Source organism: Triturus cristatus, chromosome 2_2 (genome assembly GCF_964204655.1).
Source record: "Triturus cristatus chromosome 2_2, aTriCri1.1, whole genome shotgun sequence".
Classification (NCBI taxonomy): domain Eukaryota; kingdom Metazoa; phylum Chordata; class Amphibia; order Caudata; family Salamandridae; genus Triturus; species Triturus cristatus.
The window spans coordinates 913,753,155-914,742,602 of record NC_140582.1 but is presented as its reverse complement, the minus strand read 5'-3'; the positions used below and the strand labels follow the sequence as shown (position 1 = coordinate 914,742,602).

The 989,448-nt window shown below is 46.5% G+C and overlaps 1 protein-coding gene across 1 annotated transcript; it reads left to right on the top strand.

Moving 5' to 3' along the window:
• Positions 1–246,757: 246,757 nt before the first annotated feature.
• STIM2 (stromal interaction molecule 2) lies at positions 246,758–813,943 on the top strand. Its single transcript, XM_085642305.1, has 12 exons — positions 246,758–247,305; positions 485,778–485,908; positions 626,154–626,268; positions 689,461–689,572; positions 739,377–739,492; positions 762,343–762,520; positions 779,801–779,978; positions 798,157–798,324; positions 799,729–799,829; positions 800,883–801,121; positions 806,946–807,147; positions 812,550–813,943. Exons 1-12 carry the CDS (start codon positions 247,080–247,082, stop codon positions 813,025–813,027), a joined length of 2,244 nt encoding a protein of 747 aa, XP_085498431.1. The 5' UTR covers positions 246,758–247,079; the 3' UTR covers positions 813,028–813,943.
• The last annotated feature ends 175,505 nt before the right edge of the window (positions 813,944–989,448 follow it).

Genomic DNA, 989,448 nt, shown 5'->3' with positions numbered 1-989,448 from the left:
GGTTCAGTGGAGTGTGAAGACTGCGCCTGGCTGTCACCACAGACAGCTGAAGCAGCACTCTAGGAAAGATGAAATAGCAGGCCTGCCAAGAAACCACGGTACCTCTAACAACAGAGTCTGCTGACTCACCTGCATCCACCTACCATCAACCAAATGTCAGTGCTTGTGAAAGACTAAGCAACAATCCCCTGCTATAAAGTTCTCAAGGAATTTGTAAAGGTAGTCCTGTCTCCATCTTCCCACACTTCAGTGTCCAGTTTGCTCCCTTTAGCTCAATGAATGCAGGCAGTACACGCCCACTGTTTGGGCAAACTGTACTCCCATCTTTAGTATGTGGCATGTCAATCCAGGGGCAATACAAAAGGGATCCCACTGGTCCATGCAACCATACTCTCACCACAACACGGATTGTTACTACCATCCAACACACACACACACAAACACACCCACACACACACACACACACACTCTCTCTCTCTCTCTCTCTCTCTCTCTCTCTCTCTCTCTCTCTCGTCCCATGTCAAGATATGTAGGGCATACTTGGCGCTTGTCCACATCACAGAATGTGTTCTGGATCTGGGATTCTTCATGAAAAGGCCAAGGCCCGAGCACACATGCTAGCTTAGTGTGTTCGCTGGCTCAAAGAAAAAATTGGGATACCAGTTTCACATGCAGTCAGGTCACTCAGGGAAGTTTACACACAGTGGGCACTCTCATTTCTGGTTAAGCCCCTTCTCTTTAATTAAAAATGAAGGCAAAATAAACATATTCCTTTGAATGAATTCTTCTAACTTCAGTTTCCTTTATTTCTGAAAAACTCCAGGCACTACGCTGAATCTGGAGAATTCTGTGCTCCAGTACATGGCTCCGCAATGACTCTGTACCCACCCGAAGTTACAGAGCCAAGTTGTATGTAAGTGCCACCCCTGCTTGCTAATGTCAGTTATTTTCTTTCCACACCCTTCCATCCAGAGCTCTACTCCTAAACTAGTCACTTTGTCAATGTCTACAAAACATTTCACTGTGCGATGTCCCCAACAAAAAAGATGAGATTCAGACCTTTGCAAGACAGTAGGAAGAAGATATTGCTCACAGACCCGCATGGAGAGTGCCTGTGGTGCATGGGCTCAGGCACGATTCGAAGTCATGCGACAAATGTGCCTTTATGCATCCCAAGACGATTTGGGGCTATGAGGTGAAACTCTACAGCAGTGACCGTAAGAAGAGACGTGGTTGAAGCATAGGTCCTGTACCAGCTTTAAATCACTGTCTTGGTCCTGTTCTCAAGGCCAGTCCCCCAAAAACTTCACTTCCTTGTCGAAATCTTCCAGTAAGTCCACGACAAAGACACAAGCACAGTAAAAACAAGCAGGACTCAATCTCATCCCATCACACAAAGGCACAAGGGCATCTTGTAGGAAGCTGGCCCTGTATATACTATACCAAGGTAAGGTATAGTGTGCACAGAGTCCAGTGGAACCCCAAAGGTAGGCAGAGGTAAAAGTAGATAGCACCTTACTCTCTATTTGTGGTAGTGTGGTCGAGCAGTAAGGCTGTATCAGAGGGTAGTGTTAAGCATTTGTTGTAAACACTCAATCAGCTAAAGATATCATTCTTTTAGTTATTTTACTTTCTAGAACCAAGCAAGCCTGGCACAGGTAAGCAATAAATACTTTACAGTATTTTTTTTTTTTTTTTTTTTTTAAACCTTTATTCGCATAAATCAGGTACACAGCTATTCAGCCGACATCCCGGAGGTTCGGCAGCTAAACAGTCAACACGTGAAGTCCTCCATAGCTCTAATGCAGGAGAATGACAAAGGTCTCATTTTTGAAAACTACCTACAATAAACACAACAAGCAAGGCAGTATACACTACAAATTCGTGCCAGTTTCCAGCGGGGGCGCGGCCCCATTTCCAAACATCAAATCAAAGCCACCGGTCGGGAGGATGAGGGAGAGCAGAGGCACTAACATTCTAACGGAGGTGCATCAGAAGAACCCAAGTCGGAAGTGAGGCTAGGGGGAGAGCTGCTCTTCTGGCGGTTCAATGGCAGGAGGCAGACATATGCCTCCCCTATATTGGTTCCAACTTCCCCATACCTTATGCCATTTCTTAGGCCTCCCCCGTGCACTATACACCGTTTTCTCCCTAAACATGCTCCAGTCCATGTTGTCCTTCCATGCATCCAGGGTGGGCGGGTTATGGGATCCCCACAGTCGTGCTATATCTCGCTTAGCCACCATATTGCCTAGTGTCACCCATTGAGTCTGCGCTGCGTCATAGTCCGTAGGACCCCACACATTCAAAAGACAGCGCCGCGCCTCTGGGTGCAGTACTATGCCCGTGACCTCCTGCATCACCACATGAATCCGCTTCCAAAAGTCCGCAATCACACCACACTCCCATATGATATGTAGAAAAGTGCCCACCATCCCGCAGCCCCTCTTGCATAACCCATCCTCGGAAAAGCCCATATGAACCAGCCGGGGCCCAGTGACGTAGACTCTGTGCAGTATCTTAAGCTGGACCAGCCGTAGTCTGGCGGGGATCGCGACCTCCTTAGGAGAGGAGACGGCGTATTGCCAATCTTCATCGTCCAGCTCAAGGCCGTCCCTCGTCCACTGATCCCGAACCCCCATGAGGAGGTCGGTCCGGACATTCACAAGCTTTTTGTAAATTAAGGAGATTGTGCTCTCCGGCATATGGCCGTCCAGGACCCGGTCCTCCAAGGGAGAGGACTCGGGCACCCTTTCCCCCTCAACGAGCACCGACCGCAGCGCATGGCGCACCTGCGCGTACCGGAAATATTCCGTGCCCTCCAGCGCATATTCCGTCCGTAGTTCGTCAAACGACTTAATCCGCCCCTTGGCCAGCAGGTCGCCCACCCTGGAGATGCCAATCAGATCCCATTTCTCGAATCCCTTAGAGTGCCAAAGTTTCCCCAGCATATCTGAGTCATACAACGGAGTGGCGAGGGTGAGCCTATCTTTCCAGCCCAACGAGTTCGTGACTGTCTTCCACACATTCACCGCCACCCCGGTCGGCCCTGTGAGGGACCCAGCCGGGGGCCTCGAGTAAAGTGCTCTATAATAGCCACCCCCACGCAGCAACCACCGGTCCATAGCAAAGCCAGGGCTAAGCGCCGGGCCGTAGACTCCATGGTTGATCGCACTCAGCTGGGAGGCCCAATAGTATCTTCTGATGTCGGGAAGCGCGATACCCCCATCGTACCAAGGAAGAGTTAGTTTTGCTATCGCTATACGCGGACGGCCGTCCCACAGCAGCGAGCGCTGGAGACTCTCGACCTCCCGAAAGTAGCTGGCCGGAACCAGCTCCTGGGTGTTCTGCAGGACATAGAGAAAGCGGGGAAGAGACATCATTTTAAATAGCACAGCGCGGCCAAGGAGGGAGAGCGGCAGCCGCCGCCAGCCCGCTACATCTCGCCGCAAGCGCGTCAGCGGAGGGACCAGGTTCCTCTCATACCGTACCTTTGGGTCGGTGGAGATATAAATCCCAAGATACATGAAACCCTCCCGGGCGATCTGTATCGGGCAATTCCGCGGGGGAACCGGGACGTCTCCACACAAGGCATACAGATATGACTTCCCCCAGTTAATGGTTAGTCCCGAGTTCCTCCCGAAGGAAGTCAAAATGTCGCAGACAACTATGAGGGACTTCCGGGGTGAAGCGAGATAAAGCAGGATATCGTCGGCATAGAGGGAGATGCGGTCCTCGTGGTCAGGTGACCAGCGAAGCCCCCTCACCTCCGGGTGCCATCGTATCCAGGCCGCCAGCGGCTCGAGAGCAAGGGCAAACAACAGCGGCGACAGAGGACAGCCCTGCCTGGTACCTCTCCCCAACCCGAAAGGGCGGGACGCCCTACCGTTGACAGCGACTTTAGCGAGAGGCTCTTCATATAATAGTCTCACCCAGCCCATAAATCCGGGTCCAAAGCCGAATTTCGCAAGCGCAGCCCACAGGTATTCCCACTCTACCGTATCGAAAGCCATCGTTGCGTCGAGCGCTGCCACAATGGCCGGCTCCCGCATCGTCCCCACCCTTGCGATCACTCCGTGGATGCGCCTAAGGTTCAACGCGGTGTTACGATGCGGGATGAATCCGGATTGGTCAGGGTGGATCAGATCACCGATCACCCTGACCAAACGGTTAGCGAGGATTTTAGCGAGGATCTTCGGCTCGGCATTAAGGAGCGAGATCGGCCTATATGAGCTGCACCTGTTCCTGGGCTTACCATCTTTATGTATGACCACGATTGTTGCCAGGCGCTGGTCGCGTGGGAGGCATCCCGTCTCCCGCGCCTCCACGAACATAGCTCGCAAATGCGGGGCGATCTTATCTGGCCGAAGTTTGTAGAACTCAATTGGCAGGCCATTCGGGCCCGAGGCCTTGCCAGAACGCAACGAACGGATAGCCCCCGCGATTTCGTCGACTGTGATATCGCCATCAAGATCGTCCCTATCTATGTCGGAAAGGCAAGGCAGAGCAAGATCACGCAGGAGTTCACACGAATCCCCCACCGGCCTGTCCGACACGGAGGTATAGACCGTGTGGAAGTAATCCGCAAAGCACTGGACTATGCCATCCGGCTCCGCGACAACGACGCCATCCTCCGTCACGAGGTCCGGCACAACACGATTGACCCGCTCCTTTTTATCCAGCCACGCGATTAATTTCCCGGCCTTGTCCCCGACATCGTACAGACGGCCCCGCTGTTCCCTACTCAAGGCTTTGGCCGCGTCCGTCACAAGGGCCTTGTACTCCGACTGCTTAAGGGTCAAATTGTGCAGCGCCGCCGCCGTAACCTCCCCCTCCAATGACAGCTCCAATTCCGCGATCTCCGCCTCAATCTGGGCGACCTCCGCGTCTCGCCGACGCTTGGCCGCTACTATCAAGGAGAGGGCCTCTCCCCTAAGCACTGTTTTGAACGCTTCCCACAGAGACACAGCCGACGCGACCGAGCCGAGATTCTCCTGGAAGTAACGATCGACCGCCTTCAGCACCGCACTACGAGTCATAGGGTCCCTGAGATACCACGGGTTAATTGGGGCCACCCTACCCCCCATTCCTCTACCAACATCCATACAGATCCACACCGGCGAATGGTCAGAAATACCCCGTGCCATGTGCCTGGCCTCAGAGACAAAGGAGGCGTGTGCAGCTAGGGTAAGCACATAATCAATTCTGGAGAGACTGCCATGCGCCCCGGAATGGAAAGTGTATTGCCGCTGTGTGGGATGCAGTAGTCTCCAGCAATCAACCAGTCCAAGGGTATCTACAAAGTCTGGAAGCCATTTCTGAGCCCCCCCCCGAGCTCCTTGGCGGGTGTCTGTCAAGCAATCCGGAGCCTACCGCATTAAAGTCGCCACCCACCACCAACATTCCCTCTGGGAGATCCAACAAAGTCCTCTCTAAGTCCGCAAGTGTGGAAGGTTGCAGTGCAGGAGGGACATAAACCGACACCAGGACCAGCGTCCTGCCCTCCCATCTCCCCGCTACAGCCGCAAAGCGTCCCCTATCGTCAACAGTAGTGGAGTCAACCTCGAAGGGCAGGGAGGACCTGATGAGTATTCCAGCGCCTCTAGACCCCGAGGAAAACCCGGAGTGTGCAACAAACTTGTAGCCTTTCCTATTGAGTGCATAGCACATGTTACCAATCAAGTGCGTCTCTTGCAATAAGACAATATCAGGGGCACATCGCTTCAGGAATTGCAGGACAATCCCATGCTTAATACGATCCCCCAAGCCATTTACATTCCAACTGAGTATTTTTAAGCCCCTACCCCCCATCCCAACATGTAAGGAGACCACCCCCCTCCGCGTGGAACCGCACTAGAGTCACAGAAGCTTGCATCCTTACGCCTTGCATAACCAAAAACAACAACAACCCCAACAACAACCCCAATCCACCCCCCCACCCTGCACCCCTGCGTAAGCTCTAAAATGCCCCCCAACTTGCAGTGTGCCTGTCGCCCCATACAAAGACTAATCTACAAAAAGAAACCCAGAGGAGGAAAAAGCTCCCATACTGCCCCCGCCACCCCCCGGACTGTCACCCTCCCGGGGGAACCGGAGATCTGGTACTTAAGTCCAGGCTCATTGTTCATCGCCGCCACCGTCTGCCCCACCGGAGCATTCCACGTTAGTCCGTCTTTGGGGCAATGTGTCCAGCCAATCTCCGACCATGTCTGGTGATTCAAAAAAGAAAGTCCGCTCTTCGAACACCACACGCAACCTGGCCGGGAAGAGCATGGCATATTTCAGTCCCATCTCTCGTAGCCTTCTCTTGACCGCCAGGAAGCCTTGTCGTTGCTTCTGTACCATCTGGGTAAAGTCCGGATAGAAACTTACAGTGGTGTTCTGGAATAGCGTTGGGCCGGACACACGTGATGCTTGCAGAATGGCATCCCGGTCCCTGAAGTTAAAGATCCTGGCGACAATTGGCCTCGGAGGGGCCCCCACCTTGGGCCTCCCGCCAGGAACTCTGTGGGCCCTTTCAACAGTAAAGAACTTACTAAGGCCTTTGGGCGCCAGATGGTTCACCACCAGGTCCTCCACAAACAGGTCCACAGACTGTTCCTCCGAATTTTCCGGGACCCCAATAATGCGCACGTTATTGCGCCTTGCGCGGCCCTCGAACTCTTCCAACCGTCGGGCAAAGTGATCATTTGCAGTCCGCAAGGTACGGACTTCCAGCTGAAGGCCGGAGACGTCGCCCAGGAGGTCTGCAGTCTTGAGGTCCAAGGACTGAACCCGCTCATTAGTTTTCCCCAGGTCTGCCCGAATCAGATTGACGTCGATCGATATGGCATCCACTTTATGCGCCAGGGTCTCGAATTGTTGTCCGATAGAGGACTTCATCCCCTCGATGGCCCCCATGATATCTTGCAGGGTTGGTTCCGCGGGGGGGGGGGCGACACGTCCTTCAAGGCCTCCAGTGTCTGTCCCGATCCGCCCGGTGACCCCTTCTGGTGGGCATAGCGGTCCATGTTGTTAGTCTGGGTGTAGCCTCCCCGCCTGGTACTTTTGGGCTTCTGTTTTTCGGCGTCCGATTTAGTCGACATCGCTATCTGCCGCGGGGACAATCTCTTTGCCCATACAGAGTAGACAACCATGCAGCCAGTGACTGGCGCTACCCACGTCCAGACCGGGAGCGGTGGAGACAGGAAAGCGAAAGCGAAAGGGAAAGTGAGAACACCTTCCTTCCGACGACTCGCCCCTCGCGTGGCCGCTGTTGTTCAATTAGCGCACGGGCACTGTGCCAACGCAAGTCCCGGGCACCTTCCGGGGAGTAGGCCACAAACTTCCAGGCAGTACAACTTCGGTCTCCGGTGGGCGATTTCGATCCGGACAACGGCTCTCGCCTCAGCAACGGCTCCTCTCCAATATTCCGGGCATCAAAAGCAGGATAATAGACAGGATAGCTGCCGGAGGGAGCGAGGGTCTCGGGAGCTCTAGGCTCACGCGGCCATCTTGATCACGCGCTAAGCTCCTCCAATACTTTACAGTATTAATGTAGTTTGCAAACAGTTCGAATCGCAATTGTATATGCACTTTGGTTTGATTACAGTAGAGCTACTAGTAATGCAATGCTTTTGATATACTGTACATATACTTTGTATTGGCTTTTTAGTAGAATGTCAAGTAGATTACTTTACATATTACTTTTCTTACACAGTGCAGTAAACCTGGATACTGCACTGGGACATTTCCTGTAAACAGGTAAGTAAAAGTGTTTTTGTTATTTAGTTACAGTTTAAAAGGGTGCAGTGGTGGTTCCAGGCTTTGGGTTTCTTTGTCCTCAGCAGGCTTGGAGTCTTTCTAGGCAGTTTCTTTTGAGCAGAGTTGCTGTTCGCAGGAGATCCAGTCTTTGTTGAAGGCAGCTAGTCTTCCCAGGGTTCTGGAGGTCGCTGACTGCAGGACAGGGCAACTTCTGGTGCAGGATCTGTGGAAACTGCAGACTGGCCGGTAGGGCTGGAGCCAAGTCAATTGTTCTCTGCAGTCTCCTCTGCTGGGCGTCTTCTTTTGTCCTTCGTAGGTTGCGGGAATCTGCCTTCATGATTCAGGGCTGCCCCCTAAATACTGTATTTAGAGGGCTTTTTAGGGGTCTTGAGGTTAGTAGCCAAAGGGTGACAATACCTTTTGTGTGCTCACCCCACGTGGGGGAGTGGGCCCTAGTCCTGATTGGAGAGTGCCTGCCATCTGCAAGAAGGCGGGCACTGAAGAGTGGGCTTCAACTCGCCTCCCCCACCTGAGAGGTGGGGTTGGCAGAAGGGGACACACCTTCTGGGCTGTGCTAATTTTTCCTGCCTGTCTTCCAGCTGAAAAGGAGGGGAGACAAGAAAGGGGCCGTCTCCTGATAGCAGGAGAAGCTGGGGGTCGCATTACAAAGCCGCAAGGCCTTTGGAGCTCCCCTGCCACAGATGGCTCTTCTTGCCCTGGGGGAGGTGTGAACACCTCCACCCAGGAAAGGCTTTGTTTCTGGGCTCAGGGAGTGAAGGCTCCCACCCCAGGGGCTTAAAAACATGTCTCATGGTGGCAGGCTGATGTTTACCAGTCAGGGAACCCACCAGAGACTGGTCGTTTTTCAGGGGTATCTCTAAGATGTCCTCTGAGTGCATTTTTCATTAAATCCCACACTGGCATCAGTGTGGGTTTTAATATGCTGAGAAGTTTGATACCAAACATCTGAGTTTTCAGTAAAGGCATGTGAGAAGTTGGCCTGGCATATGCTGGTCACTAGTTATTGGGGTCTCCTTGCACCAGTCCAATTCGACTCTTATGGTAGATAGGTTTAAGACAACCTTTTAAAGAAAGCTATCCTAATGGTAGTTGTGGAGAGCAGCCTTCAGGCTAAGTCTCAGAGGAATGTAAAGCATTTTATTTTACCTTATAATCTCTTGAATTACCAAATGAAAGGACACCACACAGGTATATATATCAAATATATATGTATTTATTACTAGATACACTCTACTAATCTCTTTATGAGATTAGAAGTCAGGAAAACATTCAAATATCAACATTTCACAATAAGTTAAGCACAAATATGGCTGGGGCCCTAGGGGCGTACCAGACCATATACTAAAAAAGAGGTTTAGGAAAGTCGACTTGCAGAATGACAAGGCCTAGGGCCTGTAGAGTCGCTGGGGCTTCACTACTGTAGTGAAAGCAGGTAAGTAACAGACCCACGGGAGACGCATGCAGTGTGTGAACACAGCCGCGGGTTCCCTATTGATTATAATGGAGCAAGTCGCGGTTTGATTTTTAAAGTTTTAGGGTACTTCGAGGAAGTCTACAAGCAAGCCACTTACAAGGTAAGTAATTCGAGGGCCAACACACACTAGGGCACTGGAGTGCACGAATTTCCTCACCCAGGGAAGCCGGGTGCATAGGTGTCTTTTGGTGTCGGGTCGCGTCGCTGTTTTCTATGGAGACCAAAGAAGACTTGCTGCTTGCGTCGACTGAAGAAGTGTCCGGTGGAATCCAAGGGTGGATTCGAGGTACAGATGACCTGAAAATTGAAGGGACAGTGTTCACAGTCACTTGCCAGTGACCGGGGGTCAGGAAGGTGGATGCCCACGGATGTCAGGTGATTTCAGGTGATCAAGGGTGTTTTGATTCTTTGCTCACGAGGTCCAGGAAAGATCGACGATGACCAGCAGCTGGATTCGGAGTGTCCCACGATGTCTGCAGCTGACTGCGGTGTCGGCAACCGGAATGGAGCCAACAAGCCTTGGCAACAGCAAGTCTCGTGTAGAGTGAAGAAAGTTGATGGTGCAGACCAGCAAGGTCTGAGGGTCTCACCCAGCGAGGGTGAGTGAGGGCAGGCCTGGAGCAACCAGGGGAGCCCTTTGAGTTGATCAGAAAGTCTTCGGGGGACCCACAAGCCAACGGAAAAGGGATCGCGAAGAAGCCTCTTGAGGAAATGCTTCACTGGTGCCCACGGTCACTCGGGACGGGGTAGGCCTCTGATTTTCGCTGCAAAATCTGCTGGAGTCTTGGGCCACAAGTGGTCCAAAGCACAAGTTCGTAGAACGTCGTGAAGGGTTTGCACTTGACAATAGTGCCTGGTACCCGGGTATTGCTGTTCCTCGTCACTCGTGGGGACTCACAATGGCCGTCGAGAAGTCAGGAAATCCACTTACGGGGCTGCAGGGACTTCGGACTCCAGCGGGAAAGTTTGCGACCGTTGATTAGAGTTTCTGGTGCCTGCCAAGCAGGGGAGTCACTCCTTGACTCCAAGGGAGATTCTTCTGTCTTCCAAAGGTAGTGGAACGTCGAAGGGCCAGGATTCTTCTTTGTAGAGCGTCGTCCAGGGTTATCTGTTTTGCAATGGCAAAGTTTGCTATCTTATACTGAAGATAGGGGAGGGACTAGCTCTATGACCACTCCTCTGGGAGGGTCAGGGTAGGGAGTGGTTACACCCACTTCCCTTTGTCCAGTTTCGCGCCAGAGCAGGGACAGGTAGCCCCTGAACCGGTTTGAGCTTGCATATGCACAGAGGAGCCTACTGCTCCCCCAGTGCAGGACTTCAAGGATGTCTATTGTTGGGCCTCCTCCACTGCGAGTTTCAGTCAGCAGCAGGAGGGCAGCCCAGTGTCTGTGCTGGTGGCGTCCATTTTGTGATGCCAGGGCTCTTTCAGATTTCTACCGTGTTACCACAGTAGGTACATGTCGTCCCCTCTAGAAGGGTGGGCTCATACTCCCACACCAGTTACTGGTGTGGGGGTAAGATTCTAAGTTGTTTTACACCAAACACGACATGTTTTGATCCAGTCATTCCAAAGTTAGCATTAACCGGGAGGTTATAATGCACTTAAGAGTATATGGTTTAACCGCATCCACAAACAGCCACAAGGAATAGACCCTGCCAGCTGCAGAGGGGTTCTGCTCATGCAAAGGCACCCCCTCACATTGTAAACCAAGCACCCTGCCCTCAGGATTGATAGGGCCTGCCATAGGGGTGGCTGATATGTTTATATGTGTGTGTATGGTGAGATATAGGAACCTATACCTCAGTGAAGAGTGTTAACACTACCTCATCCAGGTTGCAGTAGCAGGCCTGTGGTGTCAGATTGAGTCTGTTTCCCAGGGGTGGCATAATACATGCTGCAGCCCCTGGTAGGCCTGTGAAGGGCCTATGCCCTAGGTACCTAAGGTACCATATACTAGGGGCTCATAAGGTACCACAGTATCCAATCACTAGTGCATCTAATATGCACACCAAGTCGTTTAGAGAGAACAGAGAGACTGGGGCCCTGATTAGCAGGGACCCAGCCTGACTATAGCCAGAAACCAGTGTATACATCAGAAAAAAAGTGGGGGCAACATAAGTGCAGATCCTACTCTCATACAAGGCATTATAGTACTGTGGAGTTCGCAATGACAAACTCCCAGCACCATATACTCTTAATGGCAGTACTGCACTTACAATGTCTATGAATTGACGTAGACACTGTAGGGGTACAGGGCTCATGCACTTGTACTCTCACCACTGGTATAGTGCACCCAGCTAGAGGGGTGGCTGATCTATGCCAGGGCAGTGGGTTGTAGGCATGGCACACAGGGATGTGTGCCATGTCGACTCTTCACTTTTCTCTGCACCCAAACACGCAGCCTGCAAAGGCAGTGTGTGAGTGTAAAGGTACAGGACCTCTAAGGGTGGCATAATAAGTGCTGCAGCCCTTAAAGGCCTTCCCTGGTCAGACTGCCCTGGGTACCTGTGGTACCATTTACCAGGGGCTGACCTGTGGCCAGAGAGTGCCAATTGGGGGTTCAAGGTACAGTTTGTGGGAAAGAGCACAGTCCATGGGAGCCTGGTTGGCAGGGATCCAGGCCACATTAAGTCAAAGTGCATCAGTAGTCTGGCAAAAAGTGGGGGGGTTACTGTTACAGAAACCCAGCTTCCTACACAAACCCAAAGGCTAGGAGACTCAGCCAAACCTGGGAGAGTCTTTTTAGTCTTTCAGGAGAGGAAGAGTATAGGAAGTGGTTTGAAAGTTGCAGGGCCTACTCTGCCTTACATCCGTCTGTCCACGTCAGTTCCTTTGGGAAGCTGGCCTACCTCAACAGTTTTAGGACCTAATTCCCAATGCTCCTTTTAGTGTTATTACCCCATCTTTTTAGTTTGGGTTCAGAGGTGCCTACCTCTGCAAATGTTAACTTTTCTAGGGCAAAACCCAGCTTACCCACAGATGTTACCCACAGGTTGAGTAACCCCACCATGACTAATAGGGTCAGGGGTCCTATCTTGTTATTTGGCAGGGGCTAGGCCACCATGCCAAGAACAGTGCTGCCATGAAGGCTAATACCCAGCAGAGGCCACTGACAGCTGTCAGTGCCCAGAACCACACCCATAGCTCTTCACTGGTAGGTGACGGGGCTAACTTACAGGTTTCTTGGGGTCCTGGTTGCCTGTCTGCTGTGTTAGGGTGGGGGGGTTCTCTACTCCTTGTAGTGAACTTCCGTCTTCCACCCTCTGTTGTATCAGCTGAGGAGCCACTAACTCAGGCGGGCCAGTTGCCTGTCTAGTCAGGTCTTTTTGTGGTTTAGGGAGGACATTACCAGTGCCAACTTTGGAGTTCTCCCTTATTGGGATATAATCTCCCTAGCCTACTGGAACTGTGGCTAGCAGTTGCCCCCCTTTCCTACACTTTCTTTTCTTTCCATTTTTGGGCTTACCAACACTAGCTGTAGGTTCAGCCCTCCCAGGGTCCTTGGGTAAAGACTGGACCTGGGCCGGTACCTCAATTTGGTTCAGACCAACCTCTGAGTGGTCATTCCCAAGGAGACAATCAAGGGGGGGTCTTTACTGACAACCACCTTTCTCCAACTAAGGGTCCCAGCTACTTCTAGGGGAACTAAAGCCACAGGTCTGACAGTGACCTCCCCTGGGATAGTCCTTACTCTCTTTGTCTCCCCTGGGACATACTGGTTTGAGAGTACCAGCCTGTCATGCACCACAGTGCGACTGGCATAGGTATCCTTCAGGGCAGTGGCGGGAATTCCATTCACCATGAGGTGGTGGAAGTGTCTACTCCCCCCTGGAATCTCCAACTCACCTTTTGGCCCCATGTTCCAGTTGAAGGCTATGAAGACTCCCTCATCTGAGGAACCACCCTCCAAAGCTACACTGGCAACCCCTGGTGCTACACCAGGGGCCTTGATTTTAGGACAGCTAGGGTGCTTAGTGTGGTGTCCTGTCTTTTGACAGTTGTGACACCATACCTTGTTGGGATCCCAACTTTTACCTTGGTACCCAGTTTTAGTTTGTGAGGAGAATTTGGGCCTCCCTCCTGGACAGGGTTTGGGGGGCTATCTTGGACTCCTTACATTTATCTATTGGATGCTCACTGTCTTTCTTCTGGGGAGGTTTTGTAACTCCTTTCTTTTGGTCCCCCCCAGTGGTTGTTTTGGTTATCCCTCTTCTGACCCAGTGGCCTGCCTTTTTTCCCAATTCTTGGGAAGAAATTGGACCTTGGTCTACCAGATACTGATGCAACTTTTCATCAATGCCATTTCTTAATATGTGTCACTTCATAAATAAATTGTAAAGTCCACTAAAGTCATGCACCTTATTTCAAGGTAACCAGCCACCTAGTGTCTTTACTGAGTAGTCTACAAATTCCAGCAAGGGCTGACTCGGGGGTTTCTGAGCACCCTGAATCTAATTCTATACTCCTCAGTAGTGAGTCCGAATCCCTCAATCAGGGTGCCCTTCATGAGTTCATAGGACTCTGCTTATGCCCCACTAAGGGTCAGAAATCTGTCTCTGCACTTACCAGAGAACAGTTCCCAAAGTAGTGCTCCCCAGTGAGTTTTCTTCACTTTTCTGGTCTCACAAGCTCTCTCAAAGACTGTGAACCACCATCCTCAAATTTAGGAACAATCCCTTTCGGGGATTTTAGGATCATATGACCCTTCTTTTTCTAAACGTTTTAAATTGCTACCACCATTGATGGGTCCTAGGCCCATCTCTGCTTTTTATATACAATACCAAAGTGAGGTATAGTGTGCACAGAGTCCACTGGAACCCCAAAGGTAGGCAGAGGTAAAAGTAGATATCACCTTACTCTCTATTTGTGGTAGTGTGGTCGAGCAGTAAGGCTGTATCAGAGAGTAGTGTTAAGCATTTGTTGTACACACTCAATCACTGAACTTCAGACCAATTGGTTTTGTATAAAAATATTCTTTTAGTTATTTCATTTTCTAGAACCTAGTACGCCTGGCACAGGTAAGCAATAAATACTTTACAGTAGCAATGCAGTTTGTAAACAGTTTGAATTGCAATTGGATATGCACTTTGATTTGATTACAGTAGAGCTACTAGTAATGCAATGCTTTTGATATACTGTACATATACTTTGTATTGGCTTTTTAGTAGAATGCCAAGTAGATTACTTTACAGATAGCTTTTCTTACACAGTGGAGTATATCTGGATACTGCACCGTGACATTTCCTGTAAACTGGTATGTAAAATAATTTTTGTTATTTAGTTACAGTTTTAAAGGGCTTCTTAGATTTTCTATCTTCACACTTAAAAACTTTTCACAGAAAAACAGTAAGTGTTATCCTATATAGAAAATAGGGGTATCGGTTCAAAGGTAAGTATTCGGTTGTGGGAGTTGGTATTCTGGTGGTAGACTCAGGGGTCCCCCAGGGTCAAGGATGCACTCTTGGTACACCCTCAGCTGCACTAGGGCGGCCAGGTGCAGAGTGCTGAGGCCCAATGTTATCCAATGGGGGATAGGGGGACTCCGGTTGGTGGCTGCTGACGAGCAGGCCACAAGGTTGTGGGAGCTAAGCTACTGGTGTTAGGCTCAGGGCAAGGGGGATCCAGTTTTGCACACAAAGTTCACGCGCAGCGGCGCAGGGGCGGCTGGGTGCAGGGTGCTGTTTTGGCATCGGCTGCCCTTTTGTTTTCATTGGGGATTTTCGGTTTTAGTTTTTAGCTGCAGACTTGGTCCAGGAAGACATCTGGAAGGAACCAACAGCTGGGCAGGTAAGTTGGAGGGCTCGGGGACATAGGTGCACCTCGGGTTTTTTATCTCCAGGGTGCAGGGCGGCTGGATACAGGGGTGTCTTTTGAGGTCGTATTTCACCTTACCGAGGAAACTCGGGGTTGGGGGGAATCTCCGTGCAGAGGCTGCAGGCGATGTCGGTGAGTCCTGGAGGGGTCAACCAATGGTGGACTCGAACTCTGGATCGCTGGGGGACCTCTCTGGGACCGGTGGGCCTCTCAAACTCGGGCCATAGGCGTGGGGTGCAGTGGTGGTTCCAGGTGTCGGGTTTCTTTGTCCTCAGCAGGCTCGGAGTCTTTCTTGGCTGTTTCTTTTGAACAAAGCTGCTGTTCACAGGAGATCCGGTCTTTGTTAAGGGCAGTCAGTCATCCCAGTGTTCTGGAGGTCGCTGACTGCAGGACAGGGTGACTTCTGGCGCAGGATCTCTGGAAAATGCAGACAGCCCTGTAGGGCTGGGACCAAGTCAGGTGTTCTCTGCAGTCTCCTCTGCTGGGCGTCTTCTTTTGTCCTCCTTCGTAGGGTGCGGGAATCTACCTTCTTGGTTCAAGGCTGTCCCCTAAATACTGTAATATGAAAGAGACAATTAGTTATAGATTTCTTACCTTAGAATTCATGCGTCAGACTAGATTCAGAGAATTTTTTCTTCAGCAGTACCCCTGCGCGTTGGTAGGTGGCGTCGGTCGACTGCATTCGCTGTTGGCATTGTGGTCACGGTATCTACTTAGATGCCGCCCCTGCATGCTGACGTCAGTTCTTTCTTTTTCCGTGCCAGCCAGCGCAGATCGGGAGAGAGCGGTACCTCGAGTCACTTTTTGACTTCTTCTTTTTGCTACTTTTTGTCGACATCTTTTCGAGTCGTTTGTGTCATGATTCCGAGAGCCGTACCGCTACCCGAGGGGATTCGGGTTAGCGGTCTAGACCCCAAGAGACGGAAGCGGAAGTCTGATTGACTCACTTCCGGGCGGACGCGCTTAACAGCCGGGAACTCCGGCTGCCCCAGCGCTTTGGATTCTCGCCAACGCCACCGACGAGGAGACGCTGCTCCGGACTACTGCCTAAACACCACTGACGAGGAGACGCTGTTCCGAACTACTGCCCACACAGGTACCGTTTCCTGCATAAGGTGCTCAGGGGCCATTGGGACGACCGTCTCTGCCGTCTCGCACCAGGGGTGCCCCCGTTACTCATTGTCCAGTACTCCAGCCACTGCACACCGGCGTGTGTACGGTGGGCTGGGTTCCTCACCGGTTTCTTTATTATTTGCGCAGGACCGCTAGTTTGATGATTTTGGTTCTCATCCTAAACTGGCCGGATTAGTAACCCGGTGCAGGCGTTTTGCAAGCCTGTAATACTTTAGGGGAAGTCCCATTTTTCCCTTTCTTAGCCCCGACACAAAGGAGTGTGTGGGGTAGCTGCACAGGAGGCCTACATTATTATTTGCGCAGGAGCGCTGGTTTTGTTTTACTAATTTTGGTTCTCACCAGCTGAAGTGCTTAACGTACGCCTAACCGGGGGCCCACTTGTAGCCCTGGAACTGGGAACTGGAGCCACGTTCCACGGATATCGCCACGCGACACCGCATAAGGTAATCCCGTGGCCAGTGGGCTGGCACTACACAGAGTGGTGGAGAGGTGGGGATTGCAGCAAGGTAATCGTGTTCCCTTCTTTCCCCACACAGCCCGGTGTCAAGGACGCCTTCTTGACTCGCTCCTATCTGGCTTCTACCCCTGGTACCCCCTCTGTCCTAGTCAGTATTCACCCCCTGCTAGGGTGAGGTGGGAAACGGGGGTGGTGGTTCTTGTTGCCTCTGCAGGATCACCTCTCAAGCGGAAGGTAAGACTTGGGGGGCTCTGACAGTTTGACTACTGGTGCAGGTACGGATGTTCCGTCTTAGAATCGGCTTCAAGGCTTGCGACCCTTGTCGCAACTTGATGTTGGTTACGGACCCGTACCTCTTGTGCCTTTGGTGTTTGGCACGCGACCACGACCCGAAGTCGTGCTCCGACTGCCGGGCCATGAACACGAAGTCTTTGCGGGTGCGGTCCCAAAAGCTTCTCAATCCCGGCAGTCTGCTCCGCGCCGCTCCAGGTCCCGGTTGAGGGAGGTCTGAGGACCGGTCGCGGAGCTTTCGCCACCACTCATCGTCGTCGGATAAATCAAAGCACAAAATAAACGTAAAGAAGCACCGTCGCTCTTCGGGTTCTCCCCGTCCGTCGGCCAACGCGACCTGGGTTGCGGAAGGAAGTCATCCGGCTCTGCCCACGAAGCCTGTTTGGTCGACCCCAAGCCTCCATCCCTTCCAGGGAGCCGGGGCAACCCCTTCCCAACTTCAAAGTTTTTATGAAGCCCTCCACTCGATCTTTGGGCAGCCCGACTCCGCTGGCGTGCCTGCGCCCCACAGACTCGGTTTGGGGCTCTAGGCCTTCGATGCCAGTGGCTTCGGCTCCCCCAGGGATCCAGGCCTGGATCTGGATCGACGCAGGTGGACCTTGTGACACCTCCTCCGGCACTGAATCCAGTGGCGACACCTCCACCCCCTCAGATGCCGGTTGTTTTCCACAGCCAATGTCGACCCCAGCCTCCCCCTCGATGTGTACATGGAGCTGGACCGGCGTTGACCGACGTCGGGACCGGCGCTGACCGGTAATTTTGTACCACTGTTCTCCCCTGGTGTTCCCTATCGCCCTGAGGGGCTACCAGAGGAGGGTGAGGAGGACTGGAAAGGGTCTGTGGACCCTCTGGCAGACCAGTTAGAAGAACCGGACTGGAGAGAGGAGTTGGGTGAGGCCAGTGGTCTGGACACCCCCCCCAGACCTTGGCATGCTATCTCTTCCTACCGTGGCTACGTAGGAGGGTGCATAATACACAGTGGTGTCGCACAGGGCGGCTGAGGCCTTAAACCTTGAGCTTCCTACGGTGGCACTCAGGCCTAACCTCCTGACCGAGGTGCTTCAACCGGCAGCGGCCTCTTTGGAGCCCCTGCTGCCATTCAATGAGGCCCACAAGCAATCAATCAATCACATGTTTGTTAAGTGTGCCTACTCACCTGTAAGGGTCTCAAGGCGCTGGGGGGGGAGGAAAGGTGCAGGTTCCAGTCCATCAAGGAGGGGGTCTGTCGAAGAGCCAAGTTTTGAGGTTTCTCGTGAAGATGGAGAGTGATGTTGTCTGTCTGAGGTGGAGTGGTTGGGCGTTCCAGGCTCTGGCCACGTGGAAGGAGAAGGAGAGGCCTCCTGACCTGGTCTTTCTGGCGCAGGGGACCACGGCGTAGGAGAGCTGGGCTGATCGTAGGGTCCTTTGGGGTGCGTGGAATTTGAGTCGGCTGTTCAGGTATGCTGGTCTGGTGTTGTGGAGGGCTTTGCGTGCATGGGTGAGGATCTTGAAGGTGATTCTAGTCTCGATGGTGAGCTAGTGGAGTGTGCGTAGGTGCTGGGAGATGTGGCAGTGTCTTCATAGGTTGAGGACCAGTCTTACGGCGGTGTTCTGGATGTTTTGTTGCTGGCGGGTGAGGTTTTTGTTTATTCCGGTGTAGAGTGAATTGCCGTAGGCTAGTCTGCTGGTGACGAGGGCATGAGTGCTGGTATTTCTGTGCTCGAGGGGGATCCATTTGAAGGTCTTGCCTAGGAGGCGGAGGGTGTGGAAGCAGGAGGATGCGACAGAGTTGATCTGGCGCTCCATTTTGAGCTCAGAGTCCAGTATGATTCCAAGGTTGCGTGCGTGGTCCGTGGGGGTGGGTGGGCTTCCGAGGGCGGGGGGCCACCAAGTGTCGTTCCAGGCTTCGGGGTGTGAGCCCATGATTAGTACTTCTGTTTTGTCAGTGTTGAGTTGTAGGCAGCTGCTTTTCATCCATTTGGCGACAGCTTCCATGCCTTCTTAAAAGTTGTGTTTGGCTGCGTTGGGTTCGCTGGATAGGGAGAGGATGAGTTGGGTGTCGTCTGCGTATGAAACAATGTTGAGTCCGTGGGTTCTGGCGATGGGGGCGAGCGGAGCCATGTAGACGTTGAAGAGTGTGGGGCTGAGGGAGGCCCCCTGGGGGATTCAGCAGGTGGGTGGTGTAGGGTCCGAGAGGAAAGGAGGGACTCTGACCTGCTACGTTCTGCCGGAGAGGAAAGAGTGTATCCAGTCGAGGGCCTTGTCCCGTATCCCTGCGTCGTGGAGTTTGAGTGTTAGGGTGCGGTGGGAGACTGTGTTGAAGGCTGCTGAGAGGTCGAGGAGGATGAGAGCTACTGTTTCTCCTTTGTGCAATAGGGAGCGGATGTCGTCTGTTACGGCGAGGAGGGCGGTTTCTGTGCTGTGTTGTTTTTCTAAAGCCGGATTGGGAGGAGTCAAGGATGTTGTGCTCTTTGATGAAGGTGGCAAGTTGGCTGTTGATGGCTTTCTCGATGACTTTCGCTGGGAACAGGAGCAGGGAGATGGGTCTGTAGTTTTTGAGGTCTTTGGGGTCCGCCGATGGCTTCTTCAGGAGGGGATTGACCATGGCGTGTTTCCAGTCATCGGGGAAGGACGCGGTTGCCAGGGAGAATTTGATGGTGTGGCAAAGCATGGATGCGATGGTGTTGGCGGCTCTGTTGAAGATGTGGTGGGGACAGGGGTCCATGGGGTCCCCAGTGTGGATTGACTTCATAGTCTTCAGTGTGTCTTCGGTGGGGAGGGCTGTCCAGCTGCCAATCGTTGGTTTCGGGGTGTCAGGGGTGGCTGGTGAGGGTTCAGTGTGTTGGTTGTCTTCGTTGAAGTTGTCGTAGATGTTCTTGATTTTGTGAACATCCTTTTGTGGCTCCTGTGGATAGGATGATTGCCTTAGGCCACCGTCCGGCCCCGGGCAGCCCCATTTTCCTCTCTCAACACCCCACCCCTGAGAGCTTGGTGGTCTAATCCTCGACTTCTAAGGGCACATTCCCTACTACACCCCCTGATAGGGAATCCAAGAAGCTAGACAACCTTGGGAAGAAGATGTTTTCTTTCTCCGGCTTAGGACTGTGGTCGGGGTACACCACCTGTCTCTTGGGCCGTTACTCCCACTCTGTGTGAGACACAGTCGCGTAGGTGCTGCCACAATGCCGGGAGGAGGCCCGGGCCGTGCTCTCCCATGCTTTCCCATGCCTAAGGGAGAGACACAGCGAACTGCCCCATGAGATGTGGGCTGGACACCGCTGACTCGCTAGGCAGGACGATTTCAATGTCAGTAGCACTGTGACACTACGCCTGCCTGAGGTCCATTGGCTTTTCGGGTGATGTCCAAGCTACACTTTTGGACATGCCCTTTGATGGCTGTCGCTCGAGTGCTTTAAGGACTCCAGGGCTTCGGCCAGATCCTTGGGCCTCGCTTCCACTTCCCGCCCCACACAGTCTGCTTTCGTGGCTATGGAAAGGGTGCCCCACCACATTCCGCCCAGAGCCACAGGCCTGCTGTTCAGCCTCTGCGCGGCTGGGGATGTGGGACCCTCCGTGGTGAGTCTGGCAGCCAGCGGGTAGGCCAGTCCACCAGCGCCCCCTCTGCAGCATACTCCAAGCCCTCCTAGTACTACCTTTTCAGGGCCACCATTCGCCAGTGGGCGGCAGGATTCGCCATGACCTTCCCACTGGCTCAACATCACGTCAGACATGTGGGTTTTGCAGATAGCTCGAAGGGGCTATTCCCTCCCCTTCGAGACTACCCCTCCGTCCATGCCACCTCGATTCCATCACATGTCAGAGCATCACTAGGCCATTCGCCAACAGGAATGTTACGGCTCTCTTTGCAAGGGAGACATCGAGTGAGTTCCATGCCCCAGAAGTTGGTTGTGGTTGTTATTCTCACTACTTTCTGGTGCCCAAGAAGGACAAGGGCCTGTGTTCTATCTTGGATCTCAGTAACGTCAACCGCTTCCTCCCGAAGGAGAAGTTCAAAATGTTGACACTGGCTCAGGTCCTGTCTGCCCTCGACCCTGGAGACTGGATGGTAGTGTTGGACTTGCAGGACACTTATTTTTACATCCTCGACCTACCGGCCCATCGGTGTTACCTACAGTTCACGGTAGGCCACGAGCACTTTCAGTTTACTGTGCTCCAATTTGGTCTTACAAGTTCCCATCGGGTGTTCACGAAAGTGATGGCGGTGGTCGCAGCTCATCTGCGCAGATCAGGGATTCCAGTCTTCCTCTATCTTGATGACTGGCAGTTGAAGGTCACCATCAACATGCCGAAGTCACACCTGATTCTCTCTCAGAAGCTCCTTTTCATTCGAGCGGTTCTGGACACACCACAGTTTCGGGCTTATCCTCCCGAGTCCGGGATATTCGGGCTGTGATACCGATCTTTCAGCCTCTATCCTGAGTTTTGGTCAGAATGACCCAGAGGCTACTGGGCCTCATGGCCTCCTGCATCCTGCTGGTGGGTTATGCCAGGTGGCATATGCGGGCTCTGTAGTGGGACCTGAAGTTCCAGTGGGGACAGCATCAGGGGAATCTTTCCGATTGCGCCCAGATCTCGGAGGGCACTGCACATCAATTGCAGTGATGACTAACGAACCAGGATTGGGTCAACGGCAGGTCCCTCTCCCAGTCACGGCTCGCCAAGGGAGTGCTGCGGGGCGGTGGGGCGGGGGAGGGGCAGGGTGGTGGTAGTAAACTACGGCATTAGGCGCGACAGGAGTTAAGTAAATAAATAAATAAATAATTTTTATTGTGCACGCTGCATCGCCAATTCGCGATGCAGCGCACGCAATGTAAATTGTTTTATTTATTTATTTACTTAACTCCATTGTGCCTAATGCTCGAGTTTACTACCCCCCACACTGCCTCTTCCAGCCCCGCAGCACTACATCGGCGAGCCGCGACTGCCCTCTCCCTTCCCCAGCCAGAGTTCACAGTGGTGACAGATGAATCACCTCTGGGGTGGGGCAGCCACATGGGAGAGGCGGAGATCAGATGCCTCTGGTCTCCGGTGGAGTCTGGGCTCCGCATCAACCTTCTGGAGCTTCGAGCGATCCTTCTTGTACTGAAGGCATTCCTTCCTTCTGTTAAAGGGAGAATAGTGCAGGTGTTCACGGACAGCACCACCGCCATGTGGTACTGCAACAAACAGTAAACAGGGCAGGGTGGGGCCATGGACCCTATGTCAGGAGGCACTTCGTTTTTGGAAGTGGGTGGAACATCAGGTCTTGTCCCTGATTGTTCTCTGAACGCCAGGCCAGACTAACTCAGCCGCTGGTGCATGATGGATCACGAATGGCGTCTTCACTCAGAGGTGGTGCAAGGTCTCTTTCAGCGGTGGGGAGAGCCTTGGTTAGATCTATTCACCACCGAAGAGAACGCTCAAAGTCAGCAGTTCTTCGCGTTGGAATTTCCAAGGCGATATTCGCTCTTCGATGCTTTTTGTCACAAGTGGAGTTGTGGTCTTGTATTTGCCTTTCCGCCTATACCACTTCTACCCAGAGTGCTGAAGAAGATCAAGCACGACCGGCTCAAGTCATTCTTGTGGCCCCGCACTGGGCACGAAGATTCTGGTATTCCGAGCTCTTGCACATGGGCATCGATCCTCCTATCAGATTTCCCCTTCGGCAGGATCTTCTGTCGCAACAGCAGGGGACGGTCCTCCACCCGAACCTGTCCATCCTCCACCTCCTTGCGTGGAGATTGAGCAGCGACAGTTGACAGCTTTCGACCTTCCTCCCGAAGTCTGTAACGTTATCTTGGCAGCCAGGCGTCCCTCCACCAAAACGGTATACGTCTGTAGATGGAATAAGTTTGTGGCATGGAGCGCAGCAAAGGTTGTGGATCCCTTTCTGCCCCCCTTTCAGAGTTTCTCCTCTTCATTCTTTCCTGGCCCAGCAGGGCTTTGCTGTGGGCACTCTAAAAGGCTATCTATCGGCCGTTTCGACCTTTCTTCGGCTTCCTGACCAGCCTTCTCCTTTCCAGTCCCCTATTGTAAATCGCTTCCTTAAGGGCATTATTCACTTGTTTTCTCCAATTTCCTTCGTAATACCCCAGTGGAACTTGAACCTGTTTCCTTCCTACCTTATGTGCATTCCTTTTGAGCCGCTACATAACTATCCTCTCAGACTTCTGACACTTAAAACTGCCTTTCTGGTTGCCATCACCTCTGCTCGCAGGCTGAGTGAGCTTCAGGATCTTTCTTCCAAACCTCCTTTCCTGGCTGTTCATCCAGTCAAAGTTGTCCTTCACACCAGGCCTTCTTTCCTTCCCAAAGTGTTTACCTCTTTCCACATAGGACAGACCATCACTTTGCCCACCTTCTTCCCGCCCTGCACCCTTCTAAAGAGGAGGAGAGGCTCCACTGTCTGGATCCAAAACGTGCACTTTCATTCTATCTGGATCGCCCTAACCAATTCCGAGTGGATGACCAGCTCTTTGTTGGCTATGTGAGCGCCAAGAAAGGTTTGGCAGTGCAAAAACAGACCATCCCACGATGGGTCGTTCTTTGCATCAAAATCTGCTATTCCTTAGCGAAAAAGGACCTCCAGTGGGGTTGTGTGCCCATTCCACCAGGGCGACGGTAGCCACTGCGTTGGGATGTGGAGCCCCCTTCATTACATCTATCAGGCAGCTACGTGGGCTTCATTGCCCACATTTACCATACACTACTGTTTGGACAGCCAAGTCCAGAGAGACAGCTTCTTTTGCCGTTCAGTTCTCCAGGACTTTCTGGTGTGAACTTAGTTCGCAGACCCACCTCCAGGGTTGGTATTGCTGGGGTATCTATTCTAAGGTGAGGAATTCATAACTAATTGTCTCTTTCAGATGAACAAGTTACTTTCCTTCGGTAACAAAATATCTGTAAGAGACATAGGGCCCGATTCACAGAACTAACTTAAGACAAAATCCTAAACTTACAACCATTTTGGTATTCACAGAAGGCACTTACTCATTTTGGTATTCACAGAAGTTAGGTGTCCTAACTTTAGGACTCCTAAATGCCTTCTGTGAATACCGAAAGTCTTAAAGTTAGGATTTATCTCAGTTTAGGAGTCGTAAAGTTAGGAGTCCTAACTTTACCACTCCTAAACTGAGAAAAATCCTAACTTTAAGACTTTCGGTATTCACAGAAGGCATTTAGGAGTCGTAAAGTTAGGAGTCCTAACTTTACTACTCGTAAACTGAGAAAAATCCTAACTTTAAGACTTTAGGTATTCACAGAAGGCATTTAGGAGTCCTAAAGTTAGGAGTCCTAACTTTACTACTCCTAAACTGAGAAAAATCCTAACTTTAAGACTTTCGGTATTCACAGAAGGCATTTAGGAGTCCTAAAGTTAGGACTCCTAACTTCTGTGAATACCGAAATTAGTAAGTGCCTTCTGTGAATACCAAAATCGTAGTAAGTTTAGGATTTTGTCTTAAGTTTTTTCTGTGAATCGGGCCCATAGATTCGTTATGGATTCCTCACCGCCCCTCCAATCCTCCCCGTTCTGCAAACTGTCTTCTAGGGTAAGGGACTCCCCTTCAGGACCCTTGTTTTGTGCACCAGTGGTCAGTGTCTTGCATGACACTGCGCTTCAGGCGTTGAATGTAGTGTAAAGAACTGACGTCAGTGCGCAGGGGTGGCGTCTAAGTAGATACCGTGATGTCATTCAGTTAACCACAATGCCAACGACAAACCGAGGAGTCGACCGAGGCCACCTACCAATGCACAGGGGTACTGCTGAAGAAAAAATTCTCCGGATCCAGTCTGACGCCTGGGGGTAATTCGAAGGTGAGAAATCCATAACTAATCTAGGTCTCTTGCAGATATATAGTCACCGAAGGTAAGTAACTTGTTCTTTAGGGGGTGTTTTAGGGGTCTCGAGGTTAGTAGACAATGGGCTACTGACCTTAGGGTGACTACACCCTTTGTGTGCTCACCCCACGTGGGGGTGTGGGCACAATCCCTAGTCCTGATTGGAGCGCGCCTGCCATCTGCAAGATGGCAGGCAATGAAGAGTGGGCTTCACCTCGCCTCCCCCACCTGAGGGCTGGGGTTGGCAGAGGTGGGCACACATTCTGGGCTGTGCTAATTTTTCCCGCCTGTCTTCCCGCCTAAAAGGAGGGGAGACGGGAAGCTCCTGATAGAAGGCGAGGCTGGGGGTGGCAATACAAAGGTGCAAGATCTTTTAAGCTCCTCTGCCAAAGATGGCTCTTCCTGCCCTGAGTGTAAAGGTACAAGGCCTCGAAGGGTGGCACAATATGTGCTGCAGCCCTTAGAGGCCTTCCTTGGTCACAGTGCTCTGGGTTCCTGTTGTACCATTTACCACGGGCTGACCTGTGGCCAGAGAGTGCCAATTGTGGGTATAAGGTACAGTTTTGGGGAAAGAAAACAGGCCCTGGGAATCTGATTGGCAGGGACCCAGGGCACATCAAGTCAAAGTGCATCAGTAGTCTGGCAAAAAGTGGGGGGGTTACTGCAACAGATACCCAGCTTCCTACACATCTAGATGCTGATCTTCCTCCTCCAATTTCTCCTGAATCTGATCCAATCCTGAACCAATCCTGCAATTGGTCCTGGTGCACCCTAATCCCTATGGGGTCATGGTCAACCCCGCAGAAAATAGCAGTCTTTAAAGAGGCCCTGTTACAGATTTTTGGTGCATCTTTGGACCCAACAGAGCCACAAGTGTCTCCAGTCGGATGCAATCTGCCCCCCGCCAGGCCTACTACTGGGCCCATGTCAACTCTGGCACTGGCTTCTACACCAAGCGCAAGGTCCACGCTGGTTCTTTCCGCGCCGGTGTCAACGCAGACTCTGTCAGTGCCGGTCAATGACTCGATCCAGAAGCTAATCTTGGACACAGAACTGACATCCTGATTCAAGCCTGTGGTGTTATGAAATTACTAGCAACTAGTGGTTACCATAGAGCCTAATATTTCCAACTTTAACATGCAAGGTTAATCCAAATTCCTTTCCGACGAACCCTGTGGTTATGGAGTTAAAAGGAATTGAGGCCTTTGGCCCAGCACTCAGATCTATTAATGCGGTTTGTGTTCTGAGTAGATATATACACGCACTTTGAGAGATAAACAGCAGCGTTTTGCCTTCCATCCTCGAGGAGCTTAGTGTCTCACTAGCTTAGTAGTACATGATGTTCAGCATGCAGCCAAGTATGTGCTCTGATGTGGCCTGAACACTACAGACTGCATCGTCAGAGTTATTGGCACCAGTGTTGTGCTCAAAAGGCATTTCTGGATGCGATCACGTGGGTTTCCTGCAGATTTGCAAGCATTCTTAATGGACATGCTTTTCGATGGCTTCACACTATTTGGGGAAAAGGCTGATTTGGCGCCAGAAAGATTCAAATAATACTTGCACCACAACCCAATCTTTGGGGCTGTTGCCCCAGTTATACAATTTACCCATCAATGCAGAAAACTCAGAAGCTATTTCAGGGGGCTAGCCTATAGACAATGCCAGCCTGCTCACCCTGTATCCCAACAACCAGCCCTGTCTGGTCAAGGCTGCGGACGTGGCAAGGGCAGAAACTGTCGAAACTAACAGAGACTGATCCTCCAATTCCTCCTTCCCTGCTGCAGCAGCAATCAAGCTGGTGAAGGAAAGCTACTCGCTTTTCTTACTCGATGCAAAAAAGGATGAGAGCTTCAGGCCTATTATGGACCTCTGCCCACTGAACAACTTTCTGAGGAAGGAGAGGTTCTATATACCCACTCTGGCTCAGATTAAGAAGGCATTGCCTGGCCCTGCCTGCATAACATACCTGTGCTTGGTCCTCCAAATAGACCTGGCCCTTGTCGACCCAGCTCCTTCGCTGTCATGAGGCTCAAAACCTCACAATCCTGCTGATTTCCTCCTCCTGTGTTTCTCTCTTTTTCTTTTCTTCAGCACTCTACCTGCCTCTTGCACATTTTGTCATCTCACTCATGCTTCCTTGCTTTCTCACCTGTTCTCTGCTTCTTGCTCCTTTGACTTCTTTTCCTCTTATCGTTTTGCTCTCCCTTTCTCTTTTAGTGCCTTTTTACTTCCTTACTCATTTCTGTGCCTTTCTGTTCTCCCACTTGCATTTTGTGCTCTTTTGCTTCCCAACTCCTCTGCCTCCTGCTCTCTCATTCGATCTCAGTCACTTTGCTGTAACTCTGTTTTAGCTCATATGCAACCGTACATGATCTGACCACGCCCAGAACTAAGACCCCTGTTCCTTCTTCCACTTATCACACCGTTAGACGTTACACCATCGTAGCCCTTCTCACCCCTATCCCCTGACCTGCCGCCCTTTGTTGCTACCAGGCATATCCTGCTGACACTGAAATTGAAGTTGCATTCTCCTGCACACTTGCCTCTTCTCCTGCACTACATCCCTTTCTGTTTACCCCAACCCTCCCTTCCCTGTCCCTCACCACCCAACACACACCGCCATGCACCCCAAACCACACCTCCACACAACTCCCAACTTCTCATTCCTCCCTATTCTCCAACACCTATTCACTTAACAGACATGACACTGAAATCTTAGGCATCCTGCATGACCTATCACTGGACTTGCTATTCCTGACCGTAACCTATATGACCCCAACGTTAGCCCCTAACATTGCCACAGTGTTTCCCTGGACACAAGATCAGAAGGCAGGAAAGAGCCACCAGATGCAGAGGATGACTTGCCATCCTTTTCAAAGAGAACGCCCACTGTTTTGCCATGCCTGCAGGCACCTGCAATAGTATGGAACACTTGGCTTTTAAACTTTACATCTTCAGCAACTCCAACCTGGGCAGCACCCTCATCTGTCGACCTCCTGGACCACAGACCAACTTTAGTAACACAGTTGCACACTTTGGGGCCCCTCTGGTACTCAATTCCACCTCCTTCATCCTACTCAGCGACTCAGCAAACTCAACTACCACCTTGAGCACCTCACCAACCCCAACACAAACAACCTTCTGGAGGACCTGTTCATGCTCAGACTCAACCATCAAGTGAACAAATCTAGCCACACTTCTAGATATCTCCTGGGCCCCAACTTCACTGACATAAACTACATTACTGTAGACAAGCCTGCCCCACTCACCTGGACCAACTATGCCTTCACCCATTTCATCCTGACAATACCACACCATTACCAAACTGCACCTTCCAAATCTACCAGTCAAAACTGAAATAGTATCCTGGAAGAAACATGGACCTTGGATCTTCTAGTATGCCAACCACAACACCATAACAACCTCTCACGATCTATCACCAGTTTTGGTGCCTGGATCACCCCCTGCACAGAAGGACCACCACAGTCACCAGGCTGCATGCAAGTTGATTTACAGAAGATCATAGACTCACCAAACCCACTGCAAGAAACTTTAACAAAGATGGAGACAGACCCATTACAGCACCAACAAAAGCACTTCAAGTCAGCCTTCTTATTCTATCATCAGCAAATCAGATCCACCAAGCAATCAGTACTCACTAAACTCATTAAAACGGCACAAACAGTGCCAAAGAAATCCTTGCCATCACAAAGGATTTCAACACATCTGCTGCAGGTTCCACAACCATCACCTCCCTCGGAAAACACCTATGCATCCAGCTCTCCGGCTCATTTAGCAGAAAGATCAGCAACATCTACAGCAACTTTGAGCCCCAGCTGGAGCCTCACATTCTTGCAGCCCTCCTTACGAACAACACAAACCCTCAGGAACCCACCATGACCAACTGGCTTTCCATCACCACTTCAGAAACTGCAATGGCCTTGCGGTCCTTCCATTCTGGGGCACCATCATATCCCTGCCCTCAACACATCTTCACCAAAGGATTGGACCCCGTCAGCTCGGTTTTAACCCCAATACTGAACAAGCAATTAGATGATCACCTTAACAACAACTTCCTCCACGACCCCATTCAGTCCAAATTCAGTTCCAACATCAAGATCTGCCTCTTTGCCTCCACAGACGACACCGGACAGATCATGGACCGAACAGACACTGCAGCCCCTATCATACTCGACTTATACACAGCTTCAGCACTGTGGGACTTGGCCCTTTTTAGCTAAAGTTCCCTAAACTTTTTGCTTTTCCCCAAGACCTTTTTTCTGACATGTGTTGCCAACTTAGATGCTTTAGACACTTTGCCACTGCTAAACAGTGTCAAAGTGCAAGTGCTCCCTATGTAAAGTGTAGTGGGGATTGGTTGTCCATTACTGGTATGTTTGCTTTACTAGTAAAGTCCCTAGTGAGATGCACTATGTGTGCCAGGGCTAGTAATGCAAATGCTACTGGTGGGCCTGCAGCACTTATTGTGCCACCCACTTACGTAGCCTTGGAAGGGGAATACAGGCCTGCCATTCTAGGGCCTGCGTGCAGTTTCCTAAACTGCCATGTTGTTTTGGTAAGTGCACGCACTTACCAGACTCTGCCCTTCCCTTTCCATACACATCAGGCACCCCTATGGTAGGTCTAGGGTACCCCCTGGACAGGGTGCAGTGCATGTGAAAGGTGGGACATGTATCAAGGTGGGTACCATGTCCTGGCATTGAAATAATCTCCATTTCATTTTCACTGCTGAAAGGCCATTTTGCCCATTAGAATAGAATGGGAAGGCTGTGTAATTTGTTTTCCAGCCTGTCTTCCCAAAGGGCTTAAGATGGAGAGCTGAAGTTTAGTATGCCTGAACTCACCCTGCAATAACACATCTTTTTATAAACATGGTTTTTGCATTATGTGTTTGTAAGCCACTCTTTTAGAAGTGCCTGAGTTTTTGTCCTTCAAAAATTTCTATGTGTCTCTGCCTGGTTGTGGATTGACTGGCTGGATTTGAAAGCGATAGGATCTGGGTAATGTCTTGACCCAGGGGAGGAGGTGAGACAGCACTAGCTGACCTGCAGCTGGAGTGTCAGAGGAGGAGTAGGCCTAGAGGTGAAGAGGCCTGGGCTGGTGCTATAAAACATTTGTCCCATCTCCTGCTGAGTGATCGAGAATTAAGACCCCCCACTAATCAAAGGAAGAAGGTGTCACTGGGAGAGAGGAACCCAGAACTGGTTTGACCAGGGGTCAGTGCCCCCTGTAACACAAAGACTTTAAAACCATTGTGGGGTATAACTATGCGACCTGAAGCCTCTGAACTTTGGAGAATGGCTTGATCAAGTGTGAACAAGACTGGAGCTACATCGTGGATCAAGAGGAATCTTTGCCAAGGAAGAAATAACTGAAGAGACTGCTGGATAGGACTGCTCTTGCTGTGTGATCTGGGGCTGGCCTGCAGTTTGCTGTTTCAACTAAGGAAAGGCTGTAGGGACTTTGCTGTGCGCTGTGTCCCCCTGCTTGAAGGACTTTGCTGTGTGCTGTGTCCTGAAGTAACTATCCCCAAGGGCCCGAGGTGAGCTGGCTCCCTGTTTGGAAACACAGGAACACAAACATTTTCAGAGAAGACTCTCAGATACGCCGTGGGTGCATGTGCTCTGTCTAGCCTAAGACCTCAGCAAGTTGTGCCCTGTGATCTTGGGCACCGGGAGTTCCAACCGAGACTCTGATATGCAGTGTGCATGTGCTCTGTCTAGCCTGAGTCCTACGAGAGGATCGTCCTGTGAACGTGTGTACCGGGGAGCCAAGTAAGTCTCAGCAACGCAGTGTGTGTGTGTGCTTGGGGGCAGCCTGAGACTTTCGTGTGGATTGGCTGTCATCGTGCACACCAGAAGAGCAAGTGTGTCTCAGCGACGCAGCATGAGACCCTCGCTGGAGGTGCCCTGTGTTCGGAGGCACCGGAAGATAAAGTGTGTCTCAGCGGCACTGAGTGCGTGTCCTTTCTACTGCCTGAGACCTGTGCAAGGGGTGCCCTGTGATCGGGGGCACCAGAGGATAAAGTGTGTCTCAAGCGACGCGGAGTGCAAGTCTTTTCTACGGCTTGAGATCTGCGCAAGGAGTGCCGTGTGATCGTGGGCACCAGATGATCAAGTGTGTCTCAGCGACGCGGAGTGCGTGTGCCGTGCGCAGCCTGAGACCATCGTGAGGAGTTGTGTAGTTATCGTGCACCCGGAGGTTCCGTGAGACTAATTGACTCTGTGTGCAGGTGTAGTGTGCAGCCTGGGATTTTCCCATTGCCCGGAAAGTCAGAGAGTGCATCGGAGACCCAAATCGCGGGACGAGGAGAGGAGAGTGGGTTCTCACCCCCAGGTAACGTTTGTCGATTCCTAGGGCAAGGCGCGGGCTCGGAGGGGGACACTCTTGGCCTCTCTCTCTGTCCTGCAGCACGTGCCTCTACTTCTGTTCGGATCGAGGCCTGTGTGCCAAGGAAGTGGCGCACCGGGGCCTGAGTTCGAAGCTGCATTTACTGTGTTCTATCTTACCTGTGGGGGAGTAGCAACTGTGGCCGGAAACTAACCGCAAACCGGTACAGTGGCGAAGAGACCTCCGGAGGCACCGTGAACGGTGCTGGAGTAACTTAAATATTGTATTACTCCTGCATAGCTGAGTATCTGATGATTGTATGACGCATTGCTTTATTTCTGCACAACGGACTGCCTGTTTTGTCGTATTGCCCATTGCATTAGTTTGCCTAATGAACTGCCTGATAGGTGTGTTATGCTGTGTCTTAAGTCCTGCATCACGATCTGATGGATTGTCGTATTCCACATGGTATTAGTGTTGTATACCGAACTGCCGGATATATGTGTTTCACATTGCATTAGTTTCGCATAACGAGCTGCTTGATAACTGTTTTACACGTTGAATTGCTTTTTCCCAGCAGAGTACCTGAAAGGGGACCATACGCATTGCATTACGGGGGCATAACAGTTTACTACGTTGTTGCGCTACGCATTGCATTGCATTACAGTGACAGTAAATATTGCCAGATAACCGTGTTACGATCTGCATTATTCTTGTGTTGTGAAGTACCTGACTGTTGCATAACAAACTGCAAATTACGACATTAGGATTAAGTAGGATTGTTTAGTTTAGCTAAAAAATAATAGGCCAGGGGGAACATCACCCCGACGCATATGTTGGTTTAGTATTGTGTGGTCGCATCGTATATCTTTTATAAACATATACTTGTTTTATATGAAACTGATGCGGAGTCGATTTGTGGTATCATCATTGGGTTGCTGTGAGCGCAATTGCAAGTACTTTACACATTAGCCTTGAAGATAAGCCTGGCTGCTCGTGCCAAGCTACCAAGGGGGTGGAGCGGGGACTATCTCTAGAGGCGACTTGTCTTTTCCCTAACGTTGGTGCTCGCGGTTCCCTGTTTGGCCTACGGTAACTACCTCAGTCAACCAGGGATCCTGGGGATTCTAACAAGCACCATCTCCCACCCATCATTATCAAGCTTCTCCATGAAGAGGGCATACAAGGTACAGAGCTCCAATGGATCTGCTCCTTCCTCAAAGACACACCTTGTCAATGAGACTGACTTCATACATCTAGTCCACCCTCAACCTCATCTGCGGGGTAACACAAGGATCATCTCTGAGCCACACAATGCTCAGTGCCTAATGCTTACATGGCCCCACTCACAAATATCATTTAGACCCACAGAATAAACATCGCCTCTTATGCTAAGGCTACTCAGCTCCTCTTCTCCCTCTCCAGTGAAACACTTGTACCCAGACCAGCTTCACCTCCTGCATGTCTAAATTAGCCAGATGGATGAAGACCAACTGTCTGAAACTAAATACAGTTGAAATGGAAGTGCTACTCTTTGGCAGTGACACCTTGCTATGGAACTTCTCCTGGTGTCCAGTAGATCTTAGACCCACCCCCTGCCTGGCCTCCTAAGCCAAGAACCTAGGTATAATAGTTGGCAACCAGCTCGTAATGAATAGTCACAACAGTGCAGTCACCATCTCTTGTTTCCACTCCTTCAAAAATCCTCAGGAAAATCTTCAAATGGCTCCCAATCAAAAACATATTCTATGTTGGTATCACCATCCAATTGACCTGAAGACTTCAGATCATCCAAAACGTAGCGAACAGACTCACACTCAGGCTGCCTCCTTGCACGCACATCACGCAGCACCTCAAAGACCATCACTGGCTCCCCATTCACAAATACACATTCTTTAAGCTACTTAAACACACATACAATGTTGTATATAACCTAGGTCCTGCCTACCTCAACAGATGCACTTACACACACCGACCAGACACCCTTGCTTTGTCGGACTCCTGCTCACACACATCCCAATGCATTTACATCCCTGGCACATGCAGATCAAAAAACCTAAAGGCTTGGCTCTTTTCCTAGGCCCCAGTACCGGCAAGCTCTGCCTTCGCTTTTCAACACCAGGGCACTAACTGGGATATATTGTGCAGTGTTCAAGTATTCATAGACTAACAGATACTAACAGCTCTAGACCCAGGTGGCTGATTAGTATCCTTTTAATTGCAGTACACATATTTTCATGTACCCGTTCTGCAGTTCCATAAGGTGTTACCTGCAGTTCAAGGTGCGCCACAAATACTTTCAATTTACCTTGGCCACTTGGGTGTTCACAAAAGTGATGATATCATGAGTACATGTATTCCTGCACCTCAATGACTGGCTGCTAAATGCAGGCTTGTCACAGTCAGTCAAAGACCACCTCCAGAAGACGACCATACTCTTGACAAAATTTGATTTCTCCCACCGGAGCTTTGCACAAAGAGCTCCATTCATTGGGTCAATTCTGGACATGGAGGTGTGCATGGCTTTTATCCTGCCACTGTGAGTCCAGTACTTTCAGTGTTTAAGGATCAGTGCTGGATTTTGTTGAGGATGGCTCTGAGGCTTCAGTCAACCTCCCCATCCCAAATGTCAGGTGGCACAAGCAGACCTTGTAGTATAACCACCGATCCTAGTTGCCCACCATCTGGGGTGCCTCTCCATTCAGATTTCAAGTTACACAGCAGGGTATGCTGTGGTGGCAAGGGGACCCCACCCTGGCCTGCGGCAGGCTCCTCTCTCTCCCCCAACGAGAGTACACAGTGGTGACAGATGCGCCACTGCTGGGTTGGGGGTGCATTTAAGAGAGGTGGAGAGCAGAGGTGAGGATCAGAGGGCTTTGGTCCCCAGTGTTGAGCCAGCTTCATATCAGTATTCTGGAGTGTTGGAGGATCTATCTGTTTCTGAAAGCCATACTGCCATCCAACAAAGCAAGGCTGATACAGTTCCTCCTGAACAACATAACGTCCTTGTGACACATTAACTACAGGGTGGAGTGAGGTCTTGGATACTGTTTCAAGAGGCACTATGCCTCTGTTGGTGGCTGGACCAGCTTAACGTTTTAGTCGCCAACCACCTTGTGGGGTACTTGAATGCCAGAGCAGACAAACTGAGCAAGTGTTGGTTGGCAGACCATGAATGGCATCTTCATCTCAAGAGTTTGCAGGGTTTAGTCGAGCAGAGTTGTATGCTCTGGTTAAATCTATTTGCCACTGTTGAGAACGCCCTGTGTCAATTATTCTGCACATTGGATTTTCTGCCAAGGCACTCAATAGGTGATGCATGCTGCCTGGAAAGCCTCCATTAAACATTTCCACAGCTACATCTCCATCGAAGTCTGAAGAAGATCAAGACAAGATTAAGACAGACCAAGCCCAAATCATTCTTATCAAACGGACGTGGTCAGGAGAATGTGGTACCCTTAGACGGAACATTTGTCCTCCGATAAAGCTCCCACTTCGGTAGGACATCCTGTTTCAGGAACAGAACATGATCCTACATCCAAGTTTCTACAACCTACACCTCAATGCATGGATGTTGAGCATGGCAGCTAAATGCATTCACTTTCTGACTGAGGTAGGTGATGCATCCTTGCACCCACATGCCAGTCCATGAAGTTGATCTGTGCTTGGTGGTGGGCCACATTTGTTTCCTTGTGTGGTGCTCAAAATACAGACCCCTTACAAGCCAAACTTTCAGAAGTTCTTTTATTTTTTGTTTCGTTACCCAGCAAAACCTTGCTGTGGTTTTTTTTTGTGTTGTTTTGTTAACCAACAACACCTTGCTGCGGTGCAAGGGTCTGCATCGTCGTCGAGGATACCATTGATGGGGTCTGTGATGCAAAGTCCATTGCCGAGGAAGAAAGTGCGGTCTGGGTGAGGCAACAGTTCCGAGCAGCTGCTATGTTGTGATTCGGAGTCCGGTGTCATTGTTAATGCTGACGTCAACAAGAGGTGCGAGGACCTGCACCAAGGATGCATCGTATTGTGGCAGATCCGAAGGTGATGCAGGCTGCGGCGGCCATGGAGGTCTTTGCGATGGGTTCAATCCATGCAGCAGCGGAGATGCGACAGTTCCACTGGATCCGCAGAGGCTAGCAGCGCACCTTTGCCCAGTTCCAAGGGTCCAGAACTAGGGTGACCCACTTGGTAGGGTAGGCTCCCGTATGGCAGGGTCAGGTGTACATGCAAGGTTGTTAGAATCCTCTTATGTCATTGAGGCTTTAAATCAGGTGGCCAGCCAAATAGCCCTTGGAATCACTCTGGGTTCAAGGGATGCAGGTCCAGTCCTTCTCACCCAGTCTAGAGGGCATCATGCTAGCACAGCAGGGCAGCAGTTCTTTCAGAGCAACAGTCCAGTAGAGTAGCAGTCCTTGTAGCAGCAGAGCAGTCCTTCTTCCTGGTAGAATATCCACGTGTTCAGAAGTGTACTGAAGTGGTAGTTTCTGAGGTCCAGTATATATACCCAGTTGTGCCTTTGAAGCGCAGAGAAGCTTCTAGAGTCATGCCTTTGAAGTGCACAGGAGCCCCGCATTCCTGCCCCTGGCTCCAGACTAACTACATGGGTTATGCAACCTTTTGGGTGGAGACAGGACACAGCCTATTCAAGTGTAAGTGGAGCTGGGTCCAGCTCCTTCCTCCCATCCTGCCAGTAATGGCCAATCCAGTCACATCTAAGCTCCCCATTGTGTGTGGCTGTCTAGGAGTAATACACAAAGCCCAACTGACCCAGAGACAGGCTGCTGGCACCAAATGTGTAAGGAAAGCAAATGTCAACTTTCTAAAAGTGGTATTTTCAGAATTGTATTTTAAAATCTGACTTCACCATGAGTTAGGATTTGAAATTACAACCCCAGAGATACCAAACATGATATGTTTACCAGGTTCCATTTGAATATTACACTTATAAAATATAATAAGGTAACACCAATATTATCCTATGGAAGAGGCAGGCCATGCAATGGAAAAAAACAACATCAGGAGATTTTCACTATCAAGCCATGTAAAACTTAAAAGTACATGTCCCACTTTTTAAATACATTGCACCGTGCCCTCTGGGCTGTCCAGGGCGTACCCTAGAGGTGACTTATATGTATTCAAAAGAAAGGTTCTGTCTTGGCAAAAGAGTTATTTTGCCAGGTCGAAATGGCACTTTAAAACTACACAGGCACATACACACACACTCTGCAATGTCAGACCTTAGACATGTTTAAAGTGCTACTTAAGGGGTTGGCACAATCAGTGGTGCAGGCCCAATAGTAAAAGAAACAAATGATGGACGAAATGCTGAACAAATCAAGCATTCACCTCACTCACAGATCTGGGTTTAATCCATACATTTTTTTGCTCACCATGTCACCCCAGTTTGGACCCATCCATATGCAAATCAGTCTTGACCCTACTCCAAATGGGAACAGTCCAGCCCCAACTGCCAGGCCAGGTCCTCCCAGGTTTGGATACAAGCATCCTGGGACCGGTTTCGGGGTATCACCCCTCATCAGTCAGACTAGCTTCAATCCAGTGGCACAGTAAGCACGGGACCCACATCTTGGTATATCCTTCCCACTTAAGGCGACAAAAACAAAAAGAACAGATGATGGGCGGTGTAGAGAACTGGCTTAGTATATGGTGCACACTTATGTTATGTTATTAAGTTTATAAGGCGCACAGCTTACTCCTACTGGAGCATCCGGGTGCTAGGATTGTTCACATGACAAGATTGCAGGAGATCTAGAAGTGATCAGAAATAGAGATGAAAGGAAGAAGAATATCCTATGAAGAAAAAAATATCCTATGGAAAGCGATATGCTGAGTGAAAAGCTTTCATAAGACTAGGAAAGGTAACTTTGCTTGTACTGCTAGGTCTTCAGATTTTTCGTAAAGGGGGCTTCGGCTGGATCTCATCTTAAATGCGCGGGAAGAGTGTTCCAAAGTCTGGCTGCGCAGACACTAAAAGAGCAACCACCCACCCAGGATGTTTCCCGCCCTCGTAATGATCACAAGTGTAGAGTCCTAGATCTCAGGTGGCAGCCAGGTAGGTCTTTGATACCCATAGAAAGCTTTCAAACAAACTGGTAGTCGTGGAGAGCTGCCTTCAGGTTTATTTTGAAAGAGTGTTAATCAGCTTGTTTTACCAGTTAAATCTGTAGTGTAGGCTAGATGAAAGGAAACCACACAGTGTTTAGCAAAAATAAGTCTATTTATTACAGCACAATAACACTACCAAATTCGTATATCTCCTACCTGGAGATATCAACACAATACACAAGAATACTTCAAAAGCAATCAGGTAAATAGCACACAAATAAAGTGGTCTCCAGGGGGAGACCAAACCATATACTAAGAAAGTGGAATGCGGACTGCAAAGGAGAATGGGACTTGGACCAGAAAACCCAGAGGAGCTGGAGACACAAAGAACCACTGAAGGTAAGTACCCGGGAACCCCACGGAGGTCGTGTACATAGGGGAAACACAGCCAGCGGAGTTCCTATTGGAAGTCAATGGAGAAGTCACGGTTGCAGTTTTGAAGAACAATGACCCTTCCCAGAGGACCCTAAAGAAACCCTTTGGAAGACTGAAGGTTGGAGAACCACCCCACCTGTGGATGCCTGGGGAAGCGAGTTACATACACCAGGGAAGCCGGGTGCATAGGAGTGTAGTGATGTTGGAATCTGCCATAGACAGCAATGAATGACTTCAAAGAAGATGCCTCTGGAGAAGACTGTGAAAGAGTCCTGTGGAATGCAAGGGTGGTTTCTGGAAGTGAAGAACCTACAAGCAGAGGGGATAGAGTCAATTGGAAAATAGGGAGGTAAAAGAGAAGATGTTTAAAAACAGCACGGTGTGTAACCACTATTGAACTTAAGCACTGCCTACCAGCCAGTACCTAACAACTACGCTAGCATGCATGTGATTACGCCATACGGACTCGAGTGACTAAGTAGCCAGCATCACACAATAGCCATCCATCATGCATATGAGTGAACCTTTGCGCGCCATGTCAGTTAATCAGCCATTTCACCAACTAATGGGCACACACTGTTAACCCTATATCATAATGAATATTTGAGCCATCCTTTCGTCAGAACCGTGACTATACCAGTACTACATCTTCTCTTTTACCTCCCTATTTTCCAATTGTGTCTAGGACAATTTCCTTTGACCCTTCACCTGGGACTACATTACTTCCCTCTTCCTACTGCTTTATTGCGCAAAATGCCTTTGAAAGTTTGTATTGAAAGTTTGTGTTATGTTTTATTTACTTTAGTTGCAGGTACCACGGACCTGTTACTAAGAAGAAGGGTGAGTGGAATAACTACCCTTTTTGGGTGCTTACAACTCTAGCGACCCTATATCTTTACGTAGATCCTGAAGAAAGCCCTCCGACCCCCCCTTGGCAAGATACGGGGCTGAAACATGTCGACTTTTGACCTTCACAAGAATTACACGGTGCTATAGAACAGTAACATTTCTATAGAAGCACCACCTTGTTTTTAACTTTGCCACTTCTCATCCTGAATAAAGTTTGTTTAGGAGGGCAAGTGAAGCAATTTTAACCCACTTCAGCCTTTCTGTTCACCTTACCTTTTCTACTTTATTACTGGTCACTACTGTCAAAACTAGTGGTCCATTCTCCAGGTGGAGAAAAGCATTTTATCAAAAAACCCTATAATGATGCTTTCACGTCTTTGAAGCGGAGAACCAAGATATACCGCTCTTCGTTCCTGTAAGTGATTGAGGGTTTTTATGTTGGTTACCACACCTGACCCTGGGATTACTGATACAAGTGATCCATTCCCCCTATAATTGTTGAAGTCGATGCGGTGCACAGGGGTTTGGTCCCAACGGTTCCGACAAGGGATACTGACCTCAAAATTGCAGTGAGGCCTCGAGGGAGTTGCAGAACCACTACCTGTGTTTCTGGTCCTCAAGAAGTCCGAAGCTCAACAGGAACAGCAGAACGGTCAGCTTTGTCGTGGTGCCTGCAGATGCAGGAGAGTGACTCCTTCATGCCAAGGGAGATTTCTTTGGGTGTCCTTGATGCCCACAGGTCTGTTGAAGAACCTGGATGAAGCCCAGACACATACGATGAAGAAGATTTGAAAAACAGCGAGACCAGGAGCAACATGAGTCTTCCTTGGTGCAGTCTCGGTTCCAGTTGAAGTCCAAATGTCAGATGATTAAAAAGCGATGTAGTTTCAGGGTTGAGTCTTATCCCATATTGAATCTGAAGACTTACCCACAGGGGAGCCCTTAAATACCATTAGGATGACTGCGGAGGGTCTGGATAGAGGAGAGGATATTCCCACGTCATTAAGAGCCAAGGGCTCCCTGAACTGGTTTAAACTGGCGTGTGGTAGGAGGGCACCAAATGTGCCCTTCAAAGCAGTCTGGTGGAGCTGGAAAGCATCCACACCCCAGCCCAAGACACTAATTCCTGTCTGGGAGGTGGTCACACCTTCTTGTGACAGGAAACCTTACCTCGAGCCTGGCTCAGCAGCGGTATGGCAGAATCATGTCTGTTGTCGGCAGCAGCGCTAGCTTGCTTGCAGGCCCTGAAAGCCTGTTACCGGGAGTACGGGGGTCCCCTAAGGAAAGTACATGGGATTATACTTCCAACACTGAAATTGGTGTTGGGGTATGACTCCAACAATTTATTCCATTCAAGAGGTTTAGAGAAGCATAGACTCATTCAGCTTCCATAGATTTGCAATTTTAAGATCGAAGGAAAATTAATCACTTGTGTCAGTAAACCAGAGTCTCACAGGGATTGTATTGGAGACCCTCAACCTCAGTACCACTTTGTGCGGTATATCCTGATTCTCCGACAATGTGGGTAAGTGGATAGTATCATCATAGGGCCTATCACTTGAGTGTTCCGTTCTGCATGTGATCTACTGTCCTCCACCTGGAGGGAGACTGGCTGGTTATCGAAGGTCATGAACAGAGGTTAAATCTATTTTTCTGTGTATGGTGATTTATTGAACAGGGATAGGATAAGGTTAAAAAGATGGTGGTGTTGAAGTGGGTAAGTTAGTGATCCACAACACCTAGTGAGCTGTCAACATGTTTCGGCCCACCAGTGTTGCCCCTACGGGCTGTGTGGCCTTCATCAGGACCAATGAGGACAAGGTCTGAAGTTTCAGAGCTCCCCAAGCATGAGTGAGGTAAATAATCTCATTTACCACTCTTCATTATGTGGGTGCAGGCTAAATAAACGGGAAATGTCCTCCGTGAGGCGCAGGAAGAAAAGACGTTCCTTTGTGTAGAGCGTCTCTGTCAGCACGCTGTGGTCCTCCTCGCCTCAAAAGCTTTAGCAGAGGTCTAAACTGGGGTGGCACGATGAGCAAAAAAACAATGGGTTAAACCCAGATCTGTGACTGGGGGTGAATGTTTGATTTGTTCAGCATTCCGTCCATCATCTGTTCTTTTTGCTTTTGCAGGCCCACTAGTAGCATTTAATTTACAGGCCCTGGGCACAGGTAATGTGTTATTTTACTAGGGACTTACAAGTAAATTAAATATGCCAATTGGGTATAAGCCAGTTTAACATGATGTAAGGACCGAGCACAAGCACTTTAGCACTGGTGAGCAGTGGTAAAGTGCACAGAGTCCTAAGGCCAACAAAAACGAATTCAGCAAAAATGGAGGAGTGAAGGCACAAAAGTTTGAGGATAACCCTGCAGAAAGGGCCCAGTCCAGCACAATTCCCCTCCAGCCAAAAGCCATGATATACCTTGATGGGATGCACTGCTTAGGCCACAGAACATGGATAAAGGTCCTGTTATGCAGGGGCACATGTCAGTTCTGTGCCTCTCAGAACTCAGTCGGATCCCTCCTCAAAAACTCGCCTAAGCTTCTGAACTGACCCATTTATTTTATTTACTTTTTTAGTTTTATATTGTGCTTGCTGAACCCGAGGGTATCAAAGCGCTTTACAGGTTATGAGAATACATAAATACGTTTACAAGAGGTACACGAGGGAATTCGTAATGTGAAAGTCAGAAGAAGTACAGCACTAAGGGGCCGATTCCGATAGCCGGTCGGACAGCTGTGCGACCGACACGTCCCCGGAGCCGGTCCGTCCTGTAGAGTAAGTACGATGCACATAACTGCCAAAAACCCGACCGACACATAGGCTGTGATTCAAGCTCCATTCTCCGTCCGAGCCGTAACTCCTAACGATGAACCGAGTCGCCCGGAAGCAGTATCCATAGCAGTTTCCGGCATGACAAGTACGATACGTACTTCCTACGCGCCGGACGGGTCGCCACGTACGGCACGTCACAGCATCCGGAAAACAAGCATATCAGCTACGATTCGCGCCACAACTCAATACACGGCTACGAGACGGACCAGCTTGCAGCGGGTACGTGACGGAGCAACAAGCAGCGTGTATGACACAAACACATCATGAATCCCATCGTGCAGGTCATACATCTATGACCAGATCAGGAACCAACGGCGCAGGCGGTAAGTCAGACACCTACCACATAAACAAACGACACGTACCTGCAAAATGGCACACACACACACAGGGGATCCACATCCTGGCCACTAACAACAGCCCACCATAGGGGTTGCATGGCCAGCACCACTAACACCCCCACCCATAGGGCTCATGTTGCCCATCACCCCTGCCACCCCCACTCACAGGGGACCTGTTGCCCATCACCCCTGCCACCCCCACCCATAGGGCTGATGTTGCCCATCACCCCTGCCACTGCCAGCCATAGGGCTTATGTTGCCCATCACTACTGCCACCCCCAGCTATAGGGCTCATGTTGCCCATCACTACTGCCACCCCCACCCATAGAGGACCTGTTGCCCATCACCCCTGCCACCCCCAATCAGAGGGGACCAGTTGCCCATCACCCCTGCCACCCCCACCCATAAGGCTGATGTTGCCCATCACCCCTGCCACCCCCACCGATATGGCTGATGTTGCCCATCACCCCTGCCACCCCCACTCACAGGGGACCTGTTGCCCATCACCCCTGCCACCCCCACCCATAGGGCTGATATTGCCCATCACCCCTGCCACCCCCAGCCATAGGGCTGATGTTGCCCATCACCCGTGCCACCTCCAGCCACAGGGCTTATGTTGCCCATCACCCCTGCCAACCCCCAGCCATAGGGCTTATGTCGTCCATCACTACTGCCACCCCCACCCATAGGAGACCTGTTGCCCATCACCCCTCCCACCCCCACCCATATGGCTGATGTTGCCCATCACCCCTGCCACCCCCACTCACAGGGGACCTGTTGCCCATCACCCCTGCCACCCCCACCCATAGGGCTTATGTTGCCCATCACTCCTGCCAACCCCACTCATAGGGCACCTGTTGCCCATCACTCCTGCCACCCCCACCCATAGGGGACCTGTTGCCCATCACTACTGTCATCCCCACCCATAGGGCTCATGTTGCCCAGCACTCCTGCCACCCCCAGCCATAGGGCTAATGTTGCCCATCACCCCTGCCCCCCCCCCCCCCAGCCATAGGATCGGTGATGCGCAGCACATCCAGCATACTCCAACATCAGGTATGTCCGCAAAATACATCCCCCCTAACATCATTACAACAGTGTGTAGTCTGTGACAAATGCCCACAACATTGATTATGGCTACGAACATACAATGTAACTAACAGCACATGTGTGACCAACACATGAGTGTGACATACACAAGGCAAGCATCACCATAGCACTGTGGCAATGTAAAAAGAACACCCCCTCACTGTGTAGAACAGAAGTTAAGTGTGGGCTTCCAAAATACAGCAGATGTTGAGCATTGTGGTGATGGGGACCAAACCCCCCTCAACACAGTGACCAAAAGGTAAGTGTCATCATGGTCAAAGCTGCAAATAACAAACAGCATGTATGATCCCTGCTCCCAACACATCAAACACTACTGGGGCAAACTAGTGGTTGTGTCCCATACACACAGAGATGTGGTGAGGCTAACAGTGCTGTGAAAACATAACACACTCTCAGCCATGTGCAGACAAGCACCACACATGGGGGCTGACAATGCATACAGTGTACAATGACACGAGCAGAAGTGACTATCACTAAGCATGCACACATCTCGAAAATAGACACACCAATCAAAACAACATGTGTAGACTGTAGGTGTCAGCTCACAAACTCACATTCCATGCCAGCAATGGCACCTAACAACCAGGATGAATGTGCACAATGATGTGATATGACTCACAGGGACAGCATGCAAAATCAGAGAAACAGCATCCAGACAAAGGCCCACAACAGCAATACCAATGCACTGGTGCAGATGCACAAACACAAACAGGTAAACTCACACTGCACATTTGACACAGCATGTGTGTGTGTGTGTCACAGTATCCCCAGGCAGCTACAGAACACATGAGGGGGGCTGAACCACAGTGACACAGATGTGGACACAGTGCCATACAAAAGTAAACCATCATTGGGACACCCTCAGTGGGCAATCAGGCTTTGGGAGATGAGAGGTAGCACAACAGACACATGTGACACAAGCTGGCATGAACACCGACTAACAGAGCAAGAGACTGACGCACAACAGCACTACCCCCAGGGAACAGACATTGAGGTGACACAAGCATGCATGACACCTCCACTGTGATGACAAAGGCAGATGTCGTACAAACTGGGAAACCCAGACGTGTGTCCTGTGCCTCAAACCTACATCACACATACACAAACACAAATCACTCAGCATGGCCCCTCATCCATGGACAAATGGGAGCTAGAGGATCATCCATGCAAACATTCACATCAGTCCACCCTCAACACCACACACCCTGAACTGCAACAATGTGTATCTGTGAAGCCCACATGGACAGGTGACATTGCACATGCACCCATGACAAACACAGGAATGTTGTGAGGAACTAAGGTGCACAGACACATCACACAAGGACAGTTTACAACCCTGGGGAATGACAGACATACTGCACAGTATGCGGTACACGGCCATGACCTCAAAGCTCATGTAGCCTTCAGAATCCCTGCCACAGTCCCAGGACAATTCAGATGCCAAGGAGAACCACAAGGCACACATGCTGACACCTGCCAGCATCGCATCCATGAACCCGACAAGTGGGAGCAGTCACACACACATACAAATGTCTCAATCACTGAAAACTACCACCTAGGGACAACTACATGATTTAGCAAATAAACAGGTGCCTTGAGGAACCCTGACTGTCCCATCTGTGTCTGACAACATCATCGCCACTCAGAACTGATAAATCCCAATGATGATACACCAATTAACAGTAGTGTGTCATGCACCCACACATCTGGTAGCCCATTGGAAAAGTAGTTGGATGAACCCAATACCACTCAGCAAGCATCAACAACAGGAACATATCAAGGGAACACTGTCTGTGTATGAACAGGGATATGGACACACACACACATGCTCATACAACACACACCATGGGCCCAGGCCATGTCACTGGACAACACACTTACTTGAGGGGACCCAACTCCTGTGGGAGCCCAGCTGTGCCAAACATATTCACCGCAAGTCCCACTCATGTCTGCAGAACACTTAGTCAGTCAGCCATCAGTTACCACACAATGAAGGCTCTGGTCACAACAGCTTGGGTACGGGAGTCTGCCCTTAGTCATCTGCACATACCCAAAACATATGTCTAGCAACTTGCACAGAGGACCCAGTTGCTACTATTACAATGATGCACACACCTGTAGGTCCGTGTTGATGAGCACAAAGTATGTGGAAGTGACAAATTGGACAATGGGAAACCCATCATATGTGCAGAGGTGCAAGCCAGAGATGTGACCATGCAAATGAAATGCTCCCAGAGAGATGTCCACAAATAGTTGATCCTGACACACCCAGGTAGCTGCGAAGGATGACATGGATACCCACCAGAATAGGATACATATCTCATGTACCACAGGGAGTACCTCACAGCAACACATCAGTATTCAACATTGTAAACAAAGAATCACAGGTGCAAGGGCATGTTAAACATCATCAACATAATGTACAGCTAAATCTAGTTCACAGGGATAAAGAAAAAAGCTTTATTCAGCATTTTAAAAGTTAAACTTCTGTGCAAACAAAAGGCCAATGGCCAGTCCATGTCCAAATGACAAGGAGTGAATTAGAGTGACAACTGTCACACCTTGCTTGCCTGCACTGCTAAGGAGCGGGGTCATCCCCTCGGAGGGGCATACATGGGGGCAGGCCAGGTACCGCAGGGACAGGATCAGGGCGCTGCAGAAGGAGGCAGTGAAGAGGTGGGGGATGCAGGCAAGACACTTGCAACTGCAGTGGAGCTGACTGAAGTGGTGGGTGCTGTCACAACTGTGGGGCACAAGTCAGATGGTGTGGGTGCCGGCACAACTCCAGTGGGCAGGTCAGATGGAGTGGATTGGCTCACCACTGCAGTGCCCAAGTCAGACGGGGTGGTCGTGGACTCCAAAGCAGTGCCTACATCCATGGGAGCGGAATGGGGGACAGGTGAGGTCGGCAGGGCAGGGGGGGACACGGTCCCCACATCAGTGGCACTAACTGTCTGACCAGGTGTGGAGAAGCAAGTGCTAGGGGGATGGCCTTAGCATTTTGGGGATGGTGTATCTGTGGGTGGGGAAACCCGGGGCAGGGAGTGGCGGGGGAACCTCTGGAGTGGTGGCCTGGGGGATGGAGGACAGAGACTTTGCCTCGGAGCTGTGTGGTGGCGGGGGGGTCTTGCTCTTCTGGCACCGGGGGGACTTGCGGGTGGGGGTCTCTGTTTGACTGCACCTGGGGGAGGGTGTCTGGGTGTGAGGGGCACTCCCCTCTGTATGTGGGGACTTCCTCTTCCCCTTGTAATCAGGATCTGCAGGGTCGGTGGGGAAGAGGCCAAGGTCATAGAGGAAGAGTTTCTGGGGGGATGGGGTTGCAGGTGAGGCAAGGGAAGGGGGCTGGGAGGGAGAGGTCTCGGAGGACTGCAGAGTGGTTGTGGATGACTGTGTGTGTGTCTGCAAACCAGCCCCTGTGAGTGTGGAATCAGTCCCCTGCGCTTGCTTGTGTGCACGTCTAGACCTTGGTTTGGGGGTTTCTGTGCTTGGGACAGGTAGGGTGCTAGGAATCGTGGGTGGTGCAGGGGTAGAAGGGGTGCGGGCTGTTGGAGGAGGGACACTGCTGCCATCAGGGAGGAGGCCACGGACTGATTGGTCCTCTATAGGGCAGACATGCCCGAGGAAATGCCCTCCATGAATGACACCAGTTGTGTCAACAGACCTGTGTGTGCATGGAGGACCTTCAGCATCGACATCTGCCCTACATGCATCTGTCGAAGTAAGTCCACAGACTCCTCACTCAGGGCAGCAGGGGACACAGGGGCAGGGGGTGCGGTGCCTGGCACAAAGGAGACATGCTCACGAACACGGGAGCCCACAGGGACCTCTGAGATGGGAGCCGATGGGAGGAGGGGGGTGGTGGTGGTGGTGGTGGTGGCGGGGACAGCCTCACTAGCTGGGGTTTGGTGGCTGCTGACACCCGCCTCCACAAGGGAGTCATCCTCAGAGCTGCTGTGGCTCTCAGCTGGGGTTGATGGTGCTGACGACTCCTCTGTGTGGCTCCACTCGCCCTCCATGCCACTGGGTCCACCCGACTCCTCTCATTCTGTCCCTGTAAGGCTCTGTGGCTCCTCCTGGTCCATGGAGCTCTCCCCTCCTGTGGCCGTGGATGTATCTGGATAGAAATAGGAAGTAAGAAAACAACATCAGTCACCTGCACCAACTGCACACACCACAGTGAGTACATCACATCACAGGGCAAGCCCTGGCATCATCAGCTGAACACAGCTCAAAGTGCCAACACTGTTTAGGATAAGACAATTGTCATTCTCAACATCAACCATGGCACACATATCCCTCCTTGACTTTCACACATATGTCTGTTGCATGTTGGATGCTAACACCCCAATGTGCCAACATGCACCACCCACACATTAGTTGTACATGCAAGTGAACATGTAGGAGTATGTCACTATACACACAGCACATCTCTTGCTACTGACTCAGTACAGGTGTCCGGATGAAGGGATGGGCAGAGACTCATTTCACATGCTTGGGATGCACGCCAGCAACACACACTATGATGTACTCATGTCCTGATGGGCAATACCACAATGGGGTGCACGGTGCACACTTGAACACAATGCAGGCTCACTCATAGCAAGTTAAATGCCACGGTGGTGGGCGCTAGGTGGCGCCGGACCAAGATGGCCGCGCATCTGTGAGGCTCTGGCTGCCCGACCTCGCAATATTTTAATTATTTGCTTCAATATCCCTGGCCCTTCGCCCTGAGGCGTGCGGACCTGACCCTGAACTGCTGGGGAAGACTCGCTGTGAATTTGGCAGCATTCCTGACCTCCGCTCTGTGCGAGATCGGCGCTGAGACCTGCTCGGCTGTGCACGCCCGCTCCTGCTGGAGGCCGGCGGCAGGCGCGCGACCTGCGCGAGTGCCGGTGCGGCCACGAGGAGAAAGGCCCATCCTTCCTGTGGCGGTGTCGCGGCGCCCCGATGCGGCTGATCTGCGTCCTGGGGCTGGGATGGACTGCCTGACGCCCTATGAACGGGGCGGACTGTCCCTGCCCGGGCGCGGCGGCGCTGGTGGGAATCTTGATCCGAGCGGGGAGCCTGAATGAAGGACGGAGGCTGGAGAGGTGAATCGGAGGATGCGGTGAAGACCCGGCTGGGCTGCGGGGCTCGCGCCTGACTGCTGGGCTTTGGCGGTGTGTCCCGCCTGCGCTGCCGATCAACGGCCGGGACGGCTGGCGGGGGCTGAGTGGCGTTCGAACTGGCTGCAGACGCCGTGGAAAGACCAACCTGCCACCTCATGCCAGAAAGGTACACAAATTGGCCTGTGACCTGTGACTGAATGTAGCCCCGTGGGCTCGTGCTGGCTGGGCGGCGTTGCTGTGCTGGCGCTGAGACACGCTGTGACTGATGTGGTATGCTGGTGGTGACGAAATAGCGCACTGAGAGACCGACTGGCTCTTGAAACCCTGCACGTCTCGCCTGGGAGCCGCTGCCTGTGATGACCCCCTGATGTGGCGCCTGGCGATGAGCTTGCCCGACTGCAGCACAGGTGGATGTGTCGGTGACTGGCGGGGGGTGCTGCCGCTGGCTGGATGACTCTGATTTGCCGGACGCACGCGGCCGGCCGAGAATAACGCGATGGGGAAGGCCGAGGCGCGACAGTCCCGATTGCCTTTCGAGCAAAAAAAGACGAATGCACGCACGGTCGCTGCGGACCAGGACGATGCCGCTGCGGAGTTGCCAAGTCCCCCTGAAGCCTCCGCTTCCGGAGAACTCAAGGCCATGCTTACAGTGATACAGCACAGTTTAAATGCCCTATCGGGCAAAATGGACACTATGAACACCCGCCTGGACTTTTTGGTACTAAAGGTCGATAAGCACGACGAACAAATCAAAGAGGCGGAGAAGCGGATCTCGGACATAGAGGACAGCGCCGCTGGCGCCGCCGGACAGATGTCGCAGATGGACAAGCTGCTGAAGGTAATAGCCGCCAAGAATGAGGATTTAGAGGCTCGTAGTCGCCGGAACAACATCCGCATCATTGGGATTCCAGAGACCACTGCCATGGGCAGAATGGAGTACTACGTGGAGCGGCTTCTCACCTCTGCGCTTGGGGCGGACTCCTTCTCAGCGCACCTAATCGTCGAGAGAGCGCACAGGTCGCTGGGTCAGCGTCCCCCGGCGGGGGCTCCACCGTGGCCCATAGTGGCTCGACTGCTAAACTATCGAGACCGCGATACCGCCTTGCGGAAAGCCCGAGATATCCCGACGCTGCAGTTCGAGGGGAACCGCTTCTCCCTATATCCTGACTTTACGCTGGCTGTCCATGACGCGAGATGAAAATTTGCAGCAGTGAAGCAGAAATTGCGCGGGGCCAACGTGGAATATGCCCTGCTTTACCCGGCCAAGCTACGCATCCGCCACCAGGACCGCACGATCATCTGCACCAGCCCACAGCAGGCGGAGGACTTCATCAGATCCCTGCGACGGACTTCTCCTGCACAGGCCCGGGGGCGGATCTCTCCGGCTCCCGTTCACCCGGGGGCGATGACTGAGCCTGGCACATCGCGCTTATACCTACTCGGCCGGGCCTCCCCTGAGGAGACGTGAGCATTACCGGCACGCATGAAGTGCCACATTTTGAAGCTTCTCTGAGATATGGCTGGCTCCTGAGACACTGCTAGATGAGGTTTTCAAGACTAAGCTGGGAGAAGCGATAGATGACTTTTTCGAGCGGAACAGGGGGTCGGTCGAGCAGGTCGGGACACTGTGGGAGGCATTCAAGGTGATAATGAGAGGGATCTGCATGTCCAAAAGTTTTGGGGTGCTGAAGGACATTCGGCAGCGGCTGAGACGGCTGGAAGGGGAACTCAAAGTCCTAGAGACCAATATTTGGCAGGTGGAATCTGGAGAGGAACGGGCTCGGATGCGAGAGTTACTGTCGGACTACTCTGACACAGCAGAGAGGGATGTGCGGTTCCGTGGGAAATACGCTCAGGCACGCCGGTATGGGGAGGGCGGCAGACCCGGACGAGCCTTGGCTCAGGAGATCCGTCTGCCCAGACATGCTAACTGCATCCTGGAGATTGAGGACGCGGAAGGGGACTGCCACTACGGCAGTGACCGGATCCTGCAGACCTTTACTGATTTCTACGCAGAGCTTTACAGCTCTAAAGGGGTCAACGCTACCGACTACCCGGATTTTTTCGGGGGCATTACGCTGGGGTACCTAGAGGATAACCAGAGGGAGTTTCTCTGCGCGCCGTTCTCAAATGATGAACTCCGAGAGGCGGTTATGCAGCTCCGGTCTGGGAAAGCGCCAGGACCGGACGGATTACCGAGCGACTTCTATAAGGCTTACCTTGATCAGCTGGTCCCTGTTCTGCAGGCGGTGTATTCTGAGGCACTCGAGACGCAATCACTGACCCCCACAATGAGGGAGGCTCTTATCATCTTGATCCTTAAGCCAGGGAAACCGGCCAACCGGTGCGATTCCTATCGTCCTTTGTCCCTCATCACGTTGACAGTAAAATTCTCACCAAGCTGCTGGCCAACCGCCTGAACTTACTGATGGACAAATTGGTCCTGCCGGACCAGGCGGGATTCATTCCCGGGAGATCCACCTCCCACAATCTTCGCACCCTTTTTTCGATCATCCGCCAGGTGGATCCACAGCTGCCGCTGGCGGCTGTCTTTTTGGATGCCACCAAGGCGTTCGATTCTGTGGAATGGGAATACCTACATGCGGTACTCCGCTGTATGGGGTTTCCGGTGGGATTCTCTGCCTGGATCAAACTGATTTATGCTGACCCGGTTGCCCGAGTGCACGTTAACGGCCACACGTCTGCGAGTATACCATTGTCTCGGGGCACCAGGCAGGGCTGCCCGCTGTCGCCACTGCTTTTTGCCCTGGCGATGGAGCCTCTGGCTGCTAGGGTGCGACAATATCATCAGGAGAAGGCCCTTAGATGCTTGCTGCGCCCTGTTCTGATCTCGTTGTATGCTGATGATGTCACTCTGTATGTCAAAGACCCGATACACAACTTGGGTCCACTCCTGCGGGAGTTTGTGAGGTTCGGGGGACTGTCTGGTGTGCAGATTAATTGGGCAAAATCGCAGATCCTTCCGCTTACGCCGGCTGTCACCCCCTTTGCACCCGACTACCCGCTTGAATGGTGCGATGCATCTGTTCGCTACCTGGGTGTGGCCGTTACGCTGGATCGTGATGAGCTGCTCCGCGAGAATTATGGACGTGCTATCGTCAAGCTACGCGACACCATAACGAGAGGGATAGCCATGCCCCTCTCTATTGCTGATCGGATCTCTCTGATCAAGATGATAGTACTACCCAGGTTTCTGTACTATTTTCTGTGTATCCCTACTATCCGGGACGCCCTTTTTTCGCCACTTTACGGACGGAACTACTGCGCTTGGTCTGGAGAGGGAAGCAACCGAGAATTAAATGGGAGACGCTGGCCAGTCCATACGAATTGGGCGGATTCGAGGTACCCAACTTCGAATTATATTATATGTGTGCGCAGGCACATTATGCGCATTACTGGTTTAAGGGCCCTAAATATACTGCCCACTTCGCGACTGAACACTGGCCGGCGGACCCCGTCCCGATTGAGGGAGCGCTTTTGTTACCGACTTCACGTCGCGAGCGGGATCCTACGTCTGTTGACTGCACGATGCGTGCTTGGCAATGGATTGCGCACATGATGAGTGCCCCGGCACTCTACTCCCCTCGGCTGACCCTCATCTTCCACCCCCAGTTGTCCCTCCTGCAGGAGGGCATCTTCAAAAAATTCCAGCAACAACGGGGTCTCCATACTTGGGGGGACGTATACCCTGGAGGACGGTTTGCCACGCTGCAACAGATCTGCGATGACCCCCCCTGTCTGGTATGGATACTTTCCTTTATGTGCGCCTCAGAGAGGGGATTCGTGGCTGCATCCCAGGTTACCCTCAGGAGCCCCCGGTGCTCCCTCAGCTGCACACATTGCTGGGATCGGGAAGCGCATCTCATTTGGTGGCCACCCTTTACAGATCCATTTATGCTGATTTGGGCACTGCGCAGAGCGATGCCAGGGCCAAATGGGCTCAAGAACTGGGACATGATATCTCAGATCGGGAATGGCATTATTGTTGCGCGCAGACGGGCAAAGTGTCTGCTAGTAGCAGATTGCGGATCACCCATTTCAAATACCTGCAGCGCTATTATTATACGCCTGCTCGCCTGCACAGGTATGGGTTGCGACATGACGCCAGGTGTGCTAGATGTCGATCAGAAGATGCTGGTCTGCTGCATCTGGCTTGGAGCTGCCCTGCCGTCCACGACTATTGGTAACGAGTATTCAACGCGGTCGGGAAGATGTTGGGCACCACGCTGCCGCCGTCCCCACTCATGGGCATACTGGGATACACTGAACGGTTACCGATGGCGCACAGGAAATTCGCTTCACTATGCTTCCTTCTTGCTAAATGGAGGGTGGCCTGCAGATGGGGCAGGGGCAGAGCTCCTAAGTTTAAGGACTGGTTGGAGACTATGATTTTCTGGCAGGACCAACTTGCATTATTATCCGACCTTTTGCCTTCGGCGTCTCGGCCTCGAGATATATGGGGCCCTTTGAAGGGATACATGCTGCAGACCCCGTCGGCGGTCGTGGATGCCTCACCTGCCCCCTCCCCCGAATAGCTGACTGGACTGTTTGCGCGACTGTGGGAGAGATCCTGCGCCTTACCTGGACAATGAGCGGAGACTATATATATCGGCCCTGGAAGATTGGGCGGCCTGTGCCTTGGTCCCTGTGGACGTGTAGACTGGCGCTCAGGGCCATTGGAGACGGGACATGACTGAATTCTGATGTGGGTGGCTCTGCTAGGGCGGTCTGAGACATCTGGGCAGTCTGCCGGGACTCCCCCCCCCCCTTCTGGACCTGCGTGCTTGACTTGTAGACATGGAGCATTGGCCGATTTTTTATTTTTTCTTCTTCTCTTTCTCTCTCCCTTTTGGTTTTTTTGAGCCTGATGCGATGGTTGAGGTTTATGTACCACTCTCACCACGAGACTTGCCGAGGCATATCCCAATTATTTGTCCCATGTTGTTTGTTTGTTATTACCTTTAGCGTTAACTCCCCGATTCCAGGAGGAAGTGACTACCTTTGTTCCAGTTACCTGGCACAGCTTATAAAAGATGCTTTGCTTTACTGTTGACGCTGCCGGCCCTCTTGGGTTGTTGGCAACACGCTGTGTATACCTGTGGATTTGCATAATGCTGCACGCTGCCGGCACAGGCGGGTTGTAGGCATCAATGCTGTGTTAATCTCTTATACGCTCAATAAAGGTTTTTGAAAAAAAAAGAGAAAAAAAAAGTTAAATGCCATGGCACTGGGATGCCCTGAAAGTCAGTCAACACTGTCTCCTGTCACAGGGGCAGGGCATCCAGACAACAACAATATGCACTGACTCACACTCCTAGCTCAGAGGTAAAGCTAACTCTGCAGATGATCGGCACACTTGTCCATCCCTTGCAAACAACATATCCAGGACCCAGAAGACCCCACATCATGCAAATCATACATATGAGTCTCTGCAAACACAAATCCCTGTACATTAACACATCACAGTCTGCAATGCATGTAACCCAGCTGAAGGACACAGTTGCATACACCATTGTGTGCTGTCAGATGATCACACACGTATATGTCACACAGGTCTTATCTCTCACAGTCACATCGCAGATGTCATGCTAGCCCTCTGAATCATGGACACCCCAGTTGTGCGTAACAACAAGCCACACCCTAATGACACAGAGGCAGACACCTGAGGGCACATGTCACTAAGCACAACCTGCAATTTCATACACAGGAGTGGGATTACAGAGTGTTTCTAAATGCCCTTGAGGAGGCATGACTGGCCAGGTCTACGTGAAACAGTGTTTGGCCCTGGACAGTAGTCAGGTGGCTAAGCAAGTGTGACATACTTGATATACATACTCCTGAGGCCCAAACATTGGAGTCCCCTGCTGCATGGGTTTGTTTCGAATACCCCAGACACATGTTGCGAGTCAGACCAGCAATTGGTACACATCTCAAGGGCACACACAGATCACATGTCAGATCTCAGGCATTGTGTAAACAATTGACCCACCCATGAAACACACAACAGAGTCACGGGAACTGATGCTGACCGGTAGCTGAAGCATAGCTGACTGCAGGGACACAGTGCCCTAGTGACACAAGCAACAAACTGGAGGGGCCACACCAGTGGAACAGATGAGGCAGGTGCATCACACAATTGAGAGACCTGAGTTTTGGACTACAAGACCTACGTAATGTGGAAGTGTGACCAGGCCAAAAGACTGCTATTAGCATGTCAGACATAGTACACAGATCAGGCATGGACTCACCCCCTTCCTGCTGCTGTCTGGCCTTCAGCTGCCTATCCAGGTCCGGGAAGACCACCGCCAGGATACGGAGCATGTGGGGAGTCAGGGTCCGGTGTCCGCCCCTCCTGCGTGGAGGTGACACTAGCTATCCTCCGGGTCCAGCCCCGAAGGACCTGCCACCTCTTCTGGCAGTTGCGGATCCGGCGCTTGTAGACCCCCACAGAACGAACAGCACGGGCGATGGTCAGCCAGATCTCCTGCTTCTGGTGGGCATCAACCTGTGAGGAGGACAAAGTGAAAAGTACATTAACCCACATGCCCCAGATTTGTGCAGCACACATTTGGATATACATGTGATCATCACAAAGGGAAATGAATTACACAGGTAGTGCAACCATGGGGAAGGAAAAATCACCTGCATGTCTGACATGTTAACAATGCCTGGATAGTTTAAGCTTGAAATAATGCACTTTAGCAGCAGGAAAACTATTCATTACATGTACCTACACACTTTGGGGGATGAAAGTAGTCAGTGAGAATGCTTGCCACTGGTGTACACACTGCTAGTACTGCTAGTCAGACAACATGCATAATTAGGAAGGCAGTGGACTGCACACTCACTTGCTCCCCTGGTTTCCCATAGAGCTTGCTGTACTCTGGAAGGAGCCCATACAGCATGGCCTGGTTCTCCTCCTCTGTGAAGGCTGGGGCCCTCTCCAGAGTACGTGCCATAGCAGGAGCCAGAGGATGCATAGACAGCAGCAGTGGTTGCAGGGATGTGGTCCAGTAGCATGTAGTACAGGCAAGTGAGCTCCCTGGGGGCCAGCCAGCCTTATATCTGTGCTGAGAGGCAGACTCTGTGCCATGTGTCCCAAGTGATAGGTCCAACACGGTTGCATTTTATGAATCTGGCCAATCCATTTAAAAATACGAGTCGTACAACGCCTTCCGCATCGTTCAAATCTTCACCTTCATGGAACACTTGAAATTGCAACATTGTTGTAGGCATCCAACTGAATTTCCAGTGCACAACTCGTACAAGTTTTGAATCCGCATCCGTCTCCAAGACAGTCCGGAGCCAATGGGTGCGCCCGGCTCTTTCAACTGACTGTACAACGCGTATGTTGAATATACACATGCACCCGTCTCCATACGATTCAATGGCCAAGGCGTACGCCTGTCTCGGACCATGCCTGTCCGAAGCATATGCATGATAATCACCCACGTCGGACCTCATTGCATTCAATGACAAAGCGTACGCACGGCTTGGACGTGACCCTTGCAATGCGTACGCATTGTCACCCGCGTCGGACCAGATTGCATTCATTGACAAAGCATACGCACAGCTCGGACATGACCCGTGCAATGCGTACGCATTGTCACCCGCGTCGGACCCCATTGCATTCAATAACAAAGCGTACGCATGGCTCGGACATGACCCGTGCAATGCGTACGCATTGTCACCCGCGTCGGACCCCGTTGCATTGAATGACAAAGCGTATGCACGGCTCGGACATGTACCATGCAATGCGTACCCATTGTCACCCGCGTCGGACCCCGATGCATTCAATGACAAAGCATACGCACGGCTCGGATATGACCCGTGCAATGCGTACGCATTGTCACCCGCGTGGGAGCCCATTGCATTCAATGACAAAGCGTACGCACGGCTCGGACATGACCCGTGCAATGCGTACTCAGTGTCACCCGTGTCGGACCTCCTTGCATTCAATGACAAAGCGTACGCACGGCTCGGACATGACCCGTGCAATGCGTACTCAGTGTCACCCGTGTCGGACCTCATTAGTGTGACTATTATACGGATGCAACACACATATACTGGCCAGGGACACCTGTGCACACCTACCACACTACAGCATTGGCCACACAGTGTCCCATGGCATGTAAGGCTGCATTCCCTGGGTGTTTGGGGTGGGCCACATCTGGTTTATTGGCTGGCACATTGTGCAGCCACTCCCAGGCTGTGCACGTGGACATGGGGGCAGAATCCTTTGTGGGTTGTGCACATTACCACTGTGATGTGCAGTTAGACAGTAATGGGCATGAGTCACGGCCACAGTGTCAGGTTGGATATGTTTAGGACAGGTCACATACAGCCTGAGTCCTGGGGGTGATGGCATTTACGCCACAGTGAGACCTGTAGCCACAATACTGATGTGCACACACAGTCTGTGTGCATGTTGTGTCTCAGATGTGTCTGATCAAATGTTCCCAATGGGTGACAGTCTCCACATCCATGTTGCATATGCATCAACCTTGATGGGGTGTGTGTCTAAGAGACGTACATGTAGGGCCGGCAGGAAAAACAGTGGCCACTACCTGTGGGACTTACGCTTGCCTTGTGGTGTGTACGTGCTACGCCATGTCCATTGCTGTGTTGATGTGGCAATACAGGGAGCCTGGGTTTCTGCATGGCAAAGATCTGTGATGCCTGGGAGACCTGAGGCTTCAATTGTCACTGTGGTGTGTGTTTGGAACGTTGCAGCAGCACATAGGTTGGGTGACACAGCCAGATGATTGGCCATTGCACTACATGGGACTCATGTGGACATGTGGAATTGAGATGTGAGGTGGTGGTCTTGAAGGTGACATATGTGTCCATGACCAACAGCATACACCTCAGTACATTGTGTAATGTCATGAACTAGCATGTGTTATTGATCGTGGTCATGGCCACATGGGTGGATGTATTGACAATCTTCCTTTGTGCATCTCTGTACTGCAGGGCACCAGCTGTCCATCAGACCTTGCAACCATGCAGGAACGCGACTGCATCAGACGGTACCGCTTCACCAGGCCACTGATTGCGGAGTTGGTGGAGCAGTTGGCACCACATCTGCTACCTGGCCGGACATACCCTACAGCACTGACCCCAGAGGTGAAGGTGATGGTAGCCCTGCACTTCTTTGCTACTGGTACCTTCCAGTACACTATGGCTACTGCTTGTGGGATGTCGAAAACGATGTTTAGTCGGGTTCTACGCGATGTCTTGGAGGGGATGTTGCAATTCCTAGACCTGTATATCAAGTTCCCGAGCCCAGCTGAACTCCCTGAAATAAAGGAAGCCTTTTACACACTGGGGAGGATGCCGAACATCTTCGGATCTATTGATGGGACACATGTTGCCCTGATACCACCACAGGCACATGAGCAAGCATACCGTAACAGGATGCACTACCATTCGATCAATGCTCTGGTGGTCTGTCTTGCTGACATGTCGATCACACATGTGTGTGCACGGTTCCCTGGTTCTGCGCACAATGCCTACATTATGAGGAGTAGTCGCATTGCAACGCTGATGTCACAGATGCCAGCTCAGCATGCTTGGCTTGTCGGTGTGTACTGACTGTTTCTAATTGTGTGTGTTTGTCAATGTTGTATTCCGCACACCTACAAATCTCAGCTACTTGTTCATTTTTGTGTGTGTAGATGACTCCGGATACCCCAACATGCCGTGGTTGCTGACCCCACTCAGTAACCCTGTGACACCAGCCGAGCTGCGCTACAATCAGGCACATGGTCGGAGCAGGAGGGTGATTGAGCGGACATTCGGCCTCCTGAAAAGCCGCTTTCGCTGCTTGGACAAGACCGGAGGGGCCCTCCCATATAAGCCTGCAAAGGTGTGCAAAATAATTCTTGTCTGCTGCATGCTACGCAACATGGCGGTGCGGAAGGAGGTGCCTCTCATCCAGGATGACGATGATCAACGTCCGGCACCTGTGGAGGATGCCGGCCTGGGCCAAAATGCCAGTGATGATGAAGATGATGGTGACGTCCGCTCACAGCTGATCAACAACTTCTTCAACAGAATGTGAGTTTCCAGCGTTGTTATGTGAATGTATGGAGGTAGCCTGGAATGTGTTGTGCCAGCTCTGTTGCTGTCTGAGTGTGTCTGTGTGCCACTTGACTGGATGCGTGCTGTGATGTGTCCATTCAGGTGGTGTGTACTCCACAATAGGGTAGTACTGCTAACTGTGCCTCCCACCCCTCTCCACACGGGCAGGACCAGCGGCAGGATGCACAGGTGACACTGGGACTCCTTGGGTGGTGTTGCTGGTGGTGTTTGCTGTAGCTTCCGGGGGGTCCTGTGTCCCTGTGCTGTGGGTGTTGATTGGCCTTGGTCTGTCTGTGTTGGCGGGGGTGCCCTGTCGGTGTACAGATGCTGGAGGCGTGGGTACAGGGGGGGCAGATGTTGATGCTTCTGGTGCTGCATGATGGCTCACACCGGAGGGGCCAGGTTGGTCGTCGTCATCCGAAGAGGAGAGTGAGAGAGTCAGACCAGAGAGCTCAGTGTCCACCAGAGTCTGGGACTGGATATCCTCATCATTTGGTACTGGGTGCCCAGCACCACCTGTGTTTGGAAGAGACACACAATGTGATTTATGTTTCTACATTCATCGTTGGTTCACAATGATGATATTTTCTACTTTTCGAACAGGTGCCTGCCTGTACACTGCTTTTTCCCAGCTTGTCACGGACAGACTTTGATATTGTTGTTGGCCATTTCCCAGCATGGCCTAGAGCTCCCCACAACAGAGCCCAGTGTCAGACATCTTGTCAGTCCCTTCCCACTCCCTGTGAGGCAAGTATGGTTCAGTTTGATCTTGCTGGGCCATGTGGGTGGGTGTAGGTTGTCTGTGACTGCGAGTCCCATCATACTCTTGGCTACACCCCCCTTCCCAGCATGCACATACCTCCTCCCTCTTGACTCTGCTTCCCTGTGAGGGGGTGTGACAGCAATGGCAAGATGGCTGACTGTGAAGTCCTGATGTTTGTTGTTGGCCATTTCCCAGCATGGCCTTGGGCTCCCCACAACAGAGCCCAGTGTCAGACATCTTGTCAGTCCCTTCCCACTCCCTGTGAGGCAAGTATGGTTCAGTTTGATCTTGCTGGGCCATGTGGGTGGGTGTAGGTTGTCTGTGACTGCGAGTCCCATCATACTCTTGGCTACACCCCCATTCCCAGCATGCACATACTCCCTCCCTCTTGACTCTGCTTCCCTGTGATGGGGTGTGACAGCAATGGCAAGACGGCTGACTGTGAAATCCTGGTGTTTGTTTGGCTACAAGTCCAAAGTGAGCCCCTGTGCTCCACACAGCAGCACCCAGAATGGTGTATCTTTTGCTGATATTTCAATGAGGTGTGTATCAATGCATTGTCCCCGGTGAGTTGCGTGGAGTTTGTGTTGAGGGGGGGGGGGGGGGGGTCTCCCCATGCTGATAATTATGGTCAGGGCTGTCAGTCCTCCTTCCCATCATGAAACGTGCCTCCATTGTAGGGCGTGCAATTTATCTTTCAGGTTGTCAGTCAGTGGTGTTCTGCTTCTGATTTGCACACAAGCCCTAGCAGGGTCTTGTGCTCCCCACAGCAGGAGCCAGTGTCAGCCATCTTGTCAGTCATTTTCCACTCCCTGTGATGTGGGCATGTTTCAGGGAGGTCTTGATGGGCCAATCAGGAGGGGGAGCATTATCTGTGACTACAGGCCCCATCATGCTTTTGGCTACACTCACTTCACCTGCATCCCCACTATTCCTTCCTGACAGTCAGCTGCACTGTGAGGTGGTGTGTTTGTGGTGGCAAACTGTCTGGCAGGGTCTATTTGGCTTTGTGCCACTGGCTTGCTCTATTTGTTGGTAGGTTGGTGCATGTCATGACACAGTTCCCAGTCACTATGAGATGGCAGGTATTGTGTTTGTGTGACTGGCATACACATCTTGGGCTGATTATCTATTGGTTAGTGTAGCTTTGCTTGCGGTGCATGGTTTCACTGTCCCCTTGCCACACAATCTTGGGTATGTTGTTTGTGTACTCACCAGGCTCTGGGATGTCTGTTAGGCCATTGACGCTCTCTGGTGGTAGGATGTCCCGCACCTTCTCCTCCCAGGTCCTGAAGTAGACTGGTTTGGAAGGAGGGCCACCGCCGGTGCACTGACTCAGGGCGTGATCTTTTTTGATGAGTTTCTTGACCCTCCTGCGCACATCATACCACCTGTTCTGGATATCGTCCTTAGTGCGCCTTGCTGGTGCTTGGGTGTTCACCTTGTCCACAATCCTCGCCCACATCTTGATTTTCTGTGAGATGGGGGTCCTTTGGACCAATGTACCAAACAAATGTGGCTCTACTCTGATGATCTCGTCTACCAGCACTTCTAACTCACTATCTGTGAACTTTGGATTCTTCTTTGGGGGCATGGTGATGGGTGGTGGTGGTGAGGGATGTGTGTGTGAGGGTGCAAGTGATGGTGGGTTGGTGTTGGTTTAGCTGGGTGTATCTGTGTGTGCTTTTGTATGAGGTGCTGATGGTGTGTGAGTTGTGTGATGGGTGAGTTGTGAGTGTGTCTGTGGTTGCTGTGTACTGGTGTTTGCGGATGGCTGTGTCTCCTGTTTGCAAGGGATGATGGTAGTGATTGTAGTCCTTTATATAGTTGGAGTGGTGGGTGTGTCTTTGTCCCATCTTTTTTTTTTGGTATTTATTGGCTTTGTCATTGCTTGTTTGGTCCTTTTTTTGTCTTTTTTCCTTTGTGTTTTGTAGGCATGAAGGAGACGTTCATGTGACGGAAACGGACGCTGCTGTTGTCTCGTGCGGGCTTCTCCGCCTCGTTCACGCTGCCTTTGTTCTGTGTTTGTTACGCATCGGTCGCTGCGGTCTCTATTGCTTGTGTGCCGGGTTGTCTGTGCGTGTCGGTCGTGCGGCTTGGTCTCCGTGCGAGTCGGTCTGGTTTTACACGCATTGCATCGTACTGCGCAAATCGTACATCGCGGGTACGGGTCGGTCGGCTTCATTCCGGGTTCGTGTCGGTCGGTGATAATCGTGTCAGTTTTCCAGCCGGATCACTATTTTCCCTACGGCTCAGTCGTACGGCTTGTATTCCGTACATGTCGGTTGTAATTCACACGCGTTGCATCGTACTGCACAGGTCGTACGGCGCTGGTCCGTGTCGGTCGGTATTCGGTCCGGGTCGGTGTCGGTCGGTTCGTTTTACGGCCGGAATTGGAATCGCCCCCTCTGTGGTTATAGACTCACAAAGTATAAAGCAGGGCACATGGAGGAGAAAGGCATCAGGGACAAAAAGGCGATTTAGCATGTTTTGTGACCATCTAGAAGGCGTTAATCAATGAAGGAAAGGAAGAACAGTTTGTGTGCCTGTTGAGGTAGCTGTTTAGGAGTAGAGATTTGAGGTCCCGTTTGAAGGAGGGTAAGGAGAAGTCGCTGTGTAGATCTTTGGGCCCTTAGGAGCATTACCTGAGAAGGAGCGGGACTGAGATAATTTTTACTTGAAGTTGGGAGGAATGAGAAGAAGAACGTTGGAGCTTCTCAGTGTTTGGGCTCTACCAGCTCTTGAAGTTCTGGTTGCTAAGAATTCAGGGGGTTTTGTATGAAGCACTTTGTGGATGATGCAGGCTGTCGTGAAAAAGCATCTTCCTTCGATAAGAAGCCATTCAAGACTACTGAGGGCAGGAGACATGTGGTCCAATGTTTTAGTACCTGTGAGGAGTCTGGCAGCTGCATTGAGAGCAGGTTTAAGGGGTGCCATGTGACATTTAGGAGTTCCATTAAGGAGGGAATTGCCACAGTGGAGTTTTGAGATAACGCTACCATTTTAAGACAAAACAATTATTATATTAATTTCGGATTAGGTTGTACTCTATTTGGAGCTGATGAAGGGAAATTTATAAAATGTTTAATGTAAATGTGAGATGTGCTAGCGAGTAAAATAACCACTGTCAACCTAGTTTAGGACCAAGTGAGTGTTCTATCTGAAGGCCTTTAAGAAAATAGTGCTCTGAGGCTGCAATTAAAACCTAGGGCGTAACAACACATGTAATGGAATGTCCTCATGGGAGGTTACAAGAAGGGACAAGGCGTTACTAAGGAGGGACTACAAAGCCTAATGATCAATGAAAAGCCACCATTTACAAAGGGCAGGCACAGGAGCCAATGAAAAAGATGGGTGGGAAGTAGGCGTTGCTTTATACATATATTCTGAATACAGCATGCCTCGAAGAGACAGCGCAAGCGCTGGCTAGGCGAGACCTAAAACTGGGGGTATTTTTCTGGTTCCATGGCTCGTATGTCAATGCCCCATGGCGCGAAAGTATGAATTTCACTAAGAACTTGGGTTGCAATTGATCAGGATCTCCAAGTTACAATCATAGATTATATATTTGGTAATAACACCTGTCAAAATTGAACTCTAAGAATGTCATGAGTTTGGTATTGGGTCAGAGACAGACATATTGGCAAAGACAAAAGATGTTTGCCCTGTTCAAACTGTCATTCTGTCCTCTCGATATGTATGTTGAAGTGAAAATTGCTTTCAGTGATGTTTTTGGATCATCCCACGTCAGAATAAGTGCTGCCTTTGTAGATGGTTCTAGTTGTAGGTTGCCTGCACTTGTAGGATCATTTAAAGGATTGCTGCAGGAGCTATTCAGGTCGTTGCTATTTGGGAGGTCTCTACTAGTGTACATATCTAATATTTCTTGAGGACTGTGTGAGTGGTCTGTGTCAGCTGGATCATTCACTGGCCAGTTTGCCCAGGTCAGCATGAGCTGATATAAATGTCTGTTGACCCTGATCTTGTCAGAGTGGATGTCTGATGATTGCAAATGTCCACCCGGGGGATCCTATTTCCTGGCTGGATGGATGACAAAGGTTCGACCTTAGCATTACTTGAGATGGAACCATTGTGAATCTGGTTGTTTTTATTACCCCTAGGTGCAAGATTTGGGTGAACAGCTGGATGTAAGTCCGCGTGTGTCTGGGGAGTAGGGTACCCCAGCTAGGATGATGGAGTTGTCTGAGCCTGTCGGAAGATTGGAAAAAGTTTAAGAGGCAGGTTTGACTGAGAGAAAACGGTGGTGTGGGTCACTCATGCTGAGTTAAAGGCAGGTTCTAGGCCTGCTAAAATAACTGGCTTTTTCTCATGTTTCTTGATCTTTTTCTTCTGCTTCTTAGTTAGAAGGATGATGGACAATTTAGCTGCCTCTAAGGGACTTGAAAGAGTGACAGGGCCCTTTGCTGGTTTCTTCATGCTGCTGTTCTTGGCTTCTTCCTGTAAAGTTACAGTGTTGCTACAGCCAGCAGGATCCTATTGAGATATAGGCCGTCTGGGTTTTTGCCCTTCTCTACTGAGGATGAACCTCTGGCTTGGTCTGATGCTTTAGGTTCTCCCTTAGTGGTATGATTGATTTAGAGATTGTGTACAAGAATAGTGAATAACTGAAGGAGTGTGCAAAGCTTGTCCATGCTACTTATTGCATTTGCGAGAGCTTGTATCAGATCGACATGGAATTCTAATTTGTGGGACTTCTAGGTTAAGGTGTTTGTAGCTGCAAGAAGGGTAGAGTTAATTGATAGCAGAGTGGCCTCAATGGGTGGGTGCCCAGTTGCTCCTGTTTCTTTCCCTGATACATTTGTGTGCAGCGCTTGTTGATCGAACGCCAGGTAAATCTTGCTGAGAGTTTTGAGAGCACAACCGGTTCATTAGTTCATGGATCACGTGGCTCATGAGATTACATGGTGATGAGACACAATATCCAGTTGTAAATATCGACTGGCAGGAATATCGAGTCACAAATATCATGAGTGAGAAATATCGACAGCAAGAATATTGTGGTCAGGAATATCAACTTAAGGTAAGTAATATTGATTTAAAAAATATCAAAGTGTTTAATATCGTTTGCAAAAATATAGTTGTTAAAAATATCTATTTTTTAAAATTAATGTTATGGATTTTAGTATATATTTTAATTGTATGTGATTTTTTTTGTATAAGAATTGTTTATATTTTTTAATCTGTGTTAAATTTTTAGCAGTTATTAATTGTTTTTATTCGTATTTTTTTTTTTTTAGTTTCATAGTGGGTTGTGGGTTTATAGGGGAATAGGGTGAGAAGTAATTTAATTATATTAAATCAATGATTATGCTTTATTTATTCATATTTATTTAATTGAGATGTTATAGTGTTAAATGTGTAAATTAATTTATTATTAATTAACTATTAATTGGTTGTTAATTAATAATAATTAATTAATTGGTAATCAATGATGGTAATTGTGTAATTAATTTTAGGTGTGCGTTTTAGTGTTTATAGGTGTAAAAGGTGGGAAGTAATGGTTTTTATTGATTAATTATTAGTTGTTAATTAAGAATATTTGATTAATTGATCATTAATTATGGTAATTGTGTAGTTAAATTTAGGTGTGTCATTTGGAGTTTATAGGTGTAAAGGGTGGCAAGTAATTTATTTTTTTATTAATAATTATTTGTTGATTGTCATTAATTAATTTAATTTAACATGAATTATGGTAATTGTGTAATAATTTTAAGGGTGTGTTGTGGTGTTTCTAGGGGTAAAGGGTGGGAAGGAATTTGTGTTTAAATAATTAATATACAGTTGTTAATTAATGTTAATTATTGGATATTTATTTTGGGTAATTGTTTATTTTTGTGTGTGTTGTTTTTACTTTTAAAGGGGTAAAGGGTGGGTATTAAATACATTTTACTTACTTTATAATTAGTTGTTTAATAGGAATGGTTTGTAATTTTAAAATAAGTTTTAATTGTGTAATTTATTATTTTATAGTTTAATGTAGGTGTGTGTGTGGGGATTATAGGGTTACATTTAGAAGTGTGTTGTGATTTGTGTGGTGTTATAGTGTAGGAAATAATATAAATACACTTATGTAATAATTAATGTTTTGTTTGTAAATATTTTCTAGTTTGAAATATTTATTTTTTAGAAATGTATTTTTTTATGTTATATAATATTTGTAGGTATTTGTTATATGTAATTATTATTATAATATGTTTTCTATTTATATATTAAATATATTGGTATTTTACTTTTTAACATATTTATACATTTATTTATTAATTTTTATAATCTTATTTTCTGATTTTTAAATATTTATTTTGTATTTATTTTTTAACTGACTGGAGTGTGAATAGCAATGTTATCCCTTCGCTATCCAACACTTTCCCTACTGTTGCACTCACTGAAGTGGGAATAGTAATTTTTACCCCTCTGCTAGCCAAAACTTTCCCTACTGTTGCACTCACTGGAATGGGAATAATGATGTTTACCCCTCCGCTATCCAACACTTTCCATACTGTTGAACTCACTGGAGTTGGAATAGTAAATGTAATCCCTCTGCTATCCAACACTTGCCCTACTGTTGCTCTCATTGGAGTTGGGATAGTAATTTTTACCCTTTCGCTATCCAACACTTTCCCTACTTTTGCATTGACTGTATTGGGAAATTTAAATGTTAATATTTTTTATGAGTTTAATATTTTAATTTATTATTAAAAAAAATCTTATATTGTAAAATATTGACATATATATATATATATATATACATATATATATATATATATATATATTTTTTTAACATAATTTCAACTTTTTAAAATAAATTAAAAATAATAGTTTAATAATTGTTCTAAAGTAAATATATATGTATACATTATTGTTTGTGTGTTTATCTTTTTTTAAATTATGTTTACTTGTTATATTTTGTTAAAATGGATAATCCATTTATTTTATTTTGTTAGAATTATTTTAATATTTAATTTAATTAATATATCTTATTTTATTTATATATATATTTAATATCAATATTTTGTACATGATAAATTTAATAAATGGATTGAGTCGTCACTTGATATTGTTCTTCCAAAGAAATGGACCTACAATAAAGTAGGAGTCTACCAAAATTCTTGGTATTCGCCCAAACAGGAGATTAGACAGTTCGGTAAAAGGCTGGAAAGAAACTGGAGGAAGGATCTCTCAGTAATTACCAAACTTAAATATAGAGAGGCTGCTAAAACCTACAAAACTGAAATAAAAGCTGCCAAAGCTCTCTATTATGAAGAGAGAATCACATTAGCTGCAAATTGCCCACGCAAAATCTTCCGGATTGCAAAATCACTCCTTACTCGTCCTGCACACCCCATCGCTTTTGTCGATATCCCTCTACGCTGCAATCAAATTGCAGAGTTTTTCTTTGACAATATACAAAGGGCATCATTAGGATGGCGGGCGGACTTTGTCTGCCCGACATCCTGACGGAAAACGGGACCACCCGCCATATGTGCGGCAGCCGCGTGGGGGAGATTAGGATGCGCCCGCCAGTGTATAGCGGGCGGTGCTGCAAGCAGCACCCGCCGCAAGGTAAGAAATGCATGTTGTGCATTTATATGCACAAAGTGGCAGGTACTGCGCGGTGCCTGCTGCATTGTGCATGCAATGTGCACCCCCAACATCCTGGGGGCCAGCTACGGACCCCCAACAGCAAGGAACGTGAGCCTTTCCATGGCGGCAATGCCACCATGGAAAGGCTCATAGCCACACCTTTCATAATATGGATGGCGGTGTCTAACAGACACCGCCACCATGTTATGCTCTTTTTCCGCCCGGTTGACGTGTCGACCAGCGGAAAAGCGGCAGACAGTCTTTCCATCCCCCGCGGACCTCCCAGCCATCATAATATGGCAGGGGGTCTTTGATGTGTGGATGGCGGGCGGATCGCCCCCGCCGGCCCGGCCATCCTAATGGGGCCCAAAGTATCTACACGTCCTTTCCTCTGGTCACAGCCCCACAAACTGTACCATCTTCGGATTGGATAGCCCAAAACGGAGAATGTCTGCTGGAGGCAATTCCCCCCTTGAATGTGATCTCCCTTCTTGGGATTCTCAGTCAACTTAAATCGGGAGCACCCACAGACACCGCCCCCCAAACATTTTAAACGTAGTCACTGAGATTATTTCTCCACTGATTTTGGAGGTGATCAATGCCTCGTTTGTGACGGGACTTGTGCCCCCTGCTGGAAACAGGCAATGGTCAGAGCTCTTTTAAAAAAGCCCAACCTAGATCCAGACGTGTTGGCAAATTACTCCCATAGCTCATTGTTACCGGGAATTGGTAAAATAGCTGAGAAACACGTAAACCATACCCTCTCAACTTTTCTCGAAAATAATAACTGTCTCCATCCTTCACAGACAGGGTTCAGACCGCAGCAAAGGACAGAGAAGGCGCTTCTGACAGTGGTGGAGGAATCAAGAAAAATCCTGGATGGCGGGGGCTGCGCTGCACTTATTTTATTAGATCTCAGCGCAGCCTTCGACACAGTGAACCATCAGTTGTTAATTCAAAGACTTAGGAACGCTTGAGTGGCTTGAACAACATTAAAATGGCTACAGTCCTTCCTGGAGGACAGATCTTTTGTAGTCTTTGAAAATGAAATTAGTTCAAAGCGAATGTCCCTTAGATGTGGGGTTCCTCAGTGATCCTTCCTGAGCCCCACTCTATTTAATATCTATATGAGTTCCCTGGCAGAAGTAGTAACTTCTTTTGGTATTCAGATCATCACTTGTGCTGATGACACTCAGCTGGTGGTCTCTCTCAATCAACTGGATAACTCAGGCCCTGGACTTGCCTTATGCCTTGAAAAGGTATCTAGATGGATGGGCAGCTCATGTTTAAAACATAATGGAGCTAAGACAGAGCTGATGCTCTTGGGTAACGCCACCACACTGAGCATAGGCTCTTTTGGGCCTAGCTGTCTGGTTCCAGCACCTTCCCTGAAAGAACAAATCAAGAGCCTGGGTGTTTGGCTGGACCGCAGTCTTGACTTCAAGGAGCAAGCGCGTAAGGTTGCAGCCTGCTGTTAAGGGATTTTAAGAATGTTAAGAAAGATCCTCACCCTGCTACCTTTTTCCACCAGAAGACTGCTGGTCCAAGCATTGATCTTATCACGCCTTGATTATTCTAACTGCCTATATTTGAGAGCCCCACACAATACCACTAAATATTTGCAGATCGTGCAAAATTGTGCAGCACGTCTGCACACGAATACCCCCAAATGCCTTTCAGCTAAGCCTGCGCTCGCCTCGCTCCACTGGCTTCCTATCGAGGAGAGAATCCAGTTTAAGGCTCTTTGTATTACACATAAAGCACTGTCAGACAAGGGCCCGCCAATTATCAGGTCCATCATTCGACCCTATCGCTCTAATTGGTCCTTGAGGTCGGATAATAAATGATTGTCAGTAGTCCCAAAAGTAAGAAAAACTCGAAGTGGAGGGCGTCGCTTCTCGTACAATGCCGCAAAGTTGTGGAACCTCCATCCCCTTCGTATCCCCCTTGAGCCAAATTACCTGACTTTTCGTAAACAATTAAAAACGTATCTGTTTTCCTAAAAAAAAATGTTCTGAGCTGAAGCTGCACCACGGTTAGCGCTGGGATGCCCTAGGGTAGCCATGTGCTTTAGAAATGCCTTTTCGTTCATTCATACATCTATATTTTTTACAACAATATTTTTAAGTCGATATTGTTGTACTTACCTGTTTAAGTATAGGGAGTCGATATTTTTGTAGTCTATATTTTTTCATCTATATTTTTTACATCGATATTTGTGACATTGATGTTGTGTCAGTGAACCAAACTGCATATAGCTGGGCCTGGGGCATGGCTCAGCCTAGTCGGCCGAGGAGCTTGATGAACTTGTGCTGTCACTTCTATTGAGTAAGCAATTAAAATAAGCAGAAGGTTATACGTTTTTGCTGGTTCCGGGAAGATGGAGGCGGATGAGGTTGAGTTTGGTAAAAGTTTGATAGTATAGGTGGTACAAATTTCCTGTCTGAAAAGCTGGCTCCTTACCGGGTACAAAGTAGATAGGGATGAGGGGATCACTTTGAGTGCAGAGGAGCATTCTGCAGAATAGACTGAAGAAGGCGATGATAGATTATTACTGTGAAGAAAGTAATGCTTAATTGAAAATGAGATTTCATTAACCTTCGCTTGGATGTTAGGAGAAATCGCCACCTGTTGAGCTGCCTCCTTTGTACTCCTTCTGCCTTAATTTGTATCACTTTGTGTCTGTCACCTACTGGCGTTTGCTGTAATACCAACTTTGTGTGCTACGTTTTTGTGCCCCATACTAAAAGTGCGGTTGAAAGTCTGTATGCCAGTTTCCCCTCTTATAAAAGTGTGTGAAAGAGCTTCTAAGGGCACTTGTGATACCAGTTGGCTCGAAGAAGTCTTGTGTCCCTTGTATGCTTTAGGGCCTGGCTGGTTGTGGCTCGCATCAATAATAAGTGAGGCACTTAAGTGATGTATCAATATCTACCTCTGTTTTAGAGCTGCTGCCTTCCCTCGGACCTCAGAGTCTCTAACCTTCTGAAGTTTCCTTGAGCTCACTATGCTCTACAGTCTTGGTTATTGTTTGGGGGGGCACAAGTATGGCGATGACAGTATCCTACTGAGGCCAATGAAAATACAGAGATGGGCCGAGCAAAGGCCACTGTAGACATGCTGCTACCATCACTGCTGGAATCTGCCTGCCTGATCTTGATTACCAGCTCCTTTAGACTCGGTTCATGAACAGTAACAACTTTATTTCCTCCAATGCTGTTTCTGCCTCAGCCTTTTACTCCTCCATGGCCATTTTCCTTTCCTCCATTCTTAACTGGGCCATCTGCAGGCTTGGATTATCTCTCCTCCCTCCTCTCTGCCATCACCTCTCAGGACAGGCTGCAGGAAGAGAAACTGCTCCCTGCCCTGATAGGGTGCTCCACTAAAGGGGGTCAAGTCATCCTCCTCAACTGCGGCGGTACCATAAGAAGACCTTCTTCAGGCTCTTCCATCTCATTATCCTCTCCTGTGACCCCAACCAGTGATTGATGGACCTCTGCCCAGGACCTCAGTGCCTATTAGAGCACCACTTTCTCGGCGGTGCTTTTAGCTGGAAGCCCTCTCTCCTTGCAGAATTCCTTGAGCTGGGCCACAGTGTAGGACTGCATGTTAGCCAGCTCAAACTTCACATTTTAATTAGCCAGGACTGGTGGCTTAGTGGACTAACACGTCCACTATAGGGGCTGTGTTTGACCTCATGGTTCAAATGCCGGCAGGTCCACTCAGCCTTTGATCCTTCTGGGGTCAATAAATTGAGTACCATTGAGTAGAGTAACAATAAAAATCTGTTATTCAGCACCAAGATACCTGTAGTAGTGAACTTGCGCTTACAAATACACATTTATGTTTATGTTATTTGAAGAGGTGTATTTAGGCACAACAGTCAGGGAGAGAATTTAGGAAAGCAAAACGTCCGATCGGGGAGAAACAAAACTCGAATTGGTCTTAGCTATGGGAAGGTAGTGTACACAGATTCACTGTATGGCACCACAGAAGTCCAAATCCTCATCGATAATGACAAATGTAAGAAATGTGGTTGTTGGCTGACTGGGGTGTGAGCCCTGGTTAAGCAGCACGCACAATCCTTGTCAGGGTGCGCAACAAGCCAACCCTAAATTAATCTGTGCTCAGCTCTCTGGTAGCTTGGCACAAAGCAGTCAGGTTTAACTTAGAGACAATGTAATGTGAAAAGTATTTGTGCAACACTTCAAACAGTAATAAAGTGAATTCACCACACAAAAAGTTCAAGACAACACTGATGAAGCGCGGGCTGGCTACAGTGACCCAGTTAGGCCGGCTGAATACAGTACCCTAAATCCTGGTTTGCGGAGCGGTTTGAGGATCCATGTCAAAAATGTGTCGCGTAGCCAAGCAATGCGTTGGTTTAGGAATGCAGTGAGGCTTCGATGCAAAGTCTGGTGTCATCATCGATGCTGCTATTGACAAGAGATGAGAGGGCCTGTGGCGAGGATGCATCTCGCAGCGGTTCCAAAGGCGATGCGAGCTGCAGCAGTGGTGCAGGTCTTTGTGACTGGTCTAATCCATGTAGCAGCAGATATGCGCCGGTTCTGCTTGGGGTTGCACTGCGCAGCAGGGGAGATGTGCCGTTTCCGAGATGCGGCAAGGCTGCAATGCGTCATCGAGGATCCCATTGCTAGGGCTTGCAATGCGAAGTCTGGCGTCTAGGATGTGGTGCACAGTCGGGGCAATACGTCAGTTCCAAGGAGCAGCGAGGCTGCAATGCAGAGTTAGGTATCGTTGTTGACGCTGCTATTGACAAGAGATGTGAGAACCTGCACTGAGGATGCGCCATACAGCGGTGCTTCCATAGGCAATGCGGGCTGCAGTGGTGATGCAGGTCTTTGTGATGGGTGCAATCCATGCATCAGCAGAGATGCGTCAGTTCTGCTCAGGCTGGTGCAGCAAAGGAGATGCATCAGTTCAGCAGGATCCACAGAGGCTGGCAGACCCCTTTAAGCCCACTTCCAAACGTTCAGGACTGAGGTGGCACGACTTGACAGGGTAGACTCACAGATGGCAGAGTCTAGGTGCAAATGCAAGGTTGTTGGAAGCCTATCATGCCCCTGGGGCTTCAAACCAGGAGGCCAGCCAATGAACCCTTATAGTAATTCTGGGTACTGGGTTCAAGGGATGCAGGTCCAGTCTTTTTCACCCAGGCAAAAGAGCAGCACGCACCTAACTGTTCATGTTATTAATAACAGTAGAGCAAGGGGGCTGAAGCTGTGGAGAAGTGCATGGGCCACATGGGGTTCGAGTGGCCGGTGTCGGATATTGTGCATTACTGATATCCGAATACAGTGATAGAAATGATGGCTTTGTAATGATGGAATGTGGCCGATAAAAGAAGAACACAGATAGCAATTGTTCCCTATGGCATCATTAGCATTAGTCATACTCAATTTGACAGGTCAGATTTCCCTCAATGTCATAGAGGAAGAATTCCTAAATAGATTTTAGATGATAACATGCACAGGAGTGAGTATGTCAGAGAATGAGAAGACGTATGTACCAGGAGTTTCATATGGTGATAGCAGGTCGAGCAAAAGCACAGAACGGGGAACAGAAATTACAGTTTTGGAACATGACGTATTAGGAAACAGAATTCAGATGTAGTCTCACACAGAATAGATCTTTGGGGTGGAAGTTGAACAGCTTCAAACAGGACAGGGGGAAATGGTATCCGATGACAATTTCGCACAAGTGAGGAATTACTAAGATTAAGGAGATAAGGAAAAGTTGAAAAAGTGAATAACAATCCAGTCTGAACACAGAAAATATCCCACATAGGATCCAAATAAGAAAACTAAAAATATGAACCAGAATAAGGAGGAGCAGGACAAGAACAAAATGGGTACACTGCGATGAGGATTAGACTGTTAGAGCAAAGAAGTAGACAAGGTGGAAGGGCTCTACAAGTGGAAAGGCAAATGAGAGGCTTGGAATCAAGGTTTAGGAGGGATTAAAAAGGGATATTTAATGATTGAGAGCCATACAAGTGTTTTTAATTATTACTTAACATGACCCTCATCCATTTTTAAAATGGGTCTACGGAATGTGTTCGAAAGTGACTCTCATTTAGCATGCATGTATACTCTTATGTGCATGTTTCCCTTAACTTGGCATGACCGACAAGATGGCCACCACCTGTCACATCCTGCTTGTAGACCTTCAGCCACCTCTGCAAGACTTTGTGCTGGTGAGTGAAAAGAAAGAGGGCATCCCAGATGTGTCCTGTAAGAGCTGTGCCATCTTACAGTGCATGATTCAAATGCTGTCCCCAGCTTGCCTTTTTCCATTGCAGCCCACCCCATTTTGGACTAGTTACATTTGCAGTCAGGCTTTTGAACCCAACCCCGTCGATCCCAAGTGGTCTCTGTTTCCGTTAGGGCCCTGAACCATGACAACCAGAAAGCCAGCAAGAGCAATGCAGATAAAAGTCATTGACAAGACCTATTTGCAGCCTACGCCACAGAGCCTCCAAGGGGTAGCAGTAGGCTACCAGACCACTGATGAAACTTGAAATACGCCCCAGACGTTTACTCCTCACAATAAGGGCCCAACACAGATGGGATCTACAGAGAAGCAGATAGCCACTAGAGTTTATGGAATAAATCCATCTGATATTGAAATCTCCTGCAAAGAGGAAAAAAACACAGATTAGAACTAAGCATTGCTAGAGCTTTCAGGAACAAAGCCTCTGATGCTAAAGCAAATTCTCAAATGGTGAAAATGTGAAAGCCAAAGGTGAGATCCATGTCACAGATAAAACACAAAGTTTATGCTTTTACTGTAAAACTGATTGAACAGGCTCTGAAAGTTCAAGAAGTTGATGAGAAAGTTGATGGGTTTTAATGGATCCTTACAAAGGACAGCAACAGAACTGACAACTGTGTAACTCTTAATTTACACAGTAAGACTAGAGATTTAACCTCACAGATTGAGTTTACTCATGCTGATCATTCCAGAAGGAGTTGAAACAGAATTCTCTCTGCAGACTTTCATCAGGTAGCTATTGTGTATGTCTCTTTTGATAGCAATATCCAGACATCTGCCATTTTGTTAGACGTGGCCCCCTCTGCAGGGTCACCCCCAAACCTTTTGCTTTACCTCTCCTGTTTTCTGAATTTAGTTTTTGTTGGCATTAGGACTCTGTGCTAACTAGTGCTAAAATGCTTGTGCTCTCTCCTTTAAACCTGGTAACATTGTCGTGCACCCAATTGGCACATTTCATTTACTTTTAAGTCCCTAGTAGAGTGATACTATATGCACACAGGGCCTGTAAATTAAATGAAACTAGAGTGCCTGCAGCACGTATTGTGCAACATACTTAAATAGCGCATCAAAACATGTCTCAGGCCTGCTATTGCAGCCCGTGTGCAGTTTTAAGCTGCCAATTCAACTTGCCACAATAACCCCTTTTCCAGGCCTAAACCTTTTTTTTAATACATATAAGTCACCACTTAGGTAGGCCCTAGACAGCCCATGGGACAGGGCGCAGTGTATTTGAAAAATTGAACATGTAGTTTTAGGTTTTACATGTCCTTGTAGTGAAAAACTCTTTTTTTAATACTACAAGGCCTACCTGTTCCATAGGATGACATTGGGTTACCTTATTACATTCAATATATGAAAACATTTGTTTAGGAACCGGTAGAAAAATCATGGTTGGTCTCTAACGAATTGTAATTTGAAATCCTGTTTAATGGTAATGTCGGATTTAAGCCACAATTCTGAAAATGCCACCTTTAAAATGTTGGGATTTTCTTGTCCTAACCATCTGGTGCCTGCAGTCTGTGTCACATGAGAGTGACCAGTTGGAAGTTAGCCTTTTGCGTGTCCCTCCCAGACATTCAGACAAAAGGGGATTACTTTTTGGCAGGATGGGCCATCCTGCCAGGATGTGTTGGGTGAAGCTGTTCCCTGCCCCAATTGCATTTTTAAAAAATTGCCTCAGCACGCCCGCAAAGACCTTTATAGTAGCTTTATGTCACCTCAGACCCCTTGGAGCTTGGTTAGGGAGTAAATAAATTCAAGAGCCATCTGTGAGGGGAACTGGACCCATTCTTCAGTTCACTCCTGGATATGTGGCGAACCCCCAGAAGGACTGCCTTATGCTCCAGAGGACTGGCCTGCTGCTTGAGGCTTGCTTTGTACTTCAGAGAACTGCCCTGCTTCTTTAAGCTTGCCTTGTACCTTCAGAGGGCTGCCCTGCTGCTTGAGGCATGCCTCGCTGCTTAATTCCAGGTTTACCAGAGTGACTCCAAGGGCTAATTGGCTGGTCTCATGTCCTGAGCTACAGTGAAATATAAAGCTTCAATAACATTTAACTGTGCACCCGGACCAGCCTGTAGTGAGTCCTGCCCTCCAAGTGGAGCCCACCCAATCCTTGACCCATGGAAGGGGTGCTTATGGTACCTAAACAGCCTAAAACCATAACTTGGATCTTAGTAAAGTTTAAGCCAAAAAAGTGCTCCGAGAACCAACAGAAGACCCGAGACCAATCTATCCACCGATCCATCCGAGGTGAAATGCAAATCAGCCTGTCTTCGCATTAGCTTCCACTATGTTTTTCTTTGCAGCAGCAAGTCCTCCTGAGCAGCCCCTTGTAGTAGTGGTATCTGACCTTGTGAAGTCCTCATCAGCTACAGTCTGCAGTCTTGTCCAGCTGCACATTTTCAACTTCCAAAAAGTGACAAATTCCAAAGGTAGAAAGCTTCACCGCCATTTCATCCAGCTGCACCCAGACGACAACACCTCCTATGTTGACACTGCTGGCTGCCTTGCCCTGCTGAACTTTACCTTCTCAGACATTTTTCTTCCAAAAATCTTCCAAATCCAAAGGTAAGCAGAGACCAGGCTCAATCCACCTTGGTGATCCAAACTGCGCTCCATTGCTGTCAGCCATAACTTTCGACTTTGTCTCGGTCTCATGTGACTATATGTCCGCGTTTAGTGCTTTGATCTTGTAGGCACTAGTTTTCACATACAACATTTTGTACTTATTGCTATTTGAGTGCTGCATAAATATTTACTACATTGTCTCTAAGTTAAGCTTGACTGCTTTAGTGCCAAGCTACCAGAGTGTTAAGCACAGGATAATTTAGGGACTTTTGTGACTCACCCAGACATGGATTGTGGTTTCTGCTTGAGAAAGGTTCTCACCCCCCTCAGCCAAACACCCAGTTTTCTACATAAATACTCATGCCATTCACAAAACCACAGTGGGAGCCTAGCCTAATAAAACTTTAACTTGTCCCCAAGATTTCCAAACAAAGAACAACAAAAGGGTGAGATTCAAGATTTATTTTCTCTAATAAAGTATACAGACACTGTTTGTTACAGTGTTTACTGCTATGGCGCATCTCACAGATCCCAGCAGATGTGGAAAAAAACCATCACTGAGATAAGAGCACAGATAGTGCAAACATCCAGAGTCTCAGCTTCATGTAATGGGCACTTTACAAACCTACAAACCTTCAAAGAAGTAGAAACTTTCTTTAAAAGCTATAAAGCCTGGCATTAATTAAGCTGCAAAATGTAAGGGATCATGGATGGATGGATCTGTGAAGAAATGTGGTTCGAATATGCGGCTCTAGAGGGACTGGTAACTATCTTGAACACTAGAAAATGTCTGTGGAAGGGGTAAGATGAAAAAAGGGTGCAGGATGAATGAAAGTAAAAGGAAGCAAGCTTATTCTTCACATTTAGGAAAAACATGAAATAAGAAAAGACAAATTTGCAGCAACAACCCGGGCATGACCAATCCCCAGGAATTAAAATGTGCGTATTCAAGAGGCATGCTGGTTCCTCGTACAATTGGCTGAAAAAGGCCACCTCAAGAATGATAGAAGGGGGAAAGAAATGGGAGCTGGAGTGTCAAGGAAAAAATATGATCAGCAGAATAACAAAAGAAGATGCCAATGGATCAAGAGAGGTGTTCTCAAGGGGAATACAGAAGAGTAAAATCCTTATACTAGTTAGAAATGGTAGAGAAATGTGAGAGGTTTGTACTTAATGTGAATGATCTGAATAACAAATGGAAATCAGGGGCTTCCGTGGCTATTTTGAATTATTGTAAATATAATGTTTGCAAGAGATTCATATTGCATGCGAGAGGGGTGGAGGTACGCCACAAGCGAAAAGGGTGGCTCCTGCGTGAAGCTCCCGAGCCTCCCGTTCCTTACGGTGGCTAATCTCGGGCCAGGGATGTCTTCCGGCTTCTTTTCTACCCCAAAGTGTCCGCCCATTCTCCTGACTACCAACAACCCCGCCGTGAAACCAGGCAGCTGGTGCGCATGGCGGATAACTCCTCACGACCTACGGGGCCTCGACCATACCGTGCTCCCATATGCCAGTGGACTGCATCTTGCCGACTGGGACTTCTCCTGCCTGATGTCATAAGTGGTGCTGGTGCTGATGGTGGCCTACTTCTGGCAAGCCTCCACCTGGGCATGCTTGCCCACTGCCTCCTTACCATCGGTGCGTTGCTGGTGCTGCTGGTTACTACAGCCGGCAAGCTGCCGCTCCTCAGCCTCTCCTGCCGGCTCTCTGCCTCCTCCTCCAGCCCTGCTTTGGTGGTGCTTGGACTCTGGCCTGCCTCTGTGGTGTGCCACAACCCCAGGGCAGCCTATTTGACACTTTCGTCCAGGGCCCATGGCCCCGAGAACCTCTTCTCGATCCTTGTTCTTCCTGGTCTCCTTTCCTCCAGCAGTGCTGGTGCAGCCAGCGTGACAGCCTAGCTAGCCACCACTAGAGGCCTCTTTGAGATGCCACAGCTGTCCTCTGAGGTGCTCTGCAGGTGCTGCTGTGGTGTGGGGCCCGCAAGTTGCTGCCTGATAATTTCTGAGCTCTGCATGCCTGGGCATACTGATATCTTTGGAGCCCTGCTATTCTCCTGGGCACCTTTCTACTGCTGTGCCCAGCCATCTGTGTGGCTCTCCCTGCAACGACTCAGCTTGGGTGCTCTAGTTGGGTGCTAATACTTACTGCTGGTGACCTTCCTAATGACAAGTCACCCCTCAGGGGTCTCTCCCTTGGGTTCCCTATCTTCTGGTCTTGCTTTGTCCTCTACTCCTGCTCTACGAAGCCTACCTTTTGGGATCTACCTGTGCTTCCACTGCCCCGGTAGCCAATTGTGGATTATCTCAGCAAGGCTCCTAGCAGAAGTTCTAGTAACTCTCTCCCTTCCAGCCTCCTTGGGACAGCCAGGGCTTCCAGCAAAGCGACATGTCAACTAACCTTTGTGGAGCCTACCCAGACCACCAAACATCTTTTGGCCCTGTATCCTCCAGCCCCGTCGGATATTATCATGGAGTCGGTTATGAGCACCCTTAAGGCTATGCAGACCTCCCTTGCTATAGTTGAATCTGCCACTTTGGAAACGAATACTGAACTCAAGCTTTTGAAAGGTGATATGGTGCATTTATGGCACCGCGTTTATACTATAAAACACAAGGTGGATGATCTCGACGTGTCAGTAACAGAGACCATGACTTGAAGCACTGACCTCTGGAACACCCAGAAAAAGCTAACAGACTTGGAGGATTGCAGCTGTAGCAACAATGCCCACAATTTTGGGGTCCTTGAGCCAGCTGAATTGCAGGATGTCCCTCAATTTCTCTAGTCTTTCCACCCGCAGGTGATACGTTTGTCCTTCACCTTCCCGCTGAGGTTAGAATAGGCCCATCGCACTGCCTCCCGTTCCATCTCTTCTCATCAGGGGTTGTCCCAATCTTAGCCTGTTTTCTCCACCATAAAAAGGTGCGGATAGTCCTTTCCAAAGCTTGCAAACATGGCCCGTATCCCTACAAGGGCACCACATTACTTCTACACAGACTATTCTTACAAGACTCACATTTCACAGAAAAAGTGGTTGGCCCTGCAGCCAACGCTTCGGAAACTGGACAATTTAGGCTGCTGGAACCAGCTGTCACACTTATGACATCCAATGGCACGGATAAAGAATTTGGAGACCCCTCTGACCTGGAGCTCTGGCTAGAGGATACGGAAACCCAAAGGCCCTTATCAATGGATACCTCCCCTCTTTCCTCTTTCCCTTCACTGCCACAGAAGGAGGTGAGATAACGACCAGAGACTTGGACAAAGTTTCCCAGCTGGATCATCGCCACAACAGCGATAAATCCAGTACCCCCATAAGTCACAACATTTACTTGTCTCAATCCGGCAACTGACTGTCTCACCTCTTGGCCCCATTGGTTCTTCTCCCTGCCACAGCGGATGTACTTACCTTTCTCCAGCCTACAGATCAGAATCACGGCTCTACCTATACTTGGTGTCCACCGCGGCCTTCCCTCTGACCCACATGTGCCAAATCACTATCAGGGTGGTTTCGGGTCATGCGGCTATTGTCCTCACTCTGGGCCTTTAATTGATGCACCCTATGTCCCCACCTGGCAACTGAATAGACTTGCTTGCAGTGGAGAAGGTGTTGTCCCGCAAACCGCAGACCACATACGAGCATGGTCAGAAGGCTGAGCACCTCCTGGCGATGTAACTGAAGAAATAAGAGGCACAGACGATGATTCCAGTGTTACGGATGGATAGTAGGACTTTCCTGACACTGCCGCTGGACATTGTGCAGGAATTCTCTACTTTTTACACAACACTTTACACAACTGACTGGCCAGCTAATACCACGTGGGAACAGACTTTCATATTGGCTTTCCGACTCCCCACCCACCCTAGGGAAACTCTCTCATATCGGAGGAGGAGGGTTGCCAAAGCCATCAAGTCTCTGAACATGGCTAAAGCCCCCCGGGAGGATAGTTTTCCCCTAGAATTCTACAGGGCTACACAAAAACTGATCATCCCACTTCTTCTTGCCATGTTCTAGGAAGGTACGTCCACGGGCCCCTTTATGAACTGAATTCAATAGGGCCCACATCTTCCTCATTCCACAACCAAGGAAAGACCACCTCCACTGTGCTACGTAATGTCCCATATCACTGCTGAACTGCAATGTACAAATACTCGCCAAGGTCTTGGCCACCCGATTGGGCCAAGTGATGAGGTCGCCGATACATGATAACCAGATTGGTTTTGTCCCCTACCGCTCATCCTGCAATCACTTGCGTACAGTGGCGCATGTCATCTGGTCTACCAAGTCATCCCAGGATGAGCATCTGCATCTCTGCCCTGGTGCAAAGAAGGCCTTTGACAGGGTTGAATGGCCCTATCTCTTCCAGATGTGGGTCCCGTGCTCTCCATGCCACTGGAGTCAAGCTATCCTAGCTGATGAGGGGTGAACCCCCGAAACCGGTCCTAGGATACTTGTTTCCAGTCCAAGGAGGACCTTGTCTGGCAGTTCGAGCTGGACTGTTCCCATTGGGTCCAGGGTCAAGACTGATTTGCATATGGCTGGGTCCAAACTGGATTGGCATGGGGAGCAAAAAACCAATGGATTTAGGCCTAGATCTTTGTAAAGGGGTGAATGTATGACATTGTTCTGCATTCTGTCCATCAATTGTTCTTTTTGCATTTGACTGTACTAGTGGGACGGGTATGCCCAGACGTAGGTCCCTTGCTCTCCATGCCACTAGAGTCAAGCTATCCTAGCTTATGAGGGGTGAAATGCTTGGTCACACCACCCCTCTCCATGCCCCCCTGGCACATCCTAGTACTTACTTCCCACAAAGTTCATTGGATGGCTTCTCTATTGACTGCACCTAAACTGTACATCCTCTGCCGGTGGTCCACTGCGACTGTTCCCTCCCAGGAGGACAGGCTTGAAAGTGTGGCGACCGCGTCAGCACATGAACAGCTGCTTTACCGACCGAGTGACCAGGAGCATTTTTTATGGATATGTGGGGCCCCTCCTCTGTGAGGCACCAAGATGGGCTGTTGTCCCCTCCGACCCTAGACTATTGGGTGGCTTTTATCATTATTTCTCTCCCCCTTGTGTTTGTCCTTTGGCGTTTGGTTGTTAGTTTGCATGTTTGGGGGTTTGCATGAATACCGTCCTACCTGCCCCCTCCGTCCCGTTGGCTGCTCTCTTGATCCTGCACTTTTTTAGACTTTCCTTGGATGTTGTCGATGACATTTCGACCCTACTTGAAATGGGAGGGTCTCTTTAGGACCGGAATACCCTGGGGACGATGTTGGAACGGTGCTTCAATTACACTGCACAGAACTATGGGCAGATTATCCTCCTGTTTGTCAATTTCCGGAAAATGTCTTATATAAAAAGTCTTCTAGACGTGAGCCATATTCTTTGTACTGGTCACGTTAGGGTACGTGGTGGCATCACGATTCAGAACCCGGATTTGTGATGGATTGTTTATGCTCTCGGTGATTGTTTCCAATTAGATGGCTCCAAGGTTTGTTCGTGGATTGTTTTATCGTCCGTAAACAAAGTTACAGAAAAAACAGTCAACAAGGAACTAACGCGATTTATCGAAGACAACGCCGACCTCGACCCGTCTCAATCCGGATTCCGGAGCAACCACAGTACTGAGACTGCCCTGCTCGCCGCCACAGATGACATCCGCACCCTACTGGACCAAGGACACTCCACCACCCTCATCCTACTTGATCTATCAGCAGCCTTCGACACTGTCTCCCACCATATACTCATCGCCAGACTATATGATGCCAGCATACAAGTAACAAGAAATGGATCCGAGCATTCCTCACCGGAAGAAGCCAAAGAATCAGACGTCTACATGGCCACCCGCGCAGCCATCATCCAACAACACGGCCACAACATCATATCCTGTTCCGACGACACCCAGCTCATCCTCTCCCTCACCACAGACCCCGCCACCGATAGACTCAACTTCCAGAAAGGGATGCAGGAAGTAGCAATCTGGATGACCAACAGCTGCCTTAAGCTCAAGGCCGAGAAGACTGAAGTCCTCGTCCTTGGAACCACCCCCTCAGCATGAAACAACACCTGGTGACCGTCCACCCTCGGAAGCCCACTGACCCCCTCAGACCACGCCAAAAACCTCAGCATCATACTCGACTCAACCCTCACCATGAAGCAACAGGTCAACGCCGTCACATCCAGCTGCTTCAACACCCTCCGAATCCTCCGCAAGACTTTCAAGTGGATCCCCCCTGAGTCAAGAAAGACAGTCACTCACGCACTCATCACCAGTAGACTAGACTATGGAAACGCACTCTATACCCTACTCCACAAACTCCAGATGATACAGAACACCGCTACCAGACTCGTCCTCGACATCCCCTGGCACGAACACATCAGCCCACACCTATGTAGGCTCCACTGTCTCCCCGTGGAGAAAAGAGTCACTTTCAAAATCCTAACCCACGCCTACAAATGCCTTCGAAACACCGGACCAAAATAACTCAACGACAGAATCAACTTCCACGTACCCAAAAGGAACCTCCTATCTTTCAATCTCGCACTGGCTGAAACCCCGCGCATCCACAGAGCAAGAGCAGGAGGTAGATCTTTCTCCCACATTGCGGCCAAAACATGGAACTAACTCCCGGCAGACATCAGGCATGCCCCCTCCCCGAACACCTTCAGAAAGACTCTCAAGACCTGGCTCTTTGGCTGAACAGATCTGCTGCACCCCCTCCCCCCTCAGAGCCTTGAGACCCTCACGGGTGAGTAGCGCGCTCTACAAATCCTGATTGATTGATGAGGGGGTGACTTTAATTACACCTTAGAAGAAATTGATATAGCTTCACTAAGATCTGTAAAAGGATGGGAAACTTCTTGTATGCTTTTACATTTTTGATTTTTTAGAGACTGACTTGTTCAACGCATTGCACAAGGAATATTACACCCTTTAAATGGCACTTACCTGAGTCCTAAGTACCAAAGTAAAACACACTTTGAGCTTCTGGTAGTTTCTCGCTAAGTACAGCAGATAGGACCAGCAATCGTCCACTACTTTTTAAGATCGCTCGTCAATTAAAGTGGTCTGTGATAAAGATGGTTTAATACATATGATACTACCTACAAGATGGCAAATGCATAATTCCTTGTTTACATGCTTAGATTTCTTGCTGCTGATAAGGGATTGGACACAGTACTATTTTATTATATATACAGGTACTGCCAGAGAAAGGATGATTTGTGATTGCTGTAAGGCCACGATTAGCTGGTATGGTGGAACACACCAGCGCACGAGAGGAGAGATATGTTTTGTATTGTGTCTTTGTACAACTAACAGGTGGGTAATAAAGTCACCAAGGCAGAGACAAGTTAGCTGTCAATGCTCTCAAGAGAAATCACTAGAGAGGTGTGTTTGCTTAATCCTTTTATTTTTGTAACTACTTTTTGATTCTACTTTTCAGTTTAATGTCCTTGACAGTTTCTTTTAGACTCCTGGTGCCGTCCTTTATATGGCGTTACTCTTAGTCCAGGTAAGGGTAGAATTCTGGACCCCGTGGAAGAAAGCAAAGGGACATCTTGAGCACATTATTCTTATGGGTTTTTCCCATCTCCTACAACACCGAATGGAATAACAAACACCCCTCCTGCACTTGTCTGGGGGAGACAGAAAAGGGAGATCTTCAGAAAATCCTGGCCTCCTTATGGTTCCCCACTGCCCGTTTTTCCAATCTGCCTTAAACTGTTTTACTTTATTATAGGATGATAGTGCATGAGTTGTTCAAATGTATTAATGTGACTTATAATGTGTAGTGTATTCTAGTAAATGTGCAACAAGATTCACATTCTAATTCTTGCACGTTGCATCATTTATCACAGGTCTGATCTTTTCATAATAATCAGAAAGGGGTATTTGAGTATAGTAGGTATTTAGACATATTATTAGAGAGTCAACTGTATGCTGCATACATCTTCATTGAAAGCCATTGGCTCCACAGACCCTTACCTGCACATTTCTTGGCTTGAAAAATGCCACAACAGAGACAGAGCTTGACCTTCTCAAAGAATAGGGGCTAACGGAAAACAATTCTGTTATTCAGGCTGGAGGCCACCTAAGAAACTCAAATGGGCACTTTAACGCTGAGAGCATTTATCTATGGGCTAGAAGAGTAGGGATGGTTACCAAAGACTAATTTCATCAAATGATGCAATGATTTATTGAATACAATCATCAAATTTGAATTTATCTGTACTATGTTGTTTATTGATCACATTCATTACCACTTTCCTGTTTATTTTTATAGATGCATCTGTTCATGTACTTTGCACTAGATTAGGGCATGCATTCTTTTTTTAAAAAAACATATTTTATTTGTCAATTTGCATATATTGTGCAGGACTCTGCACTCCAGAGTCACCTGCCAAAGCAAACCAAAGGCAACCATTCCAGCAAACGACTCCTCCCCCATCCAGACCTTGGCAATGTCTTGTTTCGCCAGAGTCAGGCTTAGGAGCATGAGGTGTTGTTTATAAACATTGCCTCCCACCCCCTCCATAGCACGTAACAGTGCCAGCTTTGGTTTGCGGATAAGCTCCCAATCCAGGACCTCTGAGAGACAGGCAAAGACCCCCCTCCAGAAGCGGTCTAACGATGTGCAGTGCCAAACCGTGTGTATAAACGTACCCTCCGCCCGACCACAGCGAAGACATTCCGGGGAGGCTATCATCCCCGCCCGCCAAAATCATGTCCTGGTAAAGTAGACTCTGTGAAGGTATTTGAATTGGACTAGGCGTAATCGTATCGCTATGGCCGCCCCCCCGCGGGGCTGCCAGGGCCTCCATCCAATCCTCTTCTTCCAGCCCGCCCAGCCCGCCCACATCTGCCTCCCAGTCCCCTCGGATCTTCTGTAGTGTAGGGGAGCAATGCGTGACCAGGGACCAATAAATACGCTAAATCTTTTTGTCTTGTAGGTCCTCCATAAAGACTTTCGCTTCAATGGGACTAAATTCAGGTATGGACTCCAGGCCCTGCAGACTAGGGGACAACGCGTGGCGTAGCTGCAGATAGCGATAGAATTGAGCCTGAGGCATATGGAACTCCTCTTGGAGATCGCAAAAGGATTTTAGTGTTGTGCCCCTCAGGACATCACCCAGGGTGGAGATACCGATGGTGTCCCATCCCCGAAACCCCGGAAGGGCCGCCAATTGGGGCAGACGCCCATTATCCCACAAAGGAGTCTCCCAGGTCAGGATGTTCCACCAGCCCATGCGCCGCAACGCCTGCCTCCAAACCATGAGCACCACCCGTGTAGCCGGTGGCAACGCGCTCCTCAACCGTGCCGAGTATAAGAGTGTATGCAGTGTGTGATTCCCCATAAGATATTGTTCCAGTGCGTACGCCGGGTCCCTCCTCTCCCCATACCACCACTCATTAAGGACCAGCAGGTGCGAGGCCTGATAGTACGAGAGGAGATCCGGTAATGCCAGTCCCCCACAATAAGTAGATAAAAAGCATGTTCGTATGGCCACTTGCACCTTCCCTCCTTCCCACAGAAACTGCCCCAATATAGAGTTTACCAGTCGGAACCATCTAGGCAGGATCGGATATGGGTGATTCTGTAGCTGATAGAGAAGTCGGGGGAGCGCCACCATCTTGAAAATCGTCGATCTGCCAAACAGTGTCAGGGGCATGAGGGACCAGGACTTAAGGTCTGCCCGAACCCGATCCCACACAGGTGTCAGGTTACGCTCCCAGGCCACAGCCGGTACATCCGAAAGCACCACCCCCAGATATTTCAAGCCACCTGCAGCCGACTGGACCTCGGTCGCCCACGAGCCCACCCCCGTCTGACCTCCCAACACCCACAATGTGGATTTGCGTGGATTCATGTACAGACCCGATGTTTCCCCGAAGATCCGCATTATCCGCAGAAGCCGTGGCCCCATCCTGTCGACTGCCGTCAGGAAAAAGAGGATGTCGTCCGCATACAGCGCGATTCTATCGGACAGGCCCGTGGCCCATTCAAATCCCCGTACCTGGGCGTCTACACGCACCCAGGCCGCCAAGGGCTCCATGGCAAGGGCAAACAGATACGGCAAAAGGGGGCATCCCTGCTGCGTTCCCCTCTGAATAGCAAAAGTGGAGGAGGTGGCGCCCGCTACCCGCACTGACGCCGTCAACCCCGTGTACAGGAGTTTCACGTAGGAAAGAAAGTGTGGACCCAGATTGAGTCCAGGAAGCAGAGCAAACAGGTAGACCCAGATCAAGGAATCAAATGCCCTGTCCATGTCCACTAAAAGTAGTGTCGCCGGTTCCCCCAACTGCTGGATCGCCGCAATCGCCACCTGCGCCCTTCTGATATTGTGCCGGGTGGCCCGCTGAGGCATGAACCTTGCCTGATCGGGGTGCACGAGTGTCGTGATATTCCTCGTCTGACAAGGGGGCCTCCAACTGATCCCGTAGCTCGTCCAACAGTGCCCTGGGAGGCAGATCTGTAATAAATTTCTCAACTGTAGCGGCCGACAGACACTCCCGGGGGGCATAAAGGTCCGCAAAATATGTAGCAAAGCTCTCTGCAATAACTGGAGGATCGGTAATCGGAGTCCCTGCGGAGTCCAATATTCCCGGCAGGACTTGAGTATGAAAGGTGCCCTGACAAAGGCGATGCAACATCTTACTCAACTTGTCCCCCAATTGGTACACTCTGCTGCGCAATGCCAGCCATACTTGTTGTGCCTCATCCATGAGCAGGGCTGCGCACTCCTGTTGGGCCAGCAGCAACTGTCGTACTCCCAGAGCACTCCCCGACTCTCGGTTCTGTCGCTCGAGTATCTCTATGTTCGCCTCAGCACGTGTCAGTTTCTCCCTACGCTGCCTGCGAGCCGCTGCGCACCAAGAAATGTCCACCCCTCGCAGCATGGGCTTCAACGCCTCCCACAGAGTGGCCGCACTGGAGATGGATCTCACATTCGCTGTCAGGTACTGAGCTATGGATTCACCCATATGAGCTGTATATTCCGCCTTCTAGAGATTCCACACCGCCAGGCGCCACCGAAATGGCTGCCTTCCCCTGCCTACGTCTAGTTTTATGAGCACTGGAGAGTGATCCGAGAGCCCCCGAGGCAAAATCTCTGCTGTCACCACCCTACCAGCCATCACCCGGGGAACAAAAATGTAGTCCGATCTAGAGAAGGATTTGTGGACTGCTGATAGGTACGTGTACTCCCAAACCACGCCATGAGTGGGACCTGAAGTTCCACTGGGCGCAGCATCAGGGGACTCTCTCTGATGTGGTCCAGATCTCAGAGGTTTACTGCAAGGGACCTGCAGAGGTGGGCAACAAAGCACCATTGGGTTACAGACAGACCCCTATCCCTTCCCCACATGCGTCATTTTGACATATGCGTCACTCCTGGAATGGAGTGGCCATCTGGGAGAGGTGGATATCAGAGGACTCTGATCTCCAGCGGAATCTGGATCCTACATCAACCTGTTGGAGCTCCGGCGAACCGACAAGCATTGAAAGTATTTCTTCTCTCAGTCAAGGGAAAGTTAGTGCAGGTGTACACAGACAACACCGCCTCCATGTGGTCCTGCAACAAGCAGGGCAGGGTGGGGTCGTGGACCCTTTGTCAAGAGGCTCTGCATCTCTAAACATGGCTGGAACAGCAGGACATAGCCCTGGTGGTTCAACACCTGGTGAGTTCTTTGAACGCCAGGGCAGACGAAGTCAGCCAACAATGCCAAGCGGATTACAAATGGTCTCTGCTCTCTTAGGTGGCGCAAGGTCTCTGTCAGCAGGGGAGAGAGCCTTGTTTAGATCTGTTCACCTCAGAACAGAACACACAATGTCAGCAGTTCTGCACGTTGGAGTTTTCCAAGGTGGCTATCAGTCTGCAACGCTTTTCGTCGTAAGTGGCGCTCAGGCTTCCTTTATTACTTTCCGCCCATACCACTTCTACCCAGAGTTCTCAAGAAGATCCAGAATGAGGGGGCCCAAATCATTCTTGTGGCTCCAGACTGGGCATGAATAGTTTGTTATCCTGAGTTTCTGAAAAGGAGCTTCAATCCTCCGATAATGCTGCCCCTTTAGGAGGATCTTCTGTTGCAGCAGCAGGGGAGGGTCCTCAACCAGAACCTGTAAACTCTCTGCTTAATAGCATGGAAATTGAGCAACAACAGTTGATAGCTTTTGAGCTTTCTCCTGAAGTTTGCAGAGTTATATTGGCGGCCAGACAGCTCTCCACCAAAATGGTTTACGCCTGGCGTTGGCAAAGATTTGTGAAACATTGTGCAGAAATATCTATTTACCCTCTTTCTGCCTCTCTTTCCCAGATTTTTCTTACCCTTGCCCAGCAGGGCTCTCTTTCTGCTCTGTCCGCTTTCCAGTGGCTGCCTGACCCACCCTCTTTATTCAAGTCCCCCATTGTAAATAGGTTTCTGAAATGGCTTGTACATATGTTTCCCCTTCGCCTTTCATCATGTAATGTAATGTAAGGTAATTTACAAATGAAACAAGCTTTGACAGTGAACCCTGCAAAAGGCTAGCACATGACCCGCTATCCCTAGTTAATATGCATATAGTGGTAGTCCCCCACCAATTGTGTGTGCACACTGTTGATGCACCCACTGCCACGGTGCAATCCAAACGCTCTACCATCGCTACGCCACTGGAGGTTTTTCCTGGTCGGATCCGAGCCACATCTAGGCTGGATCAGGTGATGGTCCTTTGTACTTCAGGCGCTCCTTGTTGTGGTGAGACTGCTGGACCAATTCATGCTAGTGTTATTATAAGGCTGGCTGTCTTTGTTCCTAAAAGGGAATCATATATGGCCGTTTCATAAACTCCTGTTGAAACGCACTCCTGCTATCGTGCTTGAAGTTGTCATTTATTATGGACACCCTGATGTTGATATTTCTCAGGAGTGCCCTTAATTGCTTTTATGCCCTGAAGAAGTCCATCTGTCTGGGCGAAACGCATCGGCTGTTCTTTCCAATTATGAGTGGTTTTAATATATTTTGAATAAAAGAAGAATACTTGATACAAACTATGGATACGGAACTGATAATTTGTGATGTGTCTGTTCTGTTATTTTGCTAAGTGGTGCACCGTTGCGACTTTTTGATAAAGTAATGTAATGTAAATAGGTACTTATAAAGCACACGGCTACGCCACAGAGTGTCCCGGTGCTGAAAGACCTCAAGACAGACAGGGTTGCACTATATCAGGATGGGGTAAGGGACAAAAACTATTACTGGAATAGCCAAGTTTTTAGCTGCTTCCTGAAGCATGCCTCAGTGGGATCTGAACATAGTTCTCACGTACCTCATGGGTGCTCCCTTTGAGCAATTACACAATTGTACCCTCCGGTTGCTTACATCAAGACAGCCTTTCGAATTGGTGATATGATCTGCCCGAGAGTGAGTGACCTGCAGTCTTTATCATCCAACCCTCCCTATTTTATGGTATTCGCACCTGGGCCTCATTCCTACCCAAGGTGGTGACCCCCATTCCATTTGGGACAGTCCGTCACCCTGCCCACCTTATATGCTCTTCCACATCCCTCTAAAGAGGAGGAACAACTCCACCATCTGGACCCAGAAAGAGCATTGTTGTTCTACCTTGACCGCACAAACAAGTTGGGGGTAGATGACCAACTCTTCATGGGCTATGCAAGGGCTAAAAGAATCTGCTATGCCCTGGCTAAAAAGCTTACTCATGAGGGCTTACAAGTCTATTCCACCAGGAGAATAGCTGCGACCACAGCGTTGGCTCATGGTGTTCCAGCCCTAGACATCTGCAAGGCAGCAATGTGGCTGTCTCTGCACACGTGTGCCAAACATTACTGCCTGGACAATCAGATCCGCAGGGATGGGCCTTTTGCCTGTTCGGTCGTGCAGAACATCTTAGTTTAGGAAGCAAGGATACATTCCCTCTAGACCTAAATTTCTTTTATATCGGCTCTGTTGAGCTCAAATATGGGGCACAGAAAATATTCTTCTCCACACAAATTGATTAAATACTATTACATATTTTATTATATATTTTTTTCTTTTTGTATATCACAATTTAAATAGCATACTTTCATTTAGTTTCACAATGTTTTACATAAATATAACTGTCATTATTGTTAGAATAGTGATACTGTACATACAATGCAAATAATCTCAGCACCTGTATGATATCAGCTACTGGAATATAATAAAATCAATTCACACAGAACCGCCACACAAACTCACACCTCTCTCAACTCTCCAATCATTTCTCTTGCACACTATCCACTCTCACCCTGCACCCTAGAACAACACTGCATGCACATAGATGGATGTATCCGGGTGATAAAATCAACCCTCGGTTGCTGTGCTGGTAGCTGGGGTGTCACACTCGCTCTCTGGCCGACGTACGTTTCAATGGAATGAATAATTGTTCTCCATCTTCTTCAGGACCTATTCTTTTATAATTTATAAGGGGCGAAGGGAAGGGGGGCAAAGATCTGTAACAATAATGGAGAAGAATATTAGTCTGACTTTTTCTGCATAGACCCCTGGAGATATGTTACATTTCTCCTATTTTCTGTTAGCAAAACAAGCGAATGGGCCTCTTCAAAATGCATATCATAGAGTATTTCCCTCTTATGTGTGAGGTTAATGAACATTATGTTATTGTTCATGCTATAGAAAATCACTGGTTCTCTGTTACTTACCATACAAAAAAAACATATTGGCTTCTACCCCTAAAGGATATGGGGCAGAGATGGTATAGTGAAAAAAAGAGAATAGAAGAAAAAGAAGTCCACAGTGCTCTCATACAATCGAGTGCTGCTATCCCAAATCTATACAGAGTAGGCCTATATAAAAGTATTTATATAGCATGAAACGGAAAAAAAGAAAGAAAGAGAGAAGAAAAGGAAACAAAGGAAAAGAGAAAGAAAGGAGAAAGGCCAAGAGGAGAAAGGAAATGGAAAGACAAAAAGACAAGAAGAAAGAGAGAAAGACGTAAGAAAGAAACGGGGCATGCTGCTACCCGGTAATCAGATATATGGAGCTCTCGCTATCTGTGTTGTGTCATACATCTATTATAGAGCCATTTTTCTAAATTAGAAAATTCTATTCCGATTGCTAGCTCTGATAATAGAGATTACCTGTGACTGCTGTATATGTCACTTGTTGTAAGGGCACTGGTTTCAAAGTGTCTAGGAAGGCAACTTGTTATGATGGTGCCGGTACCGAACCTAGCTTCACGGTATGGATTCCTTTCAAATATCTAGGGAAAATACAATAGAACAAACAGTCCTCTCTATTATGTCTCCATTGTCAAACACGTATCTCTAGTATAGTGATTATATCAACAAAGGGAATTTAATATATAATTTACCTGTACAGCAAATCCTCTAAAGTGTTGTTGAAGTACTCGTGGGGACAGACCAATACTTTATTTGCTATTCTTGATTTTTTTATAAAACCAGATTTTTTGTCAATATCCTGTCTGGATCATCCTACGAACATAGAGGAAACAGTGTTATTATATTTAATGCCCAATTCTACTCGGCATCTCAACCTTGTTTTTGAAACAACAAAAGAAAAAAAAAGGTCACCAGAGGGCAAAATGCAAAGTAATGAGAAATGTTTGAATATCGCGTACCTCACTGTCTTATTTCTCCATATAGCACGTGGTTGGCTCTACTGCCACTCGCTGTTTTTGTAACGACCCTCTTTTCTTATTGCGGTTCTCAGATTCTCATGATTCCTTTTTCTTCCGATTTTCCGCAAAGCGTATTTCTTCTAAAATTCTATGCGCTGCACGTTCTGGGCGAGGGAAAGAAGGGATTAGACTGCATAGTGCTGATATTACCCTCAAACTGATTTATAGGGCAATATTGCCTGTAGGACCCTATTGTTCACGGAGGCGCTAGTTAATATATCCCATACAGACTGTCTGTGGATTTGCTGGTAATCTCACAGGTATAACTATATCCTAATCTGAGGATATAAATATCAATGGGACTCCCTTGTAATATTAGTAACTGCCTGTGCTTATTGATTGCAGTCTTAGCTTCTGGTGTGGTTCTTATAACCATTCCAGAGTCACAAAAATGTAAGTGCCGATATGGCTCCCCCCTACGTGCAAATCGCTGCCTTCAACTTACTCGAGCTAAGAGCTCGTACTAGAAGGACATTTAGCTTTTACGGGTCTATGCTTCGCCATAGTGCTTACCCGCCAGTGGTTACCGCCTGCCGTTCGTCCTTCTTCTCACTTGAGCCAAATATGTTTGTTCTGCTGCCGCTCCCATTATATGTCCTGACTTATGTCCTTCCGCCATCCTAGTATGTGCCTCAACGGCGTTGGGAGTGACGTCACTTCTGGGACTGACATAACCACGTATTTTGTGTATACGTGTGCTTCTAATTCTAGTAATACAGAGCGCCATATTGAACTGGTGTTTAGTATGGTGATCGGCATGCAAAATTGCCGTGTCTATGAGGCTCTGTTATTTGCCATCAAGTCTGTTATCCACAGACTAATGTCTAAGGCACATGCATATTAATGGCTACTAAGTACTACCATTTAGCATTATAGACGAAGTATTTTCGAAAAACCTTTGTGCATCAAATCGTCGGGGCAATTTTAGAATGGAATTATAATTGAATGGCCCATCTTATGTCTTTGATCATAATCTTAATTTAAAGGTACTACAATGCACAGGAATTCGACAACATTAACGCAATGGATGTTTGGCTCTATAACCCAAAAAGAACAAAAGTATATCAAAGCATGTCTGTTTTACATGGGCGGTGATGGTATTGTGATCCGTCTGAAGAAGTGGGAAAACGATTTTTTTTATATACAATTAGGACACTGTTATAGTGTTCTTAATGTCTGTAGATGCTCCCAAATCCCCCTAAGATCTCTTGTATCATGGAAGTATCCTGTCATGTCCTCTAAAGTGTCACACGATATTCACAATGTGTGTGTCACAAAGGTGAAAAATAAGGCAGACAAGATTTGGACAGTAATGATATTAGAAATCATTATAAATACTGGAGAGGGCACACTTATTACATGCTAATATAGTACTCATAATTTCAAAAGATTTCCTAAACTCCTAGGAATCTCTTGTGCCTCGAAACTTGGAAATAATTTCAAAAATGCAAGAAGAAGTGCATGCTAGAACCTAGTCTAGTGCCTGTGATTTCAATGGCTTTCAAGAACACCTTAAGATCTTGTGTTCCAAAGGTGTCCCAAGTGTCCTCCATTGTGGGACCTACCCCACGTAGTGTGTATCTGATGTCCTTGCGGATCATTTGGACAACAGTATCAAGTTGCTTGCCAGACTATCTCCTCATTCAAGCCTCCTTTGACTAAATTAAGAGTGAAAATCCAAAAGGTTTCTCGACATTTGCGAACTTCATAGATGTTTTTTCCAGGGATACCTTTGATTTTTTCCAATATGAGCCATCTAAGCTCACTTTCTTTGTGATTGAATTCCATGCAATGTTGGACGATAGGAGATGATATTTTGCGAGTTTTATTAGCCTATCTATGTTCACTGTACCGGATTCTGAATTCTCGACTTTTTTCGCCCACATACCCTTTGTTGCAGGGGCAAATGATAAGATAGACCAAATTGTTGCTTCTGCAATTGGTAACATCTTTTAATCTGCCTTGCTTGCCTCCATATTCCCAAAATTGGGTCACAACAGCAGTGTCACATGCCATACATGTGCCACATCTGTGGTTTCCCATAATGGGCGGACCTATGATGGTTGTTTGTCTCTCTTGTGGGGTCTGTCTTTCCCTCGTATGCACCAAGTTGTCTTTGAGAGTACTATTTCTCCGGTAGGCTACGATGGGTTTTTGTATGATTTCTTGATCTTCATTGGTGTTTAAAATATGCCAATTTTTGTCCAACACCTTTTTGACTTTGAAGTTCAAAGGTGAATGGTTTATGACACAAACTAGATTGTCCTTTTTTAGACGAGTATTGCCTTATTTGCAAGCTTCACGATTATAATAACTCGCTCTTTTCCTAATTCATCGTTTGGGGTATCCCCTCTGTAATAGTCTTTGTTTTCGTTCTTCTCCATTTTTGTCGTAATCTTGTATGTTTGAACAATTACGTCTGATCCTTAAGATTTCCCTAAAGGGGATTGAATCTTTTTGACAGTTCGGATGATAACTGTCGTGTCTTAAGAGCGTGTTCTTAGCTGTTGGCTTACGGAAAAAGTTTACAGGAATTTTATCCGCTTGCCCACTGATCATAATGTCTAAGAATTCCCCTGACTTGGTGCTCTGATGTGGTGTAAACCTCACATTTTCGTCACTGGCGTTCAGCCATTCAATAAACACTGACAAGGTAGTTTCATCTCCTCGCCAAATGAAGAAAATGTTATCAATGAACCCATGCCATCTATGGACATTCTCGGAAAACGGGGCCACTTCGTTGAAAATATGTTTCAATTCATATCCTCCCATGTATATATTGGCCACACTAGGTGCGCAAGATGCCCCCATACTGGTCCCCTTAAGTTGGTGGTACAGCTTGCCTTTAAAATCAAAGTAGTTGTTCTTTAACACAATTTCCTAGCATTCTAGCATGAATTGGTCAGGCCTATCACCAGGTGTTCTACATAGGAGGGCTGCTACTGCCTCTATGGCCTGTTGTTGGGGTATGCTAGCATATAACGCCTCGATATCTAGTGTCACCAAGATTTTACGGTCAGGATCAAACGAAGCATGTTCTAATTTTCTGATTATGTCGCCTGTGTCTCTGATATATGACTGGTACTTAGTGGTGAGAGGGCACAAACATGTGTCAATTTATTGAGACAGAGATTCTGTGGAAGAATTTATGGAGGATACTATCGGACGCAATGGTGGGTCAGTGGCATTTTTATGTGTTTTTGGTACCCCATACATTTCTTATCTGGTCATATAATTTGGTGACAGCCCCTGATCTGATAGGTCTATAGTGGTCTGGCACCGCCAGCATTTGAGACAAATTAGGTCAACTACTATAGGTATATTTTGTAATTTTCTGAATCTCATTCTGCACAGATTTTTCAAAAATAGCCATCTCTGAGCCTCTCATCTCCAGAGTAGGTGTGAAAGTTGATTTAGGTTTACAACCTGAGTGGTTGTCATCTTCTGTTGGTTCCTCTCTTTGTGAGAAGAATTTTTTCAGACGTATCTTCCTGAAGAAAGCAAAGATGTCTTGATTTAGCCTAAATTTGTCGCAATGGGTACTCGGCACAAAGGATAACCCTTTGCTAAGAAATAATGGCTCATCATGGCTCAAGTTGTATTTGGACAAGTTAAAGATAGTTATAGTGTCAGGCCTTGATCCACCATTTACGATCTCCAATACTGTTGATTTCGGGTCCTCATATACATTTGTGGAGGTTGTGGGTCCATCTGTTGGTAGCCTCTCCTGTCTTGTTTTGGAAAACGGGTTCTGCTCTGTCCCCGGCCTCTCCCTAAAAAAGGAGGTGGCGCTTGATAGTATTGCTGATAGTTCCTGCCTCTACCCCTCTGGGGTCGGTGTCCTGAGAATTGTCCTTCATAGTTGTTTGGGGCATCTCCATCGGAATCCGACGAGTTTGTATCCGAAAATGTGAGGACCTTTCTTTTATTGTCATAGCCATACAATTGGGCTTCAGGCTCGTTTTGCCACTCTTGATAATAATTAGTCTTCAAGTATGGGCACGCCTTTTCCTGCATAAACCATTTAATATCTTTCTTTAGTTTTTCCGTCTATAGAAACAGCCAGAGAACTAGTAGCTGCCCTCAATTTGGAAATCCAAGAATTAGAAGACAAGCTAAAAGTTGGAACAGCAGTATGTTACACATTAATCTCCTTTATTGCACTTACCCCATTAACCTTCCTTTTAAACCCGTTCCCGATCACGTTTCCGATCCAGTTTTCAGTAGTACACTACAAGTCCCAGAAGGTAGTGGGGCAGGGCGGGGTTGTGTGCACTCGCAGCGGTCACCTGATGGTCAAGGCGGTTAAATCCCGTCTCGATACGTTACGGCGGTGCTTGACAATCCTTCCTTGTGTTGGACCACGCCTCCCGCAGCTGTGCCGTGTATAGTTGGTTGCTGTTGCGCTTCGTGCTGTACGTTTGCTGCTATTTTCCTTGTTTGAACCCGTTGGTGTTCCCGCGGTGGTGTTCCCTTTCCTGGGTTCTGCTTCACTGCAGTCTCGCTCCATTCCTTACCCCTCCTTCAGATCCCTTGCTTGTCTGGAGGCATTTTGAACTTTTCCGAGAGAACCATTGCACGGATGCATTTCCGCCTCCCCAGTTGGTTCGTCGGTAGCATTCCTCACGCATCAGGCGGGCGTCTCAAGACTGGCTGGAATTTAAAACCCCCTGCTGCAGTTCACGTCGTGGGACTCTCCGCTGTTATTCTACCCTCTTCCCCACGCCTATGGCAGACTCCCCTACTTTCTCCTTGTGATATTCTGTGCTGGGACTCATATAACGCTCGTTGGCAGGACGTAGTGTGCTGCGCCAATTTCCACACGGATTTCAGGACTACTACTTCCTGATTGATCAACACTCCGCACCAGCAAAGGAATTACCTCATTTACATTGTGGCTTCCGCCCCTGTGGATAGACCTTCATTTTACGGACTGTTACCTGGCACCTGCTGTGTTCAGCTTGGAGTCTCTGCTTATGGCATCATGGTGAGTCTGAGGGAGCACACAACCTAGGGTGGAGGGGAGGTAGTTACGATAGGACTTAGTGTAAACAGGTGGGTGCGGGGATAGGTAACCAGGCCTTAGCATTCCACTTACAGGTTGTTTTCTTTTCTCTTTCCCTAGACATCGTTCCCTTCCTGACCGCCCCATACCCATCCCTGGGAGTTGAGACTTCTGCATTTTCAACCTTGACGCCTGGTGGTCCTTCCTTGTCTCCTCCCTCCCCTTGGGGCTGGCGCTCGGTTCTTGATTTTAGTCGAGACGGGGCTAGCTCTGGGGAGAGTGGTGAGAATCTTCTTCGCTCCTGAGGTTTTGTATCATTTACCTAAGCTCGTACCCTAACAGATTGTCAAGCCCACGTTCTTTTCAAAACCCCCGAGCGAAGATGGAAAAGGACATGATAGGTATGGCTGGGGCCATGGATGACCCCAGTCATCATGGCAATATCGCAGAGTTAGTAGTGTTAGTCACTTCTTTACGACAGGAGCTCCAACAAGTAAAAAACGAAAATACTCGTCTCCACCTGGGATTGGACGCGGTAAAAAGTCAATCCTTGCCCCATGCCCGGGACCCTGAGGGGGTAGTCAGGCAAAAAAAGACGTATATCCAGCCTGCCCGGTTTCAAATGCCTGCTCCGGCGGTAGACCCTGCCCGAGGGGTCAATCCAGCGCCAGTGAATGTTACGGTCTTGACTCCACCACAGACACCTCTTGCTATGCCCGAACGGTTCTCGGGAGAAAGTAATAAATATGCCGTTTTTATGAACCAATGCCACTTACAGTTTCTATGTCGGTCGGCATCTTTCCCAGATGATGCGTCTAAAGTGGCGTTTATCATACATTTTTTATTTGGCCTTATGGGCAGTACCACTAATCGAAAATGATGACCCTGTTTTGTATAATTTACATCTTTTTCAAGAGAAGATGAAAAGTCTTTTTGCTCGGCACGCATATATGTAGGCGAGTGATAACGAGTTATTAGGGCTAAAACAAGGCTCCAAAGATCTGGTGACGTATATCACTACATTCAATCGGCTGGTGGCCGAGACTCAATGGCCTGAAGAAAAACGGACATCTTTATTTTATAGAGGACTTAGAGATGAATTGAAGGACACACTCTCGCAGATTGTAGATCCGCCAGAAGATTGTCCTTCTTTCATTGATTTGGTAGTGAAGCTGGACCATCGACTTAGCGAGAGGAAGGGAGAACGCTCGAAAGGTGACTTTTCTCGCCAACTGGTCACCAGAGAGAGAAAAGACACAAAAGATGGAGTGGAACCGATGCAAATCGGAGGCATCCGGGGACCATTGAGTAAAGAAGAAAAAGAAAAACGCAGAAAATTAGATCTGTGCTTATATTGTGGGAAAGGAGGACATTACGCCAAGGAGTGTTCGGTTAAACCCAAGACTAGCGCTAAGACAGGAATGGGTAAACTGGGAACCCCGGTGCAATCGGAAAACTAGTTGACTTGGAGAAATATGAGACCAGTTCTTCAAGTCCGCTCATCTCTTTGGTCTCTAGTTGTTTGGCCAATACCTATTCTTCTATGCCCAAGCATTTGACCTTAACAGTAGTGTTGTTTTTGTCCTCTACTGATAAGACCACGCTGGCACTCATGTTGGATTCCGGGGCTACTGGAAATTTTCTAGACATTACGTTAGCCCACAGATTAGGGATAAAATTCCTACCCAAGCCACATCCTGAAACGGTCAGAGCAGTGGATGGTACTGAGTTAGCGTCAGGCAAGATCGCATATCAGACACCTTTGATGGTGATGGTGTGTGAAAACGGACATACTGAACAGATCCAGTTTGACTTAATTGCAGCTCCAAACTTCGGTGCTATAGTGGGAGTGCCTTGGCTTCAGACTCATAACCCTCACATTGATTGGGTCACACGGAAGGTTACTTTTAGATCTCCCTATTGCTTACAACATTGTTACCAGGATACTACACCTTCCACCACCTCTGTTACCTGTGCCCTAACAGAGGATATTTCCACCACTCTACCTGTAGAGTATCAAGAATATGCTACGGTATTCGATGAAGTCAAAGCAGTGGCGCTGCCACCACATAGAACATTCGATTGTCGCATCGATTTAATACCCGGTGCTGACTTACCTGTGAGTCGAATCTATGCGCTGACAGAACCTGAGAGCAAATATTTGCAAGAATATTTGGATGATATGTTAATGAAGGGGTTCATCCGCCATTCCACCTCACCAGTCTCTTCCCCACTTTTCTTTATACCAAAACGTGATGGGGATTTGAGAGCTTGCCTAGATTATAGAGCACTTAACAAGGTGACGGTAAAGAATAAATACCCTCTCCCTTTGATTCCTGGACTATTAGATCAAGTCAGAAAAGCGAAGATCTTCACTAAGTTAGACTTACGCGGAGCGTATCATCTCATTCGCATGAAAGAGGGAGATGAATGGAAAACGGCATTCCGCACAAAGTTCGGACTCTATGAATACTGCGTAATGCCGTTTGGCCTCTGTAATGCTCCTGCAGCATTCCAGTACTTTATCAACGAAATCCTGAGAGAGCATTTGGATGTATGTGTCATCGTATATATCGATGACATTTTAGTCTATTCCCAAGACATACACGAACACGTTTCTCATGTAAAAAAAATTCTCCAGATACTCCAAGACAATCATTTGTTTGCTAAACTGGAGAAATGCCTATTTCACGTGGAAAAAGTAAATTTTTTAGGATTCGTGATTTCCCCTGATAGCATTTATATGGATCCAGCTAAAATCTCCGCTATCACACAATGGGCCAGTCCTTCATCTGTCAAGGAGGTACAATCCTTCCTTGGCTTCGCCAATTTTTATAGGCGCTTTATAGATCATTTCTCGGATCTCATCTCCCCCATCACCAGGCTACTTAAAAAGGGAGTAGTCTTCAAGTGGGATGATATGGCTGAAAACTCTTTCCAAACCTTAAAAGACAAATTTGTGTCAGCCCCTATACTGAGACATGCAGATGAAACTCAACCCTATTATGTGGAAGCAGGTGCTTCCCAATACGCAGCAGGTGGTGTACTATTGCAGAGAGACCAGTTGACAGGCACCCTCCATCCTGTGGCCTATTTTTCAAAAACTCTCGCCCCCGCTGAGCGAAATTATACTATAGGGGAGAGGGAACTCTTAGCAATAAAATTGGCTTTTCAAGAGTGGAGGCACTATTTATTGGGTTCCCCTCATGTAATCACCATCTATTCAGATCACAAGAACCTGCAGTTCTTTAGATCAGCAAAGGTACTCACACCACGCCAGATGCGATGGGTGTCTTTTTTTTGTGAGTACGACTTTGTCATAAATTTCCAACCTGGGGCAAGACATGGCAGAGCTGACGCCTTGTCTCGGTTAGATAAAGACACCACACAAACTCCTGAAGAACCTGTACCATTGATACCCCCCACCAAGATTCTAGCAGTGGGTGTCTAATCAGAAGAAACAGAATCTCCTTTTTTGGAGAGATTGATTCTGGCATATCAAGGCCTGAAAGAAGAGGACTGGTTAATAGACCCTTTAAATAAGATCCAGGATTCCCTATACTTTCATGATGGAGTACTGTATATTCCTTCTACACAGTTACAAAAGGAAATAACCCAGTGGTGCCATGCTCTTCCCCTTGCAGGACATCCAGGGGGTGAGAAGACTCTCTTATTGTGTAAAAGATGGTTTTGGTGGCCTAACATGTCTCAGAGTATTCAGAACTTTGTGAAAGCCTGTCCTGTTTGTGCACGACAGAAATCTCTTCACACTGTTCCCTCAGGGTTGCTTTGTCCCTTACCTATACCCTCACGCCCATGGTTAGCCATCAGTATGGATTTCATCACTGACTTACCGTACTGTCAGGGTTATACCACGATACTAGTAGTCGTGGATATGCTAACAAAGATGGCGCATTTTATACCACTTAAGAAACTTCCTTCATCCAAGGAATTAATAGAGGCATTTATCATGCATGTTGGAAAGGCGTTCGCCGGAGGGGGGTTCGATACACGTCTTGCCCACCCCTTTGACCCACCTCTCCCAAGTAAGCCGAACCAGGCGCGCACACCCTGAGATGCACTACGAACAGAGTGACACCACACGTATTCTTTGTAGGACGATAGGTTCTTTTATCGATGATTTCAAGGGATCTTTATGATCCGAAAGGCAAGTAGTACAGCAGTGGCACAACGTACCACAAATCAGTCGGGGGGTAGCGGGACAGTCTTTCAAGATAGTGTCTCTGCGAAATACCCTGCGGAAGCTCACAATCCTCGAGCTGGAGGGTGTCGTGTCTCTGGGCGACCTCTTACCGAGTCGTCCTCAAGGGGAGCGCCGCGAGTCTCTCAGCAGGCACAGGTGGTCGGCGTTCGGGAGCCGCGATTCCGTCAGCAGGGCTCAGATGGTTCAATAGCTGGGGGCCGCGAGTCACTCAGCAGGCCTAGGTGGTTCAGTGTTCGGGAGCCGCGACCTCGTCCGCAGGGCTCAGATGGTTCAATAGCAAGAGGCCGCGAGTCACTCAGCAGGCCCAGGTGATTTCAGCGCTCAGGAGCCGCGACAGCGTCAGCAGGCTCAGATGGTTCCAGGTCTTCTCTGTCCTTGTTTCTCCGGCACCCCTTGTTATACTCCGCTGGTTCTTTGAAGTCCGGAGTGCTCGCAAAGGGGGGACTGGGGTGACGGAGGGGGTTCGGCGGGATTTCCTGCCGCTCACTTCTTTGGTCTTTTCAGGTGGGTCTGGGAGGGACACCAGACGCTCGGTAGGGGAGGCGCCTGCTCCCCAGGGGCCTGGTGGCCGATTGAGTCCTCCCGGGGAAGGCGACCCGAGGTGTGACTGGGCTGGCGCCTCTGGGTCTGGCTCGAGGGTTCCCGCTCCCTCGGTTGGGCATGCGTGGTAGGGTGTTGAGTCTGTCAGGCCTCTGGCCGGCCCGCGGATCGGGGGTGGCTGGGGCGGCCGGAGTCGGAGATGTCGTGTCTTGAGGGTGGTTGCAGGTTGGCTGGATGATGGAGAGGGCAACGCCGTGAGGCCGGTCTCACACGCGTCCCCCCCAGCTGAAAGGCGTGGAGAACTACCCATCCACTGGGGGGTTCTCCTCGCCGAAGCGGAAGAACCGGGACAGGCCGTCGGCGTTGGCATGATCCGTCCCGGGGCGATGTTCGACAGTGAAATCCATCCCTTGGAGAGAGATGGACCATCGTAGTAGCTTGGGGTTCTCCCCCCTCATCCGCATTAGCCACTGCAAGGGCCGGTGGTCCGTCTGTACTCGAAAATGGGTTCCGAACAAGTAGGGCCGCAGTTTCTTGAGGGCCCAGACTACGGCAAAGGTCTCTCGCTCTATAGTACTCCAACGCTTCTCTCTCGGCAGCAGCCTTCGGCTGATGAAGGCTATGGGCTGATCAATGCCCTTGTCGTCGAACTGCGAGAGCACGGCCCCGGTGCCGTGTTCGGATGCGTCGGTCTGGACCACAAACTCTTGGGAGTAGTCGGGGGCCTTGAGTACGGGAGCGGTGCAGATGGCGGTTTTCAAGGCGTCGAACGCCTGCTGGCACGGGGTGGTCCACTGCACCTTCTGCTGAAGCTTTTTGGAGGTCAACTCTGTGAGGGGCCCTGCAATGCTACCATAATTTTTAATGAACCTCCGGTAGTACCCCGTAAGGCCCAGGAAGGCCCGAACCTCTGTCTGCGTGGTGGGGGGCTCCCAGGACTTGATGGCGTCGATCTTCGGCTGCAGAGGGGCGACCTGGCCGCTGCCCACCTGATGCCCCAGGTAGACCACGGAGCCTTGCCCGAGCTGGCATTTGCTGGCCTTCACGGTTAGTCCGGCTTGGCGCAGGGCCATTAGTACTTGTCGGAGGTGCTGGAGATGCTCGTGCCATTGAGAGCTGAATACAGCGATGTCGTCAAGGTACGCTGCGCTGAACTCCTCGAGTCCGGCCAGGACCTTGTTCACCAACCGCTGGAACGTGGCTGGGGCGTTTTTCATCCCAAACGGCATGACCCTGAAGCGGTAGTGGCCATCTGGCGTGGAGAAGGCAGAGCGCTCTTTCGCTCCTTCCGTGAGAGCAATCTGCCAGTATCCGCAGGTCAGGTCGAAAGTGCTGAGGAACCGGGCGGCCCCCAGGCGGTCGATGAGCTCGTCGGCTCGGGGAATAGGGTGAGCGTCTGCGCGGGTGACCGCATTGAGCCCCCGATAGTCCACACAGAATCTTAGTTCGGGGGCGACCCCTGGGGAAGCCGCCTTCGGGACCAGAACCACCGGGCTGGCCCAGGGGCTGTCGGAGGGTTCGATTACTCCCAGGGTGAGCATCTTCTGTACCTCGGTCTTGATGCAGGTGCGGACCCGGTCAGGCACCCGGTAGGCTCGGTGTCTCACAGGCGGGCTGTCGCCGGTGTCCACGTTGTGGACACACCAGTCGGTAACCCTTGGAATGAGAGAGAAGAGGTCTGCGAATTGTCTGAGCAGCTGGCGGCAGTCGTCGGCCTGCAGGGGAGTGAGGGTGGTCAACAGTTTCACTCCCTCCACGGAACCGTCCAGTTCTTTCGTGCACAGGAGATCGGGCAGGGGTTCGGTGTCTTCTTCCGCCCCATCACCGGTGGCCAGTAGCAAACTTAATTCCGTCCTTAGAAAGTGGGGCTTGAGACGGTTCACGTGGAGGACCCGGAGGGGGTTCCGTGGGGACTGTACGTCGACCAGATACGTGACCTGGCTCTTCCGCTCGACCACCTTGAAGGGACCAGTCCATTTGTCTTGTAGGGCGCAGGGTTTCACCGGAGCCATGACCCAAACCTGCTGGCCCGGCTGGAACTCGACCAGGGTTGCGTTCTGGTCATACCAGCGCTTCATTTCTTCTTGGCTGGCCTCAAGGTTAGCCTCTGCAAGTTCTCTAAACTTCCTCGTCTGGTTGCGGAGCGCCAGGATGTAGCGGAACACATCAGGGGGTGTCCCCCGGGGGCTTGTCTCCCAGCCCTCTTTGACCAGGCTCAGGGGCCCTCGGACGGGATGTCCGTACAGCAGTTCGAAGGGGCTGACCCCCAGAGACTTTTGGGGGACTTCTCGGTATGCGAACAGGAGGCAAGGGAGGAGGACGTCCCATTTCCGGCGCAGGGGCTCTTCGAGGCCCAGGATCATTCCCTTCAGGGTTCGGTTGAAGCGTTCCACTAGGCCGTTGCCCTGGGGGTGGTAGGGGGTCGTGAACTTATACGTGACTCCGCACTGCTGCCACAGGGACTTCATGTAGCGGGATATAAAGTTAGTGCCGCGATCACTCACAACCTCGCGGGGAAATCCGACACGGGAGAAGATCCCCATGAGAGCCCGGCCCACCACGGGAGCCGTCACGGTGCGGAGGGGGATGGCCTCGGGGTAGCAGGTGGCATGGTCCACCAGGACAAGGATGAATCTGTGGCCCTGGGCGGTCTTCGGATCCAGGGGTCCCACGATGTCGATGCCGACCCGCTCGAACGGGGTACTCACAACGGGGAACGGTTGTAAGGGAGCTTTGCATTTTCCGCCACTCTTCCCACTGCCCTGGCACGTGAGGCAGGACTTGCAGTGTGCTTCTACATTCGCTCGCATCTTGGGCCAATAGAGGTGGGTCACCAATCGCTGGTATGTCTTGTCTTGGCCTAATTGTCCTGCCAAGGGTACATCGTGGGCCAGGCCCAGGAGGAGGCTCCGGAACCGCAGGGGTACCACCAGTACTCGTGCTGCGCCTAGCTCGGCGGACTTTTGCTCGCTGTATAGGAGGCCATTGTCCCAATAGATCCAATGGGTTCCGGTTCGGTCACCGGCGGCCTGGGCTTTGGCTTGTTGTCTAAGTCCCTCGAGGGAGGGGCAGGTGGTCTGTTCCTGGCAGAACTCTTCGCGGGAGGGCCCCCCTTCGCAGCGCCCCTGGGCCAACTCGGGCAGTTCTTCGAGTTCCGTCGGGGCCTCTGGGGCGGAAGGTTCCGGTCCGTCCCCTGGGTTAGTGTCTCCTTCTCCCTCGGAAGGAGGGTTGTCTGCTTCTGGGAGGGGGTCCCGGCTCTCGGGGATAGTGTTCGGTAAGAGGGCTTCACCGCCCTTGGAGGGAGGCACTCGTGCGGTCATGGAGCGCGTGGTGGCGCAGACCCATTCTGGTAGGCCCATCATCTCCAGGTGGGCTCTTCGTTCTACTTGCCCCCACGGGGAACTCTCCAGGTCGTTGCCCAGGAGGCAGTCTACGGGCTGCGAGGTCCGGACCGCTACCTTCAGTTCTCCGGAGACCCCTCCCCACTCGAAGGGCACCAGCGCCATCTGGCAGAGGCTCTCAGAATTGTCGGAGGATACGACCGGACAGAGGGCCCCGGTTAGGATCTGGTCTTCTGAAATTAGGCTGCGGTGGACCGCGGTGACACTCGCCCCGGTGTCGCGAAGGCCCTCGACTCGGTGGCCGTTGATGGTCACCCGCTGTCGGTATTTTTCTGTGTTGGCGGGCAAGGGTGTCCCGGGGACCATTTCTCGATCACCAAGGGAGACCAGGGCCATGGCCGCCGCTTCCCATTCCTCGGAGTCTTCCATCTCTTCCCCCAGAGCCACGGAGGCCATCTGCCGGGCCGTGGGGTTGGTCGTTGTGGTTCGCTGATACTGGGGACACTGTGGGTCATTGGCGTAGTGTCCGGGCTGCTGGCAGCGGAAGCAGGTGATCCTAGCTCGTGGACCTGGTCGTCCTGGGGCTCCGGTGCTTGCTGGGGACTGTGCCGAACCCGCCGCTGGCGGGCTGCTGGGGGGGCTGGTTGAGGACCCCCCGGGGAAGTCTCTTGGTCGGCCGTGGTTCCCCCCGCCCCTCTGGCGGGGGGGACCCTGACTGTGGCGGCCGTAGTCCCCCACGGGGCCCCGGGTGGCCCGGGTGTTCACCCAACGATCAGCCTCAGCGGCCAGCTTCCGAGGGTCGGTGAGTTTACTGTCCAGGAGATGCTGGCGCAGTTCTATAAAGCAATTGGCCGCTAAATGTTCCCAGGCAATCAGATCGAACAGTTCTTCGAAGGTGGAGACCTTGCTGCCCTTGATCCACCCGTCCAAGGCTCGGCTGTAAAAGTTCACGTATTCTACCCACGTGGTGCCCGGTATCTTCTTGCAATCTCGGAACCGTTGTCGGTACATTTCGGGGGTGAGTCCGTACCGGCCCACGAGGGCTTCCTTCATGTGGCTGTAGGAGTTCATGACCGTGGAGGGCAGATCTAGCAGAGTGTCTCTTCCTTCGCTTAAGAACCGGCCCCATAGGCCAGCCCCCCAATCCTTTTGCGGGACTCGGTGAGAGGTCATGGCGACTTCGTAGGCCTTAAACCACTGCTGGATATCATCGTTCTTATAACACTCCTTTACCACATCCTTGGGGATGTAAACTTTGGTTTCCCCGGTGGGAGCGGACGGTGGATTCCCGGGTGGCTGTGACTTTTCGTTTCTAGCCCGCCACTCAATCTCCTTCAGGCCGCGTTCATGTTCTAGCTGGAGTTTCTTTTCGTCGTGCTCCCTTTGGAGTCTCTTCTCTTCGAGTTCCCCTTGTAGCCGTAACTGCTCGACGGCTAACTTCTTCTCTGCCAGTTTTATCTCTCCCTCGATTTTTAGTTTCGCCAGTTCAAGTTCGTGGTTGCGGCTTCTCTCTCGGTCCGCTAGTTCCTCGGGGGACAGGTTCCCCTCTGGCCCATTGTTTCTCGCCGGGATGCTTGGTGGTTCATGGGTAGAATCCCCTTCCGTTTGGGTCGGGGGCGCCCCCGTCTCGACCCAGGCTTTCAGTACTTTCTGGAAGTCTTCCTTTGTGCTTAGTCCGGTGGTAGCGATGCCAAGGTCTTTGCAAAACTGTTTTAATTCTCTATGCGTGTAATAGTCCAATTGATCCTCTCGGAACGGTGAGCTTACTTCGCTACCTGCGGCACCCAGGGAGGTTTCTCCTTCCATCTCTGTTTGGTAGTGCGTCAGTCGTTCACTGCACGCTCTCTTTCGGTGTCGGCTCGGATCCCGTCGTCTGCCACCAAATGTTGGAAAGGCGTTCGCCGGAGGGGGGTTCGATACACGTCTTGCCCACCCCTTTGACCCACCTCTCCCAAGTAAGCCGAACCAGGCGCGCACACCCTGAGATGCACTACGAACAGAGTGACACCACACGTATTCTTTGTAGGACGATAGGTTCTTTTATCGATGATTTCAAGGGATCTTTATGATCCGAAAGGCAAGTAGTACAGCAGTGGCACAACGTACCACAAATCAGTCGTGGGGAATGGGGGTAGCGGGACAGTCTTTCAAGATAGTGTCTCTGCGAAATACCCTGCGGAAGCTCACAATCCTCGAGCTGGAGGGTGTCGTGTCTCTGGGCGACCTCTTACCGAGTCGTCCTCAAGGGGAGCGCCGCGAGTCTCTCAGCAGGCACAGGTGGTCGGCGTTCGGGAGCCGCGATTCCGTCAGCAGGGCTCAGATGGTTCAATAGCTGGGGGCCGCGAGTCACTCAGCAGGCCTAGGTGGTTCAGTGTTCGGGAGCCGCGACCTCGTCCGCAGGGCTCAGATGGTTCAATAGCAAGAGGCCGCGAGTCACTCAGCAGGCCCAGGTGATTTCAGCGTTCAGGAGCCGCGACAGCGTCAGCAGGCTCCGATGGTTCCAGGTCTTCTCTGTCCTTGTTTCTCCGGCACCCCTTGTTATACTCCGCTGGTTCTTTGAAGTCCGGAGTGCTCGCAGAGGGGGGACTGGGGTGACGGAGGGGGTTCGGCGGGATTTCCTGCCGCTCACTTCTTTGGTCTTTTCAGGTGGGTCTGGGAGGGACCCCAGACGATCGGTAGGGGAGGCGCCTGCTCCCCAGGGGCCTGGTGGCCGATTGAGTCCTCCCGGGGAAGGCGACCCGAGGTGTGACTGGGCTGGCGCCTCTGGGTCTGGCTCGAGGGTTCCCGCTCCCTCGGTTGGGCATGCGTGGTAGGGTGTTGAGTCTGTCAGGCCTCTGGCCGGCCCGCGGATCGGGGGTGGCTGGGGCGGCCGGAGTCGGAGATGTCGTGTCTTGAGGGTGGTTGCAGGTTGGCTGGATGATGGAGAGGGCAACGCCGTGAGGCCGGTCTCACAATGCATGTAATAAGGTTGCATGGATTGCCTTCAGTCATTGTGTCCGATAGAGGACCCCAGTTTGTTTCCAAATTCTGGCAGGGAGTATGTACAGCCCTTCAGATAGATCACCGCTTATCTTCAGCTTACCACCCACAAACTGACGGGCAAACGGAACGTACTAATCAGACATTAGAACAGTATCTACGGTGTCTGTTGAGTACGGTCACAGAGAATTGGGTACAAGCACTTCCATTGGCTGAATTTGCCTACAACAGTGCAAACCACTCTGCCTCTAAGATCTCACCCTTTTTCTTTGCATATGGTTATCATCCAAGGTTCCTGCCCCTGTCTCTTCCCCCCAGTGTGGCTAAGTTCCCGGCAGTAACAGAACATCATGAGTTACTAACTCAGATATGGGAGCAAGCGATACATGAGCTCGAAGAAGCTAAAGACAGAATGAAGAGACAGGCTGATACACACAGAAAACCGGCTCCTGAGTACCAAGAAGGGGATCAGGTTTGGTTAGCCACAAAAAATCTGAGAATGTCTGGCCCACGTAAGTTGCAACCTCGATATACTGGTCCTTTTAAGGTAAAACAGATCATCAATCCTGTCGCCATCAAGTTAGACCTCCCTGAGGACATGAAGATTCATCCTGTTTTTCACACTTCCTTGCTTAAACCTTATTTAGTGCCTTCCTGTACAGAACCACCTCCTCCACCACTTATCATTAATGGGGAAGAAGAGTATGAAGTCAGACGTATTGTAGACTCTAGAAGAGTACAGGGTAAGCTACAATACTTAGTCGACTGGGTAGGCTATAGCCCCGATGACCGAACATGGGAACCTGCGGCACATGTACATGCACCTACTCTGATTCGGCGATTTCACCTCCAAAACCCTGACAAACCCAGACCGGTGAGGAGATCTTTACGGAGGGGAACTGTTACACATTAATCTCCTTTATTGCACTTACCCCATTAACCTTCCTTTTAAACCCGTTCCCGATCACGTTTCCGATCCAGTTTTCAGTAGTACACTACAGGTCCCAGAAGGTAGTGGGGCAGGGCGGGGTTGTGTGCACTCGCAGCGGTCACCTGATGGACAAGGCGGTTAAATCCCGTCTCGATACGTTACGGCGGTGCTTGACAATCCTTCCTTGTGTTGGACCACGCCTCCCGCAGCTGTGCCGTGTATAGTTGGTTGCTGTTGCGCTTCGTGCTGTACGTTTGCTGCTATTTTCCTTGTTTGAACCCGTTGGTGTTCCCGCGGTGGTGTTCCCTTTCCTGGGTTCTGCTTCACTGCAGTCTCGCTCCATTCCTTACCCCTCCTTCAGATCCCTTGCTTGTCTGGAGGCATTTTGAACTTTTCCGAGAGAACCATTGCACGGATTCATTTCCGCCTCCCCAGTTGGTCCGTCGGTAGCATTCCTCACGCATCAGGCGGGCGTCTCAAGACTGGCTGGAATTTAAAACCCCCTGCTGCAGTTCACGTCGTGGGACTCTCCGCTGTTATTCTACCCTCTTCCCCACGCCTATGGCAGACTCCCCTACTTTCTCCTTGTGATATTCTGTGCTGGGACTCATATAACGCTCGTTGGCAGGACGTAGTGTGCTGCGCCAATTTCCACACGGATTTCGGGACTACTACTTCCTGATTGATCAACACTCCGCACCAGCAAAGGAATTACCTCATTTACATTGTGGCTTCCGCCCCTGTGGATAGACCTTCATTTTACGGACTGTTACCTGGCACCTGCTGTGTTCAGCTTGGAGTCTCTGCTTATGGCATCATGGTGAGTCTGAGGGAGCACACAACCTAGGGTGGAGGGGAGGTAGTTACGATAGGACTTAGTGTAAACAGGTGGGTGCGGGGATAGGTATCCAGGCCTTAGCATTCCACTTACAGGTTGTTTTCTCTTCTCTTTCCCTAGACATCGTTCCCTTCCTGACCGCCCCATACCCATCCCTGGGAGTTGAGACTTCTGCATTTTTAACCTTGACGCCTGGTGGTCCTTCCTTGTCTCCTCCCTCCCCTTGGGGCTGGCGCTCGGTTCTTGATTTTAGTCGAGACGGGGCTAGCTCTGGGGAGAGTGGTGAGAATCTTCTTCGCTCCTGAGGTTTTGTATCCTTTACCTAAACTCGTACCCTAACACAGTACAAGAGGCCAAACTCAAATTAGAAAGCCTCAATGGCAAACTGCATGATTTTGAAGAATATCTGATCAAAAAAAAGATGGACAAGCGAAAGAAAGATATTAAATGGTTTACACAGGAAAAGGCGTACCCATACTTGAAGACTAATTATTATCAAGAGTGGCAAAACGAGCCTGAAGCCCAATTGTATGGATATAACAATAAAAGAAAGGTCTTCACATTTTCGGATACAAACTCGTTGGATTCCGATGGAGATGCCCCAAACAACAATGAAGGACAATTCTCAGGATACCGACCCCAGAGAGGTAGAGGCAGGGACTATCAGCAATACTATCAAGTGCCATCTCCTTTTTTAGGGAGAGGCCGGGGCCAGAGTAGAACCCGTTTTCCGAAACAAGACAGGAGAGGGTACCAACAGATGGACCCACAACCTCCACAAATGTATATGAGGACCCAAAATCAACAGTATTGGAGATCGTAAATGGTGGATCAAGGCCCGACACTCTACCTATCTTTAACTTGCCCAAATACAACTTGAGCCATGATGAGTCATCAGTTCTTAGCAAACGGTTATCCTTTGTGCCGAGTAGCCATTGCGACAAATTTAGGCTCAATGAAGACATCTTTGCTTTTTTCAGGAAGATACATCTGAATAAATTCTTCTCACAAAGAGATGAACCAATAGAAGATGACACCCACTCAGGTTGTAAACCTAAATCAACTTTCACACCTACTCTGGAGATAGTAGGCCCAGTGATGGCTATTTTTGAAAAATCTGTACTGAATGAGATTCAAAAAATTACAAAATATACCTATAGTAATAGACCTAATTTGTCACAGTCTGAGAAAGCTGCATTGTTGAAACTCCAAAATATGCCTGACCTTATGATAAAACCCTGTGATAAGGGAGGTGGCATAGTCCTTATGGAAGCGAAAAAATATGATGGAAAAATGACTCAAATGCTGGCGGTGCCAGACCACTATAGACCTATCAGATCAGGGGCTGTCACTAAATTATATGACCAGATAAGTACCATTACGAAAAAAGCTTGTGAGGATAATGTTATCTGTGACAAAGAGTATCAGTTTTTAAACAAAACTAATCCAGTTATACCGGCAATGTATGGGGTACCGAAAACTCATAAAAATACCACTGACCCACCATTGCGTCCTATAGTATCCTCCATAAATTCTTCCACAGAATCTCTGTTTAAATATATTGACACAGTTTTGTGCCCTCTCACCACTAAGTACCAGTCATATATCAGCGAAACGGGCGATATCATCTGAAAATTAGAACATACTTCGTTTGATCTTGACTGCAAAATCTTGGTGACACTAGATATCGAGGCGTTATATACTAACATACCACAACAGCAGGCCATAGAGACAGTAGCGACCCTCCTAGGTGGAACACCTGGTGATAGGCCTGACCAATTCATAATATAATGCTTGGAAAGTGTGTTAAAGAACAACTGCTTTGATTTTAAAGGCAAGCTGTACCACCAACTTAAGGGGACCAGTATGGGGGCATCTTGCGCCCCTAGTGTGGCCAATAGATATCTGGGAAAATATGAATTGAAACATATTTTCAACTAAGTGGCCCTGTTTTACGAGAATGTCCATAGATTGCACAGGTTCATTAATGACAATTTCTTCATTTGGCGAGGAGATGAAACTACCTTGTCAGTGTTTATTGAATGGCTGAATGCCAGTGACGAAAATTTTAGGTTTACAGCCCATCGGAGCACCAAGTCAGTGGAATTCTTAGACATTATGATCAGTGGGCAAGCGGGTAAAATTCATGTAAACTTTTTCTGTAAGCCAACAGCTAAGAACACGCTCTTAAGACACGACAGTTATCATCCGAACTATCAAAAAGATTCAATCCCCTTTGGGGAATTTTTAAGGATCAGACGTAATTGTTCAAACATACGATTACGACAAAAACTGAGAAAAACTAAAACAAAGACTATTACAGAGGGGATAACCCAAACGTTTAAAAAGGACGGCTTACAAAAGAGCGCGTTATTATAATCGTGAAGCTTTGCTGTCAGGCAATACTCGTCCTAAAAAGGACAATCTAGTCTGTGTCGTAAACCATTCACCTTTGAACTTCAAAGTCATAAAGGTGTTGGACAAAAATTGGCATATTTTAAACACCAATAAAGACCAAGAAATCATACAAAAACCCATTGTAGCCTACCGGAGAAATAGGAATCTCAAAGACAACTTGGTGCATACGAGGGAAAGACAGACCCCACAAGAGAGACAAACAACCATCATAGGTCCGCCCATTATGGGAAACCACAGATGTGGCACATGTATGGCATGTGACACTGCTGTTGTGACCCAATTTTGGGAATATGGAGGCAAGCAAGGCAGATTAAAAGATTTTACCAATTGCAGAAGCAACAATTTGGTCTATCTTATCCTTTGCCCCGCAACAAAGAGTATGTGGGCGAAACAAGTCGAGAATTCAGAATCCGGTACAGTGAACATAGATCGGCTATTAAAACTCGCAACTTATCATCTCCTATGGTCCAACTTTGCATGGAATTCAATCACAAAGAAAGTGAGCTTAGATGGCTCATATTGGAAAAAATCAAAGGTATCCCTGGAAAAAACATCAATGAAGTTCGCAAATGTCGAGAAACCTTTTGGATTTTCACTCCTAATTCAGTCAAAGAAGGCTTGAATGAGGAGATAGTCTGGCAAGTAACTTGATACTGTTGTCCAAATGATCAGCAAGCGCGTCAGATACACACTACGAGGGGTAGGTCCCACAATGGAGGACACTTGGGACACCTTTGGAACACAAGATCTTAAGGTGTTCTCGAAACCCATTGAAATCACAGGCACTAGACTAGGTTCTAGCGTGCTCTTCTTCTTGCCTCTTTTGAAATTATTTCCAAGTTTCGAGGCACAAGAGATTCCTATTCGTTTAGGAAATCTTTTGATATTATGATTACTATATTAGCACGTAATAAGTGTGCCCTCTGCAGTATTTATAATGATTTCTAATATCATTACTGTCCAAATCTTGTCTGCTTTATTTGTCACCTTTGTGACACGCACATTGTGAATATCGTGTTGACACTTTAGAGGACATGACAGGATACTTCCATAATACAAGAGATCTTAGGGGGATTTGGGAGCATCTACAGACATTAGGAACACTATAACAGTGTCCTAATTGTATATTAAAAAATCTTTTTCCCACTTCTTCAGACGGATCACAATACTATCACCGCCCATATAAAATAGACTTGCTTTGATATACTTTTGTTCTTTTTGAGCTATAGAGCCAAACATCCATTGCGTTAATATTGTCGAATTCCTGTGCATTGTAGTACCTTTAAAATTAAGACTATGCTCAAAGACATAAGATGGACTTCACAATATATTTCCATTCTAAAATGGCCCGACGATTTGATGCACACAGTGTTTTGGAAAATACTTCGTCTATAGTGCTATATTGTAGTACTTAGTAGCTATTAATATGCATGTGCCTTAGACATGAGCCTGTGGATACCAGACATGATGGCAACTAACAGAGTCTCGTAGACATGCCAATTTTGCATACCGATCACCATACTAAACACCAGTTCAATATGGTGCTCTGTATTACTAGAATTAGACGCACACGTATACACAAAATACGTAACTAGTTACATCAGTCCCGGAAGTGACGTCACTCCCAACAACGTTGAGGCGCGTACTAGGGTGGCGGAAGGACATAAGTCAGGACATATAATGGGTGCAGCAGCAGAACAAACATATTTGGCTCAACAGAGAAGAAGGGCGAACGACAGGCGGTAACCACTGGCGGGTAAGCACTATGGCGAAACTTAGACCCGTAAAAGCTAAATGTCCTTCTAGTACGAGCTCTTATCTCGAGTAAGTTGAAGGCAGCGATTTGCACGTAGGGGAGAGCCATATTCGCACTTACATTTTTGTGACTCGAGAATGGTCATAAGAACCCCACCTGAAGATAAGACTGCAATCAATAAGCACAGGCAGTTACTAATATTACAAGGGAGTCCCATTGATACTTATATCATCACATTAGGATATAGTTATACCTGTGAGATTACCAGCAAATCCACAGACAGTCAGTATGGGATATATTAACTAGCGCCTCCGTGAACAATAGGGTCTACGAGGCAATATTGCCCTATAAATCCGTTTAAGGGTAATATCAGCACTATGCAGTCTAACCCCTTCTTTCCCTCACCCAGAACACACAGCGCATAGAATTTGAGAATAAATATGCTTTGCGGAAAATCAGAAGAAAAAGGAATCGCGAGAATCTGAGAACCGGGATAAGAAAAGAGGGTCGTTACACAAACAGCGGGATGCAGTAGAGCCAACCATGTGCTATATGGAGAAATAAAACAATGAGGTACGCAATATTCAAACATTTCTCATTACTTTGCATTTTGCCCTTTGGTGACCTTTTTTTGGGTGGTTCAAAAACAAGGTTGAGATGCCGAGTAGAATTGGGCATTAAATATAATAACACGGTTTCCTCTATGTTCGTAGGATGATCCCGACAGGATATTTACAAAAATCTGTTTTTATTTAAAAAAATCAAGAATAGCAAATAAAGTAGCTGTCTGTCTCCACAAGTACTCCAACAACATTTTAGAGGATTTGCTGTGCAGGTAAATTATGTATTAAATTCCCTTTGTCGATATTATCACTATACTAGAGATATGTGTTTGACAATGGAGACGTAATAGAGAGGACTGTTTGTCCTAATGTATTTTCCCTGGATATGTGAACGGATTCCATACCGTGACGTAACAAAAAGAGCTAAAGAAAATTAAAGCATGAATCAGAAGTCACAGTTCGTGTCTGACCCGGGTGGAGTGGAGGTTGCTACCCAAATTAGGTCATCCCGATAAAAGATTTTACCTTCAGACTTAGACAATGGTTGTGGAGAAGTGTTGTGCAGGAAACTTAATTTTGATCCCGCTGAAGTCAACTCATTGGCTGGATTCTCTTCACACCTTCACCCCGTCAAGATTTCTAACTTTGAACTTTTGGGCAAGATTTAAAGTTTGGCGGACAGGGTGTCCTGTCCTCCAAACTCTCAGTATGCCCTTTTCACTTAGAGATGGGCAAACTGTAAGCTTTCTGTCAGCAGAGCCTATTGGCTCAGTTGGTGGAATACCTACTCCAACAACCCATCAAAGTAAAACCATTAAACTGTGTGCTCTATTTAGAGCAGGTGACATAATGGGTTTCTTTCCTGACCTTTATTGCCAGGAAATGCCTGGCTTTGAGGGACAGAAAGAAAGAAATAATAATAACCCCCAAACCCTCTGACAAAACTCCCAGGGTTTGGGGGTCATTCGTTTTTAGTTTTTCAAAAACAAACACCCGCTTTGGGAGTTTGCTTCTGAAAATACAAAAAAAGTTCAATCTTAAAGCTGTCAAAGTCAACGGTGGCTGTCCACCAATTATTTTGTACCTTGAAGTGTACCGTGGTTCAAGGTACAGAAATGACCATTGGGCGTGACGGTCATCTCTAAATTTGACGGATAGAACACCCTAGAAATGGTGGATTTCAGGTTCTCTTCTATCCCAAAGGATACTACTCCATCCATCAAACTCTAAATTAGGCCCCTAGTCTTTTTATGGAGCTCTTGAGCCGCTGTCCATCATCTCATTCTGTTTGCTTTGTTCGACCTAAGATGGCAGGGTATGCCCAGACGTGGTTCCCTTGCTCACTTTGCCACTGGATTCAAGCTAGCCTGGCTGATGAGGGGTGTTACCCCAAAACTGGCCCCAGGATGCTTGTTTCTGGTCCAGGGAAGACCTAGCTTTGCAGTTCGGGCCGGACTGATCCCATGAGGAACAAAGTCAAGACTGATTTGCATATGGCTGGGCCTGAACTGGGGTAGCAAAGTGAGCTAAACAACAATGATGGATTCAACCCAGATCTGTGACTAGGGGTGAGTGTCTGAAAAGGTTCAGCACTCCGTCCAACATCTCATTGTGTTTGCTTTGTTCGTCCTAAGTTTGCAGGGTATGCCCAGATGGGTTCCTTGCTCAATTTGCCACTGGATTCAAGCTAGCCTGGCTGATGAGGGGTGTTACCCCAAAACCGGTCCCAGGATGCTTGTTTCCAGTCCAGTGAAGACCTGTCTTGGCAGGCCAGGCTGGACTGTTCCCATGAGGAACAGAGTCAAGAGTGATTTGCATATGGCTGGGCCTGAACTGGGGTGGCAAAATGAGATAAAGAACAATGATGGATTCAACTCAGATCTGTGACTGGGGGTGAGTGTTTGAAAGGTTTCAGCACTCCGTCCATCATCTCATTGTGTTTGCTCATGAGCCTCCCACAAGACAGGCCTGCAGCTATATCCAATGAAGTCCTCTTGAAATCAGGCACCTTTTCTGTGATGACCTGCTGCTGCTCGGGAGGTCTTAGGAGCTGAAATATTTTCTAAGTCCCAGTTTTTCAGGCTGTCTGAAACAGTGCCTCGTGGTCTATTCTCAAGTTCCCAGGAACTCAGAAACAGCACATAGAGGCCATGATTCAATCCAACTAAGGCCACCATCTTGGTTTATAGTGTGCCAGTCATAAGTGAGTTTAGGGAAATGAACAGTCCCCTCCTCTCAACCTCACAAAACTGGTTATGGCACCCCGCAATGCTGGCTACAGATGGCCCAGGGAACAAAGGTTTATCTTTGACAGATCTCCCACAACAATTACTTATGAATAGGCAGGCCTTGCCCTTGCCTCTTTCAAGTTAATGAAGTTCCTGAACTTCCCAGCAGCCCTTCCTAAGCTGAGAGGAGTCACATACCCCACAATCAGGTCTTCCTTTCAAAAGGTCTAAGCCATTTTTTTCTGCTCTGGGAGCAGTTTTGAGATCTCATTAAGGTAAAGTACTGTCAGAGCTCAGCTGCTGGCAGGCTAATGCTAATTAGCCACCGGAGAATCAGGCAGATGAAGTCTACCTTTCTAAAAGTTACTTTTCCTAAATTTATATCAAACTGTCGACTTTACCAGTGAATTGGATTTTAAATAAATATTAAAAAACAATAGTTAAATCCTTTCTGTAGCTTACACCAAACCAGAATTGGCAGATACAGTATTTTATTATGAACTTTAGTTTTCTCATAGGACAGCTACAGCCCTTTACAGTGAAAGTAGCTTTTGGGGGGCTAGTCAGGTACATGGCAACACCAAATTCTTTCATGTACCACTTTCAAATACCAGGTCCTCTATCATGTGGGCTACAAGTCTTACTTAGGGCATTCTTATATAATATTTAAAAGAAGGGTTCTTTCCTGTCAAAAAAAGGTTATTTAGACAGGTTTGCCTGCAGATTTAAAAGTTACAGTAGTCAGGCTATACAGACACTTGCCGCCATGTTTTGTTTTTCAGTCTAGTAAACAGCGCAATATGTGATGATTTCTTTGTCAGTCTAGTGGGTGGCACAACACGTGCTGCAGTCCACTGATGACTTTTAGCTTTCCATGCCATTGATGTATTTTTCTGCATCATATATTATGGCTACAGTGGAAAGTTAAATATGTCAATTGGTGATTAGCGCATTTTATCATGTTTTAGAGATCAGAGCACATACGCTGGAGACTAAATAGAAGTGCCCCAGTGTGCAGAGGTTAAAACAAGCAATATCAGTCAGCAAACATTGGGGGTAATCATGCAAAAAGAGGGTTTTTCTCTCAAGTACCATAATTCTTGGTGCAAAAAGCCCAATTGTTCTCATACCATTGGGAAAATCTCATAAAGGCATATAAAATCCATTGAATAGGAAAGTGTTTTCATACAGTGCTTCAGGTGCTATATTTTGACTTAAGAACTCACTTGAGATGTCCAATGTCATTTTGGATTTTACCTAACTACATTCATCATCAGTACATTATTATATGTTTTTTGCACTGACTGCATGTGTGAATGTGCATAATTTACATCTCTAAAAACCCAATAAATTCTATATGAGTTGTCTGCTTTCCGCACCGTAAACCAGAGAGCGTTCAAGATTGGGTGACAAGGCATTATTACACCTTAACACTGTAATTGATCTAGAATGGCCCTTAAATCATGCTTTGCTTTTGGCTTTAATGGATATTGGGCCTCCAGCTATTGCTCACTCTGGACGGGAATCACATGTGGCACAGAGTCTTTACCCCTCCCCGCTTGGATTTTATGCATCCCCAGAACCTGCTTCAAAGCCCACTCACATGCACATTTTTCCCTTAGCCCATCAAGTAGTAAAGAGCAACATTTTTCTAGTATTACCTTCTCCCCATGAGGTGTATCCCTAATAAAGGATGGAGGCTAATTATCCTCAGCAAGAATGGTGTCTTTAAATAAATGTGAGCAGAAGACAACTTTTATTTTCAGCAATAGTTCCCCCTCTATACACTAATCTCTATCAAGAGAGTTTATGTGTCCATCTGGTGTTTCTACATAATTCAGCAGGCATCGGGCAGCTTTAAAGGTATGAAAATGCCTAGTGTTTGGAACGACAGCTTCAAACTCCACCCATGAGTAGAACATTTCAAAGGGATATGCATGCTGCATGTGCTGTAACTGCTAAGTTTAGTTTTCCCCATGTAACGTTATGTTATGTTGGTCTGTAAGGTGCGTTCATCACCTAGGGGTTATCCAGGCATACCTGCCGCAGAGTACCCTTGTCTTTTATGATTTTCTGTCAATAGAACCCTAACATGTGCTTTATCACAACCATTGCAGCCCCCGCTGTAAAATAGATTCCATAGTGATATAAAAAAATGCAGCTGAATGGGAAAAATATTTTACTAGTCAAGCGCCTGACAGACCCTTTGGCAGAGAGGGAGCGCCTGTCTGAGCTTATGGAGGAAACCAATATCACAACAGATATGTCAGCATTAGTCATCATTAGTGCAATCTTGTGTGTGTCTCCCTGAGGTACTCAAAGTTGTACTCTGAGATGGGCACCAAGATAGGTTTTGCTACTTTATAAGCAAACTATCAGGAATCATCATGGGATGAGGAGTTTGAGACCTGTTATCAGAGGCTCATTGAGGCATTTTCTTTCAGGCTGTAGAGGACTGGCCTTTGGAAGCTGAGGCATCGTGATACGCAAACACTAAGGTTAAGGAGTTGGACTTTCAAGTTGAGGCAGGCAGCAGAACTATTTAAACCCCATCTAAGCAAATAGGCAGTGCCCGGCAATTTTCCGTATTGCATTGGCTCCCTGCTTGCCAAAGAGTTCATTCACTGTTTCATCCCTCACCTTTATTATTTTCCTCCAGTTCAGCCCCCTTGGTATTCCTGCCCTTTGCCTGCTTAGCTGACCTTTGCTCTTGGTTCTTGATTTGGCTTTGTTGCATTGCTGTGTTCTCTTGCCCTTTTCCGTTTCCATGGTAGTGTTTCCTTGGCTTGTTTCCTGCTTTATTAACAGCTTCCTTCAGTTTGACTTAGGTACATAGTCACCCATCTTCTTGAAGCCAGTTAAGTGTTTGTCGCTTTCTAACATCCTAGCAAGTTGTGATGTTAATCTCTGTTATTAATGATTTACATGCTCTTTACTTGGCAATGGCCACAGTTTTTTATCAGAGAGTATTGGTCGATAAGAACAAGTTACTAACCTTCGGTAACGCATTATATGTTAGAGACAATATCTAGCTACGGATTCCTTACCTTTGAATTTCCCAGGCATCAGACTGGATATGCAAACTTTTGCATGAGCAATACCCCTGCGCACCGTTGAGTGGCTTCATTCGGCTTCGCATGGTGTTGTCGGGCGACGAGGGGGCCAGATGTGACGTAACAGCCACCTATATAGCCACTACCCAGGTGCACGGATGTCAGTTACTATTCATGCTTTCCACGCCAAAAGCGTAGAGCCATGAAGTGAACTTACTAGTGTGTCAAAACTAGGGCCCATTAAAGGGAGCAGCCCTAACCCTATAAATGTGTCCACAGAGCAGGGAGCATGGGTGAGTCTGTAGGTAATCTGCAGATAGATATTGTCTCTACCAGACAATACTTTACCGAAGGTAAGTAACTTGTTCATCTGATAAAGCATTCTAGCTGCAGATTCCCTAGGTAAGGAATCTGCAGCTCGAAGTCTTTATCAAATGAACAAGTTACTTACATTTGGTAACAGATTATCTGGTAAAGACAAAATCTAGCTGCAGGTTCCTTACATTTGAATAGATACCCAAGCCATAGCATCCAGGCAGTGGGCTGCGGACAGATTGACTAAACTAGGAAGTCCTTGAATTAACAAGACAACCCCCTAGAAAAAATTACTTGAAAGGTCAGGGAAAAGGGGGAAAACAACCAGGTAAGCAAGGATACATTATTTTGAGAGTTTTATATAGCGCTGGCTAGACCCGGAGGTATCAGAGCGCTTTACATAAGGTTCCACAGAAACATTCCTTCTAGACTTAAATTTCTTTTATATCGGCTCTGTTGAGCTCAAATATGGGGCAAAGAAAATATTCTTCTCCACACAAATTGATTAAATACTATTACATACATTATATATTTTTTCTTTTTGTATATCACAATTTTAACAACATACTTTCATTTTTCCCCACAATGTTTTACATAAATATAACTGTCATCATTGTTAGAATAGTGATACTGTACATACAATGCAATTCATCTCAGCACCTGTATGATATCAGCTAATGGAATATAATAAAATCAATTCACACAGAACCCCACGCAAACTCACACCTCTCTCAACTCTCCAAAGATATCTCTTGCACACTTTCCACTCTCACTCTGCACCCCAGAACAACACTGCATGCACAGATGGAAGTATCCGGGTGATAAAATCAACCCTCGGTTGCTGTGCTCGTAGCTGGGGTGTCTCACTCTCTCTCTGGCTGACGTACGTTTCAATGGAATGAATAATTGTTCTCCATCTTCTTCATGACCTATTATTTTATTATTTACAATGGGCGAAGGGGAGGGGGGTAAAGATCTGTAACAATAATGGAGAAGAATATTAGTCTGACTTTTTCTGCATATTCCCCTGGAGATATGTTACATTTCTCCTATTTTCTGTTAGCAAAATAAGTGAATGTGCCTCTACAAAACACATACCATAGAGTATTTCCCTCTTATGTGTGAGGTTAATGAACATTATGTTAGTGTTCATTCTATAGAAAAGATTTGAAAAAGAAAATAATCACTGGTTCTCTCTTACCTACCATACAAAAAAACCATATAGGCTTCTACCCCGAAAGGATATGGGGCAGAGATGGTATAGTGAAAAAAAAGAGAATAGAAGAAAAAGAAGTCCACAGTGCTCTCATACAATCTAGTGCTTCTATCCCAAATCTATACAGAGTAGGCCTATTTAAAAGTATTTATATAGCATGAAACGGAAAAAAAGAATGAAAGAGAGAAGAAAAGGAAGAAATGGAAAGAAAGGAAAAAAGGAAAAGAGAAAGAAAGGAAAAAGGCCACGAGGAGGAAAAGGAAAGACAAAAAGACAAGAAGAAAGAGAGTAAGACTAAAGAGATAAACATGGCATGCTGCTATCCGTTAATCAGATATATGGAGCTCTCTCTATCTGTATTCTGTCATACATCTATTAAAGAGCCATTTTTCAAAATTTGAAAATTCTATTCCGATTGCTAGCTCTGATAATAGAGATTACCTGTGACTGCTGTATATGTCACTTGTTGTAAGGGCACTGGTTTCAAAGTGTCTAAGAAGGCAACTTGTTATGATGGTGGTGGTAAATGTAAATGTAAATGTACAGATATTTATATAGCGCAAATCACCAACCGGTCTCTAAGCGCTTGCTTAGGGAACCCGTCCTGGTATTCCCCTGTGAGATAACCCAGCAGGGCATACACAAGGTGAAAGCCAGGCATCCCGCCGCGAGGGGCCATTGTGGAGATTAAGCAAGCTATTGCCCAGAGTCGCAGAGTGTGAACCCATGAATCGAGTATGCACTGGAGCGAGAATTATCGAGTCCATGGACAATTTATGGACTCAAGACCCAGCTGAGCCGGGAATTGAACCCTGGTCCCGGGCTGACCTCTGCTTCCAGGTCTGCCTACTCTAACCAGTGAGCCACACTTCTCCACTGGAATTGGACTTTAGTATCATTTTTCTTGCTTTATGTTGCCCTATTTTTAAAAACTGGTTTGGAATTTTCACTGTACTGTGTTTTGACTTTTTAATTGTTTCTGTACGGCAAATTACCTTACACACTTTTCTTTAAGTGAAGCCTGTATGCTCTATGCCATAGCTACCATGAACTGAGCCCAGATGTACTTATTGAACCCATTAATAATCCGTTTTCTTACAGAGATCTTACATGAAGATCTTGAAGTGTTATTGTATATTGATGACATGCACATTACAAATGATGATTTAATAGAGTACCTAGGTATGGTGGACCGAATAGCGGCTCTCTTAGCCTGACACAGATATAATATAAAAATTTGCAAATCTAAGATTGCATATATTAATGTGACTTCCTTGGATATAAATTATCCAATAAGAGTAAAGGATTGGCATAAGATGTCCTACAGAAGTATGCTACTGTACAACTTCTACATACACTGAGAAAGTTAAAAACTCTGATGGGGTTCTTGAACTTTGGGAGAACTTAAGTATTACACTATGCTGAGTGAGTAAAGGTACCAAAACCTGGTGTTTACAAAGCGGAAAATCTGGGCGGACTAAATAGGTGCAACCTATTTTGCTACAATTGTCAATGAACGTATCTCCAAGACCTTAGGAAGCCGGTACTCTGATATATTAGGACAAGCCAATATGTAGCAAAAAATATTCTTTCCACAGGAGAACAAGCAGACATTACAGTAGTATCACCAACGCTATTTCCTAATTTTCCATTCCAAGAAAAGACAAAGGCATAGTCAACATGTTCCAACTCTAGATTAATCTTTTCGCAAAACGTAATATTTCATAATGTGAAGATATTGCGGTTATCTTTTTTTTTTTAAACAAAAACAACTTTGCGGTTTGCACATTCCTAGTTTTTTGGGGGTTGGAGGTGTGATTGATGAGGAGCAGTCAGAGCAATGGAAACATGTATGGTTTCTACCATCACGAATGGAGATAAGATATTAGGTACATATGTCTACATTAGGGCTCCTTAGTAGAGATGCGAGTGACACAATTGAGCATTTGTATGGTTGCCCTTGAAATTAGGAAGGTGCCACAGGTACTATATCTGTGGCAAATCTACTTTGTGGAGGTGCCACTGGCACAGTTAGGCATGGATCTGATTACATGGGATTAAAAAGCAGTTGGCACAGTTGCTGGCATGCATTTAGTTATTCCATTGTTTAGATGGAAGCAATGCTTGAAATGCAAAAGTTGATATTCAGATACCCTATCTCTTACCACCTGTTTGCCCCTGAAAAGTGCTGGTTCTCCAACTAAAAGTATTGCTCATCTTCTGAGAAGTGATGGTATTCTCCAAATCAAAATATGGAAATGTAGGCCTTCATTATGACAATACTTGTCCACTGGGTGGCAGGTGAGCTCATGTGTGGCTATTCACAAGTTTACAAGGGAAGTTGCTCCGGGTAGTGTTAGACCTATCAGGCTTAGGGTGGTCTTCCCCCAAAGTCTTTGCAAGTTTGCTTCCAAATTGGGGGCGCTAGAGGGCGCACGGCAAGATGGCCGCACTGCTGTGAGGCTCTGCCCGGCCGAGCCATAATCCGCCCATTATCTGCTGCATCAGATGATTTTTATGCCCGCTGAATACCTGTTTGGCGTCCTGAATCCCGGCTGTGTCCATTGGTGGTGATTGCGGCCCTGGACCCTTGCTGAATGAAGGCGGCTGAGTCTATCACAAGCTGACACCGCGGCATAGAAAATGGCGGCATAGAACTTCACGCAACACCCTCTGCTCTTCTTGGGGCTGCGCCCCGCTGCTGCCGCTGACTACCCTGCGGCGATACTGCGGGACCTGCGACAGAGGTGTGCAGAACCGCCTGCCGGTTCTGGGCGAGCTGTGAAGCCCGGGCTGAGTGCGGTGAACGGACCCCGGTGACTGCGGAGGCCCCCCTCGACGTGAACGTTGGCTGTGGCTTCCTGAGAGTCCGGACGCCCGCCGGCACCGGTTGCGGTGAGTGGGGCTGTGGCCCGGCCGAGGCTCGGGCTGCGGAGGCAGGTGCGGGTCTCGGGCCGCAGCCTGCGAGCTGCGGCTGGTGCGGGGCGCACCGGCTGCGGCCTATTCTGGGCAGTGTGGCAGCAGCCGTGCGAGGAGATATCATTGGGCCTTCTGCCGACGGCTTCACTGGGGGCGCCTGCCCTTCGGCCTCCCTGGACGGTACCACCACCTGCTGCAGTACTGCCTGATCTGAAGGCGGACAGTGATCTATGCGCATTATAAACTCCTGCATTATGCTATGACTGGACTGGCCTAGTCAGAGGGGCACGCCTTGGACATATTACGAGTTGGCTGGTGTCGGCGCCTTGGGGAGCAGTATCATAGCGTCCACCAGTTTGCGCCTATCTCCTGTTGGGCCCACTAAGCTGTTCAGCTTTATCAGGGGTACAACATAAGGTTCCTGGAGTTAGCTGCAGAGACTAAGACGCTATCGGTCAGGGCCTGGGGAGCTGTATACTATCATCTGTGTTTATTACCCCAGAATCGTTATCCGCCACCGGGGGTCCCTAGTCGGGAGTCATGGGGAGAACTGACAAGTCACAACCACGCCTAAATTTTGATCCGCCCAAGCCTACTAGGTACCTACAGAAAGCTGCATCGTACTCGGAGGCTGATGCCCAAGCAGACAGCCCCCCACGCTGGAATCCACGTTACTGGCCATGCAGCAAACCGTGCAGTCCATTGAGGGCACGAAGGCTGCTGTTAATCATCGCCTTGACCACATGTCATCCCAGCTTGAAAAACAGAATGCGCGCGTGGGGGAGGTGGAACAGAGGTTATCGGCTACGGAAGATGGCCTGAGTTCAGTTGCTGACAAGACTTTAAATATGGAGAAAGTTTTAGCCCTTATCCAGGCCAAAAACGAGGATTTAGAAGTGCGGTCCCGGCGCAATAATATTCGCATTACCGGGCTGCCGGAGTCCACAAATGTGGGTAAAATGGAAACCAATATCGAAAACCTTGGTTCTGATATTTTTGGTACGGATCAATTATCTAGCAAGTTCATAGTGGAGCGTGCCCACCACTCTTTCGCTGCCCGGCTGGTCCCAGGGGCGCCACCTCGCCCCATTATAGCTAGGATCTTAAACTATAGGGATCGTTACACTATATTACGGTTGGCAAGAGAGAAGGGCCCTATAATTCATCAGGGCAACTCACTGGCCTTCTTCTCAGATTTTACGGTGGCTGTTCAAACGGCCCGAAGAGAATTTGGTACTGTAAAAAAGTTTCTACAAACTGAGGGGGTCTCGTGTGCTATGCTATATCCGGCCCGCCTGCGTATTGGCGAAGACGGCGACAGTAAGATATTCTCATCCCCGAAGGCCGCGATGGAGCACGCCAAGCAGTTGAAGCGCAGGAGACGTGAGTCCTGTACTGCATCTGAGGAGGAGTAGTGGTGGGATATATCAAATGACTCAAACTCGTATATGCACTTGATTTTTTTGGACTGCACCCACTATGCTGTATGCTCAATTCACCTGCGCCAACTGATTTCACGTAACCTGCTGTGTCGCACATGAAAACTGTTTATATTTAATACTGGTGCTGTTGCCTTACGAGTTCTAAAGTCTTTATGGTCTTAAAATTGTTAGGAAGCTAGGCCGCTTATTTTTTTTTGGGGGGGGGCCTATATAGAGATCACCTCATGAACGCAGTTGAGGTCATGTTTTTTAGGTTCCTCCTTAGCGCTCTCGCCGCCCAGGAGGCTGTGGCACTTTGCTTAAGATGGGCATGTTGATATAGGCAAATTTCTGCTTTGACGCTTATTGGACCTGCTCGGCCACCTCCTACCCTGTGGGAGGCTAGTAGCACTCTGTGCCCCCCGCAAATGGGTGTACCCCATATCTGTACTGCTGTTGTTGGGACGTGGTAGGGTAGGGTATTGGGATGGCTTTGGCATGTTGGGGCAGCTGAAGTGGGTGGGGGGGATCTGGTCCAGGGAAAGGCAGAATGATGATTATAATAGCTCGGACAACCACTATGTGGGTATGCAATTGTGCTCTGGGTGTCACCTACCCGTTAAATTTTTCCTATGTCCACCCATGGCTGGCCCTACACACTGAATAATGCTATTAAGTTCCTTACCTGGAATGTGCGTGGTCTTAACACGCCTACGAAGATCAGATCGGTGTTTGCATATTTAGACCGCATGGGAGTGCAGATTGCCTTCTTGCAAGAAACACATTTAACAGTGGAATCAGCAGGCAAAGTAGGTACATGCTGGGCGAGTGCGAGGGCTGCGTCTTCCTGTTCTAACCCTGGTAAAAAAGGGTGTACCCTTCACTGTGCTTAGATCTGAAGCAGATGATTGCGGGCGAGTTGTGATAGTACATGGGCGCTTAGGTGGAGAGAGTGTACTAATTGTGAATGTTTATCGTCCGAATGTGGATGACCCTTCATTTTATTTGGATGTGTGGCGTAGAATATCGTTGTTTCCTCCAGCAGCAATCATATGGGGGGGATTTTAACTTATGCTTAGATGTTACCATGGATAGAACTGGCAGCAGCGAGACACGACCCAAACGTGCTGCGGACCTGTTACTGGGACTTTCGACACTGGCCACTTGCACGACGTTTGGTGCAAACGTCACCCCGCTGGTCGGGAGAGCACATTTACTTCCTCAGTGCACGGGTCCTGGTCCCGCATTGATTTTTGGCTAGTCTCGGAGATGGTTTGCACTTGGACATTTGCAGTGTCGCATGAGGCTTGCACTCTGTCTGACCACTCACCTGTCCTCCTCGCGCTGCAGCTCCCTGCATATCAGACACAGCCCTTTGCGTGGAGGCTTCAACCTTCAGAACTCAAAGATCCTGTATTTAAGCAGACTATAGCCGAGGCCATAAAAATTATTTTAGGGAAAATTAGGGGACAGTAGACAGCGCGGGAATGCTATGGGAAGCATTTAAAGTTACCATAAGGGGATCTTGTATAGGGGCCCAATCCGGAGTCTTGCGCGACATCAGACGCAGGATACAAATATTAGCATCTGATATCTCCCAACTAGAACGTGAATTCGAGTCTGACCCCTCCACTGCAAAATTAGCTGCAATAAGGGAGCTTGTCACAGAACATAATGAGACAGTTGACCAAGAACTGCTGCACTGCTCCCGGCGTAGAATAGCACGGTATTATGGCGAGGGTGGCCGCCCTGGCCGCTCACTTGCGCAGAAGCTATCGGAACCACGAAGCCAGGAAAATATCACTGAACTCATTGACGAAAATGGGGTAGCCCGCCACTCGACAGCAGAACTCTGCGATACTGTCTTACAGTTCTGATGGATACATCTGCCAGTGGATTCCTCACCTTGTGAATATCCCCTGCGCCAGCATTCCACTGAATTTTTCTTCCCCAGCACTCCACGTCGACGTGGGCGACTCCGTATGACGTCACCGGAGCCATAAGAGGCCCACGTCGGCGTGATGACGTCAGTTCCCTTTTTTCCGCACCGTCGACGCGCAACGTTTTTTTCCAGTACTCCTGCTACTTTGTAGTTGTAAGGTGTTTCTGTTGCAAATTTCTGTAATGTCTTCGACGAGGAAGTCGGGCTTTAAGCCCTGTAGGGAATGTGGCGGACATATGTCCATGATGGACCCACATGAGGACTGCTTGTGGTGCCTTTCGTCGGACCACGATGTCGAAGATTGTGCATGCTGTAGGAGGATGAATCCAAAGGCATTAAAGGAAAGAAAGGCAAAGCTGTTTATGGCTAAGATCGGTAAGGAGAAGCGAGGGAGAAAGAAAGAGAAGTCGAGGCCGGAGTCGTCGACTTCGAGGTCGTCGAAGTCAATGAGACATCATAAGAAAAGAAAACACTCTTCTCGACGCCGGTCCTCGAAGAGCAGGAAGTCGAGGTCGACTTCGCCTCAGCGTCATCGAAGTAAGGACATTTCACCTTCTCCTTCTCCCTCTAAGACTCCGGGAGGTTCTCCGTCGCCGAAGCGGGCTCCAGCGCGTTCACCGGTGCAGTCCCCGGCGCAGTCCCCAGCGCCGTCTCTGGCGTCTTCTCCGGATCGGGTGGAGTCGCCTGTTTCAGATGGAGGACAGGAACGAGAGGGAGAGCCTACTCCGGCGCTTGAAGAATCTACGGCTCCGGTGGAGGACACTACGGCGGCGCAGCCAAGTACTCCGCAGAGGGATACAGGTTCAGTACCTTATCCTCAGTTTCCTGCTCCAGGTACTGATTCTACTCAATTCTTAAATGCCATGTATGGTATTTTTAATAGGGCGGCCTTCCCATCCGGAGCACCAATTGGTCCCGTGGGTCCTATGGCGTATTCGTTAGGGATGCCGCAGCATTACGCTCAGGCCCCCTTTACGCCCTTTCTGCCGATGGCGCCTTCGTGGCAGTTTCCGGCGCCGTCTGGGGATCCGTCACGACTTCGGATGGATCGTGCTGCTTCGTAGCCTTCCTCGACGCCGTTGCCTACTCCATCGTCGCCGCGTCCGGCGCCGCCGACTCAGTCCATGGCGCCGCTGACTCCAACACCTCTGGCTCCGCCGACGCCGCGTACGACGTCGACGACGCCGGCTCCCCGAGTTCGATCAAGAAGGGAGGCCCAAAGGGTATTGGAAGAAGGAAGGTATAGAGCAGAGGTAGAGGAAGGTGAGGTGGACACATCCTCTGATGAATTTGAGGGGATACAAGAGGCTAGTGGCCTGGATACAACCCCAGAGTGGGAGCACACCTCAGCAAGATCCTCTCCACCACAAGAACTGGCACCCTACCACACAGTTATCAAAAAGGCCGCAGAGCTGTTAGATTTACAGTTGCCTTCAGCAGAGTATAAGTCGAACTTGCTGACAGAGGTTCTGCACTCTCCTACTTCCACTTCAGAGCCTTTACTGCCCTTTAATGAGGCCATCTTGGAGCCTGTTTTGGAGGTATGGCGGAAACCACTTTCTTCTCTGGCGGTTTCCAGACAGGTGGCAAGAAGGTACAGGGTGGCGCCTGGGGATCCGGACTTTCTATCTACACACCCGTCTCCAGAGAGCCTAGTTGTGCAGGCATCCTGCTCAAAGCATGCTTCGGGGGCTTTCCCTCAGTCTCCCGTAGATATGGAGTCCAAGAAGGTGGACCAGGCGGCTAAAAAGACTTTCTCTTCAGGGAGTATGGCACTGAAGTCTTCCAATGCCACATGCTTGCTGGGTCGTTACGTACATGCCTTAATGGACTCAATGAAGTCTTTAGCCCCTAAGCTGCCTGAGGGCGATAAGGCGTCCTTCATGGAGGTGGTTACGGACACACAGGCTGCTGCCAGGCAGGTGATCCAATCAGGGCTGGATATGGCGGATTCGGTGGCGAGGATAATGGGCTCATCCATAGCCACAAGAAGGCAGGCATGGCTCCGTTCGTCGGGATTCTCCGCGGATGTTCATGCCACTTTATTGGATTTGCCGTTTGATGGGCAGAAATTGTTTGGGGAGAAGGCGGATTCTGCCCTACAAAGATTTAAAGACAGCAGATTAACGGCTAAGTCTTTGGGTCTGCAAGCTCCTGCAAAAGGTTCTGGTTTTAAAAAATTTAGGGGTTTTGGAAGGTCATCCTTTCGCTCCTACCGTCAGCCTCAGCAGCAACAGCAGCAGCAGCAACAGCAGAATCCCCTCTATAGATCTTATAGAGGGAGACAAAGGGGTAGGAGAGGTTCTGGACGCAACCCTTCTTCTTCCTCCTCCTCTGCTCCCAATGAGGCTTCAGGGAAGCAGCCCTAGATCCCCCATCCCGGATCATGTAAGACCTGTGGGGGGTCGGGTGTCCTACTTTCTACGGGGTTGGAAATCTGTTACGACAGATCTTTGGGTTTTGAACCTCGTAGAGACTGGGTACGCCCTTCCCTTTCGGGAGTTTCCTCCCCCTTACCCTCCTTGCCAAGGTTACTGCTCAGAGGACCATCTGCTTCTCCTGCAGAAAGAGGTTCTAGCTTTGCTTCAAAAGAGTGCGATAGAGGTGGTTCCGGAGCAGGAAAGGGGTCAGGGATGCTACTCCCGGTATTTCCTGATTCCCAAAAAGGACGGCAGATTGCGTCCGATACTGGACCTCAGAATCTTGAACTTTTACCTGAAACAGGAGAAATTCAAGATGCTGACCCTTGCGCAGGTTCTTCAAGCGTTGCAGCAAGGAGACTGGATGGTGTCGCTCGACTTGCAGGACGCATACTTTCATGTCCCAATCCTGAAGGCGCACAGGAAGTATCTCCGTTTTACGGTTGGGTCGCAACACTACCAGTTTGCGGTCCTCCCGTTTGGTCTTACTACCGCACCTCGAGTCTTCACAAAGGTGATTACAGTGGTGGCTGCTCATCTCAGGAGGTCGGGGATTCCGGTTTTCCCCTACCTGGACGACTGGCTTCTGAAGGCAGAGTCCCCAGAGATGGTGCAGCGTCATTTGCAGGTAACATCTCAGCTGTTATTCGACTTGGGTTTCTCGATCAATGTGCCCAAATCTCACCTGGTGCCCTCGCAACGCAACCTGTTCATAGGGGCGGTACTGGACACTACTGTGTGTCGAGCATTTCCTCCTCCACAGAGAATTCTCGACATTCAGGAGATGGTCCCTTTATTCCACAATGGAGCGGTTGTTCCAGTTCTGAAGGTCCTTCGCCTGCTCAGTCTGTTCGCTTCCTGCATTCTGTTGGTCAACCATGCACGCTGGCACATGAGGGCGCTCCAGTGGTGCCTCCGCAAGCAGTGGTATCAGCAAAACGGGGATCTCACGGAGTCGATCAAGGTCTCCAGAGAAGCTGGTGGCCACAGTGATAACGGATGCCTCCACTTTAGGGTGGGTTGCTCATCTGGGGGATCTGGAGATCAAGGGTCTTTGGTCTCCAGAGGAAAGGTTGCTTCACATCAACCTTCTGGAATTGCGGGCGATTCGTTTGGCGCTCAAGGCCTTCCTCCCTTCCCTTCGCGGTCAGTCGGTTCAAGTCCTGACAGACAACACTACCGCGATGTGGTATGTCAACAAGCAGGGAGGGGTGGGGTCTCTTTGTCTGTGCAGAGAGGCCCTGCGTCTATGGTCCTGGGCTCAGGACCATCAGATTTGTCTGATGGCAAATCATCTGGCCGGGGTGTTGAACGTACGTGCGGACAGTCTCAGTCGGCAGTTCTCCGCCGACCACGAGTGGAGGCTCCATCCGGAGGTGGTTCGTCACGTCTTTCGGACATGGGGGACACCTCGGGTGGACCTGTTTGCCACCCGCGAGAACGCGCACTGCCCGTCATTCTGCAGTCTCCAGTTTCCGATGCAGGGGGCGTTGGGGGACGCGTTTCAGTTGAATTGGGGCTCACAGCTCATTTACGCGTTTCCTCCCATACCCTTGATTCCTCGGGTTCTGAGGAAGATTCCCCAAGACCGGGCCCAAGTCATATTGGTCGCCCCGGATTGGCCAAGAAGGGTGTGGTATACAGATCTTCTCCACCTCTCCTCGTGCCCTCCGCTCCGTCTCCCTCTGAGGGTAGACCTCCTCTCGCAGTCGGAGGGGCAGGTTCTACACCCCCACCTCCAGAGCTTACACCTTCAGGCCTGGAGATTGAACGGGGCAACCTGAGTTCTTTCTCTCTCCCACCCGATGTGGTGGACGTTATTTTATCGGCCAAGCGACCCTCCACCAAGTCCATTTACTCTTACAGGTGGTCTAAATTTGTAAAATGGTGTGGAGAGACGTCCATTGACCCTTTAAAAGCCCATCTTTCTAATGCGCTCCAGTTTGCTCTTTCCTTGGCTCAGCAGGGCTGTGCTGTGGCCACGGTTAAGGGCTATTTATCTGCCTTATCGGCTTTTCTATGCCTTCCAGATCAACCGTCGCTATTTAAATCTCCGGTTGTTCTGAGGTTTATCAAGGGCCTTCCAAACATGTTTCCTCCCACTCCCTTTGTAATGCCGCAGTGGAACCTTAATCTTGTTTTAGCCTTTCTAATGGGGTCCCCATTTGAGCCTCTACATAGTTGTCCTTTGAGGCTGTTGTCCTTTAAGATGGTCTTTCTTGTAGCCATAACCTCGGCAAGGAGGGTGAGTGAGCTTCAAGCTCTAAGTTCCAAACCTCCTTTTCTTACATTACATGCTGAAAGGATGGTTCTCAGGACCAGGGCTGGTTTCCTGCCAAAAGTTGTTACTCCATTTCATTTGGGGCAGTCTATTACTCTCCCTGTTTTTTATCCACCTCCTCATCTCTCCAAGGAGGAAGAAAGACTCCATCGCCTGGATCCAAAGAGGGCTGTGAGTTTTTATCTGGACAGGACTAAAGACTTTCGTCTAGATGATCAACTCTTCATTGGCTATGTTGGTCATTCAAAAGAAAGAGCAGTGCACAAGCACACTTTGTCGAGATGGATTATTCTTGCCATCAAGATCTGCTACGCCCTGGCTGGTAAGACCCCTCCTGAGGGTATTAGAGCTCATTCGACTAGAGCGAAATCGTCTACATCTGCTTTGGCCCGGGGTGTTCCTGTGGCAGATATTTGTAAAGCCGCGACTTGGGCCTCCCTCCATACTTTCGCAAAGCATTATTGCTTGGACACGGAGATGAGGAGGGAGGGCCACTTCGCGCGCTCTGTGTTGCAAGACTTTCTGGTGTAGGAAGGTGGACACCCTCCTCCGGGAGTGGGGACTGCTGTGGGAATCTATTCACAAGGTGAGGAATCCACTGGAAGATGTATCCATCAGAAGAACAAGTTACTTACCTTCGGTAACGCTTTTTCTGGTGGATACAGTATCTGCCTGTGGATTCCTCACTGGCCCACCCGCCTCCCCGTGGTCCACCTTTGTATACCATGGAAAAGGTCTTGTTGATATGTTTTTATACTTTCTTGTACATTTGTAGGAAATGCTTGTTTATTTAGCATTCCTTTCCTTTGTATACTATGCATATGTGTTGGTATATTGTATACTGTGTATACTTTGAGTCTGTCGTTGGTCCACCTGTTCGCCTCGAAGGCACAGACAAAATGGGTGGAACTGACGTCATCACGCCGACATGGGCCTCTTATGGCTCCAGTGACGTCATACGGAGTCGCGAGCGGAGCCGATGTATTATGACGTCGCCCACGTCGACGTGGAGTGCTGGGGAAGAAAAATTCCGTGGAATGCTGGCGCAGGGGATATTCACAAGGTGAGGAATCCACAGGCAGATACTGTATCCACCAGAAAAAGCGTTACCGAAGGTAAGTAACTTGTTCTTCTATACCAGTCTCTATGCCTCCAGAGAGTCTCCACCGACTGTGGAGATAGATGTATACCTTGATGACGTCGCACTTGAATGGCTGTCCAATGCTCATTGGGAGTATCTCGTACAACCGTTCGACGAGGAGGATGTTAAAGAGGCCATAATGTCCCTACCAACCTGTAAAGCTGCAGGGCCAGACGGGCTGCCCAGTGAATTTTATAAAGCATATGCATCAGACCTGGCTCCTCGGTTGCTGGAAATTTATGCAGAAGCCTATGAGAAAGGGACACTGCCGCCATCTCTCCGGGAAGCTCTACTCGTTACACTATTAAAACCAGATAAGCCCTCAAATCAATGTGGGTCGTATCGACCTCTCTCGATTATTAACATCGATGCAAAGATCTTAGCAAAAATGATTGCTATTAGGATACAACCCCTGGTTCCCCTACTGGTGTTGCCGGATCAGTCTGGGTTTGTCACGGAACGCTCCACAACTCACAACTTGTGCACGCTTTTCTCCACTTTGCATTATTTTGAATCAGATTTTCAAGCGGTGGCTGTGTTGCTTGATGCAGCAAAGGCCTTTGACTCTCTGCAGTGGCCTTTTATGTTTACCGTATTGAGTAGAATGGGCTTTCCTCCTTTTTTTTTACAGTGGCTCAGGGTGCTGTACAGTGGTCTGGTTGCCCGCGTTCGAGTTAACGGGTGGGTGTCATCATTGTTCCACATCAAAAGAGGCGCATGGCAAGGGTGCCCCCTGTCACCCATGCTCTTCTCTCTAGCCCTGGAGCCCCTCGCATGTAACTGTGCCAAAAACACGCTGCAGCTGCCCTGCGGTTCAGGCAGCGGCCGTTGATTGTCTCCCTTTACGCGGATGACATGCTGCTCTATGTCCACGAGCCCGCTGTGCACCTATCTGCGCTATTCAGGGAGTATGTACAGTTTGAGAGATTTTCTGGCCTAGGGATAAATTGGTCCAAATCTGTAGTGTTTCCTCTAACTGCGCTTACGAAAGAAGTGGAGATGGACTTCCCACTGTCCTGGACTTTCGACCGTGTGAAGTTTCTTGGGGTTTGGGTACATAGGGATCCTGATATAGTCATTTCTGAGAATTACGGCCGCATGGTTACACGCATTTCTGAACAAGCTGCGAGATGGACGCACCTACCCCTCTCTTTGGTGGATAGGATTGCGGTAGTAAAAATTGTCTTTTAGCCTAAATTATTGTATTTCTTTGTCAACATCCCCATAGTATTGAACATAGCGCTGTTCCGCACTCTCCAATCTACGCTTTTAACATTTGTGTGTGGTGGTAAGAAGCCCAGATGCAGGTGGGATCTGTTGGTGCAGCCTTTCGACCGAGGTGGCTTTGAGGCTCCTGATTTTCGCCTCTACTACCTATGCGTGCAAGAGCAATTTGTGCACTATTGGCATTTCCCACAGCGTTTTCAGCCCCATGTGGCTATTGAATCAGATGCTGTTCTTCCTGTCTCGTTGCAGGCTGTGGTCCTCTCGGGGGGATCAGGAGGCCCACGGACCGAGATCAACTTTACACAGTGCACGGCGTAGGCATGGCGAATGCTTGCGTCACGGGCTCAGCTATCCTATTTATATGCCCCACTACTGCCACTAGCTTCCCATCCTGATATCTCTGCGGCACGGGAGGCGCCCGCCCTACGAGAGCTGGCCGCAGCAGGCATCTCTCGGTTGGGCGACTTATACAAGGTTGAACAATTTAAAACACTACAAGAAGCACAGAATGGTACAGACCGTAGTTTTATGCTCAACTTCACATACGTCCGGGTTCGCAAGCTGTCCGCGCTGCATATCCAGAATACCCTGCTGAGCCCACTACCCTACGCACGTTGCAGGCGATGCTGACAGGAGAGGGTCGCAAGGGGCTCATCACAAAACTCTATAATGCCTATTTACGTGAACAGGACCAGGAGGAGCATCCCTCTTTTACGTTGGCAAGCAGCGTTGGGCATCCCTATTGCACCGGAGGTCTGGACGGCGTGCTGCCAACTTACGGGCTGCCTTACAGCCAACTGTAATCTTTGTAATCTTAGAATTATTCATTTCAAATTCCTGCATCAGGTATATTCTTCCCCATTACAGCTACACAAGTATGGTCTGAGAGAGACTGCTAACTGTGTGAGATGTGGAGCAGCGGATGCAGATTTTCTCCATGTTGCCTGGATGTGTACGGGTGTGTTTGCGTTTTGGACTGCAGTGGCGACCATTCTCACTGATATGGTGTTGGAGCCTGTGTGCTGTACTCCTGAGATATGCTTGCTTGGCTACGTTAAATGTCTTAAGCCATGTAACAGGCGTATCGTTGAAGTTTCTACCCTTTTCGCAAAAAGGGCGATTGCACAGTGCGGTGGAGCTAACACAAGACCCACTGTAAAAAAATGGCTCCGTGACTTGATTTACTGTAGGGATCAGCTACAGCTATATGAGGAGGAGCTACCTGTGTCATCCTGCCCCAAAGACTTTTGGGCCCCCCTAACAGCATATTTGGTGTCCCACTCTGACCTATTGTGAATGTTATGTGCAACAACCCCTATCTCTCCTTCTACAGCTTGATGGCCCTGTGAAGGTGCTTGCTCTGCACTAGGAAATTTGTAGCTCCCAAATAGATACCCTGGACTTGGTGTGTACACATTCCCGGCCCATATTGGTGGACTATATGTAAGAACTTTCCTCATAATTGTCCTTGCCATCGCCTTACTTAAGAGGATGTATTGCTGTGTCCAAAATGTGCTGTAATTATGATATTGCTCTGCCTGGGAGGAAGGGGGGGGGGGGGTTGTGAGGTTTGTATGACCTGCTCGCTCTTTATCACTTTGTACTATTGAATGTTTTTCCTCAGTTTGAAATCAATAAATAAATCTAAGAAAATAAAAAAAAGTTTGCTTCCAATTTTGCTGATCTCATTTTTGTTGGACCTAGGACTCTGTGCACTTTGCCACTGCTGCAGTGTTAATGTGCTTGTGACCCCCCCCTAAAAATGGTTTGATTGGATTATCTACAATTGGCATATTTAATTTACTTATAAGTCCCTTGTAAAGTGCCCTACATGTGCCCAGGGCCAGCAAATTAAATGCTACCACTTAAGTAGCTCTTAAAATATGTCGCAGGCCTGCCACTGCAGAGCCTGTGTGTGCAGTGTGCACTGCCAAGTGGACTTGGCATTTAAAGCCCCTTGCCAAGCCTTAAACTCCACTTTTATTACATAAACTTCACCCCTACAGTAGGCCCTAGGTAGCCCATAGGACAGGGTGCTATTTAACTAAAATGTATGACAAATACTTTTACGTTTTACTTGTCCTGGTTGTGCAAAACTCTCAAATTCGTTTTTCACTACTATGAGGCCTACCCCTCCCATAGGTTAACAGTGGGGATTCCTTATTACACTTAATACGCTGTAATTCCCAATTGGAAGGAAGTAGAGCTATCACATCTAATACCTATGGAGTTGTAATGATAAATCCTCTTTGATGGTAAAGCCACATTTTTTATTACAATGTTATTAATGCCACTTTTAGAAAGATGGCTTTTTCTGCTCTTAGCCCTGTGTGCCTGCAGCTTGTCTCTTATACACATCTGGGGAGGGTGACAGCTGGTCTTTGTGTATTCCATCCAGACAGCCACACACAATGGGAGCTCAGGTGTGACTTAATGGGCCATCCTGGGAGGATGGGAGGGAGGAGCTGGGAATAGCCTCATACTTATGCCTGAATGGGCTGTGTCCTGCCCCCCACACAAAGGGCTACATACCCCCGTATGGTGAGTCTGGAGCCAGAGCAGGAAGGGAGGACCTGTGTGCACATCAAAGCCCTTCTTTTGAAGTCCCCCCCACCCCCACTTCAAAGGCACCACTGAGTATAATAACTGGACGTCTGACCCTACAAGTTCAGTATACTTCTGGACCTGTAAATACTCTGCCAGGAAGAAGAAATGATGTGCTCATGAAGGACTGCCACTCTGCCGGACTGCAGCTCTGAAAGAACTGCATTTTTGCTGTGCTGATCTGCTGCCTGCTGTCCCTCTGGCGCGACTGAGAAGGACTGGACCTAGTTCACTTGAACCCAGAGTGACTCCAAGGGCTTGCTAGCGTGTCTCCTGACTGAAGTCTCAGAGACTTAAAAGACTTTCAACTCACCTGTCTCAGCATCTTCACTCTGCCATCTGTGATCCTGCCTTGCCAAGTGGTGCCATCCCAGTCCTAGGCCCTTGGGAGTGGGTCTCAGTTCTGCTTCAGCAGAATCCATGCATCACTGTTGACTCATGGCTCGGAACCAGCGCAACTCCTCCACTGCTGATGAATTGCTGCCAGTGTGAGGTATGGCAGCAACACATTGAAGCCGTTGCGAGGATCGACATTGACGCATCATCTCCACTGTGGACACATCGTCACCTTTGCAAGGCTTTGAACCGACGAATCGCCTTTTCTTTGTGGACCATCTTGGATGCATTTCTTCCCCTGCACTTCGCATCTCATCTTCGATTATGACTCAATGGGACTCAGCGGAACAAGCCTGGTCCCTGTACCCGACCTGCGCTCCATCGCGGTTGGCCTGTACTTTTGGATTTGACCCAGTCAAACGTCACCAGATAGCCCGGTTGCCTCTTTATGCTTTTAAGTACTACATTTCACTTTATTCTTTAAAAATTCAGAACTCAAGTTCTACTTATTGGATGTTTGTCATTTTGATCTTATTTTGTTAATTAAAATAGGCTATATTTTTCTAACCAAGTGTGATATCTTTTGTGTGGTGTTTTCACTGTTTTACTGTTTGAAGTGATGCACAGATACTTTACACATTGCCTCTTAAGTTAACCTGACTGCTCTATGCCAAGCTACCAGGCGGTGAGCACAGGTTAATGTAGGGTATGTCTGTGACATACCCTGACTAGGATTGTGGTTCCTGCTTGGACACAGTGCATACCTCTTCCAACCAGAAACCCAATTTCTAATATTGGTGATCAGAAGTGAGGATAGGACTTACAGTGACTTGGTGTACACTTCTGTCCACATCTAAAGGCCATTACAAGTTTTTTAATTCTTCCTTAGGTTTTAATTCATGTTTTCCCCCTTTTCTAAATTTACGTACCCTAAAACTCTTTTTTGTACCATGGATATGACAGCCTGCAACTTTCACACCCTCAGCAGGCCTGAGCTGTTGAAATTCTGCAAGCAGAAGGAGCTCAAAGCAGACAAAAAGGCTACCTAGCAGGATCTCCATGTGGCCTTGAGGGCTTTTGAGGTAGTGCAGACAAGGCAGGCCACCTCAGAGGAGGATGAAGTGGATGACAATGTGGAGGAAGAGGAGGTATCATTATCAGAGGAGGAGTAGGGGGAGGACCCAGACCGGGGTCCTGAGTTCCAAGGAGAACCCAACTCAACCCCAGCATAAGACATGGATGTCTCTGATGCTCAAGATGGAGCAGTGTCTGTCAGAGGTCTGTCCCCACAGGAGCTGGATGACAGGAAAGAGGAGAGGAAACTTAAATTGGAGATGGCCAAACTGAGGGTGGAGGAGAAAAAGTTGTCACATGAGCTCTTACGTAAGGAGCTGGAAATCAAAGCAAAACAGGCACAGTCCAGCAGTAGTGTTGGCAGCATTCATGCAGTGTTCCATGGAGAGGGAAGGGTCCACATATCAAAGGAATTGCTGCCCAACTATATGGTGGGGATGACATTAACAAGTGGTTATCAGCTTATGAAGTGCCTCTAAGGGTGCACAAGGTTCCTGAAGAATACTTGGGGGGTAGCTTCTAGAGGTACATGCCCACGGTGGAGAGGGACACACTCCTTACACTAGAGGTAGAGGACCAGACACAGTTCACTCGTATGAAGACCATTCTTGTCAGGAAATTTGGGCTGATGTCAGAGTGTCAGTGGCGCAAGAGAGAGAGAACAAGCCACTAACCTTGCACAGCAGCCAGCGGGGACGACAGCAAGCAGAAAGGCCCCCCTATTCTCCAGGACACTCTCCCCCACAGCGTAGAGGACACAACTCTGGGAAAGAGCACCCACGAGAACAGGGAAGTGAAAGCACTCAGGTGGTAGTGCGGAGGGTCTTGATCTCGGGCAGGGGAACGCAGCTGTATAGGCGCCTCCTAACGACGTCCTGCACAAATGACAAAGGACAGGGTTCGGTTCAACTACCAGTGTAAGCGGTATTACACAATGCGAACCCCCCTACGCTAAACCCTTCAGATACTCACAGGTTTAGGTAGGAGTAGATGTCCCTTCCTTGGTACTGTTTTCACCCCTCCCTCCTTAGGATACAAGTCATAAGCAATAGTAGTTCTGGAAGTAATCCGCCTGGCTGTTAACTTCACAGACAGCGGTTCGGAAATGTTTCCCTGCGAAAATAAGAGTGTGGATTCAGGGTGACAAGATACTTGTTACCTGTCACGACGGGGTCTCGTATCTTCGACCTTGAGGCGGGTAGGAAAGCGTCCGCCCTCAAGGCACCAAACTCACTCCAAGGCGGGAAGGAAAGCGTCCGCCCTCGGAGCTCCTCTTTGTAGTCTCGGGATCCGCGGAGTCAGGAATGGCGCACCACGGCGCCCGGCGGGTAGGAAAGCGTCCGCCCTTAAAGCAGAACACTTACTCCGAGGCGGGAAGGAAAGCGTCCGCCCTCGGAGCTCCACTTTGTAGTCTCGGGTTCTTCGGGGTCTGGAAGGGTGCGCTACGGCGCCCGGCGGGTTGATTGCAGGAACGGAAACTCCAAGCGGGAAGGCAAGCGTCCGCGAGTTTCCAGCTTGACGGGATATTCAGGTGTAGATTACGCGAGGGGGACTGGAAGTGTTCCCTCGCCGTCGGCTTCCATGAAGGATTGTCAAGCACCGTCTCATCACTGAGGCGGTGCTTATATAGGGTAGGCCTCTCCCCCCCCCCCCGTGAGCTGAGTTTACGTAAGTCCTGCCCCGTTGCCTCCTGGGAGTTGTAGTCCTTTCGGTTCTCGGACTGCCTACCTCGTCTCCCACAGCTGCCTGAGGACTCGCGGGGGTGTGTGCGGACAGGCCCATGCCCGCTACAGCCTATGACCGTCACAGAGCCCCCCCCGTAAGGACCGTCGTCTCGGCGGCTGGCCTGGTTTCCCTGGATTGTTCTTATGAAAGAGGTCTAGTAGGTCTGGGCAGTGGAGATTTTGCAATGGTTCCCAGGTTCTATCTTCCACTCCATACCCTTTCCACTCAACTAAGTACTGAACCCTTCCCCTGACCAGTCTAGAATCTAACAGTTGCTGGACCTCATATTCTTCCTGACCTTCTAGATCTATGGGAAGGGGCCGATCAGGTAATCTCATGTACGCTGGACATGGTTGGAGCAGGGATACGTGGAATACAGGGTGTATGCGCCATGCCGGGGGTAAGGTCAGTTTCATGGTGACGGGGTTGATAATCCTCTCGATACTGTACGGACCTATGTACCTGGGTTTCAACTTTCCCGCCCCTTTGAGATGTAAATGTTTTGTGGCTAACCAAACTTTGTCTCCAACCTGATAATCGGGTTCTTTGGTTCTTTTTTCATCAGCGCACCTTTTTTGTGCTGCCTGGGCTGTCAGCAAGTGTTGTTTTGCATCCAATAGGACCGCCCTAAGATGAGCATGATGCTCCTGTATGCTTGGAAGTTTAGTTACTACTGGCCACTCAAACGGGAGCATGTTGGGATGGTGTCCGTTTAGACAATAGAAGGGGGAGCATCCCAAGGTGGCATGGTCTGCGTTATTATAGACAAATTCTGCCATCCACAACAACGTGACCCAATCCGTGGTGTTTTGGATAGCAAAGCATCGTAGGTACTGCTCCAACGTCTGGTTCAGCCTTTCGGTTTTTCCATCCGTTTGTGGGTGATAGCTGGATGATAGGCGAGCGTCGATCCCCATTGCCTTGCATAAGGCCTTCCAGAAGTGGGAGGTGAACTGTGTTCCCCGGTCCGTAATAAAAACACTGGGTATTCCGTGGGCTCTCACTACGTGTTGTAAGACTAGCTGGGCTAGTTCAGAGGATGAGGGAAGCCCTTTCACTGGTATAAAGTGACCCATTTTTGTTAAGTGATCCACTATCACCATGTTTGTTGTGTATTCCTGATAGGGGGGCATCTCTACTATAAAATCCATGGACACTGTATGCCAAGGTCTAGGAGGGATAGGTATTGGCCGAAGTAGTCCAGTGGGTTTGGAGTGTTTAGCTTTCCCTTGTGCACATACACTACAACTTGTCACGTAGTTCCGGACGTCTTCTTTCACTGATGGCCACCAGAACGAACGTTCGACGCAGGCCGTCGTTTTGTGAACCCCCAAGTGCCCTCCTAAGAAAGAATCGTGGGCCCATCTCAGGACTTGTACTTGCAGGTCAGGGAGGGGCACGTACATTGCTTGGTAATGGTATAACAAACCATTCTCCAAGGTTCTATGGTCAGGGCCCTCATCTAGCCAGGTTTGCACGTCCATTCCTTCTGTGGCTGTCTTGACTTCTGCCACGAAGTCTCGTGAGGTCAGGAGAGCTATGGATTTGTCCTGAAACACCGTTTCTTCAAGAATAAACGGACTGTCTGTCGGTGGTTCCTCTTCTGTGGTCAGACTGCGGGAGAGTGCATCAGCTTTCCCATTCTGGGGTCCCGGGCGGTACTTTATTACGAAGTCGTATTCTGCGAAGAAAAGGGTCCATCGTAATTGGCGAGGTGTAAGGGCCTTAGCAGTCTTTAGAAATAGGAGATTGCGATGATCCGTGTAAATTTCAACGGTATGTTGGGCTCCCATAAGATAGTGTCTCCATTCTTCGCAAGCCCTTTTTATGGCCAGCAGTTCCTTATCAGTTACTGAGTAATTTATTTCACTGGGTGTAAGTTTCTTGGAGAAGTATGCCACGGGGTGTATTTGTCCTGTTGTTGGATGTCTTTGTGACAGTACTCCTCCCAAAGCGTACTGTGAGGCATCTGTCTCCACTATGAAAGGGAGGTGTGTGTCCGGGTGTCGAAGGATGGGAGCTCGTGTAAATTTGGATTTTAACAACTGGGAGGCACTTTCGGCTTCTTCTCCCCATACAAACGGAACGCCTTTTCTCAATAGAGAGGAGATGGGATGTATTATCTTTGAAAAGTCCTTGATAAACCTCCTATAGTAGTTTGCGAAACCTAAAAAACTCTGGATGGATTTCACATGTTGCGGGGTTTTCCAATGAGTGATGGCCTCAATCTTTCCGGTTTCCATCTGAAATCCCTGAGCGGTGATTACGTATCCCAAAAATGCTACCTCCTGGACATTGAAGAGACACTTCTCCAGTTTTGCATATAGATTATGTTGTTGGAGTCTACTTAGGACCTCTTTAACGTGCTTGACATGCTCTCGGGGACAGGAAGAATAGACGAGGATGTCGTCTATATACACTACGCAGGTAGTGTCAAGCAACCCCCCTTAGTACTTCATCCATGAAGTATTGTAATGCCGCCGGGGCGTTGCATAGCCCAAAGGGCATCACTCGGTACTCAAAAAGTCCGAATTTAGTCCGGAATGCGGTTTTCCACTCATCCCCGCTTTTGACCCGTACCAGATGATATGCTCCTCTGAGGTCTAATTTCGTGAAGTAACGGGCTCCTTTTAGTTGGTCCAGAAGAACGGGTATCAATGGTAGAGGATACCTATTCTTTACGGTGATGCTGTTTATCGCTCTATAGTCAATGCAGGGTCTGAGTTCGTCACAATCTTTCTTCGGTATGAAGAAAAGAGGCGACGACGCCGGTGACGAGGAGGGAGTGATAAATCCGGAAGCCAGGTTTTCTTCAATATAATTCTTTAGGTACAAGGTCTCGGTTTACGTTAAAGCGTAAACCCTACTGCAGGGGATGTTGGCTCCAGGTGTTAATTCGATACAACAATCATACTCACGATGCGGAGGTAGTCGCGTAGCTTTTTGCTTATCAAATAGAGGTCTATACTCTTCGTACTCCTCAGGTAAGAAGCTGTTACTGCTGCGGTTTTCTTGTGCACATGCAACCGCCAAGAGACTGGCTTGCGTGTCCATGGGATTTATTGAAGGTGCTGTCTGTTGATAGCACGTCTGTTGACAGTAGTCGGAGGTCAAAGACACTGTACGTGTCGCCCAGCTAATAACAGGATCGTGGAGCGTAAGCCATGGCATGCCAAGGATGAGTCTGAATTGTGGTGCATCTATGAGATCGAATTGAATATACTCATAGTGCTCTGTGTTGACTCTCATTAATAACGGAAGTGTATGTGAGGTGACAGGTCCTGAGGTTAAAGCTGATCCATCCACAGCATTCACATACTCGGGTTTTGTCTTAGTTTCATACTGAACACCGATGGTAGATGCATACCCCAGGTCCATAAAATTCCCGATAGCACCCGAATCCAACAGTGCTGCTGTGTCCAGGGGTTTGTTTTGAGTTACCCACAACTCCACTCCTATACATAAATGAGCCACCGCCGGTTGTAGCGTGTTTGCGATGACATTAGAGACCTGTGAATGTTGACCGCCCGACCCATCGATCTCTTTCTGGTTCGGGCTACTCAGTTTTCCGCCGCTTCTTGGGTTCCCACCACTGCTTGTGTCCGTGTTGTGACCCCACGTTCCGGGAGTTGGGCTCTGGCTCTGCATTCCCTAATGAAATGCCCTCCTTTCCCGCAATATAGGCATAGCTTCAGTTTACGCCGTTTTTCCTTTTCTTCAGTGGTGAGGAGACCTCGGATACCCCCGAGTTGCATGGGCTCTGTTCCCTCCATTGTCTTGGGGTGTTCGTCTATGGTTTGTTTTGGTTTGGGGTATGTTATACTCTACACCTGTATGTATCACCTGTTCACAGCTGTTAATCTTTGCCTGTACTAAATGCTGTGGAATGTTAGGTTGCCTAGTTACGAAGGATAGAACTGTGGGGGGTTGAGAAGACTGGAGAGCGGTTGGTGTGGGAGGCTGATGTCCTGGCTCTTGTCTGCTGTGCAGTTTGTCAAATAAACTTGAATTCAACTCCACTCACCTTGATCGTGATTACTACAATTTATTGGCGACGATCGTCTCTGACTGCACAGCAACACGCTCTACCCTGCGTGCAACCATCTTCTATCACGGAAGGCCATGAACTCTCGTTTTCAACCTGCCAGGCGGTAAGACTGTTCAAGTTCAGGTTTTTCCGTTTTCTCAAAGCGGAAGTCGGCCGCCCTACGCGTCCTGCTTTTGAAAGGACTCTTCCTTGTGGTGTTTCGCGTCTCGTCGTGGGAGCACCGTTTTTCTCTTTTGTATGTGCTCCTCTCACTCTCGGGGGCATCGGCAGTCCCATCGTTGCAGCTAAAGGATTTCCATTGTTGAGTTTTCTTTTGGAGATTTGTCGCGCAAGTGGAAAGTTTTGTCATCGCGCGCTTGCGCATGCGCAGCATAACTCTCGTTGGTTGCCTGGCAACGCGCTCTCCTAAAGAAATTATTCCCAGTGCGTACATTCGTCACCGCTGCTGCTCTTTCTCCCACCTGGTTCTGCGTGCCGGGAGCCACCCGGTACGACGTGCAAAACGTGCTGCCATTTTGTCTTTTGTGACATTTGCCAACCAACCTCACGAAGGATTTGCCAACCACGTCATTACTGTTCAATAAAGAGCGAACAACAACTGGACAACGCTGCGCTCAGCTCTATCTACGTTTCTACGTTTGTGAGAATTTGTCTGCTGTCATAAAACACTTCGTTGTGGATGAGTCGATCTACGGTGATTCACACACCTTGCTTATTCCATCTAAAAACGATAGCTCACATATAGTGTGATAGTGCTCAAGGTTATCCACACACCATTTCGCGCTGAATCCTGTGCCTTCTTTACTCCTTTTTAAGCATTCGTTTTAGCAAGGCTCTTCACACTCGTTTACATTGGTTGTGTTGTTTCAGATGAGCATTTAGTTACAAAGTCATTTATTAATATTTTATTTTGTATTTTTTTATTTTTTCAAAGTTTTCATTATGCAATCTGTTGCTCCTCCTCCCTCTTTCCTTGAATCTCCAGGAGAACCACCAGTAAGATGGGAGATATGGTTTGATGCGTTTGAAACGTATTTGGGAGCAATAGGTGCTCAAAGATTTAGCAGTGAACGTAAAAAATGGCTTTTGCTTCATTCACTTGGCTTTGAGGGGCGCTCCATCTTCAAACACTTGCCAGAAATTGTTCATGTGCCTGATGAACCGGTCGACGTTTATCAAGACGCAATAGCACAGCTGAAGACCAGGTTCGACAAACAACCCAGTTTAATGGTTCTACGTCATAAATTTCTGAAAAGGTACCAAAGTGAAAATGAAGATGTCGACTCTTATATCTCTGCATTACGCAGACTTGCTTCCTTTTGCCAATTTGAAGCATTCACTGATCAACTCATACGTGATCAATTCGTCTGCCACTGTAGAGACAAGCAAATTCGTCAAAAGCTACTCTTGTTAGCCAATCCTTCTCTGGATGAGACGGTGAAGATTGCGAAGAGCATTGAAACTTCACAAACATCCTTGAAGGAGCTAGAAGATAAACCCACTGATTCTGTAAATGTAGTTTCTTCTAACAGTAAAGTCAAAACTATTGAGAATAAGCCCAAGGGCAGTGCACAAAAACTTCCAAACTCTGGTAAAAGTAATGTAGATTTTCAAAGTCAAAGACAAATGTGCTTTCGTTGTGGTAATCCGCCCCACATTAAAGGTGCTAAGTGTCCTGGAGCTAATGTAACTTGCAATTATTGCAAGAAGATTGGACACTTTGCAAAAGTTTGCATGAAGCGTAAGTTTAGCAGAAGGTCTGTTGCTTGTGTTATGGAGTCAGATCAAGACTCAGATCCTGAAGTTGTATCTGTTGTATCCGTCATGAATGAATTTGTGGGCACCATTGATGAATCAAAGGAATGTGTAGATCCTATTGCTGAAATCATTGTGGGGGGAAAACACTCAATCTCTTAGTCGATTCTGGTGCAAAAATTACTATGATTAGGCAAGATCTTTTTTTTTAAACTTGGGGAGAAAGACCTCTTCAACCTCCAGACCGTTCACCTGTCTCCTATGAGGGACGGAAAATAGATCTTTTGGGGTTCTTTGAGGATGAGCTGGTATTCAAAGATAGGTCAATTACCGGGAAGGTGTATGTGGCAGTAAAAGGACTCAATATTTTGGGGTGGTACCATCAGGGTCTTTTTAAGATGATGCTTAGGCCCGGTGCTTCTGAGCAGGTGCTCCTGGTGTCTGAAGATTCACAATTGTGTCAATGGAGTAAACGTTTTCCCTCGGTTTTTAGTGGGGGATTAGGTACTATCAAAGGGTTCAGACACAAGATTTTAGTAAAAGATGGCGCACTACCTGTCAAACATAAATTAAGAGGTGTACCCTTCAGTGTGAGAGAAGATCTAGAGAGGGAAATTAAGTCATTGTGCGATCAAGGAATCATTGAACCCACTGAATCGTCTCTTTGGCTTTCGCCTTTGGTCGTAGCACGCAAGAGATGTGGGAAACTGCGTGTTTGCATTGACTTAAGATCCCTTAATAAAGAAATATGGGTTGATTCCCACCCATTACCTAAGATCTCTGATCTATTTGCTAGTGTTAGAGGGTCTATGATGTTCTCCAAACTAGATCTGGCTAGTGCATACCACCAGGTTGAATTGGAACCTGAGTCTCGTTCACTTACTGCGTTTGTATCTCCACTAGGTACTTTTCAGTACAAACGGATGCCCTTTGGTCTGGCCTCTGCGGCTTCAGTTTTTCAGCGAGTCATGCAAAACATGTTGGGAGGGATATCTGGTGTACTCGTTTTCCAGGACGATGTTCTGATACATTCTAAAGACAGTGTAACTCACAATTCTATTCTTGAGAAGGTACTATTGACTTTCCAAAATCATGGTGTTGTTGTCAAACCAGAAAAGTGCATGTTCCTTACTGAGGAAATTGAATATCTAGGTCATCTTATTTCAGGTGAGGGGATCAAACCAAGACAAGGATTGCTTGAGGCTATTAGTAATGCTCCAACGCCGTGCGATAAAAGTGGTGTAAAGTCGCTTCTGGGCTTATTGGAATTTTATTCTAAGTTTATACCAAATTATGCGACCATTGTTAAGCCCATCAGTTCTTTACTTAGCAAAGGTTCTTCATTCGAGTGGTCGTCTCAATGTGAAACGGCTTTACAGTTTGTAAAGGACTCTCTCGTTAAAAGCAATGCTTTAAAGCCTTTTGATCCGGCTTTATCCTCTTGTATCACGGTTGACGCCAGTCAGGTAGGGCTAGGCGCTGTGCTCACTCAGAATAGTTTGAAAGGGGAGAACACTATCGCTTTTGCTTCAAGGATTTTAAGAGATGGCGAGCTCCAGTATTCAGTTATTGAGAAAGAACTCTTAGCTTGTTTGTGGGCTATTGAAAAATTTCGAGCCTACATTTGGGGAAAGCGGTTTTTATTGAAAACTGACCATAAACCTCTTATTTCTATTCTTGGGGGTGGAAGTAACAAATGTTGTTCCCCGAGAATCCTCCGTATGGTCTCACGTCTTATGCAGTACCATTTTGATGTGGTACATATCGCTGGAGGTAGGAATCTCAGGGCGGATTTTCTTTCTCGTTTTCCTGTTAAGGATGACGTTTATGAGAAGTCTTCTAATGAAATTGGTGAGGAAGATTCCAACGATTGCTTAGAAGCCTCACTTGATTTAGTGGAACATGGGGTTCAATCTGCTGAAAGTTGGATTAGAGCTCTTTCAGATGATGTTATTCTCCAACGTGTGTGTGGTTTTGTTAAGTCAGGGTGGCCAAAGGAACGGTCTCTTCCCTATTCTCTACAGCCTTTTTGGAAAATTGAAACAGAGATCTCTCTTGAAGATGGTATTCTGTTAAGGGGGGAGAAACTCATCGCTCCTCAAAGTCTTAGGAATGACATTGTTCTTAAGGCTCATGAGGGACATTTGGGTTCCACACTCACAAAAAGACGTGTTCGTGAATTTTTTTGGTGGCCCGCTATGGATAGCGATATTGATAGTGTTGTCAACCACTGCCACATTTGTAGGTCTGCTGACAAAGGTTTAAAAACCTTCACTCCTCCTCTCCTGCCTATTGAATGTCCATCAGAACCTTGGTCCAAAGTTGGCTTAGACGTCATGGGACCTCTAGAGATTCTGCCTGGTGGATGTCGTTTTATCCTGGTCCTTGTTGATTATGCTTCAAAATGGCCTGAAATAAAACTGGTTAAAGAAGCATCCACCAAGAATATTATCCTGTTTTTGAAGGACTTGTTTTTGAGGGAGGGTTTTCCTGGGACTATGGTCACTGATAATGGTTCACAGTTTACTAGCAGTGAATTTGATTCTTTTCTAAAAACGTGTAACATTCAACATACCAGGAGTTCACTTTATCATCCCCAGTCGAATGGTTTGGTTGAGAGACTGAACAGGGTGTTGGGTGATTGCATCAAATGGGCTAAGTCAAGTAACTGTGATATTGTGAACTCCCTTAATAGTATGTTGTGGTTCTACAGGACCACTCCGCACTCAACAACTAAAGTGTCTCCTTTCGACCTACTGAGAGGAAGGAAGCCTAATACAAGTTTTAAGCCAGCTTGGATGAACAAGTGGATTAAAACTGTGCCGGATATTGACAGTCTTATGCTGTTAGTCAAAGAGAATGTTTCCAACTCTCAGTCCAAACAAAAATCTTGGTTTGACAACAAGAGAGGTGTGAAAAGTGTGCCTCTAAAAGTAGGAGATCTTGTTCGAGTTAGATCGCCTTTGCACGTAAGAAAGGGTGAAAGCAAGTTTGGTTCTCCAATTTCTGTCACTAGGTTGGGTAGGAACTCTGTGCAAGTTGAAGGTGGTAAATGGTGGAATGCCAGCAAAATTGTAAAAGTTAGGAGTACTCATGATGTCTCCTCTACTGGTACATATTCGTACAGCAGTTGTGGGAGTATTACTCCTACTGGGTTAGGTAATGGCAAGAGTGCTGTTCCTTCTTCTTTTATTCTAAGGAAAAGTTCAAGACCTAGAGTTATTCCCATGAGATACCGTATTGCTGTGTAATGTTTTGTTTTCCTTTTTCTTACAGAGGCTCTACCAATGGTTTAAGTGTAATATTTTTGAAATCGTCTGTTTTTTTCTATGGATAGATTTATAGTTTTTTTGTTAATAAGGAAGGGAAAGCAGTGCTAATTGTGTCATTTTTTATGTCTGTTTTTTTGTTAATTTTCTTTTGTTTACTGTTTTGATTTTGGAATGTCTATTTTAAGTACAAAGGTATATTTTGTTATTTTTGAGAAAGGAGGATATGTTATACTCTACACCTGTATGTATCACCTGTTCACAGCTGTTAATCTTTGCCTGTACTAAATGCTGTGGAATGTTAGGTTGCCTAGTTACGAAGGATAGAACTGTGGGGGGTTGAGAAGACTGGAGAGCGGTTGGTGTGGGAGGCTGATGTCCTGGCTCTTGTCTGCTGTGCAGTTTGTCAAATAAACTTGAATTCAACTCCACTCACCTTGATCGTGATTACTACAGGGTACCATCCTCGAGCTTCTCCTCTGGCCTTGTCTCCCTTTCGGTCCAACAAGCGATGGTCTAATTGCACTGTAAGATCTATCAATTCCTCACAGGTTTGCGGCAATTGCACCACTTGAGAGAGGACGTCTTTCAATTCCCCTCTCAACCCTTGGTAAAACAATGAGGTTCTTTTCTCCTGGGGCCAGTCGGTTTCTACCACTAACCTGTTAAAGGTGGTTATGTATGTCAGCAGGTCTTGAGATCCCTGACGAATGGTTAGTAGTTCTCGGTCCAGAGTTAGCATATGCGACTTTCGGTCAAACAATTTCCTCATGGCGGTACAAAAGTCAGGAAAGGCATGCAGCATGGGGTCATTTCTCTCCATCAGCGGTATGGTCCAACTGGCCGCGTTTCCCCCCATATAAGACATCATAAATGCGGTTTTCGCAGCATCGTTCTGGAAGACTACGGGCTTGCATAAGAAATGGAGTCTGCATTGGTTTAGAAATGTCTCGAATTTCTTCGGGTCTCCGTAGAAACGCTCGGGTGGTGCCAGAGGGATACCTGTGTTTTGAATGACATGAACCATAGGGGTAGGGTCAGAAGCCATGGCAGGGTCAGGAGGGACGGAAAAGAACCCACCCACTGGAGGGTTGGCTGTAACAGGGGGAGATGCCGTGTGTCCCGGAGGTGGTAAAGTGGCTTCTCTGATATATGAGCCCGCACCCGTACCCTTGCGGGACAATCCCGCCACCTCTCTACGCAGGGTACCCATTTCCCTTCTGAGGTCCTGATTTTCAAATCGGGAGGTCTGAACCTCCTGCTGGAGAGCTGTGAGGCTATCCAGTAGGGAAGATATAATCACATTGGTGTCCATCGTCCAGGCTAGTCGTCTAACTTGGGCTTGACAATCTGTCAGAGTGTCAGTGGCGCAAGAGAGAGAGAACAAGCCACTAACCTTGCACAGCAGCCAGCGGGGACGACAGCAAGCAGAAAGGCCCCCCTATTCTCCAGGACACTCTCCCCCACAGCGTAGAGGACACAACTCTGGGAAAGAGCACCCACGAGAACAGGGAAGTGAAAGCACTCAGGTGGTAGTGCGGAGGGTCTTGATCTCGGGCAGGGGAACGCAGCTGTATAGGCGCCTCCTAACGACGTCCTGCACAAATGACAAAGGACAGGGTTCGGTTCAACTACCAGTGTAAGCGGTATTACACAATGCGAACCCCCCTACGCTAAACCCTTCAGATACTCACAGGTTTAGGTAGGAGTAGATGTCCCTTCCTTGGTACTGTTTTCACCCCTCCCTCCTTAGGATACAAGTCATAAGCAATAGTAGTTCTGGAAGTAATCCGCCTGGCTGTTAACTTCACAGACAGCGGTTCGGAAATGTTTCCCTGCGAAAATAAGAGTGTGGATTCAGGGTGACAAGATACTTGTTACCTGTCACGACGGGGTCTCGTATCTTCGACCTTGAGGCGGGTAGGAAAGCGTCCGCCCTCAAGGCACCAAACTCACTCCAAGGCGGGAAGGAAAGCGTCCGCCCTCGGAGCTCCTCTTTGTAGTCTCGGGATCCGCGGAGTCAGGAATGGCGCACCACGGCGCCCGGCGGGTAGGAAAGCGTCCGCCCTTAAAGCAGAACACTTACTCCGAGGCGGGAAGGAAAGCGTCCGCCCTCGGAGCTCCACTTTGTAGTCTCGGGTTCTTCGGGGTCTGGAAGGGTGCGCTACGGCGCCCGGCGGGTTGATTGCAGGAACGGAAACTCCAAGCGGGAAGGCAAGCGTCCGCGAGTTTCCAGCTTGACGGGATATTCAGGTGTAGATTACGCGAGGGGGACTGGAAGTGTTCCCTCGCCGTCGGCTTCCATGAAGGATTGTCAAGCACCGTCTCATCACTGAGGCGGTGCTTATAAAGGGTAGGCCTCTCCCCCCCCCCGTGAGCTGAGTTTACGTAAGTCCTGCCCCGTTGCCTCCTGGGAGTTGTAGTCCTTTCGGTTCTCGGACTGCCTACCTCGTCTCCCACAGCTGCCTGAGGACTCGCGGGGGTGTGTGCGGCCAGGCCCATGCCCGCTACAGCCGATGACCGTCGCAGCTGATCCCTGAGAGATATAGGCAGAAGTTCAGGGGTAGCCACAAATTCTCTATACAGACTTGGGTGGATTTCCTAGAGTACTCCAACAAGGCACTGAATGCCTGGGTGAGGCACAGCAAGGTAGAAGATTATACTGGGCTGTACAACCTGATCTTGATATTTGTTTTACATCGCTACGCCAGCACCTGGTCGATAGCAGGCTGACTGACCCCAGGAAGCTTTCTGAGGAGGGGGAACCCTGGGTCAGCACCAGAGTGCCCAAGAAGACATCTGGGAGGGGGGATTCCCAAAAGGGTGAACAGGGTTTCCAACAGGAGGAGAGGAAGATAAAAATAAGTTTTCTCAAGACCTCCAAAACAGTTCTCATGGGAAAGAATTCCATTAACAATTTGGCCACCAGAAAAGGAGCTTCCCTGATAAGAAACAGAACAATACCCCCAAGTGGTATAGGCGCATTGACTATGGGCACTACAAGGGTAATCCCAAATGTCCCAAAAGCACAGCCTCCCACTGGAGGTAAGACACCAGTATTGTCAAGTGGAGTGCTTGGAGAGGAGTGTGTCCCAGTCATTGGGAGGAGGAGTCAGTGAGGTTACCCTAGTGTCCCTGGGTGACATGAAGATGGTGCCTAAAGCCCATATGCCTTCCAATCCTGCAAAGTATAGGCAGTGGTTCACCATTTATGGGTAAGATGTTGATGCTCTATGGGACACAGTAGCCAGCATGACTACGGTCAGAAGTCAGCTGGTGGCCCCACAGCAGATTTTACCTAATACATTCCACCAGGGTATAGTAGCTGACAACCATGAGGGTCACTATCCAGTATCCAGTGGCTATTGTTCCATTTGAGTGTGGAGTGGTGTCAGGTCTTCTGAAAGTTGCTGTGAGCCCTGGCGTGCCTATGGATTGTTTGTTATGGAATGATCTTCAACAACTACCTGGAAGGAAGTGGAGCTCAGGTCACACCTGGAAATGTTGGGGTTGCCTGATTGGATTTGTGCAGCCACCAGGTCAATGGTTTCCCAGGAAGGGACTCAAGGAAGATTGGAGCCTGAAAAATGGCCCAGACAGCTGCCAAAAGAGGGAAGGGCAAAGGGAGTAGGAAACCAGCCCCTGAATGTCTTCCAGTTTCAGGGGGATGGGGCACCAAAGGAGATTTCCCCTGAGCCCACTGAGGAGGACATGCCTCCGTTGGTGACCTACCTGAACTTGCTGGATGGCAAGTAGAGAGGGTACCTACCAGGGAGGAGTTCTGCAGGGCACAGAGGGAGCGCCCAACCCTGGAGGGCATGAGGCAACAGGCCAAAGCCCAAGCAGCTGGTGATCCTTCTGGTAATTACCGCATTTACTGGGAGGGAAACCTCCTATATAGTGAGCCTAAGGCACCTATGCATGTGGCAACAAGGGCACTGGTCATTCTCCAGTCCTAAAGGACATTACTACTAGAGCTGGCTCATGAGATGCCACTGGCTTGACATCTGGGGCAGGACAAGAGCTTTGCCAGGCTTGTCCCCCCACTTCTATTGGCCCAGGATGAAGATTTCCTCAGATACATTCTGTAGGACTTGCTTGACCTTCCAGGCCAGCGGGAAGACTGGGCAGAATCTGGAAGCTCCCCTGAATCCCTTACCTGTAATTGGCAACCCTTTTGAAAGGGTGAGCATTGACATTGTAGGGCTCATAGATCCCCATAGAGCCTCTGGCAACAGGCTACCCTGGTACTGGTGGATCATGGCACAAGATACCCAGAGGCCATACCTCTAAGGACTGCAACCCCAGGGTGTAGCTAAATGCTAGCCCTCTAGAGTTAAATGGCCAAGTTTTGGAAGCAAGATTCTGAAAACTTAGAGGCCAGCCAGGAGATGATGAAGCAGTGGTATGACCAGGCGGCTACCACTGTGGAGCTTCAGTCTGAGCAGAAAGTGTGGGTGATGGAACCCAGAGACCAGGGCCCTCCAAGACCACTGGAGTGGGCCCTATGAGATTGTTGAGGGTTCTCCATCTCAATCGTCTCAAACCATACTTTGAGAGGTCTGAGGTCACCATATTGTTGCTGATAGATGGTAAGGAGAGTGAACCTGACTTCCTAGCCTCCAAAGAGAAGGATGGATCAGTGGAAGGTGTACACCTGTCTCCTTGACTGCGGAACAGCAGAGGGACTGTCACAAGTTCCTGGGACAATTCTTCTCTCTGTTTTCCATCATTCATGGGTGATGTCCAGTATGTGGACACAGGGGACAGCTTCCTTGTCAAGAATGAAATCAAGGAGGTATCCAAGATGTTGGAGATAGGGGTGATTGAACCCTCCAGTACATCCCAGTGGTGCTGGTACCAATAACTGCCCCGAGGTTACTACACCAGAACTCAGGTTCTGTGTTGATTACAGGGTCTCAATTCAGTCAACAAGACTGACTATCATCCCATTCCCTGGGCTGATGAGCTGATTGACAGGTTAGAGTCTGCCCGGCTTCTGGAGTACCTTTGATCTTACTTCAGGTTACTGCCAGATTCCCCTAACAGAAGGAGCCAAGGAGAGAGCAGCCTTCTCCACTCCAGAGGGCATCTACCAATTTAAAGTGATACCCGTTGGACTCAAGAACGCCCCTGCCACCTTCCAGAGGCTGGTGAACCAGGTTTGGCTGGTATGGAGCCCTTCAGTGCTACTTACTTGGCTGACATAGGTGTCTTCAGTAGCAGCTGGAAGGACCACCTTTTTCACCTGCAGGAAGTGCTGTAGGCCCTCCGAAATGTAGGCCTAATTATCAAGATCAGTAATTGCCAGATCGGGCAGGGGTCAGTGGTTTACTTAAGACACCTGGTGGGTGGGGGTAAGGAGTAGCCCCTCCAAGCCAAGATAGAAACCATCATGGCCTGGGAGCGCCCAAAGACTCACACTGAGATTAGAGCCTTCCTAGGTCTCACAGGTTATTCAGGAGGTTTGTCAGGGGATATGCCACCATTGTTGCCCCTTTGACTTCGAAGAAGCAGCCCAGTATGGTGATCTGGACAGAGGCATGGAAGGGCCTTTGGATGAACTGATTACATATATAACAAGCATTGCAAAGCCAAGAGCTCTGGAGTTTGCTATCAGCCTTTTTTATTTGCCAATGCTTGTTTTGTTTTCTTATGGTATGACTGTGTGGATGTTCCCCTTGTCATTGAGAAGATTGCCATTAATCACAATGATTTCGGCCAAATGTTTTAGTGCACTGGCCAATTGTCCTATGCTGTGTGCTGTAGTGGAAGGAAGAAAAATGTGAATGACACAATAAAAAACCAATTGAGGAAGAGAGCTGGCTGTAAGCCTCTGTTGGGTTCCACAAATATGAACTTTAAAGACTACCTAACCTTCTTTCCAAGTGCATCCCATTCTAGATTCCTTTCATGTCTTGTTCTCTTTGAGCAGTTGCTGAGAAGGCTGTGATAGAGAAGCACCTCTGCCACGGCTGATAACAAAAAAGCTTTAGATTTCTTCCATTTGTGTGTTTGTAGTATGGGTAAATGTTCATGTTAAAATAGACTTTATTTGGCCCAAGGCCAGAAAAGACAAGTCATACAAAATCAAAATAGATACAGTTATAAATCACTTTATGAAAGCACAAGCATACAATATTAAAACAGTATTCCAATGTGATACAAACTATGAAAATATCATAACTTGTCATGTGCATAGGAACAAAGAAGGCCATATAGTTCTGATATAAACCCAACTATGGGGGCGCCATAAAGTGTTGTGCTCATAAAATAATAAGAAGTGTGACATATCACAATCATAGAGGCTCATCAAGAGGACAGTTCCAATTAGAGGCAAATTCAAAATATCAGAACTTGAAAATTACTACTTTTTAGGGAAAAGCATAATAATTACTTGGCAGGCCGTATCTCCTATGCTTAAAAAGATGCTGAATGTATGTCACAATAATCAGGCAGACACTTAAAGATGGAAGGGATTGTAGATAATGCATATCTGTTTTATGATCTCTAATATTAATGTCCTTCTTAAAGTTATCACATGTACACGGAACAAGAGTCATAGGATGTTTACCAGGATCAGGAAAGGCCACCATATGTTGCAGGGTACTAAGTCTCAACCCGGTTAACAAAACCTGCTGAAAGTTGTTAACTATCCATATATGGTACAGTTCCATGCTGGGTCTAGAGCAGTTGCAGCCGGCATGGATCAGGGAGGGAGAGGGGTGTAAAAAAAAGAAGAAAAAAAAACATACCTCCCCGCCGCGTCTCTCCTCCTTCGTTACCGTGTCTCTGCTCCAGCTTCTTGCCGCGTCTCTCCCAGCCATGAACAGGAAGCACCCTGCCTCCTTTGACCAGTCAATACAGCGTTGTGATTGGTCTGAGCACCGTGGTTCGGCACTCAGCCAGGGAATGGAAGCCTGGACATGTTTTCCACCTAGGCTGCAATACAGCCTGGGTGGAGAACATGCTAAGAACGCATGACTGTTTGGCCGGAATGAGAGGGCGGGCTGAACTGTCATTGCTCACTTACAGAGTGTGCTCACTACTCCCCTGCTCTTCTGTCATCGGAGCAGCCCCGCACCGCTCTTCAAAGCTGCTGAAGCCGGAACAAATAAAATGCTAATGACGGGGAGGAGCCTAGCGCTTGACCAAGATGGCCGCGTGAGCTTTGAGCTCCCGAGACCCACGCGCCCTCCGTCGACTATCCTGTCTTCAATCCTGTTTTATATGCACGACATCTTGCAGATGACTCGTTATGGAGGCGATTGATGCTGCCCGAGTTCGGATCGCCCACCGGGAACCGGAGTTGTGCACGGCGGAAGATTGAGGCCTATCTCCGAGGGATGCCAGGGGCTGGCGTTGGCAGGATGCCCGACCTCTAATTGAACAACAGCGGCCAGGCGAGGTGTGAACTGTCGGACGGAGGACCCCGTCCTTTCACTTTCACTTTCTCGCCCTTTGTCTGCCTTGGCCCGGGAGTGCTTTCGGCTGCTTTATTATCCTCTGGACGCTCTGCGCCCTACCCTGGCTGGCTATTGCAGATCTGACTTCTCCTGCTCCCTCTACCTGAGAGAGGGCCATCTTTTTGCACCGGACTGCTTGGTGCCAGACATGTCGGGTAAAGCAGAGGTGGATCGGCTGAAACCCAAGGCTACCAGGCGGGGAGCCTATACTCAAGCCAATAATATGGATCGGTATGGCCGGCAGAAGGGGTCGCCTGGTGGATCGAGCCAGTCGCTGGATGGACAGAAGACTGCCTCACCCCCGGCCTCGGAGCTCTCGTTGCAGGATGTCATGGGCGCGCTCGAAGGGATGCAGGCTTCGATTGGGAGACAGTTTGATGCCCTGGCGCACAAAGTGGATACCATCTTGGTGGACGTTAACCTGATCCGCGCGGATTTGGGCAAAACTAATGAACGGGTTAAAACCCTTGATCTCAAGACCACGGGCCTCGCTGATGATGTCTCGGAACTTCAGACTGAGGTTCGTAAGCTGCGGGCCGAGAGTAACCTCTCCGCCCGTAGGCTTGAGGACTTTGAGAGCCGGGCCAGGCGCAACAACGTGCGCATTATCGGGGTCCCGGAGTCCTCGGACGAGATTTCTGTAGACCTGCTCGTGGAGGACTTGGTGCTTAACCATCTGAAGCCTAAGGGCCTTGGGAAGTTTTTCGCAGTTGAGCGAGCTCACAGAGTGCCGGGTGGGAGGCCCAAGGTGGGAGCTCCACCGAGACCGATTGTCGCCAGGCTCTTTCACTTCCGAGATCGGGACGCTATCCTGCAAGCATCGCGGGTGACGGGCCCGGTCCCTTTTCAGAACGCGTCGGTGAGTTTCTATCCTGACTTCACCCAGCTGGTGCAAAAGCAAAGGCAGAGTTTCCTGGGGGTGAAGAGACGGCTTCGGGAGAGGGACCTGAAGTATGCCATGCTTTTCCCTGCCAGATTACGTGTGGTGTATGAAGACCGAACTTTCTTCTTTGAGTCGCCTGCTATGGCCGGTGAATGGCTGGACGCTTTGCCCCGACGACGGACTGGCGAGGATGCTGCCGCAGACGGGGACAGTGGCCGGGATGGGCAGGGTTGATGCCTTTGGAGCCGGACTGACTTGATTCGGTTCCGGATGATGACTTGAACTGATTGCAGTACAATACGGAGGGTTGCGGGAGGACGATGGGAGCTCTTTCCTCCCTCAGGGTACTTTTTGTAGATTTGGGTTTTGGTAGGGCGACAGGCACACTGCAAGTTGGGGGGGCTTTGTAAGCTGCAGCAGGGGTGCAGGGTGGGGGGGATAGTTGGGATGTTGGGTTTGTTGTTGGGGGGTTTGTTTTTGCAAGGCGTAGTAATCATTGTCAGGATTGTTCCATGGTGGCTCTTCGGGTGTGGGGTGGGCCTCTTGGTGTGTGGGGATGGGGGGTAGGGGTTTAAATGTTCTTAGCTGGAATGTTAATGGTTTGGGGGATCGCATTAAGCGGGGGATAGTCTTGCAGTTCTTGAAACGGTCTTTGCCGGATGTCGTCCTACTGCAGGAGACACACCTTATAGGTAATACTTGCCATGCTCTTAATAGGAAAGGTTACAAATTCATAGCTCACTCGGGATTCTCCTCCGGCTCCAGGGGTGTGGGCATCCTAGTTAGAGCTTCACTACCGTTCGAGGTGAACTCCACCATTGTTGATGACAGGGGGAGGTTTGTGGCGGTGGCGGGGAGGTGGGAAGGAAGAACTCTGGTTTTGGTTTCGGTCTATGTCCCTCCTGCCCTGCAGGCCTCCACGTTTACAGATCTGGGTAGGGCCTTGTTGGACCTCCCGGAGGGTATGCTAGTGGTGGGGGGTGACTTCAATGCTGCCGGCTCTGGGCTGCTGGATAGGTACCCGCCCAGGGACACCGGGGGGGCTCAGAAGTGGCTTCCAGACTTTCTAGACACACTCGGCCTGGTAGACTGCTGGAGGCTCCGGCACCCCACACAGAGCCAATACACCTTCCACTCCGGGGCGCATGGTAGCCTCTCTAGGATTGATTACCTGCTCACTCTGGCTGCGCACGCCTCATTGGTATCTGAGGCCAGGCATATGGCGCGGGGCATATCGGATCATTCGCCAGTGTGGGTCCGGCTGGATGTCGGCCGCGAGGGAGGGGGCAGGGTTGCTCCTATTAACCCCTGGTACTTTCGTGACCCCAAGATGCGCAGTGCGCTGTTGAAGACAGTTGATCACTTTTTTAAGGACAACCAGGGGTCCGTTGACTCGGCCGTGTCGTTGTGGGAAGCATTTAAGACCGTGCTGAGAGGAGAGGCCCTCTCCTTGGTAGTGGCAGCCAAGCGGCGGAGAGATGGCGAGGTTATGCAGGTTGAGGAGGAGATCGCGGCTTTAGAGGTGGCCCTGGAGGGGGAGGTTACAGAGGCCTCACTGCATGAGCTGAGCTTGAAGCAAGCCGAATATAAGGACCTGGTGACGAATGCCGCCAAGACCCTCAGTAGGGAACAGCAGGGCCGCTTGTATGATGTTGGTGATAAGGCCGGGAAGCTCCTAGCTTGGCTGGACAAAAAAGAACGGGTTAATAGAGTGGTGCCGGAGCTGACGAGAGAGGGGGGAGAGGTGGTTGTTGACCCTGAGGGGATAGTACAGTGTTTTTCGGATTATTTCCGTATGGTTTATGCCTCAGTTTCGGATAGGCCGACCGAGGACTCGCTTGATCTCCTGCGGGACATCGCTCTGCCCTGCCTTTCTGACGTAGATAGAGATGACCTCGATGGAGACATAACGGTCGATGAGGTGGCGGGTGCCATCCGTGCGCTGAACTCGGGTAAGGCCTCAGGCCCTAATGGTTTGCCGATTGACTTGTATAAGCTGGTCCTGGATAGGGTTGCCCCTCACCTGCGCGCCATGTTTGTGGAGGCGCGGGGGGCGGGTCCCTTCCGTTGGATCAGAGACTGGCGACGATTGTTGTAATACACAAGGAGGGTAAACCCCGAGATAAGTGTGCCTCCTATCGGCCAATATCACTCCTTAATGCTGAGCCGAAAATTCTGGCTAAAATTCTGGCAGGCCGCTTGGTCAGGGTGCTCGGAGACTTGATCCATCCGGATCAATCCGGCTTTATCCCGCACAGTAACACTGCGTTGAACCTTCAGCGCCTCCATGGAGTGATTGCCAGGGCGGGCACGCTCCGAGAACCAGCTATTGTGGCATCTCTTGATGCCACGATGGCTTTTGATACGGTGGAATGGGCATATCTGTGGGCTGTGCTTGCCAAGTTCGGCTTTGGCCCTGGTTTTTTGAGCTGGGTGAGGTTGCTTTATGAGGGCCCCCTTGCGAGTGTTGTGGTAAACGGGCGGGCGTCGACTCCGTTCCAGCTTGGGAGGGGAACTCGGCAGGGGTGCCCCCTGTCGCCTTTGTTGTTCGCCCTTGCCCTCGAGCCGCTGGCGGCGTGGATACGCTGGCATCCGGATATACGTGGACTTAGGTGGTCGCCCGAGCACGAGGACCGTATATCGCTCTATGCCGATGACATCCTGTTATATCTCGCCTCGCCCAAGAACTCGCTTATAGTGGTTTGTGACGTTCTGACGTCCTTTGGCAGGAACTCGGGTCTCGTCATCAATTGGAGTAAATCGTATTTGTATGTTCTGAGCGGCGAGGTTCCGCCTGTCCCGCGAACGTGTTCGATCCGGATCGCCCAGCAGGGCTTTGTGTACCTGGGGATTTTTATCTCCACTGACTCCACCCTGCGGTATGAGAGAAACCTGCTCCCCCCACTGGCGCGTTTGCGGCGGGATGTTGCGGGCTTGCGGAAGCTGCCGCTCTCCCTCGTTGGGCGCGCCGCCTTGTTTAAAATGATGTCTCTCCCCCGGTTCCTCTACGCCTTGCAGAATACCCTTGATTGGGTACCGGCCAGTTACTTCCGGGAGGTTGAAAGCCTCCAACGATCGTTGTTGTGGGATGGACGGCCGCGCATAGCGATTGCTAAGTTGACGCTTCCGTGGTACGACGGGGGTATTGCGCTTCCGGACATTCGACGCTATTATTGGGCCACCCAGTTGAGCGCGATTAATCATGGTTTCTATGGTCCGGCTCTAAGCCCCGGCTATGCAATGGACCGATGGTTGCTGCGCGGCGGTAATTATCATAGAGCGTTGTACTCTCGGGCGCTGGATTCGTCCCTCACGGGGCCCACTGGGGTGGCGGTGCGCGTGTGGAGGTTGGCGACTGACTCGCTGGGCTGGAAGGATAGGCTCACCCTAGCTACCCCGTTGTTTGAATCTGAAAAATTGGGGAGGCTCTGGCATACGAAAGGTTTTGATAAATGGGACTTGATTGGAATCTCCAGGGTTGGAGATTTGCTGATTAAGGGGAGGGTGAAGTCCTTTGAAGAGCTGCAGCAGGAGTATGAGTTGGGGAAATCCGAGTTCTTCCGCTATGTTCAAGTGCGTCATGCCCTGCGGTCAGTCCTCGTAGACGGTGAGAAGGTGCCTGAGTCCTCTCCATTGGAGGATCGGATCCTCGACGGCCATATGCCAGAGAGTACGATTTCTCTCATATATAAGAAATTGATAAATGTTCGGGCGGACCTGCTATTGGGGCTGAGAGACCAGTGGACTAGGGACGGACTCGAACTGGATGACGAGGATTGGCAGTCTGCGGTCTCCTCTCCTAAGGAGGTCGCGATCCCATCACGTCTGAGGCTGGTGCAGCTCAAAATACTCCACAGAACCTATGTTACGGGGCCAAGGCTGGTTCATATGGGATTTTCTGAGGAGGGTTTATGCAGGAGGGGCTGAGGTATGGTGGGTACCTTTATGCATATCATTTGGGAATGTGGCGTTATCATGGAATTCTGGAGGAGAGTCCATACGGTGATGGGGGAGGTGACGGGCATTGTTATGCAGCCGGAGGCGCGGTGCTGTCTCCTGAATGTTTGGGGGCCTACCGATCACGATGAGGCACAGACCCTGTGGGTGACTCTGGGTAATATGGTGGCTAAGCGAGACATCGCGCGCCTGTGGGGCTCTGCGGGTCCCCCCACATTGACTGCGTGGAAAGAAAATATGGACTGGAGTATGCTAAGGGAAAAGACAGTATATTGTGCTAGAGGGCGCCCCCGGAAGTGGCACGCCATTTGGGGGCGGTGGAACCAGTATAGGGGGGGCATATGTCTTGCCCCTGATTTGGATCCCCCCGATGAACAGCTCTCTCCTTAACATTCTTTCCAGCTTTTGTATATGTAACTGATTGTTAGTTGACTTTTTGGGCCTCTCCTTTTCCCCCTTTTTCCTCTTAACACAGTATTGTGACTGTTAGACGAGGGGGGTCTGCTCTCCCCTGAGGGGCAATCACCAGTGGTATTCAGTGTCCTTCGCCTTGCTGGGGTTTTGTGTGAGTTTGTGTTTATTTAAAACAGAACCTTTTCTGCTTCTCCTTCTATGCACTGTGGACGTTTCTTTGTTCTGCTTTCTCAAAGCTGCCGAACCTCCGGGATGTCGGCTGAATAGCTGTGTCCATGTTTTTGAAGAAAAAAGGTTTTCCAAAAAAAAAAAAAAAAATGCTAATGACATCAATTTATTATCATTTAATTTTTCCTTTATTTCACTGCTGCAAAGCAGTGGGTCAAAGCTCCTCTGCCTTAGCAGAGGAGCCGCCACTGGTCCAGAGTTCAAAAGTCTGTAGAGGCACACCAAGCTTTTAACTGATTCAGTGCAATCTATAGTAAACCTAGTCTAATTCCAAAATTGATCTTTAGCGGTCTGGAGAAAAGCTGTGGAAAGAGCCTCTGGACAATTATAAAAATCAGGAAAACCCCAAGTATTACTCATGTTTTTTTATATACTTTAGCCAGGGGATACATGCAGCTTTGTCTAATTGCATGCAATCCCCGATCACTTTACGGCTAAAATTGGCTTCAGGATTTGTCCAGATTGCTAGCCACAAAAGGAGTGGGCAAATTCTAAATAGTTCAGTGACATCATCAAGGCCAAGTTCTGCATGGCTTATATGGTTGGCTATACTGCGGGGATCCCCCAGCAGCCTCTTCAGGCAACTATTCTCAACTCTCTGTATGGTTTTAAAATCTTTTATACCCCATACTCCAGAGCCATAGGTAGCAACTGACAGGCAATTATCTTTATAAACTGTCAGACACTCCTTGGGGTGTTTAAAAGATACTTTTTTAGTAAACTTAAAAAGACCTTCCACAGTGTGAGAAAACGTAGCTGCAGTTACTGTGCCTAGTTGATTCCAAGTGCTTCGATCATCGGAAAGTATGCCCAAACAGGTTCTACTTTGGTGGCATTAATGAAGAAGGTGTTACGCTATTAGTTTTCAGCCCATAGATCATGATGTAGGTTTTGGAGCAATTCAAGGTCAGCTCAAGCTCGTTCATGAACCTCACATAACTATCCAGTAGCTTCTGCAGATCAAGTGTTTTCCTGGCAATAAAGACTGTGTCTTCCATATGCAGTAGTACGGGGACCAAGCGAGTACCTTTAGATAGCACATCAGCGTTTAAATTAACTAAGCAAAGTTGCAAACAATTGGCATAAAGCATGAATAAAAAAGGGTGCTAGTACACATCCCTGCCATACACCCAGAGAAAGTAAGAAACTATCAGTAGTTTCTGCTGCGGGCCAAACCTAAAAGAAGCAGATACTTCACTTTGTAGTTCTCTAAGAAAATTAACAATAGTAACCTTGACTCCCAATTCCAACATGATCCTCCAAAGTTTGCCATGATTCACATGATCGAAGGCAGACTTTAAGTCCATGAAAGCTAAATAAACTTATATTTGTTAATCATTAGGTGTAGGTTTAGACATTGTTCCACACAATGCCCTGAATCCAAATTGTAGGTCAGACATTATCTTATTAGCCTGAGCCCAGACCTCTAACCAGTCTAAAATGATTCTACTAATGTTCTTTGCTGTTGAATTGATCAGGGAGATAGGCTGGTAACATTGTGGACTACCTCTATCCCCTTTCTTGAATATTGGTACTATGACTGAATGTGACCAAGATTTTGGCTGGCCAACCATAGATATACCATTCAGGACAATTGTTAAAAGAGGAGCCCGAGAATGTTTATTATCTTTAAAGAGATCAACGGAAATCTCGTCAGGGCCTGGTGCCTTACCTTCAGGGCACCTGTTAATGACTGCTGTGACTGTATCCAACTCAATTGCCACTACTACATCTAGGGCCACTGAGTCGCCAGTCAAAGTGCACCCACATAAAAAAGATGAGTGGGTAGAGCCATAAACTTCTTTAAAATGCTTGACCCAACTGATGGGGCTAATAACCAAGTCAGTATCCCAAAATTAGTTGTTGATCACTTCCTTATAAGATCACCGTCTTGGGGGACCTGTTTTATAGCTGTAAGTAGAGCTGAGTGCACTGTGGTGCAATTAGAGTCAAACCACCTAGCTGGTTTTTAAGGGTGATTCATGACCTGAATAGTAAGCAACTCCTTAACCGAAGTGCAAAATACTTCAAAGAATGTTACAGTGTCAGAAGGGGCCCCATTACGATCTGAGCATGAAAACAATACATCTCTGCTGTTCTTCACTAGGTTAGAAAACAACTTAACTTTATTGATTTTGGCCCATAGGTAAGTGTATTTGTGAAAGGCAGGTGGAATGGAAGATTGTTCTGTGGCAGTTCTGATCTCGTTGTTCTGTTTGTTGCAGTTACTGAGATCATGAGATTCTGCTGGACGCAGCCTTGCTTTGGTCTCCTTGTGGGTCCTGTACCCTCACTTCTGGAGTAACCCGAATGTGGTGAACTTACCAACAAAGTGTACACTTGTGTCCATCCATCACCACTTGACATATTTGGCAATGAGGAGATGTTTGGTAAGGACCCACTGATGACCGACCACCCTTCCCTGTAGTTTCAGGAACCTTCATGGTCGGACTCAGAGGGGCATATTTACGAGGAGCTATCACCACCGCAGCGTCATTTTTTTTAAACTGTGGCAGCTTTTTTTGCACCATATTTACAAAGTCTCATGTAATAGTGCCTACAAGGGATGTATTTAGGAGAATGTTTATACAGAAATTTACTAGACGTCTAAACATAAAATCAAGAAACAAATTCCAGGCACAATAGTCTGTATTATTTAAAGCAAAACATAAATCAGTACAACTGGGTGTATTTCTTAAATCATTATATTTTACTCATAGAATGATTATTTCATTAGGGGTTCAAAATTAGAAAGTACTTAAACAGCATTGATAACAGAAGTGAGGAATCTTTGACAGTTAGGATTCGCTAGTTATAAATGCGCAACGGCCCATAGTGCCAATATCGGCAACAGTTATCACAACACACATAAGTACATAAATAAAACACACGACACTGAATGTAAGTGGAGAAATATTGCTGCAGGTTTATTAGCATAATAAATATGCAAACACGGTGGGTTATCTTACGGGCGATCCCAGGGCAGGCCAGCCCCATGCCGCCTGCCCGTCTGATAAGCCTAGAGTCACCATGGCAACGCCACTTGGTGTCTACCAAATGTTGGGAGGGTCCCCCCCCTCCCATCCGTGGACCTCCAGTCCACATGCTTCACACGCCCCCCCGTGATGGGTGGGCGGAGCATACATGGCAGCCCCCGGTTGCTCAGACCCACAACCGCCTGTCGGTTAGCGGGGCGCCGTAGGTCTTCCAGTGGACACGCTAAAGATCCCTGGGTATCCTGGCTTAGCACCACACGGTGCTGCTGCATGCTATACCCCTTGGTATGTGCAGACCCTGGATCGCCCTGTAACTCCTCCTGCAACACAAAGTGAAAATTGTTAGCAAAAAACCTGCCCCCCCCTTTGTCCCTCCGGATGCCGGGTAAGCGGATGGGCGGGCAAGGCGAACGAGCGGACAAGAGGGCGAGGAGGGGGCGGGGACAGCATATGTACCCCCCTTTGCTCCTCCCCGCCGGAAGCAGCTACCTGTCCGGGGTCTCCCTTGGTCAAACCCAGGGACACGACCTCCCACCCCTGTGCCTTCCTGTGGCACTAAGGCGGCCGCCCTCAAGGGGGCGGGCCGCTGCGCAACCCCCCCCCCGGGCAGCCTTACATAGTGCCAATATCGGCAACAGTTATCACAACACACATAAGTACATAAATAAAACACACGACACTGAATGTAAGTGGAGAAATATTGCTGCAGGTTTATTAGCATAATAAATATGCAAACACGGTGGGTTATCTTACGGGCGATCCCAGGGCAGGCCAGCCCCATGCCGCCTGCCCGTCTGATAAGCCTAGAGTCACCATGGCAACGCCACTTGGTGTCTACCAAATGTTGGGAGGGTCCCCCCCCTCCCATCCGTGGACCTCCAGTCCACATGCTTCACACGCCCCCCCGTGATGGGTGGGCGGAGCATACATGGCAGCCCCCGGTTGCTCAGACCCACAACCGCCTGTCGGTTAGCGGGGCGCCGTAGGTCTTCCAGTGGACACGCTAAAGATCCCTGGGTATCCTGGCTTAGCACCACACGGTGCTGCTGCATGCTATACCCCTTGGTATGTGCAGACCCTGGATCGCCCTGTAACTCCTCCACAGCCTTGGGAGTGGCCACCGTCACTACCAGGGCCCCCCACCAAGGTAGACCTATGTACTTAAAACCTGCTGCAGCCAAAGTTTCCCCTAGGTCTAGTCGGAGAACATCCATACCTAAACTAGGGGGGTGCCCTTCAATTCCCTCCAGGCACCCTGTGGACTTGGCGTGTATAAGACCATGCCTGATGAAGCCAAGACCTCTTTGCTCTGCGCCACTGCGCATGGCTCCCGGTAGGCCTTTATACCTATAGCATACCGGTACCGGGCTTCTCCCAGGTCCAGCCAAACAAGACTACGCTCAACCGGACCGGCGGCCAGCGTGTACCAACAGGACGAATTCCCCCGTCCTTTTAAACTCTTCCATGGATTTGACTGTAATGACCTACACCAACATGAGCGATGGTCCAAGGTTCCCATTGCATGGCTACAGAACAGTCCCTTTGACAAGACACTCCTGCCTGGCAGTGCCCATGCGGGAGGTGGTAAGAGATGACAAGCCCGCCTTGCTTCCTCTTTCGCTCCGTTGGAGTACGCCCATCGCATTCCATCAGTCACCCTCAACTGTAAGCCTTGCCCTCCCGAAAATTGCTAGTATACCAGGGAGGGACAGGTCAGGGTGACCACAGAGGAGAAAAACTTGTAAAATGCTTCTCTAATTGACTACTGGGAAAGCCAAATGTTCTCCTGCGGAATAGAGCCCAAAGGTGTTACCCCGGTGTTTCCCTCGATCATATGGACCACACGCCCCTGTTGGAAGGCCACTTCCACAACCTGCATAGCTGCCAGCCAGTGCCGGAGGGCGGGAGAAGTTAACCGGAAACGATACTCGCATCACGGTGCATGTTTCGTCAAACTCAAGGGCGGGCTGCTAAGTGAGCAACCATGCTCCGCCCTAGTATCCGGTGCTATAGACGGTCCCCGTACCCTGATGGAACAAAATGCAATTCCCTTGCTCCTGTTGAGCACGAACCCAGAATCAATTGTTCACCATGGTTCAATACCTTCCTGCTGCTAATCATTTCCTGGCTGAATGTTGGCAAATCCATGTTCTGTAATGGCACTACTTCGCTGCCTGCACCCTTCTGCCAGTGCCTAAAAGACCTTTGACATGCTGCCTGGCCTAATCCATCTTGCCCTGTTCTAGAAGCACCCGCTTCCGCCGTAGAGCAAACAACTCGCCAGAAACCCCAAACTGGCCCTGAACGAGACAAACCGAGCCAAGGCACGACGCCTACATCCCTAGCTGCCAAGGTTTCATATTGCTATGTATGACATTTTCATAATGACCGCGCCCCTGTGGGTGACATTCCCAGACTATAAATGACACTACAGTGGGAGCGAAATCCGTCAATGATATGGCGCATGTCCAACCTACCCATGGACATTACTGAAACATGTTAGGGCGGCGGGACCTGTGATGCTGACTGCCGGTATAGTTCAATTGTCTCGCTGGCTCCAGAAGTCAACCCCATCATGGGAAAGAACTCTCCCCCAGTCTGTGCCCCTAACTGTATTTGCATTGAGTGGTCCTATAATGAAATTAATCAAATTGTGTGCTTGTGTGAGGCGTTTGCGAAGCATGGCTCCTGTCGTGACTGCTCAAACACGTGACATATCCTGTGCTGACCTCGACACTGTGGGACTGTTGTTCAATGGACATGCTCATCTATGGCCTAATATTGGTCAAACAGTGCAGCACACGACAACGGAAATAAATTCCACTGTATCACACCACACTTACGTTAGGCATTGCATAATTTTAAAATAACTGTCAGGCCAGGGCACCCGTCAAGAACCACTCCAGCTTCCTTCACCTATTCCCAGTGCCAACGCTGCCAAGTACCTGTGTGTAAGTGCGACTATTCGAGGTCTTCAGAAACCCCCAATTAATACAAACATCCTGGGCAGTGGTCAGCCCGGTAGCCACTGGACCAGTATGTGGTACCTTCAGTGAGCCAGAGCTATTATCTATCTTCAGCAACGAACCGTGACCTGCAGCGCAGAGTGGTTGAGGTTCTGCTCAGTTACTCGTTGTCAACTGTGGAAGTCTGACCTGATGAATTCAGAAATTGGTGAACTCAGCTTGGAGCAAAGCATTACGACAGAATTGGGACCTCTGTAACATCCTGGGCAGGAAGGGAAGGGGACGTGAGAACAAACATTTGCTCTAACACTAATGCATCCCGCCTATCAACAGCACACCACCTAATGCACCTACCGTCTGTGCGTTATTAAATATAGCAGTAAAGCAGAGGTACGTGTGGCTACTGTACCCAAGGCCGTAATGTGCCCTTAAATAAGAAACCCTCAACGTGATTAATGGCCCACCCATGTCCCGGGGACCGGTTCCCGAACCTGACCTCCCTCACCATTTCTGCAAAACTTCAGACAGTCCCCACAGACTGCTGCAGATAGAACAATTATACTGCTGTGTGACCAGTGGGCAAAGATTGGGTGCTATGCAATAGCCGCATCAGCCCGACCTACACAGAGGATCTGGGTTCAAACCCATTTGCACAAAGCAGCCAAAGTTTAGACTGCTATGTGTGACCGTTTCCGAAGTCAGTGTAATTCGTGAGAATGCACCTATGAGTGACACTTTATCGCGAGCGTAATCCAAACAAGACTACGGCGAAAAATTCTCAGCACTTGCATCAGTTTGAGAAACAAAAACCCCTAGAGGATCGCACCCCTGCCGCAAGACACCAGGAGCAGGAGGGCCCTTGGTGCGAAAAGTTTGCTGTTTGAAAGGGCAGACTGACTGTGGTATGTGATCAGCCGCATGGCACGACATTCCTTTTAGATACCATATTAATCACACCTATAAAGAAGCTGCAACTGTAAGTGGAATAGCAGGTCTAACAGCGTCGACAGGCATCCTCAGCTTACAATAGGCGTGATGGAGTAAGGGTATCCAGTGAGAATCAAAATGGCAGCTGCCCACCTGACCGACCGTGGTGGGAACCACTCCGTATATTCTAGTCAGGTGGTCCCAGTTCACCTGTCACTGCCTGGTGTACGTGACCTAGGTACATAGTCCCCTTGCCTGGCGGCATGCCATTGAGACCAACATCCGCTGAGTACCACTATCTGCCTACGCTACCATCTTGCCTGTCGTTCCTTCATGCCCAGATATACCATGCGATAATTGCTCTCCTCCGCACTTGACCCGACCACACCTAGTAGAACGATCACAGCGGGAGGAGGCGGCATGTGACCTGCCCCAAGACTCTATGAAATCCTCCTACCGAATGAAGTGGGAGCTCCACCAACCTCTTGGCCAAGCCTGCCAACCCCCACAAGAAAATGTCCCCCTAAGCTCCCAGAATTGAAGGAGGGGGGGGGGGAGGGGCTGACTGTGTGGAGATGTGCGAATGGAGGACATGCGTCCTGGAGTACCTATTGTTTGGGTGCAAATATCAGACCCACGAGAACCTAATGTGTTTGGTACCAATAACCGTGGTGACAACTCAATCAGCGCAGGGCTGGTTGCCCCCCCCCGTCATACAACCGTGTGTGACAAGCCGGGAGATCAGGGAGGCTAACCCCAGTCAGACACAGAAGGACCCACCACATGGCTGTGCCCAAAAAACATGAACCCGCAACAAAAACGACCCGCTGGAAGGACAACAAGAGCCTAACGCTCTACACCCGCGGATGGCCCCGGAAGTGACCAATCGGTTAACAATCGAGTAACTAACAACGGACATCCTTTCAGTATCTGAAGGGCTGGACATTTCAGAAGTACCCGGGACCCCTATGCCAGGCAACAGGGCAGGCCTCGGCACCAGTGGTGTGTGTGATCTTAGCCCACATCCGTGTGAGCCAGGGTCCGCGATGCATACTTATTTCATGATTAAAGCACTCTACTAGCTAAACATGGTGACGTTTACACTCCCAATATGCCCTACAGGGTGGATAGCTACACCTGGCATGGTAGTATCAATTGCTGGAGTGAAAAGTGCAATTGGAAAATATGCATCAGCCACTAGTACATGCATACAATCGACTCTGGAAGTAATCCATAATACAAATAAATCACAAGTCCAGGGAGAACATTCCTGCGAGCCAATGCCACCCAGTGACCGCAACATGGAGCACTTACATAAGGACCATATACATTACACACGTTTTATTTATTGGACAGGGGGAGGTCGAAGGATTTTGCCCCGATTCACTGATTTGTTTGCCCCCGCCGAGACTGGGACCAGGGCTGAGCAGCCCAGGGCCGAGAACGAGCGGGCTCCCACAGGAGCAAGCCGGGGGGGGGGAACCCAAGTGACTCACTTTGCGACCCCAAACACACTTACTTATTGATGCTCTTAGTATTAGTGGACTCCTGTGTCTCTCTCTCTCTAATGGGACCCGGCCCAAACCAGATGTGCGGCCACAACAATACAGCTACCCAGGGGTTACCGGGAGGGCTGTCAGAACACCAATAAAACTACAAAGAGACCGGAGGAACCTAAAAGCACTGCACCAAAGCCAGTGCTGTGCCTGAAAACGTACAATACGTTTTTAAAACAGATGCTAACCTCCCTGCTTACGAAAACATAACAGAGGGGCCTAACAACAAATTCACCAGCCACTCGCTACAGGCCTGGTATTACCCCTGGCAGCACTTTTCAAGCAGTAATCATACTGTAATTTACAGTGGCGCGCCAACACCCCACCCAGATGGGTTTGGTGAACAATGCTTGCCACTGCAAGATTGTGTTACCCAAAGTGCGTACAGCCTCATTTCACAAGAGCATCTGCAATTGTATTCCTAGCTGAAAATAACTGACAGCAAGGGACTCGGACCATATGACATATTCAGGCACGGCGATATTGAATGTTGTGCCCCAGTAATGCAGTCTCCCTCACCTCAACACCCTGTCAGGAAGCTACCCTACACCTGCGCCCCCTGAAGCGTGTGGAGATGCGTGCTACCCACTCCTCAAAGCGCTTCTTCAGATGATGAATAAATACATGACTGCAGTTGCAAGTCAGTGCATAGGTGCCTTGCTTATTTGTAGATTACACGGGACAACCCGCCTCCTGTCCCCCAACTGCGTATGCAAGGATACCCTGCCAAAGGCCCCTCCGGGACTCGCACAGACACTCTGTGCTGCTCTAGCCACGCCCACTGCCCTCGCCCCCGCGCCACGCCATCATGACGCGGTGGCGACCCGAGGGAATGGCGCGCCTGGCAGGGCACTTGTTTTAGTACATACAAGCACAGGATGCCACGGCAACTTCAATATGCCGCTCATATAGATGCATATGATGTGGGCGCGAGCGCGACCCAGAGGTAAGGAACGCTCGAACGAGAGGCTCGAACCCCGGTTTAAGCACTACACGGGCCAACAAGCTGTCGCGCACGGGACCCGAAGAAGTTGGAGCGCAGGCCGGGCCCCAATAAGCAGTGCACCTCCCGGCCGAGGGTAAACGATAGAGAAGCACGATGTCCGATACGAATAATTATATGGCGCGAAACAACCCGATGAGTGTAGCGCTTAAGAAGCCTCAATACGCTACGCATACAGGTGAGGGGCGATAACTAACGTAAAGACCCAACCGGCCCGAAATACGCAAAGTCACAGACCGGTGTAGTCCTTATCTACGTACTTGGAACCGCGACACAAGTAATGTAACAATAAATACCTGAGGAAGTATACCTAATTCTGGCCCGTACGGGGTCCAACCACGACCTTGGCGTTATTAGCCCCCGATCAAACCAACTAAGCTCACCGACCAAGATGAAAGCAGCGCGGGTTTTCCAACATTCAATGAGGGTCCGAGGTACTCTGAAAGAGCGTAGCTTGACAATGCAGCGTCGGCGAACATAACACTGAAATGCGGAATGACTCCTACAACTCATCAACTTCAATACGAGATATGAACCATATACCGGTGTAAATCACTCATTAACAATCTAAACCGGTAGGCAAATGCACCCATAGCAATTGGTAGTGTGCAGCGTAGGTCGTTCCTAAAATAAAACAACAACTGTAGGCTACCGCAAACCCGCACGTCGGCGGTTTTATCCAGGCGCCAAGAGGGGGTAAAATGTATAACTTGCCCAGGGACCCTATCTGCTGAGACCACCCCCAGTCTGGTCGCCTGCAACCTGCACCCCCGGCAGCCGACTGCCCACTCCTGCCGGGCCAAGCGACGTAAAATTAAGCGAGGGAACTCCCGGACCGCTGGCCCCATATGCCCGGACGCGAATCAGGCCGTAGCCGGATACGCGAGAGGCCCCTTGCATCCGCTGCGTAGGTGCGGGGCGGATGTCTGCGGCCTGTGGCCCCGGACCTGATTTTCCACGGCGCCAACGAAATATCGGGTGCCCACCCCGCGATAGGTAAATTACGCGGGAGCCTGCCCCGTACTTTCAATGGCCGCCGGGAGCCCTGTTCCGCCGCGCTGCCCACGGCGACCCGGAAGGGGCTCCCAGCCGCCTCGTGTGACCGAGCCACCCCCAAAGATGAACGACACGGTAGCTGCCATTGACCTGTGGGTTTTGCAGTTTAACTTAGCTTGAACTTGCCCCGCGGACATCAGAGCGCTTTGAACCCGTTACACATTTTTAGGCCCGGAGAGATCCAACAATATGCTCACCCGAGGCCGGAACTCAAATCTGGTTCGTAGGTTGTCTAGTGAGCAGTAGCCTCTAGCCGCTAGGCCGCATCGCTTCCCGGATTCCTGCCCCCCGCCGGTGAACGTGGTAGGAAGAATAAACTTAATGACGGGTAATTTCGGTCGATCCGGGGATCGAACCCGTGACCTTCAGGCTATTAGCAGAAAGCTCTAACCAACTGAGCTAACTGGTCGACAGCACCGAACACCCCCGCTCCGACGGGCGCGTAGGTAAGAGACGAGCCCCGAGAAGGCTCCAGCCTTCCCTTGACACCTGTAAGCGCGGGGGAAACCGAGCCCATCGCCGGAGGCGAGCGCGATCCCCCCCCCCAAGACAAGACTTGTTTCCCTGCTCCAAGCCATCACGACGGGATAGTGGTGGGGGGTGAGGTTTGCCTATGAACACAGCCGAAGTCCCGACTCCCCGTACCAAACCCGTGTCCCGTGTACTGCAGTCGATGCCGAGCTGCGAGTATTCTGTTCACTCATTCCCCCACCGTACACGTTAAAACGCGACCCCGACCTCGTACCCCCCCCCCCCACGCCTCGGCAATAACTGGCCTCAGCTCAGGGCACGACCACCCCCCGCCCGTGGTACGCCTACCACAGGGCCCCGTCGCCTGGCACTGCCCAGGGACAGGGCCGGGGCGAGGAATGCAACCGGCCAACTCACCGAAATCAGAAGGAGCAGGCGCAACGGTACGACGACTCACGACGACGATCTAACCCAAGGCGAACGAGCGGACAAGAGGGCGAGGAGGGGGCGGGGACAGCATATGTACCCCCCTTTGCTCCTCCCCGCCGGAAGCAGCTACCTGTCCGGGGTCTCCCTTGGTCAAACCCAGGGACACGACCTCCCACCCCTGTGCCTTCCTGTGGCACTAAGGCGGCCGCCCTCAAGGGGGCGGGCCGCTGCGCAACCCCCCCCCCGGCAGCCTTACATTTCCAATGAATTAAGAAATACACCCGGTTGGGGTGCTAGGTGGCGCACAAGCGTAATGACCGCACAAGTGGAGGCTCCCGCAGCTCGGCGCATTTATCCTGCCATTTATCCTCACCAGAAGGTCCGATCCTGCAGCCGATGGCACCGATGAGGAGTGTATGGCTCGCTGAGCCCGCGGTGCAGCTATGAAGTCTCCTGCACGCCGCTGCCCGCCAACGCAGCTCCCTTCCTGAGGCGCCGCCGGAGACACTCGGCAGGTCTGGAGCTCCCACTGGGCAGGGCACGCTACGGTACCACCACGGCGCCCACGTGGCGTCCAGGCCTCGTTTCTGCCACCACCGGGATTCGCGGCATGCTGGCTGGGAGGTGAGTGAGCGCTGACTGGGGTCCTGCGAGCGCTTGCCACTCCCCGGCCCGCCGCAGCAAAGATAAACAGCTGGTGGAAGCAGCTCTCCACACCCCGCTGCATCTTCGCTCCTCTGTAGCTCCGGAGCGTATGGGGCTGGCTGTATCGGGTGCTTATACGCGGCCCACAAGACGTGGTATGTGCTCTCTGGCGGTGCTTTGAACTCTGGACCGCGCCTTTGATAACACTGCCAGATTGAGAGTGAGGAGTTGCTGTATTGGCCCTTTCTGAGACTTGCAGGCGCTGCGGCTGGAGTGAAACGCCATCAGTGCCCCACTATTCCAAACCTGTCTCTGGCGCCTGCGGTGTTGGTGCGCGGTGGGCACATCCGGCAGCACCCGGCCTATCTCCTTGCCGCCTCACGCTGTGCATTCCATAGGGGCCAGGTGCACCTGCTGCCATCTCCTGTTTGTTGTCTAGATAGCTCTGGTGGAGCCTGCAGGTCCACGCGACCTCATCTGAAGAAGGTCCTTGTTTGGCTGCCCCCTTGCCGGTGAGGTAGCCCTTGGCACGTGTTTCTCGTTCTTTCGTCCATCTCTTCTCTAGATGAGGACATACTGTTCCGGGCTGGACATCTCTCCCCTAACAGCACTACATCCGTGTTGGCCACTGCGCCTTTTTCTCCCAGCCTCCACTGTTCCCTCACTACTTACCTGATTGCCTGGACCATTCCCATAACCTCTATTGCTCTGCGCGCTTCCCTCCAGGCAGGCGGGGTTGCGCCGATGGTGCTGGGTCACACAACGTACTGTGGTCCCCTCCAGACTTACCTGCAGTGGTGCGCACACCCGTAGCCCCCGCAAATCTCAGGACTTCGCAATACCAGGTGCGCCCTTACAACGTCTGCAATAACAATTGCCTACCATTGAGGGAGGCTGCGCCTGCTACTGATCCCCCAACGTCACCTGTTTCCACTCATCTGGATCGCCTGGCCCTCCTTATTAGTCATCTACACTACTTCCCCCTGTGCGGAGGCTCATCACTGCGTCCTGTGAAGGAACCAACTTCGTAAAAGACTGATACCAAGCAAACCTGCCTGCCATTCGAAGCTAAAAGGGGCACTCATGCACAGCAAGAGGCTGGCGAAGATAACAATGAAAAGCCCATGCCGAGGTCGGCTTCTCTGCAGGATGATGATATAAAATCTCTCCTCCTTGAAATGCGACAAATTCTAATTTTATTAGCAGACAAGATGAACGCCATGAATAACCGCCATGAATAACCGTATGGACGCCATAGTACATAAGCTTGATGGTCATGACGAGCGTATCAAAGAAACTGAACGCCGCATCTCGGAGGCTGAGGATACTATGACGCACATCCAGACGCAAGTGGCGCAAATGGACAAATTAGTCAAAATCATTGCTGCCAAAAATGAAGACATTGAAGCTCGCAGCAGGAGGAACAACATCCGAGTTCTTGGGGTCCCGGAGAGTACCAATACCCTCCGTATGGAGGAATACATTGGGTGATTGCTGCGCGAAACAATCGGTGCAGACTCCTTCTTCCCACAATTTATAGTGGAAAGAGCGCATCACTCCCTTGGGCCCCGAACCCCTCCAGGCAGCACGCCGCGCCCCATCATCGTGCGGCTGCTAAATTACCGGGATGTGGCCCTCAGAACGGCGCGTAGTAAGAGGCAGCTCACCTTCTAAGGGATTACGTTTTCGATTTATACCGACTTCACGGTGGCTGTGCAAGAAGAGCGGCGCAAGTTCCTTCCCGTCAAACAAAACTCTGCCAGGCGCACATCGATCATGCCCTCTTGTACCCGGCCCACCTGCAGGTCATGCACCAAGGCAGGCAGCACTTCTTTAATAATCCCCAGCAAGCAGAAGACTACCTGAAGCGCATCAAACAACATAACAGTTCCCGCTCTTCGCAGGAGCCATCGTCGAGACACACTTCTTCGGCTGGAGAATAACCGGACGCCCTGGTGGGTCGTCGTCGCGCTCCGGAGATGGAGAGACTCTTTCTCGTTGCTGCACCGCTTGATTGTCGCTGAGTGGGCTCACTTGCCTGGGACACCTGAAAACTGTAACACAGATAAGTGACCTTCTGGGACTATGCACACTTAGTACCAAGCACCCCCGCCCTTCACGAGTTCCGCTACCCTATCACCTAGCAGCTCTGAAGGCAGGGAGTAATTGTGCACGCCCCGAGAAGTTTCCCCCGAGAGAGCTCCCCCTATGTTGCTGCAGTCAAGACAGCACTTTGTCTTAGTTTTGTTAGGGGGTTGGGGTGGGGGGAGGGAGGGAGTGTTTTTCCTGGCATGATTAGGATGCTACAGTGGGTGGGGGAGGGATTGGGATTGTTCACACAGTTTGACCCGGCACCAGCTGTACACTATGACAGGCAGTCATGTCTCCGCTATCATACCAGCTCCGCATTCGAAGTGAGATCATAATGTACCACGTTCAACACTCTTTGATTCCATGACAAACCCAGGGCCCAGCCAACATTTACACATTCTTACATGGAATGTTAGAGGGTTAGGGGACCCACGCAATCGTAAGCGGATTTTAGCTTATCTAGATAGGCACAAGGTCCACATTGCACTGCTTCAAGAGACCCACCTCAATACCAGGCATGACAGCACCTTCGCGCTCAGGTGGGCAGAACATAGAATATTTTCCTCCTACTCCTCCTGCTCTAGAGGGACAGCCATTCCTGTTAAAAGATGTTTGTTACCCACATGGGCGATTCTGCATGATCTGGGGCAGGCTAGGAGCAGAGACCATCACTATAGTGTGCTGTTACGGTCCCAATATTGATACCCCTGAGTTCTTTACCACGTTATGGGGGAACATTTTGGAGACTATATGGGGGGGAGACTTCAACACCACTCTTAATCCCGTAATGGACAGATCTAATCCCTCGCCCCATCACTACACCAGATCCCACAGGGCGCTGCAGGGCATAGTTGAAGACTATGGCTTAATCGACACTTGGCCTCATGCTCATCCACTATCCACTGAAGGCACACATTACACAGCTTTGCATGCATCTTGGGCTTGCCTTGATTATTGTCTAGTATCATGGGGGTTGGGCCCGTCGATGGTCGAGGTAACCAACCTTGCAAGAACTTACTGAGATCACTCCCCGGTCCGACTGATCCTCACCCCTTTGGGATTTGGCACTCCACGCAGGGCCTGGAGGCTGTCACCTCTCACGCTTCTAGACGCAGCATTTCATGCCGAATTAGGTGAGGAAATCACAGAATTTTTCCAAAAGAAATAAGGGTTCTGTAGATAGTGTGGAAGTGGTCTAGGAGGCCTTTAAGGCCACAATCCGTGGATTTTGCATCTCGAAAAGGTCTGGTATTCTCGGGGATATCCAAAGAACATTACGGGGGCTAGAGGCTGAACTCAAGCAACTGGAGAGTCTGCTCTCTATAGATCCAGACAGGAAGACCCAATGTGAGTTTTGTGAGAAACTTTCAAAATACACGGCCACTGCTGACTGATAGACTAAATTCTGAAGCAAATACTGGGTGGCCCGGCGATACGGGGAGGGGGAACGCTCCGGCAGAGCACTAGCGGAAACTATAAGGAAACCCCGCTTCTCAAATCATATTTTAGAGATTGTGAGTCCTGAGGGAGTGTGGCACAGGAGCTCCACAGACATTTTAGATGCCTTCATTGCCAATTATTCGGGGCTGTACACCTCTGGCAGATGTGACTCTTTCGACCTGGAGGGTTTCCTGGGGGATGTGGCCTTGGGATGGCTGGCTGACTCCCAAAGAGAATTTTTATGTGCCCCCTTTGCACTAGATGAGATACGGGAGGCTATTATGCATATACAGTCCGGCAAGGACCCTGGAAAATGACGGGCTCCCAATCGACTTCTATATGGCATACATCGACCAGTTAGCTCCCAACCTCAAAGAGGTGTATGAAGATGCCCTCGAGTCTGGGACACTCCCGCCCTCCATGAGAGAGGCGGTCATATCCTCCCTACTCAAACCTGGGAATCCACCATCTCAATGCGATTCCTATAGACCATTGTCACTCATTAACGACGATGCTAAAATTCTCGCTATGGTCCTAGCGAATTGATTGAACTTGCTGATGGAGAAGCTTATCCTTCTCGATCAAGCTGGGTTATCCCGGGGTGCGCGACCACTCACAACCTGTGCATCTTTTTCTCCATATTACACATAATGTAGATCCCAATCTCGTGCTAGTCGAATGGTATTATCTCATGGGCGTGCTGCGTAGAATGGGCTTCCCCTCACTGTTTCTCTCTTGGATAGGCTTACTGTACCGGCTCCCTACGGCCAGAGTCGTGATTAATGAGCAGGTGTCCTCGCCTTTCCCTATCACTCGAGGCACCAGGCAGGGGTGCCCACTCTCCCCCCTGCTTTTCACCCTAGCGTTTGAGTCCTTGGCGGCCAAGCTGCAGCAGCACGGTTCTGACAAACCACTGCGCTGTAACCTGCGTCAGGTACTTCTATCACTCTCTGCAGATGACATTTCCTTTTATGTTCGGGACCCACAACAAAACCGTAACCCACTGCTGCGTGAATTCATTGTTTTTGGAAACTTATTTGGGTAGAATCGCAAATATTTCCCATCACTGCGGCAGCTGTACAATTTCCTCTGGACTACCCACTAGATTGGTGTGACACTGATCTGAGGTATCTGGGTATCCGTATATCTAGGGATCGGGAGGAGCGAATACGCCTTAACTATGGCAAAGCACTAGACCACATTACTAACTGTGTGACACGCTGGCTTACACTCCCACTTTCCATGGCGGGCAGAACCTCGTTAATCAAAATTGTCGTTCTTCCACAGCTACTCTATTTGTTCCTGAATGTCCTGTATCACTCTTGTGGGCATTTGTTTAAGGCACAACGGTCCAAAATGATCAGATTAATATGGGGGGGGACACGAGTCCTGATTGCAATGGCAAATCCTTACCAGGCCGTACTTTGCTGGCGGCTTTGAAGTTCCTGACTTTGAATTATACTACACATGTGCTCAGGCACACTATGCCTTCTATTGGTTCTACCCACCCAGGTACATGCCACAGGTAGCGGTAGAGCACTGACTGGCTGACCCGATTCTTCTAGCGAGTGTGCTATGTGATATTCCTCGACCCCCAGATAAGTAGCCTACGTCAGTCGCATGAACGATTAACGCTTGGAGATACATCATGACCCTTTTGAAAGCTCCAATGCTCTACTCCCCGCTGCTTCCATTATTGTACCATCCCCAGATACAAATACTCCAGGAAACAGGGTTTCACAAGCTCATGGAGCGGATGGGAATCACGACCGGGGGAGATCTATACCTTAATGGGACGTTCCGCTCTTTGGAGCAATTCTTCCGGGAACTCCCATCTACTCCACTAGATGTGTTTCTCTATGTTCGACTCCAGCAAGACCTACGCCACAACACTCCAGCATTCCCTTCAGAACCACCCACACTGGCCCCCCTGCACCAGATGTTGCAGTACTCTACCTCTCCGGGGCATGCAGTCTCTCTACTGTATCATACAATACACTCTCACCAGGAGGCTACTCCCTGCCCCGCCCGCACAAACTGGGAACTAGAATTAGGTCACGAGATATCAGATGAACAATGGGCATACTGTTGTCTCCAAACAGAACAATCCCGGCGAGTAGTAGATTCCGTATCACACACTTCAAATTTTTACATCGCTTATACTATACTCCGGCCAAAATGCACAATTACAAGCTGAAGGATTCCAACAGGTGTGATAGGCGTGGTATAGAAGGCGCAGACTTTCTGCACTTGGCTTGGGGATGCCCAAGAATATATGCTTATTGGGAATAGATATTCGATGCTCTGGAACAGATGACCTCGGTAACACTAGACCGCACGCCTTTAGAGGCCCTATTCGGCTACACTGCATTGATGGCCAAGCCCTACCGACGGTACCTGGCCATTGCTCTATTGATGGCCAAACGTCGCATTGCATGCAGATGGGGCAGAGGGAGGGCACCGAAATTATTATTATTTTATTTTTTTTAAACCGTTTATTACAGAATCCAAAAAATATACAAAGATGGGCCTACAACCTTCAGGCCGGCCGCTAGTCAAGCAGAAGGAGCATGTGATACAGACAATAGCACGCATGCTGCGGCAGAGGGAAAGTCACAGGAGTTGGAAAGCATTGGCAGCCACACCATCCGGACCCCACATAACGGTTTCTTTTTAATATAAATAACAGCAAAAAACAAACCCACAAGGCAACCCACAATCAAAAACAGCAGCATGTGCTCCCCAAGGAGGGGGACCCCACTAGTCAATAGGAGTATAGAGGGGGGGAAAGGTCAGGACGGGGACTAAGTAAACTCATTGCCCAGAACCGGAAGGACAAACTGGCTAAGGAGACGGGGCCGGTGACGGATCGGGCAATAACGGCGGGGTACAAATTCCCCCACAGTAGGCGTTCCAGGGGCCCCACACTTTCACCCATTTCCCAGGCTTACCTCTCGCAACATACACCACCTTTTCCCGGAACATGCACCAATCCATGTTATCCTTCCACGCCGAGACAGTCGGCGACCTCTGGGAACCCCACAGTTGAGCAATGTCACGTTTGGCCACCATATATCCCAGAGTCACCCACCACGTCTGCGGCACCGAGTAGTCGGTCGGCTCCCACACATTCAGAAGACATCTCCTCGCCTCGGGCAGCAGCGGCACACGCGTAACTACCCGTAAAACCTCATGCACTCCACTCCAGAATCGCGCCACATCCGGGCACTCCCACAAAATATGGAGAAAGGTCCCCAAAGAGCCACACCCACGCTTACACAGCCCGTCCACAGCATAGCCCATACGCATCAGCCTCGGCCCCGTAACATAGACCCTATGGAGTATCTTGAGCTGGACGAAGCGAAGGCGGGCCGGTATGGCCACCTCTTTCGGGGAGGCCACTGCAGACACCCAGTCCTCGTCATCCAGCTCCAGTCCATCGGCAACCCATGCCTCACGAAGGCTAGTCAGCAGTCCCGAACGGTCATTGATAAGTTTTTTATAAATTAATGAAATCGTGCCGTCCGGTACATGCCCATCCAGCACTCTATCTTCTAGCGGGGAGGACTCCGGGATGGAGGCGACGTCCGGAAAAACGGAGCACAACGCATGACGAATCTGCAGATATCGAAAATACTCCCTGTCCTGCAGCTGGAATTCTGTCTGCAGCACATCGAACGTCTTGAATCCCCCCCTCGTCCAGAGGTCGCCCACCCTGCTGATGCCTATCATATCCCATTTCTCAAAGCCCTTCGAGGTCCACAGAGAGCCCAGCCGCTCAGATGCGTACAATGGCGTCGCCCGGGTCAAGCGATCCTTCCACCCCATCGCCACGTTAGCCGTGTGCCACACCCGTACCATGACCCCCGTGGGGCCCGTCAGCCGTGCGTCATGCGAGCTAGAAAAAAGCGCCCGATTATAGTCGCCGCCCGGCAGTAACATTTTATCCATCTCAAAGGCCGGGTTCAGGGCGGGACCGTAAAGTCCGTGATTGATCGCAGCCAGCTGGGAGGCTGTGACCGGGAGACCGAGGGGTGCTCACAACCAACCCCTCCACTCAGTACGGGTCACATAAACTGGTGGAACCCCCACCCGGACTACATTGACTTGTCTTCCCTTTCCCAGGCGGACCCACCGCGGAACGATGGAGTAGAGTGGGGACCAGAGGACGACGCCGGGAGTAACTTCTCCTTTAACTGGAATCAACCTGGGTCGAGCCACGCCCCCTACTCAAGGGAAAGGGAGCGAACACCTATCACCGAAGAGGACGTCAGAAGAAAAGACGGGGACGCACACTACGCCGAGGGAAACCCGGAAGAAGAGGAGCGAGAACGCGTAGCGAAAAAGCCCGGAGAAGCAGACGAGGAAGACGAGCGGACGGAAACCTGCAGACCACAGCCCAAGGAAGGAGCGCCAGGAGGCCAACGTTCCTGTGAATCGCCCAGCCACCCCTCAGGAGAGGAGTGGCTAGCGCAGGTACGGAGACGCGCAGCGGGCTTCGTTGGGAGGTCTGGGTGGTCTGCCAAAGGGAAACGCTAGAAGCAGGCGCGTAAGCAGCCCCCCCCAGCACCCACACATATAGCACTGAAGGCACCGATACCTTGTGTAAATAACTCACGAGCACAACGGGTGAAATCCTTCCCCCTCACTCCTACCCCGGGAACCCCCTGAAGTACCCCAACTAAACCCTGGCCTAACGCGGGACTCTTTTTCTGTTTGCCCCGAGGGGAAACCGCCATCACAAGAAGGGAACAGCCCAGGGAAAGGAACGTGACGAAACGTAGAGGAGAATCAGGAAGGACCTACAAACTCCCAACCGGACCCTGAGAAGAAGCGATTACAGCATACCACGGAACTGTATACCTTTGGGGAATCTAACACAGACAAGAAATATGTAAATAAATAAACACCCATACAGCGCAACCCTCTAGCCTCCGTTGATTATTCCTCAGAGAGGCCTACCAGGTCACAAGTGGTGCCAAAACCGGGATCTCTCCGTCGATAAAGATGGAAGCACTGATACAATACTTAGTACAAGCGCAAGATAAACTGGGATGGGCCCTAGAGAGACAACTCACATCGGCCCAAGCCGACCGCGAGGTCTTTTCCAATTCCATGAATGCGCAAATGGCAGGACTGCATAAATTGGTTGCGGATCAAACCGTGGGACCACATCCCCTACCCCGTACCTCGCAACATGGCCCAGCGGGAGTGGCCCTACAAAAGTTCGTGCAGGGGGATGACCCGGACGCCTACCTAACAAATTTCGAACGGGCAGCAAGAGCCTGCGGGTGGCCCCCGGAAAAATGGCCTTTTTTTCTCGCCCCGTTGCTAACGGGGGAGGCCCAGGCGGCCTATCAGGTCGCCAATCCGACCGGTACTACTCCTTACGGGGAGATCAAGAAGATCATTTTAGACCATCTTGGGTTAGACGAGGAGGCATACCGACTACGGTTTCGGAAGGATAAAGGACAGACGGGGGAAAACCCCAAGACTTTGTTTTATAGATTAAAGTTTGCAGCAGACAAGTGGCTCAAACCGGAGGAATGCACCAAAGAGGACATATTAGACAAAATATACCTTGAGCAATTTCTAGACGATCTACCATATCCCACCCAACGGTGGCTGCGTCAACATGCGAACCTGACTACAAAGGAGGCCATGGAAATGGCCACAACTTTTGCCCGAGCTCAGGCCAAATCAGGAACAGGAGAGCCCGAGAAGAGCTACAAACCCCTACCGGGAAAATTCGTGAAGCCTGGATATCAACGACCCGTGGAACTCCCCAGACCCAGAAGCAAACCGCCCGACGTATTCACCCCTAAGGGGCCACAATGTTTCGACTGTGGAGGGTGGGGACACATAGCAAGAGCGTGTCCCCAACATAAAACACACGACGAACCTATGGACGTTGGATATGCGCCAAGAACCGTCCTGTATACCGCGGAGATGGGGCCAGCTTTCTACGTAAGAGTAAAAATTAACGAACATGTCATAAAGGCCTTGTTAGACTCGGGCTGTAAACAGTCGGTGGTCATGAGGGAATACACACGTCCCCGAGACTTACTACCCGGGGCGGTGGTCCATATCCGATGTGTCCATGGGGACGTTAAATCCTACCCTGTAGCCATGGTAACAGCAACAATAGAGGGAGGAACACCAGAGATACTCAGAGTGGGGGTGGTGGAGAACCTGCCAGAGGAATTGATTATAGGGACAGATAACCCCCACTTCCTGAAAATATTTACCATGTTAACGAAACACCAACAGAAACAGTCACCCACAGCAGGAAGGGAAGAGGCGGATGCAGCTCTAGCGAAGTCGGATCCTTGGGTAATAGATAAGAACTTCAAGTTTGCCCAGGAAAACGATAACACACTGAAACATGCATGGGAGGCCGGTATAACTCCCCATGACGCTCCTCCCCTCCAAGCCCACTTCTTGATTAGGGATGGCTTGCTGTACCGCGTAAAAGACCCTGAATCTGAACCACAACTGTTAGTCCCACGGGAGTTCCGTGAACAGATCTTGTTCTACGCCCATTCACACTTAACAGCGGGACATCAGGGGGCAGAGAAAGCAACGCAGGCGGTCCTCAGGCACTTCTATTGGCCAGGGGTTTATTCCGATTTAAAGAGGTACTGTCAACAGTGTGAAACCTGTCAGAGACAGAGCTCTTATAAACCCCCAGACGTTCCATTACAGCCCCTCCCGATCATCGGGACCCCCTTCTCCCGGGTAGGAATGGACATAATAGGTCCCCTCACGAGGACAAAGAACGGACACATCTATGCCCTGGTGGTCGTAGACTATGCCACCAGATTCCCTGAAGCCTTTCCATTGAGAGCCCCGAATGCCCCCGCAATAGCATCGTGTTTAATTGAACTGTTCTCGCGAGTGGGATTCCCCAAGGAAATCTTAACGGATCAGGGCTCCCCGTTCGTATCAAAACTAATGAAAGAGGTGTGTAAAACCCTTGATATTAAACATCTGAAGACCTCAGTGTACCATCCACAGACCGACGGTTTAGTCGAGAGGTACAACGGGTCCCTCAAACGCCTCCTTAGGAAGATGTTGATCATGGAAGGAAGAGAGTGGGACCGACTCCTGCCATTGGCCCTCTATGTACTCCGGAGTCAGGTCCAGGGTAGTCTGGGTTGTTCTTCCTTCCAGATGTTATACGGAAGGCAACCCAGATCTCTCTTGGAGATGACGAAAGAGGCGTGGGAGAGACAAGAGAGAGAGGAAACCTCACACTTTCTCGATTATACCCGCAACCTCCAAGCAAAAATAGGGAAACTCAGGGATTTGGCATATTCAAACCTGGAGAAGAACCAACAAAAACAAAAGACCTTCTATGATAAAGGGAGGAAATGGAGGTTTTTACAACAGGGTGACTGGGCCTTGGTGAAACTACCTTCCTCTATGGGTAAATACAAATCAGAATGGTCTGGTCCTTTCCTTGTAGCTGACACACTGGGGAGAACGACTTATCGTCTACAGATAACACCAAGGAAAACCCAGTGTTACCACATAAATCTCTTAAAGAAGTGGATCGGGCCACCGCCGCCTTCCATACGATTCGCCTCCCCTATCACTGAGGAGTCGACTACCATAAGAGAGTTAGTGGTCAGTCAGGAACTTAACAGCACTCAGCGGAGGGAACTAGAAGCCGTATGTGGTCGGTTTAAACCCACCTTCTCCGATCTGCCTGGCAAAACAACCCTCGCGGAACATACCATAGAGACTGAACCAGGAAAGGTAATAAAACAACGACCCTACCGAATCCCTGCATCCCGAAGGGAGGCCATACGGAAAGAGGTGCAGGACATGTTAAAACTGGGGGTAATACGGGAGTCCAACAGCGAATGGTGTTCCCCCATTGTCCTTGTGCCCAAACCCGATGGCTCCTTGAGGTTTTGCATGGACTTTCGCGCCCTGAACAGCATCTCCTCCTTCGATGCATATCCGATACCCAGGGTAGATGACCTAATCGAACGATTGGGAAACGCACAATTTATCAGTACTCTAGACCTAACAAAAGGGTACTGGCAGGTTCCTTTGAGAGAAAAAGACCGAAAAAAGACAGCCTTCGCCACACCCGATGGACTATATGAGTTCACGGTGTTGCCCTTTGGCCTGCATGGAGCACCCGCCACGTTCCAACGGCTCATGAACACTGTTCTGCAAAACCATCAAGGCTGTGCTGCAGCGTACCTAGATGACATAGTCATATACAGCAACACCTGGGAACAACACCTCCAAGACCTGAGTAACATACTAGGGTGCCTCACCAGGGCAGGGCTCCATGTCAACTCCCGCAAGTCCAAGGTAGGGTTTGACAGGGTGAAATACCTAGGCTACGTACTAGGCCACGGGGTAATTGCACCCCAAGAGGAGAAAGTGAAAGCAATCAAGAACACCCCATTCCCATCAACCCAGAAAGACATACGAGCTTTTCTCGGTCTAGTTGGGTATTACAGGAGATTCATACCCAACTTTTCGGATGTAGCAGCTCCCCTAACAGATCTACTTAAAAAACAGAAGGCAGGTACCCCGTTGCCAGATCCCTCCTCAGACGCAGTAAAAGCATTCCAAACACTAAAAGACATCGTTACCTCCTCACCAGTGTTAATATCACCAGATTTCTCCCTCCCGTTCCTATTGCAAACTGATGCCTCCGGCCGAGGGATAGGAGCGGTTCTCTCCCAAAAGTCCACGGAGGGAACCGAACACCCGATTCTATTCATTAGTAGAAAACTATTTCCCCGGGAGATTCACTACTCCACCATAGAGAAGGAGTGTTTAGCGATCAAGTGGGCCGTGGACAAACTGCGTTATTATCTGGAAGGCACACAATTTACTCTTTACACCGACCACGAGCCCCTGACGTGGATGTATCGCAACATGGGGAATAACCCTAGAATAATGCGTTGGTTCTTGACCCTCCAACCGTTCACCTTTAGTATCAAACACCGTAAAGGCAGTGACAATGGTAACGCAGACTTCCTATCCCGGGTCATTCCGCTCCCCGAACGGGAGCAGCTTAGGGGGGAGGTGTGTGACCGGGAGACCGAGGGGTGCTCACAACCAACCCCTCCACTCAGTACGGGTCACATAAACTGGTGGAACCCCCACCCGGACTACATTGACTTGTCTTCCCTTTCCCAGGCGGACCCACCGCGGAACGATGGAGTAGAGTGGGGACCAGAGGACGACGCCGGGAGTAACTTCTCCTTTAACTGGAATCAACCTGGGTCGAGCCACGCCCCCTACTCAAGGGAAAGGGAGCGAACACCTATCACCGAAGAGGACGTCAGAAGAAAAGACGGGGACGCACACTACGCCGAGGGAAACCCGGAAGAAGAGGAGCGAGAACGCGTAGCGAAAAAGCCCGGAGAAGCAGACGAGGAAGACGAGCGGACGGAAACCTGCAGACCACAGCCCAAGGAAGGAGCGCCAGGAGGCCAACGTTCCTGTGAATCGCCCAGCCACCCCTCAGGAGAGGAGTGGCTAGCGCAGGTACGGAGACGCGTAGCGGGCTTCGTTGGGAGGTCTGGGTGGTCTGCCAAAGGGAAACGCTAGAAGCAGGCGCGTAAGCAGCCCCCCCCAGCACCCACACATATAGCACTGAAGGCACCGATACCTTGTGTAAAGAACTCACGAGCACAACGGGTGAAATCCTTCCCCCTCACTCCTACCCCGGGAACCCCCTGAAGTACCCCAACTAAACCCTGGCCTAACGCGGGACTCTTTTTCTGTTTGCCCCGAGGGGAAACCACCATCACAAGAAGGGAACAGCCCAGGGAAAGGAACGTGACGAAACGTAGAGGAGAATCAGGAAGGACCTACAAACTCCCAACCGGACCCTGAGAAGAAGCGATTACAGCATACCACGGAACTGTATACCTTTGGGGAATCTAACACAGACAAGAAATATGTAAATAAATAAACACCCATACAGCGCAACCCTCTAGCCTCCGTTGATTATTCCTCAGAGAGGCCTACCAGGTCACAGAGGCCCAGTAATATCGCTTGATATCTGGGAGGGCAACCCCCCCGTCGTACCACGGGAGCGTCAGCTTCGCCAGGGCGATACGCGGCCGACCCTCCCAAAACAGTCGGCGCTGCAAACTCTCCACCTCGCGAAAGTAGCGCACCGGGACAACGTCCATGGTATTCTGCAAAGCATACAGGAAACGTGGCAGCGACATCATCTTAAACAATGCCGCCCGGCCGAGCGGCGAGAGCGGCAAGCGCTTCCAACGCGCGACGTCCTCCTTCAGGCGCTGGAGGGGGGGAAGCAAGTTCTGGCTATATCGGGCCTCCGCGTCCAGGGTAATGAAGACACCCAGGTACCTAAATCCCCGCGGGGCGATCTGAATAGGACAACCCCGCGGAAGGATAGGATCCTCCCCAGAGAGGACATATACACACGATTTAGCCCTGTTGATGACCAGGCCGGAGTTGAGGCCAAATGAGTGCAATACATCAACCAGTACTATCAGTGATTTACGTGGGGAAGCCAGGTACAGAAGAATATCATCAGCGTAAAGAGATACGCGGTCCTCATACTCGGGGGTCCATCGGAGACCACGAATAGAAGGTTCCCACCGCAGCCACTCCGCCAGGGGCTCCAGGGCAAGCGCGAAGAGGAGCGGTGATAATGGGCAGCCCTGCCGCGTGCCCCTGCCCAGCTCAAACGGAGCCGACACTCTACCGTTCACAACCACCTGCGCTAGCGGTCCCGAGTACAAAAATTTCACCCAACCGATGAATCCCGGGCCAAACCCAAACTTCGCCAGTGTCGCCCAAATATATGGCCACTCAAGTGTGTCAAACGCCATAGTGGCGTCCAGGGATGCCAAAATGGCCGGTTCCCGTATAAACGGGACACGTGCGAGCACCCCATGCAAGCGCCGCAGGTTAAGCGCAGTGTTGCGATGAGGGATAAAGCCGGACTGATCCTGGTGAATCAAGTCGCACACCACGCCAACCAGCCGAGTAGCCAACACCTTGGCGAGAATTTTGGGCTCCGCATTCAACAGCGAGATAGGCCGATAGGATGTGACCCGGTCCCGCGGTCTCCCCTCCTTATGAATAACCACAATAGTAGCCAGACGCTGGTCTAGCGGGAGGGAACCCGCCGAGTGGGCCGCGAGGAACATAGCACGGAGATGCGGCGCCAGCGTATCCGGTCGCAGCTTGTACAACTCGATGGGAAGACCATTAGGACCCATGGCCTTGCCGGAAGCGACCGAACGTATGGCGAGGGCAATTTCCTCAGATGTTGGAAGGGCACCGAAATTTAAGGAGTGGCTCACTGACCTAATATACCGTCAGGAGCAGCTCAACAACTATGCAGAGCTGCTTCCTCTGGCTTCCAGACCGAAAGATATTTGGGACCCAATGTAAACAATATGTCAATTGATGTAGCTGTGTCTGAAAATGATGGATTTCTCTTGCACTGCAATTTCGTTTTTTTTAAAACTCAATAAATACAGTTTACATTTTTTTTATTTTTATTATTGATTATCCCACTGTGGCAAGTATTAGGCCTTGGGTCAGCACCGAAGACACAACCCGCACGATGAACACCATCCACTCCGGATCACCGGCTGACCCCTGCCCCCACCACGTCTTCAACAAGGCCGACTCCATCGTCGCACCCCAACTGCGGGACATCATCAACACCTCCTTCCACACAGCCAACTTCCCGGAGAGCTGTAAGCACGCCGAGCTCAGCGCCCTCCTGAAGAAACCCACAGCGGATCCCACCGACCTCAAGAACTTCCGCCCCATCTCGCTCCTCCCCTTCCCTGCCAAAGTCATCGAGAAGACCGTCAACAGACAGCTCGCCGCCTTCCTCGAGACAAACGGCTCCCTCGACCCCTCGCAGTCCGGTTTTCGAGCCAACCACAGCACCGAGACCGCACTGATCGCAGCCACCGACGACATCAGATCCCTGCTCGACAACGGGGAAACAGCAGCCCTCATCCTCCTGGACCTCTCCGCAGCGTTTGACACTGTCTGCCACCGCACCCTAGTACAGCGCCTCAGCAACATCGGGATCCAAGAGAAGGCACTGGAGTGGATCCTCGCCGGAAGAACTCAGAGAGTCCGCCTCCCCCCTTTCAGATCCGAGGCCACTGAAGTCATCTGCGGCGTACCTCAAGGATCATCACTCAGCATAACCCTCTTCAACGTCTACATGAGCCCCCTCGCAGCCATCTCACGACAACACAACCTCAACATCATCTGGACTACGGGAACACTCTCTACGCCGGAACCACAGCCAAACTCCAAAAAAGACTCCAACGCATCCAGAACACCTCCGCTCGACTCATCCTGGACACCCCCCAACACAGCCACATCTCTGGCCACCTGAAAGACCTGCACTGGCTCCCCGTCAGCAAGAGGATCACGTTCAGACTCCTCACCCACGCACACAAGGCTCTCCCCGACCTGGGCCCCAAGTACCTCAACAACCGCCTGACCTTCTGCACGCCCACCCGCCGCCGTACCACGCATCCGCAGAGCCACCACCAGAGGAAGATCCTTCTCCTACCTGGCAGCCAAGACCTGGAACTCCCTCCCCATCCACCTTCGGCTGACCAAGGACCATCTCTCCTTCAGGAGGCAACTCAAGACCTGGCTGTTCGAGCAGTAATGGACCCCTCTCCCCAGCGCCTTGAGACCCTCCGGGTGAGTAGCGCGCTATACAAGTGCTGTGATTGATTGATTGATTGGGACACCAGAAATAGCTCTTAGGAGCATGAAATCTCACACTAGAGAATGGACTGTGGTTGGCATGTCCAAATTCTAAGGTGCCGCTTGGCTTATCCGTAAGCAACAGGGAGAATAAACTCTGTCCCTGCTCGAGTCTTGGAAAGCAGGACCATGTATTTGTGGGATGTGCTTCTTTTATTCTTCTGTCACTGGATATAACCTTAGTGTGTTACAATCTTAAATATTGGATAAGGGATTATTAGGAAAATGAACTGAAAACCCCTGAATATAATAAGAAATGAGTCTTATTGTTGCTTTTATGGTGTTACTGTTTTTAATAAATTAAGTCATTTGATTGTTCTTTGTTTCTTAGATGTCTAGTAAGTAATTCGAAATTTCTATTTAAATATTCCTCTAAATACATCCCTTGTAGGCACTATTACCTGAGACTTATTTACCCAAGCCCACAATGGTATACTGGGTTGCCCAATTCTACATATTCATTAACAAAGTGACCCTAGAAGAGTTAAGGATCACTTTTTCACTTGTGCTTTTATTTAGCACCAGATTCTGTTGCGGCAGTTATCGCTAAGAGGGTGCAAGGTAGGTGTACACGCTGAAGAAGCCTCGCAAAACTGCTGCAGCCGTATTTTTTAAAAAAATGGGAAACTGTGCTATTTTGGAAAAAAAGTCAAAGAGTCCTAATAGCAGCAGATTTTGACTGCTACAGAAAAGCTGGCTTACAAATGACGCAAGGACTCTGGTATAAAAGCAGAAGATACCCAAATCACTCTGACTAGCTCTATGGCAACATGGACTTACGCCTACTGCAGCTTGGAGCACCAAGAAGACAACTACCACCACCTCCACCATCACCACGGAGGTAGTGCAGGACAAGGGAGCGGACATACCGCCAGAGTCTCACTCTCATTGGCTTCAGGGAGGAGGATGTCATTGCCCATTATAGGCTCATAAGAGAGTCCATGGTCCACCTCCTGCACCAGATTCCACCAAAGCTGCAGACATCGCAGGCAGCACCAACATTCCTCCACAAGCATCCAGTGACCGGTTTTGGGGCTCACTGTGCTCACTGTGCCACTGGATTCAAGCTAGCCTGGCTGATATGGGGTGATGCCCCGAAACCAGCCCCAGGATGCTTATTTCCAGTCCCTGGAGGGCCTGGCTTGGCAGTTCAGGCTGGACTGTTCCCATGATGAACAGGGTCAAGACTGATTTGCATATGGCTGGGTCCAAACTGGGGTAGCATGGTGAGCATAAGAACAATGGATTAAACCCAGATCTTTGTGACTGGGGGGGAATTTGTGCATTCTTCAACATTCCGTCTGTCATCTGTTCATTTTGCTTTTGTCACCCTAAGTGGTAAGGGAATGCCCAGACGTGGGTCCCATGCTCACTGCACCACTGGATACAAGCTAGCCTGGCTGATCAAGGGTGATGCCCCCAAACCGGTCCCAGGATGCTTGTTTCTAGTCCAGGGAGGGCCTGGCTTGGCAATTCGGGCTGCACTGGTCCCAGGAGGAACATGGTCAAGACTGATTTGCATATGGCTGGGTCCTTACTGGGGTGGCGTTGTGAGCAAAAGAAGATTGGATTAAACTCAGATCTTTGTGACTGGGGGTGAATATTTGGATTGTTCAGTATTCTGTTCATCATCTGTTCCTTTTGTCGCCCTAATTGGGAAGGATATGCCCAGACGTGGGTCCAGTGCTCACTGCGCCACTGGATTCAAGCTAGCCTGGATGATTAGGGGTAATGCCCCCAAAACCAGTTACAGGATGCTTGTTTCCGGTCCAGAGAGGGCCCGTCTTGGCAGTTTGGGCTGGACTGTTCCCATGAGGAACAGGGTCAAGACTGATTTACATACGGCTAGGTCCAAACTAGGGTGGCGTGGTGAGCAAAAGAACGATGGATTAAACCCAAATTGTTGTGACTTGGGGTGAATGTTTGCATTCCATCCATCATCTGTTCTTTTTGCGCATGTTGGGAATATGGCACATTCCATTCCACCCCTTCATTTTGGATGCTGGTCAGTGCAGCCAGGTGACATCCAGTGCTGCCCAGTGGCAACAACTGCGAAATGGGGCCCTGTGTGTGCATTCAATAGTTTACAGAGCCTCACTAATTCAACACCACCTTGCTGAAGTAAGGGACTCCCTGTCTCTAGTCAGGATGTACACATGTAAATCCCATGGTCATGAGGCACGTGATGTATCCCAGACCTGTGAAACTGAGAAATATAGTCAAATATGAACCGTGCAAGATCATGTCTAACATGCTACATTACATCACTCATCATATACACACATCACATCCTATGTCACACGGTTTTGTAGTGCATAAACCACTCTATCACTCCTCCAAGGCTCCAGACTGTGCACCAAGGTGCAGCCTCAAGCACAAACTACATCTCCCATGACAGCCAACAACACAGTCTTCTTGAGAATAACGTGCCTGTCTTGGAGCAATGCTGCACAGTTTCTGCAAGCACAAGCACCAAACCCTAGACACAGAATCATGTGGAAAATATGGCCTACACTCTCCATAAGCAGTGTAGCACTGTGGTATACCCAGTCTACCAGTTGCACTGTACAGCGCAAGTTTAACACATATCTCAAACCCCTTGGTTACTGTCAACACAGTGGACACTGTGCACTGCCATATCATGTCCCACAATGACATCCACTCTCTATCCTTCCCAAGGCAGTACACAATGAACAACATTGATGCCAACTCCCACAGCCAAATGTGTGACTGAAGTACCCCACATCACCTGCTCCACCTACAGGTTGTAAAATCAAACATGTATCACTTCAGGAGTGCAATAGTGGCCGATAGGCACAATAGATGAATTTGAGAAATGTGTCTACTCAATGACTATTTGACTGTCCTTACTAGTGACAAATCATCACCTACATGGCCTTAGCACTACCAAGTATGACAAATAGTAAGTGAATAACAGAAGACAGCACACTTGTATGTGTAGCACAGGGTCAGTCATTACCAATTCCTATTTGTGTGTATGCCACACAATGTCGTAGCATGTCTCTTACAGTAGGCAAGGTATATGAGTCATTCAGGACACATAACTGAATGAACATGAATATGCGGCCATCCCTTTTCATGACACTTAACTAATTGTACCCCTCCTTTCATTTTCAGCTGACCAAAGATACGCTCTTCAGCTGTGGGTCATAACTCTTCTTAATAACCGGAAGCCCAGCAGAGGTACAATCATGCCCTAAGCAGGACCCGGTCCATAGTCGAACGGACATTCAGTATGCTAAAATCCCGCTTCAGGTACCCTGACATATTTGGGGGCTGATAGTTGTTCTCCCCATCAGTGGTGTGCAAAATCATACTTGTGTGATGAATATTGCACAATATTTGACTACAGACAAATGTACTTTGGGCTGATGGCAATGAAGAGCAGGAAACTCCGGATGATGAAGATGAGGAGCCTCATCAAACAGTACCATCAGTAGCCGCAACATGGCCGACGGACCAAAGCATCAACAATTTCTTCACAGAAGCATGAATGATGTACATGACGTCTCAAAACGATGACGGGTATGAATGTGTACATATTTGTAAGTAAATGTATGAGAACTACCACTGTGTATGCATTTTGATTCCATAGTCACATGTAACAATCAAAACATTCACATTAGAACTGCTACTAATTTGCACACAAAAAAGGTATATAGCTTTGTGTAACAAACAGCATTGAACAACATCTATTACAAACAATAGTGTGCATGCCAACTATTTGTAGGAAATAGTCCTCCATTGGCAGCCACAATTCGCATGGTGTGGTAACGGAGATAGTGTGCTATGACTGTGTGTGTCTCATCTACAGATAGTCATTTGTATGGCCTCATACTTGGGGTCGATAGTAGAGTCCACTCATAGTATGATGACTGTGAAGTGTTCCACATAGTATGTGCCTGGGAACACAGTCCCAAACCTACAGTCTACATATGCAACATCAAAAACTGTATCCACATATGAAATCTATTATGTGATCTCATATCGCACATTCAGATTCTACATACTATACTTTGCCAGTGCAACAGTTTTGCTTATGAACACTCAATGCTATGCACAAACAATACCGCCTTGATGCAGAGTGTAGTTATGGTGTGATTTACGCAGCCTGACTGTCAGCAATATGTAGGAGGTCATGCCAAGGCATGAATGAGGATCTAGGATAGCACCATCAGCATGTGTGACAATCATGTTGGCCACCAATGATGACACTGCCACTTTCCTGTGGAATATGACACTGGAAAATGAATGGCCTATACTCAAACACCATATATTGCCATCCATACATCCCCTTCCAGGTGGGTGCAGCCAATTGCTGCACTCACCTGCAAGGTAAAATTTAACCTTCCCAAGTTTCCCCACAGCCTGATGTCTCCACTGTGGGACACAGCGCTGTTTTGTAGGAGGCTGCCCTGTTGTAGATGTGGGTGCACTGACCCCATGGCAGTGCTATTTTGTGGCATACCTGGGGGAAGCTAATGTAATGTCAATGGGTGCTAAGACTAATTTAGCTCACTGGGCAACTGTTCTACGGTGTTCCCTTGTGCTACCAGTGTATTTAGGAACTATGCATAGTGTGATCCCTGAACATTATTAACTCACAGATATGTTTACTGTAAGCACATGGAAAGAGAGTAAAGAGGTCTACTCCGCTATTCACACCCAACACCGCAATCCCTGTACAATATTACATGCATTGCACATCCCAAAACACCCCAAAACACACATTTACCCTATGGCGTAAAAAAAAGAAAAACACATGAGTCAAAAGCTAGATTTTTGAAGCCACTGAGTCAGCCGAAAATGACTCTTCCCAACTTACATGCAAAATAACCGCATGGTGTATTGCCAGCCCTTGTTTGAAATCGACGCATCAGCGGGAAAAGTGATGCATCCACTCAGGAAGTGATGTTATGGATAAAGGGAAGTGATATCATGGATCCTGCATGGTGCAAACCAAGAACTGTGAAGTGACTTTCATATTTACATTAAGTCACAGTTTTACTGTCTGAGCTTGGGAGTGGTTGTGTTTTGGCTGTGCTTGAGAGTGTTTCAGTGTGTCTGAAGCAGGTTTGTTGTGTCTGCTGTCCATGTCGAGTCCCTCAAATCCTTTTTGTGCTTTATTGTTGTAAATTGTTATGTATTGTCCTGTGTGCTGTCGGGTGTTCATCTTCAGGGTGTATTTGTCATAGGGGTATCAGTGTCTTTTTGGGGTGTTTGGGTGTTCATATTTGGGTGGGATAATGCCTGGGAAGAGTGGGGCTCACCCCAGACGTGACCAGGAGTTTGGCAGCTTTCTGTGGCTGGTCACCCATTACCTGCCTGCCATGGGAGCCAGTTAGGGATGTGTCATCTAGGGCTACCCCATGAAGTTGCGCAAGCAACAGTGGGAGAGGGTATGCCTCCAGATGCTGAGTCTGTTTGGAATGGTCTGCAACATCCATCATCTGAAACATTGCTGGGCTGATGTGGTTGACAGGGAGCCTGTCCTCCTCAACTATGTTGGCATCGAAGTTGGTGTAGCAATGGGTAAGTACGCATGATATGTGTGCTTTCCTATGTGTCTCGTTTACCCATTGATTATTTGTGTTAAAATTCAAAATGGCTCACATGACTTTTGGCTTAAAATAGCCATACCCCATGCAAAAGAGGGAAATGCTGTGGCAATAGCGCTGGCACGATATGTGCACCAGTGCTATCTGTGACACTGAGCAGGCCACACTATTGTTAGTATCCCTGTAGGTGATACAATGAGTCCCAAGGAAGTATTGAGCTGATGTACATACCCATAACCCATCCAGACAACTCATATGATGACAGACCAGGTAATGCAGATCAGCTCAGAGGTGCTGATTTCAGACAAAGCTTTTGTCAGGTACAGTTGTGATGGACCATTACAGAACATATGTTACACACAAAGGGGCTTATTTACAAGCCCCCTGCACTGTTGGGATGTCACTTCTTACATTATCAAAAGTGATACACCGGACACGCAAGGACGTTGTAAATAAGCTCCATAGTGATGTGCAGATGATCCGTCTTGGTATACCTCCCCTGGGTAGTCGGGCATTGATGAGGCCTCCCATGGCTTACACAGCTTAGCTTGTGTCAAAACAAATATCACTGGTCTTGAACAGCATTTCCTGTCTAAAAGGTATGGCTCCTTAATGTCAACTATGGCTACACTATGCTTGTCACTGGCTTGCCTAACTCCATACTTCTGAATGCATTAGCAAATCCGCATGCTGCCTTTGCATGGCCTCATTGAGATGTTTTTGAGGCCACAGCCACTGGAGATGTCCTTACGTATGAGACTCCCATTGTACATGCCTCTTGTATGAGAGGCACAATGTATGTCAAAGGGGAGCACACTCACATGGTACTGTATCCAAGGGTATGTCAGCCTGAATATAACACATCTCAACTTATCCCATACGTGTTATTTTTCAATTTTGCTATGAAAAACTTAGGGATGCAAGGAACACGTCGTAACAATATCTGGTTCTCTGCAGCATTGCCAGGTACACAACTCACCTAACACATGGAACACATACACATGATGTGTAATGTATGTAACATACTCAATTCCTGGTGTCTAAGTTTAAGATGTCCTTGGTATTGCAATGGTTTGCTGAGTATGGTATGTGAGTTATGTAGGTGCAGAGACTCTTCAAAGTCATCTGACAGTGAAACGTAGTAGTAATGATGTTGATGAACAGTTTCTGCAAATCAGCCAACAGGTGCATGTTTTGGCTCATCATATGTATGTACACATCAGCCTGCCTTACTGATGTGTATCATTCAGGCATGTCAACTGTGTCATATGATTGCTTACAACCTAAAGGGTTACATAGCCAATATTTATGCATATGCTTCTGTTGCATATCAAATGTGTGTTCTATGTTTACTGATGTGTTTTACATGTTATGTCTTGTAGCTGGACCCCCAGCATACACCATTGGTAAGGTGGATAATTTCAAGGACCCTAACTTCACCGACCAGTGCCTTCATCAATGCTAATTGTGTAGTGCAAGGATTGCTGTGTGACTTGCCAGATTCAATGTGCATCCCTATCACAAATAAATGTTTGAATGATGATTAATAGGTCAGAAAACGTGGATGTTAAGTGTTGCATGTGTATCAGCCTATGACTATTGTCGAGGAGAATACATTGCCAAACTGTGATGAACCACATGATAGAGGCTTGACAGGGGAGCCATGATCACACTGGCAGACTATATGAAAATATGTGGTATTGGATACACATCTGAACATGGCCATGGTTGCGAAGAATAAGGAATGCATGTCAGTTGCACATGCTTTGATATTGGGAGCATGTAATGAGTGGTGGCATAGTCCACCATGGATTTACAACAGTTCAGATAGGAGAGGTTTCATATGCCTCTGTGTAATGTGAGTTGCTTATCCAGGGTCCTTTGTTACATATAATACCTGCCACATGTTCAGTCTAGTTAACAACATGTCCTGATATGGTTCCTTGCCATATCAGTTACACTACATTGTGAGACAATATATGTACTTTGCAGACATTGCACATCTTACTGGTCAAATGCCAATGGCAAAAAAGGCCAGTGCAGGATGCAAAAGGTACACTAATGTTCAGTAAATATGACATGTGTACTATTCCAAGGGTACCAAACAGCATTGTACTGACATGGTCATACCAAGATATGCCAAGTTGTTGCAATTGCATTGTGCAACAATTGCCCTGCCTTCGTAATTTGGCCTTAGTAAATGTGATATGATAGATAATAGGCATGCGTGTGCCTACTCTAAGCTGAAAGATTAATTTAGGCTGTAGGTGGCTGCTACCTTAGATGTTGTGAAAATAATATTGTTTTGTGATGTCTGTATCTGTTCCTAGTCACCCTTTGACTGACAGTTATCCTTATTGCTTAAACAGACAACATGACCTGAGCTGAGGATGCATAACCTACAAAAGGAGCGCTACTTCCACCTAAGAAGAGTCGCTAATGCACACAGGGCCATGAGAAAGCATTACAAGGAAGAGAAGGCTCTGTGCAAGTGGACAAGCTTTCCTCTAGGACCACCAACTATTGACTAGAGGAGCTCTGGCAGAAATGGGAATTCTGGCCAAGCTACCTCCAAGGCACCAGTACCCAGCACCTCCACCAGCAGACCATCCCAACCACCTGACCCCAAACCTCAGGCCACAGGAGGGCCTAGCTCTTTTGAACTTGACATTAAGAAGGACCTTTCAGAGTTAAAGTTGCGGGTGGCTGTTTTGGAAAATAAAATGGAGCAGGCCCTGGCACTCCTCCATGAACTGAAGCAGGCAGTGGGAAAAGCTAAGCGACACTAGCCGCAGGGATCCTTAATGGCATTCCCACTGTATATAGTTTTAAGGTTGTACATAATGATTTTATAGCTTAGTTTAAGTTAGTTTGTGTAGTGATAGTGTAGGGGTAGTGATTTTAGGGGTTTGTAGGGGTGGGTTACAATTTTGTGGGTAGGGGTACTTTGGGTATTTTGGGGGGTGGGGGTTAATGTATTTTATATCTGTTAAAGATATAAACAAAACAAAAAAAATACATTTAAAAAAATACAAAAAATATATGATCATTTAGGATTCTATGTGTAGGTTATTGATGTTTAGGTGTAGTTTCTGTTGTCCTTGTGTGAAGGCGTATCTTAAGTGAGGTGACGGGGTTGATGTTTATCATGTCATGCTAAATGTGTAGAGTGAGGTAGGTGCATGCATGCCTGCGTTGGCGCACAGCTATTCTTTTTGCACTAGCGCAGGTGTCAACACAGGGGTGGCACGCATTCCTGTAAATACAGCCCATCCCTACATTTTATAAATGAGTCAGTGCAGCACAGCAGATTTGTTTGCATCAACGTGCTGCGCCATTTCACGGTTAATATGCCCCATGGTCCTCTGGTGTACATCACATGCATTCACCCCCACATCCAGTCATATTTAGTAGGTGAGAGGAGTTCAGTTGGTCCCTACCAGGGCATCAGACACCTGTGTGCTCTGACCCTGCATGCCAGGACAGCTGCGTACAATGCAGTTTAATCTAGGCTACTATGGACGTAGCTCTACAAATATTTTGATATGTGTAGGTACTACCCATGGCCCCCATTCCTTCTGTGTTGTTTCTCCTCTGATAAACCAATTGTATGCTATGGATTTGCAAGCTAGGTTGATCTACATGGCCCCCAGGTGAGATATAGTGACACATTTCATAGACATGAGGTGCAGCACAGCACCACAAACCATCTTGCTGCGCCGAGCTGAGTGATTAGGAAAGCGCAGGGTTGCGCTCTGGTTACAACACTACAGCATATCCCTGTGCTTTCCTCTATGGTGGTGCATGATTGGCTGGCTAACACCAACGCAGGTACCCTTGCACCATGGTGAAAGAGTGCCTTGTTGGACTTAGCCCTTTTTGCAGGGTCATCCCAGAACTTTTTGCATTCCTCCTGTATTTTTTCTGACCTGTTGTTGGTGGTTTTATGGCTCTGGGCACTTTTTCACTGCGGACGAGTGCTAAAGTGCATGTTCTCTCTATTGTAAACTTGGTAAGTACACCTATTTGGCATAATTAATTTACCTGTCAGTCCCTTGTACAGTGGTATCCCATATACCCAGGGTCAGCAAATTAAGTGCTACTGGTGGGCTTGCAGTGCTACTTGCACCACCCACCTAAGTAGCCTTTCAAACCTGTCTCAGGACTCTGCCACTGCAGGGCCTGCGCACACAGTTTACTGCTGCTGTCACGTGGCATATAAAGTGGTTGCCATGTTTACAAATCCCCTTTTACTACATATCGGTCACCCCTTGGTAGACCCTAGCTAGCCCTCTGGGCAGGGTTCTGTGTAGGTAAAAGGTAGGACAGGTGCCTTAACTGTGTGGCATGTCCTGATAGTGACAAATAGCGTATTTGGTTTCTCACTGCTGGGAGGCTCCTCTCTCATAGGGATGCATTAAGGATTCCCTAATATGCTCTTCAGTGGAAATTCCTGATCTGAGAGGAATAGCGTGACCTGGTGAAAGGTTGCCTCCTTTGGTGGACGTCTGCTGTTTGTGTGCTGGCGCTGGCAGGAAGGACAGGAATGAGCCGTATCTTTTCGATATGGTGCATTCCGGCCCTTTTCTTTTGACATAGGGTAGCACAGCTAGAAGGCTTGCGGTGCTGCTCTACGCTAATATATTATCAAAATGCTCATGAGCCCTCCAGTAATGTTATGTTTCACCATAGATAGACAGCATTCTACCCTTTTGCCTGCAGACAGTGCTGCAGAGAGCTGGGACCTAGCTGCGTGCAATGCACTACATGACATAGTTAGCCACATTGCCCCTTGTTGCAACTTACCCTCTTGCTGTTGTAGTTTGTCATAGCCAGCAATGCCACCTTGAAATCGGTGGCCAGTTTCTCCTTCGTCTTGTGCTTGCAATCATGCCAGTACTTTTTACAGTCACTCACTGTCCTCTTGACTTCGGCAATGCTGTTCACCTTGTCCACTATGGTCTGCCATATGGCCTTTTTCCTTCCCAGTGACATTTTGGAGCTGATGAAGAGATAGCGTTGGTGCTGTATCACCTCTGTGATCAAGATCTGAATCTCCTCCTCACTGAACTTGCACTTCCTCTTCTTCTTTCCCTGGGACTCTGGCTGGTCATCCTGGCTGGTAGTGGGGTTGCTGAGGTTGTTGTCCAGAGCTGTGTTCTCTCCTGGTTGCTCCATTGCTGCTTTCAGGTAAGTGTAACTTTGTTCCGCTCATAGGAGCATTTTTATATTTTCTTTCCCCGCTAGGTGCATAAAAAAAGTGATGCTAGTACGGCTAGCATCTATTTTCTAGATGCTAATTGTCAGAATGTCACTTTTGCAGCAGTAGCGTCAGATTTGTTAATGACAGGGCGCACACAACAGAATCAGTTTTTATGACGCCGGCCTCTTCCGAACACCATGGAGCGCCGTATTGTAAGTACGATGCTAACATGGCGTTAGGACCTGTTGTACTGTAGCGGTTATTTTTTGGGAGCACCGCTGCGGCAAAACAACGGTGCGCCAGTTCTTGTAAATATATCCCATCATGTATCCTTCTATCAGCCCAGAAAAAATGCATGCTATGTCTTCGTTTGAGGTATTCTTCAAGGCCCAGCAGTATTGGAGTCAATGGCCCTTCAACGTTTGGCACCCTGTACAAGTGCGGCACTCAAGCGTGGTTTACACGGCACTCTAACTCTTCAGTGTTTCTTTTGGAGCTGATTTTCTCATTGTGTTGACAGCATTACCTTAGTTTAACATTGTGTGTGAACATGCCAAAGAGAAAGAACAAGGTAAACCAGGGATTGAAAGTGTGTTAGATACATTTCCAGAAGTGTTTAAGGAATCTGTAGGAAATGTTTTTGGGCTCTAGCATTTTATAAAGTTTTAAAAAATGCCAAACCATTAGTTCACAAAGTTAGATCTGTTCTATTGAGCGTGAGAGATGATTTTAAAGTGATGTTAAACACATTATGTCGAAAGAAAATAATAGATCCTGCAGATTCTGCAGAGTGGGTTTCCCCCGTTGTCATAACACGCAAGAAATCAGGTGAAATTTGGCTTTGTGCCGATTTGCACACACACATATTGGTTGATTGCCATCCTTTGCCCAAAATATGCCATCCTTTGCCCAAAATACAAGATCTGCTGGCTAACATCTGCGGGGGCTGTATACTTTTTTATCACAGATCTCTGATCGGTTTACCATCAGGTTCAACTAGTCAGATTCTTAAGAATTACCCACATTTGTTAATCCTTTTGAAGTTTTTAAGTACTTTGCCTGCCTTTCGGATGGGTTTCCGCAGCGAGTGTGTTTCAAAAGCGTATGGATTATTTATTTTTGAATGGGCTTGGTGTCCAAGCCTTCAAAGATTACATTTGTTTTTGCAAAATCTGTGCGGGCACACTGTGTCATCCTGGTAAAAGGCATTAGGAATTCTAGGAGATAGAGGAATGACTGTAAAAAAGGGAAATGTAAATTTCTTGTTAAAGAAGTTTATTATCTGGTACACAATATTTTGATAAAGGTATAGAGCCAAAATGGTATCTTATTTAGGCAATCCATGATGTTAAAGTTCCTCCAAACAAAGATGCATTCATAAGTTTTCTAGGACTTCATAAATACTGTGCACCTTTTGTGCATGATTATGCTTATGCAGTCTAACCATTAAGATCCTTTGTAAAAACAAATTTGTTAAATTAATTTGGTCTAAAAAAGCACAAGAAGTATTTGACATATTTTTTGAAGCACCTTCTTTAAATACCTTTGTTTCAGGCCAAACTTTGTAATTACAGTAGGCACCAGTATGTTAGGTAGTGGTGCAGTGCTGAACCAAGTGATTGATGGTCAGGTTTGTACTATTGAATTTGCATCTAGATCATTGAATCATTCTGAAACCAATTGCATTGAACAAATAAACAAGAGGCTTTGGCCTGCTAATCGCCTGTAGAGAAGTTCAGAAATAGATCACAAATTATTATTGTTTTTATTCAATGGCAATGGTTTATATAAAAGTACTACTAGGTTGATTAGACTACTGTCCAGTTTAGAAGAATATGATTTTGAAGTCAAAAATATACATGGTGGAAAGAATTACAAGGTGAATTGTTTATCAAGAATGAGTTTTCCAGTAAATGGCACTGAGAATATTTTTGAAGATTTGGAGTGTGTGGTCGCTACCCTTGATGCTATTTAAGAAGGTAGTGGAAGTATAAATGAGAACAAATTAAGGAAGGCTTATAAAGAAGATGAAACTTTGAAAAATGTCATACGTTTCATTAAAAAAATAGTGTGGTCTAAAGATAGATCTCCATCATAATTCTTAAATTGTATGCACATGTAGTTCAAGAGTTGAATGTGGTTAACAGCATGCTTATGAGGCAGGATCTTTTTGTTTGATCTGTTTGTTTAAGAGACCCTTTGATTAAAATTGCCCATGAAGTTATTTTAGGGATTACAGCTACCTGTAAGAAACAGACAGTTTTATTGGTGTCCTCTTTACACAAGCATGTGTGTATCTGGGTAAATAAATGTCTTAAATGTCTTCTAATAAACATTGAAAGACTAGAGAAAATCCTCTACATCCAACAGTATTTCCAGAACCTCCATGGGATTAGGTTCTCTTCAAGTGGCCCATTTAATGTCTTGCAAGCTCATTTAATATCGTGATAATGTTAATTGATTATTATTCTAAGTAGCTATATTTTTTGTCTATGGTGTCTTCTATTGAAAGAGCACCTAAAGCACTTGTTACACCACATAATCTTTCTGGAGAAGCACTGTTTGTTCTACTGAGAGGCAGGGTGCCAAAAGCAAATGCATACCTAGAATGGTGAAGTGATCTGGACGTGTCAAGAATGTTAACAAAGGGCTGACGTAATCGAAAAACAAAGGAGATGTAATACCAACTTTGATAATAAAAGATGTGTAAAGCAAAGAAAACATCAGTCCTAGAGATTGGGTACTGATCAAGTCATCCACAAAAGTTACTATTGGCTTGCCAAAATTTTCTAAACCAGTAAAGGTTATTAAAGTAAGTAAAGCTTCTGTGTTACTAGCTGGTAAGGGTTGGTGGAACAAATGTATGACGAACAAGCTCAGATTATTTCAAATCATAAGCATAGGTCTAGATCAGATGAAACACTTGGCGTCATAGGTACAAAACTTTTGCGATGTGGTAATCAGTTACCAACTTGTTCCCGGTGTCAAAAACAAGTACATTTTTGTGTATATGTAATCCATTTACAGTCGTAAAATTAGAGATATAAATGATTAATGACTCCAAATAGCGATTTGCTATTATGAAATCATTGATAGCGAATCACTATTCCTATGTTCATCGCATTCGCAAATAGCGACTAGTCGCATAATCACCATTTTGCACATTAACTCAATCCAGGTACCACCCCAAACCAGGTGGAAACTGTGTGCAAACTATAAAAGCTAACCCAGAATGCATCAGTGTGTTTCCAAAATAGCTGCTCTTTATGTGATAGCAAAAACAATGCGTAGCCTGGCTGGTTTGCAGAGAAGAAAGAGTAGACAGGTGAAGATCTTCACACTGAGGATTACATTAATTGAACAAACTGAGGAAGAAATGTTTGCCAAGTACAGGGTAAGTAGCACTGTTATCCTGGAGCTCATACCTCATTTAAATCCTCAGTTTGAGAGACACACCTTGTGCAGTAAGTCCATCCCCACCCATGTTAAGGTGTTATATACTTTGCGTCTCTTAGCCTCTGGTATGTGTGATTGAAGTAGCTGGCGGTGTGTTACAGAGTTCCCCTTCTCATTTTGTTTGTGCATTTGTAGATGCCATGTTAATGAGCATTGAGACCTATAAATATTTGCCCAGAAATGCACAGCAATTGCACACCACCAAAATAGATCTGTATAGGATAGCTAACCTTCCTCATGCCATGGGATGTATAGATAGGCCTCATGTGCCTATATGCCCTCCATCTGACATTGAGGGCCCGATTCACAGAATTAATTTAAGACTAAATCCTAAACTTACTACTTTGTGGTATTCACAGAATGCACTTACTACTTTTGGTATTCACAGACTGCACTTACTACTTTTGGTATTCACAGAATGGATTTACGACTACTAACTTTACGTCCGCACTTGGGCCGGAAATTCCGTCCCGGAGGCGGAGCTTCCGTCCCGGAGGCGGGGCTTCCGGGCCGGTGGCGGAGATTTAGCCATGGCCGAAATCTCCATCTCCGGGCCGGAAGCTCTGCCTCCAGCCCGGAAGCCCCGCCTCTGGCCCAGAAGCTCCACCTCCTGGGCCGGAAGCTCCGCCTCCGGGCCGGAATTTACGGCCCGAGTGCGGACGTAAAATTAGTAGTCGTAAATCCATTCTGTGAATACCAAAAGTAGTAAGTGCAGTCTGTGAATACCAAAAGTAGTAAGTGCATTCTGTGAATACCACAAAGTAGTAAGTTTAGGATTTAGTCTTAAGTTAATTCTGTGAATCGGGCCCAGTGTATTTATTCAGGAATTGCAAAAATACTCACTACTTGAACAGTCAAGTGGTGTGTAATGCCAAACATGTCATAATAGATATTGGTGCCTGATTTACAGGGAGCACTCACTATGCTTTCTTATTCTGACATAGTGGAGTTTATCGAAGACTACAAAGAGGACATTTTGATGATGGATATTTATTGATTCAAAACACATATAACTCCAATACATAGGGATTAAATATCAAGTTAATCCCATAGCTAAATATATTTTATTTGTTTATAGGTGATAGCAAGTATGTGCTACGGTCAAGGATAATGACACCATATCTGTTCCCCACAACTCCCAACGAAGGTCTTTACAATATGGTAGCAGCAGAGGCGTCATAGAATGTACTTTTGGAATACTTAAAAGGTGCTTTAGATGTCTGCATGAGAGTGGTGGTGCCCTGCAATACTCTTCAGAGATAAGTTGCAAAATTAGTAACATGTGTAATACTGCACAATATTGCAACAAATAAATGAAAGATTGTTACTGTGTCAGAATCTGACTCAGATGAGGCAGAAGAATCAATCCCACCAGCTCCCACACATGAAGAAACTTAAGCTGCAGAAGGGCGTTTGAGACATGATAATATAACCAATCATTATTTTTCATGGTAAGTATGTAAATGCATTCAATATTACATAAAGAATTAGAAAGAGCCATTGAAGGTTGTATAGCTAAATATACCTTCATTTTCAGGTAATGTAGCGTATACCTGAAAAGATGCTTCTCTTTCCAGGTGATTGTTTTGAGAAACAAAATGATAGGCTGTTTTTATGGAATGTTATGATGTACCAATTTGTCCTCTCTAAGGCTTGTTTTTGTTGTAAGCTGATGTTTTTGCTCCAGCAATTTCAACAGCACTTCTATGACTCATGCTTTGCCACAGATTCAAACTCTATGTAGCTCAGATGCTGCTGACACTTCATTGGTCCTCACTTTCTCCCACTCCAACCTGTGTGCCACTTGCAATGCTAGTTGTTTATTTTGTCTCTATTGCATTGGTCACCTGTATTCGTCCTCTTGCGACATCTGCACCGTAATGTGTAATTTCCACCTGCAAACTAATGGTGCAGTGAGATAAGGTGGTTGTGGCTTGTGCTAGGCGATTGATGGCATGAGTTAACGCATCAATGCGGGATGATGTACGCCTCTCCTTAAATCTTTGCTGGATGCGTTTCTAATCCTCAGAGTTGTTAGTTTTCAGGACTTTTTACATTTGCAACAGGGGACTGTTATTGATTGTGTGGAGGATGAGGAGTGCCAAGTTGAAATTTTCTTCCCCGAGTTGGCCTGGCCACACAATAGGCTCCTGTGCAATAGCTGGTGTGATTTCCTCACTCCCTTCTTCTCTAGATTTGCAGCATGTGTTGGACTGGCCTGACAGCCACTATCATTGGGCCCAGCTGCATGCATGTCTCTATCTATAGGACATTCCCCTTCTGAGTGGTCATTGTCTTGGGTTCTATTTCCTGTGTAAAAATGGATTGAGAATATTTTAATGATTTGTACTTGGATGTACTTTGACTACATTCGCAACATTTACCATTAAATCTTTTTGTTCTTTTATTTGTTGGTCAATTTTTGTTATATTATATGTCCCATAATGCACTTTGAAAGTGCATAGACGACTACTACTATTGAATAAGCGGAGATTTGGACTTTACGTTTTTGAATTCACTACATTACTATGGGTTAACAATGTATTTACTTGTCTGACATTCTTCACATACATTGTTTAGTATTACAATTCTGTATTTGACTTACCTTGTGAGGTTCCAGGAAGGTCTGAGGTGTCAATTGCATCCAAACCACTAATATCTTTTGGCTCCAGCCTGCTTTGAACAAGTACAGCTATGGTAATTGGTGGTAGGGCCTCCTCCTTTTCCTTTTGCCTCACGCAGATGGTTTGCCACCTTCTACTTGGTACAAGATCTGAGATAGTACCTTATCTTTCTAATCTCCTAAATTGATATCTGCACTCCAACTGCATTGATCTTCTCCTGCATCCCCTTCCAGATCTCTTTGTTCTGGGCCTCAGGCACTATCAAAGATGACTTGCTCAACAGTTGGTCATGGTGCCCAACACATTAATCTATGAGAATTTAGAGTTCCTTTTCTGAGAACATTAGCTTGTTACCAGCATCCTTCTCCCTGTCCTTATGTGACATATTGATGTGAAAAAAGGTTGGATGGTAATCACACACTGGGATCCAGAATGGATTCTCCTAGTGGGCTACATCACCAATTCTCTCCAGCTTTAAACTGAGTGTAGTATGGGACTTTCAGTATCGCGCGCCGGGTAGAGTGTTAGGCGCGCGATGCTGCTAGGTGATGTGGATAATGTATTAAGTGTACTTTTGAATACGGCTCGGGGCATGGCGTTCGGCTCACGGGCGTTCCGATGGTGTTAGGTCAGTTGCCGTCTGGACGTCTATGTGAGCGGGCGCTCATGTCACGGGTGGAGTGTTTTCTGTAAACTAAATAAACCTTTGAGGACTTACCACGATACCGAGTGGCTTATTTCATCTGGCGACGAGGATGGGATTTGCTCCACCCGTCGGACCACGCAGACTTTGAGGGCGTTTCATGAAAGTCAACACGACTTCGGAAGTTGGAGGAACGTTGAAACCTCGTCCATCACTTGATTTCGACGTCTGCTGTTCCTTCGACATTGCCGTTTCTTCAAGGATTCCTGTGGTGAGGTGCAGGCATACGGAGGTTCTGGCTTTCAGAGGAGGTAAAGTGTTTGAGCGCTCCTCGCGCATGACGAAGTGGGAGTATCGAAGTCTCCACGCATGCGCATAGCTTTTCGCCGGACTTCGTCTGGGTGACGTCAGCGCGTGATTAGCGCGGCGCCATTTTGGATTGGGATCGAAAAGTTGCAACTCCGCCGGTGCAAAAGGGGAAACCGGCCATTTACTGCCTCTGTGTGTGTCGGATTCGACGATACACACGTCATAACTGGGGATTTTGCTTTAAATCCACCATACATTCAAGGAGACTGTACTATTTTATTTTTCAACGTGCTTGAGGATATTGGAGAGGCATAAATTTATTTTTCTTGGCATTTATTCATTTATTTATTTTTAAAGTTTAAAAAAAAAGGGGAAAGAATGGCTACAAGCAACCAACAAAGTAACCTCAGTTTTACTCAACCACCACCTTTTCTAAGCAAACCTGGTAGCCCACCCATCATCTGGTTGGAATGGTTTAGACTGTTCGAGAACCATTTGGTGGCCATAGATGCTGACAGTTATTCTCCCGCACGAAAGTTCGCTATTCTTTTTGGTTGCCTGGGTCAAGCGGCACAGAGAATTTTCCATAGTATTGTTCCTATTCCTCCACCAGCCGCTCAGTCTGGGGATAACCGATGGAATGTGTATGTGGAGGCTGTCGCTAGACTCAAAAAGCAATTTGATGACGAGCCTAATATTATGTTGGAGCGGCATAACTTTTATGCTCGTAAGCAAAAGGAGGAAGAAAAGGTGGAGGAGTACGTCTCCGCTCTTAGAGTCTTGGCTACCACCTGTGGTTTTGGTCCCCTTTCCGATGACTATATTAGAGATCAATTTGTTTTTAATTGTGTATCTTATAAAATTAGACAAAGGATTTTGAGTTGTAAAAATCCTCCTTTGTCTGAGGTTATTGAGCTGGCTCTTAGCATTGAGCGGTCAACAATCACAAGTAAGGTTATGCAAGCTGACGCAAAACCAGGTATTAACGCTATGGACTCGATTGAACCTGATCAAGAAAGTTCTTTAGCGTTAGTTAATGTTAAGCCTAAGGGAGCAAAATTTGTACAGAAAAAACAAAACATATTTTGTTACAGGTGTGGATCTAGAAATCACATCGGTAATTTTCCAGGATGTCCAGCAATTTCAAGGCGTTGTGTAATTTGCAAAAAAGTGGGCCATTTTCAAGGGGTCTGCAGAAACGTTAAGAAGCCAATGAGCATTCGGTACTTACAGTCTGAAGTTGATGAGTGTACAAGTTCGTTAAACAATGTTATTGTAACTTTAGAATGTGGAGCGTGTTGTATAAAAGGTCCGTTATGTTCAGCGGACATTGATAATGTTTCTTTACAGGTTATGGCGGATTCAGGGTCGCCCATAACAACTTTGAGAGACACAACTTTTTATGAATGTTGGAAGAACAAAGAACTACTTGTATCTGATGTACACCCCAAAGCCTTCGGGGAAAAGGACATAGATATGTTGGGGTATTTCACGGGCATGGTAAAATGTCTAGGTAGAGAAACCATCACAAAAATTTATGTGGCAATAAAGGGCAAGAACCTAATCGGGTGGAAGGATTTAGCCCGAATGGGGTTGTATTTGGTTCCGGGTGATGAGAACCCGATTAAAGTGGGAAAGATGCCCATGTCGGATATCAAGATGATAGAGACTGATTGTAACAATGAGGTACAAGAGTTGCTCAAGGAATTTAAACTGGTTTTTAGAGAGGTAGTTGGGAAAGTTAAGGGGGTGGTGCACCACATTAAGCTTGTTCCGGGGGCACAACCCGTTTCTCACAAGGTTCGCTCGGTTCCTATGAGCGTTCGTGAGGACCTTAAACTTATGCTGAAAAACTTATGTGAGCAGAATATTATAGCTCCTACGGATTCTTCCCAGTGGGTGGCTCCCATCGTGGTCGCTCGGAAAAAGTCGGGCGAGATTAGGCTTTGCGCTGACTTGCGCACCCTCAATAAAAATATTGTGGTGGACTGCCACCCACTGCCCAGAATTCATGAGTTACTAGCGAATCTAGGTGGCGCAAAGTGGTTTTCATTAATCGATCTTAGATCTGCGTACCACCAAGTGCCATTGTCAGAGGAATCTCAAGAGCTTACCACCTTTGTGACACCATTTGGGGCGTATAAGTTTCTTCGGCTTCCGTTTGGATTGGCATCTGCAGGGAGCGTGTTTCAAAAGTTAATGGATACCCTGTTCGGGGGGATTGTGGGGGTCCAGGCGTACTTGGATGATATTTTAATTTATGCCAAGTCTCGCGTAGAACACGATAAAATATTGAGGGAAGTCCTGACCGTTCTTGAGTCCAGGGAAATGACTGTAAGGGCAGACAAATGCAAGTTCGCAGTACAAGAGGTGGAATATTTAGGACACTTAGTATCTGAGAATGGAATTAAACCCAAGTTCTCTGTGATTAGAGCGATAGAGGAAGCTAGAGCTCCAAGCGACAAGGACGCTTTGCGTTCATTTCTGGGGTTGGCAGAATACTATGCTAGGTTTGTGCCTAATTACGCGCAGTCGGTTGAGCCAATGCGTGAGTTGCTTAAAAAGGGACGCAGTTTCAAATGGAACGATGACTTGGAATCGGCGTTTAAAAATGTTAAAAAGCTGATTGTATCTGCTCAGGCTTTGTTTGCCTTTAGGGACGATTGCGTGTCCCTTATAACCGTAGATGCCAGTATGTCCGGGTTAGGAGCGGTGTTGAGTCAGAGGGTAAACGGACATGAACAGACTGTGGCATTTGCTTCCCGGTCGTTGAAACAGTGCGAAAGGTTGTACAGCACGATTGAGAGGGAAGCGCTTGCGTGTGCGTGGGCCATTCATAAGTTCAGAATGTATATTTGGGGACGGAAGTTTGAATTGATTACGGACCATAAGCCTTTGGTGTATATTTTTAACAATATCAATTCGTCCAGCATGTCAGCTAGGTTGATGCGGTTAGTTTCCAAAGTCCAAGAATTTAATTTTTCGGTTAGACATATTCCAGGTGGGAAGAATTTTAGAGCGGACTGTTTGTCTAGGCTGTCTATGGAGAAGGACGATGTAGATGATGTTATGTTGGATGATGTGGAATGTGTGGCGGTGGTGGATGCGATTCAGGTGTGTGATTCGGTTTTGTCTGAGAGTGCGTGGAAAGACGCGTGTGACTCGGATGCTACCCTTAGGAAGGTGGTTGAGTATTCATCTAGTACATGGCCTGACTCAAGAAATCTAGCCGGAGATCTTAGGGTTTTCGCCCAGGTGGCAAGTGAATTGTCAGTTGAAAACGGGGTTGTTCTGCGGGGGGACAAGTTTGTCCCTCCGTGTGGCTTGCGTCCTACGATTATTAATAATGCCCATGCTGGTCATTTAGGGTCCACTAAAACTGCTATGAAGATTAAGCAGCATTATTGGTGGCCTGCTATTGACGCACAGGTGAAATCCGCTATTGACAACTGCCCTGAGTGCTTATTGTCAGATAAACATTGGCGTACGTTGAAAACCCCGCTCCATCCTACTGAATTCCCGGGTGCTCCTTGGGAAAAAATTGGTCTGGATTTTTCTGGGCCCTATTCTGTGCTTAATCAGGATAAAAAATTCATTTTATTGGCAGTGGATTATTTTTCGAAATGGATGTACTATAGTTTCATTGAGTCTCCTGATACGGAGTCAACTTTGACGTTTTTAAGGGACATTTTTTCAATCGAGGGTGCCCCAAAGGTTATTGTCACTGATAATGGTACACATTTTGTGTCGGAAAAAATGTGTGAATTTTTGAAACAGCTTGATGTGAAACATCTTAGGGTGGCACTGTATTCCCCAACTTCCAACGGATTGGTTGAAAGGGGGAATAAGATTGTGAAAGAGGGCATTCAGACTGCTTTGGCGGCAGGGTTGGATGTTAATGCATTTTTAGTGGAAAAATTATGGAGCTATAATACCTCTCCTCACTGTACGACCGGAGTTTCACCTTTTTCGTTGTTAAGGGGTAGAGAAGCTCACACGTCTCTGTTTCCGTCTTGGTTAAAGGAAAGGTCTGTTGAAAAAAGAATAGATATTGAGGAGGTTGCAAAGAGGGTTTACTCTAAGCAGTTACTGATGAAGGAAAATTTTGAAAAAAGGGAACACCCTATAGCGGAAGACGTAGTTGTGGGAGATTGGGTCCTGATCAGGAAACCAACTAGAGTGAGGAAAGGGGAATCAAAATTTTTGAGACCTGAAAGAGTGTGCAATGTAAGTAAGGGGGCCGCTTTTGTGGGAAATAAAGGGTGGTGGAACAAAAGGCAGCTCGTAAAAATTTCTGATGTACAAGCCAATATCTTGTTGAAGAGACAGGATAACGAGGGTGATGAACTCCATTGGGAGCATTGGTTAGAGCCGGGTAAGCCCCAGTCTGGTGCATGTGCCTCGTCTGATGTTGTTCATAATTCTCACAACACGGCTTCGGGGTCCATTGGGCAGGATTTGCGCTCTAGTGGCTATAAGAGTTCAACGCAGTCTTATGGGGGCATGAGCAGTGTCCATACTTCTAGGGGTCGCGTTTCTAGGATTCCCAGGAGACTTATGGATTTTGTTAAATAATATGTGTGTTAGATATGAGTTGCCAAGTTTTTTTGTTTTAAAAAAAAAAGGGAAAATAGGATGTTTGAAATGTTATTTGTACTGTAGAGATTTAGTTTTTGTATGTTTTACTTTCTTTGTTTTGTAAAAGGGGGAAGGTGATGTAGTATGGGACTTTCAGTATCGCGCGCCGGGTAGAGTGTTAGGCGCGCGATGCTGCTAGGTGATGTGGATAATGTATTAAGTGTACTTTTGAATACGGCTCGGGGCATGGCGTTCGGCTCACGGGCGTTCCGATGGTGTTAGGTCAGTTGCCGTCTGGACGTCTATGTGAGCGGGCGCTCATGTCACGGGTGGAGTGTTTTCTGTAAACTAAATAAACCTTTGAGGACTTACCACGATACCGAGTGGCTTATTTCACTGAGGCTTACTTCCTGCTGCTGGTGTAATCACTGTTTGTTATTTGCGACTCTGTTCGCTATTAGGAAATAAGCAAATGCAATTTCAAAAATACCAAACTAATAAAATAATGAATCGCTTAGTTTTTAGTGACTCATTACATACATGGCGTTTAGCTATTACCAAATTGGGATTTGTAAGGATTTCCTTTTTGTTAATCGCTATTTAGTCATTTTGTACATATGCCCTGGGTTTTGATTATTGTGCTGAGGATTATGCAGAAGAAAAGAGTGCAAGAAGCTGATGAATCAAATGTTTTAACTTCAGATTACATACATGTTGGTTCTTCTTCAGCTGATTCTTTGTCTTTATCAGAGGACGTTTGTGAGTGTGTTGTGAATTTAGTGGTCGAAGTTAAGGGGTCAGCAGCGTACGGCGTACTCCTACTTTTTCAATTTAATAGAATTTGTTCCCCTACTTTTTTATTTAAAAAATGTGTCCCAGGACAGCAGAAATAGCCATGGCCCATAGACCAGGCTCATCCATTCATGGCCATTCAGGGATGGCGTGGAGGGCAGAGAAGGAAAAGGACTCTGTCTTTTCCTTCTAGCCCAGAGAAGACAAAGACAGCGACCACTTCTCCTGCTCTGTGGTTGTCAGCTGCTCGTCCTCACTGCTCGCCCTCTCTCTCCTTCTGTCTCCTCACTTGCTGAATGAAAACCGTGACTTCAAGAAATGTCTCATATCCTCTCTTTCCTCTCCCTTTCTTCATTTGTTCCCCTGTGAAATAGATCCAAAAAAGAAAGGAACACTTTTGCTTAAAATTTCTTATTTTTTTGACATTTTTTCTATTCCAAAGTGCAGGGACTGGGAGAAAAAAAGGTTAATAATATGAAAAATAACTAAATAAAGCAAGACAGAGTGGTCGCAAAGTGGCCCAATTGGTTTTATTCACACCAGTGGTCGAAGAGGGGGAAAAATAAGTAGGGAACTGCGGGCAGAGAATCAGAGGGTGCTAATAACCAGAGAATTGGACCAGTGGGCGGAGTCAGAGGTATGGCCAGAAAGAGCAAAACATCCCATTTTTAGTATTTGTTTGGCATTTCAATGACATGATAAAGCTGAATACTTTATTTAATTCAACCAATGGATACACATGTTGATTTAAGGTTTAATATGAGTTATTGACATTAGAATACATTCATGTTGCATTGTGCAAGTAGCAAATTGAGAACCATGCGGTTCTGTAAAACCACAGAGCGCATAGCAGTCAACTCTACCGTTATATTATCAAATGCTGATGGTGTTTCATTTATTGTGTCCTCCATTAACCATCCCAATCTCCTAAAACGACGGACATTGATAGCTAGCCCTAGTATGGGTAGCAATCCTAATTCAAAGTCATAAGCCTCCTGTCCAGCAGTATCTGTTTGATCTATCGAAAACATATTTGATGTATCCATTTTGTGACGACCAAGAGAATTTTGTAGGTTGGCAAACTCAAGGCCAGAGCAAATTTCTCGAATGTGGGGAAGAAAGAGCCAATCCCAAATAGTAGGACCCCCACCCATCCTGGGGGTAGCCATGGGTATACTTTGGAACCACACATAATTTATATACCTTCACCTGGTGGGAGGTGGGAGGGCACGATGACTATGCGAGAAAGATTTACCTTCTAAACACTATTTCCCAGAAACAGGGAACCATTACTAGAAGACATATTTGCCCAGGTGATATAGTTACCTGGAGAGATGTCGGGGAGGAAATGGCTGAATCAGTGGGTAGAACAGTATTGTTCATTCTCGTCAGGAATTCAACATATCAATAGGACAGAAAAGAGTTATTAAAAAGGCTTTTAAAAGGTGCATTTTTCCCTCTAATATTACAAGATGCAGAGACCTTGATGTTATCCCTAGAATTATGCATGACATCTATTCCGTCTGCAATGTACCACTTCACTACTGTCTGAAAAAGGATAAAGCAGGAATCAATATAAGCTAATGACAGAGACAGAAATGGTATACCTGTTGCAGTGTGTGCTGGAAGTTTCATACATACCCAACATTTTTGGAAGATATTTATTTGTTTGTTATAGATGTGAGCCATTGGAACAATTACATTGTTATGATATTCTGCAAAATGATGTTGGTGATCCAACGGGGGGCTAGTAGGTTCAGAAGTGGCTTTAGTCATTCTCACTTTTACAGGGTGGTAAACACCAAGGTACCAGGTCAAGGCAAATATAAAAACACATATAGTAAATCCTATAAAAAAACAATTACCAATTTCTTTTAATTCTTTATATTTCCATGTACAACATTTCTTTTTATGTTTTCTTTTTCCAGGTCAGCCTCAGTGACGGGTTGGCCAAAGGGATGCATCTCCAAGGGAAACAAAGTTTACAGTGTCCTTATTTTACTAACTTTATTGTACAAGTTAGTCTCTTAAAGATGGCACCCTTGAGCGCCTGGCAGTTGGTGCTTGTTCCGTCCATAGCACATTCCTATCTAATGCGTCAGTTTTCTTGGGCGCAGATTGTAGCAGGGTGCAGTAGGGTGTTCTGTTATTTCAGGAATGGGCAATTTCTTGTGACTTGAACCACCTCCTTCAGAAAGCTGCTCTTGCCAGAATGGTGGTGCCCTTTTGACATGGGAAAGATTAATCCAGTTTTTATGTCCATCGCACCGTACTGCAGTCTGGGTTGTCAGCAAGACCTGGATGGGGCCTTTCTACCGTGGTTGCAAACTGTTCTTTCGCAAGAAGTTCCTAGTCAGCACCTAGCCCCCAGGCTTGATACCATGCACTTGTCCTTCCAGAAGTAGGGACCAGGTGTCTCTGACCTGTTGCAAATTTCGGATAGCCTGCCAGATGCATCAAGCATTTTTTTCCTCGCAAACGGGCGAAATTGCAGAATCAACCCGCTTGCGATCGCAAAAAAAGCTTTTCCGATACAGCAAACACAATTTTGCCATTCAGTAACCTGTTACCGAATGGCAAAATGGGTTTGCGATTCAGTATTTGGAAGGGGCGTGTTTACGGCGACCCTTCCAAATAATGAAACCTAATGGTATGCATGAATGTTTTGTGACCATGTATGCGGTCGCAAAACATTTGCATTTTACCACCTACTTCAAGTAGGTGGTAATCCACTTGCAAATAGGAAGGAGTCCCCAAGGGACACCTTCCCCTTTGTGAATGTTTGTAAAATCAATTTTACGAGCAGGCAGTGGTCCCACGGACCACTGCCTGCTCTTAAAAAATGAAAAGCAAACTTTTTATTTTTGTTTTTGAAACGCATCCTATTTTCCTTTAAGCCCGGCAGGCCACCGTCCATGTGATTTTTGAGATTCCTAGGGGGTCGCAAATTGAGACCTACCGCATTAATATTCATGAGGTAGGTCATTTGCAATCCCCTAGGAATCAATAAAAGTGTTCCACACACTTTCATGCACTCCGTTTTGCAATTTCCTAATTGCGCAAAGATTCACAATTAGGAAAACGCAAAACGGTTTCTTTATACTTCTGGCCCTTAGTTCTTTACAATAATCCAACAACACAGGATGTGGCATGTCACGCAGTCTTGATGGAGATGCAAACCCATGGACATTGGCCGGCCTACCCTTCAATAATTCATTAACGATTATCTAGTTTTTGCTGTTACGGTCGTTCTTGTGGAGAACAAGGCTAAGGGCAAGGCATCCACCCAACTCAATTCAATAGATGCACATATTTTTGACAACTTGTTCTTCAGGGTTCCGTTACACCGTTAGACTAACCATGCAACTGTAGGGTTATTAACTGAATGGAATTTCTGTCATTTACCTAAACCTTTGCACACCAAATCCAATATTACATTTGACAACTGTACTCCATTGTCACTTCAAGCCGAACCTTGGAAAATATTCCCTCAATAGTACCTTTGCCATACTTAAATCTGTGCTGTCTTTCAAAGGAAAGGCCTCAACCTAATTGCTAAAACTGCATATCAAAACCAGCACGTAGCACTTCCCATTGCTTGGAGGCATCTGGATAAAATCCATCTGCAAGCATTCAAACGAATACTCTATTATGTGAAAAGGACCTGTATGTACTGCAATTCCCTTTCCCACATTATGCTGGGCACAAATAATACAGTTTTTACAAAAATGTATAGCCACCTTTCTGAACATATTGTTTTACCATATTCAGGAAATTGTGTTCACTATACCGTCCCCTCCAACATGAGCTGGTCCATGTATCATTTGGACCATAGGCAAAACAAAACTGTCTGTTAGAATCTATCTATTTCCATTTGGACCTTCTATCCATGCCTGATAGGGTAATTCAAACACATATCCCGTTTCCTGTCACTTTTTCTTCTCTTCCTCATCTGCAAGATTTTGTCCTTCTTTCACCTCTGCATATGCGGCATACAGCTCTTCTTCATCATCAGTCTTTCCTACCACATACATCAGTGACTGTTCAGTCAATGCTGTAGTCTGCGCTATCTCATCTGCAAAAGCATTTCCTTGCCCCACCTTATCTGTTAATTGCTTGTGTGCGCTGCATTTAATGATAGCTAATCTTTCCGGGAGGTTGATGGCATTTAAAAGCCTAGAAATTAGATGTCCATGCTGTATCTTAGCTTCACTAAAGGTAATAAATCCTTTTTCACCCCAAAGGCCATAGTTATGGGCCACGCCAAATGCATACTGACCGTCAGTGTATATGTTAACTTTTAATCCGTCTGACAATTCACATGCTCTGGTCAGGGCTCTCAACTCTGCAGCCTGTGCTGATGTTTGGTCTATTCTACATGCTGCTGCGGCTGGTCCATTAGGGGCGCCGGGGTGGCGCCCCACAAAAGAAACTGCTCACTGCAGTTCGGGCAACAGGAATGTAAGCAGACGAATTGACAGCTTTCACACAATTCATCTGTTTACATTTCCGGGCCGGCCTGTGCTTCACGGGTGAAAGTGTGCATGACAACAGACAGTGCACGCAGGCAAGAGCTAGAGTCTAAGATGGTCTGACGGCGCATGTGAGAGAGGAGCGTTGCTCCTCACTCACATTCACAAACCATTAGGTATGCTGCACATGCCTAGTGTAGTACAGGCGTCTGAAGATAGGCTCCTGCTCGGGTGGTGATGCGTTTTTCGCAAAGTCACCCCATGCCCTATCAAATGCTAGGATACACAGTAAATAAGGGTCAGCCGGCCGGCCCCGTCGCATCTAGTCTCCTGATTTGGCAGTATTTCCTGTTGAGCGGAAAAAGAAAAGAGCGGGGAGAAGTTAGTTCCACGGTGCAGAGGAGACGTGATGCAATGCAGGACTGCAGGAGATGCCTGGTAAGTTTTAGCCATTAAATTAACCCCCACCCCTCCTCCCCGCACATACCCCCCCAGTCATGCCAGCCGCGACTGCTCTGATGAAACTTAAAGCACTAGAGCGGGCATTAAAACTCTGATGACACTTGAAGCACACCAGAGCGGGCATTAATAGTCCGTGAGCAGCACCTTCAAGCTGGACTCTTAAAGGATGGCATGCCTTTAAACACGGCAAACAAATCGGTACACGTAGACATGAGGCGTGTGTGTGTGTGGGAAGCTGTCAGGCGTCTGTTCAAAGTGGCATGTCCTCGCTCGATCACACGGTGGGATCCTGGGCCTCCGTGCACTGATCAACCAGCAACAGCTGGGAGTGCTTAGATCCAAGCACAACGCTACTGGTGTGCAGCGCTATTTATTTCACAAGTTGCAAATCCCTATTCTGCAGTGCACCACTGTTCTCGTGCCATGTACTGGGCGTGTGGTGTGCACTGATCCCACACTTCAACCCACATGCGGTGTACCTGCACGCAAGTTATGTGACTCAGTCTGGCCAGCTGCAGGCTTGTTTTGATATTCATTATGCTCGTGCTAATGCTGGAGGTCATTAACAGAGAGGCATCGGGGAGAACGTGGAGATTTTGCAAAGATCTTTATTTACTTCATTTGAGCTGATAAGCGCAGACTCTCGCATAGTGGCAGCCTCATTCACTGTGACCAGGAGGGCTATTTGTACATCCAGGAGCGACAACTGCTCCTCACCTGCCCTCAATAAACACCATTTCTAGACAGAAACTGTAAATGCTAGACTTTAGATAACAGCAAATCCGAATAACCTCTGCTAGCACGGTCATCGATTCAACACGTTAAAGAGGTAGACAAGACAGAAAGGACGTTCTGACGGACATGACAATTGGAGACAAGTATCCCCCTCTTTAATGTGTGTGTCACCGATGATGGTGATAGAGCCCCCTGGTCACAGTGAAAGAGGCTGCTACTGTGGGAAGCGCAATGCTTAACTGGAGCTGTGTTTGCAGGTGGGACCCACCGGCACTCTTTCGGGGGATCGAGACTTATTTTTAATCATCAGACTTTATCTGAGAGCGAGAGTGAGTGAGAAAAGCAGCAATATGTAAAAGCAGGAGGAAGTCAAAGATAGCAAAATAGTGAAAAATGGAGAATGCAGGGATGAAAAGTACATCTACAAGGATGGCAGGGTCAGAAAGAATACATTGGTGGATGGAAAGTGGCATGAGGTGAAAAAAGTATAGACAGCCTTAGTATTCAGCACCTTGGCTGTCAGTGTGTGGGTCACAGATGCAGGTGAAGGTTAGTGAGTGCACTTCTGAAGCACACCCCCATTAGTGCAGGTTAGTAGGCCGTGTCCTGAGCTCACTGTGGAAGCTCACACCATGTCTTTGTGGTGTGTCCCCTGGCTGACAGTATATGGGTCACAGAGTGTATGTGAGGGCTTAGTGAGTGAACTTCACAAGCACCACCGGCATAAGTGCAGGTTATTAGGCCGTGTCCTGACCTCACTGTGGCAGTGTCTTTGTGGTGAGCTCCCTGGCTGATAGTGTGTACGCCTCTGTACCACTCTCTGCTTCAAAAACATAACAATAGAAATGTTTCTGTCGCTAGGCCCTGCTGGCACACAGCGTGTATATTGCTCAGAGGTGCCTGGCACTGGCAGGGCCTAGTTTCAGAAAAATTTCTATCTACATGTTGTTATAGGACATCCCTTTATTAATGTAATAACTGCACTTTCACAATTGCTTTACTAACCTTCCTGTTTCTCAAATTTGTTTGAAAATGCACCATTTACCCTTCATAAGATGTTCGGGCTCGATCGCTGCGCTCCCTGGCCACTGTGCACTCCGACAGAAGAATTACGCCTCACCACTTTCAAATCTCACCAGCCACCTCTGTCTACATGTCTCAACTACAGTGTAATTGGTTGTAATCTCATAGACACCTGAGATAGGCCCATCTGGTTTCTTTAGACAAGAACCATCTACAAATAAAGTACCATCAACAATTGACATTGTTACATTTTGTCTCAGTTTCAGTAACAATCATACAGTTATGTTGTACTTCATCCTGTTTCAAAGGAAGAGGCATCCGAGTGGCTGTGTTTATTGTGTTACATCGTTCCAGAGTGACATTTGGGGCCATCAGTGTCAGTTCATATTGCATCAATCTTGCATTTGTTAAATGTTGAGTTTTTGTTTTTATTTAATAGTATGTCAATTGAATGGGGTACATATATTGTGACCTTGTGTCCCAAAATAATTTAATCTGCCTGTTTTAAAGCTGCTGCTGTCACAGCAATATTTTGGAGGCAGTTTGGTAGGCCTCTTGCTACCGGATCCAATGTTGAGGAAAAATAGGCACATACTTTATTGTTCTCTCCTTGTTTTTGTGTTAGTAAAGCCAAAGCACAAACATATTTTCATGCAAAAATAAAGAAAAGCATTTAGTATAATCAGGGGTACCCAAAGCAGGTGTATTACAAAGAGCTTCTTTCAAGGTGATAAAACTATGTTGATGTTCAGCATGCCATGGAACTGGGTTGGATATGTCTCTATCCTTCAAGGACAGTAAAGGCAACTTTTACTGTCCCAAGTATCTATTAGAAACTTATGCACTTCACCATCAACTGCCATTTTGACATATGGACCAATCTGGTCTACAGGTAGTTGCACTCGCTCCTCTCTCTTTCGGGCCTCCCTATTCAACATACTCAGCACAATCCTCATTATCCCAATAATCTTGCACGTGAAAAACATTATTATGTCCTTCAAACTAATTAGCGCTGGTAGCATGCCCTATATTTTCCTTCCCTGCCTGCCCTCGGCCTCTACCTCTGCCCCTGCCTCTCATTAAAATCATCTGCAGTCCTTGTCCACTTCCTTGAAGAGAAAAACAGTCACTCTTCCAGTGCCCCTCTAGAAAATAGCAGCTGCATGTATTATATCCTATCTCAGTCCTCTGTGGCGGTAGAGCTGATTGCGCCCGTCCCCTCCATCTACTACTTCCTCTTGTCCTCATATTGTGTCCATATAACTGCAATATACTTCTTTCTGGATATGCCTGCTGCACCTGTGCTTTAGTTTGTAACTCTTTAATTTTCTTATCTGTTTTCCCTTTCTCAGCATTTCTTTTATTTTTGTAATAACAAGCCATTGTTAACAATTCTGCTGGACCCTTTGCTGTCCACATACCCTGATATGTTTTTATACTGTCTCCTAAATCAGTGAATAAATTGTTAACAAACTGAATGGCAAATATGCATTGCCCTGCCACTGTTGCCATATTTTGTCCACTGTGAGCCTTGAATGTTTCTTCAAGTTTACTAAAGGAGTCAGTAACTTCCGTGCACTCTTTTTGTTTACATGCCATCTATCTATCCCAATCAACCTTTTCTGGAGGCAAAATCAATTGCAAACTCCTAATCAATAGTTGAGGCAAGTGTAAAATATTCTGCGGGGGCAAATCTCCTGCATGTCTAGTTCTGTCATCGCATTCTAAGTTAGCCCAAACTATGTTTAGTTGTGCGTTGTCATTCTGTCTCACCTCATCCCATATTTCCTAAGTGACGACATAGCCAAACAACATATCAATGTATGTAAGAGTCATGGGGAAAAATGTGTGTCTTGTTTCAAATTATCAAAACATTCTTTGGGTCTTTTCTAGGATCAGAGAGGTCATTTTTTTTTGCCATTAATTTTGTCTTTGTCCATGCGGTATGAACAAACTGTGGGGCAGGGTTCACTTGTCCAGCTGGTGGGAGAAAGGATGTATTTCCCCCCTTGGCAGCATTTTATCCATATTAATATCATCCTCCCCACTATTATAATCTAACTCTGAATTTTCCAAAAGTTGATGGGAGGCATGTGCGTGCCGCGCTCAACACTGCTCAAACCAATTTTCACATTTGTGTGAAGACAAAGTAGAAACATCGCTATTTCTCCATAGCGGTCTCAGTTCTTGTGGGAGTATTTTACTACCTTCTGTTCTTCTTTCTATTTCTCTAAATAAATCAATTAGGCGATGTGCCATACATTGAAGGACATCATTTGTAGTCCTTGGGGGCATGGGGTGAAATGTATTAGGTGTATTTTCCTTTGTTACTTCCTCTTTTTCCATCCATTCATAAGCCATTGCCCTAATTATTTTCTTTTTGTGTTTATCTAATTGTGTATGCATATTGATTGGTGTGCCTGTATTCAAAGAGGAACGTCTCATGGGTGTTTTATTTTTTCTCGATGACCTTTGTAAACGGGGTGCCCATTGAGTATAATCGTTAAACTGGGAGGGGACAGACCCGCCACCTTCCTGCAATACGGGGGTAATAACAATATTGGACCCCATCTGTGGACTCGCTGATGCCCAAGTACTAGGCATGTTCTGTATAACATGTGGCACTATGGGAATATCACAAGAACACCAAGAGGGTGAGGGACTATCACTCTTGTTCCCCCTGATTAAATCAATTAAACAACAAAAGAGTGACAAGGGGATAGGGAGCAAAAAGGCACGGGCAAAAACCAAAAATATTTGTTAAAAGAACCCTCACTCACCAACCTAGTTGGTGACATGCTTCATCATCGGGTTCCCACCAGAGAGGCCGAATGCCTCTCTGGTGTGCTACGACGCCTGTGTTACAGCGGAGCTGGTTTCTGGTTGTGAAGGGAAGTGAGATTAAAAGGTAAATGATTTTAACCAATGACAAGTTTATTCTTGGCAAATCAAAGACCAATAAAAACGTGAGTTGGGCAAGATCTGGTTAGTAATGTTAACCAGGGCTTGACCAATTTTTAGGTCGACATGTTTCTGCTTTTTGCGCCCAGTCGGCTAAGCTTTCATCAGGACCAAAGAGGGTCTCCACGGCGGTATGCACACGCTAAGGCGCACCCTAACCTGTGGTGATCAAATGGTAAAACTCACGGTTTTACCTAGGAGCCTCCTATTTATCCGGGGCTAAGAATGTCTGAAAAAGAAAATAAGACAGACAAACCACATATAAAGAGACATACAAAGACAAAACATTGTTTGATTGCAATTTTAAACGTGCTTGTGTGAACAAACAATTTTTTGGAACCGTGCTGTGGAGCGAAAGTGGGTGTCCTGGTAGCGATAATAGCTAACAACACCTCGATACGAGTGATTATTCTTCGTACATAAACTTGTGAAAATGTGGACTATTATTCACAAGACCATAAACACTACTTGTGTCTACATTCGATTACATCAAGTGATGTCAGAACTACTGGCAAGGTGCAATCGTAGTGGCTAATTGGCCGGAGTGGATGTCGAACATATAGCGAACTCGTGAAGTGGCAGGCATGCTAAAAACAAGCGTCTGAGGTGTTTGCCAGGCGCCGTTGCTCCAAAGCATGTCTAACATTTTAAAAATAGCTGCATGGAAAAACCAAATGGCCCTCTTACTTATGTTGTAGTTGTTACTAACATCATGGGTCCGGGAGGGGGGTAGTGAGCTATAGTATCTGGCGAGATAAAAAAGCAAATCACAACTGTTATCATCTGCTTTTAGAATGGAAGTTGGAAGGAACCTAATGCGGTGTCAGAAAAGCGGTTCGTCAACTTACTTCCATGCTCGCACACTCCCGCGATCAACCTCGATCTGTCCTCCTCGGCCCGGATCTTGGTGAGTGAATGGGGAACACGGAAGTAAATACTTCCTGGTTCCTATCACGTGATAATTTCAACGTGCGTATGCGTGTGATGCAACCCAAAGGGGCGGATGATGACAAATATAGAGGTTGTATTCTTATTGGTTCTCCCCTCGTAAATGATGCAAACCAGAGGGGCGTGTGATGACAAATGTTGGGGTTGTATTCCTATTGGTTCTCCCCTCGTGAATGGGAGATTGTAAGCTGGGGCGTATTTATGTCAAATACTAACACTAGAAAAACGTCAATTTCCAGCGTCTGATCTTAAATTGTGATAATTCTTACGTGCATATGCGTGTACTGCAGTTTGAAGGGGCTGGTGATGACAAAGTTCGAGATTATAATCTATTGGTTGGTTCTCCCCTCGTGATTGGGAGGTTGTAAACGTTATCAAGACGTAAATTTCAACGTCTAATCTCAAATTATAGACTATATTCCTGGATGTTAATCAATATACCAGGGTTGGCATGTACCACATCATAGGGACTATCAATGGGCAGCTTTGATTGAATCTGTCAACATGGTAATTTCGTGCTGGCAAGAAAAGAGAAGGCAGTGTGCGGTTCCAAGAACTACACGGAGGCTACTAAGGTGTTGATATCAGGCATGGTGGGATCAGGTTTTCAATATGGAACCCCAAGGGATATTATCATTGAGACCTTTGAGATGAGTAGATAAACGATAGACCCAACGTTGTTCTTTCTCAAATAGCAATTGTTGGTTATTTCTTCCAGGCCTGAGTTTTTCGATGATCGTCCATCTCATGTCATTTGTGGTATGGTTCAACTGCAAGAAATGTTCAGCCAATTTCGTGCTCAGCTTGCGACATCGGATGGTGCTGCGATGTTCGCAAATGCGCTGTTTTATTTTTCTACTCGTCATGCCGACGTATCTCAGTCCACATGGGCATGTGATCAAGTAGACCACGTCGGTGGAGTTGCAATTGGTGTGCATTCTCTGCATCCATTGTTGTCCTGGTTCCAGTACTAGGTACTTAGAGGGGGAGGTCAAATGACAGACACTGCATGAGCCGCAAGGGTAGTGGCCAACAATGCGCAGGAAGCCCCACGTACTGACAACGGACTGTTCTTGATTTCTTTCTTGAACTTTCGGACGAGTATGCACAAGGGAGTCCTTAATACTCCTTGCTCTTTTATAAGAGAATAAGGGTTTTTCCCAATCATGTTTATTGCTCGTCAGAATATTCCAATGTTTCCTTACGGACAGGAAACATTGGAATATTCTGACGAGCAATAAACATGATTGGGAAAAAATCAAAGAACAGGCTTCCCGCCCATTGTTGGCCACTACCCTTGCGGCTCATGCAGTGTCTGTCATTTGACCTCCCCCTCTAAGTACCTAGTACTGGAACCAGGACAACAATGGATGCAGAGAATGCACACCAATTGCAACTCCACCGACGTGGTCTACTTGATCACATGCCCATGTGGACTGAGATACGTCGGCATGACGAGTAGAAAAATAAAACAGCGCATTTGCGAACATCGCAGCACCATCCGATGTCGCAAGCTGAGCACGAAATTGGCTGAACATTTCTTGCAGTTGAACCATACCACAAATGACATGAGATGGACGATCATCGAAAAACTCAGGCCTGGAAGAAATAACCAACAATTGCTATTTGAGAAAGAACAACGTTGGGTCTATCGTTTATCTACTCATCTCAAAGGTCTCAATGATAATATCCCTTGGGGTTCCATATTGAAAACCTGATCCCACCATGCCTGATATCAACACCTTAGTAGCCTCCGTGTAGTTCTTGGAACCGCACACTGCCTTCTCTTTTCTTGCCAGCACGAAATTACCATGTTGACAGATTCAATCAAAGCTGCCCATTGATAGTCCCTATGATGTGGTACATGCCAACCCTGGTATATTGATTAACATCCAGGAATATAGTCTATAATTTGAGATTAGACGTTGAAATTTACGTCTTGATAACGTTTACAACCTCCCAATCACGAGGGGAGAACCAACCAATAGATTATAATCTCGAACTTTGTCATCACCAGCCCCTTCAGACTGCAGTACACGCATATGCACGTAAGAATTATCACAATTTAAGATCAGACGCTGGAAATTGACGTTTTTCTAGTGTTAGTATTTGACATAAATACGCCCCAGCTTACAATCTCCCATTCACGAGGGGAGAACCAATAGGAATACAACCCCAACATTTGTCATCACACGCCCCTCTGGCTTGCATCATTTACGAGGGGAGAACCAATAAGAATACAACCTCTATATTTGTCATCATCCGCCCCTTTGGGTTGCATCACACGCATACGCACGTTGAAATTATCACGTGATAGGAACCAGGAAGTATTTACTTCCGTGTTCCCCATTCACTCACCAAGATCCGGGCCGAGGAGGACAGATCGAGGTTGATCGCGGGAGTGTGCGAGCATGGAAGTAAGTTGACGAACCGCTTTTCTGACACCGCATTAGGTTCCTTCCAACTTCCATTCTAAAAGCAGATGATAACAGTTGTGATTTGCTTTTTTATCTCGCCAGATACTATAGCTCACTACCCCCCTCCCGGACCCATGATGTTAGTAACAACTACAACATAAGTAAGAGGGCCATTTGGTTTTTCCATGCAGCTATTTTTAAAATGTTAGACATGCTTTGGAGCAACGGCGCCTGGCAAACACCTCAGACGCTTGTTTTTAGCATGCCTGCCACTTCACGAGTTCGCTATATGTTCGACATCCACTCCGGCCAATTAGCCACTACGATTGCACCTTGCCAGTAGTTCTGACATCACTTGATGTAATCGAATGTAGACACAAGTAGTGTTTATGGTCTTGTGAATAATAGTCCACATTTTCACAAGTTTATGTACGAAGAATAATCACTCGTATCGAGGTGTTGTTAGCTATTATCGCTACCAGGACACCCACTTTCGCTCCACAGCACGGTTCCAAAAAATTGTTTGTTCACACAAGCACGTTTAAAATTGCAATCAAACAATGTTTTGTCTTTGTATGTCTCTTTATATGTGGTTTGTCTGTCTTATTTTCTTTTTCAGACATTCTTAGCCCCGGATAAATAGGAGGCTCTTAGGTAAAACCGTGAGTTTTACCATTTGATCACCACAGGTTAGGGTGCGCCTTAGCGTGTGCATACCGCCGTGGAGACCCTCTTTGGTCCTGATGAAAGCTTAGCCGACTGGGCGCAAAAAGCAGAAACATGTCGACCTAAAAATTGGTCAAGCCCTGGTTAACATTACTAACCAGATCTTGCCCAACTCACGTTTTTATTGGTCTTTGATTTGCCAAGAATAAACTTGTCATTGGTTAAAATCATTTACCTTTTAATCTCACTTCCCTTCACAACCAGAAACCAGCTCCGCTGTAACACAGGCGTCGTAGCACACCAGAGAGGCATTCGGCCTCTCTGGTGGGAACCCGATGATGAAGCATGTCACCAACTAGGTTGGTGAGTGAGGGTTCTTTTAACAAATATTTTTGGTTTTTGCCCGTGCCTTTTTGCTCCCTATCCCCTTGTCACTCTTTTGTTGTTTAATTGCACTATGGGAATAGGCAGAGGAGGTGCTGGAGGTGCGTTCAGAGTGATCCACACCAGAGGGGGTTTTCGTTACTGGGGCAATGGGGGTGCAGGCTGTGGGGGCCATATTATACGGGGTGGTTTATCCAAAAGGTCTGTGAGGAAAGGATCCTCTTACAAAACATTTTTCTGTCTTCATTTTAAGTTCCCTATTTGGTATAGTTTTCCTGTTTTCTCCTTGCATCATATTCAGAGGCTTAGTTTGCTCTAACAATTACTGTTGTTTCTCCCAATCTAGTTTTTTAGGTTTCGCCTAGCTATTGCGTAGCAATCGCTATGCAAGACTCTAGTGAGAGGGGCTCCCAAAAGTGCTCCCAAAAGTGGACTGCATGGCGAGCACGCGCACAATCACGTGCATCGTGCCGCCATGCAATCCGGGAAGCGCTTCAGCCCACTGGCGCCCTCGGCATCAAACTTCAAAGGGTCCGCTCCCCCGCCTGGAATGCGCTCCCCCGCTCCCGCCAAGCACGCGCGCCACGCTCCGCCGCGTTACAAATTTGCTTTCACTTTCGCGGCGGGTGCTATCTTTATGCTGCTTTCTTTCTATAAGTGATTCAAGGAAATGAAAATAATATGTTTTACATGTTTCCATCAACAATTCTTGTCCTATCTTGATGGTGGCCCCATACATCTCTTCCTCTCACCCCTGGCCTCTCACTCGTTAAGATACTCGTCTTGGTCTCTCTCTCGCACCACCTTCCTCTCTCTCTGTGCCTCTCTCGTCCTCTGTCTACTCCTCTTCAGGCATCTGTCTTGATCTGTGTTCCTCTTCTCTCCTCCCACCTTATGTTACTCGTCTTTAACGTCTGCCCACCTGCACCCCCTTCCCCGAGCTCTCACTGCCTCTTTCTGTCAGGTCTCCGTGTTTTTTGCTCCTCTCACCCCTGGCCTCTCACTCGTTAAGATACTCGTCTTGGTCTCTCTCTCGCACCACCTTCCTCTCTCTCTGTGCCTCTGTCGGCCTCTGTCTACTCCTCTTCAGGCATCTGTCTTGATCTGTGTTCCTCTTCTCTCCTCCCACCTTATGTTACTCGTCTTTAACGTCTGCCCACCTGCACCCCCTTCCCCGAGCTCTCACTGCCTCTTTCTGTCAGGTCCCAGTGTTTTTTGCTCCTAATGAAGTGTGGAAGACGGAGGGCGCTGGCACGGAGGAGTGGGGTGGGGTGCCTCGCTGTAGACCCTGGGGGTGAGGTGGTGTCGAGCGGGTGGGGTGCGGTTGGGGGGAGGATTGGCTGTCACAGTTCCTGCCCTCCTGCATCTTTGGTAATTGGAATTTGTAATTCCGAAGGCAGTGAAGGTTGATCAGCAGCCGCTACCAGGATGCACTGCGAGCGCTGGCTCGGGACTCCAGGCATGCTTCAAGAGAGGAGGGGGCAGGGTTTCGCCAGAGTGGAACGCACTATCATCATCACACACCCTGGTTTCCCTGTCATCCTTTCTTTGATCTTTAAAGGTCCCTGGATGTCGACGGGTCCTTGGGCAGTGTGAACCGTGGTTTGCAGGCAGACAAGGACTTGCAATTGTTCACCACCACCATGAAAGATCCTCACTGCTTCCTCTTCTCGCATGTTGAACAGCAGCATGGGACAGGTCCCAAAAGCGAGACCTATTGGCTATGCCAATGCTTGTCTTTCGTTGCTAGGATGAGCACATAATTTTCCCATATTTTGAAACCTTCCAACATTGCAGGAGGTACTTTTCTTTGCATCAAACACTCTTGTACATACTGAACTTTTGCAAGATCAAAAGTTTCATTATGAGGGAACTGTAATTCCTCATTCTCCTCAGTATACTTGGCCCATAATTTGTTGTAAACATTCACGCACATTCCTTCCTTTACCATTAGGATCCAACCTGGGCTATCTTCAAATGAAGTGGGGACTTCTTTGTCTAATCAATTCCCTAAATTCATACAACAACAACACTTTGACACGCATTTCTTCATTTTGGTACAACTAGTACCCATATTTGTCAACATTCCAAACCAATACTAATACCAATACCAATACCAATATAATCGGTCAATAACAATATCAAATATTCCAATAACAATACCAAAATTTCAATACCAATAAAACAGAACAATCTCACCAATTTTTTTCAATCTGTTGATGAGGTCTGGCCACTGGTCTTTAGACAAATGCCTAATCCAAAAGATCAGGCGGGGAACCTCAGCCGGGGAAATCCTGATGTCAGGAGGCCTGTTTGGGACTTCAGATGGCAGCTGCTTGAGATACTTGGTCCCTTTAAATTGCAGAGCGTCCCACGATCAGTCAGTCTCAGGTCACACCTCCATGACCACAGTGTTTAAAACCTGTTGGATGTCTTTCAGTGAGGTCCCTTCATAGTCGCCATTTGCGGAAAACTGAACTCTTTTCTTCTTCCACCACACAAAAAAGGCCTGTAGTCAGAGGTCTGTCAAAGAGCTCATATTTAATATAATTTGCGTGGGTGCACATAATCACAGCACTAGGATGGTAACGACAAGAGTGGACATTGCACACAGATCAGCGAGGTTATTTATACATGTGGCATGAGCTGTGAATATGCAAAATATTGACAGAAGTAACAATCCCTGACTAGGTAACAAGGTTAGGGTTTGTTTAAGATTCTCAAATACTGATATACAATTGAACAAACAAGCAAAAACATTATCAGTGGACATTGCTGTTTTCTTCATACATTGGCAAACAATTGGACAAACTGGTATGAACATTATAAGTGGACATTGCTTGCTCCTTCTCATACAACTGCAGACAATGGAACAATCAAGTATTAACATTACTAGATTAGACTAAGACGTCAGAAAACAGGTATGTCAACACCAGGTGTGTAGAGTAACAAGTAAAAACAAGTATGTGCTCACTTGAAACACGTCAGAAAGGACCAAAGTTTGGAATTCAATATCTCAGGAGAAGGAAAATGGAGCTATGGATGCTTACAATAACAAAGAAAAATATGTTTTTCACAACTGTTAGTATGTGTAAAAATATCAAAATAATAAGGTATGAGAAAATGTACTGCATTACGCTGCAGCCTTTTTTTTTGTGCTGCATAATTTAGTCAAAACTGCAACATAATTTTGTCCGCCATTGCTGCAAAATTCCAGTGGCTCCAAAGCAGGCTGTAACACACCAGAAAGGCCTGAGGAGGTTTAACGACCTGCAGGGGGCGACTCCCCTCGTATCAAATATGGCAACACAGCAAAGCCACCCTGGGTTGGGCTAGTGACAGTGCAGTGCAGGGGGTCCCTTTTTAAAGGACGAATTCCCTCACCCAACCGTAGGTGGCATGCTTCATCATTGGGAATATCCTCACACTGCGAACCTGGTCACAGAGCGGGCTACAACCTCCTCATTGTGAGGGAGGAGCTCAGGGATGTTTTGTTTGTGATGGTAGGGAGGCATACTAAAACTTTCAGATGAGCTGGGCGAGGTGGGAGTATGTGAGGCGAGTGACAGTGAAAATAAAACTGAGTACCTGGTGTGTTAAAGATTAGTTTTAATGGAACACCCAGGGGTCCGGATTAAAAACTATATATGTGGGCCATGGCAGGAAAATTCAACCTAACATGGTCTCAAAAGTGGCCAATAGGTCGACATGTTTCAGCCTAGATGCCCTCCGTAGAGGCGCTGTGGCTTTCTTCAGCTCCAGGTGAAATGTGAGACGGTGTGGGTGTGTGAATCATACCACCATACCGATTGTGGCTGTGGAGGAAAAGATATAACCAACTAATAGGTTGATGCATCCATTGAAGAATTCTGCTGTTCAGTGTCGTCCCTGTGAAGAGACAAGTGTTATAAGCAAAGATTTAGTACACATGTCCACTGGCACTCCTTTGACTTAGTGCCACATGTGATTGTAATATTTTAATACTATGGTAAGGCTACATGGATTGACAAAAGAATCGTCATTTAGGTGCTTACCCTTATTGTCGGGAGTGCAAATTTGCTAACTCACCCTCAGCACACGCACTTGAGGTGTCTTCCAAAACATACGTGAAAAGGGGCACAGAGAAGGGGGAGCTGACTATTATGTACAGTCATACTAACACTTATCAAACAGCTGACTTGGAATGTTCAGGGTGGACTACTGATATCCGTTCCTGTGGTGTATAAAAAGAGGTATCAGCTCCGAAATGGTGGGGGTAGAAGGCTAATGTGCATATCCACAAAGTCAGGTCTGCATGGTTGACCATGGAAAATAAAAGTATTCAAGTGCCTGGATGGCTGTCCAACTAGACCTTTTGGGCATATTTATTCAAAGTATGGGAATACCCAAGGACAGATGGTTGTATAGTACCCTTGAACTTGGACTGTCCCAGATGATGGGCAAACAAACATTTAAAATTATTTAGACGGTATCAGGGATGACACACTCGTCCCCAGGTGAAGCATGATGAGAAGGAACTCAACATCTGTTTAGATGGTCCCAGTATGAACATTGAAGTGAGGAATAAGCGGCCGTGAACCCATGGAGCATCTCCGCCCCCTGGCGGAAGGGAGTGTCTAGTGACAGAAGCAACGAGGAGAGAAAATGGCTAGGCAGAGCACCGTAAGCCAAAAAGAATGGGAGCAAGGAGCTACCCCTGCAGTGCTGCATATGGTGGGGCACACGGCAGATCGTGGGGAAACCTAGGAGGTGGTGCTAGGTAGGGAGGAGCATACAGTTGGTTATCAGATCCAAGTAAGAGTGGGGTACCTGGTGGTCAGTACCTCCCAGCCGGCCTCAGGTTGTGTGCACGGCAGGTAAATGAACACCCGGCATGGAAAACAGGGAGTGCAGCCTAAAATGATTATGGCCAGGCTGCCATAAGCTGACCACTCCCGGAACTGGCATGTACAAAGCGCCATGAACTGGGGTGGAGGAAAGTGGAGGAAACACTTTGGAGAAGCAGGGGAACAAGGAAGAGGGTAGAGCGGCCCCCCGGCCAATGGAAACGGGGCATGCGCCGAACGAGAGCCTCAGGGGAAGGGACCACATAACTTCAAAAGGAATCCTCATCGCCGGTTCAAGCAACTGGGGCAGTTAGACGAGCACTAGTGAAAGTGCGAAGATATTGCGTAGAAGCAACGTGAGGCTCCCCCTTCCAGAAGTGGAGGTGGAAAGAGTCAATGGAAGGCTCAATCAGGTGAAGACACAAACGAAGGGCTCTGAACTCTTTCAACTGTGAAGTGAACTTGGCAGCCATGTTGGCATGGTGTTTAGAGCCATAAGGGTGGTCTGAGTGGAAGGGACCGAAATAACCCCTCAAATGGAAAAGGGGTCCGAATGGGAAAAGAGGGAGAGAAAGAAAAGGCCATGTGGAGGCGCATTGGTAGAATCGCATTAAATGCTAAGGTGCTTAAGTGGGAAGGCTGAGCACATAAAAGGTGGGTAACCATAGGTATCGTGAAGGAACAACCAGGTAGCTGGTGTCACAGGGATGCTGGAACCGGGTCCCAAAAGGGGGGTCATTGCGATCACTTGGAGGACAGAGTGCTTAAAGCTGACAACATTTTCCTGCGGTGGTCAACAGGAGAGAAGCCAACTAGCATGTACACATACATATAAGCATCCTCTGTAGAGTGTCCAGGGATATCAATAGCTAGTGCACATCCTGCCGCATTAGGCCAATTATGTGTGTGTAGGATAAACCCAAGGAGCCTCATCATTCAGGCCATGTGTATCGGTGCGCAACTCGCTAGTGCAGAACCTAACACTATAGGCCAATTATGTGTGTGTTCTAAATAGGAACTGAGTCGTGTTGGTGATGGGCTGGGTGATGTTGGGTTATCTAAAATGAACCATTTAAAATCGTTGGCATTATGTCTTACCTCCAGAAAGTGTGTGGTGACCGTGCTAATCTGTTTCCTACAGCGTATCGAGCTCTTGTGTTCGAGCATCCGTCTTCTGAAGTTGTGTGTGGTCATACCCACATACTAGTCCACAGGGACAGGCAATGAGATAGATTAAGCCCTCTGAATTGCAGTTGGTTTGTTGTCTCAACTCCTAGGGGCGACCAGTGCCTATGTCAATGGAGGTTGTGTGCACATACGCTACAACTGCCACAGGGGAAATGCTCCTTGATCAGTGGGAGATTCCAGAGTGTATTTTGTTGGTGCAGCTGTTTCGTCCGTGGTCTTGGACTAACTGGTCCTGAGGTTGGCACTACATTTAAAGGCAAACATAGGTTTGGTCAGATTGCAGGGTTCCTTTGTTCAGAATGTTCCAGTTCTTGTTGATAGTTCTTTGCAAGAGGCTTGACTTCCTACTAAAGGTGCTGACACAGATTAATCTCTCCTAGGTTCTTTAGGGGGAGGAGGCTCAAGAAGAGCTCCACTGTGATTATTGCACGCTCTCTTCATAGATTTGTGTATCAGTAAGTGAGGGTATTGTCGGTCTAGGAGTTGCCCTACCGAAGTGGATGCATGCTTTTTGTATTTAGCCACATTGTTGCAATTGCGCCGAATCCTCAAGAATTGGCCAAAAGGTAAGTTATCCCGTAGGGATTTGGAATAATGGCTGGAATTAGCAGAAGCTCGTTTTTTGCCATGGATTTAGTAAACAATTCTGTACTCAAACTGCCATCCGTGTTGTAAATCAGCAGGTCTAGGAATGGGAGTTTCTCTTTGATGAATTCACAGGTAAACTTGAGGAATTCATTGCAGGATTTCAGCCAGATGTGGAAACCCTTAATGTCTTCAACGGTCACTCGCCATATAACGATGATGTCGTCGTTATACCATTTCCATAGACGAATATTAGATTGGAAAGGGTTGCTGGATGTCAGGATGGTGTCAGCTTCTATTGAATGGACGTACAGATTTGCCAGACTGAGGGGCGAACGTACTGCCCATCGAAGTGCCTCAGATCTGGAAGAATGAAGTATCCTCAAACTGAAAAAAGTTTTCCTTCATAGCCAGGGCGGCACAGGTCATGATAAAAGACAAAGGAGTGATGGTGTCCAGGTCTGTGTCATTGAGTAGCGTCTGTACTGTACGTAATGTTTGGTCCTGTGGTATAAAGGTATACAAAGATTTTACATGTTAGAAATGGGATTTCTGTTCGGCTAGGGCATGTGCCAAAGTCGAGCAGAATCCACCACTCTAGTCAGGATAAGGGAGTTACACTCCTAAAATAACCCCTGCTCACCCCCTTGGTAGCTTGGCACGAGCAGTGAGGCTTATCTTAGAGACAGTGTGTAAAGCATTTGCACATAACCAACAGTAATACAGTGCAAGCACTACAAAAGGACACCACACCAGTTTAGAAAAACATCCAATATTTTTATATATTTAAGACGACCGAAAACGATACAAAATCCAGAATACAGTACTTAAAAATCTTCAATTATCAAAATATGCTTGAAAAATAGTTCCTTGATGTCGATAGCTCCATCCGGGGCTATCACGGCGTCGTAAGCAAACAAATCCAAACAGTTTTGGCTGACCACGGCGTCGGGGGCCAGCTACGGTGTCGGGAAGACCCGCAAACAGTACCTGTTAGAAATGCAGAGTGTTGGCGACCTTTCGTTGAGCTTCCGAAAGCACGGCGTCCGCAGACGTCGGTTCCAGAGGTCGGTGCTGGAGTCGTCGGGGCCCTCAAAGTCACACTAGTTGCAGATCAAACTCCTCTCTGTTGAAGTCAGGAGCGCTGGCGTCGGTAGGCGGCGGGTGCTGCGGTGCAAAGTGCAGTGGTGCGGCATGCGGTGCGAGCAGCGGCTCAGTGGCAGTGTCAGATGGCGGCGTCGGTGAGACCAGGGTCGTGGTGCGAAGTGAATGCGGTGCTCGTCGCGGTTCTGGCAGGTCACGGTGCGAGCAGTGGCGGCATTGTTGCTAAAGCGCTGTTGTCGGCTAACGAACGGGAGTCGATGGTGTCGGCGTCGGTAGGCCAAGGCTGCTGTGTGGGATGATGGCGGTGCGCCATGTAACTTTACGAGCGGTGCCTCCGAAGCAGACTCAGGTGCTCCAGTGACTATTATTTGTGATGTTCTCTCTAATGGTCATTGGACATCACACATTTCTTTAAAAGCCACTGACATAATTCCAAAAGCATATGGTGATAGTGTAATTGATATGCTTGGCTTCTTTTATGAAAATATAACTTGTTTAGGAAGATAAATGTTTACAAAAATGTATGTTGCGTTAAAAGGCAAAACATAGTTGGCTGGCAAGACCTTGCTAGAATGGATCTAAAATTAGTTCCAGGTTCTGACAATCCAGTTCAAATCAATAAGGATGTCTCCATTGAGATGGTATCAGAGAGTTGTGAGTCTGATGTTCAAAAAATTACATTGGAGTTTCCCGAAGTCTTTAGTTCATCAATAGGTAGAATTTCTAAATTTGAACATCTTATTAAGTTAAAGCCTAATGCCATTCCTATAGCACACAAATTCAGATCAATGCCTTTAAGTGTTAGAGATGACCTTAAAAAGTTACTTGATACTATGGTTTCTCAAGAGATTATTGCTCCCACAGATTGCTTTCAATTGGTCAGTCCGATTGTCATAGTGAGAAAAATGGATGTGAGTATCCGTTTATGTGCTGACCTTCGCTCTCCTAACAAATATATTTTAGTGGACTGCTATCCCCTGCCTAAGATGCAAGACCTTTTAACTGGCATCTGTGGTTCCAAGTTTTTCACCTTGCTTGATCTTCGCACGGCTTACCACCAAATTCCCCTTTCATCTTCTTTCACTGATTTGACTACCTTCTTAACTCCTTTTGGAGCTTTTACATATTTAAGATCACCTTTTGGGCTGGCCTCAGCGGCCGGTGTTTTTCAAAACTTTATGGAGCATATTGTGAAAGGAATTGAAGCTGTGCAAGCTTATCAAGATGATGTATTAATTTTCTCTAAAGACAAGGAAGAGCACATTGTCACATTAAAAAAGTTCTCAACAAGTTTAAAGAAGTTGGAATCACCTTAGGCAAAGACAAATGCAGATTTTTTACTAACTCAATAGATTATTTGGGTCATTCCATATCCTCTTTTGGGATCAAACCTAAACTATCTCTTACTCAGGCCATTTCCAAAGTTACCATTCCCAAGGATAAAGATTCATTGAAATCATTCTTGGGCATGACAGAGTACTATTCAAGATTTATTGCAGGTTATTCACAAAATGTACAACCTTTATGTGCTCTGTTGAAAGAGAACTCAAAGTGTATTTGGTCTCAGGAGGTTAATCATGCTTTTGATTCTATAAAAGCATTGATTACAGAAGCACCTGCTTTTTCTTCTCACCAGGTCAAAGATGTTCAATTTCAGTAGATGCAAGTCAGCTTGGTCTAGGGGCAGTTCTTTGTCAGTGGACTTATGGGAAAGAACACAAAATTGGTTTTGCCTCAAGAGCACTTTCTCTTTCAGAATCCAAATACAGTACCATAGAGAGAGAAGCTCTTGCTTGTTACTGGGCTGTCGAAAAATTCAAGACTTTCATTTGGGGCACTGAATTTGATTTGTATTCTGATCACAAACCCCTACTACACTTATTGAATGGAAATGGCACTGAGAAAGCTTCGGCTAGGTTAGTTTGTATTCTTTCAAGGTTACATGAGTACTATTTTTCTATAAAGTACATTCCTGGAGGACACAACATCAGGGCTGATTGCCTATCAAGATTACCTTTGAAAGACAGTTGTTCTGATACTAAGTTTGATGACTTTGAATGTGTTGTTGCTTCAGTTGAAAATACGCTCAATTCTTCATTCAATTTCATTCACAATGATTGGATTCAGGCCTCTAAAGAGGATTCCACTCTTCAAGCTGCTAAAAATATGGTTGTTTCAGGTTGGCCAAAAGAACGTTCTTTACCCGCCTCACTTAAATCGTTTGCACAAGTTTCAGATGAACTCTCTATTGTTAATGATATTCTTATTTGAGGGGATCAATGTGTTCCACCTGTTTCCCTTCGTTTCAAAATATTTGAGAATGCTCATGAAGGTCATTTAGGTGTTGGAGCCACTTCGAGAATACTGAAAGAGCATTTTTGGTGGCCAGGTTTAGATAGAGATGTTTCACAATGGATAGACAAATGTCAAACTTGTCTCCTTTCAGACAAACACTGGAAAACAACCAAACTTCCTTTACTTTGTGTTCCTGTTCCCGAAGATGCTTGGTGCAAGCTTGCCCTTGACTTTGCTGGCACATTTGATTTACTTCCTTACGATAAACGTTATATCATTGTATTAATTGATTACTACTCAAAATGGGTTGAATTTGAATTCTGTAACACACCCAATACCTCATCAGTGATTAGGTTGTTGAGCAGAGTTTTTAAGTCTGTAGGTTCTCCAAAAGAGATTGTCACTGACAATGGTACACATTTCACTTCTTTGTCAATGCAAGAATTCCTGAATTCACATGACATAAAACATTTAAAAGTTGTTTTGTATGCTCCTTCCTCAAATGGCCTTGTTGAAAGGATGAATAGGTTTATAAAAGAAGGTATTCAATCCGCTTTGGCTTGTAATCTCCCAGTAGATGATTTTCTCAAAAAGAAAATTTGGTCATATATTATTACCCCTCACTCAACTACTGACATATGTCCTTTCAGACTTCTTAAGAAAAGGGATCCAAATGGTAAATTGTGTCCTGATTGGATAAAAATGTTGAAGAAAGATGAGAAGTTTTGTCTGGCATTTCAAGATAAACTTAATATGCAGAAAAATGTTTTAATTCAACAACATACTCAAAAGAAAAGATTTGATCAGTCTTCTCATCATGTTTTGCATGATTTTGAGATTGGTGATTGGGTCATTGTGAAAAATTCAAACAGAGTCAAAAAAGGTGCTTCGAAATTTTAATTGCCAGTTCAAGTTTCTCAAAACTGCCAAGGGTTCTCTCTTTTTATGGTTTAATTCTTTTTATTAAGAGCTGCAAAAGATAAGTGCACATTATGAGGGTCACGCAGGACCCGGCTGGAGCGGAATGCAACATAACAGTATCTCGAGGTAAACATTTAACGCACGCCCCACACCCACCACTCGGAGAAGTGAAAGGAGGAAAGTAAAAGAAAACGTCTAAGCCACCCCCCACCCACCCACGGTCCAGATTGGCGAGAGCGCCCTAGGCCAAGTAATGTGCCAGTCCTGGTGTTTGTGCATTTTAGGAGGTGGATTCTGGTGCTGTTAAGCGCAAGAGCCGTAGATATCTCGGGCATGTCAGCTCCCGGAATTCTTGTGCGAGCAGAGTGAGTGTTAGAAATGGGGATCTCTAGTTGCCAGCGGCTGGTGCCGATGTCCAAATAGGAATCCTTCTTCCTAAGTCAGAGTAAGGGGCTACACCCTTTGAAATCCCCTGCTCAACCCTGTGGTAACGTAGCACGAGCAGACAGGCCTATCTCAGAGGCAGTGTGTGAAGCATTTATGACTATACACAATAACGCAGCGAAGACACTACAAAGGGACACTACACAAGAAGCTATAGGAAAATAAGTATCTTTATATAGGCTTAACACAAGGCTCAAAAGCGATCAAGAAACCACAATGCACATAGTTACAGATTCACTTCAAAAGCAATAGAGGCACTCAAAAAGCGTGTGGAACGAACTTAGTTCGAGGACGGGGTCCACGCGACCTGGTGATGCACAATGTATCTGTGATTTAAAGGGGCACGGCACGCAGCCTCACAAGGAAGCCGCCGTGGTGACAGGCAGACTCGCTGCGGCCACAGCTCTCCGCTGCATCGGTCCGCGGCGTGCACTCACGATAATCCTGGGACGGGGCTTAAAGGCGGGCACCCAGCAGCACCCGCAAGTGATAACAAAATCCTCGAAGTGGTGACTAGTGCGGGCACTCAGCGGCACAGCTCCTCAGCTGCAGCAGCCCGCGATAGCGATGATTCTTGTAGGACGGCAAATGCGGGCACTCGGCGGCACAGCTCCTCAGCTGCAGCGGCCCGCGATAGCGATAGCGATGATTCTCGTAGGACGGCAAATGCGGGCACTCAGCGGCACAGCTCCTCAGCTGCAGCGGCCCACAATAGGTATAGCGATGATTCTCGTAGGACGGCCAAGGCGGGCTCTCAGCGGCAACAGCTCCTCAGCTGCGGCAGCCCACAATAGCGATCACAATGACTTTGGTAACACAGGCATATGCGGGCTCTCAGCGGCAACAGCTTCTCAGCTGCGCCGGCCCACAATAGCGATGCGTTGACTGTGGTAACACAGGCAAATGCGGGCTCTCAGCGGCAACAGCTCCTCAGCTGCGGCGGCCCACAATAGCGATCACGATGACTTTGGTAACACAGACAAATGCGGGCTCTCAGCGGCAACAGCTCCTCAGCTGTGGCGGCCCACAATAGCGATCACAATGACTTTGGTAACACAGGCTAATGCGGGCTCTCAGCGGCAACAGCTCCTCAGCTGCGGCGGCCCACAATAGCGATGCGATGACTTTCAGCCCGCTTTCCCCGCAGTAGAACCAGAGGCTCTGGAATTCTCAACAGAGGCCTCACCTGCGAGTAGAATCCCTCTCAAATAGCAATCCGGACGGCTGATGGGTGAAGTCTACTATCCCTGAGACTTCAGCAGGAAGCAAGCTCAAATCAGGCCCTTGGGTAGTTGCTTCAACAAGATGGATAAAAGTTTCAAAGTCCTTTCCCTCTCGTTACATAGACAGAGGGTCGTCTTGACGCCCAGAAGTAACACACCGTGTAGGGGTTTTTGCACAGATCTTTATACCCCAAAAGTCTTTGTTCTCAAAAAGTCACAAATCACTGAACCCAGCCAGAACCAGTTTGGTGTCACCCTGGAGCAGTTTATTTAGGAGGCCACAACCTGCCTTTCAGGGAGAGGGGGTCTGCTATGAGACGCACAGTGGGAGGTGGAGCCATCATTCACCTTGCCAGGCACAGCCCTGCTCGGATCAAAGGGTCACCCCTCCCCATACTCCAACTGCAGATCTCTCTATTTAATCCAGGTCGTTCTCAGCCTGCCCTGACCCTCCAAAACCAGACAGCCAATACACATAACAGCAGAGCACACGGGAATGCTTAGTCAAGAAAATACCTACTTCCCAAAAGTGGTAGTTTTAAACACAGAATATAGAAATAATCATCACTAAAAGATGCACTTTAATATTTGGAGAGCAGGCATACTAAATTCGACTTTCCTATCATGTTCCTTTGGTCAATTAGGATTATACCAATTCATACAGTCAATTTACAATAGGGAGCATTCGCGCTGTGGTACTGAATGGCAGTGGCACAGCACCCAGAGCATCTAACACCACCAAACACAGAGGAGACAAAAGCGAAAAATGGAAGGGAGACCCACACCAATGGTGCCAGGTATAACAGTGAGAAAGGGCTGCCACAGATCGCTGAAGGAGGAGCCTTTCCCGGCCAGAGTAAGAGAGATCTTTTCCATTCCCAAGACATGCCATAGTCGTTGATACCATCCCGTGTGTGCAGGAGTGCGGGAGGTCTTCCAGTAAATCAGTATATTTTGGACGGCTGTGCCTAGAGCTATAGCTATCTGTTTCCCTCGTCTAGATTTTAGGGGATGGGTAAGGGGGTTGGGCACCCCTAGGAGCACATATGCGGGGAGTCTAGAGAGTTCTGTATCCCAAGGTGTTTGTCCACTTCGTCCAGTATGTGTGTTCAGTAGGTCCGCAGGTGTGCACAATCCCAAAGCAGGTGGACCAGTGTGCCCCTCTCACCACATCCCCTCCAGCAGTCAGGACTCTGTGTCGCGTCAGCTTGGTGGAGTCTCTCTGGGGTGTAGTACCAGTGATAGACTAATTTGGTGAATGTTTCGGTGAGACCTACGTGTGTTGCTGTGTGGTGTGCCCTATAGCATGCCCCTTCCCATTTCTCAGGAGTTAGGTTGCGCCCTAATTTCCATTCCCAACGGGCCCGCCCCGCATGGTAAGTGTGGGTGTCTCTGGATTGTAGCATCATATAGAGATCCGAAATCAGTTTCTTGCCCGAGGACCGCGTGCTGAGCCAACGCTCGTTTGGCGTAAGGAGTCTCGCCGGTTGTGCACGGTTGTCGGGGTGCATGGCCCAGTGTCGGACCTGGAGATAGCGCATGCGTTCCGTCTCTGGGAGACAATAGTTGGCCCGGAGCTGCGGAAAGGAGATGATGTCTCCCTTGGCAAATAAGAGACCTAACGCGCGACATCTGGCCTCTCGCCACAAGTGAAAGGATTGGGAGGCTGTTCCGGGGCTAAAATCGGGGTTATCCAAAAAAGATGTAAGTGGCGAGGGGAAGGTCGTGAGGTCGTAGCGTATGTTCGTCTGGTCCCAGACCGTTAGGACTCTGTGTGTCACCTGCGAGGCATAGAGATTGGGGGGGTGGTGAGCCTTCAAGAGAAAGGGAACCTTCATGAGAGAGGTACCTGCAACGGCTCGGTCCTGGAAAAGCCAATTTTTCTCAGATTCGGCCCTGCTCCATTCGACCAGATATCTAAGCTGTGTAGCCTTGTAAGAGCGTGAGGTCCGGGATCCCGAGTGCCCCTTCGTGGGGTGGGAGAAAGCTGACTGCTCATTTAAGTCGTGGTTTACGTCCTTGCCAGATGAAAAGGGAGAGGTCCGATTGTACCTTCTGGAACCAGCCAGTGGGGGGTGGCAGGGGAAGTGTTTGAAATAAATAGAGGATTTTAGGAAGCACTGTCATCTTTATCGCAGCGATGCGCCCCAGCCAGGAGGTCTGGTGATGCCTCCACCTCTGGAGCTCAGAGCAGATGTGAGTGTGGGGGAGCGAGAAATTAGCTAGTCTCATGTCCTGTAGGGTTGGGGCCAGATATATACCCAGATATGGGACGGTGTCATCAGACCACCGCAGGGGAAAGCAGGCCTGCAAATCAGCCCTCTCCTGTGGTAGTAGTGAGAGGATCATCGCTATAGATTTAGTCAGATTGACCTTGAACCCAGAGGCTCTGGCGAAGGTAGCTAGTTCCTCCAGGAAAGCGCCCAGTGCTCTCTCAGGATTCGCTAGAGTGACAAGTACATTGTCCGCGTACAAGCTGATGGTATGGGTATCTCCCCCAAAGCGGATGCCTGTGATCTGAGTGTGGTCTCTGACCCTCTGCGCCATGGGCTCCATATAAAGAGCGAAGAGTAGGGGTGACAGAGGGCAACCCTTTCTCGTACCCCTATGAATTGGGAAGGGAGCGGAGGTGTGCCCGTTAATCCTTACTGTCGCCGTGGGGGACCGGTAGCAATTAAAAATGTGGGTCTGCACTTTCTCCCCAAAGCCTTTGCGGGCCAGTACCTGCTTGAGATATGGCCAATAGACCAGATCGAAGGACTTCTCTGCGTCGATCGTGAGAAGCATGTACTTCCCCGGTATGCGGGAGGCTTTTCAATGAGGTGTGTGACCCGTTTCGTGTTGTCGCTTGTCTGCCTTTGCGGTATAAACCCGGCTTGGTCAGGGTCCACTAGCCCCTGCATGTAGGGGGCGAGCCGGCTCGCCAGAATGCTGGTGTAAAGTTTCAAGTCAATGTTCAGGAGTGAGATAGGGCGATATGAGCCGCATTCTGCCTGATCTTTCCCGGGCTTGGGGAGGACGACTATCGCCGCTTCCAGCATGGAGTGAGGGATGGCCGCCGACGCCGCGAAAGAATTAAAAAGCCGGGTGAGCAAGGGAGCAAGTATCGCGCAATATTGTTTATAGAAGGCCGCTGTGTAGCCATCAGGGCCAGGAGATTTACCCAGTTTCAGGCGGGCGATGACGGAGATAACCTCCTCTGGCCTGATCTCTCTTTCGATATTGGCTGCCTGGTCAGCTGTCAAGGTGGGGAGGTGGGCCTCAGTTAGGTAAGAATCGATGTCCGCCTCGTCCAGAGGCTGGTCATCGTAGAATTGAGCATAAAACTTGTGGAAGGCGTCGACAATAGCCACGTCATCGGAGCATGCATTGATTTCATGGATGTCCTCGCGTAAGCGGACCTCACGGAGCCTGTGCGCAAGGAGGCGACCACTTTATCCCCGCCTGTGTAGAAGGAGTGTCGTAGTCGCATTGCAGTATATTCTGCCTTATCCCGGTTTAAAGCCGTCAGCTGTTTCCGAGCGGCCGTGAGTTGGCGCCATATACAAGGGGCTCCGGTTCGCTGGTGCATCTGCTCCAGTTCCCGCACCTTCTGTGTCAGCTCCTCCCGTTTTCCCTTGCGATCTGCATTATCCGCGGAAGAGATAGCCATGACCTCCCTCATGATGACCGCTTTAAAGGCCTCCCAGCGCGTGGAGAGAGCGGTGTCTGGGGTGTCATTGTGTGAGAGGTAATCCTCAATTGCGCGTTTGATCTGGGTGACCGTGGCTGGTCTGTGCAAGAGAGCGTCACGAAAGCGCCAGTGTCTGGCCGGTCGTCGGATCTGTGGGAGCGCCAGCGGGATTTCCACCGGGTTGTGATCAGACAGGGAAGCCGTTAGTATGTCGATTGAAAGTGTGTCCTCGCGGAGAGTTTTAGTACCAAGAAAATAATCGAGTCTCGCGCAGGTTTTATGGGTGTTGGAGTAGTACGAGAATGCCCGCGAGTGAGGGTGTTGGTGTCTGTAAGGTCCAGGTCTTGCAGTCTTGTGAGCCCTGTGGAGGAAAGAGCACCCACCTGGCTGTGCGCTGTGCCGACCTGTCAAGGTCATTGTCAAATACTATGTTGAGGTCCCCTCCTAGTAATATGTGGCAGCTTTAAGAGCATCGTGCAGAAGGCATTCCTGTCCTTCATTAGGGGTGTAAACCGAACCCACAACCACAGTGTGACCCCCTATAGTAAAGTTATAGGTGAGAAGTCTGCCCTTGATCTCGAATCCCTTCTGGGGAACCTTCCCCTGGAAAGCCCTGGGAACTAGAATAGCTACCCCTGCCGTTTTAGAAGACGTGGAAGAGAAGAATTGGATCGGGAAAGCGTGGGACTGAAGCCGGTGGCAGTCCTTGGAGAGGAGGTGGGTCTCCTGAAGTAGGCAGCTGTCTTCCCGCGTGCTCTCTAGGTATGAGAGAAGTGCCCTACGCTTGATGGGATTGTTAAGTCCTCTCACATTGAAAAGGAGAACCTTAAGTGAAGGCGGCGGCATCGTACACCGAGATATGGGTTAACGCCAAGCAGGAGCAGCAGAACTACCAGGGCTCCTTAAATAAAGGCCTTGTGGCGCGCTCTGAAGCGGGCCCCCACAAGAAGCAAAGGACAGCTGAGAGGGATAGGTAAAGTGAAAAAAGGAATAAAGACCCATGAGAATTGAAAGAGAAAAAATAAGGCACAACTGGCTCCAAAAGGGAAAAATAAAGTGTCCGTGAGTTCAATCGTAAGTCCGTCATTCCAGGATGAACAGGAAAAAAGTCTTTGGGGTCGAATGGTGGCCTATGGGAACTCCCTCCTCCGCCCCCCCGAACATCAGTGAAAGACCACATCATGGCAGCTGGAGTCAGTTACTTGCTGTTTGTGTTGGCCAGGACTCCCGGCAATGCCGCTTGGGTAGCCTGCTGTTCCTTCTTGGCCTCCTGCGAGTCCGGGCTCCTGGCGCGGCGCCGCGAAGCTGCTGCCCCCACCTTGGGCTGCCGTCACTGGATTCCCTATCCGAGCGCTCTCCATCATCAGCATCCTCTGGAAGAGGGATCCCCAGAAGTTTACTCGCCTCGGACAGTGAGCGTAGCTGGAACAACTTCCCCTCGTGGCGAAATACAAGGTGGAACAGATGCCCCCAGGAATAGGAGATGTGTCTTTGGCGCAGGGCCTCTGTGATAGGCCAGAAGGTCTGGCGTTTTCAGAGAGTGATGGCGGCAAGGTCGTGATAGAGGGCCAGCGGTTGGTTACGGAAAGTGATCGGTTGCAGCAAGCGGGCTTTACGGAGGATATCTTCCTTGGTGCGGTAGTCTTGAACGCAAACTAGAATGTCCGCTGGAGGAGCTGTCGGTGCCCTGGGGGACCTACTCTGTCCGCCCTGTCCAGTTTAAGATCAAAGTCTAGAGGATTACCCAGGACAAAGTTGAAGAGGTCTCGGACATAACCGAAAATGTCGCCTGCCTCCTCGTTGGTGCTCACTCCCATAATACGAATGTTGTGTCGGCGGGAGCAGTTCTCAAGGTCCTCCAAGTGAGATTGGACATCCACTTGTTGCTCATGGATCCGCAGGACCTCATGTTGCATGGTAGCAAGTTCGGTGTCTCAGGTGTCGCTTTTGGCCTCCAGAGACACCACCCTTTCCCCTATATCGTCCACATCCTTGCGGATGTCCTTGATCTCCGCCGTGAGATTGGTTCTCTCTTTTTAGACAAAAAAGGGTGGTGGAACAAAAGGGCTGTGGTCAGGTTGACTCCTGCATAAGCTTCAAAAATCTTGATGTCTAAAAACAGTGTTATTGAGGATAATTTGGATGTAACACATTTCCCTCTAGGTACTTCATCTTTTGAAGTGTCAAATACATCCTGTAGTTCCCAACTTGTTCATAACTCAGTTCCAGTTTTGTCTCAAACCAATTCATTTTATTCTGATGATTCTAACTGTCAAAGAGTTACATCTTCTCAACAAAGTAATTTTAATGGAGTTACTTTTGCTAATGATGTAACTTGCAAGAACAACTCACAATTGTTCTGTTCCTACAAAATTTAGAGATTATTACATGTATTAATTTTTCATTATTTTCTTATGGGAGGGAGATGATGTAGATGTGCTTAAGTTTCATTGTTGATATGTTTCATGACATGTACATGTTCTTAATTCGTTTGCATGCGCACTTCAAGCATGTTTATGTTTGAAGGTGCATTTCTTGTGCACTCTTTCATCAAAGAAGTATGTTGATGTTGAACTGTTACTAACAGCCTGTACTTTGTGGAGGAAGGACGCACTCCAGTGATCTGCTGTTCTATTCAAATAAACTTACTTGGAAGACACTTTGCCTGTCGGCTTCTTCTATACAACCGGACTATTTCACTTACTTTACACAAACAAATACTAAAAACTGGGGTGTTTTGTTCTTTCTGGTCGCACCTCTGACACCGCCCACTGACCAAATCGTCAGGTTATTCCCGCCCTCTGATTCTCTGTGCACAGTTCCCCTACTTTTTTTTCTACACTTCGACCACTGTATGCATTGAATGTTAGCAATAATTTCAAAAGTGAATCTTGTGATAACGTTTCCCTGTTGTAACACTTAAGTTCAAAACGTTCAAGGGTATTTCCATGAATGGATGACGATTTCAGATTGTTAGAAGTACTATCTTTTTTTATTGTTATCCTCTTAGCATGATTTTTTTTAAAAGATGGTAGTATGGGTAAGTGTATTAATTGCCCCACGGAATGTGAAGTGTTAGATTCTCAGGTGGCAGTGTTCTGATCTCAGTGTTCTGCTTGTGGCAGTTACGGAGATCCTGTTGTACACAGCCTTGATCTGGTGTCATTGAGGGGTCAGTAACGTCACTACTGGAATAAAGTAGTCCAACAAAGTGGGAGCTTATGTTCTTCCCTCACTACGCGTCAGTGCTACTAGGTGTACCAACACGACACCTATAGGTAGTATACGTCAATTCATAGTAAAAGAAAAAGGTCTTGGCTAACATCAAACTTAATAATTCTGTGTAGATCGAGAGCTACCACTGATGTGTGTGCATATGTTTATTGGTATGCGGCTGAGTGTAAGGCATCCTCGGCAGATGAGTGGTTGGCACAGGTGTGCATGGGTTCTGTGGCTCCCACGATTACAGGGGCTGTTTGCGCAGGTGGGCCTGTGTTGGCTATTCCCGTACTCAGAAGGACGGTTAGCTCTCTGACTGGCACAGGTGGGCATGCCCCTAATTGTTGAGTCACCGGCCAGGATGAGTCACGGGCGACAGGCCCGATCGTGTCTCCCCTCCCTGGTGCCGCAGGAGCCCCTGCGCTGGTAGCTTCCTCGCCCTCCCCGCCCGCCCGCCCGCAGTGACGCGGCCTGGCTGTGCGCGGTGACGTTGCAGTTGCTGGAGCCGAGCCGCGCGCCCGGGCTGAGCGGAGGGCGAAGCATGCACTGAGCTTCGGAGCTGGAGGCGCTGGGATTCCAGGGTCGCTGCTGACCAGGCGAGGAGGACGCGGCGCCCATGAGCTACAGCGGGCCAGGCGGCAGAAGCCCGGCGTCCGGGAGCCGGCGTGGAGAGCGGGGCTGGGCCGCCCGGGCGCCGCTGCTAATGATGCTGTGCCTGGCCGCCGCCGCAGGGACAGCCGGAGCGGCAGTCCAGGCATGCGAACCCGATATCCCTACAGCCGACGCTTGCAGCTCCGAGAGGAGAGAAGATTCGGGGGCCGCCACAGCACCTACGGCCGCAGGTGAGAGCTGCAGGCAGGGAGGAGTGAGCACTGGTGCCTGCATCCCCCAAAACCAAGGACGCATCACCACACCACACACACATTACAGGCGAGCTGTGGGTAGATCTGGTGATAAGAGGAGTCAGTGTTTGGGAAGAGTGGCGGCTAAAACCCTGGTTGAGTGTGGGGGAGAAAGGGCAGTACAGATAAAGTGGGAATCACCTCATGAAATGTTGTCACTGCGTGTGGGAATGCCCCCCCCCCCCAGCCAGTCGCAGTGAGTTGTCTGCCTATAGTTGTGGGGGTTTAAGACTTGGTACTTGGCGGGGAGGGTCTTCCAATAACAGTGGTATGGGCATAAATCTCGTTAAAGGGGGGGAATGTTGTATTATACACTGCAGGGGCTTCTGGCCTTAGAGATTGTATGGGTGAGAGATGGGGCGGCCATGGACTGTCAGTTTTTGTGCGTGTCTTGGGGTTTCCCCATAGTACATTTGGTTAGTGCCTATGAACAGTATACGAGGCTGTTACTTACACAACGGAGGCAGTGTGGGGTTCAAACCCAGGCACTGTGGTAGGTAGCCCGTGGGTAATGGTAGTGTGATCGACTTTCTCAGAGGGGGGCGGGATTCCTAGGTAAAGTGGGCGTTTTATACCCGGGGCAATGTGCCAGTACCGCCCCACGTCATGCTAGTTTTCGCAGTGTGGGAAGGGATGGAGACCAGGACTTCGTATTGTTGTCCGTGCACAGGGGCACGAGTGGTAGAACCCAGGACAGCAAGCTCTCTTGTGGAATCGGAAGGCCTTGGCCTTTCGGTACAGGCTCCTCTTAGTGCTTCGCTTTCCACAGGTGCCCTGTCCTTTCTTTGTACTACACCACCCTGTGTGCCCCCCCGAATTAAGTCTTGGATGTGAGGCATTCAGGAATGTCGCCGAGGCCTGAAGCTGCTGTGAGGGGTGCTCCTTCCCTCCTTTGCATTGGGAAAAGTAGCTTCTTCCCGGCATGCCCGGGATGTGGTGTGTGTGTCCGGTTTGGCTGTGTGCGCAGCTCTCTGCAGGTACAGTAACTCGCCATCTGTCCTAACAATTAATCATGTGCTGCCTCCTGCTCAGAGCTCCGGCTGCTTTTCTTCGTTCAGAATGCAGCGCCTGCCCACAGACATGTCTGTCATTCCTACGCACATGTACAAAACATAACACCGACCTGTTTACCTACATGCAATTAGTCTAGACGGAACATAACTACAGCACACGAGATAATTATTCAGAGCTTCCTAATTTGAAGGCTTTTGTTGCAGGAAATATAATGTGTTTAAGATTAAAATTAATTTCCTCGTGTTTTCCATAATTTAGACTCCCCTTTGTGCTTACTCGAGTACCACAAACGCGTTTCAATAAATCAGTGGACTGTATTCTTTTAACTGCCCATAGGAATGTATACAGCTTCTGCTGAATGCGTGAGTCGTGTGATGCATGCATGGTTGTGGCTGCCACCACAACACATGCACGGATTCAAAGGCACCCGAAACTCGTGAAATATGCCCAGTCGATGTATTGTTGAACATGCTATTTTGCCCGTGCCTCCTTTGCTTGCAAATGCACGGTATGCAAAGGCACCCAAATGTCTTTTCAACAACCATCCCAAGTGACAGCGGCCCATAAGCATTCCTCTGCAGCCCGCTAGCTGTATGCACAGTGCTGTCCAGGGTCCAGATATGGAGATGTAGAAGGTAGCCTTACGAAATGTGGGTATAGTGACAAATTCATTTGGATGCTTGAAAACGGCAGCTCATGGCACCGTAGATTATCATCAGTAGCTGTGGTGCCAAGGGAGACACAAGAGGCCGGCGATAGGACCCAAAGGGCAGCAGACAAATACAGTTTTTTATTTCCTTGAGTAATTTGCGCCACGTTTGAATGACGGACGAAAGAACTTTAGTATGTTATTGTTGGAATTTTGCTAGTGGGCCATGCACATTTTTGTAGATATGAATCAGTAGTTTTTTTTTTTTTTCATACGGACTGTCGTGGAAAAATGGACATCTCACACCGGTAAAATAGTGTATTAAATCACTAGCTAATAACAGAAGACTTGTAGGAGGAACTGTGCCCAATACGTGGCTTCATAGTTTTTGTGTATGTAATTAGACAGTACTTGTGTCCTGTTTGGACAATAACATATAACATATTTCCCTTTAATACGGATACAGTGCACTTTGCTATTTTATAAACATCTAAGCTGCTGGCGCTCAGTTTCAGTATGCTGCATGATAGAAGCCAACGCTCGTTCTGCTTGAGATCAGTTTGGTACCTAACTTAGTTTACAATCAAGTTTTACATGCATGGACCACCCAGCCTTTTATCCTTGTAGTGTCGATAACGTTATCACCTGCTTTAGGTGATTAATACTTTATGCGCTGAAAAGAGACATGGTTAAAACTTAACTCAGTGCCATTGTGCAGTGCCACTCAGTGATTTATCTTTATTTTGCTTATATGCTTTAAAACTACAGCACCAATACAGTTCATAAAAGCACAAGTAGTTCACATAAGAATTCTCTAAATACAACAAGGTTTACCGTAAACGCACAATTTCGGTACAAAATGCACAGCAGATTACGTTAACAGCCAAATAGCATTAAAACTTAAAAAGAGTGGTTAAAAGAATGACATAAACACATTAAAATATAATTAATTCCTCTTATATTCGAATACATAGCGTTATCTAATCTTGAGGGCACTTCTGATAAAATTGATTACAGCATAATAGATACAGGGCAATCCTAAGTGCTGTAAAAAAGAAGCCATCCCAATCTGATATTGTTTACTATTGGCTTTATGTAAAATTGGGAGCAAGAAAGTGGCCAGCAGGACAAAACATAAATTGCAAAAGTGCATATAGTGGTTTGTTTGAATGCATTATAACATGGGCATTTAGTGAGGTCCGCAAACCAAATTCCCTGTAACAGAAAAGATATCACGAAGTGCACTGTGCTGAGTGGTAGATGGGAAAGGTAATGTCTATATGTGGTGTTGGGTATTAGACCCAAATAAACCTCCATCCCCATTGTAGTGTCACAAACAAATTGTCTGCAGTCAATATGGACTGTGGTTTTTCCATCCGAATCCTGGTGCAATAGCGATAGATAACGTTCTCTTTCCAACTTCGGAATAAACATGTCTGGTTCGAAAAAAGTTCTGGGGTGCCCAACAAATGAAATACTTTCGTCATATAGGCTAGCCAGGGAATCTGATCCATTTTTATCAAGGGCTAAGCAATCCTTTAAAAATAATATCACCTGGCCCACCTCAGGCTTGAACCAGCTATTTATTATCAACCGCATCAAAGGGGCCAGACCAATAGCGTCTTCCAAATGGCTTAATTCTACCACAGCATGAGAAATACACGAGGCAGTGCTCCAAGGGTCTGTTAAAAGTCTACAAAGAAAACAATTATTGGTTTGTTGTGGAATATCCGGATTACTATACTCTTGAATGCCGTCTCCATAAAGCCTCACTAATACGCATTTGCTGTTATGGGAGACCGCGTTTACAACGCTGTCAGTACCACGCGCGTTGATAATGCGGATGTTACCAGGCATGGCTTTACATCGCAAGTCGTTACAATGACTTGCGCTATATGGCGTGCAACACCAGGGAATGTGTTGGATTTTAAGTCCAACACATTCCCTGCTGTTGCGCTATCTGGAGTAGGAATAGTAATTTACACTATTCCTAAATCCAGCGCGCCATCTAGTGCAAGTCGTAGAAACGACTTGCGATGTAATGCCATGCGTGGTAACAACGCGTACGATGTAACGTCCGCGTTGTAAGCTACCGCGTGGTATTTGCAAGCGGTGTAACGTCATATATTCGCTGTTGCAGATCTGGATTATTTGTCTCACTGGTTTATGGCCTAGCCTATGGGAAAACCGAAGTTCGGCCTCAATTGCTCTGCTAAATTGTGATGATCTTGAAGTTAATGGGGGGGCCCAGTTTAATGCTGCTTTAAAAGGGATTGCCAGGTAATTGAAAGTCTTAACCATGATTAGCTGGGGTGCCTGAAGAATTTGTTATGAATCCTATTTGACAATTGTTACAATTTTTGTTTTTCTCATGATTTTGATATGTTTTTGTACGTTGTGTATGAAGTTGATGCCATACTTTTGAAAATAAATGCGGACAAGTAACAACACCTTATTTGTAACAGGTGTAACAATAAGCACAGAATCGCACATTTATTATTATAGTGCACACAGCTTATTTGAGAAAACACTGATTAATTCCTAACAGATTCCATTCTAGAAGGAGACTCATGAAGAAACTAACTGGGGCCATATTCCAAGCCATTATTAATGATGTACTGATTTACCCTCTTGAATTGTAGTTGAGGTAAAAACACCTTTGTGTACAGCTGTTGCACATGATGAAAAAAAAAAAATGCTTTTTTTGTACGTTTCTCGGATCAGGACGGACAACATGACCCACTTCGAGACTTGATCTCTTGCAAGTCATGGTTATTCCCTCCACAATCAAATATGGTCATAAATAGTATTTTACACTCTAATATTACACATGCCGTATGAGGGGGAAGTCCATAGGACTTTAAAAGCTTATGCACAGTCCAGTAAAAGTGAAACACATCTAAGTGTTTGGCAAATATGATTGTTGTCAGTCCGCGTTTGGATAGTTACATTTTCTTGGAAACACTTGGAAAAAAAAAAAGTTGCATCAGTATTATAGTAATTTAGTAAAGTACTTAAATGTATATCCAAATACTGATTGGTATTTGAGGCCTGAAGATTGTGTTATGAGCTTTATGAAGCGCATCATGAGTTCATCCTTCTGTTGAAACCTCCCTCCCCGCACACATGGTATTGCGATTGCCCACATACACCCATTTAACACACAATTCGGTAGACGAAGCCAGTATTGCCTGTTGACATAGCTGCTGCGGGCCACTGAGTGCTTTGCTCTCAACACAGATCAGCTGGAGGGCCTTTTTTTATCATTCATGCTTCATAACACACAAGGAGCCTTGGCTAGCATTGACAAGCAGTCCGGAGCCAATTGTGGCTCACTTGGAGATATTGAGGAGTTGGTCTACTACAGACATATAGCAACTTGTTGCCTTTTGGCCCACACTTGACCAGTTTTATTCCCGTAAATACATATGCAGTTGTGACATTGTACCAAGTTGGGTTTTATTTTCCGTGTCTTCAGAAAAGAGTTTGAAACATTTATGTTCACTGCACTTGTAAAGATAAGACGTAGCTGACCGATAAGGAAGATTGGAAGCAGAGTGGGCGTGGTAATGTGCCCTGGTATGTGAAGCTGCCTGCTGGTGGTGTAGATTCAGTGTGTGTTATATCTGGTATCTCAAAGTAGTGAAAGAGGCGCCAACGCTGCCATAACCACAGCTTTCTATTTCTTGTGACTTGCTGGTACAATAGAGAGCGAGAATCTGCAAATCTTACTCGCAGGACGGGGTGGATGCGCTTCTCTGTGCTAGAATCACTCTACATTCATTTATTGTAGTAGAGGACCACACACCACTCCTGACGTTGAGGGGAGTGACTGCTTGGTGCAGTCTACTATTAAACACTGCTGAAGATAAACTCGGTAGCTAAGCTCAGAATTCTGGGATTGGTGTGGGAGGCAGAAGATGTGTCCTCACTGCTGGAGTTCCTTCCTGCCTTTGGAACCTAGCGCGCCAGGTTCGAATCCTGGCCGACTCTGGATATAATATCGCGAGATTCTGGGAAAATCGCCCTGTGTATAAACTGTATTTGTGTAATTTCGACTTAATGTGTACACGAATTTTATCCTCCGATCCCCACACACAATGAATGGTACAGTGCTTCTTATCAGCTAGGTAGTTTCGCGCTATAAAACACGCACACACACACACGGCCGTGAGAAAGCAGGGTCTATAGAGTTTAGCAGCAAACTCCAGAGAACCCAGCAGCCGCCAGTATACGCCCCTTATCGCCATTTGAGTCTGAAAGACCAAATTAATGTTTGTACCTGAGCGCTCACAAAATCCAAATGTGCAAGCATTTTAGGAGTACCGTCTTGTTAAGGAATGCTACATTTGTATAGTAAGAAGCTTCGAAAACCAGCTCAGGTTTTTGTTGAATTTTACGCTTAAAGCAACATTTTCACATATGGCTGCACGCAGCAGTTCGTGGGCGCAGTTTGTGAGCGATTAAGGAAGCTGCTGCGTGGCTGGAAGGGGGAAGCGAAACCGTCTGTGGTTAACTCGGAAGGAAAGTAGAATTGAACGTCATTTAAGTAGGCCGAGCCTGGCCACAGGGTCAGGTCCCTTTGGAGACGCTCCCAGTTTTTTTTTTACCTCCGTTTATTTAACTCTTTTGTCCGACACGCACCAAGGGATGGCTAGATCCCTTTTGTACCAAGCTCTGGATTGTGTATTGTCGTGGAACCCTTTCAGTAAATGAATGTTAAGACGAACCTTCAAACAAGTGTGTTGACAGATTTTGGCGTAATCTGGATCTAGCTGTTCTTTTCCTTCCTACTCTACGGAGGCAAGGATTTATTTGATCTCTCTTTGCTAACCCCAAAACAGCACGGCTCCTCAGTGGATGGGATTCTGTGTGTTTCCTTAAAGCTCATTGAGCAAACCTGGCTGCTGCACCTGCTCTCCATCGAAGTAGGGACGTCAAAGAATATCCGGTTGTTCACTGAACAGCCTGTACTTGTGTTGTACTTTTGTGGCTCTGAGTTAACACCTTAAAAGGAACATTCTTATTCTTTGCAGAGGTCTGAAGCCTGAATCCTAGTTCACTACATCTGTGGTTCTCTGCATATTGTGTGAGCCACATTCCGTCCACTCTAAATTCTGGGCTAGGATCTTGAGGTATCTAGGGTCGTGCTATAGTACTGAGTTGCTTTTATTTTTGTTCTAAGCGGCAGAGATGGTTTCGTTGTCCTGTGTTTCTCTGCATTTGCAAAGTTCAGTTTTTCTCTCAACTTGCTGACACCTTTTTGTATTTAAAATTATTTCCCTATTGGCATAAGAGTTTCAATGGCTTCTTTTCAGTGGAACCCTGAACCGAATGTGGTACAGTTGACGTGCATCAGACACACAAAAGGTGATGGGAGGAATGCTTGCAAATAGTCTAACCACTGGCAATCTCTCGGGTACCATTCCAACCCATCAGTTTTTCTTTTTTTTTTTTTTTTTTTTTTTTTTTGAAACCGTTTATTGCAGTTTATAGAAGTTACAGGTATGGGCCTACAACCACACGGCCGGCCGCTAGAGCATCAAAAGCATATTACATACATACAGCAAAAAGCTTTCTCAGCGGTGCACAGTAGGAAGACAGGAGTGATCAATGGTGCAGTCCTCACAGCTCCATGCCCACAGTACGGTTCCATTTTCTTAACGCAAAACAACGTAAACAAACCACAACCGCAAGGCAACCCTCGATCCAAAGTGACAACACGTGCTCCATAAGTGGGGGATCCAAACCAGCAGCAAAATTCTGAAGAGGGGGACGGGAGTAGATCAGGGACTGGGGGACCGCGCGCCCGCGGCCGAGGGAGGGGCGCCATCTAGGGAGACGGAGCCGGCGAGGCCGCCGGTAGCAGCGGCGGCTCACAAATACCCCCGCGGTAGGCGTTCCAGGGGCCCCAGAGTTTCATCCACGCCCCAGGCTTACCCCTCGCCACATACACCACCTTTTCACGAAACATACACCAATCCATATGCTCTTTCCAGGCCGACACCGCAGGGGGCCTCTGGGATCCCCACAATTGGGCGATATCACGCTTGGCTATCATGTATCCCAGAGTCACCCACCGCGCCTGCGGGACCGAGTAGTCATTTGGTTCCCAGACATTCAGCAAGCATCTCCTCGCTTCAGGCAGCAGCGCGACACGCGTAACCATTCGTAGAACCTCATGCACACCACGCCAGAATCGCTCCACCTTCGGGCACTCCCACAGTATATGCATGAAAGTCGCCAACGCACCACAGCCACGCTTACACATTCCATCACCGGCAAAACCCATACGTAAAAGCCTTGGTCCCGTCACGTAGACCCGGTGAAGGATCTTGAGCTGGACGAAACGAAGGCGAGCCGGGATGGCCACCTCTTTCGGAGAGGCCACCGCGGAGATCCAATCCTCGTCGTCCAGCTCCAGCCCGTCGGCAACCCAAGCCTCGCGGAGACTAGTCAGCAGACACGATCTATCGTTAATCAATTTTTTGTATATGAGGGAGATCAACCCATCAGTTTTTCACTCGCTGTGCCACTCTAGACAAAGGCCCTTCTTACGCAAATGAGCAGTGGCCCGGCTCCTCTTGGGAGCAGTCCATTCTGAACTTTAAGGTGAGGCCCACCTCCCTCTCCCGGGCTCCAGAAGGGAACACAAACAACCACAGACCGGTTTCTGCCGTATTAGGCTTTGTCAGTGTTGTGCAGCCTGGATCCTATAGAACAGTGAGCAAGGGGCCTCCGTCTTGGCATACCTTTGGCCATTTAGGGCATTACATCAGTCACACAAAAGATGATGAAAGGAAGGCTTTCAAATAGTCTATCCACTGGCAGTCGCTCTGGGTAGCATTCAAACCCACCGTTGATAGCTTGCTCACTGTGCCATAGGAACCAGGGTAAAACTGCCTGATGAGGTCAAACAAGGCCGAAACTGGTTTGGGGGCTTGTATACCCTCCTGAAGGTGGCTTTACCTGAAAGTTCGGGATAGACTCTTCCTGCGAGTTCATATTTGCATAAATTCAGCCTTTGTCTGTAGGCACAGTGGATGAAAAACACTGGTTTAGAATGGTACACCGATCGATTGGCAGTGATTAGACTTTATGCACAACGTTGTGTGACTGATTTGCAGTTGAAGCTAAACAAGCATTATACAGCCGCCTCCTGGGTGAATCTTCTAGCTCACAGATTCCATGATTGGGTTATAGTAAATCCTTCAAAGTCAAATAGCAATTATGAGTGCTACTGATTCATCTAAATAATGAAGGCTCAGTATTGGCCCTTTCCACCACGCAATCTTAGAACATGGGGAAAGTGCAGCAAAAATGAGTATACCTATACTTGGTGCTACCATTGAACATAGCTGTTTGGTTTAGGTTTTAAAATCAGTTATTGCTGCTCACTCTGGGCTCTATGCACATATGTTGTTGAATACGTCTGAAATCTGCTCTGCATATACATATCCTACTGTCCACGGAAAATTGGCACGCATGCACTTTCTCCTCACATAGTTAATGTTTTTCTCACCTAAGTTATACTATGAACCACAATAAAAGGTTGTGAATCTGGCCATCTGTCTTCATGTCGGAGTGCTTTGTAAAGTAAATATCCCTCATAGAAAATGTTACTTTATCAGTGTTATATTTGGCTCCCACATACCTCTTCTGTGAAGGCGTACTTCGGCCTTGAATTAGAATTACCTTCAATGGTACATTCCTATAAACTGTCTGGTCCTGATTCACATAGATCTTTCCGTGACTAGATGTGACTTACTCTAGTAGTACTCCTGACTCATTTCTGCATATGTGGAATGTATGAGTAAGTCGGGAGCACAGTGTATGAGTAAGTCGGGAATACTCCACGAGTCAGTTACATGTAAATCTTGGTAAATTGGGCCCTCCCTAAGCAGACCATCAGAATGAAGTGTGATATAGCCCTATCTTAGTTTGATTCATTTCGATTTTTAGTATTGTTTTGTTTTAGACGCATGTGTTTGATTTGATAGTTTATTGTTAAGTGTTTGTGTTGTCCCCTTTGTCTTGGTGGTCGTGCTCTCAGTGTGCCTTTGGCTGCAGTATAACGAGTATTCAGTGATGTTTTAAAAGAACGAGGCAGTATGAGGCGGCTCTTGACTGCAGTAAGTGGTAAGATTGTAATTGAGATGTGGTGAGTCCTTAGTTCAATGGCATTGAGAGAATGGCTGCAAGATTTGTTATAAATAGAGGAGGGCAAATAAACAGTTTCTCAATAAACACAGAAGCACAAGTTCGGGAGTAGTACCAGTCACTGGGGGGCTTACATATAGGATATTATGGAAAAATAAGTGTGGGATGGAGATTGAGAGAGATCCACAATCATACACAGATTGCTGCCTTGATTGGAGCTGAAGAGAAATGACATCCATATATGTAGCAAACCAAAGAAGGAGAAATTGTTGTGAGGAAAGGTGTTACTGACTGTATGTGTCAAGAGAGAATACTGATGCAGTCCTCAGATAGGTAAAGAAGGAGAAGCAATAGGTAGGAGGATAAAAAAGATAACAAATGTATTGAAGAGAGAAAGATGTTATAACAAGTGTTCCGTCCAAACCGTTTCAGGAAAAACCTCTCCCTTTGTGCCCTAGTTTGGAAGGAGCTTGAACGAGGCCCATTTGTTTACATGAAGGACTGATGATACACAATTCCAAGCCTATCGTTGGTGAGGGGAACAATGAGCTCTAACCCTCGGAGTGCCCAGGCTTGTGCGGTATATTTGCCAGTGCAACCTGCATAAATACCTCCAATTCAATGTCTCCAATTATCGTAGTAACGTTTTATCTTCTCTTGACAAAATGGTTAAATTGCAAGTTGAAATTCTCCCCTAACCAGTATTTAAAGTTGTGTAACTGTGAACTTGCTGGGTACAGTTTTCCTCCCACTTCTATATGTTGCATGTAGCTATTTGCCTAGAGGCAAAGGTGGCAGGATTGATTTGCAGGAGTCTGCCATTTTTGACATACAATAAACAGATACATTGGTATTTATACCCTTTGTGAACTCCTTTTCACTCAGTTTTCGAGTCCTTGGATTGGTTGGTCTTTTTTGCTCAAACCTGGGAGGTCTGGTCCTCCTATAGATGTCCAATACACAAATTAATAAAATCATTATTAGATAATTTTCAAAGGTGAGGAATACAATGCGTTTAGTTAAATATCGTATTTGTTACCTGGAGAACCACATACCATACATTGTTGATCAATACATCAGTGCTAAGATGGAAACCTTTGAAAATGATCATCATTACAAGTGAAAAGGGTTCTGTTGACCTGAAGGTAAAGTTTTCCTTTTAGGCCCTGAGTATGCTAGCTAATGTCACTTTGGCTATTTATGTGTGACTGGTGTAAGTGGCACACTTGTTTTCTCATAATTTCTGCACACCTGGGGGCCGTATTACAATAAGTGCCCCAGGGGCGCTACAGGCATTGGCTCGTGCTCTGCGCACCCCCGGGGCACTTGGGTATTATAGAAGGGGATGCAGACGCTTGTGGTTCCCCTTCTATGATACCTGATAGCGCTGGCACACTTAAAGTGCCAGCGCTACCTTCAGAGGGTGTTCCCTCATTTGCATAGGGGCGTGCCCTGTGCAAATGAAGGAATTCCTTTGACTCTGCTCCCGCACCATATTACAGACGCGGTGCAGAGTCAAAGAAGCCCTCCGGAGGCGCACTGACAGTACGCGATTTATAAGGTAGCGCACTGTCAGTACACCCCCTGACAGCAGCTCTCTGCAGGGCGGTAAAGGGGGCCCCATGGACCCCCCCCCCCCCCCCTACATCCCCTTGCAGGCGCGCGTAGGCACTGGCTGAACCCTCCTGCAGGGGGATCTCTATTATCCTGTAAAAGTGCAGGCGGGTGCCCCCTGCACTGTGAAAACACAGAGCAGCGCCTCCATCATAATAGGGCGCATTGCGCCCGGTGCACCTTTTTAAAAAGTGTGCCGGGCGCAAACTATCACAATGCATAATACGGCCTGGTGCAGACAGGAATTCTGCTGTCTCGTTTTATAGTAGTCTTGCTATGACACTGTACAGGCACAAAGTACTGCTCCTGTTGCTTTTTTTTCTTGATTATTTGTGTGACCTGCACTATTTGCACTACTGGTGCATAGGTTTGTGCAGTTGTTGCAGAGTTTCACTGCATGTTGTTGTTAGAACAGGTCTGTAGCTTTTTATGTACACTTTTGGCATGCATTGCTGACTAGGTCAGTTTATCTTTGTTTCTTGCAGAACATACTTTCGCCTTCACACGGTTTCGGTGCTGCCAGCACACTCTTTCAGTACACGTACTGCAGGCATTACATTTACTACCACACTGTGCCACTATAGATGGGAACCATCCAAATGGAAATTGGCATCTGGCGCGGCCCTCCTAGTGTGGACAGTCCAGGGTGAAGTGATAGTCTCTGTCTCATAACATAAGGAACCTAGTCATGTTTATTTGCACAGTGAGCTACGGGATCCATATTTGGGCATATACATTGAAATTGGAGCTCTCAGTGTGTGTCTGAGTTCAGTACGCCTCCCAACAGTCCTGTAATCTGCACACGAGGTGCAATTGTTATTGCTGCTATTGCACTTTCTGTAATCCTGATGCATGTAGTAGTGCATCTTCTGCCATACATCTCGTATACACCTGGTGCATGCAGTACTGATGCGTCAGGCTATAGGTAACTGTTAGACCTGGCATCATTGGCATGAGTCTCTCCTCCATTTTTTTCTGTTTGCCTCCTCTGTTTACGATGTTTTTGCTGGATTATTGCTTTGGGCACTGTGCCACTGCTGATCAGTGCCACAGTGCAAGTGCTCCCTATGTTAAATTGTTACATTGATTGGTGTTACCATGATTGGCTTGGTTGACTTACTGTTCAGACCCTAGTCTAGTGCACTGCGTGTGCCAAGGGCGTGTAAGTTAACTGCTGCTGGTGGGCTTGCAGCACTGGTTGTGCCACCCACAGAAGCAGCGTGTAAAATGTGTCTCAGGCCTGCCACCGCAGCGCCTGCGTGCAGTCCCTGACTGCCATGTCGACTTGGTAAGGAAACCTACTTACCAGTCTCTAAACCTTCACTTTGCCACATTTCAGACACCTCTACGGTAGGCCCTAGGGCAGGGTGCATTGTTGGTAAAAGGTAGGTCATGCCCTGATGTGTGTGGCATGACCTAATAGTGAATTACAGCCATTTTCGTTGTTCACTATTGAAGGGCTACCTGCCTCCAAACCAGACTGGGCAGACTGATTATTAACTCCATTATAATCTATCTGACTCAGGGAGCATGGTAGCAAGTCGAGTTTAGTATCCCTGAACTCAGAATTTAATAACACACCCTTTAGGATGGATGGTTTTTAAATTCTATGTTTGAAAATAGCACTTTTAGAAAGTGGCTATTTTCTTGTCCAACTATCTACCGGTCTCTGCTGGTTTGGTGTGTGTGTCAGGGGCTGGGTGGCTCCAGAGGTCTGAATGAGTCAGTGTGGGGTGAATGGGGCGTTTACACATAGAGTGAGGGAAGAGTAGCCTGCCCTGCCTGACACAATACTGGCTCCGCCTCCTGCTGGGCGACTGATAGCCCTGCTCCTGCCAGTGACAATACTGGCTCCGCCTCCTGCTGGGCGGCTGAGGACCCTGCCCTGCTCAGTGAATAGGCCAGGTGCCTCTGCCTGGCAACACCCACAACAAACCTGAGATGGTGGGAATTTCCCTGCTTGGACAAAGGGAACAAAGGAGAAATGGGGTATAAGAGAAGGACCCCTGAACCAAGAACTCAGATCACTTCTGACAAGGAAACCTGTACCAAGGACAAGAAGCCTGCTGATCTAAGGACTTGCCTCCCCTTTCTGCCAGAGTGCTGTTTTGCTGTGGAGTAACCTGAAAGCTGCTTCTTTATTTTTTGCCAAGGAACAAGGAGAGAGGAACTTGGTGTGTACTCTCTGAACACTTGCTAGGAAATCTCCAAGGGCTGGAAGAGTGCCAGTCTCCTGCTGAAGTCACAGGGCCAAAGGACTTCACCATTTGCTGAATTACTGGAAAGTGTTGTTTCCAGTACACAAGGGAAAATCTGCAGTCTCGACGCCGCCGACGCCGCCGAATCCAGCTCGACATCGTGAGTAACGGCTCCAGTGTCCCGAGCCTTCGACGCCGGTCACCGGGCCCGATCGACGCCAGCAGCAACGCCAGTGAGCAGTGGGTATCGGCCCCAGCTCCAAGTGACCCCGTCTCGACGCCGGTATCGACGCCAGTGAGGAGTGAGTATCGGCTCCACCTCCAAGCGACCCCGTCCCGACGCCGCTGCTGATCGCATCGACTCGACGCCGTGAGCGCTGCTCCGGCCCGACATCCCTCGACGCCGCTGCGGATTGACCCGACTCCGAGGCACGATCGACGCCGACCTCGACGCCGACATCTCGACGCCGTGGATCATCGTTTTCTTCGTTTCTCAAGGTACTGTACTTGTGGGGTCTGTTGCAACTCCAGGCTCGACGTAGCGCACCTCGCGGTCGACGCCGAACCTTGGGAATCTTGTAGACTCGACGTCGTGTGACTCCTGTGGGGGTTACATTGTTGCCAAAGAACTGTGCTCAGAAGAATACTTTGCTAAAGAACTATTTGCCAAGAAGAAACCTTACTTGAACTATTACTTTTCCTTCCAAAGAGTATTTATTAAGACTGTGGTATATTTTTGTCGTTATTTGGTCTTGTGCTAAGCCTTATATAAAAATACTATTTTTATAATAACTTCTGTGTCGTGTCCATCTGTAGTGTATTCACTTTATTACTGTATGTGGTCATAAATGCTTAACACACTGCCTCTGAGATAAGCCTGTCTGCTCTGCCAAGCTACCAAGGGGGTAGCAGGGGTTATCTGAGTGTGTAATCCCCTTTCCCTGACTAGAGTTGGTTGGTCCCTATTTGTCAGAAGTGTATACCTCTGCCAACTAGAGACCGCCGGTTCTAACAGTAACCTTGGTGGATGCAGTTAGTCTGCTGACATCCTCTTTCATAACACAGCATAAATAGAGTACTGCTGCCATCACACTATATGTACACCTAGTGGATGTAGTGCATCTGCTGCCATGCTGTTTTTCTACACTTGGTGTATGCAGTATTGCTGCTTAATGCTATGGTGGCTGTAGTTAGTTTACTGACATCCTCTTTTTGGACACCTGCTGCATGTAGTACTGCTACTGTAACACCATTTTGAACAGTTGTTGCACAGATGGACTAATAGGATTTATGTTGAAGTGTGTTTTTTCCGATAATCGAAAGACACACAGATGGTGGACAAAAAGCAGAGCAAATCAAACATTCACCCCCAGTCAAGAGATCTGGGTTAAATCTATCGTTCTTTTGCTCACCATGCTACTCAGTTTATACTCGGCCACATGCAAATCAGTCTTGACCCTGTGCCTCATGGGAACAGTCCAGCCCGAACTGCCAAGACAGGTCCTCCCTGGACCGGAAACAAGCATCCTGGGACTGCTTTCGGAGCTTCATTCAGTGGCGCAGTGAGCACGGGACGACCCAAAACTGGTCCCAGGGTGCTTGTTTCCGGTCCAGGGAGGACCTGGCTTGGCAGTTCGGGATGGACTGTTCCCATGAGGCACAGGCTCAAGACTGATTGTTAAGCATTCTGTCCATCAATTGTTCTTTTTGCATTTTTCCGATAATCGGGCATAGCGAATGTACGCAAATATCCACATCATTAACAGTTTTATTATAACTTTAGCATCAGAGCCTTTTGGATCTCTGAAGCAAAATACATCAACATTCTTTATTCTCCGATTGTGGTGCGTATATTTCCAGAAATTCAGTTTCAGCAATAATGAAGTCTGTTATTTCTATACATGCATAATTTTTATAGTGCTGCATGCTGCCGCGAGGCTGCAGGTGAAAGATGCGTAGTACAGAAAAACATGTACATATTGCAGGATGGGAAAAAGGATCATTGATGAACTAGATCAAGAGTAAAATGGCAGGTTTTTCATACTATTCTGTACCTGAATGCTGGTAATACGTTTTGAGCGGGAGAGGAATGCTGGCCTATATTTCTTAGGTTTTATCAGTTTACCATTTAAAACAAAGAAATGCTCCAACCAGTGCCGTAACAAAGGGGGGGGGGGCTTGCACAGGGACACTCTACCTCATTACTAACAAGGTTATAGGATGTTTTCAAACCTGCTTTCATTTAATACGTTCACCCAGCTGCTGCCACATGCAAAGATAATAGGAAGTGGACCACATGCCACAGGTGTCATTTGCAAATGTTCTTGTGACGAGACATCTTTGCTTTCTGAGACACCTGTAGGAAAATTTGCAGCTTAAATACGCAGCTGCAGGCAAATGTCTCTCCTCCCTTTATACCTTTAAGTTTTGGCTAATGTTGTTATTGTTAATGTGCCTAGAAATACATCAGAAAAAATAATTTGTGGGAGAGGGGTGGTTTTTGTGGGTATAGGCCCTCCATCCCATCGTGGCTAAATGTAGTCTTCGACTCCTACAAAGCTTCCACCAGTGTTACTCAGGGCTTTAAGTGGGATGAAAAAAGGGGGGGGGGGTCTCAAAAGAGCGGCCATTGTAAATAAGGGCGTGGCTAAAAAACAAGTAAGCTAAAAATCTGTGCTTAGCATAGTGTGCTGCCCGACTTGTATTTTGCTGTTTCTGTCGTTGCATCCAGATATACGATACAACAAATAAATAAGCTGCAACTTTGGCTTGTATATAATATTGAAAAAGCTTCCACTTAAAACCCTGGTGACACCGGGAGAATGTTGTTGCTCCTGAGTTTCAAAAAGAGAAGGGAAATCCAGAGAGAAAATTACTCTCTTTAAAGGATTTCCATACCCCTACAACGCTCACCTAGCATGGCGTCATGCCATAACTTCTCCACTAGTGAGTAGTGTGAGCACGTGCATATTGATGTGCCTGCTGTCACTACAGTCCGGAAAAAAACGGACCGCCTGTGCCAGGGCACGAAACAGAGCCCGATAGAGACCTGTTTCGAAGCCCTCTTAAAAAAAACTGCCAACCCACCTCTTGTTTACATCATTCAGTAATCCGTCAGACTTTATGGATCTTGACCACCTAATGGAAATATTAACACCAAACTACTGGGGCCTTCAAGGGAATGCCAAATGCCTGATATTCGCCCCTAAGCTCGGTTTTAATTTTAGGCACAAATGCGTGGATTTGTCTCTACATTTGGAAGTTGGAGTAATGTGGATTGTCTGCGCACCATAGTTTGCTATATCTTGATGGGGTGCCAGTGTCTAGGCCGTAGAAGCATAAAAGATTAGGAATGATTACAAGTTGACCAATGTCAGAAAGAGGAAGCCAAGGAGAAGTGGGTACGTTTTTGCTGAAACACAGCCTTGTGAAGTCCAACTTCTCGGAAGCCCCTAGTCACCTTCCGCCATTCGACTCCGTGTAGGAATAAGATGGTGTTATATTGGTGCCACATTTGTGCAACCTATTTGTGTGTCCAACCTGCCAGGTTTGTGGTATTATAGCTCCATGAATCCTGAGTCAAGGCGTCTTTTAAGAGTGTACCACATTTGAATAGGGCTCCTCATGATGGTCTCCTTTGCTGTATTGAGGATATCAGAAACGAGAAGGGAGAAGAACAAGCATCAACCATTTTGTGGTCTAATACCCAAGGCCAGGCTTGCCTTCTGGTATATGCAGTGTTACGGTGAGCTGGACATGTATGATTCTGATGGAAAGATGACTAGGTGTATTTGTTTTTGGGCTGTAACTTCCTTTAGTGACACTTATCCACACAGTGGTGGTGCTATGCCTCAGCCCACTGCCCAGTGAAAAACTTAGCGACTTGAGCACATTGCATATTGTGGCTTCACTGATCTAAGAGTGAGGGACTAATGATGCTGGTCTTGTATGGAGAGAGCTACTACAGAGGGTTAGCTAAAAATATTAAAGATGTATTCTGGAAGTCTGTATGTTTGACTAAGGGCCCACGGACACACATGATGGGTCCTACAATGCAACCTTTCGGTATTCGTCATGGATTTTACCGCAGGGTATACAGGGTGCTGTGCTCCAGTTCAGCTTGTCTTGTTGAACACAGTTATCCTTTGCAACCGAAGGACTTTAGGGTATTCTAATTCCAGTATCAGAGCAAAACATTATACGCCTTTGCCCAGACTGCTTTCAGGTGATTTAAGAAGGTACTGTCTACCACTCCCTGTCTGCACTCATCTATTGCACAGGGACGTGCTAATCCAGGCTACCCTAACCGAATCTGCTGTTTCACCCCAGACACACTGTGTTTATTCTTGCAATGTTGCTTTACAATCCAATGATTTCCAAGAGTAGTTTTTGGTAATGACCAAGTTATTTTATGTCAAAATGTGTTAGATTTCCTTGAATCAAAATATATTTTTGTAGTTTATTTATGAAGTTTAAACCAAATATTGGCAGCAGTCAGAGGGTGCTGCAGTTCCTTTTAGGCAGTGTAATATAAGCCTTCTGTGTTGATAAAAAAAAAAAACACCTTATCAACTTTATAATCGTACAACCTTTTACGTCATATTCCTTCAAATCATGTGCTGCCCCCAAAATCTGCCTTTTCTCTTATTCACTCAAGTCATTCATTGTGGGGTTTTAGCCAGTGTATCAGCAAGGCTCCAAGCTCAGCCAGCATCGTCTTCTCAGCCAGTTCTGTAATAATTCCTAATAGCCGAAAGCCAGAATATCTGAATTGCTGCACACCACTACAAGTATATCAATTCAGCCTTGTTTGGTGCACTTTCTGGCTTCCTTAGATTGTACCTGGATTTTTCTTATGCACAACCCCTCTTATGAGATATGAGTTGGTTTAATTTTAGTCTGTCACTTCTGGATACATTTTTGTTTTGGTTCATATCTTGCACAATTTAGAATCTATAATTTCAGAGATCTTTTACCACGCTCCCTGTCCATTAGTTGGCCTATCTCCTTGCCATTCAGCAGTCCTCTGTAAATGAAAAGAATGTTTCATAATTCACTTAATATACATTAAGAATTTAAGGGTCTATATTTTTTTTTGTTCCAGTAGAGCTGGACCCTAGCTCTTGTAATTTCCACCAGTCTTTCTCTATTGTAGGAAATGATCCCTGCAAGCATTTGAAATTATTCTATTCTTTAACCAGTGGTCCCTGTACCTTTAGGGGTTTCGATGGTGCATACTTGGGGGGGTTAACGACTGCTTACAAAACTAAATAAAAACATTAATAAAGTGTGTATATATATCGATATATGTATGTGTGTATATATATATATATATATATATATATATATATATATATATAGATATAAAAATAAAGTGTTCTTTAAATATGGAGGATTTTGAAATTGGTGGCTGAAAGTTACCTTCGCATGAATTTTGGGAGCAGTACAGTAAACAGAACCTATTATGGTTAATTTGGTTCTCTCATTTGAAGCACTGGTGTGGTTGGACTAAAAGAGAGCATGCATTAAGAGCAAAAAAGAGCTATAGTCTAGCATACGGCTTTTAGAAATAAAACCACATTTTGAAAAGGTCCAACCTTCCCATGTTTTCTTTTTGTATATTTTTTATTTGTGAATTAAAATAATTTCTGAATGTTTGTATTTGTTCTATATGTTTGTGTATTGTTTGAGGCTTGAATCAGAGAAACTGCTATGGCTGGGGTCTCCCACTTCCAGCAGTGATTCAGGAGGGGTACCCAGAAGCCCAAAGGCTAAGAACCGCGGATCTATTGTTTAAACACCGAACTCTTAAGAACTTTTATGGGTTACATAATTTTACTGCCCCGTTAATGCTACAATGTTGTATGTATTTTTCCTTCTGCTTGTGCAGACTGCCCAATCTAAATAGCTTTGCTGCTTGCAAATACACATTCATTTGTGTTAGGCACCAACGGTGGATTAACTGGTATTTGGATTTAGCTGTCATCAGGAAACCTTTCATATTAATTGGGGCAGCTCTAGTAATCAGCAGGATTTTCTTGCCCATTTTAATGAACATTTTTATTAAGCAGATTACAGACGCTGTAACAACAAAGCAAAGAACGTGTAAGCAGCTATACAAAGTTACTAGGTTCAGAGTTCATACGAAGGATAGGAATAATAAATAAGTATTGCTCATCTCAGTGCGCCAGGGCACAGTAACTTGCCATTGGAGGCCCAGTGATATGACTTGGTTTCGTAAAAGCCAGTGGCGTTCTGGTTTTTAAAACCTTTTTACATTTGACCAGAGCAATACAGCTCCAGCCAAAACATCATAACAATCTACACAGATATGTAAAAAAATAGCTCTTTTCCAAACAGGGGGTAACAGAAAAATAAATTGGCAATGTTGCGTCGGAGCGGGAGTCATGTACGTCGGTGACACAGGGCTCGAGATTCATGCTGTGGCGATTCTTCTGACCTGCTGCGACGGCAAGCTGGGGTTTGCGGTAAAAGCTGTGGTTGATGCTTCCGGGAACCACGCTTCAGTGCAGGCAGCGGCAATGCGTTTATCTTTTGCAGCGGTGCGTCGAGAAAACAGGCGCTGGGTGTCTATACTTTGATTTTCTCCTTAAGATCACCAGGCTCCCTTTGTGTGACTGTCCAGAGTGAATGTACAAGAACCCAACTGTCAGCCAACCCAGACGTGTATTCTACAGATAGAGGCGAAGAATGGTTAAGCAAGAAAATGCCCACTTTCTAAAAGGGGCTTTTTCGAACTCGCAATTTAAAAACCAACTTCACCAAAAGATGTACTTTTAAATTGTGAGTTCAGAAACCTCAAACTCCAAATCTCTATCTGGTCCCAATGGGAAATTACACCTCAAAGATATTTCAAGGCAATCCCCATGTTACCCTATTGCAGAGATGGTCCTTGCAATAGTGAAAAACAAAATTAGCAGTATTTCACTATCGGGACATGTAAAACACAGCAGTACATGTCCTACCATTTAAATTCACTGCGCCCTGCCCAGTACATGTACATGTACTAAAAGGGTTGGTTTGGGCCAGGCAAGTGGGTGCACTTGGCAGGTCGACAAGGCATTTTAAAACCTCTCGCACTCTCTCGCACTCACTCTCACCTAAAAAAATGAAAAACTAAAAGGCTGGCCCAACCTTGGTATTGGCAATGCCTATGACATCTGACATAACGTATCTGACTGAACTCATTAGGCATATAGTCTTTATCAGTGGTTTGTCACCATAAGCCTCTTGTGCCTACTGTATTGTGAGTACATATTGCCGCAAGCTAAACACAAGGCATGTAGTCCTAAAATTAAAAATATGGACAGAATTGCAACTGGCAAAATATATAACCCATTCGAAGGGCAGATTACCAAAGCGCAAATCTTCAACTCCCGAAGTTTGCCAGAGGGTGTACCCAGTACTAAAATCCTTGGCAACTACAGTAATTTGTGCGATTCCATGTAATTAAATATATTTCTGTACCCTTTGCCATTAACGATTGCCCCATCTTAAAGGTCCTTAGAATTTGACATAGAAATGTGACAGTGAATATATTAGGCCTATGCGTTTGTCATAACTTTTCCTAATAAATAGACTAGTCCTACAAGCTTGATCATTGGCTTATCACCATAACCATCTCCTGCCGTATTGAGCATATTCTTTCCCACAAAGCAAAAAGCACAAAGCAAGCAGTATTTTTCATTGTAAGGGTAACCCCCCCCCCCAACACCCGTCCATTCAAATGCTGTTCTTAATCAAATCAACATGTGGGTGGGGCCAAAACACCTCTTTACCACTGCTTCTTTCGGTTCTTTTTCTGTTGCTTACATGAGGTAGGACGCTACGCTGCCATGCCATGCCAAACCTAAATATGTAGGTTTCTTGGTGAGGGAACCATTTTGCCACTCTTTCCATTGCTTACAACAAGTCGAAAATTCCACTGGCTTTTTCTTTGCTCGCACTGTATTACATATTGTGGGTTACCAAATCTTTCATTATCACAACTTGGAATTTCATATAAAAGTAGTCATCTAGGAGGAAGCGACATGATTTATCTAAATAACTACTAAGATAAAAGTCCTGTTACTACTTCCCCACATCTTCAGACATATTGGGGATCACCTCAGTAGTGTTTTTCACAGTTAGATATTGCATACGTGATACGAGAATGCTCCAAAACCCATCTGCAAATTGCCCCTTTAACAAGGATGCTAACGGGTATGTCCCTATTGTAAACCATCTCATTTTCCGGGTGTCTGCCAGATGCCCATCTCCACTTCTGTGTTACCTGTTAACACTCACCACTCGGTCTCTTACACTGATTTGGTAAAATAGTACACCCTAATAACCTAGTTCCAGCGTATCAAAAGGTATTCCCACGCCAGCAGATTAAAGACACTTTAATGTTCTAGGAATGCACTGCAGATTCAGTAAACCAATCCTACACCTTGTTCATAAAATGGAAGAGTCTTTTGAAATCGCTAATTATACCTCTCCCTGTTGCAAGCCCATCTGCGTTCCCATGTGGAAAAGGTATGGGCACTGTTTAAATCAGTGGTCTTCAAACGTTGTTATGCCCACAGCAAAATAAGAATAATTCCCCCTCAAACACCATCACCCTCTTCCTCAATACATGCAGACTGCAGCTGTCAGTACATTAACACAGTGGCACAGTCCCAAAAATGGCACAGTGTATGTGTAAGTACTGGAAATCAGACTGATAAGTCTGTGGAACAGCTACAAAAGTATTAGAAAGTGATTTCGAAGGATAATGGTTCAGCCTACTTGACCACTTTCCCTGCAGAGCTTCCATTGATCTTCTGCAACAAGCCTTCGAGAGCGAGCCAAATGCAGAACAAGCGCCACTTTCTTTTAAAAATGACTCAAAATGAAAACAGTTGGATAAAAAAACGCATCATTGAAATCCGCGGGTACATTTTAGTGTTGTGAGACTCAAATGCCATTTGGGGCATGGACTCGTGTCCCCCTTCAGATGACTTCACGCCCCCCTGGCAGGCCCCACAGTTTGAAGACCTCTGATATAAATTCTAATAACGACAATATTACTGAGGCCTTTCGAAAGTTACAATTTTGGGCTCGTTTTCAAAGTTCTTACAACTTCTGCAAGGACAGCTGATGCCCTGCCTTTGCTTTTCATGAGCCAGTACATATTAAGTTGTGGTGGAATTGTTCCCTCTATGAGAAAAATAGATTTTGACTGGCGGTTCTTCAGTTTCCGGCTTGTTCCCTTTTCATTTTGACTCCATGATGGGTATTGTTTCACCCGATGAGATTTCCTTCTCTAACGCATTCTTCTCACGACTCTAGGGAGCTTCAAGTTCTTCACAATTCTCTAGTCTGTTACCTTCGAAGGACTGGTGGGTTTATATATAGTGTGCTCACTAGTATTTCATAAACATTTGACTTCCTGCATGTCCAATAAGCATTTGCAATGCAAAAGGTCTCGCGTTTATGCGAATTTGACCTATTGGCTGCTCTAAAATGTTGCCATGTATGTCTTTATGTAGCTGATAAACACGACGCCGCTTACCTAACACTGGTAGAGCGCTCCTTCGCTCCGGCTGTTGGCGGGGGCTCCCATGCTACTGCGAGAGCAGACTTCTCCTCGGCAGATGACTGGCACCTACCGAAAATGTTATTCCTCTGCTTTGCGCTAACTTAGGAACTCAACCTTACTGTCTGCACTTTGAAGAGGCGAAACTTGGCTTTGTCGCGAGATGAACAGACAGAACCAGCTAAGCCATGAGCACCGTCCCTTTAACCAGGGTCCCTGGAAAGGGCCGAAAGGGGTCACTTATGTTACAGGTAAAGGCGCATAGCATTCAAGTAAAAAAAATATATATATATCTCTAAATTACAGTCTACATTCCGATATTAAGGATTCTAAATGTTTATACATTAAAATCTACTGCACAATTTTGCACCAAAACCACAGAAGAACAGGCACGAATTTTATGCAGAGCTTGGTATAAATCTATTGAGTAATTTTTGCTAACAGGCATCTGGAAATATTTTTATGCCCCAGAACAAGCCATACACTTCCATCACCCGCTACTCTGACCTGGCCTGAGCTTGCTGCTCTAAATCTGACAAAAAGCTATCGACGCGTTTTGAGCAAAATTTCCTGTAGACTGGTCAAACGTGGACATATTAGCGATCGACTAACACTTTGCCTGTATAATGCCATTTGAGAATCAAGTACAGCGGATAAAACCCTCATCTGTGTTATTGTGTGCATTCGTGCGTTAAATGCAGTTACCGAACACATTAAAATAAATATATATAAAATATGAACCTCTGCTGCAGAACGAGCTCTAAACTTGAAGTTTTGACCTCTCAAAAGGCAGATGAGAACTGGTTTGCTGCAGACGTTGCTCCTGCCCACCTATGGTAACAAGCACACAGGAACTCTAGCCCATAACAACTATTCAGCAGGGGGTAAATACCACCGCGCCAGCGCGTTGACCCTTGTCGTCGCCTCGTGACCTGCCATATCAAAAATAATACAATCATTTACAATGCAATAGGTCTTGCAATTGCTTGATTATGCTACAGCGATACTTATTGCTGTGCGGTGTCCGTTAAGCAGGCGCTGCGCTCACTATTAAAGTAAAAAAAAATAATTAGACAAAGCGCCGTGTCCCTGAAGCGGGCGCCGCTCTCAGTTTTAAAGTAGAAAAAATAAATAAACAAACAGAGCGTGTTTTCCCTGAAGCGGGCACCGTGCTCAGTATGAAAGTTAAAAAAGAAAAAAATTAAAAAGGAGCACGGTGTCCCTGAAGCAGGTGCAGCACTCTGTATTAAAGTAAAAAAATAAAATAAAGAACCAAAGCACGGTGTCCCTAAAGCAGGCGCCACGCTCCGCATGCAAATATAACAAAAAATGCAGCCGCCATTGTCCCCATGAATGTCAATAAACAAAATAGTGCTCACCCACTAGATAAATAAGACCGTGTAACGAGCACAGTAAAAGGTCCAGCCCTTATGGACGATAACAAATGGAGACCAGGTGGGACCAAGGAGGGACTAACAAGCCTCATAATGAATCATAGGTCAGCCTTTACGAAAGGCAATGACGCAAGCCAATTAAAAATATGGGCGGAGAGTGGGCGGGGCTTATACTGCATACTCTATTACAGCATGCCTCGCAGAGCATGCGCGCTGCCGCTAGGCTCGTCCTAAAAACTCATGTCTGATTTAGCTAAGGAGGTAATCTCTTTCTTAGTGGCTCCCTCGTTTCCAGCCATACCAAAAGTTCCACTACTTACAGCATGGCTAGGTATTCACAATAGTTTAAGCTACCTACGTCATGCAGCAGAATTTGTCGTTTTACTTTCTAAGAGTCTTGTCTTCACTTTACATGCCCTGTGGAATTACATTTTCAGTTGGTTAGTATCGTTTGAGGCTGGAAAGCCAATGGTTTTAAGTCCAAGATGTCCTTACTTCACGTAAAGTGTCTGTGCATTCTCTGTTAAGAATCAGTGACGTTTCAGACCTGTAACTCTAGGACACCCTTTATTTCCTTTCAAATACTTTATCCTCTTTTCCCTTATTGTCCTGTTAGGTGCAGTATGTTGAAGGTCTCTACGTTGAGCCTTCTAGTTGGGATCCTTAACATTTTGGATGCCAAATTTCAAGTTGGTTTTCTCACCCGCCTGTCTTGCCTAGTGTGTACCTAATGTAGTATCAGTAGCCCCTTAAGTCTCCATTCCAGGCATCAATTGTCCATACCCAGCATGCATCTAAGGTGCCCCTTCCCTCACCCAACACCCACCCTTTTCATAGCATTATGTTGTCCTTTTATTGTTAATGTTTCTTCATCACCTTTCAGAACAAACAGCTGTTAAAATATTTGACACATCATGTTATTCAGGCACATTGTTCTGTCCCTGAGAATTTCCTATACAAATTCAGTGCCTGGTTAGGTCTAAAATTAGCTTCCAGACATTAAATGACACACTTTTTGCTCTATATTGCCACCATATATGTTGTGTATATCTATTAATGATTGAAGTAATGCTCACTGTCAAGTATTGCAAGAATGGTCTCTACTTGATATTCCCCTATCGGTGATCACATTGTGTGGACCACACTATATCCAAAGCCTTTATAATCATTAGCCTTTCCTTGGGGACTCTGGCTCTTCCCTTTTTGTTGCTACCTGCTTATAATGTGCTTTCAGATCTTCTGATCTCGGTGCCTCCACTCCAGCCCAAACACACCTGATTCCAGTTACTTTGCTTCTCAGATGACCCAATAAAAAAGGGACCCTGTATCATTCTCCAGCACTTCCAAGCTTCTCGGAATAGAAGAGCATATATTTTATCTTCATAGTGCAGAACTTTCCCGTGACCTGCCCCGCAGAGGACATTTTTCCCTTGGGATTATTGAGTGTTATCTGGAAATTAAATACTTTGGATCTGACCTAAAACGTTAGGCCTTTTTCTCCAGTTAATTGCAAAATGTCGTACACCGCATGAAAGTTCAATATTATCGCTCTGGAATGCACACCTGATGATGATCTAGGTACCAGAGGTCTTTGAGCCATTTCTGCAAAAACGTATTTAAAAACTCTTAAATGTTCCTTTCCCAGTCTTCCAGAAGTAGTTCCACACTATGTGTGGCCTGTAGTATTTTCAGGTAATACCAGTATGTGCATTTTATTTTTCCTTGAACATTCTACAGTGATCTGTTCTGACCCTTTCTTCTGTCTACCTTTCCCTGATGCAGTAACTCTAGTACTTGTGGTAGAGCTCATCTGATTAGGTTGACTTCTATTCCTACCTTTTCAATATTCTTTTGAGGCAATTATGTGTGTCCTGCATTGCTTTCAAAATTGTGAAAATTGTAGCCTTCTGTTAGGTTGTGCAGGGATCACACTTTCAGGTGTGTTAGCTAAATGGATTTATTGCGTTTCATAAATCCGGAAACAACAAACGAATAGTTCCTCTCTTTGTTGGGGAATTCTCTTTCCTTCTTTTCGAGGCACCGTGTCTTCTCCACCGGTTCTCAAGTGGCCCAGTCAGGAAGGGAAGCGGCAAAAGACAAAGAAATAAACAGAAGGCCAGCGCGATGCGCTCGTACGTACGTGAGGGAGAGGGAGTGAGGAAGACAACACACCCGTTTACATCACTTGACAGGGTGTAGGAGAGCAAGAGATCGCCACCATGATTGTAGAGGTAACAAAAACGCTGTGTCATTTTAAGGGGTTCCCTTGGGGTTTCCCTTCTCACTACCCCGGGGCGATACTCCCTCCAGCTTCCCAGGAATCTTGCACGTACCTGTGCAAGCCACGTCCCTCCGGGAACGCAGCTGGGCGATTCGCGATATCGTTGGCCTTAGCTCTCCTCCGTGTTGTTCACTGCCGGAGTCCTGGTTTGTCAGGTCACTTTCACTCCTAGTCCGCCCTCAGAGTCGTTCGGTGCTCTCTCCTGTCCCAGACGGGTTGATTTCTTTCTTCCGCCTCGCTGCTCTCTCTACTCCTTCCCCGGCGTTCACCTTTTCTTCCGGCGTTGCGGGTCCCCAGCTCCAGGGGGCCTGGCTTGTCTCTCCCTCCGATTCCGGGGATGTGAAATTAAAGGGCCCGTAATACTAATCGGCAGGACCAGCGCCAGTCATTGTTCCTCGCAAAGCGATCCCACCGGCTGGAAAAAAAACCAAAGGTGTGGGCCAGTGAGGCAGACACTCATCTTCCTCTTTAGGATCAGGGTCAATGGGAGCCTTCTCTTTTGGCATATCAGCTTTCCCTGCTTGTTGGCACCAACTGCTATCACAGTCCCCCTTTTTTTGTCGGGTACATGTGTCCTTGGCCTTTTTAAATATTTTTGCTTTCTTTGATGGCATATCGCTTACCATCTTCATGTAACCATTCATGGAGATCATCTACCGGTCTCTGTCCGTAGCACATTGTGCCGCTATACAGCGCTTGTCATAATTGAGTTCGACAGGATGTATTCATGCCTTTTTTCAATTAACTGTTTGTGTTTACACTTTGTTTCGTAGATCAAAATGTTATCTCCGCCTCATGCCACTGGCAAATACACAGTAACTGCACAGAAAACCCTTCAATCTTGCCCGAAAGCACACCTTTATGGATTGATAGCAGTGTAATCCCATGACTGACTTTGGTGCTCACAACTGGACTCGTTTCAACTTTATGAAGTCACAGGTGGCAATTTGAAATAACAGAAATGTAGAACATATTACTCCCTCAAGAATGACAGTCAATGAAGTCCCATCCTTAAAGGTTTTATGTAAGTATTTTAGACATACAGAACTTTATTCAGAATAGTCAAAATCAATAAGTCAATATATCAGAGTGCAAAGCTCATTTAAAGTACAGAATCAATCGAACTCAGTAAAGGTTAGGTCAGCAAAATACAGAGTATAAAATGTGGGAGAAATCTGGCAGGGAATTTGCCTTCTAAATAAGGGGCAAGGACTCTCCACCACGTCAAGAAATCACACTCTTTAATAGGGTTCTAAACAAGAGATTTCATTCATTCACTACAGTAGTACATTGTTCACAGGCTCTAAATCAATCCGAGTACAGCAAAAGAGAAACAATTCAACTAAATACATTCAGCAAGATTCTACTACATGGGTTTTCTCAGGAGCTATCATCTACACGTGGAACAGAAAAGGTTACATGACGTGTGATTTTCCCTGGGACATCTAGGTTTAACCCTGAATGTGTTTACTTTATTCAGAACGGTAGGTGAAATTCTTTGTCATTCTCTGTGGAACACACTTTCATTTTTGTTCTAGTGAGACATGAAACTGCAAGTTGTTTTGCGTGTGAAATATGGAGTGTATTGTCTAGTTTGTTTGCGTTAAGCTAGCTCAAGTATGAATTGTCATTACTGTAGAATATTCAATTCAGTAAAACATTTATATTAACAGCGACCCCTGCTCCTAATAGCCTGTTACTCACTTTATGACCAGATGTCTGCCTTCCTCTGCAGTTGCTTGCAAAAGGTATGCAGCTTTCTTCCTATAAATGTTTTTCTTAATATTGTATGACATTTCACTTAAATATTATTTTTAGGTTTACCATGACAGCTCAGCTGTTGCCAAACGTTATGTGATACGCAAAAAAGAGCTTTCAGAGTACGACCGAGGTTCAGGCTCCCTGAGCACAGGATGTGATTGGAGCAAAGTTAAGTCCTTCTACTGAAATAGTGCATGCATTGCACTTTGTTCCTTACAGCAAGGCATATACTCAAATACAGCAGTACTGAGTTGGTTATGGTGGCAAGCCAGTGCCTGATCTGTTTATTATGAAATGTTAAGGTGATTGCAGTAGGTCAGACATATTTATTTTGGAAAGCATATGTTTTTGTGTTAGTTACCACCTGTGACAAACCGTAGCTATAGAAGATAGAGAATTTTAATTGGTTAACTGTAAATTTGTTGATCATTGTAATTTTATAACTGCATGCCTGGAGGTTACTTTGTGCAAAAACCTGCTCTCACAACAGTTGACCTGATTTGGCTATGGTGGCAAGATATAGGCCTGATCAGTGCACTTGGAAACGTTACGTGGAGATAACCCTTGGGGGGTGATTCAGGCGCTATATAAATCTCAAATCAAATATACCAGATGCCATAATTCTGGTCTGTTTCTTATGAGCAAGTATGACAAAGTTGGCAGAAGGCCTGGCTTATTTATTGTAGACCTATCTATCAGGTGGATTGTTATCACATTAGGTTGCTGATCATAGATATGTATTTTATTACATGTGAACTCGCAGACAATTGTAGCAGGAAATTCTTTTGGTGTTGGCCACTAACGCTGAAAAAACCTGGGAGTAGGAAATGTTCACTGTCATGATTCTTTGTGGGGCCCTATTGAGAGGCGTTGTAAATTGGGCCCTATTGACAGGCATTGTACATTGTTTTGTTAAGTGTAGTTTTGCACATATCTGTAATTTTGTAGCTGTGTGCATGATGGCTGGCAATGTATACAACCTTCAGTAGGCATGTGTTGGTTATAATGTCATGCCAATGGTAAAGGCTCATCTGTTTGCTGTGAAAAAGTTATGTCAGGTTCCTTGGGTATAATCTGTTTATAATGAAAAATTGTGACAAAGCAGGTTGGCCACAATAATTGTGAAAATTATGTGTTAACAGCAATACGCTTTTGATGGCAGAATATTTCACTGTGCTAAAAACTATAGGCAGGCATCGTGTTACACTAAATATTGCAGATTTAGCAAAGAAGGCAAATATTATGGTGGTGATGTACCACCAGAACAACCCATGGGGATAAAAGATTTGCACCATTGTAACTTTAATAGGCTCGATTAAGAGGGATTTTATATTATTTTTACAACTGTACTTTTGTACACATTTGTAATTTTATTATGGTATACCTCATGGCTGCCTTGTGGGGAAACTCATGCCCAGCACAATAGGTTAGAGTAGGCTAAGGGGACAAGGAACTGCTAAAAGTTATGTAGGCCTGATTAGTTATTTGGAAATGCTGCAATAAAAGCAATAGGCTTCACATGCTATTTGTGAAAAACATAGGTTAAAGTCAATAGGCATTTAAGCATGGATTGTTATTACTTTGGATTGAAGTCTATAGAGAGGCATTTTGTTATATGGAATCCCACCGATTACTATGGTAGGCAAGGGTTTTGGAGTTGGTTATCCCCTCAGACAACCCGTGGGTGTGGACGATTTGCACTGTAAGAATCCTTGTTAGACCCTCTTAGGAGAGAATTTTGTTTTGCCACCTGTAGCTCTGTATACTTTGGTAATTTTATGACAATATGAGTGATAGTTGCCTTTTGGAAAAGCTTAAACTCCATTCAGTAGGTCTGAGTTGGAAAAGCCACTGATAACAGCTGTAGGCCGAACTGCTTCACCAGGAAAAAGGTACTTCAGATTCCATAGGTCTGACCTGTTTATGTGAAAAGGAAGTAGGCCTGATTTCTTACTATGTACCACATATTCCAAAGAAAATAGGCATTGAAGGGTCGATTGTTTTTGCACTACATTCAAAACTGTAGTCGGGTATTTTTTTCCATAAACTCTCACATATTCTTTGTAGGATTTTGGTGTTGGTTACCCCCTTTGACAAACTCTATTGGTTTCAGATTTGCACTATAATAGTTCTTGCTAGAATCTCTTTGGAAAGCCTTATAGGCATAGCTGTCAGCAAGAAACGTGTAACAAAAAATATTGATATATGTATATATATAATTACAGGGAACAAAAGCAGATAACTCTGGTTAGCTCCCAAGTTTAGGTGTAGAGCAGCTCATATGTAGAGTACCCTACAACACCAGCAACACTTCTCTGTCAATGGTTTTAAGCATAGGATTAGCACAATGCCATTCACACTGAGATAGAAAGGGACCATTTTTTTCCCCATTCCTACAGCAAAGTCTTAAAGAATAGGATTAGCACAGTGCTATGCATGCCAGGCTGCAAAATGACAAAATCCTTTTACCACTCCAGGCACAGCATTACAACTTTGGATTAGTAAAACACCATCCAAGCCAACCTGAAATGAATAAAAGCAACCCCCGACACGTGTTTTGCTATTATTTTAGGCCTTCAGAGAGGTTTAGCTTTGTCCAGACACAAGGGAGCAAGGAGCACCCATTATAAGTCAAAACAATACACTTCAGGCATAGAGTGCTGCATAAATTATGCAGAAAAGAAGCAGAGAACTCTGGGTAGCTCCCAATATATGTTGGCCAAGAAGGGTATGCTCCACATGGCATTCATAGATTTAAGAAGTGTTCTGGCACATTATGTAAAACATGGGGGTGGATCCTGAACTGGTAGATTTAATAAAGCAGCTTCATCAGAATTTAACAATTTCTATGCACTATGGTCCATTGCGGGGAAAAAACAGCACAAATCAGCTCATTAAGGTACACGAGACAGGTGCATCCTCGCACCCTTCCTGTTTATTTTGTATATTAACTGGGAAAATAAGCATCTGATAGGCTAACGCAGAGAGGGACATGCCTAGGATGGGGAATTGCTACATACCCATTTTGCTGTACACGGATGATACGGTTAACATGTCGTACACAGCATATGATTTACATGAATTGATGGACTCTTTTCCTACTTGTAAGTCTCCTTAAATTTATACGTTTATTATGCTAAATCACGTCCTGTGGGAGATCGAATATGAAATCGATGTTCTTTTACGATAGGTACTCGCCTGGAGATGATAAATACCTTCAATTATTTGGGCATTATCTTAAGTTCCACCTTTGGCTTGAATGCCCTCCTTGACATTAAAGCTCAGCATTTGGAGGCAATATTTAGGTTATGCCAGAAAACTGAATAATAAACCCACTAAACAAATGCTCAAATTGTACAGAAGTAAAGGAGTGTCAGTCGCCTTATATGTTGCATGGTTGAGTAGAGCCCATCCAGCAATTATACAATGCTTTTGCTAATAGATTGCTGGTAGTTCCGAAAAGTACAGCAACGTTTATCGTACATGAGGAAGTGGGCCTTCCATACACTGAGGATCAAATTGAACTAGCACCGCTTTGACTATAGATCAAGTGATGGGAGAATCCAGAAGCAAGTCTAGTCAGAGGATGCTTGGCAGACTGCCTGACATTAGATGTATATGTAAGGTATAAATGCAATAAACTGGGCTTGGTAGTGGTTTTTTACAAACCCACAAGAATGCAAACTAGATCATAAAGAAACAATTAAAAATATATATCTAGAGAGGCATATGACCAGAATGGAAGGGGCATTGGAGTTACCAACAGTTATGGGAAATGCCCTGGTCTCAACCACGGGATGTCTAGCTATATATGAGCTGGATAGAAAATCCAACCCAGGGTCACTTTTTAACTCTTTTCAGGCTTAATATTATACATTTTGAGGTGGCTTTGCCAATACATAAAACATGGTGCAGTGACTTACCTCATGTAAATGTAACAATATTGCAAAACAAGATAGGAGCCATTTCATTACATTTTCCCCCTTATACCGAAGTCCACACAAATCCTCCTTGATCCCTGTCTGGCGTAGCCAAAAAATAAGAAAATATCAATTAGGACTAGAGATGCTGCAAATACTCCCTACGGTGGAAATAACTTATGCTGTTTTAAACTTTTTCTCCTTGTTTTTGCTTCAAACATTTTTTTAGACAGTTTTCTGCAATTAGAAAAATATATAAAGAGATATTATTTGAATAATGTATTTATGAGGACTATCTAATATTTTTAGGATTTTCACATTACTTTTCTGAATGTAATTTAGAGATTTTATTTTGGTCAGTATTTTTATACATTTTAATATGGGTTTTAAATTATTATGGTAACTATAAGGATAAATGCATGTTTCTAATTTGTGTATTTGCACTGTTGCTTTTATGGCATAACACTGAATAAAGTATTCTGAACCGAAACCGATTGGAGCACAATCTGTAGTGACTGTGACGAGTGGGTTCTTTCTTGTCCTCTCCTGGTGAGAGCAGAGTCCATTGCTCTCTTTTTAAATTACTACGAGTATGCAAATGTGCAAATCACTTGGAAGCTTTGCCTGTTTGGCCCTTCTCACCTTAGTAGTATGCAAAGGTTTTCCTGTTTTTTGCCAGGATGATGGACAGCTCAACAAGCGGCATCCCAGTGCGTTTCCCGCCGATTTTGCTGTGGAGTTCTTGATGCAGAGGAATATGAGGACATCTCCACCAAACAAAGAAGCATTTACTTCAAATAGATAAAAGGAAAGATCCTTGTTTAGTGGAGATTTACCTCTTTGTAATTTCGCCAAGAGAATTGGTAGCAGTGGTATACAATATTCCACACCTCCAAATAAACAGGATGTGTAGGGGTGATTGTACTTCAGGTGTGCTGAATAGGCTAGATACAATGCCAACATAACAATGATATACATGAAAAGTAACCTCCTTCATATAATACAATTGTATAAATACACCTAGAGCACTACAAAAGTATTTTGATGGTCTGCTGCTAGAGCAGGTCCGATTTTTATTGATGAAGATTCAGTGATCCAGTATTGCTTGCGCTTGTATTTTTACATTGGTAAACAGCCGGTACGTGTTTCGTCTTAGGCAACATTTTCAAGGCTGTAAGTTCAATAAGTACTTACATCAGCATATTGTTCAGTGGTAAAGGTACATAAAGTGCTACCCACATGCTTGTCATGCCAAGATAGTTGTGTTGTGGGAAACATTATGTAGTTATTCAAGACCAATTAAGTACCTAGAATGGACCATAGCTACATCAGATGACCGCCATGAGACCAAAGTATATAGTGTAAGTGATCACCCAAGAATTATTAGTGCAAACATGCCGAACTCTATCTAATTACCAGACACTTAATAACACATGCTTGGTAGAGGAAAAGGAAGAAGAAATTGAAAAGGGAATGGAGAAACTGATATTATCAATTTGGTAACTATAAGAGGTAAGCGTCTCAATTGTGTCTTACTCGGGTGCCTCCAACCAGTCGATCGCAAGCTACCAGTAGCTCGCAGAAACCTTCAGAGTAGCTCCCAGTCTTGAGTTCATTTTTAAATGAAAACTGCAATAAACAAGTGTTGCGTTCTCCTTTTAAAGTTAAGGAAAAAATATTTGTATTTTGTATTTTATTAGGTTGCAGATAGCAGAGCTTGATAATGAGCTGTGCTCAGTCAGATTTATGACCCATATGGGTCACAGAGGTTTGAACTGAAGCACTGAGGTATTTAAATTTTAAATAAAAGTTGTTTTCAACTCCGTATTGGAGTATGAGAATGATATGATATTTCTGGGTGTATTCATATTCTTTGTAATCTCATCTTCTCTATAGGAGGATTCATGTTATCACATATTTCTGGATAAAGACACACCAGGAACAATAACATTGCCAATACACACACAAGGTCACTGGTGGCATTTTATTGTGCTCCATTACGCAGCTGTAGTGTAGACTACGTACTGGACATTTACCCAAGGAGGTAGCAATTATTAATTAACCAGAAGAAAAGTACTCCATTTGGGTAGATATTTTGTGCAAAACTTTGGAATCTTGTTGCATAAAATGGCAGGTGCGGTTCCTTTGTGGCCGAACCACTCAAACAGCTACTCACACATCCACTGACAGATCCACTCGTACACTCACACATCCACTCACAGACCCACCCATGCCCACTCACAGACCCACCCATGCCCACTCACAGACCCACTCATGCCCACTCACAGACCCACTCACAGATGCACTCAGACACGTACATCCACTTACAGATCCACCCAGACACTCCTGCATTCACTTATAGACTGACTCACACACTCATGGAGGCACTCGCAAACCCACTCACACTCGCTCACTCAGACACTCACTCACACACACACTGAGACATGGACACACACACACTGAGACATGCACACCCACACACGCTGAGACATGCACACACATCCACTGAGACATGCACACACATCCACTGAGACATGCACACACATCCACTGAGACATGCACACACATCCACTGAGACATGCACACACACCCACTGAGACATGCGCACACACCCACTGAGACATGCGCACACACCCACTGAGACATGCGCACACACCCACTGAGACATGCGCACACACCCACTGAGACATGCGCAGACACCCACTGAGACATGCGCACACACCCACTGAGACATGCACACACACCCACTGCTACATGCACACACACCCACTGCTACATGCACACACACCCACTGCTACATGCACACACACCCACTGCTACATGCACACACACCCACTGCGACATGCACACACACCCACTGCGACATGCACACACACCCACTGCGACATGCACACACCCCCACTGCGACATGCACACACCCCCACTGCGACATGCACACACCCCCACTGCGACATGCACACACCCCCACTGCGACATGCACACACACCCACTGAGACATGCACACACACCCACTGAGACATGCACACAAACCCACTGAGACATGCACACAAACCCACTGAGACATGCACACACACCCACTGAGACATGCACTCACTCTCACACCCGCTGAGACACTCAGTCACACACCCGCTGAGACACTCAGTCACACACCCGCTGAGACACTCAGTCACACACCCGCTGAGACACTCAGTCACACACCCGCTGAGACACTCAGTCACACACCCGCTGAGACACTCAGTCACACACCCGCTGAGACACTCAGTCACACACCCGCTGAGACACTCAGTCACACACCCGCTGAGACACTCAGTCACACACCCGCTGAGACACTCAGTCACACACCCGCTGAGACACTCAGTCACACACCCGCTGAGACACTCAGTCACACACCCACTGAGACACTCACTCCCACCCACCCACCGAGACACTCGCTCACACCCACCCACTGAGACACTCGCTCACACCCACCCACGGAGACACTCGCTCACACCCACCCACGGAGACACTCGCTCACACCCACCCACGGAGACACTCACTCACACCCACCCACTGAGACACTCACTCACACCCACCCACTGAGACACTCACTCACTGAGACACTCAGTAACACCCACCCACTGAGACACTCATGCACTCGCTCTCAAAGGTTACAGTTAGGAAATAAAATTTAAAAGAACCTATGAAATTTACTTTGAAAAAAACTAAAGGTTTTAGTTATTGTTAGGAACCAACATAAAAAAACATAGCCATTAACTGAAAAAACCCCAAAGCTTACAGGAACATTTTAGTTAGGAAATCGAATAAATAAAACTTAGGAAATTAACTTTAAAAACCCAAAGGTTACAGGGAAGTTCTAGTTCGGCTCAGATTTCACACTTACAAAACCAATGAAATTCAGCAGTTATGACCATGTCATGAGTGATGTAAAATGTGAGGTCATAAAAAGCGCATTATGGGGGCGTAAGTTATAGTTGTTTCAGCTAACAATAACTGCTGAATTTCACTGGTTTTGTAAGAGTGAAATCTGAGCCTAACTAGAACATCCCTGGAACCTTTTTTTCTCAGTGTTTTTCAGTGGAAAAAAATCAAAAGATTTACTTATCTACACAACACACCACACCTCACCACCACCACACACCCCACCCCCCTGCCACCTCTGGGTAGTTCCCAAGTTTAGGTGGAGAGCAGCTCTTGTATAGAGCACCTAACAATACCAGCAACGCACTCAAATGTCTGTTTTTCTAGCAAAGTTTTTAAGCATAGGATTAGCACAGTGCCATCCATGCTGAGCTAGAAAGGGACAAAGTCTTTTGCCATTCTACAGCAAAGCCTTTAAGCATAGGATTAGCATGGTGCCATCCACGCTGAGCTGTAAAATGGCAAAATCCATTTACCACTCCAGGCACAGTATTCTAGCTTTGGATTGGTATAATGCCATCCAAGCCAACCTGGAATGAATAAAAGCAACCCCTGACCATTTTTTTGCTATCAGTATAGCTCTTCAGAGCTATTTTGCTTTGGGGAGCAACCAGTGGAAGACAAAACAATGCCCTTTCATGGTTATAGTGCGACATAAATTATGCAAAAAAGAAGCAGAGAACTCTGGGTAATTCCCAAGTTTAGATGGAGAGCAGCTTCTGTGTAGAGCATCCTACAACACCGGCGGCACTTTGAATCTGCTCACCTCATATGTCTGTGTTTCCAGCAAAGTTTTAAGCATGGGATTTACTACAGTGCCATCCATGCCGAGCTAGAAAGGGTCAAAGTATTTTGCCATTTCTACAGCAAAGTCTTTAAGCATAAGAATAGCACCGTGCCATCCACACGAGCTGTAAAATGGCACGTTGAGTGAGCTAATTTGTGCAGATCTGTTGTAGAACTGGCCCCTAAAAGCTGGCCCCGTGCTTATGTCTAATCCAGATGGGGTTGGAGACTGTCCGATGATGCTGAGAGATCCAGGAGGTATAGGGCCTCATTTTCTCCTCTCTCTAGGATCATCCAGATGACGTCTGTTGCTGCGATGAGAGCTTCCTTTGTGCTGTGGTTGTGCCTGAGTCCAGACTATGTGGAGTGGAGGAGCTGGTGGTTGACAAGGTGATTGGTCTGTTGATGGTTTTCTTCAGGACCTTGGCTGGGTATTGTAGAAGGGAGATTGGTGGGTAGTTAGAGCACTTTTCTGGGTCTGCTGAGGGCTTCTTTAGTAGAGCATTTACAGCTGCATGCTTCTGGGAATATGGCTGTATCGATGGAGGTGTTGAGAATGCGGGCAAGTGTTTTGCTGATAGAGGTGAGTCCTTTGTTGAAGGCATAGTGGCGCAAGGGTCTCGTAGAGCTCCGGAGTGGATGGACATCATGATTGTGTCAGGTTGGCGGTCGATGTTGTCTTATATGGCCGTGGTTTTGTTGCTGAAAATGACAGAGCGGTCATTGAAATGTACTCAAAATGGGGTGATGTTGCTGACATTGGTTGTGGGCGTGATGAAGTCCTCGATAATGGAGAAGATTTTTTTTTTGCTGCAGTTGGATCTGCTAGAGCCTTCCGCTTCGTGTTATGGATTTGCTGGTGGTAGAGTTTCACCAGGTTTTTGAGGGTGTCTCTGTGTCTGGCTTCTTAGCTCCATCCCTACCTGTGTTCTAGTTGCTTACAGTGCCACTTGGTCATCCTGCAATCTCCTGTGTAACAGCTGTCCTGAGTTTGAGTTCTTGCTGTTTAGCTTTGTCTGCAAGGGACCAGGATGTTGGCACTGACGATGATCCAGTCGTTGAAGTTCTTGATGTCTACTGGCAGGTTGCCTGTATGTTTGGGGTAGTTTGTGAAGAAAGCCATGCCTCCTCTACTATGTTCTTCCAGCAGTGGTGGGCCAGGCCTGTAAGCAAGTGGAAGTGGGGGTGGAAGCTAGTCCACCCACAAGTGACAATGCCTCTATTCTTGTTCGGGCCAGTAAAGGTTTTGGCAATTTGAACCTGAGCTCAGCCCCTCGTATCTTTGGCAGCGAGCAGACAGGCTAAACTTAAGGAAATATGTAAAGCATTTAGAAATGCAGAAGAAGTTGAAAATACACTTCAATCTATAAAAAGCGTGAATAATTTAGTGAGCAAAATGACACCAAAACAACAAAAATCTAATAACCTGAGGTATGGATTTGTAGAGTTTATATGAAAATAACAAAAAACCGTTAACCATGGTCATCTGGTTATGCTTGACTGAAGTGCGGTGTGAATACAGAAATCCGGTTTGTCCCGGTTAGAAGTTTTAGCATCCCTGAAATGGAAGTCAAAAATCCGTAGTGGGGCGAGGCTGCAGGGTGTTGCCGACAAGAGCTCAACAAGGCTGCAAAGGGCTCTACGAAGCCGAATAACTGTATGATGTCGTCCTGGTGAAGCAGTTGGCTTTTGGTGAGGAAGCTCAGAGCAAGAGAATTTCTAAATTCAAACCCAAGGAAGGTGTTTCGCCAGTCACATAGTTTTGACGCCTTTGCCAAGTGAAAATTTCTCACTTCGGATGTAGTCCTGTTTTTTGGAGCTCCGATTCCTCCAGCGGAGCAAAGGTACAACCTAACAGGGTTTCACCAGGCCAAATACGCCACCCCGCACAAATGTCCTGTTGATATGTATGTGCAGCTGTGGAAAACCTCAGAGCGGTAGTAACCTGAATCTTTCGCTTAGCAACAACGCACCGGTGTTGGATTGGCAAATTTGTCCTGACCCTTCGTAGGTCTTTCAGAGCCAAAGCGTCTGTTAGAAATTGGATTTTTGGTCAGCTATGGCATGTGCCTAAGTCGGGCAGAAATCACCACTCTAGTCAGGATAAGGGAGTCACACTCCTAAAATAACCCCTGCTCACTCTCTTGGTAGCTTGGCACGAACAGTCGGGCTTATCTTAAAGGCAGTGTGTAAAGCATTTGCACATGACCCATTTGCACATAACCAACAGTAATACAGTGTAAGCACTACAAAAGGACACCACACCAGTTTAGAAAAATATCCAATATTTGTATATATTTAAGACAAGACCAGAAACGATAAAAATCCATAATACAGTACTTAAAAATCTTCAATTATCAAAATATGCTTGAAACATAGTTACTTGATGTCGATAGCTCCATCCGGGGCGATCACGGCGTCGTAAGCAAACAAATTCAAACAGTTCTGGCTGACCGCGGCGTCGCGGGCCATCTACCGTGTCGGAAAGACCCACAAACAGTATCTTTTAGAAATGCAGGGTGTCAGCGACCTCTTGTTGAGCTTCCGAAAGCATGGCGTCCGCAGGCGTCGGTTCCGGAGGTTGGTGCAGGAGTCGTTTGGGCCCTTGAAGTCACACCCGTTGCAGGTCACACTCCCCTCTGTTGAAGTCAGGAGCGCAGGCGTCAGGTGCTGCGGTGCGAAGTGCAGCGGTGCGGTGCCCTCAGGTCACGGTCTGAGCAGCGGCTTGGTGGCGGCGTCAGATGTCATCGGTGAGACCAGGGTCACAGTGCGAGGTGAAGGCGGTGCTCGTCGCGGTGCTGGCAGGTCAATGTGCAAGCAGCGGTGTCGTCGTAGCTGAAGCACTGTCGTCGGCTGACGAACTGGAGTTGATGGTGCCGACGTTGGTAGGCCAAGGTTTCGGTCCAGGATGTGTACGGTACATTGTGTAACTTTATGAGCGGTGCCCTTGAACCACGATGCAAGCAGTGGCGTAGATTTCGGCATGGAGCTTCGTCGTCTGGGATACCAAGGCGTCGTTGTGAAGCGAGGTAGTGCGGTGGCCACAGGTTGCGGTGCGAGCAGCGGCTCGGTGGCGGCGTCAGCAGGCGTCATCGGTGAGACCAGGGTCGCGTTGTGGGGGTGCCCTCTGCAGTGCCTTCAGAACACGGAGTCAACAGCGGCATCGTAGATGGCGTTGGGTTGCTTTTTCCTTTGTTGTTGCACAAAACACACAGTCCCCAGTGCTGAGGGCAGAAAAGCTTGAAGTCTTTGCTGTTCCTGAGACTTCTTGACATGGGGGCAAGCTCTACCCCAAGCCGTTGAAGAAACTCACAAAAGTAGATTGCAGAAAGTTCAGTCCAGTCCTTTCACTGCCCAAGACAGAAGCAGCCACTGCAGACCAACACAGCAAAGCACACAGCAAAGTGTTAGTTCCTCCTCACAGCTTCTCCAGCTCTTCTGCTTGGCAGTCTTCTTGATCCAAAAGAGTTCTAAAAGTCAGGGGTCTGGGCCCCGATATTTATATCCCAAAATCCTTTGATCTCTTAGGCAGAGAGTGTCTGTGCCCAGCCAGAACCAGTTCTGCCTTCTCTGGCGTGACTTCCTGGCAGGAGGTGGAGACTGCATGGTCAGAGGCAGACCAGGCCCTTTGAGGTGCATGGACATCTCCCCCTTCCCCAATTGCAGCCCAGGTCTATTCAGCCCTTTCCTGACCTACCTAGACTATCCGGAGCCACTCCTGCTCCCCAGCTTTCTGTCATCCGAAACCCAGACAGGCAATCCACATTCTAGCAGAGGCACACGGGATGACTGAGCAAGAAAATACCTACTTTCTAAAAGTGCTATTTTCAATTACCTTCACTAAAAGATGCATCTTTAGATTCTGAGTTTAGGTATACTAAACTTATTTTCCTACCTAATTCCCCGGGCCTAGTTATGTTTAGAAGATATTATCAAACTCCCCATTCTGTCCTATGGGGAACAGGTAGCCTTGCAATAGTGAAAAACAAAATTGGCCATGGTTCACTATCAGGACATGCCACACACACCAGGGAGTGTCCTACCTTTCACATACACTGCACCTTGCCGACAGGGGTACCTTGGGCCTACATTAGGGGTGGCTGACATGTAAGAGAAGGGAAGCTGAGGGACTGGCAAGTGTGTGCACTGGCCAAGTCGACATGGCATTTACAAACTGCGCGCAGACTCCGCAATGGCGGGTCTGAGTTACCTTTTACGGACCATTTGTGTGGGTGGCACGATCCCGTGCTACAGCCCACCAACGACATTTGATTCACAGGCCCTGGCACACGCAGTGCACTTTACTAGGGACTGACACATAAATCAAACAGGCCAATCATGGAAACACCAATCCATAACACATTTTACCACAGGAACACTTACACTTTACCACTGATTAGCAGTGATAAAATTACGCAGAAACACTAAGCTGGCACAAACCGAGTCGGAACCGGGAGATCAGAAAGCAAAGACCTCAGGGCAAACCTGCCAAAAGATGCCAAGTCGAACAGCGTACAAGTCCCAGGCCTTTCAGAAGATCATCATGCCAGAGTAACAGAGCACCTCCCCACACTGCACCCCTTCACCCTGCTCTGGGAGCAGTTTTCACAACACATCAAAGGAGCTATTCAGCTGCCTGTGACCGTTTGAACTCATGCAAATGGGCCCCCACAAGCTTTAGTCAGGGAAAGGGTAACCTTTTAAACTTACCTTTTCCAAAACAGCTGTTACAAATCTGACTTCACCAGTTAATTGAGCTTGTAATACATATTCCAAAAATGTCAAAAGTATATTTGTTGGTGTTTCCTAGGCAAAGATAACATTATTAAATGTAATCATGTATCCCAATGCTTATCTATAGAACAGCCAACTCTGCCACAGTAAAAATAGCGTTTGGGGATTTGCGCTGTAAGGGCATGGTTAACATTACACATTTACATGTGTTACTTTTAAATGCAATGCACGCTGCCTTATGGACGATAAGGCCTGTCTAGGGGTGACTAAGGTATATTTGAAAGGAAGGTTTAGGTCTGTCAAAAGGGGATATTTTGATAGATGGAATTATCAGTTTTAAACTTCACGGTCGGGTACAATGGTTGGCCTGCAGTCATGTTTGCACTGTCACTGCAGTCCACTAGTGACATTTAACTTGCAAGTCCTGTGTACACTTTGTGACATATACTAGGGACTTATAGGTAAGTTAAATTTGCCAAATAGGAGTATAGCCAATTTTGACACATTTTATAAGCTACAGCGCATGCACTGTGTGTGGCCTAGTTATCCGAGTCCCAGTAGAGTAAAAAACACAGCATCATCAGTCCAAAAAGACAAATGAACATGATCATGCAAAAAAATAGGTATTTTCCTGCTGTTCCTCTTCCGTTTAATTGCTACTTCTCTTTTTATGTAAATTTCCCTTAAGAGGATACTAAAGCTTCCCAGGCAGTGCTATCGGGCTGCTTGCTTGCCACTCATTTCCTCTGTAGTGTTCCCTATCCCATTCAATGACTTCCTCTCAACCAGGCACCCATCATGGAATTATATTGTCCATAATGTATCATTGTTTTAATATTACCAAGTGGCCAATGCATTTGTTCTAAATGTGGGGGCCATGCTGGAAATTTAAAGCAATGATATAATATGTACAGTACCACTGCAATACAGATGCCTACTGCTATATTTACTTTAGTGCCTAAACCTAGCATGTGCCCGCTGTGTTTAGGCGGCAGCATGTTTTCTTTTTTCCACTTTATTTATTTATCTCGAATATGTTGGTGAATTTGTGTGTCTTTTATTGTGGTTGTGTGGGAAGGTGAATGGAAAATGAGTCAGTGGATGGATAAATGGCTACATGAGTGCAAAGATGAGTGACACTTCACATATGACGACTTATTGAGGGCCTAAGCTGATCAGTGATACAAAAGGCATTTTTGTTCATATAGACCTATTGGCATATCCAGAGCTTGTTGAAAGTCTTGTGGTTTCATTTTATGAATTTGCTTATGTAGGTATGTTATTTTTCTACGAATTGAACCTAACCAAAAGGCAGTGGAGCGTCGTGCACAGTCCATCTATTCATACCGCAGTTATGTTTTTTACCTAAGAAACTGTTAGGTGCAAACTTCAGCAGCATGACTGTGAGAGTTAAACAGCTGTGTTTTCCTTTTCAAGATAGGCAGCAATAACCAACACGCCAGTTCAACGCAAATTGATGTGGTTAAACAGTGAAATACCTTTGATAGCAGCAGCTTAACATCACATCAATAAACCATAATAATAATGATGGATGACTAAGGGCCTGATTAAGAGTTTGTGGACCGGTACTTAGTCCCAGGCATGATGATTATCCCGTGCACCATATTACAAGTGCCATAGGATATGGCACTTGTAATAAGGTGGGTGGGATATCAGTTACGTTTGAGATATAGTACTCGTCTGTCCAACTCGAAGTCTTAACCCTAAATAGCACTGGACACAAACTCAAATGCGCTCAGAAAAAAATAGACGTGCCAAACTTAAGTATTTAGACTGTGGAAGTGATGCCGGCTCTGCTACCCAACCCTTGCTGGCACCTGGAGTTCTCGAAGACCCAGCATTTCCTGAGAGATTTTCTGATTGCGTTCCTAGGTTGCATTATCAGGAGTGAAATAAATAATGCATGTAACACTAGAAAGGTTTATTTATAAATGCATCAGTCTACAGTGGAATGGGACTTCTTTTTAATGTAATGCTCAAAGTTGCACCACTTACCATGAAACCCCTACTTGGATATCCCATGCACCCTCTGTTTACCTGACTGAAATGCATGTAACTTTCAGATGATCACAGATGTGGTCAATGATGTTGATTCAGCAAAATGACAGGGGTAGCAGAAACAACACCACAGAGTCATTGGCTCCCTAATAACCATACATTTATACCGCCATTCTTAGCTCAACACAATATCCTATATTACTACAGCTGGCCTACAAAAAATACAAGGAATTACATTTTTCTTAAGGTAAATGGAGCTGTTTTGTGGTTTTGAGGACAATACCAAGAGGACCAAAAGGCTGGACAGGGACAACTTGGTAGCCTCGATACTCCAATGCTCACCTTAAGCTGTGGGGCGAATAGTAATAGTGACCCTAAAGAGTCCCTCCAGTGTATCCAAGTTCAGAACATTGCATTATTTTTATTCCAAATACTGGTCTGATTTGATCCTGGACCTTCTATCACTGGTTGATGGTACACCAGGTTCTGAAGAGGTTCCGATTTGCTTTACAATTTCACTGGTTTATTAGAGTTTTACTAGCAATGAAAATAAACTGTTAAAAGATGCCTGCATCACAACGCAGAGGTCAGGAAGCCCATGTTCCAAATTAGTTCCACTGCATTTTTAAAGAGTAAACGTACCCTACTACTATTTTTTCCCTCTTAAAGGCCGTTTAGTTATGAATTTGAAAGCTTTTCACCAGCTTCATGTAGTAATAAAAAATTAAAAAACAGGAATTAGTGGGCTAACTACGTTCCAGGGACTGCCTCTACAGAAGCAGTCATAAATAAGTAGTATATTTCTAAGGAGTAATGGCCGCTCAAAACTGAGCGCCCTGGTGCTGAAATTAGTAAATAACTAGGTGGGAACAGAGGAGCAGCGTAGTTATAGAGAAAAGAGACAACGTTTATGTTCACGAAATGCAGTTTCGGAAGTCACTTAGCAGATATGCAAAAGGTAATGAGTTCCAGAGTTTAGCTGTGGCAAGGGACTGACCACCAACACGCCATCTGTGGACTCAAGGAATGAGAAACAGCCTATGTCCCGATGGTTTAATGGTTCTGGTAGGAACATCTGAGGAATGTCTTTGCTGGAGATACGTAGAACCCTTGCCCTGAAAGTCACAGTGAGAACCTTAAATTGGATTCGCCTGGGAATAGGAAGCCAGTGAAGCAATTTCTAACGAAGGAAGAGACTTTAAAGTACTATTTTTTGGCCTTGACATGCCTAACTTGACACTTCCTACATAATAGGGCTTTGAGACAGCCCTCTACATCTATTGGTCAATTCAGCTGTCATTCACATTTTTGCATCTGCCTACTATGGATGCAGCAATGAGTTTTTTTAAATTTTTTTACTGACATGGATTGAACTGTTTCTAACAAATAACTAGCAGGTGTTTGAAGTGTTTAATTGTGCACTAGAGGCTTTATGTATGTTCATGTTTGCAAACATGCTCGCTCTCTCATGTGCAAGAGCTGCGCACAAAAGTTTTAAGTGGTTTGTGGGAAAGGTGATGATGACCTGACCATGTATTATATGGGATAACATGCCCCCTGGCGTGTATAAGGATATTGTAGGCTACCTCACAGTTCCATAACCTTATAAAGGAACTTAGAATTCGGCCTCATAGATTTAAATGGTTGTGGAACTCCTCTGTGACTTGCAATATCCTTATAATATTCAGAAGGGGGTATTTTATCCCTTAGATGAAATCAGTGACCGAAATGTAAATTTCCGGTGACCGAAATGTAAATTTCCGATGTCAGCGGAAAAGGACTACAATCTTGCCCACACTCTGTTACAATATTCAGTTTATTTATATACTTAATCCTATTGCCCTTTTCATGGTGGTTTCTTAAGGTTCATGTAAATGAAGAATGTGCTGACTGGCACTCTGTAGTTGATTCTAAACAAGTCTGATCTTTGTGGTGGCAAAGAGGTGGTGGAGGACTATGTAAATCTACATTTGCAGTTTTCAGTCTTCACCCTGTTTTCAGGTCTTTACTAGGCAGTTAAGCACTACACAGACTATTTTTTGGTACTTTACCAAGCTGGTAAATATTTTTTTTATGTCATAATTATGTAATTTAAGCTATTGTTAAGCGTTCAGGGTGGTAAGGGTTTTAAAGGAGTTTTTAAGGTTCTGGGGTGAGTAAGGGTATGTAGTGTTAAGGTTTTAAAGGGGTTTTTAGAGTTACAGATGCAAGGATCTAGAAATGATAAAGATTCGCTGATATAGCCAATTATTTATTGTAGAAGGGTTAAAGTGATTAATAACGTCATTGCATAACAATCTGCAGCCCAATAGAATGTATTGTCCATTAACGCTCCGACATGCATTTGTTTTTGATAGTAGCTTACTTCGGCTAGATGAAAATACATTTTTTATTTACCTTTTACATATTGACGGTATTCACAAATCAGGATTCCTATTGTATAATGACACATGGAACTATACACAATTATTTTGACTCTCACAAGTATTATTACTTATTTTGTTTCAGTTATTGGCAGGCGGCCATCATACTGGAGACTAATGATGGAATAGGAACAACTGTTTGTATAGGGTTTCTTATCTATATTGAAATTGTATGCATTTATTTATATCCCATTTGAGTAAGAGTATTTTAGTGTTTTACTGACAATCAATGGCCCTTCTATAATAAGTGGTGTGTATATAGCGGATAAGTTGGAGAAGCGGATATTAGATATTTGGCACACAGCTTTGTACAAAGCTTGATATAAATTATATAACTAGCTTTATATATATGTATATACATATACACACACACATACATACATACCCCAAAGGTTACAGGGACTTTAAAGTTAGGAAATCAAATAAAAAAACTTCAAAAATTCACAGAAAAAGCCAAAGATTACTTGTGTTATAGTTGGGCACTGATTTCACACATGCAAAACCATAGATATTCAGCAGGTATAGTTTACCTGAGATAACTATAACTTATGCCCCCTCAATGCACTGTTTATGACCTCACATATTACATCACTCATGACATGGTCAGTGTCCCCTCCTTTCTTCTTTTAGGGCCAGCCCCGGGAGGGTGGTGGTTCACGGGGGTGAGAACGGCCTGGGTGGAGGGGCCATTCACCCCCTCCCATTTTAGAGTTTGGCCCCATGGAGGTGGTTATCCCTGGGCCCAGGGGGTCCGTGAGGCCTCCCCATGCCAAATACACAATGCCCCGGGGAGGTGGTGGTCCCTGGGGCGAGGGGATTACGTAGCACCCCAATATTGTAGCAGTTACCCCATTGAGGTGGTGGTGGCCTGCCCGCATACATAATGAAAAGTGCCCCAGGGAGGTGGGGGTTCCCCGAGGCTTTGATAAGCCCTAGGGTGGGGGCCTCGTGCACCCCCTCCTATATTTTTGATATGACCTGAGTATGATTAAAAGGATTTAAATGCAGAAGCAGTCACAGTCTCAAGAGAGTTTATGCCTTGCTGCTGCCCGTAAACAAGGAAATGAAATTCTGAAAGCGTTGGGCAGAGAAATATCACGAAGAAGCGTGCTTACCTTTGCCTTGCTGAGCTATTATTATTGTCCCGGTGAGGAGTGTGCTTGTTTGGGGACAAACTGGAAATGTGTTCTATCTATCTATCTATCTATCTATCTATCTATCTATCTATCTATCTATCTATCTATCTATCTATCTATCTATCTATCTATCTATCTATCTATCTATCTATCTATCTATCTATCTATCTATCTATCTATCTATCTATCTATCTATCTATCTATCTATCTATCTATCTATTCCATAGGAATAATGTTTTTTCATTTGCTAATAACTTTGGAACCCTCACAAAATTTTCAAAACAAATTCTCCACTCATTTCAAGTGCTGTCTTGAACGTTTCGGGGGATCTGTCATGCAGGGGCAGAAAAAAGGGGGGGGTCCCAAAACGCGTTTCCCCCATAGGAAATTTAGACACGGCTACAGCATGAACTGCTGAACAGAATTACTCCAAATTTGGCAGGAAGGTAGATGTTGGTTTAAGGAAGTGCCTTTTTGTGATTTGGAGAAACTCCATCAAATAGTTGTGGAGAAATTTAATGAAATTTCGAGTTGTATATCTAGGGAGGCGAAGGGTTTGCGACTCCTGCACGTTGCTACACGAAGCCACGTGACAGGAGGAGAGCTGTCATTAGAGGGATGCAAGCTTTGGAAAGTGTTGTGGCTGCCATTTCGTGAAGCAAGCTGGTCCCGGGGTATTGTTTAGAGGGTAAAAAAAACATAGAAGGGGTCGGGTTAGGAGTAATTGTACCCCATTGGTGTATTGTATTGGAGATCTATTTTGTGTTTTAGAATAGTGAGATACATTTTATTTTTGTACGTCGGTGAGGACGCGGCTCTCAGTGCGGCCCCCTTGTAACATTGCAGTGGAGTCTTGCACCCCACCGAAACGGCTGCCATTTCATGTAGCGGTGCTGGTCCAAAGGAATATATATGAGAGTACTAAAAAGTCTATAAGAGGTCAGGGAGGGAGTACCCTTACTCCAATATTGTATTGTAGAGGTTTGTAAAGCATACTGCACAAATTTGTAAAATGTGGTAATTCTTCTTCCATGCTCGTGGAGTTGCAAACCAATCACGGTGCTCAGCGTGGCCCCCCACGTAACATCGCGGTTGAGTTGCGAATCTCGCCAAAATTACTTTAAAGAAAAAAAATTCAAATCAAACACTCAATCACACACTGTCTTACATCCACTCACAGAGGCATTCACATATGCATACACCCACTGAGAAACTCACTCAAAGACTCACACACCCACTTAGAGGAGCACTGAAACAGTCACTCATTCACTCAAAGACTCATTCAGTGTCATGCACTCACTTGACCGACTCACTCAGAAACCCACGCAATCACTCACAGAACCACTGAGAAACTCATGCACCCAGTTACACTCTGACTCACATACGAAATGAGATCTACTCACACACGCACTTTCACAGACCTACTTAGAGATTCATGCACCCACTCACAGACCCACTCAGATTCACGCACCCAGTCACTCACCCACTCAGAGACGTATGCACCTACCCACTCATGGATCCAATTAGAGACCTTTACACCCACTCACAGAACCACTCAGACAGCTAAGCACCCAGTCACTCACCCACTCGGAGATGTATGCACCCACTAAGACTCATTCAGAGACTCACATACCCACTCGCAGATCAACTCGGAGACTCCCAAAACCACTCACAGAGCCACTCAGACTCATCCACCCACTTACAGACCTACTCTGACACTTATGCACCCACTCATAGATCCAGAGAATGTTGCATCCACTGTCAGACCCATTGAGACAGTCATGCATCCGTTTAGAGACTCATGCACCCATTAACAAACACTCAGATTCATGCATTCACTTACAAACCTACTCACTCATGCACCCACTCATGGACTCACTCACAAACCCCCTTACAAGCCCAGTGAGTGACTCTCACACCCAGCAACAGACCCACTGAGACACTCATGCATTCACTGACAGATCAACTGAGAGACTCATGCACTTGCTTACAGAATCACTCAAACTTATGCACCTACTCACACACCCACTCATTCTCACGCACTTGCTCATGGACCCACTCACTCACACATCCACTCACGTACCCACAGATACTCGTGAACCAGTCCGACAATCCTGCATCTACTAACATACCCACTTACAGAATCTTCTCCTTAGGCACACTTTCACTTAGAAATTGACATATGTACTTGCAGAATTACTCAGACTTATCTATCCAGTTATTCACATAGTGAGACACTTGGAAAATCACTTGCATAGTGTTTGTAATTTGTATACTATTAAAATAAGATCTATGAATTTTAAATGTGTTGTGCATTAAAATTCATGCTTTCATTTGCGGAGTCGGGACTTCAAAAATATATATATATTTTTTTTTTTAATGATTTATAATAAGTATTATTGAGTATTAGGCAATAGGGTGGCTCTGAAGATAAACTTTGTGTTTATTGAAAGTATGTGTCATCTACAGATAAGAGTGGATGCAGTTTTAGGTTGCTGAGAAACACCTTGATTCCTTCATCTGTAAAGTGAACTCCATCACTTATATAGATTGCTTATATATCGAAATGCAGGTTGTTGTTGTAGATAGAGCCCATGCTATGGTCTCTGACTATGCAGAAATAGCTTTATTAACATGTTTCCTGGCTTTGCCTATCAGTGGACAGACTTGATTTGACCACTTCCATTCTTGTCTTTGGCATATGTTGGAGTACACCAAGACAGAGCGAGGCAAAAGTGCCATCAATTGGCTAAAGGTCTCCTTCATTGCAATTTCCACCTCCATATCCGTAATCGTGCCTAGATCATTGCACCACAGTGTACTATTAAGAGGTCTAGATGTTGGGAATTTGCAGGACTCAACCATAGGCAGCAATTGCTTCCACTTTAAACCTTTGTGACCAAACCCTTTAATATCCACATATGCAAAAAAAACAAAGGTTACAGGGACATTATAGTTGGGAAATATAATTTGAGTTTGAGTTTGAGTTTGAGTTTGAAAGTATTTTTAGAGCGCACGTATACCAGCGGTTTCTTGGCGCTAAGGCTGACGGGGACTGAGGTTATAGGCGGGGAGGGAAGGGGGGGCGTTTATTCAAAGGACTTTGTAAATAAGTGGGTTTTAAGGCATTTCCGGAACTGTGAATAGAGGGTGATGGAGCGAAGTTCAAGAGGAAGGGAATTCCAGAGAGTAGGGGCAAGAATAGCAAATTTGGATCCTCCCCACTTCTTTCTCCGGAAGCGTGGGATGGTGAGGAGGGACTGGGAGGAGGAACGTAGAACCCTGGTGGGGGTGTATGAGACAATCTCAGAGGAAATGAAGGCTGGCGCCAAACCCGATCTGGCTAGAAAAGTGATGGATGCGAGCTTGAATTGGATTCTTGCTCGCACGGGGAGCCAATGTAGTGAATTCAGAAGTGGGGTGGAATGATGAAATTTAGGGAGATTGAAAACCAGGCGGGCCGCCTGGTTTTGTATCTGTTGTAGGCGACGCAAACTGTATGCAGGGATGCCGGCATACAGGGCGTTCCCGTAGTCCAGGCGGGACACCACCATGGCCAAGATAATGAGTTTGAGGGCAGAGAAAGTGAAGAAGCGGGACACCCTGCGTATGGTGCGCAGTGAGAGAAAGGAGGAAGATACCACAGAGCTAACCTGGGAGTGAAGGGTGAGTTGAGAATTAAGTTTTATGCCTAATGTTTTAACTGAGGAAGAAGGAGCAGGAGAGGGACCGAGGGAGGGGGGCCAGAAAAGAGGGGACCAGGGGCTGGATGAGCCGCCCGTCAACACCAACTCGGTTTTATCAGGGTTGAGTTTAAGGTGGTTGTGGTTCATCCAGTCCCTGATATGGAGCATGACAGTTTGGAAATTAAGAATAGCAGAGGGAGAAGAAAGATTAAAGACCAGCTGGAGGTCATCCGCATAATTAAATACGGTGACCTCCATCTGTTGAAGTGAAAAAATCAAAGGGGCAATATACAAATTAAACAAAAGGGGAGAAAGAGAGGAACCTTGGGGGACCCCGCACTGAACTTTCCGGATGTCCGCTGTAAAATCACCTAGGCGGACAGCCTGGGTGCGGTTACTCAGGAAGGAGGATAACCAGACCAGGGCAGTCCCCCCGATCCCCGCCGCCCTGATACGGGAGAGTAAGATGTTGTAATCCACTGTATCAAAGGCGGCTGAGAGATCGAGGAGCACAAGGGCCTGGTGCTGATTGGTATCCATGCCCTCCCTGAGGGTGTCTAGGACCGACATGACCACGGACTCCGTAGAGTGTGCGGGGCGGAAGCCAGCTTGGCGGGGGGCAAGGGCTCCATGCTTCTCCACAAAGGAACTCAGGGCGCAGGTGACGTGGCGCTCGAGCACTTTAGCCAGAAATGGTAAAAGGGAGATGGGGCGGAAATTGGCTGGGACAGAAGGACCTGCCCCCGGTTTCTTCAGAATGGGCACGATTACCGCGGATTTCAGGGAGCTAGGAACTATGCCTTGAGAAAGGGAGCTGTTTAGGAGGTGAAGGGGAGGGTCTGGGCAAGAAACGAAGATGTGACGGAGGATGTGGGATGACTCCCTTCCTGCCCTTCTATCCACCTTACCGACCTCCTATTATGCCCTTAGGGCGGATCGTTCTTCAGGCAGAGCCGGGGGCGGCGTGGCGGTCATCGCACGTACCGATCTCCCTTTTCAAGTTCTATCCTTACCCATTATTGCCACCACCGAATTCTTGGTGATTCGCACAGTTTCCACCTCTCCCCCTCTAACCTGCTTCCTCACCTACCGTCCCCCCCAGTCCCCCCTTCAGTTTCTCTCTGACTTTTTGGAGGTCCTGGCCACCATTACAGTCAATAATTCCTCCATCTTGCTCCTCGGCGACTTTAATTTCTGGCCCTCTGATCCCGCCGAATGTCCGTCATCAAAGGAATTTTCCGAAACCCTTCACTCTCTCAACTTCATATCTCATGTTCACTCCCCCACCCACATTAAAGATCATCGGCTTGACCAGATCTGGTCCCTGAACTGCCCCGTGGAATCACTCTCTATTTCCCCCTGCCCTTGGTCTGACCACCACCTGATTTCCTTTCTCCTTCCTATTCTCCCTCCAGCTAAGCCCCCCCGCCCCAAAAACATCTGGGTCCGATCATGGGGCCGTGTCAATCTTGAGAATCTCTCTTCTCTCCTTACCCGTTCTCTCCCCTCTCTTCAGGGCCTTACCACCGCCTCCCAGGTTGATGCCATAGATCAATGGCTATCCCTCAGCCGCGACTCCGTTGCCCCGCTCAAGCGCATCTCTTCCAAACGCGACAAAGACGCGAATCGGTGGTTTAATAAAGAGCTTAAAACCACCAAACTAACAGTCCGCCGCGCAGAGCGGGCTTGGAGGAGAAACTATTGCCCCACTCTGAAACTGGAATACACCAACATCCTGAACCAGTACAAAAAAGGTATCTTGGAGGCTAAAACATCTTATTTCTCCTCCAAGATTTTAGCAGCAGAGAACCAGTCCAAGGAGATATTTACCATCGTTCATAACCTGGCTTTTTCGGACAGAACCACTTTAAAACCAGTCCCGTCTGAAAAGCTCTGCCTCTCTCTCAATGATTATTTCATCCAGAAAATTGCAACCATCAAGTCTAACATCCCTCCTCCTTCCCCATCTTTTGATGATCCCCGATGTCCTCCCCCCAAAGGCGCACTGACCATCTTTCCTCCTATCACTCAGGAAAGTCTGATCTCTCTGGTGCCTTTGATCAAATCTGGCTCCCCGCACGATCCCTGTCCTGCCCAATTTGAAAACCCATAGAAATTCACTGAAAAAACCAAAGGTTACAGGGATGTTATAGTTAGGCTCAGTTTTCACTCGTACAAAACTCACTTGCTGGGAGAGGAGTTAGTGTTTGCTTATGCTTGGTAGGAGCTGTCATAGCTCCTAGAAGCGAAAGCAAATTGATTGCAGGAGCCGTTCCTTGGGGGTGGCGATCCCTTGGGCCATTAATGGCTCTAGGAGGAGGGTCGCGCTGCACCCCTTCTTTAATTTTCAAAGGCCTTCCCCAGTAGGTGTTGGTTCCCGGGGCCGAGAACGTCCCAGGAGGGGGACCATGCAGCCCCCCTCCTTGTAAAAAATAAAATAAAGAAAGCCCCAGGGAGGTGATGGTCCCCGGAGCCGTACATTGCCTGGGAGGTGGGCCATGCAGCTCCCCCCTCCCTCTTTTATATACATGGTTCCGGGGAGGTAGTGGTCCCCGGGGCATTTTCGGGCAATGGAGGAGGGTCCGCCCAGCCCCCTCCTGTTTTTTTCATAAAGCCCCGTGGAGGTAGTAGTCTCAGAGGCTCTTACAGCCTTAGGATAAGGACCGTGCAGTCCTCCTCCTCTCTTGGTCACGTGGAGGTGGCGGTCCCCGGGGCCAAGATTGGCAATGGGGAGGGGGAGCGTGTGCGCGCCCTCCCCAGAATATAATATCAGACATTAATGCACAAACTGTTGAAAGATCAGAGCGGTACTATTTTTTTCAAGATAACATTTTGATCACAGGAAAAGTGAGGAGATACATGGGTAGAAAAGGTAATCAACATATTACAAGAGAGTGGATTGACTGTAAATTCAAACTGAAAAGTTTTTAATTACTTGAGGCTTGTTGTCTCAAGTGAAGGTATTAGGCCAAAGGAAGAGTTATTGTGTGCAGTGAAGGAAGCTCCTACACCCACTTGGAAGGATGAGTTAAGATTCCTAGATTTGATTGAATGTTATGCCTAATTTGTATGTAATTTTTCAGAAACAACTTACAATTTATGACAAATTATGAAGAATGGTGTAAAATGTGTTTGAATTAGTGTGTTACAGTATGATTTTGAATGTATTATGAAGTGCATTTGCAAGGCTGAAAACTTGCATGGGTTTGAGCCCAATTTGAAATGCATTCTTAACACTGATGCAAGTATGAAAGGCATAGGTTGCGGTTTTTAGTCAGAAAGATGACTTGTGGGGGGAATTTACTGTGGCATTTGCCTCTACCACTTTCGCCTTCAGGGGAGCGTTACTCAGTCATTGAGAAGGAGACTTTAGCTATTATTTGGGGTTTGGAACACTTTAGTAGTTGCCTCTGGTGTTATGAAGTAGAAATCAGAACTGACCACAAAACCTTATTGGGAATTTTGACTCCGGAGGGTTTGTTGAATGCCACACCCTTGACGGCTAGGGTGTCTGTGAGGTTAATGAATTAGTGGTATTAGCTATGCTTACTTACCTGGTGTAAAGAATAGCGTGGCTGACTGCCTTAGCAGGCTGCCGTTGCCTTCAAAGAGGTTTCCAGAGATGGTGTTGAAGATTTAAACATTGCACGGACGAATGCGGAGAAATTAGATGCTATCACCAGGATGGAATGGGAAGAACTCTTCAAGGAGGACACTACATTGGGAGAAGTAAGCAAGTTTGTAGTGAAAGGTTTGCCAGTGAAAGGTGCCATGAAAGAAGGATGTAAGGTGTTTTGGGTGGTGCGTAATTAACTTTCTGCGATGAGCGACAATGTCTTGCGGGATGATAGGTTAATTCCTTCCATGTCCTTGCGTAGTGCTATTGTAAAATTGTGTCATGAAGGAGATTTTGGCATCATGAAGAGTAAAAAGAAAGTGAAGGAAGCTTACTGGTGGCTGGGCATTGATATTGATGTGGAGAGGGTAGCTAGAGAAGATGACCTGTGTGAGGGTGCGGACAAGTCGCAGGTGACGATGGAGCCATGTCTTATTCGGGTTCCTTGACCTGACATGGCTTAGGAAAACAATGGAGTAGACATAATAGGTCCTGTGAAAGAGGCAGATGGTAGTAATTGATATGTGCTCGTGGCTATGGATTGCTTTTCCAAGTGGTCAGAGACTGAATTTGTTCTCAGTTCCAATGCTGATTCTGTAGTTGCGTTTTTGGATGGTGTTTTCCAAAGAGAATGTCTTTTCAAGAGAGTCATAACTGACACTGGAGTGCAGTTCAGGGGTGAGTTTTTAAAGAAGTTCATGAAATTTAATGGTGGTGAGCACAATTTTACTTCTTGCTGTCATCCCAGTGGTAATGGCAAAGTTGAAAGGTTTTAACAGTTATAAAAGACTCCTTGGAAATAGCTAGGAGTAAAAACTTGGACTGGAAAGGGAGCATCAAAAAAACGGTGTGGCTGTATCGTACTATGCTCACTGTTACTAGTTTGAGCTATTAGCCATTATGCGAGGTAGGGTGCCTTTTATGAAGGATAACCAAGGTTGGTTGGTGAAGTCTAGCTTATTACAATGGTCTCCTGAAGAAGTTCAAAATAATATTGTGGAGGCTCAAGACAAATATAAAACATATCATGATTCTAGGAAGGGCTCTAGAGAATGTTAGGTCAAAGTGGGGGATCTGGTGAGAGTTAAGTTGCCCTTCAAAGTAGGTAAGGGGCAAAGCAGATTATCCAAACCGTGTTTAGTGAAAGCGGTCTTTACGAACTCTGCTAGGTTGAGTGATGGTAAGGTGTGGCATATGAGCAGGTTTGCTAAGTTTACTAAGAACAATTCTGAGTTTGGGGTGGACAAAGGTTTGAAGTCTTGGTTTGATGATTTGGTGAGTGACAAGAGGGATGATCTGTGTGAATTGATGAAAGGAAGTTATTTGTATGGCGCTGAAGGGAGTGATGTGAATGGGAGTGAGAGTGTTGAGAGGATTCAACTACCTAACAATGATGTCAATGGTAAAACTCAAGATGTGCAGTTGAGTAGTAGATTGGGTAGAGAAATGAAGCGTCCTGTGTATTTGCAGGATTAAGGGTCTTAACATTACTGTTTTTCTGTTTCACGTTGTTTCTTCACTTTTAGTTCTTCCTATTGTTGTTTCCTTGTTCTCGCGTTATTCTATGTTTCATAGGCGAAAGATTTGTTATGTTAAAACTTGTATGTGTTTGGGCACAAGGGAATACGCAAGCTTGTTGATTAACAATGTACTTTATTATATAAGAACTTTGTGAAGGTTCCATTGGTGTAATTTGCATGGTCTGCTGTCTTGATAGGATGCTGTTGTTATGTTTTTCCTATGTATTCTATGGCACAGGAGCCTGTGTGTATCTCCTTGTTTATTTGTGATCCTTGCTTCCCATTCCACCTTCTCTTCAGTGAGTGTTCTGGAAACCTTTTCCAGTTCAGCTGGAGCAGTTAGAGTGGAAAAAGGTCACCCCTACTGTGATTGTGAAGGTGTTCCAATTCTGCGAATAAAGAAACTTAATGAACCATACGACGCCATAATTTTGGTGACGATTTGCTGGAGCACCTGAACTCCATGGAGCCACTTCTCCCTTTTGGGATTATTCTCCATTTTCAGCCACCTACGTTTCATCTACCTTGGGATTACAGTGAATCTTGAAACCTCTTTTGGTTTGTTCTATCACCACAGGAGACCTTGCCATTTACTCGGTAAGCACAATTATTTTGCTTATTGATTTGTTTACATTTATGGAGGATGTCAGCGCATCCCTATCGGAACATCATTTAAAAAAAGAATACTCCTTACCCGTGAATGAGCAAACAAGAATCTTTGATATTCAGCATTAAAAAACTGAGCATTTATTCGCCGAACCCGCTGCGCGTAGCTGCTCTGACTCTACATTGTGCCTACCTTGCAAATTACGTGTTGACGTTAACACGTCATCATCACTGGTGCCATCTTGAAACATCAAAAATGGGTTTTTGAACACGAGAAGGATGAAGGAAACTCCGGATGGGATCCTAATTACCTTCTTTCCTTTGTGATAAGGTTGTGGAAGATTAGGGCATATTTCCAGTAATTTTACAATTTTTTTCCACATTTATGGTTTGGTATTCTACATATTTGTTCAATTATTTATTTTTTGTATTTGTATTTGTGGGAACTCTTTCATTTTAAAGTCGCATTTCCTTCTAGCAATAATCTTATCCCGCAGTGAACTAGCCACTTTTCTTGGGTGAAGAGTGGACACTGTTTATCAACCATGACCAACCAAACTGTTGCCATCCAACCACCACAAACTTGTTGGCATGCTCGAGCTAAGACTTGTATGAAATGGAGTGAATGGAAGTCATATTTTCTTAATTTCCTTGACACCATTGATGAAGATGGAAAAATGAAACCGGAAAGGAAAAATAAACTTTTCTTATATTCTGTAGGGCCAGAAGGGTTGAAAGTTTAGGAACAAATGAAAAAATGTACAGGGACTGGGGATTCTAATGTTTTTCAAGATGCTTCACGTGATTTCGATAACCATTTTGCTCCTAAAGTGTGCATTGTTATAGTCTAATTTTAGTTTTTTCAAAGGAAACAGTAGCCTAGTGAGAACCTTGATGAGTATGTAGCTGTGCTCAAAGTTAGCCGATGATTGTAAATTTGATTATTTGAAAGAGCAATTCATACGTGATCAGATTGTGATGCATGCTTGTGACCCAGCAATAAAGGAGAGATTGTGTATTAATGGGGAATGCAGCTTTAGATGATATTTCAGCTAATGTAAGAAAAGCAGAACTCTCCAGTCGTAGTGCCAACGTCTTGAAAGCAGAAAGTAAAGTTTTAAATGATGAAGTTATTTTTAAAGTAAAAAACGGAAATTCTGAGAAATTTAGGAAAGAGTGTTCTAAAGCACAAGATAGCAACAGAAAAGTACAGAGTAAATCTTTTGACAGCAAGAAAAAAGGATTCATATGTTAACGCTGTGGCAGGGCTGCACATTTAGCTTCTTATAGGTTTTGTCCAGCACTTAAACAACTGTGTTCAATTTGTAATATGGTTGGACATTTTCAAAAAAGTTTTCAGAAAAGGAAAAGATGTTAAGGTCAAGTGTGTTGGTGAAGGTACATCTAGTGAGGAGGATGACATGGTTAAGAAAATTATGCATTGCCACATCCATAACAAAGTTCAATACGAGTCTTTTGAACATCAACAATAAGTTGGTTGATGAGAAAAAGAAAACCATGTGCATGATGAATATTGGTGGTGTGGAAGTGCAAATGTATAGCGACTCCGGTTCACCTTTCACCATAGTTGATGAAACAGTTTGGAACTCAAAGTTTGTAGAAAAGTTAGGTGGTAACATTTTTTCTTGTGGAAAAATCTTTTTATTCAAAAATAATGCGTAAACCATACAAATCATATTAAGACGGTACATTGCTATAATCTCACCATACAGAAGGCTCAAGACACGGCAAATATATACATTTAGGCATTGGGGAACACTACAAAAGAGCATACATTGTTGTTCCATATTCAAAGCACCTAAATGTCTTCATCGTCTACCACTAGGGAGGGAGGGAGGACAACAGGGGTGCACAACAGACCTCTACTTTCGTTCCATGGATCCCATATTCTGGACAATTTTTGTGGGCAACCCCATCTTTCATAAACCACCCTCTCAACCTGCATGCACCAATCCTTATCTTACTCCCAATCTTGATAACACAGCTGGACTCCACCCCTCCATGTTCTAGCAATGTTACGCTTCGCCACCATACATCCCAGCGTAACCCACAACTTTTCGGTATGTGACAAATCCGTGGCATCCCAAATATTAAGGAGACGCATCCGGGAGGAGTCGTCTATTTTAGAATTACGAACGCAAGTCATACCAGCATTAACATTTTCCCACTACTCTCGTAGGACAGGGCAGTACCACCATTGGTGCATATAAGTACCATCTAGGCCACAACCACGTGGGCAAGCAGTGGATCCTAGCACACCCATCTTAACCAATACAGAGCTGGTGTAATACGTCCGATGCAACAATTTAAGTTGTATTAGTCTGAATCGTGATCGGATCGTTACTTCGCGAGGGGATGCCAGCGCCTCTCTCCAACCGTTGTCATCCAGATCGCCAACATCGTCAGCCCATTTAGCCCGCAGTTTATCCTGAGCTTCTGGATTTTCCAGTAAGTCTGAGAGATAGCTTTCTCCGGGAGAAAGCATCCAACAACCTATCCTCCAGAGGCGAGGAAACTGGTAGCAGGGTCCAAAACAGGTCTATGAACCCATCGATTTAGAACAACGAGTTGGGAGGCCCAGTAATAAGACCTGATGTCAGGCAGGGCGATACCACCATCGTACCAGCTCTTTGTCCATTTAGTACGAACGATACGGGGGCCACCTCGATCCCAGAGCAAAGCCCTAACTTCGGGGTCAATTAATTGAAAATACCGCGGAGGAACTGGGTATGGCGCGTTCTGTAAAGCGCACAGAAAACGGGGTAGGGCCATAATCTTGTAAAGAGCCGCTCTACCTAACAATGTAAGGGGTAATGTTTTCCAGTGACGGATATCTGCTTTGAGACGAAGCGGGGGTGGGGGGGTAACATAGATTCCTAAATATTGAAAGCCATCAGTCACTATGTGGGCCTCACAGCCCATTGGTAAAACTGGAGGAACCCCACTCAACACATACACCACGGACTTGTCCCAGTTGATAGTATACCCGGAAATTTTTTTTAAATAAAGGTGGTAACGTATTTGAACCAGATATGACTCCTGAAGAATTTTCTGGTGAAAAAATTGATGTAATAGGTTTTAGAACTTTAGTTTTCAGATTTAATAATAGAGAATCCATAGGCAAACTCTACATTGCTAAAAAAGGGTCTTTCTATTCTTGGTTGGAAGGACCAACATGATCTACACATTAGTCTCAACCCGAACAGTTTTGAGCCTGTTCTGGTTATTGACGAAGGAGAAAATGTAGGAACAATAATACTCAAATTTCCAGAAATTTTCAATTGGAAAATTGGAATGTTAAACTTTGAGCATGAACTAATTCTAAAGGATGGTTTTCTCCTAAAACTCACAAAGTAAGAAATATTCCTGAACTACTCAGGGGTGAAGTGCAAAAAGAATTTGAAAAATGAGTTGAGGCTGATATCATTAAACCAATTGAATCTTTGGAGTGGATTTCTCCAGTTATTGCAAGATGCAGTAATGGCAAAATTAGGATTTGCATTGGTTTACGCCATGTTAATAACAACATTGTAGTTGATAAGTTTCCACTACCTAGGATATCAGAAATGCTAAGCTTAGTGAAAGGAGCAAATTGGTTTGCCACAATTGACCTTTCAGCGGTGTACCACCATATTCGCCTAAAGGAAGAAAGCAAATATATCACTGCATTCATAACGCCTATAGTTTGCTTTCAGTACAAAAGATTACCCTTCGGATTTATTTCAGCAGCAGCATTTTTTTCAGAGAATCATGAATCAGCTTTTTGGCAAACATTCTAGAGTTCGGTGTATTCAAGACAATATTTTTTGTTTTTGGTAAAGATAAATCAGAACTTGACAAGGCTTTAGAAGATATTTTTGATGTGTTGGAAAAGAACAGACTTACAATAGAACACTAAAAGTGTAGGTCTGCAGTTAAGTCAGTGACCTATTTATGACATGTTTTGTGTGGTGAAGGTGTAGCTACTAAACCCAAATTGGCTCAGGCTATACTTAATGCACCTCATCCTTCAAGTAAGGATGAACTCCGATCCTTTTTAGGTCTCGTAGAATTTTACAATAAGTTTGTGAAATGTTTTTTCAGCAGAGTGTATAACATCATGCAGTTACTCAAAAACAAAGTCAAGTTTGTTTGGTCTGATAAATGCAAAGAAAATGTTCTTGATGTTAAGGCCATTGCCGAAGCTCCTGTACTTAAGGGATTTGACCCAGATCTTGAAAATGTCATTACCGTGGATGCGAGTAATAAGGGACTTGGTGTGTTGTCTCAGATCGATTGCAGTGGGAATGAAAGCATGATAGCGTATGCTTCACGTGCCTTATCCCCTACAGAAGAGACATTTTCTGTTAGAGATAAAAAAACATTAGCTTGTGTGTGCGGTCTGAAACATTTCCGCTCTTGTGTGGGGTAAACATTGTACAGTCCGAACAGATCATAAACCCCTAGTGAGACTTTTAACCACTGAAGAACTTTTCAATGCTTCAGTTAGAATTGCGAGAATGTCTATGCACCTCCAATATTTCATTTACAGCATGGTGTATGTTCCTGGGAAAAGTAATGTATTAGCAGATTTTCTTTCTCGCAAGCCTACTGAAATGCAGGAGTGTGAGAAAAATTAGTGGGACGATTTAAGTGTGGCACTTGTACATGATCAAGGAGCCCCCAGGGTGTCAGAAGATGTTTGGAGAAAAGAAAATCTTCAGGATAAAGTGGGGTAACAAACTATTGAGTGGATTAGAACGGGTTGGTCAAATAAATCCGGTTTGAAAGACCAGATGAGAAGTTTTTCGAGGAGATACAGAAATTCCTCCTTTGTCCCTCAGAAGCGATATTTTGTCTCTTTGTCACGATGGATATTTCGGTGTGGTAAAAACCAAGTTAGGAGTCAAAAAATGCTATTGGTGGTCAGGTATTGAGATGGACGTGGAGAGACTGGTGAGAACCTGCATGTTATGCACTAATTCGAAAAAATCTCTAAAACATTAAGACCAAACCTGTCAAGCCAATATTCCAGAAAAACCTAGGCATACGTTAGCCATAGACATTATGGGACCTGTTGGGTCAACTCCCAGGTACATAATAGCTATGATTGATGTTTTTCCAAGATGGCCCATCATTAAGTTAGTGGAAAATATTAATTCCACTGAACTGCTAAAGTTTATGGACAATGTCTTTGTTAATGAAGGTTTACCAGTACAAGTCATTAGCGATAATGGGGTGCAATTCAAATCCAACCTCGCAAGGACTTATTTTGACAAATTGGGTATCAAACACAAAACCACTTCTCTTTACAGTCCCAGTGGTAATGGAATGATTGAGAGGTTTAACAGAGTGTTAAAAGGAAGCCTTTCGATGGCTATCAAGAATGGTTTGGTTTGGTAGTATCAACTTCACAAACCTGTTTAGTTTACAGGACCACTGTCCATGATGCGTAGGGGGTGAAACCTTTTGAAATAATGTATGGTAGAGATGCAATAACTAAATGCAACCCAGAGTGGTTAATTCGAAGTGATAATTCAAATGTTTCTGTAGAAAGTGTAAGAAACTGGATTTTCGACAAACACTTCAAATACAAAAGCTCCCTTGATGGAAAAAGAGGGTCAATAGGTCCAAAAATAAATGTAGGTATGTGGGTAAAAGTGAAACTTCCGTGGACGATTAAGAAAGGGGAAAGCCAATTTTCAGGAACCCTTCAAATTAATGAAGTATTATTCAATTCTGTCTGTCTTAATGATGGGAAAATTTGGAATTTGAAAAGTATTGCCATTTTGAAAGGGGAACATGGTGTGTACACTAGACTATCTGGTGTGAATTGTTCTTCTACACACTCTGAGTGCTTTCCAGATTTTGTTTCTGGGAGCTCGGGAGAGAAAATATATGATCAATTTGATTGAAGTAATCAAACAGAAAATATGAAGAGTGAAGACATAAGTGACGTGGTTGCTGGAAATAGTCTAGTTCTACTTTAGTAGAAGTCAGGAAGTGCTCAGAGGAAAACGACTTTTGTGATAACATTGACATTGATCCTAACAGAATTCCTAATAGTGGAAATGGAAGAGGTTCATGAGGATCGTGTGAGTGAGGATAATTCTGTAAACACAAGATCTTTGGTTAGACATTCTAGAGTACAAACCACACCAAAATGGATGGATGATTTTGTGTGCAATACGGAAGAACCATATCATTAAGTTTAAAACAAATATATTTTAGAGAGGAGGATGTGTTCTGTTCTAATGTTTTTCCTATATATTCTATGGCATGCAACCCTGCGTGTATCTCTTGTTTATTTGTGAACCATGCTTCCAATCCACCTTCTCTTCAGTGAGTGTTCTGGAGCCATTGTCCAGTTCAGCTGGAGCAGTTGGAGTGGAAGGAAGGTCGTGTTGGCCCTAACCTCCCTTATACCTAATAAAGAAGTCAACTCATTCAGCCTCCGTGTTGACATAACACACATTACTCTCCTCCCACAGAGCCTTTTCACCGCCGCCATCTTGGCAGCGCGGCTTTACAGCCAGCTAGCCCTCTAGCTCTGGTGCCTCCAACAATGCCAGGGGGGCGTAAAACAGGCCCCACCAGGCAGCCTACACTGCAGCAAAGCCTCCCACACTGTCCGGCAGCTCCCTCGGCCCAGGATCACTTGAGGATGTTCTGGGGTGGGAGCGCTCGGCCGGAGTGCGAGAGCTCTGACCTCTCTCCATTGGTGTCAGTTCCCCCCCCCCCCCCCCCCCCCCCAAGTACTTAGTAGATTTTAACATCCGGTGGTTTACCATGAGTTAGTGGACCGCATATGTGTGCTATATAAGGACAGATAACACGGAAGATCTTTCAGTAGCAAAGTATAACTGTTTATTCATATCGAAGTTGAAACCTCCTAAAATCGTAATGGAGGTAGAAGAGAATAAGTAGTGGACTCAAGGTGATTATAGAAGTTGTTAGTGGCACCTGTCTACTGTCTTTGTGTGTGTTGCTAACTGAACCAATATTGTGATACCAATCTGTTCCAACAAGGACCAGGAACGTAGATGAGAGTTTTGAAGCATTCTGTCTCCACCTCAGTGCGCTTGCTTCTCGTCGTGAGTGGTTAAAGAATAACATAAGCGGCGTGAAAGGCTGTTGGGTGGCTGAAGTGACCTGGTTCCATAGGTTGATGTGACACAGCAGACGTAGCCAGGATAGATCTTAAGCGTATTTATTAAGTTAGTAAAGTCCATAGAATAGCCCCACCAGGAGCAGCATGCTAGCTGCTCAGCCCATCCTCTCAACTGTCGCACACCACACCTAACATTCCAGTCACGTCATCATTCCACATGGAACACTCACACTGACTGAGCAGCTAGTTACAAGATACAGGAGAACAGTTAACCTTATATGAAGATACTACAATATCTCCCTTCTTTCCAATTGACAATAAAACAAGGAATACTAAAAGTACATAGCAACTAGACACAAAATATAAACAAGAGATAAATAGTCCAAATCCCAAGGGTAAAATGAATAAAATATACCACAAAAGGGAACCAGACTATAAAACGGAAGGAAAAGGATAAGAAAAGGATGAAAAATAAGAATGAACTATCACCATCCTCCTCTTATATTAAGACACAAAAGAGAACATTAAACTCACACACTCACCAACCTCCTCCTTCAATGAGACACAAAAACAATAAACTACCCAACGGTGATTGCAAAGACACCACATAAGATACATGTGAAAGAAAACACAGAGAATCACAATAGAGAACGACAAAAGATACTCTAGAAATTGTAGAAACATACAGGAAGAATCACTCCCAAACAAATGCACAATGGGTGGATGTCACCCATCACTAAAACGTAGGTGGGACTAACACCCCGTAAACTCTGAGTATGAGGGACTAACACCCACATGTACAGAATACAGAAATGGGACTAAAACCCACAGACCAGTGCAGCAAGCATAACAGAATTGCAGCACAGTGAGGCATCACAAGACAGATACCCACACACACAACAGCTAGTATTTAAATGAAGGGACTAAAACCCAACACAAACATGAAAAAGGTGGGACTCACACCCCCTTAAAATTTAGTAAAAAGACAAATACCCATTACCAATAACATAGGAGGGACTAGGACCCCCTGTACACAGGGTAGATGGGACTAACACCCATTACCAATAACGTAGGTGGGACTAACACCCCCTAAACTCTAAGTATATGGGACTTAAACCATAAACCATGACCTAGGTGGGACTAACACCCCCTAAACACTATAGGATTAACACCCATAACTAATTAATAAGTGGAACACTCACCCCCCAGTAAAAGGGACTGACACCCAACTTCAAAAGTCACACCTGAGTAACTGAACAGTGACTTGCGACATGGAAATAGGGCTAAAACCCATTCCAAATAACTAAATTTGGAGCACAACCTTCAGAATGACCAATGTGCAGCATAACGTGACAAAACAAATACACTAGTGAACCAAAATGCAGCACAAAACAGAACGACAACACAAACTAGAGTGATTATACTAGCGCTTAAAAAACTCTAGCACATAGCTATTGTGAAACAAGCGCCGGTGAGCGACCTCTCACCCGAGCAGTAGGTACGCTCCCAACTAGTGTGCACCATATAACTCCAATGAAGGACAGCATGGTCCGTAGACATAACTTCACCGTGTGTTCAGTAACTGTAAATAAATATGTGCATGTGTACCAAAATCGCGTCACCATAATGCACATGTACCTCCTGTGTATCACCAGCTTCCACGTGTGTATTTACTGCAGAGCGTCTGACCTGAAATCGTCCTTTACAGACATATTGTAGATCAACCAGTGCTGTAACAACAGTCCGGTGCTATTAATGCTGGTCCTGCTGCATTACTCTTCGAGACAAAAGACTTGTCTCCACACACCGCGTTCCTGAAGACGATGTGACACAACCCCAAGAAACTTTATTGAAAATGCCACGCACGTAAGGAAAAAAAACGTGGTTGGCACAATGACAATGAGCCCGTTATGGCTTGTGAATCGATACCATCCTGTAAAGAAAGTGCAAACCGCAAGATGGCGGCACGTACAGAAGACGCAATGCTGAGTGGTTCACGGCGCACTCCTGCACCAAAACGTCCTTAAGCAGCATGGAAGACCGGGACGGAAAGAAAACGTCATGGGAGACTCCTGAGCTACTCCGCGTGACTCCACTAACCAGGTAAGGTGCGAGCAGTATTTCAAATTCAAATTAGAAAGTAACTGTTGCTCTAGCGGCCACAACTTAGGAAATACAAACCATCAAATAGTTTACAATGAACACAAAAAGAGTCTCACCTAGTTGACTCACAAGTGCGACAAACAGATTTTCGAGCAATTTCCTAGAGCAAATAGCAGATGAACAAACGATAAGTCCGTTTTTCTCTGTAATCAGGCAAAAATGGGGTGAGCAAGCACTAGTTGAAGTCTTCAAGTCCTGCACCCACACGGAGGCAAATTAATTTTAAAATGTCACAAAAACGAGGGAAAATGCAAAACGGCAACATGACACAGTGCTCTCAAGAGGCATCGCTATCCAAATAACACGGTTCGCTTGTAGCGCTTAACAGAGGAGCGCTAAAAAACATGACACACGTCCACATCCAAAACCAAAGCAAGGGAAGACTTGAACTGACACGCTCGCTTCCTTAAAACTTGGCAGCTTGCATTTAAAACTTGGCAGCTTGCATTTTACCGCATCCCTTAGACTGTCACTTGTTACTTTTTGAACAAACCACTTTGGTTGTGGCCCAATAAACGTTATTGTGGTACTGCAAAACACCATAGTTTAACACCGGGGCCCGATTTTTGCCCCCGAACATATTTTCCCAACACAACATCAAGCACTCTGTGATAAGCGATTTCAGTTGTGGGTCCACTGGGGAACTCCTCTTGATGGAGACACTCTCCCAAGACAGCAAGACAGCACAGGCTGTTACCAATTACCTTGATTACAGAGGCACGTTGTCCTTTAGTACTGGAGTTGGTTGTTGTACTGACCCTCCACAGACCAGCAGGTACACCTACACGACTGTCACTGGGGCCAGCAGCGATCATAAAACACCCAACTTGGTCGCGAAGACATCCAGAATACGGCTCAGGGAGACAACCCCTTGTAGTTGAAACAGAACTGAGGCAAACTTCTGTGCTGCACTAATAAACAACTTGTAGCTCCACTCCTCACACAACTGGCACACAGAGGTTTGGGCGACCGATGTTGTGGTCACTGGTGGGGCTCACTGTTCCAGGTAGTTCCGCCAAATGAGGAGTTTCTTGTCTTTAAGTCCAGTTTCTTCAAGTTACACTAGATCAGTTACACACCAGACTATTCAAGTTCACGCATGGTTTCTTTAGTCCAACTCGTCGCCAATTGAAGTGACCTGGTTCCATAGGTTGATGTGACACAGCAGACGTAGCCAGGATAGATCTTAAGCGTATTTATTAAGTTAGTAAAGTCCATAGAATAGCCCCACCAGGAGCAGCATGCTAGCTGCTCAGCCCATCCTCTCAACTGTCACACACTACACCCAACATTCCAGTCACGTCATCATTCCACATGGAACACTCACACTGGCTGAGCAGCTAGTTACAAGATACAGGAGAACAGTTAACCTTATATGAAGATACTACAGTGGCTTTTTTATCTTATTGTCAATTTATGTCCTTGTTATGAATAGCAAAGGAAAATAAGGGGTGAGATCAAAGTCGAAATGTCAAAATGACCGGCAATATAAGGTTATGTTGCACGAGTAATATGCAAGCCACACACTGTGAGATAATGGGGGTTTGGTGTTGAGTTTTTTTAGGCTATGTTGGATGTTTAGCTGTAGTGGTACAATGAGTTTGCGGGACAGGGGTACTTGTGATAATCAGCAAGGCTGGTGGTGATGGTAAAGTGACCAGGACAGGCGCCTGTGTTATTTTACGCTATGGATGCATTTTAGCAGTGCGCGGACTGTTAGGAGCGTGCACAATTTCAGTTGTGCTCACATAAGTGTAAAAACATTCCAGGAATTTGGTGTAACCTGAAAAACTTTTAATTCCAAGAAATGTGCACGTGCGAATTTTCGTACACGGTTTACTGCTAGTCAGGATTTTGAGTAGAAAATGTATTGCAGGCGACTAGGTCGACCAAAAAGTGTATCACAGTAGACATTTTCTCCTAGATCTAGTCCCCTTTCCTTTATCTCCAGTACCTTTTGAAAGAGGTATGCTGTTGCATTTAATTTTCATTCGCGATGCCTCAAAAATACATTTGTGAGCTTTACAGACATTTGTGTAATTTTCCTAAACTTTTCAAGAAAAAAATTACTTGATTTTACACACCCTTATTAAAGCTGTACATGAGCATCAGTGCACAGACGCACAAATCACTCCAGTTTTATTAGTAAATCAATCACTGAAGGTGCAGTCTGTTGTAGTCTTTCTTTTAATCGGATACACACACGGATCTATGGAGCACGCAGGTGTGTGTGTGTGTGTTAGTGTGTGTGTGTTAGTGTGTGTGTGTGTTAGTGTGTTAGTTATGACTATGGAGTTTTAGTGCCAGTACATGGTACTGACCGCTGGTGTTGTCTTTTGCGATTTTACCTGTATGACACTGAAATATAACTTGATATGGTAGTGTCAAACCTACAGATTTCAGATCAGGGATTATGTGTGTGGGCGTCTTTGTGATACAGTTTACAGCTTAAACCAGAATTTTCTGTTGGTGTTTAAAAAGTTATCATACAGTTCAGTGCCATTTATGTTGTCGACCTTGAAAAGACTAGTTGTATTTTAACCAGAATCGCAAGTGTAGTGGAATTGACATGAATATACGGTTTCACTCCATAAGGGCACCATAGGAAATAGCAACAGATGCTCTTTCACCTAATAATTTTACAAAATGTTGTATATCATACATTTTCCATCTGATTAAATCAAAGGAGTTGGGCTCAATATACCTACTGTTAGTGTGATACATTTGCAGTCATCCAAGAAGAGGAGAAAAACCATTATAGAAGTTGCAATGGATAGCATTGTGGTCACGGTTAGTGGTATGCCGCTGGTGCTAGTTAATATGCCACAGTAGTCTAACCATCAGGAAACCCAAAAGGTGTCAATATCGACCACGGTCCATCCTTTAAAGTGTAAAAAGGCTCAGTCGGCCTTGTCATGATTTAAGCCTTTGACGAGCAGGGATATTAAGTACTTTGACCAATTAAATGAAATAAATCCTCGGGAGCATTCCTGACGTTTATCCCTGCTTTGTATTTTAAAGAGAGAAGTAGCTGAGTATGTTTGTGAATTAGGGTGAATACCGGCAGTTTTGGGTTTGTGGGCAAGGGACGTGGTTTAAAAGATATGGTATCTCACCTAATTGTCTGAACATGACTACAACTAAAGCCCCCCGCATCACACAGTATAATTTTGGTTCTAGGATGAGTGGGTGGGTAGTACAGCTAGTGAAAGGAGAGTATTTTCCCCATGGCTCGTGCCTAACGTGTACGTACCTAGATGGGTTCCGGGTTCTTCCTGGTGTGATGCACATGCTTATAAAATGTCAACAAACCTTCACTGACCTGATAAGTGCTTCCCACAAGAAATTATACCTTATGGTTATAAAGAAACTTTGCATGTTCTCTTTGAAGTAACGTGTGCGCAGTGCTGTTTAGAAATGAAGGTCTTTACTAGTTTATATTAGAGACGTGGCTATTTTCCCCACTTAGTGGATACAGGGTGTCTCTTTTGTTAGTGTTTTAGATTCCATTATTCTCTCAAGTAGGTTGATGCTCGTTTTGGCTGCATAAAGCCATCTTGCACAATGTCGAAAGTGCTTGCGTTGATTTACGCGTAAAAAGACTGACCGGTGGGTGCCCGCCTCGGATTCATAACTGTTTCCCGTTGGCACGGCTGGTCTGAGACTCCGGTGTCTGAGTAGATTTACTGAAGTGTAAACGGGCCGTGCTCTCCGCTATCTATCTCTGCGCAAGGCGCGGTGCACTGTAACACAAGAACGTCTCTGCTGCACCATTCCCGCTATAGGCACGTGTTACTCCGCCGACATTCTGAGAATGTGGAACAGGTGTTCGCGGGCATTCTCGCAATTCTTTCAGTGAATAATACTTATTTCGCTTTTGCCATACCAATATTGGGGTTTTCGGTATTAAGCGCTATAAATCCCCTTGCCACTTAATATTTAACAGTACAGTAATTAGTAAATCAGGATAATTTATTTTAGTAATACAGATTACTTATGAAACTCCAGTAGCTGTGTCATCCTTTTCATTGGCATCCACACGTGACATTGAGGTTAGGTTCACATCAGTTGAGGAACTTTTTTGTATTCATACGTGTTTGTGCCAGTCAGGCATTGTGTCACAATATGAATCGTTCTCAAAATGGTGTATGGGCTGTCGTGAAAATATATTTAAAGATTGCAAACTTTAATTCAGGCATTTTGTAAATTGGAGTTTTTGAGATAAAGCGGTGCACTCTTTTCTGCTCGTCTAGATTTACAAGAATAACATCTTATCTTGCGTCTTAGCAAAACCATGTCATGGATCGCCTATTTATAACACGCTCTTTATAACTTGCTGCAGCTTGTTGCTTGGGCCGCAGGGAAAGCAGCTCAGCTTTTCAAACTACGGTGCTCGTTGACGGCACGTTGACATCCCGGCCCTATTAAATAACCTCTACTCGATTAACTAATGTTTAGTAAAAGGACCTATTAAATAACCTCCACGAGATTCACTAATGTTTAGTAAAAGGACGGAAATCTATTGCACTTTATTTCTTTCCACGATATCATTTTACAACTTGACGGGCTTTGCAAGCGTCTTCGAGTTCGTGCAAGAAAATGTATTCAAATGTTGTATTTTCCATCATACTCCGCAGCTAAATCCTACCTACTGCCTTCTCGGCGGACTCTTTGCAAGGTTTGGCAATTTATGCATCTGTGTTAAAAATAAGTGTTTTTTCCTTATATGGAGAAGCCCAATATTATATACAATAACTTTGGGGTGGTCCATACAATTTACCAAATAATAAAATAAAAAAAACACTTCTGAAGGGGTTTCCATGGTGGGAAACATCGTGCAAAATGTTTGAATAACGTCAAACCGATGAGTGTGTGGGTATTGAATCATTTTGCCTGGCCATGGCACGGACACCCTCCCTTTGGGAGGGAGGGGTGGGGGGGGGAAGCAGGCCACTGACAACCGGCTTTGTGTGAAAAAGGCCGCTTTATTGGAACAGGTGCACATTACAATTTTAAAACCTTGGCAAACAGCCTTCCAAAACTAAACCTCACTAAATACAACATATACCTAACCCCACCCCCCTCCCCTAAATTTTCTTCAAACCCGCCCCCGCCCGTACATTACATCAATATCAACATTACATTCCTGTATAACCCATCAACAATCTCTAAATCCAAACCTTCCGATAACCAAACTCCCCTGCCTGCCCCTTTACAGCTATCGATCAACCAAACTGTGGAACCGAGCTAAACTTACCCAACCTATCCTTTCCCTGCCGATAACCCAACTCAACAAATAAATCAACCAACCTCCGGCAAAAATGTCAAAATTCGCATAACCCCCGCCACCCAGAAAGACGGGGTGGTATATCCCCTAACCACCCCATCTTTCTGCCCCCCAACAAAGAAAACTTTTAGACCCCTAAAACCATGACTCTGCACGTGCACGCACCAAGACAGAACCTCCCTAATTGCAAGCAAATAAAGGTCCATGCCCAACCTAGACAAATGTACACCATCACCCCCCAAAAAACTCCACCGCCTGAAAACGAATATCCCTGTGAGTCCCTCTCCCACCACCCAGATTGCGGCAAAATCTGGAAATCTCTGCCTACAACTTCTTCCGAGACCTGTCAATGGCTCCGGGGTTCAACGCCCCACTCCAAACCCTCCGCGGGACCAATTCCGTCCAAAGTACAAGACAGCCCGACCAATGCTCCTACAGCAGAACCAAATCCCTCTGCATTGCCCGCAACAAGACCACCCCTTAACGCCACAAATATCATTCTCGCCCCAGTGTATCCACAGAATATCCGAACATTGACCTCTCACCATGGCATTGTTCAAACACGGGCAAAACTCCCTCCAAAGCATTCCCCCTTTACCTTTCCCTATCATCCTGAAAAAGCGCTCATTAAATCCCAACATTCCCCCAAAATAACTTTTGCACGCTTGTACATGTGCCCATTTGATGAAGGAATGCCCCACTGTCCACACCGTCAATTCCCTCGCGTGGGGCCCAGCCACAGAACCTGAAAAGAGAAACAAGAATGAGACTCACAAAAAAGGGGGTTGACGCATGCTCTTCCGCTGCCTTAGCTCTCACATATTTATGGAAACAGTCTGATGACCAACGCCCTAGCCGCATGGCGTCACCCTGGGACCCACCCCGGATATGCGCTGCAGATGCCGCCCTGATTCTAAAAGAATGAATCCCAAACCGAGCCCCATCCAAACCAATCCTCAGCAATCCTTTGCGAAAAACCATACGCAGCTGATAATCCGTGACACGAGCCATTCATATGCTTGAAAACCAGATCCCTCCCATCCCCCCCCACCGCTAGGAACTTCCATTGCTTTGCCAAACGCAGCGGACAAGTACAACTGGGGGTTCCTGCCTCTAACCACACCCCCTTACCAACACCCCACTGATCCGTTTTTGCACCGGACAACCAAATGTTCAAACCTGTGTCCATAAAGAACACCTCCTGCCAACAAAGCCCCGCTTTACTTGGGTCCCAAGGAGCTCTAAAACCCGGAAAGGCCCAAAAACATGAAAACCATAAAGGTAGCAAACACGATGCCTCAAAATCATCCCTGCAGACTACAGGCAAGACTTCCAACAAACATATTAACGTCTGCCAAGAACTAGGTGAACGAGACATACGAGCCCCTCCCCGCTCCCTAGCCCACCCTCAAGCATCTTCCTTCCTAATTCCCCAGCAGAAAAGGAATATCCCCAAAACAACTTACCCATAAAGGAAATACCCGCCAACTTCCCAGCAATAGTAAATCTAGACCAACCTTTCTAAATGAGGTCCAAGATAAACTGCACAACATCTTCTGAACTGCACCAAAAATCCCCCCTCTTATAAGCTCCCGACGCCAAAAATTCCCACCACGCCAAAGAATAAGCAACACGAGTGGAAACAGACAGAGAACCTACCACCAGTTGAAATACCCTGCGTTGCTGACATGCCAAAGGTGCTCCTGCGTCGGGGTCGGTGACTTGTCCGCCCCCTCAGCCAGCCCATGGAATTTCCCCCACTGTGAACGCGACAAAGTATCCACACTGTCATTGTCCATACCTGGTACGTGCAAAGCCCCGTATGAAATGTCGTAGCACAAACGGCCCAGCACAAACACTCTCAGCAATTTCAAAATCTGCTCATCCCTTGCTGACTGCCTGTTGACTATATGCCCCACTGCCATATTGTCTACACGGAAAAGCACCTTCTCGTGCTCCAGCTCTGCGCCCCCAAATGGTCAATGCCACCAAGAGCGGAAAAAGCTCCAAAAAAGTAATGCTCCGCCCTCCATTCTTCCAATTCTGCGGCCACTTCTCTGCACACCACCGCCCTAGCCAATAAATACCAAAACCAACCCTGCCTGCCGCATCCGAAAACTTTTGCACATCCCACCGTACACCCTCGTCCCTAGCCAGTGATACTCCGTTAAGGGAGTGCAAGAAAACAGACCACCTGCGCAGGTCCTACTTCACCCCTGCTGACAAGCGCACGTGATGGTGAGGCAAATGCTGACCCGCCAAAGCCCGGCCCAGGAGCCTGCAGAACATCCTACCTGCCCCGACCACCCTACAGGCAAAATTCAGATGACCTAACCACACTTGAATGTCTTGCACTGTCACTTTCCGCTTAGATAACATCCCGACCAATAAAGCCAACATTCTGCATTTTCCATCCTCAGGCAGACTGGCCTGCATTGCCATTGAGTCAAGCTCAATTCCCAAAAAAGGATATAACAGTATCGGGCCCTCTTGTCTTTTCCGGTGCTAGCGGCACCCCAGGCTCTTCCATAAGCTCATGAAAAGTGTCCAGCGCATGCTGGCACTCCGAGGAGCCCGGGAAACCCACAAAAAGAAATCATCCAAGTAGTGCCCATTGGTAAAGCCTTGTCCACATACCATTTGCCTTCAAAATGCATCCCCAGCAAATGCCCATCATCCGGATGAACCGGGAGCAGCTTAAAAGCCGACTTGATATCACACTTTTGCCATGCCTGCAGCTGCGCCCGCGGTCACTACAAGTGACATGGGTACATCAACTGAGGAATATGACACGATGCAGCACCGTCATCAATAAAATCGTTGACTGATGACCCTTCAGGCCATGACAAATGTATCAGCCGAAAATGCCCTTCCTCCTTTTTAGGCACCACACCAATATGTGAAATGATTAAATTGCGAACTGGCCACACATCAAAAGGGGGCCTGCCATCCTCCCCTCCCGCACTTCCTCATTCGATTTCTCACGCACAACCAATTCATGCTCTGATGCAGATTTCAAATTATCCGCCAACTTCCAGAGCGGAGGCCCGTGGTACCCCAAATGAAAACCCCCACCGAGAACATCCAAAGCGTCTGTCTTGCCTCCACATTCCCGTAACTGCTGCCCTTGCTGTCCGCCGGACGGTCTGATGCCCCAACAGTTAACGAGAGGATATCTTTCCTGCCCTAGAGCACTCGTGTCGGTATTTGCAAAACTCCCGTGTGCATAAACCCTTATAAAAATCCCAACATGCCCCAAATCCAGTTTGTGACGCGGCTGAGCCTCCCCCCCCCACCCTGGGTGGGCTTTCCCTGAAAGGGCCGATAAACTAGAGGCAGCCCACTAGCTGTAAAGAAGGTCTTACCCCCTGGCGCCGCCCCCATAGTATGTTGCCACAAATCCTTATCCAACTCACCCCATTTTGCCTCTGAGTCCCAAGCCATCTGAGCCCTGAACTCTCCGGCATACTGTGCCCATGCAAGACACTACCTGTAATTTGGGCCTTCCATAAAACATCCATATACTTAAATATAGCCACGCAGCGCCCAGGGAACTTCTCGCAGTAAACACTGGTAGAAAAGAAAATTGCCGCTGTCCAATTCTCAATTGCCAGCGGTACTTTAGGGCGCTCGGCCAATTCATATTCCTCCTCTTTAGGGCCCTCTTAAATCTCACCTCCCTGTGCAGACGCTTCAAAATCTCAACATATTCCCCTTTCCATATGCGCCCCTTCGTTACGAGCCTTAGGTGTGCGCCTAAGGGCTTAGTCACCCCCATATAAAGGAGCTTTTTTTTTTTTTTTTTTTTTTTTTAATTGTCAGTTCTTTACTTACCAACGGCTCCTTGCCACCCACAGCCACTGTGTTAGACCCACTCTCCACTTTAGCGTCCCAAAAACACTCCCCCATCCTCTGTGCCTACTCCTGTGTCCCTTACGTACCTACCCTTATGTAATCCCCCTTCCGTCCCGCCCCCACTCCCCCCCCCGACCCCACAGACACCATAATAGGTTTGGCCCGTGTTAATACGCTCTCACCTGGCTCTAAAGAGGACGCTCGGACCGACTCCGATCTCCGCGCCGGTCTCTCATAAGATTCCCTTACAGGAAGAGCCCTCGCCGATGGGCCGCGCTTTCCTTTGCCTGTCACCACCACCGGCTGCTTTAGGGGTACCGCTCCCTTGGAATCCTGCAAACAAACTACAAGAAACATGAGAGGGCCCCCCCCTCCTCATAATCCCGCACTTCCCCTTCCACAGGGGTATCCTCATCATCATCAAGCAAGAGTGGCTCTTCCACCTGCAACACCTCATCAAAATCCACCGTGCGGGCCTTACCAGACCCCACATGACCCGTATGACCACTTTGCGGGGGAGCCGACTGTACACGCCGGTCCTCCCCCCTCCGATGACTGGCATCACAAACCATTATATCTAAAAAAGCTGTCCACTTTGACTGTAGTGACGTTGGGGCCAGCGAGGTCGCGCCGGACCTTCGTGCGCTAGCCGCGACGGGATCCACCGTGCGGGCCTTACCAGACCCCACATGACCTGTATGACCACTTTACGGGGGAGCCGACTGTACACGCCGGTCCTCCCCCCTCCGATGACTGGCATCACAAACCATTATATCTCAAAAAGCTGTCCACCTTGACTGTAGTGACGTTGGGGCCAGCGAGGTCGCGCCGGACCTTCGTGCGCTAGCCGCGACGGGATCCACCGCTGGTACGGATGTGCCGCGCCAGGCCTCACCCTCCCTTCTCCTCTGCGCAAATGGGCCGCACCTCGCCCTACCGAGTCTGCTGCGCTGCTACGCTTTTTGTCCTGTAAAGAAAATAGTGGACTGGTGTGCTGGGGCCCTGCGAGCTAACCAAACCACTTGCCCTACGACCACTCGGAAAAACCTCCCTATTCTGCCAACTTCCATAACCCCCTGCGTAAAACACACCGCCCGAACACGGCGAAGCCCCACCTTCCTCATCCCCACTCCAAACTAAACATCGCCCGCACCACCCCCGACGCAGAGCCCATGTCCTTCGGAACCCCACGAACCCGCGAGCCTCCTACCCCAACGCGATCCTGACCTCTAACACCAACCCCTGCCCGCACCCCTATATCCAAACCCTCGCCGCGCCCCTGAACGTGAGAAAAGCCCAATGCCACCTCCCCGCCAAGGCTCAGAACACCTACAGACCAAAAATGAAAATATGTCCAACCTTCCCAAGCCCTGTCCCCCCCAGCCGGCTCCAACTCGCCAAAACCACACCCTCATCCCCACTACCGCCCCCACCTGCCCCTGCCCGACCCTCCCCAAATACCGTAGAATGCAAACCCCCCCACCCAAAGACACCGAAACTTTAGAACCCCCGAGTTCCCTGGAAGAAAGTAAAACCTGCTGAGAACCCAACCCCCCTACCTGAGCCCACTCCCCCCCCGCCCAAAGAGCTCGCTCCCACAGGCCCCAACCCTCCCCTCATAGATAGAGGGGAAGAAAACAATAAAGGACTCTCACAGCCCACCACCCCCTCCTCACCAGCTCTGTCAGCCATGCCTAAAACCCCAAAATCCTGCTCCTCTCCCAAGTGCCCTGAGAAAATCCCCTGCACCAGACCAATACTGGACAGCTGGCGTCTTACACCCCCCACGCGGCCGGTCCTGCCACCTGCCTCACTAAAAACAAACGCGCGAGGGGAAACTTCCCCCCGCTCCACAAAACTGCCGTCATGACACGCTCCACTGGCACCCTGCATCGTGACACCTCCCGCCTCCTTTTTAACGCGCAGAGGAGCCTCCGTGTAGTAAGCGTCTTCCAGAAGTAAGGCAACCACATACAATATAAAGGAATTACATTAAATACACACTTACTACACTCCGGCAAAGAAACGAAACGCCTCTTTGACACACGCCCTCCCCCGCGCCTGCCTCTCGCCGCGGGAGAGGAATACAATCGCACCGCTGAAGCCGGCTCAGACGCCACCACTCCTCACCGCGCCAGACCTCCCGACCCTCCCCTCTCACTCCTCCCACCTCAACCACCGTCGCCCGCAACCGTGGCTGCATTACAAAAGCTGGAGCCGCCTTTTTAAAACGCTGGCGGCCCCTCTCACTCACCGGGACAAAAAACACCCAGCTAAATCCCAGCCACCAGGTCACCACTAACTAAAATGGTGGCTGGGGAAAGGCGCCAAACTCCTTTATAAATTGGGCTATATTTGGGCTATATTTAGGCTACTAAAAAGTAGCCCAAACGCAAAATGGCCGGCGCAAGGCCAGCCACGCCCCCCCACACACCCCCTCCCAAACCGCCCGGGGGGGGGGGAACTCCCTGCGGTCGTCTACCCCCCCCCCCAAGCCCCCCTTCCCACTTCTAACAATAAACGAATAATTTTTTGGGTGCATCTTGTGTGTAAACTGTTTTTAATCTGATCTGATTAACGTACCTCGCAAAAAATGCATATTTAGTGACTAACGTCTAAAGGGGAAAAAAAATATGCGCGGACTGTCCGTGCAGCTGCAAGCCTGTGTTTTTTATTTACAGGTACGGTGTTGGATAGATTGCATGCTATCAGTGCCAAACGTGTACACATTGAACATCCTATTTTTCGGGTTCCACTTCACACAAAAAGGTAGACAGTATACGCTCATGAGTTCAATAGCAACGCTGTCAAAATAATCATGTAATGTATAATCTTTATTAATGATTAATACAAATCTTTACAATATAGGTAAAAACATTAATGGTTAAAATCCTTAAAACGCCTATAATTAAGTTAAACGAGAAAAACTGTCTCAGTGTGTTAAATACTGGGTAGACAGCTAAGATCAAAGTGTATTAGCAGCATCTAAGTTTAGCAGAAATTAATAAGTGAAAAAAGTGACTGAGAAAGAACAAGCTGCATGACATCTTGAATTTTCGGATTTTTGGCCTCTTAGAGCAGTTCATTATAAGCTGAGCCGGTATCTCGGGCGAAGAGATCTGACCCGATCTTTAGGGGATACCGTCCTCTAATCTCTGTTTTATAATATCAATGCATTTGCTGAATTTTACCAAGTTCACTGGCCCTGTCATGCCGAACACCAGGTTTACTGCCTCGTTGCAAATTCGGGTGCCATGAGCAATAAAAAGTGGTTTTAACCAGGGCCAGACTGGCCATAGTGAGCACCAGGTGTTTTCCCAGTTGGCCGGAAGGGCGGGGGCTGGTTTTGGTACCAGGGGGCAGTTTTACAGCAGTGCTGCAATATCGGCCCCCTGTAACAAAAGCAGGACTGATGCTTCTCACTAGCACCCGCCCACCCCTGCTACTGTGGCCGGTCGAGTAGAATGCCAGGGCTAGTACTGTTCCGGTCCGGCAGTGGTTTGAACAGCCTGTGGCATGGTGTAAGAAGTACAGGGCAACAACAAAGCAGGTGGTTGAAAGATTAGTTTTTATTGTGGGAAAGTCGGCTGTTTTCTATTCCCCTGAGAGATCGCCATCTTGGGTCAAGTTCCTTCATTTGTAGGCTCTTTAAGCTGGCTAAAAGGATTTGTTTCAAGTGGTCTTTGCGGAGTGCTCTTGACAGATAGGGCTGTGGTCTGAGGAAATCTGATTGTGCCCTGGAATACGACCAAAGCGCAGCTAACAGAGCTCTCGAGTTTTTAAGCTGGTTCATGTTTGAGCATGGCTCATGAGATCTGCGGACCATTTTAACCCCTTCTGGTCAATTTGAAGGGTGTCAATTGAGAGTTGTAAGTGTTGTGACCAAGAGTTCCAACTTTGGCTGAAAATTGTCCAAAGGGCTGTTTTCATTGCATTACCTAACACCTTGGTTATCCTGTGGTAGTAACTTAGTAACTTAGAAAGGTGGCCATGCTCGTCCACAATTGAGCCACCAGACTGAATTTCCAGCTTTACAAGGCAGTTCCGTAGATACCAAGGAAGACTAAAGACTCTTTTGTACTCCAGGATACAAACTAGCTCTCCACGGCAAGCCTCGTAATCGTAGATAGTTGTTGGGAGCAAAGTGGCTGCCAGGACCCGTCTTATTGGACCAGTGGATGAGCTTTCTAGAGATGTATTCAATTTTCTCACATTTATGACAATTGTGAGAAGTTGGCCTGATGTATGATGTCACTAGTTCTAGTGTACACCTTATATCAGTCCAAATACCCTTATGGTGATTGGTTGTAAAGTCAACCTTATAGACCAGCTATCCTAGTGGTAGCATGGACAAGAGCAGTCTTAGGCTAAACTCTGAATGGCATGTGAAGCCAGCTGTGATACCATATATAATCCCTTGAATACCAAATGAAAGGACACCACAACAGATATATATATAAAATAAAGTGTATTTATTCTAGTCAAACCCTCAGCACTCTTTATGAGATTAGAGGTAAGTACAACACAGTCTTATTTAAGCATACATTAAGTCACACAGGTAAGTAATACAGTTAGGCCCTAGGGGCCACGCAAACCATATACTAAGTAAGTGGTATAAGGACCACTGTCACGGAAATAGAATAGGCCTAGGCCTAGGGAATCGCTGGGGCTACACTACACTAGCGTTAGTTAGGAAGTGGGAGGCCCACGAGATTCGTGTGCAGAGTGGAAACACTCACGCGTAATGCGTAAAAGTCATTCGCAATAGTACAGTTTAGAAAACGGTAGATTTAGGACACTTCCGGAGTAGCTAGGAAGTTGAGACTTGAAAACTAGACACTAGGATAGTCACTATCCTGATGGGCACCGGAGTACCCAAGTTACCTAGCCCACAGGCTGCGGGTGCATAGGGGTGAAGATGCGTCGGTTTTCGTCGTCGACTCCTATGGATGCCTGAAGAAAGATGCTGACAGGCAGTCAGTGAAGAGTGTCCGGTGGATCCCAAGGCTGGGATCAAGAAGAGAGGAAACCTGCAAGCAGAAGGGACAGAGTCAAGGTCACTAGCCAGTGACCACGTGGAACCAGGAAGCAACCAGGCGATGTCGTGAAGATTGCAGGTGAAGGTGAAGCTTGTCGCTGCAGCCAGGAGGACCAGGAAGCGTCGAGGACGACCAGGACCAGGAGGCGAGCTGTCCCACGAAGGCTCTTGCTGTCGGCGGCGTCGAAGTTGGACTTGGACTCACAAAGCCTTGGCAAGCGGAACCCACAAAGAACGGAGGACTTGCTTCTGGTGAAGACCAGGAAGGTCTGGGGTGCTTCTTCTTTGCAGAGAAGCGGGAGCCAGTCTGGAGGAGCCAAACCAGCGCAGAAGATTTCAGGGTGCGTCGTCACAAAGGCCACTAGCCAGCGGGCCAGCAACCGGACAGACGCGGCAAGCAGGAAAATGCAGAAGGGCCCCACGCAGGACTCGTGGAGTGTGGGGGGCTGGTCTTCGGTGCAGATGGTGCTTGGGGTTGGGGCTTCTCAATCCCCGGTGCACAACTTCGAGGGTGCCTCAGAAGCTGCGCTTTAAGTTACTAGCCACTTTTCCCAGGTAGCCGGTCCCACGTCGCTCGTCGCCTCCACGGATCTCAGCTTTGCTGTGGATGTGGATCAGGGTCGGAGAAGTCTGGAAGTCAAGGCTCTGGTCGGGCTCTGCAGTCGGTTCCTCGTAGAACGTGGGCAAAGCAAAGGGCAGTCTCTTGATGGTGCCTGTTTGCACAGGGTAGCCACTCCTTGGCTACAAGGGAGATTCTTCAGTCTTCTTCTTTCGTCGAATGTCGAAGGTCCAGAGTTTCTGTTCAAGTTGCAGGTTCAGGATAATCTAAAGTCTTGAGGCCCAACTCCCACTCTTATACTAATCTGGGGGGCTGGGATACCTGCTAGGTCACGCCTTATGGGTGGGACCTGGGAGGGGGTGGTTACACCCACTTCCCTTTGTCCAGTTTCGCGCCAGAGCTGGGGCTGGAGTGCCCCAGCGCCGGTTTGAACTGGACTATGCAAGGAACACCTTGTGTGCCCCAGGCATGTCTCATTCCTTTCAGCCCACCCTGCCCCAATACACAAAAGGCTGTCTGGGGAGGTGCTAGCACCTCCCCAAGCAGGAAACCTATTGTCCAGGCCTCCCTGGCTGGGATCACTCCCAGCAGCAGGAGGTCAGACTTGTGTCTGTGGCAGCAGCATCCATTTTGTGATGCTGAGGCTTTGGTTAGAGATAAACAGCAAAGTAGGATTTTAACATGTCTCTCCCTCTAGAAGGGAGGGATAATATCCTCATCACCAGAAATGGTATGGGGGTATTATTCCAAAGTGTTAGACACCTTACACGACATGTTTTGATAAAGCCAAACCATAGTTACCATAACCGTTTAAGATTATAAGGCACTTTAAGAGTATATGGTAGGCTATATCATAGAACAGCTATAAGGACATGGTTCCGAAAGCTGCAGACAGGCTCAGCTCATGCTAGAGCACCATCTCACATGTTACCAAGCACTCTGCCTCCAGGATTGTTAAGGCCTGCCATAGGAGTGACTGATAGGTACACATGTGTCTATATATAAGGGTAGATATAGGCATACTATATCTAAGCAAGGGGTGATTACACGACCTTGCCCCAGCTGAGTGATCAGCCAGTTGTGTCTGATTGGAAGGCCAGACCAGGGGTGGCATAATACATGCTGCAGCCCCTGGGAGGCCTAGGGTACACCTATGCCTTGGGTACCTAGGGTACACTGTACAGGGTCCAATAAGGTGATCCTTACCAATTGGGAATGTACCTAGGGTACATGGAGTCCATTTTAAAGAGAGAGCAGACAGCCTGAGACCCTGAATGGCAGGATCTCAGGCCAACTAAGTCGAAAAACCAGCTAGACACTAGGCAAAAAGTTGGGGGTAACCATAGTCAGATATCCACCTTCCTACAACAATTGCTTCAGCTTTCATGATGGCATGTCTCATTTGCTTATTATGTTATTTAAGGGGTTTGGGATGCCCATCCTTGTAGCTTTTTTCATGGAATGCTCCTGTCTATCTGGTCGAAGGCTGCATAGTCCACAAAACGGGCGAAGAGTAGGAGTTGCTTCTTAATCTTTGCCGTGTGAGACAGACCGGAAAGGGTCTCTATGCTATCCAACGTTGAGGAGTTTGCACTAAAACCTGGTTGTGTGAATGAGATTAGGCTGTTAACTTCTGCCCAGCCTTCGAGTTCTTTAAGTAGGATGGATGCTGTAGGAAGGTGGCTTGAAAAATGTTGCACACTTAAAGTGAAGCACCTTGAACTAATCCAGGCAACCCTTGTTGCGATTTTAGTGGTCGTAGACAACCTTAAGAAAGCTCTCTAAGTTATAGCTGTGGAGAGCAGCCTTCAGGCTTATCCAGGAGGAGTGTTAAGCAGCTTGTTTTACCAGATCTAATCCTGTAGTGTAGGTTAAACGAAAAAGAACCACACAGTGTATATATAAAAATGTCTATTTATTACACAACTCTCAATAACACATCGGTATATCTCCTACCTAGGCATATAAAAACAAATACCCACAATACTTCAATTACAAATAGATAAGTAAGCACAATACACAGTGCTCACCAGGTAGAGGCCAAACCATATACTAAAAAAGTGGAATGCGAACTGCAATCGTAGTTGGGACTTGGACCAGGAGTCTCAGAAGAGTTGGGAATACAAGGAACCACCCAAGATGAGTACCCAGGAACCCCACGGAGGCTGTGTGCAGAGTGGACACACAGCCCAGTACTCAATAGAAGTCAACGGGAAAGTTGCAGTTGCAGTTTTGAAGAAGGACATTTCCCAGTGGACCCTGAAGAAACCCAGTGGAAGGCAGAAGGTTGGAGAGTCATCCCACCCGTGGGTACCCCAGGAACCAGGATAACTACACCAGGGAAGCTGGGTGCATAGGTGCGAAGTAAAGTGAGGAACCGCCGTAGACCACAATGGAGGACTTCAGTAAAGATGCCGCTGGCGAAGACTGTGTAAGAGTCTGGTGGAATCCAAGGGTGGATTCTTGAAGAGAAGAACTTGCGAGGAGAGGGGACAGAGTCTATGCCACTCTGAGGTGACCAGGAGGTACGGAAGAGCAATGCCAACTGATGTCGCACGATGCAGGAGTGATGATGGTGACCTTGTTGCTGCAGCTGTGAGGACCAGGCGATGCTGAGGAAGACCAGGAGCCGTACACAAGCTGTTCCACATCGAAAGTCGAGAATCAGGGGGTCGGTGTCTGGCGGAAGCACCAACCAGCCTTGGAGGCCGCAACAGGCGTGGAAGGTGAAGAATAAGCAACGTTTGGACCAGCAGGGTCCAAGGGACTCACCACGTGCAGGAGAATCAGAGCCCACTGAAGCAGGAGAAGACCCTCAAGAGGACCCCCAGTCCGAAAGCACAGGAGTCGGAAGAGGACCTCCAGCAGCTCACCAAGAAGGAAGGCCTCCAGTACAGAGTATGCAGTGAAGACACCGTAGTTGGCAGGAAGGGAGGCTGGAGCTTCTTATAGCTAGAAGATTTCTGGAGTGCAGAGCCAACAAGCCTCGGCAACGGCAAGTCGATGTTGTGCATAGGGGTACGGTCCCAGCGTTTCAGACGAGTGATACTAGCCTCAGTATTGCAAAGAGGACATGTCAGACCTTCGAGGGAGTTGCAGAACTACCACCTGTGTTGCTGACCCTATCGAAGTCCGTGGGATTTCAGGAGCAGCAGGCCGTTCAGCTTCGTTATGGTGCCTGCAGTAGCAGGGCAGTGACTCCTTCACTCCAAGGGAGATTGTCCTTGATGCCAACAGGTCTGTTGAAGATCCTGGAAGAAGCACTGACACAGACGACGAAGAAGACTTCCAGAACAGCGAGACCAGGAACAGCAGGAGTCTTCCTTGATGCAGTCTCGGATCCAGGCAAAGCCCATCGAACTCCAAGTGTCCAGACGGTCGAGGAGTGACGTGGTTTCAGGCAGGAGTCTTGTCCCACGACGAATGTGAGGACCCACCCACAGTTAAGTCTTTTTATACCCTAAGAAAGGGGTTAGCATGACTCCGGGGTCCCTCCCAGAGGAGGGTCTGGACAGAGGGTAGGATACAACCATGTCCTTTGTCCTGTTTCACTCCAGAGCGGAAGCCAAGGGCTCCCAGAACTGGTTCCAACTGGAGTATGCAGGTGGGCACCAATTGTGCCCTTCAAAGCAGTCTGGTGGCACTTGCAAGTGCCCCCAACCCGGCCCAATTAACTAAGTCGTATCTGGGAGGAGGTCACATCTTCCTGTGATAGGATACCTAGTTTTCTGCCTTCCCTTGCTCAAGCTCAGCTCAGCAGCAGAAGGCGGAATAGTGTGTGGTGTCAGCAGCAGCACTAGCTTGCTGGCAGTCCCTAAAAGGCTGTTACTGGGAGTACTGGGGGCTTCCCGGAGGAGCCCCCAGTGCATGGATTCATGCCTCTAACACCGGTAACTGAGAGGTATGATTGCAACATGTTTGATACCAAACATGCCAGGTTCATATAGTGACGGATGGCCACGATGTGTATATAAATGGCTGACTGCACTTACAAAGCCTGGAGAATCGATTCTGGGTTTTGTAGGGGTGTCCTGCTCATGCAGGGGCACCCTGGCACTTATATCCCAGCATCCTGCCTTCAGGATTGAAAGGTCTGTCTCAGGGGTGACTTATTGGTTTTAAGTGTAGTGACCTCAGATATAGGAAAGTATCTGTTGTAAGTGGTGCTAGCACCAGCTTACACAGGCTGAATGGCAGGCCTGTAGTCACAGTTTGAGTGGTCTCTCATGGGTGGCAGAATACATGCTGCAGCCCATCGGACACCACTGGTGTACCTATGTCCTGGGTACCTTAGAACCATATACTAGTGAGTTATAGGGGTACACCAGTAGCCAATTGTGGAGGTGCCAAAGTACTTACATAGTCAAATTTAGGGAGGAAGCACAGTGACTGGGGTCCTGATTAGCAGGATCCCAGTCAAACTGTCAAAAAAAACATACAGACACGCGCAAAAAGTGGGGGTAACCATGACAGCAGATCCTACTTTCCTACAGACGGATAGGCCTTCGCTTCGAAGTCTAGGAGGGCGATCAGACGATAGTTGGCGTGTCCGCCTTGTTATACTTCTTGTAAATGGGATTCAGAATAGATCCCCTCCAGTTCTCTGGAACCTGTGTGGTCAATTTGCAGGTTTGAAAACCGGGAAGCGGTTTAACGGTCCACAGCTCGAGATCCCCTTTAAAGACTGCTGCTTGTATCCCATTTGGGCCGGTAGCCTCTGTGGATCTGATCATTTGTAAAGTTCTGGAAATGTCAGGCCGCAAAAATCAATGACTGCTGATTGCTGATACCCTGAATTAGGATGTCAAGTCCACATCTTGTGGATTTGCTGCAGCATATAGATTTTGGATAAGAGCAGTCCGCTTGAATTCGGGGACGGCGTTCACTCTTGTCCTTAGAGGACCTGTTTTTGTCTTTAAATACCTGTCCTGGTGTGCTCATCAGCAAGTACACATGCAGCCATTCTGCCTCTGTTTGCACGTGCTTGACTGCCAAACCATCAGTTTATGCTGTTTTTGAAGCCTGCAGTATTGTCAGCAAATCTGTTTTGGCTGTTACTATATATTCTTTTTGGCAGGTTTCATGGAGCCTACATAGCCTCAATTTGTTTGCAGTGATGTGGGGGTTGGTTACTTTCCAAGGGGATGTGGGCGCATTGAATTGATGGGGAGAGTGGCAACCGATCACACTGTGTATTTCACTGACCATTGGTTCCTAGTTGGCCAAAACAGTTACACCACTTAGTGTCTTGAGGTGTGTGCCTCTTGACGATTTCCAGATTTTGAGTTAATCATGCGATGTGTTACAGCAGCCTCCGACAATTAGAAGTGGATCTGCTTCTTGCTTGAAAACAGGTTTCTCCCCAGAAAGAATAGTAAGAACAAGGACTTCTGCATGGCTGGACCACCAAATTGAACCATACTGACTTCCTGTTGCATGGTCCAGAACCATTTAAAATTGCAATTAAATAGATGTAGTGTGTGCCACAGCCTTCCCCTATATCTGCTTTTCCAGTCCTAGACCAGTCGGGATTTTCGAGGATGAGTTACCAGAAGATTTTGGATGATTTATGCACAAGCTGCTCTCCTCCAGGTGTAACCATTGGATAGACCTGTTAATTACCTCACTGCCCTTATATGGCATTGCCTCGACAATCTCTAGAGCAACAAACATTTACATCAGCAAAACAATGATAGTGCCTTAACAATGGCCTGTCTGACTCGTATAATTCTGACGCCAGACTGCTAATGTTTTACTCACACAACATTCTGCGGATGGTCTTAGACGCGTATGTCGACTTAAAGATCCATCAGATACGCTGGGTTCCATTGTAGCTTTGCACCGGGACCTGTTTCTTAATTTCTTGTCAGTAGCCTCTGGGAGCGCCGTGTTACCTCATTATGATGCATTAACTCAGCCTGTTAAAAATTTCTCTCTAAACCTATGCGACCAGATAAGGGGAACCCCGGGGGTTTGACTAGCATTGTTTAGTTGCAAATTGATGTTTAAGGCTAGCCTTGACTGCTTCCCCAAGAATCCCCTCTGATGTCCGGTCAGCACGCCAAGCGTATAAACTTACCCTTAAAGCTAGAAAGGACGCTCTGTATAAATTGGACTGGGAAGCTCTGGAATCGGCTGCGGTTGGTAACAACAGCAAAGCGTTCTGGGACACCCTTAACAAAATTAGATCGTGAAATGCCCCAGATAAGTCTCTTTTGCAATGTAACGTCTTAGGTCCAGACTGGGAGGCCAATTTCTCCGCTATATACTATCTTTAGTAGGTGGTTGGTCGTTTACAAGGTAAATTAAATAATCCTTCTCCCATGAGTTTATCCTTACCAGAAGTGGAAGCGGCCGGCTATAGACGATTGTAGGCAGCAAGGCACCAGACCCAGATGGGACCCAGATCGATTTATTAAAATGTAATGTCGCTCTTTGGGGTCCCTTGATCCCCAATGTTTTTAAAAGCTCATTGAACACTTCTATTCCTCACTCGTGGAAACTTGCGACTATTGTACCAATTATCTAAAAAGATCGGATGTCCCCAAAGTGGTATCAACCGATCTCCTTATTAGATAGTACCGTAAAACTCATTGGTAAGGTCATATATATTTGCATCGCGGCATAGAGACGAGCAGCAGATCTTGTCCCCCCCCCCCTCTTCAATTTGTGTTTTGCCCAGGATTGGGGACTATTGAGCAAGGTCTGAATTTGATTTTAATAGTCAATAAGTATATTTTAGTCAAGCGCTGTCCATTATTATTGGCTTTTACGGATCTCTCAACAGTGTTTAACTCTTAACAGAGCTGAGCTGTGGCTGAGATTATTGGATTTGGGTGTCGATGTGAGTTTGATGAATTTCTTGTATGACCTGCACACCGACCGAGCAGCTAGGGTGCGTTTGACCCCATTCACCCTAAAGCGCCGCTTGCATCAAGCATGTATTTTTGCACCCATACTTTTTATATTTTATATCGGTGATCTTTGTCCACACCTTACCCAGGTTGACACCCCTAGAGATGCTGCTACGCAGGTACGTGAACTGTTCTATGCAAACGACGCGGTGCTACTAGCATGGACGCCCAACGCTCTACGAGTAATGGTGGACCGCTTCGTCTAGTTTATGGATGGCCTTGATTTGTCTACTAATTACAGCAAAACTCATATTATGGCTTGTGGCCCACGCAGGATTGAAGATTTGTAAGATCTGAATCAATTGCCAGCCTTTGTATCTTGTAAAAAATGTTAGCTATTTGGGTGTTAATTTTAATTCCTTGGGTTCCTGGCAGCCCAACGTACCAATATATGCCAAAAACTAAGTATGTCAGCCAGAGCTATTTTTAATATATTAAAATCTAGGAGGAAGGGGGCTATTTTACCTCATTTAAAAATGCATAACGCTCAATGCATTCCAGCTGCCACGTATGGGGCAGGAGTATGGGGCCAACATAAGTGCTCTCCCATTCTAATAGAAGAAAACGTATATGTAGAAGATTTTTACAATTTCCCCTGGGCACTTCTTGTATCATCCTTGACGCAGAGTTAAATCAGTGTTATATTGAGGACTTCATGCGATTGGCTCCTTTGCTTTTGTGGGTTAGCATATGGACTTACCCCTTAGCAAAGTTTTGCAGAGATGTTATTCCAGACTGCACCATCTGGTGAATTACATCGCTACATCTTTTCAGGTGTTGGGGCGACCCCCCTTGTTTTTGTCCCCAACGGAAATAATCAAAGGAGATAAATCACAGCACTTCTTTTTGGAAAATTGTGCTGAAAATTGAATGCCAGTAGAGCTGGGGAAAACCTCTGTGATGATTTATTCGCGGACCCTTGCTAGCGGGGAGCTGTTTTTTTAAAACTTTTTTTTTTATTGGTACGTATGCAATGAGTTGTACATTCAAGGAACAGTCATATTATATCATCATTCCTTTTAGTTATACATTTGCTAAGTTCTGCTATACAATGTTGTAAGTTACAGCATTATTGAGTAATAATGACAGTTTTAATTTACATTGACTTCTCTATAAACTTATGTATGTCTGCAAGGCCCCCATATCTTCTCCCATTTCTTGGGGCATCCTCTACTCTTGTATATTGTGCATTCTGTTTGCCAGCACCAATCTAAATCATTTTCCCATTCTTCTACTGTCGGAATGGCAGTTACCCACCCATTTCTTTGCAACATTCCGTTTCGCAACTACTACTGCTGCTAATGCCAGCCACTGTTGTCTTGCATGTCTCGGCCTTTCATCTTCTCCTGCGGTCAGCAATAGGAACCGTTTTGACCCCACCGGTACCTCTAAGCCTATCCCTGCTGCCATCTCCTCTGCTATTAGATGCCAATATGTCTGCAGGATAATAAGCGATAAAAGGACCCTTCTGAACCGCACCAACTGTGGCAAAGTATGTTTACACTACGTCCCATTAGGTGCAGCACTGATCTAGGGTAATACACTCTGTGTAGAACTTTCAGTTGTATCAATCTGAACCTTGCTCGTATTGTGGTAAATATTCTTTTTTACCTTGACTGAATTTCATGCGGAATCTAAAATAAAGTAAAATAGCTCAGAATAACAAGAGGCAGAATCCGTGGTATAAGAGATTTTCTGAATGGGCTTTATTCCAAAATGGCCGACTCGAGTGGCGGCCTTCAGGTTCCGTCACCACGAGGGTTCAGGAAGTGAAGTACAATACTTTATTGACAAGAAGTAACTTTTATAGTTCATACATTACAATGAAATGAATGCAAAAGGCGTAACAATTGATAAGAGAGATGACATAGTGGTACGTAATCGAAACTAGGCGTAATAAGGAGCAGAAAGAAACATGATTGGCTCTGATTATCATGCATAGGTGGATCTATAAGATAATACTTAACATAGATGCGCGCGCAGCAGCATGACGTGTGATTGACGTGCAACTAGGGGGTGAAGGGGACTTGACATTTAGCTCTACATGTGGAGACGAGAAGTCTGGGGGGTCAAGTCAACCTAATCCCAAATCATATCTAACATCCTATGTTTAGAGAACTATGTTATCCACAAGAAAAGACTCTCGGACAGAATCTATTCTATACTGACTGTGTGTGCGTGTACAAGCGTCTAAGTGTCTATATGAGATGCGAGGGGCAGAAAACTTTCCATGGCAACAGGGCTATGAATTACTTGCAGGAGGACGGAAAGGCCGAGTCCTTTGCTTGTGAGCTTAGAGGAAATGTTTACCTAAATCACTGGACAGGAATGCATCGGCCGAAGAGCAAAGTAGATAATTCGAAGGTGAAATACAGCTTCTTGTCAGGCAGGCAAAACTGGCCGAGGCAGGCACCGTTAGCTGCACAGGGAGTAGGACAAAGTTCATGGATACAGATGCGAGCTCAAGCTGAAGCTGTCAGAGGCAGAGAGCAGGGAAAGGCTTGAGGACAGAATCGGGCCTACTCGCCTGAACTGTAAAAATGGAGTAACTGAGCCATATAAAGTCGGTGGCCTTTCATACTTAGGAAGCGAATATCCAGCCCATTGATGGCGGATCTGACAGAGAACATGTTGACGGTGGACGCACATATGTTTGCGTTTTGGAAACTGGAACTGGAGGGGACATACATGTACTTGTGACATGCACATAGAACCGTTGGGGTCCAAGATAGGGGACATAACTGATCAGGAAAATCCACACTTCCACATTCCCTCCTTGTCCCCTACTTGCCCTTCAAGAGATATCAATCTTCATCATTCCATCGATTTGCTCATGGAGCATCATTTCTTCTTCCTTCTTCTTCCGGCATTTTGAACGAGAACCTTGATATGGAATGCATGATGTGGCACACAGACCACAAATCGCTGGTCCATATTGCAGGCATAAACAACAACTGAAGAGCATAAGAAGGCCAATACCTAGGAAGGATAGAACTCTCCATCCCCAGGCTGATATCACACTCCAAAACCACCCGGACCACGTCCAAGTGCCTGGATTTTCGTGTATCTGGCTCACAATCTTATGAAGGCGTGTTATAGCTTTATATACAGATGGCGAATTTTCTGGTATGAATATGCAGCAGCTGGATCCGATGACCCTGCAAGCTCCGCCCCTATCGGCCAGGATGACGTCAAGGACAAGACGATTCTGGAGAACAACAATTCTCATTACTGATTGTTCCTCTGTCAGATTGCCTAGGGCGGCTATAGTCTCGTTTACTACAGCTTCGAGAGTCTTGGTTAGTTTACGTATCAGCTTACTATTAGATATTGTACCTATATAGGGAAAGATACCTTTATTGAAATCTACATACTTGTCCCATGCCGTCTCAGTATAATCGACAACTGGGAGATCTCTTCGCTCTCTATTGTGTACTAAATGAACATTCCGATAATAATCAGGTGGAGCTAGGAAAACAGGTGGCAGAAGGAATGCTATGTAACAGGTACCATCCCAATCTAGAGGCAGACGCATATATGCCGTCTGACCACATATAAAGTAAGAATGGCGAGAAGCTCTAAATGAAGATTTACCTTGATCACTATATTCTACTGTAGTAACGCATTGGCTATGGCCCATATGTATGGAACCAACTTTTCTTACACATAATTCACCCTTAACTGAAAATACTGCCATAGTGGGCAGAATTAGTTCAACTTCGGATTTGACATTCAGAATCATAAGATTAGGTGTAAAATTACCTAATTTATACACTTCATTTTCTAGATCAGTTCCTGTTCTACTGGGGCGACCCTCCTTATTAGGATGACAGACTTGGAATAAAACTAGATTCAGATTTCCCCATATCCAATGTTGTTGATAAACTGCTGTGTCTGGGTCTATGGAATTTAGTAAACTAAACCATGCTCCACAGGAGCCATTGTGTGTGAACGGATGTGGAAAGAAAGGCAGAACTCCTTTGTTATTCTGATAGGGAGGGAGTCGGCCACACACCCAACAATTGGTGGCATTACTAGTCTGATGGGAATGATGTAACATACTAATGAAAGTGTTATTGCGCAGCGCAAGTCTATAAGATAATTCATGTGGCGGTAGGTCGCTAAAAGAATGTTCAGCAGCAACATTATAAACATGTCTAGAAATAGGATGATATATGTGCAAAATCACACTCGTAATAATTATTAAAACACTCAATAAAAACAAAATTAATAATGTCCTTATACAGTAGCTACGCAGTGATTTACAATACGCCTGTCGTTTCAACATTTCTCGGGTATTTTCTCTACTCAGGTCCAAGGGATACATGTCGGAGACAATTCAACCGCTTCACCTTGGAGAGGACTTAAACAATCAAATTGCTCGACTGCTTGGGCCTAAGCTTTAATTTATAGCACTGAGAGTCATTCTGTTCAACAAAAGGAAGTTTTGAATCAGTCTGTGAGGGAGTGCAGGGCACAGTGTCTATATCCGAGGATAGTCCATGAAATTTCTTAATATGGCTGGAGTGTATCCAGCCCTTGCGGCCCTCAACTTTCACGGCTGTTCTTGTGGTCAGCAGGACTAGCTTCGGTGCTTTCCACCTGGGCTCCAACTGGGTCTTCCGATCAAAATTTCTCACAAACACCAGATCCCCCGGAGCAACGTCATGGGGTTTCACCTCAGTGTTGTCAGGAAAAGCTGCAGTTACCTGTGAACGACAAGATTGTAGTGCAGACATCAAGGAAGCCAAGTAATCTGTCAGCATATTACAATTAACATCAGTTATTTTACGTGGTATAGGCGTCCCCCACATATTTGGTGGTCTTCCGAAGATCACCTCATACGGGGATAGCCCTGTTCGAGAGTGTGCTACCATTCTTATGTAAAATAGTGCAACTGGTAATGCTACTATCCAGTCAACACCTTTTTCCTTACATATTTTAGACAATCTGATTTTCAAAATTTGATTATGTCGTTCCACGAGACCTGCTGCCTCGGGGTGTCGGACACAGTGGAATTTCCACTGATATCCCAACAAAAGTGAGACATGTTTCATTAATTCGGATGAGAAAGGCTGGCCGTTATCTGAATATATAACACGTGGTAAACCGTACCGCGGGAAGAATTCTCGAACTAACTGTTTGGCAGTAGTCGGGGCCGTGTAATCTGATACTGGGTACGCCTCAGTCCATCGGGAGAGAGCGCAGACAACTACCAGAACATATTTGAATCCTCGACATCGTTCCATCTGGATATAATCCATTTGGAGCACTTCAAAAGGATGATCAGGAGTCTGGAATCCACCCTGTTCTACGGGAACACTTTTTCCTGGGTTGAACTGACAACATATCATACAGGTACGGACTTTTTGTTTAGCTGCTGCTCGTAAATGTTTGTTGAACCAAATGTGTTGAATGCTATCTAGCATAGCTTTCTCTCCTAAATGCGCTGGGCTGTGAATTGTAGCTATAATGGCCTGGACCATAGAGTCAGGAAGAAACCATACAGATTTCTCCTTCGTCATCCATCCCTGATCTGTCTGGATCCCTCCTAGTTCAGTCCATTTCTTTAATTCCTCTGCAGTAGCATGTGTCTGTATGTCAATTACGTCAAGTGCGGGATCCTTAATTGTCATACACTGTGTTGGTGTCTGAACTATTGGCTTTGTCATGTCTAATGTGCGATTCTGAGCAGTCTGTTTAGCTGTTCTGTCAGCTAAATCATTGCCTTGAGAAATGATATCAGTAACCTTCGTGTGTGCTTTACATTTCATAATCGATATGGCAGTTGGTAGATGTATTGCGTCTAACAAGGTATGAATGAGGGTTCCGTGCTGAATGTGGGCACCATGGGAGGTTAAATAACCTCTCTCTCGCCACAGCACGCCGAAGTCGTGTACAACTCCGAATGCATAACGTGAGTCAGTGTATACATTAACTTTCTTATTTGTGGCTTGAATACAGGCTTGTGTTAGAGCAATAAGTTCTGCTGCTTGGGCTGACAAAGTATCTATACAATTTGTCTCAATAACTTCAGTGTCTGTTGTGACTGCATACGCGGCCACTAAGTCTCCTGTACTTGCTCTCATGCACGATCCATCTACATACAACGTCAGGTCTGGATCTAACAATGGAACGTCTGTCAAGTCTTGTCTAGGTTTCGTCTTTATTTCAATAATTTCAACACAATCATGAGCTAGTGGGTCTGTTCCAATTACAGGTAATAGTGTAGCAGGATTCAATGTATTACACCGTCGGATCTCTATGTGTGGCTGAAACAATGTCAGTTCATAACCGGTAAGTCTTGCTATGGTCAAGTGTTGTGTTTGTGTTCGGTTCACAAGAACTTCTACTGCATGTGGTACTTGTACTGTCAATGGATGTCCTAACACTATGGCATCGCTTTGTCTGATTGCTAAAGCTGTTGCTGCCACTGATTTCAGGCATGCGGGCAAAGCCTGAGCTACGGGATCTAATGTACTGGAAAAATAAGCACATGGCTTGCGTGATCCTGCTTGTTCCTGTGTGAGTACTGACAAAGCAGTACCTTCGCGTTCTGTGACAAAGAGTGTAAAATGTTTGCTATAACATGGTGTTGCTAAAACAGGTGCTTGACATAAAGCTTCCTTTAGGCTTTCAAAAGCTTGTGTATGTTCCTGAGTCCAAGGGAGAACAGTCGATGTGGCTGCCTCCTGTGTGGTTAACTGAATGAGTGGTTTTGCTAGAAATGCGTACTGAGGGATCCACTGCCTACAATATGAAGTGAGGCCTATGAAAGCCCGTACCTCTTTTTGTGTTTGGGGTATTGACATGTTAACTGGATGCGATCTGGTGTAAGCTGCCTTCCCTCCTTGGACAGCGAGTGACCAAGATAAATAACTCGCTGGGCACAGAATTGCAGCTTAGAGGGAGACACTTTGTGCCCCTTGTCGGCTAGAAAATGTAAAACTGTCAGAGAAGCCTTTTCACATTCAGGTTCGCTTCTCGCGGTGATCAGCAGATCATCGACATATTGAAGCAGTGCAGTATTGACTGGCATGTGGATACTGTCAAGTTCTCGTTTCAGTGCTTGGCTGTAGATGCTGGGGCTTTCTGTGAATCCTTGGGGAGCGCGTGAGAATTTAAAGCTGCGCCCATTTAAACTGAATCCGAACAAATATTGGCTTTCCGGATCTATTGGGACGCTAAAAAAGGCATTCTTGAGATCAATTACAGTAAAGAATGTTGCTTCGGAATCAATTGCTGTCAATAATGATGATATATCGGGGACCACAGGAAATTGTGGCACAATGCACTTGTTTAGTTCCCGCAAATCAATAACCAATCGGTATACTGGCGGAGCAGTAGGGTCAGTTCGTTTAAGAATCGGAATTATCGGTGAATTACATACATTGGAGTCTGTTTCTACAACTACTCCTTGGGCAATTAACTCATCAATGATTTTCAGCAAAGCCACTACAGCATCTTGCGGTAACTTGTATTGTCGCATTCGTGGTAATACCACTCCTGCCTTGAGTGTAACTCGGTATGGCGTAATGTTCATGCAACCAACATCAGTAGGGCCTTGTGCCCATAGATGTGCTGGTAAAGTCTGTAGTCGGGGATCCATGTCTCTAGACACATAGTGACCTTTAAAATCACGTAAAAACAACCTTATTCCTCCCGGAGAACAACATATTATGGCTCCTAGGGCTTTCAGAGTTTTAATTCCTAACAAATTTTCTGGGCATGATTTAGTAAGCAATAAATCTGTAGTTCGTGTCAAAGGTCCTATCGTAAGTGGAAGAGGCTGTGATACTTCGTTAACAATAGGTTTTCCTGAAAAACCAAGGGAAACATTTTGAGAGCCTGAGAGGGGTGCCCCTGGAACTTCACTACGTTTTATAGTTGTACGACTTGCCCCTGTATCGAGTAAGAATTTTCTATCTTGACCTAATAATTCACTATGTACATAAGGTCCTTCTTGATCTACAGGAATCTCGATAAGCGGTAAGTCAACTTCCCTCTCTAGGCTGGTTCATGCGTAACGCTGATACTCAGGATATTCATACTGTGCAGTCTGATACATTTGTCGTGTGGTGGTTTGTGTGGCAGTAACAGGCAACGGTGGTGCAGCTGGCACAAACTGTATTGGCTGTTGTGCGGCTGGCATGGCCTGGGAATGTGGCATAGCTCCTTGTTCATCTCTAATTCTATTGTGATGATACTGTAACATTTGTAGCATTTGTGACGGAGTGTTACTTTGCCAGGTACTCTCGAATTTCAATATTCTATTCTTTACTGGAGGTAATGCATTTTCTACTAATTTTGTCACAAATAAATGTGGATACGACTCACTACTTGTTTTTATACCACTATTTATTCCAAAACATTTTTCAAATCGGGCATAATAGTCACTTGTGTCTTCATCATGCTTTTGTTTACAGGCCGTGATTGCACCCCAATCTTCCTTTTTTGTAGTTAATAAACGTGGCAGTACCTGTACTAGTAAACCTGGTAATGCTTTGACTTTATCCCCGAGCCCTGAACCTGCAGCTCGGGCCTTTTCTTCCGTTTCTAATGCTGTCCAATCTATCTTTTGGTCTCCCACTTCCCACTCTTTTTCTTTCAGTTTTTCATAAATACCAGCAGGTAAGAGCACCTTTAATATCGTCATAATATCAGGATAGGTATACTCTCCCATCAGCAACATGTCCTTAATTTCTCGGTGGAAACCCGCTGGGTCTTTGTCATGACTTGGTACTATTTTCTTCATTTCTAACAATTCAATTTTTGATATGGGTGTGTATACAAATACACGGTGAAACTCATTGTCTTCGCCTTTTATTGGGTGCACTTCTCGTAAGGGATTTTGTCTATCCATATAATACGGCGTTCTGTCTCTGCGGGGCAGCGGGAAAGAATCCGGATTTACAAAAAGGACATACTGTTTACGTGACACTAATATTCCTTTAATCAACTTGTTACTAGAACCTCTCCATCTGTTCGTGAGTAGTTCCGTTAATATATCAGGTAAAGGACCAGGGTCAGCATGTTGGCTCTTATATAATATAAGGAGTTGCTGAATCATATAGATTCCAGCTAAACGTTGTTCATCTGTACTAAGGTTAAAAAACGTGTGTGCTACGGTCTCATCACCGTATTTTTCAGGACTGTCAATCCAGTGAACGGCTGATCTGGCCAATTCTTGCTCATCCATGGAATCGAGGAGGTGGTAACCCCTTCGTTCTCGTAGTAGTTTATCTGCGGCTTGGAACAGATGTTCAGGAGATTTTAAATTTATTACAGGCGTCGGATACGTTCTGCTATTATTTGGACATACAGAGTGTATGGGATCAGAAAAGCATCTAGTATTATCACAGGATCTTCCTCTGCCTACGTATGCTATGGTTTCTGACTGTCTTGCGGAATTCCCTGATTCGGAGACTTCATCTTGCTCGAACTCGTCTGTTTCCAATCTTTCTTCGTGAATGCGTTCTATTTCTCTACGGATTTTTCGGCACATGGCTATTATACAGTTTTTCTTATCGTGTCTCCCTTCTGATATATTCTGGCTCCATCTTGTAAGAATAAGCATTGTATTCGGGTCTACCCCCGGACGGTCTTGATTTCTGATCACGCAGTTTATGAGGAAACGTAACAGTTCCCCCTGTATCTCTACTTTCTGGAATTCCATAGCTCTGTTAATACATTCTGGGTCTCGCCCTGTTTGGACAAAATGATATATGTTATCTAGATGCGTAGTCATTCCTGGTAACCTCGCTAAATACTCTGCAGCTCGTCTGATACGTAATGATGCCAGGACCATTTCGTCCTCTTTACCGACCACCGGGTCATATCTACAATCTATAAGGAGTTCCTTAAGCGTACGTTCACTTACGAATTTGGGTGTACGTGAATGCGCTGATTCTTGAAAAATAAGTTTATTTATTCTAGGTGGCGTAAAAGTATTGCTTGCACCTCCCGTGGCCCCTTCAGGGGCGTCGGGTGTGAATGGATTCGTCGAACGTGACACAGCAACTATAGGTGTCGATACCACTGTAGAATCGACTGCGGGGACAGATGCGGAAACAGACGTGCTTGCCGGAGCTCGCGTCGGGACTTGCTGTTGCACGGGGACAGATACCTGATCCTGACGTTGAACCCCTCCGCCAGACGGTCTATGTGGTGTGGGGTTAGCATACTCGGGAGCTGCGTCATCTAGATATGAGGAAAGAAAAACATCTTCTGCGGTTCTGGGATGCCCTTTTGGATGTACCTTAATTGGAAATAATGGGGGTGGCAAGTCTTTTGGCATCTCTGGAACAGCCTTAGGTAGTCCTTCGGCTAGGAGGGGATACATACCACTCATAAGAGCGTTTCTTTGTCTATCTACTTGTTCTGATTTTACTCGGATACCTTCCTCAATTAATATATTTTCTTGAACTTCCTTTGAACTCTCTTTACTCCTCTCTTCCTGTCTACGTGCTTTTTCTGTACGTCTATGAGATTCTTTACGCCATAACTCAACAGCGTCTTTCTGTGACTGTCTGACTTTTCTTTTCCATAACTCTTCCTCCACTTTCATGATGCACTCTGCATCCCAGGTTCCCGCTGCGGGCCACCTTTGACTTTCCGGCGATCCCTTGGTATAATCTACCCATAGATCAAGAAACAATATGGCATCTAAGCCATGCTTGTGATACATAAAATGCCCTGGGGTGTCCCTAGGAGGAATAGGAACTGCTTCTTCGAGCACCCCTTTTCTGGTAGTAATCTGTCTTAACTTCGAGAAGAGCGGCATCTCGACAACTGATCTGATACTTACTCTTGAATTCACTTAATACGGAAAACACAATAATGAACGGTGAACAATGAACAATCATTCATACCACAATATGCAAGACATTTGAACACTTTAAACATTTAAACATTAAACATTTTTTAAAAAAATGACCGACGATGATGACAGTCTGCATGACTAATCACCACGCTGAATTCTTGACAATAACTGAATACTTCGGAATACTTGATATACTGCTAAACAGTACATATACACTGCTAAACAGTGCAGACCGGATTTGTGTACCCAAATCCGTCTTGACCGGCACAACCTATGTGCTGTCAACACGCCTCCCCGGCGATGGTACTCACCGAGTAGCTCCTTGAAACGGAAGGCCTCAGAGAATGAACGGGACTCGATGACTGCGGACAGCGGACCCTCTGGACATCGGGATTTCGAAAACCTGGTGGGCCTCTGTATACCTCGGATCTTGCTCTCTCAGCTAGGCTCTGGTCGGGATACTTCGCACTTCTCACCGCCTCGTCTGGGTTGATCGCAGCCTCAGTCGCCCCCGCTTGACCGGAGGGAGCTTACAGGAAATCCTGCTGGTACGCGTTTATGGTCCGTCCAGCTGTGGCAGGAGACCGGGCCTGCAACGCACCGCCGGCGCGTGAGATGAGAAAGTGTCCCTGTTCGGGCGCCATTATGTGGTAAATATTCTTTTTTACCTTGACTGAATTTCATGCGGAATCTAAAATAAAGTAAAATAGCTCAGAATAACAAGAGGCAGAATCCGTGGTATAAGAGATTTTCTGAATGGGCTTTATTCCAAAATGGCCGACTCGAGTGGCGGCCTTCAGGTTCCGTCACCACGAGGGTTCAGGAAGTGAAGTACAATACTTTATTGACAAGAAGTAACTTTTATAGTTCATACATTACAATGAAATGAATGCAAAAGGCGTAACAATTGATAAGAGAGATGACATAGTGGTACGTAATCGAAACTAGGCGTAATAAGGAGCAGAAAGAAACATGATTGGCTCTGATTATCATGCATAGGTGGATCTATAAGATAATACTTAACATAGATGCGCGCGCAGCAGCATGACGTGTGATTGACGTGCAACTAGGGGGTGAAGGGGACTTGACATTTAGCTCTACATGTGGAGACGAGAAGTCTGGGGGGTCAAGTCAACCTAATCCCAAATCATATCTAACATCCTATGTTTAGAGAACTATGTTATCCACAAGAAAAGACTCTCGGACAGAATCTATTCTATACTGACTGTGTGTGCGTGTACAAGCGTCTATATGAGATGCGAGGGGCAGAAAACTTTCCATGGCAACAGGGCTATGAATTACTTGCAGGAGGACGGAAAGGCCGAGTCCTTTGCTTGTGAGCTTAGAGGAAATGTTTACCTAAATCACTGGACAGGAATGCATCGGCCGAAGAGCAAAGTAGATAATTCGAAGGTGAAATACAGCTTCTTGGCAGGCAGGCAAAACTGGCCGAGGCAGGCACCGTTAGCTGCACAGGGAGTAGGACAAAGTTCATGGATACAGATGCGAGCTCAAGCTGAAGCTGTCAGAGGCAGAGAGCAGGGAAAGGCTTGAGGACAGAATCGGGCCTACTCGCCTGAACTGTAAAAATGGAGTAACTGAGCCATATAAAGTCGGTGGCCTTTCATACTTAGGAAGCGAATATCCAGCCCATTGATGGCGGATCTGACAGAGAACATGTTGACGGTGGACGCACATATGTTTGCGTTTTGGAAACTGGAACTGGAGGGGACATACATGTACTTGTGACATGCACATAGAACCGTTGGGGTCCAAGATAGGGGACATAACTGATCAGGAAAATCCACACTTCCACAGTATTGCCACCTCTCTTAGGCCTTGGAGCACCTCCGCCTATTTCTCTTACTCCAGGGGGTCCATTTCTTGTTCCCAGGTAATTCTCAATGTGTCCAGGGTGTCTGGGGAATTATTGGTTATCTTTTTGTACAGTAAGAAAAAGGCTTTGTCCTGTAGTTGTTCTGTCAGTATCCTGTCTTCTAATGAAGAGGCTTCATCCTGAGTCTCCCCTTAACTGATATATTTCCGCAGGGCATGTCCTAACTGAGTGTATCTAAGCCATTCCACATTTTGTATTCCGTTTGTAGGGTCGTGAACGTGGTGTAAGCCTGTCCTCTCCACAAGTGCCTCAGAGTCTCCAAGCCCAGTAGCTCCCACTTGAAGCCCCCCAGGTCACGTATTCCTTTCAGGCGATTGCCCGCCTTCAGGGGTGTCATCACTGTAAGTTTGCCTTCCCAACCCAAGGATTTTGTGTCTGCATGCCATGCTTTTATCACTGTTCTAGTATGACCCTATATGCAGGTTCGGCCCTTTCGCCGAACATACATCCATTTATTGTGACCAACTGGGCTTCCCAGTACTAGCCACAACTGTCGGGTACTGCTAGACCTCCATCATAAATACTTTCTCTGAAGTTTTCCCAATGCTATCCGTGGGGCAGATCTGCATCACATTAGAGCCCGGAGATCCAAATTCACCTTTTGAAAGCAGGAGGGGGCACCTCATATGGCGTGTTTTGTATTGTATATAGTAGTCGGGGAAGAGCCATCATTTTAAACATTGCTGCGCGGCCCATCATGGTTAAGGGCAAGGTACGTCAGTGTTTAGCATCTATTATAAGTCCGTCTATTTGTTGGCCTAGATTCTTCCGCTAGAACTCTTGGGCATCCTGTGTTACGCAAATGCCGAGGTATTTAAAGCCTTGTTCTACGATTGGCACTACACACCTGGATGTCAGCATAGGTATTTCCCCCCGCCAAGGGGAAGGGCAGCGATTTGTCCGAGTTATTTCGGTATCCCGAGTACTCTCTGTATATGCAAAATATATGTAATATTCGGTCTACCGATTGTTTCTGTTTTCTAACATATGGAAGGATATCGTCCACATATAACGATATCCGTTCTTCCCACTCCTCCCCAATCTTTACTCCCCAGATCAATGGGTCTTGACATTTGTCTTGATGTACCCATGCCGCCAGTGGCTCCAGAGCCAAGGCAAATAAAATTGGGGACAGTGGGCAGCCTTGTCTTGTCCCCCTCTGTAAGGCGAACGCTCGAGATGCTGTGGCATTAACACATACTCTGGCCAGTGGTTGCTTGGAGAGAAGGTTAACCCCTCATATGAATTGGAGGCCCATACCCAACCGATCCAAGACCGCAAAAAGGTAGTTCCATTCCACACTATCAAATGGTATTCTGGCATCTAGGGACGGAAGAGCTGATTGTTCTCCTGGACTTTCTTCGGTTAAATGGAGTACTCCAAACAACCTCTGGGGATTTAACCTAGTTCCTCTGTGAGGCAAAAACCCTGTTTGGTCTGGGTGTATAAGGGAGGTAATCACTCCAGCTGTATGCATGGACAGGAGTTTTGCCAGGACCTTTACCTCATAGTTAAGCAGACAAATTGGTCTATATGACCAGCACTCCATTGGTGGTTTAACTATTTTTGGTATTACCATTATTACGGCGGTCCTTTGACCCGAAGGCAGTATACCATCTTGTTTTGCCTGTTCCAACATACCCAGTAAATGCTCTGCTGTTTTATTCAGCATGGACTTGAACATTTCTACTGGTAGGCCGTTCGGCCCTGCTGCTTTGCCTGACTGTATGGCTCTGAAGGCTGCTTTTATTTCGTCAATTGTCAGATCACCCTCTAACATGTCTCTGTCTTCCCCTGTGAGTCTTTGCAAAGTAATGTCTTGCAAGAAGTCGCTAGAGTCCTTCTCTGTCTTTGCTGAGCAGTATGTATAAATCCCTTCATAATATGTGGCAAATTTCTCTGCCACTTCTTCCCCTGTTTTGTATTTGCCCTCCTCCTCATCTACCTGTCCTGGGACCCATACTTTATTTGTCTTCCTCTTATCTAACCAGGCCTACAGCTTGTTCGCCTTGTCATTCCACATCATAGAGCTTATGTTGCGTGGCTTGTGCCTTTGCCCTAGCACTATCCTATAATAGGTCCCGTAATTCCTTTTGGTGCAGACTTAAGCGCTGTCGATATCCGACTGCTTGGGAGTCACACCCTGTTGCTTGGGCTTCCAGGTTTGTTATTTTGTTTTCGAGGGTGAGGCATTTAAGACGTCTCTCCTTTCTAATAGCCCCTATTTTTGCCTCATCTCTACCTTTGAGGACTGTTTTAAAGACCTCCCAGAGGGTCACCTTGAAGTCAACCGATTTCACATTGTCCCCAAAGATATGGTCCGCTCCTTGCCGCATGTCCTCTCTAAATTTCTCATCTTTAAAGTACCATGGGTCTACACGCGGGGGCATTGTGTGGTCCCTTCCAGGACCTGACCGCTTTAGTTCCATCGGAGAATGGTCAGATACTCCCTGTGTTGTGTGTGGCTTCTGTAAATTCCCCCAACCCTGGGCCCTGTGTGATGAGGTAATCAAGCCTAGAGAGGCTTCCGGTCGCTACCGACAAGTGGCTATATTGCTTCCTTGTTGGGTGTTGGTGTCTCCATATGTCCCGTAGGCCCATGGCTTCGAGGAAACCGCCAAGCTGACCTCCCTGTCTCCCCGTGCTTGTCTCTGGGGTTCCATTCCTAGCCACATCAAACTCTGCTGACAGAATGTTGTTCATATTGCCTCCTAAGACCAGCCGGCGCTCTGCAAGTTGCAATAACAGAGGATCCAATGCCACAAATATAGCAGTATGAAGTCTTGAGGGGGGAGTACACTGAACACAGATTGAGTCTCTTCCCCTACCCTGTCCCACTAACCACCGCATATCGCCCCGTGCGTCTGTCCATATTGTGCCTTGGATAAAGGGGAATGCCCTTCTAATCAGCACCCAACCCCTCTAGATCGTGAGTTATACCCTGCATCTGCTAACAAGGTGTAACCATATCTATCTAGTGCTTTGCAGTAGTTGCCTTTTCAATGTGTTTCCTGTTGGAGCACCACATCTGGTGCATCTCTTTTAATGTATTGCAGGACGGTTGACCATGTAATTTTCCCCTAGGTCCATTTACATTCCAGGACCACACTTTCGCTGACTTCATCTTCGGTTTATGTTCCACCATCTGTGAGTAGGTTCTGAGTCAAGTGTCACATCCTTTTATGTTGGTCACTCTCCCACTGTCAAACTTTTGTTTGCTCCCACTGTACAGACCTTTGGTACCGCACCTAACTAACAACTAGACCCCAACCTCACCCTACTTTTAAGGTTGTGAAATCCCCAACTCTCCAACCCACAGAGCCCCTTTTGCCCCAAAATCTGCATAGCAGCTGTATCTATTCAACTGGGGGGTGCTCGACCCAATATGACCGTTAATTAACAGACACAGTCTTACTCCCTCCATTCTGATAGTCTCTGAGAGCCCCATAGGAGTGTTCTCGGCCGGCTGTCTCAATCAGGGCCGCCCCAAAGTCTCCGTGTTCCTGCCTGCAGCTCTGATCTGCCTCCGGGATAGTTCTCAGATCCCACCAATCTTACCTCTGCCATGGTCTCACCTGCTTATATTTCTTGTGTCCCCTCCTCTCCGGGTGGATTTCCGGATCTTGACGTGGGTTGTTGACCTCGCCCGGCTCCAGTCTCCTTACCTCCTTTATTTGGACCATGCTTGCAATTGGGATCTTTGTCTCTGTCTCGGCCAACTGTGCACCAGCCCTACAGCCACTCCCAGGCTTCCTATGGAGATGTGGAGTGCCAGGTTTTCCTGTTGGCCATTACCCTCAACCTAGCTTGGAAGAACATCATGTACTTCAAGTCTCTGGTTCGGAGTTCTTTTTTCACAGGTTCGAAACTTCTCCTTTGTCACTGCACTTGCAGAGTAAAGTCTGGGAAAAATCTGGCCAGGTTATTTTCATAGTGTATGTTTCCTTTCCCTCTGGTTGCTTGTAGGATAGTGTCCCTGTCACGGTGGTTGAATATTCTGGGACAAATCATGCGAGGCGGGCCTCCAGGTTTAGGAGGAGGTACCGGAGCCATGTGCGCCCTCTCAATGGAGAAAAACTTTGTTAGTCTTGGGGGCTGTAGCTTATTTATGATGACATCTTCTAAGAATCGGTTGCCACTGGGTCCCTCTGCCCCTATATTGTTTCTTCTCCCCCTCCCTTCCTGATACTCCAGCCTTGTGGCCAGATGCCTGGCCTGTTGTGTGAGTGCGTACACCTGGTATTACAGGCGTTTCGTCTTAGGCTGGAGTTGGGCAAAGTGAGTCTCGGCGTTTGCAACCTTTTCACACACTTTGGGGAGATCCGCCCTGATCAAGGTAACCTCAGTCGACACAGAGTCTATTTTCGGATCTAGGGAGCCCTTTACATCTTGGATCGCCGCCATTATGGCTGCATGTGAAGGTTCTTCGGCACCTGCTCCCCTCCTCCGTGGTCTTAGCGGGCTTCGAGATGGAGTTATTATCCATCTTGCTGCTAGATGATTACGGTGGAGCGGGGTTACTCATCCAGGTTGATGGAGCCCTTTTCTTTTGGGCAAAGTTCGTATGCAACCTGCATCGTTCTGGCCTCCACTGAGCAGACCCTGCACCACTGCTCACAGACTGGCTGTTGCCCGGCGGTCCCGCTGTTGCTCAGGCCCCGACCCAGTCTCCGAATTCCGCTGCGGGCCACCCCTGTACAGGCCCTGCCCCACCACTTGTAAGCGGGCCGCGCAGTCTTCCCGGTAGTCCCGCTGAAGTTCAGGCCCAAGCTTGGATTATAGCCGTAGGCCCCCCCCGCGGTCAGGCGCCGGGCTGATAATTGTGATGGCTGGCACGGCCGCCTCGCCTGGACTCCACTACGGCTCCGAGCTGCACCAGTTTGTCCCATCACCTCCGTCTGCCGGCCCACTGCTCACCGCTGCAGCGCATCCGCTGGATGTCAGATCTGCATGCCTTGGCCACCTTCGTTAAGGCCAAGTCGGAGTGTTGCTTCAGTGTTGCGAGGCAGTCGTCTGGGGCCTCTGGCAATCTTCTGTGCCGCTCCTCGCGGCGGGACTGGAGTTAAGAAGGAAGGGTGCAGTGGAGACGTCTCACCACCTCTCACAGCTTCCCGGTAAGCAATATGTCCCCCAGGGACCAGGATTTGGACGGATGTTCTGGGCTCGGAGCAGAGCTCCGCTACTCTGCAGCCATCTTGGTTCGTGGACAAAGCCACTCCCCGGAGCTGGTTTTTAATCTCACACTAGACCTAACGCAGTGGGAAAGGTCTCTTCTCTTCCGCTTTAAGTCTGGTTCAGTTTGGCGATTTATGAGCACTGGATTGCCCACCGAACAGGTATTTTCCTTTAACGGAGTCTCTTCACAATCGCTCTTACATTATATGATTTGTTGTAATCATTTTGATTATTCACGTAGAGTTTTTCTTAAACCCCTATAGAAATTGTTGGGGTCCCCAAGATGTTCAGAGGCCCTGCATGATTTGCAATTATTAAACGCCCCAATTAGCTGCTGCCGGGAGAGTTCCTTTCATAAGGAATACTATGGTTGGATTAGCATGTATGTTGCATTTTATGATGGTAACGTATTTTAACTGTAATTTATTGCTTTTTGCGGGGAGGATATTTTATTATAGCCGATTGTGTGATATAGTTTTATTACACACTACATATATTATCTTCATGTTGATTATCATTTGACCTATGCGCCGTTGCTGGCATCCGTATACAGGTTGAGGCTATTGTACCATTTTTATCTTGCTTGCTTTGTATTGTATTGGTATGTTTCTTTGATGGCCAGGATTGACCGAAAAAAGATTTCTTGAACTGAACTGACTCTAGTTCATAGTAGGCAAGGTAATGGTTTTATGAGTGCAATGCTATTTTAAAGTTGGTTGGTGTTACGGGGTCGTACCTCCTAATATATGAAAGTGGATTCAGCACGCAAGTTCTGCAAAACTGTTTTTTTCCTTTTAATTTGGGTCTTTGTTACGGTGGCATAACCACTAACCTGGCTTTTTACTCACTAATCCTGGTCTCCTGTTTTGTTCTCAGAGAATTAGTGGTTCAGCGCCAGGACACCTCCGAGTAATTGTTGCGCTTTATAAATAGTGATAACATAACATAACATAACTCCTTAATATGTCCTATCAGTGATAAAGTGGTTAAGAGCTCCATGTATAACACCTGTCTGTTGTGTGGTTATTTGTACAAAGGTTCATAGTTGGATACCTTGACAGCAATAACAGCCCCACCTTCCATACCTGTTCTTCTGGTGATGGTACCAGCACCTTTAGCATGATGGATGGAGGCAATGTAGTGCCCGTGAAAGCATCCTGTAATATATGCATAATCTGTATCAGTGTTTAAAGTGAGTCATGCACACAAAACCGCAATCCATCCCTATCAGTTATGCATGGGGTTTGCCAAAAAGAGTGCCATACACTACATACCTCACTGCAGCCAAGGCTGATAATGGTCAAGCAAGCAGGGTACTTCAATTTAAGAAGTGAAATAGTAGATGGAAGCCCTCCTTTTCAGTGCAAGCTGATTGGTTTACACCAGGTACATGTATGTTTGTGTTATCAGCCTCCTAGAATATTGAGAAATAATGGGAGATATAGCCACTCTCAGGCTAGCCTGCTTTATTAACAACTAGTTTTGCGCTGTGACGTCCTGCAGAGACATGATCCAGTAAACCACTGTTCTCATATTCTATTTACATTTTTGGACTGCCAGCATTATCGCAGTAAGTCCAAAAAGGTAAAAGAGGCTGTTTTCAAACATTGCACATTTTGTAAAATTTAAAAAGTTATTTTCTTGAAGTAATGAAAACACTATGCTTGTTTTCTAGATAACACAGTATATCGGGTATCAGAGCACTTTACATAGCACCTGTTGCTTTACATGAAGACACATTCATTTTTGTTAGGCACCGTGAGATTAAGTGATTTGCCCAGAATCACAGGATGTTCAGCGACATTGCCGAGACTCGAACCCAGTTCCCCAGATTAGAGGTCGACCGCCTTCTCTCCCCAAATGATGGATATTGAATGTTAAATATTGGCCTCAACACCTCTTAAATCAATGTATTAACTTAACTAAAGCATACCATATATTGTATGTTCTCTTTCACCTGAACTTGGACAAAATGTTAATCCCTGTCTAATGCCATCACCAGGTTGTAGGTTCTACAGATAATTATTTCATATCTAATCAAATTGCTGCTGCTCTGAGCTTGTCACATTCATCAGGGTTAAGTATGATTCGTGACTAGAATGAATTTTTGTGGGCAGTTTATCTCTTCAGAGTGTAGATTAAGCTTGAAGTAATACCAGTCTTTTGTTAGTCCAGAATAAAGTAGATGGTGTATATTTAGCTTTCTCAGTAATCCCAGTCTATTAATTAAATTATCATTTACTACATTTCCTGAAAATCAGTTTTATTGCATTAGGCCAGTTTTAGTGATTATGCTAGGCATATAAAGGGGTATTGTAACTAGATTCATCATAACCTTAACAGAGGCATCTGCTAAGCACTTACCTTTTGAAGAGTCCTTCAGCACGTGTGCCCAGAAGCAGAGGGTGGAAGTGAATTTGTGGTAAGGGGTCGTCACCAAATCAACTTTAGCCTCCTTGATGACTTGTAGTATTGTTATAATTTACAACAGTGGGGATACCTCATCCAAGGCCTCTTTGAGATGATACAAAATCGTTTTAATGCTACTGATTGTTATCACAAGTATTTTTCTGCATGTTACCTTCATACCGGACTGACTGGATTACCATACATGATGACATCCTGTTCTTAATGTACCGGAACACAATATCCTCCAAATCCTGACTTCTGCAAGAGAACGGAGGTGGCTTGTCATACTCGCGCCCTATCTTGCATTGTTGAGGTGTTCCAGGTCATTGCCCTTTTTGCTCCATCGAGCTTTGAGCCATTCAAGCACTGCGTGCCGACACAACAATGAAGAGTACTTTCAGATCGTTATATGCTAAAATATACAATGGAGCAGGAAATGCAGAGACTCCAAGCACATTTATCCAAGTAAATGCATTAACTACCAGAATTATCTTACAACTATCTTACCCTAGAATTTGTTGGGCACACTAAGATCTGTGCAGCAGGTGAGATCACTCATCAGATATTTTAAAATGCTGATTGTGAACAATTGAGTAAGCCAGAACCAATTTAGCACCCTATTGCTGCTTGTTGTCTATTTCTTTGGGTCTCACAGTTTTAGGGTGCCTGTTAGATTCCGCCTATTGTGAATCCACTCCTTTTCTGCTCCCATCTCTTAACCACAATTTGTTATCCCAGAGTAAAGTTTTTCCATTTCCAGCACTACATCAGAGAGGGATTTTGTTATGTTCTGTGCCAAGACTTGGTAAAGTCACCGACTCTTAGAAGGTCATGATGTGTTGCCGAGCTGCACTCTTGCTGTTGGGTTTGACTGGTGCCTGTTGGTGGACCTCCAGGCGACAGCACGGCGGTGGCTCCTGTTTGCACTACAACTGTGAATAAACCTTTAATCACTACGAAGTACCGTCTACGTTCTGTTTTGATCGCAACAGATTTCTAAACTTAATTAAAAATGTTAATACTTGAACTAAACCATGGAAATAAATCCATGCGCACCAGATTGTCCAGTGGGAATACAACTTTTCCTCTCATCCCTTATAGATATTTTTGTCCTTTGCAATTATATTTTTTCAAGCATTTTTTTTAATAGTTTGGAATGAAAGCACTCTGCCTTTTCATGCTATTGTTCGCCGAGGAAACGCCTTAGTGAACCTCTCTTTCAAGGGATGACACTTGGCCTTTTCGGATGCCTGTGGGTCCAGTGCCTTTGTCGAGGTGTGTAATGTCCGGTCACACATTCGAGGAGTCGGGTGCCAATCATTGTTGCATCCAGCGGCCGGTGAAGTGTTGATTTTGCACTGACAGTGTGGGAAAAGTTTCCAGACACTAGTGCGATATTTTGAAGCAGCGGTGTAAAACGTCTAGATATTGTTGAACAATGTCCCCTATACCTGTAGAAAATTGTGCTTTCCAGCACAGTTTATGTCATCTGGCCGAAGAATGTTGTGTGCGTCGCATGGAACTTGCTGTTCACAGAAGAATGCACGGAGTCGAAGCAGTGCTCCATCTGCCAATGAGGCCAAACATTTGCCCATATTTGTTGAAAATCGACTGAAAGGACATTGCTGCTGGTTGTGCTCAGTTTATATGGGGGTCCTGCTGAGATTTATTTATTCTGTACTCTCGTGGTACCTACGGAGGCATTCAAATTGAACACCCTCACTGACGCTGAAGTACGAGAAAGCAATAAAATGTGTGTATCTTCTGTACTGCTGCTATTACTTACCCATGCTGGTGATACTGGGGAGCCTGAGACCCAAACGTTGTTAAAATACCAAGGAAAAAAAAGCTGATTGTTGAGTGTGGTCTCCAGCAGCCCAAGACACAAAATCTTTATCGAACAAGTGCCATTGGGACCGTCTCTGAGCACTTACCTTCCAGTGACGCACAAGATAGTTTGTTATTTTACGCATAACCATATATGTATCCATTTGACATGGACACGATTCCTATACTGAACTTGCATGGGGAAACTTTAAAATGTGTCACTTTTTATTTCAGTGTGTTCTTTTTTGCTCATCACTGTACCTGTACATTTCGCTTTTTGTTTCTTAAATGTCAAGAGTGTTAGAGACGTTCTCTTTGTAATATTTTCGGTTTGGTTGTCTGGTCATTGTGCCCTACACCTGTTGTTTCTGGCGGGCGCCCACTCTGCTTGCCTTTTGCATGCTAACGGACTTGTGAATTTAGTTTAGGTCTCACCTCAGAGAGTGCATGCGCAGTCAGTTTTGAGACATTTTATTAACTTATAGTGGGCTTAGAGCAGATCCATTGATTTCCATTGGCCGGCTTCATTGTCATTAGTTTGCTTTATATATGTTAGCACGTGTAGGCCTCACTTTTTCTTCTTGGGTTTGTCCCTCCTCTGCAGCATGGACCCATTACTTGTGTCCTTGTGTTTCTTCTGTTGTCTCCTTTGTTCACATCCTTTGTACATGTCTCCTCCGTTTGCTGTGCTTGCTACCCATGTGCTTTCCCTTTGCCGACCCCCGCGCTACTTTTTCGACTGCATTCGCCTCCACCTCTGTGTTGCGCTCTTGTTGGTTTGCTCCCTCCATGTACCTGCTTCTCCATTTGCCCCCCTCCATGTACCTTTCATACCTCCTTTGTGTTCCTTCCCCGCCCATGACCCTCCTTCTGTTTTTCCCCCATTCTTCACCCTTGCGGCCTCCCCTTACCTCAGCATTGTTTCGCCCTTCCCCTACTGTTTCTTATCGAGCAATGCTTTCCTTCACGCTGTGTTCCATCCTCCTCATTGTTTCCGCTAACCCCGTGTTGCTTCCCCCCGCCTTTGCTACATTTGCTTCTTTTTTCCCTACTAATCCAGCTTGACAAACAGAAAAAAAAGTGCTTAGTTCATTTTGTGGGTTCTCGCATGCTTGGTACGCATGTCTACAAAATCGTGCAGCCAGCCTTGTATGTTTGTTTTCTTCTTTAAAAACCACGCTGCACATCATTGGTGAGGATGTACTACATGGCTAAAACCATTGACAAAGCCAATGGGTCCAAAAGACGAGACTTGTAGACCTTGACAATACTTATTATGTTTTGGCTTCTACCGTTAATCCCACGGAACAGTGATGTATGATGAAGAATGGTTCTAGGCACCAAAGGGAGAAGCAGTGATTCATTTGTAAAAATCATGATGATGATAAAGACAACCGGACCAAAGATTTTCTTAAGAAACTGACGTCACTTCTGCTACTGCCCACTCCTTCCACTAGCAAGGTCAAAAGAAGGACTTACTAGGAATGGACTTGGTAACATAACTGCAAACCTTGTGATTCAGTGGAGGAGGTTTATAGGAAAGGGTGGGCTCACAGTCCAGAGGAAGGGAGGGACCAGAGAGCATTGCTGCCAAACATAGAAAATTAAGACTTGAAGGGACATGAAGCATAGCTGTTACCCTAGAATATCGGCACATATTGTGTTATTGAATGGCAGCATTGTTGATTGAGAATACAGGTATATCCATTTTGGGGTCTGCTTATAGAGGTTGGGTCAGTGGCTCTGGTGGAAAAGCTCGGTAAGACTTGGTTTAGGAAGTCAAGTGGAATAGGACAGAAGGAGACATGGACTGACCAGGCTGCTCAGGAGTTGAACCATCACTGAAAATAAGAAAGGCAGGAGCTCTTCACTCTGCTACATGGCTTTTTATTACTATTCTGCTAGGGTGACAGACATTGACACAGGACATGTATGGATGGAAGTTGCTGCTGCTCTGTCCTCTCTCCACCACTCCCTTGCTTCCTGACAGTTTCCAGAGTTTGACTTCTTTTCACCTGATCTGCCCCATTGGGTTCACTGTCTGCCCGCAGAGTGTCCTGTTCTGGTCCCTTGTCTTCATGGTATCCATCACCATGCTGCTCATTAATTACCTGCCTGTATCTCATTCTGCCCCCAAGATGTTCCCTTCCTGTTTACCTTTCCTCTACTCCCTGCTTTTATCCAGTTGCCGCCTCAACTCATATCCTGGTCTTACCCCATCACGTCACTTGATGCCTGGAAAATCTCCTCCTCTCACTTGATTTCTACCCTCGCCAGGTTCTGCCCTAAGGGGCTCACTGCCATCCCACTGCTTCCTGCCTTTGTCCTCATCTCATCTTCTTCTTGTGCTGCCTTTTGCCCCATGATGCCTGACACCTTTCGTCCTGCCTGGCCCTTACTTGTGCCAACTCTGGTACCGGGAAGCTTGCCGCCTGCCCTTCTCTCGTCTGCCACCTACACTTATGTTGCCATTACCATACCAGTTCCTTCACTGGGTTTAGCTCCCAAGATGTCCTCTTTCTGCTCGAGTTTGCTATGATAAAGGCGCCCTCTTAAAACGTGGTAGAAGCATCTCCCCATGAAACTCAGTCACCAGCAGTTACTGTCTAATTGTGCGTATCCTGCATTGCAGTTTGCAATGAAATCCATTTATATAGAGCTTCATATCATTGATGACGTGCGTTATGAGGACTCTCAACTTTGTTATTATATGGATCATTATGCTGTGTCAGTGCATAATGAATTCAAAGATTTTTGGTTTCAAGGCAGTGTCACTGGGTGGCAGTGGTGGAATCGAATTGCCAGTCTGCATGTTGTGGTTTTTTTTGTGGTTTTTTTTGTATGCCAGACACAGGTTTTGCTGGATGACACTAGTATGCAATATAAACCATTGGGCTGGGAGGATGGCTCGGTGAGTTATGTGCTTGCTACTAAGAACATGTTGTCACCTGCAGGTCATGAGTTCAAAACCCAGGTGTGCAAATGCAACCTTTTTATCCTTCTAAGATTTTGTCAATTGAGTACATTACATTTCATAGAAATAAGATATTATTACTATGCTAATCACATTCTGCTATTCTAGCAATGCCTAGGCTGGTATAGCTTTTATTATAAGAGCCACACCATGCTGTAATCTATGCTTTTTGTGCTGTAACATTGCAACTGCTGCTGGCCATGTTGAACCAGTCCATGCTTTTGCTGGAAAACTTGATTTTCTGCTGTTAAAACTGTACCAGCCATGTATGGTTGTTGATGCTTGTGAAGACCTTCTCACCATATAAAAGCCAAGAGTTGTGCTGCGTCTGTGCCTGCTTATTACTTCGTGAAGGCTCGTCTTTAAGTCTGTATACATCAAGTGAGTCCCCTCATGCTTCATTATAGTAATCCTAGGTGGGTGGTTTTCTCAGTTGTAGGCAGGCAGTGTACATTGTGCTCTCATAATGATACAATCCTTGGAGACACTGGAGATGGCGAGGGCAGTAGGAGGAGCTTTTCTTTACACTAGGAAGGCACTCCCGTATGTTCTCTGTTGTTGTGCCTGGTAACATTTGTAGTACAATTAACCACACTAGGCACAATGGAGAATCAGTGATCATCCTGCCAGATCTAGCAGTAGGCAGTCTACCCATGAGTCCAGAAGCAGTCCCCCATAGGTAGCAGGTACGAAGCAACACCCTCACCCAGTATTTTTCTTTTTAAGATCCATATGAATTTTTGCTCTTTGCTGCAGCAAAATCTGCTGAACTTAATATCTTTCCTCTTTGTTTGAAGACCAACCTTTAGTCATGACATGTCTTATTTTTAGTTATTTGTAGTATTGCACATCTATCTATTCATTAGCATTCCAATCTTTTGCTGTGCAAGAATGTTGTTAATGCTACAAAGGGATAATTGTATTTGTTTGGACCGCCAATTGGAAGATTCTGATCAAAGGATGAACATTTTTTAAACCGTTTATTTTGGATGATAGAGCAGTTTCACTCAAGTTGAACTTAAGGATACACAGATCTAAAGATTCTGATTGGCTGGCGTTTACAACAAACGTTTGTTGCAGCAGCCAGCAAGACGTGTTTAAATCTGTGGAGTATCCCTTGACCTTGAGCATCAAAATAATTTGTGGGTGATCGGAAATAAGCTGCGAGTGTCATTTGTGATCAGCAGATGTAAAACATTTAAAAAAACATTTCTAATATAATCAATGATGCCCAAAAGCATCCTGCGCAGCCCGTGCGCTTGGGAACGTTGAGGCTGTGTGCAGGTCATGGCTCAAAGCCACATCAGGGGGCCAAATTCTACACACCAGTAGTGCAGGATTATGGGGGGTGTTCAGGACATGGGCAGAAGTAACTCTGTGCCCACAGCATTCTATGCTGCACTAAAAGCAGCACACCGTATGCCTGTTGAGCACAGTGACTGACTAGGTTCTTTGTTGACTCTAGTGTATAGGTTCTCGGCACAGAATGGCTGAAGGCCATCCATGCACCCAGGGCTCACTGCCCATAGCTGAATTCTGTGTGCAGGAAACTCTTACTTTGCCTAGAGTTGAAAGCACGTCATAAAAAAATGAGGTGTGACTTGGTACTCAGAGGAGAGAATAACATTTTCCATTACAAAATTAAAAAGTTCCCTAAAAATCATTTGAAGGGTGATTATAGTTTTGCACTAAAACCTAAACAATATCGAAATTTGCCATGTGTGGTGAGCAATCTGTCCATAACTCCCCAAGTTGCACTGTTCATGCCACCATACTTGATGTCTCATGTGACATTACAAATAATACCAAAGAAATCACTGAAGCCACTAACGGTTCATATGTCACAGAATAGAGGAGGCCAAAGTTCGAGACCAGTCTAAGTGGCTCTGGAGACCAGGATTGCCTCCTCACAAGCTCCGTGTTGAGTGTGGAATGGTGCAAAGCTCAGACTAAAAAAATTTGGACAGTTTGCCGCTTGTGCATTAGGTAGGTTCATTAGTAAACAGATATTGAATAAATATGACAAAGAAAAAAAACAGCTGAAACAACGATTGAAAGAAAACTAGAGAGGGTGGATTAAAAGATTTGAGATGGTGACTCTTGTAAAGAAACCATGGACAGAAGGTCAAAAGGAAGAGAGTGAGGTTACAGATGCTGTGAAATAAGATCTTGAAAGATTGTGCCATGAGGGATTGCAGACACAGCCTTAGTTGTGGTCTTTCTGGGTTTCATAGTTTTCCAGTTAGTGAAATTCATGGTGAGTACTTTAATCTCTTATGTCCTTGGGCAAGATACCTGAGGGACAACTTCCAGATATTTTTCCCAGCTCCTTACTGTGCCCACTTGTCTGTGGCAAGCTACTCTCCACCCCGTATACTGATGTAGACATTTGGCAGGACCTCTTCAGCAATATGAATGAAAAATGTCATATAATTAGAGCTTTCGTAATGGAAAGTTTCAGTTCTATGGCGAGGCAGCCGTTTTAAACTTGATACTAAAACTACCTTCCCCATGAGTACTAGGGGAAGGGAACATAAAACATTAACCAATAAGAACAGAGTCAGTCCAATAAAAGTCCTTCTATCGTCATGATTTCAGGACCAGAGGTGAGGATTATGCATTTTCAAAGCTTTCTGACTTCTATAGATGCCACATCTCCCACAGGTTTTGTCCTCCAGACGAGCCCTCACAGTAAAAGCTTTTGATTTCATGGCGCCTCTTGTAGAGTGTGCACCAAACTTGGAGATATCAATACCAGCCTCTTGCATCACCCATGAAACCCATCTAGCAGTGGTCGGAGAGGATACTGCATGGCAAGGTTTCCTCAAGGCGTTGGTGTTCTCCTGGGGTCTGAATTCACCAGTCATAGTTTCATATGCTTTAATGCATCTCACTACACCTAGCTTGGAATGGTCATCAAATGCTGGGTAGGATCCATCGAGAATTAAATTTTGTACGACTAGACAAATGGAAGATAACCCTATCCGGGGTAAAAACACTACTTGTAATATGTAGGCTTTAATGTCAGATACTCTACATGAGATGAGGCACAACAACATTGGCAATTTACCAGAGAGTTCTTTCCGAGAAAGGTATTTATTGCTCTTACAGGGCAAGAAGAGGTTAAGGACGTCGTTTACATCCCAGAGAACTGAATACCTTGGTCCTGGAGGAAGGGAAAGACAGATACCTCCTCATCAAGTTCGGCACCAATTGGAGCATGTCGTGCCGAAAGAGCTGAGCGAAAGGTATGCACCGAACTCATGCCCCTTGACGCCAGTTATTAAAAAAAATTAAAAGTTGAGACCACTTCGGACACCATGGGGTCCAGATCCCTCTGGAGGCACCAACCTAGTCTTTTTGACCAGGCGGACTAGTATCTCTTCATTGTACTGTCTGCCCATGCTTTTGATAGGAGATATTGAGCTTCCTGCAAAATCCTTAGACTTTCCATCATTCCCTGTAATCTTACATGCTATGAGAGACAGTTTTTCTTCTGAAACCAGGTGATGCAGGTTCCCATGAGAATCTAGGAGAAGATCTGGGACTACGGCGAGAAGGGTTGTAGAATCCTAAGAAAGTTCCATCAGAACTGGATACCAGGCTTGCGTCCTCCAATTTGGGGTTATAACCACTAAGTCCACAACTTGTCTCTGTACCTGGGCCGATAGCCTCATGAGAACGGGAGAAATGAGTAACCGCTCTCCTGACTCCACTCTTGGAGAAAGGTGTCAGTCACACCTGCCAGAGGTTCTGGTCTTCAGATGAAGAACCTTTCTAATTGGTGATCCTGTCTCGATGTGAAAATATCCACTGGGAAGGGGACCCATCGCGCTTCGATGGCTCTAAAGATCGAGGGATGTAGTTTCCAAATGCTTGAGCCTCAAAGTTGCCTAGAATTCCAATCTGCCACTTCGTTTGCCTAGCCAGGGAGATGTTTTGCAATCAGCAAGATGTTTCGATCTAGGCAAAAGTGTCAGGAAATTTTCAGCCAGCTCTGCTAGTGCTTTTGACCATGTTCACCGATTGATATATCGCACTGCAGAGACATTGTCCATCTTCAACAACACACAGCATTGTGCTTTCTCTTTGTTCCAGCAACGTACGGCAAAGGAACCTGCTAAGAGTTCGTGACAAGTGATATGTATTTGTTGTTCTTGAGTGGACCATTTTCCTCCCATGGATAAATTGCCGCAGTGAGCTCCCCAACCTTCTCTGCTGGGACCCATTTCTATAATCTGGTCCGGTCTGGATTGTATCCAAAGATTGCTAGTCTGTTCCACGCCTCCATTTGTGACAGCCACCATCTCATCTCTTCCTTTGCCTCTTCTATCGGAGGCACTTTTGACGAATATGTCCACCTCTGTAAAGTCTGTGTGCCTTCATGCGTTGAGCATGATAATGGAGAGGGCCTGGAAAGATGGCCTGAATTCACGAGGAGAAGAGTCCTACTAGGTGGGTTACCTGTCTCGAAGAGGATTATTCCTTTGGCAGAGTCTTGCAGAGCTTTCGCCTGATTTTTGCCAGCTTCTTTGTTGGAAGACTCAGTGTGGACTGGCGGGAGTCTGACAAACCCCAGAAATGTTGTTTTTTATGACGACGTCAACATTGAAGATGAAACCCAAGCTTTCCAAAAGATGAACTGTTGTATGAAAATCTTCCCGAAGTTTTTTCAGACATTGGACCAGAAGGAGGATATCGTCGAAATAGACTATCAGATGTATTCCTTGAGCCCATAGGTGTTCCATGACTGGCTTCATTACCTTGGTGAAACATCAAGAAGTTGAGGAGAGCCCAAATGGTAGGGAGGATAATTTGTATGGTTGCTCTGCCTATGTAAACTGTAAAAAATCGCCGTTGAGGTGGAAAGTTGGGGATTGTGAGATACGTAAACTGTAAAAAAATCGCCGTTGAGGTGGAAAGTTGGGGATTGTGAGATGCGCGTCCTTCAAGTCCAGACGGGTCATCCAGTCTGGAAAACATAGGATATCTCGCAGGAGATGGATTCCCTCCATTTTGAAGTGGTGGTAAACCAGTCACTTGTTGAATTCCTGTAGGTTGACAACCTGACGTTGACCTCTGTCCCTTTTGGCTGCAAACTGAGCCAAGCACTCTCCCACTTTTATTTGGGAAGAAGGGAGACCAATTAACAGAGCCTTTGCAATGGAAGATTCCTTGCGGTCCACCTCTGTGCCCTGGTGGTGAGGTCCTCTGGAGGGATTGAACTTCGCAAACTTGGATTGGTCTTGCCATTGACCACGTCAAGAGCCTTGGCTCCTGGAGGAGATAATTGTGTGAGTATGACCGGCAGCGCCCTCTACTTTGACAGCCCCCTGAGAAAACCTGCGAGTTAAAAATGCGCTTCATGGATACCTGCACTTTCTCCAAGGAAGTAAAAGTAGAAGCACATTTTTCAGTTCTTTAACAAACGGGTCTTCTAACAGCCCCCCTAGAGGAACCTGGTCCGCTTCTGAAGATGCAAGGTCTCCTAGCTTGGGAGCCACCTTAATTAGGAGAGATCTCTTGCGCTCGGTAAACAGGGCGCAGTTGATGTTGATTAAGAAGATGACGTCCGTTGAGCCCAATCAGATAAAACGTTTCGGGCGAGGAGGGAGCCCAATTGCTTGGCCTCTTTTCCAGGGATCTTTGTGAGAGGTCCTGGAATGTCAAGTAATTTATCTACCAGGAGCGGCATGTGCCCCTTTTAGGATCTCTTGTATACTTCCCTAAGAAGGTAGCAATTTTGGCAGTTATGTCTGGGGATACGGCCACTTTGGCTTCGAACAAGGACATGCCACCATTAGGCGAGCTTGAGTCTCTTTTTCCAACGTTTCCTCAATCTGCCTACAACGTAGGTGCTGCTTTCACCGTTGTGGTCCATTCAGCTGAGTGGGGATGTATCAAATCAGGGTCCACCATATCCGATGTATCGGAGGAAGATTCGGAGGTGGGAATAGCTCCAGGGTCCGGAGAGGGATGCCATGGCCTTGAAGCGTCGGAGTCACCGTCAGAATCCCTGAGGGAGTCATCTGCCTGGGAGTCGTCAGCTTCCAGGTTCAATGTATGTAACATGGTGGACTGAGGTGAAGCTCCTCTTTGGGTACCCCCTAGTGACAGGAGGGATTGAGACTCTGATCTCAGAGGTGAGTGAGTGAGACAGAAACGCCTGTATGAGGCGTTTGACGCCTTGGACATGCTTACTTTTGGCCCCTACATTTTGGGGGTTCTCTGACTGGTAAACCTGCATGATGCAGTGGATGTGGTATCCCATAGATTAGGCAGTTCAGACTTGCAGGAGGTTTAGTTTGCGCCCTAATGGAGCAATTGTTGAGGCGACTGCTTGGTATACCGATGCATCCACTGCGTCACAGAACTCCTCGTCAAATGGAGAGTAGGACGGGTAAGGGGGTTTCCCTCTTCCTCCATATAATCTATCTATCTGGTGCATCTGGAAGACCCTGGAAGTTTCCTGCACAATTCTACTGCCAGCCAGGGGCTGTAGTGTGGTGCTGTGGAATAGCTTGTAATGAGCTCTAAAGGGAAGAATGGCCCCAGGACAGTCGCACCCGATAATATCAGCAGGTAACGCATCTAGGATGTCCTTGTGGTGTGTGGCAGGTGGGAGACCTGCTTATCATGTACAGACAGCAAGAGGGTTGTCACTGGTGTTAACTGCCGCTGAGAGCCCTTAAATAAAAATACTGACACACAGTTGTCTGGCTGTGAGCAACAGCCTGTACAGACCCTTATTGGGGCGTCACTCTCCAGGTGCAGCGGGCAGAGGCTCTCGAGGTGGTGGTAACTCAAACGGAGCTGCACTGTCACTGAGTCTTTCAGTGCGCCTCTATGGTTTAAATCGTGCAAAAAGTGCCCTCTTGTGTGCAGAGGCCTGCATCGCATCCAAATATTCTCACATTGACAACAACAATCTGACTCCCCGTGAGGAGCGTTGGGATGCATTTTTGCGGCACCCCTATTCTCATTGGGGGTAAAATCAACAGAGAGTACTAAAACAGTTGCCCCAAAAACTGAGAGACAATGAAACACTTCTAAAGGCTGAAGTGGCAACAGATGTGGAGGGTTTAGGGGGAAAATGCTATAACACGGCCAGCACAGGCCACATTATAGCACTTCTTTGGGTAATTTTGGGTGGGGATTTGGGAGGCAAAGCAGGGAGGGGGAGGAAAAAAAGATAACTAAGGGAGATGCAGAGGGCAAGCTGGGTGGAGGGGCTAGGAACAAGTTGATGACGGTGGATGTAAGTGAAGTGCTGAGGGTAAGCTGATGACAACACATGATGAGAGGCAGAGACTGGGATAAGCCGATGACAATGGGGTAAGAGGGAGGAACTTGGGGACAAGCTGACTACGTAGCGTGGGTGGAAGAGACTGGGGGCAAGCAGACAGACAGTGGAGGATTGATGAAAGGCAAGTACATGAGGGAGACGGCACAAAAAGAGGCACTCTGACAGAGTGCTTAAACACAAAAATAAAGCGCCTAAAAAAATGCGCAGTGGAACAATCCTTGCTTTGGGGAGGGGGAGGCACAAAGAGAAAGGAAACCTATGGTAGCTGACCAATTACAAGCACAGAAATGAGAGACTATGAAGCAAACGTATGTGAAGTGATGGGCGGCCACTGTTGGAAATCAGTATGTCTCAAAGAGAAGGTATATGCGCTGTGTAGGTGAGATCTAAAAATGCTTATATGCACTCAAAACCATTGACACAGGGGATTAAAACCAAGCTGTATTTTCCCGAGAGCACTGTGAATGAATGTTGCCTACGTACGTTAAAAAAAAACTGTGGGGAACCCCTACTGTGCTTAGCCCATCTCTCTGTACCCACCCAAGGGGATTACCCTATGGTGTTAAAAGGACTATAACTCACTGGGGTTTCAAGTAGCATGCTTCACCATAGAGTCCTCATCCATATACCTAGTGTATCTGAACCGGCTCAACCTTGATATTCAAGGGGACTCTTTAGTTATTGGGTGGGATCCTAAATTTAAAACAGTCTAGTGTGTCCTGAGGGTTAATTTTGATTTCAATGTAGCCCTTACAAAGTTAAAAACAAGCATTGGCATAGCCAATAGGTCTCGCCTTCGGGACCTTATAAGTGTTTAGCGATGCAACAGTTGCATAACTAAATACTTATAAGGTCCCAAAAGCGAGACCTATTGACTATGCCAAGCGGCCGTGGGGCCGCGAAACTGAAGATCAAACATCAAAGCGGCCCTGCGGCCGCTAAAGTGAAAGTAAATCGCGGTAAAGCGCGGCGCGCGCGCCCACGTACATGCACTGTAGCTCTAGGCTGGCCTGGTAGCACTTTTTGGAGCCCTCTCAATAAGTCTCGCCAGACCAGCGCATGCGCTGGGTCAGGCGAGACCTAACAAGTGGGGGATGCACTAACGAAATGAGTATCCTTTGTATCCCTGGGTCAACATGTTTCAGCCATCACCCCAATGCCTCCCCAGGCTAGTTTTATACCAGAGTAAAAGTGAGCTAAATCACAGCGCGAATATAATGAAACACAACTGTACAACAAAAAACTCCAAGTTTGTTTGCAAAAATTATTATTTGATATTTTTGAGTTTTTCACAAAACATATTGAAAATAATTTTTTTTAGGTCTGTCAAGGTGAGGCATAACTGTAAAGTGACAAGTGTTTCAAAGTGACAATATGTGCCCAGTGCTGATGGTGCAGTGCATTTATACAAGAGTGAAGCTATATACAAATATGTACAAGTTGAAGAATGGTCAGAACAACGAGATTTGTATATCCTCATCTTATTGTCCTACTCTCCCTCCTGCTTTTCATATATTTGAATCTAAAGAACATAGTGTGTGCCTAAATAGTCATCCTTGCACACTTTAGGCACTGAGTAGTACTGGGCAGAACATGAGTTTACTGGGCAAAACGTGTTGGCTGAACATCATATGGAAGCTAATAATGTATGAAATTAAATGGTCATTTCTATCGTGTTTGTTTTCGAACTGTTAGGTTTCTCATCAGAATATGATGCTGACTAAAATAAATTATATGCATTATAACAATTGATGTCTTACACCATTTGGTGTGTGCATCCACTTGTTCTAAATACAAATGCTAGACCATCAAATTCAGAAATTAGAGGCCTAGGAGGATTAGTTACCTGATCTTTAAGGCAGGCCAGGTCGCTAAAATTGTCCTACTGACCCCTTAGACAACTATAATTGTTCCCATACATACAGAAAGTGGTCTAGGCAGTTTAGATGAGTAACTGCCTACTTTTGCGAGAAATGTCAATTTTCTGAAAGAATAATTTTATCATCCGTGTTTGAAATATTCAAACCTGTTGCACACAGGTTTTCTGATCTCTTTACCTTACTAAAAATCGACAACATAATGAAATACGCTGCCAGTAATTTTTGTGGTACAGAAAGAAGTATTCTAAAAAATAGTAGGGATCCCGGCCCTGCATTCCAGCTTTTCCCTACTTAACAACGCATAGACAGAAAGTTGTCTGCTCAAGATATCCTAGACGTTTAGCTACTTATAAGTAACTCCCTGTTCCGTAAAGGACAATAATGAGACATCAGAGCTGCTTTGTTGAATAAGCCTTGTTTGGTAAAATTCCATGAAATGAGAATAAGAGGTGCCCGTTGACAACGTCTGCCAAATTCAACTTGATTAAATTTCATGGTATGCATTGCCAGAGCTGGGAAGGTCAGCTTTTGCTAAGTCAAGTGAGCTCTTTTTCTGAAGCAATGAAGGGTGCCTTTATGAGTTATCAGCCTAATTTCTCCCCAGCTCATATTTAATTGCAGTTACGTGCAGAATCCATGCTCCCTAGACTTGACATCCGAAACTTTTCTGTGCCTGGGTTATTTGCATGTAAATGTCCAACTTTTTTTTTAGCAAGTTTAAGTTGTCTGATTTGTGGTATTTAACTGCTTACACGTTTTAATAGCTTCAGGTAGTTTCTCTATGCGTTTTTGGTTATCTGATTTTCGTTTTGTATATCACTTAGAACTTCGCAAGAACCGAAGTCGTAGTTGTAAGAAATCTCTATCCTAGCCTGCCTTATGCACCAGATGATGGATTGTGTGGCAAATGCGTTAAATCTATAATGTGGAAAACGCTTCACTTGCTTAATCTCATAGTTCCAGTGTCCCTGTTAATAGCTAAAATGATGAAAAAAAGGAACATGCCAGTACGTTTATGGAAGAACAACCTCATTTCCTATAAATAAACATAGTTGGTGAATGGGTATGAATGCGAAAATACTGCAATGCCAGCACCATAGGGCGGGCAAGATATGTTACCATAACAATCTAAAGGCTGAGAAAAAGACAGGAGGACTGGGGCTTAAGTGAGGACTTTCCAGACTTTAAACAAAAATAACATCAATACACTTAAGAACTAAGAGGTGAAGGCAGGACCAGAAGGGTACACGAGGGGAGGAGGAAAGAGAAAATGTTACAAGAGGGAGGGAGGCATGATTAAATTAAGGAATGAACAAAAAGGGGCCCCAGGTGATAGGAGATAGTACGAGCTGGATACATTTAAACAAGCTTTGGGAAAACCAATAGGTCTCGCCTATGCAAGACACATTAGCGTTGTCATTGTCTCTCAGATGCTGCTGTTCAGCATGGCTAAAAGTTAGTGGCATGGCGCAGACGGGAGCATCTCTCTCCCCCCCCCCCTCCTCCCGCCCCCCCTTTTTTTAAATTTAAGCAGCACAGCCGCCTCAGGATAATGGCGGACGTGCATTTCTTTTAGCTGAACATGGGTGCGCTTGTTTTGTTATAGTGGATCGTCAGCTGTCCATTGATGTCACCACAGCCGTACGACTTTAAACATAATTGCTCTTATTTCAAGCAGCTGTGTACTTTTTCGCTTAGGTAATTTACGATGCTCACTAGGGTCCTCAAGGAGCCGTTGCGGAACTGAACCTAGACGTGTAGTGCTGGTGCCTTGCTCACTAGGGACCTCTAGGAGCAGCTTGCGGTACTGAACCTAGACATGCAGTGCTGGTGCCTTGCTCACTAGGGACCTCTAGGAGCAGCTTGTGGTACTGCACTGAGACATACAATGCTGGTTCCGGGCTCACTACGCAAGCATTTCCAATGCACTAGGTCTCGCATTACTGAAAGTATGAGCTATTGTCGTTCATTATTATTACCACAGACCTCAGTGAAGGCATGTGGGGGATCGAGCAGCACATGGGGGAAGAAAAGGAGGGGGGAGAAATACAGGAGCAAGCCTGCTGAGAAAGCTGCACTCTTGTAGAGTGCTTAAGCCCAAATAATAAAATAGCGCCTATAAAATGTGTAGTGGAAAGGTGCAAGTAAAGTACCCATGCTCCAGGGGATGCATGAAGAGGAAGGGAGCCTACTCAGCCGACCTATAAGAAGCAAGTAAATGAGTGACAATGGAGCCAACCAATGAGAAGTAATGGATGAACTCCAAGCCCACTGATAGAAAATAAATTGTCTCAAAGGGACAGCGCATGCAAGACCTAATAAAAGGGCAATGGACAGAGCAGATGTCAATGAGAAGTCTGTTTAACAATATTTTTCACCACAAAAAGGATTCTCTAGGTTGAGTAGATCAGCCTCATGATGCTGTTCATTGTGGAAAGGTTGAGTTAATCTGCACAAGGGTTTCCTCCAGCATTCCAAAACTGTTTAATCATATTACACTATTTTTCTGATTCACATGCAACTGATATACCGAGTTGAGCATCTCTGGGTGTCCTAATTGACCAAATCAAATGGCAGAAGCTGATTCCCATGATTGACACACAGTTGCAAATTCTTATTGGCAGAGCTTATATCTTGGGAACTCGAATTAAAAAAGTGGTTAAACAGTACTTCAAGTTGACTACCTTGCACCTTTTAAGCAGACCTTGAGGGAAGAATTAATGCCTCCGTTGACGTAGTGCGGTAGGATGTTGAAAGAATGCCTTGGGATATATGCAGGGAAGGTAGGCTCTGTCACTTTTTTAGAAAGGGTATACATTATTGTTTGCCATTATCACACATACATGCATCAGCCAGTCTGACTTAACATATGTTCCATTGTGTTCAGCTATGTTTTTTAGCTCTTCAAAGGTGTATGGCCCAAAAGTGTCATTAGCGGAGGTAAGCAATGGGTTCCACTTTCATTTAACCCCCCTGTACTTTTAAATTTTAGAATACCTAGGTTATGGACTTCTGCCATGAGTCTCACTCACCGTAAGCTCTGCTACAATGGATTCGGGGTGATAACCGTCAGTTTCCACCCTCTGAGATAAGTTCAGCAGCTTGACAGCTCAGGTAAGAGGTTCTGGGGTGGGCTGCATTTCAACATGTGATTACACGTGTGCACACTTGAACAGGCTGAGGGTATGAAACCTAGTCTTCCTCAGCCTGGTATCTGCACACAAGTAGGCTGTAGAAAAGGGAAAGCTTCAAGGATTGGTGCTGACCTGTTATAGGCCTTATAATGTAAGTGGGCGTTCTTATTGTAAGCCTGTAATGCTTAATTGGAAAGAGTGTGTGCTTACTTTATTATACATTAAGGGCGAACTCTGCATCAAAGTACAGTTGCACCATAGTTAGGCCTAGAGAATAATGTGACACACCAATACCATGGTCAGTCAGGCTACTGAATGCTTATCTAATATTGTATACACATCCGTACTCCTTGTGGCACTTCAAGATTTATCATTTTCCCTGACTTGTCTCCTAATTAGCTGTTTGCATCACTCTGCTCGACCATCGAATGTTCCTCCACACAATAGGGCCATTTGCCAGTATTTAGGCCAGCTCCTGGGATAGGAGAAGATGGGAACAGAATCTATATGTGCTAGTTACGTTTTACACTGCACCTGGCCTTGGAATATTCAACCTCACAGAAACAAAAGAGGGCAGCCAGTCCCCTGTAGAAAGTCACAAGAGGGAGACCAAAGAAGGAGTTTGGAGGCTCCCAGAAGCCTGGGAGCAGATGTGGGTACTTCCCTCGTGTTATCCCCCAATGTCCAAAATGGTGCAGGCTCCCCCGAATAGCTGTTCCCACCCGCGGTCCCTGCAGGCATTAGAGAAGAGGAAAGCCGGCTCCCATGCTGGCGCATCAACTGTTGTGCAGGCGTGGGGTGCCAGCATGGGCCACGGGGGCTCTGGACGATGGGTTCTCCCTTGCAGACCCTAGTGTAGCCACATCCAGGTGCCCAATCAAGCTAATAAAAGAAAAGAGCTAGGCACATCTACATGGGAGAAAAAGGTAAAAGGAAAGCATTTCTGGAACACAAGGTTTCCACAAAGTACGCATGGCCTCAGTCTAAAGGAGCACTCAAGAAATCTCTGAGGTGCTTAAAAAAATAACATATTTGTTTCGGTGGTGCCCTAGGGATGCAGGTTCACAACCAACATGTGATGCGTTCTGGGAGGCGCCAAGAGCACAGCAGTTCCCAGAGCTGTGACCCACAAAGATTTTTAGGAGGTGTCCAAGTCTCCTGTGGTGTCCAATTTGTGACCCTGTGAGAGGTTTGTTCAGTTGGCAAGCACTCCTGTAGCGTGAACTTCGGCCAAAGGGTTCCTAGGTGTAGGGACCTCAGTCAGGGTGTCCTAAGGCTGCATAGCAGTATGTCAAAAGTAGAAGAAAGTCACTTTCACACAGTTTATTGAAATGTGAAATGTTTTATTGATAATGACAAGTTAACAATAAATAATTGTGTATTAATGAAGGTCATTGAAGTGCTTTATTGACAAGCACAAAGTTAACATTGAGTCATTACATGTACTAATGATTGTCATTGTAAGATGGTACCATCCTTAGTGATTATAATGGTGATGTCTTGGTTTATTGTAACATAAATTTGCTTTTATCAATGTGGTGACCCCTGACAAAGCCAGTAGGGCTATTGGCTGATAATACCCCATTGTACTGTGTGTGGTATATATGGGGGTGTTGTAGTTTTAGGGTTCTAGACTTGCTAAGGGTTACTTGTAGGCCGGTGTCAACTGAAATTTCCACCATTATTTACATATTTGTGAATTAATCTGTACTATTGAGTAGGAAAAACGCTGTCTGGACAAAAATGCATTGGTTGGTGTTTGTTGCGTTACTGCTAATGGGTACTAGCCCATGCCACCTCCCCTGAGTCAATCAATCAATCAGTCATTTGTAAAGCGCACTACATACCCGCAAGGGTCTCAAGGCGCTGGGGGGGGTGGAGGGGGGTGCGACTGATCGAACAGCCAGGTCTTGAGCATCCTCCTGAAGGTCAGCAGGTCTTGGGTCTGTCGTAGGCTCAGTGGTAGGGTGTTCCATGTCTTGGCGGCTCAGTGGGAGAAGGATCTCCCGCCGGTGGTTGTTCTTCGGATGTGCGGGACAGTGGCGAGTGAGAGGTCGGCGGCGCGTAGCTGGCGCTTGGGGGATGTAGAAGGAGAGCTGTCTGTTGAGGTAGGCTGGGCCGGTCTTGTGGAGTGCCTTGTGTGCGTGGGTGAGGAGCTTGAAGGATATCCTCTTGCTGATGGGGAGCCAGTGCAGGTCCCTCAGGTGGGGGGTGATGTGGCCGCGGCGTGGTACGTCGAGGATCAGTCGTGCCGAGGCGTTTTGGATGCGTTGTAGTCGTTTGATGAGCTTGGTCAGGGCTCCCGCGTAGAGGGCGTTTCCGTAGTCGAGTCTGCTGCTGACGAGGGCCTGGGTGACTGTCTTTCTTGTATCTGTCGGGATCCATCTGTAGATCTTGCGGAGCATGCGGAGGGTGTTGAAGCAGGAGGAGGAGACGGCGTTGACCTGCTTGGTCATTGAGAGCGTTGAGTCGAGGATGATCCACAGGTTGCGTGCGTGGTTGGTGGGTGTCGGGGCTGGTCCCAGTGCCGTCGGCCACCAGGAGTCGTCCCAGGCTGAAGGGTTGGGGCCGAGGATGAGGACCTCCGTCTTGTCAGAGTTCAGCTTCAGACGGCTGGTCTTCATCCTGTCGGCGACGGCCTTCATTCCTTCGTGGAGGTTGGCTTTGGCGGTGATGGGGTCCTTGGTGAGGGAGAGGATCAGTTGAGTGTCTTCGGCGTAGGAGATTATGTTGAGGTCGTGCTGTCGGGCGACGCGTGGATCAGACTAAAGTGCTGAGTTCATCCGAAGATGAGGTAGGGGAAGGACATTACTCAGGTTCTTGCTCAGTCAGTAAGGCCTCTGGAGCCAATGTTGCAAGGCCCGGAGTTCTCTAACCCCAAGCTTTACGGAGTTAAAGAGTGGTTGCTATGCGACCAGTGTAAACCAAGTGAAATGTTCATGTGGAAGGCTTTAGGCCTTACATGTGTATGATGAACAGATTATGAAAAAGCCACTAGGCATGATTTTATGAATGCTTAAAATCTCATTATTTTTCATTTTGTATCAAAGACAATACATGTTTATGGTTTTTATTGGCAAAACATTTATAGAAGCTACAGGCCAGATATATTGATTTTGGATTCCGTGACAAAGCCAGTAAGCATGCCTTAATAAAAGTGAAAACTCATGCACGCATTGTGTAATAGATTTGTTCAGGGGTATTGCTCTTTTTAAGGATAATGCCAATCTCTGAACACGTTGCCACATGGCACCTTGCAGCTAATGGATGAGAGCAGATTTAGGGGTTAGTTGTCCCTTGTGACAACTCTTTAGGGTACTTGATTTGCACTGTAGTTATTCAATGAAGCGCCTTTGGATGGGATTCCAATTTGTAACTTCACTTGTGAACTGGAAAATATTTGTAATTTTGTGCATAGCATTAAGTTGTGTAAGTATGAACGTACTTCTCCTTTTTAGGTCCAGCCTTGCATTGCAGCACATGCGCTGCTCGCTCGGCGATACATAAAGTTAGAGAGGAGATTTGAGAAGGGAGCTCGAAGCCACCCCCCTCATTTTCTTTAGCTAGCGTCACTGTTTATGCTAAACGGTGGCCTGCCATTGGAAATGGGGTTTTATAGCCGCTGACCTTTCTCCTTTTCGCCCTGCCCATCCGGACTGGATCGTCTGCTTTGCGGCTGTCGCAAAGCTATTTCTTATGTACAGTGGGCGTGTAGTGAGGATCATGTTTCCCAAGTCTTGTTTTTCCAGCTTTTTTCACTCGCGTGCTTATTTATTTAATGAATTTGCCGCGCATGCTTTCACCGCGCTTGTTTTCTTTCGGCTTTCGCAATGATGACAGCCTGTTCTGGTAGGCACGGGGAGATTAAGTGATTCGCCCAGAATCACAGCATGTTGATACGACGCCCAGACTCGAACCTGGTTCCCCAGCAACGTTTTATTGTGTAACTTAAACATTGAAAGCTCACAGCTTCCAGTTCCCGGGGCAGCTCTGGGAAACTAGCGAACGGGTAGCTAAGCCTGGTCAAAATGAAATGTATCACCAACTTTTTAACGTCCGCCCGGTGTTTCCTGCTCCAATAAACGGAGCCCTCACAGCCCTGAGATGGAGGTGCTCGCTCTATATTTAGCCATCTGCATGGCTGATCCCTCAATGGCTTTCCAGCAGCTCGCCACATTAGCCTCTGCTAAAAAGACTGTGCTTCATTGTGGGGTCGGGATTGAGGGACGCTAGGCTAGGATTAACATGCAGTCCATTAATTCAAATTGAGTGCGCACGTCGGTGTTTCTCCCCTCATGGATTTCAGGATTCTGCCAGGATTACACCCGCACTCTGCTGGGGCCACTTGCTTAGAGATAAATCTGCGGCTGTCAGGTACGTAGAGCAGCGGGGACAGGGTGGTGCTTCTGGAAATGTCCTTGGGTCCCCAGCGGCGCTGTGTGCTGTGCAGGCAGCATCCAAGTTCCACAGAGCATCTGATTCGCTACTACTACCGAAGGGGCACACTATGAATATGTCTGAAAATGTATATGGTGCAACACATGACAGCTTCACCTTTCCACAGTCCGATTTTGTTGCATAACTTCCAGCTTTGTGGTGTGCAGGTGGCACGGCAGGGCTCACGTTCCACTGCATGAGGCTCGAGGCACAGCAGGAGTCACACAGTGCTATGTGTGTGCTGGCAGCACCACACAGGCTCACGCAGCGCTATGTGTGTGCTAGCGGCACCACACAGGCTCACACAGAGCTGTATGTGTGCTGGCAGCACCACACAGGATCACGCAGCGCTATGGGTGTGCTGGCGGCACCACACATGCTCATGCAGCACTGTGTGTGTGCTGGCAGCACCACACAGGCTTACACAGCATGGTATATGTGCAGACTGTACTACACAGGCTCATGCAGCGCTGTGTGTGTGTGCTGGCAGCACCACATAGGCTCACGCAGCGCTATGTGTGTGCTGGCGGCACCACACATGCTCACGCAGCGCTGTGTGTGCGCTGGCGGCACCACATAGGCTCACGCAGCGCTGTGTGTGTGCTTGCAGCACCACACGGGCTCACACGGCACGGTATGTGGGCTGACTGTACCATACAGGCTCATGCAGCACCACACAGGCTCACGCAACGCTATGTGTGTGCTGGCGGCACCACACAGGCTCACGCAGTGCTATGTGTGTGCTGGCAGCACCACACAGGCTCATGCAACGCTATGTGTGTGCTGACTGTACCACAGAGGCTCACGCAGCCCTGTGTGGTGTACTAGGGGCATGTCCAGGTTTACGTGGCTCTGTGTGGTGTGCCGGCGGCACCCCACAGGCTCACGCTGCGCGGTGTGAGTGCTGGCTCCACCATATAGGTTCACACAGCGCTGTATGGTGTGCTGGAGGCACTGCTGGGCTCACCCTGCGCTTTCTAGTGTACATGTGGCACTGGTGCAAAGCTGGCAGCGCCTTTTCCCTTGTGCAGGGAGATTTTGAGCGAACTCCTGCACTAACAACAGGAAGGTATTGGGTGTAAAGATCGCAGCCTGGAGACGCAGGCTCTATTCTCCCGGGAGCTGAACGTAACGTGATGTATTTGTAGCTGTGTTATTTTGTTGGTCAGTTTTTGCTTTTGCAAGTACTTTCCGTTTCAGAATATGATCATGGTAGACGGCCTATGTAGAGCCCGGATGTATATGAAAACGTCGGCTATTCACCGGCGTATTGGGCCGCGTTTATTACGGATCCGGTTTTAACTATGAAATGTTCCCATTAAAATATGGACGTAGAGCGTGTAATGAATTGTGACGTGTCGTTAGTTTATTATTTGAAACTGCTCAGATATTTAATGTGGAAAACCACAGTTAATACCTCAGGCAGACAGTGAGAGAAGGGTTGCTGTGAATGTGAGAGTTCACTTTTTTGTGTGTCTAACTGTGAGAAGATCCGTGAGAAGAGTATGTGTGAGGCAACGACAGAGGGAGGTATATTGCAGGTAATTGGGGGCTGTGCGTGGATTTCAATGGGTATAATAGTGTGCGTGATTACGATCAATTGTCCGCGTGGTGCAGTGTACCTGTGCGTTTGGGTCGCAGCATTGAGCAGTGTGTGGGTTTTCAGTGGATAAGCGACAGTGAGCGCGAACTTGGGTGCCAGTGTTTTATGCACATCTTTGGATCTATCTGCGATTATATTTCTGAGCGTTTTATTTGTATTATTTAGTAACATGGTGAACAAAATACACCAGCTTTGTAAACCGAAGATTGCTTAGGACTCGGGTAAACCTTTAAGACAAAACCCGCCCTGACATTAAAAGCAGAAGAGATTATTTCGCTGTGATTTTTTTTTTCAGATACACGTTATTTATTTATTTAGAATAAAAAGTGTATGCATTGTCTGTCAAAATGACAGGCTTAATTTTTCTCATCGCGCAAAAATTGTGAACATTTGCAATGTTCCGTGCATGAATGAATGAATGAATGAAACGACATTTATAAAGCGCATGGCTACCCGGGAGTATCCCAGCGCTGTGGAACCAACCATGAACGGAGAGCAGACTAGGGAAACAACAGGGTCTTAAGTTGTTTTCTGAAGGTCAGGTGATTGGGGATCAGGCGTAGATGAAGTGGCAAGGAGTTCCAGAGTTTGGAAGCATTGTAGGAAACAAGTCGTCCACCACTTCTGGCTCTTTTTATTCTAGGCACCTTGGCCAGACGCAGATCATCTGCCCGGGGTTTTCTGTTAGCTTTGTAGGGGAGAATCAGGGCTGAGTTAATGGCGGGGCCTGTTCCTGACAGTGTTTTATGGGCAATGCACAACAATTTAAATTTGATGCGTTCGTGCACGGGAAGCCAGTGGAGGGAGTGTATTGCTGGTTTGGCTGATTGTCTGTTTGAGGTGCCTGTCAGAATTCTGGCTGCGCTGTTTTGGACTAGCTGGAGTTTGGCAATTACTGAGGGTGAGCCTCGGTATAATGCATTCCCATAAGCAAGCCTGGAGAGTATAAGGGATTGTATCAGTACCTTTTTTGCTGGAGGTGGGAGAAGAGGGAGGACTTTCCGGGCCATTCTGAACATGCTGAAACAGGTAGCTGTTGTCTTCCTAGCCTGTGTTCTAAAATACAAATCCTGGTCTAACCAGATGCCCAGACTTTTGATTTCGGTCTTATGGATAGGGGGGGGGGGGGGGGGGGCACATTGAGTAGGGGTGAAAGCTGCTGTGGTTGCCTAAGACCATAATCTCGGTCTTTCCACCGTTAAGCTTGAGCTGGGAACTATCCATCCATTCTGAGATGTCTTCTAGGCAGGAGTGGAGGGTGTTGGTGTTATTTTCTGCCTGATTGAATGCTACCACCAGTTGCGTGTCGTCCGCGTAGGTCACTATGCGGATTCCATAGGGGGCAACTATGGTTGCTAGGGGGGACATATAAACGTTAAAAAGGGTCGGGCTGAGAGAGGAGCCCTGTGGGACCCTACTCGTTAAGTTGGCTGGTTCAGAAATAACTTTCTCCTGAAAAACGTGAAAGGTTCTTCCTTCTAAGAAGGACCGCATCCATTGAAGCACGGTGCCTGTGACTCCTATATTCCTCAGACGGTTGATTAGGGTCACATGGTTCACCGTGTCGAATGCTGCGCTTAGGTCGAGGAGGATGATGGCCGTGGAACCTCCTGAGTCGAGGATTTTTCTGCTTTCCTCTACTACTGCTAGCAGGGCTGTTTCCGTGCTCTGACGAGGCCGGAATCCTGTCTGGGAGGAGTGAAGCAGATTGTGTGTTTCAAGAAAACCTGAGAGGGTCTGGTTGACAAACTTTTCTGTAACTTTGCTTATTCCTGGTAGAAGAGATATTGGGCGGTAGTTTCCCAGTTCAACTGGATCTAGGTTAGGTTTCTGAAGTAGAGCCTTAACCATAGCCTGTTTCCAGCTGGAAGGTACCAATCCTGTGTTAAGTGAGGCGTTAATCAGATTCAGTATGTTGGGGGCTAAGGTGGCTGTTGCTTTCTTCAGGATGTAGAGTGGAGCTGGGTCCTTTGGTGATCCGCTCTTAACGGTAGATAGCAAAGTGAGAAGAGTTTCTAGGGGCATAGGGGGAAAGGTCTCCAGAGTGGGTTTGGTGGTGTAAGGGTCTGAATTGATCGGTGTTTCCAGAGCTTCATTCCTCCGTGGAAGAGATTTGAGGATGGTTTGTACCTTGTGGTTAAAGAAATTAGCTAATTTGTTGCACCGTTGGCCAGAGGAATCTGGGGCAATACGAGGGACGGGTGTTTTAAGTAGTTTTTTAATAATGGTGAAAGTTTCCCTGGGCTGATAGGATCTTTTCTTCATAGTAGGATGATTGGGCTTTTTTTATTTGAGATTTATATGTATTCAGCTTTTTTTGAAGGGAGGAATTCTTTTCTCCATTGCCTTTCCTTGGTTTTGCATTGCTATTTAAATGCTCGCAACTCTGGGGAGAACCAAGGGGCATTGTAAGACCTTTCAGACTTTTTTATTTTGACTTTGGAGAGGACGGAGTCCAGTGATTGATCTATCCAGCCTGAAAAATCTTTGTTAGCAACTGTTGGGCAGGGGTTGGCTTTGCGTTTGGTTCTTTCTAAGGTTTGGATCCATTTCTCCAAAGGAAGTTTGGACCAAAGACGGTCAAAGGTCCAGGTGGGTTGGGGGGGGAAGATTTGTGTGTTGAAGGCTCCAGGAAAGGTTGATCAGGAAATGATCAGTCCATGGGAGGGGGATAGGGTCAACTCCTTTGAGGTCCTCTAGATTTGAGAAAACCTGATCTAATAGGTGACCTTTCACATGGTTGGCTTGTAGAATCTTTTCCGTCAAATGTAGCACTGAGAGGTCCTTAGTCAGCTCATTAGCGTTAGCAGCCGAAATATCGTCAAAGTGGAGGTTATAGTCTCCGAGGAGAGTAAAATTAGGTGCTGAACTTGCTAGGTTAGCTGTGGCCTCCAGTAGCGAGTGATGGAGCGAGTGATGGAGTGAGCCCAATGCTTCGGGGGGGGCGATAGATAAGGACGCCTCTTCCTGCCCTCTGACCTTCTAGAGCTGGGAATTGCAATGCTTTATGCTTGTTTATTTTCATCAATGCAACATAACAGATTTTTTAATTAATATGTATCGTCACGACGCTGCTGTCATTGTTGTTTAATCGATAACGACAAACTGTATTGAACTGCTTTTGCCTATGTATTGTGTGCTTCGACTCTCACTAAATGAAGTCTAATCTGCTGAATAAACGACGACGTGGTATTAATACACAGTGCGTCTCGTGACCAGGTGCTCCTTTGATTCCCAGCAGAGACGGGGCCTGCTCGCATTCGCCGTCTTTGGTAGCTGTACAATGGGATTTATATTCTAGTCCGTTCTCTGCCGCTCCAAGACCATTCTGTGCCGAACAGCAGGAAGGTGACCAGCTAATGGGACAAGCTCGGAGTGCTAACACTCGCATTTGCCCCCTGGATGTGCTGAAATATATTGATCGCTTGTACAGCCATATACCATCCAGTTCACGACTGTGCCAAGGGGGACATGGAGTCCTAGAGAGAAAAAAAAAGCGTTTGTACTTTATGAGCTGCAGGGAATAACTCTAAAACGCCTGTTTATGTCTCTCCAGACAATCGTAAATTGATATGATAAAGCACAGGTCCTGCGGCGGTCTGGCCCTGCTGATACCGGTATTGTCAGGCTACAGCTCACCGCCTGAGAGTTAGGGTGGACAGGCCGCAGGGGGCCCTGGTGGCATCACTTGAACGGGTCCACACTGGCATAGGGCCTGCCCCAGTGCTGGCTGTGCAGGCTCTCGGCAGCAACCCCTCGAGCAGCGGCTGCTGGAACAGTGTGTCCCCGTGGTGCCCTGGTTGACAGGCCGCAGGGGACCCAGGTGTCATCAGTTCAACAGATCCATACTGACATACAGAGGCATGGGTCTGCCCCAGTGCCAGCTGTGCAGGCTCTCAGTGCAGACCCTCATGCAGCCGCTGGTTGAACACTATGAACCTATGGGGCCCAGGTGGACAGACTGCAGGGGGTCTGGGTAGCATCACTTCAACAGATCTAGACTGGCATACAGAGGCATGGGTCTGCCCCAGTGCCAGCTGTGCAGGCTCTCAGCAGCAGCCCCTCGTGCACTGCTGCTGGAACACTGTCCCTGTGGGTCCTAAGAGGACAGGTAGCCGTGCACGGACAGGTCCTCGCAAGTACCTCAAGGGCCCACCAGAGTCCTGCCTGGCGCACAATACTGGCTGTGCCACCTCTATTCCAGTGCAGAGACTGGTCGTGCAGGGTCCCTGCTGAAGTGGCAGTCTCTCCCGATGCGGGTCAGGACGGAGGGGCCGCAGCACCCCTAGCCACAGTACCCATACAGGACAGGACGTTCGTGCCTGCTCCGTTCTTGCTCTAGCATTAACCAACCCCTCGTTCTATGACTGGCGGTTCTGCCATTACGAGCTGTTTCGTCAGTACCCATTTTAAGGAACACAAACTTGACCATTTTGCATTCCAGGCCCGTGACTTACTTCAACATGTCGCTTTTGTCATCAAGTGATTACGTCATACCAAGTATTTTGTTCTAATGCTGAGTTTTAAAATTACTGGTAACCTCATATAATATGTCTCCAGTTTAGATATCTCTGTATTCTGTGAAATTTTGAGCATTCGTGTGTTTGCGAAGCAGAGAGGGGATCCCCTGGCAGGGCGGCATTGGTACTGCTGGGCGCAGCACTCAAGGCGCTCTCCAGGGAGTCACCACAGGGCTCTCCCCCTCCCCCCAACACACACTTTTTTTTTTTTAACTTTAATAAGCGCGGCACCGTCTTCACTGACACCGCGCTATGCAATGCAATTGGTGTTGCTTTTGGTATTGTAAATAACAATGCCTTGTATTTTTTTTAAAGACCTTGCCATTTACAATGTCAATAGCTCAAAATAATGTTATTGCGAGACCTATTGCATTGGAAATGCTTGTTAAACAAAAGTACTGAGTAGACACTGATGTATTGAGCATGGCTGAGCCCCGAGTTTATAGCTGTCTACACATGCCTGGGCCCGATTTGAACTGCTGGGTCTCTTTACCCAGGTAGATCATATTCTAGTGCGGGTACTTGGTCCCCATTTTGAGAGGCTGAATTACGGCGGCTAAGCGCAACAGTGGTGAAAGACCAATTGACACAATTGGGGCCCAGTAACGTCTGACGACCATGGGATCCCCCAAACCGAATTTCCCATAACTTGTCCATATTGTACTGCAGAAATAGTATCCCTATACATAATTCATATAAAAGATAAAAGTGGTATGACCAGGTAACATCAGTGAGGGTAAAGAGATGGCGTTTAGATTAAATTAGAGCTAATGATTATTGCTGGAGCATCCTATAGGTGAATCCATTCATGTCCGAACCTGTAACTTTCCTAATGCAAAACTTGAATTATGCAGAGTGAAAACAATGAATGCAGAGTATATATATATTTTTTTTAACTCTTTTTATTAACAAACTTCGACCACAAATATGCATAGCAGTGATATTATCTTTCTGGTCAGGCACATTCAAATTCGACAGTAAAAGTAATGCACATTATACACATTTGGAACAAATAAGGGAGAAGGTAAGTCATCGTAGGCAAGATGTTGTGGTGGGGCACAAATGTTCCCTCTGTAGGAGTTCCAGGGCCCCCATATCCGGGACCACTTCTTAGGGCAGCCTCGAGTTACATATACAGATTTTTCACGGAACATGCACCAATCCATGCTCGTCCTCCATGCACCCAAAGCCGGAGGGGCAGCTGCTCCCCAGGTCTGGGCTATGTTCCTTTTTATCACCATAAACCCAAGTGTGGCCCACTGTGTTTGGTGTGTGTTTAGGTTGGTTGGTTCCCATATATTCAATAAGCACCTACGCGCCTCCAAGAGTGGAGGCACTCCCAGGACTGTCCCCATAACTCCATGTATCTCCCTCCAGTATGACTGGACGAGAGGACATTCCCAAATGATATGCAGGAATGTGCCGAGCTGTCCTCGTCACCTTCGGCAGTCCCCAGTAGTTGCCCTTCCCATTTGTACTAGTCTAGGCCCTGTCATGTATATCCTATGGAGAATTTTAAGTTGGACCACTCGTAGCCTTGCTGGGATAGCTACCACCCTGGGAGATGACACAGCCTCCTGCCAGTCTTCGTCGTCAAATTCGATACCATCCGCCTCCCATCTGTGTCGTAGCTGTGTAAGAGGGCCGTCCATGTTATGAATTAACTTATTGTAAATCAAGGAAATAGTCTTTTCTGGGAGGTGCCCATCCAATATCCTACTTTCCAGTGGAGAGGACTTGGGGTGGTGGGGTAGTGGGGGGGGCCCAGAGTAGCCCGTGGGGAAGACCGAGCGCAGGGCATGTCGTATTTGCATGTAGCGGCAGTGTTCCGTGTCAGTCAGTTCATGTTGTTCCTGGAGAGACAAGCAGAGTATATTATTAAGGTGGGGCACCAACTTGCTGTCACTAGTGCTATTAAGATGTGTGTGCTGATTGCCAGTTGGTTCGATCTCCAATACACTGTATCTTGATAAGCCTGTGGAGATGCAAAACGGCAGTAGATCCCTCCTTTCTCAAGACTCCACCATTTGAAACTCTTTACATCTATCTTCATGTCTTGGGCAGACTCGGAAATCACCGTATAATCATGAGTAGCCACTTCCTCCTCTCAAGTTTATTTGTTACACCAGCCTTTTAATACAACTGTTTACTTCTACCATTGTATAATAAAACAATGCACAAAGTAAAGAATACCTCGCGTAGTATAAAAACCGTCCCTGGTTCTTTCCTACTGTGCAAATGTTTTACCTGCCCATCATGCAAATATGCATACTGCCTTATCTGCCTTATGAAATAGAATGATCTGCCTTATGCAATAGCCTATTCTATATTAGTAAAATGATTCCCCTGGAAAAACGTTCCCTTTAAGTCAAGGAGGATTAGCGAGTAGGGGAGCAAAGGCTTTTTGCTACATAGTAACCATCACTGGGGTGCTGCTCTAATCATACGTGAACTGACATATGTTGTCCAGAGAATGTGAGAGTATTCGGACATGCAACATTTGGGGTCATCAAATAAACCAGAGTAACACATTTTAGGTGTAAAGACTGCACTTAGCAGCCTATTACGTTTCTGTATGTCCTCCGCAAGATGAATTATTATGTTGTTGTATTTTATCTTATTTTGTACGATGGATATGTCATTTATAATTCCTTTACAGACAAAAGTACACTAAAATGAAGCCTGGAGCTTCGAGAACGTAGGGAACTGTTAGCATTGTAAAGGGCCCTGTTTAGCTTGTTGGCTTTCTTCAGTGTTTTGCCGAAACGTTTTCCAGAATTGCTCTGCATTTTGTGCGTTTGCTGCAGTGGCAGATAGTAATCAGCGGAGGCATATGGAAATAAGCAAGTGTACAAAATTCACATTGATTCACTGAGGTAAGGAGCATAATGTAAACCTCAAATGTTCCATTTAGTGAATTGGACAGCTTGACACACGTGGTCATGCTTTATTCAGAAATGGGTTGAAAGGATGCCCAGTTTCAAAGCTCTTCCTCGGCTTCCTGTAAAATGTACTCCATGACAGCTATAATTCGAGTTGAGATCTAGCAAGACCCTGATAAATGGTATATCAATAAACCTGGCCAGCCCACTACGTCCAAACAAGCATTTGCAATGCAATAGGTCTTGCATTTACGCAAGACCTATTGCATTGCAGATGTTTGTTTACCTTTAAAATTGAGCGCGGCTCTGCTTTAAGGACACTGCGCTCGGTGCCTATTTTTTTTTTTTACTTTAACACTGAGCACGGTTTCTTTGAAGCGGGCGGCATGCTCAGTTTTAATAGTAAAAAAAAAAAAAGCAGAGTGCGGTGTCCCTGAAATGGGCACCAAGCTCACTATGAAAGTAAAAAAAAAAAGTAAACAGAGCGCTGTGTCCCGGAAGTGGACACCTCACTCAACATGAAAAATACAATTAAAATTGAAAATGATCATGGTGTCCCTACAGAGGGCGCTGCAATCATTATGCAAATTCCCCAAAAAGCAGCAGCCATTGTCCCCATCAGTGACAATAACAACAAACATTGGCATAGCCAATAGGTCTCGCCTTTGGGACCTTATAAGTGTTTAGCCAAAATCCCAAAAGCGAGACCTATTGACTATGCAAAGCGGCAGTGAAAGTAATCGCAGTAAAGCGCGGTGCGCGCGCCCACGCACATGCACTGTAGCTCCAGGCTGGCCTGGTAGCACTTTTTGGAGCCCTCTCAATAAGTCTCGCCAGACCAGCGCATGCGCTGGGTCAGGCGAGACCTAAAAATAGTGCTCACCCCCTAGATAAAGCAGGCCGTGTAACGAGCCATGTAAAAGGTCCAGTCGTTATGGGCCGTAACAAATGGACACAAGGCGGTACCACCAAGCCCATTTACGAATCAGAAGCCACCATTTAAGAAGGACAATGACACAAAGCCAATGGCAAATGTGGGCGAAGAGTGGGCAGGGCTGCTAGTGCATACCCTAATATAGCATGCCTTGCAGAGTGGGCAGTGTATGCACGCTGCCGCTAGGCTCGACCCTATAGTAAGTCCAAAATACAGGTGTATGATTATATAACAGTTCAGGCCAGAGAATTCCACCTTCCTAGTGCTCATGTCCACCTGCAAGTCTGGTTTGATGACTCTACTATCAGGGAGAGTTTAAGGGCGTCTTGAAAGTCCATTCTGATATGAGCTAATGAGACCAGTCCAGGTAATAGGGTGGAGTGGAGGAACAATCCTGGGATATACCACAAGGGACCACTCCGAAGTAACAGTAACAACTGAGTAGGATATTGCCTTACTGATGAAATGGGAGGAGGACTGAAATGGCTTTCCTACAGATATATTGGTTATAATGACTGCCACACAAGTAAGATGGGACCAGGTTGAAGGGCATGTTCAGTCAGATTACGGTCCAAGAGCATTTGTTGGAAATTGGCCCCAGGGTGTAAACTACCAATAGAAAACCGTGTATATGTTTGTGCGAACATGCAGCCTGCTTGGTCCAGGGCCTTAGGCAGTCAGTCTAAGTGAAATTTTAGGAGCCCTCCTTTTATTATTATCTGAACAATTTTAAGTAGCCTTGATGGACGTATAGCTATGTAACAAATTCCGAATGATCAACATATTTTTATAGAATAACAGTTTAGCATTGGATTAATAGCTCCATTATATATATTATTGACTTGGACACACACATTTTTTGAGACAAACATCTTTAGGGCAGTGCCCTATTTGTAGGTAAAGGAACATACAGTTCTGTAACTTACATATTGACATCTGAGTGCATTACTTATCATTATGGTCTTTCAGGTTTGAGTGGATCTTCTTTAACTGATATTTTTAACTGTAGTAGAGAGTGGGTGGTGCAAATTTTGAGTAGTTGCCATTTCCATTGTGAGAGGTCTAGCAGGTACAAGGCAGAGAACTTTAGAGGCCTTATACCCGTTAACCAACTTTTGCAAGAGCACACCATCATGTGTGACACCACTAAACAGCGCAGCTGCCCGGTTAATGAAGCTCCGAATAGTCATCTTATTGTCCAGAAGTCGGAAGAGGAAAGAATGTGTTAAAGTAAATAATGTGTATTGTTTAAATCTATTTTCTAACGTGAGAGGATTGGGGTAGTGGGTGTACTGCTATATGGAGTGAAGTTCTAGAGAGGTGTGGTGGGAGGCAACTTACACAGCATATTTCTGACAGTGATCTTTTTGACAAATTCTTGTAAGGTTTAGACCTGGATGCAGCATAGAAACCACCCTGCGTCCGGCAGCAAAACACTATTTTACATCCTTGACTATGGTAACTCTTGGCTCCTTGTCTTTTTAGATCTCTTAGCGACCTTTGATACTCAGTCATTCCTTGCTAATTAGGCCACATAAACCACATGGGCATTGAACAACGCCCTGTCCTCATATATGCAACAGATCCAAGTCAACAACTCATTTTCCATTTCGGGTGCCCTGCCACGAGGTTCTATACTCACTGTCACTTTCTTTTCATCTATTCATAAAGCCTCTTCATCTCCTACTCAGGAACTCCGAGATGCGCTATCATCAGTATGAGGCTGATGCACAATTTCTTCTAGAATAATTTCACAGTCTTTGCCAAAACTCTCAAAAAAGGTTCAAGACTGGTTCATCTCATGTTACTTGAAACCTGAAAGTTTCTTCTCATCTGGTTCTCCCACTCAACATTATTTTTCCAGTCCTGACTTCCTTTCTGTAATGCTTTGAGATGCAAACAAGCAATTGTCCATAGTGTGAAATCTCTTAACACTCATCCTGGATAAAAAAAAAAAAAAAAATCCACGATCTTCAAGTTAATGTAGTGATCAAAAGCACTTTTTTAACTGAGGCTTCCATGGGGGATTTTGCAAGTTTATTCCATATCAGGACATCAAAACTCTTGTTCAGTTTTTCATGCTGTCAAGAATAGAAAACAGGAACTTTTTATTGACTTATCTCCCGAAAGCACACCTCGCTGCTCTCCTTTTCAGGCAGCAGCTCAATTTGGCAATGTAACAGCATATCTCCTGTTTTTTTTTTAGCACTTTATTGGCTTCCCTTGGAACTGGAGCAGTCGACACAATGGCCTGCATTAAAAGGTTGCTCATACTTTCACTCCTCAGTACTTGGCATTAAAACTAAAAATATCGCTGGTCTCAGATTTCTATTCAGTTAAGAAGCGTTTCACTTGAAACCTACTGCTTTCAAAAGAGAACGCGCTATAGCACAGTCTTTTTCGGGCAGTGCTTCAGGAATCTGGAACTGTTTTTCTCTTAGCCTGAGCACGAACACTTCGCCTGAAGCCGTCAAGACTGAGCTGAAACTTCTCCTTTTCTAAAGATACTGCTCACCCTCAATTCTTTCTATTCGCTCGTTCACTATTTTCCTCGTAGAGCTTCATGTATATGGTCTCCTTAACCTCTCAAATGTACGATCCCACATTAAGTATTTTACCTCGAGCCCTTTGTTACAATGAAAAACGTGGTTCGCTTTATGCTATACTTTTTTCAAAATGTAAGTTTTAAAGTTTTTTTTAATTAGGTCTCAAACGTTCACCCATACTTTACATACCTTACATAGCACATTCCAACTTATAATGTATCTTGGGTCCTACACAGAGATTGTAAAGCCTAAGGTATCTTAAGGATGTTGTATGTAGCAGTGCATAGTGGGCAGTAAATACACTTCGACTTGGCATGTTGTTTGCAGACAATGTGTGTGTTGCATGTACATAGTTAGATGCAGTGCATTCCTTAATGGGTCCTGGCAACCGTCCGAGCAGCACAGTGGGAGATTTGTGGTGCTCGACCAATTAACTGCACAGTGGGTGCGTGTTGTGGAGGTGTCTGGTCAACATGGTCCAATGTCCCATTTGGCGTCCGTGGTGGAGGGGGTCCTTGTCCCCAACTAAGGTGTCTCCCGCAGCCCAGCCAGGTACATGCACAGTGGACCCCATATGTCTCTGGAGGGGGATGGCGGGGTTGCAGTAAGGCAAATACTACAAATTTAGTATTACAAGAAGCGAAGTCATTTGGCCAGTCTTGTGCCAGTTGAGCGCTTTCCCAATACATAGCAATTAGTCTCTGAGCCAGTGGGATTCCAAGGGCAGCCAGTCAACACACTCCCGGCAGTATAGCTGATGTAGTTTGAGAGGGCCGCGAGGGGGCTTAAGTCTATGCAATAGTCTAGTATGATCGACAATATGTCTGCTTCTGCCCCCAAAAGCCTCAATGGCTGGGCCTTAATTAAGGCGAACAGTTGTTTCCCTATCCTTATGGAACACAACCTCCAGAGTCTGTCATCCATCGAATAGGGAACTCCAGGTCCTCTTGCAGTGTGGAATCTGTAAGAGGAAATAATTCAGACTTGGACCAATTATTAGTCAAACCATATCTAATGATTTGATGGACTATGGGGGTGACGTTTTTTCTCTGTTTTTTGACAAATAATATATTGGCCACGTACATCAACAGCAGGAGGCAAGAGAAATGCAAGCCCTTGGTGTATGTCTCTCTCCAGTAGTCCATTGCGAGAACAAATAGGAGAGGCGAGAGATGGCAGCCTTGTTGGTTGCCCCTGTGTATAGGGAAGGGATCACATGTGAAGCCATTGACCTGAACTTTGGCCACAAGTTGCACGTACAGACCCCGTGGCATGCCAGCTCTGACCAACATCCCCATGCGAAATAGCCATTTCAACAAAACGTATACCTTTTTGGCATCGAGAAGTACTGCCGCCAGCATGGGGTTCCGTTGATGCAGGACCGTAAAAACGATGCAGAGGATAACAACCGTCCATCAGTGGGTCACGAAGCAATATTGACCTGGGGAAATCAACTGCTCCATCAATACTGACAACCTGAAGCTATCACCTTGGCAAGTATCTTGTTGTCCATGTTAACCATTGATAAAGGCCTATATGAAGAACATACTCCAGGATCTTTGCTGGGTTTTACAGTAATGTGATCACCTCTTCCAGAAGCGACTGCGGCAAAACCCCCAGCTCAGCTATTCATCTTTGCCTGACCTCATTCCTTTTATCAGCAGTCTTCATTCAACAGCTCACAATGTATCTACTGTTCTTATCTGGATTATCACTAGGCATTCTTCGGTTTTGTTTTACTGCACCTGATTCTCTTTGTTCCAATGCGTTTATAGGTCTCGCCTGAGCCAGCGCATGCGCTGCTCTGCAAGACATATAGTGAGTGGGTTTTCAAAGTGCTACCACACGCTTTTGCTGGCCTCAAGCTTGCGATTACGCGTGCAGCCGCTATCTGGCTTTCCATCGTCATGGGTCATTAAGTGCATCGCTTGCGGGCACCCCTACAGCCCGCGATCACTTTCACGGCCGCGCGGCCAATGCTTATTTGAACTGCTATTTGAAGTTACTTATTCTGCATTAGCAGTTCACGAGGTGGCAACGATATAGGTTTCTTTTCTGTTGCTCTCATTACAGAATCTGTACACATTCCAAAATACTCCTATTTCACCTCAGAATCATTAGTGGAACTACAACCATCATTTCTGGTCAGTCGACGGGTTGGTTTGTCGAATCATGTGATTTGTAGTTCATATCAAAGCTTTTATTATGGTTAGAACAGTTTGTATATAAACCCTGTGCTTACATCAAATTCTGGCCATATTGTACGAACATATTTTCTGCTCACTTTGGTAGCACATTTGAAGTGCTTAGTAACAGCTTGGACTGCCCCTACCAAGCACGTAAACAGGACTACAGCTCACAGAGCCTTTGGGCTTCTTAGCCTGAGTAGGACAGGCCATCGAATCAGCTGGTGTAGGTCGACAGTTTTTTCTCCCACCCTAGAATCCGCAACTCGATGTAGTGATTTTTGGGAAATCTCGTTGGACACAAGTGATTTCCCCAACCAAATTACTTCTCGGATCACCTTTAAAAAAATATATATTTTTGTCCGTTTCAGGGAGATATAATCCCTGTTTTTGTGATTACTATGCCATCGTCCGCTTCTGGGCACCGTACCTCCTGCTTGTCTGGTCATCAGCTGCACGTTTGGAATGTTGGGCAGATGACAGCTGATGGCTGAGACGAACGGACGCAGCTCCTAGTTGTTCCCCTCTGACGTGAGCTGTAACGTGTGTTGGGATTTATAATCAATAAATTCATTATTTACACGTCTCCTGCGTGGGTATTGGACAGAGTAATAACAGCCATATTCCCAGATTGCAGTTGAGCTCACACATACATACTCAGAAGAAAGTCGGACTTTTGTACTCGAGCAAAAAAAAAAATCACAGCATTCCGACAACTGCACCGATGCACCACCAGGCTGCCCAAATACAAAGGAACCAGAAGCCTTACAAAAGCCCTAAGCTTGCATGCCAAGACAGGGCAAAACATGTTGGCTGATTTTTAAACATATGTAGTACATTATTTCGAATTTTTGCAAATTATTTCGAGTGTCTAAGTTTGGATCAACAATTCGGTGCTTTTTTCTAGAGGACATTAACCACAAAAAATAATCTATAACTTTCAGTCACATCGGTGATGTGTCAAATTGCAGTTTATTTTTGGTAGCACCAAGAAACCCAGTAAGGTCAGCGTTAAACTATCTAAATATAATATTGATGATAATAATAAAAACAAAGTTCTCCCCTTCCTTTCAGTTTGGTCTTTAGCAGTAGTCTTCACGTTTTTTTCCTGGTCAATAAATGGCTGTCCTAGATTGCAGGGCTGCTGCATGTGGCCTAATTTTGTGGTGCAGCAAATGCAGTGGCTCCCAGTTTTGGAACAGACTACCTTATCCTTGGGAAAGACATTTAAGGCTTTTCAAAATAAATTCTTATTCTTTTTTTATTTTTTTAGAAACCCTACTAGGCAGCAACTACCACTGAACTGCAACTGAGAATCCGTGTTACAAGCGATAAATTTGTTCATATATGTGAATTTGAATGTTTTTTTAATGTTACTTATGTGTTGAATCATTGTTGGTTTGTGTCAATAGCCATGAAGCTGACATCGGGCCACCTGTGGTACTTCAGCAACAAATATAATGGAAGCTAAAATAAAAGCCTTTGCAGAATTCAGTTTACAAACCACCTTTCTCCCGAGTGGAGATGAAAAATAGAGCTTTGAACTATAACAATAATCAGACTAAATTACTGGTTTACTTTCTAGTAGTATTGTGTACAAACAGTATGTAGTAACACTTACTTTCCTTAATTTGTCTCCTTCCATATAGATTTCCTTAAGTACATTTGTGCTTTTAAGAAGCCTGTAGTAAAATACACTGAGTTGTGAGACTTGCATTGGCAAAACACATTATAACTGCATGGTTCACATTACTCTCTCTGAGCAGATGCATACAGTGTTGTTACCTCAACTGCTTTATTTGTTCATTTGGTGGGTACTGACACTCATTTGTGGGCATAGGACTCATACTTTGAACCACAGTGAAAGAGAGGAAAAGAAACGAGCATTGGCGTAGCCAATGGGTCTCGCCTTTGGGACCTTATAAGTGTTTAGTTATCCAGCACAATATCCTTGGTGCAACAACATCAAGTGTTGCATGGCTAAACACTTATAAGGTCCCAAAGGCGAGACCTATTGGCTATGCCAATGCTGGTTTGTTTTACACTCCAGTTTTGTGAGCTGTGAATGTCTTATCTTTAAATGTAATTTAATATTTTTGTAAGGTGCTCCATCACCCTGCATCATGTTTGTGGTATATAAAACTGCATATATAAACAAGTACCTTGATGCAAGTTAACAGCACTATAACATTCTGTGTGCGACTACTTCATGAGTGTATTGAACAGCCTATGAAAAAAAGCAGTTAAGTAATTTCCTATGGCGGAGACGTCACATCTTCCCTTCCCAGGCCTCTATTCAGAAGGCGCCCTTCTCCAGAGTTTTCCATTCAAGACAATGATGGCACCTTCTTTTTACCAGCAAACCTCCTGTCCCACCCTCTGTCCCAGCTCCCTGGGTACAAGAGCACTAGATATAGCAACAACCAAAAAATGTTCCCATCTGTTAGTTAGAGGGGAAATAATGAATAAACCGGGATGGCGTCGGCATCACTAAATCTCCGTGCACCTAAAACAACCAAAAATAACCTAACCTATGTAATGTAACTGCCGCTTTTGTAAAGAGCTTCAATACCTGTGGTCAGTCGAGTTTGCGCTCTATAAAAATGCTCCCTAATATTAATAGTGGAATGTAACTAGCACTTATGTAAAGCTTTCCAACACTTTCAGGTTGCTCGAGTTCACATTATATAAACTTAACACCAGAGAAAATACGACGGGAGTTTCCCAGGCCATGTCCATTAACTGTGCTGCAAGGTTGGGCTGCTGAAGGTAAGGTGACGGAGGCTCTCTAAAGCAACAAGCAGCGGTGCAGGAGGCGTTTGGAAGAAATACTCGCACTTGGAAGTCATCGAATATCAAAGAGGATCCCTTGAAAAATGTGTCTGACATTTAAACTCTGTATTTGAACGGGATGGGAGATTAAGTAATGGGCTCCGAAGCTGAACCACCGAAGACGGGCAAACAGTGACATGAGCAGGAATCAAAGTAAAAAATAGTCCCCCAAATGAACACACAAATACAGAAGCGTGGTTTTAACAGTAATTGAGCTGTGCTCTGAGGGTTGAAACCAAGCACAAAAAGGAGGACAAAGAGGAAGGATTAACCTCTAGCAAGGAAGCATTTTTGAACGACAATTGATGAGACGAATAAAAAGGCAACAGGCAGGTCTCTTGAGACACAGCGTATGCGCCGCTTCTCTTCCAGGGGATCCTCATCAATAGTCATAAGCACTGAATATTCCCACCCATGTGCGGGGACCCCGGAAATAATAAAATTATATATGAAGACCATATATATATATATATAGCTCTGTATATCTATACACATATATTATTTTTTCCAAGCAAATGCAGCCCCCATAGAAGCCTAAACAATGTAGATACAATTATCCAATAATCCACCATAGGTATAAAAATACACCTAAATCTCTCTTTTTTTTTTTAATGCGGTAACACACTCATAATAAAGAAAAAAAGAACACTGTGCAAAACACAGATCCATCAAACATTGTTAGCCTGCAGGCTGCATTGCAATACAATACCATAGAGACTGAAAAGCCTTGTACAGGTAAAAACTGGCACCGTGCCTTTCAGGCAGCCCTGACTCCAATATCCCATCATGCCTCAGGGGTGACAGTTGGGTCAGTTGTTCTTTCCGGCTCCTTCTGTCAGGAACCTGGAACTCAGCTCTCTTCTTTTTTGACTTTTCAGTCAAGGATTGTTACTTTTCTAGTAATTGTTTGGGCTTCCTCTGGTTAAACTCTGTCAGGGAAGCGTATATCTGTGTTTTCTGACTAAATTTAACAACTTTTTCTGTCAGAAAAATGCCTTCTTTATTCATGCCGTGTCCATCCTGTGGCAAAAAGAAGGCCTCTTCAGACACACACGAGGTGTGTATCGTCTGTCTACCAGATTCTCACTCTCCTGCATCCTGCCGTCACTGCAAGGACCTTTCAAAGAGGACTTTGAAAGAGAGAGAGAGAATTAGGCTTAATGGCCTTTCGGAGCGGTCGACGTCAAAGCCGCTGGTCTCTGTCTGTTCTCCATCGGCGTCGGGCTCGGCGTCGAAGACTCCAGCGGCGGGATCGTCGCTGAGAGGTGAGGAGTCCAGGGGGAGTCATGCTTCCAAATGAAAGTCCACGTCGACGCTCGATCCGGCGGCGAAGCGCATTTGTTCGTCGTCGCCTACTTCGACGTCAAGAAAACATCCTTCAACGTCGAAGGAGGCTCATCACCGATCAACGTCGAGAAAACACCGTTCGACGTCAAGACATCGCTCAACGCCAAGAGAGAAGTCGACGTCGCAGGAAGAGCACAGGCGTTCGACGTCGAAATCAACATTGACGCCGAGGCAAAGATCGGTGTCAAAAGATCCTGCAAGATCTTCGACGTCGAGACATGATTCGCCGTCAAGAGAAAGACGATCCTCTTCGAAGGAGCTGTCGACGCCGAGACAAAGATCATCGTCGCAACATTCGACGTCGAGGCGGGTGCCTCCGTTGGAGTCGACGTCGAGGCGGCTGCCTCCGTCTGAGTTGACGTCGAGGCGGGTGCCTCCGTCGGAGTCGACGTCGAGGCAGGAGCCTAAGTCGTCTAAGTTCTCCAGATCTTCGGAGAAGATGGTGACGTCGAGGCGAGATTCCCCTTTGGGTTCTAGACCTCCGTCCAGGACAAGCCCTCCATTGACGACAAGGCTCTCGACGTCGAGGCAGGACACATCGCCGGTGATCCATTCGGCGTCCAGGTCTCCGGTGATAGGCCTATCGCCGTCGAGACGGTCCCCCCGAGGTGGGATACCAGGAGACGTCACACATTCTCCTCATAGGGTGATATATACCACATCGGAGCACGATTCATCGCGTCCGATCTCCATTTCACCTTCAGCCTTTCAAGATCAAGATCCGGATCACCGGAACTGTTGGGTGTCTCTCCAGTTCCTCCGGTGGAGCATACATCTCAAGACGAGGGCCATGCTCTACCTCAGAGCCCCGTCAGGGAAATGCCTCAGAACTCTTCCATGATTCAGGCAGTTAAGGAGTCCTTAACAAGACTAAGGACTCTGGATCAAACATTACGACCTGCAAGATCCCATTCTCGAGGAAGAGAATTGCGAGGGCGCTCACGCTCGCCCAGAAGGCGATCCAGGTCGCCCTCTCAGAGGAGAGAATCAATCAGATCGGGGAGAAGGCGACGGAGGTCTCCTTCATCTTCCTTGTCAAGCCGTTCGTCCAGAAGGGATTACTCACCCACACTCACAGATACTCCACCATCTAGAGTGTCGCCAGTGGACGATATCACCACTTTTCAAGATGTCCTGTGCAGAGGGGCGACTAAGTTGAACATTCCCATGCCTGTTCAAGAAACCACCTCTTCTGTCATCTTCGAGACCCTTCATGAGAGAGCGGTGTCTCGTCCATTGTTGCCTTTAGTCCCTGGGTTGCTTAAACCAGTAATGGACATCTTCCTAACGCCAGCATCTATCAAATCCGCGCCGGCGCGGATTCTTAAAAAATACCGTCCAGCCCCCGAGGATCCTCTGTTTCTCAAGGCGGACCCTCCACCGGACTCGGTGATTACAGCTGCTGCCAGAAAAACGCATTCAGTGGTGTCATCATCCACAGTGCCGCCGGATAAGGACAGTAAATCGCAAGACTCTTGGGGCAGAAGAGTATGTGGCTCGGCGGCCTCGAGTCTGAAAGTGGCTAGTGCCTCAGCGCTTCTGGGGCGCTACGACAGATCACTATGGGATTCCCTGCAGCGATTTATAGAAAAAGTGCCTTCCGAAGACAGAAAGGACTTCGAAGAGATCCTGCACGAGGGCAGTCTAGTTTCAAACCAAGTGATCAGCGCAGCAGCGGATGGAGCAACGTTGGCAGCGCACTCATATGCTCACGGGATTTCCGCCAGAAGGTCCTCTTGGCTGAGGCTGGAAGGCGGAAGCACAGGCAAGAATTCGAAATCTGCCTTTCTCTGGTAGTTCGCTTCTCGGTTCTCATGCGGACGACGAGATGGCTCGGATGAAGTCAGAACTCGACACCATGAAAGCTGTGGGCCTAGAGAAACAGAAAGAATTCCGTCGCCGTAGGGGAACCGACAGGCGTAGCTACCAGCAGAGGGTTCAAACCCCTCACTGGCAGAAAAACCAAGATCAAAAAGGGCAAAAGAAACAGCAATTTCAGTCCCGTAGATCATCCAGGGGACGTGGAAATAACCGCCAGGCCGGCGGTGGAAACAAGGCTCAAGGAAAGCAATGAGAGCCTGCTTCCTCCAATGCCGTCCACCGCTCCAGTGGGAGGAAGTATTGCACACCATCTCCCAGAGTGGCAATCCATCGCAAAGGACAAATGGGTTCTGAATATACTGCGACATGGATACTCGCTTCGTTTCCGGAGCCCTCCTCCCTCGATCCACCCTGTGCAATCATCTCAACACCTCAAGATGTTAAGAGAAGAAGTAGCGACCCTGCTGCTCAAATCAGCAATAGAAAAAGTTCCCAGGGCGCAGAGAGGAAGAGGAGTCTACTCCAGATATTTTCTGATCCAAAAAAGAAATGCAAAAGCAGAGTTCAGACCCATCTTGGACTTACGGACACTAAACAAGCATATCAAAAGGGAAAAGTTTCGCATGCTTGCGCTTCACCAGATATATCCGCATCTCCGGCAAGGCGATTGGATGTGCTCGCTGGATCTGCAAGACGCGTATTTTCATTTTCCCATCGTACAGACTCATCGGAAATTCCTAAGGTTCGTGGAGGGGACCACTCACTATCAATTCAAGGTCCTACCATTTGGCCTGAAATCGGCCCCTCGAGTATTTACAAAATGCATGGCAGTAGTAGCGGCTGCACTGAGGCGCGCAGGAGTCTTCGTCTATCCCTATCTAGACGATTGGCTGATAAAAGGACCATCGCCTCAGAGTGTGCACTCACAGCTGGAACGCTGCCTGAACCTGTGTCACAGATTGGGGCTCAGGGTGAACTTCAAGAAATCCAACTTCACACCAACCCAAAGGATACACTACCTCGGTGCAACTATAGACTCCGCAGTAGGAAAAGTGTTTCCTTCGGAGGAGAGACTGTCATCCCTGATCCACAAAGGAAAGCAGATTATGACCAACAAGCGCTCTACAGCGCGACCGATTTCGTCTCTGCTGGGGGCCATGGCATCCTGCATATTCCTGGTGCCCAATGCCAGGTTGAGGATGCGTCCTCTCCAACAAGACCTGGAGGACAAATGGGACCAAAGGAATTCCCTGTGGGAGGAACCAGTCTGTCTTTCCTCAGCGGCCAGACAATCAATCAAGTGGTGTTTGAAGCCACTCAATCTACAGGTGGGGCTTCCGTTTCATCAGGAACCCCCATCTCAGACTTTGATCACCGACGCATCCCTGCAGGGTTGGGGTGCGCATCTGGGATCCCTACAGACTCAAGGACGGTGGTCAAGCAGCAAAAAGTTGTACCACATCAACATGCTAGAACTCAGGGCAGTCCACCTAGCCCTCAAAGCATTCCTGCCCGCTATCAGGACGAGTCCCATTCTAGTACAAACGGACAATACCACCACAATGTACTACCTGAAGAAACAGGGGGGTACTCGATCCAGGACGCTCTCGCTGGAGGCTCAGTCCCTGTGGCACTGGAGCCTAGCAAGGAACATTTCAATAAAGGCGGTGCACCTGCCAGGAGAGCTCAACGTAAAAGCGGACTTGCTCAGTCGTCATTTTCAAGATCCAGACGACTGGGTACTCAACGACGAGGTACTAGAGGGCATCTTCAAGGAGTGGGGACGTCCGCAAATAGATCTCTTCGAGGACGAACACAACGTGAAATGCCGAGGCTTCGCCTCAAGATACCATCGACCAGGATCCATAGGGAATGCCCTTTTGATCGATTAGTCAATGACATTTGTGTATGCCTTTCCGCCGCTCCCGCTGATCCCCCAAGGTGGTGACCAAGCTGCAACACTCGTCTGCCAAGATGATCCTCATAGCACCGGACTGGCAGAGGCAGTGTTGGTACACGGATCTCCTCCACATGTCGATCCGACCTCACAAGCGCCTGCCGTGCAGACCGGACTTGTTAACCAAGATGCAGGGGAAGATTTACCATCCCAGTCTTCCCTCGCTGAGCTTAACAGCATGGCTCCTGAAGTCCTCCAGTATGGCCATTTAAACCTTCCTCAGGAGTGTATGACCATACTGAAGGAGGCTAGGAGGCCTTCTACAAGACCCTCTTATTTCTGTAAGTGGAAGAGGTTTTATGTATGGTGTATGCAGCATCAGTATAACCCTACAAAATGTCAGGAGGAAGTGATTTTGCCTGATCTCCTTCACTTAGCCAGACTGGGGTTGAAATTTTCATCCATTAAAGTTCACCTAGCGGCCATTACAGCATATAGGCGCTCCCCTACACAGCAATCATTCTTCAAGCTGCAGGTGGTTAAGGATTTTTTGCAGGGGCTCAAAAAGGTTTACCCCCCAGTAAGGCCTCCCTCCCCTTCTTGGGAGCTGAACCTGGTTCTATCAAAACTTATGAGTTCACCTTTCGAGCCCATACATAAAGCTACTTTGCAGCACCTTACGTGGAAAACAGCTTTTTTAATAGCTATCACTTCAGCACGTAGGGTGAGCGAAATACAGGCCCTCTGTTCTAAAGAGCCCTACACTATTTTTCATCTGAATAGGGTAGTGATGAGAACTCATCCATCTTTTTTACCAAAGGTGGTGTCAGATTTTCATGTTGACCAGACTATCTCCTTACCTACCTTTTTTCCCAACCCCTCATCGGCAGCTGAGAGGGCGTTGCACTCTTTAGATGTCAAGCACGTTCTAAAGTTCTACCTAGATAGGGCTGAGGCTGTCAGGAAGGCTGACCACTTATTTGTTAACTATGGTGCTGTCCGCACAGGTTTTGCTGCATCTAAGCGTTCCATTGCTAGGTGGATTGTGTCAGCCATTAAATTGGCTTATCATCTGGCGCAGAAGTCACTGGCCGCTCGACCTAAAGCGCACTCCACAAGAGGGAAGGCGGCTACTGCTGCTTTTCTCAATAATGTCCCACTCTCTGAGATCTGCAAGGCAGCCACTTGGAGATCTGTCCACACATTTACGAGGCATTATTGTCTGGATTCGGACACCAGAGCAGACACTCAAGTAGGACATGCCTCTTTGAGGAATCTGTTCAATAACTGAATTTGTCAATGGTTTATTACTCCATGTATAGTGCAGTTCTCAGTTGCCTGCAGGTGGAAGGTGGGCTTGCTATTCTATTCAGTGCTTATGACTATTGATGAGGATCCCCTGGAAGAGAAGGATAAGTTACTTACCTGTAATCCTAGTTCTCTTCCAGGGGTATCCTCATCAAAGTCATAAGCAACCCACCCGCCTCCCCAGGCAATTATGAGGTTTGTATTATTTAACATGGAGGAAATATATCTTTGTATGTAGGACTACAGTCCCACAAAGAACTGACCCAACTGTCACCCCTGAGGCATGATGAGATATTGGAGTCAGGGCTGCCTTAAAGGCACGGTGCCAGTTTTTACCTGTACAAGGCTTTTCAGTCTCTATGGTATTGTATTGCAATGCAGCCTGCAGGCTAACAATGTTTGATGGATCTGTGTTTTGCACAGTGTTCTTTTTTCCTTTATTATGAGTGTGTTACCTCATTAAAAAAAATAAAAAAATTTAGGTGTATTTTTATACCTATGGTGCATTATTGGATAATTGTATCTACATTGTTTAGCCTTCTATGGGGGCTGCATTTGCTTGGAAAAAATAATATATGTGTATACATATACAGAGCTGTATATATATGGTCTTCATATATAATTTGATTATTTCCGGGGTCCCCGCACATGGGCGGGAATATTCAGTGCTTATGACTTTGATGAGGATACCCCTGGAAGAGAACTAGGATTACAGGTAAGTAACTTATCCTTAGGCTCGACCTAAAAACTACATAGACTTAAGAGATGCTTCTGCAGGGGGCAAAACCATTATTTTATTTAGCAAATTATTAAGTTTAGACTGGCCCAAAGAGCATCCTACTTCTTGCATTCTGACAGTCAACAAGAAGAAACGCTACTTACTATTTTGCAGCGGTAAGAGTATTTTATTTCCACAATTAATTAAAATCATTGCAATTCGTACAAAAACGAGTTAAAAACACTATCCATGTTCTATTTAAAAAGAGGAATTCATGAGAGCAAAGGGGATCATAGCTGGCAGGGCAAAGATTCTTGGCGGTCGTCTACTGGTAAAACAGAATTGATCTCAAACATGAATTTTACAAAATGGGCGGCCATCTGAGCTGAGTTGCCCCTCATATACTCCTCTAGAGCTTCTTGGCATGTCTGGACATTCAGGGTCCGCCAAATTGGATGCAGCCAAAAAGTTTGCATAGGGAGTAAGGTTCTGCAGATGCACAAGATGTGGATTAAATTCTCTTCCCCATTGTTACAAAAACAGCACTGTGTAGGCCCATCTTTTTTGTACCGCCGGCCATACTTGTATGCCATCAACGGGATTAGGCCAAAACGTAATCTCATTAGGTGGTGTTTCACACGTGGTTTCATGGATGATGACAAGTAGTATGGCAGGGTTTTAGGGCCATAGAGAGTTGACACTTAACTGCGATGGGAACGTTCTTTCACGGCTAGCGCATCATGTTAAAGTGACAAGATCTTTGCTTGTTGGGTCAGGATTTGTGCAATCGACCTTATGGGCAGCGAGCTTTCCCATATAGCTTGAGCCTCTAGTGCGTCCAGGCAGAATGTTAAGAATTGGCTCCAGGAAGTCCTAGGGTTGTTTCACAGAGACCATATGCAACTCTTTAATGTAAAGTCGCGAGCAGTTTTGTTTTTTAAACAGTAGGCGATAAATCTTGCTTTCATAACCCAGTGTTGAGATGACAAGGAGAACTCCATGTGGATTTGGGCGTGAGAGGTCGAGTTGGGTAGGTGGAACACTCTGCGAAAACACACTGACTGCGCTCTGTCAAGCCAGGTGAACATTTTGTCTTTAAAGGTTATGGCACCAAAAGCTATTGTCGGCAAAAATTTGGCACCTATCACTCAGATTAGCGGCAAAAAATCTGGAGAGTGAAGGGCTTTGTTGGTTCTTACGAAAGCCCCCTCCAAGATGTGGGCCACACCCTGCATTGCGGTGATATGCTGCGCCGGTCTCCCTTTGTGATCCATCCAGACACCCAGATACTTGTATGCAGTCACTATCTCTATTGACTTCCCTTCAATGTAGCAAGAGCGCCTTCTAGCTCGTGAGTGCGAGACTATCATCACCTTAGTTTTGGTGATGTTGATCTCCAAAGCGTTTGTTATGCAGTACAGGGCCAGATAATCCAAGAGTCTTTGAAGGCCCACCTGGGTTTGATCGAGAAGGATCGCGTCGTCAGCATATTGCATCGATTGAATTTTTGTGGATTCGATGTGGAAATGCTCAGGAGAGGGCCAGCCACTCGGGCAGGTCTGCTAGATACAGATTAAAGAGTAGAGGAGCCAATATGCATCCCTGCTTTAAGCCTGTATTCGTGATTTTATTGGTGGTTGACCATCTCGATGAAACTCTTATTTTTACCCAGGTGTCAGTATATAGGCCTATGAGAGCATTCAGTAGGGGCTGCGGGATGCGCCATTTTGTTAATTTTTCCCAAAGTTTGGGGCGAGCAACGCTGTCCAAGGCTTTTCGGAAATCAATGAATCCCAAATATAACGATTTTCCTTTGGTAGCCAGCGTACTCTCAATCATGTGAACTAGACAGATCAAATTATCTTCGATGTGGCAGCCCTTTTGGAATCTGGTTTGTGTGAAGGGTATTAATTTGCGGTCTTCCACCCAGGTAGTCAGTTCTTGTAGTAGGACACTTGCATATGCCTTCCCTTCCACATCCAGGGGGCAATCATCCGGTAATTGTCGGGGTTGGACCGCAAGCCTTTTTTGTGGATGGGGACGAGAAGAGATCCTTGCCAGGAGGCCGGAATGGGCCCACCCATTCTGGTTGCCTCAAATAAGGTGGCCTGCATTGTGGCCCATTTATGAGTAGATGCTTTGTATATCTGTGTCGGTATGCCATTTGGGCCTGGTGCCCCCCAGGCGCATTTTGTAAGTCCAATTTGCTTTGGAGTTATCTTAATAGCGGGCGCCAATCCGAGGAGAGAGTTAGTGTGGTTGGGACTAAAGAGGCTGGGCCAGTTGGTTCTGGGTGGCTCTACATAGTGCTTCAATGTAGGCCTCCCAATCAGCAGGAGAGATGTTTGTTACAGTGGGGGGTTGGGCAGATCTAACACCCTTATTTACCCAGCTCCAGAATTGTCTTTGATCCTTTGATTTTATAATTTCGTGGGCAGTTGCACAATGATGTTCTTCTTTCATTCTCTGAGAGGTGAACGTTGCCTTCCTGTATTCCAAGAAAAAACACTACTTGCTATTTTGCACATTAGTTACCATTGGAAAATTACTTGAAGTTGAAAGGCGAGGGTCAATTAGCGGGCTGTTCTTAAAATGTGTCATGTTTTACCTTTTCAATGTATTTATAGTTTTCAAATATTTTCCACACACAGTAACCCCACTTTAAATGTTGCCTAAACGTTTTTCTAGTGGTTACTCCCTTTTAAGGTTTACTTACAATGTTGTGATGTTGACTCATAGCTATTGAGCACACACTGAAAGTAAATAAATATCAGTTATCTAGAGACACTACCTACTCCTCATGATTTTTTGTAACTCTAAGGTGAGCATCCCTGTACCTTTTGGGCAGTCCATTTTAGAATATTGTACTACGCAGAACTTTGAGGTTCAAGGTTCCAAGTCAGTTGCCGTTGGGTGGCCTAGGGCTACACTATTTATAGTATCTGCTTTCAATAAAAGAAATACCTTGAAGACTGACTGAACTTGTTTTCCTACACGATTACATAAAAGGGCAGCAACCTTATTTTTCAACGTATGATTATTGAATATTTAGGAACTTGCGAAGCACAATTTAGAGACTTTTACTAGTGCATGCGGTTCAGATGACCTGTACCTCTGGTAAGCTGCCCTTTTATCTGCCTTTACTACTTACAACTCAAATAATGCACCCCTCTGCCTTATTATGACTTATTCATTGAGCTGTGGGTTTATAGTTTTGCTATTTAAGTGTTCATGTCTACGGGCCTTTGCTGATTGTGTAGACATCTTTTAGATGGTTAGTCATGTCGGTTGCCCAGCAGTTGGATTTGATGCCTGTTTTTTTGGGCAAATGCGGTTTGGTACAGTGATGATTAATATATGGTGTGTCTGCATTGTGTTGGATGATTGTTAGAAGTTCTCTATTCTGTAATGTTTGTTTGTGAGTTTCTTCTTATTAATAGGCAGTGGTGTGAGCATGAGAATAGCTATATGGCATAGCTGCACTGTATTCGACGTATGGAAAGTTGTCTTGTGATTGTGTGTATGTTAGGACCTTTCCTGTAGCATTCATACAATACTATTTTGTGGTAGGCTGTTGGTTTCTTGCTTGCTTCTAAGCTTCTGCATAGCACAAGCTTCTTTAGATGTGCAAGACAGCGCTCTGTGTATTTACATATAAACTGTGTAATCAATGTGCCACGTAATGAAGATGGTGACATGAGCAAAAACAAGCATTCGCATAGCCAATAGGTCTCCCCTTTGGGACCTTATGATTGTTTAGCAATGCAGTACATTATCCCCCACTGGCATCCCCACACTCTGCACGCGTTAAATAATATAGTGACACATACCTCGTAAGAGCGCTGAGAAGTATGTTTTTTGCCTCCCTCTGCTCCAATTATCCAACTGCCAGCATCGGAGGACTCAGGATGCAAAATAAGTAACTATGAAATGTACGTAGAAAGAAAAGCGCGTGTAACGCAGACAAGCGCCTAGAAGCGAGTTGAGAGCCATCCAAGTGTCAAATGCATTCCCTATGGACTGCTGTGGTAGTACTGGGCCCTTCAGAGGAGTACCGTAACTACGATTCTATGTGCCATAGCTGGCGCAAGGGGAAAGGCAATAATAAAATAAGTCTGGGTAAAAAAATGTGCATTAAGTACCTGCGTTGGTAAAACAAACTGCTGGTGACCCGCTCCCTCCCCCAAGAAAGTCCTCATAAACAATCCAAGAGCCCCCCGCCATTCATCGGGGAGGCTGCGGTTTTATTGTGAACCCCAGACAGCCCCTCAGTTTTCTTTGTGAAGCCGCTCATGCGTGCATGGAAATAGGATGGGCTGAAGGCGAGTTTAGAGCTCCCTACTGAGAAGTGGTGTGATCTGCAGTTCGTAGGTTTTAATCTTGGCAGAAGAGATTTAAGTCTTCATCGTTTCAAAGTTGTTAAATGGAGTACCGCCAAATCGGGCACTCGACTGTGTCATTTACAATTCTAAGCCAGAACAATACTCTGGTATGAAGGGGTATGGAGAAAAGCAATAATAACGATTATAAGTAAAAGGTAGCACACATGACAAGGGGACACTTGGCAAGTACAGAACAAATGGACACTTTGCAAGTACAGAATAAAGGGACACTTGACAAGTACAGGACGAATAGAGAAAGTGCTGGTAAATAATTACATTTCTTCACCTCAACAAATGCCCGCCGTTCAAAGATGTAAATTATTTAATATGACTGCCATGTTCATGGAATTCCCCTTCATGAATCAATTGCACTGAGATGAACATGTTAGTTTTAACAAATGGTTAGTGGCAGGTATTAGTAATGCTGCAGCGCAGCGGCAGTCAGATGTTTAGTGTCTGCTGTTCACAGGCCCTTGTGCCAGACACAAAGCGCACCCAGCCAGCCGCCTGCAGCGGTATTACTTTTTTCAGCCACTGCCCAATAAAATCCACGATAAAGACTGCCCTGGCGTGGCCTGTAGCCCCGTGCTGCTACAAGTCACTGAACGGCATCTGGAAGGATGGTTTTATGACCACATCGCCATTTCGGGGGAATAAAATGAACCCATGCAATACGTGCAGGCCGGTGGAACAGCAGGCCTACTTGTGGGCCTTCAGAAAGGTGGCAAAGTCTGCCAGCTGACGCGGCTCCGGGAAAGCCATTTCGAGCCTCTGAAATGGCTTCAAAGCCCGCAGCTGCATGTTACAAGGAGCTAAGGCTGCTTATTAAAAGCTCCAAATCATTAGCCGAAGTCCCCATGGGACAAAAGTCTTGTTAGAGGCGCGGCAATGTTTTTAACAGTACCGCGCTCTCATGACACATGCTACACGCAAGCTAAACTCAGATTAGGGAAAAATACTTTAAGCAACCGGTGTGATTAATTTTGAACCACTGAAGTCCCCAGATTTATAGAAGGCGGTTTGACAGGATGACTGAAACAAACGCGGCTGCAAAGTGAAAGTGACCGCCTTGTGTTTCATTAGTAACTTGATCCACAACAACAATGGAAGAATGCAGCTGCCACAATGCGCGCCGCTGCTCGCGCCCGACACCAAAACGCTATGGAAGTGAACATTTAGAGAAAAGGCGCGACATACACCCGCCTTTGGCCATTTGCGTGCTTTCATTATTGAAAGCCACACGCAAAGGCCAATGGAATGTGTGGGAGTTGCCAAAGCCACACGGAGAAGTTTTGGGGAAGTTTGGAGTGCTCGCAAGACACCTCCCATAAGGCAGCGCATGCGTGCTGCGCTAGGCTCGACATAACTATGCAACCTCTCAAAGTTGGGGAACTTGTTGCCTGCTGCTGTACAGATATGCCAAATGAGTGAGATAGTATAAACAGCAATCACAGTTGGTGACCGAAACAGTGTCTTGATGGCCCTAAGATTTATCTGTTCCTATACAAATGCCAGTTATGACTAGCTGTGCTTGCCCAAACCACTTTATTAATCAAGAAATTCGACATCTCGAATTTGGGCAGCAGCAGTAATTTCTCAATCCTTAGCTATACCAGTAATCTGCAGGCTAAGCACTGCTGGCCCAAGGAAGAGACTCATGCAGTCTAACTCTTTGGCAGCTGAATGGTCTCATGGAAGTGCAGGCTCGTAGTGGGCCTTTCTTGGGTACTCCTCATTAGCATCGGAGAGCCCATCTAGTACTACTGTCACACACGTTTGGTGATATGACTGCTCATGCAGTCTGTGGATCTTAATGACTGCCTAATCTGCTAGTCTGGTTTCCTTTTCCTCTGACACTTCTGCAGTATTAACTTCGTCCATGGGGCGTTATTTGAGTTCACTATAGCTTTGTTTTTTTGGATAAATTGCTAAAGTCTCTGCACCTTTTAATTATGATTTTCTTTACCACAATAGTATTTACAAAGTTTTCACAAGGATTGATGATTACGTTGCCAGATGCCTTCATGCTCAGATCTCCATGATTTTAAAATCTCTCTAACTTTGCCTTTCTTATCTATAGAAAAAGGTGGGGACATTCCTATATGTGTCCAGTGATATTTGAAATGTTCCTTAATAGCGCAGCGGGGTTGGACAAAATAGACTTAACTGTTCTAAGGCAACTGTCAAGTGAGTTGTGATTTATGTCTGGTCGCTCCATGTACTTGGTTCCTCCAAACGTTATATGTGAAGTGCGTTTGTCTTTAAAGTTTCTCACTGCATAAAAAATACTTTTCAAGTTTTGCTCTATCTTATATTGAGAACATGGTATTGCTTGGAATGCTCTCTTCATTTCTCAAATAAGAAAAATACTTGTATAGGTCCTAAGGGTAATATTTTTTTTAAAGATATTCTGACTGATTATTAAGGGTAATGTTTTTTCAAATTTTATTCTGGCTTCATAATTTTTGCGAGACTTGCCACCTTTCTATTACTACTTATGCATGATTCTTTGTGTACGTGTGAAAGATCATGCTGCCTTTTCAGACCATTCAAACATTTCCTCCTCTTCTGTGAGACTCAGGATTTCACTGTTTCCCCTTCCTCTCCTCCAAGAAGATACGAAACTGACTTCATATCCTTTGTATATGACACAAACAAATTCATACCCCACTTCAGTATACCATTTCAGGTCTAACGTTCTTTTTCACATATATAATGATTGCTCAGCTGATAGCAACAGCGTTTCTTCTGCAGACAACAAGCCTTGGCAAAGCCAGTAGGTCTTTTCTTTGGGACTTTTTGGCTTTGACAATATTTTAGCTTTTCTGTATAGAATCCCTAATGCCTTATTGCATGATAAAAAAAAAAACCAAAGGAAAAAAAATTGCATGCCTGCTAAATTTTTTTAAATGTTTAAAAAAAAAAGATTTTACCTATTTGGATCAGTAAATAAAAAAAAGAAATTAATGCAAAAGCATTTTTTTAAAGCATAGGTGGGGGAGCAACACAGAGGGTGGGGTGTAGGAGAGGCAACATGGAGGGCCGGGTTGGTGGAAAGCAGAACGAAGGTTTCCGGTGGGAGGAAGTTAGACCGAGGGCTGAAGTGCAGAGGATATGCAATGTGTGAGAGACAAAGCATTGATGAGGGAGAACCAAAACAGGGGTGGGGAATAGAAGCTATAGACGAGAGGAGAAGGGTGCTTGTTGTGGAAAAGCAACATGGAGGGTAGGGAAGAGAAGCAGCGGGCAAAAGAGAAGACCGCAGGTGAGGGCAGGCAACATTGCAGGCAGGAGTGGGGAGGAGATGCAACGGGTGAGGAGACAACATGGAGTTGTGGGAAGAAGCACACAGATGGGAAAGCAAAAGGCCAAAGTACACATGGGCGAATTCAAGATGTTCGGGGCGTGAAAAGCACTCAGATGGCCAACAAACACAGAATGCAGAGTGAGAGAAGTACATGATTGAGACAGCTGGAAAACAAATGCTTGAAGACAAAAGTAGTGCTTGAAAAGCAAACAATAGAAGCCAGCCAATTAAAATAGATTGTAAAATGGCTTTGCTTCATGGGAGGGGCTAGTAGATGAATAGGAAGCAGGCAAATGAGTGTGAGAGAAAAGCCAGCGAATGGTAGGTAATGAGCCGGCTCTAAGCCCCCTACATGTTGTCTCACAACAAACAGTACATGTGCTGTCTAGTAGGCTTGACCTAAAATTTGTACTTATTATTAAAGCTTGCTGAAGCCTTACTAACTAATTGCAGTATAACAATCTGTTTGTTTAAAAGATTTTTTTTTTTTTTTAAACTCCAGTAATATCATCTTTAAAAATGTACAGAAAATCAGAGTCATTACTTCTTTTCAAATATAGCTTATAGTGAATGCTAGTATTACATAAGTTGACATAGCCCTTCGGTGAGTCGATCAGGGAGTACCCACTTACGCCCTTAACTTAGCTGAGTCTCCATTTAAGTCTTCCAAAAAATGTCAGGCAATCCCCATCTAAAATTTATCAAACAGGGGTCGAACTATTCCCTGAAGTCCAACCTGGTTAAGAATGGTCCAAGTAACATACTCCATGTGAATACATGTTCTTTCAAACATGATCTAAATGATCAAATTCCGTAGCTTGTCTAATGGAAATTTAGGGTGACAATAATTAAGAAAATGCCTTCATAGTAGCTACCTCTGAGATGGAAAATTAGCCCCCAAAACTAGAGAAGGTTGGATTATGTTAGAGTAGCACTTGCAAACTCCACGGCTGACTTTCATACTAAAATCTGTCACTGAAACCTGTTGTATCGCCTGCAAGGCGGTAACCTCAAACATAAAATTCTCTTTCCTGTTTTTAGAAACAATCCACATCTCTAGTGGTTGACTCTGCACACGCAGTTTTACCATCACTAGATTGGAAAACAGGAGGTTCAAGAATGGAGAAAATAAACCTTCTCAAATTATGCACATAGGATCTGGAATAACCGTCCTCGGCAGTCATGTCATTTCACTCCTTGAAATTAGTAAGTCCACCTCTAATGGGAACATGCTATCCACCTTCGAAATAACTTAAATAACTACCTGCAGCCTCTCCTAGGAGAGGCTGCTATTTTTCTTTTCTTTTCAACAACTTGTGCAGGAGTCTGTTGTGCCAGATTGATTTGCGCTATTAATTATTTGACAAAACATGTCACTAGGTCGGTCAGTGATGTGGGACCAGGTGACCACTATTCCTTGTATTAACCGCAGCCTAGATATCCTAGCCACATCACAGTTTCCTCTGGACCATTACCAACATGCTATAATTCGTAGCCCTTTGATGAACATCGCTAAACAACGGAGGACAACGGAGGACACTGACATATAATGTCAAAAATAGAAAAATGGCCAACATTGTGTTGTGGGAACTGAGTTTTTACCTCTGCTCTACAAGGTTTGTTTTCACACCCATGGGTGACACAAGTGAACTTAGTTCAGTGCACCTGCGCTGAATGTGAAACGCTGGTTATTGTAGCCCCACAAAACCCCGCCCAATACATAGCTTAAGTGTTATTGCTTTTGGGTTACTAACAGAGAGCAGTGGTAATCCAAACATATGTTCATTGTTGATTTACATACTCAAGAACACTCGAAACAAAATATGCATTTCAGCATATTTATTTTTAAAAAGTTATTTTAAAGTGCCAGGATCTGCTGCATACACTATTGGTAATATCACTGAAGATAAAAAGCAGCTAAGCTTTTCATTAACAGTGAAAACATGGAAATAAATTGTAACATCACAATTAAAAGCCCTTAACACCCTCACTGTTTTATCTGTAAGTGCTATGCTAGTTTCAGCAGATGAATAAATAATAAGCCTTTGTTTCGGAATTGGTGCGCCTTTGCTGGACAAGAAGATTTGTTGTCAGTCTGCAATAGCTTGTCCGCTACTTCAGGCACAAGGCCAAGAGCTAGGAGGTTGCATCTGCGTGTAAGCACAATCCTGGTACTAGTTAGTGAAGGCAGCATGGAATGCTTTGCAAAGCCTCAACGTCTTGCTGGAGGCATCTTCAGTCGAGATGGAATATGGTGCTGTGCTTCTCTATATCTTTTTTACCTGGGTGAAGTTTCTCCCCTGACAAGTGGTCAAGTGGCTGCCCTTTTTATACTGAGTCTTAACTAAGGTAGAAATTCCAACATAACATTTTGAATTTCTTGACATAATCATATACATCAGTGGATGTGCTAAAAGGCAATAGAGACTACATTGTTTGGATTATGGTTGTTATTTGACCTTGAAAAAAGTACCTGTTCAGGACAGATGTCGCACCTGTGTTTTTTGTTTATATCATTGACTGGAGCATATGACCTATTTACAGTTCCTCAGACAGATAAAGGCCACCATGTTTTAGACCTCGGAAGTTAAGACTGCAACTTGCAAAACAGTCCTATGGCAAAATGGAGTCTTGGTCTGCACAAAATGGTGTCTGCTTTTATGTGTTCAATGACATCAAACTAAAAGAAGCCTAAAAGCAAGTGATTATAATAAAATATTACAATTATGGAGGGAAACAGAAGATTCGTAACATTCCTGGAATAATTTCAAAACTAAAAAATTACTAAATGATGAATGAATGTGTTTTTGATCTTCTTATCAGACATATCCATTAAACATTTACAAAATAAAAGCACATGCCTGGTTCAATAACACCTATTCAAACTGAAATTAGAACGGGGCCTCTGCGTTAGAAGATCCTTACATCAACTGCAGTTAATGTACTCGTAGTGTTTAATACAACCTTCAATTTGTGAAGTCATAGATCTGGCATAGTATTTTTGCATGACATTGTATGTGTATATATGTGAAAAGATGTATAGCAGATGTAGATCTGAGCTCATGAGTTGCAAAGTAACCATTGAGCCCTACACACAAACAATACGGCTTCATAGATGAACATTATGGGGATAACGTCTGATACTATTGAGGCAAAGCGCTGTGCCTGGGACCTACTTCACTTGTGGTGTGCGTCGCCTTCTGGCAGTCGGGATTGTCTTTCCATCTGCTCCTTCTGCCGGCTCTCAATGTTCTGCATGCAGATTGTAAGCCGTCATTCCCTAAACGAAGGTTGGTTGGCGTCAGGTTTGTGAACAAACTTGCTGCCAAATCAACCAGTAATCCTTCGTTTTCTTGCAGTGCGTCAAAAACACAAGCATGGTATTCTGAATTAAGAACGCTGCAATAAGCAGGCCATTTTTTTCATAATTGCCCTAAAATTTACATGAGGGATGGCTACTTTTAAAGCAAACTAAGCGCTCGCTCTGTTTCTGCTTTACACTTTTTGCATGTATGACTTAGTTTTACACTTGTGACTCGCCCAATGCAAACATTTGTTTTAAGCTAATGTCACTGCAGTAGCTCTTTTCCTCAGAGAAAATATGTATTCAGGCGTTATCTAATCGCTCCCCCTCAGAGCTATTACGGTGTGTACTGTTGTAGCATTCCTTGTGCTTGACACCTGGCCCGGAACTGCTGTGGTCTCCTCGCTTCCTTCTCTGGAGCTGACCTCGGTACAGCACGCTGTTCAGCTAGTCTGTGGCTCGAATCGAAATGCATACATTTCTTGCCCTTTAGAACTGGAGAACCTACAACAAATATTTGTCAGCATAGTTTTAGCAAAGTATCTGAATTATTCTTTGCCCGTATTAGCCAGTTGTTAATCTTTTTAACTTTTTATGTAGAGCCCTGTAAATAGTTTACGAATTTTCATTAAACAATTGAAATATTTGTCGATTGCCTTACTAATCGCAAATTAGATGCTAAATAGCAAGATTCTATTTCACTTATTCATAGTCTTTGTTGCATGCCTTTATTTATGAGAACGGTCTTGTGTGTAAAGTTACTAAAGCCATTTTCCCATTACCTGCATCTTCGGTTAGGTGATCCTTGCAACCCAATCACTAGTAATTTGGTGGACCTAGAATATGCACATTCACAATTACAATGTCACTATAGAGCCGAGTCACAAAAGCATTTGGGTACAGGAAATAGTACTATAGAAATTCTCCGCTAGGCGCTCATACAGGCCTTTGTGAATCTGCCCCAAACCATCAATGTAAAGGTGGCGCAGTTCGTTCCATTTGTACTAATTGTATATAAATATTCCCATTTTAGATGTTTTGAGGACAATTTACCAAGAAGTGTAAGAGTACGTAAAATAGTCCAGCACTGCTCTGCCTTTTGGCTAGATTTGAACTATAGAAATGCCATATTCATACATACAGGAGTGCCACTAGATGTATGCCAGAATGCCTATGTGAGTAGTCCCCTATATGCTTTTACCAATATATTTTGAATACTAACGGTAGTAGATTATTATTATTAATTAATCCTGTACTTGGTTAACTGTCTTACATTCCTAGTTAGGAGAGAGGATGCTCAGCCGAATTCTCTTTTTTGCATGTCATTCCTGTGACTCCATCAAGCTTTAAAATATACCCTCCTGCCCCATACTCCTGATGGGAGGTGTGGGGCTTCAATAGACTGATAAATGATGAACAATAGCCTTTTGGTACCCTTTGAGAGTAGAAATGTACACAAGCTATAATATGGTTGCAACTAAATAAATCTTTTGTTGACTTGCAGACTGGCTTTATAATACATTGAGGTTTTCACATATATTTGTTTTGTGTTCCCATTCAAATTGTAGCCAATCAGATCTAAAATTTTGGAGAGCATCAGCTAGCATATTTTGTTCAATCAGACCAAAAAATTAAGCTTTATTGAAGGAGCGCCATGTTGTCGCAATTTTTTACTAGTCATTTTAACCAAGCTTGATCACTTTCTGGGAATTAATCATTGAAAGCAAACTTGCACTGTGCAGGGCGTGTGAATTTTGCTCACTTCTTCCAATGGGCGTAGGTGGCAAGTTACTGTGGATTGTTTATCTAAGCCCTACTGCTAGCTATAAAACGTTTGCCAGATTAATTGTAGATTTTCCTCATTGCCCAGTGACTTTGTTATAGAGTAAACCCAAAAATAGCAGAATGCTGCTCAAATGTCCTCCTCATGAGTACTGGTCACTCCTCTATTGCTATTTAATTGTTTATGACCGTCTGAATGCCCGCGTACTCGGTTGTGATCTGTCAAGTTCCTGTGTGTCTATGCAAGGTTTGTGGCTACTAAGCTCCTTCAGCATCTACGCAGAGCACAATAAGGAGTTCTGAAAAACTTAAGCCCATGTCTTACACAGATAAAATCATAACTTCGCTGCAACAAGAGTGATGTAGCTACTTTGAGAAAGGGTTTTCCCCCATTTACCCCACTGGAGTTTTCGCTTTTTAGACTACTTTGTTTATGGACTTCTGTCATCAGTGAATCTCTGTAATAGAAAGTATCTTCCATGACGCAGTGGATTGGTATCAGTTATTTCGTGGCAGAACAGGGCTATTATTTTGTAATCTCGCAATTGTAGTGAAGTGCATCTGTTTGCCTTTCACGTAGTTGAAGTGGTAGTTCTCAATGCATGGGTTAGGGTCTTCTTGGGAGTCATTTGGTTTAAGTGCACCCTCAGAGCAGGAATGACAGAAAGGATCCAGAGCAGCAGATTAACGGAGTGTAAAACAGAATTCAGAAAGTTAAGCTGGAACACCAGTCTGTGATCCCATGATGTCTGTGTTTTCATCTTTTACACCCATCTTAATGCTCACACCAGGGTGTCTGCAGACCACTGTTGGATTTATTTTGTGATAGGTGTTGTGCTATGTTCCCTGTGGAGCCTTGGAATGAGTTATTTAGAATGTTGTGTGGTGTAGATTCCATATGCGGATTTTGCTACCAGTGCAAGGAATCCTGTGGACACTTAATACTTTTTAATTGAATGAAGAACCTGTTTCTTTAAAGTGGTGACCTCCAGGGCGCCCAGCAGTGTTCATAACACTGATATGCCTTCAGCATATCAGTTGATAGAGCTCCATGAAGAATCACAACGTTTGACATTCGATGAAAGAAGGTGCCTTACGGCGTGGCATCAGCATCTGCTGTCTTTTAGGGAAGTGTATGTCCATCTTGTTTAAGGACGTGGAGGTGTCTCAGATTTTCAGGACAACACCCTTGTGTTTGTGGTTGGTGTAACATTCAACTTTCAAACAGATTGCTAGAAAGATGTATGACACTAAGAAAAGATAAATGTAAAGTTTCTGGATTGGGTGGATTGCCTATGCCACCGTGTGTTGAACAGAGGTGTAGATACTAAGGAAAGCTTAATACATACCAAAAGGATGCACCCAGTACAGCTACCAAAGATCAGTTGAGAAAGTTTTTAGATTGTCAAGTTTTAAGACAAATTGGTGTCCTGCTTTGTTGATAAACCTTATGTTTCCTTCATTGACATTAACCTGAATATGGATTAGACACTTAGCTTTTTGTAAATTCACCACAGTTACCAGCATATTCCTAGTCTCTTGTGTCAAAAGTTCCATTCATTTCTGTATCTTTGAGAATACTTTTCCTTTTGTGTTTCTTTTCATTAAATTGCAATTGTATTTATATGGCGCTTACTACTCCTGACGAGGTATTGAAGCCCTTTTAGATGAGTAGCAAGCTACTCCGGAACCCAAAGTTGATTAGTGTTGGAATAATATAGGGAAACAAAAGTTGTTAGTTTGAGCGGTGGACATATTAGTCTTTTAGTTGGACTGAATAGAATAAGAGATGGATAGAAAAAGGAAGGGTCTAGAAAGAGTTAGTTGGGATATCATATTAGTAAAATAAGGTGTGGGATGAGTTAAAGAAAGGATAAGTGGGGTAAGAGTCTAGAATGTTTGATTTGTGCGATATCTAGTAAAATGAGGTTTGGGATGATTCAAAGGCGGGATCGAGGAGGGCAGTCTAGAAAGGGTTATTAGGGAGATCATAGTAACAGAATGAGTTTTGGGATGACTCAGAGTGGTGGTAGAGGATATAATAAAAGAGGTATAGGATGAGACAGAGAAGTGAACTGGAGAGAGTTGGTGTTTTTTTTACCCTGTGTATAGAAAATAATAGAGCTATAAAGGTGCGAGGCATGTGGGCTGCTGAATTCATATCAGTGCATAGATCGCCGCCTAGTGTTGGGTCCGGATGTTTGCACATTGTTGTCCTGGAAGAGTCTTCGAAGTATCACGAGATAGGTGACTCCTCCCCTGGACCACAGTGCGCATGGGCATCCTCTCCATCCTTAGATTGTTTTTTTCCGCCATTGGGTTCGGATGTGCTTATCTTAGCTCAAGTTACGAAATTTCAGTTTAAGGCCAAAAGGCCTTTAGTTATCGTCGGTACTGTTCCCGTTCGGTATCGAATAGTTTCTTTAGTGCTTTAGCACCTTCTTCCAGCTTTTCGGATCCGCTTGGTCCGAACATCGAACTTCGATCGACGATGGAATCGAGGACTCCGTTCAAAAGGTGTCCTTTATGCCACGCGAAATACCCACACATCGACGTCCGCCCGGTATGCAACAAATGTCTCTCACCGGATCACAATGAGTCGAAATGTATGGCCTGTGCCCGATTCCGCTCAAAGAAGACTCTCCGGAATCGACGGGCAGCGAGATTGGAGGCGCAGCAATCGGCGCCTGCCCCGGCCAACATCTTTAGCACCGAAGACGAGGACGCCGAGAGCGTGGAAGACGTAGACTCCAGCCCGGCTTCCGAACACGATTCCAGATCGGAAGATGACGATGAGGTGATCTTTCAGAGAGAAGAAGTCATCGACGAGGTAGGAGACTACGATGAGGCCTTTGGGGCCGAGGAAGATAGCTCCAGCGAGGAGCTAGGCCAACCCGTCGATACGGAGGCCGACAAAATACGTCGTCATGAGGCTCAGGTCGAGGGATCGCCTTCGGGCCTTACCCGAGATCAATCTCACGGTTCTTCGGCCCCGCCTTCAGGCCCGGCCTCGAACATTTATTTCGTAAGAGCCATTATTGTCGAAGACGACTGGATTCCCTTCAGCGAAACCGAAACCATCCATCGCACCAGTTCCATCGAAACCGAAAGTGAAACTGGTTGTGATCGGCTCGAAGCCCTCCACTCCTTCGACGCCGGCAAAGGTCATCGGCTCCGACCGCGCAAAAAGGGATTTCGGTGCCGAGCTCACCGCAGCGGATACGGTTGGCGAGCCAAAGAAGAAGGCCCTCGGACCCCACAAGGCGCCTCGGCCTCTGGCACCGAAGACATCGGCCCCAACCACCAAAGTCAAGGTGGCCACCCCGTCTACGTCGACGCCTAAGACGGCGGCGCCTGCCAAGTCATCGACTCCAACGAGCGTCGATGCCTCCCTTCGGATCGATGACCCCATGACTGCAAAGAAGTCAGGGGCCGCTTCGACGCCTACCTCCAAGGTGCCGACCGGTTCCAAAGAGCCATCTGCGTTCACCGTGCAACAGGTCTCGGCATCGTTGCAACGCATCAGAGAACGGGCAGCCCTCCACTCTACGTCGGGTCCCGACACGCACAAGGCTTCCAAAGCACCCTCGGCGCCGACCAACATCACGCTTGGGTTGCCACCGCCCACGGCGCCGAAACTGTTCGAGATTCGGACACGTGTCCGCCAGACACAGTCCCCATCCACTGGACAAACAGTTCTGTAGTAGGGGATCTCTGTGTATAGTCATAATCTAGTGAATAGTCCCGCCCATGTGCGTGGACCCCGGAGCAATAAAAAATAATCTCTAAAGGTGACAAATCATGCAGACCTGCATACACCTTTAAGAGAGAATTTAATTTAAAGACAGATAATGCAGCCTATACCCACAGGCTACACTGTCCAGTACTTCAACTAGAATTCCACCAACATCCACAAACAGCACTGCCTGTCCAGCTTTTCTCCACATAGGAAAAAACCCTGCCTCTACCAGCAAAAGCCTCTGGAATGATAGAGAGGAAGGAGTAGGCAGACAAGCCCCATAGGCTGCCATTATGTGGCTTAGAACAGGATACTGTGCCTTTAAGAAAACTTTCCAGATTTCCAGAACTGTCCCCAGTATCCCAGAATGCCCAGCAGGTCCCATTTACTTTCAGTTCTTTTTTCCGGCTCCTGCTAGCAGGACCCTGGAGCATTGAGCTCTCCCCTTTTCAAGGGTTTATTGTAGTTTTTTGTCAATTTTTGTCACTTTTTCAAGTGCTTAGTGGCTGGTACTGTCAACATGCCTGGCTTGTTCGACAAGTGCCCGGAATGTGGTAGAAAGAAGGCTAAAACTGATCCACACGAGGTGTGTATAGGTTGCCTTCCCCAATCCCACGTGCCTGAAGACTGTGATATCTGCCACTCGTTCTCAGCCAGGACCCTGAGGGACAGAATGAAAATCAGGCTTCAAGTCCTGGAGGAGAGAAGGCTGAAGGCATCAGGTGGGTCTGGAGGGGCTGAATTGGCCCATACTGAGGCCTCTGGGGGGCTCCCCAGGGGCAGGAAGACCAGTAAGCGTTCCCACTCCCCGTCGAGGGCGTCGACGGCGGCGTCGAGGAGGATGACTACCATCTGTTCGCCGTCTCCCCAGGGCCCGGCTAGACCGGCGGGCAGACCGAAGCCGAAGAGGTCGCGCTCCCGCTCTCTCAGGAGGAGAAGATCACGGAGCCATGGACGGTCATCGTCGGACTCAGGACGACGCCGTAGGAGGCACAGGTCCAGGTCGCACACGCGATCCTCGACCAGAGATTTTTCCCCGACGCTGTCGGACTCGCCGGGGACTAGGTTGTCTCCGGTGGACGATTTGGTCTCTTTCCAAGAGGTGCTGTTGAGAGGGGCAGCAAAGTTGGGTATCACGGTGACGGTTCCAACACCCACGACGTCCGTGATATTCGAGACACTTCATAAGAAACATCTGTCTCGCCCTCTACTGCCCCTTGTACCAGGACTGGTGGAACCCGCGTTGGAGCTGTTCCTCACTCCCGCGGTGACGAAGGCCGCCCCCTCCAGGCTCATGAAAAAGTATAGGGCCCCGGAGTCGGACCCTACCTTTTTGAGGGTGGACCCGAAGCCGGATTCGGTCATCGTGACGGCGGCGAGGAAACATGCGACCGCCCCTTCATCGACGGTCCCGCCTGACAAAGAGAGCCGCTGGCTGGATTCTGCGGGCAGGAAGGTGTGTGGGACCGCCGCCACCACCATGAAGGCGGCGAGTGCAGGGGCTTTGTTGGGCCGTTACGACCGGGCCCTGTGGGAGTCCCTGCAGCAGTATGCGGACCTGCTGCCCCGGGACAGGAAGGAGGACTTCTTGGAAACAGTGCGCGAAGGCATGCTGGTTTCTAATCAGGTGATCGGCGCGGCGGCGGATGTATCCTTGTTGGCCGCCCACGCCTACTGTCATGGCGTCCACCAGAGGCGGCATTCGTGGCTGCGCCTGACGTCCCTCAAACCAAAGGCGCAGCACAGAGTGGCCAACCTGCCCTTCTCGGGGGAAACCCTGTTCGGGAAACATGCGGATGATGAGATGGCCCGCATGAAGGCGGAGGCGGAAACCCTGACGGCCGTCGGGTTGGAGAAGGCCGAGAAGAAGAAGCGCCCGTTCCAGAGGCGGTTCGGGTCTTCGGGCAGAGGGCGTGGGCAGGGTTCGGGACAGCAGCAGCAACAACAGCAGCAGTTCCGGAAGCCCTTCCAGAAGCGCCAGAGGGGTAGAGGAGGCCAGCAGGCGACTACCACTACCAAGGGCCCGGCCGGGTCTCGGCCCTGAGCAGCTACTTCCCCCTCAACCGTTACCCACTCCAGTGGGGGGGAAGCATTCAACTTTTTCTGGCAGAGTGGAGAAAAATTACTCAGGACAAGTGGGTGCTGAATATTGTTTGCAATGGATACAGTCTTCGGTTTATCAGCCCGCCTCCAGCGATTCCGCCGGTCAGCTCTCGGTTCCAGCTGAGAGAGCTCCAGGCGGAGGCAGACATCTTGTTGAGAAAAAAGGCGGTAGAAGAGGTACCTCTGTCTCAAAGGGGAAGAGGTCTGTACTCTCGGTTTTTCCTCGTTCGCAAGAAGGACAAGAACGAGTTGAGGCCCATTCTGGATTTGCGACAGGCAAACAAATGGATTCGCAGAGAGAAGTTTCGCATGCTATCGTTGCACCAGATTTACCCTCAGCTGCAACGGGGAGACTGGCTCTGTGCCATAGATCTACAGGATGCGTACTTCCATGTGCCCATAGCACGGAAGCACAGGAAGTTCCTGCGATTCCAAGTCGGCGCCAATCACTATCAATACACAGTACTGCCATTCGGGCTAAAGTCTGCGCCCAGGACCTTCTCGAAGTGCATGGCGGTGGTGGCGGCACATCTGCGAAGGAACAAGTTGTTTGTCTACCCGTATCTGGACGATTGGCTGATCAAGGCTTCATCCTTCTCGGAAGCGCAAGATCACTTCCGATGGACGTGCGCTCTCTTGCACAAGCTGGAGTTACACGTCAACATGTCCAAATCGGTCCCGACTCCGGTCCAGTGCATTCAGTACCTGGGAGCCTCCATCGATACGCGGTCAGCAAGCGTGTCTCCTTCGGAGGAGAGACGGTTATCACTCCTTCGGAAGGCTCAGGACCTCAGGACTGCTCCATCGACGACAGTGAGGAAGGTGTCTTCTCTACTGGGATCGATGGCCTCCTGTATCTTCCTCACGCACGGCTACACATGAGACCACTGCAGGAGTGCTTGGAGGATCAGTGGGATCAGAGGACAGGCTCTTGGGACGACAAGATACGACTGTCGCTGCATGCTCTTCAGTCTCTGAAGTGGTGGTGTTCGGCGGAAAACCTCCTCAAGGGGGTTCCCTTCCACAAGGACATTCCCACGACGAGTGTCGTGACGGATGCGTCTCTCCAGGGCTGGGGAGCGCATTCCGGGGACTTGCAGATTCAAGGAAAGTGGTCTGCTTTGGAATCGACGTACCACATCAATTTCCTGGAACTCAGATCTGTCTTCCTGGCACCGAAGGCCTTCCTTCCGTCCTTCCAGACCAACTCGCTGCTGATACAGACGGACAATACAACCACGATGTATTACCTCAACAAGCAGGGGGGGTCGAGATCGCGCACTCTGTCGCAGGAGGCGCAGGCGATCTGGCGCTGGCTGCTGGCCCGAGGACTGACGATTACGGCCACGCATCTGCTAGGGGTGCAGAATGCCCAGGCGGACGCCTTGAGCAGGCTGATTCAGGAAAACCACGAATGGGTCATAAACGACGAAGTACTAGGAGAAGTCTTCGCAAGGTGGGGGACTCCAGACGTAGATCTGTGCGCCACCGCCGAAAACAGCAAATGCCGAGACTTCGCATCCAGGTACTACCAGCGGGGGACGCTGGGGAATGCGCTATGGATCGATTGGTCGAACAGCTTTCTGTACGCTTTTCCACCCATTCCCCGGATTCCGGCAGTGCTCATCAAGCTGTCCCAGTCCAGGGCGCGGATGATCCTGATCTCCCCGGAGTGGCCCAGGCAGTGGTGGTTCACGGACCTACTTCACCGGTCTCTCCTTCCTCACATGCGGTTGCCGTGCAGGCCGGACCTTCTCACGAAGTTCGGGGGGCGGATGGTGCACCCCAACCTCTCGTCTTTGAGTTTGGCGGCATGGCTCCTGAAATAGTGCAATATGGCCATCTGAATCTACCAGACGATTGTATGGACATACTGAAGGAGTCTAAACGACATTCCACTAGGACATCCTATGCTTACAAGTGGAAGAGGTTCTGGGTCTGGTGTAAGTCCAAGAACTTTGATCCGACGACATGTAAGGAAGATGTCATCCTTCCGTACCTTTTACATCTGGCGCAGTCTGGCCTTAATTTCCATTCCATTAAGGTTCATCTGGCTGCTTTGACTGCTTACAGGAAATGCCCTTCACAGACTTCCTTCTTTCAGATCCCTGTGGTCAAGGATTTTTTGGAAGGCTTGAAGAAAGTGTTTCCTCCCGTCAGACTTCCCTCGCCTTCCTGGGACTTGAATGTGGTGCTGTCCAGACTGATGAAGGAGCCTTTTGAACCCATTCACAAGGCTTCATTGCAGCACCTATCCTGGAAGGCGGCGTTCCTAGTGGCCATTACATCAGCCCGCAGGGTGAGTGAACTTCAGGCATTATGTTGTCAAGAACCTTATACTGTATTTCATGCTGCTAAGGTTGTGATGCGTACTCACCCTAAATTTCTTCCTAAGGTTATCTCTGACTTTCATGTCAACCAGACCATAACTTTACCTACGTTTGTTCAGAATCCCTCTTCGCCAGCGGAAAGGTCTCTCCATTCCCTGGATATTCGGAGACTGGTCTTGCGACCTCGAAGCAGTCCATTTCTCGGTGGATTGTGTCCTGCATACAATTGTGTTATTAAAAGGCTAATAAGACCTTAGGGGGTAAGCCTAAGGCTCATTCCACCAGGGGCAAAGCTGCCACGACGGCTTTGCTGCGTAATGTTCCTATTGCAGAAATCTGCAAGGCGGCCACTTGGAAGTCGGTCCATACCTTTGCTGCGCATTACTGTCTGGACTCGGATGCCAGGGCAGATGCTCAGGTTGGGCAGGCTTCGCTGCGAAATTTGTTCGCACAGTAGTGGTTTTTTTTCTTGTTGTTCTCCACCGCTGTTGTTGTGTGGGGATGGGCTTGCCATTCTATTCACTAGATTATGACTATACACAGAGATCCCCTACTACAGAAGGAGTAGTTTCTTTTCTGTAACTCCAGTTCTGTAGTAGGGGTATCTCTGTTATAGTCATAAGCGCCCGCCCTCCTCCCCGGTGGAGAGATAATTATTCATATGAAGAATGCTACAGGTCTGGCGTGCTACGCCTTCAAAAAGAACTGAAAGTAAATGGGACCTGCTGGGCATTCTGGGATACTGGGGAAAGTTCTGGAAATCTGGAAAGTTTTCTTAAAGGCACAGTATCCTGTTCTAAGCCACATAATGGCAGCCTATGGGGCTTGTCTGTCCACTCCTTCCTCTCTATCATTCCAGAGGCTTTTGCTGGTAGAGGCAGGGTTTTTTCCTATGTGGAGAAAAGCTGGACAGGCAGTGCTGTTTGTGGATGTTGGTGGAATTCTAGTTGAAGTACTGGACAGTGTAGCCTGTGGGTATAGGCTGCATTATCTGTCTTTAAATTAAATTCTCTCTTAAAGGTGTATGCAGGTCTGCATGATTTGTCACCTTTAGAGATTATTTTTTATTGCTCCGGGGTCCACGCACATGGGCGGGACTATTCACTAGATTATGACTATAACAGAGATACCCCTACTACAGAACTGGAGTTACAGAAAAGAAACTACTCCATCTCGAGCCTTCACAGCCACAATTTATCGACGCCAACACTGGCAGGTTGATGCTCCGCAAGCGGAAAATCACGCCAGAGAGGGGATTGGACTCCTATAAAATTCCTCTCAAACACAAATTGCCGGCAGGGTCAGAGCCAGTGCTTCATGAACACTTTCAACCCTTCCATCAGGATCCACCGTCCTTTTCTCCGACGCCTTCAGAGGCAGACGCAGTAGAGGACTATGTAGGGGATGATACCACCTACCCTGGGGATATCGATCCTGATGATCACCTGCAAGACCCAGATCAGGCATGGGATGACCCCACAGACCAGGGTACCGCACCAGATACCCATGACACGCAGCTTTATAACATAAAGACATCTCCCACAGAGGACACTGCTGCCTTTAATGCCCTCATAGAACGGGCTGCTGCCAATCATGGAGTAGAACTCCATTCTGACACTGTCGAAGAAGACTTCTTGGTGGACACTTTCGCCTCTTCCGAAAGAACTGTCAAGACTCTGGCCATGTTAAAAGGGGTTCTCAAACCTGCCAAAGACATTTTTAAGGAAACAACCAGGGCACGGGTGCTAAACCCCAGGAGTGAAAAAAAAGTACAAGCCTGCACCCGGAGACCCTATGTACATTAGGGGTCAGTTACCTTTGGACTCCATGGTGGTTGCTAATGCTCGCAAGAGAGCCCACTCACAAACAGGTGATGCTCCTCCCCCAGACAAGGAGTCCAGAGTGCTGGAGACATCAGGCAAACGGATTGCAGCGCAAGCAGCGAACATCTGGCGAATTGCCAACACACAGGCACTCCTGGCCCGTTATGATAGGTCCCACTACGACACACTCGAGTCACTACTCCAACATTTGCCAGATGAATATAAAGAGGCAGCGGAGATCCTCATTAGAGAGGGACAACTCCTTACCAATGCATCCATCAAGTGCGCACTGGATGCAGCCGACACAGCGGCGAGGGCAATCAACACAAGCGTCATGTTGAGACGGCATGCATGGTTGAGAATCTCAGGCTTCAAGCCAGAGATTCAGAACAATATCCTGAATCAACCGGTCAACCCAGACTATTTATTTGGCCCTGAAGTTGACACTACCCTCGAGAAAATTAAAAAAGACACTGACACTGCGAAATCAATGGGGGCTCTGCAGACGCAGCAGTTTCGTAGTGGCTCCTTTCGTCGCCCCGGGAATAGAGGAGCAGCTAGAGGTCAGGGGTCACAGCAGCAGTACACTAAAGGGGGCACACAAAGCACCTATGATAAAACCAACAGAGGTGGATATCGTGGCTCCAGCACCAAGGGCAGAGGACGTGGTTACGGCAACACCAGGTCCTCCCCCAAAAACAAACAGTGACGCCCTCTCCCTGCCCCCCGACCACATAACACCTGTCGGGGGGAGACTCCAACAGTTCCTGTCAGCGTGGAAAACCATCACCACAGACAGGTGGGTCAGGGACATTATCCAGCACGGTTACTGTCTCGAATTAACGTCCACTCCACCCAACATACCGCCAAAGCACCGTCCTATGTCCGTAGAGCACTTGGCGTTATTGCAGCAGGGAGTGCTAAGTATGCTGCAAAAAGGTGCAATAGAGGTCGTGCCCGTCAACCAGCAGGGGACAGGGGTGTACTCTCTGTACTTCTTAATCCCAAAAAAGGACGGGTCGCTCAGACCTATACTAGACCTGAGACCCCTCAACCAATACATTCTCTCAGAGCATTTCCATATGCTCACCCTACAGCAGGTTCTCCCGCTACTCAGTCAGGGAGACTTCCTAGCCACACTGGACCTAAAAGATGCGTATTTCCACATACCCATACTCCCTTCACACAGGAAATATCTCAGGTTCACTATTCAAGGCCATCACTATCAGTTCAAAGTTCTCCCCTTCGGTGTAACAACAGCACCCAGGGTCTTTACCAAGTGCCTAGCAACAGTGGCGGCACATCTACGGAGACAAGACATTCACGTCTTCCCTTACCTGGACGACTGGCTTGTTCAGGCAAAGTCAGCCCAGCAATGTGCCAGCCACATGTCCCTCACCATTCACCTTCTTCACAGTCTGGGATTCTCACTAAATTACCCAAAATCACATCTCCAACCTGCACACGTACGACAGTACCTGGGCGCGACCATAAACACTCTGGCAGCCACAGCTCAGCCAAATTTAGTGAGGATCAACAGCATACAACTGCTGATCTCAAAGTTCAAACCTCAGCACTCCCTTCCTGTGCGAGTGTTCATGCAGTTGATCGGCATGATGGCCTCCTGCATTTTCATAGTCCCGCACGCGAGACTACATATGCGCCCGCTTCAGGAGTGCTTGGCACGTCAATGGAATCAGGCTCACGGGCAATTAAAAGACCTAGTGTTGGTGAGCGGTCGGGCATACAACTCTCTGCATTGGTGGAATCCACAAAACCTTTGCAAGGGCCGACCGTTCCAAGAGCCTGTTCCACAAATAATACTGACAGCGGACGCCTCTCTCCAGGGTTGGGGAGCTCATGTACTCACTTACACAGTGCAGGGACTATGGACAACTCAACAAAAGAAGATGCACATCAACGTTCTGGAACTGATGGCAATCTTCCTAGCCATGAAGGCATTCAAAGTACACTTGTGCAACAAAGTCGTGTTGATCCGGACGGACAACATGACTGCCATGTACTACATACAGAAGCAGGGAGGAACACACTCTCCACAGTTATCTCATCTGGCTCAGAGCATGTGGAAGTGGGCCATTCAGAGGAACATATTCCTCATGGCGGAACACCTCCCCGGCAAGGACAACCAGATGGCGGATCTGCTCAGCAGACACAGCCACCAGATGCACGAGTGGGAGCTACATCCGTCAGTTCTCCAACCGTACTTCCAACAGTGGGGTCATCCAGAGATAGACCTATTCGCCACAAACGAAAACGCAAAATGCCAAAGCTTTGCCGCCAGGTTCCCACATCCACAGTCACAGGGCAATGCGATATGGATGAACTGGTCCGGCAGATTTGCGTACGCTTTTCCCCCAGCGCCATTAATACCTCTAGTGGCACGCAAACTGCGACAACACTCACTGACACTCATCCTAGTTGCTCCCACATGGGCGTGCCAACCATGGTACACCACCTTTCTAGAACTTTCCGTGGTGCCGCATCAAAGGCTGCGGATCAAACCCGCACTTTTAACGCAGAACCATGGCGAGATTCAGCACCCAGATCCGCAACAGCTGAACCTGTCAATCTGGCTCCTGAAGTCTTAGAGTTTGGCTACCTAAACCTGCCACCTGACTGTATGGATATCATCAAGGAGGCCAGGAGACCCACTACCAGAGCTTGCTATGCGGCTAAATGGAAAAGGTTTGTCATTTACTGCAACAACAATGACATTAACCCGCTGGACGCATCCATTCAAAACATCATCTGTTACCTCCTACACCTATACCGATGCAATCTGGCATACAACTCAATACGTATCCATTTAACCGCGATAGCAGCCTATCTCCAAAACAGGCAGCACCTCTCTTTATTCAGAGTGCCTGCCATCAAAGCCTTCTTGGAGGGACTCAAACGAGTAATTCCCCCAAGACACCCACCAGCACCGGTGTGGAACCTCAATTTGGTCCTCACCAGATTAATGGGTCCACCCTTTGAACCTATCCATTCATGTGAGATTCAATTCCTCACCTGGAAAGTAGCTTTCTTAGTGGCAATCACTTCATTAAGAAGAGTTAGTGAGCTCCAGGCACTAACCATTCAAGAGCCATTCATACAGGTTCACGCAAACAGGGTTGTACTACGTACCAACCCCAAATTCATGCCCAAAGTGATATCGCAGTTCCACATGAATCAAACTATTGAACTGCCTGTTTTCTTTCAAAATCCACAAAATGTCGCAGAGAGAATGCTCCATACACTAGATGTAAAAAGGGCCCTCATGTACTATATAGACAGAACTAAGGACTTTAGGAAAACAAAACAACTTTTCGTTGCCTTTTCTCCACAACACAAGGGCAACGCCATTTCCAAAGCAGGGATAGCCAGATGGATCGTTAAATGTATTCAAATTTGCTATCAAAAAGCTAAACGCACATTAACGATTCCCCCACTAGCCCACTCAACACGAAAGTTAGGGGCGTCCATGGCTTTCCTAGGAAACATTCCTTTACAGGAAATATGTAGAGCAGCCACATGGTCCACTATACATACATTTACCAAACACTACTGTGTAGATGTACACTCAAAACAGCAGGCAGCTGTAGGACAGGCTGTTCTCAAAACTCTTTTTCAGACTGCTGCAGCTGGCACGGGTAGCCGCCGCTAATGGAGGAACTGCTATGTATTCTATGCACAGATATGAATTCAGCAGCCCACATGCCTCGAACTGAATATGCTACTTACCAGTATGCATCTGTTCTTGGCATGTAGGGCTGCTGACATTCATATCGCCCACCCTCCTCCCCGGCGCCTGTAGCGGCTGCAGCACTCAGAATTACTGTATAGCATGGTCATCACTTACTGTATCTACTCCATCACTGCCACAATGGCGAAAAACAATCTGGGGATGGAGGGGATGCCCATGCGCACTGTGGTCCAGGGGAGGAGTCACCTATCTCGTGATACTTCGAAGACTCTTCCAGGACAACAATGTGCAAACATCCGGACCCAACACTAGGCGGCGATCTATGCACAGATATGAATGTCCGCAGCCCTACATGCCAAGAACAGATGAATTCTGGTAAGTAGCATATTCATTTTATTATATAAAGTTTCATATGTTTATGTATGGATAACTAATTAAAATTCAGACTCTCAGATGTTGCTGTACATAAAGCTGATTTATTTATGTATTTTTTCTATTTTAATTTTCTCTTTTTAATTTATATTTATTTATTTTATATTTCTCCAATAGTGAAGCACTTATAGATACAAGTGTTATGATCATATTTATACATTGTGATAGAAAAAATAAATAAAACATAGACCCATATGCATATATTCAAATAACATATATGTCAACTATGCAGTGTCTTATGTACTTATTAGGCAGAAAATAATATATATTCTAACCATACCATATGTAATAGATATATTGTTAAGCAGACCTATAAGATTTATATAGTCTCACGGAGGAGATCTGTAGAATCCATCTTGGTATTAGGTTCAGTTCTCCAGTATTGAATCATTCATAGTCACATGCTTGAATTTTCCTATCGTAATGGTGGGAGCCCTACAGAATTTAAAATAAGCAGTGCTATTTAAGTACATTAAAAGACGTAGAGAAAGCAAGTAACCTTGTTGACCAATTCACCTTGTTTGATTAGACCCAAACTTAAACGAATCAGAGTCAAGACCCTGAACCACTTCTTCCTTGCAGAGCCACCATACCTCAGATTTCTAACCACGTCATGTGCTAGGGAGTCTCCCTGAGCTCTGCTCAGTTGTTACATTTGGTGAATTTTTTACACTTTCTTCCTCAAGGAAAGATTACATTGGACTGCTACAGCTCAAATGTACTGTGTTTTACCAACAATATGCCAGAAGGATCTAAGAAAAAGCTTTTCATGACAGGCATGTCTTGTGGAAAGGCAGGACTAGTTTCTGAAAATCCCCATAAGGAGTGCCTATACTGTTTACATCCTAACCATAAGCCAAAGGAATGCAAACACTGCAGAATTGTTTCTGAAAAACCTCTTAGACAGGGAAGCCAGACTACTACTATGGCTCCAGAAGAAAAAGACCAGATCACAATCTGGCTCGGAGGAGGGTCCTAGTTGATCTCTACCTAAGCAAAAATGCAAAAATGAGGGCTCTACCTCACCTGTGAAAGACCCTAAAAGAATGAAGGCTGTTGAAAAATCTGCAAACTGTGAAAAACCAGCTTCTTAAGACTCTTCTACAGGCTCTGTACAGAATAAATCGTCCACTTCATTTTCTTCTGTGCCTGACACTCCTCAGAAAAATGCCCCGTCGACAAAAGTGAGACCGTTGATGGGCCCAGCGTCGATGAGAACTTTGTCGACAGCTACTTATATAACAACGGTGAGGACAGTTACTCCGACGACGACAGCTTCTTCGACAATGGACGCAACGACGCCCACTACCTCAATGACCACGTATATGGTCATCCTATCGACAACCACTCCGTCGATGAGTATTTTCAAGTCCGCGTCAACAAGACCAGTGCCAGTGACCATAACTATTATAAAGAAGATCTCTTTGTCAATTACCTCGTCGACAAGCCTGTCAGCGAGGCACAAAAAAAGCTTGCTTTTTTGCTGAAAATGTTTCTGCTCAGCTAAGGCCAGACCTGACATCACCCACCAAGGTATCCCCGCTGCCTCCGTCCCAGCTTCTTGACACAGAAGAATCAGGAGACAAAGGGCTTTTCGGTCCTGCTTACAGTCCTTCACAATTGAGAGTAAAGTGCCAGGATTTGGAGGATGAGGTAGATCCTGACAAGGACACTTCCAATTACTTGGAAGGGGACTATCCCTTCACAACTTGCCAGCAGCCCATATCCCATCGTTTTCACTCTTTCCAAGAGCACCATCCTTATGAAGAGCCTGATGAAGAACCACAGGGCTCAAAGGGAGATATCAGTGCAGTGCCCATCTCTTTGGTCACTGACCTAAGGCACATGAGTCATCCAGGATGATCTCTAGATTTCCAACGTGGTTGGTGGGTGTCTGTGCTGATCCTAGTTCTGTCGGCCACCAGCGGGCATTCAACAGAGAGTTCCTGTTTCCGAAGACCAGTACTTCTGTTTTGTTAGATTTGAGTTTCAAGCAGTTGGTTCTCATACATTCTGTTACTGAGGTCATGCAGTTGATGAGGTTGTTTTTGGTGGTCGGTGTCTTAGGTGTCAGGGATAGTATCAGCCAGGGAATAAGATGAGTTGGGTGTCGTCTGCGTAGGAGATGATGTTGAAGCCTTGGGTTCTACTGACATTTGCTATCAGGGCCATGTATACATTGGACAGGGTGTGGCTGAGGGATGATTTCTGGGGAACTCCGCATGTTATGTTCTTAGACTTTGATGTGAAAGGTGGCAGTCTTACTCTTCGGATTCTCTGTGTGAGGAAGGAGCCAATCCATTTGAGCGTTGATTTTTGAATGCCAAACTCGTAGAGCCTTCTTCTCCTCAGTATCTCTTTATTGCATTTTCATGGCATGGAAACAAACGTGGCAAAGCTACCAAATGCATAATGTTGTGACATAACATCATGATATACACAGTGCAGGGGCTAGTCACTCAAGTCAAAGCCAATCAGAATCCTACACAAATAGCGGCGAAGTAACTCATTGCACGAGGATTCATAGTACAGTATGTCACAGTGCATAAGTAAGAGAATAGAAATCCGGTAAAATAACAAAAACATCATCTACAAGTCAACATCTAGAGTTGCAGAGGTAAGTACAGGGTCATTGTTGTGACATGGCACAAAGTATGCACCCCTCCTGATAAGGTAACGGTGAATTAGGCAGTGAGGTAAACACCGATGAGATTCAGTCAAAGAACTGGAGCTCTCTTAGCTTTGGTGGGTTAAAACATGTAAATTCTATACGAGTGAGGTAGTGGATCAGTGGGTGCCAAACAGATTGAAACCTAGACTCTGTCGTAGTTGAGCTGTGGGAAAGCTACTCCATCACCAGTATTTTCCACAGACGAAAAAAAACATTAAGCCATGGGGTGGGGGTGGAGGGAGCTGCAGAGGTGTTGTTTTCTTCCTTGCTAATGCTGCAAGTTGCCATGCGGCTATTAAAATTCCAGTCAGCATGGGCCATCACCTCCAACGCAGGATACCAAGGATAACCATGAGGTAGAAGAAAGGGAACAGGTACACCACAATGCCTTTGATGTGGCCCAGGACTTCTTCTAGTAAGTGGTGATGAGGCTGTAGGACCACCATATTTGGCAAAAATCTCTGGCTACCAGCTTGCATCCCCATCAAAGTGGGGAGGTACCTGGATAGATGGTGGAGAGGCAGGTTGATGTATAATACCATTGACACATGCGTTTGTAAACCGTTTCCCTAAGAGATCAACTGTGATAGGTTTTGGGTATATCCCACCACAATGTCTCCCATTGGTTGGGAGAAATGTCCTACTGGGTGTTGGTGTGCCAGGCAGACTGGTAGGTGTGGGTACGAGTGGGTGTAGAGTGTTGAAGCATGTGGTATGTGTTTGATAAAAGACCTTGTGAGCCGTTATCGCCCTGTACTAGCTTTTCAAAAAGAGTGTAGGGGCAGGTAACCTCAGGGTAGACACAGGGGTGCAGCTCCCAATGTCGCAGTTGGTAGTACTTGAGCCACGCTACCTACAGGAGGTGGTAGTCCCCCCTGCGCTAGTCATAGCACTTCATGGTATCCCCAACAAGTAGATCCTGGAGCATTCTACATTCACTGTCGCTCCAGCTACGGAAGGAGAGGAGCGACAGTGCTGGAACAAAGTTCAGATTATGGGCAACAGGTGTGTTGGGGGCAGGGAAATGTAGTGTACCCCCCTTTTAATCTCCACTCTATCCCATATGCCGAGCACCATCTTTGTGGGATCTCGTCTGGTTACCCAAACATGCCAGGCCATGCATCGCATACATTGCTACCCCACCGAGGCCGACAAGCTGCTGCCCTCTCCGTGTGGAACCAGTGTTTCTAGACTTTCCTGCACTACCCCATTCAGAGATGCAGCGCAAGTGAGCAGCCCAGTAATATTCAAGAAGGTTGGTACATGCTATACTGCCCTGTCTTGGAGCTGCATCATTAGGGTGTTAGCAATCCTAGTCTGTTTCCCATTCCATATGAAGGAACGGATGTCACATTGCAAGCCCAGTATTTCATCTTGTGGAATTGGGGTGGGCAAGCTTTGGAAGAAATACAGGGACTTTGAGAGCACATTCCTTTTTATGACATTAATGCGCCCCGGCTGACAGATGTGATGCTGTTTACGCTGCCGAAGTAGAGTCTTCTGATGAGCATGTTGTGGGAGACTGTATCCAATGCTGCTGAGACGTGGAGGGCAGCTGTTTCTCCTCCATCTAGGATGGTCCTAATGTCGTCTGTGGATGCGATGAGTGTCGTTTCTGTTCTGTAGTAATTTCTGATGCCTCATTGTGTGTCGTCCAGTAGGTGGTGGAGCTTGAAATGGCTCTTCAGTTGTTTTTAGATGCCCTTCTTGATTACTTTTGCTGGGTAAGGAAGCAGCTAGATAGGGTGGTAGTTGGCTAGTTGAGTTAGGTTGGTTGATGGTTTCTTGAGGAGGGCGTTGACTGCTGCATGTTTCCAGGCTTCTGGGAAGGTGGCGGAGGAATAAGTCCTTAAGTAAAATAGAAAAATGGCCTGAGCCAGAAAAAGCGTAATATGGCTGAAAGAAGTGTGAAAGAGAGAAAGAGAGAGGCTGACCAGGAGATGAGAGGGAGATACATGTGTAGATGTGAGAGAAAGACTAAGGAATGAGGTCGGAGCCTAATCCGAAAGGGCCTTTGAATGTTCAGATGACGGGTCACAGGATGGGAACTTGTTTTTGGTACCTGTTTTCCACATAATTTGTTTTTACCAACCTGTCCATCTTAACTCTGTCAAAGAAGATAGGCAAGTTCTCGAGAAATAGGCTAGTTGAAATATGTTCTCGACAACCATTGGATCTGGTTATGAAAATGAGTTCTTGTTATTTATGTTCATCGACAACTATTGGATCTTGTGATGAAAATTAGTTCTTGTGATTTATGTTCATGTGGTGGGAATAGTTGTTTCAGGCAACAGGTGCATATACTGTCATGGGCGCTTATAGGACGTGCCTGCCCTACTTTTTGTGTCACAACAGGAGTAAAGCAGCGAAAGAGAGGAGGAAATGAGAAGAAAAAGAATAATCACACGGACTTTAGTAAGCTTAGATGAATGTACACTGTTAGGCACTGTTAAACAAACAAAAAAAATGCTGGCATCACGCTGTCCCATGTCAGTGGATTCAATACAACTGGGATGCTATTCCCAATTTTTAGAAATGCAACCGGTGGCTGGTGTATTTGATTTGCTGAAATAATTTTTTTATAAAGTTCTCAGTAGTGAACTCGTCAGTGGGATGATCGTCCTACAATGTGCTGAAGTGTGGTGTTTTCTTTCTCCTATTGGCCATGCGTCTGTAATGGAAAAACTTCAAATGCAGCAGGTTTTAACACATTATCATGTTTTGACCAGCGCGTTCTTATTTCTCAAAGTTATTTTAGTTGGGGTGTACAAAAGGCTTCTCGTTGGTTGTTCAAGCGATAGCGAACAGGCTGCACTTGATTGTTTTGAATTTGAAGACTAGTGCGCGTTACACAGTTGATGCAATACCTTCAAGCCACTATCCGATTTTACATTTGCTACAATATTGTCCTCTATAGCAGATAAAATTTACCGAGGAGAAAGGGCTATTCTCCATTCTGCAACACTCTATTCTACTATATGCCACTGCACCCTGCAGCACTTTGCTCTGGAAGACTGCAGTCTTCTACGCTTTTCTCTGCAAGACTGCACTCCGCGCCGCTTTGTGCTGGAAAACTGCACTCCAGAACACATTTTTCTGCAAGACTGCACTCAGCTACGCTTTGCTCTGCAAGACTGCACTCCACTACGCTCTGCAAGACTGCACTCCGCCACGCCTTGCTCTGCAAGACTGCACTCAGCCACGCCTTGCTCTGCAAGACTGCGCTCCGCCACGTCTTGCTCTGCAAGACTGCGCTCCGCCACGCTTTGCTCTGCCAGACTGCACTCTGCCACGCTTTGCTCTGCCAGACTGCCCTCCGCCACGCTTTGCTCTGCCAGACTGCCCCAAACTGCCCTCCGCCACGCTTTGCTCTGCCAGACTGCCCTCCGCCACGCTTTGCTCTGCCAGACTGCACTCCGCCACGCTTTGCTCTGCCAGGCTGCACTCCGCCACGCTTTGCTCTGCCAGGCTGCACTCCGCCACGCTTTGCTCTGCCAGGCTGCACTCCGCCACGCTTTGGTCTGCCAGACTGCACTCCGCCACGCTTTGCTCTGCCAGACTGAATAATAATAATAATAAGTGAGCTTGTAAAGCGCCTGGTTACACTCACTAGTGCGTCCCCGAGCTGCAGCTAATCTTCCCTATCTGTAGCAGTGAAAACTGGGTATCCTAAGTGGTGGATCTATATCTGGAAGAGCCATGTTTTTAATTATTTCCGGAAGGAGTTTTCTGATGATTCCATCCGGAGAGCGGGCCGGAGAGTGTTCCAGTGCTTCGCGGCCAGGTAGCGAAAAAACCTACCACCCATTCTCACTCATTTGATTACTGGGATCTTCACTTGCCCCATCCCCCGGGACCGTAAGGCCCGCGTTGGAATGTAGGGGGTCAATAGATTATGTAAGTAGTTAGGTCCCTTTCTTTGTACGATGCTTTGACTAACACACATGGCCTTAGAAAGGATTCTCTCCCTCACCGGAAGCCAGTGTAGGGCAGCTAGGGCATTCTTGGAGGAAGCTCTCTTGGGGAGCATCAGAACAAGGTGGGCCGCCGCGTTCTGAATGCATTGTAATCTCTGAACACTCTTACCACTGGCTCCTAGATATAGAGCGTTCCCATAGTCCAGACGGGAGGTCCCCAACGCGTGGACTAGAGTTTTCCTGGTGGCTAGGGGGAGCACATCTAAGATCTTCCAAAGGCCATTCATTATTCCGAAACACTTCCCGGCCACCGTCCTGGTGTGGTGATCAAATGAGAGCTTAGAATCCACCCACATCGCCAAGTTATTCATCACTGTACTCTACGCCACTCTACTCTGCATCACTGTACTCTATGCCACTCTACTCTGCATCATTGTATGCCCCTCTACTCTGCATCACTGTACTCTACGCCACTCTACTCTGCATCACTGTACTCTACGCCACTCTACTTTGCATCACTGTACTCTACGCCACTCTACTCTGCAAAACTGTATGCCTCTCTACATCACTGCACTCTAAGCCACTCTATTCCACATCACTGCACTCTATGCCACTCTATTCCACATCACTGCACTCTATGCCACTCTATTCCACTCCACTGCACTCTATGCCACTCTATTCCACATCACTGCACTCTATGCCACTCTATTCCACATCACTGCACTCTGTGCCACTCTAATCTACGCTGCTCCACTCCACGCCACTGCACTCTAGGTTACTCTACATCACTGCACTCTATGCCACTGCACTTTATGCCATTCTACTCTGAACGCTGTACTTTACGCTGCTTCACTCTAGGCAGGGTCCTCCAAAGTCGGTCCTGGAGGGCCGGATCCATGATCGATTTTTAAGATAACTTCATTTGTTTAAATGGGGATATGCTAATAATCTGGCATGGATAAGGCTCTCCAGGACCGACTTTGGAGAACACTGCTCTAGGCCACTCTTCTCTGCACCACTGTACTTTATGCCACTTCATTCCAGGCCAATCTATGACTCTAATCCATTAAACTCTACTCTACTGTACAACCCTCTGCTCCATGCCACTCTACATCACTACCACATGCTGCACAACTCCCTCTACTCAACTCCATGCCACTTTACTCCACTCTATTCTATGACCCACTACTCCATACCACTCCATGGTAACACTCTGCCACTCCACCCTAACACACACTACTATCCACACCACTCCCCTGTACAACCCTCTATGCCATTCCACTCTGCTCTGTGCCACTCCACAACACTCTGCCACTCCACTCTGCAACACTCTCTCTACTTCACTCTGCCACTACTTCACTCTGACACTCTACTTCACTCTGACACTCTACTTCACTCTGACACTCTACTTCACACCACTCTACTCCCTCCACGCAACTCTCCCATACCCCACTAACTTTTTCCCATGCTGAACAGCAGCCACGCTGGTGTACCGCATGGCTAAAACATATTGGAAAAGCCAATAACGCATGCATAAGCAAGACCTTTTGGCTTTGCCAATGCTCGTTTCTGGGAGCAGCGATTTTTAAAAAAAAAAAAGAAAAGGAAAAAAAAAAACCTTGACAGCCCACCTTAGGTATTTGATCGAGTTATTATTGGCTGAGGTATTTCCATGCCAATTCTGTACCTAGCTTGGCGTAATTACATTATAGTAAATGCTAAGGTATTAAATGTATACTTTTCTTTACTCTGTTTTTTGTACTTTTTGTGCTATTTGACCTCAAGGCAATGATATTTTTGCTTTGTAGCTCATGAGGTAGTGTATGTTTGGACTCTTGTCCTAGTCTTGGATGCCAAAGTACTTAACAGCCGCCAGACATACATGGTTGATTTTTTTCAATATTAGACTTGCCTTTGCTTGAGCTGATGTCGTCTCGAGTTTCTTTACAAGCGGATATAATGACGTAAACATAACCTTTACTTGCTTACATGAGGCGTATTGTAGACTTTCTTAGAGACTGAATAGATCTGTTGGGTGAAGTTTCGTTGAGATTGTTTACACCATTGTGTTGTGTTTTTTAAAAAAAAGCTTTTTAAGAGAAAGTAAGAATGTGAAGGTGTGGTGTACGATTTTGATGTAGTGAATATCACATAAACTAGAAAAAGAAACAAATGAACGTCTAATACAAATGCTCCTCAGCAACCGTTGCTCTCCGGTGTACACCTCGTTTCATCCATAAATTGGATAATAATTGAATATCTAGTTTTGTTGATGGGAACCCCAAGCACAGCTGTTGTCATAGCTTACAATCCGGCATCCCATTTTAAGTAGATCTATGTGGTGCTCAACTCCCTCTGTTATAGACGGCTCTAACCGAGAGACAAATCCACCGACTTCCGGCTGCGGTTTGAAAACATAGGCAGCCCCTACAGTTTGTGAACGCACATTATTAATGGTGAGATGATCACTGCTGTTAAACTTAGCAAAGAGTTTTCGTAAAAACAACACCTGCGTGTGTAGAGGCAAACAATACATAATGTATAAGGGAATAAGCAGTGATCTTTCCGTGAACTGGCGTCCTCTGTTGTAATAACCTCACTTAGGACTCTTGGGTCTCCAGCAACGTCAACTCTTTTTCTTAAGTGCTCTTCGCCACCCTACCAATGTCCTTTCCTTATCTGGAACTAATATGGAGTATTAAGCTAACTTGAAAAGCCATATGACAATATTTCTTTAAACTTTTGTTTGAGTTTTTTAAATAATGAACAATTATTAGTACAAGGTCTTAGCCATGCGGCAATATGTAGAGGCATCCTCAGTACAGTACAAACAACTTTACTAGTGCTATTACTCATAGCACTAATGGAGGAGTAAATAAATCATCTTGGACGAAGATCTGGTAAAGTAGGGTCAGAGACCAAGTCGGTTTTAGGTCTATTTAACTTCTCTTGCCACCCAAAAGGAAGCCCATGCACAAGTTAGGCTTGTTTTACTACTTGACATCCATCTCATCTTTATCTGTAAAGGCTTGGTTTATTTTTGACGGTGTCCTGGAAAGCAAAACAACATGAATTTCTCCTATAAAAGCCATTCTCTATCTCCTGAAGTTGAAGCCAGCTGTTTTTAGTGTTTCGCCTGCAAAATCTCTTAAACGGGGCTTAGAGAGCCTCCTGCAAGGAAGACCATGCACAAGTTAGGTTTGTTTTTCTACTTGACATCAATCTTCGTTTTATTTGTAAAGGCTTGGTTTGTTTTTGATGGTGTCCTGGAAAGGAAGGTATTATGTCTTCCCACTACTTACCTTTGGTTGACTCCCATGTCACTCTTGATCCTATTGGTTGGAACCTCCTTCTCAACTCTGACTTCCTCCTGGACTTCAGCCTTTATCCTTACCGCAGAGCATATACAAGGTAGTGCTGTCTGTGTCCTTCCACTGGCCAAAGGTTCTTTCAGGTAATCTTTTTTACTTGTTGGCACCGTCCTGCCCTCTTTCTCTTTCTCTTTAACCCATCCACCCCACCGCTTCTTGCTACACGTTCCCATCCTCTTCTTTTTCCTTTCTTTGTTTTACAAAAAATGTATATAGGGCAAACTCTACCCAAAGGTATTTGAGCGCTTAACAAGAGCGCCAGTTACATTGCACAATGACGCCCTCATTTTGTTTTTTATTCACACGGGTAGATAGTGTTTTGCACAGAATCCAAGGATGATGAGTCGACGCCAAGACTCAAACCTGGTTTCCCAGTTGACAGATCAGGTAGTTAAGCCACATCCTCACTCCAGAGGAGAGGTTTGCTTGCTACCTCAAACCCTGACGATGTTTTAAGGCACATTGCACGAACGAACGGGCTGCTGCGCAGTATGTCTTAAAGAAAATAAAGTAAAAGTGCTACGACTCGATCAAGGGTGGCCGAGTATAGCACTTTGTTTTATTTGCTTTGAGCTATGTTGCCCAGCAGCACACACTGCTGTACAACATCTTTTAAAAAAAAAAACATTGACAACGCTTTGCCAATGCTTGTTATAGTTGTGTCTTCGTAGTGTAATTGTATGGAATTCTGACAGGGCTCTGCTGGTTTGTGTCAGATTTCAGCCTTCTCATTGCATATTTGTGGGTACAAATGACATCCTGACTTTGTGAAAGAAACGCTGGTTTCTGAAAATACATCTGCAATGTGTTGTGGTTGAACAGTAATTGATAGGATAGTTATCACTGCTTTTTCTGCATACTGATAGTAACAAAAGTCTTAATATAACTAAATACATGTCGTGGCAGGTACACCAAGCATCCTCCGTGCATCTACAACCTTGAATTTAGTGTCCTCCTGTGGAAGGGCTATCAGACCTCCTGTAAAAATGTACCAACGAGAACAAGCACTGGCAAAGCCAATAGGTCTCGCCTACAAAACACAGGGATTTTTACTGTTAACTCTCACATGTATGCATTGTGTTAACCAGGTAGTCCGTCTCTACAAATGCACTATGGAGCTTCCAGGCCTACTGGCTGTGACAGTGATTGTTAGTGGTTAGTGACATTCGTAGCAGCAAGCGGGAGCCTACCTGGTGTTCTCAATGCTAACATGAAGTCTGGAGATATGGTGAGGAGGGGGTAATTTGGTTTCCTGTCCATGTGCAATGCCCCTTTTGAGCAGCTTGGGTCAGATTTCAATTCATTGTTGGAATATGAGCCAATATCTCACCTACCGAAGGACTGTTGACAGCAGGCGGGATTAACTGTTTCAAAGTGAAACATGCGGACGTTCAAATGGTAACATATTTGTGGCTAGATTGGTAGCCAAGTCCGCCCACCCGTCCCCCTGTAGGGCCATGGTAGTAGCACTCCATCTCGCTCGCCCTACCGCCCGTCGAGGGGAGGAGGGGGCAGGGGCATTGTATCCTCTTTTCACCCCTTCCTTTCCTGCTTCTTTCTATCATCCTTTGCCTAATTTTCAGCAAGTCAAGTCAGAGGGGATTAGCTAAACATGTATTTCAAAGTGCCTTTAATCACTGCTCTACAAACTACGTTTGTCTAACTGTGTAGCAGAAATGCTAATGTATTTGCTTATAAAATTAATAAAAATACTTAGAAAAAAAAAAAATGGTAACATAGTTTAATAAGTTTGACATGCCAAACAGATACGTCTTTCGCCACGTTTCCTAGGGAAGGATGAAAAATGCCAACAAGTGCACAATAAACTTTTTCAGCTATATTTCTGGAGATCAACTGGCGGTGTGTAATCTGGTAACTAGTGGTGCTCCGCCTCCTTGAACCAGATTTCTTCGCCTATAGATGGCATACTGGCTTTCCAGGCACTGCCCTAGAACGAATTGTCTGCTGCTCATATCCAGCTGAAATTACGTTTTAGGATTAACATCCTCTGAAGGTAGCATTTTAAAATAACAAGTATTCTGTTACATGCCTCTGTAAAAGTCATTTGAATAGAACATAAATGCTTCCCTTTTTCCTTACAGCACCCCCCTTCCAACCCCCCCCCTCACACTCTCCCCCCCCCCCCCCCAAACAAAAAAATCTGTGGAAAAGCATTTCTCGTCCGTCAACTTTAGCAGAAGTACTGACCCGTTACTGGGTCTGGAGGGGGGCGCAAGCCACGAAACCACGTTTATTGATGGGAAACGTTTTATGTGAAATACTGCACTGTATTTCGGTAGTTAGCAAAAGCCTTTTGAATCTGGGGCTGCTAAAAAAAGCTGCAGGGCAGTTCATCGAGCAGAAAAGGCTCGGCGTCAGCTAAGGGGCTTCACAAATTCTCGCTAACAGGACAATCCGCTCCGAAAGTCAAACAATATTTTCGGCACACTGCTTAAGGCTTGCTACCGATAGCTGTGCATCCATGCCCCCCGCAAGCGTCACAACTATTCTTGAAAAGTAAAGAAACAAGAAACACGAGAGACAGAGTAAGAGGGCAAGCATAACATAACGTGCATTTGTAAGCGCACATTCACCCAGAAGGGTATCTTGGCGCTGAATAACAGATGTTTATTGTTACCTAACTCAATGGTACTCATTTTATCGACCTCTAATGGATGAAAGGCTAGTGGACCCGCTGGGATCTGAACCTGTGACCATGCGTTCGAACACGGCCCCTACATTGGATGCATTAGTCCACTGAGCCACCAGACCCGGCTGGGCCAAGCAAGGCGATGGGCAGCAGGAGGGGAGGTAAGGACCTAGCAACACCCCATGACAGTGGAAGAGGTACGGGAAGGAGCAAGCGACAGGGGGATGAGGGTGATTGGGAGGCGGGACAAGCAAGAATGCCAAGTGGGAAGAGTGATTTGAAACGCTTGCAAGCGCTGTGGACAGAGCAGCAGGGATGTAAAGGGGACAAGACATAGTACCTTCATCATGTCCGGCGCAGCCGATGGTCATGGATTAACGTTAATCTGTGCTTGGTCTCTGCTCCACAGCAAGCACTAGAAGCGCCTTTTCGGCTGCACTGGCAATTACAGAGCCGGTTAAGAAGAGTGACGTGAAGACAACAAATAGTAAGCAATGGGGGGGCTTCAGACCCTTTTTTGTATACAATAGTGTCTCGCAAGTGAGACACGTGCACTAGCGAATGCACTTGCAGGCTCCACCCTAGAAATGGCACAGACCATATCTGCATCCTCGGTACATACCACTGTGGTGTATTACACACTTTTCTGGCCAAATTGACTGAATTTAAATCAATGGTAGGACCCAACACACAAAGCACAACACCTGTTGGTCATGATTTTCATGATTTTGCTGTTCCAGTCCTCTCTCAGGTCCTCCTACACAGTTTGACCCATTGTCCTATTTACATTATGACTAACTATCCAGCGTTGGGTCTAAAAGGAGATAGCAAGGTTTCACAATATATCCCTGGAATTTGCAACCCTCATACACCGCTAGCCCTGTTGATAATATTTTTGTAAAAGCACAAAAAATACAGGACGTAAATTAAATTAATATACTCTTCTCCATATAACTTAAACCCTAAAGACACGCATTAACCTGTTTCATGTGTGCTTTTCTAATAATGTGACCATAGGTTTCAAAACCAAACTGGTCATCACCAAACAAATGGGTGTTCTTTTGCATTCTTGTTAGTAATGCATGGTTATGTAAATGCAATGGATGTTTAGGTCAAGCCTACTAGACAGCACACAGTCTGTTGTGAGGCATATTGTGGCTTACGATGAACACGGAGGGGCTTGGAGCCCGTCCATTGCTTTCCCTGGGTTGGCTTTCTTTGTTGATCTCATTTGCCGCTTCTCAATTGTGTCCCAGCTTTGTAACCTTGTGTTTGTACCTCCGGTGGAGCATTGCACCTTTATCGGATGTGTATTTGCTTGATGTCTATCTTCGAAGTTGGGGAAATGTGTCTTTAGTTTTGTTTAAGCACTCAGAGTGTATGTGTTTTCAAGCTGTCTCCCTCGTGTACTTCTTTCCCCCTTGTGCTTCTGCCTGTCCCCATGTGCTTCTCCCTGCTCACCCGTCTGCTTCTCCATGTTGCATCCATTACCCACCCTCCCCTGTGTTGCTTCCATATCCCTTGACCTCTCCACGTTGCTTCTGTGTCCCCCCAGCCCTCCCCTGTATTGCTTCCATGTCCCCCTGCCCTTTCCCGTAATGCTTTCATGTCCCCTGCCTTTCCTTCCATGCCTCCCATACTACCCTGTGATGCTTCCAACCCCCTGATGCTTCACCCCCACTGCTTCCGTCCCCTGCTTCTGCTCCACCCATCCTCTACAAATAATGTTAAAAAAATAAAGAAAACACTGTTGCTTTGTTTGTTAGCTACTGATCCTACTCAGATGTTTTAAAAAAAGCAACACTCTGCATGCTGCTACAAAATAACGCGGGCGACCATTTAAAATATTTTTTTTGTTTTACTTTTAGACACGTTACACAATAAAAACATTGGCAAAGCCAATAGCTCACAAAGGCAGGACCAATTGGCTTTGCCAATGTTGTTTTTCTTTTTCTGTAAGGTTAATTGAAAAATAAGTAACTCACTGAATATTGAAATTTAAAGCCAGTTTAGTCGCTCATAATGATGACCTTACTTAAAAGTAGAACTCTCTAGCACCTCCGTTTCTCAATGGGCAGTTCTAGTCCCCAGATGTTTATATCGGAGCCCTTGTGTCTTTAATGCTTACAGAGGTTAGTGTGGAGCAGCAAAATATCTGGGTATCCATTAGTTCCAGTGGCTCTATCTAAACATTAATAAGCTCTTGTACTGTTGGCTAAAATCTGAGAAATTCGGAACAAATCTCTTGGTTCACATTCAATGGCTGTAAAACTGAATCTAACGATTATCACTCCCTTCATCCAAAAAACTTTTTTTTACCTGTATATCTAATGCGGTTACTGACTGGTGATAAACCTGCCAAATGCAGTACCATACATGGGGTCAGCAACAACCACCGTTGGGATGTCCCAGGCTGCTGGATGCAATAAAAACATGCTTCAGAACTTGGCACATGAAGTCTTTGTTTCTTCCTATATTGGATAAGCTGAGAAGGGAACTGCGCAAGAGCCTGTGTTCGCGATTAGAAACTCTTAGATCGATCAACTGTTTGAGCGCAGTCCTCCTGCAGCACATACCAATCACAAACTGACATGGATCAATAGCTTCAGATCTGATACAATCTAGGAGGCTGAATTGCCACCATCTACATAACTACTTATATGCTACTTGTATAGGTTCCTCGGTGGATCGAAACTCTTGTCATATATTATTTAACGTGCAACTCTAACCATTACCACAGATCACATGCAGCTTTGGCTCGACCATGTATGACTAGGCTGAAAATGCACATTTTATGCTTGAATTAGAAGCTAATTCAGTAGATTTACAACCTTATAAGGACACATTTGTCTTTTGTCCTCAAGAAATCGCACACAAGGTTCATGTTATTTCCTTAACTATAGTTTACCTATTCCAATAGTGCTTTAGTGCTGATCCTGCAAGATGGAAAGAAGGCAACAGTTTGGGAATGATGGAAATCTCTTTCCAGTAATCCCAGTATAAAAAAGAATGTTCCAGATGATGACATTTATGCCCTAAATCACAAAGTGACCCAAACTTGTTGGCTGTGTGTGCTGGTACAGAGGAGGATTTTCTTGATTCGTCATTCCATCCAGATTCTCTCTATCAATGGAATTGGTTGCATCAAGTTTGAATGTTGCTATCAGTCATTTCCTGAGCTCCCGAAATATGTGGTCTTTAGACTTTAGTGGGGTAATGTTACCCCAGACTAACTTAAAGACTGAAATGCAGTGGTTAGTGTGCTACTTGTAAAGGAGAACTCTTTGATGATACAATCTGCTAATAGGAAGCACGTAATGGTATGCTGTTTACTGAAATGGAGATCATTTGCTGTACAGCCTTCTGTTCTCCACAACAAAATTCCTCTTCGCTAAAACATCAGGATGACATCCAGGGGTCAGGAGAGGCCTGAAAACAGTGTTGTGGATTTCTCCCTCGGTTTTCAGAGCAAATGAGTTGGTTAACAGAAGTGCCAAGATGCCAATAAAAATATTTAATTCACAAAGAAGAAGGAAGGGTCAGTGAAATGTGCTTGATGCCCTCATATTGACTTGCTCAGTCTCTCAGGAAAAAAGTGTGTAGGTCCAAACCAATCACTACACTAGCCCGTAGAATAACTCAGTAGGTTGAGGTCCTGCCCAGAGACATGCAGGTCATAGGTTTAGATCCAGAGAGCCAAACCCATTGTTTTACTCTGCAGAGTTTGATAACATAAATACTGATGAGTTGATGAATGATAATACCTGTTCAGTGAGTGTCTAGAGATAATAGAGTTTGTGATTTATTGATATTACTGCGCCATAGGCTAGCAACTTATGGTAGAGCCAATGCAGAGAAACAAGTTGATCCCGGTGAGGCTACTGCCCTAATTGGGTCTCATTCACAAATTGTGAGAAGAAGGAAATGTATGCGATTCATGAACTGTTGTCCCTTAAGTTTCAGAAATTATTTTTGTGATTGTTTTTCCATTTATCTAGCACTTTATTCTTTTGAGGAGACATCAGAGTACTTTTGGTAGACCAGTATCGCACTGCTATCTACTCCATACATATTGGACTCTGGGTAACAGCCCAGTGGCATTAGTATAGACTTTGATTCTCTGTCCCAGCTGGATAAAAAAAATGCCACTTCAGGCTCCTCCTTGCCCATTAGCAATTAGAAATGGACTGCCCCGCTGCAATGTTACCAGTCAGCTAGCTCAGGTATTGTCCCATCAGTTGCTTCTTAGATGAAGAATTGTGTGTTCTTGTTTACAACAAAAGAAAACTAAGAGGAGGAAAAGGAAAGGGAAAGGGGGGGGGGGGTTGTTTCTATAAATATGATCCTAAAAACATCTGTCCCCCTGGATATGAACAGTCTCTAAAGAACTCTATACCAAGAAAAAGCTAGTTTTTAACTGTCAGTTCGATATTTTCAAATGAGCTTCATTAACTAAACGGTGACCATGCTTGTAAACAATTCTTCTTTAGTTGTTTCTTTCTCACAAAGTATCAATATAATATCAATTTATTTATCTAATAAGTGTAGTGTGTGCTCCTAATTCAAACTTTTGAGGTGGTTCAAAAATGAATTGTGCCTTTGCATGCAATGCATTATGGGTAGGGCGGATTTACCTCCTCTTCTGCAGGGTGCAGTACTGTATGTAACCAAAAGAGAGCTCTTTTTGCCACATATGGTACGGCACGCTGCAACATGGCTAGGAATAAAACATTGGCATTTATAATGCCAATAATTCCAACTCCAACAAATGCGAGTCCGATTGCATTTCTAATGCAATCGGTGTCGCATTTGTTAAAGTTAGAGCTGTTGGCATTGAAAATGGCAATGTTTTTTACTTTTGCTTTTTTATACCATTGGCAATAGTGCTATGCAAATATAATAACTCCACATCAAATTAAAAAAAGTAAAAAACATTATTTTTAACACCTAGCAACTGCGAGATCTATTGCTGTGAAAATTCTTGTTTTTAGATAACTGCAGGTTAAGAGAAGCTTTCAAATACAAATATGTTTGTGTGGGACAGAAGAAATGTATTTGTGATATGTATAATGAATATCCCTATCCTACAACTGTGTAATTTCCAAATTGCGGATAATTTACAGTCTTCAGGTCAGAAGAAAAGTAAGGCTCCAGGAGAGGTCTGAACATCGTAACCCTGCATGTTGTATGTCCGAGGCCCAATGGGGGTCTACCTCTTGACATGAGTATGCATCTCAGCATGCCTTAGTGAATGGGCCCCTTCGAGTCAAACTGTTGTTTTCTGTCCTAGTGTGTGGAGGTAGATCCTAGTTTCCAGTAGAGCTTGGTGGTCTGGGCGTGCCACGGAGGTGCATTGTGGAACAAGTTGGTTGCGTTTTGCTCCAAGTGCCTGTCGTGGTGATCTGTCGCCAGCTCTTGACTTAACTTGGCGTATTTACAAAGGGTGACCGGTGACTGCGTGTACGTGGAGCATGTCAAACGCTCATTGTTTGTTCTTCCTCTTTGAAGTGGCGGAGAGTAAGGGCGGAGTCTTTACACCGATTGTATAAATGAGGGCTAAATACTTTTGAACACACTGATGACTCACAATATAAATATTAGCTGCGTAATTGGATAACTTAGTGAAGTCGAAGAACATTTTTTATTACTGTTATACTTTAAACCATGTCAATTCCTGAATCGGGAATCTACTTTTGGGAACTTGTTGAAAATGCGGTGAAGCTTCGGTTTGAAAGAAGGTTTGGAAGGTAGATGAAATGAAACGTTGGTAAGATGGAAAGGGCGGCTTTGAATTTCTGATTTGAGTGAAATGAAATCCCAAAACAACTGTGAAGGAATAAAAAATAATGTGTGATAAGAGTTCAGAGAGCTGGTGCAGGTAAGTACGTACGTAGCAAAAAGGGGGAAGTGTATTTTACTGGTTCAGAAAAAGACAAACTCTTGAAAGAAAACAATTGGAATTTGTTTTTTTGCCACTGCTCAAAACAAAATGTTGTGTGAGGTGTGCGTGCGTGTTACAGAGGAGTCTAATAGTAATTACTATTGGAATTTCCAGAATTGCATTATCAATGTTTTTAGGCCTGACTTTAGCCAATGCCTTTGAGTTTACAAAATTATATGTATAATATACGTATTTATGGAGGCTTCCGGCCAGCCCTCTTCATCCTGTTTTGTCATTCACATGTTTTCCTTTTTCAAAGTTTTAACTTGGATTAAGAGAGATGTTTATGGTCTCTGTGTGTTGCTGTTTCTCGCTCAGGCAGAATGTCCTGTTTAATGAATATTAATTAGGTAGGTTACAATTTACGACCCCCTGTGATTAGCTGCCAACACATGTATGATGGCCTGCCATGGGAAGCTGAACACCAACCCTTGTTTCCTTAAAGGAACTGATGCTGCTTAAAAGAGAAAATCAGTAGGTTTCCCCCTTGGCAAAACAACAAGGAGAACAGGCAGTGTTCTACCACTATTTACTTCCCTTCAGGTTGCAAACGTTATTCCAAACGTTATTCCTTCCCTTTAAGAATACATTTCCACCTCCTTTTAGGAGTTGGTAGCAGGTCTTTGGCCGGAATTGTAGTCACAAACCATTGACACATACCATTCCAAATTGACATTTGGAAGGAGCATCCCTTTCGTGTCTCTTTCAAATTGCAATTCAGTATTGGTCGCAAAGCCCATTTTGCGGGTTGGAAAAAAAGTTTCTGACTCGTAAAGTCGGTTTTCTACATTACAAAATGAATTTTGAGGTCACAAACAGTGATTTTGCAAATTGCATGGTTTGCGATTGTACGGCCATTTAGCGCATCTGTCACATGTTTTATAAAGTAATAAAAACATTTAACCGAATGCTGATATGTTTGGTTGAATATCTACTCACTCCAGTGCCACATGCTGATCCCTAAGATTAGTACAAATAGTTTTGCTGACTTATGCTGACTTATGCTTCATGTCTCTTGGTTAAAATGAGTAAGACTTTCTGTTTTTAGGTCGATCCTACAACTGTATAATTTCCAAATTGCAGACAATTTACAGTCTTCAGGTCAGAAGAAAAGTAAGGCGCCAGCAGAGGTCTGAACGTCGCATGCGCTGCTCTAGGAGATGGCCTCTTGGAATCACTTCAGACTTTCTGCAAACTCGTGCATGTGGTGTTCGATTTTGCACACATGCTATTGGCCTTTGTGTGTGGCTTTCAAAAATGAAAGCACGCAATTGGCCAAAGCCGGGTGCATGTCTCACCTTTTCTGAAAATGTTTACTCCCACAACGTTTAGCTGTCGGGAGCGCGCAGCGGCGGCATTATGCCAACTGCATTCCTTGTTTTAATTAGCAGTTTCTTATCGCTCGAATCTGTCTCCCTTCACTGGCTCTTTCCCTTCACTCTTCCCCTCCCCTCCTCCCACTCTCTCCTCCCCTTTCACCCTGTAATTTTCCCAAGCTGCACTCCTTGTGGGTTATTTAAGTAATGCACTCTGGGAGTCAATACTTACAATGGCGCCTATTACATTTTTTTTATTTTAAACTTTACATCAGCTGGTTTGTGTTGTAATAGATCACAAAGAGAATTGTCTCTTGGAGACGCACGCTTTTTATGAAGGAGTTGCATAGAGTCAACAGCAACTCCCTATTGAGGCACAAACTGGCATTTGAGCCCAAAATGGTATTGTGAGCAATGCGGTGTTACTTTGGCCAGTAGTTCTGAGGACATCTTCAGTGCTACTGAAGGAGCCGCATGGAATAAACATTAACTCCCAAATAATGTACAAACTTGCATTTTTACACAAAATGGTATTCTAAGCAATGCAGAGTTACTTTTAGCCTGTAGTTCTAAGGTACACTTTTCGCAAAAAAATCAGCATAAAACTGGCCGTCAGTTGTCAACCATCAGTGGACATGAGTGCGCAAACACCGATTGGAAGTAAAAATATATAATTCCACAGCAAAAAAGTTTGAATGCTTTTGGTAATTTGACTTCCAGAGAATTACTAATAAAGTCTGGATAAACTGGCATTTGAGCCCAAAATGGTATTGTGAGCAATGCGGTGTTACTTTGGCCGGTAGTTCTGAGGCCATCTTTAGCAAATATGTGAGTAGTAGGTCACGGAGGTGTTTATGAAGGAGTTGCATGGAGTAAACAGCAACTCCCTATTGTGGTATATACTGGCATTTGAACACAAAATGGTATAGTGAGGAATGCGGTATTAATTTGGCCGGTATTTGTAATGTTCTAAGCGCACTTCATAAGCATGAACGCCTAATGGGCCCCGTTTTAAAATAAATTGTAATTGCTGTTGAAGGAGTTGCATGGAGTAAACAGCAACTCCCTATTGTGGCACATAAAGCTGAAGCTGAGAGAACTTTTGCTACTGATGCTTAGTTCTGGTTTTGAAGCCGCGTAGGTCACGGAGGTGTTTATGAAGGAGTTGCATGGAGTATTTCATTACTTTTATTGATATATTTCTGTTTTATTAACATGTACTTCAAATGCGTTCAGCCCCTTGACAGAGCCAATAAACTTGCTTTCTATTCTAATGTGGTAAGCCCTTAAAAAAGCCAATAGGCTTGCCTCACATGTTGTTGTGATAACACTTTGTCAAAGTAAATACATGTAGATTACATTTTAATACATTAATCCCTTGACAAAAACAATAGACATGCTTTATTCACATGCCCCCTCCTATATAGTGATGTTCTACATGGTAAGGTGCCAGGGGTATGAGTTTTGGGGGTGGGAGGGGCATATTTAAATGGGGGTCAAATAACATTTGAAAATGTTAACAGAAGTAATTCCATTTGCCTTATGTAAATGTTTCTAAATTACACCATAGTATTTAGTAGTGTGTGTATAATAAAAGTATGTTTACTTTCTTTAAAAAAAAAAAAAATTACATACGGAAAAAAATATTTACGCATTATTAATCCATACTAGTGGATGGTAAGTACTAACCGACACAAACTCACCCGAATACGCCTTCAACAACAATATACTACAAAAATCAACTGCTAAAATTCGATGCGTTTCCCATTTATCAGGCATTTTTTACCAGATTACTTAAGGAGGCCTTATATTCTGCAAAACTAATAACCCCTCCCAAAGGCGAGACCTATTGGCTATGCCAATGCTTGTTTAACAGTGAGGCCCTTTGCGCCAGCTGCCTGTGCCATCACAGTATGTGCAGCATGGTTGGAGTTGGCTTCCCATCTGCTTGTTTAATTAAGTCTCCGCCAATCACCGGCCAAGTGTCACACTACCTGATATCTCCAACAGTTGCCTGATTCTAAAGAGTTTGACTTTAAGTGCATCAGCCTGTCTGTACTCGTTTTTTCTAGCATGTTTACGTAAATATAGGCTGCCCAGCACCATGGCGTTCCCACGTAGCAAACCTCAAGCTCCCCTCGTGTAGTTGTTATGGTGTGTGACAGATTTAGCAGTTAAGAGTTGTGCAGCAGCCTTTTCTTAATGTTGTAATATATGCTCTAAAAGTCTAAGTAAATCTTCTCCACTTTGACATTTAGGATTTTTGCAAACGCATGCATAACAGCTGAGATTAATATTAAATAATGAATCCCCAATGGACTGCAACACGAAAAGTGTTGCACTTGGGGAAAAACGTGACAAATCCATGTGCACCCCTCTTACTGCTTTTAAAGGAAGGAATGTGATGGGCGGAGCTCTCTCTACAATAACGTACTACACCTGGGCTAAAAATGCAGAAATCTGTCATCACACAAGTTTTGCTTTATTTACATATTAAGAAATGGAGAAAATTAATTTTCTTCACTTTACCATTGTGAATGGACGGGGCTGTTTTTTTAGGCAAAATGCATTTTTAATCAATTGTTATATTTAAAAAAAAATAATAATAATCTTTGTGGGCTAGTATTTAATTACATTTGTTAACTGTATACAAGGAATGCATGTGCTTTCGGGTATTAGCAATCCGTTCTTTTCCTTGTGCAATCAATTTTGTGCACAATGACTAAAGCAAAACGACTCTGTACCATTTCTTCATCGCACAGCCAGCAAACTTGGATAAAATGGCTTTCTTTGATATGGCCCTACTTGTATAAAAAACCAAGTGATGACTTGAATGTGTAAGTGGCGTAAGTATAAGCAATCTGAAAACCAGATGCTATTAGTTGACAGCTCTCTTCAAGTCTGTACTTTCGTTTGGGTGCCAGCAGAACAAGAATGTGTAAAAGCGTGAGAAGCTGTGAAAACGATTATGCAGGTGTTTGCTTTGCAGGGAGACTTTGAAAGAGCTTTGGGAGTTGCTATCTATATAGTGAAGCCTTTCAGGCTATACAGAATTTGAAACTACATCTCTTGCTTGCAAAGAGAATACCGTAACACTTGTGCGATTTTTTTTTTCTTCTCAACTAATTTTGAGTTTAACCAGACTCCATGACAATAAATCGCTTCGTACAATTCTATTCCTTCCGTTTGGGATGCTGCTCACTTCAGATCTGCTTTTCTGGAGCATCTCCAGCCCGCCAACCTAAAGATGGTGACCATTTGTTATGACAGAAAAACTCTAGCATTGTCCCCAGTTTTTGTTTTGCTGTTTCACGGGCATCCTCCGGCCCTGAAGATCGGTTCCTCTATTTTTGCGCACAAGTCCTTTGCGGAATTCCATTTAGAGATGCTGGGGGCTGTGGGTTTGGTCTCGTTTTGAGCTAGGTCTCTTTCAGCCAGAATTGTGATGATTCTAACCAAGGTCCGCTCCGCTTGGGCGAAACCCAGATCTTCCAATATGACCCGCAGAGTGACTCTGGGTAAGCTCCACAGGCTTCAACAAGACGTCTGTCAAAGTGTCCCCAATGGCTCTCCAGTATGACAATATACTGGGGCAGGCCCATACCAAGTGGAAGGAATTGGTGATAGAGGAGTGGCACTAGGGGCAGTTTGGTGTAGTATGTTTACCCGCCCTCCAGAGCTGACTTGGTGTAAGGTAGGTGATATGTAGGTAGTTTCGTTGAATGCGCATAAGAGGGGCTTGGATGGCTGTAACAGGGGGAGCCATTCAGGCACCTTGCCTGTTTGAATCATCTGGTGTGCCAACCCACTGTTCACATTTTTTCTTCAGTTCATCTAACTTAGTGGGTGAGTTGTATATCAGTATTTTGTGAAACTTAGAGATTCCCCCTTTTTCCAACAGGCCTTGAAGGAAGCTGGCTTCAAGGGAATTGAATACCGGAAGGTTCGATATGTCCTCTCAGTGGCAGGCTAGTGCATGTCGTAATTGTATGTATTTGTGAAACTGGGTGGGGGCTAGCAAGAATGAGGACTGTAGCTCCTGGAACGTTTCGACAGAGGATCCCTGCCAGACATCACCAAGCAGCGTGATGCCTACCTCATCTAACTTGTTGATGAAGCCCTCCAGTCGCGACACCTGGCTTAGCTTAGGACCTGCATCATAGAGCGGCCTGCTGCGTGATTAGTTTGTTCCAGCCCATCATCCATAAGGCTACACGCCATGTCTGAAACACTACCCGGGTGGGCTTAGGGAGGCCCGGAGCAATGTTCCTTCATATAGAATGTGTAGGATGCTGTCAACATCCATTTGGGTTAGCTCAAATCTATTGGTGGGGACTCCCCAGCCTCCCAAGATCCAGTTGTTGATTACCAGGAGTTAGGATGCCCAGTTATAAAGTCATACGTCTGCCATTCCCATTCCTCCATCATATGGCGGTTGGCAATATGCAATGAAGGCTATGTGCCTGGGGTCTTCCTGTCCAGAGGAAGGAGCGAATGGGGAAGTTCAAGGTTTGGAACCACCACGTCGTTATCGGAAATGGGTAGTTCTGACGGATATGCAGGAAGCAGGAGGGTCATCATTTTGAACCGTGCTACTTTGTCCAAGATGTAGAGTGGAAGTCAGGACCAAGTTTTAAAGTTTTGTTTCATGTAGGCTTCCAAGTTTGCCAGGTTGAGGGTCCAGGAGAGGTCTGGTAGGGTCAAAATATGTATGTGCAGATATTTGAAGCTGAGTCGAGAATCAGGAATTGATGTTGCCACGCACTGGGGTCTAGGAGCCCTGATAAAGGCACCAGGATAAACTTTGTCCAGTGGGTGCAGAGACCGTATTCCTTCATATAAGGAGATGATCCTTTATCCTAGGTCCGACTCGGTTGGGTTACTGACATATAGGAGGATGTCGTCCACATATAAGGAGATGGTCTACCTTGCTGTTGGACGGCCTCCAGCCCTGCAACTGGACATCGCGGTGAATATGATGGGCCAGTTATTCCACTGCCTGGACGAAGAGCAGTCGAGATAGTAGACAGCCCTGTCTTATCCTTGGTGGATTGGAAAGGGCTTTGAAAGTGTTCAGTTGATCTGTAGATGTGCTTCCAGGTAGGAATACAGGAGGCTGATTTATTTGTATAATGTGTGCCCATAGTCCATGTGTGTTAGCACTGCTTCCAGGAAGGGCGACTTGTGGGAGTCGAAAGCTTTTTCATAGTCGACCAGAAGCAGTATGAGCATTTAAATTTCGGCCTATAGGCAAGCGCATGGTGGAGGAGCTTAATACAGTGTCCGGTATTACGACAGGGTATAAAGCTACATTGGTCGGTGATTATCCATATAAGTTGTCAAACCAGGGCTTTAGCAAATATTTTAAGTTTAGCACTGATTAGCGAAATTGCCCGGTAGGAGGAGCAGTGGTCAGGTGGGCATCTGGTTCTGTGTATGACCACTATGGTTGCTGGGTCCAGGCCCTTTGGAAAAATCCCAATGGTTTCTGCCTCTAAATACAGATCCAGTAGTCGGGGCGTGAGCTACTCCCGATACTTTTGATAATATTCGATCGGGTACCTGTCCGAGCCGGGTGTCTTAGCAGCATTTAACTCGGTTAAGGCAACTCCAATTACTGTTAGTGTAAGTTGGGTCTCAAGGTCAAGTTGTTGAGAGAGCGAGGAGAGGGATGCCTGGCATTATCAGATTGTTTAGGCCTAACAGGGGTTGAGGGTGAGGAGCATACAGGGATCAATAATATGTGGCATAGTATTCTGCAATGGCTGGGATCATTCGGTGTAATGCACCCGTGTGGTCTAGTATCTCGGGGACTACTCTTGACGCCAGATTTCCAGTAGCCAGATAGTATAGTAATTTGCCTGCTTTGTCACTCTCTACATAGGCTTGTTGCGTGGAGGCCCGCCAGGGTTTCCTAGCTTCCTCCATTGCAAGTTTGTTGACATCGAGCAGGGGTTGCTTATATATTGTCTTTCAAGCCGTAGGATCTTCGCTTCAAGGTTGATCATGTGGGATTATTTTTGTTTTTCGGCCCGTCAGGTGAGAGCTTAGGCGCCTTGCGACCCTCACGGGTGATTTGCTGTGCTTTACAAGTCTGTGATTGATTGATTGATATCTCTAATTGTGGCCATGCCTGCAGCCCAAAGTGTGTTAGCCGAGGCCACGAAACCCTGTTGATCTTGAAGTGAGTGCTAATTTCTGTCTCTAGACTATAAGAGTATTGGGGGGGTCAGGTACCAGGTATTAAGTTGCCAGGTTGGCCGCAGTGTGCTCTCAGGGTCCTCCAGGTGCAGTAGAATAGGAGAGTGGTCCGAAATGACACGTGTGAGAATGTCTGACTATGGTATGTAGTGCGTCTGTTGCCGGAAGGAGGAAAAGGTAGATTGGGGAGGGTCTTGTATGCAGCGGTGGTGTGTGTGAATTCCTGTCCCCGCGGATGCCAGACCCTCCATATGTCACATAGGTCTAGAGAGGACATCGAGGAAGTAATGGACGCCGATTGTTGTGTATGGTGAGCTGTGATGGGTTGGTGGAGACTAGTTTAGTAGCTTAGGGTCCAGGACAGCATTAAAGCCACCCCCTATAACAGTAATACCAGGGAAAAAGGCCAAAGTGATCGGGCTACAGGCATCCAGGGTGATCTGTGTAGATTGGGGGCGTGAAATACATGCTGAGGAGGTTGTAGTGAGTTCCTTTATAGTGTCCCCCCCCAGTCCAACGTATCTGCTCATAGGGACTATGTAGAGGAAGTTTCTGTGTTGCAGTATTGCAACTCCCCTCATCCTCTGAACATGCCTGCATGGAATACTTTACGGTATCCAGAGGGGCCCAGGAAGAGGAATCTAATGGCCAGTAGGTGGGTCTCTTTCAGCCTGAGGAACGAGGAAAGTTTCTGTTTGGCATACTGCAAGCCCGCAGCCCTATTAATACGATCCAGCAGGCCTTTAACGTTCATGGTAAGTATTGTGAAGTTAGGCATGGTGAGCGGGGGAAATAATGGTTAGTTGTGGGGGTTCATAGGACCATCCTCCGAGCGGCTTGGCTTGGTGTCAAGGTGCAGTGAGTGAAGCTCTCACGATATGCAAGAGCATGATGCATTGTGTGTGGTTGGTTAATGTGAACCGAACAAGAACTGTAAAACGAAACCAAGTAATGCATTCCCCTTGCCCCCCCCCTCCCACCCTCCCCCAGCTCCACCTATTCATACTTCCCTCATGGAAGCATCTGTCGGCTAATAATCTCCTAGAACTAAACAAAGACAGCCAGTGTATGTTATGGGGGTTGCAGAGAGTAAGAAACTCCACTAAACAGGAATACCTGTGAGAGCGTCGATCACTGCATGGTGTAGGCTCCCCAAGTCCGCCAGTCCTGGAAACTATAAGGGATGGATGAGATCTGAATCCTGAACTTCAATACTCCTAGCGCTTGGTGATGGGGTGCTCCATATTGCCCTTGTTTGGCAGGGCTGGCAGAGGAGAGGTCAGGGGTGCCAGGATCAGTAGACCAGCATCGGAGTCAGAGGAGTCTGATAAGTAAATATCGGTGCCTTGTTTCCTGTTGGTTCTCATTCTTTGGCGTGGGGGTTTTGGGCGAAGGTCAGGCTACTTGTCTTCGCTCACAGACAGGGGATCCCACAGCAAGGCGTAGACTCTTCAACTCGGCCGCCCTATCGCAGGCTAATTCGGGGGTCTCAAAGAAGTGTGAACAAGAGGTATGGATCACCTTTATCATGGCCGGAAACATCATCATATATTGTAGGTTCATTGCTCTAAGTTTGTTTGACTTCATGAAAGGCAGTGAATTTCTGTTGCATAGCAGGTGAAAAATCACTGAAGATCATGGTGCGTGTAAATTCGAAGTGGAGGATTTAAAGTAGAGAGTTCATCTTGCAGTTTGGAGACTATATCTTCAGCCTCTGTGACCCTGGATACAACGTTGTTGAGGTCTTGCCTTAGAAGAGTCATGTTAACTCGTACTTTCCTGATATTTGATTCCAAAGCTTTGTGTGAGGCGTGTATGACCTTGAGAATAGTGTCAATATCAGTGGGGGGTCTGTCACCCTTTGTCTCGAGGGGCCCTCCTAGTGGGTGACTGGTGCAGTGGCCCACAATGTTGCAAATTTATATTTAATTTTGGGCTTGTGGTGGAGTGCCCTTGTCATCCTGAGCGTAGTGCCGCAGTGTGTCAGGAGGGGCCTTAATGGGTGCCCCAATGCTGTTGCTCTTGGGTGGGGTTGGGCCTTTCACTGTTTGTGGGTGGTGGTCCACGCGCTTTCCCCAGGGCTAGGCACATCAGCCATGTGAGAGTGGGGCAGCACGAGTAGTTGACAGCCGTTCATGTATGATGGCTTGCTCCCAGTTGGTGCTTGATGCGATGCGGTTTCCCAGTGCCTTTCAGCGAAGCGGGCCACGGAAGATGGGTACCCCCAAGCATCGACCCAGTGGGAACGCAGGCCCAGACGTTGATGAGCAGGAGCCGCCGACAGCTGATATCCCTCTGAAGGTGGGGGGCGCCCTCCGACCTCTGTGCCCACAGTGCAGGTCCTGGCCAGGCTAAGTGGGGTACAGGCTGCAGTGGCAAAAGATGGGGGCTTTCCAGTGCCCCACTCTCTGACCCAGGATGCTCAAACTCAGAATCAGGCCGCAGGCCTCCACCTCCTGCTAAGTGGCCCCTCCGCTGGGGCCCACCAACAGAGCTCAGACACCGGTGACAGCCAAGTCACTTGCTCCAGATCTAGTCCTCCGCTCAGTCGGACAGTGCACAGGCTACAGGCCCCGTGGGAAGTGGAGGCGACGCGGATGAGTGTGAGTGTGAGTGAGCACACGACACACAATTGATGGACGCAATGCAAAACAAATCAAAATATTTACCCCCAATCAAGAGATCTGGGTTAAATCTATTGTTGTTCTGCTCACCATGCCACCCCAGTTTAGACCCATCCATATGCAAATCAGTCTTCACCCTGTTCCTCATGGGAACAGTCCAGCCCGAACTGCCAAGCCAGGTCCTTCTTGGACCAGAAACAAGCATCTCCGGACCGGTTTCGGGGTTTCACCCCTCATTTGCCGGGCTAGCTTGAATCCAGACACTGTAATAATAAAAGGTGTGTATCTGTACAAGAAAGGGGATGGTCACCAGTGGAACCAATCCAGAATGGAGTGACTCAGTTTGGCTGTAAATGCAGAGTCACACCTACTTTCCTTATCAGAGTGCTCTTAACCGCCTACGGTGACGTTTCATAACCTAATCACTATACATAATTGAGGCTAGGTAAATAGTATTTGCCATTATGTGTGTGGAATAAATGGACTGCATGAGTAGATTTATGGGTTTATGCAGTCTCCGTTTTTTTGGGAACAAACTCATGTATAGTTACTTTGTTTATACTCTGTTTTGACTTCACGACCTCGGAAAAATCTGTGATGTCTCTGGGTATATTAGGCGTCAGCAGAATCCCCCATGATCTTGTTATTCAGACCTAAGCTCCGCTCACAGGCTTCTGATACCAAACAACTTGCATGGTTACAAGGCATCAGTCAGATCCCTCAAAGTCTTCCTGTCCATCATGTTGCTCAAAGCACAATGGTTCCTTAACCCAGTGCAAAAGGGGAACAAGGGTGTCCATACACATAGGCCGCTGGGCATCTGTGGTACTGGACTCACCTGAAATCAATCACTATTTCAGAATCATATAGGTTCCTGGAGAAACTTGCAACGTTTATACCAAGAACTTTTATAAATACACTTTCAGAATTTATTTTTTGGCATGACCTCCATTTATGATCCAAGCAATCAACCCTTCCAGTTTTTACATTCGGAACAGTTGCCTTCTTCACCCAGGTCACTGTTTTGTAAGAGTAGACCCCAACTTTTACTTAGCTGCAGTTTCCTATAATGTTTATTTTTTTTTAAAAATCCATAACTTAAGGCTCCAGTTGTTGAGTCCATCCTGCCCTGCGTTCTCTTGAATGTTCTTCTCCAGAAGGCGTACTCATCTGCAGTTGACATTCTTGCATAGATCATTGACACAGTAACAGGAGGGAACTTTGCAGATGTTTGGAAGCTTCATCTGGTGTGTCTCCTGGTCAAGAGAGTCTGTTTTATCAGTCTGTTCCTAGACTGAACCACTAAGCATCTGCATTTTGATTGAATCCTTGGTAGATACTCAGTATCGGCTGCAGTCTACCTGTATTAGCTTCGGCTCTACCACCTTTGCTCACCTCCCATCAGGGGTCTAAGTTAGTGCCTGATGATGACAATGCAGCGATATGCCCTAAAGAGGTGAATGTTTTCAGTTTCCGTAAATGGTATTGTGCTGTATTGGCCAAAGTAGTAGATACTGTTCAGCTTACTCTACTTGAGAAACATCCCCTCTCTTTTCTGCATTCCATAATGCCCCAAAATACATTTCAGAGATTGTCAGGAGTGATATTAAAAACCCGCACTCTGCAGTCAGTTCCAGTGCAATTTTATGTTCCCCAACGTTTTTGTGAACCTGTTTCTTCTCCGATATGACTGATGCACAACACTTTCTACTAACCCTGGAGTGTGAATGTACTAAAGGCACTTTGTAGGAGATCAGCTACCAGCAAGCCTTGTGAATGAACTGTAAACCCAGTTTAAAATCTTAACCACATTCTAGAACTGTGTTAAGATGTGAAGTCTGCATACTACAAAGTACCACAATAATTTGCACATTTTGTTGCACAACGTTGTGCGACCTACGTTTTAGTGTTAAAAATCCAAAACTAGAAATAGATTGTTTATGAAATGTTGCGTCTTTTTAGCAGCAGTTTGTACATCTTTCTTGGCAATAATAGCCTGCTAGTGTTTCGGTCATTCCTAAACATTTAATGACTGGGCAGGCTGCCTTTGTTCTGACTGGTCCACCCTAAACTCCCTCTTTTACTTCCTCTCACCCAGGCAAGCTCAGCCAGTTGGCTGTAAAGTGGCCATTTTGCATATGTAAATTTAATTTATTTGTGCATAGGTACTCTGTGAATCGGTTCCTAAGTCGGGGAGTTGTATGAATTGCTCCTCAAACTGCATATCTTTAGTTGGCGATTGTGGGAAGTATATAGGATGGGCGATCAAGTTTGTGATAGGAGATTGTAGAGACGTCCAAGTTGTATTACATTTGATAAAACCTGAAAAACATTTGGGACTGACTACTAGTGGAAGACTTTAAAGTTAAACACCGAATCGGCATCTCCCTTTCACAGAGAATCTTAAGCACGAGTTTCATGTTTTTGTGTTGTCTGCCTGTTGTCCAGAATTGGAGGTTAATTTTATAACCAATTATTGTAGAATTTATATATTTTTTTTAATGGGGCTGTGACTGCAGCAATAGTTCAGTTTAGAGATAATCAGTGGTACTTTATGTATACATTGGTATGAGGATGCAAAAGTAACGTGTGCCTCTTTCTGACTTCAAGTGTGTTCAAGAAAAGCAAGGAGGGAGAAAGATGGTGGCCGCCAAGTGTTAATCTTCAGCAGCTCAGGTTGAAAAAAGTGCTAGGTTGAAATTTCTCTTCAAAGTTTGCATGCAAGCACTATATTCAGTCCCCTTCAGTGATTACTTTGGCCCTTGGAATATACAGCTACCTTCTATTCATGTGATAATGGGGTTAAAGTTGGTGAATTATCCATAGGATGCTAGTGACGGCATTTGTGTCATTCAGCAGATACAGAGTGCTTGAAAATAAGAGCATCTTAAAGAATATGTTAATGATCCTTCTGGGGGGGGTTCAAGATTACTTATCCAATTTAAAAAATACATTTAGTGTTCGTGTTCCTCAAATGGCACCGTAAACTTCCAAGTCTAAGGAAGGTGCAGTTTTTAATGGGCAAAGACTGCACCAGATAACACTGTGCTTTCTGGACTGAATATTATGTTTTTCTCTTATTGTGCTTTTAACCATGAAATGTTATCTCCGAGTAACATTTGTGCATAGCAGAATTACCTTTCCGTGACACCACAGATAAATTGAGTTCACATGACTGTTGGCAAGGAGATGGCTACTAAAACTACAGGAAGAGGAAATGGCTTTGCTACAGAGTGGTTTTATGTTTGATAATATTGGATCAGTGAATGCAAATATCCTTATGACCTAGGCTGGCTGCATGCTAGAGATAGCCGGGGTTCTACTCGCATTATATGCATGAGTCATACTTTCTTCTGTCCAGGACGGTTTGAGATTTTACTTTCATCTACCCAGTTTTACTACTAAATGATCTTGAACATGTTCCAAAATGTTTGTCACTCAAAATTGCCAGAATGGTTTACTTGTGGAAAATTAGTAATGTTCATTCTGTTGTCGGTACATTATCATGTTTCTGGTTTTTATGTTACCTTTGTTTACATTCATCATTTTCAAAATGATTAAACTTTTTGTTTGCGTTTACAATTTATTTTTTGCTAAGCTAAAAACATCTTTGTAGCATCTTGCTCATTTGATTGGACTTATGACACCAAAACAATCCTACGTTTTCTAGGAAAGTGTGTAATTTCGAAATGTGTTTACGTTTTAGGACAACTGGAAGACAATATTTTCACATACTTTACAACACAAATCTGCTTCATTTGAAGGTCAAAGAGATTGTTTGAACTTCCGTAATTTGTCAGTGTATTTCTCGGGACTGTTTTTATAATAATGTACGTTCTCAACAAAAAAGTAAATTTTATTTTATTGCTTTCTTAATTTTGTAAACTAATATATTGTTGGTTTATTATGAATAGATTGGATTCATTTAACAGATTAGAGAGCTGTAGAATGCCTTTGAGTCTAATGAAAGAGAAGTGATTTTCATGCCTGGGGACTACTGACAAGCAGAATACCTCAGCTTTCAAGAAATTGTTTTGGTTCTCACATTAGTAGGCTAGATAAACTGCTTCACCCAATACCTTGCTAGTGCCTAACCAAACTAGAAATGTAACCGGTTTCTGAAACATCTTCAAATTATGTAATTTAATTGAGTGATGTAAGGAATTGGGGTCATCCAGGGCTCCGCATTCAAGCCTACAGCCACCGAACAAAAGTCATACATGCATATTCACCTGAAAATCTTTCAAGATATACACATTTTTATGTACTCACTGAATAGCTGGGAGTAATTTACAACGTTATTCACTACAAGGAGAGACAGACAACCAACTTAAACCGTTTTCGGATGAAGTATTTTTTGGGTCATGCATTTAACTCTAGTAGACACAACTCCTCCTCTCCAACAGGCCCCACAGTGACTGCCTGTATGAGGTAGGTGGACCCCAGTATACAATATTTAAAGCACTCCCCAAACTCAGTAGGCTTTGAACGAGGTAGCAGGACACAGATCTCTTAGTTGCTAGTATTAGTCTTCAGGTATGCAGGTGACAACTTTTTTTAAGGTGGCTGCCTGTTGAAGGTACTAATTTAGCATATTAAGCTATGAGACATGCACTAGTTTACTTGATCGTCTGTTTTAGGCTCTGGTTATGAGTGGCCCTATTCCACCTGGAGCGGTAACTCTGGATGAAGTTTCACCACTCACCATTCTGAGTGGTCTGGTGTCTCCGGGCCAGTTATTCCCTGGTAGATAAACTTCAGACCTGAAATTTCCAGGTCCGGAGACATCGGGTTCAGTTTCATCAAGTATTGGTGTGCACCTGGAAACACCTTTGCATGGGTTGAGAGCAGAAGCACAGCCCAGCTCTTGATCGGTCCATGTAGTACAATGGCAGGAGCCTACAACCCTCCACCTAAAAAGGCCCCATATCCTGTCCCACCCTTCTCTTCATGTTTCTCAGGAGAATTGCAGATTCTGGTCAATTGCAGAGACCAGGGCGGAGAGTCCCCACTCACCACACCAGAGCTAAACACTTAGGAGCAGACAGTGCACCCCATGTACTGCCCTTTCTCTTCCTGACCTTCCTCCCCAACAGGTTACTTGCCCCAACCCCAACCAGATAACTCACTGACATTTACAGCATGCTCTGAACAGGCAGAACATTTAAACTTTTTTAAGTTGAGATGCACACATCAAAACAGCATTAAACAGAGAATTGTCCTGGTTTAGGTGATCTTTGTAAGCATTTGAAACATAACCCAAGCAATTTCAAATAATATATTGTGGTATTAATCCTCTGTTTAATCGACAAAGCTCTAAATACATTTGTACAGGTTATTTGAAATTCCAGCCAACAGGTGTATTAGCCGTCATTGTGCGCAGGCCAGGGCTTTCTGAAGGCTCTCTAGACTCAGCGACCTGCATTAGAGTCCTGGTGGATGTGCACATTGAGGTCATTTCCATGATTTCTTGAGGGCTTCATTGAGGTTTGCAATGTCTTATGCCTTATTCTCTGCAAATTTCTGTTACTGTGGCTCCGTTAAGTCTAAAGTATATTGGAGACCATCTGGCAATCCTTAATGAGTTCGGTCTTGTTTTTGTATGGATACAATTTGAGTGGCTAGTTCCAAATTAAGCTCGGGTCCGATGACACGTTGCTGACAGAACGCGTTGCTGGGAAGAAGTGGTATTTCTGAGCGTGACCTGATCCAAATCTGCAAAGGTCTCATATTGCGTGGAAACAATCGATTGTCAGTAACTCGTCATCCGATCTGAAAACAAGAGCTAACTTGTGGCGCGCATGCGTCAACTGTTTCGGTTTTGAATATGTAAGCGAGTGTAAAATTGATGCATGTTGACCAACTTTAAGAATAAGTGGTGTCATCTACAGAGGAACAAGATGTGCATTTGCAAGGTCTGTAAAACATGTTGCACTCTTTAGTTGTAGCCTTGTTTTAAATTAAAACAAGCAGAAACTAATTCAGGGCACACAGGTGAACTGGTGCGCTTAAGCTTTGTGGCTGCTGTACATTTTGGACAGACAGGTCTCTTTACCCGCTCTGACCCTCTCATCCAGAAGGCACTCGTCGCCGTAGTGTCTCAATAATTATCTCACATTTTGTAATCTGATTTTAGCAGATCTCCATCGAATACTGCCACAGTGGAAAGGAGAACCGGGTTTGCACAATCCCACGGTGGCTAAAAAGTAGATAACTGTGGCTATGTGCCAAGAAGCGGTATGTGTTGCTGAATGATTCGATTGCTAGGACATGTTGATTGTCACATTAACCGCCATTCATTAAAGTGTGTGAGAAAGGGGTGTCTGACGTATCACTGTTTGCAGGGCCTCTAATTCAAGCACACAAAATATCCATCCCATGCACTGGTTGGGTACTGAAATACAACCATTTTTAGAGTGCGGGTGGCACCTGAAACCCATGGGGCTGGTGTGATCGCACCTACACTTCTGGCCAGGGTGTGTGGACGTAAGAACAATTGGGACACTACACGAACTAGGACAGGACACGCATTTTTCGAAATGAAGACTACGGAATGCTAAACTGCATTAATGGAAAACAGTAGCGAACTATAGTTTAGGTTCTGAAAAGTTTTAAGCACGAAAATCCCCCTAATATAGAATACCTCATACCTAATCATCCCACCCCATTTCAGGCGGCACTAGGGAATCCGTATCGAAATATTAAATGTCACCCTTTCTTCCCCGTATACAAATTCCTATCTAACTGACCTGGGCGCAGCTTTGCCTCGAATGGCAGACACCAAAGACTGTGAAATTTAGTGTTCAGAAGTAGAAGGAAGTAACGTTTCGGCCGACCCAGAAATAAAACGTCGTACATCTGGAATTTAAAGCCGGCGGCCTCTTTCAAAATGCCGATTTGCCATTCGACCGCCGAGAGACGAGTGGTGCAGGCCCGCCTTGCCAAAGAAGTCAACGGCAACCAAGCTGACAATATAAGGCGCGATCCCCGAATCCTAAGCCTGAGAGCAACCAAACACCGCCGAGGCTGAGATGCGCGCGCACATTCTTCACACTTGTGTGCTCAGACGCCCACACACTCTCACGGACGGAAACATAACCATATTTGCATGTTTTGAGATGCTGTGCCTTCAGGAAATGACATCCTCTTCCTGCAAACAAGTTCTTGTTTGTCCAGTTGCGCTTTCAGTCACGGATATTTGTCCAAGTCTTTACTAGCTATCTACTTACAATTTTCATTCAGAACTTAAGGTCCTTTGTAGAGTCGAACACCCTGCATCCTACATTCAGTGAACGTAGTTACTATGCTCACAATTACATGTCTTTGAGCTGCAAACAAGTATGACCTGTGTTTGGGTTTCAGTTTCAGTGCGTGATCATACTGCAATGAAAATCTACAGTGCCTGTCATTGCGGAAACGTTGAGTTGCTTTTACTCGCTGTCTCGTATATCTACATTTGAGATGTTGGGTTTATTCGCCATCATTGTTTGGGAACTGTGAGCTTGCATTGCATTGATCTCATGGTAGGACATTAATTAGTTGTAAACTTGATGTGTGCCACGAGCTAGTGATGAATGCCTGATTTGCAGCCCCTCTTTTCAGGGAGCACAAATGTATTTAAAAAAAAAAATCTGCATTGTGATAGATGAACGTAAAATGCATCTTAGCATGTGGTAATCAAGAGAAGCATACTAAATTCAGTATCTTTTCCTTACATCTCGGAGGTTTAGAGAAAATTGCTGTTCACAGATTTGTTCTAGTAGAGGGGCCTCTTTTGCTATTTGCTCCTGGTGGCAGCTATTCACTACAAATCTTGTATTTAAAGAAAGTTTATATCTAGCTTTTAGGTCTTGTTGAGACCGCACTTGCGCTGTTGCTTTTGATACATTTGTTTACTTACAGGCGAGCTGTTGCTTGTAATACATTTTGTTTACAGAGGTGGCTTAAAGCCTGCGTGTTGCTTACCCTTTGTTGGCTTCATTGTCGGTCTTATGTAATGGCTCCTGTTTGGTCAGCACGTGCTGGTTTCCCTTTGGCTTCACTTTCTGTGCCATGTTCTTTCAAACGTCTGTGGAGCATGGGCCAAGTGCTGCTTCTTTTTTGCGGGGGGATTGTCCATCCACTTTCTGGCTCAGGCTGTTTTTTCTTCTACTTGCAGCACTTCGTAAGGATGCATATGTTAGGTTGTCTAGCTCCCTTTCACCGCTCCTTTTCGTGTTTGTTCTCTTTTACTTTTCATACTCTGCCCTTCTGTACTTTAGTGGAGCATAACACCAACAGGCCACTGCTTACATTTAAGTAGGTGTAAACTTTCTCCTAGGAGCAAACAATAGGCTTACCTGAAAGAGCATATATGCCCCTGAACCCATCAGAATATGCAGGGGAGTCTGGGAGGATCCTCTTTGACATTAAAGTTTCAAGTTCTGCTTGAATGCCACATTCTGCTTGACAGGTCTGCTGGGGTTCTTAATATGACACTTGTAGCACACTTCAAAGAGGCCTCCCCTGTCACAGACAAGTGTTAGCTGACTCTTGGCCAGGGCCCTTCGCTTCTTTCCCCCCCCCCCCCCCACTCCCCACCAATCAGGCCCCAATCACTGTGGGCCTCTTTTTATATATATATATATATATATATATATATATATATATCTTTTTTATTAAGAACAAGATTGGACAGTCCAGACAACATACATTCATGAGAAAACTTAGTATTGATACTTGGTGGGCGGCAAACATGGAAGCAAATGAGCAAGCATTACATTGCAATCTCATCTCATATGTGGCAGGTCTATTAAGTCCTTGTTCCTCCCGGCTTGTGGGGAATCACACAGTTTCCACCTGTATTCCTTCAATTTTTCCCATATCTTTGTCCACTTAGTGGGGCACCCTCTAGATACATATATGGTTTTCTCTGTCACCATACACCAGTCCATATCCTTCCGCCATTCATCTAAAGTTGGTGGGTCTCGCGCCTTCCATTTTCTAACTATCTTTCTTCTTGCAATCATTAGGCCCAGAGTCCCCCATATTCGTTGTTTAGAAGTCAAATCTGTCGGGCCCCAGAAATTCAGGAGACTTATTTTTATGTTACAGTCAATTCTTTGCCCTATTACTCTCTCCATTCATCCCACTACCGGTGACCAGTACTTTTGAATAGTCATACACTTCCATAGAATATGTATAAAAGTGCCCTCCTGATCACATTTCCGGACACACCCTGCCTAAGTGGCATAACCCATTCTCACCCTTGTTGGTCCAGTGAGGTATATTCTATGAAGTATCTTCAATTGCACCAGCCGAAGCCTCGAGGAAATGGCCACCTCATTTGGAGAGGCCAGTGCCTAAAGCCACTCCTCATCGTCAAGCCCAGCAACGTCATAATCCCATTTTGCTTGAAGTCGGAGTAGAGGGTCCATCGATGTAATTGATTAGTTTTTTTATATATTCTCTTTCTCCGGGAGTGCTCCATTTTAGACCCATCTTCAAGCGGGGAGAATTCTGGTTGTGTTTCCTCCTTTTTTTATCACAGCTAGTAAAGCATGCCGGATCTGCAAGTACCTGTAGTATTCAGTATCATCCAGCTCATAGTCCGTCTGCAGTTGGCCAAAGGGAATCACTCCATCCTCCTTCCATAGGTCTCCCACCCGTGAAATACCAATCAAGTCCCAACAGTCAAATTCCTGGGTGTGTCTCAACTTGCCTATTTGTTCAGTGTGCACGAGTAGTGTGGGTTGTGTGATCCTGCCCTCCCAACCCACGCTCTTCGTAGCAGCCTTCCATACTTGGACTGCGTGTCCCGTGGGCCCAGTCAGTTTAATCTTTGCTGGGCTCGAATATAATGCACCTTGCGAAGCTATCCCCAGGAAGGAGCCATCTAGCCATTTGGAAACCTGGGTTTTCCGGTGGCCGATATGTACATTGATTGATCGCGGCAAGTTGTGTCGCCTGTTAATATTTTTTGATGTCTGGGAGGCCAATTCCCCCATCGGAACACCTTAGTGTTAGCTTCTGAGCGGTGATTCTTGGTGGTTTACCGTCCCACAAAAGTTCTCTGAGGACACTGTTAATGTCTTTAAAATATTCAGACCCCACTGGGTGTGGCGTATTTTGCAAGACCTACACGAACGCAGGAGGGGCATCATTTTAAATAGGGCTGCCTGCCCTAAGAGGGACAGAGGGAGCGATCTCCAGTGGAGGGCATCTCTGTTAAGTCGCTGTAGTGGGTGCTGAAGATTGTGCTCGTTAAAACGTGACAGATCTTTGGATCCCCGGATCCCCAAGTATTTGAACTCTCTCTTCGCTTCTGCGATAGTGAAATCCCTGGGTAGTGAGGGTGGCGTCCCAATTAGGACATAGAGTACAGACTTTGTCCAGTTAATTATATATCCAGCGAATCTGCCAAAAACAATGAAGATATGCAGTATCCTATTCAGAGAGGACGCTGGCGACGATAAATATAATAAGATATCGTCCGCGTGTAATGAAATACTGTCGTCCCAACCTTCAGCCCATCTGAGTCCCCCAACAACTGGGTCTTTATGTATCCACATTGCCAGCGGTTCGAGTGTCAAGGGGTGAAAGGGGGCAGCGCTACTCAGTGTGAAGGTACCGGATTTCCTTCTGTTGACCACCACTTGGGCCAGCGGATCTTTATGTAGGAGTCAAATCCACCCAATATATTCCTGGCCGAACCCCAGTTTCTGCAAAAGAACAGCGAACATATAGGGCCATTCAATGGTATCGAATGCCATGGCCGCGCCGAGAGACACCACCACCGCATCTTCCCTGATCGTCATGGCTCGGTTTAATACTCCATGAAGTCTTCGCAAATTGAGAGAGGTGTTTCTAGCTGGCATAAAGCCCGGTTGGTGCGAGTGGACTAGCTTTGTGATTACCCGCAATAAACGAGCAGCCAAAACCTTCACCAATATCTTGGCTTCCGCATTGAGCAATGATATTGGCCTATAGGTGGAGCACATTTTTTTTGGCTTCCCTTCCTTATGAATGACCACAATCGTTGCAAGCCTCAGGTCATCGGGAAGTACTTCCACTTCCTTACTCTCTTGGAACATTTTAGTTAGGTAGGGTGCAATTTTATTCAGGGTTAGCCTATATAGCTCAATGGGCAAGCCATTGGGACCCATTGCTTTACCCCCCGCAGATCCTGTATGGCCTTTTCTATCTCTATAGTAGTCAGCCTTTGGTCCAGTCTAAGCGCTCTTCCTCAGTGAGCAATGGCAACAAAATATTTCTCAAAAAGGACATTGCCTCCTCCGTGTGTGGTGTCTGCGAAGCGTAAATGGTCTGATAGTAGTGGACAAATGCCTCTATCTCCTACGGTTTGAAGAGCCTTATACCCGACTCTGCTTCTATTTCTACCACTACTCTATTTGCTTGGTCCCTGCAGTCTGGGCAGGCCAGCAGTTTCCCAGCCTTGTCTCCGACGTCATATATTCTGCTAAGTATTGCCCTATATTGTGCCCTGGCTTATTCAGTAGCCAAGTCGGTATATTCTTTTGTTGTTAATTGCAGAGCCTGCCTTGCGTCTTCTGTGCTATCATCTAGAAGATTACTCTCTAGCTGTAATATGTCTTCTTCTAGGCAAACTAGTTCTGCCTATTTTTCTTTCTTTGACCCCGCGTTTTGTTGGAGAGACCAACCATTACCGGGCCCTGTAGAGGAGTGTCTACAGGACCTTCACAATTACAATGAGCCATACAGACCAGTTCTCACATGGCGCCGTCCTCCTCTGCTTGTTCTTTCAGCGGGGATCTCATCCTCTGCTCCCCTCGAGGCTGCTCTCGACTATTTTGCTGGCTTTGGTGACTCTTCCTGCCGACCAGACGCCAGCCATCCAGCCAGTCCCATGCCTCTTCAGGGGTGACGAAGAACCAGACCTTACACTCTGACTCCACTTGTAATTTAGCTGGAAAGATCATCGCAAACTTTACGTTCTGGTCTGGCAGTGCTTTCTTTAGTTCCAGGAAGCTGTGCCGCTGGCGTTGCACCTTGAGCGTGAAGTCCGGGAACAAAGTCACCCTACTATTTTGAAATTCAGTTGGTGGTGGTGTGGGCGCCATTTGTAGAATGATATCCCTATCTCTATAGTTGAAGATTCTTGCAACTATGGGTCTCGGGGTGGGGGGGTCTTTGGGGGTGGGGGGCAGGGCTCCAGGTTTCAGTTTGACCCCTAGCACTCTATGCGCTCTCTCGACCTTAAAGAATTTTGACAGTCTAGCAGGTTTCAGGTAGTTCGTGACTAGCTCCTCCATGAACAGGTCCGTTGCTTGGTCCTCCGGGAGTCCCACTATGCGTACGTTATTGCGCCTTGAGTGCCCTTCATACTCATCCAATTGAGCCTCCAGTCTCTCACCTAGAGTCTGCAGGTCATCCACCCTCTGCTGAAGGGTGGTAGTGTCCTTGACCAGGGAGCCCGTGGTTGACTCAACTTCCTTGAGTCTAGTGTTCATTAAGCGCTTGCCCGCTCTAATTAATTATACTTCGAGGACACAGAGTCAATCCTGGACTCCAGTGACGTTCTCACAGTCGTGATAGCCGTTAGGATATCCTGCAGGGTCGGTTCCTTTGCCCCATCAACGTCCTGTTGTTTCTCGGGCGGGTCTTGCATTTTCTTTTGACTGGGACCGGAGCCCTTGTCCCACGCATACTTTTCCAATTTGGCGTGCATGGAGGCCTTGGTGTTGCGATCACCTGCCATGCCGAAGCAGTATGAACCTATGCACCAGTGAGTGGAAACCGGCCAGGTAGCCCTTCTATTTCGTTTGGTGGGTGTTTCTGGGTTGCATCCTCTCTCAGGAGGAAAACACTGTCTGTACCTGCAGTTGCTTCTGGTGTTGTGCCCCACCATCAAACCTACTACTACTGCGCCCTTGGTGTCCCTCAGTGCGTCATGCCTTCAGTGTTGCAGGCTGCAAATCACCGGTCAGCACTTAATCCCCAAGATGAACTCTGGTCCTTCAAAGCCGCAGGACCTCCCCGGTCCACCAGCAAGAGCGACGAGCTCAGGACCAGCGAGCCTCGATTCCTTGTTCTCCCCTTACCGTCATGGAGTAGTAGGCTTCCTTTCGTTGCAATCTGGGAGTGATCCCAAGCCGGGCATCGAGGAGCCTTGACACATACAACTGCTCATGTCATTACTGTGTAGTATTAAGCTCCAATCTGGCCTCTCAGATCAACACCCAGTCCTTCCCTATGTGAGTGGTGTATTTTCCGCCCCTTGTCTGCTCCCTGGAACTGGATTGCCACCGTGGGCCTTGTGCGTCTCGTCGGGCGTTCCTGGTCACGACCGGTTGAATCAAGCCTGTCTGTCCACCGGAGAAACAGGAGGGAGGAGGGGGGCACCAGCAGCACTTCTCTTACGCTTCCCCTCGACTTACAATCTCAGGGGGGCTGGTACACTCCACGACCGGATCGCTTGTCCCCTCCTTACTTTAGACAAGTCCCCGCAATGCAGGCCCTTCCGCGCCGTCGCAGCTCCATCAGGCCGCCTCAAAGTTGATTGTGCTCGGGCCGCCTCCTTTCCGGCGTGCTGCTCACCGGAGTCACAGCCCCGCTGGGGTCTCTCTGCAGTCCTTCGTTTCTGGGCTTTCAGCTCAGCGGTCTCTGCAGGTTGCACAGCCGGAGGAGCAACAAAGACCAGGCTCCGTAATGTGCCCTGGAGCTCGCTGGCCCCTCCTCTGTCACAGATACAATCTCTCCAGGCCAGCTGCGCTGTCCGTCTAATCTTCGGTGTCTAACCTCCAATTCGGTCAGTTCATGGCTCAAAATGAGCCCACAGGAATCATGGGCACGAAACTAACGATTGCAGCTCAGTAATCCCGGATTTATGAACGGATGGTCTCATTAACGGATGCTCACGGACGGAGCCACCTCAAGGTGCGGCCATTTTCCTCGGCAGTTGGCCACGCCCCCCCCCCCACTGTGGGCCTCTTTTGACACAGTGTCAGAGCCTGTTGGACAATTCTGTTGGGTTTACATATAACTTTTGAGGGACGAAGGCCCGAGGCTAAAACAGTTCTAGTATATCTCATGTCAAGTTGCTGAAAACTCAAGCTTTGTTATACCAGACTTCTGTCTCTGAGGTTGTTGTGGTTACAGGGACAATCTAAACCTGGATTTTGGTGTTAGATGTGGGAGGAGACTAGGTTTACCATTGGGCACTGCCCATGCACACCCCTGCCCACAGAGCCCAAGTTTAGTGTGGCGGAAGACTTGCTCAATTTTGAAAATGCCCAGTGTGTGTAGGGTTTGCCCCCGGAGCCTTTTTCTTATTGGTTAGCCCATCACAAGGGGTCACTCTCTCCCACTGGCTTGTGCCAGTCATAAACGCGACACCAGCAGGCACCCAATTTAGAATATTCCTGGTCCTGTGAAAGATCAGAAGTGAACTGAACCTATTGTCTGAAACCTGAGAAGGGCCCAAAAGGACTGGGCCTGCTCTCCCACTTGTTCCCAGCGCAAATCCGTGGACACTGAGGGTCATAGATCTGACTTTCTGTTATAGTTAAACGGATACAACAAGCTACAAGAGACCTTTTCCTGTAACTAGCCAGTGGCAGCTGGAGCTTGACTGGACCCTCCTGCTGACCTCTGCCTGCCATCATGAGAGCATTTAAGTGCCTTCCCTAAGGTCCTATGGGCTTTAGAAGTATAGTCCTTTGGTGGATTGGGACTGTAGGGACTAAAGACAGAAGGTCAAAATTTTGACCAGGGTGAACCTGGTTACTGAATTTGACCCGCACTCCATTATAGTTAACTCCAAATTGTACCTAGGATCTGTTATACCGCGACAATAACCAACATTGGCATTTTGTAATTCTTGGCACTATTTTTAATTAAAAGTTTAGAAATTCATATCTCTGGTTCCACTTGTTGGATTTTTTTCATTTTGTTTTTTAAATTTTACGCTATTTTTCTAATTCGTTTAGGGTGTGTTTTTATTGTTTTGCATTTTAACTTTATTATTGTTTTAGCACTGCATTAATACTTTAGACATCAACTCTAAGTTAAGCCTATTTGCTCCGTGCCATAGCTACCAGGAGATTGAGCTCAGGTGTGTTTAGTGGCTTTAGTGGTTTAATATGACAAATATTGGGGTTATTACCTGAGGTGGGCACCTATTCTCTCAGCTAAAAACCCAATTTCTTACAGTGTCTCTCACCCCCACCCCACTGGGATGTCACTTTCAAGTCCTTGATCATCCTTTGCATCTTGGGCGGCACTACTGCGTGTTCACTATGGTGGGCTACTGTGATCAACATATTTGTTGCTCTGCAGTGGGAATTTGAGTGCATGCTACGTATGTCTGCACACCCGACCCATGCCCAGTCCTTAGAAGCTGCAGTACCTGCACAGGTGTAGACTGTGCCCTCTTTGCCCTTTTACTATTAGGAAATTGGAAAGGCATAGCAAAGTACGTCAAATTGTAATCCTTTATTACCACTTGGTACTTGGGAATACTTTCGTGCATTGCCCCTCAATGTTTCTGCTATTGCTGATTAACGTTCCAGTTGTCAATGATGAGATGAAAAGGAATGTGGGCTTGCGAGTTGTTTATGTTAATATGTGCTCATGAGCAAGAGGTCCAAGTGCTAATATTGTGTATGTGACCAGACGTTGGCTATTTAATAAAGCCCGGACAAGGGGACATGAACTGAAACGAAAGACACCATCACTGCACTTGGGGGAAAGTACTTCGCTGCAGGCGATTCCTTTGCGTAGATGTTTTTATTTTTATGCTTAATATATTTTTAAATTTTCAAAACTGTAGCAACCTGGCTTACGGTGCTCCAAGAACCCCACCCTTTTACATTCGATGTGCCACTTTGACTATTGAAAGTTTGCACTTGGGCAGTATGTGTAAGAGGGTGCCTTATGGCACGTCAGAGTGCAGCACAGTGAGTGATAAAAACGCGAATGCACAGAGAGATGAGCTACGTGCAGAATTGTGCTTAGTTTAAAGATGCATGTTCGACGTGCCATAATCCTACTCAGTGGCGGCTTCTCCGCTTTTCAGTGGAGCGTCTCTCCACTGCTTTTAAGCAGTGTCACTAAAGGAAAAATAAAAAGATCATAGCTCTAAAGCTATTATCATTTTATTTTTTGCTTGGTGCAGCAGCTTTGCTGGCGGGACGGGGCGGTGCTGCTCTGCTGACAGGGGAGGGGAGGGAAGGAGTGGTTTGCACTCCCTAAAGTGTGATTGAATGTTCTCCATGCAGTCTGCATTTCAGAACTATGGAGAACATGCCCAGCCTCCCATTCTCTGGCTGAGCGCCGATCCAGGGTGCTCAGACCAATCACAACGTTGCATTACCAGCCGCCACTGATCCTACTAGGTGCTAGGTTTTAATAACTCAACGTGTCCTTCCCTCCTAACCATCTCTGTTGTCGAAGGCTCATATGTCGCTGATACGGATGTGTTTGTGTGCCGACCATCGTTCTAAATCTGTCAATACGCTTAAGACTCACATTTGCTACACACGTGATGCCAAGAGAACTGTCAGCTTTATTTCAATGGCCTTTCGTGATACGAAAGAAAATTAGGCGTGCCTTGCCTTTATGAATGAAGAACAGAAGGCAAATACATTATGGTCGGCCTTTTAATAAAAATAGGTGTGCCCTGCTAACCATTCTTTCTACAATAATAAATATTATCTAATTTGATAACATATGTGGCCTTCCTGCCACCAGCAGAGACCTTTCCTTTAAAGTACTTCCAGTTAACTTCCTTTACTTGTATCAAAGCTTTGCGTTGGAAGTGGCATGAATTTTCCAATTACTGACTGACTTTGATTGTGTGCGGAAAACACGCCCTACAGACTGAGTGAAGTTAATGCTAGCATCGTTTCTAATGTTAAGTGTTAAAATATTAATGGCTGCTGAACTCCCTATTTAAAACACCGTTATCAGAGTCAGTAGCAAATGGAGATTAAATAGACATTTGCTTATGGTAATAATATATCGGACATGATTAAACAGATGCCAGTGTGAACACTATCCAAGTAAGTTAAGGGTTTCACTTGTTTGCTGTGAGTAGTGTGTAAAAGATTACAAACCAAAACTTGAATCCGCCCTTATAGTTAATCTGTTAGCTTGGATTTAAATTGTGGTTTTTTTATAAAATAAAGTCAAATATACATTCCTCTAAAACCATTTCAGACCTGTTAAGCGCATGTTTTTGAGAATAAATAATACACCTGTATTTAGTAGGCAAAGCAGCCACAGAGGAGTAATGGCCACTTTGTAGTGCATAGGAGTTTACCGTTGTTGATGAATGATTAGTCTCTGTGCAATGAGATGATGCATATCATCGTCTCCGAGGTCCGTTACATCTGTTCTTGGTGGAACCCTGTGTGAATTGTGGGGTCTACGCTCTGTTGAAGGGGTCTAGTTGCTGCGTGGAGCCTAAGGGTTTGCCGAGGTAGTGGGTGGATATTAAGTTTCTTTTAACAGATTGGTGTTTAGAGATCTTCACAAGCCATGGCAGGTTGGTTGGATCCTTCAGTTGTGGGTTCATAGTTATCAAGATTCCATCATGCTGATGATTTTGCTTCTGTGTTTTGTGCAGTTGAGCTTGGATTGGACACATAACTTCACATTACCCTATCGAAGGATAGATCCAAGGATATACAAGCAGCTTCCGCTGTAAGTTTACTTTCCCTGTCCTAAAAATCTGTTGATGCTGTGTTAGTTGGTCTGATATCTTTAGGTTCTGGCATAGTCGAGGAGTTTGAGTTTGGATCCTCTGGATCTTGTGGATATTGATCTTTGAAGTCCCTGTGCAAGTCAGAGTTGTGGTAGTGCATCCTCGATAATAGTAGCGCCGTAGTGAGTATGCTCGATTGATATGTCTGAAAGACGAGGCAGGCTCAGATCAGCATTCCAGGAGCTGAAAGTAGATGTGTTTTGTTACCACTGAAGTCTTTTGCAAGGAGAGGAGGTTCAGATCAACCTAGGCTTCCTGTATATTCATTATTAACTGAGTAATGGAAAACCAATGAGGTCACATGTTCTTCTCAACGTTACGACACTGGATGAGGGTGTGGCTTACATTGCATAGTTAAAATATTGTTTCCAGTGAAGAAAATTAAGCATTATCATATAACACATCGTTAATACTTGATGCTTATCTGCAAACTCTCCTACTCATTGGTATTAATTTCTAATTCTTTAACACATGCAATCATAGATGGGAGTGTTTTTCTCAGTGATGGCTTTCTTGGTTAACCTAGCAGGACTTGTTATGACACAACTTATGTCAGGGCCCTTCCTCTTTAAGGGTTGTCTATTAGACACCATTTTTGCTGAAGTGCACCTCTTGAATATTTAGTTCTGGAAAGCAGGCTAAAAATGCCGGCTGCTGCCTTCCTGGCTAACATAGCAGCACTTGCCATGATACTACTTATGTCAGGGCATCATGCATTTTACGGTCATCTGTTGGATGCCATACAGATATGGATCCCCGGAAGGTTTATAGTCCCATTGAAGTGAGCAGATCAAGCATTTGTTTCCGTTTGCTAGATTTACCAGGTGGCTCTACGAAGCCTGCTTTACCCACCAACTAAGAGGCGAAAATAGTAAATCATAAGTTCATGGCTTTCAAGTGGATGATTAGATTTCTTCAACATCTACCTTAAAATACATTATTTTGTCACACAAAAGACAGTAATGTTTGTAGATTTGTTGAGGCTGTCAGTTGATCGTGTGAACTTTTTCCATGCCATTAAGGGAACTGGGGAATCCTCTGCCCTTCACAAACTCTACCTTCCCAACAATTGTGCAATTAAAAATGGTTTTCAAAGACGAAATTGAACCAATTTATCTGGACTTTGTAGCACTGCTGCCTGGATATCTGATGCATACAGGATATACCAGATAGTGAGACAGGGGGCCCTCTCAACTGTTCCCATTATTTCGTTTGCACCTTTATTATATTATTAAATTACTGTTTCTTTCTGCAGAGTAAAAGGATTCGGATTCACCCAACATATGTCCTACCTGCTACAACATTGAAAAAGTTGCTTAGGTTAAAAGGGCCAACTAACACTTTGCAGTCTATCCTGAATGCATAAATTGTTTAAGGTGCAGTTGCCACAGATTTGAAAACGTGCCCCACTTGTTAAAGGAGTTCACATTGGACTCTGCACATTGTCATCCTCTTTCTTATTTACCGATTGTTGCAAAGGTACTTGAGTCATTGACCGAAACTGAACATTTTTGGAAGATATTAGCTTGTTTTATTCCTCTCCAGGAACTCTTTCATCCTGGATCGAAATCAGTACTGATTAGTGTGCTTGGTAACTTGAGGAGGCTTGCCAATCAGTGGCGGCTCCTCTGTTAAGGTGGATGAGCATCAGCCCACTGCTCTCTGAGCAGTGCAAAGATGAAAAATAAAATTATATTAACACAGTGTTCTTACCATTATATTTTTCAGTACTTAGACACGGGTGTAGAATTTAATAAAATATCTACTTGTCCTTGGGGCAGTTTGCTTCATAAATCTACTTGTCCTGTAACAAAATCCATTTGTCTCCTTGATGCCACGTTCGGCGACAAATTAAGGCTGCAATCTCATTATATAAGAGCTCTGATATAGCCTGTTTGATTATGCTAGGGCTCATACCATTGTAGTGTTTGAATACATCCAATCTCCTTAAGTTGCCATGTTTTGGCAGATTTACAGACTGGGGCGGAAGGTCGTGGTAAGCAATAGTACCAGGCTTAGAATGCCACTTTGGGTCTGTGCAAACCTACTAACTTGCATGTTTTAAGGGTTTTCAACAACTCTTCTCTAATATTTTCCCATACTGAGAAATGTTGGCAGTTTACTCCTGACAATGGCAGACATAAACCTTCTTCCAGAGGTGGGAAAAAAAGTGGTTGGTGGGAAAGTGAACTTGAAAAACACTCAGATTTTCGCATGAGCAAATCTACACATGCCTATATGCACCCAAAAATCAAATCCCTCTACGACAACCTCAGCGAACAGACTCCATAAACCACCCTTCCCTCCAGTGATGACAGACTGCCCACCATCACCGCCTGGACCCCGGCCACCACCGAAGTTACCACCACGACCATGAAGAGTGCCCACTCAGGAGCCACCATAGACCCCCTTCCCTCCACAGAGCTGCTGCCACCGTAGTGCCCCAGCTACGATGCACCATCAATGCCACCTTCAAATCTGGCACCTTCCCAGATGACTGGAAACGGGCAGAAGTCAAGCCCCTCCTCAAGAAACCCTCTGCAGACCCGACAGACCTGAAGAACTACCGACCCATCTCTCTCGTTCCCATCGCAGCCAAAGTCACCGGGACGATCGTCAGTGCCCAGCTGACTAACTTCATCCAAGAAAACTCCATCCTCGACCCCTCCCAATCTGGATTCCGCAGCAACCACAGCACCATGACCGCCCTCCTCGCCACCACAGACGACATCCGCATGATCCTCGACCAAGGCCACACCGCAACCCTCATCCTACTCTACTTCTCTCAGCCTTTGACACTGACTACCAATACAGTGAACCGCCCTAGACTGCCTCTGCTCTTTCCTTGCCGGCAGAACCCAGAGGATCAGACTCCCGCCTTTCCTCTCTGAACCCACAGAGATCAACTGTGGAGTACCACAAGGATCATCGCTCAATCCCACGCTCTGCGACATCTACATGGCCCCCCTTGCCGCCATCGTCAGACAGCATCAACTCAGCATTATATCCTATGCCGACGACACCCAGCTCATCCTCTCCCTCACCAAGGACCCCAAAACCACCAGACTCTGCTCCCAAGAAGGAGTGAAAGACGTCACAGCTTGGATGAGCAGCAGCTGTTTGAAACGCAACTCGGAGAAGACAGAAGTCCTAGTCCTCGGACCCTCCCCCTCTGCATGGGACAACTCCTGGTGGCCCACCGCCTTCGGCACTTCCTCCACCCCCACGGACCACTCCCCGAACCTCGGCATCATACTAGACTCCTCCCTCACCATGGCCCGACAGATAAACGCTGTCACCTCCTCCCGCTTCAACACCCTCCGCAAGACCTTCAAGTGGATTCCCCCCCCCAAAGCCAGAAAGACCATCGCTCACTAACTCTTAACAAGCAGACTGGACTGCGGAAACGCCCTTTACGCTGGAATCAACAAATCACTGCTACACAAACTCCAGACCATTCAGAACACCGTGGCCAGACTCGTCCTCGACATCCCACGTCATGAGCACATCACCCAGCACCTGCGAGACCTCCACTGGCTTCCTGTCGGGAAGAGAGTAACATTCAAGCTACTCATCCACACCTACAAATCCCTCTACAACATTGGACACAAACACCTCAACAAAAGAGTCTCCTTCCACGTACCCAAAAGGAACCTCTGCTCTGCCGACCTCGCCCTGGCAGAAACCCTGCGCTTCCGCAGAATCAGAGCCTTCTCATACATCGTGGCCAAAGCCTGGAACGAGGCCCCAGTCGACATTGGACGCTCCCCTACTCTGCACACCTTCAGGAAGAACCACCAGACCTGGCTCTTTGGCTGAACCGGAGCATTCCCCCCTCCCCCCCCCCACGCCTGGAAACCACCACGGGTGGGTAGCGCGCTTTAAACTCCCTGATTGATTGACTGATTTACTCATGCTAAAATGCAGTTCATTCATATTTTCTAGGGCTATTTCTTATGCTAATTCTGTGAATTCTTGGGAATTCACGAAAGCCGTATAGCTGCACTTAATGCAAGGACATATACCATGGGTGCACTTTGGAGACTTACTTTAATTATTGGGCCCCTAATTTGGTCTGGTGTTGACCATGACCTTCTGCGTTTATTAAAATTCTGTCTCTCTCTCTCTCTGTATCGGCTGGCTTCACTGTGAGTGACAGTATTCTGCTCTTTCACAAGAAGCACATTGGCACACACAGTAGTTTTGTTCAGTGCCAGTAACTACTGTGGCAGTGTGTGCTTTTGGAGACCAAAACTTTTTTAGCTTTAGCCAATGTTTGTTATAATGGTGGGGGACCAGCAGCTCCCACACCAATATGGTTTTACAAAAACCATATAAACAGTATAGGTATGCAGTTCATAATAAAAAAGACAGGTTGTAAGTTAGAATCAAAAAAACTCTAAAAAGAGAGCAGAACAGGAGAGTAATCTCCTTTTCGGAAAAAGGCCCTCACACACCCAGCAAGCTAGGTGTCTTGCTTCATCATCGAGTCTGCTCCTACAAGGGCCGGCGCTGCAATGCCCAATCAGGCACCCGTGATAGGGCCTACTTTACGGAGATCTTTATTCCTTAGGCCGTTTGGGTGACGTGCAAGTAAGGGCCCCAAGATCGTGTAGGTGAGTGATGTGTAGAGTAAAGTGAAATTTAAAATAGGAAAAGACAGTCAAATCAAAATAATTTTAATGAGGTTGGCTACTTCCCTAATTAAAAAGGAAAATGCGCGTATATTCACTCAATGGTGTGAGGTTCTACGCTAATAAATGAGGTCGACATGCTTCTTGCCCTTATATCAAGTAGATGGCAATTCCTCAGGACCTATGGAGTACTACCTACACTTTTTAGTAGTGGTCACCTAACACTTATTAGTGAGCAGTGACCACCGTTACAGCACCCTAAAAAGTGGTGGTACCTGTAGTTCCAAAGTAAAAAGTAACAACCTGTAATGTAAACAAAATTACAACCGTCAGAATAAAACAACAACAATATTGTGTCTATCAAAGACAAGTTGTATTGATCAGACTCGTGCACCAAAACGGTGTATGCAGTGCATCACACGCATGCAAATGGCCAGTGAATCATGGCATGCTTAGTGCACAAATCCTATTTTTAACATATATGTGAGCTTGTTTTTTTTTTTTTTTTGAAAAATTTTATTGTGCAGAAAAAGGGTTACAAGCACGGGCCTACAACCGCCAGGGCCGGCCGCTAGTAGTTAAAGTGGTCAAGCAGTTCAAAAACAATGACTGGCCCAGAGGGGCTCCGCTATATTACAGAAGATCAGACTGCACATAAGGGTAATCAGGATACACACTTTTAACATACATAACAACAAATATGTGAGCTTGTTGATGGTGAAAATTTGAAGTGGTAGAAGTTAAAACATGGGTATGCAAAAAAAATAAAGGTTCTCACCCTATTAAGGTCAGTTGTGGGCCACAACAGTACCGGCCGGTGTCGACACTGAACTCTAGTGTCCTGGTATATGGTAAAAGTGGTTTAGCTAGACGAAAACAATTATAAATGGCAACAATAACGACACAATTGAGATGTCAGTATAGTTAAAAAATATAGTAGCACTAACTGCAAAACGGTATGGAACCCGTGGGGTTTGAGTAGGTAGAGAGTTCTGCCTCATAAGGTGTTGTATGTAGAGAAGCACTCAGTGTGTTTTTCTTAAAGTCTACCGCGCAAAATCACTAGGTAGACCATATGCTACCCTGATCAAAATAATATCAAGTAGTGGTTGAAGAGGCGCTGGGGGGCGAGAATACCACAAATAGGGTGTATCCAGCGCTGCGGTCTGCCACCCGTAGAGACACCCCTCACATTGAATGCGGCGAAACCTACATTGGTCTGGTGTGCTCTCACAGTGGATATCAAAGCAGTCGGGACAAAAATCAGTGGTTGTCCGAATGGCTAATTCCCAAACCAGGGGCAGGAACGGGCAAGAGCAAGCACTGCGAAGATTTGTACAGCAGAGGACCCAGAAACGGTCCTGTTTACTCACGGTTCCCCAGGAAGGAGTGTGCCGTTTGTCCTACCCCTCACTCGGCCGTTCCGAGTAGTTATGTGTGCATTGCTTGTTTCGATAGAAATAGCAGTCAGTGGAAGCGAGGAGGGGAAGCGAGGAGGGCGGCGCGGTCAACGTCTTCCGGGTGACTGATTGAGTCACTAGAGCGCGAACCCATTATGGGCACCATGTTGGAAAATCGTAACCCAGCCAACCTCAACATCATGTGATCGATGTGTGGTCCAATCAGAGCCTCGGAAGCTGTGATAAAAAATGTGTTGGATGAAGGAATTTAAGCAATGATTGTTAATCACAGCATCAAACGAAGAAAACGAACAGTGACTAACCCGAATTTATTGTTTTGACGGGTAGAAGCTATTTACAATAAAAGGCGAATGTACTGAGAGTAACAGTTGGTGTTCGCCGATAATGTACAATGAAAGCTGTAGTTGAGGTAGGCAGCTGAGCACGGTCAATCTAATAGTGTAGGGAGTCAAGTAATGGTAAATGACAGAGCCCTCTGTAAAAAATATAGGGGATACTAAATCTTTTGGAATTTGTCACAGGTAGCGTCATAAGGATAGATCGGGAACCAAAAGTTGTATGGTAAAGTGGAAAAAACACTGTAAGGAGATGTTAGTAGGTATCTACAATTAACAAATCACTTTCTCATGATGTTAATAGACTCCAAGGGATGTCTTCATTAAGTCCTGCTTTATCCGAAGACAATCTAAGAACCCACTGTTGTTCCAAGATGCCCCATTCAAATGAGTCCGGGGGGATGTTGGGCTTCTTTGAAATTTGTGGTCATTTTGGTGTTGGTCTTGGAGCATCTAAAATTGCTCCTGTGTTCCATCATTCGTGTTGTTACCGGTCTTGTGGTCATTCCTATATACAGGAGGCCGCATCCGCACTTCAATATGTAGATGCAATTGGAGGTGTTACAATTGGTATGTTTTGTCAAACACCAGGTCATGCCATTGGGGAAGCTCAGTTCTTTGGTGACCTTAGTTTGCGGACAAACTGAACATGACCCACAAGGAAAATGTCCCTGAATGGGTGGAAGGTCCCATAGTGTTCTTTGTGCATTGTTGTGGTGTTTCCTGGGTCTTGTGTGTATCAACATGTCCTTGATGTTGCTGGTTCGTTTGAAAGCGAACCTGGATGTGGTGAGATTCAAAGTGCCAGTATTGAGGATGTCCCAATGTTTGAGAATAATATTCCTCAACCAATTAGAGTTAGATATGCAAGTGGTGACACAAGTGATGGTTTTGTCTGGTTCTCTGATTCTATCCTCCAACAGACCATCACGGTTGTTGTTTCTAGCCCTTTTGTAAGCCTTATTAACCACCTGTCTGGGGCATTCACATCGAAGAAGATCTTGTTTTAAAGTGTCTGCCTCCCTTTTGTAGTCATTAAGGGTACTACAGTTCCTCCTAATGCGGAGGAACTGACCAAATGGTAAGTTATGTGGGCCCTGGAGTGATGACTGCTGAAGAGCAGGAGACTGTTTCTATCGGTGGGTTTACAATACAGGGTGGTGAAGATTGTTCCTTCCTCCAATTTTATCAACAGATCGAGGAAGGGGGTTTCGACTGCTGAGATGGTGTTGGTGAATTTCAAAAAGGGGTTCAATGTGTTGATCCAGGTGCAGAACTCGACCATTCCAGAGAATGAGTATGTCATCGATAAATCGTTTCCATAGCAATATATTGGAGATGTATGGGTTTTCGGGGTTAAAGATCTTTCGCTCCTCAAAGGCCGACATGTACATGCATGCCAGACTCGGAGCGAACGTGCTGCCCATCGATGTACCCTGTGTCTGGTGATAAAGCTGGGTATCGAACTGGAAGTAGTTTTCCATTAGTGCAATTGTGGCGCACTCCATAATGAATGAGACCGGGGTGGGGGAATCCCACTCAGCATTGTTTAAGGTATCCTAGATGACATCAAGGGTTGCTCTCTGGGGAATATTGGTGTTGAGGGCCTCAACATCCAAGGTAACCAGTAGGTTCACATCCTCGGGGTGTTGGACCCCTCAAGAAGACGCAGCACGTCAGTCGTGTCCCTAATGAAGGAGGGAGTTTCCTTAACAAAAGGTTGTATGAAGTGGTTGACAAATTTAGAAAGCGGTTCCAAAACGGACCCAATGCCTGACACAATTGGTCGTCCTGGGTCAGGGGTGATCCCTTTATGGATTTTAGGAAGGCAATAGAAGTAGGGTACAACAGGTTCTTTTGTTGTCAAAAATTCAGCTTCTTTCTTAGAGATCCAACCCTCTGATTCAGCTGAGAACGTCATAGCAGAAATGGTGCTGTGCAATCTGGGTGTGGGGTTCTCTCTTATGGGAGTGTAGTACCTCCTGTCACTCAATTGTCTACGGCATTTGATATTATAGTCTACTGTGGTCATTTGCCAAAACAAATCACACATTGCCAAAACTAAAAAGCTGACCACCAGTTTCAGACCTACTGGCTTTGCCAATGCTTGTTTAATTTTGTTTCCCATAATCTTATTGAAACTGTTTACACTGATTTTCCATTATGAATATTTTGGGGGAAGTACTAGAATGCATCAGCACATGTTACTAAATGATGCTGTAAAGAAATGGTACCTGAAATTTTTACAGTCGTTTAGCGAAATGTTTTTCTTCCCGGTTTTCATTTTTTTAACCCCTTCAGTGCCCATGACGAGCTGGACTCGTCATGGGCTGCGGTGGCGCTGTGCCCATGACGAGTCCAGCTCGTCATGAACTCCGCCCGCTAATGGAAGGCGCGGCACTGGGCGGGGAAAGGGGCGGGCATGCAAGGGGTTAATGAACATTTTATTTTGAAAGCAAAGATTCATCAATCTTGCTTTCAAGCTTCTGCAAATATTTGCATCAAATCAGAGAGCATTCTGGGAGCATTATACATTGCCTCATATTGCTAAACTTTGAAAATGTGTGTACTCATTTTTATACTGGAACCACTGTCAGTAGTGCAGTCAGAGCTTACAACAATGACTTAGAGCGCTCACCTTAATAATAAAGGCTTGCAATTAATGAACCATAAATACAAGTATGAACAGCATTAACAAATGGACAAAAATATTACCTTAGCTGCAGACAGTGCCCTTCCCTGATCCATTTTTTTTTATACATACTTTATTGATGACCTTGACAATATATCCAATTCAATTAATACAATAGAAAGGTGGTCTTTTGTAATGAAAACAGCTACAGCATATATATCGCGTGAATCTTCCATACCCTGTTCCGATTAGTGGGTAGGAAATGAAAGGCAAAAGTCCCAAGAACAACATAAGTTCCGTATCCTTGCAACTGTGACACCAAATTTACAATATAAAGCATATATAATTCCAAAGACCTAAAGAACAAAGGCTTTAGGTTCTGCCTGCAATATTGTGGGGAGGTTGTAGAATCCCTGATGGATATCAGCTACCCAAAGCGGCTAAAACTGAGCTAAAAACCCGCTCTCTGTAGGGGTTTCCAGAAAACTTTGTGCCACTGTGTGATTTCAGCTCTTCACCAGTACACCATGCGAAGAGTGCCAATGTTGTGCGACACACGATGGTGCAATGTGAGTTGGCAATTCTGTATGTATAAAGAGTTACCTGAGCCCCAGAGGGTAATGGCGCTCTGTACTCGGAAACAGGATAAGTTGCCAACATGTGAGTATTGAGGGATCTGCACAAATAAGTAAGGTAATACATGAGACTATACAAGGTTGGATGGTCCATGGGTTTGGTCTTTCTCTCACTTTAATTTTCTGGGGAGCCTCTCTCCGGTAATCCACCTGTCATTGAGTCCTATGGTAACTGATACAGAGTTGTTCAGGAGATGTGGGAAACCCCTGTACCGCAACGACTTTCTTATAAACTTGAGTCAGTTGTGTTGTTTAAATAAAAAAACATTCTGGTCTGTAGGTTAATGCTCTGTTTGGACCCCACATTAAGGGATGAACCTCGCACATGTGTACCTCTTACCTCCATATCGGAATAGGCAGTCAATACGTGTGCTTACGTGCTAATTTAAGTTTAGGGGATTAGTGCATGGCTACCCTTGGGCATCCCAGCGCTGAGGTGAAACAGGACAGGCAGATGTTAGCGCATGAGTTTAGGGGAAAAGCCATATTTTGAGTATTTTTTTAAATTTATTAAGGTAACTGTCTCAACCTTATTCATAGTGACTCAATTGTTGTAGTTGGCGGGAGGATACATAGTTTCGCCTGATTCTTCCATTCCTATGTTAATTGAATGAACTGCCAAAAATGTCTTCTAGTAATGTATTCTGACGCATTAGAGAATATTAAGAGCTACAAGAGAGAAGAATGGATGTTTAAAAGATGATATCGGTTCTTTGGTCTGTAGTGTAACACAAGAATATAGCTGTTTGTTTAGAGTAATAAAAGAAAACACACTCTTGTACCATATTCTTATTGAGATTACCAATAACAATTACATTCAGCCCGGATCTCACTGCCCTACATTATAAATGTAAAGGATGTCTAAAATATATGTAAATCATTGTACTAAGACATTATTGTTCTATTCAATACCAGTGTTGGTTCGAATTTGTTGCCGGTTCAAATAGTCTTCACTTGAAGAATGTTTCAAAGGCACTGAAATTATGTTGTGTCAAAACACTGATTTCGCTGTGTTCCTGTTACTTTTCCAGAATTGTGTTTAGCACTTATCCCACCGTGCCTTACTGAAGAAGATCGACATAGCTTGGAGGCTCTCCGAATGATCCACAAGCAAATGGATGATGACAAAGATGGTGGTATTGAAGTCGAAGAAAGCAGTGAGGTAAGGATTGGATACTCTTAATCATTGGCTTTGCATTTTTTAAAATTTTTTATACATGCATACATGCCATAAATAATCGAACCTAAAAGGAAAGCTAATCTGCACTCCCTGGGGCTTATGGAACTTTTATGGACATACGTGTTTTTCCATAGGTTAGTGTAGTTAAAATGTCAGATAGTACATAATGTATTACATTTATATGTTGAGATCTAACTTCATTTTCAGGTGACTATACATTTGAAATGCACAGTTGCCCTAGTTTAAGTCCTTGCCTAAAGATAGCTTTTAGCTGTTTGTTGCTGAACCCCTTTTGTGGACATTACTAATGCTTAGAGGGGGCTTTGGGTCAGCTTATTTACTACCATTGGTTGATTTTCTTGCCAGTCTAATTTGCTTGATAGCTTTCTCAGTGGCTTACTTCACTCTTCTTATGTTTGTCCCTTCCCTGGACTTTACATTCATTACCATTTTTTGATTGGATGGCTTGTGTCCTACCAATGCTTTTCTTCAATTAACAACGTTTTATGTGCTGACTTGACAGTGCAGCTGCTGCCAGACTATTGTGTTAGAATTAACAGGGGAAGGATTTTGCCCCACCCATACGTTGGCAGCCAGGAGTACATGTTCTGATTGGGTAGAAGTTATGTGCTCTCAAAAAAGTGCTTGTTCTCCACACATCTATAATCATTTTATTGATATATTTATCCAGCTGGTTGACCTTGAACTTTCAGGAGCATACACATTACATTGTAATGCTATTAAAGTATCTTAGATAACTTATGCTGTTTTTCTCTGGCAGCAGCACAGGTGGAAGGGGACAGTCATGCCAGGCTAATTGTATTGTGGAAATACTGATCTTTTTTTATTATGTATTAATTGGCCTATATTGTGCAGACTCCACCCCACCGGGTATAAGAGCGCTGAACAACAATTTGTAAATCGACAGAGGCATCAGAAGAGGAAAAAAACTTGTCAATAACTGGCAGAAGTTTAAGGGGTAGTCAGAAATTTCAAAGGGCCTGGGTGTACCTCGGGCAGAGGATACCAGAACTTCTGCATCTAGAGACAGAGAAACCAATAAATATGCAGAGCTGCATCGTTATTTGGGAGCTGTAAGTCCTTAATCAGCTTCCACCTGGGTGAGGGATTTCTTTACATTATTTGTAGGGTGCATTTAATGTCTATTGTAGGCAGTGCTATTCGCAAAATTAAGCCAGAGTGGGAGTTTTATTGAGACGGTTATAGTTAACATGGCTGATTGATACACAATAAAAACAGGGAGGCAGCTTAGGGAGTCTTGGGCATTAATAGGTAAGTAAATGTACAGTTAAGAATAGTTCTAATTTGATGGGTGAAGAGACCAATATGATAGTTAAGAAGGGCAAACATAAATTGTAGTTATATAATAGTGCATGCCTAAACGTGAACAAATTTAAGAGCAAAAAATATATTAATATAATGCCAAGTCAAGTCAAAATTGCTTTATTTCGATAACCAATATCTTAAAAGCATTTCCAAACTTACAACTTTCAATGTATATAAGCCATAAAAAATATTAAATGGAGACAACAATTTGAAAATATAAAATCCGATAAAACTTAAATCATTAAATTCATCAATTTCTAATTGCCCTAAAAGTTATAAAAAGTGGTTGTAGCAAGAATAATCTTGAATCAATGTTATATAAGAATTCATTGCAAGCCCTTCTTCACATAAAAAACCCTTTTAAAAGATATAGCTAGGGTCGTAGCCTAGCTATATCTTTAAAGGAATGCCTACCCATATCTTTTAGCAGCGGTTTCAATGGCACACTATGTGGAAGCATCACTAAATTTCTTAAAAATGTATGTTCAGACCTGCAAATGCTTTCGGTATTCTCAAAACCCCACAGTTCAGCTCCATAGAGAGCTGAACTGACTGCTTTTGCTGCATAAATTGTAAGGGCAGGAGCCACAGGTCTGCTCTGAGAGGAGTGATGTTCTTTAGTTAGTGTGCCTGTGACACGTTTGTGGTTTAGAAGCATTTTATCAATGTGATGCCTCCATCGCATTTTATCGTCTAATCTTATTCCCAGGTAATCGAACATTGAAACTTTTTCCAAGCGTGTACCATCTAGAGTAAAATTATCTCTACACGGCTTGTAAGGGTTAAACGCCATAAGTTTAGTTTTAGAGGTATTCACGATCAGACCCCTAAACTCACAAAAAGTATCAAATCTGTCTAGGAGCTTTTGGAGCCCTGCTGGTGTTTTAGAGATAAGCAGCGTGTCATCTGCAAAAAGTAAGGTGGGAACCCTGTCTCCTGCCAGGGCTGGTGCATCAGATGGAAGCACCTGCAGATAGCTCACCACCCCGTTCATATGTAAAGAGAACAGGGTGGGAGCCAAAACACAACCCTGGCGTACCCCTCTGTTTACTGGGATCCTGTTTGTTTTTTGTCCCTGGGACTCCCACCTCACTTGGGCATAATTGCCCTCATGTAGGCGAGTCAAGATGTTCAGTATTAGTGGTGGCATCCCCATTTCTTCTAATAGATGCCATAGCCGATCGCGAGGAACTAGGCAGTCTTTAAATCAATAAATGCCAAATAAAGGCTACCTTTGCCAATCAGGACAACCTTCCAGTAAATTAAAAACAACCTAATTACTTGATCCATCGTCCCTGTACAAGCCCTAAATCCAGCTTGGTATTGGGAAAGTATTAATGTAATGCTATTTCCAGCTCATGAAAATATAGGATGAGCAATGTGGACCACTGAATTACTTAGTATATTTTAGAGGTACTAAACATGCTGGTTCGTCTCCGTTCCCAAATGTACAGCCACACTTAAGAATATTATGTGGTATAGATGGTAGTTGCTGCGCTGCTTCTGATACATGTGCAAAAAGAACAATTGATGGACAGAATGCAGAACAATGTCATACATTCACCCCAGTACAGAGATCTGGGCCTAAATCAATCGTTTTTTTGCTCACCGTACCATTCCAGTTTGAACCTAGCCCTATGCAAGTCGGTCTTGACCCTGTGCCCATTGGGAACAGTCGAGCCCGAACTGCCAGGCCAAGTCTTCCCTGGACTTCAAACAATCATCCTAGGAACGGTTTCTGGGTTTCGCCCCTCATCAGCCAGGATAGCTTGACTCCAGTGGCATGGTGAGTGTCTGAAAGTGTCAGCGCTCCGGCCATCATCTCGTTGTATTTGCTTTGTTTGCCCTAAGTTGGCAGGATATGCCCAGATGTGAGTTTCTTGCTCACTTTGCCACTGGATTCAAGTTAGCCTGGCTTATGAGGGGTGTTACCCCGAAACCAGCCCCAGGATGCTTGTTTCCAGTCCAGGGAAGATATGGCTTGGCAGTTCGGCTGGACTGTTCCCATGAGGCACAGGGTCAAGACTGATTTGCATATACCTGTGTCTGAACTGGGGTAGCGAAGTGAGCTAAAGAACGATGATGGATACAACCCAGATCTGTGACTGGTGGTGAGTGTCTGAAAAGTTTCAGCGCTCCGTCAATCATCTCCTTGTGTTTGCTCAAGTACATGTTCTGAGCATTAGCGGTGTCTCACTAGAGGCGTGTGACCTGTCCTTTATATTGGTATCCTGCCACATCTCTGTTGTGTCTTTAGTCTTATTACCCACACAGTTTTTAGGCCTCGCCTAAGCAGCGCTTGCGCTGGCTCTTGAGACATGCTATATTCAGGTATTGACTTGAAGCGTCACCCATTTTCTGCCCATCTTTTCAACTGGCTCCTGTTACTGTCCATTTTAAATGGTTGCTTTTGATTCGTGAAGGGGCTTAGTAGTCCCTCCTAAGTACCGCCTTTTCTGCTTTTGTAACCTCCCATCAGGGCTGGCCCTTTTACTTGTGATGTTACTCACTATGTTTTATTTACAGTCTGTGAGCACTATTTTCTTAGATAGCCTCCTGCCTCCGGGTGGCATGCTGTAGATTTTAGCCGGGCTCCTGCTTTTATATTTTTGTATTATTAATGGCGACTGCACTTGATTGCGGCTCGCCGAACTTTCACCTTTGCAGCGGCACAGACTGCGTGCGGACCTGCTTACCAAAAGCTTACAATATTGAAAAAATAGACTTTGGCGAACCGCACCTTTCTTTTCTTTGGCAGGGCTCGCCAAAGTCTATTTTTTCAATATTGTAAGCTTTTAGTAAGCAGTGCTGCACTGCTTATCAATAGATTACAATATTGAGAAAATAGTCTTTGGCGAGCTGCGCCACCAGCGGCTGTACTTGAACCTCATACCAGAAAGGTCTTCCGTTCCAGGAAGGATGCGCCGGATGTGACGGTACCTCGGACCTACTGAACATGGTAACCGCGGTATAAACAAAATATATAGTCTAATGCTACCTCCCGCATGGAGAAAGCAGCTCCAGGTGCAGTATGGAGCCGAACAAGCTGTCTGGGACCGCTGCCCCCGACCTGCATTGAGGAGGCGAACGCTCCAACCGGCACTGCAGTGCTGCAGAGGTATGCGCTACAAACAGTCATTTAAACAATATTAGAAGCACAGCCCCAGGGCAAGTATGCTCTTCTTTCATAGCTATGGTATTTTTTTTTTATATTCAAATTTTATTGATTTTGAACACGTTAAACAAATCAGCAAATACACGGAAATCATTAAGGCAAATACATTCCTGTGGTCAATGCAACCCCCAATCATGAACCCCAGAAGACATACACAGACAAAATATGGAGTCAGGTTACTCGAAATCCTCAACATAACCCAATCACTTCCCCCACACTCTATGATACTTTTTGCCGCACCCCTTGGCCATCTACAGCACTTTCTCCTGGGTCGCGCACCAATCCACCCCTCTACGCCACCTCCCCAGATCAGGTGGATCGGGACTTATCCAGGCCGCCGCTATGTCCCTCTTGGCCATGATCATAGCTGTATTAAAAAATAACTTACAATTTCTGGACCCATCGCATAGCTATGGTATTAATATCTCTACCACATGTTCATACTTATTTTCAGAACTCTCCCATCTTACCCTTTTTATCAGGTGTTCGCTTTAGCGAGCTATGCATAGCTCCAGTATACATCAGTCTAAATGCGTATGCTTCTGCAGATGGTTTGGAATCAGACAGAGGGCAGTGACAATGCAGATCGGTATGCAGCCACCGCTATCACTTTAGCTTCATCCAACTTGCTAGACAGTTTGCTAGACAGCACATTCCTTTCATAAGCTTTTTTTTAAAAATCCAGATATTTATTTTTCCTTTTGTTTTTTGTTTCCTATAAGATGTAAATTAGTGATTTGCTACGTTCAGCGTTTTATTAATAATGTTGCTTTTGTGACGAGCACATAAAGTTATCGATTTTTTGTAAGTAAAGGGTAGGGTGGTGAATTTTGCATTATCATTCCTCAAGACTCTTCACATGCAAGCAGTCCGTATAATTCTTTCCTCTAAACAGCCTGCACACAGCCACCTCTCCCCCCCCCCCCCCCCCCCCCCCCCCGCGCCCCATTCCGGATTTAGCTGCACCAACATGGAGATTTTGAGGCTCAAAGTTGATTTACTTTGCAGCAACTTTTCAGTATTTTATTTTACCAGTGTTCTATCATTGTCTAAACCTCACTGTCTACTGCTACTGCCATTAATTTACCCTGTCACCACCCTCCTCTGCCATCACAATATTCAGCCATCTCCATTCTCGGCGATTATATCTCTGTTAACTGCCTGCTCTGGTATTCTCTTCCTCTTCTACCATTATCCTGTTATTCGCTTTTTTTGTCAATTGTTTTATGTCACCACCACTGTTCCCAATAACGTGCGCGCCTGGGCGCGCGCGCACCTCCGTTACAAAAGCGCACAGTCCTGTGTGTGGAGCGCGCACACACACAGCACATCAAAGAAGAACATTCGCACCGCTGCTTTTAAAAAGCGAGCGGCGCGAAAACCGGGTGTTTCTTCAATGTGGCTGCGGTGCATACTGTGTGCTTTTGTTTAAGTATTTATGTTAATTGCAGCTCCGTCACGAGCTGCAATTAACATGAATACTTTAACAAAAGCACACAATTTGCCCATCACCCTGCAACTGCGCTCTATTATGAAAAGAAATTCAGCAAGTCTACAAACACGGTGTGAAAAGCACACGTCGTGTTTGTAGACTTGCTGAATTTCTCTTCTTAACCAGAGCTGGGCTGCGGGGTGATTGTGTGACTTTGTTAAAGTTTTCAGGTTAATTGCAGCTCCAGACGGGCGCTGTGATTAACCTGAAATCTTTAACAAAGGCCCACAATCACCCCGCAGACCATGTCTGTTACGAAAAGAAATGCAGCAACTCTACAAACACAGCGTGAAAAGCACACGTCGTGTTGGTAGACTTGCTGAATTTCTCTTAATAGAGCGCAGCTGTGGGGTGATTTACACTTACTTTTCTGTGTTTGGCATAGTGTGCCACCCTACTTGTATTTTCCTGTTTGTTATTGCATCCAGCTATATGATACAACAAGCAGTGGTAGAAGTGGGCGGGATCGTAAGCACACGGCGTGCCCCTACTTCTACAATTTCATGAAGTCCGTTCCCCTACTTTCTTATTTCAAATATGCATCCCGGATGGCAGAAACCGCCAAGGCCGATAGTTAAGGCTCGGCTTTTGGGGACGGGCGGAACGGGCAGAGAAGGAAAAGGACTCTGCCTTTTCCTTCGTGCCCAGAGAAGACAAGGACCATGTTCAGTTCTCCTGCTGCTGGCAGTGGCAGCTGCCCCCCCTTTGTTCCCCCTCTTCCCTCTCTTTCTGTCTCGCTCCTCCTCATTTAGTGAAAACCGAGACTTCAAGAAACAGGTATTACCTTCTCTTTCCTCCTTTCGTTTATTTGCTCCCCTGTGAAATGGATCCAAAAAAGAAACACTTTTGCTGGAAACTCTTCTGCCATTTTTCAATTTCTAAGTGCAGTCTCGGGGTGGAGAGAAATAAAACATTAAACGTATGAAAAATAACTAAAGCAAAACAGAGGGCCAGATGGATTTCTTCACACCTAAACACATTAGCGCCACTTTACAGTGTTTGCCAGTGAAGCGCTACTTTTGTTTTCTCGTCGCTCTTTGAACAACATTGTTTTCCCTGGGTGGGAAAGTGCACTATTCCTGGAGGTACTGAAATACCTGCTTGATGGGTGAATTGGAAAACAAAATGTGTACAGCGGCTGTGTTCACGAATGTGGTCTTTTTAAATTATACTGCTTATGTTTTGTAAGGATATAAGCAATAGGCATTGAAACGGGTCCCTTCTGGGCCTTGTAGTCTGGCCTTAACTTTTCAGGCAAACACACTCACTAATTTCTGAATAATGAGTGTAAAAAGAAAAAGGTAACCATGTTGTTCCTGCTTACATTTCACATGCTTTAATTAAACTTACATTCCTTATGAGTGTTTGCTTTTTTTAGAATGTTAATTGTTTTTTAGGCAGCATATTGCTCTTGTCTAGTGCGTAATTTGAATTGAGTCACATCCAGGTGTTTATAGCTGGTCATTGCAGTGCAAGTTTCTCTCAGTGGAGCAGTATGGTGTTTAGTGGGGGAGAGGATGTGGCACTATGGTCAGAGCTGCTGAATTTGAGTCTGGGGAACGAGGTTCAGCCTTCCTGACCAGTCCACCAGATCACTCCCCCTGAGGGAGCTAAATTCCTATGCTAGACCTTAGAATGCCCCGCAAGATCTTAAAATCCCTGGTGTCATAGCACCAGCAGGTGGACCCTTGCAGTGGCAAGTGTGGGTTAACCTTGAAGGTCTGTCCGCCACAATTTAATCAGAAGTTCACCTCCAGTCTTGCAGGCAGGCCTATGAAGCAGCACACCATAGAGTGACTGTGACTCTGTCACTGAGGTCACAGAACCCTCGAGCAGGGTGGCTCTAGAGCAGTGCGACCGCACCAGGCGCTGACCAGCCGAGGTCCGTGCAGGTAACGGCGGTGGGGTAGAGGGGCCAGGTAAAGGGGGATTGCGAGGGACGATGCCAAGTTGAAAATTAAATAAATAATTCATTTCCCCTTGGCATCGTCCCTCGAAATTCCCTCTTACCTGGCGTCCTGCACAATGAGTAGGGGACCGTGTACTTGTGTTTATGCCTGGAGTGGAAGGAATTAGATTAACATATAATTGTGATTGGGTCATACCTGCCGTCCTTGGCAGTGAGGAGGTCCGCGTCTTGGATGGGTTACACGGCATAGAAGAAACCCACAGGCATGCACAGATTACAGGCTACCAAAGAGAATGCTGTAGGGAGTCCATCAAACAGCAGTGGAGGTGCCACCTCTAGGAATGCACTGTTTACAGTCAGCCATGGGAAATGCTCTTCAGGGTCAACCTAGGAGTGACCTTGGAGCAGCCCACATATATGTTGTGCCTGGAGGCAGTGAGAACCGTAAGGTCACAAACAGGCAGAGAATTAATGCAGCGAATAGCACATAGAAGAGGCTGTGGCCTAATACCCCTGTCCTGCAAGTCATATTTAGATAGTTATCCCTAAAACTAGCAGTACCAGAGAGATGCAAGTATTTTTCTCTACGGCCAATGCTTCATAGGGTCGACCAGGAAGCAGCAGGACAGCCACCCATGCCAGCACTGGTAAACGCTCTGTAGAGTTCACCCAGCAGCTCCAGAGGATTACCTCGCTGGAATGCACTGGACACAGGGCATCCTTTGTAAATGCTTCATGTCAAGTAATCCAGAGAGCCCACCCAGGTGCCATGGAGCGTGCACTGCATAGAGACCGTGATGTCAGAAGCTCATTGGGAAACACTCTATAGATCCCACCCATGGCAGGGGTTCGATTGTGGAAACCCATGAAACAAAGTGGATAGACATGTGACATTTTAACAAGAAGCAGTTTGACTGTTCGTGAGATTCGCTTTTTTGTACTTGCATTTATTAGGGCGAAAGGGGTGATCTTCTGTACAAAACTCAGCTCTGAAATTGATCAGGTTAAGCAGACTGTCTTGTGATAGGAGCTTGCCATACATCTAGTAGTGCAGCTTCCGTACTGTGGTTGGGACAGAAAAGTGACTAATGGGGATGCAACAGTTGGTTTGCTTCTAAATATTTTTCAAATTGTAGGGTGATTATTCTGTCTAGATTTAATGGGGGTCAGAGGAAGGAAGAAAGGGGAAATGTTTGTTTTATTTCTCTATTTTTAATGTAGGTGCTCATTATGGCAAGTCTTAAGAATAGACTAGATAAACCTTGACCCAGTGAGACACTGAATGATGGTAACAGTAGTCTTGAGCAGTGGAGGAGCAGAGTCTTTTTTAGGGTCTTAATTATTGTTCAATTATTGTCTTGAGAAACTGACATCTAGAAAGAGTGTGTTGCCCACTCCTAGTCATCCGGTTTCACTTCATCTGAAAGTTTTCCTGTCAGTTGCAGCTGCAGACGGGCGTTTCGATTAACCTGAAAACTTTAACAAAGGCACACAATCACCCTGCAGCGGCGCTCTATTAAGAAAAGGAATGCAGCAACTCTACAAACATGGCATGTAAAGCACACACCGTGTTTGTAGACTTGCTGTATTTCTCTTCTTAATAGAGCTGGTCTGCGGGGTGATTGTGTGACTTTTGAAACTTTTCTGTACTTGGCATAGTGTGCCCCACAACTTGTATTTTCCTGTTTGTCATTGCATCCAGATATATGATACAACAAGTAACATCATACCTACAAGAAGTCGGACTATTGGCTTTGTCAGTTGCATGAGATAAATAAGCAGCAACTATGGCTTTCATATAATAGTGAAAAAGCTTCCACTTAAAGCCCTGGTGACACCACGACAATGTTGCTGCCCCTCAGTTTCAAAAAGAGAAGGGAAGCAAGTGTTAGTGAAGAGAATACTCCCGACAAATGGATCTGTCATTAACACACTTGCAATCTGCTCAAACCTGCATCTTGGTAAGATTAAAAATCTTAGCAAGGCCTAACCAGCCTTCCACCCTTCTTGGTTCGTTCAGGTGAGCACGGTTACATAGAGCAAGTGTTTAGAAATGACAAGATGGCGAAAAAGGCTCCTTATAGAACCCCCCAATGTCGATATGCAGAGACACTACTTTTGAAGCATTGCCATACCACATTCGCTGTCTTCTCTGATATATCTTTTGTCCTTTTTACTTCCACTCCCCAGCTGCTCTCGCCGTCTCCTTCTCTTCTTTTTCTTCTTCCTCATATCAGTCCCGCTCCACGTTTACCCACTTTCCCCTTCTCCCCATCCCATTCTGATCTCCTTTTCCCTCACTGCCTTTCTTTGCTTTCTCTCTTACCGGTTTTCCATTCTCCTTTCTCCCTCCCAGTACTCCAAAGCCTCTGGCTGCCTTTCTCTTTCTGTCCCTCTCTTACCAATTTCTCCATTACCACTTCCCCATTTCTCGCCTTTGCGCCCTGACTTTTTTTCTACTTTGTTCCTCTCTCCCCCTTTCTCCGCCACTAAATCCTATTTCTCACTATTCTCCTCTCCCTTTCCTTCAGGCTATGTTACAATTTCGAAAACACATACCACTATCCCTGAATATTACATGGAAGCACATTTAGAATTTGGACCAGTGTTCCTCTGCAGTGTGGGTGACCTGGCCAAAAAGGACATGAAAAAGCTGAAATTGAATCATAAATCCAAAGCTGTTCTAATCGGGGGCCTCGGAAATAAGTTTGGCCCTGGCACTCAAAATCCTTAAGATGTCCCTGTGCATTTGGTGAAGTTTTCATGTTAATCGCAGCACCCATCATGAGCTGCAATTAACACGAAAACCTTATCAAATGCACACAATCCCCCCGCAGCCCAACCGTATTAAGAAAAGAAATGCAGCAACATAGCTGCCAAGGTTTTAAATTGCAAATGTGGGATGTTTTCATAATTTCACTGTAATTATTAGTGCCATTTGAACAAGGCTGGCTTTAGTGCTGGTGGTGCCTGGTGTGACAATGTTTGTTGGCGCCCCAATGACCACCTCCACCACGGATACTCTCATTACCAACCTTTAACAGTGACCCTCAAGTCTCCATAACCCCTCTCTCTTTCATATTTATTTTGTTTAATAGTGCCACTCATACCAGTGTAAGGTGTTAAGCACTTTACATCGAATACACATTACACAGAGACACTGAATCATAGTGTGTAAATCAATGTATAGGAAATGTTACATCAGACAGAGGAATAAAATGTCTCTTAACAGAGCTGGGCTGCTAGGGTTTTAAGCAAACGTTTGTAGTGATATTTGGCTCTGCACACACGCGCGGTGTGGTTCGTGGCACACATAGCCATGACTGCAGCGCACACAGACCCTACACTGCCGCACACAGAGGAAACATCCCCCTCTTCTTTCATAACCCACCCTTAACTCTTGTCCCCCTTTGCCATCATCCTCTCACTCGCCTGTTGTCACACTTATCTGCCGTTGCCATGCTCGTTGAACTTTGTTATCCAACTTTAGAAGGCCATGTAAGCACTTACACACAATCATTTTGCACATTTTGTGGCAGCCTTTCTTACACTGCATACAGCTTGTCTTCTGCTCTTTGCAATACATTTAATTTTCTAAACTTTGGTAGCCTTTGAGTCATACTATTTGAAATCCTGGCATATTCACAGTGCTTTCTGTTGCTGGCTGGACCCTCATAGCACTATAAATAAATACATATTACTATTCCCCAGCCTGCCAACCAGAATTCAAATCGGTGACCCTCCAGATAGACACAAAAAATCTTAAATCATTGCATTACTAATTGAGCTTTCCTAGCAGAGCCATGTATTTCACACACACAAGCGTAACTTGCATTTATTTACTAGGTGTCCCTTACATGTTATATGCAGTTTACTTGTTGGTAAAAGGCCAACAAAATTGTTCCTGATTATGACAAGATCAATTGCAAGTTGTGAGAATAGCACGCCCTCTTATTGTGTAATTTGCGCTTCCTCTGATACCATTATGTTTATGCAAGATACCTGTTTCTTTAAGTGTGTACACCTAAGAAGGCAAAATGCACATACTGTTGCAAATTAGTGATTACAGTGTATTGTTAGCGGAGAAAAGGGTGCACTTCTAGCAGCTGAGTGTTAGGTGCCCATGGTAAGATGAGAGAACAAGCATTTGTAATGCAGCAGGTCTCCCGCTTGCGAGAGTTTGAGCAATTTTCATTGTAAATGTCAATGCCTTTTATTTATGTGTTTTGAAAAACTGGGAGCGGCGTGTAAACACGCACTTTGTACTTATAGTCCTTGCTTATGAGAAGCAAGGCTGGCAGATAAAGAGGCGCAGTTATTGCCAGCCTTGCTTCTCGTAAGCAAGGACTGTAAGTACAAAGTGCGTGTTTACGCACCGCTTGCAGTTTTTCAAAGCACATAAGTAAAAGGCATTGACATTTACAATGCCAATAACTCAAACTCTTTCAAATGCGAGACCTATTGCATTGCAAATACTTTTGTTTGTGGCACCTTGCAAGCAAATGTCACATCTGCATGTTTTCCTAGACCACTCCTGGTTTCTTTTCATAGCTTCCCTGCGCTGCATATTGTCCTGTTCCGTACCGGCTCCCAGTTCCTATATGTGTCCCCCCCCACATTCCTAATTCCGTCCCGGCTCCAGGCCTCTTTTCAGTCGTACCCCATGTGCTCCACAGCTCCAGTCCCACGATTGCTTGTGCATCTTCCCGCGCAGCTCCTGTGGCAATCTCCAGTTATTCGGACCTATGGGGGTTGTATGATACGGATCCTCCGTATTGTGCTCACATTATTTTTACTGTGTTTAACATAGCTGAACTGCAGATTTTTATGGTTCGATTTAATAGTGCTCAAGCTCACTTCTTTGCTCATTTGTAATTTGAATCCAAACTTGTTTACTGTGTTGCTGTTCGCACCTACCTGCACACAGCACTTTATTCCCTTTGTGTTACTTTCTGGGGTGGACAACTAGAGACGCCATTTTAGCTCTGGCGCGCTCTTGTTGTTTTAGAGACTTACCTACTAATATGCTCACTGCACGGACGGACGCGCGTAGCGGGTGCGCCGCTGGAGCGCCTTAGGCAAGCCCGTCTGCGCCTGTCAGCATCCCGGAATCGGCCAGCACCGGCTTCGCCTCCTCCTGCACAACCTCTCCACAAACCTACAGCCGGGCCGAGCTGCTCCGGCTTCGCTCCCTATGTGGTATGTGTTCGAGCCATTGGGAAGTTTTAGATAGCTTGTCCACGGTCTGCGCGTATTGTAAATTTCACCTGTGCCCTGAACCGCCAGCCTGTCCTCCTCCTATCATCCCCCCTCTCAAAAAGATGAAAGAGCAATGTATCCTAGCGGCTATGATTAATGCCCGCTCACTAGTTAAGCACTCTCATGATATCTTAGACCTCCTCTCTGAGGAGTCTCTCGACCTTCTGTTTATAACAGAGACTTGGCTTAACGAATTCTCTAACCCAGTAATTGCTCTGGCCATCCCAGGGGGATACAAAGTCTCCCGTGCCGATCGCAAAACCTGGAGAGGTGGAGGTATAGTGGTGATGTTTAGGGACAAGTGGATCTTCCATCGCGGAGAGACTCTGGGGATAGGAGATGGTGAGGCACTGGATTTTCATATCACCGTCTCACCCCACTTCTCGTTGGACAGCACACTGGTCTACAGACCTCCTGGTCCCGCTGGAGCCTTCCTTAAAACACTGGACAATGTCATTATTACCCGTGCTCTTCGTTTTTCACATTTTTAAGTCGTTGGGGGATTTAATAAACACTTGGACTGTTTGGAGGCAGGGGATTCTCGGGAGTTCTTGGACTCTCTGAGCCTTGCACAGCTCTCGAAATGGGTCAGATCCCCCACGCATTGTGGAGGACATATCCTGGACCTGATATGTGTAAATTTCCCCATTGTTGTCAAAGAGCCCCTCCAGGTACCATGGACCGATCACTTTGTGATTCAATTCTCCTGGACCATCGATAGTTATCACCCACTTAATCTGCCTTGGCAGACTTCCCCACAAAATCGATCCTGCAACCTTTAGTCTGGTTCTGGCCAAGACGCGGCCTGCCTTGGCTGAGGATCTGGGAGGAACCTTGGAGAGCTTCACTAGTTGGATATTGCAGGCGGTTGAGCACCTATCTCACCTCATAGGCGAACCAGAGACTCCCCATCAAAACTGTGGTTCTCCAGTGAGCTTAGAGCTCTGAAACATCATTGTAAAAAACTAGAGCGCCGCTGGAGAGTGACTTACTGCCCATTACCCAAGTCAGTATTGAGGAAAGCTCAGAAATCATACTATGCGTCCATATCGAACGCTAAGAGCCTTTATTATGCCGAGCGCATTGCTCTCCCCAAAAACAATGCCAAGGAAATCTTTTCCATTGTACAGAGCTTTCTGGCCCCTAGTGCAGAGACCATCACTCTTCCTACCTCGGTCGCCTGGTCTGAGAAACTTTCTGGCTTCTTTATCGATAAGAGTCAGGCTCTCCAGGTGAATTTTAATATTGGCACCAACACGATGGCAGGGGAATTCTCTTCCCCCTGGACCTTCGCGGTATCCAGGACCTGAAGCTCTTCAGAAAACTATTGAAAACGTTGCTTTTTATCTAATGATCCTATGATCTCCGCCCCTGTCTGGTTTCGCGCCGGGACACTCTTTGAGTAGCTGTGCGCGTTATATATCACAATAACATAACATAACATCATGAGTGCACCAGCATCTGAGCTCTTCTGCGCTTTACATTTGCTGTCTTCAGTCCTCTTCTCCTAGACTCTGCCATGATTCGTGATTGCTTGCCTTATTTCTTCCCTAGTGAATAATCTTTAGAGGTGCATCTTGACCAACCTCCTTTCAAGCTATGTCCATGCAGTTTTCCGATTTAAAACGTGAAACTGTTACGGGGAAGAAGATTTGTAGGTGAAGTGTCAGTTGGTGTTGAAAGACTTAAGAATTTGTCTAGAGGAAAAGAGTGAAAAAATTAACAAGCGTTGCATGTCTCGAAAACCGGAAAACCGGAACAGAACTGACTTTATGAAAGGATCTGCAGAAATACACATGAAGGTTGCAGAGAGCACTGTGTTGTAAAACTTGGTCCGTGTTGTGAGTGGCACAGGAGGCTGGAAATTTGTAAAGCACAATGTTCCAGAACTGGCAGTAGCCTCAAAGTGACACAGGAGGCCACATACAAAGGAGGATTAGAGAGCATAGAGTTATAGAACTGGAGGTGTTCTGTCAAAGGGGCACCAGAGGCAAGAAACAAACGAGAATTACAGCATAGTGTTAAAGAGGCACAGAAGGCAACAATGGCAGGAAAGATACAGAGAGCATAGTGTTACAGAACTTCAAAAGTATTGTCAAAGAGGGCTCAGGAGGCAACAAAGGAAAGTTAGAGAGCATAGGTTTGCAGAACTGGGGCCTGGTTGTCAAAGGGGCACAGGAGGCGCAAGGGCAGAATTAGAGAGCTAGTGTTTAAGAACCTAGTCTGTATAAGCACGCAACAGGCATCACCCCTGCCCCTCTCGCCCCCCACTCGAAACCCACTCCAAAGCAGACTCGATTGTGCTTGCAAAGAGAAGGAAGAACGGTGATGTCTGTTTTGTGCATGTGCTCCATTGCCTCTGAAGCGGGGGCGCTAATGTTCCCCTTGGTGCACGGCAAAATAGCCCGAATAGAAAGAGTAGATGTGATGCTCCTGCATGACCCTTGGGATGCCTCACGGCAGGGACCCCGGGAGCAGGGAGGGCACACGAAAGGGTCCAGGGCAAGCGGGACGGCACTTGTAGCCTGGGCAGATCCCGACGGGCACCCTCCAAATCGGTAGCAAGTTGAAGCCTTGACCCGTGAATCAGAGGCCCAGACAGGTGGCCCCTCCCTTCCCTGGAAATTGTGGAGGTTGGGTCCACACAGCAACAAAATGATTGCAAAGACATTGAAAGATGATAGTATGGTTATTAAGAGAGCAATTGGATAACATCTACTCTATCTATGGTGGTAAGCCGCCTTTAACTCCCTCCGTACCCCTGCCGTGAGGCATCCCAAGGGTCCTGCGGGAGCATCACATCTACTCTTTCTATGGCGGTAAGCTGTCCTTGCCTCCCTCGGTACTCCTGCCATGAGGTATCGCAAGGACACTGTGTGAGCCTTCCATCTACCTTTCAGTAATTCTCTCTTTTTTCTACTTTTCTTGTGTTCCTTCCGCCACGCTACCTACGGTTTCACGATCGGAGGGAGCTACCCCTGCTCTCCCTTCCCTTCCTTCCTCACCAGAAAACCCCTCTGTTTTTGACCGACGCGGGAGGATCTTCCTACAACCTGTCCCCAATTTCCTGTCTGCCCGATATCTGCGGGCCGTTCCTGGGTTATCTGCTGCGGGCAAGCCTCTCCTGCCCCTGTACGCCCAATAAGTGCCAGAGCTACTGCTCACTACTCGCCTTATCCTCCAGTTCCCTCGAGCCTGTCACCATCTAGTACCCATGTTATTTGTGTGCTACTGCAAAACAAAGGGCCGTACTATTACGCCTTCTGACAGTTGTGGGGGATTTTAGCGATTGCTCCTCGTAGCAGAAAACTGGTACTGTAGCATATATTACAGTCCTAATATTGAACCATGAGCTATTAACTCTCATCATAGAACTGCATACCCACTGCAAAGCATACAGTAGAGCATAGATTAATGTTGCAAAAGGGGTTAATTCGGGTAGAAACCGATTCTCATTATCAGAGAGAAAAACCCAACTATGCTGTTTTTTACAATTCTGAGTTTTTGCTTCTCTACCCCAAGCACTCCTAGGCTGTACTGCCTACCAGTATGGATGGCCTGTGACTCCTATCTCTTGTAGTTTTTTGACTTAATTAATATTTCCTTTACGCTGATTTACACACGTATGATTGGCCGTCTCTGTGTAATGTGTGTGTGATGCAAAGTGCTCAGACATCCTTTACTGGTCTGAGTGGTGCTATATATCTAATCTATGCATCTTAGGGAGAGTGCCTAAGGGGACTTGGTCGTCACTGTTAGAGGGTGCTAGTGAGAGAATCCCTGGTGGGCTCATCATGCTCCACGTTCTGAGTATGCCTTCACATGTTTCCAAGCCTTCGGTTATCTATACTCGCCTACTACTAGAGCGGCAACTTTCTGCTGATGCAGTAGTGATTGTACTCACTAGAAGACACCGCTTTCGGTTTTAACGACCCAGGGACATCTTTAAACTGTTTGCCACCGGAGGAGATGTTATTGGTAGGCGCGCATTCAGTGCCATATAAAATCTCAGAAATGTCGCCCCTTTGAGCAACCAGAAACTGTAAGGGGATCTTACAGCTGTTGTAAAGCACCAGAAACAAAAATGCTCTTGTAACTTGAACGAAGTGTAAAACGGAATGCTCCAAAGGGAGGGTCCTGGGTGAGTTACTTCTATAACCCACAGATACCCAGAATTGTAATAACATCCCAGATTATTTACGGAAGTACATTTGGAAACCTATCGAGTACTTTCAGATCTAATATTGCACATATAGAAAAACAGACAAAGATACATTTCCAAGTATTTTCTCAGAAGAAACCTGTGGTGCCATCGACGCCACCACCGATATTCTTTCCCACTGCAGTTGTAAATAAAACTTCTTTTGTTCTGTGATGTTTGAGTGGCTCAGTTATATCTACCTGCTTCATCCAATCTCATAATTCCCGAACATTATGGGGAATTTTGCTCATCAGTGCCTCTGAGATAAGCCACGTTAAGCACCCCCGGGGTGACCACAAGAGAGAGGCGCAACTCCAACCAAATTTCGGGGGGGCGGGGGAGGAAAATTCTACCAGAAATACTAAAATGAAGGATAACCGAGGTTGATACAGCGTGGGTCTCCCGGTTATGGCTGTCCCAGAGTGTTTTGCCGCCGGAGTGCGGGCGGCACTTGAGTGCTTTTTCAGGTGCCAGCCCCCATGCACAGCCAGCCCCGAGAATGTTGGCCCCAGGGGCCAAAACTCGAACGCGGCTCCCCTGCTCCCATCAGAGCGGAGATGCAGGGGCTCTAAGAAGGGGTGAAAATCCCGCGTCGTCTTGTTAACAACGAAATGGTCTTTCAAAGACCTTTGAAGTGCTCGGGTGCGGCTGAAATCAGACGGTCGCCAGCCTGGGAAGCTGTCTCGGCCCTGGCTGGCGCACACAACGGGAGAGAGAGCGGTGGAGATATGGCTCTGATCGCCTGGCTCATCGATCCAGGTTTCCATCCTGGTGCAGCCTGTGTCTCGTCGTCGCTCATGATTGCTCCCGGTGCTACCGATGCCTCCCTGCGCCCCCAAAGCCTGGGTCACGACTCCTGTTCACGATCCAGTCCTTCGTCCCGGGTGAGAGAAACCCTGCGGCGGCAATTCCTTTTCTCTACTGCGAGGGGGGGTTTGTGCTTCATCTGGCCTGTTGCCCCCTATTTATCCCCCCTCCTCGCTTTGTCAGCTCGCCCCCAGATTGGGGGGGGGGGGGGATCAGAGCTTGCCCTTGGGGTGACCAATCCTGGTCCCCCCTGATCAAGCGGGCTATGCACAATGGGCGGGGCTTCCCGCCTCCGGCCGGCGTTTGCCCCGGCTCTGGTTTTTATTTATTTATTTTATTTTATTTGATGCGTTTTTATATAGCGTGGACTTTACCCGAAGGTTCACAATAGGAACAGTAATGATACATAGGGAGAAAAATTACAAGTGAACATGTTACAGAATCAAACGGTACGTTACATGAGACAATAGTGACAATTGTGCAAGTATCAAGAGCAAGCAAAATACAAGAGGTAGCAAACGATACGTTACAAAAGGGAAAAGTGACGTGTGCAGGTTACAAGAGCATACAAAGTACACATAGAGGTAAAAAAAAATTCGCAATAAATGGCAGACACTCAAAACACTAAAACAGAGGTTACGTTACATGAGGCAGTGGTGGCCGTTGTGCATGTATCAAAAGCAAACAAAATACAAGAGGTAGCAAACGATCCGTTACAAAAGGAGAGGTGACGCGTGCATGTTACAAAAGAGTACAAAGTACAAGTAGAGGTATAATACTGCACTAAATGGCAGACACTCAAAACACAAAAACACACTGAGAAGGCACTTCTATAGGCATGGAGAACAGAATTTCCTATAATGGAAGGACTTCCTTCAGAAAATAGAGGGCGTGAAGTAAATCTGGAAGTGTCTTTGAAGGAGGAGAGCTTTGAGGTCAGTTTTGAAGGCCTGGGAAGAGGTGGTGGTCCGGAGCTGAGGCGGAAGTGAGTTCCAGATTCTCACTGCGTTGCCTGAAAAGGATTGGGCAATCGATCTTTCCTTCTTGAAAGTGGGAGGTTCAAGCAATACATTTTCTGCATTACGTGATGGTCTGGAGCCTCCAGAGAGTTTCAGTTTATTCGCCAGGTAGCGAGGGGAGGAGGAGTGCAAGGCTTTGTGGGTGATACAGGCAGTCTTGTAGATAGATCTTGCCTCCATGGGAAGCCAACGGAGAGTGGATAAAATGGGTGTGATTTGGTCACTTCTTTTGGTCCCATATATGAAACGAGCTGCTGAATGGAGAACAGACTTCAGGGGGGACAGGTGGGATTTGGGGAGGCCAGTAAGAAGAGAATTGCAGTAGTCCAATCTGGAGAGAACCAGCGATTGGACCAGGGTTTTAAGGTCGTGCTCCGGGAAGAAGCGACGAATCCCCCAAGGAAGGCGCAGTTGGTATCGAGCAGACTTTGCAATGGAATCGATGTGGGAGAGTAGATTGAGTTTTTTGTCGAGTATGACACCAAGGGATTTTGCGCTCTCGACAATGATGAGTTTATTGTTCAGTAGGTTAATCTGATCCATCCATGATTGCACTGGGGGAGGAGAAAGTGAGGAGGAGAGGAGGAGGAATTCAGTTTTGGAGGGATTCAGGATCAGTTGATGAGTTAACATCCAGTTTTGAATGGAGTCGAGAGTAGAGCTTAGGAAGGAGAGATCATGAGTGGAGGCCACCTTAAGGTAGATTTGAGTGTCGTCCGCATATAGATGATAGTGGATCCCGGATTTACTCAGGAGATTTCCCATCAGTTCAAAATAGAGATTGTATACACACTGTAAAGAGAATGGGGGGACAAGGAGCGGGATAATTAGGAGAGGGAGAAGGTCCTGTACCGATGCTCCTGAAATCAATCCACATACAAATTAAGGTAACAGTTCCTGAAGAAATATATATGCCAGTATGGTCTACTAAGCAGGGAAGAAAAAGGGGAGGGGAAATGACAAGTTGTCTCAGATGAGGTTCGCAAGTGGTAATGTGGTGGAGACTAGAGACTCCTGGATGGTACTAGAAGTGCCCTCACACACCCTTGCGGGTGCAAAGCATCATCATCGGGCTGTGCTCCTCGTGGGGGTGGCGCTGCAGTCCCTCACGGGCCCTAAAAGGGCTCTCTATCGGAGATCTTTTGGTGGAGTCGCCGTAGTTGTGCGTGTGGGTGTGTGGGGAGGGGGGGTGTGTGGTGGTGAAAGCTAAAAAGACCTAATGGTGCCCTAACTATTTATTGGTGGGCCTAGGAGGTCTACTAAAAATTAACGGGGATTGATGTTATATAAACATACAGAGTGGGGAAAGACGGTAAATACGTCCCACTACTCTCGACTCGTAAGAGTGAGGGTTTAAAGTGAGAGAGAGGGGGTACAAGTGGTGGTCAACATGTTTCGCGCTGTTGCCGGTCCCTAATGGATCCTAGCGCTTCGTCAGGACCGAGGTGGTGATTACAAAGTAAGGGATGGGATTCAGAAAAAAGGGGGGAGTATTCTGTAATCCCAGAGACACACAAAAAAGGATAGTTGAAGGATCACGGGTTATTCGTGTCCTAGACGTCGAACCTGTGGGGGAGAGGGAGAGAATAAAACATGAAAAGTAATGTTGGGCTTCCTACGGTAGAGGGCTCAAGAAGCATGCACCAATAAGGAAAATATTCCTGCCGAAATCGTGCTAGGAATAGGTGCTCGTGCCCTGTGTAACGTCTGTGGAAGTGCCCAACACTGGGGATTTTAAAAAAACAAGACAAACGCAAACTGCAATTGAGGTTACTCAGATTGCCAGTAAATTGTCCCTACAGAGGGGACCAGCCTAAATGTGATGGTGACATATGCCAGACTCAGTGAGAACGGTGTGCGAGGTGCCTAGGTTGTGCACACACCAGTGGATGATTGGCTTACTCATACAAGTGAGGCGGGATGTACTGGGAATGTATCCCTGGCAATGATTCAATAACGTAGCCCAGGTGTAGTAGGGTGAGCACTTATGAATTAGGCATGTGCGTGCTGTTTATCATGCCAAGAATTGCAGGTGCTGGGCATGTCACAATGCAAATAACAGGTGTGAGAGGCACGTGAAAACGACGTTGAGAATTGACACATGCTTTCACACAAAGGTTGGAAAAACAATCCTACCCGCAAGAAGTCAGGGTCCAAGCTGTACCGGATCTTGACAAACTGGGGCGGGGGCTACAGCTGTGGATGTAATAGGTTAAACTAAGCAGCATAAGTCATGGGTTGGGGGTGGGGTGGGTTTGTTGTGGGGTAGGTACAGTGGCTCGCACACGGGTTAGCCAAGGATAGCCACGTCGTCTGAGACAGAGGACCCAAACACTATAACGACAATCGCTACATAGCGTACAAAGTACTTACATCTGCCCCGGGAAATCGCGGCGATAACCTAAGGTGCCTCCAGAGTCGCCGGTAAAGCTGTACGGCGATCTCGCATTTTATATGCTCAAAGCTAATTGGTCAAGGAGGTAGAGTAGGTATTGAGAAAGGACTCAATAACGTCTCAGAGAAGGTAGCGGCCATCTTAGAACGGTAAAATGTCCGAACATTTTCCTATTCCTGTCTGATAAAGGCTGTAATCGTGAGTGGTGGGGTTAGTGTGGGTAAAGATATCCCATGTAGCCATGAGCTGTGGCTGTGGATTGGGTATGAGTAGTTGATTCGGAGTTCTAATATTGGGACTCAACTACGTCTCACAAAGAGGTGGCGGCCATCTTGGAACGGTAAATAATCCCAACGTATTTATATAGCTGTATGGTAGGGGCTAGTGTCCTCAATGGTGAGGTCAGGGGAAATGTGAGTATCAATATCACATATAACCATATGAGGTGGATGTGGGATGCATATGGTTTGGTGATCCACAGTCGTTATGTTGGGACCATCTATGTATGCTCTGTTATGGTGGCTCAGCAGGTAGAAGGTGCAAAGTTACTGAATAGGTTATAGCATCACGCGTGGAGTGTGCTCCACGGAATTTCGTCATTAAGGCCAAATACATTAGACTTAAGTCTGAAGACCCATCGTTGTTCGGTTTTGAAGAGGGTCCCGGCAGACCAGGTAGGGTTGTGATCTATGACAACCCAACGTAAACTCTCAGGGGGGTGGTTATGTTCTAGAAAATGGTTCTGCAGCCTTGTCTGGGTACGTTTGCATCTTATTGTGCTCTTGTGTTCCCCAATACGGGTTTTGACAGGTCTTGATGTCATCCCGATATAATGGAGTCCGCAGGGGCATGTCAGTAAATAGATGCAGTTCTTGGAGTTGCAGTTAGTATGTCGTTTTAATTGCCATGGTCTAGACATACCTAGATCAACCTCTTTAGTAGATCTAGTTTGAGGACAGCAGGAACACGACCCACAGGGAAAATGGCCAGAGATGGGAGGTAAGTGCCAAAGTGTTGTGGGCGGTTTGGGGACGGTTCTTGGGCGTGTGTGTACAAGGATGTCCCTCAGGTTTTGGGTGCGTTTGAAGGCAAACAGGGGGGGAGGTCCCGGATCAAATGTCCCAGTACTGAGTATTCGCCAGTGTCTTTTAACTATTTTTTGGATAGTGTTGGAGCGGGGGGTGAACGAAGTCACGCAGGTAAGTGCGGTGTTCTCCGGTCTTGTTCTTGTTTCCAACAGTGATTCGCGATGGTTGTTTCTTGCCCTCTTGTGAGCTGTTTTTATGATCTTAGTTGGGTAGTTCCTAGCAGTGAGGTTTTTACTCAGTATGGTTGATTGTGTCTCGAACTCCGTAAGGGTGTTGCAATTTCTTCTTAGGCGTAGGAACTGACCCACAGGGAGGTTATCCCTCAGTGATTTGGGGTGGTGACTTTGATAGAGTAGGAGGCTATTTCTGTCCGTTGGTTTTTTGTAGTTAGTAGTGTAAAGTCCACCCTCTTTTAGTGTGATGAGGAGGTCCAGAAATGGTATGGATTCAGGGGAGTGAGTTCCTGTGAATCTGAGGAAGGGATCAATTGTGTTCATCCAAGTGAAAAAGGCGGTACACTCCTCTACACTGCCTCTCCAAAAGATGAGGATGTCGTCGATGTATCGGCGCCAGAGGAGGATGTTTTCATGGAATGGGTTGGAAGGTGTCCTGATTTTAGCTTCCTCCAAGTCGGCCATATAGAGACATGCCAGGCTCGGCGCAAAGGTGCTGCCCATGCATGTACCTTGGATTTGGTGGTAAAGTTTATTGTTGAATGCGAAGAAGTTTTCTTTAAGTGCAAGGTGAGCACAGTTGCAGATGAACTGTATCGGAGTGATGTATGGCCATGGGTCCACATTCTGTAGGGCACGTTCAAGGACTGCTAGAGTGGCGTCCTGAGGGATGTTCGTATAAAGTGCCTCAACGTCCAATGTCACGAGCAAGTCAATCGTCTCGGGGGAGTCAAAAAGTTGTATCAAGTTGAGTACCTCCATGGTGTCTCTAAGGTAAGTGGGTGTCTTGCTGACTAAAGGTCGTAAGAAGAAGTCGCAGAACTTACTTAAAGGTTCAAGTAGGGAATCAATACCCGAGACTATGGGTCGTCCCGGAGGAGGATTCATGCCTTTATGGATTTTTGGAAGGCAGTAGAAATACGGTGTCCGTGGGTTGGTTTGATTCAGGAAAAGGGCCTCATCATGCGAAATCCAATCCTCAGCCTCAGCTTCTGTGGTCATGCTCTGTATCTTGTTCACAAGGCGTGACGTTGGGTCCGTTTCGATGAGGTGGTAATATTTGGTATCTGTGAGTTGTCTTTCACATTCTGCTTCATAGATTCTTTTGTCGAGGATGACGATCGCGCCGCCCTTGTCAGCTGGTTTGAGGATGATCGTCTGGTCATCCGCAAGACTTGTCAGGGTACTTCGTTCTGCCTTGGATAGGTTATCGTAGTGATGGCCAGTGACTCTGGTCTCGGTGACTTCTTTAAGGACTGCCTGTTCGAAAGTGAGGACTTCGTTGGGAGTCATAGCTGAAGTGGGGGTAAACCTGGATTTATTCTTCAAACCAGTCCCTACTACCGGGGGAGCAGGTTTACCGTCAAAGAATGCCTTGAGACGTATTTTCCTGAAGAAAAGGTGGAGTTCCTGATGGAGTCTAAAATCATCCTCTCTGGGAGTTGGAACAAAACCAAGACCTTTCTCCAGGAGTTGTTGTTCGTCCGGGGTCAGTGATCTTGATGACAGATTCACTACTAGGGTTTCGTTGACTTGCTCCTGAGAGTCATCCTGTCCGGGTCTTGCCACTGGACATTCTTTCCTCCTGTTCTTCTCCTGCCTCTTCCTCTGCCCCCCCTCTGTTTAGAAAAGGTGGGTTCGGAAATTGATTATACTGAGGTATGGGCTGGTGGGGTCCTGGTGGGTGGTTCCAAAGAGGTTGGGGACCCATCCATGGTCCTTGATACATAGGTGGTTGATAAGGGAGGCCCGGGAAGCCTTGAAACAGGGGAGGAGGTGGGGGAGGTTGTCTGTATCCTCCTCGGTACCTTGGTTGTCTATTGTCATAGCTGGAATTGCTATTACTCGAGCCTGATGAGTGGTTGCTACTAGCATCATCCGAAGTCTCAGGGGTTTGACTGACATAGTCTTCTTTCGTGTATGGAAAGATTTTCTCTTTATCGAATCTTTTCACGTCCTTCTGAAGTTGGTGGATCTTTTGTTTAGTCAGGTACTCCTTATGGTCATTCATCTCCTGATTGATCTCAGACAGGCGTGACTTAAAGGTGGTGATAGAGATGCCTGTCTTCAGTTTGTTCTCGGACTGTGTAATTAGTATTAGGAGTTCATCCGATAATCTTTTGGCTGTGTTAATGATTAACACCAACCAATCCCTCGTGCACTTCCATGCAATGCGGGACCATTCTCGTCGGAAAGTGATGTCTTCAAGGAAAATCCGTGGTGAGAGTGTGACAAGTAGGCCATTTGGAGCAATATTGGCTCTTAGGTACTCTGTCATAATTGTACCGTGTAGGGCTGTTTTAATTTGTAACCTCCTTAGAGTTTGTAAGGCTTTCCAGTCATCGTCCCTGCTGCCTGATGGAAGGTTGCCGTCCTCTGATAGCAAAGAGGGGGCTCTAAGGATTTCGGCTACTGTCTCGTCATCGAAGCACAGGCCGGGGTCATCCATAATGGGTCAGGGGTCTGGAGATGTTAGAGGAACTGTGGAGTTTGTGATGTCTTGTTAGCAGTGTGGGGGGGGGGGGGGGGGAAGAGGGCGAGTGGTTTCGTTTACCAAGCAATAAGAGACGAAAAAAGGGGGAGAGGGGTTGTCCCACGGCTAACTGCCGTTCTAATATGTATACACACTGTAAAGAGAATGGGGGGACAAGGAGCGGGATAAGTAGGAGAGGGAGAAGGTCCTGTACCGATGCTCCTGAAATCAATCCACATACAAATTAAGGTAACAGTTCCTAAAGAAATATATATGCCAGTATGGTCTACTAAGCAGGGAAGAAAAAGGGGAGGGGAAATGACAAGTTGTCTCAGATGAGGTTCGCAAGTGGTAATGTGGTGGAGACTAGAGACTCCTGGATGGTACTAGAAGTGCCCTCACACACCCTTGCGGGTGCAAAGCATCATCATCGGGCTGTGCTCCTCGTGGGGGTGGCGCTGCAGTCCCTCACGGGCCCTAAAAGGGCTCTCTATCGGAGATCTTTTGGTGGAGTCGCCGTAGTTGTGCGTGTGGGTGTGTGGGGAGGGGGGGAGGGGGGGTGTGTGGTGGTGAAAGCTAAAAAGACCTAATGGTGCCCTAACTATTTATTGGTGGGCCCAGGAGGTCTACTAAAAATTAACGGGGATTGATGTTATATAAACATACAGAGTGGGGAAAGACGGTAAATACGTCCCACTACTCTCGACCCGTAAGAGTGAGGGTTTAAAGTGAGAGAGAGGGGGTACAAGTGGTGGTCAACATGTTTCGCGCTGTTGTCGGTCCCTAATGGATCCTAGCGCTTCGTCAGGACCGAGGTGGTGATTACAAAGGAAGGGATGGGATTCAGAAAAAAGGGGGGAGTATTCTGTAATCCCAGAGACACACAAAAAAGGATAGTTGAAGGATCACGGGTTATTCGTGTCCTAGACGTCGAACCTGTGGGGGAGAGGGAGAGAATAAAACATGAAAAGTAATGTTGGGCTTCCTACGGTAGAGGGCTCAAGAAGCATGCACCAATAAGGAAAATATTCCTGCCGAAATCGTGCTAGGAATAGGTGCTCGTGCCCTGTGTAACGTCTGTGGAAGTGCCCAACACTGGGGATTTTAAAAAAACAAGACAAACGCAAACTGCAATTGAGGTTACTCGGATTGCCAGTAAATTGTCCCTACAGAGGGGACCAGCCTAAATGTGATGGTGACATATGCCAGACTCAGTGAGAACGGTGTGCGAGGTGCCTAGGTTGTGCACACACCAGTGGATGATTGGCTTACTCATACAAGTGAGGCGGGATGTACTGGGAATGTATCCCTGGCAATGATTCAATAACGTAGCCCAGGTGTAGTAGGGTGAGCACTTATGAATTAGGCATGTGCGTGCTGTTTATCATGCCAAGAATTGCAGGTGCTGGGCATGTCACAATGCAAATAACAGGTGTGAGAGGCACGTGAAAACGACGTTGAGAATTGACACATGCTTTCACACAAAGGTTGGAAAAACAATCCTACCCGCAAGAAGTCAGGGTCCAAGCTGTACCGGATCTTGACAAACTGGGGCGGGGGCTACAGCTGTGGATGTAATAGGTTAAACTAAGCAGCATAAGTCATGGGTTGGGGGTGGGGTGGGTTTGTTGTGGGGTAGGTACAGTGGCTCGCACACGGGTTAGCCAAGGATAGCCACGTCGTCTGAGACAGAGGACCCAAACACTATAACGACAATCGCTACATAGCGTACAAAGTACTTACATCTGCCCCGGGAAATCGCGGCGATAACCTAAGGTGCCTCCAGAGTCGCCGGTAAAGCTGTACGGCGATCTCGCATTTTATATGCTCAAAGCTAATTGGTCAAGGAGGTAGAGTAGGTATTGAGAAAGGACTCAATAACGTCTCAGAGAAGGTAGCGGCCATCTTAGAACGGTAAAATGTCCGAACATTTTCCTATTCCTGTCTGATAAAGGCTGTAATCGTGAGTGGTGGGGTTAGTGTGGGTAAAGATATCCCATGTAGCCATGAGCTGTGGCTGTGGATTGGGTATGAGTAGTTGATTCGGAGTTCTAATATTGGGACTCAACTACGTCTCACAAAGAGGTGGCGGCCATCTTGGAACGGTAAATAATCCCAACCTATATAAAATGCGAGATCGCCGTACAGCTTTACCGGCGACTCTGGAGGCACCTTAGGTTATCGCCGCGATTTCCCGGGGCAGATGTAAGTACTTTGTACGCTATGTAGCGATTGTCGTTATAGTGTTTGGGTCCTCTGTCTCAGACGACGTGGCTATCCTTGGCTAACCCGTGTGCGAGCCACTGTACCTACCCCACAACAAACCCACCCCACCCCCAACCCATGACTTATGCTGCTTAGTTTAACCTATTACATCCACAGCTGTAGCCCCCGCCCCAGTTTGTCAAGATCCGGTACAGCTTGGACCCTGACTTCTTGCGGGTAGGATTGTTTTTCCAACCTTTGTGTGAAAGCATGTGTCAATTCTCAACGTCGTTTTCACGTGCCTCTCACACCTGTTATTTGCATTGTGACATGCCCAGCACCTGCAATTCTTGGCATGATAAACAGCACGCACATGCCTAATTCATAAGTGCTCACACTACTACACCTGGGCTACGTTATTGAATCATTGCCAGGGATACATTCCCAGTACATCCCGCCTCACTTGTATGAGTAAGCCAATCATCCACTGGTGTGTGCACAACCTAGGCACCTCGCACACCGTTCTCACTGAGTCTGGCATATGTCACCATCACATTTAGGCTGGTCCCCTCTGTAGGGACAATTTACTGGCAATCTGAGTAACCTCAATTGCAGTTTGCGTTTGTCTTGTTTTTTTAAAATCCCCAGTGTTGGGCACTTCCACAGACGTTACACAGGGCACGAGCACCTATTCCTAGCACGATTTCGGCAGGAATATTTTCCTTATTGGTGCATGCTTCTTGAGCCCTCTACCGTAGGAAGCCCAACATTACTTTTCATGTTTTATTCTCTCCCTCTCCCCCACAGGTTCGACGTCTAGGACACGAATAACCCGTGATCCTTCAACTATCCTTTTTTGTGTGTCTCTGGGATTACAGAATACTCCCCCCTTTTTTCTGAATCCCATCCCTTACTTTGTAATCACCACCTCGGTCCTGACGAAGCGCTAGGATCCATTAGGGACCGGCAACAGCGCGAAACATGTTGACCACCACTTGTACCCCCTCTCTCTCACTTTAAACCCTCACTCTTACGGGTCGAGAGTAGTGGGACGTATTTACCGTCTTTCCCCACTCTATGTTTATATAACATCAATCCCCGTTAATTTTTAGTAGACCTCCTGGGCCCACCAATAAATAGTTAGGGCACCATTAGGTCTTTTTAGCTTTCATCACCACACACCCCCCCTCCCCACACACCCACACGCACAACTACGGCGACTCCACCAAAAGATCTCCGATAGAGAGCCCTTTTAGGGCCCGTGAGGGACTGCAGCGCCACCCCCACGAGGAGCACAGCCCGATGATGATGCTTTGCACCCGCAAGGGTGTGTGAGGGCACTTCTAGTACCATCCAGGAGTCTCTAGTCTCCACCACATTACCACTTGCGAACCTCATCTGAGACAACTTGTCATTTCCCCTCCCCTTTTTCTTCCCTGCTTAGTAGACCATACTGGCATATATATTTCTTTAGGAACTGTTACCTTAATTTGTATGTGGCAAAATAGAGATTGAACAGTGTGGGTGCAAGTATAGAGACTTGAGGAACACCTTGACCGGCCGATAAAGGAGATGAGACTTTTCGCTATTTTGATCATTTGGGATCTATCAGAGAGGAAGGAGGCAAACCATTTGAGCACAGTGCCCTCCATGCCCATTCTCTGTTGAAGAGTGTTAAGGAGAGTGTTGTGATTGACAGTGTCAAAGGCTGCAGAAAGGTCAAGAAGAATTAGAAGACAAGACTCCCCTGAATCGAGTATCCGCAGCACGTCATCAATCACTAGCAGCAGGGTTGTTTCAGTGCTGCATTTTTGAATGAAGCCGGACTGGAAATTTTCAAGAAGATCATTGTCCTCGATATGGCGAGAGAGTTGTTTCGCTACACATTTTTCTGTGATTTTCGCAAGAAAGGGTAGGTTAGTGATGGGGCGGTAGTTGTTGGGGTCGTTCGCATCAGCGGTGGGTTTTTTAAGCAGAGGGGTGACCTGCCCAGTTTTGAAGAAAACAGGAAGCGAGCCTTGACTGAGGGAGAGGTTGGCCAGAGTGGTCCAATAGGAAAGAGAATGGCTATAGAAGTCAAGGGCAATGGCACTAGGGATGGGGTCAAGAGAATGGTTAGAGGGCTTTGTATCGAGGATGCATTTAAGGAGGGCATCATCAGAGATGGGGTCAAAGTTTTGTCAAATGGTTAAGGATTTGTGCTCCTCTGTAGGGGTAGGATGAATGACCTGATTTACAAGTGATTTCTCCTTTTCGTCAAAGAATATAGCGAATTCCGCTGCTTTCTTTGTGGAATCCTCCAATTTGGAGGTTGGGGGAGAGCTGTTTGGGTTCTTGATGAGGTCGAATAGTTTTTTGGGTCTATTTTTGGCTGAGTCAAGGAGGGATTTGAAGTACATTGCTTTTCCAAGGAAGATGTGCTTGTGGTACTTGGATCTTGCTGAACGAAGCATGGCCAAATTTTCGGTGGAGGGCGCTTGACTCAAGGACTCTTAGGTACTTCCTTTCTTCATAGAAAGATTTGTTGAACCAAGGTGCTGAGGGAGTGGGCCTTTTCTTTTTGCTTTGGAGAGGAGCGACATTATTGATTTCGACTGCAAGGACTGTGAGGCATTGGGAGGTGAGTTCGTTAACATCTATGTCCGGGTCTAGCCTTGGAAGTGACAGCAAAGCAGAATCACAGAGGGTACTGAGGTCAATATTTTTAGTGTCACGGAACCAGGAAGTAGCCCTCTTAGGCTGGCCAAGAGTTAGAGTGTGATAGGTGAAGAGAGAATGGGATGTGGACGTGGTCAGACCAGTCTACATGAATAGGGGTAGCGATGGTCAGCAAGCCTGCTTTAGAGATAACAAGGTCCAGGGTTGAGCCCTTGGAGTGTGTTGTTTCAGTGCAGTGTTGGATAAGATTGTTTGCAGAGAGGAAGGTGGCCAGCAAATTCGCATAGGTGTCTTGAGGCGAGCCCCAGTGGACATTGAAGTCACCCACAAAGATCTGATTGTCACTTTGCGAGTATTGGTCGCTGATGCAGTCCGTGAGTTCCTCCATAAATGAAGGGCTGCTACCAGGCGGGTGGTAGATAACATGGAATCCGAGAGGTGAGCGGTGGTGCAATTGAAGCCCAAGAGATAGGCATTCAAAAGTGTGGAAAGAGCTGTTAGGAAGAGCCTTAAGTTGAAGGGAGTTTCTAAAGATGACTGCAACACCTCCCCCAACTTTGTTAATTCTGTCATTTCTAAGTATAGAATAGCCTGAGGCTACAAGGAGATCAAACATAGAGTGAGAGGTATCTTTGAACCAGGTCTCTGTGAGGAAGAGCATGTCAAAATTGTGCAAGTTGATGGTATCGGATATTTCAAGTTTGTGTTTTATAGCAGATCTGCAGTTGTGGAGCATACAGCGCAGCTCTGTCGCGACTGTTTTGGTGACGGGGGCACTTGGGCTATGAGGGGTGATGGGGATATTGTACTTATATGAGGGCGCTCGGTAGGGTTTAGGTGGATGAGTGGTTCTGACAGAGGAGATGGTCGGAATAGTGTAGATAACAGGGTTACTGAGAAGTGAAAGTGGAAGAAGGGTGGCGTTCGAGGGCTTGTGTCAGTTTGCAGACGACAGGCTATGCTTAGCTATTATGGGGTGTGGGGGTGAGGTGCATCTCGTGGGAGGGTGAGTGTTTTCCAAAGGAATTGAGGTGTATGGAAAAGTCGAGATCTTGGAGCTTAAAACTAAAATGGTAGCTTCAAGTTGGGAGATGGAGGTGATTAGAGAGCCTAGCTTATTTTCCAGAGAGAGTAAGGCATGTTGGGTGGCTCGATGGAAACAGGAGGGGGTGGACTTGGCGGTGGAAGGCAGGGAGAGGTGGGGGAACTGGAGGGGAGTAGGGGTATAGGGTTCAGAGGTGGGGAAAGGTTTTGGAAGAGAGCAGGAGTTGGTGCACCAGGGGTGAGAGGAGAGTTGTTGTTGGCGTTGCAAGAAGTACAAATAGCCCTAACAGTAAGTGCTAACAGCATGGAACCAAATCAGGGGTACAGTCAGATAGTGCTTCGCTCCCCCGCCCCTCAATAGAGGCCTGCTGTGTGCCTGTAAAAAATACTGACCGCATGGCACGAGCAGGTATTCAAGCGTAGCCTGCCCCTCAGCCATTGGCGTGGCCCATATTGAGCCTAGGAAAATAAAACATGGAGGGCGCTGTTGTGTGCCTCCCTGAGACGAGTGCATTGTTCTTCAGGCCACCGGTTCGAATCCCGTGTGTGCTGAAATCCTATCCATCCCAGGTTGGTAAATTGAGTGCGATTAAACGTAGTATTAGCAGCTTGTGTTATTAACAGGGTTTAAAATGGTAGAGGTGTAAATAGGGTGCTTTATTAAACACACCATTATTATGATTTTTAACATTGCTGTCGGCATTTTAGTGTTGTTTAGATTTACTAACTCTGCTTAACGGCTGCGTTCTTTCCAGCAACAAATATCCGAGTAGTTCCTGGCTGTGCCATGTTTACGTAGATTTTCCCCGATAAGACGGACTACAGGCCAGATGCCATTTTGTTAGGTAACCTTTAATGCGTTTAAACTTTTAATCAGGATATTGTGCACCTTTATTATGTTCTAACTTATTTGAGTCCCATGAAAGGGATTTGCATTATTTAAACTCCTCACGGCAATTAAAACTTACTTCAAACACGAAGGAATGTAGATCCCTTGTGGGGCTCTTTGTACTTTTGTCCACTTAGAACGAAGCCTGCACCAACAACATAGGTATTCAGTGATTGGATCATCCAGTTTGACGTAAGCAGCCACTCAGTAAAGGTTGCTTTTGTTTCCAGTAAAGATTGTTCAGTGAAAGCTCAATCTCTGAAAAGTATTTTCTGTGGACGGTGTACCTGGTATTCCTCAAAATGTGGTGCCACTTAAACTGTCAGATGTTTAACCTATGATTTCCTCTCACCGGCTATGCCTGGAGGATTTCCTTGCACACGTTTTTTATTTTGCATATTTGGTGCCAAATGTCCGACCGACGTGTCGGCATTTTATGAAAAGTAAATATTTTTCAGCATAGTGCTAATATTTATTTCCTATTGTGTCTTCTAAAAATTACTAGCCTTTAGAAGTATATTGTGTTCACAATGAAAACATAAATAGCGATGTTCCTTCCGGTCTCTTTGTGACTATATATATATATATATATATATATATATATATATATATATACGCACACGCAAACGCAAACACACACACACACACCATAATATCTCTTCAGTCCTTCTTTAGTAAAGGAGTCTTTCAAGAGTTTACCCACGTAATCTGCTTTTGGAAGGTGATTAGCCCTTACTTTTTTTGTAATTGTTTATTCAGATGTTATCACCTCTAAATAAAACCAACTTATCTTTCTAGAAAAAAAAACATGTGAAAGACTTTTTCTAATAATAGTCAGGGCCACTGGAATTTTTCGGCCGGAAAGGGCCAGATTATGCTGCAATGTTGATTAATTTATGCAGCTTGAAAAAGCAAATTATGCGGCGAAATGCAGAACATTTTGTGATAATATTGCTGCACTATTTTGTCATTTTTACACTTTTTTTTTTTTTTTTTTTTTGTATTTCTTTATTATCAAATAACCTGAACTGACATACAGAACCATGCGCCTACAACCCTGAGGCCGGCTAGTATACCACATCACGGCTCCGCAGCCATTTTTTTACACTTGTTAATACGGTCTGGACATGTTGTCCTCAGTAGTAGTTTAACACTCAAATTTAGCAATAAGTAACAACAAGCATTTGCAATGCAAAAGGTCTCGCATTTGCGAGAGTTTAAGCTAGTGGCATTGTAAATTACAATGCCTTTTATTTATCTGTTTTAAAAAACCAACAAATAATTTAAAGCCATTGTCATTTACAATGGCAATAGCCAAAACCCTCGCAAATGCTAGACCTATTGCATTGCAAATGCTTGTTTATGCTTTAAATTGAGGTCATTTATACAGTTTTAACACCCATTCCAGGCCCTCCTTACGAGTTGGTCAGTAATTGATGCAATATTTATCACACTCGAAAAAAAACACTCTGCTGGGCCAGAATGTATTGGGTGTGAGAAATGCCACCCAATTACGGTTTTCCCGATAATGGAGAATAACATACAGAGTTTGCTACTTGTCCCATTATTTACTTACCCTGGAAAATATCAGCAGATTTTTTTTTTTTTTTTTTTTTTTTAAAAGTTTTATTGAACAATAATTCGGTTACAAGCACGGGCCTACAACCACCAGGGCCGGCCGCTAAGTACAGAATGAAATATACATTTATCAAAGCTGCAGTCGGTTCCCGGGGGTCGGCCCCGTAGTGAGTCCGGATAGTTCTAGAGGCACAGGAGACTTAGATCAAACAAACACAGAAAACTAAAAGAAAAACAAAAGGCGAGGCATAAAGACAAACGGCGCAGGTCAGGCTTCCTCCGGGGAACTCCAGGTCAGACCATTAAGCAGCACACGAAAGGAAGGAGTACCGGGAGGCTGGGGACGGGGGGGGGGGGGGCCAAGGGAACTGAACGTCCATATGTAGTCATTCCAAAAGGTGCCCGGAACCGTCAAGGGTCAGGGGGACATGGCGATATCGGTGTCCACCCGGGGGGGCGTACAGATACCCCCGCGATAAGCATTCCATTGCCCCCAGATTCTGCCCCATGCCCCCGGCTTACCACGGGCAACATACACAGTCTTCTCCCTGAACATACACCAGTCCATATTCTCCTTCCATACTGACACGGTGGGCGGCCGCTGGGCACCCCAAAGCTGCGCTATATCTCTCTTGGCAATCATGTTCCCCAGGGCCGCCCACCGAGTCTGAGCCACGCTATAATCATTGGGCTCCCACACATTCAGGACACAGCGACGCACCTCCGGCAGCAGCACAACCCCAGTTACCTGTCCCATAACCGTATGTACCCGGCGCCAGTAGTCCGCCACCTCGCGGCACTCCCACAGGATATGGAGAAAGGTGGCACTGAGCCCACAACCCCGCTTACAGAGCCCATCGTCGGAATATCCCATCGAGACCAAGCGAGGACCCGTCACATACACCCGGTGAAGAATCTTAAGCTGTACCAACCGGAGACGGGCTGGAATGGCGACCTCTTTGGGGGACGACAGTGCAGACTGCCAGTCCTCGTCGTCCAATTCCACCCCATCCCCCGTCCAAGCCTCCCGAAGGCGCACCAAGAGGTCAGCCCGTTGATTAATCAGTTTCTTATAAATTAAAGAAATAGTGCTGTCCGGGACATGTCCGTCAAGTATGCGGTCCTCGAGGGGCGAGGAAACCGGGATCGTGGTCCCCTCTCGACAGACCGAGAGAAGGGCGTGTCGAACCTGGGCATAGCGGAAGAACTCCCTGTCCGTAAGCACATATTCGGCCTGAAGGGCCGCGAAAGTCTTAACCGCGCCCTTATGCCACAGGTCTCCCACTTTGCTGATACCAATCGTGTCCCACTGGTCAAACCCCTTCGTAGTCCAGAGGCTCCCCAGGCGATCGGAGGCAAACAAAGGAGTAGCACATGTCAGTCGCTCACCCCAGCCCGTGGCCGCAGTGGCGGCCCTCCAGGTCCGCACAGCAATCTTAGTAGGACCCGTAAGGGTCCGGCCAGCCGAGCGGGAGTACAGCGCCCTGTTATAGTCCCCGCCGGGAAGCAGGAACTTGTCCATCTCATACGCCGGGTTCAGGCCAGGCGCATACGTGGCATGGTTGATGGCCGAAAGCTGCGCGGCCCAATAATACCTGCGAATGTCGGGAAGCGCGATGCCCCCGTCATACCAGGGGAGAGTAAGCTTAGCAAGAGCAATACGCGCCCGCCCGTCCCACACCAGTCTCCTCTGCAGGCTCTCTACCTCCCGAAAGTAGGCCACTGGGATGACATCGAAGGAATTCTGGAGTGCATAGAGGAACCTGGGAAGGGACATCATTTTGAACAGCGCGGCCCGACCCAGCGGGGACAGGGGCAGCCTGCACCACCGGGCCGTATCCTCTCGCAATCGCCGAAGCGGACGCAGGAGATTCAGCTCATAGCGAGCCACCGGGTCCAGCGAAACGTATATCCCCAGGTACTTAAAGCCGCTCAGTGATACCTGGATCGGAAGCCGAGGCGGTAGGAGTGGAGGACCACCGGAGATCGGATAGACACAGGATTTAGACCAATTGATCGTGAGACCCGAATTATTCCCAAAGGAAGTCAGAACGTCAAAGAGGACGTTGAGCGACTGCCGCGGTGAGGTGAGATATAGGAGAATATCGTCCGCATACAGCGAAACCCGATCTTCAAAGCCCGGGGCCCACCGGATCCCTCGAAGCGAGGGCTCCCAGCGGAGCCAAGCCGCGAGTGGCTCCAGGGCGAGAGCGAAGAGCAAAGGGGACAACGGGCATCCCTGCCTCGTGCCCCTGCCGAGGGCAAAGGGCCGAGAGACCCGCCCGTTCACCACCACCTGAGCCATGGGTCCCGTGTACAGAAGCTTCACCCAGCCAATAAATCCTTCTCCAAAGCCAAATTTAGCCAAGACAGCCCAGAGGAATGGCCACTCGATGGTGTCAAAAGCCATCGTGGCATCCAAAGAAACCAGCACGGCCGGTTCGGAGAGGAGCTCCGCCCTGGCAAGGGCGCCATGAAGACGCCGCAAGTTAAGAGCGGTGTTACGATGCGGGATGAATCCGCATTGGTCCGGATGAATCAGATCGCACACGACGCTCAACAGACGATTGGCAAGGACTTTCGCCAGGATCTTAGGCTCCGCATTTAGCAGTGAAATAGGCCGGTAAGAAGTACAGCGATCTCGCGGCTTGTCCTCCTTGGGGATAACGACTATCGTGGCCAAACGCTGGTCGGCCGGGAGGGAACCCGCCGCCAGAGACTCACGGAACATGCGACTGAGGAAGGGCGCAAGCTTGTCAGGGCGCAATTTATATAGCTCAATGGGCAAACCGTTGGGACCCATAGCCTTGCCCGAGCGAAGGGAGCGGATCGCGGTCGCTATTTCATCCACCGACAAGGGGGCGTCCAGCCGTTCACGGTCCTCAATGGACAGGCAGGGCAAGGCGATATCCCTCAGTAGAAGGCGAGAGTCGTCCTCATCCCTGTCAGTCACTGGGGAGTACACAGCCCGGAGGTGGTCGGCAAAACATTCCACAATCTCGTCAGGCTCCGTCACACACACACCATCCGCAGCACGCAACTCCGGGACCACACGATTCACTCTCTCCTTCCTGTCCAGCCACGCGATCAACTTTCCCGCCTTGTCCCCGGCATCGTACAGTCGACCCTGCTGCTCCCTATACATAGTTTTGGCCGCGTCAGTGACCAGGGACCTATATTCAAACTGTTTCAGGCTGAGGGCATGGAGCCCGTCCGGAGTAACATTCGCCTCCAAGGCCGACTCCAGCCCCAAGATGTCAGTCTCCAGCCTCACCACTGCCTCACTCTTGACCCTCTTAGCCACCACTATCTGGGAAAGGGCGTGTCCGCGGATCACGGTTTTAAAGGCTTCCCACAGGGACATTGCAGAAGACACCGACCCCTCGTTATCCAGGAAGTATTGGTCCATAGCCTTAACCAGGCTGTCACGAGTCGTAGGGTCTCGCAGGTACCATGGGTTAATGGGAGCGATCCGCCCTGCAGACCGCGGCCCGGTGTCAAAAACAAGCCACAGCGGAGAATGGTCGGAGATACCCCGCGCCAGGTGCCTGACCTCTCGAATCCGACCAGTCTGCGCCGCGGGCATAAGGAAGTAGTCTAACCTAGAGAGACTCCCATGCGCCCCCGAGTGAAAGGTGAATTGACATTGGGTCGGATGCATTAATCTCCAACTATCCACCAGGCCGAAGGTCTCCAGCATCCCACCCAGCCATGCCTGGGCAGCGGGGAGGGTCCTTGGTGGGTGACGATCCAGTTCACCCGAAACCACAGAATTAAAGTCCCCGCCCATGAGCAGGAGGCTGTCCGGGAGGTCAAGCAGCATTCGACCCAAGTCAGTGAAGGTGGAGTTCTGGAGGCCCGGGGGGACGTAAACTGAAACCAGGGCAAGGGGCTGCCCCTCCCACCTCCCAATCAAACACACATAGCGCCCTCTGTCATCCGAGACTATCTTAGTGATCTCCACCGGAAGTGAGGTTCGCAGCAGAATGCCCACCCCCCTGGAACCAGTTGTGAAACCAGAATGGGCCACGAGGCGGTATCCCCCCCTGTTCATTGCATGACAAACATTGCCAACCAGATGCGTCTCCTGGAGAAACACCACATCAGGAGTCAAACGACGCAAATATTGCAGTACTACACCACGCTTGATACGGTCCCCCAACCCATTGACGTTCCATGACATAAGCCTCAACCCGTCCCCCCCCATCCCCCCCAATAGATCAAGGGTCCCCCAGCCTGCAGCACAGTTCCCAAATGTGGACAAAAATCAGTACCTCGCCCTGTAAACAAAAAACACACAGCAAAACAAACCCTCCTCCCCCCCAACCCCACCCCAGGACCAACTCCCCCCACCCTGCACCCCTGCGGGCCAAAAAACCCCCCCAACTTGCAGTGTGCCTGTCGCCCCCCTAACCCCATTCTACGAAAAGAACCCAGAGGAGGTAAGGGACCCGTCCCCGCCCGCCCCCCTCACTGGTCCTGGTAAAACACAATATGCAAACGAAATAAGACCCGACTGTACAGTGCAAAAAGGCAAAATCAAGGACCAAAAGTCATTCTAAAGGGGACCCATCACCTGCGGTGCCCGCAGAGGGTCCGGGACGGCCACCTCCGTCCGGCAGAGAGTCCAGCCAGTCACTTGCAGCCACAGGAGAGTCAAAAAAGGCTGTCCGATCCCCATGTTCCACTCGGAGTTTTGCAGGGTAGAGCATCGAATACTTTAGGCCCAGCTCACGGAGACGACGCTTCACCCCTTGGAATCCCATCCGTTGTTTCTGGACCAGTTGCGTGAAGTCCGGGTAAAAATTGATGGTCGAGTTCTCATGACGAACCGGGCCGTGGGTCCGTGAGGCCTGCAGAATAGCGTCGCGGTCCCTGTAGTAGAACAGTTTGGCCACGATAGGCCTCGGGGGGGCCCCCGGCCGTGGCCGACCGCCCGGAACTCGATGGGCCCGCTCCACGGCAAAGAACTTACTTAGGCCAGCCGAGGACAACTGTTTCAGGATAAGTTCCTCGACCACGAGGTCAACCGGGCGGCCGTCAGAGGACTCCGGTACACCTATGACGCGGATGTTGTTGCGTCGGGCCCGTCCCTCGAAGTCCTCAAGCCGCCGGGCCATATGGTCGTTAACCACCCTGATGTCTCCAAGCGCGGCCCGCAGATCCGACACATCCGCACCGAGGGTGGAGGTCCGTGCGTCGAGAGCCTGGACCTTCTCGTTAGTTTTGGAGAGGTCGGCCCGGATCAGGGTGACATCGATCGCGACAGTGTCAATCTTACGGGCCAGGGCCTCATATTGCGTCGCGATGGTTTCCCTGATGCCATCAATGGCGCCCATAATGTCCTGCAAGGATAGTTCCGTAGTGGCGGTCGCGCCTCCTTCCGCAGTATCCGAGGGGAGGCCAGCAGCGCCAGAGGGCCCCCTGCCCTGGGTGTAGCGGTCCATGTTATTGCTCTGGACTGCCCCCCCGCGGAGGGAAGCCTTGGTCTTGCGGCCCTCGGGACCCCCTTTGCCCCCCATGTGAACACGGTCACCCGAGGGGACCTCCAATCAAGAGGTGTAAGGCACCAGCAAGAAGACCACAAAATGTCGGTATAGGGGGTCCGAGGCGATAGGCGCTCTAGTGGCAGATGAAAGAAAACCTCATGCAGAGGCCCAGGAAGCACCTCTCCACCCCGAGCGCACCTCCCTGCCGGTCTCCTGAAGTGCAAAACCGAAACCGAAAGTGGTGGATCGGCAGCTGGCACCGCGCTGAAGCCGCTGTTGTTCAATTGCAGCCCGGTCCCTCGGGTCACCTTCACCCCGGTCACCTCCGTCGGGTGGGTCCCAAAAGTTCCGACGACGACAACTCAGGATTCCCAGGTCCGATTTGAGTTTTGAAAAGAGATATACGCTCAGCTGGTCTTTATCTCCCAGATTCCATAAGCCACGTCAGGATATTCTCAGGATAAATTCCGAGGAGCAGAGAGGGTCCGGGGAGCCCTGTGCTCACGCGACCATCTTGGATGCGCGCTAGGCTCCTCCCAATATCAGCAGATTTGACCTGCTAAATGAAACCATGGGATGGGATTTTTATCACAATGCTCTTAATTTGAATATGTGCACTAACAGGAGTTACAGCACATATTGGAATTTAACAGCCAACTGGTGACGAGGTCCATAGTCTAGAGGCAGAGGAACAGTGAAGTTTCCATGTAGCAAACTCGGGAGAAGATAAGTGGGTTGTGTTGCATGAAGAAAATCTTAAATAGCGCTTCATACACTGATTTTATAAGTGGTGCAAATAACAGATGTTACTATTATCCAATTTAATGTTACATAGTTAATTTACCAACTGTGGAAGAATCGAAGGCTGATTCTGCTTTGACAGATTCACTGTGCGCCTTCAGATCACTGCAGATGTCAGCAGTAACAATTAGCCCGCTGTGCCATCACAGCAGCTGTATGCGATTGATATGGGCTGAAGTTATACAGCTGATCATGTTGCTTTATTCATTATGTAGCCTTTCCTTATTTCACTTTTCTTTGTTTTTGGTGGCCACATTTAAGTGCATAATAGAGACAATAAAAAGCAATGTTCCAATATTTTTTATTCTGCTGTGAAACATTAGGTTACAAAATGGGTTAAAGGTAGCATGAACAAACTAACATGTTAGATTAGTAGCATTGTTAAAATTTAATTTTTAGCCAGAACTAATAATTCAAATTAAATAATCAAATGAAAAGTAATTTTATGCTGCCCTTTACCCTAGTGGAGGCTGGCACTCCCTCAAACAAAAAACTGCAGTGGACTGTAAATGAAGTGCCTGTGGGGATGGTCCCCAAAGCTATTTACCCACCTGCATGATCAGTGCTACGTATATGAGAAAATGACCCCAGCTCTCGCACATCTCCCTCACCCTTAAGTGCAGCCTCAAGATCACCTGAACATGATCATAACACACCACCGAGCATTATTCACCACACCAGCCACCCTACTCATAGATTACACTATACACCAGCTCTCTGCCCCTACTGAATAGCCATGCACTCATCCTCTCAGAAGGTGCTCTGAGGCCTTGTTGGGGTAAGGGATAAAAAGCACTCCACACGTTGTAAAATATATTATTTAGGTGAACAACGTGCTTTTGTTATACACAAGACAGAAATTTGTCCATATACATGGATTTATTCATATGTAGAATTTCAAGATTATGGTGCAGAACACTTTGGGTATGGATACATATAGGTTGTAGTAGGTTACAAGATAAGGATTTGCAAGTACGAGGTACCAGTCGATGAGCTGGTAAGTTTGGGGCGTGCCACTGATACCTGCTATTCGATATGGTAACACGTTGAAGAAGAGTAAGAGACCTGAAAACCTATGGTGAAGAAGGCAACACTGCTGTAAGGTTATCTGGGCTTCAGGCTCGAACTGAGAAGTGTCTCGAGGAAGACCAAATTATTGAACCATTGAAGACATCGGTCTTTAAGAATCTTCTAAATTTGGAGCAGTCATTTTTCAGTCTCAAATGTAGTGGTAGGGTATTCCACATGCAAAAGCCTTAAACATGAGTAGATTGAGCAGCAAACCCTTGTATGTAGGTGAGGTTGTTAAAAGATGGCTTTTAGCAGACCAGAGGCTCCTGGTCAGACAGTAAGATACAGTTTTGTAAGGCACCGAACTGAACAACTATAGAGTACTGTGTGTACGATGACACATATTTTGCTTTCTTTTACCGGGAGCCATTGGAGGGATGCCTGGACTGGTGTTATGTGGTTATGCCATTTCAAACCAAACAATAGGTGAGTCGATTAATAATGAACTCTCTGGTGCATCTACTGAGGTGTTGAAGAGACTTATGCATAGACTGCTGCAATAATCCAACAGGGACATGAACACAGTGAGCGTTAGGGTATTTTTGGGAGAGGATTGGAGAAATGGCAGAACCCCCTTTGGCAGATGTAGATAGCGGAATGTTTTTCTGGGACTGCATTTATTTTGGGGTTAAATATTAGGTCATGGTCAGACATCACTCCCAAGTTGTGTGCTCTGTCCATGGGGATTAGCGGTGAGCCCAGTTCCTCATGCAAACGTGAGCGCTGTCTCCTTCAACTGGTGTCAGAGCTCTAGTTCAGGAGTCTATGGAGATCATCAGGTCAGTGTTGGTTGCCAGTATGCCTTGGATCCTGCTGTTCTCAACGACAGTAATGCCCAGTGGCAACAGGTAATTCGAGCAGGAGGGGCGGGCAGGCCACACACCCAGACACACACACACTCACCCATCTACATGCACTCTCACTCCGGCCCATGGATTCACAAGTGTGCACTCATGCAAGCAAATTCACACGCACATACCCATTCAAAGCACACACGCACAAATACGCATACATTGATATATTCACACGTACACACACACCAAACATTAAAAAACAAGAGGGGTCTGGGAACCACCGCAGGACTTACCAGTTTTATGGTACAATGAACTCGGAGAGAAAGCAGATATGACAAGACAGGCAGGCGGAAAGGAAAAAAAGTAGCCGCCATCGCAGATCAAAGCAGCAAAAGCTGCGACATACTATTTCCCGAAGATCTGCAATGACTTCACCAAATATTTTTGGCTCTTGAGCATTGGGCGACGAGCCGCCGCTAATGCATTCAGTCCAGGTGTGCCCCGTGCGCCTCCCTCGACCACTACTCATCAGTGAGTGGGGCGTGGGGACTCTCGGCGCTTTATTGATTTTAGGCACCATGAAAACGTGTTTAGGGCAGTGGTATTCGGAAAGAGGCGGTTTCTTGTATTTGCTTGGATAGAAACGGGCCACCGCAGGAGAGAGACTTACACCGGAGTAGATTTCTCACTTCCCATTCACGTGTTTGAGGTTTGGGATGAAATTTTTTAGCAATCGGTTAAGGGAAAATTCATACCGTTTCGATGCACCGTAGAAAAATGACTGAGTTGGCAAGCTGGAGGAGCGGCGGCTGTTCAGCCACGTGCATTTGATGTGCTTCTGTCATACCAGAGAGTGCTCGGACTCTAAACAGGCCGGGGCAGGACTTCCTGGAGTCATTAAAGACCTTTGAATTAGGGCACACCCTGATTATTGCTAATGATGCAGGGCTCTGCCTCTGCCCCTCGGTCAGACAGCCTGTTCCTGACCACTGTGGACGTGCCCCTCTCAACTTTTCACAAAAGTGAAAGCAACCACGAGCAGGCAAACAGCGCGCGCGTAGAGAGAGAGGGAGCGAGCGGCCGAGCCGTAATAAATCAAGCGCGCGGTGGGAGACGCCATGCGTGCGCACATCGCCTGTCCGGGCGCGCACATGGTTTGTCTCCCTTCGCGAACGAAAGCGACGACAATAGAGTCTCGCCAAGGCAAAGCAGCTACTCTGTGTTCGCTAGGCGAGACCTAAAAAGTTGACCAGTCATTCATGGCAAAGATCCTTCCACTACTCTGCAACACATGTCACTGCGTTTTTAGTAAGTTTCGAAGCGTTTGAGCTGTAAGGAATTGTTTTTTGTTGAAATCGATGTGTTATGGAAAATGCGGCAAATCTGTAACTGTGCAAAAACAGCAGCAACCTTTGCATAATTCCAGTGGCCCTGATAATAGTTAAGGAACTTTAATTACATTTTTGGGTGTTATGCAAATTTGTAGAGCTCACTATCACCTGGGAGAGTATACTGGTGCTGATCAGGTGTGAGCCTAGCCAAACCTAGGTCCTAGTGGGTCTACTCGAAAAGACAGGTCTTCAGCTTCTTGGGGAATTCAAGAATTGAAGAGGAGAATATTGTGTGTAGTGGAAGGTCATCCACGCTTTAGGAGCAATGTTGGAGAAGGCTCGACCCTTTGGGTTTGATTTCTGTATGCGTGGGATGTGTGCAAGTGTGGTTCTGGATGAGCCAAGGTGTCTGGAAAGTTTGTGATACAGATGCAATTGTTGAGGTACGCTTGTCCAGTGTTATGTAGTACCTTGAAAGTGTGGGTGAGGAGTTTGAATTGTGCTCGTTTGTGTATTTGTGGAGTGACCAGATTTTGAAAAGCAAAAACTGGGACAGGTCAGACACAAATTTGGGAATAAAGCCTTTAGTTCTTTTATGCCTGGTGTTGGATTTCGCCCTTTTTTGGCCAAAGTTCCTTAAAGTTTTTGCCTTCCTCCTAGACCTTTTTTCTGTCATTGTGTTGCCAACTTAGATGCTTTGGGCACTTTGCCACTGCTGATCAGTGTCAAAGTGCGAGTGCTCCCTGTATAAAGTGTTATGGTAATTGCCCCAAAAAAAGAGGCTAATACAGCACACCAATTATGTCTTCAAGTTGATCACAGTAATCAATCTATGTTATGAACATTGGGTAATCGGAGTTCCAATTATTGAGTCCATATAATTCTGTTACTTCTCATAGCCAGTATATAGGACATGAAGGGTATTCAGAAGATTATTTTCGTAGAAAAACGTTTAATTTATTGATTTTCTTTTTCAAACTGATTTCCAGCAAATAAAGCAGCCAACACGTGTTTCGTCTGTACAAGTAAGTACTGAGACTTTTTCAAGCCTGGAAAAACAAGTATACAACCAATCAATAGAATCCATATGGGTCATGACTGATTCAATAATATTAATACAATTAAAATATCTATCAATAATTCAATGGTATTAACACAATTAAAATATCTATCACAAAAGACCCTCAACATCACCTCATACATTGAAATACAAGGAAATACTGTCATCATTCTTGTATAAGATATAGTTAAGCATGGCTCTCAAAGGAAAAAAGTCAAGCCAGAATGAGACTATATTTTTTACATACAATACACCTTGTATCAAGAAAGGAAAAAGAACAGAACAAAAGACAGAACCCCAAAATGTTAGACACCACATAGAATAAAAGTGCACCTTATCCTAACCAAAAGATATCCAATCGGTCCAAACCATCACCAATAAAGTGAAATGGATAAAATAACTTGACGGTTCTAATACACATGAAACACCCATCTAAGAAAGGTAAAACATCTTGTTGATACTGATATGGCCGTAAGGCGATCCACATAATATAATGCAATGAATGGTATATTGCTTTCTATGAAATAAAACAAAGAAAATATATAAATGCAAAACATCTCGTGTAGAACAATGTAATACACGAGAAACCAATATACTGGAGTTAAATTTAGTTTATTCCTAATATAATATATAAAAAAAAGGAGCCACATATTCTAAGTAAAAAGAAAAAAATAAGTGAACATGAATGTACTAGTAGGACTCCCTATTGCATCTTGTCGGGAGTTTAGTATAAAATTAATCCTAATATTCCTGGAACATAGAAAGTACTAGAATGCATCTGCTCCAAAATAGATAACAAAATAACCATTCCGAATAAATCGCAACAGGAACTCTAACATTTTCAGCAATCTCTCCAATTAGAGCATGCTTTAGTGTTAATATCAAAATTGGAACACTCACCACAAATTAGATAATTGTGGTGCAGTTCTATAATAGATCAGTCTTAAAAGAGAACAAGCAGTCAAAGCAAGACCTAAAAACAAACAGGAGATAATGAATACAAAAATAAAGAAAAATAAGTGACTACCAGCATAATAGATGTTTAAGTTGCAAATCTCTCACCTGAAAAACAAGCTGCTGGACTCAAATGCTTGGGGTACAATAAAATTCCACCAAAGTTACTCAATAATGATGAATAACTGTAGAGATGTCACGCACAAATCAGATAGAGTACTTAATAAATGGAAAATGCAATTAGTGAACATCTGTTTAGGTAAAGGGGAAATTCCCCTTTCATTGTGCATATCATCCAAGAAACTCACTGAATATACAATGTACTCAATAAAGTAATAGTGCAACAATGTACACAAAGGCAACCATAAAGTAAATCAGTGCCTCTGAACTGGAGTCTTTACAGTGTATCTATGAGGAAAAACAGCTAAGCAAAAAGTTGTCAAAAAGCATCACCCATATATGTTTAGAATAATGAAAACGCCACCTTTAGAGCTTACCGCCAAATGATAACATCCTCCTAAGGCGGCGTTTAAAGAAGAAAATCGAAGAGACAGCGGGCCGGACAATGATACGTCCTTAGCCTACAAATAATCAAATTATGAAATCTAAAAGCACGTTTAAATATAAATCATGCAATATAATATCGTGGCTGTTGGAAGGAAAACTCACCTGTCCTAGTTGCACAGAAACCCCTTCTACTCCAGCGTGAGTATTAACGAAAGTGAGGGATTCCGAGTTCGGCAAACCAACGCCATGCCAAGATAAAGGTTGAACTCGAGGGTCACGTGATGATAAAGTGCACATGACCCTTGCACGTGGTTCCCCTAAGTCAAATGGAATAATAGTGTGTGGGCAGTCGCCATCTTGTAAAGATGTAAACAATGATAGATCGGTATATGTCAACAATGTTGCAAACATCGAGGGTTTTATAGTGTAAGCAATCAAGGACGTAAAAAGGCAAATAAAATTAAAAATTAACTCTATGGGTGAAAAGATATGTAATATCAACGTCGAAAATTGAGTACAAAGGCTTGAGTAATTCAAGGAAATAATATCCTGTATTGGCAAAGTGTCATAAAAAACGTACTTGGGTGCATATGCAAGTCAGTCAATTCAAATGGAACATGATTTTGACCTTATTTGCGCCAAGTATGAAAAGCCAAACAAATAATTAAAAATGTCGAATTGGTGGCATATAACGAACAATAGTGGCGCCATGTTGACAATGTCAGAAAAATAATTAGAATATCAAATTAAATTCATACCTCCCGAAAATGTATGCCAAAACGTGCCATTTCTGAATTTAACCCACAAAAAGCAAACGAGGGGTAGAGGAAGGTAAATACCAGAGATTGTTGTATGCGAAAGCATACCACTAAGACATGCGCCAAAGGCATACTGTCAAGCCCTAAGTGCAAACAAGTAAAGCCACAGTAAAGAACTCAAAAGGTAGAAGGGTAGGAAACAGCAAAGATATTGCAATAAGGACAAGCACATAACCTGTCCTAATACATTGGTATCAATCAATATAACAACCAAACATGAGTACATTCATTATCACTTAATCCTGTTACTCATAACAATTGCTAGACATTCAAATGAAGATTCTTAGAATTCAAGGCAAGAGCACAAAATGTGTATAGGACATAAATAACAGACCATTGAATTTAAGCGATACCACTCAATTAACAGATTGTCAATCGCGTAAGAATACATGCATCTCCCGATTGGTTGTCCATAATTGGTATGTTTGTCTTACTAGTAAAGTCCCTAGTAAAGTGCACTATGTGTGCCTGGGCTGGTAATACAAATGCTACTAGTGGGCCTGCAGCACTAGTTGTGCCATCCACATAAGTAGCCCTAAAAAGAGGTCTCAGGCCTGCCACTGCAGTGCCTGCACGCAGTTTGTTAAACTGCCTTGTTGTCCTGACAAGTGCACCCACTTGCCAGGCCTTACCCGTCCCTTTTTATGCACATCAGACACCCCTATAGTAGGCCCAAGGTACCCCCTGGGCAGGGTGCAGTGTATGTGAAAGGTAGGACATGTACTGAAGAGTGTACCATGTCCCGACAGTAAAAAACTGCCAAATTAGTTTTTCACTGTTGCAAGGTCATCTTGCCCATAGGACAGAATGGGGAATGCTGTGTCACATGTTTCCAGCATATCTTCCCATAGGCATATGATGGAGAGGTGAAGTATAGTGTGCCTGAATTCAGAATTTGATAACACATCTTTCTATGAAGATGGTTTTTAAATAGTGTGTTCAGAAACCACACTTTTACAAGTGGCTGGTTTCTTTTCCTAACCATCCTGTGTGTCTCTGCCTGGTTGTGTATTCACGGTTTGGATGTGACAGGGTCTGGAGAGTGTCCTGGCACCAGAGAAGAGTAGGTGAGACAACAAAGGTTGGCCTTCATTTGGTGTAGGGGAAGGTGTAGCCCCATTGATGCGAAAAGGCCTGTGCTGCTGCCACGAAGGAATGGCCCCACCTCCTGCAGAGTGTCTTGGACCAGACCCCCACTATCAAAGGAAGAAGGTGTGCACTGGCAGGAAGACACCCAGAAATGGTTTGGACCGGGCTCAGAGCCCCCTGAACACAAAGACTTCAAAGGCATTTACGGGTATAAATGTAAGAGCTGAAACCCCTGAACTCAAGACTGCAATCCAGACTGAAGAAGAATTGAAACTACTTTGTGATCAATAGGAAATTCTGCCAAAGAAGAACAGCTGAAGAGACTGAAGGAAAGGACTACCCTTGCTGTGTGTTATGGGGCTGGCCTGCAGTTTGCTGATTTGACTGAGGAAAGGACAAGGGACTTTGCTGTGTCCCCCTGCTTGAGAGGACTTTGCTGTGACCTGAAATAACTTGTTTCCAAGGGCCCTAGGATAGCTGGCTCCCTGTTGTGGAAAGATCTTGTAAAGATGTAAACAATGATAGATCGGTATATGTCAACAATGTTGCAAACATCGAGGGTTTTATAGTGTAAGCAATCAAGGACGTAAAAAGGCAAATAAAATTAAAAATTAACTCTGGGTGAAAAGATATGTAATATCAACGTCGAAAATTGAGTACAAAGGCTTGAGTAATTCAAGGAAATAATATCCTGTATTGGCAAAGTGTCATAAAAAACGTACTTGGGTGCATATGCAAGTCAGTCAATTTAAATGGAACATGATTTTGACCTTATTTGCGCCAAGTATGAAAAGCCAAACAAATAATTAAAAATGTCGAATTGGTGGCATATAACGAACAATAGTGGCGCCATGTTGACAATGTCAGAAAAATTATTAGAATATCAAATTAAATTCATACCTCCCGAAAATGTATGCCAAAACGTGCCATTTCTGAATTTAACCCACAAAAAGCAAACGAGGGGTAGAGGAAGGTAAATACCAGAGATTGTTGTATGCGAAAGCATACCACTAAGACATGCGCCAAAGGCATACTGTCAAGCCCTAAGTGCAAACAAGTAAAGCCACAGTAAAGAACTCAAAAGGTAGAAGGGTAGGAAACAGCAAAGATATTGCAATAAGGACACACATATAACCTGTCCCAATACATTGGTATCAATCAATATAACAACCAAACATGAGTACATTCATTATCACTTAATCCTGTTACTCATAACAATTGCTAGACATTCAAATGAAGATTCTTAGAATTCAAGGCAAGAGCACAAAATGTGTATAGGACATAAATAACAGACCATTGAATTTAAGCGATACCACTCAATTAACAGATTGTCAATCGCGTAAGAATACATGCATCTCCCGATTGGATGTCCATAATTGGTATGTTTGTCTTACTAGTAAAGTCCCTAGTAAAGTGCACTATGTGTGCCTGGGCTGGTAATACAAATGCTACTAGTGGGCTTGCAGCACTAGTTGTGCCATCCACATAAGTAGCCCTAAAAAGAGGTCTCAGGCCTGCCACTGCAGTGCCTGCACGCAGTTTGTTAAACTGCCTTGTTGTCCTGACAAGTGCACCCACTTGCCAGGCCTTACCCGTCCCTTTTTATGCACATCAGACACCCCTATAGTAGGCCCAAGGTACCCCCTGGGCAGGGTGCAGTGTATGTGAAAGGTAGGACATGTACTGAAGAGTGTACCATGTCCCGACAGTAAAAAACTGCCAAATTAGTTTTTCACTGTTGCAAGGTCATCTTGCCCGTAGGACAGAATGGGGAATGCTGTGTCACATGTTTCCAGCATATCTTCCCATAGGCATATGATGGAGAGGTGAAGTATAGTGTGCCTGAATTCAGAATTTGATAACACATCTTTCTATGAAGATGGTTTTTAAATAGTGTGTTCAGAAACCACACTTTTACAAGTGGCTGGTTTCTTTTCCTAACCATCCTGTGTGTCTCTGCCTGGTTGTGTATTCACTGTTTGGGTTTGGATGTGACAGGGTCTGGGGAGTGTCCTGGCACCAGAGAAGAGTAGGTGAGACAACAAAGGTTGGCCTTCATTTGGTGTAGGGGAAGGTGTAGCCCCATTGATGCGAAAAGGCCTGTGCTGCTGCCATGAAGGAATGGCCCCAGCTCCTGCAGAGTGTCTTGGACCAGACCCCCACTATCAAAGGAAGAAGGTGTGCACTGGCAGGAAGACACCCAGAAATGGTTTGGACCGGGCTCAGAGCCCCCTGAACACAAAGACTTCAAAGGCATTTACGGGTATAAATGTAAGAGCTGAAACCCCTGAACTCAAGACTGCAATCCAGACTGAAAAAGAATTGAAACTACTTTGTGATCAATAGGAAATTCTGCCAAAGAAGAACAGCTGAAGAGACTGAAGGAAAGGACTACCCTTGCTGTGTGTTCTGGGGCTGGCCTGCAGTTTGCTGATTTGACTGAGGAAAGGACAAGGGACTTGGCTGTGTCCCCCTGCTTGAGAGGACTTTGCTGTGTGCTGTGACCTGAAATAACTTGTCTCCAAGGGCCCTAGGATAGCTGGCTCCCTGTTGTGGAAACTCCGGAACATCACAGTTTCTGACCGTGTCTCAGCGACGCTTAGTGAGTGTGCTTTTGCACACCTGAGACTGCCTTGTGGTCGATGGTACTGTTACGAGCTGCCCCGTGACCACATTGCTCCTGCAGCTTGAAACATCGTCCACGCTGCTGGATTGCTGTTTGTGGCTCGAGCCGACATCGTAACTGAGGCTGTGAGTGAGGATCGCCGGCCCGAGCCCCAACGTGCTAAAGGTTTTCTTGAAGTTAAGGAAGCTGCGAGGTGAAAGGGATCGTGATCATTGCTCGCCAAGAGGAATCTGCCCAAGATCATCAACGAAGGAGAAGGCAGCGGCGTAACCCATCCAGCTACAGCGTCGCCTAGCAATGGAGCAGGACCTCTGACGAGCGGAGAGAGAGAGCGAGGCAGCACACCCCACCCACTGCCCCCCCCCCCCCAAGTAAGGCTTGGACTCCGGTCGGGAGCCGCAAGCGTGTGTGGCCAGGAGAGGCGTGCAGGAGTGCTCCGATCTCTCTCCCGCCGCACCGCGTTAGACGCTCTGAATCCCCGAGCGGCGCGAACCTGCCCAGCAGTTCCGGGGCCGCCTCGTGAAGTGTACAACCATTCTCTGTTGTTGGGGCCTAGTGGTGCCCGAGTTGACCGCGCAGATTGGCTTATAGCATTATTCCCTGCATTATGAACTGCCTGATTCTTGCATTACGAACCGCATTATTTTTGCATTACAAACTGCCGGATTCTTGCATTACGAACTGCATTTTTTATGCATTACGAACTGCCTGATTCTTGCATTACGAACCGCATTAATTTTGCATTGCGAACTGCCTGATTCTTGCATTACGAACTGCCTTATTTTTGCATTACGTACCACATTATTCTTGCATTACGAAATGCATTATTCTTGCATTAAGGACTGTCTTATTTCTATTTTACGAACTGCATTACGAACTGCATAGCATTGCATTAGGACTGCATCAGATCATCGCGAACTGCTCATTAATACCGCAAGAACCTACAAGTGAATTGTTGGCCTAATAACCGGCAAAGTGAAATATTACGAATACGCATATGTTGGATTTTTATCGTTTAGTCTCATCGTATCCCTTTTTGATAAAGATACTGCTATTTTTATAAAACCAGTGTGGTGTCCATTTGTGGTGTTATCACTGTGTTACTGGGAGTGTGATTGCAAATACTTTACACATTGCCTTGGAGATAAGCCATGCTGCTTGTGCCAAGCTACTGGGGTGTGAGCAGGGGCTATCTGAGAGTGTGTCCCTCCTTTCCCTGACTAGAAGCAAGGGTCCCTATTTGGAGTAAGGTACCTACCTCAGCCAACTAGAGACCCCCAGTTCTAACACCTGGGCTGTCCCTGTTTTTGTGTAGCCTTGTAAATAAATGTGGGTGTGCATATTGTATGTGTGTGTATATATATATATATATATATGTGTACATATATATTTTTTTTCACTGAAAAAAACCAAACATTAAGGTACAGTTATAGATAGGTGAATATATCAGTGACATCATTAATGTCTGAAACTCCAAAAAACACAAAAAATCATCAGTGCCCCCACCATGCTCTGCTTATGACCTCAAATATTGCATCACTCATGACATGTTCTATGACATCATTTATTACATCACTGATAACATCTCAAATGACATCATTGATGACATCAATGATGACAGCAGCAAAAGGAACAAATGATTGACAGAATGCTAAACAATGCAAACATTTACTTCCAGTCACAAAGGTCTGGGTTTAATCCATCATTCTTTTGCTCACCACGCCACCTCATTTTGGACACAGCCATATGCAAATCACTCTTGACCCCTTGCCTTATGGGAACAGTCCAGCCCGAACTGCCAAGTCAGGTCTTCCCTGAACCGTAAACAAGCATCCTGTGACCGATTTTGGGGCATCACCCCCTCATCAGCCAGGCTAGGTTGAATCCAGTGACGCAGTGAGCACAGGACCCACGTCTGGGCATACCCTTCCCACTTAGGGCGACAAAAGCAAAAGTAACATCAAGACATGTGTCCCGTGCTCTCCATGCCACTGGAGTCAAGCTAGCCTGGCTGATGAGGGGTGATGCCCCGAAACCGGTCCCAGGACGCTTGTTTCCCGTCCAGGAAAGACGTGGCCTGGTAGTTCGGGCTGGACTGTTCCAATGGGGAACAGGGTCAAGACTGATTTGCATATGGCTGGATCTGAACTAGAAAGGCATAGGGCGCAAAACAACGATGGATTTAGGCCCAGATCAATATACTGGGGTGAATGTTTGACATTGTACACCATTCTGTCCATCAATTGTTCTTTTTGCATTTGTCACCCGAGTGGGACGGGTATGCCAGTACGTTGGTCCCGTGCTCTCCATGCCACTGGAGTCAAGCTAACTTAACTGACTGATGAGGGGTGATACCCCGAATACCCCGAAACCGGTCCCAGCATGCTTGTTTCCAGTCCAGGGAAGATCTGGCCTGGCAGTTTAGCCTGGATTGTTCCCATGGGGAATAGGGTCAAGATTGATTTGCATATGGCTGGGTCTGAACTGGAAGGGCATGGGGAGCAAAAAAACAATGTTCTTTTTGCATTTATCACTAATGCCATACTAGTTTATAGAGTAATGTGTACAATAGAAGTTGAATGATGTCATCAAAGTCCTGAAAGTCAGTACAAAATAGGGCAGAATAATATAAAGCTAATATCGTCCCTGACATGGCCACCTAACTATAATGTTATTAAACCATTGGTCTTTTCAGTGAAACTTTTGTTTTTTTTAAGCGTAAAAAGTAACTTTTTATGACCATACTCAAAGCCAGACACCTGCCGAACATGGTCTTTGGCAGTTTGCGGCATGGAGTTGGCTGTAGTCCAGGCCCTGCAGCAAAACCCCCACTGACACGCAACCCGTTGCCGCACATGGCCTTCATTCATGGCTAAATATAAATAGCAAGCATTGGCATAGCCAATAGGTCTCGCCTTTGGGACCTTATAAGAGATTATTAAGGAGATGTCCTTGTCTGTATTTAAATGTGTTGTTTAAGCATTAACACATTTAGGGGAGGGCCGATTGGGGGAGAAGATGGCGGCTGGTCGATGAGTCCAGTCGGAATCTCCGTGCCGCGGTAACTGAATGCAGTGTGGCTGAACTAAGCTGGAAAGGTGCTGCTCACTACCTGAGGAACGCTACCGCTGTAACGGGGGGACCGCGATGATGTATCTTGTTTCCTATTTACGTTTTTTTTAGAATGTCGTCTTACCGATTGCTGTGAAGCCATGGGCATACTGATCCGCAAACTGATCCGCTTGCCTGTATTTCGATTTCCCCTTGCCTTTTCTTACCCGGGGTCAGCGACGGGAGTGTGGGCTTGCTGAGGCATGGTGGTTGATCTCGAAGACTCTGTCCGTGCCTGCGGTTTCTTTGAGGTGGATCAGGCTGAATTGCAATCGGCTGTGCGGTGCTCGTCATCCGTGGCTCCGCGTTTCAGGCTTGCTCCGGCTGGTGGGAGGCGGCCTCTCTGGCTCGGAGAAACTGCAGGAGAGCGGTGAGTCGGATATCAGTCTCTACTCGGGGGAAAGGAGAAAGAGATCCTTCGAGGGGTTGCTTTGCAGCTTCATTTACTTTTGAGAAGCATACAGATAAAGCGCTCCCCTGCATTTCTCAAGATACATGTCGAATCCGGGAGCCGGAGGTGGTCTCTCTGAAGGATTTGGAGTCAAATACCTTAAGAGCTCAGGAATCTGAGAGGGCCTATTACAGGTACAACCAACACATGATTCGGGTAAGCAGGCTTTTTGCGGCGAAGGTGGAGTGGGTTAAATCTAGCGCTAATAAGGCAGAGAATATATCCGAGAATTTATCCAAGAACACTTCTCTGCCCCCTGTAGTCGAGGGACTGGTTAACCCTAATAAAGTGTTACACCCTGACTTACTTCACTCTCAGAAAGAAGGGAGAGGGGGAGGGCCCCAACCAGTAGATGAGGGTATAGGAGAGCCCCCCCAACCAGGAAGATGGGCAGGCACAAGTTGTGAGGCGAAAGGGGTATCCTCCTACTGTTTAAGGAACAGGCAGTTTATTAACTCAAGTATACCCCCAGTGGTAAACCAGCCCGTTATTCCACGCATCACTAAGAGAGTCTCACGTAAAGCCTCGAATTTACACGCAAATAAACTAAGTCACAAAAGAGGGGCCCTAGGGGATAGTGTGGAATTAGGGGAGGGCGGTAAAGCTCCCAAAGTAAAGATTACTCCTTCTTTAAGGTCATACTTCAGGGTTCAAGATCATGGGCAGAATCGGGAGACAAATAAAACCCCGAGAAAACAGGTTAATCTTAAGATAGGAATGGAAAACCCTACAATCATGGTTGAGCCAGAAGGCTCGTCAGAAGGTTTAGCAGGTGAGGTAGTTGACCACTCTGTCCAGACCCTGACTCAAAATCAATCTCCGACCTCTATTCTAAGTCAGTCACAAAGACCGGTCCTCAGCCCAGTACAGAGTCTGGTTTCAGTCACACCTACTACTCCAGATATGTCTTTTAGAAAACTTAAACATATCCCAAGACAAAGTGCAAAGTAGCACTGATATCCTGCTGGGGAGAGTGCTGGACGAAATAAAATCAAGATTTGAAATATCTGAGGGGTACCAGAATAAGATTCAGGAACAGTGTGAGTTGCTTGACGTTAAGCTAAATACTCTGAGTGAGAGAGTATCCTCAGTGGAAGCAGAAGTTGAAGGTCTAAGTAATAAGTAGAAACAACACAAATGGAAATCAGAGCTCTAAAGGCAAAGGATAAAAGCATTGACGAAAAGCTGGAAGCGTTAGAGAACCAGTCTAGGAGATGCAATCTTAGACTTCTCAATGTCCCTGAAGGGCAAGAGGGTTCAGAAATAAAGAAATTTACAATCTCACTCCTAGAGGAACAGTTTCCTTGGAGTAAAGCTCTTGGACTGGAAGACGACATTCAACGGGCGCATAGGGACCCTTATGGGAAAAGCAAGGAAAGGAAAAACCCAAGGAAGATTCTAATAAATTTCAGGACGTACAGCATTAAAAAAAGAATTTTAAGTGAAGCTTTGAAAAAGGGTACATATAATAAAGATGACTGGTCCTTTAAATTCCGCTCGGACATTGCTAAGGCAACCCACGACAGGCAGTGGGAGCTAGGACAGATGATGCCAGAATTGAAATCTCTTGGAGCAACTGTTCAGATGAAATTTCCTGCTTCCCTTAGGATTATGTGGAGGAATAAGATGTATAACATCAGAGACCCCAGAGAAGTTGAAACCCTCCTAGATCATATGCGTGAGCAGGTTCGGAAATAGCGGTAGCTATGGGCTCAGATACAGGTACAATATCAGTATACCTTGCGGAAGTGAGTAGCAGCTTATCTTTAGAACTTTTTGTTTTTTGTAGCACGGAGCTCAAAGTGGGCTAGTAGTAAAGCCCAAAGAAGAAAGGGAGGCTTCTCCAGGGGGGGCGGGGGGCGCAATAGTTTTTTTTTTTTTCTTTTTCATTTGTTCACAACTGTTTAAATTACTTTTTGAAGGAAAGAGTGGAAAAAAGAGAGAAAAATAAGGAATGCACGTGGGTTGGGAGCAAGTTAAGGGAGAAAAATTAAAAAATGGTCCTCAGTACATTGTATGTTATAAAAAGAAGGGGGAAATTGGGGTGATGCGAAGGGGGCTGGGGAGGTACCCAGAAGGTAGAAAGAGACGAAAAAGAATTTTAAATATGTAAAAATAACTTCCTGGAACGTTAATGGTTTACGCACAAAGAGCAGGCGAAGGAGGATTTTTGAATATCTGAGATCAATCGACAGCGAAATAATAATTTTACAAGAAACCCATCTATTAAGAAAAGAGTGGGAGGAAATTATGAAAACACTCTACTGGGTGGATTCTTTCATATGTACAAATCAAGAGTGCGTCGTTAAGGGGGTGGCCATTCTATTTAAAAAATCCCTGAAAGTAAGAATAGTAACTTCAGAGACCGACCCAAAGGGAAGGTGGGCAATAGCTAATGTTAGTATACTTAGTGAATTTTTCACTGTGGTAGGTTATTACGGCCCAAAATTGGACGATCCTACCCGTCTTCAATCGTTATACTCTCATTTGATCTCGGCTACAAGTCCTGTGATCTTAGGCGGGGATTTTAACATCATTCTAGACCCGAAACTTGATCAGTATCCCGGGGGGGGGGGGGGGGGGGGGGCTGAATAATCTCCCTAAGATGAGAGAATGGTTAGGAATTTATAAAAGGGACCTGGGATTAATTGATATATGGAAGGACAAGGGAGATAAGCAGCTCAAGTATACCTTCAGGAATAAGAAATTAGGAACACAATCGAGAATTGACTACTTCCTATTAGATGCTGGGCTTCTAGAAAAAATCCAATTCCAATTCCAGCCCATCTCTCGGATCACTCAGCAGTTCAGGTTACTTTATGCCTGAAAGGTGATATGGTAGCTCCAAGATGGACGATGGACCGCACAATCTTACTTGACCCCCTAATTATTGACCAATTTAACCAAGAGACAGACATGTATTTTGAGAATAACAGTGAGGGTGTCTCTCCCCAAATCACATGGGATGCTTATAAGGCGGTGATAAGGGGGAAGGTCTTCGGCCTAGCGATATTTAAATCTAGGGGGCTTAAGAATGAGATCCAGAAGCTGGAGGGTATTATTAAAGCACTTGACCAGCAGATACTTTCAGACAGTCGTTCTCCCACGTCTCAGGACCTAGAGTCTGAAAGATCAAAACAAAAAGAAATGTTAGCTGATCTACTGGAAGATCGAATTAGAGAGAAATGGGAGTGTAGCAAATTGGCCCATTATGAATACGAGGAAGGCTGTGGAAAAATGCTAGCCTGGAAAACCAAAACGGATTGAGTGAGAAATAAAATTGATAGTATAGACCCACGTAATATATCCCAGAATGGTTCAGAGGAGGCTGTAATAAAACAGGAGTTTACCGCCTTTTTTTCAGACCTCTATATGGAAGACTGTAACCCTACCATCAGGGAAATAAAGAATTTTTTAGATGCTCAAAACACCCCTAGTCTCTCGTTGGAAGAGAAGGAAAAGCTAAATGCAGAAATATCAATGCAGGAGGTAGGTGTTATAAAAAATTTAAAAAGAGGCAAGGCGGCAGGTCCTGATGCCCTCCCTAATGAGTTTTACATAAAATTAAAAAAATATTTTTGTCCCCCCCCCTAACAGCACTCTTCAATGAAATCTTTCTGCATAAGGGTAAAATTCCAGAGTCATGGAAAGATGCAACAATTTCCATCCTGTTAAAATCAGGAAAAAACCCTAAAAAGTGTGAGTCTTACCGCCCTATATCTATTTTGAATTGTGATTATAAGATCTTCACTCAAATCATGGCAAAAAGAATAGGAAGAATTGCAGCGATGCTGATAAACTCTAATCAAAAGGGCTTCTTGGCAGGAAGACATTTACAGGACTTGACGCAGGAGCTGATCGGAACAATAGATTTTGCCACTAGTGAAAGGTTACCTCTATCAATAATTACCGTCGACGCAGCTAAGGCGTTTGATAGAGTGAACTGGACATACCTAATTGAAGTATTGAAGAAGTTTAATCTAGGAGATAATATTCTGAATATGGCACCCAATATTTATGATTCTCCAAAAGCAAAAATATTAATAAACCGCAAACTCACTGAGAACATCTATATAAAGAGAGGCACTCATCAGGGGTGTCCTCTCTCTCCGTTGCTTTTTGACTTCTATATTGAGCCAGTGGCAGAAAGTCTCAGGAGGCACCCTTTAATTCCTCCGTTTCGTTATCAAAGTTGGAATAAAAAAGTGGCTCTTTATGCTGACGACCTTATGATTTTTACGTCAGACTTGAAAGAAGCCCTAGGTGCATTAGAAGAGACCCTACTCAACTTTGGGAAAATATCAGGATATCAGATAAACCAGGCCAAAACTGAAATCATGACATGGAACGAGCCCTTCTCGAGTCCTTATTGTAGGGATAAAATCAGATACCTGGGTATCGATCTGGTTAAGAACCTGGATAAAATATCCCACATTAACATTCATAGAATTGAGGTTGAGGTGAAAAAGCTGCTGAAAGTATGGAGTGGTCTCCCATTAACGATCCTGGGTAAATCAAATATTGTCAAAATGTCAGTCCTGCCGAAGTTCACTTTTATTTTTGGTGCTATCCCGCTGGAGTTTAAAAGGGACTCTATAAAGAAAATTCAAGGAGAGCTGTCGAGTTTCATCTGGTCCTCTAAAAAGCCAAGAATCGCCTGGAACAAAATTAGGAGAAAGAAAGAACAAGGAGGTATTGCTAGCCCTGACCTCTTGGAATATTCTAGAGCCTTTCAATTTAAATCTTGTAGGACTATGCTAGGCCCATACTCATACTACCCATTATACTTACAGGAAATGACAAATAATACAAGCCACTTTTTATATAAGTTCGGTCACCCGAAATACTTCAAAAAAATAAAACTGAAGGTCTTGAAGTCTGCCGCTAAGTTGTGGTATTGGGTAAGATCTATGTTAGATATTCCTCTTTTTAGTGACAAAGCCCCGATCTGGGATTCACCAAGTACTCCAGAATGCCTTAAGGATACTCTTGCGCTTCCCCTAATATCAGCAGGAATAATAGAATGGGGGCAATTGTTGATTCGGAACAAAATACTAGACTGGGAGATACTAGTTGAAAATATGAACATCCCTCTATCGAAATTCAAATACTACCAACTATTAAGCGGGGCAAGGTCTCTAAAAGAAAACAGAAAGGGTAACCGTTCTTTAGAATTGAAGATGTTGGAGAAGGATCCATTTAAGAAAGAAATATCATACTGGTATTGGTCCCTTATCGCTGCTGGCGAGGAAGTATTCCGGATCCCAGAGAGAACATGGGGGAAAGACCTGCCGACGCTGGATATGAATAATCTCTGGCAAGTATCAATGAGCAAATGCTGGTTAATGTTAACTTCTGCTGCATTAAAAAGAAACCACGTATTTTCCACTCATAGAGCGTACTGGACCCCGAAGAAGTTATCTAAATTTAGTGGAGCAGCAGTAAAGGGTTGTTCGAAATGTGGACTGCAGAACGCAGATGACCTGCACATGTTCCGGCTGTGCCCCCTCCTTGATGATTTCTGGAGGGATGTGGGTAAGACCTTAGGAGAGGCAGTAGGAAGACAGCTAACTGTAAGTATTGATTTAGTTATCTTTGGGGTGTCGGATGTAAATGTAGCGGGAAATGTAAATAAGGCTCAGGAAAACTTGATCTTTTTATTGATACTCCTGGCCAGGAGAGAGGTGTGTATAAAATGGCTAAGTCTTTCCCCTCCACTTCATAGGGATTGGCTATCTTCAGTTTTAAAAGTGTATAATTTAGATTTTAAAAAAATCCACTCTCTAAGAAATATAAGTTCTGGGAGATATGGGAAAAGTTGTATTTGGGCTAATTTTATAAACCTAAACATACATGGTTGTGACACCTACCTTGTTAGAAGGTTCGGTGCCCCCTCTTGAAATTTGGTCACAAAGTCCGATGATTACGTGTGAGTAACACAACATTGATGAAGGCTCCAAAGAGTAGCCATGAGGAGCCTGGCTCCGCCGTCGACGCCCGCTGGCGCGCCTTCGGGCCCCGCGGACCCGACTGGGCAACCTTGCATGCCGGCGGCTCCGGCCCCGGCGCCGTCGCCGGCTCCGGCCCCGACGCCGCAGGTTCCCGAGGGACTCGTCCCAGAGTCCCTGCCGATGCCGGTCGACCTCGTCACGCCTCCTCCGCCGGCGTCGACACCGGTTCCACCTCCGACGCCGGCTCCGCTCGGCGTCGAGCCCCAGTTCAGCCCCGCTCCGGATCCGGCGCCGTTACGGCGTCGATGGACGCCGCGTACGGCGCCGTTAGAGACACATTATGTCTATCGTCCGGCTCCGATCCTTCCTCCTGTTTACCAGGAATCGGATGACGGGGGCGACTGGGAGGGGTCCGAGGATCCTATGGCCGTTCAGGCTCAGCTGTCACAGGACTGGGCAGATAAACTGGGGGAGACCAGTGGTCTGGATACCTCACCAGACACTGGATTCATCTCTCCTCCGACTGTGGCTTCGGAGGAGGGTGCTGCTTTCTCTGTGGTGCTGCGCAAGGCGGCCGCAGCCCTTGGGCTCCAGCTGCCTGCCGTGGCAGTGAGGACTAACGTCCTCACTGAGGTGCTTCAGTCTGCAGCAAGCTCCACTGAGCCTCTGCTGCAATTCAATGAGGCCCTCATTGACATTCTACAGGGCACCTGGTCCAAGCCCTCCACAGTCCCTCCTGTGGACAGGAACGTCGCCAGGCGCCACCGCCCTGCTCCGGGCGACCCCAGTTTTCTGTCCCAACACCCCACCCCCGAGAGCCTGGTTATCCAGGCTTCTACCTCTCAATCCTCCTTCCCGACCGCTCCGCCGGACCGGGATTCCAAGAGACTGGAACAGTTTGGCAAAAAGCTGTTCTCCTCCCTTAGTTTGGGTCTGCGGTCCTTGAACACCGCCTGTCTTTTGGACCGTTATTCCCACTCTCTGTGGGATACGGTGGAGGACGTGCTGCCCCTGTGTCCGGAGGAGGCCCAGACACGACTTACCCAGGCTCTGGCCGATGGGAGGGATGCAGCACGACATGCAATCCGATGTGGGCTTGACACTACGGACTCGCTGGGTAGGGCGATTTCTACCACGGTGGCGCTTAGACATCACGCCTGGCTGAGGTCCACGTCCTTTTCGGGGGATGTCCAGAGCACTCTCATGGACATGCCCTTTGATGGCACTCGCCTTTTTGGTGAGAAAGCGGACAGTGCGCTGAATCGCTTGAAGGACTCCCGGGCTACGGCCAAGTCCTTGGGCCTCTCGGCCCCGCGGTCGCAAACTTCGGCCTTTCGCCCCTTTCATGGCCAAGGAAGGGGTGCCTCCTCACGTCCGCCTAGCCACCAGCCGCAGAACCAACCTGCGCGCGGTCGCGGACGTGGTTTCCGCCGAGGCGGTTCTGGAGGACGACGCGGTCAGCCCACATCCACCCCGGCAGCATCCGCCTCCAAGCCTTCCTAGTCCGAGCTTTCCGGCCCATTCCTCGCCAGTGGGCGGCAGAGTTCGCCATCACCTGCTCCACTGGCGTACCATCACTTCGGACAGGTGGGTGCTGCAAATCGTCCGAAGGGGCTACTCCCTCCCCTTCGAGACGACCCCTCCAGCCATGCCACCGCAGCACCACCGTATCTCGGAGGATCATTTGCATCTTCTGCGAGAGGAAGTTTCGGCCCTCTTGGCCAAAGAGGCCGTCGAGCGCGTTCCGAGCCCAGAAGTAGGTCGTGGTTGTTATTCCCACTACTTTCTGGTTCCCAAGAAGGGCAAAGGGGGCCTACGCCCTATCTTGGACCTCAGGAACGTCAATGCCTTCCTCCGGAAGGAACGGTTCAAAATGTTAACTTTGGCTCAGGTTCTAGCTGCCCTCGACCCTGGAGACTGGATGGTAGCGTTGGACTTGCAGGACGCATATTTCCACATCCCCGTCCTGCCGGCCCACCGGCGTTACCTGCGGTTCACGGTGGGTCAGGAGCACTTTCAGTTCACCGTGCTCCCCTTCGGCCTTACCAGTGCCCCTCGGGTGTTCACGAAAGTGATGGCGGTGGTCGCAGCTCATCTGCGCAGATCAGGGGTTCCAGTCTTCCCCTATCTCGACGACTGGTTGTTGAAGGCGGGCTCGCCCCAGGCAGTCGTCTCCCACCTCCAGACTACGGCGGATCTCCTGCATTTGCTGGGGTTTTCCATCAACGTGCCGAAGTCACACCTGAGTCCCTCTCAGAAGCTCCTTTTCATCGGAGCGGTTCTCGATTCGGCGCAGTTCCGGGTCTATCCGCCGGAACAGCGGGTCTGGGATATACAGGCCCTGATTCCCATCTTTTGGCCTCTATCCTGGGTTTCGGTCAGGCTAGTGTTGCGGCTTCTGGGGCTGATGGCCTCCTGCATCCTACTAGTGCATCACGCCAGGCGGCGCATGCGGGCTCTGCAGTGGGACCTTAAGTTTCAGTGGGCCCAGCATCACCGCAACCTGTCCGACCATGTCTTGATCTCGGAGGGCACTGCACAGCAGTTGCAGTGGTGGCTCACGGAACGCGATTGGGTCACGGGCAAGAGCCTCTCCCTTCCCCAACCGGAGCATGTCGTAGTGATGGATGCGTCCCTCCTGGGATGGGGTGGCCATATGGGAGAGGCGGAGATCAGAGGCCTCTGGTCTCCAGCGGAGTCTCGCCTCCACATCAACCTGTTGGAGTTGAGAGCGATCCGACTTGCACTGAAAGCCTTCCTTCCCTCTGTCAGGGGAAGTGTCGTGCAGGTGTTCACGGACAACACCACCGCCATGTGGTATTACAACAAACATGGCGGGGTGGCGTCGTGGATCCTTTGTCAGGAGGCTCTGCGCCTCTGGACGTGGCTGGAACACCAGGGCGTCACCCTAGTGGTTCAACATCTGGCGGGCTCTCTGAACGCCAGAGCAGACGAACTCAGCTGCTGGTGCATGATGGATCACGAATGGCGTCTGAACTCCGAAGTGGCGCAAGGTCTCTTTCAGCAGTGGGGAGAGCCTTGGTTAGATCTATTCGCCACCGAAGAGAACGCGCAATGTCAGCAGTTCTGCGCGTTGGAATTTCCAAGGCGGCACTCGCTCGGCGACGCTTTTCGTCACGAGTGGAGTTGCGGTCTGTTGTACGCCTTTCCGCCTATACCACTTCTGCCCAGAGTGCTGAAGAAGATCAGGCACGACCGGGCCCAAGTCATCTTGGTGGCTCCGGATTGGGCACGAAGGTACTGGTATCCCGAGCTACTCAGTATGTTGACCGATCCTCCGATACGTCTGCCCCTTCGGGAGGATCTTCTGTCGCAGCAGCAGGGGACGGTCCTCCACCCGAACCTGTCCAGCCTCCACCTCCATGCGTGGAGATTGAGCGGCGGCAGTTGATGCCATTTGACTTGCCTCCAGAAGTCTGTGATATCATTCTGGCAGCCAGGCGTCCCTCCACAAAGACGGTATACGCCTGCCGGTGGATCCCCTTTCCGCCCCTCTTTCTGAGGTTCTCCTCTTTCTTCTTTCTTTGGCCCGGCAGGGCTCTGCCCTGGGCACCTTGAAAGGTTATCTTGCTGCCCTCTCTGCCTTCTTACGGCTTCCTGATCAGCCTTCTCTTTTCAAGTCCCCTGTGGTTCAACGTTTTCTTAAAGGCATTACTCATACGTTCCCTCCTGTCCCTTTCGTAATGCCTCAGTGGGACTTGAATCTTGTTCTCACATTTCTGATGTGCGCTCCCTTTGAGCCTCTTCACAATTGTCCTCTTCGTCTTCTGACTCTTAAGACTGCTTTCCTGGTAGCCATCACCTCGGCTAGACGGGTGAGTGAGCTCCAGGCTCTATCGTCCAAGCCTCCTTTTCTCTCTGTTCATCCAGACAAGGTTGTCCTTCGGCCTCGTCCCTCTTTTCTACCAAAAGTGGTGACTCCCTTTCATCTTGGGCAGTCTGTCACCTTGCCCACCTTCTTTCCGCATCCTTCCAAAGAGGAAGAGAGGCTCCACCGTCTGGACCCAAAGCGTGCGCTCTCTTTTTATTTGGACCGCACAAAACAGTTCCGGGTGGACGACCAACTTTTCGTTGGATACGTGGGTGCTAAGAAGGGAAAAGCTGTGCACAAACGGACCATCTCCCGGTGGGTCGTTTTGTGCATCAAAATCTGTTACTCCTTGTCGAAAAAGGACCCTCCTGTTGGGCTGCGTGCCCATTCCACTCGGGCTACAGCGGCTACTACTGCTTTGGGACGGGGAGTCCCGTTGCAGGACATCTGTCAGGCGGCTACGTGGGCTTCGCTACACACGTTTGCCAGGCATTATTGCCTCGACAGCCAAGTCCGGAGGGATGGCTTCTTTGGCCGTTCTGTCCTCCAGGACTTTCTGGTGTGATCTTGGTTCGCAGACCCACCACCGGGGATGGTATTGCTTGGGTATCTATTCTAAGGTGAGGAATCTAACTAACGTGTTTCTTTCAGATGAACAAGTTACTTACCTTCGGTAACGATGTATCTGTAAGAAACATTAGTTTGTTAGATTCCTCACCGGCCCACCCATCCTCCCCCGTTCTGCGAACTGACATCTAGGGTTAAGGCTATCCCTTTCAGGGCCCTAGAATTTTTTGGCACCAGTGTCGGTATCTTGCATGGCTCTGCGTTCCTGGCGCGGAAAGCTATGTACAAGAATTGTCAGCGTGCGAGGGCGGCGTCTAAGTACTCCGACGTCATTCCGGCGCACGACGCCGACGACGGACGCGGAGCCGCAGACGACGCCTAGCGACGCGCAAGGGGTATTGCTGACGAAAAATCTTCCGGATCCAGTCTGACGCCTGGGGATATTCTAAGGTGAGGAATCTAACTAACTAATGTTTCTTACAGATACATCGTTACCGAAGGTAAGTAACTTGTTCATATAGCGTCCTTCATTTTAAAAGCTGTCTACCAGAGAACCACTACACTAACTTGTCATAAATTTTGAAGAACGTCATGAAAGCCTCTTTGTGGGGGGGGGGGAGAGGAAGCTACAACTCCACTCCCAGATGCTGGGGAAAACAGTGAGAGAGAGCAGCGAGGCAGGGCGGAACTCTGAGACGAGAGCTACTATACCATTGTGCCAGACCCAGCCGATGTATGCTCCCAAAAGCTATGGACGGCAGCGAGAGAAGAGGAGGAGCGGTGGGGAGAGAAAAGTGGTGGTAAGGGGAGAGGACTTGCACTTGACAGATTTTATTTACAGATAGCTAGCACCAAATTATGCGTTGGGATTGATTAAATTATGCGGCAACAAAAGCCAAATTATGTGGCATAATGCTGCACATTTGATAGTATCACTTCATTAATTTGCAATTTTTACGCATGGCAGTTCTCTGTGCATACATATGTCACCTCATTCGTACCAGTTTAACAACCAAACAGAAATTAGCAACTGAAATATGACCAGTCAACCTGTGCAAAGAGCGTTCCACTGCGCAGGAACACGTCACAACGTTTTAAGTGACTTTTGATGTTTGCGCTAGAAAGAAACTTTTGTTAAAAACTTGCAGATGATTATGTGGCAAATCGATAATAATGCGAAAAAAGCCAGTGCATCACATAATGCCACTGGCCTTGCTCATAATGACTGCTGAATTGGTGGAAGAAAATATGAATAAAATGCGTTTGCTAACCTCAGACCTAAATCTTAAGGTCTTTGCTAACACCCAGTCTATATATCTAGTGACCACATTAATTGTTTAAGCATTATTTCAAGTTCTGCAATTTGGTCTGCCGTTCACATGGACTGCTGACCGCAGGTATTGTTATGTTAGAACTGAACGGTGGTAAGTAATTAGAGCTAAAACGTATCCTTACGGAGATAGCCATCTAAACATGAATATAATGTCTCTAAAGTGTGCATACAGCACCTGTAGCATCTGGTGCTGAATAGGCAATATTTGTCACCCAGATCGATGGCATTTATTTAATCGACCTTAGAATGATGAAACGCTGAGTGGTTCTGCCGGTATTCGGATTGTCACAGTGAGGTCAAATAGCCGTTAATTCACTGGCCCCCTGACCCCCGCTTCGCAAACTGTATGCCCATGCATGTATATACATTTGGACAAAAACACAATCCCAGACCAGCTTTTCTAGCCTGCAGGACTGCATGTGTAAACATAACTAATGGTGTCCACTTTATGCCGCCTATAATTTTACAAGAGTTAAATAAAAATAAATACATTAAGCGCATGTGCACGGATACTTAAATGCAATACTTGCAGAAATACTACTCGAGGGTACAATGTTCCACCGGTATAGGGCAGGAAGTGGTTCTTTAACTCAGAAGGGAAATGCTCGCTCGAAACAGTAAAATGGAACTTGAGAACTTTCCATGACATGGGTTAATAAGACCTCAGTTCATGGTTGGAAAAAAAGAAACTAAGACCAGACAGTGAAAAAAGCATTTGAATATTTAACCTTGCACTGCCTACACAAACACCGCTTTTCTTGAAAAGAAATGGTGTAAGCCCAGGGCAGACATTATCTGCTCTTCATTCAAACAGGCGGCTTCACAATGGGGTGTATGGGCGGACAGGGCAGTCCGGGGCAGATTGTAGAGGAGGCTGGTGGCATATTCTGCTCTGTTAATTGTATTTGTAGTTTATTGATCAGTTGAAACATTTCACAACAAATTAGGTTAAGCTGCCATCATGCATATTATTTGTAAACGCAGCGTTACTTTCGGCGCGAGGACATGCTCGGGTAGGGGCACACTCTTGCATGACGTGGGGCAGTGCATGCGCACTCTATGTGCAGTCATATGAATTCTGTACCATTGGAATCCTTCGCTGCATTATTTCGAGAGGGAGATGTGGTCAGGTGGATAGGCTGCGGATTTCGAACATGAGGCTATGGTTTCTTTTCTCTCGTCACTTGACTGAAAACTGTATCACTCTAGGAACCTGTTTCTGACTGGGATACCTGAAATGCAAGGCAAATGTAAGAATGTGAAAATTAAATATAAGTATATATACTTAAAACGTGTACAATCCCCATTTGATGTTCTTTGTTTTATATTGTCTACAATCCACACAGCAACCCGCAGCGCTCGTCGCTCTCCAGCCAGGTTCATGTTGTAAAAATACCCAAAAATATACATAAAAGTTTCAAAGATTTTGCCTGAAATCAGTGCAACCGCAGTTTTGTGCTTGCAAATCTATAAACACTCATTTTGCAAACGAAACATTGTTTTGAAGACGACAAATTACCACCTTGCGGGAGGTGATTAGTGGCAGAGCAAGCACAGGTGTGTATCCAAGACGGCAACATGGCGGACCCCGAAACAGAGGAGTTTAACAGTGATGATGAGGCTCCCGAGCAGGTCACTTTCCAACAGGGCCGGGAGGAGGCGGCGGAGAATCTGAAGAAAGCGAAACAAGCTTTGCAGAGGGAGAAGGCACTGTTAAAGGAAAAAAGAAGATGGAGAGAAGAGCTACTGGTTCTCAGACAGTATAAAATAGACTGAATTGTCCTCGTTGCTAAAACTGTCCTATTTATTCGAACTGGCGAAGTTGAAATATGTCTGGATGTTTAATAAAGGACTTAAGCCACTGTACACAGTAAATAAACATAAATAAAACAAATTACGGTCATGGAAGCGGGAGAGCGTGTCATCCCGGGTCCGGTTGAAATTCACCGCACACATACAAAAAAAACAAGCATTGGCCGCACGCGAAAGTGAAAGCAACGCGGCGGGGTAGGGGCGGAGGAGAGTGAAAGCAATCAAGTGAGAGGAAAGACATATAGCACCTGATCGGGTGCTGAAAGCTGGCGGCTGCGCGTGAACGCAAGCGCTAGGCCAGCCAAAGCAGCTTGTGGTAGCACTTTTTAAAGCCCCTACTAAATGTCTCGCAGCGCATGCGCTGGCTCTAGCAAGACCTAAAAAAGGGAATGGGGCCTTGCGGCCCCCCTCACCTAGCCTTCATAAGCCTGGAGACGCCATCCTCCAGGGCATTTAGGGTGAGTGGGTGGGGCTGCATGCCCCCCTCCCTGATCCTCATCAGGCCACTGGCATCTCTTCCCCATGACCAAAGTCAATTAAAAGGGGAGTGGGGGCCCCCTTGAGTGTATTTCGGCCCTGGGAACCCCATCCCTTCGGTAATAGGTCGGTGCCACCCGGGAAACCCTCTGACCAACATGTTTGGGGCTGAAGTTAGAGCCTCAGTGCATCCTCTGACTTCCTGCATCATGCAGGAGCCAGCACTGCTCCCAACCGCAGGCTGCAGCTGGTTTTTGCATGCTCACTCGGGTGGGAGCATTTTAAAATCTCCCGTCGCTGGGAGCAGATTTAGTATTTGCTCCCGTTTGGCAGAAGATTTGAAAATGCTTCTGTCAGATGGTGAGAAAACACGTTTCCCTGCTCACGGTAATGTGGGCTGGGAAACAGAACATATGGGTCCCTGGGGCCAAAAACATCTCGGTGAGGGGAACTGCATGCCCCTTTTCCCTTATTAAATCGTTTGGGACCCGAGTGATAGGGTCCCTGGGGCTGAAAACGGCTCAGGAGGGGGCCACACACCTCCCTCCCCTCGAAATATACCTGGTCCGGGATCCCCGAGGCCCTAAATGGACAAATCCACCTTGTATTTTCCCCTCAGGATTACAACTCCAAGAACGTAAGCAATACTAAAGTCATATGCAGTACAATTGAGAACCCACAATTGCCATCAAAGAGAAGCAGCACTAAATAAAAGTAGGTTGACATCGCCGATAAACATTCATATGACTTACGTGATTGATAAAATATTTCTGTTTCTGCCTGCAACATCCAGTGGCATCCAGCAAACACAAATCCTCCAAAGCACCCTCAGTGAAAGCGTTCTTCTTAGGACTTAAACCTGATAACACACAAGTGACTCAGAACTTGTAAGGTGCAGAACAGAATGCCACAACAGCAGTAGCTCACATGCACACAACATTCATGCTCCACCTACCACAGGAGTTATACAACTCTTCAAGAGATTAAAAATTATATGCTATCTGGTTGTCAGGGCTTTTGCAAAAATTGTCTGTTTTGGCTCATCCTCTCCTGTAGGTGTAAGCCTGCGTGGACAAATTAATTACTTCAGCTGTGGAAGAAGCTCATGAAAAAGCTTTGCCTTTTGAATTGGTGGCCCCTCCTAGAACAATCCCAATAGACCCTCTAGGACAAAATAAATGACTGCGGAAATCATTCAAGGTTTAAAAACTTGTGCCTTAGAGGAATCAACTGGGAAATCCCAGAAATAGAGCGACTCGTGCACATTGAAAAAAATAATAGTCTGAAAGCTTCTATAAATCCAGGAGGACGCAGAAATGATACTGTAGCAAAAAAGGAGGCACCCGTATTTCCATGAAACAAGGGTAATAAAGTACGTATTAGTAAGTGTTCTCCTAGGAATCGTTAAAAACAAATACTTTTAAAAAATGGGTCAATCCCCCAAAAAAAGAAAACAGACATCAACATAAATGATGGTAAACAATTGAAATTAAATCTAAAATAGATGAGGCAGTAGACTGATCATCCAACATACTCGAAGTGCCCCAAGTGGCGGCACAGTGCAAGTGCAGTACAATGAACTATATAACAAAACAAACAAGAAATATATATTTACAATATGTACATTGGGTCCCCGCTCATGGGACACATGGATACACCAATAACAAACTCAATGACATGGGCACTTGGGTTTGAAAATCCAACAATTAAAGTTATGTGTGGACCCACAGAAAGTCGACATTTCTTCTCCCTCTCGATGAATCACCTAGGGCTCTTCATCAGGACAATATACTGGTAGTGACCTAGCCAGAATCCTACCAGCACATTAAATGTGTTTTATTAATCTAAGGTCTACAAGGAGTGATGTGTCCAAACTTTCTGCAATGTGTCGGTGACTATACCCAACTATATCCAACTCCGCACTGCAGTAAACAGTCTACATGGAATGTGAAAGGAAAAGAAACATCAGCCCTAATGGCCTGACTAGGGTCCACTTCTTCCAGATTAAAAAATAAATATTTGTATTTGTAAGAAAAGTGGACATGATACTATATGAAGAGATTACAATTACATTTTTCCAAGATGTCTCGTATTACGCTCTCAACAGAAGGTAGGTAAGAAATAACACACCTGCAGAATACAAAAAAAAAGACTTATTGATTGGGCTTCCTGTTGCGACTTTTATTTTCCTTAAATAGCAGATACTGTACCATACAAAGAAGGAAGCAATGACAATCTTAAAACCAGGCACTGGAAATGCCCATACGTCTGGCTTTAAAGGAATGTTGTATGATAATGTAAAGCACCTCAAGTAAAGAGCATCAGAATGAATATGTATCCATATCTTAACTTTACGTGTCGTCTTCCCTATGTAAAGTAGCCACCATGGGCATTTTATCAAGTAAATCACGTTTTCTGAGTTGCAGTTAGTATATTTCTGCCTATGGAAATCTACGGATTATGAAGCATAAGATTAACATCAGGTGTCAGAAAACCATGACAAAATTTACCACACTATCTAGAGAAGAAACACTAAGTGGACGACATCCACTGGACAGTTCTGGACAAACCGTCCATCCCGGATACAGTGCGAGACACCAAAAAGACTGTTACTGAGGGTAGACAAATGGATATATAGGATCAAGAGTAATGAGAATAGGTTAAATGATGAAATTCTGTGGACTCACTAGTAGACCGTGAATATTAAAAGATCCACCCACACGACACTCATAATGACCTGATGAAATTATATGTCACAAGAAGAGGCTATGTAGTAGTCTTCTGAAAAGCAGGGCAACTCATCATACTCGATAAAAAAGACATACCTACAACAGAGCCCCATAAAAATTAACTAGACAGAATTGATTTCTTTAATAAAATGTCACTGCTTGACATTTTTGTTATGAAAAATATACTGCCAAAATATAGCCTCAGGACAATACGTTAGGCAAAACCAAGTACTTCAATAAAGTTTCACCACCTGGGTTTCACTCGGTAACCAGTACAGGGAGAATATCTCGCCGATACATGCCGGATCGTTCCTTCGTTTGTTAAAATAATAAAAATATTAATACTATGGTTTGCGCTTGATAAACCTCGCAGAAGTATGATACACATCTGTCATTCTTTAGAAAAACTCATAACATCGATCTGTCTACCATGGCAGATACACTAGTGGGCTATGCCCAAGATGTAGGAAAAAGAGGGACAGAACAGTGTTCCTATCCCATGCTAACAGAGGAGGGTCCCCGATCACGTGACTGCAACCATTGGTCACGTGACGGGAAGGAGACTCGTCAAGTAGGTTTACCAAGGGAGCTGATCGGTTTTTACACGGCGCATGGAGAGAAATACTACGGGCGGCATCCTCACCTTGATGAAGTAAGGAGAGGGTGGGAAGCGTCGACCTGAAATATGGGAACTATTGCTAAACAAGACACCCTGGGCATAAATATCAAAGTACTCTGATGTACAGCAAAAAAAAAAAAAATTGGGAGTGAGCCTGGGAACAATCAGAATATTCACGGGCCTTAGTGGATTAAGAGTTCTTAGAAAACAAGCATTTACAATGCAATAGGTCTCGCAACTGCGAATTTTAGAGCTATTGACATTGTAAATGGCAATGCCTTTAAAAAAATTAAAAGCCATTGTTATTTACAATACCAAAAGCAACACCTATTGCATTGCATAGCGCGTGTCCGTTACTTACATCCTGCAATGTAACCATTGTCTCTGTGCTATGAGTCCTCAAAGAGCACTAAACAGTCTCAGCTCTGGCCCTCTCAAACTCACATGAAGAAGAGACCATTTAAAATTCTACAAAAAATGTAAATAGATTCACCCAGTCTTTTGAGGTAACTGTTTCCTTCAAACCTGCAGTGTTTGCACTTTTATTTCACTTCTCCATTTCTCCGTTGAAGCCCTTTCCACTCACACTTGAAAGCTGTCAATGGAGACAGTGATCCTTAGTCTATACATCTTTGCATCCCCCTTTGTACTCTATCCCCACCATCTGCACACAAGCACACCCCTCCCACTAGGAATGCAAAGACAAAAGTGCTCCCCACAACCATGTGTACACTACTCAATGGTGCGTGAGTAGCCATGCAGGGGTATGCGTGGGCCAGCACCTCTGCACACGAGCACGCCCCCAGGAATGCATGGACAGCAGTGCTCCCCACACCCATACACGTGTGTACCGTGTACACTGCCCTGGGGTGAGTATTAAGTCATGCAGGGGTAGGTGCGGGTCTGCACCTCTGCACACGAGCACGACCTCAGGAATGCATGGTCAGAGGTGCTCCCCACACTAATACTCGTGTGTACCGTGTACACTTCTCAGGAGTGTCTGCACACGAGCACGCCCCCAGGAATGCTTGGACAGAAGTGCACCCCATTCATGTGGGTACGCTACTCAGGGGTGAGTGAGGAGCCATGCAGGTGTAGGTGTGGGTCTGCACACAAGCGCACCCCCAGGAATGCATGGACAGAAGTGCTGGCCACCCATGCACATGTGTACCGTATACATTGCTCTGGGTAAGCCATGCAGGGGTAGGTGTGGGTCAGCACCTCTGTACACGAGCACACCCCCAGAAATGCATGGACAGAAGTGCTCCCCATACATGTATGCACACTGCTCAGGAGTGAGTGAGTGAGTAGTCATGCAGGGGTAGGTGTGGGCTAGCACCTCTGCACACAAGCGCACCCCCAGGAATGCACAGAGAGAAATGCTGGCCACACATGCACGTGCGTCCACAGTTCATGGGTGAACAAGTGCCGAGCGGGGCTCCTCACACTTCGCAGGGCAGGCGTGGGTCAGCCCTCCTTGGTGGACATTGAGCAGTACTCACACATGCACACCTGATCACTGCCATCGAGGGGGAGGGGCAGCATTGCCAGAGGTTGCCCCCATGCCTGCATCCCCAGGACGTGCTGGGACCTAATCTCACGCTTGGCACTCAGCTGTCACGCGTCATTGTTTACTCTGCCCACGCGGGATTATTCTAAAGCTAACAGCACGTGTCCTTGTGACTGTAACGATTGGAGACAAGTTAGAGGGTAGGGAAGAGCAGGGTGAGGCTGGTGGGGGGAAACTCCACAGAGAAGAGCATAGAGCGCGACGGTAAGGAGAGAGCATAGGAGGGAGCAAGGTGCGAGGAGGGAACATGCACGAAGAGAGAGGAGTGTGGAGAGCTGTGGGAGAAATGTGTGACTGACGAGGAAGAACAAGATCTAAAGAGACAGCATGGGGCTGAACAGAGATCAAAGGTGCACAGAGACAGCAGGCATTGAGACAGCATGGGGTGAACAGAGATCAAAGGTGTACAGAGACTGCAGGCTGTGAAGAGACAACATGGGGGTGAACAGACATCAAATGTGTACAGACTGTAGGCTGTGAAGAGACAGCATGGGGTGAACAGACATCAAAGGTGTTTAGAGACTGCAAGCTGTGAAGAGACTGCGCTGCTAACTGTTACGTAGGAAATTAACACTTTAAATTATATATACACACAACTAGAAACGACCTCTTGTACACTAGTACCGCCTTGTCATCCAGCATGTCTTAGTCTCAAAGAGAGGACAGTCAGAGGAGGAGAACAAAGAATAACAAGCATTGCGGGAAGGCAGGGGGCCATCTGTTTTCACTCAGGCACGTGTTTATATTTGCATTGCACTTTCACTTTAAGTAAAAGCGCAATGCAAAAATAAACACGCGGCTGAGTGAAAACAGATGGCCCCCTACTAAAGATAAGAAATTGTTTTGCGACAGCCGCAAAGCAGACAAGCCAGTCCGGATGGTCCGTCTGAAAAGGAGAAAGGGCAGGGACTACAAAACCCCATTTCCAATTGCAGGCTACCATTTAGCATAAACCGTGACGCAAGCCAATGAAAATCATGGGCGGGGCTTCAAGTCCCCTTCTGAGATCTCCTCTCTCACTTTTACGTCTCGCCGAGCGAGCAATGCATGCGGTACAACGCTAGGCGAGACCTAAAAACTGAACCTTAGAAAAAGGAACAGAAATGGGGACTGCATGACAATGGGGTATAACTATATGCATTAGCTCCCATTGTAACCAGTGTTTGTCTACAGGGAGCCGCCATCGCTCTAGTGTTTTTTCGAGCTTCAACAACTATGAAACTCGGTAAGATACTTGATTTTGGTTTCTGAACAGTGTGCCATCGCTGAAAAATGATTGATGTGGTGCTCTCTTCATAATGGTAACGTAAACATTCAATGTATAACACATATACAGAATCACTATATTATACAGGTGAATATATGAACCTGTATTTATTTTAACCAGGGAAATATGTTTACCAAACCCCCTGGGATAATTACACTAGCAAATGAGCGAAAGAGTGGCATGAGTGCAAATTAATATGAAATCACTTATGCGTGCTGTTTGTACTAATTAGATAACTTGATTAGTGTAATATGGAACTATGATTGTGATGATTATATTTTCACCCACAAGTATTACTGTTTTGTGACTAAGCAACATTAGACCTGAAAGGGTCTATCCTCAACCTACTAAAATAAAGGTAGGAAAGGAGGGTAATATGGTAGGGAATCTTTTGGTCCTGATGAAAGCCGTATAGACTCGTGAAGGTGAAGAACCAGAACCTTTTGGGCCTGGTGGCGCAGGGTACGCCTTAATCTCCGGGATTCACCTGCTCAGCTACACAGAGACACGGGGACACTCTGTCGGCGTTAGAAGATCAGATTTATTAGCTGCAGCTAGTACAGTTATCCCAGAAGTACACAAGGTAGGTTCTCAGGAGACTGCCACTTCACTCTGTGGCGCACAATCTTTTATACCATATAGATAACATATACATTAACCAAATGTACACCCAGAACATACAAGAAAGAGCCAATAAGGAAAGTTGGAAAACAGGACAGAACCAATAGGAGAGATTGGAAAACAAAAGTGTCAGATGACTCGAAGAAACCTCTCCTCCAACTATGTTTGTTACCCCTCCCTCAAACTAATTCATTAACGGATTCGTAACTAACTTGCAGGTGGCGAGATACGTTTGTGTGTGCTGGAGGACAGTTGTGAAACGAGAGAATGCTAGCAGAAGACAGTGAAGGCCAGACGATAAGATAAAGTCAGAAAAGAATAGTGTGAACCAACAGATAGTTGAGACGGGGATTAGGAAAGCCAGACAGGGATTAGTGTACTCGGCCAGTCCTAACATCAGCTTTGCAAACAGAGGCCGAAAGCGTATTTCAAAACCAGGCTGCAGAAAAAGCAGAATAGACTTTGTTCGCCGTGCTGCCTCTGAGTGATGGCAACACAAAATGGAGGCGGAGCACAAAATGGCGGGTCGATTCGATCGCGATCAGAAATCGAAGTTCCTCAAAGGGCTACATCGAAACCGGCTGAAACATGTCAGCAGTTATGCAGATAGGAGGGGTGAAGGGTTCCTAATTGGCCCGTTCACCACCATCCTATATTTTCCATTTTAATCATATACGGGGAATCTGGGAATAAAATATTGAGGTGGATATTATTATTATTATTAAATTGGATTTGTATGGCGTACAGCTACCCGGGGGTTTCCCTGTGCCTGGGACACTGCAGGACAGAGGCAGGGCCATAGATGTTTAAACAGGAAAATTACTGATTAAAAAGCCATGTCTTTAGGTCCTTGCGAAATTTAAGATATTCTTTTTCATGACGTAGGTGAGTAGGAAGAGAGTTCCAGAGGGGGGGGGGGCGAAGAAGGCAAAAGATCTCTTCCCCCCTCCCCCCCCCCCCCCATTTTGGCTCGTTTGATTCTGGGCACCTGGAATTTTAATTGATTCGAGGATCGAAGTGATCGTGAGGGGCGATAGTGTTGGACCAAGGCTCTAAGATAGTGGGGAGCTGAGCCCGTGTTTATTCTGTGCATGTAACAGAGGGCTTTAAATTTGGTACGATTGTCAATTCTCAGCCAGTGGAGTTCACGGAGTGCACCAGAGGTTGGGGCTGTTCTTGGAAGTTGGCAGAGCAGTCTAGCTGCAGAATTCTGGACCACCTGAAGTCTGCGGAGCACTTCCTTGCCCGCACCCAAATAGAGCACGTTTCCGTAGTCCAGTCTGGAAATTACCAGAGCCTGGACGACAGTTCTTTGGGTGGTCGCTGAAAGCATCCACAGGATTTTCCGAAGCCACTTTAAAATAGCAAAACAAGTTGAAGCTACTTTAATCACCTGTTGCTTCATAGTCAGTTGGTCGTCAATAACGATACCTAGGTTGCATGCTGAAAGGGAAGGGAGGGAGAGGTCACCCATCTCAGATGACCAATGTTGGGGGCCCCAGAGCGATTTTTTATTTCCAAAGATGAGGAGTTCGGTTTTTCCTCCATTTAACTTAAGTTTGTTGGTGTGCATCCAGTCGGCTATCTTTAATAGCCCTGCTTGCAGAGAGGGTGGGTTAGAGGTTTCCTTGGGGGAAAGTGAAAAAATAAGCTGGGTATCATCAGCGTAGGAGTAAATAGTCAGGCCTGCTTGTTCTGCTCTCATAGCCAAAGGACTAACATATATGTTAAAAAGTAATGGACTGAGAATGGAGCCCTGGGGGACTCCATATGAAGATACTTGAGTCTGGGAAAGAGCTGGAGAGGAGAAAACCTGAAAAGTCCTATTGAATAGAAAGCCCGACAGCCACATGAGAGCCTTGCCGCCTATGCCCTTAGTGTTAAGGATTTTTAGGAGAGAGGAGTGGGAAACAGTATCAAATGCTGCACTTAAATCCAGTAGGATAAGTGCTACCGTTTCTCCTTTATCGATTAATTGACGGATGTTTTCAGTTACACCCAGTAAGGTTAACTCTGTTGAAAAACCGGCACGAAAGTCCGATTGAAAAGGGTGTAGAATTTTTTCGGTTTCAACAAACTTGGTCAGTTGAAGATTGACGTATTTTTCCAAAATCTTGGAAAAAATGGGAAGCAGAGAAATAGGGCGGAAGTTAGAGAGAATCTCAGGGTCGGAGTTGGCTTTTTTTAGTAAGGGGAGGACCATAGCATGCTTCCAGGTTGCAGGAACACAAGCTTCCAGGAGTGATATATTTAGGAGCTGCATGATAGAGAGAAGTATGGGGGGATCCAGTTTACCCCAGTATTGGAACTTTCATAGATTCTCATGCTTTGTATCATTCCCCGACGTCGGAATGGGAGCCTCGGTAAATAAAAAATATCATAACCATAGAAACAAAAGAGAAAATAGGCTTAGGCCTCATCTCATTTTGTAGCATATCACCCTCTTTGTGTAAAAGAGCCCAAACTTTTGCCAGGACCAATCAGCACAGCTACACCCTCTGGAACCTTCCTGAGAGAGCTCAGAGCCTCAGATTTTTCTACCGCACGTTGTGCTAGGGAGTCTCCACTGAGCTCTGCTCAGTTTTCTCAACTTTTATTTCAGATATTTACATTTTAACATCTATAGTGACATTATGTCAGATAAGGAAAAGAAAGCCTTATTCAGGCCCTGTGCTTCTTGTGGAAAGAAGAGACTTTTCATTGAGGCTAAGCATGAGAGTTGTATTTACTGCTTATACCCTGAACACAAGGCCACAGACTGCAAGATTTGTCGGACTCTATCTACTAAGTGTCAAGAATTCCTGTCATACAAGGGAAACACGCCCTTATGTAAACAGGAGAGCAGTTACATAACTCAAGGAAAACACGCCCTTATGTAAACAGGAGAGCTGTTACATAACTCAAGGGAAACACGCCCTTATGTAAACAGGAGAGCTGTTACATAACTCAAGGGAAACACGCCCTTATGTAAACAGGAGAGCTGTTACATAACTCAAGGAAACACGCCCTTATGTAAACAGGAGAGCTGTTACATAACTCAAGGAAAACACGCCCTATAAAGGGAGGAACCGGGAGGTACAACGCTGTCGGATATTGTGTTCACACCGACGTACCTGCTTCGTGAAGAGCAGTGTTCCGGAGTGGTGCTCCAGTAAGGCAAGAACGGAGGTAGGTCGAGTCGTTACTCCCTGGGCCGTGTCTTGCCCCATCGTCACCTGTGAAGGACCCGGAAGCTCTACCGGTCAACCATTGAGCTTCGCTTTTTGACTCGGCTGAGTCCAAGCGCAGTGGCGCTTTTGCTGGTTGGAGTCGTAACTCCCAGCCCGACCAGAGACACAGGGACTGCCAGCTGTAACGCACACCAGGAGGTGTTTGCCGCGTTACAGACTCGGAAGTCCACAGGATCGATCGAGCGGCTGCTCTCGGTTCAGTCTTCTTGCTTGTGAGGTGACTCCGCGTCCCGGTGCAGTCTGAGGAAGAGGTTGAGCGGCTGCTCCCTTCAGGTAGAGACCCCGGCTGGGTGTTTCCCTGACTCCTCGATTCTCCCCAACACTCTTCGTGCCCCTCACAGCCTACCGATTGGCATTGTCGGCCATTTCATTTCTGCCCTCTGTTGGCATACGCCGGGACCGGCGTGTATGCAGAGGACGGTTAGGACCATCCGTGCTGTGGGCTGGTAACGTACTTAGCCTGGAGGATTCCAGTGACTATAACTTGTTTATTCTTTGTATTATATTTGCCTTCATTAAAACAACTAACCCTTCACTAGTGGTTGCGTCCTCATTGTCGTGTCTGTTAAACGATCCTGAGACGTTCAGGGCGTTACAAAATATCCGACCTTAATAACACTAACTGTCTCCCGGTCGATAACAGACATGGCAACACTTGATGATGTGCTGGCTGCTTTAGCGGCCATGCAAGTTGAAGTGGCTGCCTCTAGGCAAGAAACAGCCGATGTAAAAGCCAGACTGGATGCTATCCAATTGGACCCGCTCACGCCCAGCACCTCCCTCACGAATCAGACCCCTGCGGTAGTAGTGGAAATGCCGGTAGCCATCCCCTTGGCGACACCAGAGAGGTACAGTGGGGATCCTAACACAGTGCAGGTATTCCTCACACAAGTGGCGCTACATTTATCGTGCAAACCAAAGGCGTTCCCCACGAGTCAGGCTCGTGTGGCTTTCCTTATATCCTATTTGGCTGGAAACGCGGCACAATGGGCCGTACCTCTGGTGAGCAGGGACGACCCCCTCTTATGTGATTGGGGTGCTTTTCGCGAGGAATTCCTGAAGGTATTCGACAGAAGGGCTGACTCGTACACGGCGGACCGTGAAATGCTTGAGTTGAGACAGGGATCCAACGACCTGGTGCAGTATCTCAACGCGTTCCGAAGGCTGGTTGCGGAAACCAAGTGGCCTGTTGCTAAACAGACGGCGATCTTCCATCAAGGGCTGTGCGATGAGCTCAAGGACGCCGTGGCTCATATTGACCCTCAACCCAAGACATGTGAGGGCCTTATCAACCTGGTATTACGGCTGGAACATAGGCTAAGTGAAAGAAAGGGGGATCATGGGAGAAAAGGAAAATCCCTTCCATCCTATGTGACGGTGGGAAGTCCTGAAACTTCCACCGCATCCAAGGGAGAACCCATGGACATCGGCGCAATACGAGCGAGCCTCACAGCCACGGAGAAAGAGTCACGCCGTAAACAAGGATTGTGCCTATATTGTGGCAAAAAAGGCCACTACGTACGTGAATGCCCTGCCAAACCGAAGACGTCACGTTATCGGGCCAACCGGTCGGTAACAGCCGTGGTGGACATACCGGCGGAAAACTAGAGGACTCCAAGACCAGAGAAGGGACATCTCGGAGTCACTCATCCATCCCTTCACTTTCCAACTCGGTCACTAAGGGACAACGACACCTGTTTATCACGGTGCACGTGGGAGTGCATGACCAGTGGATACCCGTTGTGGCCATGGTGGATTCAGGGGCCACTGGCATGTTTATGGACCACAACGAGGCATGCAGGCTAGGGCTAGTGCTTCTTCCCAAAGCTGTACCCGAAGACGTCTATGCTGTAGACGGAAGGCGATTGGTGACGGGGCCCATCGGGCAGCACACGGGGGTCCTTCCGATGAGATATGGGTGGAACCATTTGGAACAAATCGATTTTAACATCATCCGAGCGCCCCAATATGGCGTCATATTGGGATTGCCGTGGCTACAGAAACACAACCCCTTTGTGGATTGGCCAACACATCGCATCGAAATGACGTCACCGTATTGCATCCTGCATTGTGGAATAAGAACGGAATCCCTTGACGCAGATGAGAGCGGGAGTCAGACGGTGGCTACAGCGGCAGAAAAAGATGTGGCTCTCCCCCAGGCTTATCACAGTTTTGAGGATGTATTTGATGAGGTGAAGGCGGAAGCGCTACCACCACATAGACAGTTTGACTGCCAGATCGACCTGGTGCCAGGGGCCAGCGTTCCCAGCGGCAGGCTGTATGCCCTGACGGAGCCTGAAAACGTGCATCTCCGGGGGTACCTGGATAAACTCCTCAAGCTAGGATTCATCCGCCCGTCCAAGTCTCCGGCCGCCTCGCCACTCTTCTTCATCCCGAAGGCTAATGGGGAGCTGAGAGCCTGTGTGGACTTTAGGGCATTGAATGCGATAACCATAAAAAATCGGTACCCCTTGCCTCTCATCAGTGTACTTCTGGAACAGGTCAAGAAAGCTCGTATCTACACCAAGTTGGATTTGAAAGGGGCATACCATCTGGTGCGCATGAGGGACGGAGACGAGTGGAAGACCGCCTTTAAGACCAGGTTCGGCCTTTTTGAGTACCTCGTCATGCCGTTCGGTCTGTGCAACGCCCCGGCAGCCTTTCAGTACTTTTTGAATGAGGTATTCAGAGAGGAGTTGGATATCTACGTGGTCGTATATATCGACGACATCCTCATCTATTCGTCCAGTGTGGAGGAGCACGTACACCACGTCAAAGCTGTGCTCCAAAAGCTGAGGGAAAACATGCTGTTTTGTAAACTCAGCAAGTGTGACTTCCACGTCACATCCGTGGAATTCCTCGGAGTGATGCTGAGTCCAGAGGGACAGGAGATGGCAGAACGAAAGATCAAGGCGGTGAAAGAATGGCCGGTGCCCCAAAGCGTGAAGGACGTCCAAAGTTTCATTGGCTTCGCCAACTTTTACAGGCGGTTCATAGATGGATTTTCAGGAGTGGTGGCCCCAATCACACAGCTACTGAGGAAGTCCAAGGAGTTTGTCTGGTCCCCTGAAGCGAACAAAGCCTTTGAGGCCCTGAAAAGCGCCTTTGGTAAGGCGCCGGTGTTGGCTCACCCCGATCCGGATCTCCCCTACGTGGTGGAAGCGGACGCGTCGGATGTGGCGCTGGGGGCTATCTTGTCCCAACGCAACCACGACACAGGGGTGCTTCATCCCGTTGCGTACATGTCCCGCAAACTCAACGACGCCGAACGCAACTACCATATTGCGGAGAAGGAGCTTCTCGCAATCAAGGACGCCTTCACCGAATGGAGGCATTGGTTGATGGGGGCAAGACATGTGGTATCGGTGTACACGGACCATCGGAACCTACAGTTCATGACTGCCACTAGACACCTTTCTCCCAGGCAGCTGCGGTGGATGATCTTCTTTGCGGGGTTCAACTTCCGCATCACATATCGGCCGGGGACGGAAAACCGAAAGGCGGACGCCCTGTCCCGTCAATCTGCAGTTAAGGAACCATTGCCTGCGACCGAGCGTTCCATCATTTCCCCGAGGATGGTATTGGGGGTTATCCAACCGGATACTTTCCTGAGGGGAATAAAGAGAGGGATCAGGTCATTCGCATGGCGGAGGTGGCTCCTCAGTCACAGAGAATGGCAGCTGAAGGACGGGATACCCCTGAAGGGCAGGTGCCTATTGATACCCACGCCTAGGCTAAGGAAACAAGCATTCATCTGGTGCCATGACTCTCCATGCGCAGGTCATTTGGGCTTTGAAAAAACGGTGGCTAGCATGGGACGGCATTTCTGGTGGCCAACCATGAGAGTGGATGTCAGGAGGTGGGGACAGGAGTGTCCTACGTGCGCTACCATGAAGGCCGACCATGGCCGAACCCAAGGGCTCTTACATCCACTTCCAACCCCGGATAGACCATGGGATAGCATATCACTGGACTTCGTGGTGGGCCTACCGGTAGACCAGGGGATGACGGCAATACTGGTGGTGGTGGATTACTTGACGAAAATGGGGCACTTCATCCCCTGCAAGAGAGTCCCTACGGCCGGGGAATTGGCGTCACTACTCCTAAAGAATGTGGTACGACTGCATGGATTACCTGGGGTGATCGTGTCGGACCGGGGGTCGCAGTTTACTGCGCAATTCTGGAAGACTTGGTGCACTGCGCTGCATGTTAAGACCGCCCTGTCCACCAGCTACCACCCTCAAACGGACGGCCAAACCGAGCGCCTGAACCAAACGCTCAAACAGTATCTGCGATGTTTTGTGGACCAGGGCAGGGAAGAATGGGTCGACTTGCTATGGGTTGCAGAGATAGCCTATAACAACGCCACTCACAGCTCCACACAGTCATCTCCGTTCTATAGCAACTATGGCCAACATCCCAGGTTCTTGCCATTTCTACATCCGTTCAGAGAGGACAGGATTCCCGCCACAGCGGACAGGGTGGCACACATAAAAGACACATTGATGCGCTCAAGGGCTGTCCTAATAGAGGCCAAGAGAAGATACAAGGCTGCGGCAGATAGGAAGAGAAGGCCCGGGCCACTGTACCGCACTGGAGACTACGTCTGGATATCCACAAGAAACATGAGGTTTCGAAAGAACAGTGTGTTCCATCCCAAGTACATGGGCCCCTATCGAATTACCAAGTGTATGGGTCCCGTGAACGTGAAGGTGTGCTTGCCCCAGTCATTGCGGATACACCCTGTCTTTCATGTATCATTGCTCAAACCAGCACCCTCCAAGCCGTCTGGGACACCTCGGCCGGTATGCGTGGAGTCGGAGGTGGAGTATGAAGTGTCGGGCATACGGGCGTCCAAATGGCGCAGGGGGATGCTGTGGTACCTGGTTGCGTGGAAAGGCTATGGCCCGGAGGAGCATTCATGGGAACCGGCTGAAGGGGTTCATGCTCCGCGCTTGGTCTCCTTGTTCCATCGGCGTTTTCCTGCCAGCGCTGGACCCGTGGGGAGCCGCTGAGAGGGAGGATGTACTGTCAAGAATTCCTGTCATACAAGGGAAACACGCCCTTATGTAAACAGGAGAGCTGTTACATAACTCAAGGAAAACACGCCCTTATGTAAACAGGAGAGCTGTTACATAACTCAAGGGAAACACGCCCTTATGTAAACAGGAGAGCTGTTACATAACTCAAGGGAAACACGCCCTTATGTAAACAGGAGAGCTGTTACATAACTCAAGGAAACACGCCCTTATGTAAACAGGAGAGCTGTTACATAACTCAAGGAAAACACGCCCTATAAAGGGAGGAACCGGGAGGTACAACGCTGTCGGATATTGTGTTCACACCGACGTACCTGCTTCGTGAAGAGCAGTGTTCCGGAGTGGTGCTCCAGTAAGGCAAGAACGGAGGTAGGTCGAGTCGTTACTCCCTGGGCCGTGTCTTGCCCCATCGTCACCTGTGAAGGACCCGGAAGCTCTACCGGTCAACCATTGAGCTTCGCTTTTTGACTCGGCTGAGTCCAAGCGCAGTGGCGCTTTTGCTGGTTGGAGTCGTAACTCCCAGCCCGACCAGAGACACAGGGACTGCCAGCTGTAACGCACACCAGGAGGTGTTTGCCGCGTTACAGACTCGGAAGTCCACAGGATCGATCGAGCGGCTGCTCTCGGTTCAGTCTTCTTGCTTGTGAGGTGACTCCGCGTCCCGGTGCAGTCTGAGGAAGAGGTTGAGCGGCTGCTCCCTTCAGGTAGAGACCCCGGCTGGGTGTTTCCCTGACTCCTCGATTCTCCCCAACACTCTTCGTGCCCCTCACAGCCTACCGATTGGCATTGTCGGCCATTTCATTTCTGCCCTCTGTTGGCATACGCCGGGACCGGCGTGTATGCAGAGGACGGTTAGGACCATCCGTGCTGTGGGCTGGTAACGTACTTAGCCTGGAGGATTCCAGTGACTATAACTTGTTTATTCTTTGTATTATATTTGCCTTCATTAAAACAACTAACCCTTCACTAGTGGTTGCGTCCTCATTGTCGTGTCTGTTAAACGATCCTGAGACGTTCAGGGCGTTACACTAAGACTTTGCGGGACAGAGAGGGTCGACTGCTGACATGGCTGCAAAAGCTAAAGACCAGGAAGGAGGTTCTTTCTTCAGATGAGGAAGATTCGATTTCTGGCACTTCCTCCAGGAGATCAAAGAAGAGGGGTAGGTAATCTCCCTCCATCTCTGCAGAACCCCCTGTCAAAGCCCCTCACGGGATCTCTGAAAGGTCTGAGGAGGCTGGTCCCATGAAATCTCCTCACGAAAGTGAAAAGGAGAGGCAGGGACAGGCTGCTGGTGTGGACACAGTCTCTAGGGACAAAAAGGAGGTTTCTATATCTTCTCCTCCGTCCCAAAAGGAAAAGCCTGCTAAGAAACACTCTGCAGGAAATCCACAGATGGCTCCTGTGAAGAAACAGCGTCCGTCGACGGTGATTAAAGCAGGTACGTCGACGACGATTTCCACTGTAAAAACTGTTTCCTTGGTTTCGTCGACGGGACCGTCGAGGATGTCTGCTCCTGTTTCATCGTCTACGATAGCTTCATTCTCGTCGTCAACGACGGTTTCCATGAAGCTCCTGTCGACGGCAGTTTCGACGACGAAGACCACGACGACTATGACAACGACGTCGTCGTCGATGCTGATGACGACGAGCTCGTCGACGAGACCATCGACAGCTGTCCCGTCGACGATGAAGAAAGCTCCGTCGACGAGTTTGCCGTCGACGAAGAAAAAGGCTCCGTCGACGATCCTACCGTCGACAACGATTCAAGCATCGTCGACGACCTTATTGACGACGACGATTCACACTCCGTCGACGAAGACTACTGTGCCGTCGACGATTTCATCGTCGATTTCGTCGACGCTTGGGATTCCTTCGACGACTCCGTCGACGGGTCAAATTTCTGTTTTTTCAATACAGAGGTTGAAAATTACACCTGAGATGACATCACCTAGGCGGGTTACGCCTTTACCACCATCTATGCTGCTAGATGAGTCGGAGGAGGAGGATGAGGTTGAGCAGTATGGGGATGCCTACGGTCCCTCAGATCTGCATGTAAAGCAGCAAGAGATTAATACTGAGGATTATTATGAACAAGATTAGCAGGAGGAACAACAATATGTTCAGCAGGAAGTACGTCCTCGCACTTTGAGACAGGACATGATAGCTATGCTAGTTGTTCTGGTTACGGACTTGCAGATGATGTTGCAGGACTACAGAGCTCGATTTCCATCACACCCTGACGTTCAACCAGTGCATCCATCTACATCGGTGGTTCCGCGAGGGCCGTCAGTGGATTTGCCACCTCCCCCTAAAAATATACCACGTACCTCACCAGTGGTGGTACCAGTAGTGGTTCCTCAGACTTCGTATCCGGAACCTGCCAATGAAGATACACAGGATGTTGATACAGATGAAGAGGATGAGGTGCACGTGGTCCCACTAACTGATCAAGGGGATCCGGATGTGGATCTTGATGATACTGGAATGCAATATCCGGATGCTACAGGGCGGGACACGAACGTGTCGCCTCCGGCAGATATTGGGGGGTTCCATAATCTTATGGAGCGTGCATCCAATAGATTTGGTCTGCCTCTCACAGTGGAACAGTCGTACTGTTTTCTATATGATTTTAAGGCACAATACAAAAAGTCCATCAGGTCGATTCCCATCATTGAGCATGTGTGGGATGAGGGAATCAAGATTATGCAGAACCCGGCCACTGTCATCCCGGTTCTTCCCCGGCTGGAGAAGAAATACAAGGCCCCTGAGGGCAGTCCTGCATGTCTTCTTTAACAACCAAAGCCTGTGATATCTCAGGCCGCACAGAGCAAGTCCAAGAATCCTTCAACACCCTTGACTACGCCTCCGGATAAGGATGGCAGGCGGCTGGACAATGTAGGGAAGAGATTTTCCACCATGGCCAGTTTGTTGGTTCGGGCAGCAAATTCATTAGCCATTCTAGGCAGGTACGGCCGCCAAATGTGGTGCGACATGGAGCCGTTTATTGATCTACTACCATACTCTAATCAGGAGGAGGCCAAGCAAGTCCTCATGGAAGGAGAGAGCTGTTCCTCCGAGATCATTGACTGTGCTATGGACATAGCCTCTACCGCTTTCAGGGCTTTGGCAGGGTCAGCGGTCTTGCGCCGTCAAGGCTGGTTAAGGGCAACCTGGTTCTGTCAGGAAGTACAAAATAAGATCCTGGACCTTCCGTTTGACGGGGAAATGCTTTTTGGCAAGCATGTCGATGAGGCCCTGCAGAGCATCAAGAAGGACACGGACACAGCAAAGTCCTTGGGATCCTTAAATTATCGGAAGGTTCCATTCAGAGGAGCTCGTGGAAGAGGGTTCACTTCTTACAGAGGCAACCAGCGTCAGCATTCAACGCAGTCAGGACAATCATACAAGGCTCAGTACTCGAACCAACACCAAGGTCAATCGGCGTCTTTCTCTCATCAGTCCCAGAGAGGACGTCCGAATCGTCAGGGACGAGGCAATGCCAAGAGGCAATAGCGGCCTCCTGGTTCTGACTACTGTTCCTCCCCTACCAAAGACACCGGTTGGGGGCAGGATCTCCTATTGTCTGGACAGCTGGGTCCTTATAACATCGGACCGGTGGGTTTTGAATATTGTTCAGAGTGGCCATACGTTGGAATTCCAAGATCTTCCTCCAACGAGAGCTCCGGACGCCCGTCCCTCAAAACATCTCCGACTGTTACATCTTGAAGCCCACCAACTATTCATCAAGGGGGCAATAGAACCGGTGCCTCTTTCACAGAGGGGCATGGGTTTCTATTCCAGGTTCTTCCTGGTTCGGAAGACGGCAGATACGTGGCGTCCTATACTAGACCTAAGGGAGCTCAACACCTATCTCATCAAGCTCTCCTTCAGGATGGTCACTCTCCAGGATATTCTCTATCTACTGAATCCGGGCGATTTTTTGGCGTCCCTGGATTTAGAGGATGCGTACTTCCACGTTCCAATCCACCCAGCTCACAGGCAATATCTACGCTTCACAGTAGGCAAGAGCCATTTCCAGTTTAAAGTGCTTCCGTTTGGCCTTCGGTCTGCACCTTGGATATTTACGAAGATGCTGACACCAGTCGCTGCTTTTCTCAGAAAGCAATCCCTAGAAGTGTTCCCATACTTGGACGACTGGCTCGTCAAGGCTCCATCGCTCAAGGCAACTTCTCAAGCCGTTTCAACTTGCATTCAGTTGTTCGCCCACTTGGGTCTTCAGCTCAACAGGTCCAAGTCGGTGCTGATACCCTCCAGGTCGCAAAGGTTCCTTGGAGCTATTCTGGACACGACACTATGCACCGCTCGTCCGTCGGAGGAGCGTCAACGCAAGCTGATCACCTCCGCTCGTCAAGTGCTGCAGAGGAAATATTTGTCGGTTCGCCTGTACAAGTCCTTACTCGGATCGATATCATCCTGCATACCATTAATACCGCATTGCTGGCTTCATATGCGTCCTCTGCAGGAGGAGTAAGACAAACAATGGCGCCAGGCAGAAGGGTCATTCAACGACAAGGTGTGGGTAACACCAGGTATGCGCAAGGCCTGCGAGTGGTGGCTGGTAAAGGAGAACATCGCAGTAGGATTAACATTCCGGACTCCACCGTCTCCTATGGTGGTGATGACAGATGCCTCCTTAGAAGGCTGGGGAGCGGTACTCCAGGAGCTTCAAATCAGCGGTCACTGGAGTCCAGCACAGAGCCTAAACCACATCAACCTCTTGGAGCTGATGGCCATTCGCTTAGCCTTGCTGGCGTTCCTTCCCAGAATTCAGAATCGTGCAGTGCTGGTCCGGACAGACAATACGACGGCCATGCACTACATCAACAAGCAAGGGGGAACAAGATCGCGAACTCTGTCCAAGGAAGCTCAGACGATCTGAGATTTTGCAATTTCTCACAAGATCAACCTACAAGCAGAGCACCTAGCAGGATGCCTCAACATCACGGCGGATGCTCTGAGTCGTCAGACGGAAGTGACTCACGAGTGGGAATTAGACCAAGCCACACTGGAGGGAGTGTTCGAGGTATGGGGTACTCCGACCATAGACCTCTTTGCGTCCCCGGAGAACGCCAAATGTCGGTTTTATGCAAGCAAGGTTCCCCATCGAGGATCTCTGGGGAATGCCCTTTCGATTGCTTGGTTCGGCGCATTTTGCTACGCTTTTCCTCCCATTCCCCTCATTCCTCGAGTTCTCAGGAAGGTCAAGGCGGAACCGTGCAAGATGATTCTCATTGCTCCAGCGTGGGCCCGGCAGTTCTGGTTCACGGAACTCCTGCTTCTCTCCCAGGATCGCCCAATTCGCTTGCCGCTGATTCCATCTCTGTTGTCGCGGGATCAGGGACAGGTGCTCCATCCGGATCCGAAGTCACTACACTTGACAGCGTGGTTCCTGAATACAGAGAATTCCGTCATCTGAATCTCTCCAGGGAGTGCAGGGATGTTTTGTCTCAGGCGCGGGCGCCAAGCACTAATAAGACATACAGGGCAAAATGGAAGAGGTTTTGTCTGTGGTGCCAGAGGAATAAACTCCATCCTTATAAATCCCTGCCACATCAGGTTTTACCTTACATCCTGTCGCTGGCTAAATCAGGTCTGGCGCACTCTTCTGTCAAGGTACATCTGGCTGCCATATCGCGTTTTCGACGAAAGGCATCGGGGCCATCTCTATGGTCCGCGAGGATTGTAAAACAGTTCCTTAAAGGGTTGTTTCGGATGTATCCTCCGGTCCGAGCACCTCCACCGATCTGGCAACTCAACCTAGTACTGGCTCAGCTCATGAAAGCTCCCTTTGAGCTAATTCACAGGGCGGACTTGAAGTTCCTCTCTTGGAAGCTAGCCCTCCTCTTAGCGTTGACATCGGCTAGGAGGGTTAGTGAACTCCAGGCTCTGTCCATAGTGGAGCCATTTCTTCAGTTCAAAAAGGATGTGCTAATATTGAGAACCAACCCAAAATTCATCCCGAAGGTGCCTTCGGATTTTCATCTTAATGAACCCTTGATTTTGAATTCTTTTTTTCCACGTCCTTCTACCCAGGCGGAACGAACATTGCATTCTTTGGATGTCCAGAGATGTCTGAAATTCTATCTCGAGCGCACACAATCTTTCAGGAAGTCTACACAGTTATTTATTTCCTACAGTGCACCACGGAAAGGATTGCCTCTCGCTAAGAGTGGCATTTCCCGCTAGATCTCCAGTGCAATTCAATTCTGTCATCAGGCTGCGGGCAAACCTTTGGACAGAAGGTCCCGTGCTCATTCTACAAGAGCGATGGCGTCTTCAGTGGCCCTTTTTGCTGGAGTGGCTATCAAAGACATTTGCAGGGCAGCAACGTGGAGCAGTGTATACACCTTCACGAAACACTACTGCCTGGAGTCGGTGGGACGAGATGATGCTGCTGTTGGTCAAGCAGTCCTCAGGAATCTTTTTCATTGAGAGGTGAGCTTTCCCTACAATCCCTCCATCCTGGTAAGCACATTTGGTTCAGTGATGATTGTTTTTTCTTGATTACCATGTACTAGTTTTTACTGTAAATTGAGATGGTTATGTAAGGCCAAGTGTCTACCAAAATGTGCTTTTGTGATTTACTGCTAGCTATTCTGATACAAAGCATGAGAATCTATGAAAGTTCCAATACGGGGGTAAGAAAACAAGTTACTTACCTGTAACTTTGGTTGCCCAGTATTGGTAACTTTCATAGATTCTCATGCGCCCACCCACCTCCCCTGGGAAAGCTCTGCCTGTTTACTGATGTAGTGGCTGTTTGCACAACGGCTACGAAAATCTGAGGCTCTGAGCTCTCTCAGGAAGGTTCCAGAGGGTGAGGCTGTGCTGATTGGTCCTGGCAAAAGTTTGGGCTCTTTTACACAAAGAGGGTGATATGCTACAAAATGAGATGAGGCCTAAGCCTATTTTCTCTTTTGTTTCTATGGTTATGATATTTTTTATTTACCGAGGCACCCATTCCGACGACGGGGAATGATACAAAGCATGAGAATCTATGAAAGTTACCAATACTGGGGAACCAAAGTTACAGGTAAGTAACTTGTTTTCTGTTGGAGTATAGTAGTGGGGATAGGATCCTGCGGGGAGCCAGACTTTATGTTTGTAAGAATATTATGAAAAGAAGCAATGTCCATGGGAGACCATTCATTAAGCAAATTGGTGCTATTTGCTTGGGCTATTTCCGGTGTGGTATGAGGAGGTGAGGAGTAGGTGGATTGAGGTTTTGTAGTGGCATTGGAATGATTGTGGAATTTGGAGTAGATTTTGTCAATTTTATCCTCACAAAAAAGTCGCCAAATCATTGCATTGTTTAGAGTTAAGGCCAGGGGGCTTGGGTTGGCAAGTGTCACCCGAGAGCTCCTTTACCACTCCAAACAACACCTTGGGGCAGTTTTGTGATTGTAAAATAATCTGGTTGGCGTGTTCGGCCCGAGCGGTATTGCACATTAGGTGATAGTTATGGAGAGCTAATTTGTAAGATGATTTTTTTTCTGGCTCATAGTTATTTCGCCATTGTCTTTCTAAGTTTTTACATTTAGTTTTTTCTGTTTTAAGTATTTCTGAGAACGATGGAGCTGGGGGCGCTGGTGGCCCTGTTTATTCTTTTTATTGGACAGAGGAAGGCATTCATCAATGGCAGAAGTTAGCCAATTGTGGATGACCCTGTCGTCTTTTAAACTCTTGATCGTAGGCATAGTATTGTTCAGTTAGGTTCAGAGTACTAATATCTATATTTTTCCAGTTTCTGTGGGTACTAGGATTGGCGAGAGGGGCAGAAAGTTTCGGGTACTGTTTCTGTTCAATCATGAATTCAACAAGAAAGTGATCAGACCATGGAATGGGAATGGCTTGTTTGCAGGAAATGGCAGTAAGGTTGGAGAAAATTGGGTCCAGTAGGTGTCCTGCCTTATGCGTGGGGCCTGAATTGTGTAGAAGAACATTCAAAGCAGCTAAATCAGCTGAGAGAGTAGAGCTCGTAGTGCAGGATGCTTCATTAAAGTGTAAATTCAGGTCACCTAGAATCATAAAATTGGTGGTTTCTAATAGTAGGGGGGCAATAAGGTCAGGGAAAACCGCTGCCCAAGGTCCAGCGGGGCCCGGGGGGCGATAGATGAGGGCCCCAGAGAGGGTAAAATTGGGGGATAGCAGAAGATTGACCAACCCGGCTTCACAGTCCTTGAAGTCCAGATCTTCCCATTTACATGTATAGTCAGTTTTATAAATTATTGCTTTTCCACCACCAATTCGATCAGTGCGACTTTTCCCAAGGTACGTATAGTTAGGGGGAAGTGCATAGGCAATATCAGGTCCGGAACTCTCATTGAGCCAGGTCTCTGTCAGAAAGAGGGCATCAGGTTGAGAGTCCGTAAGAGTTTCCCGAATATCTCCCTTATATTTTGGGAGTGAATGTCAATTTAGGCTAAAAAAAGTAAATTGGGTGTGAGGTTTGTTACTCCCATAGATCGTAGATGGAGTTAAGCTAGGCTTATGACAGGAGGATCGAAGATGGAGGGGTAGTGGGAGGGTAAAACCACAGCAGGAGCAGTTAAAAGGGGCTCTGTCTGGGATAAGGAGTGAGCAGTGAGGCTTGGAGACAGGTCGGAGGGCCAGGAGGGTTTTGCGGGTGTGAACTACAAGATTCTGGGCAGGATTTCTGGCCCCAGGCCCCGTCCGGGCGCAGACGGGCTTGCCTTAGGCGCGCCTACTGCGCGCGTCCGCTGCGCGTCGCGGGAGGCATCTAATTTTAAGCTGTGTGAGTAATCGGGTGTAGAACATCGGATTGGGAGCCTACCCGGAAGTTGGTAATCACTTCCTGTGGCACTATTTACGTCCCTCCACTCAATCCAAATAGTTGGCGGTGGACCAGGGACACAGTGCAGGTAAGGGTAATCTACCTGAATTACTAGATTTTGATAACTTTAAAAGCGTATGAAAATTGATTTTTTTTTTTTAAGTTCAGTACAAAAGACAGTGTTTTAAAACAAAGATTAGCGCGTAATATTGGCAAGCGAAGGCGGAGCCCTTTACCAGGCGCTCCTCTTTACCAGAAATGTCAGTGCAAAATACAACTAATTTTTAAAACAACAATGAAATGAGCGAAAATAATGGCGAGCGGAGCCCTTCACCAGGCGCTCCTCTATTACCGGAAGGTAGCAGTGACTGCCTCTCGTCAAGCGCGTCCGCTTGACGAGAGGCAGTTTTATATTCAACTTTCTGCACTTTTATTTTATCATTTGATCCCTATAATTTTGTGTTTATATTGTCTTCCCTCACCCTTGTGCTCCACCGCAGACATTGGTCTGCGCAGGGGTGTTGTTTAGCAACCCCTATGATGAAGCCTGACATAAATTTGTTGGTGAGGGCAGTTTTTCAATCAGATAACTCATCCCACTCAACATAACATAGTGATTTTCAGGTCGCGCCTACGCAGCACGCATGCGTTGCATAGGAAAAAAGACCTTTTGAAATCGATTGAGTTTGTGTCCCAAAAACGTGCACACGTTGCTTTGCTTTGAATGGCTACGCGTGCACATTTGACGATTACCTTGCGGGAGCGAGCTTTCAAACCATATGTTTGTAATTAACATATGGCTCCTGCTCGCTCCTGCAACGGAAACAGGTGCAGGCCCCCTCCTCTCTCCCCTCCCACCAGCGTGAGGCGCGTGCGCGCTTGTTCCTTTTATCTGTACTTCATCTTTTCGCTGCCCTCCTCTTATCTTGTTCATTCTTTTCAATTAATTCCCCCCAGTTTCCATTCCCCATTACTCCCTCTGTGCTCGTCTCCTCCCTGCCTCGCCCACTTCCCATCGCTTTTCCTCTTTCTTGTTTTAACTTGCTTTTTGATTTGCGAATTAAAAAATGAGTTGCCTTTTTTCCATGGCTTGTTTCACAAATAGGGCAAAGCCAACTTTGCCCAAAACTTAACTGCTTCACTTTGGAGTGACCAGATCTTGGATATTTTTGTGTTGAGGGTTGTGCCAACAAAAGAAATACAACATTAGTTCCTTTGATTGGCTTTTCTTTCTGATTTTTAATTGAAGCCACTGCATCCAGACACGCTGAGGTGAGTCACACGGTCCGAGCTGGTGGTTGAGTCCCGGGGTGCCCGCTGAGCACAGAGCGACGTGTCTGCTGATGCGCACGTCAGATGACAACACGCATCCATCATCATTACGGGCGCCAAGGAGGGAGGCGCCATTAGGCAAATTGGAATCCGTTTTCCTGCGACCTCTCTGCCTGCAAATGACTGAAGTATAAGAATGTTTCCCGCTGTGCCAGGTACACAGCTTTCATAAATATTCCACGGCACGCACGGTGCACGATTGGCAAACAAACGGTGAGTTCTCAGGTGCTGATGGGTGTAAGGGACACCTGGAGGGGGCTCCGAAGAAGTGTAGGGGCACAGTGACGCGTTTATCGTGCACCTGAGGGGGGAGCGGCAGAGAAGATGAACAGAGATGCAAACCGTGTCCCCCAGCAGGGCCCTATTAGAGAAATTAAATTATAATGCAGTGTATTTTCAAGTGTGCGAACGAGACACAGAGCTAAGGACAACGTGCTGTGTTAGTCAATATGTTTATATACGGTTTAGGGAGCTGTGGTTTTCACCGACACAAAATATGTGTGTTTTATGTAGGACTGACAAAATCTAAGTGAAAGAATAAACCACAGCCCCGTGGCCCGAGAGACCCCCTGCAGCAGCACATGGTACAGCCCTACCTGACCGTGCCACCTGGCGTGTGGGGGCGCTAAACACGCTTCCTCTTGGCCCCTGAGCACCCCATTTGTCAGCTCCTCGTCTGCCACTTCAGCCCCTCTACCCCGGAGCCCGAGTTCCCATGCACCACCCTCCAGCCTTCTATTTGCACTTTATAATAACTTAAAGAATGTTTGCCTGACTCCGTATCTGGGGTTCTCTCTTGGCCTGCAGCAGCCGGCCCCGGTGACACTACACCTGCGGCACTCTGAACTTCTCCTTTAATGCACCCCCCAGCTGCCCTTTCATGACCTTGTCTGGCAAACGAAGAAGACGCGCACAATAAGCTGCAGCGCTTTTGCGTTAAATGTCGATTTGCAACATTGAAGGCACCAGTTAAAGGACTGCAATGTATTCTTGTTTGAATTGTCACTCTGACAGGAGCCCTGGTGACCGTAGTGCTCCTAAGACCCCAGAAAGAAAAGCAGGGCCATGACACCTTTGCCTCTCCCATTAAACGTGCCCCCTTGTAGGACAGGACAGGGTGTCTACTAGGGGGAAGAGAGTAAGGAAGTGAAAGGAAGTGGACGGAAGAAACAAGGGAAGTAAGTGCTTCTGTGTACACAGCAAGCTCCGCCCATTGGGCTAAAGGGGCTTCAGCCCGCCCTCCCCCCCTGCTGCAGTTTCCAGGACACACACACCTTTAGCTGATGTGCGCTGGAGACGGGGCCTCAATGGAAGCCTCCTAAAAAGTCTTTCAAAGTATTTGAAATGCTTGAAAGGACACAGCGGCAACTCTGATTCTGAGTGCGATGTCAGTGCGACCAGAGAACAAAATATCCTGCACCTATTTTGTCGACCTTTCCCCTTCAGGCCAATACATACAAAACATAAAACACACCCTTAAACGAAAAATACATGTCACAAAAAGTGGCGGGCAATGCATTAGTTTCTGATATGAAAGCTGAATTTGTAAATGTGTTCACTGCACATATTCATGTGTGTAACCAGACAGTAACGCAACTGAATCCTGCTTCGGGCACTTTAAAAAAAACAAAAAAAAAACAAAGGTGTATTTATAGTGCCACAAAGTCCCAGCTTGCAACTGACAGCACTGTGAATATGCAAGTCAATCTTCTAGAAGTGTATTACAGAAAGTGTAAGGAAGGGGGCCGCAAATGTGCAGCATCACATCTACTAAAATAAGGCGGACAATGCCATCCCTTCTAGGATATGATGCTGTTTTCATCCTTCCCTGCCCCGGTGACTTTAGGCTTACATGCGCCAACACACAAATGGTGCAACGGTGTGTGTTCTGGCAAGCATCGTTTTTTTACAGGACAAGTACTCTTATAGTATAAAATACTATGCTTAGACATAGCTCAACACATCACTGTTTCTACCTGTGCTATCCACTGCAGCACACAGGCAAAGTGGAAAACATTTAGGGAAATAAAAACATTTCTCCAAGTCATAGCCAGCCTAAAAAAATGTGTTATTTTTCTGTGGAAAGCCGTGTCTTCAAATTTTAGTAAATGGGACTTTACATTAAAAACCATGGATGGGCTCACGGGAGCACCCATGTACCGCCCCTAGTATGCCGCCTTGCCACAAAGCAGGGCTAGCTCCAATTAGTGTTACTTTAGAGCTAGTTTCCAGCGAAAATAATGTTTTGCACTGAAAAGAAAAATCCCAAATCAAATGTTTGGGCTAGTTTGCATCACTTTTGTGATACCAACCCTGTGCAAATTGTTAGTAAATCTACCTCTACGTGTTTAAGAAAAAAACAAGCACGATAATAATATATATTTGTAGTAACATACAATCAGATTTTACCTGCTACAAACCTTATTTAACAAGATTCCATTTCAAGGACACACTCCATGAAAGCAGCGGATAGCACACTTACATGACAAACCCAAAAAGAATACACCTTTGTCCCCAGGAAGCCTCAAGTGACTCTATCAATTAAAGCCCTGGCTCCCAAGGTCGCGTTACATCTGCTGATTAACCAATCACACACAATTAAAACAAGCATTGGCATAGCCAATAGGTCTCGCCTTTGGGACCTTATAAGTATTTAGTTATGCAGCACAATATCCTTGGTGCAACAAAATCAACTGTTGCATGGCTAAACATTTATAAGGTCCCACAGGCGAGACCTATTGGCTATGCCAATGCTTGTTATTACTCCTACTTCTTTTCTGTGTTTTTAAAGCATATAGACCTACCTGTCTAAGATAACGTTAGTCCAAAAAGGTATCCCAAATGAGAGGAGCCAACTAGAACTTATTTAGGGAGAATTAATTGGTGCTCTGACCAGGGAAAGGATGCATGAGAGCGAAACCTAGTATTTTTACTATTGTGAGCAAATCATGAACACTTTGAGATCGACCTCAACTCAGGCGTAGGGCTTCGTGGAGAAGAGTTTATTGGTTGTGTTTTTTTGTTTAAAAAGTTAATAAAAAGTAATGAAACATTTAAACCTAAAATACCACTCCTTGTCGTTTACTGGTCCTAATTCTTCCAATACTACATGGTATTTAATTAGTTTTGCTTCCACTTAACTTTATCAAAAGTTCTGATCCAGTTCGCCAAAGGCTTAATCAGATCGAATAGAACTGGTGATAAGAGACAAACGTCCACATACTCTGTCCAATCTGAAGTAGATGGGATATCTTTGTTTGATTGTGCATGCAATGTGCCATCTAAATGAGAATGGACTGCCAATGTTTTTGTCCATTTAAATCACTTAAATTTGCTTTGCTTTGAATTTGGTGGCGAGTGCCATGCACATTTCTCCCCCCTAAACCAACGAGGTTTCTATTGAAGGGGTACTCAGTTGCTAAGTTGAGTGTTTTTGGTGTGTTGCATCTATTCAAAGTTCTTGCAGATTCCTCTTTTGGGTTTATTTACGGAGATAATACATACATGAGCTAACTTGTAGTGGCATGTTTAGTAAAATAGGAAGAACGCGAGAGGTAACTATGGCACCTAACACCTTGTTTCATTAAAATAATATTTTTAGGATGCAAATGTTGATACTTGGCTGGCTGGATCAACATTTAGTGTTTCAGGCGTAGCAGACGGCTGCCCTGTATTTTCCCGGCTCAGAAGCAGTAGCGGATGCAGGATGTGTGTGGACGTTATTGTTTCCTTCCTCGGGCGGCGCAACACATATTGTGATGTGGAACAGAACCTTCCTCCACATTTTGCACATTTCCTGTTACTTTAGTAAGAGTGACATACTGTAAACCAGCCACGTTTGTTGATGTGAATTCTTCGGAAGTCTTTTCTGGCTTCTCCAGTCTACTGACATTTGCTCCCTTTCGTGCTGTATAGGTTGTCACCGGTGAAATGAGCCACCATTATACACCTTTTCATGTTATACATCACTTGGCAGAGGCTGTTTTATGTCGTGTCTTGTGTCCCTAACAAAACCACCCTGCCTGTAACCTTTTTCGTTTTCTGACCAAGAAAACTACTCTGGTTTAAGGCTTACGTTTTTATAAAATATGTTAACGCTTCTTGATGAAATGAAGGTAGAGACAAAAAAGGAGAATGTCCCTTTATCGGTGTTAAGCAATCAAAAACGTTTCCTTCTTGATAGAAACTTATTAACAAACTTATTAACAAACCTAAATCATTTAAAAGAGCTGCACTTATTCACTGGCAAACCGGATTTCATTTGTTTAGCAGCCGTTAGAGAGCTGAATACGGGTCTACTGTGTTTGCTCTGTCCTGCTTTTCTGTTCTGAAAGAAAGCTTAGTCCCACATTTTTGTTACTTAACATAACTTGTAGTTATGCAACTGAATTTTCTGGCAGATGTGGGTAGAAACGACTCGTCTTTTTTCTTTCTTTCTCTTTTTATATAGCAGGTTCACTTTAATTTATATTTAACACTGCTGGTCGCTGTTAATGAGCAGTTTGACATGATGCATCCGGCCTGTTTATTGGTGCTAAAAGGATACAGGCTGTTGGCATTTGTGCATGCATTACCGCCAGCGAGTGTGATCTTACCCCCATGTTTACCAGGTGCTTCATTATTTTGTACCCTGGACTCATTCCACCTGCCTCAATATTTACTCCTGTTCATCTTAAAGTGCGGTGGAGTTTAAGGTGCGTTATTTGATTTATTAACTGAACTTTTGAGACGTGCACATTGAGAAAATGGCAAACGTTTCTTCATTGAGTTCGGACAAACTTTGCTAATGCAAAATGTTGTTCCTTTATGTTGATTGGCATAATAGTAAAGTGCGATGTTGCCTTCTTTTAAGTGTACAGTACATGGAGGAAAGGAAGTTCAGTATTGCTGAAGTTGTGACTGAATTTGATGTAATTTCTTTGTTGTTGTATGCAAGAATGATTGGTATTAACGCATCGAATTTGCCTTGCTAAATGTAAAAGATGCCATTCATGTATCTTTGATAAAGAATCTGTCCTGAGGTCGAGGCAGAGTCTTTGTATATGTTCTCTTTTTCAATTGTGTCATAAAGATATTGGCGTAGCTTGGGCCCTTATGAAGCCCAATAATGTACAATGTGTAAATAAAATTAATAGAATTTTTCATTTCAAGTTAAGTAGCTGTGGTAAAGGGCGAAGTGTAGTAACTTCATAAGAAAAAAATTGTTAGCTCTTAGGTTGTGTTTATTAAGAAGTGGTCAGTCCGCTGCGTATAAACCTTGTGAGTGGGGATTTGAAGTGTACAAAGTGGTAAAATCTACTGTACACAGCCAGATGTTCTCTCTCTACAAGTGACGCTACCTGCAACTAGTTGAGATAAACTCAGTGGTATCTTTGAGATATTAGCATGTTTTTTAATAAATGGTTGTAGATATATATCATTTTATTTGCTCAATGGTTCATGAATGGAGCCACAACCTGATACTGTTGGACAAAAAGGAGGATCTGTGAGGTGTTTGTGAACTTTTGTAAGCATGACACATTTTAGTCATCTGTTATATAATGGTCTTAAAAAAAATCTTAGTGTTGGTAGTGATCTTTCTAGTTCTTCATCTCTATTAAGTACTGTTTCCAAAGTTTTTGGAAACTGTAAGGTGGGATTCTCTTGTTGCTTTTTGTGAACGTTGGTGTTTTTGTGAGCAATGCTCTGTGTCCATGATCACCAAGGCTCCTGTTTTAGCTTACATTTGTAGAGTGATATTTTTGTTTTCAGCAAGAGTTTGTAGTGCACCTTATCTTTACGACTTGAGTTGGTGTGACTCACTCTTTTGTTTACCCAAAGTGTTTTTAGGTCGTTATTTACAAGTAACTCAAAATTGTTAAACGTTTTTATGCAATGTGGGTGCCATAAAGGTACTTTTGGGTTTGATCTTTGTAGAGGCTGCTGTTTGAACTTGGTGAGTTTGTCTGATTATTGAAAAATAATTTCATCTGCAAATTTCTCATTAACTTAAAGAAAGCCTCTGTTATTTCAAGTTTGTTAGTTGGATATGGAGAGACAAAAAAGATTCCTTTTAATAACACCTTCTTTTGATGTATTGTGATGGAAGTTGATGAGATGTTTATCACAAGATCTTCGATTGACTTCAGATTCCTTTATTCACTCGCTTGATTTTTCCTTGTCTCCTCCTGTGTTTCTATTTGCGCTTGTAGTTTGCTACCTCTCGTTGGAGCCTGATTAAAAAGCAGGATCCTTAGATGTTGTGCTGTTCTAAGAGGTTAACAGGTCTGTGTCATTTCTTTTTTGATGTGAGAAAGTGGATTATTATTTGGGGTAGATATGTCACTTAAGTTTTTGGGTTGAGTAAAGATTTCAGTAATTTAAGCCTGATATCAGCCCCTGCTAGCTAAAGAACAGAGCAGACCTGCTCAAGTTAACCCCTTCAGTGCCACGCTCTTTCCCCCTCCTGTGCCGGGCGTTACATTAGTGGGTGGGGTTCATGACGAGATAGTCTCGTCATGGGCACAGCGCAACCGTGCTCCATGACGAGACTATCTCGTCATGGGCACAGAAGAGGTTAAGGAAATGTGTAAAGCATTTAGAAGTAACAAAACAGTTAAAAAGTCGACAACACGATAAAAATCCCACTCTACTTTATAAACATAGTGAATAGTTTAATGAACAAAATTACACCAAAACAATAAACTTGCAATAATGGGAACTGGAGATAATAATTTAAAAATCTTAAAATAAAATAGTGAAAAAGAAATAGTGCCAAAAAGCACAAAGTGACAACCGTGGGTAGCTGGTCGTGCTAGTCATTCAAAGATAAGTTTTAAGGCTGGCAGCAAACTGGATCTGAAGACTGGGTCACCTTCAACTGGTTGCCAAAGGACGACCTTTTGGTGAAGTAGTTAACAAATGCAGAAAAGTACAGTGTTTGTGCCCAGGAAGCGGTCAACGTCCGTCGGATAAAACCAAAATTACAGAGCAAAGCAACAATTTGATTTTACAACCGACCTAGTTGTAAGTTAGTTTTAATGAACACAGCACCTTTCAGTATGTACAATAGATTATACAACCATCCAAGTACAGAAAGCATAAACATGAATGATCTTGGTTATGTTGACGCGAAGTATGTCGCGTAGATGCAGACAGCCGACACGTGTTTCGTCGTGTAGATGACTATTTCAAGGCTTAACAGCAAACTAGTAATGGTGCTGAGTAAGTTCATATCTAATCAAAGAACTATTCAGCTCCTGGGTAACAGTCGGAAGTTCAGGCAAATAGGCTTCTTGAGGCTTTAGGCATGTTACAATTAACTTATAAAAAGTACCTTTAGTAAAGTATTTGTTAAAAATCCAACTTTACCAATTAATTGGATATGTAAAAAATATTTTAAAACGTCCAAGAATTAACTTTTTATCAGATGCCTAGGTAGAGATAACTTTATTAACTTTAATAAAGTATCCCAATGGTTTGCTAAAGAACAGCTACCATGGCTATGGTGAAAATAGCTTTATAGGGTTTTTCACTGTCTTTGTTGTCATTGTTGGTTCATCCTCTAGTCACATCTGAGAATATCAGTGCTTTAAAGTTTCAAAAAAGCATCGCTGGCATAAATAAAAAAATTCGGGCATTTGATTGCTCCCGACCTCATGAGTGTCCTGGAAAAACCCCGATTGATCCCATAGATAGATAGTTGCACCACAAACCGGTCCGAGGAAATTGGCCTCAATAAAATTCGTTTGACCAAGGGCTCACATTCCCCACAATACCACCAAGCTAGATACCACATGTAGATTGAAACACTTTACCAATCAGGACACGACATGCACACCACACGTAGTGATCATGCACCCTTCATGCCGGTCATCTGGACACATCCGCACTGCTCCCCCCCAAGGTCGAGAGCCATCTGTGTCCTTTTGAGATGCCCGCATTTGTTGATTTATGACTGAGAGGCTTTTTCGTAATGTGGAAAATTGCTTTATTGTACCTCATGAACTGTAGAACAGCGGTCAAAACTTTGTACACCGAGAGACTTTGAGCAGACGCACTCTGTCAAGGCTCTCCCGGCTGCAGCGTTCAATTAAACCAACTTGTTCCTGTTTTGCCAAACGCCTCTTGTCTTTTTATTTATTTAAAGTAAACTCCTATCTGAGCAACATTCTGGCGAGCCAGTCAGGAGAGATTGGTTCATCAAGCCTGACTACTTGTGAAGGAAGGACCCCGGCTCATGGATTCATCTGCGCAAAAAGATCGATGAGCAGACGTCATAATTGATTAAAAGTTCTGCTGAATCCACGGGATGGAGGTCCATCCAGAGACAGTAGTCATAGGGTAAGAGATTACATCTGATCCTTAGTCCCAACATGTGATGTATGGCAAACTAGAACAAGTGCCGAGGCCACTTCTGCTCTGCTTTTCCCCCAGTCTGCTTGCTAGAAGAATGCAAAGTTAGCTACTTGACCTTGAGCGTAGAGCTCAAGGTATGCTTCGTCCCTGGGTATTAGTAAAGGATAGCCTGACCTTGAGTGTGGCACAGGGTTTGCCTCGGCCCTGGGTGTCTGTAAGGGATAGCTTGGACCGCTGGACGTGGTGTCAAGTTCGTACGCATAGGCTCTGGGTGTGAGATAGAGCTAAAATCTCAAGCTTATTTTTGTTAGTTTTCTTAGTGCTATTAATTCCACACTGGTAGTATCTAAAAGAAGGGAGCGATATTCCCCTTTTTCTCTCCACTTGGATCCCTGGACGTTACGCAGTGATACGCATAACCCCTGGGTGGGATATAGGGTATAATTAAGACAATAGGGAACATTTGGACCTTGGTTAATCAGGTGTAGTTTGTGTAAGGCCCTAGGGGGCCTATAGTTATCAGGTAATACTTTTTTCTCCGCTAAAATCTGTGCTAATATTTGCCTGCTGAGCCGATAATGACAGACTATCAGGCTCACCTAGCTCCGCGGATCTCACAGAGCATCCCCTCTCCAAGGGCTATAGGCATTCACCATTTGCACACAAACTCACTTAACCAAACACTCACTGAAACAGCCACTCATTCACCTATACAGCCACTTAAACACCCAGTCACTCGCTCAGTCATTCAGACACCCACCCACCCACTCACTCAACAAGTCACTCACAACCACTCCCTCACCAACGCAGCCACTTACACATCCAGTAACTCACTCATACAGCCACTGGGACACCCACTCACTCAGCAACATAGTTACTCACAATCAATCAATCAGGGAATAGTGAAGCGCCCTACTCACCCATAAGGTTCTCAAGCCACTGGGGGGGGGGGGGGGGGGGAGAAGTTGGGGGGCAGCTCCGAGTCAGCCAAAGAGCCAGGTCTTGATGCTCTTCCCGAAGATGTGCAATATTGGGGAGCGTCTGATGTTGACTGGGAGCTCGTTCTAGTCCTTTGCCGCGACATAGGAGAAGGTTCTTCCACCCACTCTGGTTATGCAGATGCGCAGGGTTTCTGCTAGGGTGATGGCGGAGCGGAGATTTCTCTTGGGTACGTGGAAGGAGACTCTTTTGTGAAGATATTTGGGTCTGGTGTTGTGGAGGGATTTGTAGGCGCAGGGTGAGTAGCTTGGTGGTTACTCTCTTCTCGACAGGGAGCCAGTGGAGGTCTCGCAGGTATTGGGTGATGTGATCATGTCGTGGGTCGCCAAGGACGAGTCTGGCCGCGGTGTTCTGGATGGTCTGGAGTTTGCGCAGCAGGCTTTTGTTGATTACAGTGTAGAGGGTATTTCCGTAGTCCAGTCTGCTTTTTATGAGTGTATGGGTGATGGTCTTTCTGGATTCTGAGGGGATCCATTTGAAGGTCTTGTGAAGGATACGCAGGGTGTTGAAGCAGGTGGAGATTACGGCGTTGATCTGGCGGGTCATGGTGAGGGAGGAGTCGAGTATGATACCGCGGTTCCAGGCATCATACTCATTGGTGTGTGGGGGGGGGGGGTTGCCGGGGGCGATGGGCTACCAGGTGTTGTCCCAAGCTGAGGGGGTGGGTCCGAGGACGAGGTCTTCAGTCTTCTCTGAGTTGAGCTTCAGACAGTTGCTGCCTATCCAGGATGTGATGTTTTTCATTCCTTCCTGGAAGCTGAGTCTGGTGGTGTCTGGTTCCTTCGTGAGAGAGAGGATGAGCTGGGTGTCATCGGCATAGGATACTATTCTGGTCCATGCTGTCTGACGATGGCAGCGAGGGGGATGTTGTAGATGTTGAAGAGCATGGGACTGAGTGAAGATCCTTGGGGCACTCCGCAGTTGATCTGTGGGTTCGAAGAGGAAGGGTGGGAGTCTAATCCTTTGGGTTCTGCCAGCGAGGCTGTGAGAAGTTGGCCTGGTATATGATGCTCACTAGTTAAAGTGATCACCTTGTACCATGCCAAGCAACCCTTATGGTGTGGTTGTAAGTCAACCTTTTCGGACTAGCTGCCCTAGTGGTAGCGTAGGCTAAGCAGTATTTGAGGCTAAACTCGTGAAGCGTGTTAAGCCAGCTGTTTTACCAAATGCAACCCCCTTTTATACCAATGAAAGGACACCACACAGATATATATTCAAAATATATATGTATTTATTTCTCAAAGTAACCCCTAGTCTCTTTATGAGCACAGGAGCACAAATCGTCAAACAAGATTACAGTAGAATACACAGAAGTTGCACTTTATATGGATAGGCCCTGGTGGCCGCTCGAACCATATACTAAAATAGTGGTATAAGTACCACGAACAGAAAAGGAAAAAGGCCTAGGGCCTCTAGAATCGCTGGGCCTACAAGGGGCTAACTTCAGTTAGTGACCAGGAGGTCCATGGGTGGCGTGTGCAGAGCAAATAGTCACACGCGTGCTCCCATAGGTTTCAATGGGTGCGTAAAAAGTACAAAGTTACTGCAAAGAGGATCTTCCGGATGGACTAGGAACTCAAGATTTGGAACACAGGCACTAGAGATGTAATACTACACTTGGGCACAGGTGTGCCAGCTTTACCTCACCCACAGGAAGCGGGTGCATAGGCCTCGAAGTGCGTCGGGTTTCTTCTATCTGTTCCGTGGAGCCTGAAGATAAAGATGCTGCAGGCGGTCGGTCCGGGAGAGATGCAGTGGATCCAAGAGTGGATCGGAGATGTTGAAGACCTGTAAGCAGAGGGGACAGTGTTCACAGTCACTAGCCAGTGACCAGCGTGGCACCAGGTGGGTACCAGGCAATGTCGGGTGCAAACAGGAAGAAAGGTGTAGCTTGTCTCTGCAGCCACGTGGTCCCTGGAGGTCGACGACGTCCAGGAGTCGGTTCACGAGCTGTCCCACGCAGGCTCTCGCTGTCGGCGGTGTCGGCGACTTGATCGAAGCAAACAAGCCTTGGCAAAAGCAATTGTTGTAGGAGATGAAATAAGCTGATGGTTCTGACCAGCAAGGTCAGAAGAACTGCTCCTTTGGAGGGGAGCAAGGGCCAGTCTGGAGCAACCAGACCAGCGGTGTATTTCGTAAAGTTCGTCGCCAAGATGGCTACTAGCCAGCGGGCCAGCAACCGGTTAGGCGCGTCGAGTGGCAAAATGCAGAAGGGCCCCACGCAGATCGTGGAGATGCTGGAGGGCTCACCTTTGGTGCAGATGCTGCTCGAGGGTTGGGCTTCTCAGATCCCAAAGCACAACTTGGAGGGAGCCTCGGTTGTTGCACTTGTCAGCTTGTCGTGGTCGTTTCAAGATGGCTGGCTCCACGTGTCTCGGTGCCTCCACGGGTCTCCTCTTTTCAGGGACTGTGGATCGGGCGGTGAGAGGTCTGGAGGTCCAGGTCTTGTCAGTCTCTGGGCTCGGGCTCCGGCGGGAGGCGGCGGCAAAGCAGATTCGCTGGATGGTGCTTGCGTTAGCAAGGTGGTCACTCCCTGACCACAGGGGAGATTTCCTTCAGTCTTCTGTGCAGCAGAATGTCGAAGTTCCTGTCTTCTTCTTAGTTTCAAGTTGATTCCAGGATGTCTGAAGTCTTAGGACACAGCTCCTACCTTTAAGCGGATTCTAGGGGCCGGACTACCTGCTAGGTCCCTCCCTATGGGTGGGACCAGGAAGGGGGGTGGTTACACCCCCAATCCTTTGTCCAGCTCGCCCCAGGCCCGGGACTGGTGTGCCCCAGGACCGGTTTGAACTGGCATATGCACCGAGGCTCCTTGTGAGCCACAGGCATGTCTGGTTTCTTTCAAGCCCTACCTGACCAATACACAAAATCCTGACTGGGGTGGTGCATGCACCTCCCCTGGCAGGAAACCCTTTGTCCACACCTCCCAAGCTGGAAGGACTCCCAGCAGCAGGAGGGCAGACTTGTGTCTGTGGTGGCAGCATCCATTTTGTGGAGCTGAGGCTATGTCTGATTTTACCCGGGTTTCAAGTACTGTACATGTCGTGTCCCTCTAGAAGGGTGGAATGCTAACCCCGTCGCCAGAATTGGCGAGGGGTTAGTATTCCAATTCGTATGACACCTTACTCGACATGTTTTGATAAAGTCAAACCAAAGATAGCATTTAACCGCGAGGTTCATAATGCACTTAAGAGTATATGGTAGGACGATATCTGGAAACAGTAGAAGGAAGTTGTTCCGACCACTGCAGACAGGCTCAGCTCATGCCAGAGCACCATCTCACATGGAACCAAGCACTCTGCCTTCAGGATTGTTAAGGCCTGCCATAGGAGTGACTTATAGGTTACCAGGTGTCCCATTTAAGGTTAGGTATAGGTATACTACACCTTAGTAAGAGGTGATTACACCAACTTACCCCAGCTGAGTGATCAGCCAGTTGTGTCAAATTGTTAGGCCAAGCCTGGGGTGGCATAATACATGCTTCAGCCCCTGGCAGGCCTTGGGTAAACCAATGCCCTGGTTACTTAGTGTACACTGGTACAGGGGCTGACAGGGTGATCCAACCAATTGGGTATGTACCTAGGGTACATGGAGTCCATTTTAAAGAGAGAACAGCCAGGCTGAGATCCTGAATAGCAGGATCTCAGGCCAACTAAGTCGAAAAACCAGCTAGACACTAGGCAAAAATTTGGGGGTAACCATAGTCAGATATCCACCTTCCTACACACCCCCCCCCCCCCCAAACGAAGGGAGATCAGGCTGACCTTGACCAGGTAAGCCTATATTGCCCAAGTGGCCATATAAGGAGGAACCAGCACTGGCATGGTTACCCCCGGTCTCATGGTCCACTAAGCAATCCCTCACCCTAAGGGTATCAGAGGGTCTCCACCATAGGGAATCTCTACCTTTGGTGTGTCTTGGCAAAGTAAAAGGCTGGTGTTGAGATGGAGTACTGAAGTGAGTGTCCTCAAAGTGAGGCCTCACCTTCCTCCAATCCCCCTCCACCATGGATGCCTTTCTTTCCTTAACTGAGTTGCACTGTGCTCTCAGGGTCAGCCTCTGGCTACCTAAAGCTGGAGGCTGGGTCCCTTTTGTGGGCTTACTGGAGGGACAGGTCAGGTCTGGGGCCCTAAGGTCCCATGTTTGCCTGTACCCAACAGAATCCCTCTGGGGGAGGTCCCTAACTACCTGTAAAGGAGATCCCTCAGGAATGTTTTTACCCATCACCTGACTAGGGCTACTAGCCAGGCAATCCTCATTCTTTTGATGGGGGGGTTCTTGTGGACAGGGGCCCTCTTGGGATCCACTGGCCTCCCTGACCTCTGCAGCCCTGGGCTGACTGAGGCAGGGTAGAGAGAGGCAGGCTACCTGCACCAGACTGGGTCCCACCTTGGAAGGGGCCACTGACATCAGAGGCTCTGCCAGGCCAGGCCTGGCTACCTCTGGGGCAGTTCCTTCACAAGGGGTGAGGTCAGCTCCCTGAGGAGGCTGACTTTTTCCTAATGTCTGGGGAGAGGGAGACTTTTCTTCCTCCCCACTACTCTCTGTTTGTGTGGAGTGATACATAGTTTCAGGCTTCACTACACCTATGTCAGTCTGAGTATAGGCTGAGACCATTACAGCCTTGCCAACCTTTTCAGGGGGGCACTCAGTTTGTGTTTGAGCTGTGACTGTCACAGCTCTGCCAGTCTCTACAGGGAAGTCTGTCTGTGCCTGGGCTGTGGCTACCACTGCCCTTCCAACCTTTCCAGGGAGGAAATCTATTTGGACAGGGGTTGTGAATGGCACAACCCCACTACCCTTTTGTGAAAGGCCTACCATTTTAGAATGGGTGTCTTGTTCAACTCCAGCCCAAGCTGAGAGTTCTAAGTCATTCCCCAGTAAGCAGTCTACAGGCAAGGTTGGGGACACTGCCACCCTTTTAGGGCCAGTGACACCTCCCCAGCTGAGACATACCTCTGCCATGGGATGACTGTTCTGTTTGCCATCAATGTTGGTCACCTGGTAGGAGAAACCAGGCAAAAGCTGCTCAGAGGGAACTAGCCAATGGGCCACCATTGTGATGCTAGCTCCAGTGTCTCTGTAGGCCTCAGCTTTTGTACCATTGATGTAGGGCTCCTGTCTGTACCTACCCAAAGTGTTGGGACAGGCAGTGAAGTTGGCAAACCCCATGCCACCATCACAGACAAGAGTATCTGCTGCAGGGGAATTGGCTAAGCCAGGGTCCCCCTGTGTTCCCCAAGTAAACCCGACCCGAATTTTTGGGGGCACTCCCACCACCTGGGGGATTACTGCTGACAGTAATAGGTGGTGTGACAGGAGTAATTGGAGGAACAGTTTTGTTTGTAGCCCTTGGGCAACTGCTGTCAGTTTTCCAATGCCCAGGAGTTTTACACTCATGGCAGTAAGGCTTTTTACCTGTGGTAGAGGAGGGAGCTTGGGACCCACCACCCTGTGTGGAGTTTTGGGGCCCTGAGGAAGATTTCTCTTTTGCCTTATCCCCTCCCTTCTCTTGAGGTTTGGTGGTATCTTTCTTTTGGTCACCACCCTGATTCTTAGGCCTGATCCTGGTCCTGACCCATTTATCTGCCCTCTTTCCCAATTCTTGGGGAGAGGTCAAATCTGAGTCTACCAGGTGTTGATGGAGGAGCTGGTTTTGACAGTTACTTAAAATCTGTTCTCTCATCATCAAATTGTACAATCCTGTATAATCAGATACCTTACTTCCCAGCAACCAACCCTCCAAAGCCTTAGTGGCACATTCAACATATTCAGACCAGTCCTGAGTCTGTGTCTTTTGGGTGTCTCTGAACATTAACCTGTACTGTTCAGTGGTTAAGCCTAACCCATCAACCAGAACACTCTTCAGGACTCTGTAGTTTCTGACATCCTCTTCTCTAACAGTGAGGAGTCTGTCTCTGCCTCTTCCTTCAAAGGAGAGCCAGAGGATTGCTGCCCACTGGTCTTCAGGAACCTGCTGTACTTTGCAGGCTCTCTCAAGAGCAGTTATCCATTTGTGGATGTCATCCCCACTTTTGTAGGGGGGCACAACCTTAGACAGGTTCCTATTATCAAAGACCCTATCTTTGTCCTTAGGGACAATGCTGCCACCAGTGGGTATAGACCCACTCTCTCTAGGTTGCCTAGCCTTCCTCAGTTTTTCTTCCATCAGGGCTACTTCTAGCTCCTGCTTCCTGATCCTCAGCTGGGCTTCCTGCATTCTGGCCTCATGTTCCCTCCTCTGAGGGGTGGTCATCCTTTTCCTGGAGTGACCTTGAGAGCCTCTAGAGCCATGAGAAGCATTGGAGTCACCTGAGCGATTCCTTTGCCTCCCAAGCCCTGTGTTAAGTCCACTGGGGAGATCCAATGGGGTAAACCCATTGTCAGTCCCCAATAGCCTTAGTTTAGCTGGGCCAAGTATAACACTTGGCTAGTTCTCCCTTCATCATCACTACTTTCTGTATCAGCACCTTTATCACTCTCATCCTCTGTGGTATTATTGCCATCTAAGGGGTGACTATTGGAACTGGGTACCTCTGTAGCATCTTCAGAAGGGGGGCCTCCTGTTCCTGACCCTAAGGGGGCTAACTGGGAAGCTTTCTTGAGCTCTCTCTGATTCTCATCATTTTGCAAGAGTTCTCTGAGCTCAGCAGAGGTAGGGTTCTTGGGCTGTTTAAGGCCTCTAAGAGTTTCCAAATGCCTGAGCTCATTCTGATTAAGGGTAGCAAAGATGGATGGTGCCCTCTGGGGGTCACTCTCAACAGAGATGGGTCCAGTGGACCCCTCTGCCCCAGCCATTGCTCTTAAGTGTGGGTGGATGTGTTGCAATCTACCTACACTTGGGTTTACCTACTAAACCTATCTAGTAGTTGTAGTCAGGGTGTGCTACTCCCTTTGCTCTACAACAACTAAGTTCAGTAGAACTTATGTATATCTAATCTTGTTTTATATGTACCTACAGGTACCTATGTGATCTTTCAATTGGTAACCAAGAGATTACAATGGTAAAACACAGCAAGCTCAAATCCAACCGCTGCTCACCAATGTGAGAAGTTGGCCTGGTATATGATGCTCACTAGTTAAAGTGATCACCTTGTACCATGCCAAGCAACCCTTATGGTGTGGTTGTAAGTCAACCTTTTCGGACTAGCTGCCCTAGTGGTAGCGTAGGCTAAGCAGTCTTTGAGGCTAAACTCGTGAAGCGTGTTAAGCCAGCTGTTTTACCAAATGCAACCCCCTTTTATACCAATGAAAGGACACCACACAGATATATATTCAAAATATATATGTATTTATTTCTCAAAGTAACCCCTAGTCTCTTTATGAGCACAGGAGCACAAATCGTCAAACAAGATTACAGTAGAATACACAGAAGTTGCACTTTATATGGATAGGCCCTGGTGGCCGCTCGAACCATATACTAAAATAGTGGTATAAGTACCACGAACAGAAAAGGGAAAAGGCCTAGGGCCTCTAGAATCGCTGGGCCTACAAGGGGCTAACTTCAGTTAGTGACCAGGAGGTCCATGGGTGGCGTGTGCAGAGCAAATAGTCACACGCGTGCTCCCATAGGTTTCAATGGGTGTGTAAAAAGTACAAAGTTACTGCAAAGAGGATCTTCCGGATGGACTAGGAACTCAAGATTTGGAACACAGGCACTAGAGATGTAATACTACACTTGGGCACAGGTGTGCCAGCTTTACCTCACCCACAGGAAGCGGGTGCATAGGCCTCGAAGTGCGTCGGGTTTCTTCTATCTGTTCCGTGGAGCCTGAAGATAAAGATGCTGCGGTCGGTCCGGGAGAGATGCAGTGGATCCAAGAGTGGATCGGAGATGTTGAAGACCTGTAAGCAGAGGGGACAGTGTTCACAGTCACTAGCCAGTGACCAGCATGGCACCAGGTGGGTACCAGGCAATGTCGGGTGCAAACAGGAAGAAAGGTGTAGCTTGTCTCTGCAGCCACGTGGTCCCTGGAGGTCGACGACGTCCAGGAGTCGGTTCACGAGCTGTCCCACGCAGGCTCTCGCTGTCGGCGACTTGATCGAAGCAAACAAGCCTTGGCAAAAGCAATTGTTGTAGGAGATGAAATAAGGTGATGGTTCTGACCAGCAAGGTCAGAAGAACTGCTCCTTTGGAGGGGAGCAAGGGCCAGTCTGGAGCAACCAGACCAGCGGTGTATTTCGTAAAGTTCGTCGCCAAGATGGCTACTAGCCAGCGGGCCAGCAACCGGTTAGGCGCGTCGAGTGGCAAAATGCAGAAGGGCCCCACGCAGATCGTGGAGATGCTGGAGGGCTCACCTTTGGTGCAGATGCTGCTCGAGGGTTGGGCTTCTCAGATCCCAAAGCACAACTTGGAGGGAGCCTCGGTTGTTGCACTTGTCAGCTTGTCGTGGTCGTTTCAAGATGGCTGGCTCCACGTGTCTCGGTGCCTCCACGGGTCTCCTCTTTTCAGGGACTGTGGATCGGGCGGTGAGAGGTCTGGAGGTCCAGGTCTTGTCAGTCTCTGGGCTCGGGCTCCGGCGGGAGGCGGCGGCAAAGCAGACGTTGATTCGCTGGATGGTGCTTGCGTTAGCAAGGTGGTCACTCCCTGACCACAGGGGAGATTTCCTTCAGTCTTCTGTGCAGCAGAATGTCGAAGTTCCCGTCTTCTTCTTAGTTTCAAGTTGATTCCAGGATGTCTGAAGTCTTAGGACACAGCTCCTACCTTTAAGCGGATTCTAGGGGCCGGACTACCTGCTAGGTCCCTCCCTATGGGTGGGACCAGGAAGGGGGGTGGTTACACCCCCAATCCTTTGTCCAGCTCGCCCCAGGCCCGGGACTGGTGTGCCCCAGGACCGGTTTGAACTGGCATATGCACCGAGGCTCCTTGTGAGCCACAGGCATGTCTGGTTTCTTTCAAGCCCTACCTGACCAATACACAAAATCCTGTCTGGGGTGGTGCATGCACCTTCCCTGGCAGGAAACCCTTTGTCCACACCTCCCAAGCTGGAAGGACTCCCAGCAGCAGGAGGGCAGACTTGTGTCTGTGGTGGCAGCATCCATTTTGTGGAGCTGAGGCTATGTCTGATTTTACCCGGGTTTCAAGTACTGTACATGTCGTGTCCCTCTAGAAGGGTGGAATGCTAACCCAGTCGCCAGAATTGGCGAGGGGTTAGTATTCCAATTCGTATGACACCTTACTCGACATGTTTTGATAAAGTCAAACCAAAGATAGCATTTAACCGCGAGGTTCATAATGCACTTAAGAGTATATGGTAGGACGATATCTGGAAACAGTAGAAGGAAGTTGTTCCGACCACTGCAGACAGGCTCAGCTCATGCCAGAGCACCATCTCACATGGAACCAAGCACTCTGCCTTCAGGATTGTTAAGGCCTGCCATAGGAGTGACTTATAGGTTACCAGGTGTCCCATTTAAGGTTAGGTATAGGTATACTACACCTTAGTAAGAGGTGATTACACCAACTTACCCCAGCTGAGTGATCAGCCAGTTGTGTCAAATTGTTAGGCCAAGCCTGGGGTGGCATAATACATGCTTCAGCCCCTGGCAGGCCTTGGGTACACCAATGCCCTGGGTACCTAGTGTACACTGGTACAGGGGCTGACAGGGTGATCCAACCAATTGGGTATGTACCTAGGGTACATGGAGTCCATTTTAAAGAGAGAACAGCCAGGCTGAGATCCTGAATAGCAGGATCTCAGGCCAACTAAGTCGAAAAACCAGCTAGACACTAGGCAAAAATTTGGGGGTAACCATAGTCAGATATCCACCTTCCTACAGAGGCAGTGAGCGGACCCACTCTCACCCACACAGCTACTTAGATAGCTAGTTGTACACCCTTGCAGCTACTCTTACACCCATTCATGCACCCATACAGCAACTGATACACCTACATATCTAGTCAGAAATCCACTCACTCACCCATGCAGTCACTCATGCATGCACTCACACACCCAGTCACGCACTGATACTGTTGCAGGAATTCTGCACAAATAGAGAACTAAGCGCAGGAATATGGAACCTTGGTGTATAGGGACTGGGTCTTCCTACCACCGAAGTAGCCACAAACCCATGACCGACTAGCTATGGTGTCTCATTTGCTCTCCTATTCACTCACAGAGAAGCAAATGATTATAGACACCCCAGAACACGACACTCTCAGATCTCTCGGGAATTGCGTTAACAAGACACACCTTTTCACTCACACTCTTGTACTTGTCCACAATAAGATCTGTCAGAGACACAAAACAGTTTAAAATATTTATTGTAACTGACGTGTCCTAACCTGCTGTATACTGCCAAGATGAGCAGCAAAATGCATAGTACAAAGATAGTCAGCATAGCAGCTAGTCCATGTATAATGAAAGGAGATGTCATCATAGAAAGACAATGGGGAAAAGACTATAGTGCCTAACCTCCCTTCCCTTGTTAAGAAGTATTATTATATAATAGAAGATCTCTGGGCTTTGTTAGCAGACCCCATACCTTAGCCTATAGATGGTAGATCTACATCATAGGTGCTGTTTCGCACTTCTCCCTGGAAAGGTCCCTCTCCAAGTGTGTGCTACCTATTTGTGTATTCTAATAAATCCCAAGTACATTTGTCCATCTGCAGCTGCATCGGTATGTTCTATCTTATGGCTAAGATCTGGCCAGAACAAAATCACAAGGGGCATCGTTGTTTGCCCTTGCACATAATGTTCAGTTAAAATCCTAGGAACATGCAGAGAGCGAACACAGCAATGAGTTCTCATGTGAAAGCAGCCATAGAAAATATTGCAAAAAATAAATACATGTAGTAACCTGCGCAAAGCAGCAGGCAGGCTGAAACGTGCTCATGCTAACTTAGTGAAGACGACAATGTCTCTATGGGCCACGTGACAATACAGACAGTCACACATCCTCTCAGATTACACATGTAAGAGATGTAGTATGGCTCATTAGTATTACCACTAGTATACTAATCTAACTTTTGTAGAAGGTTAATATATATTTTTAACACCCATAAACTCTTAAAAACACTTACACTCATTGATGATGTCACCAGTGATGTCATTTGAGATTTAATCAGTGATGTCACTGACCGTGTCATGAGTGATGTAATATGTGAGGTCACAAGTGCATTGAGGGGGGGCATGAGTTAGTAAGCTCAGGTAACTATAGCTGCTGAATTTCTATGGTTTTGTACATGTGAAATCTGAGCCTTACTACAACATCCCTGTAACCTTTGGTTTCTTTTTCAGTGAATATATATATATGTCTATATTTTTTCCCCACAGAAAAAACTAAGGTTAAAGTGACGTTATAGTTGAGTGAAAATGCCAGCTAAACATAACGTTTAAAAGTAAAAATAAAAAAAAAATTAAAAAATGAAATTCAACAGTTAGCACCCCTGCTATACTCAGAGTTGTCGTCAGTGAGGTCAGTTCAGTTGTCATCAGTGATGCCACAGAACATGTCATGAGTAATATGTGACATCATAATCAGTTTATGGCGAGGGCAAGAGTTATAGTTACTTCAAATAATTATAACTGTCAAATTTCAGTGTTATTTCTTTTTTATTTGACTTTTTAACTGACCTTTTCGCTTAACTATAGCGCAACTTAACCTTTGTTTTTTCAATGAATTTCTTAGTTTTTTCTTAATGCAAATTAAGATATTATTACTATTCCTAACTGTTAGTCCGGACATCTTTGGTGTGGTCTTCCCCCAAACATTTTGCCTTAACCCCTCCTGTTTTCTGAATTTCTTTTTGTTGGCGTTAGGACTCTGTGCACTTTACCACTGCTAACCAGTGCTATAGTGCTTTCTCCCTTTAACATGGTACAATTGTTCTACGCCTGATTGGCACATTTATTTTGCTTGTAAGTCTCTAGTAAAGTGGAACTGCATGTACCCTGGGCCTGTAAATTAAATGCTACTATTGGGCCTGCAGCACTCATTATGCCACTCATTAAAGTAGCACCTTAAAACATGTCTCTGTAGTGCAATTTTAAACTGCCATTTTGACCAAGCAAAGTGAACGTTTTGCCAGGTCTAAAATCTTCCTTTGTAATACACATAAGTCCCCCCCTAATGTAGGAACTAAAGGCCCATAGGACAGGGTGCGTTATGTATAAAAAGCAGCATACGGGGGTTTTAAGTTTTACATGCCCTGGTAGTGAAAAACTCCTAAATTAGTTTTCTATACTTTAAGGCCTACCTCTCCCATTGGATAACTTTGCGTTACCTTATTGTAATTGCATTTATACTGTGCTTACTTTCCCTGAGAAGGCATCAAAGCGCTTTATCGGCGAGTAGCACGCTACTCCGGTACCCAAAAAGGATTAGTGGTGAATTAGTGTAGGAAATTATGAAAGTTAATTTGAGCGGTAGACATGTCAGCCTGTAATTTGGATTGAAAAAGAATAGTGGAGAGAGAAAATAGAGGGAAGGGTTTTCATCTACATAGTACTTGCTACCCCCAATTAGGTGTTGACGCACTTATCGGCGGGTAGAAATCTACTCCAGAACCCAAACAAGGGTAGTGGGGAATTAGTATGGAGAAATATGAAATTAATTTGAGTGGTGGGCATGTTAGTCTATTATTTGAATTGAAAAAGGATAGTGGTGGGATAGAAGAGGGAAGAATTTAGTTTTTTTTTGGTGCTCATAGCAGTAGGAGGAGGCTTGGGATGAGTAAAGGGGAGGTGGAGGGGGAAGAATCAGAGGTAAGGGTTTATGCATGCTTGTTTAGGCGATCTCAATAGTAAAAGGGGTATGAGATGATGCAAGGAGCGAAAAGTCCAGAAAGGGTTATTTTAGGGATCGTAGTAGTAGAATTGGGTTTGGGATGAGTGAGTGTGGAGCTAGAGGATATATTGAGAAGTATAGGGTGAGAAATAGGGTAGTGTATTGGAAAGAGTAGTAGAATGAGCTTTGAGAATAGCCATAGAGTGGAGGTAGAGTATTTATTGAGAGAGGTATAAGGTGAGAAAAAGGGTAGCGCATTGGAGAGAGTTGTAGAATTAAGTTTGAGATGAGTCAGAGTAGAGGTAGAAGGATATATTTTGAGAGGTATAGGGTGCGATATAGGTTAGTGCATTGGAGATGCTGTATTAGAAGCAAAGTAATACATATAAAGATACATAAGTGCATGGAAGGTATATATGTTTAAGGAAGGCAATATATGTAGTTTTAATTTGTATTTAATAAACACATACTTTCAAGTGTTGCTATATCTAAAGTTAATTTTTGTTTTTGTTTTCAATAGTGAAGTAATTGTAGATAGTTATGATAATAATAAAAATATATATTTATTTATGCAGTCACCTACATACATTTTAAACATATAATAATACAACCTTAAGTACTATGTACATTTGTTTAGCGGGACTACCAAATATATCTTTAAAAACATTTATTATACATGTTTATACAAAGCATTACACCAATGTAGGCACACATGTATAGTCCAAATAAATGCTTATATACAGAGGGACATGCTGCATATTTATGTTTGAGAATGGTGGTTATGTGGGGAAGAGCCAACTTTTGAGTAGTCTTCTGAAGATAAGGTAGTTATCCGTGGATCTTATGTTTGGGGGTAAAGAGTTCCATATTTTGGCTGCTTGAAAAGAGAAGGATGTGCCACCTATGGGTTTTTCTTGAATGGTGGGATTTTGAGGCGAGGTTCCTTTGTTGAATGTATTTGGTGATTTTATTCCTGATGAAGAGCGGTCCTGTTCCATGTATCGCTTTGTGGGTGATACAAAGCAGCTTGAATGTGGATCTTCTGGCAACCGGTAACCAATGTAGTGCCTTCAAGGCAGGGGAGATGTGGGCTTGTGGCTTTATATGTAAGAGTAGTGCTAGCGTTTGATTGGGAGCGGGTAGACATGTCATGTTTAGACTGAAATGAATTGTAATTTAAACTCCTCTTTAGTGGTGAAGTCAAATTTTAAGTCACAATTTTAAAACTGCCACTTCTAGAAAGTTAACAAAAAAGTGATGAATGGAATGCTTGAGTTAATCTCAACTACTGGTAATTACTCTAGGCTGCATCCCAATACATAGTTATTTTGCACACTGTCACCTCAGTTTGGACCCAGCCATATGCAAATCAGTGTTGACCCTGCTCCAATCGGAACAATCCAGCCTGAAGTGCCATGTCCGGTCTAGTCTGAAACGGAACACAAGCAATCCAGGAACGGTTTCACTTCAATTAATGGGGTTACCAGCCAGGTACAGCTTGGTTCCAGTGACACAGTGTGTACAGAACTCGCGTCTGGACATACCCGTCCCACTTAGGGTGTCACACTAAAGTATACAAAATAGAGATGGGTGGATGGAATGCTTGAATTAATTGCAGCCTCTAGGTGTTGCTCGTGCTGCATCACAATCCATTGTTATTTTGCACACAATGTCACCTCAGTTTGAACCCATCCATTTGAATGTCAGTCTTGACCCTGCTCCATTCGGAACAGTCCAGCCTCAGCTGCCAAGCCGCACTCTCCCTGGACCAGAACACAAGCAGTGCAGGTCCGGTTTCACCCTAAATATGGGCTCATCAGCCAGGTACTGCTTTGTTCCAGTGACTGTGTGCACGGGACCCACATCTGGGCATACCCGTCCCACTTAGGATGACATACTAAAGTCTACAAAAAAGTGAGGGATAGAATGCTAGAATTAATCTCAGCCACTGGTAATTACTCAGGCTGCATCCCTATCCATCGTTATTTTGCGCATCATGTCACCTCATTTTAGACCAAGCCATATGCTAATCAGTCATGACCCTGCATCTGGCTGGGTACAAACTGTGGTGGCATGGTGGGCGAAAAACGATGGATTGGGATGCAGCCCGAGCGATTGGCAGTCACCTCGTTGTTTTTGGATTTCACACACTAAGTGCGGCAGATATGCCCCGATTTGGGCCCGGGCCCACTGTGCCACTGGAACAGAGCTGAACCCGGGTGAAGAGCCCATAACAGGGGCAAAACCAATTCTGTGTTGCTTGTGTTCCGGTTTAGGGAGGACCTGGCCTGACAGTTCGGGCTGTACTGTTCCCATGAGGAGCATGCTTACGGATGATTTGTATATGGCTGGTTCCAAACTGAGGTGGCAAAGTGGGTGAAAAAAAATGGATTGGCATGCAGCACTGAGCGATTTCCAGCGGTTGCGATTATTTCAAGTATTCCATCTATCACCTTGTTGTTTTTGCTTTTAGAAAGTTGGCCTTTTCCTGCCCTAACCATTATTGTGCCTCTGCCAATTTCCTGTGTCACATGACTGTGAATGGCTCTTCTGTTGGGGTTTGTGTACTCTTGCCAGACAGTGAGACAAAGGGGACAGGGTGTAGGCAGGATGGGGCTTTCTGCCTGGATGTTTGAAGGCATAGAGCACTTCCCTGCTCACTTATATTTTGAAAGACATTGTCTCCAGCAGATGCAAAGTAACCTGACCCCAGCCTTTTGTCACCTCAGACTTGGAGCTTTGACAGGGAAAGTGAAGTATTTTCCACAATCAGATGTGGGGGTAGCCCAGGATGTCCCCCACTTCAAAGGCTGGCACCAAGTATAAATATTGGACCCTCAGAACAACTCTTCAGTACATTCCTAGACCTGTAGGTGACTTCAGAAGGACTGCCTAGATCCGTAGAGGACTGCCCTGCTGCTACCTGAAGATAGCCCCGCTCTTTAAAGGTATGCCTTGCTGCTTAAAGGAGAACTGGACTATCTCCTGGAATCCGGGACCACCAGAAGTGACTCTAAGGGGGCTAGTTGGCTGGCCTCCTATGTGAGTTACAGGGACATAACTAGCTCCAGAGACCTTGAATCCTCCACATAGCTTCAGCTGGTGTGTTCTAACACCCAAGTGGTGCTCCCTATGTCCTGGACCCCTAGAAGTGATGTTAAAGGTGCTGCTGCTCCTGCCTAACCCTAAAACATGTGCCGTAGAAAAGTTTTCACCAAGAAGTGCCCTAAGAATTGACAAAATACAGGGATCTGCCCAAGATGCATTGCGCGTCAGCCTGGCAGCAGCAAATCCTGTTAAGTGTGACCTCTCAGCTAAGGTATTAGGCCTTAATTTAATTTAATTTAATTTAAAATGCTTATAAAGCGCAGCATACACCTTGCGGTTTCTTGGCGCTGAAGGTTCAGTGGCTGAGGGGAAGGAAGACCGGGGAGAAGATTTCGGCGGGGAAAGCCTGGCTAAATAGGAAGGTTTTCAAGTCTCCACGGAAGGAAAGGTACTGAGTTGCGGAGCGGAGGTTATCAGGGAGAGAGTTCCAGAAGGAAGGGGCCAGAGTAGAGAAATTGGATCCACCCCACTTTTTGCGCGAGAAACGGGGGATCAGAAGAAGGGACTTGGAGGAGGACCGGAGATTTCTTGCGGGGACGTAGGGTTTGATGAGTGAAGTGATGAAAGCAGGGGCAGTGCCCTGACGGGCCTGGAAGACCATGCACCCGATTTTAAAGAGGGAACGTTGTTTCACGGGGAGCCAGTGGAGTTTCTTTAGGAGGGGGGTGGAGTGGTGATAACGTGGGAGGCCAAATATCAGTCTGGCCGCCTGGTTCTGGATGGCTTGGAGTCTACGCAAACTATAGGCAGGGATGCCATGAAAAAGAGCGTTGGCGTAGTCCAAACGCGAGATTACCAGGGCGGCCATGATGGTCTTGAGGGCCTGAGGGGTGAAGAAGCGGGAGACAGAGCGGATGGTTCGAAGAGTGAGGAAACAGGAGGAGACCACGGAGCTAATGTGTGAGTGAAGAGTGAGCTGATTGTTCATTTTCCCTTGGCCTTGTGTAGCCCTAGTCGGCTACAACCTGCAGCTCTCTCCTGCTGGAGAATTGCAACTTCCAAGAAAGTGAAGGTAAAAATCTTCACCACATCACCATCCAGCGCCTCTCCCCCGACGGCGCCTCCTCCTCTTCAGACACTGTCTGCTGCCTTGCCCCCAATGAACTCTACCTTCTCAGGAACGTTAAACGTTTCCTTAAAAAGAATTCTATGTCCAAAGGTAGCCGAGATGGGGCTCAATCCACCTTTTGTATCAAACCGCTGTTCCATTGCGGTCAGCCTAAGGTTTTTACTTTGCACCTAATCTAGCGTGACTAGATACCCGCGGTTAGCGCTTTGACCTTTTAGCAGCTATTTTGCACTAAAAACCTTAAAAATGCATAGCTATGGTTCTACTGATTGGATTTCATTTGTTTTGGTGTCACTCTATTACTTATTACACATTCTTTCTAAATAGGTTTCAGATTTTTCTTGTGCTGTGTTTTCACTTTATTACTGTGTGCGTGGTGCATATTTAACCCATTGCCTCTAAATTAAGACTGACTGCTTTTTTGCCAAACTATTAGAGGGTTAAGCACGTATTTAATGACTTCTGTTGTTCACTCTGACAAAGATTGTGGTTGTTGCCCGAGTGGTATTCCCACCTTCTTCAACCAATAACCCAGTTTATTACATTAACTATAACGTCACTTTAACCTTTGTTTTTTTTCAGCGAAGTTCTATGTTTTTTATGAAAGGTAAAGCAAGATTTTATTACCGTACATAAGTCCAACCCCCGCCACACACAGTAGAAGGCCAAGTTCTTTGAAAGAAATATCTTCCCCCAACGCTGTGATATTGTTTTGGAAAATAACGGGCCCCTGCGCTTCCATGCCCTGGAAGGGCAGCTGCAACATTTCTCTTCAGCTGAGTTTGCGGGAGCCAGGTGGCCAACAGGGAAAAAAAGAACCATCAGCCAATCGGACCACTCTATTATTTGAAGTAGCATGATTTCAGGACTCTCGCAAGCCTCCCGTGTACCCACCCGTCCAGATACACAAAGTTTATGACCACTAATTTTTCCAAAAATACAGAGCAGATTTACACTAAATCATAAATAAGCAGAAGATCGAGTTTTCTGCCAAATTTGGGTTAATTCCTTTTATCCAATATGTGGTCTCAATGTTCATTTTTCCTAATGAAAATTGTATAGGGAGATTGTGTTTTTGGGACTGACAAACCAAAAAATGCTCTTTATATGGTAACTACGTCCTGACCATAAATGCACAATGGAAACCACCAATTCTCAAGCTCGAAAGGGACTTCATGCTCCCTATAAGCATCTCTGATTCATCTGAACAAACAGTTTGAGGACACTCTCTGTCAGCTTCAACTGTATGTGCCATTTGTGGGTCCCTGTTGTCCGTGGATTCCCTATTTTTTCCATTACAGAGTGTTTCTGTTTGCATGCCTAGGCGATCCTGTGCCTATGCCTGTGTGCTTTCACACAATTATAGTTGAAAGTTGCAGTCAGCAACATTTCCCACAAGATCATTTTTTCCCATCCCTTAGAAACTTGTTTCTCTTCTATCTAAAATAATCATTGTCGCTTCATCTTTGTACAGTGCACCAAATGAGCACATTAATTTCTTTCTATGAGATTTGTAGTTGTGTACTTAGCCACATAGTACGAGTAGTCAGTCCCTCAACTCCATGTAATCAGCAACAAATATTTTACACATCTTTGAAACATGTTCGACTTCATAGGTTTGGTCGTCTGTCAATGGCTGCACCACCTTCCCAGTGGGGATGTCTGCCATTGGCCAACACTGGGGAGGCACCTAAAGGCCCCTCTGGTGCAGAGCACCAGAGGGAGTCGTTGATTATTTTTTAACTCTGGCTGCTTGGGAAGAGGTTCCTCAACAGTCGGTCTTTATTTTAGTGTAATGACGATCTGAGCGCAGGGCGCGCTGACGTGATTACACTAAAGTGAAAATAAAACAAGCCGATGGGCTTGTTTCACTTTCACAGCATCAGTGCTGTGTGTGGGGTGGTGTATATATCAGCCCTCCGAGCACTGATTGGGGTGGGAGATTTTCCAATGATATCTCTCCTCAGTGGATCCCTACTTGGGTATCGCCATAGGAGAGCAATCCCCAATCAGGGATCCACCCATTAGCACCAGGTATTTTGTGGGAGTGTCCCCTTGGGCAAGGGCTTGCACCCCCCTCCACCCAAATAGCAGAACAGTGGGGTATTTAACCCTGATCTGCTCACCCCCATGGGTGGTGGTTGGGGGAGAGGACTCACGGCCCTCTAGACACCAGGGTTGTTTGTTAGGATAATTATAGGGCGTGGGGGCTGCCAGTTAGGGGAAAAGTCATCCCCCAACCTGAAAAAGTATGAAAGTCTTGCTGACCCCACCTCTCCTGAGCACAGATGGGGGTGTTCAGCCCCAATCTGTCCCCTGGCTGACAGAAACCCCACTAGACAACAGGAAATGTTTTTTTTTTTCTTTTCTCCAGATATTCTTCCCTGCTTGGGCAGCGGATGGGGGTTATGACCCCAAATCTGCCCCCACCGGGGAGCAGGAAGCCCACTAGATACCAAGGTTGTTTTTCAAAATATAGGGGTTATGGTCTATGCCCCCGCCCCAAAAACCTTTTGTGACCGTCTTTCTATCTCCCGTTGAGGACAGATAGGGAATGTTATTTATTTATTTAAAGTTTTATATAGTGCGAACATGACCCACACGGGTATCGGAGCCTCCGGGAGGTGGGCAGAAAGGCCACTACACACCAGGGTTTTTTTTAGTGTCTTTTTTTTAAATATAGCGGTGGGGACTGCATAGACATGCCCCCATCCCAATAAGAGATAGTCTTTCTTCCTCCCCAGAAATATATATTTTTAATAATATAATGGGGTGGGTCTTTCTCAGCATAATATCACGCCCCACCCGGGGGGCGTGGCCTGGCAGCATGTCGGACTAGTCGCAGATTAGTGCAGCTCCTGCCCTGTATGCCGTAATCCTACATAAATCCTGGCAGAATCGTGCCCATTGTGCTGAAACCGTGGTCGGACCCCCCCCCCCCCCCCTGGTCCCGAGAGTCCCAGCCGGGTGCTGTTTTACTTGCCTGCGGACCGGGAAAACACCGTTCTCCCCTGGAGCTGCGGAGGTTCCCCTTCATGCAAAATGGCAGCGCGGACCTCGACTGCCTGCTAGACAGCCTCCTGATGTTTGCTCTGGGTCAGCCTTGCTGCGGGGACCCGTGCTGAGGGACCGATCGCAGTCCGGAATCCTTGTCGCATTGAGAGGGGTCCTCGGAGAGCTCCGGCTCGGAGGTGAGGAGCCGTGAAGACATGCTCGCTGCTGCCCGACACGGTACCCGGGGGTGCGTGCTACGCGACTCCGGGGCTTCAGGAGGGCCGTGGTAGGCCCGCTTAGACTGTGTTCCGCCCTGTGAGGGCCGTGGACGACACTGCGCGGTTCGCGTGTGCGGACTGCTGGGAAGTGGGGCCTGAATACTTGCTGGGGGGCCCATTAATAAAGACGCCTGGGCTTTCCCTTTCGAGACGGCCGTCGGCGGCGGGGGCACGGCCCTGCTGTGGAGACCTGAGCTGAGGAGCCGATTGAAGCCCGGACTCCTGCCGCACCGAGAGGGGGACCCGGGGTGCTCGAACTTGGAGGGGAGAATCCGCGAAGACTCGCTAGACCGCTGTATCAGACAATATCCGGGAGCGCGCTTCACGCCAGCCCGGGGCATCAGGAAGGCCGGTCCAGGCCCACTCAGATGGTGTTCCTCCCTGTGAGGACCGTTGACGACGCTGTACAGTCCGCGTGGGCGGACTGCTGGGTAGTGGGGCTGGACCTCTACTTGGGGGCGCACTACCAGAGGCACCTAGACTATAACTCCTGAGACAGCCATCGGCGGAGAGGGGCGCTCCGTGGCTTGGTGGTGGTAACACCCGGTATTCCCTGGGAGGATACTTGGGGGGGGGGTCACAAGTTGATCCCTGCTGAACTATAACTCCTGAGGCGGCCATCGGTTGCCTTAGAGCCCGGTCCGAGGAGCACTGATGGACGCTTATTCAGGTGGTGTTCAGCTGTCCTGGAAGTAGGGTGATGTGGGGGACCCGCATACACACCCCCTGGCCCCGGATAGGCCCGAGGCAGATTCTTGTGCCTGGGATTGCGGAGTGAAGGGTCCCAGAGACAACCTTGACAAGCCCACACTGGAGATGGGTAAAGATAGGCCCCTTAGAGGAGCACAAACCAACAAGATTATGCAGTACACGGTGCTGGGCCCAACATCGGCGGAGCGCATTAGGCCGGACCCTGAACAAGGACCGCCACTGGGATCGGCGGCCCAAGATAAGGCTGACATTCTGGAGGCCATAAGAGACTCACGAGCGGTATTGGAATCAAAAATGGATGGTAATCGGAACCGGAAGGCACGGCCGGTCCGGTCGCTGGCGGCTCTTGAGCCACCTATGAACAAGTAGGGGGTCTGCTATACTGGGGATACTGGTCTGAAGAGCTGCACGTGGCGCTGTAAGTACGGACTTCAACGGGGATGGAACTCGACTCTGTTGCAGAACAGTTGTGGGGGGGGGGCCCTCCATTTAAGGGACTATGGGGGGGTGGGAATGTAGCTGATGGGGCGGGGCGCTATTCCACCACACTGCAGTTTAGACACTCCAACTGTAGTGCGCTGTGGCGGCCTGGCTAGGCCGTTGGTCGGGTGGGGTTGCACAGTGCCAGGCAAATTGGTTGTGTAACGAGAACCGAGGGGTCTTGCTGACTGTCGTCGTTGCTTACAATGTTGCGGGGGGATTTGAGGTGGGGGTGGCGGCTGTGGGGCGGAGTCCTGAGTCCTCAGACCAGGGATGGGTTGTGAGAATGAGGTTCTACTGCCTGAGGTTGGGGGGCGGTGGGTGTTCACATTGTTCTGTTTTACTGTTCTATGATGGGAATGTTTTATGCTGGGTCGCTACAGGTCTTGAGAGCTTTCAGGGGGAAAAGGGGGGATCCCAACACTACACTTTGAGGATCTTCTCACTTCTACAACAGATATTGTGGTCACGTAGGATTTTCGACTTATGCCAGGCGATCAACAGACCTATAAACTTATAACATGGAATGTTAGGGGGCTCAATAACAGGGTCAAACGGATTCGGGTAGCAACATATCTTAGACGGTATAAGCTTGGCCTTTTTACAAGAGACGCATCTCTGGGGGTCTGCCTGAAGTATGTCCAACGGCGGTGGAGGGGCCAGATTTTCGCGACTTCCTACTCGTATGCCAGAGGGGCGCTTATATGGGTGGCACCTGGAGTCCCTTTTAAGGTTTTAAGATGTAGTCCTGATCCAGACGGGCGATACGTGGTGGTGGAGGGGACATTAGTTGGGAGCCACATGTGTCTAGTGAACGTTTATGCTCCGAATACTGACAATGGGGAATTTTTGGGTAAGGTCCTGGGAAAATTAGACTTGGCACCAGACATGGAACTGATTATTGCAGGAGACTTTAACTGTGCCTTTGATGGGGAGTTAAATAGGCACCCCCCGAAAGTGGATGCTAAACCCAAGACATGGGAAGCCATGCGCCAGATGCTTAACAATTATCACTTACTAGATATATGGCGGCACCGCAACCCTGATGGTCGGGTATTCTCTTGTCACACTCCAGCAGCTAACACATTTAGCAGGCTGGACTATTGCTTTACACAGGAGACGACAGCCAGTCGGATACTTGAGACACAGTACCTGGCCCGATATCTGTCCGATCACTCCCCCCTGCTGGTGGCCTACACTCTGGGCCGCCCGCATTCCAGAATACCGCTGTGGAGACTTAACACCGAGGCTTTGATGGACCCGGTTTATAAAGAGACGATCGCGGGAGGGTTGGAAGGCTATTTTGAGATGAACTGGAACACAGCCAGCTCAAGGGCGCTCGAATGGGACGCGATAAAAGTAGTGATGAGTGGGGTATGGACCTATGGGAGTCACTGGGCAAGTGTACTAGGACTGCGAGTAGACGTCATTGGTACACAGAGGGAGATAAGGCCGGACGCCTACTGGCGTGTTTGATCAGGGTGGAGACACAGCCTCCCCCGATACTGGCCCTTAAATCCGATCGGGGTTGACTTGTTTATACACAACACAAGATTAATACAGTATTTACCACACACCTCCAAAAAATATATTCAGAGCCCAAGCCCAATGTTGCCCCTAGGCTTTGGAAGCCTACCTTGCTGAGATGGACCTACCTTGCCTTGACCCGGAGAGTCAGGAGTCCCTGGGGCCGCCCTTTAGAGGGGAGGAGGTGAGAGCGGCAATCGCTCACCTGAAAACAGCTAAATCCCCTGGGATGGATGGTCTGGCGGAGCTATATTAAGAATTTGGGGGAGTCCTGGTTCCTAGGCTCCTGGACATTGTTATGGAGGCCGGTGAGACAGGCATACTACCTGCTTCCATGCATGAAGCACTGATTGTGATGATCCCCTACCCGGGGAAGGACCCCTTACTCCCCACCTCCTACAGGCCAATATTCATGCTAAATGTCGCCCTTAAGATCATTAGTCAGGTACTGGCCAATAGATTACTTCCGCATCTCAGGCAACTGGTGCATGAGGACCAGTTTGGTTTTAAACCAGGGAGGAATGCGCTGCGGAATATCCGCCGTCTTGCCCATGTTATGCAATCAATGGGGGGAAAGGGCCAACAGAGTACCTTGGCATTCCTAGATATCGAACAGGCGTTCAACTCGCTCAGATGAGAATATCTATGGCAGGTGCTGTTCAAGATGGGGATAGGTGAAGGGTTTGTGAATTGGGTGAGACTCCTTTATACTCAGCCGGTGGCAAGGGTCCGCACAGGGCGCTATGTCTCGGATGCCAGGTCAATAGCCAGGGGGACGCGACAGGGGTGTCCGCTCTCCCCTTTGTTGTTCGCCCTGGCAATGGAGCCATTAGCGTGTCATCTCCGTAGGGTCCTCCCGGGGCGGGGCGTTCGAATCGGGGCCATGGAACATATTGTATCACTATATGCGGATGATGCGCTGGTGTATCTGCAGGAGCCGACCCACTCGCTTCCGATATTGCTGACGGCTCTGGATCAGTTTGCCGAGGCCTCTGGACTCTACGTCAATAATGCTAAGTCACAACTATATCCGGTTGGGTCGGAGGCTGAGAGGGGCGGAGTCCAACTCCCAGAGGTGGGGCTTCCGTGGGTGCCAGATACATTGCGCTATCTCAGGATCTGGATAAGCAGGGACAGGGAACTTTTTAATCACCATAATATGGGGAGGATACTTAGGGGTCTCCGAGGCAGCATTACCTTTTGGAACACACTCAAACTCTCACTGAAGGGGAAGATTGCCTTGATAAAAATGGTGGTGCTGCCTCGATGTCGCTTCACCATGCAGGGCTCCTTCTTTGATCTCTCACATCAGGTATTCAAGGACCTCGATGCAATGCTTATACAATTGCTATGGAATGGGAAATGTTGTTGGGTGAGCCTAGGAGTCCTGAAACGCACTTGGGGTAGGGGCGGTTTGGAAATCCCTGACCTAGAACTTTATTATTTTGCGTCCCAATTACAGCACGCAGTGGCCTGGCTCGATACAGACCCTTCCTGGGAAAGATCGCTACTAGCGGACACATATGGGGATCAGCAGTTGGGCACGCTCCTCTGGCGAACGAAAGGGCGACAGGAACAGTGTCCTCCACTGGACAGATTGCTAGCTGCCATCTGGGTTAGGGTGGTTCGAAGACTTATTCAGGTGCGACCGTTTGCTCCGGAGGCAGACTTCTGGCTGATGCCACCTTTCGCGCTCATTGAGCGGGTCATGTCTACTGACAAATGGAAGGCGGGAGGTTGTCTTATGCTGTCTGACCTCTATCCGGAGCAAAGGTTCATAACATATCAGGACGCGGTAGATTCGTTTGGGTTGGGATCGGGGCAATTCTTGCAGTACACCAAAATAGCGGCAACGGCACGACAACTATGGCCTACATTTCCGGAAGCCCCAGAACACATGCATACCCTGGTCACGATGATCCCATTTAAGGGACTATGGGGGGGTGGGAATGTAGCTGATGGGGCGGGGCGCTATTCCACCACACTGCAGTTTAGACACTCCAACTGTAGTGCGCTGTGGCGGCCTGGCTAGGCCGTTGGTCGGGTGGGGTTGCACAGTGCCAGGCAAATTGGTTGTGTAACGAGAACCGAGGGGGTCTTGCTGACTGTCGTCGTTGCTTACAATGTTGCGGGGGGATTTGAGGTGGGGGTGGCGGCTGTGGGGCGGAGTCCTGAGTCCTCAGACCAGGGATGGGTTGTGAGAATGAGGTTCTACTGCCTGAGGTTGGGGGGCGGTGGGTGTTCACATTGTTCTGTTTTACTGTTCTATGATGGGAATGTTTTATGCTGGGTCGCTACAGGTCTTGAGAGCTTTCAGGGGGAAAAGGGGGAATCCCAACACTACACTTTGAGGATCTTCTCACTTCTACAACAGATATTGTGGTCACGTAGGATTTTCGACTTATGCCAGGCGATCAACAGACCTATAAACTTATAACATGGAATGTTAGGGGGCTCAATAACAGGGTCAAACGGATTCGGGTAGCAACATATCTTAGACGGTATAAGCTTGGCCTTTTTACAAGAGACGCATCTCTGGGGGTCTGCCTGAAGTATGTCCAACGGCGGTGGAGGGGCCAGATTTTCGTGACTTCCTACTCTGGGTATGCCAGAGGGGCGCTTATATGGGTGGCACCTGGAGTCCCTTTTTAAGGTTTTAAGATGTAGTCCTGATCCAGACGGGCGATACGTGGTGGTGGAGGGGACATTACTTGGGAGCCACATGTGTCTAGTGAACGTTTATGCTCCGAATACTGACAATGGGGAATTTTTGGGTAAGGTCCTGGGAAAATTAGACTTGGCACCAGACATGGAACTGATTATTGCAGGAGACTTTAACTGTGCCTTTGATGGGGAGTTAAATAGGCATCCCCCGAAAATGGATGCTAAACCCAAGACATGGGAAGCCATGCGACAGATGCTTAACAATTATCACTTACTAGATATATGGCGGCACCGCAACCCTGATGGTCGGGTATTCTCTTGTCACACTCCAGCAGCTAACACATTTAGCAGGCTGGACTATTGCTTTACACAGGAGACGACAGCCAGTCGGATACTTGAGACACAGTACCTGGCCCGATATCTGTCCGATCACTCCCCCCTGCTGGTGGCCTACACTCTGGGCCGCCCGCATTCCAGAATACCGCTGTGGAGACTTAACACCGAGGCTTTGATGGACCCGGTTTATAAAGAGACGATCGCGGGAGGGTTGGAAGGCTATTTTGAGATGAACTGGAACACAGCCAGCTCAAGGGCGCTCGAATGGGACGCGATAAAAGTAGTGATGAGTGGGGTATGGACCTATGGGAGTCACTGGGCAAGTGTACTAGGACTGCGAGTAGACGTCATTGGTACACAGAGGGAGATAAGGCCGGACGCCTACTGGCGTGTTTGATCAGGGTGGAGACACAGCCTCCCCCGATACTGGCCCTTAAATCCGATCGGGGTTGACTGGTTTATACACAACACAAGATTAATACAGTATTTACCACACACCTCCAAAAAATATATTCAGCGCCCAAGCCCAATGTTGCCCCCTAGGCTTTGGAAGCCTACCTTGCTGAGATGGACCTACCTTGCCTTGACCCGGAGAGTCAGGAGTCCCTGGGGGCGCCCTTTAGAGGGGAGGAGGTGAGAGCGGCAATCGCTCACCTGAAAACAGCTAAATCCCCTGGGATGGATGGCCTGGCGGAGCTATATTAAGAATTTGGGGGAGTCCTGGTTCCTAGGCTCCTGGACATTGTTATGGAGGCCGGTGAGACAGGCATACTACCTGCTTCCATGCATGAAGCACTGATTGTGATGATCCCCTACCCGGGGAAGGACCCCTTACTCCCCGCCTCCTACAGGCCAATATCCATGCTAAATGTCGCCCTTAAGATCATTAGTCAGGTACTGGCCAACAGATTACTTCCGTATCTCAGGCAACTGGTGCATGAGGACCAGTTTGGTTTTAAACCAGGGAGGAATGCGCTGCGGAATATCCGCCGTCTTGCCCATGTTATGCAATCAATGGGGGGAAAGGGCCAACAGAGTACCTTGGCATTCCTAGATATCGAACAGGCGTTCAACTCGCTCAGATGAGAATATCTATGGCAGGTGCTGTTAAAGATGGGGATAGGTGAAGGGGTTGTGAATTGGGTGAGACTCCTTTATACTCAGCCGGTGGCAAGGGTCCGCACAGGGCGCTATGTCTCGGATGCCAGGTCAATAGCCCGGGGGACGCGACAGGGGTGTCCGCTCTCCCCTTTGTTGTTCGCCCTGGCAATGGAGCCATTAGCGTGTCATCTCCGTAGGGTCCTCCCGGGGCGGGGCGTTCGAATCGGGGCCATGGAACATATTGTATCACTATATGCGGAGGATGCGCTGGTGTATCTGCAGGAGCCGACCCACTCGCTTCCGATATTGCTGACGGCTCTGGATCAGTTTGCCGAGGCCTCTGGACTCTACGTCAATAATGCTAAGTCACAACTATATCCGGTTGGGTCGGAGGCTGAGAGGGGCGGAGTCCAACTCCCAGAGGTGGGGCTTCCGTGGGTGCCAGATACATTGCGCTATCTCAGGATCTGGATAAGCAGGGACAGGGAACTTTTTAATCACCATAATATGGGGAGGATACTTAGGGGTCTCCGAGGCAGCATTACCTTTTGGAACACACTCAAACTCTCACTGAAGGGGAAGATTGCCTTGATAAAAATGGTGGTGCTGCCTCGATGTCGCTTCACCATGCAGGGCTCCTTCTTTGATCTCTCACATCAGGTATTCAAGGACCTCGATGCAATGCTTATACAATTGCTATGGAATGGGAAATGTTGTTGGGTGAGCCTAGGAGTCCTGAAACGCACTTGGGGTAGGGGCGGTTTGGAAATCCCTGACCTAGAACTTTATTATTTTGCGTACCAATTACAGCACGCAGTGGCCTGGCTCGATACAGACCCTTCCTGGGAAAGATCGCTACTAGCGGACACATATGGGGATCAGCAGTTGGGCACGCTCCTCTGGCGAACGAAAGGGCGACAGGAACAGTGTCCTCCACTGGACAGATTGCTAGCTGCCATCTGGGTTAGGGTGGTTCGAAGACTTATTCAGGTGCGACCGTTTGCTCCGGAGGCAGACTTCTGGCTGATGCCACCTTTCGCGCTCATTGAGCGGGTCATGTCTACTGACAAATGGAAGGCGGGAGGTTGTCTTATGCTGTCTGACCTCTATCCGGAGCAAAGGTTCATAACATATCAGGACGCGGTAGATTCGTTTGGGTTGGGATCGGGGCAATTCTTGCAGTACACCAAAATAGCGGCAACGGCACGACAACTATGGCCTACATTTCCGGAAGCCCCAGAACACATGCATACCCTGGTCACGATGATTGCCATGACGGGAGGGCGGAAGCTTGTCACCCACCTCTACAGGGCGCTATGGGAAGACAAAAAATGTGCACCTCTCAAAATAGAAGGCAGATGGCAGGAGGTGAGCCCACATGAGATTACACCAAAAGATTGGGAAAAATTCATGGAGGTGTTCGCAAGGTGGCGGTCTGCAATAGGTTTAAACAGATACAATATAACATGGTTCACATGACATACCTCTCGCCCAAGCGCCTACATACTATTGACGGTTCGAGAGATCCGAGGTGCCCCAGATGTCACTATGCACAGGCAGATTTTCGACATATGATTTGGTCGTGTCTGACGATTCAGATATACTGGACGGTTGTCCTAGAGGACCTGAACAAAATAACGGGATGGAGGTTTGCCCTAGAGGTGCGTACTTGTCTCCTTGGTTTAATTCCTCGAGACCCTAAACGCAAAACTAGCAGGAAGTTCCTGGTTTTGGGGCTTGTGACAGCTAGGCGAAGAATAGCAATCCACTGGCTGACACTACAAGGGCCGCTGATAGTGAACTGGAAAACGGACTTGAGGGAATGGGCACTGGCGGAGGAGGGGCACATGCGTTGTACTAGAAGAGATGTCAAACTCCCAGAAGTATTGCAGGCGTGGGGGCTAATGGTCCAAGAGATAGAGAGAGAATCTCCCCCACTTCTACACAGGCATTGTCGGATGGTGATAGTCACGTGGGAAATGAGTCCCCCAGACAAGGGGCGAGACAAGAGGATACCCCTGATTAAGCTGCTGTTAGACGGACCTCTAGGTGGGTGGGCCCATTAGGGGGGTGGGGTTGGGAGGGGGGTTGTATAGCTACAAGTTTATCTTCTTGATAATGAAAATGACCGTACTAATTGTCGGTTCGGTAAAGACCTTTAAGGGGCAGCCTGGATTGGATACTATGCTGTTGAATGGGAACTGTAATGCTCATTGTTGAGAGTTTTCTATGGGTTGTAATTGTTTATACATGTGGAGTGTACCTTGAAACAGCAATAAAGAAATGTAATAAAAATTAAAAAAAATCACACCCCACCCTCACCCTTAAAACCTCAACATACTTTCTGCTCCCCTGCGGGCTAAAGCATCCCGTCCCAGGGGCAAGCGTGAGGACAAAATTGTTTTTTTTATTCTGCTCTACATGTTCCTGAAAGCTGGGAGGATGATGACTTTAGCACAGCAACCCGTTTGTTGATGCAATTTTTAGAAAAATACAATTTTATCCAGAGCACTTTTTTCCTATTTTTCCCCCAAAACTCATAATGTAACTATATTTTGTCTATTTTGTCCACCCCATGCAGGGGTATCCACAAACCCTGGATACCTTTAGAATCTCCAGCATGATGGGGGGGGGGGGGGGGGGGGAAGGTTACAAATTTGGCTAGCACACCTTTTGTGGAAAAAAGCTATGGAGCACTAAGCAAGAAGTACCTCACATATCCCAGAAAGAGCTCAGTACTTTGGCGTGGGTGGGGGTCTGGTCAGAGAGTGTGGGTCTGTATCTCGGCTGTTGAGGGGTTTATGGAAAGGGACCCTCATATGTAGTAATGTTGCTTGTCTCTGTAGTTAGTATTTCTTTTGTTACTGATTGTTGAAATAGTTGTACACAATAATCATTTGCTCACAAGTCAGTGTCTATAGCAAAACACATGGAAAACATTTCATGCTTTGATTAGTTATTGCAGGATGGAGTCACCTGTCCCTTTAGGTTTAGGAGGTTTAGGAGGTGTGATGTCACAATGTGGTGAGAGCGGTGAAATCGTGTAACAACCACTGTCCACATAGATTAACGTATTAGTACCAATATTCGATGCTGCCCAGCAGCCCAACATCATGTGTACCTTCTTCAGCCACTTTACATGGTGGGTGGGGTGTTAAAGTCCATTCTCAATATGTTAAAAGCAGTCTAAAAAACCCAAAATCCAACCTGATGTTTATAATGTCAGGATTTCATAAACGTGTAACACTTAGACATTTGACCACTTGGTAGCAATGACTATCTGCACAGTGAAAGCATGCTGATAAAATCAGGTTTAAAAATAGACAAGTACTGATTAATTGAGTGCAATTTAGATTTTTAAATGTAACTACACCTACATATTTTATATTTTTTGACAGGCTAGGTAATGGGCTTCTTAAACAATAATTGAGTACGGTGCCATCTTGAACAATTAGTGCGTGTATTTTAAAAACCCGTCTTAAAGATCTGTCTAAATGTTTGAATGATATGGTAAACTGAAATATCCCCGAAAATATTGAAATGAAAATAATTCAACGTTTGACACATGCTAGTTATAAACTCTATGAATAGTTGGTAAAGGGTGGGCCCAAATAGTAACTTTTAGCTAAAGGGTCTAAAGGAGTCAGGGGTGTGGAATTTAACAAAATATCTACTTGTCCAAAGGGCAGGTTGCTTCATAAATCTACTTGCCCTGTAACAAAATCCACTTGTCCATTTTGTGCCATGTAATGCGGCAACACATTATGGCAGCAATCTCATTATATAAGAGCTCTGAAATAGACTCTCTGAATATGCCACGGCTCATACCATAGTAGGTTTTCAATACTAGCAATTCCCTCACGTTGCCACGTTTCTGCAGATCTACATACTGGGGCTGAAGGTAATAGTAAGCAACATTTCCAGGGCAGGAATGCCTTTTTGAGTCTGTGCAAACCTACTAACTTGCATGTTTTAAGGGTTTTCACTAACTCTTCTCTAAACTTAGAGAACCATACTGAGAAAGGTTGGAAATGTACTCCTGACAATGGCAGACATAAACTTATCCAGGGTTGGGAAAAAGTGGTTGGAGGGGAAGTGAACTTTCAAACACTCAGATTTTTGCATGAGCAAATCTACACCTGCATCTTTACTCGTGCTAAAATGCAGTTCACAAATATTTTCTAGGAGTACTATTTTTTGGTCTACTTCTGTAAAGTCTTGTGAACTCACGAAAGCCGTATATCTGCACTTAATGCAAGGACATGGGTGCACTTCTGAGACTTTATTTAATAATTAGGCCCCTAATTAGGTCTGGCGTTAACCATGACCTTTTGTGTTTATTAAAATGCTGTCTCTCTCTGTCTATCAAACACAAGGAGATGATGGACGGAGTGCTGAAACTTTTCAAACACTCACCCCCAGTCACAGGTCTGGGTTGAATCCATCATCATTCTTTAGCTCACCTTGCCACCCCAGTTCAGACACAGCTATATGCAAACCAGTCTTGACCCTGTGCCTCATGGGAACAGTCCAGACCGAACTGCCAAGCCATGTTTTCCCTGGACCGGAAACAAGCATCCTGGGACCGGTTTCGGGCTAACAGCCCTCTTCAGCCAGGCTAGCTTGAATCCAGTGGCAAAGTGAGCAAAGGACCCACGTCTGGGCATACCCTGCCAACTTAGGGCAAACAAAGCAAACACAAGTCTCTGTTTATTAGCCAGCTTCACTGTGAGTGACAGCATTCTGTTCTTTCACAAGGAGCATATCGACACACTGTTTTGTTCAGTGCCAGGAACTACTGTGGCAATGTTTGCTTTTTGAGACCAAAACAATTTTTGCTTTTGCCAATGTTTCTTATAATGGTGAGGGCCTGGCAGCCCCCACACCAATAAGGTGTTAAAAAAACCATGCCAAAACAAGTTACGCATTGACAAAACCAAAAGACTGACCAACAATGTCAGACCTACTGGCTTTACCAATGCTTGTTTATTTTTTAGGTTTCCCATAATCTTATTAAAACTGGTTACACTGATTTTCCATTATGAATATTTTTGGGAAATACTAGCATACATCAACACATTTTACTAAATGATGCAGCAAAGAAATGTTACCTAGAATTTTACCGTAGTTTAGCGAAATGTTTTTGCATTTTTTGTGAACATTTTATTTTGAAAGTAAAGAATCATCAATCTTGCTTTCAAGCTTCTGCCAATATTTGCATCTAATCAGAGCTTTCTGGGAGAATTATACATAGCCTCGTATTGCTTAACATTGAAAACGTGTGAACATATGTTTATACTGGGACCACTGTCAGTAGTGTAGTCTGGGCTTACAACATTTACTTAGAGCACTCACAGTAATTAATAATAAAGTATTTGCATCCGTGAACCATAAATACAAGTTTGAACAGCATTAACACAAATATTACCTTAACTGCAGGTAATGCCTTTCCCTGATCCATAATGTGGTAGTATACTGGCATTCAAAGGGTTTGTGCTGTAGGGGGTTGGGCCATATGTTTCGGGCGTTGGGCTATAGGAATTCCACATCCTTGGGAGTTCATCATAGCTAGGGCTCCTGGTTTTATGGTATTTATTTTTTGGACATTTCCGTCTGTATTTATCCATATTTATTTTTTGCTAATTTTATCTGTATTTATCCACATTTATTTTGTGAACAAATGAATCTGAAATGTGTATTTCTACATTTATTTGACCGATAAATATGCATAAAGGGATATAAGCACACTCAGATGATAAAATATGCTCTTATTAAATGCACATGTTAATATCAAGGTTGTGCATATCTATTGCTGTTTGAGGCTCTTTACTAAAATTCCTTTATTTTTTTAACCCCCTTACCTTTCGATCAACGGAGCTATTGGCCTGGTAGTCATGATTGACAGAATTTAGAATCGCTCAAAAAACAACCCAATTTCCGTTTTATCCACATTTAAAAATAAATACAGACAGGAAAAGAAATGTTTTTCTGTCTGTATTTATCTGTAAAAATCTGTAAAAACGAAAAACAGGGATCCCTAATCATAGCTAAATAAGGTGAACACATGTGATTGATTATTGGCTATAGGAAATTGCCATGTAGGTTTTATTAAATAATGAGCATTATGATCGGAGACGTAATGGTAGGTAACTTACACACAAAAGAGACTTCTTAATTATTTCACATACTCCTTTTTGTGGTATTACGTGTATTTCCCCCTGCATGACCGGAAAATTTCCATTGAAGGACCACTTATTGTAAAATAGCACTTTTAAGTATTTGAAAGCAAGTTTAAAACCCATATTCTAAATGTGGAATCACTGAGAAAGAAGCTGAAGATCATTTTCCCAGGTATGGTAATTCATACAGGATTTTCAAAACCCTCAGAAAGATTAACCGGTTTGATCTTACCAAGGTGGTTACCGAAACAAACTTGGTCTCATGGCCTTCTTTAAAAAAAAAAAATAGATGCTTTGCGTCCTATGATGTCCTGAGCAGTGGCTTAGCCAGAACTCCTGGGTAATAATACCAACAAGGAACAGACTTTTCATGCACCCCTTTTGGGCGGCAGGAGACTTGGGTGTACTAGGCCACTCAACTAATTGGAGCCCTATGCGCTAATAGGAGTTGAAACCCCCAATCCTTCAGCGCTTTCAAACTGGTTTTAGCCTAGCGGGGTACTGGGTGGTGTTATTCAAGTCCTGCACATCTCTGGACTTGGGACAATGAACACCAGCACTGTGTGGGGCCAGCAGGCTGCTCAGTACAGGTTTGCTACTCTTTGGTTTGTATATGGCTGGGTCCAAACTGGGTTGGCGTCGTGAGCAAAATAGCGATGGATTAAACCCAGATCCTTGTGACTGGGGGCGATTGCATTGTTCAGCATTCTGTCCATCATTTGTTCTTTTTGCTTTTGTTGCCCTAAGTAGTAAGGGTATGCCCAGACGTGGGTCTCATGCTCACTGCGACACTGGATTCAAGCTAGCCTGGCTGAGGAGGGGTGATACCCCGAAACAGTCCTAGGATGCTTGTTTCTGGCCTGGCTTGTTTCTGGCCTGGCCTGGCCTAGTCTGGCTTGGCAGCTTGGACTGGACTATTCCCATAAAGAGCAGGGTCAAAACTGTTTGCATAGGTCCAAACTAGGGTGGCGTGGTGAGCAAAAAAACGATGGATTAAACACAGATCCTTATGACTGGGGGTGAATGTTTGCATTCCGTCCATCATTTGTTCTTTTTTGCTCTTGTCGGCAAGGCTGGGACTTACTGGGACTTGTTTCTCTTTGTGCTCATCACAATAACACCTTTAGTTTCACTAACTGCAGTGTGGACTGAGGACTTAAGTGGACTTGTTTCCCTAATCAGTAGTGCACCAGGAGGTGCGTTACCAGAGTGTTGGAGAGAGGAGGCGTGGTCACAAAAACCTCAGCAACCTGCCTATGTGGGACTTACTGGAGGTAACAGGAGGGGTGGTTGGCCCCCAAGGACCCTCAAGAGCCAAGAGGACTTCATCCCCCAACTAGTAGTGCGCCAGGAGGCGCGTTTGCAGAGTGGTGGAGAATGGGGTCGTGGCCTCCGACAACCTCACAGCAATCCTGCTGTTTGGGGCTTACTGGAAGTAACAGGAGGGATAGTAGGCCATGCGCCCTTTCTTCACCACAAGTTACAGAATTGCAAATAGGGCTTTGTAGATTTGAAAATGCCTTTTTGTGTTCACAGACGGCCCAATCTGCGAATCAGGCCATTTACAACCACAAAAAAGACTTTGTACATCTAACTCTAAGTACCTAAAGGGTCAAAAGGGAGAACTCTTGAGCACGGCTTAATAGTTTGCATTCCCTAATGCGGCCACCAGTGAATGGGGAATAACCTCTAACACATTTCATGGGGGAGGGTGGAACAAGGATTTGCCCAACAACTACTAGAGCCATAAATTCAAGGGGCATTGTGTTGTATTTGAATGTCTCATTTCATTGCATGTGTAGAGTCGGATATAAAATACTACTTTTCTAATAAAAGCAAGTCATTGGCTGGACATTGACTTATTGTTCGTACTGTTTGTACTATGAGTTATGAGTTGTGTTCACTGACCTGTATCTGCGTCCTCCCGGAGGTAACCTTGTCTGCTCGACCACAGCTACCATTGAGAGCCAAGTGCAGAAAAGGCACTTGGCCCAGCTGAGCAGGATCCATAGTAGGTCGGGTCCCGGGACATCAGGCGTAAAAGGCCTCAAACAACATAATACTCCTAAATGGGAAAAGATACTCCCAAGTGAAATGTCTTCTCTGTACCTGTTCCTCTTGGCAAAGAGAGCTCATAAACTGTTTCTTACATGATTGTCCATGGTGATTTTCATAACTTATTCTTACTATTTATAGCATCCTGTTTCATACTGCTGAGAAAACAATTCTCATACGCTTCTTTTCAAGACCTTATGCTTAAGTAACAAGCATAGTTGCTGCATGCAGTCCAAGTATTTAAAACAATTGAGAGCTTGAAGGGATCGCGGTTACATAGTGTATGGTGTGGCAGCAGATCGGAAACTGTAAGATGTTCTTTGAGGTCAGTATCTGCCTTCAGTTATTTCACGTCTACGTCGGTGAGCCTACGTAAGTTTCTGTATCTCACATAAAAAACCAAATGACTTGTTATTCTTTGTATAGGGATGCACCACATATCTTTGATTTTCATCTGGTGACCACTCTAAATTGAACAAAAAGTAATATTGACTTTTTTGTATAACACTTACTACCACTAATTTTGCCATTTCAAAGTGTTGTAAATAATTACTCTTACGTCCCGACTCTGTCCAATCTTAAACATATCTGTATCTTGATATTCAGAGGCAACACTGGAAATGCATGCTTATGTCCAATGCCGTACGCCCCTTCTCTGTGTGTTTGCACATTCTTGCCAGTTTCCTTTTTGCTTACCTCTCTATAGTCCTGGGAATTATATGCAAACGCCTTCGGCTCAATACCTTTTTCCATGTTTCCTTTAGTTCATGTAGCACACCCTGAGACTTTCAAGGCGGCAGCTGTGCAGAAATGGTTGATGTCCCAGGGCATTAACTTTGGTCTGTTAATGAAACTGCAAGCTTGGCCTAAGTCTATATTCACAAGTGTATGAGAGGCAACACAAAACTGGATTCACTGTGTTTATACAGTATTAAGCTGATTGGAGAGTCCACACAAAGCTTGTAAGATTCAAGTGTTCTTTAATCCAAAGTTCGGTACAACCATAGTCACAGCCAACGCGTTTCGCCCAAACATGGGCTTCTTCAGGGCAAATGGTGTCAGTCAATGGCGCACAGAGGCTGTCGCGGAAAAATGAAGGGTATCATTTAATCAAGGTAAACCTTGCCATATAACGGCATTGAGGCAGTGGAAAGGCGTATGCAGGCATAAGTAAAGTTCTCAGTTTTCAAGAAATCCTGGTTGATCGGATTTCAGGTATCGCGTGTGAATTCCTTCGATGGGGGGCCTGTAGCGCCGTGGTATCCGTCGTGTTGAAACGGTTGAAATCCAATCAACCAGGATTTCTTGAAAACTGAGAACTTTACTTATGCCTGCATACGCCTTTCCACTGCCTCAATGCCGTTATATGGCAAGGTTTACCTTGATTAAATGATACCCTTCATTTTTCCGCGACAGCCTCTGTGCGCCATTGACTGACACCATTTGCCCTGAAGAAGCCCATGTTTGGGCGAAACGCGTTGGCTGTGACTGTGGTTGTACCGAACTTTGGATTAAAGAACACTTGAATCTTACAAGTTTTGTGTGGACTCTCCAATCAGCTTAATACTGTATAAACACAGTGAATCCAGTTTTGTGTTGCCTCTCATACACTTGTGAATATATGTTTAATTTATGGTCTTTTAAGCAGCTGGCCATCTGAGGTGGGCAATACCCTTACTACTATATAGTGACATGTCTAGGCAGTGCACTCATTTATAACCTAGCTGCTGTATTCTATAACTGTTTACTTGGCCTAAGTCTTTGTACATCAAACACGTGACACTCCTTTGGGCAGGAATGGCACTTTTCTTTGAGCACTGCACTTTCTCCACTGTCTATTTCAGCACCCTTTGATTTTTTAGAAAATAAATATAAACTAAGGAAATATGAGCCACAACAGATGTATGCATTAAAGTGTTAATTTATAACATAATCCAGATCAGGCCTGTAATCTTAATTTCTAATCAGTGAATGTGTGTAGCAGGTAATCGTGCAATACTGCGAATCTGACTTATCTAATCCAATACTCTGTAGGAGCATATTTGTCTTTACCATACTTTTTGCTGCAGCTAGACAGAGGAGCATATCTTCCTCCATCATGCCTGCCAGCATACCTCAGGGATACAGACTGCAAGAGATTGTTGCTGAATGCTTGAAAAGCAAACTCCGTGGTTGGAATACAGAAATTTAATGGAGTTGAAATATGAAAGTTGTGTATGCCTTGTGTCGCAGCGTTTGCTATCGCCCGTAAACCTACATCTTGAACGTTTGCATTATGTTGTTGTTGCCTCAAACCCTCAGTAATATTATTTTCTTGACATCACTCCTCTTTTTTGTGTGATTCATCAGTACGCCGCTGACAGTGGTGTGCATTCACCACTGTCAGCGGCGTACTGATGAATCACATGGTCACTGTTTAGTCAGTGTTGTGTCCAGAGAAGAGACATCACGTTTCTTGAATGTGTTTCACTGCAACTTTGTTTTAAGTTTTAATTCTATATGCACGTCAAAAGTTTAGAAGGCCATCAGGAACAAATGGCACTTTATTAATAAAACAAGAACAAATATATCAGTATCCCTTGATTCGTTTGTATTGCCTTATTTCTGAATAGCAGATACTTCCTGCTAAAATACTTCTCTTTGTATAGTTCCTTAGAGAAGATATGAAGTACAAAGATGCATCGAGTAAACACAGCCACCTTCACAGGGAGGACAAACACATCACAATTGAGGACCTTTGGAAGCGCTGGAAGACGTCAGAAGGTAAGAGCTCAGTGATGTGTGGTTGTCTTTAAAAATCTTTTTTAAAAGCGAAAGTAAATATAACTAAAGGGGATCTATAACGCCCTGATCGCAAATGCACCAGTATATTTTGATCCTTTTGGAAACCACTGTTCGTGTAAGGATCACAGTTCTGAGCACTGTGATAAACACTAGTCCCCCGCAGTTCTCGCATGATGAACTTTGGCAGCACAAACCTTTTAAAATTTACAGTGGGAAAATATGGAGTAAAATCCTGTACAATCTGATAGAGACATCTAGCCGCGGATTCCTTACCTCTGAATTTCCTAGGCGTCTGACTGGATCTGGAAGATTTTTTTCTGCAAGCAATACGCTTGCGCTTGTGATGTCGGTCAGCTGTGCGTGACATTGTCTGTGTCGTGTTTGCCACTGTGATGTCCAAGTCGCCTATATAGGTGCCATCTCGGTGCCTTGACATCACTTCTTTTATTTCCACGCTAGTTAGTTCAGATCCGTTAAGAGAGCTACCCTCTCTCACTTTTTGACAGGTTTAAAAAGAAAATCCACACCTGGTTTGTCTTTGGTGGCTGAAGCATGACCACGACTCGCAGTTGTGCTCTCACTGCCAGACCATTGCCCTGAAAGCTTTGAGGGAACGGTCCCTAAAGCTATTTGCGGCCTGGCACCATGTTGTTTGCTCCAGAGGATGTGTTCCTTGGTCCCATAGGGAGGAAGGTCCAGGCACTGCTCCGGGAGCCCTAAGGCTTTGTCCTCTCACTCAAAGCCTTTGAGTCGGTCAGGTAAGAAGCATAAAAAACAAAAAGTCGAAGCGTGCTCTGACTTCTCCCCGTCAGTCGGCAGACCCAGTGGAGGATTCTTGGCGTTCTAGACCTCATTCGGCTGAACTTGTGCCTTGGTCTGCTCCGCGCTTCCCGCCTTTCCGGGAGCCAGAGCAACCCCCACCCAGCTCAAAGAATTCTAACGCTATGTGCCTCATATTTGGGCGGCCTGACCCTTCAAGCCTTGGAGGCTCAGAGGTGGCTCCATCGTGTTCTGCACCAGTGGCTCTGGCGCTGATCACCCCCTAATGGATCTGCTAATGGATCCAGACCGACGCCGGTCTTGCTACTGCGACCTTTCCCTGCGCTGGCTCTCACGCCAAGACTCCTGATGCCGCCAGCCCCATTCTCATCCCCGATGAGCCGGATTAGCACCTTCCGACGCAGATTCCGGCGCCTTCCAACGCCTATTCCAGTGCCGATAGAACCCTCTGGTCCTAGGTCAGTTTCTCAGCATTATTCTGAAGGGCTAGGAAGATTGGAAGGGGTTGCTGGACCCTTTAAAAGACCAGCCAGAGGAATAAATGGACTGGTATAAGGAATTGGGTGAGTTCAGTGGACTGGACACCTCTACAGATTCTGGTCTGCTTTATATCCCTACCGTGGCTACAGAGGCCAGAGTTTCATACGCTGTGGTGGTGCAAAAGGCAGCTGAGGTCCTGGACCTTTAGCTCCCTTCTGTGGCAGTCAAGATGAACATCTTGACAGAGGTCCCGCATCCGGGTGTCTCCTCCTTGGAACCCCCTTTCAATGAGGCCTTGACTGATATCCTACTGGGAACCTGGTCCAAGCCCAGCACAGGGACTCCTGTGAATAGGACAATCGCCCGCCGCCATCGCCTTCCCCATGGTGACGTAAATGTTCTCACCACCCACCCTACCCCCGAGATCTTGGTGGTCTAATCCTCATCATCTCAGGCGCGTTCCTTCTGGAACCCTGGACAGGGAATCCAAGAGGCTGGAAAGTTGGGGCAAGAGCATTTTTTCCTCACCCAGCCTTGCATTGACATTGGTGAACACCACATTCCTAATAGGCCGTTACGCCTATAGGTACCATAGGAGGCCGGGGCCATCCTCTCCCAAGCAATATCAGATGGGAGGTATACAGCAACGTTCACCATTCATTGTGAGCTTCATACCACGACTCACTGGGCAGATCGATTTTATCGATGGTGGCTGTTAAATGCCGCACCTGGCTTCAAACTTTTGGCTTTTCTGCGGATGTCCAGGCTTTCCTCATGGACATGCCTTTGATGGCACCCGTCTCTTCTGAGACAAAGCAGACATGGCCCTAGAAAGCTTTAAGGACTCAATTCAAGTCTTTAGGCCTCTCAGTGGCCACACATCCCTGTCTGCTTTTCGACCCTTTTGTGGCTACAGAAGGGGCTTTCAGCTGTTCCTGTCACACCCCAGTCATAATAACACCCAAATTCAGCAACCTTTGCGTCGCCGTGGGCACGGCACATTCTGACTGCTTGGGTCGGGCGACGAGAGGTTGGATCAGTCCGCTCCCTCGGCCTCCAAACCTTCCTAGTCTGGCCGTTCAAAATCATGGGCAGCCAGTTGGTGGCAGGAACAGCCATTACCTCCACCACTGGCAAAACATCATGTGTTTCACCTCCAGACTACGACAAACCTCCTGCATTCACTGTGGTTCTCTTTAAACATGTGAAAGTCACACCTCACTCCCTCTCAGACACTCCCTTTCATCTGAGCTGTTCTGCATACATCGTTGTTTTAGGCCTATGTTTCATTGCTGCGAGTCCAGGAAATTCAGGCTATGATAGAGATGTTTCTGCCTCTATCCTGGATTTCGATGAGAATGACTGAGGCTGCTGGGTCTCATGGCCTCCTGCATCTTGCTTGTGAAACATGCCAGATAACATACGCGGGATCTGCAGTGGGACCTGAAGTAACAGTGTGTGTAGCATCAGGGTAATATCTCTGACATGGTTCAGATCTCCGACGGAACTGCACATGACCTGCAGTGGTGGCTGACCAACTACTATTGGGTCAGGGGCAGACCCCTCTCCCTTTCCCAAGCAGATCACACAGTACTGACAAATGCGTCACTCCAGGGATGGAGTGGCCTTTTGGGAGAGGTGGAGATCAGAGGACTCTGGTCTCCGGCGGAATCCGACTCCGCATCAACTTGCTGGAACTCCGAGCGATTCGCTTGGCGTTGAAACCTTTCTTCCTTATATGAAGAGAAAGCTGGTTCAAGTGTTCATTGACAATACCATCGCCATGTGGTGCATCATCAAACTGGGCACTGCGTCTCTGGACATGGATTGAACAGCAGGGCATATCCCTGGTGCATTAACACCTTGCAGGTTCTCTGAATGCCAGGGCAGACAAACCCAGCTGACGATGCCTAGCGGATCATGAATGGTGTCTCCATCCGGAGGTGGAGCAAGGTCTCTTTCAGCAGTGGGGAGAACCTTGGTTCGATCTGTTTGCCTCTGCAGATAACGCACGTCAGCAGTTTTGTCCTTTGCAGTTTCCAAGGTGGCTTTGGCTCAGAGACACTTTTGTCTCGAGTGGAGCTCAGGCCTCCTACACCCCTTTCCGCCCATACCACTCCTGCCCAGTGCTCAAGAAGATCAGGAGCGACCGGGCCCAAGTCATTTGTGTGTCACGGAGAGTCTGGTATTCAGTGCGTCTCCAGTTGAGCATCGATCCTCCGATAAGGCTGCCTCTTTGGGAGGATCTTCTGTCACAGCAGCAGGAAAGTGTCCTCCACTCAATCCCGTTAACTCTATGCCTTCTTGCATGGAGATTGAACTGTGGCAGTTGATAGCATTCAACCTTCCTTCCAAAGTCTGTAATATTTTGGCAGCCAGTCATCCCTCTACCAAGACTGTGTATGCCTACCGGTGGCACAAATTTGTAAAGTATTGTACATAAAGATCTAGTGATCCTCTTTGTGCTTCCCTATCTCATGTCCTACTTTTTATTTTGACCCTTGCCCAGCAAGGCTCTCCTCAGGGCTCTCTCAAATGGTACCTTTTGTCCCCGTCTGCCTTTTTTAGGCTGCCAGGCCAACCCTCCTTATGTAAATCCCCTATTGTAAATAGATTTATCAAGTGTCAGAACAATCAGCACGCCCCAAGTTGTGTATGTATAACCAATATCTTCAGCTGTGTTGCCAAGTTCCACGTGAGGCCTTTGTTTGAACTTAATACTCTGACTCCATTTCAATTTTCTTTAAAATATTCATTTTATTCACATCTTCTCTCTCTTCTTATACTAAAACCAATTCTTCAAAAGTAGCCAAAGAATCGCCAATGTGTTTAGTCTCTTACATGAGACTTCTTCAGGGCTCCTTGATTGGGTTTCTCGAAATTAATCGAAGCACTCATAGAGCAGTTTGGTCTTTCAATGATTCCTGGGTTCATCTTCCCTCCTGATTCGATACTCCTATCTGTATGCAGTGTATTCCCAGCACTAGCATCCAAACAGTTGATGAATGCTTCGAATAATTTCAATATTTTAAAGAAAAATGAAATGGCGTCTGTGCATTAAGTTGGAACCAAGGCTTAAGGTGGAATTTGGCAACACCGCCGAAAATATTGGTTATATATACAACTTGGGGCATGCTGATCATTTGTTCTGATCTAGTGTGGAGATGACTCTGTTATGGAAGGTTAGGGGTTTGACCTTCCGGATCGTTGCACTGCCCATTGTGTTGTGAAGTCACTAGAAGTGAAAAGTGCGGTTTACTGTATCCCAACCCCCATTTTTTTGTAAATCCAATTTCTCGAGGGGCTTGTAGTACATATGTTCACCATCTGCCTCTCTCATCATGCTAAGTGGAACCTTAATTTGGTAGTCACCTTCTTGATGTGTGCTCCATTTGAACCTTTGCAGTACTGCATCCTCTGGCTGCTTACCATCAAAATAGCCTTTTTAATGCCAATCACATCTGCCAGGAGGGTGAGCGAATTGCAGTCTGTCATCCAAGCCTCCTTACCTGATCATCTTCCCTGATAAGTTGGTGCTTTGCACAAGAGCCACTTTCTTACTGAAAGTGGCAACATCGTTCCACGTTAGACAATGTCACCCTGCCCACTTTCTACGCTCCACCGTCTAGACCCAAAAAGAGTTTTGTTGTTCTACCTTGACCGCACTAAATATTTCCTCATGGGGTACGTAGGAGCGAAGAAGGGTCATGCGGTGCAGTAAAGAACCATCAAAATCTGCTATCCTCTGGCCAAAAAGCAGCCTCCTGAAGGCTTAAGGGCTCATTCTACCAGAGCTAAGGCTGCTACCACGGCATTGAAACATGGAGTCCCGGTCCTTGATATTTGTCAGGCATCAACATTGGTTTCTCTGCACATGTTCACCAAGCACTACTGCCGGAACAGTCCATTCTGCAGGGCGGCTTTTTTTAACCGCTCTGTCCTGCAGGACTTGCTGGTCTAAACTTGTCTGCAGTCCCTCCCCTGGGGATGGTTTTGCTTGGGTATCTATTCAAAGGTAAAGAATATGCGACTAGATGTCTTCATCCGATGGGCAAGTTACTTGCCTTCGGTAAAGCCTTATCTGCTAGAGACATGGTATAGCTGCAGATTCCTTACCGACCCACCCATCCTCCCCGCACTACGGGCAGGTTTTTAGGGTCATAGCTGTTCCCTTTCATGGCCCTAGTTGTTCAGAAACGCACCAATGTCAGTGCACTTCATGGGTCTGTGCTCCTGGCATGGAAAGTCATAAAAAGTTAATGACGTCAGCACGCTAAGGTGGCGCCTCTATAGGTGACGAGGGCATTACAACGGTGGAGACGACGCTGATGATGTCGCAGAGAGCCGACCGAAGCCACCTACCAGTGCGCAAGGGTATTGCTCATAGAAAAGTTCTTCCAGATCCAGTCTGACACTTGGGAAATTGAAAGATTAGGAATCTACGGCTAGATCATGTCTCTACCAGATAAGGCATTAACTTGTCAATCGATACTTGGTGCAGAAAGCATCAAATACAATTTCTAGTTTTCCGTAAGTAAAAATTGAATTGGAGGGATGTATAAAACTTGATATATATTGGACCTACAGTATCATATGACAAGTCAGCACATGCCATATATTTATTGAAAGGCAATTGTTTTTTCAGTATTTCCTGTTAAGCTGGGTATTGGACGAGGGGAAATGAGGATTTGAACTAAGGTTGGTGCTTTAGAGCATGATGGTGCTATTCAATTAACCAGCTAATGTGACAGGTGCCCATTTGTCCAACCCAACATGGCTTTTATTTCATCTATTTCTTCCTGTTCAGGGCAACTAAACAATATGTTTATGATCTAGGTCTTGTAAGTGGATCAAGGCAGGACATCACTGCCTCCATGGAATGCCTGTGTTCAACAAGCCACTCCGGAAATCATGCTGTTCCCATGCATTCCGAACAAATGCCAGCATCTTCCAGGGCTGAGGCACTAATCCACCTTCTGCCCAAGAGCCCTTAGGCCCTGCGCAAAATACTTTTATCTGGTAGTATCCCTAGGACCTGATTGCTGTTCAGATTTTCAAAGTCAGGCTACTCATCAGTTCAGCTCATTAAAGCCAATGCGTAGTTCAGTAGTGGAAATCAACTGTAGTCTCCAGACACCAGGGAGGACAATCCTGGTGAGGGCAGACAGCAGGTGGGTGTAGCTGAAAAGTGGCAAAGAAACAATTCAGTCCTGCTGCATCCAGGCACTCTCCATCAGACGGCCCGCATCCTGATACACCTCCTTCACTTTGCATACAGGTGTTCACTGTCTAGAGTGACATAGTGGGTAAAACAACTATGGCCTGGAATTCAGCTCAGAGCAATCACAATTGGCTGAGATAAATTAACAAGCATTGGCATAGCCAATAGTTCTCGCCTTTTTGGTGTTATATGTGGTTAGACAGCAGTGATCCCACACTTGTGTTTGTGAGCAATGTTAGAGGACGTTATTTAAGCATGTTATGGGGGGAGCAGTTAGAGCTATACCTGAGACATAAATGAGGATAAAGAAGTTTATTTTTAATCATCCAAAAATCCTGCACTCCACAACCCAATTTTGAAGGAACATTTTGTGTGTTGAGGAAGAATTCAAAAACCAGTTTGGGACGCGGGAGTGGGGTGGGTGTCCTAAAATGTTGGCCTGCTCTGGACCCCCAGAATGAACTATCTACTTGCCCGCCTGCAATGTCACACTCCTAAACACTAAGTTATTTCCTGTCCAAGAGACCGAGAAAACAGGACTTTTACAAAGAAGACCTCTACTTAGAGTAATGAAGGGTACCAGTAAGTATTCAGGGAAAAAAAAATCAATGGCACTACTTTTTCTATGTTATTGTTAACTCTCACTTGTGTCGCGCCATTAATATGTTACTGAAGCACCTTTCATTAAGCTAAGGAACGAATTGCACTCATTTCCATTGAAGAGGGAAGAGTGGTTTGGTAATGGTGTGGTCAGTAGGAGCATTTGTGTTTTATTGAGTTGTGAGGTTTCTTTGGTGGCAAAACCTAAAAAGCTTTAACAAGTTTCCTCAAAAGGTAAAGGCATCCATTGCCCGGCAAACGTATAGCTATGCAAAGCAGCTGATGAATGCCTTAATGGTGTGGGATTTACATCTCGGAGTTGTGTTAACTCGATATGCCAGGGAGAAGTTGGAGCTGCATACGGAGCGCTACAAAACTATGCTACACTCGTGCGGTTCCACATTTAAAGTAATAAACAACTGCTTACAAGTTAAAACAATGATAGGGTTGACTTTCCTAAGGCTAAATGACTGAAGGTCTGAACAAATGCTACTCGAACTCAAGCATAGCTGGCCAAGACCCATCAGCACCATTATCATTCCAGTCATATTCAAAATTAACATTTCGACTACCCACTCTCGATGGGCAGTCAGCTCAATTCAGTCGTTAAAATGCAACAAACGTCTTCTTTTAAACCAGCATTCGTGCAATTCTCATTATCCCAGCTTACAACAACCACATTGTACAAGATACAAAAGCCTATGTCATAACATGACAACAAATTGAAACTCAAACACTAATTTGCAACTAGAAGGGGAATTTTAAAAAAGGTTACAGGTTTTACAAATATGTTTGCGGATTAGTGCTTAACTAACTCTTCTTAATGGAAAAAAAATTCAAATAGCCTTGCAAGTTCACCTGCAGGTGATGGAGAGTTAATGGTTCTCAAATCCAGGCCCCATCCTTTAGATTCTCCAATCTTGGCTAACCTTTCCCAGTAATATCCACATTTCTTTAAACGGATAAAAACCCTAACTATTCAGAATTTAATTTTGTTCAAAGCCAAAGTTGTAATGTTCATGGCAAGCATGTGTACAGGCATCTGTTTCTTTGCTCACGCTGCCAAGCGCCTAATGTAACTGTTTGGAGCAAGGTTCAGAAGTATCTTGGAGGCTTTTTGATTTACAGTGCGATAGACAAAACGAGACATAAACAACTCGAACTGTATCGGGTGCCAGACTCTTAACGTTTATGAAAAACAATTCTTTTATTCACACCTCAAAACTTGAATCGTCCTTTCAAACTGAAGCCAAATTCCACGTGAGTGTCAGCTTACCCATCAATATGGATTACTTTTCCAACAGGTGCTCATGTAGGTTAATCTGGGTATCATGAGACATCCATCAGGCTGGTGAAACCAAACTGTCCCAGACCATCACCTTGAACTTGAAAAATTCAGGTCGCAGTGTTTTGAATCTTAAGGACTAGAGTGTCCAACTGCTCCAAGCAGAGATCAGCAAACAAATGATGGACCAGGTCTTAACTGGGGTGGCATGGTGAGCAAAAGAATGAGGGATTTAACCCAGATCTTTTGACTGAGGGTGAATGTTTTGATTTGCTCTGCATTCCGTCCATCAATTGTGTCTTTTGCTTTCTCGCCCTAAGGGTGCCGGGTATGCCCAGACGTGGGTCCTGGGCTCACTGAGCCACTGCATTCAAGCTATCCTCGCTGATGAGGGGTGAAACACCGAAACCGGTCCTAGGATGCTTGTTTCCGGTCCAGGGAGGACCTGGCTTGGCAGTTCGGGCTGGACTGTTCCCATGAGGCACAAAGTCTAGACTGATTTTCATATGGCCAGGTCTAAACTGGGGTGGCATGGTGAGCAAAAGAATGATGGATTTAACCCAGATCTCTTGACTGGGGGTGAATGTTTTGATTTGTTCTGCATTCTGTCCATCAATTGTGTGTCTTTTGCCAAGCAGAGATCAGACAGACATACTGCAAAGAACTATTGGAACCGGTTTAGCAAAGGGATTCGAAAGCTGTACAGCACGAACACATTCTTAACTCTGAACACACTAGTGAAAATGCAATGGAAATGCACACCAGTCATGGAAGCAAAGTACAAGCAACGCTTGCATAGAATGGGAGAATAAAGCTAAACAAACCAGACCGGAAACCAACATGCACAAAAGAGTACCTCGTTATTCCAATGCACGGGGGCACTAACAAGATAAAACACGTAAAAAGATTGCAGAAGTAATGCCTTGGATGAAACAGATGCAGCGCGCAGAGCACACAGAAGGAAAAGCCCAGCGCCATGCCTCCTGCGCATACTGTCTGCAGCCGGCTCCCGTTAACCAATTACAGTTTGATAAACAGAGGCACATAGAGGTGAAGGATGGGAGGGCTGTCAGTGACAGCAAGCGGTGCTCAGCACTCCTCTGTCAAGGAAGCAGAGGAACTCCAAGGGTATGGGGGCAGTGCTCCCCCCACAAACCCAATCATGCCGCAGCTCGAGGAACCCAAACACCGCTGGACCAGGCAACAGTACATCAGGATAAGCACCCCCCCCCCCCAACACCACACACCAGGACACCCTTTAATACTAGGAAAACAGCACCCCAACACCTAAAACCAGGATATCAACAGATAAGATGCAGAACCCCCAGGAACCACGTCTACTCCAACAAGCAGACAGCCCTACAGCACTGGCGATACAGCCCCCAGTGGGGCGCCAAGAAATCAGGTCACCCCGAGGTAATCTTGGTAATGAGCAATTCCTCCTCCAGGGGGAAAAGATCACGTGTGAGTAAAAGATACATTGCTTGTGCAGTACCCATTTACTTAATGTAGAGGTGCAACACAGGCCCCTTCGGGCATCAGAGGATAGGACCCCCCCACCTCCCAGGAGACTCCAACTCGGCACAAAACCTCTCTGTATGCGTTGTCACTTCAAGAGCATTTTTAAATATAATATTTATATATTTGTATGGCCCTGTATTTCTTTTGTTGACCGGGTGCCGATTACGTTCTGGGATACTTATTGATTTGAGTTAAGGTGGTCTGTTGGCATTGGGCTGGAGTGTGGCTGCTGATATTCAGCAGTGAATCGTCTTGGGTAGTGGAAGTGTATGTGTGTGGGGGAGGAGGCAGCCTGTGTAAACGTATGTCAAGTCTGGAAGCGCAGATCCATCAGGTTCCACAATACATATGAAAAAGTGAATGGGCTGCTCACTGAGAGGCAGAGGTGATAATAAACGAAGAAAAGCTCAGTCTAAACCAGTCTTTTTCCAAACAACAGTGAACTTTGTAACCACTAGCCGTGACAGCCTGAAAGCACCCGGAGATGAGCGGCAGTGGGGCCAATGGCGCTTCCCTCAGCAGACATCGTCAACCCGTGGCTGTTAAAGCCCTGCGTTCTCCACATAGAAGCCCGTGCTGCAGGTGGTAAAAGCCACTTCGGGTTCTGACGGGAGCCAGAAGCGCTCCCCATTTTGACGCATGCTCCATGCTGTCAGCGGAAGCCCGTCATGGCATTATACAGGCCCACTCGGAACAGTTGGGGAACCATTATCCTGCACACAATTCACGTCACTTAGAGCGTGCGCGGCTACGCAGCGCGGCTTCCTGCAGAGATGGTGCAGTTAAACCCTATGAACACAGCCCAATTAAGTGTCAGTTTGACACTGAGCAAGCCGGATGAACAGCTTCGCCATTTGCTTGACCCTGTGCGCTTCCTACAGTTCAAGAAACAAGTCCGGGAGTGGTGCGCGCGCGCTGCAAGGAATGCAGCTGATGAAGCTGCCATCGAAACCTGATCCCAAACAGATGGCACCCTGCGCGCTCCCGAGACCCCTAGGCCATGGGAGTGCAAGTTTTGAGGAGAGGCGGGACAAGCACTCGTCTTTGGCCATTTGCGTGCTTTCAATTATTGAAAGCCACACGCAAAGGCCAATGGGATGTGTGGGAGGAGGCACACCCACACAGCGAAGGCTCTTGGAAGTCTGAAGTGATTCCAAGAGCCTTCTCCTAGAGAAGTGCTTATGCACTCCACTCTAGGCGAGACCTAAAAATGTCTACCATCACTTTGTTGTTGTTCCATCATCTTCAGCTCTTTGATGGTCCTGTTACCCAATTGAAAATCCTTGGACATTACCAGAGGAGCCTTCGCTGTCAAGTGTTAAAATGTGTATATGTATTCAACACAACCTCCAGTCCTAGTTCTAGTCTTCAGGGGCACCTGATTCCACAGAAAAGCCTTAAAACATTTTCTGTTACAGCCTTTGGGTGCCAGGTCCTTGACTTTACAGGGGGGTGTATTTGGAGCACTGATGTCACAGATGCACCCACAAAAATCTGCTCATGTCGTTCAGCTCCGGGCGATATAGCAACTGCATTTTCACTCCTCTGACCTTTTGGTGTGCTGACGAGGCATTAAAGTAAGGGGACTACTCTGTCCTTTACATAATTGCCCAGATGGTAGTATAATTTCTGGCTGGATATCACAGCACTGTATTGATCCCCACTAATGATCCCTGCTAGATCACCATCGATTCTGGAAAGGGGACATGATTGGTATTGTTGTCATCCTTTATCAATCCAAGTTTCAGCACACATGGTATCATACTCTTGCCATCAGAGTCAAGAGCTAAGCCAAGTACTTCAGTGGAAATTTCCATTCTTTTAATCCCAGACACCATGTTTCAATTGTCAACTCCTGGTCTTTCCATTCCTCTTCAAATGCTGCTGTTTATCAGTGCTGCCAGCAGAGAAATATTGAGCCTTATACCACTTGACATAACTGAGTGCATTTCTTCATCTTGAGCTTTTCAGACTTCACCTTGATGAGTGTCAAGTAGACTGACATATACAAATCGCTAAATACATTTGCTTGCCTCGATCCAAGATGTGTTTGCTGTAACACCAGTATGGTTCTTTATAATAAGTTAAAGCAGCACATTACCTCTTTAAAGACAACCGCCGTTAGATGCATCACCAATTTTTCTCCTGAAGAGATCATTCATCAGTGAGTAACTGGGTCATCGGTATTGTACAGTGTGGTTACTTCATGTTATTTTATGAATGGCCACACGCTGATTACCCTTCTGTACTGCTAACTCACTCACCTTGAAGGATCAAATTCATACTGAAGCCTGGTCTCAACAATCTCCCTCCATCTTTGATGGGCTGCATATGCGACCACCCCTACTTCCTAATAAAGTACATTGAGCCTTTTCATCCAAACACATAGCCTTGTAGTATACATTTTTCTTCAAAACCACGCCTTCCAGGTAGAGAACGAGATATGTTGAAAATGATCAACGAATATGATGTTCATAGTTCTACTGTTTGACGTTGATAGTGCTATTTGCGGTTCTTTGTGATCTTCAAGGTACAGGTTTCTTCAGCTGTTCCATTAACAGGTGATCTTTCTGGTGTGTTAACAGCACATAAGCGTACTGATGGGATAGGTTAAGGACAAGTTGCTCTCAAACTCATTATAATGGATTTCAAGCTATCAGCATTTCAGTCCACAAAAGTAGCTCAACTCAACATTTTCTTTTAAGGTAAATGATTAAATTAACAGCGAGGCCTAAGTGCTGTATAGGTTGAAGGTTGTTTACGACACGTTTATTCTCTTAGCCCAGGCCTTTCAGTTTTTCTGTTGTAGTTTAAGAATGCATGCAAAGACAAATGTGGGGGCTTCTGCGAAGGTCTCATTTTGTGGATTTCTTCTTTAGTGTGTTTAGAGACAAGGTGTTTAATACCTTAGAACTGGTTCAGAATCATGTTTTCGTGACCATACATGCATATACCGTTGGCCTCTCCATGGAGAGTATGTCTTTGTGTGATAAACAGCCAAATGTGCTGTTAAGTCTTCTTCATCACCATGGTCCGCCTCTGCTGCTCTTATTTCCTGCTACACTATGGTGCTATTTTAGGCATACAAATGAAGTGCTGGGTTAATACCTGCTATATTTATTGCTGATCCTTGGAAGAAGGTCAGAGAAACCGAGATTAACCATCATCATGCTTCCTTGCCACTGACCCCTTACTGTAGACTGTCACGTTGACAAACTAGGTACTCATAATAGTGGCTGCTGGTAGTAAATCTATACATTTTCAATGTTTTACAGTAATTGTTATGTTCCATATAGGCACACCAATATAGGTTCAGGTAGCAACCCAACATCTCACCTATATTTCCCCTGCCATTACACTACATAACGGTTCTTGGAACTAGTGACAGTACTGCTAACTGAAATTTGGGTTTTCCCTGAAAGCTAACCTCATTCATTATGCATGAGGATTCTTGGAAACTCAGCAGGACTACCATCTCCTGCATAAAATCTATGTATAACGGTCATTCCTTCCGTCATCCTACGTCCGACATGACACAACAAGGGAGGTCCCCTGAGGGTACGACTTCGGATATATAAACACAATATCTTTGCAGAGGCAGGGAGAGGAGAAAAGGACTTCTATGCTGGAACACTGACGCAAGACGCTGAGGTTCCTGCATGCAGACACTCCAGCTCGCAGTGGTCTGACATCCCTTGCCAGGGTGTCCATCTCGAGACCAAGACGGGGTCCCACAGTCTCTCACTTCAGGTAATGGGGTGACTTTATCCTAGACGGATTCTTGGCTCTATACCTACATACATATTAGATGCACTTAGGTACATTTAGTTGGGTCGCATCGTAGGAGTACGCATAATTACTGTCATGTATTTTTATACCTGCCTGTATTCATTGTTTTAGTACTATGCTAGAAATCTACCATCTTTTACTCTGTTGGTGCTTATAATCATTTATATCTGTTTCTGTTTAATGGTTGTTTCAGCAAACCTATTTTACACTAGAATGACGCTGGTTCAATAAATGCTTATTGAAAATGTCCCCATTGTTTATTCTGTGCATCTCTCTGAGACAAAGTGAGCACGAGTGACTGAGCGAAAAGTATCGCACTGTTTCCACGTTCCCTGATGGGACAGAGTTATCATGTTCTATAGTTGCCAAGAAATATTCTCTCCCTGGGAAGAGGAGTTTCTAGTGGCACTGTGAGCTAGCTGGTATACAGGCAAACATACAATGTGGGGATGTCTGGACACAAGTCCCACAGTTTATGTTGTCTAAACGCGCAGATCCTATATAGGTTTATAGAAACTACACGACATATTATTACTTATTAATTTGTGTGTGTTTATAGGACCTATAACATATATTAATTTTGGTTTGCAGAAAAGATCGGTATTGTGCACTCTAAAGGTTTGGCTTTAGCAAAAATTGAATTGACTACGGTTATGTTGAGAAACTGCTTCTGATTATAATTATTTCATAACGTCAGGTGGATACTATGTTTCTAGGTAATTTAAGCATTACGTTGAAAAGCAACTGTACTTAATTTGCACACATTGTTCTGTTGCTTCTATTTTTGTGTTGGAATCTCAGGAGGTCATTATTTGATAATTTCTATATCGAATTAGACCTATTTAACTCTCCCATTGTTCTCTGCATTTTCTAAATGATGAAATACACTGAACTTGTTTGCCATGATGACATTCATAGTTGGTGATTATTCATTTTCTTTCAACAAATAACGTTTTTCCACCTGTATGCGGTCCAATCTCTCTTTTTTCTGCTTCTGACGGTGGAAGTTTGCACTGGACAATTAATCCTCTCCTGTGCGCAGTCACCTCCTTTCCTGCGCTTTAAGATAAGGAAGGGTAGGGCGAGAACCGGGTTTTCTTGGACAATTGACATCTATGCCTGGCTTTTACACATTTACATCCCAAAGGTAACATGCTTCCTGTCCACAAGTAATTTAATTAGAGCCAGTGTGTGCATTTGTTAACATCTATTTTTGGAACCCGTCTTTTAACTCGTAGATGTATTCTTTAAACCCAACTTTATACATAGTATTCGCTTACAGGCAAGGAGAGGTTCTTCCAAAAAACGCTGTACATTCTAAAAATGGAGAGCTGCAATTCACTCTGTGTTTGCTACATTGATTATTAGTCATGCACTTCTGGAAAATTTGTTTTGTTTGTATTATGTAGTACCAAAATGGTCTTCTAGTAGTCAAATTGTTAGTTCTAGCCTTTTGAAATGCTTGCAAATGTTCCTGGAAGTTGAACATGGGCGAGCTAGCATGTGTGCTACAGAGATTATGCATTGGATGTGTAATTAGGTGGAGGTTGTTGCTTCTGCCAGGTACCTTGAGGTAGAGGTATGTGGCCACTTTTGTCTGCTGCCTAGTATAGAGGAGGTTCCTACTTATAAAGGACACCTAGCATTAATTGGTTGCTGCAATCCTTCTTACGTCACAGCTGTCAAAGACGTGTCAATGCAGTTTTCAAAATGTAATATTGTCTCTGGGTTTGCTGTGTTCATCAGGGAAGGTTTCAGAACACCCCTGAACCCTAAACACTGTATTCCTGGCCTAGTGTCCTCTAAGTATTTCTAGAATTGCAGATGATGACGTTCAGTTTCTTGAGTCAGTGATACTTTTGTCTTCAAAGATAAGCATGATCTGAAAAATAGGCATCGTTTTTGGAGAAACTACTTAGTCTATTTCAGGGTACCACCAATTTTCAGATATTTAAGCAAAATGTTGTGATGAACAGTACCATAACCTCCGGAGAGTTCAGTGGAGGTTAATGCTGCATGATGTTTGTCTTGGGAGATCTTTTGTTTATAAGTGCAGTGCATGTTCTTTCAGCAAGTCTGAAATGGCTCAAAGTCATGTACCGTTGTAGTGTTTCCAGAGCTGCTGAACTTGCTTGATAAGTATTTTGCTACAGTTCTTATCCTGTAAAAAAGAGTGCTAGATGACTGAATTGTTCACAGAGACTTTAACCCCTTCTGTGCCACGCCCTTTTCCCCTCCTGTGCCGGGCGTTTCATTAGTGGGTGGGGTTCATGACGAGATAGTCTCGTCATGGGCACAGCGCGACTGTGCTCCATGACGAGACTATCTCGTCATGGGCACAGAAGAGGTTAAGGAGGTACAGTTTCTTGGCTTCTGTTGATAAATGTTTTTCGGGGGTTCTATGTTGTGCACTAATAATGGTGATTAATATTTTCTTTTTACATGTGTTTGTGTAGATTACCTACTGGTAGTTGACAGTTGGTAGTTATAGTTAGATCTGTTTTTCCAAAGACAGAGCGTTTTTTGGTTTGCTAATAACTTTGACCTTGTTTGACGAATTTCCACAAACCTTTCCAAAAAGAATGTTCATCCACCTCTGCTCCTCCCTGGAAAGTTTCGGGGTGATCCATACAGCGGGGGCTGAGAAAAAAGGGGAGGGTCCCAAAACAAAAAATCTCCACACTTTTTTCCATGGACTTCTTTAAGACAGGTTTTAGCAAAAACTGCTGAATCGAACTCACCAAATTCAGCAGGAAGTTAGATCCTAGTCTGCAGATTCTGTTTTTTGTGATTTGGTGTGAATCCGTTCAGAAGTTTATAAGAAATGAAGGGTAAAAAATAATTGTATATTTGCAAGTTAGGCTCGCAAGAGTCCAGTGAGGGCGGTATAAAGGACAGAGGCTTGTAATTTGCAGAGAGGCCCATTTTTCCCATAAGCCTTCATGCTCTCGCAGTAGCGAGATGCTCTTGCAAGACTCGCGAATGCTCTAAATGGCTGGCTGTTGGAATGTTAGAAATGAAATGACCTTCATTACTGTTTACTGTGAAAAATAGAGGTGTTTTTAAAATTAAATAAAAAAAACTATATAAGGGAGCAACAGAATGCATGCTGTCCTCCTAAGTTTAGAAAGAAGGTGTTTAAGGGATAACTACTGTGAAGAACATAAATGTATGTTTTTTAGCTAATTTTTACTATTTCGCGGGTTTCTCAGAATTGTGAATAGTAAAAAGGAGTAGATGAGTTCTCAATACAATTGTGGTCCTTCGTTTTGAGAGGAAGTGTTTGAGATAAGAACTGTGATGATTAGAAGGTTAATTTGCCCTCACCCCCAAAACTTTACTATCTTGCGAGAGTTCTGCGGGGTCGTGTAAAGTAGGAAGGAGTTTGAATATACTCTGGTGTACACACTTGTAACTGTAGCTAGGAGTCTTACAGAAGATTGTGATTATCAGACTCTACAAATTATGCTCATTGGTTTGAGAAGAATTGTGAGTAGATTTAAGGCTCATTCAAAAACCCTACAATGCACACCCATCATCTGATATAGAGGTCTGAAAGGAGATCCCAGTTCCCCAACACCCTACTATGCACACGTATTACAGAGAGAGGTCTCAGCAGAGAGACCAGTCCCTCCACACGCCCTACTACGCACACCCGTCATCTGAGAGAGAGGTCTGAAAGGAGAGGGCACTTCCTCCACACACCCCACTGCACTCACCCGTCATCTGAGAGGGCTCAAAGGAGAGACTAGTCGCTTTCCATACACCCTACTATGCACACTCGTCATCTGAGAGAGAGATCCAAAAGGAGAGGGCAGCCCCCCACACCCTACAATGTACACCCGCCATCTGAGAGAGGTCTCAAAGATAGGCCAGCCCATGCACACACCCTACAACATATGCCTGTCATGTGAGAGAGAGGTCTCAAAGGAGAGGACAGTCCATGCAAACACCCTACTACACTCACCCAGAATTTGAGTAAGTGATCTGTAAGGCAACGCCAGTCCACCCACACATCATACTACGCACACCTGTTATTTGAGAGAGGTCTCAAATGAGAGGCCCGTCCCTCCCCACTGACCATTACGCACATCCATCATCTGAGAGAGAGGTCTCATAGGAGAGACTAGTCGCTCCCCATACCCCCTCCTATGCACATCCTTATCTGAAAGAGCGGTCTGGAAGAAGAGGCCTGTCCATTCTCACACCCTACTACAAACACCTGTCATCTGAGAGAGGTGTCAGTAGAGAGGCCAGTCCCTCCACACATGCTATATCACACTCGTCATTTGAGAGAGAGATCTGAAAGGAGACACAAGTCTATCCACACACTCTACTACGCACACCTGTCATCTGAGCGAGAGGTCTCAAAAGAGAGGGCAGTCCCTCCCTACACCCTACTACGCACATTCGTCATCTGGGAGAGAGGTATTTAAGGAGAGGCCAGTCCAGCCACACACTCTGCCATTCATATCTGTCATCTGAGAGAGAAATTTAAAAGGAGAGAGCAGTCCCTTCTCAGACCGTAGTGTGGACACCCATTAATCCAAGAGAGAATTCAGTAGACAGGCTAGTCTCTTCCATATACTACTATTTACTGGAATTGTGTTGCGATCCCACGAGAGTCTTGCAGAGTAGTGTGCGAGCTTCAGGGAGTGAAGCTTGCTGCGTGAGGACGATCTCGTAATCATCTCGTTAGACCCTCATGGGAAATTACTGGGCCTGTCACAAGGTGTTTTATGATCACGTGAGAGTCTTGCAAGACTCTTAGAAATATATGAATGGATTCTGATATTCTTGTCCCGGAGCTTGCGAGAGTCTCTTGACATTTTTAAGCAGGGGAAAAAGGGGCAAACAACATACATGATGATAAAAGTAAAATACTAATTAATGTCTGAACACAACATACATTATAAAGTAATTCTGCCATATCTACTAAAAAAAAATAATTAATTTTCTTTAAATAAAATCATAGAAATTAATTGAAAAAAACATTGTTTAAAATAACATTATAGGTAGGCGTAATAAAAATATCCGTTTTCGTTACAACAAAAAAAACTTGGAATTTCCGTGCCAAGACCCCTTCTCTCTGAAATTCACTTCTTCTCCCCATCAGGAACATCTTAAATCATTTGCAATTCAGAAAATCCCTGAAAACATGGCTGTTCTACACTTACTGTCCCTCTTTCCTTTTCCTTCCTATAGGCTGGTTGGTGCAGCTTGTTCATTGTTTTTGGGTCCCACTCTATAACATGACAACAACATAACATAATAGCATAACATAACACAACATAACATAGCATAATAACATAACATGTCAGCATAACATATGTACCAATGCTTCTTTTGCTTCAGAAGGGCTAGCTATAAAGTTAGTAGGGTGCCGGTATTATGATCTTTAGCACCTTCAGATGTTGGTTATTTTTAGCTAATATTGTCTTTTTGCCAACTGGTGCATAGAATATACACTGTTCTTAGTAGATTCTTGTGAATACGCTATGGTGTATTTCTAATGAGAGTTTTACTGTTTGCAAACCGTGTGGTGTAAAATGAACTCTCGCCATAGAGTTAACGCTGTTTGTAGTACTCAGTTCACTACTTATATCTTTTTCATTTCTTAGGTTTGGTGTTTATCAGGGGTTTGATACAGATAAAACCTGTCAGTAGTAGGGCATTTGTTTTGAAATTGGCATACACTATTTTGGCTTTCTCTGAATAGTTGTATACAGCTTTACATCACTGAGGCAAGATGGCGCCTGCCTTGCTGGACGCTTAAGCTGGTGCTCCTGGACCCCACCTCCTTGCACATGAATTCCCTAAACCCCGCGGACTAAATGGACCTACCGCCCTCCTGATTCGGTATGCTCTGGAGCGTCCGGGTGATTTCTCGGACCTGGTTGTTGCGGCTCCTTGGACTGGTGTGACGTTCTCCGTGGTCTCTACGTCTGTGTTGTGCTTCTGTGACGGCCGGGAGCTGCTCACGGATTTGAGTGGGAATTGACCTGGCGGTGCCCTGGGCTGCAACGCCTCCAAAGTCCGTGCGAGGAAAACCTCTCATTCCGAAGGATACCGCTGGAGCTGCAAGGAGTTGCTCAGCTCAACATCGTGGCGGCAAGAGCGGCAACACGGTAGAAGCCGCGGGAGAGAGACGAGAGAGTGCGCTAGGAAAAAGCATGGGTAAGTGCACCATACCCTCTTTGTTTTTGTCATGGAAAGGAAAAAAACAACATAACTCCCAACACACTCCTCCCGACAACAATGTTACTAGACAGGCAGAAGAGGTTGGTAAACCTCTGAATACCTCTGCATGTCATGGACATGCTGAGGGGGCTATGGTTCACCAGGCTATGGACTTGCCTGGTAAACCCAACACCCTGAGTAAAGTAGGGAGTAAAGGTCTATCTAATTCTGGGATTGAGTGAGGGTAAGGCCACAGCACCTCCACCCCTGCTATGGTGGATCCCCCTAAAAATCATACAGGACTCCATGACATTGGTAAAGGTGCTCGGGGTAAAGTTACCGTAAGGGAGGATAGATAACTCTTCTCACATGGATAACCTAGGGTTAATAGATGACAGTAGCACCCAGATTATGGCTAAGGAAATTGACTCGGGGGACAATGTTTTCCTCCGGTCTGATCGTTCTGATTCATCAGAAGACGAGACTGAGTCAATTCTACAGTCTTGCTCTAGGGGAGGATCCCCGGATAGTGGTTACAGTGAGACAAGCAGCACTCCTCCCGAGGACCCAGGCACCGATACATCAGAAACCAGCTCGCGGACAGTATGTAAGAGGCATGAACCAGGAGAGAGCAAAATGCAGACCGGGGGCAGCGCTGCTATGTTCTGGGACTGTTCTTTTTCTGCTGAACTCTGGGCAGGCGGGGGGGATCCCCATCCAAGCATTCAAGGGAAAACACAGTAGAGAAATCGGAATATATATCACTGGCTGTCATTTACCAGAGTATAATGGCCCATGGAGAGGAGACGCTCACGGAGATTCAACAGACCTAAGGAGCCTGTCGCAAACTCCAGAATTCTGTTCGCATTGCGAAATCTTGTTCTGAATGTGAAGAAAGATTCAATGAGGCATTAGCCCAAATTTATAGTCTGGAAGATGAGCTGGCAGCCCAGAAGGCGGTAACAGAGTCAATGCGTTCATTGAAAGAGGACAAACAGTGGAAATTGACGGAGCTTGAAAATCGCCTTTGGCGAAACAATCTGAGAGTTTTGGAGTTCACAGAGGTTGCGGAAGGACAGGATGCTCGTAAATTCATTGTCGATCTCTTCTCTGAGGCCCTCCCTGAACTCTCGCAATGGGACTGGAATCAGGAGATTCAGAGAACGTATCGATTCCCGTTTACGCAACGCACAAGATCAGGGCAAAATACTCTCGAACCAAGAGCAATTTTAATATCAATGAACAACTTCTTGGCTCGCCAGGCAGTGTTTCAACTTGCACTTCCAGACCGAAAGAGAGCTGGAAAAGGGTTAGAATTTTGTGTTGGACCTGATTTTTTCCGCCAGACAGTGGAGAAAAGATGGCAGATGCATCAGCTCTTTTCTTTATTCCAAGGCAAGGGGGCCGAGCCTTCTTGCTTAACCTAGCCAAATTGAAGGTTATACACAATGAGCATACTCTGTTCTTCACGCAGAACTGCAGGCCAAAGAATATGTGCAATCTATTTAGCTAGGGTCTTAGGCTTCAGGCATCCTATCCGGTCTGTTTAGGATCTCTATGCTTTCTCAATTGTACTTTCTTTATTCTTCTTTTTTTAGTGTAGGTGACGGAGTTTGCTGTGTTGGACTATGTTAGACCTGGCACCATTGGCGTGGGTCTCCCTTCCATTTCTTTGCTGCTGCCTCCTGTGTTTTTGCTGATCTAGATGCTTTGGGCACTTTGCCACTGCTGTTCAGTGCCAACGTGCAAGTGCTCCCTGTGTAAATTATTGTTATGGATTAGTGACTTCATGATCGGTTATTTGATTTATTTGTCAGACCCTAGTACAGTGCACAATGTGTGCCCAGGGCCTGTAAATCAAATGCTGCTGGGGGGCTTGCAGCTCTGATTGTGCCACCCACAGAAGCGGCCTGTAAAAGTGACTCTGGCCTGCAATTGCAGAGCCTGTGTGCAGTCTGGGACTGCCATGTCGACTTGGCAAGTGCACCCACTTGCCAGTCCCTAAACATTCCCTTTTCTACATACTAGTCACCCCTAAGGTAGGCCCAAGGTACCCCTGTGGGCAGGGTGCATTGTAAGTGAAAAGTAGGACATGCCCTGATGTGTTTGGCATGTCCTGATAGTGAAATACGTTCAATTTTGTTTTTCACTATTGCAAGGCTATCTGTTCCCATAGGCCAGAATGGGCAGTTAGTTTATAACATCTTATAAACATAACTGGCCCTAGGATCAAGATAGGAAAATAAAGTTTAGTATGCCTGAACTCAGAATGTTAAAGTGCATCTTTTAGTGAAGGGGATTTTTGCATTCTGTGTTTGAAAATATCACTTTTAGAAACTGGGTATTTTCTTGCCTAACCATCCAGTATGCCTCTGCTAGGTTTGTGTATGTATTGCATGTCTGGCTTGTGAGTGACAGGAGCTGGGAGAGGGCTGCGGCTCTGGCAGTCTGATGAGTCCGGGCTGGGCTGAAAGGGACCTGGGTTGAATTTAGAGTAGGGGGAGGAGATTGTCTTTCACCTGCCTGGACCTGGTCTACCTTCAACAGTGCTATCTCCACCTCCTGCCAGGAAGCTGCACCAGTGAGGACAGAACTGGTTTTCGCTGGATATAGACAATCTCTGCCTTCAGACAACAAAGGATTTGTGTGTATAAAAAGGGTACCCAGACCCCAGAACTTTATATCACTTCTGGGAAATCAAGAGGAAACCTTTGCCAAGGAGAAGAGCCGGATAAGCTGAGGAGGAATACTGCCCCTGTGCTGTTTGCTGTCTAGGGTTGGCCTGCAGTGGCTGCTTGCTGCCAAGGAAAGGAGAAGAAGGACTTTACTGTTTGCTTTGTCACCTGCTTGAAGAAAAAGATCTCCAAGGGCTTGAAACTGAGCTTGCATCCTGTCTGAAGTCTCAGAGACACAAAGACTTCACCACCAGCTCCCCTGAATTTCCTTGCTGGGAATTCTAACCTGCAAAGATGTGCCTGTTGCTGCTTAGGACCTCTAGAGACAGTAAACAACGTTTAACACAAAACTTTTTCCCCGCAGGGAATCACAACGCGGTCATTATAACGATCGCGTTGTGATTCCGCATACCATTACTCCGCAAGTCGGAACAACGACTTATGGGGGAGGGAGGGAGGGAGGTGTTGGATGTAAAATCCAACTCCTTCCCTAGTGTCCTCACAGACTTGAGTTGGAATAGTGAATTATACTATTCCAAAATCCAGCGCCCCCACTCTGCAAGTCGTTGTTCTGACTTGCGGAGTAATGGTATGCGGAATCACAACGCGGTCTTTGTAATGACCGCGTTGTGATGCCCTGCGGGGAAAAAGATTGCGGAATGACGACATACATTCTCTAGAGACTGTTTGTTGCTGGGAGCTGGAAGATCGACGCAACGAGGAGAAGTGTCGCATCCGCACCGATTCCAGTTGCATCACCAAGTCACGGGGAAGAAGCGTGCCGCATCCGCACTTGGTTCCGACGCCTCGCCGAGCAACCAGGTGGAAGCGTGCCGCATCCACACCGGGTCCCAACGCATCGCTGAGAGAACTATAGCGGCACCTTCCGTGCGGCTACAAAAACGTGCATGCATCGTACCAGATCGTCGCATCGCATCGAGCTGCCATTTTGTCGCATTGCACCAGATCATCGCATCGCATTTAGGCGCCATCTTGTCGCATCATAACTGGAACGCAGTAAGAAACCGATGCATCCCCTCCACTCCGGTAAGGAACCGACGCATCACCTCCCCTGCGCTACAGTAAGGAACCTACTAGGCTACTCAGTATTGAACAGCCTTGGTCCGTGCAGGTGACAGCAGCAGGCTGGGAGGGGAGGGGGATAAGTAACTAATGTAATCCCATAAGGTAGGACAATAACTGCGAGTGGCCTCATGTAAATATTGAATAGAGTTGTACTTAACCATGACCCCTGAGGTACTACGCCTTGTAGCTGGAGGCTGTCGGATGTGCTGCCTCCTTCGAAGACCTGGAAAGTCCTATCTTCCAGGAAGGACGGTAACCAGGTAAACGCCAGTGATTCCATAATTCATAAGTCTTTTTATGAGGATGTCATAATTTACCCTAGCAAATGCAGAACTCCGGTTGAGTAGAATGATGGCAGCTGATCCTGCTTGATCGAGAAGTATTTTTGATTCCTCAACCACTGTAAGAAGGGCCATTTCCGTGTCATGGAGAGGTCAGAATCCAATCTGGGTAGGGTGAAGTAAATTTGGATGTCACGATTTCACCATCCCACCCGACAGAGACGAGGGCGAAGAGGGAGATGCAACCAGAAATGAGGGGTTGTCCGCCTCACCTGAAATCCGTCTCCTTCCCTTACAGCCCGGTGTCTGGGAGCCGAAGGGAGACCCGACGTGGGACACCGATTTGCCTTATGGTGATACCTATCCCTTTAAGGAGAGGGTTTCTGCTAAAGGCACCATCCAGCCCAGTGAAGTCACCCTTACCGGACCAATCCCGTGGAGACCGCCTCAAAACCCCGGAAGCAGCGAAGGTGTTTGGTTCGTGGACGCCTCGGGAGTGAAGGAGATGCCAGGAGACGACCTGCCGCTGCTGTCGGAGGAAGCCACGGAGCGGAGTACTAGCAGAAAGCCAGGAGGCCAACGATACCCTGCTGCGCCCAGCCGTGCTCCCGGAGGAGCGTGGCTTCACCAGGTACGTGAACGCTTAGCGGGTGGGTAGGGAAACGAGAGGACAGCAAATAACATGCCCCTCTCGTGAATACACTTACCCGGTGTTACCCCACACTTGTTCACGGCCCGCAGTATTAGACACGAGCACTGGTGGTCCCTCACTCCCTTTTCCCCAAATATAGTTTTAACAAGCCATCTCACACTTGCCTGTTGTCTTCTTTGCCCGTTTGCCTCATAAACTCCGGAGGAAGAAGACGACAGAAGGAGTCCCAGCCCCTAGGACCCAGGACCGGATAAGGATTATCTCCCTTGAAGAAGACTCCTCTTTTCCCCTTGTTTTTCTTTTCCCCTTGTTTTTCTTTTGTGTGGACTCTGGCGACCCCCAAGAGACGTATTTACAGAAAAATAAGGCCCAGTTTTGCCCGATTTGGTGTGGACTTCGATCCTTGTCTGACCCCTGACCAAGTGTCCCCGTTACATTGGATTTCAATTGGAAGTCAGGTTGACCTATTTTTCGAGAATGCTACTTATCCCTTGGAGAAGTGAGATAGGACAGTAGTTGCCTAACATCGAGGAATCCAGATTGGGCTTTTATAGTAAAGCTTTAACCAGGGCCCATTTCCACGGCATAGGGACTTGTCCCGTAGCAATGGAGAGATTTATCAGCTCGAGTAAGGTTGGAAGCAACAAATCTGCGACTTTAACTAAAAAGCCTGGGGAGGCCAGATTGGTTGGGGAGCCTGCATTTACTTGAGATAGGATTTCTATGAGCTTGCCTGAATTCATAATGGGAAACTCCTCCAGCATGTTCTCAGAATAGGGTTAATAATTATCATCAAATGCGTGACTACCAATAGAGGAGGGAAAATAAAATCTCTCATAAATATCTTGGATTTTTTGGGCAAAGAATCTGGCAAGTTCATTTCATCGTGCTGGTGTTGCTTCTAATAGTGTGCCTGGATAAGGGAGTTCGAGCAAAATGTTAGCAATTTGGGAGATTTTATGTGGGGAATTAGCGGTGTGATAAATTTTTTCTTCAAAATGAAGTGCTTGTGCCCTTTTTTTATTTCGGCTTGATAGATTTTAATCGAGTCTCTATATTTCTGTTAACTTAAATCCGCATAATCTTTCCTCCATCTCCTTTCCAGTCTTTCACAATTCTGTTTCAACTTACAGAGGTTAGGGGTGTACCAAGGTGAGATTTTTTCTTTGGTTGTTCTGCTGCAAATTTTCTTGGGGATAACTTGATCTAGTGACGATTCAATCAAATGAGTGACTCTTTCGTAAGCTATAGTTAAGTTTGAGTTTATGGTAGGCTTAGTGTCTCTAAGAATTTGTTTCCATTGTTCCAGTGGCAGACTGGACCAAATGCGTTCTTTACTGCTAAAAGTTTTGAGATAGGAAGGTAAAGCCTAATTTTCCCAAACGACGGGGATCAGAAAATGATCTGACCAGAGTACCGGAGTAGGGTCCAGAACTTTTAACTTTTCATTGTTGGAAAAGGTAGGGTCAAGTAGATGCCCTTTATCATGGATGGGACCTGCCACCTTTTCTGTGAGCTGATTGGCTGCTAAATCTTGAAAGAGGGTAGAAACTAGGGGGTTCATAAGCTCATTAAAATGTTAATTAAAATCCCCTCAAAGGGAGTAATTGGAGCTGACACTGGCCCGATTAGCAATAATTTCAGGAAGGGATTGCAAATATTTACCACAGGTTCCAGGTGGTCTGCATATTAAAATCCCTGAGAAAGTGCTGGTAGGAGAAAAAGAGATTGCGAAAGTCATAATTTCACAGTCTGGTATCAAGTCCGGTTTAGTGGTGCATCTAAAGGTATCTTTCTGGATGATCGCAATACCTCCGCCCTTCTTGATTTCGCAATCTCTACGTTGGATATAATATCCAGTGGGGGAGAGTTTGAGCAAAATTGGGCCCCATACCATGTGCAGCCAAGTCTCTGTTAAGAATATGGTGTCCAGTTGTTCCTCTTCCAGGAGAGTAAAGAGTTCTAATGTATGTTTAGGAAGTGACCTGCACTTAATTAAAAACATTTTGTAAGAGCATGGAGCTATAGGGGTAGGTATAGGCCCTGATGCAAATGAGGGGGGAAACGAGCAGTATATACAAGTGGAATCTCCATTCACTAAACAGATGGAGTGAAGCTAGTTTTCCTTACAAGGCCTCCACAGCTTTAGGACTTGGGGTGAAGAGTATATTATCCTTCATACACTCTTAATACAATAAAAAATACAATTGGTTCTGTTGGATCGGTGAAAGATGAATTATTCACTTTCCACCAAATTCAACCTTGTAACTCAATTTCTCATTTGGGGAAAAAGAGAAACCAGGGATCATGAACATTACAAACATTAACATCGGTCCTCGAATCAGGCTGCTGCTTCTAGTGGACCTCCTGTCTCAGCAACAGGTCTGTCCCCCAACCCACGCAAATACACCTCCATGCATGGAGATTGACCGGTAGTAGTTGACAGAGTTTGATTTGCTGACTGAGGCTGTAGATGTAATCCTCAATGTTAGGCACTCATCCACGAAATCCATTTATGCAGGGTGCTGTTGCAAATTTGTGAACTGGTATGGTGCCTGGAATACAGAAAGCTTACAGGCAAAGCTGTTTTATATCCTTTTATTTGTTTTGTGCGTAGCCCAGCAGGGCATGAACCCTGATAAGCAGTGCCTTGCATTGAGCATTATAACAGGTTATTTTAGACCTATTCGGCCTTTCTACGTTTGCCAAACCAACCATCCTTGTTCAAATTATCTATTGTAATGAGATTTATTAAAAGTTTGACACATGTTTTTACTCAAGCCGTTTGAGATGCCACAGTGGGACCTAACGTTGTCCTGACATTCTTCATGTGCACGCTCTTTGCGCTGATGCATATCTGCCTGCTGCAGCTCCTGACGTTGAGGAGTGTCTTTCTCATTGTGATATTGTCTGCTGGTTGCATGAGTGAACTACAGGCGCACTAAATTCAAATTTCCTACACCACCTTTTGCCAAGATATATTGTTACGGAGGCCTCTGACAGCCTTTTAACCTAAGGGCATGAATCTCTTACATATTGTGCAATCCATCATTCTACTAGCGTTCTTTGCTACTCATCAACGCTCGAAAGAAGAGGAGATGCCCCCTAGGTTGTATATCGCGAGGGCTCTAAGCATTTACATAGATCGTACCAAGGATCAAGTGGACTATCAACTTTTTGAGGAGTTCTCTGGAGCAGAGAAATGGGAAGGCTTTGCTGAAAATGACCTTGTTGAGATGGCTAGTCCTCTGCATTAAGATCTGCTATATAGTGGTCAAGAAGCAGTCCCCGGATGGTCTGGGAGCCCATTCTACGAAGGCGGCTACCACTGCATTTGGGGTGTGCCTGTCCTTGACATCTACCAGGCTGCAAAGTGGGTTACGCATACATTTTTCAAATGACTACTGCCTTGATAGCCAAGTCCTGCAGGTAGAACACTTTGCTGGGGCGGTTCTGCAAGACTTTGAGTCCACTCCACAGACCCTCCACCTTGGGGAGGTGCTGCCTTGGTATCTATTCTAAGATGGGGAATCTGTGGTTAGAAGAATACAATTTTTCATGCTGTGCGGGTAGAGAAAGGTAAAAGACCAGTATTTGACATGAGCACACAAGGTTTTTGCTTCTCTTCTGCTGCAGTATTGAGCCAGCATGGAGTCGCATGACACCACCTAGAGGTCATAAGAGTACTGCAGTGAAAGACCTTCAGATCCAGTCTGGCGTTTGCAGAAAATTCTGAGGTGAGGATTCCGCAGTTAGATTATACACCAGGAAGAGTGTTACTGAAGGCGAGTAACTATTCCATTAAAATCTCTACGTTTTTTTCCTTTTTTTTCTGCATCTTTTATATAGCGCGAACTCGACCCGAAGGTATTGGAGCGCTTTACATAGCACCGTATTTACATTACACATTCAGGCACGGGGAGATGAAGTGATTTGCCCAGAATCACATGATGTGGACGCGACCCCGAGGCTCTAACCCTGGTTTCCAGAACCAAAGTCGGCAGTCTAGCCGACGGACCATGTTCTCTCTTACTTTTTTCCCCACTGCCGCCATTTGGTACTTATCTGAAAATGCCTACGAAGAGTTACTGCTGATGCTTATGTCTGAGATATGTGAATTGGCATATCCTTTTGTAATGCGGAGAAAAGCTTTCTTCTTGTAAGCAGAAGTTAGACAATGCTGCCATCTTGTGGGTAGTTTAGAAATATTTTATAGCAATTTGTTTTTTTGTTACCTGTCTTTCCTTTTTAACCACATTGAAATTTCAGCAGTGACCCACGGTGCTCCGACAAACAAGGAGAAAGAAGAAATGCATTTAAGAAAAGTTATTTACGAAAATATCTGAAATATCCACAGTAAAACTACTAGAGTTTCGATCTGCATCTTATGCTTTGCCTATCTAGATATTGTTTTTGCCTGTATGAATCTGAGGTTGCAGCTTAGTGCATCATTGTTCAAAGTGTTTTATATCCGTCTCGATCATACATGGTGTACATCGATCACTTTTACTAATCGGAGTTATTGCCTGCTCGTCACTCATACCCACATCAATATATTCCCCAAGCACATTCAAACAATATAATATGTTTTGTTCACCTTCTATTACTTGGCAAGATCACTCTTTCTGTGAGGTCAGATGTGTAGGATCGTGTGCGGTCTAGTAGCTAGGGGGGCGGAGCATCCGGGTAGGGGGAAGAGGAGGAGCAACGGGGTAAGCGGGCAGTTAGAGCAGGGACAGTGAAGAGTGAGGAATGAGAATAAAGCGCTACATAAGATAACCCTGTGTCGGTCGTCATTGGGGGTAACACGACACGACAGCTGGCGACGAGGGTGGGATGAGCGGCATGCTCTCCCCTGAACCCGAAGAGAAGCGTGTTTTGTCCCTGGGCAAGGTGCGGAGAGGAAACCGTGAAGGTAGCGCTGTTCGCGCCGAATGCCGGGCTCGTGCCAGCTATGGGACAGCAGTGCCGCAAGTGTGGGCGGAGCGGTCATTTCGAGGCCATGTGCAGAGAATATCGCCGGGAAAAGGAAAAGAGCACACACGAGACGTCGCGGGGGGACACCCGCCGGCACCACGCGCGAGCAGTGCATGATCGCCCAAAGTCCTCGTCACGATCCTCCCACTCCAGCAGGGAGTCGCGGGTGTCGCGATGGTCAAGGAGGTCACCATCTCGAGACTCCAGATCAGTATCAGATGAGCGAGAATATTCGGTTGAATATGCGAATATGATTGCCGATCCGGATCAACTTAAGAAATATCCCCGACTGGACATCAGCGTCGGTGAACATAATACAAAATTTGTGATGGACAGTGGTGCGTCCCTGAACTATATTCCGGTGATGGAGTACAACAAAATGAACCCTTGTCCTCGTCTGAGTCCGGCACATGTCAGGGTCTACACCTGGATGTCCAGGAAGCCACTTCCCTGCATCGGGAAGTTTTCAACTGTGCTGAGACATAAAACAATATCAGTTCCTGCCGTGATCCATGTCATAGAAGGGCCAGAGGCTGACTGCCTTCTTAGTCTGCCGACGGCCGAAAGACTGCGACTGGTGGAAATTCTCTATCGGGTCAGCAACGACAGCGACAGTGTTCACAAGTTCCCAAAATTGTTCCTGGGTCTTGGGAAAATGAACAGGGGTCAGATCTGTCTACACATCAATGACCAAGTCCAGCCGGTCGCCCAACATCCCCGGAAGGTGCCGTTCCATCTCCAGCAGGCTGTGGAAGATGAACTGCAGGACCTGCTGGCGGCTGACATCATCGAACGAACGGAGGGTCCCACACCATGGGTGTCACCAGTGGTGATCGTTCCAAAGAAAGGGACTCCTGGGAAAGTGCGGTTGTGTGTGGACATGCGGATGCCCAACACCGCCATCGAGAGGGAACGCCACCCGGTCCTCACTTGAGCGACATGATAGCTGCATTGAATGGCGCTCGGGTGTTCTCCAAGCTGGACCTCAACAAAGGGTACCATCAGTTAGAACTTCATGAGAGCTCTCGATACATCACAACATTTGCAACGCACCTGGGGTTGTATCGATATAAAAGACTGAATTTTGGCATTTCCTCGGCCGCCGAGATATTTCAGGAGGCCATTCGACAGACCATCCACCACATTCTCAACACACTGAACTATAGTGACGACATCTTAGTGTATGGGGCTAATGTCCAAGACCATGACACCGCTCTAGACAGAGTCTGCCATGCCCTCCTGGAAGCGAACTTAACGCTCAACAAAGATAAGTGTGAGTTTCACCAGTCGAAGCTGAAGTTCTTTGGGCACGTCTTCTCGGGAGCCGGGATGAAGCCCGACCCTGATAAAGTGAGCACGTTAAATGACACCAAGAGCCCACGAGACGTCCGCGATGTGCGGTCTTTCCTGGGAATGGCGAGCTACTTCTCGAGGTACATCAAAGACTACGCCACCCTCAGCCACCCGCTCCGCACACTGACCAAGCAAGGACAGCCCTTTGAATGGACTTATGAGTGCGAGCAGGTCTTCCAGGAAATCAAACAAGCTGTGGGAGCCGCCGAGAGTTTGGCATACTTTAGCCCTGACCGCAAGACTGAAATAACGATAGATGCAAGCCCTGTCGGCCTAGGTGCCATTCTAGCTCAATACGACAACGACACGGATCAACGGCACATAGTGTCTCATGCTAGCCGAAGTCTCTCCGACACGGAAAAGGCATACTCCCAACCCGAAAAGGAGAGTCTGGCGGTAGTGTGGGCCTGTGAACACTTTCATGTGTTCATCTATGGAAAGCACTTCACCATGGTGACGGATCACCAAGCGCTCGTCACTATCTTTGGGAATCCGCGCTCCAAAATGCCACCGCGCATCGAACGGTGGGGACTGCGCTTGCAAGAGTATACGTACACCATTATACATAAGCCGGGTAAATCAGCCAACCCGGCTGACTATATGTCGCGACACCCCAGGGCAAGCCAGTTCTCCGGACCGTCTGTCGCAGAGGAATATATCCACTTCGTAGTGGATCAAGCGCGACCACCCGCTGTTCCCCTGGAGGCCATTCAACAAGCCACTTTGCAAGATGAGACATTACAAAGGGTGATTCGCAGGGTACAGACACACCGATGGCGGCACGAAGAGCCCGACGAGGGGAGTGATCTAACAACGCGTCAGGAACTGCAGGCCTTTAGAAACGTGAGCGAGGAGCTGTCTGTCACCGCAGAGGGTCTGCTACTAAGAGATCACCGGATCGTCATTCCCAGCCAACTGCGACAAGGGGTCATCAACCTGGCTCACGAAGTCATCGAGGCGTAGTGGCAACAAAAAGGGCTCTCCGAGAGCGTGTGTGGTTCCCGCTCCTTGACAGAATGGTGGAGCTCACGTTGAAGGATTGTCCGCAGTGTCAAGTGGTAGGGCACGGTGATCCTCCAGCCCCACTTCAAATGACTCCCCTACCACCTGGAGTATGGCACGAATTAGCCATGGACTTTTACGGTCCGATGCAATCAGGCAAATATGTCCTTGTAGTAATAGACGAATACTCACGATTTCCCATTGCCAAATTTGTGTCCTCCACCAGCGCTGCCGCCACCATTACAGTGCTGGACGAAGTCTTTGCAGCTTGGGGTGTGCCCAAGGAACTGAAAACAGATAATGGTCCACCTTTCAACGGACAGGAATTCAGTGACTTTGCAAAACTAATGGATGTCCGGCATCGGCGAATCACACCCTTATGGCCGCAAGCCAACGGCACCGTTGAAAGGTTTATGGCCACCCTAAAGAAGACATTCCAACAAGCTACGCTTGATAAACGAGACTTGCAAACGGCCCTCAATGACGTGCTTCGAGCATACCGCACGACGCCCCATGCTACCACGGGCAAATGTCCGGCTACACTCATGCTGGGACGCCCCATTCGAACACGGATACCCACCTGGGAGGGAGCTCTACGACCAGTGTCCCCAAGTCGTGTCCACCGTGAAACAATAATCGCTGATAGAGCCGGCAAGGAGAACATGAAAGTCTATGCTGACCGAAGGAGGCGAGCCAGGTCTCTCTCCTTCCATGAAGGGGACTGTGTTGTGGTCAAGCAAGAACAAAGCAGAAAGACCGATTGTCGGTTCAGAGCAGAGCCTCTGACAGTCACCCGACAAAAGGGCACCATGCTGACAGCGGAGTCGGAAAACAGGCGCATTACTCGGAATGTGTCTCACTTCCAAAAATGCAGTCCAGCCATGCAAGAAACACTTGCATTGGGGCCACCGACGTCTGGAACTGAACACTGTGAAGAACGTGTTGAGAATCCCACAAATCAGGAATAGGATGCCGGAGGCAGCTCTGGAACTGTGGCTGAAGGCCGGTCTCTCAGGCCGCGACAAACAATTCAAAGACCCAAACGGCTGATAGAAGGACTGTAAATCTGTGTCACATGTTTTGTTAACAAAGGGGGAGATGTAGGATCGTGTGCGGTCTAGTAGCTAGGAGGGCGGAGCATCCGGGTAGGGGGAAGAGGAGGAGCAACGGGGTAAGCGGGCAGTTAGAGCAGGGTCAGCTCAGTCCCACCAAGGCATTTAGTTTCTTGCACTCCCAACATAAGCTTAGTTCTTACTCACTGACGAAGGAGCAGTGAATTCAGCACACAGTGGTTGAGGGAAAAGTGGGTCCTCTGTCCCACTGCTCAGCACTGACGCTCTCTTCTGCTGCCAAAGTCAGCGAGAAGCTGTCATCGCTGCACAGTACGCAGGCTCCAACTGGTACTTTACTGATGGGGAATGTCATTCTGAAGGCTGCACAGTAGTAGAAAAAATGCACTCTCATGGGAGAGCGCTATTTTCTCTCTCCGACACACAGTGGCAGCAACAGCAGCTTCACCAGGGATAGAACCAGTGCTGTAAGAGTAAGGAAAGGATTTTGGTTTGTTTCTGGCCAGTGCTGGACCAGTACGTCACAGTACAGAAACATTCCAGTTCTCTCAGAACTTAGGTACATTTTCAGCCACTTGTGGGCTGTATCGTAGCCTTTTACCTTGTACAGTGCCCCAGTGCCATTTTTAAGTGGAGTAGAATGTAACCTGGAATGCAGAATGTGGAATGTATTTCTGGATGAACTGGCTGGCAGTTGGTTTTGTGCCTGCTGCTTGGTCGGTCTCATTGCTTGGTCCTCAATCATTTGTAAAGCTCGTGGTGTCTTTGTGTACTTCCTCTCTCCCTTTTCAGTGGCGATGAGGAGTGGGCTTTCATCGTGGAGTGCGCCCATTTCAGAATCGTGTGACCATTCTACCGGTCATTGGGGCAGCCCTACCTTGGCATGCTTCAGTCATCAGTGAATTTCCAGGGCACTCCCTCATGTGTTGCTGTTCTTGGGGGCGGTTTCACCCAGTTGGGTCTGCTGAGTTAGAGGGCGTTAAGTGGCCGCTTTAGTACCACAGTTTGTGCGTTACACCTGCGCTTACGCACACTTGTTGGAGCTCGATGCAACTTTGGATTAATCTGGTTTGGCTATCATTGAAATGCATCCAGTGGCATTATGCCCGTGCTTACGCATGCACGTTTGTGCATTTGTGCACAATGCCATTTTAGAATGGCTAGCTGCCTCATCTCCGCATTTGTGCAGCCTGTGTGTCACATGCGTCAAGTGTATAATTTAGAAGCATTTTGGAATAGGTGCTCCACATCGGTGATGCGCACACCAGAATCTTTTGAGGTACTTTCTTTAAGATGGTGCAGATCTATCTGTCTATGTGGATTAGCGCACTTATTTGTGTTTAATATGCACAGGGATTTGTATGCTACTATAGATCTTCAATTGTCAAGGTTCAAGTTTTTGTCGGTCAGCTTATTTACTGTGATACGCGCACTTCTACATTCAGGTCACGTATACCTGTTAATGGCATGATGGTTCGCACACCACAAACAGTGTCTGTTATACGCATCATTTTGCTTCAGTGTGAATCTACACCATTGTCATTTTTTAGATTGAATTGTGCGGATTGCGTGGTGATTTGCACACCATAATTGCATATTGTTGCTGAGTGCAGTTTCATTTTATTGTTAAAGGGGGTGCTGGTATGCAGCAAAATATTATTCCCCCTCTGGCCTTTTTAATTACACCGGGCTTGCCATAGGTTGACTGGGAATAATTGAAGGAAGTGTTTGTGGCCTCTTTGGTGGCCATTGCTTGTGAAGAAGTCACGTAAAAGAAGAAATATGCCATTATGAGACACACTATAGGTTCTGAGGGCAGGAACATTTTAAAGCACTTACAAGTGTGAAATGGGATGGGTGAAGGGGATGTACTGGATGAGTATGCTGCTGCCATTAAAATGCTTGATACCCATTTTAATAAAAATAAAAATGTGATTATGGCAAGGCACACATTTTTGTTAGACATCAATTAACGGTGGAGTCTATTGAGTGTTTTATGTTGGTGCTTTGAGACTTTTAGCAGCTTCTTGTGAGTATAAGTCATTTGAAAATGAAATAAGAGTTCAAGCGGTAGAAAAGACTAATAAAAGGATACAAGAGAAATTCTGAACCACAGACAATTTGACCGTAGAAAAAGCTGTTGAAATCACAAGTGACATAGAATCCTCTTCTGCCTATATGAAGCAAATGTCGCGGAGTACACATATACATGCTTTGCAGGGTGTGGCTGTTGTGAAACACAAAGGAAATAAAAGTGGGCATAAACGTAAACTTTTTAAATGTTACACATGTGGTAGCAGAAATCATTTGGGGAATTCTTCATGTTGTCTTGCTTTTGATAAAGTGTGTGCCAAATGTAAAACAAAAAAAGGTCCTGCTGCAAAGGTGTGAACATCTAGTGGTGCCAATCCTCATCAAGGAATGTCAATTTGAGATGACTGTAAGTAACAAATCAGATCTGATGGGGATAGTTTGGTGCTATAGTGTGGATGAGGTAGAAGAAGAGTGTAAAGGGTAATGTTTTGCAGATTGGGTCATGTTTTGTGAAAAGACCGTTTTGCCTTTTAGATGTATTGAGCATGTCAGTTACCGTGATGGTTGATTCTAGATCCTTTTTCACATTTAGAGGGATGAAAAAGTTGGGATTTGTTTATTTCTTTTGTTAACGTGGGAATGGTTTTGTGTTACACGGGTAAAGATGTGTTGAGTCTTGTTCTTTAAGTGGAGTAGAATGTAGCATGGAATGTAGAATGTGTTTTGGGATATACTGGCTGGCAGTTGGTTCTGTGCCTGCTGCTTGGGCGGTCTCATTGCTTGAACCTTAATGAGTTGGAGAGTTCTTACCAGTGGTGTCTTTGTGTACTTCCTTTCGACCTTTTCAATACCTCCCTTCCTTTTCAGAGGTCCTGGAGCCACTCTTCATAGACTTAGTCATGGAGTCTATAAATAGTCTGCAGCTACAGTGGTTATCGTAGTTCAAGCACGCACATGGAGTTGTGTATAGGCAGGCTGATGGAGCTTAGCAATTCATAGATTTGTCTATGACATGGGTGCGACAGAGCAGCAGGCATCAGGTAGCCGAGCCAATGGGCTGGTTGTTCTGACTCTTCCATTGCTAGACAATGCATACCTGGAGCCTCAGATAGTGGTCACCGGTGAATACATGTACCATATTTGTCACCCAGCCTCTGCTTTATATAATACTATAAAGCAGTGCCTCCCAACCTTTTGACTTCAGGGGATCCCCACTTAAGATTACTGGAAACCGGGGACCCTGACTGAATCATTATTGGAATCTGGGGACCACCCCACGAGTCACTAGTGGAAGCCGGTGACCTAAGCACTGTTGACGATTTGAACACCAAAACAATACACAAAAAATACAGAAAAAAGCATTAATCATACAAATAGACAAATGATGACACATTTTATTTAATTTGCAAACCTACAAATAAAAGAAAATCAAAATGTAAATTTATTCAAAAGGTTGGAGCTTTTCTAAATTCAATTGAGGCCACTCATCTTCCATACTATATTCTGTTTGATGCACCTGCACTGCGCCCACAAATCAATCTGAGGATACCAATTTATTTTTTAGCCTCAAGTTTCAAATTCCTTCCCATTTACAGTACGTTTTAAAATTTTCAGTTGTACATTATTCTTCTTTATTTATATACACTTTATTAATCTGTTAATATTATTTAATTTTCTAAGTAATCTCGGACCCCCTGACAAAGCTTCGTGGACCCTTAGGGGTCCCTGGACCACAGGGTGGGAACCACTGCTATAAAATGCATAGGATGTAACAGGTGAAAGCAGGCAACATGCTACAGCAATCAGTGAAAAGAACAACAGATATCTAAAATATAATGTGCTTCTTTTTCAGTTGCATTGGATTTTCGAAAACATTTCAGAAGGCTCATAGTCTAGATAATATTTTCACAACTTGCTGGCTGCCAGGTTGAGGCTTTTGTTCAATGAACGTTAGAGCTGAAAATATGCATTTTAAGCCTTCCCATGTGAAGATTTCTAAATAAACATCTCTGACATGACCCGCACTGCAGATTTCATGGTTCAACATTGTTTTTCCAAAAAGTATTTATTTTCCAACAGGGTCTTTGGTTGGTGAATCTTTTTTTATGGTTCAGTGCAGGATTAGCCAGACATTGCTGAGTTTATTTCCTGGCTTCTGTCAACTGATTCACAATAGCCACATTAGCATGATTTATGTCTTATGACAGGCGATAAAGTTTAGATTACCAGCCAGCTGCATTGCAGTGATCCAATATCACAAGAAGGGGAGCATAAAAGCATACTGTAGTAGTGCTGTCAAATTGAGCTTGCAGTGTATTGTGTGACATCCAGTAGAGCTGCCAAAATATTTACAGTGACAGTGTTTAATGCACTCCAACACGTCTATTAATTTGCGGCAGGCAGCCCATTGTTGTACGCTTTTAATTTAGTCACATACTAATATTGCGGTATTCATTTAGCACTGACAGTACTAACACAATAAAACCATTAACAAAGTATTCCCTGACAGGAACAGTTGTGGGCCTCACATCCCCCTACTGTTTTTTAATTCTTTTGAATTCTGGCTCTATTTCAATGCACATAATGAACCTTTTTCTTCTGGCTACTGTTGGACTATGCCCTTTTTGGCTAAAGTTCCCTAAACCTTTTGCCTTCCCCTAGACCTTTTTTCTGACACGGTGTTGCCAACTTAGATGCTTTGAGCACTTTGCCACTGCTGATCAGTGTCAAAGTGCAAGAGATCCCTGTACAAAGTAGTATGGATTAGTGATTCCATGATTGGTATATTTGGTTTACTAGTAAAGTGCGCTATGTGTGCCAGGGCTAGTAATACAAATGCTACTCGTGGGCCGGTAGCACTAATTGTGCCACCCACATAAGTAGCCCTCAAAAGAGAACTCAGGCCTGCCACTGCAGTGCCTGCGCGCAGTTTGCTAACTGCCATGTTGTCCTGACAAGTGTGCCCACTTGCCAGGCCTTACCCTTCCCATGCACATCAGACACCCCTATAGTTGGCCCAAGGTACCCCCTCGGCAGGGTGCAGTGTCTGTGAAAGGTAGGACAATGTACTGAGGTGTGTAACATGTCCTGACAGTGAAATACTCCCAATTTCGTTTTTCACTGTTGCAAGGCAATCTTGCACATAGGACAGAATGGGGAAGGCTGTGTAATATATTTCCAGCCTATATTCCCATAGGCGTAAGATAGAGAGGTGAAGTTTAGTGTGCCTGAACTCCCAATTTAATAATACATCTTTTTGTGAAGGTGGTTTTTGAATTGTGTGTTTAGAAACCACGCTTTTAGAAGTGGCTATTTTTTTGTTCTAACAATTCTGTGTGTCTGTCAAGCGTGTGGCCTGGGGAGGCGTGCAGGAGGAGTACAGGAGTGCTCCACACACTCTCCCGCTGCATAGCTTTAGACGCGCTGAGTCATCGAGCGGCCCGGACCTGCCCGGCAGTACCGGGGCCTCCCTCGGAAGTTCAGGACTGTTGTCTGTGGTTGGGGCCTAGTGGTGCCGGCGCTAATCTTGTCGATTGGCCTGGTATTACTCCTGCATTACAAACTGCCTTATTACTTACATTAGGGATTGTGTTATTCCTGCATTACGAACTGCCTGATTACGTGCATTGAGGAACAAATTATTCTCGAATTACGAACTGCCTTATTACTTGCATTAAGGAGTGCGTTATACTTGCATTACGAACTGCCTGAATACGTGCTTTGAGGATTGCATTATTCTTGCATTACGAACTGCCTGATTACGTGCATTGAGGATTGCATTATTCTTGCATTACGAACTGCCTTATTACTTGCATTAAGGGGTGCGTTATACTTGCATTACGAACTGCCTTATTACTTGCATTAAGGAGTGCGTTATACTTGCAGTATGCAGTACGAACTGCCTGATTACGTGCATTGAGGATTGCATTATTCTTGCATTACGAACTGCCTGATTACGTGCATTGAGGATTGCATTATTCTTGCATTACGAACTGCCTTATTACTTGCATTGAGGATTGCATTATTCTTGCATTACGAACTGCCTGATTACTTGCATTGAGGATTGCATTATGAACTGCATTAGTCTGACAATACGAACTGCATAGCATTGCATTAGGACTGCATTTGAACATCCTGAACTGCTCATTAATACCGCAAGAACCTACAAGTGTTTGTTAGCCTAATAACCGGCAAAGTGAAATATTACGAATACGCATATGTGGGATTTTTATCGTTTGGTCTTACCGTATTTTTCTCCTTGATAAAGATACCGCTATTTTCATACTTCAGTGTGGTGTCCGTTTGTGGTGTTATCACTGTGTCACTGGGAGTGTGGTTGTAAATACCTTGCACATTGCCTTGAAGATAAGCCTGGCTGCTCATGCCAAGTTACCAGGGGGTGAGCAGGGGTTATCAAAGAGGGTATCCCTCCTTTCCCTGACTAGAAGCAAGGGTCCCTATTTGGACTAAGGTAACTGCCTCAGCCAACTAGAGACCCCCAGTTCTAACAGCTACCATTTATCATATATGTACTTTATCTCTGTATTGCACATTTCTTGTTATTTACATCCACTTTTCTACTGGGTAAACAGTTTCATGCTGAGCCCACAAATGCGTTTTTTGCAGCTGTACAGTGTAGAGGGACATCCAGTGTAGAGGGACAGATCTTGTAGTAATATTTAGTCATTCTAAGCATCTCCCTTGCAGAATGGCCTTTAAAACGTAGTTTTTTAGCCAGTTCAAAATGTCAAAGAATGTCTTGTGATTTGTAATATTGCTTCAGAGCTATGTGATTAGCATCTCTTCCCACCACTGAAATGTGAAGGAGTGCAATAAAACAGTGGTACCCTCTCTGGTACCTCTTTGATAAAAAAAAAAAAAATTCTTAAATGTGATCACTAAAAGAGGTTAATGGATTGTTCAGAAATGTGGGCAGATGAAACTTGTGCTGCATCTACAAGCAGCACCAGATGAACGCTACAAGTAACCTATCTTGAAGTAAGTGGCAGAATTGTGCAGGGGTTGACATGTAATCCTGGTTTTGTTTTTTATGATTTTGCTATGCACACGTGCTAACACCTTTAACTTTAAGTCTCAAGTTTGAGACCTTTCATTCTGAGTCTTACCTAGGATGCTTCATTCTATTGGCTTTTAAGGTGGATATGTATGTGTCTGAAACTGCCCTTCAGATGTTGAAGTTGAACTTGTCCCTGCGGATAAAATTCACTATTTCAGTATTCAGTTGTAGGAGCACATATAGACAGTTTCCTACTCATGATAAATTGGTTAAATGGCGACACACCTCCCAAAAGCTTCTTGTTGCCCAGAGAATGTGTTGTCTCTCTGAAGCTGCACTTTTTCCCTAACCAAAACAGATTCCTACATTCTAGCACATTGAACTGATGGGACTTACAGGCATCTCCCTTCTCAACAGCTCTCAAGTCCTGCTCCCCAAAGTATAGTGGCGTCTGGTTCCAAGAATCCTTCTTTCTTTTACTTCTAGCTCTGGAAAAACACAGATGATGTTTGAAAAGCCACCTGCTTCAGTATCCTGTAGGACTCCAGACAGGAGTATAGGCTTACAAGTTCTGGATCACATAGGCTTGTGCTTCAGTGAAGCTGGCCATCATCCTGTTGCTGAGTCCTCACTGACAGGAGGGGGTGATGTCTCCTAATTTTCCCTTGATGTTGGGTAGTGCCTCCTTTTTCTGTTGTAAGGGCTTACGTCTGAAGGCTGAGAGTTGGTGATGTAAACCCATTCCCTGGAGAAGTTCCTTGCTTAGAAGGAGGAAACGTTTAGGATCTATATAAGGTTAGGCACAAACTTGAAGGTTGTTCTCTTTACATTGAATGGACTTCCCCTGTACTAATAGGACTCCAAGATACACAAGAAGAGTTCAGTACCTGGATAAACGCATTTGAAGAGATATCTGGACTAATATTAATAGGAAAGAGACATGAATAAAAAGCATCTTGAGATGGCTGCTGTCATCTGAGGATCAACAAATGGTTTCTTGAGTTTTGGCCTAGCCTACCCATCTTTCTCCAGAGAATGTTATCAGCCCGTCTCACCACAAGGTTTGAGACATCAATTGGACTGTGGCTGCAATCTGTGGAATTCTCCTGAGCACAGTGCTCCAATCAGTCAGGGAATTTGTATAGCGCACTACTTACCCGTGAGGGTCTCAAGGCGCTGAAGGGAGGGGGGAACCGCTACTGCTCGAAGAGCCAGGTCTTGAGATGTCTTCTGAAGGTGAGCAAGTCCTGGGTCTGCCGTAGGTGGGTGGGGAGGGTGTTCCATGTCTTGGCGGCGAGGTAGGAGAATGATCTGCCGCCGGTGGTATTTCATTGGATGCGGGGGACAGCAGCGAGGGCGAGGTTTGCTGAGCAGAGCTGGCGGGTGGGGGTGTAGAAGTTGAGTCTGTCGTTCAGGTAGGCTGGTCCGGTGTTGTGTGTCGTACTTTAATATTCGGGACCGCGTAGGGGACAGGGCCCTACCCCTGTCTATCTTGGTATTAGCGAACCGCAAATGGTAAATGCGGCATGTACGAGTGCTTTATATACCGTTCTAGCTATGAATGCACTGTGTACACGTTATTCTGCTCCACTACGCGGGTTCCATTTTGGAAGCAGTGGCCATCTTGTCATTGCCCTCACATAGGCTATAATGGAGTAAATACGGGCCTCACAGTACATGGGCTTTCCCTCTGACTTCTCTGTGACCTGGGCAGCTGGCTCTGCTGCCCTGGGTCAAACCGGTCTCACGAGCTCCCCTTCCTCCGTCCACCTGTGATTAGCATCAGGGCTTGACCTGTCATAAAACCCTTTCATTCTACACAATCCCCCGGCTAATCTCTTCCACACCTGCTTGTTCCTGCTTTATGACTTGTTTCCCAAAACAGGAGATGCTCATGTTTATTGGGGGGTCTCTTTACATCAAACGTGGGATCTGAATCTTACTGTGTAAATCATTGTGGGCTGGCCGAACTGGAATGTGGGATGGTCATCATGACTCTGCCTTTTCTTTGTAATGTACACTTGTATATTGCCGTATCATAAAACCTGGGAATGTATGCTTGAGGCAAGGAAAAGCGTATTTAAGATGAAGTCCGTTCCTATGATTTTCAGCAGTCTCCTGAGAACATACACGCTGTTGTACTTCTAGGATACCTGTCATTGGTCTGCAGCCAATAAACGATTCTTTGACTTCACCCAGAAGACTCTGTGTTTCTGTAGGTCCGGAACAGGGTGAAACCCAGAAGTCATAGGGTGTGTGCCCCTGCACCGCTGGGTCTAAAATACCCAGTACTTCAGTTTGGCGCCCAACTCGGGACGATTTCAGCGGTACCAGTCCAAGCCAGAGGTTCGTGAGGAGCTTCGTGTGGAAATTCCGGAGGAAGGCCGCCACTTCATCGACCCCTGCATGTCGACGTGGTCCGAAAGTCTTTTCTGCGAGGTTCTCCGCGTCCCGACGGCTACGAAGGACTGCTGCCCTGATTAATCGACCTGTTTTGGACCCTTGACGAGTTTGAGAGAGCGAAACAATCGAGAGAGTCTTCTGGTGACGCCATCGATCAGCAATATTCAGTTAAGTATAAGTGGAGCGTCTCCCATTTGTTTTGGTATCCTTCGGGATCATTTTGAATTAGTCATTTGGAGTTTGCAAACGCCAAAACCAGAGGACTCGTGTATTCACGAGGCTATCGTAATCGATAATCCTTTGACGTTTGGATCTAGACTAGTGAGCGAAGATGCCTGGTTCTGGACTATTTGGTAGATTATTCTGTTTGGGTTGTGGAAAAGATTTCCAGCTAGAGGAATCATGTCCGGTTCCTCCGGTTGGAACTCCAACTTATGAGCTCTATGTAAAACATGGCGTAGGCCCCATTGCATATAACGAAGTGTGGATCCACTACACCAGGAAAGATGGTGTTTTAAAATGGCCCCAAAATGGTAGTTTTGATACCGATATTTTAGATAATCTGGAAATTAAATTGTTTAAGAAGAAAGCCCGGCCGGCGATGTTTGACTCTTTCCGCTTATGGCGAAAGGAAGCCAAACAGAAGGAAATTAAGTTAGCGAAAAAGAATAAAAGAGAGAGAGGTATGTCAGTAATGCAAGCAGCTGTACAATTTAAAGACAATGAAGAGGAGCAAATGAATGAGCAATTGCACAGGCAGCGTAAGTTAGGGATTGACAAATGTTACCCAGCTTTGCCACACTCTAAGCAGGATGAGTCAGAAGAAAAGGAGAAAGATCCCTTGATGTCACATTTATTGAGTTCGCCACCCCCATATGCTCAAAATGCCACGGCACCTCCCCAGCTTGTGAATATGCCACCTCCAGTGAATATACTGCAAGCCTTGCCGCAACCGCCAGTTGCTTTGCAGCCAGTTCCTATTCCTGTAGCGCGGCCCTCTCAAGCGCCGCCAGTTGTGCTTCCCACTGCCCCCGCACTTCCTGCGACTTTGCCTAATCCAGTAACTGCCTCCCCTAACACTCTTCCTCCCATCACTCCAGTACCGGTCTCTACATCCTCTTTTCTTCCCTCTGTTTTTCCCCCTGTTCTCGCCTCAACTTCTCCTTCAGCGCGACAGCGCTTAGCTAACGTGGTTACTACATTAATGTCTCCTCTCTTTGGGTCATCTGGTGCAACTCCTGGTTTACAGCGTAAGCAGTTGCGCAGCCAATTGCCTAACCCCGATGAGAAAAAGGTAATAGATCACATGGCGCGTAGATGGATCGTTTTTCCTTCACTTTATGATGTGGAATCAGTTGTCAATACTTTCCATCAATGGGATGCCCCTAAACAGAGATATGTGTTCGAGAAAATGTGCGAAATTCTCTGTGAAGAATTGGAGGATAGTGGTAAAAATCCGAACCCGCAGGAATTGTGTAGAGTGAGGTTCGATTTTGGAACTGGTATAATTGTGGACCGCGAAGTAGATAAAGCAGTTGCGGTTGTATTGTCACTTAGGAATGACGATTGCCAACAGTCATTGTTTGAACAAGAGGTCCTTGTGGGGAAAAAGGCAAAAGCGCGACAATACCCCATGAGAGAAGTTCCCCCGGTATGGAAGGAAGCGGTTGCAGCTGTCGGTGGTAACCCCGCTGTGGCAGCGCATTTCCAGCGTTTGGGTGCATGTTCCATGGAAGCGCTCTGAAGTATTAGCGCTTAAGCAGTCCTTACCTGATCCCCGTAAGAACCCAGCAGGTTATTATAAAGAGTTGTCACAGACGGCAGGGTCATGCATTATGAATCTGGCCGACATAGACATGTTGTTTGGCAATGTTGTTCCACAGCCTCTATGGGGATCAATTCGTAATGTAGATCACAATGCAGAACTAGGGGATACATGGGCCAACATTGTTGCTGCTGATGCTAGACAAACTGGTGGTGCGAAACCAGAACCTTTAGTAGCTGAACTGCCTGGTAGAATCATCACGTATATGAAGACAATAATGCCTGCGATGCGCGTAAATTGGGACAAGTTATCTGCATGCAAGCAGAAGAAAGATGAGACAGTGTCAGACTTCTTTACTAGGTTTGAAGAAACGTTTATTGACCACAGTGGGCAAGATATGAGTACTGAGGGTGGCCAACGGCTGTTTGTGGATAAGTTTGTGCAGAATCTACTTCCTGACCTGTGTAAAAAGTTAAAAGATTCAGAGAGTTCCTGGGCTGTTTCTTCTTCAGCGCAAATACTGGCTACTGCACAGTATTATGAAAATAGAGATAAGGACGAGAAAGATAGAACAGAAAAGAAAACGAAGGAATTAAAGACAAAGGTCCTTTTACAGCAGGCTTACCCGCCACGTGGAGGTCAGAATAAATATAGACAACCCCAAGGCGTCTATCACCAACCTCAACAGTTTCAGAACAACCAGCAAATGAATGGGTATTATCAACCACGTGTCCCTGTAGGTCCCAACCAATGTTCATACTGCAAAGAGGAAGGTCATTTTAAATATAGTTGCCCTAAATTAATGCAGCGGAACGGTAATATGTATGGCGCAAGAGGTAGGGGTGGTCAGCAAGCTCCTAGAGGCAGAGGGCGTGGAAATGCTCCCCAGAACGCGCGTCCTCTGCCGCCTCAAAGTGCCATCAATAGCTTTGATCAACAAGTTAACGCGATTAGCAATACGGCCCAGTATTATAATAATGATTATTATGCAGAGGACGGTGATGCAGAGAATAATGATTACTAGGACAGCCATAGACAGAGAGAGGGAGTTGTTTCAGTGCCAGTGGATCAGAGTGGACCGTATGTTGAGGTGACGACAGCAAATGTAACGGAGCCTTTTCTGCTAGACACTGGTGCTGCAAAGAGTTCAATCATGCATTCAAAACTCCCTGGCGCACCTTTGTCTGGCGATATAAATGTTTCAGTAGGTTTTTCTGGCGCCCCGGTTAGGAATCCGATTTCCAGTCCCATGTCACTTTCTGTTGGACCTTGCGAGCTGAAAGCACCCCTGATCCTGACAACAGGTTGTGGTGAGAATTTACTGGGATTAGATTTGTTGAAAAGATTACACGCTACACTGTATTGTTCTCCTTCAGGAGTACAACTCACATTAGGCAAGAAAGTGATTTCCCCAATGTATTTGTCTAAAAATACGATGCCACCTGAATTGTCATCCCTTCCGGATGCCCTTTGGGCTACTGGTCCCAATGATGTGGGCCTCTTGGAGATACCGCCATATGTGGTGACTCTAAAGGCTAATGTCAGACTGCCACGTATTCCCCAGTACAAGATCTCTAATGAAGGGCAGAAAGCATTGTTAGACATTGTCAGCGACTTGATTCATAAGGGTGTGATTGAAGAGACAAGAGGCAACGTTTGCAATAGTCCGATCTTACCTGTCTTAAAACGAACGGACCCTTCACAGCCACCTGTTTACAGATTTGTGATTGATCTTAGAGAGGTTAATAAGATTGTTGTGCCACAGTTTCCGGTTGTCCCCGATATAACTGCCTTGTTAACGATGATTCCAGCCTCTGCTGCATGGTTTTCGGTGATCGATTTAAAGAATGCTTTCTTTAGTATCCCAATTGCAGAAGAGTGTAGAGATATTTTTGGGTTTAGTCTGGGAGGCCGAAGCTTTCGCTTCAAACGCGCTCCCCAGGGCTACTGTGAGAGTCCATCCATATACAGTCAAGCTTTGAAAGCACAGCTTGATGCACTTGTTTTACCTAGTGGCGCTATCCTGATTCAGTACGTGGACGATTTACTAATTGCCGCGGATACTGAAAAGATCTGTAAAGAAGCCACATTGTCACTGTTGCGCCATTTATCCGCTTTCCATCACAAAGTGTCTCTCTCTAAGCTGCAATATTGTCGACAAGAAGTGACCTACTTAGGTCATCTCTTATCGAAGGAGGGAAGGAAACTGACCCCAGAAAGAATTCAAGCTATTGCACAGTTGAGTGTGCCAAAAACACAGAGAGAAGTGCGTGCTTTCTTGGGCATCACTTCATACTGTAGGCATTGGATCCCTAGTTTTTCTTTATTGGCAAAACCTTTGTTAGCCTTAACATGCAAAGACACACCGAGTCCTATCCCATGGTCTGAAGAGTGCCAGAAAAGTTTTGTGGAATTGCGTAATGCATTATGTTCAGCACCTGTGTTGGGTACCCCCGACTACAGTAAGCCTTTTACATTGTATGTTCACGAGAAAGATGGATGTGCGTTGTCAGTGTTAACACAGCCTTTTGGTGACAGACCGCGCCCATGCGCATATTTTTCATCTACCTTGGACCCTGTAGCGAGGGCATTGCCAAGCTGTCTGAGAGCGACAGCTGCTGCAGCGATGTCTATCCGACAATCTGCTGGTTTGGTAATGGACAATACATTGATTGTTATGGTTCCACATGCTGTAGACACATTATTAAATAGAACTAAGACACAACACTTGACTAGTGCACGATTATCGGGCTACGAACTTACACTGTTAGCTAATCACATACACATAAAAAGATGCAATACGCTGAATCCAGCTACATTGTTGCCAATTCCAGCAGACTCAGATGAGATTGAGCAACATGACTGTCTGTTCAGGACAGAAGAAGAGACGAAAGGGAGAGTAGATCTAAAAGATACTCCCCTGACTGAGTGTGATGGCACTTTATGGGTAGATGGGTCCTGTTTCAAGCTCCCTAATGGTGACACGACTGCTGCATATGCTATCACGACTCTACACACGGTTGTGGAAACTGCACGAGTGCCACATAATTCGGCCCAAGCAGCAGAATTAATCGCCCTCACGAGAGCATGTGTGTTGTCTGAAGGAATGAGAGTGAACATATACACAGATAGCCAGTACGCCTTTGGCGTGGCTCATAATTTTGGGCGTTTGTGGAAGGAGCGTGGGTTCCTGACGTCACATGGAGCTAAAATTCAGAATGGCAAGTTGGTGAATGATCTCCTTGAGTCACTGACCCTACCGTTGCAAGTTGCGATCATGAAATGCAGTGCGCATAGGAAAGTCACAGATGATGTTGGACGTGGGAATGCGTTTGCTGATGAGACCGCGAGAGAAACAGCACAGAATGTGAAGACTAGAATGTATGTTGCAGGTCCCGCAAGATGGGTTAATGATGTGGGAATGTGTGAGAACACAATAGAGAGTGTGAAGTCGCTTCAAGCTGAAGCCACAGAAGAAGAGTTAAGCAAGTGGAGAGAGAGTATGGGTAAGTTGGATGAGAATGGTTGTTGGATTGATCTGACAGAACATAGGCGATGGTTGTTGCCTGATGCATATGTGCTTCCAGTGGTTACTATGGCACATGGAATGGCACATATCAGTACGAAAGGTATATGCAAGTTGTTGGCTCCAGTATGGCAGAATGCTGGGATTCCCAAGTGTGCAGAGAATGTGGTCAAGAATTGCATAGTATGTTTGAAGTACAACCCTGGTAGGGGAACCCCAACTCCGGCTGGTCACTTTGCACCCCCATCATGTCCATTTGAAGTTTTGCAGCTGGACTTTATTCACATGGAAAGATGCAACAACCTGAAATATGTACTGGTGGTTGTTTGTGCTTTCTCAAAATGGATTGAGGCTTATCCTCTGAAAGATAACACTGCCCTATCCACAGCCAAAGCCCTTGTGAAAGAGTTTTTCCCTAGGTTTGGGATGCCAAGAATGGTGTGGTGTGATAACGGAAGTGAGTTTGTGGGTAAAGTGATGAAGAATGTATGTGAAGGGCTAGGGATAAAGCAGAAGTTCCATGCTGCAAATCACCCCCAATCAGCTGGATTAGTAGAACGCTACAATGGAGCCTTAAAACTCAAGCTGGCCAAAATCCAGGCGAGCACCGGTCTTAAATGGCCTGACGCTCTACCTCTAGCACTCCTGTCCACCAGAATGACCATACACTCACGAGTGGGGCTTAGTCCCTATGAGGTCGTCTTTGGCCGCCCGGCTAATGTATGGGGCGTGCCAAGACCGGCGAAATTTAGCGAAATAGAGCATCCAGTACTGCTCGATTACCTGTATGATTTGACTGTTAAACTGCGTGTTTTGCACCAACAGGTACATGATACTCTTCCCCAAGCCTCTGAACCTCCTGGACACCCTATCAACCCTGGCTCGTGGGTCCTGGTCCGAAATTTCCAGCGCAAGAGCAACGACGAGCCTCGCTGGATCGGCCCTCATCTTGTTCTTCTTTCAACAAGATCAGCAGTGCGAGTGAAAGGGAAGAAGCACTGGATTCATGGTACCCACTGCAAAGTAGTCCCCTTGCCTCTGCCATATGACCAGTGGGTCAAGGAGGGTATCGCCGACTCAGAGACAAACATTGTACCTCGTTTTGTACCATTCAGTGACGCACGCCTAAAAGGCACAGTTTCAGACCAAGAGAGTGACAATATTCTGCAGGAAGCTGTGCCACCATCAAATCGACTGGACACCACTGAGCCTGAACTTTTGTTTCAAGACCAAACAGCACCTGGCCGTCTCCGCTATAATTTGAGACCTAGGCCCATGGACAAATAAAGATTTCCTCATTATTTCCCTTTTGACATTTTTTGCTCTCCCATCTGAAGGACTTTCTTGATTTTTGTTTTTCGAACCACCATCCGGGTTCTGCCGCAGGGTCGCGGTGCCAAGACTTTGGGGTACAGGCCGAAGACACTAGGTCGACGGTTCTGGTTGGTCTAGGGCGTTTCCCTGGACTGACAGGCGTACTCTTTAGCAGAAGAAACTCATCCACCGCGAGCGGCCCGAGTAGAGGATGGAGTTTTTTAAGATGGAGAGACCGATTGAGGAAATGAACTTCAACGCAAGGATGTGTAGAATTGTAAAAAGTAAATGTTTTGTCTTTTTGTGCTTTTTTACACTGTGTAGTATCATAATGTTCATTGTAGGATTTGTGTTTTTCTCCGCTCAAAAGCCCATTGCACCCACTCAACAGCCTATATCTCTTTCTACTGCCTCCTCTCACTCTTTTCACCCTTTGCCTGAGCACGAACAGACCAGACGATCAGAGTTTGTAAATAACTCGTTTATCCAGCTCTTGCACCAGCACCAACTAGTAATGAATACGACCAATTGCTGGGTGTGTGGGTTAATGCCACATACCATTAACAAAGGTATTCCCTACCTGGTGCTACCGTACAGTTACAATGGATCGTCATGGGCATTCCAAACCATGTTTCTCTATGCTCTAGATACATACTCCCCTCGCCAACCGCGTTCCATCAGACCCATCACCAATAATAAGGCTTTGATGAAAGGAGTTGCCGATATGAGTAGGGATATTAATGCATACTCCTCTATTCCCAAAGAAGAGTTGAGACCTTATGTAGGATGGAACGCGACGGGGTATAGTATTAGTCTGGGTGAAAGACAGCGAAAAATCTCATCTCCAATCTGGGTCGTACCCCACATGGGTCGGTTCTGCTTACAGGGTAATGGTCAGAATCCTAGAGCTCAACTGGGAAGAAGTGACTGTACTGAAACGTACACTTTCCCGTCACAGTTTTCCCCTGCGTTTTTGGCTGCTAAGGGCACATATTTCATCTGTCATGACCGAGCATATACATGGTTGCCCCCTGATTTCTCGGGCACATGTTATATTGCGAACTTGCTACCGCCGACATTTACTGCCGCCTCTGACTATCACAAGACCAGAGTTGTGAGAGGTGTGATTAGTAAGGAGGACACTGCCGGTCAGGAAGCAGGAGACTTCTTCTTGGGTTTCCTGCCGTTTTGGGGACCTATGGTCAATAGTAGGAACCTGAGACAGCTGACTCGCGTGGTTGAATCCACTGTCAATGTAACGGCTGGTGCCCTTAGTAATCTGACAGCTGAGCTCCAAGCGGATCGCCTTATGACTCTGCAGAACCGCATGGTTCTAGATGTTATTCTTGCAGACCGCGGTGGGGTATGCAAGGTCATCCAATCCAGTTGCTGCATTTTCATACCAGATAATGCTCCAACAGTGTATCAAGCCATCTCCAAACTCCATAAAATATCTGAAGCCATACACGTGGATAAGGGAGATTGGTCACTGGTGGGATGGTTCTGGGAATTGATATCTGCCTGGGGTTGGAAAGTTCTGATGGTCATTGGAATGATCTTAGCCATTCTTTTCCTGTTCTGTCTGTGCATACAGTGTGCTCCTGCGATATGTGGCCTCTGTGCTACCTTATGTGTAAGGAAACCTGTATCGAGAGACGAGCTAAGTAATAGGATGATGCTACAGCAACATCTCCATGACTTTGCGGACATTGACCTAGACTCGGATTAAGATGAATATTGTAATTGCCTATGTAAGGGCAAAAGGAGGGTCTGTCGTACTTTAATATTCGGGACCGCGTAGGGGACAGGGCCCTACCCCTGTCTATCTTGGTATTAGCGAACCGCAAATGGTAAATGCGGCATGTACGAGTGCTTTATATACCGTTCTAGCTATGAATGCACTGTGTACACGTTATTCTGCTCCACTACGCGGGTTCCATTTTGGAAGCAGTGGCCATCTTGTCATTGCCCTCACATAGGCTATAATGGAGTAAATACGGGCCTCACAGTACATGGGCTTTCCCTCTGACTTCTCTGTGACCTGGGCAGCTGGCTCTGCTGCCCTGGGTCAAACCGGTCTCACGAGCTCCCCTTCCTCCGTCCACCTGTGATTAGCATCAGGGCTTGACCTGTCATAAAACCCTTTCATTCTACACAATCCCCCGGCTAATCTCTTCCACACCTGCTTGTTCCTGCTTTATGACTTGTTTCCCAAAACAGGAGATGCTCATGTTTATTGGGGGGTCTCTTTACATCAAACGTGGGATCTGAATCTTACTGTGTAAATCATTGTGGGCTGGCCGAACTGGAATGTGGGATGGTCATCATGACTCTGCCTTTTCTTTGTAATGTACACTTGTATATTGCCGTATCATAAAACCTGGGAATGTATGCTTGAGGCAAGGAAAAGCGTATTTAAGATGAAGTCCGTTCCTATGATTTTCAGCAGTCTCCTGAGAACATACACGCTGTTGTACTTCTAGGATACCTGTCATTGGTCTGCAGCCAATAAACGATTCTTTGACTTCACCCAGAAGACTCTGTGTTTCTGTAGGTCCGGAACAGGGTGAAACCCAGAAGTCATAGGGTGTGTGCCCCTGCACCGCTGGGTCTAAAATACCCAGTACTTCATGTGGAGTGCTTTGTGTGCGTGGGTGAGCAGTTTGAAGGTGAGCCTCTTGTCGACGGGGAGCCAGTGCAGGTCTTTCAGGTGGGGGGTGATGTGGCTGCGTCGGGGTATGTCGAGGATCAGACGTGCAGAGGCGTTTTGGATGAGTTGTAGTCGATGCAGGTGTTTGGCTGGGATTCCTGCGTAGAGTGCGTTGCCTTAGTCCAGCCTGCTGCTGACGAGGGCCTGTGTAACAGTTCTCCTCGTTTCGGACGGGATCCACTTGTAAATCCTGCGGAGCATGCGGAGGGTGTTGTAGCAGGAGGAGGAGACGGCGTTGATCTGCTTCGACATGGAGAGGGAGGAGTCGAGGACGAATCCGAGGTTGCGTGCGTGGTCGGTAGGTGGGGTGCCGTTCCTAGCGTTGTAGGCCACCACGAGTCGTCCCAGGCCGAGGGGGTGGAACCGAGGATGAGGACCTCCGTCTTGTCCGAGTTCAGTTTCAGACGGCTGCTCTGCATCCATTCGGCGACGGCCTTCATTCCCTCATGGAGGTTCGTTTTGGCGGTGTGCGGGTCCTTGGTGAGGAAGAGGATGAGCTGGGTGTCGTCGGCATAGGAGATGATGTTGAGGTTGTGCTGGTGGGTTACTTGTGCGAGGGGAGCCATGTAGATGTTGAACAGCGTCGGGCTGAGTGATGATCCCTGGGGTACGACGCAGATGATGTTGGTGGCTTCGGATAGGAAGGGTGGGAGTCGGACTCTCTGGGTTTTGTCGGAGAGGAAGGATGTGGTCCAGCTGAGGGCTTTCTCATGGATCCTGGCTTCTTGAAGGCGTGTTTTTAGGGTGCGATGGCAGACTGTGTCGAAGGCGGCCAAGCTTGCATCGAGACTGCAGTTCTAACACAAACTGCATATCTCAGTGACCATTCCTGGGATCTCGATTGTTTGGAGCTTTAGGCCTCAGGAGAAAGGAAAACACATAAGCCGAAGGTAAAAGCTATGCAGGGAAGAAATACAGTAGTTCTGAATTTCAAGAGGAAAATATACTCTTAGTGATTGTAGATGTTTTGTTTGCAAAATAGTATATAAAAGTGGGATAGTTAAAATATATATGCAAAGCGATGCAACCTTTTCATAATGAACTAGTTTAAAAAAAAGTAAAACCATTGAAGGCTATGAAAGAGTTAAATTGTGCAAGTTATTCAAACGAGTCAGTGATTAGCAGACCAGTGGTTATTTTCATGAAGTTTTCTACATTGCTTAATGGGTCCCTACTAAAACTTGACCATATTGAAGCATGGGTGCTGACTGAGCAGAGGGACGACTCCATAGATGGGAAAATCAAAAAAACTGAATTTGAGATTCATCAGTTGAAAAGAGGGTCAGCGAGAACGAACATGTTTCAGTTTTGTACTGGATGGATCAAGTAACAGACTTCCTGTGCCATATCTTGATGCTGAAAGTGCAATATGATTATCAACAAGGGGATATTGATGGGTGGGAGCCTTCAATGGTGAAGACTCACAAGATGGTCGGCAAAGTTCCTCAAAAGAAAGCGTTTCTCTGCAAGGAGAGTTGGATTCTTCGGCTTCCTGATCTGAACTTAATGAAAGTGTACTAATTTAGAACGGGTGGAGTGAAACAGGGAGTGCAGGTCCTGGACCTGTAAATTGATTTACTGAAGGTAGATAAGGAGAGGAAATGTTATTATCTTCTCGGGTTGCAGCAGCATGCATTGTAAATCTCAGCTACGTAGGGGTGAGAAGTAAGAGGCACAAATATAGACTTTTTACTATAAAGGATACTGGCCCATAAGTGACGCTGGTGGATTTGCAGTGAAACTGTCATACATTTATAACTTTTTAAAAAAAGTATCCTAGCCACACTCCGTTCAAGCAACTTAATGAGAGTCTGCAATGTCCTATTCTAGATACAAATGTCCTTACCCTTCTCTCTTGAGCTATGACTTCAGGCCCACTCTTCTCTAGCCTTAGTCAGTATGGAAGATAAGGAGAATGTTCTACTTATATCCATTCCATGCTCCTTGTTGCAGATATTGTGCTGTTTCCAGAACCTCTCCTCATTTTGATTTACCTTCACTATCATGATTTCCTCTTCCTATCTTGATACTTTTCCATAAATTTGATGCTTCGCTCCTCACACTTTTGTTTCACACCATACGTTTCAAATAGCCCCGAACCCATTGATAGCCCAGGATGGCTGCAAGTGTTTTCCTCCCTTCAGTAGAAGCAGGTGACTCCTTAGAGCTACAGGTGGAGCACTTCACCCTTTCCATCTTCAGCATTCTCAATGGTGGACACCTTTGGAGTGCCTGTGTTCCATTTGTCCCTAAGTATATGTAGAAGGTTCTGAACAGGCATTTTGTTAAACAAATTGCAATGTTGTGCTATGTGTGCAATAAAGATAGTTTCAAATCATTCCTATTTTCTCTGAAGTTAAAGTTTATCTTTTGTTATCTGACCGCCACCATTTGGTATAGTCTTCACCACACCAGCAGTGCATTATGCTACAGGTTTGTAATTAGTTAAGGGCTTTGTAACATCAGTGATGATGATCTGTACGTATAATAGGTTAGAAGCTTTACTCCAGGAATATGCTTTATTTGTATTGTAAATTTTCTAGCAGGAAATGCTTTACAAGCAAAAAATACATACATATATTTATGTTTTCATCAACGAAATATCATCATTTTCCACGAAGTAATAGCTGAAGTAATTATCTGGAAAGTTAGGTTTATTTGTCAGTGATAAGGGTGTACAATATATTTTTTAATCCACACTAGAAGAGATAAAATCGAGGAAATACATATTTTTCATAATATGGTTCATCGTTTTTCTCTTGTGTCAGCTGTTTTCCTTGTGTTTACGACCTCACCAAAACTGTACAGGTAATTCAGGAAGAAGGTTTCATATGCTTTCTACCTGGCATGTATCACTGTGCTAGGATCGTTTCTTGTTTTTGAGTGGCTTTTGGTTTTTGCAAATGTTTTCACATTCTGAGAGATGCATCTTCCAAACCTTTTGAATTATACTTCCAAGTTTCAGACTGGTCCTAAAAAGCTTTTCCTGAGAAAAAGGTCTTCAGCATTTCCAGGTGACATCATGCGGCTCTAGCCATAACTCCATCTCCAGACATGATGAAACTTGTGTATATTAGGCGCCAATTCGTACCCTGGTGCTAATTCCTCTTTTCTCATTGTTGCATTTCTCTCTCACCAATTGGATTTCTCAGGATTAAACAGCAACTAGGTTAAATTGCTCCTCCCAAACATTTAGAATTCAAACCTTGTAGCAGATATGGCTAGAAAATGTCTCTTTCAGACCCCATGACACCTTGATCCAAGAGCAAAATTGTGGCCTGAAGTTCCGTGTCCTTCATGTGCCCGAAGGCCATCAGGGAGTGTGAGCCCATGTGGTTTCTTGCTTAGGCCGACAGGTAGATACCCAAGTGATGTCTTTCATCCACATGTATACTATCTCTAAGGGAACAATCTTGTTAAAGATCTTTCCCACAAAATAAAGCACAGGAGGAAGTCAAAGTTTTCTACTTATTCCAGGAAATGGTCCCACTCACAGGACAGTTTGCAGTCTCAATGGTGATTTATAACGCAGAACTCTTCCTCATTGTCGGAGAAGATGCCAACTGTGAAAAAAGATGAGATCGGAGTTTCCAGGTCCATCGGCTGACCCCACGCACCTTGAGGTAGTCTGCTGTGCTATGCTGGATCTGTTGAGGATGGCTCCTTCACCCTCTCGGTCAATGCCATGCTTCCAGGTGCTCCACCACTTAAAAAGAAGTTGAAACCTGTCAAAACATGGTCTTCTGTTAGTTCCTCTTCTCCATTGACACAAATAGTGAAGCCCACTGTGGTAACACTCTCGAATCCATGATAATTGCAACAAATAGTCTGTGTTGTGAGGGAAAAAGTTATGGTTAACTTTAATGAACCCTTAGCAGAGCATCTCTCCAGGGTTTAGATGCGTGTCTAGAGGGAAGAAATTGTCGCTTCTGACTCTGAAGCCATAGCAATGCCTGATAAAGATTATTGTCACAGAGAGGAGTATGATTCAGATGCTGATAACCTCCTTCAGCTATAACACTGATGCTTGGCTTATAGCTGGACTTAACAAAAGGGAGTGCCCTTATTGCTTCTTCAGAAGGGACTTAATCAGAATGGGCATCCCTTACCCCTTTGGCCTACTTCATAGGAGTTTCCTCCTATATAACCATGGTATGTAAAGCAGCTGAGGCCTTGAAATGCAAAGGCGAAGTCTAATTTTTGTGACTGAGATCTTGCAGCCCTCCCTAAGAGATCCTTTTCATTCCATTCATCGAAACCGTCCTGGATCCTTTCAGTGCATGGAGAAGTCCTTTTCTGTCCCGGTAGTCCACAGACAGCTTGCCAGATGTCATGGGCCTGTTCTGGGTTATCCATCTCCTGTGTGTCCAAACATCTTCCTTGAAGCAGAGGCCAAATGACTTCCTTAAGGCGCCTCTTCATAGGGAGTTGAAGAAGCTTGAATCGGTAGTCCTTAGTTATTGCTTCTAGCATCCTGGCTCTCTGCACTACTAATGTCACTGACTCTTAAAATGATATGTTCTTGTTTTGTAGGAATTGACAAAAAGTATGGTGATCAGCTTGCCAGGTCACATGAGAAAAATATTTATTGACTTGGTTAATGACTGATTGAATGCATTCAAATTGATTTTGAAGTGTTGCCCGAACTCCGCAGACACTGTTGCTAGATCTAGGACAGAACTGTCACAGAACTGTCACACTGTGTTGGTGCACAAAGATACGTTCCAGCTGATTCTCTTGAGGTGCTTAAGCTACATTTGCTGACATGCCTAAGTATGAAGAGCAGCTGTTAAGGAAAAAAAAGCAACCTCAACCCTGGAGCACTTTGAAAACAGTAGAGTTGCAACTCGTGCATCTGAAAGAGACTATTAGTTATAGATTCCTTACCTTAGAATTGCCCCCAGGCGTCAGACTGGTTCCGGAGAGTTTTTCTCTCAGCAGTACCCCTGCTCGTCGGTAGGTGGTGTTGGTCGACTCTGCATTTGTTGGCTTCGTGATCGCCGGAATGACGTCGTGGTATCTACTTAGACGACGCCCCTGTGCGCTGACATTAGTTTTCTTTTTCCGTGCCAGCCAGCACAGAGCCAGAGAGAGCATGCCCCTTAGTCTCTTTTTGACTAACCCTTTTTTGACTTTAGTCAACCTCTTTCCAAGTCTTTCGACTCCTGGTGCGCGAGGGAGCATCCTATGCTGTGGTGTTGCGTAGAGGTGGCTGAGGCCTGGGCCTTGAGCTTCCTACAGTGACAGTCAGGACTAACTGCCTGACTGAAGCACTCCAGCCGGCAGCAGCCTTTTCGGAGCCCCTGCTGCCTTTCAATTAGTCCCTCACTGACATCCTACACAGCACTTGGTTCAAGCCCAGCACAGGGGCCCTTGTGGACAGGATAATTGCCTGACCCCACCGCCTGGCTCCGGGCGACCCACTTTTGCTCTCCCAACACCCTACCCTCAAGATCTTGGTGGCCCCAGCCTCATACTCAAAAGGTAGCACATTCCCTACAGCTCCCCAAGATAGGGAATTCAAGAAGCTGGACCATCTTGGGAAGAAGATGCTTTCTTCTGCCAGTTTAGGACTGCTGTCGGTGAACACCGCATGTCTCTTGCATCGCACGGTGTGGCACACGGTTGCGCAGGTGCTGTCACAGTGCCCGGAGGAGGCCTGGTCCGTGCTCTCCGAGCTGTTGCTGAAGGTCGAGAAGCAGCAAAGTTCACCATTCGGTGTGGGCTGGATACCGCCAACTCGCTGGGCAGAACGGTTTCGACGTCGGAAGCCCTGAGGCGCTACGCCTGGCTGAGGACCTCTGGCTTCTCTGGGGATCTCCAATCTACACTTATGGACATGCCCTTTGTTGGCCGTCGCCTGTTTGGTGACAAGGCGGACAACGCACTTGAGCGCTTAAAGGACTCCAGGGCTACGGCAAGATCCTTGGACCTCGCAGTCGCTTCTCGTCCTATGCATTCTGCCTTTCACCCCCTTTCGTGACTACGGAAGGAGTGTCCCACCACGTTCCACCCAGAGCCACAAGCCTGCGCAAGCTGCCCAACCTCTGCATGGGACATGAGACCCAGCATCGTGGGTCTGGGGGCCAGAGGGCCAGTCCACCACTGTTCCCCCTGCAGCAGCCTCCAAACCCTCCTAGTCTGTCTTTTCAGGGCCACCAGTTGCCAGTGGGCAGCAGGATTCGCCATCACCTCCCCCACTGGCACAACATCACGTCGAACAGGTGGGTTTTGCAGATAGTCCAAAGGGGCTACCGCTCCCCTTTGAGACTACCCCTCCCTCCATGCCACCAGCATTCCATTGCATGTTGGAAGTTAATTTGGCCCTTCTCCGTCAGGAAGTTACAGCTCTCTTGGCCAAGGGGGCTATTGAACGTGTCCCTGTGCCAGAAGTAGGTTGTCGTTGCTACTTCTTGGTACCCAAGAAGGACAAAGGCCTGCATCCTATCTTAGACCTTAGGACGTCAACCGCTTCCTCTGGTAGAAGTTCCAAATGTTGACATTGGCTCATGTCCCGTCTGCCCTCGACCCTGGAGACTGGATTGTAGCGTTGGACTTGCAGGATGCCTAGTTCCACAAACCCGTCCTGCCAGCCCACAGGCATTACCTACGATTCACTGTAGACCATGAGAATTTTCTGTTTACCCTGCTCTCCTTTGGCCTTACCAGCACCCCTCGGGTGTTCACGAAAGTGATGGCGGTGACTGCAGCTCATCTGCGCAGATCAGGGGTTCCAATCTTCCCCTATCTCGATGACTGGCTATTAAAGGGCTCGCCCCAGTCTGTCGTCTCCCACCTCCAGACTACGGCGGACCTCCTGCATTCGCTGGGGTTCACAGTCAACGTCCCAAAATTGCACCTGATTCCCTCCCAGAAGCTCCTTTTCATCGGAGTGGTTATGGACAGGGCGCAGTTTTCGGCCTATTCTCCCAAGCAGCGAGTCCGGGACATTCGGGCTATAATACCAATGTTTCAACCTCTGTCCCGGATTTCGATGAGAATGACCCTGAGGCTACTGGGCCTCATAGCCTCCTGCATCCTGCTGGTGGATCATGCCAGGTGGCATATGCAGGCTCTGCAGTGGGACCTGAAGTTCCAGTGGACGCATCATCATGGAAATCTTTCCGATTGCGTCCAGATCTCTTAGGGCACTGCACACCAATTGAGGCCTCTGGTCTTCGGCGACGTCCGGGCTCCACATCAATCTTCTGGAGCTCCGGGCGATTCGTCTTGCACTGAAGGCATTCTCTCCCTCTGTCAGAGGAAGAGTAGTGCAGGTGTTCACAGAAAACACCACCGCCATGTGGTACTGCAACAGACAGGGCGGGGTGGGGCCGGAACATCAGGGCTTGTCCCTGGTGGTTCAACACCTGGCAGGTTCCCAGAATGCCAGGGTGGACGAACTCAGCCACCGGTGCATGATGGATCATGAATGGCGTCTTCACTCGGAGGTGGTGCAAGGTCTCTTTCAGCAGTGGTGAGAGCCTTGGTTAGATCTGTTCGCCACCAGAGAGAACGCGTAATGTCAGCACTTCTGCGCGTTGGAATTTCCAAGGCGGCACTTGCTTGGCGACGGTTTTCGTCACGAGTGGAATTGCGATCTTCTATACGCCTTTCTGCCTATACCACTTCTGCCCAGAGTGCTGAAGAAGATCAAGCGCGACCGGGACCAAGTCATTCTTGTGGCTCCGGACTGGGCACAACAAGTCTGGTATCCCGAGCTCTTTAACATGGCCATCGATCCTCCGATCAGACTGACTCTTCGGGAGGATCTTCTGTCGCAGCAGCAGGGGACGGTCCTCCACCGGACCCTGCCCAGCCTCCACGCGTGGAGATTGAGCGGCGGCAGTTGACAGCTTTCAACCTTCCTCCCGAAGTCTGTAATGTCATCTTGGCAGTCAGGCGTCCCTCTACTAAAACAGTATACGCCTGTAGATGGAACACATTTTTGTCATGGTGCGCAGCAAAGGTGTGGCGCCGCGGCCAGGGTGACTGACTCCGGAATCTAGGGATCACGGTTCGATTTCCAGCACTGGCAGCAGATTAGCCCAGCACCATGTGACTCTGGGCAATAGCTTGCTTAATCTTCCCGACGGCCCCCAGCACCTAGAGACCCTTACGGGTGATTGTTCGCGCTTTACAAATGTGGATTATTATTATTTCTGAGGTTCTTCTTTTCTTACTTTCTTTGGCCCAGCAGGCCCTCCTCTGGGCACCCTAAAGGCTATCTTTCAGCCATGTTGGCCTTTCTTCGCCTTCCTTATCCGCTTTCTCTTTCCAAGTCCCCTATTGTAAATGGGTCTCTTAAGGGCATTACTCACCTTTTTCCTCCTATTCCTTTCGTAATGCCCCAGTGGGACTTCAATCTTGTCTTAACTTACTTTGTGTGCGCTCCCTTTGAGCCACTACATAATTGTCTTCTTTTCTGATTGCCATCACCTCTGCTCACAGGGTGAGTGAGCATCAGGCTCTATCTTCGAAACCTCCTTTCCTTGCTGTCCATCCGGACAAGGTTGTTCTTCGAATTAGGCCTTATTTTCTACCCAAATTAGGACAGACCATCACTTTGCCCACCTTCTTCCCGCCCCTGCATCCTTCCAAGGAGGAGGAAAGACTCCATCGCCTGGATCCAAAACGTGCAATATAGTTTTATCTGGATCGCACAAAATAATTCCGGGTGGAGGGTCAATTCTTTGGTGGCTATGTGGGCGCCAGGAAAGGTTGGTCTGTGCAGAAACGGACCATCTCTCGATGGGCCGTTCTTTGCATTAAGATCTGTTATTCCTTGGCTAAGAAGGAACCTCCAGTAGGACTGCGCGCCCACTCCACCAGGGCGAACACAGCCACTACTGCTTTGGGACGTGGAGTCCCCCTCAGTGACATCTGCCAGGCAGCTACTTGAGCATCACTGCACACGTTCCCTAAACATTATTGCCTGGATAGTTCAGTCCAGAGAAATGGCTTTTTGGGCCGTTCGGTTTTCCAGGACTTTCTGGTGTGAACTTAGGTCGCACCTCGAGGGTTGATATTACTGGGGTATCTATTCTAAGGTAAGGAATCTATAACTAATAGTCTCTTCCAGTTGAACAAGTTACTTTGACAATGTGGGGGGTAACCATGTTAAAGGGGGCACTTTCCTACACCTAAGAAAACCAGAAGGGCAGAAGAAATCAACTAACAAAACATAATTTTTTTTAAAGGGGGTTTCAGAAATTATTCTCTGTATTCATATTAGTCTGGAGATGGGCCGTGCAGTTCTGGAATCTGTGAACCACAACGCGGGTCAATTAAATATATTACATCAAGGTACTTCAAAGCACTCTTTGGGCAATGTAGCTTGTTCCTTTGAACAATCCTTTCTATAGGTTTGGATAGTAGCCAGTCGAGACCCTTGCCAACACAACCACTCTCTACCTATAGGTGTGGATTGATGCCAGTCGGGACCCTTGCCCACACAACCACTCTCCGATAGGACTTTCCGTTGCTCCATGTAATGCTGCACTGCAGGCTGAGCCAAGCTTGTGAGCATCAGTAATATGGCAATGCTAAAGGTAGTGTTAATTGTAAGACATCTGTTCGTTATAATGTCTGTGTACTTTCTTGACACATGTGCTTTGGTCACTGTGGAGCTGATAGTGACCGGCTAGGATATAATGCTAATGCTCCTTTGTACTTTTGAAGGTGTTGCTTGTTATCTATGTAGATGATTATTATTCATCAACTGTTTGTCTGCATGCAGAAGATTCTTTAATCAAGTCATGGTTGCATCAATCCACCCACACTACTATAAACATTAAAACGTGGCTGTTGGTGAATACTACAACTGTAATATCAATTTATCTTGTGACATCCCTACATAAAACATGGAACAGGAGAGTGTGAAATTATATTCAACCAAGACAAAAAAATTATAATCAAAAACAATCACCAAGTCATGTTTTTAAATCACTTCTTCATACATCTAAAGTACACTTAGACACGAGTCCACCTTAACGTACTTAAAAATTCTGTTATGAATTGCTCCTTATTTGTCCACAACATTGCATATAGAAATTAAAGTATCTCGCATGAGTCCAGGTGCAGGAGTCAAACTGCATGTTGTATTCTCTTCGGAGCCTAAATAATCTTACGTATGTGAGCCATATGTTAGACTAAGTTTACTAAGTAAAGATATTGTACTTTCAGGCAGGGCCCTCCTGTCACGCTTGGATAAAGTAAAGGTTGTATGCTGCAAACGAGGGAATGTGAGTGAAGAAAAGTTAATGAGTTCTCTTGGTAATTGCTGTTGTACAATGTACTAGAGGTAAACAAAAGCAGAAATCTACCCTCCCTTCCCATCCATGTCTCCAGGTTCGAAAGATTGGAAATGTTACTCCAGTAGAGCAACGGCGGACCGCTCGTTCCGCACCTCACACCAGGAAGAGGGAGAAACACTCGTACTTCTTTAAGGAGCGATCAACCTGTGATCACAGTGCTGGGTACCAGTGCAATACACGGGACCAAGTTAAATAGTAACTTAGGAATATTATCTAAAGAAATCGATGTTTTAAGAGGAGTTATTATACCTGTGATCACGGTGCCGGTCCCCGGTGCAATACACGGGACCAAATGAAATATTAGCTAAAGAATATTAGCTAAAGAAATCCACGTTGTATGAGGCATATTAAAAGAAGCACATTCACCTTGAGAGAATTCTCTTCTTTTAAGATTGCGGTTCGCTAAAACTTGCCTTTGTGAGGCATCAGATACAAGCCATTCTAAACTACCTGTTTTATTTGCCCTGATGAAGTTCCCAGTATGGGAATGAAACGCGTCAGCTGGAGTGTCTATGTCTCATGATTTTAATACAATTTGAAATAAAGAAACTATTTTCTCATCTACATTTGACTATTGGACTTTGTTAGCTGCGCACCCCCATTGAACATAGAATCGAATGATTGAAAATGTTATCGATACTTATACATTACTGTGCTTGTCCCGAAAGCATCGATATTGGATCACCAAAATCCTGTCGTGAAAGTTGTAACGGAGCTACTACCCCCAGAATGACCTCACTGGGTTAAACCATTGTCCCATCCTTAGCGCCTCACCTGCAGCCTGTTTGCTGCTGAGGGGGGAGTTAATGAGCATGGAATGGAAAGTACACAACATAAACATGACTTTAAGAGCTGGGCTGATGTTTTATTCCCGCTGTTGTCTCCATTACCCCCTAGTCCAGGGTTAGCAAGGGCAACATCGGGGTACTGAAGCACAAGCTGGGGAGTAGGAGGGATTTACCCTGGTGGCCTCTAATTGTCGTCCATAAATGAAAGTAATCAATCTGGGACTTCCCGAATGGACCTATATTCAGTTTGGCGTGCTATTTAAAAGACCGCCAATTGGTGTAGACAAGTTAATTGTTTTTCATCAGCGCGTGTAAACTAAAGAGAAATATTGCTTGTCTTTTGCAGTTCATAACTGGACGTTGGACGACACACTGCAGTGGCTCCATGAATTTGTGGAACTCCCCCAATATGAACATACTTTTAGAGAGCATACTGTCAAAGGAACTACTCTACCCAGGTGAGTTTTTCGCCACTTGTTTATAGTCAATGAGCAATTTCCTCTATTTCAGGAAAGATTAGATATGGTTGTACATGTGAAGGAACTAGTCATTTGTGCAGAAATTGACGTACAGCTGTGAAAAAATTAATTTCTTCTTCCATGCATAATTCTGCAGCAAGGTAACCTTAGCTTCTGCCTTCAGAATATCAGTGTCAGGTTGCTGATAAGTTATGAATAATTACGGGGATTGTCCAGTATTCCACTTATTTTATCACCACATCAGGTTATTCCTCAATTTTTATGTTTAAGGATGCATGCTTTATATTTTGATTTTAAAGTGGTGTCTGGTTTATTTGATACGTTTTGCATTTGATTTTTGTCTATTTTTCTTTTCAAATTTTTATGGTTTTTAGAAAGTGAAATGTAAAGAAAATGAAGGGGGTTGGGTTGCTTTTAAAATTTGCAACGATTTCTTGGACAGCTGTACCTATTGGATTCTGTATTTAGTTTGTTTTAAATGATTAACAGATATTTGTTGTGATACACCTGTTTTATTGTTCATTCTTTATCGTAATGCTTGGCGGGGCTCTTAAAATGCTTATGAACGTGTGGCTGCTGATGTGGAATGCAACAAGCCATTAGTTCTTGATGATGCACTGCATTGTCATCCGATTGCCGGGGGCTGGTTAGATTTTCCTTGTTGGCTATTTATACATAGAATTTGATTAAATATTCTCTGTTTCCGCTTCCAACTTTCAATTAATCAATCTGGATTCGTGGAGTGCGTATAATCACCCGTGAGGGTATCTAGGCACTAGAATCCTGCTGCAGTCGGTCAAAGAGCCAACTCGAGTCCCGTTCCAGGCCTTGGCGGTGAGGTAGGAGAATGAACATTCTCCGCTGTGGCTTCAACGGATGTGGAGAGTGTGAGCAAGGGAGGCGGAGCACAGTTGTCTGGAGGGTTGGTGGTAGTTCAGGCGGTGGTTGATGCATGGTGGTCCTTGGTCGTGGAGGGCCTTGTAGGTGTGTATCTGTATCTTGAATTGGTATCTTTTCTGAGTGGGGAACTGGTGGAGGTTCCCAAGGTTAGGGGTGATGCTTGTTCTTTTGGGGAGGTTGAGGATGAGTCAGTCAGCTGTGCTCTGTATAGTCTGGAGTCTCTTCAGGAGTTGGGTGATGATTCCTGTGTAGAGCACGTTGCAGTGGTCGAGCCAGCTGGTGACTAGGGCTTGCGTGACATTTTCCTGATGTCGCCAGAGCCATCTGAAGACCTTTCAGAGCATGCGAAGGGTGTGGAAGCAAGCGAAGCGACTGTATTGATCTGGTGTTTCAAGGCGAGTTTTCTGTCATAGGATGATGCCAAGGTTGCGGGCATAGTCTGTCGAGTGTGGGTCCAAGTTCAGAAGGCCACCATGTCATTCCATGGGGGTGGGGGGAGGAGGTGTTGCCAAAGATCAGCACTTTGGTCTTGTTTGTGTTGAGCTTCCAGCAGTTGGTCTTTATCCATTCAGCGACGCTAGTCACGCAGTTGTGGATGTTGATTCTGGTGGTGGAGGGGTTTACTGACCGGATGAGTCTGAGTAGGAAATTATGTGGAGACCATGGGTTCTGACTGTGTTGGCCATGGGCATCATGTAGGTGTTGAACAGGGTGGGGCTGAGGAATTAACCTTATCGGACGCCGCAGAAGATTCTTTTGGGTTTGGACGTGAAGGGTGGTAGGCAGATTTTCTGGGTTCTTCTTGTGAGGAAGGATTCGATCCATTTGAGGGCATCTCCCTTGATCCCAATGTGGCATGGTGTCTTGATGAGGGTGTAGTGGAATAAGATGTTGAACGTAGCTGAGAGTAGTATCAGGACCGCTGTATCTTCCCGGTCTCATCGATGGTTATGATGTCGGTGGCAGCGATCAGGGTTGTCTTGGTGCTGTGGTTGGCGCAGAGACCGTGGTGCCTAGCAGGTTTTTTATACTCCAGTTGTTCAGTGAGTTTTTAGTTGATGGCCTTCTTGAGGACTTTGGCCGGGACGGGGTGCCGAGAGATTGGACGGTAGTAGTTAAGATCGCTGGGGTCAGCAGATGGTTTCTTGAGGAGGGTCTGACCTCTGTGTGTTTGAGGAAGGTGGCCTTGGTGATGGATGCATTGGCAATGGAGGTGTGATCTCCACTGATTTTCTTGCTCCAGAGGTTGAAGAAGTGGTGGGGGCAGATGTCTATGGGTGTTCCAGACTCGATGGTGTTAATGATGGCTGTGGTGCTCTGTGGTGAGCTTTTTCCATGCGGTGAGTGAAGGGTTGTGGGTGGTGTTAGTTGGCTTGAGGAGGTTGTGGGGGTCTGTAGGTTGGGGTTTGAAGTTACTGTAGATAGTGGATATCTTGTTGTGGAATTAGTCTGCCTGGGTGTTGCAGAGTTCCTGAGATGGGGTGATCGTGTTCTCGGTGGCGGCTGGGCAGGAACTCTTTGACGATGTTCAAGAGTTCCTTGCTGTGGTTGGAGCTGGATTCGTTGTGGTGTGCTAGGGCGTGTTTTTTGTGTCTTTCAGGCGTTGGGGCTATTTGTTGAGAACTGAATTGAAGGTGACTCAGTCTGTGGGAAATTTGGTGGTGCCCCATCACCATTGCAAGTTTATTTGAGAGGCATCACTCACAACAATTTGGAAACGTTTTACCTTTAGCTCCAATCAGGATAGTTTTCATTCACAGAGGGATGCATACGGTACAATACTGTGATATATATAGAGGAGTTCTTGACAAACTCTTAGTCAACCAAAACACAGCTGTTTATTTTACTTATTATTGCAAGGAAAAATAGCTGGCAGTTTACATGGAAATTTACATGTAGAATTATGTTAATGTTCGATTTTTAAACAGCAATGCTTTCAGTGCCCAATTGAACGTTGTTGCTTACCTATGAAATTCAAGATCCAACTTTTTCTGAGTGTGGACATGTAAGTGTCTGTGCTCAAAGCATGGGCATTTTACTCCCTATGCCGATAGTGTTCCAATCTTTGCTAGCCTGAGTTCCATTGCAGTGCTGTATTGTTCGTTTACTGTATGTGAGCATCCTTATTTAGCAAAGGAAGAAACGTGACGCTATAGTGAATTTTCTTCAGTTCAATCGTATCATACATTTACGTGTAAGCATCGAACATGGAAATGTGACAATGCACTACATTTCTGAAGCTCAGTGCTACAGATGATATTCTTCTGCACAGCCTCATCATACATACACTACCGGTGAGCGTCATTCATGTTAAAGTAACCTTGTTTAAGGTGCACAATGTGGTGCGTGATACTTGGAGGAATTGTGGCCACTGCCTGCACGCATCATGTATATAGCTTTACTTTTCATTTTAGTTTAGTTTGTGGAAACAGGAATATGGTGTGATACACTTGTTTTATTGTGCATAATTAGTTTATATGCCCAGTGGAGTTCTTACAATGCTTATGATGTCTGGCTGCTGATGTGGAATACAACGGGCCATTAGATCTTCATGGTACTCTGCGTGGACATCAGACTGCCGATGACTGGCTTGGTTATCCTTGTGGGCTTGTACATGGAACTGTATGAATGTTCGGTATTTGATATACTTCCACCAGCAATCTTAACTAAAAGGCCCAACACACAACGCCTGCAACATTAAAGAAGAAAAGTAAATTTACCTTTTTACTGTTTAAATCTGGAAAGTACATAGAGAAGGGTGACATCGTAGATCCGTGCTTAAGGTGTAACAAAACCCCATGATTACATTTTAAAGATTAATGTTTCCTATGTACGCACTATCTGAACAAAGTCATACCTCAGGCTTCAATAATTTGAAAAGCAAAAGCTATGAAACCAGGTCTTTAAGAGGTGGAAAAGGACATAAACAGAACAGTTTCCCAATACCCCATTGTCTTCATCCACCTTATTGGCCTCAATGCAAGCGTACCCCCTTGCCCCACCGTCTCCCTTTCTTGTGAAGAACCAAAGCTTTCAGATAGCCGTGAACATGAATGGCCCTCTTTGCCAATGCCAATCCTGCAACACCTCAAACAACACAACCATTTGTTTAGTACTGTTGAAATTAGTGGTATAGCCATCCGTTGGCAATCATTTGCCATTATAAACCGTTTGTGAAAGCGTTGTTTGTAGTTCCATCGAAGTTTTTGGGTATTAATGTTATTTTAGCCAATTGTGTGAAGTAGAGTTATATACAGCACTGCAAAGCCACCAGTCAACTTTGGATAGGCTACAAAACTGAAACTAAAGAGTGGAGAAACAATCAAATGTATCATATTTAGCATTTATCGAATTAGACTGTCAATTTCGGAACGTCGTTTGCAGTCCAGTAGTAAGTGGCCTCGAAGCCTACAATTACAGCCGGTGGTTCCACAACTACAGACATTTTAAAAATGTCAATTTTTTTTATTTATTTATGTGCACCTAGTACTTGAAGCCACTAGACATCCTCTGTTTCCACAGTTTTAATGACATTCATTTCTGAAAACTGAATTGAACTAGCAGTGGTACTCTATTCATATGCTAGCATTCATTTGAGACTGATGTAATGTGCATTGATATAGTGCTAAAAATAATTATTTAGGTTGATGCAGTTGGTGTTTGTATTTATATGGTTGGGAAAACAAGTTCTCACAGATAGGAGGCTGATTTATTTTTTCAACTTCATGTTTGTGCCTTTTCATCGTAGTAGCGAGCTATGTTTCAAAGATAGCACCCTTTGCAGTTGGTGTGAGTAAGCAGATTTGGAGAACAGGTTATGTTAGATCTCTGAAGAGTCTTATGCACTGGGTGCTTTGTAGTGATATACAGATTAGTATGTGTTTAATGTTTGGGACCTAATGATACACCATGTGTCAATTGCAATCAGCGGAGTATTTTTGTTGCTACTTCTGGGAGTTATTATGGTGGTTTGTGGTATCGCTCTGGCAACTCTTTATTATACTTCTTGTAATTATGCAGTGCAGATTGCTGCTGTCAGGCTTTGGTCAGAATTGTGCTCAGGTTATTTTTTACTAAGTCTTATCCTGATGACATGGAAGCTCCATTATTTGGGTATTCATATAGTTCCCTGATTGTGGTTCAAGGTGTTTATGTATCTTGCCATCAGACTTGTTATTGTGGCTCACAAATTCGTAAATTAATAAATCAATTGCAAGAAATCACCAGGAAACTCCGAGAGGCTTTCCTTTTTCAGGTATTAGTGGACAACACTATTTCCAACACATTCCAACTATAGTGGGACATGGGACTCCTGTAAGCCTTCACACCTGACCTGCCAGAGTCCTGAATAAGATCAGTAATGACTGGGCCCAAGTCATCTTAGTGGCTCCAGATTGGGCAAGGACAGCGTGATGCCCGGAAAGTCAGACAATACGCTTCTGTGGGAGGATCATCTTTAGCAACAGCAGGGTAGGGTCCTGCACTCGAGCCTGCTCAATGTACACCTCCATGTGTGGAGATTAAACAGCAACAGTTCACTGCTTTTGACCTCCCTCCTGAAGTCATGGATGGCATTCTAGCAGCTAGGCATCCATTTGCAAATTCTGTTTACGCTGGACGCTAGGGTAAATTTGTCGCCTGGTGTAGTTCCCACCATACAGGCCTATGGCAAGCAAAGTTGTTGTAAGGTTTGTTTTCTACTGTCTCTAGGCCAGCATTGGGCTAGCTGTCGACACAATTAAAGGTTAATTATCTGGTCGTTTTGAGTATGCTTGACTATCCGGCCTTATTTTAATCATCTGTTGTGATGTGTTTTCTTAAAGGTTTGGTTAGTATGTTTCAACTCAAACCTTTTGTGATGCTGCAGTGGGACCTTAATCTGGTTCTCACACTCCTTATGTGTAGCCCATTTGAGCTGATGCACAGCTGTTCTTTGCATCTCCTCACTCTTAAAACAAAGTCTTTCCTATTGCAATAACTTCAGCATGTGACAGGCGTGAAATGCAGGGTCTGTCAGTTCAGCCCCCACACAACATTTTTTCCCTACACAAGCTGGAGTTGGGGACCAGAGCTGCGTTTCTGCAGACGGCTGTAACTCTCATGTCTGCCAATCCATCACCTTTCCACCATTCATTGCTCAGCCTCTCCCCTCGAAAGAGAAGAGACTCATCCCTTGGACCCCAAAAGAGACTTGAGTGTTTACATCAATCGTACCAAGGACCTTTGGGTGGACTATCAGCTCTTTGTGGTTCTCTAGGGCAAAGAAGGGTAAGGCAGTGCAGAAAATAAGTTTATCACTGTGGATAGTCCTCTATATTACAATCTGCTATGAACTGGCCAAGAATTAGCCTCTTGGAGGGTCTGAGGGCAAAGTCGACTAGAGCCAGGGCTGCTACTATTGCATTGGCACACAGAGTATCCACTCTGGACATCCGTCAGGTTGCAATATGGGTGTCTGTTTTCACATTCACAAAGCACTACTGTCTTCAGGCCATGTCCGACAGGAAGGACATTTTGCCTATTTGGTCCTGTAGAACGTTTTGGTTTCCTTGGGAGGTACTGCTTTAGAATCTGTTTACAAGGTGAGGGGGTCTGTGATTAGAAAAACCCATCTGAAGAAGGTTTCTTACCATCAGTAGCAATCTTTCTCTTGGATATTCTAACTGCAGATTTCTCATTGCCCTACCACCTCTGCATTCTGTGGAATTTGTTCCTTCTGAAAAGGTCCTAATCTAGGAATCTGCACACATCTGATAGATTTTTTAAAATCCCTGTCTGACAACACAGAGTCAAGAAAGGCACTGATGTTAACATGCCGGGTGGCACTTTTATCTGGCTCTGGTGTCACTTCAGGGGTTTGATGGAGTCGCACGATGCCACCTGCTGGCATGCTGAAGGAATGCCAAGCAAAAATTCCTGGATCCTGGGATTATTCATAATCCCAGGATCCCAGGATAGTTAACTAGAGTATCCACTAGAAAGAGTGTTACCAAAGGTTATTAACTTGTTCATCAAGCAGGCAGTAGTGAAAGTAGGAGTCTTAATCTGGTACGTGATTGTCTTTGTGAAGAATCAGCTACATATCATTTACATCAAAAATTGCCAACAGACAGCATCTCAACATATTGAGCGCCATGATGTCACATTTTTACATTGCATAGAAAAATCCAGTTGGGTTGACTCCACCTTTGGAGGAGGAATGTCTTTAACATAGCTATTTCTATCCCTGTCTTTGGTTCATTTATAGAGTTTCGGAGGCATGAGCTAGGCTCTTTCCTCCTCAGAGATGAGAAGCGGCACATGGACGTGGCAAGGTGCCTGCACTCCACCCCCTTCCTCCCCCCTTTTTTTCTTTTTTTTACACCTTCATCTGTTCAGACCTTCTGGTTCTTTGGTCAGCCAAGCAGATTTTAGCCTGTTGGCCAGTGAGGACTTGTGCCTTATTATGTTCATTCTATGGACATTTTTCCATCTATTAGTGTAAGCAAATATGCTTCTGTTGGAGGATCTGGCACACCTTTCATAAAACTTATGTTTTTCTTTAATAAGATCTTAGGGGGAGAGTCACAAGAAGCACTTTTTAAATGTTTTATTTTTATTTCAGCACAAGACAAAACGTCACATTCATATAAAGTAGTATGTCACAGTCACTATCACCTGCAGTTAATTAAGCATGTAGTACAGCATCCAAGAAGTCCACGTATCGACCATAGAACCATTTCAGCATCAGTTTTAGTACAACGTGCCCACTCCTGCTGCCTCCCACCACTTGCTACATATTTTGTCGTATTTAGCAGGGCAACCTGTGGCCTCATACACCAGCTTCCCTTGTTGGGCACCCCAGTCCACCCGCGTCTCTACTGAGATAATGTAGGAGGCTTGGAAGCCTTCCAGTGGTATGCTATATCCTGTTTGGCCACCATAGTGGCTGTACCCTTTATAACCTGGTCTGCTCACGTGCCTCCAACTCCATCAAGAGCACCCAACAGTATCTGCAGTGAGGAAAGTTTCACTTTCCATTCCAGTACTTCTATAGTTTCACAACCACGGCTTCCCAGTATTGTGTTATGGTGGAACATGGCCAAAACATGTGATGGAAGGCTACTAGGTCCTGGGAGCAGTGAGGGTATACGGGGCTTGCAAGGAGACCTGCCTTACATAGATTTCAAGAGTGAGATATGCACAGTAAAATTAGTATGCATGTACCAGTCAGAGTCTGGAGGATATTGTGATGACTCCCGGAGCCATCACAGCATCGCGCCAAATCACATCATCTAAGGGTCCCAGCTAGCTCTCCCACCAGATTCTAAGATGGCTCAGTGTATCAGGGGCATTGATGCTTAATGTGCGGTATATCTGCAAGATACCAGCTTTCCCCAGTGCACCCATCATGAGCTTTGCCTCAAATGGGCTGAATTCCAGAAGTGATGTGACGTGTGTGCACAGCGCGTGCCGTAATTACAAATATTTATGGAATTGTGCCATGTACAATGCATTCTCTGCTTGGAGCTCCTGAAAGGAATGCATGTGTGTGCCCAACCAAACATCTCCCAATTGTGCGATGGCGTCCCAACAATTAAATACTTCTTGAGTTGCTACCTCCCTCACCCATGTCCCCTGCCACAAATGAGTCTGCTGAGTGAGCGCAGGACCAAAATAGTGGAGGGCCAAGATTCTGAGCACTTCACACACCGTATAGGTAAGTTTACTCATTTACCACTCTTTGGCAAGGAGCACTTTCTGCTCATGTCTGATTGGTGTTATAGGTGCAGACTCTGGCCCAAAGCTATAAGGGAATCAGGAAACATTAATAACAACAAGAAAATTTAGTTTGTCATTGTTTAGCTTGTTCCCAATACAACCAGTGTGACACAAAAACAATATGCATTTAATTAAGTGACATATACTATTCCTTCTAACGTGTGACTGTTTAAAGATAAAGTACCTAGAATAGAAAAACAAAAGTTGGCCTGATCCCTTTGCACAGTGACCCTGAGGTGGCCTTCCCTCCTTAGGGAGGTATTGACATAAATCTGGATACTCTTATAGTTCAAAAAGAACCTTTATATGTGCCTGGGATGCATTCTTTAGGGAGGTATTTACAAAAAGCTGGATACTGTTGTAGTTCAAAAAGTAACCTTTATTGGTGCTTTGGTTGCATCAATTGATAGTGAATTAATTTATAAGAAGGTAACAATCAATCAATCAGGGTTTTATAAAGCGCACTACTCACCCGTGAGGGTCTCAAGGCGCTGGGGGTGGGAGGTGCCACTCCGGATCAGTCGAATAGCCAGGTCTTCAGGCTCTTCCTGAAGGTGTGCAGTGTAGGCAAGCGTCTGATGTTGACTGGGAGCTCGTTCCAGGTCTTTGCTGCAACGTAGGAGAAGGTTCTTGTGCCTGCTCTGGTTCTGCGGATGTGTGGCGTCTCTGCCAGGGCGAGGTCGGAGGAGCGGAGGTTCCTTTTGGGTACGTGGAAGGATACTCTCTGATTGAGGTATTTGGGTCCGATGTTGTGGAGGGATTTGTAGGCGTGGGTGAGTAGCTTGAAGGTTACTCTCTTTTCGACGGGGGGGCCAGTGGAGGTCTCGTAGGTGCTGGGTCATGTGCTCTGTCGTTGGGTTCCGAGGACGAGTCTGGCTGCGGTGTTCTGGATGGTTTGGAGCTTGTGTAGCAGGGTTCTGTTGATTCCGGCGTGGAGGGCGTTGTCGGCTGGTTAGCAGTGCATGGGTGACGGTCTTTCTGCATTTGGGGGGGGGATCCACTTGAAGGTCTTGCGGAGGGAGTTAATGCAGGTGGAGGCGACGGTGTTGATCTGGCGGGTCACGGTGAGGGAGGAGTCTGGGATGATGCCGAGGTTTCGGGCGTGGTCTGTTGGAGTGAATGGTTTTCCGAGGGCGGAAGGCCTCCAGGTGTTGTCCCAGGCAATGGAGGAGGGTGCGAGGACCTCTGTCTTATCCGAGTTGAGCTTCAGGCAGCTGCTGTTCATCCAGGCTGCGACGTCCTAAATTCCTTCCTGGAAGCAGAGTCTGGTGTCTTCGGGATTTTTCGGGAGGGAGAGGATGAGCTGGGTGTCGTCGGCGTAGGATACTATGCTGAACCCATGCTGTCTGATGATGGCGGCGAGGGGGGCCATGTAGATGTTGAAGAGCATGGGGCTGAGCGAGGATCCTTGGGGTACTCCACAGTTGATCTCTGTGGGTTCAGAGAGGAATGGTGGGAGTCTGATCCTTTGGGTTCTGCCGGAGAGAACGGAGCGGATCCAGTCTCTTATTTGGCCTTCTTGTCCCGGACGATGGTGTAAATATAAGTCCATACACTGTTTGCGTGCATGAGCAAAAGTGGTGTTTTAAGTGCACCAATAAAACTGTTAGACGGCTTGAGTGCTTTTGGAAAGGTACGTTAGGTTAAAATTGCCATACTACCCATGTCAATCAATTTTTATTATGATTTAGAGCTCCAAAGAGTTCCACATAAAAATGTACAGGAAAGACTCCAATATACCAAATCATCCAGAGCGTAATAACAAAATATCCTCATGCAGCAGAGCACAGAGGTGCGTCTGTGTGCACGTCCCAGGACCATAGAGGCCTCATCGCTAGGAGTAGCAAGTCAGGCAGTGAGTTATTACAGATAGGCCCAGTGTGGGAGTAGTCATCAGGTTTAATGCTCTCTTCAGGCTGCAATTGCAGAGAACATAAGTCGCAAGGGGGAGAGGGGCATACCAATTTCTCAGTGCACCAGCGCTTCAAGATGAAAAGCCCTGTGGGGGTGCCTCCACCACAGATGACTAGGACTCCACCTTCCCACGTACCAGGCAAAGGAGACGGATCCAATACCGGGCAGGGTGTTACACTCACGGAGAGGAGCTCAGCAGCTTCAGTTAATACTGGCACCAGCGGCATGCAGCCAACCTCGCCGGCATGCGGCTGGCCAGCTCTACGCAAGGCACTACAGCAGGGGCGAACACTCTCCTCCCGGCTCCTCGCCCGCAACTCTCACTGGCAATTTCAGGGCGTCCAAAGTTTCGGTCCCAACGTGGGTCACTCGCTGAGATGTCCAGCCTGGTCTGTCCCGGATTTCTAGTGCAGGCGGGCTTCAGTGGATGGGCAGCCACCCAACAGTCATTGCGATGCTGCAAGCTTGGTCCATGGTGGCACATCCCTGGGCTGATTTTGGTGGTCTTGGCCGCAATCCGGCCACAGAGATAAGCAATGGCGCTAATGTATCAGGTCAGCACAGTAGAAAGTGTGAACATTGCGGATAGATGGCGGTGGATGATGGAGGGGTCCACAGAACTCTTAGATTGCGACCGTTATCTTGACACACCAAGCCATGCCCCTTCAAAAAAGCACTTTTTTATATACTGTCACTTGCCTTTTGGAGTCATCTCTGAAATTTCCTATTAGTAAAGTTAAAAGAGGTCACAGTCTGTTGCATATGACTATTTCTTGAATATGCAAAAGAAACAATTGATGGACGGAATGCTGGACAATGCAGCCATTCACCCCCTGTCACTAGGATCTGGGTTTAATCCATCATTCTTTTGCTCACCACACCACCCCAGTTTGGACCCAGCCATATGCAAATCAGTATTGACCCTGTTGCTTGTGGGAACAGTCCAGCCCGAACCGCCAAGCCAGGTCCTCCCTGGACCAGAAACAAGCATCCTGGGACCTGTTTCAGGGCATCACCCTTCATCAGCCAGGCTAGCTTGAATCCAGTGGTGTAGTGAGCACGGGACCCACGTCTGGGCATACCCTTCCCACCTAGGGCGACATATGCAAAAGAAACAATAGATGGACGGAAGGCTGGACAATGCAGACATTCACCCCCAGTCACAAGGATCTGGGTTTAATCCATCATTCTTTTGCTCAACACACCACCCCAGTGTGGGTATGCCCCGATGTGGGCCCCGTGCTCCCCATGCCACTGGAGTCAAGCTATCCTGGCTGATGAGGGCTGAAAGCCCGAAACCGGTCCTCAGATGCTTGTTTCCAGTCCAGGGAGGACCTGGCTTGGCAGTTCGGGCTGGACTGTTCCCAATGGGCGCAGGGTCAAGACTGATTTGCATATGGCTGGGTCCAAACTGGAATGGCATGGTGAGCAAAAAAACAATGGATTTAAGTACAGATCTCTGTACTGGGGAGAATGTATGACATTGTTCTGCATTCTGTCCATCAATTGTTGTTTTTCTATTTCTTGAATATTCTCATTTTATCCACATTTTGGATGGTTTGGCGGACAATTCTGCAATACATAAGAGTATGTAAAAAATGTATTGCAGGAATAGTACTTTGTGTACTCCAAACTGAATTTGTGAAAGGGTTCTTGGATTTTCTCTTTGCCAACATTAGTAAAAGCCCTGCTTTAGGGCAAGTCCATCAAGAAGCTTGATTGAAACGTGTAAATCACTTGCGGGTATCTATCAACCATGTCGGGCGCTGACTTCAGACAAAAGGTTCTGGTAGTAGCTTATGCAGGCAGTCTCAGCCCTGATGATGTTGTCTAATCTCAAGTCAGGACAAGTGGCATTGAATACCATGGCATCCCATGTGGAGTTGATCTGAAAAGGCGAGTCCTTTTTAGCCATGGAAGCCATTACTTCCTGAACTGAACATGCCAGAGTCCAGCATAAGACTGGTTTTTGTGGCTTTCTGAAGGAGATTAGGAGATAGTTGGAAGAGTTTAAATGTACAATGAGAAAGAAAATAGAAAGCTAAGGTACAGGAATGAAAGGGAAGGGTGCCTTGGTCTACGCTGATCTATAAAACCTGGCCCCACTTGGAGAAAAATGAAGCTCAAGAGAAGTTCGAGCCTTAAAATGCTAAACCCTTCCAGCGGAGATGCAAGCTTAAGGGAAAGATCTTAAAGAGAGTAATACCCTTTAAGAGACGAAAAACCAGAAGGTTCCTGGGAATAGAAGAGATGCATATGCCTGGCAGTTGTCAAGCAAAAGATGTTAATCATCCTATAAGGCAAGCTTCTATTGTATGTATTTTCTCTTCTAGGTATTCCGCTTCTCAAATTATATATGATATTTGTTTAGCTGTAGATTTCAAATATAAGTGCACATTTGCTCATGTTGTTATTGATTGCAATGTAACAATTAAGTCTGCATTAATACATTCATGTTTTTCTTAATATATTGAATTTTCATTTTCCAGTGATCGTTTTTAATAATGAATAAGGTTTCGTAGAAGCTGGTAACTTCACATCTTGTTTGTTTTGAAACACTAGGCAAGATTACCTGCAAGTAAGTGAAAGGTTGCTTAGACCTTTCTGCTTATTGTTTATACTGAAAGTGTTCATATACAATATACAACCTAAGAAGAGAGCATAATGGGTTAGAGAGTAACTTAGTACCAGTGACTTGAGATGGCATGGCCTTACAGAGCTTTAATCAGCTTCCTTCATTGAAGGCAGCATGGAGACACATCTAGCCTTCACGCTGCAGGCTTATCTGCCTGCTGGCCGATGCAGACGAGAATAACAGACAGTGCTACTTTGCTGAACATAGTTTTGATATTCAGAAAAGGTATATCTGTGTGAATCATTTCAGAAATCTGAAATAGTCTGCTTCTGGTTAGCTTAGTTGAATGTAAGGTGGGGTTGGAAATATAAATGAGCCATCTGTTATAACCACAATGGTACACAAGGGTTTATTGTTCCCTCTCTAAATAAGTATCATTGCCACAATTTTGCCTGTTTTTATTATAGTTTATAATCCCATTGTTTGCACTAGGATAGGGTTTTCATTTTAAATAAATCTTGAAAATACATTCCTGATTTCGCAATGTTCTTGAGTTTGCCTTTCCATGATGATAGTGTTTTGGTTCCACTAACTATCCCTGGATACTTCACAGTATTTATTGTTACCTTAAACACATGCACCTCAAGTAATGCTCAGTGGGTTGGGAGGTGGTTGCAGTCCATCTGGCTGTCTGTCTTAGGTTGGCACATTGAAAAAGTCCTTAGTGCCAGAAGGTCTAGAAGGCCAATTACCAGGTCGTGTTCTGTAAAGAAATCCAGAAAATGTATCCAAGACTTGAGCAATCAGTCAAGACGACAATTTTCAAAGGGAGGTAGAAGAGGTAATGACGTGTAGTTCCAACAAATCTGTACAGGATCTGCGCGTTTAGACAACATAAACTAAGGGATTGGTGTCCAGACTGATTCCAGACACCCTCAAAGGATATGTTAGTCTGGTCACAGTGCCACTATAAGCCCCACAACCTTACCAAGGAGCAAATAGTTTCTGGCAACTATCGAGCTTGACAACCCTGACCCATCCGTGATCGTGGAAACAGTGTACTACTTTTCGCTCAGTACACTCTTGCTCACTTGTTCTCAGAGAGATATACAGAATAAACGGAAGGGATGTTTTCATTCAATATTTATTAAACCAGCGTCATTCTAGTATAAAATATGTGTGCTGCAACAACCATTAGACAGAAACAGACATATACATTATAAGCACCAACAGGGTAAATAAAAGGTAGAATTCTACCATAGTGCTAAAACAGTGAATATATTCAGGCATATAGCTACATGGCAGTAATCATGAGTACTCCTATGATGTGAACCCTAACTAAATGTACCTAAGTGTACCTTGCATGTATGCAGGTGTATAGCCAAGAATCCCACTAGGACAGAGCAAACCCATTACCTAATGAGAAAGAACAAAGGAACCAGTCTTGGTCTCAAGTTGTACACCCTGTGAGCGATGTCAGACGGCTGCGTGCTGGAGTGTCTGTGTGCAGGTGTAATGACAAAAGAAAAGGACCCCCTGTAACTAATGAAGGCTCCTAGGGCAGGACAATAACAATTATGAAAATAACATCCCCAGGCAACAAGATAAAGAAAAGGTATCTAAACCTATAACATGTCTGCGTGCAGGGACTTCAGCGTCTTGTGTCAGCATGGACGCTTCTCCTCTGGTTTGCCCAGTAAAGATGTGGTACTTATATACCCGAAAGATACTCTAAGGGATTCTACCTAGATGTGTCATGGTACTGTTGGCCTGTCGTCCAAGGATGACGATAGCAGTGACTTTTGTACAGAGTTATTATGCAGAAGATGGTAATCCTGCTGTGATACTAAGAATCCTCATGCATAATAAATGAGGCTAGTTTTTGAAGAAAACCACACATTTATTCAGCACCTAACCAGGTAAAAGGCCAGCATTAGAGCCAGCATGTAGAGCAAGGTAGGGCAAATGTAGCTAAAAGGTCTTTTAGCTACCTAGGCCTATATTGGGGGGACATTGGTGCTCATAACAGTAGAGGTAGCAATGAGAACCAAGCTCTCTCTTACATCCGAAAAGTCAAGGTGTCCAGACAGACTTATTGGCTTGTATGGTTCCTAAGACTTGTTAGCAGAGAGCCCCAGAAGACCTGACTAAACAGAGTATCCCAGAGATTATCCACACAAGTATAAATTATTGACCCCACAGAGCATGGTCATGTGGAGGTCCACAAGACTCAGAAGGAGAGGGTTGAACAGAGGAATAAAGTGAAAACAGTTATTTGCCAAATCCACAAGATAAGAAAACAATGCTTGGGAAAACACGTCCAGATTAATCAGAATGAGACTACAGTTGTAGCACCTTGTGAATTAGAGAACTCATGGAAGAATAAAAAATGGAGAAAAAGCATACGGATGGAAATCTGTCAGTCCTGGAATAAGGAATCTGTGGCCCATGCCTCTGAATCTGCTGTTCACATAAACTGAATGTTTGTCATTCTAGCTTAAAGCAAAGCATTCCAAGTCTAGGGACATATAAAGGGTGAAGGATTCCATCTCAAATTGCTTGACCCCCGCCGATGTTTGGAGCACTAGTCCACTGTCAAATTGGACACTGAAACGTTTTTAGTCATAATTGCACTGTTCATGTAGGGACCATGTTCTCAAAGGTTTCTGTACAGATCAGCAAGGAGATTTGACCATGCATCCCTGAGCTGACTGTACTACTGCCAGATTGCACGTTTAGAGGAAGACCTTGAAGGAAGATATGTTTAGCTAGGTTCTTCTTAGCAACAGTTCCTGCAAGAAGCTCCAGATCATTAATGTGTAGGCATCACTTTGCTAAGGGTCAGGAAGATAAAGCCCATCATCTTGACTTGCTGAGATCTGACTCAATGATCAGATCTGTAGCTGATCTAAAAATGACATTTTAGGGTGCCATGACTGATAACTACTAGTGAAGCTTGTAATGAGAATCCTCATCCATGATGTTGAGCTAATATTGCTGGACTCCTAGCCCTGGAAAGCCCAATAGTGGAGTGGGTCCAGAAAATGGGTTGGATGGATATGCAGGTATATTAAAAGGAAGAAAGCGAATGGACCAAGCTAACCTTGGCTCCCACTTCATTAGGGAAACTTTGTTTGATCTTATCTGGGGGAATCTTGAGGGTGCAAGAGGTAGCATCTACAGTGAAAACCGGAAAGTCAGCTTAGAGGGTGTTTTTTTTGCAATCTGTAAATTACAGGTGCATGACTGAAACAGGCACCTTATATTGTCAATGAGTAGTATTTACATCACTAAGTTGTGATCAACCTTCTGTTTACTATTGGACAAGCTTGAAGGCTAGTTTTGTGCACTAAGAATGGTTAAGGACCCTAAGTCTTAGGGATATGTTACTCTTGCCATTGTTGGGTCGAACCCTTCGGGTCTTGCCTCTCATTCTGCTTCTCTACAGAGCGATCTTGGACCTCTATATGAACGTGGCATACTGAACGGTTGTGATTATTCCTACTTGATTGCTTAGGGATCATTTAGACATGACAAAGGGTCTCCCTTTGCTTTTTCAAGAGAGGAGGATGTCTTGTTCTGCAACAGGGTCATACTTGGCATCCCCCACAGCAGTCGCTGAACTCAATACAGTATTATGGCACCCAAGGCAGTGACTATGTTTTCTGGATCTTTTTTTCTCAGCAAGTATACATTTTAAGAGACTAGCATAGTGTTCTTGTAGATTAAACGCTCATTATTTAGGTATGCCACCCTATTGGTAGCAACCAGTAAAGTAGATTCAATCCAGTCTGAAACTTCCATATTTTTCTTTGAGTGTTGGCTCATAAATCTTTCTAACCCATAAGCACCACGGTAAATGAGTGCCTGTAAATACTACTCTTTTCGTTGCCACTGCACCTAGCAAGGTGATCCAGTTTGTCTCTGTTCACTCTTGAGCTTCATGTAGTATTACATCATCATGCTGAGGGCACATTCTTAATTTCCAAGGTATTTTCTGACTTACATATTCACCAGGTTATGAATCTTTCTTTTGACAAAGAGTGCATCTTACGCAATATGGATGTACTGAGGTGCCTCGGATCTCAAAGGAGCCCATGAGTTCTTATAGTTCCATGAGCATTGCTGTGGAGTCAACATAAGCATGCATGGTCTCTAAGACATCGGTGGCCCCCTATATTATACCGTTCATAAATTTGCTCTTTGTTGGGTGGATCTTTTCATGCTGGACTTCATGTACTTGCACTTGGGCCATATCACTGTCTGTTGTCTGTGACTTTCGACAGGCGCTATCCAATTCAGATGAAACTTATGCCGTTCACTTCGGCAAGCTCTTTATATAGCCTGTAACTATTGTCATTCCTCAAAAGCTGCCAAATCTAAAAAAATATCATGAGTGAGAATCTTCCCACAACAGGAACAAAGGTTTCGGAAGTGCTTGAGAAACTATTGGGTTGATCCAGTATATGGTCAGCAAAAGTTGCCATATGTACACAGTGGTTTGCCTTGACTGGTAATGTCCCACAAAAGGAACAAAAGAGTCTCATAAGATAGAAGTAGAACATTGTTACTGCTGTATAGTGCTTAGACTGGGTTTCATAGCCAGCAATTAGTAAAGCTTCAGAACTGCCTTTCCTTCACATCAATTGAACATGCTCTCCCTACGACAGATCCAAGTCCCACAATGCAGCCAACATTTTTGAGTGGCCGTTAGGGCCGACAATATTTGTTAACGTCCATTCCACTCCGCATTCTGCCCTCTCACAATTTTACCTTCTATTTGTAATACACAAGTCGCTCTATCTTGTTCCTCCACCAGCTGCCCAGCTCTCCCCTCCACTCCCACAATATTCTTTGTTGAAATGGCTAATATAAGCATAACTACTCAGTTCAAGTAGAAGTCAACATGAACAGTGGGTCACAAAATTCTTTGTCACTTAGGGTAAAAAAGAGGGGAGTAAAAGGAATATATATGGGCTCCTCTGCACTTGGCTGGCCTCGGTCTGTGAACCAGTCAGGGAACCACAGATCACAGTTCAAGCTAGGACGGCATCATGCCTGAATTTGCCCAGTATCTGAGACCTCAAGCCATGCCTGCTGCTTTTATATTCGGTCTTCTCTCAGCAGCTTATATTGTTGTATTTAGTGTGTGCATGTCAGCTCTCAGGTCCATGACCGTAGTTTGTAAAAATGTCACTCGCATATGTAGCTCCTTTAACTTATGCTTGACTAGAAATATGATATTCTATCCGTTCCACACCCTCAATCTTCTGAAAATCTGTCCTCACTAATGTAATTTGAAGAGATACTGTTTGCATCATTAACTCCAGGGGGGCCTTAGTGTCATGAATTACAACCAAAACATCCCCTGCTGAGGAGCAGAGGTCTTGTATTGGGGCATCTTCCGGCCAATTTATATACTCTGTCCTGTACCCCCTTTTTGGTTATACCTTTGTCTGCCAATTTTCCCCTTGTTAATATGTGTCTAGATATGTTGCTAGCCAAGTTTAATGACCCTAGTAGGTGAGGTTTCAAAACGTATAGAAGTGGAGTTTCACTAGAGCTAGGTGGGAGTCCTTTAGGCAAACCTAGTCATTCAGGTTCAACGTTAATGTAAAAGAGTGTGTTAGCAGGAACTCCAACTTCCATGCACTCCAATCCTACCTCACAGGCACTTGTTTTGGGATTTAGGAAGCTTCAAGCTAAGGGGATCACAACCTTACGGCTCAAGGTTCCTCAGTCAGTCAGGGATGCAGTAGTCTAGTTCTCATGGAACCATTAACAGAAGCGGTTTCTTCTCAAGGGGATTCTGGTTGGTAAATAGAGACTGTGTAAGAAATCCTAGTGCAAGAGAGTGGGTAAACCCCAGGAATGCATTGATAGATAAGGTCCAGATATGCAAACAACCACATTCAACTAAATTAGTATTGCTATTCCAAGCCAAACTATCAGGATTCGGATGCCAATATCAATCATTCTGACTTTGCAATCCTGTAACACTCAACCTTGGTTCTCTAGTTGCCACAGTGTCCATCTGGCAGGGGATCTTATTTTGGCTAAAGAATATGGCACACGTGTTGGAGCATCACCACTTTGTTTATCAGGATCACTAAATGTTTTATTCAAGTGTAGTGAAAGTATGCTTGTCCTTATCGATGTGTTTGTATCTGAAGTCTTCCAAAGTGCCTCAAAAGGACATCTGTATTCTGCAATTTTAAAGAAGACAGTAATTTGGTAGTCCGATGATCCTGTATCAGTGGGCTCTAGGAGTATTCCATTTGATATGTGTAAACACCTATCTTTCCGCCATCTTGCAAAAGTTCTTTTCTGTTTGTGGTTGTGAATGGACAGACCTTATATCTGAAAGAGAACATTAGTTATAGATTCCTTACCTTAGAATTACCCCCAGGCGTCAGACTAGATACGGAGAATTTTTCTCTTAGCAGTACTTATGTGCGTCGGTAGGTGGCGTCGTTCGACTCTGTGTCCGTCGACGACATCCAGGTCGCCGGGATGACATCACGGTGTCTACTTAGATGCCGCCCCAGCTCACTGACGTCATATATTAATTTTTTTCCGCACCAGCCTAGCGCAGATCCGGAGAGAGCTTGTTCCTTAGTCACTTTTTGACTAAACTTTTTTCGAGTCTTCAACTCCTGGTGTATGAGGGAGGTCCCATCCTCGGTTCGGCTTCAAGCCTCGTGACTCCTGTCACAAGTTGATGTCCGTGACGGACCTGCACCTCTGGTGCCTGGAACACGACCACGACCCAAAGTCGTGCTCCAACTGTCAAGCCATTAATCCAAAGTCTTTGCGGGAGCGGTCCCGAAAGCTTTTGGAGGGCCAGCAGTCAGCTCCGTCTCGCTCCTGGTCTCACTCGAGGGAAAGGTCTAGAGACCAGTCGTAGAGCCATCACACCTCGTCCAAGTCTTCTCACTCTTTGGGTAAGTCGGAGCACAAGAAGAAGCACAGTTGCTCTTCGCCTTCCCCCTGGCAGTCAGCTGACACGACGCGGGCCACAAGCTTCATCGCGCTAAGGCTCCGTCTTCAGCGTCGGACTCGGGGACGACTCCACGCTTACCTCCCTTTCCGGGAACTGGGTGACCCTTGCCCAGCTTCATACGTTCTATAAAGCCCTCCACCGTGTGTTTGGGCAGCCCGACTCCGCCGGTGCGCATTCGGACCCTGCAGAGCAGGTTGGGTGCCCTGGGTCTTTGATGCAGGCAGCTACGGCCCCTGCGCTGGAGGGCCCCTGTGGATCCAGGCCTGGATCCGGATCGACGCAGGTCGACCTCACTCGACCTTCCCCGGCGACGATCTCGGCCACAACGTCCCCCGGCATCGACTGTGCCCACTGCCAACACCGACCCATCCTCATCTCCGAGATGGACCCAGAGCCGGGCCAACGTCAAATCCGACGCCGGAGGGTGCTTTTGTTACCTTGTGCATCCCAGGTGTTCCCTATCGCCCTCAGGGTGGTGATGACGACTGGGAGGGGTTGCTGGGCCCTTTGACTGACCAGCTGGAAGATCCGGACTGGAGAGAGGAATTAGGTGACGCCAGTGGTCTGGATATCTCCCCAGACCTTGGCATTCTTTCTCCCCCTACCGTGGCTACAGAGGAGGGAGCGTCCCATGCAGTTGTGGTGTGTAGGGCAGCTGAGGCCTTGGGGCCCCCCTGACAGAGGTGCTTCAAACGGTGGCAACTTCCTCTGAACCCCTCTTGCCCTTCAATTAGGATCTCACGGACGTCCTTCTGGACATTTGGTCCAAGCCCAGCACATGGGCTCCTGTGGAACGGACAATTGCCCGCTGCCACCGCCCGGCTCCGAGCGATCCCATTTCCTCACACATCACCCTTCCCCCGAGAGCTTGGTGGTCCAATCTTCTTCTTCCAAGGGCGCATTCCCTTCCGCACCCCCAGACCGAGAATCCAAGAAGCTGGATCATCTTGGGAAGCGCATGTTCTCTTCCTTCAGCTTGGCACTGCGGTCCGTGAATACTGCTTGCCTCTTGAGCTGATATTCCTATACCTTCTGGGATATGGTTGTATAGGTGCTGCCTCAGTGCCTGGAACAGGCCTGGGTTGTCCTCTCCCAAGCCGTGGCAGATGGGAGAAACGCAGCAAAATTCACAATTCGCTGTGGACTGGATCCCACCGACTCACTAGGCAGAACAGTTGCCACATCTGTAGCCCATTCGGCGCTACAGCTGGTTGAGGACGTCTGATTTTTCGGGGGATATTCAGTTATCTCTGCTGAACATGCCCTTTGATGGCTGTTGCCTTTTTCGTTACAAGGCAGACTCGGCGCTGGAGCGCTTTAAGGATTCTCGGGCTACGGCCAGATCCTTAGGCCTCGCTGCATCCTCCCATCTACCACAGTCTGCCTTTCGTGGCTACGGAAGGGGCATCCCACCATGTCCAACCCAGTCCAGCCACCGGACCAAGCAAGCTGCCCATCATCTGCTTGGTGCGGACGTGGGACCCAGCGGGCAGGCCAGTCCACCCTTTCCCTCCCAGTCTGACCTTGCCGACCCATCAGCGGCCAGTGGGTGGCAGGATTCACCATCACCTTCCCCTCTGGCAATCCATCAGACAGGTGGGCTTTGCAGATAGTTCGAAGGGGCTACTCCCTCTCCTTCAAGACTATCCCTCCCTCCATGCCACCGTCCTTAGATTGCATGTCGAAGGATCACTTTGCGCTTCTCCACCAGGAAGTTTTATCTCTTTTGGCCAAGGGAGCTATCAAGAGGGTTTCTGCACCAGAAGTAGGTCGTGGTTGCTAATCCCGCTACTTTCTAGTGCCCAAGAAGGACAAATGCCTTTATCCTATCCTAAACCTCAGGGCCCTCAACCGCTTCAAAATGCTAACCTTTTGTCCAAAAAACACATACAACAGAAACAGTTCAGGCAGTAGTGTCACTCGTCGCAACATCGTGAATGACATATATAGCGGTTATACATAGTACAGTACTGTATACATACTTATTACTTTCAATCAGAGCAGAGATAGTTACACAGTAGAAGAATTTAACATATCTGGGGAGTCCGTAAAAAGTCTGTTTGGGTGAACAGTAATCGTTCGGTTTTAGTTTGTGGGGAGTTCCTCTTCATATGTTCTCAGAGTATCTTTACAATATACCATATTGTTTATCCAATGCTTACTACTATGGCTTTTTTTTACTATCCCAACAGATTGATATCCTCCTTTTCCCCAATAGTAACGCTATATGTTAGACCTGGCACCATTGGCGTGGGTCTCCATTCCATTTTTTGCTGTTGCCTCTGATGTTTTTGCTAGTTTTAGATGCTTTGGGCACTGTGGCACTGCTATTCAGTGCCACAGTGCAAGTGCTCCCTATGTTAAATTGATGTATGGATTAGTGACTCCATGATTGGCTTATTTGGTTTACTTGTCAGACCCAGGGCTTGTAAATCAAATGCTGCTGGTGGGCTTGCAGCACTGATTGTGCCACCCACCGGAGCAGCTTGTAAAGTGTGTCTCAGGCCTGCCATTGCAGAACCTGTGTGCAGTCTAGTACTGCCATATTGACTTGGCAAGTGCACCCACTTGCCAGTCCCCAAACCTTCCCTTTTTCCCATTTTAGACACCCCCTAGGGTAGGCTCAAGGGCAGGGTGCATTGTAGGTAAAAGGTTGGACATGCCCTGATGTGTGTGGCATGTCCTAATAGTGAATTACAGCCATTTTCGTTTTTCACTGTTGCAAGGCTACCTGTTTCCATAGGCCAGAATCGGCAGTTTGATTATAACACCTTATAATCCTAACTGACCCAGAGAACATGGTAGAAATTGGAGTTTAATATGCCTGAACTCAGAATGATAAAATACATCTTTTAGTGAAGTTGGTTTTAAACATTCTGTGTTTGAAAATACCACTGTTCGAGGCATGTGGGCTGCTGAATTCATATCTGTGCATAGATCGCCGCCTAGTGTTGGGTCCGGATGTTTGCACGTTGTTGTCCTGGAAGAGTCTTCGAAGTATCCTTGGATAGGTGACTCCTCCCCTGGACTACAGTGCGCATGGGCATCCTCTCCATCCTCAGATTGTTTTTTTCCGCCATTGGGTTCGGATGTGCTATCTTAGCTCAAGTTAGGAAAATATTTTTTCGAGGCCAAAAGGCCTTTAGTTTGCGTCGGTACTGTTTATCGATCGGGTTTCGATACAATCCTGTTCGTTTACTAACTTTCAGCACCGACTTTTTTCGCATTTACCCGTCCATCGACTACTTCGACGATGGAATCGAGGACGCCATTCAAAAGGTGTCCGGTATGCAATGCGAAGTACCCACACATCGACGTCCATCCGGTGTGCAACAAATGCCTTTCGCCGGACCACGACGAATCAACATGCATGGCCTGTGCCCGGTTCCGCTCCAAGAAGACTCTGCGGAATCGACGAGCGGCGAGACTTGAGGCGCAGCACGCGGCACCGGCCCCAACAGACATCTTCGACGAGGCCGAAGACGTCGAGGAATTGGAAGTCTTGCCCTCCAGTCCCGTTTCCGAACACGAACCCGGATCGGACGAGGAAGACGAGTCACTCTTCCACAGAGGTGAAGACGACACCGAGGTAGGAGACGACGAGGAGGCCTTAGGGGCCGAAGAAAGTAGCTCCAATGATGAACAAGGCCTACCTGTTCAAACCGTTCAAACACCAGTGCCACAGCCTATGGCTCCGGTCGAGGGATCGCCTTCGGGCCTTACCCGAGACCCATCCCGCAGTTCTTCGGCCCCGCCCTCGGGCCCGGCCTCGGACGTTCAGCGGCAGCCATTACTACATAAACAGGCTGGTTTCCCTACCACAAAACCGAAACCGAAAGCTGCTCAGGTTCCACCGAAACCGAAACTGAAAGTAGCGCTGGTCGGATCGAGGCCTTCGACGCCAGCGCACCGCGTCGGCACCGACCGCACCAAGAGGGACTTCGGTGCCGAACTTGAAGCGGGCGACGTTGGAGTCGACAAACGGAAAAAAGCCATCGGCACCGACAAACCTGCTCGGCTACCGGCACCGACGACACCAAGGGCCGTACCGCCTGCTGTGTCTCACATCGCTCCCTCGACGACACCTAAGCCTCAGGTATCGAAGACTTCGACGGTGATCTCTTCACCTCGACTCGATGTACCGCCGGCGCCGAAAAAATCTACGGCCGCCTCTACGAGCCTGGCCGGTGCCAAAGCCTCGAAGGCGCCCCAAGTACGACCTGGTGCGACGCAAGGCAGCAAAACCACAACTGTCCTCCAGGACACGTCGGGCTCCGGTTCGGTCGGAGCTCCAGCAGCCTCTTCGGTGCCGACCAACATTACCTTCGGCTTGCCTCCGTCGACAATCCCAAAAATGTTCCAACTCAGGACACGGGTCACCCAACCTACGGTCACACCTGCTGAGACGTCTCCGGCACGTATCATCGACGCCGACACTGGCAGGATGATTCTCCACGACCGAAGGATAACTTCGGAGCCGCCATTGGACCCTTTCAGGATCCCACTAAAAAGGAAGTTGCCTGCAGAATCGGAACCTCTCCTTTATGAACCCTTCCATTCATCCTACCAGGATCCACACCGGTTCTCCCCCACACGCTCCGATACAGACGCATTGGAGGACTACATGGCTGACCAAGTCCCCTACCATGTGGACACGGACCCTGATGACCAGCAGGACCCTGATCAAACTTGGGGCGACCCTGCAGACCCCAGTGCACCTCTCGATGCACAGGATCCACAACTCTATGGGGCAAAGACATCTCCTACGGAGGATACTGCGGCGTTCAATGCTCTTATCGAACGTGCTGCCAATAACCATGGGGTACAGCTTCACTCTGATACCATCGAAGATGACTTTCTAATGGACACCTTTGCATCCTCAGAAAGACATATAAAGACTCTGCCAATGTTGAAGGGGGTCCTCAAACCAGCCAAGGACATTTTCAAAGAACCCACCAGGGCGCGAGTGATAAACCCCAGGATTGATAAAAAATACAGATCAGCACCTGGGGATCCTACTTACATCAGAGGACAATTACCACTCGACTCCATCGTCGTAGCGAATGCACGCAAGAGGGCACACTCGCAAACAACAGGTGACGCTCCTCCCCCGGACAAAGAGTCCAAGGTGTTAGAAACCTCTGGCAAGCGAGTTGCCGCCCAAGCTGCCAACATATGGCGCATAGCCAACACTCAGGCGCTCCTTGCTCGCTATGATAGAGCGCACTATGACACACTGGAGCAAATATTCCAACATCTCCCTGACCAGTTCAAGGAAGGCGCAGAAATGCTCATCAGAGAAGGACAGCTACTAACGAACGCTTCCATCAAATGCGCACTAGATGCTGCAGACACGGCTGCCAGAGCCATAAACACAAGCGTCATGTTGCGACGACATGCCTGGCTACGGATCTCAGGATTCAAGCCTGAGGTACAAAACAATATACTGAACCAGCCCGTCAACCCCGACTATTTATTCGGGCCAGAGGTTGACACCACCCTCGAAAAGATAAAAAAGGATACGGACACTGCAAAGTCCATGGGCGCACTACAAACTCAGTCCTTTCGGAGCGGCTCCTTTCGTCGCCCCGGAAACAAGGGAGCAGGTAGAGGACAGGGGTCACAACAAACATATAACAAAGGCAATACACAGACCACCTATGATAAAAACACCTGAGGTGGATATCGTGGCTCCAGCACAAAGGGCAGAGGACGCGGCTACGGCAACACCAGGTCCTCCCCCAAGAACAAGCAGTGACGCCCTCTCCCTTCCTCCCGACCACATAACACCTGTCGGGGGAAGGCTACAAAGGTTCCTGTCCACGTGGAATTCCATCACCACGGACAGGTGGGTCAAAGATATTATAAAATACGGTTACTGTCTGGAGTTAACCTCCACTCCACCCACAATACCACCAAGAAGCCGTCCTATGTCCTCAGAGCACTTAACGCTCTTACAGCAAGAAGTGCAAAGTATGCTTCTAAAAGGCGCTATAGAGGTCGTACCCATCCACGAGCAGGGTGCGGGAGTGTACTCCCTCTACTTCTTAATTCCAAAAAAGGACGGGTCGCTCAGACCTATATTGGACCTGAGACCCCTGAACCAGTACATTCTTTCAGAGCACTTTCACATGCTCACTCTACAGCAAGTCCTTCCGCTTCTCAAGCAGGGAGACTTCCTAGCCACACTGGACCTCAAGGATGCGTACTTTCACATACCCATCCACCCCTCACACAAAAAATACCTCAGGTTCACTGTTCAGGGGCAGCACTATCAGTTCAAAGTCCTTCCCTTCGGCGTGACAACAGCGCCCAGGGTTTTCACGAAGTGCCTAGCTACGGTGGCAGCACATCTACGGAGGCAGCATATACACGTCTACCCCTACCTAGACGACTGGCTCGTTCAAGCGAAGTCAGCCCAGCAATGTGCAAGCCACATGTCCCGCACCATTCACCTTCTTCACAGTCTGGGATTCTCACTAAATTATCCAAAGTCCCATCTCCAGCCCGCACACGTACAACAGTACCTAGGTGCGACTATAGACACTCTGGCGGCCACAGCTCAGCCAAATTTAGTGAGGATCAACAGCATACAACTGCTGATCTCCAAATTCAAACCCAATCACTCACTTCCAGCGCGAGTGTTTATGCAGTTGATAGGCATGATGGCCTCCTGCATCTTCATAGTCCCGCACGCGAGATTACATATGCGCCCACTTCAGGAGTGCCTAGCACGTCAGTGGAATCAGGCTCAAGGACAGTTAAAGGACCTAGTGTTGGTGAGCGGTCGGGCATACAACTCTCTGCATTGGTGGAATCCACAAAACCTTTGCAAGGGCCGACCGTTCCAAGAGCCTGTCCCACAGATAGTACTGACAGCGGACGCGTCTCTCCAGGGATGGGGAGCTCATGTACTCCACTACACAGTGCAAGGACTATGGACAACACAACAAAAGAAGCTGCACATCAACCTTCTGGAATTGATGGCAATCTTCCTAGCCATGAAGGCATTCAAAGTACATCTATGCAACAAGGTCGTGTTGATCCGGACGGACAACATGACCGCAATGTACTACATACAGAAACAGGGAGGCACACACTCTCCACAGTTGTCTCATCTGGCTCAGAGCATGTGGAAATGGGCCATTCAAAGGAACATGTTCCTCATGGCGGAACACCTCCCTGGCAAAGACAACCAGATGGCGGATCTGCTCAGCAGACACAGCCACCAAATGCACGAGTGGGAGTTACACCCATCAGTACTCCAACCGTACTTTCAGCAGTGGGGTCATCCGGAGATAGACCTATTCGCGACAAGCGAAAACGCAAAATGCCAAAGCTTCGCCGCCAGATTCCCACATCCGCAGTCGCAGGGCAATGCGATATGGATGAACTGGTCCGGCAGATTTGCGTACGCTTTTCCCCCAGCGCCATTGATACCGCTAGTGGCCCGCAAACTCCGACAACACTCCCTGACACTCGTCCTAGTTGCTCCCACGTGGGCACGCCAGCCGTGGTACACCACCTTCCTCGAATTTTCCGTGGTGCCGCATCAAAGGCTGCGGATCAAACCCGCGCACTTGACGCAGAACCATGGAGAGGTTCAGCACCCAGATCCGCAACAGCTGAATCTGGCGATCTGGCTCCTGAAGTCCTAGAGTTTGGCTATCTCAACCTGCCACCTGACTGTATGGACATCATCAAGGAGGCCAGGAGACCCACTACCAGAGCTTGCTATGCAGCCAAATGGAAAAGGTTCGTCATTTATTGCGGTAATAATGACATCAACCCGCTGGACGCATCCATCCAAAACATCATCTGTTATCTCTTACACCTATATCGATGCAATCTGGCGTACACCTCTATACGTGTCCATTTGACCGCAATATCAGCCTATCTGCAAACCAGGCAGCACCTCTCTCTATTCAGAGTGCCTGCCATCAAAGCATTCTTGGAAGGGCTCAAACGAGTCATTCCACCTAGTCACCCACCGGCTCCAATGTGGAACCTCAACTTGGTCCTCACACGCCTGATGGGTCCACCCTTTGAACCTCTACACTCATGCGAGATTCAATTCCTTACCTGGAAAGTGGCCTTCCTAGTAGCGATCACTTCCCTCAGAAGAGTTAGTGAACTCCAGGCACTAACCGTTCAAGAGCCATTTATTCAGGTTCACGCCAACAGGGTCGTACTACGTACCAACCCCAAGTTCATGCCCAAGGTAATATCGCAGTTCCACATGAACCAGACTATTGAACTGCCCGTTTTCTTCCAAAACCCACAAACTGTTGCAGAAAGGGCACTACATACACTAGATGTACGGAGGGCCCTCATGTACTACATCGACAGGACTAAACCATTCAGGAAGACAAAACAACTGTTCGTTGCCTTTGCCCCACACCACAAAGGTAACGCCATCTCCAAAGCAGGGATAGCCAGATGGATAGTTAAGTGTATTCAAATCTGTTATCAAAAGGCAAAACGCACATTAACTATTCCACCACGAGCCCACTCAACACGTAAGTTGGGGGCTTCCATGGCCTTCCTAGGAAATATTCCCCTGCATGATATATGCAGAGCAGCCACATGGTCCACTACACACACATTTACAAAACACTATTGCGTAGATGTGCAGTCAAAACAGCAGGCAGCTGTAGGACAGGCTGTTCTCAAAACACTTTTTCAGACCGCTGCAGCTGGCACGGGTAGCCGCCGCTAATAGAGGGCACTGCTATATATTCTATGCACAGATATGAATTCAGCAGCCCACATGCCTCGAACTGAATATGCTACTTACCAGTATGCATCTGTTCTTGGCATGTAGGGCTGCTGACATTCATATCGCCCTCCCTCCTCCCCGGCGCCTGTCGCAGCTGCAGCTCTCAGAATTACTGCAAGCATGGTCATCACTTTCTGTATCTACTCCATCACTGCCACAATGGCGAAAAACAATCTGAGGATGGAGAGGATGCCCATGCGCACTGTAGTCCAGGGGAGGAGTCACCTATCCAAGGATACTTCGAAGACTCTTCCAGGACAACAACGTGCAAACATCCGGACCCAACACTAGGCTGCGATCTATGCACAGATATGAATGTCAGCAGCCCTACATGCCAAGAACAGATGCATACTGGTAAGTAGCATATTCATTTAGAAAGTAGGTATTTTCTTGCCTAACTAACCAAGCCTGCCTCTGCTAGGTTGTGTATTCCATGTCTGGTTTCTGAGTGGCTGGGGGGCTCCAGGAGACAGGGTGAGTCAGCACAAGGCTGAATAGACCTATCTGCATGAGGAGTGGTGGGAGGAGTAGCACATGGGCCTGAATAGGGCTGTGCCTGCCTTCCACAATGCTCCACCTCCTGTGGTGTGTCTGAGAACACTGACAAAGGAAGAAGGTGTACACTGGCAGAATGCACCCAGAACTGGTTTGGACTAGGTACAGACACTCTCTGCCTTCAGAGACAAATGATTTTGGTTATAGTAAGGGGGACCCAGACCCCAGAGCTTTAGATCACTTCTTGGAATCAAGACAAACCTTTGCTGAGGAGAAGAACCAGGAAGCTGAAGGAGGAGACTACCCCTGTGCTGTGTGTTTGGGGGTTGGCCTGCAGTGGTTGCCTCATTGCCAAAGAAAGGAGAAGAGGACAGAGTGTGCTTTTCATCACCTTGAAGAAGAATCTCCAAGGGCTTGAACTTTGACCTTGCCTCCTGCCTGAAGTCTCATGGATACAAGACTTCACCAAAAAGCTCCCCCCTGAATTCCCTTGCTGGGAATTGAAGTGCCTGCTGTTGTGCTGGGCCTTCTGAGAGACTGCGTGTCGCTGGGAGCTGGAAGCGCAACTCAACAACGAGAAGCGTGACGCCGCCGCAGCAGTTGGCATCACATTGCCAAGGAAGCGTGCCGCTGCTGCTGCCATCGCATCACCGAAGCGCGTCACATCACCGGAGAAGCGTGCCGCCGCCGCAGAGGTCACCGTCGCATCACTGGAGAAGCGTGTCGCAGGGCCTGTCGTGAGTCAGAAGATCATCAAGTTGCCGCACGGCCGTCTGGCGTGCACGCATCGAATCAACGTTGTCGCATCGTAACCAAGACGCCATTTTATCGCATCGCACCAGAGAGAGAAGTATCGCATCAAGGCGCCATCTTGTCGCATCATACCGGAGAGCAGTAAGAAACAGACGCATCACCTCCCCACACAGTAAGGAAGCGAGCATCAACTCCCCTGCGCAGCAGTAAGGAACGGACGCATCCACTCCTCTGAGGGTAAGGAACTGACGCATCACCTTCCCTGCGACACTTTTGTTTGCTTTGCGTTACGCATCCAAGGTACTTTGAGAGTAAAGTGTTGCATTTACAATCTTAAGAGAACTGAGATATTTCCTACCATTTTAAAGTCTATTTTTGAGTACAGTATTGTGGATTTTTTGTCGTTTGATCTTGTGTTAAGTCTATTAAAGAGTACTTATTTTTCTAAACCTGTGTGGTGTCCATTTGTAGTGTTTTCACTGTATTACTGTATGTGTTCACAAATGCTTTACACACTGTGTGAGAAAGTGCCCTCTTTATTGCATGGTATGCCCCCACTTTTTGATGAATTGCTGATGTGCTTTGACTGAGTGTGCCCTGGGCTCCTGCCAATCAGGTGCCCAGGGCCTGTGTTCCTTCCCTAAAACTGCATTGAAGCCTAAACTCAATTGGCATCTCTGGCCACAGGTCAGCCCCTGGTAAATGGTACCACAGGTACCCAGGGCACTGTGACCAGAGAAGCCCCCTAAGGGCTGCAGCACTTATTGTGCCACCCTTAGAGGCCCTGTCCCCTGACACTCACACACTGCCTTTGCAGGCTGCGTGTCTCGAACCTGCTCCTGCAAAACCCCGGCATGTCCAGCGGACAGCAACCTCAAAAACCCCGGAGGACCTCCCTGCCTTCACTTTCCAAGCTGTTTCTCCCGTGAACATCGGACGTGTTGGAACTGCAGCTTCTAGTGCCAGCAAGGAACCGCGAATCCAGCCCACTCTGCACCCGCCGAATCTGGCCCGAGCTCGAGTGGAAAAATACCACGAGGTGGTCTCCCCGGCGATCCTGACCCGAGATCCGGTGACCCCTGACCTGCTTCAAGCCTCCAGAAGATGCCTGCAGCCTCAATCCAGAGGACCCCCCCTACAGCGACCATAGCGGATAAGAAAATACGACATCCCAAGGCCTTGTGTGCCCAACCCAGCGGTGCCTAACCAACCCTCAACATCCCAACTTACCCCTCGAAGTGGTGGTCACTCCTGGAAGATCCTCGTCCCCGAGCCTGCAGTGTTTCTTTGTCCCGGAGAATCTCCATTGAAATCAACAGGGCACCCGACCTCAAAACAGCACCCTGCACCCAGACGCCCTAGTGCCGCTGAGGGTGAACCTTTGGTGCTAACTTGGTCCCCAACTTTCCCTGAGCTTAACCCTAGGAGCTTTGCTCCCACAACCACCGTGGCCTGCTTGCCAGCAGCCACCAACCAGAGCCCCCCTATCCTCCATAGGATAACATTGGGCCTCAACACTCTGAACCCAGCCGCCCTAGTGCCGCTGAGGGTACAACAACAGTGCATCACTGACCCTGGGAGACCCCTGAGTCTAACCCCAGAAACCTAACTCCAAAGACCGATTACCTACCCGGAAACCAATAACCTCTTTTCCTCATAGAATTACATGGACACTTTTTCTCCCCAAAAGTTTCCAAGTGTTGACTTTTGATAACTGAGAATATTCCTTAGAAATCACCCGATTAACCAAAACGCATTTTCTCAACTGTTTTCAGGAAATGTCCCAGTGCTAAATCTAGGTATCCAGCACTGAGTAAGAAAAGTATCGTTAAAGTAACTTACCTGCTAAGTGAATTTCCTCCCGTAGGATGACATTGGTGATCCTATGTGAAAAAGTTTTTAAGTGTCAACCTTTGAAATACAATAATATTCTTTAAGAATCATACGTCTAACTAAAACGTATTTACTCAACTGTTTTCAGGAAATGCCCCGGTGCTGAATCTAGAATCCAGCACTGTGTTTGTAAAAGTAATCCGATAAGTAATTTAATTGCATTTTACTGAAAAAGCTTATTGATTCCTATGTACTGAGTCTACTAAGTTTGTGCATTACATTGCAACCCCTGTAAACTCGAATTGGTACAAAGTCCTACTGTATTTTGAAAGTATTCAACAACAGCATCTTGTAGCTAAAAAGTATTTACATGCTTACCTGTACCAGGCTTGCTTGGTTCTAGAAATAAAACAGTAGTATATTTTTTATACAAAAACAATTGGCCTAGAGTTCAGTTCTTGAGTGTGTGAATTAATTTGCTGACTGAGTGTGTACATCAAATGCTTAACACTGTCCTCTGATACTGCCTTACTGCTCGACCAAGCTACCACTTTAGAGTGTAAGGTTCTATCTAACTTTAACCTCTGCCAACCCTCTGTAGACCCTTGGACTCTATACACACTGTACCTCACTTTGGTGCAGTATTTATAGAGCCAGTTTCTTACACACTGCCTCTGAGATTAGCCTGCCTGCTCATGCCAAGCTGCCAAGGGGGTGAGCAGGGGTTATTTTAGGAGTGTAGCCCCATACCCTGACTAGACGCAAGGGTCCCAATTTGGTTAAAGGTACCCACCTCTGCCATCTAGAGACCCCCAAATCTAACACTATTTTACAGCATTTTTTCTTCACAGAGCGCAAATGTTTCACAAGGCCCAACAGACATATTTGTACTGAACATGCAAGTGTAGATTCTAGCAGTCTGCCCAGTGTTTCGGTAATTTCCTCCCAGTATTCCCTAATTTTAACGCAATTCCATGCCAAATGGATAAAGTCGTACAAAAGGGGGTGGTGATGGACGGAGCATCAGAACCAATCAAACACTCACACCCAGTCAGCAGATCTGGGTTTGATCCATCACCGTTCTTTAGCCCACTCTGCCACCCCGGTTCAGACATAGCCATATGAAAATCAGTCTGACCCTGTGCCTCATGGGAACAGTCCAGCACGAACTGCCAAGCCATGCCTTCCCTGGACCGGGAACAAGCTTCCTAGGACAGGAAGCTTGTTTCCGGTCCAGGGAAGGCATGGCTTGGTAGTTTGGGCTGGACTGTTCCCATGAGGCACAGGGTCAGACTGATTTGCATATGGCCATGTCTGAACTGGGGTGGCAGAGTGGACTAAAGAACGGTGATGGATCAAACCCAGATCTGTTGACTGGGTGTGAGTGTTTGATTGGTTCTGATGCTCCGTCCATCACCTCCCCCTTTTGTACCGCTTTGCTCGCCATAAGTTGGCAGGGTATGCTCAGACGTTGAGTCCCTTGCTCACTTTGCCACTGGATTCAAGCAAGCCTGCCTGAAGACGGCTGAAATGCCAGAAACCGGTCCTAGGAAGCTTGTTTCCGGTCTAGGGAAGGCATGGCTTGGCAGTTCGTGCTGGACTGTTCCCATGAGGCACAGGGTCAGACTGATTTGCATATGGCTATGTCTGAACTGGGGTGGCAGAGTGGGCTAAAGAACGGTGATGGATCAAACCCAGATCTGTTGACTGGATGTGAGTGTTTGATTGGTTCTGATGCTCCGTCCATCACCACCCCCTTTTGTACCGAAATGGATAAAGTCAGAATTGTCTTCCCCACATCTCCGGCAACGAGTATCGGACCGAAGTCCAAATTTCTGCATTTTAAGTAAAGTACGATATGTTTGATGTAAGTATTTATAATGTATCATTCGTAAGTTGCCATTAAGGGTGAGCATTACGGTCAGTGCTTAGCAGCTATGCCAGTCTGCCTCTTCTAGTGGTGATTCAAGATGTACATTCCATCTTTCCTATGCTTTTCTGGTGTCCCCCGCGACATCTTCTTGCAATAGTTTGGACACCAGGTGTACATTATTAGGGTTTGTAATAATCATTTGTAATGCCAACAACGTTGGGGGTTCATTGGGAAAATCAGGATATAAGTTCTTTACTGCTCCTTGTAATCTATGATATGCAAATTGGAATAATACGGTCTGGTTACTGATGTAGCTGAGGTCCTTATCAATGAATCTGCCGTCTTTATATCAATCTCTTAACTTATCTATTCCAACCTGTTGTAACATGGTCATTCCGTCGCCTTCTTGTGATACGAATATAGCAGGGTGTTTTCGCAATGGCATTGCTGGTGCATATAATGGTAGTTTATGTATTAATTTTCCCATACACTGCCATGCCAAATTTGTGGTGCGTATGGTATTTATTTTGTTCCTGGCTATATGTGGACGCTGATGCATTATTTTGCTACTAAGCGGAATGGGGTGTGCATCTGCATCTTCTACCGCCACATGTGTCATATAGCGTATTGGATGAAAACAATAGTATGCATATTGCAAATCCCACTTTTGGGTAGGGTAGTGTTAGTGTTCTCAGTTCAATATGTGCTTGCTTCTCCAGCCCATATCATCCTTGTTATACTTGTGGTTAATTTTTGGAAAACTGGTGCTGGGGGGTGGGGGGATTTGGGGATATTATGAAATAAATAAAAGAATTTAGGTAGGACCACCATTTTGACGATGGTCAGTCTATCTGCCAGTGATAGTGGTAACTGGATCCATCTTTCTACTTGTTCCTCCAATTTCACGGTAGCTGCCCCATAGTTTGTTCTTATTACGGTCTCGGGGTCACTATGATACCATACACCTAAATATTTGACAGGGCCTGCTTGCCATTCAAGGGGGTATTCTATTGGATGTGGTTTGGTAATTTCTGTTAACGGGATTATAGTGGATTTACTCCAGTTAATCTGGAGGCTCAATTGTCATCCAAATTTAATATATTCCCGTAGTAGGAGTAGCAAATTATCCCTAGGTTCCTGTACGTATAATACCATATCATCCGTGTAGAGGGAGGTATTTATGGGGCGCTGAGGAAATTGTAGTGCTGTGGCTTTGTGCTGTTGTCGGATTTTGCACGCCAGCAGTTCTAGTGCGATAGCGAACAATAAAGGTGACAGTGGACAAATCTTGGCTCAGGTACTATCTACCTCGACCCTGGAGACTGGATGGTGTCGTTGGACTTGCACGACACTTATTTCCACATCTCCGTCCTGCCAGCCCACAGAGGTTACCTACGGTAGGCCATGAGCATTTTTAGTTCACCGTGCTCCACTTCGGTATTACCAGTGCCCCTGGGTGTTCACGAAAGTGATGGCGGTGTTGGCAGCTCATCTGCGTAGATCGGGAACCCAGTCTTCCCATATCTCGATGACTGGCTGTTGAAGGCCGGCTCGCCCCAGGCTGTCGTCTCCCAACTCCAGACTATGGCGGGCCTCCTGCATTCACTGGGGTTCACAGTCAACGTGTCAAAGTCGCACCTGATTCCCTCCCAGAAGCTACTTTTTATCGGAGCGGTTCTGGACACGGTGCAGTTTCGGACCTATCCTCCCAAGCAGCGAGTCCGGGACATTCAGGCTTTGATACTGATGTTTCAGTCTCTGTCCCGGATTTCGATGAGAATGACCATGAGGCTGCTGGGCCTCATGGCCTCCTGCATCCTGCTGATGGATCATGCCAGATGGCATATGCGGGCTCCGCAGTGGGACCTGAAGTTCCAGTGGGCGCAGCGCCATGGAAGTCTTTCTGACTATGTCCAGATCACGGACGGAACTGCACAACAACTGCAGTGGTGGCTAACGAACCAGGATTGGGTCAAAGGCAGATCCCTCTCACTTCCCCACCAGAGTTCACAGTGGTGACAGACAGGTCACTCCTGGGGTGGGGTGGCCCCTTGAGAGAGGCGAAGATCAGAGGAGTCTGGTCTGCGGCGGAGTCCGGGCTCCATATCAACCTGTTGGAGCTCCGGGCGATTCGCTTGGCACTGAAGGCATTCCTTCCCTCTTTCAAGGGGAAGGCAGTGCAGGTGTTAATAGACAAGACCACGCCATGTGATACTGAAACAAACAGGGCGGGGTGGGGTCGTGGACCGTTTGTCAGGAGGCTATTCACCTTTGGACATGGCTGGAACATCAGGGCATAACCCTTGCGGTTCAACGCCTGGCAGGTTCTCTGAACGCCAGGCCGGACAAACTTAGCCGTTGGTGCCTGGTGGATCACTAATGGCATCTTCACACAGAGGTGGTGCAAGCTCTCTTTCAGCAGTAGGGAGAGACTTGGTTAGATCGGTTTGCCACCGAAGAGCATGCTCAATGTTAGCAGTTTTGCGCGTTGGAGTTTCCAAGGCGGCACTCGCTCGGTGACGCGTTTATCAAGATTGGTGTTGCGGCCTCCTGTATGCCTTTCCGCCTGTACCACTTCTGCCCCGAGTGCTGAAGAAGATCTAGCGTGAGTTGGCTCAAGTCATTCTTGTGGCACCGGACTGGTACCCCAAGCTCCTGAGCATGGCTATAGATCTTCCGATCAGACTGCCCCTTCGGGAGGATCGTCTGTCGCAGCAGTAGGGGATGGTCCTCTACCCTAACCTGTCCAGCCTCCACCACCTTGCGCGGAGATTGAGCAGCGACAGCTGACAGCTTTTGACCTTCCTCCCGAAGTCTGTAATGTCATCTTGGCAGCCAGGCATCCCTCCACTAAGACTGTATACGCCTGTCAAGGGAAAAAGTTTGCGGCATAGTGCACAGCAAAGGCTGGTGATCCTTATTCTGCCCCTCTTTCTGAGGTTCTTTTGTTCCTTCTCTCTTTGGTCCAGCAGGGCTCTGACTGGACACTCTTAAAGGTTACCTGGCAGCCATTTCTGCTATTCTTTGGCTCCCAGATCAGACCTCTTTGTTCAAGTCCCCTATTGTAGGTAGGTTCTTTAAAGGCATTATTCATCTCTTTCCTCTATCTTCTTTCATAATGCCTCAGTGGGACTTGAACCTTGTCTTATCTTATGTGTGCTCTCTTTGAGCCTCTTAACAACTGTCCTCTCAGGCTTCTCACCCTGAAGACTGCCTTTCTTGTCCCCATCACCTCTGCTCGCAGAGTGAGTGAGCTTCCGGCTCTTTCTTCTAAGCCCCCTTTCTTCTCGGTCCATCTGGACAAAGTGGTGCTTCGAACGAGGCCCTTGTTCCTACCTAAGTTGTCACTCCTTTTTACATAGGACAAACTATTGCTCCCCCACCTTTTTCCCACCTCCTCACCCTTCCAATGGGGAGGAGAAACTCCACAGTCTGGACCTGAAACGTGTGCTGTCTTTTTACCTTGATTGCACAAAGGGTTTCCGTGTGGACGATCAACTTTTCGTTGGCTATGTGGGTGCCAGGAAAGGTGGGGCAGTGCAAACGCGTACCATCTCTCGGTGTGTTGTCCTTTGTATCAAGATTTGTTACGCTTTAGCTAAAAAGGAACCTCCAGTGGGGCTAGTCGCTCATTCCACTAGAGCTATGGCAGCAACCACTGCTTTGTCTCGTGGAGTCCCACTCATTGACATCTGCCCGGCGGCCACGTGGGCTTCTGTGCCGGAGTGACGGCTACTTTGCCCGTTCTATCCTCCTGGACTTTCTGGTTTGAACTTGGTTCACAGTCTCTCTGCCGGGGATGGTGTTGCTGGGGTATCTATTCTAAGGTAAGGAACCTATAACTAATAGTCTCTTTCAGATGAACAAGTTACTTATCTTCGGTAACGATGTATCTGTAAGAGACATATATTAGTTATAGATTCCTTACGTCCCACCCATCCTCCCCGCTCTGTGAGCTGACTTCTAGGGATAGGGACACCCTTGCAGGGCCCTAGTGTGGTGCACCAGTGGTCAGTGTCTTTCATGGCTCTGCGCATCTGGCGTGGAAAGTCGTGGAAGAACTGACGTCAGTGCGCAAGGGCAGTGTCGAAGTACACACCCCGACGTCATCCCGGTGACGCCGACGATTGACGCAGAGTCGACCGACGCCACATACTGACGTTCAGGGGTACTGCTAAGAGAAATATTCTCTGGATCCAGTCTGACGCCTGGGTAATTGTAAGGTAAGAAATCTATAACTAATGTGTCTCTTACAAATACATCGTTACCGCAGGTAAGTAACTTCTTCTTTGCAAACAGATTCAGATTATATCTTCCAGATACTTCACTGAGAAAATTACGTGTACAGACTTCATCGCAGATCAGTCTCATAATTTAGCGTTTCTGTACCCAATGGGTGCCTGTTGTCTAATTGTTTCCATACCTTTCAGTCACCATTAATAATACTATCTCAGTAGCTTATTTGCCAGAACTGGGACCATTGACTTCACCGTTCTCTCAGTCTATTCATGAATCCTTTTTGCTCTCTTTTTCAGATTTTCATTTTGATGTGTTTTATGTTTTTACTGCCACTTTCTTATTTCCAAGGTGACTTATGGTCCCTAAAAAACAAAGCATCACTGCTTGGGAGCTTTTAGTATGTCTTTACTTTTCTTATTATAGTCCAATTGTGACCTCACTTGTCAGTAGTGATCAGTAAATTACATTGCCACTATGCTGTATATTAACTACCAGAGTCTGCAGACAGTATGAGAGACAGGTAAGTAAGCAGAATCACAACTTCCTGTTTAAACAGCGAAAGGGATAACTAGTTTTTTAGGTCTCACCTACAGAACACTGTTAGTTGAAGATCTATTGTAGACAATACTGATACTTAGATTGGGATTTGAACTAGCCCATTGCCCAACATTGGTTGGCTCTCTTGATACTCGCTTGTTTCTTATTTAAAGGCTTTTCCCACCTCTTGTGTTTGTCCATCCCCTTACAGCAAAGCTTCTTTACCATCCTTTTGATTGAATGACTTGTGTCCTTCCAAAACTTGCTTTCACTGAACTACATTGTTGTTTTTGTCCTTGCACTCCATGGGAGTGCACATGTTCTCTTACTCTTCATCTTGTGTTGCACCCCCCTCAAATCTACAGCGTGCTCTGTTACTCCCTCCAACCCCACAGCTATTCTATTGCTCCAGTTGGTTCTGGTACTATTGCAGTTGTAATGGTAATAATCTTGCAGATTAAATGAGAATAATCTTCAGTACTAGTGCAGTCTGTTTAGCACAGAATCAATGTGGATTTCTACTGTGTCTGGATTTGATCCATAAAGAAATGTGCCGCACTTTATAGGTTAACTTTAAAGTAGGGACTTGCTCAAAACAGAGTGTATCTAGCCAAGTGCGGTAGACTTTGAAGAAGGGAATGAATACTGCAATTGTGCAGTTGGTAGGACAATAATGTCCTTTTTGATTTTTTGCACTTTAAAAAGATGTTGGCATCTGCCACTATTTAGGACTTATGGTGCGAAATCATATGTGGATGCTTTAGCATTTTGCATCAAAACAGATCAACCAGTAGCTTTCTGCCCTGTCACTTCTTATATTTGGTCTGCGTGGTCTTTTTATTTATTTATAAAGTTTTATATAGCGCTAGCTAGACCCGTGGGTATCAGAGAGCTTTACATACACAAAGTAAAAAAAAATTGCATAACATCGCAGGACATGAGGGTGCATAAAGATACAAACAAAGACATACTACTTATGTATACAGTGAGGGGAGAAAGCAGGTGGTTTAAACAGTCAGATAACCACCATCCTTGAAAGTCAAAGTGAGGAGAGAGTCCATTAGGTTATTGATGCCTAGGTTGGTTGACTTGGTCGGTAAAGTATTGGTTGAGGAGAAGGAGTTTCAGTTCCTTTTTGAAGCAATAGAAGGAGGGGTTACATCTGAGGTCAATAGGGAGTGCGTTCCACATCCTGGGTACGTTACCAGAGAAGGATCGGCCCTGGGTCGTTTTCCTATTCAGTTTCAGAGGGATGAGAAGAAGTGAGTTGGTGCCTCTCAGAGTTCTGGATTTTCCTGCTTTTACCAGTTTGCTGTTTAGGTAGTTGGGGGATTGGGTGTGAAGGGCCTTGTGTGTGATGCAGGCCAGTTTGTAAATACATCTACCTTCCATGGGAAGCCAGTTGAGTGCGTTGAGGGTTGGTGTGATGTGGTCATATCTTTTTACACCTGTTGTGTGTCGAGCTGCCATGTTAAAGACTGACCTTAGTGGGGCTAGGTGAGCTTTTGGTGACCCTGGTAGGATGGCGTTCCCATAGTCCAGTTTAGAAAGGACTAGAGCAGTGGTTCCCAAACTTTCGACTCCTGAGGACCCCCATTGACTCACCACTGGAAGCTGGGGACCCCCAGCAATTTGTATGATTTAAATTTCGTACATTAAAAGAGTAATTCGAAAAAAATAAACACACATGCACACAAAACAAATACTCTAATTAGTAAGGATTTTAGTATTTTATATTGAAAGAGTGAGCAAAAAACGGAAAAATGTAATGGGAAGGTTGGTGCTGCATCTCCGTGATTAACTCTCCTGCCAGGGCCAGAGTGGAAACCCAAAGCAGCCCTGGCTAATGTTTTCAGACCAGTCCCCATACAGTGCACACCAAGTGCAGTGTGTGAGCCTGACCACTACAAAGGGGGTTTGGGAGGCTCTCCCCCCAAGAAAATGTAGGTTACAATGGTGCATTCTACAACACATTTGTCATTATATATTGAATAGTATTAGCTTTTAAAGAATAGTAAATGATTACCTTACTATGCACCAGGATACAACAATCTTTGTTGGGGTTCTTCAATGATTCCCTTATTATCACCCTTCAACAGTGCCTCTCATTTTTCCATAGCACATCTGTCACATGCATTTCATTTGTTTTATAGAATCTCTCATACCACTGTAAGATGTCAGAGCACTTTACATCACACACATATAGAGACAATGAATCATACGTGTTACAAAAGTAAATGTTACAAAAGGCAAAGGGGGACTACAAGGTGTAGGATTCACATGTCATTCATAATGGTAGGCATTTTTAAAGAGTGCTTGGTCTGGAAAAGCACAAACTCAGGATCCAGAACATAACACAGTGGTTAGCATTGACGTTAAAAATAAGTCTCTATTTCCACCCAAATAAACCCCTTTAGCAGCATCAGGATAATGAAAGACTGGGAAAAAACATAAGTTACTAACCTGTACCATGAAGTGTGTAAGCAGTTCTTTGATGACCGTTTATTGGGCACTGTGCTAGGGTTGTCTCTTATGAGCTGCCAGGTAACAAACGAATCTCTGTGACAAAAGCAGTAACCCACTGACCTACGCACATAAAATACAGTTTTTTTAAATGTATGGTACGCGTTCTTAGCTGCAGGCATGTTAACCCTCTGTGCTACATTAGATAAGTCAAACCTGCCACTGGACAAAACTCTCATCTCTCTTCAGCAGGTACATTAATCACTGGTGTTATCTTGACACTTTTATTGTTGATCTAAAACAACTAATTCTACAAGGAACTTTGCAGTGCTTTTAAAACTGCTGCCTGCGGACCCCCTGGGAATGTTTCACGGACCCCTGGGGGTCCACGGACCCCAGTTTGGGAAACCCTGGACTAGAGATTGTGCTATTGTCTTGAGATCATCTTGGAGAATTAAAGGGTTAATTTTCTTGAGGTGTTTTAGAGAGTAAAGCGCACCTTTTGCAGAGTTCCTGATGTGGTCCTTCATTGACAAGTTCTTATCCAGGGTAATGCCTAGTGACTTTACTGAGTCGGATAGGACGAGGGAGCAGTTTAGAGCGTCATGCTCCTTGAGCCAGTCTTGAATTGGTCAGTGGTTACTTTTCGGAGTGAACAGTATTAATTCCATTTTGTACTGGTTCAGTTTTAAGTGGTTTGCGGTAAGCCAGGTTTTGATCTTGGTTAGTGTGACATTGAGGTGTCGGACGTCGCTGGGTGATTTGATTTTGTCGTATATTTGTGTGTCATCTGCATATAGGTGGTATTAAACCCCTGCTTGTTTCAGAATATTTGCAAGGGGTTCCATGAAGAGATTAAAGAGGGATGGTGAGATGATCGATCCTTGCGGGACTCCAAGTTTGACTCGTGTTGGTACAGAGAGGCAGGAGTTATTTTAATTTGTTATGAACGTGCTGAAGGAAGGAAGTGAACCATTCTAGTACTGTGCCATTAATGCCAGAGCGCCTCTTCAGAGTCTCAAGTAAAGCTAGATGGTTTATTGTGTCGAATGCTGCTGATAAGTCAATAAGGATGAGGAGACAGGCTTCACCTTCATCTAAGGCTCTGTGGATATCATCTGCAATATTGAGCGTCGCTGTTTCGGTACTACAACCTATCCTGAAACCCGATTGAAAGGTGTTTAAGTTGTTCGAGAACGCATTTCTCCAATATTTTAGCTAGGAACGGAAGGTTGGAGATGGGTCTGAGGTTGTTGGGCTCGGGCCTGGTTTCTTGAGTATAGGTGTGATTTGTCCTAGCTGAAGGGAGTCTGGACACAACCTGATGTGAGAGAGGAGTTGGGGATTTTTGTCCTGAAAGGGGCAATTATGTTGAGTTTTTTTTACTATTTCGGATGGGAGGGGACCATAGTGTGGGAAGTAAGCTTTAAGCTTGCAATTATATTGAAGACTTCCATTTCCGACATGAGTTCGAAATTCGACCAATTAGCCTCATTTTTCAGTTGGAAGCGGGCCTGGTTGTCTGTGGTATGATTTCAATCTGTTTGGTCAGGGTGGTTAAAGGAGGGCAGGTTGCGAGGGAGGGAGGATTTGAGGTTTGGATGAAGGATTGCTCAATTTTTGTGACTATCTGTGAAGAAGCTGGAGATTTCTTCGCATCGATCCTTGGTGCCTTTTATTTCTTGTGGGGGTGTGCCGTTTGTTTGACTTTTAACAATGTTGAAGAGTTCTCTAGGTCTATTCTTCGCCTGGTCTAGTCGGCTGCAGAAGAAAGTGGTCTTTTCTCTAAAAATATGTTTTTTATATGCCAACCGGGTTGATCTAAGTTGCGCTAGGTGAAGAGTCGAAGGGTTTAGTCTCCAAATCCTTTCCGATTGTCTGAGTTATCGTCTTTCGTTATTAAGATCCATGTTGAACCAAGATTTAGATTTGATAGATCTCAAATGTCTGAGTGGTGCTACTTGATCTAACACCTCGGTCATTGTGGAATTAAAGTGGGCTGTGAGGTCATCGGCCGTCATGGTGGAAGGCTGGGTTTGTAGATGGGCATGAATCCTGGATTCCAGTTCGGTTATGGGGACTCCTCTGATGTTCCTGGTCCAGTGCTTAGGTTTGTCAGGACGTATTGGTTGGTTTCTGACGTGAGTCAATTTTAAACAGTATGAGGTGGTGGCCAGACCAGTCAATGGGAGAAATTGATCTCAGAGAGACCAGCTCATTTTTGGTGATGATCGTATCCAGTGTTGGTTCATTGTGAAGTTGTTTGAGGTTGGTAATTTCAAGCGGGTTGGAGAGGGTCTGGGTTGACGTGTCTTCTGGGTTGTTCCAGTGGATATTGAAGTCACCCATGAACACGTCTTCCGAAGTCTGTTAGGGAGAAACGAGTTATTAGGTCGGTTAGTTCTTTAGCGAAGAGGGTATGTTAACCAGGAGGATGGTAGATGGTGTTAATTTTGATGGGCGTGTGGTGCCTTTGACTGTAAATTCAACACCTAGGTACTCGAGTGAGGTATTCTGTGGATTTTAATCTAGTAAGCTGTATTCCTTCTTTGTGAATGATAGCTAGGCTGCCACCTGTTTTGATCGGTCTGTCGTGTCTGAGGATGTTGTAGCCTGCAGGGGTGAGAAGGTCTAGGATGGGGTAGAATGGTCATTGAGCCAGGATTCTGTGTGGAATGCGATGTCTATTTCTTCCGCGAGTATAACTTAAGCAATATCTGTGGTGTGTTGTACTGCTGATCTACAGTTGAAGAGCATGCATGATAGAGGGCGGGGAGCCTCAGTGTTTGTGTGTGCTGTGTATATAGAAGTGTATTGAGCAGGGGGTCAGGGCGAGAGGACAGGTCTAGGGATTCTCTTAGTGCTCACTAAAACTGGGATTGCAAAAGGGGCCGTGTTCTGGCTTATTGCGAGATGAGTTGTTGATATCATCTGCTTCTCGTTCTGAAATGGGGCGGAGAGCTCGGCTAGGTCGATGTGCCTGATTCCTCATAGGATTGGTGGGCCATTAGGTGCCAAATGGGCATGGAAGAGGCTGTGTGGGGGGAAGGTGTGTAGCTACCCGTAGTGTGTGAGCAAGTGGGCTTAATCCGGTTGGGAAGGTCTTGTTGTAGGTGTAGGATATTTGCCGCTAGGGAGTCTATTTTCTTCTCCGTTCGGGTCAGTAGCTGGGTAAGTGCGCTGAAAGAGCATATTGCCTTTGTCTGGAGCAGTGTATGACTAGGGTCTGTGGAAGGAGAGGGTACTAGGTTGTGGGATTGAGTGGCATCATTGGGATTAGGAGTGAGGATATATTGGACGTGAGGAGTTGTGTCGTTGTTGCTTCTGGTCAAGAGGTTAGGAGGAGGTGTTGTGGGTCTTGGGTCCAAGGGAGGGGAGTGAGCAATGGTTAGGAGGAAGTCTGTGTCCAGGGGATTGGCAGTGTGATTACAAGTGGGGGCGGATTGGCCATGTGGCGGTGAGTCGGGGGAGGGAGAGCGTGCAGTGGTTTGAGGGGGGCCAGTGTCCGAGGGATTATCGGTGACGTTGGATATGGAGATGGTTTAGCCAGGAGGAGAAGGGACAGTAATGGAGTTGAGGATAGTTTGCGAGGGTAGAGTCGGGTCTCCTGAAGTGGAAGGGGGGGGGGGGGCCTGTAGTGGGATCAGTAACGGAAAGACTGTCGTTTGAGTCCGATCTGCCTAGATCAGGATTGGCCTTGCGGTGTTTATTAACTGTGTGTTTGCTGGACCTGGTGGTATCGGTTTAAGCCATTGTAGAGGGTGGTCTCTATTATGGAAGCAAACTTAGTAATATAGAATACCAAAGAAAATAGCTCTACAGCTCCTGATTTATGATATTTGCTTTTTATGTAATTATGGTGAGCTATAAGATTTTAACCTTGTTTTATTGTAAGATTTTTTTGGACCATAACTTAATTTGACTTTGGCTAGTGCGGCGACAGTAAATAAATAAAATAGTGTGTACATTGCGTTTTTTTTTTTTTTTTACCCCAAGCCATATTGCTCTGTTGCGGTGAACCCACCCCTCTGCTTCTGCAGCTTAGCAGCAATGACTAGCTCCTCAGTGGCTCCTCTGGCCCTGCCCCAGTATGCAGACTAAGCCGTGTCATTCTTGCCGAAAGCAGCGGGTTGGTAAGGGGAGCGGGGCACAGGGAAATCACAGACAAGAAAGTAAGCACCAAACACCGGTGTTGAGTGAGTCAATGTTTGCCCTATGATGAAATGTCTGAAAAACTCCTGCCCCTCACACATTGCATTTGCTGCACATTTGTTTTGGTGATGTTTTTGGAGGAACTCGCTGCTTAACAGGTACTTTTGTGCCCATTTTATTCATTGTTAGGTCAAGTCTAGGCAGCACTTGCACTGTCCCTTCAAGACATGCTGTGTATACTTTGTGGGTTTACAGCCCGTTCATTTCTTATCATTCATTTCTTCGAGTGTCCTTTAAAAAGCAGTGCTTCCAAGTAGCTAATCTTTCCTATTTGTCCTTCCTTTCTGTGGTTGGTCCCTCCCACGGAGTAACACCCCATTGCTTGTAGCTTTCACTTGTCCCATGTAGAAAATGTTTTCGGGTCTACTTTTTTCTGTGATTAACAGCTCCTTTCACGAGTGCTCATGTTTTCACTTGCTCCCTTGTCTGCATGCGCACTAATGCACACAAAACCAGTTGTCTTAGCGCTGCTGTACGAGCTCAAAGCCATACCCTCTGTTCTCTCAGCCCCTTTAGCATGGCTCAGTCTCAGCCTTCTTTCCTCCTACAGGCTCACCCAGCTACTGTTCACTCGCCGCTCCGGCCCCTGGCGCCCCACCTTCCCCCTGATAAATGCATGCGCAGTCTGCTGCTGGGGGACGTGAAACACTACTACTCGCGTGGTTTGATTTCTAATTGGAATTGAGAAGGTCATGTGCATCAAGGTCAGTAACTGACTTCTGATGGTGGTGTCTTTGTGATACAATTATAAGTAGGCCGATTCTCGGCAGCAGATCAGGTACAGAAGCTGCTGAGGGGCGGAGTCCACTCAGACTAAGCCCGCCTTTAACAGTTTTAGCTATTCAACATTACCCATCCCGTGACTAAGGGCACACGCAGCGTCTTCCGACAGTGCCAAGTGGGAATGCAGGCTGACTGAGACTGATGGGCAAAAGCGCCTTTCATCTTAGCTACATGCCTCGAGCCTGCTGATTGACCCGAGTCTGGGTATGGCCAATGCCAATACCAAAACATCGTGCCAGTAAAGATGAACAATTTAGGGGCAATGAACAGCTAACAACCGGATTTTCAGCCAATCCTAAACAGCGACATAATTTCCGAGACCACACAGCCTAAAGGCAGTTAAGAGGAGCTTCTCTAGCCAATCCCATGACAACAGTTCCTTCAGCCATTCATAGGTCACCACCCTTTTCATCTTTTTAAAATAATATTTCCACCAACCTTATTGTGGGTGTCAGTATCTATGACGTCATTTAATGGATAAAATACATTAGCAAGAGGCTTGATTACAGCTAGTTGAGTTCGGTTTGAAATAACAGACTGTCGGAGAACCCCTTGACGTGCCGCGTCTTTGACAGACTATCAGCGCATGGAAGGAGAAATAATCAATGACAAGGGTTAATAGGAGTCCGTGAGAAAGGGAAGGCTTGGGTAGGGGGAAGGTAGAAAAGAACTCCATAGTACAGCTTAGGTAGTTGACGGAGGCTTTCCTATCCACCGGACAAGACAAGATCATAGGCAGCAAGAAGAAGGTACCAAGAGTAAGTGCGGCTCGTGCACTGCTCATGGTGTGAAACTCAGCTGTTACATAACCATGGGGGGAGAGGGAGGGAGGGCCTCTTTGAAGTTAGATGACAGTGAACATGACAGAATGGTCCTCTTGTCTAGTGCCGTGGACATGCAGACGGGCCGCCGGACTAAGTAGAACACCTTGGTGCAATCACTGTTCGAGGTGCCATGGTCTCGCTTCTCAGCATGGCTTGAGTGTGTCTTCATTGTTACATTTAACCTGGAGCTGGGACAGGCCATGGAGGTGAGCATGTTACTCTAAAGAAAAGGAGAGGAGATAGCTGAGTACTTATGGAAGGTGTTAAATGGAGGGGGGTGAGAGATGCTTGTCAGTGGGAGTGAGGGTGGCAATATATAAACAGAACCCCCACGATATTGCTGCATGGAGTGGCAAATTTTGTGGTATATAATTCTGATTTTTGCGGTGCTTTTTTGACCCATAGCTGGTTAGTCTAGCCCCAAAAACACTGAAGAGCCAGTTAATCCATATAACGATTTTGCTTGCCCCCACCAACTATCCCTCATTTATTTGTCATTGGTGCATGTCCCCCCTGGCCCCCTGTTCGCCCTCCCTCTCTTGTTCTTGTTCCGTGCACCTACCGGCCCTCTGTTTTCCATGATGACTCTTACACCAGCGCTCCATCCCCTGTCTGTGTTGCCGCTCTCGCCCGTCTGCCCTTCTTCCCTCCATTGTCCCTGTTGCCTGCCAGCCGCCATAAAAAAACAAGCATTTTCAATAAAATAGGTCTTGCTTTTGCGAGCGTTTAAGCGATTAGCATTGTAAATGACAATGTCTTTTATTTATGGGTTTTAAACTCAACACCTATATAAAAGGGATTGTTGTTTTTAATTCCAACTGTGCAAACTCTCGCAAATGCAAGAGCACTTTAATGTTGGCCGTGCCCCTTTCTTTAGACGCTGCTCACAGTATTCAGGTGACAGTGAGCAGTGTCTAAACAAAGGGGCACGGACAATATTAAAGTGAAAGCCCATATGGAACGCTTTCACACAAAGCAAAAATAAAGTAATTTAGAAATGTTCCGCGCAGCCGCTGAAGTGAAAGTGGCCCGCGCTATTAATTAATAAAAGAAATAAGCGCAGCCGCTAATGTAAAAGCGGCCACCTATAAAATAAATAATTAAATAAGCTTGGCCGCTAAAATGAAAGTGGACCGCGCCGTAAATAAAATAATTGAATAAGCGTGGCCGCTATAGTTAAAGCGGACCTCATAATTTAAATAAATACAGTAGTCAAAGCCTGGGGCGTGCTGCGATGTCATGGGTGAAATAGGGTAAGAGCATTAAAGAAAATTGTGCTGACCAACTTATATTGCAGACCATGTAACAACACCAGTAAAGGTCCAGTCGTTATGGGAGGTAACAAATGCAGACAAGTCAGTTCCAAGGAGGGACTAATAAAGCTACTAACGACTCAGAAGCCAGCGTTTATGAAGGACAATGACACAAGCCAATTAGAAATATGGGCGGAGAGTGGGCAGGGCTTCAAAGCCATACACCACTGCAGCATGCCTGGCAGCAGCACATACGCTGCACAGGCTCGACCCAAAAAAATTCCTGATATTGAGACTGCTGGCCACGTCATAGCGGTTTATTTCCTCTCACCCTCCATTGTCAGTGTTGACCCCTCACCCTCTTTCTTGCCCCCCTCTGTTTAGCCTCACACTCCTCAATAATAACATAAAACTTCTGGGACGCAGCCACCCCTGGCCATGTGATAGTGCTTTTTTGCCCCCCGTACCTTTTGCTGTCTGTGAAAGCCCACCCGCCACTCCCATCCCCCCGCCACTCCCATTCACCCCCATCCCTCCCCGTTTTGTCTCACTCTTCACTAGCACTGGCCACGTCATTTTTTTTGTGTTTGTTTTTCTACTTTCAACTGGGCTGCATAGCGACCGCACTTCTGTGCATCATGAATCAAAAAAAACACACACATTTACAAAGCCAATAGCTCTTGCCTCGCAGATTAAACCTATTGGCATTGTCAATGCTTGTTTTATTTTCCATTTTTTAAACAATCTTGGAATGGTAGATGGAAGACAAACAAACAATGGTGGCAGTGTCATGCAACGTGAGTGCACATATTTGGTGACTCATGCGTGAGTTTGGTATGTTGCGCCAACTTAAAATCAGAACATACACATTATCATGTTTTTTTTTAAAATCAGCAGACGAGCATTTTCTTTTTGCTGATGCAGAACAAAATTGGCAAAAGATCATGACAAAGCCAAAAGGTCTGCATTAATTAGCACAGCCAAAATGCAAAGCCTCTTGGCTTTAGCAATGATTTATTTATTTGCTTTTTCTTTTCAACTATATTTCCCGGATAATTCCGTTGTTGGCTGATAAGGAGACATTTATGGTATTTGAATCTAATTCCATGTTATAATGTATGATGACCTAGAGCTACTGTTTGGAGTGACGTATTAAACTGGGTACACTGTATTTTACAATAAAGTACAGGCTGCAGATATTCCTTTTTATTTTTGTAATACGGATCCCACATTTGTTTTACAGATTTTGAACTGTACACTCTCTTTCATATGGAGGAGAAACCAAAGATTTAAGAGATGGCTGGCGAAATATATTATTGTATTATAGGACATAAAATACTCCTAACAGAGACCCAGCACTTCATAAAGAAACTCCCTGGAGACCTGCAATTTCCCCGTATTGAAATGTATAGAGTGCATTAAGTCCAGATTGCCACATGAAATTGCTATTGTTAAGTTAGAGATGGCGTTGTCTGTTCTCCCTGTTTCGTTAGCCTGCTCTTCGTTTGCTTTGCCGTTGTTCGTTTTGTTCTCTGCTCCTTGTACACCTCTGCTGCAGAGCTTAACATGTGGCTTGTTGTTCACAGGATAGCAGTTAATGAGCCAGTATTCATGATCTCCCAGTTGAAAATACTCGATCGGAGTCACAGGCAGAAACTTGCGCTGAAGGCTCTAGATGTTGTTTTATTTGGGCCTTTAACACGTGAGTACTTTAAGTTATGAAGTGTTTGTTTCAATTTCGGGTTGTTGAATACTTTTATACTGTGCGTCTGCGTTAACATGATCTCTCTGTGGATTCCGAGTTGAGCTTGGAATTTGTGACCGTGGAAAACTTGATGCTCCGATTTATAAAGTGAAAGAGCGTTTTTTGGAGGTGATTTTGGAAAAAGCTCTGAGTGATTAAGTTTTGTTTACAGACGATTCTCAGAAAAATCCCAAGCTTTATGGAAGCTCTGAAGCGTATAGTACACAATGCTAGGTCACGCGGCAAAACGATGACTCGCCAGCCTAGCCCTCTTTGCCAAAAGGCTTTTGAGTCTCATCTTTTCAAACTACTCCTGTGCCACTTCAAATGTAAACACACCTTACAGACGGAACCATTTGTGTTACCTGATAACCCTCTGCATCTTATTCTTTGACCCGCTAATGTTATGTCTAGAACTAGGTGTATGCTGTGGTACTTGCAAACATTGTGTTCAAATACATTAGATGTTTATTGGTGCTAGGAACTAGAATAAAAATCCGATAAAAGCTCCTTAGAAACCGCACAAAGAAAGATGGTTATTCAGATATTAATGTGAGCAATACACACCGCCTAGAGTAGTGGCGCTTAAGCTGTGCTCCGCAGACCCTTGAGGATCGTGACGTCTACCAAGGGGGTCCTCAACTGTTTAGAAAATGTAGTGATATTAGCAGATTAATGTAAAGTGTATATATACATAAAAATGAACATGTGAACCTCACAATCTTAAAACGCTGTGTACATGCAGAGCAGTTTGAAATTGAGGGCTAAAAATTAGTTTGGCATCTTAGCTTGATTAATGGGAGAATCGCTAGTACAGCAAACGCAAACAAGTATGAATGACTAGTGGCAATGATGCCACCATGTCTGATGCCACAGCCAGCACCTGAGGGAGAAAGGCAGGTCCAATGACGGAGCATAATTAAAGCAGGTGTTTAAAGAACGAACAAAAAAAACACTTTTCTTTTCTTCTGCTCTGTTTTTGTAGCTGTATATTGACCAGTAGTAAAGAGATATTTGTCAAAATGTTTATTTTTTTTGCACTTTTTGGGTAATTATGGGAAAGTTATAATCTTTCTGAATGTTTCTACTGCGCCTTTTTTTAACTAACGTATTAAACCACTTATATTAGTTTTTTGCAACAGCAATCTAACAGCTTTTTGATGTGTTCAATGTTGCTCTAGATTCTATTTTTATTCTTCGTTTGCAAACATGCCCTCTCTTTCATATGAAAGAGCTACACACCAAGGATTTAAGTGGTTTGTAGGAAAAGTGATGGTGTGACCATTATTATAAGGAATAAAGTACCCCATGCTGTACATGAGAAGAATATCGCAAGTCACCTTGGAGTTCCATAACCTTCTAAAGAACATCTAACACCTCTGGGCCCTGGCGCTAATGCACCAGCTGCACTGCTCTGTCCCTGCTTTAAAAGCCCCTGCATCTTCTAACCTATGCTTCAATTTTGTAGCAGTAATCTTTTCTAGAATCTCATGCTGTTTATTATTGCGTCATCTAGTGGTTGAGTCAAGGATTCTTTTTTTTTTTTTTTGTGGCCATCCTAGTCAACCACCATGGGGGTATGTCTTCCCCCTGACACATCAGACATGCGTCCCAAAGATTCCTCTCAGTGGGTGCCCTCTTCAGATCCTTTTTTCTGCCTTTGAAGAGCTGTTGAGAACAATTTGAAGAAACAAGATGGAAATTACACCTAATAGCACCTGAATATTGAGTAATATTGCTAGGACGCCTTAACCGGTTTCCACTGAGAAAGCACAACTAATAGAAGAACACATGGTCAAAGAATGTATAGATGATCCACCACAAGGTGTAATAGAGAATGCACTCTTAAAAGTACTGCCCAAGTGCCACCACAAATTCGCAATTGCTTTTCCCACATACACTGTATACACCCATACAGCCAGTCGGATACCCATAGATCTACGCACACACCTACTCACTCACCCAAACAGTCAGTTACACAGCCACTATCTGATTGAGACATCTATCCGCAGATTCCTTAACTTAGAATATCCCCAGGCGTCAGACTGGATCCGGAAAAAACTTTGCAGCAGCACCTCTGCGCGCCGTGGGATGGTGCCACACGACCCCGCCCTGACGTCGTCCACGTATGTGACGTCAGCGAGGTCATACAAGTCCCTCCCGGCGCGCTAAAGTCAGTTTCCTCCTTTTCCGCGCGCAACACGGATACGGAGTGAGCGGTTCCTCTAGCCTGTTTTCAGGCCTTGTTGACGCTTCGCGCCGGGAACAGTGTGCGATGCCTTCGGTCTTTAAAACTTGTCATTCCTGTTTGTGACAGATGTCCGCAACGGACCCGCATCTTATTTGTATGTGGTGTCTGGGCGAGCACCATGACTCCACGGACTGCAAAGCGTGCCAACACCTGCAGCCGAAGTCGCGGCGCGAGCGCCGTATGAAGCTTCTCTCGGCGCGGCTGTCCAGGTCGGAGTCGTCTTGCCTCCCGGCTTCTTCTTCAGTGGCAGGTCACTCTACTGTCCGGTCCCACCGTCGTTCGGCCTCTGGGGTCCGGGGCCACCGTTCGTCACATGGTAAATCGAGGCACTTGTTGCAGAGGTCTTCGACCTCCCCTCCTTCCGTTGTCGGAGGCACTTGTTCCCGGAACATTCTGGACGTGCGCGCCCGACAGTCGCCCTATCCGCCTTTTCCGGGTGTGGGGCTGACTCGGGCCCAAATGGAGGCATATGCCGTAGCTCTGCAGGTCTCCCTTGGGCCCTCTCCCGTTCCTGGGGCGTCCTCGGGCCTCCGCTTCTTGTGGGATCTCCGACGGACTCGCCGGCGGGTTCACCCCCGGTGCCGATTGAGCCTCTGCCCTTCAAGGACGTCGGAGATGTGGAGCCATTAAGGCGCGGTCCGGTTGTGTCCCCCTCTACGGTCCACGTGGAGTCGTTCGGGCGGGGCCCACCTGGGTCCCCCTCTACTACCCACAGCGCCGCCGCCGCGTAGCCCCGCAGGGCTCCCTGTGGCGCCGCAGGTGATTGCCGGTGCTCATAGCCCTGCTTTGAGCACACCCCGGGCTCCCGGGCAGGAGGCTCGCCTCCTTGGCTCCGCCTCCGTTCCTTTCTCCAGAGTCGGAGCCTGTTGACACACCCCAGGCTTCCGGGCAGGCAGTCGCCTGTCCGGAGCCGGGGTCAGTGCCGTATCAGCACCGGAGTCTCACCTCCTCGGCTCCACCTCCGCTCCTTTCTCGGGAGTCGGAACTTGTCATGAATAAGGTTGCATCGGCGCCGGGGTGGCGCCGAAAGCTTGCCTCACTGGCTCCGGCGCCTGCTCCTTCCTCGGATGGGGTGGCTTGTCATAGTCTTGGCGCCAAATCTACGCCGGATGCAGCCGGCGACTGAAGACGCAGGGTTGGCGCCGACGCGCGTCGCTTCTGTGCCGTGTCGATGCAGAATTATGGACTCTTCTCCAGAGGCCTCAGGAGAGAGTTCAGCGCCGTCCTCTCACCCAGCATCACCGGACGTACTGTTGCCAGTGTCCCCCTTGGAATTTATAGAGCTTCCTCAGGAGCTCCCAGATCCGGCAGGCTCTTCGCCTCCCCAGGAGCCACGTCAGGATCCTCATTCTTCAATGAAACTCCCTTCCGTGGAACATTAATCGCACCCTCAGAGTCTTGGGAGTGTCAGCTTACAACCCTCCCCCACTGACGAGTTGTTGTCCCCTCTGCGGAGAGTCTCATTGGCCATCCGCATTTTAAACATGCAACCCCCTTCTGCCTCCTTGTCTGTGGAACCCTTGCTTAAGGTCCTTCATCGGGGGTCTGAGAATGTGGAGCCGCTTCTGCCCTTTGAGGCTTCCCTTTATGATACCCTTTTAGGTACCTGGGTCCGGCCTGCTTCAGGTGACCCGGTGGCTTGTTCAGTTTTGCACCGCCACCATCCAGCTCCGCAAGAACCTGTTTGTCTTTTTGTGCACCTTGATGTGCAAGGGCTTGTGTTGCAGACTGCTTTTCCCTCCCTGCCCCCTCTAACACTTCCTCCTTCTCAGGAGTCCAGATGGCTAGAGTCATGGGGCAGGAACGTCTTTTCTTCCGCTAGTGCGGCCCTACGGTCCTTAAATACAATGTGTGTTTTGGCACGGGCTACCTCTGCCCTGTGGGACTCTGCAGAGTCTTTGCTTTCAGCCACCTTCAGCTATTTGCGGGCTGTCATCCTCCCACTTAGGTCTTCTTAGGCCTCTCTCCCGGGGTGGTACTTTTTCATTTTGCATCATTTAGATGCGCTCTGTGTTTAACATGGGCAGTGAGCCTTACGTCTTCTTTTTCTGTGGTCAAGGGTGATTACCCTTTTATTGGCATCCCTTGGATGCGTTTTGCTTTGGGCTGCCTGTTGGCCTGCTGTGGCCGTGTTCCACAGATTGCTGTGTCTGGTCCTCTGACTGTGGTATTGAGCCAGTGGCTCAGCTCTGTAATGTCATACGGCTCGGAACTCGCGTTCACGGGTTCAGTTCGTTACCGCACTCCTTTAGCTTGGCTTATTGCCCTAAGAGGTGTTCCCCATTGTTTGGGGTATGCATACTCCATGTGGGGTACTTGTATGCTATTATATAGCTTTGCTTATCTCACCTGGGCCTGGAGATCCTGTGGGCTCCAAGCGTCGCATGGTGGTCCGTTGTAAGGTGCACTATGTTTTTCCCTGGTGCCATCTTCTTACGACATGGTCACCCTGCCTGTTGCCTGTTCCACCTCCTTGGGAGGTTCCTGGATCTCCTCTTCAAAAGAGACTCCTACCTGCCCTTACTGTACTAGGTGTGCTCCGGTAGGGACATGTTCATGCTCCTGGCTTGTTCTGTCTCTACATATTTATATGTTTATACATTTATGTATGTGTGCCGGTTACCTTGATATTCCTTTTCCTACGTCGTCACCTCTTTTCGAGGCTGCGAGGAAAACTCCGATATCTCCATGTGTGAGGGAGCTTTTTGGCGTTGTGGCAAGCTGCCCATAGGTTCTTCCTTGCTTCCGCTTCCTGGGGTGATTTCCCAATTTGACAAATGCTCCCTTTTTGGTGTTCGGCACGGTACGTGTCTTTTCTGGAGTGTTTGGTCGCGGATTCTGAGGGTCTTTCCACGATTCGTTACCTTGGTGTTTTTGGCCACATCCTTCGGCTATGCTACTGCCTGCAAGTCTATATTGTGGGTTGTTTCTCACTTTGGCTTCATACTGCCCGGTCGGGCACTTTTATGCTTCTTGTGTAAGCCATTTTAACCCTTTCGCTGCCAGGCCTTTTCCCCCTCCTGTGCCAAGCCTGTTTTTTGGCTATTTGGGGTGGTGCGCGCTTAGGACCCTGTAACTTTTTGACCACATTAGGTATCCACGCCAAATTTGCATCCTTTTCTACCAACATCATGGGGATTCTAAAGGTACTCGGGGTTTGTGGATTCTCCTAGAGGGGTTACAGAAATGAGCCAAAATACAGCAAAATTTTGTTTTTTTTTCGGAAAAATGGGAAAAACGGGCTGCAAATGAAAGCATCTGGGTTTTTCCCTGCAAATGTTATCAAAAAAGGGTTTGTGGGGTTGAAATCACCATTTTCCCAGCTTTTCGGGAATACCAGACTTTTGTCAGAAACCCAACATTTTTTACACAGTTTTGGCGTTTTTCTGGGACATAGCCTATTTTTGCTATTTTTTGTGCTTTTGACCTCCTTCCAGTTAATGGCATAAATGGGTACAAAAGCAATAATGGATCCTGGAAAGCTATACATTTTCAAAAAGAAGACAAAATTCTGAATTCAGCAAGGGGTCATTTGTGTAGATCCATCAAGGTTTTCTTATAGAAACTAACAGTTAAATATAGGATCAATTGAAAATTAGTTGAAAAAAACAGCATTTTGTGTCAACGTTTTCACCTGTAACTTCGTCTAATTATGACAGCTCTTTGAAAGCAATATACCATTACATCCGCTGGACATTACTGGTTGTGGGTATATATAGGACTTGTAGGTTCACCAAGAACCCGACGAACCCAGAGCCAAAAACTGAGCAGCAACTTGCAATGGTTTTTTATTATGTACCGGGTATATAGTAATTATTCTGTAAAAATGTGTACATGGAAAAATCGGTATGAAAGACACCTATGTATTTCTGAAATGGAAACAAAATATAGAGTTTAGAAACAATAGATATTTGCACATTTCTGAAATTGGGAATACTCATACTAGCATGAGAATTATCAGTCATTTTTTAGAATGACTTTTTTTATACACAATATATTTCATTTGGAAGGCAGAAATGCATCGAAAGTCAATAGATAATAACAGTTCCTTTACAAATCTGAATTACCCTAAGTCTCCCGATAAAAATGGTACCTCACTTGTGTGGGTAGGCATAGTGCCCGCGACAGGAAACGGCGCAAAACGCAACGTGGTCACAACTCAATCTCGCAGTGAAAATTTACCCTTTTTTGGCAAAATGTCTAGCTGTAGTTTTTGAACCCTAGCTCTGCGGGCACCTTGGGAAACCTAGCAAACCTATACATTTTTTAAAACTAGACACCCAGGGGAATCCAGGATGGGGTGACTTGACTGCCTCCCACCAGGGTCTGTTACCCAGAATCCCTTGCAAACCTAAAAAATTGTCAAAAAAAACACATTTTCCCCACATTTCTGTGGTGGAAAGTTCCGGAATCTGCGTGGATCCACAAATGTCCACCCACCCCGCGTTCCCCAAAGTTTTACGAGAAAAATGGTACCTCACTTGCGTGGGTAGGCCTAGTGTCCGCGTCAGGCAAGGGCCCAAAACGTAGTGAGGCGACATGAAAATTACCTATCACAAAACAACCTGGTTTTGAAAGGGGGGTCACTTGGGTTTTTGGCCCCGTGCTCGGCGGCCACTTAGGGAAACCTACCAAACCCACACATTTCTGAAAACTAGACATCCGGGGGATTCCAGGGAGGTATGGCTTGCGTGGATCCCCAACGTTTCCTTACCCAGAATGCCCTGCAAACCTCAAATTTAGCTGAAAAAATCACCTTTTTCACACATTTTTGTGTGGGAAAGTTGTGGCATCACCGGGCGGACACAAATTTCCTACCACCCAGCATTCCCCCGGGTCTCCCGATAAAAACGGTGCCTCACTCGTGTGGGGGGCCCAAGTACCCGCGACAGGCAAGGACCCAAAACGTAGTGAGGCGACATGAAAATTGCCTATCTCAAAACGACCTGGTTTTGCAAGGGGGGTCACTTGGGTTTTTGGCCCGGTGCTCGGCAGCCACCTAGGGAAACCTACCAAACCCACACATTTCTGAAAACTAGACACCCGGGGGATTCCAGGGAGGTATGGCTTGCGTGGATCCCCCAACGTTTCCTTACCCAGAATGCCCTGCAAACCTCACATTTAGCTGAAAAAATCACCTTTTTCACACATTTTTGTGTGGGAAAGTTGTGGCATCACCGGGCTGACACAAATTTCCTACCACCCAGCTTTTCCCCGGGTCTCCCGATAAAAACGGTGCCTCACTCGTGTGGGAGGCCCAAGTACCCGCGACAGGCAAGGACCCAAAACGTAGTGAGGCGACATGAAAATTGCCTATCTCAAAACGACCTGGTTTTGCAAGGGGGGTCACTTGGATTTTTGGCCCGGTGCTCGGCGGCCACCTAGGGAAACCCACCAAACCCACACATTTCTGAAAACTAGACACCCGGGGGATTCCAGGGAGGTATGGCTTGCGTGGATCCCCCAACGTTTCCTTACCCAGAATGCCCTGCAAACCCCAAATTTAGCTGAAAAAATCACCTTTTTCACACATTTTTGTGTGGGAAAGTTGTGGCATCACCGGGCTGACACAAATTTCCTACCACCCAGCGTTCCCCTGGGTCTCCCGATAAAAACGGTGCCTCACTCGTGTGGGAGGCCCAAGTACCCGCGACAGGCAAGGGTCCAAAACGTAGTGCGCCTCAACAGTCAAGGGTCCTAAACGTAGTGCGCCTCACTACGTTTTGGACCCTTGCCCGTGTATGGGTTTGGTAGGTTTCCCTAGATGGCCGCCGAGCACTGGGCCAAAAACCCAGGTGACCCCCCTTGCAAAACCAGGTGGTTTTGAGATAGGCAATTTTGATGTCGCCTCACTACGTTTTGGGCCCTTGCCTGTCGCGGGTACTTGGGCCTCCCACACAAGTGAGGCACCATTTTTACCGGGAGACCCAGGGGAACGCTGGGAGGTGGGAAATTTGAGGGAGCCCGGTGATGCCACAACTTTCCCACACAAAAATGTGTGAAAAAAGTGATTCTTTTCAGCTAAAATTGAGGTTTGCAGGGGATTCTGGGTAAGGAAACGTTGGGGGATCCACGCAAGTCATACCTCCCTGGAAGCCCCGGGGTGTCTAGTTTTCAGAAATATATGGGTTTGGTAGGTTTCCCTAGATGGCCGCCGAGCACCGGGTCAAAAACCCAGGTGACCCCCCTTGAAAAACCAGGTGGTTTTGAGATAGGCAATTTTGATGTCACCTCACTACGTTTTGGGCCCTTGCCTGTCGCGGGTACTTGGGCCTCCCACACAAGTGAGGGACCTGTTTTTACCGGGAGACCCAGGGGAACGCTGGGAGGTGGGAAATTTGAGATGGACTTTGTTAAAATGAATGAATGGGCGCAGGCATAGGTCTTGTATTGATGATTGATGCTTTATTCTTCAAGTCCAAATCATATGTTACAGGTTAACAGGAGATGTTCTATTCCTTCTTAATGCCCCACCAGGAGCAGCGTCCTCCCTGCTCAGCCCCTTCTCACCAACTGATCCCACTAGAATCCCAACCACCCTCAACATTCTAACATACCTCATCAAAGGCTGAGCAGGCAGGCAGAGAGCCAGAGTAGGGAGAGTGTATAGAGAATAAGCACATCACAACACATCTCCCCCCTTATAATATTTGAAAACAATCAACAAGTGTAAGATAATACAACACTCACTGAGCATAGGAGGATGCATTAATGACAACTAATTAAACATCACCCCCCCAGCGATAATGATCATAACAGTAAAATGCATGAAGATAAAATTTAACACACATTTCGTAGAAAGGAAAGATGAATAACCAACACATTAAACACCATCCTTCCCCTGATAATGATCAAAAACAAAATTGCAAAACAAGCATGAAAACTCAGACTACAACTATGGGTACAAGGCACTACACTACACCCCACAACGTACCCATTATGCCTCATAAAAAGGCACAAGACTGCGGCAGAAAAGGGATCTACAACCCTAAGCTGCACAACCTAAGACAAAACAGATCTACCAATAAGACAGATCTAAGACAAAATCCCTTAACCCTAACCAAACATAGGGTACCTTAAAACTCCAAATGCTTTATAGGTAACTAAAACTGAGAAATCAGGGTATCCCTTAACCCTAAAACACACTTGCGATAACTATGAGTAACCATAACTCATGTCAAATCTAGGGTATCCCTTTAACCCAAAAACACACTCGCAAAAGACCATGGGTAATTATACCCCACGACGAATTTTAGGGTATCCCTTAACCCTAAAACACACACTCAATATACACTATGGGAATTTATAACCCATGTCAAAATTTAGGGTATCCCTTAACCCTATAACACACACACGCAAAACACTATGGGTATTTATAACCCAAGACAAAATTTAGGGTAACCTTTAACCCAAGACACACCCACACGTGGGTGACTCTAGACCATTTAGGGTATCCTTTAACCCTATACAAACACAGGGTAACCTTCAACCCCCTACAGTTCAAGGCAACATATCAAAACAAGTATGTCCTTGAACCCCAAAATATATTGGCCACAATAAGGAATTTAAACTCAAATGCACAAAACCCCCAATAATAAACTGTAACCCAACCAACCACTACAACCTAGGGAAATAAACCCCACCATTCAGAACATAAAAACAATAACAGTGTCACATTGCTGAAAAATAAAGAAGAGGAAAGTCTCTGGCGCCGGTGAGCGATCTCTCACCCGAGATTCTCACCACTTTTGTCGTAAAATCATCAACTCTCCAAACAGTTATGTTCAGCCCCAAAGTCCGCCGTAGTGACCTACTCGATCATCTTCGTGCTTCATGAAACTTTATTGCAAAAAAAAACGCAAACACGTTGGTTGGCAGGAAGACACACGAACACGGCAACTCCGCGCTAATCAGGAACCTTCAAAACGAAAAGTAACAGCGGACGCCAACCACAAGATGGCGGCACGCTGTCGACGTCATTGCAGAGTGGCTCACGGCGCGTCGGTGCACACCGCACGTCCCAACAGCAGCCAACAGATTCCACCATCGTCATGGAAGACACGGACGTCAGCGATGAACAGCGCGATCTCCAAGAGACAGGTAAGTGTCCACGCGCTAATTGTTACACGCGCCTCAGCTTTTGAATACGAAAAGAAAAACAAACCAACTGTAACACGCTGCCGGTGACCGAAAACAAAAAGAGTCACAAATCCCAAAATGCGCCGAAAATTGCGCACAACGTTATAAGATAACTGTGCAGGATCCTCATCACGCTGGCAATGCCAAACCAGCAAAATCGTGCTCAAAACATCGATCACACACCACAGTTCAAAAGACGAAATGCAAAAGTTGACATGTTCTTTAAACTGGCTTTGACCGGAAAATCCACTCTGTTGAATTAACAAGCCTCGATGTCTTTTAAAATTATTCCTTAAAGTCTCTGGCAGCACTTCCACTCAGAGGCACTGTGAAAACATTGCGAGCTAACACATTCTTGTAGGTTCTCAGGGAAACTCCTCTACATGAAGACACACTCCCAAAACAGCAAACAAATGGCAGGCCCAGGTTAGGGCTGACCGTTCCCAAATGGTCAGAAATGTCCAAGACCACAGTCAAACTAGTCTTTTGGGGAAACACTCACCCAAATCCATCATCTGGCACGTCCACGACAGGGCTAACCGCTCTTTAGGTCACTGGTGGGGCTTGTGGAGTGCAAGATTACTTCTTTTTTTCTTTAATGCGCTTCTTCAGTCCATCCAAATTCATCCAAGGTAGGCCCTTCAGTTTCACAAGTCCAAAAATACACGCAGGTTCTTTGAATCGTCGCCAGTGTTAAAATGAATGAATGGGCGCAGGCATAGGTCTTGTATTGATGATTGATGCTTTATTCTTCAAGTCCAAATCATATGTTACAGGTTAACAGGAGATGTTCTATTCCTTCTTAATGCCCCACCAGGAGCAGCGTCCTCCCTGCTCAGCCCCTTCTCACCAACTGATCCCACTAGAATCCCAACCACCCTCAACATTCTAACATACCTCATCAAAGGCTGAGCAGGCAGGCAGAGAGCCAGAGTAGGGAGAGTGTATAGAGAATAAGCACATCACAACACACTTCAGTATGGATTTTGGTGGACAGGCCTTCAAGGTTAACCCACAATTGACACCACTAGGGTACACCTGCTTGTGCAAAGACATCAAGCCTTCTAAGGTCTAGTGGGGCCTTCTACGGTCTAGCATGGGAATGTGCTCCCTCAGTACAGTGGTGTGGTGGACTGGTCATGAATGCGGAACCCGGTTCCCCAGTTCCAAATTCCACAGCTCTGGCCATAGTGCTACTTCCCCACTGAACACCATACTTGCCCACTGAAACTCGCACTGCCTTCAGCTGTAACCTAATTGTGCCCGCTATAAACACTTGGATGTGGCTCAATTCAAATTATGCACTTGATAAGAGTAATATGCTGCCTAAAAAAAAAAAAAGCAACCACTCATAGGGAATGCAAAGCATGTGAAATGTAAGCAGAAACAACATGGTTAACTAAACGATCTCTCACTAACTATTCAGAAATCAGCGAGTGGTTTCACCTGAAAAGTTATGGACATGACTAGAGGGCCCTGAAGGGAACCGTTTCACTGTCCATGGCTTACATCCTTACAAAACGTAAGCAGTATGGTATAAAAAGACCACATCCATAAACACAGAGCCATGGTACACATTGTGTTTTCCAATCCACCCATCAACCAGGTATTGCAGTACCTCCAGGAATGGTACACTCTCCCAAACTGGAAACAATAATGCTCTTCAAAGAAAGACGAGAAAATGAAAGTAGCACTTCACTGGCAAACTCTGTAAAGTGATGCTGGTGTATTTGGATGTAAAAAAAACAATCTGGCCACTTTGCATCCCCTCTGTCTTGCTATTAGTTAGGTGGTATATAAGAAATTCTATTTCTCTACATGCTGCTGCACTTTGGATTTGAAAAACTAAAAAGAAGGGCATTTCTCGGATCCATTTCACAGGGAAGCAACTAGAAAGACGAGCGTTTTTCAAATTTGGATCCATTTCACAGGGAAGCAACAACAGGCACACACGAACGAAGCCGAGCCTCGTGGCATGCCTGGGCATACCAAAGTGCCCCCACCCTAACCCAAACCCACCGATGCATAAATCATGCTGCTGCACTTTGGATTTGAAAAATTACAAAGAAGGGCATTTCTCGGCATTTTTGGATCCATTTCACAGGGAAGCAACTAGAAAGACGAGCGTTTTTCAAATTTGGATCCATTTCACAGGGAAGCAACAACAGGCACACACGAACGAAGCTGAGCCTCGTGGCATGCCAAAGTGCCCCCCACCCTAACCCAAACCCACCGAGGCAAAAACCATGCTGCTGCACTTTGAATTCGATAAATTACAAAGAAGGGCATTTCTCGGCATTTTTAGATCCATTTCACACGGAAGCAACTTGAAAGACGAGTGTTTTTCAACTTGGGAAACAATTTAGAGGGAAGCAACAACAGGCACACACGAATGAAGCCGAGCCTCGTGGCATGCCTTACAAGACCAAAGTCCCCCCCACCCTAACCCAAACCCAGCGATGCAAAAAAAACCCCTCCCCAGCCCCAAAACTCACCTTTACTCTCCGTGGCGCAGGAAGCAAATGGCTTCCTGCGCCTCGGAGAGCAAAGGGAAACCTCCAATGACGTCAGCGCGGCTCGCGCGCTGATGTCATTGATGACGCGGGGGGGGTGGTCGGGGGGAGACAGGGGAAGGGCTTCCCCTGCCTTCCCAGTAAAAAAAAAAAAAAGATCGACCACTCACGGGGGGAGCGCCAGCGCTTCCCCCGTGGGTGGGTGTCATGACGAGATGGTCTCGTCATGGGCACAGCGCGACTGTGCTCCATGACGAGACCATCTCGTCATGGGCACAGAAGGGGTTAAGGTCTCTCTGGCCGTTTTGCCTGCTGCGTGTTTCGAACTGGCTTCAGCGGGTTTAAACTTCATGCTATTCGCTCCCGTCAGCTGTTCCAAACGCATTGCTCAGATTCTAGCTCTTGCCTTTGGGGCTCTTGGCACGGGCTCCTTCAGCCTTCCTTCTATAGGCTAGTCTGTTAGGCTCTGGTTGCATCTCTTCAGGTTCTTTTCGAGCTTGGGTCGGTGTCCTCATCGTGCACCTTTGTGCGGAGAGTGGTCCTGCTTTTTTAAAAAAAAAATTCTCTCTCTCTCTCTCTCTCTCTCTCTCTCTCTCTCTCTCTCTCTCTCTCTCTCTCTCTCTCTCTCTCTCTCTCTCTCTCTCTCTCTCTCTCTCTCTCTCCTCTCTCTCTCTCTCTCTTTTCTCTCTCTCTCTCTCTTTCTCTCTCTCTTTCTCTCTCTCCTTTCTCTCTCTCTCTCTCTCTCTCTCTCTCTCTCTCTCTCTCTCTCTCTCTCTCTCTCTCTCTCTCTCTCTCTCTCTCTCTCTCTCTCTCTCTCTCTCTCTCTCTCTCTCTCTCTCTCTCTCTCTCTCTCTCTCTCTCCTTCCTCATGCCGTTCTGTCATTTTCTTTTTTTTTTTTTTTTACACCGCTGCGCTATTCTGGCATTTTTAGGATATCTGCCATCCCATTATTTACGCTCTTCTGAGCTGCTGGAGTTGCTGTATGGCTGTTCCACCACAGCCTCCCCCCCCTTTATCCGTCACTCTGTTGCCGGATCAGGTGCTTGGCGTTTTCTGTTGTTCTGTCGCAGACCCACCTCCCCTTTGGGGTATGGCTGTGGTATCTATTCTAAGTTAAGGAATCTGCGGTAGATGTCTCTATCAGATGTATGAGTTACTTACCTTCGGTAACGATGTATCTGGTAGAGAGGTTGTCTAACAGCAGATTCCTTAACGCCCACCCAGCCTCCCCGTTCTGCGAGGACCTTGCCAAGTGAGGTTCTCCGCTGGGCCCCCGGTTACAGTTGGCATTGGCTTTTTCTCTCATGGGTGCTCACATTGTTGTGTCCCTTTGAGATTTGCCATAATACCACTGACTCCCTCTCAGGGGTTTCTGTCACAATAATACCGTTGGTTCCCTCTCCAGGGTTTCTTATCTGTGAAATGAGGCCTTTTCCATTGTCCTTCACCTGGAGATTCATTTTCTTTTTCTCCTGCTGTCTTTCTGCCTTCTCTGTTGGCTCAGGGTTCTTGGCTCCTCTACGGTAGTCTTCTTGAAGGGTCTGTTCGCCTCTGTTTCAGACCTCCGTTCCTATCGGGGTGGTGCCAGTCTTTTCATTCCTACGGCAGACTGTTGTCTCTCTGTGCTCCGTTCTTGCTGGACGGCACAGTTCTACGTGGTTCTGATGGCCTATTTTTGCCTGTTATTCTCCATGGTACTAACCATTTCTGGCAGTTGAGATATCTCCACTTGTTGTACTAGGGAAGCGTCTTTGCTTCGCTTGCTAGGTTCTTTCTCACAGCTTTTTCACTTATATGTAGGCAGTGTCTGATTCTGTCTTTTACGATGGTGTCTTGCACCATCCTCCTTATTTATAAATGGATTTTCATCCATCGCACACTGGTCCCATACTTTCACAGTTTTTTTGTTGGTGGCTCCGCGTTGTGCTGCGGAAAAGTTTCTCAGAAGAAAACTGATGTCAGCACACCGGGAGGGACTTGTATGACCTCGCTGACGTCACGTATGTGGACGACGTCAGGGCAGGGTCGTGTGGCGCCGTCCCCTGGTGCCCAGAGGTGCTGCTGCAAAGTTTTTTCCGGCTCCAGTCTGACGCCAGGGGATATTCTAAAGTAAAGAATCTGCGGCTAGACAACATCTCTACCAGATACATCGTTACCGAAGGTAAGTAACTCTTACTACTCACCCACACAGTTGCACACACCTACTCATACGGATACTAACGTGTACTCACTAACCTATACAGTCACTGACAGAAGTACATATTCACCCATACAGTCACTCGTATACCCCATCATTCACCTATACTGCCTTTCACATACCCAGTTATTCACCCATATACCACTGACACATGCACTCACTCATCGGCACCACCATACGCACACTCAATCAGGCATACAGCCCCACACACACACTAACCCATATAGCCACTGAGACACCCACTCACTCATCACCCACCCACACGGACACCCAGAGAGGTACTCAGACAACCAATCACTCACCCATACAGAAACTCACGCACCCACTCATGCACCCATACGGCCACTAGACACCTACTTTCACACAACAAGTCACTCACCCATACAATCACTGAGACATCTAATCACTCACTTATACAGTTAGTCACACGCACTCATAAATCCAGTGATTCACCAATACACCTGGATATATAATTGAACACTCAAACTTTTTAAAAACCCTCATTGTCACCGGATGATGTCATGAGTGATGTCATTTGAGATGTCATCAGCGATGTCACTGACCATGTCATGAGTGATGTAATATGTGAAGTCATTACAGGGGCACAAGTTATAGTTAGCTCAAAATATAGCTGATTTCTCAGCTTTGTAAACACCTGGATCTAACTATAACATCTCTGTAACCTTTGTTTTTGTCAGTGAATGTGATCTCCTATGCACGATACCACCAAGCACTCCACCACCTCAACCGGAGTATAGGCTCTTGCCCGACACGGATTCTACCTGACCTACTCCGTCTAACCACCCCTCACCCACCTCCTATCCTTTACTTCTAGCCCACCACTTGCCCATCCCCCTGTCTTCTCGCCAAGCGATCTGGTACTACTCAAGACATCATTGAATCATTGGCTCCCCCTGACCTCTACATGACGGCCTTTGACCCACCAGTTCCCCCATAGAGATACCACATCTATAGTGGAGCCATCCACGCAACCACTATCCTTTTGCCTACATTCAGACTTGGTTGCACGCCTTGAAGAGACCTCTCTCCACCTTCACTTATTCACGGATTAATTTTTTGTTCTAAAAGCCCTCTCTATCGAACATCTCCCTCTGCTCAGAAGGCTATGCGCACTACGGAACCCACTCTTGAGCTGCACAAGCGCAGTCTCTCAAATATGCATCCCTCTCACCTTACCTCGAATACTCTGCCCCTCCCTAATGCCCCCTCTCGCCCTAGAAGAATAAAGCCTGAGCTGTCAAACAGTGATATTGATGATCTTCTCCTCTCTCATGCCCTCTCACTTAAGACTGACCAGACACCTCTGTATTCATGCAGGGCCCATATGAGCATAATCCAAACCATCAATGCCAACCTGAAAAGGGAACCCTCCCACAACCTTAGAGTTGTAAACAATGACAACCTCAAACGAGTGAACATCATGCAGACTCCGACTGCCTTTCACACCACTCCAATTGAAATGCGTTCTACTCAATTGCAGATCAGTGAGTAAAACACACGTCTAACGTCTTTGACCTCATCCATAACAACGTGCTTGATATCATCATTCTCACGAAAACTTGGCTAAAAGACTCGTCCAACCCCTTTCCTTGACCTTCTAGTCCCACCTAGCCTTGACCTAATTCGATTAGACGGATCCATAAAACAGAGGTTTAGCCTGCATGCATCGACATACACTCTTGGTCTCACATTCTGATCCCTCCGATCTGACCTCCAGTGAGTACCTTTGCATCAATATCTCTAGCAGTCACCGCCCAGTATACAAATTACACACATTCTACCACCCCCCTGGAGACCATCTTTCCTTCATTGAACAATTAATTAAAATAATCTCCTACAATGATGACACCCAAGTCTCCAAAATATTCCTGGGAGATTTCAACCTTCACTAGTCTAACTCACATGATCAAGCTGTAAACTGTCAAAAAACCTTCCTATTGGAGCATGAGCTAACACAATATTGCAAAAGTCCAACCCAATGTTGTTTATTTAGCTGTGCCGCATGACTAAAAGCAATTAGGGAGGCAGGATACTGGAATGGAGGGGTAAGGATGATGTGGCATTACAGGCAGAGATGCTGTGCTAGGAACTGGGATTGCCAGGTTTGAGTCCTGGCGCCAGCTCAACATCCTGTGATTCTGGGCAAATCACTTAATCTCCTTTTTACTTCAAAAGAATAAAGAATGTGAAGTTGTGGACTATAACTGTTGCTCATTTAAATGGCTAATAAATAAAGAATGTGAATTTACGGAATGTAATTGGCACTCATTGAAAAAGCTAAAATAAATATATAAATAATGAGAAGTTGTAGAATGTAGGAATGTAGCTGGTGCTTATGTAAAGCGCTGACTCCTTTGGGCGGTGTTCCCCTTATAAAAAAAAAAAATAGTACCTCAATCACAGCACGAGCAGCGGATAGACACTAATTAGCATTAATGAACTTGTACTTGGTCAATGCACTTGCAAACAAAATGAAGTGACGACGTGCATATTCTGCCGAATTAGAAAACGGCAAAGAGTGATAAGCGTACCAATGAATGGAAAGTATTAAGTGGAATTACATCCCCTTTTTTTAATTTATTTTTTTACATAAGAGTTTGTCACCATCGCGACTGCTTGCAGGCTCGACCTCAAAATAGGCTCTATCCAGTGTAGAAATATTTACAAACCGACCATGCAAACAAGCTCCTCCTCCTCCGACCCCAAGAGTAGTGTATAGTTAATTTCCATCGGTGAACCAGTGTCCTATTGGGAATACAGTCCGTTTTAATTGTTTCTAATGTCTAGTTCAGGGTAGGGGTGGGCGGAGCTCGTGGAGTTGCATAAAAACTCAGTGGAATTCCGCAGAGTTCCGCAAGCAGGTGGAGTTGCTCCACCATTCCACCCCTAGTTAATGAGCAGTGCACATGTGAAGCATGGAGAATACCTGCAGTTATTTATAGCTATTCATAACTGGCTGAATGTGGTAGAAAGCATGAAATAAAATGCGTGTCATGTACCTGACCGTGTGTTTATCTAATGTTTGGCAATGTTCAATTTTGTGTATCCAACTGCCCCCTTATCCCAATTTTTGCACTGTTTTCAGAATAGCACATTCCAGACGTAACTTTTGAATAGTAACATCCTAATAACCGCCTTCACTTTTAGAGATAGAGTAGTACTTCCCACAGTCACCGGTAAAATAAAACAATATTCATTTAGTTTAATAGCTACGAAATATACAGAGGCCGGTAAACTCTTCCAGTCTACGTCTCTTCACATTTAGAAACCCATTATTGGAGAAGAGCATTTTTGGAGCCTGATATTTTGGTACACCAACGAGAGACAAAGCAGAAATGGAGAGACATGCACTATCCTTCGTGTATGGGAGCGCGGCTGTGGTAGTCACACAATTCTGCATTAGAGAAACCCTGGGCCCGGATACGAGTGCAGCTAGAAGCAGCTGCTGCTCATGTGAAAATAGTGAGCACTGCTCAGAACAAGTGCAAACCAATCCCCCCCCAACCCTCAAGTTAACGCATTACATTCCCTCCCAATCCCATCCGGACGGTTACCTTACCTTCACGTGGGGGTTAGCTACGGTGGTGCAACCAGCCAGACTCTAGCCTCTTCTGCCATCCTGCTGCATCCCGCTGACGCTGAGATGAAGCCTCTGCTGCCCGCTCATGCTCTGATTCACTCTCGAAGTCATTTAACAAAGGCAAGGGTGGAAAGAACGGTGAGGAGAACAACTAGTCACATGTCTTCAACAACAACGACACCAACTCCCCGACCCACCTAGCAGGAAAAAAGCCAACTACCTCAGATGCATTCTTCTCAACACCCGCTCCGCCCGCAAACACAACGTTGAACTCTGGGACCTACTCGACTCAACCACCCCAGACGTCGCCTTCCTGACGGAGACCTGGCTGAACCCCTCCTCGGTACCTGGCATCGCCATAGCCATCCCAGAAGGCTACAAGATCACCCGCAGGGACTGCACCAACGGAGTAGTAGGAGGAATCACCATCGTCCACAGGTACACCCTCAGAGTCTCGTCCAACATCCTCAGCACCGCCGAACACCTGCACTTCCAGATCCACACTGACCCCAACACCACCCTCAGAGGAACCCTCGTCTACAGACCCCCCGGACCCTGACCACAGTTCAGCGACTCCATCGCCGACTTCGTCAGCACACACGCCCACTCCTCCACAGACTACATCCTACTGTGGGACCTGAACTTCCACCTCGAGAACAACAACGACACCAACTCCACCATCCTGATCGACAACCTAGCCATCCACGGACTCAAACAACTCGTCATAACATCCACCCACTCTGCCGGCCACACGCTCGACCCCATCTTCTCTGCAAGTCCCCATCAGGCCTCCAATCAAACTTGCCGGAAGCTAGAGAAGAACTGGCTCTGAGAACGAAGAACGGACAGCTACACAGCCCACAAGAACGCCACCCACAGACACCATCACCTCATCAGAGCCGCCAAAAGAGCCTCCTTCAAAGACTGCCTAGACAACAACGCACACAACAGCAAAGAGCTCTTCAACATCGTGAAGGAACTCTCCAACCCCAGCTCCAACATCAAAGACATTCCACCTTCGCAGGACTTGTGTGACTTACTGGCCACCTTCTTCCATTGCAAGATCGCAGACATCCACGACCGCTTCAACGCCACGACCGCCCCGACAACCACTGAGACCTCCGCCCCCACGACCACCATCCGCACCAACCGCCTACTCTCCTGGACCAACATTAACGACAACAACACCATCAAGATCATGAACACCATCCACTCCGGATCTCGGTCAGACCCATGCCCTCACCACGTCTTCAACAAAGCCAGCACCACCATCGCACCCCATCTCCGGACAGCCATCAACATTTCCTTCAAGACAGCTGCTTTCCTGGAGAGCTGGAAGCACACCGAGATCAACGCCTTACTCAAGAAACCCAAGGACCTCAAGAACTTCCGGCCCATCTCCCTGCTCCTGTTCCCGGCGACGGTCATCGCGAAGACCGTCAACAAACAACTGACCCGCTACCTTGAGGAGAACAGCATCCCAGATCCATCCCAATCCGGATTCCGCAGCAACCACAGCACCGAAACTGCCCTCATTGCCGCCACCGATGACATCAGGACCCTGCTAGACAACGGAGAAACCGCAGCCCTCATCCTCCTGGACCTATCAGCTGCCTTCGACACGGTCTGCCACCGCACACCACGACACGCCTCCACGACACCAGTATCCAAGAGACAGCCCTGGACTGGACCACCTCCTACATCTCCGGCAGAACACAGAGTGTCCGCCTCCCACCCCCCCTTCCGCTCCGAAACCACCAAGATCATCTGCGGCGTACCCCAGGGCTCAACCCTCAGCACAACGCTGTTCAACATCTACATGGCACAGCTCGCCCACGTCGCCCGACTGCTCGACCTCAACATTATCTCTTACGCCGATGACACCCAGCTGATCCTCTCCCTCACCAAGGACCCCCACACCGCCAAAACCAACCTCCACGAAGGAATGAAGGCCGTCGCCGAATGGATGAGGAACAGCCGACTGAAACTGAGCTCGGACAAGATGGAGGTCCTCATCCTCAGACCCACCCCCTCGGCCTGGGATGACTCCTGGTGGCCGACCGCACTAGGAACAGCTCCCAACACCCACTGACCACGCACGCAACCTAGGGGCCATCCTTGACTCCCCCCTCTCCATGATTAAGCAAGTCAACGCCGTCTCTTCCTCCTGCTTCAACACCCTCTGCATGTTCCACAAGATCTACAAGTGGATCCCCGCCGAAACAAGAACAGCGGTCATCCAGGCCCTCGTCAGCAGCAAGTTGGACTACGGAAACACCCTCTACGCAGGAGCCTCGGCCACATGCCTGAAATGGCTTCAACGCATCTAGAACGCTTCTTCGCACCTGATCCTCGACATCCCTCGCCGCAGCCACATCACACCCCACCTGAGTGACCTGCACTGGCTCCCCGTCAACAAGAGGATCACCTTCAAGCTCCTCACCAACGCACACAAGAAACTCCACAACACCGGACCAGTGTACCTCAACAGACGACTCAGCTTCTACACCCCCACCCGCCAGCTCCGCTCCGCCGCCCTCGCCACAGTCCCCCGCATCCGAAGAGCGACCTCCGGCGGCAGATCGTTCTCCCACCTCGCCGCTAAGACCTGGAACACCCTCCCCATCCACCTACGGCAGACCCAAGACCTGCTGTCCTTCAGAAAACTCCTCAAGACCTGGCTTTTCGAGCAGTAGCAGCACCTCCTACCCCCGGCGCCTTGAGACTCTCACTGGTAAGTAGTGCGCCTTACAAATGCTATGATTGATTGTCAAACAGCGCGCAGGAAGAGCCTGTCCTGAGGAGATCCCATAATAGGGTCAGGCAAAATGCATATTTTGGGGATGGTGCCGGTAAACTCTGCTCCACGGCGGTGCTAGAGGTTTTTTTGCAATAGTTCACGCTCAAGCGGAGTGCTAAAACCTCCGCAAACTCCGCTGGCAGAATGGAGTTAACCACCCACCATTAGTTCAGGGCCCGTCTGGACAGGGAGCTGTAGTTTGTTGCTCGAGGACGACGCCAAGTTTAAGGGTTTGGCCAGGAGAGGCCCTGCTGTACGTTTGTGTTTGGCCCACACCAGGGTGGGACGTCAAATAAAAGGTGGCGGGCGGAGCTGTTCACAGGTACTGCTGACAGGTTAGCATCCAGTACGTGTCTGCAATTATTCGGCGCACGCAGCGTGCATTGCCAGACCCGTCGTCCGCATCCCGACCACCCGGGGGCCTGCTAGGTGGCCCCTCTATACAGGCTTGCTACCCATGCATGGCCGGAACAACGTTAGACCAGAAGTTAGAGCTGATGTTAGACACTATACATTATGACACCAGAGCTCCGGCAAACACAGTATACACTTTTGGCGATCATTTACTGGATGTCAAGCTCGGAAATAGATGTAGAAAATAAGATGATGTAACCAGTGCTAAAAGCACTAAACGTGTTTAACGTTTATCTTTACGAATATTAAGGCATTTTGCACAACATTTGTTTTTTATTCAGTAGCATAATGTAATACTTTATCCTCTTATTCTGGCTATCTAGTATATCTAGTTAGTTCTGAGGGGAAATGGTAGAATTCAAAACGGTGTCACTGTCCACACTGAACTTTAATCAGGGTTCTACTGCCTGAATCCAGCTGTTAATTATGGCCGAATTAAATATATCTTCACTTATGGGCTGCAATGTTCCCTTCCAGACAAGCTTGACCATGGTTCACCCTGGTTTCAGGTTAAGAAAGAAGCAAGATATTTATACTTTTCCTCTGTCCTGATTTATTCAATTTTTGTTACTCTTTGTACAGCACTCCTGGATGTCATCAATTCTGTTTGTGAACGAATTCAGGTAAAGTTGAGCAAAACTGAAAATCTGCGAAGAGCCCTTTCAGTTGCCATGTCCTGTAGTGATCGTGGTCCATACAGCGTCATTGACAGTAGATAACCTCACCTCAGCCTCGTGTACCGAAACAGTTGTGTGTGAACCTCCAAAAATGTACGCCGCCTAGGGATATACTTCAACCCTGTGTTATATTTCTGCTCACAGATTGATTTTAAACATGAACTCAACCGAGTGTATAATACTTGCTGCTTTCTCCTCATGTCATATTACAACAGGACCCCCTCACAACTGGGTGAAGGATTTTATCCTTACAATCTCCATAGTGATCGGCGTCGGAGGGTGCTGGTTCGCATATACACAGGGCAAAACCTCAAAAGAACATATTTCTCAAATGATGAAAGATTTGGAAAGTCTCCAGAAATCCGAACAAAGCCTTCTTGAACTACAGGAAAGGTATGTGAGTAAAAATGCGTCTGTTGATTTTCCACCATTTTGTTGGGTTAAAAAGTATGTTACATTACTGGTCCATCCTAAACTCTAACGCACCAGAGGAAAAATCGGTATTGCTGTTGTTTTTCAAGTTTAGCCAGATTAATATTTACTTCCCATTCAGGATCTGTGGATTGTTATCTATAGATAAGACTTTTTTTTTAATGTTCGTCATTCCGCTTCTTTTTTTGCTTGTACTCTGTATCAGGTGCTTAAAGGAACTGGTGCGTACTTCTGGTTGTGAACTGAAGCATTGACGAGGGTTTCTCTTATCCGGAACCACAGACCCAGGTTATACGTGTTTAGGTTCAGGCGGCCAATTCAACATTGGCACAATCCAGCCATTTCTGGGAGCAACCTATTGTATGAGATACTCTGTAAAATATTAGACAATATTTCAATCTGGATACTGACTTTGAGTTTGATACTCCCCCTCCCCCCGCCCCACACACACACCCACCCACCCACAATTAATTTTTAGGAACACATAGGAAGCTTCCCACTTAAAGTCTTGTTCTATATGGCCATGTCATTGTTCTAGAGTGCATAAGGATTTGTGAGCACAGGTACTTCAACAAGCCTCCCTTGGAATAAGACATATATCAGTAGATGGGTTGCAGTGAATTACAGAGATATTTTTTGCCCATGGTACTGAGTCATCACATTGTGAAGAGCGAAGCTTGAGGTTGTCATAATGTCACTCAGAACCCAGAAGTGAAAACAAATCCATGTTATTCACTTGTTACCCACTGCTCATTATATTATTTATGGCCCCCAAAATATTCTGCCCTTACGTTCAACTGCTGCACTGCAGTAGGAGAGTAGAGGGGAAGCCATTCATAACATGGCCTCATCATGGAATTTCTTAATGTGGTACCCACTGCCGGAATGTTGCACAGTTCACAGCTCTTCCATATTCCGAAGCACACCTAAAATTCAGTGCATGAGTCACAATTGTTACTGGTTGTGAATAGTTCTATGGTGCCTGCATGCGCATATTACTAGTCTGGGAATGTTTGAGTTCAGAAAAGTTTATTAATAAGAATAAGGGTGTCAATACAAATTCACAATATTAGATGCATTTCATACAAGAGAAATCACAGTGAACAATTGCTTCAAAAGAATTACATGGATCGAGCTCGAAAATAAAAAGCAAGAAAAGCAAAATGGTATACATAAATCATGGAAGATAGTAGAATGTCAAACATATTGAGAACGTATCAGGGGGTCAAGGGGGTTTTGAGACTTCTTGTTGAATTGGCTGCAACTGAAAGGATCGACTGGCACATATATCAAGATACGTTGTAACAGGTAACCATAACTCCGATCGCTTCGTTGCCATGTGTAAAGGATATACTAAAGAGGTGTCCAACCTGTGATTATGGCAAACATTATACCACCACGCTTTATAAGATATTTTAGAAAAATCTTTCCTATTAGCTGTAATTTGCTGAAATGCAACTGCTAGTAACAAATCAATAACCTTGACATTAAGCGTGACATTTTCCCAACATGATGAAAGGCTACCTAAAAAGACATGTGTAGGAAAAATAAATTTTGGTTCTAAAAATCAAATTGATTTGGGACCACTCTTGTTTCCAGAAATTATGCACAATAGGGCAAGTGAATAACATGTGAAATAAATCAGCATTTGGACAGGAACACGTCCAACAAGCATCTGGAACCGCCCCATATCTTTTACTCAAATCGCTTGGTGTCAAAAAAAGTCTGTTATAAATTAAAAAAAAAAGTGTCTGCGTGATATTAGCTGCTCTGGACGACTTGCAAATTTTGATCCAAATGATATACCATAGGGACACTGGCCAAGAGAGTGCAAAGTCCACACTCCCATTTCTCTTCTGTTTTGGATTTCTGCCTAACAACACCCGTACTATGTTGGTAACTATATATGACGGAGGCCTTGGGTGTTGTTTCTAACAAAGTGTGAAGTTGTGAAGTGGAGGTAGAGATAGTGGAAGGGGGATGCATCGCGGATAGCGGGGTGTATGTATCCAACACAGCTTTCTTAAGCAAGGTGTATTTGTGAATGAATGAGGGAAGTAAACTAAATGATTGACTGAGCAGTGAGAAAGGGATAAAATCCGACTGTGAGAAAAGCTGATATATCCAATTTAATCCTCTCTGGCGCAAAGTCTTCCAATAAAAAGGTTTATTCCTAATGAGTACGTTCTTGTTGTGCCAGATTGTGGAATGAAGGAAGGAGTTTACAGTGCTATGGGGGGATGGAGATGAAGAGAGGAGGAGTTTAGATGTGAGTTTAATTATAGGAATAGATAGGGTTTGCGGTTTACGTGAAAAGGAAACTTATTCAGCAAAGGAAAAGGGGGACAGAAAGAGTTGTTCAATTGTAGTCCATAAAGGACAATCATCTTTAGGATCACGCAACCAAAGGGAGGCTTGATGAAATGCTGTCTGGTACGCCGGAAAGTCAGGAAAATTAACTCCACCCTCTGTCTTGGGACGTATGAGTTTAAATAGAGACATTCGAGATTTTTTATTGTTCCATAAGAAGGAGGAAAGAATGGAGTTAATCCTCTTAAAAAATTTGGTGGGAATGGGGACCGGTATATTAGAAATAATATATAAGAGTATTGGGGACAACATCATCTTTATAGTGTCAAGACGGCCCCACCATGATAAATAAAGGGGATGCCATTTGGCGGTTAGGTCCGAAAAGTTTTGTATGCATTTAGTCATGCAAAGTGATACCATGTCTGAAATTGAAGGGGTAACATGTAAGCCTAGATACTTAATATGACCAGGACTCCAAGTGAAGTTAGAAGCACTAAAATCTGCTTTAAAAGTGTACTTTGTTAGAGGCAAAATCTCGCATTTGTCATTGTTTAATTTGTAACCGGAGATATTAAAGTATTCACGTACTTCTGCTAGAAAAGCAGGGATTGAGTCATTTGATTGAGATAAGAAAAGTAAGATATCATCGGCATAAGCTGCAAGTTTGATATGCGAATGTAATGTTTGAAAACCATGAATGTTGGGGTTCTGGCGTAGTTTAGAGAGAAAAGGTTCCAGAGCCAAGTTAAAAAGGAAGGGTGATGGGGGACATCCTTGGCGCACGCCTCTTCCTAAGTCAAAAAATTGAGATACTAAACCATTAGCACAAACAGCCGCTCAGGGTTCGAATAAAGAAGAGAGATTAGCGACGTGAACTTAGGGCCAAAGCAAAACCAATTAAGGGCATAAAAGAAATAGTTCCATTCACTCTGTCGAATGCATTTTCAGCGTCTAATGCAATCGCCACAAGAGGCTGTTTTAAATGTGGAGATAACTGTGTTATCAGTTATGAATCGCCCTTTGACAAATCCAGATTGTTCTTTGCCCAACAAGTCTGGTAAATAAGAGTCTAATCGTATAGCTAATGCTTTGGCAAAGATTTTGTAATCAATATTTACCAACAAAATAGGCCTATAATTTTTGCAATGTTTAGGGTCTTTACCTTCTTTGAGTATGAGACAAATGTGTGCTTCTGAGAAGGAACCTGTGGAGCCGCCTAATGCATTAAAAGAATCTATAAGGGAATACAGTTTGGGCAGTACAAGTTTGAAAAATGTAGGTAAAATTCAACCGTGAAACCATCCGGTCCTGGTGCTTTATCCTTTTTGAGGGATTGGAGTGCTTTGAACAGTTCCTGTTGTGTTAAGTCCAATTCCAAGGAAGAAAAATCTAGGGGAAAATGTTGAGGTTTTTGGATGGTAGAAAAAAAGTGTAATAAGGACTGGGACAGTAGGTTGGGTTTCAGAGGCGTATAGTGTTTTATAAAAAAGGGAGAATTCATTCAAAATATCAGCATCATTATACTTTAAATCCGAGTGTGCATCAAAAATAGATTCGATATTTAATTTAATATGTCTAACTTTTAAGTTATTAGCCAAAATTTTCCCCGCTTTATTCTTACCCCCATAAAATGTTGCGTTCGATTTTAACAGATATAGAGAGGCATCTTCTGTAGATTTTTTGTTAAATTGCATCTTAGCATTGATGAGGGCTGTTAAACAGTCTTTCGAATGCGAAGTATAATAAGAGTGCTCCAGTCTCTTAATATCCTGAAGGAGGTCCCTGGTTTGTTTACGGGCGTTTTTTTGCAACATAGCCAATTATGAAATCTCTTGCTGCGACTTTGAATGCGTCCCATAAGGTGGAAAAGGGCATGGATTACGTTTGATTCATCGCAAAGAACTCATCAAAAAAACTAGTAAAAGAACCAGTAAACTTTGGATCCAAAAGAAGAGCATTGTTAAAACACCATCTTTTAGGACCTGTGACTTTTGGTAATATGTCAATGTTTATTGAGACAAGGGCATGATCTGATAATAAAATGGGACCGATCTCTGCACTAGTAAGGGTTTGCGCAATGGTATGAGAGACAAATATATAATCAATCCTGGATTGAGATTGGTGGGAAGGAGAGTAAAAGGTAAATTCTTTAGTGGTGGGATTGCAGAGACGCCAGGCGTCAAGGAGTTTGTGTTGCATAATAGCTTGGACAAAAGTTTTATGAGGTTTATTAGGGATGAAAGTGATTTTAGAATTCCTATCTATGAATGGATCAAAGGTCTGGTTACAATCCCCCGCAAGAATAAAGTTATCGTCTATGCAATGGGTAATGCGTTCAGTCAACGCGGGCCAGAAGGAGGGTTCACCACAAGTAGGGGCATAAACATTTAAAAAAGAGACTGGAACACCCTTTAGACATAATTTAAAATTTAACCACCTACCATTGGTATCTGAATCTTGGGATTAAAATGAATACGAGAGAGATTTACGACACAGTATCATTACTCCATTCTGCTTGCCATCTCCTGGGGAATAGAAAACTTCACCTACCCAACCTCTTTTCAATTTTAATGATTCAGTATCCGAAAGGTGAGTTTCTTGTAGGAAAAAGATCTTAGCATCTAATTTGACTAGGTGAGACAAGACTCTTTGCCTTTTAATAGGGGAATTTAAGCCCCTAGCGTTCCAAGTAATACATTTCAAGGACATAAGTTATGAGAAGACAAATTGATCCAGAAAAATGAAGTGTAAGCCCAGTGCATTAAAGTAATAATGAAATATGCAAGATAATAAGAGAAGAAGAGAAAAGTAATAGTTTAAGCAATGTCACAGTAAAGACGAACATGAAAAACTGAGAACGTAACAAAGTGGAAAAGACCAGAAGAAAATAGAAAGAGAGCGACACCCAAAGAAAGAATAAGAAAAGTGCTTAGGGAAGGGGGTAGGATAACATCTAGGGAAACAAATAGAATAAGAATACAATAGGAGAGCATACCTACAAAAGGAAAGTCAGGAAAACACGATCAGGAAGAACACGAGGAGGAGGGTGGAACCACATGAAATAGGCGACACATCCAGGGTCGGCTATACGGAAAACCAGGGAGACGCCACAAAATAAGGATAAAGAATCTGTGGAGACAAGAAACAATAAAGTTAGGAAAGTGACTGGGAATAACACTGATAGAAGTTGCTAATGATAACAATAAACAAGTTTATAATAAAATTTGTAACTTAGAGTATCGATAAATGTAACAAGTATATAAAAATTGGAGACATCAATTCATTAAAAAAAACTTTAGACGAAAAGATACACATAGTCCATTGAGAACCAATTGCAAAGAAATACAGTCTCAAGTGTTGAATGAAGAAGAAGGACCTGCAGACTCCATGTTAGTCATTTTGCAAGAGTTTATGAAACTTTGTAGACGCAGCGGGTCTTCATATGTTGTTGTTCTGTTGTTGTGAGTAACTTTGAAGAGGCATGGGTGGAAAAGGCCGTATATCAGCTCTCATGTTTAGAAAAGCCTTACGACGGTTTGCAGTGGCCTTGGCGTAATCCTGTGCAAGAAAACAAAGATGAGCCTGACCATGTGATTTTTGGAGAAGCTTTGACCGCCGATAACACCTTCAATAAATCTGTGTACTCTAAAAAGTATAGGATAACTCCTGTTGGTCGTTGTGAGGCCAAAGGTTGAGATGGAGCTCGCCCCAGTCGGTGCGCGCGCTGGATGTTGAGCACCGTGCCTTCAGGCAAGTGTAATAGTTTAGGAAGAAATGACTTGAAAAAGGAGAGAGAATCAGATCCCTCCAGTCCCTCCTCCAGGCCGTAGATCCGAAGATTATTCAGTCTGTTGCGATTCTCAAGGTCCTCTACCTGCCTTTGGAGGGAAGAGACTTATGAATGCAGATGAGAAACAGTAGCGCAGGTTTCTTGTAAGGAAGCAACACTTTGTTCCACTGAGGAGACCCTTGTTTCAAGTTGGAACCAATTATCTGTTAAAATTTGCAATTTGGTGTTGGTCTCTTCCATGAAGGGTCGGAGGGCCCTAATTTCATCCAATAATAGCTCCATAGATACAGGGTAGGTTGATTTAGGTGGCGAAGGAGGATCTTTTTTTAGCCGTTTGGTATTAGATTTTCCTGGGGCTGCGGCAGAGGGATCCATTGTTATCTCCGAACTTTGAGGAGTAGATGTCAAAGAATTTTCAACTCTAGAGAGCTCAGAAAAAATCTTTGAATTTTTAATAAAAATGTGCCTTGGCTTAACAGATGAGTGTGCTGCTTTTGTTCTGCCCATAAGTCGCGATCACATCCCTCTCGACTAAACAAGTGTACACAAATGAAAGCACTAGCAGACAAAAATCATGTGAGAAGACGGACAGCCATGAAAAAGAGTGACAAACCAGCGACGGACAAAAGAAGCCTCTGCGTGGAAGCACGAAAGTGCTGTTTATCTGTTGGGCAGTGAAAATATTGAAGCGCGCTGATGCCTCTTTCAAGTGAGGAATGCAAATGTCACTAAGGCTGTGCGTTGTAAGGGCTCAATGATAAAAGCTGCGTACTGGAGAAAAGCATACAAACAAAAGCAGGAGTCAGCAAGTGAGAAGCAACAACATCAAATGGTGCTCCGGTGCATAAGATATAAGTTCACCAATTCCTGAAGACATTAAGGGAAAAGGCAAGGTAACATAGCATTGATGCTACCATAGCAGCACCACAAAGCATGACAGCAGCTCCTGGTGGAGATAAGATGACTACCCTCTCAGAGCACAGTGTATATTCCTCAGCAAAAATTGGTTAGCTGGACATAAAATTCTCAACCCCAGCGTGAGAGGCAGGAAAGAAGCACTTTCTGGGCAGAATAGTGAGGCAAGTGATTAATTACGGACCCTGCGGCAACTTAAGAACGAAGCAGCCGGGAAAAATTGGCGGCCGCAATGAAACAGAGCCGCCTCAGGACTTACTAACGGGAATAAATCCTCAGAGGCATTGTTTGTGGAGATATCGGCTGCAGCATTACACTCCTAAGGTTCTCATATAAAGAAAAGCGTCTCCTGTTCCACGGAGAGCTGTTTGGTAACGTGAAGTCCGCCTAGGAGACCGGAGATCCTCACCCGAGTGCCGCCATACTTCACGGGCGCCAAGCCACGCCCCGTCTGGGAATGTTTGAATGTTCATACTTCTCCTGTATTCCTCCCTCCCTCATGTTGGATGTTCGGAGGCCTGGCACCGGATGAAGGGCTATTAAAGGCTTGAACTTTTTAGATGCAAATTGTTGTACTGAATGAAGAGTTCTGAAGCGGAAGCAAATTCTTCATATATTAACACCTCCGATTTTGTAATGCTTCTTTATCAGGGACATATAGTTGTATAGATCCACTTATATGATATTTTCTAGGAACAATTTTTTTTTCTTTCCCCAGTGCATTTTAAGCAAGTTATTCTTAAATGAGTATGGAATTTATTCAGACACCAATACTGTATGGCTCACTGGATGCGTCTCACTGAAAGCATATCAACTTTTTCACACCTGTTTAATAAGCCTAACATCCATGACTTGGAAAACAAAATCAAGCTTTTTTTGGCCTTTCGTTTGGTGCTAGGCCTCATAACACCCTGCGCAGTGGAGGAATATAAAGGTAGCCGTAGTGGGAAGAAACGTTTTGTTTCTCACTGTGGCTCTGTTATAGCAGTGAATAAACCGGTTAAGAATCTAGTATTCATGATAATGGCACTCAGTGAAAGTCATACATAACAATCGGACATGCACTTGAAGTTGAGCTACAGCCTAGGAAGCTGAAAGACAGTCTAGCCCCTCTCCAAGCACTCTCTGGGTTGGATTTGAAAACTTTCCTTTAAAAATATTTGTTTTTGTTCTCTAACCAAAAGAATGCGTATTTGCGGGCAGCTAAGGGCCAGCAGTTTTTGAAATTGCAAAGTTTGCTCATTTTTTTACATTAGAGCGTATTAGGCTGTAAGCTATTTCTCAAATACTTATTTTATTTCCATTTCTCCATAGCTCGTTATTTTATGCAAGAATTAACAAAAGTTTTATTCGTGAAAAGCAATGAGGAATCCGACCAGATCTTTTCGTTTGGGGTTGCCAGAATATTTTTAATAATACATAATTTACAGTAAAACTAGTATTTTTTTTGTTCCTCATTTACTGCCATGGTTCCGGACTGCTGAGAGCCAACTGCATGGGTAACAAGAGTTGCGAGTGTACCGTTGCGCTGACACAGCCGATGCTGGAAGGGAAGTAGATGAAAAGTCAAATAAAAGAGCCCTACAGCTGCCGCGGCCACCCCAGCAGCTCAACCCTTACTAGCCAGCTGACAGAAGTTAACCAACTTTAAGGTTATACATGCCATTGCCGATGTAATATACGACCTGGGCGAGAAAGGAGGAGACCATCGGGAAAGTTAAAGAAACAGCACGACAGTACTATGGCAGAATAATCATCGGAGCTGGGGAGAAAAAAAAAAAAAAAACACCCCAGCTAGTTCAAAAATTCAAAAAAGCCCGTCCAACAACTTCCAAAAATTTCTCCTGTTACGGTTACCAGCCCTAGCTATGTCTAATACAGAGAACTGGAGCAGGGATCTACGCCAATCATAAAAAGATGGTACAGTGGGTTCTTTCCAGCGTTTGCAGATTTCTCTACGAGCCACCAGCATTGCATAGAATAATAGATTACCAGCCATAGATCGTGTACAGTCTACTGTTCCAAAAATTACTAGCTTCAGGTCTATTAATATCGGACGACCCAGCCTGGCCGAAAGTTTGCTACTGATTGCGTCCCAAAATGGAGTTAAGTGAGGACACTCGAAAAACATGTGTGAATCAGCAGCCTCCATAAGTCCACATCTCGGACAAGCCACCGGACCTCCGGCCGCGAATTTCGAGAGTCTTTGTGGGGAATAGTAAGCCCTATGTAGTGTAAACAAGTGATTCCTGCGTAGCCGAGCTGGTTTCACTAATTCCCACAACAGTTTACAGGACATCAACCAGAGATCTACGACGTTGGAGGTCGGTATCAAAGAACTCCACAGCTGTTCTGGGAGAACAAAGTCTCCATCCATTTCATCCATTATTGGGGAATACCATAGCGAGACTTCTTTTTTTACAGAAGGCTGGTCAACTAAGAGGGTTTCCAAGTGACTTCCTCCCCCTAGAATGAACTTATTAAGTCGTGTAGGCCGTGTTGTTACTGCTTGGGCCCAACTTACTATTTGTACGTATTTAAATCTTGAGAGATTGGGCCCAACTTTACGAACTAAGTCCTCCCAGGGGAGCAAGGTCCCTTCCACAAAGAGATCCCCCCAGACAGCCATCCCAGATTCCCTAAGTGGAGTAGCCAGTGCATCATTTAGCCAGGTTGGCGCCTCTGGAAGGTCCCATAGAGGAGCTCTACTGGAGTAATACCCTAATTTAGTACAGGATTTTATTTTTGCCCAAGTTCTTGCCAGGCCCTGTAAGATCTTCAATTTGACCTTTTTGAAAAATTTGGGGTCTCCGAATTTAAAGAGAAAACCAGACTGCCCAGCTCCTTCGCACTTCAACAGGGTGGCGAACGAATTGCCAGTCCCGACGCCAGAGGGTGTTTTTAACAGCATACGTGCGTGGGAAAGCTGAAATGCCCAAGTGTAAACCTGTAAGTCGGGCCCTGCCAAGCCCCCCTTCTCTCTTCGTCGCCTTATCTTTTTCCAAGCTATCCTTGGGTTTTTGTTGCACCAAATAAAAGAGCTTATCTCACTCTGGAGTTTAGCCAACAAAGCGGGTTCAAAGTAAAGAGGGATTGTATTAAACAAAAAGGAAACCCTAGGGAGAATAGACATTTTCACCAGATTAACTCTACCAATTACAGTAAGGGGAAGGTGTACCCAAGCTCTCATCAATTTGCGGCATTCTTTTGCGATCCTAGCAAAATTAGTAGAAGCGATCAGAGAGATATCTTTAATAATGTTTAAGCCCAGATAACGAAGACACTTATTTGAGCCATTACTATAGCTGCTGCCGACATCGTTCCATACCAATGTTTCTGTTTTAGCTGCGTTTACCTCATAGCCAGAAACATTTCCAAATTCAACAGCCAACCTAATGACTGCCGGGAAGGCAGAGTCAATGTCAGAGGTCATAACCATGAGGTCATCCGCGTATAACGCAACCTTCTTCTCCCATTCCCTATGTACGAAGGGTATGATGGAGTGTTCTTCGCGTATTTTTTGAGCCAAAGGTTCAATGTAGAGATCGAATAGGAGAGGGGAAAGGGGACAACCCTGGCAGGTCCCTCTAGAAATTGCAAATGGTTCAGAAAGTCCGCCGTTAACAAGTACCCGTGCTGATGGACAATTATATAGCAACCGTACAGCCCTTCGAAAATTTCCTCCCACGCCAAACTTGGTCAAGGCCCCCGACAGGTACAACCAGTTGACCCTGTCGAAGGCCTTGGTGGCGTCGAGCGTAAGAATGGCCAGCGGAGCCGCATTCAAGGTAGCCATATCGATGGCACCTATTAGGTCATATGTTAGCTCGAAGAGCTGGCGGCCTCCAATAAAGCCCTTTTGGTTAGGATGAACTAATGTGGGGATGACTTGACCCAGCCTTCTTGCCAGCAGAGAGGCAAAGATTTTGTAATCTGCATTTAATATAGATATAGGGCGGTAGGAGCCACAATCGGTGGGGGGTTTGCCAGGTTTTAATATAAGAGTAATGGAAGCTTCATTCCAAGTTGCAGGTGGTATGGCCCCTCCTACTAGAATTTGATTAAACAATATTGTAAGAAAAGGAGAAATTTCTTCAACTAAGATCTTATATAATTCTGCCGGTAAGCCATCCGGACCAGCAGCTTTTCCTGCCTTGCTAGCTCGCACAGCCCCCTCTACCTCTTCCCTAGTTACCTCCTTTTCCAATATTTCACATTGGAGATCCGACAATCTTGGAAGAGAAATACCCCTTAACCAACTCTCAATGGCTGCTGACTCAATGTTATTGTCCTCCTGATAGATGTTCTGGAAGAAGGTTTTAAAAGCGGTTCTAATCTCCAAATCCGAGGAGACAGTACCCTGGGGAGATGTCACAGCATTTATTATATTACGCGCCCTGTCAGACTTAGCCTTCCAGGCCAACAGCTTGCCAGCCCCTTCTCCGTATTCAAAATGCGATAATTTACTCGCTTCCCATTTTTGCAAAATTCGTTCATTTAATACAGAGGCCAAGTCCGCTTTGAGGGAAGCCAATTTTTCTTGGAGTGCAAAATAAATGTCTGTATGATCTTGACTAGTGACATTAATTTCCGTTTGCACTTCAAGAAGCGCTACTTCAATGGATGATATCTCCTGCGCATATCGCCTCCTTCGATGTACTACCTTGTTTTTAATTAATCCACGAAGACAACACGTAAATGCATCCCAAACGACCCGAGGGTCTGAAGATCCAATATTAATACGCATAAATTCAAGAGTGTCAGCTCTAATAGACAGGACATCTTGGGGACAAGAGAGTAAAGATCTGTCAAAAGACCAGGAGGTAGTAAGAGGTTTAGTAACTCCGACCATTTCCAGAAGAACAGCAGAGTGGTCTGAAAGATGCGGAGGGAGGTAAGAAATATCTTTAACTGAATCAACCAAAACGTGACTTATCAGAAAATAATCGATTCTGGATTGATGGTGATACTTATAATTGTGAAATGAAAAACCTGGTTTTGTGCCTGCTCTTGCCCGCCAGATGTCAGCGTACCCATATTGCTTCATGGAACTCAGCAAAAAGGCTCTAGCTTTGGACGGGGTCAACTGCCTGCTGCGGGGAATCTTATCTAGCGCTGGATCCAGCACTATATTAAAATCCCCTGCAAGAATTATAGGATCTGGAAAGTGCAAAAGACTTGAGAAGAGAGACTCTAAGGGAGCTGGATCGTCCTGGTTGGCACCATAAAAGCCTGCCAGTGTTAGTTTTACGCCACCAATGACCACCAGGGTGATCGCCCACCTACCTCCCGGGTCGACCTTCTGTGTTATGATTCTTGTGTTAATAGATTTTTTAAACAAGACAGCGACACCCCTCGTGTTTAATGACTGAGAAGTGGATACCGAAAAATCAATCCACCTGTTCCTTTTCACTAAATCAAGCATCTCCTCCTCGATGAGATGTGTCTCCTGGAGTACAATGATCTGCGCATCAATATCGCGAAGATACTGTAAAATTCTATTTGCCCTTGGTTTGGTGCGCAGACCATTGACATTCCAAGAGAGAATCCTAAGATTACTCATAGCTCAACTTCCCACCATTTACACAAGACAGAGTACAAAGGAATTTGAACTCAAGGACAAGAAGCCTAAACATGCTCCTGAGGTAGCCGTCCTGCCGAAAAAAAACGTAACTAAATGTAAATTTACACAACTGAATCTGAGACCAGACTGAAAACGAGGATTTTTTTGTATTTTTACTAACCCACACCCCTAACCTTATCCCTACACCCCTGTGGCCTAACCTCACCCCCCGACCCCCTGAGGAACCCTTGTGAAATCCAACCGGTGACCGGTTTGTGGTACCCCTTACCCAACCCCACCCCCCCGGAGTGAATGCACTAATCGTGGTTCCATATGTGTGACTTGTAATGTATGTTTTGTAGCAAAGAGTTTTTTTTTTTTTTCCTTTTTCCCCCCCATCCGTTTTTTTTTAATTATTTTCTCCTCTTTTCTCCTCCCACTTATCTCTTTTTTATTTTTTTTTATTTTATAGATCTGCTTTCTATTCTCCACCTTCTACCCTATGCTTGTTTCTCCTATCCTATCCATTGTAAGGCTAGGTTATATTGTATATTGTATTTACAAATTACATTCACCCCCTTACTTGTGCTTTCCATATTATTACTCGTGTGTCTAGCCTATGCATATACAAAAATGTATGCGAATAAGGATTCCCTAAGCAAAATGGTAGAGAATAATTATGAGGGAGGGTCAACAAAAGGTAAGTGCTCAGGGAGGCCCTCCCGCTGCGCCCCTGTCACTTTGGAGGGTAGATAACAAGTCATCAGCGGCCTGGACTGTACGAATGTTGTACATTTTGTTATTCAGCATAATTTTCAGTATTGCAGGAAAACTTAGCTGGACGGTGGCACCAAGTTTCCGAAATGCATCCATCTTTTTGCCTAGCTCCCACTGCTTTTCAAGTGTCACTCTAGATAAGTCAGACCGTACCTGAAATGTAAAGCCTTTATAGTCCAGGGACTTTTGCTTTAAAGCTGCATTGAGAATCTGCTCCTTTATGGTGTAAGTGTGAAAATTCACAAGGATCCTCCTCGGTTTTGATCTTTGAGAATTTCGTCTAAAAGGTTCTCTGTATACCCGTTGAATATCACTGGCTATTTCTTCTTCAGATAGCCCCAACTTTAAAGAAAAAGCCAGCAAAGGGACAATGAAACCTTTGACGTCAGAGCCTTCAATTCCCTCGGGAATATTCAAAACCCGGATGTTATTACGCCTGGCATGATTTTCCAAAGTCTCCATCCTTTCAGCAATTGAAATGTCTTCCGTCTTGAGATTCACTATCTCGTCCCTCGCATTATCTACATGCAAGGATAGCCCGCCAACTGCTTCTTCTAACGCGTTAGTTCTCGCAGTGAGCCCATCAACTTTACTAGCCAGCGCCTCACAATAGCTTTTGATCTCTCTCTGAATCGCAGCTGATTCTTCAAAACCACCTTTAATGTCGGCTGAGAGAGACCGAAACATTTGCTCTAGAGAGGAAACTGGTGGAAGGGGTAGAGATGATGCTAGGTCGACTGGGGTCTCTTGAGACAATCCGGCTCCCAATGCGTGCGAAGTCTGTTGGTAGCTGCCACTCGATATCACTTCCAGCCCCCCCGAGACGGGCTCTGTGCCAGAGCCTGAGGGACTATTTGAACCTGGCGCTGGGGCTGACCATCGCCCTCTACCCCCTGAGGTACTTGAACATCACCGTCTGAGCCCCCGTACTCCGACAATGAGGCGGGGACGGGAATTGAAGCGGAGCTAATATTACCAGACGTGGTAACAGACACTGGTTCTCCCAACCTGATTGAAACAACTGACGGAGTCTGCACCACAGAGGCAAAAGTCCTCGTAAGCTCAGAAGTAAGCGCAGGGATGAGCACAAGGACAGAGTGCGGAGGATCAGGGCGAGAAGTATGGAGAGATTCCCCCATTATAGCCTGACGAGGGGGAGATTTCAAAAAATTTACCAGCGACGGACAAAAGAAGCCTCTGCGTGGAAGCACGAAAGTGCTGTTTATCTGTTGGGCAGTGAAAATATTGAAGCGCGCTGATGCCTCTTTCAAGTGAGGAATGCAAATGTCACTAAGGCTGTGCGTTGTAAGGGCTCAATGATAAAAGCTGCGTACTGGAGAAAAGCATACAAACAAAAGCAGGAGTCAGCAAGTGAGAAGCAACAACATCAAATGGTGCTCCGGTGCATAAGATATAAGTTCACCAATTCCTGAAGACATTAAGGGCAAAGGCAAGGTAACATAGCATTGATGCTACCATAGCAGCACCACAAAGCATGACAGCAGCTCCTGGTGGAGATAAGATGACTACCCTCTCAGAGCACAGTGTATATTCCTCAGCAAAAATTGGTTAGCTGGACATAAAATTCTCAACCCCAGCGTGAGAGGCAGGAAAGAAGCACTTTCTGGGCAGAATAGTGAGGCAAGTGCTTAATTACGGACCCTGCGGCAACTTAAGAACGAAGCAGCCAGGAAACGCGCGATCGCGCGCAAAAAAAAAATTAGCGGCCGCAATGAAACAGAGCCGCCTCAGGACTTACTAACGGGAATAAATCCTCAGAGGCATTGTTTGTGGAGATACCGGCTGCAGCATTACACTCCTAAGGTTCTCATATAAAGAAAAGCGTCTCCTGTTCCACGGAGAGCTGTTTGGTAACGTGAAGTCCGCCTAGGAGACCGGAGATCCTCACCCGAGTGCCGCCATACTTCACGGGCGCCAAGCCACGCCCCGTCTGGGAATGTTTGAATGTTCATTCTTCTCCTGTATTCCTCCCTCCCTCATGTTGGATGTTCGGAGGCCTGGCACCGGATGAAGGGCTATTAAAGGCTTGAACTTTTTAGATGCAAATTGTTGTACTGAATGAAGTGTTCTGAAGCGAAAGCAAATTCTTCATATATTAACACCTCCGATTTTGTAATGCTTCTTTATCAGGGACATATAGTTGTATAGATCCACTTATATGATATTTTCTAGAAACAATTTTTTTTTCTTTCCCCAGTGCATTTTAAGCAAGTTATTCTTAAATGAGTATGGAATTTATTCAGACACCAATACTGTATGGCTCACTGGATGCGTCTCACTGAAAGCATATCAACTTTTTCACACCTGTTTAATAAGCCTAACATCCATGACTTGGAAAACAAAATCAAGCTTTTTTTTGCCTTTCGTTTGGTGCTAGGCCTCATAACACCCTGCGCAGTGGAGGAATATAAAGGTAGCCGTAGTGGGAAGAAACGTTTTGTTTCTCACTGTGGCTCTGTTATAGCAGTGAATAAACCGGTTAAGAATCTAGTATTCATGATAATGGCACTCAGTGAAAGTCATACATAACAATCGGACATGCACTTGAAGTTGAGCTACAGCCTAGGAAGCTGAAAGACAGTCTAGCCCCTCTCCAAGCACCCTCTGGGTTGGATTTGAAAACTTTCCTTTAAAAATATTTGTTTTTGTTCTCTAACCAAAAGAATGCGTATTTGCGGGCAGCTAAGGGCCAGCAGTTTTTGAAATTGCAAAGTTTGCTCATTTTTTTACATTAGAGCGTATTAGGCTGTAAGCTATTTCTCAAATACTTATTTTATTTCCATTTCTCCATAGCTCGTTATTTTATGCAAGAATTAACAAAAGTTTTATTCCTGAAAAGCAATGAGGAATCCGACCAGATCTTTTCGTTTGGGTTTGCCAGAATATTTTTAATAATACATAATTCACAGTAAAACTAGTATTGTTTGTTTATGCTTATGAAAACGTGAAAGCACATTGAATCAGCTAGTTGTATCATGCTCTATTTTTGTGGGAACTCAAAATGATAGCTTCTCATTAGATCTTTAAAGGCTGAGGTCTTTCTTGGGTCTCTTGGCTCTCTTGATGACATTTTCCCTTGGCCACTCATGTAGGCTGAAGAATTTGAAATGGCTTTGTACATTATTATTTTTTTTTGGCGAGAAGCATTGGTTTTAACATGGATTCTCCGAAGCTGCCTTGTGAAAGCCCTACTGTATTGTGAGCTAACAGGTCTTTGACGTTTCAGCTGCTCTACCTATTGTTTTCTACATCTCTCTCCGTTACAGCGTGCAGGGCACGGCCCTCTCATGAGGTGACTTGTTTTCCAGTAGAATTAGGATGCATGCAGTGCCTTCCATGAGGATATTCCCCGTCTTAGCAATTTGTGGTCTATCATGCTGTTTATTTCACTGCATTCTTACATCATCAGTTTGTTTAGCCTCTAATCAAAAACGTACATTCAAACCTTTCTCCAAAATATATTTGCCAATTACTGGCTCTATTCTGTAACCCTATGAAGAAAAGCAACATGTTTGTATAGATTGTTTATTTTTGTTTAGAGGTTCAAGAGTGGGGCAAATTAATATATAGTCGTAAATTAAAAGGAATTCCGATTAACCCTGTTTGGAGCTCTTAAAATGTCTTTTTTTGCGTCTTAGATTATTAAATTTTTACTTATCCTGGTCGCCATGCTTTCTCAAATACGTAAAACATTTTAATGGCATAAATCCTGTGTCAAGTTTACATTCCTGCTGACTTAATTGATGTGTATATTTTAAAACTATGCAAGAAAGAATGGTTTTTTTCTGCATATTTGATGAAATGATGCAGTAGTTTCTCAAACTGATACCTGAAAATGTCGGTTACATTTGTCTGAATGCTTTAGGCTTGAAAAGGCACAAGAGGAGAACAGGACTGTTGCAGTCGAAAAACAAAATTTGGAGCGCAAAATGATGGATGAAATTTGTGATGCTAAACGTGAAGCCCATCGGTTGAGAGAGCTAAGAGAAGGAGCAGAGTGTGAACTCAGCAGACTCAAGTATGCGGAGGAGGAGTTAGTGCAGGTATGGGAATGAGTGACCAGGTTAGAACATCAGTCCCAAAAACCTTATGTTTCTAAGTCTAATTGCTTATTACATTGCTGTGATGTCTAAACCATACTTACTGGGGCCCAGCTGCGTATAGTAAGTGTACCGTTCTTCTATGTGCATGAAAAACACTACTTCCATTGCCTTTATTCTAGTTACAAGTGCAATTTCTTACGGCTCTTACTCAGGCTGATTCTCCAACGTGCTTTTGCTCCTCTCATCATTTCTTGGGCATATTTCTCTGCACAGTTCACTCTATTGGCTGTTGTATCAGATCATGCTCTTCTTCTTTTTTTGTTTATTTGAACAACTACAAGCTTACACCAATGTATGCAATAATTTGACATGCCCCTTATTCGCCTTCAGTTTAGTTGATTTTACTGGAAAAATGCTGCGAATTCAATTATTTGTGAAGGAATTAGCAAATGTCGAAAAATCATGGCTTTTTTCAAAAGGGTACATCAACCAACGTTTCAGTTAATGGATCAAGCAAGAAATTGTGAAAGAAATAAACTTTGTATCGAACATCAAGTTTCAGGATCATGCACGGTCACAGGAAATTGCAATGGCAAACGAAAATGAAGACTCCATTGATTTTGCTCCTTGTATCCACATACATCTGAATTAAAGCATTACATCCATTAATAACCACCCGTAAGTAACTTAAGAAAAAAAAAAGTAAGGGTGCTGGGGAGTATATCCGTTCAAACACTGCATTTATATATTGGCCTAACTGGTTTGGATTGGAAGGTTTTGGGCCAAAGCTCAAATCGGGACCTTTTAAGAGACTGCTACAGTGATCTGAGGGTATTTTAGGAATGACTGGGAGAGTATAAGGACTAGCTGACTTTCTTATGTTCTCTTGAGGATATTTTGGTGTTATCTGAGGGCTCACCCAGTCTCTAAGGGCCAATTGAAATTGATTAAGGTTCAGGTGAGTGCGAGGACAGTCTCTGAGAGCAGTCCTATGGATTCGAAGTGCCTGCTGAATGTGGCTGGGGCCACACCAGGAGTCCCCGGGAGCAGTAATGCACCCCCTTGAAACTTACAGAAAAGGGAGGAACCACGAATGGTAGCTCCTTCCGGTCTATTCATCTTTCAGGGGCAATGTGTTTGGTGGATATTTGGTACATGAGGATGCCAGTATTAAGGCACAGCAGAGTCCACATAAGTAGATTTTGTCTCGCATAGTCTTGTGATTGGCCTGGTCTGAATGCTGTCTAAAGGCCTCTGGGGCACAATTCTTGTGTCTGAAGGTACGCTGGTCTTCCCCGAGGGCATATACTATAGGTTTCATATGCAGCTCGGGTAATCTGACCACTATCCAAGAGCGTCTGTGGATGGGTTGACGATTTCTGATGGCTAGTTGTAGGTAATTGATGGCTGGCTGAAATCCTTTGCTCACCGACTGGAGGTGTTTGATTAGTCAGGAATGACTAAAGGAGAGAAAGGGTCTCTGAGGACCATCTGTTACTGTGTGAAAGTGACCTGGTACACTAGGGTGTCCAAGGGCCAGAGAGGGCATCTGACGGTTTTACGGGATAGCTAGTGTGCCTGAGGTCTTGTTGTGTATGTCTGATGGCAAGCTGATTGTGTGTAAAAACCAGCAGGGCTATATGATCTTTATTCAGCTTATAGAGCAGAGAATGACATTTTAACAGGTTTTAAACTTCATAGTTAATTATATGTTTCAGTTATGTAAACATTCTTGGAAAACTACAATAAACTAAAACATTGACTGTACAACTACAACTACCAACAAACTTAATTTGCTTCTTCACTTTTTCTCTCCATATTTGCTAATGTTTTATTCCTCACAGCTGCAATTCAACAGAATAGTGGTAGGTTCACCATGGCCTCCTCTGTTTCAGCAGGTCTTTTACGTATGGATACTTCTAACTACAGATTGTTCACCTTAAGAGTATCCCCAGATACCAGACTGGTTCCATAGAATTCTTCAGCAATGCTCCTGTATGCTGATAGGTGCCGTGTGGCTCCACTGTGACTGTACTGCCCTGGAAGTGATAGAGCGGAGTTGCATATAAGCACCAACCCTATGCATTGACATCAGTACCTTTCTTTTGGTGCCCTTTGATGCGGATTCAAAGCTCTTTTTCCAACCTTGTCGGTCTTCCAAATTTCTGCAACAGTATGGTAGTGAACAATGTTTCCATCGAAAATAACATGATTCAAGCGTGCTAATACTGCAGGTAGCAGTTGTCGGGTGTTTTGCAGTGTTTGTACTCCTGCCTCAACTCTTTAAATTATGTGACAAGTATGCCCTTATGCACCCATTACAACTCTGGTCCAACAGACAAAGGTCTACATCTCCGAACTTAAGAGGTTGTGGTTGAAGCACCACGTCATAGGCCCTGCCCTGCCCTGGCCTCACCATTGAGGCTGTGTTTGTGAAAAGTCCAGTTCCCAGCTGAAGTGTTCCAGTAATTGAAAGCCTAGACCTAAGAAGGCTAAACGGGACTTGACCCTGTCTGCCTCTTGAAGGCTAGTGAGAATGCTCAAAGGTGGTAAGCTGGAAATTGTGCACCTTTGGTGACCACCGATTCTGGCCTTTATCTCCAAGAAGCCGCAGGAGTATCTAGACAGACTTCTGTAGGCAGGTCCACTCCCAGTACAGTCTGCCACCTCAGGACCAGTTACCGGGCCTGCTCTGGCCTCTGCACTAACACCAGGATATTTTCCAGTTCATTCTATACTAGAGCCAACACCAACTCTGCAGTTACCGGTTCGAGATCCACTGCAGACATCGAACTCTTAGTTTAAACCGACATCACCCACTTCAGGTCCACGTCACAAAGGTACAACGAGTTGTTAAGCAACCTGATTCTAATTCAAGACCTCACCATGACACCAGTGCTGTCAGAGGCTTGAGGAATCCTTTGGTTCTGCTTATGATCCACTATAGGACGCAGCTAATGTCCCTCAGGGCACTGATGGGGAGGGGAATAACTTGCTCCCTTTTCATTATGCTGACGATATATTAAGACCTCCAGAGTGCCAGTGGACTAAACATATTTCCTGAAACTAGATCTAGAGTCGACACCAGGGCCAAAACACATTGTTTTCAGTGTTGTTTTAGAGGACAGCTGATGCACTAGATCTGCAATTGCCCACTTTTGGGACCGAAAGAAACGTGTTAACTGAGATTCTTCAGTAAGTCTGATTCATCTGAGCCATTACTGCCTTTCAAAGAAGCTGTGAGAAATTACCAAATTTTTGTCGTTGGCCCCCACTTTTTTGCATGTCTGGATTAGCTGACTTTAGAATTCTGTGTACTTTACCACTGTTAAACGGAGTAAAGTGCCTGCGATTCCCCCTCTTAAACACGCTATACATTGAAACTCTCTAGTTGACCTATTTAACTTTGCTAAAAGTTCCTTGGAAATTGTGTACCAGTGGCACATAAGATACATTATCATATATGAGCTTCAGTGTGTATTTAAACCACCCACATTTATGACAAAAGTATGTTTCTGACTGAGCACCTCTGTGGTCTGGCTAGGCTGCATAAAGAACTAGTTTTGTATGTGTCAAAGTCACCCCCAAGTATGTCTTGTAGGCCCATGGGCAGGGTGCTAATATATAAAAATAGAGCAAACTACATATTGAGGTTAGTGTGCCTTCACAGTGAGATAAAACCCAAAAGCTGTTTCACTACATAGTCCAGGCAATACTTTTTAGGCTGGGTGGAATTGCAATCTTTATTTTCCACCTACACTTAGAAAGGGCCAAAAACAAAATGGTTTAAAGTTACTTTGTGGTTAGCTTTCTAAAATCTGACTTAATGGTTAATTTAGATTTTTGATCATTTAGGCAGAAAAGTCACATTGCATGAGCTAGAAGTTGCTTGAAACCAGTTCTGCCACTCATCACCGAGCTAGAGCTGGAATGCACATCCTTGGCAGGGAAAACTGACTACTCTGATTCGGAGAACAGTGGCTTGCCTCTGGGCGCAGGAGAGGCCAAATGGGTGCTAACTGCTGACCACGTTACAGGTATTTGGGAGAAGACAAGAAATATTGGCAGAACAAAGGCAGTTTTATCGCTACTTCTTTTGACTTTGAGGAGATAGGGAGGGGTTGTTCTATCCATTCCCAGGACCATCTTAGACAACCCGTCATCAGTCACAGTTAAGGGCATAACCAGTTGTGCTGCCTGTTTAACTGATTCAGGGACACATAGCAGAAGGACTTCTGACTCCAAGAGGGCTCAGCTGTAAGAGGACTAGACCCTGAAGGAAATTTGATGTGAGGGAGGCCATGAGCCTAAGAGGATGGCCTGTGGAGCTAGAGCCTGCAGGGCTGACCAGAAGAAACGTTCCCAGCAGTTGGAGGCTATGTTTGAAGGTAAAAACATTTGGCCAACCCGCTTGGTGTAGCCAACCTCTGCTCCATCTTGGTTGGCCTGAACCTGCAGCTAAATCCTGGTCCACCTTAAACGATTTTCCACAGTGCTTGACTCTTTCTAGCTTAAATTTTTTAAATATCCATATCTCTGGGTCCCGTTCACCTATTTCGATCAGCCTGATACATTTTTTTGGTCATTACATGTGTCTCTATTTTTTCCTAAGTTGTTTAGGGACTTTTATTGTGTTGTTTTGTACTTTGAAGTTGTAGGTACTGTTTGACCTTAGCACACACCTCTCTGGTGTTTCCTGCTTCATGTGCCATAGCGACAAGGGGTTCAGCAGAGGTTGTCTCAAAACTGTGTTTTGTCCTAATCAGAGCAAACTTATTGGGCTGGAGGGTGTCCCCTTGTCCAAATTAATAATCTCATATCTGACCTCGACATTTACTGATACTCTTGTGGCAACTTGGTCCAAGCCATGCTCATAACCTCTGGTCAGTCCACCTAAGGTTACGTGATGCAGACATAGCCCCTGGTGACCTGTCTTTCTAACTAAACTCTTTCCACCGGAAATTCTGACTGTTAAGGTATCAACAAATAAGGTCTGAATTATCTTCTGACAAGTCTCTTGGACAGAGAATGTAAAAGAATTAAAGCCTTCACAAAGCACACATATTATTGTTCAGTTAGTTTAGTCTTCATATCTATTAACGTGATTTATCTTCTTGGAGGGTATACCTAGGCATAGTACATTATGGCCAGTGAGCTCCTGCCGGCATTCCGTATGGTCCTCAGGGCCTCTGTGACGCAAACAATCCAAGCTTCTTCGAAGTGTTTACTCTGAGCTAGCCAGCCTGGACACGACTGACTGCATAGGCAGAGCTATTGACACTTCTGTCGTATTCAGAATTACACCTGGATGCAGTCAACTTACTGACTCAGTACAGCGCGTGCTATGGGTTTATTGATTCAAGCTATACAATTTCCTCGCCAGTACAGAAAATTCTGAAGCTATTCTAGGGGGGGGGGGGGGGGGCGCTTACAAAGTCTGCCCTTTCAACCTGTACCTCAGCAGCCAATACAGTCCTTTGGAGGCCAAAGCTGTTGCACCGGAGAAAAAACGCTTAATCCGAAAGGACAGCAATTATCAAATTTGTACTCCTGTTCTGCACCAGCTGCCAAGCTTATTTAGTTTGCCTTGGTGCTCCTGCCTGGCAGGAGCACAGATGTGACATGCGATGGCATGGATATGACATTTCCTCCCTGGCTGGAGATCCATCACAACAGGCAGATGGGTTTTACAGATTATGGCAAAAGGTTAGGCCCATTCGCCTCCTCAACACCCTGTGCCTCCACCTTTCTCCCACACAGAAGCAACTTTCGAAAGGACATTCTGTAATCCTATGCAGGAAGTCTGCCTTTGTTTGTTTAAGGCTGCCAAAGAGCAGGTATCGGAATCGGAGAAGGGGGAAGGATGCTATTTGGTTACTTGCTTGTCCCGAAGAAGGACGGATGCCTTAGAACTTTATTGTACATCTGTTCGTTGAATGCCTTTGTGAGCAAGGAAAGGTTCAAAATCCTCACCCTGGGTCACGCCCTATCAGACATGGATCCAGAAGTTTACATGGGGTCCTCAAACTTGCAGGACGTGTATTTTCATATACTCATCCTGCAGTCTCAGAGGCTTTACTCACAGTTTAAAGTGGACCAGGAACACTTTAAATTGACTGTGCTCCCCTTCGGCCTTACCTTGTCCCCTTGCGTGTTAACAAAAGTAATGGTGGTGCTCACTGCCCATGTTTGGACATCAAGAGTGTATACATTCCAATACCTCAACGGCTAGGTGCTAGAGGTGAGATCAGCCCACTTGACTTATTGATGTGTTCGATGACCAGATTCTAAATTGTTTGGTGCAATCTGAGAAAGGTAATTCTCTTGGCTTTATGTTAGATGCTCTTTTATTATTCAAGCCCTAGGCCAATCGTGTTTTGAAGTAGCATGCATCTATCAGTTGTTGCTTGTTCTGGTATAACTTTACCTTTATTGGAATATCTTGTACTTGGGCCTCTCAACAAGAAGTAAAACTGGTTCTTGAAGGCTCAAAATAGTCATGATCTTTGTGGACTAAAAAGCTGTCATTATATTACTCAAAGGGAATGGATGTTTCACAGATTATTCATTAAACAGGTAGCAGAAATTAAAGTATTGCATCTTTGATTAGGTTGTGCAGGGCATGGCAAGAAGGTAACTGACTGGCTGCTTGCTCATAATGGAGTTTGTATGTCAGTGCTTTTCGATGTTTATTACTCTCGGAATGTGGTGCTGGATAGTTTTGTAATTCTACATAAACGTAGTTACATTCCCCAAGTTTCAACTACTATGTATTTTGGCCCATGCCAAGCCCCAGGTTACAAGCCCATAGTGCATTGTCTAAATGAACTGTCCCCAGTGCCTCAAATAGAGACAGGAACAAAAGAATGACTTAGTAAAGATTTTCAAAAGAATGTTCCTAATCGTGTGTTCCCCCACTGATATTAACTGAACTTCCAAAGTTCGGCAATAGGGGTACAACCCATCTTGAGCAACCATCACACTTGATATGTACAATTCATATCAAATGCCCAATTTGTGCTTTAAGCAGTGTACAGCTGGTATTTTCTCCTACAGATGCCTCAAATTGATGCCAATAGAAAACAGGAGAAGAATTCGGAACTTGTTTGTTAAACTTAGGCTGTGGTACTGTATTTGAATATTAAAAGCTAGGAACATGCCAATTAGGCACTGTCATGTGTTTGACGTGCAAAGAAGGTTGTTATGGAACATATAGTAGTGTTTACCCAGATGGTCTCAGGACAATTGCAGATGGATTAGTACATATTGTTTAAATGGCCGTAAGAGCCATAAAGTTTGATTACAAAACTTCCTAAATAGTGAAATATTGCAATACTCTTAGTAACATGGGAAAAGTGAACGTGGACATGCAAGGTCATGCCTATTCACATATGAAAACTAAATTCACAGTGCCTTTGTAAGTTACTTCATCGTCCATCATTCGAACTTTATAAAATGTAACTAAAGTGGCATTGTTGTTTTTCAGCAAGTGCATATTTCAGAGATGGATAATGAATCGTTTAGAAACTCGCAAGTCTCTGTTTGGATGCAACTTACTATTCTATTTCTAGCATGGCAATATCACTGATATGGACATTTCCTTGCTAGACAGAGGAATCTATTAATGATATGGCTAATTGATATGTTCTGTTGATAGGTACTGTTGGACCCTGTGAGAAATAGGTTCTTACCCATTCAAACTTCATATAATTTTTGATTTTTAATCACCTGTGTTTGGACTTCTGCAGTGAGTGAGTCTCATTACTTTAGTCTCACTCGTTGTAAGCTTCTGCCAACAGGGAACTGAGTGCTAACTGCTAGTGCCAGCCTTTTAAAATAAGGCATGTTTCTCTGCAGCTATGGTAAGAGGCTCTTTGTTGGTTACATCTGAACATGTCTTCACACAAGCGTGCACCCAGGTGTGGCCTGAGTAAGGAGGACTGCTGACTAACTCATCCTGGTGTCTGTGCACAGGTAGATTGTTGCATGATGAGACTATGAGTACATTCGTTATGGCTTCTAGAGGCCTCATAATTTATTGCGACATGCAAAAATAAGTAACCGTATTTTTTGTAACTATTCTGCGACCCTGTAGTGCATTAATGTGAGTCTTCAGTCCTTTATTGTATTTGAACTCTAGGTGAAAGCTGCACCAAAATATAACTTTCCATTGGATCAACATAAAGAAAAAATATAAGTCTCTTTCTATATGCTTAATCTGATAGAGACATCTAGCCGCAGATTCCTTATCTTAGTATTTCTCAGGCATCAGGCTATATTCCAGAAGTCTCTTGCTCAAGCAATATCCTTGTGCTGGTAGGTGGCATCAGTCGGCTCCACGTGATGTCATCTGCACCGGAAGTAACGTCCACGTCACCTATATAGGCGTCACCTCGGATCACTGTAATCAGTTCTTTTCTTACTGAGCCAACCAGTGCAGATCTGTGAAGAGAGCTACCCTCTGTCACTTTTTGACAGGCTTTTTTTTCCATGTTTTGTCGACTATTTTTGGTGTGAAGTTTATTCACAATGTCAAAGGAGATTCAAACCATGCAACGCTTGCCATCCGCGCCATGTCAGTCACAGATCAACACTTAATTTGTTTCTGGAACGCGACCACGACTCGTAGTCATGCTCGGACTGCCGGGCCATGGCTCCAAGTGACTACTCCCTCCATACCTACGATCGGTTGAGGGAGGACCTCCTGAACTTGCTTCAATAGGACGTCAGGACTCTCTTGGCCAAGGAAGCCACAGACAGGGTTCCGGCACCAGAAGTAGACTGTGGTTGCTATTCCCGCTACTTTCTATTCTTCAAAAAGGACAAGGGCCTTGATCCTATTCTAGATCTGCGAGCCCTCAACTACTTCCTCAAAAAGGAAAAGTTCAAAAAGCTAATTCTGGCTCAGATCTTTTCTGCCCTGGACACTGGATGGTAGCGTTGGACTTGCAGGATGCCTATTTTCACATTCTCGTCCTGCCTGCCCATCAGTTTTACCTGTAGTTCATGGTAGGCCACAAGCGCTTTCAGTTTATAGTGCTCCCCTTTGCCTTACCATCGCCCCTCAGGTGTTCACCAAGGTGATGGCAGTAGTTGCAGCTCATCTGGGCAGACCAGGGGTGCCAGTCTTCTCCTCTCTCGACGACTGGCTGTTAAAGGCGAGCTCGCCCCAGACTGTCCTCTCACACCTCCAGATTACAGTAAATCTCCTGCTTTCGCTGAGGCTCACTATCAGCTTAACAAAGTTACACCCGACTCCCTCTACGACACTCCCTTTCATCGCAGCTGTTCTGGACATAGTGCAGTTTCGGGCCTAACCTCCCGATCGGCGAGTACAGGCTATTCAGGCTATGATACTGATGTTTCCGACTCTTTCCTGGGTTTCTGTGAGACTGACTCTGAGGCCGCTGGGCCTGATGCCTTCCTGCATCCTTCTAGTGACACATATGTGGGCTTTGCAGTGGGACGTGAAGTTCCAGTGGGCGCAGCATCAGGGGAATCTCTCTGACATGGCCCATATCTCGGAGGAAACTGCACAGGATCTGCAGTGGTGGCCAACCAACCGCAATTGGGTCAGAGGCTGACCCCTCACCCTTTCCCAACCATACCACACAGAAGTGACGAATGGGCCACTCTTGGGATTGGGTGGTCATCTAGGAGAGGTGGAGATCAAAGGACTCTGGTCGACGGCGGAATCCGGATACCACATCAACTTGCTGGAGCTCTGAGCGATTCACTTGGCATTGAAAGCTTTTCTTTAAGGGAAAACTGGCTCAGGTGTTCACAGACAACACCACCACCATGTGGTACTGCAACAAACAGGGCAGGTTGGGGTCATGGACCCTTTGTCAAGAGGCCCTGTGTCTCTGGACATGGCTGGAAGAGCAGGGCATATCCCTGGTGATTCAAAACCTGGCAGGTTTCCTGAACGACAGGACGGACAAACTCAGCAGTCGATGTCTAGCGGATCATGAATGGCGTCCCTTTCAGAAGTGGTGAGAGCCTTGGTTAGATCTGTTCGCTTCTGCAGAGAATGCGCAATGTCAGCAGTTTTGCATGCTGGAGTTTCCAAGGCAGCGCTCAGTGGCTCTTTTCATCACGACTGGAGTTCAGGGCTCCTGTACGCCTTTCTGCCAATACACGCCTGTCCAGAGTGCTCAAGAAGATCAGGAGCGACTGTACCCAAGCAATTATTGTTGCTCCGAACTGGGCACAGAGAGTCTGGTATCTCGTGCATCTCCAACTGAGCATCGATGCTCCGCTCAGGCTTCACCTTCGGGAGGATCTTCTGTCGCAGCAGCAGGGGAAGGTCTTCCACCTGAACCTGTCAACTCTACGCCTTCTTGCATGGAGATTAAGTGGCAGCAGTTGACAGCAATCGACCTTCCTCCCGAAATCTGTGATGTGATTTTGGCAGCCAGGTGTCCCTCTACCAAGACCGTGTATGCCTCACAGTGGCAGAAATTTGTAAAATATTGTACAGAAAATTCCATTGATCCTCTTTCTGTTTCCCTCTCGCAAGTCCTTCTCTTTATTTTTACCCTTGCTCAGCAGGGCTCTGCTCTGGGCACTCTTAAAGGGTACCTTTCTGCCTTGTTTGCTTTCTTGAGGCTGCCAGACCAACCCAATTTATTTAAATCCCCTATTGTGTACAGATGTTTTAAGGGACTTGTACATATGTTCCCACCTGCCCCATTCATAATGCCTCAGTGGGACCTTAATTTGGTTCTTAACTTCCTGATGTGCAGTTCGTTCGAACCTCTGCACAACGTCCTCCTACGGCTGCTTTCTATTAAAACAACCTTTTTAGTGCCAATAACGTCTGCCAGGAGGGTGAGTGAATTGCAGGCTCAGGCATCCAAGCCTCTTTACCAGACCATCTTCCCTGATAAGTTTGTGCTTCACACTAGGGCTTCTTCCTTACCCTAAGGGATAATACAATTCTTCCACATGAAGCAATTGGTTTCCTTTCCACTTTCTATGCTCCTCTGCACCCATCTAAAGAGGAGGAGCAACTCCACCGTCTGGACCCTAAAAGAGCGTTGTTGTTTTACCTTGACCGTACTAAAGAGTTCTGGGTGGATGACCAACTTTTTATGGGGTACACTGGATCAAAGAAAGGTTGTGCGGTGCAGAAGAGGACTATCTTGGGATGGGTCGTCCTCTGCATCAGAATTTGCTGCTCTCTGGCCAAGAATCAGCCTCCTGAAGGCTTAAAAACTCATTCCACCAGAGCTAAGGCTGCTACCACAGCGTTGCAGCATGGTGTTCCAGTCCTTGACATTTGTCAGTCAGCAACGTGGGGAATACTACACACATTCAGGAAGCACCACTGCCTGGACAGTCAAGTCTGGCCTTTTTCTAAGGTAAGGAGTCTGTGGCTAGATTACGTCTCCACCAGATAAGATTAGGCGTTACCGAAGGTAAGTAACTTGTCCAACAGCTCACAAGTGCAGATATAATATTTGGCTCTATTTGCAATCCTTTATACACTTCAGGTTTATAACTACCCCCTTCTGGACCACGTTAATTTCTCCACTGGCCAGAAAGTAGAGCCAAGCCTTCCCTAAACAATAGATCCATTTGGAGGGGATTAAGCATTCTTGTGGAAAGAGGGCATTGTAAAAATCTGAATCAGCTGGCACATCCAATTTTTTGTGGCTGTAAGAGCAGAGGTAAGGCCCAGGATAGGGAGCTGCTGCAAATTGAGCATTTATTTTTCCACCTAACCTGTTCAGTGCAGAGGACGGCTCCTTGTCGTCCTCCCCACCAGTCCTTATATGCTGAGGACAGCTGCAGGCCATTCTCGCACCAGAGGCAGGAAATCTCTCTGGTGTGAATACAAGAGGGATTTCCTTTTTTCATTTCAGCCTCGGCAGACCCAGCAACCCAAGATATATTTTTTTCACCATGTAATGATGATTGGCGCACATGGCACGCTGCCGTCATTAAATAGAAAGTGAAATGAGCCGATTGACTCATTTGACTACATCAGTGCTCGGGGCATGTCTCAGTCCCCTCAGCACTGATTCAGATGGGGGAGGTGTCATTGGAAAGGGAGAATATTCCCTTTCCAATGGTACCATTCCGCAGTGTATGCCTGCTTGGGGATCACTGCAGAAGGGTGATCCCCAAGCGGGGATCCAATGGTACCATTCTGCAGTGTATCCCTGCTTGAAGATCACTGCAGAAGGGTGATCCCCAAGCAGGGATCCACCACTAGGCCCCCCTCGCAGTGGCCTAATGCCCCCCTTGCCTGTCACGTGCACTGGGCCCAGACACACAAGTGAAGTAGCATGTTATCAGGACAAGTGGGAGTACACTTTGTGGTAGGCATTTTTTGGGTTCCTGCTGAGTGCAGAAGTTTACATCGCAGAAATGCTAAGAAAATGTGCAATTTTAGACAAAGTTTGAGGTTTGCAGGGCATTATGGGTAAAAAAAACTTTGTGAGATCCACATGAGGCATACCACCCTGGACTCCCCTTAGTGTCTAGTTTTTAGAAATGTCTTAGTTTGGCAGGTTACCATGGGTAACAGTTGATCCCCGGCAAAAAAACGCTGCTACCCCTAAGTCAGATCATTTTTGTGACAGGAAATGTTGATGTCTCCATATTGCATTTTGGGGCTGTTAGAAATTGGGGTCTCTAGTTGACAGTGACTTACTCCCTGTCCAAGTAGGGACCCTTTCTTCTAGTCAGGATAAGGGAGTTACACACCCAAGATAACCCCTGCGTATCCCCTTTTTAGCTTGGAGCGACCAGTCAGAGCTATCTCAGAGGCAATGTGTAAAGTATTTGTACATCAGACACACAGTAACACCGTAAGAACACTACAAATGGACACCACACCAGTTTAGAAAAATAATGTATCTTTATCTAAACCTAGCAAGCCCAAAACAACAAAAATCCAACATATCCAACTCAAAATATGACTTTTAAAAGGTTTCGAGCACTTCTGTCTATAGAAATCGAGGGATGCATGATTTTTACACAAAGAATGCGTCAAGATCCACACTGCAAAACAGCCTCAGAGGAGGAAAGCATTGGAAAACACAGCGATGCGTCAGTTCCTGAGTCCTAGAGGAGACCATGTGACAGTTCTGCACGCCGGAGAAGTGATGCATCGATTCCAAGACGGTTCAGGCCTGTGGGTGCGGCGTCAGAAAAAACTTGGCGCACTGTTGCGTTGCCTGGAAATCCAGTGCACACTGGTGGTCGATTTGGCGGCAAACAGACTCTGTGACGATTTAATCAGCTGCGAAGCCCAGGATGCGTCCTTTCTTTTAGCTGCATAGCAGGTTCTGCATCAGTTGGTGCGGTGGACTTCAGAGACTGGTGCACTGAACTCCGCATGCAACAGTTCTTCCGACCACAGACCGGCGATACGTTGATTTCATCAACAGCACGGGGCTGTGTATCTGAATTTTCTTCCTCACAACGGTGCTGCAATGGAAAATACAACCCCAAGAAGTGTGAAGCGTTGATTTTGTAGGTTTCTTGAGTTCTTTGTAGTTCTGTGCAGGAGGAACAATCTCCAAGATCCCAGACCTGGATTTGGCACCACAAGGCAGGTCAGAACTCCCAGCAGTTGAGTTCAAGGATGCTGCAGGTGAAGTCTTTGTGTCCCTGAGACTTCTTAATAGGAGGCAAGCTCTACTTCAAGCTCTTGGAGAATCTTTCTAAGCAGGATACCATAGCAAGGAAAAAGTCTAGTCCTTTCCACTGCCCAGAAGCAGCAACTACAGGCCAACCCAGCAAAGCAACACACAGCAAAGGGGCAGCACTCTTCAGCTCTTCTTCTTGGCAGAGTTTTGGGTTTATTACTAACACACCTTTTTCCCTTTGAAGTCTTTGTAAGAAAGTCTCTCCCGCTCAGTAAAACCAGTTCTGTCCTCCCTGTTCCAGCCACACAACAGGGGCTGGAGACAGCATTGTGAAAGGCAGCCACTGCCTATTCTGGTGTTAGTGGCAGCTCCTCCCACCACTCTAGCCCAGGAAGTCTCATCAGCATATGCTGGGCACACCTCAAAACTCTTTGTGTGAGTGCCTGGAGTGAATGCACAAACTAGCCCGTCAGTCTAAGCCAGACGTTGATTCCACAGGTAGACAGAGGCACAGGATGGTTAAACAAGAAAACACCCACTTTCTAAAACTGGCATTTTCAAGCACACTATTTATAAAACACCTTTACTAAAAGATGTTATTAAATTCTGAGCTCAGGAAGCCAAAACTCCAAATCTCTAGTTGTTCCCTGTTGAAAGTTACACCTGTGAAATGTTACAAGGCAGCTCCAATGATAACCTGTACGAGAGCTAGTCCTTGCAATAGTGAAAAATGAAATTGTCAGTATTTTACTATTAGGACATGTAAAACACACCAGTACATGTCTTACATTTCACTTACACTGCACCCTGCACTTGGGTGTAACAGGTCTGAGACACATTTGAAAGGCTTCTTGTTTGGGTGGCACAGTCAGTGCTGTATACCCACTAGTAACATTTGATTTACAGGCCCTGGGCACACACAGTGCACTTTACTAGGGACTTACCAGTAAATCAAATGTGCCAATCAGGGATAACCAATCATAATCATGAATTACACAGGAAGCACTGGCACTTTGGCACTGGTCAGCAGTGGCAAAGTGCACAGAGTAGCTAGACCAGCAAAATTGAAATACAGCACACAGTCAAAAAATGCAGGAGGTAGAGGCAAAAAGACAGGGAAAACTACACCAAGGATGCTAGGTCTAACAGCAGTCTTTTCGGTTGCGGGCATTTGGCCTACCCATAAAAGTGAGGTACCATTTTTATCAGAAGACGTAGGAAAAGCTGGGTGGAAAGACGTTTGTGGCTCCTCGCATATTCCAGTACTTTACATCACAGAAATTTAAGGAAAATTTGTTCTTTTGGTTAAAGATTGAGATTTGTAAGGGATTCTAGCTAAAACAACCTGGTGAGAGCCACACAAGTCACCCCATCCTGGATTCTTCTAGGCGTCTAATTTTTAAAAATGTACAGTTTTGATAGGTTTCCTTGGGTGCCAGTTGAGCTAGGGCCCAAATTCCACAGCTTCCCACTCTGCCAAAAACAGGCCAGTTTTGAGTAGAAAAATGTGATGTATCCATGTTGCGTTTTGGGCCGTTTCCTGTCGCAGGCACTAGGCCTACCCACACATGTGAGGTACCATTTTTATCAGAAGGCATATGGGAGCATAGAATAGGAGGATATTTATCATTACCAATTGGATTTCATTGTATTTGTGCTTTCCAAATGTAAGCCAGTTTGTAAGAAAGAAGAGAGTTTGAAAAATACCCTCTAAATCATATCGCCCGTATGGGTACCCTCAAATTCAGAGATGTACAAATAACCACTGCTCTTTAAATCCAAATCTTGGCCCGTTTTAGAAATACATAGGTTACCTTGATACCTATTTTTCATTCTACATATTTCACCATATGAATTTGTCTATACTCAGTACACAATGAAAAACCATTGTAAGGTGCAGCTCAGTTGTTGGCTCTGGTTCTTGGAGAACCTACAAACCCTACATATCCCCACAACCAAAAAGGTCTAGCGAGCGGAATGGTACATTGCTTTCGTAAATTGGCAATCGTGACAAAAAGTTACAGATGAAAACATGGTAACAAATGGCTGTTTTTTCCTAGTCATTTTCAATATTTATTTCAACAGTGACTTTATGAAAACCTTGAGGGATCTACAGATGTGACCCCTTGCTGAATTCAGGATTTTGTCTAATTTCAAAAATGTATAGCTTTTCTCACCCATGGGTTTCATACTGCTTTTCACACAATTAGCTGCCTCTTTGAAAAATGCCAAAACTGTGGTAAAAAATTAGATTTTTTTTATTCAGCTCTGCGCGTTCCTGAAAGCCGGTGAAGATGGTGACTTTAGCACATCAAACCATTCGTTGGTGTCATTTGAATGAAAATAATCTATTTTTCCCTGTAAAAAAATCTCAAAGTTAAGCTATATTTTGCCTGTTTTGAGTTCCCTTCCACAAACTCTGGAAACCTTTAAAATCCCCAGGATGTTGGGGGAAAAAAGACCCAGATTTGCCATGGATAGCTTATGTGGACAAAAGGTTATGGAAGCCTCAGTGCGAACTACCCCCAAATAGCCAAAAAAAAGGCTTAGTACTGGGGAGGGGAAAAGGCTTAGCAGCGAAAGGGTGAAGATTCTTATCATGCTGTGCAGAGAGTCAACTCCTAGAATGAGTCTGTCAGGGTGGAGCGTTGATAGGACGTCTTTGGAATGGGCAGAGACTCCCACCTTTTGAACTCACCACCTCCGCTTTTAAAACCCTGTAGAAGAGCAAAACTCTTGAGAAGAAGAGGGAATTGCATAAGAGGAATGACAGGCCCCATGTGGAACAACCCCTGCTGGAGCAGCGGGAAACTCTTGACTTTTATTTACTTGGGTCATTTCGCAGCCTTGTCTCCAGGGCCAGTGGCACTGGCTTGCTCACCTCTTGAGGACACTAGAGGGGAGCTTTCTGGGACCTGAAAGAGCGGGTTTCCCAGGCACGTATGTGGATAGGTTCTGATTGAAAGTGTGCAAGAGGGGGATAGAGACACCCAGCTACAGGCTCAAATGTTTCATATTATCCCTTCGTAAGGAGGGCAAAGGCACCAGCAGGTGTCCCACAGCTATGTTTGGGGGGCTTTCTCTAAGTCTCCTGGGTTGACTCACTGAGAGTTTGCCGCCATTATTGTGCATCCCTGGAGTTGGTGTAATAGTCCAGAGGCTCTGCGTGATGAACCTTTGTTGCCTTTGCAGCCCTAGTAAATGTAGTAGAAAGACTCACATGCATTGTTTTGAACAGTGAAAATATTATTGGTATGCTTATGTTAATAGTAAAAAGCTATATATCAACTCACTATGTCAATGAAAGGTGGCACCTTATTGAAAGGTTTTGAATAATTATTTGTATTGTTTTTAGTACATATTTTATGTTTGATTATTTTGGTGACACCCTGACAAAGTCAGTATATTGACCTGAATAATGCACCACTTAGATGTGTTTTTTTAATAGAGCTTGCTGATGTGCAAACTGTAAAATATATCTTCAGCGCTTGGGGTCGAAGATACATTTAAGGGGTTACCTGACCTATGGAACATTTCGTAAATGTCCCATTATAAAAAAAAAAAAAAAAATGTTGCTTATTGTTTGGCACTTTTCTCAGTTCCCTACCTGGGATTCATCTGAACCTGGGTACTTTTGAAATTCCCAAGATGTGGCAAAAAAATACTCAAATTTGGAGTGGATACCTTTTGTGAAAAAAAGTAATGAACCCCACATGTCTTATAAAAGACCTAACATTTTAGGGGGAAAAGGCTTAGCAGCCAAAAGAAATTTCAACATACTGTCTGCCAGGTTTCGTGCATTTTGATGAAATTGTGAAAAAGTTATAATCAAAACAACAAATGGCTTTTCAGCAGACACAATACACAAATGTATTAACCCTTTTAAGCTCATCTGGCACCCTTTTCAAACGCAAATATCTCATAAACTACTAAACAGATTTATACCAAGCCAATAAAGCTTGCTTTCTGATTAATGTTTTTCCTTCATGCCACGTTTGGTGTAAATCTGTACCGTGGTTGTGGCTGTAGGTGCAAGCTAAATTCACCATGAGAGTTAAGATGGGTAAATCATTTTACAAACCCTGCCTCCCCAGGTGAACTTTTTTTTTACTCTGTAAAGAACTGCACAAAATTTGGCATACCGAATCTTAGCTGACTATGCTAAGCGAGTGCCAAATTTAGTGCAGATTCGTTTATGGGCGTTCAGTTATTGCAAAATCGAAAATGCTGTTGTAATGGAAAGTGAAGCTTGACAATAACTAACAGTGGCAGCTGCCGCTGTGTATTATAGTATACATATAGTTGATAAGAAAAAATTCCCCAAGTAGTATTGGGCACATGAGTAACCAAATAGATGTTACCCTGTAACTTCCAAGATACCTGGCTCACTCGCTGTAAAGGTGTATTGTGCTGGTAGAATATTGCATGAAGTGCTTGAAAAGTGAATCTATAAATATCATAACTTTTACACTGCTGGTACTAGCAACCTCATTTTCTTTGTGTCTAAGTTGGCGTTTGTTGACGTATGAAATGGGGGTTTTCATATCTTTTCTGATCGTTATTTTGATTGGTAGGTCCGTATGGCACTAAAGAAGGCAGAAAAGGAGTTTGAGCTAAGAAGCAATTGGTCTGTTCCTGACACACTCCAGAAATGGCTCCAGTTAACTCATGAGGTTGAAGTTCAGTACTACAATATAAAAAAGCAGAACGCGGAAATGCAGTTGACCATTGCTAAAGAAGAGGTAATGTCATATATTTACTCAGTTACACCCAATACAGATCATTTTGTAATGTTAAATAGCTGTACTGTTTATATGCATAACACACTGTGCTGAGCGCCCCCTATGCAGTAGTGAGTGTGATAAGAAAGGCGTGATTGATTGATTTATACTAATTATTTGTATTAACATTTCTTTAGCAGTACTTATTTGTAAATACTCATAGTTGGCCACGATGGGTGGAATGTTTAGCAAAATATCCAGAGCCAATTTAGATGTGTCGATTGTTTCATAATATTTGTGAGCATATAACCATTGATCAACATATATATTTTTCTGTTAGCTGCTGTGACTTACCAGTGACTTTTGAGGAGAATGTCAGACTTCGACTTAGATGGTCACTTTATCTTGTCATATACTACAAATAGTTGATCAAACTCAGAAAATTGAGTGTTTCATTGTTCTTGCACCCTGTGATCCCTTATCACATCTCAGCTTACAGTTTTCATGTTCCGTTGTAGTTGGATTTATATAGCCCTTTTTGCCCTAGACGAGGAACTGAATCCCTTTTGTGGAGAGGTTGCACGCTGTTCGTAGAAGTGCTTTGGATGGAAGTGTATGACACTCATATGGCCTATATGGGTGTTATAGATGTCGTGTGAACACCAGGTTGTGCTCTTGTCATAGTTTGGCGCTGCACCTAAGTATGAACCTGCAGGGAAAAGGTACTTATAAGCACCAACTTTTTAGCTTACTTCCCAGTTTAGGTATTCAACGTCCACATTTTATATTTGCTTAGGTCGCAATTGTGATATTGTTTGTCATAGAACATTTTAGCTCTTCGGCAGCATCAGTTGTTGGTTTGTAAATTTACATTTAGTAGTTTCGTGTAAGATGAGATTTAGTGAGTCTGTCTCATTGCTTGGCAAGAAGTTGCAGGCCCTTAGATAACATTTATCGCTCTCCTTACTGATCTCGGTTTCTCCCTTTCAGGGAACTTTAATGTACATGCCATGTATAAAATCGATCGTATCTCTCCATCACCTAAGTTTCTCCAGGTCAGAGGTGCTACAGAAGCATAAAGAGATTGGCAATGCATGGGCAGAACCAGACAGGTTACCGGAGCATCACTTAGGAGGTAGTTTTAATGTATCAAATTCCCTTGTTCAAGTGTGGGTTCTCCACTGACACTGTGTGTGATGTCAGGCAAGTCCAATTTAACCACAGTCCCCTGAGATAAATTGCCTGTAAAGGCCAAATGCATGAAACCTGGGTCTGTTTACACGTAGTGCTTTTCTTCATATAACATGAAGTGTGATTTTTAGAGGTTTTTCCATACGCTTTGGATGAAAACCTTTAATTGCAGCAATTTGCATTATATTTTCTTACGGTTTCATCTTAATTTCACCCCCACCCCCTTTTTTCCAGGCTGAAAAAATCAAAAAGAAGAGAAGCACAGTCTTTGGAACGTTGCATGTAGCCCACAGCTCATCCCTGGATGAAGTGGACCAAAAGATTCTTGAAGCTAAGTAAGAAAATGGATCTGCACTATTAAAGATCATTGCTGTCTTTTTTGCTCATTCATAAATACCACATGCAAATATGAAGTTTAGGAAACAGCTTGTATCACTTGTTCTTTCTAGAGAATTTTCGCTGAAGTATTGGTTTGTGGCTCAATAACTGCAAGCTGGTGTGGTGGTTGTGGTGGCACCGATGTGGGATTCTCAAACCAACTAACAGCGGCAGTTAGGCAGAACACACATAGCAGTCGCGAAGAGATCCTTACTGGCTCTTGGTGTTGCAGTGCATGACCCTCAAGGGTTCTTAGCTGCCAAAAACCCTTACCAAAGGGAAATTACATGAATACTTCGGGAAGCGCACTATTTGTCAAGTTTTTCACTCCAGATAAACATAAGAACAAAATGTCATCAAAAATAGACCATTCAGTTTAGACAAGATTCATTCCGCTGCATTGCAACTTGGAAGTCAAGAAGGAGATCAAGTTTCCTTTGTAGCAAAAGGATTTTCTTGATTCAAATTGGCAAAACTTATTTAAAAGAACATCTCGACCCAGCCAGCCAGCACCTTTCACTCGGTGCGTTACTTAACCAGGGCTCGGTCAATTGTTCTCGGGGTCATTATTGTGGGGTCTATGACTCAATGTCGAAAACCCCGGCTAATGTATCTCATCAACGCTATAGGCCCCTGTGCGCATTCATGTAGTCTTAGTCGAGTTTAGCTTGGAAAAGCAAGGAAGGATTTGAGCAAAGTCCTCTTCGTTCAACAAGCAATGGGTTTAATTCACACTGCAGCGGCGGCCACGCTTTTCACCTGTATATCTTGCACGTTAACCTGATGCTGGAAAGTCTCGAGATGCCCGTAATGCAGCACGGTAAGTACTGAAATCATATGTGCTCGTTTCAGATGAGAGGCAAGGAGTGGGGTTCTCACAGTTTCTTGTCCTAAAAACCGCGTCTTTGCTGGTGGAGTGCTGTTCTCCAAAATGTGCCGTATGTTCTTTTAAAGAACCATTGTGGGGTTGTTCTGCTTTGCAAGTTTACTGAACTGTGGTTCTTTTCCAGGAAAGCCATGTCGGAGCTGACCTCGTGTTTGCGGGAGCGTCTGTATCGATGGCAGCAGATTGAAAAGATGTGCGGTTTCCAGATAGTGCACAACTCTGGTTTACCCAACCTGACGTCCACTCTCTATTCCGAGCACAGCTGGGTGGTGATGCCTCGGGTCTCCATCCCGCCCTACCCTATCGCAGGCGGCGTGGATGACTTGGATGAAGACACGCCTCCAATCATCTCCCCGTTCCCCGGTATGTGATGGACTGCCCTATGACTCAAATAAGAATATTTCTTCATCAGTCTCTATGTGTAATTTGGAACTGGTGTTTAGGAAATGCACTTGTTGCCCTACACAGAGATTCGTGGGTTAACTGACACCTCATTGCAGCCTTTGTTGAATCTGAACTGTTTGGCCTATCTGTCCAACAACAGAGTCTGCGAGCAAACACAGACGTATGTACACCTGTAGGCATAGCTATGACTGACTGTCGGCTTCCTTTCTGGCCAACAGCGTTAAGGTTCCTTTCACGTTTCCTAGGGACCCCTCAACAACTTCATCTAACCATCAATGGACAGCAGCTTCCTTTATGAATAGTGACTCACAAAAATGCCAGGGTAGAGGACGTAACATCAAGAATTCTTTCGACCCCCAAATGACATACCATGATTGACCCATTGGTCCATTCTCTGCTGTTTCCTGCTGAAGGGGTAGGAGAAGGGCGGTTGAAAACCACTGACAGTAGGCAGGGCTCTTGGAGAAGTTTGCGTTCTGTTCATGCTGCTGACTTCATGGCCGGACTACCCCATTTCAGATCCATGGTTTCCTTCATTCTCTACATACATACTTAAATTATTTATATGGAGTTTTTTCCCAGAGCACTGTTCGAAGTGCTTATTTTGTTACAAAAATATAAAGTGCGTGCCAGGCTCCAATATTTTTTTCTGGAAATGTCTGCTGCTTTAATCTCGGTCCCTGCCAGCGCTGACAAATGCCAGGAACAATGCTACAAATTTACCACCAATCCCAATAAATGTGACAATTTGGATTGTTACTGCTCACCCACGGCTGTTGGAATTAACTGGATGAGCTGGCGTTGATTTTTTCAAACGGGTTGCTTGAGTTTAAAAGTAGACAAACAACGCCACCATGCGGTTGTTTTGTCAACACTGGAATACTGTTCATGACAACGTTTTGATGTCCGTACTAGTGTACAGGACAGCAGAGATCAGTCTAGGTGCAAATAGATTGCACACACTGAAAATAATGTAGTGTTGGTAGAGGGTCTCTTTTTAGAGGGAGTGAGACTGAAGGGCGAGTGTGAGAGACTGAACAAAGAGAGATTGGCTTCAGTTATGTTATGGTATGTTACGTTACATAAATTTATAGCGCGCACAGCTAGCTACACATGAGTATCCCGGCGCGGAGCCTAGGGGGGGTGGAGATGGAGTACTAGCAGGAGAATAGATGAGTTTTCAGTTTCCTCCTGAGCACAGCAGGGTCCTGGATAGTGCGTAAAGCAAGAGGAAGGGCGTTCCAGGCAGCCGCTGCCTTCACCGTAAAAGAACTGCCCCCTATTCTCTGAAACTTAAAGCGAGGGATCAGAGCATAGCAAAGGGACGAGGACCGCAAAGGACGTGCAGGAACATAAAAATAAAAGCACCTCTGTAAATAGAGAGGATCGCGATCATGCAGAGCGCGGTGGGCCAAAATCAAGGATTTTAATTTCAGTGAAAGAAACTAGCCATGTTTAGATTCAACATACTAGGTGAGATCAGGCCCTGCATTATACTAAGCGCCACGGGGCGTAGCTGTGTGTGTGCCTGTTTTGTGCGTCTCTAGGGTGCTTTGTTATAATGAAGGGGCTGCAGACACGTGTGCAGCCCCTTCTGCCGTATGGATCGCTCCAATGCTAAATTTGTGCTGGTGTGATCCAAGGGGCATGCTCTCATGTGGGTCATACAGACACTTGGGCAGATGCTGTGAGGCCTGGAGGCGGTGCAGTCAGTCTGAACCTGAAGACTCCCCTTGAGAGGGGCGCACAAAGGTCCCAGGGACCCCTTGGGCAATCCCCATGCAGATGGGTGAAGTCACTCCCTGCAGGGGGGTCTGTGCCCCCTTTGAAATGAAGGCCAGGTTGCACGCGCACTGAAAGGTGGTTTACTGTTCAGAGCGTAGGCAGAAGTTCACACCACCCCTGGACAGTTCATATATTGTAATAGGGTGGACTGTCCGGTCTGCTCCATGGCAGTGAGAGGGACAGTGCTTCCTATCTGTAATGTGGACCCTGGTTTGCAGAATCTGGTGGAATGCTGTGAATGTAGGAACATCTGGATTACAGTGAAAATGTGCTCTAGGAACCTTATTCAAGCAAGTATTTAGTCAGCTATATTGCTCCTCCAGTCATCTGGAGTTGCTATTTCTATATTATTATGTATCTGTTGCTAGAAAAAAATTGACTTGACTGGTGCTCCCGAAGTTGACAGCAATTCCCATATTTGGTTTTATATGGGCAGGCTTGACCCTGGGAATTACTGGGGAGGTGTATGGGGTAGAGGTAGCAGGTCATAGCAGGCGTGTGACCCTCCAACTTGTTTTCCTATTACAAGGTAGGCTGAAACCAACAACCTGTCTTTGCATGCACTGCATTGCTCCACAGTTTTAAATATCTATGTGGTTTTACCATGTCCTTAAAACCATTAAAAGCTGAATGCATACGAACGAGTTTACAATTTGAGACGTTCACCACACTGTTGGGTTGATTCTTTTTCGATTGTGAGCACCACACAGTTTACTGCGAGGATTTTCTGACTTGAGCTTTGGGTCTTGGAGTTGCTTGCCCCCGAATTCAGATCGAGTCTCACTTTTGTCTTGCTAAACACACGTTCTTTTTATGGTTTATGCCACCTATGGTACTTCACTAAATGTATCCTCTCACCCAGAGTCCATGTCTGCAATGATGTCAGACTGCGCATGTAAGCGAATGTGTATTTTACCTAAAAGTGTGTGTGTGTGTGTACCATTCCGTGTGTATATGATTCGGGTTGTGTGAGCCAACAGATTTTTCTTTAATTGCCTTCTCGGAAATTGTAGACCTACGCAGTTGGATTTGTAAGTTTAATTATAAGAATGCATTTACATTTTTTTTTCTCTTTTTTTTTTAGCGAAGGGGTGCTGATTTTACATACTTTACTTTCAGGAAATAATTGTAATATGTATGCAATTATGACAAAAATGTAAGAGCGCAACAATACTACAAGGCATCAAGGTGCAAAAGAGGGAGAGATCCCTAAGGAGAATAGGATCATAAGAATGAGGAGTTCTGAGAAAAGGAAGCAAGCTGCCAATTGATTAAAGGGTGAAAAGCCAGGTCTTCAAGCTTTTCCAAAAGCTCTTTGGGCCTGCAGTTTACTGATAGAACGTGGAAGGGAGTTTCAGTTTTGCTGCGGCCACAGAGAAGGCTCGCCTCCTCACCTGGTCTTCCGGATTTTAGGAACAGCTACAAGATTGTAACTAGCAGACCAGAGCTGTCTAGAGGGGGTGTGCCACTGGAACATGGTTCTCAATCCTACAGGCCCACTATTCTGCAAAGCCCTAGGAACAATGTAGAATGCTTTAAAGGTGATGCATTTGTTCACTGGTAGCCGATGATGTTTGGAGATCACTGCCGAGACTGACTGATATTAGGGATTTCAAGTATCAGTCTTGCAGCCACATTCTGTACAAGCTGTAGCCTGGCTATTGCCGATTTATTGATCTCAAGATAAAATGCATTGCAATAGTCTAGCCTGAAAGAGATCAACGCTAGAGCTACTTGCTTGCACGCCTGAAGAGGGATAAAAGGGACCACCTTCCTGATGATCCAGAAACAGGTTGATAGAGTACCGATGACCTGAAGGTCAAATGACATCTTTGTGTCTGTCAACACTCCCAGGTTTTTAGCAGACTCGGTCGGCGTGGGCAGTGCCGCTACTGTGTCTGGCCATCAGGAGTTGTTCAAAATGGATGGCTGCTTACTAGAGATCAAAACCTCCGTCTCGTCTCCATTGAGTCTAAGGCAGTTGTTAATATCCAGGTGGCTACTGCCTGTATGCATTTTTTTTTAAAGTTGGCAGGAGTTGCCTCCATATCCTTGGTAATAGCCACAATTATTTGTGTCTCGTCGGCATACGATTCTGCCTAATAGCCACAATTATTTGTGTGTCGTCGGCATACGATTCTGCCTGTGGTCCAAAGGACCATTTCAGTTTAGCTAGTGGGGAGACCTATAGATGAAAAAGTGTCGGACTCTGGAAGGAACCCTGAGGAACCCCACATGACAGAGTGATTGACTCAGAGCTGAATTGGTTCACAATTATCGTCTTAGCCCTATCCTTAAGAAAGGAGGTTAAGAGTTTTAATGCTAAGCCAGTAAGCCCCAGACTCTGCAGCCCGCCGGCAAGCAGGGCTTGGGAGATAGTGTATAAGGCTGCGAAAGTGCGATTCTTTTGTGCTCTGTACATCTTGGAGAAGTTTTTCAAGAATTTAATTGTTACATAGTGTTTATAATCCCTGGTAAAGAGCTCTCTGTATATGGCACCACCACCATTTGTACAGATATGGGGGATATTTGGAAATGTGCATCACAGAAAAGTTTGTTCTCGATATTGTATAGGATTAACTATGTTGATGCTTGTGTGTGCAGTTCTGTCAGTTTCTGAATCAGAGCGTCAGTCAAATTGTATTTGTCCTGTTGTGAATTGGGTTGTGTGTAAAAGTAGATATGCGGATATGTGATGTTTGTGTATTTGATCACCAGTGCGAAAATGTGATAAATGATTTCTCCCCCCCCCCCCCACTGGGTTGTATGTTTGTGATGTGTATATACTACCAGACAGCTGAATGGGGGACCTGTGAAAGTGTGCTGTTGTGTGAGCCCATGTCCAAGAGATGATTATATCGGACTTAAGGAGGCGATTGGAAGTAAATAATTTTTTATTGTTTATTGCCTATGATTATTTAAACCTTTTCAATCGTGCAAGAGATCGTCCACATTAAAGAGTGCAGATCATTTGAGATTAAAGCAAGTTTTAAATAAGTACATAAAATCGGATGATTTTCTAGTGTCTAGTACTAGCAGCATTGTTATTGTAGTAAACAAATGTTATAAGACAAAAGATTATCACAGGTTGTCCACCAATAAGGCTGTTAGTGTTATAACTTGACTAGCTATAATTAAAAAAGCAGATTATAAGTATTAGCATGGAATTCCAATCAGATGTCTGATAACGCCGTAAAAACGTTTAAAGTAACCGTGATGAAGGGGCGCCGGGCTTGGGATTAATAGGTTATTTGAGAGGCTGGACTTCAGGCGTGGCCGCTTAAGGTCCTGAGCCTGCTGTTGGCGAGATGAGGCGATTGTGTATATGTTTGGGCATTATTTATATATTTTGTTTAATAGTGGATGTAGTTTGTCTGTGTGACATCACCAATGATCAAATATTCTCCTATTTTTGTTATGATGGTGAATTGTGTTTGTGTAGTTGATATTTTGCTGTTTTTTTTCGTGCTGATGTTTGTCCATAACAGTCTGTATGATGTATTGTTTAATGTATGTAGCTGAGATAACTTGCAATTTTGCCAGTTGTGATGTTTTGTGCGTGTCCAATGGCATTGGGAAATGTAGACACGTGTATCTCGTATGTGTATGTAATTGACTTGAGAAACTCAGTGTGATCCTATATGTAGAGTGAATGCATGGCGGTATAAGCCTAAAAATTGTTAGAAAACTTGGGCATCATGCCAGTACTTCAAGATATATTTTCCAACATTAACTAGAAACGTAATAAGGTAGATTTGATTTACTATGTGTTGAGATTAATTTTAACTGGTATTAGATGTACCAGAGCATTTCTTTGAAGGAAAAAGATTTTGATTTTTTTTTTTTATTTAGGTATTTTTATTTAAAAATGAATTTCTTGATTTGTACCCGTGCTATAACAATAAAAATAACTTGTTTTGTGTTTACAGTTGCATAACAATAGACCAACTTGTTTTGTGTTTACAGTCTGTTCTATATTTTCTATTTCCTTTCTTAGGGTCAGTTGTAAAGACTCATGGGACATTAGCAAGAAGCAGCAGCTTATGTCGGTCTCGACGAAGTGTCATCCAAACTTCTCCCCAGCCCCAACATATCTTGCAGTCTCCCGATCCTGACATCCTGTCAGTTGCAAGCTGTCCCGCTCTTTACCGCACGGATGCAGAAGAGGAAGCGATATACTTCATTGCTGAAAAGCAATGGTATGGCAGACAATTAATAGAATTTCACAGCCTATGCATATCCATGTTCCTTTTTTGCTTCCAGTAGAAAGAATAGTTGCACGTTTTAACTGTTACAGTAAGTTGCAGTTTATCAGAAATTAATTTATTAACTTAAGAGGGGTGTACCCTTGTCAAATCAATAAAACCACTCTTATATGGCCAGTTCTGGGAGAATTGCTTCTCAACCCCCTGGTAACTATGGCACCAGCTGCTGGTAACCCCCTAAGAAGTGTGTGTGTGTGTGAAGAAGTACCAACAATTATAAAACAGAGCAAAAAAAGTTTTTTAAACCAATTTGGAAAAGTGCAGAAAAATGTAATGAACAAAATGACACCAAGATTCTAGTTTAGGGCACATACAATTGTTTTAAGTTTAAATGCAAAAAGTGCCTCAAATAAGTCGAGGAAAAACAACAGTTCAAGGTGGGCCAAGACCTAATAGCAATTTAAGGCCCACCGTGATGGAGCGAAGGTCACCTACTCCAAGTGGGTTGTTTTGGACAAAGATTTTACCTTCAGACTTAATCTCCAGCTCCTGAGAAAGCTTCTTCTTATCAGTTATGCAGCCCCTAGATCCACACAGCAGGCTTGGGAGCACCTTCAGTCAAGTCCTCTTTAGTCGTCTGGGCCTGCATTTTGTCTCTTTGAATCAGGTAAACATGAGGCAAACACTTGACCCACAGAGAGCAGTTCCAGTCTATTAGTGCCAGCAGGATACAGGAGTAAGAGGTCTGGAATCTTCCAGCAGGGCTTCTTCCGATAGATCTTCACTGGTCCAGGAATGTTCCGAAGAGTTGGTGGTGGGGGTGCTAGATTTATCTTGTGCACTGGTCAGTAATTTGAGAAATTCTGCCGCTCAATACTAACAATTTTCTCACAGTCTCCTACCTCATTTTAAGCACTTCTCCTTTGTCTTACAGTTAAATCACCCTAGAAACCCTTTTTTAGTTTTCGGGACTGAACTACCTCCAGACAGACCTACCTTCTACTTCGTGGCTATTCCCATACCTGAAATTACCAAAACGGTTTTCCCTCCTACTGTTTCTGGAGCCTAACTATATGGCTCCTATTCATCCCCAGGGATGAATAGGTAAAACCCTTCTTGGCATATTCAAGTCAAAAGAGGTAGTGTTAAAGCTGCCCTTCATTCTGAGAACTGCTCCTGTCCACTCCCAGGTAGCCAGTCTGTGCTAAGTGGCCAGCAGTTAACACCCATTGTCCTCTGAGCCAGAGTCAATTAACTCTCCCAGCCAGTGATGTGTATTACAGCTGTGGAGGTTGGGTAAGTGGCACCACTAAACTTGTTTTATGCCAGTTCTGGCTCAGGCAGCCTTAAGTACATTTTAACAAAGTTTCTTTCCTACTTAAGTTATCAAAATATGATTCCACAATTAAATCAGATTTTAAAGTAGAAAATTACTTTGAAGCATTTTTCTGGCCCCTTCTCAGTGGAGGTGTAAAATAAAGATTTGAATCCTTTCTAGGTTTATAAGAGAAAAGTATTACCCATCCTATAGAGTGAAATAAAGTAGTCTTTTATTTCACACCAACACCATTGTTAAGTGGGCTCTATTTGTATATATTAACACTCTGCCCTGTTGGCTAACAAAGGAACAATAACAGGAGAAAGGCTCGTTAACCCAGGTGAGACCGGGCGCAGTTTGCAACAAGAAACAATGTCTCAACTGGAAAATATTTAAAAGCAGGACAAATGGAAACAGTGATATAAATCACAATCGGGAAGAGGAGCAAAAGAAGGGAGACAACAACGTAATAATAGGGCGAAGTGAAACAAACTATAATTTCGCAAGTAGTTAAGAAGCACTACAGTACATGATTATACAATGACCATCACACACAGTGAGCACTGGGCGTGCTAGTGAAAGTGGGAGGCGCAGTGACACAGGGGTGCAGAGAACAGCGTGAACGGCGATAACAGGTAAGGATAAAGTGGTCAAAATTGCAAATTATATACAATGTTTATGTACAAACCATTCAGATAAATAGATTGACCACAACAGCGCCCGAGTTCTAGGCTGGGTAGTCGACAGCATTTCAACCTGAATGATTGCAGGTCATCATCAGGACAATGGACATTAGTTTGAGGGTAGTGCTCTATAGGAGAAGGAAAGGGAGAATGAATCAACACCTGAGTGGTCCAAGGGAGAGAGGACAATAGACCAGGTAAGTAGAAATTACCTAACAAAGAAAGTCCATGGTAAGGATATGTGTCCATGGTAAGGATATGTGTCCATGGTAAGGATATGTGCAATCCAGAAGTAATCAAGATCAGCGAGGCATCAGGGATGCGCGCAAGTGCTGTGGGGGAAGTAGAAAGGGTAAGGGGACATTCGGCGTACCTACTTAGCCACAAGTGTGGAAAAAGCATTGGACCAGTGTGTGTATAATTACCCAGATAATCATTAAAAAATCATTAATGAGTTTATGACATATGACTTTGTTTTTCTAAACTCATCAATGATTTGGTAATCGAAGTGCAGCCTTGAACCTGGTTCGCTCGGTGCACTTCCTTCTTTAATTGGCACCCTTTGGTCCCCCCGGGGGCCTGTGACTATCCATTTTCTTTTCCCTGTCTAGTGTTCCGCCTCCCGTGACTCATCACGTGACCCATCTCCCAGTTTTTTAACCTCCTTTCCCTTAACACCGGTGTTCACAGACGCTTTACTCGTCCCCGACCCGGCTACAGCGCAGAGGTTTCACTCCTCCGCCATAGTAACTAACATAAATTTCTGCCATCGCTACTCCGTCCCTGGATTTCGTCCATACTTCAACCTTAAGTAAGTGTTGACACAACTCGGACATTATCACCTTATGCGATTAGTTGCATAGCCCGTTTTTCAAAGCTGGCTTGACTCTGTCATCCCGCCCCTATCTTTCAGATCCGCCATCCACACCCATTAATCGGGCTATCTCCGGATACATTAATACGGCTTTCCCTGGCTCTTCATACATTGACGACCACGCTTAAGGACCAAATTATCTCGGTAATTATATACACACTGGTCCATTGCTTTTTCCACACTTGTGGCTAAGTAGGTACACCGAATGTCCCCTTACCCTTTCTACTCCCCCCACAGCACTTACGCGCATCCCTGACGCCTTGCTAATCTTGATTACTTCTGAATTGCACATATCCTTACCATGGACTTTCTTTGTTAGGTTATTTCTACTTACCTTATCTATTGTCCCCTCTCCCTTGAACCACTCAGGTGTTGATTCATTCTCCCCTTCCTTCTCCTATAGAGAACTACCCACAAACTAATGACCATTGTCCTGATGATGACCTGCAATCATTCAGGTTGAAACGCCGTCGACTACCCAGCCTAGAACTCGGGGCTGTTGTGGTCAATCTATTTATCTGAATGTTTTGTACATAAACACAGTATATAATTTGCAATTTTGACCACTTTATCCTTACCTGTTATCGCCGTTCACGCTGTTCTCCCACCCCTGTGTCACTGTGCCGCCCACTGTCACTAGCACGCCCAGTACTCACTGTGTGTTATGGTCATTGTATAATCATGTACTGTAGTGCTTCTTAACTACTTAAGAAATTATAGTTTATTTCACTTCACCCTATTATTACGTTGTGGTCTCCCTGTTGGCTAACAAGGCACACTTTAGGGGTGACGCGCATATATATTTAGTGTTCAACTGCATGGCAAAGGCAGTTTTTACTGCTCTGTGTCACTGCAGTGCTTTTAAACTTCAGGCTAGACAGAGCATAGTGGTGCTCCTGGCAGAGAGATGTTTTTGTCACATATGTGAAATTTGTAAATATACACTGCAGCCCATAGATGACGTTTAACATCGCGTGAGAGGTGCATTTTCGGCACCATTTAGACTGTACTTATAAGGAAGTTAAACATGCCAGATAGGGAGTTGCAATGAACAGCACATGTTTTCAAGTGAAAGCACAGACGCTTTACTTGGCAGTAATAAAATGCACAGTGTCCTAAAGCCAGCAATCATAGGGTGCAGTGAAAGGCGACAAAATCTGACAATGCAGAAAAGTTGAGTTTGCAGCACAGTTTGATTGTTAATTTACTTTTATATACAGGTGTGCTTAAACGTGCTATAGACTGTGCTTTTTGCATGCTGAACTGTAATAGGTATACGTCTATTTGTATGCACGTCTGTTTCCATCCAGTATCCAAGCACTCTTTCTAATCATAGCAGCTACATTTTACTTCATAATCTAAGTTAGGCATGTGCATTGATATAAAAAGTATAACTGTACTGTGTACAATTGTGTGTATAAATATTTTGAAAATTCTGTCACAGCTCTAGCAGTCTTGCTTATAGATATTCAAAGCATGAACTGCTGCATGGAGTTTCCAGTAGGACTGAAAGTGACAGCTGAACTCTCAAACCCAACACAGCAAAATCCGTCATGTTTGTCTCATCTCCCCTATAAGGAGCATATGTCAGAAAGTAAAAACGAAGGTGTTGCAATTAACATTTCCTACACAAATGAGGGTAGGGTGAAGTATGGAGCATATTGCTTGTATAAATAGTTACAACTATGCATATGACAGAAGTAACCAGACGTAAGTATGCAACAGTAGATAGTGTTGTGTCATCCAAAAGTAAGACCTCTTACCGTTTGACAGTTAAGCATCTCCCAAGTTGGTGGAGCTCAAGTCACACTTAAAAGCAGGCACATTGAACGCCTTCCCCTTGGTTCATTTTATGCAACATCGAGGCCATTGAGTCGACTCCGTAAAATGGATCCAAGTACAACAAAGACTAGCGCATCATTGAAATTGATTACAGCATAGCCACCCCCTGCGCTTAACTGTATCAATTATGTCATTTTGCTTTAGCTGATTAAAAGTTATAGGTTTCTAGCAATACAGTACCCGCGCCACCTGTGGAATTTAAGGGTGTTTTGCTGCATCTTTTCTTTACATTGGTCTTGCCAGCTTTGTCAGGTAACATAAATATAGTAGTTGGATATAATGCAACCCAGAGTTTAAATAGAAAACTCACTTGAGGGAGTTTTACATCTATTAGGACGTGTGTTGCTGAGCGCTTTCTTTCACCCAATTATTGACTGATAACATTTCTTCTGCAAACTATTGTCTGCTACCGTTCTACTTTCCACTGAGCGCTACCATATTGAGGGTCTGTATTTTAGTGCATCCTCCCTCTACTGCCAGAAAAAGTACTTTGTAGATGCATTTCCACTGCTGTCAGTATTCATGGCATGAATGCATTTATGAATTGCCTAGTGTAAGAAGGGAAAAGATGATTTTATTTAACATTGTTGAGTAATTTCCCTTCTACTTGTAGAAATGTGCCAGCTAATAAATGTTAATCTAAGTTCTAATGCATTCCTTTCTGGTTTCTTGTATTCAGGGAAGTTCAAGACACTGGCTCAGAATGTGACTCTTTAAATTCTTCCTTTGGAAGAAGGCAGTCTCCTCCGATGAGCCTTGAGTTGCACCAAATTGCCACTCCTCGAAAGATCTCTAGGCAGGAGGGCTCCTTTGAAGACCCATCGACGGGGGACTCTGCTTTAACTGCAGATATTTCAACCAGCTCTCCAGAGGCCTTGGGACTAACAGAAAGCCAAAGCATGGTTTTCAGTCCCGCCATCAAGGTCTATAACGGCATTCTGGAGAAGTCCTGCAGCATGCACCAGATCTCAAGTGCCATTTCGGTCACAAAACCGCCCCAGGCGTCCTTTTCCTCTCCCCCTAGTGACAGCAAACCTGACGAAGAAGGTCTGGACAACCCATTGCTAAAGAACATCCCTCAGGACCTGTCTCAGAATGGAGAGAAAAACAGAAAGTCATCCAAAATAAAGAGCCTTTTTAAGAAGATTTCTAAGTAAGCTCACTGAAAGCAGTGGCAACAGTAGACTTGATTTTTCCTTTTCGTTTCTTCTTTTGGAATGTATCTCTTTTGGGGCTTTCCAGACTGGATGCCATAGTACAATGCTCCTTAGTTCAACTCTGTAATATTTTAATGACTCGTAAGTAAAAGATCATGCCAGCTATCACTGAAAATCATCATTAACAAGTTGACCTGTGTTTACAGTCACTTTTGCTTATTTATTTCTGCTTTTAAGTTTTTAGTTACATTTTATGTTTTTAAAGCCATTTTGGACTAACTAGCTTTAATGGACTCATAAGCCCGCTCGGGCTGGCAAAAGTTTCTCGTTTACTGGAGCATCTTCTTATCTTTCCACATAGCTATGACATTTTACATACTGGACTAAACTTAAAGGAAATAAAACTAATTGCACTACTGTTTTCCAGACTGGAAAAGTATCTCTGAAAGTGGAACTGTGTAGGATTTCTAAACCGACGGAGCCTGGATGGGATTGTTTTCACTTTTAGATTTATTGGGTTTTTAAGTAGAGTCTAGAATTTCTAATTTAGAATTCTAGAAACGAAAACTTGCGCTTTCTTATGGGACGCTTCTCTAGATGCATTTATCATTATTGTTTTAAAGGTTTGAGTCCTGCTGTAAAGATTGTGATTCTTTTCAGGGCTTTCACTGTGATTTTACTGCATTGCAGGCTGTATGAATCGGCAAAGGTAACTTAACTCGAGGAGGCGGATGAGGAGGCTCTTGATTCCTTATGCAAGTGATGAAGGTGAAACTTAAGGACTTCAGACATTCACATGCTTAAAATGGGAAAATATGGGCACTTGTTTACAGACTTTGAATAAATGCAAAAAAAGATATTTGGTTTGTGAAACTTTGTACTGTGGAAAAGAAAATAAATTGGAGGCATTATTGTGTCTTGATCTTCTGTTATTGGTTCACCTGACCGCTTGTGAGCACGCAAGACTCGTAAACAAGTTTGTCATTGGACACTTAATCGAAGATGCTTATATTTTTATTGGTTTCCAAATATTTTGCCCTTTCTTCATTCTCAATACTGTTACATGTTCTATACTGTGTGTATTATTTTTCCTCACTTATCCTGTATCTAATGGCAGTGGTTGTGTGCTACTATGCATACCTGTATCTCATTTCACATTCTCTGTGCACAAAAATATAATTTCTGAATTTTTATATCGTCTGTATGAAGGCACAAGAGTGGGTTATGCAATTGTGGAGTCAAATGAAGAAGTTTTTTGCGCCCTTGTAGGGTACTACTGGACACAGTGTTTTTTTATAATTTAACATTCTATCTAGTAGCACTATGCTTTCTTTGTGCCACTGTGCCGATAAAGTAGACAAATCTATAAATATATTTATTTTGACATGTACAAAAATATATCTGCAGTTTCTACACTGTTGATCACAGCTCTGTAGTTAGAGGAATAGTGTTACTTCCTTCCAATTAAGGTATGTGTGTTTTGACATACACATGTATTTTTCAGCCCCAAAGTCTGTGATTCGCAAAATCTCAGAATTTGTAACTGCGTTATACCTTTTTACTATGTACCAAAGCACCTTTACAATTCAAAAAAGGCCTTTATGACTTTCAGAAGCTTGCTTTTGCAACTGTCTGTATGGCAAATAGGTAGGTTCATAAATAGGGCATCCCACTCACATGTAGGTTTAGAGGGGAATGTGTCAATGGTTTTTGACCGATATTGCATGGTGTCTGATTCGCAAGCTGGAAGCTGTCGCTGTTGGGCAACTTCTCCTTTGGGGATCATGACAGCAGTTTTAAGGGAAGAAGACAGTAGTCTCCTTCTCCCAAAGTCTTCCTAGATGGGAAACTTCCAGAAACTCTGGTTCATTTATTGGGCATAGGCTGCTTTAAAAATATTCCCGTTTGCTAATTCAGGGATGTAAATGTAAATGTAAATGTATGTGTCTTGTAAAGCGCACTGCTGCCCTGAGGCGTCCTGGCGCTGTAGACCGCTGGGGAACCCATCCTGGCTATCCCTGTGAGATGGTCCCTCCAGGGTATCTCCAAGGTGAAACCAGGCATCCCCAGCGAATGTGGGGGGGCCGTTGTGGAGATGAGGCAAGCTAATGCCCAGAGTTGCCGAGTGTGTTCCTGGTTAGAGTAGGTACCGAGGCGAGAATTATCGAGTCCGTTTTGACCCTGGTCCACGACCCTGCCGCGTCGGGAATTGAACCCTGGTCCCTGGCCGATTCTCTGCTTACGGATCTGCCGCCTCTAACCAGTGAGCCACACTTCTCCAACAGATTAAGGTCTGTTGTCCCTTGCAGGCTTACATCCCTTCATTTCCAGCCAATCAGAGGGGGGTGCAAACTTAACTTGTCTAATATTAATGAGGTAGGTAGTTTTGTGGTCATATGCAAATGTACAATTTGTGGTGCAGCCTATTAGTACATAGGTCACATCTCAAACTGCATTCCATTCTGACATTAAATAAAGGTTGATGCAAATTAATTTCTTCTGTTTTGATCACATTGCATCATTTAGAAACAAATTATGCTAAAGTCTAAGGTTTTCCTCTTTATCTTATGAACTTAGGTGTTCGAAATTTGTAATTTGGGACTCTCTGTGGAGCAATCCTTGTATGCAAAATACAGCAAGGGACCTTACCATTAGTATAGTGGCTTGCATGTGATTTGACGTGTATCTCTGAAATACACCCATGGAAAGCTGGCTCTTTACACTTTCATGCAAATATAGTTACAGGCCGCTCTACAGATTTTGTGTCAGTATGCAAATCAGTAGACGTTTATGCCTTATGGATCCTTGAAGTCTGTGCTAATTGCCATTTGATAAGTATTTTCTTAGATGGCAATAATGTACTAGGAAATAGAGAACAGAATTGTTATGATGAAGCTACATGTTTATATACTTCTAAATTTGATACAAAATGCTGGAACAAGAACTACAAACTCAATTCTTCCAATTAATAGACTGCTCTTCACACCTAAAAATTAGCCAAACATAAAAAGAGAAAGATAGGCATAACAGAATCAAAAGTCTATGGACAGGTTGTACAAATTATTATAGACTGGCAGGTATGTACACTTCTAAATATCAGGACTTCATTTTAACTTTCAAATATAGCCATTCAACCAACAAACCACGAAGGTTGAGGCTATCTGAATTGAAGTAATACATTGTTTGTACAGGTGACAGATACTGCAAATAGTCCTGAGTACAAAGAACAGAAGTATTACAGCTTTCAGTTATGTTTTTCCCAGCGTGAGATTTGTTTACTATGTTAAACATCACTTCTTTTCTTACGCTAAACAATATAAATAGTTAATTGCCAAAACAAAAAATGAAATAAAACATAGGGTGCTGAGTTTTACTGATAGTCGTCTTTGACATTGTGACACATGGTGCACTCTAAAAATAAAATCTGGATCATTGACCAGGAAATTTAAAGACATGAACAGTAGAACACATGGTTAGAACTATATATATATTTTATTTACTACCTCTTCTTTTAATATGTTAAATTTTAACCATAGTCTTTTTTATTATTATTTAAAGAAAGGACAGTATGTGAGGTTCAAACTGCTGTTGACATCTTAGAAAACTGCTGGTGGAAAGCTGCATATGATTCACAAAAATAAAGTGTTTACTCGCAGTTCCTAAAGCTCAGAATTACAAACGTGGTGTGTGGACGAGTACAGTTTCTACTGCACTTGAGCATGAAGTATTTTCATTTTGCATCATAACTGGAGCATCATAACTTCAACATCAATCTTGGCTCCTCCACCATATACCATTATATGACGTTTACCTTTACATAATATGCTCACCCATAAAGTCAAGTCTCTGTTTTATTGGTATTCTTTTACTGGGTTATACCAAAGCTGTGTTCAGCTTGTTGTAGAAATGTAAAGTGCTATGAGTACAGAAATAATTTAAACTGGGAATGATAAAGTGTCCATTTGTTTTGTGGAGTTTATTATAGGAACTTTATTGACTCTGTATTCTAACTGTAGCATTTGGGATTTTAGTCAATCTTTGTTCTTTTTCCGTATACCATTGTATGCTGTTTGCTTATGGAACCTTGTCATCAGCCAGTTAAAGTCTGTTATTTATTGTAATTCCTATACAATGTTAAACCATAGCGCTTTACAGTAATACTTACCAATATACAGTATAAGTGCCATGATTACAGTTCTAATTGAAACCTGAAACCATTTTGAGTAAAAATGTTTATTCATCACATTTGATACCACTAGTAAACTTTACACGGCTGGTGTTCATGTTTGCTTCACCAGTTAATAAAGTACTTTAACATTAAAATTGTAAAGTGATCACTGGAATAAGAGTGCAAGAATCTACAGTAAATAAATTAACCTACTCCTAGTTCAACATAAGCCACAAGGTTATCATATCCTATATGACTGATTAAATTTGCACGTACACATCCATAGTAAAATTATATAAGTAATAGCAGCCTTTAGTAGAATTCGTATCCATCTAAAATTATGAATCATCCTGTTACCTTTAAACTCTCATATAGCTTAGCAGCTCCAAATGCTACTAATGTTGCTTGTTGTTTTACTGCCATAAAGATCTTACTAGGCTTTCTATCATATCTATGAAAGTGGGATAAGAGGGTCACCATTTTTACTTGCAACGCTTTAGGACATCCGACCTAGATGATGCTTTGAATTTCCAGAGTTGTAGTAGAAGGTAACAGAGTATTTTTGCACCATATTGATGAACATCTGCAGATCTTTCTTACCTAGTATTTCATCTTTTAATTATCCTAATGGCAGTTAATGGTAAAGCTGAGGCATCAATTAGGAACACTAATCTAGCCATTTGAGCATTGTTGCTCATGTACAAATAACTGATTATTCTTTTAGAAGGTCAACGTGCCCCCTGGTAATGTACTTAAGTTAAAGCTGTTGCTCAGTTACAGTAGGCCTGTAGTTTGTACGGTTCAAGGTTTTTAAGAGTCACAAAAGTAATTGATGCTGGAGCTTAACCTCTTTGCTGCGGCGCAAATTCCGCCGCAGTGCTGCCGCAGTGCTGGACATTCCAGTCGAGGGCGTGGTCATGACGTCTCCCGGCCGTCATCCGCACACGCCCATTGTGACTCATGACGGCCGGGAGACGTCATGAGCATGGAAGAGGTTAAGAACTGAATGAAGGTTGAAAATGTGAAGGAGAGCATTCTCTGCTTTTCATGCCCACTCTGAATCCTAATGCTCGATATTTGGTCTTAGAATGCTTCTGAATCTTACATGAGAAACACAAAGGAAAGACGATTACACACAGAAGTGCAAAAGTCTATTGGTTTGTTACATCATCTGTTAACTAGCACTCTCTTCTTGTTCAAAACACCAATGTTCGAGCTTTTACAAGGTTCTTTTTCCTTAAATGTATTTATTGTGTTTTCTCAAGACCCCAACAAATACAAAATACCTTGAACAGTTGAAAAAGGCAACCACAAGAGAAAACAGGCAGAGCAAAAGCACAAACTCAGTGCAAATATTTGACAAAACAGAAGTGTCCGCACCACAAACCTACCACTGATCAACAATTGCAACTCATTGGATCCACAGTATATAATTTTCACAGACACAGGAGCTTTGAGGGCCATGAGACATGTGGCATCAGGATCAATCAGACTTGCTCTAGTGGATAGGTCAGCTCAGGGGAGAGGGTGTTAGCCATGAAGGGTGTGTAGATACTTTTGTGGGCATACCTCTCATGTATTGGGGGAATTAAGATGGGTGGGTACTATGGACTCGCACGGAAAGCAAGATAAGTGATAAAGGAAGGCCAGATGTCTACTGGGCTGGTACTCTGAGGCAGTAATTTCCAGTGTGCTGTTGGCAGTAAGTCTCATCACATGACGAGTTATTCACTTGGGGCGCAGGGTGGTGTCCCCAGTGTATTGCAACTTAACGCCAGGCCTGGAGTTATAACACTTTGGTCAAATTGTGGACCCCATCGGGAACGTTCGTATCCCAAAAGAACAACCCAAGGAGAACCTATGCGGCTGGTGGTCTGTGATTGAGTCAATGGCATCATAGAAAAGCCGTCTAGAAGCATTCCACCGCAGGACACTCCCCGTCCAAATGGAGGAAGGCAGCGCCATTGTGCCCGCACCTGAAGCAGCGTGTCACGATTCCGTCCAAGGTCCGATACTCCTCAGGATTCGGGTGATGCTATAGGGGGTCCACCTCTCGACGTCCCCAACTCCTGCACTAAAGGCACGGAAGGTTGGAGCAATCAAGCGAGGGAAGGGAAGGATGGGGACAGCAGTGATTAGAACCTGTAAAGAAATAAAAACATAGAAACAACACTGTACGTTGACATGCCTGAAATAATGCTACACTCAGTAATTCTCGCTAAGATCTCCAATGATCTATTTTAGTGAGCTTCAATATTGCGCAATAAACAAGCCCACACCTAAATCAGGCTCATACCATGCAACTCGCAAAACATACAGGCACCTCCCAACAGGGTAACTTCCTCTATGGGATAATGCCCTCGTGAAAGATTAAGAGAGAAAACAAAATTTCATACGGTTTCTAGAGTCTCACCCAGAGTTGTTTAGACAGTCTCGTTTGTGGCGTATGAAAACAAAACAAAACGGAAAGTTGCAATGTCGATCATGTAATACCAACAAAACGGGGCTCCTGGCATAAAGACATGAACCTTTGTTACTATGAACCTTAAATAGTCTGTATTGTGAGTACTAGGAAGTCCGCAACGGTTGCCTCACCGCAATCTCCGGATCCCAGCTTCTATTTACTTATTCACCTTTACTCAAAGCACCCCAGCTTCGGGAAGCGAGGGTAAGGACACCCAAAACGGGTAAGAGTTACACCCCCAAAAGGCACCTAGGATATCGTTCACTGCTTTGCCTGAGACAATGGCGATCAGAAAGTACCACGTCCCCAAAAGGCTCACTCCCCCCCTGGGAGAAGCGAGCTCCGGCGCCGATACCTGACGGTGATTCTATGACTGAAGGAGGAACCCGGCTGAGTTTTGCACGCCGATTCTCGCGTGCTCGTCCAAACGTCTCGTTTTCCGCTTTCTCCGTAAAGACGAAGGAGGGTTTCCAGGCACCCTGCCAGGAACGAAACTACCACTCGCCAATGCAGGGAGGGAAGAACTCGATGCGGCTCTCCATACACTTCGGTGAACGGGTTCGGGAAACACGGAACTCGTTTGTCCTGAATTACGCACAGCGTCGGGTGTGCGTCGTCTCTATTTATTCCCGCTGCTCCTCCCACTCTATTTCCGGGTAGTCTGGGAATTGCAGTTGATGGAGGCGCGCTATGCCTGCTTCCTGACAGTAGGTCCCCGTCCCGGCGCCTCCTAGAACCGGGCTTGTCAGGGTACTTACGATAGAAAGCCCTTATCCTGGCTGGGGCGTGCACATGGGCACTGGGCACCCATGAATCCTCCTCTGCGGTATACCCTTTCCAGGCAATCGGGTACCAGAGGTTACCTCCCCTATACTTGGAATCCACGATGCGTCGCACCTCGTACTCCTGTCCATCCTCTGTGGATACAGCTGGCGGTGGTTTCCTCAGCCCCCCTTTTGCCGGTTTCAAGAGGCTACAGTGGAAGGCCGGGTGGATTCTCAGAGAGCCCGGAAGTCGAAGCTTATAGGCCACAGGATTGATCCTTTTTATTACTCGGTAGGGGCCAATGTATCGTGGGTGGAACACGCTACGCAACTTGAAACAAATGTTCTTCGTGGACAGCCACACCCTGTCCCCTTTTCGGTACTGGGGGCCCTCTACTCTGTGTTTATCTGCCCAGTTTTTATACGTTATCTTCGCCTTTACCAGGAGTTTCCTCACGCGTGAGTGTCCTTGTCTCAACGCTCGCATGTGGGCTTGTACCGAAGGCTGATTGACAATTTTTCCGGGCATGACGATAGGCAAAATCCTAGCATGGTATCCGTAGTTGGCGGAAAAGGGGGAGACGCCTATGGGTTGCATTATTGTATGCTAACTCGGCCATCCAAAGCATGGACACCCATGACTCTTGCGCCTGTTCCGCGTAACACCCAGGTACTTCTTTACCGTTTGATTTAATCTTTCGGTTTGTCCATCGGTCTGCGGATGGAAACTCGATGATACCGCGGATTCTATGTGCAGCGACCGACACCACCCCTTCCAGAAGCGGGCAATGAATTGGGGGCCCCTATCAGACACAATGACCTGCGGAATGCTGTGTAATTTCACCACGTTTTGTAACAACAGGTGGGCTGTTTGACCAGCCGTAGGTAGCGTCTTGCAGGGTACAAAGTGGCCCATCTTTGTGAGACTGTCTATGACAACCAAGATGGCGGAATACCCCTGATCCATGGGGAGACCGGTTATAAAATCCAGGCTGATGGTCTGCCATGGGGCCTGTGGGGTTGGCAATGGAACCAGTTTGCCCCTTCTGGTTGACGTGTCTGTCTTCCCACGTGCACAGCTCTCACACCGGGAAACCCATTCCTTTACATCGGGGACTTGGGAGTTCCACCAGAAATGTCTTTGCGCCAAGAGAGTAGTCTTTCGTATGCCCGGGTGTCCGGCTAAGGGAGATTCGTGACACCACTCAAAGGCCCTTTTCCTAAGGGCTGGTGTAGGTATAAACAGCCTATGGTTCTGGAAAGGCAGTCCCCCCTTGAGTTGTCGTTCCGGTCTTTTTGCCGCCCAACAGCTCCAAGCCTCCGGACTACTGTATTTCCTTATTTCTTCCAGATAGTCATCACCCGAGACAGGGAGTCCGCTTTTCGGTTGTCGGCCCCTGGTCTGAAGGTGATGACGAAATTATACTCCTCGAAGAAGAGCATCCACCTCATCTGTCTGGGGGACAGGCGGCGGGCCGTTCGTAGATACTGCAGATTTCGATGATAGGAATAAACGGTGACTGGAAATCTAGCTCCCCACAAATACGGACGCCATTCCTGAAACGCCTTTTTGATAGACAACAGCTCTTTTTCGGCGATATTATAGTTCCTTTCTGCCGGTAGTAACTTTCGGGAAAGATACGCCACGGGGTGAAGCTGCCCTGTGTCTTTGTCTCGTTGTGATAGAATCGCCCCTATAGCCTCATTAGAGGCGTCTGCCTCTACTATGATTGGGGCGTCGAGCTGGGGGTGCCGCAACACCGGTGCTGAGGTAAAAGCCTTCTTTAGGCATTCAAAGGCCTTGTTGGCTTCGGAGGTCCAATCGAACGACATGCCTTTTTCTGAGAAGGCGGGTGATCGGTTGGGCCCTTTGCGAGAATCCTTGTATGAACCTACGATAATAATTGGAAAACCCCAGGAAGCCTGTCCTTCCCCTCACATTACGGGGAACCGGCCACTCCTGCACCGCCTGTATCTTTCCCTCAGCCATGCTCATTCCCTTCCGGACGGAGGATCACCCCCAAAAATTCCACAACAGTCACCCCAAATTCGCATTTGCTCAGTTTGCAGAATAAACCATGCTTTCGTAACGCCCTCAACACCAACACCTGTAACACATGTTCAGTGTGGCTACTTTCTGACTCCGAATAAATTAAAATGTTATCGATGTATACGACTACCGTTCTGTCTATATAATCCTTCAGAACATCATTCAAGAAGTACTGGAATGACGCCGGGGCGTTCCACAACCCGAACGGCATTATCAGATACTCAAAGAGGCCATAACGAGTCTTAAAGGCCGTCTTCCACTCATCCCCTTTACGTATGCGCACCAGGTGGTACGCCCCCCCTAAGGTCCAACCTTGTGTAAATCTTTGCTTCACGTACTTGATCCAGCAAGACGGGGATGAGGGGCAAAGGATACCTATTTCGAACAGTGTTTTTGTTTAGCATGCGGTAGTCACAGCATGCTCTCAAGTCCCCGTTAGCTTTTGCAATAAAAAACCAAGGAGACGCTGCAGGTGAACGAGAAGGGCGAATAAATCCTATCTCCAAGAAGTGATCCAAATACTCTCGGAGGTGCTTAGTCTCTGGTTCGGAGAGCGCGTAAACCCGACATGTAGGAATCATTGCGCCCTCCACCAGATCTATCTGGCCGTCGTAAGACCGGTGTGGAGGAAGCGTTTCGGCCTGGGATTTGCTAAAGATATCCGCAAAGAGGGAGTACTCCTTGGGTAGACTTATATCCTTTTCCGCTGCTTTTGCGGCTACTAATGGGTTGGCCAAAACGGTGGCACACGAAAATCGATGGTAGGATTGTGGAGGCTGAACCAAGGCATCCCCAGGATCACCTCGTACTGTGGAGCTTCTATAATATTCAGCGCCAAGTATTCGATGTGTCGCATCTCTCCAGTTCTACACGTCAGTAGCAAACTCTCGGTTTGTTCTATGAGGAGCCTTGAGGTCAGAGGTTTACCATCTACTGCTAACACCTCTTCGGGTATTTCCCGAGCTATTGTCCCTATAGATAAGCGGTCTACCAAACCGCGGTGGATGAAATTACCCGTGGCCCCGGAATCCAACATCGCGTTCACTCTAAGTTCGGTGACCTATCTCTAACCACATACTCAACTAGATATGTTTCTCCGTGTCCCTCTGTTGATTCGTGGCCAGAGAAGGGATCTTCCATGGTTGCGTCTCTGTATCTCCAGCGGCATCTTCCGCCCCTGCTGGAACGTCAGAGCCTGTCACTGTGGCTTTTAGGTTCCTGTAATTACCCCCCGGTCTTTTGGGCCTATCGGGGCATTTGCGGACATAGTGCCCCTTCTTCCCGCAATACATACACAGTCCCTGTGTTCTTCTGCTCTCTCTTTCACTCCGTGACAAAGGAGCACGAACAGCCCCCACTTCCATGGGCTAAGGGGCCCCGTCACTACCTCTTGCCTCCTTCCGGCCTTTCTCTCCCCGGAATCTATCACCCCCTCTATCCGTGATACGTCCATCCAACCGTAATGCGAGACTGACCAGAGCCTCACACGTACGGGCTGCGGATCGATTCTAGTTATGACATCCTTTAAGTCATTACATAGTCCCTGATAGAAGAGAGACATCCTCTTCTCTTCAGGCCATGCAGCTTCTGCTACCAAACGGTTGAATGAGGTCAAATAAGTCACCAACTCGGTTCTTCCTTGTTTTAACTCTAGAAGCTCCCGATCAGCGCTAAACGTAGTAGTTCGCCTGTCGAACACTCCTTCCAGAGCTGTCCTGAAGTCATCCCAGTCAGATAAGATCGGGTCATTATTGCATACTAGAGGTACCGCCCAGTTGTCTGCATCACCAGCCAAGTAAGAGATAGCAAATGGTTAGTCGGGAAGGATAGCGGCCTACATGAAAAGTGCATCAGTATTTGCGTCAAACACCTGTATTTTATGGGGGTCTCCGGTGTATCTCTCAGGGTTGGCTAATGGAATGGGTGGCGGTACTGTGACCTGAATGGGAGATGTACCGGCTCCTATATCAAAAGGGTTTCTTGACAACCTTTCTACCTTGTCTCTTAAATCCGCCGTTTCTGCCCTGGAAGGCGCTAACTCCCGCTGAACTGCGGCGAGGGCCTGTAAGACCTCCTCCATACCGCATCCCTACAGTACCCCCGAACCGGGAGGAGTCTCAATACGTGGGTGCGTAATTCTGTCACGATTCCGTTCCAGGTCCGATACTCCTCAGGATTCGGGTGATGCTATAGGGGGTCCACCTCTCGACGTCCCCAACTCCTGCACTAAAGGCACGGAAGGTTGGAGCAATCAAGCGAGGGAAGGGAAGGATGGGGACAGCAGGGATTAGAACCTGTAAAGAAATACAAACATAGAAACAACACTGTACATTGACATGCCTGAAATAATGCTACACTCAGTAATTCTCGCTAAGATCTCCAATGATCTATTTTAGTGAGCTTCAATATTGCGCCATAAACAAGCCCACACCTAAATCAGGCTCATACCATGCAACTCGCAAAACATACAGGCACCTCCCAACAGGGTAACTTCCTCTATGGGATAATGCCCTCGTGAAAGATTAAGAGAGAAAACAAAATTTCATACGGTTTCTAGAGTTTCACCCAGAGTTGTTTAGACAGTCTCGTTTGTGGCGTATGAAAACAAAACAAAAAGGAAGGTTGCAATGTCGATCATGTAATACCAACAAAACGGGGCTCCTGGCATAAAGACATGAACCTTTGTTACTATGAACCTTAAATAGTCTGTATTGTGAGTACTAGGAAGTCCGCAACGGTTGCCTCACCGCAATCTCCGGATCCCAGCTTCTATTTACTTTTTCCGCTTTCTCCGGAAAGACGAAGGAGGGTTTCCAGGCACCCTGCCAGGAACGAAACTACCATTCGCCAATGCAGGGAGGGAAGAACTCGATGCGGCTCTCAATACACTTCGGTGAATGGGTTCGGGAAACACGGAACTCGTTTGTCCTGAATTACGCACAGCGTCGGGTGTGCGTCGTCTCTATTTATTCCAGCGGCTCCTCCCACTCTATTTCCGGGTAGTCTGGGAATTGTAGTTGATGCAGGCGTGCTATGCCTGCTTCCTGACACAGCGGGCATTATCTGAGAGCCTCATTTGGTGTAACTGGGCAGGGGTGTGATACATTTGCTGCAGTTGCTAGATGAGGGGTGGGAGTGCTTTAGTTGGCTTGCAGCAATATTTCCATTGTGCAGCAGTGAGAGGGGTCGAGCACAACTGCCCAGTTGGAGTATGCCCTGGGGATGCACCTTATCTTGTATGATTCTGTACAGGCACGTCATCAATTTTCACAGTGATGGGTCGGTCAGGTTCATATCCAGCGCATGAAATGTAGGAGGTGCAGCAGGGAATGGCATGCAGGGCTCGAAGCACCACTCTTAATGTGAAGTACTTGAAAATGTCAAGTGGTGTGTGCTGCAAAAGTGCAGTTAAGTGCTACAATGTGAGAAATCGTCCCTCCAGGTATAAATCACCCAGCGCGAGAAGACTTAGCCAGCTGGCTTGGTACCCCTTCATTGCCTGCTTCTTAGAGTTGCGGGTGGTCGCTGAGCAAAGTGTTAGGCAAGTAGGAGATGATCAAACCGGTCTGACGTTGCATTACATCCCTTGCCGTACATGCAACAGTGCCTATTTCTGTCCAGGTGTGCAGTGCAGGCAAGTAGTGTGTGGGGCAGGGGGCCTTGATGGAGGCTTCAATGAGCAGATGGGGGTTGGAAGGAGGTGGAAGTATTTAAAAGTGCTCATATTGCACTTGTGTGCCTCAATAGTATAGTTCCATGACCTTCGCCTTGTTCGAAGGGGAAAGTTAGCGTTTCTCAGGAGACTCTTGGTTGCTGCGTGCAGAGTTGTTTGAAGAAGTGGGCCGTGAGTGGCTGTAGGAGCCTGGCTTAGTATATGGTGTACACTCAAAGGAGTGATGCACCCTGCATTAATTTAGGCAAACCTTGTGGTGATTTTAGTGGTCTTTGATAGCAAAAGAAAGCTCTAAAAGTGGTAGCTGTGGAGAGCAGCCTTCAGGCTTATCTTGAAAGAGTGTAAATCAGCTTTTTTTGCCACATTTAATCAACAGTGTGGATTAGATGAAAAAGAACCACAGTATTTAGAAAAATAAGTCCATTACGCAACACAATCACTAACACATTGGTATATCTGCTAGCCGGAGATATCAATAGTATAATCAGAGGAGCTTGGATAACAAGGAACCAGCCAAGGTAAGTACCTAGGAACCCCATGGAGGCTGTGTGCAGAGTTAAAACACACCTGCATGCCCAATGGAAGTCTATGGAGAAGTCATGTATGCAGTTTTAAAGATAAAGGACCCTTCGCAGAGGACCCAGAAGAAACCATTTGGAGGACAGATGGTTAGAGAGTCACCTCACCCGTGAATGCCCCAGGTTACCTGCTCCAGGGAAGCCGGGTGTATAGGGGTGAAGTGACCTCGGAATCTCCTGTAGACGACAATGGAAGACTTCGGAGGAAAGGCCTCCGGAGAAGTCCCTAGAATCCAAGGATGGATTCTTGAAGATGAGAACCTGCAAGCAGAGGGAACAGAGTCTATGCCATTCGAAGGTGACCAGGAGACATGGAAGCACAATGCCCACCCTTGTCAGGGAGTTCAGTAGAGTTGACGAGGACCTTGTCGCTGCAGCTGTGGGGACCAGGCGATGCTGAGGAAGACCAGGAGCTGTGCACGAGCTATCCCATTTCAAATGTCGGTGTCTAGCGAGAGCACCAACAAGCCGTGGTAGCAACAACTGGCGTGGAGAACGAAAAGGTGCAATTGTTGGGACCAGCAAGGTGCAAGGGACTCACCAAGTGCAGGAGAGTCAGAGCAGGTCCAGAACAAGCAGGGGAGCCCACCAAAGCAGAAGATCCTCGACAGGGCCCACAAGCCGAAGGCACAGGAGTCGCAAGAGGACCTCAGGCAGCTCATAAAAGATGGAGGCCCACAGTGCAATGGATGCAATGAGGACGCTGATCTTTGAGGGATTAGGTGCTGGGGGCTGGAGCTTCTGGTAGCCCCAAGCTCTCTGGAGTGCAGAGCCAACAAGCCTTGGCAACGGTAAGTTGAAGTGGAGCACAGAAGTTTGGTCTCAGTGGCTCGATGAGGGATACTGTCCTCCAAATTGCAGGGAAGACAGTTCAGGCCTCTGGAGAGCCACAGAACCACCACCTGTGATTCTGTGCCTCTGGAAGTCTGTGGGACGACAGGAGCAGCAGACATGTCAGCTTCATTGCTGTGCCTGCAGATGCAAGGGAGTGACTCCTTCACTCAAAGGGAGATATCTCCAGATGTCCTTGATGTCCACAGGTCTTCTGGAGAAACTGAGCGAAGCACAGACAGAGACGAGGCAGAATACTTGAACATTGAAACCAGGAGCGCAAGTCTTCCTTGATGCAGTCTCGGTTCCAGACGAAGTCCAAGTTTCCAGACGGTCAAAGAGTGTCTTGGTTTCAGAGGTGAGTATTGTTCCATGATGAATCTGAGCACCCCCCACCCCCATGGGGGCTCTCTTAAAAATCCTAGGAAAGGGTTGGAACGACTCTGGAATACCTCCCAGAGGAGGGACTGGACAGAGGGGAGGATACTCCCCTGTTCTTTGTCCAGTTTTGCATCAGTGCGGGAACCAAGGGTTTCTGAGCCTGCTCAAACCTGAGTATGCAAGTAGGGCGCCAAATATGCCCTTCAATGTGGTGTGGTAGTCATGGAAAGCACCCCCACCCCAGCCTAATACACGAAGTCCTGTCTGGGAGTTAGTCACGCCTCCCTATGACAGGAAACCTATTGTTCTACCTTCCCCTGCTCAAGCTCAGCAGCAGGAGGGCAGAACAGTGTCTGAGGTTGGCAGCAGTTTGCTGGCAGACCCTGAAAGACTGTAACCGGGAGTACAGTTTGTTCCTCTAAGGGGCCCCCCAGTACATGGGATCATACTTCCAAAACTGGAATTGATGTTTGAGTACGAGTCCAACATGTTTGATACTAAACATGACCAGGTTCGGTGCAGCTGTTATTTAGTTAGACATCTTGTAATGACTAACGTCCACTGTATGTCCTAAAATGGCTGACTGCACTTACAAAGCCTGGAGAATTGACTCCGGCTTTGTAGGCGTGTCCTGCTCATGCAGGGGCAACCTCACACTTGTAACCAAGCACCCTGCCCTCAGGACTGAAGAGCCTACCACAGGTGTGACTTATAAGTTTTAAATGTAGTGACCTCAGATATAAAGAAACTTATATCTGTCGTGAGTGGTGCAAGCACCATCTCACACAGGCTTAATGGCAGGCCTTTAGTCAGAGTTTAAGTGGACTCCCATGGGTGGCACAATACATGCTGCAGCCCATGGGAGTCCCCTGGTGTACTTATGCCCCCTGTACCATAGTAACATATACTAGGAACTTATAAGGGTACACCAGTAGCCAATTGTGGAAGTACAAAGTACTTAAAACCATATTGGCCTGCTGCTGACAAAAGCTACTGGTTGATCCTGGCCGTCTGCATTAAGTTGTGACAATACTGCATTTATCCCTAACAGATGCATCTTTCTGGACAGTGAATGGTTTGGACTTTGCAGAATTGGTGCAGAGCACATTGCTTGCTTTAGGTCATCAAATGCCTTCTGACAGCTAACTGTTCACTGAACCTTCTTAGGCATGTTCTTGGAGGTGAGATCATTAAGGGGTGTCACTATAGATCCATACCCCTTAACAAATCATCTGTAGTAACCAGTCAGGCCCAAGAAAGCTCTCAGTAATGAAAGCTCTGAGTAATGGGAGCAGTCCAGTCCATGGTGGTCTGAATTTTGCTCTCCAGTGGTTGAACTTGGCCTCCACCTACAAGGTGGCCCAAGTACACAACCTTGCTCTGCCCTATCTGGCAACTAATGGCCTTGATAGTGAGGCCTGCTTTCTGCAGGGCCTCAAGTATATTTCTGAGGTGGATCAGGTGATCCTCCTATGGGGAGCTAAAGACATCTATATCGTCTATAGGCTTCCAGACCTGTTTGGACTTCGTTCACCAGCCTCTGAAATGTGACAGGTGCATTTTTAAAAACAAAAACGGCATCACCATGAATTGATAGTGCTCACTGGGGGTTGAAAATGCTGTTTTTGGCTTGGCATCCTCAGATAGTCTGATTTTCCAATAGCCAGTGGTCAGATCTAATGTACTGAGATACTTGGCAAGGGCCAGAGTATCAATCAAATGTATCTGCCCTTGGAATCGGATGGACATCAGTCCTAGTGACTGCATTGAGGCCTTGGTAGTCAACACAATCTCTCTCTTACCATCCTGGGTGTGAAGTTTTGGCACAAGTACTATATGACTAGCCCAAGTGCTATCTGAAGGCTCCATGGCCCCCAATTTCAGCATCCTTTGGACCTCAGTCCAGATACAATCTCTGACATGGGCAGGCTGTCTTTAACTTTTGCTCTTCACAGGCAGGTTGTCACCTGTGTCCACTTCATGGGTACAGCAGGTGCTCTGACTGGGTGTCAAAGAAAAGAGACCAGGAAGCTGTTGAGAGCCTGTCTGCAATCAGCTTGCTGTTGGTCAGTGAGGCTGTCTGCCACGACTACTCCTTCAACTGATCCATCACAGGGTTGTGTGAGAGGAGATCAGGAAAAGGGTCACTCTCATCCCACTGTCCGTCCTCAGTGGCCATGAGCAAGCTCATGTCAGCCCGGTCCACAAAAGGTTTCAGGCAGTTTGCATGAAGTACGCTGTGGGGACTTCTTACTTCTTGGAGTGCCTAGGTCAACTAAGTAAGTGACCTATCTTTTCAAGTACGGTGTGGGAGCCACTACACTTGTCCTGGGGGGCCGCAGGGGCCACAGGCTCTAACACCCAAGCTTTCTGTTATGGCTGGCAAACAGTCAGTACAGCCTTTTGGTCATTCCAAGCATTCTGAAGCTCCTGGCTGGCCTCAGTTTTTGCTGGCCTTCTTCATGTACTCAGCCATTCGAGAACGCAGGCCCAGTACATAGTCTAAGATGGTCTTTTTAGGAGGCTTGAGAGGTTGCGCCCCCCCTTTAACTAGCCATAATGGACCCTTAACTGGGTGTCAAAAAAGTAGTTTCAAATGGGCTGTAGCCCACCACTTTCTGAGGAGCCTCTCTGTAGGCAAAGAGAAGGCAAGGTAGTAAGACATCCCATTTTCTTCTCCGTTTTTCTGGGAGTCCCATGATCATACTTTTGAGGGTCTTGTTGAACCACTCAACAAGCCCATTGCCCTGTGGATGGTAGGATGTGGTAAACTTATAGTTAACACCACACTCTTTCCACATAGCTATGATGTAGTTAGACATGAAGTTAGTACCGCTATCTGACAAGACCTCTTTATGGAGCCCAACTCTGGCTAAGATTCCCAGGAGGGCCCTGGCCACTAAATGAGCTGTAGTTGTCCTAAGGGGAATAGCCTCTGAGAAACTAGTGGCATGGTCCACCATCACTAGGCTAAAACTATGTCCAGATGCTGTTGGAGGGTTTAAGGAACCTACAATGTCTATCTCTACCCTCTAAAAAGTAACCCTAACCACAGGTAGTGGGATTAAGAGGGACTTTGTCGTGCCACCTGACTTATCACTGGCTTGGCAGGTGACACAGGAGCAACAAAACTCCTCGGTGTCATAAGAATCTTTTTTTAAACAGACTTTATTGATTTCAATACCAACATTGCCAAAATGCATCTTCTTTTGGGTTGCAGCAGTCATTGCGAAGTTGCTCGTACAGTTTACATTTACATTACAACGAAATGATCTGCCGTGTAGACTGCAGGAGACATGACTAGAAGTTTTATTCCCCTCCGAGTCAGCGTTGTGCTAGTGTGTGCGTGCTTCCACAGAATAGTGTATGAATCAGCTATGCTTGGTGTGGGTAAAGGGCAGCTGACCAGTAAGGTATTGACATAGCCTCTTGGTCCTAATTGTGGGGGAGTGTGTGGAAGTCGGCATCGATTACGCACTTTCATGTGGTTAGTATTATTTCTAGGCCTCAGATTCTTCTTTTGCGGACTCTGAATCAGGGCATGTTAGTTCGTGTAATAAGACTTCCCAGGCTCTAGCTACCTCGATGTTTCTCAGTCCTGTGCTAGTTTAGAGTATCCGTCCTTCACATACCGCCCATTTCAAAAATTCCCTTTTCCAGGTGGTCAACCTGGGGCCCCCAGTTGCCTTCCAGTTCTTGGTTATTTCACGCTTAGCCAGTACAATTGCCAAGTCTTGAAATTTACTGGTAACTTTGGACTTTGAGGTGTGAGGAAACCAACCTAGTAGGCAGTGGCCTGGGGTGCAAGGGAGCTCCTTGTCGATGGCTTCACTCACTATGTGTAGTACCCCTCTTAGTATTCGCGCAACTTTGTGCAATCCCAAAACATGTGTAGGATATGTAAGCAATCAGTGCCGCAACGCAGGCAGGCTGCGTCTTCTATGTGAAAATATCTACTTATGCATTCTGGGGTGACGTAGGCCTTATGAAGAACATAATAGTTTATCAGTTTGAAGCGCACGTTCATGGAAACCTTAGGGATGCCTGCCAGTATGTTGTCCCACTCCTTTGGGATGGGAGTAGCTAAATCTACTTCCCATTGGAGATGTAGTGTCTCCAGCGGTCTTAGCTTATCTATGCGGAGTGCTTTATATAGGCAGGAAACAGCCTTAATAGTACCTACGGAGAGGGCATTATAATAGCAGCTCTTTTGTGGTGGGGGTTATGCTGTTCCAGTTCACCAGTGCTTGCAGATTGCTGCTGTGAGAGCTCTGTGCAATAGAAAGGGTGCGCGAGGGAGTCCAAACTCTGTGCGGAATTCCTCAAACTGCAGCAACTCTGCATCTCTATATAAGTCGCCAATCTTAGTCGCCCCTGCTTCAATCCAAGCCTCTAAGTTCCGCCAATTGTCCCCGTGCCTGAGCGTCTTCAGCGTATCTGATGCCAGTTTAGGGGTATATGGGGCCTTGACTCCCATTCTCTGTAAGCCTCAGCGCCAACATTTGGCCTGCACTTTCAGTTCCTGGGAATCTACGCCTATTGGGCAGTTTACCCTAAGGAGGACTCGCTGGAGATCAAGTAGAGGTGGCGTGATTATATGTGGAGCATTATCATTTTTCCGTCTCTAGGCAATGCCTCTTACTAACCACTTCAGCTGTGCCGCTATGTAGTAAGTTGCAGTCAGGGGCGGCTAGCCTGCCTGCAGTTGTTGGCCACTGCATAGCTGTCAGTGCGACTCTGTATAGTCCCGAGCCCACACAAAGGACCGGATCTGTGAGTTCAGCTCTTGGTAAGACGGCCGCAGTGATGCAGAGTGGAAGCACATTAAAATAATTCAATAGGAGTTGGAGTGCATGACTCACAGGGCAGAGACCCAGGCTGGTTTAATACGCACCCAGAACGCGTGCAAACGGCTCCAAAATGCTGTCAGGCGAGTTGCTAAGACTTGCGTAGATGTGTCCACAAGGATGACTGAGGCAGAGACAAGGATCTCCACACTGGAGGATGAACTATGTGTTCAGAAGGAGCTAACGGAGTCCCTTAAGGCACAGCGTGATGATACGCGTTGGAAGATCTCTGACCTTGAAAATAGGTCTAGACGTAACAACTTGAGGGTGCTTGGGATACCAGAGGGAAAGGAGGGATCGGACACGTTGAGGTTTATGGTGGGGCTATTAACGGAGGCTTTCTCGGAGCTGGGGCACTGGGAGTGGCAAAAAGAGGTCCAAAGGGCACATAGATTCCCATTTGTGCAGAAGAAGGGCCAACAGCCAGAATTTCCTAGGGCTATCTTGATATCCTTGAATAATTTTAGGGCAAGAGAGGAGTTATACGATTTAGCCCGTCCAAACAAAAGAAGAAATGCTGGGGGGTGTGAGTTTTTTGTACGGCCAGATTACTGTCAGGATACTGTTGAGCGGCGCTGGAGGCTAAGACAGCTTATCTCAGGTTTTCAGGCAAAAGGGGCTCAGGCGTTTCTACAGAATCCAGCTAAACTAAAAGTTATTAAGGGTGGCCACAGTCAGTTTTTTACGTCCAAAATCAAGGCAAAAGAATATCTTCAGTCAATCTGATTGTATGTCATGCACTGTACAGTTTGGGAGATATTCGAGGGGGTGCATGGTGTCGGAGGTATAAGTGAGATAAATTGAGGATTACTGGATAGTATGTTTATAGTGATATAGTTATAGTTATGTGGTGAATTATGCTATGCACTTCTTTATTGCTTTGTTTTTTTTTGGAGTGCGGGAGGGCGGAAGAGGTGGTGTTCAAGCACGGGCTTTACCATCAATAGGGAAATTGTTTTTCCCAATGCTCGCTGAGGGAGGTTCAGGGTGGGTTGGGGTGGGTTACGGAGGTGGTGGGGTGGGAGGATGGTGGTGGTGGGTTGTAATCAATTCAGTGAGGTATAAGGATTATACATTGTCTTCAAAAAGTGTCGATTGTATTAAATATAAGCAGAGTAAGGTATTTGCCGAAATCATAGGGCGGGGGGAACCCTTTAGTGCTGTTCTTTGTAAGAATTTTTTATGATTTTGAATGATGAAAATAATTTGCTGTTCACTGAATATCTGTGGTCTAAATGACTTTAAGAAAAGGCGTGTATTAGCCAGAATTGTTTATGCAAGTTCATGGGACCTGCTTTTTTTACAAGAGACGCATATAGCATGGTCTAATAGGGCCTGGCTCGGCTCTTTAGGGCTCGAACTGTTGGCCTGTACCTCTCAGGCAGTTAACCAGAAAGGAGTTGCAATTCTGGCTAAAAGGGGATTGTTGGAGGTCAAAAAATATAAAGTGGATAAATTTGGTAGGTGGGTTGTGATGGAGGTAGCAATCTCACAGCAAGTTATGACGCTGTGTTCAATATATGCACCAAATGTGGACGATCCAGATTTTTTTCAAGTAGTTAATACAGAGCTATCTCATTACCCTCAGCCTATGTTGGTCTGTGGTGATCTAAACATACATATATATTCGCAGTTAAATATAAGGACAGCCAAATCTTATGTGGGTAGGAAACCGAGAGCTTTTAGGAGCTTGCAGGCATTGGCGCAAGATCAAGGTCTTTATGATGTTTGGGAGGAGTTAAAATCAGGGCAAGATGGGTTTACGTATTTTTCTGCCCCACACAAGAAGATGGCACGACTCGATCTTTTTTTGGTTTCCGATGTTATATGATCAAGGGCCTCCATAAATGTACCCCCTAAGATAATTTCGGATCACAGTCCAGTAGTATTAGAGTTTGAATGTGCTGGGTTAAAGGCCAAGGGGAGAAAATTGACTTTTGATAGGAAGTTATTGATGAATCATGATTATTGTAGCTGGATGGAAAAATGGATCCCTGAGTTTATTCAGCTGAATATTGGATCTGCTAGGACGGAGATTGTTTGGGACGCTCTCAAAGCTGGCATAAGAGGCGAGACAGTAAGTTTTGTAGCAAGGAAGTGGAAAAAGGACCGTCTGAAATCTCTAAATGATTTGGTTGCCCTCTCTATGTTGGAGCAAAAACTAGTTTCTGAGATAGTCTGCTGGGAGGGTCAGGGAGGTTCAAGCGGAAGTGGCTGCTTTTCGCTCAACTATATATCAAGGGTATGCAGATGAAGCAGCCGCCAAATATCAAGTACATAGAAGGGAGTTTTATGAATATGGAGAAAAGGTTGGGAGTGTCCTGGCTAAAAGGTTACGACAAAAGGAGGTTTATTCTAGGATCCTAAAGATTAAGGATATGGATGGGAATATATTAGAGACGCCCTCCCGGATTCATGACTCTTTTAAAAAGTATTATGAAAAACTATACACGGCAGAACCGGTTAGAGGAATACAACAATATTTAGATGAAATGGGCTCTGTCAGATTAGAGGAGGTGGATAAAGACGAATTAGTAGAAAGGATCTCTTGGGAAGAGATCGAAATAGCTATGCTGTCACTAGCCTCAGGGAAGGCGATGGGGTCAGACTCAATCCCTTTAGAGTTTTATACTAAGTTCAGGAAGAGCCTAGCCGGGCTACTGACCTCGGTTGTCCAGGCTGCATTTAAGGGGACCCCTCCGGCCTCTTGGTCGGAAACAGTCATAATAATTTTTAGGAAGAAGGGAAAAGGATCCTTGTGAGCTCTCCTCATACCGCCCAATTTCCCTTATAAATGCCGACAACAAAATATATTCGAAATGTTTAGCAAAGAGATTGGGGGGGGGGTTATTACACCCTTAGTCTCACTACGTCAACATGGATTCATAGCTGGGAGAGGCACTACGGATCACGTCAGGCGACTTATTTCTGTCTTTGACTGGGCACAGGCAATGGGGGTTCCCGTTGGGGTGGCCCTGTTGGATGCCGAAAAGGCATTCGACAGGGTCTCCTGGGAGTTTTTATGGGCAGTGATGAGATGGAAGTCCTTTCCTAATGATTTTATACGAGCAATACAATCTATGTATTGTATGCCGAATGCAATAGTACGACAAGGGGGAGAAGAGTCACAGAGGTTTACTGTTAGCAGGGGCACGCGGCAGGGGTGCCCCTGCTCCCCACTTCTCTTTGCTCTGTTTATAGACCCTCTTATAAATAGGCTGGAGGCTGATACCGAAATCTGTCCGGTTAAAGCGCATATATATTCAGTGAAAGTCTTGGCATATGCTGATGACCTCGCGGTGCTGTCTGCGGATATGAATAAGGCTATGGAAAGAATTGTGGCTATTACTAACAACTTTGCTACAGTGTCTGGCTATAAATTAAATTTGGAAAAGACACAGGTGCTACATACGGAGGCTGGTTTACCATTAGAGATGGAGGTAGCCACAGAGGCAACGTATTTAGGTGTGCTCATTTCTACTAAAATTCAAGATATACCAAGGATTAATGTTGAACCACTGATTATATCATCAAATAATACTTTGGAGCGTTTAAATAGGCTGCATCTATCTCTATATGGAAGGGGGAATGTTTTAAAAATGTCAATCTTCCCGAAATTCCTATATTTGTTTCGGGCGATTCCAATTATGTTTCCCAATATCTTTTTTAAGAGAATAGAGCGAATGTGCTCACGGTTTCTTTGGGGGTATCGGCGCTCTAGAAGGGCGATGAAATGGCTATATCTGCCGGTAGAGCGGGGTGGTCTGGCTATCCCTAACTTTTATGTTTATTATTGCGCAACGCTGCTCCAATTTATGGGTGTGTTGGTATCTGGGAATACTGAGGTTCAGGAGACTGCTTTTTCCCCATCTATTTATGAATGGTGTTTGGGAGAATCGGCGCGAGGGTTATTATTAAAAATCTTGGAGCCAAGTTATTATAAAAAGACCCGGTTTAAGATCATTCAGGCAGCATATGCGGTATGGAAGAGGCTCAGGAAACAACTAGCTATCCCTTGCATCACGTGGTATACACCTTTTGATTTGTATATTCTGCCTTCTACTGTATGTCATGATTCAGTTATGAGGAGATGGTCACAGCAAGGTATAAGAGTAATAGGGGATCTATTAGAGATGGGTGATATTCTCTCTTTTCTGACACTCCAAGAGAAATTTGGGGTTGGTAGGTCTGATTTTTTCAAATATCTTCAACTTAGAAGTTTATTGCAGGTTGAAATTGCGAGGGGGAACTGCCAGGTGTCTCAGATCCGGCTATTGGAGTTGATAAAAGGGAAATCCAAAATAGGTCAATTATACAAAGAAATTATCTGAAAAGAGCCTGATGACAATCGTAAATTTGAAGCAGCGTGGGAGGGAAAACTGTTATTGACCAATCTTGATCTTCAGTTGGTATGGAGGACCGCTTGTGCTATTTTGCTTTCTGGCAGTTTAAGAAGTCAAGCCTATATGGCTATGTTTAATTTATATTACACGCTAGCAAAAATTACAAAGTGGAAGGCTGGAAGGGGGACGAGATGTGCTAGATGTGGTTTATACGGGGCAGATTCGATACACATGTTTTTCTCCTGCCCCTCGCTTCATCAACTTTTATCGGATATTGAATCTTTTATTTTAGGGTCTTTGGGTATACCGATTTCTCTGACTGCACATCTGGTTTTGTTCGGGATAGAACATGGTATGGAATCAGGGAGGAAATTGGTACCTCATAGAGGCCTAAAGTTCATATGTATGGCGGTTCTGAGGCTATGCATAACATCTCAGTTGCTCGATCCCGAACCCCCGTCATTTGTTAATTGGAGGGCTAAGCTTATCTCATTGTACAATTTGGAAACTGCCCTATATAAACTAAAAGGTAGGGCAAGGAAGAAAGTGGGGGCCGCATTATGGGAGCCGATTGCTAACTGGGTATAGTAATATATTTTAATGATTATTATCAGATATATGTCTGTAAATTACGGATTATCTATGTTGAATTATGGCTCTATGTGTGTATATGTCCCTGATTTAAGTTTTTTTTTGTATACTATGAATTTTGTTTAAGTATCTTGACCTCACTGAATTGCAAAAATAAAAAAAATAAAAAATAAAAAAAAGGAGTTGGAGTGCTACCATCTTAAGAAGTGCTATCCTGCCAGCCACAGAGAGCGGCAGTGTTTGCCAGAAAGCAATGGATGCTCTCAGCCCGTGGAAGGCTCTATGTTGCCCTCATAAAGGGCCGGCCAGGAGTGGTATTTATGGACCCCCAGGTACGGCAGGCAGTTAGGTTCCCATGGCAAGCCTGCTAGGTCTCTCGAGGGTTCCGTGCCCTCGCCACCAGAAAGAGTCACGACTTTCGCCAGCTCACATGTAGGCCAGAAAGGAGCCAAATCCCTCCAGCAGTGCTTAGGCTCCCTTTAGGTCCTCATCTCCCTCCTTGAGAAAGAGCAGTAGGTCATCCATGTAGAGCGCTATTTGATTCTTGGTGTGCCCAATGTTTAGTCCCCTATAAGACTGCCCCTTCCGGGCCGCAATCACGAGTGGTTTTAGCGCGAGCACAAACAAGAGCGGGAAAGGCAGGCATCCCTGTTAAGTTCCACGTCCCATCTGCAATCTCCCCGATATATGCTTTCCTGTGCGTACTCTCGCTGTGAGTCCAGTGTATGGGAGTTTAGTCCATTTGATTAAGCCGTCCACTAATGCCATTCACGCAAGTACTTCATAGAGGTAGGGCCAGTCCAAGCTGTCAAAGGCTTTTTCTATATTAACCGCCAGGATCGCTGCACCTTCCTGATTTTCCTTATTTGCCTCTATGACAGAGAGCAGTCGTCTGATGTTCCTCGCTGTGCTGCGAGATGGGATAAACCCAGCTTGGTACTCGTGCACCAACGTGGTCATAAGGAGCAGCAGGCGGGTAGCCAGAATTCGGCTTAGGATTTTATAATCAATGTTTAGCATTTACCATGGTTTGTAAGCCGACTCATCATGAGCTGGCTTTTTTGGTTTCAGGATCGGGACTATCCCAGCTTCTCTGGTAGTTTCAGAGAGGGAGCCTATTTCTTCGGCCATCCTGTAGAGCTTCGCTAGCTGAGGTTAGTTCTGCGGAGTATGTGGAATAGAACTCTGCTGGGTGTCCATCCGTACCCGGGGTCTTATTGCGCGCCAGATGCTTAATAGTGGCAGCTATTTCATGTGTTATGTCCCTGACAAGCATGTCCGCCTCTTCCTCCTTGATTCGTGAAATCTGGAGGGCTGCCAGGTATGCCCTTGTCACCTGGAGGTCACGTATGGGTGGGCTAGCATACAGGGCCTGAGAAAACGTAATTGATCCCCTCGTGTGTATAGCTGGGAGCCCCCTCCATTCTCAATCTCCTGAATGGGTTCACCCCTCTTTTCCGGGCTCGCCAGCCAAGCCAGTAGAGCGCCCGATTTGTCCCGCACGGCATGTGTCTTCTTCATGTATCGTTTGTAATCACAGTCTCTCAGTTTGTGCCGTGACCACCTCCCTGGCTACTAGTAGCTCAGGCTGAAGCTCGGGGCGATTCGGTCTCCACGTCTGTCGATCTTCAGCTTTCCCGAAGTTGTTCATCAGTGTTTGTCTGGCCCCTTTAGATTCGGCAATACAGTATCCCTGCGCCACTACCTTAAAGGTGTCCCATTCCATTTGGTGGGTAAATGCTGTCCTGGTGTTATCGGCAAAGTATTGCGCTATTTTAGTCCTGATTGTTTCACAGAAGGCTTGGTCTTCCAGCGATTCAGGCTTAAGCCTCTACGTGGGGATTGAGGGCCTGGGGTGCACCAAATCCAGCTGAAGCAGCACTGGGTTGTGATCTGTGATAGTGTGAGATAAGTATTGATTGAGACTATCGAGCTATGCACATCAGGCGTAGATAGGAAGAGGTCTAGGCGACTGTGGACCTCGTGGAGGCCTGAGAAAAAGGAATAGTACCGGCCTTGTGGGTTCAAACGCCCCCAAAGTCTACCAGGTCCCATTGTCGTTGCCATTCCATGAACACTTTAGCCGTGCGAGTCGTTTTGGAGTTTCGGAGGGGGGTGGGATCTGTCGAGCAGGGTATCACCTCCAACTAACGTTGTCAGCAATTGGGCCAACTGTTGCGACAAATTGGCCAAAAATGTTCCCTGGTCAGTGTCTGGGGCATATAAATTTACCATGGTGAGTTCCCTCCCCTCCAGTTGTCCCCGGACCACTATATACCAGCCCTCCGCATCCACTATGGTGTCCAAGAGTTGGAACGGACGTCCCGCCCAGATCCATATAAGGACCCCTCTGGTGTACGCTGAGTATGTGGTGAAGTATGCCTGGCTTTGCCATCATCGTCTTAGCGCTTGGCCCTCCTTATCTGTGAGGTGTGTTTCCTGCAGGAGCGCTATGTGTACTCCTGGTCTATGTAGTTAGGAAAACACCTTGTATTGTTTTGCCATGCTATGCATACCCCTAACATTCCATTATAGGCACTTGTAAACTTGTCTGTTGTTCATGAGAGTCCCTGGTACAGTGGAAGGGTGTCCAAACCATGTATATGTTCACTGAGGGTCGTAGGAAACCTTCCACAGTGTTTTGTAGACTGAGGGGGTGCCTCTTGGAGGCTGCAGACGGCCAGGACCTCCTCTGGCTTACTTATGGATAGGTATAGCATACTATGCGTTATGATTGTTCTGTGGGGAGTCAATATATTTATGGTCTGAAGAACACATTTCTTCCCTATGCTCCAGCGGGTATCCAGCATGTCATATGAGGTCATCCGCTGTGCCCAGTGTGACCTTGGGTAATTCTAGGCTCGAGTTCTCAGAGGCATGGGACTCAACGTCTGAATCAGTCTCTGGTGGGAGAGATCCTCGCTCGGCGTCCTCCTGGCTTGTCTGGCCTCCGCTAATCTGGGCTACAGCCTTCATCCCTCTCTGGCGTCCTAATTTAGCTTTAGTGCGTGAGGGTGTGGCCATGCTCTGCTTCAGGTGTTTGTTTCTGGGGCTACTGTGTGGTCTCTGCCATCCCCCACCTTCCGTGTCAGACTTTGGCTCATTCTGGGTCTCCAGCCAGTCCCAGGCTTCCTGCGCTGGAAAAACTGTGGTCACTACTCCAAGCTTCGCCTGTAAGAGCATTGCATATTGGAGGTTCATCTGTTGCAGTTTTCTTTTGACCTCCTGGTAGGATGCTCTTTTCCGCTGGACCTCTCTGGAGAAGTCAGGAAATATGTGTACGGTCTCATTGTTGACTCTGAGTACTCCTTGCTTGCGCTAGTATGCAATCTCGGTCCTTGTAGTAGAGTCTTGCCACTATCGGTCACGGCGGGACACCAGGCTGGGGAGGCTTAGCCAGCCCTCGGCGCTCGTTCTCTCTCTCTCTCTCTCTCTCTCTCTCTCTCTATCGAGAGAGAGAGAAGAATGCAGATAAATACTCGGGGCAACAACTGTGCGCAGTCACTGTTCTGCGTAGTGTACTGTATCTGTGCCTTCGAATTTCTCTGGCAGGCCTGCCACCCTCATGTTGTTGCTGCTCGAGCGATTTTCGCAATCTCTCACTCTGTTCTCCAGTGTTCGCACTTTGGATTCCATGAGTTACAGGCGCTTCTGCATTGTCCTTATGACCGTGGGGAGGTCAGCGAGTGTATGTTTGTTGTTAGTCACCTTCACTGCCAGTTTGCTGTGGTGGTCTTTGAGCAAGTTGTGGTTAGAGCCAATTATGTCAATTTTGAGTTCCAGAGCCTCCCTAGATGCAGTAATGGCCTGCAATATATCCTGTTATGTGCGGTCTACTGGAGGTCACGCTGCCGGCGTGGCAGATGACCACGCAGGTAGGGCTGCGTTCTCACCCTCCTGATCAGGCTTTTTTCTTCTGGAAGCTTTTCCAATATTCCTTGTGAGTCCAGCCCTGGTAGGGCCCTAACTGAGCAATACGTGGTATGTTGTGCGTGCCCTCATGCGCTTCTTGTAAGGGCTAGGGCCCTGGACTCCTCTGTGCGCCAAAGATTGTGGTCCGGCCTTCTAGGGCCCTCACAGTTGAATCAGCGAAAGCGACTCACCATGTCGTGTACCCCAGCTTGTTTTTGCTGTGTTCCAGTTACTCCTTATTGTTCATGGGCAGGTGGCATATGCAGCACTAATCTGGGGGTGGTTCTCATAGGGCACAGGGTTGCTCGCCGGCAGAGGGTTTCTGCAGTAATGAGTTCAGGGGCAGGCCACCGATCCAGCTCAGTCTCTAAGTCTCTCTGGGGGCGAGAGGCAATGAATGGGTGGCTACTCCCTCCTCGCTGCCTTGCAGCACATAGGGACCAGGGAGCGTCAGCTGGGTAAGTCCTGGCATCCACAGAGCTCTCGTTGCTCACCGAGCATGCTTTGCCCTGGCGACCTTGCTTGGCTTCAGGAGCCTCCGACCAGGCCCTCCTTCTCCAGGCCCGTGACAGGCACACCTGCCAATACCTTCTCATTGGGGCAGCGCGGAGTCCCATTTTTGCGCCTCCACTCACCAGTTAGTCAGGAAGAGACTCGCAGGCTCGCTCTCTCCGCTGCGCAACAGGCCGCCGTCCACTATGCCCCACGCGCCTCAGTCTGCCCCTTTGCTCGTCCGGGATCATTCCCGCAGCAGCTCCTTGCGCAGCTTCTCCTTGGGGTGGGCGCCAGCCTCAGTGTACTGGATCTGCGGCTCGGCCAAGATATCCGCTGCAGGTGTTCTCGCCAGTGTAGCTGCACTGGGCCAGTCGTCGCTCTCCAGTAGCTATTCTCGGGGGCAGGGCGGCACCAAGGAGCCAATCACCCACAACCTCTGGTGTCCCAGTCACTGCTCTCCCGCTCCTCAGTCGAGATCACCCCAGTTGGCAGAGGCCAATTTGGTCCGCCTCGCAGCCAAGCCGCCTCCAAAGTTGCAGGATTCCGAAGCTGCACAGCAACAAGGACAACCCGCAGCTAGGCAGAGTCGCCTCTGCATCGCCCGGTTCCCGATTACTGCCGGGATACATTTACTGGGGGTCAAAATGGTGCTAGATTGGGCCTGGCTGCGAGGAGCTCAGTGCAGTGCTACTCTCTCCATCGGTATCAGGCCACGCCCCCCTCCTTGGTGTTAAGACATGTGGGGCCAGTGAAAGTGATTGATACGTCTGTCCCAAGTCTTACTGTGCTCCAGATGTCCTGCAAGGTGAATGTGGTGTTCAAGGTTCAATAAGAATCCCCTGTACTTCTGAGGTATCACTGGCTTCCTGGTTGCACCAGGCTTGGGGGTCTCTACTCTCTGAATACAGGAGCCCATTTTCCAAATAAATCCTATGGGACCCACTGCCATTTCCTGCTTCCTCAGCAGTAGCCTGCTGGCTGAGTTGTTTAAGAGAGGGGCAGGCCTTCATCTCCAGATTCACGTCTTCACTGGAAGGTCACCCTGCACCCAGTAGCTCTGCCCTTTCAAGTCTAAGCTCCTCTGGGACAGTTCCTTCAGAGGTGCTGAGATCACCTCCCTCAGAAGACTGATTCTTACTGGCAGTCAGTGTAGGAAGCTTGCTCTGTATACCCTATACCAAAGTAAGGGATAGTGTGCACAGAGTCCAGTGGACCCCAGAGGTATAGTAGAGGCTAAATTAGATAATCACTGACAGCTCAATTTGTGGTAGTGTGGTCGAGGAGTTCGGTTTATCAGAGGGTGTGTTAATCGTTTATTGTATTCACTCAGGCCAGAACTGATGGTACACACTCGGAGACAGAATCCAGACCAATTATGTAAGTATAAAAAAGGTATACTTATGTTTTATTTCTGGAACCAAGCAGGACTTGGCACAGGTATCTAAAATATACTTTCAAACGCGAAACTATACACAGAAATGCAACTGTAGATAAAATTGGTATTTTTACAGGTTTGTATTTGCTTTCAAAACAGTTCAGAATACTTTTGATTACTTTTGCGTTACTTTTTAGTTACATCGACTACTCAGGTGATAGGCCTAGATATCACTCTGTGGGCCTGACAATACAGAGGTAAGTAAGACAATTTACGTTTCATAGCAGTTACTTTTGTTACATACAGAAAACAGGTCGTCTGAATATTTCAGAAGAAACAACACAAAATGGGTTCTTATGGAGATAAAGAATGTTACTGGTTTGCAGGTAAGTAAACGGCTTACAAGGCTGGGTGTCTGGGGTTAGAACCAAGGCTTCCCAAAGTGCAAGGAGGCACTCGAGTTGCACCACCAACGGCACTAGGGCAGCTGGGAGCAGTGTGCGGAGGCACAATGTTAGCCAAATGGTCTAGGGGGCCTTCGGTTAGGTGCTGCTCAGGAGCAGGCCACTCGGTTGTGGGAGCAAAGCTCCTGGGGTTAAGATCAGCACTGCAGTGGCCAATAATTGGCATTGGAGCTGCACCAACAGCAGCATGGAGGCGTCCGGATGCAGGGTGCCAAGAAGACGTCATGAGCCCTGTTGATTCCAATGGAAGTCTCTGATTCGCACAAGGAGGTTTCCTGAGGGTGACCACCGGCAGGAGAGGTAAGTTAATGGGGGATGCCTGGACTCTGTCAGTTGAGCCTGAAACAGGTTCTGCGCACACGTTAAAGGATATAAACAATGTTGTGAAACCATAGAGTACGGTAAAATACACAGTTGAGGTCAACACCAGAAATGTCTTTGTAATGGGATTTAATAGTGCGTTTCTTTAAATGGTTTGAAAACTACAAACACAACCAGCTGACACGTGTTTCGTCAACGGGAAACAACCCGTGACTCTTCAGGGCTGGGAAGGACAACAAGGAAACAAAGTAAAGAAACCAATTGGGTCAAAAGAAAATACATGGTGAGAAACGGCGCACGGCACCGAAAGGTGAAGACCCTAAAGGCATGGTGTGCAGGAGGTGACTAGCGGTAAAGGCGAACACAACATAACATAGTCACCAAGGGTACGATGTGATGGTATACAAATAAGTAGTGCAAGGTGAGAAGAGGTGCGACACAATTATTGAGGGAGGCCAAATCATAATTGTAAGGCATGAGCCTGGTCGCCTATGACAAGTGCAAAATCAGCAGGTGTCAAAAAGAGACTAAAAGTGGAGTCAAAAGCACGTAAAAACAAATACACTGCCAAGGGTAAATGCAAAAAGAACTACATGGTGCAAGCAAGGTTACGAATTAAATGCGAAAAGCATGAAAGAACAAGAAAAGGAGGAGCTGGGAGAGAGGAAACACACAGTAGAAAACAGAGTCAGCGCGAGTAAGTGACAACCTAAATCACAACGGTGCGGAGAGAGCCCCACCAGTGTCGGAAGCCAGTATTCAGTCAAGAAACTGAGAAGTGTGTGGGTGTAGTAGTAAAACAATAGCCACAAATGCGTCAAACGTCACAAATTCAAAACGCGCTAATCAGAGAAAAGGTTCCGATACAGTAAGTAAGGACAGTCAAAATAAGAACATGAGGAAAAGGTAAAACGAGAGCGTAAAGAGATTAGACAAGCGGCGGGCGTAAATGAAATAGGTAGAAGAGAGAATCTACCTGAGTGAGAATGACCATGGCTAACAAGGTAATCAGTAAATGTATGTTCCAACGGTGGTCTGTAAAGGTAGAGGATGAGCGGAGACGCCACGGTCAAAGAAGCGGTAACTTCAGGGTAAATATCCGTAATAGGAATGGATGACGGATATGTCAATCCAAGGGTCGATCTGAGGGTAAAAGATAATGCATAAGGGCAAAGAAAAGAGTGAGGGTGACGGGCCGTTGGGTACTGGCGAAGGCTTACCGTTGTGTTCAGGCAATTGGGGTGGAATCGTCTCGAGCTCTGTAGCGGGAGGAGACGAGCTAACAGGAAGTGAATAAATAGGAAACTGAGAAAGACTACACCGTGTTGGGCATAGCGGGCGGACCGGAAGTGAGGGAATATGGTCGGAGTGTGACCACCATGTACAGCGGAGTGGAAGTTCAAAAGGAGGGGTGGGCAACGTAGGAGGAATGAAAATTATAATAATAAGGAAGAGATATCAAAAAAGGAAGAAAAGCCAGGCAGCACAAAGGAGGGAGAGACAGCACAGAGAGAGATGTACGCTGTGCGTAAGTGCAGAAGTTAATGAATAAGACAGAAAAGAGCAAAATTTGCGTCACTGAAACCAGAAAAGACTGGAAAACAGTTGAAGAGGTAATAACAGTAATGTAAAGGTATTGTAGGTAGAGAAGAAAGAGCATCAAAGTGGCAGTGAGAAGAGTGAACGAGAGCCAACTGTAATATTCCTAGTACAAAAAGAAACTGAAAAAATCCTGGAATGAATGAAACCGAGTAAAAGAGTAAAACAGAGGGAAGCCACAAGAGAGAAACCAGCAATCAGAGATAGCGCTGGATAGTAATGCGAAAAAGGTCAATAAAGACCAAATGGGCTGGAAAAGAAGGAAAACGGTACAGAGGCAAACAACGTAAAATATGACAGTATAGGGTGAAATACACATGCAAAAATGTGCAAATGATAAGCGAAAACAAGATACAAAGCTCAGGGTATAATTACAAAAGAATCAATCAAAACAAAATAATGAGAGAGAGTTCAGCAAAGGGACAATGTCACACATCAGTCTCATGAAAGATGACTAGGAACCTAGAAAGTATTGTAGTTCATGATCTGAAATGGGCTGGAAAAGAAGGAAAACGGTACAGAGGCAATCAACGTAAATTATGGCATTAAAGGGTGAAATACACATGCAACAATGTGCAAATGATACGCGAGAACATGATACAAAGCTCAGGGTATAAAGAATCATTCAAAACAAAATAATGAGAGAGAGTTCAGCAAAGAGACAATGTCACATAACAGTCTAATGGAAGATGACTAGGAACCTAGAAAGTATTGTAATTCATGATCAATGTTCAAGCCGTGTCTCACGGTGTGCAGACACATAATCCATGTTGCCTCTAGGCGACGTAGTTTCAGTTCACGGTTCCCACCTCTGACATTAGGTGGGGTGGTGTCCATACCAAAAAAGGTGAGTTTCTTTTGTGTTCCTTGAGTGGGGCAAGACATTACATGTAGGGCCATCGGGTATCTGACGTCTCCATTTCGCATTGCCCTTACATGTTCCAGGATACGTTCTTTCAAAGGTCTGATGGTGCTGCCCACGTATTATCTTTTGCATGTACATTCAAGAATGTAGATCACATATTTCGTGTTGCAGTTGATATTGCAATTGATATCATACTTGTGTTTGGTCGCACCTGCGAATGATTTGATGCCGTTTTGTGCCCATTTGCATGCCCCACAGCAACCGCATCTGAAGAAACCTTTGGTGTGTGGAGTAAGCCAGGTGGAGGTCATGGTGGTGCGCGGGACTGTGGGGCTGAGTCTGTTTCTTAGGGTTCTGCCACGTCTGAAGGTGATCTGAGGTTTGGTGGTGATGAATTCCCTACGTGTTCTGTCCTTAAGCAAAGTGTTCCAGTGTTTGTTGAAACTGTTTCTGATTACTACGCTGACCTCATTATAGTCAGTGATAAGTCTAACCGGTTGGGTCTTGGAACCAGTTTCCTATTTGTCGATAATGGTTTGGTTTCTCTGTATTTTCCCAATCCTCTGGGCCGCCTTCTGTAAAATGCGGGGTTTATAGCCTCTGTTGATGAATCTCCCTTTCATGTCATTGAGACAGGCCTCAAACTCACTCTCTTCACTGCAGTTTCTGCGTGCTCTTGTGAATTCTCCATAGGGAATAGCCTGTATCTGATGTATGGGGTGCGAACTCTCTGCATGGAGGATGGCATTGCAAGAGGTTTCTTTGCGGTGAAGTCGACTGTGAAGTATATTGTCTTTTATGTACAGTTCTACGTCTAGAAAACTAACTTTGCTCATACTGGAGGTGCAGGTGAAGCGCATATCCATGTCATTGGAATTGAGATGTTGACAGAAATCAGTGAGGCTATCTTGTGTGCCAGACCACAGGAGGAGGCAGTCGTCGATGTAACGACCCCAATAAATGATATTGTCAGTCCATTGGGCCCCTTTGGGGCCCCATATCCATTCTGCCTCCAAAGAGCCCATATACAGATTTGCAAAAGATGGGGAAAATTTTGAGCCCATGGCTACGCCTTTGATCTGCTTGTACCACTGTCTGTCGTATATGAAGAAGTTATTGTTGAGAATGATCTCCATCATGGTTGTAAGCATGTCAGTGTGTTGCAATAGTGTAGCCGGTCTGTTGTCTAGAAAGTGTGTTACTGCATCTAGACCGAGATCAGGTTTTATAGAGGTGTAAAGTGAAATCACATCTAGTGTGGCCATAATCATGTCAGGTTGCCATAGGACATTATCAAGAACACCAAGAATATATTTGGTGCCCTGGATGTAGGAGGGTAAGTTTTTGACCATGGGGCTCAGAAACAGGTCGACATATTGTGCCAATCTCTCTGTAGGTCCCCCTATGCCCGACACAATGGGTCTACCAGGTGGGAAATTGGCTTGTTTATGAACCTTGGGCAGAGTGTAAAGCCAAGGAAAAGTGGGTCTCACTACCTTCATGTAGAGTGCCTCATCTTCATCAATAAGACCTAGAGTGTGCCAGTCTGAAAGGTTCTTATTAATCATGATAGTCAATGGGCCCGTCGGATTGTCATGGAGAGGTTCATAACACGTGTTGTCCTGAAGTTGCATGAGGATCTCATGATGGTAATCAGTGCTGTTCATGACCACCACGTTACCGCTAGTATGCAATCTCGGTCCTTGTAGTAGAGTCTTGCCACTATCGGTCACGGCGGGACACCAGGCTGGGGAGGCTTAGCCAGCCCTCGGCGCGCTCTCTCTCTCTCTATCGAGAGAGAGAGAAGAATGCAGATAAATACTCGGGGCAACAACTGTGCGCAGCCACTGTTCTGCGTAGTGTACTGTATCTGTGCCTTCGAATTTCTCTGGCAGGCCTGCCACCCTCATGTTGTTGCTGCTCGACCGATTTTCGCAATCTCTCACTCTGTTCTCCAGTGTTCGCACTTTGGATTCCATGAGTTACAGGCGCTTCTGCATTGTCCCTATGACCGTGGGGAGGTCAGCAAGTGTATGTTTGTTGTTAGTCACCTTCACCTTCAAGGCTTCCCAAAGTGCAAGGAGGCACTCGAGTTGCACCACCAACGGCACTAGGGCGGCTGGGAGCAGTGTGCGGAGGCACAATGTTAGCCAAATGGTCTAGGGGGCCTTCGGTTAGGTGCTGCTCAGGAGCAGGCCACTCGGTTGTGGGAGCAAAGCTCCTGGGGTTAAGATCAGCACTGCAGTGGCCAACAATTGGCATTGGAGCTGCACCAACAGCAGCATGGAGGCGTCCGGATGCAGGGTGCCAAGGAGACGTCATGAGCCCTGTTGATTCCAATGGAAGTCTCTGATTCGCACAAGGAGGTTTCCTGAGGGTGACCACCGGCAGGAGAGGTAAGTTAATGGGGGATGCCTGGACTCTGTCAGTTGAGCCACCCAAGGCTGTGGGGCTTCGGTGCAGGGGTAGTCTTTAATTGTTGGGTTTTCTCACCAGCTCTGGGTGCAGTCGGGGGGGACCCCTCAGGTTGAGGCTGCAGGTGCTGGGAAGAAAATCGAGGCAGGTTGGGGATCACTGGATCCCATGTCAGGATCACTGGGGAGACCTCTTCGTGGTGTTCGGCCACTTGAACTCGGGCCATGGCATCGGGTGCAGAGTGGTGCAGAACCGTGGAGCTGGCTGGGTCAGGGGTCTGTGTTGGAATCTTTGGTTGAGCAAATCCAGTGCTCACGGGAGAAAGACTTTTTGATGAAGGCAGGGCAGGTCCTCCTGGTTCTGGCTGGCTGAGGGACACACAAGGTTTTCTCCTGCTGCAGGTTGAAGTTGGGACATGCGGGTAGGGCTGGGGCCAAAGCAGGCGTTGTCCTCTTCTTCCTTGTTCAGCATGGCTCTTCGGTCGTTCTTTCTTCTTCTTGAATCTGAGGAGGCAAGTTTCAGGGTGGCCCCTAAATACTAAATTTAGGGGTGTTACTGGGGTGTGCAGGTTGGGACCAATGGGTCCCTTCCTTGGGGTTAGTACACCCCCTATTGTGCCACCCTCCAGTGGGAGGGGGTCATAAGCCTCTCTCTCTGACTGGCTGGGTCCCCTCATCTTCAAGGTGGAGGGGACTGAGATGTGTGCTTCACCTTGCCTCCCCTACCTGAGGGGAGGGGTGAGGTTGGCAGAGGTCGGCACACCTCTAGTCCTAACTTGGTTTTCCCACCTATTCTCCCTCCCTAAGTGGAGGTCAAAACCAGTAGGAGCCAATTGCTGGGGGCAGCAAAAGGCACGGGTCAACTAACAAAGGCAGCGGGCCTTTGAAGTCTCCCCTTCATGGACCCAGCCCATCCTGGGGGAGGAGGCATGACACCTCTGTCCAGGATTGGCTTTATTTATGGACCCAGAGAATGGAGGCTCTCTACCCAGGGGTCCAGAAACCCATCTAGTTGTGGCAAATGGGGGGGAAAACATTCCGGAACCACACCAGGGATGGTTGTTTTTCAGAGGGCACCTCTAAGATGCCTTCTGAGTGCATATTACATTAAAAACCGTACTGGCATCAGTGTGGCTTTAATGTGCTGAGAAGTTTGCTACCAATCTTCCCAGGTTTCAGTAAAGCCATTATGGAGCTGTGGAGTTCGTAATGACCAACTCCCGGACTGTATACTCTTTATGGGTTTGCTGTACTTACAATCTCGAAGAATGTACTTAGACACGGTATGTGTACAGTGCTCATGCAATTGTACCCTCACCTGTGGTCTAGTGCACCCTATAAGAGGGGTGACAGTGGGTTCTAGGCATGGCACACAGGGATGTGTGCCATATCAACTCTTCACTTTTCTCTGCAATAAAACACGCAGCCTGCAATGGCAGTGTGTGGGTGTTAAGGCGCACGGTCTCTAAGGGTGGCACAATAGGTGCTCCAGCCCTTAGAGGCCTTTCCTGGTCACAGTGCTCTTAGTACCCATGGTACCTTTTAAAAGGTTTTAGCCCTGAAGAAGTTGTGAGTTTTTGCCCTAGCGACGAAACACGTGTTGGCTGGGCGTTTCGAATTAAAGACAAAGAAAAGATCATAACGAATCATGTTTTCTGTTGTATAAACGAACGCATGTCAATTGTATACTATATGTGTGTGTGCAGGGTATAAGAATCACTTTGCTAACTGACCTCTGGGTCAGAATATTAGAGGGTCTAGGGTGTTTCCCTCGCCTCTAGCACCGCTGAAATTGTTTTTTTCCTACAGAAGCAAATTTATAGGTGCCAATTATATCCTAGAACTAATGACACCCCAATAAAACTGTTACCTTTTACAAGGGGCTTACCTGTGGCCAGAGATATGCCAATTCTGGTTACAACAGGTACAGTTTTGGGAAAGAACACAGGCCATGGGAAACTGATTGGAAGGGACCCAGAACACCTAAAGTCAAAGTGCATAAAGTGTCAGGCAGAAAGTTGGAGGGGGTAACCATGCAAAAAGGGGTACTTTCTAGAGTGTGAGAGGAGGATAAATCTTTACCTTTCCTGCTCCTTCTCTTGGGAGCTGGCGGTCTATTTTTGTAGGATCCAGGGCTCCCTCAGTGCCTAACTTCTTGGCTTGAGCCCTAGTGACAGCAAAGACACTGGCTGAAATTCCCATAATTTCTGCATGGGTCGTAAACTCCATTTAACACCAGGCTGAAGTTTCCAAATCGTTGCTCAGTAGACAGTCCACAGATTTGAGGATACCACAACTCTTTGAGCCAGTTACACCTCCCCAACTGAGATTGACACCACCCCTGGGATGATCTCTCCTGACACTGTTGGCATTGGTCACTTGGTAAATCTGACCAAGTAGAATCTCTTCAGGAGACACAAGTTTCTCTGTCACCATATTGACACTGGCACCTGTATCCCTGTAAGCTACAGTTTCCTGACCATTAATAAGGGGTTGTTGTCTGTATTTGCCCCAGTTAGTGGGATGTACAACAAGTGTGGCAAGATCAATGCTACCATCACAGACTAAGAGAGCCTGAGTGGGTGTCTTTACTAGTCCAGGACCCACTTCAGTACCCAAGGTTAATCCAGCTAAACTACTACCACCAGTGCTACTGCTAGGGGCACTAGGAGGTTAGGGAATAGTAGTAGTAGTAGTAATAGTAGTAGTAGTAGTAGTAGTATCAGTGCCAGACTTAGAGCAATTGGAATCCTTTGCCTTATGGCCCTTTTCCTTACATAAATAGCACCATGGTTTCTTACCAGAGGACAAAGAGGATTGAGACCCAACCGCAGAGGAAGACTTTTGGGAACCTTCAGAAGACTTTTTCTTTTCTTTAGATTTCTCCCCACCTTTCTCTTGGGCCTTAGAAGAATCTTGCTTCTTTTGACCATCACCACCGTAAGACTTTTGTTTCACCCTGGTGCAAACCCATTTGTCTGCCTTTCTTTCCCAATTCATGAGTAGAGGTCAGATCTGAGTCTACCAGGTACTGTTGTAGTTGCTGAATCTTGACAATTATGAAGGATGTGCTCGCTAATAAGTAAATTGTACAGCCCTTCATAATCATGCACATAACTCCAATGAAGCCAGCCTTCCAGAACCTAAATAGCACTATTAATAAAATCTACCCAGTTTTGAGTGTGCGCCTTCTGTGCGTCTCTAAACGTAACTCTGTATTGTTCAGTGGTTAACCCAAACCCATCTCTGAGTGCACTCTTCAAGACTTTCTAATTATCTGCATCGTATTCCTTCACAGTTAAGAGTTTGTCTCTACCTTTGCTAGCAAAGGAGAGCCACAGGATAGCTACTCCACTGCCCCTGAGGAACCTTCTGAACTTTACAGGCCCTCTCTAAAGCAGTGATTCACTTCTAGATATCATCACCTTCCTGGTAAGGAGGGACTATCCTGATCAAGTTCCTAGTGTCAAAGGAGTGTTCCCTAACCCTAGGTTCACTAATGCTACCACCATGGGATTCTAATCCCAAATTCTTCCTGGCTCTCTCAACTTCTAGGTTCTCCTTATCTAGGGCCAACTGCTCTTTCTTGATTCTGAACTTGGCTGTTTCAAATTTGAGTAGGTGGTATTCCCTTACTAAGGAGTCCTCTCTCTTGCTGGAGATAGAGATCCCTATCGGACTGACAGAGGAGGTTGAATTAACTGAGGAGGACCTGGACCTCCCCTGAACTCTTTATACCCTCCCAGGAGGAATAAAGGGGGACCTAGCTCTAGGTCCTCCCTCTGTGTCACTAGTACTATTCCCTGCTGGACTAGAGTTCTCCAGTAAGGGGTCTTCAGATTCCTCCTGTACATGCTCAGAAGCAGAGTCATGGGTGTTGGACAAGCCTGGTTCTTCTTCTGGAGCATCACCACACATATACCTAAGGTATCCTGCCCATCCGACCTATCAGGATTTTGGAGGTCATCCTGCAGGGGCATCTCTAAAAGCTGCTCTTTGGTAGGGTTGCTACCAGTCTTAAATTTTCTAGCTGCAGCCAGGGTCCTAAGTTCCTGAAATTTAAGACCACTGTATTTAGAGGATAGAGCCCCACTGGACTCACCAACCCGAGACATTGTACTAGATGTAGTGTGGTATAGTGCTCCTACCTACCCACCCTATAGATCCTAAACTTCCAAAGATTGGAGAAAGGGTTGTGCTAAGACCCTTTAGAACCAATCCAAAAAGTTTAGTAGAACTTACCTGATAAAGTATTTTATATGTACCTAGCTAGTGATGGTTGTTCATGTAACCTTCACTTGATTAAGTGGTACAACAGCGTAGGCTTTGATCCCAACAGTTGCACACCAATGTAGGAGGCTGGCTTAGTATATGGTGTACACTCAAAAGTGTGATGCACCTTGCACTAATCAAGGCAACCCTTAATGGTGATTTTAGTGGTCTTTGATAACCATAGAAACCTTTCAACGTGGTAGTTGTGAGGAGCAGCCTTCAGGCTTATGTTGAAGGAGTGTAAAGCGTCTTGTTTTACCGCATTTATTCAACAGTGTGGATTATATGAAAAAGAACCTCATAGTGTTTATAAAAATAAGTCTATTTAGTACACAACACAGTCACTAACACATTGCTATATCTCCTAGCCGGAGATACCAATAGTACACATGAAAATACTTCAAAGAAATCAGGTAAGTAGCACAAATAAACACTCGTCTCCAGGGGGAGAACAAACAATATACTAAGAAAGCGGAATGCGAACTGCAAGGAAGAACTTAACTTAGACCAGAAGACTCAGAGGAGCTGGGAAAACAAGGAACCACCCAAAGTAAGTACCTAGGAACCCCACGGAGGCTGTGTGGAAACACAGCAGAGTGCCAAGTGAAAGTCTATGGAGAAGTCACGGTTGCAATTTTAAAGAAAAAGGACCGTTCCCAGAGGTCTCCGAAGAAACTCTTTGGAGGATGACTGGTTGGAAAGCCACCCCACCCCTGGATGCCCCAGGAACCCTGTTACCTGCACCAGGGAAGCCAGGTGCATAAGGGTGCAGTGACATCGGAACCTGCCGTAGATGACAATGGAAGACTTTGGAGAAAAGGCCTCTGGAGAAGTCTCTGAAGAAGTCTGGTGAAATCCAAGGATGGATGCTTGAAGAGGAGAACCTGCAAGCAGAGGGAACAGAGTCTATGACACTCTGAGGTGACCAGGAGGCACGGAAGCACAATGCCCACCCTGGCAGGGAGCTCACGAGAGTTTATGAGGACTTTGTCACTGCAGCTGTGGGGACCAGGTGACACCGATGAAGACCAGGAGCTGTGTATGCGCTGTCCCACTTTGGGTGTCGGTGTCTAGGTGGTCAGTGTCTGGCCGGACCACCAACAAGCCTTGGTAGCCAGAACCGCTGTGGGAAACAAAAGGGTGCATTTGTTCCAGCAAAGTCCAAGGAACTCTCCAAGTGCAGGAGAGTCAGAGCAGGCCCAGAGCAAGCAGCAGAGCCCACCAAAGCAGAAGATGACCCTCGAGAGAACCCACAGGCCGAAGGCATAGGAGTCACAAGAGGACCTCCGGCAGCTCGCCAAAGATGGAGGCCCACGGTGTCAGGGATGCAGTGAGAACGCTGAACTTCGAGGGATGAGTTGCTAGAGGCTGGAGCTTCTTATAGCCGGAAGATTGATGGAGTGCAGAACCAACAAGCCTTGGCAATGGCAAGTGGACGTGGTGCACAGGGGTTTGGTCCCAGTGACCTCCACAAGGAATACTGTACTCCGTCCATAAAGGGGCAGCCTTGTCTGGTGCTCCGGCGATCGGGAAGGGGCTGTGATTTTGCCAATAATGCGCAGCCTGGCACACAGAATCATGCAGAGTAGTTTGATTCAGTTGATGAAACTGGGGCTGAGGCCCGGGTGTCCCAACAGCTGGATCAGAAAGGGCCACACCACGGCATCAAATGCCTTGGTGTTGTCAAGCAAGAGGGCTGCCTCCTTGACGTGAGGGTTTATGGAGCGCATATGGTGTGCAGAGGTTATGAGACGTGTTTCACCCAGGCGCAAAGCTTGATTGGTCCAGACTGACGATGTCAGGCAGCAGTGGTATCAGACGTGTTTCGAGTAATTTACAGAGAATTTTATTATCCATGTTAATCATTTAGAGAAGGCATCACAATGGTTGGAAGGTTTCCTGGATTTTAGAATGATGACAATAATACCACCAGCATTTGTAAAGCGTGCAGCTACCTCAGGCTAGGTGTCCCGGTGCTGAGGGCCGTCGGGAAGATTAAGCGGGCTATTGCCCAAAGTCACATGGTGCTGGGCTAATCTGGTGCCGGAGATCGAACCGTGAGACCCCGTGGTCCGTAGTCAGCCGCCCTGGCCGCTGCACCACACCTCTTCCACACACAATCACTTCCTCACACAAATGCTCCAACCTTAGAGCCTCATCATGTACTGCCCGGAGGTGAAGGGCAAAATCTGAACATATTCTTTATAAAAGGCACCCGTCAGGCTATCCAGTCCTGGTGCTTTATCTCCAGGCATGCTCTAAATCCCCAGTACTATGCTGTCTGCCAAGAATGAAGCATCAGGATATTGCAGAGCATGCATGGTTAATCCAGAGAAGCTGCATAGAGTCCAAGAAATCATCTAATTGGGCGAGATCATGTGCATTCTTGGAGGTGTAAAGATTAGTGTGAAAGGTCAACAGAGTTGGCTTAAAGTCTTCCGGATCCGAGTGGTAAACCTGCTGGTAATTAAGTAGCTCTGTGATATAGTCATTAGCAGCAGTTTGGCCAGCATCCGCCCCGCCCTGTCCCCCTCCCCTTAGTGCCATGCCACAGCCTCTTTGCCAAGATGGTGCTTGTTTCACAGAGCCGCCTTCTCATATTCTCCAAGTTCCAGCTTGATGGCGAGGGTGTCCCCATCCCATGAGAGGAAAGCAAGCCAGAAGGCTCGAATATCAGGTTCAAGCTTAGTGAGCTGCATTCGATTCGCTCTCAGCATCCAAGCCTGCATAGTATTGCATACACCCTGAATGTAGGCCTTAAAAATGCCTCCCAGAGTGTGAAAGCAGAGGACACAGATTGTGAATTGAGGAAATAATATTCTACAATACTCAACCTAACTCGTATCGGAATGTCTGGTCGGGAAGAGCATTGGTTGGAAGTCGCCATTTGAAGGAGCGATTTGACATATCAGGGATTGTGAGCTCAAGGAGAATAGGGGTGTGATCCAAGGGTGTCCGTGGGAGGCGTTCAATGGACTCCAGCCAGGAAACTACATCTGGAATAATTAGTCAGAAGTCAATTCTCGACCAGGTGTTGTGTGGCCCCTAACCAAGTTCCCCCCCCCCCCCCCCCCCCCCCCTCCTGGGGGTGAGCGCGTGGCCACAGGTCAATAAACCTGTCTTATATTAGAAGACCCAATTGAGCATCCTCTCCAGGGTTCGCTCGTCTCTTGTCGCTGGACTGGTCCAGGTGAGGGTCAAGCACTGCTTTATATTTGCCTCCCCACAAAACCGTAGCAGGCCCTGTATTTGCAATGTGTTGCCAGGGGTCTGCGAAGAAGGCAGGGCTATCAATGTTATGCCCCTAAAAAGCAACCAACCCGAGAGGCCTGCTCATGAGTGAGCCATGTAGGATGACGTATCTACATTCGTTCCACACATGGACATGTTTGTGTGCCACTGTAGCCCCTTTCGGATGAGAATTGTGGTGAATCCAGAAGCAGAGTTAGAGTATATTGCGGCATGTGTCTCTTCAACCAGCCAGCCGATATCGGAGATGAAAAGCACTGGTGAGGTGGAGTTCCTGCAAAAAACAATAATTAATGAAATGTCAGCATTGAGAAGCGTTCATTAGCCGAGCCTTGCGCTGATCATTCAGTTTGCGTATGTCTCGGGTCAAATATCTAATTGTAGTAATCTCATTGTTGTGTGAATATGAGCTTCAAAGTAGATTCAGTATTGGTACTGATTACAATTATTTTTCAATATGCATTTACAGATTTTCCCCTGAAGAAGGGATTGTGTTAAGGTACCGAAATGCATTGGGCTCATAATGAAATGTATGATTTCGCATAAGTAATGTTCTCTGTAAAGAATTAGGTTTTTGAATATATGTTATATGATTTTGAACAAGCAATGTTTTCTGTAAAGAATTGTACATGAGAACAGTTATATGATATACATTGCACATATGTTGGAAATTGTATATATCAATCGTTTATTATAATTTAATGAGCTGAAAAGAGACTTTCTGTTGACACGTTGAATAAATTTGTATGCATCTGCATTCAGAATAAATAGAGTGATCACTTTGAGAACAGTGCGCAGCATATCAAGTCCTTGTGCTTGAAATATAACTAATGTTAGATTTTCCAAGAAGTGACCGCTCTTGCATGTTGCAGCACCTTTAACTAAAAGTTTCGACAAAAATCTTAAAGAAATTAAACAGGGTTCAACTAGGAGTGCACCTCTCAACCATATAACCTGCTCATGAGTGAGCCATGTAGGATGACGTATCTACGTTCGTTCCACACATGGACGTGTTTGTGTGCCACTGTAGCCCCTTTCGGAGGACAACTGTGGTGACGCCAGAAGCATAGTTAGAGTATACTGCAGCATGTGTCTCTTCAATCAGCCAGCCGAAATCAGAGATGAAAAGCACTGGTGAGGTGGAGTTCCTGCAAAAAACAATAATTAATGTAATGTCAGCATAGGGAAGTGTGCATTAGCTGAGCCTTGCGCTGATCATTCAATTTGCGTATGTCTCAGGTCAAATATCTAATTGTAGTGATCTCAGCCTAAGGTGTGGGAGGATGGATGGAGGGATTGTGTGAGGGCCGCTGGAAGCGGTTAGGGGTCGCGGGCAAGTCAGGGCATACCAATATGTACATACTCTAGAACTATACAAAAAAATCCTTCCTCCCACCACCCAGTTCAACTAGCCAATCCAGTTGAACCATCCACTACCTCCCCAATACGAACGTAGTAAGGAAGCATGTAAGAAAACATCCCTCAGGAGGCCAAGTGAACAGCCCAGCAAGTCCAAGCAGGGTGGCCGAGACTGAAAGCAAACTTAAGACGGGGCTTTGTGGTCAATGTTCAAATATCGTGTTTGGGGGCCAGTACAGGCCAAGTCGGCCACAGGCGGTAGACAGCAGAACATAATCTCAGTAGCCCAGGGCCTCATGGCAGGCAGATCGAGTCTGGTTCAGTCATTGTCACCAAGTGTGTTGCCCGCCGCCGCCTCCAGTGGACCAAGGTGGGTCACCATGAGAGGCGCAAGGTTGCAGGAGAATTTCAGAGCCACCTTAAGGACATTGAAAAGGTGGATTTTGCCACAGAACAAGATGTGCGGTTTAGCAGGATAAATAAATTAACATTTAGCCTTAGCCTTCTGTAATAGGTGCTTTGATGGTAAAAATGTACTGCCGGCCATTTGTATAGATAATGTGAAGTCAGGGTGGAACAAGAGTTCATTACCTTGGTACTGAATGCTTCTGCGTTCCCTGGTCAACCTTAGGACAGTGTCTCTATAGTTGAGGAGGCGTGCTACTATAGATCGTGCTGGAGTCCTCAGAGGCGGGTGAGAGCCCAGCATGTGGTGGGCACAGTCAATAGCGGTTACTGGGGACAGGGCATCTCCAAACAGGGAGAAGAATAACTCCTTAGCATTGATGTCCATTCTGTCCATAGCAGTTGATTCTGGGACCCCAAGGATTCTGAGGTTATTCTATAAGGATCGAGCCTCTTAAGTCCTAATTTTTGTTTCTTAATACCTCCAGGATTTTTTCCATCTTCAAAAGCTACTCGCTGTTGGTTTTGAGGACATCTTCCACCTCCGAGTCAGGCGTCTCGACCTGGTCAATATGTCTACCATGCTTGTCCAGTCTCTCCTTCATATGATCAAGATGCATGGTTAGCATACCTCTTTTTGAGTCTGTGGTGCTGAGGGTATGCTTGATGTCCATGAACATACCCTTAATATCCTGGTCGAGCAGTGAGGAGGCCTACTCGTTGGCCTCTCGCCTAGGAGTCTCCGAGGGTGGAGCCACAGCTGTCATCGTCTTTAGGTCAGAAGAACAGTGTCGACTGCCTACCATCCTGTTTGCCCATTACAAAGTGAGAGTGGGGCAAAGGAAAAAGTCTAGCACACCAGGTCTCACTACTTCCCAAATTTTGTGGTGCATGAGTAGACCCGGGTGTCACCACAGCACTCAGCAAGGCAGTCTGGGCTTAGCTCCTGCTCCCCTGGGGCCAGCCAGTGTCAGGGGCAAGTGTAAACAAGTCTAGGAGGCTGGGACCAGCCACACCCCTATGTCCAGGGGCCCAAGCAGTCCCGGGTGTCACCACAGTGTTCAGCAAGGCAGAGCATGCGTTGGTTCAGCTCTTCTGGGGTCAGCCGATGTCAGGGATGTCTTTAGATGCTCAAAGAATATTCTGAACGGGGGGGGGGGGGCACCCCAGCTATCATCAAAGAGGGCTGCCCCACTCCTTCATTGCACAGCTGTTACTTTGGTTCAGTCGGCTGTCGGGGCAACAGTAGGCTGACTGCCCCAGCAGCCCCCACGCAGTGAGCAAGGATACCCGCAGCCCCCACCGGGGCATGGCACCCTGGATGAGCAACACAAAGGTCCACTGCCGACGGACAACAGGAAAGAACTCTACAGAATGCTGCAGCAGGCAACACATTCCAGACAGCGAGTGGGCAGGCTCAGGGCTCAGCAGCCGGATCCTGCAAGGCTCCTCCGCTCCAGGTGGGCCGTGCCGCCTCGAGTTGAGCCTCCCATCCATCAGATTCAGGTGCAGCTCTAAGACAGCCCCGTCCCAGTCGCCCAAACCCTCCGAGTACAGCCACTGAATTTTTGAGGGCCACAAGCCCTCTAAAGGGATGATTTTACCGGATTGGCGTCTCAGCAAGTAGGACCAAGTTATGTAGCTGCCATCTTGCTGTCTGCCGTCTCCGAGCTCTCTCAAGGTTAACCAGCTCACATAATTAAATGTACATATTTAATATATGTAAAACACTTAAGGACTAACTAATCTTACCTACTTTTTAAATATAGTCTTTAAGTAGATATCTAATTAACAGATATTTAATGTATCTTAACCAACAATTGTCACATTACTACTTATATTTCATTTGACATACCCATTTAAAATTCAGGGCAAACATTATCAGTATTTAATTAACATTCAATGACTATGTGGTAATTATATCAACTCTTGTAATATTAAATAGTGTTTGCCATTGGAAGTCATTTCAAATATAAAACAATAATTCAATTCTTAAAAAAAAATGTTTTATTTGTTTTATACTCAGCGCATCATACAGCTGTGATTATGACATAGTAAAGTGCAAATTATGGTACATCCCTATTCGCATTAAACAATAATTCAACTCTGACACTTTCATAAGAGTGCAGAAATAAATTAAAGAAAACTAGTACCCTTAAAACACATGCAAAATCAATTATTTAGTAACTTTGAAAACCCATCAGCTAAAAGAACTCCCCGAATATCCCCCCACATCACTATATTATTATTATTATTATAAAAAAAATCACACTAGTCGGAAACTATCCCTTATTTGTTAATTCTATGTATTAAAACAATTAGAAGAGCACAGAAGTCTGATGCCGGAAAACATTTTAAAAAATGGCCCTTTGTATAACAAACTTTGGGCATTGATAGCATTTGCAAAAATGTAATGCTGGTCTGCATTATTCAAAACTAAACTTCTTCAATAAGGGAAACAAAAACAATGAAGGAAATAATCATAACATTTACAAACAAGGCAAAATGAAGCTTAGTATGGGGTGAGCATTCATCAGAGACGATTACAAATTAAGGCTGTATCTTAATGGCCTAAAGGAAAGGAAAGAAAATTTGGCAGTAATTAGTACCCAGTCTCAACCTAGTAAGGAGCTCTCGCTCTCATAATGTATGGTATTATATCAAGAATAGGATTCTAGTCCAGCAGGCATCTGAATCATTATAAAATCATTATGGAAGCGCTACCAAGAGGTTTTTGAAGTTCATATAGTTTCCTTCTCCTGCTGCCTAACTTTCATAAAGGACTGCTTGATTGTGGAGTTGGGGCCCTAGGCCCTCATACTGGGAATCATGGACACAGGACACATGGTTGGGTAGTGGGTTAACTGGCCTCGAGCACGTGCGCTCGGCCCTTTTTATTAGCAGCGTCACCTGACCCAGTGACGTCTGTGGTGGGTGGGTGTACAGTGTAGGACACACTGTTGAACACTAGAACGTGTCCATGCTAGGACACTACACTTGATCCTCAACTTATCCTTTACAGATATCTGGCCTGGGGATGTCAATAGGGACAGTCTACCAAGTTCAGCTGTAATAGACTTAATATAACAGAGCCCGGGAATATTTAAGCCAAGGCCACAAGATCGACAATCTTCTATTATATGTTTTTTAAAGGTACATGCTCATTACATCAGGTTGAGATCCATAGCAGCAGATGAGCTAATTTAATCTCATTCTCCACAGAATCTAACACTAGCTCTTAATGGGCAAGAAAATATGAGCTGCTCGGTACTAATGCCAAGAGGCATTGACCAAAGCTATTCTCCTCAATTTGCAGGCTTTTTACATCACTATAACCCCAGATACCAGCACCATATGTAAGGCTAGGGAGGAATTTCCTATTTTAAATTTCCAACAGGAAACAGGACACTTATTGTCAGAGTGTGGTGCTAGAATAAACAGAGATCTACCGACTTGCGAGAATCATTGCTTCCTACATGAAAGGTTGAGAATATTGGAGAAACATTGTGACTATAGAGTTTTGGGTATTTTGCCATAATAAAGGTTCTAGACAGATGTGCCTTGAGGAATAAGTTCTCCAAAAAAGTGACAAATGAGTCCACGTTTCTTCCAGCCTTTTGGTGTACGGGACAACAAAACTGCGAAAGGCAAGGCAGATATATATTTTTATTTTTAATACCTGGTATGTCCTGCTTCCCTTCAATAACTGAGGTGTCAACATTATTAATATATAGGGGAAAGAGGATGGGTGCTAAGACAAATCCCTGTTGAACGCCACTGGCAAACTTAAACGAGTTGATACATTTGCCACACTCCCCAAATCTTACTGATGTGGATAAATAAAGCATGAAGAAAATCCACCAATTCGAAGTCCATTCCCAAATGATATATAAGCCCTGGTAAAAAACTGTACTATTATAGCAGTGTGCTAGGACTGTGGAAACAAACTTTTGCAGGCAGTGTTTAAAATGTTTGTGATAAGTGGGCCCCAAAGGTCAGTATTGGCTTTGTATACATCCATAGGAACTTGATCTGGGCCTGTAGCTTTATTAGATGGGCTTTTATGTGCAGCAGCTTCTAATTTATGAAGCTAAAACTGAATTGACGGTATGGGCAAGCAAATCAGAGCTACGGTCAGTAACCGTAGGGCAATATGTTTTTCCAAACTGCTCCACCCATTGATCTGCCCTAAAAGATATCCTAAGGCTAGTGTGGGGGGAGTTAGCTATTTTTCTTTAGTTGTCAGCCTTCTAAAATGGGCAGTTACCTTTTAATGTACAAGTGGTCACCAAGCCGTCTCATGCCTCTTTATAGAGGTCAGTTTTCCTCTTTAGCAAAGCAGCCTGATAAGCCGCTCCGCAACTAGGAATTTCCTCTGGGTCGGTGGTTTAGTGCCTTCTGGGTCTTTTCTTAGCAAGTCTACAAGCCCTATCGAACCAACCCAGGGGATCTGAATCAGAAGTCCTAATTGGCTTCAAGAGCATCATCTTTGATTGCTGCTCAGTTTTGCAAAAGTAGTAATAACTTCAATGTGTCTGCACTTCAGGGATAAACACTGACATACCCAATCCAGACGGCCCTCTGGCAGTCTGAGCAATAATCCGTGGACATGTGTGGTCTTCCAGGCTAACCTTAACCCCTGAGCCTCTATGGCGAGTTCACTGGCCCCTCACCACCCCCCCCCCCCTTTGTATGGAAATGCACAGGTTAATTAATGGCACTGCTAACGAGACCTCAAAAAGATTATTGTGACAAATACTCACTCTCGTACCCCCATCCAGTAACCGGCAGAAAAAATTCCTAGGTGCAAAAACATAATCACTGGTGGAGCAGCAGCCACTTCAGACAAAAGCGGATATCCGGCAATTATTCATCCCTATATCATCACTAACTTTACATTGGTCATATGAACCCAGATAGTTAAAAAAGCACGTTAACTCCCCCAGATAACGTTCCTCTACTCTTAGAACAAACTTTTTTTTTTTTTTACATATGGTTATGCCAGTTTTTGCATTGAAGCCCCCCCTCCCCCCTGTTGGGGGGGAGGCTTCAATGCAAAAACTGGCATAGACCTATGTAAAAACAAAAAAAGCCTGTAGATGAATGTTAGCAAGAATTTTGCAAATCATCAATTGTATCAAATAACACTTGAAAACGTTGATTATCCGCAATAGACTTTTTAAAGAAAGTAATTAAAAATAAATTGAAATCACCTGGCTGTTTTACCGAAGTACCTGGATGAAATTGCTACTCACGAGAATCAATTCCCTATTACATCACAGTCTAATCCAGGTTCTTAAACCATCCCCGGCTCGACCCGGAGGACAGACCAGTGGGCAATGAATAACACGCATATCCACTCCATCTAACTTCCGCTGTGCCGAAGTCTCCTGAAGCATGACAATATCATATGAATGTAAAAGGATTAACCAATCATCTACTTTAAATTTAGAAGAAACACCTGCAGTATTCAAGCATGTTATATTTAAATTGGAAAAATGTGTGATACAGATTTATACTGTGTATCGCAAACAGCAAGCACAGTGGCATTTTGGGCGATAAATGAGGAAGACATCCCAAGTGCTGCCTGTCAATAGTTCGCCATCAAATCGGAGAAAGACAAAAAATGATTAGACAATGGGATATGGGCATCGGGTGTCTGGAGAAACAGGGGGCGAGTACTGGTAAGGGTCGGGCTGTATAGTAGGTTGTAGATGTTTATGGAAGTAGCCTGGCAGAAATAGCCGGCTCGCCCTTGAATCTTTTAAGCCCTTGATGGAGTTGAGTCAAAAGATTCCTGGCCAGGTAGGAGTGTTTGAAGGTAACTATGATGCAATCCACGCTGTATGTTGTGGGTGACGTGTCTATCCAAGTCACTCTGGACCATTACGATCTCATAACTATGATTGTTACATTTGGTGTTATTAGTCAACCAGAGAGTGATCTTGTTCTTTAACTGAGCTGTGGTCTCTACAGTCATGAGACATTAGCTAAAATGATGACGTATGGGCAAGCTGCTGGGGAAAAATACATTACAGGGTGCAGCTGGAATGTGTTTATGTGAGCTTGTCTCACATTAGCTGTCACTCCTGACCTCCCATCAGGGGATGAACACTAACTAGTTCATGGGCTGCAGGGGCATCGCTCTGAAACTACAGATTAAGTGTTGAAAATTGGGTTTGTTGTTGATGAGGATGAGACCCTACTCAAGCAGCAACCACAGTTCTCGTCAGGGTGAAACACAAGCAAACCCCAAATTAACCTGTGCTCAACCCTCTGCTACATTGGCTCAAAGGCAGTCAGGCTTAACTTAGATGCAGTATGTAAAATATTTATGCAGCACTTCAGACAGTGATAAAGTGTCAAAGTCAAGTGTATTTGCGTAGTTAATTAAAACAATTGCATACCACTTCTGTAAAAATCTAAAAACAAATCTTATACAGTAATTTAAAATACAAAAAATACAATTCCAAAACCTTGCTTTAATCTCAGCTAAATAATTTTGCTTCTACACAGTAAACCTCATTATTGTTTCATTCGGCCTATAATTAATTGATGCTGTAATAAATAGAGTGTAAGTAGCCGACCACGGTCTTTCGGTGGCCCAATATTGCGTCTATTCTTGCTTAGTCCGCAGGTAAAGTGCGAGTGTCTTGTGCAAACCAATTATTTAGCAAGTCTTCAGTCAATACAACTCCAAGTCTCGAGTCCTTACTGCTTCATTATCCTCCTAAATGCAAATTGTGGGGCCTATCTTACGCTCGCCATTGCTCAGTTCGCAGGTAAAATGCAAGTGTCATGTACATGACTGTAATCTTTCAAGTAGGCCACTCTTGCTGCTTCATTTGCCCCCTAGCAGCAGATTATAAAGTGCAGATTGCTTTTATGGTTAGTTATCTTGAAGAATAGCCAGGTCTTGATTCGTTTACAGGAATAATGGTAATGACTTGTGCAAATCAGCGTTCTCAAAATTAGCCATACTTTGCTACGTCGTTGGCTTTCTTAGACCGGATATAAAGTGCCTGTGTGTTATCAGGTGCTCTTAGGACTTGCCTGACCGTGGATGTTTGTGCAGGAAAATGCTTCTAAGTGAGTCAGACCTTGCTTGTTCACTTGTCCAGTTCGTTTAGGAGCGGTTTTAGGAATCTTACCCTTTTACAGGATAAGGTGCTTGAAGTGCCACTTAACAAAATAAATACTGCTTGTCTATCTATCCCAAAATTACCAGGTTTTGCAAGGGGGTCACTTGCATTTTTGGTCCTGGCGGCCATCTAGGGAATCCTACCAAACCTGAACATGTCTGAAAACTAGACACCTGGGTGAGTCCAGGGAGGTGTGTCCTGCATGGATCTCCTGTTTTCGTACCTAGAATCCTGTGAAAATCTCAAGTTTAGGTAAAAGAAATCACATTTTGCTCACATTTCTGTGTGTGAAAGTTGTGGGATCACTGGGCCAACACAAATTTCCTACCACTCACTGTTCCCCCCAGGTCTCCCTATAAAAATGGTACCTTCCTCATATACTCTGGGAATGCCCGATTATACAGCAGTTTTGGAGAAAGGTGACACGAGTAATGAAAGAGGTCCTTGGGCTCACGGTACCAATGGAGGAAAGGTGACATGTGTTGTGTATATCCAGGGAGCAGAAATGGTCTAAGTACCAAACAATCTGGCTACTGGTGGCTGCGATGGTGGCTAAGAGAAATATTGCCGGGGCCTGGAGAGCCACTCAACCGCCGGCGTTGGCGCTGTGGAAAATGGATATGGATTGGTGTTGCGCAGCCGAGAAAAGAATATATGAGAGCAGAGGATGCCCCAAAAAATGGGGAAAAGTTTGGCACCAATGGGAAGTATATAGGAACATGTGAGGGAAGTTAGATCACATAGCTGAGGAGGGGGGGTGGCTAGGTTTATTTTGGGTGGGAGTTTCCTAGAGCCTGTTGCTTTATAAAGAATAATGTACCATAGACATGTCATGCGGGATGTTATGTATGCATTGCTAATCGAGACTGTAATAATGCTGTAAATTAATGCTAACGTTTATTCAATAAAAAGAAGTAAAAAAAACAAAAAACATGGTACCTCCCTTTTGTGAGTAGGCTTAGTTCCTGTGACAGGAAAAGGCCCAAAATGTATTGTGAAGACATCAAAATTATCTATCAAATAATGACCTGGTTTTGCAAGGGTGGCACCTGTGCATTTGGTCCCAGTCTTGGTGGCCATCTATGCAAACCTACCAAACCCAAACATTTCTGTAAACAAGACACCCGTGGAAGTCCAGGGGTGTGTGGTTTGTGTGGATCCCCCAACGCTTTCGTACCAAGAATCCTGGAACAAAACACAGATGGCCACCCTTTGCAAAAACAGGTTGTTTTGTGATAGATAAAGGGCACCTGCGTTTTTGGTCCCGGCCATCTAGGGAAACCTTGCTTTGGGAACCCACACAAGTGAGGTATCATTTTTATCAGGAGACTGAGGGGAACGCTGGGTAGTGGGAAATTTGTGCCGGCGCCGTGATCACACAACATTTCCTCATAGAAATGAGAGGAAAGTGTGACTAAATTTGAGGTTTGCATGAGATTTTGGATGATAACACGCTGGAGGATCCACGCACGCCACACCACACCACCAGCTAAGCATCATTCATGCACACTGCCAGCCAATCGCCCTTCATGTACACCAGCAGCCAAACGTCATCCATGCACACTGCCAGCCAAGCATCATCCACACACCCCACTGGCACACTGCCAGCCTAGTGTCATCCATGCACACCACCAGCCAAGCGTCATCCACGCACACCAGCAAGCGGCATCCATGCACACAGCCAGCCAAGCAAAAGACCACACACACAGTCCATGAATGCTGCAAGCCAAGCAACAGTCCACGCACTCCGCCAGCCAAGCACCATCCATGCAGCGCACTAGCCAATCGACAATCCATGCTCACTGCCAGCCAGACGCTAGTCTACACACACTGCCAGCCAAGTGCAAGTCCACACAAAATGCCAGCAAAATGCAGGTACACACACAACAGCCAAATGCCAGTACACAGAGACCATCAGTCGAACTCCAGTTCACACACACAGAAATTTCCTCAAGGGTCTAGGGGTTTTCTGCACCCCGGCAGATGAGCGTAAGTATATTGCTGATCTGCCCAGGGGGGGCAGAAATGGCCAAAATGTGTGCCCTAAAAAAAAGGGGAGCGACCCTTGCCGTAGGGGCAGAAAGACTGTGGCTCTTTTATGAGGGGGTGGGGTCATTGGCACGTCCATTTTCAGCAGCCCCCACCCCCTCATAAAAGAGCCACAGTCTTTCTGCCCCTACGGCAAGGGTCGCTCCCCTCCTGGGGGTGCAGACTGTGGGCTGTTGCCCAAAAATGCCCTCCGGGTTGGCAGGCTGTGACCATTTGAGTGGGGTGGGGACATTGGCATGCCGACTGGGGGTGATAGACTTGAGCAGTTTTCTAAGCCATCCACTCTGAAAACTGGATAGGAGTCTCAATTTAAAAGCACCTCTCTGCTAGTTCAATTAATTTTGGTATTACACCCACTGCATGTTTCAGAACACAGATAAATGCACCTTTGGATTCATTTTTGGATTTGCCTCCCATCTTACGCTTACCCATTTTATCATGGTATAGGTGAAAGCATGATAGTCCAGCCTGTTCTGGCCTCTGATCGGCGCACACGGGTCCGGCCTTGGCCAGGGCATGTTCTGCACTGCGGTAAACTTGATGGTGCTATATAGGGCAACGCTGCTTCTCCAGTAGGGCAGGGAGTTGTGGGCAGTAGCGGTGCGTCCATTAGGGCGTTGGGGCGAAGCCCCCCCGCCCGCAGCGTCGCCCGCAGCGTCGGCGTCTTTGAATTTAAGTAAACTGAATCAGTTTACTTAAGTTCAAAGAAGCAGAGGGAGAACTGACAAGCATGTCAGTCAGCATGACATCGGACCGCCGGTGGGCGGTCCGGCGTCATGTTGACTGACATGATCGTCAGACGGACCAGGCAGGGGCAACAGGCAGCAGCACAAGTGCGCATGATTGGGGAAGGTGAGCAAATTTTCGCTCCGTGCCCAGTCATGCGCACTAGTGTGTGCTCTGGCTGTCGCATGCCCATTAGGAGACCGAGGGTTGAGCAAAGGCTAAAACCTCAGCCCCCTAATGGGCAGGCGGGCGAGCAGTAACCGTGCCCTAAGCCAATCCTGGCGCTGCTGGCAGCGCCAGGATTGGCTGTACCGCTGTAGGCGCCAACGAACGGACCAGATGCGGCGCGGACGTGCTCAGGACCTCAGCAGGTAGGATAAAGAATTTTTAAAATTTATTTTAACACTCTCCCCACCCCCGTGCGACATCCCCCCTCCTCCCCCCCCGCGAGCCATGACTGCGATTGGAGCAGTGATAGCGGACATTGTGTAAAACGTTGCACCACTGTTTTCAGTCCATTTCTTTATAATGAACAGTGTTTAAATCTTCAAAAACGCTAAAAGAAATGGCTGCCACGAAGAGCTGGTAAAAACCGGGGGAACGTAGGACATGAAGTAATAAATGTCTTTTTTCTTTTTATATGTACTCTGATCGTTTTCCACACCGTCCAAAAAAGAAAAAAATTTAATTAAAAAAGGCAGCCTTCATGCAGTCAGAGGCCACTGTTCACGCAGCCCCCCATTGAGGAAAACGGTGAATTTCAGGACACAGCTTTTCGGCATCCAGTGCAGGAACGTATTTTTATGTTTGCTATTTAAATAATGTATTTGGCAATGCCACGTATACAAAAAAGCTGCATTTTCAATATATTTTTCTTAAAAGTCTAATGTATCATCAGTGTATGCGACGATTTGTACTTTGCAAAGGAGGCGGTGGATATTGGTAGGATTGTTTTGGGTTGTGACTAAAGGGTGATAGTTGAAGCTGTTTAAAGGCATTTTTTAAATATTTATATGAAATTGTTAAAAGCACATGTTTACAACAATTAATGAAAGGTTTTGGGTGCAAATGGACCGCATAATGTGCTTCACGTCATGTGCCAAAGACTTAGTCTTATCTTTAGTTTTATGAGATCGGGATATCTGCACGCTGTCATATTGTCAGAGGGACCTGAATACCATTCCTGCATGAGCGCGCCTGAAATCTCAACACAATGTGCCCATGCGGATTAGCATGTGAACCGAGTACTAGTTATCGTTGGCATCGCTGAGATTCATAAATGTTCGAGTACATGATATTCTCCCGAAACCGTTAAACGCTTTCCACTGAGCAATGTGGTGATTTGCAGATCGCGTATTCCTGCATTGCTGACCCAGTTTCCGGCCTTACTTCACACGTGGACATCATAGGCAGCCTGTCAGACATTTACACTGACGTTGTTTGTGTTCTGCTTTTTCGAAAAATTATGCCATGTGTTGTAATAGAGGATTGCTTTGGATAAAAAAAATCGTATAGCAGGAGCACCAAAACAATGCACAGGGAGCAAATGCGAGTGACTCTTGTTCTCTGTTTCTGGGCATTTTAAATTTTTATGGCAAATTCCATTCTCACGACAGTCTTGGTTACGAGAACACATTTAGCGCCGGAAAATAGATTTAAAAAAAAAAAAGCCAGTTATGCATACAAGTCGGTTAATGCACCTGTTGTACAGATCTACCATCAATGTACTGATTTTAATGCCTGCATGTCGGTCTCAGCATTTCATCCCGAAATTGTAAATATAGTAGGTCAATCGAGTAATACTAGCACGAACTCCTGATATTTACAGCGCTCCATAAGTACAATCTTTTATTTTACATGTTTACTTGATCTTGCATTCCCCAAGAGTTAGCTATTTTATAATGTTGTTTTATCTGTATTTTTTTCTGTGCATACTTTGAGGCTTGAGCCATGCCAGGTGTTTATGAGGGGCTTTGACTGAGCACACAGGCGCTAAGGCTAAAGCCATACAAAGTGCCTGTCAGTGGGTTGGCCTCTCTGACTGCGGAGCACACAGAACAATATTTGTGTATTCCATTTGCAACTGAAATTCTGTGGAAATGTGTGTGAAGGGGGTACACTGATATCAAAATATATGCAAGGCAAAAGTAAGAGAAATTAAAGTGCTTATATTTGAGGGAGTGCAGTGCATGTTGGGGGCGGTGAAGTGACAGAGATGTGAGGAAGGGCATTCGGGGAAGAGTGAAAAAAGGATGATGAAGAGGAAAGAGAGGGTTGTTGAAGATGTGCAGATGGACAAGATATACAGAGAAAAAGAGGATATATGTCTAACATAAAGCACACATAATTGAAGGCCAAAACTACATCCACAGGCCTCAATGCTATTTAATTCACAGACTCACTATTTCAGAATTTACACATCTTCAATGTTAATTGTTTATAAGAAATCATTGTTGTTAGTCACTTATCTTAAACAGCTAACACCCAGTGACAAAGCCAATCATACTGACAGGCTTTAGGCATATGTCAGTTGCTCTGCCATTTATCCGGATAATATTACATCTCAGAGAGAAACCAAAGAACCCCCCCACCCCCCCCGAACCCCTCTTATTGCCATCAGACTCGCTCGCTGCACTCGCTCGCATGTGTTCATTCATTCTGCATATGCCACACCAGTTTCTAATTCCACCAGCCGCCCCTGGTTGTGGGCCTAGCAGCTGTCCCCACTAGAGCTGGAAAGATGCTGTAAAACAATCCTGGTGCTATGTAGCGTACTTCCCCCTCCTCCTGCTGACCAGTGCGTAGTAGTTGCCCCCACTAGAGCTGGAGAGATGTCTCCAAGCAGATTCTCTCACATAAATAGGAAAACATAATAGTTTATATTCATTAAAAAATATATATTTGACAAACAACACCTGGTGCTCAACACTGCACCTGTAAGCATTTCTGAATTGGAGTAAAAATACAGTCGTGGTATGCACATCTGAGTACCACGCTTAGTCAAATCCTGCACTGCAACTACATAATCAGTATTTAACGTCATGACTTCTGAATCGTTTTATCAAGCAATTGATCAGTGTGGATGAGGCCTCCTCCTCTTCTCCCAAGTCTATACTGTAATATTCCATCCATGGACCCAATATCTTTTGGAATTTCCTCAGGCATCCTCTAACTTTGCAAGTAATTTTTTCCGCAGCCATATACAGATCTATTTTGTTTTCCATTCCCGAACGGTTGCTAACTCTGTGGCACCCCAGTACCTGGCCATGTCTCTCTTTGTTACTATGAGGCCTAGGTTACAGAATAGGAGCGTAGAGCGGGTAAGGTCGACCTCCATTGGTACGCCCAGTCGGATATAATTGGGGTTCATTGGGATAGTTGTTGCTAGTATCTGATTTAGCTCCCTTAAGATGGCTTCCCAATATGATTGTGTTTTGGTGCAGGGTGTGTAGGAATGAGCCACGTGCTGCTCCACATCTCAGGAAAGTAGGGGATTCTGCTCTGCCCATGCGATGTAAACTGGCCCTCTCATAATGTACTCGATGTAAAATCCTAAATTAGATCAATCTGAGCCTGGGTTTGATTGCTAGCTCTATCTGGTGCATCAAGATTTCCTCCCAGTCTGTTATTCATTTCACCGATCTCCTGTTCCCACCTGATCCTTAATCTTGTTATATTATCAGGTGTGTTGTTGTTGTTGATGATGGTTTTGTAGTCCCTGGAGATCCCCTTAGCCTCTATTTTCCCTTGGAGAAACCTCCCTTGTAGTGGGGCATACTCCGGGATTTCTGCCACGTCTAACCTCTCTGCCCTCCGTGCATGAATAAGTTGTATGCATTTAAAGTATTGTGACTTGCTAGGCTGGTATTCCTTCTGTAGAGAGGCAAACAAAATCAAGATCTCTTCCTCTATAATATCCCCTAAATCGGTAATCCCAATCATATCCCAGGCCGTGAACCCCTCCAATTTCGCTATCTCCTTCAGAAAGGACCCCATTCACAAGGGAGTCTCTCGAGTGACCCTTCCGTCCCATCTCATATGTTTTCTCGATTTTTCCCAGATGTCTATGATCATTTGGGTTGCAGGTAGCAATTTTCTAAGCCCCACTGCACCATATAAGTAGTATAAGTAGGATCTAGTCTGGAACTGGTTGCGCTCTAGCCCGTATGTAGGGTGGTCACCCGTTGCATGCCACCAGTCATTAATTGCTATTAGGTGTACTGCCCATTAGCATGTGAGTATGTCTGGCAGAGAAATCTCCCCCTTATATTGATTGTGCTGCAGTGTTTTGTGCCACTCGTGGGTATCCTCCACTCCATAGCAAGTTACAGACTTCCTTGTCTACCTTAATAAAGACCTACTTTGGAATGAGGTGGTAGGTAATTTGGAGGACCTACAGGAGCTTTGGCAGGGTTATCATCCTATGCATGGCTGCTTTCCCTAGCAGCGTAAAAGGTAAGGACTTCCATCTCTTCAAGTCTTTGCAGAACCGCCAAAACCATCCATATGTTATGATTCAAACTATTCTCATGGTCTAGGGTGACTTACTCACCCAAGTATTGAAACCCTGCTCTGTCTACCTGGAGGTAACCTGGAAGGGCTGTCCCATCTATGTTTTTCCCTAAGGGCTAAAAACGGAATTTATCCCAATTTATATTGTAGCCTGCCTGGGACCCATCCGGCCCGAAAACCTCAAACACGGCTGGTAAGGTCTCAGCCAGGTGTGTGACCTAGAAAAGGATTTCATAAGAAAATACCCCCAAGACCATCAATCTAATCTCTCCTTAGTTGAAGAAACCAGTAACTTGTTTCTCCAATCGTCAATAAAAATGACTTATTGTTACTTAATATATTCTTCAATAGTGTACACTAAGATATAGCACGCCAAAAGGATTAAGGAAATAAACAATGAGTCCTGTTACTCAATTGGTTTCTTTATTAAGACTTGTGAACAAAAAAAACACTGTACATATAACGATTTTCACACATTTCGAAAAGTATACATTCGTGAGCACATTAATTAATAACAAAACATATACAGACCACGAAAAAATGCATTGCATTAGTCATTGAACATATACAAAGAATGAATCATTAAGCATATTTGAAAAACTTACAGAATGATATGTCTAATGTCCCACATTATCAGGTTACTGGGGTAATGCTCAATTTGAACCCTCCTGTGTGCAGTTCAAAAGTGTAGGAGAGTGGCATCGACTGCATAGTTGCCCCCAACTTTTTGCTGATGTTTTGCCTATCTGCTTCCTCTCTAAACTGATGTGAGTACTTTAGGTACATACCAATTGGATACTGAGGACACCCTGTGAGCCCTTGTAGATGGTACCCAGGGCATGGGTCCCTCAGAGGCCTACCAGGGGCTGCAGCACTTATTGTGCCACCCCTGGGACAGCCATACAAACTGACACCACCAGACCACTACTGTAGTCTGGGTAAGGTGGTGCTTGCACCCCTTACAGGGATATAGGTATCCTGTATCCCACTTAAATACAGCACATATATCCTCATAGGTCACCCCTAAGGCAGGCCTTGCTAATCCTACAAGGCAGGGTGCTGAGATATGTGTGAGGGGGAACCCCTACCTACCTGAGTAGGGCCCCTCTGCAACCTTAATTAAAACTATTGCGAGGTTGTTTGTAGTGCAGACATACCGTATACTCTTAACCGCATTATAAGTAATTGGGATAGCGTGATAACTTGAGAGTGGCTGCACAGAACCATGTCATGTTTGGTGTCAAACATCGTGGAATCATACCACCAATCCAGCCATGGGAATGAGGGCATGATTCCCCCCCTGCTAGAGTGGTGATATGGTAAAAGCGGCAGATTTTCGACACCAATTTAAAAGAGCACACGTAGTACAAAATGGATGCTACCCGCCACCCACGCGATTCTGGCTGCCTGTTGCTGGGCAGAACTCCAGCCACGGCAGCTGGACAATAGGGATCTTGTTGCAGGGAGGTGTCCCCACCTCCCCAGACAGACTATGTGGATTGGAACTGGGTGGGTGCACCTTAGGATGTCTTTCAAACTTGCACGTAGGCTTCCCCAGTGCCTACTTCTGCATACACCACCTCAAACCGGTTCAGGGGCATCCTGTCCCCTGCCCAGGCGGGAAACACACAAAGGGGAGAGAGTGTAGCCAACCTTTTCCGCCTGAACTCCCATTGGTGGGCTCTGATTTAGACACCCCCCTAATCCCTGGATAAAGGTGGGTGCAGGGTCCCCAGAGCCTCAGATTAATCTTAGACGAGAACTTTGCTTCAAAGACTTGAACCTTCGACGAGCTGCTGCTCAGCTGAATTAAGAAATCTCCCTTGGGGTAAAGGAGTTACCCCCCTACTTGGCAGGCACCCGAAACACTGCAAGTGACCTGGTTGGAACTCTGCTGCTCCTACGGACAACAAAGACTTCTGCCTACCCTGAGATGGGTTCCCAAGCATCCCAGAGGCCAGTGAGTGTGCACAGCAAAGCTTAGCACTGTGGACCCCATGGGTGCTGAGATACCCAATACCCCAGGACACCGGCCACCTCTTGCACAGCACACGAACCCGACCAGTGGGGAAGTTGTGCTTTGGCCCATCATTGAGCCAACCTCTCCGCATCACCTGTGCCAAAGGACGATGCTCCAGCCCGCTCCGGCGACCCGTGGGTGCATCTTTACGCACTCCAAATTGCTGCCTCCCGCTGCCCCTTGTCTCTCGACTGGTGGACCCTAGCGGAAATCAATCTTCACTTTAAAGGGCTCCCCTGGTTGCTCCAAGCCTGCTCTACAGTCTCCTCACTGGAGACCTTGCTCAGACCTCGTGGGTCTGCACCATAGCTGTTTTCTGATTATTGCGTGGGTTGTGGTTGCCAAGGCTTAGTGGATCCAATCCGGACACTAATACTGCAGCGGCCTTCATCCTTCATGGGACAGTCACCCTCCAGAAGCTGGCCTTCCTTGAAGCCTCCTGGACCCGGTGGCTGCTGATCCAAGCTACCCGTCTTCAACCTGAAAACACCCGACATTGAAGGGCTCTTTCTCCAAAGGCCCCTGGTCACTGTCTAGTGACCCAGACTCTGTCCCCTCTGCTTTCAGGTCCTTACCTTCAAGATCTACATCTTCAATCTGCACGACATCGACGACGCTTCACGCCAGCAGCAGTTCTTCACGGTTTTCCATTGAAAACGAGACATCAACCCGACACCGAAAACGATCTATGCACCCGGCTTCCCTGGGGCAGGTAACAGTGGTACCTCTGTACTGTCGTGGGTGTGGGCCCTCCAAGAGCTTAACTCTAAACTCCTGAACTTGAACTCCTGCTAGAAGTGTCCAGATTCTTGCAATTTCCAACCGCGATATTTCCCATAGGGTTCAATAGGGATCCCGACTGTAGTTTAAACACTGCACACGCTTCCCTTGGGTCCCCTTTCTCACTACCTTGGGTGGTTTCATAAGGGGCCAGCGATCCTAAGTGCCCTAGGTGCTGGCTGCAGAACTGTCGTGGTTCTTATACCACTTTTTTAATATATGGTTTGGTCCCCCCTGGGGCCCTGTGATTCCAGTGCTATTTATTGTTGTTATAAATGCTTTATTGAATTGTATCTTTACCTCCAGCCTCATAAGAGACTAGTGGGATTTGATCTTAGAATAAATACATATATTTTGAATATATACCTGTGTGGACTACTCTTTCATTTGGTAATTCAAGAGGTTATCCATGGTAAAACAATAAGCTTAACACTCCTTCAAGACTTAGCCTGAATGCTGCTCTCCACAGCTACCACTAGGATAGCTTTCTTTAAAGGTTGTCTTTTAACCTATCACCTTAAGAGTCAAATTGGACTGGTGCAAGGTGTCCCCTATAACTAGTGGACAGCATATGCCAGGCCAACTTCTCACATTGGTGTGCAGCGGTTGGATTCAAGCTTGCCATTGTTTTACCAGATAACAAATTGAATTTCTAAAGTGAAAGCCACTTTGGTACTAAAGGTACATATAAATTCAGCATAGAATACAATAAGTTCTACTGAACTTAGGAGTTGTGTCTAGAGGGCTTAGCACACCTTGACTACAACTCAAGAAAGGGTTCAGTAGGCCACACCTAGTGTAGGTAGATGCAACAATCCACTACACTAGACATGTCTTCAGGATCAGGAGCCCATAAGGCCCTGGAAGGACCCCAAAAGGTCCCAGTCGACAGGTATGACAATCTCACTTTTGCTGAGCTTAGGGAGATGTGCACTGCTAGACATTTGAAGACAACCAAAGGTGCCAACACACAACGTCTCAGAGAAATTCTGCTCATTGCAGACTTCAAGCAGACTCTAGTGTCTGATGGGGTAGACAGGTTGGGTGGGCATCCCACAGAAGAGGACACCCAGGTGGTGGACTCTGATGAGGACCAGGAAGAGGACAATGAACTTGACCTGGAAGAACAAGACCACTCACATCATGGAGGTGGGGACCCAAGGAGTACCCCCTCCATCCCTAATGGGAGAGTGGTGGATCCATACAGGAGGAACAGATCACCCTCAAGGGGGTCTGCACATTCTGGGAGATCCAACAGGACCTCTGAGTCTTCTTAGAGAAGAGAGTCCTCTGAAGAGAGAAAATGCAGACTGATCCGGTTTGAGCAAGCCAAGCTTCAGCTTAGGAGAGAATAGCTAGCATTAGACAGGGAGTCCCTGGAGCTTCAGAAAGCTTCAAAGAAATGGGGTCTAGAGACCCCTGGAGGCAGTAATAATACCCCTAGAGTTAGAGAGAGAGCTCCTGACAATAGGAACCTGCATAAGATTGTGCCCCCCTATCAGACAGGGGATGACATCCATAAGTGGATCACTGCACTTGAAAGGGCCTGTAAGGTTCAGAGGGTCCCAGTAGAGCAGTGGGCAGCAATCTTATGGCTCTCCTTTGCTGACAAAGGAAGAGACAAGCTCCTCTCTGTTAGAGAAGAGGATGCTGATGATTATTATATCTTGAGGAGTGCTTTAATAGATGGGTTTGGTCTAACCACTGATCAATACAGGTTAAAGTTCAGAGATACCCAGAAAGCACAGAATCAAGATTGGGTAGACTTTGTAGATGGTGCTACCAAGGCTCTGGAGGGTTGGTTAAATGGCAGTAAAGTAAATGATTACCAAGGATTATACAATCTCATCATGAGGAAGCAGATCCTTAATAATCAGCTATTGCATCAGCACCTGGAGGACTCAGATCTGACCTCTCCCCAAGAATTGATAAGAAGGCAGACAAATGGGTCAGAACCAGGATCAAGCAAAAGGTCCAGTCCTTGGGGGGGTGCAACTAAAAAGGAAGATGCCAAAAACTCTGAGAAGGGTGGGGAAAAGGGAAAAGACCAGCAGTCTTCAACAGCCCCCAAAAAGCAGCATCTGAGAATTCCCAATCTAACAAAGCTAAACAGCCAGGGAAGCCACAGTGAAAAAACTGTAAGCAGAAAACCCAGTGGACCTCAGACTGTAACAAGGCCAAAGACTCCACAACTACCACTCCACCTGCCCCTAAGGCATTTTTTCCCCTAGTTCAGCTATAGGTGGTGGTACACTGAATAAGGGTATAGTAGGGTTGACCCTGGGATCTGGAGAGGACTCTGGCCTAGTCAGAACACCTACTCAGGCTGTGCTAGTTTGTGATGAGGACCTGTCCCTATTGGTGAGTCCCAGTGGTCTGGGCAAATACAAACAACAGCCTAGGATAAATGGAAGGGAGTCTCTAGCATACAGGGACACAGGGGCTAGTGTCACCATGGTGACTAAGGATCTTGTGGACCCTAGCCAAATCATACTTGGGGAAACTTACCAAGTGACCAATGCGAGCAATGTCAGTACTAACCATTCTCTGGCAGTTGTGAACTTCTCTTGTGGAGGGGTAACTGGCCTAAAGAAGGGCTCCTGCTTGCGGTCCTTGTGGTGGGGCTCCTGCTTGCGGTCCTTGTGGTTGCGCTTGACCTTTTGGGCACCCACTCACCTCCGTGCCTGTGTTTTTCCTGCCCCGCTGTCCTGCTGCTCTCCGTCCCCCGCTGCCGCCATTACCAGCTGCGGCCGCTGTGCGGGGACGGACTTCACTTCCCAGCACTCCATGCGCCAGGGGAACAGCTGACGCCGATTACGCGCCAGGAGGCGCTCATAAGGAACGGTGCTTCCCCCGCGTCGCGGGACGCGCGCGGGCGTCGCCGGGCTGAGCCCGGGCAGAGGGCGGGCCGTCTGTGGCCGTCCGGGGCCGGAAGCGGCCGGGCTGGGCCACACCTCTAACTTGTGAGCTGGCACACCAAGGTACTGTATTGCTGAGTTTCTCCCAACCAACCTGGGCCCATAATATATTATACAACACTGCCATCTGTGAGAACTTGATCTAAGTACTGACGTTGTATACTGCTTCCTGATCATATACATTGTTCCCAGGTCTGTGGCATTGTTGTTATCCTCCATTTCCCTTGTGTTCTTACCATGGCCAAAAGGAAATCCATGGAAGGAGGTGGGGGTAATGCTTCCAAAAAGGGGAAGAAAGTAAAAAAAACCAACCATGCTGCTGGCAACTGTATACTAGATAGGCTTGAAGCTATCGTGGACGATTGCCAAGTCATACTAGAGGATTCTAGCTCTGCTCCCCTTAGCATTGGGGACTCGACCAATGATTTGCCATCTAGTCTCTCCATTCGCAAGATCCCTAGCATGTTTACTAAAGCTAGGGAAGCTCCTTCCAACGCATCAGCTTCCCGTACATTTATAGTCCATAATCATGAGTCCTATCAGGAAGACAAACAGGCTACACAAGGTCTTACATCAGACACCGAACCTCTCTCTTCTGCCACTCAGCTTGACCTCACTTGCACTAATAGGTTCGCCATCTTGGAAGATCTAGAGGAGGATACAGCTGCTTGTCAAGCGGCTGGTCCCTCGCCCCTTAATGAAGCTCAGACCTTTGTTTTGCATGGGGTCTCGATGGAACAAAAAATCGACCAGTTATTGTCAGAGATAGTATCCCTGAAGAAGATAGTCATGGAATTGAGCAAGAGGGTCTTATTAATTCCTATGCAGCCTGCAACGTCTAGTAGCCCTGCGGAGCCAACACCACTTGCACCTCAAACCACCGTCCAAACAGGCCCTTTGTCAGTTACTCGCAAGGCTAAAGATCAATCCCATGCCACAATTAACTCCACTAGCCAGATCACTCTGCCCCCTCCTAGCTGGAGTATACCATCAAATAGGGATGCTGTAAATAATCTGAGAACTGAAAAAGCTACCACCCCTATTCCACCTTTAGCTGTAGGAACTGGACAAGGGAGGCCCAGTAGCCAGAGGTTTGTCCCATGCCTGGGAGACGATATCGCACCCAATACTACTCTCGCTAGTCCACTGTCCAACCCAACTGTAGTATATATGACTGGGGTACCAAGACTCACCAACAACCAATCTCACGAGAATGTGGACTCCCTTACAAATAAAGCTATACACTGGGTTAGGCATGTCAGGGGTTGTAGGTCTATCATTCGAGAAGACATCACCAAGGCCAGGAGACTGTCTCATCATACTAGCCATTTCGATTGCATTGAGCTTACTCTTTCTAACAGTACCCTGGCCGAGAATTTGGTACTCCTCGAGTATCGCACCTCGGCCCCGGACCACTCTAGTATCCAGATAAGGCGCATTTCGCCTTGGATCCCAAGCAATGCTTTCCCAGCTGGTAGACAGAGGAATTTCAGTAACGATTCCATCCTGAATAGGGTTGACTGACTGGCCCAAAATCGCAACGACATCACCACAGCCCCTGAAAGTTTGTCCCCCTCTTCTCTGCCCTCCCCGTCCTGTGAGATGCCCCCGGTCACACAGTCTACCATCTCACCTGCAAAGCCTATGCCCCTTTTTAATCTTGTGTCATGGAACGTTGCGGGGCTCACCAAAAAGCTCTCGATCCCGGAATGGCACGATTTTATTGGCACATTCGACATATGTGCGTTCCAAGAGACATGGAGTACAACCCCGCTATATAAATCAGGGTATTCCACATATTTCTTACCGGCCATAAGCTCAGGGAAGGGTCGCCCTTCCGGGGGTCTGCTTGTGTGGATAAACATTAAGCACAATTGGCAGGTTCAGTGCCACAACAATGTTTCTCCGGATTTGCTACATCTGACAATAAAAGGCACGCACGGAGGCCCCACCCTAGATCTCTTCAACATCTATGCTAGAGGTTCTTTGGGTGGACAGATCTCCCAGACAGTGGTTGCTCTGGAACACGAACTTACACATATCGACCGGAACTCCACTATTATTATCTGTGGAGATTTTAACTGCACTTTCGAGCCCCTAGCCTCAGAAGATTTACTCGGGCTTAGCGACTCAGATCTCACTTGGGGAATCCCGCCTTTGGAACTTGCTCCGATTAAGAAATGGTCACAAAGGGCCATTCAACTGAATGCACTCACACAAGAGTTTAATCTACGTGCAGTGAATGGCAGATCTATATCTGACAAGGGTGGCGCCTTTACCTTTAACAGATTATCCTCGCCATCACGCATCGATTACATTCTTGTCGATATTCACTCATGGGGGCTCATCATAGACATGGTCGTCAAAAATACAATAGATAGCGACCACAATCCACTATGTCTACAAGCCAAAGACCCTTGGATGATAACATCCAATGTGGCCAACGAATCCCCATTAATGGCAACCAAGGAGGTGTCATTGGCAGGGTGCTGTCGACGCCTTAAATGGCATGGGATCTCCCAACATGGGGAGAAGCTTGTTTTGATCAAGGAGCTCCTAGCCAGGAAACTTACTGAACTCCATGAAGCTAGCACTAAAATGGACGATCCCCACCTAATAGCCTCTGTCTATTATGACACCATTAGCAAAATAGGGGACTTCTTTATTGTGGGGGAGAAAGTCCGCCCCAAGGAGGACTCCTCAAGGAGCGGGAACCCTTGGTACTCCAAAGGTTGCAGAAGGGCCCGAATTACTCTGTCCCATGCCTTAAGGAAACAGGACAGAAACTTAATCAGTAAGGCAAGACAAGACTATGCAAGAACATTGAAAGATGCCAAACGGGATTGGGAAGAAAGCCATTGGCAGGAACTCAAGGAGGCAGCTTTAAACCGGAATTCTACAACCTTCTGGGATATTCTGAATAGAGCCAAAAGGGCCAAATCAACAAGTATCCCTAACCACATAGCGGAGCTGCAATGGTTCGACCATTTCTCTGCTATATATGAGGGGGTGACTGCCTCTGATACACCGGTGGCGGAGGATTCGCCAATCAATGTCGAGTTCCCAGCGGAGACTAACTTTGGGATTCACGAAACCATCTTGGCCATCAAAAGCATTGCCCCAGGTAAGGCGGCTGGGCCTGATGGCATACCAGGTGACCTCCTCCTACATGACCCAATCCCCTGGGCCTCATTCATTGTTGTCGTCATGAATGCCATAGCCAAGGGCTGTATAGCACCCGCGTCCTGGAAAGCCGCGGTGGTTGTGCCAATTTTTAAAAAGGGCAACAAGGAGGACCCTGCTAACTATAGACCTATCAGTCTAATTGATGTAATACAGAAGGTAGTTGGCAGGGTTCTCCTAATGAGACTGAGATGCTGGATTGAGAATGGGGATGTTTTATCACATTTTCAAGCAGGTTTTAGACAAAAGGTAGGCACCATGGATCAAGTTTTTAGATTTTCTATGATTTATTGGAAAACGGTAGTCCTAGGCAAGGGAACCCTATATTTAGCTTTTATCGATTTAAAGTCGGCATTCGACCTAATTCCCCGCCAACGTCTGTGGCAGGTTTTATTTCAATTAGGCGTTCCCCATGAGATCCTTGCCTTTTTAAAGCTTTTACATGAAAATAACCATGCCAATATCAGATGGGGGGCCCAAGGCCAGCTCACAGGGAGTGTCGCGGTGAACAGGGGGGTACGCCAGGGCTGTGTGCTGGCTCCCACCCTGTTTTCTCTATACATCAATGGGGTGGTGGACTTCCTTAGAGAGGTCCCTGCCGATGCGCCAGCCCTGGCTGGTGAAAAGATCCCCACCCTCCTGTTCGCCGACGACACTCTCCTGATTTCAAAATCTCCGGCTGGCCTACAAAGAAATCTAGATAGATTTGCTCTCTTTTGCAAATCCTATGGGCTCACTATCAATACCGAAAAAACTAAATTAATGGTTATAAACTCCCCGAGATGTTTTAGTTATACTTTTACCCTTGATGGCACTCCCCTAGACATTGTAGACTCTTTTGATTATCTAGGGATACGCATTGCAAAAGGAATGAAGTGGAGTGCTCACTTGACCAAGATGCTTCTGTGCCACAAGAGGGTTTCCGGTGCCATTATAAGAGAACAACACCTCTCTACTAGTCGACCTGTGGCACCGGCTCTCGTGGTATATGAGGCCCAGGCATTGTCTAGCTCCATGTATGGGGCTGAAATCTGGGGTTACGAAAACATTCACGATTTGGTAGTCTCTGAGAACAAATTTATGAGGAACCTTATCTCCGTCCCAGTATCATCCCCGTTAAAACCTTTGTTGCATGACCTGGGGAGACACTCCATCCAGGACATTGCACGCCTACGCCCTTTACTATTCTGGGCCAGATTGCGGAGGACCCCTGAACTTGCTAAATATGCGGCAGGCCTAGATGATCTTCTATCAGCAGACACTGGGCGGAGGTTAAAATGGTTCAACCACATAAAGCAAACACTGAAATCCATTGGCTACGAAGATTCCTGGGTATCTCAGGTACCCCCTCAGAAACAGGATCTTAAGGAAGCTTATTGGAGTTGGGTAAATACAAGAGATCTGAACAATCCCAAATTGGGGAAGTTGAGTGTGGCTTTCTTAGAACATAAGCCCGCTTGTAAACTTGAGGCATATCTCGACTTCATTCAGTCCCCTCTGGACAGATCCCTGTATGTACGATTCAGATTAGGGTCCCTCCCCCTTAATTGTGTGACTGCTGGTTGGAAAGGATCCCCACTCCCATCTGCTGGATGTCCGAGCTGCACAGCACCTAGTGAGTCTATCCCTCATTTCCTATTTGCTTGCCATCACTATCGAAGGCCAAGAGCTAAATGGCTCCGTCCGATCTGCAGAATGTTGGGATGTCGTGACTACTGTACTGCGCTACGCATTTTGCAGACGGATACTTCGTCCCTTACTATTGTCTGCGGCATTGCCAAGTATTTGGGCTGTGCGTGGCTATTGCGCAAGAAAAACATTCCATCCCAACTGCACTGACCCATTTATGAGATCGACGGCTGCCATGTATCCTAACGAACTCTAAATAATCAAGCACTTTATTCTCTGCTTTTTATATGTTGTTTTTAACTGTTTTTATAACTTTTTAAGATGTTTGTGACTACTGATGTTTTTATGTACACTTGATCCTCTTTTTAATCATTGCATGTTGTGCTTTTATGATATTTAATATCGAATAAAGCTTTACCTACCTACCTACCTACCTAAAGAAGGTTGTGGTGAGTGCAGACCTACCAGTAGAATGTTTGCTAGGAAATGATTTGGAGACCTCAGCATGGGCTGAGGTGGAGCTAACTACTCATGCAGCAATGCTGGGTATCCCTGCAGAAGTGTTTGCCCTGACAAGGTCAAAAGCTAAGCTGACAGAAACTGAACAGGCCTTGGATCCTGGAAAAATGGACCAAGGACCTCCCAAGAGGAGGAGTAGCAGGGGTAAGGCGGTGCCTTCCCCCCAGGATCCTTCTGAAGAGACTCTTGTAGCAGAAGAGGCTCTGACCCCTGAAGAAGGAATTGTCTCAGAGGAACTTGAGCCTGATCAGATTGAGTTCTTGTCGGATGTCAATGGCATACGCATGCGATGAGCCACTAACCTCTGAGGATCGTCAGCGGGAACAATGGTGTGCAGATTAACCTCCCTCGTCCCCAAAGCACAGTGGCGCATAGGGTATGTACAACTCCCAAGCGACCCTGCACCCCGGGGAAAGGGGAAGTGGATAAAACAAAAAAGGAAGCTGCCAGCTGTTCTCCTTCTCCTGTTCACTCCCTATTGCCCTGGGGGGATGTGTAGGTCTCGTGGGAGCAGGATGAGACTGTATGCACACAGGAGAGAGAATAAATGATTAGTCAATGCAGTAGTGCGTACCATATACTACTATTCTATATGCCTGCGATTACTCACTAAGAACTATGGCAAGAGGATATGAGAACAGTGTAGTCCAAACTGAAGGGTCCAGGAACGCTACACAGAACCGGATTCAATATCCCTGTCAGCGATGAGGGCCATGGACACCAACCACGACAGTTATGGTCCCAAAAACAAAGCAGCGCAACTGCGCACAAGTCCAAAAGAAACCCCACCTAAATACCTGATAATCCGTTGATACTCGAAGGAGTCGGAAGTCGGAAGTCACCCACAGTGCCCAGGGAAAGTGGCTCACGGAGCTACAGCAGTCCTGCGGGGAATACCATCCGCTCTGCCTGACTCCGGACCACCACGAGTGCAATTAAAGTTAGATCCTTTGGTTCCCTCTTCAGTGATTAAGTTTTCAAGGAGGCAAAAATGGCATGGGCACATGGAAAAAGAACCGAGGAAGTGAGGGCAGCGTAGAAGCGGCGTGTCACACCCGCTGCGAGGCTGTTATCAAGAACGGCAGAGACTACTCGGTGGCTTCAAACAGGGAAACTCTGCAGAGAAGAATCACGGCTGGAACCTGGCTGCAAGGCAAATTGCAAAGCCCCGCGCTGACCCAGAGGCGGGGCTTTGTAGCGTCTCTTCCGGCCGAAATGCGAGCTTCCCTTTCCGGGTTTTCCGCTGTGGGGCTTATGGGATTTGTAGTGTCATGTGACCTGAGGGAGCATAAATTGTTCTATGCCGCCCACACTGACTCTTCCGGGCACTCCACCTGCGGGAACGTATGTATGGCCGCCTGCACCTTGTCGGGAAGCTAGCGAGCGCTACAGTTCTTGGGGACAGGGGGACCTTCTAGGGCAGACTTGAGCCTGGAGCAGCGAAGCTGCCCCACTCTTGAACCCCTCAGACAGCAGGCTGCTGCTGATGCTGCTGGGAATGCTAGTGGAACCCATAAGGCATATTGGGATGATGGACTCCTTTACTCTGAGGGTCGAGACCCCAAGCCTGGTGCAGCCAGGAGGTTGGTCATACCTCAGAAGTTCAGGATTTCCTGCTCACACTAGCCCATGATATTCCCTTAGCAGGACACCTATGCCAAAATAAGACTTGGGACAGAATTGTCCCTCACTTTCATTGGCCTCAAATGAGTGAGGACTGCAAGAGTTTTTGTAGCTCTTGTATTACCTGCCAGGCCAGTGGCAAGGTAGGTAAGTCCACAAAGGCCCCCCTGATATCACTACCTGTGGTGGGGGTTCCCTTTAAACGGGTACGGATTGACATTGTTGGTTCCCTTGACCCACCAACAGCATCTGGGCACAGGTTTATACTGGTGGTAGTGGATCATGCCACCAGGTACCCAGAAGCTATTCCCCTTAGTACCATCACAGCACCTGTGGTGGCAAGAGCCCTCCTGGGAATCTTTTCCAGGGTAGGGTTCCTAAGGAGGTATTGTCTGACAGAGGTACAAAATTTGAGTAGTTACCTCAAGGCAATGTGGAAGGAGTGTGGTGTTAACTATAGGTTCACCACCCCTTATCATCCTCAATGCAATGGGCTTGTTGAAAGATTTAACAAGACCCTCAAGGGTATGATCAAAGGACTCCCAGAAAAGCTCAGGCGAAAATGGGATGTTCTTCTGCCCTGCCTTCTCTTTGCATACAGGGAGGTGCCACAGAAGGGGGTTGGTTACAGCCCTTTTGAACTTTTGTTTGGCCACCCTGTCAGAGGGCCACTCTGTCTAGTGAAGGAGGGATGGGAGTTACCTCTCAAACCCCCTAAACAGGATATTGTGGACTATGTACTTGGTCTCAGCTCCCGGATGGCCGAGTACATGAAGAAGGCAACAAAAAAACTTGAGGCAAGCCAGGAATTACAAAAAGCCTGGCAAGACCAAAAGGCTGTACTGGTGGTGTACCAGCCAGGACAGAAGGTATGGGTGTTGGAGCCAGTGGCCCCAGCAGCCCTCCAAGACAAATGGAGTGGACCACATACCATATTGGAACAGAAGGGAGAGGTCACCTACTTGGTGGACCTTGGCACTCCCAGAAGTCCCCACAGGGTACTTCACGTAAACAGACTGAAACCATATGTGGACAGGGCTGACATGGGCTTGCTCATGGCAACTGATGAGGGACAGGAGGAGGAGAGTGACCCTCTCCCAGACCTGCTCGCTCACAACCCTGATGATGGGTCAGTAGATATTATAGCCTTGGCAGGCAGCCTCACTGCCCAGCAACAGTCTGACTGCAGACAAGTTCTCCAGTCATTCAGACATATGTTTTCACTGACTCCAAGTCAGACCACCTGGTGCACTCATGAAGTGGACACTGGGTACAGTCTGCCTGTGAAGAATAAGATCTACAGGCAACCTGACCATGTCAGGGACTGCATAAGGACAGAAGTCCAAAAGATGTTGGAATTGGGAGTTATTGAACCCTCAGATAGCCCTTGGGCTAGCCCAGTAGTCCCGGTACCCAAACCTCACACCCAGGGTGGCAAGAAAGAGATGAGGTTCTGTGTAGACTACAGAGGACTCAATGCAGTCACTAGGACTGATGCACATCCCATTCCAAGAGCAGATGAGCTCATAGATAAGTTGGCCTCAGCCAAATATCTGAGCACATTTGATCTGACAGCTGGCTACTGGCAGATAAAGTTAGCTGAATCTGCAAAAGCCAAAACAGCATTTTCAACCCCTGGTGGGCACTATCAATTTATTGTAATGCCTTTTGGTTTGAAAAATGCACCTGCCACTTTTCAAAGGTTGGTGAACCAAGTCCTCACAGGCCTGGATGACTTTAGTGCAGCATATCTAGATGATATTGCTGTCTTCAGCTCCACCTGGGAAGATCACCTGATCCACCTGAGGAAAGTTTTGGAAGCCCTGCAAAAGGCAGGACTCACTATCAAGGCTACCAAATGCCAGATAGGGCAGAGTTAGGTTGTGTACCTGGGTCACCTTGTAGGTGGAGGCCAGGTTCAACCACTACAGAGCAAAATCCAGACCATCATGGACTGGGTTGCTCCAACCACCCAGACTCAGGTCCGAGCTTTCTTAGGCCTGACTGGTTACTACAGAAGATTTGTAAAGGGATATGGATCCATTGTGCCCCCCTTAAATGACTTAACCTCTAAGAGGATGCCCAAAAAGGTTCAGTGGACTGTCAGCTGTCAGAAAGCTTTTGATGACCTAAAACAGGCCATGTGCTCTGCTCCAGTGCTCCAAAGCCCCAACTACTCCAAAGAATTCATAGTTCAAACTGATGCATCTGAGGTGGTAGGTGCTGTATTATCACAACTGAATGAAGAGGGCCAGGATCAACCAGTAGTTTTTATTAGCAGAAGGTTGACCCCCAGAGAGAAACGTTGGTCAGCCATAGATAGGGAGGCCTTTGCTGTGGTCTGGGCCTTGAAGAAGCTGAGGCCATACTTGTTTGGCACTCAATTCATTGTTCAAACCGACCATAAGCCCCTCCTATGGCTAAAACAGATGAAGGGTGAAAACCCCATACTACTCAGGTGGTCCATTTAAAAAAAGGGGATGGACTATACAGTGGAACATAGACCTGGGAGCAACCATGCCAATGCAGATGGCCTCTCCAGATATTTCCACTTAGAACATGAATACTCAACTAGTCAAGGTAAGTTTAATGTCCCAGCGTTTGGGGGGGGGGGGGGGGTTATGTAGGAGAGTGGCATCGACTGCATAGTTGCCCCCAACTTTTTGCTGATGTTTTGACTGTTTTTTTACTCTAGCCAGGCTGTGTCCCTGCTATCCAGGACCCCAGCCTATCTGCTTCCTCTCTAAACTGATGTGAGTACTTTAGGTACATACCAATTGGATACTGAGTATCTAGAAACGCACGCTTTAAAAACATTCAATATTACATACTGCACAGGGCCTATTTAACACCAGCACGCCTCCAACGATTCTACCCCGACACGCAGTTCCTATTCCCCAGATGCCATGAGCAGGATGCGGATTTCCAACATATGTTTTGGAGTTGCTCCATCATCAAAGTTTTTTGGCAACACATTCACACTGCTCTGGGTGACCTTACAGGACTGGCCTACATGAACACATGGGAGGCCAGTGCCATAGGCATCTTTCGCGCAAGCAAGCAACACAGGGTGCAGACTTGTTTCCTCTCCCTTGCGGTGCTTTTAGCCAAACGCAGCATCGCCATGCACTGGCGCTCCCCCACCGGCCCTCCGTTGGCGGCTTGGGTGGGAGCTACACACAAATGGGCGGCGGCGGAGGAGGAGACTTTACGGGAGGAGGAAGTGAGAGGGGTCCGCAAAAACCCTATATCTATGGAATGGGCCATGCTACTACATCAGTTCAGGCAGCTAACCCCGGGCGCAGACCCCACAGACGACCCACCCACATTGTCAGCCCTGCAAGCGCAATCACAGACCCCACCCGACCAATCTCTTGTTATCCCGACCACGTGATCACATACAAGGCCCCAGAAGTGGATATGTTATCGCAGTTACAGGTCGAACCTAAGAGGATATGCAATCACGAGTCATAGAGACGCCATACCCACACGATGTTTAATGCACTCGCTGGCGTAAACTGGATATGATCTTCCATGCCCATCCCCTAGTTATACCCTAGTTCACGTAACACGTCATGTATCAGCGCCAATAGGGTACACACATCATGATATATCTGTACATCGATTTTTCTCCCCGCTGATGCTTCACTAGTCTATGCAGATGATGTGTGACACCCCATGCTGTACTATTTGGCATAACTACTCGAAGGCTCTGTATAATGCGCAGTATGTGTACTATGAAAATGGCAATAAAAATATGTTACCAATTGGATACTGAGGACACCCTGTGAGCCCTTGTAGATGGTACCCTAGGTACCCAGGGCATGGGTCCCTCAGAGGCCTACCAGGGGTTGCAGCACTTATTGTGCCACCCCTGGGACAGCCATACAAACTGACACTACCAGACCACTACTGTAGTCTGGGTAAAGTGGTGCTTGCACCCCTTACAGGGATATAGGTATCCTGTATCCCACTTAAATACAACACATATATCCTCATAGGTCACCCCTAAGACAGGTCTTCTTAATCCTACAAAGCAGGGTGCTGAGATATGTGTGAGGGGGAACCCCTACCTGAGTAGGGCCCCTCTGCAACCTTCATTAAAACTATTGCGAGGTTGTTTGTAGTGCAGCCATACTATATAGTCTTAACCGCATTATAAGTAATCGCGATAGCGTGATAACTTGAGAGTGGCTGCCCAGAACCATGTCATGTTTGGTGTCAAACATCGTGGAATCATACCCCCAATCCAGCCATGAGAATGAGGGCATGATTCCCCTCTGCTAGAGGGGTGATATGGTAAAAGCGGCAGATTTTAGACACCAATTTAAAAGAGCACACGTGGTACAAAATGGATGCTACCCGCCACCCACACGATTCTGGCTGCCTGTTGCTGGGCAGAACTCCAGCCACGGCAGCTGGATAATAGGGATCTTGTTGCAGGGAGGTGTCCCCACCTCCCCAGACAGACTATGTGGATTGGAACTGGGTGGGTGCACCTTAGGATGTCTTTCAAACTTGCACGTAGGCTTCCCCAGTGCCTACTTCTGCATACACCGCCTCAAACCGGATCAGGGGCATCCTGTCCCCTGCCCAGGCGGGAAACACACAAAGGGGAGAGGGTGTAGCCACCCTTTCCCACCTGAACTCCCATTGGTGGGCTCTGATTTAGACACTCCCCTAATCCCTGGATAAAGGTGGGTGCAGGGTCCCCAGAGCCTCAGATTAATCTTGGACGAGAACTTTGCTTCAAAGACTTGAACCTTCGATGAGCTGCCGCTCAGCTGAATGAAGAAATCTCCCTTGGGGTAAAGGAGTTACCCCCCTGCTTGGCAGGCACCTGAAACACTGCAAGTGACCCGGTTGGAACTCTGCTGCTCCTATGGACAATGAAGACTTCTGCCTACCCTGAGGTGGGTTCCCAAGCATCCCAGAGGGCAGTGAGTGTGCACAGCAAAGCTTAGCACCGTAGACCCCGTGGGTGTCGAGATACCAAATACCCCAGGACACCAGCAACCTCTTGTACAGCACACAAACCCGACCAGTGGGGAAGTTGTGCTTTGGCCCATCATTGAGCCAACCTCTCAGCATCACCTGTGCCAAAGGACGACGCTCCAGCCTGCTCCGGCGACCCGTGGGTGCATCTTTACGCACTCCAAATTGCTGCCTCCCACGGCCCCTTGTCTCTCGACTGGTGGGCCCTAGTGGAGGTCAATCTTCACTTTAAAGGGCTCCCCTGGTTGCTCCAGGCCTGCTCTACAGTCTCCTTGCTGGAGACCTCGCTCAGACCTCGTGGGTCTGCACCGTAGCTGTTTACTGATTCTTGCGTGGGTTGCGGTTGCCAAGGCTTAGTGGATACAATCCGGACACTAACACCGCAGCAGCCTTTATCCTTTGTGGGACAGTCACCCTCCAGAAGCTGGCCTTCCTTGAAGCCTCCTGGACCCGGTGAGTGCTGATCCTAGCTACCCATCTTCAACCTGAAAACACCCGACATTGAAGGGCTCTTTCTCCAAAGGCCCCTGGTCACTGGCTAGTGACCCAGACTCTGTCCCCTCTGCTTTCAGGTCCTTACCTTCAAGATCTACATCTTCAATCTGCACGACAATGACGACGCTTCCCGCCAGCAGCAGTTCTTCACGGTTTTCCATTGAAAACGAGTCACCGACCCGACACCGAAAACGACCTATGCACCCGGCTTCCCTGGGGCAGGTAGCAGTGGTACCTCGGTACTGTCGTGGGTGTGGGCCCTCCAAGAGCTTAACTCTAAACTCCTGAACTTGAACTCCTGCTAGAAGTGTCCAGATTCTTGTAATTTCCAACCGTAACATTTCCCATAGGGTTTAATAGGGATCCCGACTGTAGTTTAAACACTGCACACGCTTCCCGTGGGTCCCCTTTCTCACTACCTTGGGTGGTTTCGTAAGGGGCCAGCAATCCTAAGTGCCCTAGGCACTGGCTGCAGAACTGTTGTGGTTCTTATACCACTTTTTTAATATATGGTTTGGTCCCCCCCTGGGGCCCTGTGATTCCAGTGCTATTTATTGTTGTTATAAATGCTTTATTGAATTGTATCTTTACCTCCAGCCTCACAAGAGACTAGTGGGATTTGTTCTTAGAATAAATACATATATTTTGAATATATACCTGTGTGGACTACTGAAGTACTGGGTATTTTAGACCCAGCGGTGCAGGGGCACACACCCTATGACTTCTGGGTTCACCCTGTTCCAGACCTACAGAAACACAGAGTCTTCTGGGTGAAGTCAAAGATCGTTTATTGGCTGCAGACCAATTACAGGTATCCTAGAAGTACAACAGCGTGTATGTTCTCAGGAGACTGCTGAAAATCATAGAAACGGACTTCATCTTAAATACGCTTTTCCCTGCCTCAAGCATACATTCCTAGGTTTTATGATACGGTAATAAACAAGTGTACATTACAAAGAAAAGGCAGAGTCATGATGACCATCCCACATTCCAGTTCGGCCAGCCCACAATGATTTACACAGTAAGGTTCAGATCCCACATTTGATATCAATAGGCCCCAATAAAACACGGGCAGCTCCTGTTTTGGGAAACAAGTCATAAAGCAGGAACAGTCAGGTGTGAAAGAGATTAGCCGGAGGCTCGTGTAGAATGAAAGGGTTTTATGATGGGTCAAACCCTGATGCTAATCACAGGTGGACGGAGGAAGGGGAGCTCGTGAGACCAGTTTGACCTGGGGCAGCAGAGCCAGCTGCCCAGGTCACAGAGAAGTCACGGGAAAGCACATGTACTGTGAGGCCCGTATTTGCTCCATTATAGCCTATGTGAGGGCAATGACAAGATGGCCACCGCTTCCAAAATGGAACCCGCGTAGTGAAGCAGAATAACGTGTACACAGTGCATTCATAGCTAGAACGATATATAAAGCACTCGTACATGCCGCATTAATCATTTGCGGTTTGCTAATACCAGATAAACAGGGATAGGGCCCTGTCCCCTACGTGAAAACAGAGATTAAAGTACGACAGACCCTCCTTTTGCCCTTACATAGGCAATCACTATACTCATCTTAATCCGAGTCCAGGTCGATGTTCACGAAGTCATGGAGATGTTGCTGTAGCATCATCCTATTACTTAGCTCGTCCCTCGATACAGGTTTCCTTACACATGAGGTAGCACAGAGGCCACATATCGCAGGAGCACACTGTATGCACAGACAGAACAGGAAAAGAATGGCTAAGATCATTCCAATGACCATTAGAACTTTCCAACCCCAGGCAGATATCAATTCCCAGAACCACCCCACCAGTGACCAATCTCCTTTATCCACGTGTATGGATTCAGATATTTTATGGAGTTTGGAGATGGCTTGATAGACTGTTGGAGCGTTATCTGGTATGAAAATGCAGCAACTAGATTGGATAACCTTACATACCCCACCGCGGTCTGCAAGAATAACGTCTAGAACCATGCGGTTCTGCAAAGTCATAAGGCGATCCGCTTGGAGCTCAGCTGTCAGATTACCAAGGGCACCAGCCGTTACATTTACAGTGGACTCAACCACACGTGTCAGTTGTCTCAGGTTCCTACTATTCACCATAGGTCCCCAAAACGGCAGGAAACCCAAAAAGAAGTCTCCCGCTTCTTGACCGGCAGTATCCTCCTTACTAATCACACCTCTCACAACTCTGGTCTAGTGATAATCAGAGGCAGCAGTAAATGTAGGCGGTAGCAAGTTCGCAATATAACATGTGCCCGAGAAATCAGGGGGCAACCATGTATATGCTCGGTCATTGCAGATGAAATATGTGCCCTTGGCAGCCAAAAATGCAGGGGAAAACTGTGACGGGAAGGTGTACGTTTCAGTACAGTCACTTCTTCCCAGTTGAGCTCTAGGATTCTGACCATTACCCTGTAAGCAGAACCGACCTATGTGGGGTACGACCCAGATTGGAGATGAGATTTTTCGCTGTCTTTCACCCAGACTAATACTATACCCCGTCGCGTTCCATCCTACATAAGGTCTCAATTCTTCTTTGGGAATGGATGAGTATGCATCAATATCCCTACTCATATCGGCAACTCCTTTCATCAAAGCCTTATTATTGGTGATAGGTCTGATGGAACGCGGTTGGCGAGGGGAGTACGTATCTAGAGCATAGAGAAACATGGTCTGGAATGCCCATGACGATCCATTGTAACTAAATGGCAGCACCAAATAGGGGATACCCTTGTTAATGGTATGTGGCATTAACCCACACACCCAGCAATTGGTCGTGTTCATTACTAGTTGGTGCTGGTGCAAAAGCTGGATAAACTAGTTATTTACGAACTCGGATCGTCTGGTCTGTTCGTGCTCAGGCAGAGGGTGAAAAGAGTGAGAGGAGGCAGTAGAAAGAGGTATAGGCTGTACAGTGGGCGCAATGGTCTTTTGAGAGGAGAAAACCACAAATCCTACGATGAACATTATTATACTACACAGCGTAAATAGGCACAGAAATACAAAACATTTACTTTTTACAATTCTACACATCCTTGCTTTAGAGTTTATGTCCTCAACGGGTCTCTCCATCTTAAAAAACGCCATCCTCTAAACGGCCCGCTCGCGGCGGATGAGTTTCTTCTGCTAAGGAGTGCGCCTGTCAGTCCAGGGAAACGCCCTAGACCAACCAGAACTGTTGACCTAACGTCTTCGGCCTGTACCCCAAAGTCTTGGCACCGCGACCCTGCGGCGGAACCCGGATGGTGGTTCGAAAAACAAAAATCAAGAAAGTCCTTCAGATGGGAGAGCCTATAATGTCAAAAAAGGAAATAGTAAGGAAATCTTTATTTGTCCATAGGCCTTGGTCTCAAATTATAGCGGAGACGGCCAGGTGCTGTTTGGTCTTGGAACAAAAGTTCAGGCTCAGTGGTGTCCAGTCGATTTGATGGTGGCACAGCTTCTTGCAGAATATTGTCACTCTCTTGGTCTGAAGCTGTGCCTCTTATGCGTGCGTCACTGAATGGTACAAAACGAGGTACAATGTCTGCCTCAGAGTCGGCGATACCCTCCTGGACCCACCGGTCATATGACAAAGGCAAGGGGACTACTTTGCAGTGGGTGCCATGGATCCAGTGCTTCTTCCCTTTTACTCGCACCGCTGATCTCGTTGATAAAAGCACAAGGTGAGGGCCGATCCAGCGAGGCTCGTCGTTGCTCTTGCGCTGGAAATTTCGGACCAGGACCCACGAGCCAGGGTTGATAGGGTGTCCGGGAGGTTCAGAAGCTTGGGGAAGAGTATCATGTACCTGTTGGTGCAAAACACGCAGTTTAACAGTCAAATCATACAGGTAATCGAGTAGTACTGGATGCTCAATCTCACTAAATTTCGTAGGCCTCGGTACACCCCATACGTTGGCCGGGCGGCCAAAAACCACTTCGTAAGGACTAAGTCCCACTCGTGAGTGTATGGTCATTCTGGTGGACAGGAGTGCTAAAGGCAGAGCGTCAGGCCATTTAAGACCGGTGCTCGCCTCAATTTTGGCCAGCTTGAGCTTTAAGGCTCCATTGTAGCGTTCTACTAGTCCAGCTGATTGGGGGTGATTTGCAGCGTGGAACTTTTGCTTTATGCCTAAACCTTCACATACATTCTTCATCACTTTACCCACGAACTCACTTCCATTATCACACCACACCATTCTTGGCATTCCAAACCTAGGGAAGAATTCTTTCACAAGGGCTTTGGCTGTGGATAGGGCAGTGTTATCTTTCAGAGGATAGGCCTCTATCCATTTTGAGAAAGCACAAACAACCACCAGTACATATTTCAGGTTGTTGCATCTTTCCATGTGAATAAAGTCCAGCTGCAAAACTTCGAATGGGCATGATGGGGGTGCAAAGTGACCAGCTGGAGTTGGGGTTCCCCTACCAGGGTTGTACTTCAAGCATACCATGCAATTCTTGACCACATTCTCTGCACACTTGGGAATTCCAGCATTCTGCCATACTGGAGCCAACAACTTACAAATTCCTTTCGTACTGATATGTGCCATTCCATGTGCCATAGTAACCACTGGGAGCACATATGCGTCGGGTAACAACCATCGCCTATGTTCTGTCAGATCAATCCAACAACCATTCTCATCCAACTTACCCATACTTTCTCTCCACTTGCTTAACTCTTTCTCTGTGGCCTCAGCTTGAAGCGACTTCACACTCTCTATTGTGTTCTCACACATTCCAACATTATCTACCCATCTTGCGGGGCCTGCAACATACATTCTAGTCTTCACATTCTGTGCTGTTTCTTTCGCGATCTCATCAGCAAACGCATTCCCACGTCCAACATCATCTGTAACTTTCCTGTGCGCACTGCATTTCATGATCGCAACTTGCAACGGTAGGGTCAGTGACTCAAGGAGATCATTCACCAACTTGCCATTCTGAATTTTAGCTCCATGCGACATCAGAAACCCACGCTCTTTCCACAGTCGCCCAAAATTATGAGCCACGCCAAAGGCGTACTGGCTATCTGTGTAAATATTCACTCTCATTCCTTCAGACAACACGCATGCTCTCGTGAGGGCGATTAATTCTGCTGCTTGGGCCGAATTATGTGGCACTCGTGCAGTTTCCACGACCGTGTGTAAAGTCGTGATAGCATATGCAGCAGTCGTGTCACCATTAGGGAGCTTGAAACACGAACCATCCACCCATAAAGTGCCATCACACTCAGTCAGGGGAGTATCTTTTAGATCTACTCTCCCTTTCGTCTCTTCCTCTGTTCTGAACAGACAGTCATGTTGCTCAATCTCATCTGAGTCTGCTGGAATTGGCAATAACGTAGCTGGATTCAGCGTATTGCATCTCTTTATGTGTATGTGATTTGCTAACAGTGTAAGCTCATAGCCCGGTAATCGCGCACTAGTCAAGTGTTGTGTCTTGGTCCTATTTAATAATGTGTCTACAGCATGTGGAACCATAATGATCAGTGTGTTGTCCATTACCAAACCAGCAGATTGTCGGATAGACATTGCTGCAGCAGCTGTCGCTCTCAGACAGCTTGGCAATGCCCTCGCTACAGGGTCCAAGGTTGATGAAAAATATGCGCATGGGCACGGTCTGTCGCCAAAGGGCTGTGTTAACACTGACAACGCACATCCATCTTTCTCGTGAACATACAACGTAAAAGGTTTGCTGTAGTCAGGAGTACCCAACACAGGAGCTGAGCACAATGCATTGCGCAATTCCACAAAACTTTTCTGGCACTCTTCAGACCATGGGATAGGATTCGGTGTGTCTTTGCATGTTAAGGCTAACAAAGGTTTTGCCAACAAGGAAAAATTAGGAATCCAATGCCCACAGTATGAGGTAATGCCCAAGAAAGCACGCACTTCTCTCTGTGTTCTTGGCACACTCAACTGTGCAATGGCTTGAATTCTTTCTGGGGTCAGTTTCCTTCCCTCCTTCGACAAGAGATGACCTAAGTAGGTCACTTCTTGTCGACAATATTGCAGCTTAGAGAGAGACACTTTGTGATGGAAAGCAGATAAATGGCGCAACAATGACAATGTGGCTTCTTTACAGATCTGTTCAGTATCCGCGGCGATTAGTAAATCGTCCACGTATTGAATCAGAATAGCGCCACTAGGTAAAACAAGTGCATCAAGCTGCGCTTTCAAAGCTTGACTGTATATGGATGGACTCTCACAGTAGCCCTGGGGAGCGCGTTTGAAGCGGAAGCTTCGGCCTCCCAGACTAAAGCCAAAAATATCTCTGCTCTCCTTTGCGATTGGGATGCTAAAGAAAGCATTCTTTAAATCGATCACTGAAAACCATGCAGCAGAGGCCGGAATCATCGTTAACAAGGCAGTTATATCAGGGACAACCGGAAACTGTGGCACAACAATCTTATTAACCTCTCTAAGATCAATCACAAATCTGTAAACAGGTGGCTGTGAAGGGTCCGTTCGTTTTAAGGCAGGTAAAATCGGACTATTGCAAACGTTGCCTCCTGTCTCTTCAATCACACCCTTATTAATCAAGTCGCTGACAATGTCTAACAATGCTTTCTGGCCTTCATTAGAGATCTTGTACTGTGGAATACGTGGCAGTCTGACATTAGCCTTTAAAGTCACCACGTATGGCGGTATCTCCAAGAGGCCCACATCATTGGGACCAGTAGCCCAAAGGGCATCCGGAAGGGATGACAATTCAGGTGGCATTGTATTTTTAGACAAGTACATTGGGGAAATCACTTTCTTGCCTAATGTAAGTTGTACTCCTGAAGGAGAACAATACAGTGTAGCGTGCAATCTTTTCAACAAATCTAATCCTAGCAAATTCTCACCACAACCTGTCGTCAGAATCAGGGGTGCTTTCAGCTCGCAAGGCCCAATAGAAAGTGACATGGGACTAGAAATCGGGTTCCTAACCGGGGCGCCAGAAAAACCTACTGAAACATTTATATCGCCAGACAAAGGTGCGCCAGGGAGTTTTGAATGCATGATTGAACTCTTTGCAGCACCAGTGTCTAGCAGAAAGGGCTCCGTTACATTTGCTGTAGTTACCTTAACATACGGTCCACTCTGATCCACTGGCACTGAAACAACTCCCTCTCTCTGTCTACGGCTGTCCTAGTAATCATTACTTTCTGCATCACCGTCCTCTGCATAATAATCATTATTATAATACTGAGCCGTATTACTAGTCGCATTGGCTTGCTGATCAAAGCTATTAATGGCGCTTTGGGGCGGAAGAGGACGCGCGTTCTGGGGAACACTTCCACGCCCTCTGCCTCTAGGAGCTTGCTGACCACCCCTACCTCTTGCGCCATACGCATTACCGTTCCGCTGCATTAATTTAGGGCAACTGTATTTAAAATGACCTTCCTATTTGCAGTATGAACATTGGTTGGGACCTACAGGGACACATGGTGGATAATACCCATTCATTTGCTGATTGTTCTGAAACTGTTGGGGTTGGTGATAAACACCTTGGGGTTGCCTATAATTATTCTGACCTCCACGTGGCGGATAGGCCTGCTGTAAAAGGACCTTTGTCTTTAGTTCCTTCGTTTTCTTTTCTGTTCTATCTTTTTCGTCTTTATCTCTGTTTTCATAATACTGTGCAGTAGCCAGTATTTGCGCTGAAGAGGAAACAGCCCAAGAACTTTCTGAATCTTTTAACTTTTTACACAGGTCAGGAAGTAGATTCTGCACAAACTTATCCACAAATAACCGTTGACCACCCTCAGTACTCATATCTTGCCCACTGTGGTCAACAAACGTCTCTTCAAACCTAGTAAAGAAGTCTGACACTGTTTCATCTTTCTTCTGCTTGCATGCAGATAACTTGTCCCAATTTACGCGCATCGCGGGCATTATTGTCTTCATATACGTGATGATTCTACCAGGCAGTTCTGCTACTAAAGGCTCAGGTTTCTCACCACCAGTTTGTCTAGCATCAGCAGCGATGATGTTAGCCCATGTGTCTCCTAGTTCTGCAGCATGATCCGTATTACGTATGGATCCCCACAAGGGCTGTGGAACCACATTCCCAAACAGCATATCTACATCAGCCAGATTCATTACACAAGATTCTGCAGTCTGTGACAACTCCTTATAATAACCAGTAGGGTTTTTACGGGGATCAGGCAATGACTGCTTGAGTGCTAACACCTCAGATCTTTTCCATGGAACATGTACCCAAATACGCTGGAAATGTGCTACGACAGGTGGATTAGCATTTGCATCAGCGGGTCTCGAAACTGGGGGAACCTCACGCATCGGATATTGGCGTGCTTTTACCCTCTTTCCCACAGAGACATCAGGTTCAAACAACGACTGTTGACAATCATCATTCCTGAAGGACAATACAACCGCAACTGCTTTATCTACCTCGCGATCCACAATTATACCAGTTCCAAAGTCAAACCTCACTCTACACAACTCCTGCGGGCTCGGGTCTTTACCACTATCCTCCAATTCTTCACAGAGAATTTCGCACATTTTCTCAAACACATATCTCTGTTTTGGGGCATCCCACTGATGGAAAACGTTGACAACTGATTCCACATCATACAGTGAAGGGAAAACAATCCATCTACGCGCCATGCTATCTATTACCTTTTTCTCATCAGGGTTAGGCAATTGACTACGCAGTTGCTTACGCTGTAAACCAGGAGTCGCACCAGATGACTCAAAGAGAGGCGACATTAATGTAGTAACCACATTAGCTAAGCGCTGTCGCGCTGAAGGAGAAGCTGAGGCGAAAACAGGGGGAAAAACAGAGGGAAGAAAAGAGGATGCAGAAACAGGTACTGGAGTGGTGGAAGGAAGAGTGTCAGGGGAGGCAGCTGCTGAATTAGGCAAAGTCGCAGGAAGCGCGGGGGCAGTCGGGAACACAACTGGCGGCCCTTGAGAGGGCTGCGCTATATGGACAAGAGCCGGCTGCGCAGCAGCTGGCGGTAGCGGTAAGGCTTGCAGTATATTAACTGGAGGTGGCATATTCACAAGCTGGGGAGGTGCCGTGGCATTTTGAGCATACGGGGGTGGTGAACTCAACAAATGCGACATCAGGGGATCTTTCTCCTTTTCTTCTAACTCATTCTGCTTAGAGTGTGGTAAGGCTGGGTAACATTTGTCGATCCCTAACTTACGCTGCCTGTGCAATTGCTCATTCATCTGCTCCTCCTCATTATCTTTAAATTGTACAGCTGCTTGCATTACTGTCATACCTCTCTCCCTTTTATTCTTTTTCGCTAGCTTAATTTCCTTCTGTTTGGCTTCCTTTCGCCATAAGCGGAAAGAGTCAAACATCGCCGGCCGGGCTTTCTTTTTGAACAATTTAATTTCCAAATTATCTAAAATATCGGTATCGAAACTACCATTTTGGGGCCATTTTAAAACATTGTCTTTCCTGGTGTAGTGGATCCATACTTCGTTATATGCAATGGGGCCTACGCCATGTTTTACATAGAGTTCATAAGTTGGAGTTCCAACCGGAGGGACCGGGCATGATTCCTCCAGCTGGAAATCTTTTCCACAACCCAAACAGAATAATCTACCAAATATTCTAGAACCAGGCATCTTTGCTCACTAGTCTAGATCCAAACGTCAAAGGATTATCAATTACGATAGTCTCGTGAATACACGAGTCCTCTGGCTTTGGCGTTTGCAAACTCCAAATTACCAAATCAAACGATCCCGAGGGATACCAAAACAAATGGGAGACGCTCCACTTATACTTAACTGAATATTGCTGATCATCGATGGCGTCACCAGAAGACTCTCTCAATTGTTTCGCTCTCTCAAAACTCGTCAAGGGTCCAAAACAGGTTGATTAATCAGGGCAGCAGTCCTTCGTAGCCGTCGGGACGCGGAGAACCTCGCAGAAAAGACTTTCGGACCACGTCGACATGCAGGGGTCGATGAAGTGGCGGCCTTCCTCCGGAATTTCCACACGAAGCTCCTCACGAACCTCTGGCTTGGACTGGTACCGCTGAAATCGTCCCGAGTTGGGCGCCAAACTGAAGTACTGGGTATTTTAGACCCAGCGGTGCAGGGGCACACACCCTATGACTTCTGGGTTCACCCTGTTCCAGACCTACAGAAACACAGAGTCTTCTGGGTGAAGTCAAAGATCGTTTATTGGCTGCAGACCAATTACAGGTATCCTAGAAGTACAACAGCGTGTATGTTCTCAGGAGACTGCTGAAAATCATAGAAACGGACTTCATCTTAAATACGCTTTTCCCTGCCTCAAGCATACATTCCTAGGTTTTATGATACGGTAATAAACAAGTGTACATTACAAAGAAAAGGCAGAGTCATGATGACCATCCCACATTCCAGTTCGGCCAGCCCACAATGATTTACACAGTAAGGTTCAGATCCCACATTTGATATCAATAGGCCCCAATAAAACACGGGCAGCTCCTGTTTTGGGAAACAAGTCATAAAGCAGGAACAGTCAGGTGTGAAAGAGATTAGCCGGAGGCTCGTGTAGAATGAAAGGGTTTTATGATGGGTCAAACCCTGATGCTAATCACAGGTGGACGGAGGAAGGGGAGCTCGTGAGACCAGTTTGACCTGGGGCAGCAGAGCCAGCTGCCCAGGTCACAGAGAAGTCACGGGAAAGCACATGTACTGTGAGGCCCGTATTTGCTCCATTATAGCCTATGTGAGGGCAATGACAAGATGGCCACCGCTTCCAAAATGGAACCCGCGTAGTGAAGCAGAATAACGTGTACACAGTGCATTCATAGCTAGAACGATATATAAAGCACTCGTACATGCCGCATTAATCATTTGCGGTTTGCTAATACCAGATAAACAGGGGTAGGGCCCTGTCCCCTACGTGAAAACAGAGATTAAAGTATGACACTACTCTTTCATTTGGTCATTCAAGAGGTTAGCCATGGTAAAACAATAGGCTTAACACTCCTTCAAGACTTAGCCTGAAGGCTGCTCTCCACAGCTACCACTAGGATAGCTTTCTTTAAAGGTTGTCTTTTAATTTATCACCTTAAGAGTCGAATTGGACTGGTGCAAGGTGTCTAGTGGACAGCATATGCCAGGCCAACTTCTCACAAAAAGGTACTGCTTGGCCCTATTCTAATGGTGGTCAGAGCATTGATCTTTGTATAGATGAAATAATAAATGTAATCACCGGTAATATACAACTTAATGCACACATTATGCAGTTAATGATAGCTCCTTGCCACATTCATAAGTGCGCTGACATGTTTCAACCTTCATGTTGGCCCTGGAGTGTATTTTAAGGATTGGAGAAACAATATACTGTTTTTTTCAACTAAGGAAAGATTAGATTGATGGTCTTGGGAGTATTTTCTTATGATAAATTATGAGTTGATCCCAGCCCCCAACGTTCCGAACTGGATCACTCCTACTTTATGATACACGTATGAAGAATGGGCGCTGGCCCATGAGGGAGTTCTCTAACATAAACAATTAGAGCTAGAGTTCCTTAGCAACGCAGAGTACACCTCTCCGATAAAGATTTGGAATCCCATGTTTTCTTTTGTACACTAGAAGTTGTTACACGCCCCCTATATGAGTAGACCATAAGTGAGACATACCATTTTCCAGCTAAATGTCAGAACCAAAAACCCTAAGTTTTAGAGAGGAGGATATTGAGGAACTCTTGAGAAGACCATCTACACTCAACATTAGAAGCCATATGAGTGATCCAAGAAAACAATTGGAGGTTGAAAAATCACCATATTAAAGAAAAAACTCATTAGGACTGCACTCCGCGGAAAGGTGCTCTTGGAGCACCTCAGAGCTGGCAGAATACGTGTAGGACTTCAAGTAAAAACGTACAAGTCTTCTTTGTGGGCCACCCTGCATACTTGGATGATTTCAGCCGTATTGGAACCAATTGCTCATGAGACTGGATGGTTTTATCCATCAAGATGGCCGAAAAATTGAGTCTCAAAGAATTGGAACTCATTAAGGAACTTGAAGAAACTCTGCTGTCTAATGAGGCCATTGAAAACGCACAAGCACTTTTGAACAAATTGGAAAAGGACGACGCCATTTTCAAGAAATACACAGAAGACTTTAAGAAAGCTATATAACAAAATAAAATTAGTAATTTTAATGAGAACAAAGTATACTCATACCTGGACAAATATTTTTATAAGCAAGCAGGGGGTTTAACCCCTTCAGCGCTGCGTGGATTTCCGCGCGGTGCTGAAGGTTCTGAGCGCGGGCGGGGCCATGACGGAACGGTTCCGTCATAAGCACAGCCCAACCGACGTGCATGACGGAACCGTTCCGTCATAAGCGTCGAAGGGGTTAAAGACACTCAGGAAGAAGCAGGAAGAAATTCATCTCATTTTCGTATACCTTGTCATACTCCGATAGCTCAAGCGACGCTGAGCCATCTACCAGTTCCAAATATAATCAACAAGGTCAATCCTTTCTAGCACAGGAGCCTTTTTTAGAAAGAGGTCGAGGACGCCCGCGGGGATGCAACAGAGTAAAACAATGGTTTAATCCGAACCAATATCAAGGAGAAATCACCACGAGGAGACAGACGTACAGATGGTAGAAGCAGAGCTGATTCCCATTTACAATTTATTGAACTGAAGACTAGATCATGATGAGACCCAACTACTAAGCAAAGGCTTGTCCTTTATTCCAATTACGCGCCCAGATTTTATCCAGACAAGACTAGAGATGCTTAACCAAAAAGATCCACCCTCAGATGGTTTCAAAAGTCATGTCCTCCCAGATAGAGTATGCTTCCTTCAGTGGTGGGAAAAACACACAGTTTGTTTAAATACCCCTCACACACCAAAAGGGCCCTTGGTGTCATGCTTCATCATAGGGGTCTTCCCGCCCCTCTACGGGATTGTGCGTGCTACGACCTACGTAATACATGGGAGCACTGTTGTTATGAGACGACTATGTGTCGTGTAGGAGTGTGAGTGGAAGGGTCAGGAGTGAATGGAAAGGTGAGGTTTTAAAAAGTACCTGACTCGTTGGTCTAGAAAATTTTAATATACCTTTGAGATGGTATTGTTAAAAAATGTGGGGAGGGAGGTTTGTTTGCCTCAATGAGCTATACCCCCTATGTCAGTCAACATGTTTCAAAGCCCCCCTGGCTTCTTCTTCAGGACCACGCAGATCCCTTCTACTCTCACTTATTATGTAGTGTGTTCATTAGACTCAATTACATTACTGAAAATGTGTTTGCGCAATTATTTATACAGTGCATGAGAAATGTCAAAGCACATATACGATACCTAAATAGGTATCTGTCATCGTTTATCTGGAAGAAAAAAACGGCATAATATGTATACAAAGCGAGATAAAAACATGATCCATCGTGTTGATTAAGTGACCTGAAAAAGAAGTGCAACATGAGTGAATATATACTCCTTATCTTTAATCATAGTGCACATTGATGGTGATGTGTCCCGCTGTTTATGGGAGAGAAATAGACATTGACAAGGACTAACACACATGAAACATAAAACACACACACTATGCAAAAGGACTTGGTCTTTTCAGTCCGTGAAGATTTGTCACATTTATCTGTTAAAGTGCATATTTACAGAGGTGTATTCGGGAGAAGGTTTATCTCTGTAGTTGATAAGTAACCTACCTTCGATGCTAGAGCGCTAACCTATGATGAAAACCAGACGAGGTTCCGGTGACGTCAGGAGAGCGCTGTGCTGCCACGTATGGGATACAAAAGGGGGTGGTGATGGACGGAGCATCAGAACCAATCAAACACTCACACCCAGTCAACAGATCTGGGTTTGATCCATCACCGTTCTTTAGCCCACTCTGCCACCCGCGTATGGCGGTGTCTGTTCATTAGTTGCCGAATGTGGAGAACCGGAAGTGGATACATATCACGCAATCGGAAACACTAGACTGCCAGAATACTTATTTCATTATAGACGAAATCCCGGATGCTGTTAATTGAAACAGGTGGGCGGTACAACGGCCAAGGTAATGAAAACACTGGCACCCTGTTAACCGCACGTAGGTTGATGGTATAAAAACTACTGCAAGTGTAAAAAGAGACATTACGGGGGTTCTTATTAAAGCTATGATCGGAACCCTCGTCTTACATGGTGACAAGTGCTCGATCCACTATCCTAGAATGCCTCGCTCCGTAAGTTTACGGTGTAGACTCAAGAAGTGTAAGTCTATGGTGTAGACTTAGAGTTCTTTGTGTAGGCTCAGCGTATATTCATTCTATATGATAGAGAAGGATCTTCGTGTTCAGTAAAAGTTATTCAGAATTGAAGTTGGTGCCCTAGGGACGTTAATATGGGAGATACGTACCATATGTATGTGCATGTATAGGTGCTAGGGACCAAGTAGGGTTCTCAAGAGCAGTTGCAGTACCTGTCATGGGCCTGTGGAGCAGATTAGTTATACTGGTCCTATATAAAGGGTGCAAAAAGTCACCTCAGGGGACAATACTTATGTAAACTGGTTCCACAGTATTTCATCATTAAGCCCATCCGTGTGTCTCCCAAGACGGAACACCCACCGCTGTTCTTTTTCAAACAAGCCGTTCTCGCTATTCAATTGTTCAATCGCGGTCCACCTCAAGTCCCCCATTCCATGGTTGTGTGTCAGGTAGTGGGTAGACATCTTAGTAGTACTTCTCCCACAACGTATGTTGCTCCTATGCTCCCCAATGTAAACTTTAATGGGTCTGGTGGTCATCCCTATGTATTCTAGGCCGCATGGGCAGGTGATCATATATATAACGTTCTTGCTGTTGCAATTAGTGAAACCTCTTTGCTCCCACTGACTACCATTCCTGAATTTCAAAAACCTACTCTTGCAGGTCAGGTGGCATGTGCTGCAGTTGCCGCACGGATGATGCCCTTGTACTGGTGGTAGTAGTAGGCCCGTTTGTCTTGTCGGTGGGGGTTTCCTTGGTCTCATGTGGACAAGCATGTCCCTCAACGTTTCCCCTCTTTTGTGGGCGAACATAGGTTTAGGGAAGTTCAATTGGCAAATGTTGAGGAGCCTCCAATGTTTATTGACTATCTTAGTGATCTGATTCGAATGGGTGTTGTAGGTGGTGACACAAATGGGTCGTTCCTCTTGTTCCACTGTGACCCTGTATTATTGTTTCTGTCCTTGTCAATGATTCTCTTGGGGTAATTCCGTTTCAAGAGTTTAGTTTGTAAGTCAGAAGCCTGACTTTTGAAATCATATAGTTCTGTACAATTTCTCCGGAGACGGAGAAATTGTCAGTAGGGAAGGTTCTCCCTGAGGTGGCGGGGATGGAAACTATTATACAGGAGCAAGCAGTTCTTCGCTGTCGGTTTGAAATGTGTCGTTGTTATCAATGTCCCCTCATCTGGGTAAATGTTGAGGTCCAGAAGTACCAAGTTGTACCGTGAGGTGGTGCTTGTGAATTTCAGAAAGTTGTTCTGTTCATTTAGACATTCCACGAAGGCTTCAGTGGATGGAATGTCCCCTTCCCAGATCACAAGTATATCATCAATATACCGTTTCCAAGTTTTTATATGGTGGTAGAAGGGGTTGTTGGTATTGAGGACTTTATTTGTTTCAAGGTGATACACGTAGAGACCAGCTATACTAGGAGCGAAGATGCTCCCCATGCTGGTCCTGTGCTTCTGTAAATAATAGATGTCCTTATACATGAAGTAGTTCCTCGTGAGTGCTAGTGAGACACACTCTATCACCACATTCCGTGGTGTATGATATTTCCATTCAGTAGAGAACAATACTTCCTCAATAATGGTCAGTGTCTCATCGTGTGGGAGGCTCGTATATAGGCTCTTCACATCGAGTCCTATGAGGAGGTTCTTTTCGGGGTCAAATTCAATATCTTTGAGTAGTTGTAGTACTGCCTTGGTGTCTTTCAAGTAGGTTTCTGTGGTTTGGACCAGAGGTCTATGGAACGCATCTGCGAATTTAGACAGAGGTTCCAAAATGGAATCTATTCCAGAGACAATCGGACGTCCAGGAGGTTGCCCAAGATTTTTGTGAATCTTGGGTATGGTGTAGAAATATGGGACTCTTGGGGAATTTTTGGTAAGGAAATTCACTTCTTTTTTGTATATCCAATTGTGTGCCCCTGCTTCCTCTACCATGGTGGCTATCTGGATTCTGATGGATTCAGTGGGGTCGTTGCGGATTATCTCATAATTCCTGTGGTCATTGAGGAGTTTCCTGCATTCATTATCGTGGGTGGTAGCTGTCTGTATGACGATGGCCCCGCCTTCGTCCGCTGGTTTGATGACCATGTCTGTGTTGAGTGACAGTTGGCGTATTGCTTCTTTCTCTTCCTTTGAGGTGTTCTGGAAAGTTGTGTTTTCTGAGACAGACATATTCTGCATTTCCTCCATCACTGCTTTTTCAAATGCGAGTAGTTTTACAGAGAGTGTTGAATCTGAGGGAACAAAGGTCGATTTCACCCGTAAGCCTGTGTCTTTGTCTTCTCCCTCTGGTTTCTCTTTATCTTTGAAAAAAGCTTTCAATTTCAGTTTGCGGATGAATTCTTTCATCTCTGCACAAGTCCTGAATTTGTCAATTCGGTTAGTGGGTACAAATCCCAGTCCTCTTTCTAGAACCCGCCCTTGTGTTGGTGTTAACTGGTAATCCGTCAGGTTCACCACCAGATTTACCTCTTGCTGGTCGATGGTTGGGCGTTCATTGCGCCTGTCATGCTCCTTGTTGAAACTTGTGGTGTCTCGTCGTCTGGGGTGGACCAATAGACATTGTTGCCTCGCCGGTTCCTGCCTCTCCATGGGCCCTGGCGTGACCCTAAAAAAGGCGGTGGACCATAGTAGTTTTAGTCGTAACTAGAGATGCTTCAACTATTCCAGAAGATGTGACTGCAGATAATTTTCTCTGATCAAATAAGCGAACAAGAAACCAACTACTCAGGCCTTAAAGAACCATTTACCTCCTATTCACCAACAACCAGCATACACATTGAACTTCAAATATTCAAAAAGAATGTAATGAGAGAGATAGAATTACTGGAAAGGAAAAAGACATACATGAAATGGAATTTGACAAAAGATTAAAAAGATGCCCTGATAAGAATCAAGAATGATCATGATATAATTATCAAACCCGCCGACAATGGTGGAGGAATAGTTTTCATGGACAGGAACAACTATGAGGAAGAAGTGCTTCGCCAACTCAATAACCAACACTACTACAAGAAAATCAGAGACAAATCGAGCAGCATGGTGACAACAAAGTTATCTGAGCTAATTCAGTAAGGAAGAGAAAATGGCAATCTATCAAAGAAGGAAGCAAAATATCTACTCAATAGAAGCCCCAGAATTCCTTTGTTATATACTCTGCCTAAAATCCATAAAGATACTGCCAATCCACAGGGGAGACCAATTATTTCAGGGGTGAACTCGATCTTAGAAAGACCAGCAAAATATGTCGACACCTTCTTGAAACCACTCCTCTCCGAAATTCCCAGTTATCTAAGAGATAACATGCAGGCAATTAACATCTTAGAGGGTATACCGTTTGATCCTATCTCAGACACATTTGTAACTTTAGACATTGTTAGTCTCTACACAAATATTCCACAAGATACCGGTCTAGAGGCACTAGAGATCTTTCTTGACAAAAGAGACCGTCCACACGGGGTCCCCACAGAGTTCCTGCTAAAGGTGGCAGAAGTATGCTTGAAATACAATTTCTTCAAATTAAACGAAGTATGCTATCTACAAATCAAGGGGATAGCGATGAGTTGTCCCTTTGTTCTAGAGATGGTCATTATGTTCATGGTGTATGAACAAAAATGGATTTATAACATCAATCCATACAAGGAACACATTATCCTATGGAAACGTTAGATTGATGACATTTTAATGGTTTGGATAGGCCCAACCGAAAAGATTGTGAAATTTCAACATTGGCTGAATGGCAGAAGCCGTGATATTCAATTCTACATAAGCTTCAACAAAGAAGAAATTAATTTTGTGGACATCACAGTCAAACATGATGCCACTTCAATTTATACACTATTGTACACTACAAATACGGACAGGAATACTTTTTTGCAGTATTACAGTTTCCACCAGAGGATTTACACGATACCTTATCATATAGTCAATTCTTGAGGATTGGGAGGAATTGCTCCAAACTGGAAGATTAGTTTTGCAATGCAAAAGCCTTGATAAATAAACTACAACATAGCAATTACCCACAGAAATTACTGAAGAGAGCACTCAAACAGGCTTGGTACACGCCCCGAGAATCCTAGCTGGTCCCCAAAGAATGTAATAGCAATAAGCCCCTGGTATGTGTAACCACATTCTCCTGTGTAATAAATAAACTAAAAAAGATCATACGTAAGAACTGGGCAACTGTGAAAAGTCATGAAAAACTGAAGGAGGTCCCCTTATTTGCTCTAAAACAGAATAAAAACTTGAGAGACAATTTGGTTAGAGCCAACACAAATCACAAGATGGAAAATGCATCCTTACGCACACAGATGTGGGACCTGTACATCATGTGCCTGCACAGTAGTGGACGAACAATTCATCTACCGTGGCACAACAATGAAACACTCAGAATTCACCAATTGCAACATGTCAAATGTGATATACTGCCGAATATGCCCGTGTAATTTGGCGTATGTTGGGAAAACTTCCCAGGCCAATATGAAAAGGATCACACAGCACAGGTCACGCATGAAATGTAAAGTACAGAATGCTCCTATGGTACACCACTATATAGAAATGAACCATGGAACTTCGGAAATGAAATGGACCGTTCTGACACATTTCAAAGGCCAGAACGTTGACTCTGTCCTTTCCAAGCTTGAAGCTAAAATGATCATGTGTCTCTGTACAGCCACCAATGGCCTTAATGAAATAGCCCAATGCTTCAAAAGAAAGACTTTAGGGAACTTTATGAAGAACAACTATTTCCTTTCTCAATGCAGGGTGAGCTAGAAAACACCAGATGAGGGCAAAACATTAGGGATTAGCCACACCCAACATAAAAATCATGCATAAAGGGACATTGCCCAAAGAACGAAATCAGAAACACCACTGACCGGCCAATACAGTACAATACATTCCGCCCTGATGCTAAATGATCCTATCCTGAGTAGAAACATACATCAGAGTTTTGGTTATGATATATTTATATACTATTCGACGAAGCTAACTAAATCAGCAAAAGGCTTGATTTGCCACGGTTTCCCTTATATATATGTGAAAATTGGCATTGACAAAGATATACACCACAACATGCCATTATATGTTACCTAAGGCCTCAGTCGTATGAGACACATGCCTCAATATGCTGATTTAATATCTTAACGCAAAATTGATAAAGACAATTCAGCTTGTAAAATGTTTTAAACAGTCGTTATATATGTGTAAAATGTTCTTCAACAATCAACATCCCTGAAAATTACTATAATTTTATATCTAGAGTGATTATGGATGTGGGGTCTGACTGTGAAATAGCTCTGGGAGTGTTGCCAAATTCTACATTAATCCATGACCATGGGGCGAGAGTTATACTAGGTCACAAAGTAGCAAAGTCGCACTATGCTGCACTATCACATTTTAAAATAAAGTTAGACGAATAAAAAAAAAAACTCCGGAGTCTCATCCCCAGCAGGAAGTATACACACCAGGCAACATGATAGGAAGTACACTGGCCAGGCAGCCTAATTTTAAGTATGGCCCTGCCCATCTACTTCCGTTTTCACTGCGGTTGGCCCCGCACGTACTTGAGGATGAAACAGACTCCCGAGATAGAAGCCAGGTTTCCATAGTTAAGGTAATTCATTAATTCACACTCTCAAATATTAAATGAGGCACTTAGATGCATGCTTTTATTGATCACGCGCTGCACGTTAAGAATGCGGGCATGAACACAAATTATCATAATTGCCTTAAATCATCTGTACTTTACGACCCACACGCTGATCACTCCCAACATGGAGCCAAGAGTACTTAGTACTTTAAGACCCGCACGCTGACCACTGCCGACATGGAGCCAAAGGTACTTGGTGGTTACTCCACTACTCCACCCTCACCAAACAGGGTAATATAAAGATGTACATGCCACATATCAAAAGATGAGGCACAAGCACAGACTTCTAGACCATACACTCCCTGACTAAGAATAACCTCCTGCATGTGATTGCACTTTAAAGAAAGAGACAAGATGACTAAAACACTGTTTACTTTAACACACACCCCAATCTGAAGTCAGAATACAGGAAAGGTGACAACTTTTCACTTTAATCTCCCAATAGGATGCCCAGAAATCTATTGGACGCTTCCAACAAAAACCTGCATCAAGGTATGATCACTCCTCCGCTCTATTCCTTTCTATGAAATGAAAAAGGAGCAGAATGTACTTCAGCCTCCTTATGAAGACATTTAACAGCATATAATTATGCTCCACGTTCATTCCAATGTAGGGCGCATGCTGAAACAAATTACAGAGTGACCCATCTAAAAAGAAATTCATCACACTACTTGAGAAAAACAGCAGGAACTAGTGCCTTAATCATATGTCTCCTTATTAAGTTTATTGATATGTGGAAACTTTTTCCATATACCGCTGCTATAGGTAATACAAGGATATCTTGCAGATATTATTTGTCCGATTTCATATTAACACAGTGTCCACAAAGTTTATAGCCCTGAGGAAGACCTTCCTTGAAATACACTCTAGGCCCGACATGAAGGTCGAAACGCGTCAGCGCACTTATGAATGTGGCCAGGAGCTATCATTAACTGTATAATCTGCTCATTAAGTTGTGTATTATCAGTAATGAAATTTATGATCTCAACTGTACAAAGATCTAGGCTCTGACCATCATTAGAATAGGGCTAAGCAGTACCTTTTGGACTGCAAACAAGAGTGTTCAAAATGAGCATTACCCCAGTAACCCAGTAATGTAGGACACAAGACATGTCATTCTGTATTTTTTTTAATATGTTTAATGATTAATTCTTTGTATGTGTTCAATGAATAATGATATGATTTTTTTCGTGGTCTGTATATGTTTTGTTCCTAATTAATGTGCTCACAAATGTATACTTTTCTAAAAGTGTGAAAATCGTTATATGTACAGTGTTTGATTTGTGTACGTGTTAAAAAAGCAACCAATTGAGTAACAAGACTCTTTGTTTATTTCCTTAATATTAGGACAAATCCTTTTGGCATGATATATCTTAGTGTACGCTATTGAAGAGTATCTTAAGTAACAATAAGCCATTTTATTGACGATTGGAGAAACACTATACTGGTTTCTTCAACTAAGGAAAGATTAGGTTGATGGTCTTGGGGGTATTCTCTTATGATAAATTATGAATTGATCCCAGCCCCCAACGTTCCGAACTGGATCACTCTCCATTTATGATACACGTAGAGAAGGATATCAGCACAGAGAGAGATCCTCTTATCTCCTATCTCATCGTCACTGAATCGGAAACCCGAGATATCCTGGTGGACCCAGACCATTCACGCCAGCGGCTCCTGCATTAGGGAAAATTGTAATGGGGAGGGGAGACATTTCTGTCTCATTCCCCTCCCTATGGGAATCTCTGCCGATGTCTCCCCAGTCACCCTGACAGTTGCGACTGGGTTGTTATGTAAGAGTTCTATCCATGACTGGATTTTGGGGCAGAATCCAAACCTTAGTAGAACTTGCATCAGAAAGGGCCAATGGACGGCATCAAATGCCTTCCCAGCATCCGATGACAGGAGCAGATGTGGGTCATCCTTTTTCCGTGCCACCTCTAGCCAATTATATAGTCTACGAAGATCAAGTCAGGTCGACCTCATGGGTGTGAAGCCAGATTGATCGTTATGAATCAGGGGGGTTATTACGGTTATCAGCCGCGCTGCAAATATCGCTGTCAACAACTTTGTTTCTATGTTTAGGAGTGAGATCGGGTGATAGGAACTGCATTTTGTGGGAGCTTTCCCAGCTTTTGAATCACCACTACTGTGGTGCGACGAAGGGTGGGTGTGAGGAGACCTTACTCTTTCACCCCTTGTATATATTGAGCAGATGTGGGCCAATGAGTTCAGCATTCTTCTTAAAAAATTCAGTTGGCATTAGGTATGGGGCTTCACCTGTTTTGAGACTGCCTATCACATCTATTACCTCCGGGAGTGCTATTTTCACTTCTAGGGCCTCACGATCTTTAGGGTTGGAACTAGCACTGTCTAGGAATTCCCTGATTTGGGGTGTGTCTGCTAGTGGCGGCCCCAATAGAAGTCTGCATAGTATTGTGAAAATTCCGAGGCTGTTTCATGGCAGTGGCATGGCGTTCACCACTGTTTTTCTCAATGGTGTGTACCCATCAGGCCTCTGTCTCCTTTTTCCCCAACCATGTGAGTAAGTGTCCAGCTTTATCCCCAGAATCGTATAAACTATGTTGCTTAGCTACGATCTGAACTTTCACTTCAGTCCGAAGGATTGTTATTGTACAGAGAGTGGGGGAATCTGCCTCTACACCAGGCTGCCATTCTAATTTTAAAAGATGCTATTCCAGAATTTCCATTTCCTTGTCTCCTCCTTTTTCTTATGTGCTATTATGTTTTGCGCCCTGTCTCTGAACACTCTTTTATAAGCCACCCATAATGTCACTGATGACTGCACGGAGCCCTTATTTTCTTTGAAATACAGTTTGGTATCTACCCGAAGCTCCAGAGACAGTCTTGTCTCAGGAGTTCAGTCTCCAGCTTTCCCCCATTTTACGGTGTCGCACTCCGATTGTGATCTATAGGGGCGAGTGGTCAGACAGACCTCTTGCCAGGTATTCAGTTCTGTCTATCTTGGCCACCTCCCAAAATTGTGGTTCAATCTCCAAACACCCCATGAGTACTCGAAAAGTAGGAGTAGTGTCGGTCTTCTGGGTGTGCGCGGTGCCAGAGGTCAGATAGAAACATGGGTCGCACAAACCCTGCCAGTGGCATCTCCCTCATGGTGGCCTGGGTATGGCTTGAGTGGTCCAGGTTTGAGTTAAGGACGTTGTTGAAATCTCCCTCAATCAAATGTACAGTTTTCAACAATATTCCGGTCACCTTCTTCATAGTTCATTTTTGCAGTCTTTGGAGGGTGTGGGGGGGGGGGGGGGGTATAAAGACTGATTAGAGTTATAGATATGTGTCCACATGTTCTGGTAACGGCCGTATATGTGCTGTTCAGGACTATCCAGGTTTTTCTTTTAAATTGAAAGGGGGTGTTTTGCTAATGAGAATAGTTACCCTGCGGGAGTCAGAGGTAAATCCACCATGTGCCAGGGTCATATATGCTCCCCTACCCTGAAAGCCACAGTGTGAGCCTCGCAAGTGTGTCTGTTGCAGGAACACTGCTTCGGGCCTCAGCATTTTAATGCAGGCCACCACTAGCCCTCGTTTTTTTAATTAACCAGCCCGTTCAAATTCCAGGTCAATATGGAGTAAGTGCTACCTTATTGCTTCCTTGTCTCTGTCTGCGTCCACTCCATGTGCCTAAACTGATAACTACCCCTACCCAATATGAAACACTTTCCAAGTAGCCCTCCCTCCCCATCCCTTACCACCCCCTGCGGTCTAATCCTCATACAGCAACATGACAACTGTGTCGCAGGTCTGGCCTGAGAGATCTGTCGCCCATCCAACTACCATCGAATTCTCACACTTGCTGGTCAATCCAAACTATATCAACAGAAAGAGTAAGGTTAAAGAATTAAGTAGTGAGAATAAAGGGGAAAACAAGGAACAAACACAATCACACACACTCTCTGTGGCTCTACGCTATCAATGTTTCTCTCAGAGCCAGCGCAAGAAAGAGATGTGGGTCCATGGCTCCAGGCTCTGGCTTAGCTATGCCTCTTCCAGGGCCTGGCCATAGTGGTTTCAGGATATCAGTCTGTGACTGCGGCTTCTCGTTGTCAGCATCCTGCTCCAGCTCTGCGATCGCCACTGCAAGTGGGTGTAGTCCTTCTGTGTCTGAAGAAAGTTCATCCTCTCCGGATACCGGTGAGGAGATCCTCAGTTGTTCCAATCCCTTTGTTTTCCCCAGGGTATGTCTGCTTCTGTGCTGTATATCAAACGGCTGTTTCCCTCCTTGGCCTAATCCCCTATTTGGATACGGTGTCGCCCTGCTGCGCTTTATCATTGCATGAGCCTCTCTACCCCTCTGCCGCCGATTGCCTCAGAGCATCGCGCCCATGTCCAGATGTGGATGTTGGTCAGTGTCCTGTCTCTAATTTGGGGTAAGCGGGGGTCTCTCCTGGAGCCAGTGCCAGGCCTCCTCCAGTGTTTGAAAGAATAAGGACTACCCCCGGTATAGCACTGTCAACGTCACCGAGAATAACAGCAAATATTGCGATTAGAGTGCTCTCAGAGTCAAAGGTGTGACGCTGGCGTTGGACCTTCTTGGTGTGATCTGAAAGCACCATAAATTTGTAATTGTCACATTGAAGTTCCCCGTTGCTGCCAATGTTCCCTCTAATTTTTTTCCTCTGTGTGCGGCAGAGTAAGGTCTCTGTGCGCTGCAGCCAAGGCTATGTGCGCCAAGAACTCGACCACACATGTAGACCAGGACTTTAAGTGGGATGAAACAACTAGGGGGGGGATCTCTCAAAGGGGCGTGACCGGTGCAATAAGGGCATAGCTTTAAAACAATTAAGTAAAAAATCTGTGTTTAGCATAGTGTGACACCTGACTGATATTTTGCTTCTTCTGTCATTGCATCCAAATATATAATGCAAGTAACATTACACCTACAAGAAGCCAGGACTATTGGCTTTGTCAATGGTTGTTTGTTGCATAAAATTGTATATAATACTGAAAATGCTTCAGCTCTTGTGATAGAGGTTGTGGCTTAATGCTCGAGCTGCTAATTTAGGAGATGAGTTTTGAGTCTCGCTCAGATTAACATCCTGTGATTCTCAGCAAATCAATTAATCACCCCATGCATACAAAAATAAATAAATCATTTAAATCGCTTCAATACTTTTGGATTGAGTTCGCACTATATAAAACTTGCGCATTTCTTTTCTAAATGTGGGGTTGATGGTTTGCTTTTTGAAAGAAATTATGTTAAATGCAGCCCATGACGGACGCTGTGAGCAGGGGAGCAACTAGTCCTGAACTTCGGTGGCCAACACTCCCAGCCAGGGCTGGCTCTGCATTGGTCGCACACTGCAACAGTTTTTTTTTTTTAAACCCATTCCCTCCTCCTTCATGAATTTGCTCGCTGCCACTCACCAACAATGCACCTCATCTCTCTATAGCACCTTTCTGGCAAACATTTCATTTTTTAATAACACTGTTCCTAGTTTACTCACACTCAGGTCTGTGATCTGCATGGTACACATTCTTTGTAGCAGGCACATTAACCCTCTGCGCTGTGTGGGTGGCAGACTTGCACGGTGAGTGATGCAACAGTGTAAGAGTCGGTAGGGTAAGAGGAGTGACTGCAGGGTGAGTGAGGAGATCATATGAATTTGGGTGTGGATGTAAGTGCAGAGTGGGACAAATGAATGCATTGCTCGTGATGGGCTTGTTTGAGTGAGATTGCAGATTGAGCAGTGAGAGGCACAGGTGATTGAAGTATCACATGAGTGCATGGTGAGTAGTGTGCTCCTTTGACTGCAGGGTGATATACAGGCTGAACAGCGCAAGTGTATTGTGAGTGTTGGGTGAGCGAGTGAATGGTGTCAGTGCATGGTGATCAGTGTGAGTGCATTGTGATTGCTGTGAGTGTATTGTGATCGCTGTGAGTGCAGGGTAAGCAGGAAAGTAAAGGGCGAGAATGAGGAGTGAGTTGTCTGAATGCAGGGTGCATTTCAGGACACAGACAGTGTATGACCTGAAGGTGTGTGTATGTGGTGCAAGACTGTAGGAGAAGGTGATTGAAAATGAGTGAGAGAACGTTTGTCAGTGTCTATACATTCAATGACACTATAGTAATGGCACATTGTGTACTGTACAAAAGCTGAACAAAAATACCCAGGGCCCCTAGAATTCTGCAGCAGAGAAAAGCACCAAATTATGCAGCAGTGTTGGCTAAATTATGGAATAAGAATAGGCAAATTATGTGTGATAGAGCACATGCTTTCTTAGTGTTACTTCATTCTTTTATAATTTTTTTATACATGGTAATCCTGTCTGCACAAATATTTCACCTCCTTAGGACCGGTTTATAAACCAAATACAGACGTAAGCAACTGAAAGATGCCCAGCCAACCTTTGCGAGGAGCCTTCCATACACGCAAACATATGTCTCAACTTTGTTTAGTAACTTTTGATCTTTTGATTTGTTTAAGCTAGAAACTATTTTTATTTGGTTTAAATCTACAGATTTCTGTTTCAGATGATGGATTATGTGGCATATCCATAATTATGCAAATATAAAGCATAATTCCAGTGGCCTTGGTAATACCTTATACTTGTGATGCTGCATTATGCCATGTGCTAAGCAGACCTTCTAGTCTGATGACGTAATGTATCACAACACAGTTTCCCATTAACCCCTTGCATGCCCGCCCCTTTCCCCGCCCAGTGCCGCGCTTTGCATTAGCGGGCGGAGTTCATGACGAGCTGGTCTCGTCATGGGCACAGCGCCACCGCAGCCCATGACGAGTCCAGCTCGTCATGGGCACTGAAGGGGTTAAAAGAATGAAAGAGTATGGGAAAATATGCATGCTACCCTGAAAACTATGGTAAGAGCTATTCATTCTGCTGCAAATGGTGGTGGGTTATGTAACACAGGGATTACTGGATGAGGCTGAAAAACAGGTAGGCTTTAGCGCTGCTGGAACCCAGTGTGACAATCGTTTTGTCAGCCCCCAACTGACCACCTTCTCCTTGAATTCGCTTACTACCATCATTCAACAGTACCCTTCACATCTCCAAAACTTATCTCTGGCATACATTTTTTTTTATAGGTCTACTCATTGTTCACTCACTCATTGTTCATTCACAGTCAGTTCTCTGATCATGGTGCGTCAGTCACACGTTCTTTGCAGCAGGCACATGAACCTGTGAGAGTTCCAGCAGGAGCATTAATCACTGTCATTATCTTAATGTTGCCTCATTACTGATGGCCACCCAAGGAAACTAGCAGCACCTGCTTTCAAACTCAAAAGTTATTGTAAAAACACAGTGACCCCACCCCACACACCTCACAGGATCAGTGCCAGGTGCGACTGCACTAACGTCCTAAAGCTGGCCCTGATTGAACACACACACACAGCAAAGGCATTAATCCAACCTGTGTTATGTGAAACAAAGAAAACATTTAAAAAATCATTTGTGAGCTTTTGAATAACAGCACTATTCACCAACGGCTTCCTGCTGGTCAGTGCCTGGAACCAGCTCCCATTCTGATGTGAAAACATAACAATTTGATTATTTATTTTTAGCAGCATCGACCAGAGAGAGGCATTTGTACAGCACACTTTCAAAAATGTAAGTGAAAAGCAGCCCTGATCCTACATTGTGAACAGGCGCGCAACGCCCATAGTGCTCAAAGTGCTTCTGCCCCTAGCCCCCCCCGCACCCCCCTCACCGTCGTGTGTGCCAGCCCGGGCTGAGCCAGCTTCCCGGGTACAAAGAACGTTCTTGAGCTGCCAGCCACACCGAGTACTTCACGGGTCTTTACTAGGCCATTCTCGTGTCAATGAGGCTTTTTTTTTTTTTTCTCCGCTTCTTAGAGCCCCTGCATCCCCACTTCGCCTATGGCTGGAAGAATTAGGACCCCCGCCCCAACACCCCTTCTGAGACATTCCACACCAGGCACCCAACACCCCCACCCCCCCATCGTGTGTGGCAGCCGGGGATGAGACAGCACACACACAGCCGCACCCGAGCACTTCACAGGTCTTTAAAAGACCATTTGCATTTTAATGAGGCCTTGCTGTTGTTTCACCCCTTCTAAGAGCCACCACAGGCCGATGGCAAGAGTAACCTGAGTAGCCTGTGCCGTAATATCACTGCAAAGTTAAGAAAAAACCACACCTTTCACGGCGCTCAAATTTAAAGGCCGTGGCTGTGGTTCATCCACTACGTCCGCGCTTTGCAATAGTCTGTGCGCGCTGGTGAAATGCTCTGTGCGCGCGCGCACAAGCGTGCAGGTTGCTGGGAACGATGGTTGCTGCATGCTTTTCTGAAGATCATGTCCCGCTCCAGGTATTTGATGAATTTCGCTATTATTGGTAGAGGTGGGGCTCTGGGAGGAGGTCTGCCACCAAGGGCCCTATGCACCCTCTCTATCACAAAGCATCAGTGGGGAGGGTGTCCTATAACCAATTAGTCAGGAACACATTGGTGTCTGTACCCTCCAACCCTTCTGGGAAGACCACAAAGCGAAGATTGATTCTTTGTGCTCTGTTCTCCGCATCTTCTAGGCACCACACAATATCGCTGTTTGTAGATTTTAGCTCTCTCGCCCCTTTATGTGGATCTTGCACTGCGTCTTTGATCTCTGAAAGCCTGGTTTCAGCCTCCGTTACTCGTTCTGCTATGTTAGGCAGGTCGAGGTGCAGCAATGTGACCTCTGCACACACCTCGCCAATCCTACCCTTCAACACTTCCCTCAACGCCTGAATTGCCTGGAGTAGTGTAGTGCTATTGGACATGGGCTGGCCCCTTCTTCCGGGTCCACTCCAGACGTTATGCCCCTGATATAGCAGACCATCTTGCCTTGGTGAGAGTTCTTAGTGTCCCTATCTTTTGCCATGGTTCTAGAGGATTGGGAAGCCCTACTGTATCGGGAAGCAGCCTGGTATCTACCAATCGGTCTTATCGAGAAAACTCTGGGGGGTAGTATGAGGTGCTGGCCACCAATGTCGAGTACAGTGGCAAAGGCATCACGGTCAGTCAGTGCTAGCAGTAGGAAAATGTGTATCACAGGCCAGCGGCTGCTCCCAGGGATCCCCCTCCACTGATACTTAAAGTCTAGACCGGCATGTGGGGAAAGCAAGGGAAGCCCCCGTAGACCAGACTACTAACTGTGTCTCCCCTTGTATAAACTTGAAGGTAATTACCTCAGTCTTGTCTCTTAGCCTTACGTCTCTCACCACTATGGAAAGTCCCCAATCTTAATACCTCTCAGTAATGTAGGTGCTGAATCCACTCTGTCCATTTATTAGCGGGCACTCCGTCTCAGACTCCATCATTGACTGCCACCCCTACCTCCATGCAGTTTACTGGGAGGCTGCCATGTGGTAAATCTCCTAAATCTAGAGCCTATGGGCGGGTTGGATGAGACAGAGGAGCGTGAAGTGGCCAAGACAAGCGACCAGGTCGTTATGCGTGCACAAGGGGAACACCCCAAAGATAGTCAGTGCCCCAGCACCACAGTTAACACCATCTGTGCTATCAACCCCTCCTTTTGGGCTTTAAAGGAACATCATAATGTGCTTTGATGAAGAGTTCAGGGTTATAATGATGGATCAGGTTGGTGAAAAGTGAGGGGTCACAGGTCACAAGCCGGCTTTAAATGTGGCCACTAGAATCCATGGTTCGATTGGAAGAGCAAGATACAATAATAAACAACTGACAAAGTGTAGTCGTTCTTAATGTCAATGTACCACATCAGTGCAGTCGATCGCGGCTCTCAGCAGAGCACTGCCTACTCCCTCAGTTCGCCATCCGGTCCATCCAGGGGCCGCACCTGGAGGTGTTGCACACCCAGGGCAGGCACCGTAGAGGAGCGTGGCCCCACCCGTCACTCACTAGTCTCCCAGAGGGGCCGTCAAAGCACCGATGCATCCAGGCCGCAGGAGGCTTAGATGTCTTCTCCGCTTTACTGGGGGGAGTGCAGTCGTTATTTGGCTACCCTTCTGCAGGGTGCGGGCATCAGCTGGAACGACTCATCCTCCCAGCCAGTGTCTCTGTCAGTTGCTCTTTGGCCACCAGCTACTCAAAGGTTTCTCCACCGCGGGCTCGGAATGCATTTCCCCTTCTGAGGCTCTCCTTCACCCTTTCCTCTACCCGTGACCGGCGGTCAGGCTGTGATCTTGAGGCCTCAGCCATCCACCCAGTCTCACCCCATGCCAGTAGCCCCAACAAAGAATGAGCGACCCAGCCAAGGCACCAGCGAGGCAGACCCCAGTCCAGTCATTGCCTTGTCAGAATGGACCAGTGGGCCCACTGACCCATCTCACGCCTCAGTCTGCCTCAGCGTCTCCCCTGGTCGGGTCTCGTGCTGACCCCCGACAGCTGGCAGTCCAGTTGAGACCTCCTCACTTAATTTCAGAGTCTTCGGTGCAGGGGAGCACCCCCCCCAACGTTTTGCCAGCTGCCACCCAGGCCTCATGGAGCGTATCTTCGGGGTTCTGCCATTTTGGGCACCAGCAGATGGGGCTCACTTCTCAGGTGTGTGTCAGCAGCTTATGGGGATTTTAGCAGCAGGAGCCCTGAAACAGTGATTCAGCACGACCCCCGTGCAATCTGGTCATATGGTCATCATATATTGTCCCATATCTAGGTAGGATTAAAGTTGGATTTGCCATTGTACAGCCGGACCTCTCGGAGTGTGCTGCTACACGGCCATGTTGCGGGCCACGACCCCATTATAGTTTACATTAAAAAATGTTGCCACTACTTTCGACATTCTCTTACTTCCTTAAGTCAGTCCATCCCTCTTTCTAATATTAGATTTTCTATAGACTGTGCCACCCCCCCCCCCCCCAATTGTAAAACATATTGTATTGTTGCATAGGTCGAATAAGCCCTGCAAATTGGATTCACATGTTTAAAGGTTCATTTGTAACCCTGGATTTCATCACCTGCAAGGAATCCAGTATGTGTGCTCATCTTCTAAGTAGATGATCTGACATATGCATGAAGTGACGTGACCCAGTCTCCTCAAACTATCAATTTTTCGCATTTCCCCTATGTTGCCTTTAAGGAAGCAGCTAGCACGAACCGCTAGTAGACTTTTGTAAAACCTAGGACTAGCAGATCACTGAATCAGTACTTTTCAGATTAGCGAGCTATCAAACTTACTACTGGTATGCCAGTGAGTAAAGAAAATGGGAGGTTTGGGTCCTGTTTAGGTGTTTTCAGTTTAAATCGCTTTTTACTCTTAAAGTGCAAGATTACAACATTGACCTTGATCTTCACCTTGACTGACAACCCTGCATTTTTAATGGAAACTAATCAAAGAAGACCCAACATCATATGCTGTTGTGCCCATGCTCATTGCCTTGACAGCTGCAACCCCTCTTGCATTCATTTTTTCTTTTGTTGGAGAGGAAAATACATTTAAACTTTAATGACATGAGAAATTCGACATATTCTAAATGTGCACTAACTACACGTTCAAGAACCATAGAAAAAAAGGAGAATCTTAGTTACTGCCTCGTAAAAGCATGCAGAAAAAGGTTTAAACTAGATTATATCAATCGAATAAATAACATAGACTGTGAATTAATTAATTGAAAGTACTATTTTTCATTAATGTGTACTGGAAATGTGTAAACGGTGAACCCTCACGTAATGGAGTTTATCTCTAAACATACTTTACTATCATTTATATGTGTGAATAACTAACGAGAACTAGTTATTCATCAAGATTTAACCTGAATATGATGCCGAATTCAAATTAAATGTATCTTTTCTATGTAAAAGTGTGCCCCGAAATGACAAAAGAAAAGTAGATGTTACACATTCTTAATTAATTATGCCGTCATGAAACTTTCATAGAGTGTAATTCGTAAATGTACTAATGTCATGCACTTAAAACAAATTTAATATATTAGGACTTTAAACGTAGGTACATTTGAGGCAGAACGTTATCATATTGACACTTATAATTTTTAACCATACTAAATGATTTTAAGTGCATCAGAGTTATACTACAATCATGATGGTTTATATTTCCTATGCATGTATGCTTAATAATTCTAAATATTTAATGTTAAATTAGCCTGATTTAATGTGGGCCTGACTGAAAATTTGAAGTCCCATAACTTGCTGAGTCTACTGTTTGTGGGAGAATTCTTCAGTATAACCAATAATGTGAAACAGTGTTTTTTCTGTCCTGAGTTCTCATGTATTGTACAAGATACTTGTCTACATTTTTTTGATACAATCCTGAACAGTTGCCTGGGAAACTGTCCTCTTGAACTCGCTTATGTGCTCTTGCTGAAGGGACATTGTTCTAATTTCACATATTGGATTGCTTAAGGACTGTGTAATTGTGCCACCTTTTTTGTCTTCTTTATGTTGCCTGACACCCATCCTATACGAACTGACCAATGGACTGAATGATCTGACCAGATGAGGTGAGTCCAAAAGGTGTCACCCCCAGAAATTCAAGAATATATTATTGCCTGATTTAACTGACTAAGAAAATCTACTGCTGCTGCTTCTTTTTATTGCCTGGCTGGAGTTAGTGCTCTTGATGGTGACTGATTCTTTGCAGAACTTTCCTTGGCATTCTTGACTTGCCCGATTGCGGACTCACTGGGCTTCTTTTACGAACTGACACATACGCTGTGTGCGCTGAGTGGTCATTTCCTTCTTGGGCAACTACTTGAACTGGCATGTTTCATGTCCCTTCCTGAACTCTTGAGCTTTGGTATTTGACTAAATTGTCTATAATCTGATGTACTGGTGAATTTGTTTCCCTTAAATTTGATAAACTAAACTAAATTACCATATTGACTCAGCTATCATGATTTATTCCTTTTCAAATGAATGTGCATTTCTAATTTGGGGTTACTAATCACTAGAGGAGATCATATTAGAGAAATCTTGGAACATCAAATACTAATGTTATTATTCTGTATAGCTTTGACTGAACTCTTAGTGTGTATGATTTTGGATCGCCTACGTTTCTTCAGGAGATTTGGGCTTACCGTGATAATCTTTTATCTTTATAGTATTGTTTTGAAGGTAATCTACATGAGTGATGATTTCTAGTTTGTAGTTCAGTCATCCAATTCCTGGTCCTCATTGGATGACTGCTGGGGCACTTTATATCCAACCTCTCTCGGCACTCAATAATATCCATCTGAAGAACAAGAGAGTTATATGAATCATTGACAGTGGGACGATATGACAAACTAACAGATTGATGGGCCTAGTAATGCTACAACAATTCTGGTAGCATGTCCTGATGGTTTCCCGTCCGATGAAGTTAGGATATAAGGGGGATTTCTACTGAGACCCTGATTATAAAATAGACTGAATCCAAAGCTCTATGTTCAGTTGAAGGTGACCGAGTGCCAATTTTGGGGGAGTACAACGAAGGCGATGAGAGTGGTGTGAGTATTAATAAGGTTGCACGTTGCTTTTGCTTAAGCTTAGATTGCGGTAATATGGCTGTGTGAGGTTATGCAAAGTACTTAGAGTTTATGTTCGAGTGATGCACTTTATACAGTAAAGTTGGAGTTGTTACTGGGACTGAAGTGGCCTAAGATCCCAGGATATACACTTACTCAGTGTGGCATATACTCAGTAAGCCTTTCTGTGGTTTTGAAGGTGCTGTGTGTGAGACGTCGTTGGCAGTACCACTAAGTGAAGGAAATTTTCTATTTGTGAGATTGAGGAATCATGATCAATACAATTGTTCTCAGTGCCCTGGGAACAGTTGTAATGGTTAGAGGGAAGTCACACTGGTTGAGATTTCACTCAGAGTGGGTGTTAGACAAAAGTAGATTGATATGTTTCTTGAATCATTTGAGTCAGTGGAATCTATACTTCTTTTAGTGGAGCAAACAGACGTTTTTGAAAACACTTTGCATTTTTGAGAATATTGCTCAGAAGAACGCGCACGGAGAATTGTTAAGGAGGCATAGCTGCTGCAAGGAGCGAGGTGATAAAACGTCATAGGGTGCTGTCCTGGTATTGGTGTAACTCTGCGTTGGAATAAGTTGACAACGTCATAGAGTGCCACACTGATATTGGCTGGTTGAAGCTAAACAAAGGAAGTGACTCAGTTGTGAAGGACAATATTAAAATCTGGGAAAAATTTAAAGAGTTTGATGCAGGGAGATGTGCCTGTGCCCACTAGAGAAGGGGTACCGATACCACCCCACCTGAGGGCACACCAGCTTTATACATGACACAGGAGAGAGGATATCATACATGTACATGGCTTGAGAACTGGATGAAATACACTGTGAAAAAAATGGCCTTTAGCTTTTCCACATTGTGGAACATTTAAAATTCAAATTCCTGAGAACTTATAAAGCCATTGTATGAGCTCAAAGCACATCTGAGACCCATGTAATTTGAAACCCTTAGTGAATGGGAACATACAGCTCATCAGAAAGAGAAACGAAATTACAGGGAAGATATAAAAACACTTAAAATAGATATGTAGAGGCTAGATGGGATGCACAGCAGAAAGCGCGGCGACCAGATATAGTCAAGGGTACTCTTATGTATCCTGTATTAGTTGCAGAAAAGGAAGAGGGAAAGAAGTGTAAAGAAAAGAAAAAAAATGGAGGCTTCTCAGACACTGACTGACGATAGTGAGAATACAATTGAGAACAAATTCTTAAATGAATTATTGTTAATCGTCCACCACCCTATAATGAGGATCAAACCCAGAGTGTAGTAAAATCTTATAGTGGGAACATTCCAAATGCACCTGTCATGCCGACAAGTCCAAATTCATACAATCCTTTCCTACCTGCAAACAATATTGCAGGAAGGCGTGAAACAAATAATTAGACTGTACTAAATGCTCCAGATGCTCTGACTGTCCCGGTAACAAGAGGTCCTATAGTTCCGTTAAATCAATCTGGGAGTAGAGGACCAAGCACCCATACATTAGCCGTACCTACTGGTATAAGTGGTTCTGTTCCTACCTCAACGGTTCTGAGATCAGGACAGATGGATCAAAAACAATTAATTTGTGTTGTTCCTAGTGGAATGAATGCAGGTTCAAATGCAGATTCCACTCGACAAACTACTTTAGGTCTGGAAATGGTATGGGAACCTCACAATGGAGAACTCAAAACATAGAAGGTAGAACCCTTCCATTGGGATTGCCAGATTCTGATGTGTCTCTTTTACTGTCTAATCTTATTACAGGTGCAGAAGGAAGCAGCAAAGATTTGCTTGGAAATAACACGGAAAGGCAAATAGGCCTCACACCCAGGCAACTTGACGATTGGATTAGAGAGATAGCTCCTTCACTATATGACAGGAGTGCATGAATTCAAGGAACCACGGCTTCAAAAACTAGTAAGGATAAGTTTCTTGATGTGGCAAAACTCAAGATAAAATTAGAAGAAATGTGAATGGGAACTGTAAGCCCCGCTAGAATAGCTACTTATCAGGAAAGCAAACTGCTATTTGTATGCAAAGATATTACCAGACCAACACACATGAGAAACTGTCTGAATTGGCACAAAAGTATAGGATCGGTATGCAAAAATCAAAGACACTACAGAAATTATACAGATTAGAGTTCATTGACACAGACATTGAAAACATGAGACCTCCGGTAATGGGATTACAAATCAGAGTTGCTGACTGCACTTAGGAAATGGGGAGAGTTGGAAAAGTGATAAGGAAGATGGGCTAAAAATAATGAAGCAATGAGAATCCAAATGCCAAAGGTCCCAGTCTTTGAAGATAATGGAGGTGAGGGAGTAGGAATGCTTCCTATGAGAGGTACCTGGAGGAGGGTATGTACATGTTCCTTTAGAAATGATTTCCCTAGATTGAGAGAAAATCCAGTTGAATGGTACAAACTTGTTGAGAGGTTTTTGAAGGTTTCGAAGGGTACGTTGAAGGATTTGGATACTCTGTTTGACATTGTAGTTCTAGGTGATTTGTGGGCAGAATGTAGAATTGCTATAGATTGGCCTGAAATTGAACCTGCTAGACATCCATGTACGGGTGCACCATCACCTGAGGTAATAGAAAAGTACAATCAAGCCATTGCCTATTTGAAGGGAAACATTTCTCCTAACAAGATCGATTGGGTGAAGATTGACAGGACAACACAGGAATTGGAGGAGACAGTGCACATGCCTATTATGAACGGTTGTTGCAGGCATTTAAATAGTACAGAGGGATGGAGAATGTGTCAGGGAAGGATATGGGACATTTCGTATACCGGTTTGTGTATGGGGTAAGTCCTGAAATCAGCAACATAATCCAACAACATTTGATGTGCTGGCAAAGTAAGCCTATAGATGGAATTATCCAATATGCCAAGTATTGTGGAGATGAACTTGAGACCAAACCTAACAAGCTGAAGGAGAAGCTGATGATAGCTTAGCTGTAAGCTGCTAAGAAAGGCTACAGTGGTACTGGTGATGATTTCACTATTATGGTACAAGGGGATTGCCAGTCAAGTCCTGGGATGCCAGGAGTAAGTGGAGCATAGCAGCAGGGTATGCAACCACAAGGTAGAGACATTTTTATCGAAATATGAAAAAGACTAATCCGTGTCATATTTGAGGCAGATTTGGGCATTGGAAGTGCAAGTGTCGATTTAATCCTCTTAATCAGATGGGCAGACAAGTTGAACAGATTGGAAATGCAGTCACAAGTAGGTCACATGGTACAGAGTCTGCAAAATCAGAGACAGAGAAACCAAAATACAAACATGCCGCAAGCCCCGATGCCTCAAACGAATGGTCAGGTTAAGAGATATAATTCAAACAAAGGATTTCACACAAACACTCATGGAGATTTAAATCAAAATGTAGCCCAACAATGTCTGAGCCAGATTGACGATTCAGATTCAGATATGTCACAATGACGATGCCTGAAGGGGAGGAGGAATGCTTGCTTGGCGCATCCTTAGAGGTACACCAGAGTGGTCCCTGTGTGGATGGCAAGGTACATGGGAGTCCAATCTCGTTCCTTGTTGACACTGGTGGTAGCCGTTCCACTGTGAGTTCCAAACCTACCCATATCGGGAGAAAGAATTCAAGTTGTAGGAGTTTCAAATCAATTAATGTCCAACTCAGTAACAAAACCTATAACAGTTCAAATCGGTTCCTTTGATGACTTGCATAAATTCAGGGCGTGGATTTAAAGCCCACTAAATCTGTTGGGACGAGACTTGCTCTGCAAGCTCAACTGTTCAATTTATTGCACACCAAAGGAAATAGAATTCCTTACCAATGGTGAAGACATTGTATTCAAATCAGCTAAACAAAATTCTGAAGTTGAAGGATTATTTCCGATGCTGACCAGTGATGATTTGCCTTTCGAATTGAGAGATACTGTGTGTCCGGAAGTTTGGAATTTTACAGGAAAATACATTGGCCTAATCAGAGGTGTGGCACCAGTACAAATTACTGTGAAGCCCAATGCTGAATTTCCTCAAATTCCTCAGGACAATCTGAGTCCAGAAACGATTGCAGGGATTACTCCATTAATCGAATCAATGATCGAACAAGGAATTATAAAGGAAATCATAGGGAGTCCATGTAACTCTCCTGTTATTGTTCTTGAGAAACCCAATGTAAAGTTTTGGATAGTACAGAACTTGCGAAGAGTTAACCAGATTGCGTTTCCATGCTGTCCTGTTGTGCCAGATCCAGCTGTGATCCTTTTCCAAATTCCACGTGAAGCTGAATGATTTGTGCCAAGCCTTCTTTTCTATTCCTTTGCACGAGGACAGACAATTTTTATTTGCTTTTCGGTTTGGCAATTGTGTCTTAGCATAGTGCCGAGTCCCTCAACGGTAAATGGAAAGTGACTCAAATTTTTTTCAGATCTTGAAAAAGAATCTGGAACCAATAGTGATGCCAAATCACTCTGTCCTTGTCGAGTACATTGACGACCTGCTGGTAGCGTCAAGTACACAGGAGACTTGCATATGCGATACCATCACATTACTAAATCATTTGGCACAGAATAGACATAAAGTGTCACCAACCAAATTTCACTTCTGCAAAAGGGATGTTCTATATCTAGGACATCACATTGAAAAAGGAGCCAGAAAGGTTTCGCAAGACTGGATAACTGCCATTCTAAAAATGAATCAGCCTACTACAGGGAAGGAAGTCCACGTGTTTCTGAGAATAGTTAGCTATTGTCGACAATGGATCCCAATTTCTCTTTGACAGCAAAGCCTCTTCAATGGCTTACTGTTAGAACTGGGGGTCTCTAGTTGGCAGAGGTAGGTACCATTAACCAAATAGGGACCCTTGCTTCTAAGTCAGGGAAAGGGGATCACACTACTGGATAACCCCTGCTCACCCCCTTGGTAGCTTGGCATGAGCAGACAGGCTTATAACAGAGGCAGTGTGTTAAGCATTTGTGAACACGTACAGTAATACAGTGAAAACACTACAGATGGATACCACACAGGTTTTATAAAAATAAGTATTCTTTATATAGACTTAACACAAGACCACAAATGACAAAAATCCACAATACTGTACTCACAATTGATGCGAAATGCAAAATAAACAAAAGGCTTGCAGAGTTGGAGATGCGTCGGTTCCTTACTTCGGGGAAGAGGATGCGTCGCGCCTCAATACTTGCGCAGAGTAGGGGATGCGTCTTGATCCTTACCAGAGAGGAGGTAATGCTTAGATTCTCGTACTGCGGCTCGGTTGCGATGCGGCAAGATGGTACCTCGATGCGATGCGACAATCCGGTGCGATAAGATGGCGCCCTTGATGCGAAGATATGTAGATGATGCATGCACGCCCGACGGCCGTGCGGCGACTCTGTAACTTGGGAGCCACGACAGGCCCTGCGACACGCTTCTCCGGTGATGCGACGGTGACCTCTGCGGCGGTGTCACGCTTCTCCGGTGATGCGTCGGGTAACAGCTTTGACGAAGACACGCTTCTCTGGTGATGCGGCGGCGACCTTTACAGTGGCGACATGCTTCTTCGGCGATGTGACGGCAACAGCTGCGACTGCGACACGCTTCTGCTCGTTGAGTCGTGCCTCCAGCTCCCAGCGACACGCAGGCTTCTGCTGATAGAATTCCCAGCAAGGAAATTCAGTGGGGAGCTGGTGGTGAAGTCTTTTGTCCCTAAGACTTAAGCAGGAGGCAAGCACAAGTTCAAGCCTTTGAAGTAATGCTCTGCAAGATGATGAAAGTCCTTTGAAAGTTCCTTCTCCTCTTCTCAGCACTTAAAACACCACTGAAGGCCAAACCAGCCACACAGTACACTGGTAGGGGGGCAGTACAACTCCTACAGCTTCCTTTGGTTCTTCTCCTTTGCAGAGGTTCATCTTGTTGTTTCAGAAGTGATCTAAAGTATTGGGGTCTGGATCCCCATATTTATACTACTATTCTCTTTGTTGTCTGAAGGCAGAGAGTCCTTTGCCTAGTCCAAACCATTTCTGGACAGTCCTGGAGCACTTTGTTGACAAGACTCCTTCTTTCCTTTCACAGTGTAGGACAGGGACAACAGACGCACACCAGGAGGTAGAGCCAGCATTGTGCAGGGAAGGCACATCCCTATTCAGGTCCCAGACTAGGCTTTAGGCACTAGACTAGGGTCTGACAAGTAAATCAAATAACCCAATCATGGAGTCACTAATTAATACATCAATTTACCATAGGGAGCACTTGCACTGTGGCACTGAATAGCAGTGGCGCAGTGCCCAAAGCATCTAAAACCAGCAAACAGATCAAAAACAAAGGAGGCAATCATAAAACATGGAAGGGAGACTCACACCAATGGTACCAGGTCTAACACGTGTCCGCTCCAGCTGAAATGTGGGGAGAACTACCCTTCCCCTTGGGAGTTCTCCTAACTAAGGCGGAAAAACTGGACAGACCATCAGCATTGGCGTGTTCTGTAGCAGGGCGGTGTTCCACCATAAAGTCCATCCCCTTTAGGGAAATGGACCACCTCAACAACTTTGGGTTCTCACCCCTCATCTGCATTAACCATCTGAGGGACCTGTGGTCTGTCTGAACCCATAACTGAGTCCCAAACAGGTATGGTCTCAACTTCTTCAGTGCCCAGACCACAGCAAATGCCTCCCGCTCAATTGCACTCCACCTCTGTTCCCGTGGAATTACCCTCCTACTGATGAAGGCTACAGGTTGGTTTAGGCCCTCCTCATTAATCTGTGATAGAACAGCCCCCACACCATGCTCTGAAGAGTCTGTTTGAACAGTAAATTCCTTTGAGAAGTTGGGCGCCTGAAGCACGGGTGCTGTGCACATGGCAGTCTTCAGGGCTTCAAAAGCCTTCTGACAGGTGTCAGTCCAGTTCACTTTCTTGGGCTGCTTCCTGGAAGTCAGCTCAGTTAAGGGTGCAACAATTTTGGCATACCCCTTGACAAACCTCCTGTAGTACCCTGTGAGCCCTTAAAAGGCTCTCACCTGTGTCTGAGTCTTAGGGGGTTCCCTTGCCAGGATGGTATCAATCTTGGGTTGCAGGGGCGCCACCTGGCTGCTCCCTACCTGGTGCCCCACGTACAACACGGAACCCTACCCGATCTGGCACTTACTCGCCTTGATCGTGAGGCCTGCCTTTCGCAGTGCCATCAACACTTCCCAGAGGTGGCGCAGATGTTCTTCCTACCTGGTGCTGAACACTGCATTGTCATCCAGGTAGGCGGCACTGAAATCCTCCAGACCAGCCAACACCTGGTTGACCAACCTCTGAAAGGTGGCAGGGGCATTCTTCATCCCAAAGGGCATAACCCGGAATTGGTAGTGCCCATCTGGTGTGGAGAATGCTGACCTCTCTTTGGCCCCATCAGTTAAGGCGATCTGCCAGTACCCGGATGTCAAATCAAATGTGCTGAGGTACTGTGCAGCCCCTAACCGATCATTGAGCTCATCAGCTCTGGGGATGGGGTGTGCGTCAGTCCTGGTGACTGAATTGAGTCCTCCATAGTCCACACAGAACCGGAGTTCGGGTGTGGCACCAGGCGTGGCAGCCTTTGGGACCAAGACCACTGGGCTGGCCCAAGGACTGTTAGAGGACTCAATCACCCCTAAGGCAAACATCTTGGAGACTTCCTTCTTGATGTAAGCTCTGACCTTGTCAGTCACTCTGTAAGCCTTGTGCTTCACAGGAGGACTGTCCCTAGTGTCCACATCATGGACGCACCACTCAGTGACACCAGGAACCAAGGAAAACAAATCAGAGAATTGTCCCAACAGTTGGGGACAATCTTGCTGCTGATCAGGAGTCAGTGTGGCAGAGATGCTGACACCATCCACTGCCCATCTTGCTCTGTTGCAGACAGGAGGTCAGGAAGAGGCTCGGTCTCCTCCTCCTTTCCATCATCTGTCGCTAGGAGCATGCCCACTTCGGACCTTTCTGAGTGGGGCTTCAGGCGGTTAACATGCAGGACCCGCAAAGGGTTCCTTGGAGACTGCAAGTTCACCAGGTAGGTGACATTACTTTTGCGCTCCACCACCTCAATTGAAACGGTGCATCTGTCCTGAAGCGCATAAGGCTCTACAGGGGCCATGACCCAAACTTTCTTTCCAGGTTGAAGCTCAATCAGAGTGGCATTCATGATCGTACCACCACTTCATCTCTTCCTGAATGGCTTCCAGATTCGAGTGAGCGAGCTGTCTGAATCGCCGAGTCTGGTTCCTGAAGGCCAGCATGTAACTGTATACATCCTGGGGAGGTCTCCAGGGAGATTGCTCCCAGCCTTCCTTGACCAGACTCAAAGGTCCTCTTACCAGGTGTCCATACAGCAGTTCAAAGGGGCTGAACCCTAGGGACTTCTGTGGCACCTCACGGTAAGCAAAAAGCAGGCATGGCAAGAGAACGTCCCACTTACACCTCATTGGTTCCTCAAGACACATTATCATGCCTTTGAGGGTCCGGTTGAATCTCTTAACCAGCCCATTACCTTGGGGGTGGTAAGGAGTGGTGAACTTATAGGTCACACTGCACTCCTGCCACAGGGACTTCATATAATTGGAAATTAAGTTGGTATCTCGGTCAGACACCACCTCTCTGGGAAATCCCACACGGGAGAAAATCCCTATCAGTGCACGTCCCCCCACGGGGGCCGTCACTGTCCTGAGCGGGATGGCTTCCGGGTACCGGGTAGTATGGTCCACCAAGACCAGGATAAACTTGTTGCCTACGGCTGTCTTGGGGTCCAGTGGTCCCACAATGTCAATGCCCACCCGTTCAAAGGGGGTACTGACTACAGGGAAAGGTTGGAGAGGGGCCTTTTGCTTCCTCTCACTTTTCCCACTTGCCTGGCAAGTTTGACATGTGCTACAATGAGTGTCTGAACTCGTCCGCATCTGGGGGCCAATAAAAGTGGGTGACAAGCCTTTCAAAGGTCTTGTCCTGCCACAGAAGTCCAGCTAAAGGTACATCATGAGCCAACCCCAGTAGGAAGGCTCTGAAGCACTGGGGTACCACCAGCACACGGGCTGACCCAGGCTCAGCTACCTTAGACTCGCTATACAGCAGGTCGTTCTCACAGTAGATCCAATGTGATCCAGACTGATCACCTGCTGCCTGGTTTGCGGCCTGTCGTCCCAAACCCTCAAGAGAAGGGCACTTCCTCTGTTCTGCACAAAATTCCTCCCTGGAGGGTCCTCCTTCTTGCTGCCAATGGGTCAGCCCAGGCAGGTCCCCCAGTTCAGCAACTTGCTCCCCTGTAGGTTCCAGGGCATCCCCCTCAAGGTCTGCCTCCTCCTGAACCGTGGGAACAATGGGAGCTGGTTTCCCACGCCACTACCTCTTCTCTTTAAGGCAGGTTCCTGGGCGATACTTTCAGTCTCCAGGATCTCTTTAACACCCTTACTGGCTGCCATAGACCGAGTGGTCACACACGCCCACTCAGGCAGACCCAACATCCCCAAATGAGACTTCTTCTCCACCTTAACTCAAGGGGAGCTTTCCAAATCATTGCCCAGCAGACAATCCACAGGCATGGCTGGCCTCACAGCTACTTGAAGAGTACCAGAGACCTCCCCCCCACTCAAAGGGAACTTGAGCCACCTCACACTGGCTCTGCGAGTTGTCTGCTGCAACTACAGGGAAGAATGCATGAGGGATAACCTGCTCCTTGGACACCAGCCGGCAACTGACAGCTGTCACACTAGCCCCGGTGTCCCTCGGAGCCTCCACCCTATGGCCATTGATGGTCACCCACTGCCTGTGACATTTCTGCGGGACCTCACCCAACTTGGGCACCCATCTCCTCCCCTCCCAGGGCTACACTCGCTATCTGACGGGGTGGTGCACGTGGTGGTGGTTTGGAGTCCTTCATGGGACATTGTGCATCATACCAACGGTAGCCCACTTGACCACACTTAAAGCACTTGTAGGGCCCCTCTGAATAGGTTTACTTGTCGGGACCTTTTGCTTCTTTTGAGGAGGAGGCTAGGAACCCTTCCCTTGGGAATTACTTTGGGACCCTTTCTGGAATTCCCTCTGTTTACCCTTGTCCCCCCCACTCTTCTGCTGGGGACCCTGCTCACCTTTGGTGGAATCTCCCACATGACCCTTGTGAACCTGTGGTACTGACCCAGCAGTCCGTCTCCTCAGTAAGCTTCCTAAGGTTAGTTAACTTGCTATCAATAAGGTGCTGCGTACCTCTGGAAAACAATTAGCAGACAAGTGCTCCCATGCAAACAAATCATAGAGCGCTTCAAAAGTATCCACTTTGCTACCCTTCACCCAACCATCCATAGCTCTGCAACAGAAAGACACATATTCCACCCAAGTGGTTTCCTCCAGCTTCTTGCAACTTCTTAACCTCTGTCTGTAGAGTTCTACGGTCAAACCATACCTTGTCATCAGGGCTTCCTTCATTGGTGGGGAGGGGGGGTTTCCAGTATCTTGAGAATAGTGGCCATGCCCTCGGGGTTACCTTGGGCTCGGACTTCTCGGACCCCGGTCCCTCCCAGCGGAAGAGAAGAAGGGGTTGATGCGGGCACACTGACAGGGGGGGGTAGGGGTAGAGAGGGTGGAGGGTTGGGGGTTTAGGGGGGAAGCGAGGGAAGAACGGATTTCTCCTGATGTGTCCACTGAGGATTGGATCCTTTTGGTTTTCTCTGTAGTTGGCTTCATTGCGTTGTTTGAAAAACTTTAATAAAAATATTTCAAAAAAAAAAAAAAAAAGAAAAAAATCAGGGCTTCCTTCATGTGGGCATCAGACATCCTATCTCACTGGGCAGGTCTAACAAAGTATCTCTCCCCTCACTCACAAAGCAGCCCCACAACCCAGCTCCCCAATCCTTCTCAGGGACCAACATTGCTATCTCATAGGCTGCAAACCACTGCCCAATATCCTCATGCTTGTGGTAATCTTTGATCACATCCTTGGGAATATACACTCTGCTTACTGAAGGCACAGATGGGGCGCTGCCACCAGAGGGAGCGATCTCTCAGCCCTTTGCCTTGATCTCTAACTCCCTCAATATCTTCTTTGGAAGAGACACTACTGCCAGGTGGGGACGGTACCCCTCCCCTGGCTGGAAAAATTGGCCTATTCAGTTGCTCATCTACATCCCCAGCTGGCTGCACCACCAACTCAGGGGCATTTCTTGCTTCTACCTAGGCCCTCAGCGCCTTTTGGTAGTCTCCTTTTTGGAAATGCCTGGTGTAGCAACTTTCAATTTCTTTCAGAGATGCTTGAGCTGTTCAAAGTGTGGGTTTCCAGCCTCTCTTCCTCAAAATCTAGATCCATAGATGCAACAGATTCTGGTCTATTCATGGTAGTAAGAATTGGCAGTTCTCAGGAAAAATAACAGTCCAAGGCAAAAAAATCTACCAAGAAAGTATGTGGTCGCGTTTGGTCTGCACTCACTAGTAGTGTACACCAATTACTGTATATGAGTCCCAAATGCAGGTCCAAATCCTCACCGCTGACCACCAATGTTGGAACTTAGAACAGGCTTATCTCAGAAACAGTGTGTTAAGCATTTGTGGACACATACAGTAATACAGTGAAAACACTACAGATGGACACCACACAGGTTTTATAAAAATAAGCATTCTTTATATAGACTTAACACATGACCACAAATGACAAAAATCCACAATACTGTACTCAAAATTGACTTAAAGATGGTAGAAGTAACTTAGTTCAAGTTGATGGTAAATGCGACAAAGTTCTCACAAAAGTACCTGGATGCGTAGCGCAGAGTAGGGGATGCGTCTTGATCCTTACCGGAGAGGAGGTGATGCGTAGATTCTCGTACTGCGGCCCGGTTGCGATGCGGCAAGATGGCGCCTCGATGCGACAATCCTGTGCAATGCAATAAGATGGCGCCCTTGATGCGACGATGCGTGCACGCCCAGCGGCCGTGCGGCAACTCTGTAACTTGGGAGCTGCGACAGGCCCTGCGACACGCTTCTCCGGTGATGGGACGGCGACCTCTGCGGCGGCGGCACGCTTCTCCGGTGATGTGTCGGGTAACAGCTTTGACGAAGACACGCTTCTCTGGTGATGCGGCGGCGACCTTTGCGGCAGCGACACGCTTTTCCGGCGATGCGACGGCAACAGCTGCGACTGCGACACACTTCTTCTCGTTGAGTTGCGCTTCCAGCCCCCAGCGACACGCAGGCTTCTGCAGACAGAATTCCCAGCAAGGAAATTCAGAGGGGAGCTGGTGGTGAAGTCTTTTGTCCCTGAGACTTCAGCAGGAGGCAAGCACAAGTTCAAGCCCTTGGAGTAATATTCTGCAAGATGATGAAAGTCCTTTCAAAGTTCCTTCTCCTCTCCTAAGCACTGAAGACACTGCTGTAGGTCAACCCAGCAACACAGCACACTGGCAGGGGGGCAGTACAACTCCTTCAGCTTCCTGTGGTTCTTCTCCTAGGCAGAGGTTTGTCTTGTTGTTCCAGAAGTGATCTAAAGTCTTGGGGTCCTGGTCCCCATATTTATACTACTATTCTCTTTGTTCTCTGCATCTACATGCAGATCTCTCCATTCAGCATTGTGCGGACTCACCATGTCTCCTGAAATCCCTAAGCCCCTGTCACTCACAAAACCAGACACACAATACACAACCTAGCAGAAGCAGGCTGCAGGCTTGGACAGTTAGGCAAGAAAATACCTACTTTCTAAAAGTGGTATTTTCAAACACAGAATGTTAAAACCAACATCACTAAAAGATGTATTTTCTCATTCTGAGTTCAGGCATTTCTAACATGTTCCCTGGGTCAGTTAGGATTATAGGATGTAATAATCAAACTGCCCATTCTGGCCTATGGGGAACAGATAGCCTTGCAATAGTGAAAAACGAAAATGGCTGTAATTCACTATTAGGACATACCACACAAACCAGGGCATGTCCTACCTTATACTTACAATGCACCCTGCCCGTGGGCCTACCTTAGGGGTGTCTGATATGAAGTAATGGGAAGGTTTAGGGTCTGGCAAGTGGGTGCACTTAGCAAGTCGACATGGCGGTACTAGACTGCACACAGGCTCTGCAATGGCAGGCCTGAGACACATTTTACAAGCTGCTTCTGTGGGTGGCACAACCAGTGCTGCAAGCCCACCAGCAGCATTTGATTTACAAGCCCTGGGCACACATGGTGCACTAGACTAGGGTCTGACAAGTAAATCAAATAACCCAATCATGGAGTCACTAATTAATAGATCAATTTACCATAGGGAGCACTTGCACTGTGGCACTGAATCGCAGTGGCACAGTGCCCAAAGCATCTAAAACCAGCAAACAGATCAAAAACAGAGGAGGCAATCAGAAAAAAAGGAAGGGAGACTCATGCCAATGTTACCAGGTCTAACACTTACTCACAATGATGTCTCAGATTCAGTACCTTGGGATGATGAATGCATGCACTGTTTTACTGAACTGCAGGAGAGTCTTTGTCGAGCTCCAGGTTTGGGAATGCCCGACTATAACAAAAGCTTTACACTGTTTTTGCAGTGACCACGAAGGGAGCGCGTTGTCAGTGCTAGCTCAAATGCATGGTACCATGTGTAGACATGTGGCATATTTTTCAGCTACTTTTGATCCCATAGCTGCTGCCTTGCCTGGTGCAAACTGTGTGAGTTTGGAACAGAGTGAGAGCATTGTGATGGGACATCCATTGGGAGTGCATGTCTCTCATTCTGTCGAGATCTTGCTCACTCGTACTCAAATGCAACATCTCACTAGCAGCTGCCTCACAAAATACTACAGGTTCTTTTGGGAGCGGAAAATGTAACTTTGATGATATGTACGAGTCTGAATCCTGCAACTTTGATGCCTTTGCCTGGAAACTGGATTGTTGTTGATGAAGCAGATCATGATTGCTTGGATGTGACAGAATTCTGTACCAAGCCAAGGCCTGATATTTTGGATAAACCATTGCCTGAATGTGATTGTGTGTTTTTCGTGGATGGGTTCGGTTTACGAGATGCAGAAGGAAATCTGAAAGCTGTGTATGCTGTGTGTACGGTTGCAGATGTGATTGAAGCTTCCTGGTTACAGGGTGTATATTCTGCTTAGGTTGCTGAGTTGGTGGCATTAATGCAAGTTTGGAACTTATCCAACAAATTGTGAGTTACCATCTTTACTGCCAGTCAGTACAGATTAGGCATCATAAATGACTTCGGGCAGTTGTGCTTACAGCGTGAGTTCATGATATCGACAGGATCCCCCATTTGAAATGGGGAAAGCATGAGGAAACTTCTGCTGTCATTACAGCTGCCTATCTAAATTACTGTGGTGAAATACAGTGCCCATCAGCAGGGCAAAGATTATGTTACAATTAGCAACCGCTATGCGGATGAGACTGAGCTCTATGGCACGCTAAATTCTTACACATTCATTGGAGATCCCCTTCAAGAGAACACTGATGTCACTGCATGTAGGCTGTTTTTGTCAACAGTAGAGACTTGGGAAGAATTGAAGGCATTGCAGGATGAGGTACCAGATGTATAAAGACAGAGATGGGTAAGAGAAGGTTGTACCAAATGACAAGAAGATGAGGTCTGGGTATACACAGATGGGAGACCTGTACTGCCTGATAATTTTCTGCTGCCTATGGTACACCACTATCGTGGACCTGCACATGTCAGGAGAGATGCCATGATGCGTCTCTTTTGCCAGACATGGTTCAATCCTCGATTCAGAGCTGTAGCAGAAGCATTTTGTCATTGGTGCATAATGTATCAACAACAAAATGTAGGCAAAAGAATTACAGTTATAATGAATCATGTAGGAAGATCTGGAGGACCGTTTAATAGGATGCAACTTAATTTAATTGAGACGCCTCTTTGCAACGGTTCGAGAAACATTCTTGTAATTGTATGCATTTACTCATGTTGGGTACAGGCTTATTCCACACAACGGAATGACAGCTTTACTGTAGCTAAGCTACATTTGAGGGAGCTCATACCGTGTTTTGGATTTTCAACTTCTTTGGAATCAGAAAAGGGACACATTTCAATAATGAGGTCCTAAAGATGTTATGAGTAGCACTAAAGATTGTTCAGAAGCTGCATTGTGCTTACCGTCTAAAAGCCTGTGGCATAGTGGAGCAAGTTAATGGAACTTTATAGTCCACGTTGGCAAGCATGTGTGCTTCAACATCTCTGAAATGGCCTGATGCTTTACCTCTTGTGTTGATGAGTTTGAGAAGTACTCCAGACAGAAGAAAATACTGTCCCCTTGTAGGAAGCTGGCCAGTGGCGCAATTAGCAGTTTTACTGCAGGGGTGGTCCCGCAGTTTGCCGCCCAGTGACTGCCGGTGCATGAAGGTAAGAGAGAGGGGGGAGTTAAGGGGTGAAGTGCCGCTGCGTGCACCCTGCCCTCAAAAACAGTGCTGCTCGGGGTGGACCCGCCAACCCCAGAGCTACACCATAGAAGTTGGTTCTGTATATAATATTGCCACTTGGTGGTAATACCATGCACAGAGTCCAGGGGTTCCGCAAAAGTATACAGGGCCCAATTTACAACTCAAAGTGCTCCATTAGTGATAGTGTGGGCGAGCAGCCTTAGGCCTAACACACAGGAGTGAAAGACATTTATTGCACAACCCTGATCAATAATGGACACACGACTCAAGAAAGAGATCGATACCAATTTTAGAAAATTATACTTTGATTCTAGTTTATTTTACGAACAAGATCTTTGTAATAAGGTAAGTACGTTTTTAATTAAACATACTTTTCACTTTGAAAAATCGACACTTGGAAACTTTTCGATATAGTCCAATGTTATCCTATGGAGAAAACAATATTGTGGTTAAACAGGTAAGTACTGGACTTATAACCCCAGTCTTCGGAGCTAATAGTCAGTAAGGGCCAGAGGTCAGGTGAGTGAAAAAACTACACTACCAGTGGCACAGGGGCAGCCAGGAGCAGAGGTCAAATTCTGAGTTTGGGCCAATGCTTTCAAAAGGAGATAGGGGGTGCCTGGAGCCACACTGCTTGCAGGTAAGTAGATGGGTTACATGGGCCAAGCTTTGCGGGTTAGGTGATGCACATGGGGGTCCACGAAGTAACACCAAACATACACCACCAGTGGCACATGAGTGACCAGGTGCAGGGTGCAATTTCAACATCAGGCACCCAATGCTTTTCAATGGGGATTCTTCCTTCGGCAAAGAGGTTGCAGGCGGGGCACTGGAGGTTGCAGAAGGAAGGCCAACAGCAGCAGAGGTAAGTAGAGATGTAGGGGGTTGTTGGGGCACCATCCTTTCAGCTCACCAAGATCCAGGGGCGTCGGTGCAGGGGTGCTTTTCAATGTCGGAGTCTTCTTACCAGAGCCGGTCGCGGTCGGGGGAGCCTCTGGATTCACACTCCAGGCGCTGTCATGGAGGTCAGGTGTGGTCAGTCAACACTGGACACAAGATCAGTATCTCTGGGGAGACTTCACTGCACAGGTGATCCACTCAGACTCGGGCCGTAGGCGTCGGGTGCAGAGTGGGCAGGTGACACAGATCCCCCTGGATCCGTAGTCCTTGGAGTAGGTTTCTTCTGGACAGGTCCGTTATCCATGGGACATTGGAGTCTTTCTCGAAGACAGCAGTCCTCCCAGGGTTCTTATAGGTCACTGACTGCAAGACAGGTCGCAGGTTTGCAGAAGCTGAAGATAGGCCAGTAGGGCTGGGGCCAAGGCAGCCATTGTCTTCAGTCTTTTGTGCAGGGTCATCTTCTTTCTTCTTAGGTCATCACAGATCTAGTTTCCAGGGGAGCCACCTAAATACTAGATTTAGGGGAGTAGCAGTTAGGGCCAGTGACCACCTTACCTGGGGTGACTACACCCTCTATTATGCCATCCTCATGTGGGAGGGGGGCATAGATCTAGCCCTGATATGCGGGGTCCCCCCATATTCAGGATGGCGGGGACTGAAAGATGTGCGTCACCTTGCCTCCTTCACCTTAGAGGTGGAGTCGCCAGAGGTGGGCACACCTCCTATTCTTCTTGAGTTTTCCTGATGATTTTCCCACCCAAAGTGGGGGTGTAAACTGGAGGCTGCCATCTGCTGCTAGCAGCAGAGGCTGGGGGTCACATTACAAAGGCGGCAGGCCTTTGAAGCTCCCCACTTTGAGCGCTGGCCCATCTTGGTGAAGGAGATGTGACACCTCTGCCCAGGATGCGCATTGTTTCTGGTCCCTGAGAGCAGGGGCTCTCTACCCAGGGGTCCAGAAACATGTCTGGTGGTTGCTAGCTACCTACAGCTGGTCAGAGACCAAACCAGGTTTGGCAGGTTTTCAGGGGGCACCTCTGAGGTGCCCTCTGGGTACATGGTACAACATATCCCACAATGGCATCAGTGTGGATTTATTGAAAGGAGTAGTTTGGTACCAAAGCCATCATTGTGCTGTGGAACTTGAGTTGTCGAGTTTCCGGCCAATGTATTCTCCATGGCCTCACTGGCACTTACAATATTAGGTAATGGACCCCAATATTGTAGGGGCATATCTGCTCATGCAGATATGCCCTCACCTGTGGTATAGTGCACACTGCCTTAGGGCTGTGAGGGCCTGCTAGAGGGGTGACATACAAATGCTTTCAAGCAGTGTCAGCTGGCATGACACCCAGCCAGGTCTAAACTGGGGTGGCATTGTGAGCAAAAGAATGATGGATTTAACCCAGATCTCTTGACTGGGGGTGAATGTTTTGATTTGTTCTGCATTCCGTCCATCAATTGTGTGTCTTTTGCTTTCTCGCCCTAAGTGCACCATGTATGCTCAGACGTGAGTCCTGGGCTCACTGTGCCACTGGAATCAAGCTATCCTGGCTGAAGAGGGGTGAAACCCCGAAACCGGTCCTAGGATGCTTGTTTCCGGTCCAGAGAGGACCTGGCTTGGCAGTTCGGGCTGGACTGTTCCCATGAGGCACAGGGTCAAGACTGATTTGCATATAGCCGGGTCTAAACTGGGGTGGCATGGTGAGCAAAAGAATGATGGATTTAACCCAGATCTCTTGACTAGAGGTGGATGTTTTGATTTGTTCTGCATTCCATCCATCAATTGTGTGTCTTTTGCTTTTTCGCCCTAAGTGCGCCAGGTATGCTCAGACGTGAGTCCTGGGCTCACTGTGCCACTGGAATCAAGCTATCCTGGCTGAAGAGGGGTGAAACCCAGAAACTGGTCCTAGGATGCTTGTTTCCGGTCCAGGGAGGACCTGGCTTGGCAGTTCGGGCTGGACTGTTCCCATGAGGCACAGGGTCAAGACTGATTTGCATATAGCCGGGTCTAAACTGGGGTGGCATGGTGAGCAAAAGAGTGATGGATTTAACCCAGATCTCTTGACTAGAGGTGAATGTTTTGATTTGTTCTGCATTCCATCCATCAATTGTGTGTCTTTTGCTTTCTCGCCCTAAGTGCGCCAGGTATGCTCAGACGTGAGTCATGGGCTCACTGTGCCACTGGAATCAAGCTATCCTGGCTGAAGAGGGGTGAAACCCTGAAACTGGTCCTAGGATGCTTGTTTCCGGTCCAGGGACTACCTTTGCTTGGCAGTTCGGGCTGGACTGTTCCCATGAGGCACAGGGTCAAGACTGATTTGCATATGGCCAGGTCTAAACTGGGGTGGCATGGTGAGCAAAAGAATGATGGATTTAACCCAGATCTCTTGACTGGGGGTGAATGTTTTGATTTGTTCTGCATTCCGTCCATCAATTGTGTGTCTTTTACTTTCTCGCCCTAAGTGCGCCAGGTATGCTCAGACGTGAGTCCTGGGCTCACTGTGCCACTGGAATCAAGCTATCCTGGCTGAAGAGGGGTGGAACCCCGAAACCGGTCCTAGGATGCTTGTTTCCGGTCCAGGGAGGCCCTGGCTTGGCAGTTCGGGCTGAACATGCTTCCATGAGGCACAGGGTCAAGACTGATTTGAATATAGTCAGGTGTAAACTGGGGTGGCATAGTGAGCAAAAGAATGATGGATTTAACCCAGATCTCTTGACTGGGGGTGAATGTTTTGATGTGTTCAGCATTCCATCCATCAATTGTGTGTCTTTTGCTTTCTGGCCCCCCCCCCAGGCAGGGTGCCATGTCGACTTTGTCATATATTTTCCCTCACAGGGGCATGCAAGCTGCAAGTGCAGTGACATGGTCGCATTGGGGGGTTCCTAAGAGGCCTTCTTTAGCTCCCAGCCCTAGATACCCAGGGCACCATTTACTAGGGACTTATAGAGGGAAAACGTACCAATTGGGGGTTTGTTATTTGGGAAGAAGCACTGGCACAGGGAACCTTGCTGGCAGGGACCCTGTGCACTACAATTGAAACCACACACATCAAAACCAGGCAAAAAGTATGTGTGGTGGGGTAACCATTCAAAAGAGGCACTTTCTCACACCCCTCATGAAGTTATTATGGGAAGTGCAATGAGACAACCTGAAGTTCCCACAAATAAGTTGGTTAATATTGCAGATGATATTGTGCTCGATTATTGTAAAGGACTGGGTGATGAGGTACATTCTGTTTCTCAGCAGGTTGGGGAAGCTGCAACTTTGCCTCAACAGGAGCAGTGCCACAACCTCAGCCCTGGTGACTGGGTACTGGTGAAAAAGCACATACACAAGTTATGGCTGGAACCTCATTGGTGTAGGCCATTCCAAATGATTCTGGTAATCACAACTGCTGTCAAATGTGGTAGTCTTCCAGATTCGGTACACGCTGCCCACACTCACCGAGTCCCATGTCCCATTGAAAATACAGTGCCAGTTTTGGATGTGCTAGGGGTCACAGTGAGACAACCATCTCAGGTTAGTTAAACTAGAGAGGGGGCTCAAGCTACTGGGACACTTGGCACTGGTTCTGAAGAGGGTCCTAGAGAGTCCGCTGTTGTAGGTACAGAAGGGTCACGAAGAGAAGAGCTGACTAGGCGAAATACTGACCTGAACAAAGGGAACAGTGCATCTGAAATGAGAGTAATAAATGGAGACCATTGGCCCAGAAGAACAGACCGCTTGAGATACATTCTAACTGCACGCTGAGTACCACGAACAATTCTCTAATAAATCGGAACAAAGCGACAGCGATGGTGAGGGAGCCTCCGTGAGAAATTCCAAATGAGTAAAGATACCAAGTTGTGAATACATAGCACCAGAGTGGACTTACTTTGCATCAAACGATTGGGAAAAAGCATATCACGCCTTATCTTAACTCTTAACAATCCAAGTTCCCATGAACCGCCTTGAGAAACTGTTGTGCTCAAACTGAACTTTGCAGACAAAAGAAAGAATTGAAGCCCATACAAAAGGAGACTGAAGTACAAACATCTAGCCCACACATTAATTGAAACCAACAAAGTCACAAGTGACCACCAACTGTGATGAAGAGAAATTAACACAACTGAAGCAAGCTTCTAATTTTCATTTCTACTGCAATGCTACTGACATCTAATCTAAATTTTAGCAAAGTCGTGAGGTCTGATTCTGTAGACGTCATGAATCCAAATCATTGAAACGCAAATGCGTAAGTGCATGTATACTTGCTGCATTTTCTATAATTCTCGTCATATTTCTCATTATGCTAAATTTGCCTCATCATGTAGTATATAATAGGGCATGGCAGTTTAGAGGCCTTCCTGCACTTGCATGCGTGCACTGCAGAGGCCAGAAGTCAGTTTATTAAAATGTAAATTGTTCCCAAACACTACTTTGGTGTTTGGGGCACTTAAAAATCAATAAACTACAATATTTTTCATATTCAGTACTCCAAAGGTATCCCCTAGGTGTCCCAGTGCTGGGGGTTGGGGGGGGGGGGGTGTCAGGTATTCTTAAAGAGGAGCCTTATAAAATAGATTTTATTTGTCCTGAGGTTAGTGAAATTGCACATTTCACTTCCCCCATTGCAGTAAATGCTTTCCAAAATCATCTTTTGTTCTAGGAACACTGTGGAGGGACGATATGCAATTTTGTTTAGATATTCAGACCCCCTAAAGTCTCCCTTAGGTGTTCTAGGGGTGGGAGTCCTGTAGGTATAGGCAGGGTCATTTTCCACATTGCAAATCCCCAGCCACATAGGTTAATGAGTTATTCATTAATAATTCCCACCAGGAGAATCAGAAAATATCATTCAAGGACTAAAATGGTATTGATAAATACAACCATATACTATTGATGAATATATCTTAAAATTTACAGAGATGAAGTTATAAGACTTTTCTGTCTGTAAGCCAAATTTCAGCCTTCTGATTGGTCAGAGATAAGTGATAAGTGGATTAGCCAGTCTGCTTTGATGAGGTGATAAGTAGCTCCTGGGGTGAAAGAGCCATTCTTGGAGGAGAGAGTTCTGATACATTGAAATGCCAGAGCCATGGGGATGGTTGTAAACAATAATCTTCAAAAGAAGGAGACAGGCACACAACACCAGTTTCATTTACAACCCTACTCTTTGAACACAGCCAGATGACCGGCTTAGGGAAGCAATGTGCAGATGCCAGGGGGAGGGAGGATATGGAGATGCTCCATCCTTGAGGTTGGTTTTAGCCAGCTCTTGCCTCTCTTATGAGACTTCTGCCATATCACATTTTGGAGAAATAGTGCTTTCTGGCATCCCATTGTCCCACACTTTGGAGGAAATGGTCATGCTCTGGGGTGTTGTCTTGCACCTCATTGGACAGGAGTGTCCTCCTGCGTGGCCCCAGAGAACACTGAATAAGTATTTGAGAGGGAAAGTGCCTCTCAGATCTGCTGCTTGAAACAAGAGGAAAAAAAAGGGTTTGTGCTGAAAAGATTTGATTTACACAACCAGGCCCTGCACTCTGACTGACTATGCCTGCTGCACAATCTGGAACTACAACCCTAAGGACCTAACTTGCTTCAAAAGGACTAAAAAGTGGGCTCCCTGCAAGCTCCAGGTTCACCTGGACCCTCACCACCAAGAATCCCCAGTCTGGAGTACTACCAGTGGATTTGTAAGAGGTTAGTCTAAGTGAATTCTGGGAAGTGAAGTCACAAACTTTCAAGACACATCTTCGAGCTTCTAGAACATTGGAGTAAGTTTTGAACACTTTGGGACCCTCAAAGGAATTTTAGGAGGAAGTTCCAGACGTTTGAAGAGGTTTGTAGCAACTTTTGAAAAAAAGCTCCATAAGTGGACCGACTCGACCGGGCCAGCCAAGCAGGCGACCCTCAACTACGAGCCTGCCTACCATCCAGGTTTTCCCCCTGAAAAGCTCATGGGGTCCGCCTACCAGAGTTTGACTGGTGGAAACCCAAGCTGGCAAACCCTCACCAAAACCGACCTGGAGAAGGGCATCGAGGGACCCACGAATAAAAAGCTCCGTAAAAGTTTCTACGTCTGAACATAGAAAAGACTAACTGCAAGAGTCAAGCCGCCCACCTTCAGTGGTGAGCGGACTGGATCACGCGGATTGGATCTCCGTTTTTTCCCGCTGGAAAGCTCTAGAGGTCAGACTTGCATAAGTTTGACCGCGAAATCGTCGCAAGGCAAGCCAGCAAACCCTCATCGAATCTGGACTGGCTGAGTGCTTCGAGGGACCTCAGGAAGAAAAGCTCCAGTAAAGTTTCTTAGTCAGACGGTAAAAACTTTGACCAAGACCTACTGCAAGGGGTAGCCGTGCAGGGCTTCATCTTGGTCGGCCTTAAGCTTTGACTTTGACCTGGTCTAGTGCGACCAGATGTCCCAATAGGCGCTATAGGTTTGAATGTGCTATATGGTGCTAAATCTTTAAAAATTCACATCTCCTGTTCCCTGCATTAATTTTTTTTTGTTTTGGTGTCATTTTAAAGATAAAAGTATTTCCTATGTTTACAAATTGGTGTTGGATTTTTATTGTGTGTTGTGTCTTAATTATCTACTGAATTAGTATTTTTAAATGCTTTACATACATGTCTTTGAAGTTAAGCCTGTCTGCTCACAGCCAAGCTACCGAGGTTTGAGCATGGGAATAATTTTCTAAGAACTATTCTGAGCCCTATATTGTGTTAGTGGCCTTATTGCCAGTGGAAGATAAATATGTACCAGGTGTGGCCCGTGCAGGTAAGAGCGATGGGGCGGGGTTGGTGGGGATTCAACAGATGACGATGAGGGAAAATCAAATAAATAACTAATTGTTCCTCATTGTCGTCTGTTGAGTCCCATCCCACCGCTCTTACCTGCACGGCTGATATTTACCACTACTAATAATCCACTTTCCAACATTTGGTGTTCAGCGATGTGGATGAGGACATGTGATTAAAGGTACACCTTTCAGTAAAGTGATTTAAGATTTAAAAAATCCTCTAAATTGCCTTAATACAAAACCTTTGAGTTACATTTTTGGAATTTGGACTAAACTATTTTTAATTCATTGGTTTGATTTTTCAAAAACTGTTTTTGTCTTTTGTGCTAGTTGTTGTGACCCAAACTAGGGTACCATGGAGCTGGACCTGGCTAAACTGTGTAAGCTTAGGATGGCTGATCTTAGGGTGCAGTGTAGGCTTAGTGGCATGCCTGCTTCCAACAAGATTAGGAAGGCAGGGTTGCTTAAGTCCCTTAAGGCCTGGGATGGGGTAGCTGAGGAGTTCAAGGGGGATGGAGGGTGTCCCCCCTCAATCTCACCCAAGCGGAAGGTGAGGATGGTGCCTCTTCCATTTTCTCCAGTGTTAGCCATATGATTCCAGATGATGGTACGGGTCCCCTACTCAGGAACCACCACTGTCCCCTGCAGAGAGACATCTTAAGGCCCAACTAGTTTTGATAGCTTTGGAGCATAGGAAATTGGAATTGGTTGAGAAGAAGTGGGAGAGGGAGGAGGCGATGAAAATAAATGGTGGCAGAGAAAAGGATGAAGAGTTTCAGATGTCCAGGGGTGGTGAATTTGATCACAAACTCCCCAAGGGTATAGTTCCCAGGTACATAGAGGGGGATGATATTGACAAATGGTTGACTGCATTTGAGAGGGTCCTTGAGATGTGGGGGGGGGGGTCAGCCTCAAAAAGTGGGTTTCACACTTGGGGGAAATGATTCCAGTGGCTGGAAGGGATAGGCTCCTGACCCTGCAGGCAGAGGAGGCGCAGCCCTATATGCCCATGAGACAATGCTTAGTTGAGGAATCTGGCTTAACCCCAGAGCAGTACAGGGTGACGTTTAGAGACACCCAGGAAGTAAGTACAAAGTAATGGGTAGACTTTTTAGACATCTCACAAGAGGCACTGGAAGACTGGATTGTTGGTAACAATGTTGACCCATATGAGGGATTGTATAATCTGTTTTTGAGAGAACACATTTTGACTCATTGTGCTGAAGAGAAGTTACGCCAGTACCTAGTGGACTCAAAGCTGTCTAATCCTAGAGACCTTGGGGCCTATTATGATGCAGCCCATAAAGGCTCTGACCTGCGGTAAGAGCCTTCGGGGCTGCATCATAATGGCCCATTTGGTTTACTTTCCGACCACCTCATTATGATGGAAGTGGTCGAAAAGTAAACCAGCTGGTCATTCCAGCTGGCTTCTGACGGGCTCAGAGAGCCCGTCTGCCAGTCAGAAGCTGGCTAGTAATCTCAAGGACCGGCCTTTCCGCCCTTGAGATTATGATGCATGGTTTCTGACATGGTTTCCATGATGGCCTGTCCGACAGGAAAACCATGTTGGAAAGGGTATTTGGGGGCCCCCAGCAGGGCCCCCCTTGGTGCAAGGCCTCCAGCTGGAGGCTCAGGGGGTACCTATTGTGCCCCCCTGTTGATCCCTGCACCTTGTAGCAGGGACCTTGTGGCGCCTGCCACGGGGAGCAGGGATGAACTGCACCTCCCTTTCCTCAATGAGAGCTTGTGCCTGTTTATGGCTGTAATACCAGCTCCCATTAAGGAAAGGGAGCATGCGACTTAACAGTGTTCAGTCGTATCGAAATGAGTTGGTTGGGACCGCCGACTGGGTGTTGGTCAGTCCCGGGACTGAGTCTGTGTCCTGACATCAAAATGAGCCCCCTAATCAAGGCAGCGGAGGAATAGGTAAGAACCCGGGTTTCCACACAGTACCAGGAGGGTGACCAGAAGAAAGGAGGACTGGTCCCTCCCCAGGGGAAAGCCCAAGGAAAATAAGGTCAAAAACAGAAGGAGTCCTCCAAAGAGCCACAAAAACCTGAACCAACCCAAATTCAAAGAGAAGGAGTATCAGGCGAAGAATTGTAGGTTCTTTGATCCCTCAAAGGTGGGTAAGTGCTTTGACTGTAACCAAATCAAAATGAATGTGTTCTCGTGTAACAAAACTGCTGCTATGTAAAGCACTCTGATACCCGATATCTTCGGGTCTTGTTCGCACTATATAAAACTCTAAAAGAAAATAAAAAAAACAGCCGGGGCACAAAAGGGTAGATTCTGTCTGAACCAAGAGGCCCCCCATTAAGAGGTCATACCCAGGGTTTGCCAGTGTAAGTGTGGGAATGGAGAGTGGTGCTCCAGAGAGGAGTAGGCAGGTGGAAGAAGCAACCTTAGTTTCCCTAGGTGGGGTGAATATTGCAACCCTTGCTGCCTTACCTCCAAACATGGATAAGTACAGGTAGTGGCTTAAAATTAATGGGGCTGAGGTGGAGCCTATCAGAGACATGGGCTAGTGTAACTATGGTCCTGGACAGGCTGGTGCATCAGGAGAGGTTGCTACCTGGTGAGTTTCGCCAAGTTAACTATGCAGACAGCATTACCAAACTCCATCCAATGGCTGTGGTGGATTTGGAATGGGGGTGTGACAGGCTCGATGGAGGTAGCTGCATTTACTGGGCAATGACCTCAAAGCCTCTGAGTTGTCAGAAGCGGAGAGTGGTCTTCATATGAAAATATTGGAGCTCCCTGAGTGGGTATGTGCTGTGACTATGTCACAGACTATCCAGAAGGAAAAGGATGGACACTTGGATCCTGGAACAATGGGCAAAGCATCCAAAGACAAGGGTACTGGGCCTGGTGAGCCAGCCCAGGGAACTCCAGAGGTGTAGGAAAAATCTAACCCTGATAGGGAGGATCAGGCCTCTGAGGGAGGGGCTCTATCGCTGCCAGAGCTGGCAGATTTAGCAGAACTGACAGGAGCAGGTGGACTCTCCAGACAGGAGTTCAGTAAGGAACAGAGAGACTGTCCCACCCTTGAGAGCTAGAGGCGTATTGCCTCTAAGCAAGAGGAGAGGGGTGACAGTGGGTTTCACAGAATCTACTGGGAAGATGGACTGCTTTATACTGAATCCAGAAACCTCACGAAGGGGCCACCAGGAGGTTGGTGGTGCCTCAAAAGCACAGAGAGTTCATTCTGACTTTGGGTCATGATATCCCCTTGGCAGAACATTTTGGAAAGACAAAGACATGGAACCAGTTGGTGAACCAGTTTTATTGGCCTCACATGTCTGAAAAGGTAAAGGGGTTTTGCAGCTCCTGTGCCAACAATCAGGCCAGTGACAAGGCAGAGGGCAAGACAAAGGCTACCCTAATACTAGTGCCAGTGGTGGGGGTTCCATTTGAAAGGGTGGGGATGGACATTGTTGGTCCCTTGGACCCACCTACTGCATCAGAGAATATGTACATCTTAGTGATAGTGGACCATGCCACTATGTACCCTGAAGCAATACCTCTTAAAACCATAGATGCTCCTGCAGTGGCTAGTTTTTTTTTTATCAAAGGGGGTTTAGCCCAGTCATGGCCCTCTATTGGATTTGAACCCTATCATAGGGAATGATTTCTTGTGTAAATAGGGTTATCACTAGATATATATAAAAATGTGTTCCCTCTGGTAGCAACCTGCTAACTTGGGTTTTAATGTGGTTAATGAATTGCTATTCAGGTTGCTTTCTCTTATTTTTTTGAAACCATGACTGGCTTTGAGGTTTATATATTGTGATGTGCATTGTAATGTTTTGTCTTAATATTTTACGGTAATTGTTCAAATATATATATTTCCCTTGTTCTGAACACTGATATAAATGACCATATTCATTGAAACATTGTGAATAATGAGTGAATAAATACTCCAGACCATAGAATTGTTTTATGGTTGCTGTTTAAACAATGTATAATATACATTTGATGACTAGATTTTCTTGTTGTTTCCTGCAGTGGCTAGAGCATTGCTTGGTGTGTTCACCAGAGTGGGTTTTACGGAACAGCTTGTGTCAAATATTGGCACAAATATTCTGTCAAACTATCTGACTGCCATGTGGAATGAGTGAGGTGTTACTTGCTAGTTCACCACCACCTATAAACCCTAGACAAATGGTCTAGTGGAGAGGTTCAACAAGACCCTGAAGGGCATGATCAATGGGCTGTCTGACAAACTCAGGAGGAGGTGGGATTTTCTACTCCCATGCCTACTGTTTGCATACAGGGAAGTTCCACTGAAAGGGGTTGGTTTCAGTCCATTTGAGTTGTGGTTTGGACACCCTGTGAGGGGGGGGGGGGCATTGTGCCTTCTGAGAGAGTCTTTGGAGAAGCCTCTCAAAGAAGCAAATGTGCTTGATTATGTGATAGGTCTGAGATCCAGAATGGCAGAATACATGTACACGACAAGCAGAAAACTGGAGGCTAGCCAAGAGGTCATGAAGTACTGGCATGATCAAAAGGCTACTATGCCTGAGTGTACTCCAGGACAGTTGGTGTGGGTGTTGGAGCCTATGTCTCCCAGGGCCCTTCATGGTAAATGGTGTGTGCCCTATCCAATCTTAGAAAAAAAATGGTGACGTTACTTATCTGGTTGACCTTGGCACCACTAGAAACCCTTATAGGGTCCTTCATGTGAACAGATTGAAACCCCACCATGATAAGGTGGCTATGACCATGTTATTCGTCACAGATGAGGAAGTGGAGGAGGAAACTGAACCAGTGCCTGACCTCCTCTCCATTAATGTGCAAGATGGGTCAGTGGAGTGGATTGTACTCTCTCCCAAATTGACAGACCAGCAGAACAAAGACTGAAAGCAGCTGCTGGAGCAGTTTGCTGGCCTGTTCTGTTTGACCCCCGGCATTACTGAGTGGTGTGTGCATCACATTGACACTGATGACAGCCTACCAGTCAAAATAAACTGTACAGGTTGTCTGACCATGTCAGAGTCAGCATTAAGGCAGAGATAGCTAAGGTGCTGGAGTTGGGGGTAATTGACCCATCTGAAAGTCCACAGGCCAGTACAGTGGTGCTGGTGCCCAAACCTAATCCTCAGGTGGGATTGAAATAGTAAGGTTCTGTGTGGACTACAGGGGACTGAATGCAGTCGCAAAGACTGATGCTCACCCTATACCTAGAGCTGATGAGCTCATTGACCAGTTAGGGGCTGTCAAATACCTGAGTACCCTTGATTTGATTCCAGGATACTGGCAAATTGCCCTCACAGATGAAGCACAGGAGTGGTCAGCATTCTCCAGACCAGAGGGACACTATCAGTTCAAGGTAATGCCCTTTGGCTTGAAGAGTGCATCTACCACCTTCCAAAGGTTGGTGAACAGGGTTTTGCCTGGGTTAGAGGAGTTCGGTGCAGCTTATCCGGATGATATAGCTTTATACAGTTCTACCATGGGGGGGGGGGGGGGGGGGGGGGAGGGGGTGTTCACTTAAGCCACCTGGTGGAAGTGCTTCAGGCCATGCAGCAGACAGGCCTGACTATTAAGGCAAGTGACAAACAGAGCAGAGTTCTGTGGTGTACCAGGGCCATTTGGTAGGTAGGGACCATGAACAGTCTCACCAATCCAAGATTCAAACTACTTTGGACTGGACAGATCCTGTTACCCAGACACAGGTCAGAGCATTCCTTTGACTGACTGGCTACTATAGAAGATTTGTTCAGAATTATGAGACCATTGTGGGGCCCCTAACAAAACTGACTTCTGAAAAAGAGGCTCAAAAAAGTGGACTGGCACCCAGAGTGTCAGAAGGCTTTTGACACTCTGAAAGCTGCTATGTGTTCAGCCCCAGCGCTTCTGGCCCCTGCCTACACAAAGGAATGTGTGGTTCAGAGAGATGCTTCAGAACAAGGGATTTGGGCTGTGTTGTCATAGTTTAAATGAGGAGGGCCTTGATCAGCCAGTTGCCTTTATCAGCAGGCAACTTCTTCTCAGAGAGCAGAGGTAGAGTATATTTGAAAGAGAAGCTTTTGCTGTGGTTTGGTCCCTGAAAATGTTGAGACCATATTTGTTTGGGACTTACTTTTGTGTTCACACTGACCACAGCCTCTCAGATGGCTAATGCAGATGAGAGGGGAGAATCCCAAGCTGTTAAGGTGGTCCATTTCCTTAGAGGGAATGGACTTTACAGTGGAACACAGACCTGGGGTTGCCCATGCAAATACTGATGGACTTTCCAGTTTTTCCCATTAGGCTGATGAGGACTACCAGGGTTAGTAACTCATCACCGTGAATTGTGGGGAATTGTGGGGGTGGTGCGTGAAGGGAGGTGTGTTGCAAAGTCAGCCTGTGCCCTGGGCACCCCCATTTTCTGCTGACTGGTACTGGTGGTAACTGACTATGACTGTCCCTGGGCTCTGCCTAACCAGGCCCAGGGCCGGTGCTATGCAGAAGACACACTTAGAATACAGTGAAAACACCTACATGCACTAGAGTACACAATGGGTTAGGGTACCCCTATGATTGGCATGACCTCCATAAGGCCCTAGTACATAACAGGGCAGAGGGTTCAAAACTACTTTTAAGTCTCTACTCAATAATAGGGCATGGTAGTTTAGAGGCCAGTAGCCCTTCCTGTACTTGCATGTGTGCACTGCTGGACCTGAGGTCAGTTTAAAAGCAGACCTGTGTTGCAGGACTGCTTTTAAAATGTAAATTGTGCCCACACTTGACTTTGTTGTTTGGGGCACATAAGAATTAATAAACTACAATATTTTGTCATATTTAGTACCCCCAGAGTCTCCCCTAGGTGTCCCAGTGGTGGGGAGTCAGGTATTAATTAGGAGTATCTTTATAAAATAGGCTTTATATGCCCTGTGTTTAGTGAAATTGCACATTTCACTTCCCCCATTGTAGAAAAGGGCTTCCCAAAATCGACTTTTATGCTAGGAGAACTGTGAAGTGAGGATCTGCAATATCTTTACACATTCAGAACCCCTAAAGTCTCCCCTAGATGTTCCAGGGGTGGGGGTTGAAGGTGGTCCTGTGGGTCCTGTGGGTATAGGCAGGCTCTGTATAAAAGATGGTTTTTAAAGCCCTGGTGTTGGAAAAATTGCCCAAGTCATTTTCCCCATTGCAAATCCCCAGCAACATGGCAAGGAGTTATTCATTAATAATTCCCGCCAGAAGAATAAAATAATATCATTCAAGGACTTACTAGAATAGTAATGATAAATCCAACACTATACTATTGTTGACTGTACCCTAAAATGTACAGACAAGAAGTTATAAGACTTTACTGTCTGTAAGCCAAAATTCAGCCTTCCAGTGATCTGTCCAGATTGGTCAGAGTTTTGTGGATTAGTCAGGCTGCTTTGATAAGGTGATAAGTAGCCCCTGGGGTGAAAGAGCCATTCTGGTAGGAGAGGGCTCTGCTACAAAAGAAATGCCAGAGCAAGGGGGAGGGTTTGTAAACAATTATCTTCAATAGAAGGAGGAGACAGCCAGGAGAAACCAGTTTCATTTGCACCCCTACTCTTTGAACCCATCCAGATGGCGGGCTTAAGGAAGGAATGTGCAGATGCAAGGGGGAGGGAGAGAATATGGAGATGAGCCATCCTGGATGTTGGTATAGTCAGCTCTTGCCTCTCTGCTGAGACTTCATTCATATTGAATTTTGGAGAAATAGTGCTTTCTGGGAGACCATTGTGCCACACTTTGAGGAAATAGTGATGCTCTGGGGTGTTTTCCTGCACCTCATTGGACAGGAGTGCCCTCCTGTGTGACCCCAGAGAACACTGAATACGTATCTGATGGGGAGTCTCTCTCTGATCTGTTGCTTGAAACAAGAGGAAGAAGAAGGGTTCATGCTGAAAAGTTTGACTCGCACCAACCAGGCCCTGCACTCTGAGTGACTGTACAAAATCTGGAACTACAGCCCTGTGGACCTAACTTGCTGCAAAAGGACAAAAGAGTGGACTCCCAGAAAGCTACAAGTTAACAGAACTCACCTGGACCCTCACGACCAAGAATCCCCAGTCTGGAGTACTACCAATGGATTTGGAAGGGTTTTGTCCATGTGGATTTTGGGAAGTGAAGCCCCAGACTTTCAAGGACCAGCTTAGAGCTTCCAGAAACTTGGATTAAGTTTTGGAGACTTTGGGACCCTCAAAGGAATTCAGGAAGAAGTTCCAGAAGTTTGAAGAGGTTTGGAGCAACTTTGGAAAAAATCTCCATAAGTGGACCAACTCGACCTGGCCAGCCAAGCCAGTGACCCTCAACTGCGAGCCAGCCTACCATCCAGTTCATCCCGCAGAAATCTCCCGAGGTCTGACTTTCAGAGTTTGGCTGGGAGTTGGTGGAAACCTAAGCCGGCGAACCCTCACAGAATCACGCCTGGTTAAGAGCATCGAGGAACCCCGTGAGAAAATGCTCTGTATAAGTTTCTAAGTCAGAACGTAGAAAAGCTGACCGGGACCAAACGCGAGAGTCAAGCCGCCCACCTCCAACTGCGAGCCGTCACGATCCCGGGTTCGTCCCGCTGGAAAGCTCCAGAAGTCATATTTCCATAAGTTTGACCGGGAGGTCATCGCAAGGCAACCCAGTGAACCCTCACCAAATCTGGACTGGCTGAGAGCTTCAAGGGACCTCGGGAAGAAAAGGTTCTAAGTCAGAAGGTAAAAACTTTGACCGATACTAACCGTGAGGGTTAGCCGCGCAGGGCTCCATTACGTGAAGCTTTGACTTTGTCCCAGTCTAGAGTAACCCGATGTCCCAATAGGTGCCATAGGTTTCTATGTGCTATTTAGTGCCAAATCTTTAAAAAATCATATCCCCGTTTCCCTACATTGATATTTTTTTTTGGGGTGTCATTTTAAAGATACAAATATTTCCTATTCTTTTAAATTGGTGTTGGATTTTTTGTGTGTTATGTCTTAATTATTTAATGAATTAGTGTTTTTAAATACTTTACAAATCTGCCTTTGAAGTTAAGCCTCTCTGCTCGCAGCCAAGCTACCAAGGGTTGAGCATGGGAATAATTTTCTAAGACCTATTCTGAGCCCTATATTGTGTTAGTGACCTTATAGCCAGTGGAAGATAAATATTTACTGTAGGAGAGTAACATCTGCTTCACATGTTTACCCCCACTTTTTGCTGGTGTTTCACTGTTTTTCGACTTTAGTCTGGCTGGGACCCTGTTATTTAGGGCCCCAGCCTAGCTGCTTCCTCTCTAAAATGATTCCATGTACTTTAGGTACATTACATATTGGAACTGAGGTGCCCTTATACGTTCCTAGTATATGGTATACTATGTACCCAGGGCATAGGTACCCCAGAGGCCTACCAGGGGCTGAAGCATGCATTATGCCACCCCTGGGAAACCACCCAAATTGACACCACAGGTCTGCTACTGCAGCCTAGGTAAGGTGGTGCATGCACCCCTTACTGTGATATAGGTTACCTATATCACTACACATATACACACATATAAACCTATAAGTCACTCCTATGGCAGGCCTTATCAATCCTGGAGGCAGAGTGCTTGGTTCTTATGTGAGAGGGTGCCCCTGCATGAGCAGAGCCCCTCTGCAGCATTACTGAGACCCTTCTCTGATGCTGTTTGTAGTGCAGCCTGACCATATACTCTTAAGTGCATTATAACCAAACGGTAAATGCTAACTTTGGACTGGCTGCATGGAAACATGTTGTGTTTAGTGTCAAATACCTTGGAATCATACCCCCACACCAGTAACTGATGTGGGCGTATGATCCCACCCTTCTAGAGGGAAAGACATGGCTGTACTGGGTTACCCGGTAGAAACTTAATAGAGCCCTTCCATCACAAAATGGATGCTGCAGCCACAGACACGGGTCTGGCCTCCTGCTGCTGACCGAAACTCCGGCAGGGGAGGCCTGGACAATAGGTTTCCTGTCACATGGAGGTGTAACCACCTCCCAGACAGGATTATGTGTATTGGGGCTGGGTGGGAGCACTCTCTGACTGCTTTGAGGTCCTGCACTGGGGGTACAGTTGGTGTCCCTGTACATAGTCCAGCTCAAACCGGTTCAGGGGCTTCCATCCCCTGCTCTGGCATGAAACTGGACAAAGGAAATGGGTGTAGCCACCCCTCTTTCCAAGCCCTCCCATAGGTGGGTCCCCAGAGCTAGTCCAACCCCTTTCTTAGGTATAAATAAGGAACCTCTGTAACCAGAACTTCAGATTACCCTGGATGAAACTCTGAAGCCAAATCCTGGACCTTCGACGCTCTGCTAAAGACCAGAGGACTGAAGAAATCTCCCTTGGGGTCAAGGAGTGACTCCCCTGCTTGGCAGGCACCAACAAAGCAATTTGCCGGTCTCCATTTCCGAATCTCCCGCCAGACTCTGAAGTATTTGCAGCCCAGGAAGAGGATTTCCAGGCATCTCATAGACCGATCCGAGTTCCCAGCAAAGCTAAGACCAGCAGCCCTCATGAGTAGCGTGGAACCGGAAGTCCTGGTCACCATGCACTTTTGAAAGTGCATTAACTTCTCGACATCTCCTGAAATCATGCTTGGGCTAATTTGTAGCCCCTACCTTGAGCACTAAATCCACTGAAGATTGTCAGCCTGGTCACTCCGAGTGACCCGTGGGCTGTCATTTTGTGTTTCATCTTGAGGTCCCTTTGTGATCCCTGTTCCATTGACTGGTGGGTCCCTGAGCGGGTAACTTTGAATTTGCTTGGGCTTCCCTGGTTGCTCCAGATATGCCCCGACTCCCTACCAAGTGGTGAGTCCCTCAGATCTTGCTGGTCTGCACCGAAGCATCTTTCTCATTTCTGCGTGGGTTGCTGTTGCCAAGGCTTGTTGTGTCCAATATGGGCACCGACAATGCAGCACTCGACATCCTTTGTGGGACAGCTCGAATCCAGCTCCTGGTTGTCCTCGACACCTCCTGGTCCTCGTTGCTGAACAGTCAAGCTTCACCTCTTTCACCTAAAATCACCCGACATCGGTGGGCATCTGCTTATCACCTTCCTGGTCACTGGCTAGTGACCCAGACTCTGTCCCCTCTGCTTTCAAGTACTTTTCATCTTCAATCCAGGCTTGGATCTCTTCTGACACGTCGCATCTTCACGGCAGCAGCACTTCTTCACCAGCTCCCATTGAAATCGACGACGCGACCCGACACCAAAAGACACATATGCACCCGGCTTCCCTGAGTGAGGTAACACAAGTACTCCAGTGCTCCTGTGGGTGCTAGCCCTAGAACTTCCTAAGTCCAAAAGGGTTTGGTCCTGACTCATTCCTAAGTGTCCCCAATCTTTAAAAATCTAACCGCGACTTTCCCCATAGAAGCTAACAGGAGCTCGCGGCTGTGTTCACACACTGCACACAGCCCCCGTAGGTCCCCTGTGTCACTACCTTGGGTGGTTCCTTGGGGTCCCAGCGATTCTACAGGCTCTAGGCCTTGTGTCTAGTTAAGTCGTGGTTCTTATACCACTATTTTAGTATATGGTTTGGCTCGCCCCTAGGGCCTGACGTGTATTTGTGCTATTTTACTGTGATTATTGAAGTGTAACTTATGTGTTTTGACCTCTAGTCTCATAAAGAGGAGGGTGTGTTTAGTAATAAATACATATATTTTATACATATACCTGGTGTGGATATCTTTCATTTAGGAACTCAAGAGATTATAGACTGGTAAAACAAGCTGCTTTACATTCCGTCAAGACTTAGCCTGAAGGCTGCTCTCCATAGCTACCACTAGGATAGCTTTCAATAAAGGTTGTCTTTAACCTATAACCAATAAGGGGTTGTTTGGACTGGTACAGGGTGCCCACTATAACTAGTGGACAGCATATACCAGGCCAACTTCTCACATTTACCACTACTAATAATCCACTTTCCAACATTCCAGAATTCAGGGTAGTGTATTCTAACAGATTACTACTGTCGTAGCTTCCTCACGCCATCTCCACTTCATTCATTCATCTGTAGATCAGTGCCAAAATATTTATTTGTGTCCGGCTCATGCTTATGTATTCAGCCATAGTGGCAGGCAAAAGGGTAACTGTTTCTTTATGTTTAATTGCCCTATGCTCCTATATCCGTTTATGTAATTGACTTAATGTACTCTCCACATAATAAAGCTTGCAGGGATCTGCGGTTAAATAGACTACTTTACTTTTTTGATGATAACTTGAATTCCCATGTTTGATTCAAATTCGTGGACATTTCTGCTGCTGAAACATCCCTTACAGTTTCCACTTTTCAAATCCGTTTTTGTTGCTTATTCATCGAGGTATGTTCGGTGGTGTACCTGGGTGACGGTTTTCTTTTTGGGGCAGCGAAGGTGAGCAAGTCGTGTCTGTCGACTACCTCCCACCCCACCCAGAACAAGGGGCTGCCATGGATGGCAGTAGGTCTAGCTACACCGCTGGGTAAGTTTGTTGTGTTTCGAATGACTGTTCATTCATTTCTCCAATCATGTTCCCAGTGGAAGGAGTTACTCTATATGTAAACAGTGAATGTTCTCCAGGTTGATGTTTAATGCCAGGGCTATCTTTTATAATTGGCATTTTTAAAAAACAAATTCGACGAATTGGACCAGATTCTTTATTGTAAGTTGTGATTATCCGTATTTTCATATCTTTTGTCCTTTTTTCTTTATTCTCCTATTTAGAAGTCAGCATTTGTTGTCTGTGCGCTTTCTTCCCACTGTCATTTGCGTTTTCCATGACATTTTTTGGATAACCTCACATCTAAAATCTCTATTTTGCCGCTTTTGTTTTTTCCGTTTCATCTGGTGAAGAAAAAAAAATTGTTTTACTCTAAAAATATCACCATATGTTATGCTCCATTTCGGGTATTTTCGATGAAAAGCAAGAGGGTCTTTTTTCTGAATATTGTTATTTCGATTATCGCATATTTCTCATAAATAAAAGTACCAGAAATTAATATTGGTCCCTGCTTATTGCATGTATGTGTGGATAAGTCTTTGAAATAATTGTTATTCAAACAGCGGAAATATTCCATGAATTCATGTTCATCGCCACCCCAAATTAAGAAGGATACCAATACAACGAAGCCAGGCGAAACATTTTTGCCAAAAACATATCAGAGAAAGTGTTAGCAATTCTTAAAGAGTTACCTGCTCAAAATCATACTGCTGAAATGTATCCCATTCTACGAGCTAGTGTAAGCAGTACCTGTACTTCATTTTCATTGCCACTAGATGACACTGCAGCACCACAAAATACCAGCGAGGATAGTAGAAGTTTGCCTCGCCTTTGGTACAAAAAACGAATTTCGTATGTTGTAGTCTGAGCTGTATTTTCAAGGATGATGAAGGAAGCACAGTTGTTTACCATATTTTTTTAAATTGTAATTGCATTTATATAGCGCTTACCACCCCTGATGAGGAGTCGAAGCGCTAATTCAGTGAGCAGCATGCTACTCCGGAGCCCATAAGGGATTAGCGGTCTCCAGAGTGAAAATCTTGAAAAAAGAGAGGCATTTCAATACAAAACTATTTTACATGCAATTAGACCGGGGGTCGCCAATTTTAAAAAGTTCTTGGAATTCCTTCCTTAAATGAACATCATTGGGTTGACAATGATACCTTTTATAGTTTGGGCTAGCACACATATAATTCTATGAGAAGCATCACAAACAAGCATTTGCAATGCAATAGGTCTCGTATTTATAAGAGTTTGAGCTATTGGCATTGTAAAATTACAATGCCTTTTATTTATGTTTTGGTTTTAAAACAAATAAAAGGCATTGTCATTTACAATGTCAGTAGCATAAACTCGCATAAAAGCAGTGTGTGGAGTGCAGCAGTGTGCGGCGTGCAGCAGTGTGCGGCGTGCAGCAGTGTGCGGCATGCAGCAGTGTGCGGCATGCAGCAGTGTGAGGCGTGCAGCAGTGTGCGGCGTGCAGCAGTGTGCAGCGTGCAGCAGTGTGCGGCGTGCAGCAGTGTGCGGCGTGCAGCAGTGTGCGGCGTGCAGCAGTGTGTGGCGTGCAGCAGTGTTTCGTGTAGCAGTGTGAGGCATGCAGCAGTGTGTGGCGTGCAGCGGCGTGCAGCAGTGTGCTGCGTGCAGCAGTGTCGTGCAGCATGCAGCAGTGAGTAATACAGCAGTGTGCAGCAGTGTGTGGCGTGCAGCAGTGTGCGGCGTGCAGCAGTGTGCGACGTGCAGCAGTGTGCGGCATGCAGCAGTGTGAGGCGTGCAGCAGTGTGCGGCGTGCAGCAGTGTGCAGCGTGCAGCAGTGTGCGGCGTGCAGCAGTGTGCGGCGTGCAGCAGTGTGCGGCGTGCAGCAGTGTGTGGCGTGCAGCAGTGTTTCGTGAAGCAGTGTGAGGCATGCAGCAGTGTGTGGCGTGCAGCGGCGTGCAGCAGTGTGCTGCGTGCAGCAGTGTCGTGCAGCATGCAGCAGTGAGTAATGCAGCAGTGTGCAGCAGTGTGTGGCGTGCAGCAGTGTGCGGCGTGCAGCAGTGTGTGACGTGCAGCAGTGTGCGGCGTGCAGCAGTGTGATGCTTGCAGCAGTGTGAGGCGTGCAGCAGTGTGAGGCGTGCAGCAGTGTGAGGCGTGCAGCAGTGTGAGGTGTGCAGCAGTGTGAGGCGTGCAGCAGTGTGTGGCGTGCAGCAGTGTGTGGCGTGCAGCAGTGTTTCGTGTAGCATTGTGCGGCGTGCAGCAGTGTGTGGCAAGCAACTTACACCGTTTTCCTTCTTGTATAGCAGGGACTGGAGAAAAGCAGATTTGGCTCCAAATGTTATTTCATTAAATCTTTTTGCTTAAGACAAAAAGGAGTTTATGCAATCTGAGATAATGCAAACTGTTTTTCCCTCAAACATCGTCTCATCTTTTACAGTTCAAAATGGGAGCAAAATGCATTTATCTTCTTCTTTATTTAAAATAAAAAAAATGAGAACATTCTATTTATTTCATTTGCTTTTTGTCCTGGTGGAAATATGCATATAATAGCAAGCAAAATATATGGCGTAAAACCTAGGTCGAATTACAGTGATGTTGGTTTAATGGTTCTGGTTCAATTTTTCACCGATATTTACAGATTATACAGTTAGCGTGTGTCCAGGTGCAAGTGTAAATGGCTACATTTCACCCCTGCAGTCTATGTTATCTGGAAATGACTGGGTCAAAATTATGTCTGCACCAGTGATGGCTAGCCTCCTGTTTGCACATTTCCATCTTACAAGTAACAAAAATAGAGCCAAACACTTTACTCCATTTTTGGCCCAATGCAAACATCTTTCCAAAAACATGATTGCAGGAAAACCTCTTTGTTTAATTCCGAGTAAAGCAAGGAACAAATATCGTGTAAAATCAATGTGCAATTCTTTTGCACTGGTGCAAAGTTTACGTAATGTGCCACATGACAATCAAGCACACGAACAAAGAAATAGGAGATTTGTGTCCTGCAAGCTGTCTGGGGACACTCCCGCGGGCTGGTTGTTTATGTGCCGGGCGTAAAGACACGGACAAGGAGAGGCAGTGAAAAGCTGGGGCAGTGTAGGAATGCAGCGCCCCTTTTTTTTTTATAATGCAAGGTGTGCTGGCTTTTATTGCTGTGACCTGGTCACGCTGTGCTAGAGGGTCTCTCGGTTGTTTGTTTTCCCTTCTCTTATCAGTGCTTGGCATGTCTTCTTCCTGTGAGCAGACCATCCTGATTAGACAGGGCAGTGCTGAAGCGCGTTGACAGGGTAAGCACACTCGTCTTCTGGCGTTGGGCGCCAGTCTGTGCAGGCTTTTAGAGGCGCTGTGTGTTAGGAACTGCTCCCGGGTGTACGAGCAGCTTGTACGGTCAGGCAGTGCCCGTCAGCGCTCACGGGGTTCAGTTCCCGCAAATCTAGACTTAAATCGTAGATTTATATATTTTACGTCTATATTGTTACAGCTAATGTGCTTTTTATTTTCGCCGAAAGGAAAACGATTAGCTTCTTTCGAAGTACTGAAAATAGTAGTTGTTGTGAAGTCCTGAGTGGTTTCTTTGCGGTTTATGATCCGTGAACTGCTTTAAGTTCTTTTTTTTTTGTACTGTCTGGAATTTAGTTTCTGTTGTAGGTTTTCCTGTCGACACCATTTGTTACATGGCTGCGGTTTCCTTCACGCTCTTAATTGAATATTTTGTCTGGACGTGCTGCGTTATCAGTTCAAGCTTTCGCATTTCACCGCAGATGTTGTGGGGTCTGTGCTATTCTCATACTTATAGATAAGTTGGTCTCTCGTAGCAAAGTTGCTGGCGTACATTTTTTTCAGATGTTTGCACATCGGTCGAAGTCTCACAAGTTATGTTTCCTAACCAGGTATAGTTAATCATGCAGTTTTCTGATGAGCCACAAAGCCAGCTTTAAATCTTAACTCCGTCCTTTTTTTTGGCATGACAATTCGTATTGTAATGGTCACTGCCCAGCTGAAAATATAACACAGTAACAAATAAACAAACAAAAGAAATTCTAACACACACACAACAGGAACCCTTGATCCCACGGACAACATCAAAGACACTGACGGCAGGATAAGAAAAGTCGCGATCGCGATCACATCAAAGCGGCCGCGAAAGTGAAAGCAAACGAGTGCTTTCAGGCTGCCAAATGGTGCGCGCGCCCGGCGCACATGCACTGTAGTTGGCGGCCTGAAAGCACTCGTTTGCACTTCCAAAAGTCGCTTACTATAAGTCTCGCCAGAGCAGCGCTAAAGCGCTGTCTCAGGCGAGACCTAAAAAGGCATTCAATGTCATTAAGTACAGTTGGGGGTCACGTGATAGGCGCAAAAATACAGGGAATAGATTTGATAGGAAAAATGCGAAGCATCGGTTAGTTTCTCGCTACGACACAGTGAGATTGAACTTTTTTTTAACACTTTGTGTGCAGTTATTAACTTTTAATTATGTGCTGCTACTTTTTGAAATGGGTACATTTTGATGGGTTAAGTGGGATTTTTTTGTATTATATATTTATTAGGTTAGGAAAGCTGTGCATAAAGTTTGCCACTATTCTGTTTATTTCTTATCTTTGTAGTTGCGCTGTTTGTCCCGGGGGAAGCCAATGAAACCTCCACACACTCAAACTGCACTTTGCATGACTGATATTTGGAGAGCGAGAGAGCATGTCTAGTTACTGTTGCCTATGTTTTCCTCCCTAGAGAGAGAGCGCGCACATTGACATATTTGCGTTATGATACCACACTAAGTGCACAAGTGATATAATAAATGGCTTGCTCTTAAAATACCGTTGTGAAAATATGTGTATTGGTTTTATGATGTGTATATGCGATATAGTGGACATGCCGCTAACTTCAGACCCTGAAGGGGCCAGAAACGTGTCGCTTTGCAACTACATCTTAAGAACTCTTTGGATCTTTGTCAAAATACTTTCTCTTTCCCAGTCAATGAGTATATCTGACTCACTTGTGAGAATTATCCAAATGCTCGTATGACAAGTTGTATAAGTAACATTTTTGCTGTAATCTTGTAGGTAGTTTGTATTTAATTGAGGTGGTTTCTGGACAGTGTTCTTTTTATTTGTTTTTAGATGAACGAGCTTTTCATTGGGTACTTTGGTGACATAGAAAGCAATAACATTCACTGAGTTGATACTGACTTTTCATGCAGAACTAGACTTGTTGATTAAAGTTATTGTCGAGAAGTGGGCGGGGCGGTCACTTTTTTACAATGGAGGCAGCTTGTTTAATGGCTTAAATGTTTACTTGTGTAGAATTCTGCTGCTTTTTTGACCACACTTCCTCCCTACTCCAACTTCCACTTATTGTAAGGTAAGTTTATATATTTAGAGGTTACTACCCTGACGAGGCGTTGAGGCGCTTTTATAGGGAAGAGGGTGGGGGTAATGTACACCCCCTACCACCACCAAGAACTAAGGCAGGAACCCCCACCCAACTCCGCACACCAGCCCAAGCACAAGCACGTCCTTGTGGAGAGTGCGTGTTTGCGCATCCGTGCGCCATGAACCGGGGCCATATCTGCAAGTTGCCCCCTTTTCACCGCCATGCAGTGGCCCACAAGGAGCCGGAAGGCTCGCTCGTCGTGCCTCGGCTCTGAACACGTTCACTCCAGGTAACCTGTGGAGCAGAGCGTGACCTGGCGTGTTCTCTCAGAGGCAGAAACTACACCCTTGCAGTGACAGGGGGCATGAAGGAACTCATTGTCCGAGAAAGAGCACGACGCGCTTGACCGCTGTTTAACTTGTAAAAAAAAGCATTTGCAATGCAAGAGGTCTCGCATTTTACAAACTTAACAAATTGGTATAGTAAATGATAATGCCTTTTTATTATTACAGGTTTTTTAAACACATCAATAAAAGGCATTGCCATTTACAATGCCAGTAGCTCAAATTCTCGCAATTGCGAGACCTATTGCATTTCAAATGCTTGTTAATTGTGAGTCGGGTCCAGAGGGGTTTGGCTCTTGCTGCTGGCATATATTTTGATGACCTACCTTTGCAATGCTTGCACCAGTCCAGTTATGATCCGTAGACACTTGCACTTGGGAGATCATTGTGTTTATAATAAAATACCGCCTCAATTATCACTTTGCGCAGACATGGTAAATGAAAGGTGACGTTCTTGTGGTAATGCCTCATATTCAATGTTATAGCAGAGGTTCACTCTTGGGTGCTGCAGGGTACCCAAGAGCCCCCCTTTGATGTCGAACACAAGGCCAAACATGACCAACGGGCCAGACTTAGGTTAATGCCTGTGACCTGCGCCATTTTATTCTCCATTATTTATTTACTGATCTTTGCTTTTTAGCGGCCTGTGAGGAAGGAATCTTCACAATGCTGGGTTTTTCCGTTGAGGAGCTTTCTAGAACAAACCACATTTAAGTCTTATGAGACATTGTGATGATTAATAGCGTAACCATTTAAATTTCCTCTCTTTAGTCTTTGGAATCTGATCGGATTTACCAAAGCCTAGCCACGACTCTCCTTACAGTAAGCAGGCCGGGACTTGTCGGGACGCGACCTTAACCACCACCTGGCCTGGGTGCACATGCTCAAAGTGTGAGCCTAGGGCATGTGAGATGGCGATTGCGCCCTTCACTCCCCTCCTGCACTATGCCGTCGCTGGTGCTGTGCATGAGAGGGAAGCAGCGCAATCGCATTACCGTTAAAGAAACACAAGCAATCACTCTGTGACATTAAGTAATGCCACAGAGTGATTGCTCATTCTTTAATGATCTGGCCCCTACGCTGCTTTGAAAGCACAGCCCCAGTCTCGGCTGACATGTCTCGGGGTGGATGGGGACACGGGAGTCGTGTGGGGAGTCACGCGGAGGAGGATATAAAAAAATACTGTGGAGCGTTGTGATTGGTCAGGACGCCGCCCAGGAAGGGGCTTACGGGGAGGCCATGTTCTCCATGTAGGCTGAGAACTATAGACTGTGCATGACTGGTTTGGTTGGCCCCAGAGGGCCCACCAAACCGTCAGCGCTCTTAGCATTAGGCAAACCACTCCTCCCCTGCCCTCGAGCAGATCCCGCCCACCCGCCCGCCTGCCCCCAACCAGACACTTTTGCTTTCTCGCAGTGCGAGAAAAAAAAACACAAAATGGTAGTTTTACCATTTTATGTTTCTGCTTTTCGCACTGCGAGAAAGCAGTGGGCGCCGCTCCCATGCCCTAGTGGAGGAGCCGCCCCTCTAGTACGGGTTCTCAGTCTTAACAAGGTACCATGTCGCACGTCAAATACCAGATGGTATTTATTTCCTCTTCAACTGTTTGATCTTTTCACAATCTGATACTTTGGTACACCAGCAATTGAGTACTGGATTCTGGGAACAAAAAATACAATCACCTATAAAATCAGCGTACGGATATTGATTAGTATTAGAGGGTGCATTAAATGGACAGCATTTAGAAAAAAATTGAAATGATATATTTTTCATATGCCAGCTACATTTAAGTTGCACATTGAAGCCTATTTACTATTGTGACTGTTAGTATTTATTGTACATTACCTTGAATGAACATCAGTTTCTCCAAATGCCTTATGAATAAGGAGGGTCTGTAATTCTGTTTCGTATGTTTTTTGTTTGCAAATGATCCAGGTTCTGATGTCTTTTTTAAAATTAAATTAGAATACTGTTTAATACAATAAAACAGATTAAAGAATCACAGAGACCTCTTATTCAGACTGTATTCAGAAATAGCTTTTGAGAAAGTCGAATGGGAGAATATTTTTTCATACACAAAACCAAGTTTTTCTTCACATCACTTTGCTAGTAGGAGACAAAACGAACATCCCTACTGAGGCCTTGGTTTCTGGGCCAGCATGTTTAACAACTTGAGTTTTCAAGTACCATTGTAAAATATTCTAAAAGAAACACCTTAAACATCATGACAGACGAGTCCTCATCATCATCAAATTAACTTTATTCGATTCGACAAAGCAAATCATAAAAGTACAGATCTCATTAAAAAACACATTTCATATCACTTCATAAATTAGCATGATATACACCAGCTAAGAAAAATGTGATATAAAAAATACATTAAGATTCTTTAAAAACTGCAAATATAGTAATGCTGGCTTAGCTTGTTTAAAATTCAAGGGTGTTAGTAATGGGGGTCTCTACTTGGCAATGGTTTGCACCTTTGTCAAAATAGGGACCCTTGCTTCTAGTCAGGGAAAAGGGGATTTACTCCTAAAATAATCTCTGCTCACCCCCTTGGTAGCTTGGCACGAGCAGACAGGCTTATCTCAGAGGCAGTGTGTAAAGCATTTGTGAACACATACAGTAATACAAGGAAAACACTACAAATGGACACCACACCAGTTTGGAACAATAAGTGATCTTTATCTAGACTTAACACAAGACCAAACGACGAAAATCCACAATACAATATCAAGAATATGACTTTCAAATGGTAGAAATAGCTTAGTTCAATGTAGATGATGAATGCAACACTTTACTCTCAAAGTTCCTTAGTTGCGTTACGCAAAGCAAACAAAAAGGGTCGCGGGGAAGGTGTTGCGCCATTCCTTAAACTCAGGGGAGTGGATGCATCGGTTCCTAACTGTAGCGCAGGGGAGGTGATGCGTCGCTTCCTTACTGTGTGGGGAATTGATGCGTCTTTTCTTACTGCGTTCCGTTGACGATGAGACAAGATGGCGCCTCGATGCGATGCAACGATCCGGTGCAATGCGACAAGATGGCGTCTTGGATGCGATGCGACAACTTGGATGCGAGGCGTGCACGCCCGGTGGCCGTGCGGCGAAATCGGTGGTTTCTTGAGCCTCGACAGGCCCTGCGACACTCTTCTTCGGTGATCTGATGGCAAACCGCTGCGGCGGCGACTTGCTTCTTCGGCGATGCGACGGCAACAGCCGTGGCGGCGGCACACTTCTTCCTTGTTGCATCGCACTTCTAGCTCGCAGCGACACGCAGTCTCTAGAGGTCCTAAAACAAAGGCAGGCACCTCTCTGCAGGCAGAATTCCCAGCAAGGAAATTCAGGGGAGCTGGTGGTGAAGTCTTTGTATCCCTGAGACTTCAGAACAGGAGGCAAGCTCCGCTTCAAGCCCTTGGAGATCTTCCTCAAGATGATAAAGTTCCTTTTCTCCTTTCCTTGGCAATAAGTAACCACTGCAGGTCAACCCCCAAACAGCAAACAGCACAGGGGCAGGCTCCTCCTTCAGCTTTCTTGCTTTCTCACCTTGGCAAAGGTTTGTCTTGATTCCCAGAAGTGATCTAAAGTTCTGTGCCCCAACATTTATACTCACAAATTCTTTGTTCTCTGAAGGCAGAGAGTGTCTGTACCTAGTCAAAACCAGTTCTGTCCTCCCTGGTGCATTTTCCTGGCAGGAGGTGGAGACAGCATTGTTGAAAGCAGACCTGGCCCAGGTAGCTGAAAGAAAATCTCCTCCCCCTACTCTCTATTAAATGTAGGCTCAGGCAAGTGAAAGGAAATCTTCGCCCTCTACTCTCTATTCAAACCAGGTCCAATTAAGCCCAGCCCTGACTCATCAGAATGCCGGAGCCAAAGCCCTTTCCAGCCCCCTGTCACTCACAAACCATACATGCAATACACAAACCTAGCAGGGGCATACTGGATGGTTAGGCAAGAAAATACCAACTTTCTAAGAGTGGTATTTTCAAACACAGAATGTAAAAATCACCCACACTAAAAGATGTATTTTAACATTCTGAGTTCAGTCATACTAAACTCGTTTTTCTACCTAGCTCCCTGGGTCATTTAGGATTATAAAATGTTATAATCAAACTGCCCATTCTGGTCTTAGGAAAACTTGTAATCTTGTAATAGTGATAAACAAACTTGGCTACAATGCACACTGCCCACAGGTATACCTTGGGCCTACCTTAGGGGCGATTAACATGTAGAAAAGAGAAGGTTTAGGGACTGCCAAGTGTGTGCACTTGCCAAGTCGCAGTCCCAGACTGCACACAGGCTCTGCGATGGCAGGCCTGAGACATATTTTACAAGCTGCTTCTGTGGGTGACACAACCAGTGCTGCAAGCCCACCAGCAGCATTTGATTTACAGGCCCTGGGCACACATGGTGCACTGTACTAGGGTCTGACAAGTAAATCAAATAATCCAATCATGGAGTCACTAATCCATTACAACACTTTACAATAGGGAGCACTTGCACTTTGGTACTTAATAGCAGTGGCAAAGTGCCCAAAGCATCTAGACTAGCAAAAACAGATGAGGCAACAGCAAAAAATGGAAGGGAGACCCACGCCAATGGTGCCAGGTCTAACAGAGTAAAAGAAGGGGACGGGTATACTTATATTGCAAACTTGCCCACCTTGGACAGATAAGAATAATATGTAAAGTGTCTAGTGCAGCACCCATATCACATGAACAGGTTAGGGACAGACAAGTCTTTTTTGTGGGCTTTCCATGTGCAAAGGGCGGCACGCTGAGTCTGTGTTGTTTTTCTTTATGGTCTGAGCTGTCCTGGAGAATTATGTGAGCATCACTAGAGAAGGGATTTGCCTCCTGAGAAGACACATTTTGTACATCACAAGTGAACAAATGTTCTTCCACTTTGTATTCTGTCTTACAAAGTTGCTTTCGACTTCTCGAGTTCTTCAACTTCTGTGAACTTTGTTGGTGCAGGGCCTTGAGATGTCATGATGGCTACTGATCATCTTGTAAAGTGCTCATTGCTTGTCAAGTGCTACGTACATTTCGTTAGTGGTAGTCTGTTGTTTCCCCCCGTCTGCACACAATGATGATTCAGCTTTTACCACGTTTTCTAATGTACTGAAAGCATGTGTTAGGAGCCGCACTGATTACTCCCAAGACAGCATATACAAGCGGGACACTTGATGTCTTTCTGGAGCTGAAAATAAGCTTATAGTTCCTATACTCTTCACGTCTGCACCCGACTTTCTCTTATCTGCAGTGCACCCATAATTACCAGGGAACAAACTGGGGGTTCGCCCAGGATCGCCAAGCCAGTCCAGACGGAATATAAAAGCTGCGGTCAAGGGGCCCCTACGGAGAACTAACTCTGGACCTTGTGTACCGGCAGAGGGATTGCCGTTCCCGCCGCTGCCGTTTGAAGGAATCTGTAGTGTCCTGCGAGACACGTTCTAGTGTCCCGCAGGAAGCTGTCATTCCAGCCACTCCCTCGAGGGCTGGACACACTGCACCCCCACACCCATCCATCACGGGTGCCACGAGTGACGTGGCCCCGTCAATAAAAGGGCCCGAGTGCATGTGCTCGTGGCCAGTTACTGCTATACGTCTCCTGGTGTCTATGTCATTCACTACGGTAATGTGGGCCTGAGGCCCAACACTACACTGGCGACGAGCGGGTCTGACCCCGCGTGTGCACCGTCTGCCTCCCAGTTGTGCCCCGAGACGATCGGTAGCCCGAGGCACCTGCACTGGTGTGCCTGTATGACATGAACCTACCACTGCCAGCCAACTCATATGCGGGCCTGAGAGAGGAAGTGAGAGGTGCTGCTAGACTACTGAGTGACCCCTCAGCCACTGCCCTTCACGTCCAGCCAACACGGAGGTATCAGCAGTGAGCGCGATTGAAGCCGGCAGAGAAGGACGCAGCCCTCCAGCAGGGAAAGCGTGCCCGGCCTGCGGCGACACATACAGTAAGCACCAGCACGATCTCACCTATTTGTGGCAGCCAAACTCGGGTAGGGGGAAGAGGAGTGTGTCAGAGCTACGGAGGCAAACCCCACCCCTCCCGCGAGCGAACTGCGGCACCGCCAGGCTCTGTTGCCGAGGCCCCTGCGTCCCTCGCACCATGCCTTGAGAGAGCCACCTACCCGGCCTTGCAGTGACACAGCGCCTCTCATGCCTCGCGCCTCCACTCGCACCCACCTGTTGGTACCCCAGTGAGAGGCCCGCCCGAGGTGTTCTTCTGACGACAAAGACCGACTCCAGTGCCTTGGAAGCTCCTGCCGGTCAGAGCGCAGGTGTGGGAGGAGCTGCTGCCTGTCGCCTCGCTGTCCCCAGGGGAAGTATGGCAGATGGAGGCACCCTCCTGTTGAAGACTGTGTGCAGCGCACAGCAATTGGGAGAGCTGCCGCGACCCCAACCGCAACGCATGTGACTTGCTCTACGGACCGTCAGCCAGCCTGACAAAAACGGTGGCTGCAGCGCCACCTAGCGTCCCTTTTGCCAGCGCCGCAAGCCCCAGGGTTCATTCCTCTGCCCCAGTGTACTCCGTGGCTGCTGAAAGACTGCCACCGGAAAAGGAAAAAAGAAAGGAGTCTTCCACTGATGCACCAGCACACGCGTCGCACAACACTGCCTACAATAGAAAGCAGTTTCTGTGGCCCCAAAGCTGCTCAGGCCGTAAGGACACCGGTGAAGAGCCAGTACTGCAGCGCCACCTGGTGGCTGTACAGCTACGTCACCTCCACACCACAACTCTCTGCGGAGGGCAGCCCTGTCCGGGACTGATCTTACAAAAAGGGCTGTCGGCCGCAACTCCACTAACTTAGGAGACGCCGTCCCGCCAGGAAAGTACCCGAGACAGCCATATCGGCCCCGCAGTGCCACCTAGCATCTAGCACCGCATGTCAGCCACGGCTCAAGAGACAAGCACATGCCCTGCCTGAGACTGTCACTGCCAAACCGGGGTGGTAGCAGAGAAAGCCCTGCCCCCCTGACAATTACATACTGCCACTACAGCCGCGAAGAAATAGGACGCATACTGCAGAAGCTGGCATTTCTCCAGAGGTCCTTGGGGTCAGGATCACTAGAATTGACAGCCCGCAAGCGGGAGCAAGAGTGGCCATGCTCTCCACCACTGACTGAGCACCCCGCCTCGGCTCTGCTCCCACGTCAGTGTGGAAACTGCTTCACGAGCTGCCTTCACCACGCTCACGATGCAACCCCACGACTTCACCAGACGCAGCTCATGCTGAGTGACCTGCAACAGGCCCTGCGATGCCAACACTCAGCCCAGTAGAGGAGAGCCACTATGACCTGGCCAGCAGGAAGCGACTGCTGGTGCATCCTAAGAAAAGGGGAAGCACACATAACCACGGCGCTCAACGACACAACTCACAACAGCTACTGCTGCCTACCACAGCATCCACACAGCAAAGTCTCCTGGTAACTGCCACTCCCTGCCACACAAGGAAACCTTGCGCCAAGCACGCACCACTGGTGGATGCCTGACTCCACCTCATCCAAGGCCACTGTGACACAAGCCCCTACTAGCAAGACTGGAAATCCAGCCACAACAGAGAGCCCAAAGGCCCAAAGCAGCACAGCCTGAGAGCGCAGCACTCGGGAAGAAGAAAGGAATCGTTCCAACAAAGGAGAGTACCTAACCTCACCTGAACTAACGGGTGAGAACAGGGACATCTACAGCTCAGCACCGTCCTCGCCCAAGGAGAACTGAAGCTGCAAAGCACAGCCAGCACAAGAAAGACTGGTGTGAAGCCTACACCGCCAGTAGCTGCCCAAAAACACTGCCAGAGGGGAGATTGCGTCACTTGCTCCCTGCTGGTGAACCAACACAATCGCAAGCTACAACTCAGGCACACCCTGCGCCAGACGAGAGCACCACATGCCCATGGTGGTGAACGACCACCATTGCATAGAGGAAGGACAGGCACACCAGGTGCCAGAAGAAGCGGAGCACACTGGGTCAGAGGTGCGCAGAAGGCAGTGCCAGTAAACCTGCCACCACGGGCAGGTGCCAAAGAAATAGAGACATCTCCACCAAGAAAAGCACAGGCCACCTATACCAGTGGTGAATGACCACCACCGCAAACGCCCAAGAAGAGTGCAAAGCACCAGGCGAGTGCGCAGCACCACAAAAACTGCTGCCACCGTTCCAGGAGTGACAGACCGAAGAGAAGGTGCCGAAAGCGCGTCCAGTAAGGACAAGCGAAGGGCGCAGTCAGATGTGCGCCAAACAGTGAAACTGACCTGCCAGAGGGCCACACCGAAGAAGCACAGCTAGAAGGAGATCCCCTACATCTCCACCACACCAGCGAAGCCCCGCAGTGGGCCAAAAGCAACACAGTGTCCGCCTCAACACTGCCTCAAGATGGAGTCGGCGGTGACCCACAACAGGCAAGAGAGGCGTCGCACCCACAGCGGCCCGAAAGCAACACAGTGTCCTCCTCAACACTGCCTCAAGATGGAGTCGGCGGTGACCCACGACAGGCAAGAAGAGGAGTCACACACACCACGTGGCAGGCTGCCACAGCAACAGGCAATCCAACGCCAGCGACTCGCGCCGGAGCGAAGGCAGAAGCCGGCGCCATGACAGCGCCGCCTCGAGGTCCAAGTGCAACGCCCTCGAAGAAAGAAGAGTGACAGCCCTGTCACCCTGAAAACCGGAAAACACAGGTGGGCTGAACAGACCAGCAAAAGGAGAAGACCGAGGACTCACAGCAAGCCAAGAGCACACCCTGACACATCAGCAACGTCGGCAGTCTAAGTCAAACGGCATCCCTGCTCCGGACCGCATATGGCATGGGTGAAGATCAACACCGGGTGTCCTTCCTCACACAGCCTCAAGATGGAGTCGGCAGTGGCCCCAAGTCAGGCAGGAGAGGATACACACGCTCTACGGGTCAAGCAAACACCGAAGCTCACTCTCCACAAGACAGATACACATGGCTGCTAAGTCCCTCTTAGTACACAACTCTCCCAGCAAGTCACCACTACGTGCTGTCCCGATCACCACATGGCTGACACCCGCCATCACGCCGGCCCTCAGCACCTGCGTCAAACACCACTACCAGAGTACCGATGGACTGGAGTCCAACACCGTTGCCACACCAACCGACTAAAGGAAATCAGAAGTCACCTGTGAACCTAGCCTACACCGGAACCGCGGCAGCAAGTGCAAGTCTTGGCCAAGATTCATCCACCCGTGAGGGTTGTGCGTGTGACTAAGCAACGGCTCCTCGGAGGTCCTGCAGCTGCCCCCAGATGGCACACAAGCAGCGGCTCCAGCGCAGCCTTCCTACAGTCTCGCAGCAACCCCGATGACGGGCCTCCCCAGGCGGGAGAGCGAGGAGAGACATTGCCCCACCGACATGGTACCGGTCGCAGCCAAGGGGTTCAACAGGGATAGTCGGTCTAGCAACACCTCTGTGAATTCTCACTTAAGACTCCATCCATGGTCACGACGCAGCACACTAAAAAGAACTGTTAGAACTCACCACAGACCATCACCGACGTCAGCCAAGGGGAAGCCATGCAAGACAGCAAGACATGGCATAGTCAGCGAACTGACGGCATGCAGCGGACGTCTCCAAGCCAGCGGTCGTGTCCTGAGTCCCTCAGGTTAAACTACGGGTGTCCGCCGAGAAGGTCTTGCTGCAAGCCAAGTTCACCAGCCCGTGTCTGATGTCGTCCTGCCACCTGACTCGAGAGGCTGATGGACCCTGTGGTATTTAGTTAACTGTTTGTTTCTTCCCCGCAAGTTGGACTGACACTTTGTTTGTCCCTCAATAAAGTTGGGGAGGAATGTAGTGTCCTGCGAGACACGTTCTAGTGTCCCGCAGGAAGCTGTCATTCCAGCCACTCCCTCGAGGACTGGACACACTGCACCCCCACACCCATCCATCACAGGTGCCACGAGTGACGTGGCCCCGTCAATAAAAGGGCCCGAGTGCACGTGCTCGGGGCCAGTTACTGCTATACGTCTCCTGGTGTCTATGCCATTCACTACGGTAATGTGGGCCTGAGGCCCAACACTACAGAATCTTCTGGTACCCCGGGACACCGGACTGACTGGGCTGGGCTGGACCTTATCCATGGGACAGACGCATCTTTGCGCCAGACTAGGACAGCCGTCGAGACCTAGTAAGAGTATCGAGAAATGATTGATGGGAATGTGCACTGTCTAATATGAGATAAAGAAGTCTATACATTAATTAGTAGTTATGAGGACAGTACTATATGCTGTGCAAATGTTGACTGTAATGATCCTAATGTTGCTATGCCCCTAGTGGCGGGTTGAGTGTCAGGCAGTGGAAATTGAGCCAAAGAATATTCACGCACTTACACCTGGTACATTTTAGTGACGGGTTACATGAGTGGAAGCTGCCATTTCAGCCTAACAAAATGAGTAACTCCTGCACTAAATTTCGACCTCTGGAGGAGGCTCAGCCAAGCCCACCAGAAGTAACACCGGCATGAGGAATAATGAACAAGAAAGGAATGGAATGCGGTGTGTATTTTTGCTCATGGCACAGACATACCAGAAAGAATCCTGCATTGCAGTTCCAGATTAACGGCATGTTTGAGTTGAATTCAGCGAATGTATGTTGCAGAAAGGTAAGAAAGAAGATTGATGCAGTTTGACATTTTGAGCAAATGCGAATGCTACTCTAGGCAGAAAATGGTAAAGGAGGAATTGAAAGAAAGTGATTACAGAAGTACAGAAAAGGAAATGACTGTTACTTATTGGTAACCTTCCTTACCCCGAATATGGTCCTCCTCGTCCCAGTCGTCACAACGTGAGGCAGGGCACTGGTGGCGACCGGTGCGACAATGTTTGTTGCCCCCCCCCCAATGACCACCTCTGCCACGGATTCCCTCACCACCACCCTTTAACAGTGCCCCTCAATTCTCCATAACCACTGTCTCTCAGATTCGTTTATAGCACCACTCATACCAATGTAAGGTGTCAGAGCGCTTTACTTCACACACACATTGCACAGAGACAATCATATGTTTTTAAATCAGTGCATAGGAAGTGTTACATCAGACAGGACTACAAGGTGTAGTGTAGGAGTGACATGTCATCGATACTGATAGGCAATATAGTTTAAGAGTCCTTATTCTGGAAAAGCACAAATTCAGAATTAAAACATAAAATCATTGTTAGGGGTTCGCTTTAATAAGAATTGCTTTCTACCCAAATGAACCATTTTGGCACGATTAGGATAATGAAAGACTGGGCAAATAAACATACAGCTCTAACATATACCTTGCAGTTTGCATGCAGCTCTTTAACGAGAGTTAATAGCTTAATGTTCAATATTGGGATTTTGACTTATAAAGGACAAGTAACAAGGAGCTGTTTTGCAGAAGAAGTAACCCACTGACCTATATTACATTATATGCACTTTGTTCTCTGCAAGGTACGCGTTCTTAGCAGCAGGCATTTTAGCCCCCTGCGCTATCTTAAAATGAGTCAAAACTTCCGCTTGACAAACCTCCGGTCTCTTTCCAGGAAGATAATTAATCACCGGAGTTATCTTGACATTTTACTTGATGCCTGAACATTTCTGGAGGCCAGGAAAGGCAGCAGGAGCTTTTAAATGGATAATATACTTGCAAAATGATGTCCCCACCCCAAGCCAGCGCCCAGTGCAGTGGCACCGATTGCACCACCCTAGAGCCCGCCCTGACGTGAGGCAGACCTGCTCACCACAGATCATTTAACACATGTAATTTTTTTTTTAAGTTCTATCTTTATGTCCATGACCTGCTTGGACTTAAAACTCCTCCCCCATGCCTCATTCTGGTAATAACAAGACACCAGAGAAAGGCGGTACAAAACCCTCACAAGGGAGGGAGGAGCTCTGGCTGGGACAAGTGGGACTATATTTGTGGTAATGAAGGTTACCAGCAAGTAATGGTGTCATTACCGTCTCATTGGCCCTCCTCGTCCCAGTCGTCACATTTTGAGGATGTCACAAGCTGTGAACAAAACACACTGCACCAACATACGATGATACAAAAAAAGTTTAATACAGGCACAACAATTACCGCATTGCTGTCTTCACAACATTTATCCAAAAATAATCAGAAGTGTCAGTCAACACATCCAACCTGTAATATTTGACGAATGTGTGAGGGGATGCCCAGGTAGCAGCCCAGTAAATTTCCTGAACAGACACCCCACCAACTTCAGCCCAGGAAAAGGAGACAGACCTGGTGGAATGACCCTGAATCTGAGAAGGAGGGGACTCACTAACTGACTAATAGGCCTAAGAATTAGCTTGTCGACACCTGTTTTCCTTTGTTAACACTTCCAAAAGCAACAAAGAGGGAATTGGAAACTCTGAACTCCTTAGTGAGATCCAAATAACACATTAGTGTACGTCTAACATCAAGGGAGCAGATTCGGCTCCAGATCATCACCCTGTAACATGCAAAATCAACTCCTGATCAGAATGAAACTTTGAATTCATTTTATAAATAAAACGAAGATCAGGATGGATAATGACTCTATCTGGGTCTCAGAAGAGTTACAATTTTCCAGGGAGATCATCGATGACTGTATTAATTTGGATAAGTCTGTGAAGATCCCCTGGCTTTGGTTTGTGAGGGATAGGTTATCCGAGATTGAGTTGGGTGAGTACTTTGACACTCCGTCGAGTATCCCCTTAAATGCAAAGGGTATAATTAAAGAGGAGTATAGGGTCTGGGCAAATTCACGTCATTTACAATTGGAAGCACCCGGCCCTAGTTACCCTTTAATGCCAAAACAGCAATATTACCTATACTTTACAACGAACAGCCAGATGCGTTTTCTTTTAACAAGATTTTGCCTTAGCACTCTGCACTTTTTGATAGCGTTCCCCAAACGATCTGGGTGGACGGACAACCTTATTGCCTGCCCATGCGACAATAGAACTTCTCAGAGCACCTTGCACTATACGCTTTTTTGTGCACTTTATAAAGAGCCACGGAGTAGATTTTTGTTACCCCTTCTATTGAGTATTCGCCCATGTACACATATTGAGGGGTACAGATATCTGCAGTCACTTACCAATCCTGTTATTTGCACTGCTGTTCTAAATTTTATTAGACCAGCAATGGGCATTAGGAAACGCTATGAAGTGCAATAAATGGGTGGGGAGTTGAAATGATCTGTATTCCTTGTTTTTATCTCAACTTGGTTCAAATTTTACAGCCATTATTACATCTATGCATAAGTATGATTTTAGGTTAAAAATGAACTTTTCTCTTTTTAATATATTTTTTAAAAGAAAAAATGTGTATTTTAAATTTGTATTGCTTGATTGTCGAAACTTTTATGACTGTGTGCCGAATGAAGTTAATTTGACTTGACTTGACTCTATCAAGCTGAAGAAACTGGGAAGTAATGACCAGAAAACCCAACTCCCAATTCGCCTAGCCTTAGTAATGGCAAAAAGAAACCCCAATTTAGTGGACAACCAAACCAACTGTGCAGAATCCGAAAGCTCAAAAGGCTCACACTGCAAACCCATCAACACAATAAGCAAATCCTAAGAGGGAACCCTTATTAGGGGAACAGGGGTCCACAACCGAAAACACTTCCACAAACGGTAGACCGTAGGAGTAACAGCAGACAAATCACTCCTGACACCCCTAAATGATTTAAATGCAGCCCACTGAGCAGAGCGGGTTGAAGGAGACAGTTTCTTCAGAAAACTATCTCTCAGGATATCCAAAATCTGGAAAGGATTAACAGAAACAGGGTCAAAGGATTTAGAGGAACATGAACGAGAAAAAACCCCAATGTGTTCTATAAGAAGCCCTAGTAGAATCCTTCCTAGAGTGCTGAATCTGTTCTGCCACCAGGGCAGAACAGCCCAAGGACACCAAACTCAACTTCTTAATTTCCAAGCAGTTAGACTGAGGTAGAGCAACTGAGTCTGAGACATCACTGGAAACTGCAAGTGGGAAGGGACAGACGGGAACTTTAAAAATCGGAACCTGGAGAGAGACATCAGAAAAGCAAACCAAGGCCATATGGGCCAAAAAGGTGCCACCAGGATCACTGATGCGCCCTCCCGCTGAATCTTCTGAAGAACCCTTGGAAGCAATGGAATCGGGGGAAGGCATATAGAAGACCCAGTGGGCAGGGAGCCAACAGGGCATCCACCACCCGGGCTTGTGGCCAAACCATTCCTGTGCAAAACACTGGGAGCATGGAGTTCTGGGGAGACGCAAATAGGTCTATCCAGGGAAAGCCAAAGAGGCCACATATCTAGAGGAACAGAGGAGCTGCCTGATGAAACAGGGCAGAAGAAGGAAAATTGCGACTCAGGCAGTCCGCCTGAAAATTAAGAGCCCCTTGAATATACACTGCCTTCAGGGACAACAAATGAGTTTCCACAGAGGGTCAAATTTTGATTGCCAGCTGAATCATTTGTGGACACTTCGTGCCCCCTATGTGATTCAAGTAGGAATGAGCCACTTGATTGTTCATACGGACTATGAGGCACGTCAACTCCAACTGAGGCAGAAAAAACTGGACTGCTTTCAACACCGCAGCCTGTTCTCTCCATTTGGAGAAACGACCCCTGTCCAACTCTGACCACTGCCCCTTGCACTCCCAATCCAGAAGGGCTGCCCCCCCAACCCCACAGACTTGCATCCGTTGTTAGCAGACGGGGAAGAGGTAACTGAAAGGGTACACCCTTCTTCACCAATCGAGGTACTGAATCACCTACAGAGTCACTGGAAACTGAGTGTCATAATTCAGAGATGAAGGATCCCAATGACCTAGGAGGTGATTCACCAGGGGTTTCAGGTGGAACCGGGACCATGGCACCACTGCCGTGGTTGAGGCCATCAGGCCCTGTACCCTCAACCATGACCTGTCAGATGCACCTGACAGATGCAGACGGATGGGATAAAAGTGTTCGAAGATGCAGTTGTAGGGACAGAATCAGTTCTGAAGGGAGAAACACTGATCCTCTCTGGGTATCGAAGATTGCCCCAATGAACTGGATGATTTGGACTGTGGCCAAATGCAGCTTCTGGAAGTTCAACTTCAAGTCTATTGTGCAGAATAGCTCCCTCGATGCCAGGACTGCCTCTTGAACCTTTGAAAAAGAGGAAGCACAAATTAGCCAGTCATCCAATTAGGGGGGAGAACGACAATCCAGAAGCTGTAAAAGAGCGACAACCTGAGCCAATACCTTCGTGAAGGTTCTCGGAGCAGTTGACAATCCGAAAGGCATGGCCTGAAACTGGAAATGATGACCCTGCACACAGACAGGAGAAAAGGCTGGCTGGTGGGGTGAATGGGCACATGGAAGTATTCATCTTATAAATCCAGAGTCACCAGATAATCTCCCATCTCAACCAAAGGAATGCTCAATAGCAAGGAGATCATCAGGAAGTGGTCTAACACAACCCACTTGTTTAATTGCTTCAGACTGAGAATGGGCCGAAAAAACTCATTGAGCTTTGGCACCAGAAAAAGGGTGGAGTAGAAAACCCTCTTCCAGCTGACAAGGAGGGACAGGAATAATCACGTTCTTTCAGAGCAGCTTTTCTACGCCTAACAGCATAGCATCCCTTTTCACAGTGTTGTTGGGCAGAGGTGTAGAACGGAACAGAGCAAGAGGAGGGAGGTCTCAAAAAGGAATCTTGTAGCCCTCTTAAAGCACTGATAGCACCCACTGATACGTTAACTGAGCCCTCAATTGAGGAAGGAAATGGTTCAACTTGGGACCTACTGCCATATAGTCACTTGTGCCCAGAATATCTGTCAGATTTTCCTTGACATCGGGTTTTATTGGCAAATGCGGCACCGCAACCATGAGCCTGCCGCTAAAGGGAAAAGGACGCCGCACTTCAGGCCCCTGCTGAGCCTGTTTTTGAGCAAAGGACTTCTTTCCCGGTACAGTTTGCAGGGCTTTAAAATGTTCATCTCCTCAGCGGACTTTGCAAACCATATCGTTGAGCTCATCCCCGAAAAGCTTAGCACCAGGCAAAAGAAGCTTCTGCACCAAAGACCACTGAGATGACTCCAACTTCTGGGGTTTCATCCAAAGTGTACGTTTCCCTGATATAGTAGCCCCAGCTGCCAAAGTCCACAAAGTGTCAAAAGTGACATCAGAAAGAAATTGAGAAAGAACTGCCATTTAGGCCAACAGCAGTCAGATCAGCATTCTCCTGGAGACAATCAAACAGACTCCTGAAATCCTTGAGAAGGACCTGGGATACATACGCTGCATACAAACTAGCACGGACCCCAAAATTGGAAGCAACTTAAGAACACTTCAAAGGAGACTCAAATGTCCTATCGACAGGATCCAACAAAGTGGAATCATCTGAGGACAAAGAAGAGGAAGAAGCCATAGAGGACAAAATTGAATTAATCTTCGGAATTTGAGGAAACTTCTCCACAAAACCATCAAACATGTATCTTTTATTTATGAACCTGGGAATATTCTGTTTGTCCACCTCTTTCCATTCCTTAAGAACAATATCTGATTGAAGAACGTCATGGAAAGGCAAATTCTACTCCAGGGAACCACTGCACTGGGTGAAACAGCCATCCTCATCAACAGAATGCCTCTCAAACCCCAGCACCTCACGGATGTGAGAAAGCATGTTAGCGAGTGCCTTCCCTTGAACATATTTCCCCTTAGGAGAAACATTAACATCATCCTCAGTATCCAAACACTGACGTCTTATCTGAGGGTCATTGATAGCCTCATTAACCGCCTCCTTGTTCAGCCTCTGTAAGGGAGCTTTAGAAATCTGGAGGGTATCCTCCTCCTCCATAGCACATATATTGTGGAGCTTCTTAGCCCTCTTACCAGAATCAGCAGACTCTATTGCCCAGGAAGAAAAAGTGAGCCCTGCATCATTTCCCATGTATACCAGTTTCCCAGCAACCACATCTCACCAAACACGATCCTTCCATGTAAATGCGCACACTTGCGCACTCCGCAGGGGTTAGGTGGTCCTGAGGCGGCCTGCTGCGGTGCGCTCAAAGAGGTCCCCGCCCCAGCCAAGCACATGAATGGTAAGAGCGAACGCAGTGTTGCAGAAACCCCATCGAGCACTAAGCGAGACAAAGTAAGTTCTCAGCAGACACAAAAACATCAATTACACGGTACATTTCTGTGTAGCACGTACCTGACGGTAGACAGGAAAAAACACAGAACGGGACGTGGGGGGAGGAGTCTGAAGTCCATGTAGATCATGGACAAAAAGATAGGACTGTGTTTAAAAAAAAATCGTGGTAAAGGACATGTGGTGGGTGGGACAGCGTTACGTTGTGAAGACTAGGATGAGAAGGACCAGTGAGGGGATAATGGAACACATTATTGCTTTTGAAAAACACATGTAGAAAGGGAGAGGAGACAGAATGACGACCAAAGGGACATTTGTTGTCCATCAGCCACAAAAGTAGGCAACTGCCCCTCTACCACCTGAGACCCTATCTTAGAGGGAATATTAAATAGGGATATTAGGCCACCTCCATGTAAACTAGAAGAACATGAAGAACGTCTTCTAGATTCTACTGACTTGAATGCTGATTTCCCACTGCCTCTTGCCAAGGCTGCCCGGGGGGCCATGTAGGGGACCCTCCAACAGGGCGGCCGCCTTAGTGCCACAGGAAGGCACACCAGTCAGCCCACTATTTCCCCGGTCTATTGACCAGGGGATCAGTCGGCCGCATCACTTCCGGCCGCGGGGGAGGGGGGGGGGCAAGGGTACAAATACCTTCCCCCGCCCACAAGGCAGCCTCTTGCCTGCTGCCCGTCTCGCTTTTCGGTCATCGGAGTCCCTCGTTGCCATCTACGTTGCGGACAACAAGGTTAGTTCGCACCCTAACTCCCCATTACAATTCTGCGGTGGTGACCCTCTCCCAGCATGGGTCAAGTCCACCCATTTTTATGTGCGAGGGTCGGGGCAGGCAGTGCGGCAAGAAAAGTAACTTGCAGCGAGCACTTGGCTCACCGACTACGCCGCAACATAGAAGGGCCAAGCTGCACACCTCGGATGTGGTCCGTCGGCTTAATCTGCCGACTCCGGTGCGGGAAAGTAGGGCGAGCATCGCGGGCGCGTCCACATCCGGTGAGTCTGGGCTAGATATGAACCTTAGCGCTCCAATTTTGTGCAATGTTTTCACGGTGCTCATGTACAGCGCTCCAATTCTGAGCAATGTTTTAACGGTGCTCATGTGCGGGGCTTGGAGCAGGCAGAGCAGCTAGATTACGGTGCTCATTTAGCGCTCTAATCTGTATGTGCGGGGCTCGTGGCAGGCAGCGCGGCTTAATATTAACTCATGGCGAGCACCTGGCTCACGGCCCCCGGCGTTAAGGGGAGGGGCCAGGCTGCACACCTGGGATACAGTCCGTCGGCTCAACCTGCCGATTTGGGAGCGTGAATCTAGGGTTCGAGCCTCGAGGGCGCGTCCACATCCTGTGAGTCGGGGCAAACCATTTATCCACCCGTGCGAGTCTGTGTAATGTAATTACGGTGCGCAAGTATAGCGCTCCAATTCTTGCTATGTTATACGGGGCTCATGTCAGTGCTCCGATCCTCATGTGCGGGGCTTGGGGCAGGCAGCGCGGCTAAATTCACAGGGCTCATGTATAGCGACCCAGCCCATTTGTGGGGGCTCGGGGCAGGCAGCGCGTTAACTTATGGTGAGCACCTGGCTCACGGCCCCCGGTGCTACGGGGATGGGCCAGGCTGCACGCCTTGGCGGTCCGTCGGCTCCATCTGCCGAATTCGGGGCGGAAAATGAGGGTTCGAGCCTCGAGGGCGCGTCCACATCCTGTGAGTCTGGGGAAATCTTGTGCCGACTTCAGTGCAGGAACTAGGGTCGAGCAGCGAGGGCGCGGCCAATTCCTGGGCGGCTGGGGACATCCCGTGCCGACTTCGGTGTGGGAACTAGGGTTCGAGTTCGAGGGCGCGTCCACTTCCTGTGAGTCTGGGCTAATCACTATCCCCCGTGCAAGATTGTGTCATGTAAGTACGGTGCTCAGGAATAGCGCTCCACTTTGTTGTAAGTTTTACGGTGCTCATGTTTAGCGCTCCTAGGGGGGAACAGGCGGCACCTGCTCGGTCGCGTGCCCCCCCACCCCCCCTCCCTCTTTGAACAGGCATGCCGGCATGGCCATCCGCCCTGAATGCACGCTTCCCGTTCAATTCATTGGTATTCCTGGTAAACACATGTTGGGGTGGTTGCTCGAAGGGGGGGCCTGAGACAGGTAAGCCGGCTGCCTTGGGGGGCGCGAGGGGACTGCTGCGCGGCGGGTCCAGTGACAGGGTTAGGACCCCCCCTCCCTGTTCCCACACGGGCCGTGATGTTTAGACCGGGACACAGGCCATGTTAAAGTCCTTGGGTATATTAAAAAAAAAAGTGTTAAAAGATCCATGTTGGGCGCTACCTTGGAGGAGGAATACTAGGCCCGAGGAAATCATGAGAATGCCCTTGAGTTGTTTTGCATCCAGCTGCAATGGCTTCTCAGGCCGCATGGCAAGAGGCCGAATTGCTTGTCTAGGCTCTGGAGGTGGAGCATGGGAAGGACTAGGTTCGGGCAGGTATGGCTTGCCCCTGGTTTGCACTGCGAAGGCCTCTCGGCGCGCTGAGTGTTTCTGTGCGGGTGAGGTCTCAGGGTGGCCAGTGCACACTGGTCACTTCAACTAGGAGTATCATGATCACTGGCTGGATCTAGCGTTGCCGTAGCTCAGTCAAAGGGGCACTGCGTTAATTAGGGTACCTTTGTGCATTTTCAAAATAGCTGTAAACACTCTCGCGCTAGGCCAATGTTAAATGTCACCTCACAGGCCCATTCTTACAAAAGGGATGTGGCTGGCTTGGGCGTTCCGGCACTTCACTTGATTGTGGATAACTCGGTGTCCGTTCTGTTTCTCGCCAAGGTGGCACAGTGCACTCTCATGCGCCTGGCGTTCATTCTAGCAATACCTACTTTGCAATACTGCACCGGGAAAATGTATCAAAACCTTTTCAAGACCAAGGGGATAGCAGAGGAGGTATCATTCCACTCCGATTCTATGCAGCCTGCAGGTCGGGGTTGGGGCCCTGCTTCTATGTAAGCTTGTCCGAAGGTGTTGGAGCGGTTAGGAAACGACCAATGAATTGGCATAGGGAATTCAGTTACACTATTTACGTGATGGTGGCTCTTGATGTGTGTTTATACGTTCAATGAGTCTGCCTCAGAACCTACCAGCAGCTCTGGACGTCCCTGCACATACAATATATTTCAGTCGGTGACAAGACTGTTGTTCTCGGTAGGGGTTGTCAAAACACCAGAGCTGCCCATCCACGGGGAGGTCCGGACGTTACGCATGAGGTGACGCTGTGTGCAGTCACACATGAGGTGACACTGTGTGCAGTTACACATGAGGTAACACTGCAGTTATACAGGAGGCGACGCTGTGTGCAGTTACACATGAGGCGATGCTGTGTGCAGTTACACCTGTGGCGACGCTGCTTGCAGTTACACATGGCGAAGCTGTGTGCAGTTACACATGAGGTGATGCTGTGTGCACGTACGCATGAGGCGACACGGTGTGCATTTACGCATGAGGTGATGCTGTGTGCACTTACGCATGAGGTGATGCTGTGTGCGTTTACGCATGAGGTGACACTGTGCAGTTACACATGAGGTGACGCGGGGTGAGTTGACACTGCATTTACACATGAGGGGACGCTGTGTGCTGTCACACATGAGGGGATGCGGTGTGCAGTTACACAAGAGGTGACTCGGCAGTTACACATGAGGCGACGCTGTGGCCAGTTACACATGAGGTGGCGCTGTGTGCACGTATGCATGAGGCGACACGGTGTGCATTTACGCATGAGGTGATGCTGTGTGCACTTACGCATGAGGTGATGCTGTGTGCGCTTACGCATGAGGTGACACTGTGCAGTTACACATGAGGTGACGTGGTGTGAGATGACACTGCATTTACACATGAGGGGACGCTGTGTGCTGTCACACATGAGGGGATGCGGTGTGCAGTTACACATGAGCTGGCGCTGAGTGTCGCTACACATGAGGTGGCGCTGTGTGCAGTTACACAGGAGGTGAAGCGTGATGTACAGTTACACAGGAGGTGACGCTGTGTGCAAGTGCACATGAGATGACGATGTCTGCAGTTACGCATGAGGTGATGCTGGGGTAGCTACCGTGAGTAGTCGCTGCAGTTACACTTGAGGTGACGCTATGTGCAGTTGTGCATGAGGACACTGTACAGTTGCACATGAGTTGACACGACACAAAAAAAACAAAATTTTGTTACTTGCGGTGTTAATCCCCGGGTGTAGAGTGTGAGGCTCCTGTTGTCTTTCCATCGGGTCTGTTTGATGCGGGATGGGTTATTTGGGCACTGCTGTGTGGTGGGTCTTTCCTCGTAATATTGGGGTTAATATTGGAGTTAGCCTGACTTTAATCGCCCTGTTTGTCACACTGGTCTTAATGCGGGGGTTGTCCCCAAGCCCTGTGCCCTGAGGCACATGGGCGGCATGGGTCTTCCTACAAGTACATTGTGTGTCATCCGCAGATACGTTTGCATTGGAAGGATCACTGCTTGTTAATACGGAGGTCGACTGTCCCTTTCCCATACGGGCATGGTGTGTGGAGTCGGGCATTCGGCCCTTTCAAGGACACTTCGCCCGTGGGAAGTGTGTTGGGCCACATGTTTTGGACTGGGCCTAATTGCCACACTTACTTTGGAGAAGATTAACCTCTGCAAGGGGTAAAACAGCCTGATTCCCAGGACACTCCTAGGGTGCCGGGCAGAGGTATGTTTGGTGCACATGTGTGAGCTGGGCCCCATCAGGATGCTGGCTGCGGCGGAGTGGCCCTAGCATTGTTTGCCTCGTTTCTGGGACAGTGATGTTACTTTTCAGGTTAAGGTTCGAATTCTTAGTTGCGTTTGGATACTTTGACAGGTTGCCCTTACTCATGCTAATTGGCGATATAGTTGTAATTTTGTGGAGTGTTGAACTAGGTTGTAGCTTTCTATGAACTCATTAGTTCTTGCAAGTCCTTCATTGCAGAACAAGCATTTTCAACTTGCTTCAAGGAAGCCTTTATTAGCAGGAAGCGATTTAACCATGGAGAGCAGTGGTTGTGGTTTCCAGCACAACATTAGTAATGGATTTTCATTTTCTTTACAGGCCCGAGCACATACACTTGTAATGAAGTTAAGCTGCAACTTCAGACAGCAGGTTGTTCATAAGGTATGAAGCTGCCCCTCCCCAAGCCTGAGACACTAACACAGCGCTCTTATAGAATGAGAACTTGGGGGTATATGTTTATGCCTATGAAAATCAATTTTTGCCCTAGTACTTACCTTTGCTTATGAGGAGAATTTTAATGTAACGGCACTTCGTTAAAGTAGGAACCGTGTAGTGCGTGCTTCAGCAATATATGACATAGACTCACCTCCATATTCAGGCCCAGGGCGAGGTGCACTGGTAACTTCTTGTTCCCTTGTACATCTTCATTTAGTGGTGAAACAGGACTATGGGGGATACCTTGGCAGTATTTGTCATGCCAGAACGTACATAGGGATGAAGTAACAGTGTCCCATGTTGCGCAACATGATATACTTTTGGTTTGTAAGTTTGTTAAAAGGTTCATGTGGACTAACAGTGCCAGGTAACAGGGACGAATTTTACTAGAACCAAACAGGAGTGGTTTACAACACTGTTGGTTAGAAGGGATGCGGTCAAGAGCAGAACTCAAACTATCTAGCATTAACACATACTATGTAAGCGACCTGCATAAAGCTGTAAATGGGGTGCTAAAGGGATGGCATGACGAGGGAGATACCTTTCTTTTTCACTGGATACCCTTATCCAACACACCTAAAGTAAGCGGAGGATGCCTGTTGAAGTTGTTAGATCTGCTATTAGTTATTAAAAACACCAGGTACTATGAATTAGTCAGTGGTACTCAAATCCTAGGTACTTACAAGACACATATGGTTCAATACACACTCCTTGGGACAGGACTGCACCATCTCGAGTTAAGGGAAGTAAAACATTATACGGGTTGGGAAACTTTTGTAGACGTTGGTGGTTAGCGCGAACACATGGGTGTTCTGAGGAGTTTGGGGGCAGGTTAGCAGGCATCATCTTGTCACCTCTGATGGAGCCATAGGACCCCTAGGGTGACAGCGCGATCAAATACACGTCATGTTGGAGGTACGTCCAGGATGTAAGGTTGTGCTGAGTGAGGCTCAAATCCAAAGCGATTGTGGTATCTTTCCAAGGGGCACAACTGGTTGGGCAGTATGAAGTATAACCAGGGATCCCCCTCCTTGATGTCAGATCCTGCTTATTTGTTGTTTATGCAGAGTTTCGGGCAGGTTAGCTTGCCCAAACTGGTGGGTTTGATGTTTAGTCGGGTCAATTGACCGAGTACAGCCTTTTTCGCTGGGTATATCTTGGTAGGTAGGAATACCAGGCTAGATTTTAGCAAAGGCGCTAAGGCAGGTAGCAGTACTTATGGGGTATGTGATGTATTTCTCACTGGCAGGCCACCTGGCAGGGAACCATGTACCTAGGTCACTTACATCAGGCAGTGATGCCCAGTGGAACCATGTGGGGGACTGCACAGAACAGGATACTGCACAGGTTAGATGCCGGCGAATTGTGGCTGCACTACTGCAGATGGCAATGTAAACCTATACTGAGTCACATGCGGGGTATGGTGGTGGTGCAACCCCTTTTCTCAGGATGCCTCCCTGTCTAGTTTAGCGGTGCTATTTGTACCTTCATTAGCACCAGCAGCGGCTCACAGGGGTAGCAGTAAAGCTTATTTTATTTCGCCTGGGATGGGAGCTGGCAATGCCATAAAGAGGTGCAGCCAGAAACTGATTAGGACAAGACGTACCTGTGAGGGTGCAACGGGCACTAAGCTGTAGTCCAGCTAAGTTTCAACATAAT

Coding starts and splice junctions, on each gene's coding strand:
- STIM2 (XM_085642305.1), top strand. CDS start 247,080: ATGAGCTACAGCGGGCCAGGCGGCAGAAGCCCGGCGTCCGGGAGCCGG. Junction 689,573..739,376: donor AAAGGAACTACTCTACCCAG/GTGAGTTTTTCG, acceptor TGTTGTTCACAG/GATAGCAGTTAATGAGCCAG. Junction 799,830..800,882: donor CAAAAGATTCTTGAAGCTAA/GTAAGAAAATGG, acceptor GTTCTTTTCCAG/GAAAGCCATGTCGGAGCTGA.